This window comes from Canis aureus, chromosome 24, assembly GCF_053574225.1.
Source record: "Canis aureus isolate CA01 chromosome 24, VMU_Caureus_v.1.0, whole genome shotgun sequence".
NCBI lineage: Eukaryota > Metazoa > Chordata > Mammalia > Carnivora > Canidae > Canis > Canis aureus.
In genome coordinates, this window is record NC_135634.1 from 17,814,236 (window position 1) to 18,967,668 (window position 1,153,433).

Genomic DNA, 1,153,433 nt, shown 5'->3' on the forward strand with positions numbered 1-1,153,433 from the left:
ACTGATAATTAATTAATTGATTACTGGAACAAGAAAAATCTGTCCCTCACAGTTAAATGATAAGGCCTGGAAACATGCTAATCTGCTACATGGAAGACTTGTATAATTGATGCTTGAGAATGATAAGTGGTAAAGACTTTTGCCCAATTATAGAAACACATTTACTTTGCTGCTGATTATGAAACAAATATGTGCTAACTCATTATTTTAGAAATAACTAGCTTTTGTGTTTCTTTATTGTAAAACCAGACCAAGGAAAAGGATAAGCAGTACAAGTGAAGGATGTGCATCCTCCATCATTTCCTCTTAGCCATAAAAATACTATCTGGCTCTCTCCTGTCTGTCTGCCCAATTGTCCTTATGAGTCAACATTAGGAGTGTAAAAGTCAAAAACCAGGATTAGTGTCTGGTGTTTTCACAGTCTCAATTTTTCCAGCTTCTTACCTGACACTGACTCCCTCTGGCCACACTCCAGAACATCCATGGATACCATGCTCCAGCCCTATAAAACTTCTGGCCCATACACCCATACTTTTCATTTTCATGTTTCCCCACCCCATAGCATTTACATACACCAGCTTCAAATGGCGATGCTTTTCCTTCTCCTGTCCTCGTGGCAAAGTTGTAGAAATCCAGCTGCTGTCTACAGGTCAAGTATGCCTCTATAAACTGTTAAATCAGGAGCAGGAACAATGCCTTATTCATCTTTTTTTTTTTTTTTTTTTTTTTTTTATTTATGATAGTCAGAGAGAGAGAGAGGCAGAGACATAGGCAGAGGAAGAAGCAGGCTGCATGCACCGGGAGCCCGATGTGGGATTGGATCCCGGGTCTCCAGGATCGCGCCCTGGGCCAAAGGCAGGCGCCAAACCACTGCACCACCCAGGGATCCCGCCTTATTCATCTTTATTAGTAAATAAAGATAATTTTTTTAATCTGACTACCTGACCTATAGAAGGCATCTAACAAATATTTGTTAAATGAAGGAAGAGGAGAAAGAGAAGGAGAAAGGCAAGGAGTGGAAGAGAGAGAGAGGGAAGGAAAGTTGTTTTTGTTTTTGTTTTTTTAAGATTTTATTTATTCAAGAGAGGCAGAGACACAGGCAGAGGGAGAAGCAGGCCCCTGACAGGCATCCTGATGTGGGACTCGATCCCTGAACTGGGATCACGCCCTAAGCCAAAGGTAGGCTTTCAACCACTGAGCCACCCAGGCATCCTGGGAATGAAGGCTTTTAGTGTCCATTAACAAGTATGCAAACAACCTGCTAGGTTGCCAAGCATAAAATGCTGAAGACAAATGGTCACTGTTGTCATGGAACATAGAGTGTAGAGACTCAAAACTAACCAGAAAACTTTTTTTTTTTTTTTTTTTTTTTAGATTTTATTATTTATTTCAGAGAAGGGGTAGGGTAAGAGCTCCAGCAGAGGGAGAATCAGACTCCCCACTGAGCAGGGAGCAACCCCTGAACTCTAGGATCAGGACCTGAGCCCAAGGCAGAGGTTTAACTGACTGAGTCACTCAGGCACCCCTAACCAGAAAACTTTTTAAATATGCCATTATAAATTAAGATTTTTTTTTTTTAAATAAAGCAGTGTTAGGGAACAGAGGAGTAGGCTTTCTTAAAACAGTTTTCTTGGGGATCCTTAGGTAGCTCAGCGGTTTAGCGCCTGCCTTCAGCTCGGGGCGTGATTCTGGAGTCCGGGGATCGAGTCCCACATCGGGCTCCCTGTATGGAGGCCTGCTTCTCCCTCTGCCCGTGTCTCTGCCTCTCTCTCTCTCTATCTCTCATGAATAAATAAATAAAATATTTTTTTAAAAAAAGGAGTTTCCAAGAATTGAGGATACAATCTTCAATTTTTCTGAAACAAAAGGAAATGTTCTACAACTAAAAAAAAGTCAAAAATGAATATGTCATTTTCATCATTACTGTATGATTGCGGCAAACAACTTGGAGATCCCATTTGAAAAGAATATGGATAAAATATTTGTATCAGAAAGCAAACTAGATTTGCCGGTGTCTCCTGTTAGGTGTGTGGAGGCAGTCACCTTGAAAGCAGCTGTACTTCCTAATCTGAACTGAATCTTCAATCATTTCCTTTACTGTGATTGTGTTGAATAAATGATCATTGAGTCTTCTAATATTTTGGTGGTTATCTTGTATTTCTCTGCTTATCTCTTGAAGACAGAGATGGTGGTGGTTATCCTATCCTGAGCCTTGCCTCTTTTCTCCTTGTCTACTCCCTTAAAGGACAAAGACGTCATTCACATCTCTGGCTTCTATTCCCTCCCCTGAATTCCTGGCCCATTTACCTTCTGGATGTCTGTTTTGTTGACCCAATTCAATATGTCCACAACTGATCTCATCATCTCCCCAAACCTTGCTTCTTCACATGTGTTCCTCTATTTCAGTGAATGTCTCTCAACTGACCAAATCAGAAACCAATCAGTTGTTCTAGAATCTTACTCTCTTATTCCTCCATATTTAAATTCGAAGTCCTGTCAATTATACTTCCTCAAAATCTCCCAAACTTGTTCATCTTCCAGCCCCACTGCCCTGAGCAGTTACTCCTTAGGTCACCACAAAAGAATCCTGTAACCCCCACTAAAAGCACAGTGATTAAACATCCATACTGGTGTTAGACTACCTGGATTCCATCTCAGCCCCATCTCTTACCAACCCTAACCTTTGGCAAGGTACTTAATTTTTGTGTCCATTTCCTCATCTAAAAAGTGGGAATGATTATAATTCCATTATAAGGGATCCCTGGGTGGCGCAGCGCTTTAGCGTCTGCCTTTGGCCCAGGGCGCGATTCTGGAGACCCGGGATCGAATCCCACATCGGGTTCCTGGTGCATGGAGCCTGCTTCTCCCTCTGCCTATGTCTCTGCCTCTCTCTGTGTGACTATCATAAATAAAAAATAAAAATAAAAAAATAAAAAATAATAATTCCATTATAATAGTGTGTTACAAGGATTAAACAAGATATATGTAAAATGCATGGCAGTAAATCCTCATTATGTGTTAAATTACTGTTGTCAACTTCTTTCAAATCTGCCTTCACACCATTTTTTTTTAAGATTTGTTTATTTTATTTTATTTTTTTAATTATTTTTTTTCTTCATTTTATGATAGTCACACAGAGAGAGAGAAAGAGAGGCAGAGACACAGGCAGAGGGAGAAGCAGGCTCCATGCACCGGGAGCCCGACGTGGGATTCGATCCCGGGTCTCCAGGATCGCGCCCTGGGCCAAAGGCAGGCGCCAAACCACTGCGCCACCCAGGGATCCCAAGATTTGTTTATTTTAAAGAGAGTGAACAAGGGAGAGGATCAGAGGGAGAGGAAATCTCCAGCAGACTCCACACTGAGTGCAGAGCCTATCGTGGGGCTCAATTCCACAACCCTGAGATCGTGACCTGAGCCAAAATTGAGTGGGACGTTTTTTTTTTAAGATTTTATTTATTTATTCATGAGAAACACAGAGAGAGAGAGAGAGGCAGAGACACTGGCAGAGGGAGAAGCAGGCTCCCGGTGAGGGAGCCCGATGTGAGACTTGATCCCAGGTCTCCAGGATTACACCCTGGCCTGAAGGCAACGCTAAACCTCTGAGCCACCCGGGTTGCCCTTGAGTGGAACATTTAACCAGTTGAACCACACACGGGCCTCACACCAGATTAATTTTTCTAAAATATAAATCTGATCATGTCACCACTACTGACAATCCTGTGACACTACAGTCACTACAACATAAAATTCAATTCCTACATGATCTTGTCCCCACCTAGCCTCTCTGGCCTCCTCTCCTAACCCCCACACACCTTACACCAAAACTATCTGCTAGCACCCAGCTGGCCATGTTCTCATTCCTGGACTTGATAGTGCTTCTGGAAGATATTCCCACCTGGCTAACTTCTTCAAGTGCTACTTCATTTGTGAAATTGTCCATTTTTCTCCCTACTTTTCCCTCAAACTCATTTAGGCATTCCCTCTCTCAGTTCCCTCAGCATCTTTTTTCCACCTGTTTCAAACCTCACCAAGTGTACTGGGATTCTTCATTTGCCTCTCTCACTCAACTAATACCTCATTAAGAACAAGGACCTGTAGTTCTTTTAACACCATCTCCCCAGCATCCATCAAAGATCTGGCACATAGCGGTTACTCAAAAAGTATGGGAGAAATAAAGAATAAAGAAAGAAACGGGAGGAAAGGAGGGAGGACATAAAAATGAGACAAGTAATATCCCCATATGTGCATGCTTTTTCCTGATATTTCAGCCATTCTGTTACAGGACCGGGCAGGAAAAAGAGAAGAGCTCTCTTAGAAGCTGTCCTCTCAGAACTATAAGACCTCTCTGGCTTGGCCTCTGCCTTGAACATAGAGGACAAGTGAGAGAATCTGGCCGGGGACTATGACATGATTGAAAGACAGAGTAGGTGCTAAAGACCATAACAAAACTGAGATGCCATCCCACGACTTAGAAATAGGTTTACCGCCTGGGAGCTAAATTACATAAAACATAGAGAGTGATGTCAGGGAAGATGGCAGAGTAGGAAACTAAGAATCTGTCCCTCACCTAAACAATTATTGAACTGGCAGAAACTGTCTAAGTTACTGTTTTGAAACTCTGGAGTTTAGTAGAAGAGGTTCAGCATGTGGGAGAGCTCAGTGAAGAGGCTGGTAAATATTGGTGAATTTGAGCCTTTTGCAAGATTGCAGTTACCAGCCCAGGGGAAGGCAGCTGTGGACAAAGCTGTGGACCTGGTGTGGCCTACTAGACCCAGGGTGGCCAAAAGAACATTGTGTTAATAACTGCTGCTTTCGGCCACTGAAGGAGCAGCACAGATGTCCCAGCTATTTCCTGCAAGCAGCTTTTGCACTACAGGGGATTACAAGAGGCAAGATCTTTTGCCCCCTCTTAAGAACCAGACTTTTAAGGAAATTTTTGTCAGGTCAGTAGCAGGCCACAGAGAAAATGGAGAACTTCAGTGACCACAAAAACAAGAAAACATACTTTTTAAAAATAGTTTGGAAAGCCACAAGAGGATGGATATCCTCTTTGTTTTTTTGTGACCCACAAAAAAACAAAAACAAGCAATCCCGCAGGAATGGGAGAATTAGGTCTCCTACAACATATACTTAGAATGTTGAGTTCTCAAGAAAAAAACTACGGAATTTACAAAGCAACAGGCAAAAATGATCCATTCTCAGGAAAAAAAGGATTTCACAGAAACCATCCTTGAAGAAGCCCAGACACTGGAATTAATAGCCAAAGACATTAAATTAACTGCCTTAAATATTTAGTTCAATGAGCTAAAGGCAGCCATGAGCAAAGACTAAAGGAAATCAGGAAAATGATATCTGAACAAAATGAGAATGTCAATAAAGAGAAATTATGAAAAAGAACCAAACAGGTCACTAAAGGAATTCAGCAGCATACTTGAACAAGCAGAACAAACAATGGATTAATTTGAAGATAATACATTTGAAATTATGTGGTCTAAGATATGGAGATTTTAAAAAATGAAAAATAGGGATCCCTGGGTGGCGCAGCGGTTTGGCGCCTGCCTTTGGCCCAGGGCACGATCCTGGAGACCCGGGATCGAATCCCACGTCGGGCTCCCGGTGCATGGAGCCTGCTTCTCCCTCTGCCTCTGTCTCTGCCTCTCTCTCTCTCTCTGTATGACTATCATAAATAAATAAAAAAAAAATTTAAAAAAAAAAAATGAAAAATAAATGTGAGGGACCTGTGGGACACTATTAAACAAACCAAGGTATGCATCATAGGTATCCCAGAAAAGAGAGAGAACCTGGGGCAGAAAACATATTTGCAGAGATAATGGCTGAAAACTTACCCAATCTGATGAAAGTCATGAATATCCACATCCAAGAAACTCAATGAACAGTAAAACTAAAAAATTCTTAGAAGAAAACATCAGAAGTAAGCTCATAATGGATTTGGCAATAATTTCTTAGATATGACACTAAAAACACAGGCAATGAAAGAAAAATCAGATAAATTGGTCTTTATCAAAATTAGAAAGATGTATATATCAAAGGAAACTATCAAGAGAGAGAAAATTCACAGGATGGGAGAAAATATTCACAAATAATATATCAGATAAAAGATAATATCCAGAATATATAAAGACCTACAACTCAACAACAAAAAGACAACTAGATTGAAAAATAAGCAAAGGAATTAAATAGACATTTCTCCATAGAAGATATACAAATGACCCACTAAGCATATGAAAAAATGCTCAACATCACTAGCTATTAGGGAAACAAATCACACCAATTCACACCCAGTAAGATACGTATTATCAAAAAAAAATCCCGAAAATATCAACTTTTGGCAAGAATGTGTAGAAAAGGGAACACTTTACATTATTGGTGGGAATTTAAAATGGTACAGCCACTCATAGAGAACAGTTTGGTGGTACCTCAAAAATCTAAGCACAGAGTTACCATACGATCCAGCAATTCCACTCCCAGGAATTCAAACCAATACTTGACGGCAATGTTCATTATTGTTCATGCATCATTATGTACTTATAAATTATATACATTATATCAACATATGAATTGGAAAACAAAATATGGTATATCCATACAATAAAATATTATTCAACCACAAAAAGAAATGAGGTTCTGCTACATGCTACATGGATGACCTTGAAAACACACTAAGAAAAATAAGCTAGACACAGAAGGACTAATATTGTATGATTCTACTTATACAGGTACTTTCTAGAGGTACTTCATAGGCAACTTCATAGAGACAGAAAGTGGATTAGATGTTACCAGGCACTGGGGAGGATCGAGAATGAGGAGTTACTGCTTAATGGTTAGAGTTTTGGTCTGAGGTGATGAACATTTTTGGAAAAAAAATAGGGATGATGGTTGTACAATATAGTGAATGTAATTAATGCCATTGATTACATACTTAAAATGATTAAAATGGAATATTTTATATGTATTTTACACAATTTTTAAAAATTGGTCATACACAATAAACACTGATTTTACCCTTTATATGGTTGAACTGTTTGGTATGTGAATTATATCTCAACGAAGCTATTTTTTTAAGAAAACATATCATAGACAAGATTAGCCAATGGTGATAGGCTGAGAAAAAATATTTGGAAATGTCAAAGGCCAACAAGGGATTAATATCTAGATCAGTGGTTCTTAACCTAATGAGACCCAATGTCCTTCCTAATACCATCACCATTTTTTTTAAGATTTTATTTTTTATTTATTCATGAGAGACACAGATTGAGAGAGAGAGGCAGAGACACAGGCAGAGGGAGAAGCAGGGAGCCCGACATGGCACTCCATCCCAGGTCTCCAGGATCAAGCCCTGGGTAGAAGGCGGTGCTAAACCACTGAACCACCAGGGCTGCCCAGCCTCCACCATTTAAAAAAAATATTTTGTAATATCCTTTCTCCTATCCTGAATGAAATCCATAGGTAACATAACCTTCTTAAACATATATTTTTAAAAAGATAAAATGATACGTTTTTTACAGAATTCATAATAAAATAACATATAATCATTGCATATAGGTTCAGGCACTACTATACTAAAAGATCCAAAAGAGAAAAATCTATATTTGTCAAAAATACCTCCTAGGGTCAGTACTATCTAGAATATATATAACAACACAACAACAAAAAAAATGAGGAGTGGCTGTCCCTGTGGTTAGAGCATGTGATTCTTGATATCGAGGTCATGAGTTAAAGCCCCACATTGAGTATAGTGCTTACTTGAATGAAAGAAAGAAAAAGAAAGAAAGAAAGATCTCAGAAAAATAAGCAGTTAATACTGATTTTGGTAATTCACAAAAGGAAGGTGTAGTGAGCAGGAGATGGATCTGAGTGACTAAAAAAGAAATGTTTGCTCACTAGTAACCAGAGAAATGCAAATTAAAACAAGATACCAATCTACACTTTATCAGACTGGCAAAAATAGGAATCTGATAATATTCCATTACTTCATGTAGACATGAAGTAATGGAATCCCTCCCCCATGTGCTGCTGGTTAAAAAGCAATCTAACGATCTTGAGTGAAATTAAGTATGTGCTCACCCTGTGACTCAGGAGTGTCACTCTTGGACAAAGGCACTCAGAGAAACAAGCACAAACTTACATGAGGGCATGTCCAAAGATGTTCATCTCGGTATTAACTGTAGTAGTAGGAAGGTAGAGGAACACAAGTGTCCACCTCTAAAAGATGCATAAGTAAAATGTGGTGAGTGCATGCTGTGGAATACTAGGTAGAACATAGAACTATAAACTGGAATAACGGGCAGCCCCGGGTGGCTCAGCAGTGGGCAGCCCATGTGGCTCAGAGGTTTAGCGCCACCTTCAGCCCAAGGCATGATCCTGGAGTCCTGGGATTGAGTCCCACATCAGGCCCCCTGCATGGGGCCTACTTCTCCCTCTGCCTCTCTCTCTATGTGTCTCTCATTAATAAATAAAATCTTAAAAAAATAATAAAAGAATAAAATAAACTGGAACAACATGGGTAAATCTTCAAAGTATAATATTGAGGGTTTTTTCCAAGATTTTATTTATTTATTCATGAGAGACACAGAGAGAAAGGCAGAGACACAGACAGAGGGAGAAGCAGGCTCCATGCAAGGAGCCTGATGTGGGACTCGAGCCCAGGAATCTGGGATCACACCCTGAGCCAAAGGCAGGGGCTCAACTGCTAAGCCACTCAGGTGTCCCTAATATTGAGTTTAAAAAAAAAAAAGATTGATAACAAATAAAATTTACCCAAATTTAAAATATATATAAGAATGACAATACTGGCAGAGGGTAGGATGGGAAGGAGTGGCTGGGGAAAAGGAGTAAAGGGGAAAACAAAAATCTTTAAAAATAAATAAATTGAGAAAGACATTGCTTAGACCCATAATGATGGCATGCCTCAAAATAAGGAGTATGACCAACTCAACACTATGCACCTGAGGTCCAGTATAAAACAAAAATATAAAATAACCATCTAAAGGATCTGAGGTAGGCAACAACATCTAGTAAAATGGATTCATATTATAACTTAATAAAATATATTAGTATACTCAAAGAAAATTCCTTCTCAGGCTCATACACTGGACTTCTCTTCAGAAACCACACAAACAAGAAGAGAATGGAGTGAAATACTTTAAACAGTTGGAAGGAAAACCCCCCATCCTAGAATTCTAGCAAAATCATCCTTCAAAAGAGAAGTTGACAAACAAAAACTCTCAGGCTTTCTCAAACAAAAATTGAGAGAATTCATTACCAGTGTACCAGCTTTGCAAGAAATGTTAAAAGAAATCCTTCAGAAAGAAAGAAAATTATGGAGGTCGGAAACTCGGCTCTACATAAAGCGACAGCACTGGAGAAGACATAAATGTCGTTGTTTTCTTATTCTCTATTGATCTAACACATCTAATGGTTTGTTGAAAATAATAACAGCAACAATGTCTTGGGTGATTCTGGATCACCTGCATACAGATGAGTGAAATGAATGAGAGCAATGCTGTAATTGCAGGATATGAGGAAGGAATTGGCAACACCCAGTCATAAGATAACTGCAGGACCCAGCTGCAGTGTCCAGGAAGTGTAGACTGTGCTCTGAAAAAAGACATGGATTAGCTACAAATGTATAGTGAAAACTCTAGGGTAACCACTAAAAAAATAAATAAGCCATTTAGGTTACCTTCCTGCTCCTACTTCCCAACCTCCCAACCATACCTCCATTGCTGTCCTTCTTGCTCGGCCATCATGGCCATTTTGTTTCTCCTGAAACCACCCCCACCAAGCTCACTCCTGCCTCAAGACGTTTGTCCCTTGCTATTCACTTGGCCTAAACTGTTCTGATTCTGGGTCTTCCACGAGACTCATTCTTCCACTCTCTGCTCAAATGATTCTTTTATCAAAGAAACTCTCACAGACCAATGCCCATCCTCTTGTGTTCTCCTAAAACTCTCCATCTTCCTATTCTATTTTTCTTCATAGAACTTTATCATCCCCTACCATTATAGATTACATTTTTAAAATTTATTATCTCTCTATCCTCTTAGAATTTCTGTTCCATAAGAATAGGGAATTTTTCTTATTCACTAGGGTGAATAACCACCTGGACAGTTCTTAACACTTAAAACAACATCTGGCACAGAGTAGATGCTCAATAAATATTTTTGAATTCTTTCAATAAATCAGAAAGAGCTATGGACCACCTACAAAAGCATAGAAAAGACACCACAGAAATAAGCTATGCAATGCAGAACTTTCCAGACAGAGGGAAGCTGATCAGTGAAGCATCCTTCTTCTGAGACAGATCTATCCTATTAAAAGATGGGCATGGGCAGCCCCGGTGGCTCAGAGGTTTAGCGCCGCCTTCAGCCCAGGGCGTGATCCTGGAGGCCCAGGATCAAGTCCCGTGCTGGGCTCCCCGCATGGAGCCTGCCTCTCCCTCTGCCTGTGTCTCTGCCTCTCTCTCTCTCTCTTTCTCTGTGTCTCTCATGAATGAATAAATAAAATATTTAAAATAAAATAAAATAATAAAATAAAATAAAATAAAATAAAATAAAATAAAATAAAATAAAATAAAATAAAATAAAAGATGGGCACATCAGGCTACCAGAGCCTGTGGTTATCACACCCTCTGATCACATTATTAGTGCCCCCTGTTCTGATTTTATTCTCACCAACCTTCTGATAATCTGGTTCCATCTCAGCTGCTTTTACAGGGATGAAAAACTTTGGTCAGGGGGCACGTAGGTGCCTCAGTCGTGAAGCATCTGCCTTCTGCTCAGGTCATGATCTCGGGATCAGCACCCCATTCTCTTCCCCTTGCCCCTCCCCATGCTCAGGCTTTCTCTCGCTAGTTCTCTCTATCAAATAAATAAAATCTTAAAAAACGAAAAAACCTCTGGCCAGGCCAGCCTTTCTTGACCATCCTACAACCCTGATGTGGTTCTTCCCACGTGTATTCATTAGGACTTTTGGACACAGACGGTAGAAAACTATTCTGAAATAGGTTAGAGGAATTCATTGGAAACACCTTGAGGTGTCACATAGCCAAACCTTGGGAAGGTCAGAGGAGCAGCTGGAACTTACAAAAACTCCAGCTAAGGACTTGAAAACCACTAGAACTTTCACCACCCTTTGCTCTGCTCTGCCTCTGTATCAGTTTCTTTCTCTTTCACTGCATGGACACTGGACACCGAAGAAGGACCAACTCTGCTCTCTCTGAAATTCAGAAACTCCTGGGGAAGGTGCTGGTGGGCTGGCCATCTGGCTCAGGTTCCATCCCAGGCCAATCAACTGTGGCCAGAAGGGTGGCATCTAGAGAGCATGGCAGCTCCTAGGAGCCTGCAGGGTTGGGGGTGTGGCAGAGGAGGGACCTTTTCTTTTTTTTTAAAGATTTTATTTTATTTCATGAGAGACACAGAGAGACAGAGAGACAGAGGCAGAGACACAGGCAGAGGGAGAAGCAGGCTCCATGCAGGGAGCCCGACGTGGGACTCGATCCCAGGTCCCCAGGACCAGGCCCTGGGCTGAAGGCAACTCTAAACCCCTGAGCCACCCAAGCGTCCCTGGAGGGACCTTTTCTAAGGAAGAGGTTGCTGCTCTCAGAAGAATGTGAAGTGACTGGGCAGACATACAGTAAATTCTTTTCCCCCAAATTGAAATTCTGTAAGCAAAACCCGTGTAGGAGTCTTAGAGGCATGCAGGGCAAACTACTCACTGCTGGAGGAGCAGAGTGAAATTTACAGATAAAGTTTAAGAGAACATTCAAGAAAATAGCTCCCTGGCCATAAAAAGGATACAGTGAGCAAGTTACTCCAAAAATTCAATAGACTTAACCCTCTTTCACCAATACATTTGAAAGTATGCAATAAACTAAAAGCTATGGAAAAAGTTTTAATTTTATTTATATATTTGAAACTTTTTCTCCTACTCTTGCTAGGGCATGTTTTAGACTTTTATATGGTACCAAAGGTGAAATAGTAGGAAGATTTGGGTAAGCAGAGAGCAGCCACCTAGGCCTTCAGCTGCCAGCCCTGTCAGTCCTTGGGTCTTCCTTTCTAAGCCCTTAGGTATCCCATACACTAGCAGAAGCACTAGTGCCTGGAATCCTCTTATGATATGTAAACCTTTCTCCAGACTCCAGGCTCTCCTGTACCAAAGAAAAGCAGAACCAAAGTCAACAAATGCACGTCAGACAGCTGAGCTGAACCCCACCTTTGGAGAGTGAACTCCACATTCTTTCCCCGCTCCTCTTATGTGGCAGATATTCCCCTCTAAATTGTAACTGTTATAGGATTTTTATAGAAATTTCCCTGATTTTCCCTGCGGAAGTGGAAGGCAAACTACAAGATTGGAATTTGATGCAAATAAAGAAAAGGTAAATAGATAAATGCAACACAGGACAGGAGAGGGGTTAAGTTTTGTTTAGTGGAAATTACCGTGCTCAAAAGCTGGGGTGCAAATCAACACTAGTACCACCCCGATGCCAAAAGGTTGACGTGTAAAAAAAAAAAACTGTATTGAGAAAAATTTAAAGAGTCCTGCAAATCATTTGTAGTAGGTCTACAGTTCATTTAAAATTATTTTTTAAAAAAACCCTAAATATGAATGTTCCACAAGATGGCAGTCTTGCTTTTCCAAAATGTTTTATCCGCCCTGAGCACCAAGCATGATCTTTAACAGAAAAACTAAGCAAAGGTACAGAAAATTACAGAACATTTTGAAGATGACTTCCCGATTGAAAGAGAAGCACCGTGGAGACTTTGGACTGGTGTTGGACCGAAAGGCCTAGACTAAATATTTACCAGCTCTTAGAGAAATTGCACAGGGAGTTACTGGATTTGCCACGAAAATGCGCCTTTTGTGACTGGTTACACTCAGTGGGGAAGGAAATTAATCTTTGGAATCTCTAGGCGACACTTTGTAATAGGTTAGGGTATCTCTCGAATCAAACCCTTAGTGAACCCTGCTCTGTTCGATGCACCCCGCCGGGGCCGTCCTCCTTCTGTGAGAGTTTCCTTTCCAAAACGATGGAGAGCAGAAAAAATATTTTGTTTAAAACATCTATACCACCTAGATTTATATAACATTTAGATGTTTGATATTGCAGGACAAAAAATATTATTAATTAATATCTCCTTTACTGTTGGCAGAATGTCATAAAGCTCTCCCCAATTACAAAATTTTATGACAATCCAGAGTATCAAAGAAATACTCATTGCAGGGACTCCTGGGTGGCTCAGCGGTTGAGCGTCTGCCTTCGGCTCAGGTCGTGATTCTAGAGACCCAGGATCGAGTCCCACATTGGCCTCCCTGCATAGAGCCTGCTTCTCCCTGCCTCTCCCTCTCTCTCTCTCTCTCTCTCTCTGTCTCTCATGAATAAATAAAAAAAAAAAAAAAAAAAAGAAATACTCATTGCAGGGTCATTTCAAATAATAAAATTCTGGACCCCACTTGACTCTACAGCACCATGGAAGTGAATAAATAAACATGCCAGGTTGTACCCTGGACTTCTTGGTAGCTGTCAAGATGATGAATTAATCAAATTAAGTGACCTGATGTTGCTGGTCACTAAGCCACTGTCTCCAGTTCCCCTCCCTCCCTCCACAGGCTCTGCTCTCTGACGCTGGGCCGACCCTGCAAAGCCCGTTTTGCCTTCCTGGCGAGGCCTTGTGAGGCTGGAGGAGCCGAGGGCGTGCTGCTGTCCCTGCCGCTGTCCCGGCTGTGTCCTCGGGGTCACATCCTTCAGCCTGGTGGCGGGTGGTACGAGGCTCCAGCTTGTGTTGTTATTGTTTTGGAGCTCTCAGAACCAGCTCATTGTGTTCCTGGGGCCCAGCACCAGCTGGCAGGACAGGGCCCTTCCTTCAAGCTTCCAGGTTCCACCACAGTCAACCTCGTCCCTTTGTGCCCCTGCCCTTAGGGGCGGAAGCTCTTGCGACGGGTGCTTTCTCTATGTCGCCCTTGGCTTTTCTTGTTCTCTGTTTGACACATTTCTTAACATTACATTTTCTCAGGGTGCCTGGGTGGCTCAGTGGTTGAGCTTCTGCCTTTGGCTCAGGTTGTGATCCCAGGGTCCTGGGATCAAGTCCCACATCAGGCTCCCCATGGGGAGCCTGCTTCTCCTTCTGCCTGTGTCTCTGCCTCTCTCTGTGTCTCTCATGAGTACATTAATATATATATATATATATATATATATACACACACTGTTTTACATAGACTGCATATATATGCATGTGCACACATTGTACTTCAAATTTCATGTATTCCTCACAACAAACACTATGAGATAAACGCTATTACCCCCGTTACGCAGAAGAAGAAAGTGAGTCTTAGGGAGTGGAGATAAATCCCATGGTACTATGTAGCTAAAAAGTGATGAACCTGGGATTCAAGTCCAAATATCACTGACTCCACAATCTATTTTTTTCCTACTCTCCTTAGTCAATTTATCCTGAATAGTGCTCTGCATCAAAGTTCAATCCCTGGACTAGCCCTCGAATGTTTTTTTTTTTTTTTTTTTGACCTCATAATACAAATTATAACACTATTCTATTAGCACCTAAGAGTATAATGCTTGTCTACAAGATTGCCTCTGTGATTAAAGTTAGGGGGAGTTCGAGAAAGATTGGGAAAGCACGGATATCCGTAATTCCAGGGTGCTTGTCATTCATTTGTTCAATTAATATGATTTAGTGCCTTTTATGTCCTCACTAATGTGCTGGGCTCTTGGTGGTAAGCAAAAGAGACCTAGTCACTCTTTTAAAAAGTTTATATAGGGCAGCCTGGGTGGCTCAGCGGTTTGGTGCCGCCTTCAGCCCAGGGTGCGTGATCCTGGAGACCTGGGATCAAGTCCCATGTCAGGCTTCCTGTGTGGAGCCTGCTTCTCCCTCCTCCTGTGTCTCTGCCTCTCTCTCTCTCTCTGTCTTTCATGATAAATAAATAAAACCTTTAAAAAATAAAAATAAATTTAAAAGTTTATATAGTCTGGGGAAAGTGACTTTTTAATTAAATAGTCATTCATAGGAGAGGTAACTCAGTGTATTATATGGGGATGTAACATAGACTGCATGTTCCAAATCCTGAACCCTCTACACACACACACACACACACACACACACACACAAGAGCTTAGCATCTGCCTATCTCCTGTGGGGCATGGTCTGTCATCTCTGCCTTTGTTTTCCAAGAATTTGTCAGCTTTTAATCCAAAGTGATCATAAAGAGATATCACAGCAGTAGAGACTGTGGAGTTGTGTGGCGTTTCCTAAAAACCTGCTGTCCTCTCATAAGGAGTCAATGTTTCCAATGGCAGCAGCCAAGCCCAGACTCTCCTCTGTAACCCACACGCCATCAGTAACACATGTCTGGACCGCTGGGTGAACAAGTGGCCAGAAGCTTTCCGGGGGACAGAGTTCCAGATGTGCAGACATAAATACAAGCAAACCAGAAACTCTTGCAGTCATCAGGGTCCGGAATCTACTTGTCATCCCACCATGACAGCTAAATCTCTGGGCTCCCTTTTCGGTTTCATTTCATTAGTCAAGAAACACATCATTAGTCAACTATGCAGCAAAGAAAAAGGCCTTGCTGCAGCCTGGATCCCCAGATGGATGTTAAAATTATTGGCAGAAAGCTCACAGAGAAACAAGGAATCAGTATAGCCTCAAAGTACCTCTCCCCAAATACTTACCAGTTACTGTAATGGTTTGGATAGATGTCCACGCATTCTTCGACATTCCTCCCTGCAGGAGGTAAAATTTAATTCTCTGTCCTTTGAGTGTGGCTGGACTTGATGATTGCTTTCCAATGAATAGTGTGGGGAAAAGGGAAAATTGTGACTTTATGGTAGAGATAGCATCTCATCCAAGTGGTGGAGCTCAAACTAATATCACCAGTAAAAGCAAGTCCTCCCTTACATGATGTGAGGAGAAAGGCACATCTTCTCTGCGGTTTTCTTCCCCCAGTCTAGTCACAGGAAAGCATCAGACAAACCTGAATTGAGGGACGTTCCACAAAATACCTGGACAATCCTCCTCAAAAGTATTTCCCCATGCAAAGCAAAGGAAATCTGAGAAATAGCAAAGGAAAGCCAGCCTCCACGGAGGTTAGGAAGCACCTTATTCATTGTGTTACCAAGGACTGTAGCCTGGGAGACATCTTCTCAGACTGCTCTCAAGAACTGCTCCGAAGCTGTTAGCTACAAGATTCTATATTTAAAAGGGCAAAAGGGTATATGTGCTGGTAAGCAGTACTCCAGGTACTTGTGCTTTGCAAGGTATGCTTTGGTTGTATGTAAAAATTAAGGTTTTATACTTTCCACATAAACACAAGAAAGACCCTTGGGTCATCTTAATATGTTATGCTTCTATCATATCTGATTATTCAGAAATATTGCCTGCATGCTTCTGCTTAACTGGTTTCCTGGTTCTTCCTGTTTTTGATATTTTCTTGAGGTCATTGAGACAATCACAGAAGGCTGACAGTCACCTACTGCAGTCTGAGTGCACAGAAGGAGGCTAAGAAGATATGATAGCTACATGCAAATACTGGAACAGAAAATTACATGAAGGACAGATGCCCAGGTGACTCAGCAGTTGAGCGTCTGCCTTAGGCTCAGGGCATGATCCTGGGGTCCAGGGATCGAGTCCCACATCAGGCTACCCGCAGAGAACCTGCTTCTCCCTTTGCCTGTGTCTCTGTCTCTCTCTGTGTCTCTCATAAATAAACAAAATCTGTAACAAAAAAAAAAAAGAAAGAAAGAAAGAAAGAAAGAAAGAAAGAAAGAAAGAAAAAAAGAAAGAAAGAAAGAAAGAAAGAAAGAAAGAAAGAAAGAAAGAAAGAAAGAAAGAAGAAAGAAAATTACATGAGAGGAAAAACTGGTAAAAAAAAAAAAAAAAACAGTCTGTAGTTTAGTTAAAAGTGTTGTACCAAAGTTAATTTCTTAGTTTTGATAAATATGCCGTGCTTATACGGCATACTAACATACTAACAGTAAGGGAAGCTGGGTGTAGGTTATATAGGAACTCTCTATACTATTTTAATAACTTTCCTACAAATTTAAAATTATTTTGAAGTAAAGAGATTAAAAAAGAAAAGGGATAAAAGCCACTAGAAGCTGGACTCCATCTCTCCTGAGGCATGTGGCCTTTCTGCTGTCTAAGTGATGGGTACTGGAAATGTTACTTTTACATTCACAGCAAAGACATGATCTGCAGAAGAGAGGTTGGTCCTCTAAGATTTGGATCCAATCCCTTAGCAACCAGGCCAGGACACAGGAGGATTCAGGGAAGGCTCCCCTGAGGCAGAGATGAGCCAGGTCTGAAGGCAGGATAGGGAATACCAGGGCGAGGTGAACGGAGTGGACACTTTGTAGGCACAGCATGCAGATGGAGCAGCGTTGCCAAGACCTAAGGAAGCCTGGACTGAGGTTCAAGGGGAAAGAAGGAAGCCATGGGGGAAGTAGGTAGCTGAGTGAGGGTGGCAAGCCCAGAGGAAGCTGGGAAGAAAGAGCTGAGGAGATGAGGTGGGGGGTAGGAAGGCAACAGGGCTGCAAGGCCTTTGAAGCCCCATCGGACATCATTCAAATCATTCAAGTGTGTTGCGAAGATCTGATTTCCTAAAGGCTCGCTCTAACCATGGCATGGAGGTTAACAGAATACAAGAAAGAACAATACAAGAAAAGCTTCATGGGAGCCAAGATTTTGTCTCTGTTCCCCATGCTTAGAACAGTGCCTGGCACAAAGCGGGCGATCGGAAAATGTTTACTACAAGAGTGAGTAAAAGGAGGGAATGAATATGTGGAGTGGGTCGGAGGGCGGTCAGTGTGGCGAGGGCAGATGGTGAGGTAACGCGGGCACAGGCCTTACTGGAAGACAGGCTAAGGGGTGAGGGAAGCAGGCCGCTAGCCCTCAGTGACGCCTCTGCCTCCTGGAGCAGCTGCCCACTCCCCTCTTCGTACAGCCCTGCCCCTAACCCTGCCCTGCTCCCTCTCTCCTCTGAATGCACCATTGAAGAATGAGGATATGCAACGTTCACTGACTCATTTGCTCCTAAAGCAGGACACAGCCATTCTTTTTTCTTTTCTCATGTTTTAAAGATTTTTAAAATTTATTCATTTAAGAGACTGACAGGGAGTACAAGCAGAGGGGGAGGCAGAGGGAGATGGAGAAGCAGACTCCTCACGGAGCTAGGAGCCCAATGTGGGGGTCAATCCCAGCACCTGGAGATCATGATCCAAGCTGAGGGCAGACGCTCAACCGTCTGAGCCACCCAGGTGCCCCCAAACCAGCCATGCTGAAGTTCTCAAAGAATATTTATTATCAGTAGAAATAGGGAAACCAGACTTTGTTTTTTCATGTGTTTCAGCCTATCACCTACACTTTGGTGGGCTGACATATCGAAAGACTGTGGTGAGATTCATTCCTACTACAACAAAAAGCAAAGACAAAGGCCTGTGTGGAGGCCAAGGGCAGCCTGGGCCACTTTGGCATGAAGATTATTTTGAGTTAAAAGCAACCCAAACCCAGCAGATCCCAAAGAAGTTATTTACCTCCCCCTCTGCTGCCTGCCTGTACCAGGAAGTGAGCCATTGACAGACTCCTCTTTACCTAAGAAACTTATCTGCCTAACAGAGCAACCTTTGTTTCCCAAACATCACTCACCTCCCGAAAAACGTCTTCCTTCCCAAGGCATCCTCAGGCCCCTACCCCTCTCCTTAGCTCATACAAGTTTCATGTTGCCTCACCGTCTTTGGGATTTCCATGTCTGTGTGGATTCCCCATATGTACACTATTAAATTTGGTTTTCTCCTGTGAATCTAGCTTGCACCCTTTGATTCCTAGTCTAGCTGGAAGGACTCTGAAGGGCACAGGAAATTATTCCTCCCCAATATCTGTCTTGGAATTTTTTTTTTTTCGCAAAGATCTACATATATGTATTTAAAGAGACTATAAGCCCTCGATGTCTTGGAATTTTTAATGATCCTTAATTACCATCTGTTCCTGTATGCTAGGTATTTTCCTCTTTTTTAAAAATGATCACATATTAAAGTATCATGTTTTTATAGAACTGTGGAAGATACAAAAGCAATTGCTGCTGGTAATATTTTACTTCCAATCTTTACCCAAGCACTTTTATGTTTAAAAATGTAGTGTTTACTCTATATTAATTTTAGTTACTGATTTGGTAGGTTTTAACTTTCTCATCTCATGTATGTTTTCTGCTTCCAATCCTTTTTTGTTGCTTCCTCCCTTTTCCTATCTTCCTTTGGACTGAAGATCTTTTCTCTATTTTTCTCAACTGCTATTCTGATAGTTTATAAGTTAGAAATTATATTTCTGTTCTTTCAGTGAATACCCTTATTTTAGCATACATTTTTAAATTTCTTTCTAGCAAAATTTTTCACTATCTCTCTCCAGCTTGTGAATAAAAGAAGCTTTTCCACACAAAATTAACAAACTTTTTAAAACTTCTAAAAGTTAGGGATGCCTTGATGGTTCAGTGGCTGAGCATCTGCCTTCGGCTCAGAGCATGATCCTGGGCCTGAGGATCGAGTCCCATGTCAGGCTTCCTGGGAGGAGCCTGCTTCTCCCTCTGCCTGTGTCTCTGCCCCTCTCTGTGTGTGTCTCTCATGAGTAAATAGATAGAATCTTAAAAAAAAAAAAAAAAAAAAATCTCTAAAAGTTAGTTTTATTTGAGCCCAAGTTAGGACAGCTGCCAGGAAAACACATTCTTCACTGGAAGAACATGCTCTGGAGAATGAACAGTGTTTACAGGGTCATACACTTTTCTCATCTTGTAAAAGCTCAAAAAATTGTAGATTAGCATAGAGGCAGAAATCACATTTTTAACCTCAAGAAAGGCAGAGAGTAGGAACATTGATCAATATCTTAAAGACAAGGGCAGGGCAGCCTGGGTGGCTCAGTGGTTTAGTGCCTGCCCAGGGCCTGATCCTGGAGACCCGGGATCGAGTCCCATGTCAGGCTCCCTGCATGGAGCCTGCTTCTCCCTCTGCCTGTGTCTCTGCCTCTCTGTGTGTGTGTCTCTATGAGTAAATAAATAAAATCTTTTAAAAAAAAATCTTAAAGACAAGATGATTTTCCTTTAGGCTACTCATTTACAAAGTAGGTGCACAATGTATGCTTGGTGAGTCATAAATTAGACTATACAAAGGTTATGTGCAGTCTTACTGACTTAAAAAAATCTTAAATGGCTTCCCTTATATCTCAGACCTTTAGAAGATTTTTTTCCTCTCATCAAGCTTAACATCTAACTACCTATATATGTACCTTCCAACACCCCCTTCTGGGTATCATTGACCAGAGCTTTCTTTTTACTCTTTTTTAAACACACAAGAAAGTTGTTTTAGGTTTTTACATTAGTTATAATTAAATTCACAAACATACTTTACCAAAACCACATTCACCATTGTTTCTTGTTTTGAACACCTTCCTTCTTGCTAATCACTATTCTATGTGCTCAGGCACATCTCCTGATAGCTACACTCTGGTGAGAGTGTGTAGGTGGTAAACGTTCTTAGTTTTCATGTCTGAAAATTTCTTTACTTTGCTTTCACTCTTTTTATTGTGGCAAAACATATACAACATAAAATTTACCATTTTTAAGTGTTCAGGTCAGGGGCATTTAAGTACGTTCACTGATGTCACCACCATCCATCTTCAGAACTTTTTCATCTTCTCCAGCTGAAACTCCATACCCATTAAACTCCCATTTCCTTTTCCCCCAGACCCTGGTAGCCACCATTTTAGTTTTTCTCTCTATGAATTTGACTATTCTCGTACTTCATATGAGTGGCATCATATATTGTATGTCCTTTTGTGACTGGCTTATTTCACTTACCATAATGTCTTTAAAATTCATTCATGTTGGGGCACTTGGATGGCTCAGTGGTTGAGCCTCTGCTTTTGGCTCAGGGAGTAATCCTGGAGTCCTGGGATTGAGTCCCTCTTTGGGCACCCTGTGGGGAGCCTGCTTCTTCCTCTATGTAGGTCTCTGCCTCTCTCTGTGTGTCTCTCATGAATAAATAAATAAAATCTTTTAAAAAAAAAAAGATTCATTCATGTTGTAGCATGAATGTTTTCTTCTTAAGGCTGAATGATATTCAACTGTACTTACATACCACATTTTGTTTATCCATTCATTTGACAATGGATGCTTGGGTTGCTTTTGTAACCAAACTCAAGGGGCTCACTCCTTGGGATGCATTAAGTTGAATACAACCCATGAAAGTGTTGAAAGCAAAGGATTTTTATTACTTGTTACCAGTAAGGAAACAGGGAAATAGTTCTCAAAGCACTCTTTCTCCATGGGTTTAGTACAGGAAGCTTTTATTTAGTGTATTAGGTGATAGGGGCAGGGAGCTTGCATATCCATTAAGGAACCTATATATATCCTCTTATTTAGGCACTTTGGTTCAATAGCACATATCTAGCATGTCAACATACATTGTATGTTCTTTCTTTTTTTTTTTTTTTTTTAAGATTTTATTTATTCATGAGAGAGACAGAGAGAGAGAGGCAGAGACACAGGCAGAGGGAGAAGCAAGCTCCTTGCAGGGAACTCCATTCGGGACTCGATTTCAGGGCTCTAGGATAACCACCTGAGTGGAAGGCAGACTCAACCGCTGAGCCAACCAGGCATCCCCTTTGTATGTTCAAAATGTGGTGGCAAGCCCTGCCCATAGGAGAAATTACTATTATAATGAACTAATGATAACTTCAGGACAAGTCAGTGGGGCTTATGTGTAGGTCCTAGTTCCAAATCACCTTCGACTCAAGTAAGGGGCTATCAGGTGAAACACCTAGCTAGGCAGCTCCTTGGTGGGAACGGCTAGTTCTGCAAAACAGAACACACCCATTCCGTGCTTTTGTTCTCCTCCCTATTTCTGATATCTTTCAGGCCTCTGGTCTAAATAATTCCCCATTGCATCCTAGCTAACAGTGCGCAGTAGTCTCCTGAGAAGGTGGATGCAGCTGATTGAAGGTCTGTGAGGCCATTGAAAAGGTATTCTGGTGCCGCTTCATCTAGTCCCCTGGAAATCTTTACCATCTCAAGAGACTTGGAATCTAAAAAATAACTTTTATTCCTTTATTCCTTTTATAAATATTAGAGATTTAATTAGGTACATTTAGTGATTTTTACCTCTAGGGTAGGGCTGATTCCCTACTTGTCCTACAGATTCCTTTGAATGATAAGCTAGTTTTCCCATACCTTGAGCCTGCGTCTATGTGTTCCTTGGTTGGTCCAGCCATGCCTGGGGATGTCTAATGCTCTTAACTGATAAGATGGATGTTTGGATAGTGTCTTCATTTCCACCTTTCGACAACTGTGAATGATGCTACTATGAACATAGGTGTACAAATATCTATGTGAAACCCTACTTTCATTTCTCTGGAATATATACCATAAGTAGATCATATGATAATTCCGTGGTTAATTTTTTGAGGAATTGCCATATGTTTTCCACAGCAGCTACATAATTTCATATTCCCACCCGCAATACACCAGGGTTCCAACTTTCTTCATAACCTCAAAATTTGTTATTTTTTTTACTTTTGTTGTTGTTTTTGTTCTATAATAGCAACCTAATGGGTGAAAAGTGGTACTTATTTTTGTTTATTTTTGCATTTTCCTAATGATTAGTTCTGTTGGATGTCTTATCTGTCATTTGTATTTATCTGGGTTTTTTTTTTTTAAGATTTTATTTATTCATGAGAGACACAGAGAGAGAGAGAGGCAGAGACACAGGCAGAGGGAGAAGCAGTCTCCCTGTGGGGAGCCCGATGTGGGACTTGATCCCAGGACCCCAGGATCACGCCCTGAGCTGATGGCAGGCACTTAACTGGTAAGCCATCCAGGTGTCCCTTGATATCAACCCCTTATCAGATATATGATTTGCAAATATTTGCTCTGATTCCATTAATTACCTTTTCAAATTGTCTTTACTCTTGAATGATCATTTCTCTGGCTGTGGAATTTAAGGATATTATTTTCCCTCAGCACTTTGAAAATATTACTTCAAGGTGCCTAGGTGGCTCAGTTGGTTAAGCGTCTACTTTTGGCTCAGGTTATGATCCCAGGGTCCTGGAATCAAGCCCCCTGTCAGGCTCCCTGCTCAGTAGGGAGCCTGCTTCTCCCTATCCCTCTGCCTGCTGCTCCCCCTGCTTGTACATGTGCTCTCTCTCTCTGTGTCAGATAAATACATAAATAATATTTTTAAATATTGCTCTATTGTCTTTTGGCATTGGTTATCGATGATGAGAAGTCTGCTGCCAGTCTAATTAGTGTTCCTTTGGTATTTGACTTTTATGCCTGGAATTCTATGAGTTTTTTCTTTAACCTAAATGTTCAATAGTTTCACTACTCTGTGTCTAAGAAGAGATTTATTGTTATTTATCCTGGTTGATAGTCAAGTAACCATTTACCAAAGGACTTATGTCTTTCTTCAATTCTGAAATTAATCTCTTCAAAACTTGTTTCTTTAATAGTCTCACTCTCTTCTGGAACTCTTAATTGAAATGTATGTTGAAGCCTGTTAATATATGTGTTTTTCCATATTAAGAAAAAAAACTGTGTTGTGTTTTGCATGAATTATTCGGCACTCTCTTCCAACTTGCTAAGCTCCTCTTCTCTAGTGTCCAGATTACATTTATCTATTGTGTTTTTAATTTGAGAAGAATATTTGGTTATTTTGAAGATTCCTAAAAGATTATTTTTCAAGTCTGCCTGCTCTTTTTCCATTTTTGTTTATTTTTGTGTGTGTTTCACAATTTCTTGTTTTGTTTGGATAGAAGTTATTCCTTCTTCTACTTCTTTGGGCATGCTGTGTAGTGTTTGAAAAGTCTGTAAGACTGTTTCACAAAATTAATTTTACTTTGAGTGAATTCAAGTTCTGATTGTTTTTATTTGTGTTCTTTCCTAGTATAAGATTTCTTTGTATGTTTTGGTATTGTTATTTGGTTTCGAATTTGTGAGTTTGTGTTTTTTTCTTCACTCTTTTCATATCTGTATCTACCTGGTTTCCATAAACTCTGTCCAATAGTTTCACAGCTGCCTCTAGCTGCCCTTATTCTTCTCCAGCTTTTAGTTCAAAACTGAAACTTAAAATGGCATTTTGAGATTCCTGGCTAGTGGTAATAAGAGAGACACCAAATATTGAATCACAAGGCCAGCTGGCTGTTTGGTTTATTTCCAGGTCAGGGAGCTGCAGTGTGTCCTCCAGCCTCTTTTAAGAGCCACGGTCCTAGAGGTTGAGCACTTTTCCCTGCCCCCTTTGCTGAGGGCTGAGAAGATTAGAAGTTGGGAATGGAGGCTTGAGCCTCAGTTTGTCTGACTCGTTTTTTATTCTTAGATTCATATCTATTATTGCTATATTTTTGGAGCAGAGGGATGTGTCAAAGTTGATCAGAAGTCTTAAACAGCTTTCTTATCACTTTCTTCACTGACACACCCAAGTTCAGGCCGCCACACCTCTTGTTTGTATGACTGAAACAGCATTCTAACTGGTTTCTCTGCCTCTAGTCCATTTATTTCCTCCAGTCTATTCTTCCCACTAAGGCCAGGGGGACTGTTAAAAAATGTCATTCCATTCATATCACTACCCCACTTAAAATCTTTGAATGATACTCTGCTGTCACAATCAGTAGCCGAGATGGTGTAAAATCACCAGCCCAACATGGAAAAGGAAAGAAGATATTTAAGTTGCTAGCTCTTACTGATTACAGGCAAAGGAACATTAATTCATGTCTAGTCATTTAAGATAGAAACAGGATCCCTGGGTGGCGCAGCGGTTTAGCGCCTGCCTTTGGCCCAGGGCGCGATCCTGGAGACCCTGGATCGAGTCCCACGTCGGGCTCCCGGTGCATGGAGCCTGCTTCTCCCTCTGCCTGTGTCTCTGCCTCTCTCTCTCTCTCTCTCACTGTGTGCCTATCATAAATAAATAAAATAAAATAAAAATTAAAAAAAATCTAGAAACATGCTCACAAATAAGAAAATAAAAAGGATAAAAAATATGTGCGTGATGGGGTGCCTTGGTGGTTTAGTCGGTTGGGCATCTGCCTTTGGCTGGGGTCATGAACCCAGGGTTCTGGGATTGAGCCCAGCATTGGGCTCAGTGGGGGAGACTGTTTCTCTCTCCCTTTGCCGCTCCCCCACTCATGCTCTCTCTCTCTCTCTCTCTCTCTCTCACACACACACACACACACAAATAAATAAATAAAAATCTAAAAAAAAAATGTGTGTTGTTATGGGTTGGATTGTGTTCCCAAAAGACCTGTTGAAGTCCTAACTCCCGTACTTTAGAATATGACCTTATTATTTTTTTAAAATATTTTATTTATTTATGAGACAGAGAGAGAGACAGAGACACAGGCAGAGGGAGAAGCAGGTTCCATGCAGGGAACCCAACTTGGGACTGGATCCTGGATCTCTAGGATCAGGCCCTGGGCTAAAGTTGGCGCTAAACCACTGAGCCACCTGGGCTGCCCAGAATATGACCTTATTTCAAGTAGGATTCTTGCAAGGAATTTGTTAAAATGAGGTAATACTGGAGTAGGGTGGGCACTCAATCCAATAGAGAATAGACATAGAGATACAGACACAGGAAGGGAAAACGTGACAAGAGAGGCAGAGATTAGAGTGATCCAGCTGCAAGCCAAGGAATGCTGAAGATTGATGGCTACTACCAGAAGCTAGGTAATGGGCAAGAATTAGCCCCTATGGTTTTCAGAGGAAGTACAGCCTGCTGTCACCTTAATTTAGGACTTCTAAACTGTGAGACACTAAATTTCTGTTGTGTTAAGCCATCCAGTTTGTGGTGCTTTGTTATGGCAGCCCTAGGAAACTTCTACAGGTATTAAGCAAAATGGTACAACAGAAATGAATCATTTCCAGATAAGAATGCTGGAAGGCATGGCATTTGTACTGAGCTTTAGTAAGATGTTTTTTTATATACATAGGTGGCAGGAAGAGAAAAGGCTTTAAGTTATGGTCTTCATGCCAATCCAAATTCCAGCCTGAAGCCTAACTTTCCTAAGCAACCCCTCTGGAAAACAAGCTGAATGTGATTCACTTTAGTGCCTTTAACCTACTGTCATTTTTGCCACTAACATGACTTTCAAGATACAAAATCTGGGAGAACAAAATAATTTACACATGCTTTATTATTTCTACCACTGGTGTGCTGTAGTTAAATATTATCTCCTTTCACGACCTTCATATCACACTATAAACGGGGGATATCTGTCTCATAGAGACTTTAGTGAGTAGTAGCTAATGAAAATCTTAGTCTAACAAGAATAGACATGATAGTAACTGGAAATGAGGCTTGGAATTACTCGTAATGCTTCTGACCTTGTATTATGATGTCTTCACAGTGATGCTTCTAGGTTGTTATGACTACAGGCATTATTTAGCAAGATTTCCCAGTTGTAAATAAACTCAAGATTTCAGCAGTGGTTTAGGGGCAGGGAGAGGGCTATTGCTCCCTTTTCCACAGCTCAGTTTTAGATTTTTTTCTTTTTTTTTTAAAAATTATTTATTTATTTATTCATGTGAGAGAGAGAGAGAGAGAGAGAGAGAGGCAGAGACACAGGCAGAGGGAGAAGCAGGCTCCATGCAGGGAGCCTGTCGTGGGACTCGATCCCGGGTCTCCAGGATCACACCCTGGGTCAAAGGCAGGCGCCAAACCCCGAGCCACCCAGGGATCCCCGAGATTCGGGTTTCAAATCAAAGTGACAGACTGCACACGGCTTCCCTCCTAAATCACAGACATCCACCAGTTCAGTTCCATCGTGGAAAAAATGATAGCGTGTCCCCGTGGGGTCCCTCGGGCGCCCCCTTCTCCCGGGGAGGGATGTTCAGGTAGGGGTTTTCATCTGTCAGTTCCGCCTGAAACATGGAGCAAATCACTCCAAAATACAGGGATTCTTAACAATAGGTGTTCCTCGCCCGCAGCCGGGGTGGCTCGGGCCGGTCCTATCCGAACACGGGCCGCACCGGTCAGGGGCCGCAGGGCCCCAGGAGACCACGTTCTGTACTGAGAGGCCCGAGGCCCACGAATCGGCCGAGGGACCGTTCCCGGCGGGCTCCCGGCGTGGGCCAAGCGCCCCCAAAGCAGCTCGCTCTCCCGGTCGGCGCTCGAGGAGGCGCCTTTCGTCTCGCGGGTGCCCCCAGGCTCACTTCCTCCTCTCCTCCCCCGGCCTCCTCCGCCTCCCACCCCGCCAGCCCAGCCACACCCCCCGGGCCGTCCCCGAGGCCCCGCCCCACGCCCGGCCCCGCCCCACGCTCGGGCTCGGCCCCGCCCCACGCTCGGGCTCGGCCCCGCCCACCGGGGCGCGCCGCGGGCTGCGGCGGGCGAAGGCGGAGGCGGGGCGGGGCGGGCGTGGGCGCGGGGGGGCGGGGGTGGGGGGCGTCGGGATGCCGGGCGGGGGCGGGACCTGGCCGGGAGCGGCTCGGGGAGGAGTCGCGGAGGGGCCTCCCGTCTACTCTTCCGCGGGCTCGGGCTCGGGCTGGGAGGCGGGGTCCGTGGGCGAGGAGCGGCCTCGAGCAGCCGAGTCGCCGCCGCCGCCGCCGGGGCCCGGGCGCTCCGCTGGACCGTGGGGCGCCGGGCGCAGCAGCCGCCGGCGGAACATGGCGCCGTGGACGTTCTGGCGCTGCTGCCAGCGCGGCGTGGGCTGGGTGCCGGTGCTCTTCATCACCTTCGTGGTCGTCTGGTCCTACTACGCGTACGTGGTGGAGCTGTGCGTGTGTGAGTACCGAGCCCCCGGCGTGCGCCTGCCCTGGAGGCCCGCCGGGCCCGGCCCCGACCCGGGAGCAGGCCGACGCGCCCGGGGCTTTGTCAGCGCGCTGCGGGGCGGCGCGGGGCGGCCTTGGGGGGCGGCCTCGGGGGCGCCCTGGGGGCAGGGCGGTCGGGGCGCCCGGGCTCCGGTGGCTCCGGGGCTGCTGGGTTCGGACGCGGCGTGTCCTCGGCGGGGGAGCCGCGTGTGTGTGTGTGTGTGTGTGTGTGTGTGCGCGCGCGCTCACTCTGCTTCTGTTCCTGTTTAGAACGCGGGCATCTGCTCGTCCTCCACCGCCCCAGCAGCGCGGGAAGGGGAGCGGGCGGGGCGGCGGGGAGGCGGGTGGTCTGGTCGCCGCCGGCGGCCGGCAGGTTGGGCCCCGGGGCACAGCGCTGCCCGCTGCTCATTTCTGGCGGCCCCGGACCCGTTTAAAGTTCATTTCTTCCGCCTCTGCGTCCACTCACTCACACACAGTGTTATTTTAAGACCGAAAGAAGGAGGGAGAGGAGATATGGAGCCGGGTTCTCTCTTTCCTGGTCTGTCCGTGCTGGAGGTCCGTCTTTCTTCCATCCTCAGACTTTTAGGGTTTCGCTTCCGTCCCTGCCAGGGCTCTCGCTAGTTCTTAGTGCACCAGGTTCTCACCGGGTTCCCTGCGGTGGAAAAGGAGTAACACCCAGGATACAGTCCGAGGATTTAAGACCCAGATTTCAGTAGGTGGCCGTTAAAATGGAAAGAAATTGGTTGTCCTCGAAGCACTGTTTGAGGGCCCCGACTGTGTGATAGTGATGAGTACTCTGCCTTACGCGAATTGCTCGCAGGCTTTGGGGGTGCGGCTATTTTAGGGCTCTTCTGGCCTTCCGCTTCTGCTGTGTCTGCTCTTCGTATCAATTCTTCCTGGGAACTGAGGACCAAATAGTAAATGGTGTTGGTACAGGCCATCCCTTGGCATCCAGAGTGATCTAGTTTTAGCATACGCCAGGCCGCGGCTATCTAGTGGACCCTGGTTCTATACATTTGAAAAAAGCCTCGCGGGGTGCCTGGGAGGCGCAGTGGGTTAAGTGCCTGCCTTCAGCTCAGGTCAGGATCCCAGCGTCCTGGGGTCGAGCCCTGCTGTCAGGCTTCCTGCTCAGCGGGGAGGCTGCTTCTCCCTCTCCCTCTGCTTGCTGCTCCCCCTGCCTGTGCTCTCTCTGTCTCTTAAATTAAAAAATCTTAAGGAAAAAAAGAAAAAGCCACCTGAGGTTGATTGATAATGTGAAATGAAAAGTAGTTGTACCACCCACTCCACTTGCAAGTGGCAGAATGAAGACTTTTCCAGTTGTGGCTCTAGACTTGTACAATTCTCAAATACTTGGTTAAAACTGAGTTCTGCACATGAAAGAGAATGCCTTGGCTCAAAAAGTTTGAGAGGGGGATCCCTGGGTGGCGCAGCGGTTTGGCGCCTGCCTTTGGCCCAGGGCACGATCCTGGAGACCCGGGATCGAATCCCACGTCGGGCTCCCGGTGCATGGAGCCTGCTTCTCCCTCTGCCTGTGTCTCTGCCTCTCTCTCTCTCTCTCTCTCTGTGACTATCATAAATTAAAAAAAAAAAAAAAGTTTGAGAGGGTGGGTTTTTAAATGAAAATAATTGCTTTCAACTAAATCATATTGTACCTATAGAATATTTAATTTTAAGGAAAGCATCCCTGTGAATAGGCCCCAGAATAAATTAGTTGTGGAATACATGGACACAAAATAATGGAGTTAATCTGTTGAATGTTATTGAATAATGATGTTTGAATTAATTAAAATTGACTAGATTTAGGTATTTTTTAAAGCTACTCCCAAAAGTGGTACTGATCATAGGATTCTCATCAGCTTGTGATGGTATTTGATCTTATTTACTCTGAAGTGGGCATTTATTCCAAAAGTTGTACCAGTCTTACTTAATTCTGTCAGAAGATTATTCCTACCCTATTCTAATTACACAGTAGTTTTGAAGTAAAGCTTCTGAAGGAACACTAAAAATGTGCATTTATGTTGAAATCTCACAGCTTAAACTGTAGATGGTTTAAAGATTTTATTTATTTATTTATTTATTTGACACACAGAGAGAGAGGAAGAGAGCACAAGCAGAGCAGTGGCAGAGGAGGGAGAAGCAGACCCCTGCTGAGCCGGGAACCTGGTGTAGGACTCCACCCCAGGACCCCAGGACCCCAGGACCATGACCTGAACCAAAGGCAGATACTTAACTGAATCAGCCACTTAGGCACCCTCCCTTATAGAGGGTTTTTTGGGGAAAAAAAAAATCAAAAGGTGAGGTTAAACATACGGAAAGGGATATGAATATGAATTGAAAAGTATTATGTGTTAATAAGGATGGAGGGGATATTATTTTCATTCTTTAATCCTCCATCTCTGAGTATAGGTATCTCCTCCAGATGTAGGAAATGAGACTCTGAGCGAATAGATTGTTGGTTAGGTCACACAGTTGTTGAGTGGCTATTGCAGTGTGATTTACATATTTACACTACATATAACTTTAGTAAGTCACTGGAACTGTAATTGTTTTGTTCTATGATTGGAGAAGTGTAGTGCATGGGGTTAGGTTGTTGCCCTTTTTGGAGATCATGACTTCAGTTAGGCTTTAGGCCCATCCTTTCGAGATCCTACCCCAGGATTTCATTAAGTTAAAACATTCTGCAACCATTAAGGGTCAATGCTTGACAGAATTTTTAAATAATCAGTAATGAAAGCTCTGATAAAGGCCCTATACTTAATTCTTCTAAGTTATCTGAGGTTAACTATGGAGAATTTGGGAGGTCTGCATTATCACTGAACTGTGTGTGTAGATGAGCATAAAAGTTCATTCATTTTCATAATAACACTATCCTTTAAACTACTTACATATATATTTATGTTTTCATAACACAGACCCTTTCACTGGTATATGTCTATATATAAATTGAGTGAAGTGTGAGTTTAACTTAAAGTGCTGTTTTAGCATTATTTACAATGGAACTGTAACTGTGGAAGCAGCCAGTGTCCATCCATTGGTGAATGGATAAAGAAGAGATGGTATAGGGTACCTGGGTGGCTCAGTCAGTTAAGCATCTGCCTTTGACTTAGGTTATGATCCCAGGGTCCTGGAATTGAGCCAGGAGTCCGACTCCCTGATTGGCAGAAAGTCTATTTCTCCCTCTCCACCCACCTACCCCACTTATGTATGTGTGCACACACTTTCTGTCAAATATTTTAAAAAGTGACTATATATATATATACACACACACGTATATATGTGTGTATGTAAAAGATGGTATGTATGTGTATATATATGTATACACATCTATACTCACAATGGAATATTATTCAGCCATAAAAAGGATGAAGTCTTGCTATTCACCCATGTTGTTGTGAATGTGTTGCTAAAGAGTATAATGCTAAGTGAAATAAGTCAGTCAGAGGAAGACAAATAACATATGATATAACTTGTATGTGGAATTTATGAAATAAAAACAAATGAAGAAAGTTAAAAAGGAGACAAACCAGAAACTGACTCTTAATTACAGAGAACAGTTACCAAAGGGGAGTTGGGTAGGGGGATGGATGAAATAGGTGAAGGGGATTAAGAGTACACTTGGCTTGATGAGCAGTGAGTAATATATGGAATTGTTGAATCACTGTCTTTTACACCTGAAATTAATATAACATTCTGTGTTAACTACACAAGCTAAATTTTTAAAAATAGTTGCTATTTTAATAGTTTTTAAAGAATCTTCTTAGCTTCTGGGTTTTTTTTAAACTAAATAGGAGAAGATGATTATAATTACATTTTTATTGTGTTAATTTATTTAATGCTCATAAAATATCCAGAAAGTTAAATAATTTGTCCAAGGCCATACAACTAGTAAATGGTATAATCAGCATCAGAAGTGATTTGGCTCTAGAGCCAATGTTTTTAAAATTAACTACTCTGCAAGACTAGTCTTCTTGTTTTTCCAGGTCTGTACACTCACAGCAGATTTCAGTCTCATCTCTGATCTATTTATATAAGGTCATTTTTCTCCTAGAAGATAGCAGCAGAGAAGATTCCTAAATAGCTCAGATAGTAAAAATGCCTGGCCCACAATAGGACATTTGAACAAATAAGTTGTTTATAAGAGGCCCTCATTGCTTCTCAGCCTCTATAACTTTCTAATTTTGTAATTCCATACATACACATATGAAATGTGCAACTCATGTTACTGGAAGGAGTAATACTGAAGTCAAAATTGGTAAGAAGTGGGACTCCTGGGTGGCTCAGTGGTTGAGCGTCTGCCTTTGGCTGTGATCCTGGGATGCTGGATCGAGTCTCGCATCAGGCTTCCTGCATAGAGCCTGCTTCTCCCTCTGCCTGTGTCTCTGCCTCTCTCTGTGTGTGTCTCTCATGAATAAATAAATAAAATCTTAAAAAGAAAAAATTGAGTAAGAAGTAATGAATCTAAGATGGTCATCTCACAGGGATGATAAACAGAGAAGTGATGATTAAGTAAATTAGTAATATTGGTCCTTGACGTTAAATTAAACTGAAGTCATCTTGATTTTCTTCCAAGGTTGATATTTTTTTTTAAAGACTTTATTTATTCATGAGAGACACAGAAAGAGAGGCAGAGACATAGGCAGAGGGAGAGCAGGCTCCCTGCGGGGGATCCTGATGCAGGACTGGATCTCAGGACCCTGGGATCACTCCCTGAGCTGAAGGTAGATCCTCAACCACTGAGCTACCCAGGTGTCCCCCAAGGTTCATTTTGAACATAAGAATTTATGGGTGGATTGACCAACTTTTACACTTTGGTCAAGGTGGTATTTTTTCGAGGAAAGTGCTAATATAGGTTCCCAGGGTTTTTGTAAATTTTTATTTTATTTTTATTTATTTATTTATTTTTTGGTTCCCAGGGTTTTATCAAGACATCTGTCCAGGTCATTTAGGGTCATTTAGAGCTGTTAATAGTAGATGTGTACATGTAGAGGATCTTAGAGCCCAATGAGATTTTAGAGATGGTCTAATCAATCCATTTATTTTACTTCTGAGACAACGGTTGCATGGAAGAGCTATGGAGTTTGCCCAAAGATGGATATGACTCATCCCTTTTCAGAGAGAAGTATGTAGAGTAGTAGTGTGACCTTTGAGACTGTATATCTAATATTCCAGTGTCTCCTCCATGATTTCTGCAGATTTAAAATGAGACAGATAGCTTAAATGTCAACATTGACCGCAGTGTCTTAACAATCACCTTTGATTTCTTTGGTTTTTCTCCATTATTTTGTTTTCTGTTTCATTGATTTCTTGTCTGATATATATTGTTTCTTTCCCTTTTACTTTGGGTTTAATTTGCTCTTTTTCTAGTTTCTTAGGAAACTCAAGTCACTGATTTGAGTCCTTTCTTACGTGTTCTGTAAATTTATTCCTAAATATTGCTTTATTCACATCTCATCAGTGTTGATATATTGTACTTTCATTTTCATTCAATTAAAATTATTTTCTAAATTCACTTTTGATTTCATCTTTGACTCTTGGGTTGTTTTAGGAGTATGCTAATTTACAGTTATTTGAGGATTTTCCAGATACCTTCTTGTTACTGATTTTGAATTTAATTCCATGTGGTCGGAGAACATATCTTGCATGACTTGAGTCCTTTAAAATGTACTCAGGCTTGTTTTATGGTCCGAAATGTGATCTGTAGTAGAAGCACTTTATGTGTATTTGAGAAAAATATGTTCTGTATTCAGCAGTGCATTTTGCTGTTTGTTGTTGGGTAGAGTTTTCTGTTATGTCATAATGTGCCGTAGATGTCAAGGCAAATTGGTTGATGTTTAAGTTTCCTATGTTCTTGCTCATTTTTTTTTTTAAGATTTTACTTTATTTTTTATTTTTTATTTATTTATGACAGTCACACAGAGAGAGAGAGAGAGAGAGAGAGGCAGAGACACAGGCAGAGGGAGAAGCAGGCTCCATGCACCGGGAGCCGGACGTGGGATTTGATCCCGGGTCTCCAGGATCGCACCCTGGGCCAAAGGCAGGCGCCAAACCCCTGCGCCACCCAGGGATCCCAAGATTTTACTTATTATTCAAGAGAGTAGGCACAAGTGGAAGGGAGGGGCAGAGAGAGAGAATCGGACTCCCCAAGGAGCAGGGAGCCTGATGCAGGGCTTGATCCCAGGACCCCAGGATTATGACCTGAGCTGAATGTGGACACTTAACTGACTGAGCCACCCAAGTGCCCCACTGATTTTCTCTTTGTTCTATTAATTAATTATTGAGAGAGGTATGACAATAAAAATGGATTTGTGTCTTTCTCGTAGTTCTGTCACTTTTTGCTTCATGCATTTTGCAGCTCTAATTAGGTACCATTATTGTGTTCTCTTGGTGAATTGACCTTTTGTCATTATGAAATGGCTTTTCTTATCCCTGGTGATATTATTTCCTTTGAAATCTAGTTGGGCAGATATTAACGTCTACTCATCTTCCTTTTGATTAGTGTTGGCATGGCAGGTCTTGGTCCTTTTATCTTAACTTATTTGTCTTTATATTTAAAATGCGTTTCTTGGGGCGCCTGGGTGGCTCAGTTGGTTAAGCATCTGCCTCAGCTTAGGTCATGATCCTGGGGTCCTACTGAGCAGGGAGCCTGCTTCCTCTTCTGCTACCCCTGCTTGTGCATGTGCACTCTCTCTCAAATAGATAAATAAAAATTTTAAAATAATAAGATGCATTTTTTGGGGCACCAGGGTGGCTTAGTCAGTTAAGCTTCCAACTCTTGATCTCAGTTCAGGTCTTAATCTCAGGTTGTAAATTCAAGCCCTGCATTGGGCTGTAAGCTGGGTGTGGAGCCTTTAAAAAAAAAAAAAAAAAAAAAATTTCTCATAAGCAGCCTATAGTTCAGTCTTGCTTTTTAAATTCAATCTGAAAAGTTGTGGGTTTTTTTTTCCTTTTTTTTTTTGTTTTTTTGTTTATTGAGTTACAGTTGACATATAACAAACTAGTTTCGAGTATATAACACAATGATTGAATATATAAATATATTTGGTATAATTAAAACAATGATCACTGCAATAAGTGGTTAACATCCATCAACCACACATAGTTACATTTTTTTTTCTTTTTGTGTTGAGAACTTTTAAGATTTACTCTTAGCAACCTTCAAACACACAACAGTATCATCAATTATAGCACAGTCTCTTTTAATTGGGGTGTTTTGATTATTTATTTATTTATTTATTCATGAGAAACAGAGACACAGGCAGAGACACAGGCAGCGGAAGAAGCAGGCTCCATGCAGGGAGCCCGACATGGGACTCGATCCCAGGTCCCCAGGATCAGGCCCTGGGCCGAAGGCGGCGCTAAACCACTGAGCCGCCCAGGCTGCCCTGTTTTGATCATTTTATATTTAATGTGATTATTTATATAGTCAGGTGAAGTGTAACCATTTGCTGTTTCTTTAATCTGTCCTATCCTGTATTCCTTTTTTCTTCTCCTTTGCCGCCTTTAGAATTATTTTTTTAATGATTTTTGAATAATTTTTTATGATTATTTTCTTTGTTGGTTTATTAGCTGTAACTCTGTTATTTTAGTGATTTGCTTTAGGATTTATAGATTATATCTTTATCATAATCTAACTTCAAATGATATACAGCTTCACAAATAGTACCTTATAAAAACAGTCTTCTAATTCTTCCCTCCCAGCCTTATATGCTATTATGCATTTTTATATTATAAAAGTCACTGTATTGCTACTATTTTGTTTAAACCATTTATTATCTTTTAAAAGATTTAAACAGTATGAAAACAAATCTTCTATAATTACCCATATAGTTACCATTTCTGGTACTTTTCTTTTTTTATAGATCCAAATTTCTTTTCTCATGTCATTTCCCTCTGCCTGAGGGGTTTCTGTAGCATTTATTGTAAGGTATGTCAGTTGGTGATGAATTATTTCAGCTTTTGTATGTCTATAAACGTTTTTATGTTACCTTTTTAAAAAAAGTTTATAATGTATGATTTACACACTCTAAAATTCAATCACTTGAAATGTACAGTGCCATGGTTTTCAGTAAGCTTACCAAGTTGTACCATTCATTTTTAGATCATTTCAGTTACCTTTGTCAGATCCCTCATGCCTAATAATGGTTAATTCCTGTTCCCAGCCCCAGGCAACCTCTTTTCTATTCTGTATTTGTATGCCTTTTTTGGATACCTCATGTAAATGGAGTCATATAGTAAGTGATCTTCTGTGTCTGATGCTTTTTTTTTCCCCCATGGGTTTTCTTTCTTTCTATCTATCTATCTATCTATCTATCTATTTATTTATTTTTATTTATGATAGTCAGAGAGAGAGAGAGAGAGGCAGAGACACAGGCAGAGGGAGAAGCAGGCTCCATGCACCGGGGCCCGACGTGGGATTCGATCCTGGGTCTCCAGGATCACGCCCCGGGCCAAAGGCAGGCGCTAAGCCACTGCGCCACCCAGGGATCCCTGTGTCTGGTGCTTTTTACATGTTTTTGAAGTTTCTCTCTGTTGTAGCATGCATTGGTATTTCTCCCCTTATTCTCTGCTTCACATCTAATTTGTATTTTTCTGTTTTTAAATATATATTTACAACTTTATAGAAGAATATTATTTCTAGTAAGCCTCCACAAATCATTTGTGTATTAGAATATAAATGAAGTGTACTTTATTATATCATATTTAAGTATTTGAAAAATCCTGCTTAGAAGATTTCGATACATTTGAATCATGCTCATCTTTGCATCTACTAGAGAGTCTAATTAATATGTGTTGAGTAGAATCATACAGTTATAAACTCACTTGAATTGTTTCAATATATTAGAACAAACATCCACAATAACAATATTAATTAAATTATGATTACCAAATATAAATTTCAGTAGTCTTCAGGGTTAAAGGCTAGATGATATTGCTTATTGGTTCTGCAGTTTTGATTCTTTGAAATTAGGTTGATATTATTTAGAAAAAAAAAATCTGGCTCCCTATAGATCCCATCCCCAGTGGTTACATAATTATAGGACAAGTTAAGACACGAATTAGGATATTTTTTTAAAACCTTCTTATTTTGTTATTTACTATCTGTTTTCAGATACTGGAGTATAGTAATTTCCTATATAAGGTGGCTTTGAAAGCTGTAGTGCCTAGCAGACCTTCTTGTTTGCATTCTATAATTATCCCAGCCTTCTTTCCTTTTTTTCTTTTTCTAAAGAACAGATTTTTTTTTTTGATTGCTAGTAAATTAATCTGTTCTTATGTTCTATTGATACCAGAAATCAAACTGGTCTGAGAGAGCTCTATAACATGTATATCTAAAAAACCCAACCCAAATGAACAAAAAGCTTTTTTTTTTCTTCCAAATAAACTGAACTTTCTTTGGGTCTTCTCCATTTCTTGCAAGACAAGATATATGAAGGAGAAGGCACAAGACAACTTAGAAACCTTGGCATACTATTTGGAAGAAGAACATTATGCCCTAAATGATACAAATAAGACTTTCCTTCTTTCCTGGCCTCTTCTAGTTTGTGACAAAGAAGATACAGCATGCTAAACTCCAGATTAATCATCTACTTGGGTATCTAATAGGCATCTCAGCTTACCATGTCCAAAAAAACCTTCCTTGAGTTATTTTTCTCTACCCCCTCTCCTACCTTCCCAATTCTTCCTACCCTAGCTCATTAAATGAGTTTCATCCTTCTAGTTCCTTGGTTGAAAAATCTTCCCATATCCAATTAATCAACAAATCCTGGTAATAAACCCAGCTGCTTACCACCACGACACCTATATTCATTCAAACCACCATAATCTCTGTCTTGTGGAACAGATTCAAAAACATGACCACAATAATTTTATCTCCTTTCCTCAATCTCTTTAGAGGAGTCTTTTTGCCCACCCAGTGAATCTGGGCTGGCCTTGTACTTGCTTTGATCAATAGAATATGGTGGAAGTGATGAGTGAGATCTGGAGCCTAAGCCTCTAGACAGCATGCTTCTTCTGCCTTAGCTCTTTTGAAACTGATGGCCATGTAAGGGAGTCCAGGCTAGACTACATGGAGAGGCCCAGCCAAGATGAGCTAAGTGCCAAGGCCCCTGATGTGTGAAGGAGGCTGTCTTAGAGTTTCCTGCTGCAGTTGAGCTGCCAATTAACTACAGCTAGTAGAAAAACAGTCTAGCTCATCATAGCTTGAATTGCTGATCCACACAATTATAGGAAATAATACATGGTGGTGGTTTAAAGTCACTAAGTTGTGGGTGGTTATCACATTATCTTTGTCATTGTAGTACTACATTCTTACATTCTGCCTCTCCTTCCTCACTCAACTCCCGTCCTCACTCTGCACCTTGTCCATTCTCCACAGAGCAGCCGGAATAATCCCTTTAAAGTCAATACCAGATTTGTGACTCCTCTCTCCTCTTCTGAAAACCGTGGTGGCTTCCTGTCTTGTTCAGTGGAACACCTAAAGTGCTTACCATGCCCTCCTCCCCTCATTACTTCCCTGACCTAATTTCTTCTCCACTCTTCCTTTGTTTCTACAGCTGTCACACTGGCCACCTGGCTATATTTGATTGATCTTCATTAATTATTTAACCTCTGAACTTGTTCCCATTCTATAAAATGGAATAATACCTGCCTTAAAAAGTAATGTAAAGTTCTTAGCAGAGTAAGCTTTCGCATATTACTGGAGATGGGGAGAAGATTTAAAAGGCCACTAGCATATTTTTTCTTGCCTTCTTCTTTGGGGGACAGGAGTTTTCTTTTTTTATTTTTAATTCTTAGAGTTTGTTTTTAACTCCCCCCCCCCCCATCTTTAATGAGTGAAAGCATATTCTGACGCAATCTTTTTTAATATTCTTTTCTTAATTGGCTGTATTCAAATATCATATTCCAAAAGCATGTGCCTATTTTGCATGAGCTGCTGATTGTGTCCAGAGTATGTATGTGGGAGAGTATGTTGTAAGGGAGAGAGGCTTCCACACCATGTGGGACTTTAGGAAGATTAATACCTGACACTATTCTTACAAGCATATAAGCTACACAGATTTAGATATTGCTGAAATGTGCAACACATCTTCCTTAAGCAGATGGGCACCTATACTTAACTGAAATAGTAGGCCACAAATAATGGTGATTATGGTTTTATGGAGAATAGATTTCTCTAAAATACGGATCCATAAACCTTGATGATAAAGAATGTTTAAAATTGTTTTAAAAACATTTCTGTTCTCTGTGCTCTCTCTTTCCAGTGCTTCATTATACTTATTAATGTGGACTTTGGCTCACCCAGATGGAATCACAGGAGGAGTACTTTTTATTAACATACTAATTGAACAACATAAAAATAAATGGGAACTTATTAGAAGTAAAGTCCTCAGGGAAGCTTTTTAGACTAACTGCATGAAAGGATATCATCTGCTCCGGGAGGAAGTGATAGCAGTAAAATGTTATTATTGCATATGTCACTGTCAGTGGTGTGAATGTATCCTCAGTGTTTTCTTCTTCCAGATGCTATGTGGTTCTTATTTTTCTGTGGATAACTGGTATACTTTCTACCAGTATTTAAAAAGGAAAAGTGGAGGGTCATGGCTCTGACGTGTACACATGTGCCGTAGCTTCCTAACAGTATATTGTGTCCTCCCCCCGCACACATACACAAAAATGCCTGCAAATGTTTTAAAATCCAAGGCAAGAGGAAATCCCTGGGTGGCTCAGCGCTTTAGCACCTGCCTTCGGCCCAGGGAGTGATCCTGGAGTCCCGGGATCGAGTTCCGCGTCGGGTTCCCTGCATGGAGCCTGCCTCTCCCTCTGCCTGTGTCTCTGCCTCTCTCTCTCTCTCTCTCTCTCACTCACACACACACACACACACGAATGAATAAATAAAATCTTTAAAAAAAAAAATCCAAGACAAGATTACTACTCCTCTGTCAGCACCCTCCAGTGGCTTTCTTCTTTGCTCATAATGAAGTCCAAAGTTCTTTCTGTAGTCTGCAAGGCCTTAAATGCTCCCAACTGCCACTAATTTTGACTCGTCTCGCCACTCTGCTTCAGTCAAGGCCTCCTTGAATTTCATCTATCAGGCCATGCATTGTCCCACCTTAAGACTTTTGTACTCCTTCTCTTTCTGCTTGGGATGCTTTCCTCCCAGATTCCACATGGTTTGTTCCGTCCATCTAGATTTCTTTTCAAGTACCCAGCTATCAAGAGAAGCTTTTCTAACTACACCATGTAAAACAAGTACTTCCTCTTTCACTTTCTCCCTACCTTGCTTTGTGCTTATAGTGTTCTAGGTGCTGTATTTGACACTGGGAATACAAAGATGTGTAGTGTGCGTAGTCAAATACATTTAGACTTCATATGAATAATCCCTGTCTTTAATATTACAGTACTCATTTGCATATTACAAGTTTTATTTTTAAGTTCCAGTGTAATTAACATACTGTTATAAGTTTCAAGTGTACAATATAGGGGCGCCTGGGTGGCTCAGTGGTTTAGCGCCTGCCTTTGGCCCAGGGCGTGATCCTGGAATCCCGGGATCGAGTCCCACGTCAGGCTCCCTGCATGGAGCCTGCTTCTCCCTCTGCCTATGTCTCTGCCTCTCTCTCTCTCTGTCTCTCAAGAATAAATAAATAAAATATTTTTTAAAAAGTGTACAATATAGTGATTCAACAGTTCCATATTTTAGTCAGTGCTCATCAAGAAATGTGTATTGTTAATGCCCTTCACCCATTTCACCCATCCACCCACCCACCTCTCTGGTAACCATCAGTTTGTTCTCTATAGTTAAGAGTTAGTTTTTTGGTTTGTCTCTTTTTTACCCTCTTTGTTCATTTATTTTGTTTTTTGAATTCCACATATGAGTGAAACCATATATTTGCCTTTCTCTGACTGGCTTATTTCACTTACCATTATACTCCCTAGATCCATTCTTGTTGAAAATTGCAAGATATCATTCTTCTTTATGGCTGAATAATATTCTTTTGTAAATATAAAGCACATCTTTATCCATTCATCTGTTGACACTTGGGCTGCTTCTGTACTTTGGCAATTGTAAATAATGCTGCAATAAACATAGGAGTGCATATATCCCTTCAAATTAGTGTTTTCGTGTCTTTGAGTAAATACTCAGCAGTGCAATTCCTGGAACCTAGAGTAGTTCTATTTTTAATTTTTTGAGGAACCCCCATATTGTATCAGTTTGCATTCCCACCTGCAGTGCAGGAGGGTTCTTTTTTCTCTATGTCCTCACCAACACTTCTTGTTTCTTTTTTCTTTTCTTTTCTTTTTTTTTTTAAGATTTTATTTATTCATGAGAGAGAGAGAGAGAGGCAGAGACATAGACAGAGGGAAAAGCAAACTCCTGGGTGGGAGCCCCATGCAGGTCTCTATCCTGGGACACCGGGATCATGACCTGAGCTGCAGGCAGACGCTCAACCACTGAGCCACCCAGGCATCCCTTGAGTTTTTTATTTCAGCCATTCTGACATGTGCAAGGTGATATCTCATTGTGGTTTTGATTTGTATTTCCTTGATAATTAATGATGTGTGTCTAACCAATAGACACATCTTTTCATGTGTCTATTGGTTATCTGTATGTTTTCTTTGGAGAAATATCTATGTCTCCCCATTTTTAATTGCATTATCTTTTTTTTGTGTGTGTTGAGTTGTATAAGCTTTTTATATGTTTTGAATAGTAATTTTTATTGGATATATCATTTGCAAACATCTCTTCCCTTTCAATAGGTTGCCTTTTAGTTTTTTTTTTTTTTTTTTTTTTTGGTTGTTTCCCTTGCTATGCAGAATCTTTTTGTTTTGATGAAGTCCCAATAGGTTATTTTTACTTTTGTTTCCTTTGCCTCAGGAGACATATCTAATAAGTTTCTTTTTTTTTTTTTTAAGATTTTATTTATTTATTCATGAGAGACACACAGAGAGAAAGAGAGAGGTAGAGACACAGGCAGAGGGAGAAGCAGGCTCCATGCAGGGAGCCCGACGTGGGATTCGATCCCCGGCCTCCAGGATCAGGCCTTGGGCTGAAGGCGGCGCTAAACCGCTGAGCCAACGGAGTGCCCATATCTAATAAGTCTTTGGCTAGTGTCAAAAAGGTTACTACTCGCCTGTGCTCTCTTCTAGGATTTTTATGGTTTCAGGTCTCAACAGTTAGGTCTTTAATCCGGTTTGAGTTTATTTTTGTGTATGGAGAAAGAAAATGGTTTCATTCTTTTGCATGTAGTTGTCCAGTTTTTCCAACACCATTTGTTGAATAGGCTGTCTTTTCCCATTCGATATTATTTCCTGCTTTGTTAAAGATTAATTGGCCATATAATTATGAATTTATTTCTGGACTCTCTATTCTTTCCCATTGATTTGTATGTCTGTTTTTTAAGCCAGTAGCATACTGTTTTGATCACTATAGCTTTGTAATATAACTTGAAGTCTGGAATTGTGATACCTCCAGTTCTGTTTTTCTCAAGATTGGTTTGGCTATTCAGGATCTTTTGTGGTTCTATACAAATTTTAGGATTGTTTGTTCTAGTTGTGTGAAAAATGCCATTGGCATTTCAATAGAGATTGCATTAAATGTGTAGATTGCTTTCATTAATATAGACATCTTAACAATATTTATTCATTTGATCCATAAGTATGGAATGTCTTTCCATTTCTCTTTGTGTTATCTTCACTTTCTTTCATCAGTGTTTTATAGTTTTTACCATTATAATCTTCTTTTCATTTAAATCCTTTTAGACTTAGATAGTTGTTAATCTTTGGGAACAAAGCTCCCAATAGTGGTCATAGGGGTGGGAGGAGGGGCATGGGGAGCAGATCTGTACTGACAGGACTGTGCCTCTGAGAAAAGTGGTGTTACCAGTAGATAGGAAGGGTAATAGCTAATTTCTTCTACTTTTTGCTATTAAATTCATCATTTAGAAAGAAAAATCATTATTTCTATAGGTGATGAAAAGGTATTTGAAAAATCCCAAAATCTGTTCCTTGTTTTAAATAGGGCTTAATAAAATAGGAATAAGTGGTTTAGAATAAAGTTGCACACACACAAAATACTTGATCAGTTTCCATTAAAACCAGAAACAAGCAAGATGCTTATTACTATGTCCATTGCTGTGTAACATTGTACTGTATTGACAAAATCAATTACCATATTCAATCAAGAGAAAATAATTAGAAGCATAAAACATTGGAAAGTCAGAGGGAAAGCTATTTCTGTGTGCAGATAATGTGATAGTATATGTTGAAAAGCCAAGAGGATTAATAACAATAGAATGCCTAAGCAAAAAAGAATGGAGTAAAATTAGCAAACAAAAACCAGGATACAAAATTAGTAAACAAAAACCAATAATTTCTGTATATACATAATAATTTGTTTGAAAACATGGTGGACGAAAAGTCTCCTTTTCCACTTATATCAAAAAGATAAAATGTTTAAGAATAAACTTAAGAAATATGCCAAACCTGTAAGAGGAAAACATTCATGAAAAACACAAAGTAGACTTGAATAAGTGGAAAGACATTTCATATTTCATGTTCATGTATAGAATAACTCAATATTACAAAGATTTCTTTTTTTTTTTTTAATTTTATTTATTCATGAGAGACAGAGGCAGAGACACAGACAGAGGGAGAAGCAGGCTTCTCACAGGGAATCCGATGCAGGACTCGGTTCCTGGACCAGGGATCAGGATCATGCCCTGAGCCCAAGGCTGACACTCAGCCACTGAGCCATCCAGGCGTCCTGAAGATTTCTGTTCTTCCCAAGTTAATGTATAATTGAATTCCATTCCCAATAAGTTTTCTTTTTTCTGGCACTACCCAAGTTGATCCTAAAAGCCATAGGGAAAAATAAACAGGAAAGAACAAGGAAACCATGAAAAAGAAAAGTCATAAAGGTGGCAAACCTCAACATATTTTAAACCACAGAGCCTCTATAATTAAAACTGTTGGGAGTAGGGAGTTTAGGAGAACTCTACTTTCTGTTCAGTTTTTCTCTGAATCTAAAACTGTTCTAAAAAATAAAGTCTGTTATAAAAACAATTGTATATTATGGTATGTGGACAGATATATTGGCCAATGGAACAGAACGGAATGTCCAGAAATAATAATTATAAAAATTTAGAACATGGGATCCCTGGGTGGTGCAGCGGTTTGGCGCCTGCCTTTGGCCCAGGCCACGATCCTGGAGACCCGGGATCAAATCCCACGTCGGGCTCCCGGTGCATGGAGCCTGCTTCTCCCTCTGCCTGTGTCTCTGCCTCTCTCTCTCTCTCTCTCTGTGACTATCATAAATAAATTAAAAAATTAAAAAAAAAATTTAGAACATGATAAAAGTAGCATCTCAAATCATAGAGGAACAGATGGGAAAACTGGATAGGTATTTGGTGAGGGATAAAATCAGGTCCATACCTCACACGATATTCTAAAAATAAAGTACAAATTGATAAAATCTTATTTTTTCTTTTCTTATATTTTAAACTTTTAATTTTAAAATCATTTTAGACTTATAAAAAACAGTATGAAGAATTTTCATATATCCTTCACCCTGATTCCCTAAATATTTTTACTTGCTATACATTCTTTATCATTCATTCTGTCTCTGAAACATTTTGAGACTAAATAGAAGATATAATGTCCCTCTACCAATAAATACCTAGTGATATTTCCTAAGAACAAAAATGTCTGTTCTTTTTTTTTTTTAAAGATTTTGTTTATTCATGAGAGAGAGAGAGGCAGAGACACAGGCAGAGGGAGAAGCAGGCTCCATGCAGGGAACCTGATGTGGGACTCGATCCCGGGACTCCAGGATCTCATCCTGGACCAAAGGCAGGCGCTAAACTGCTGAGCCCCACCCAGGGATCCTGTATCTGTCTGTTCTATAGCAGCTTCTATAATAGAATACCACAAACCAGGTGGCTTATAAACAACAGAAATTTATTTCTCATGGTCCTGGAAGCTGCGAAGTCCAACATCAGGATGCCAGCAGATTTTTTGCCTGGTGAGGGCCCACTTCCTGGTTCTTAGATGGCCATCCTCTCACTGTATCATCACATGGCAGAAGGGACAAGGGATCTCTCTGAGGTCTTTCTTTTCTTTTTTTTTTTTTTAATTTTTTATTTATTTATGATAGTCACAGAGAGAGAGAGAGAGAGAGGCAGAGACACAGGCAGAGGGAGAAGCAGGCTCCATGCAGGGAGCCCGATGTGGGATTCGATCCCGGGTCTCCAGGATCGCGCCCTGGGCCAAAGGCAGGCGCCAAACCGCTGCGCCACCCAGGGATCCCTCTCTGAGGTCTTTCAAAGGGGCACTAATCCCAATCATGAAGGCTTCACATTTATGATCTAGTCACCTCCCAAAGGCCCCATCCTCAAATACCATCAACTTGGGCATTAGATTTAACATATGAACATTGGAGAAGAACAAAAACATTCACTCTATAACAAATTTTCTTATATAATTAGAGTACAGTTATCAAAATCAGGAAATTAGCATTGATGAAATACTACTTTAATCTGTAAACCTGGGCACCTGGGTGGCTCAGCAGTTGAGCCATCTGCCTTTGGCTCAGGTCGTGATCCTGGGGTCCTGGGATCGATCCCACATTGGGCTCCCCTTAAGGGAGCCTGCTTCTCCCTCTGCCTATGTCTCTTCCTCTCTCTGTGTGTCTCTCATGAATAAATAAATGAAGTCTTTAAAAAAAATCATAATCTGTAAGCCTTACTCAGATCTCACCAGGTGCCCCACTAGTCCCTTCTGCTTCACGGTTCAGCCAAGGATCACACACTGCAGTTACCATTTCTCTATAGTGTCCTTTAATCTAGAAGAGTTCTTCAATATTTCCTTCTCCTTTGTTACCGTAACAATTTTGAAGAGTACAGGCTCCTTTTGTAGAGTACCCCTCAAATTAGATTTGTCTGATATTTCCTGGTGACTAGATTCAAAATGTACATTTTTAGCAAGAATACCACAAAAGTGATCTCCGTCATTGTAGCATTTCTAGGACTGTTAACTTTAGTCACCACTTGAGGTGGTATCTGCCAAGTTTCTCCATTCTGTAAAGGTCTGATTTTTCTTTGTAATTAATGAGTATTTGGTAGACCTGGATATACCACAGATCCTTCAAGGAAGGACTTGTTCCTCAGTTGTGGCAAGTGTGGTCAGCAGACAGCTTCTAATTGTCAGGTCTTTCAGCATGACTAACTTCACCCAAGGTCACACCCTTCCTGTGCCAGCCTATACTAGTGTCTGAGTGAGAAGGGGCCTGACTGCTTTAGAGCTCTCTGCTAGTTGGCCAAAGTTTTGATAAGCCCGCACTGCAGTTAGTTTCTCCTAAGTATATAGCTTGTACCCAAACTCTGTCTCAGCATCTGATTCCAGAGAATCCAACCTGAGACAAGTGTCTTTGTGGGAAATACCTTGAGACTCTGTAAATCTGTCTCTGATTACTTTCACTTACTCTTTTTAGCATCTACTGAGTGTTTTTTTTTTTTTTTAACTTTTTTTTTACTGAGTGTTTTTGCTTGGAACAGTTATTGTGCTGGTTTTCAAATGAGGATTTTCTAATTCTATAACTTCTTCTACATTTGTAGTTAGAATTCTGCTGTAAGGAAGAGCTTTCCCTCCTCATTGAGTCATTCATTTACATCTGCACACTGTCATGGATTCCTTTTTTATGGATTATAATTTGTCATTTTATTGCTCAAATTGTCCCAGATTTGTCCAGTAGAAGCCTCTTCAGCTTGGTTTCTGTATCCTTTTGATGTGTCCACATCATTTATTCCTTCCTTCTTTTATGGCAATACAAAATTTTTCAGGCTTATCTGATATTTTTTTTTACTCTGGAACCTGCCATTTCGAAATGGATCACGCTTGAATGTAAAAAATAAAAGCAATCAAGTGCTAGAAGGAAACATGGGTGGATGATCTTATAACCAGGAAGTGAGGAAAGCCCAATAGAAAAAAATGGATAAATAACATAAACAGTTCACAGGAAAAAAAAAAAAAAAAGGAAATGGCTCGTAAAACACTTGAAAAGGTGCTTATTCTTATGTATAAGAAAATGCAAAGTAAAATTACCTTGTGATAAAAAATGTTTGGAAATACAGTGGAGAAACAGGCAGTCTGATGCATTGCTGGTAGAAGTATAAAATGGTACAACCTCTATAACAGGGATTTGGGAAAAAAAAGGCAGATTAACTTTTGGTCCAGTAATTTCACTATTAGGAATCTACACTGAGGACAAACTTCCACAAATAAGCAACACATGCATAAGGTTATTCATTGCCACATTGTTTGTAACAGTAGAGATTGGAGAGGACCCAAATGCCTATCAATAGAGGCCTGATTATATAACCGGAACACCCACACAATGGAATACTGTGCAGTGCTTTAAAACACAATGATTTCTCTGTGTACTGATATACAGTGATTTCTAGGGTACATTAAGTGAGAAAAGCAAGGTGTGGAATAGGTATATAAAGGAAAAAATTAGAAATACATTTTTACTTGTATTTACTTTTGCTTTGCAAAAAGAAATAGGATAAAACAAACTAATAAAAATGATTACCTGGGATGAGGGGGTAAGAAAGGAAGTCCAGGCCTTTATGTATACCTTTTTATATAGTTTTGACTTTTAAACCATTTATATTTTTTATATATTAAAAAAAATAAAATTGAAGAAGAGGAAAAGCAAACTGTAAAATTTGGAATCATGGAAACAAATGAACTTAATTTTATGTGAAGTTGGTACTATACACAGAGGAAAGAATCATTTTAACTGCCTTTTGAATATCATACTCCTTAATGGGATGTAGTTTAAAGCCAAAACAAAACACAATTTTAAAACTGCAAAGAAAACTTAAATTACTATACAATGTCTTCCCAAAGGGCCTTAAAAGCAGTGAAACTCTAATAGCTATGAGCATCTGGTATTCAAGGGTTGGTTTCTAAAAATCATTAAAAGAAACCAGATGCAGGGCACATGGCTGGCTCAGCCCATAGAACATGTGACTCTTGATCTTGGGTCATGAGTTCAGGCCCCATATCGAAGGTAGAGCCTACTTTGAAGGAAAAAAAAACAAAAACAAAAAAAACACTGCCTCTTGGAGAAATGATTAATTTCAGGTGAGGAGGCAGGAAAAAATATAAAGAACCTGGGACATCTTGTGCTAGACAGCAAGGAAGTACTCAAAAACTAATGGGGATGATTCACGAGAATACAGGAGTCAGTTGGAAGAGCTTTGGCCAAAGATGAGACAATTGGAACATAAGAAAGAATGAATGTAGTTAATAATGGCACATTAAATAAATAAAAATCTGTGTTTCCTTATTGATATTCAGAAAGAGAAAATTTAAATTTATTTGCTAACAGCGGAGTTGAATGTTACACTAACATCCTATCCTGAAAATAGGTAATTAAAGGGAAATAATTAAGCTTCTGGGCTGCCTTTTTAGGAAGCTCTAGTTCATCCCCAGTTGAAAGCTCTTCACAGAAGAATGCCAGCTTAAAAGTTAGAAATAAATAGAGGGGGCAGCCCTGGTGGCTCAGCGGTTTAGCGCCACCTTCGGCCCAGGGCGGGATCTTGGAGACCCAGGATCGAGTCCCACGTCAGGCTCCCTGCATGAAGCCTGCTTCTCCCTCTCCCTGTGTCTCTGCCTCTCTCTCTCTCTCCCTCTGTCTCCCATGAATAAATAAATAAAATATTAAAAAAAAAAGAAATAGAGGGTTTTTCAAGGTGGTTTTCAAATTGATTCAGGCAAAGATTATCAGTGGATGCTAAAAACCCTTTGGTGAAAAGTTTTTGGGGAAGAAGATATTCACATATTGCTAATATTTTACCCCACAAAAAAACTTCATGATTGTTAAAGTGAAAAATGTATCTTTACAAAAGAGAGACCTGGTGGTCACTACCTTGACAATTGACCCAAATATAGCATTGCTAATAGTGACATACCTAAATAATGTACCTCCTGATTTGCTGAGCAGTGCCCAAAATACTTCATATCTGAGTATTCTTGTTCATTCTCTCCCTCCCACTCTCAAATTACATTTAAACTTTTAGACTTGAAGTTTGGTAGGGGTCAGAGGATGAAGTCAAGGAATGAAAAGGAAACAGAAAAATCCAGAATGTAGTACATTTCACAAGACATCTGAAAAAGAAAAAGACATCTGGCCTGTTCTTTTTTTTTTTTTTTTTTAAGATGTTATTTATTCATTCATGACAGAGAGAGGCAGAGACACAGGCAGAGGGAGAAGCAGGCTCCACTCAAAGAGTTCTGAGCCTGATGTGGGACTCGATCCTGGGACCCCTGCATATATGATCTAACAAAGTAGATGTAGTGCAGCTATTAGAAAAGGGACAGCAATGTGAAAAAATTATTTAATCATATTTTCAGTAATCATATTGGTCCCATTGAGGTTGGGTGGGCAATATGAGATAAAGAAAATGAATAAAATCTGTTGCATTTGTATACACCAATAATGAAGCAGTAAAAACAACAAAAAAATGAATGTGATACTTTTTTTTAATTTTTTTAAATTTATTTATGATAGTCATACAGAGAGAGAGAGAGAGAGAGGCAGAGACATAGGCAGAGGGAGAAGAAGCAGGCTCCATGCACCGGGAGCCTGACGTGGGATTCGATCCCGGGTCTCCAGGATCGCACCCTGGGCCAAAGGCAGGCGCCAAACCGCTGTGCCACCCAGGGATCCCGATACTTTTTTTTTTAAGATTTTATTTATTAAAAAAAAAAAAAAAAGATTTTATTTATTCATGAGAGACTGACAAAGGCAGAGGGAGAAGCAGGCTCCCCCTGGGCAACCCAATGTGGGACTCCATCCCAGTACCCTGGGATCACACCCCAAGCCAAAGGCAGCCTGCTCAACCACTGAGCCACCCAGGCATCCCACACTGTCCTTGAGAACCAGGGTTCACAATGGTTTACAAAAAAAAAAAAAAAAAAAAAAAACTAATATCCCTAAAACTTAGGGATAAATCTAACAAAATACAAGGTTTTGTGTATTGATGAGATAAAATCTAAAATGAAGAGATACACTCTGTGCATGGAATGGAAGACTGATTATTATAAAGATGTGAATTCTTTCCAATGTGACCTATGGAGTCAACACAATGCCAAACAAAATCCCGGCAGGCATTTTTTAAAAAGAAATCAGTAAGATGAACTTAAAATATATGGAAACGCAAAGGAACTAAAATAGCCAAAACACTATGGAAAAAGAACAGGTTGGAGGACTCACACTATCTGATTTCAGGATTACTAAGAGTGACATGTAATCAAGTCATGTGGTATTGGGGTAAGAATGGACATACATCAATAAGACAGAACAGAGTTCAGAAATAAACCCTTACACATATTAACTTAGTTTTAATTTTAATTTTTTTTAAAGATTTTATTTATTGGGGCTCCCTGGGTGGCTCAGCGGTTTGGCACCTGCCTTCACCTCAGGCGTGATCTTGGGGTCCTGGGATCGAGTCCCATGTCGGGCTCCCAGCATGGAGCCTGTTTCTCCCTCTGCCTGTGTCTCTGTCTCTTTCTGTCTCTCTCTGTCTCTCTCATGAATACATAAATAAAAAAAAAATCTTTAAAGATCTTATTTATTCATGAGAGATTGGGGGGGGAGAGGGACAGAGAGAGAGAGAGGCAGAGACACAGGCAGAGAGTGAAGCAGGCTCCATGCAGGGAGCCCGATGTGGGACTCAATCTCAGGACCCCCAGGATCACGACCTGGGCCGAAGGCAGGTGCTCAACCTCTGAGCCACCCAGGCGTTCCCCCCCCCCCTTTTTTTTTAATGAACTTAATTTTTAATAATTTTCGTCAAAAGTTCCAAGGCAATTCAGTAGAGAAAGGATAGTTTCAGCTAACAATATTGGAACTGTTGGCCGTCTATCTGCAGTAAAATTCATTGCAACCCTTACTTTATACCATATTTTTAAAAATCAGCTTTTAAAAGAGATTACAGACCTAAACATAAAACCTCTGAAACTTCTACAAGGAAGCATATGAGCAAATCTTTGTGTCCTTTAGTTGGTAAAGATATCCTAAATAGGACACAAAGCATGAACCATAAAAGAAAAAATTGATAAATTCGACTTCATCAAAATTAAATTTTTCTGCTCTTCAAAACTCACTGTTAAATAAATGAAAAAACAATATCTAGTCTATAGACCAGAAGGAAATATTTGCAGAATTTGTTAAAGTATATAAAGAGTCCACAATTCAATAATAAGGGAGATAACAATTAAAAAGTAGCCAATGGTTTGGACACAACTTCACAAAGAAGAGGTGTAGGGCTGGCCAATAAGCATGTGAAACGGTATTCAACATCATTAGTCATTAAGGAGACACAAAATTACAATGAGATATCACTATATGTTTTTTAGAATAGCTAAAAATTTAAAGATTGACAGTTCCAAGTGTTCGTGAAAACATACATTTTTGGTGGGGAATGTAAAACAATACAACTACTTTTGAAAAATTTGACTGTTTCTGATAAACATAGATCCATCAATCTTATATCTAGATATTTACCCCAATGATGAAAATATATGTCCATTCAAAGGGTGTACAGGAGTATCCAAGTAGCCAAAAACTAAAAGCAAATATCTCATCAGTTGGTAAATGTATAAGAAATTATGGTATCTCCATACAGCAGAATACTACTCAGCAGTAAAAAAGGGCACAATTTGTTAATTAGAACTTCTAGTTCCAGGACAAGTGAATGCATAGTCTTCCTATTTTTCCTGCTAAGTACAACTAAAACTCCTGGATATTATGCATAAAGCAAACATAAGACGATTCTGAAATGCGGAGAAAGATCAGCTGGGCGGGGGCAGGGGGTGGGGGGACATTGGTACCTGAGAAATGATATGGTGGTGAATTCCCTGGTTTTCTTTTTGCCCCGTATATCCTATGCTGCATGCTAGAGAAGCTGGCAACCTGGAGATACCAATGGACACAGACAAAAGCCTCAAGAAAAGCTGGTTTTCTTTAGCCAAACAGGAAAAGGGCAACCTAGCAAGACAAAACTAGATAGTAACTGCCCTACTTCAGCCAAATACAATGGAAAAACTGCCCTCTGTTCCCATTTTCTCCAGCAGAGGCTGAGTATAAGCTTAGATTTCCCCCTTGCCTGGCTGTAACAAGGCATCCCTCTTGTAATTTCCTGCCCCCTTTCCTACTTCAGAGTAGGAAAAAAGTGGTGTCAGAGAAGGTGAAGGCCTGGGCAGTAGGTAGACTTCCATTCCTCCTGTGCAGTGATAATGCATCCCTCCCCATGGAAGCCTTGTGGGGAGCACTTGTGTAGATCTTGCTCATTTGTTATGTCTGTTCCTAGGAATTTTATATTTTTAGGTGGCTTTATAAATAAAACTTTTCTTTGGTTATAATTTCTACATGGTGATTCCATGTTTATTGAAAAGCTATTGATTTCTGTAGACTATTACCACCTGTTGTTTATAATGGTTTTTCGGTTGGTTTTCTTTGACTATGAAGGCATATAGTCTTATAATCTGCAAATAGTGATACATTTGCTTCTTTTCCATTTTTATACCACTAATTGATTTCTCGGAATTGTGTGCCTTGAATGGGGCTTCCTAATCATTTCACAGCATGGCAGTATTGAAAATAATATTTTTAGTGTAGATTAGCATAAATGGGAAATGGTTTGTGAGGCCAGAGGGGACCAGCCCAGGATCTAACTACCCCAGTGTTCTACCAGACTGACCTGAGATGGGTTGAGAAGAAGCCCTGTGTCTCTAAAACAATGCTTTCCCAAAAAAACAAAAACAAAACAAAACAAAACAAACCCCACGAACTTGCTTATTTTATTTCTAAACTTTAGTGGGACTACTCCTGTATTGTTTCTCTTTAAATTATCCTGGTTTGAGGATTGAAGTAGATATGTTTTATTAAGGAAGTGTCTGGGTACTCCTCTTTTTTATCAACAGATTTTAGTCAAAAATGATAATTGAGGTGCACCTGGGTGGCTCAGTGGTTGAGTGTCTGCCTTTGGCTTAGGTCATGATCCTTGGTCCTGGGATCGAGTCCCACATTGGGCTTCCCGTGAGGAGCCTGCTTCTCCCTCTGCCTGCATCTCTGCCTCTCTCTGTGTGTCTCTCATGAATGAATAAATAAAATCTTTTTAAAAAATAGTTGCTGAATTAGCAAACATTTCTTAAGCATTGCTGCTGTATGGCAGGCTTTGGAACTAAAATAATGAATAAGATGAGAGACACTATAGGAAAGAATACAAGTCCAAGTAGACTTGAGCTCGGATATCTGTCTACACTACATCTATTGTAGTTCTGTGACCTTAGGCAAGTCGTTTAATTATTGTGAGCCTTAGCTAACTTATCTGTAAAATAGAGGTAATAATAACTTTTAGAGTTTTTATTATTCTAAGACACAATTCCACACTTGAGCAGTCCAGTAGGGTGAGATAGACATATTATCACGTAATTAGAAAAAAAAAAATGAGGTGGCATGGTAGAGATGGAAGAGTGAGCAGTGGCAATATAAAGGAGTATCTGCTCTGCCTATAAAGGAGAGACTCAGGAAGGCTTTATAGAGGTGGTGGTATTTAAACTGGGCCTTGGAGGATGAAGAGGGAGGGGTAGCAGAGCACCTGTGAGACTGCTTGATGCATTTAGGAAACTGCCATTTATTCAGGATAATTGACCACAGGTATGTGCAAATGATAGACTGGAGGGGTAGACAGATTGTAGATCACAGAGGGACTATAGCTGTTATCCTGAAGATACTGGGCTTTGTTCTGCAAGTGACTGGGAAGTGTTAGAGTATTCAGCCATCAGATTTGCTGGTGGTGAGATGTGTTAAGCTGATAGTTGAAAGTCTTTTTAAACTATTATGTTTCAGGAGAGCCTGAAATAAGGCAATGGGACAAATTGAGAGTAGGTGACAGATTTGAAGAGGTGTAGGTAGTAGAATTAACAGGACCTAGAAGCCATTGGACTATCTGGAGAGAAGAAATAAATAGCAATTCCCAGCATCTTAGGCTAGGAATAAAAACACTGAAAGTTACAGGGATAAGTTCCTGTACTTTTTTTCTATAGAAAAACACAAATTGTCTGGGGTATAGCTTTTATAAAATTTTAATGTACCTTACAGACTGAATACATAAGTATGAGTATCAGAGGAGAGTCCTATTCATTTTGTAGGTGGCATTAACGAAAGAGCTAAAGGAAACCTAACTATATAACCATATTGATAGACTTAAAATTAACAAAGGTCTAAAAAAAATTGTAATGTGATTACAGTGTTGATAAAAATTTGATGTTTAGCATTTTAGTGTTTTTCAGATTTTTTAAGTGTACATACAATCCTGAATTTGCATTAGTATTTACATTTTATAACTAAATTTCATTTTTGGAAAATGGTATTAAGATGAGTAGTCAATCTGAAATGTATAAACAAAATATTTTAAAGTATATTATTTATTCACTATTTTTTCTTCTATTCTAGTTACTCTCTCTGGAAATGGAGAAAACGGTAAGGCACTCTAAGTCTCAATTTAAGTAGAATACTTATGGTATCCTTATTGTGACCCACATACTTTTATTTTGTGATGACTATATGTGTTTTTGTTTGCAGAAATAAAATATGTATTTTTAAAGTTTAAATAAAAGGAGATATAATATTGTGTTTATTCCTATTTAAATATATTTTCATTTGTGTAATTTATATAAGTTGAAATAGTTGTTATTTTGTAAGGCACCTAGTACCCAAACTTCTTTGATATATTTATGTACATATTTATCCCTTGTATATTCTTCAGAACACTTGGTAGTAGTGATTCAAAGGTTTTTTTTTTTAAGATTTTATTTATTTATTAATGAGAGACACAGAGAGAGAGAGGCTGAGACACAGGCAGGAGAAGCAGGCTCCATGCAGGGAGCTAGACGTGGGACTTGATCCCAGGATCATGCCCTGGGTGGAAGGTGGCACTAAACCACTGAGCCACCCTGGCTGCCCTGATTAAAATATTTTTAATACCAGTTCTAGCTAGGTTTGAGGAGTGGATTTTGTTTCATGATGCCTAAATTTTATTGATGGTCCTCTTGTTTATATATTTGTGAAAAATAGTACTTTACTACTCAGAGATTTTTAACAAAATAACCAGACTATAAATTTGTAAAATGTATTACTAGTTCATTTTGAATGGGAATTCTACTTTTTATAATAGTCAATGCGATAATGCCTGGAGGGAAAAGTTCATTGCTCACAATTTCACCAAGTTAAAATATTAAGTCTATCAAATTTCAAAAACAAAATTTGATTTGAGATATGAAAATCCAGAGGATTTCTAAAACAGTTCAACACTTAGAAATTATTAATAAATATTTATTCCTATTGGAAATAATTAGGCACTAAGCACGTAAATCTCAAGTTGCCTTTGAATCTAATTTTTCAATTCTAGCCACAGTTGAGGAATAAATATAGACTCAGTCTTGGTTGACTTGATTTTCTTCCTTTAAATCAAAACTATATGTGAAAGCACAGGTACAGAAAGCAGAGAATTTCTGAAGTACTTAAAAAAGAGCATCTAACTTGTCTCATTATTTCTTGGAGCTATTTTCCCCATGTCTTTCAAAGAATCTTTTAATGAGTTTGTTTGCTTATATGTTTGTTTTTTAAAATTCATTTACAGATGATTTTTTTAAAAAGATTTTATTTATTTATTTATTTGAGAGAGAGAGAGTGGCAGAGACACAGCCAGAGGGAGAAGCAAGCTCCATGCAGGGAGCCCGACAAGGGACTCCATCCTGGGTCTCCAGGATCAGGCCCTGGACTGAAGGCGGCGCTAAACCGCTGAGCCACACGGGCTGCCCTACAGATGATTTTTTGAGTCAGACTTTTTGATTTATAGATTCAGATTTGGGTGGTTTTTTTTTTTTATTTTATAGATTCGGATTTTGGGGTTTTTTTATTTGCTTAGTTAACTAAGCTTTTACTTTTTTTTTTTTTTAAAGATGTGTTTACTTACTTAGCATGAGTGGGAGAGGGAGAGAATCTCAAGCGGACTGCACTGAGCACAGAGCCTGATGTAGGGATTGATCCCCTGAGATAATAACCCAAGCCGAAATCAAGAATTGGCTCTCAACTGACTATGCCATCCAGGCACTTCCTTTATCTATTACTTCTAAACAATGATTTATAGCATATATATGTGACCAGAAGTTTTCTTATTAATAATCACATTATTTCAAATTTATGTAAAGGCAGTATTTCCTGTTATTTTTTACATTACAATTTGATATTTTCCATTTGCTAAGTACTTATTATATTCCAGGCATGATGCTTAAAAGATTTATCAGTTTGTTTGTTTGTTTTTTAACTGAGGGTTAAGATTTTTTAAAGCAGAAACCATTTGTTTTTGTACTTGTGGAGAACAGAAATAGTTTAAAAAATATTTTAGATGTCTTTAAAAATATTTTGGGAGTATATTGTTTATATGTTGACCTTAGTTGTAAGTAACTAAATGATTAAGAAATTTTAAAATACCTCAAGGTGGTGATAAATGGCGACCTTAAAGTTACCAAAGCTATACAAGAGGATATAGATGAGGATTGACAAACTTGATTGAATATGGGGGCCAGGCAAAAATATAAAAAGCGAAGTGAGCTAGGTGAGGAATATATTGCAAGCTTGGCAAACGGCCTCAGTATCGTATAATAGTAGGAGACTGAGTTCCAGTATACTTTTCCAAAAGAAAATCAAATGAAGGAAAGATATTGGATCCATTGAGTAGACCATAGAGTTCAACCTGGAGGGAACAGAGATAGTAGAGAATGCAGATTTTGACAAGCCAGAATTTTCAATGAGGATGATGATCAGTTTGAGTGGACATAAAAGAAAGCAAATTTGAAGATAGAAGGAAGTTATGGCAAAGATTTTGTCTTGGCATCAGATATTGGCTCTGATAACAGGATGTGACTACTAAGATGATGGGTAAAGTGGAGGAAAATATACTTTTAGGTATGACAATGAAAATAACCTTGGATTTTTATCAAGCAGATATGGGTTTGAATCCTGGCTTTATCATTTACCAAGTAACATTGGGCAAGATATTAAATTCTCTGCAACTCAGTTTTCACATTAGTAAACGGAAAGAATGCCTTACAGGACTATAGTGAGGGTTAGAAATAAGGTACACAATATATACTTTCTAATAGGCTTTTAGTAGGTGGGAGTAGTGATTTGAGTAGTTGTGGTCAAATATGGGTACCAGGAAGTCCCAGCCTTTCATAATGCATTCATAAGTCATGAGTCATGCACTTGGAGTTATTTCCCAAGAATACCACAGCCAGGGTGGAGTAGAAACTATGAACGGCACATTCTACACTGCCCATTGAGATGGACTGGAGGCAAGGAGACTGGTTGGCTTTTGCAGTGATCCAAATGAGTTAAGCAACAGTTGATGACCTGTTACACTGACAGTGAAAATAATGAGAGAGAGTTTACTTTGAAAGAGATTTTAGGAACTAGAATTTTTTTAAAAAAAGATTTTATTTATTTATTCATGAAAGGCACAGAAAGAAGCAGAGACCTAGGCAGAGGGAGAAGCAGACTCCCCATGGGGAGCCCAATGTGGGACTTGATCCTGGGACCCGGGGATCACCATCTGAGCCAAAGGCAGATGCTCAACCACTGAGTCACCCAGGCGTCCCAAGGAACTAGAATTTGAGGTGCTTTGTGCTGATTAGCTGTGCGATGTGAGGAGTTATTGGGTCCTGATTTCCTGTGCCAATCAACTGTGGGACTTGTGGTCCTGGTCTGTTAGGCCATACATGATGGACCAGTATAATGCAAAAGAAAAGACTGAACCCAACGGGTTGTTAATTTTTTTTATCATTAGTTTATTTTAAAGGAAAAGTTTTTAAAACCAAAGTGAACGGAAAAATGACCTCAGACCAAAGAAAGAATAGTACTTTGAATCGAGTACATCTTAGCTTTATAAAAACTTCACTGCATTGTTCTTAATGTCATTTCACTACAGACCAGTGAAAACTTTTATCATTCCTTAAACTTTGGAAACATGGAAATAGGGAATGTGCAAACAGAACCAGATTTTGAGGGAAATTAAAATTCTTGGATATTACTACTACTACTAATAGCCAGTATTGCGGTGCCTGTCTGGCTAAGTCAGTAGAGTGTGTGACTTTTGATCTTCAGGGTTGTGAGTTTGAGCCCCAATTGGGTGTTGAGATTACTTTTAAAAAATGGCCAGTATTTATTAAGGATTTATTATATGCCAGGCACTGTTTTAAATGTTTTACACATATTAGGTAATCAGTGTTAAGCAACTAACTTTAATAAAACAGATGAAAAAAATAAATAAATAAAATAAAACAGATGAAGTGTTTTATTGAAGTCTGAGCAGATTGGGAGGAGGAGTATAGCATGAAGAGGTAATGAATTCTAAAAGTAATGGAGAAGGCTTATATAGAAGGATTAATATTTGATCTGAACTTTAAAAATGAGTAGAATTTCAAACTTTGAAGCTTATGTCTACTTTGTTTTCTTCAGTGGATTTGTGGTGCCTCATTCCAACAGAAAAAGAGTCTAAACATCTGGTAGATAGTTCTTGCTTCCTATGAAAACCAGTCCTACTTCTTTCAAGTAGAAAAACTGCGGAACACAACAAAAAGCTCTAAGTTGTATATCAGTGATGAGTTAATATTTGGAGAGAAAGATGTTAGAATGCCACACTAATCCACTTGTGAAACAATTATGGCAGAAATTTTAAATGGCTAAAATTTTTTTGTTACCCTGTGTTGAAAGGAGAATGAAATTTAGCATAACATTTCTGGAAAATCCAGAAACTGAGTTTTTCAGATTACTCCTTATTCTCAGTGATGGGAACTTCCTTTATTACTTTCAGTTTGTTCCTTGGACTTAATTAATGTTCATAGTGATAGAATCTGTTTTAAGTAATTTTTAAGTCATTTTAAAATGTAACTTTTAGGAAGATCTTGAAATACAGTGAGTGAAGGAGGGTTTCAACTTGTTCAATGTTTAGCAGTTTATTAATAAAATCAAATATCATCTCAGACTATAGTCATTGGTTATAAACCAAGCTGATAACCCTTAAATGTAGGAACTGAATGTTTCTTCATATCTGTAATATTACATCATTCAGATAAAGGAGTTTATAAATTTGATGTCTTCAGTAGTTTTAATTAAGATATTTATTGGATTAAGCCTCCTGACCCTGAATATTGTGTTTTAATGTAATGCTTTTTCCTGCTTTCACCTGGATTCAATGAAATGTTATTTGTTTTTATTTACCAGGAAAGGCCGTTGTTTACCTTGTGGCTTTCCATCTGTTCTTTGTTATGTTTGTATGGTCCTATTGGATGACAATTTTCACATCTCCCGCTTCCCCCTCCAAAGAGGTAAATTTAATGTTGGTAAATTACCAAATGCTGTAGCTAATGATGGAATTATTTTCCCTATGATACCTTGGTTAACATTTTACTACATAATGCATTTGTTCTGTTTCTGTTCATGAACTTGCTTGGTGACTCTACATTGTGAATGTGAGTCTTCAGCCTGGACTCAGATAAAACCCACTGACTTAGTGCACTGAATGACTGATAATAGTTTACTTAATACTGGTATTTTTCTGCCATGCTGTATATTCTTAAAGACATACTTTACTTTTTTTATTGAAATAAAAAGTCTTAAGGGACAGCATAGAGTTAGAAAAGTAGAGTATACTTTTGGACACCTTAACATATTTTCTCAGGCCTGAACAAATATGCTACAACTAAAGAAAGTTTTGATTGTGGGAAACTGTCTAGGCTTTAATATGGCTTATGTTTCTTCTAATTTGAGGTTCCATTGGGAAAATAATGTGAGGAAATATTTATGTAAAGTATTAAAACCAGTGTTTCTTTTACCTGGACATAGCTGACTGAAATCTGTTATAACTAGATAGCTAAGAATGTACTCTCTGGTGTTAGGATTCTCCGAGTTTGATTTTCTGTTCTAGCACATTACTTAATGTCTCCGAGCCTCCGTTTTCTCGTTGGAAAATAGTGCCTGTATTCAAATATTAGATGATGATGATAATTATTCCACTTCCATAAAATTCATCAAAATTCTTTAAAAGTTATAGACCATATTTTAAAAAATATCAACTTTTATATAACTTTTATAACTTTTATAAAACATATATACACAAAAGTATATATAAGTGTACACCTGATGGATTTTCACAAACCAAAACACCCTTGAGTAACCACCACCAAGCTGAAGAAACAGAACATTGCCAGTATCTCATAAGCCTCCTCATGCTTCCTTCCAGCCATGCAAACCCACTTTCCTGCTCCCTAATAGCATCAGTTCATTTTGCCTGGTTTTGTATTTTACATAAATGGAGTCATATACTTTGTTTATTTGTGTCTCTGGCTTCTTTCATTAACATTCTGTTTTAATATTCTTCCATGTTGTTGCATATACTTGTGGAGCATTCATTCTCATTATTGTTTAGTATTCAATTGTGGTAAATAATAGCTTATTTAGCTAGTCTGGTGTTGATGGGCAGGGGCATTTGGGTGTCTTCCAGTTTTAGGCTCTTACAAATAGGGCTGCTGTTAACATCCTATTACATATACCTATGTATATATTTACATACATACCCACATATGTGTATATATATAGTTCTTTTGGGTAGGTGCCTCAGATTAGAATTGCTGGATCCTATGTTGTGTGTACATTCAGCATTAAGTAGGAAACGCTACATAATCTTTTGCCTGTTTTTGTTCTATTGGGTGCTCTTGTTTTAAGGGGTTGAGCAATCAATCAAACGGTGTTTCCTCAAATGTATTCATCAGACATTTGGTAATAATTAGTCAACTCTTAAAGTTACGTTACAAACTGCCATCCATATCTTTCTTTATTTTTAAGATTTATTTTTAAGGTTTTATTTATTTATTCATGACCCACAGAGAGAGACATGACACACACACACACAGAGAGAGAGAGAGAGAGAGAGAGAGAGGCAGAGACATAGGCAGAGGGAGAAACAAGCTCCCTGCGGAGAGCCCCATGCAGAACTAGATCCCAGGACCCCAGGATCATGACATGTGCCAGAGGCAGACACTCAACCACTGAGCCACCCAGGCGTTCCAAGATTTATTTGTTTTTAGAGAGCACATTTATGCAAGTGGCAGGGAGGGCAGAGGGAGAGGGAGAGAAGCAGACTCTCCACTGCACACCAAGCTCAACACAGGGCTTAGTACGGGGCTCAGTCTCATGACCATGAGATCACAACCTGAGCCAAAACCCAGAGTTGGTCACTTAACTGATTGAGCCACCCATGCGCCCCACAAACTGCCATCTACATCTTAAGCTCTGAGTTGAAAAAGAACTAATTTTATTTAATCACTTACTACTAGTGATCGCTGTTGAAAACATAGAGTGTATAGAAGTAAATAGTTCTTGTTATAGAAAATAAAAATAAAAAGAGTTGATGGGCTGGCTTTAAGAGAATGCGACTCATGATCTTGGGGTCATGGATTTGAGCCCCATATTGGGTGTAGAGAGTACTTAAATAAATAAACTTTAAAAATAGAATAAAAACAAGTGGTAATCCTTATGAGAAGCAGTATAGTATAGAAGTGAAGAACTCAGACTCGGGTTCCAGAGTGCCCAGGTTCAACTCCTGCCTCTCCTGCGAACTAGCTTTGTGTCTTTGGAGACTTTCTTCAGCTGTCTGCACCTCAGAGCTTTCCTGTAGAGTGAGGACAATAGTGGTACATACCTTACAGGTTTGTTGTACGTATTGAATAAATTAATCATGTATGTGATTAGTAATATTTATAATAATATATACTTAATAGTATATATTATAAATATGTAAAGTGCTCAGAAGAATACATAGCACTTAATAAGTGCCATTTAAATGTTATTTATTTATTTTGGTTGCTGTTTTGTCATATTGCATCCATTTAGCATTCAGCCTAGGGCTTAAGCCTTTACATCCACTCCATCCTTCATGTTCCCCTTTTCCTAGAAGTTCAGCTGATCCCCAAAGCCTGTCCAGTGGCCCTGCTATGGCATGCTCTACCTTCCTGTCATAGAACTTAACCATACTGACTTGTATCCACCACCTTATTGTTAGTTTTTTGAAGCAGGGATCATTTTTATGGTGTCCTGTACTATATCCCTCTCCCACTATTTAGCACAGAGTGGGTGTTCACTACTGAATGAATGAATCATTAAATCATCAAAGGCTGGGTAAGTTAAGCTGCAGTGACAACCAAGAAAGAGTAGGAGTTTATGATTCTTTCTCTTTTTTTTTGTAAGATTTTATTTATTTATTCATGAGAGACACAGAGAGAGACAGAGAGAAGGGCAGAGACAGGCAGAAGCAGGCTCCATGCAGGGAGCCTGACGTGGGACTTGATCCCAGGTCCCCAGGATCACACCCTGGGCTGAAGGCGGCGCTAAACCGCTAAGCCACCCAGGGATCCCCCTATGATTCTCTTTCTAATAAGCTTCCAGTGTGCCAACTGAGCTGGTTCCTTAGAGTAATTAACAAAGCTATGCAGTAGCTACTAAAGTTAACGGTAGTTGAGAGGTTAGAGCAACATTTGGAAATCAGACCCAGGAAAACTGATTGAGTCTAAATAGCAAAAACTACATTTTTAGGGAAGTTAAGTTATAAATATGGGTATTTTTTCATTCTTTGTCAGCAAGTACTTGGCATCTACTCTTTGTCAGACTGTGTGTGCTAGGCTCTGGGAATAAAAAGAACAAAGACATAGTCCTTACATTTTAAAAGAAGAGACAGATGGTAGACAAATAATTATAAATTGTGATAAACTTACAAACTTTAGAAAAGAACATGATGATGTAGTAAAGTGTAACACTAAAAGATATCAGGGGAAAACAACTGTAGGTAGTATGAACAAATTTCTGAGGAAGTGACACTTAAGACTTTTGTAAGTATCTCTTTCACTAAAGTATTAGCTTTTGTTTTAAGATTTTATTTATTTATTCAGGAGAGGCACAGAGAGAGAGAGGCAGAGACACAGGCAGAGGGAGAAGCAGGCTCCTGCAGGGAGCCAGACGTAGGACTCGATCCCAGGTCTCCAGGATCATGCCCTGGGCTAAAGGCGGCACTAAACCGCTGAGGCACCCAGGCCAGGCTGCCCAGGTATTAGCTTTTTGAAGGAAGGATCTTTGTTGTTTATTGCTGTATCCCCATTGCCTAGATTCAGACCTTGTATATAACAGGCAGATTGCTAAATATATGAATGAAGGCAAAATATGAAGACCTAGCAGGCATTTTCCATCACTTAAGTGTCATCTCTCTAAAAAGAAAATATGGCCCCATCACTTCTCGGGTAATCCTACAGAGGTCACCAATAAGCTACAAGATAAAGCTCATGCTCATTTGGATGGCACACAAGAAAGACCCTTCATGAAGTAAAATCTTACTAACTTTATCTGCACTGCTTCTTCCTGGAACTTGGTAGTGTTTTGCACTGACTATACCATGTTATATTTGTGCTTTCTATATGCTGCTCCCTTTACCAAGATTCTCTTTCCCTCCTTGTTTTCCTGCAAGATTCCTGTTACCTCTCAAAACCTGGTATAGGTACTGCTTCTTCCAAGAGACTTTCAGTGACATTCTCCACTCCCTCCTAAGGGAGCTTTTATTATACCTGATAACATATTGTACTTAAGCTGATTTGTAAGTTGTATTTCTTTATTGACATGGCCAACATTCCTACTGAACTGTAGGAATATACTTTTGAAGGCAAAGGCTATAATATTCATCCGTGGATTCCTGTTACCTTGAGCAGTGCCAAGTTTTGTTTTTGTTTTTCCAAGTTCTTAATCGGTATCTAACATATATTTAAATTGAACCATCTGAACACTGAATTTATGATATTTCATAGTTTGAATTCTGTTTTGTAGTTTTTAATGAAAACTAGATGTATGGTAATAATTTCTGAGGTCTAATCCATTTAAAATTTGTTCCATTCCTCATCTAAAATTCTGGTGGCTCTTGAGATTTTCATTTTAAGTTTTTTATAATTTGTAACATTAGTCCTTAAGGAAAAGTGATGATGTTGAGCCTGGGATACTACCACAGGCTAGAAATAGGACAGCCCAGGGAAATATGTTCAGATTTTACAAGGAAGTTATAAAATTGGATTAGAACATCATCCTATCCAAGTATATATTTATTATCATACCATATGATTCTTATATTCTACTCTGAATGCTTCAGAGACACATCATGTCATAGGAGAACTTTTAATTCAAACAAGTTACAAGTTACAATTCTCTTAAGAGAGAATGGGCCATTTTGCCAAGTAGGGAAGTATTTCAGTACCTGAAAGTATTTACAAAGGGAGTGGATCTCAGAAATGTCGTCTTAAGATTCCTACGTGCCTGGGAGGTTAGATGAGTGACCTCCAAAGTCTCAATTTAAGATTATGGTAACCTTTTCTGACTTCTTTTTATCTTGTTTATTCGTCTGTGCTACTTCTCATGCCTTAGAAGTAAATTTGAGGATTTATTGTGCCATCAAGATTTGGTTGTGGGAACCAGGCAAGGTAATCTAAATAGACTCTTCTACACCCTAAACTGTGGTGTTTGGTCAGGTTAGAGTAACAGTCTGTAAAAAGCAAGAACGTTTCTTTTACATTAGCAGTATAGAGGGAAGCATAGTAGAGTTTAAAAGACCTGTGTTTTAATATCAGCTCTACCAGTAATTGTGCGATCTTAGAAAATTTCCCAAGGTTCTTGGCATCACAGTTTCTTCAGCCCAGACCTCTTTCTACTATGCCAGACTATTGCCTTGTTTGTAACAAGATAGGGTGCACTGATAAGCTAATATTATAATTGATGATGAGGCATCAAGAGTATGGGAAAGTTTTAGTAGCAAGTTAGGTGAATCAAAATACTTGAATATAAAAAGATAGAACTCCATTCATGACCCTTTAGTTCTTTTCAAGCTAAACCCTGCTTTTGCTTGAAAAAATTGAAAAACAGTACAGTTAAAAATATAAGATGATGAAAGCAAGTCCAAGCCATTTTTAGTTTTTAAAAAAATCTGAAATAAAGACTGATAGAGATTGAAAGCTTCTGTTTGCATGAAATTAGAGGCATTAAAACTGAGGGTCCTTGAGATACTGAGATGACAGGAAGAGCAACTATAAACAAGTCCTTTGTAGGGAAAATGCTATTTAAGAAATGGACTGCAGGCTGGTAACTCTATGGGAATAAAACTTTAAGAAATGGAAACTAGAAATAACTCTATAAAAGAGACAGTCCTTAATAATTTTGCAGAAAGTACTTCTATTGGCTAGCTTTCTAAAAGCTAAAACAAAGTAGTAAAAGAATGACTTGTTGACCTCATTGAGATACTTGACCAGTAAATAGCTGGACCTCATGCCTATGATTTAATCTATTATCCAAAGTGAGTAAATCTTGGACATCCTTCCAAAAATTACAAATTTCTTGACACTAATTTTCAAACATCAAAATTTTTATTAATAGAAAATATATATTAAGCCCTTTTTGTTTGGGGGGGTATTTAATATTTAATTTTTTCTGTAAAAAACAAAGATGAAATTTTCTAGTTCATATTTTTTCCCATTAGTATTGAGGGCAAATATTTTTTAATCTGTCAAAGGTATGTGGTTGTGCTAAAATACACTTGATTGAGCTTCTCAAATTTGAAAATAAGTTTTGCCTTCATAGAAGAAAATGTTTTTTTCTGTTCAGAATGAAACTTTTTCTGAGTATGATACTTCATGGGATTAAAAAGAATTAATGGTTATTTCTCTTTTTATAGTTCTACTTGTCCAATTCTGAAAAGGAACGTTATGAAAAGGAATTTAGCCAAGAAAGACAACAAGAAATTTTGAGAAGAGCAGCAAGGGACTTACCTATCTACACCACATCAGCTTCAAGGAGTAAGAAAAATCAGTCTTAAACTTTCCTTTCCAAAGAATTTTTAAAATATGGCTAATTCTGCCAAAATATATCTGCATGAGTTGACAATTAAATGGATATTGTGATTGCTACAAATAACATCTGCAAAAACAAGATTTTCCTGTGTTCTGTATCCTCTGTGGTATTTCAGATACACATATATAATGTACATGTATTGATACAGATTTTTTTTAGGAGCTCACTATGAGCCTCTTTTCTCTGCAGTTTTTTTCCAGTTCAACCCCATGGCTAAAAAATGTCTTAGCAAACCATCATTTGGAAAATCCTGGTTTGAATTTGGATATTGTGTGTTATCACGGAATATTTTTTTTAAAAAATCAAGAATGTGCTAACTTATTTTTTTTTTTAAGAATGTGCTAATTTAGAATGGAGAGGAGTAAAAGACCTTAAAGGGGAAGAATCCTGTTCAAGTTTTAACACTAATACTCAGCCAAAATTTGAACTCAGGTTTATCTGATTCCAAGGCCATTGGGATTTCCATTGTCCCACTGCCTACATTGACATAGGTAACTCGTGCAGCACCTTCCTTTTCTTAGGGTGACAGGCTTATAATTCGGATGAGTTAATGAGTGGCCAATGTAGTCACTTAATTATAGGAAATTGTTTTAAGTTATAAACTATATACCCCATGAGTTTGTTCAAATACGGGATAATATAGTAGCTAACAGTTATTCTGAGTGCTTTACACATACTCATTTAAACTTTACAACAACCCTGTGAGGTAGGTACTATTGTCTTCATTTTACAGATGAGTACTTAGAAAAGTGAGACACAGAGAGGTTTATAACTTGTTCAAGGTCATATAGATAGTATGTGGAAAAAATGGATTTAAATGTAGTGCTCTTTCTCTAGAACCCACTGTGCTGTTCAACTCCAAGTAGAAAGAAGAGGAGCTTTACCTTTGTGTAGTTATGGTCAAGTGGTGACTAAGGAATTATAAAGTTCTTACAAGATTTTAGGAGGGGATATTTGTTAAATTTTTCTTGCATTTAATACTATTGTTTTTGCATAACTAATAAATTGCTATACATAACAAAAAACAAATTTCAGATCAGACCTCTGCTTTCCCATTACTAGTGTAGTGAGTCACTGACTTTCTAAGTTCTTATTTCCTTATTTATTTTTTATTTTTTTGAGAGAAGAGTACAAGTTGTGGGGGGCCAAGTGGAGGTCAGAGAGATAATTTTTAGCAGGCTCCACATCTGACATGGAGCCCAATGTGGGCTCGATCTCACAACTCTGAGATCATGACCTGAACCAAAATCAAGAGTTGGATGCCTAATGGACTGAGCCCCCCAGGCACCCTTCTGTTTCCTTATTTTAAAATGAGGATAAGAATATCTACATCTTTGGGTTAGTGGAAGTATTAAATAAGATATGTAAGTGAGACACACATTTAGTGTAGATCTTGGTATATAATAATGAATTTTCAGTAAATGATAGCTAATATAAAATATTCTTTTTTTATATTCAATTAGCAAAAGTCTGATTTATAATAATTATTTGTACTTATAGTTCTGCAGATTATATGTTCTTAACCCAAAGTCCAAGATTTCAGAGAATTTATGAATTCTGAGATAATATGCAAAGTTGCGGGTACATGTAGTTTAAAGAGTAACCTGCTCATACCAAGATAATCTGAGATTATCTTGATTTTCAGAGCAGTATGCGTGCCTCGAATAATTAATAGGAAAAAAAATAAAAAAATAAAAATAAAATAAAATAAAAAGAATAGTTAATAGGTACTGATGTAAAATCTTTGCACTTAACGGCTTTATTATTTTTCCATTATATAAAGCCATTATAGGGATCCCTGGGTGGTGCAGCGGTTTGGCGCCTGCCTTTGGCCCAGGGCGCGATCCTGGAGACCCGGGATCGAATCCCACATCGGGCTCCCGGTGCATGGAGCCTGCTTCTCCCTCGGCCTATGTCTCTGCCTCTCTCTCTCTCTCTGTGACTATCATAAATAAATAAAAATTGAAAAAAATATATTAAAAAAAAAAATAAAGCCATTATAATGGCTTTCCTGTAATCTGAATAATACCCTTCGTCTATTCAGTTACACTAGAATTATCCCACATATTTTACTGGTGATCATTTAATCTTCAGGACACCTCTGAGAGAGGTGCTGCACATTATTTTAGAGATGAAGAAATGAGGCACGAATTAGGTATCCATAGTCCTCAAGTGATAAGATCTTGGATTTATAGCTTACCTTCTGATTACAGGCAGAGTCCCTACTCTTGAGCACCATTTTATACTGCATTTCTACTGCTTAGAGTTCCATACTTTGGGGAGTTTTATTCTTTTTTCTTATTATGGAAACAATATTCATTCTTTAAAAAACAAAATTACAGAAACACATATTGTAGAAAGTAGACCTTTCACAGACCAAAAAACGAATGAAAGTGATAGAGCTGCCTCCACAGAGAGGAATTGGGGGCTGAGAATCAGGGATGGGGGGCTTTTCACTCAGTTTTTTGGGGGGCTTTTTGAACCATGTGGACAAATTATCATCTATTCAAGAAACAGAATGAATTTTTCTAGACCTTCTACCTCCACGATGTGGATTCAACTGACGTGTCTCTCTAGCTTTGTCCCACACTGTTTGCTTGCATCAGCTCTGTGCTAAATTACTCGTCTTTCCCCACCTTTTTTGATGTCTTTTTCTCTGCCTAGGATGATTATGTTTTCCTCTCTAGTTTGAAGTTTTAAGCAAATGTCTGCTGCTTTTTATCCATTTGTATTCAGTTGAACACAAAGTGATTTTTATGTTTTTTTAATATTTATTTATCTTAGAGAGAATGCTCTGCACATGTACACGGGGTGGGAGGAGGAGCCGAGGGAGAGGGAGATGAGCTGACTCCCTGCTGATTGGGGAGCCTGACTTGGGGCTCCATTCCAGGACCCTGAGATGGTATCCTGAGCCGAAATCAAGAGTTAGTCACATTAACCGACTGAGCCACCCAGGCACCCCAGGAAGTGATTTTTAAAATCTGCTCTGAAAAAATAAATAAATAAATAAAATCCGCTCTGAACTTCTCAAATTTGTACCTTGTAGGTCACAAATCACTGTCTCATAGTTATTTCTGTTTATCTCACCTCCTTGACCTTGTCTGGCTGTCAGGAATTTCTCCCATAGTCTCTAACAAAGTGTCTCATTAAATAGCCCCTCAGTAGGTTTTTGTTTAATAAATTTGTTGAATGAATCTCTTCCCGGGTATTTTCCATAATGGCTGTTTATGAACTTTTTGCATGTCATTCTTATGCAGAGGCCATGCTAATCTTATCTGTATCCTGCTAATTTTAGTATATATGCTGTCAAAGCGAGCACCGTTTATGCACTTTTAAATCTCCCTAGTATTTTCTCCTTCACTGATTTTCCCCATCATAGTTTGACTTTATATTTTATCAGAAATATTACTATTATCCTAATAACACCTTCTATTGAGAAAATATGTTCCAGAAGATTTATAGTTAATCTGCACAATAATCGTTTGCACTTTGTTTTATTTGCACTTACAGAAGAGGAAATTGAGGCTCATAGAAAGTAAATTTACTGACCCAAGGTCACAGGCTAGTAAGTGAAAGAACTAGCATCAAACCTAACTGGTGACATAGTCCCTGCTGCCTTCAGGACAATGTTTTGCTGGTGCACGTTTACAGATTGGCTTTTCCAGAGCATATCAGTTTCCTCTTGGTATCTGTGTTCTCGTCCCTTTTTTTTTTAAGGTTTATTTATTGAGAGAGAGAACAGGGGAGAGGGGGAGACGGGGAGAAGTAGACGACAAAGAAAGAGACTTAAGCAGACTCCGAGCTGAGTGGGGAACCCAACATGGGGCTCAGTCCTATACCCCTGAGATCACAACTTGAGCTGAAACCAAGCATTGGAGGCTTAACCGACTGCACCTCCCAGCGCCCCCCTCATCCTTTCTCATATTTACATAAAGATTGCTGACCTTCTTCTCCTCCGGTTTGCTCCTATAACTCTTGCTTCTTCAGTTAATAAATCACAACCAGTTTCTTCCCTCTGTTCTCAGCTATACATCAAAGTATATCTCTCTCTTAAAAACAACAGCAATTTAGTTTGGATGCTGTTCTAACCATTATATTTTTTTTCCCTTTGAATTAGATCCTCCTTTTTTTTTTTTTAAGATTTTATTTATTTATTCATGAGAGACACAGAGAGACAGGCAGAGGGAGAAACAGGCTCCACATAGGGAGCCTGACGCAGACCAATCCTGGGTTCCCAGAATCTCACCCCAGGCTGAAGGCAGCGCTAAACCGCCGAGCCGTGCTAAACCGCAGAGCCACTGGGGCTACACGAGTTAGGTCCTCTTATAAGTTCCTTTCTAGCTAATTCCAGGCAACTGACTTCCAGTCTCCCTACCCAAGTTCAGTGGCTTTTGTCATTCTGGCTTCTTAAAAAGCTTTCCTGTTTGTGCTTTTCTATTCTGGTTCTGGTTCTGATTTTTAAATTATTCTTCCTCCTAAATTTAATTTTTCTATTTCTTAGCTTCACAAGGGTGCCTTACCCTCATTCTGTTCATAGTTTTCCTTTGGCTTTTGTTTTCACCTCTGGAATTCTGACACTAAGATATTGTGATCATTTGTTTATTGTGTCTCAGTTTTTTTTTTTAATAGTTTTCAGGAATGAGTTCACTTTTCTTAATATGAATTATAAGAGATTCAAGGACATTGTCACACTAGCACTTATTTGCATTCCAAACCCTTTCTTGTATCTCAGGCAAAAGGGTGGAGCTGTAGCCGCACACAAGGATCACTTGTCTATCTGGAGGCCTACAGTCTAGCTGCACAAGGGCTGCAGCATCCTTCCTAATGTTTCAGATGGAAGAAGCTGCAGACCTTTCCCCTAGAGCACCCAATAGCCATTATTCTAGGCTTTATCAGTCTTCTTGGCATCTGTGTTCTAACTTGGTATTTCCAGCTTGGTTTGTTTTCTGGGTTAGTTACACTACTGTGTCTGCTATCTGCATGTATCCATGGGACTAGGTGAGCTTGGAGTCCTCCTATTTCATCCTCTTACCTGGCTCCCCCCAGAATACCTGTCCTTGAGTGACCTATTATCCAAACCTACAAAACTAGATTCACCAATCCAAAATTTAATACCATAAAGCAGTATTTTTGTCATATGATAGAAACTCTCTAAATATTTGTTGATTGAATGAATGAGAGAATGAATAAAAGAAAAACACCTTGCCCCACTCTACCTGGTCCCCTCAGACTGAGCTTATTTCTGCCATTGGCAGCCTTATTCGTGTCAGGGCCCAAGACTAGAAACTGAAGTTTGCTGATTGCTCCTTTTTCCTCAGTTCCTCTGTCTCCTTAGCCATCAAGATCTTTCAGACGTCTTCTTCAAAGGTTTGTTCAGTTTGATTTCATCTCAGGACAAAATTCTCACTTCAGCATTTTGAGTAGAAGTATAGAAGAAAATAAGATACTCCTGATCCTCATCTTACCACTAATTCAGCTGTGTTTTTCATCTGTAGGATGGAGAGATCAACTAGGAGATTTCTACGGTCCTTTACAGTTTTACTTTTTCTACATTGTAAAGCTTTATCTCCCTAGTGGTCCAACCCAGGTGAGGTATTATAGAACAAGCCTTCAGTAAAGTATAGCTTATTCATTTAAATGGATGTTTATATGTATTCCCTTCAACTTAAAGACATTTTTGTTCAAATTATTAAAGTAATACATGCTCATCATTTCAAAAAAGATTTTAGGGCTCCAGATAGAAAGTGAGGAGTACTTGGGTGGTTCAGTTAAGCTTCTAACTCTTGATCTCAGGCTCCAACTCTTGATCTCAGCTCCGTTTTGATCTCAAGGTTGTGAGCTCAAGCCTTGCATTGGGCTCCATGCTAGGCATCGAGCCTACCAGAAAAAAAGAGAGAAAAGTGAGTTTGCTTCTCACCCCAGCACTGCTCTCCAGGGGCACCCTGTATATCCTTGCAGAAATTTCTTACACTTCGCGGGTTATTGCATAACTTAGGTACAATTAATATAGTTTAACAACTAGAGTGAATACAATACAATACCAATGCAAATTTGGTTACCTAAAGAGTGTCTTTTAGCAGGTGTAACTTACAACATTGCTTCAAGTTAATGCTTTGTCTCTTTATGTTAGTTCAAGTCTGGAAGGTGGATGCATTTTATTGGGATATATAAAGAGAAAATATATGTCTTCTTATTCCCCTTAGAGATGTGAAACATGCTACATATTCAAACTATGTAACAATTTTTTTTTTCCTATGTGATATATTTGCGTTTTTCCAATTTAGGGTACATGTGTATTTTGTATGGAAAATTCTTGTTCAAGTCCACATAGTATTCCACTGTATAGATATATCAGAATGCTTTGCCATTTACATCATTCAAGTTATTCATAGTATTTTATTATTAAAAACAATGCTGTAGTGAATGTGTCTTTTTTTTTTAAGATTTTATTTATTTATTCATGAGAGACACAGAGAGAGAGGCAGAGACACAGGCAGAGGAAGAAGCAGGCTCCATGCAAGGAGCCCGATGCAGGACTTGATCCCGGGACTCCAGGATCCCGCCCTGGGCCGAAGGCAGGCACTAAACCGCTGAGCTACCCAGAGATCCCCCATAGTGAACATGTCTATAGAATTTTCTAAAAGTAGAAATCCTGGGTCACAGAACATACATATCTTAAATTTTTGTAGATACTGCCAAATTTCCTTCCAAATGGATTGTAATACATAAAATGATCCATGCACTATTTTAGAGGGTATACTTAATTTAAATTTTTATTTGAACCTATTTTCTACACTATTACTATGTTTATTAGGATCATAAGTAACAGGCAACAACTTAAGCTTTTTAACTCCCTTTCACTCCAAAAAGCTACCCAAAAATGTGAAATGGTATTAGAAATTGGTAGGTATTTCCTGTATCTTAAGAGCAGAACTGCAAGAACTGGAACCCAGAATTGGAAAACCAAAACTGGGACTCAGTGCATCTTGTTTCTGTGTATCTGTTTCATTTTTAACACTATTTCCCTGAAAACAAGTTTTCATTTTTTACCCAATTCACATGGCAAAATATTGCCATCACATGTTACCCAGATCCAGCAGCATACAGCCATTCTCAATCCCAGTGGTTAATCCATAGGAGAGAGAACATGAACTAGAAAAGGGGGGAGGGTGATCTAACTATAATGTTGTTATTCTCTATTCATCCATAATAATGATTTTTTTTAATATTTTATTTATTTATTCATAGACACAGAGAGAGAGAGAGGCAGAGGCAGAGACACAGGCAGGGGGAGAAGCAGGCTCCCTGCAGGGAGCCCGATGTGGGACTCGATCCCGGGTCTCCAGGATCACTCCCCAGGCTGCAGGCGGTGCCAAACCGCTGCGCCACCGGGGCTGCCCCATAATAATGATTTTTAAGGTACTTTCTGATTTATGAAGTCTTGGGACATTTCCCTGGTGAATCTCAGAGATCTATTTGTCACTTATTTAAATTTCAAAAACTGAAACGTTAGGTTCTATACTATATACAGACTCTGATAGAACTCTTTCCAGTGAACTTCTCTTGACTTTTTTTTATCAAAGTACTTGAGCTGACTTGGGAAAACAAGTCTTACTTTATCTGATTTCTTGTTACTCTCTGACATCATCTCCTATCTCATTTTCACCTTGTTCCAAGCACACCAACCCTTCCCTATCCTATTCTTTAAGCACACTCCCACCTCAAGGCATGTCCCTCTACTTAGAATCTTTTTCCCAGTGTGACTTACTAACACCCTTCCTTCAATTTCAGTTTTCTCAAATGTCTCTGAAATTACAGTATGTAATATCCCAATTCCCCTTCCCTGCTTTATTTTTCTTATCAGCACCTATCACTAATATACTATTTATTTTGTTAACGTACTTATTACTATTCCCCATCTCCTCCAAAAGAATATAAGTTCTATGAAAGCAGGAATTTAAACCTAGAATAGTATCTGAAATCTTGTAGGTGCTCATGTTTTGAATGAATGAACATATAAATTGGGCAACAGTGACATATGTTAGAATTGAGTGGGAAGAAGTTTGGGGTTATTTTTAAAATGTGGTCTCAGTTTTGCTCTTTGGGATAGGAATGGGAGATAAAACATTGTTTTTGTTTTTCTTAAAGCTATTGTATAATTTTAAAAACAATTCGACAGCACAGGGTGCCTTAAAGAGTTTAGATACAAAAAAAAAAAGAGTTTAGATACATTCATTTTGATATTTTACTATAGACATTGTGTTATAATAGGAAAAAAACTTGAATCAGGACTTTGTAAATCTGTTATGCTACCTAACTAGGTGTTTGACCTTGTGCAAGTCACTTACTTGCTATAGATCTCCTTTTTCATCTGAAAATTGCTGGGCACTGTTCTGAGTTTCCCTTCTTTCTCTTGACCTTTTGATTTCAGAAGCTCTCTAATGAGTTTTGGTATTAATTTAAAATTGTTATCAATTTCACAGAATTATTTGTAAAAAAAAAAATGAAAGCAAATTTTATCGTCAAATTAACTAAGCTTGGTACATCCTTCAACAATTTCCTTTTAATTCTTAAATGTAGCCATCAGATATTGTGAAAAATGTCAGTTGATTAAACCTGACCGGGCACATCACTGCTCAGCATGTGACATGTAAGTATTACTCGTTTGTTTTTATTTGACTCTAGTACTGGAAATTGGTGACAGGAGAATGGAAGAGGAAGGAACATTTTATATGCTCTATACTTAACAAGTTCACTATATCGTCTCCCTTTATTTGCTATGTATACTGGGCTAACAAAAATATTTATATAAACTAGAATATACTTTGAAGTAATCTCAGTTAACAGTTCCTATGCTAGTTGATGGATATTTAATATTGATGAGCAAGTAAGTTATAACTCCTTGAGAAATAATTTTATTTCCTGGATGGATTAAAAAAACTATCATTTAAAAAAACAAGACTATCATGACAATTTTATTTTTATTGTTAATATTAAAACCTAACCACAAAAATGCTGTTTTCAATTACCATCTGTGACATTGTTGCCAAAAAAATTTGGAAGATTTTTTTGTGTATGTGTACTTGCGAGAAGGCAGGGTGTTGAACGAAAAGATCCATAGTTTGGGAATCTCTACTATTCCTTGAATTTTAGTTAGACAGGCTGTTTAACATTGTGAGTACTAGTTTATCCATTCCCTATGTTGCAGCAGTCACCTCTTAGCCACCTGGGGAGCTGTTCCAAGACTACCAGTGGATGCCCAAATGTTGTTAATATTTAACGTATTTGTTCCTAAAGTTTTATTTTTATGTGTTGCATATGATTAAAATAGCATAGGGATTCTGTATGTCATTTTATCTCTCTCAGCTAATTTGTACTATCTAATTACCTAGTGCTATATGTACCATATCATATTACAATGTCATTTGGTAGCTTAATTCCCAGTATTAAAAATCATCCTTTAGGGAACCCCGGGTAGCTTGACGGTTTAGGGCCTGCCGTCAGCCCAGGGCGTGATCCTGGAGACCTGGGATTGAGTCCCACATCGGGCTACCTGCATGGAGCCTGCTTCTCCCTCTGTCTGTGTCTCTGCCTCTCTCTGTGTGTGTGTGTGTGTGTGTGTGTGTGTGTGTGTCATAAATAAATAAATAAATAAATAAATAAATAAATAAATAAATCTTTTTAAAAAAATCATCCTTTAACTATAAAAGGCCTTGTGGAAATACCAGAAGTTTTCTATAACCTAGTGTTTACTAGGTTAGTTTTTTTGTTGCTTTTGTTTTTTTGTTTTTGTTTTTTTGAGAGAGGGAGAAAGGGGGAGAGAGAGAATCTGAAGCAGGCTCTATGCCCAGTGTGGAGCCCAATGTGGGGCTCAGTTTTACAAACTGAGCTCATGACCTGAGCTGAAATCAGGAGTCGGACACTTCACCCACTGAGCTACCCAGATACCCTTAGTTGGTTTTTCTAAGATATTATTTGTAAAGATAAAAATTTAAGCCAAAGACAGAGAAAATTATGAGAAATTAGAATTCAGGGAATTTTTATGCAAGGATTTTCTTACACTTTGTTTTTTAGGTGTATTCTTAAGATGGATCATCACTGTCCTTGGTATGTATAAAAAATAGAGGAAATCACATGGGGGTGGAAAGGTTGTAAGGAGAGAATTGAGAGTAATTTACCTCAGCATTCATAAATTTTGAAGGTCAATTCAGTTAATTACTCAATATTGATCTAGTCCCAATTATATATATACATGTTTATATTAAATGTATTCCCTTAAATATATATTCTGATGTTATTAACCCAAGGAAGTATATATTAGGAAGTAACATTAAAATTCCAGATTCCTCATAGAATTTATTAAAAACACACATCCACAATTTAAAAAGATACTGCTCCGTACTTCCCAAATGACCCATTTCTAAGTAATAATGATTTTTTTAATCTGTCATATGTATTGTTGTTTTTGTTTACTATAGTTAAAAAATAACATTAAAACTTGCCATCTAACCAATTCTAAGTAGTTCAGTCGTATTAAGTATGTTCACATTGGGTAACCAATCGTTAGAACTTTCTCATCTTGCAAAACTGAAATTCTGTACCCATTACCACCCCTCTAGCCCCTCGCAAACACCATCATGTTGTTTCTGAGAGTTTGTAATTTGTCTTATTTTTACAGTGTGACTTTCTTTATTCTTCTAGGGTGAATAACTGTGTGGGATTTTCTAATTACAAATTCTTCCTGCTGTTTTTATTATATTCCTTGTTATATTGCCTTTTCGTGGCTACAACAGTTTTACAGTACTTTATAAAATTCTGGACGGTAAGTCTTTTTTCTATCTTAAAACATATATTTAAGACTTTTTAAGATTCTATATTCATAAAGAATTCATTCTTTTTTATAAGTCGATGCACTTTATTTCAGTTTTGTTAGGTAGAATTTATAATGGATCAGAAAGCAGATGGGATTAGTTTACCTTCATATGTTTATTTGTAAATAAATGGATATTAAATAGGATATAGTGAGCCTTTTTAAATGATAATATTTTCAGTAATATTCTAACAGTAGAGGGATCCCTGGGTGGCGCAGCAGTTTGGTGCCTGCCTTTGGCCCAGGGCGCGATCCTGGAGACCCGGGATCGAATCCCACATCAGGCTCCCGGTGCATGGAGCCTGCTTCTCCCTCTGCCTATGTCTCTGCGCCTCTCTCTCTCTCTCTCTCTGACTATCATAAATAAATAAAAATTAAAAAAAAAAAAGTAAGAATATAATGTGGCAGGAGCTGTTACTCCAGTTTCAAAGTTAAAAACTGAGGTTAGAGGAGTTAGGAAAATAGCCAGAATTTGCACATAGATATCTCTAATTCAACATCCAACTACTTTTCATTGTGAGTTGCTATTCATAGTCATACTTGGGAATTACATAATTAAAACCTCAAATTGGGAACCCTGGGTGGCGCAGCGGTTTGGCACCTGCCTTTGGCCCAGGGCGCGATCCTGGAGACCCGGGATCGAATCCCACGTCGGGCTCCCGGTGCATGGAGCCTGCTTCTCCCTCTGCCTGTGTCTCTGCCTCTCTCTCTCTGTGTGTGTGTGACTATCATAAATTAAAAAAAAAAATCTGTTTAAAAAAAAATAAATAAAACCTCAAGTCATCAAGCACAATTATTTTTCCAAAAAATATCTAATACATTTTAGAAGGAATTTCATTCGCTAAAACATTGTTGGATTTTTAAACTTTGGGTATTTAAAACCAGGGAATGCTAGTAATTACAGTGCCTCTGTACATATTAGAAAAGAGTACCCCAGTTCTATGTGGTCTCAGCCCAATGAATTTTGGATCCTACTGTTCCCCTGCTTCTAAGCACTTTTATTCAGTTTATAACGTGCTTAACCCTACTTCATTTTACATGAAGAGGATTCAGTGCCAGATAAAGCCTAAATTAAAGAATTTCACATTTCTTTGTCAGAAACTTCATCAGTGTTTGCATATAATGATTTATTAATTAAAGAAGAAATATTTTTTGGGGGGTGGCTTAGTTCATTAGGCATCTGACTCTTGATTTTGGCTCAGGTCATGATCTCAGGGTCATGAGATCAAGTCCCAAGGAACCTGCTTGGGATTTTCTCACCCTCTCTCTCTGTCCCTCCATCACTTATGTGCATGCTGTGTGTCTTTCTCTTAAAAAAAAAAGAAAAAATATATTTTTAATTTTTTTTTCAGATTTATCATGAGTAAGGAAAGACTAGTAAACTTTATCTATTTCTTCATTAACAAATATTTAGTATCTACTATGTGCCAGGCAGTGTTCTAGGCACTTTGGATATATCAGTGAACAAAAGAGAGTCTTGTTTTTATAGAACTTACTTTTGAGAAAAGGAAGGCATATAAGAATAATAAATAAGTAAACTCTATTATACATTAGAAAGTAAACACTATGAAAAAAGTAAAAGTAGAGCAGGATAAGGGATATGACTAGTGTATGGAGGGAGAGTGACAGAGGCAATTAGAAGTGTTAAAGAGGGTGATCAGGCTAGACCTCAGTAAGATCAGAATTGAGCAAAGTTTTGAAGGAAGTTAGTGGACACATGAGAGCACCTAAATATATTGAGCAAATATTAACAGATCTATAGAGAGAGATAGGGAGCAATACAATAACAGTAGGGACTATAGTACCCCACTTTTATCAATGGATAGCTCATCCAGACAGAAAATCAATAAGCTTTGGCATTAAGATGATACATTAGACCAGTTGGACTTAACCAGATATACAGAACACTCCATCCAAAAGAAACAGAAAACACAATGGTATAAAACTAGACATCAATTACAAAAAAGAAAACTGGAAAACTCACCAATAAGAATGCTCTGAAATAACCTAACTTTACATCTTAAGGAACTAGAAAAAGAATATACAAGCCACAGTTAGTACAAGGAGGGAAATAACAAATCAGATTGGAAAAAAATTAAACAGGGACTAAAAAGACAATAGAAAAAGTCAGTGAAAGAGCTGTTTTTTGAAAAAAACAAATTAGTCTAACCTTTACCTAGACTTACCAAGAAAGAAAGAGGACTCAAAATCAGAAGTGAAAGAGGAAACATTATTTCTAATATCACAGAAATACAAAGTATCATAAGAAACTACTATGAACAATTTTATACTAGCAAATTGGACAACTTAGCAGAAATGAATACTTCCATAGAAAATACAATTGCCAAGACTGAATCATGATGAAATAGAAAATCTGAAGAGATTAATCCCCAGTAAGGAGATTAAATCAGTAATCAATAGATTCCCAATAAACAAAAGTCAAGGACCAGATGGTTTGGTAGTGAATTCTGCCAAACATTTAAAGAACTAATGCCAGTCCTCAAAATCTTCCAAAAACATAGAAGAGGGAACACTCCTAAATTCATTTTAGGAGGCCAGTATTACCCTGATACCAATAATGGACAAGGACACTATAAGAAAAGAAAATTATAGGCCAATATCCTTGTTGAACAAAGATGTAAAAATCTTAAAATATGAGGGAGTTCAACAATACGTTAAAGAGATCATACACCAGGATCACATGGAATTTATTCCAGGGATGCAGGTATGGTTCAGCATTTTTAAATTAATCAGCATGACATACCACATTAACAAATGAAGGGGAGGGGGATCCCTGGGTGGCGCAGCAGTTTGGCGCCTGCCTTTGGCCCAGGGCGCGATCCTGGAGACCCGGGATCGAATCCCACATCAGGCTCCCGGTGCATGGAGCCTGCTTCTCCCTCTGCCTATGTCTCTGCCTCTCTCTCTCTCTCTCTCTGTGACTATCATAAATAAATAAAAATTAAAAAAAAAAAAAAAAACAAATGAAGGGGAAAAAATCATGTGATTATCAATAGATGGAGAAAAGCATTTGATAAAATTCAGCATCCATTTTTGGTAAAAATTCTTAACCAGGTATAGAGGGAACATACCTCAACACAATAAAGGCCATATATGACCAGCCCACAGCTAACATAATACTCAGTGATGAAAAGCTTAAAGCTTTCCTCCAAGGATTAAGAACAAGACCAGGATTCCTATTCTTGCTATTTATTCAACACAATAAGTATCAGAAGTCCTAGATATAGCAATTAGGCAAGAAAAAAAAAAAGGAATTCAAATAGGAAAGAAGCAAACCTATTTGCATAATACATGATATTATATTTTAGAATACCCTAAAGACTCCACCAGAAAACTGTTAGAACTGAGAAGCTAATTCAGAAAAGTTGAAGGGTTCAAAATTAGTTGCATTTCTATACACTAGTAACAGGCTATCAAAAGAGAAATTGAGACGCCTGGGTGGCTCAGCAGTTGGGCACCTATCTTTGGCTCAGGTCGTGATCCTGGGATTTGGGATTGAGTCCCACATTGGGCTCCCTGTGAGGAGCCTGCTTCTCTCTCAGTCTGTGTGTCTCATGGATAAATAAATAAGTCTTTAAAAAAAAAAAGAAATTAAAACAATCTCATTTACACTTGGATCAAAAAGGTCAAAATACATAAGTATTTATTCCCTAGGAATAACCAAGGAGATGAAAAGAGACTTGTACATTGAGAACTATAAGAGATTGATGAAAGCTGTTGAAGTCACAAATAAATAGAAAATTAATCTGTGCTCACAGGCTGGATGAATTAATATTATTATAAAATGTCTGTACTGCCAAAAGCCATCTATAGATCTAGTGTACTCCCTAATTAAATTCCAATGACATTTTTCACAGAAATAGAACAAACAATTCTAAAATTTCTGTGGAACCACAAAAGACCCCAAATAGCCAAGGCAGTCTTGAAGAAAGCTGGAGGTATCACACTTCCTGATTTCAAGCCATATTACAAAGATGTGAATCTTTGATCAGTTAATTTACAGCAAAAGAACCACGAGTATGCAGTGGGTAAAGGACAATCTCCATAATAAATAATGTTGGGAAAAATGGACAGCTACATGGAAAAGAATGAAACTGGATCCCTGTCTTACATTATACAAAAATCATTTCCAAGTGAATTAAAGACTTGAACATAAGACCTGAAACCATAAATCTCCTAGATGGAAAACATAGGCAGTAAGCTCTGTCACATTGGTCTTGGTGATTATTTTTTAGATTTGACACCAAAAGCAAAAGCAACCAAAAGCAACCAAAAGCTAAAATAAACAAGTGGAACTACATCAGACTTTGAAGATTCTATACAGCAAAAGAAACCATTAATAAAACAAAAAGGCAGCTTAATGGGATAAGATATTTGCTAATCATACATCTGATAAGGGTTTAATAGACAAGTTAGATAAAGATTGCCTACAACTCCATAGCCAAAAAAAAATTTTTTTAAATGGACAGAGGATCTGAGTAGTCATTTTTACAAAGACAGCAGGTACATGAAAAAGTACTCAATGTCACTAATCAGGGAAATGCAAACCAAAATCACGATGAGGGCAGCCCAGGTGGCTCAGCGATTTAGCGCCTACTTCAGCTCAGGGTGTGATCCTGGAGACCTGGGATCAAGTCCCACGTTGGGCTCCCAGCATGGAGCCTGCATTTCCCTCTGCTTGTGTCTCTGCCTCTCTCTCTCTCTCTCTCTCTCTCTCTCTCTCTCGCTCTCTCTCGTGCTCTCTCTCGCTCTCTCTCGTGCTCTCTCTCTCTCTCTATCTCTTGTGAATAAATAAATAAAATCTTAAAAAAAAATCACAATGAGACTTCAACTCTTACCTGTTAGAATAGCTGTTATCAAATGATGCAAAGTAACTAATGTTGGCAAGGATGTGGAGAAAAGGGAACCCATGTACTGTTGGTGTGAATGTATATTGGTTTAGCCACTAGGGAAATAGTATGAAGAGTCCTCACAAAATTAGAATTACTGTATGATCCAACAATTCTACTGGATACTTATGCAAAGGAAATGGAAACACTAACTTGAAAAGTTAGTAACCTCATGTGCTTTGCAGCTTATTTAAAATGGCCAAGTCATGGAAACAACCTAAGTGTCCATCAGCAGATGAATGGATGAAGAAAATTGTGTGTGTGTGTGTGTGTGTGTGTAATGGAATATTACTTGGCCATAAAAACATAGGAAATCCTGCCATTTTTGGCCACATGGGTGGGCCTGGAGGACATTACACTAAGTACAATAAGTCAGAGAAAGACAAATACTATTTTTGTCACTTACACGTAGAATCAAAAAAAATTTTTTTTAACTGATAACAGGTTGGTGAATGTTGGGGCAGTGGGTGGGAGATAGGAAAAGTGGGTGAAGGTGCTTAAAATGACATTAAAAAGTCCTGGGTATGTAATGCACAACATGGTGACTATAGTTAAGTGTATTTCAAGATCACTAAGATATAGTATATGTTAAAAGGTGTCATCACTAGAAAAAAATTTTGTAACTGTGGTATGGATGTTAACCAGACTTATTGTGATGATCATTTTGCAGTGTGTATGTATAGTGATTCATGTTTTACCCTGAATCTAATGTTAAATGTCAGTTATATCTCAGCTTTTAAAAAACAGTATGATCAGGGTAGATTTCAGAAGATAAGATTTGAGCGAAGACTTGAAGGAGTTAGTGGATATTCGAGAGAAGAATGTTTTTGAGGAAACATCTGGACTTTAGAGCAAAGGCCCAAAAGTAGGAGTGTCCCTACCATGTTTGTGGAACAAGGAGGCTAGTGTGGCTAGAGTAAAATGAGCAAGAATGGGACTAATGAGAAGTCCAGGCAGTGGGCCTTGGAGAGTGTTGGAAGACTGTGTCTTTCATGCTGAGTGAAACTGGATCAGAGGAGTGACATGGTCTCATTGTAATGGATTGCTCTGATTGTGGAGCTGAGATGAGACCGACGTCAAGTGACGGCACCTCTTATAAGGATTTTGCCATAGCAGTGAGTGAAGGTGGTAAGAAAGTCTCAGATATAGTTTTTAGAAAATACTAATCAGAAGTTTTTAAATAAAAACTATTTACTAAAAAAATTCTTTCCTAGATATAAATCTGTTTTAAAACAGTGGGAAAGTATATATGTAAAGTGTACCTTGAATGTACCTGAGGAGCTAAATATTCTTGTTTGTTTTCTCTTTTGTGTTTTTGGAGAAAATGTCAATGACCTTAGAGAACAACATCTTAGTGTTCCTTCAAAACAAAAGATTTATAAAACTAGCATTCAGGATAATTTTGTATAAAATTTGGTTTCTTAATACATTATCTCTATTTGTACAAGCTTTGCCGCAGGAAATCTACAGAGAGTTGTCCAAAGGTAAAATAACATTATTGCCATGCCATTCTTGTGACATTTATAGTAAACATGTATAATACTCATTTGCTTCACAAGATGGGAAGTTGAAGAATCGCTTGTTATGTTTAAAAGATACTGTGGTTACTCTGGGAGACAAGAGTACAAAATAAATGTCAGAATAATCTAATGCTAAAAACCTTCATTTTACTTGGCAAACAATGTTTAAATCAAGCAGGACCACCTGGTGTTCTAGTGGAGTCTGTGATTTGCCCACATGGCTTTATTTTAAGAACTGACACTTAAAGCCTTCCTCTTTCTCCTATTAATACATACTAATTTCTTCTAGGTTAAGATTTTGCTTCTGTTAAAATGAATATAGCCATAAGAATGGGTAACAGCAGTTATTTTAGTTCACTAGTACCTTATGGAAATGTATTTACCAAAATTACTTATTACCAAAAAACCTGTGTAAGAATTGAGTGAGGATAAAAGTAGAAATTGAACAGCTGAGGCATGGGGATATTTGCTGGGATGTTCCAAAAATAGAAATTAAAGAAGTGCATAAATACATTTATCACAATTAGTGTCTGGTTAGTAGCATGTATAATTAAAATAAGCAAATATTTTAGCATAGATAACTAGGAAAACTCATGTATATCCTGGATTTCAGGGGAAGCTTATGAATATATGCATAAAGTACAAAAGAAAGATGTTGAATTAAAAAGGGCATCTTTTTATTTCATTAAAAATAAGTACTAAATTTTTTTTAATGTTTAGGAATAACTTTTTAAATGACTTTCCACCTCTTATATGAGCAAGCTCTTTTGATAATGTCAATTTTCTGTCTTTAGAGATGTTGCTTTTGGATTTATCATCTGAATTTATATTCTTCGTATCTGGCAAGATTTTTGGTGGATTCAACAGTCTTTAGGAAGAATCACATGGTAATATATTTCAGAGGCTGACTGTTCTGACCTCTTCTTTTTTCCTTCCTCAGAATGAACTCTCTGATACTCGTGCGAAGTTCCACGTACTTTTCCTTTTCTTTGTGTCCACAATGTTCTTCATCAGCGTCCTGTCACTTTTCAGCTACCACTGCTGGCTAGTCGGGAAAAACAGAACAACAATAGGTACGTAGGATAAGAGAAATAATAATTATTTAGGAAAATGACCATAACTGGCTATGAAATCATGAGGACATACATGATGATGAAGTATAAAATAATTCTGTATTAAGGTTACCTGTAACTGAATAAGAACAGTAGGTACATAATAAATGTAGTTTCATTATTTTAAAGATTGAGGACCTGAGATTGGCATTTATACATATTTTCAGTAGTGCATTGTATATAAAAGAACTAATGGTATATATATATATTTTTTTTAAGATTTATTTATTTATTTTAGAGACAGAGAGTGAGCATGAGCCTATAGTGGGGCGGGGATGGGGGGGGAGGGCTAAAGGGAGAGGGAGAAGGAGAGAAGCAGACTCCCTGCTGAGCATGGAGCCTGGTCACAGGGCTGGCTCAATCTCAGGACCCCAAGATCACGACCTGAGCTTGAAACCAAGAGTCAGTCGCTGAACAGACTAAGCCACCCAGGAGCCTCTATAAGAATTTTAATAAATAAAAGCTATTTCCTACATTTACACAATGTCTTTTCAAAAATAAACCTATAAAAGTAGACAATTTACATGTTATGTGAAGGTTCATTCCCAAAATGCAAAAGAAAAAAATTTAAATCCTTACTTACAGCTTATCTTTGTGTGTGTGTTTTTTTAAAGAATTTGTCTATTTATTTGAAAGAGGGAGAGGACACACACACATACACAAGCAGGGGGAGGCACAGAGAGAGGGAGAGAGAACCTCAGTCTGACTCTGCACTAAGTGTGGAGCCCACCTGGCTCAGTCTCATGACCCTAAGATCATAACCTCACCTGAAATCAAGTGTCCAATGCTCAACCAACTGAGTCATCCAGGTGCCCCTACAGCTTATCTTTTAGCTAAAACATGTGTTCTTTACTTTTTTCTCCACAGTTGATTTCACACTGGCATGTTCCATGATTGAGGCTAAAGAGTAGTGTTTTTGACATGGTTAATCATCTTCATCTTTATGTCAATTGACAGTAAAACTTACATAACATATCACTAATATCAGCATTTATTTCCTTTTTTTGCTCATTTTTTCAAAGTGAAATATAGGGGAAGAATTCAGTAAGGTATTAAAATAATTGGACAAACATTTCCTAAATAAGGGTGGTGTGGTATTGCTCAAACTAAGCTATTACCCTGTAAGCAGCCACTGTGCTGGAACTGAAATATTTAGGCATTGGCTAATGTACCAAGATAAAAAATAGGGATTTGTCACATTGTTTAATAAGAAAATCAAAGACTCCTTGATATCTAAAGCCAGTATGTCTGCCAGGGGAATTAGAGGCAGGTGGGTTATAATTCAGAAAGATGACATTTGAGGGAGAGTTTTAGATATGTTTACATTTGGATTGATTTAATGTTGTGTCTTACTGAGTCATGTAAAGGTGTGATGGGCTCCAGGGTAAAGATTTCTAGTCCTTTCTTCCCCAGTTCACTCTCCATGTGGATCTCTCCTCCAGTTCATTCTATCAAGCCTTCATCCCTCTTCTGTGTAAACTTTCTCGTATCTAGTAATTAGTTATCCTCTTCACAGACTACCCTGCCATCTCCTTACCTTTAATCAGTGATGATAATAAAAAGGAAGAAATTTCACATAGAAAAGTAGATTTCTTTTCTTTTCTTTTCTTTTTAAGATTTTATTTATTTATGAGAGACACAGAGAGAGAGGCAGAGACTAGGCAGAGGGAGAAGCACTCCTCACGGGGAGCCTGACACGGGACTCGATCCCTGGTGGGGATCAGGCCCTGAGCCGAAGGCAAATGCTCAACCGCTGAGCCACCCAGGCCCTAGATTTCTTTTCAAAACTTGATAAATCTGATAACAGTGGGCCCATTTTCCTATCTGGCATCCTTCAGATGGAACTGAGTAGTAGCTGACTGCTTTGGATGGAAGCCTGAACGCTTTAATTTGCCATAGTTTCAAGCCTGCTTCATTTCCTCCCCAGCTCTATAGTTATGAGAGAGGAGGGCTTTGTGGGAAACCCATTGTTCTGTTTAAACAGTATTCTTCAATTATTTTTGCCAGTGACTACATTAAGAAAGGCATTGTTTATACTGTGACCTAGTGCATGCACACGTTTATAAAATTATATAAATAAGCAAAAATTTTACAAAACACCATTAATCTCTACTGTGTGTGATGTACTCTAATATTTTCTGTTCTAGTCCATTAAAAAAGAAATGCTTTTCACACACACACACACAAAATAGGTATGAGAAACACCTATTAAGGTGTTTTATCCCATACTTTGAAAAAACTACCCTGGCACACCATTTCCTTTACAGCTCACCTTCCACACCCCTGGCCCTTGGCTAGTTCTCCACTGCTCCTTCCAGAGTTCTGTTCTGTTCTTTGAGGTATCACCTCTACCCTTCTCTGTAACTGTCACCTACGTATCTTGAGACCATTTCCCCAATTTAAAGTCTCTGGGATGTGATCATTCCAAATAGGTAAGCCTGGTCCCTTTGATTCTCATGGCTAATTGTTCCCATAAACTAAACATTGAACCTTTTAATCTCTTAAAACTGAAGAGCCCCTAAAATTTCCAATTTGAACTTTCCATTGTCCACTCTTCATCCTTGCAGCTCTCCTTTGTTGTACTCCAGCTATATTTCCTCTTTTACACTGCTGGCATTCTCCCAAGCATTCCTTTCCCTTTTGGTCTCATTTCTCACCTTTTTGATTCTAGATCCTGTAACAGAAGACTTTACCAACTCTTGACAGCGCTCTCACACTATACCTGTCCTGGCTTTCTCCCGTAATTCAGTTGCTGAACAATGACCTGGATTAGTCTAGCTCTCCACTTTACCCACAAGTATGCTGGGGCTGTAGAAAGCTGTGGAAGGCAGTCTTACTCCCACAGTGATTGGTGCACCTACACATTTAAAGTCTCAGACCTCACTTGGGTCCTTTATTTGGCAGTCATACCACCTGTTTCTGAAAAAATTAGAAGTTCTTATTTTCTCCCCTTTATAACCTCATACAGACATTTCTCCTTTCAAACTCATCATTGTCACTCTGCCTGTAACTTCTTTTTTTTTTTTTAAAGATTTTATTTATTTATTCATAGACACAGAGAGAGAGAGGCAGAGACACAGGCAGAGGGAGAGGGAGAAGCAGGCTCCATGCAGGGAGCCCGATGCGGGACTCAATCCCGGGTCTCCAGGATCACACCCCAGGCTGCAGGCGGCGCCAAACCGCTGCGCCACCGGGGCTGCCCTGCCTGTAACTTCTAAGGACAAATTTTTTTCTGGAATCTAAGGTTAATCTTTAGAACTCTTCTAGAGGTTGTCCCATTCTTCTAGAATTTTCTTCCATAAATTTTTACTTTTCTGTATCATCAACCTCTCCCAGTTTCTCTCTCCCTAGCTTCTTATCCTTAGCTTATAAAACATGCTAAAATGCATTGTATTTTTGAATTAAAAAAAACCTTTATCTTGTGAAATGTGTACTTTTCTCTAGCCCCCACTCTCACTTAACAGCCAAACTTGAAATAATGGTTTCTGATCACCATCTGCTTCTTTATCTGTCATTTGTTGTTCAAGATCATGCTCACATACCACCATCCCCATGACACATAAAACTCTATCAAAGGGCAGTTTTGTTAGATTTTGTGGGTTTGAGGGTTCTTTGCTAAGGATTTCATCTAATTTACCTTTGGATCTCAAACACCTGGTACTATACCATTCGGCACATAGAAAGAATTTCATAAGTAATAAATGAGTGAAGTTGCAGGAGATAGCATATCTTTTTAAAAGGTGAGATACATGGGACTCCTGGGTGGCTCAGCGGTTGGGCACCTGTCTTTGGTTCAGGTCGTGATCCTGGGATCTCAGGATCTGGGATCGAGTCCCACATCAGGCTTCCTGCATTAAGCCTGCTTCTCCCTCTGCCTATGTTTCTGCCTCTGTCTCTCACTCTGTATCTTTCATGAATAAATAAATAAATCTTTAAAAAAAAAAAAAAGGTGAGATACAGTGAACACACGTAGATTTTTAGTAATATAAGAATTTTTTTCAAATTTTCATTTTATAAAGCTGATGAAATACTCAGGTGGTATTTTTTCTCAAATAAGTCTCAGAAACTTATCTTTTAATTATTACAATATCTTATTTATTTTAAATTATATTTATATAATTTTGATATCAAAGATTAAAGCAAGAAAATTGCTACTTTCCATCCTTGTATAATATTTAATTAGATTAACTTTTTTTTTATATATATATATGTACATATAACAGAATCATTCCGCTCACCCACATTTTCATATGGACCTGATGGAAATGGTTTTTCTCTTGGATGCAGTAAAAATTGGAGACAAGTCTTTGGTGATGAAAAGAAATACTGGCTACTTCCAATATTTTCAAGGTAATTTATAAAATGCAGGTCTCAGAAGTTATAGAATCTGTGGTAGTCTGTCTCTGGTTCAATGTCTTAGGACTTAGAGAACACAGTATATAGTGATATTCTTAGGAGTTTTGAGAATGAAAACTCAGAACATCTTAATTATATAAAATATTTTATTGTTTGTGTTTTTTATTTAACTCCCCAAAGAGTTTGGGTATATATTTGAATGGAAAGTAGGAAGAAAAGATGATTCATAAAAATAGCAATCACTCTTTTTCCTTGAAGATGAAAATATGTTGTTTGAAGTAGAGAATCATAAGAATTTATGTTTATTAGCTGTATCTTCAAAGATTCTGTCACAGGTTATGTATTCTGTTGTGTCTTAAAAGAAGACAACATGTCATGCAATTTTTAACTTCAAATTTAAATGAAAGTATATGCTTGAGATGATTCATAGTTTCCTTTTCTCCCAGATTCCCAGCCTTCTTAGGCCACCTATATACCAAAGTCATTACAGAAACGAAAAATAAAAAATAATTTAAAAATATTTGAAATTCAAATGATACATTTATAAATGTTGAGCTGTATTTCCTATATTTTTGTCTGAAAATAACTTTTTGCTTTCACTTTTGAAAGACATTTTTACTTGACATAATTCTAGATATTACTTCACTGTCTTCTGGGTTACATTTTTTCTGACAAGAAGTTCACAGTCATTCTTTTTTAAGTGTATGTAATGTGTCTTTGTTTTCACTGGATGCTTTTAAGACATGCTTTTTAGCACTAGTTTCATGCAGTTTGATTATGATGTGCTTTGGTATATAGTTTTCTTCATGTTTTTTTACTTGGAATTAACTGAGCTTCTTGGAATGGATTTTATAACTTTCACCAAGTTTGGAAAGTATTTTAACTATTATTTCTTTAAATACTTAAATTCTGTCATCTCCACCCTCCCCCCATTTACTGCAGGGACTCCAGTTACATGTGTATTCGAACACAGCTCCCTGATGCACTGGCCATTTTTTGTTCAGTATTTTTTCTGTTTCATTTGATAGATCCTGTTGCTGTATCTTTAAGTGCATCAGTCTCTCCTGTGTACTTTCTCATCTCCTGTAATATGAAGGTTTCCACTCTAACTAGATAGAGCACAGACTAGTATTTTTTAAGATTATTTTCTCTACACAGAGATTTCAATGTTGAGTGGTTTTGTTTTGTTTCCTCTTTCTCTTAAGCTGTTGTTCCATTAACTGCTGGCTTGCATTGTTTTTGATAAGAAATCAGCCTCTCTTTTGTCTTTATTCCACTCTTTATAAATTACTGTGTCTTTTTTTGCCCTTTGGCTACTTTTATTATTTTTTTTTATCTTTATCTCTGATTTTAAGCAGTTTGATGATGTTCTTTGGTGTGGTTTCTTTGTGTTTATCCTCTCTGGGGTTCTTTAGGCTTTTTGGATCTGTGAATTTATAATTTTTATCACATTTAAATAATTTTTATCATGTCTAACCATGCTCTCCCTCCACTGACTTTTTTGGGGCACTCTTAAATATACATATGTTAAATTGCTTGATTGTGACCCATAGGTCGTTGCCATTCTTTACTCCCCCAGGCCCCATCTTTTTTCTCTATCCGCTAAAGTCTGGATAGTCTCTATTGCTATATCTGTAAGTTCACTGATCTTTTCCTCTGTGATGTCTGCTCTGCTGTTAAGCTCATCCAGTGATTTTTTTTTTTTATTTCAGATTTTATATATATATATTGACCTGAGCCAAAGGCAGATGCTCAACCACTGAGCCACCCAGGTGTCCCTCAGATATTACATTGTTTTTTATTGTTTAGCTCTAAAAGTTCAGTTTGGTCCTTTTTCATATGTATATAAATCTTATATTTCTCTTCTTATACATACATCTTTTTCCTGTTAATTCACAGACATATTTATAATCACTATTTTAAAATATTTGCTTCAGGGATCCCTGGGTGGCGCAGCGGTTTAGCGCCTGCCTCTGGCCCAGGGCGCGATCCTGGAAACCCGGGATCGAATCCCACGTCAGGCTCCCGGTGCATGGAGCCTGCTTCTCCCTCTGCCTATGTCTCTGCCTCTCTCTCTCTCTCTCTGTGTGACTATCATGAATAATAAAAATTAAAAAAATAAATAAAATAAAATAAAATAAAATAAAATAAAATAAAATATTTGCTTCAGGATGCCTGAGGGACTCCGTAGTTGAGCATCTACCTTCAGCTCAGGGTGTGATCCCAGGGTTCTGGGATCTAGTCCCACATTGGGCTTCCCACAGGGAGCCTACTTCTCTCTACCTATGTCTCTGTCTCTGTCTCTCTCTGTCTCTGTCTCTCATGAATAAATAAATAAAATCTTTTTAAAAAATTAAGTATTTGCTTCAAGTTTTCATAGTCATTTCTAGTTCTTTTCTATTAACTATTTTTTCTTAGTTGTGGATCACATTTTCCTGCTACTTTTCATGTTAGTAATTTTTGGGTTTTTTTTTATTTTATTTATTTTTTTTTTCATGTTAGTAATTTTTGATTAGATGGATAGACATTTTGAATTCTGTATATTAAAGTTTGCTGTCTTCTTTGGCAGTTACTAGTTAGTTTGGTCCTTTTGAGGCTGTCTTAAACTTTGTTAGGCCGTGTTTAGTGTTTATTCTAGGGACGTTTAGCACTGCAGCAAAGGTGCGAGCCACCTGGAGTGTCTACAGAATCCAGATGTTCAGTAAGATTTCTCTAGTCTGGCTGGTCAGATTTAAATACCTTCTAGTGTGATAGGAGCTCTGTGAATTATTCAACATGTACTTCCCATTTGTTGTTTTCCTAGAATCATATCTGAAGCTTAGCATTCATCAAAACATTCCAGTAAAATGCAGTGCACATTGCTGTAGCCCTTTTTTTGCATATCTCCCTCTTCCTCAGCTCTGTCCAGTAGACTCAAGCCACCTCAGCCTCTTGAAACACCCATCTCTGTCACCTCAATTCAATGAGATTACCTTGTTCTACTTTTTTCCCCTAGTGGTGCTCAGGTCCTAGCAGAAAGCTGGGATTCACTTGGTTGGTTTCTCTTTTTTCAGAGACCACAGTTTCTGTGTTGCCTGTTTGGAAAACAGTTTTTGTATATACTGTTCAGTTTTCTGGTTGTTCATGACAAAATGTAACATTTACCAATTAATCCATCTTGGCTAGAAATGAAAGTCCCTTTTTACATAATTTTGGTACTTTTAAAATGTGAAATTAAGATATGTCTGTACTTTTTGTTAGATTGTAAACTTTTTTTTTTAAGATTTTATTTATTCATGAGAGACACAGAGAGAGAGAGGCAGAGACACAGGCAGAGGGAGAAGCAGGCTCCATGCAGAGAGCCCAATGTGGGACTAGATCCTGGAACCCCAGGATCACACTCTGAGCCAAAGGCAGACACAACCACTGAGCCACCCAGGCATCCCTAGATTGTAAACTTCTCGAGGGCAAAGATTTTCTTCTGTTTTGTTCACTGTTATATCCCTAGTCCTGATAATATTACCCAGGGCGTCATGGGCATTTAATAAATATTTGTCAAATGAATAAATATTTGGAACTTAACATCTTGAATTTCAGTTTGAGCCTTTATGATGTCTTAAATTATTCTGATGAGCAGGTCAGTTACCCAGATATTTGATTACCTATGTTTGAGGTATCATAATCTTAATAGGCATCATAATATTAATAAGCATTATAATCTTAATTACCCAAATATTTAAATAGCCAGCTTCCCAGATATTTGAATACCTATGTTTGAGGTATCATAATCTCTATCATAATCATAATCTATTATAGACATATATTTTTTTAAGATTTTTATTTATTCATTTGAGAGAGAGAAAAGAGAGAGTAAGCAAGAGAGAGCTCAAGCAGAGGGAATGGCAGAGGGAAGGAGAAGCAGGCTCCTCACTGAGCAGGGAGCCAGATGTGGGAATGCGTCCAAGGACCCTGGGATCATGACCAAAACCAAAGGCAGATGTTTAACTGACTGAGCCACCAGGCACCCCAGGCATTATAATCTTTATAGTCTTAATTGATATTGTTGATTTAATATTGATTGGCTATTGTTTTAAAATATACATAAATTATGAGACGAAGGCTTATTTCTTCAATGAGGCTACTAACTCTCTAAATTAGAAAGTTTTAAGAATTATTTTCTGAAATGACAAGTTATGATAATTTCTTTATACTATGCTTTTGTAGAATGGTTGTTAGATTTGACCACCTTAATTTAAGTTAATACAATTTAAATTATTACTGATATTTTTCATTATGCAGCTTGGGTGATGGTTGCAGTTTTCCAACTCGCCTTGTGGGGATGGATCCAGAACAAGCTTCTGTTACAAATCAAAATGAATATGCCAGAAGGTGTGCTTCTGTCATTAAGTTTTTCATTATTCGTTATAAAGCAAACTGTGTGTGTGTGTGCGTGTCATACATATGTATCTGATAAATACAAGTAATAATTTGTAAGTCAACATAGATAGGGAAAGAGAAATTCTATGTAATTTTTTTTAACTGAGACCTAATGTGTATGTACTTAATATGTTTAGGATAACCATACTTTTTATCATCCAAACCAGAACACTGAAGAGTAAGAAAGAGAATGCTTACTATTAATAGTTGAACCAGGACAATCACATATACCTGGAAATGTCTGGGCAAACCAGGAAACATGGCTACCCTAACTCTGCTACATCTTTCTAGAAAACAAAACGTTCTTTCAAGATTTGATCCTTGGTTTATATCAGCTACATTTTTTTCAAAGAACTTAGTCATAGTATCCACTATTATATTTTGATAAACAGATTTAAACTTCAATGTAGAGATAATATTAATGAGGATTTCAGAAATACAAATGTAAAAATCCCTCTTAGAAGATTTTTCTTTAAAAAAAAAGATTTTTTCTTTTTAGCATTTGTGTGGCAAGCAAACTGATTCATAAATTCAAAGAAATAGTTCATTTTAAATGAAATATTAAACAAGATAGAGATATTTCTGTCAAAGTAAAATAGTTGAAATTTTTATAGGACAGAAATAAATTGTGGGGAAGGAGGGATTATAAATTCCAAGCCAGCCTATTAATTTTTTTGTCCTGTCATATATAATTATGTGCTTACAATATAGACCTTCAAACCTCCAGTCTTAGGACCTTAGAACTCTAACATTTATTGTGAGTCCAAACAAGTCCCTAAAACTGTGTGAGACTGAGCTTCCACCTCTATAAAATGAGGATAACCATATGTACCTCCAGGGGTTATTGTGAAGGTTCACATCATATGTATAAAGCACCTAGCATAGTGTCTGGCCCATAGTAAGTACATAAGAACTACTAGTTCCCTTTTCCTTCTGTTCCTCCATTCCCTCCCTCCCTGGATCTCTTAGCAAGAAAAGTAAGTCTACGCTAAATCACTAAATCATTTTTTCCCCTTAGATCTAAACTGCAGAGGTAGAAAGCAGAAAACTTGGGAAATGACAGGTAATTTTTTTGTCCTGGCCACAGACATAGATCCTCACCTTGTGCTACTACCTTATGGCTTTTGATTAACACATTTTAAAAGTTTCACACCAGCCTCTGAAGCTTTTTCCTTTTGCCTAATTGTTTTCATTGGCACTGTTGGAATATAGATTTTGGGTCTAAGAGCCATTCAGTTGGGGGCCGGGGGTATATTTTTCTTTTGAAGATAGGGTTTTTTTAGAGTGCTGAGATCTCATGAGTTGCCCTCACATATTTAGGAGAAGGAATACTAATTTGCTGCTTATTAATAAAGTGTCCTTAATTGAGCATTAAACTATTTACTAAATTACCTCTTCCTCTTTTCAGTATTGGCTCAAATCAACCCTTTCCCATCAAACCGCTTAGTGAATCAAAAAACCGATTATTGGACAGTGAATCTCAGTGGATAGAGAATGGATCTGAAGAAAGCACTGTCAGATCAGGTAATACTTGTCATTCAAAAACAGTGCTTTTCCTGGTTAAAATGAAGATCAAACCAATTTAACAACTGTGGAGAAATTAAAACAACATGGTATTTTATACTAAGCTATGTGAGACTTTTTAATAAAATATCTTACAAATGGGGCATCAGTGTTTATTGGTAGCTTTTATAGAGAAAAGTTTTGAGTAAGTGTAGTGGCTACTGCTGTGTTTTGTTCTGTTTACGGGTGGGATTTTCTTTTGTTACCCAGGCGCATATTTCTTTACCTCCAGTGTAGAACGTTCTTTTGGCCTTCACTATTCTGAATAACATTTAAACAAGGTTATTTTCTTAGGGTCTTAACTTTGCTTATTTGAAAATAATTTTTGAAACGCTTTGTAGTCAAAAATAAATAAGAATTAAAAATTTTAAAAAATAAGAAATGCATTGTAGTCATTGCTGCCTTAGTATAAAAAGAATAAACTGAATATATTTTAACCTTTTCTTGATAACTCAATCATTTCCTGAATTATAGATGCATCATAGAACAGTTGGTAAGACAGAAGTGGTTTTTCAAACCAGATTGGGTTTTTATTTTATTTTTATTTTTTATTTATTTTTTAAAAATATTTTATTTATTCATGAGAGACACAGAGAGAGAGAGAGAGAGAGAGAGGCAGAGACACAGGCAGAGGGAGAAGCAGGCTCCAGGGGGCAGCCCCGGTGGTGCAGCGGTTTAGCGCCGCCTACAGCCCAGGGCGTGATCCTGGAGACCCTGGATCGAGTCCCACGTCAGGCTCTCTGTATGATGCCTGCTTCTCCCTCTGCCTGTGTCTCTGCCTCTCTTTCTCTGTCTCTATGAATAAATAAATAAAATATTTAAAAAAAAAAAAAAGGAAGAAGAAGCAGGCTCCAGGCAGGGAGCCCGATGTGGGACTAGATCCCGAGTCTCCAGGATCATGCCCTGGGCTGCAGGCAGGCACTAAACCGCTGAGCCACCCAGGCTGCCCCAGATTGGGTTTTTAACAAAGCTTGGCCACTTAATAGGCATTACAATCTAAAATATATGTGTGGCGTTTTTCATCAGCACTAATAATAACATTGTCATCATCTTGCACTGTGGGAAAATGGTTTGGAGGAAATACCCTAAAACTTGAAAACTATCAGAATTTCTGATTCTTTTTTCTTTTTGGCTTTTAGCAGCACTTAAGTTATTCTCTTGAATTAGTATCATTAGAATCTTCATTAGGACCATTAGACCCCATATAGGTCAAGGGAAAAATTTCTTTCATGGGCTTTGTAATTATTGCTGAACATCTTTAAAAGCCAATGGACATTTTTACAAATATAAGCGTAAAACCAGATTTTTAGCTCTTAGTGCTGATTGACTTCTGGGTTCTCAAAGAGGATAAATGGTTGACACCGTAAGTCTATTTAATGCTTACATAAGAGTTGCTTTTACTGTAATCATCAATTTTACCATTTAGCCGGAAACATAATACTTCTTTTTTTTGTCCTGTCATATATAATTATGTGCTTACAGGGACAAATAACCATGTTACAGTGGCAATAGAAAATTGAGTACCACTTGTTCATAACTAATCATTTGAATAAGAGAAAGGTAAGACAGTATAAAGGTAATTTCCTTGAACAAATGCAGTCATTTGCATGTTTGTACTCTCCAACAATTTGCAAGTCAATTTTTTTTAACTCTTTTAATTATATCAGCAAAATTAGGTAGGTCAAAAGAGATAGGTAGTTCAGAAGCGATTGGATGGTAACAGCTGCTTAAATCCCATTTTTCTTACCATTCCTAGTGCAATCTTTGTAAATATGTATGGTTAGATTAATTAAGAAACTAAAAACTGGTGTGGATTGATATGTGAACAACTAATCTTTTCAGTAAACAGTGTCTTGCTAGCTGTTTAAGAAAGAATGACTAATTAGGCTGCAAAAAAGACTGAATAAATTCACTGATGTGACTTAGTTGGAAAAGACAGAACAAAAGAGCAGTTTACCGTAGCCAACCACACTGATCAGCTGCTATCTGGCTAGCTCTGAGATAATAGCCAGAGGAAATTAATTTAAATAGCAATCAAGGACATTCCAGACAGATTAAACATAAACGTAGTACCAGCAGTGAGAGTAATGTAACTAAGTTGAACTGTGGAGATGAAGTGAACTCTTGTCTCTCCTGATGCTTTAGAACAAAAACTGCTAAGGAGCTAGCTCCGTGACTCAGCAACATATTAGGCAGCTATGAGATTATTTTGAAGTCTTCCTAATAATATATATTGCTTATCTTTTGTTACATAACAAATTACCACAAACTTAGCAATTCAAGACAACATCCCTTTATTATCTCAGTTTCTCTGTGTCAGGAATTCATTTTTTTCAGAGTTCTCTGGCATCTCAATTAGGGGAACGTCTGCTTCCTTGCTCAGCATTTTTCATTAGCATTCAGTTCCGTGTAAAGAACCCAAAGCCTGTGTCGGAAGCCAGAGCCTAAGTCCTAGACAGGATCAGAACAGAGGCTCTCAGTCGGGGTTGTGTGAGGCTGGACTCCGAAGATGATTGGTGATTGTATCATGTGATCATGTCAACCAGAACTGTGGTTGTGGGATAGCCCCACTTCTAGGATTCTTAACGTGGGTGGAATAATGTGTAATGCTATGCTTGTTGAAAGCCCTCAACAACCTATAAATAATGTTGCTGTGGGTAATTCCCCATATCCTGTCGCAGTCTTAGGAAGGAGTAGGCAAGATGTCTCCTTAGATTACATCCAAGTTAACAGTTAAAGGAGAACTGTAAGAATCTACATCTTTTCAAATGCTCTCTTGATTGCTTCAGAGGAAGAAAGTCAGCAATGTCACTTATTTACTGTTTATAAAAAATCTTTGTTATTACAATATTAGTACTATTAAAATATTTATTTCCTATCTTATTTTAGCAGCTTTATACCTTTGCCCACAAAACCATTTAATAAATCTTGTTCTTCGAAATATAAAATCAAGTTTTAACCAATAACTAAATTGTTTCTGGTTTTGTAGGTGTATAAAAACGTATTATGGACTGATATTTTCAGTTTTATTTGGAAGAAAATGATCAGTGGAATGAAATAATTGAAATATGACAGAAGATATATTTTTTAAAGAAGGAAGCCTTTGTGCAGATCGCCAGATCCACAGGAGCACTACTCCAGAGCAGGAAGATGCCTTAATCCTAAATATACCCATTTGTGCTACATCAACTTACTGCTACAAAAGCGACTTCATTTTACTTTGGAAATAACACTTTTGCTATTATGAGATGCTACAGTATGAGCTATCAAGTCACATGTTAACATGGCATATGTATTTTTTTGACATTAGAGTTGTTTCTTAGTATCCATATAAATTTTCACTCCAGAAACAAGCTGAAAAGTTGTCTTATGTGAAGTACATGTAGGGCGGTATGGTGGCTGAAGGTGAATAATAATATCCATCTACTTTTGCTTGTACTGTATAAGGAAAAGGAAATAACTTTTTTTTAATTGGGTGTTTGCTAACTTATAATTACTGTTTTATACTTTTCAACATTTATAATAAAGTTTTTTATTAACTATAAAATAACACTCAGAAAGATTCAGATATCTAAATATAATTATTTAAAGCATGGAGAACATTTGTATAATTCATTGATGGCTTAGTTCTAAGCATTAATACAACCATGTGATGTAGTGTTGTGCCCAAGGCTTAAAGGAAACTTGGCAGTATAGGAAATATTTTTGGTTCCCTCTACTTTTAAATTACTTTTTTGTTGAACTTTCATGGGTATTTTTATGGGCAGGGAGACAAAATAGAAATATTGGACACAGTAAGAATAGTGGCAGTGGCTAGAAGAAAAGTAAAGAGGAATATAGGCAGGTATTGTAAGCTGTTACAAATTATTTCTAGGGGTGCCTGGGTGCCTCAGCGGTTGGGCGTCTGCTTTCAGCTCAGGGCGTGATCCTGGAGTACCAGGATTGAGTCCTACATCAGGCTCCCTGCATGGAGCCTGCTTCTCCCTCTGCCTCTGTCTCTGCCTCTCTCTCTCTCTGTCTCTCATGAATAAATAAATAAAGTCTTAAAAAAATTATTTCTAGTCCTAAGGTATTTAGAATGCCACATCCTTTGTTTTTCAAATGTCAGTTTAGGTGATTACTGGCAATTACTTTGAAATGTTTTACAGCATTCCTTTAACAGCTTAAACAGTGACTTAAAAGGCAATTTGAACAAGAGTAAAACTGCCTAGTGTAATTTCTTCTTTCTGGAAAGAAATTCTAACTGAAGTATCCAGTCTCTGAGCAGTGGATTCCACTCTTACTTGCAGAATTTTAAATCCGACTTCCTAAATAGCAGCCCCTGTCTGCCTGGTGGACCTGCATCTCCCTTTTCCTCTTGAAATGCAATCTAAGCAACAGAAATTGTAGCATTAATTCTGAGGGAAAATACTGTATCCTGTAAAGGAGAAACAAGGTAGAAATATTATTCCTTACTTACCCTGTCTAGTCAAATATACACACAGAGATCAAAATAATTGATTGCTTCCTGTATTGGGTGGAGAGAAATCTTAACCCGCATCTGTAAATATCAGATGATATTTATGATATTATGATATCTCATGATAGAGATGCATGAGTTGGACTGGATGACCTCTCACATTCTTTGATTCCTGATTTTGCAAAAGTAACCTTACATTTCATTCATCAAACAAATATTCTGTGTGCCAAACATATGCTAGGGATAGCTCTGTCATTTCCTAATGTAGCATAAATTTTATAGTCAACTATTCCAGATACTCACCTTAGAGGATTTGTCTAATTATGTTGGCTATACTAATATTAGATTTTAAAAGGATGTAATGTTTTTTTCCCTTGAACCAAAGGAATGAGTTAGCTTTGAAAATACAGTTTGGAATACTATTATAATGATTCTTGTACCTTTATTTCAACTTTGTTGTCCTAATAATCTTGACTCTAGAAAACTTCTAAGTATGAGAGCTAAGCGATAACAAAACATCACTTCATTTTGGCATTTTGTGTATTATAAGGAAATTGTGAATGTTTAAAACTACTTAACTACTTTCAGAATTGTTCTGGTACTTTTTGTGAGTATTTCTACATTTAGATCAAAGGATTTGCATGCACCTGATTAACAGTTGAGAAAACAAGAATTTCCCCTTTAACCTATCCAGGCACTTTTGTGGTGGTATATCTTTCTCTTTTAGGTTGTATTTCACATCATCTTTAATAGCATAGCAAACACCTTTCCAGAAATTTTCACTTAAAGCTTCTTGCTTTAGTTACCTTTGCTTTAGTTTATGGCCAACATTTTCCCAAATGCTAAATATTTGGCTGTTTTTTTCATACATATTAATGGTTGTTCAGCAAGGGCCTACACGCAGTATGGGAGTCAGGACAAGGCTGCCTCTTTGGTATTTCAACTGGTATTGACTAGTTCTGTCACCTCTTTGCAAGAGAAAAGGTCAAATGAAGGCCTTCAAAATGTACTAGTACATCTTTGGTCCATCAAATGCTTTGAATAGTTGTGGTGTGATATGTAAGGAAAATAAAGTTGAATTTCAGGTCTTGCCATTGCCATTAAAGACAAATTCCACAAAGTCGTGGTTTTACCTGGGTCCAGATTTACTTGAATATTCAGTACCTGAGGCATCTGACCAGTGTAACTATGCCAAACCAAAGAGCAGCTGCAGTACAATAGTTATTAAACACGAACACGTTTACAGAGTTTAGTTCCATCTTTACGTGTGGATGATTTTTTAAAACCTTTTTACATATTGAATGGTTTTGATCCAATGTGTCATAAGTGAATTTAACTGTGTAAGGTTACGTTAAATCAAATATGCAATGTTTACTTGAATTTTATTTCTTTTAGAAAGATTCTGACTATGTTTACAGGATTGTTCAAATTAAAGATTATCAGACACATGAGATGTCCATTCAATAATCTTTAAAGCAAATGTATATTAAGGGCTTAGTGTTAGGATCTGTATATTTGGGGCACTGAATAGACAGTGACTTACAAATATGTTTTGCTTACATTTTGTTCTAGGACTAGCACTGCTATCAATGGAAACTATTTTTAAAATAATCTGTTACTAAGAAATTAATCATATTTTTGCATTTCAGCCAAAATAAAGATCATATCTAATAATTTGTAAGATATAATATGTAAGCCTGAAATCCATGTGTGTTTCATATGATCTGAACTGTATTTTCCAATCTAAATTAAAAATGCAATATAGATTCAGAAAGGTCCATATTTTTCTAATGACATCATTTTATATTTTGTTGGGTTGCATAAAGAAGCAAGGAATTGTATTTGTATTAAAAGATTAAGAAAGCTATTAGTCAAGTTTATTATATTTGTACATGATTGCAGATGAGGCTATACCCATTTCAAAGAAAAGATGGACACTATTTTCAAGTAATCTTTAATATGTTTTTATAGACACGAATTTGAAATACAGTTTACTTTGGTTGTCTTTACTTATCAAGTACTGTAAGTCTTGTATTTGTTTCTCATAAGTGTAATCTTGGACCATGACTTCATGTTAAGTCTTTGCTTTGTCTTTTGGATGGCCTAACCTACATTAACATGAAGGCTGAACATTTTTAAACTTTTTTTTCAAAAGTCATAATAATGATTTACTTTATTAATAAACAAAATAAAGTCCTGAAAGAGCATTTTGGTGATGGTGGTGGTGTTGTTATAAAGTGGTATTTACCAAATGAGATAATAACTATTATTTTGGTCATCCTGAAAATTTGGTAAAATAGTGTTTAGAGAATTAGCTAATAATTTGGGATAATGACATCTAAGACAGGTGCTATTTGAGTGCAGCGGTATTTAATTTACGTAGGCCAGAGGTATAGATTGCTTTATTCAAAGGTTTTAAATTTGCTTTTACTGAACATAAGTTGATTTTCAATTCAAAAGTCACTTTAAGGTTGTATGAACCTTTGAAACACTGTAAGAGTTGTTGGACTATGGCTCTCAAAATGCTGAATGTTTTATTTTGTGCAGAATTCTTTTCAACATTTGTGTTCTAATTGCCTTCTGAATCAACAAAGTTTTGATATATTTGAGGCTGCTCAATGAAACAGGAAGGCTATGAGAGCTATGATTCCCAGTTTTTAGACTAGCAAAATTTCAGAACCTTCACAGGAACCAGTAGGGGCCAGTAGAGATAAAGCAACCTTTATGTTTGTTTTTTGGAGGATAGAGGGTAAAGTACTGTGTTTGGGGTAGGAAGGAGGACAGACTACTACATCACACTGGCTTTACTTTTCTCACTTCTTAATAAGCTAACTTTTTAGAACCATTCTGGAAAAGTTGAGCGATGTTGGCCTCTTTTACCTATTTTATGCTCATGCACCCCAGAATCTAGAGACATGAGAATTAACATTTAGTTTTTCCTGAGTAACAGGTTTTTATGGATATTTTAACCATCCTATGAAGTTAACTTCATTTTCTTTAACCTCTCTATACCAGTGCCTTCCATCTGATAAAGAGGATTTAAGTGCTGTTTCCACTCCTTAATTTACCACCTATTCTTCAAGCAAGAATGTCACCTCTCAGTCCATTCTCCAGTAAGTTAATTCTTTTCATGTAGGATTTTCAATCCAGTAGCATGCTTTCTTCACACTTCCCCATGACCTCCAAACCAAGTTAGTTCTCTGTGTTGCCCAAAGTACCATACATTGTTCTATTACTAATTTAATTTAGCCATATATTGGTCATATGTACTTTCAGGTCAACTCACTAGGTTATAAATTTTTGAGGATTTTTTTTTGTACTAACTATCCATAAAATGAATATTGAAGTTCAAAAAAGAATTGTAAGGAATTTCATGTTCATTAATCTGTGCTGTCCCAAGTTCTCAAAGAAAAGTGAGCATGACAGCCTATAAAATTATCTCAAATTTGAAAAATATTTGTTAAAAAATCATTCACACATTTTGTTGAGAATATAAATTTACAGTGCAGCATCATTGGAGAGCAGTTTGGCAGTATCAAGTCTTCAAATGCCTGTATTCTCTGACCTATCAGTTCTACTTTGGGGAATTTTATGGATTTACTTCTGCATTATGAACAGTACCTAAGGATATTAGTTGCAGAGCTGTTTGAAACGACAAAAGACTGCAAACAGCATGTCCCACTGCCATCTATGGTGACAGACACGAGAGTATCTGAAAGGATACACAATGAACTATTACTCGGGTTGCCTCCAGAGGAAATGAGGCATCAGCCATAGATTACATCTCACTCTCTGCCCTTTCATACTATTTTATTTTTGTATTATATGTGGATGATACTTTTAAAAAAGTAAAATGGGTTAGACATTCTATAGATCAGTGAGGGAGAAATAGGTTGTTTGATATATAATGCTGGACCAACATGCTAGCCATCTGGGGAAAAATGAAGTTGCTCTATCCTTCACATCTTAGAACAATTCCACTTGGTCCATGAACTTGATTAGACATTAGAAAATGAAAACAAATACTGCAGAAAAAACATGGGTAACATTTTATAATGGGCTAGGATAGGTATTTCTAAGTGGACACAACACTGGTAGTGATGAAGGAAAACAGATATGAGTACATGGGAACCTAAGAGGAAGACTAGCACTGATAGGAAAAAATGGAACTAGAACAAATTCATAAAAGAAATAAGGATCAATAATAGCATCTAGAAAGATGCTTGGCTTCCTTAAAGAAACACCAGTGAGATTATTTTTGCCTCAGATACTCAATAGCCAGTGTTGCTGAGGTTATGGGCAAAGTAGCATTTTGGTGGGAATATAAAATGGCATAATTTCACTAAAAAAGTAATTTGGCAATCTGTGTCTAAGTTTCACTGTGCATAATCTTGGTACTGGCCACTGTACTCTTTGAGATACACCCATAAGGTTGATTGCTTGAGAAAGCAGTAAGGACATAAGGAAAAGCAGTACATGTTCATTTATAGGGAGGCAGCTAAATTATGTTACTCTTTTCCAGAGACTGCAATGAAGCCATTTACGGAAGGTCTTGTATAGCCATATACATAAAAACAAGTATCTCCATGGGGAAGATCTCGAAGACATTAAATGAAATGATCAACTTGCAGAGCTCTATATATATAGTCCGATCCCACCTAGAGCTTCCAGAGTGCCTTTGAGTACTGTGCCTCTGTGCTCAAACTCAGCCTATTCGTTTAGCACCTGCTCCTGAGGATGGGTGAGTGCTGGGACCAGAGGGAGTGCAGAGCCACAGGCCTCCCTGCCCTCCAGGGCTGACTTGGGTGGAGTGGCAGCTGCCCCTCGCCTTCTGGCTGCTGGGGGAATATGCTCACCAGGACCTCTGCACTGAGATGGGAAGGAACGCTCCCATCCTGAACCGGCCAGGGCCCAGGCAGGCAGAGCCAGAGCCCAAGACATCAGCGGGCCTCTGGGCATTCTCGGTACAGACAATGAAATGCCAGCTTATGATGTGCCTTGTGGCCGCCCGGAAGTGACGACCATCTGTTTGGAAGATTTCCCAACTATCACCCCGTGCACAGCGTGTGCACGAGCTGCTGTAAACCTTGCTCTCAGCCTTTTAAAATAAAACTTGAAGCCCATGTTTACATGTTTACATGTTTATGACATGTAGCCTTTGTAGATGAAGAGAAGCTGTCCACATCTGCTAAAAGTACAGTTAGAGAAATAACTTGTGATCTTTTTGTTTAAATTCACTCAAGAAGCACATCATCTGGAAATGACCTTTGGAAATGCAATCTCTACGTCCGGTTTTAGATTCAGGTCCTTATCTGTGTCCAGAGTTGGAAGACAGAAGCGGGGAAGGGCTTCCATAGGATGTCTGTGTTAGAGCCATTTTCAGTATGTGACCTATCAGCACTCCCAGATATAGTGTGTATAGTGATTAAACTTCAGTCCTTAGTTAAAGTATGTAGCTTTTCTAGATGTTTAGATGTGCTCATTGTACTTAACAGTAGATAGAGGGTTGATATTTCTTTTTTTTTTTTTAAGGGTTGATATTTCACTATTCTTAGACTGTCTAATAGAAACATTGAACCACTTTGAAAAATAACTTATACTTTTGACTAAGTAAATGGAGGACAGTGAGAAGGGAATCATGCTGTAATGCTGTATATGTGGTGAATATACTAGAAAAAGGTGTGCTCTAATTCATAATTTCATATGACATGATTGATAAATACACAGAGTGAACGTTGTAGATCCGTATTTTAACACCTGTCTTTCTAGACACTTATAGTAAAATAATGTGTTTTTTATACTTCTTTTTTGGTTGTTAAATTCAAAACCAAATACACTGTGATGGAATTTATATTAAAGAAAAAAAAAGGACTGTCCTCCAGAACTGATGTTTTAATCCATCTCTTTGAGCTGCATCACATTTATGAACTCTACTGGAAAAGTCACAAAAGAATGTCTGAAAGGAAAGATCCTATGACATCTGTTCATTTTTAGAAAATACTACAAATTATACTTAGTTCTATATGTGTGGGGTTTTTGGGCTTTTGGGGGTTTTGTTTTGCTTGGGGTTGTTAAGCGATCCTTTATTGAAATGCTTTTTTTTTTTTTTTTTTTTTTCCAGTTCTTAACTAGCTTGGCATCACACTGCTCCACCATTGACATCAGCTATGATGTGGTGAGGGTGGTGGCCGTCAACATTGCAGCCCACAGATGGATCAGGCGCCAAGGATCTCCTTAATGGTTCCAGAGTGCTCTCTGCCTAAAGAATGGTGCCACATCTGTCAGCACTGTTGACAGTCTCTTCAAAAGTGACATTTCCACTGTGCTTAATGCTTTTCTGCTACTTTCTGTCTCTTGGTGGTTCTTTGAGGACTTTGATAATCAGGGCAGAAGCAGAAGGGACCACTTCAGTCTGGGCCTGTCCCTTCTGAATGGTTCATTTCACAGTCATCTTCAGACCCTTCCAGTCACCAGTTGCCTTGATGATGTCATTACTAACCCTTTCTGGAGACCGACTGGAGGGCCCATCTTAGGAGGCAGGGCAGACATGGCACCAGCTTCCCCACAAATGCACCTCCGCTATGCGAGTTCCATCTCACTGGGCTCTAACCTAGGTGGCATAGTGGAGGCGGCTGGTGCCAGATGAACCCAAATTCAGGACGACTGAAGAGACTTGGCACCTTGGCTTCCTCAGAGCCAAAAGCCAAAAGGTCTATATGTGTGTTTTCTTTAACTTTTGTAGTGAATGAAATTTTCTTGTTTTGAAACACCCTAGGTTTTTAGATGTCTTAGGGTGATGACCCATGATATAGAGCTAGTGAAATAACATTTTATAAATACCTTCCTGTTTAATTTTATGTAAAATTGGAGAAATATTTTATAGGTGGAATTGTCAAACCACCTTTGAGAAGTACACATTTGGTGCTTGTTCATTGGTTTGTGAGATAAAAGGAAGTATACGGTTAAGGTTCTAGAAATGTGTTTGTATGTAGGCTATAGCTGCAGGTTGATCCATATCAATCAGCATTTTATATGGCTATACTTTATAAATACATTGTTGAACAAATGGAGGGGCGCCTGAGTGGCTCAATTGGTGAAGCGTCTCCCTTCGGCTCAGATCATGATCTCCGGGCCCTGGGATGGAGCCCCTCTTTGGGCTTCGCCCTCAGCTGGGAGTCTGCTTCTCCCTCTGCCTCTGCCACTCCTCCCTGTTCATGAGCTTTTTCTCTCTCTGTCAAATAAATAAAATCTTTTTTTTTTAAGATTTTATTTATTTATTCATGATAGAGAGAGAGAAGCAGAGACACAGGCAGAGGGAGAAGCGGGCTCCATGCACCGGGAGCCCGACGTGGGATTCGATCCCGGGTCTTCAGGATCGTGCCCTGGGCCAAAGACAGGCGCTAAACCGCTGTGCCACCCAAGGATCCCAAATAAATAAAATCTTTTAAAAAATTATATATTCTTTGCTTTATTGCTTAATGTCTTATTTTACACTGATTTTTAAAAGAGAAAGGACTCTTCTAACTGAAACATTTACAAAGGCCTGATGCTCTTTCCTGCTTCTAAGATGAAATATCTTTTTCACCTACCAAAGACTGGACTACCTCTCTTTATTAACTGAGTTGGTGATGTTCACTCATAACTGATAAAAATACTACTGCTAAAAAAAAATTAAAAAAAATACTACTGCTTTCAGACTTTGCTGTATATGTGACATATACAATAGAAGAGGATATGCTCTAATTTCATATGACAGAGGGTTGTTAATACTTTTGTATACTTTTTTGGTTACATTCACAAGAAAGACTTTATAAGAAAGACAGGACATTATTCATGACAAACAAAAAAGTGAAGTATAAAACCATGTGCATGATCCTCAGTCTGTAAAAAGTGTATATGCCTGGATACTGTGCTCTGACATTGTGGTTATAAGTGAATTTGGGGACCTCTGGGTGGTTCAGCCAGTTGAGCATCTGACTATCAGTTTCAGCTCAGGTCACTATCTCATGGTGGGATGGAGCCCTGCATCGGGCTCAGTGCTCAGCAAGGAGTCTACTGAAACATTCTCTCTCCCTTTGCCCCTCCCTCTTGCTCACCTGCTTTCCATATCTGTCTAAAATAAATCTTTTAGGGCATCCCGGGTGGCTCAGCGGTTTAGTGCTGCCTTCGGTCCAGGGCATGATCCTGGGAACCCAGGATTGAGTCCCACATCGGGCTCCCTCCATGGAGCCTGCTTCTCCCTCTGCCTGGGTCTCTGCCCACCCGCCCCCCGTGTCTCTCATAAATAGATAGATGATTGATAGATAGATAGATAGATAGATAGATATCTTTAAAAAAATAATAAAAAATCTTTTAAAAAATAAGTGAATTTGTTTTGTTATTTAATTATTTCTCAGCTTTTTTTTTTTTTCTCAGCTTTATAGGATGAGCACATATTACCTTTAAATTTGAGGAGAAAAACATATATAAAATTATTGAAGGAGACTGGAAGAAATCAAAGTGGTTGGGAAAGGGGGAGGAGTAAGCAGGGCCATGGTATCTTCCATGTTTTGTTTTATATGTTATATACTACATGAATCTTTATTTTTTAAAGATTTAGAGAGAGAGAGCAGGTGAGGGGGAGAGAGATAAGCCCAAGCAGGCTCCTCACAGAGCTTGGAGCCCAACAGGGGGCTCGATCCCCCAACTCTGAGACCCTGACCTGAGCCAAAATCGAGAGTCGAGAGTCAGACACTTAACTGATTGAGCCACCCAGGCACCCCTCACAAATATTTCAATGTATATATGTTAAAGCTATATGAGAAAGTGAAGAAAAGGTTTTTGTGAGAAAAATTTGAGCACTATATCTTATTTACCATGATACCCCCAGTGCCTAGACAAAGTGTCAATCACATAGTAGGCATTCAAGAGCTTCTGAGTGAACAATGTAATTCCATACATTAAAAACAATGACAGAGAAAAAAACAAAACAAAACAATGACAGAGAGATCTGGAAGGGTATTATCTTTGTAACCAGGGAAGACAGTTCAGTAGTACCTTCTCTGAGAATGTGGCTGTGGGGTCATTAGTGGGTAGTGTGACTGAAAGTTTATTTTGACAGTCCCAGGGCCAGGGCCAGGCATTGAAGCAGGATCCCGCTTGGTGGGACCTGTGCCTGAGAAATAGGCAGCCTTGTGAGTGTGTCTGTATGCAGATAACCATGACAGCATTATTTGTGACTGGAAAAATTAGAAACAACTATTTATCCATAATTAAAAGGGATTAAATACTTAATGGTTATATCCATTCCATTCTCTTCAATACTGTGCATTTTGTTAAGCAAAAAGAAGTATCTACATAGGGGAGGTCCATGATACATTGCTAAGTGAAAAAAGTAAGTTCAGACTATCAATGGCAACATGGCAACAACTCCAGTGGATTTGAAGGAATTATGCAGAGCAAAACAAGTCAACATAATTCCATTTATATAACACTCTTGAAATAAACTTATAGATGTGAAGAATAGATGAGTGGCTGTCAGGGGTTGGGAAGTGGAGAATGGAGTTATATAGGGAGAGTATTAGAAAGCCCCATGGTGATGGCTCAGTTCTGTACCTTGATTGTGGTGGTTACACAATTCCACACTTGACAAAGTTGCAAAGGAAACTAGACTGACGAGTGAATGCATGTAAACCTGTGAAATTTGAGTGAGCTCTAGGTGGTCCCAGTGTAACTCCCCTGATTAGCTACTGTACTGTAGTCAGGTAAGATCCTACCATGGGGGGAAATGGTAAAAGATACACTGGGCCCCTTAGTCCTTTTTTTTTTTTTTTTTTTTCAACTTTCTGTGAATCTGTAATTCCAAACAATAAGTCGGGGGAAAATTGGGAAAAGCAAATTACAGAACAAAGTGTATAGTATGATTACTTTTGAAAAATATGGGTGGCTCAGTCAGTTAAGCGTCGAACTCTTGACTTTTGACTCAGATCATGGTCTCAGGGTCATGGGATCAAGCCCTGTGTCAGACTTCACACTCAGCCAGGAGTCTGCTTGAGATTCTCCTCTCCCTCTTCCTCTCCCTCTGCTTTTCTCCACAGCTTGTGCTCTCTCAAGAATAAAACTATGTTATACACACACACGCACATGTGTTTGTATGTAAATTTTATATGCATAGGAAAAGATCTAAAGGGTATACAGCAAATTGTTCTTATTACTTAACCCTGGGGATGAAGAGGGCAAGTGGGATGGGCTGACACGAGAGGGAAGACTTTCACTGCTTCCTCCTCACGTTTGTACACCATTGAGTCTCTTTTCTCCATGGGCCTTGATATTATACTTTTATATTATTTTAGTAACCAATATGAAATTTTGTCAGTAGTGCTTTTTAAACAGTAGGAGTAGAGGTTGTAAGAATGGCCTCCCTTTTTAAAGATTCATTTATTCATTAGAGACACAGAGGCAGAGACATAGACAAAGGGAGAAGCAGGCTCCTTGCGGGGATCCTAATGGAGGACTTGATCCCAGGACCCCGGGATCATGACCTAAGCCAAAGGCAGATGCTCAACCACTGAGCCACCAGGCATCCCCACATCCCCCATTTAAATAATGAAATCTAAACATCATAGGAATCAGCTCAGGAAAATTCATGTGGAGTTGAAATAAGTTACAAAGTAACATCTGCTTCTTAGAAATTTCAACAAACATTAGTTGTCAATGTAAACAAAGAGCACAAGCAACAAGAACATAATTGACTGTGGAGGTAAAGCTGCCTGGCTAGAGTCAGACTCATGTGTCCAAGGCTGTCAGGATTTGCACCAACAACACAAAGGATGCTCTTGATTTCAGTTAGGGACAATTTATTGAACAGGTATAAGGAGAATTTTGGATTGTGGCTAGAAATAATGTGGGGCACATGCTGGTTCAGTGGTTGAGCGCCTACCTTTGGCTCAGGTCCTGGGATTGAGTTCTGCATCGGGCTCCCACAGGGAGCCTACTTCTCTCTGCCTATGTCTTTGCCCCTCTCTCCCTCTCTCTGACTCATGAATGGATTAAAAAAATTTTAAGAAATAAAGTTAATGTGAAACAATAATATATATGGTCTTTATTGTGCTGCTCCTATAGATCACTCACATGGGCAAATTATTCATGTTCAAGTTAAGGCATAAGGAAGGAAGAAAAATGGATGGAATAGAAAGTCTTCCATTTTAACCACACCCTTTTTAAAGAAAAACAAAAAGGGCAACAAGTAAGAAAAACAATATGAGGAATCAATGCTTTGAAGTTTCTGGCTTCTGGTATGAGAAAATGTGAGTTTCCATAATAGAAATGGCTAGTGAGAAAATAGACACTTTGAGGTAGAACAGAGTTTAGTTTTGAACATCTTAACTTTGAGATCACAACTAGGTAAAGGTGGCACATAATGGGATGTTTCAATCTGGAGCTTATAAGCAATATTACAAATTTTGGGCTTCAGATCTATAGACTAAAAATGATCACCAGTAATGGCAAATGTGTAACTAAGTATGTAAAATTGTATTTTATTATCTTAATTTCTCCAAAAGCTATGCTTCTTTAAAACAAAAATTATAATGCTATATTGTGAGATTTGTGACATTAAAAGCACAAAAAAATGGGTTGGTAAATGGAACTATACAGTTGTAATGAAAGTAGTATAATCTTAGCTCTAGACTGATAAAGATGTATTTCATAATTCTTGGAGAAAGCACTAGAAAATTCTGCAGAGCAGCGTAGCCTAAAAGTGAACAGAGGAGCCAAAATGGGATAAGAAATGTTGACCCAAAAGAAATCAAGAAAGAACTGAGACACAAAACCTAAGTGAGAGTAACAGAAAACAAATAGCAAAATAGCACACCGTAATCATAACTGAAATGTAAATATACTAAATACTACAATTCAAAGATAGTAATTATCAAATTGGATTTTTTATTAAAAAAGAAAGACCCTAGGAGCATCTAGGCGGCTCGGTCAGTTGGGTGTCTGACTCTTGATTTCACCTCAGGTCATGATCTCATGCCCTTCATGGGGTCTGTACTGGGCGTGGAGCCTGCTTAAGATTCTCTCTATCCCTCTCCTCTTCCCTCCACACTTGTGCACATGCTCTCTTTTCTTCTCTCTCTAAAAAAGAAGCAAGACCCTATTATATGATTACATGCTGCCTCTAAGAAATATATATTTTTTAAAGACCTATGTATCTATTCATGAGACACACAGAGAGAGAGAGGCAGAGACACAGGCAGAGGGAGAAGCAGACCCCATGCAGGGAGCCTGATGTGGGACTCGATCCCAGATCCCGGATCATGCCCTGAGCCGAAGGCAGACGCCCAACCGCCGAGCCACCCAAAAATATATTTTAAGCACAAAGAAAATTAACTTGAAAATAAATGACAAAAACATGTCATGCAAACAGTCATCAGATAAAATACACTTTCAAAATGATAGATCAATACTTCAGATTTCTATGTGCCTAACTGCAAAGCTTCAAAGTACATGAAGCAAAAACAACTAAAGGAAGAAATGGAGAAACTTAGAGGCATAGTCACAATATTTTAAAACCCTTTTAATTGGTAAAATGCCTATACCAAAAATCAGAACATAAAGAATAAAAAAAAAAGACTTGAATGACACTATCACCCACCTTGACTTGACATTTACAGAACAGTATATTCATTATCCTTAGAACATCCAGTCTTCAGTAACACATGTGATGTTCACTAAGACCACATGGTGAGCCATAAAAATTTTTCAAAAATTTTGAAAGACTGAAATATTTTTCAATGTCTTATTACCATGATGATAAAATTAGAAATTAATAGCAATGAAATATCTGAAAAATTGTTACCCTTCTTGCATGGTTACATATTTATATAGATACTAGCAGAAACACCAGTTACCTTGGCCGGAGGTCAGACCAATTCACGTCAAGAACAGCCAGAGTAACATTACAGTATTAGTTCCCCCATGCCCAACACCTTGCAGGTAATGCAGGTCAGATCGTGTAAACCTACATATGTGATGGGACGACTGTACTGTCAGAGAGGACCCCTGAAAGATGAATTTGTCCACTTACATAGAATTCCTGTGCTCCTAAGAGAGAAGACAGGATCCTGGATCCTTATCCCTTGGAATGCAATTACATTTCTCTGGATGGGACACTAATAGGAACATAATGTTCAAAATCACTCCCGACACTCCTGAGATCCGGGTTATTCAGTCACCCTTTCCATTAGCCTTGCTCCCTACTCTGGAATGTAACCCAAAGAGATAAGAGAAGATTTATTATCTTTAGGGTGGCAACAATTAGTTCTACCTTTCAGGAACAAATGACTGCAGAGTGATACATGAAAACCCATTATTTCTGGGGTAATTAAGAGTAAGCATCTTAAAATCAATTTTATAGCTCAGGAGGTCAAGACTTTACAGGAACATCAAAAAATTAAGGATTTGTCTTTTCATAGCACATAAATATATCGGTGTATCCAAAAAAGAAATCATGAAGGAAATTAGAAAAATACTTTGAACTGAATGATAATGAAAATACAAAATATCAAAATCTGTCTTGTGCAGCTAATGCAGTGCATACAGGAAATTTACAGATTTAAATGCTTACATTTAAAAGAGAGCCTTCAAAGTTGATCTAAATTAAAAGGCCAGAAGAAGAAAAGTAAATTAAACTCAAATGAAAAGAAGGTAAAAGTAAAGAGCAGAGAATAATAATGTAGAATACAGAAAAAGAGTACAAAAACTAACAGAACCAAAAGTTCTCTGGAAGAATCCTTAAATTTGATTGGTAAGGTCTTGATGCAACATACAAATTACCAATATCAGTAAAGAGGGTACTCATTACAGGTCCTACTGATACCAAGAGAAGAGAAAGGGAATATTTTTTTAAAGATTTATTTATTTATTCATGAGAGACCCAAAGAGAGAGGCAGAGACATAGGCAGAGAGAGAACAAGGCTCCCCGTGGGGAGCCCGATGTGGGATTCGATCCCAGGACCCCAGAACCATGACCTGAGCCAAAGGCAAACACTCAACCACTGAGCCACCCAGGTGCCCCGAGAAAAGGAATTTTATGATCACTATGCCAATGAATTTGATGACTTAGATAAAACAGATAAATCCCTAAAGAAAATCAAAACTGACAAGATGAAATGAAATCTGGGTAGCAAAGAGTGAATTTGTAATCAAAAAATTTTCCCATGACCTCCAGTTCCAAAACAAGATTGAATAAAGGTACACATTCCCCTATTACTCCCACTAAGTTCAACTAAAATTTCCAGATATTATGTAGAAAGCAAACATAAGTAGTGTCTGAAAAGTGAAGAGAAAGCAGACCATTTAGAAGCCTCAGGACCTGGGATGCCTGGGTGGCTCAGCGATTGAGCGTCTGCCTTTGGCTCAGGGTATGATCCCAGAGTCCTGGGATCAAGTCCCACATCAGACTTCCTGCAGGGAGCCTGCTTCTCCCTCTGCCTGTGTCTCTGCTTCTCTCTCTATATATCTCTCATGAATAAATAAATAAAATCTTAAAAAAAAATGAACCTCAGGACCCAAGAAATAACATGACAGCTCCCTAGGTTTTCTTTTTGCCTCATAAATCCAATATTGGGTGTTAGAGAAGCTGGCAATGTAGAAACACCAATGGGAGCAGACACACAAAAATTTGTTCTCTAGCCAAAAGACCAAGAAAGGATAAACCTACCAGGACAAAACAGCACAACACACACACACACACACACACACACACACACACACACACAAATGCAGCCCTACCCTTACCCTATCAGCAAAGCCCAGGGAGGAGCCTAGATTTCTATTATCATCTAGCGGTAATGAGGTGCCCCCTTTCCTGCTATGGTGGTGTAAGACAAAACCAGGTGGGGAGCTGGAACTTTCATTACCATCCAATAATAATGAAACTTTACCCCTTCCACAATGACATTCGAGACTACATGGAGTGTGGGCAATAATGAGGCACCTCCCCAACAACCAGAGGTGTTGTCAGTGAAAGCCTACTAGGGATCCCAAAATACCACCTCTACCCAACAATAATGAGTTACTCCTCCCCAAATGGAGAGTCGAATGGAAAACCTGGACTTTCACACCCACTTGGCAGAAATGAGACAGTACCTATTTCCTTGAGGTGGATGGTATCAGAATAAGCCTGCTAAAATGGAAGATTAAGTAAGACCCAAGGTAACATAATACCCACAATGTTCAAGATACAATAAAAGATCAATCATACCATGCATCACTAAAACCTCAATTTGAGAGAAGATACAAGCACCAACCCTGAGATGTCAGAGTTATCTGACAAGAATTTTAAAGCAGCCATCATCAAAATGTTTCAGTGAGCAATCATAAATATTCCTGATACAAATGAAAAATAGAAAGTCTCAGCAAAGAAATAGAAGATAGAAAGAAGAAACAAATGGAAGCTATAGAACTGAAAAATATAATAACCAAAATAGAAAAAGTAATTGATGGGCTCAACAGTAGAATGGAGGGAACAGAAGAAATATTTAGTGAAGTTGAAAATCTAATAATAGAAATTACCCAATCTGGACAAGAGAAAATGAATTCAGGGTTGGGGATGAGAGGGGAAGAACAGAGCCTCTAGGACCTGTGGGACTATGACAAAAACACTAACATTCCCATCATTGGAGTTCAAGAAAGAGAAGAAAGAGTGTGGGGCCGAAAAAAATTTGTAAAAATATGATTGAAAATTCCCCCAAAATTTGACAAAATACATAAATCTACAGATTTAAGAAGTTGGCTGTACCCCATACAATTAAAAAAAATCAGAAATCCAAGCTATCACCCATCATAATCAAACTTCTGAAAACTAAAGTTAAAGGACACAATTCTTTTTTTTTTAAAGATTTTATTTATTTATTCATTCATGATAGACAGAGAGAGAGAGAGAGGAGGCAGAGACATAGAGGGAGAAGCAGGCTCCATGCCGGGAGCCCGATGTGGGACTCGATCCCGGGACTCCAGGATCACACCCTGGGCCAAAGGCAGGCACTGAACCACTGAGCCACCCAGGGATTCCCCAAAGGACACAATTCTTGAAAACAGCGAGAGAAATGACACCTTACCTCCAGGGGAAACAAGTTGAATGGCAGTGAATTTGGATTTCTCATCTGAAAATAAGAGGCAAGAAGGAAGGGACACATTTCTCAATTGCTGAAAGTAAGAACCATCAATGCAGAATCCCCTATCTGGTGAAAACATTGTTCAGGAATAAAAAGGAAATCAAGATTTTTCTCAGACAAATGAAAATTCAGTGAATTAATGGTGACAGATGGTAGCTTCACTTGCAGTGAGCACAGCATAAAGTATAGAGTAGACATTGAATTGCTATGTTGTACACCTGAAACTAATGTAACATTGTGTGACAACTACAATATTTTTTTAGATTTTTATCTATTCATTCATGAGAGAGAGAGAGAGAGAGGCAGAGACAGACGCAGAGGGAGTAGCAGGCTCCATGCAAAGAGCCCGACATGGGACTCGATCCCGGGTTTCCAGGATCTTGCCCTGTGCCAAAGGCAGGCGCTAAACCGCTGAGCCATCCAGGGATCCCTATACTTCAATTTTTAAACAAATAAGTGAATGCATCGCCAGCAGACCTACCCCCAAAAGAATGCCTAAACAGAAAAGAAATGATAAAAACAAGAATTCTTGTAACATCAGAAAGAAAGATGGAAAGGGCAACAATAAATCTGTCTCCTTAGAGCTGGGCTCCACGTTCCATGAGATTGAAAGTGGCTACAGCAGCCATAACTACTAACTTGTGAAGGTTCAAATCCAGTACAAATATAAAGTGTCTTTATCTCAGCACTCCAAGAAAAAGCATCATTGTACCCCACAGACTCTTGGTGGATCACATAACATTCCCTGAGCCAACCACGACCACAGGTATGGGATGTACACACTGGCTCCATCCTTGAGATGGAGGATGGGCCCCACCTGAAGCAAAAGGCTGGAAAAGGAGGGACTTGGTAGCAGAAAAAAAAAAAAAAAATGTGTTCAGGAAAGCAACTAATAGATGTTTCACTATAATGAATAAATAAAAATAGATGTTTCACTATAATGAATAAATAAAAAATGATAAAGAGTAAAATGGAAAAAAATACCCTCCACTACAAAGAAAACACCAAACTCAGATTGTTTCATTGGTGAATTCTATCAAACATCTAAAGAAGTAATAATACCAATGTTATATAAATCCTTCAGAAAAGAAAGAAAAGAGGAAAGCTTCCAACTTACTTTAGATACAGCATAACCTTAATACCAAAACTAACAAAGGCATTACAAAAAATAAAGTTCCCACATAAGCACAGGCAAAATAATCCTTAACCAAAACAAATCAAATCCAGCATTATATAAGAAGAATAATATATCATGATCAAGTAAGTTTTATCTCAGAAACACAAGATCGGTTAAAAATCTTAAAATTGAACAATATAATCTAACGTATTACCTGAATAATAGGAAAAAACCAAATGATTATGTCAGTGGATTCAGGGAAAGCATTTTACAAAATTCAGTATCATTAATGGTGAAAACGCTCAAGAAGCCAGAAATACAAGGAAACAAGGCAAAATGTCCACTCTCATCACTTTTATTCACTGTAATACTGGAGTTTCCTATCCCGTTCTAGAGGTCCTGTCCCATTCGGTAAGGCAAGAAGAATAAATGAAATGCATGAGGAACAGAAAATAAGCAAAACTGTCCCTATTTGGGGATGACAATTCCCTAAAAAATTCAGAGGAATCAGTGACAATGAAAAAAACTGCTATAACAAATAAGATTAGCGAGGGCTCAGGATACAAGGTCAATATAAAAAATCAGTTGTATTCCTATATATGAGTACCAAAGGTACATAATAGTTATAATAATTTAAAGGAAATGAAAGTTGCCTACATTGAAAACTGCAAAACATTGCTGAGACAAAGAAAATTAAAATAAATGGAGAGAGAGAACACATTCATGGAGTGGAAGACTCAATATTTTCAAGATGTCAGTTTTGGCCCAGATTTATTTGTAGATTCAGTACAATCCCAACTGTCATCACAACAGGCTTTTTTTTAATATTTCAGAAACTGAGAAGCCAATTCTAAAATGTATATGGAAATACAAAGGACCTAGAGGAATCAATACAACTTTGAAAAAGAACAAAGCTGTAGGAGTCACACTTCAGTATTTACCCTGAAGCAAAAATAATTCAGTGTGATCTGGGCATAATTACAAAACAAAAGGATGGAACAGAATAGAGTCCAGAAATATATGCATACTCATACAGTCGATTTATTTTCAATAAAGATGCAATACAAATTTATTGGAGAAGTATTTTTGAACAAATAATGCTGAACCAACGGAGTGTCCAAATGTAACATAAAATGAGCTTTGATTCCTACCTGATACCATACACAAAGGAATAGGAGAGGTAGAGGATCAAGCTAAATATACAAGGTAAAACTAAAAAGCTTTTAGAAGGAAAAATAGAAGAAAATCTTCATTATGTGGGCATAGGTAAAGATTTAGAACCCAAGAGATGCCTGGCTGGCCCAGTCAGTAGAACACGTGACTCTTGATCTCAGGGTCATGGAGTTCAAGCTCCAGATTGAGTGTAGCACTTACTTTTTTTTTTTTTTTTTAAGATTTTATTTATTTATTCATGAGAGACACACAGAGAGAGAGACACAGACACAGGCAGAGGGAGAAGCCGGCTCCATGCAGGGAGCCTGATATGGGACTCATTCCAGGACCCCAGGACCCCCAGGGCCACGCTCTGGGCTGAAGGCGGCGCTAAACCGCTGAGGCACCCCGACTGCCTTGTAGCGCTTACTTTAAAAAAAAAAAAAAAAAAAAAGAATACAAATTAAAACCACTCTGATACATGCTGGTAGGAATATAAATTGCTTTAAAACCACTTTGGGGGGACACCTGGGTGGCTCAGTGGTTGAGCATCTGTCTTTGGTCCAGGGCATGATCCTGGAGTCCTAGGATCAAGTCCGCATCAGGCTTCCTGCATGGAGCCTGCTTCTCCCTCTGCCTGTGTCTCTGCCTCTCTCTCTCTGTGTCTCTCATAAATAAAGTTAAAAAAAAAAAAAAAAAAAACTTTGGGAAATACTTGACAACTTTTAAAACAGCTTTATTAAGGAATAATTAACATACAATAAAATTCACATACATAAAATGTGCATTTTTTAAAATTTTTATTTATTTACGATAGTCACACAGAGGGATGTACTTTATGGGATCATCTAGCTTTTTTCACTCAGCATAAGTATTTTGAGATTCACTGATATCAAATTTGGGTTTTATAAACCAGGATCTTAATACACATTTAAGAAATCTTTGCCTAACCCAAGGTCACAAAGAATTTTCTCCTATGTTTTCTATGGGAAGTTTTATACAAATTTTAGGTTTTATATTTAGTCCATGACCCATTTTGAAGTAATTTTTATATATGGCACCAGACACAGATGGAGAGTCATTTTTTGCATACGAATATTCATTTGTTCCAGTGCCATGTTTTGGAAAAGATTATCGTTTCTTCAGTGAGTTTCCTGTATCTGTTAAAAATTAATAGACTATATACATGTGGTCTGTTTATGGACTTTCCATTTTATTTATCTATTTGTCTTTTCTTTTTTAAGTAGGCTCCACGCCCAGCATGGAATCCAATGCTGCCCTTGAACTCACAACCCTGAAATCAAGATCTGAGCTGAGATAATGAGTCAGACACTTAACCAACTGAGCCACCCAGGTGCTCCTACTTATCTTTATGTCAACACTGCACTCTCATAATTACTGAAGCTCTACACTAAGTCTTAAAATCAAGTAGTAAAAAAAATAAAATAAAATCAAGTAGTATTGAGTCCTCTTTGTTTTCTTTTTTCTTTTTTTTTTTTTTTAAGATTTTATTTATTCTTGAGAAACAGAGAGACAGAGAGGTAGAGACACAGGCAGAGGGAGAAGCAGGCTCCACGCAGGGAGACCGATGTGGGAGTCGTCCCCGGGTCTCCAGGATCAGGCCCCGGGCTGAAGGCGGTGCTAAACCACTGATCCACCCAGTGCGCCCCCAACTTTGTTTTTTATTTCAAAATTGTTTTGGCTCTTCTAGGTCCTTTGAATTTCCATATGAATTTTAGAATTAGCTAGTCAATTTCTACAAAATAAGAAAAAAAAATCCTATTGAGACTTGAAATGGGATTGTATTGATATTATAGTTTTGGTAAAATTGGCATAGTTCCCTTATTGATTCTGTGCATTGAGTATCCCTCTAGTTCTTTAGGATTTCTTGGATTTCCCTCAAACACTTTAGTTTTCTCTGTATGGTGTTGTACATTTTTTTCAGACTTATTCCAAGTATTTCATATTTTGTTAAAATTTTTATTTATTTGAGAAAAAGAGAGAGAGAGTATGAGCACGGGAAGGGGAAGAGGGAGAAGCAGGCTGCCCACTGAGCAGGGAGCTGGATGGCAGACATTTCACCAACTGAGCCACACAGGCACCCCAGTATTTCATACTTTTTAAAAGAAGTCTTTACACCAAAGAAGGGGCTTGAACTGACAACCTTGAGATCAAGAGTCCCATGTTCTACCGACTGAGCCTGCCAGGTGCCCCATAAGTTTTCATATTTTTAGTACTACTGGAAATGGCATTTTAAAAATTTATTTATTTATTTATTTCAGAGATAGAGGGAGTGAGCATGAGTGGGAGTGCCAGAGGGCTAGGGAGAGAGAATCTCAAGAGTCCACACTGAGCAGCCCAACTCTGGGCTCCATCTCACAACACTGAGATCATACCCCCGCCAAAACCAAGAGTCAGATGCTTAACCAACTGCTCCACCCAGGCACCCCTGGAAATGGCATTTTAAATATTAATTTGTTCATTGGTAGTATATACAAATACAGTTGATTTTTTAGTATTTCTTTCCTGCAACCTTACCAAATTCACTTGGTTCCAGTAGCATTTTTGTCATTTTCTATATAGATGAACTCGGCATTTGTTAAGAACAGTTTTATTTCTTACTTTGTGGATTGATTTTACTTCTTTTTGTGGTTTATTACTATATCATCCAGTACAATACTGAATAGAACTGATGAGAAGAGTCATCCTAACGCTGTTCCTGATCTTAGGGGGAAACAGTTCATTCACAATTAAGTGTGATGTTAGCAATAGGTTTTCTATACATTTTTAGAAGCCCTTTGTTACGTTCAGGAAGTTTCCTTCTAATCATTCTAATCCTGGGGTCTCCGGATCAGGTCCCACATCAGGCTCCCTGCATGGAGCCTGCTTCTCCCTCTGTGTTTCTGCCTCTCTCTCTCATGAATAAATAAATAAAATATTTAAAAAATATATTATGCTGAGAAAAACCAGATACAAAATACACATATCTTATCATTCAGTTTATATGAAAGCCCAAAAATTATTATCTGGCAAAGTATAGTGCCTGAGGGTGTGTGTGTGTGTATTTTCTGAGAGCAGAATGGTAAGGTTGGGGAGAGACTGACTAAAAAAAAGGAAAAAGGAACCTTCTTAAATAATAGATATATTCTATACTTGGATTGTGGTGATGGTTATATATAATATCATTAAACTACAATATTTTAAGTAGATTTGATGGCATAGAAATTATAGCTCAATAAGAGTTTGATGTAAAAATCAACAGAAAAAATAAAAAAAATCAATAGATTTTTAGTTGTTTTCAGTGAGTAGGTGTCAATTTCAGAAAGAGTATCAATTCTTTTCAGCTATTTTAGACCTTATTTATGAATATTACACCATAGTAAATTCTCCCACACAGCCACTACCTTTATTTCCTTCTTTATCTCAACATAATTACAATTTTAAAAATGTAATGAATAGTTTATTTATAACCATCAAGTATTGTTCAATGCTACAAAATAGTGTATCATAATACGGTGTATTGGTTTTCCACCTGTTAATAGCCTTTCACTTTCATTAGCCTAGTTCTCCATGTATTTAAGAATTTTCTTCCCCAAAAGTTGTATTTCTGCCCCGTTTATCAATGATACTCTCTGTAAAGTCAAACACATCATTTCTTTTTTTTTTTTTTAAACACATCATTTCTTGTACTTTCCTGGAGATTACCCTGTCTTCCAACCTCCTGCTCCGACCTGAACCTGTTGACTTCTAAGACAACTTCAAAACAGTTATACTAGTACTTTCCTTCCCTGCTTTCCTGTATCAGTTCCATGTCTTTCTCATTCTTGTTTTACTCTCTATAGTTTTGCTGGAGTTCATCATCCAGCTACCTCCCACCTGAGCTTCTTGGGAGGCTCTTTGCCGCTCTTCTACAGATGTTTAGATTACAACTTTCTTTCCTTTTTTATGTCAACATCTCAGACATCTTTATTTCTTTCAAAATATTCATTTAAATAGCTATATTGTTTTCTTTCCCTTTCTTCTCAAGGGTTAATAATTTTTTAAATGTAAGGATGCCTGGATGGCTCAGTGGTTGAGCGTCGGCCTGAGTCCCAGGATCAAGTCCTGTGTCAGGCTCCCTGCATGGAGCCTGCTTCTCTCTCTGCCTATGTCTCTGCTTCTCTCTGTGTGTCTCTCATGAATAAATAAAATCTTTAAAAAAAATTTTTTTAATGTTTTTACTTTCATTTCACCAAGGTTTGGGGAGAGAGAAGAGAGAAACCTATGTGTTTAATTCATCATCGTAAAACTGAATCCCGGCATTGCATTTTAGACAACTGATGTATCCTTGATTTTAACAAAGGAGAGAAAATTAGTACATTTGTCGATTTGGTGAAGATGAATGGATTCACTTCCATGGGTTTTAGTTTTATCAGTAAAATATACTGATATTTTACTAGGTCCCCAGCTGAGACTGATGATGGAGGGCCTGCAGGTAGAAGGCTTTGGAGAGAAGGTTAGTTATCCCACTGAATAGGAAATTACAGCAATCAGAGAAACATGTTCTGAGCTTATTTGTGACCCCCAAATACATTGGAGTCCTAACCCCCAGTACTTCAGAATGTTCTATTTGGAGATAAGGTCTTTAAAGAGGTGACTAATGAGGCTATGAAGGTGGGCCCTAATCTAATATGGCTAGTATCCTTATATGAAGGGGAAATTTAGACACACAGATACCAGACACATGTAAGCGCAGCAGGACAAACATGAACAGTGAAGCAGCCATTTGCAAGCAAAGAGGGCTGAAACAGATCCTTCCTATTGCTCTTGAGAAAACCAATTTGCCAACAGACATCCATCTTCCAAGCACTATGAAAAAATAAATGTTCAAGTCACTGTGAGTTTTGTTATGGCAGCTCTAGCAAACTAATACACATGGTCAGGTTGCTGGACAGTGTTGAGTTCCAATATTGGGTTTATGGTCATTTAAGTAGAGTTTTATTATTTATTTATTTAAAAGATTTTATTTATTCATTCATGAGAGACACAGGGGAGAAAGAGAGAGAGAGAGAGGCAGAGACACAGGCAGAGGGAGAAGCAGGCTCCAAGCAATGAGTCTGATGTGGGAATCTATCCTGGGGCTCCAGGATCACACCCCGGGCCAAAGGCAGGCACTTAACCGCTGAGCCACCCAGGGATCCCCTAAGCCACTTTCGACAATGCTTTCCATTATTTACCTAATTAAACGTTTCTGATGTCTCCCTATTACTTACAGAATAAAAGCCAGACTTCTTAAAGTGTCATACAAGAACTTTCATGTTCTGGTCCCTGCTTAAACCTTTAGCCTTATTGGGGATCCCTGGGTGGCGCAGCGGTTTGGCGCCTGCCTTTGGCCCAGGGCGCGATCCTGGAGACCCGGGATCGAATCCCACATCAGGCTCCCGGTGCATGGAGCCTGCTTCTCCCTCTGCCTATGTCTCTGCCTCTCTCTCTCTCTCACTGCGTGCCTATCATAAAAAAAAAAAAAAAAAAAAAAACCTTTAGCCTTATTGTCTATCACTTCTCTTCCCCACTCACAAATACCCTATTATTGCAACTAATCTACTGGCAATTCCATGACTAATCATTAGACTGTTACTTTTGCCTTTACTTCCTGCCAAACTAAGAATTTGTTCAAAGACCACCTCTTCTGAAGTTTTTCCTGACTGTTCAGGCAAGGTTGACAAATGAAACTTTCCCTGGAAAAAAAAAAAAGAAACTTTCCCTGGACTCTTACTACACTTTATACTTGTATCCATTAAGTCCATCATCAAGCCGTATACTTATGCTATGTGATTTATCCAGTGAGACAGTAAATTCAAGCTTGATGATGAATAGCACCAGGATGAGTCATGATAGACAGTCTATAAATTTTTGCAGAGTTAACAACTGGATGACACACACTGTATTAGAAATGAGTGACTGGGCAGCCCCGGTGGCCCAGCGGTTTAGTGCCGCCTTCAGCCTGGGGTGTGATCCTGGAGACCTGGGATCAAGTCCCGCGTCAGGCTTCCTGCACGAAGCCTGCTTCTCCCTCTCTGCCTGTGTCTCTCTCTCTCTCGGTCATGAATAAATAAAATCTTAAAAAAAAAAAAAAAAGGACAAAAAGAGTGTTCATAATGTACAGGTTGGCACAGATATATCTTCTTACTATATAATTCTAATTAGCTGGGTAGCAATGGACTCTGTTGTTGATTAAAAAAAAGATTGTGACGGCTATAGTGTTAACAGTTGTAGAGCTTCAAGAAGTCAACTGTTTCAACATCACTGCTTTGGCCAAGAAGTGATTAAAACAAAGCTATAATCTTTTATTTATAGCAGCTAGTGTACTATATGAAAATGAATATGCTGTTTGTTAGCTGTGTGAACACATGTTGCTGAAATTTCTGAGCTTCAGCGTCTAACCTGCATAGTGGGGATAGCTATTTCACAAGATTGTTTAAAAACTTAAATGATTAACTATACATAAAAATACCTGTCTTATGAACTGCCTTCTGTGTCTTCAGACTGAAGATTTTAACATCTTTCCCCTTCTTTCTGAGGTTCAAGTTAACCACTACTTTTTCAAACTCCAGGGTCAAAGGAAGTTTTTGAGTTACATAGAGATCAAAGCAACATAGTTACGGTTTTAAGCAGGTCTGTCTCCTTTCAGTGTCAGCTGTCAACATTTCCAGATACAAAATAAAAGTCAGGGACAGTAAATTGCTCATATGAACCAGAGGCATTTCTGTAAGCTAGAAGAAGCATTCAACAAGTATTTTTACACCACGAATATGACATGTTAATAACAGAGTTCAGCTTGGCATTTAACTATCATGTGGCAAGGTACTTTTTAGGTGCAATGAATCAAAAAAAATTAATATGTGCACCACAGTCTACACATTCTAATGGGAGATATTTAAATGTGAATCATGGATCATTCATTAATGAAGAGAAGAGTCAATGCTGGCAAATGAGACTGGCACTCTCATCCATGGATCTTGCTGTTTTACAATCTTTCTGGAAAGCCACTGGCAATATGCATCAAGATCTTTTGTTAGTATTTAGCTCTAAATTCTACTTATCCATATAGACTCAATATATGTTCAAAAAGCATATACATATAAAAAGACTAAAAGAAAAAATGTATGAAAGACAATTATTTTATCTCAGGGTAATGGGATTGAATTATTTTTCTTCTATGTGTTTTGAAAAATGTTCTGCTTAATGTATACATAGTAGTTACAATTTCTAGATTATACAGAAATTGAAATCCAAGACACACTTGTTATTGGGGATGATTTTTGACAAGTTTCTTAAGTATTTCCTCACATGTAAAATAGCCCCAGGTGATAGGATTACTATTTTTGGTAAAAGCTGTAAAGTGCCTGACTGAAAAAGGTAATTTGAAAGAACAAACATCTTTGGGGTAGACTATAAGGTTCATTAATTACATTCCAGAAAGGTATTTTTAAAAACTTTTTTTATTTTTTTATTTTTAAAGATTTGTTTGAGGTGGCAGGAGGGGCAGAGGGAGAGAGAATCTTAAGCAGACCCTCTCTGCCCCCAGCAGGGAGCCCTAGGTCGGGCTGGATCTCAGGGGACACCAAGTCATCAGGGCTTAACCGACTGGGCCACCCAGGTACCCCAAAAAGAGGTTTTCAAAAATACAACTTCATGTAGCAGTTCTGATGAATATCTTTCACTTCACGTAAATTTCTACTTTTAGTAGCAATCCCAAAAGAAAATCCTATTTTTAGGAGTATGTTTAACTGAAAAAGCTCATTTTTTCCCACTTTCGTCTAGGCAATTGTTTTTTAAGGAAAGGTAAGCCTCCACCAAGTACCTCATACTTAAGCACAGTTTGTAGGGTTTTTTTTTGAAACTTTCATCCAAAATACACTTTGTATCTTCTGTGGCCTAGGAAATACCTGTATCTTCCTGTTAGGGTAATGGAAAGGAAACACTACGCCAGAGGCTGGGTTATAGAGTTTGGAGCCCCATGCACCCCACATGCAGACCACACACTCATGTCCGCTGTTCACTAAGCCTGCTCCAAAAGCTCTCAAGTGAGCGCTCTTCAGAGGTTCCAGAATCGGGTCAGGAGGTGGGTGGCCGCCCTGTGAGTCCGTGGCTCCGGATCAGACCCACTTCTTGGTGACGTTGAGATGGTCGAGCTGGTCCGCCACGAACCTGTGCGGGGGGAACTTGGCCATTTTGGCCGCCTTGATGGCCTCGAAGGCCGCCGCCCTGCGCCCCGCCGCGTGGCCGTACTCCTGCTCCGCCGACAGGTAGGGCGTGCTCAGCCAGTACTGGTTCTCTGCCTCGATCTCCAGCCGGCGGATCATGTTCTGCTTCGCTTGGAAGGACACGGCCCGCGGCCGCCGGTGCTTCCCGATCCACTGCCTGCCGGGGATGCGATTGCGGAGGAGCAGAGCCGTCAGGAACATGGCACCTGCGGAGAGGGAGAGCCGCACACGGAATGGCCACGCGCTCGGCCACCCGCGAGAACGCACACCGCACCCCAAAAGAAGCGGGGAGCCCAAATAGGATCTACGGGGAAATAAGGGGGAACTCCCGAAACAACGAAATGTGCCAATCAACTCACCGACCGCATTCCCCAACACACCCCACAGCCTCCACAAGCCAGCGGGCACGACCCCGGAAGTGCGCCCGCCCCCCCCCGGAAGCTCCGTGCCCATGAGCGCGAGACTTCAGCTCTCGCGAGAGAGGAGTGTAGGACTCCGCCCAGCCAGAGACGCTTTCTGCGCGGGGATTCAAACCGAGGCGGGCGCGAGCCGAGCGGCGGGGTGTCTTTGCTTCTGGTGTGCTGACGAGCCGTCCTCAGCCATGGACCTGATCCGAAGCTTCCACGCGAAGCTGCGGTCTCTGGCCATCACACTAGACAGGGAGACGGCTCGGCTGCAGCGAGCGCTGGACGGGGAGGAGAGCGGTGAGTGAGGCGGGCAGGGTCGGGGGTCCGCAGCCGGGAGAGCGGCGGGGCAGCTCGGCCTCGCGGTGAAGATGCGCACACTCGCAGGAGGGTTATTCGTGCACAGTGCGGGGACTGCCTCGAAAGACTACGGATGGGGATGGTACGCCTGTTAAAATGCAGGGTGTCTGGCGTTAGCGGAGTCCCGAGGTGACCGTTGCCGCTTTGTCATCATGTATTCTTACGCCCCCTCAAGTACGTTGTGGCTGTTTTGAGTTGTGTCCGAGCTCGTTTGCTTTCCTCAAATAATGAAACAGCGCTGTTCCTGTGCTGCGAGGAGGAACAGCATAGGCTAACAGTGTAAATTGACAGATTGAGCTCGTAATGCATACAATAGTTTATGCCCACGCGTATTGCTTTCATGTCAGTCACAGTCTCATGGGTATTTATCGATAAAAACACAGTATAATTAAAATGAAACAAAACGCAGTTATTTAACAGGGCTCTTTACATGCATCGTGACTGTCTCACCCAAATGATCCACAGTTGCAGGAGATGCCTGTATGCCCCAGCAAACCGTATTGCCGACACAAACACTAGTACTCAATACTGCTGCTTTCTTTTTCTTTTCTTTTCTTTTCTTTTCTTTTCTCTTTTCTTTTCTTTTCTTTTCTTTTCTTTTCTTTTCTTTTCTTTCTTTTCTTTCATCTTTACACCCAAGGTGGGGCTCGAACTCACGACCCAGAGATCGAGAGTGGCATGCTTTTGCAACTGAGCCAGCCAAGCACCCCTGAATACTGCTCTTTAAAAAAATAAGTATAACAGGATTCTTAACCATTAATCTTTGTGTTAGGAATTTCTTAAGAAATTGTTTCAAGAGTAGTTCAGATTTTGAGATTATTTTATAAATGTCATAATTGTAATTTGCCTTAAAATATTGTGCCCTGTAGACAGACTCCTTTTACTTTAGTAAAATTATGAATAGTGTTCCAGCCATTTAAAAATGTTTATTCTTTTGACTGTAAAACAATATGTGAAACAATATGTAAAACAACAATGAGATGTGGAAAAGTAGAAAGAGGGAGATAAATATTTGCTATAACTCAATGATTCAAGGATACCGCTATTAATATTTTATTATTTTTTGTTTTCTCTCTCTCTCTTTTTTTTTTTTTTTTTTTTTTTGGTGAGCTCCATTTCTAATGTGGGGCTTGAACTCATGACTGTGAGATCAAGAGTCACATACTCAAGGGACTGAGCCAGCGAGGTCCCTCTTTGGATTCTTGGTATATAGTTGAATTGCTTTCCACAAAGCTTGCACTAATTTACCTTCTTACCATATTAATTGTGTACACAAATTTTGCATTTTCTTCTGGTTTTATAAGAAAAAGTTGGAATAATTTTTCTATTTGTGGCCAATATGTGTTACAGAAAATATGGGATTGTGATAGAGAAAATGACCACCAAACAATTTCACCTTTTTATGATCACAGTGATGAATCATTAAATGGACTTTTTAAACTTCTTTACTGAGCTATAATTCACGTACTGTAAAATTCAGCATTTAAAGAATACAATCAGGGGCACCTGGGTGGCTCAGTGGGTTGAGTTGGTTTCAGCTCAGGTCATGATCTTGGGGTCATGGGATGGAGCCCCACATTGAGCACCAAGCTCAATAGGAAGTTTGCTGGTGATTTTCTTTCTCCCTTTCCCTTTGCCCCTTCTTCCCCTGTGCTCTTTCTCTCTAAAATAAATAAATCATCGTTTTAAAAAAAAGATATAATTCAATGATTTTTGATATATTCACAGTCCTGCAACCATTATAGTAAGTTTAAACTTTCATCACCCTCAGAAGAGACCTTCGTGACTATTTATATCCACTCCCCATAATCCCATCTCCACCTACCACACTAGCCTTATGCAACCACTATTTGCTTTCTGTCTGTATAAATTTGCATATTCTGTATATTTCATACAAAAGGAACCATATAGGGGTGCCTGGGTGGCTCAGTCCGTTAAACGCCTGCCTTCAGTTCAGGTCACTATTTTCTCTGTCTTAGGATCAAGCTCCGAGTTGGGTTCCCTCCTCAGCAGGGAGTCTCGTTCTCTCTCCTTCTGCCCCTCCTCCCTGTTTGTTCTCTCTCTCTCTGAAATAAATAAATAAAATCTTAAAAAAAGGAACCATACAATTTGTAGGCTTTCGGGATTGACTTAGCATAATGTTGCAAGGTTCATTCATGTCATATGTATCAGTACCTCATTCCATTTTATTGCTGAATAATATTCCATTATATGGTTATGCCACATTGTGTTTCTTCATCGGCTGATGGACATTTGGGTTGTTTCTACTTTTTAGCCATGTGACTATATGTAAAATTTGTGGGTGAATTTTTGAGTCAACTGACTGTTTTCAGTTCTTTGGTATGCACTTAGAAGTAGAATTGTTGGGTCATATGATAACCCTATATTTAACTTTTTGAAAAGCTGCCAAATTGTTTTCCATAGTGAGTGGGCCATTGTGCATTTTCTTTTTTTTTTTTTTTAATTTAAAAAAAATTTTTTTTTAAATTTTATTTTATTTATGATAGTCACACACACACACACACAGAGAGAGAGAGAGGCAGAGACATAGGCAGAGAGAGAAGCAGGCTCCATGCACCGGGAGCCCGACGTGGGATTCGATCCCGGGTCTCCAGGATCGCGCCCTGGGCCAAAGGCAGGCGCTAAACCGCTGCACCACCCAGGGATCCCCACTGTACATTTAATACCAGCAATGAATGAAGGTTGTGGTTTGTCCACATTCTTATCATTTATTATTTTCTGACTTTGATTATAATCATTCTAACGGGTGTGAAGAATCACTGTTGTGTTAACTTGCATTTCCCAAATGAAAAGTGGTCAACTTTTAACTGGTGAACAGAGATCCTCAAAGGAGGCATATTTTAGAAAGAGAAATACAATTATTTTTAAAACTTTTTACATGATAAATATTATACATATTACAACTGATTAATAAGAAAGACAACAATACACTGTGTTGAAGGATGTCTTTTCAATAAATGGTGCCAGGTCAGTTGGACACTCATATAGAAAATAAGAATGGATCTTGATCCTTACCTCTTGCCATATAAAAACATCAATTCCAGATGGATTGTAGCTTTAAATGCAAAAGGCAAACAATAAAAGCACCCAGAAGAAAATGAAAGTGTTGTCATTGGCTAATATTTTAAAACTAGGAACCAGAAAGTGCTCACCTTAAAAACATTGCTAGGTAGGATTACATTTCCTCTTAATCCTTCCCTTCTTCCCTTCTGATTTGAGCACTGATTATATAGGTGTGTTTCTTTCAAAGTACATTGAGCTTTATACTTATGACTTTTGTACTTTTCTGTATATATGTTGTAATTTCATAAATTTTAAAAGAAAGGCCTTAACACTTTTTTCCTGTAATTGACAAGAAATAAATTATGAATAAATATATACAGGGACTTTATAATTCTAAGAAACAATACTAAATCATATTTTCTATTTTTTTCCTTTTCCTTATTGCACTTTTTCCTTTCTCTATTCATATTGAAGACTGTGAAGATTATCCAATGAGAATTTTATATGACCTTCATTCAGAAGTCCAGACTCTAAAGGTATTGCTTCTACAATATTAATTTATCATCTTTGTATCATAATTTTAAAAATCTAAATAGACTTAGTCAAAAGATAAATTATAATGTACTTCTTTTCCTTATAAAAGGATGATGTCAGTATTCTTCTTGATCAAACAAGTTTGGAAAGTCAAGAAAGCATTGGTTTCATAAAGGCAACAAAAGTACTGATGAAAAAAAATTCAGTGGATATCATGAAAATAAGAGAGTTTTTCCAGAAGTATGGATATAATCCACGTGCCAAGAAAAATTCAGGTGTGAATAACTTGCATTTTATGGTATTTGTTGTAGTATTAAGGAAGGCAGCATGATTAAATATGACTACTCTAGGCTTGGCCATGGTTTCTGGTTCTGTCTCTGCCATTATGTGACTGTCATGTATAATCACTTATTCATCACTGTGCCTGGATGCTGTTTGGTGGTGTAAAACAAAGATAGTCCTTGGTTTTCTTTCCAAAATGCTAGATGACAGAAGAGTATAAGATAAATCTACATGATATTAGGTGACTAGTTTCTAGTCACCTCTGCCAATAAATAGGTGAGAGACTAATCTTAAACCTTGCTATTTCCTTTTTCTTGTTCTCAATTTTCTCTTCTGTAGAATGAGAAATTTTGGTCATTATAAACTGATAAAGGCCTTTTTAAGTTCTGTAGTTTTATTTATTTATTTATTTTTTAGTTCTATAGTTTTAATGAAGGTTAGTATAGCATGGTGATTTAGAATTTAGAGCCAAACTATCTAAATGCAAATCTCTTAATTCCACCGTTAACACAGCTAGTGCTGTATTATCTTTGACCACTTACTATTTATTAACCTTATACCTCAGTGTCCCATCTGTAAAGTGGAGATGTTTAATATTGACTTCTGAGGCTGTAGAAGGATTGAATGAGATAAAAATTTGTTTGCAACAGTACCTGGCATGTTAATCACCCAGTGTTAACTACTGTTGGGCCCATACCTATGATTTCAATAGGCTTCATTGTCTTTGTTTCTGTTAAGAGAACGATCTTTGTACATAAGTAAACTATTAACTTAACAAATATATATTGAGGATATGTGTAGAGGGTATAATAAACAAGACTGCATGGTACAGTGTAAAGAATTCAGTTTACTTTAGTGTGACCAGCTGTGGATTCAAGTACTGGCTCCCCCAGTTACTACATATGTGTGACCTTGGATAATTTCTCTGAATTGCTTTTTCCTCACTTTCAAAATGGGATTGATTATACCTTACTATGAGGCAGAGATAATGGTGATGATTTTGTTAATCTCATCAACAATAGCCTTGTGATAAATACAAGTTTAGAATAGGGTTTTGGTAGCCCTTATAACATTTCTCAGAATAACACAGTGCCAAAACAAAACTCAGTGAATTAGCAGCTCTTCCAAGGGCCAAAAGCCATGAAGCCAAAGTCTGTAACTTTTTTTTTAATGGTTCTTACTCCATATTTAACATGTCCTGGTTTATCATGCATCCAAAAATAGTACCCAATTCTAGTTCATTTCCTGTTTTCAGTCAAAACAAAGAAAACACTACCTTTAAAGAAAAAATATGCTCCTCTTCACTTCCTCCAATCTGTTGGATCTCTTAGCTGGCCCAGGAAATATACAGCCTAAATTTATCCCTTTCCTATTCCTTTGGATCCAGAAGATTTTGGCAGGGATCTATACCAATGTCTGATAGACTCCATTTTAACTATAGACCTTCCTTTAAAAGATGTGAGTGAACAGAAACAAAAACAGTCATTAACAGACTTACAAAAATACATTCCAGTTCATAACAAGAAAAGTACAAATACTTTCTTCTTAAAAAGAATGCAATAAACAAATTTTGGAGAAATTTTTTTCCCATTTCTTTCAATATGTGCAATTATTACAATTGATATTTCCAATTTGGCAACCAAATGGTATCTATTCAAGGTCATCTAAAACAGATCTTTGTATTATCTTCCTCTCTCCTTAAACAAATGGCAGCATTAGGAATCAAAGGATGTGGGTCCAAGTCTTGGCTCTTTATTTTATTTTTTCAAAGATTTTATTTATTTATTCATGAGAGACACAGAGAGAGGAGGTGGGGCAGAGACACAGGCAGATGGAGAAGCAGGCTCCATGCAGGGAGCTTGATGTGGGACTCGATCCCGGGACTCCAGGATCATGCCCTGGGCCGAAGGCAGGCGCTAAACCACTGAGCCACACAGGGATCCCAAGTCTTGGCTCTATAAATTTTATCAGCTGAGTATTTTCCAAAATGTTGTTTGGTATCTTTATTTATAAAAACGAGGGGAAAAAATATCCTGAGATATTTCATGCTTGAAACAGTTAATATGAAAATTAAATGGAATGAAACCTTCAAATGCCTGTTCCATGGGGGATTCTAAACACATTGTCTTTTCTCTTCATCTCACCCTCCATTTTCTCCTCCTTTCTGGTGCCCTTTCTAATACTGGTTCATTTTTCTTTTCCACTTCATGCTACACATTTTACATTTGTCCCTCAGCATTTTCTTACACCCATTCCATTCTCCATACCCATACCTTTTATCTCACTGAAACCCTGTCGTTTATTAAGATAATCTCTGCCCAGATTCTGGCCAGATCCGCTTCTTTCTGGTTATCCTCTATGACTTTCTCTTGTCTTACATGAAAAGCTAGTATTTCTCCTTCTTGGATTCTTTTTGGTATCATAGGTGCTATCTCAGACCTTTTAACTGCAATTTGGGTCCCACACCAAATTCATTAACCATTTATGTATGCAGGAAATGGAAAAAGATTGTGGGGAAAAGCATAGTTGTTAAATTATTTAGTCTGAAATGTTCAGTGTGGTTAAGCACCTGGGATCTGGAGCCAGATATAACCTATTCCAGGTTGAGAAACTTTATGTCTTTCTGTTACTCTCCTTTTATTTTCCTCAACCAGGCTCTTGATACTGGTGTTCCAGACTAAGGATAAAAACTTATCTTGGTGTACCAATCTTTTCATTTTAACTTATAGTCTTTTCATTTAACTTCTTTTAAATGAAAAATCTAAAATAATATTATACTTTGTGTTAAATCTAGAACACAGTTAATTCCACTCTGTAATGTCATAAAATGATAAAATGGTTCCACAATTAGGGAAGATAGGTAAATCACAGTATAACTGGAGAAGTAAGCATATTGGACTTTAATTTGCATTGATTTTTCATCTTTTAACATTTTAGTTTACTTCTTAAATATGTCATCAAAATGGAATATGGCTAGATGAGAGATACATGTCAGAAACTTCCTAAAGAGACAATTGAAACAAAACTTTAGAGACTAAGCAGGGAATCAGGACTTTTGCTGTCTTGGGACCTTTCAAACAGATCTATCTTTTACTGTTTGTATATATGTAGTACATGGGATTTTGTGGTTTGATGTTTGACCAAAATATGATGACCTCCTTGGTTCTTCCTCACAGTGGATGAACAAGAAATCATGGACTCTGAATCAGAGTCCACGAAGCATGAAAATTTTCAGATGACTGACGTGAAGGACAATCTGTCTGATCCTGCTATTCCGAGCACTTCTGGTTCTGAGAAGTCTCCACGGAGTCCGCAACTTTCTGATTTTGGACTTGAGCGGTACATGATATCCCAAGTTCCACCAAACCCTCCACAGGCAGTAAACAACCATGAGGAAGAGCCAAAAAATTTAACTCCATCTTCCAAACAGTCACTAGTTAAAGAACTAAAAACGCCAAAATGTGCTCTAAAGATGGATGATTTTGAGTGTGTAACTCCTAAATTAGAACACTTTGGTATTTCTGACTATACTGCGTGTTTAAATGAAGATTACACAATGGGACTTAAAAGTATGAAGGAGAATAAAAGGTAAGCCACTTTCATAAAAGGCACATTTTATCTAACTTTCTAAATCTTTTGTATGTATTGACTTTTCCTAGAAGAGATAATGATATTTCAGACAGTAACTTTCCTTCGAATGGTTTTCAGATACTTCACATTTCAAATTTCTTGAATCACCAATTCCGTGAGCAAAGTGTGAGCTCTTGAATTTCCAGTTAGATGCTATAGGAGTAATACAGACCTGAAAACAGATGGCATTTGGCGGGGTAGAGAAGGGGTAGAATCAGTAAGAACCTATGAATGATTTTGCATGGAGATGTGGGAACAGAACAGTTGGGAGTCCAGGATTAAATCAAAGACTTCTATTTTTTTGCTGATCTCAGACAAAAAATGAAGACAGGAATATCTGCAGCTTGGATTAAAGGTGGATGTGTTTCCAGGTTGATTTAGAGGACCCAGTAGAGGTGCTTGAGCGTGGGTATTTTAATATGAATCAGAAGCTCTGTGATCAGTTTTGTCCTGAACTAAAGAAATTGGGAGTGAATAGCGTGGAAGTAGTACTTAAAGAGCTACAACGAAAGGGAAAATACCCTGTATTAAAGCAGCCAAGCAATAGCTAAAAATAAATCCATATCTTTCAGAACTGTAATTATTAAAGAAGGAAAATAAACATTCAACTTAGTCAAGTAAAAACCCCACAGTTGTAGGGCAAAGAGAAGGGAATAAACACCAAAGATAAAATAAAATGTATTAGAAAATATTTTTAGAAGCTTAGAGTTGATAAATCTAAGAACTGGTTCTTACTTAAACATAAATGCAAATAACAAAATTAGGAATTAAGGGCTATATTTTTTCTTTTTTAAGTTATAGAAATATTACAGAGTATGTATGGGAAAATTTGCAAAGTTCAGATAAGTGAAAAATTTTTTTAAATAATACACAGCTATCAAAATGAACTTGAAGTCAGAAACCTGTATAGACCAAAGTCAGAGAAGAAAATGGAAAAAGCTATCAGAGAACTAAGTCCAAAAAGCTCAGAGCACAGAAAGGATTCTGGATGAATCCTTTCATAATTTCATAGAACATATATATTTCATATATAAAGTTATTTTTATGAGGAAGAGATATACATTCTATTGTGGGTCCCAGCACCTTCAGATTCATGAAACCTGTTTTAACATTTCCTCACTAGTAAAATATGTGTATAACCATTCCCATTCTGCTTACCACACAAAGTCAGTGTGGTATAATGGATAACGAAGTTATAAATTGCCTTAAGAATGAGATGCTATGAAAATAATTACCTTTAAAAAGAACTGTCATTATCAGAGGTCTACAAACTACTGCTACAGGCCAAATCCAGCCTGCTGCCTATTTTTGGTAAATAAAGTTTTATTGGAGTATAGACTTAAAAAAAGTTCTTCTGAAAGTAGAATAAGAAAACTGCTGCAGTTTAGTTTATGAGATTGACATACCCTTGATACAAATACTGACAAAGCATGCAAAAGGAAACTATAGCCAATCTAATTTATGAACATGTATGTACAATCCCAATTAAAAAAGCAGATTGAATTAACAGAATATTAAAAATACAGTGGACAACTTTCAAGTTAAGCTTATCCTCAGAATGCTAACATAGTTTAATACTTAGCCACTCATAAAATACATTATTTTAATGATTTAATAACAGGGTAATCTCAATAGATACCAATAAGGAATTTGATAAAATTTGACACTCATCCCTCATTTAAAAAGCTCGATCAAACTCTAAATTGAATACTTCATTAACATGATAAACTGGGTATATCACTTAATAATGAGCTATCTGTTATCATCACTTCATGTAATTATTGATACTCTGGCCGGTAAGTATGTCTAGGCCGTGTTTTGTATGTGGGCAACTCAAGAAACTCACATCTAGATCTTCAAGAAAGAGGCTGATAGAAGATAACCATTTAAAATAATATGCTTTCCTATATTTTATTAATAAATAATTTCTACACAAAGTAGAAAAAATCCATTCATGTTTGCAACAAAAAAGTAAAATACCAATATAAGTCATAGATAAAGGTCTTATATGATAAAAACCATAGAACATTTCTGAATTTCATGAAGGGGAAATTAGGGATTATTATGTTTTTCTTCATCCGAATTTATTGGATATTGCTAATAAGATGTTGAATCACAGCAAATTAATTTATAGATGTCATACATTTACAACAAAGCCTTGCTAGGATTTTTTTTAAGGTGGAGAAAGGGATATTTGATAAAATGATTCTAAAATTTATTTGGAAGAATAAAAATAGGAGTAGCTTGAAAAAGTAATGAAAAACAGTAATATGGGAATTTGACCTTCTTATATTGAAATATATAAAGCTATAATAAAAAAAACTGTAATAGAATAGACTTAAAACTGGATCCCAGGGACGCCTGGGTGGCTCCCTGGGTGGCTCCCTGGTTGGGTGCCTGCCTTCAGCATAGGGCGTGATCCTGGGGTCCTGGAATCGAGTACCGCATCGGGCTCCCTGCCTGGAGCTTGCTTCTTCCTCTGCCTGTATCTCTGCTTCTCTCTCTCTCTCTCTGTGTCTCTCATGAATAAATAAAATCTTAAAAAAAAAAAAAAAAACTGGAGCCCAGAAACCAACTCTAATTTATATATAAGAAGGTGTTTTTGAACTAAGAATGTTCAGTAAATTATGCTAGGACAATCGGTTAATTGAACCAACTTACAGTATTTGATGACACTCATCTTTATAACTGTATTTCAGATATCTGGGTAATTGGCTAGAATATTTTTAGTAACTAGATGATAGGATCAGTCTTTTTAGTCTAAAAAAATGGCAAGTTCTCTCTTTTTTTTTTTTTTTTTTTTAGATTTTATTTCACAGAGAGCGAGCACAAGCAGGAGGAGCAGCAGGCAGAGAGAGGGAGAAGCAGGCTCCCCAATGAGCAGGGAGCCCCATGTGGGGCTCAATCCCAGGACCCTGGGATCATAAACCTAGCCTAAGGCAGATGCTTAACTGATTGAGCTACCCATTTGCCCCCCAAAATGACAACTTCTTAACCTATATCTGTAAACTGGTTGCAAAATTCCACTTGATGGTTTTGAAGCCATGAGCTATATATAATTCCTGTATTTGAACTAATGAGTTAAACTTATGGTATACCCTTAAGTCAGAATGTCTTAACCCACTTCTGAGCCACACCTGTCAATACAAAGTGGTTCATAACCTTTTTTGAGTCATGGGTATATGTTAATTTAAAAAAAAAAAAGAATAGTTCCATGGGACTTCTGTTCTGTAAAACAGAACTGAACATTTGTCCAGACTTGATGATATATAATATGTAGTAAAATTGAACTTTTTCACAGAGATTCAATATTAACTTTTATTTTTTAATCTTAAAATTTCTTTATGAATCACACCAGTGAAGAGGTGATAGGACCAGAACCAGTGACCAGTAATAATTTCTTTGCCACTCCTGGCATCATAATCCAGGATTTGAAAAAAAATGGTAAGTGTAACAATTACATTAACTTCTCAGCTATCCTTCTTCTAGATTATCTTTTTACAAAAATGATTCTGTCATCTTAGACATTCTTATAGCCCCTCAGCATCTTCTCAGTTCATAACATTGAGTTTATAAAGTACTATCCCGGGGATTCCTGGGTGGCTCAGCAGTTTAGTTCCTGCCTTTGGCCCAGGGCGTGATCCTGGAGTCCCGGGATCAAGTCCCACATCGGGCTCCCTTCATGGAGCCTGCTTCTCTCCCTCTGCCTGTGTCTCTGCCTCTCTCTCTGCATTGCTCATGAATAAATAAAATCTTTTTTTTTTTTAAGTGAGTTTCTGTTGTATTGTGGCTTGACCTTCTTCTTCCCCCGCAAAAGTTACCATTATTACAGTCTATACCTATGAAAATTTAGTCACTTGTTTGCCATTTTCTTTATTTACCATTGCTTTTTATATCTCACTCATTCCTTCTGGGTATAGTTTTGTTCTTGTTAAAGCACATCCTTCAGCACTTCTTTCAGAGATGGTATTTCTAGTCTGTGAGCAGTCATCTCTGCTTTTGTGTTTGAAGACATGTTTTTTTCTTTCTCTTTCATTCATTTTTGAGCAATAATTTAGCTGGATATAGACAATAGGTTGACAGCTGACTTCAGTATTTTATAAAGAAATTATGTCATTGTCATCTGGTATCCATTGCTGATGAACATAGTGCTGTGGATCTGATTTGCTTTCCTTTGTAGATCTTTGGTCTTTTCTTCCTGTAGTCAGTAAGATTTTTGTCATTATCTTTGATATTCTGCATTTCTCTAATTTTAAACTATTTTTTTAATTTAATTTAATTTTATTTTATTCTATTTTTATTTTTATTTTTTTAAGATTTGAGAGCGAGAGAATACGAGTGTGGCTGAGCAGGGATGGCCGCCCTGTGCCCCATGTCCCCCCTCCCCGCAGCCCCTGGGACTCACTCCCAGGACTCTGGGATCATGACCTGAGTGAAAGCAGACACTCAACCCACTGAGCCACGCAGGCATCCCTGTTTATTATTTTTATTTATTATGTTTAGAATTCGGTATGATTTTCAAACTAAGGACCCATGTCATCAATTTTGGAAAATACTCTGAGATTATCTCTTGAATAAAATTACGTCTTCTGTAATTCCTCAATTTTTTTTCTCCTGGAATTCCTTTAAGATATATTTTAGAATGTTGTTCTTCAGTCTTCTGGGTTTGTTAACTTCTCCTTCCTTTTCTCTATGCTACCTTGTGCTTGAGTTAGAACGTTCTTTCACTTTGCTATTTTTCTCTTACACTGAGTCTAAATTATTAATCTATTGAATTTTTACTTCAGTGACTACATTTTCTGTTTTATACATCTTTCTTTCAAATGTGACTGCTCCTTTTTTTTTCCCCTTCCATAATAATATTGTTCTCTTGGCTAATGATTTCTGTGCTTTCCTTTATCTCTTTGAATATTTGAAACATTTCTATCTGGAGACTGTTTAAGATGTTGATATTTTTGTTTATTGCTCTGATTTTCTTTCTTGGAGGTGCGTTTCCTTACAGGCTTTTAATTTTTAACTGTGAATCTCTCTTCAGATGACGCTGTTTTCTGTGGAAGTTCTTTAAGCCCTGGCTTGTCCTGTGTAGCTGTTCCATGCTCACCTCAACCAAGGCCTCACTGTTGGCCAGTTGCACCCAGGTTTTTAGGTGAACTGCTTGACTCGGGGTTCCTGTACATGTAGGGTGAACTCAGAACCCACAACTCTGGGCTGTATGGAGTTGATATTCTGATTTTCAATTTTTTTTCTGAAGACTTTACCATTAGCCTAGCTGACTTCTCTTAGCCTCACTGACTTCATCCTGTTCCCCTGGAGCCAGCACCACGGGGCAGATGTTTTCCAGTTGCTGCTTCACAGACCTCACGGCTCTTCCAGGCTCTTGGCTTGATACACTGTGCTTCATTTCACTGCCTCCTTGGTTAAAGCCTGTGCTCATGCCTTCTGTCAGTGCTTGTTTTAGAATCCCAGGGGCTTGGGTATATACATGGACATTTCAGATTAAGTAGATGTTGGCATCTTAGTGTATTTGCTTCCCATCATTCTCTTCATTTATACATAAAGCTAAATCCCTACTCCATTATAATCTCCTTCCCTTCTTCCCCTAAAGTGATGATTATTCTAAAGAAGAACTGTATTGTTTGAAAATTTCATTTAAGTTGCAACATCAAAATTATATTTTGTCACTCGCTTTTTTCATTCAATCAGTGTGAGTCCAGTTCATCCATTTTAATTGTTAAGCATTGTATGAATTAGTCATTTTGTATTTATTTATTTGCTTATTAAGGAGTAATTGTTTTTTACTGTTATAGGCAGTGCTCTAATGAAACTGTTCCTTGTACACCAATGTTATATCTAGGAGTAGAGTTTCTAGATCAGAGGGGATACACATCTTCCCGTTTTCTAGAAAATGCTAACTTGCTACCTTAGAGCAGCTGTTCTGATTCTCACTCATTTTCCGGCACTTGATGATTTGTAGACTTCATAAAATTTTGCCAGTCTGATCATTTTTTTTAACGTTTACTTTTTTTTTTTTTAAGGTTTATTCATTTGTTTTAGAGTGTGTGAGCAGGGGGTGGAGTTGAGGGAGAGAATCTTCAAGCAGACTCCCCTCCAAGCACAGAGCCTAATGCAGGGCTTGATCTCACAACCCTTAGATTATGATCTGAACTGAAACCAAGAGTCAGACACTTAACCAACTGAACCACTCAGGTGCCCCTCTTTGATTTTTTTTTTTTTTTTTTTTTTTTAAGATCACTTTCATGACACTGTGTTAGAGGTATCAAATGTCTGATTCTGTTTCTGGGATCTCTTTCTAAAAGTTCTGATGGTCAGTTATGACTTTAGAATAAATCCTGATGTCTTAGAAGGCAGGTGACTTCTTGCCCTCTTCCTCCTTTTCCTTCTTCAGAAATTTCATTTTCTCCATAAAGATCATACAGATTTTAATATGTAGGTGTCTTCTTTGTTGTTGATGTAAAAAAAGAATTGTATGGTTTTTTTTTTTTTAAGATTTTAAAAATTTGAGAGAGTGAGAGCAAGTGCACAAGCGTGGGTGGGTAGGGTGGCAGCAGAGGCAGAGGGAGAAGCAGACTCCACATTGAGTGGAAGCCTGATGTAAGGCTCGATCCTAGAACTCTGGGATCATGACCTGAGCTGAAAGCAGACACTTAGCTGACGGAGCCACCCAGGTACTCCCCAAAATATTTTTTCTCAAATTATATTTTTGTTTGTTGCTCATTCGCTAGAACTATTCATTTTTATATATTGTTATACCCTGCAGCCTTGCTAAACTTTTATTAGTACTGATGATAATCAGATAAGCAAATATGAAGTTCTGTTTCTTTCTGTCTAGTCAGGCACATTCTATAGCTGTTTCTTGTTATCAAAAATAAAGTGCACAAATTATATTGACTTAAGATTATAACCTAAATGTTGAAATGTTTATTTCAACTTTATTTTCAAATGTATATTTCCATGCCATTGTTTGTATCTTTTAGATGCCGACTCTACAAATTCTCCCTTGGCACCTACATTCTGCACTCCTGGTTTGAAAATTCCTTCTACAAAGAACAGTACAACTTTGGTACGTTTCCATAACATTGAAAGTTCCAATCTTTTCCTGATGACTCATATACACTACTATTTCTAGATTCAAACAGTCTGTTTTAAAAACTTAGACTATTGTATGTCAACTGTACTTTAGTTAAAAAAAAGACTTAGATTAGTGGAGACTTTAAGAGTATTTTTACAAAAAAAAGGTATTATGTATTTCTGGAGGGGAATTTAGCAGCATATAGCAAAAGCTTTAAAATTTTTCATACCCTTTAACCATATCTCAATTTATTCTAAGGCATATTGGCACAAAGAATTATAACAAGGAAGTTATAGAGGAAGGAACAACATTATTTATAGGAGCACAGAATTGGAAAAATCTGAATGTCAAGTGGTAGCAGAGAACCTAAATACACTGAAGTATATGTTTTAAAGAACAGATGATAGAAAGTGACATGCATGCTTATGGATATACAAATACACACAATATACTTTATTGCAGAAAAAAAAATAAAAGAATGGATAGGAAAACACCAGATGTGATTATCTCCCGGTGATAGATTTATGGGTGATTTTTATGCTTTTTCCAAATATTTCTCAATGAACAAATTTATTGTAATTGTACCTCATCACCCTCACCCCTTTTTTAAAAAAGATTTTATTTATTTGACAAAGAGAGGGAAAAAGCACAAGCAGGGGGAGTAGGAGGCGGAAAGAGAGGGAGAAACAGGCTGTCCACCGAGCAGAGAACCTAATGTGGGACTTGAACCCCAGACCCCGGGATCATGACCTGAACTGAAGGCAGACACTTAACCTACCCAGGCACACTCTCATCCTTTTTTTAAAGTCACTATGAACACTTAAGACAACCAATGCAGCAGACTGGGCTGTACAAAAAATGTGAGTAGGGGATCCCTGGGTGGCTCAGTGGTTTAGGGCCTGCCTTTGGTCCAGGGCATGGTCCTGGGATCTGGGATCGAGTTCCGCATCAGGCTCCCGGCATAAAGCCTGCTTCTCCCTCTGCCTGTGTCTCTGCCTCTCTCTCTTTCTCTATCATGAATAAATAAATAAATAAAATCTTTTAAAAAAATATGTGAGTAGTATATGAGGAGCTAATTTGTTTTTAAAAATTTGATGAATTTAGCTGAGTGAAGTAAGTCAGTCGGAGAAGGACAAACATTGTATGTTCTCATTCATTTGGGGAATATGAATAATAGTGAAAGGGAATATAAGGGAAGGGAGAAGAAATGTGTGGGAAATATCAGAGGGGGAGACAGAACGTAAAGACTCCTAACTCTGGGAAACGAACTAGGAGTGGTAGAGGGGGAGGAGGGCAGGGGGTGTGAGTGAATGGGTGACGGGCACTGGGGGTTATTCTGTATGTTGGTAAATTGAACACCAATAAAAAATAAATTAAAAAAAAACAAAAACAAAACAGATGACAACTGTATCAAAGCACAGGGATAATTGCGTGTTGAAATGATATTTGACTAAAACAAGGGGGCATGTAGAAAGCTACTTGGAATTGGCGGTATTGTGGAGGAGCAGCTAATTGCTTGCTCCTCTTGTCACTTTGCTTTTTTTAAGTGACTTAAGCAAGGTACTCTTAAGTTGTGCCTTTATAAATCTTTTCATTTGTGTAATGTGAAAATTATAAATGTGTGATTACCAGTCTCTTTATCCAGCCTCAATTGTATAGTATATTTCCTTTGGACAGTTAATGAGATGCTGGCTTTGTGCAGTTTATCCTGGGAAATAAATGAATAACTTTCTTTAAAAAAGAAATTGATGAATTTAAAATTAACCCTCTGGTTATTGCTATTAAATTGGACAGTGTAGCTATAGACCCACAAAATTCAATTAGTATCAGTTGAAGTATCTCTCAGGTTATTGCCTGCTAGTACTTGCCTCTTACAAGTAGTCCACCCCTTGTATTCCAGTGTGGAAGGCACCAGTCCACTGGACTGATGTGACTTGTTCTTTATTAACTGACCCTGGAGAGGTGAGATTTACTATATTGGTCAGTTTAGCAGGTATTGCATGCTAAGCTTATGTCAGATGGGCTTTCTCCCTTTTGAGTGAGGGCATGTGGTAACACTTTTGCTCACCTGTGTTATTACTCTCACCTGGCCCAGCTTAGTGTTGCCTGAAACTGGGTGGGTGAATCCATCTAAATCTGATTCAGGGACGGCTGGGTGGCTCAGTGGTTGGGTATCTACCTTTGGCTCAGGTTGTGACTCTGCAGTCCTGGGATCGAGTCCCACATTGGGCTCCCCACATGGAGCCTTCTTCTCCCTCTGCCTATGTCTCTGCCTCTCTCTCTGTGTCTCTCATGAATAAATAAATAAAATCTTATAAAATAAAGGTTATAAATCTGATTCAGTCAGGGCCATTTAGTTTTCATATCAAGCTGTAGTTCAGCCGTTATTAGTAATGAAGCATGGTATTTTGTGCTATATATGCCATTCTTTGTTTTCTCAGTTTTTTTTAATAATCAGTCAAGGAAGAACAGGTCATTTTTGTGCTTACTTCTGTGTCGCTTTTGTGCAACAGAACTAAAACTAATAATTTTGTTTATTGTATTTTATATCATAAATTAATGTGTTTTTTTTTTTTGTTCAATAGGGATCCATAAATTATCCATTATCAAAAACAAATAGTTCATCAAATGATTTGGAAGTGAAAGACTGTACATCATTAGTTTTAAATTCAGACAAGTGTTTTGAGAGTTTTGTGGATCCCTCTTCTCCTGTAATTTCTTCTTATGAGAATCTGCTGAGAACACCTACACCTCCAGAAGTAACTACTATTCCAGAAGATATTCTCCAGGTTGTTTTTCCTGGCTATTTCTTTCTCTGATACATTCTTTTCAAAATTTGATATTTATATTAAGGAGCTAAAGCTATGTATAAACTGTCTTATTTCTCATTGGGTGAATGTGCTGGTTTGTGTACTGAGAAAATCTAAATTCTGTCCTGTTATGCTCTTCTGAGCTCAGCACAGGCTCATGACTTCATCATACTTTTATGCACTCATGGTGCATCTTTAACTTCATGTTCTAAAATGTATTCTTAGAATATTTTGTTATAATTTTTCAAGTGTGATTGCCATGTTGTTGACTGTGGTTTCCATTGAAGATATGGCTAGCAAAATCAGAAATGTCATTTAACCTACAGTTCTCCAGGATAGGGTATCACGAATGACTTACATCAGTGTTTCTTGAACCTGAGACATTTTGGACCTTGGTTTTAGAAGCATTGATTTAAATGTTAGAATATCTGATTTCTTAGTACATCATTTACCTGTAGTCTGCTACTGATCTATATACCAACTGCCAGCTCTACTAAATAACCACTAGTCGTCCCGCCCTTAATAGAAGCTAGAGAGCTCGGCAGTATGGCTTAAGCAAGTGGAATTGTTAAGAACTGTTCTAGCAACTGACCTAGCCTGTGGAGCGCTGTGGGAAGGATGAAACTACTCGGAATACCTAAATGCCATTAAAGTGGACTCACCCTGTGATAATCAAGAAAGTATTTGTTACCCTCTTTTTCTCTTTGTTTTGCTGGGCACTTTAAGAAGTGGAGTAAGCATCTTCTGTCTTAATAGGAGTTATCAGGTGTTTCCACTTCGCGGTGATTGATCCTTCTATTTCTATGCCAAAGGGGGGAATGCCTTGTATTTAATGTATCACCTATGTATCAAAAACATAGCTGATATTTCAGACTCTTCTTTTTATAATCTTTAATAGCTGGTCTTTCTTTTGAGCATGTATTTTGCCTCTTTCCTGTATATATTTTACCTAACAACATTGTAAAGGCCTAATTTGCCCTCAGGGACACATTACTGCTTACTCCTGTTAATCTTAGAGTACATTTTAGAAGGCTTTAGAAATCAAGTCTCCACATCCAAATTCAATTTCTAATAACTCCCATCTTTTCTGTGCTGCTGAAAAATTATTTCAAATAACCCATATCTTTAAATTTGCATGGCTTTTCTTGAATGGTTTTTAAGATCTTCCAAATGTGTTGTTTTTTTCCAATGACTTGCTTAAAAGGAATATGTTTTGTTTCAGATTTTATCAAAATACAACTCAAACCTAGCAACTCCTGTAGCAGTGAAAGCTGTGCCACCCAGCAAAGGGTTCCTCACTAAATATGAAGGACCAAACATCCGAGGTCTTGGCAACAAAGAAAACTGGTGAAGGTATGTTACCATTCTAAAGAAATTACCTATGTTATTTGAGGAGAACACTTAAAAATTAACATTCAGATGGTAGTAAAAAAGTTTAATTTTTTTTTTTTTGGTAGTGAAAATTTCTTAATTGACATTTGTCAGCTAGGTTAACAGCCTGTTTCTCTTTTGATGTAGAGCTTGTTATTCTTGGAGTTAAGATTCCTACACGAGCAAGCTGGAAGACATCGTTGGGAATCCAAACCCAATTATTCTATAAGTTTAAAAATATACAGTGATAGTATTGTTATTTGTTTTGTTGATGTCTGTTAGTTAAAAAATCTACCTTTGATTTAAAAAAAAAAAATTGTATCTTTTTGCAGAAATTCTAGTGGATCCTCTCATTGTAGACACTGAATAGATACAGATGAAAGCAGAGCTGGACTTACTTTGTTATTCACATTTCCTTACATGTTCCTCCCTTTTTAAAAACCAACCCATATTAAAGATGAACATCATATATATTTTTTAAGTCGCCACTATGCCCAATGTGCGGCTTGAACTCCTAACCCTGCAAACAAGAGCAGCATGCTCTACTGAGCCAGCTAGGCACCGCTGTTGTAATATGCTTTTTATTAAAATGTGATTTAGTTTAACCTCGGTCTTACTCAGTTTTTTAGTTATTCAGTTTTTAAAGATCATTACTATTTGATTTTATATTTATCCTGCCTAATCTAGCAGAATGGTTGAGCAATATTAGGAAACAAGGTAAATAATTTAAAGATTTTAAGTGTTCTATTACTCAACAGGGCCACCCCAGGCTTCTCCTGGCAAAGGGGGGATGGCGTTGCCATCAGCTGGAGCTGGGCTTCTTCCCTGATTCTGACTCTGCCCTCATCCTATCTCCTCTCACAACTGTTCCAGAGCCTTTCACACTTATTTCAGCAAAGCACTTTTAATACGGTTGTCTACAGTTGACAGCTTAAGTAACTTTAGGAAAAGGGAGGCATTTATTTGCAGGTCTGGGTAATCGTACTATAGGTCTGACAGTTGGAAGCAGAGACTCACCCTGTCAGGATGTCTGATTTTATTTTTACTCCCAGTATTTTACTTTGTGTCAGTTTTATCCTTTCAGATCAGCAATTTCCACGACATGGCCGTTGACCTCTTTAGTTTGGCCACTCAACAGACCTGAGCCTCTAGAAGGTTCTGATGATCTCTCTGGGCCAGGTGCCCTTCTGTGGACTGTCACCCAAGAGCCCAGGAGGCAGGAGACCCTTGCCTCTCGAGCCCTCTGAAAGCTTCAGGCTGCCCTGTCCATTGAGCCCAGGATCCTTCCCAATTAAGTATAATAAGCAGGAAGTAGTTCTAAGTTCATGCAGATATTGTTGTTGCTTTGGCAGCTCCAAAGGGAAAATGAAGACCCTAGCCTATTGTGGAGACCAGTTAAAAATTTGAAAAGAAACAGTTTGCGAGTATCATGACAAGGTGCTTCAAAGGCTTGGGTTTGGAAAATCTGATGCAATAAAGATTACTCTCTTATGATGGTGCCTTCAAAGTCCATTGTGAAGAGCTGTCACATTGTGGTCTTTTCATCTTGTCAGGAAATTGTCATTAAAACTTGATTTAATCCTTTGTTCTAGAAATTACTGTGCTTATAACTAGTATTTGCTTAAGTATGGTGTAAAATCATTTTCAAGATTTTTAGTTTTATTTTTCAAGGTAAAGCTTTGGTCAGCTTTATATAGGTCAACTCCAAATTGCCATCAAGCTCTTGTTGGCCAATTTCCATAGCTACATGCACATACATCCATAGAGCGGGTGAGGCTTGAGGAGGGTGGGGCAGAACAAAGCAAACTCAGGACTGAACCTTGGAGTTTTCTTAACTTTGGGAGATGGAAAGAGCAGCCTAGCAAGGGAGGTTGAGAAGAGGCCAGTGAAGCAAGAAAATATATCATGGAGAGTTGAGTGATCTATCCTGTCAATGTTGCTGAGAATTTAAAAGAGAACTGACCGCAGGACTTGGCAAAATTGATGTTATTGGCAGCACTAATTAATTTTGATGGGGACCTAGGGACAGAAGTCTGCAGTGGATTGAAGAGAAGGGGTGGTGGGGTGAGGAGCAAAGGGTGCTTGAAGATGGGAAATAAAGAATGCTGTAGTTAACATTTCTGGTTGTCTGCTGGTATCCCCAGCTTGTTTTGTGATGCCCCCTCCAAACCCCATTTGTCCGAAATTTCTTTCCCCGACCATTCCCACTTCTCTCCTGTGATCCTAGTTTCTGTTACTTAAGACTACGGTGCTTCCAGCTTATCAAGCTTCAGGTGTTTGGATCTTGCACTTGTTTCCTTGCTTAACCCTTAAACCCTTGCAGTGTCTCCGTGAAATCCAAGATCCTTAATACAGCCTACACGACCCTATATAATCTGACCTTAGGTTACTTTTCACAATTCTCTTGCAACTTATGCTCTAGCCGCACGGGCCAACTTTCTTTTCTTTCCTGCTGTGAGGCTTCATACACACTAAGAAACCTCTTCTTGCCCACTCTGCTTACCTAACACCCTCTCATCCATATGCCCCAGATGCTTGAGGTTTGTCTGCCCACCATTCTTGGCCCTTTAAAGGAAAGCAATATTCTAATTTTCCTTGCAGAATTTACAGCCTACCTAGATCCAGGCTTGACCAAGCAGTGTTAGTGAGGGGCATATAACCACATCAAGTCAGTGAGAGCCAGTTCTAGGACTTCGGGAGCTGCTGGGAAACAACACATTTCTTTTCTGGCTGTGTAGATGTACGTACCTGGAGCTCCCAGCCACCCTCTTCTCACCATGCCAGGAATGTAGCCCTGGCAGAAGAGAGCAAGCAGGAGCTCAGGTGTGACCCTCTGAGCCTAATCATCCAGCTGGGCCTGCAGCCAGCGAGCTCTAGCCCAGGACTTTTCAGTTAAATGCTTCATAAACACCTGGGCTATGCTAGCTGGAGTTCCCTTGTTACTTGAAAGGAATTTCAGCTGATCTGTTTCAGGTCAAAGGTTAAATGCCAGTTTGTTAGTTCCCCAGTCCCAAAGAGGTCCTTCTGCTTAGTTCTGAGCACCCTATTGTCCTCCTTCACAGCACTCCGTAGAATTTGTAATAAAATATTTTAAGTATAGATTTTTGTTTCTACTATTGGACCTTAAACTCAGTAAGGGCAAGGATCTTGTTTGCTTTGTTCATTACAGATACCTAGCAACTTAAGTCCCTGAATGAATTAGTGATAACATCAAACACTGAGATCTCAGTATGCTGCGCACAGCTCTAAATATTTAATTATTAAAATTTTTTTTTTTTTTTTTTAGATCAACTCTTATGAAGTAGGTACTATCATCTTGACTTTCTGGATGAGTAAAGTGTAGCTTTAATGGTGGACTTTCCTTTTCCCTGCTCCATTTCCCACCCCAGATCTTCTTGGCTACCAGATCTTGCTGATGGCCCTACCATCTCTGGGACTTGTTCCCTCCCCCATCCCCTCTGCCACCAGTGCAGTTCTCACCTAGGTTACTGCAGTACCATCATTCCTTTTTATCCTGCACTCCAGTCAAAATAGTACTTCAGGGCTCTGTTGATCTTCCTTTTTTATGTTCATGTTAGATCCTAAATCAAGTATAAATCCAACCCAACCTTTGAGGAGGTGGACAAGCTCCAATGCCATTTCGTGTAGCGAAGGTCTTTGTCATGACACTTCCCCCTCCACCTTTTATCGTATTTCTACTCCCATGCCTAGACTGTAAGACTTTTTGAGGAGGATGCGTATCTGGGTTGGATCTGTGCACCACCAGGGCCTTAGTAGCTGCTACTGGATAGGCACATGTTAAATATATTTTATCCCCTGGTATAGTACTGGAAGGTGAGAGGAGTTAAAGTAATTAGGAATACTACTACTTCTGACAGTTCCCAATAGGTACTCTACAAATTTTGGAAATGCCTAAGGAGGTTCACCTCATTCACAATGTAAACTGCTCCAATTTCAACTCCTATCTGAAATTTTCTTAGGAACTCCTAGCCTGGACAGGAAATTCTGTCAGCCAAAAGCACAAAGCAAAAGGGCAATAAAGACCTTGTAAATAGCTCTTAACTGCACATCCACCACCAGGCACCGTTTCACTGGCTCCTCCCAACAAGCTTTGGGGCTGGTATGTAACAAGAACACCTTTCTACAATTAACTCTGTATCACATTCCCAGGCTCAGGATTTTTGCTTAGAAAAATAATTTTTTAGTATTTTGTATTAAGATTGCTTAATAGGGGATAATAGGGGAAAGAAAATCCATGAATAAACACTTCCTTCAGGCTCGTTCCACTGCAGACTCCCAGGAAATTGCAGCTCAATAGCAAAACCACCTGTATCTAAGCAACAGAACACAACTCGGAACACACAGACCTTGTTCGGCTGCTCTGGCACTCCCAACTAGAAGCAGGACCGTGTCATTGAAGAGGAGTGTTTGGATTTGTATAAAAACTGAAACTGGTCCACTGCACCTTGGCAGAAACCAGTTGTGGAGTTATCAATAACTTGCCCCATTGCTGTAGATAGAAGCCAGGTTGCAGAGCTGAGGATAAACTAAACAGAACACTACTTTTGGGAATATGCATTTCAACGTTTGTTCGGTACTTGCCTTCATGTGACCCACTTGTTAAAGCAGGCTTCGGGCTCATCTGTAAATGGAAACAAGTCCCTGCAGCTTGGTTGGGAAGGTTCAATGAGGAAAATAGTCAAGTTCCTTGTGCCCAGCTTAGCACTAACTATAATTCTGATAAAACGTTTTAGGGTGTGGCCATCTCAGTCTGAGAAGTACTCAAGTTTGGAATTTGATTGAATAGAAAGAGGCAGGCTGAGTTCAGCTCTTTATTTAAGAATAACAGTTTAAGTGTTAGAATTTTAAACCTAAGCTAACAGTTTAATAGCTCTCTCTCTCTCACATGCACATGTGTGCTTGCGCACATGTGTGTACACACCATTGTCTCAAACATCACCTGAGCCAGTGATTACTATGGATGTAACGGTCCCAGTCATGTTTTGTAAAATCTAAATGTAACAGCAAGACTCCCTATTGAAGATCTGGTAAATTAACTCAAAATACCAAGTTCATGTACATGGTGAGGAAACTGAAGACAGGCAAATTATAAGCAACACAGGAGTTAGAAGACATACTCCAAAGGAAAAATTTCAACTCCAAAATACTTTGAGCAAGCGAGGCAGTGAGGATACTGAGCATGGTGCTGTCATGGTGACCATTTATTTGTTTTATATTTGAGGAAACAGCTCAGTTACTTACCCATAAGCCATACTTACCAAAGCCAGAGGTAAATAAGGACTAAGTACAAGTCGTCTGATTCTTAGCATCATAGTCAATAATAAATCCATTAGGTAGTCTTTAACTGTACTTTTGGTAGAGGACTGAAATCTTGAAAATTTCCATGTTGGAACCAAGCATATAAACTGCTTTACAACTACTGGGAGAATAACCTGGAATTACAGGAGAGCCCTCACTGGAGTTCATGCCGTAAGAAAAACTGGCTTACGAAGGTCCTTTATTTAGTACCTGCCTTCTCTGCATAGTAAATCAGTTTCTTCCCCACAAATAGGAAGGTAATCATAGCTCTTCTCAAAAAAAAAAAAAAAAGGTTTAAATTCCTTTTATGACTTATAGAAGTATCTAATCTGAATGAATGAATAAGGGTTGGGGTAAACTTCAAAGTAGAAGAGGCACTAGATCTAGGTTCTGGGCTGGTCTCTGCCACTGGTGATGGGCTTCGCCACAGGGACACCACTCCCACAGAACCATTACATTGAAAAGGCTGCTTCTGTGTGTACAAGATAAGTGACGGAAGTCTGACTTTGAAAATCACTACTAGCACCTTTTTTTTCATTTTGGAATATATGTTTTCAATTTCCCACTTTTAACAGACTGTGGCAATTTAGGCTAACACCACCCCTGGCCACACTCTATAAAACTTCCAGATAAGACTGTAATAGAGCCACAGAAGATACAGTTCCCGTTTTGACTTTTCTATGACTAATAGTATTTACTGTTTCTTACTTGTCAGACAAGTACTTAATCTTCACAGTCTTATGGGCTGTCCTCACAGATTTAAGTCACTTGTCCAAGGCTACAGAGCTCATGGTGCAGCCAGGATTTAAATGTTTAGCCCAGCTGGTCTTATCCACGATGCACAGTGACTCTCCAGTTGGATACTCAGATACAAGCCAGTCCCCGGCCTGGTAACTCCATCTGTGAATAACTCCTATTCACTCAATGTCACCTCAACCCGGCTCTGCTCCTGGGGCTTAAGATTCCTCTTTTGTTGCTTCCTTCTCAGACCTTCAAGGTAAACCTTTCCACCCTGATCCTAAGTTCTAACCCTTGTTTCCTCTCTACTGATTCTGATCTTCAAAATGCCCTGTTCTCCCCATTTTTAAAACATAAAAAGCCCTCTCTATGGCATCCATTCTCCTCTTTTTGTCATCCTACCTTGATTCAGGCAACCTCTTTGAGCACATAACGGCTTCAACTTGCCTCAGCTGATGCTATTCCAAAATGCCTTGCTGCCGTGCTACCTCACCCTTGTTCTAACTGTAGGCAACAGACCACAAACTCACACTCTATTTAATTCCATGGCTTTCTCACTCTGCCCCATATAGGCTTAAACATACCATCCTCCACTATTCAGCTTAAACCCCAAATACTAAATCAAACCCTGTTCTCATGCCTTCATGAACTTTCACACTCCAGTTGATTGCACACATATATTTAACAATAGTTTTACACAGGATGCTAAGAGCACTTCTCTTCGTATCTTATGGAAGGACCCAAAACTATGGACTTTCTATTAATATCCATACCACAGCATAGCCAAATCTAATTCCTAAATAGACGCATTACAATATGTTTAGATTTTAAAGGCTTAATGGCAATGATGAGGGAAGGAAAAAGAATTTATTTTACATAACTGATTGAAAAATAATTCAAGAAATAGTAAATAAAACTTAATATGGTCTCATGCGCCCTGAAGGAGGTGGTGCCCGATTTGGAGGTGTGATTGCTATGTCCAGATAGTCTCCTATTTGGAACTTCTGTGACTGCAGGGTCATGGAGTCATCAGTCCCCTTCCTCCCAGACATGGTGCTGCCAATCTCCTTTACTCTGCAGAAAAGGAGACCCAACTGTTAATGGATCACAAACCAATGAAACTAAATATGCACTGCAAAGTAAACATAGGACTGGATTTGCTCCATTATCTTATGGCACTGTTAAAAATTAATTACTACATTAAGCTAGCCCAGATATTAATAATATTTATATTCCAACTAAAGAGGTTCATTAAAAGGGATTATCCCTATCAATTAAAACATATAAAAACCAAAGTAATTATAAGAATTAAAAATTAAAAATTACCTACCGATAGCCAGGCCTTTTAGGATCTGTAAAAACAATTGCAAAATTGAAGTGTGTGCCCTTCTTTCTAGCTTCTGGGTAGACTTCTTTTACTAAACTAGTCAGTTCTTTCAATGTTGCATCCATCCTGAATTTTTTTAAAAGAAAACATTACATTTGATTAATCAACAGTATAGTAATAATATTAACATATAACGAGTTAACTGTGTGTCTGAATTGCAACCTGTTAGAATTGTAGCTGTCAAGGTCTTATACTTGAGTCCATTTTATTATTTATTTATTTTTTTAAAAGAGTTTAAGTAATCTCAACATACAACATAGGAGGGGGACCCCAAACTCAAAATGCTGAGGTTGAGTCGCATGCTCTACCCGAGCCAGCTAGGTGCCCCTAGACTTAATTTTAAAGCTAATAATCCTCTCTGCCCCTATAACGACTGAAATTTTGATGAAGTCAGACAATTTAGTGCCCAAAGGGAATGCAGGGATTACACCTGCTATCTTTTGTTGCTAGGTAGCAATCTTACTGGTCTAGTGATTAACTCTTTAGGAGTAGTCAAAATTAATTAAATTAATTGTATTCCCTTATTTGTAAAGCATGTACTTTTCCACATTTCTTCATGTCTAAAGTTGGAACACATGTTAGAATCAAGGATAGGAAAGCATTTTCATAAAGATGTATTTTTTTTCCTTCTAAGATGGATCTTAAGAGTTTCACAGTAGACAGAGCCACTGAACCAATGAACCATTACATTTTCTTTAGGATTAAGCAAGGTTCCTTTCACAATAATATTCTTGCCCTGCAAATATTTATATGAACCCAGAACTTAACGTAGTCCTTTGTGCTAATACAGCACAACCTGGAAAAATCTTTCAAAATATTAGCACCTTGAAAATAGTAACGAACTGTAATAGTGTAAATTTTTTTTTTTTTTTTTTTTTTTTATTTATGATAGTCACAGAGAGAGAGAGAGGCAGAGACACAGGCAGAGGGAGAAGCAGGCTCCATGCACCGGGAGCCCAACATGGGATTCGATCCCGGGTCTCCAGGATCACGCCCTGGGCCAAAGGCAGGCGCCAAACCGCTGCACCACCCAGGGATCCCATAAATTTTTATAGTTTTCTTTCACAACAACTGGGAGAATGAAATGGATGCTGTGGAACTGAAATAACCGTTGCCTATGCAAGGCTATAAAATGAAACAAGGGACACTAAGACACTCTTGAAGAGTATTCACCCCAAAACATGTCCTGGCTCTTTCATAGAACCATCAAAACTACCATCACCGGGGTGTCTGGGTGGCTCAGTCAGTTGAGCATCTGACTCTTGATCTCAAGGTTGAGTTCAAGCCCTGCCTTGAGCTCCACAGTGGCATGCAGGCCACTTAAACCATCTCCATCCTGTTGTTTCTACCTCCTAAATACATATCAATCGTTTTCTCCATTCCCCACTGTCACTGCTTTCTTTCTACCTCATTATTTAACTGTGTATGTTGCCCTTGACTTATCTCCATCTCAATTTTTAAGTTTCTGTATAAAACTTTTGTCACACAAGTGACACCTGTTCCCACCTCCAGAGGAGGAGTCCAATCACGTGGCTAGGATAACAAGAGCACAACAATGCATTCCACCAGGGGCAGCGGTCCTGGTCCCAGGACATCAACCTACTGCATTAGTTTGCAGGTGTTGGGGCTGCTAACACAGATTCAACTCACACAGACAACAGAGGGATAAATGCTTTACTTGCTCTACAAAAAGACAGTGCAAGACCAGCTTCATGGGAGTGTGGGTCCCCCATGGCCAGCAGGTCTCACCCTGTAGCTAATACATACATTATTAATGCCTAGATAGTCTACATGCTCCATTCTTTTGCTGCAAGTAAAAAATCCCACAGAACAGTCACTGCAGGTCAGGTGCCATACAATGTCACTCAGGCAGAACAAAGAACACATTAAACCCGGAACAGGGAAAGATACTCCCAAAGCCATATGCTCAGCACAGGATGCAAGGCCTCTTTATCTCTTTTCAAAAAAAAAAACCAAACCAAGAAAACCTTCCAGGCCGCAGGTCACTCTAGGCGGCCATACAACAAAGGGGTGAGAAGCTGTGCATGACTGCCTTTCTCATTTGACACGTGTTCACATTACTTGAAGAGGGGGAAAGCCATATTTACAAAAATTTAACAAACTGTACCCCAAATCTCATCAACCAGAAAGAAGCAGTGATGTTAACATCATTGTAGGCATCTTTCCGTACATATACACAATGCTACGGGGGGAAAAAAAAAAAAAAAACAAGATTATCAAGCATATTACATATCCTGAGGTTACAATACAAAAATATAATTCATAGATTCATACTTCAAATATTATACGTATTTTTAATAAAACCCGAATTTAACAAAAGAAACAAGTAAAATTGAATGAATTATAAAATCCCAGATAAGATTTAGTTTTGCCTATCACCTCCTAATTTTGTGGCTATTTTTGTCTGTGAGATTCTGTCAGAGTTCTAGCCTCTTCTGCAACAATTCCCCAGCTGTTTTAACTCTGTCCTCGTGGAGTCGGAGGCAAGGCTGATTTTTAACCTGACATTCTGATGTTAACTATCCCGCATCAGGTATTCCCTAGTACACCTCTGTACTTATGATGCGTACGTGCTTTCTTCCTTTCTAAAAATATGTGCCACGTCATCTTGTTCCGCACAAACTTGCAGAATTTGGTTTACATCTGTTTTCAGTTCTGCCAGTGACTCTCCTACAAGCTTCCAACCTGAGGCTCATCTCCCCAGACCAACAGCTGGGAGTGCGAGTGTTGCTTTCTGACCACTGGTCCAAAACTTGACTACACGAAGAACGCGAGAGCTCTCTTGGGGCTGAAGTCTTTGCTAAGCGACCGTGAGGCTGTTTTGTGTGTCAATTTTGCAATTCTGTGTGTCAATACAGTCTGTTACTCAATCACACTAATGGAGGTGTTGCTATAAGGTATTTTGTGTGTGTAGTCCAAGTCTATAACTAGTTGGCTTTAAATTTAAATGATCCCAGAAAATCTGAATAGGCCTGATTCAAGTAGTTGAAAAGACCTTAAGAGCAGAGTGCAGCTTCTCTAAAAAAAATTCAGGCTGCTGTGAGCAGTCTTAGCTCTTGTTTGAGAGTTTGTTCTAGCCTGGCCCTTCCTTATAGCTCACCCCATAGATTAGGGACTTAGTTATCTAGGCAGCCCTCATAATTATGTGAGCCAATTCTCTGCAATCAATCTCTTCATACAGATCTCCGACTGGTTCCATTTTTCTAGCTAAACCCTGATATAGCTACCTAAGTACTTCCCTTTCAATAACCTGTTTAATGACCACCCGAGCAAGGGAGATTTACCACTCCTGTGGTGTCTGGCTTGTTCCTCCAACTCCACACAGTGCCTTGAACTTTGGCAAACTCAACTGACTTCTGCTAGGCTCCTCTGGACTTCACTCCTTTTTCTTAGACTTATCTTAGGGCTGCCTATTCAGTCCTACAGTCTACTTCTACAAATTGAGAATTCCCAAGATTTGTTAACTAATCTTCCTTCAGTACGGTTTCTGGAAAAGGGGGCAGGACTCTGTGCTGTCACACCAACCACAAGTCTTTCAGAATTTTTGTCTTTGACCATCATTTTAAGGTATAACATAAGTTGCTTTTCCTTATTTGGTTACAGTTTAGGGATAGGACAGTTTTGGGCAGAATTTTTACGTAATTTTTTTTCTGGATTAGGAGTAAAGGATCTTTGGAACAATCTCACTCTGCTATCTTCACCCTTAAGTCTTACCTAATTAGCATTTATTCATCTGCTTTCTCCAGTAGGCTGAGCTGACTGCGTGGAGGGGCAGTACCTTCTTTACTTCATACCCTCAAAATCTAAGCACAGCACCTAGCAAATAGAACTCTGATGCCTGGAGAAGTATACACTTCAATCCCGAACAGAGTTTTCATCAATACATTAGTAACAGTCCTTTCTTGTAAGTTAAATCAACCTTCCTGGAGCTTTTATCCTGGAATGATGCTGAACTAAAATCATATTACATAACTTTAACCAATACCAACACAAAGACAATTACGGTCCCAATCTTTAAAGGAGTGAGTGCTGGACTCACAGTTTAAAATTACACACTCTCTGGGGCTGTAAAATGGTGCAGCTGCTGTGAAAACCAGCTTATTTCCTTATTCCTTAAAAAGTTAAACATGTAATAATGTTATGATCCAGCAATCCTATTTCTGGGAATATACCCAAAAGGATTCAAACGATATGTGCATACCCAGGTTCATAGCAACATTATTCACAAAAGCCAAAAAAATGGAAACTCAAGTACCTATCAACAGAAAAGTGGACAAAACGTGGTATATCCATACATTAAAATATTAAGCCATAAAAAAAAAATGAAGTTGTGTGCACATAAAAAAGAATGTGCTACAACATGGATGAACCTTGTAAATGTCACACTGAAATAAGCCAAACACAACACTTGTGTGAAATACCTAGACTGGGCAAATTCATATAGATATAAACTAGATTAGAGTCTATCGGGGAAGAAAGGAATGGAAAATTACTGCTTACTGGGTAACTTCTGCCAAGGAGGGGGAAAAAGTTTTGGTAATAGGTAATAGTTGCACAATGCGAATATAACTGATGCAACTGAATCATACATTTAAGAATTATAATAGCAAATTTAACGTTATATAATAAAGATATATATTTAACACTTATTAACTTTTTACTGCTACTACACAGCCATTATGATGTCAAACTAAGGAAACATATGCAGCTCTAAAAATATGCTTACAACATGTAATGGCCCTAAGAAAGACTTAGGGGTAGAGAAGGTACACATAAACATTCAGGGGCAGGTCTTCACGAAACACACATTAAAAGCTTTTCCATTAAGCACCAGATCAGAAATCAGTTGGTTTTTGTTGATTTCCTTTTTTAATACTATAGCATTGAAGGCTTAATATTTCACAGAAATGCTCTTGAGGATTTACTTTACTATGTAATTCTAGTACCATTTAGTTGACTACGGGCCCCTTCAGGGCAGCTACTGCATTTTATTTATCTACGTGTATTTTTATACCAAGCAGCCACAACAGTGATAGCAATCCTGGGTGCGTCAGTTCTTCACAACCCAAAAGTTTGAACATGAAGCTTAATTGTATTACAAGATGGGAGAATCCCCTTTTACCTAACAACTAAAACTTCCAACTTTCTGAGAGCCGGGCCCAAGGACCCGGAAGGGGAGGAAGCGGAGCCACGGAGGGAATTACTGTGTTAATGCCCGACCACCCCCCGGGTCCCGCCCCCGCGGACCCCGCGCTCTCACCAAGTGTAGATCTGGAGCTCGCTGGACGGCACGTTTCCGCGGGAAAACTCGTCCATTCGGTGGTGGCGGCCGTTATTGGTGGTGAAAACACGCAGCAGCAGCGGGCACGTCTGGGAGCAAAGGAGGAAAAGGAGGGCAGAAGTTAAAGAAAGCGGCTCGGGTCCGGGGCTCCCTTTCCCTCCGGAGGCGTCGCGGCCTCTTACAGCCCGGGGAGCAAACACTGCCGCTTCCTGCACGCAGGCCGCGCTCTCCGCCCCGCCGGGCCCACCTCCACCTCTCTCCGGATCCCATACTTTCTCCCGATCGATCGGTTTCTCCGGCTCCTTCTTAATTTCCTCCTGGGTAACGCGCGACTCCACCGCCATCTTCCTCCTACGGCCCGCGAGACGCTCGCTCTGACCTCCGACCCCCGCAGCGAGCATGAGAACGGAGTCTCTCGCGAGGAGAAGCTCGAGGCTTTATAGAGGACCGGGGAGGAGGGGCGGGGCGTTTGCTGGCGCAGGCGCAGTTCGTTGTGCGGCGCGTGAGCCCGGGCCCGGCCGCGCCTGCGTGTTGCGTCCTCAGGAAAAAGGCGGGCGTTGGCGTCCGCGGGGCGGGGCTTCTGAGGGATCGTGTCGCTGTGGGTGTTCGGAGGCTGAGGAAGTGACCGCGGGTTGTTCGCGGGACAAACAAGCCGGCGGGGCATTGTTCCCGCGTAGTGAATGTTCGCAAACGAAGGACTCGAGAGTGGTCCAGGGGATCAGTGAGTCAGCGGAGCATCAAACTCTGGAATAAAGGAAGACCTGGATGGGAACCGGACGCCAGAGGGAAGACGGAAGAGGCTGCGAAATGGAGGGGAAGACGGTGCTGCAGTGTGTGCTCGCGAAATCGTCAGCCGTCTGTACCGCGGGAGGGTGACGGGCGCCTCCGCACGCGGTGGGCCAGGGACCCGCGTGTGAACAGCAGGACGAGAACTTTGTGGCGTAGCGTGAACGCGCTTCAGGATCAGTGCGTTGGGATACGTGATACAAAAGGCGTGGAGCCAGAGATCGGTGAACCTGACGAGATTTAAGTCGAAAAAAAAGTAAAACCACGAGGCCTGACCTTAAAATACATCATCAAGAAAGAAAAACCACAGAGTGGTAAAAAATTTCTATGATGCAGGTGATTGACAAAAGCTAGTGTCCCATAGCTTTTATTAAAGAACAGACAACCCAATGGAAGATGGGTAAAATAACCGAAAAGTGCTTTTAAAATGAAGAAACCCACATGGCTAATAACCATGAGATGCTCAAGCTCCTTACTAGTCAGAGATTGCATGAAAACCATAGAGCCGGGCAGCCCGGGTGGCTCAGCCGTTTAGCGCCGCCTTCAGCCCGGGGCGTGATCCTGGAGACCCGGAATCAAGTCCAAGTCGGGATCCCTGCATGGAGCCTGCTTCTCCCTCTGCCTGTGTCTCTGCTTCTCTCTCTGTCTTTCATGAATAAATAAATAATAAAAAATCTTTTAAAAATTACTATGCCATGTATTTACTTGTACCCCAGACACTGAAGTGTAATTTAAAAAAATAAAATGTATTGGGCAGCCGCGGTGGCCCAGTAGTTTAGCGCCGCCTTCAGCCCAGGTTGTGATCCTGAAGACCCTGGATCGAGTCCCCCGTCGGCTCCCTGCATGGAGCCTGCTTCTCCCTCTGCCTGTGTCTCTGCCTCTCTCTCTCTCTCTCTCTCTCTCTGTGTGTCTCTCATGAATAAATAAAATCTTAAAAAAAAAAAAAACATAGTGATTGGTTTGTAACAAACTACACTCACTAACAAAGCAAAAATTTGACATTTGTTGGTGGACTGATGGGCATTTTCTAATACTCGTGGTGAAAGCAGATTGGTATACCCACTTTGGTACCCACTTTGGAAAGTAGTTTAGGATTATTTAGTAAAGTCGAAGATGTGTATACTTTAGATCTAACAATCCTGCTGCTTGGTATATACTCTAGAGAAGACCTTGCTCAAGTGTATCCAGTGTATTGTTAAGAATGTTCTTAATATTGTTCATAAGAACAAAACCCCATTTCCATCACGAGTACATTAACTAAGTGAATCGTGGTGCACTGTACAGAAACAAGTACCAAACAGCAATGGAATACTATACAACAACAAAAATGAACAAACTACAGCTACATGAAACTACAACAATGTGAAATAGCATTAATGTGCTGTGTGAATCCATTTTTATAACGTTCAAAAGCAGGCGATACTAAACAATACTGTTCAGGGTGCATTCCCAAGTGATAAGACTATAGAAAAAAAAGTGATGAATCACTAACAGAAGTCAGAATGGTGGGACGCCTGGGTGGCTCAGCAGTTGAGCGTCTGCCTCTTAATTTTATAAATAAATAAAATTTTAAAAAAAATCAGAATGGTAATTACGTCTGAGAAAAGACTGATGGGGTGGGGGAGTGCAGAGGAGGTGTTTCTGAAGTGTTGGCAACATTCTTTTATGTTTGTGGTGGTTACACAGTTTTTTTTTTTTAAGATTTTATTTATTTATTCATGAGAATACACAGGAGAGAGAGAGAGGCAGAGACACAGGCAGAGGGAGAAGCAGGCTCCATGCAGGGAGCCGGACGTGGGACTCGATCCAGGGTTTCCAGGGTCACGCCCTGGGCTGAAGGTGGCGCTAAACCGCTGAGCCACCCGGGCTGCCCACACAGTTTTTAAATTACTCTTTAAGCAGTATGTTTATGTTTTACACTCTTCTGTATGACTATTGTTTGCTATTAAAAAAGCTCCCCCCCCCCCAGACATATCAATTGATACAAAAAAATACAAACAATCCAATAGAAAAATGGGCACAAGTCATGATAGGCATTTCATAGAAGAGGAAACACAAATTATGTGTAAACATATGAAAAGATGTCCAACCTCATGAATAATCATAGAAATGCACATTTAAACCGCAATAAGATAACATTTCGGGATCCCTGGGTGGCGCAGCGGTTTGGCGCCTGCCTTTGGCCCAGGGTGCGATCCTGGAGACCCGGGATCGAATCCCGTATCAGGCTCCTGATGCATGGAGCCTGCTTCTCCCTCTGCCTGTGTCTCTGTGCCTCTCTCTCTCTCTCTGTGACTATCATAAGTAAATAAATAAAAATTAAAAAAAATTAAAAAAAAAAACATTTCACCCAGATTGGCCAAAATGTAAAAATCAAGCAATCATTTATGGGCAAGGATGTGGAGAAAATGGAATTCTTACAGACCACTCTCATCATTGTGGAAATATTGGTGTTACCTAGAAAGACGATGTGAAAGACATGCACACCATATGATCCAGCTCTTCCACTCATATTTGTATACCCAGAGAAATTGTTACACATGAGCAGCAGGCGACATGTTGAACAATGTTCAAACATTTATTCTCAATAACTAGAAAAACATGAATATCTATCAAGAGTATATTCATAAACTGAAATTCCATAAAAATTTGAAAATAGGAATCAACATGCTTAAAAGCTAGACTTAAAAAGACAAGTCACAGAACAATACATACAATAGGATTCAATTTTGGGAAGTTTAAAAATAGGAAATTTCTCTCCTCCTTCCCCCAGATACTGTTTAGGGAAACAAACACTAAGTGGTAAAATTATAAAGAGAAGCCAGGCAATGATTGACACTAAATTCAGTATAGTGTTACCTCTGGGAGTAAGCTGGGGTAATGCAATTTTTGAAGGGCATCCAGGGAGCTTCTAAGGGACTAGTAAGTAGTCTTTCTCACTAGAGAGGGTGTCATTTTTTCACTGGCCACATTGTAGCTATTCATTTTAAATACTCTTGGGTGTGTGATTTAGATCTGTGTTTAAAAAAATTTTTAACTGCCTAGAGATGGGTCCTCTAGTCAATACTCAGGTTTTTAAAAAGGTATTTAAATTTCCTCCCCAGTTTATGATTCTATTTTTAAATTTAAATTTATTTTTTATTTAAGTTTTTATTTTAATTCCAGTTAACATACAGAGAAATATTAGTTTCAGGCATACAGTATAGTGATTCAACACTTCCATATATTACCCACTGCTCATCAGGACAGGTGTGATGCTTAATCCCCATCATCTATTTCCCCATCCTTCTCACTCTCCATGATTCTAATATCAAACCTTTTTCAAAAATTCCATAGCCTAAAAATACAGACACATGAGGGCACTCCAATCAATTAAAAGGAAAACATTGAAACTGGGAAAATGAAGAACCTCACAACGTGTTATTGGTATTAGTATTACAGGGGAGGTTTCCTTTCTTATGAATAAGCTCTCCTTTGGACCTTTCCAAATGACCAGCCCTCATCAAAATGGAATTTTCTGATACCTTGAGGCAGTGGAACTGCAGGTATAGTTTAGAAGTTAAGGTAGATTTTCAGCATCCCTCAATCCACCTACTTGGGCTTCTAGGTCCAGCCCTGAACACAAATTATAATATTTAAGTATATGCATCCTTTCTCTTTCTCTTTAGAATTGACACTCATGAGTATTACACTTCTAGGTATATGCCCCCAAAGAATTGAAAGCAGGGACTCCAACAGGTATTTGAGTACCAATGTTCATAATAGCACTAGTCACAATAGTCAAAAAGAGAAAACAACCAAATGTCTCTCAATTGATAAACATATAATAAAATATTATTCAGTCTTAAAAGTGAACGAAGTACTGATACATGCCAACAAGGATAAACCTTGAAAACATTATGCCAAGTGAAATAAGCCAGACACAACAGAGCAAACATTGTATAGTTCCACTTAAATGAGGCACCTATAATAGGCAAATTCAGAGAGACTGAAAAGTAGAATACAGGTTACTTGGGCCCAGGAGAAAAGAAGAATGGGGAATTACTGTTTAACGAAATGGTATTTTGTTAAAATATTTGCGACACTGAAAAAATTCTGGAAACGAACAATGATGATGACTGCACCACATTCTGAATATACTTCCTGCCACTGAATTGTACACCTAAAAAAATTGTTAAAATGATAAATTTCATGTTATACATATTTTACAATAAATGTTTTTTGAAAGAATGAACACTTGGTGTGTGAGAACTGTGAAAATAAGTCACCAAACTTTTTCCACCTGTGCTTTTCTCACTCTTTAACATGTTCTGGGATTTTGAATCAGGGGGAAAGTAGATTGCCCTAATTAAAAAATTAGAAATATGTAAAATGTGAAGTTTTACAGAATATACTCCAGTCACTACAAGTCCAGGGCTTTTACTGCTGAGATTCAGAAGGAATGTTTTTTCTTTTGAAGATTTTATTTTTTACTTATGCAAGACACAAAGAGAGAGGCAGAGACACAGGCAGAGGGAGAAGCAGACTCCCTGCAGGGAGCCTGATGCGGAACTCGATCCCAGGACCCCGGGATCAAGACCTGAATCAAAGGCAGATGCTCAACCACTGAGCCAACCAGGTGTTCCAGAAATACAGCTTTCTGATGGCAAGAAAACATATTCAACAGGTACAAACTGTGTTTCTAGGAGAGATTAAATGGAATTACTTTTCTTTCTTTTTTTAAGATTTCATTTATTTATTTGAGAGAGAGCATGAGCAGGAGGGGCAGAGGGAAAGGCAGAAGGAGAATGCATCTCAAGCAGACTCCACATTGAGCACAGAACCTGACACAGGGCTCAATCCCAGGGCCCTCAGATCATGACCTGAGCTGAAACCAAGAGTCAGACATTTAACCAACTGTGCCCTCCAGGCCCCCTCTGGAATATATTTTCCATAAAATTTTATGATCCCTTTTACAAAAGTTGTGGGTTGTAAATTTGGATATTTTGGAGGGTCATTGAAACTTTTCAAATTCCTTCAGGTGCATCTGTGGGAGACTAGGTGTATGATATTTATAATCACAATATTTATGGGTTCTTTTTTCAGAAAGAAGTGTATGTAAATACTCTCACTAAAGCATCTGCTTCTTACCAAGAGTGGAAAAGATCTGTAAATTTCCATAACCATTCCTAGAAAAATCAAGCCTACAGGCAATAAAATTACTACTTAGAAGATCCACTGCTTTATACTATGCTAAAAAACATATTTTTGCAAATGAGCATACATTCCTGTTTGGCATTAGCACTAAAAGCAGTGCTGCCATGAACCAGTCCTGATGTTCCTAACTGGTCTCTCTGTGTCACCCCTTCAGCTGTTCCTCACACTACCACCAGTGAAGCAGTGTTTTTAAACTGTTCTCACTAAAATGTGCTCTAAGGTATGGATTTTGGGAATTCACTTTTTTAAAATTAAAGGTTTTTAAAGTAATCTCTATACCCACCATGGGGCTTGAACTCACAACCCAGAGATCAAGAGTCACATTCTCTACTGACTGAGCCAGCCAGGCACCCCAGGAATCTACTTTTTAACCAACCTCTTGGTTGTTCGGAGAACCATCTCATTTACAATACATTTTAAGCTAATGGAACAAAATGAGGGCACATTGGCTCTTCAGAGAGTTGAATTATCTTTCACTCTATTTTAAGCATTTGAATGATTAGATTGATAATGGTTTTTAAACAGAATCCTCTTCCTCGAGAGTCTGCAGTGTCAACAACATGTTCACCAGAAGCAAGTTGTAGAGGGCAACTAAAAAGCTTAATTAATGGTTGAAAAATCTTGGGCTTCGAATTTAGTTAGATCTTAAATTTAAACTTTAGCTTAGTCACTTGCTAGCTGGTTAATCTTGAATCACTTAACTGTTCTGAGTCACAGATTCCTGATCCATAATTTAGGATAATAAAATACCAAGTAGCTCCTTATGAAGAATAAATGCATCTAAAATAGTTGGTGCAGTGTCTGCTGTATACTAGACATTCAACAAATGTGACCCATTATAATCATCATCATGTAGAATGCACTTCCTTTTGCGAGGAGGCAAGGGGGCAAATTAAGAGGCCTTATCAATTCCCTCTATTGTTGAAGGATAGCTGATTCCATGAAAATTTCATGAAAAAAATAGCATTGCTGTCATGATTACTTCATTACCAATCTTTGCCAACTCATTATCATGTATATTCAAATAGATATGTACTAATTATCATGTATATTCAAATAGATATGCAGCAAAATACTGAGAGCATGTTTATTCATCTGAAAAAAAATAACAGTTATGGAAGGTATTTGGCTTAGATATTTAACTATCAAATCTGGAAAGAGTGGTATTTTAGGAGACTAGGGGTGGCTCTTTGGGCCCTGATCCCAAGTTTGCACATGAAGAAGGATCTTCAATAATTTACTAGTTCTTTGAGATTAGGAAATGCATGTGGATAGATATATTTGTAGTATTGATACAATGATAGCATAAATAAAATTTAAAGCCCTCCATTATATATACCTAACACTAGAATATGTATTAAATGATTATATACATTGTAAAATGCTTAACTATCAACGTCTCAGTATTATGCTCTCACCTTTTAGATTTATTTTATTTTTTTAAAAAGACTATTTATTTATTCATGAGAGACAGAGAGAGAAAGGCAGAGACACAGGCAGAGGGAGAAGCAGGCTCCCTGCATGGAGCCCAATGTGGGACTGGATCCCAGGACTCTGGGATCACACCCTGAGTCAAAGGCAGATGCTCAACCACTGAGCCACTCAGGCGTCCCTCACCTTTTAGATTTATATGGTCATAATATGAGTTCATATTTATTGATCACTGTATCAAGTATATTTCTAGTGCTGTGTAACAACCACTTGAAAACAGAGATACTTAAGACAACAGCCATTTTATTTGGCCTGGGCTCTGCTGGGCAGTTGCTCAGATCTCACCTGGCTTCCCTTGTGCAAGCTATCTTGAAGAGTTGGCTCATTAGCTACACAACTTCACTTTTGCCATGTTTTGTTGGTCAGAGCAAGTCACAAGGCCATAACAAAGATGAAGAAAGTAGAGAAATAGACTTCACTTCTTGGTCAGAGTTGCAGCCAAGACACCCTACAAAGGGGCATGCACATAGAGATGTGAGGAATTTGTGGCTGTTTTTATTTTTGTTGTTTTGTTTTTTACAATCTGTACATTAGGCACTTAGCTGCATCTTTTGTATGCACTATTTTATTTCACAACTATCCTATGAAATGTATATATTATGAAACCTTTTTTACAAATGAGAAAGCTGAAAAACAGATATATAGTTCAACATTTTTAATAAAGGATATATTTATTAAGAGTTCTCAAGGAGGGCAGCCTCGGTGGCGCAGCAGTTCAGCGTCGCCTGCAGCCCGGGGGTGATCCTGGAGACCCAGGATCGAATCCTGCATCGGGCTTCCTGGAGCCTGCTTCTCCCTTTGCCTGTGTCTCTGCCTCTCTCTTAGCTCTCTCTGAATGAATAAATAAATAAATCTTTAAAAAAAAAAGAGTTCTCAATGAGTAAAATATGCTAATAATACACTTAGGTTTAAAAAATGATGAAATATTATAAAATGATTCAATGATATTTTTTAAAATGTGTACACACATACAAACATCCTGGAAAGTAGGGACACATGGGTGGCTCAGCAGTTGAGCATCTGCTTTTGGTTCAGGACGTGATCCTGAGATCCGGATTCAAGTCCCACATCGGGGTCCCCACAGGGAGCCTGATTTTCCCTCTGCTTGTGTCTCTGCCTCTCTCTCTATGTCTCTCATGAATAAATAAACAAAATCTTTTTAAAAATCTTGGAAAGATTTTTAAAAATCTTGGAAATATTTAAAAAATATTAAATTTCTCTAGTTGGAAGATAATTGATAACTGATTTCTATCTCTTGTATTTCCTACATTTTTCGTAATAAGTACATATTTACTTTTAGAAATTAAAAGTAATGTTTTAAAAAGTAATTCTCTGTGACATCTGGGTGGCGCAGTTGGTTGGACATCTGACTCTTGATTTTGGTTCAGGTCATGATCTCAGGGTCATGAGATCTAGCCCCACATCAGGCTCTGCACTCAACAGGGAGTCTGCTTGAGATTCTCTTTCTCCCTTTCCCTCTATCCCTCCCCCCTCCACTTTCTCTCAAGTAAATCTTTAAAAAAATAAAAAATGAAAAAAGCAAATCTACCAAAACTCACACAAGAAGATATAGATTATGTGAATAGCCCTATATCTATCAAAGGAGTGGAGCCAATAATTCATAACCTCCCAAAACAGAAGCAGTAGGCCCACATGAGTTCACTGGTGAATTCTACCAAACATTTATAGAGGAAATTATACCAAATCTCTACAATCTCTTCAAGAAAGCAGAAGCAGAGAGAATACTTCTTAACTCACTCTCTGAGCCCGTCATTGCCCTAATATCCAAACCAGACAAGGAAACTACAAGGATGGAAAACTACAAACTGATATTTCTCACGTACTAGATGTAAAAATTCTCAACAAATATTAGCAAATCAAATCCAACAATGTATAAAAAGAGTTATAAACTATGATCAAGTGGGGGTTACTTACCAGGCAAGTAAGGCTGGTTTAACATTTGAAAATTAATTGATGTAATCCATCACATCAACAGGCTAAAGAAGAAAGATCATATGATCATATCAATAGATGCAGTAAAAGCAATTGTCAAAATCCAATACCCATTTATTGATAAAAACCCTTAGTATAAAATCCAATACCCATTATGATAAAAACCCTTAGTATACTAGATTTGGTAAAGAGCATCTACAAAAACTTACAGCTAATATTATACTTAATGATGAGGAAATCAAAGCTTTCCTACAAAGATCAGGAATAAACTACCCGGGCAGCCCGGGTGGCTCAGCGGTTTAGCACTGCCTTCAGCCCAAGGTGTGATTCTGGAGACCCAGGATCGAGTCCCACATCAGGCTCCCTGCATGGAGGCTGCTTCTCCCTCTGCCTGTGTGCCTGCCTCTCTTTCTCTCTGTGTGTCTCATGAATAAATAAATAAAATCTTTAAAAAAAGGAATAAATCACCCTTATTCGATTTCATATTGGAAGTCCTAGCTAATGCAATAAGACAAGAAAAGGAAATTATAGAAATACAGATTGGGAAGGAAGAAATAGAACTGTTTTAGCTCATCAGTGACATAATTGATTATGTAGATAAATCCAAAATACTGGCAGCACCAAATGCTGGCAAGGATGTGGAGCAATGAAAATTCTCATTCACTGCTAGTGGGACTACAAAATGGTAAGCCACTTTGAAACACAGTCTGGAAGTTTCTTACAACATGAAACATATTCTTTCCAAAGAATCCAGCAGTTGTGCTCATAGGTATTTACCCAAAGCAATCGAGAACTTATGTCCACATGAAAACCTACTCATGGATGTTTATAGTAGTTTTATTCATAATTGCTAAAACTTGGAAACAACCACGATATCCTTCAGTAGATAAATGAGTAAATCCAGACAATGTAATATTTTTCAGTGCTTAAAAAAAACGAAAAGAAAAGAAAAAAGGGACGCCTGGGTGGCTTGGTGGTTGAGCGCCTACCTTCATTCAGCTCAGGGTGTGATCCCCGAGTCCCGAATTGAGTCCCACATGGGGCTCCTTTCATGGAGCCTGCTTCTCCTCCCTCTGCCTATATCTCTGCCTCTCTCTGTGTGTCTCTTATGATAAATAAATAAAATCTTTTAAAAAAATAAAAAGGGAGTTACCAAGCCATGAAAAGCCATGGAGGAAACTTAAATGCATATAACAAGATGAAAGAAGCCAATCTGGAAAAGCTACATATTACATGATTTCACCTATATGAAATTCTAGAAAAGGCAAAACTAGGGAAACAGAGAAAGGACAGAGAAAGGTTCCCAGGGGTTGGGAGGAGGAAATGATGAATACACAGATCATGAAGGATATTTAGGGCAGTGAGACTATTCTGTACGATGCTATAATGGTGGATATATTCTATAATAAATTTGTCTGAACCCATAGAATGTACAATATCCAAGAGTGAACCCTCATGTAACCTATAGACTTTGGGTGATAATGTTATGCCAATGCAAGTTCATCAATTGCAACAAATGTTCTAGTGGGGGATGTTGACAGTGGAGGAGGTTACACAGGTTGGGGACAGGGGGAAATATAGAAACTTCATGTTTTCTGTTCAATCTTGCAGTGAACTCAGGATGCCTGGGTGGCTCAGTGGTTGAGCGTCTGCTTTTGGCTTAGGGCATGATCCCGGGGTCCTGGGATGGAGTCCCACATTGGGCTCCCTGCGAGTAGCCTGCTTCTCCCTCTGCCTGTGTCTCCGCCTCTCTCTCTCTCTCTCTCTCTCTCTTTCTCTCTGTGTCTCATGAATAAATAAAATCTAAAAAATAAAATAAAAATAAAATTCCAGTCATATTAAAAAAAATTTTCAGTGATTAACATAGCTATTGCATTCAGATAAAGAGTTCTCAACTCCCTGGGGAAAAAAAAAAAAAAACAAAATCTATTAGCAAAAATGGCAATTACATTAAAAAAGTAAATCTCTAATATTTACTATATTATTTTGTTCTACTTTCAAACCCTAAGTTAAGTGAATTCTACTTAGTATCTGATGTAGTTCCTGGTAATTAGATGTTTAGGCAAACACCTCCTAAATAGTCTCCCATAGCCTACAGGAGTCACAGCACTAACTGCCTAACTTACTCATGGAGACCCTGATAGCAGGGGACCTCAAAGTCCACTAAAGGCAGATTCAATAGCATACTCGAAAATCACATCATCAAGCAAACTACTGAGTGATTCTTCCTGGTAGGGTGACAAACCAAGAATTACAAAGTTATAAAATTAAGAATTGTGACCAGAATTTGCAACTGGAATTCACTGATGTGCTTTGTTGTTTCTCCATAAAAATATACCTGTTTGAGTGTTGTAGCTATTTTTAGACAATTCTGAGATCAAGAGTCGAAGACTGAACCAGCCGTATGCCCCAAGGACAGAAAATTTCTTAAGAAATTTTTTATGAAGCATATAAGAAACACTGAAATAGAAACTGCTCGTTTTATATCTTTTCAAGCAGTTTCAATCTTATAAAGGGCAGGAAATCATAAACATTCAGGTTATTCACCAGTATATGTGCTGAATCAAACTTCTTTGATACCAAAGTAAGTATAATTTGTATTGTGAATTTCATTAAATAATTGTGAAATTTAACTGCTAGTACTTATCATGATTCCACTTTTGGTTTTCAGACAAGAGTTTTACAGTAGGAAAATTATGCACATTTACTGTGACTTACATGTATTTTAAAAATTTTATAAGTATCTCAAAATTTATTTTCATTCCCATATAATCAAAATGCCAGTATCTGCATTTTATTAAATGACACAATTTAAAATGAGGTCAATACTACTACCATCATTAAAATCTGAAGTCATCAGGCAAAAATATTCTTTTGCTTTAATACAAAGCTTCCACTTACCTGTTTTTGCAGCTAAGCATTTGATATGAGATCTCTCTTACACTGTATATATTAGGTTCACAAAGGCAGAACTCAGAGTTTTGATGGTCTTCAGAATTTATCTACGGTAATGAAAAAACAAACAAAAACCAGGAGTACACCAAGTCTTGATTCAGAACAAAGTCCCAAATTACTGCCAAGGAACAGGTACTAGTTATATGTAGTTAGTACAGCCTGGATGCCTCTCTTTCATCTTCTGTATGCAACCTATCAGCGAGTCATGTGGGTCTTGCCCTTCGTTTTCAAATTCCTTTATTTCTTCCCATATCTGCTGTCATTATTTTGATCTAATGAACCGGCCATCCCAAAACATATGGCTTGTACAATTGGCATTGTTTTTGTAGACCTTGTGATGAGTGAATTTGCTGCTTAGGTATTTTGCTAAGAAGTTCCCATTTTGGAAAAAGTAATACTTTTTCGCTAAGGTTTTTTTTTTTTTTAATGTTTATAAAGTATGGTATGGTGTGAAGAGCATCAGATGTTTTCCATAAGGGTATTAAAAAGTACTGAAATCGAAGCTAATAGGAGCCCAGTCATTTCCCTTTTAGCTGCTGATTGTAAGGCGAGGCTCACAGCCTCCCTGAGGTATGGATATGGTAAGACACGTTTGCTTCATGGGATTATTGTGAAGATCAAATAAAAGTAGGGAGGGAGACACTGGAAACCAATGCACTTCCTTAAAGAACTCTTGGGGAGCACTTACTGCATGACTTGCTTGTCACTGTCCTAGGTACTGAGCACAGAGTGGTGAAGACGGACAAACTCTGAGCTCATGGACAGGGACCTTAGGGTCAAGGAGACCGAAAATAAATGAATAACAACAAAGATTCCACATGCTCACACGCACGCGCATGCACATTCACATTCACACAAAGAAAACTTCAGATTGTGGCACCTTTGCAGAGAAACAGATAGGGTAATGTGCTCTGAAGTTCTACTGCTTAAAAAAAAAAAAAGTTCTGCTTGAAGTGAAGGAAGCGGTCAGATGAAAATCTGGAAAATAGGGTCGCAGGCAGGTAAGCTCTGGGGTGGGGCTAGGATGCCTCAGACAGAATGTGCTGGAGACTGAAAAGAAGCCAGGATGGCTGGGGCAGGGAGGACAGAGCAGAGAAAGGAGTCAGAGGAGGCTGAGCAGGTGGGCAGGAGCCAAGTCACCTGTTGGAGGCCTTCCCAAGAGTTTGAATTTGATTTTAATCGGTGTAGGAAACTTTAGTGGCTGGGAGGCTTATGCATGCATGCAAAAAAAAAAAAAAAAAAGACTCCGGCCAATTTAAGAAAAGGAATTGACTGAAAAGAATTTTGAAAACTCACAGACCACCAAGAAGCCTGTGGAGTCAGGTTTGGAAAATGGGCAACTGCCCAGCGAGGCGGGCAGTGGGCAGAATGGGCAGGACCATCTCCCAGAACTAGTGCGGAGGACCCTGGCCGCTGCCACCAGAGTGGACCCTGCACACCTGCCTCCAGCCACCTGCAGCCCCAGACTGGTGTCGGGGCAGCGCCCCTGATGGATCCTGGCAGCCTGTGATGGAGGCAGACGCAGAAAGAGGCTTCACACGCGGGGCCGCCAAACGCCGCTCCAGCTGCACCAGGCCGGGCATTACTCCCTGGCCACCTGGTTGATTATCCACTTCATATTCCTCGTTCTGAACAAGAAAGGAAATAGCTTGGGGTGTTCTTATTCATACCCACATCACAAATATCCCCCTGCTGGTGATAACATTGTCTTATTCCGAGACTAAACGTTATGACATACTGTAAAAATATCACTTGTCACGGAATTGAAGCATTTGCTTACCTACTGCAATGGTAACGTTTTCTGCTAAAGGAAGCCGCTGTGAAGGAGCCAATTTTTCACTGCTCAGAAGCCTCCTCATTGGGGGGCTTCACATCATTGGCAACCAATTCCAGTTCCCGAGAATATACATTTTAATCGGTTTCTTTCAAAATCCTAAGTCCTGAGCAAGGAAAGGAAAGAAAAAGCAAACGGGTAGGCTTGTGTTGTATGCAGAAGGCATCTCCAAACTGCTGGCCGGGAGAGAAGTCAGTACTGAGGGCGCACACGGGGTGTGCCCAGGGAAGGCGCAGCCTGTCAGGCCGAGGATCGACCACAATCCGAGGCTTCCGGGAGGAGGCAGGCCGGCAGCGAGCTACAGGCCAGGTGACGCAGACAACTTCCACTGGCTTCGGGCCAGGACGGTACCGTCGCGGGACAGGAAAGAGCAGAATGTTTCTGGCGGTGCTGGACGGAGGAGCAGTACCCTGAAGCCAGTGGAGACGGCCCCATCACTTAACAATGGTGCGGGCCTGTTACAGTTAGGGGGCATTTATTTAAACCTCTAAACCGGAAGTTTCCGAGCCTGATTACACATTAGAATCACTTGGGAAACTTAACACACACACACACACACACACACACACACACACACACACGCAGGAATCAAAATCTCTAGGGAAAGCCCTGGGCCTCAGCACCTCTAGAGCTAGCTCCCCAGGGGACTGTGATGTGCAGCCAGGACTGGGAATCACTACTAAAGCTTAATGCTTCTGACTTGGGAAGCACAAGCTCTGAAATTCAAGAGGCTGGGGAATTTCTGTACAAGGCTACCAGTGTCTCCATCACCTCTTCTTCGTCATTTATACAGTTCTAAGTTCAAAGAATTTTATTTTTCTTTAAGATTTTATTAATTTATTCATGAGAGACACACAGAGGGAGGCAGATACACAGGCAGAGGGAGAAGCAGGCTCCATGCAGGAAGCCCAATATGGGACTCGATCCTGGGACTCCAGGATCACGCCCTGGGCCGAAGGCAGACGCTCAACCACTGAGCCACCCAGGTGCCCTAAGTTCAAAGACCTTTTAAGGCATAGTCCCAGATCTAATTTTTGCTTGATCTATCTTGGTGGGCAAGATAACTTGCCTCTGTTTTTTCGCTGTTGTTCTCTATGAGCTTAAATTTTAGGGCAGCCCCTGAGGCTCAGCGGTTTAGCGCCGCACTTCGGCCCAGGGTGTGATCCTGGAGACCGGGGATCGAGTCCCACGTCCAGCTCCCTGCGTGGAGCCTGCTTCTCCCTCTGCCTGTGTCTCTGCCTCTCTCTCTCTCTGTGTGTCTCTCATGAATAAATAAATAGAATCTTGAAAAAAATTTTAATTACCTCTACTTAAAAAAGAAAACACAGTTAAGTCCTGAGAATTTATAATGCTATATTTGTCTTCATATCCATCATCTTTAGAATTTTAATATCCAATGGATTTGTAACAGCGTAATTTTATTCTCTACTAAGGCATAAGGTGTGAAACTGTAAATTTATAATTTCTACTGAGGATACGGGTTCAGTATAATTGGATAACATCTGGAACCCTACAGTGGACTACATGTCATTCTTCCAGACAGAGGAAACTTTCTGTTTTGTATTCACATACACGCACGGGGGCTTAGCAGGAGGCTGGCCAGCTTAGGATGCCTCCAGTGGGCAGAACGTCCCCACTGGCTTCTGACAACACAAGCTGCCACTCTGGACAGAGCCAGTGTCCACTCTGGGGAAGCAGGGTGCTCTTGGGGCCTGGATAAACACATGGTCAGTGAGCTCTGTGGGCTTTCCAAAAGTTATAAACTCTCAAAACCTTAATTTCACAGCTAGAAGGAAAAGAAAAGCCTCTCAGAAAGCAACACAGGCTGCTCCCAGTGTTGATAGTAAAATACACTTAAGGCTTCTTGCAAGTTTGCCTCCAGAGAGTATGTTTTAGTAGGTTTGGGGTGGGGCTCAGAGAACTCCCTGGTTGGCCTGATGCAGTTGGCCTGTGGGTCAGTCATTGAGAAACACTGGTCATGGGCAGGGCAGGAGCTTTCCACAGGAAGAGAGTCTAATTAAGAGAGCTGAATTGCTGATTCTAAAAAGGTTATTTTTGGGTAGCCCGGGTGTCTTAGCGGTTTAGCACCACCTTCAGCCCAGGGTGTGATCCTGGAGACCCAGGATCGAGTCCCACGTCGGGCTCCCTGCATGGAGCCTGCTTCTTCCTCTGTCTGTGTCTCTGCCTCTCTCAAACTCTTGTTTTTTATGGCTTCAGGGCCAGTAAACTGTCCCCAAAAGGCCCAAAGGTCAAACCTGTGATTGCAGAATTACAACACACATTGAATCCATAGCCTTGCCAAATGATCTATAAATTTGGGGTACTTTATGGGAATAGGGAGGTACCCTGTGCATTGTAATGAGGGCATTTGGGTGCATTTGGATGGACGTGAATGCTCTGAATTTCTAAACTCACCGATTATTTCTTGCTAGCAGAAACTCTGAGGAGACTCATTGCACTTCGCTTGAAGCCCTGAATAATCTCTTCTCAAGTTAATCTCTCCCAGGGAGAGAGATCTATTCACTAAGGGCACTAGAAGATGTTGGTGGGAATCTGGTACCTCCGACAATCTCCCAGGTCTTTCCAGAGAAGGTCTCCAACACTCTCATGAGCTGGTCTGCTTGGTCAAGATCACCAGTGTCCCTCAATGCCTGTAGGCCAAGATGTAGGAATATTCCAGGCCAAGGGTGCAGCCTGCTCCAGCTCCCCAGGTGTCAAGCAGCAGTATTAGGAGATCTAGTGCCTCTCGTGTGCCTGTTGTCCCTGAGCACTTGGAACACCTCCTTCATTTTTATTTTTTAGCTTCCACCCCCTGATCACCATTGAATTAAAAATGAGTCCAGGGGCACGGAGATGAGATGAGTGGGAAGGAGGGGTGAACTGCATGCTCTGGTGTCAATCTTACTCTCCTTAGGTGACTAACCACTTTCTTTTGTATTTTAACAAACCTAAGACTTGCCAGGTGTGAGGCATGTTGTTATTCTATGTGCCACCAAAAGGGGGAAAACATTGTCAGCTGTAATTGTAAGATGCCATCAGTTATGAAGAAAAAAAGCATGCCTTAAAAGGGGTGGAAATTAGTAAACGAAACTCCTTGGATCTGCCCCCTCTTCTCAGAATTCCTCATTTTGTTTTGTTTTAAAGTTGTATTTATTTAAGTAACCTCTATGCCCAACACAGGGCTCAAACTCATAACCCCAAGGTCAAGAGTTGCATGTTCCCCCAGCTGAGCCAGCCAGGTGCCCCCCCAACTCCTTGTTTCCCTAGACCTTCTTTCTCATACAAATCATCCAGCACGTTCCTCTGGGTCACAAGACATGCCCAGGCATAGCAGATTTCTGCTTCTACCAGCTGATTTCAAAGGATTTTTTAAAGATACAGGAAAATGTCTATGGTCATGATAAGCTGAATAAGTCTATCATATAGTATGTAAACTATATTAGCAATAATGTAAGAAAATATGTTAAAAAACTGGAGATAAATATTCTAAGAAAATATTTATAGCATATTGACAAAGAGCTAGTATCTTAACTGCATGAAGAATTCATAAGAAAAAGAGAGAAAAAGAACATAAAAATTAAGTTCATCCATTCAATAAATATTATTGAACATTTACTGCATCTCAGGCTCTGTATAGGCTGAGGGTGTGCAATAAACCAGAAAAAAAAAAATCTGTCCCAGTGAAGTTTATGATCTTTTGAAGGGAGACATAGTGACAAACAAGTAAATATACAGGCAGACCTCAGAGATATTACACATTCAGTTCCACACCACTGCAACAAAGCACATATCACGGTAAATTGAGTCAAATGAGTTTTTTAATTTCCCAGTACATATAAAAGTTATATTTACATGGCACTATACCTCCTTTTTTTAAAGATTTTATTTATTTATTCATAAACACAGAGAGAGAGAGGCAGAGACACATACAGAGGGAGAAGCAGGCTCCATGCAGGGAGCCCGATGTGGGACTTGATCCCGGGTCTCCAGGATCACACTCTGGGCTGAAGCCGTGCTAAACCGCTGTGCCACCAGGACTGCCTAATACTATACCTTTTATTAAAAAGATTTTATTTGTTTATTCATGAGACACAGAGAGAGAGAGAGAGAGAGAGAGGCAGAGACATAAGCAGAGGGAGAAGCAGGCTCCCCGCGGGGAGCGTGACGTGGGACTCGATCCCAGGACCCCGGGTTCATGACCTAAGCCAAAGGCAGAAGCTCAACCACTGAGCCACCCAGGCTTCCCATGATACTATATGTGTTAGGTGTGCATTATGTCTGAAAGACAATGTGTGTACCTTAATTTTAAAATACTGTATTGTTAAGAAATGCTGACCATCCCCTGAGCTTTCAGCAAGTGGACATCTTTTGCCAGGGGAGGGTCCCGTCTCCATGCTGATGGCTGCCCACTGATGGAGTGGAGGCCACTGGAGGCTGGGGTGGCTGTGGCAGTTTCTTGAAGTAAGACAACAATGAAGTTTGCCACATCGATGGACTCCTCCTTTCATGAATGACTGCTCTGTAGCGTGCAATGCTGTTTGATAGCATTTCCCCCACAGTAGAACTTCAAAACTGGAGTCAATCCTCTCAAACCCTGCTGCTGCTTTATCGGCTAAATCCTTTGTGGTCGTTTCAATGGTCTTCTCGGTGGAGTCAACAGGGAGCAGGTTCCACCTCAAGAAACCACTGTGTTCGCTCATCCGTGAGAAGCAGCTCCTCACCCCTTCGAGTTTGATCAGGAGATGGCAGCAATGGGATCCCACTTTCAGGCCCCACTTCTAACTCCAGTTCTCTTGCTGTTTCCACCGTGACTGCCTCCACGGACATCCTGACCCCTCCAAATCCTCCCTAAGGGTGGGAACCACCTCCCTCCACATTCCTGTTGACACAAATTATGCAAGTGTATTAGCCACTCAGGAAAAAAATAAATGTTTAAATAAACAAGTAAAACAAGGGGCAGCCCTGGTGGCTTAGTGGTTTAGCGCCACCTTCGGCCCAGGGCCTGATCCTGGAGTCCCAGGATCGAGTCCCGCATAGAGCTCCCTGCATGGAGCCTGCTTCTCCCTCTGCCTGTGTCTCTGCCTCTCTTCCTCTCTGTGTCTCTCACGAATAAATAAATAAAATCTTAAAAAAAAAAAAAAAGCAAAACAAGGCTCACTGAGTAAACTGAGACTCTACTTAGGATTTAGCCCAATTGTTTATCATTAGTGCTAAATAGTTGCCTCACACCTGAGAGGTACCAGTGTGGTGGAGGAAAGAGCAGTATCAGAGCATCTGGAGGAAGCACAAAGGTAGAAAAGAGAACCTACTGCCTCAGTTTGCAGGTGCCAGCTAAGCACCTCCATCTGAGGGACGCCTGGCTCCCCATTCTCATGTGCCCACGCAATCTTGAATGATTACTCTTGGAATCTTTCAAATTCTATTTTTTAAAAAGATATTTATTTATTTATTTATTTCAGAGAGAGAAAAAGAGAGAGAGAGAGGAGAGTGCACATGAGAGGGGAAGGGGCCGAGGGAGAAGCAGGCTCCCCGTTGAGCAGGGAGCCCAACGTTGGGCTCCATCCCATGACCCTGGGATCATGACTGGAGCCGAAGGCAGTTGTTTAACCGACTGAGACCCCAGACCCCCCTCAAAATCTATTTTATTTATTTATTTATTTTTTAATTTTTATTTATTTATGATAGTCACAGAGAGAGAGAGAGAGAGGCAGAGACACAGGCAGAGGGAGAAGCAGGCTCCATGCACCGGGAGCCCGATGTGGGATTCGATCCCCGGTCTCGAGGATCGCGCCCTGGGCCAAAGGCAGGCACCAAACCGCTGCGCCACCCAGGGATCCCCTCAAATTCTATTTTAATTATTTGTTACCACATCTATCTTTCTCGCTCATTAAGACAGGGTTGACTCACACTTACCCAGTGTTAGTTCTTTTCTTTTCCTCTCCTAGACAGTAGAGACTGTATTTTTTCCTTGTGTCCTGGGGCCCAGTTTGCTCCTGAGTTCTAATATTCAACAAATGTTGTGGCATTTGGATGGATGTGAATGCTCTGTATGAATGTATGAATGATTGAATGAGTGACGACCGATTGGCCCTATCTAATACACTTAAGAACATATGGGAAAATAAATATAAAGCAAAGGTGGTTAATTTGGATACATCTTGAGTTAGTCTTGTACTAGGAACAAAGTAAAATAATCCCCAAAACTTGGTCCACATTCCAAATTTCATGTACACAGGACATGTCATTGCTAAAGCCATTATGTCACCAGAACCTTCGAAATAGAATGACTTCTAATGGGAATACCTAGGGGGTTCCACTTTAGTGTTGAATTTACTACAAAAGACATACTAGTTTCTTGCACAGTGCTTAAAAGGGTAGTTAAAAGGGACAAGCAGTAGTTACAGATATTCAGTATCACTAGACTGTGTCTTGACTTCAGTCCAGTGTGGCTCTGGGTGGCCTGCCATGGAGTTAAGGCGAAGCTGGAATTCCCTCACTGGAAACGAGGGGAGGGCTCAGCCACTAAGGAGCAGCTGCCAGGTGCAGGGCCCTGCTTCCCAAACAGGAAGTTCAGCCAATAATCTCCATTCCCAGGGTGGGTGGTGGGTCCCAGCAGGTCAGGGCTGAGTTTAGTGACATGGCAGTGACAGGAAATGCTGAACATTGCATTTTTCAGATCTTTAGTCTGTGACTAAACAGGATGCTGATTTACCACATGTGTGCCCTCCAAGTCCAGGTAACACCAATACGAGATTCCCAGTCATTTTAAGCTTGCTCCCATTCTACATTCTTTCAACATCAGTTGTGTTGACTTACACTTGAAAAAAAATATCTGTTTATGATCCCTATATAAAGATCATTATGGGGTGCCTGGGTAGCTCAGTGGTTAAGCATCTGCCTTTGGCTCAGGTCATGATCCCAAGGTCCTGGGATCGAGTTCCGCATCGGGCTCTCCGCAGGGAGCCTGCTTCTCCCTCTGCCTGTGTCTCTGCCTCTCCCTGTGTGTTTCATGAATAAATAAATAAAAATTTTAAAAAATCATTATGTTCACTGTGTGAGAATAAAAGGAAATTCAGCAGTGAGTTAAGTGGAAAAAAAGCAGTGCGGGTGGTCAGTAGAACCATGATTTCTGCCTTAGGTGCGAGTATCAGGTGCCACCCTCACCCCTTCCACGCAAATGGAAGGAAACATGCAGGGGGCTCGGGCATGGCATCAGCAGTCCCGGTGTCCACGGCAGCGTCATCACTCACTGGTGGTGTACATTTGGCCAATTACCTGCCCCCTTCAAAACTAATTTTTCCCACCTACATACTGGGATAATAAAACTCACAAGATTACCAGGAAGGTGAATTACCGGGAGCGACATGGTTTGACAGTCGCTGTCACAGAGCACATCTTCACCTGGGCGTTTAAGCTCCAGCGCTCAACTCTGCAACATACTGGAAGAGAAGATCCAATCTACCCCTGCTGTTTGCGACCCTGAGCTGTTCCATCTTGGCCACCAAAGTTTGATGTTTGTTGTCTCATTTTCACCTCGCCTCAGTTTCTGAATGTGGTATTGCCCCTCTTTCCCAGTTTCAACTTTGGCTCTTGTTCACAATGATTTGGCATTACACGTGACGCTGCCCTCCACCACTATCTCCAACCCCTACACAAGTAGGCAAAGGGCACTTCTGGAAGAACTCAGCTGGTTGTTTCAGACTGTAGTGTGGGCTGGTGGCTGCTATTCCACCAACACTGTTCTGATTGCATCTGGACAATGACCCCCCCCATCCACTACTGCCTATGCAAATTGTTCAGAATGTTCCCTGGATTGACTGTGCAGCCCAGTGGTGCAGGGAGTTGTTTAGTTTCATGTACATCTCTACCTGGTGATATTCTCCTCCTTTTCTTTTGGTTAAAAGGAAGCATCCTAAAGTAATTAAGAGAGACCCTCTGGGGCACACTGCCTGGATTTGCCTGTGGTTCAGTCACTTGCCAGCTGGGGAAGTTGGAATCCTCATCTGTAACAGAGAGTTAATCACACCAGCCTTCTGAGATTGCCAAGAGGACTAAATTTAATGACTGGATATTAGTTAATCATGTACAACAGTGCCTGCCACTTAGTGAGTGCTTGTGAGTGATACGTATTTGGTATGAGGGTAGTGGGGGATCCACTGTTTATATTTGCATTGAGAGCAACTTTGTGAAATATAGTTTTGGGAATTTGGTTTTGACCTTTTATTGCCTTTAATATAATTTTTGTTGTTGTTTTAAAGATTTTATTTATCTATTTAAGAGAAAGAGCCCGTGTGCATGCTTGCACACAAAAAGGGGGAACTGCAGGCAGAGGGAGAAGGAGAAGCAGGCTCCCCACTGGGTAGGGAGCCGGATGCAGGACTTGATCCCAGGACCCCAGGATCCAGATCCTGACCTGAGCTGAAGGCAGGCGCTCAACCAACTGAGCCACCCACGCACACCCCTCACATCATGTTGTTGAATAGAAAGATCTGCTGACTTGTATAATAGAAAGATCTGACCTGTATGATGTCAGTCTGCCAAAATGACAGGATTTGGGAGTTTCAGAAAAATTAATTATGGAGCAAAAACTGCACAGACAACATAAAAATGCCACTGCTCGCAGTGGCACAAACCCAGCTTTGCACCACTCCTCCGATCTCTATTCTCATCATTGTACTCTTGTCCTGACGGTACAGTGGCTGTGACGGTTTCCCTGCAGGGAGCAGTAGAGAATCTGGAGGCAGGCTCCCTTTTCCTGGTTGAATAAAGATGATTTGCCTAGTGAGGAGCCTTGGCTGTTGGGGCAGCAGCTTGAGGAAGAATAGAGGGGCAGTAGGGAGGAGGGGTAACGCAGTAGCAGTGTGGGGCTCCCAGGCTGCTGGGTGCGAATGCACCCATGTGCCTGACCACCTGCACATCACATTTTATAATTTCTAAATTATATTAAAGCTTCACATTTCTTTATTTTCTAGTTAAAAATATATCTGTAGAAATATCCAGGATTGTATTCAGAGAGAAACTTAGAGCCTTACTTGCATTTGTTAGTAAGCATTTTTCTATACTTACCAAATTAGTAACAGAAGGAAGATTTCTTATTAATACTTTATTAATAAAGTATAGCTATCAGAAACATAAAAAAGCATCATACTTAATGGTAAAATGGTATAAAATTTTCATTAAAGTCAGAAACAAGATGAATGTGCTTATAATAATTTTTTTAGAGTACATTTTATGGAAGTTCTAGCTAATGCAATCAAATAAGAAAAATAAAGGAGGTATGCATATTGGAACAGAAGAGCCAAATTGCAATTATTTGCCAATGATATGATGATCTATGGTAGAACATTTAAGAAAGTTGGCTGGTAAAATACCAGTACTTACAAGAGAGCTCAGCAAGATAAGCAGCTCAATAGAAAAACAAACAAAAGATTTTGATAAACACTGCAAAAAAAGATGTAAGCACATCATTAGTCATCAGGAAAAGGCAAATAAAAATAACCACACACACATTAGAATAGCTAGAACTGAAAAGACCATAACAAGTAATGGCAATGATGTAGAGCAACTGTAATTTTAATACATTGCTGATAGGAATGTAAAATGGTACAACCACTTTGGAAAGCACTTTGGCAATCTCTTACCAAGTTTGTTTATCAGAATTCCACTGCTAAGTATATACCCAAGAGAAATGAAAATATTTTTCCACACAAAGACTTGTACACAGATGTTCACAACTCAAAATTAGAAGGACCTCAAATATTTATTAACAGGTGAGTGGATAAACAAATTGTGGCATATTTATATAATAGAATATACTCAGATACACACAACAACATAGCTGAATCTCAAAAATATTTTGCAGAATGAAAAAAAAACAAACAAAAGAATACATAGCATTTGATTTTATTTATAAGAAATTCTTTTTTAGGGATGCTTGAGTGGCTCAGTTGGTTAGGTTAGGCATCTGCCTTCAGCTCAGGTCATGATCCCAGGGTCCTGGAACCAAAGCCCTACAACAGGCTTCTTGTTCTGGGAGAGGCTGCTTCTCCCTCTCCTTCTGCCTGCTGCTCACCCTGTTGTGTGCTCTCTCTATGTCAAATAAATAAATAAATACCATCTTAAAAAAAAAAGAAATTCTTTAAAAAAATGCATTACTAATCTCTAATGACAGAAAGCAGATCAGTGGTTGCCTATGGAGAGGTTTCAACAAAGGGGGTATTAAGGAACCTTTTGGTGTGATGGAAATGTTTCTTATTTTAATTGGACTGTATACTTAATGGATGCATTTTGTTGTATGTAAATTATCTCTCAATGAAGTTGATTTTTTATTTTTATTTTTATTTATTTGTTTATTTTTTAAGTAGGCTCCATGAAAAAAAAAAAAAAAAAAAAAAGTAGGCTCCATGCCCAATGTGGGGCTTAAACTCATGATCCTGAGATCAAGAGTCACATGATCTAACAACTGAACCAGCCAGTTACCCCTGAAGTTGATTTTTTTAAGTGGGCTCCACCCTCAGGCCTGAACTCATGACCCTGAGATCAAGACCTGAGCTGAGATCAAGAGCCAGATGCTTAACGGACTAAGCCACCCAAGTGCCTCTGAAAGTGATTTTTTTAAAGTGTCAGCCTTTTATTTTGGATTTTTATGTCCTTCTTTTTTTCTTTACTTTTTCTTTTAGTTTGTTTTTACTTGTTGAATAAGACAAACTCAAGGATGTTCACTGAATTGTAAGAGAGCTCAGATTGATCCATCTAACTTAGGGACCTCTTTCCTGATTCTGCCCTGTTTTCTTTTCAGCTACCTCTAGCCCTGCATTTTGATTTCATCCCTTATATCAAGCAGCCTATTATTTCTGTACTAGATGTTGGTGTTTGCTCTTTTTGAGTCAACTCAGCACTTCCTTAGCAAATTTATACATTTTAGACTTTCCTCTGTTTGGGCTACATGGGTAGGATACTTTGCTTCCATCTGCACTGTAACTCAGCCCTGTTCCAATGTGCTGACCCCAACAAGGCTTAGCCAGTGGTCCTATAAGGAATAGGGTGTCCAGCAGGTAGGGTGGGTACTCCACTGGGTGCGGCAGGAGGAAGGGAGTAGGCCAAGGAGAGCTTCATGGTATGAGAAATGCTTTAAAAACTGTACTCAGAAAGGATTGGTTATATTTCTACTGTATGTGAGACTCAGTGCTTTGTGCTCATTCTCCACTTAATACTAACATGCCTAATAGCTGGCTAAAGATAGAGCTAGATTCTGAATCTGCTTGTTCCTGCTCTTTGCACTCTACTACACAGACTCTCAACTTCAAGCATTACTGCTCTCATCCACACTCTTCCCTCAGAGAACTGGAGGGTAAACAGTGAGGACTGACAATCCCAACCTTCGGGTGCCCTTAAAAGCACAGCAAGCAGGAAAACTATTTTGGGGATGTCAGTGGGCGAGGTCAGAGAGGATGAACTAGAAGGTATACTTGTGCAGGGTTGTTGGTAACTCCTGTTTGAAGCAGTGTGTGTCATGGAAGGCAGCCAAATAGCATGGATTTACATAGAAGCCTGAACAAGTGATCAGGGCCAGAGGGAGAGAGGCCCAGTGGATCTCTGAATTAATTAAATCATAACATTTTAGAGCATGAAAGGATCTTAAGAGATCACATAGTCCCACTACTCCATCTTAAAGATGAATCGATGTGGCTTAAGGAATTTAAAAGATTTCCCCAAAGTCTTGCTAGTTAATAATTGACTTAAAATGAAAATTCTAGTCTCCTCACTATGAGTTGAGTAATTATTACCATGAGGCCAGGCTGCTGATTTTTTTTTTTTTAATTTTTTTATTTATTTATGATAGTCACACAGAGAGAGAGAGAGAGAGAGAGAGGCAGAGACACAGGCAGAGGGAGAAGCAGGCTCCATGCACCGGGAGCCCGATGTGGGATTCGATCCCGGGTCTCCAGGATCGCGCCCTGGGCCAAAGGCAGGCGCCAAACCGCTGCGCCACCCAGGGATCCCCAGGCTGCTGATTTATGTTCACTTTTACCCTTAGCTTCCTGACCCATTTTAACTAATACATGTGTCTAATCTGACCTGATTACAAGCTGACCTTTCCAAATCCTTTTTTTTTTCCTCCAACTCCTTTTTAAATAAATTGCCAAGGGACGCCTGGGTGGCTCAGTGGTTGAGTGTCTGCCTTCGGCTCAGGGTGTGATCCTGGAGTTCTGGGATCAAGTCCCACACTGGGCTCCCTGCAAGGAGCCTGCTTCTCCCTCTGCCTGTGTCTCTGCCTCTCTCTCTCTCTCTCTCTCTGTGTGTCTCTCATGAATAAATAAATAAAATATTTAAAATAAAAATAAATAAATAGCCTAGGAAATATACATCTGTAAAATGCTTTATGTCTTATCCAAATTCTATTTAACTAATAAAATTGTGAAGAATTCATGCAAAGAAATACAATAAATTAAATATAGCCACTCTCCCTAGAGAAAAGCCTTTCCTGCTATTGAACCATAACATAAAACAATAGGGTCTCTGAAAGTGTAGGAAATTCATGTGTCACCTACTCAAGAAGGGATGCATATGTACAACTTCATCTTGTTTTTCCTATGCTTTCAGAAAAGTATTCCCCTTCACCTCTGAGCTCTACCTATTTAAGTCTGGGACATCAAAACTGTTATTCATAAAAAATAAAAATAAAAAAATTTAAAAACTGTTATTATTCATTTATACTAAGAATCACTCGAATACTTTTGTACGTTGGCAAACTGTCCTCCATCTCCTTTGCCCAGGCTAGATCAGCGTGCATGTGAATGACAATAATTGAGGAAAATTCTATAATTTAAGGTGAAAGTCTTGACAAACTAAAAGAAAATTATTATATTTTTAAATCAAAGCTGCTGAAATAGTAAATTTCACTTAAATTCAGTATTCTGAATTTCTATACTGTATATGATTGCTTAAAAAAAACCCATAAAGTTTGAGGGGTGCCTGGCTGACTCAGTCAGTAGAGCATTCAACTCTTGATCTCAGGGTTGTAAGTTTGAACCTTAGATTGGGTGTGAAGATATTTAAAAATAAAAATCTGAGGGGTACCTAGGTTGCTCAGTTGGTTAAGCATCCAATTCTTGGTATCCATTCAGGTCATGATCTTGGAGCCCTGTGTTGGGTTGCATACTCAGTGAGGAGTCGGCTTCAGATTCTCTTCTCTGCCTCTTCCTCTACCCCCTCCCTGCATGTGCTCTCTCTCTCTTTCTCTCTCTCTCTCTCTCATTCTCTCTCCCTAAAATAAATAAATATTTACAAAAATAAAATCTGGGAAAAAATACAAAATTTGAGATTTCATATAAACACCTGACAGAGATACTGATCATAAATAATGAGCGAAGCTAATATGTGTCTGAATTTATCTCGCTGAATGGATAACTGAAAAGTGTATTGTGATGGTGATTGGATTGTATTGGTCACCTGTTCTTGAAACTTCAAACAACACTGGGTATGTAAATCAAGAGTGTGAATCACTGGAGGAACCACCAACTGTTCATGTGCTACTGTTAATTAGTTCACAAAGGATCAACATTTAAAAATCAGTTATCTGTTTTTGTTTTGTTTTGTTTTGTTTTAATTCATGAGAGACACAGAGAGAGAGGCAGAGACACAGACAAAGGGAAAGCAGGCTCCCTGTGGGAGCCCGATGTGTAACTCCATCCCAGGTCTCCAGGATCAGGCCCTGGGCTGAAGGCGGCGCTAAACCGCTGGGCCACTGCTGCTGCCCATGGTTTTTTTTTTTTTAATTGTGGTAAAAAAACACATAGAAGTTACCATCTTAACCATTTTTAAAGGTACAGTTCAATAGTGTTAAGTACATTCAAGTTGTACTATAATTCTCCAGAAATTTTTCTTTTTTTTTTTTAATTTTATTTATTTATTCATGAGAGACAGAGAGAGAGAGAGAGGCAGAGACACAGGCAGAGGGAGAAGCAGGCTCCATGCAGGGAGCCCGACATGGGACTCGATCCTGGGTCTCCAGGATCACACCCTGGGCTGAAGGTGGCGCTAAACCACTGAGCCACCGGGGCTGCCCTCCAGAAATTTTTCATCTTGCAAAACTGTGACTCCATTAAGTCACAGCTCCTCATTCCCAACCCGCCCCCTCAAGTAACCACTATTATACGTCCTGTCTCTAATGAATATGACTACTTGAGGTACTTCATATAATTGAAATCATACAGTTTTAACCTTATGTGACTGGCTTTTTTCACTTAGCATACTGCCCTCAAGATTCATCTGTATTGTAGCATGTGATAGGATCCTCTTCTTTTTTAAGGCTGAATAATATTCCATTGTATGTGCATATCATAGTTTCTTATTCATCTGTTGATGGACACTCTCTTGGCTATTGCAAAACATGCTGCTGTGAACATGGATATGCAAACATATGTTCAATATTCTGCTTTCAATTCTTTTGGATATATACCTGGAAGTGGGATTGCTGGATCATATGGTAATTTTATTTTTAATTTTTCAGAAACCAACAACTGTTTTTCATAGTCATGGCACCATTTTACGTTCCCATCAACAGTGCACAAGGGTTCTCTTTTCTTGACATCCTCTCCAACATATTATTTCCTGAATTTTTGATAATTGCTATTCTAACAGGTATGACATCTCATTGTAATTTTGATTTGCGTTCCTCTGATAATTTATGAAGTTGAACACCCTTTCATGTACCTATTGGCCATTTGGGCATTTTCTTTGGAAAAATGTCTATTCAGATCCTCTCCCTATTTTTTTAATCAGATTGTGTTTTAGGTGTTGAGTTGTATGAATTCTTTACATATTTTGGATATTAGCCCCTTATCAGATATATGCTTTGCAAATATTTTCTCCCGTTCAATAGGCTGTTTTTTCATTTTGTTTATTGTTTCCTTTACTGTGCAGAAGATTTTAGGTTTGGTGATCTTACTTTTGTTGCTGTTGCTTTTGCTTTTGGTGTCAGATTCGAAAGATCATTACCAAGATTTGTGTCAAGGAGCTTACTGTCTATATTTTCTTTTAGAAGTTTAATGGTTTCAAGCCTTTGGTTCCATAATCCATTTTTTTTTCTTTTTTCTTTTTTAAAGTAATTTCTACACTTAATGTGGGGCTCGAACTCACAACCTAAGATCAAGAGTCACATGCTCCATTGACTGAGCCAGCCAGGCACACCAAGTCTTTAGTCTAATTTGAGTTGATTTTTGTGTATGGTGTAAGAAAGTGGTCCAGTTTCATTGTTTTGCATGTGTCTGTCCAGTTTTCCCAGCACCATTTATTGAAAAGACTACTCTTTCCCCTTTGTATATTCTTGCCTCCTTTGTTAGAGATTAATGGACTATGTATGCATGAGTTTATTTCTGGGATCTCTATTCCATTGATCTATGTGTCTGTTTTTATGCCAACACCATACTGTTTTGATTACTATGGTTTAATATATATAGTAATTATAGTAATAGAATTTAAAATCAGGGATCATGTTGCTTTCAGCTTCTTCTTTCTCAAGATTCAGGAGCTTCTATGGTTCCATACAAATTTTAGGATTCTTTGCTTTATTTCTGTGAAAAATACTATTGCTATTTTGATAAGGATTGCATTGGATTTGTGGTAGTGTGGTAGTGTGGACATTTTAATAGTATTGATTCTTGCAATCCATGAGCATAGAATATTTTACCATTTATTTATGTATTCTTCATTTTTTTCCTTAATGTCTTATAGTTTTCAGTGTATAGATCTTCCACCTTCTTGGTTAAATTTATTCCTGGGTATTTTATTCTTTTTGATGCAATTGCAAATAGGATTGTTTTCTTAATTTCCCTTTCTGATAGTTTATTATTAGTGTATAGAAATGCAACACATTTTTCTGTATTGACTTTGTATCTTACAACTTTACTGAATTTATTATTTCTAACAGTGTTTTTTTTTTTAAGATTTTATTTATTTATTCATAGACACAGAGAGAGAGAGAGGCAGAGACACAGGCAGAGGGAGAAGCAGGCTCCACGCAGGGAGCCCGATGTGGGACTCGATCCTGGGTCTCCAGGATCACACCCCAGGCTGCAGGCGGCGCCAAACCGCTGCGCCACCGGGGCTGCCCTATTTCTAACAATGTTTTGATGAAGTCTTTAGGATTTTCTATATGTAATATGTCATCTGCAATTAATGACAGTTTTACTTCTTCCTTTCCAATTTAGATGCCTTTTATTTCCCCTTCTGGGGGAAATATGCTGGGACTTCCATTACTATGTTGACTAAAAGTGGAGAAAGTGTACCCTTGTTTTGTTCCTGTTTTCTTCCTATAAGGGAAAAGCTTTTAGCTTTTCACCATTGAGTATGATGCTAGCCATGGTCTTGTCAGATATGGCCTTTATTATGTTGAAGTATGTTTTACCTGCTTTGTTGAGAATTTTTGATATGTATATGTATATAAATTGAGTTTTGTTAAAAGATTTGTGTCTTTCATTCTGATAACATGGTGTGTCACATTGATTGATTTGTGGATGTTGAGCCAAACGTGCATTCCTTCAATAAATCCCACTTGATTATGGTATATGATCCTTTTCATGAATTGTTGGATTTGGTTTGCTAATACTTAGTTGAGAATATTTCAATCTGGATATCAGGATATCAGCATATGGTCTGAAATTTTCTTTTCCTGTGGCATCCTTGTCTGGTTTTAGTATCAAGGTAATGTTGGCATCATGAAATGACTTTGGGAGAGTTTCCTCCTCTTATATTTTTTGAAAGAATTAAGAAAGACTGGTATTAATTCTTTGAAGGTCTGGGGGAATTCACCAGTGAAGCCATTCTGTCCTGGACCTTTGTTTGTTGGTTTGTTAATTACTAACTCAGTCTCCTTGTTAGTAATCTATCTGTTCAGATTTTCTATTTCATCCTGATCCAGTCTTGGTAGGATATGTGTTTCTAGGAATTAATCCATTTTTTTATAGGTTGCCCAATTTGTTGGTGTATAATTGTTCACAGTAGCATTGTACAAAGTAGCCTCTTATGGCCCTTTGTATTTCTGTGGTATCAATTATAACTTCACTTTTGTATCTAATTTTATTTAAATCCTCTCTCTTTTTTTCTTGGTGAGTCCAGTTAAAGGTTTGTCAATTTTGTTTACTTTTTAAAGAACTATCTCTTATTTTCATTGATCTCTTCAATTGTCTTTTTTAGTCTCTATTTTATGTATTTCTGCACTGTTTGTTATTTCCTTTTCCCCACTTTGAGCTTCATTTATTCTTCTTTTTCTAGTACCATGAAGTGTAAAGTTAGATTATTTGAGACTTTTCTTGTGTCTTGAAATATGCATTTATTGCTATGAACTTCGCTCTTTGAACTACTTTTGCTGCATCATAAATTTTGTTTTTTTTAAAGATTTTATTTATTTATTCATAGACACAGAGAGAGGCAGAGACACAGGCAGAGGGAGAAGCAGGCTCCACGCAGGGAGCCCGACGTGGGACTCGATCCTGGGTCTCCAGGATCCTGCGCTGGGCTGAAGGCGGTGCTAAACTGCTAAGCCACCCAGGCTGCCCCAGTACCATATTCTTTTATCTCCACATATCTCTGAATTTTCCAATATTCTTCATGTAATTATTTTGTAGTTTCATATCATTGTGGCTGGAAAACAAGTTTGATATGATTTAAATACTCCTAAATTAATAAGACTTGCCTTGTGGCCTACCATATGATCTGTCTTGGAGAATGCTCCATGTGTACTGAAAAAGAATGTGTGTTCCTTTGTTTTTTGATAGAATATTCTATATATATCTTTTAAGTTCATTGGGCCTAATGTGTTAAGGCCAATGTTTCCTTACTGATTTTCTGTCTGGATGATCTATCCACTGATGTAAGTGGAGTGTTAAGTCCCCTCTATAATTGTACTGCTATTGATGTCTCCCTTTAGGTCTGTTAATATTTGCTATATATATTAGATTCTCCTTTGTTGGGTGCAAAAGTATTTACGAATGTTATATTCTCTTGTTGGGTTGACTACCTTATCATTATGTAATGCTCTTCTTTGCCTTATTGCAGTCTTTGTTTTAAAGTCAGTTTTGTCTGATATAAGCATAGCTACCCAGCTTTCTTTTGGTTTTCATTTGCATGGGACACTTGTCTCCATCCCTTCACTTTTAGTCTACATGTGTCCTTACATCTAAAGTGAGTCTTTTGTGGATAGCATATAAATGGATCTGGTTTTTTTTTTTTTTTTCTTTTTCCATTCAGCCAGTCTATGTATTTTGATTGAAGAATTTAGTCCATTTACATATAATTTTTGATAGGTATCTATTTATTGTCATTGTGTTCATTGTTTTTTGGCTGTTTTTGTAGTTACTCTCTGTTCTTTTGGATTTGATGATTTTATTTAGTGGTGTGTTCAGATTCTTTTTTCTTTATCTTTTGTGTATTTAGTATATATTTTCCCCTTGTGGTTACCATAACACTTATATAAGAACTTATATCTATAATAATCTATTTTAAATTGAGAACAACTTAAATTTGATCACATTCTAAATCTCAACATTATTACTCTTCACCCCTCCTCACGTTTTGTGTTTTTAATGTCAGATTTTACATCTTTTTATCTGGTGTATTCCTTAACTAGTTATTATAATCATCATTATTTTTACTACTTCATTTTTTGACCTTCATACTAGTTTAGTAAGTGATTAGTACCCTACTTTCCCTACTTTACTATATACTTACCTGTCCAATGAGATTTATCCTTTCTTATGTTCTCTTGTTACTAATTATCCCATCTTTCAGCTTAAAAAATTCCCTTTAACATTTCTTGTAAGGCTGATTTAGTGGTGAAATCCTTTACCTTTTGCTTTTCTGTAAAATTATTTATCTCTCCTTCAATTTTGAATGATAAGTTTGTCAGGACTACCTGACAAAGTAGGTTGAGAGATTTTTTTGGTTGGAAGTTTCTTCTTTCAGCACTTTGAATATATCATGCCACTCCCCTCTGCCTTCATGGTTTGTGATGGAATATCTGCTGATAGTCTCGTGGAGGATTCCCTTACATGTAACAATTTATTTTTTCTCTTGGTGCTTTTAAGATTCTCTCTTTCTTTAAATTTTTGACATTTTGATTGTAATGTGTCTTGGTATGGGTCTCTTTGGATTCTCTTGTTGGAAATCTTTAGGCTTCGTCATTCTGGATGTCTGTTTCCTCCCCCCAGGTTAGAGAAGTTTTCAGCCACTATTTCTTCAAAGACTTCTTCCTGTTTTTCCCTCTCTTCTCCTTTTGGGAGCCCTATAATACAAATTTAGTCTGTTTGATGTTGTCCCATATGCTCCTTGAGCTATCTTCACTTTTTTCCCATCTTTTTTCTATTTGCTGCTCTGATTGGGTGAGTTCCATTGCCTTATATTTGAGTTCACTGATCCTTTCTTCTGCTTCATCTATTCTGATGTTGAATCCCTCTAGTGTAATTTTCAATTCAGTTATTGTGTTCCTCAGCTCTGTGACTTCTATTTAGCACTTTATATTTTCATCTCTTTGTTGAAGTTCTCACTGTGTTCATCCCTTCTTCTCCCCATATTTGGTGAGCATCTTTATGACCATGATTCTGAAATCTTTATCGGTAAAGTATCTCTGTTTCATTAAGGTTTTTTTTTTTCCTTAGGTTTTATCTTGTTTTTTTTTGTTTGGCACATATTTCTCCATTTTTTCATTTTGCTTGACTTTCTATATTGGTTTCTATGATGTTGAGACTTCTCTCCCAGTCATATCTTGTGTAGAAGATAAACCTTGTGTTCAATCCTACACCAGCTCTTGGTTGTCTCTCAAACCTTTGTGTTTGCCCAAGCAGCCTATTGTGCTTTTAGTAGCTCTCTGTAATTACATATGTGCCCAGACTTGTCAATATCCCAAAGGGGATTATCTCAGCACCTAGATTCAGGCTGATTGGAAGCCAGATCATCAGTAATCAGCTTTTAAATGTATATAAGTATATACAGTCTTGTAGCTATCATATTATAAGCCCTACTGGCCACCAGAGCCAAGAGATGCAGAGATATCCTCTGTGTGGCAATTATAAAAATTGGGCTCCAGATGAGTGTATAACCTCTTTTGTGGTAGGTACTAGGAAGCTGGAGCAAGGTAGAAATGCCAAGATGGTGTCTACAGCCTATGTTCCCTGAGAACAGCTCTGTAGGCCATTAGATATCTGCTAAGTCTGAAGCCTGCCCCTCAGGCTTTTCTGTTTTTGTTTTGTCTTTTTTTTTTTTTCTTTTAAAGATTTATTTATTTATTTATTCATGAGAAAACACAGAGAGAAGAAAGAGAGAGAGAGACAGAGACAGAGACACAGGCAGAGGGAAAAGCAGGCTCCATGCAGGGAGCTGGACGCGGGACTCAGTGCCGGGTCTCCAGGATTACACCTTGGGCCAAAGGCGGTGCTAAACCGCTGAGCCACCCAGGCTGCCCTTGTTTTGTCTTTTTAATAGTGGCCATCTGAATGGATGTGAAATGACATCTTATTGGGTTTGGTTTGCATTTCCTTAATGATTACTATGGTGAGCATCTTTCAAGTGCTTTTTGGCCAGGCATCTGGTTTTAACCTATTATAGACTGTCAAATGGTAGCTATTTTCAGCCAATCTGCATGTCATTTATAAGACTACATAACAAAACATCCCATAAAACAAACAGTCTGAAGGCCAAAGAGCTTTTTCAGGTGACTCCAAAGTTAAGCACATGTCATGTCAGTTGGGTTCTATTAGATTGGAGAGCTTCATTGTGTGCTCAAAGTACACAGTACTTCTAGCTCAGTCAATGTTTAAATAAGTTGATGAATACTCACTTGGGAGGTTTATAAAGACCTCTTAAAAGAAGGGATATTTTATCATGTATAGTAAACTCCAGGTCTATATGGCCTAGATGGCTTCACTAGTGCTTTCTTCTATCCATTTAAGGAAGAAATAAGACCAACTCTACACAAAATAGGACACTTTCAAACTCATATTATGAGGCTGATATTGTTCTGATACCAGAGCCAGATTGTATATATAAATACATATTTTATATATATGTATTTATTTCTATGTATACATTTTATGTACATATGTGTATAAAATTATATAGGCATCCTCCTTCTTCTTTCTACACTTCTTAGTTATCCATTACAAGCCAAGAAAAAAAATGCATTTCACAGCTTTTACCTTGATGGTAAGGTGCAAAGGGTGGAAGCATAGCATTAGCAATGTAGGCTACTCTTTGGTGTGACCCATCAAATTCCACCCCATGCTCAGAATCGTAGCCTTTTGAACTGGTTGGCCACCATCTGAAAAAGGAAAAAATTCTGTAAGCCAAAATGAATTGAAAGGTTGACATGCTTTAAAGGAGGCTGATTAGGGATAAAAATATACCATTGGATGTTCTTCTGATAAACAAAGTAAACAAAACCATGGGATAGACCCATTAGAAGGCATTTGTGAGACACTCAGACTCTGAGAATTGATGCTTTGATGAATTAGAAGGGCAGGGAAAGATTGCAGGGTTAGTTTCCACTTGAGCAGGGGTTTGTTTACCCAAGTATTTGAAGTCAGAGCCAACACATCTAACGGTACTGACTCTGTGCAGTGTTTCTTTGCATTTGAGGGGTGGGCTGCAGTCTCTAAAAGTGGGTTTTTCTTTAAAGAGTGGAGCAATGATCTCATCCTTGAGTCCCACACAAGCCCAGTAGGCAGCCCTCCAGGCAAGGGTGGGATTGTCAGGATGCTTTCCATTGGTACAACAGGAGGACTAAGGGGGCTTTCCACAGATGTGGAGTTTCCTTGGGATCACATTATAGTTTTTGACCCTTCTGTTTCCCTGCTGCAGTGTTGGCTATTCGATGGTAGGGGGCATTGTTTTATTCAGCTTTGTATTTCCTCAAACCTGACCCATTGCCTGGCACCCAGTTGGTTTCCAGTAAATAGTGTACCTAGTTGGGGGCCTTAAGACACCTCTCAGTTCCCTAAGGGCTTCATTGTATGAGGGACATACCCCTGCAGTTCCTACAAGTAAGGTGGACATCTGTGCATTTCTCCTGAGCCCCCTGAAGCCCATTTAGCATTCATTACTTAATAATTAGTTGTATCATGAGCTAGCTTAACACAGAGGCCCAAACTTGAGTAGTTTTCTGCAGTGGCTCCCTAATGTGGCTCAGCAAGCCTGCAGATACTTAGAAGGGCAACCTGGTTCATTCCAACCTTGTGGTCCCCCTTTGATTGGCTCTGGCCTCCAAGCCAGTTCTCAGCATTAGGTTCTTCTCTTCTGCTTCCTGGTTTCCCTGAGCCCTCAGTGGGGAACTCATCCCTTAGAGTGTTTAGTAGAAGTCCAGACTTTCAGCTGAGAACCCAAGACTTTGGGACCTGAACAGATTGGAATTATTTAAGGGTAGCATGTCAGTAAAGAGCAGAGAGTTCTATTTCAAATCTCTAAATGACTTTACTAACACCCACCATTTTTTTTAATACACAGTTAAATTGCTATAACGAAAAAAAATTTTTTAAAAATAAAGCCATAAATAATATAGAAGTTTCTTTTTTTTTTCCTATAATGGTCCAGATGTAGTGGTCCAGGCTTGTGGGAAAGTTCTGCCATCTTATGTTTGGTGAAGACTCTGGTTGTTGATGTTTTCCTACTAAAGAAAAGAAGGAAAGAGGTAGAGGAAGCTCTCCCCTGATGTGTTTTAAAGATACTGTACATGACCCCTGCAATCACAATCCAGCACAAGAACCTAACCCAGGGCCACAGTCTATGATGCATACCTAGGGCCCTGTTAAAATCTCTGCTCCAGGGCCTGGCTATTCCATCCTCTCCTCTTTATACCAAGACACTTGTTTCCCCTATAAAACAAAATATTTGCCCTTGTCCCTAAAGGTGACATTTTGCCTTCTGCCTCTGTACTGTTGTAATTACTGTCTTTGCTGGAAAACTCTCCCTTCCTTTCCAAAGCCAATCCCTACTCATGCCTCTGGGTGGGAAGGCTGCTGAAGTAGCAAACCTGAGAGATTTAGAGCCAGCTGTACAAAGTGCTCCTTATATCCTGGAAAACACCATGTCTCTCCACCCACTGCTCGTGCCACAGCCCCAGAAGTCATCCTGCCTCACCCCTACATCTGACCCATCACCAAGTTCTATATTCCAAAGAGCTCTCAAATCCCAGCTGGTCTCTCTCTGCTTCCACTGCCACTATTATAGGAGCCCCCAAACCAAAATGTGTTTGAGAGTGAAAGGCACCTCAACAGGTGGCAAGAGAGGACAACAGTCATAACTTGGGTAGATTCTAGGCAAACCAGGGCCTGGGTAACTAGGCTCTGAGGTCACTCTAGTTTCTAGCATGGTTTGGATCTCTGGCCCTCCTGCCTGATTTCCCTGTTTCCAGGCTGGCCCCCTCTATTCCATTCGCCACACAATAGCCCAAGTGCTCTGTTTAATACATAAAACTAATCATGGCACTGCCTGCTACAAACCGTTCAGTGCCTCTTAGCCATTTTAAACTCTCAATGACATTATTATTATCACATCCTAAATAGTTGATTGGTCTGGGAGTTTTAGTTTAAATGATGTGAAGTTCTTGCTATAACAATAACTCCTGGTGCTGTTAGTTCCCAACATTTTATAATTACTTCATATCTTACAGTTTTCGTTAGCAAATTAGCTGTAGATTTAGTTAATTAATAAAGCAGGGAACTTCAGAAAAATATATGATAGAAATAGATAGATAATCTGCCAATGGCTCCCTAGTGCCCTCAGGACAAAATACAAATTGATTAATGTGATATTCTAGGTTCTTTGTAACTGGCTCCTGCCTACTTTTCTAGTCTTAACTCACCTCTCTAGCCGGGCTCCTAAATATTCCATCTCCTGTCTCTGAGCCTTTGTACTATGTTCACTCTGCTTGAAGATCATCCCATAAGCCTTGTACCCAGCAGATTTCTATTCCCTTTTCAATTCTCCATGTAGACATCATTTACTCTAGGAAGCTGTATATTCCAACATATTACATTATTTTTGTAATAATTGTCCAGTTGTTTGGTGCCATCCATGGAAGTCTGCAAGTTCTGTGAAGGGAAGGCCTATGTAAGTCTTGTTCACTGTTCTATTCCTAGCCCTTAGCACAGATGGCCCTGATCCCACATGATCTTTGGTCAAGTGTCCATGTTTTCAGAGTCCTCCTTGCTGCTATGGTAAGTCCTCTCTCAGCCATCTCCACATTCCTTTCATGTGTTGTGGTGTGCCGAATGGTATGAGGCTATCCTCAGGCCGTCTGCTCAGGAGCCTCACCCAGCCAGGCCACTATACAACTATCCTGCCTCAAGGGGTCTGGAGCTCCACAGAGGGCCTAATGGCCTTCCTGAGCTGTGGGATCCCCTTAGTCTTTTCCAGGGCTGCTGTCAGCTTTCATCCAGGCTGAGCGAGGTTACTTTTCAGAGACACTACCAAAATGTGTCTCCATGGCCCTTATCTTCATCTCTCTGAAGTTCATCTTCAGCTCAGTGACCTTTAATCTCCTCTTGGGTAGAACAACTTGCTTTTACGTCATCATGAAATTTTCCTGAATCAGTTGTTTATGGCATGAATTTTGAAAGATTGGCACTCATATAGGTTTTGGTAACTCAAAAAGTATTTTCTTTCAAAGCTTCTGTCTCTGTCACAAGCATCAAAAGTCTATTTTGATGACTCATTTCTTTGGGTTGTGATCTGGATTTAATGATGCAAAGGAATGTGGGATAAAAAGGAACTAATAAGAATGAGTTCATATGTCAAAATACTGCCTCTATACAGACACAACAAACACACAGACACTTTTTACAATAAAATGGGGTTGCCCCTCCTCCTGTGTCTCTGCCTCTCTCTCTCTCTCTCTATGTCTATCATAAATAAATAAATAAATAAATATTTTTTAAAAGGACAAATTTCAAATAAATAAATAAATAAACAAATAAATAAATAAAATGGAGTTGCATGCACAGGTATTTATCCTATAGAAATCATTACAAAACAAAGTAAAAAGGAATACATAAAAAGTTTTATAGTGTTTTTTGTTTGTTTTAGAGAGAGATGGAGAATAGAGGGAGCATACGGAGAGAGACAGAGAAAATCTTATTTATTTATTTATTTATTTATCCATGGTGGTACAGAATAGAATGGTTTCATATTGCAGCATAGCAAATTAAATATATTCTTAGACTTGCCTTTTTAGAAAAACTCATTAAGCAATGAAATCAGAAGTTCTGGGGGTGGAGCTCAAGAATCAGGTTTTTTTTGTGTGTTTTTTAATTAAGTTATTCTAATATGCAGCCTGGTTTGAGAACCACTGAATAAATCCATTAAATCACTCTAAGGAACTGGTTTTTCATACTAAAAAAGGTCATCAAGGTATTTCTTTTAAAGATTTATTTGTACATTATTTTAGAGAGAGAGAGAGCGAGAGTGCGCAAGAGTGCACGGGGGGAGGGGCAGAGGGAGAGGGAGAGCCAGGATCTCAAGCAGACTCCCTGCTGAGTGCAGAGCCTGGCAGGGGCTCCTGTCTCACGACACTGAGCTCAGGACCTGAGCTGAAATCAAGAGTCAGATGCTTAACTGACTGACCTACCCAGGTGCCCCAATAAAGATATTTTTGCAGGGGGTGACTGGCTGGCTCAGTTGGTAGATCATGTGACTTTTAATTTCAGGGTCATGAGTTCAAGCCCCAGGTGAGGCATGGAGTCTATTTAAAAAAAAAAAAAAACTTTTGTAAATAAACATAGATTCTCCATCTGAAAAACACCCTTTTCCCCTGATTTCCTGGCTTTAATAAAAAATATTCTTTCCACCACATTAGGTAGACTTATTGTTTCATGTCTATTTCTTTTTCTAGTTTCTAAGCTCCATGAGGACAGGATTAAGACATTTGTTTTGTTCATTACTGTTTTCCTCCCCCAACACACAAATATCCCAGTTTTTGAGACAAATTAGTCACCCAATAAACGTTTGTTGAATGATCAATAAATTTAGAGTTGCAGAAAATTTGTAACAAAGAATACTTTATCCATGTAAAAATTGATGTAGAAGAATTAAAAAAAGATATTTAATTACTAATATTATATTAGTAGTTAATGCTTTTATTAGATAAAATGCTTCCATAGGAGTTTAGGAATACAAATTTATATTATGGGTAACTTTGAAATAAAAATATACAAGAAAGAGGAATTAAGTGCCATTAATGGAGATGGAGATGAAGAAGAGGGGAGCTGTAATTCACTCCCATGGTATTGAGTTTCTTTTTACAATGGACATATTACAATATTTTAATTAACTTAAAAACTACTTTTATACTGATAAATGAATTCAGTAAAGTCACAAGATACAAAATCAATGTGCAAAAATCCATTGCATTCCTGTACACTAATAATGAAACAGCAGAAAATGAAATTAAGAAACAATCTCATTTACAATTGCACAAAAACAATACAATATCGAGGAATAAACTCAACCAAAGAGGTGAAAGCCCTGTAAAGTGCTGATGAAAGAAATTCAAGACAACACAAAAAAATAGAAAGGCATTCTATTCTAATGGATCAAAAGAACAAATATTGGGCAGCCCTGGTGCCGCAGCGGTTTGGCGCCGCCTGCAGCCTGGGGTGTGATCCTGGAGACCCGGGATCGAGTCCCACATCGGGCTCCCTGCATGGAGCCTGCTTCTCCCTCTCCCTGTGTCTCTGCCTCTCTCCCTCTGTGTCTATGAATAAATAAATAAAATCTTAAAAACAAAACAAAAGAACAAATATTGTTAAAATATCTCTACTACCCAAAGCAATCCACACATTTAAGGCAACCTCTATCAAAATGCCGCCAGCATTTTTCACAGAACTAGAACCAAAAATCCTAAAATTTGTATGGAATCACAAAAGACTCTGAATAGCCAAAGCAATCTTAAAAAAAAAAAAAAAAAACAATGCTGCAGGTATCACAATTCCAGATTTCAAGTTATATTACAAAGGGTAGTAATTAAAACAATATGGTACTGACATAAAAACAGACACATAAATCAATGGAGTAGAACAGAAAACTCAGACATTTGATCTTCAAGAAAGGAGAAATGAATATACAATGGGAAAAAGTCTCTTCAACAAATGGTGTTGGGAAAACTGGACAGCCACATGCAAAAGAATGAAACTGGACCACTTTCTTTCATCACACACAAAAATAAACTCAAAACAGATTAAAGTCCTAAATATGAGACCTGAAACCATAAAAATCCTAGAGAACACAGGCAGTAATCTGACTTTGGCTGTAGCAACATTTTTCTAGATATGTCTCCTGAAGCAAGGGAAATAAAAGCAAAATTAAACTATCGGGACTATGTCAAAATAAAAAGCTTCTGCTTAACAAAGGAAACGATCAACAAAACTAATATTCAACCTGCTGAATGGGAAATGTTTGGAAATGACATATCTGATAAAAGGTTAGTATCCAAAATATATAAAGACCTGATATAACTCAACACCCAAAAAACAAATAATCCAATTTAAAAATGGGCAGAAGACATGAATAGGTATTTCTCCAAAGACATACAGATGGCTAACAGACACATGAAAACATTCTCAACATCACTGATCATCAGGGAAATGAAAATCAAAACTACAATGAGATATCACCTCACACCTGTCAGAATGGCTAAAATCCAAAACATAAGAAATAACAGATGTTGGCAAAGATGTAGACTAAAAGTAACCCTTGTGTATTGTTGATGGGAATGCAAACTGGTGCAGCCACTGTGGAAAACAGGATGGATGTTCTTCAAAAAATTAAGAGTAGAACCACTCTACAATCCAGTAATTGCACTATTGGGCATTTCCCCCCCAAAATACTAAAACACTAATTCAAAGGGACATATGGACGCCTATGTTTACTGCAGCATTATTTACAATAGCCAGGATATGGAAGCAGCCCGAGTGTCCATTGATAGATGAATGAATAAGGAAAAGGTGATGTGTGTGTGTGTATGAGTATTATCAGCCATATAAAAGAATGAAATCTTGCCATTTGCAAGGACATGGATGGAGCTAGAGGGTATTATGCTAAGTGAACTAAGCCACAGGAAGTCTGATCATACCATATGATTTCAGTCACATGTGCAATTTAAGAAACAAAACAAACAAGAAAAGGAGGAAAAAATGAGAGAGAGAGAGAGAGAGAGAGAGAGAAACCAATAAATAGACTCAACTATAGAGAAGAGACTGATGGCTCCCAGAGGTGGGGGGGCAGGTGGAGGAAATAGAGTACAGAGACTAAAGAGAACACTTACCATGATGAAAAAAAAATTAAATGATAAAAAAATTTAAAAACAAACTGTTTTTATCATGTACAACATATCGTGAATGTTTGCATTTGTAGTGGAAGCACAGTATTCCATCCCAGAGATGCAACAAAAATATTAACTTTCTGCATTTAGGTTTTCTCTAATTCTTAAAAACATTTAAACAAAGTTGGGTGAGTGTCCTTTTACATACTTGCATACTTAAATACTGACTTTTTAAAAGTCTTTATCACAAAAAATGTTCAAATATGCAAACATAGACTAGTACAATGACCCTCCATGCATCGCATCCACCTCCCACAATTACCATCTTGTTTACACATACACACCCAGCAACTTCCCCCATCCCTGATTATATTGAAGCAAATTTCAAAAATAATATCATTTCATCCATAAATGTTTCAGTATGTGTCATTAAGAGAGAAGATTCTGCTTTTAAAATATAACCATAATACCAATATTACACCTAAAATAATTTTAAACATTAATTTCCTAGTATTAGTAAATGAATAGTCAGCATTCAAATTCTCACAGAACTTCAATCTTTTTGTACAATTTCTTTTGCTAGCTAGGATCCAAATAAGATCTGTCTCCTGGCTGCTATACTTCTTAATTGTTTTTTTAGAGCAGCTTGATTGAGGTATAACTTACACAACATAAAATTCACAAACTTGTTTCTCTTTTTATCCATAAATTCCCCTTCCATCTCTTTTTTTCTTTGCAAATTTTTGATGAAGAAAGTGGGTCACATTTCTCACAGCAGCCCCATGTAATGTCACTTAGTGAGTTTCTCCCATCCCCTATATTTCCTGGAAAGTGGAGTTAGATTTAGATGTGGGATCAGACTTAAGCTTTAAATTTTTGGCAAGAATATTTCACCGGTGGTGGTGTGTACTTTCATACACAATGTCTGTGTGTTTATCAGCCATTGATGCTTCATGACTGGAGTCCATAGAAGGTCACACAGTGGTGACATTCTACTGTGTTTTCTTCATTTGTTAACTGGAATACTTTGTAAATAGAAGCCTCCCTTCATCCCTCTCAGGTTACCCAGTACTATATTCATACTGGAATGGCAGAAATGAATACTTAATTCTTTCCTTTTATGTGCCAGTCTGAAAATAAAACATGGGTCTCTCACATTCTCTGAAAGTGACCAGTGAGGGCCTTTCCATTGCTGTTTTTACTACCCTTTTGAATTCATAGATATAGATATTTTTAAAGTGTTTCTATCCAATGTAGTAAGATTCCTTGTTGTGACTCAAACTGTCCTTTCTTTGGCCGATGAGAGCTTTCAATTCCATCCTGGACTTTTTTAACTTAACAGGAGAAGTCAAGTCAATTCTTCCTGCCGGCGCAGGAAGATATTCCAGGCTTGTTCAAGCCCACTCACTCTAGGACCTAATAATGTCACAGACCAAGGAAAGCACAAGGAAACAAATAAAAACTGAACAAAGGCCCTCAGTTTAACGGGAAAAGGCCCTGGGGCATGAGTCAGAATATCTGAGTTTAAGTCCTGACTCTGTAAGTTGTTGAGTATTTCATTTGACACAACTGGTATACTCGGATTCTCTCTCTTTTTAAAATTTTCTCTTATTTGTCTTATTTGTCTATGAGGATAATAATAGCAGGAACAGCAGAAACAATGACCATGGCCTGCTTGAGCAGGTGTCTGTGTAAAGTCATTTTAAAAACTGCACTCTAGGGGATCCCTGGGTGGCTCAGCGGTTTAGTGCCGCCTTCAGCCCAGGGCCTGATCCTGGAGACCCAGGATCGAGTCCCACGTCAGGCTCCCTGCATGGGGCCTGCTTCTCCCTCTGCCTGTGTCTCTGCCTCTCTCTCTCCCCCTCTCTCATAAATAAATAAATAAATAAATAAATAAATAAATAAATAAATAAATAAAATCTTTTAAAAAAAAAAAACGCACTTGAACTATACGCTATTGCCTGGGGACCCTACCTGAAGAAGCTGTCCACCAGGGCAGGCGGTGGTTTCTCTTCCTTCATCTGCCTAGTGGTTTCTTTAAAATGCTCTCTCTAAAGGGCTCTTGAAACTCCTTTCTAAAATACCAGTGAGAACAAGGCTGGAGATGAATCTCCAGAACTCAGTGCCTGAAAGAGTGTGGGCAAGTGGGCACAGGCATGTCACACTGTTGAGAGGGTCAAGCAGTAGGACTTTCCCGAAGGGTCATTAGCCTGTATGTAACCACCTTCCTTCGATTCAGCAATCCTACCTCCTTGAGGGAGCAATAAGACAAATGAGATAAGATGAATTTGTGAGAATGACCATTACAGAATGATTTGTGAAACCTTAAAAATTGGAAAGAATCTAAATATATAAGTAGTTATGAAAATGATGAAACATCCATGATATAAAATGGAATACCATACAAAAACTGAAAATAATTTCATAGGTCTATATTGAGTGACATGAGACGTATCTATTCTTAAACCTAGACAAATCAAGACACAGAAGCTGGGGTGGGGAGGGACATAGGGGAAACCAGAAACAAGCAGAGAAGTCAATTCACAAATATGCAGCAAAAAGCCAGGGGTGGTCAATGCCTCATGTCTTCCCTTGGGGTGGAGCCCAGCACCTGGCCGTGCCCACGAAGCTCTGTGGCACGCAGACAGGAGCCAATCTCTGGTGGTAGGAGCACTGCTCACGTGAGCTGCTCCCCTTGTACTTTTTCTCATTTTCTGAAATGTTTTACAAGGAGCATATGTTATTACAACAACAACAAAAACTGAACGACGTTTGTATTGGTTTCCTGGGGCTGCAGTAACAGAGAACCACCCTCACAACCGCCATGGTTGTCTCACGGCTCTGGAGGCTGGAAGACTGAGGGGTGGTCAATGCTGGGCGGAAAAATAAAACAGGAGAGGAAGGAGGTGACTGGGAAGGTGGTAAGGTTTTAGCTTGGCAGATCAGGAAAGGGTTCTTTGAAGAAATGGCCTTTGAGGCAGGAAACCTGAAGGAGAGGATGAGCCATGTGAGTATTTGAGAGAAAACCAAGTGTGGAGATTTCCTCCTTGTGTTCAAGAATAAGCGAGAAGCTCCCGTTCTGGACAGAATGGAGGGGAGGGCAGAGAGTTAGGTGGGGGTCACCTTTTATTTTGTTGGTGACGGGAAGTCACTGGAGGGGGAAGAAGGGACCAAGGGGTCCTGGCTGCCAAGGCTTCCCCTGGCTGCTGGTGGAGAACAGGCTGGGGGGTCAGGGGGGTAGGCACACAGGAGGCTATGGAGGCAGTGCAGGCAGGAGATGCCACAGCACTCCAACTCACTGGGGGTCCTGATGAGTCAAAGAGGGGGCACCTTCTACCTTCATATTTGGTAAACAGCTAGTCTTCCAGAAGTGTATCTTTTTAATTATCTTTTTTAAAAACAAAAATGTGGGTCCCTACTACATATGCAAGGGAAGACTGAGACCAAGACGGGCAGGGCTGGTTCCTTCCAAAGGCAGAATCTGTGCCAGGCCTCTCCCCAGGATGCTGATGGTTCACTGGCCATCTGTGGTATTTCTTGGCTTGTAGATGCATCACCCCGATCTCCACTTTCATCTTCACATGGCATTTTCCTTGGCATGCGTGTCTGTGCCCCAATCTCCCCTTCTTATAGGAACACCAGTCACAGTGGATTAGGCACCCGCCCCCCCATGAGCTCACTTGATTACCCTGTTTCCAGATAAGGTCACATTGTGAGGTGCTGGGGGTCAGGACTTCATCATATATTTTTGTGGGGAGGGAAGGGGGCACAATTCAACCTATAGCAGAAGTGTTTCCTTAAAACAAGAAAAAATGAATTTCTGAAATTTAAATGTCAGAAATGTGTGGAAACCTGTGTGTGAGGGGAGGATACTTACCTGGAAACATGACCTCTTGGATACGTTTTCTTTCAGGTCAATGATTTCACTATGTCTAAAGCTGCCTAGGAATATCTCAATCGCAGTGTTCTGGATCATGCCAACGGAGCACAACTTTCTTTAAGATGATGTTTTGTTCATCATTTTAATTCTCTACCACCGAGACTTTCCTGCATTAAAAGATTGGCCCCACTTTCTTGTGGCAAAAGGCCTCTTAACTAAGCCAAGAGGAGCCGGTCACCTCCCAGAGGGACCTTCCTCTCCCGTGGTGGGTCTAGATGTCCCACAAGCCGGGAATCTATCTTAGCCACCACCGTCTCCTTGCATGCAGCAAGGAGGGACTTCCTTTGGAAGTGGGAGGGGGGGGGGTTGATCTCATTAAATGCTTTTAGAGTGTCTTTTATTTTTCTTCTTTAAAGTTTATTTTTGTATCCTGTTGTTAAATGAAATGTAACCTCCCTCTGTGCAGAAAGGAAGGAATAGTTAATTTTCTTTTTTTTTAAATCAGAAAACCTAGAATTTTTCTGGCAATTATACAGTGACTGACATAGCTTAGTCACTTTTACACAATTCTTTCCTGTTCTTTGTGTTTGTTTTGTCCTGAGGTAATTCTAGTACTTCAGCTTCTGTGGCCCTGTGTGGTTCCCGTGTGCTTTGCCTGCGCCCCCCCTCGCTGTGGGAGAGTAGTGGGGGTTCCTTCTTCTCTTCTCCCCAGCTCTGTTTGCCATTCACACACCACTGACTTCTCCACATCGCCTGCCAGATGGGGCGTGAGGCCGCCTGTGAACATCAAAGCCCCTTTCCCACCATCTTTGATCCTGGCCTACAGGCGAATCCTGCCCAGGAAGTGGGGGGTGACACAACATAGATAGAGGAGAAAGCTAAAACGTCATGCCAGAACGTGCTGGTAGGCTTTGCAAAGCCAGCCCACCAGGTTTTGTGAGGATCCCACCGAGAGGAGATGTGGGCTGGGAAATGCAAGGAAGGGGACCCGAAGGTGCAGGCTAATGGTGCCCGCACGCTTTCGCTCCCTACTCTCTTAGGAGCTGGTGGCTAGACAACCACTAGTGGCCTAGATCTGCTGCCAAAGTCCTTTATTCAAATATTTTCTCCGTTTTATTCATTTATTCACTGGTAACATATTTTCGGCCCCAGCGGCAGCATTAACCACAACATTAACTGCACCTCCTCTGGGCCAGGTGTTACACTCCGCACTTCACAAGAACCTTGTGAAGTAAATATCACTGTTCTTCCCACTTCCTTTTTTTTCCCCTCCAGATGGGGAGCCTCGGAGGCCTGGTGGGGATGCAGAGAGCAGGGTCCTGGCGGTGTCCTTCCAAGGCACTTGGCTCAGGGCGTCTCCCTGTGGTTTCACTTGTGAATGCTTTACCAAGAGTGTCAGTAGGTCACAAAGTGGCCCAACACTGTACAAGCCAGACTCAAATCCAGCCCTACTGCAGTCTTCCCAGTCTAACTGGAACCACCCAGTGAGGCAGCCGGATAGGACCCCCAGCAAAGGAAAGCCTGCCCCACGGAAGGCTGTCTTGCCGCTTGCCAAAGCCAGACGTGTTGTTCTAGCGTACTTCTTTGGAGGTGTCTTTAAAAGATGCTTTCACTTTCTAGAAAATATATGTATCTTATTTTATTAGGTTCTTTTAAAAAGAGATTTATTTATTTATGTATTTATGTATTTATTTATGAGCGTGAGAGAGAGAGAGAGAGAGAGAGCACAAGCAGGAGGAAGGTCAGAGGAAAGGGAGAAGCAGGCTCCTTACTGAGTAGGGAGTCAGACGTGGGGCTAAATCCCAGGACTCGGGGATCTAGTGCTTGAAACAAAGGCAGGGGCTTAACCGACTTGAATCACCCAGGAGCCTGAAAATATATGTATTTTAAATATAAAAATATAAATGTGTAAATACATTCATATACTCAGATGCTTCCCTTAAAATTATCAATCTATGCACATTAACGCTAAACATCTTCCACAGAGAAAAGGCTTGGGTTGGGTGCAGATCAAGTTATTTATCAAACCAACAAGTGCTGTTTTATTTTTATTTATTATTTTTTTAAGATTTTATTTATTTATTCATGAGAGACACAGAGAGCGAGGCAGAGACATAGGCAGAGGGAGAAGTAGGATCCTCCCAGGGAGCCCGACAGGAGACTTGATCCTGGGACCCTGAGACCACACACTGAGTCAAAGGCAGACACTCAGCCACTGAGCTACCCAGCATCCCAATAAGTGCTCCTAGATTTCTGATCTGCTCAGAGCCCTCGGGTGCACCCCTGGGCTTTGATGTCACGTGAACTGGAGGCAGTTCCCTGCCCTGCTCTGGTCCCTGCAACTCGAGAGTGGCAGACCCTGATGTTCATCTCAGGTTCCGTGGCCTCAAGATATGAAGTGCCTGGCGCCTTGTTGGTGCCTAGTGGACAGAAACTCCTTTAAGGAGATCCCAGCCTAGAAGAGGATCTGATAGCTAACGTTTCCAATATTAGGGTAATTACATAAGTATATGGAGCATGAATGGTATTCCCTTATACACCAAATGAGAAAACATGGAATTTTTTAAAAAGCTACCAAATGTAATCTTTTCCTTAAAACCTCATTTATAGGCTGAAATGACTACTCATTGGGTTTATCTTTCAAGACCTCTCTTTATGTTGTATTGCCTTAAATTGTTCATTATTTTTTACAAACACAGCACATGTTAATTGCACAAAATTAAGGGAAAAAATCAAGGTGAAAGAAGAAAACTTAAGAATTGTCCATGAACCTGCCAGGCAGCAATAAGCACCACAAATATTTTGGTATTTTCCATTCCTTTTATGTGGAAACACATCTACATATAAATATAAAACAATAAATACATGCATATAAGGCATGACACTGTAACATTTGATAATCTTCTTTTCTATAAAATTTTTCATTGATATGCACATCCTACAGAAACCTGTTTTTATGCAATATATAACAAATATCTTAACATATTGTTGAATCTTCAATAGCATGTTTCATAATTCTAGTATTCCACTTTGTGAACATATCACCTCTCTGGGATTCTCGAGTTGCCTAAGGTCAAACAACTCTCTGAAATGAATTTCCATTCTTAAGCAGGACTCTTATATCAAGATCCTGCACATTCTCACAGGCCATTTAGGGAAACTCATGGGCCATAGGACTATCTCTATCAGGATCCTGGGGCTCTTGATAAAATGCAGATTCTTGCCTAACTGAACAAGAAGGCCAGGATTTGGGGACCAGGAACCTTCATTTAAATAAAGTAAGCTCATTTGGGACACCTGGGTGGCTCAGTGGTTGGGCATCTGCCTTCAGCCTAGGGCATGATCCTGGAGTCCCTGGATCGAGTCCTGCATCCGGCTCCCTGAATGGAGCCTGCTTCTCTCTCTGCCTGTGTCTCTGCCTCTCTCTCTGTGTCTCTCATGAATAAATAAATAAGATATTTAAAAAATAAATAAAATAAAATAAAATAAAGTAAGCTCATCCAGGAAATTCTTATGAGAATTGAACCTTGAAAGCTACTGGCCTTTTATCATTTTAATGTGAACATTCTTCCTTGGGGTGTCATTATCCAGAATAATTGAGGAAGTAACCTCACTTGCTTTCATGTTCCTCTGTGACACCTAGATTGTAAGGTCTGCTTAATGGGAGGTTGTGTGGGGATGAGATATCTCAGGGGAGAAGAGCCAGGCTGTCTCACCTACCCACTGAGCACTATTGGGCAAGCCACTTTCACCTCTCAGAGCCTTAATTTTCTTATTGCAAAATGATGTTGGTGAAAATAATTATCTCACAGGGTTGCTACGAGGACTGTATGAGATAATGTCTGGGAAAATCTCTGCAAACCCAAATCTGCTCTAAAATATTATTACTATTATTATTATTATCCACAGCTCAATTTTTTCCTCTCAGTCATGAGGGTCCTGGTTAATGGTTATTTCTACACCTACAGTGTCTAATATGGTAGCCTCTAGCCACCATAGTGACTTTTGAACATTTAAAATGTAGCTAGTCTGAATTTTATTATAGATGTGCTGTAAGTTAAAACACAAAAAATTTTTTTAAAGATTTTATTTATTTATTCATAGAGACACAGAGAGAGAGAAGGAGAGAGAGAGACAGGCAGAGGGAGAAGCAGGCTCCACGCAGGGAGCCCGACGTGGGACTCAATCCTGGGTCCCCAGGATCACACCCCTGGCTGCAGACAGCACCAAACCACTGCGCCACTGGGGCTGCCCAAAAACACGAAATTTTGAAGACTTAGTACAAAATACAGAAGGTAAGTATCTCCATAAATTTTTAATGTTGATGACATGTTAAAATAATAATTTGGGTTAAATAAAATATATTATTAAAATTAGTTTCCTTTTTTTCCTTTTCCTAATGTGGCTGACTAGAAAATATTTAACTGCACATGTTATTTGCATTATATTTTTATTGAATAGTGCTATTCTAGAGACATTTTCAAAAAATACTTGAATTAAAATTCCCAAGTTAAAATGAAGAATGTCAGCAATAAGAAAACAAAGAATCCTATTAAAAAGGGGGCCAAAGACCTTAATAGACACCTCACTAAAGAAGATATAGAGTTGGCAAATAAGCATAAGGAAAGATGCTCCACATCGTATGTCATCAGAGAAACGCAAATTAAAACAACAATGAGATACACACCTAACAGATTGGCCAAAATCCAGAACACTGACAACACCAAATGTTGACAAAGATTTGAAGCAACAGGAACTCTTGTTCATTGTTTGTAGGAATGCAAATGGTACAGCAACTTTGGATGATAGCTTGGCAGTTTCTCAAAAATTAAATATACTTTTACTTTTAGGCCCAACAACTGTGTTCCTTGTCATTTACCGAAAGGAGTTGAGAACCTATATCCACACAGAAGCCTGAACATGGATATTTATACCAGTTTTACTTATAATTGCCAAAACTCAGAAGCAACCAAGATGTCTCCCGGTAGGTGAATGGGTAGACAAATTGTGATACATCCAGACATCAAAATGTTATTCAGTACTAAAAACAAATGAGCTATCAACCATGAAAACCCATGGAGGAAACTTAAATGCATACGACTAAGTGAAAAAAAGCCAATCTGAAAAGGCTACATACTGTGATTCCAATGATATGACATTTTGGAAAAGGCAAAACTTTGGAGACAGTAAAATGATCAGGGATTGCCAGGGGTTGGTGGAGGTGTGGGAATAAATAGGTAAAGCAGAGATTTTTAGGGCAGTGAAACTATTCTGTAGAATACTGGAATGGTGGATACCTGTCGTTATACATTTATCCAAACCCATAGAACGCACAACTCCAGGAGTGAACAGTAATGTAAGCTATAGACTTTGGGGGATTAGGATGTGTCCGTGTAGGTTCATCAACTGTAGCAAATGTGTCATGCTGGTAGGGGATGGTGATAGTGGGGAAGGCCGTGCTTGTGTAGCAAAGGAGGTGTAAGGGAAATCTCTGCACCTTTCTCTCAATTTTCTGTGAACCTAAAGCTGCTTTTTTAAAAGAAAGCCTTTAAAGAAAACAGAAGAAAAAGAACATTGTGGTGGTCTGAAGGAAAAGTCGGCCTAAAGGCAGGGCAATGTTATACTTATGTCGGGGGCCTGGGGGGTGGGGGGAAACCCCAATTTCATGCACCTAGCACTGCTGGCAGCCTGTGGAATCACGGGGGCCTTTTATCCTAAGAGTTTCTAGGAGAAGATCAAGGGGGGGGAACAGAGCACCAAACTTCATGAAGTCACTTTAAGGAAATCATAGATTATAGAGTAGAAAATATTACTACGGCCCAGGGAAGGTGAGGTGCAGATTACAAAAACCAGCGTCCAGCACACAATGTTCTTATGAAGACAGGTGTTGCAATATCTGCAATTTATTTTAAAATACTTCAGTGCAGGGGCCCCTGGGTGGCTCAGGTCATGACCCCCTGAATTGGGCTCCCTGCTCTGCGGGAAGCTTGCTTCTCCCTCTCCCTCCACCACTCTCCCAGCTTGTTTTCTCTCTGTTTCTATCTCTGTCAAATAAATAAGCAATACTTCAGTGCAATTGTGTGTGTCAATCGACCTCAAACCTAATTCTAAGATTGTCCAGCCAACAGCATGCTATCGGTAGTAAAATACTGCTCAGAAATAAAAGGAATCGGGCAGCCCAGGTGGCTCAGTGGTTTAGCGCCGCCTTCAGCCCAGGGCTGGATCCTGGAGACCTGGGATCAAGTCCCACTTTGGGCTCCCTGCATGGAGCCTGCTTCTCCCTCTGCCTGTGTCTCTCTGTGTCTGTCATGAATAAATAAATATAATCTTTAAAAATAAATAAATAAAAGGAATTACTAATAACATGGTTGAATTTCAAATGTACTGTGCTAAGTGAAAGGTGTCAGACAGAAAAGTTCTCACGTTTTGTGATTTCATTTCTATGACACTCTGGAAAAGGCAACACTATGAGGGTAGAAAACAGATCAGGGGATCCCTGGGTGGCGCAGCGGTTTGGCGCCTGCCTTTGGCTCGGGGCACGATCCTGGAGGCCTGGGATCGAATCCCACGTCGGGCTCCCTGCATGGAGCCTGCTTCTCCCTCTGCCTGTGTATCTGCCTCTCTGTCTCTCTCTGTGTAACTATCATGAATAAATAAATAAAATCTTTAAAAAAAAAAAAAAAAAAAAGAAAACAGATCAGTGGTTGCCAAGGGCTGGAGGCTGAGAAAGGTATTTACCGCATAAGGGCTTGAAGAAACATTTTATGTCAAGGAAAATATTCTGCATCTTTTTTTTTTTTTTAAATGTTCTGCATCTTGTTTGTGGTGCCTAACTGTATGTATTTGTCAAACTCATAGAACTATATACTATAAAGAGTGAATTTTACTATATGTAAATTCTGGTTCAATAAACTTGAGGAAGAAAAAGATTACACAGTTCACATTTCACCATATGTAAATTTTACCTAAAAAAAAAATCCACGAGGGGGCACCTGGCTGGCTCAGTTGATGGAGCATGCGACTCAATCCCAGGGTCATGAGTTTGAGCCCCACCCTGGACAGAACTTAAAAAAAAAAAAGTCCATGTAAAAATACTGGAGTCTAGTTGATATGCATCTTCAAGTGTTTATATCAAAACATGTACTGATTTCTGAAACCTACTTTCTTTTCTTTTTTTTTAAGATCTTATCCATTCATTCATGAGAGACACAGAGAGAGAGGCAGAGACACAGGCAGAGGGAGAAGCAGGCTCCATGGAGGGAGCCTGATGTGGGACTCAATTCTGGGCCTCCAGGATCACGCCCTGGACTGAAGGCAGTGCTAAACCGGCTGAGCCACCCAGGCTGCCCTAAAACCTACTTTGAAATGAATCAGAAGATTGGAAGGATATGGGGTGCTGGGTAGCTCAGTCAGTTAAGTGTCCAACTCCTGATTTCAACTCAGGTCACGATCTCAGGGTTGTGGGTTTGAGCCCCATGTTGGGCTCCGGACTGGGCGTGGAGTCTGCTTAAGATTCTCTCTTCCCTCTCCCTTTGCCCCTCTTCCCTGCTCTAAGAAAAAAAAAAATTGGATGGATAAGTGGATAGATGTGTGATAACATAAATATGGTGAAATATTAAAAGAAGAACCAGTTCCAGCTCTACTGGCAGCATCAGCATCACCTAGGAACTTGTTAGAAATGCACACTTTCAGGCCAGACCCACTGAATCAGAAACTATGGGAGTGAGGCCCACCCATGGATGTTTTAACAAGCCTTTGAGGTGATTCTGATGTATGCTAAAATTTGAGAACTATTGATCCAGACAGTGGTATGTTGGTGGTCACTGTACAATGTTTCTCTTTTCTGTGAGTTTGAAATTCTCATGATAAAAAGTTGGGGCAGAGAGAAGAATGGGAGTCCAGGAGTGGTCAGCTAGCATTTCACCAGGAAGGAGCATCCTTCACAGGTGGCTGCTGCCAGTCCCTCTGCAGTCTATGTCTCCATCAACAACCTACGCCTTTCTAATAAGCATACTGGCTATCAAAAATGGATTTTTATTGGTTAAACAGTGTCTTGTTTTTTGAGTGAGAAATGCCAAAAATGGGCATGAGTGGAAATGAAGGGTAACCAAGCTGGCTAAACAATTTAGAGTCTCTCTAAAATTGGCTAAAACAATTTAGAGTTTCTCCTTACAAGAGCAAGATAGAATTTGGAGCCCTGCAGCCTATACCCTTAAGATGGAGCCTGGGGTTTGAAGGCCTTATGGTAGGGGGTCCAGCCTTTACATCTCCGGAATGTTTCATCTGCTGTTTTGAGGGTACAGGCAGAGCAAATGAAGGATAGAGAGCTGGTACTTCCTTGAGCTTCCAGAACTGGTGGTGTGAACTACTTTGTGCTTGCTTTGCTAATAAATGTCTGTCTGCTAAGTACCTGTTTGTATCTGATTTCGGTCTGAGATTTGCTTTCATTATAACCCAATAGGGAGATGTGGGAGGGTAGCTTCAAAATTCTCTGGCAGTTACCATTACCTGTGAAAATTAGCTGGGGGGTTGTGTGGAATCAAATTAGCTTAGGTCAGGGGCACCTGGGTGGCTCAGTAGTTGAGCATCTGCCTTCGGCTCAGGTGGTGATCCTGGGGTCCTGGGATCAAGCCCTGCATTGAACTCCCCACAGGGAGCCTGCTTCTCTCTCTCCCTCTCCCTGTGTCTCTCACGAAAAAATAAATATTTTTTAAAAAGTTAGCTCAGGATGGGTGTTATTCTGTATGTTGGCAAATTGAACACCAATAAAAAAATAAATTTATTATTAAAAAAAAAAGTTAGCTCAGGTCAGTTACAACAGCAGGAGACAGATTATTTGATGTCCAGATGGTATTTAGGAACATTCATGTAGTTGGCTTCCTGGAAGTGTAGCTGTTTACCACCAGTACTTTAAAATTTCATTTTTAAGTATTCATTGCAGAAATGTGTGGCTTCCAAACCTTCTTTGATTCTTGGTTAGGTTCATTAAAAGGGAGTCTAATCATGTGATGTATATTGTGATCACTGCTAACATTTAATGCCACGTTAAGCCTTTTATCAGGCTCCATGCGGGGGATACTTCGTGTAGGGGATACTAGTCCAGAGTTCTTAGCCTGAGGTTTAGAGATCACCAAGAATCTGTGGCTAGAGCTAAGGGTTTTGTGAACCTGGATAAAGAAAAGTTACATCTTTATTTTCTCTATTTCTAACTGAAATCTAGCATTTCCTTCCTTTATGAATGTAGGCAGCATTCTCCGTAGTATTAGCAGAACCTGTGACTTTGTCTCCAGAAGAAATTACAGATTTTTCCTATCACATGACAATTGCAGTTATTCTTGAAATACCACTTACAGTCATTACTACTTCTTTTTTTTTTTTTTAGATTTTATTTATTTATTCATGAGACACCCAGAGAGAGAGAGGCAGAGACACAGGCAGAGGGAGAAGCAGGCTCCACGAAGGGATCACACCCTGGGCTGAAGGTGGTGCTAAACCTCTGAGCCACCGGGGCTGCCCCCATTACTACCTCTTAACTATGGAAGTTGTTAGATCTGCCATCAGATCTTAATGCATGAGTAAAGAAACACATCTATTACTTTGTAATATATATAATGATTATATTTCAATAAAATTGGCTTCCTTTGTAATCATATGTACTTTATTTCATGCATTAGAAAATATTCTGAGAAGGGATCCATAGGCTTCCCCAGATTGGAAGGATTCATTAAACAGATTCATTAAAAAAAAAATCTTTTTCAAAAACCCTGCTTCACCAGGCTGAGAGATAGCTGTTCCACTGAAATTTATTTCTGAAACATGTAAGAATTGGAACCGCCCCCAAGCCCAGGGCTCTGCCAGCCAGATTCAACAATCATTCTGAATTCAAGGGAGCTGGAAGGAGGGGGGATGGCAAAGTGCAGGCTGATGGAAAACAACACTTGCTTAAGAACCAGGACCAAAAAAAAAAAAAAAAAAAAAAAAAAAAAAAAAAAAAGAACCAGGACCAGAAGAGGAGGCATCTGCCTTGGTTTCTCTCTGTACCTTCCCTCCATGTTCCAAGATCCTCCCATCTGGGCCTGGAGACTTGCTAGTATCTCGTTGTTACAGTGATAGCCTTTGCTATTAAAAATACTAATCTTCAAATTCCTCACTTTTGCTGTGAGCCTCGGTATTTTCAGTGGCACCAAAACAAAAGTAGATTTATTGCAAATGTATTGCATAGTTTTCAGTGAAGCTCAACCTTGGCCCACGGTACAGAAATGCATGATAAACGGCCTCTTCTTTGCCGGCTGTAAAACTCAACTGGAAGCTGTTCCAAGTACAGGACGAATACAGAGTGTTTAATAAGAGAGAAAAGAAGGAGAAAGAGGAAGAGGAGGAGGAGAGGAGAAAGGTCCCTGTTAACTTTCTTAAAGTCACTGGAGATGAAAGGTGCCTGCTGATTGACACCCTCTGGTTGGTTTTAATGGCAATGAAATTGTAGTCCACTTAGTAAATTGTAAACATAGATTTGGATCTGGCTTTGAAACCCGGTTTAGCCACTGACTCACTATGAAACTTTAGGCCAATTAAAGCCGCTGAGCCTCCTTTAACTCACTATGAAATGGAGTTGGTCAGAGTAGCTGCCTATAGGGTTGCTCTGAGGATCTGATGAGAAAAATCCTAGAAGCGATTTCCCTGGGGCTTGACAGGTGGTGAGCACAAGTCTCAACCCTGGTCCTCACGCTGGCTGCAGGGAGTGATCACAAGAGGTGTGTGTGTGGGGGGGGAATGTTTATTGTGGTAAAATATACATAAGATAACCTTTACTGATTCAGTACTCTTAGGTGTACAATTCAGTGGCAATTATGCTACTGTACATTGAAAAACCACTGTCCATCTCCAGAACTTTTTTTTTAATTTTTTTTTTTAATTTATTAATGATAGGCACAGAGAGAGAGAGAGAGAGGCAGAGACAGAGGCAGAGGGAGAAGCAGGCTCCATGCACCAGGAGCCCGATGTGGGATTCGATCCCGGGTCTCCAGGATCCCGCCCTGGGCCAAAGGCAGGTGCTAAACCGCTGCACCACCCAGGGATCCCTCCATCTCCAGAACTTCTTCATCTTCCCCAACAGAAACTCCATCCCCATTAAACAATAACTCTCACCTAGGGAGTTTCCAAATAATGTCCGGGTCCCACCCAGACCCACTGAACCAGGGCCTCTGTGGCAAGGGCCTGGCAGCCGTATTTTTAAAAACTCACAACCACAATGTTGATCATTAAACAAAGAGAGTCCTGCTCAAGTGGGTTTCCAGTTCCCCAACCTTCTTTTTTTTTTTTAAGATTTTATTTATTCAAGAGAGACACAGAGCGAGAGAGAGAGAAAGAGAGGCAGAGACACAGGCAGAGGGAGAAGCAGGCTCCATGCAGGGAGTCCAGTGTGGGACTCGATCCCGGGTCTCCAGGATCACACCCTGGGCCGAAGGCAGCGCTAAACCGCTGAGCCACCCGGGCTGCCCTCCCCAACCCATTTTTTGATGACCTCAACTCCCTGAACATGCTAAGAAGGTAGAGGATGAAGAGTACTGAGCCTGAGTCGCCAGGCTCTGGGACCTGGACATGGCTGCAGGCACACCCAGCCCCACCAGCCCCTCCAGCCTGAAGCCTCGGCTTTGGCATGTCATTTTCAGTTTTTCCAAAGGGAAGTTTATTGCTGTTGTTCTCTGATCACAGAGACAACATTTGCTCCCAAGAGAAAAATCAGAAAATACAGGTAAGCAAAAAAGAAAAATGTTTTCACTTTAAAAATATTCCTCTTGTACTTCCTGACTCCTTAAGCTCTCTGAGCTCTTTCTGCCAGTTGGCTGCCATTTGCCCATATGTCCTGAGCTTAGAATTGATTTGATTTGATTTTTTTAAAGATTTATTTATTTATTTGAGAGAGAGAGTGCAAGAGCAAGGGGAGAGGCAGAAGAAGAGGGCGAGGGAGAAGCAGGCTCTCAGGGCTTGATCCCAGAACCCTGAGATCATGACCTGAGCAGAAAACAAGAGTTGGATGCTTAACTGACTGAGCCACCCCAGCACCCCACAGACTTAATTTTCATTAAGAGCATCCTATATAATTTTAGCCCACGTTCACTATTTCTTAGAATGATTTTTGTAGAGATGGAGGGTTTCTTCCCCCTTTCATTGATGTCACTCAAGGGACCTTGCTTTCCTGTCTTTTATATTTAATTTAATTTAATTTCACAGTTCAACCACATGAATGTAATATCTGTGTACATATGTGGTAAAAGACACTGTCAACTTGAATCATAGTACTATTTAGCTGTTTTAGCAAAGTTTGATTTGCTAAGATGCTTTTTATAATGAATGTCCTTGCTTACAAAGGACAGGTAAAAATCAGTAATGACCACAGATACTGAAGGAGTTTTAAGAACTGCGGGGGTGCCTCTGCTCAGTAGTGGTCAGATGTCAGAGAAAGTTGTCATCTTTCAAGAAAACCAAGGTTCTGACTCCTCTTCTTGTGATGCAGGCTGAGGAAATGGAAGCAGGGTTGTACCTGGGCCTCAAATTACCTCCCCACACTTCCTAACTGCAGAAGAATATTTGAGCCAATAAACTTCAGTTTTAAAATGTGATGATCTCTTTCTATATACTAATAATGAAGTAGCAGAAAGTGAAATTAAGAAAACAATCCCATTTACAATTGCACCAAAAATAATTACATATCTAGGAATAAACTTAACCAAGGAGGTGAAAGACCTGTACTCTGAAAACTATAAAACATGGATGAAAGAAATTGAAGAGGACACAAATGAATGGAAAGATACTCCATGCTCATAGATTAGAACAAATATTTTATGCTACCCAAAGCATTCTACACATTTAATGCAATTACTATCAAAATACCAACAGCATTTTAACACATAACTAGAACAAATTACCCTAAAATTTGTATTGAACCACAAGAGGCTCCAAACAGGCAAAGCAATTTTGAAAAAGAAAAACAAAGCTGCATGTATCACAAACCCAGATTTCAAGATATACTATAAAGCTGTAGTAATGAAAACAGTATAGTCCTGGCACAAAAATAGATACATAGATCAATAGAACAGAATAGAGAGCCAGGAAAAAAAATAAAATTATATGGTCAATTAATCAATGGCAAAAAGACAGGCCCTTCAACAAATGGTGTTGGGAAAACTGGACACATGCAAAAGAGTGAAACTGGACCACTTTCTTTCACAATACACAAAAATAAATTCAAAGTGGATTACATACTTAAAACCATTAAAAAATCCTAGAAGAGAACACAGGCAGTAATCTCTCTGACATTGGCTGCAGCAACATTTTTCTAGATATATCTCCTGAGACAAAGGAAGCAAAAGCAAAAATAAACTATTGGGACTACATCAAAATAAAGAACTTCTGCACAGCAAAGGAAACAACAAAACTGAAAAATAACCTACTGAATAGGAGATGTTAGCAAATGACATGTCCAATAAAGCATTCATATCCAAGATATATAAAGAACTGAACGTACACACACACACACAATCCAACTTAAAAATGGGCAGAAGAGGGGATTCCTGGGTGGCTCAGCAGTTTGGCGCAGGCCTTTGGCCCCAGGGTGTGATCCTAGAGTTCCGGGATCAAGTCCCACATCTGGCTCCTTGAAGGGAGCCCACTTCTCCCTCTGCCTGTGTCCCTGCCTCTCTCTGTGTGTCTTTCATGAATAAATAAATAAAGTCTTTAAAAAAAAATAAAAATGGGCAGACGACATGAACATTTTTCCAAAGACGACATCCAGATGGCCAACAGACACATGAAAAGATGCTCAATATCACTCATCATCAGGGAAATACAAATCAATACCACAATGAGGTATCACCTCACACCCGTCAGAATGGCTAAAATCAATAACACAAGAAACAAGGATGCCTGGGTGGCTCAGTTGGTTGTGTCCAACTCTTGATTTTTTTGGCTCAGGTCACGATCTCAGGGTCATGAGACTGAGCCCAGCATCAGGCTCCACTCTCAGAAGGGATTATACTCGAGATTCTTTTTCTCCCTCTCCTTCTGTCCCTCCATCACTCTGTTCTCTCTTTCTCTTTCTAAAAACAAATAAATATAAAAAAAAATACAGGAAACAAGTGTTAGCGAGAATGTGGAGAAAAAGGAACCCTTGTACATTGTTGGTAGGAATGCAAATTAGTGCAGCCACTGTGGGAGATAGTATGGAGGTTCCTCAAAAAATTGAAAACAGAATTACTATATGATCCAGTAATTTCACTACTGGGTATTTACCCCAAAAACCCTGAAAACACTAATTTGAAAAGATGTATGCACCCCTATATTATTTACAATACATGTAGCATTATTTACAATAGCCAGGATATGGAAGCAACCCAAGTGTCCATGGATAGATAAATGAACAAGGAAGATAGATAGAGATACAGAGATAGATAGATAGATAGATAGATGATAGATAGATAGAGGAATATTATTCAGTCATTAAAAAAAATGAAATCTTGCCATTTGTAACACCATGGATAGAAGTAGAGTATAATGCTAAGCAAAATAAGTCAGTCAGAGAAAAATGATTTCATTCATATGTGGAATTTCATTCATATGTGGAATTTAAGAAACAAAATATATGGGGGTGTCTGGTTGGCTCAGCTGAGAATCAGGCTCTTGATTTCAGCTCAGGTCATGACCTTGGGGTACTGGGATTGAGTCCTGCCATGGCTCTGTACTCAGTGTGGAGTCCCTCTCCCTCCCCCTCTGCTCCTCCTTTCTCTCTCTCAAATAAATAAATAAAATCTTAAAAAAGAAACAAAGCATATGAACAAAATAAAAAAGACAAACTGAAAACCAGACTTTTAATTATAGAGTATAAACTTATAGCTACCAGAGGGGATGGGGGAAAATCAGTGATGAGGATTAAAGAGCACACTTGTCATGATGAGCACCAGGTGATGTACAGAATTGTTGAATCACTATATCGTACACCCGAAACTAGTCTAACACTGTAAGTTAACGACACTGAAATTAAAAAAAAAAAAAAAAAAGCTCCCCTCCCAATATAATGACCTCACAGGGTCTTCACTTCAAACTCTTTTGATATCAAGCATCTCTTTCTAACACCAAGGTCAGCCTAATCTTGGGGCTAGAGGTTCCAGCGCAGCTGGGAGCACTGTCGATGACCCATCCCACCTCAGCCTTGAAGGGACTAAAGGCTGCTCTGGGACGCGTGCCTGCAAAGAGGCCAAAAAAGACTGCAGAGGAACAGGTTCAGTTTCCTTGTCTGCAAAATGGGATGATGTGAGAGGGCCAGTGTGAAGGTTAGAGGGAGACAGCATTTGTAAAGCCCTTCGCATAGCCATGGGCACGTAGCAAGCACAGAATAACAGGTACCTGTTACTGTTACATAGTCAACACCATCATCATTTCTTATGCCATCTCCTTTGGCATAGGTGTGGTGGGTTGCTGATGCCCAGTTTGGATTTATTTCTCCCCAGAAAAAGAGAGATATATATAAGAACTTTCATCCTGGGCAGCCCCGGTGGCGCAGCGGTTTAGCGCCGCCTGCAGCCCAGGGCGTAATCCTGGAGACCTGGGATCGAGTCCCACGTCGGGCTCCCTGCATGGTGCCTGCTTCTCCCTCTGCCTGTGTCTCTGCCTCTCTCTCTAGCTGTGTCTCTATGAATAAATAAATAAAATTAAAAAAAAAAAAAAGAACTTTCATCCCTATAATTCTATGGTAGCCACTGACACCACTAACACCAACATCCACTACTAACATGACCCCCTTTAATTAGTCCAGACAAACATGTCATTAGATAAAACATAAATGATCTTGTTAAGAATAAGTAACATGGGCTGAAGCTGGACAAACTACTTAGGTCAGTGTATTTATTTGTTTATTCATTCATTCATTTATTTGAGGGAAAGGGAGAGGGCAGGGAGGGCCCGAGGGAGAGGGAGAGAGGAAATCTTAAGCAGGCTCCATGCCCACTGCAGAGCCCAGCACAGGGCTCGATCTCACAACCCTGAGATCATGACCCTCGCTGAAATCAAGAGCTTAACCAACTGAGCCACCCAGCTACAAGGTCTGTGTATTTTATTTTATTTATTTTTTTTTTAATTTATTTATTTATGATAGTCACAGAGAGAGAGAGAGAGAGAGGCAGAGAGACACAGGCAGAGGGAGAAGCAGGCTCCATGCACCGGGAGCCCGATGTGGGATTCGATCCTGGGTCTCCAGGATCGCGCCCTGGGCCAAAGGCAGGCGCCAAACCGCTGCGCCACCCAGGGATCCCGGTCTGTGTATTTTAGATTGTGGTCCTTAGACCTCCCTTAAGAGAACCACCGAGAAAACTTGTTTAAAAGGAACTTTCCTATGGGACTCCTGGGTGGCTCAGTGGTTGAGCATCTGCCTTCCGCCCAGGGTGGGATCCTGGTGTCTCGGGATCAAGTCCCACATCAGGCTCCCCACAGGGAGCCTGCTTCTCCCTCTGCCTGTGTCTCTGCCTCTCTCTCTCTCATGAATGAATAAAATCTTAAAAAAAAAAAAAAAAAAAAAAGGAACTTTCCTGAATACGCAAGGTGAGCCCAGAACATCTTGTCATACAGGAAAGGAAAGAAGCCATTCAAAATGACTTGGGAGGTAAAGTGAATCAGCATGCACTGGTTGAAATGGAGCAGTGTGAGAATAAACATGTCAATGGATCAAAACATATCCTGATATGTTCAAATGATGCCAAAAGCAAACCAAACACTCCTGGGTTACTTTCACAGAATGCTAGAGAAACAGCTGACAAAATAAAGGGGAAAATCAAACATTTATTCTCCCTCTCTTATTAGAACCTAACCTCAGGAGAACCAAATAGTTGTTGCTAGAAGGTTTCTCTTTATAAAGAATTCCAGGGCAGCCCGGGTGGCTCAGTGGTTTGGCGCCGCCTTTGGCCCGGGGTGTGATCCTGGAGACCTGGGATTGAGTCCCACATCGGGCTCCCTGCATGGGGCCTGCTTGTGTCTCTGCCTCTCTCTCTCTCTCTGTGTGTGTGTGTGTGTGTCTATCATGGATAAATAAATAAAATCTTAAAAAAAAAAATAGCCCCACTGTGCACCCCTAATGCAGTAATGGATTAGGTACTGAGCATCAACATTTCCTAATACAACACAGGAGAAACAACCACACTAGATTGATACTAGGCACCTAACTATGGGAGTATATTACATTCATCTTGCCAAAATATCAAATCTGAATCTGATCAAGCAGCTTGGTCACACCCAATTTACGTAACATAAAAAGAATATAGGAAAAGGTTAAAGGGTACCAGGAATGCAAGCAGTGAAACCTAGATGGCGGAAGGCTCTGCAAGACATCTAATCTGGTTTCTGGGCAGCCCGGGTGGCTCAGTGGTTTAGTGCCACTTTCAGTCCAGGGTGTGATCCTGGAGACCTGGGATCAAGTTGCCCGCCAGGCTCCCCGCATGGAGCCTGCTTCTCCCTCTGCCTGTGTCTGTGCCTCTCTCTCTCTCTGTGTCTCTCATGAATAAATAAATAAAATCTTTAAAAAAAAATCTGGTTTCTTCAGGAAATATATTGCAAGTGGGAAAAGAAGAAAAAAAGAAAAAGAGGGGGTGGCTTAAAAGAGACTGAGGCATATTAGTCTACTGCAATATATAGACTTTACTGTAATCCTAATTCAAACAGAAGGCAAAAAACATATTCTTAAAGAGAAAATTAGAAATTTGATCAATGATCCTATTTGGTGATTTTAAGGGATTATCGTTAACTTATGTGTGAAAATCCTATCATGGTTATATTTTCTCTTAATTGAGGCATAATTCACACACAACAAAATTTGCCATTTTAGGGCAGCCCGGGTGGCTCAGTGGTTTAGTGCCGCCGTTAGCCCAGGGCGTGATCCTGGAGACCCGGGTTTAAGTGCCACATCAGGCTTCCTGCATGGAACCTGCTTCTCCCTCTGCCTGTGTCTCTGCCGGTCTCTCTCTCTCTCTGTGTCTCTCATGAATAAATAATAAAATCTTTTTAAAATATTTGCCATTTTATAGGGTAGAATTCAGTGGTTTTAGCATTTTCACACGGTTGTGCAACGATCATCATTATCTAATTCCAGAATGCTTTCATCACCCCAAAAAGAAACCCCATATTCATTAGCTGTCACTCATCTTTCCCTTCTTCCTCTTGTTTCCTAACAACCAGTAATCTGTCCCTTATGGATTTGCCTATTACAAGCATTTCATATCAATTGATCATACAATATATAGACTTTTATGACTGGCTTATTTTCCAGGTTTATCCAGGTGATAATATGTAAAGTACTGCATTCGTTCCTTGTTGTGGTCAATATTCCATTAAATGGATGTATTACCTTTGGTTTATCCCTTCATCTGGGCTGTTTCCACTTTTTGGCTATTATGAATAATGCTTCTGTGAACATTTATATACAAATTTTTTAAAAGATTTATTTATTTAGTTGAGAGGGGAGGGGCAGAGGGACAGCATTTCAAGCAGACTTCCTGCTGAGCAGGGAGCCATATGTGGGGCTCAATCCCACTATCCATGAGATCATGATCTGAGCAGAAACCAAAATTGGAGACTCAACCAACTGAGCCACCTAGGTGCTCTATGTACAAGGTTTAACATAAACATTGTTTCTACTTCTCTTAGGGATATACCTAGAAGTGTAGTTGCTGGATCCCAGTAACAACTATAATGTTTTGAAGAACTATCTAACTGCTTTCCACTGTGACTACACCATCTTACATTCTCGCCAGCAATGTTTGAGGAGTCTGCACCCTAGCCAACATTTATTATGTCTTTTTTTATTATCGTTATTCTAGTGAGTGGGAATTAGTATCTCATTATGGTTTTGATTTACATTTCCCTAATGACTAATGATGTTGAGCATCTTTTCATGTGCTTCCTAGCTATTCGTATATATTTGGGGGGGCACATATCTATCTGTATCCTTTGCTTCTGTTTTAGTTGGATTGTCTCTTGATTTTTGAGTTACTAGAGTTCTTCATATATTCTAGACATATTATTAAGTATATAATCCTTTTATTAAATATATTTCCATAATAAAAAACAAAATGAACATGCCTGGAGTCAGCACTTTGAACTGATTTTTGGACTCAGAATCTCTAGGTAAGGAGTATACTTTTTTTAACAAGCTCTCCAGACTATCCCTATAGACAATATTGCTTGAGGGTTTCCATTCTGGTCTGTGAATTACAAATGAACAGAGCTTCCTTTATCCTGGCCCAGGATCCTCTCCAGGTTTTCACCACCGTGGTGCTTTACCAAACTCAGGTCTGTGTTCAAGAATCCATGATGAAAGATGCCTCTTTACTTTCACAAAAACCTGTGATTCGGCAGTGTCATTTTTATGTTGACTTAGTGAATATTTTGGTTGCTTGAGAATGTCAAATTCCATTAATTTGTCACTCAATTAGTCTGCTTCCACAAAAAATGGGGGATTGTGAGACCAAGCATACATGGTGGAACCCGTTTTTAAATATTCCACTTGTCCATACCTTTTGTCTCATCACTATCAAGTACCACAAGTTTAAGAATAAACTACCTTTAAACCATAACTGTGTAAAGTCACAAAAGCCATTTTTTTTGTTTTTGTTTTTCTCATGAGAATAACTTAGTTCAATACAAGTAGATAGATTTTAAAATACAACAAGAAAAAATATTTAATTCTGCCTTCTAGAGTTTGAAGGTGAAATCATAGCTCTCTGAGCCTCATTTTTGGATGCTATTTAAAAATTATGTTTCCAAGCCCAGACCTGTGTTTACACCATAAGGCTGCGCCCTGAGCTGTCCCTTCTTTACCTCGTTTGTTGTTTTCCATAGCTGCAGTCATCTGAACTTCAGATTCCAACTGAGCCCTGAATTTTGGTTTGATACCCTCTGAGCACTCAAGCCCTTCTTTGTTAGTATATTATTTTGAACTTCTTATTGCTCTGTTGCAGCATAAAAAGCACGCTGTCTTTATTTCTCTTGTATGTGGGGCTCTCTCCATCAGTCTTTTCTGTTCTTTCTCTTCACAGTCCTTGGCACAGAAGTGCTCAATGGATGCTATTGGCTAACATCCAGTCCCATCCAACTTTACTAAATAGCACACCTACAGAAACTAAACATTACGCTATTATGGGATCCCAGGCATTTGAAAGAATATTGTAACATGCGCTCCAGATTGGTATGTAGCATTTAGCAGTGAAGCAATGGAGGCAACTGCAAATATGAAATTCATTTGCAGCTGAGCATAGAAGTACTTGTTTTGCACACAAATGAAACCCCATACATCCACGTCTTGCCAGTTGTGCTTTTTTTGTAGAACTTACATGTAATGACCATATCTCAAATTAACGTCCAGGAGTGCCAGGGGATTTTTAGGGCTGAGTCCCTCATACTGATGTTTGTCCTCAGTCAGCCCATTTGGTGTTTGAGATAATGCCCACTAGATAGGAGAACCTGGAAGTGAAAGAGCAAATTCCTCTAAGCATTCCTCATGGTGTCAGGAATTGCTTCTCTTGAGGAAGGAATTGAAATCATTTGACCATCTCTCTTTACCCATAGTCTCAATTTCCTGACATTCAGAGTTTTTCAGTGACACACTCTGCTGGGCGTGTGAACTGACCCAACAGGGTGTGGCCTCACGGAATGTGACGTGGTGAACAGAATGTCTGATCTCCTGTTTCCAGCTGAGGTGGGGGTCAGTGTGTGTGTGTGTGTGTGTGTGTGCGTGTATGTGTGCATGTGTTAACAAAGGATAGGGTTTGACTTTGATCACTTCAGCTAATTTTGTTAACATAAAAACAAACCTTCAAAAAGAAGATGAAGTGACATAAGACTATGGGATATCAACAAGTTCAAAATCATCTTTATATTTGCAGTCTAGACTGTAAACCCTATGTTTCTTCTCTTTGTATAACAGCACTATAGGAAAACTAGGGTTATCCCTGAATCAGAACCCCAAGTTTCAGAGATCTACCATAACATATTGCTCTACTCTTGCAAAACAAAATACTTGTCAGGCCTTAAAATGGCTTAAAATTAATTCCACAGCTGGCAGTTATGATATTCGAGTTGTGGCGTCCCTCCCTAAGGTTAGGGAAATTCCATTCAAAGTCCCCAAATTCTTTGACTTTTTTTTTCCAGCATGTACAGCACGTAAAGTTTAATATAGACAAATAGTTTTATTTTAAAAATTCAGTATCTATGGGATGTTGGTCACAATTGTGTCTTACTTAAGAATCATTATAAATGCCTTTTTTAGATTTTCTGTTCATGATTCCTAAGAAAGCACAGCTATGAGCTATAATTGGTAGCATATGGTGCTATTACCTTCTGTAGAAATACATTTCCCTCCCTAAATTTGATGTTAATAATTTGATTCATTAGGCTGAAAACTCTCAGAAAGATTATTGGCTTTATCCTCCCTTCTAGGATGTTCTTTTCACTCCTTTGAAATTTGGTGAGCTCCAGTTCTTCAAAATTTTTCCTTGGATAAAAAGTTTATTTATTCGACAACCACCTACCATATGCCAGGGACTTCACATACATTGTGTTATTTGATCCTATGACACCATGAGACGGATATGAATCTCTGCTTTATAAATGAGAAAACCAAGGCTCTGAAAAGTTTTGATGAAATTGGTCAAGATCTCACAACTAACCAGATATGCTGACTTCAAAGATTGGGTCTTTCCAGCACACTCAGCTGTGTGGATGAGAGGTTATATGCTTGCAATCCAGGATCAGGAAAGGTTTTGTGGAGAAGGTGGCAGGTTGGGGAACTCTTTTAAATCAGAGTGATGGAAGCTTTCAGAGCAACAAGTGGGAAAAAAGTACTAAGGATCAAAATCATTTGGAAAATAAATAGACATGCAACATACACGTGGCATTTCTGGGCGCCTGAAATAACACCATTGGAAAGTAGTTACTTTCAATAGTTCTGTCACGTTTATGGATCACCTCCTATGTATCAGTCTTGTTCTAGGTGCTGAGGGTGAACAAAGACTAAACTAATCCCTGTCATAGTGCAGTTGACAGTAGCAGGGGAAGGTCTGTCCTTCCTTCCCCTCTTCACTCAGTAGCTCATTCATACCTTTCTTTTCCAGGAACTTCAGAAGTGCAGCCAGGAGGCAAGACTCAGAGAGAAGCCTGGGAGCAGCCCTTGGTTGGTGGAGTATCCCTGGTGTGGCAGAGCTGCACATGGGCATCAGTTCCCCCAGAGAGTCTGTCAGAGTCCAGCCTGGATCCCATCTCAAATGGGTGGGTAGTGCTAAAAGGCAGGAGGAAGTGTTGGGAATAACCCACTTACCTTTGAATGGTGTCCTGGTCCAGCTGTCTGGGCCTTTGTTCAGAGTCTTCTTGTTGCCTTGGTCCTCACTTCCAGTCTTCCTCACACATTTGCACCTGTCTGTTGTGCTCATCTCACCAGAGATGAACCAGCCTCCATTTTTGTCTCCCCTACTAGAGGAGAGCCCTTCTGAGGCAGAGGTGAATTTGGCCCTATCTCCCTTGGCTTCACACAGGCCAGGGTGCAGGAAGGCTGAATCAAATTTGAAGGTGGGGGGGGAGGTGGGCCCCAGGGAACAAAGGAGCTCAGTGGGGATGGTGAAAAGGAGCTCCACGGCTAAATGCTGAGGGCCTTCAGGAGAGAAAAAAGGTGGGGTGCATGTGGTGTTGGTTAGGCCCCAAGGTAGACAGACAACTCGGATTTAACAGTTGTGAGGCTCCTCCTTTTACCCCATAAGCCCAATTGGACTCTGCTCATCAGCCTTAGAAGTCAAATGGGAGTTATGAACCAGTGTCAACCTGCATTTGGTTTTCAGATGCATTCTGTTTCACCAGCATTATGTAGTCACAAAAATTGACTTTGTGAACTTTTAGGTGAGGTATGCATCCCCCCCAAAGGCCCCAGTGTTCTTTACTTCTTCCAGGGGTCCAAACATAGGGTCATTTTACTTCCCTTCTTGGTCTGTGGAGGTGTTTGCATATCCTGAGCTCTGTGGCAATATCTGGAGGAGGCACCAGAAAAGCAGGAGTCCCTGATGTCTCCCTCTTTGTCAACCCCTATATAACCCAATACCAAATTTTATCAATCTTGCCCCCTCAACAGCTCCCTTACCCACCCAGTTTTTCTAGGCCCTCTGCTGTAGCTCTGGAGTGAACGTTGGCAACCTTTTCCTGTAATAAGCCAGGTAGCAAATGTTTTGGCTTTACAAGCCATATGGTGTCTGTCATAACTACTCAACTCTACTGTAGTGCAAAGGCAGCTACATTTGATACATGAATGAATGAGTGTGGTTGTGTTCCAATAAAGCTTTATTCATGGACACTGAAATAGAGATTCATAAAATATTCATGAATGAATATTTTTCTGACTTTCCCCCCCTATTTAAAAATATAAACACCAGGGCACCTGGGTAGCTCAATGGTTGAGTATTTGCCTTTGGCTCAGGGCATGATCCTGGGGTCTGGGAGCAAGTCCCACATAGGGCTCCCCGCAGGGAACCTGCTTCTCCCTCTGCCCATGTCTCTGCCTCTCTGTGTGTTTCTCATGAATAAATAAATAAAAATTTAAAAAATTATATATATATATATGTTTATATGTTATATGTTTATATATATATATATATATATATATATACACACCATTCTTAGCTAAAGGGCCACATAAAAAAAGGTAGTGGATTAGATTTGGCCTATGGGCCATAGTTTGCTGACTCTTTGTTATTAGTGGAGGTGTGTCCCTCCAAAATTCGTATGTTGTGGTCCTAATCCCCAGTACCTTCAGTATATGGCCTTATTCAGAAATAGAGTCTTTGTACCAGCAATCAAGTTGAAATGAAGTGGTCAGGCTGGGCCCTAAGCCAGTATGATTATATGTCCTTATAAAAAGGGGAAATTTGAACACAGACACATACAGAGGAAAACTAAGTGAAGACACAGGGAGAAAATGACCACCAACAAGCCAAGGAAGGCCTAAAGCTACAGGAGCTTGTGGAGAGGCCTGGAACAGATTCTCCCTGACAAGCCTCACTAGGAACCAACTCTGTTGACATCTGGATATCAGATTTCTACCGTCCCTGACCATGAGACAATACATTCCTGTTGTTTAAGCCCCCAGTTAGTGGTACTTTGTTAGGCAGCCTCAGCAAACCCCTATCTCCCTGCTCTGAGGAAGCACCATTGTCCCTCACCTCTGTGAGGCTGGTGGCTGTTTAAACTCCACCCAAGCAGCTCCACCATCTGCTCTCCACATGTATCCAGAGTGATCTTTCTACAATCACGTCAGTCCTCAGCTTAGACCTTCTCAGTGGCTGCCCATTGCTCTGAGGTCGATAAAGTCCCACATCCTTACCTTTCCAGATGTCTGGCCCTGCCTTTCCTCCAGACCTTTCCTTTCAGCTCCCTCCTTGTGCCTTCCTGTTACAGGCACTTCCCATGGCTGTGGGGTGACTACTGCCCTCATGGGCTCCTTCCTTCATAAAAAATTAAAATGATACTTATGACTTTATATAAAGATAAATATAATTGATAGTTGATATTACATTCACATTTTTCTTCTGATTTTAAAAGATGTTAAAATTAAAATGCTTTTGTGGACCTGATAGGAAGATTGTGCTGACAGTTCCCTCTGGCTGGTGGTAAGGCTGAAAGGGGACATGAGAGGGACTTAGGTCACCAATATCCCCTTCAGCCCCTCCAAATAAACTTTGTGTCCCAAAATCACTCCTATCAGCATCACCAAGAAGAGGTTCATTTGGTTAAAAAAATGGTCTTTCCAGCAAGAGTAGACTGGCTATAGTTTTCACAGGATACTCGTTAGCACAGCACTAGTCACTCCACCCCACCCTACCCCTCCTCTCCCATCCTTTATAGAAATCCTCAAGTTCCCAGGCCTGGGATGCTGCTCCCACCCCATCCCTACAGTTTGCCAGCTTACCTTCCCCTTCCCCTTAAGCTCTTAGATGTCATTCATTCCTTCAGGAAGGGCAGGCCTGACTGCCTCCTGTGCCCAGCAGGTTAGAGGAATTAGGTTATATGGTTATATTTAATATTGTTTCTAATCATGCATTTGTGTTTATGATGATTAATTTATTAATTTACCACTCCTTCTCAGAGTGATAAGTTCTATGATGACAGGGTCCTGCCTGAGTTTGCTTACCATAATGATCTCAATGCCCGGCACTGTGCCTGGAATTCAACATACATGTGATAAGTGAATGAATGACAAAGTATTTCTAATTCTTGATATTCAACCTAAAGAGATTCAGTTCTTTGAGTCTTAAGGGCTTTACATCTCCTGAGTTCCTTTTAAAATACAAATACTCAGTGGCGCCTGGGTGGCTCAGTGGTTGAGAGTCTGCCTTTGGCTCAGGTTGTGATCCCAGGGTCCTGGGATGGGGTCCTGGGATTAAGTCCTGCATTGGGTTCCCTGCAGGGAGCCTGCTTCTCCCTCTGCCTATGTCTCTGCCTCTCTCTGTATGTGTCTCTCATGAATAAATAAATAAAATCTTTTTAAAAAATTAAAATAAAATGGGGATCCCTGGGTGGCGCAGCGGTTTGGCGCCTGCCTTTGGCCCAGGGCGCGATCCTGGAGACCCGGGATCGAATCCCACGTCGAGCTCCCGGTGCATGGAGCCTGCTTCTCCCTCTGCCTGTGTCTCTGCCTCTCTCTCTCTCTCACTGTGTGCCTATCATAAATAAATAAATAAATAAATAAATAAATAAATAAATAAATAAATAAATAAAATACTCAGAGGAAATGCAGCATCAGAATGGACTCAGACATGAGTTCCTAAGGCACCCACACCTGTGACCAGCACTGTCCTGGGGACATGGTAATACAGCACTGGTTACCTTCCATGAGGACTTCAAAGAACCTCCTCTTTTCCTTTTGGCCTCCTTTTAGGCTCTACTAATAAAAAGGACTTGTGCTCAGGCATCTGTGTGATCCTACAGTATTTCTAGCACACTTAGTAATTAAAACTTAATCTGGAGAGGAAAACTGAGAAATCTGCCAAGAACAATTCTACGGTAATAGGGTGGGCAACCACAATCCAGCAGCCCTGTCGGTCGCAGGAGCATCAATGCTCCTTGATTATTTTCCTGCTGGGAGCTCAGCCCTCCCCTCTGTCTACCTGCCTTGTTTCCTGGGTGGGTTTTCCTCTGTTCTTCTGCTCCAGTTGTACTTCTTGGCTTCTCCCTCTGTTTTCCTGCCACTTCTTCTCCGTCCTAGCCAGTTTTTATCTAAAATTTCTCTAGATTTCTGTAGCTAACTATGTTCAATATTTGAGTATTTGCATGTCTGCTACAGAGATCTTCAACTCATTTTCATTTTGGAAACTATATAGTATATATCTACTAAATAAAGGCATACTGGGGGCTATTGCGGAAGCTTAAAAACCAGCAAGAGCCTGGTCAAAACAAAATCTATCATTCTGATCTCAATGGAAAATTAAACTGTTAGTTCAGCTCTGAGTTGTGATTTTTTAGTGTAGCTCCAACTGTTCAGAAAATATTTTCTTTTTCTCCTGACTTTTTAGATTTCTAGTTCTGGGATCTGTGAAATTCATGCATCCATTGTCAAGGGACAGTCGTCTCTAATATCTGAATCTTGCTTTATGCTTTTACAGTGATTATTTGAATACCAGAGCTTCATGTCTTGGGATTTTTAGTAGTATATAATGTTCTGTCTTACTAGATCATCATGGTATTTGTTTGGTATAGATGGGCTTGAACGTATTGATCTGGGAGAATTTTTTTTAACACTTCTCTCTCTTTTTAGGTCCAAATATAATTTATATTCACTATTGTACTCTTCCCTCCCTCATAATTCCACCCTGGAAAAGAAACATTAAAATACAGACTTAGTCCTTCATAAGTAAACCAAATCCTGTTTAGCACGAATGTAACTGATTATTATCAGCAATAATAAAAAAATAATACCCTGGTTGTCACCAGCCATTTACAGGTAAACGTGTCTCTTTATCCATTCTTATTTATTATCAGTTCCCTTAAGTCCCAAGGTCTGCTTCTGAGGAAAGGCATGAAATATAGCTAATTGAAATTAATTATGTGACAGGAATAATATTTTCTGTTAACAGTAAATATTCAAGTAGTTTGGCCACCCAAACTGGCCAGTAAATATTCAAATAGTTTGGCCACCCGTGATAGTAAAGGAATGGCTTCTAATTTCAGAGTTAAGATAATTATATCTACCATGAGGGAAAAAAGAAGAGAAAGGGTACACTTTACTATGGTTATTTTGCTTCTGCCATCTTTATAGGGATTTCCATTTGTTCATTTATTACATAAAAAAAAAAGAAAAAAATTGTTGAGCAGGTACTATGTATTAGACAAGGGGCTAAATACTGTGGCAACTACTGTATGCACCTATATCCTGAACATTTACTCACCTCAAGGAGCTAGAAGTCTAATGAGATTTAGGACAAGTCTGCATATAACCAACATACCAGACCATTTCTCACTAGGAGAGAAGTCCCACCCACCGCTGCTGGGAATTCCAAAGAAAGGATAGTGGTTATTTCTGACTTAGATGGTCAAGGACAGCTTCTTAGAGACAGTGAATTAGGAAGTGTCTAATGGGGATTCCTGGATGGCTCAGTGGTTGAGTGTCTGCCTTTGGCTCTGGGCATGATCCTGGAGTCCTGGGATAGAGTCCCACTTTGGGCTCCCTGCAGGAAGCCTCCTTCTTTCTCTCCCTCTGCCTATGTATCTGACTCTCTGTGTGTCTCTCATGAATAAATAAAATCTTTAAAAAAAAAAGGGGGGGGGGATCCCTGGGTGGCGCAGCGGTTTGGCGCCTGCCTTTGGCCCAGGGTGCGATCCTGGAGACCGGGGATCGAGTCCCACGTCGGGCTCCCTGCGTGGAGCCTGCTTCTCCCTCTGCCTGTGTCTCTGCCTCTCTCTCTCTCTCTCTCTCTCTCTCAGTGTGACTATCATAAATAAATAAATAAATAAATAAATAAATAAATAAATAAATAAATAAATAAAGCATCTTTAAAAAAAAAAAAGTGTCTAATGAAGAAGAAACCCCACGAAGGAGGGTATAGCAGTCTCCTAATGCTGCCACAACAAATTCCACAAACAATGGCTTAACGCAACAAAAATGTCTTCTCGTACAGTTCTGAAGGCCAGAAGTCCAACATGGGTTTCCATGCCTAACTCCAAGACGTCGTCAGGGTTGACTTCTTTTCTGGAGACTCTAGGCAGGAGAGCCCTTTTCTTTTTCTTTTTCTTTTTTTCAAAGATTTATTTTTATTTATTTATGATAGACATAGAGAGAGAGAGAGAGAGGCAGAGACACAGGCAGAGGGAGAAGCAGGCTCCATGCTGGGAGCCCGACACGGGACTCGATCCCGGGACTCCAGGATCAGGCCCTGGGTCAAAGGCAGATGCAAAACCGCTGAGCCACCCAGGGATCCCCTCCGCCTTTTTTTTTTTTTTTTTTCAAAGATTTTAGGAGAGCATATTTCCTGTCCATTTGGGTTGTTAATAGAGTTCAGGTCTTTGTGGTTATAGGACTGAGGTTCCTGGGTTTTTCGGCTAGCTGTGAATCCAGGGCTTTGCGAAGCTTCTAGAGGCCACTACATTCCTTGGATTGTGGCCCTTTATTTGTCTCCAAAGTCAGCTGCAGGACCAATTCTTCCCATGATGTACCATCCAACCTTCCCATCTGCTCTCTTCCTCTTTTTTTCTTAAGATTTTATTTATTCATGAGAGACACAGATAAAAGGCAGAGACATAGGCAGAGGGAGAAGCAGACTCCCTACAGGGAGCCCAATGTGGGACTGGATCTTAGAATTCCAGGATCATGCCCTGAGCTAAAGGCAGATGCTCAACCACTGAGCCACTGAGGCGTTCCTGCTCTCTTCCTCTTAAGGACCCTTTTAATTAAATTGGGCCTTATCTGTATAATACAAAATAATCTCCCCCATCTCAATGTCTGTAACTGTAATCACATCTGAGATGTCCCTTCTGCCATGTGGAATATCATATTCACAGGCTCCAGGCACTGAGGCGTGGACATTTTGGGGGCAGGGGATAGAGGGGAGATGGCATTCCACTACCTACCGTATAGGGGTAGGATTTCAACCAGGAGAGAAAGTGGGGAGTAGACAGCCAAACCTGGCAAGGCATGAACAGGACGTGGAGACAGATTCCAAGCAGGAAACAGCCATTTCATTTGCATGGAGGTCTAGGGTACTTGCACCTGCACACATGCACACACACAAAGAGTGTGAAAGAAGCCTCGAAACACATTTTTTCACTTTATCACAGAGAATGTCAACTATCAAAGAGTCTAGGCTTTGTTCGGTAGGCAGTGGGCCACACAGTAGGCTGTACATTAGGAAAACTAATGTGGCTTCGGGTTGTGAAGAATGGATAGGAAAAAGATGAAACTGAAAGGAGAGGAGCGCTTTAGGCCACCATATTGGTCTATAAAAGGAAAGGGAATGGTGATGCTGGGATTTCCTATTCCATTCTTCACCTGTGCTGCAGGTGGTCTTTGGACCTACAACGTGGTAAAGTAACAAATATGTGTTTCTGCAAGTCATTAATCGTGCTGTAATTTATTACACCAGCAGAATTCTTCAATTTAAAATAAATTCTACCCTTGAACCCTCATTGTCCTCCAGCTACTTTCATTGCCCAGCTTCTTTGCTACCTTACTCATCACAAATCTCTTCCACCTGACATCTTCTCTCCTCAGCCTCCCAAGAGAGAGCTCTCCACTACGGTTCTCCACTACGGCTGTCAGATCTTTAAATCCAATGGACATTTTTCAGTTCTCATTTCACCTGACTTTTCAGGAGCATGTCTTTTTGTTGATCCCTCCTTCCCTGAAACACTCTTCCCTTTGTTTCTCTGAAACACATTTACTTGCAGCTTTCTGGCAGCTTGTCTGTTTCCTGTGCAGGCTCACCATGAAATACTGCATTTCCTCAACATTTGAGTCCCATCCACCTTTCCCTCTACACTGTCCCATGGGCAATTTCCTCTACACCTTCAGCTTCAGTGGCCACTTGCAGTATACCCAGGCAACTCACAAGTTTGGATATCCGGATCAGATTTCTCAGAGCTACAAATGGGTGTCTACAACTGCCTTCAGAACACCTCCATTCACTCCACTCTACCCCAAAAGATAGCTCCAAACCCAAATCTGGAATCTCAGTGCAATGGATGGCACAATAGCCCACCAGTTTGAGAAATCAGAAATCTACGAGCTACTACCATCTCCCTTGGGCCATACAGCTGATCCCATTGTTATTTCTCCATTTCTCCTACTCGTTCCATGTCCATCCCTACCATCTTAGCCCAAGCTTTATCACTTCATTCCTTGACTAGTCTTTGCCTCCTTCCTCTCAGCTCCCACTCATCCTTCATTCAGCAACCAGAGTGATCTTTTGGAAACACATCAGATCATGCCATTCCATCATGTCATTATGACCCTTTCTTTTTTTTTTTTTTTTTTTTACTTTTATTTATTTATGATAGTCACGCAGAGAGAGAGAGAGAGAGAGAGGCAGAGACATAGGCAGAGGGAGAAGCAGGCTCCATGCACCGGGAGCCCGATGTGGGATTCGATCCAGGGTCTCCAGGATCGCTGGGCCAAAGGCAGGCGCCAAACTGCTGCGCCACCCAGGGATCCCCATTATGACCCTTTCATGACTTCCCATTGTTCTGAGTCTAAAGACTAAAATCCTTAAAGTGACACACCAGGCCCTATGTAGCCTGACCTCTGCCTACCTCTCTATCCTCATCTTTTATCTTCCATCCCCTACTTCTGCATGCCAATAACAATAGTCTCTTTTAGCATTTGAAGTGGTGTATTTTATGCCTTTGCATGTGTACTTCTCTCTCTTAGAATGCTTTTCCCTGTCCATCTTGTTAATTTTCTTTGCATCTTTTACATCTCAGCTAAAGTGCTTCCTGATTTATTAGACAAGGTCAAATACCCTTTTTTTAAAAATAAAATCTCAGTTGTCTTTCCTTTATAATACTAATCACAATTCCAAAGTTCCGTTTGTTTGTAGCATTACCTTATTATTATTTACCTCTCCCACTAGACTTTAAAGTTCCACAATAATGCCCATTTTCAGGATTTTGTCCCTGGTGCCTAGCACATCAGGGCACCCAATGGGTTGAATTAGGTACTTCTGGAGAGGGTGACAAGACTAGCATATTGTAAATGCTTGCTAAATATTTGGGTGAATATATGTGTTCCATTTTAGACCACTTTGAAAGGTTGTCAAGACATATGTGAAAATGTCTAACATTGGTTGGAAGTGTAAGAATGAATATGTGGGACTTTCAATTGAAAATTGTAACTTTCTTATCCATGAATACACCCAAAATTCCTATTTATGCAAAATCCCAGGGGGAAGAGGTAGGCAAACTCAAGATCTTGTTTTCCTTTGAGATCACCTTTCAGTGTAGACATAAACCTTGCTCCGTTCTTTTGTTGTGTGACCCCTGGGCACTGTGATACTTTCCACCAGAGTCCTTTACCTGAGCTCAGTTTAACTTTCTCTCACCTCCTGTGATATCTCCCCAATATTCTTTCAGCTCCTTTCTCCCCCCTAACTATTAATTTGACAGTACATACGCACAGAGCGATGCCATCTGGTCTTCTCAACTTCTCTGTTTACTTCATGGCCCTATTTCTCTAACATTCTTCCCACTCTCTCCATTCTGTCCATTCTCTGCATGCCTGAAATACCAGGCTTTCCCATGACTTTGCTGCTGCCCTTCTCCCCTTCCAAGTATCTTTACCTCAAACATTAGTTCCTTCTCTCACCTCTTTCTAAAGGGTATTAGCTCTGGGACATTTTTCAAGTTTTGACCCCAAACCAAAAAACTCTTTTTGTTCTGGAGTTGCCAGCTACCAAATACAATATGCATGACTGCTTCCTGACTTTTACAGATTTTCTTTTGCTCTCTGAAATTTGGCAGCCTGTCACTGGCCTCCTTCCACTTCTGCATATGAAATCACCTTATCATCATCACATCGTGGTTTTTATTATCAAGACCCATTTATCAAGCATCTGAAGATAACACACTCAATTGTTGTTGTTGTCTTCAGTTCTGCTTAACAAAACAAAAATCCATAGTTTTAAAGTGCTGTTCAATAACAACCAAAACATTTAGTAGTTAATTTTAAAGTTAAAAATAGACCATGAGCCTCTCTCTGTGTGTCTCTATGAATAAACAAAATCTTTAAAAAAAAATAGACCATGAAAACATTTCTATTACAATTACTCAATTAAATATTTGTCAATTTAGATGAACTCAGATGTTTCCCTTTGAAAATGTTAATTTTGCCATTGAGATTGATTTCATGGAGAGGACAGTTTGAGCCTTATACTTTTAGTTTTTCCTAAAGCAATTATTACCAATGTTTCCTGCAAAAGATTAAATTAAAATTTTGAATGGAAGGTTTTAGAACATATAGGAGCATATAGACCTTTTCAGTGGGATTTTTATTTCAGTTATAGACATAACAACATGCTGCTCATGTCTGCAGATAATATAGAAATTGCAGCCAGCATTAAACGTAATGAGAAATAAGTAAATAGCTGGTGTTACTGTCATAGCTCACTCAGCATAAAAAGTAAGCTAATGGAAGATGTGGTAAGAAAAGAAAATTTGTTTTAGCAATTCGTCTCTTAATAACGTAAAGTGTCAACATAAGAATTCTCTAAATGCAGAATGTGATTTTTATCTTGACAGTGTTTCTTTGAGGTCTTCTGGGAACAAATCTTAAACTCTTGAGCAATTCTGACTTATGCAATCACATACTTTATTACTCATCTGAGAAGCAGAGCGGCTATGTGGAGAATGAAGCCGTACTCTGTAGTGTTGGAGTGCTGGAAAGGCAGGTCTGCAGAGACTGACCAGGTGGCCCAGGAAGGCTTCCTGGGACCCTGGGCCTTCCCCTAAACATACCCCAGAGAGTTTTACCAAGTTTTTCAGGAAGTCTTGTTTTCCAAAATGGTGAAAGCAAGTAGAAATAAACCAGAATCAAGAAAATTTTACTTTCTCATGATTTTACTATTAGAAAACACGTGTAAGAGTAAAAATTTAATACTGGGGATTTTCTCCTCTGGTATCAGGACTGTTTTCATTATTGTGAAATATAAGAGTTTATACACTTAAAAATGGTTAAGATGTTAAATTTTAAGTTAGGCATATTTTGCCAAAATTGAAAAAAATTGAAAAAGAAACCTAATGGCAGAACCTATTAGGTTCCTATAAAAGGCTTTTTAAAAATTACAAAATATAAAACATTTCTGGTCATTCATCTGCTATCTAGTAATCTGTTACTCTCTTAAAAACAATAAACTACTTGTTTGTAAGTCTGACTTTCTACAATATAAACCTTTTGGGAAATGTCCAGAAACTGAAGAAGCAAAAGGCCTTTTAACAGTTGAAATAGTCATCACAAAGTCCTAGTTCTTTCTTGCAGAGGAAAGTCTTTTAGGAATAAGTTCTATTAGCTCTTACTTTACATACAATTTTGATAAGATAAGTAATCTCTCTTATCCAACAGCAGATTAAAAGCAAAAAATTAGTAAGGTATGGTATTTTACAAGAGACTGGAATCTCGATAGGAGAGAAACAAAAAGAGTTGATTTACCTAACAGAGGCAAAGCAACTAACTGCAAAGAGGTCTCTCAAAAAAGCCCCCAAACAAACAAGAAGGGGAGGGGAAATGGGATTTGTTTAATGGGTAAGAGTGTCAGTTTGATGATAAAGTTCTGGAGATGGGTGGTGATGATGGTTGTACAACATTGCAAATGCACTGAACTGTACCCTTAAAATTAGTTAAGGTGATAAATTTTATATTATGTATAGTTTATCACAGTTACCAAAAAATGTTTAAAAAACAAGTTCATCATTGAAACAGAGTCCCGACTAATAGAGATGATATTGTTAACTTTGATTTTTTTTCTTTCCTTTTTTTTTTTTTCCTTTTTCTGGAAGTTGCTACAGGTTTGCAGAACCGAAAACTCCAAACAATGAACCAGATCTCTTTGGCTGACCCAGAGTCATTGGTTTAAAAAAAAAGGTTGTATTACATTTTGATATTGGAGATACTAAAATGCATTCAATAAATTCAAATTAGCAGTTAAGAAGTTCTTTATATGTAGTCTTAGGGGAAGAATATGGTTCCTTTATCTTGTGGAGTTTTTTTTTTAAAGATTTTATTTATTTATTCATGAGAGACACACACAGAGAGAGAGAGAGAGAGGCAGAGACACAGGCAGAGGGAGAAGCAGGATCCATACGGAGCCTGATGTGGGACTCGATCCTGGGACTCCAGAATCACACCCTGAGCTGAGCCACCCAGGCATCCCATCTTGTGGAATTTATAATCTAATCAAGGAAACAAAATACATGAGTATAAAACAAATTAAATCAGTGTAGCTCATCTTCTAGTTTTCTAGGGCTTTTAAGACTAGAGCCTGCTTTCTAGGCACTAAGGCATAAAGAAGCTGAGCCATAATCAGGTTTCTTGCATTGGAATCTTGGGGAGAGGGTGAGGGCAAGGTAGATAGTCTTAAGGCATATTCCTCGGGGGCCTCAGTGAGAACCCCTAAAACATCCAGACCTCACAACTGCAGGGGACTGGCGGGGAGTGGATCTGCAGGCTCTCTTGGCTCTGGCTGGTGCTGGAGACACATCTTTGAGTTCCCCTCTTCCTCACTGCACAAAGCCCAATCCCCCCACCCTTCTCAGACAAAGCATAAGGGAGTCATTTGATTTCAGTTTCCTTATTTATAAGTACATTGTAATCATGATTCTTGAGGTCTGTGTTTTCAAGCTTTGGAGTCAGATCTATCAAAGTTTGAATCCCAGCTCTTAGATCTTGGAATTACTGGGGCTCTCTGTTTTAGGGTGAGTAACGCATAGAATTGTTGAATCACTATATTGTACATCTGAAACAAATGTAACACTGTAACTACACTGGAATTAAAATGAAAAACTTAATAAAAAAGAAAAATCAAGTATGTATTAAAAATAATAAAACAAAAAGCCACCCAGAATCACTACATCCAGAAGTACTTTTAATATTTGGCTGTGTACTTTTCTGGACTTAAAAAGAAAAAAAATATAAAATATATATATTTTTTTTTGAAAGAGAGAAAGAGAAAGAGCAGGAGGAGAGGCTGAGAGATAAGCAGATTCCCTGCTGAGTGCAGAACCAGAAGTGGGGCTGGATCCCAGGACCCTGAGACCATGACATGAGCTGAAGTCAACCACTTAACCAACTGACCCACCCAGGCACCCCTATATATGCATCTTTTAAAAAATCCTATATGATATGTTATATATTTTTGTATATATATATTTTAAATATAAATATATACATACTTATTTTACAAAATTGTATAATACTTGTTTTTTTTTTTTTTTTTTTTAAACACATTTACAAGACTGTCAGCTCCAGCAGGGGATAAATCATGTGGTTTTGCTCTCGATGGTATCCCCAGTGCCTGGTTTAGCCCATGACTCATAGCAGTATTCAAAAAATAAAAAAAAACAAAAAACCCAAAGCAATGAATGAGTCTATATCAATAAACACATATATCCAGAATAACAATAAACACGACCATTAATCATAATATTCTCTTGCATAGGTGTGTCAATTTGTCCAAGCAAGCTTTGGACAAGTTTCCAATCTGTTTCATACATAAATATTTGAAAACTTTATTTTTTTTAAGATTTTATTTATTTAGTCATGAGAGACAGAGAGAGAGAGATTGAGAGAGAGAGAGAGAGAGGCAGAGACACAGGCAGAAGGAGAAGCAGACTCCATGCAGGGAGCCTGACATGGGACTCAATCCCCAGTCTCCAGGATTAGGCCTGGGCTGAAGGCAGCGCTAAACCGCTGAGCCACCTGGGCTGCCCAATATTTGAAAACTTTAAAAAGATTTTTTTTTAAGGCACAAAGAATAACACATGATTGAACCTAATCACACAGAATCAACAAATTTTAAGACTTTGACAGTTTTGCATTGCTTTTTTAAATAAAAGAAATAACATACTGGAGGTAAAGTTGAAGTCCTCATTTTACTCTTCTCAATTTCCCTCCTTCCTTCTACATAGTCAACAGCCATAATGAATTTGGTGCAACTTCTTGCATTCTCCATGTCTACACCTATAAAAGTATTGATTAGTATAGGTTCTGAGGCATCCTGTTTATGAATATAGTATCATAGTGTGTATATATATAGTTCTGCAACTTGCTTTTTTTTGCATTCTACAATTTGAATTCTATCATTTATCCTTTGAAAAGTATGGCGCTCTTTCATTCACTTAACAATTTTGTCATTTGAATATTCACCTTTTATTTTTCTACTATTCCCTATTGCTGGGTATTTTAGGTTCTTGATTTTTCACTATTGCAAGCAATAGTATAATGGTCATTATAATTACAAAATTAGGGACTTATACGAAATTTTAAGTCCACTAAATTCCTTTTATTTGCAATATTTCTCTGACAAAAAAAATGTTTTATTTAATTATGTTTACATCTTTGAAGACAGCAAGAGCAGGACCTTTAAACACACAGGAAGAAGAATGGCAGCCAGCCCAGCCAGCCAGGGGCTGGGAAGGAGAAAGAAAGGTCAGTGCATGAGTGAATAGGTACACAGGTGAATGCAAAAGAGACTCGATTACAGAATATCCACTGGGGTTTTATGCCATTCAAGATGCCTGGGTAGAGCACAGGATAAGATTGAAAAATGAAATTTTCAATTTCTGGTAATTAAGCCGCAATAATCGGCTTAATTACCAGAGCCCAAAGAGGAGAGAAAACAGTTGGGGGATCTAGGAAGATTTTCTTGCAGAGCTAAGACAGAGGCAGGGCTGAAAGCCTGGGTGGGAATTAGAGAGTAAAGTGTATAGGATGGCCCACCAAGGATTGCTAACTAAGGTTGTTAAAACGGCCAGAGCTAATGACCTTCATGACGGTTTCTTTTCAGATTAAAGTTTAAAAAACAAAACAAAACAAAAAAAGTTTAAAAAACTTCACAAGAGTGTATTAGGAAAGGAAATTGGACTGCCTTTTAAAACAATATTAGCCCTCACCATCACCTGCCGCAGACTGCAGGTGGTAGGAAGTATGATGCCAGGAGAGTCCAGTAGTGGGTTAGGGGTTTGTTTGCAAGCTATTATTTGTACTCACATCTCCGCACCATCCCTGCACATGCCCTTGCACCACATGCACAGCCCACAGATGGACATGCACGACTCAGAGTTTCACTCGTTGGTCTACGTTACTATCTCGTTCTGCACATCAGGAAACATTTCTCATAAAATATCCATTGCTCTGGGGTTTGATTAAATGAAAACGGACTAAATCGGGATATATATATCTGAACGTCCTTTATTACTTGCTCGCACGGGTGAAGTTGTCCTCTTCTGCCCTTACTTGTAACAGCTGACACAGACTTGGGCACTTCGGTGGCTCCTCTAGGCCTGTTAACTCACTCTCTCAGCCGAGGCTGGTGTGAGATGCCTCGAGGATGGGGTTACCAAGTTTCCGAGTAGTGCGGCTGGAGGGGCGACCCTGGAGCGGGGCGGCCGGGGCAGGTGGCGGCGGGCGGGCGGGCGGGCGGCGGGGACCCGGAGGCAGGAAGCGGCGCGGGGCAGGGCGGGCGGGGCGGCCGCCGAGCAGCAGGGCCGCGGGCGCCCCGCCCGGGCTGGTATGCGGCCGCCGGTGACGCGGGAGGCGGGGTCACGTGACGCCCGTGGAATGCCAACAATGTAGCGAATGTCCCACTTGGGTCTGCGCGCTGGAACCTCGGCGTGAGCGCCCCGGGAAGATGGAGCCGCCGCCGCCCGCGCCGCCGCCGCCCGGGGCTCCCCCGTGCCCGCGGGGCCAGCAGCCGCTCCAGCCACTGGCGCCCGGTCCCCCGGCGCGCGAGGCCCCGGAGCCGCGGACCGGGACGCCCCGGAGGGTGTAGACCGCGCCCCAGGAGGTGAGGGGGCAGGGGCGGGGGGCGTGGGGCCCGGGGCCAGGGCGGGGCGGCTGGAAGTTTCCGCGGGCCGGCGGGGCCCCGGGGCTCCGGGCGCCCACCCTCGGGCCGAGGCTGCGGGAGGGGCGCCGGGCTCGGCAGGGCGGCCGAGGAAGTTCGTCCCGAGCGGAGCCCTCGCCCTCGCCCTGCCCCCACGGCCCCCGCCCGGCCCGGGCCCGGAGCCGCCTCCGCTGGCGGCGCGTCGTCGCGGGCCGTCCGGAGTCGGCCGAGCGGGGGCCGTGGGGAGGCAGCGCCCGGCCGCCGGCGCTGCGCCGCTTTGTTGTGCGCCGGGCTCCCGGCGGGGCTGGGGCGGCCCGAGAGGCCGTCCGCGCCGGGGGCACCGCTGCGACGGCCCGGGCTGCTCCCCGCGACCGGGGCCGGGCGCCTGCCTGCTGGCGGCCCCGGAGCACCGGGGTCCGCGCCCGCTGCGCCGCCGTCCCCGGAGGCCGCGCCGTCGGCCCGCCCGCGGGCTGTGCTGTGCGGTCGTCCCCTCGCACCCCGTGCGGTGGTCCCCCCGGGCCGGGCCGGGCCGCGCCGCCGTCCGCCGCGCCCCCCGCCCCGACGGCGCCGCCCGCAGAGCCGCAGCGTTGCCCACCCGCGTCGACCCCTGCAGGTTCGCGTCCCCGGTCCTCGCGGGTCGCGGCCGGGAGAGCGGCGGCCGTTGCGTAACACGCTCCCCGTGCGCCCCAGTTCACCGACTTTGCGGAGCTCCTCTTTTCTGATGCAACCTCACGTGCGCTCGGGTCCCCGCCGGACCCCGGACTGCCCGTCACTGCTCCGCATCCTGCCCTCGGAACTCGAGGACGGGCGTCTCTCGGGGTGAAGTCCCGCTGGCGGGGTTGGGCGGCGGCGCCAGCCCGGAGCGAGCCTGCCGTCCGCTGGACGCGAGCCCCCGGTGCCCCGGAGGCGGGGAAAGGTGGACAGACCCCTGCGGGCCGGCGAAGCTCCCGGGAGGCCGGGGCCCGTGTCCGGCGCTGCAGGCAGCACGTGCTGACCCCTTCCAGGGACAAGTATTTTGTTTTCTTGCAGTCATAACCGTGGAAGTATACTTTCTTTATTTGTAGATTGATAAAGACAAATCCTAAACGGGCACTTTGACAATTTCACAGCTATGTAGGATATAAGTGACGGTGCTCTAAAAATAATAGTAATGTAGCCTTTGAAAAATTGCGCAACGGTACTCAAGCCAGAGACTGTCCATTCGGCCGATAAAAATTCGGTGGCCAAACAGCTCTCTCCCCAAAGTATTCGGCAAATATGTTAACGTTTTTAAAGGGAAGTTGGCCCACGTTTTACTAAGAAACTTAAATGGACTAAAATTTGAATGTAAAGTCACAAAACGTGTGTTGTCTTTGTACAGGTGTCCTGTTTAAACTTTAAATTAGTAGATGAGGGGCCTTCCTTTAATAACGGAGAAAAGCAATTCGTGGCTTATTATTAGGAAATTTGTACTTAGTAGGTCTTGTTCCATATCGTTGACTCTCAGCGTAAATCCCTTCCATGGTGGATCACGATTTCCGAGTGCTAAATCAAGAGACTAAGCCGCCTTGTATCTTTTACTTTTTTTTCTTTAGCAGCTGTTGTAATAAGGTAGTAACAGAACAATCTTCCAGAAGAAGAATGCAGAGACTGTTTAAGAAAGTCTGTTTTAAATTATAATTAACAAGACACTATATGTTATTCAGCATCTCATAAAATTTGGTCTCATTATCCAGATATATAGTACACTGTTTAATGAGTACACCAGCATTCCTTTGATATTAAAATTGCTAAACATTTAATAAATCTCAAAATGTCAAGTAATTTAAAATGGTATCTGAGCAGAAGACATCATGCAAAAGTACTAAGGTGAATTACTAGAATCATGGAATTTTAGAACTGGAAAGGATTCCCTCCATCTTGTTGGAAATAGTTTTGACCTAAGTGTAAATTGGAACTGTACATATTTCTCTCCTTAGCAAATCACAGGGTTGATGGGAGGGACTTTCCTTTGGTGGGAGGGGAATGTTTTTACAATAAGGTGCCTTGTTATTTTAAATGCTGTGTTGTAAATAGCCAGCCCTAGGCTTCTAAATCCCACTGTGTGTGGGGGGGGGCGGTGGGGGGGGGCAGGTGGTGAAGCTGATAAATTCACCATAAACACATAGGAAAGATTTGGGAAAGCTTTTGGAGGGGGCTGGGTGTTCTGCTTTGTATTAGATAAACCAGACCAACTCTGTTTTTCAAAGGTTGCTTTTATATTTTATTTCATAGTTATGATGTGAAATTTCTAAGCAATATTCCCTACTGACTTTTTAAAAAATGGCTTGAAATACAGAAGATAACTCTGTGCATTTACTTTGTCTGGACTGTAAATCTGCTTTAAAAAGGAGCACCATATCCTGATCAGCAGAATGAAGGGCTTGGGCTTGATAATCCTGAAAGTGACTGATTTCCAGCTCAAAAAATTCTCTGAATCTCCTTCCTTTTTACAAAAGCCTATTGCTTAATAATTTCTCTGGACAGAACTGGGCCTCTGTGGCACAAGTCCAGGTGTCACCATTCCCATTATACATACGGTGGGTGGATGATTCTGTGTGAACCAGGGCTTTATTACACAGAGCATCTGTGAATGGCTCCTGGTGTTTGAAGATAGCCCTGCTTGGACTACCAGTTTCACTAAGTCCAGCTATTCTCTCAGTATTTTTAAAGCTGATGTTATTTGATTTATAGTTTCATTTTAGAAGTCGTATTCAAACAAAGTAGTGTTGGAAATAAAGATAATGGTTGTGATACTGAAATTAGGACAGAAATTTGACATTACTTAATGTTTATCATTCACTATTGTGAAAACCTTATGTTGCTTACCATGTAGGCATGTCAACCTAATTGTGACAAAGGATTTCTTAATTGAATACTTTTTGTTCATGTACTAATATTTGACATTCATAAGAATTTTTCTGGAGGACAAGTGAAAAATCTCTTATTTTGTAGCACTGGTTTATATTTGTTGTTAACTAATCATTGTTCTATTGTGTAGCTCGTAGTTTCTGTAACCTCTAAATTAGCAAGGACGGTTACGAATTTTAAGTTGGCTTTTGAATGGCTAGGTCTCTGGAGGTATTGGCCTCCCTGCCTCCAAGCAGTTTTCCTGATTAGGAATGCTAAGGACCAGAGAGTTCCATTACTAATTAACATTATCTTACCTCACTCTTGTGTTTTCCTGAAGTGTACCCAGACAGTACCTGCCCCCTCCCCAACATTATCTGCCTATTCATCTTTCTCTTCTATGTTTGAGCCTTTTCACAGGAAGTTCCAGACTCTAAGAATAGCCTCACACTTCCTTCATCAAATCATAGCCTTTTAGACTTTCCAGTTCTGGTGAAACAATCCTTTCTCTAGTAGATTTTCTCCAAATAGGCAAGTGTATCGGGATTCTTTGGATGGTCCACACTATTACCTCTGTCCATAGCAGCGACTCTTTCTTTAATGGGACTCTCTAACGGGACTAGGATTAGTCTCTAGGGATCAAGGACTCCCTAAGTGGTGTATGTCTGAAATTTGGAGGGGAAGGAAGCAGGGCTTTCTCAGAGATCGAAAAGCCTTACTAGGGTATGGAGTTGAAGATAAGGAGACCCATCCTGTACGGTTGCTTGCTGTTAGGAATGCTGCAAGTAATGGATGCTAACTTTGTCTACAGCCTGATCATTCCTTGTGGTCATCTTGAGTACAAACTTCTGTAGCTCCATTTTTTTATGCCATTGTTCATAATGCATACATACATCATACATGTACCATAGATAACAGGTACAGAGTCAACAGAGAAAGGTGATGGTTTGTTTTTCCTCCAGATTGTAAGCTTATTTAGAGGGAAGACCCTGTTCTACCTCATAACATCCAGTGGAGTATCTGGCATACATATGGTGCTTCTGAATCCACTACAGCCTTGTGATTGCACTATTTATTGGAGTTTTCTTGGATCCCCAGAGGAGTGTAATCATTGATTTCTTCAAAGACCCTCATTATGAGGGATAGCCACTGTTGTCTGGTTTCCTGGCCTGAACAATACTGGAGAGGTGCATCAGCATGGTAGTCTGTGATTCTTACATTCAGCATCTGGCTGGAGCCTGACCCATCTGCCTGATTTAGTTTCAACTTTGCTAGTTAATTATAGTAAAAGAATATGATTTAAATAATTCGAGTTTTAGGTCCAAGAAATACTGATTTTAAAAATGCCAGTGTTTGTCGTTAGTGTGGGTCTTGAGATACATGGGTTTGGTTGATTCTTTGGTTGGTGCTTGATGTGTGTTTAGCATCCATCCTTGATGTGGGTTCATGAAGCACTAACAAAAATTAGAATGAAAGTTCATGAACATTTGATAGCACTTTCCAGGATTGGAATTGGTCTTGATAGGGCCAAATTAAGGGATACTTCAAATAGAGTTCTCACATTTTTACATGAGCCACCTATACTAAGTAGTTGTCTCAGCTCCAGGTTTGAAAATGAGGTGTTTTTGAGTTGTTAAATTCTGGCATCAGACAGATTCTTTTAAAGTATATTTAAATTGATTGATGATGCCAAACAAATTTCCAAAATTAGATTTACTTTGTGTGATACCTCTTTTTTTAAATCCACATTCATGAGGCCTTAAGGTCATATTTAGAAAATTCTTGATGAATGAACTTACTGAAATGATATAGTAGGGTGTCAGAGTAGCTCATTTCCAGCTACAATCTTTGGTGAGTATTCTCGTGAAGAATTCTTTCATAAGATCATAATTTGGCCATGAAATCAACTGTCTTCAAACTAAAATCTAAAATACAAGGTCTCAAGCTGAAAAAATACATTTCATTCTTTATGGGATTGAAGGAAAGTTTCATGCTTTCCAGATTGTTCAGGCAGGAACACAGTTTACCCAGCGGTGCTATTTTACATATTCACTTTCACATATTACATATTCACATTCACAGAGACAGGGCAGTACATGTGGTAGTCCTAGGACCGCTGCTTTCTGTAAGACAATGGTGGGAGATGGAAAGAACATGACAAGAGTGTGTGGTGACCTCCTACTCCCACCACATGGAGGAACTTTTCCCAGGGGGTGTGTTTATGGGGTGACAATCATTCTTTCAACTTCTCTGTATGCTTGAAAATTTCTATAATAAAATGTTGTGGGGGAAACAGAAAAGAAAGCAAGGCCTCTGATCCAGATTCTGGTTAAGGGCTCATCCCCTTGGCATTTCTTGGCTAATGCATAAATACACCTGTGCTGGCTGGCTTTGTAACTGGAATGTTTGTGGGACACATGAGTGGTTACAACTCCCGGTATCTGAGGAGCGCAGCTCTTTGGAAGCTGCTTCCTGCTGTGTGTTTCAGCCTCCTGGTGGTAGGGGTGACTGTGTGCTTGGGAGGGCATAGGTGGCACCTGGCAGGTTAGACTCCACTCTGTGAGGGGACTTTGCCTTACTGGCAGCACCCTGTCCCAAGGTTCGGTCTCTGCATGTGTAACTGTTTAGAAAGGGAACAATTCTTCAAATACTAGTTAGCTAAATGTTAATAGATGATTTTTCCCCCATTTTTCCATGAGTGTAAAATGTATGTAATACTTATCATTTTATCCATTCATAAGTGTATAATTCAGTTGCATTAAGTACATTCACATTGTTACTGCTGTCATCATTACAGTCTATACCCAAAGATTTCTCATCATCCAAAAAGAAACTGTTTGCACTAAATAATAGCTCCCGGTGCCCCTGGGCCCTCGTCATCTCCATTCTGCTTTGTCTCTCTCAGGTTGCCTATTCTGGGCTCCTCATGTAAGCAGAATCATGTAGTATTTGTCCTTTTGTGTCTGGCTTATTTCACTTAGTATAACATTTCCAAGGTCTATCCATGTTGTAGCCTATGTACAGTTTCATTCCTTTTTCTGGCTGAATAATATACCGTAGTTATAAAACTTTATATAATAGTCATGTGTGAACTTCATGTGAGAACATTTTATCTGGGCCTACATCTTACACTTCAGAGAAAGAGCGCTGCTGTTTACTGAGGGTCTTTCATGTGCTCAGCCTAGTGCCAAGAGTACTTCTGCACTGCCTTTAGATCTCCAGCAGGTTTTGTCACCAGCTTAGAATGGAGGGTATGGCCCCCGAGTGGCAGGTGGCTGCATGTATTCAATCAACAGGTGCTTCTTGGGCCTGTGTGCATGTACATGCCAGGCAGTGGGTGCAGGTCCTCCCGCCCCCACGGAGCTTACAGTTAAGGTGATTGAAGTGGGCACGTCAGTCATTCATCGTACACTGTGATGAGGCTGTGAGTGAACACCACAGTCTTTGAGGTTGGGTGGGTGGGGAAGTCCTTCTGTGGAGGGAGTTTTTATTTTTATTTTTTAAAATATTATTTATTTATTTATGAGAGACACACACACACATAGAGAGAGAGAGGCACAGAGCAGAGGGAGAACTAGGCTCCATGCAGGGAGCCCGATGTGGGACTCTATCCCAGGTCCCCAGGACCATGCCCTGGGCTGAAGGCGGTTCTAAACCGCTGAGCCACCCGGGCTACCCTGGAGGGAGTTTTTAAACTGAGAATTCGAGCAGGCATAAGTGAACCAGGCTGAGAGTAGTATTTGTTCCTAGCAGAGAGAATGGTCTTGTTAAGTTCCAGAGGTAAGGAAGGATTTGTTGCTTTTAACATGTCTCTGGTCATCCAGATGGAACCTGATCCTGGCTGGTTGGGAAGCAGTCAGCTTCTGGAAGCTCCGGTACTGCTCAGAACTGACCATCCTAGGCCCTGCTGCAGGCACATGTTTCAGACATCAAGTCTGATGACTTAAGTTTTTCCCTCTTCATGCTTTTCTTCTTTAAAAAAGAAAATACTTTAACTTTTCAAGTGTACTTATCAAATAGTCATTCAAAGAGGAGTCACTTGGAATAAGCATGAAATACCCACATTTCTACATTCAGTTTGGAACCTTTCCCACCAGCCAATCTGACCTTTACCCTGGTCATGTCTCTTGACTTGAATAAAGCCTTTTCTGTCTGATTCTGAGTCCTGAACTTATTAGTAATTCTAATAATTAGCCAGTGTGTTGTGCATTACAGATGAGAGTGATCTCACATGCAGTTCACCTGTGATCTTCAGAGCAGCCCTGTCAGGTAGACAGAGAAAGGCTTGTTACCTAGCAGGAAATTGAAGCTCTGAGAGGTGAAGTGCTTGCCCAGATCACATGGAGCTAGTGCCAGAGCTGGGGGTGGAAGCCAGGCTTCTCACCACCAGTTGCTTTTTCCTTTGCACCGAAATGGCCATATTCCGAATGCCTCCCCCAGACATGTCTGTCCTTACCTCCTGAGAACTGCCCTCTTCCATCCCTACCAAGGCGTCTTTCTTGATGCTCATTGTCCAAGTGGTTGTCCTGGCTCAGAGAATGGGACTATCATCAGCTCTGGTCTCTAAACCAGAAACTTGGCCTCCCCTTTCCAACCAGTCCTCTAGTGAATATCACCAACCCTATGGGTTCTATTTCTTAAGCTATTGAATCTACCCATTTTTCTTTGTTCTCCAGCTATTCTTCTATTTCAGATCCCCATAATTCTTTGGGTAAACTTTTATTGTTACATTATCTAAGTAATTGATTTTCTTGTTTGTCTCCCATCTTAAACTGTGAACTCCTTAAAGTCAGAGGCTGGTCATTATTTTCTGCTTCCCTGAGACCTAGTAAGAGGGTCACCTTGTATGGGTGTATGGGCCTTACATGTAAAAGGGCATACCTCACATCATACAAATGCTCACTTATATGAGGGCATGTGTAGCCTATTTGGAGACTCTGGACCACTCATGGAATACCTGTACAACAGTAGAGAATCATCTCCTGAGATAAAGCCACATGGTGTGCATGTTATGCACATATTCTGGAGAGTATACATGATCACTCCACCGTCACCTGCCTCAGAAGTCCAGTTCCAACTCTCCTCATAATTCAGACTTTACCTGTCCCCCTTCACCTGGGGTATGTGTGGTAGACTGTGGCATCAGTCTATTTAGGAGTGGGCCAGGCCACTGCCTGCAGAGCTCTGGAAGCTCCCCAGGCAGGAGTTGCTCATGTTGTACAATAACATAGTAACAATTTACTTGAGGAAGGGGTACATTTTTATAATCCCAGAGAGGTACTACATGAACCACTAGGGCTCTGCCAATAACTACACAGAAAATATTTGATGTGGTGGTAGAAGCAGTATCTTAGAGCAGACGACTCACTCTTCAGCTCCTCATAGCTCTGGGGCTGGAGCCATAAGGCAGCAGCAGTTTGCAAAAGCCCCAGACTGGGAATAACCCAGATGTCCTTTGGTGGCAGAATGGATAAACAATTATGTTCGTACAGTAGAATATTACTCAGCAGTGAAAAATGGCAAAAACTCTTGCTGCATACTGCTGTATGAATAACCAAACATTTTGGTGTCAACCAAAATCAGCCAGACATGTAAGGTACAGACTATGGATACAGGTAATCCATGGATATAAAGTTCAAAAACTGGTCAAACTAATCCTTGGTGTTAGAAATAGTGAAGGCAGTTCCCCTTGGGGCATTGACCTGTGGGGGCCGAGGGCTTCTGTGTTGTAATGATACACTCCTTGATCCAGATGCTATTTATAAGGGTGTGTGCTTTGTGAATATTCATTGATCTTATGATTTGTGCACCTTAAGAAATATATGTTAAATAAAAACATTCCCAACCCCCACCAAAAAAAGACTTCTTCACTAGATTTTAGCAACTTTACGTTTTTAGAGTGAATTCAGAGGGCTTTCATCAACCAACCAGGGCCTCTTTCACCTGTGCCTGGCTCCCCTTCTCTCTGCTGATGTAGCCCCTCCCCCATCTTGGGTTGGGCATTCTCACAGCTTTTTTTCTTCATGTGGACCATCTCTTGTGGCCCTTGCCCTTTTCTTAGTGGAGTATGAAGCAGCTCTGTACTTTCTTTTCAGTCTGTTGATGTCATTTGAGGGTAAAATGAGGCTAACCCTAGACTGCCTCTAGGGTTAGGGAGGGATAGGAGTTCTCCACTCACTTACCTAACTGCTGAGCAGACAAGTCACTAGCTAGGTAAATGTCCCGCCTACTGGTAGTTCCCATCCATGTCTTTAAGCCCAAATGTCTGGCCAAGGTGTAACTAGCTCCTGAAACCCCCTCTCCCTCCCTGGGATTACTGCACCTCATCCAGGCTTTCTTCATCTACCTGGTGTGTTGCAGTTGTCCCTTCCAGTCCACCTTCCAGTTGGGCTCCAGACCTCTTTAAACAGCACTTTTGGACATATCGCTCCTTGGCCTACGCAGACAGTGACTTGCCACCATCTCCAAGGAGTCCGGACAATTAAAATGGCCTTGAAGGTCCTTCCTGGTGGAGCCCTGTGCACCTGCACAGCCTCATCCCTCCATAAAGGAATGAGCCTTTACGACACAGATGTAAATGTGACGGGTGGGGCCTGTCCCTCTGCTCCTTTGCATATGCTGGTCCCTTTGGCTGGAATTCCATTGTTCCCTACACTCAGATTCAGTTATCTCTACTTCAGAGCTTTTTCTGGCTTTCTCCTTTCTTCTCCCATTTGTTAGGTGACTTTTCCCCCTCCTTTCAGGCATCTCTTTTCCTTTGAAGCTGTTTTTTTGGCTACCTCACCTTTACCTTGCTGAAGGTGGGATTTTGTTCTTGTTTGTACTAGCAGTCCCTGAGACTTAGTAGGCTTTTGATGAATGTTCGCAAGGTGGATAGGTGGGTGGATGGGGCGTAGGTGAGTAGATGGTACAGGAAGGTAGAGGAAGGGTGAAGACATTTTGACAGTAAAGAAACCCTCCCTGATTATTTATTGTGAAGGGAGTATGATTTATGTCTTGTGTATTTCAAAAAAAAGGAAAAAAGACCCCAAAGATTGGAAACAAAGTGATGTTTGAGAGAGACTCCTGCCTGTTCTCAGACATAGCGAATCACTCAGGATTCTCCCTACGTGCTTGGCAGCTCCTTGAGAATCTCTATTTTTGCTGGAATGGGAATTCATGGTTTTAGAGAGTTAGGTATTTCAAAACAGATGCTTAGACCACGAAGTCACTGAAAATGAGTGTGGTTGCAATATGCCCCGTTTTACACCAATTAAGCAGAGCTCTGGGCTTCTGGCCTCCTGCCAATACTCTGGTCCAGGCCCCAGGGAAATCTCAGCAGTTCTTGGATCTAATTGTTCACTGTCTGCATAGTCTTAAAACAGTCATTTCGGTGACTTTACTATGTTAGATGTTGTGTATTGAAGTATGGATTTCATGTTGAAAAATGTATTTAGTCTGCTTCTTACTTTCTAAATAGAATCTTCCCTCAGATTCATCGAGAAAGAGATAGCTAGAACCTTTTAAGAAAAGAATCTTCCCACCTCTAAGAAAAAAGTAGTAATTTTAATGTAATTTCTTCAGGTTTACGGGCATATATATATGGTTATGAAAAGATCTACATAAGTAAATTCATATAGAACGCTTAGAGCCTGGCACATAGTAGATACTGGGTAAAAAAAAAAATTTTTTTTTTTTCTACATGGCAAAGCCTGTGAAGCCAACTTCCATCTTATAGTTCTACAATTCCTTACTGAGAAAATCCAGATCTCTCTGCCCCCCTCCTTTTAAAGACTGTTTTTTTTTTAATCAGTTTTTCTTTGTTCATTAAAATGCAAAAGGACTTATCCTTTGCAGTTTGCTCATTGAGTTCTGTGGATTAGAAGGAGTGAAATGAGTGAGGGCAGAAGAGGAGGGAACAGGTAGAAGGGGCCACCACAGCTTCAATTATGAACTCAGAGACTGTGTAGGCCTTTGCTTTTGCCACTGGTGGGCATCTGTGCTCCGGTGATGATAGCTAATTACACAAGTAATAATAACAGGAGTAGTTGAAACATGGTTTACCAAAGATGTGATATGTTCCAAGTGCTACTGAACCAGTTACTTGCATGGTCTTATTCGGTGCTCACTACTGCCCTCTTACCAAGTGTTGTCATCTGTTTCACCCAGGGAGGGTGAGGGAAGTTAAATGACTTGTCCAAGGTCACCCAGTCACCTAGTGACTGGAGCTGGATCCTGCTTCCAGTAGAGCTGGCCGCTAAGGGCAGTATCAGATTGGGCTTCATTTTGTTTTCTGAATGCAAGAACAACAGAGTAGTTAGTGAATTAGGCCTCAGGTAGGATTAATTCACTATCAGAAAATGGCTTTGTGATATCTAGTTCTATGTGTAGAAGCCATTTCCATGCTGAAGTAGTAGGTGATCTATATGAATAACTTTTATCGGTATAGCCACTCATCAGTACTGAAAGAAATCACCCACATGCTTTTACCAGTCCCCTTCCATGTAAGTATCAGTTTTCTGCCAGAAAGGTATTTAGGTCACAATGCTGATAAGAACTTGACCACTTTTTAAAAAAAAACAAGAGAGTAGTTACCTCCAGAGTCTCAGTAACACTTTGTGTTAGAACTGCTTTAAGTTGCAAGATAGGACACCTTTAATGTGACAAGTTTTGTAGTATCTTCCAGGAAGTTTGGGAGGGCTTTATAAGGAAAAATTTCCAAATTTTTGGAAGACACAGGTTCAGGTGGGGGGAAAGGTCAGTAAAACCACGAAGAGACAAAGGTATGGGCCCTGAGCTGAGTGGTAATTAGGGGCGAGCCAGAAATCCAAGACTTCATGTAGAAACTTTAACCCTAAATACTCAGGTTTGAATTTCAAAATGAAATTCTATTATAATGAAGTATTATAAGTGAGCTATCAATTGTTAATACTACTTACTGTTCTTGCCTGAGTTACATATTTCTAAGTCAGTATGAGCTTGTGGAGATTTACTTTATTGCAGATTACATATTACAGGAAACATCTTGGGACAGCCCTAGATGTCATGTGTGCCAACCAGTGTTGAACAGTATTTTTATCATTTCTGAGAGGTGTTGTGTTCTTTCTTAATCCTTCCTAGTGGAATATTTTCAAGATCATTGTCCATTTCTGAAAAGTATTGTTAACAGTTTGTGCAAATCACAAATGAATATGTTCTTTCCATTTTCTTTTTCAGATGGTGATGATCTTCAAAATGAAGACTCTGGAAAATTTTGGGTTCTCTATAGGAACTACAAAAATTGAAGGAAAGAAAATTTTCAAAAGGAAATTGTTTTGAAAGTATGTTTACAACTAACTGATACTGTTGACAGTTTTTTTTTAAATAATAAAACACTTTAAGAAGATTGTATTTATGGTAAAAGGAAACTGGACTAACAATGAGGCCAAAGACTTTTCCTGCTACGACTTATTCTGGAAATAGCCGTCAGCGACTGCAGGAGATTCGAGAGGGCTTAAAGCAGCCGTCCAAGTCTTCTGCTCAGGGGCTGCCCGTGGGACCAAACAGTGATGCTTCCCTGGCCACCAAGGTCCTGGGGGGCAAGGATGCTGCCAGGCAGCAACAGCAGATGAGAGCTACTCCAAAGTTTGGACCTTATCAGAAAGCTTTGAGAGAAATCAGATACTCCCTGTTGCCTTTTGCTAATGAATCCGGCACTTCCGCAGCTGCAGAAGTAAACCGACAGATGCTGCAGGAACTGGTGAATGCGGGATGTGACCAGGTGGGTGTAACTTCCCTGAGGCTCCTGCGGTGGCAGTTACAGTAAGTAGTCCGTCCAGCACAGTTGAGACAGCCAAAGAGCCCGTGGTTGCCACTTGAAGGCTCTGAATTGCTTACAAAGAGAAGTGTGTATAGGCCAAAACCTGAGACCCTTCCAGTGTGCCATTGCATGGTTTTCCACCTTCTCTCCAGAACTGACTTCTTGGTTGCTTTTCCTTTTCAGGCCAGACCTGGACATTTCTGAACTCTAGTGAAATTGTACCTGTGTATTTTCTGTCCTGTCCTTGTGAAGTTGAGAAGGGCTTTCACACTTAGCCCTGTCTTTGAGATTGATTTGGGCTTACTCTGAGCTGTCATGGGGAAGGTACTGGCTTCCTTGTTTTTGGTTTGTGCATTTTTTTGATTTAGCTAACATTGATTAACATGAATTCGCTCTTCTTAGACTCTGTTTTCTCCTATTTTAAAAAATGGTATGTATACTGTTATAGGAGACACAACTCTGTTAAGGAAATGATCAAGCTTGAGAAGTCATCAAAATGGTGACAACATAGTCTGACTTCTCAGTTGCTTAAGAATAAGGGACATATTAATGGAGGTGGCACCAATAATATCTAAATAAACAACTTGTAGCTCTATATTTATGATCCTGTGGCGATTCGCATAGCCACGTAAAACACAGGTTGAGAGGCTGGACCATGTAAAAGGGAATTAGTGTTCAACCCGGTAAAAATGTATTTAGTAAAATGTAACTGGTAAAAATGTAATTGCCTTATAAAAGGACTTCTGAAAGCTAATGCTTTGTTATACATCTGTCATCTTAAAAGTCACAGTTTCATGAAAATGGAAATCAGCTAGGTATTTTTTGCTGCCTTGGAAAACTAGTAAGATTTCATGCTCAAAGCAACATCAAGATGGCTTGAGCACTTGTACTTTCTTAGAAATAACCTAATTACCTACTCCTGGCCTCACAGTCACAGGAAAAGCCTAACAATGCCCTCTTTTATTTCCAAAAGCCATATCAACCTTCTTGTTGTAGTTGATTACCACAGAATTTAACTAGAGAATTTATATTTCTCAGATGATATGTCTGTGAAACTAATCGTGCTATTTTGTAGGGCATTTCCTTGACACTTTAGGATATACTAGGATTAACTTGTGTGAAGAAGCATTGTTATGTTGAGTTGCTTTTATAAAGCACAGGATCATGAATAATGTGGTGCAGAGTGTTTTAGCAGTGGAAGCTGACAGCAAAGGCATGACCTCTCTCATTGTGAAAATATGAAGTTAAATACGCTGCCAAGTGCTATCCCCTGACAAACAGAACTTGATGGTTTTGAAAGTAAGAAGGAGCAGTCCTGGGGAAATACTAGAGTAAGATTGCAGATACTTGAAAACCAACAGCAAAGCCTAAAATCTTCTATAAATCACTTGCAAACAAAAGAGGTAATCAGAGCAGGGCATTCTTTGCAGTTGTGATAAAAAGAAACGAGTGAAGCAAATAATCCAAAATACAGGTGGAAACTCATTGTGGCAAAATCCATTAGCGATAATTACAGTGCAAGAAATAATGAAGCCATTGCTGTATCCAAGACGGTAAAATACAAATAGAGTAAAATTAAGGATCATGACACCAATGATCTTCCCATGAACATTTAATTTATGCTAATTGCTAGCAGAAAGGTCTCCATTTGTCATATTTAATGCCCCTGAAATAATTCAATCACTTTGGTGTATATAGTGTTACTTGATAAAGTAAAACAGCTCTGCCCTCGCCCTTACCCTCCGATTTGGACTGTTTTTGGTCTGTATACAGGGTACATTTGCTTTCAGAGAATCCTGGTCAGAACCCCATTATGAGAATCCAAATAATGTGAGCACAAACCATCAACAGAACCTCTAGAGTTGTGTGTGTCCTCACTAAAGCAGATTATCAGATCCAATATGATAGGTATAGAGAGTAGCTAGTATTGCAGCTTTTCATTTTCCTTTGTCTTCTACTGTATTGCCTTTTAATTTAGGTTTAATTTTTTCTCTTGTACTTTGTTATTTTTAACCCTAATACTAATCAGAATGGCAGTGAACACGTTTTCTCAAGATCTTACTGGTGAAATACATTTCTTTCTTTTTTTTTTTTTTTAAAGATTTTATTTATTTATTCATAGAGTCAGAGAGAGAGAGAGAGAGAGAGGCAGAGACACAGGCAGAGGGAGAAGCAGGCATCATACAGAGAGCCCGATGTGGGACTCCATCCAGGGTCTCCAGGATCTTGCCCTGGGCTGTAGGCGGCGCTAAACCGCTGCGCTACCGGGGCTGCCCTGAAATACATTTCTATATGCACTATTTTATCCATCACATATGTATGTGCATACATTTTTTCCCATGTCATTTGACCTGAGATTTAATGAAAGTATTTACTTGAATATATGTTTTCTTTTAAACTTTTTATTAAAATAAAATTTATACGGGGCAGCCCGGGTGGCTCAGTGGTTTAGCGCCGCCTTCAGCCCAGAGTGTGAACCTGGAGACCCGGGATCCAGAGTCCCATGTCTGCCTGCGGCTCAGGGAGTGATCTGGGGTCCCGGGATCGAGTCCCACTTCGGGCTCCCTGCATGGAGCCTGCTTCTCCCTCTGCCTGTGTCTCTGCCTCTCTCTCTCTGTGTCTCTCATGAATAAATAAATTTTAAAAAATCTTTTTTAAAAAAATAAATAAAAATAAAATAAAATTTACATAAGAAAAATACATGATTCTCAAGGGTACAGCTTGGTGATTTTCGCCCAGTGAATGAATCACACCCATGTAACCAGTATTTGTGGGTATATATTTTTTTAAACTTTTTTTTTTTTTTTTAAAGTATTCTCTATACCCAATGTGGGGCTTGAACTCATGACCTTGAGATCAAGAGTCACATGCCCTTTTGGCTGAGCCAGGCACCCCTGCCTGGGGGGTGTGTGTGTGTGTGTGTATTTTAAAGATTTATTTATTTATTGTGAGAGAGTGCCTGCATGGGTGTGGAGGGGAAGGGCAGAGGTTGAGGCAATCTCCTGCAGACTCCCACTGAGCATGAAGCCAACACAGGGCTCAGTCTCAGAGCCCTGAGGTCATTACCTGAGCCTAAACCAAGAGTTGGATGCTCAACTGACTGTGCCACACAGGTCCCCCTCCCACCACAGGATACATTTTTAATGTAAATTTCTAGGAAAAGTACAAGACTAAGTATTTTCTGTGTAATGATATAGTGTATATGTCAAATGATAGAGTGCCTAAAATGTTTTGCACATAGATTTCTAAAGACTTATAAAAAAATACTATAGAAAAAAAAAAGCCAGTAGGTTAATATTCCTTATGGAAGGGGCTGTTCTTTATATATAGATTAAAGGAATTGGGAAAATAAGTGTTTTGGTTATTAGTGTCATATTTTGTATCATGGATACTCTTCTTATTGGCATAGGTAATTTAAATTTAGCTTTTACTTTATCTTATAAAATTTAGTTTCACCTTTTCTTTTAATGGTTTCAAGTGATCATATTACTGGGTTTTCCCTCTTCCTGACAAAGTTTTAAAAACCACTAATTTGATTTTGCAGCATCGTTAATACATATAACATGTCTGCTTCTCAGAAGCATCTGACTTGTGTCTTCTCACTGAATTGCAGTGGGTTAACAGGTGTAAGGATGCTGTTGGGGCAGGTTCACTATACTCGGGCCTTCTCAGGGTGCATGGGATGGATGGATGGATGGATGGCATGGGGGCCTTATGATAGCAAGGATCCTATTCAGTAGTAGCTCCTGCACTCCTCAGAAATAGCTAAGCATTTTATCACCTAGAGGAAGACGTAGGTGCAAACTTCCTTTCAGATGTGAGTACCAGGAAACGTTTTTTGCTTCTCTTGAGCAATTAGCCTGTGCTCTTTCTCTGTGGACAACCCATATCCTGACCTTCGTGAGCCTCCCACATTGGGAGGCTGTGAGTGGTGCCAAGTCTGTGGCAGCTTTGAAGACTTTTTAGGGCTCTGGCTTGTCACAACCATATTCTTCCAGTCCTGAATATCTATGTTAGCATAATTTTCCTAATCCTGATTTAATCCAGTTTTTCCTCACTTTATTGTGAATGTCTGAATGACTTAAATCTTTAATGGAACGAGGATAGGAAGAAATGTAAACAAACAGATTGATGTATTACACCAAATTTGGCCTAAGAAAAAAGCTGCTGGTCAGGATGTATATTCAGAGACAGGCTTCCTGAGAATAATGGCCACAGCAACAAATAAATCTGAGGTAGTGTGGTTAATAGGAAAAGGGAGTGATTTAAAAAAAAATTTTTTTTGTGTTCTCAGGCTGAAAAGTGCAAAAAAATCAAGTTTCTTTCTTTCTTTTTTTTTTTTTAAGGATTTTATTTATTTATTCGTGAGAGACACAGAAAGAGAGGCAGAGACACAGGCAGAGGGAAGAGAAGCAGGCTCCATGCAAGGAGCCCGATGTGGGACTCGATCCTAGGAATCCGGGACCATGCCCTGAGCCAAAGGCATACGCTCAACTGCTGAGCCACCCAGGCATCCCAGAAAAATCAAGTTTTTTTTTTTTTTTTTTTTTAAATCAAGTTTCTCAACCATTCTACTAGTTATTCATCAACCCACGTCCTTTTGCCAAAGGAAATATCACTGCAGAGGGGTGAGGCCTGCTGGGGCCTGTGCATCTCTCAGAGGAAGGACAGATACTGGTGTTGGCAGCAGCTTCCTGTGCCAAGGACCATTCCAACAAGCACTTGCACTGGTAGCCTCATTGAAACTGCACAGCAGGCATTTGAGATGGATTCCAGTCATTAGCCCAGTATTGCAGAGGAAATGATGGCTTGGGCGGTCAGGCAGGTGACTGTAACCCCCTCTGCCACCCCTCCCCCAGCTCTTACTGACCTTGTATCTTCAGTGAGGGTTGGTTAGACATAGTTGTTACACTTGACAGGAAAGACTTCAGTGCTCCTTTAATGTGGCCACGCAGACCTCTGTCTTTGGCTTGCAGTGTGTTTGCTGATGTATATACCTTGTCCTGGTAGGGGTTTTTTCTTCCCAACTTGGTCCTCTGCTCCCCTCATGCCCAGTGAGGACATCCATCCCCTCTCGTCTCACTTCCATGGGCCAGTGGCACATGCTCAGTGCTTCAGTCCCCCAGGTCCCCTGGCTATCAGGCCCCACCTGGCCCGACTCCTCCCCTGTGCACCTGCCCTGGGTGTGCGGTGCTGCCTCCTCCTGCTCACATCTCCACTTCACTTGTTCTGGGGACTTCTTCAACATACCATTCTGTTGGCTGGTAATGTTGGCATCCGCCTTCCCTAGCCTGGATTTGGGCACCTGTGAGGGTCCAACCCAGATTCTTACTGCAGGGTTGTAATTCTTCCACCTGGATTTGAACTGTTCCTGTTCAGACTTCCATAGTCTTGTATTTCCATAAGGCCCTGGATGCTTGATGCTTGATGCCTAGCCCTGTGAGGACAGGTGTTCATGCTGTGGTCTCACTCGCATGTGGTGTGCAGGCCTCTGGGTGCTGCGTCTGGTGCATCCCGGGTGTGTGCAGGGCCATGGGTGTGGCTCACCCTCGATGTGCACTGTGGGTTTGCACACGCATTGTGCATGTGCCTGGAACACTGCCCAGACAGTTCCCTGTGCTGGTCAGTGCAGAAGCTATTGCTGATTTGTCAGCCATTGAGGCAAACACCTCGGCGGGGGTTTGGGGGGGAGAACTAATCCTGCCTAGGGATTGGTTCTGTGTAATGTAGGTATTTTGCTAATGAAAAAAGGTAGAGGGACACCTGGGTGGCTCAGGGGTTAAGCATCTGCCTTTGGCTCAGGTCCTGATCCTGGGGTCCTGAGATCAAGTCCCACATCAGGCTCCCTGCAGGGAGCCTGCTTCTCCCTCTGCCTGTGTCTCTGCCTCTCTCTGTGTTTCAGGAATAAATAAAACAAGTCTAAAAAAGAAAAAGTTTAGATAACATGTACATTTCCTCCTCCCTTCCTCTGGAAAGGGAAGGACTTTTCAGTATTACGGAGCACTGGGTACTGCCCTGAAATATTCGTAAGAGGAGAAGGAAAAAAGAAACACTTAAGTTTAGGAATGCCAGTAATGTAACAGGAAATTGTATTACAATGGCTTTTGGGTGTAGCAGTTCCTTGCCTCCCCCCCCCCCCCCCCCGTTTTTTTAGCCTTTCAAATTAAATCTGCCCTTGCCAAAAGATAAACTGTATACTTTGTTAAAGTAGGATATTTGACAAGATACAAGACACAAGCACATCATACCGACTCCCCCCACAGTGTTCCCCCTGGTTATTAGAAGAGTATGTGTTCATTGTGTAAGTTTGGAAAATCTAGAAAAGTATAAAAAGAAAATAAAAATTGCCTATAATTCTATCGGCTCAGATAGGACCACTTTGAACTTTTGGTATAAAAGCAGCCAAATTTTTTTGTAATGAAAGGAAATGAAGAAAAGTGAGGAGGGATGTGACAAGTGGAAAAAAACAGAATATGCAGTATGATCCCACTTCTTCCTTTACAAGAAATACATGTGTGTAGTATAGCCCTTCTCACTCTCCTTACCTAACGTCAAGGTCAGTCAGTGCTCTCCCAGAGTGTATCTTGCTCCCGTCTATGCACTTATGGGGCCTGCTCCCCCCACCTGCCAACCCTCCATCTTTGCTCGCTGACAACACTGCTCCTCCTGGCCCCTCTGCTCAGAGCTCTCTGGATGATCATTCTAAAATGGAAAAGATCCTGTCCTTTCCTTCTGGAAACCTTGCCACTGCACTTGGGATGAAGCTCCGGACCCGTAGGCAGGGCCCGCCCCACAGCCTCAGGCGGCTCCCCTTCTCCTGCACTTGGTGCTCCGGCCCTGCCAGCTTTACAGCCTTTCCCCGGACTTCTCAACACTGGCCCCTTCTTGCCTGAATAAAGCCTACTCCTTTTAGAAGGCTTGTCTTGCTGTCCTGGATTCAGAAAAGCATTTTCTGATGCCCTAGTTTGAACCAGATCCCTCTGTTTTATTCTCTCTCATTACAGAAGTTTCTTTTCATAGCATTTATCAGACTTTGTTACTGTTTAGTTGTGTATTTCGTGTAATATCCATTTCTCTCTTTAGATTTAAGCCCCGTTAGGCAGTGGCTTTGTTCTGGTCCTCATTCTCAAGTACCTAAAACTGCAAACTCTAATAAGCATCGGATGTATAAGTAAAGGGAGAAACACTTTGTTATACAGATTTTCATTTTTTGTGCCTGTATTATATTCCATTGTTCAAACAGTAGTTCTGTAATTTATTATAAATAACTGGTGTTAAAAGGTAAACTGAAGCATATTAAAATTTTTTTAAGTTTATCTGAGCAAAAATGATTCCGATCAGTAGTGGCAAACCAGAAGTTAGGAGCGCTCCACTAATAGGTGTTCAGGGGACGACTTTCAGAGAGAAGAGGCAGAAGCAAAGTAAGAAAACTATTTGTTTACAGCAATGAAGTTACAATATTTGGGAAAGCCTAGGTTTAGGATTGGTTGTCCTTACCAGGCTTAGGTTTGGTATGTCAGCTTAGGCAGAAGGTCTTAGAATCACTTCAGTCTGATGGCTTCCTTATTTAATTAATTTAACACTGTGATGGACAGTCTTCTACGTAAATCTTTGTAGATATCACTGATTTACTTAGACTAAATTTTAGAAATGGACTTACTAGGACAAATGAGAAGAACAGTTTTTATTTTGCCAAGTTTCTCTCGAAAAAGTCTTATAAATTGCCTTTATATTTCCAACCCTGCCAGCAATGAATACTACCACAAAACAACACATCTGTTTGTCAGTTTAATAGTTTGTTCTGTATTCTTAATTGTGGCAGTAAGTATGTGGTCATAAAAAAGTGGTGACAGTTTTTCGATTTTAAGTAGCAGAAAACTCATATTTTGAGGGGGGGGCTCTGAGTGTCTTGAGATTAGACCCATTTTCCTCCTTTTTTAAAGATTTTATTTATTTATTCACGAGAGAGAGAGAAAGAGGCAGAGACACAGGCAGAATGAGAAGCAGAGAAGCAGTCTCCATGCACAGAGCCCGATGCGGGACTCGATCCCGGGACTCTGGGATCACGCCCTGGGCCGAAGGCAGGTGCCAAACCGCTGAGCCACTCAGGGATCCCCCCATTTTCCTCTTAAAACATAGTGCAAAGTCTAGTACATCAAGACCAAAATGCATCTTTTTGAGGAGTGTCTTCTCTCTCCTCCCCAAGTGACTTCTCTGTGCATGGGACAACTCCTGGCCAACACAGGATTTTGCAGTCCTAGAGGTTTTGCAAGAGAGTAGCTGGCAAACAGGTAGGCAAGGCCTGGCGTCTTGGGAGGACAGGCCAGAACAGCCCCAGGAGCAGCACCATCTGGACACTTCAGCTTTCTTTGCTCCCCAGAATGTTTTGTGTGCCAAGCAGAGCACTTGGCTGGTGTTTGGGGATGACAGGCTCTGAGTTTGCTGGGGTGTGGTTCTGCTGCCTTCAGGAAGCCAGGTCCTGGCCTCTTTGAGCAAATGCAAACACGCAGTACAACCATCAGTATTTTCTCTACATGCAACAATGTGGAAAATAGTGGAGATCACCAGTATTGTTTATCTAATACCTATTATGGCGCACTGAGCAGTTTTCTACCTGAATTATTTGCTATTATATATATATATATATATACATACATATATATGGTTGTGGCCATTTGATGGCTCATGCCATCCTAGTAGGTGATTAATGAGCATTTGAATATATTCTATAGCATGGTGCTGTATTTATATAATTATTTTCAGAATTTTTATAAGCATACTTGGTATTTTCCTAGAGTTCTGGGAAGCCATAGGAAATGTCTTTTCCCTTTGTACCATTCTCTCATGCCCTCACCCTTACCCCGACCATCTAGCAGAGTCCTGGGTAAATAGTGAATGCTCAACAGATATCTCCAGCTGTTAGAATCAGACAGACTATATTTCAGTTCTGACCAAGCTTGCTCTGAGCATGATTTGGGAATTGAATCAAGCTGCTGGAAATAGATCCCCAGCTACAGGGTTTAATATACATAGGTGGCATAACAAAGGAAGGTTGGCAGGATATGGCCAGCCTGGTGGTATGCGCTGTCACCAAGGCCCCAGGCTCCTCCTCTTTTTCGGTTCTTCTTAATAAGAAGCTAACATTTCCAGGATTTACCAGGTGGTACCTCTCTGAGAGTCAACAGTTTGTACAAGAAGCAGAAATATGGCAGCAAAATGCTGCTCTAGCTCTGGCTTGCTTTTTTCTTTTCTTTCCTTTTCTTTCCTTTTCTTTTCTTTTTTTTCTTTTTCCTTCCTTCCTTCCTTCCTTCCTTCCTTCCTTCCTTCCTTCCTTCCTTCCTTCCTTCCTTCCTTCCTTCCAGATTATTTATTCATGAGAGACACAGAGAGAGAGGGAGAGACATAGGCAGAGGGAGAAGCAGGCTCCATGCAAGGACCCCGATGTGGGACTCGGTCCTGGGATTCTGGGATCATGCCCTGAGCCGAAGACAGATGCTCAACTGCTGAGCCACCCAGGCGTCCCCTGGCTCTTTCTTAAAGGGCTTTCCTCCACACCTCACTGGCCAGAACCTAGTCACAAGAGGTTAAAGCAGCCTTGGAAGTGTGTACTTGAGTTGTGCATATGGCTGCCTGGGATAGAACTGGGCTGCTATTAGTAAGGAAGAAAGGATCTCAGTAAGTCAAATGGTATATTTGGTTAGGAAACCAGAGCATAACAACATGTCACACATGTTAACAGCTTACCTTTCTGAGCCTCACAATTCTTCATCTATACCCTGGGGGTAACAGTTACTCCTACACTGTGGGTTGTTTTAATCGACCAGAAGAAATGGAAAGTGCCTGGCATATGATGGGCACTCAGGAAGGTGGCTGAACCATAGTGTCATCAGCTGGAAAGCTGGCGAAGTGTGCCTCGAGAGCTGGGTTTCAGAGTGTTTCCTGTGAGATTGTCATCCTCTCGCCAGCCTTGGTCCTGCAGGTCGTCTCTCCCCCAGTAATCACACAGAGCAGATCTGCTCTAACCTGTGCAACTTGTGTACCCTTGTGGTTTTCATATATATTTGGCTAATTATGACATTAGAAGAATTATCATGGGCAGAAATAAAGGTTGTTTGAAAACAAATGACTGATGTAATGAAATTTCCCCACCCAACAAGAAAACATTCAGTGTAAATTTAAAGCAACTTCATTGGATTTATGAAAGATTTACTGAGCAGAGAGCCTTCGTAAAGCTAGTGGCATTTGGCATCTAGGAGGCTCAAGAGTGTGGCGGGGCATACCCGAGTAAATCAGCCTCTGTGCCAGCTATCAACCCTGAGGACTTAGAGGAGGCTCTGGAAAGAGCATGTGTCTCCGCCACCTCCCCTTTCTGCCCGCATACCAAAGGGCCTCATTCAACTCTTTGGCATTCCCACTGTTTCTCTGGTATTTTCAACTGGAAGTGTTTGCGCCAGAGGACTCACCTGTGGCTGGGGATCTGTTCATAAGTCTTGATGTGCTTGTTTCCAATCTGCCAAATCTACCTTTTGAAGGCGAAGGTTTCTGAGATCTCCACAGTAGAAAAGGGACTTATGTCACCAGAGGCTCAGCCTACCCTTCCTTTAGGATTTCATTGGTAATTTTGGAATTCTTTCTCCTACAACATAAAGATAGGTGCTCTGTCTCTACTTTCTCCCTCAAGAAGTACTGGGAGTAGTTTCTAAAGAAAGATTGAGACCTCTGTTGTTGACTTGTCTTTGACTATACTCTGTGTACTTCCCCAGTACAGTACCTACCTTTTTCCTCCGTTTTTTTTTTTAAAGATTTTATTTATTTTTGTGTGAGAAGAAGCACAAGTTGGGTGGAGGGGCAAAGGGAAAAGCAGACCCCCCACTGAGCAGGGAGCCTAATGTGGGGCTAGTTCCCAGGACCTTGGGATCATGACCTGAGCTGAAAGCTGACACTTAACTGACTGAGCCACCCAGGCACTCCCATATTTTTTTTTCTCTTGCATAGCTTTCATGTCTGTGTGTTTTCGGTGCTCACACCCTGCTCTATACCCAGATTCTTCTAAGTAGTCTCCCTCAGCCAGTATTTCTGCCAGTGAACTTTTCCTGAAAGGTGACAATCAGCCACTCTCTCAGTATCCACTCCCTTCCTTTTCCTACCATCTGATCGATCACCACTTACCAAACTTGATTATTTCTCTCATTACCAGCCCAGCCTGCTTGCTTCAGCTGTGTTTGCCTCTTTACACACCAACTGTCGCCAAGCTGTGTGACTTTCTCCCACACTGACTTTATGCCTGTTTTTTGCCCTACCTGGAATGCACCCCCACCCCCCAGGCCAACCATGCTCTGCCCACTCAGGTCCCGCTTCTTCCATGATTCATCTTTGTGGCCTTTTCCAGCTATTCATTCCAGTACATGTGTGGTTCTCCCTTTTCTGAATTCCCGTTTTTATCATACCATCTCAGGAACCATGGTAGGTCTACAGGGTTTTAGGGGCTATTTAGCCTGCATGGCTCACGTTAAATTAACTGAGACCCAGAGAGGTGATGTGCTCAGTTTAAGACTATACAGCAAGTGAGGGGCAGACCCAAAGCTACAGGTCTCTTAGTTTTTTCCCATGAAACTTGAAAGAAAAAGAATTAGCCATCACCCTACCATTTATAAAAGTAAGATATTAATTACCATACAGTATAATTGACCCATCAACCCACTGTCCTGGGATAATTGTTATTATTTGGCCACATATTTTCTTTATTTGTTTTTTTGTTGTTGTTGTTGTTGTTGTTGTTTTGATGGACTTTTTATTTTGGAAAAAATGTAAAAGTACAAGAGCATCTATCTCTGTAGTACTTTTTGGAATAAACATTTAATTGAAGTATAATATCTAGAATATTTTAAAAACAAATACCAGACATTATTTTACTTATCACTCATATACTCATATATTTAAACGTATCTGTAAAAGATCGGAAAAGATAAAAACACAACAGGATAAAAACAATCACAATACTATTATTACATTCAACAAAATATATTTAATTTTAATGTAATTTTTATGACTACATAGTTGATATTTTGAACTACTTATTAATGAAATTAACATTTTTGAGTGATTACTATGTGAATATCACTATATCTTCCCAGCAAGTCCACAAGGAAGATTCTGTTATTGTCAACATTTACAGATGAAAACACTGGTTCACAAGTTAACTTGCACAAGGTAAATAATGTGTCTGTTAAGTAGTGGAACTAAGAATCAAATCCAGATCTGGCTCTTTCTTGTTTTGTATGCTGAATTCTTTTCCCTCAACATTTGTATACAAAGCATCTCTTCATATCAGTAATAATAATCCAAAGCGCTTATATGCCGTCATGGTAGTCTGCTAGAATTTAACAATTCCCCTATTTTTCAAATTTTTTACTATTATAATGCCACAGTGAACATGTTTATTCACAAATTTTGGAAGACATCTTTGTTGCTTTCCTTAGGTTAGATTTTTTAAAGTGAAATTACTCCAGGATCCTTGTCCTATAATTGTTTCATGTAAGTTAGTTTTTCCGAGGTTGAATAACATTTAGTACTGTTAAATGACTGGCAGAACCAGACATAAACCTAAATAATGTTTGTAGTCCTTCTTTGATCGTGTGTTTTTTGAACATCTATGAGTTATGCACTGTGCTTAAGCATTGAGGATTCAGAGATGTTTGAGACCTGAGATCCTTCCTCTTAATGTCTGGCTGCTCCTGGCTGGACTTTTTTCTCATTTACCAGAGTGCTGAAGGAAAAAAAAATCTATCCACTGAGGATTCTGTATGTAGTAGAACTGTCCTTCAGAGATGATAGCAAAGACATTTCCAGGGAAACAAAAATCTGAGAAAATTTGTCACCATTTGCACTAAAAGAAATACAAGATACACAGGGAGGAATGAAGAGCACTAAGGATGGTAAATATCAACAAGTATAAAACACTAATTTATTCCTTTAAAAGACGTGTCAGTATTTAAAGTAAAAATTACACTGTATTAATGAATTTATCACACATACAGATGTAACATAGGACGCTATGGATAAGTGGTTAAATGGAATTGTATTATTGCAAGGTTTCTATGTTTCTTCTGACATAATTAGAAATTAACACTTAAGTAGATTGTGATAATTAAAAGTCTATATTGCAGTTTATAGAGCAATCACTAAAATAGAATTCAAAGAGATAAAGCAAGAGAGCCAATTAAGGAATGAAAATGGAATACAAAGAAAAATTTGATTAACATGAAAGGAGGCAAGGAAGGAGGGACAAAGGAACAAACATACAAGATAAATAGGAATGTCAGGCTTAAATCAAACCATATTAACAATTCCATTCACTTAAAGGGATTAAGCACTCCACTCAAAAGGCAGAAGTTGTCATACTGAATAAAAAAGCAAGATTCAACTATGTCCTGTCCATAAGGCACTTTTTTGGGTAAAGACTATTTATTTGAGAGAGCACAAGCTTTTGGGCAGGGCAAAGGGAAAGGGAGGAGCAGGGAGCCCGAAACCATGCGGGGCTGATCCCAGGACCCTGGGATCCTGATCTGAGCCAAAGGCAGTTGCTTAACCAACTGAGCCACCCCGGCGCCCCAAGACACACTTCTTAGATGCAAGGACACAAATGGACTCCAAACAAAAGTCTGGGAAAAGATAAGCCATGCAAACTGTGAACATAAAATAGATGCAGTGGCAATATTAATATCAGATATGACCCCTCAGGATGAGTATTACTTGAGACAAAGAGGACCACTTTATAGTAAAAGGGCCTGTATATCAGGAAGATGTGGTAGTGAGTATGCATTTAAACACAGAGCGTCAAACTATATGATGTGAAATAGATGGAGTAAGAGCTAATGGAGAAATAAGCAAATCCACAATTGTATGTGGAGATTTTAACCTGCCTCTCAATAATTGATGGGATATAGGTAGATAAAAATATGTAAGTAAGGATATAGGAGAATTGAACAGCATTGTCAGCCACTTTAACTTAATTGGCATCTATAAACATCACACTCAGTAAATAGAGAATACACATTGTTTTCTAGTGCACATAGAATGTATACAGAGGCGGATCATTTGTTAAGACAGAAGTCTCAATAGCTTCTCAGAGATTGAAGTCTGTGTTTCTCTGACCACAATGAAATTAAATTAGAAAAAAGTTAAAATCTCTGAAATCCCCAAATATCTGGATGTTAAGCAACTCTCTTCTTCTTCTTCTTCTTCTTCTTCTTCTTCTTCTTCTTCTTCTTCTTCTTTTTTTTTTTTTAAGATTTTATTTATTTTATTCGGGAGGGGGCAGGGGCAGCAGAGACACAGGCAGAGGGAGAAGCAGGCTCCACACACTCGATCCCGGGTCTCTAGGATCAGGCCCTGGGCTGAAGGCGGCACTAAACCGCTGAGCCACCTGGGCTGCCCAAGCAACTCACTTTTAAACAAGTCATGACTCAGAAAAGAAATCACAAAGGAAATTATAAAATACTCATTCTGAATAATCATAATTTGTGAGATTTTGCTAAAGCAGTGTTTAGAGGGAAATTTGTATTTTTAAGTGTGTATATTTTAGAAAAGAAGTCTGAAATTAATCATCTAAGCTTTTCCCTTGGGAAGCTAGAAAAAAGAACAGTAAATTAAACCCAAAGTAAGTCAAAGAAAGGAAACAATAAAGAGAACAAACTATAAGAACAAACAGAAAAATCAATGAAGCAAAAAGCTAGTTCTTTGAAAAGATCAGTAAGATTGATAAACCTCTAGGCAAACTTACCCAAAAAAGTAAATAAGAAAGAGAAAGAGGGCACCTGGGTTGGGCCCAATTGGTTGAGCAGCCATCTCGATTTCAGCTCAGGCCATGATCTTAGGGTCATGGTTTCAGGCCCCTCATCAGGCTCTGTACTCAGCACATGGAGTCTGCTTTTCCCTCCTCCTCCTGCTTCCCTCCCTACCCCATGCCCCTGCCACAAGCTTGTACACATGCTGTCTCCCTCTGTCTCTCAAATAAATAAAATCTTTTTTTAAAAAAAGAGAGAAAAGCACAGAGAAAACAAATGACCAATTTTAGGAATGAATGAAGGGATAGGGGTCCTACAGACAAAAAGATTGTAAGGGAATATATAAACAATTTATGATCCAACAAATGTGACTTAAATGAAATGGATAGACAAATTTGTTGGAAGACCAAAAACTACCAAAATGAACACAAGAAGAAATAGAAAAATCTGAATAGCCCAGTTTCTATTCAGTTCATAATTAAAATTCTTACAAAGAAAACTAAAGGTTCACATGCTTCACTGGTGCATTCTATTAAACAGTTAAGGAAGAAGTAATAGTAACGCTAGCCAAACTCTTCCACAAGATAAAGCAGTAGGGAGTAGTTCCCAACTAATCTCATGAGACTAGTGTTGCTCTGGTATCAAGACTTGACAAAGCCATTATAAGAAAACTACAGACTGTCTTTTTTATTTAAGATTTTCATTTATTCATGGGAGACAGAGGCAGAGACCTAGGCAGCGGGAGAAGTAGGCTCCCTGTGGGTACCCTGATGAGGGACTCGATCCCAGGACCCCAGGATCATGACCTGAGCCGAAGACAGATGCTCAACCACTGAACCACCCAGGCGTCCCCCAACATCTTTTGTAAATGCTATATAAAGGCAAACATCCTAACCAAAGTATTAGGAAATACACCATTCAGTAAAAATATATTAGGACCAAATGATATTTATCCCAGACATGTAGGGTTGGTTTAAAAATAGAAAATTAATGTAATTCGCCATGTCAAGATGAAGAATAAAGCCATTTCCATAGATGCAAGAAAAGCATTTCACAAAATCCAATAGCCATTCATAACAAAGCTAATAAAAGATAATTCCTCAAATTGCTGAAGGACACCTGTGTAAAATCTGCTAGCATAACATTTAAGGGTGAAACTCTGAATACATTGCCTCTAAGATCTGTAATAAAGCATGCATGTCTACTTTTCATCTTCTTTGGAGATCATGGGCAGTGCTTTAAGAAGGCTAAAAGAAATAAAAGTACACAGATTGGAAAGTAAGTAAAACTGTCTTTATTTACATTTGACACGATCCTTTTATAGGAAATCCTAAGGAATCTATTAAAAATTACCAGAACTGATAATTTCCTACATAATAATAATGCATAGTTATAAGAGGCAAGGTCACAGTAGTTTTCTGTAGTCCAGCAATTAACATTGGAAAATTGAAGTTTAGAATATAATTTCACGGGGCACTTGGGTGAGTGACTCAGTTAAGTGTCCGACTTTTCATCAAAGCTCAGGCTTTGATCTCAGGGTTCTGAGTTCAAGCCCCCATATTGGGCTCCATGCTGGGTATGGAGCCTACTTTAAAAAAATAAGTGATTTCATTTACAGTAGCATTTAGAAACATGAAATACTTAGGGACAAATTTAATGAAATATGTATATGTATAAGACCCGTAAAAAAAATACAAAATAGAAATGAATGAGTTAAAGAAGATCTAAATAAATGGAGTGATATACCATGTTCATAGATCAGAAGACTTAATATTGTTTATGTGGCATATCTCCCCAAACTTATTTGTAGATTAATCACAATTCCAAGAAAGCCACAGCAGGCTTTTTTTTTTTTTTCCTTTTTAATTGAAATTAACAAACTGATCTTAATCTTATGTTCTGCAAAGGACCTAGAATAGCAAATGCTATATTAAAAAGAACATAGGTAGAATACTTAAACTATATAATTTTAAGACACATACTAGTTAAAACTTCAGACTATAATAGATTGTATAGATTCTAGAGCTATAGAATAATCAAAACAGTGTGGTAGTGTCATGAGGACACACAGATGAGTGAAATTCTTAGAGTCCAGAAATAAGCCAACTCATTTGCAGCAAGGATGCCAAGAGAAAGAAGGAAAGGAGTTTTTGGTTTTTCAGCAAGTGGTCCTGGGATAAATAAATATTCTAATGAACAAAATTAACACTCTTACACCATTCACAGTAATTAAATCAAAATGGATTATAGACCTAAATACAAACTATAAAAATTTTTAGAAGAGAATGTAGTAGAAAATCTTTGCAATCTTGAAAAAGGGAAAGATTTCTTAGATCTAATATGAAACATGTATCATAAAAGAAAAATTGATAAATACGACTTTTCTGAGATTAAAAATCTTTGCTTTTGGGACATCTTGGTGTCTCAGTCGGTTAAGTGTCTGCCTTCAGCTCAGGTCATGATCCCAGGGTCATGGGATCAAGCCCCACGTCTGACTCCTTGCTGAGCAGAAAGCCTGACATGCTTGCTCCCTCTCTGTCTCTCCACTCATGCTCTCTCTTGCTCTCTGTCTCTCTCCAGTAAAATAAATGCATCTTTTTTTTTAAGATTTATGTTATTTATTTATTCATGAGAGACACAGAGACATAGGCAGAGGGAGAAACAGGCTCCCTCTGGGGAGCCCAGTGTGGGACTCCATCTCTGGCTCCTTGGATTAGTCCTGACCCAAAGGCAGACACTCAACCACTGAGCTACCCAGGTGTCCCTAAATATACCTTTATTTTTTATTTTATTATTTTTTAAAGATTTTATTTATTTATTCATGAGAGACACACAGAGAGAGAGAGAGAGAGAGGCAGAGACACAGGCAGAGGGAGAAGCAGGCTCCACACTGGGAGCCCGATGTGGGACTCAATCCCGGGACTCCAGGATCACGCCCTGAGCTGAAGGCAGACGCTGGACTGCTGAGCCACCCAGGCATCCCCCTAAATATACCTTAAAAAAAAAAAATCTTTGCTCTTGAAAAGACATCATTAAAACAACAAAAAGTCAATCCATGGGATAAAAAAAACTATTCCGCATATGTACATTGGACAACAGACTTGTTTCTGGAATATATGAAGAATGCTTACAATTTGATAATGACAAGCCTTCAAAAATGGGCAAAGATCAGGGTCGCCTGGGTGGCTCCGTTGGTTAAGTATCTGCCTTTGGCTCAGGTTGTGATCTCAGGGTTCTGGGATGGAGCCCCGTGTCAGGCTTTCTGCTAAATGGGGAGCCTGCTTCTTCCTTTCCCTCTCTGTGTCTCTCTCCCTCTCAAATTTATAAAAATCTTAAAAAAGGGCAAAGATTTGAGCAGACACTTCACAGGAGAATATACAAGAATAGACCATGGAAAAAAATACTCATTATTAGACATCAGGGAAATGCAAATGAAAACCACAGTGAGATATCACTACATTAGAAAATATAAAATTTTAAAGTCTGATAACACGAAATGTTGGTAAGAATGTATAGCAACTAGGATTTTCTTATACCTCTGGTGGAAATGTAAAAAAAACTTAATATATACTAGCCATACGTCTTGGTCATTCCTATTATTATTTCTCAAAAATGAAAACATAGGTCTTTAAAAAGGTTTGTGCATAAATATTCATAGCAGATTTATTTGTAGTAGCCAAAAACTATAAACAGCTCAAATGTCCATCAGCCGGTGAATTAGCTGAGCAGCATAAGTTTAGTACTCTTGTAGATGATGGCATGAGCACTGTTAAGACAAGGACCTAATTTTGAGTCCAGAGTTCACAAAAGCCAGGCAGAGTTTCATGGTATACTACCTCGTAGGTCACGAATTAGAGGTAAACAGCTAAGTAATCCTGTATGAAGGAAGACACTGAAAAGTAGACTTACTGAACAAGGTGGTCGCACTGATCTCAGTCCCTGTCCTTTCCAGAAACTCTCCACAGCTTTTCCTGCAAATGTGTCCATGCCTCACTCCCCACCCATAGACGCCAACCAGAAACTCTTCTCCACTGGTGTATGTAAATTATACTTCATTAAAGACACAAAACTCACTGGGAGTGATAGGTAGAAGGGTAGCCATAAAGGAATAGTGATATATAACTGATAAGAGCCTGTTAAATAGGAAACTGTGAATAAAACAAAACAAGACCGTGACTTGAGAGCAGTCTGCTGGGTTCTTCATAACTAAGGGGCCTAGTGGGCATAGCTGATGCTGTCAGGCCACACTGCCCTGGCAGGGCCTGAGCCACTCATGGCTGTGGAGCCCCTGAGATATGGCTTATCAGAGTTGAGATATGTGAGTCTATAATACACACCCGATTTGGAAGACTTCATGCGAAAAGAGAATATGAAATATGTCCCTATTTTTAATATTGGTTACATGCTGAAAAAATTGTGTTACAGAACATATGTTAATGTTAATTCCCCTTTTATCTGCTTTTTTTTTTTTTCTTAAGATTTTTTATTTATTTGTGAGAGAGCAAACACAAGAAGGTGGAGGGGCAGAGGGAGAGGGAAAAGCAGGCCCCCTGCAGGACTCGATTCCAGGACCCCGGGATTATGAGATTACGACCCAAGGCAAGGGCGGATGTTTTAAGACTGAAGTACCCAGGTGCCCCTATCTCTATTTTCTTAAACGTGGCTACAAGAAAATTAGAAATGACCATGTGGACAGTGCGGTGCCAGTTAATCTCTGCCCAGACTGCCTGCTTAGAACTGTCCTCAGTAAAAGTTTAAGCAATTTAGAAGGGACAACTTTATAATTTTGTTGTCATTTCATTATTTCTAAAACAATAATCTATACTCATTGTAGAAAACTTTGGGCACCATAAGTGAAGAAAACAAAAGCTGTTGAAAACCTTACTTCTGAAAGGCAACCACTGGTAAAATTACATTTTTTAACATGAGTATATTGATGTGAATATATCGCTTCAGTCTTTTTGTACATATTCATTCTGTAAGAAGCTAAACTGCAATCACATTGTTTTATAATCTTGTTTTATCATTTCATGAGCTGCAGCTTCTCTCTGGATTCCACTTTTTCTTCTTGTGTGTTTAAACCAATGCATGTTTTTTTCCAAATTGGCATTTAATTTTTCACAGTTAAATTTTTTTTTCTTAAGATTTTATTTACTTATTTATGAGAGACAGAGAGAGAGGCAGAGACACACACAAGCAGAGGGAGAAGCAGGCTCCTCACAGGGAGCCCGATGCAGGACTTGATCCTGGAACCCTGGGATCATGCCCTGAGCCAAAGACAGATGCTCAACCACTGAGCCACCCAGGTGTCCCTCACAGTTAAATATTTAACTTTTCTCTGTGAAGGTCTAAAAATTTACCTGGTGGGTGGGGCACCTCCCTCAAATGATGCCAGGATGCCTGCTTTCTTTTTCTCCAAGTCTCTGTTTTCTTTTAGCCAATAGCACAAAATGTGTTGTCAGTTGGACCTCCCTTCCAGTCCTTTTGGAATTTTAAGATCTTGTTTCATTGTTAATCCACAACTTCAGAAGACTCAGGAACCAAGCATTCTCATCAAGAATGTCAGTTCAGCACCTAATGTACGTTGGTTGCGCCACGCACATGGTTTGGGGATGAATACAGGTTCACACCACAGGCAGGCAAAGGCCGTTCAGTGCACTTGGCAGCTCAGGTTCCAGTCAGTATAAAGCAGAGATCACGGACTGGAACCATAAGGATCCCTTTCTTTAGCTGCAATGGTTTTATTCCACCCTCACTTAGTCTTGCAGTTAAAAAAAAAAAATCAGTTTCCAATTTTTAAAATCCAGGATGTTTCACATTAAAATTTGGGTTTGTAGCTTCCCTTGAAAAGGAGAAGTCCATGACCTGTCTGTCTTGTACAGAAGCTGGTTCCAGAGCTTTTGGGTGACCTCTGAGCCCTCAGTGACAGCTCTGGTTCAAAGGTGACACAGGAGAAGTATGGTCTAATGGAATCTAAACAACCAAGCCCCGGAGCAGCCCAGCTGAATGGTGTTCCCCTCCTGCAACACCTCACTCTCTCTAACCTGCTGCTTCTCTGCTTCCTATGTTTGCTAAAGAGAAGAGATCAAAATGCCGGGTGGAGGGAATATAATACACCAGCCATTGTAAAGCATCCAGCTAAAGATTAAGAAGGGGAAATTTTATTACTTTTTAATTTATGTGTGATCAAGGTAATAGATGTGCCCCAGAGAAGGTGATTATTTCTTTTAAAGCCAGGGTATTATGGCTCCTCCTACCTCCCTGAAGAGTAGCTGGAAAATCCCTTTGTGAATATAATGAAGATCTTTTATTCTCTATCAGGGTGAATGACTTTTTATATCAACTTGAGTTTCTCAAAAACATGTAAATGAAGCGCTCTACTTTCATATCTCAATTGGTTGTTTCTATAATATCTCTCATCTCTGACTCCTGCTTGCTTGGATATTCAATTTCTCTGACTCAGGTACTAAACACAGGACTCCTGAAAGCACCTGATAATTAAATAGAAAGCTCAATTTTGACTTTGATACAGCTCACTTTGTCTCTTCAAAGACTTGGAAGAGGGACAAGATTTATTCTGTATGGTTTGAACTAGAGCAGGTGGGAGCAAGTTCCATGTGATGTGTGCACAATATGAGGGGGAGCTTCCTAAAACTGCCGTCTGAAGGTGGGGTGTTAGAAGGGTTAGCTCCACCTCCGGGGGTATGTTGGGGGAAGTCTAGAACCTCAGGGTAAATGCATGAACTGCAGCAACAGTTCTTAGCCCTGAGCAGTTAGACTCACTGTGGGGCTCTGGGAACACATATGAGCATGCACATTCTCTTTCTCACTCATGCTCACACACTCAGCAGGCCTGGGCCCCAGCCCCAGGAGTTCCAATTTAATTGGTCTTGGATGGGTTCTGGGCTGTGGTATTTTTAAAAACTCAGCAAATATGAGAACCCACTGGGCTAGTCTTCTGGGCTGTCACCTTCCTGTTTCCCTCTGGGCTCACTATCCTTTACCCCAGTCACTTGAATGTCACACATGAAATTAGCTCTTCTTATTTGGGGATGAAAGTATTGAAAGCAAGTCCAAGTACAATTTGTGGAACTGAGGAGGTTGAGAGCAGCTTTCACTTGCTGCTGCTTTCTGACACAGCTGGTTTGTGGGGTGCTGTGGTGGATAGGGATGTGCTGGGTTTGCACGCCACCAGAGCAGCGGTGCCCCAGCAGCCTGGGAGCGTTGGGTCCTGTGACACGGATTTGGTGTTCTATGTTGGTGCCATATCACCTGGTGGTGAATCCCTTCAGCATCACTGCAGACCCCATACTTAACAAGTTCTCTGAGAGGGTCATCCTTTCCAAATCAGGAGGAAACTTGCCTTAGCTTATCTCCATAAACAGTATTTCTCAAATATATCTCCACTCTCTGACTTAATTCTAGGTATTTGACACATGCCTGAGGGGATGTCTTAGGACTTACAGGCCTTTCTGACCTGTTAGGTTGCAGATCTGCTAACCAACTAGGTGATGTTCTCATATGTCAGGGAAGTCAATCCTGAAGAGAATGGACCAGCTGGTGACTTCCCACTTCCATGGAACCTTTAAACTGAGAAGATGTCAAGAGGATCATGGCACCTAATTGAAGGGAGGGCATTGTCAAAAGTCTCACATGACCAATAAGAAGAAGTGAGTGATCCTTCTGGTGGAAGGCAGTGGTTGCTGACAGCACCCAAACATTTTAGTCAGGTGTCTCAGCCTACAGAATGAGGAATGGATCAAACAAGCATTTTGTGGGCCATGAATAACATGCAGAAAATCATATCACATGTAAACAAGGATAAATTGTTTACAAATTTGTTGGTCATGATATAAACAAAACGACACCACAGTTCCATGTAGAATGTGAATTTTTACTACAAGGGGAATGACGGGCGACAAGCTCCGTGTTTCACATCATCATCTAGCTGCTGTTCGCCTGCTGGGCACTCTGCTAAGGGTTTTCCTAATGGTCTGCCACTTCCTACTACAATGCTTCAGATTCTTTAGAAATCTGAGCGAGAAATTCACAATGAGAATGGATTTGTTTCTGGTTTTGCCATATTCTGTGGGACGTGTTTTTTCTCATGAGTGATTTGGTGCGTTGATCAGTCTTCTATCTGATAACAAATAGATGGCCCAGCGTTGAACATGGTATTATCCTTTGTCCTGGTGTCCCTCATTTCAAGGAGTTGGATTTAGCAGAAAACTAGGTAGTCTTGGATCCTGCCCATGGTAGAGAGTTACATCAGGTTTTCTGTGGGGTTTTTTTAAGCAAGAGGTTTTCTGACTAATTTCTCAACTGTGAAATGAAAAAACCAGTCACTTGTTGTTGGTGTGGGGAAACTCTTGTTTTTACTCAAGGTCACAAGAGAGGCTGTGCTTAGTGTCTTAGTATTTATGGCAGAGTGCTGATATTTCCTGATTGTAGGACAAGGGTTAAATGTGAAGAAAGATACTTTTTTCTGGCCATTTTTTTTTTTTAAGATTTTATTTATTTATTCATGAGAGACACAGGCAGAGGGAGAAGCAGGCTCCATGCAGGGAGCCTGACGTGGGACTCGATCCCAGGTCTCCAGGATCAGGCCCTGGGCTGAAGCGCTAAACCACTGAGCCACCCAAGCTGCCCTTCCTGGCCATCTTTAAAGGAATGAACTGGTATAAAAAGGAAAACTGCTGGGACAGCCCAGGTGGCTCAGCGATTTAGCACTCACTCTAAGGAGCTCCCTCACTCTGAGGAGTTGACAATGGAAGAAGAGTAAAGAAATGTATTACTAAACCATTCTTGCCAAAGTGCAGTATAGGTCATTGCACAGTAATCTAAATATTAGTGGACCGAGAAGGTTATACAGTTTTACCTAGAATACCACGCACTGGACACTCCAAAGAAATTCCTAATATTGCTGATTCAGCACATACTGTGGAGTGCCTACTGTGTGCCAGGCACTGTGTTAGGGCCCCAAGGGTGCTGTAATGAGCATAAGAGACCTGATGGCCTCTCTTGGAGTTTACAACGGCCAACAAATACATTTTCAACCTTTTTTCAAAACCAAATTGTCGTAAAACAGACAAGATCTTAGAATAGCTTAGATTGCCCAGCTGGATAAAGAATGTTACATGTTATTTGTGAATTTCTGAGAAAGGATTGTTCATGTGGTTGAGGCTCTAAAGTTAAACTGCTCAACAAACTTTAAGTATCATATTGATTCTTTCCTTGGCCCTGTGATGTTTATTTTTGTTGCTCAAATTGGACTTTAAGGCTGATAGCAGCAGTGCTGGCTGCAGAAACAGATTTTTCCAGTTCAGTGAGATCAGCAGAACTTGTGTTAGTGGATGGGCTTATGGTCAGTGCCTTCCTGACTCAGTGGCTGAGGTGTGTATTGCCAGTGAGGGGTGCTGCTTCAAGGCACTGTTTCAGCATTTCCGTGCTATCTGAAAGAGTTTTTGTAAAACCTTCCTGGCATATAATTTTCTAATACACATCAAGCATATACTTTTCATCCAAAAATACTTTCTTCATAGCAGTTCCTTAGCAAAGATTATGCTTTATTCATACTTCAGTATTGAGCTAGGCCAAACCATGCAGCAGGGCAAATTGGCTTTTTTGGTTTGTTTAACCTGACTGTGTTATTACTTTCTTTGGCTGGTGTGTTTTGGTTTTGGAATTTGTTTCAGATAGATCATTTGAACTGAGAGGATAGATGGTTGAATTGCTAATTGTCCTCTGTGGTTTGCTCTCATCTTTGAGAGAACTGATGAAGAAAGCTGCTGATTTCCTAGCACCACGCCTTCCCTTCCAGGGAGTGGTGACTAGGGTCACAGACCTCATTATTGTCTTGTTCTTGTTTTTAGAATGATTCCCTTTTAGCTGTTTTTCCCCCCTAAATTATGTAGCCTTTTACGTCTACTTCCTTATCTCATTTTTTAATGAGCTATACAAATTTAATGGGAGGACAAGGAAAAGGACATTTCAGAGAATAAATAAAAAGAGCATTCCAATATAAAATGGAACTCTGTTATAGGACTTTGAAGCAAAGGTCAGGACTTTATATCATTAACAGCCTTCTTGAGTGCAGCTTTTCAGACAACCTTATCTTTACCTTTCCTGCTCATTTTAGATCTTGTCTACAGAAAACGCGATTCTTTCCATGCATTTTTGAAATTAGCACACACTGATTTTTGCTTTTATAAAGTATGATAATAAGTCTTGGCTCAAGCACATTGCTCACATCCTGAGGATGAGCATATTACTCAGGCAGCAAGCCAGGACAACTGTTCAGCTCCCATTGGGATTAACCACAAGCTTCCATAACTCTAGTGAGTAGTTACTCATAACCCCTGAAAGCCCTGCTTTAACCCATCACTACAGCTGGTTGGCTTACCTGGCCTAAATGAGCAAGCAATGAGAATTTTTAGGTATAGGCACATTACTGACCACTGGAATAGGACTCCTGTGAGCCAAGGACCACTGTCTGCTCTGTCACTGCTGTGTCCCCAGTACCTAGAACAGGGTCCCTTACTGTTTGGTGATTTAATAACTGTTTTGAATGAATGGAATGTTCTAGCGAGGAAGTCACTGACTTGAACAAAGTCTCTATACCTTAAATAATTACTTTGTAATAGAAACAAGCCTCTCCTCTCCTTAACACTGCTCCATCTGTGTTATCTTTGTCACTTTGGGTATATTGCTAATCTGTTCCAGTTGCAGTTATTCCATCTTGGAAGCATGGCTGGTAATGTTTATTTCCCAGGGTGGTTGTGAGGTTGGCAAGAGATGATTTAGGTTAAGGGCTTTGCACAGCACGTGACCCTTTGCTAGCATTCTCCCCTCCTGCTGCCCCTTTCTTTAAAAAATCTACCAAAAAAAAAAAAACAAACAAAAACAAAAAATAAATAAATAAATAAAAAATAAAAAAAAATAAAAAATCTACCAACAGTTTATAGTTACGGGCTCTGGTCAGTGGCATAAGTGGCATTTCCTAAGAATTGAAGGTGGGAACACTGTAGGTGGAAAATTTGACTAGAGGGGCACCAGGCTGGCTAGTCTGTACACTTGATCTCAAGTGCAACTCTTGATCTCAGGATAGTGAGTTTGAAAGCCCATGTTGGGTGTGGAGATTACTTAAAAATAAAATCTTTTTTTTTTTTAAAGATTTTATTTATTTAGGAGAGAGAGAGCTAGTGAGCAAGAGAGAGCATGAGCAGAGGAGAGAGAGCTAGTGAGCAAGAGAGAGCATGAGCAGAGGGGAGGGGAGAGCAAGAAGCAGGCCCCCCGCTGAGTAGGGAGCCCATCCCAAGACCCCAGGATTATGATCTGAGCCAAAAGCAGATGTTTAACTGACTGAACCACCCAGGTGTCCCCAAAATATTTTTTTTAAAAGAAAGAAAATTGGATTAGAAAATTTCCTAGTGGAAGTGCTGAAGCTTTTGGCAAATGTTAATAAAGGCAACATTCTATCATTTTTTGGAAATCTGTTAACTCTACAGGAGCCATCTGGTATTTTGCCCCCAGATTGTCCAGTCCAGAAAGCAGCACAACAGATTTTGAAACCCTGGACTCAGGCAGAGCCTCCTAGCAATAGCAGGTACTTAGAACTGTTTAATGCTCTTTCACATAGAGTCACTTTGTCATGCAACATAGCCATTTTCTCAGAGAAAATGTTAATGCACCTGAGGAGTTACACATTTTCTGATTTTTTGTTTATTGGCTCCCTGACCCTTGTGGGTACAGTGACCAGTTTAAAAACAAAATCCTCCCTGAAATGAGAAGCATTACCTCCAACCACATCTTTTGCAGCGGTGTCAGAGTACACGTTTTGTAAATGTCTGAGACCCATGGATGGGTGGGAAGGATTTGTAGGATGTATAGATTCTTTCAACCAGATGTTAACACTTATTCACCATCTTGAGAACTCAGTTTTGAGTCTGTGAAGGAAGGCAGATATTTCAGAACAGTAGCCAAAGAAGTGAGAGAAAGTAGGAAGGGTCATGGGTCCTGTTAAAAGGTATTTGGCATGCATTTCTGGAAAATCATGCTGTTACCCTCTCTCTACAAGGAAGCCACTATTCACCATTAATGTTGGTATATGCTGTGATTTTTAAAAATTTTACAAGAACAGGATCATATTGTATGTACTGTTTGATTTGTGTTGACTTTATTTTGGGAGACATTCTCAAGTGTCTAGTGATTTGGGGCTGTTCATATTTGGGAGTGGTGCACTAAAATGCTGATTGGAAAGATTGTGGAATGGAGCCTATTGATGGAACTGTCACTGTAGGATGGAGAACCAGACCCACAGATGTCTGTTTCTAGAGGCTTATCTGAGGGGCCCTTGAGTTTTTCCAGGGGAGACCCTCAAGTCTGTGAGATGGACAGAGGCTCTGGGAGGTGTGTTCTCACGACAAGGGAGGATTGCTGACAGGCCATGGTCAGTTCGGTGTGTCTGGCTTAGTCTCTCTACTGTATCCCGGTGCTTCCTATCTGCTCCTTGCTGTGCTGCAGTCTTTGATTCGAGTGCTTCTGGTTCAGTGTCTCTCGCACAGAGTGGGGACCCAAGGACCTGGGTGCACAGCATATGCACCTCCAGCGGAGCACCCTCCTTTCTCCCCTGCCCTGTGGGTTCACATCACTGCTACTCCATTTGGTGCTGAAGTAAATCCCTTCCTCACTGTGTTTGTCACCTAAAAGCTATGATGGAAAACTAAGCAGAGTAACAAGAGTTGTGGCTAATGCACCAAGTACCAGCTGAAGTCCTATATATTTTTTATTATTCATTTTTTGTTGTTTGCTTTTACTTAACTATATATTATAAACATTTTCCTATGTCACAAAATTTTACTCTCTAGCACTTAAAAAAAAAAAAGACAGTGTTGTATTTTACCAAATGGATGATAGACATTAGTTTATTTGGGGACACTCAGTTCATTTGTAATTTTTCACCCAGGTGGATATACTTCTAATCAACTCTTTAATTCCTAGACATGATTTGCGGGGCCAATTGTCAACAGAGAATTTGAACCAATTTCCTAGAGGGATTTTCAGCTAGTTGCCTGAGAGGAGAGGGTGAGGAGACAGGAGCAAGTGCAAAGGAAGAAGGAAGAATTGGTTCTTTGACACTGTAAAAAAGGTCTCCAGGGCACTGAATCAGATGTGAAATGGTGCTTGTTCCTGCCTCCTGAGAGCTTGCAAGGTGGTAGAGAAACCAAGGCATGAAAGAGCTATGCTGTCATTTATTCATTCGTTCATTGCTTGAGCAAACACCGAGCAGCCTCTATTTGCTAAGCAGAGTGGATACAAATATGAATATGACTCAGCGTTTGGCGCTGAAAGCATACAGGACAAGGAGGCAGGATTGTGAAGAAAGGCCGTGGGACAAAGAGAAGCTGGGTCTTGGTTTAATTGTTCAGTATGTTTGGTGATGATTGATGATGATGATGTAATCTTTCAAACATTTATAAAGGGAGAATAAGAGAACATTTCCCCACATTTGTTTCAGACTTTTAAAAAAGTTTTTAGTTTAATTCCAGTTAGTTAATGTACAGTGTGTTATTAGTTTCAGGTGTACAATATATGATTCAACACATCCATACAACATCCAGTGCTCATCACAAGTGTATGCCTTACTCCCATCACTTATTTCACCCAACCCCCTTCCCGTCTCCTCCTCTGGTAACCATCAGTCTGTTCTCTAGAGTAGAAGTCTTGATTTGTCTCTCGCTCTCTTTTTTTTCCCTTTGCTTCTTTGTTTCTTAAATACCACATATGAGTGAAATCATACAATATTTGTCTTTCTCGACTGATTTCACTTAGTATTATATCCTTTAACTCCATCCATGTACTTGCAAATGGCAAGATTTTATTCTTTTTTGTGGTTTAATAATATTCCATTGTAAATATATACCACCTCTTCTTTATCCATTCATCTATTGATGGACACTTGGGCTGCTTCCATATCTTGGCTATTGTAAATAATGCTTCTATAAACATAGGGGTGCATATATCCCTTTGAATTAGTATTTTTTGTACTGGATCACAGGGTAGTTCTATTTTTTTTTTTTTTTGAGGAATCTCCATACTATTTTCCACAAAAACTATACCAATCTGCATTCCCATGAACAGTGCAACGAGAGTTCCTTTCTCTGTCTGTCCTTGCCAACACCTGCTGTTTCTTGTGTTGTTGATTTTAGCCACTCTGACAGGTGTGAGGAGATAGGTCATTGTAGTTTTGATTTGCATTTCCCTGATCGTAAGTGATGATGATCATCTTTTCATATGTCTGTTGGCTATTTATATGTCTTCTTTGGAGAAATGTCTGTTCATATCATCTGCCTATTTTCTAATTGGATTATTTTTTCAGTGTTGAGTTTTGTAAGTTTGTTATGTTTTGGACACTAACCCTTTATCAGATTTGTCATTTATAAATATCTTCTCCCATTCAGTAGTTTGCCTTTCAGTAGTTTGCCTAGTTTTGTTGATTGTTTCCCTTGACTTAGGAGACATAGCTGGAAAAATGTTGCTATGGTTGATGTCAGAGACATTATTGCCTGAGTTCTCTTCCAGGGTTTTTATGGTTTCAGGTCTCACATTTAGAACTTTAATCCATTTTGAATTCATTTTTGTGTATTTCTGACAAAAAGTGGTCCAGTTTCATTCTTTTGCATCTAGCTGTCCAGTTTTCTCAGCACCATTTGTTGAAGAGACTATTTCCCATTGCATATTCTTTCCTGCTTTGTGGGAGGGTAATTGATCATGTAATTGTGGGTTTATTTCTGAGTTTTCTATTCTGTTCAACTGATCTATGTGTCTATTTTTGTGCCAGTACAATACTGTTTTGATAACTGCAGCTTTGTGATACAACTTGAAGTCAGGAATTGTGATTCTGTTTCAGCGACTCTTGAAGAAACACTCTATTACATATATAATGGCGCTTCTCTGGGCTCTTCCAGCCTTGATCGCTCCCCTTCCTCCCCAGCCATTGTTAATCTTCTCATTCCCCTACAGATTATAACCAATCTACCATACCATTTTACAAAATTTTTAAAAAGCTGTGTACAGTATGATTTTGCAGCTTACTTTTTCATTCAACATGTTTTTGAGATTTATGCTTGTTGACAGAAGAGGTTCTAGTTCATTTTAATTGCTCAGTTGTATTGTATATCATCACTTATCTATCCATTATCCTGTTGATGGACATTCAGATTGTTTCCAGTTTTCTTTTGCCAACAGAAGCACGAGTATTCTTCTGTATGTTCTCTTGTGTATGTGGAAATTTCCCTAGAGTATACATACCTAAAAGTAGGATTTCAGGGTCATGGGATTTAACATCTTAAATTTTCCTAGATATTGTCAAAGTGTTCTCCTATGTGGATATACCAATTCACACTTCTTTCCTTGGTTTAATCAGGGCAGGTCTCACTGTCCTTGCCAATAACTGGTAGTGTCAGATATTTTAAATATGTCAACCTAAGGGGTGTGAAATAGTCTTTAAAAACGCAGTTCTGGAGGGAGACAAGCCATAAGAGACTCTTAACCATAGGAAGCAAAATGAGAGCTGCCGGAGGAGAGGGGGGTGGGGGGATGGAGTAACTGGGTGATGGGTGTGAAGAAGGCACTTGATGTTCACTGGGTATTATATGCAACTGATAAATCACGAAATTCTGTCCGTGAAACTAATAATGTCTATGTTAACTAAATGGAATTTAAAATAAATTTTTTAATGCAGTTCTGGGGGTGCCTGGGTGGCTCAATCAGTTAAGCATCCAACTCTTGATTTTGGCTTAGGTCATGATCTCAAGGTTGTGAGGTCGAGCCCTGCATTGGGCTCTGCACTGGGTGTGGAGTCTGCTTGAGATTTTCTCTCTCCTTCCCCTCCCCCCCCTCCTTGCATGCATGCTCTCTCTCTCAAAAAAAAAAAAAATTTTTTTTTCTTTTTCCAGTTCTTGATTACTAATGACTTTGGACTTCTTTTGACTTTTTGAGTTTGAACCACTGATAGCATAAACCTCTGATATGATTACTCATTCTGACCCTCAATCTCCTGATTTTCATTGAATATGAATATCAACATTTTGGAGTCATTCTGAGGATTGGAGACCAATGTGCACAGCTCCTGGCCCTATTTCTGTCTCAGTCTTGAGTCATTCTTCCAATAATACCCTCAGGGCTGCCCCCACATTGAAATGATAACCCTAATACCCGCCCCCCACCCCCTGAACCGTGGGCTGTGGTCTGGAGCCCATAACAAAAGCCCTACTGGAGCCGAGAGCACCTTCCTGAGCCCCCAGCAGGAGCCTCTGCATGAGGTTGCAGTGCCACAGAACATATGGACAGTCGGTCAGGTCTGTTATGTCAACTGATCTCCCTTTTCTCTCCTTGTCCCTTTTAGAGCCCATTCTCACCCAGCAGCTGGAGCAATCCTTTCAAAGCAGAAGGCAGATCTTGTGTTGTGGTATGGCTTCTGGTCTCACTCGGTAAAAGCCAAAGTCCTTATCGTGGCCTGTGCATTGAGTTTCTACCCAATGTTTTGTCACCCCTTTTAATCCTGAAATGCACCTGAAGGATCATGTCTAGCATTTCAAAGCCAGGAAGTAGAGGGGGGATGTCAGAAGCAGCTGCTGCTTAATCAGTTGGATCCGTTAGGTGCACGTGTACTGAGTTTTCATGTAAAATGTGGCCATAGTCAAAAGTAACGTTGCAGCCCGTGAGCCTCGGTGGGATGGGGACTCCTCACTCTGGCCTGCCTGCTCTGTTCCAGCCACTGAGCTTGCTTTTTCTTGAACACACTTAGCTGCCTCAGGGCCTTTGTAGTCATGTTCCCACTTCCTGCAGAAGACTTTGGGCTTCCTCCCTCCCTTCCTCAGGTCTTCAAACATCCTTTGTAAAATAGTAGCCCCCTACCCATGACACACACTCGCTGTCACCCTTACTTGACATTTTTCCACATAGCACTTGTCACTCCATAGTAGGTTATTACCTAACTTGTGATTTTCCTCAGTTCTGTTCACCTCTGCGTCCGCAGAGCCTAGAATGGTGCCTGGCACGTGGTGGGCCCTTGGTAGAAATGTTTCTGGAACAGATGACTGAGTTGCAGACTTTCAGTAAATGTTACCACAGTCCAGTACGGGCAGACAGTATGTAAACCAGTAAGGACAACTCCATAACATCAGTTTGATGGTAGCTTTACAAGGCATTTTGATACAGGAAGACTGAGAAACGAGTTCTTCTGGGTGGTTTTGGAGGATGAGCAGAGGACATCAGGGAGGGTTTCATGGTGGAAATGAGGCTTGAGCTGAGTCTACAGAAGTGTGTAGACCTTAGCTGGAGCTAGGAGTGGGCTGACATTCCAGCATTGGCAGCAGTGTGAGCAAGGGTCCCAGGACCTTAAGCTGTGTGACAGATTTCTGTGATGCATTTCAGAGTGGCAAACCATTGAGAGCATAGCCCACGTGGCAGGTGACAGCTAAGGGGAAGGGGACAGAGGTCAAAGAGGGCCCCCAGGTGTGTGGGTCCCTGGGGGAGGGAAGGCCAGGAGGAGAGGAGGAGCTCCTGAATTCAGGCAGGACCAGAGTGGGCTGCTTGTGTGTCTGTATGAGAGGGTGGTGGTGACACATCTTTATAAAGACTTTATTTTCTGAGTACAGAAACAGTACGAACTCACTATGGAAGATTTGGAAAGTGTAGGAAAAGTGGTGAAGAACATAAACCTCACCCCTGATCCCACACACAGAGATGACACAGTGTTAACATCTCAGGTTGTTCCTTCGGTGCGTGTTTGATTGTCTATCCTCACTAATAATGATAATCCTTCTCCAGTTACAAGCTGCGATCCGATATTAGTCTGGCAGGGTGGAAGGCACTGCAAGCTGGTGGTAGTGGTTACTGGCATGGAGCCCCTGCAGTCGTGTGTTCTTGGTCCTTTTTGTAATTTTAGAGGAAGACACTTTTTAAAGTCTTCCCCCAAATTACATTGATTTTGACCCCCTTTCTCTACAACAACCAGTTAGTCCCTCTGTCACACCTATCTGCACCCACACCCACTCTTCCGTCTCCTTGGCCATGGCTGTCCAGGCTGACGTGGTTGCTCCGGGGTGGCTGTGCTGGGCCTTGCCACGTCTTGTCACCTGAGTACGAAGGAGCTCCATTGCACTGTAGACGGCAGTGAAGGCTTTTCAGAGGCCTGGGTTCACTCCTTGGTGCTATAAGAAATGCCACTGATGAATTTCTCCTTTCTAGGAAAAATTGGGGCCTGAGAGACATGTTTGTAATCTGAACCTGGAGAAAGCTATTCTTCCCTTATTGGCCATAATAAGAATTTAAATGCAGCATTCTATTTAATATTAAAAATATTAAAATGTTAGGACTGGCCGGTGGCTCAGTTGGTTAAGTGTCTGCCTTTGGCTCAGGTCATGATCTCAGGGTCTTGGGATCGAGTCCCGTATCAGGCTCCCTGTTCAGCAGGGACTCTGCTTCTCCTCCTCCCTTTGCCTACTCACCCCCACCTGTGCATGTTCTCTTGCTCTCTCTCAAATGAGTAAATAAAATCTTTTAAAAAATATGTTAAGGGCAGCCCCGGTAGTGCAGTGGTTTAGCGCCATCTGCAGCCCGGGGTGTGATCCTAAGGACCTGGGATCGAGTCCCATGTCGGGCTCCCTGCATGGAGCCTGCTTCTCCCTCTGCCTGTGTCTCTGCCTCTCTCTCTGTGTCTCTATGAATAAATAAATAAAATCTTTAAAAAAAAAATTAAAATAAAATAAAAAATATGTTAAAATGCTGTGCACATAGATTTTTTTTAACCGAGGTAAGATTAACATATATTAATTTAGGATATACAACATAATGATTCAATATTTGTATATACTGCAAAATGATTGTCACATTAAATCCAGTTAACATCCATCACCATGCATAGTTACAAATTTTTTTTTTAATTTTTATTTATTTATGATAGTCACAGAGAGAGAGAGAGAGAGAGGCAGAGACATAGGCAGAGGGAGAAGCAGGCTCCATGCACCGGGAGCCCAACGTGAGATTTAATCCCGGGTCTCCAGGATCGCGCCCTGGGCCAAAGGCAGGCGCCAAACCGCTGCGCAACCCAGGGATCCCCAAATTTTTTTTCTTGATGCGAACTTTTAGGATCTATTCTCTTAGCAACTTTCAAATATACAATATAGCAATAACTGTAGTTAAACTGTAGTTACTATGCTGTACATTACATGCCGAGGACTTATTTTATAACTAGAGGTTTGTACCTTTTGACCCCTTTACCTACTTTGCCCACTCCCCACTCTTCACCTCTGACAACTGCCAGTCTCTTCTCTGTGCCTATGAGCTTGTTTGGGGCGGGGGGCTTTGGGGTTGTTGTTTTTTTTTTTTTTTTAAGATTCTACATACAAGTAAGATCATATGGTGTTCGTCATTCTCTGGCTCATTTTTTAATGGCTGAATAATATTCTGTGTGTGTGTGTGTGTGTGTGTGTGTAGATGTAGATATAGACACCACATTTTCTTTATCCATTCACCCATCAGTGGACACTTAGGCTTCCATGTCTTGGAAGATAATGCTGGAACAGACATAGGGGTGGAAATATCTTTTTGAGTTAGTATTTTTATTTCCTTTGGATAAATATCCAGAAGTGGAATTGCTGGGTCACATGGTAGTCTTTTTAATTTTTTCAGGAACCTCCATACTGTTTTCCACAGTGGCTACATCAGTTTACATTCCCAACAACAGTGCATGAAGGTTCCTTTTTCTCCACATTCTTGCCACACAGATACATGTATATTTTTTTAAGCATAAACGTTATACCACAATTTGGCAATGCATGTTCTGAAATTTCACTGTCAGCAACATAGAATTAAGAAAAAATTGTAACTGGTAGTCACAGCCAAGTTTGAAACAAAATGAGTGGATTTTAAAGCATTGTTGGAGGGGCACCTGGCCGGCTGGCTCAGTCGGTAGAGCATGCAACTCTCAGTCTCAGGGTTGTGAATTCAAGCCCCACATTGTATGTGAAGCCTGCTTAAAATAAAATGAAGTAAAATAAAATATAAAGCATTGTTGCAAAATGAAAGTTGTTCAAGCCTTTAAGCCCTTGGAGATGTGAATTAAAAGTTAACTCCCCAATATGTATCTATTTCAAAGTTATACTGTAACTTTTTCTGAAAAATACATAAAAACTGGAATACCCTGCTGGCTCAGCGGGTTGAGCAACTGCCACTGCCTTCGGCCCAGGCCGTGATCCTGGTCCTCGGATTGAGCCCCACATCAGGCTCCCTGCATGGAGCCTGCTTCTCCCTCTGCCTATGTCTCTGCCTCTCTCTCTCTCTCTCTCTCTCTCTCTCTCTCTCTGTGTCTCTTAGGAATAAATAAATAATTTTTAAAAATACATAAAAACTTAACTAGGGAATTTCAATTTTCACTACCATGTTTCATAACTAAAATACTTATGGATTTTAATAAATTATACTGTAATTAATATATTACATGGTATCTTTCAAAAGTACTTTTAGAAGTAGCAGATTGCTGTCTTCCTTCTTTAATGAGCCTATAGCTTTCTAGATATTCCCCTTTACGTTTAAAAAAAATAACCACAGGGAAGAGAGCTCTGTGTACATTGCATCCAAATGCCCCTCCCCTTGATGCTTATGGGCTGACCATCCCCAACAAAATGAGACAGAGACAGCATGGAGGACCAACAACACATGGTAAAATACAGTTACTCATTTAAGGAGCAAAGAAAAGGAGCTTCAAGTTTTATGACAAAAGTATGGGTTAGGAAGTATGCCTACATGCTGTTTTCAGGTAAGTGGGTCATAGACCAGGTTAGAACTTGGTCTGGAAGAGAAGAGCAGCCAGTCTTCCCACATATTGGGTAGACTTCAAGAGCCAGGATTGGCTTGGAGCCCAGTAGGAGAAATCTGTTTGTCCAGAATCACATATAAGCTGTTCGTGCTTCAGCTTCAATGGCTGGTTTATCTTTTGGCCAGCTTGATGCCCAGGCCTGACACAGGCTAGTCCTTCATAAATTCAGTCTCACATAGCACATAAGTTTGGTGGCATACGGTTCTTTGTAGAGTTGAATCAGCTATCCACTTGCCCTTTCCAAGCGTGTATACACCGGGTGCTGGAGACCAAGGACAGGTACCAGTGTCTTTGATGAAAGCACGCACATCTTGGGGTAAAGTTTTCTTTTGCTCACTAATGACAGGTTTCCATGCTTTGTTCACAGGCCATTGGTCCCGCCATCTGTCTTGCTATGATTTTTCTTCTTCAGGCATCATGAGTTGAAGCAGAAATTGAATCTTTTCCTTTATGGAGACTTTTCCCTCTAGTCATGCTGCTGTAGGCAGCCAAAGACAAACGGCAGGTGGCCTTTTGTCTAACTTTATCTTTAGTATCTATCTTATCTCTGTTCCGTCAGCAACACTGGAAGTTCAGGGTTAAGTTTACAGATGAACTCCTATGCTTTGGCAAGCCCTTGCTTCTGGACCCTTGTCCTGACCTCTGAACCTATCTGGAAAGGAAGAGAAAGCCACAGGAGAAAGCCTGAGATTGGTGCAGAGTCCTAGCCAGCCTGAGCCCTACCCAACAGGGGGAGCTGAGAAGGCTGGCTTGGGTCTTTTAGCATCTGTTCAATTATCCACTCTGTCAAGGTCGGGTTGTATTCTAAGTTTTCTCTGTAAAAGTTTTCTCCCTATTTCTCTTGAGAAGTTTCTCTGATCTTGTCTTCTCTACCAGAAAGGTTGTTGATCTGTCTTCTATCTGCACTCAGCCCCACCCTCATCCAAGGATGCCACCTGGCATGCTTCAGCTCATTCTTTGAAAGTGTGTGCTCTGACTTAGGGATAGGTTTTCTTTTGTGCTAGGAAGGCATGGACCTCTGCCTGCTTGAGAAGTCAAACCCTCTGGTTTATCAGTTACCAGAATTTTCCCTAGAATTCTGTCTTCTGGGGCCAGCATCTTTGCTTCCTGCGGATTGCACCATTTCTGTGCTGTCTGCCAAAGGCTTCTTGCTTCCCTAAGCACTCAGAACACTGGAAGTGCAGATCTGGATTTCTTTCATAGTTTCCTTAGGCAGTACAGATTGTTTTAGAGACTCGGTAAAAGTGAGGCACATGATAACTCCCCTGTGTATGCTTTTTCTTTTTTTGTTTTTTTTGTTTTGTTTTGTTTTGTTTTAATTGTACCAGCCAAATTTTAGAGTATACTCGTTGTTTTTGTTTTTGTTTTTTTTAAGATTTTATTTATTCATTCATGAGAGACACAGAGAGAGGCAGAGACACAGGCAGAGGGAGAAACAGGCTCCATGCAAGGAGCCCTATGTGGGACTTGACCCCGGGACTCCAGGATCACTCCCTGGGCCGAAGGCAGGCGCTAAACCGCTGAGCCACCCAGGGATCCCCTATACTTGTTCTTCTTAAAACCAGGGATGTCTTGTTGGGTGGAGGAGGTGCTCTGGAAAGGGCCAGAGCAGATTCTGCCTTGTGAAGCTCTTTTGCAATCTCTGTTGGGCTTTGGCTCTCACTCCTTGGATCAGGATGCTGCTGGATTGTTCCCTGGTGCTGCTGGAGCCCAAGGGCTTCCTGCCAGAGCACAGGGGTACCTGCAGGTTGCAGGCTGGATTGTTCCCTGGTGCTGCTGGAGCCCAAGGGCTTCCTGCCAGAGCACAGGGGTACCTGCAGGTTGCAGGCTGGGGCCGGGAAGCCCAGTACAGTGCTGGTTTCCTAAGCCCAGACAGTGGGCTGTATGCACACATATGGTTGGGACCTAGGAGTTCTCCCCTAGCAGACACTGACAGTGAACAGACGTGCTGTGAAAGATTAATTTGCCCAGGGGTGCCTGTCTGGCTCAATTGGTTGAGCATACAACTCTTGATCTCAGGGTTGTGAGTTCAAGCCCCATGTTGGACATACAGCTCACTTAAGAGAAAAAAAAAAAGGATTCATTCACCTATTCTTTCCTGAAGCACTGTAAAGTGTTTTGTATTTTTATTTTTCTATTACTTTCATTACTGAAAAAAATAGTTTATTTTTCTCAAAAGAGATTGGACCTAAGTTATAACAAGTCATACCCAAGAGTTTGTTACTCCTTTAAGAGAACAAAAACATTTAGAGATATAATAATAATAATTTTGTAGTCCAATATTAACCCAACCAAGTATTTATTTGGGGGCCTACAGAGTTGCAAGTAAAAAGGCAGTACTTACTGTTGAATATGCAGCCAAATTTTTATAACTAAATGCAGAGTTTAAGATAAATAGGTGAACATACTTTTTCAGAGTATACACTGCAGAAAAAGAAGTCAAGTCAATCATCAGTTATCTATTGTGTAACAAACCATCCTGGAACTTTTGGTGACTGAAAAATAACAATAATTTATTATTTATGATGATCCTCTGGTTGGCTGGCCTCTCCTGGATAGTTCTGCTCCACGTGGTGTCTGCTGGGGTTCCTTGTAGCTCATTCCCCTGGGAGCTCAGCTGGGGCTTGAGCATCCCAAGATGGCACACCCCATATGCAGAACTACAGCAGGCAGGGCAGCCTGGGACTGCTGAGGCTGGCTGGGTTTCTCTCTAGTCACACAGAGCCCAGAAGCATAGACAGAAGCATAGAAGGTATTTTTATGGCTGTATTAGTATGTTCTGGGTAAAACATTAATTAAAATTAATGTAATCCTTCTATCATTGTATATTTAAGCTCCTTGTCCAACTCCCATCCTATCCCCCTTCTACTTAAGGGGCCAATTTATTTTACCTATTTCTGACAACTCTTTGTACACATTGAATTTAAAAATATTTTTATAATATTCTTTTAAGTTAACCGAAAAAATGGGCAGCCCGGGTGGCTCAGCGGTTTAGTGCCGCCTTTGGCCCAGGGAGTGATCCTGGAGTCCCGGGATTGAGTCCCGTGTCGGCCTCCCTGCGAGGAGCCTGCCTCTCCCTCTGCCTGTGTCTGTGCCTCTCTCTCTCTCTCTCTCTCTCTCTCATGAATAAATAAAACCTTTTAAAAAATTATAAATTAGCCCAAAAGGGACACCTGGCTAGCTCAGTCCATATAGAGCATGAGACTTTTGATCTCTCGGGGCCATGAGTTCAAGCCTCATGTTGGTGGTAGAGATTACTTTAAAAAAAAAATAGCCTGAGAATAAATCGGAAGAAGTAGAATTATTAAATGAGGATACAAACAAATTTTGTAACTATTGATACTTAATAATAAACACTCATCTCAAAGGAGTATTATAGTTTATATTGCCACCAAAAGTATGAAACTGTTTTTTAGTGTTTCTTTGATCACTGGCAAGGTTGAAAATTTTTCATATTTAATTTTAGGCCAAATTTATTCTTTATTCCCTTACCTGCAGGTTACTTTAAGAAATTTTTTTTCCTCAAAAGTGCCGAGTGGTCACTCTACCCAGAGCCACTTGCGTAAATAAAGTACCGGTGCAGTGGCTTTTTCCTGTTGAAGTTTCTATGAGCTGCACTAATGTGCAGTAGTAATTAATTTTCTTTTCTTGTACACACACATTTAAAATTCAAAGGTTGCTTCTGTTTATTCCTCACTTTATTTTTCCAGCCATAGAGCACATGCACGCAAGCTTTTACAAGCCCACGCAGAATGCTCTTCATTCTCTTTGGGAGCTGTGTATAATGGTAGGAGGCTGGGTCTGCCGGGTTGGTCTTCCCCGAGGCCTGTGTTTCTGATTGAGGCTTGACAAACTGGTGGCAAGATGCACTGAGACACTAGGTTCTACTTTGTTTCCAAAATAACTCCTGGAAGCATCTGGTTGAGGAGATGCAGCGCAGCAGCGGACCTGGTGCCTGTACCCACGTGTTCCATGGTGATGCCTCTGGCCACTCCCGGGAGTGGTGGGAGCGTTACTGTGCTCCCTGGCCACTGACTGCAGGTACCCTGAGGAAATACCGTGATACTCAGTTCTGCTCTCCGTCTTGGTAGTGGTCTCTTCAGGAAATCAGGTCTTCTGGATCACTTTCCTTTTTAAGGTGAAGAAGAATAGTTCCCAGTTTCAAAGCTGGCTGTGCGGTCTTCTTTTTCCTTGACAGGTGAAAAAAATGCCTGTTGATTGGGGGGGAGAGGGGAGCATTTGAGTCCCAGGATAGCAGTGCTCAGGTGGCTATTAGGTCTTGGCCAGAGATGGGGTCTCCAACAAGGGGTGGCCAGAGACTTCCTCCATTCCAACTTTGAACTAAAATGGAGAGTTTGTATTGAGAAGGCCTGCAATGCAGGCCACACAGACCCAACGAGGCCCAAGTTCCACATTTCTAGTTTTTCAGCCAAAATTCATAATTGGAATGTGAAAATGTTGGGATTTGGCTTTACTCACAAATGAAAAATGCTTCCTTACCAGGAAGGGGCTGGGGGAGGGACCTCCATGGGAAATTCCTTCCTTCATACATAATAACTCTTCACTGCATTTCAATTACTCTCGGCCCTGCGTCGATGCCCGTAAAATAATTGAGCTGTACAGAGTGTGTGAACCCAGCTTTTGTCTCCCTATGAGCCAGGAGTCAGAAATAGTAGGCGTGTGACTAGGTTTGCTGCAGCTCTTCCCTGTAGGGCCTGTGAGTGGTGGTGAAAACACAGCCATTTGAGAGTGGCCAGGTCAGGAGAGCAGAGGCAGGTGGGACACAGACCTGGCCCAACCACACAGCCTTTGCCCCGGGCTGGGGGCAGAGGTGGTGCCCAGTGCCCATGCACCTGCGGCCAAGGAACAGCAGAACTGATTGCTGGTCCTCCTCATGCTGTTTGGTGGGCTTCCTGCCATGTCCGTGGGTTTCAGGGCTGGCAGGCCAGCTTTGGGGGACCTGCGGCAACTGGAGAACTGGTTGCTGGACGAGGCAGAGGGGAGGTTAGATGGATGATGGACCTGCGGCGGAGGCATTGGCTGATCCCAGTGGACACTCTGGAATTGGGGTGTGGGGAAGCCCAAGAATCTGCCAGGGCAGAGGGAGGGCAGTTTGGCTACATGCCCCACACCTTATCCACTTGGCCATTTTGTTAAACTGCATCACTGCAGTCTCTTTCATATGAGATGAGATATAGGAAAATCTCATTTTCCAGAATTCATTTTAGCCAGAACCAGTTGTAAGTTATCAACAGTTTGTCAATAAAATGTGAAAGGAGAAATCTCTTGGGAGAGATACCAATGGTGGAATGCTCTTGCCTTCAGAGCATCCAGAATCTTTTACCACTCTAGTCTAGGTAAAGCTTAGAAAAAAATGCTTCTAGATTAGATGTGAGATATGAAGGAAATCTCAAAGTCAAGATGCTGCCAAGGTTGGGAGAATGGCATGGTTGTTTACTGAATGGGAAGACTAAAGAGGTAGGTCCGGTTTGCACAGATGCCATCATTGTAGTAGGTGGCACGGAGCAGTCACCGAGGAAGTGAGTTTGAACCTGGAGGCGTCTTGTACGACTTTAGCATGCCTGGTAGAGTGACTTCAGCTCCAGCATGGTGGCTTTCTGGAAGAGAAGGCTGGCTTGCGGGGATCCCTGGGTGGCTCAGTGGTTTAGCGCCACCTTCAGCCCAGGGTGTGATCCTAGAGACCTAGGATCGGGTCCCACATCAGGCTCCCTGCATGGAGCCTGCTTCTCCCTCTGCCTGTGTCTCTGCCCCTCTCTCTCTCTCTCTCTCTCTCTCTCTCATGAATAAATAAATAAATAAAACCTTAAAAAAAAAAAAAAAAAAAAGAAGGCTGGCTTGCAGACATGGTACCTTTAGTCCCTACTAGAAAAGCCTAACTTTTGTGTGAGACAGTAAGCAATCCTAACTGAAGCTTTCTGGAGTGCTTTAGAATTTAATTGTATGTGACATTTTCTTGATGCATGTTGCTAGGTGACATAAATGTATCAAAGTCTTGTTAACCTTCTGTACCGCCCAGGTTTAGACTGTTAATACTTTGTAAAGGGTAAGCAATTTAAGAGGCACACAGTAGGACAGTTCAAGATTTCATGAACTTCTATAGAAAAGGCTCTCCTGAAGAATAGCCCAGGTATGCAAATTAGGTAGGGTAATAGAGTAAAACTTGGGGAAATCAAACTTAGTTTGATTTTTGTGTTAAACATTGGTGTTTTACATTCCCTACAGCCTGTATTTGGGTACAGCTCTGGCTTGTGCTTTCTCTCCACTTCCCCACAGGCAGGAGGCAGCCTGCCCAGAGAACCGGGAGCACCTCCTGGCCGCCACCCCACTTGTAGTTCTTTCCTCCTTTGTTGATCTGAGTCTCATTTGGTCATTCCATCCACTTAGCCAGCACTTTCTAGTGTCATACACTAGAACAGATACCTGACTCTCCTTCCCCTTTCACAGGGGCCACATGCTTGCTTTAGGGCAGGACTGCCTGACCTTGTGCACATCTCAGCACCCATGGAAGATAGTAATATTTATGGGGCAGCCCTAGGTGAACTGGAAGAGATTGGAGGTGTCCGTTGAGACTTGGTGAAAGAACCCATGACATTTCTCTTTAGAAGTATGGTAAAAAGGATAAAGTCCTTTAGATGAAATATTGACCCTGTATAAGACCTACAAATATAATCTTTACGTTTGTCACCAGAGATGCTTAAATACTTCTGTAGCTGTAAGAGCAGACCCTTAAATGATGCTGTTTTGAAACATGTCATGGTCTTTTAATCTGCGGAGCAGTACTATTCACCTTATTTCGTAGGGAGAGAAACAAATGCTCCAAGTAGGCAAGTAATTGGCTGAAGGTCACACAGCTGCTGTGTGACAAGGGGCAGGGTGAAGCCAGGCACTAGAGAGAGGCAGAGACATCGGCAGAGGTAGAAGCAGGCTCCATGCACCGGGAGCCCAACGTGGGATTCGATCCCGGGTCTCCAGGATCGCGCCCTGGGCCAAAGGCAGGCGCCAAACCGCTGCGCCACCCAGGGATCCCTGGAGCGGGTTTTATGCTTGAAATAGCCGCAGTTCTAGATCAGGACTCAGATGCTGGTGAGTTCCTGAGAAAGAAGTGGAGGACCAAGCCCCTGAGCATGGCTTCAGGGCCCTGATGCCGGGCTTTATTATTTCATCCCCTCAATCTCCTCAGGCCAGCTTCTTGCCATCCCGCTGACTGTGCACAGGCTTTTCACTCTCTTTGGTCGCTGTCCCCTCCTGCCCCCAGCCTTCCCTCCTAGGAGGGGAATGATGTACCTTGGAATTGAGCCAGCTGCCCCACGCAACGTACGGGGTGGGCTCTGCGGAAAGTCTAGCACACAGAGGAGTCTGGGCTCCTGTGGGCAGCAAGTGGCAGGAAAACTCCCTGCAAGTTGGGGACAGTGTGGGAAATGAAGCTTCTGCGACTTGCTTAAGGTCATCATCTGTCAGTTCCCATGTTAGGTTTAGTTAGAAGTTAAATAATTTACAGTAGTTTCCGTTTTTACTATTTTATTTTCATCAAAACCAAGTATTTTTCATTTGAAGTTTACAGTGAAGATTGGATTCATGATCCGCTTTTGACCGTATCAGTCGCTGTGTGTTTTTGTTTCCAAGCTGTAAGTGGCCACCGTTTCTGCCATGTCCATGCCTCCCGGATTTCATTTTTCAGGTAGAAAGTCGCCCTTCTGTCAAGGGCAGTCACCAATAATCCTTGCAATAGGTGCTTTTAGCTGTTGTTAGTTGTATCTTGGGGTGTGTTTCTTTCTCCCAGTAATTGTCATATGAATTTGATAACAGGCTGATCAGTAGTTTTGTTTCTTCATTAGTCCATTGGAAATGGGTGAGCAAAAAAAAAAAAAAAAAAAAAAGGAAATGGGTGAGCAGTTTTGTGAAATGGCGCGTTGAAACAAGGGGTGGAGTGAAAGGAGCGGTAGGATACACAGAAGTGCCGTGAGCCCCAGACAAAGTTGGGGTCTGGGGCTGGACTTCCTGACTGGTGTGGGCACTGCGGGCCCCATGGCAGCAGCTCGCGGGGGTGGGGGGCACCTCTACCCGCCCGGGGCCTGCCCCCCCCCCCCATTGTTTCCCTTGAACTCTGTGGAAACCCTGTCCTGCACTGAAGGAGGGTGCATGGGACAGGTGGCCCACCAGCCATGGGGCTCACAGAGCCCAAATCCATCCCAGATCTGCCTTTGAGGCAAGGCTTCTTGTGGAGCACTTCTGTGGAAGGTATTCACTGAAAAAAGCTCTGTGGGAAAACTGATGCTGTCAGGCAGGTCCTAGTAATGGTTGGAAGATGATACCTTTGTTCCCACAGCTCCTGTGAATGAGTGGGGTGGGCCTTGTCATGGAGCACAAGCTACAGAGGAGCACGCATGTGTGTGGTGGGGTGGAGGGTGCAGGGATAGGTAAGATGAAGAGATAGTCCAGAAGCAGATGGGACATGGGTGTGTGCTGCCAGAGAAAGGGGCAGGGGGGGGCTGGTGTGTACTAGCCTGTGCAGGATGCTTAGAGTGTGGACACATAGCACATAAATATGCCAGTGTCTGAGCACATACCATCCAGGGAAAGTGCTTAAGCTCTGGGGCAGAATTTGGGCATTCCTGGGTGCATTAGAAATACTGTATATGAGGGTGCCCTTGGCCCCACCATAACCCTTGACCTGTGCCAGGAGGGGCATCTGACCTTTGGGGGAGAGGCCCATGCCTTCTCCCACCAGGCAGCCACGCCCAGCCCCTGGACACCATGTAGGGATGCGAGAGGCGTCCGTTTCTCTGCACTGCTCCCTAAGCACGTTTGGAGCCACCTCAAGCTGTGGCAGGATGTCTGAGAACTAGAGTCATGTGGAGCTTCAGAGAGGTCGCACACACAGCAATGGTGCCGCAAGCAGGTCGTGCTGTTGGATGGGTTTAGCACTCACTGATGCCTGCTTGAGCCTGTTTGCAGTCCACAGCAGACAGTGAGGCTGGATCAGCGACGGGGTGCCTATTCCTGGTGGATTTGTAAATGATCCTGGGTTTCCTCCAGCTGTACGACCTGGGTGTATGTGTATGTAGCATCTCCCAAGAATTAATGTATAGAAACTACTTAATTGCCAAATTAAGATGAGAAACAGACAAGGTCGAGACACAACTGACCTGAATTATTTGACAGGTTTTTTTTTTTTTAATTATTTATTTACTCATGAGAGACACAGAGAGAGAGAGAGAGAGGCAGAGACACAGGCAGAGGGAGAAGCAGGCTCCATGCAGGGAGCTCAACACGGGACTCGATCCCTGGGACGACTCGATCCCGGGTCCCCAGGATCACCCCCCTGACCGAAGGCTGGGAGTCCGCACTTCCCTGCCGATGGGCGGGTGCCGAAGCAGTGAGCATGGCTGGCGGGTCACCCCAGGGAGACGGAGACGGTGGTGGTGGTGGTGCAGAGCCAGCGCGTGCTGGTTAGGGTCAGCTCCCCAAGGGCGCAGTGTTTAAATGGGCGCCGGAAGCTCCGGGGCGATCCTGCTAAGATGCGGCCTTATACCATGTTTTTCTGGAGCTGTTGAGAGTTCTCTGCAGACGTGACCTCATCGCATAACGCCGCCCTGAGGCGGGGAGGCTGAAGCGTTACCTCCGCCTGCAGGTGAGGCATCACCGTGTTGGCTCGTGCGCCTCCCTCTCAACAGCCCCACGGCACTTTACACGCCTGCTGCTTTCAAACACCAGCCCTGTTCTTACTCCCAGGTCTCCGTCTGCCTCCAAAGCTGCCTCTTCCGGCCCCGCCACGGCCCCCAGGCAGCCTGACCGTGCCCCCCCCACCCCCCGCCCGCGCACCTAGGCCTGTGTGTGTGTGTGTGTGTGTGTGTGTCCCCCGCCCGCACCGCTCGCTCTCTTGGCGTCAGCAGGAGTATAGGCACGTGTGCTTTGTCCTGCCACAAGGCGGGAATCGCTGGGAATGGAAAGCTTGGCTGGAGTATGCTGTCACCAGGGGGGTAGTGAGCGCTGAAGTCACTTGTGCTGTCGTGGCCAGCGGCCAGGTATAGCCTCAGGTACTGTGGGCTGCAGGCCCCAGGATGTGCGCCCGGACCTGGAGGAGGAGACAGATGGACCGACGCACATGTTGGTCTGATAAAGGTCCTGGGGGTGTGATGCCTGGCCGAGGGCCATTGGGAGCACAGTGGTCTGTTGGGAGTCAGCCTGGGAAGGCGCTGGGCTGGGAAGGGCTGGGCTGGACTCACTCTGAGTCGGGGACAAAGTACTGTTTCCCCAGAGTGGCCCTGTGCTAGCGCAGCCACAGTCTGCCTGCCCAGAAATACCCCGAGCTTTCTTCTTGTCATTCTGAGGTCTTCCCACACCCTCACCCCTTTTCCTCTCTCCTGTCTGAGCCCCGAGATTCCCTTTGCCATGCTTTCCCATCCGTTAAGCCCTCGGAACCCTTCTCATCTCCTGTCACCACCCCTACTGCATTGTTTCTTCCTCCCCACTGGCCTGCCCTCCCCGTTCACAGCGCTGTGTTCCCTTCCATACATGCCCCATTTGCTGGCTCGACATGGCTGTTCTGTCCTTGCCTCCAGGAGGCTGGGCTCTGAGGCTTTCTCTCCCCTCCGCCACCCGTCCCATTTGCCCACAGCTCTGCTGAGCCAACCAGCAGGTGCTGTGTCCCCTCCTGTCTACTGTCTACTCTGGCCTGTTTTATCTCTCCGACTTGAGAATCTGCTTATTGTCTCTCTGCCCCAAACTGATCTTCTCATTGCCCCATATCCCCTGTTGAAAAGCCTCCATAACTGCTTTCAACTAGGAGCAGGCCTGGGCACAGTCTGGCCCCAGCCCGAGCCCCCCTCTGCTGTCTCTAATGCCCCTTCTCGGTGCCTGCCACTCTGCCCGTTCTCTGCCCCCTGTCCTATACTCCGACGGTTCCACCTACCAAGAATACCTTTTCTCTCCTGGGCTCTCTGTCTACCCAAATTCTGTCTGTTCTTGAGGGGTCATCTGTGTCTCTGTCTCCTCCACAAACAGTCCCTGATGCCCTCTCTCTCAGCAGAAGGAGTCCATCTCCTCTGACCCTCGGCTGCTGTGTCTCCCATGGTGGCTAGTCGCCAGCTTCTGTCTCTTGTTCATCCCACAGGCAGTTTTAGGGGGCTTGTCCTGTGCTGGGTCCTGCTCCAAGGGCTCCTTTGGGGCCTGTCTTCTCTTCTATTAGATCAGGAGCCCATGTGCAAGTTCCCAGCTACTGTAGCCAGCACAGGGCACTGGAAACAGTAGGCATCCAGCAAGCTCTTTATTATCGACCCTGCTCCCTCCCCTCCTCTAGGGGGCACGAGGGGGGGCCACTCCTTCTCTGTCTCCTTCTCCCAGTTAGCCTGGGGGTCAGCTGGGGTTAAAGCTAGGGTCTTGGACTTCAACCGTTGTTCAACCGTTGTTCACATTAAACTGTTCTAGTTTTAGGTTTACTCCCAAAGCAGGATTTTTTTGGGGGGGTTGGGGGGGTTATCACATTGGTTCTTTTATTTTTTATTTTTTAAATAAAATTTTTTTATTGGTATTCAATTTGCCAACATACAGAATAACACCCAGTGCTCATCCCGTCAAGTGCCCACCTCAGTGCCCGTCACCCAGTCTCCCCCAATCCCAAAGCAGGATTTATCAGTCCGATCACAGAAGTTTTCTAAGGAGAAGCAGAACTTAGGATTCTTTCAGGTCCACCCATCAAAATTCCTGTGTGTTTGTGACATACAATAAATAGCCTATGGGTTAATGTGTGTTAGGCTTTTGTCATGAAGCACCTGAGGACATGTGGCCAACTTTGCTCGTTCTGAGACTTGTCTGCGGCACGTCACAGACCCCAGCAGGCACAGAGGCAGATATCACAACAGTCCTGAGCAGGGTGAGAATAGAAGTCCCTGCATGGCTTTGTGTCAAGATGACACACATTGAGACCTCCCATTCATCTGTGTGCTTTCCTCCCAGGAGATGGCAGGCAGGGCCCTCAAGCAGACTGGCAGCCGGAGCATCGAGGCCGCCCTGGAGTACATCAGCAAGATGGGCTACCTGGACCCCAGGAATGAGCAGATAGTGCGAGTCATTAAGCAGACCTCCCCAGGTGAGCTCAGACCTGCTGCACTGTGGGTGAAGACGGTTTGCAGGAAGTGAGGTCCAGTGTGGCCCTGGTCAGTGCATTATCTGTTGGCACTCACTGCCCTTACTGGTGAGCTGGGCCTGCCCTGCTCTGCATTTGGGCCCTGAAAAGAGAGGCAACAGGTGGCAAATCATGGGAATTACCTGGGTCCTGAAATAGCCTCTGGTACTTTCTGGGGGGCGGGGGTTGTATACATATTTTTTTTTATGGAGTTTGAAGAACTCACTGGATAGTAAAGTTAGGCAACCTAGCAGAGAGTGAGTTTTAAAATGTTCTTTTTACTTTCTCTTGGGCCTGCGAGGGAGTCTTTGAAAAGGGAGGTTTATTTCCTTGATTTTTTTTTTTAAGATTTTAAAAAAGATTTTATCTATTTGAGAGTGAGTACAGCAGGAGGAGGAGGGAGAAGCAGACTCCCTACTGAGCAGGGAGCCCAGTGCAGGGATAATCCTGGGACCCTGGGACCATGACTGGGGCCATGACGGGGCCAAACGAAGTTGCTTAACCGACCGAGCCACCCAGGTGCCCCTATTTCATTGACTTTAAAATACAGTGATTTCTCACACTGTAGCCTCAGAGCAGGCTGGAAGACGTCTCTCCAGCCTGGAGGCCGTAAGCAGTGGCCTAGACAACCCCTCAGTATCCCCTGGGAAGGGCCAGAGGCACCAGCACCAAATGCTCTGCCTCATTGGCTGTCAGTGAATGTTCCTTTTTGAGGATAGAGCAAATGGGAGGGACAATTTTTGGTACCTGAGGTCCCTGGGCATGATAAGGGATTTAGGATAGTTAGCAAAAAGGGCTTTCCTTATTTTGTCTTTGATCTTTGATAAAACTCCCTTCCTCTGTTGAGTGAGAAATTGTATCTTTGTTAAGAGGGCACAAACTCTTGTTTTCTTGTTGATAGAAGACCCTTAAACCCTTGCCTGCCGGCTATCCCTGTCAAGATTCTTAGAGTCCCAGAGTCTGTCTTGGGGCAGAGCCCCAAAGGGAAATGCAGGCCCAAATCTGTTATGATTTTCTTCTACATTTGCCTCTGATGTGTATTCATTGATGCATCTTCTTAGCCCAGGAAGACAGTCATTGTTTGTCTGTGCTTCTGCACTAGTTGATGTCTGTAGAGGTTCTCGGCTCTGCCAGGTATCCCTGTGAGGGACCTCGGGGGGCAGGGCAGAGCCTGTGACCCAGAAGTTCCCCAGGATCTGCCCACAGCAGAGTTCAGCCTTTGTCAAAGGGCCTTCCAGAGGGCCTGGGCTCATGGAAGAGCCTGCAGCAGGGCCAGCCCCAAGGACACTGCCGGCAGGCGGGGCCAGTCTGCAAGAGGCAGACCAGCTGCACAGGCTCCCCACTAATGCCATGTCCCTCTTCTGTTCTCTGCAGGAAAGGGAACCGTACCAGCCTCTGTACCACGGAGGCCAAGTTTTGAAGGAACAGGTGACCCTTTCCCACCCTACCATCAGATGAGTGCGGCAGCCTACGAGGGTGGCAGCACACTGGAGGAGGTGCCTCGCCAGTACATGGACTTTCTCTTCACTGGAAGCACTCACAGTGTGCCCAGTGGCCATCAGCACCAGCCCAAAGGCTATGCCACAAACATGGAGGCCGCGGGCATGAGCTTCCCAGTGGCTGGCCCTGGGGGCCAAGCCCTCCCGCTGCAAGGCCCCCACTACAGGCCACACCTGCTGGTGCCTGGAGAGCCGCTGGGCTATGGCATCCAGCGCAGCCCCTCCTTCCAAAACAAGGAGGCCGGAGCTTATGCAAACCTGGCTGCCAAGGGCCCAGGTGGGCAGCCTGGGGCTGGCCATGCGTTCCCGCCCACGGGAACACCGACAGGTCTGTATATGCCCCACACGCACCACAAGCAGGCCCACCAGGTGCACATGCTGGGCTCCAGGGGCCAGGTGTTCACCAGCGACAGTCCCCCCCAGAGTCTGATGACACCCTCCAGAAACAGCCTCAACGTGGACCTATATGACCTGAGCAGCCCTCCTGTCCAGCAGTGGCAGTCCTCTACCCTGTCCCGCCGTGACTCTCTTCAGAAGCCAGGCCTGGAGGCACCAGCCCGCCAGCACGTGGCATTCCTGCCTGAAGGCCCTGTCCCTAGCAGAACCAACTCCTTCAACAACCACCAGCAGCCAGTGGCCGTGCCCATCCGGGCGGGAGTGCCCAGCAAGACAGAGCCGTCCATGCCCTCCCCCAACACCATCACAGCTGTGACAGCCGCCCACATCCTGCACCCAGTGAAGAGTGTGAGGGTGATGCGGCCCGAGCCTCAGACGGCTGTGGGGCCCTCCCACCCAGCCTGGGTGCCAGCGCCCACCCCCTCTGGAGCCGAGGGTCTGGACGCCAAGGATGAGCACCCTCTGCCCCTGGGGGGCGCCAGTGCGTACCCGCTGGATGTTGACTATGGCAGCCCAGACCTGAGGTGCCCACCCCCGCCCTACCCCAAACACCTGCTACTCCGCAGTAAGTCCGAACAGTACGATGTGGACAGCCTGTGTGCGGGCCTGGAGCAGAGCCTCCGTGGGAGCCAGGCTGCAGAGCCTGCCGACAAGACTGACAAGAGCCACAAGAGCGCCAAAGGGGACAAAGCAGGGAAGGATAAAAAGCAGATTCAGACCTCTCCTGTTCCTGTTCGGAAAAACAGCAGAGATGAAGAGAAGAGGGAGTCCCGCATCAAGAGCTACTCCCCATACGCGTTTAAGTTCTTCATGGAGCAGCACGTGGAAAACGTCATAAAAACCTACCAGCAGAAGGTCAACCGAAGGTTGCAGCTGGAGCAGGAAATGGCAAAAGTAATTTCTCATTATGTCCTTATCATTGGGCCCTGGTTCTTTCCTAAAGTGGTAATGGGAATTACAGCAGAATCCCATTTCTGTTTCTGCTTTATGCACCTTTATTACAAACAATTAGTCTCACGGGGCGATGGTGGGTTATAGGCGAACAGCTTGGCAATGTCACAGATGTTGCTGGATCTGTTGCACGTTCACACTGACTCTGCAGGTGAGCAGTGAACACTGTGCATGATTCCCCCAACAGGCAGATTGCCAGATCGATTTTTAGGGTCAGTCCTTATTTATTAACAAAATTTGTCAAATTTTAGTAACTGGTACTTAAACACTTTGAAAGGGTAGAAACAAAGTTTGAGATTTTATAAATTGAAATTGTGGGATTTATAAAGAAAAATATATCTGGTAACAATCTATTTATCCTTTAATTCTATAATTAACAAATATTTTTTTTTAAGATTTTATTTATTTGGGAGAGGGACAGAGAGAGCACAGCAGGGGGAGAGGCAAAAGCCAGAGGGAAAGGGAGAAGCAGACTCCCCACTGAGCAGGGAGCCCAATGCATGACTCCATCTCAGGACCCGGAGATCATGACCTGAGCCCAAGGCAGATGCTTAACCGACAGCCTCCCAGACACCCAGCAAATACATATATATGTTTTAATATTTTATTTATTTATTCATGAGAGACACTGAGACAGAGAAGCAGAGACATAGGCAGAGAGAGAAGCAGACTTTGTGCAGGGAGCCTGATGTAGGACTGGATCCCGGGACTCCAGGATAATGCCCTGAGCCGAAGGCAGATGCTCAACCACTGAGCCACCCAGGCGTCCCTCAGCAAATATTTTAAATGTACCTTAGTTGACAGTAATCTGCTAGAGAAGGTTATTAAGGAAATGATTTAAATTAAAATGTTACAGTAAATTGAAATCACACAAAGTCAATCATTGCAAATTCTAAAAATCTGTGCTCTTACTTTCTGCTCTCCCATTTTCATTGATTTTTCTTTGTTCCCATTTTCCTTGAGCTATTCAATTATTAGATTGCTCTTAGAGTTCCAGGAACTTTGTGGTCCCCTTTTCAAAAATTTTTATTTATAGAGGTTTCCTTTAGAGCCTAAAAAGGAAGTAATTTCACCTGTTTTATCTTCCCTTTAGATTCCAGATGTGTGTCTACATAAGCATATAAAGAACAAACCAGGGATCCCTGGGTGGCGCAGCGGTTTGGCGCCTGCCTTTGGCCCAGGGCGCAATCCTGGAGACCCGGGATCGAATCCCACATCAGGCTCCCAGTGCATGGAGCCTGCTTCTCCCTCTGCCTGTGTCTCTGCCTCTCTCTCTCTCTCTCTGTGACTATCATAAATAAAAAAAAAAAATAAAAATAAAAAATAAAGAACAAACCAGTTGCTTGTTAGTATACTGGACCTATTCAGTGTTCTTAAATATGAAAATTAAGTTAGGACTGTCTCAGTTCTAGGGTCTCCCACCCCACCTGTTTCCTATCATGTGACCAATAATGTGACTTCCTTGTTTTCCTTCTCCACAGGCTGGACTTTGTGAAGCTGAGCAGGAACAGATGAGAAAGATCCTCTACCAGAAGGAGTCTAATTACAACAGGCTGAAGAGGGCCAAAATGGACAAGTCCATGTTTGTGAAAATCAAAACCCTGGGGATCGGTGCCTTTGGAGAAGTGTGCCTTGCTTGTAAGGTGGACACTCATGCCCTATATGCCATGAAGACCCTGAGGAAGAAGGATGTCCTGAACCGAAATCAGGTGGCCCATGTCAAGGCTGAGAGGGACATCCTGGCCGAGGCGGACAATGAGTGGGTGGTCAAACTCTACTACTCCTTCCAAGACAAGGACAGCCTGTACTTTGTGATGGACTACATCCCAGGGGGGGATATGATGAGCCTGCTGATCCGGATGGAGGTATTCCCTGAGCACCTGGCCCGGTTCTACATCGCAGAGTTGACTCTGGCCATTGAGAGTGTCCATAAAATGGGCTTCATCCACCGAGACATCAAGCCAGACAACATTTTGATAGATCTTGATGGTCACATCAAACTGACAGATTTTGGCCTCTGCACTGGGTTCAGATGGACTCACAATTCCAAATACTACCAGAAAGGTATTGTCTCAGACGTGCCACATCCACTTTTTTTTTTTTTTTAAGATTTTATTTATTCATGAGAGACACAGAGGAAGGTAGAGGGATAAGCAGGCTCCATGCCGGAAGCCCGATGTGGGACTCAATCCTGGGTCTTCAGGATCACACCCTGGGCTGAAGGTGGCGCTAACCTGCTGAGCCACGGGGGCTGCCCGCCACATCCACTTTCTACATCTAGACATAACTGAACTAAGGCAATGCTTTCCCATCCTGGTGGCTCCTGATCATTTTGAAATTATCTGTTTTCCATTATTTTATAATTTGATATGACATCCTTTTCTTCCTGAAGGAGATGCAAGTTATATTATAGTATTTTTAGGACAGTAGGCTGTGGGGTGTGGACCTTGGTTGGGAACCATCGCTCTGCCCTTATAAAATGAGCCTTAAAAACTAAGCCTTACAACCTCCCAAGAGTCCTCTTCTTATAGCTAATGTGATTTTTTTCTATAGGTATCTCTAAGTGTAGGTATAGGTTAACACCATCTTTTGCAGTCCTCCTGGCCATTATCTTATTTATGGCTTAATTTCTTGAAATAGTCATTTTAATACCATGGCTCAGCCTTTTATTTTATTTAAAAAAAAATTTTTTTAATGTAATCTCTACACCCAATGTGGGGCTTGAACTCAACCCTGAGATTAAGAGTTGCATGCTCCATCAACCGAGCCTCATGCTTCTATTTTTCAACTCAAAACTAATCCTAATTTAATTCATTCCCATTAATGCCATTCATTCTGGCATTAAAGTCACTTTTGTTTATATTTTTTAATTCCTCTCATGCTTTTCCACGCTCATCTTGAAACATGTCTTGTCAGACAGGTAGTAGACTTTGGCCCGCATGCTATGCACGATATTGCCACAGTTACCTGAGCTTTGCTCCCTCAGCATCACACTATCACCCTGCACAGCACCCAACTCCTGTCATTGCTTCATCCGTTGTTCGTAGTGTTTGTGTTACCTCATGGATTGAGTCTACAGAGCAGTTGGGGAGGATTCTTTCTCTTAACATGTCAGGAGCTGAACTGAATTACTTTCCCCTTTGAAATTGTGGATTTGTTGCATTGTTGAATAGTGGAAATTCATTTTTTTATTCCCTTCTTCACTGCCCCTGATTCCTGGATGAAAGGGAGCCACATCAGACAGGATAGCATGGAGCCGAGTGACCTCTGGGACGACGTGTCTAATTGTCGATGTGGAGACAGGCTGAAGACCCTGGAGCAGAGAGCCAGGAAGCAGCACCAGAGGTGCCTGGCTCACTCCCTGGTTGGGACCCCAAATTACATCGCACCGGAAGTGCTCCTCCGAAAAGGTGCGTGCTTCCAGCCACAGCCAGCTGCCCAACTGGCAGCCATCTTCACTTCAGACCTGAGCCAGATGACCTCTAAGAGTCTCTCCAGCTCCAGCTGTCTGAGACTCTGAATGTTCTCATTGTATTTTTGTACTTGTGGAAGCCCAAGAGTGAAATTATTTCCCTAACAAACAAGCCTCCAATGTATCTCATGTCTTTTGCAACTGCCCTTGCTTCCGGGGTGAAAGAGGACATACACCATTAGACGTGTCTTGCTAGTTCACTCCTTTGGCTGGGAAGTGTTAGGTTGGGGTGTAGGGTTGGGCTTTCTATCTAGAACCCAAGAGAATCTCTCCACATTGCTTTGACAGACACATCTCTCAGAGCACAGGGACACTACTCAGTCTCCTAAGCCATACACGTCCAGGATCCCGCTTTGACTCTTCCTTGCCTGAGTTCCTAGCTGCTTATACCAGCTGGTTATGGTTATATTCAGCTGGTTATGAAGTATGACAGGACATAAGTATTGTTTCCCTCCAGTTCTCCCCCTGTTGTTCCAGAAGTGCTGGAAGGTGAGATTTGGGGGCAGTGGTGTACGTGCAACTACAAGCATTCAGTAGAATTAGTCTCCTGTGTGGATGCTCTGTTTTATCAAATACGACATTTGATTGAGTACGAGAAGAACCTTTCAGGGATCAGTTGCAGGGCTTTTAGTGACAGTATAATAAATCCAGAGATCGGTGGTCTGTCTTTTCACATGTGGTGGTCTGTCTTTTCACATGTGTTGTTTTACTCCAGTTTTCTTTGTCAGCTGTGGAAATCCAAAGCAAAGCACTTAACCACTCAGAGCCACAGGTATAACAATAACTACCTTGAGAGGTTGCTGTGAACATCAGCCTTACCGCACAGGAAAGTCTCATTGTCTCCTTCCTCTCACAGTGGGAGGTGAGAAGTATCTCCAGCACCCTAACGTGTGCAGTCCTGGAACTAGGGATCCAAGTTACCCTGCCACCTCTAGTGCCAGACCAGGGTGGAAGAGCTGGGGGATGGGGTGATGGGAGAACACAGCAAATGCTGCTGGCAGGTCTTAAGGCCCAGTTCAGGCTTAGCCAGGATCAGGTGACATCAAGACTGGAGCATGACTGGGACTAGGATGCAGAGCTCTGAAGGACAAGTGGGAGAAAATTGAAAAATGGGCCTGTTGTACTGCCTTGGTGAGGCTGGCTCGCCTGACCAAGCTGCAGGCGCCCTGCCGCAGCTACCGCACCTTGGGAGCTCCGTGAGGAAGGGCCTGGCTCTCTGAGTGCATCGCAGTAGGTCTTAGGAGACAGTTGTTTTCTTTGCCCTCCTCTTCATACTCCTCAACTTCTTCCAAAACAGACTTAGCAAGCCTCCCAGGGAAGCCCTCAGGACTGGCAGGTAGAGCACTTTCTGGTTTTCAGTTAGTCCTATTTTAGTTTATGTCTTTCAGTTCTTTAAGAACTGAAAATCCCGGTTAGTGATGTTACTAACAATAGGCTTTTAAAAGTAGAAAGTCTTATTATAAAAGCATCCTGTGTTTATTACAGACTAATTGTAGAAAATAAGAGAATACATGAAGACTGTCACCACCCTGGCAGGTGTCCCACCCAGCCTGCTATTCTGAGCCACACGTACAGGGAGGCACATTTTGTGTCGGTTGCTTTCCTTTTACATGACATGTGTGCTGCTTGAATATGCTTTCCCCTTCAACGGCAAATTAGCATTTGAGGATTTTGCAAAACTCTTCTCTGAGAAGAATGCACACCTGTGTGGAATTGAGTGAGACTTTGTCTTTCAGGATACACTCAGCTCTGTGACTGGTGGAGTGTTGGTGTGATTCTCTTCGAGATGCTGGTGGGACAGCCACCCTTTCTGGCCCCTACCCCCACGGAAACCCAACTGAAGGTAGGTACTAACCAGCCCATGCATCTGCTCGCTGCAAACACACTTGGTTTTCTGATGAACCCATGAGTCTCTGGTCAGCATTTGACCTTTAATTCTGAGTAGTGGAAGAGTGTCAGTTGTATGTTTTTAAATCATTATTATTACCTGTATAAAAAGTTTTATTTTAATAAGTAAAGCCACCAAGTTAGACCTGTGTTTTGATATCTATGTATATCTGAAGTTTTACTTGAACCATTGGTCATCCGCCATCTTGAACTATGAACAGGGAGAAGCAGTAAAGGTGGGCCCTATGTCCATTCTCTGCTGCCACACGTGCCTACCTGCAAAAAATACTGAAAACTTTATGAACTGTACTTGAAGAAATCAATTACTTCTTTGGATATTATACTACATTATACACTATATCCATTATTGCTTGCAGATTATCAGCTATGTGATTGGGCTAGTTGCACATTTTTCTAATATTGATTGGAAGTAATCATTTAATAGTAAATAATTAGTTTTGGAGTTATAACCATTATTCTCTTAAATAAATGATTTGATTTCTTAGGAAGGACTGAATTGAGAATTTGATAAAATCTTTGGAACATCTTTGAACAGTGCACTTACCCACCAAAATATGTGTTCACTAAAAATTCTTGAAGTATTCATAAGTCCCAGAGTCCATGTTAGACCCTAAATTAATAATCCCTTATTTAGAAAAATCCTGAATGAAGGCTTAGTTTTCACTCTGGTAACAATAAAAATGAAATTTGACACTATCTCTATCCTAATTGAATTGCCATACCATTCACTAATTTGCTTGTATGATAACTCAATTTTTTATTGTGATAAAATTTACCAGTTTAAACATTTTTAATTTTACAGTTGAATGGCTTTAAGTGCATTCACAGTGTTGTACGACTGTAACCATAACCTATCTTCGATAGTTTTATCATCCCAAACAGAAACTGGGCTCATCAACAATAGCTCCCCATTCCTCCCACCCCCAGACCTCTCTTTGACTTTTTTCTCTGTGAAGTTGCCTAGTCTAGGTATCCTGTAAAAGTGTAATACCGTATTTGTCCTTTCACCACTGGCTTATTTCACTTTAGCATGTCTTCGAGGTCCATCCATATTGTAACGTGTCAGAATTTCCTTCCTTTTTAAGGCTGAAGAATATTCCAGTGTATGTGTATAGCACATATATTTATCAAGCATCTGGTGATGAACAATTGGGCTTTTTCTACCTTTTGGTGATTGCGAATAATGCTGCTGTGAACATGAGTACATATACAAGTATCTGTTTGAGTTCCTGCTTTTGTTTTTGGGGTTACATACCCAGAAGTGGAATGGCCAGATCATATGGTCATTCTACATTTAACTTTTTGAGGAACAACCAAACTGTTTGCCACAGTGGCTGCATGATTTTACATTCCCATCATCAGTGCTTGAGGCTTCCAGTTTCTTCACATGCTCATCAACATTTACTTCATTTGTTGTTGTTGTTGTTTAATAGTAATCATCCTAGTGGGTGTGAGGTGGTATCTCATTGTGGATTTTTTTTTTTTTTAAGATTTTTACTTATTTGTTCACGAGAGATACAGAGAGAGAGGCAGAGACATAGGCAGTGGGAGAAGCAGGCTCCCTGTGGGGAACCCGATGTGGGACTTGATCCCAGGACACTAGGATCATGATATTATATATTCTGGACAGTAATCCCTGATCAGATATATATGCTTTGCAAATATATTCTCCCTTTCTGGGGGTTACCTTTTCACTCTGTTAATAGTGTCCTTTGATGCACAAAAGTTTTAAATTTTGATGAAGTCCGTTTTGTGTATCTTTTGTTTTGTTGCCAGTGCTTTTTGGTACCATATACAAGAAATTTTGCCAAATCCAATGTCATGAATATTTTCCCCTATGTTTTCTTCTGTGGCTTTCACAGTTTTAGATCTACTAAAACAACTACTCAAGTTTGAACCAGCCCTCCCACCCATACCCCACCTGCCTCCATGCCTTACCAATGCCCTGTCACCCCAGCCTGTGGCCTGTTAGCTTGGCCTTGCTTTATCCTGATTCTAAGTATAAATAATAGAGAAGTCTCTTAGGTTTTCTTTTCATAGCAGATGCATTTCATAACAAATGTATTTACTGAACACCCCAATGGCTGCTCTGTGTAGTTGACTGTCATGAATATGAGGCCAGGGCCATTGGTTCAGTCACCTTTATTTTCCTCTGTGAGGTTGTCTTTTTTTTTTTTTTTTTTTTTTTTTTAAATAAAACCTCAGTTGACCATCTGTTGGCCATAATAATCACAAAATTCTTTTGCTAAACTCTTTTTCTGATAGAAGAAAATCAGTCTCTTTTGGTCTCTATTTGGCTTCATCACCCCCTGCCTCAGGCTGTGAGCCCTTTACTAAACCACACTGGCCTTTCCTAGCTGCTCAGGTTTGCAACTGCTGCTCCTGGGTTTGTTCTAACTGTTGTCCCGTCATGAAAGTAAAATTATTTGAAAGCCATGTCACCACATACTGTCTCAGAACTGCCCTAAACTGGCCTTAAAATGTGAAAAGAAAGGAAAATTTGGGTTCTGTTGTCTCGTCAGGTGATAAACTGGGAGAACACGCTCCACATTCCAGTCCAGGTGAAGCTGAGCCCCGAGGCCCGGGACCTCATCACCAAACTGTGCTGTGCTGCCGACCACCGGCTAGGGAGGAATGGGGCCGATGACCTGAAGGCCCACCCATTCTTCGGGGCCATTGACTTCTCAAGTGACATCCGGAAGCAGCCGGCCCCGTATGTTCCCAAGATCAGCCACCCCATGGACACCTCAAATTTTGACCCCGTAGATGAAGAAAGCCCTTGGAATGATGCTAGTGAAGATAGCACGAAGGCCTGGGACACGCTCACCTCCCCAAATAATAAACACCCTGAGCACGCATTTTATGAATTCACTTTCCGAAGGTTCTTTGATGACAACGGCTATCCCTTTAGATGCCCAAAGCCTTCAGGAGCAGATGCTTCCCAGGCAGAGGACTCCGATTTGGAAAATTCTGATATGGTGGATCAGACTGAAGGTTGCCAGCCTGTGTACGTGTAGACCGTGAATCGGTATCCCTGACGCTCTGCTTCAGAGGTCCAGGGTGCCAACAGCTGGTTTCCTAACAGGCCTGATGGAGAGTCGATGTCAGCGTTGTTCAAGTTAGTCCATTCATTACTTCACTTGAAGTTCTGGTCTTCACCAAAACCCCCCAAAACAAAAAAGCTTTTTAAAGAAGGACTCAAATCTAGCAGATTCTGGTTGATGGGGTTGGGGGCAGGTATCAATATTGCTTTGAATTGGAATTGGCTTTTGAGGACCTTCACTGCATTAAAACATTATTTTAAAAAGTTTAGTACAGTTTAGAAAGAGCACTTATTTTGTTTATAGCCATTTTTCTTACTAAATTATAGGGATTAACTTTGACAAATCATGCTGCTGTTATTTTCTACATTTGTATTTTATCCATAGCACTTATTCACATTTAGGAAAAGACATAAAAACTGAAGAACATGTGATAAGAAATCTGTGCAATAATGTGTAAAAAAAAAAAAAGATAACACTGTTCTGATATTACTGATATCATTTTATTCACACAATGGTTTTTGTTTTATATTTTTCCCACATTTCAAAATTGTGATATAATGTTAAAAGCTGCTTTTTTTTTTTTTTTTTTTTTGCTTTTTGCATATTATAGTATAATAGAAAGTGTGAGCAAGGTGATTACGTGGGTATGATTTCAGATGTCTGATGTGTAGAGAGTACTGCATGAGCAGGGTTTTTCTATTATAAAATTACCATATCTTGCCATTCACAGCAGGTTCTGTGAATATGTTTTTACTGAGTATCTTTAAATGAGATGTTCTAGACAGTTTGCTGATAACGTATCGTGTGGGTGACTTCCTCGCTGTGATTGTATCCCTTATTGTTTTGTTAAAGAAATGCAGATGTGTAACTGAGAAGTGATTTTTGTGTGTGTGTCTGGGGTATGATTGGATTCTTTGGGGGATGATCTTAGACATTTGTCATGTAAGAAACTTGTATACATCAAAAGGGATTAATTTAGCTATGCCAAAAAATTTTAAGTCAATCATAGAACTCTCTATTTCACTGGTCAGTACCCTCTGGTTGGCGTAGCTGATATGTGGAATCCAGTAGCTGCCACCCTACTGCCAACAGACTGCCCGCACTGAAAGGTTTGCGTGACATCATTCCTCCTGTTGTCATAGACAACGGAGGTGTTATTACCATGATGAAATTCAATTCTTTCACTTTTTTTTTTTTTTTTTTTGGTGTGCTTTGAAGTATCAATCTTAACTTGGTTTTAAAAATACAGTTTTCTAATCTTTGTAAAACAGCAAGGATTATTCAAAGTGACATTGGAATAAAAAAACTAATTAAGCCATACATATTTTCTTAGAAGTGTAGATGTACATATAATTACATAGATAAACACACAAAATATTCCTTATTTCAAATTAGTATGATTCCTATTTAAAGTGATTTATATCTGAGTAAAAAGTTCAATTCTTTTTTGCTTTTTAAAAATCTGAAGCATCATATTTTTCATTATATTATTCCACATATTTTTCCTTGAATTTTTTAGCATAATGTATCCATTATTTAGTATATATCTAGGCAACAACACTTATAAGTTTATCAATGTCTAAACTAAAAAAAAAAAAAACAAAAAAAAAACAATTCCTGTGTACTGGTTTACATTTGTATGAATGGCAAATTCTGAAGTCTGCTGTGCTTGTATCGTGACTGTCAGTATTTTCGCTATTTTATAGTAACGCCCCGTTATTTACAGCGCTCTGACATACTTTCATGTGGTAGGTTCTTTCTCAGGAACTCAATTTAACTATTATTTATTGATATATCATTGCCTTTGAAAAGCTTCTACTGGCACAATTTATTATTAAAAGTTTGAATCCAAATCCCCTGGTGTCGTGTTGTCCTGGAATTTGTCATTTCCTGACTTTATCAGTGTGTAGTTTCTCCCTGGTCCATATGCAGCCAGGATTGCCAACTGCAGAGGAGGCGCTATCACCAGAGGGTAGGGGAGCCTCCCCAGACAGTGTTCTGGCTCAGGAAGGAAGGGATACATGTGGGAAGAAGGAGTTTCCAGATTATACACAAAAAGTCCAGGTGAGGGTGTGGTTCTGTGACCTAGCTTCTCTTTCATAAGATAGTAACGAAGTACAGCTCATTAGGATTGTCAAGTGGTTTAGGTGGGATATTAGATACCTACAGTGGGTGATAAAATAAGTCACAAAGTTCATTCTCCTACATGAGATGTTTAAACTGAGAGGGCCACTGGAATGCCCTGACCTTTGGTTTAAGATGGTGGGATTTCAGAAAATATAATACTTTGTTTTCTTTCAGTTAACCTTTCAAATAGTTGTAATCACACGGTTTAAAAATCAAAACATGTAGGGGTGTCTGGGTGACTCAGCAGTTGAGCACTTGCCTTCGGCTCAGTGATCTTGGAGTCCCAGGATCGAGTCCCACATCAGGCTCCCTGCAGGGAGCCTGCTTCTCTTCTCTGCCTGTGTCTCTGCCCCTCTGTGTCTCTCATGAAATAAAAATCAAAACATTTAAAAGGATATACAATAAAATGTCTCCTATTCCCTTTTCCAGTCATTCAGTTTACCTCTCACAGTTTATTGTGTGTCCTTAGAGAAATGAAACTTTACGTGTACACAGCACAAGAAAATGTGTACGTGTGCACATTTTACCTCCTTTTTACAAATGGGAGAACGTTATGAGTACTTTTCTGCATCTGTTTTCTTCACTTGGCAATCTAAGTTAGCACTCATTATGCTTTATTATACCATGTGGTATTTTATCATGAAGGTGTATTATAATCAAGCCAAGTCCCATATCAATGGACATTTCCGTTTCTAATCTTTTTCTATTTTAAATAACGCTAGGATAAATAACCTCTATAGCCATCGTTCTGTGCATGTGCAACTACATATATAGGATAGATTCCTAGAGGTGGAATTGCTAGGTTAAAATTAGGTATATTTACAATTTTTATTTCCAAACTGCCCTGCAGAGAGACCTTGGAAAAAACTCTACCAAGGCTCTCTGCTGTGCATTCTTGGGTATGCAAGAATGCAAGGCCCTGACCACTTTTCACATGGACTATTTCTTAGATTTGGGTTTGCAGTGAACAACCTTGAGGTATGAAGATGAAGTAACGTCTCCCTCCAAGACAAAAAAAAGCAAGCTTCCTTATTGCTTGCTGTAAAAGGGGTAGATTGCTCAGGCTCAGTGTACCTCAGCAGAATCCATCAAGGTCTCCTGCACTTCCCTGTGGGACCTGGGGGCAAGGAGATTTGTGCAAACACACCAATGCTCATGCTGCTTAACGTACTGTGAGTAATAAAGTCCTGTGTGTCTGATCGTGGAGTCCCTTGTCTTATTTCAGGATTCCTGCAAGAGTAAGATGCTAACTTCTTAGCTTATAAGTAGAGTAAAATCAAATCTCTTAGGCCTAACGACAGGTATTATACTAATATATACCCCCAGTAGAAATATAGGGGAGTATTTACTTACTGCTTTGCCAACTGCGCAGAATATTATCAACCTTTTTTATTTTTGTCCATCGACTAAGGTAAAATATGTGTGTGTGTGTATGTTGATGTACTTTAACTTGACATTCCTCTCAGTTTAAGAGGCTGAGCATCTTTGTGCACATCCTTAAAAAGTAATGGTTCTAATTTTATGCATCATTTGAGGGCTGGTACCCAAGGGAATCCCCAAAGATTTCCATTCACTTCTTATTCTTGGTCTTCTCTTCCTGCTCAGCTAAAGTGAATTGTTTAACTGGGCCGATGGCCAGATAACAGATTACTGAGAACAGACCCTTCAGTGTTTTGACAGATTCCATAGGAGGTGAATACTCTGCTCAGAATGTTGCAAGGATACAGCCAGGCCTAACTTCAACATAGCTGTGGTCATTGCTGGATGCGATTGGCATGCTTTGAGGGAACAAATACTTATTACATTGCTTCGAAGTTTCCTTCTTCGCACTTGGCACGTTATGTGTCCCTTGATAACTCTAAATGCAAATCTCGAAGAGAAGAAGAACAGTATCCAGCATGGCTGGCTTCCTCTGAACCTCCTGTGGTCTGAACCATTATTCAGTTGCACATTTTTAAAAGAAATTTATCAAATTCGTAATACTTCCTCCAGATTCTACTTATGAAACAACTTTAAAGCCCAGTACTTAATATTTTATTTCCACTGGCAAAATTCAGCATAATAAAAAAAGACATTTGCTATTAAAGTGCATATTTGTAAGTAGTACTATGCTGGCATTATTAACCATTATGTCCTTTTCCATCAGTAAAGAACTTCTCCTTAGAGAATTTTCCATTTCCAAAAGTGGCCGCTTAAATTTGGTGGACAAAATGTGCTTATTCACTGTAGAAAGGAAGAAACAGTCTATTGTTATTGAACACTGGGATGAAATACATATGGCCCACTGTTAAAGGGAGAAAACTAGCTTGAATGGCAACTTTGTTTTTGTTTCCACCATCAAGCATACTTTAGAAAACTCAAGAGGAGAAGGAAAAGCTAATGTATTTACTGATAGTTTTGCTTACCATGTTCTTTCTTCCTGATATTCTTAGAATATCTTTTCCTATCTTTTTAGATGTGCTTTATCCACTCTTTTAGGATAGGTCAAATTCTTCTAGGTTTCCTTCATCTGAGAATGTCTTCCTTTTTTTCTTTGAAAGATATTTTAGGTATATCTATTTGGGATGTAATCCTATTTGGGTGTAGGATTCTAGATGGATAGTCATTCTTTCAGCACTTGAGAAATATTGTGCCACTTCCATCCAGCCTCTCTGGTCTCTATTGAGAATCCATTGTCATTCTAATTATTTTTAGTCTAGAGACTAGGTGTGTTGTTTTTCTCTGACTGCTTTCAAGGTGTTTTCTTTGGTTGCTTTTCAGAAGTTTAATCATGATGTGCGTTTGCTTGGATTTCTTTAGGTTTACTCTGTTTGTGGTTCACTCAGCTTCTTGACTATGTAGGTTCTCTTCTTCTGCCAAATTTGAGTTTTCAGCCATCATTTCACTGAGGGCCTTTTCATCCCCGCCCTGTTTCTCTTCTCTTTCCAGGACTCCAAAGATGCGAGTATTACATGTTCTGTTATCTCCCCATCACTTCCACCAGTTTTCTCGGTGTGGCTCAGGTTGGGTCATTTCTATAATTCTGTCTTTTAGTTCACAGATTCTTTCCTCTGTCCCCATTCTACTCTTGAGCCCATCCACTGAGCTTTGTATTTTAGTCATTGTATTTGGGGGTTCACAAAATTCCATTTGATTCTTCTTTATATCTTCTTCTTTGCTATCCTTTTTTTTTTTTTTTAGGAGTGCAGTTGCTCTTGGAAGCATTTATTATGATTTAAAATCTTAGATAAGTCTAATATCGCAGCATTGTTATCTACTGAATTCTTTTAAAGATCTTCCAGATTCTTCGTGTGGTATACTCAGTTGAAACCTGGACATTGGGCGGCGCAGGGGTTTAGCGCCTCCTGCAGCCCAGGGCGGGATCCTGGAGTCCCACGTCAGGCTTCCTGCGTGGAGCCTGCTTCTCCCTCTGCCTGTATCTCTGTCTCTCTCTCTCTCGCTCTGTATCTCTCATGAGTAAATTTTTTTAAAAAGAAAGAAAGAAAGAAACCTGGACATTCTGCATTACCTTCCTAGATTCTGGACCTTCTGTTTGAGGTGGCTGTCGTTCTTGGCATTGCTCTGGCAAGGGAAGAGGGACATGCTGTCTCATTATTGCCTGCTGCAGGTAGAAGTGCCCACTCAGCCTGTTTTGATACCCAGGGACAGGGAGTTTCCTTGCAGGGGTGATGTACCTGCCTGCTGTCCAGGTTGTGTTCACTGTGGGGTGGCCTCATTGCCACTGAGCAGTCCTGACTCTGCACGAGGCCTCCTCTGACACCACCCTCATGAGGGGAGAGAGGGATGCCTCAGTATTGTCAGATATCAGGTACCGAAGTCCGGGTTCCCATATTTTCCACTTAGAAACTGCCAAGTTGGGAAAGGCATCACCAGCCAAAGGGGGTGAAAATCCCAGCTTCCTACTTGGAGTTCTCTGAAGTCATGTCAGCAGGAATGTTGAGGAACCTCATTTCCTTGCAAGGGTAGGATTGTAGGCTCCACGTTTTGCCTTTGCTGGCATGGCATTTTAGGAGAGGTGTGTGGTGCCATGTTTTTTTCTGTGGCAATTGGCTGGAGTAGAGCGGTATGGTCTAAAAGCTGTCTTGCTAGTCTACCACTTTCTTCCTCCCTTAGCTAGAGAGAACAGACTTTTGGCGGGAACTCTTTTGGTCTGTGCTTGTTGGCACTTCCAGGCTGCTGGCTTCTAGCTCCGAGACTGGAACATTGAGGCAGAAGGAAAACCCAGAGAGCTCACTGCTATGTCATTCTGTGGGTACTGACATCCCCAGCTGCTCTGCTTCCTCTCTTCACCTTTCAGTGTCTTGTTTGTTTTAGATATAATGTCTAAGAGTTATAGCTGTACTTAGTGGGAGGAATAGGGAAAAGTACATCTACTCCATCTGAAAGTGGAAGAGGGCTTCAAGTTCAACTCTAGTTTTAACTAATTAAAACTCAAAAATCAATCCTCACAGCAGCTTCATTTCATGTGCTCAGGCGTACATGTGGTTCACGGCTTACCAACTGCGTAACTCAGATCTGAGAGGATCCTTGCACTGACAAACACCTTGCTGAGTTTAAAGGTAAGTATAAGCCAGCCTTCATCTCTTACGAGTCATTTACACCTGGGCATTCCTCAAGCAGTAGAATCAACTGAAGATCTACAGCGCATCCAAAACTGCCTTTGGTTCAGCAACATCATTGCCTATTCATTTCCCGCTTCACTGTTCTGACTACCTGGTACTCCTAAAATCACCAGTTCCTTTCCTTAAGCTGGTGACTAATGTCTCCAGAAGGATCATGATAGCTCATCGAAGTGAGAATGGAGGACAATTAGCATGTCGACCACAGCAACCTCTCACTTGTCTTGCCAGACATCCGTAATCAATCAGGAAATACCTTCCTGCTGAAGCCAGAGTTAGTCTCAAAACCCAACTCAGTGCTTGGAGTAGATCTTCCCAATTGATCAAATGAGGCACTTGAGATAATACCTGATTGCCACTCTTAGCGTAACACCAACCTCTTCTTTTTTTCCTTTGACCCTATTATCTCTTACCTCCTGTGAAAGCCTCAACTCTGATTTATTCCTTTCCATTGGCCTCTAACTCCTATACTAATATGATCAAAGGTGTCCACATTTTCCCTGTCCATAAAAATGAACTGGTTTTCATTGATGCCTCTGTCCCTATGTTTTTAAATTCTTGAGGTAGGACCATATAAGAGAGTCCTGGGCAGGGACTCTGGGGCCTTGATTCTAAGCCCAGCTTTGTATAACTTTGGGTAAGTTAGAACTCCTGTTGGGGATCCCTGGGTGGCTCAGTGGTTTGGTGCCTGCCTTCCGCCCAGGGTGTGATCCTGGAGTCTTGGGATCCAGTCCTGCATCAGGCTCCCTGTATGGAGACTGCTTCTCCCTCTGCCTCTCTCTGTGTCTCTCATGAATAAATTAAAAAAAAAAAATTCTGTCAGATTTATTAGTTACATGGGTCAGAGAGATTCTGGCTTTTAAGTTATTCTTAAGAATTAGTGACCTCTAAAAATATAAATGAATGAATGAATGAATGAGTGACTTCTAAGAGTTGTCTCAGACTGCTAGGGCAAGAGGGCCCCTGCCCTTTGATTCTATCGTATACTAGCTGTGCTTTTATTTTGCATAATGTTTCCCAAAAAAGCATTCTAACCAAAACAAGTTTTAAAACCACTGATTTACATGATTGATAATGTCTTTTTTCTTCTTGTTTAAAGCTATTTTTACATTTTATAAACATAGTAAATGTACATAGTTTTGAAAGTTATATTGCCGAAAAAAGAAGTCTTGTCCATCTCTTGCCATTGCTTGCACCCCAAACACAACCACCTTTCACATCTTCTGTTATCTCTTTTAGCATTTCCACCCTTAGTAGTAAGCTTTTAGTATTTCTTGACTTAATTCAAAGATCTTTTTTCTCAATAGCATGTTATGCCATTCTCTTATACTCCCCTTCCCAACCTGTTTCCTAATAGAGTTCTACAATTTTTAGTTAAATAAATCGTCAATGTAAATATTAGAGACTACGCTAAATAGTTTCTGAGCTAAATACTATATTGTGATTATGTTTCTCTTTTTACGTAAATTTTTTTCCTCTTGGACTTAATAACTACCTCACTTTTTTCATTTGCTTTGTTTTCTATGAACCTATAGGTGTTTTTGTCTGCCCATCCATACTCTTGTCCTTCCTCCCTCACTCCCTTCTTTCCTTCCATACCTCCTTCCTTCCCAGTTGCTGCAATGGATCTGTCAAACACCAGACTGTTTTCTAGGAGCACAAACACTTTGTCCACCTCCTCCCAGTCTGGACCGGCTGCCCTCCAAACCTGACAAACAGTGGTCGTCTTGAATTCTCTTTGTCCCTTTTCTGTGTTGGATTCCATTTTTGCCAAAAGCTGTATCTTCCTTTTTCTTAATTTATAAAAAAGAAAAAAATCTGGAGTCCTTGCTTGCTTGTCTGAAAAGTCCCTTTTCTACTTGATTGAAAATATGGGTAGGCATAAAATTCTAGGATGAAAATTCACATACATTTGGAAGGTACGAGTCCTTTGTTTCCCTGTTTCCCTTCTTCTTGTGTTAACTGTCAGAAGTCTAATGCCATTCTGATTCTCTATGTGAGTGGCCTTTTTCTTTTCTTCTAGAAGCATTTAGGATCATCTCTGTATGTCCAATGTTCATTTCATGATGATGCTCCTTGATATACATTGTTTTTCATGTATTATCCTAAACACGCTTGTAGCTTTCAACCTAGAGGCTTGTGCCCTTCAGTTCTGAAGTTTTCTTACATTACTTTGAACATCAGTCACTCTGCTCTCTAACTCCTATATGTTGGATCTCCTCAATTGCTCCTCCAATTTTCTTAATTTATATCCTATCCCCTATGTCCTTTTTATTCTTTAAATCTTTCTGAAAGATTTGATTGACATTGGATTTCATATTAAACTCAAGGGGGAGGGGTGGCAAGCAATATCTTTTGAATTTCAAAGAGCTCATTCCTATTCTCTAACCAATCTTCTTGTTTTATGTCTTCAATATTTGTGGTAATTAGCCCTTTTATTTTGAGGTTATTCTGCTGTTTCCCAAATTGTCTCTGGGTGCTTTTTTGCAACTATTTTTGCTACTTGTTTCTTTGTTTTACTCTTTCTCTTTCACGTTGGAAGCTTTCCTCAAATGACTCTGACCACCTTTTTAAAAAAAAAAAATAGCTTTAGGGTCGCCTAGATGGCTCAGTCAGTTAAGTATCTGCCTTTGGCTCAGATCATGATCCTGGAGTCCCAGGATTGAGCCCCACATTGGGCTCCCTGCTCAGCGGGGATCCTGCTTCTCCTTCTGCCTCTGCTCATCGCCCCCGCTTAAGCTCGCTCTTTGTCTCTCTCAAATAAATAAATAAAATCTTTAAAAATAAATAAATAAAATATAGCCTTAGTGGCACCTGGCTTCCTCAGTCGGTAGAGCATGAGACTCTTGCTTTTGAGTTTGAGCCCCACGTTGGGTGTAGAGATGACTTAAAAATGAAATCTTTTTTTTTAAAGTAGGTTTGATGAAATATAATTCACAGAAATCCATAAAATTCACCCACTGAAAGTGTAAAATTAAATAGATTTTAGCATATTCAGAGTTGCACAAACATCACCACAATTTTAGAACATTTTAATTTTCACCCCAAGAGAAACCCTATTCTCTTTGGCGATCACTCCCATTTTCAATCCCCCTGAGGGATTTTATGCATATCTGAGGCAATCCCTAATCTAGTTCTTATCTCTGTGGATTCGCCTCTTCCGGACATTTCATATAAATAGAGTCATATATGGCTTCTGGTAACTGGCTTCTTTCATTTAGCATAATGTTTTAGAGGTTCATCTGTGTTGTAGTATGTGTCGGTATATTGTTCCATTTTATTGTCAAATAATATTGCCTTGTATAGATTTACCCCCATTTTATTTATCCTGTTTATCCGTGAGTTTATGAACATTGCGTTATTTCTACTGTTGGGCTATTATGAATAATACTGCTATAAGCATTCGTGAACAACTTTTTGTGTGCACATATGATTTCATTTCTCTTGGGTATATGCCCAGTACTGGAATTGCTAGTTCAAATGATAACTATATATTTAATTTAACCTCTGGAGGAACTGCCAGACTATTTTCCAAAGCAACTGCATCATTGTACATTCCCACCAGCAATGTATGAGGGCCCCAATTTATCTACATTCTCCTCAAAACTTGTTACTATCTTTTTATTATAGTAGGTGTGAAGCAGTATCATTGTGGTTTAGATTTGGATTTCCCTAAGGACTAATGATGTTAGCCTCTCTTCATGTGGTTATTGGCCATCTCTACGTATTCTTTGGAGAAGTGTCTCTTTAATTATTTTGCCCATTTTAAAATTGGATTATTTACTTTTTTTGATATTTTATTTATTTATTCATGATAGACACAGAGAGAGAGAGAGAGGCTGAGACACAGGCAGAGCGAGAAGCAGGCTCCATGCAGGGAGTCCGACATGGGACTCGATCCTGGGACTCCAGGATCACACCCTGGGCAGAAGGCAAGCGCCTAAACCACTGAGCCACCCAAGCTGCTCCTACTTTTTATTATTGAGTTGTAAGAGTTCTTTATATATTCTAGATACAAGTGCCTTATTAGAAATATGGTTCATAAATATCTTCCATTCTTGGAAGTGTGTTGTCTTTTCACTTTTTAAAAATAATTATTTGATGCCCCAACATGTTTTAACTTTGACAAAGTCCAATTTATTTATTATTTTGTTGGTTTTGCTTTTTGTGTCATATCTAAAAAGGCTTTGACACAAAGTCATGAAAATTTACTCCTGTATTTTCTTTAAAATTGTTAAAAATTAGCCCTTACATTTAGCTCTACTATTTATTTTTAGTTTATCTTTGTGTGTGGCAAGATGAAGGAGTATGATTTCATTCGTGTGCTTGTGAATATTGACCATTTGTTGAAAATACTAACTATTCTTTCCTCATTGGATTGTTTTAATGTTCTTGCCAAATAACTGACCATAAATTTAAAGGCTTTATTTCTGGACTCTCCATTATATTTAATTGAACTCTGCATCTATCCTGTTACTATCTATTCTTGTTTAAAGTATCAAGCACTGACTGTGTGTGTGGAGGGGGGGTGATTTATGATTCTGAGGCCTTTCTGCGTTTACAGAAAAGGCTGCACCACCCTGCTGGTGGTTATACACCAAGTGCCAGCATTCTGTGGACCTAGGACCTAGCAGAGATGGGCTTACAACATGTGCCTGTTTCTTTGTCTACCTTGAGATCTCTGCCTCTGTTGCTTATACATTGGCCATGTTCTCCCCCCCGGGTCAGGAATCTTTTTCAGTGTGAGAAAGCCCACTTACTGCTTGAAGTCTACCTAAAAATGATTCCCCATTACTCAGCACCTGGTACTGACAGGATATTTATGATTCTTAAATAGACCATTGGACCCTCTCAATACCTATTCCTTTGCTTTAGGTTTGCACCGAGAATGCTAATTAATTCCTCAGGACCAAAAGTAACTAGCTTCTTCCTAGTGTTCACCAACCATTGACTTCAACACATTTCTTTATTCAATATTAATTTAGGCTTCTAAGAATCAACTTTAGCTGTATCTGTATTTTCTCTCTTCCCTAACACCACTAAAATGACAGAAAAGGGATGTTTTTAATTAATAGGCTTTCTTTTTTAGAGTAGCCTTAGGTTCACAATAAAAATGGAATAGGAACTACAGAAGTTTCCCACATACCCCCTGCCCCTCCACATGCATAGCCTCCTGCATTATCAACATCCCTCACCAGAGTCCATTTATTGTAATCGATGAGTCCACCTTGACAGATCAGTATCATATCAGTCCATAGTTTACATTAGGATTTGACTTGGTTCTGTACATTCTATGAGTTTTGACAAATATATGACATGTATCCACCATTATGGTATACAGAGTAATTTGATGCCCTAAGAATCCATCACTTCATTGACTTATCCTCCCTCCCTATAACCTCTGGCAACCACTGATTTTTTTTACCATCTCCACAGTTTTCATTTTTCCAGAATGTCATATAGTTGGAATCATACACTATGTAGTCTTTTAAGATTGGCTTCTTTCACTTAGTAGTATGCATTTAAGTTTCCTCCAGGGCTTTTCATGGTTCATTCCTTTTTGGCACTGAGTAAATTTCATCATCTGAATGTACCGTGGTTTATTTATCTATTTACCTACTGAATGACATTTTGATTGCCTCTGAGTGTAGCCAGTTATGAATAAAACTGTTTTAAATGCCCATATGCAGGTTCTTGTGCGGACATAGAGTAGTCTCCCCTTCTCCATGGAGAATGTGCTCCACGATCCCCAGTGGACGCCTGAAACCACAAACAGTGCACTGAGCCCTTTAAGTACTATGTTCTTTCCTGTATGTACATACATATGATAATGTTTAATTTGTCAATGAGGCATTGTAAGAGATTAACAATAACTAATAATAAAATAGAACAATTATAACAATATGCCATAGGGATGCCTGGGTGACTCAGCAGTTGAGTGTCTCCCTTTGGCCCAAGGCGTGATCCTGGAGTCCCGGGATCGAGTCCCACATCAGGCTCCCTGCATGGAGCCTGCTTCTCCCTCTGCCTATGTCTCTGCCTCTGCCTCTCTCTCTCTCTGTGGGTCTCTCATGAATAAAGAAATAAAATCTTAAAAAAAAACAATATACTGTAATAAAAGTTATGTGAATGTGGTCTATTTCTCAAAATATCTTCATGTAATGCATCAACCCTCCTTGCGATGATGTGAGATGATAAAATGCCTACGTAATGCAACAAAAGGAGATGAATAAGGTAGGCATTCTGATACAGAATTAGGCTACCACTGGCCTTCTAACAGTATGTCAGAAAGGATCGTCTGCTTTAAGACCACCTGGTTTGAGGGTGGGTAACCACAGTACGTGAAACCACAGATAAGGATGGGCTGCTGTACTTTTCAACTCTGGGTAAATTCCAAGGAGTGCAATTGATGAATCACATGGTGGAAGTATATTTAGTTTTGTAAGAAACTACCAAACTATCTTCCAAAGAGGCTGAACCATTTTGCATTCCCACCATCAACAAATGAATTTCTGTTGCTTCACATCCTCACCAGCATTTGCTGTTGTAAGCATTTGGGATTTTGGCCATTCTAATAGGTCTGTAGTGTGATATCTCACTGTTGTTTTAATTAGCGATTCTCTGATGACATATAACATTGAGCCTCTTTCCATGTACTTACTGGTCATCTGTATATCTTCTTTGGTGAGGTTTCTTTTCAGATCATTTGCCTATTTTAAAATCACATTGCTTGTTTTATTGTTAAAATTTAAGAGTTCTTTGTTCTGAATAACAGATGTGTCTTTTGCAAATAATTTCCGTGGTTTATCATCTCATTCTCTTGAGAGAATCTCATTGTCTTTCACAGTGAAGAAATTTTTTATTTTAATAAAGTTCAGCTAACCAATTATTTCTTTTATGGTTCATGCCTTCAGTGTTCTATCTAAAATGTCATTGCCAGAGTGTGACCCCCACACCTCTATGAACATGGAAACATGGTGCTAGGAGCAGTGCAGAGCATGGGGGCTGTGGCCCTGGGGTGCTAAGGGCTGGCACCTCCTGGAAGCTATGCACAGGCCTCACTCTGTTCTCCGTGCATGAATTTGCGGACAGACATGAATGGATAACAACTGAAAATGGTATTGGAACCATCCCGTTGCAGTAACTTTGCAAAAGAAGCTTTGGGAGATGCTGTTTATTGTAGATGCCTAAATGTGGGACAAAACTGGACAAAAGGAGTTTGGTGCCTTGAAAAGTGTGAAAGCTGTTAGTGAACTCTGTTCCCCTCTATCAGAAGTAACTGAAATTACTGAAGCTCTTGAAGAAAACCCAGGACTTGTCAACAAATCTTGTTATGAAAATGGTTGGCTGATCCAGATAACACTCAGTAATCCTTCAGAACTGGGTGAATTAATGAGTGAAAAAGCATATAAGAAATACAGAAAATGTATTGAGGAGTAAAAATGGAACCCCTAAATAAACTAGTATGACACAACTTAATCTAGCATAGTTATCTTAAATTAGTGGTGATAGAGGATTTAAAATAACTTTTAACAATATCAGTGGAAAAAGAAACTACTTGCAACAATGCTAATGGAAGAAAACACCCCTTAACTTTCTAATGATGGCAGATAAACTTGATATGCATCTTTTTTTGCAACACCCTGTGATTTTTAGATTAGGCTCCAGTTATAATATTCAGAATCCTGAAATTATCTGTGATTAAAAACTAGTTATAAAAGTTACATAATTCGGGGACCCCTGGGTGGCGCAGCGGTTTGGCGCCTGCCTTTGGCCCAGGGCGCGATCCTGGAGTCCCGGGATCGAATCCCACGTCGGTCTCCCTGCGTGGAGCCTGCTTCTCCCTCTGCCTATGTCCCTGCCTCTCTCTCTATCTCTGTGTGACTATCATAAATAAATAAAAAATTTTTAAAAAAGTTACATAATTCAGGCAGCCCGGGTGGCTCAGCGGTTTAGCACCGCCTGCAGCCCAGGGCGAGATCCTGGAGACCCAGGATCGAGTCCCACGTCGGGCTCCCTGCATGGAGCCTGCTTCTCCCTCTGCCTGTGTCTCTGCCTCTCTCTCTCTCTCTCTCTCTCTCTCTCTCTGTCATGAATAAATAAATAAAATATTTTTAAAAAATTTTTTAAAGTTACATAATTCAAGAGTAAAATTGTAATCTTAAACCTTAGGGAATATTGTAAATTGCTTACATCCAGCCCTGGATTGGGGTGGAAATGCTTAGATGATCTTCCCACTGGAAATGCTGGCAGTGGAGAAAAGTTTGTTAGTTGTACAGTGTCAGATAAAGAGAAATACTATCTTTGATCTTGCATTATACTGCCCTTGCTGGTGCTGTTTTTATATAATAAAGATAAATAGTTTAATAATAAAACATTCAACTTCCTCATTAATCATGGTTTCTGTTTTGCTGTTGGTATTTCATTTAGCACTAGTATTTGTGAAAATGATCATTTTAACTTATGGAAAGTTACTTTTTAAAAAGATTATTTATTTGTTTGTTTGTTTGTTTGTTTGTTTATGAGAGACACACAGACAGAGGCAGAGACTAGGCAGAGGGAGAAGCAAGCTCCATGCAGGGAGCCCAACATGGGACTCAATCCCAGGACTCCAGAATCATGCCCTGAGCCAAAGGCAGACGCTTAACCACTGAGCCACCCAGGCATCCCTGTTTTTGTTTTTTTTAAAAGTAGACTTCATGCCCACGGTGGAGCCCAATGCAGGACTTGAACTAATGACCCTGATCAAGCCCTGAGCTGAGATCAAGAGTTAGATACTTAACTGACTGAGCCACCCAGGTGCCCCCTGGAAAGTTATTTTTTAAAAAGAAATTTAGCCATAATAATGAAAATTTCCAAGAAAATGTTTATTAAAATAAATAAAGCGTCATTGCCATACCCAAGATCATCTAGTTTTTTTCCTCCTGTTATATTCTAGGACTTTCCTAATTCCATGCTTTACATTTAGGAAATGACTTTTTTTGCAAAGATATTTTTTATGAAGAGTGTAAGATGTCTAGATTTTTTTGTATGAGGATGTCCAATTCTTCCAACACCGTTTGTAGAAAAGACTGTCTTTGCTGCTTTCGTCTCTGTCAAATATCATTCAGTTGGCGATATTTATGTGGATTTATTTCTGAGATCTCTATCATGTTACATTGATCTATTTGTCCATTCTTGTGCCAATATCATACTGTTTTGATTACCATAGCTTTGTAGTAAGTCTTGACGTCTGGTAGTGTCAATCCTCTACCTTTGTTCTTCCCCTTCAGTATTGAGTTGGCTATTCTGGGTCTTTTGCCTCTCCATATAAACTTTAGAATCAGCTTATTGATATCTATAAAACGACTTGCTGGGACTTTGACTTGGAATGTGTAGGATCTTTAGATCAAGTTGGAAAAAACTGACACCTTGAATACATTGTCCTTTTCATGAATATGGAATATCTTTCTAGGTGTTAACTTCTTTGTTACTTTTCTTCAGAGTTTTGTAGTTTTCCTCAGTAGATCTTGTATGTATATGTTTTGTTAGATTTAACTTGAGTATTTCATGTTTTTGTGCTTCTATTGTAAGTGGTATTATGTTTTTAAGTTAGAAATTATGTTTCAAATTGTGCTTGTTCATTGCTAGTATATAAGAAAGTCATTGATGTTTTCTGAGATATAATTGACATATACGCATATATAATTGACATTTATACATTGTATTCATTTTAGGTATACAACATTATAATTTGAGTATGCATATTTTGGGAAATGATTATCACAGTAAGTTTAATTAATATCTAACACCACGCATAGCTACAAATTTATTTCCTTGTGATGAGAACTTTTAAGATCTATTGTCTACTAATAACTTTCAAATATGCAATATAGTATTGTTAACTATAATCACCATGCTATACATTACATCCCCAAGACATATATCTTACAACGGGAGTTTTTTTTATCTATTGACTACCTTTACCCCTTGACTTTTGTATATTAACCTTGTATCCTGTAAACTTCTACAATTGCTATTAGTTCTAGGAGTATTTGTATAGATTTTTTTCAGATTTTCTACATAGACAATTGTGTCATCTGGAAACAAAGACAGTTTGATTTCCTTCTTATCAATCAGTATAAAAGTATTTTGTTTTCTTTCTTAACTGAATTAGCTAGAACTTTCAGTATGATCTTGATAAGCAATGGGGAGCAGGGATACCATTGTCTTGTTCCTGATCTTAGCAGGAAAGCTTTGATTTTCTTATCATTAAATATGATGTTAATTGTAGTTTTTTTTAGTAGATGTTCTTTGTAGAAGTTGAGGAAGTTCTCCTCTATTCCAATTTTGCTGGGTTTTTAAAACTTTTCAAATATCATGAATGAGTCTTGGATTTTGTCAAATGGGTGTTTTTGTTTTGCTGTTTTGTTTTGTTTTGTTTTGTTTGCAGCTATTGGTATGATCATGTGATTTTTCTTCTTTAGCCTGTTGATGTGATGGACCATCTTATTGGTTTTTGAATATTGAACCAGCCTTGCCTACCCGGGATAAATCACATTTGGTTGTAATGTATAATTTTTTTAATACATTGTTGGATTTGATTTGCATATATTTATTGAGAATTTTTGCATCTATGTTCATGAGAGATATTGGTCTGTTTTCTTTTCTTGTAATGTCTTTGTCTGCTTTTGGTATCAGGATAACGTTGACCTCATAGAAGAAGTTAGGAAATATTCCCTGGGCTTCTATCTTCTGGAAGAGATTGTAAAAAATTGGTATAATTTCTTCCTTAAATGCTTGGATGAATTCACCAGTGAACTCTTGTGGCCTGGTGCTTTCTGTTTTGGAAGATTAACTTTGATTTGACCTCTTTCATGGATATAGGCTTATCAGATTGTCAGTTACTTCTTGTGTGAGCTTTGGCAGATTGTGTCTTTCAAGGAAATGATCCATTTCACCTAGGTTACCAAATGTATTTTTTGTTTTTTAGGAGTTTTTTTAAAAAATTATTTATTTAGGGGGGCTGAGGGACAAAAGGAGAGGGAGAGAATCTTCAAGTAGACTCCCTTGCTGAGGGCAGAGCCCGATGCAGGTCTGGATCTCACAACCTTGAGATCAGGACCTGAGCCAAAATCAAGAGTTAGATGTCTAACCAACTGAGCCCCCACCCAGGTTCCCTCCAAATGTCCCTTTAATGTCCATGCTCAACTGATGTACCCTGTTGTATTTCTGATATTGGCAACTTATGTTCTCTCTCTTTTTTTTCTCAATTAGTCTGGCTGGAAGCATACTGATTTTATCAATTTTTTTCAAAGAATCAGCTTTTGGTTTTGTGATTTTCTCTTCTGATTTCCTATTTTCAATTTCATTGATTTCTGCTCTAATATTTATCATTTATTTTATGCTGCTTCCTTTCTTCTTTTTCTTGTTCTTCTTGTTCTTGTTCTTCTTCTTCTTCTTTCTCCTTCTCCTTCTTCTTCCTTTTCTTCTTCCTCCTCTCCCTCCCCTCTTACTCCTCTTCCTTTTTCTTCTTCAAAGTGGAAGGTTAATACATGCATTCAATATATACATTTTCCTCTTATCACTGCTTTTGGAGCATCCCCCAAATTTTGATAAGTTGTATTTTAATTTTCATTTGCTCAAAATATATTTCTATTTCTATTGAGATTTCTTCTTTGACCTATGTGTTATTACAAGTGTGTTGCTTAATCTCCAAGTATTTTTGGCATTTTTCAGCTCTTTCTGTTCCTGATTTCTATTTTAATTTTACTGCAGTCTAAGAGCTATGATTTATATTCTTTTAAATGTATAAAAATGTATTTTATGGCCTAGATTATTGTCTATTTTGATGAGTGTTTCATGCTAAAATAAACAGGACTGGCTGAAAGTTTATAGTAGAAGCTACCTATATCATCTCTCCAACTGCCCTTCCCCCTGCCCTATTCTTTATATGGTAAACTAGAGGGCTGTAAGGTTACAAGGCATGGTTTCAGGCAGAACTATAGGACTGTCTGCAGTAGGATGCAGTAGATGTATGTTCTGTTCTCACTCAGTTCTCAGAATCCTGGCCACAAGGCTATCATCCTCCAGGCAGGAGATTGGTGGTCTTCTCCAGGCCCTCTGAATAGCCTAGTAGGAGAGATGTGAAGATACTGATATCGAGATTTGCCAAGCAGAGGGCCAAGCCAGGTTACCTTTTACCTTACACTGAAGGTTCATCACACACTCAGAGCTTTCAGTCAGCATTTTAGTGTTTAGCTCTTCGGCCTGAACCTTTGAAGAATAATGTGAACCTGAGGAAGGCTTCTAACTCAGAAGATGCAGACAAAAACACACAGACTAAAAAGGAAGCTAAATAAGAGATTGTGTGAGAAGAAGTTTTCAACAAACTATCACCAGTATTTTCAAAATGATAAGAAAAGATGTTGCCACCCTGAAATAAGAACAGGACTCTCTTTATATCTATATCTATACCTATATCTATATCTATATCTATATCATCTATATCTATATATATATCTACATTTTAAGATTTATTTATTTATCTGAAAGAGAGAAAGCGTGCAAGAGCAGGGGGTGGGGGCAGAAGGAGAGGAAGAGAGAGAATCTCAAGTAGATTCCACACCGAGCTCGGAGCCTGGTTATGCAACTGAGCTGAAAACAAGGGTCACATGCTCAACTGACTGAGCCACCCAGGCACCCCCAGGATACTATATTAAAAAAAAAAAACATTCAGAGTGGGTTCAACAGATGAATGGATAAAGAAAAAATATATATATATACACACATATATATATATAATGGAATATTACTCACCTATCAGAAAGTGAATATCTGCCATTTACATCAACATGAATGGAACTGGAGGGTATTATGCCGAGTGAAATAAGTCAATTGGAGAAAGGTAATTATCATATGGTCTCATTCATATGTGGAATATAAGAAATAACACAAAGGACCATAAGAAAAGGAGGGGAAACTGAGTGGGGAAAGATCAGAGAGGGAGACAAACCATGAGAGACTCCTGATTCTAGGAAGCAAACAAAGGGTTGGTGAAGGGGAGGGAGGTCTGGAGTAACTGGGTGACAGATATTAAGGAGGGCACATGATGTGGTGAGTACGGGTGTTTTAATCTATGTTGGCAAATTGAATTTAAATTTAAAAAACAACAAAAATTCAGAGAATATAAGAACTCTTTGAAATAATAATAATAAAAAAAAAACAATAGCAAAAATGTGAAACTCAGTAGAAAGTTGAATAATAAAGTCAAGGAACTCTTCCAGGAAAAAAGAGCCCTAAGATGAAGAAATGGAAATAAGAGAGAAACATAAAAAATTAGAAGATATGTTCATGTCTAATTTCTGAATCACAGGAGCTCAGAAAGAGGAAAAAACTTAATGGAGTTGAGGAAATCCTCAATGAAATAATTTAGGAAAATTTCCTAGAGCTAAACAATATGCTTCTAGATTTAAAGGAGCTGAAGTGCCCAGAACAATGGATAAAAATAGACCCATACAACTGTATATCATCACAATATTTAGAATATTTAGAACAAAGAGAAAATTCTACAAGTTTCTAGAAAGAGAAAACAGTTCATATACAAAGGATCAGAACAGGGCAGCCCTGGTGGCGCAGCGGTTTAGTGCCGCCTGCAGCCCGGGGTGTGATCCTGGAGACCCGGGATTGAGTCCTATGTTGGGCTCCCTGCATGGAGCCTGCTTCTCCCTCGGCCTGTGTCTCTGCCTCTCTCTCTCTCTGAATAAATAAATAAATAAACCAAAAAAAAAAAAAAAAAAGGATCAGAACAGAATGGCTTTGAACTTAACACCAATTCTAGACATTAGAGAATAATGGAACAAGGCCTTCAAAATTTGTAAAATTATTGTTTCCAACTTTTTAAAAAGATTTATTTATTTATTTATTTATTTATTTATTTATTTATTTGAGGGGTGCCTAGGTGGTACAATCATTCGAACATCTGACTCTTGGTTTTTGGCTCAGGTCATGATCTCAGGGTCATGGGATGGAGGCCCGCATCAGGCTCTGCACTGGGTGATGGAGTCTGCTTGGGATCCTCTCTCTCTCTCTCCCTCTGCCCTCACACCCACCATAGTCTCTCTCTCTCTCTCTCTCTCTCTCTCTCTCTCTCAAAAACCAAAACACAGAGATTTGAGATATTGAAGAATTCAAAATATTTTCTTCCCATACACTCTTTCCCAGGAAGTTCCTAGAAGATGCCCTCTACCAGAAGAAGAGATTATACAAAGCTAGAAGAGGACATGGAGCCCAAGAAGTGGATCCAACAAAGGGAAAGAGGAAAACGGATCATGGGGATGATGTCAAAGCAATCCAGAATAAAAACCAAGCACCCATGTGCAGATGGTAGGCCATTCACATGGGATAGGTCAGAAGGCTCTAGTACAGATTTCCATGGGAAGAAGTTCTTTCACCCATCTGAAAGGAGATTATGATACTTGGTGAACAGTTTGGGATTGGACTGGGGTTAAGTATGTAGAAAACCAAGCAAGTCAAGAACACAAACCAATGATTAATTCTAAGGAAAACTAAGGATTGTGCAGAAAAATATAGTGGTCCATTTGAAGATAGCATGTACATAGATTTAATAATGACATGCTAAATGTTGATCTCGCCAAAATTATGACAATACTATACTAGGAAGATAGGGGAATGGGAAGAAGATGCATGGATATCAGGGGAAAAGGGTTAAGGAGTTAAATTTTCATCTTCCCTGGCAAGGATGCAATTTGGAAATAAGTCCTTTGTTAGATGTATGTATTGAGAATATTTTATCCTATTTTCTTAAAAGTATCTTTTAAAGGCAGGTTTTAGGGACATCTGAGTGGCTCCGTGGTTGAGCGTCTGCCTTTGGTTCAGGGCATGATCCTGGAGTCCCAGAATCAAGTCCCACATCGGGCCCTCTTCATGGACCCTCTTCTCCCTCTGTCTGTGTCTCTACCTCTCTCTGTGTCTCTCATGAATAAATAAAATCTTTTAAAAAAATAAAGAGCAGGTTTTGGTTTTGATCAAGCAAAATTTATTATTTTTCTCTGATGGTTAGTGCTTTCGTGTTCTATTTGAGAAATCTTTTCCTTCCCCAACACCATGAAAAAATTCACCTGTGCTTTCTACTAGAGGCCTTTTAGCTTTAGCTTTTATATTAGCTCTGGGATCTGTCAAAGTATTTTTTTGCATTTAGTGACTTTTTAAAAGATTTTATTTATTTGAGAGAGACAGCATGAGAGGGGGAGAGAGACTTCCCACTGAGCAGGGAGCCCAACTCGGGGATCCTGGGATCATGACCTGAGCTGAAGGCAGATGTTTAACCAACTAAGCCACCCAGGCACCCCATGTTAGGGATTTTGGTTAAAGTGAATGTGTCTTGCTCTTCCATTGACTTCCTGTGCCTAGCACATAGTAAACACTCATATTTTCTTGGTAAATTCACATATTCTTCTACAAGCTTCTTCAGAGCAGGCTCTATATGTGACAGTTATTTTTTAAGATTTTATTTATTTATTTGAGGGAGAGAGATGGGAGAGAGATGCGAGAGAGAGCACAAGCTGGAGGGAGGAGCAGGCTCCCCAATGAGCAGGGAGCCTGATGCAGGGCTTGATCCCACGACCCTGAGATCATTACCTGAGCTGAAGGCAGATGCTTAACCAACTGAGCCACACAGTGCCCCTGTGACAGTTATTTTTTTCCCTCTGGTCTATCACTAACACTCGGTGCTTAACACAATGCTATACACAATATAACCCTCAATAAATAAGTACCCAAAGAAGCCAAGGGTAAAGGCCATACCTGTGTTTCTCTTGCCCCTGTGGAGCCAGGATAAGGCTGTGTTCTACCCCAGAACCCCAGGATCTGGTAGGTGTGTTCCCCACAGATGAAGATAAGCGCCTCGTCCTAGGTACACTGCATTCGGCTGGAGCAATGGAACATGGGGTGGAAGTTGGCCCTGGAGTCAGTCTTCTAGTCCTGTCTTCCTGGGGAATTCACATGCTGTCCAGAAACTCATCACTGGTCTTTGTTTTGACGTTTAGCCTGGAAGCTGAGGCCATTTCTTTTCTTTCTGAAAACACTTTGTTCTTGAACTTTATCTCATAGCTGCTTGGAGTCTCTTTTCAAAATAAACACCACCTGGGAGTGCACACAAAACCAATGTTAGTGAATCGTTAATGCTTGAACATACATTTTTTTACTTTCATTAACCAAAACACAAGGTAGAAAATCAACCATAATCATATGATACAACCACCAGCTTCCTGCTGAGAAAACCCACATCTCCATTGGCCCTAGTCACAGTCAAGCAAGGTCAGGAGTTGGAGGAATACTGAAGGCAGAACCGGGAGACACAAACTCTACCATCTCTGATTTCCTTGTGAAACTTGGCAGCTTTACATTCAAGCAGGGCTTCTGGACCATAGTGTATGTACCTGTTTTTGTTTTCATGCAAGAAAGGATGATGTGAGAGACCTAAGAAATGAGAGCTGTGGAAGGTCGTCACTGTCCAACAGCAAGCCCAGACTTCCTTCTGTTTGCCTATATCCTGCCTTCTTCTCTCAGCACTCCCTGTGTGCCTCTTCTTGGGGCCACTGACCAGGAGGTCAACTGCTTTTTAATTTCTTCTGGAAACAGTCCCATTATGACACCATCCATGATTTTGCATTGTCCAAAAATAAGGCCCAGTGTTGGTCCAGCAGTGAAGGCACTTAGAATCCCACTCCAGGTACTGCATTGTGGTGGTGCAATGGACTCACCAGAAGCTTTGGCTTCAGGTGGACCTGAGGTTAAGTTACTGGTCTGTCTGAAGCTGCATGATCTTGGGTGCTTTTTTAACTTGGAAGAGTTCCTTAATACTTTGGAGGCTCAATATCCTTAATTCCTTACTATAACATGAAGATAAGGGTGCCAATGAGGCCTACCTCAAGAAACAAGAAAATTCTCAAATGAACATTCCAACATTACCTCTGAAGATAAAATCTTTTAAAAAAATAAAGAGTTAATACCCATTCTTCTCAAACTCTTCCAAAAATATAAGAGAAAAGAATGCTTCCATATTCATTCTACATGGACAGCATTACCTTCACACCAAAACCAAGCAAAGCTAATACAAAAAATAAAATCACAGGCCAGTAGCTCTGATGAATATAGAAGCAAAAATTCTCAACAAAATATTAGCAAACTGAATTCAATAATAAATTCAAAGGAACATTCATCAAGACCAGGTGGGGCCGGGATGCCAGGGTGGCTCAGTGGTTCAGCATCTGCTTTTGGCTCAGATCATGATCCCAGAGTCCTGGGATTGAGTCCCATATCAGGCTCCCCTCAAGGACCCTGGTTCTCCATCTGCCTATGTCTTGCCTCTTTCTGTATGTCTCTCATGAATAAATAAGCAAAATCTTAAAAAAAAAAAAAAAAAAAAGGCCAGGTGGGGTTTAGTCCAGGATTCAAGGATGGCTTAACATCCAGAAATCAATCACCACATTAACAAACTAAAGAATAAAAATCATATGATCATCACAATAGATGCAAAAAAAAAAAAACATTTGATGAAATTCAACATCCATTTATGATAAAAACTCTCAACAAAGTGAGTACAGAGGACATATATCTCAGCATCGTAAGGGCCAGATATGAAAAACCCACAGCTAACATCATATTCAACAGTGAAAAGCCAAATATTTTCCTCAAGATCAAGATGAAGATGAGAATGCCAATTCTCACCAACTTATCGAACATAGGACTAGAAGCTAGCCACAGCAATCAGACAAGAAAAAGTAATAAAAGGTATCCAAATTGGTAAGGAAGGAGTAAAACTTTCACTATTCACAGGTGACATGAAACTGCATTAGAAAATGGTGAAGAATCTACCAAATAACTGCTAAAACTGATAAATGAATTCAGTAAGGTTGCAAAATATAAAACCAATATACAGAAATTCATTGCATTTCTATATACGAACAATGAAGCAGCAGAAAGAGAAATTAAGAAGCAATCCCATTTACAATTGCACCAAAAATAATAAAATACCCAGAAATAAACTTAACCAAGGAGGTAAAAGACCTATCCTCTGAAAACTGTAAGACATTGTTGAAAGAAACTGAAGATGACACAGATAAATGGAAAGATATACCATACACACGGATTGGAATAATTAATATTGCTAGAATGTCCATACTACCCAAAGCAATCCATTGATTCACTGTAATCTCTATCAAATTATCAGTAGCATTTTTCACAGAACCAGAATAAAAAAAATCCTAAAATGTCTATGGAATCACAAAAGACTTTGAATAGCAAAGCTATCTTGAGAAAGAATGAATCTAGAGGTATCACACTCCCAGATTTCAAACTGTACTACAAAGCTACAGTAATCAAAACAGTATGGTAGTGACACAAAAATAGACACATAGATCAATAGAACAGAATAGAAAGCCCAGAAATAAAGCCACATTTATACAGCCAATCAATTTATGACAAAGGAGGCAAGAATATACAATGTGGAAAAGATAATCTCTTCAATAAATGATCCTGGGGAAATAAATAAATAAATAAATAAATAAATAAATAAACAAACAAACAAACAAATAATCCTGGGGAAACTGGACAGCCACATGCAAAGGAATAAAACTTGACTACTTTATCACATCATATACAAAAATAAACTCAAAATGGATTCAAGACCTGAATGTAAGACACAAAATCATAAAACTCCTAAAAGAAAACATAGGCAATAACTCTTGGACATAGGTCTTAGCAATATTTTTTTGGATCTGTCTCCTTGGTCAAGGACAACTAAAGCAAAAATAAACAATTGGGATTGCATTAAACTAAAAAAACTTTCACACAGCAAAAGAAACCATCAAAATGAGAAAGCAACTACTGAATGGGAGAAGATATTTGCCAATGATGTGTCTGATAATGGGCTGATATCCATATAAAGAACTCATATGACTCAACAACAAAAAACAATCCAATTTTTAAAAAATGAGCAGAGGTCCTACATAGACATTTCTCCAAAGAAGACATACAGATAGCTAAGAGATACATGAAAAGATGCTCAACATCACTCATCATCAGAGAAATGCAAATCAGAGCCACAACAAGATAGCATCTCACAGCTCTCGGAATAGATCATATTGAAAAGACAAAAGATGACAAGTGTTGACAAGGATGTGGAGAAAAGGGAACCCTCATGCACTTTTGATGAGAATGTAAATTGGTGTAGTTACAGTGAAAAAAAGTATGGAGTTTCTTCAAAACTAAAAAATAGAAATACTATATGATCCAGGAATTCCACTTCTGGGTATTTACCTGATAAAAACAAAAACACTAATTCAAAAATATATGTGTACCTCTATGTTCATTGCAGCATTATTTACAATAGCCAAGATGTGGAAGCAATTGGTAGATGAACGAATAAAGAAGATGTGGCACATATATACAATGGAACGTTATTCAGGCCTTAAAAGGGAAAAATTCTGACACATGCTATGAAATAGATGAAACTTGATCACATGATGCTAAGTGAAGTAAGCCAATCACAAAAAGACAAATACTGTATGATTCCACTAATATGAGGTACCTATATGAGGTAGAAGGTGGTTGCCAGGGACTGGAGGGAGGGGAAATGGGGAGATGTCCCTTCATAAGTAAAGAGTTTCAGTTTGGGAAGATAAAGAATCCTGAAGATGGATGAGTGATGATAGTTGCATGACCATGTGAGTATGCTTAATGGGACTGAACTGTATACTTAAAAATGATTAAGGCAGTGAATTTTATAGTATGTGTATTTTACTACAATTAGAAACAAAATAAATAAACAAATACTCCTCCAGGAGACATAGGTCTTTGGAGGAGGAGTTGTGGTCACCCGCTTATGGGCCATGGTCATTAGGAGGCTTCGGTGGAGTCAAATCCCGTGTCAGCGTTGCTGGTTCCTGGTGTCTGACGCTGAAAGGCTACGTCTTTCCGAGTTGCTCAGTCCCCTTCTGAAGCTCAGACCACATTTGTGCAAGAGCTGTGCAAGGGAAGTGTCTCATACCACTGTGCACGAGTGGGGACCCAACTTCTGTGACCTCACTAGGCAAGAGAAGCAAGAGTGAGCAAACACAGAGTATGTGCAAAGGCAAGAGTGTGCTTTTTTTAGTGGGCAGAGGCTTTCTGTCTGCTTATCTCCTAGTCTTTTCAAATCAGGCAGTCAGCGCCTCTCCTGCCTGCAATGTCAGAAAGGTCTCCCCACCTCCTCACTTTAATCCTAGAATCTGGTTACTCAGCCATCCTTCCTCAGTCTCTCCTTGTGTCCTTTCCTGTTTCCTTGGGCTTGACAATTGACTGTGCTTAATTGTCCTGAGAAGCAATTATTAAGGTTGTGTCTGTGTGAAGAAGGCAGCATTTTCTGTTTCTAAATAAAATGATTGTGAAAGATGATGGAACCAGAATATTCTGGTTCACATCTCAGATCTGCCACTTTTTAATTCTGTGAGCAAGTCACCCATTACCAAAATTCTATTGGTATCTTTGTTTATCAGGTTTTGAACATCCTGTTAAGTGTATCAGTGTTTTCTGTTCAGTTTAACAAATAATCAATGATCAGCTACTACGTGACTGGCATCATCAAGGGAAGATGTCCCCTCCTTTCTTCATCCATTCAATAAATATTTTCTTATGTACCTTCTATGTGCCAGAAAACATGTTATGTAGTTAGGATACCCATGAAGATGACAGACAAACTTCTTGCCTCCCAGGATTCACAGTAGACTAAAGCATTTAGAAAATGATAATGCAACAGTCTGAAACGTGTGCTGTGGGAGTAACTACGAAGAGGTACCTGGCCCCTGAACCGGACTGGAGGGGTGAGAGAAGGCAACCCAGCAGAAGTGATGCCTGAGCTCAGACCTAATGACAACTCAGAGATGACTAGGTAAGAGCAGCACGATGAGGGGGTGGCATTATGTCACATTATGGCTGGAGCTTTATAGTGCCAGCAGAGATTTAAGGCCAGAGACACAGGCGGGGGCTGGACCTTGAGGGGCCTTATGTCTCATTAAGGAAACTGGGAAGGGCTAGCCAATGTTGGTTTCTGTTGCAACAAGAACTCGACCAGATTCAAATTGAAACAGATTCATACACCTAAAGCCAGGAGCAAGGAGCGCCAGAGATAACTGATTTGGAACGAAGCCTTTGGGCAGCTAAGGAATTACTAGCCCTATTTTAGCCCATTTAGATGGAATGGATGGCTTGGGCAGGGGAGGAAACCCTAATAACCTGTCGAGCATCGCAGTGAGTGAAGACTCGAACTCAGGCCTCCAGTCTCTGAGAATGGAGTGCGTCACCCTACTGCCACCATTCAGTGTCACACATGTATTCCAGTATAAAACCTTGCTTTGGCAGAGAGTCATTTTAGTAGAGACAGTAATACGGAATTTAAGCATGAAAACAATGAGACACTGAAAACAATAAGAGAAGAAAGCCACCTTAGCTGGTGAGAGAGGGAAAGTGCCACATAGTACTTCTTCTAATATTGAGAACACCACTTTGGAATTTTTTATGTACTCCCCCAACTCCCCACCATGTTAAGAAATAGTTCTAACTTTTCTTAAGAAACAAAATCAATGAATGAAGGGGAAGGGAAGGAAAAATAAAATAGGATAAAAACTGAAAAAATGCAGTTCTGGAGGAAAGCAAAACATAAGAGACTCTTAGCCATAGGAAACAAACTGAGGGTTGCTGGAGGGGAGAGGGTAGGGGCATGGGGTAACAGGGTGATGGGCATTAGGGAGGGCACCCGATGTAAGGAGCACTGGGTGTTGTATGCAACTGACGAATCACTGAACTCTACTCCTGAAACTAATAATACACTATATGTTAACTGAATTAAAATTTAAATTATTTATTTATTTATTTTTAAAGATTCTATTTATTTTTTCATGAGAGAAAGAGAGAGAGGCAGGGACACAAGCAGAGGAGCCCCATGCATTTCTCCATCCCAGGATCACAGCCTGAACTGAAGGCAGACACTCAACCACTGAGCCACCCAGGTGCCCCTAAAGAAAAGATTTTTTTTTAAGATTTTATTTCTTTATTCATGAGAGACACAGGGGGGGGGGGGCGGGTCAGAGACACAGGCAGAGGGAGAAGCAGGCTCCACGCAGGGAGCCCGACATAGGACTCTATCCCGGGTCTCCAGGATCAGGCCCTGGGCTGAAGGTGGCGCTAAACTGCTGAGCCACCGGGGCTGCCCTAAAGAAAACATTTTTTTTTTTAAGATTTTACTTATTTATTCATAGAGACTCACAGAGAGAGAGAGGCAGAGACACAGGCAGAGGGAGAAGCAGGCTCCATGCAGGGGCCCCGATGTGGGACTCGATCCCGCGACTCCGGGATCACACGTCGGGCTGCAGGCGGCGCTAAACCGCTGTGCCACCGGGACTGCCCAGAAAACATTTTTAAAAATAGTTCTAATCTTTCTTAATTTTCCTTTTCTTGCAATTAGTTCCTCCTCATACCCAACAGACTCTTTTCTTGTGTTGAACCATCCTCAGAAAGTTGCGCTCAGTGGCTTCAGCAGCTCGTTCCCCACCTGCCCCACCAAAGCGTAGAGCCCTGGGACTGGTCCCTCCAGAAAAGCCTGGGCTGGGAGCCACCTTGTGGTCAGGGCAGTGCAGAACATGGCTGTTAATGAGGCAGATGCCTTTGGTTTACAAAAGGAACAGGCTGGAGATAGATAAAGCATTTTCCAAAGTGATAAAAATGCTCAAAGGAGTTTTATGGTTTATTGAAACACCCAGGAGAGTTTTTTTCAAATAGAATTTATCTCTGGTCTCTGTTGAGGGTAAACAGTATGGGTTTCTGCTAGAGCATTGTTCATATGGTTGAAAAAAGCGTGACTTAGGCCTCGCCAGCAGTTCTCAGCTTGGTCTGCGGGCGCCAAGAGGTCCACGAGGTCCCCTTTTGCTACTACATGTCTGGGGAAACTAGACTTTTCCATCTACGTCAACCAAAACAACACAGCACAACAGATTGAACGTGGAGGCAGAAATAAGAATCCAGCTGTCTTCTCTTAAACCAGATATTCAAGAGATTTGCAAAATACCAAACAATGTTACTCAACCCATCACCATAACTTTTGTTTTTTTTTCCTTGGAAAAGATAGTTATTTTAGGGGCACCTGGGTGGCTCAGTGGTTGAGCATCTGCCTACGGCTCAGGTCATGATCCCAGGGTCCTGGAATCGAGTTCCGAGTTGGGAGCCCGCTTCTCCCTCTGCCTGTGTCTCTGCCTTTCTCTGTACGTCTCTCATGAATAAATAAATAAAATCTTTTTAAAAAAGAAAAGACAGGAGATCCCTGGGTGGCTTAGTGGTTTGGCACCTGCCTTTGGCCCAGGGCGTGATCCTGAAGTCCCAGGATCGAGTCCCGAGTCGGGCTCCCGGCATGGAGCCTGCTTCTCCCTCTGCCTCTCTCTCTCATGAATAAATAAATAAATAAATCTTTTTAAAAAGACAGTTATTTTGCATAAAGCATGTTGTTTATGTTAACCTGTAATGATATTTTAATTATTTCAATTAATATTTTTAAAATGTCTAAGTTTTAATTTCTACATGGTAAATATTAGTAGATATAACCCTTTTCCACGCCCTCACTCCATGTACACAGAGTTCTGCAGGGTCCTCACTAACTTTTAAGAGTGGAAAGGGGTCCTGAGCACAAATAGCTTGAGACCAGCCGGACCAGAGCAACCAGTGTCATCCCAAGCATTCAAAACACCAGAACACAGACACTGAGTGTTTCTGCACTCTCTGGCCCTGGCTCAGAACCACATAAAGATGGAGAACCAGGTTAACCTGCACTGGTCTTCCCATCAGCCTCTGCTTTGAAGGCCCAATATCTCCCATTTGTGTTGTTTCCTGCGTAAGATATCTCCCATGTCCCTCCAGATGGCCACCCCTCGCTGTCTCTGGTGCCCTTAGACATGTGCTTCCACTTCACCACCACCAGGAGACCGGCTGGGTGTGGACTCCACGGCCTCAGGTGGCACCAACAGCCCTTGCCTCACACCAGCACCCTGGGACTTCTGGCCCTCACACTAGAGACCCCAGAAGGGCAGGGAAGTCGAAAGCCTTTGGCTAATGAGATTTAGGATTGAGCAGATGCATTTCCTTCCTGCCTACCTGCCCTGGATGTGCTAAGGTACAGGCCTCTCCAGAGACTACCCGGGGGCAGGAGCGTTCAGGTGTGGTGGGAGCCAGTGGTCACCAGCTCCTTGGCCCCCACTGTCAAGGCGCCACTCAAAACTCTGTAATTCTGTGAAGCTAGGTCTAGGCCTAGTTTACCATTGCACCTTCTCAGCGTTCTCAATGTCCATGAAATGTAAACAACCTGCAGATGACAGCAACGTTTTGTTAGTTTGCCATTTCATTTGACTCTAATCCAAGTGCAAATCAAAACACTAGGGTACCATTTGCCCACTATCATTAGGGCAAAGACAGGAATTAAATTAGCAGCTTCTAACACTGCAGTCTCCTGAGAACTAAAGCTATAAAGTTTCCCAAAGTGACATTCTTTTCTATTATCCAAAATGTTATTATTTACTGAGCAGGGTATTCAGGTTCTCTCAAAGTTCTCAAAATATAAGTCTCTATCCTTAAAGAAATTTGTTTTTAAGATTTTATTTATTTGAGAGAGGGATAGCACAAGTGGGGAGGGGGAGGAGCAGAGGGAGAGAGAGAAGCAGGCTCCCCACTGAGCAGGGAGCTGGTTGGGTTTCGGTTGCGGGGCTTGATTCCAGGACCTTGAGACCATGACTTGAGCTGAAGGCAGACACTTAACCAACTGGGCCTCCCAGATGCCCCAGGAATTCTCTCTTTATTAAGTTTTTATTTATCCCATTTACATTTTTTAAAGCCTTGAGGTGTGATTTATATAATTTTCATGTCATAAAATTCACACTTAAAAAATATACCATTCAGTGCTTTTAAGTACATTTTTCTAGTTGTGCAACCATTACCATAATCCAGCTTTAGGATGTTTCCATTACCCTCATGAGATCCTTCACCCTGAATTCACCCGCATTCACCGTCATCCAATCCCAACCCCAATCCCAGGAAACCACTCATTTTCTGTCCCCATAATTCACCACTTCTAGACATTAAAATAGAATCCTATACTGTGGCCCTTTGTGATGGGCTTCTTTCACTGAGCATGTTTTTGAGGTTTATCTGTGTTGTGTAGGTCTCAATATTTCCTTCCTATTTCCTGCTGGAGAGTATTCCACTGTGTGAGTGTGTCACATTTTGTCCATTCATCAACTCATAAATATTTGTTTTTTTCCTTGCTTTTTTGGTTATTATGCATAATACTGCTCAGAACATTTACATGGGAGTCTGTGTGTAGATTTATGTTCCCATCTCTCCTGGGCAGACACCTACTAGTGGAATTGCTGTGTCATATGGTATACTTAGGTTTAGCCTTTTATGAAATTTCCCCACTGCTTCCCAAAGTGGCTGTATCTGTCATTATTTTTAGCAAATTGCATCCATAGTTCTACTGCCATCCTCACAGCCTCCTCCACGTTACAGATCAGAATGTTAGAGTCAATAGCAAAGCAACCTGGCCAATTTTCAATGCACATTATAGTCTTGTCAGGAAAGAGATGTGAATTGAAATAGTCATACCTGGGGCAGCTGGGGTAGCCCAGAGGTTTAGCGCTGCCTTCAGCCCAGGGCGTGATCCTGGAGACCCAGGATCGAGTCCCACATCTGGCTCCCTGCACGGAGCTTGCTTCACCCTCCGCCTGTGTCTCTGCCTCTCTCTCTGTCTCTCATGAATAACTAAATAAAATCTTAAAAAAGAAAAAAGAAATAGTTGTACCTGGCTTGCATGACCAAGTGGATTTGGTATTTATGGCTGCAAAAAGGGGTTTGGGGAGACCGGAAGTTTCATCCAGAAGGATGACACCACTGGCCCACGTTTCTCACTTTTTCCTCCCCAGCTCTCACCTCCAGGTCCACTGCAGTCTAGCAAAGGGGCAGTTCATGGGAGCAGCAAGCATGACTGCGAGGCTGTGGCCACTGCCAGAGAGGTCTCTCTAAGATGCTCCCAGGTCACTTCCAGGTCTGTCTCAGACACTCGACTCGACCAACGACCAACGAGCCTACTCTCCTCTGTGGCTGCAGAGCCTTACTGCTGCCCTGCGGAGTAGAGAGCCCCTCCGTCTGACTTGGGTCAACCTCTCCTGGTCAGATTGCTCTTTGCCAACCCATCCCCATCAGTAAACAATGGCCGCCCTAGTGGGCTCAGCCATCCAGAGACGGCTTGCTAGACAGCCCTTGCTCAGTCCTCAGCAGGACTACTTTTCCTTGGAAAACAATTCATTCCTCTCCTTCTTCCCCTTCTTCCTGCTCCTCATCCCTTCTCTTTCCCCTCCCCTCCTTACCCCTCCCCACTCCCTTCCCTCCTTCAACAAACCTGCACAGAGCACCCACTAATGCTCGGTCTTGTCAGAAGGTAAGAAAGCAAAATAACTAAGGCACAGTCCTGCCGTTGGGGAGCTCACACTGTAGGGAAGGCAAACATGTAGACAGTTACTTTTTTTTTTTAAGATTTTATTTATTTATTCATGAGAAACACAGAGAGAGAGGCAGAGACACAGGGACAGGGAGAAGCAGGCTCCACGCAGGGAGCCTGATGTGGAACTTGATGCCGAGTCTTCAGGATCATGCCCTGGGCCAAAGGCAGGAGCTAAACTGCTGAGCCACCCAGGGATCCCAGACAGTTACTTTTTTTTAATGTGATAAATTCTGGGATAAAAATAATCAGGCTATTACGGAGATGATAAAAAACACTTTAAAAATTTTTTTAAAAACCACTTTTAACATTTTCTGATTTGCCTTTTAATTTTTATTGGAAAAATAAATGAACAATTTTTTTAATGCAGAGAAATTTAAAAATTTTCATAAAGTCAACTAGATGTTGTTTCCTCTAAGATATTTAAATGTGTCTTCGTCTGTCCAGAAGTTAAATATTAATCTTTTTTCACTACAATGTTGCTTTATTATGTTTACATTTAACTCATTAATCCATGTGAAACATATTCTTATATATGATATGAGAAGACATTCAAACTTAATTTTTTTCTAAGAGCTTATATGTTTAGTGTACAATGAACACGTACGAAGTGACAAGAAAAACAACAACATCCTGATATGAAAAGGGAGTGAAGAATATAAACAGGAAAGTCACAAAAGGAAAACAAGGCACTAATAAATATACAGCAAATACTCAACCGAATCTTCACCATTACTTGAACAAATGCAAATTAAAACACTAGGGTACCATTTGCCCACGATCATTAGGGCAAAGACTAAAAGCAATGGCGTTCTGATTCTAGCATGTTTACATTGACGTGAACACTCCCGTCCTATTGATAAACATGATTACAACTTTTCTGGAGAAGGATTTGGTGATCACTTCTAAGAAACCAATGAAAAATGGGTACAAACATTTATGCACAATAGTAGTTATTCTAACACGTTTATAGCAATATTTAAAAAAATTTAAGATTGTATTTATTTATTTGACAGGGAGAGAGAGAGCACAAGCAAGAGGATGACAGGAAGAGGGAGAGGGAGAAGGAGACTCCCCACTGAACAGGGAGCCCGATGTAGGGCTCAGTCCCAGGACTCTGGGATTGTGACAGGGGCCAAAGGCAGATTCTTAACCAACTGAGCCACCCAGGCACCCCTACAGCAATACTCCTAAAAAGCAATTACATGTCCAGTAATATGAAGACAACTGAAAATATTCTGGTATAAGTCTACTACTGTATTGACATTTCATGAATCTTTAGAAATCCTGTTTTCAAAGTTTTTAATGACAAGCTAAATGATCACTATTTAGTGTTAAGTAAAAGAATACAGGATATAAAGCTATGTATGTATACTGTGATCTCAATTATGGAATGTAGAGAAAAAGAAAGAGAAATACATCAAATTTTTAAATGGTTGAGGGATCCCTGGGTGGCGCAGCGGTTTGGCGCCTGCCTTTGGCCCAGGGCGTGATCCTGGAGACCCAGGATCAAATCCCACATCGGGCTCCTTGTGCATGGAGCCTGCTTCTCCCTCTGCCTGTGTCTCTGCCTCTCTCTCTCTCACTGTGTGCCTATCATAAGTAAATAAAAATTAAAAAAAATAAATAAATAAAATCTTTAAAAAAAAAAATTTTTAAATGGTTGAAAAGAAATATGACAAAGTTAAAAAACGGTTGCCTCTTTTGGATGATACAACTGTGGTGTTTTTTTTCTTCCTCCATCTTTATATTTTCTATATATTTCTAAATTTTCTTTTAAAAAAGATTTTATGGGATCCCTGGGTGGCGCAGCGGTTTAGCGCCTGCCTTTGGCCCAGGGCGCAATCCTGGAGACCCGGGATCGAATCCCACGTTGGGCTCTCGGTGCATGGAGCCTGCTTCTCCCTCTGCCTATGTCTCTGCCTCTCTCTCTCTCTCTCTGTGTGTGACTATCATAAATAAATAAAAATTAAAAAAAAAAGATAAAAAAGATTTTATTTATTTTTTTGAGAGAGAGAGAGAGAAAGAAAACATAAGCAGGGAAAAAAAAAGAAAACATAAGCAGAGGGGAGAGGCAGAGAGAGAGGGAGAAGCAGACTCCCTGCTGAGCAGGGAGCCCAATGTAGGGCTCCATCCCAGGATCCCCCGGGATCATGACCTGAACTGAAGGCAGAACTGAATTGAAGGCAGATGCTTAACCGACTGAGCCACCCAGATGCCTGTATACTTCTAAATTTTTCTTTTTTTTAAATTTTATTTGTTCACTTGAGAAATAGATCATGAGCAGAGGAGGGAGGCAGAGGGAGAAGCAGACTCCCTGCTGAGCGGGGAGCCCAACCTAGGGCTCAATCCCAGGACCCCGGGACCGTGACCCAAGCGGAAGGCAGATGCTTAACTGGCTGAGCCACCTAGGTGCCCCCTAAAATTTTCTATAATGAAAGTATGATGCTTTATATAATAAGATGGTAAAAATGGTGGCTATGTTCTAATGTCACTGAAGTCACCTGAACTCTAAATTTCTAAATAATTCACAGTACATTTTTTTTAAAGAGCTGTTTCCACTTATTTTTTTTAATTTTTATTTATTTATGATAGTCACAGAGAGAGAGAGAGAGAGAGAGAGAGAGGCAGAGACACAGGCAGAGGGAGAAGCAGGCTCCATGCACCGGGAGCCCTACGTGGGATTCGATCCCGGGTCTCCAGGATCGCGCCCTGGGCCAAAGGCAGGCGCCAAACCGCTGCGCCACCCAGGGATCCCCCACTTATTTTTTTTAAGGTTTTATTTTTTTATTCATGAGAGACACAGAGAGGCAGAGACACAGGCAGAGGGAGAAGCAGACTCTGCAGGGAGCCCGATGTGGGACTCAACCCGGGGACTTCAGGATCATGCCCTGTGGCTGACGGCAGGCATTCAACCTGGTGGCTGAGCCACCCAGGTGTCCCGACGTTGTTGTTTTTTTTGTTTTGTTTTGTTTTCAAGTAAGCTTTGAACCCAACGTGAGGTTGAACTCATGACCCTGAGATCAAGAGCTGCATGCTCCACTGACTAAGCCAGTCAGGCACTGCCACAGTACATTCTCATCACTGGGCTTTTTTTTTTTTTACCACTCCACTGATAATAGAAGAGTATATTACAAGTTTGCAATGTTGTCTTGGCATGGCATGTCATTGCCTGAGATTTCTAAATCTTGGACAGGACTTCAATGTTGTCTGTAGAACCTAAGTGCAAGATTGTGATCTTTTATCAAGTTTGTCAATGCTCCCAGAAGACCGATCCTTAAGATAGTAATACGAATAGAAGATAATCAAGTTTTTTTAAAAAGATTTTATTTATTTATTCATGAGAGACACACACAGAGAGAGAGAGAGGCAGAGACACAGGCAGAGGGAGAAGCAGGCTCCATGCAGGGAGCCTGACATAGGACGACTCGATCCGGGGTCTCCATGATCAGGCCCTGGACTGAAGGTGGTGCTAAACCGCTGAGCCACCGGGGCTGCCCAAAGATAATAAAGTTTTACTTGTAAATGTGACATTACCAGTACTATAACAGTTAATGCAGCAATTAATCTTCCAAGAGACATTTAATTTTGCTGCAGTGCTCACTTCAGCAGCACATATACTAAAATTTAATTTTACTGCATTATTATAACATTGTAATAATTTCTTTAAGCCAAGGATATAAGCCCAGTCTACTCAGAATGATAAACAACTACGTATAACTAGTGCATTGGAGTGTGTGGCAACACGTGTGTCACACCCAAATTCTTGTCCTTAGTTCCCTCCTGGGGAGAACGTGTACAGAAATAGGGAATGGAGTGTCTTACCCCTTGGCCTCCAGTCTGCTCAAGGGAGAGGTAGGAGGTCCCTCAGCTAGTGAGGGATCTCCTTGGAGCATAGGTTGGCCTGGGACAGATAAAGTCTTCTGGCAGTCAGCTGCAGGGCAGGCATGCCCTTCTCTGGGTCCCTGTGGGAAGAACCCGCCAAGGCCCTGGGCTGGCTCCTCGGAGAGGCTCTGGTTTAAGTCAAAATAGGGCATTAGGTCAGCTCCTGGGGGGGGGGGGGGGGGCCTTCGGTTCTTGACTCTTGTCCCTCTCTTTGCTCCCACATTCAAGTTGGTGGGGCCCCTTCTGAAACTAGTATTCTGGATCAGATCCCAGGCCTTTGGTGACCCTCCCAGCAATTCCTGATTTGTTCCACCTCTCTCTCCATCTGTCCCATTCTCTTTTATCCACTATGCTAAAGCCCCTTTCTTTGTCTTCTTTCACAGCTGACTTTTAGATGATCCTTTAAAACCAGAACCCAAATCTTTAGCAACCCACACTCTATGTCCCTGCCACAGCTTCCTCTCTCCTCCTGAGCAAAGATGGCTCAGTCTTGTGGGCACATCACTTCCTTAATGATGGATTGGTACTCACTCACTGCTACTCAGCCTCAGATCGTAGACTAGTCTGAAGGCACCGGTGCCCTTATAGCCTGAAGTGCTCAGCTGGCCACTGAAGACTGGTCTGCAGCTCCCACTGCTCAGGCCACTGAAGGGGTTGGAACAACCATGAGTATCTTAAGCTGTTCCCCCACAGGTTCTTAAACAGAAAACAGAAATAATGGTAACAGAACACCAATAGTTTCTAAAACACAGGAAAAGGCATATCCTTGTACACAAATCCTTTCCTGTATCTCTAATTATATCCTTAAGAACATTTTTAAGGCCCTCATTGCATATTTTCTTTTTTTTTCATTGCATATTTTCAAATTGATTTCCCAGAAGGGTTGTGCCAATTTATACTCCCCTGAGAGTGTTAATTTTAAAACATCTTTTGTGAATGTTGTCTTTATCTTATTCTTTAAATATTTCATTTCTGGATTTTGAGTAAATACACAACATGATGTTTCATGTGGGTTTTTATTTCATTCCAGAATTGTGGCTGAGGCCCAAAGCCATGGATGAAGATGTTAAGAACTCCACATTCTATGTTCAGGGAGCCTTCAAGACCCCTCTGGACTTGCCAAGGAGCAGCCCACCATTACCAGTCAGCTCTCCAAACCCTCTCCCTTTCCCAGGCACATAAACTTCATGTTCACTGGCTGGACTTGGCTCAACCAGAGCTGTTGTTCATCAGGAGACAGGGTTGCCTAAGCAGGGAAGAACAACCGGGAAGAGATGGAGGGCGAAAGAGGGAAGGCAAGAGGCTGGTCACAGTAATTGCATGGCTGGATTTCCCCCCTTCAGTGGAGTGAGAATGCACCACTTGAGTGGCTCCAAGGATGACAGCCTAGTCAAAAAGGCTGCCCACTGAGCCAGGCATAGGAGGTACAGAGGAACAGACGGGTAGAAGCTTGTACAAGAGGCCAAGCAGGAGCTGGACCCCCCCATGTCAGGGACTTGTGTGAACTCACTCCTCCAGGGTGTGAATCTCCTGCCACAGAACCCTTCCCATGCTCCTAAGAAGCTCTAATATTCAGAGAGCCACCTCACAGAGCTCATGTCTGTCAGCACTGACCAGAGGTAATGAAGGGAAACCTCAGGACACCCCACCTGAATGAGCCCATTTCAATGTTAGTACTCAAGGGTCTCCAACATTTCATATACTTTTATAAGCTTTAGCTCTGAGTCCTGGATCTGTACCTGACAGGCAGTCAGGTCCCAATGTCAAGCACTCTTCTAAGCTTTGTACTTATGAACAAATTTAATCCTCTAGACTGCAGGTGCTATTATTACTCCTGTTTTATAGATCAGGACATAAACACTCAGAAAGGTTAATTAACTGCCCAAATCCACATACCCGAAAATGGCTTCAGGATCAGAGCTCTTTGATTTACTCTATATAACCTTTGTGCCAAGTTTGGATATAATCTTAAAGATTTGGGGCAGCCCGGGTGGCTCAGCGGTTTAGCGCCACCTTCGGTAGAGGTCATGATCCTGGAGACCTGGGATGAGTCCCATGTCAGGCTTTCTGCGTGAAGTCTGCTTCTCCTTCTGCCTGTGTCTCTGCCTCTCTCTCTCTCTCTCTCTCTGTGTGTGTGTGTGTGTGTGTGTGAATGAATGAATAAATAAAATCTTAAAAAAAAAATCTTAAAGATTTAATTTTTGGGGTGCCTGAGTGGCTCAGTGCTTGAGCATCTGCCTTTAGCTCAGGGTGTGATCCGAGAGTTCTGGGATTGGGTCCCACATCAGGCTCCCCGCAGGGAGCCTGCTTCTCCCTCTGCCTGTGTCTCTGCCTCTCTCTGTGTGTCTCTCATGAAAAAAATAAATAAATAAAATAAATCTTTAAAAAAAGATTTAATTTTTTAAAAGATTTTATTTATTTATTCATGAGAGACACAGAGAGAGAGAGAGAGAGTCAGAGACACACGTAGAGGGAGAAGCAGGCCCCATGCAGGAGCCTGACTGGGACTCAATCCTTGGTCTCCAGGATCAGGCTCTGGGCTAAAGGCAGCACTAAACCACTGAGCCACCCAGGCTGCCCCAAGATTTAATTTTTAAGTAATCTCTACACCCAACATGGGGCTGGAACTTACAATCCCAAGATCAAGAGCTGCATGCTCTACCCAACTGAGCCAACCAGGTACCCTATGGATATTATCTTTGTGTGTGTGTGTGTGTGGACATTATGGACATTTTTAAAAACATGTCAATTGGGGCAGCTGCGGTGGCACAGGCTTCAGCCTGGAGTGTGATCCTGGAGACCCGGGATAGAGTCCTACGTCAGGCTCCCTGCATGGAAACTGCTTCTCCCTCTGCCTGTGTCTCTGCCTCTCTCTCTCTCTGTGTCTCTCATGAATAAATAAATAAGATCTTTAAAAAATAATGTCAATTTCATAGGAAAAAACTACCAGTTGTTCAAATATTAATAAAGTTAAGCTTTTTTTTTTTTTAATTTAATAGGCTCCATGTCCGGCATGGAGCCCAACACGGGGCTTGAACTCCTGACCCTGAGATCATGACCTCTGCTGAGATCAATAGTTGGATGCTTAACTGACTGAACCACTCAGGCATCCCTTAAGCATTTTTTTCATGTTTATTGGTCATTTATTCTTTCCATGACTTGCCTTCTATGTGAACATTTTAAAGCTTTTAAAATGTCACCACTTTCTAGGGTGTCTGTCAAAACTTAATGTGTTAATTATTTTGAAGTACCCAATCAGGCAGAAAGGCCAATTATTGTGCTAATTGGAATCTTCTGCTCCTCTATATTTTAGTAGGCCAAATTCATGTTTTTAAATTAGAAGTTTACTTTCTAGGGGTACCTGGCTGGCTCAGTTGGCAGAACATGCAGCTCTTAATCCTGAGATTGTGAGTTCAAGCCCCATGTTGGGTATAGAGATTACTTTTAAAAAAAAAGATAAAATCTTTTTAAAAATGGCTTTAAAAAAGGTTACTTTCTAGAGACAGAAAATTAATCTTGAGACTTTTCCTTCACTTCTAGTTTAAAATGGTTATTTGAGAAAAATAAAGAGAAGAATCTCCCAACCTCATAGAAGAAACCTTAAAACATTTGTCTTTGACAATCAAAGACTGTGACTGCTACAGGAATCACTTAATGCTACTTGTTTTTCTCAGAAGAGATTGTTTTCTAAGAGGAAGAAGATGGGCAGCCCTGGTGGTTCAGTGGTTTAGCGCCGCCTTCAGACTTCAGCCTGATCTGGAGACCTGGGATGGAGTCCCATGTCAGACTCCCTTGGAGCAACCTGCTTCTCCCTCTACCTGTGTCTCTGCCTCTTTCTCTGTGTCTCTCATGAATAAATAAAATCTTAAAAAAAGGAAGAAGAAATCAATGTTATGTGATATTTTCTTGTCTCAATTTTCTTGATGTTTATATCTTTGCAGATTGTTCTTTATTTCTCTATGTGGGGATCTTCTTCCATGTCTTATTTGAACTGAAAGGGTTTTGAATGGGTACTTCTGAGGCATAAATTTATCTTTTTAAGGTTTATTTATTTACTTATTTATTAGAATTAAAATTTATTGGGCAGCCCAGGTGGCTCAGCGGTTTAGCACTGCCTTCAGCCCAGGGCCTGATCCTGGAGGCCCGGGATCGAGTCCTGCATTGGGCTCCCTGCATGGAGCCTGCCTCTCCCTCTACCTGTGTCTCTGCCTCTCTCTCTCTCTCTCTCTGTGTGTCTCATGAATTAATAAAATCTTTAAAAAAAAAAGAATTAAAATTTATTTATTTGAGAGTAAGAGAATGGAGGGAAGAGCAGAGAGAGAGGGATAAGCAGACTCTGAGCAGAGCACAGAGCTTGATCTCAAGACCTTGAGATCATGACCTGAGCCAAAACCGAGAGTAGAATGTTTCATCGACTGAGCCACCCAGGCACCCCAAGTTTATTTATTTAAAAGATTTTTTTTTTTTAATTTAAGAGCACAAGCAGCGGGGAGGGGCAGAGGGGGAGGGAGAAGCAGGCTCCCACTGAACAGGGAGCCTGACACAGGGCTCTAACCCAGGACATGCATATGCTTAAGCAACTGAGCCACCCTGGTGCCCCAGGTTTATTTATTTTAAGTGATTTCTACACTGGGCTCAAATTCACAACCTGGAGATCAAGAGTCACATGCTCTCCCAACTGAGCCAGCCAGGTGCCCTATATTGAGGCCTAGATTTAGTAAATAGCAGTCAATTTGAGTTCCAGTACAGAAAGCAGATGAGGACCTCAACAATTATTGATTTACATGAGGAATTGAGTCCTGAAGATAAAAAGAATTAAAATATAATATTTTCTAAATATTATTTTAAATAGTCTGATGGACACCCATTTTTTAAAAAAGATTTGATTTATTTGAAAGAGTGAGTGAGAGAGAGAGAGAGAGCACAGGAGCAGGGGCAGAGGGAGAAGCAGATTCCCAGCTGAGCAGGGAGTCCAACATGGGGCTCAATCCCAGGACCCTGAGATCATGACCTGAGCCGAAGGTAGATGCTTAACCAACTGAACCATCCAGGCGCCCCTGGACACCTATTTTCAAGTAATAGTTTCCTTTTATTATATTACTGATTGGTCCAATTAACTAACCTGCAGCACTAACAATCACATATCAGTTACAAACTAGACTTTCAAGAAATGTTCCAGAAAAGGGGGAGGGAAGATTGTTCTCATAGAGCATGTTTTTTCATAGGTAACTTTTTTTTTAATTCAGTTGCTTTATAAAAATATAAAAGATTCCAAATAAACCTGTCTTTCCCAATTAAGTCTGCAGGCTTTATGAACTAGTAAAATAATGTGAGATACATCAGGTATAGAAATATTAGGAAAGAAACTATCTAGACATAGATAATGCAGTTTATAGGTGGATCCATGAATTTAAAAAAAATCACTTATTTTTATTAAAGAGAAATAACTAGAATCCACCTTCGAGATTTCGAGAAGGTATTAGTACTTAGAATGAGAAATACTTTAAGGCTAGGGAAAGAAAACAAAATTATTGCCCCAAATATGATCGCAAGTTTTCTTCATAATTAAATTTGTTGTCTTTTCCTCCAGGTTTTGAACTTAAAGATTTGCTGAGCTAGAGATGAAAGTTCTATTAGAGTCAGAGGCAGCCCCATGGTGTTTACCTCCTCCAGCAGCATGGAGGTTTCTATTGAGGCTGTTAATTGTTTTGACAAGTAGGGATTCAGATCTAAAGGCTTTAGAATTCCCTAAATGGGGTTTGGTTGTTCTGCCCTGAACTTGTGGCAAATAATTTTTCCAGTGATCACCTGAATTTTGTGAGATTTTTTTGCTTGTTTCTCTTCTGGGCCATGGAAATTTATATCAAATAGATACCTGTAAACAGATACCTGTTGCAAGTCTTTTTTCTTCACATTAGGTTACATGATCACAGCTGAAACAAAAACAGATTCTAAGATAATAAAAATACATATAGAAATTCTCTTAGGCAAATGTATTTAGTGGTTTGATTGCTTTTACTCTAGAATATATATACAGAGTATACTGATAACTGATACACTTGCCTACTATCCAGTATTTTAGTCCAGAAAGTACCATAGTTTCTCTGAGTTCCAAATCAAACCAACAAACAGCAGAGGGAGCTGGTGAAGTGCTTTTGCAAGTAAGATCTGTGCTCCCTCCAAGGATCCACAAAATTTCTTGGCAAGACATTTTCATGGAGAGGAAAATAGGAATTCTTTATTAACCCACCTGCAAATTGCAGTTTTCTTTTAGTTATTTTGTTTTATATCTATAAATTCTGAGAAGGTGCTGTTGAACCTACGTAGTCAGAAACAAATACTCTGCAGATTTCCATATGGTTAAGCAAACCTTAAGGCATTATGTGCTTCCTCTCAAAAAAAAAAAAAAAAAAAAAAAAACAAGACAATTGTTAAGCAACCCTTGAATGGTATGGCTTACTCGGTTCTTGAGCCATTATGGGCACCTAATGATTGTTCATTCATATTGAATCAACAAAAACATATTGAGAAGCCTTATGTTCAATGTATGTATTAAGCACCACTTTGCACATATTGAATGCTTAAAATTGAAGCTTGAATATAAAATGTGTGAGTGTCTCTACACAAATTTATCACAAATTTTTTCAGGACAACAGTAGAAGGCAAGAGTCTATTTATAAGCTCTATAGATCATTACTTTCATCAAAGTTGAGATTTGGGGGATCCCTGGGTGGTGCAGCGGTTTAGCGCCTGCCTTTGGCCCAGGGCCTGATCCTGGAGACCCGGGATCGAATCCCACGTCGGGCTCCCGGCGCATGGAGCCTGCTTCTCCCTCTGCCTGTGTCTCTGCCTCTCTCTCTCTCTCTGTGGTGACTATCATAAATAAATAAATAAATAAATAAATAAATAAATAAATAAATAAATAAACAAACAAAGTTGAGATTTGTAGGGGTGCCTGGCCAGCTCAGTCGGTAGAGCATGTGACTCTTGATTTCAGGGTTGTGAGTTTGAGCCCCATGTTGGGTGTGTAGAGATTACTTAAAGATTTTTTTTAAGTTGAAATTTTTAGTATTTAGCTTCCTGATGTAGATGAATTTAGAACTTTGGAGGGAGAATTACTTTAAGATTACAGAAACAACACAGTTTTACTTCAGATATGACTCTTCCTTATAAGTAAATGTGTAGGGACAGTCAGGAGACTGGTTGGGGCAGTCTTTGATAAGAAATGGACTTGAGCTCTGTTGGAATAAATAGAATGAAAATCATCGCAGGAGGCAGAGATGGTGTTACACATGATGGGAACAACAGTCATGGGATGGAGGCCCAAATGCAGGTGCTGTGGCTGATCTCTGGGACAGTGGGACCAGTCTGGCTGAGGTAGATCATGACTTCTGTAGTTCAAAAACAAGCAAAGCAGCTCTTGCCAAACACCATATTCCTTCACACTGGACTCATCCGAGGATGCTATTCCAAAAAGATGCATTCTCTAATGCAGCAGTCCTCAAAGTTTTTGTCTTGGAATGCCTCCACATTCTTAAAAAAGTATTCAAAAGGGATCCCCTGAAAGCTAAGAGACCCTCTCTCCACTGAAAAAATTGCTTACAGAAGCTATCAAGTCAGGTGAGAATTTTTCCCCACTCTCCTTCTGGGTGTCTTGTGAGGATGGCCCCTCATTCCTGTGGCTGCCAAATGCACAAATTTTGCTGGCATCAGGTCCACAGGGAAGAAACTGGGCTTTATCCAGCATACAGAAAACCAGGTTCTGGGCAGCCCAGGTGGCTCAGCGGTTTAGCGCTACCTTCAGCCCAGTGTGTGATCCTGGAGACCCAGGATCAAGTCCCACATCAGGCTCCCTGCATAGAACCTACTTCTGCCTCTGCCTGTGTCTCTCTCTCTCTCTCTCCCCCTGTGTCTCTCATGAATAAGTAAATAAAATCTTAAAAGAAAAGAAAAGAAAAGAAAACCAGGTTCAGAACACACTGAAGTGTAGAACCCATTCTCCCAGGAAGAACTGAAAAAGTTAACAAGTGATAAAAAATTAGAAACAAAATGAGAGAAAACAGAAAATATCGGAAAGTTGATAACAATTGTTTTGTGTCTTGTTTAAAAACACTTATCTTTGGGACACCTGGGTGGCTTAGTCAGTTAAGTGTCATGATCCTGGGCTCCTCGGATCAAGCCTCATCAGGCTCCCTGCTCAGTGGGGAGTCTGCTTCTCCGTCTGCCCCTCCCCCTGCTTGTGTTCTCACTTTGTCTCTGACAAATAAATAAAATATTCAAAAAGAAAAAAAAGATTCTCTTGCTCCCTCTCTCTCAGCCCCTCCCCCACACACACCCCCCCAAAAAATCCAAAACAACAACAAAAAACCCCCTGTCTTTATTATAGGTCCTTCTCAGTGCCTATGTGACCCAGAGGCTTTAAAAGGACCAGAATATTTGGGGATGCTTGGCCAAATATTTAAAGTTGCCTTTAATAAGAACACATTACATTCAGGCTCACAGGGTCCAAGTGCAAGGGTTGGCATCACCTACATCTGGTCAGGAGATGCTCTCTGGGTCACATGGTGTGATGACGATGGCACGCTGGAGGTGGCAGGACACCTAAGGCATCTTCAGGTACAACTGGCTACCACAGCTGCTGCTCAAGGAAGTACTGCTCATTTTCACATGAATCCAAAGATGAGGCAAAAATACCAAGAATATGAACACAGGCAGCTTAAATTTAGAAACTAAATCCCAGTTTTCTCTATCCACAGGTTTAAATGTTAGGAACAAGAGCAAGGCAATAGGATTGCAGAGCACTATCGGCAAACCTTAGAGGGACAGTGATAATTCCTACAGATGTCTAACAGGAAGAGGCCTTCTCTACCTCCTGATTTGTCAAAATCCAGCCCAGTCAACCCTGTCAGGACCACAGGGCATGGTCCCCTTGGGGAGGAGCAGGCATAGGGTCACAATAGAGCTATTATTCCCAGACCACCAAGCCCTGTCCAGAGTCAGCTTCCTCCTTTGCCCAGCTCCCTGCAACATCTAGGGACTGGCCTATGTCACCTCCTCACAAAAGAAATCATGTCACTATCATCCTCTGCCCACTGGCAAGCAGCTTTGGGTTTGATTTTTCTCAACAACCAGAGGACATTGTGAGGTTTTGCCCCTTTGATGTGATGAACCTTAGTAGGCTTGCTTGAGAGGAACCGCCAGGCCAAGACCAAGCCATTGCCCTGCCCACCTTTCTTCCAAATCCTCCTCACACACTATAGCTGCCTATGGTCCAGGATCTGGCTTCTAACACCCTGCAGCATCCAGTAATGCCACCTCTCTCAATAGGACCTTTCAGTCTTGCCACAGAGGCTCCCTCAATTTCATCAGCTCCAGGTGGTTTAGAAGTCATTCTGTTTCCAGGTCAGGAAGCTCCTGTTGGGGCATGTCATCAAAAGACATGACGGCCGATTGACCTGTGAGCTGAACCCAGGTCCCCCTCCTCACTCCTCCCCTGTCCTGGGAAAAGGTTCTGCTTGCTTTTCCCACCCTCAGAGGCTGCTCCAAAGACACAGCCTTGAAATGGTGATTTGGTCCTGACAACAACTGCACCATGAACCTGCCGGAGCAGTTACAGCCTCCTTATAAATCTTTAAGATTTGGCAAGTAGGTATGGGGATCCATGTGTCTTGCGAAGACAAGCCTCATATGTTAAGTTCCCTTTGCTATTATTAAAACTGCCACCTACCAACTCTGGAGTGGCCTCGTCTTTTTTCAGTCTCATCTTCTCTCCCTGGCCTCTGCTTATGGGGGCCAGTTTCAGATGACACCAGGAAAGCTCCTGAGAGGCTTATGAGCCAACAGCCTGCTGTCCTTGGGTGGTCTGGCAATAGTAGCATGCACATGAACTGCACAGCAAACCCTACCTCAGGTAGTAACCTTTTAGACTTGAGTCTGCTACCATAGCACAACATGGCTGTGGGAGAGGACCCTACAGCAGGTAGGTTCATTTAAAGCCTTGAGAAACTGAGTAACTCATGTCTTCAGGTTGTTGGGTCTTAGAAATTTCTTGGGGAAAACATAGAAGGTTTTCATCACAATTTCAGAAAGTTTTCGTTTGTTGGATTTTTTTGTTGTTTTTTTCTTAAAGATTTATTTATTTATTTATTTATTCATGAGAGAGAGAGAGAGAGAGAGAGAGGCAGAGACACAGGCAGAGGGAGAAGCAGGCTCCATGCAGGAAGCTCGACTTGAGACAGGATCATGCCCTGGGCTGAAGGCGGCGCTAAACTGCTGAACCACCCAAGCTACCCTTTTTTTAATTTTTAATTAAGTAAACTCTACACCCATCATGGGGCTCAAAGTCTCAACCCCAGGATCAACAGTCATATGCTTTAGGGACTGGAGCCAGCCAGGCGTCCCTGATGGATGCCTTCTAATATTGAGCTCTACAAGTAGGTGGAGTATGGTACCTGGTTATTTGTTAGAAGAGTTAGTTACTTAATAGGAGAGTCACTAAGCTTTTATATGTCATAAATGATAAAAGAAACAAAAAAGAAGATAAAGAAAACTAGACTATAAAACTACTGAACGATAGAGTTCAACAGGAAAAAAGCCCTGATTTTACATTCTAAAAGTAAACCGATTCAAAAAGAAATTTCAAGATGGTAAGTCACAAGAGGAGGGATACAGCCACTCTCCAGCTACTTCTTGCTGTTATTGTGACTGATAACTTACACATACACCCCAAAACTGTGCCGTATCTTAGTAACAAATATTAACATTTCATAGATACATGTGCAGAAATATACTTTCTGTGAAAAAGAGATATTTTTTATTTTTTTTAAAGATTTTATTTATTTATGATAGACATAGAGAGAGAGGCAGAGAAAGAAGCAGGCTCCATGCCGGGAGCCTGACATGGGACTCGATCCTGGGACTCCAGGATCGAGCCCTAGGCCAAAGGCAGGCGCTAAACCGCTGAGCCACCCAGGGATCCCCAAAAAGAGATATTTTGAAGAGATGTTTCCCTTTGGTCCATCATGATTTTATTTCTGGGGAAATATATTAGGTTCCTATAAATTTGACACCATAATATTTATGGTTCTGTATTGCTGTCTTCAAAAGTTTCAGAAATTTAAGTTATAAAATGTCTTATTTAACATTTTCCAGATCAAATATCTTCTATATTAAAGGGAATTATTCTCATTACTTCTTCTAATTAAATTTGGGCTTTACAAATAGATACCTGCTAAAAGAGATTTTGTTCCTCTCTTGATTCTCAAGTAAAATTGCATAATCTCTTTGTGACATAATTCATATTATTCATCTATATTTATTTTATAAGTAATCTCTATGCCCAACATGGGGCTTGAACTTGCACGATGCCATCAAGAGTCACGTGTTCAGGGACGCCTGGGTGGCTCAGCGGTTGAGCACCTGCCTTCGGCCCAGGGCATGATCCTGGAGTCCAGAATCAAGTCCCACATCAGGCTCCCTGTGAGAAGCCTGCTTTTCCCTCTGCCTATGTCTCTGCCTCTCTCTCTCTCTGTGTCTCTCATGAATAAATAAAATCTTAAAAAAAAGAGTCACGTGTTCTACCAACTGAGCCAGCCAGGTGCCCCTATATTTCATCTATATTTCTTGAAGGGACATAGTGTTATCCTAATAATACGATACTTAACTGTGAGTATACAACTCACTATTATATTAGTGACCTTTACCAACTAGGTATTCTCTGTTTTTTACCAAGGTCTTTAGATGGACTTAAAATGTCCATCAGAATCACTGGCTCTATGCCCCTTGTAACCTACAGCATTGCATTTGCAAAACGAATAGCTAGGTCTACAACTATAACTATACTGTGGCTGTTCATATAGTGAGGCTGAGTTACATAAGCTGGATGGCACCTAATGTGGAGATGTGCCTACCCAATGGGTCTCACAATCACAGGCGATGGGGATTTGATGATAACTGTTGGCAGCTGGTCCAGAGTGGTCTTTCCCAAGCTTCTCTTCCACTTGGAAACATTTTAGATGTTCAATTCCTGACAGTTCCTTTATATTTAATGTATTAGACTATAAATTCTGTTTTATTTTATTTTTTTTAAGATTTATTTATTTATTTATTTATTTATTTATTTATTTATGAGAGAGAGAGAGAAAGAGAGAGAAAGAGGCAGAGACACAGGAGGAGGGACAAGCAGGCTCCATGCCGGGAGCCTGATGTGGGACTTGATCCCCGGACTCCAGGATCGTGCCCTGGGCCAAAGGCAGGCGTTAAACTGCTGAGCCACCCAGGGATCCCCTAAATTCTGTTTTATTTTAACCATTTGAAAGTATGGCATTCTAATTTTAAAAAATTAAAATTATGTTCCCCTAAATAATCTGAACATTAAACAAATCAAATATTAATCCAAATAAAATGAAAGAGGGAAAAAAAACTTATCGATGAGTCTGAAGAGCTTTTGTATATGTGGGTTATACTTATTGGTATCTAATCTACTATGTAAAGAAATTAAAATTGAGAAAGTATTATTATTATTTTCTTTAGGGAGAGAGAGAGAGGGAGAGCTGGGGAGGAGGGGCAGAGGGAGAGGGAAAGAGAATGCTAAGCTGGGAATGGAACCCAACTCAAGGTTCAGTCTCACCATCCTGTGATCGTGACCTGAGCTGAAATTAAAGAGCTGGAAGCTTAACTGACTGAGCCATTCAGGTGCCCCAAAACTGGGCAATTAAAGAAATACTAATTTATTTAAATAAATAATAGTAAATCAATTACAAGGTCACATTACACATTTTTGTGAAAATTAAATATTTTAAAACAAAAAGTAAGGGCAGCCAGGGTGGCTCAGTGGTTTAGCGCTGCCTTCAGCCCAGGGCCTGATCCTGGAGACCCGGGATTGAGTCCCACCTCAGGCTCCCTGCATGGAGCCTGCTTCTCTCTCTGCCTGTGTCTCTGCCTCTCTCTCTCTCTCTGTCTCTCATGAATAAATAATTTTTAAAAAGAAATAAATAAAAAATATAGTGAGAGTAATGACATTATTTTTACATTTCTACAAGTTTCTTTAATGTCTTACTTAATAGAACTACCCATATGTTTCTCTACATTCAATGTACAGAGACATCACATATACAGCCTTTGGAAAATCCCACTGTTCACACTGACAGAAAGAGAATTAAAAAGGCAAAAAATATCTTAGTTTTATTATGAAAATAATTTTTTCCAATTATTTTATTTGTTTAAGCAAAGTCATGAAATTTCATATGAAAACTAGGGGCATCCCTGGGTGGCGCAGCGGTTTAGCGCCTGCCTTTGGCCCAGGGCGCGATCCCGGAGACCTGGGATCGAATCCCACGTCGGGCTCCCGGTGCATGGAGCCTGCTTCTCCCTCTGCCTATGTCTCTGCCTCTCTCTCTCTCTCTGTGACTATCATAAATAAATAAAAATAAAAAAAAAGAAAAATAGGATGTTTCTATTGATCTTTTAAAAAAGAAATTCAGGGATCCCTGGGTAGCGCAGCGGTTTGGCGCCTGCCTTTGGTCCGGGGCGCGATCCTGGAGATCCAGGATCGAATCCCACATCGGGCTCCCGGTGCATGGAGCCTGCTTCTCCCTCTGCCTATGTCTCTGCCTCTCTCTCTCTGTGACTATCATAAAAAATTAAAAAAAAAAAAAAGAAATTCAATTGTGGTTTAAAGAAAAACCCTACAGTAACATAAAATTTACCATCTTAGTCATTTTTAAGCATTCAGTTCAGTAGTATTAAGTATATTAACAGTGTTGTGCATCAGAATACTAGAACTTTTCAATCTTAAAAAATAAAAACTCTATGCCCACAACCATCAGGCAACTATCACTCTACTTTCTGTTGAGTTTGACTACTTTAGGTACCTCCTATAACTGGAATCATACAGTATTTGTCTTTGTCTTTATTTTTATATTTTTAAAAGATTTATTATTTGTTTGAGAGAGAGAGCATGAGCAGGGGTTGGAACAGACTGGTAGGGAGAGGGAGAGACTCTCAGGCAAACTTGGAGATGAGCACAGAACCTGACATGGCTTGATCCCACAACCCTGAGATCATGACCTGAGCTAAAACCAAGAGTTGGGTGCTTAAAAGAATGTCATCCAGGAGTTCCAGTATTTGTCTTTTTCTTTTTTTAGATTTTATTTATTTATTCATGAGAGACACAGAAAGAGAGAGAGAGAGGCAGAGACACAGGCAGAGGGAGAAGCAGACTCCATGCAGGGAGCCTGATGTGGGACTCGATCCCAGGACTCCAGGATCAAGCCCTGGGCGGAAGGCAGGCACTAAACCACTGAGCCACCCAGGGATCCCCTGTTTGTCTTTTTCTAACTGGCTTATTTTTACTTGGAATAAAGTCTTCGAGGTTCATCCATATTATAGCATGTATCAGAATTTGTGTCCTTTTACTTATTTTTAAAGATTTATTTGCTTATTTTAGAGAGAGAGTGCATGAGTGGGGGGAGAGGGGCAGAGGGAGAGGAAGAGGCAAAGTAGACTCCCCACTCATCAGGGAGCCACACAGGGGGCTCAATCTCCAGATCCAGAGATCATGACTTGAGACGAAATCAAGAGCAGGATGCTCAACTGACTGAGCCACCCAGGCACCCCAGAATTTGCATCCTTTTAAAGGCTGATTAATATTGTATGTCTGTACTACATTTTGTTTATCTATGCATCCACTTTCTTCTGAGAGTTTTAATTTTAGGTCTTTTTTTTAAGGCTTTTTAAAAAAATTTTATTTATTCATAGAGACACAGCTAGAGAGAGAGAGGCAGAGACACAGGCAGAGGGAGAAACAGGCACCAAGCAGGGAGCCCGATGTGGGACTCGATCCCCGGTCTCCAGGATCACGCCCTGGTCTGCAGGCGGCGCTAAACCGCTGCGCCACGGGGGCTGCCCAATTTTAGGTCTTTAATCCATTTTAAGTTTATTTTTGCATATGGTGTAAGAAAGAGTCCAACCCAACTCCATTTGTTGAAAACACTGTCCTTTCCCCACTAACTGATCTTAGCACTCATTAAAAAATCGTCTGAGGTGCCTGGGTGGCTCAGTCAGTTGAGGGTCCCACTCTTGGTTTCAGCTCAGGTCCTTATCTCGGGTTCATGAGATTGAGCCATGCATCGAACTCTGTGCTGGGAATGGAGCCTACTTAGAACTCCCTCTCCCTCTGCCCCTCCCCCCACCAGCTTGCAGTCTCTAAAAAAAAAAAAAATCATTTGACCATATATATGAAGGCTGATTTCTGGACTCTATTGTATTGATCTACATGTCTGTCTTTGTGTTAGCACTACACTGTTTTGATTACTGTAGCTTTGTGATAAGTTTTGGAATCAGAAAGTTTAAGTCCTCAACCTTGATTTTCTTTTTCAAGACTGTTTTGGCAATTTGGGGTCCTTTGCAATTCCATATGATTTTTAGAATGGATTTTTCTATTTCTGAAAAAAAAAAAGCCATAGTGATTTTGATGGGGATTGCATTAAATATGTATATCATTTTGGGTATTACTCACATTTTAATAATAGGTCTTCCAATCCACAAACATGGGATGTCATCTCATTTATCTGTCTTCTTTCAGCAATGTTTTATAGTTTTTAGTGTATAAATCTTTCACCTCCTTGGTTTATTCCTAATTACTTTATTCTTTTTGATATTATTGTAAATGAAGTTGTTTTCTTAATTTCCTTTCAGATGGTTTATTGTTAGTACGTAGAAATGCAACTGAGTTTTTATTGTTGAAATTTCTATCCTGTAACTTTGCTGAATCTTTAGGATTTTCTATACATAACATCATGACATCTGCACAGAGATAATTCTACATCTTCCTCTCCAATCTGGGTGCCTTTTACTTCTTTTTATTGCCTAATTGCGCTGGCTAGAACTTCTAGTATTAAGTTGAACAGCAATGGTGACAGCTGGCATATGGTTGGATCCTGGAGTTTTTTATTTGTTGTTGTTTGGATCTTGTTTTTTAAAACACATTCAGCCAATCTGTCTTTTGATTGGGGAGTTTTATTCACTTATCTTTAATTACTGATGGGGAAGGACTTACTATTGCCACCTGAAATAGTTTTGACCTGTAGACCCTCTGAAAGGATCCTAGGGACCTACTGGGTATTGTGGGACCTACTAGATGTCCCTGGGCCACACTTTGAGAACAGCTGGTATTTCATCAGTGTGCTTATGTTGACAAGATGTTTACGACTTGACAAATGGTTTTGCAAAAACATATGATGGTCCTTTGGTAAACACAAAAACAAATAATATGCATGGTTCAATTAATGTGAAAAGGTAAAAAAAATGCAAACACTATATTATGGATTGTACAAACATAAGGAATCTAATAGTAGTTCAAAATTACTTTCCCATATTTCATGATTTAACACTGAAAGGACTCAGATAATGTACTAAAATGCAATAAGTCAACTTTTTCACAACGGATATAAATTTCAAGTTACTGAATATCTGAGCATCCAGTTGTGCGCTATCAACTGAGTCTTTTATGGTTTGTTTCCCTTTCTCTTCTTAATTTTTTTCCCTTCCCATATGTTCTTGTTTCCTAAATTCCACATATGAGTGAAATCATACCGTATTTGTCTTTCTCCGACTGACTGATTTTGCTTAGCATAATACACTCTAGCTCCATCCAGGTCATTGCAAATGGCAAGATTTCCTTCCTTCTGATGGCTGAGTAATATTCCATTATATATACATCTCATCCTCTTTATCCATTCAACACTTGATGGACATTTGGGCTCCTTCCCTAGTTTGGCTATTGTTGATAATGCTATAAACATCAGCGTGCATATACTCCTTTGGATATGTATTTTTGTATCCTTTGGGTAAATACCTAGTAGCACAATTGCTGGATCATAGGATAGTTCTATTTTTAACTTTTGAAGAACCTCCATACTGTTTTCCAGAGTGGCTGCACCAGCAACAGTGCAAGAGTGTTACTCTTTTCCCGCATCCTCACTAATGCCAATTGTTTCTTGTGTTGTTAATTTTAGCTATTCTGACAGGAGTGAGGTGATATTTCATTGTGGCTTTGATTTACATTTCTCTGATGATGAATGATGTTGAGCATCTTTTCATGTGTCTGTTAGCCATCTGGTGTCTACTTTGGGAAATTGTCTATTTGTGTCTTCTGCCCATTTCTTAACTGATTATTTGTCTTCTGGGTATTCAGTTTGATAAGTTCTTTATAAATTTTGGATACTAATACATTGTCATATATGTCATCTGCAAATATCTTCTTCCATTCCGTAGGGTGCCTTTTAGTTTTATTGTTTCCTTTGCTGTGCAGAAGCTTTTTATCTTGATGAAGTTCCAATAGTTCGTTTTTGCTTTTGTTTCCCTTGCCTCCAGCAACATGTCTAGTAAGAAGTTGCTCCAGCTGAGGTCAAAGAGGTGACTCCCTGTGTTCTCCTCTGGGATTTTAATAGTTTCTTGTTTCACATTTAGGTCTTTCATCCATTTTGAATTTATTTTTGTATACAGTGTAAGAAAGTGGTCCAGTTTCATTTTTCTGCATGTTGCTGCCCAGTTTTCCTGACACCATTTGTTGAAAAGACTTGTCTTTTATCCATTGGATATTCCTTCTTGCTTTTTGGAAGATAAGTTGACCATAGAGTTGTGGGTCCATTTCTGGATTCCATTCCATTTGTCTGTTTTTGTGCGGCTACCATACAGTCTTGATGACTAGTTTTGTAAGCTTAAAGTCTGGAATCATGATGCCTCCAGCTTTGCTTTTCTTTTTCAGGATTGCTTTGGCTATTCAGTATCTTTTGTGGTTCCATACAAATTTTAGGATTGTTCTAACTCTGTGAAAAACGCTGGTGGTATTTTGATAGGGATTGCATTAAATGCGGAATTTGCTTTGGGTAGTATAGACATTTTAACAATGCTTGTTTTTCCAATCTAGGAGTATGCAATGTTTTTCCATTTCTTTGTGCCCTCTTCAATTTCTTTCACAGGTGTTTTCAGAGTACAGATCTTTTACCTCTTCAGTTAGGCTTATTCCTAGGTATCTTATGGTTTTTGGTGCAATTGTATATGGGATCATTGATTTCTTTTTCTGCTGCTTCATTATTGGTGTATAGATATGCAATGGATTCTGTACATTTATTTTATATCCTGCATCTTTGCTGAATTCATGTATCAGTTCTAGCAATTTTTTGGCATAGTCATTCAGGTTTTTTACAGAGTATCATGCCGTCTGCAAATACTGAAGTTTTGACTTCTTCCTTGCTCATCCCAGATGGACTTTCCCTCTCTCTTTTTCTTTCTTTCTTTCTTCTTTCTTTCTTTCTCTTTCTTTCTTTCTTTCTTTCTTTCTTTCTTTCTTTCTTTTTCTTTTCTTTCTTCCTTTCTTCTTTCTTTCTTTCTATTTCTTTCTTCTTTCTTTTCTTTCTTTCTTCTCTTTCTTTCTCTTTCTTTCTTTCTTTCTTTCTTTCTTTCTTTCTTTCTTTCTTTCTTTCTTTCTTCTTTCTTTCTTTCTTTCTTTCTTCTCTCTCTCTCCAATTGCTGAGACTAAGGCTTCCAGTACTATGTCAAACAGTAATGGTGAGAGTAGACATCCCTGCCTTAATCCTGACCATAGAAATTTTCGCCATTGAAGATGATATTAGCTGGGGATCTTCCATATATTTCCTTTATGATGCTGAGGTGTGTTCCATCTATACCTATTTTGTTGAGGATTTTTATCAAGAATGGATACTGTGTTTTGTCAAATGCTTCTCTTTTTTTGCATCTATTGAGAGGATCATATGGTTCTTATCCTTTTTTTTTATTAATGTAGTATATCACTTTGATTGATTTGCAAATATTGAACCAAAATAAGCTTTCTTAAAAAGGTAAAGTTTCAGGGGCACCTGGGTGGCTCAGTTCGTTGAGCATCTGCCTTCAGCTCAGGTCATGGTCTCAGGGGCCTGGGATTGAGCCCCATATCCAGCTCCCTACTCAGTGGGGAGCCTGCTTCTCCCTCTCTCTTTGCCGCTCCTCTCTGGTTCTGCTCCCCGCCAAATAAATAAAAAATCTTACAAAAAAAAAAAAAAAAAGCTTCAGACTTTCTATAGGCAGTTTTGTTTACTTCTTTTTCAGTTTTCTTTGTTATATATTTCAAGTATGATACAGATTTTTAAATACAGTCTTTACAGTATACAAAACTGAGAAAGTTGACATGACAGCTTGAAATGTATCTACTGAAGCTATAATAATTTCAAGTGACTTAGTCTTTACCTGGAAGCAGTATCCTAGAGTTGAAAGCATGGAATATTGCACTAGGAAGGCTGGGCTGAAATCCCAGTTCTACTACTTCTGAGGCAAGTAACTAAATCACTATATGCCTCAATTTCTTTATTTTTTATTTTTATTTATTTATGATAGTCACACACACACACACACACAGAGAGGCAGAGACATAGGCAGAGGGAGAAGCAGGCTCCATTCACCGGGAGACCAACGTGGGATTTGATCCCGGGTCTCCAGGATCACGCCCTGGGCCAAAGGTGGGCACCAAACCGCTGTGCCACCCAGGGATCCCTGCCTCAATTTCTTCATCTGAAATTTGTGAGAATAATAGCATGGTTACTATATCACTAAGTTTTGGGGGAAATCAGGTGAATTAATTAGATGAAAACAGCTTAAAAAAACCAACTAAGTGTTCTTCATGTAGTAATTATGTAAACATTAACTACTATTTTGTAGTATTCTTGAATGGATTGAAATGTTTACTATTTTGGGACACCTGGATGGCTCAGTTGTTAAGTGTCTGCCTTCAGCTCAGGGCGTGCTCCTGGAGTCCTGGGATTGAGTCCCAAATTGGGCTCCCTGCATGGAGCCTGCCTCTCCCTCTGCCTGAGTCTCTGCCTCTCTCTCTCTCTCTCTGTGTGTCTCTCACGAATAAATAAAATCTTAAAAAAAAGTTTACTATTTTGCAATATGCAAATTTTTTTTTAAAGATTTTATTTATTTCTTCATGAGAGAGAGAGAGAGAGAGAGACAGAGACACAGGCAGAGGGAGAAGCAGGCTCCATGCAGGGAGTCCGATGTGGGACTCGATCCTGGGACTCCAGGATCAGGAATATGCAAATTTTAAAAAAATAATCGATATATTGTTCTATGAATCTCAGACACCAACTGTGTGTCCTTTTTTTTTTTAAATATATAAAGATTTTAATTTATTTTTTACCAGAGATACACAGAGAGAGGCAGAGAGATAGGCAGAGGGAAAAGCAGGCTCCCTATGGGGAGCCCCACGTGGGACCCAATCCTAGGACCCTAGGATCATGATCCAAGCCAAAGGCAGACGCTACTACTGACTCACCCAGGTGCCCCACCCAACTGTGTCCTATCATTCAATTCTTTTTTTTAATTTTTAAAAAAATTTTTTATTTATGATAGTCACACAGAGAGAGAGAGAGAGAGGCAGAGACACAGGCAGAGGGAGAAGCAGGCTCCATGCACCCGGAGCCCGATGTGGGATTCGATCCTGGGTCTCCAGGATCGCGCCCTGGGCCAAAGGCGGGTGCCAAACCGCTGCGCCACCCAGGGATCCCCCTTTTTCTTAATTTTTAAAGATTTTATTTACTTATTTGAGATTGAGCGAGAGAGTGAAAGAGAGCATGAGTGAGCATGAGTGAACAGAGGGAGAGGGAGAGGGAGAGGGAGAAGCAGCATCCCCACTGAGCAGGGAGCCTCATGTGGGGTTTGATTCCAGGACCCTGGAATCATGACCTGAGCCGAAGGCAGATGCTTAACCAACTGAGCCACCCAGGCACCCCTACAATTCAATTCTGATACTAGGACAAGATCTGGAAGGGTCTCCATCACAGAAGCCTCTGTCCCTGTGGAGTTGGGGTCTGTCACTGCAGGTGGATACATTCACCAACTTGGAAGCTTAGCAAATCTCATTATTAAAAAGTTTTTATAGTGCTCTATATCCAGCATCTCTTCTCCTCCCTGAGGTTGGAGAGTGGGTCCAACACCAAAGGAACCAAAGGTTCCTACCCTTTGCTCTTTCAGATGACCAGCCCCATCATGGAGCCATCTAGGGGCCCCACTCTGTCACCTCATTAGCATAAATTCAGGTGTGATTGGAGGAGGCTTGTTATGATTAACGGAAGACACTCCTGTCACTCAGGAAATCCAAGGGTTTTAGGAGCTCCTTGCCAGGAACAAGGAACAAAGACCAAATGTATTTCTTATTTTACCACAGTTGAAAAAGAGTGAGAGAAAATGAATTAATTAACTGCTGTTATTTTATTTTTTAAACTCCTATTATTTTAAATAGTCTTATGTCAAAATTTTTAGAAGCCAAGACTATGACTTCAATTGTCCTACAGTATCAACCATTGTGCCAAATAAGTAATCAATTGATAATAGTAATAGCTTGCATTCATAGAATGCTTCATAGGTTTACAAAGTTGTGTTAAATGTATTATCTTCTTTGAATCTCACATACTTGGGATGGTCATCATTTTAGAGATGACCAAACTGAGGTCCTGAGATGTTAAGTTACTTAACCAGTAAACATATCTTAGAAGCAGAAATACAATACAAACTCAGTTTTTCTGATTTGAATTTCAGCCTTTGTCTGAATACTAAAAATACTATACTGTAAGACAGGTGACTGGTTCTACGTGGCTTGGTCCTAAATCATTTAATTTCTCTAGGTCTTATCTTCTTTATCTGAGAAATGGGGTCACTAAAGGATTTCCATTTCTAAAATCTTAAGATTCTATTATCTTTAAATTCTCTTCAATTTCAAAATATCATTAGCTGTCATCCACAATAGTTGGCTTTGCCTCTGCAATGGAATGTCAACAACAGTGGAGATAATAACTATATTTCCATTTTAGAAAGGTTCCTAGAAAGCCACTAATTTAGGAAAGACACAACACTTAGTAACACTGGCAAATCCCACTGGTTTCCATTGAAAAGAAAAAGCAAACACCAAACATCTATGTTTCTAAAGAAATGTACTTAATATGTTTTACTAGTTTTGGTGAAGAATAAGTAGGTGTAATTTTGATTCCCATGACATCACATGTGTTAAAGGAGTACTCTAAAATTAGAGGGGACATATTTGTGAAATGTTCTTGATTTCAGGAATATTTCAACCAAACATCTACTTTTTCTTAAACCATTAACATTTCTTTTAGAAATTATTAAAATCTGCACAACTTTCTTACCTTTTCTATTTCAGGAGATAAAAAGCAGATAAGTAGACTGAAATACTACTTCTTAACCTTCCACAAGAGAGATTATTGGATAAACTGAGAAATAACAAGAGTCAGGCATCGGAGGGGAGGTTAAGCTAGTAGGAAAATTCCACTGTTTTCCAACATTGAGATTCTACAACTTCATTGTTTACCCCACCCTAAAATTCATGGCTCCCAGTTATATGAGATGTTTATGACCCACTTTATAAAGTCTCTAAATTCAAAATATTAATTGAATTAATCATCTCCACGTTTGTTAAAAAGCGTTTTTTTTTTCTTCTTTTAAGAGTGTTTATATACAAAGTTCTTTGGAGCACAAGGCCCAATCTGAAGCATGATAGCCCTCAAACACATAATGTCACAAACTATTCATTTGCCTACATTTTTGCAGGTATATCACTGAATGCAGTAATTACTCTTTGTAGAAGCAACATTTTGTAATCCTTTTTCAGATTGCTATACTTAGTCAAATATTTATTAAGTGTACTATATTTCATGCAGTATGTTAATCATTTACTTTCACAGAATTCTTAAAATAAAAAAGGCCCTTCACTGCATTTTGGTTAACCTAACCTTTTGTAATGCAATAAAAGGCACTTCCTTTATTCCTCAAGCAATAAAAATCTCGTTAATTCATTTTTCTGAACTCCAAGTTGTAGAGATATCAAATATAAGAAACTATGTGTTTTTTTTTTTTACAACCTATTTTTCAAAGAAGAAAATAATGTGATTATGCTGCAGCGACATTGACAAAAAATTTTTTTTAAAAACACCACCTTCGGGCGCCTGGGTGGCTGAGTTAGTTAAGCATCTGCCCTTTGTCTTTGGCTCAGATGATGATCTGAGTCCTTGGTAGAGCTGCATCAGGCTCCCGGCTCAGCGAGAAGCCTGCACCTCCCTCCGCTCCTCCCCGCACTCACGGTCTCTCTCTTTCTCTCAAATAAATAAATAAAATCCTACGAAAAATCTCAAAAGCAAGGTTTACTCATTAACTAGGAAGAATAAATACAGGAAGATTTCAACAGAGGAGAACTTACAAGCACTGAAATTAATTTGACTTTCTGCACAGTCCCAGGAAGCAGACCAGCACCAAAAGGTCGAAGTTACGGGAAAGCAGTTGTTAGCTCAAAACAAAATAACCCCTTCTCCCAAACAACTTTTCAAATAGTTGAAAAAGCTGGTTTGAATACTGAAACAGCTGCTCTCAGGACTACTCGCCTGTATGCTGTAAAAGAGACTGAAGCACGGGAGGGAAGGTTGGGTTACTATATAAAGTATCTGTCCACATGAATTCCTTACAATGAGTTCTTTCTGAATTCAAGAGAGCAGGGTGGTTAAAGTTAGGATTCTTGCCTTTTTTTTTTTTTTTTCTTTCCAGGACGACACAGCCCTTGAAAAGAGCTCGCAATGATCTGCTGTCCCAACACATTTGGACGAATCACCGCAGGACCTCCCCTTAGAAAAGGAAACTTTCCTGGAATGCTCCTTTTTTACCGCAAGGAGGGAGAGAATTAGGACTCGGAGGACAGGGCGGCGCACTCTCAGGAGAGGGAGCGGGGAGGGCAGTTCCCAGTGAGACCCCACACTGCTCGGAGGTGGAAGGGAAAGGAGGGGCCGAGCTGGAGCAGGTGAAGGGTGGGGAACGGAGCGCCGGGGTCTCAGCGCACGCCTGCCCACCGGCCGGTACGCGTCCGCCGCCGAAGGAGCCAGCAGCCCGCGGGCACGCGGGCTGTAGAAGTCGAGAGGCCGGGCGCCCGCACAGCACGCATGCGCGGGCTCCGCGCCGCCGTCACCGTGCGGGTCAGCCGTCCGCTCCCGCCCGGCGCCGGACTGCGGGCGCCTCCCGCTCCAGAGAAGCGGCCGGACTCACTCTCTTCCCTTCCCGCGGTCCAAACCCCGGAGGCCGGGTCAGGCCCGCGGGGGCCACGACGCCGGCGTCGACGGCGGCTGCGACGGCCTCTGGGAGCGCGTGAGGCTCCGGGGTCGCTGCGGCGATTGGCCGGCCGCGGCGCCCGCTCCCATAATGCAGCGCATGGCGCGTCATTGAAGAGAGACCATGATGGCGGCGGCGCTTGGGCCCCCAGAAGTGATCGCTCAGCTGGAGAACGCGGCCAAAGTTCTGATGGTGAGTACACCGCTACCCCCGCACCCCGGCATCTGGGGGCCTCGGGTCGGCCCCGCCGTGCCAGGGCTTCTCGCCCACTGGGCTGGCGACCGGCAAGGGCCTCCGGGGAGCCCTGGAAGTGGAGGAGGTGGCGGTGGCGTGGCGTAGGATTCTCCATCCTACTTTCCTCCTGCCTGCGTTCCCCGCTCTTCCTGGGGCTGTTCTCTTCCCCAGAGGTGTCTGGTACACCGGCCGGGGGACAGAATATGGTGCTGAAGGAAGGAGGGCTACCTGTGCCACGGTCTTCACCGTACAACCTGCCCCGCAGACGCGGTCGAGAGCGAGGCGCGGGGAGTGAGGTCCGGGTCACCCCCGGAGGGCTTTGGTCAGGGGCCGTGTGCGCCGCTGGGGAGTCGGTGCTGGGAGGGAAGGCATGGGCCACCCCAGATGCTGTTAGCAACTCTTGTTCCCTTCGAGCATGCGGGTCCTTAAGCTCTTTCTCTGACCCGCAGCCACCTCTGGGTAACCGCAGCCGCCAGCACGTGGAAGGACCGGCTGGACGGAGGGAGGGGAATCTTTGGGACCAAGGTCATTGGGGCAAAACTTTAGTAAAGTACCAAGCTCCCTGCGGGTCGCACTTTAAGGAGAGCTAAATCTGAGGTGCTCGTTGACTTCGTTCTTAACACTATATAATGAACAGTTTGATGAATGTTATTTACCCAGGGAGTTTGAGAAGGCTGAGTAAAAGGATTAAAAAAAGTATTCCACACAGGGAGTAGAAGTAAGAATAAACTATATTCAGTTTGTATCTTCTGGCTCAGCTTGGTTTCTGTAAATTTTGATTTCCGCGTTTGTGTGTGTGTGTTTATGTGTGTGTGTGTGTGTATATATATAATTTTTTATTTATTTTTTAATTAGAGGCTCGGTTGGTTGCTTGAATTGATCCAGCCTTTGTAAGAATCGAGTACAGCTAGCTTCGTTACTTTTTTGGACTTTTTTCTTTACCTTTTGGTTCGGTGCTTGGATTATATGTTCGAGCATCACGTTTAAAAGTATTTGAACAAAGTCCAGCAGTACTGTAGTTCGACTTAGCAAGTTTTGTTTTCACGCACAACACCAGATAGCTTATGAAATTTAGCTAACGAAATTGAGAAGTCTAATACAATCAGGGTTACTTGCTTCATTATGAGCAAAGCTAAATGAATCATTTTGTCACAAAACTGAGTAGATAAAGTTTTCAGACTCTTCCAGTTAAGTCCAGGAAAAACTAGTTAATAGTCTCCTTAATACAGGTTCGTGAAATGCCTGACACGGTATTTCCTGAAATATCTAAAAAATTTCTGGGAGCCAGGGACCCTATTTTCATTAGACTCTGGAGGGAGTATGTAACCCCAAAAAACTCTACCTTAGTTCTTATACTGATAAGGTAAAGTTCGTGTCTTTCCTTTCCAGCCTGAATATTATTTTTTTTTAAATTTTTTATTTATTTATGATAGTCACAGAGAGAGAGAGAGAGAGAGAGAGAGAGGCAGAGACACAGGCAGAGGGAGAAGCAGGCTCCATGCACCGGGAGCCTGATGTGGGATTCGATCCCGGGTCTCCAGGATCGCGCCCTGGGCCAAAGGCAGGCGCCAAACCGCTGCGCCACCCAGGGATCCCCAGCCTGAATATTAATTAGCATTTATGTTTACCAGTACTGTCCCTCTTCCCTGGCAAAGCTGGTTTTATGTTCTGTAAGAGAGTAGCTGAGAAGAATAGAAATAGGTACTGTTTATTGAGTGCATACTACACCCAGATACTTGACTAATTCTTGCAACAGCTTTACACGGTGGAGAGAGTGTAAGTGGCCTGGGTTACATAATTACTAAGTTGATTTAGGTTCAGAACCCAGATCTATCTGGCTCTAAAGCTGATCTCTTTCCACTCTACCTCACCACCTTGTATATGTTGTATAGATATCCATTTACGTACTTTTTAATCTTCCCAGAGAATAGTATTGAAAAAAATGTTATTAAAACTAGGAATTTTGTTTTTGGAAGTTTTCACATATTATTCACAAATGTATGCCGCAAATGTGTAAGTAATAATTACTGTATTATTTCTCAGTATGAAAGTTGTATTCCAATTTATTATTAGTAATAGCTCACATTTAAAGTGCTTACTATGTTGAAGGCACTATGCCAGGTGCTTTATTTAATTCTTACTATGAGGTGATTATTATTACTTTCATTTTCATTTTATAGACTAAAGGGCTGAAACATGTAAATGCTAAGTAATTTACCCAAATTTGCAAGGAAAGTGGTAGAGTGGGGGACTCCAATTCAGGTCTGTGTGTTACCAGTTTGTGGCTCTTAACCTAAAGGATAGTGGAACTAGAAAGTAAATTAATTCATTTGGGAATAGTTAAGATTGTTAAATCTTCAATTATTAAGCAATAGGATTTTTTTAAGAGGTTGAATGATTTTGGCATTTATCCATTTGTGGGTCAGATGGATATCCATCTGAGGAAATATTCATAGGAAGTTGTTAAATATTTTAGTTAATATGTTTTGAGATTCAAAGTAATCAAAGATGTCTTTCATAGTCATTTTGCTTAGTTATCCATTTTGGTGTGCATATAATTCTTTAATGAAATTTGGCATAGGCATAGAGTTTTAGCGTGTAGAATAATTGCAGGACATCTTTTAGTACAGAGGTCTTAGAGAGTCCACAATGATCTCAGAAGGAAATTGTAAGCAATTTTTTTGTTGTTGTTGTTGTTGCAACATACATTTTTGGTAATAGGGTTTATAGCTTTTATCAGCTTTTCTAAGAAAGTAGAGACCCTGAAAAATAAGAACCTAGTCTAAGCATTCTCCCTTCCATTCTACAGATGGGGAAACTGAGGTTCAAAGAGGTAGAAGTGACTTGCCGAAGGTAGGTCACAGATCAAATTAGTGATAAGAGTGATCCAGAACCTAGATCACCAGACTCCTATTTTGGAACTTTAAAAATTTTTTTACTCAGCCATGTTGCTTCTCAAAGTCAATATAGTATAATACCATAAATGTTATATTTTATTGCTTGATAGGAAATTTTGAAATGTGTTTTGGGATATTGCAATTGCTTCATTGTAAACATCTATATTCAGGCTTACTTAGGTTATTGGATAAGCTGCCAAATAGTGTATTAGACCTTTAGAATGAAAGAGATATTTATTGATTTAATAGATCTCAACTTAAAGAGTGATTCCACCCCCACTCCCCGGCCCCCCACCTCAGGTAGTAACAGGGAGTATTTTCTGTAGATGCTTACAAATACTGCTTTAATCTTCTGATTCAAGACAACAAGTTACTTGCTAGAAAACAAATTTGAAGGTGAACAAACTAGAATGAGGATGGACTCTTGTAGGTTAGCAGCTGTGCAAGTAAGGTTACCTATTCTGAAAGCATTGTGCAGATGGAAAATTATTTAAATAGGTCCTGAATATTTCTTTTGCAAAAAAGATGCCAGTTACTGGCTTTTGCTTAAGATACCTAAAACCGTAAGTTTTTGAGAATTTATTAAAGGTATACTAGAGTAAGTAAAGTCTTCCACACTTCTGTGCTAACATTCTTAATCAGTGAGAGTCTTTTCTCTAGGTGTATGAATTTAGCAGGTTACGTTACAGACCTGAAAATTTGGTGTTGTAGATACATTTTCTGTTCTTTAAAATTATAGCAGTAATATTGGAACATATTATTTTAAAATACAGCAACAGCACACAAAGACACGGAATAAAAAGTGAATCTCCATCTTTTTCCCCCCACTCTCAGTCCCCCTCCCTAAGCAATCTGCATTGTTTGAATATACCTTTTTTCCTGTGCTTTTATAATATACATTATATAGTTTTTTCTTTTTGCATGAATGAGAACACTGTAAATATCCTTAATTTGCAAAAATTAAAAAAATCTTAAAAATCTTGCAAATACCTTTCTGAATAGTAAGAAATTCAAACTGTGTATAGGGGGAAAGTAAAAGTTCCCTAAGCTCCCATTCCCTTTTCATTTTTTTTTTTTAATTTTATTTATTTATTTATTCATGAGAGACACAGAGAGAGAGACACAGACACAGGCAGAGGAAGAAGCAGGGCCCACGCAGGGAGCCTGATGTGGGACTCGATCCTGGGTCTCCAGGATCATACCCTGGGCTGAAGGAGGTGCTAAACCGCTGAGCCACCCGGGCTGCCTGAACCCATTCCCTCTTCAAATGTGACTGTTTCTTGAGTACACATTTTAAAAATCTCTAGGTGGGGTCCCTGGGTGGCACAGTTGGTGAAGCATCCCACTCTTGATTTCAGCTCAGGTCATGATCTCAGGATTGTGAGATTGAGCCCTGAGTTGGCCTCCATGCTCAGTGTGGAGTCCGCTTGAGATTCTCTTTCCCTCTCCCTCTGCCCTGTGTGTGTGCACACATGTGCATGTGCGCTCTCTCTCTCTTTCTCTCACTCGCTCTCTCTCAAATAATCTTTTTTTTTTTTTTTAAGATTTTATTTATTTATTCATGAGAGACACAGAGAGAGGCAGAAACATAGGCAGAGGGAGAAGCAGGCTCCCTGCGGGGAACCTGATGCAGGACTTGATCCCAGGACCCTTGGATCACAACCTGAGCCAAAGGCAGATGTTCAACCACTGAGCCACCCAGGTGCCCCTCAAATAATAAATCTTAAAAAAAATCTCTAGGCGTATAAGAGCATATATACATCATTTTTATTTTTTATTTTATTTTTTCATTTGTTTGGTTTCTTTTTCACCATGTATTTATTTGTGGGTAATTATAAATCAATAGGACCAAGCAAAACTAACATAGCCTCTACAATGCTGATAGCAATTTCATGTTTATAAAGATATTCAACATAGAGAGCTGGTAGTAGGCCCCAGAGTTAACAAAACCACATCTGAATCTCAGAGAGATTGTCCCTCCCTCGCAGCTGAGACCAAGAGGTGACAGGGACCTTGTTTTGAGACTGCATAACTGCTACCCCCAAACCTCCACCAAAGAAGTACACTCATCATTTTTAAAATGTATTTTTTGTACATAAATGAAATTGTATAATCCATATTTTCCTGTGCTTTTCTTTGTTCACCTCATTGTGGATGAATTTTAAAGGAAGTTTGTTTCCGTTTTGCATGTGTGCATGAATAGATATAAAATATAGGATGTTTTGATTTTAGAGACATCATAGTGGAAATATAAATATTCTTTTAGTATTAATATCATATTAGTTTGAATGGTAACCTGAAAAATGCTTTATTTGTTTATTTTCTTGAATTTCCTTGGTTTTGTTTTTCTAGCTCACTTGAAGTGTTAGGGATTGTCCTTTGTGAGTATGTGTAGTGCTAATATAAGATAGTGCCAAGTACATATGTTAACTGATACTTCACAGAAAAATAATTTACTATAATTGTTTTAAAACCAAAGTGGATTTAGTAAGTGTAAATGTAACTTATTTAATAAATGTAAATGAGAAAGATTTATTTTTCCTTTTTTTTTTTTTTTTTTTTTTGTAGTGGAATCTGGTTACTATTTTGAAAGCATCTGCAACATTATAGTGCAAAACAAAAAATTCTTATCATTCTCACATCAATCCCCTGAAGTAAATAGAAGAGATATTAAACTCTATAAAGAGCGTAGCCCAAGGTGGCTCAGCGGTTTAGCACTGCCTTCAGCCCAGGGCGTGATCCTGGAGACCTGGGATCAAGTCCCACATCAGGCTCCCTGCATGGAGCCTGCTTCTCCCTCTGCCTGTGTCTCTGCCTCTCTCTCTCTTTGTCTCTCATGAATGAATAAATAAAATCTTTTTAAAAAATAATAAACTCTATAAAGAAAATATGAGATTCAGAAAATGTGATTTGCCAATTGGATTTAGAGTTAAATCTCTGGCCACTCATTCATTCTAGAGCATTTTTTCCACATGTATTTGCTAGGCATAATGCTATGTATGCTAAAGAGATAGGAGAAAGACCTCGTTTTCAAGGAGAGTATAGTCTAATGGGGGAGAAAGGCAAAACTATTAGCAGTTTTTAGGTAACATAATGAAAGTATATGCTAATGCCCTCTGATAGTACAGAGGAGGGGCATGTATCTCACACCTAGGTGAGGACTTACAAAGGGCTTCTTGGAAGAGTGATCCTTAAGCTGAGTAGTCAATGAAGGACAAGTTGGAGTTTTCCAGTTGGCTGAGGGGTATGCCAGGTAGAGAGAGGTATTTGTATGAAAGCCTGAGAACTAAATGCCATATGCTTGGGGAATATTTGAGCATTTATTAATTTATTTACTTAAGATTTATTTATTTATTTTAAAGAGAGCTTGAGTGGGGGAGGGAGAGAGAAGCAGACTCCCCACTGAATGTGGAGCCCAAAGAGGCAGGGCTTAATCCCATGATTCTGATATCATGACCCAAACCAAAACAAAGAGTAGAATGCTCAACTGACTGTGCCACCCAGGTGCCCTTTGCACATTTATTTAGTAGATACTCCCTGAGTCCCTCCTGTGTATAGGGTACAGTGCTTTTATTTTTGGTAATCAATAATGAACATGTTGTGATTTAAGAATTTTGATTGTAGCAATTACTTTTGTTATTGGAAAGATGCATTACATTGAATAAGCATTTTTATATTTTCAATTTTGTCTTTTAATCTTTGCTATGGCACTAGATATTAGAATACTAACACTAAAAATTTGTTTTTCAAAAAACTAGTTAGTGGGGAATTTTTATTTACAGCTCAATTAAATGTGTATTTTACAGTTGGATTTGTCAAACTCCACTAATTGGAACATAGCCAGTGATCTAGAGAAAAGTGAAGATTTTTGAAATCATAGATATCTAAAAGGCAGTTGATAAAATTTAACAGTCTTTTATGACTAAAAATAAAAAATTCAATAAACTAGGAATTGACTTAAAAAAAATAAAGGTCTTTCAAGCCACCAGTAAATGGTGATATTCTTGAGTAAAATAGGGAGTCATAATATAATTACTGCTTAACACTTGGAGGGCCTAGTGATACAATTAGATAAGAAAAAGAAGTAAGTGTAAATATTGGGAAGAAAAGTAAAAAAAAAAGATGATTATTTGCAGGTGATATCCAGAAAAAGAAATCGAAGGAAATTAAACTGTTAGAACTATTAGAATAGTTATTTGGTAAGATGGCCAGATATAAGACAAATAAACTAATTGTGAGATTTCCTTTATATCAACAATGATCAAGTTAAAACTGGAAGAAAAAAAAGACCTCATTCCTTCAGGAATAAAAACTGTAAGCATGAATTACAGGATAAGGTTAAACATGCAACTTTTTATAAAGAAAACTATGTAGCTTATTCAAAGAATACAAAAGGAAATCTGAATTAAATGAAGGCTGCATTCCTCAGTTCAAAGAATTAATTCTTTGAATTAATTGAAGGGAAGGTGACAATTCCTCCATCATTAATCTATAAATTGAATATAATGTCAATCAAAATCTTTCTTTCCTGCTCACCCTTTTTTCAGGTGGGAGAAAAATGTGACTAATTAATAAGAAAATATACCTGGAAGAATAGTTGTATGAGAACAAAAAGAACACTTTTTAAAAAGGAAAATGGGGATCCCTGGGTGGCTCAGCAGTTTAGCGCCTGCCTTTGGCCCGGGGCATGATCTTGGAGGCACGAGATTGAGATTGAGTCCCACTTTGGGCTCCCTGCATGGAGCCTGCTTCTCCCTCTGCCTGTGTCTCTGCCTCTCTCTGTGTCTCTCATGAATAAATAAATAAATAAAATCTTAAAAAATAAAAAAAGGGAAATGAAGGGCTTGGGGGACTTGAAGTACAGTTACTAAAATTTATTCAAAAGCTACAGTAATTGAAAAAAAAAAAAAAAAAAAAGCTACAGTAATTGAGGGGTGCCTGGCTGGCTCAATTGGTGGAGCATGTGACTCCTGATCTTGGCGATGTGAGTTCGAGCCCTATGTTGGATGTAGAGATTACTTAAAAATAAAATCTTTAAGAAAATAAAAAAATAAAATAAAAATTACAAAAAAGCTACAGTAATTGAAACATTGTAGTCCTGGCATGGGAAAAGAATAGAAAATTGAAAAAGAACGGTCCAAAAACAGAACTATGATTAAAATGATATTTCACATCGTGAAGGTAACAGATAATGAAAAAACAGACCATGCTTTAATGCTAGTAGAGGTATAAAAAGTTACAACCTTTGGGGCACCTGGGTGGCTCAGTGGTTGAGCATCTGCCTTTGGCTCAGGTAGTGATCCAAGGGTCCTGGGATGGAGTCCTGCATCGGGTTCCTCACAGGGAGCCTGCCTTCTCCCTTGCCTATGTCTTTGCCTCTCTCTGTGTGCCTCTCATGAAAATCTTTTGGAAAAAAACTTACAACTTTTTGGTAGATAATTTGGTGGTATGTTGTCTCTGGAGCTCTCAAGAAATGTAGATCTACCATATGGTAGGTTTTTTTTTTTTTTTATGGAAAGATTGAAATGGACATGGAAAAAACCTCACAGTGAGGGTAAAAAGTGCAGAACAAGATACGATCTTGTTTTTGCTTTCTAAATAAAAAAAAATCTCTACATATATTTGTGTGCATGTGTGTGTGTATATATAAACAGAATTGGAAGATATATATTAACCTTTTAAGAATGGCTATCTAGAGATAATGGGATGGAAGTGGAAAGAGTCTACATTTCAGTATAGTTTTAATTTTTTACAGTATAAAACATTGAATCACATATTAATATGTCATTCTGATAAATTTGTTGCGTGTGTTTTTAAAATCTATTATTACTTTCTTGACTATTCTATATTTTTTGTCTCAGAAAATTAAAAGCTGTCTCATGGCTGAGGCTGAATAAAAATTAAATTTGTAAGTCAGGTTCCATTTTTGCAGTTTTATTTAATCAGTGCTAGTTAAGCATAATCTTGCTAGCAAATAAAAGGAAAAAGTATTTTGAGACAGCGCTATTAGAAAGCCATTAAACTTTATTTTGGAGAAGGAATATGGGTTTACTCTCAGGCCAAGTTCTATTCACTTATAATTGTGGGAAAAATTGGGCCCACTGTAAAATGACAAGAATATTCTAGAGTGTAGGGGTTTTCAAAGTTTAGAAGGTACATAATCATTGTTAAAACTATAGAATGCTGTCTGTCTTATCTGTCTTATTTATAAAGATTCTGATTTACGAGGCCGTGTCTCATTTCATTCTCCCATATTTAATGGCTTCCATAATAGAGTTCTGAAAGCTCAGCATAGTTGTTGGCCTCCTTCATACTCCAGCCATAAGCCAGTTCCTGTCTACTTTCTTTGTTTCCCAGCCAGGGTTGTCTGCATAATTTGTGGGGCCTCATGTAAAATGAGAATGTGTGTCTCCTTGTTCAAAAAGCAGGAAAAAGTGCCATTAGCGGCTTTAAAATATAAAGGCTTTTTCCTTTATATACTTGTCAATAGTAATAGTGCTTTCTGTGTAACAGCAAACTTATACATTGTGAAAGAAGAATATTTTAGGATAATTGTATGTAATATAATGACATTTTAATGTGGAATCTTGATTGGTCATAAGATATTTTTGGCTTTTCTACAAATTTATTGGGTCGTCAAAATTTTTACTTTTAGCAAGTTCATTTTCATTTGGTATAATTGAAAGGGATTGTCAGTTGCTCTTGGCAAATACAATATTGTAAATTTTTGGTTATTATTTTGAGTAGGATCTTTCTACTGATGCAGCTATTACTAGAGTTATGTTTTATAGGCTGTGACAACTTTGGAATAAATTTCCGATTAATTATTTACGAATTTTAGAGCTGATGATTCTTACAGAACATTTTTTTTAAAAAAAGACTTCATACTGAATTTAATTTTAGACGTAATTTTATACAATATTTTAATGTTTCTTCTGACAATTCTTGTTACTTGTAGAGGTCCTAGAAGAAACCAAAAGTAGCATACTAATGATTTGTATATGATTAAATTTGTATACAATTAAAGATGTCTTTCTATGCATCCTGCCATTGTGTCTTCAGTTATAAAAGAAAACTAGAATTATCTTTCTGATTAATAAATGGTCTGTCAAGAGCTTTATACTAAAATAGCCATTTTTCTGTTCAGTACAATGATTTTTAAATTTAATTTTTATTTCCAAGCCTGGAGATACTTGCTTTGCTGTAGAAATTTTGAAAACCAGAGATTCTAAGCTCTGAAGAACTCTACTAACTCCCTGAAATGCTTTATTGCAGTGTCCATTTGTACATTTTTCTTTTGTAATTTATTGCCAAATTTACTCCTTGAGTTCCTGTCATAGTGCTTAGGCTGGAGAGTTAATGTTTGTGCAGGTGCCTCAGGGACAGGGTTGGGGGATGAACAGGCAAGCTGGCTTCTCATGGTAGGTCCTGAAGCTGCTGCTGGTTGGGCCCAGCTTTGACCACAGCCACCTTGGAGGCTGTAGCACCCCAGACTGCCTTGAGCCATGTGTATGTGTACCTGGCCACGATCCTGTCTTTATAGCTCCTACACATGTTCTCCTTGTCCCATTGGGCTTCACCTGCAAAATAGAAGTCCAAAGATAAAATTATTAAGAATTTCAGAATGGCAACAGCAGAGTATCAAATTAAGCAGGGGGCCCTTTAGAGAGTTGGGCCCTATGAGACTCCACAGGTCACACATTCATGAAGCTGGGCTTAGGCTACAGCATGCTGGGCTTCAGTTCATTACATTTGATCTGCTTCCTCCTTCCAGAACCTTATGTCTATGTATTCCCTTGGCTTGGAACATCATTCTCCCCTTTCTGCCTATTTAACGTTTAATTCTTCAGATCTTAATGTAGTTGTTTACTTTATCAAAGAAGCCTGACCACTCTTAGTTAAATTATTTTTTCATAGTGTCATTTACTTTAGTAGTATTTATTATACCTGTCATTTTATGCTATTTATTTGATTATATGATTGACTCATCTACTGGATTGTAAGCTCCACAGGAGAGAGGTTTTGTTTGTTTTTATCATTGACTCGTTGTGTCTGAAGTATCCAGCACATTGCCTGGCATGTAGTAGGCATTTGGTAGTAATTTATGGACTGAAATGTATGAACAGACCATTATAGGGCAAGGCCTAGAGAATAAGTTTCAGAGATTATGCAGGTAATTGTTTGAATTGAATTAAATTGAATTGAAGTTTTATTACTGCTACTTTTTTAAGGCTTTGAGTAAATTTTTAGCTTTTCAGCTTTTCAGAACCCTTCTGTTGCTTTTACTCTGTCTCGGCAACACCAGCTCTCTTTCAGTCTTTTACTTTCCTGTTCTTCATCCTGCCCCAGGACCTTTCATATACTTTTTCCTCTGCTTAGAATGTTCTTCACTTTTACCTACTCCTTCAGGTCTCTACATAGTCACTTTCAGGGGAGCCTTCCCTAGCTTCCCTAGAAGGTGAGATTGATCTTACACTTGGATAACTGTAGTTCTTTCATAACACCTACCACATTTGAAATTTTGCATTTATTTGTGTGATTAATGAATAAATATTGGTCTCCTTTGCTGGACTCTCATATGTATTAGTTTAGGGACCTTGTTTGCACATAGTATTGGTCAGTAATATTTGTTGAATGAAAAAGAATGCGTGGGTAAACCTGAAAGGAGTACTACGAGATGAGCCGAGGTAAATAGGCAGGAGCTGGGTTATCTTAACGCCTTATTTGTCACAATAATTTAACTTGAATTCACCCAGTAATAATGACTTCACAGACTTGTGGTTTGATATGTGAAAATCTGAGGGAAGCAAGATGTGAGGTAGGAAGACCAGTTAGGAGGCTGTTCAGCAAAGAGATGATGAGGGGAATATAAGTAATAGTGAAAGGGAATATAAGGGAAGGGAGAAGAAATGTGTGGGAAATATCAGAAAGGGAGACAGAACATAAAGACTCCTAACTCCGGGAAATGAACTAGGGGTGGTGGAAGGGGAGGAGGGCAGGGGGTGGGGGTGAATGGGTGATGGGCACTGAGGGGAGCACTTGACAGGATGAGCACTGGGTGTTATTCTGTATGTTGGCAAATCGAACACCAATAAAAAATAAATATATTATAAAAAAAAAAGCAAAGAGATGATGAAATTCTGAACAAAGCTAGGGTACGGGGTGGGGAATTAATATTTAAAAACTTTTTTAATGCCATAGTGACTCTTATGGGAAAGAAGAATGAATACATGTTTGAGGGACGCTGGGAATACCTTAAAATGGCTTGTAGGGGCAGCCCTGGTGGCTCAGCAGTTTAGCGCCGCCTTCGGCCCAGGGCCTGATGCTGGAGACCCAGGGTCGAATCCCACGTCAGGCTCCCTGCATGGAGCTTGCTTCTCCCTCTGCCTGTGTCTTTGCCTCTCTCTCTGTGTGTGTCTTTCATGAATAAATAAATAAAATCTTAGAAAAAAAAAAAGGCTTGTTAGAAGCTCAAAAATTTTCAACTTTTTTCTTAAAAGTTAATGGAAATTTCATTCTAACTCATAGTATATCCATGTTTTAACATAAAATTTTTTGACCCCAATTCTGTGGTTTTGTGACAGGCGTTAGACAACTATTTAGAAAACAGCAGGGCAGCCTGGGTGGCTCAACGGTTTAGCGCCGCCTTCAGCCCAGGGCGTGATCCTGGAGACCCGGGATCAAGTCCCACATCGGGCTCCCTGCATGGCGCCTGCTTCTCCCTCTGCCTGTGTCTCTGCCTCTCTCTCTCTATCATTAATAAATAAATAAAATCTTTTTTAAAAAAAAAGAAAAGAAAACAGCAGTGGTAATCACCCTGTTGTTTATGTTAGCATACATGGAAAATTATTGAAATTTAGAAATTAAAAGGCAGTATAAAATAGAGGCTCAAGAGCTAGATAGTTTGGATTCTTCTTGGCTTCCGACTAGCTGTGTGACATTTGACAAGTCATTGAACCTCTGTGTGTCTGTTTCTTCATCTCTACAATAGAAAAATCATAGTTCCTATCTCATGTAATTTGAAGATTAAATGATTACATTAAAAGAAAGTGTTTAGCATTAGTGCCTGGCACATGTTAAGTGCTCTGTGTTAGCTGTTATTTTGTACTTTAATGTATCAAATAACATTGCATCAAAGCACATAAACTAAGGCAACTTTAGAGTAAGCACTTAATAAATATTTGTTGAGTTAATTAAATTTCTTGTAGAGTAGTGCTGAGAGGACTTTCTGGGTTGATGGGAATATTCTATATCTACACTCTCCAATACAGTAAGTAGCTGGTAGCAACAGGTGGCTATTGAGTGCTTAAAATAGGCTAGTGCAGTGGAGCAACTAAAATTTTAATTTTAATTAATTTAAATAGCCACATGTGGCCATATAGGGCAGCATAGATTAGAGTGTGGCTGTATGTCTCTTTACATTCATTTTCTGATTGGTAAATATTGATTACAGATTTCAAATAATTCTCAAGATTCTGTCATTACTTCTGGTTGTTGCATTTCCACTGTTAAAATGCAGTATATACTAATTTAGTTATCAAATGCTGTATCTTTAATAGATTTTACCTTGTTATTCTGATTCTTGCATTAGAATCACCAAAACACATACTTTAGCAAATATTGGTGGCACATATCATTAATTGAGAAGTGACGAAATTCTTTGCTTCATAATAATAATTTTCCTTTTTAAGTTTATAAACACCAATTGAATGATCAAGATTATGAAATTTTATCACCTCTAATACATACCTACCTGTTAACATTTGTCCACTTATGAACTATATCAATTTGTTTTTAAATTCAGACCTCATAAAAGAGTAAGAATAGAAAAATAGTGTCACATATCCTCTTAACAAAACAATTTGATCCAGGTTCTTGTTACAGAATATTGGGTAATGAGGCAATTCTTGTCTAATGATTGACTGAGTGAGACTAGGGTCATTTCCTTTTTGTCCTTGGAAGTGTATGGTTCATTCATTGATTCTTGTGTTTGAGAAAACTAGGACAAGGTTTCATATCCTTGCCACTATTGACATTTTGGGTTGGATAATTCTTCATTATTGTGGTCTGGTGTGTGCATTGTGGGATGTTTAGCAGCATCTTTTACCCTCGATCCACTAGTTACCAGTAACACTTCCCAGTTGTGGCAACCAAAAATCTCTCTAGACACTGTCAGACATCCCCTGGGGAATCAAAATTGGCTCAGTTGAGAGCCAATGATCTAGAATATTATCATCTGCAGACGCAGGTCTGAGATGACATTTATATGATCAGTTTTATCATCATAAATGGAGTCAGCCCATTGGAATCTTTTGCAGTGTTAGGATTTTCTATATCTTTGTTGTGTAATATGTTAGCCACTAGCAACATTTGGTTATCAAGCACTTGAAATGTGTCTAGTGCAACTAAGGAACTAAATTTTTAAGTTAATTTAAACAACCACATGTAGCTAGTGGGTACTGACTATATTGGATACTACAGGTCTAAAGTGCTGTTCTTTTTTCTTTGTGCATTATTTTCTGATTCAACTCATAATTATGTCTTGTCCATTTCCTTTTATTATAGGGGAAATTTAAAAATTCTGAATTCTTAGCACTACTGAATGAAACCTAAAACAAAAAGACTCATGAACATGGTGTTTCTATATTTCTTTTATACGTTGTTGAAAGCTCCTGCTGTATTTTGAGCAAAGTAGTAAAAAAAAATGAGACTAATGTAATAGTGTTGATTTATTTTGCTATTGCATTGGTTTTCCAGGTGATGTAATCATTTCTTAATTTTTTAATTTTGTTGTTTGTGTATCCTTAGCATAGTTGGGAATAATTGATGAGGTCTGATGAAATAGTCCTTAGAATGGTGAAATGATAAAATGTTTCAAGATATTAAAAATGTGATTATTAAAATCCCATTATGAATCAGAGACTTATAAAAGGGTCTGGTGGGTTCATATATGACTTCAAATTGAATGAATTTTATTATTTTTCTTAAAAGTAAAATTTTCTGGGCAGCGTGGGTGGCTTAGCGGTTTAGTGCTGCCTTCAGCCCAGGGACTGATCCTGGAGACCCAGAATCGAGTTCCACATCAGGCTCCCTGCATGGAGCCTGCTTCTCCCTCTGCCTGTGTCTCTGCCTCTCTCTCAATCTCTGTGTGTTTCTCATGAATAGATAAATAAAATCTTAAAAAAAAAAAAAAAGTAAAAGTTTCCCTTTATTCTTTGAAATACCTCTAGGAAAAAAAAATCAGAGTTTGTGGGTGGCTAAGTTAAGTGTCTGACTTTTGCTTTTGGGTCAGATCATGACGTCAGGGTTGTGAGATCTAGCCTTCATTGGGCTCCTCACTGAACATAGAGCCTGCTTAAGATCCTGTCTCTCCCTCAGCCTCTCCCACTGGGTTTTAAAGGAAAAAAACCTCCAACCCATTGAGTCACTGGACTTCGATGGTGTACTGACACTTGAGGTAATTTAAGGGAATGCTTTTAATATCTCAACAATAGTATGATGTTTGCTATGGTTTTTAAATTCTTTTTATCTGTTTAAAGAAGTTTCCATTTATTCCTGCTTTACCAAAAGGTTAGTTGTGAATCTTATTAATAAACATGTCTGCAAAAAAAAAGTTTGTGCATTTTTTTGTGATACATTTTTTTGCATTCGTGGGATGAATGAAGTTGGTCACAATGTACATTATTTAAAAAAAATAATAAAAATAAAAAATAAAGTCCATTGTTGTATTTGGTATGTGAACTGTCTTAAGATTTTTCCATCTCTGTTCATGAATAAAATTGTCCTGTAAGTTTCTTTTTTACATCGTTCTTATCTGGTCTTATCTGGTTCTTATCTGGTCTTAGTATTGGCATATTTGTGATGATATGCTGACTTACTAAAATGGGTTGAAGAGTGTTCTATCTTTTGTATTCTCTTGAAATCTGTGTAGGATTGGAATGATTTATTCTCTGCTCTTTGGTAAAATCGTCTGGATTGGGGGCTTAAAGGAAGAAATATTTTATTTTTATTTTTTTTTAGGAAGAAATATTTTAAACTGATTCAATTTATTTAATAGTTGGAGAACTGTTCAAGTTTTCTATTTCTTCTTAAGTTTTGTTATATTTTTCTAAGAATTTGTCCATGTCACATAAGTTTTTGTTTATCACCATAATGTCGCTTATTATTTTTTCCATATCACTTTAGGATTCAGGTTCTTTGTAGTCACAATTTCTTTAATCTTGCTTGCTTAAATTCTTGTGTCTCTCCACCCCTCTTGCCCCTCTTGCCAGAGTTTTATCAGTTTTATTAGTCATTCCAAAGAAGAAGTTATTCCAAACTTTTTAATCTTTATTGTATATGTAATTTCTGTTTCTTCATTTTCTGCTCTTTATTATTTCCTTCCTTCTATTTTTCTTAGTTCTTAGATTAGAGCTTTAGCTTGTTTGTTTTCCTAATTTTCAACTTAAGCATTTAAGGCTATACATTTTCCTCTTGTACTTGACTTGCATATTAGATTTTTGATTATGAAGTATTTTGGGTCAGTGTTTTCCATTTTTGTTTCTTCTTTCATCATTGAGCTTTTCTTTTAAAGATTTGTTTATTTGATGGGGATGGGGGGTGGGTGGGTGCAGATGGAGAGGAAGAATCGTCGAGCAGATTCCCAGCTGAGTGTGGCTCTCAATCGGGGCTCAGTCCCAGGACCCTGAGATCATGACCTGAGCCAAAATCAAGAGTTGGACACTTAACTGACTGAACCACTGGTAGTGCCCCATCCTTGAATTTTTTACTTTTCAGTTTTTGTCTGATACTAACTTGTTTTGTGAGAATGTGTTATGCATATTATCAGTTATTTAAAATTTGTTTGAATATGCATTATGGCCTAGTATTCTGTCAGTTTTTATTCAGCCTGTATTTGAAAAGTATGTGTGATATCCAATTAAAGGTGCAAGGTATTTATGCCTCTTTAGCTTGTTAAATCTGTTTGTCTCTATACTAGCAGTTACGGACAGAGATATATTAGTGGAGTTGTTGGTAGTCCTCTCACTTTTTGCTTTATTTATATTGGAGGCTGTGAATTTATATACCACTTCACTTAACCCTTTAATGATTATTAGATGACCCACTTCTCTTTTGTATAAAATTTTGCCTTTAATTCTGTTTTTTCCCTGCTGTTCTCATAGTTCTGTCAATTTCATTGACTACTTCTGATGAGAATTTGCTTGGTATGTTTTTTTCCTAGCCTTTTCTTTTCAGCCTTTCTATGCCCTTGGATATTTTTTTCCAGCCTGACAATCTCAGTTTTTTAAAAAATATAGTTTAGTTTATATTTAATTGTGATTACTGATAAATTACATATTTTGTTATATATGTGTATATGGTCCTTCCTTTTGCTTTATTTTGAGTTTTGGTAATCTTTTGTTTCTCATTCCATAGTTTGGGTGTTGTAATGTGTATGTTCTTTATTTTCTATTTTATTGACCATGGCAGACATTTTAGTATGCATACTCAATTTAGTTTAAAATTAGTCGGTAAATGCTGTCTCAGAACAGAACAAGAACTTAAAACCACCTCTCTGGATTTATGTGCAACATATATTGTTCAAAATCATTTTTTAAAAATATTTTATTTGTTTATGAGAGCAAGCAATTGTCGGGGGGCAGAGGGAGTGTGAGAAGCAGGTTCCCCGCTGAGCAGAGAACCTGGCCTGGGATTTGATCCCAGGACCCTCGAGATCATGAGCCAAAGGCAGATACTTAACTGGCCGAGCCGCCCAAGTGCCCCTTATATTGTTCAAAATCTTAATTATCTTTTTTATTTCGCAAATTTATCATTTTTAAAATATCAATATTTGTTTAGATTTATTCACATAGTTAATTTCTTTGTCCATAGTCCTTTGGATTGAAGGCTTTCCATCTGGGATCACTTTTCTTGGAGTATATATCCTTCAGGATTTCGTGAAGGAAGAGTGTTCTGGTAGTAAAAGTTTTTATTTGGTTTTTATTTGCAGAAACATGTCTTCAATTACATTTTAATCCTTAAAGATGTTTCCTGGATCTACATTACATTTCTAATAGTTACTTTCTATCAGTACTCTGAAAATGTTACTCTGTTTTTTCTCTAGATTAGTTTCTCCTTATTTTAGGAAATCACTTTCAATCTGTTACTTTGAAGATAATCTTTTTTCTTTGGCTGCTTTTAAGATCCTTTGATTTTTGAATTCTTCAGTTTCACTGTGGTATCAGTAATAGGAGTTTTTTTCTTTTTTAGTCTGTTTAGATTCATCGGGCTTTCTGACTTTTGAGTTTTAGTGTTTCTCATAAATTTTATTTTTTTTTTTAAAGATTTTATTTATTTATTCATGAGAGATACAGAGAGAGAGAGAGAGAGAGGCAGAGACACAGGCAGAGGAAGAAGCAGGCTCCATGGAGGGAGCCCGATGTGGGACTCGATCCCGGGTCTCCGGGATCACACCCTCGGCTGCAGGCGGCACTAAACTGCTGCGCCACCAGAGCTGTCCTGTTTCTCATAAATTTTAGAATTTACTTAAAAATTTGGAATATGGGATGCCTGGGTGGCTCAGCAGTTGAGCATCTGCCTTTAGCTCAGGGCGTGATCCTGGAGTACTGGGATTAAGTCCCACATCGGGCTCCCTGCATGGAGCCTGCTTCTCCTTCTGCCTCTCTCTCTCTTCATGTCTCTCATGAATCAATAATTAAATTCTTTAAAAAAATTTTTGGAATACTTCTGCCATTACTTTTTGAATCTTTATTTTTCCCATTCTTACTGGATGCTGTGTCAGTCAAGAACCTGGCAAAGGAATACTGAAAGGGGTAATTGAAAAGTTAGTGAAGGGACTGTCAACAAAGGTTGGTAAGGGGTAAGGGCTTCTGCAGTGGGTGTAGAAGCCCTTGTTGGGGCCCAAATGTGCAGGGAGGGAGAGTGGAGAATTTGAGAGAGATGCAGCTGTAGGAGAGAGCCACGTGACAGGAGCTGTGGCTTCTGGTGGAGAAAAGGGGCTGCTGGCACTGGGGGAGGACAGTGAGGAAGCCTGGATGATAAGGTTTGTATAGGTTCCTTTCTTGGGGCTCTGACCTTCACTTTGTTCTCTAAGACACTTGAATGTGCTTTCTGCATTCTGAATAATTTTTTGTATGTTTCCAGTTTTCTCCTCAGTGTATCTAATTTGCTTTTTAATCTACTATTGAGTTTTTAACATTTTTGAGGCATATTAATATACAATAAAATTCATAAATCTTGGGTGTCAGGCAGCCTGGGTGGCTCAGCGGTTTGGCGCCACCTTCGGCCCAGGGCATGATCCTGAAGACCTGGGATTGAGTCCCATGTCAGGCTCATGACAGTTAAGCATCTGTGTTTGGCTCACGTTACGATCTTGGGGTCTTGGGAATGAGCTCCTTGTCCCATGTCAGGCTCTCTGCTCAGCAGGTAGTCTGCTTCTCCATCTCCCTATGTTCCTTCTCTGTTCTCTGTCTCTCTTTCTCTTGCTCTCTCTCGAGTTAATAAGTTAAATCTTAGGGAAAAAAAAAGAAATGTATATTCAAGTCCTTTGCCCATTTTTAAAATGGGTTCTTTGTTTTTCTGTTGTTGAGTTTTAGGAATCCTTTATAGATTCTAGCTATTAATCCCTTATTAGATATATGATTGGTGAAAAATTTTTCCCGTTCTGTGAATTGATTTTTTGTTGTTGTAGTTCTATTGATAGTGTCATTATCAACTTCAAAAGGTATAATTTGGGACGCCTGGGTGGCTCAGTGGTTGAGGATCTGCCTTGGGCTCAGGTCGTGATCCCGGAGTCCCGGGATCAAGTCCCACATCAGGCTCCCCGCAGGGAGCCTGCTTCTCCCTCTGCCTGTGTCTCTCTGCCTCTCTGTGTGTCTCTTATGAATGAATAAATAAAATCTTTTTTTTTAAAGGTTTAATTTTATTTTTTTTATTTTAAAAGGTTTTATTTTTTATTAGGTTTACATCATACATTTTTAAGTTCTTTTAAACATTTTGTATTGTTTCTGTATTTCCAATATTTTATGAGTTTTGTTGGTTTTAATTTAGTTTTGTTGGCTTTAATTTGTTGTTCTCTAGACTCATGGTGGCTTGCTTCTCATGTGTTTAAACATTTTTAAGTATTAACTTTTGAAAGTATTTCTGGAAAAGTCTGAGGCCTGGATTATGGTGCATTCATTACTACAAGTGTCTTAGGTGCATGACCAACATAGACTATTTTTAAGTTTATTGGCTTGAAGTTTTTGGAACACACAGGTCTTGTTGAAATGAAGCAGGAAACCTATTAGAAGGCCTGTTCATGGTTATCAGTTGTCTGAGGTAATTTTCCTTCTTTTACCTATTACTAAGATCCACACTAGCAAGTTTCTCCCTCTCTTCCTCCCTCTCTGTTGTTTTTCTTTTTGCTTTTTAATGGTTTACCCTTATACTGAGGATCCCAGCTTTATGTGGAGGGATGTCCTATTATCCATTTTAGGAGGTCCCTGGCTATGTCTGATGCCTTCTTTACTTTTTGGGCAGCTCTCAGAATGGAAACTCAAGGTCATCTGGGATTGGCAAATGTCTCTAGGGTAAATGCATAAGTGCCATCTTTCATCTTTGGATCACTGCTTTGGTTTCCTTTTAGCTTCTGGGGATTTCTTAATGTCTTGTGAGTTCAGCAATACATTACAAAATGTAGAAATATTTTATCTACCATTTTTATTAGGTTTTAGCCAGAGTTCAAGATCAGCAGAACTGTCAGTAACGGAAGGCTCCCTCATTTTAGAAATGCAGTGTTTCAAATAAATGAAGAAGTATATAGAACAATGTAAACCGAATGTTAATATAGCCATTTTACATGTAATCTTTTTTTTTCCTCATTAACTTTTGTTTTAATGAGTCTCAAAATTCTGTGACAGATTTTTGGTCAAGTTGTTTCCATTAAGAATTACTGATTTTAAAGACTAATAACTTAAAACTGCCACACACACACACACACACACACACACACACACAAAATCAAATGGTCCACAAAACATTCTCCTTTCCTTCTGAAGGTTTTATGATGCATTGTTATCATTAACCAGTCTTTTACTGTTAAACTTAAATGGCAATTGACACAAACAGTTCTGAGATGGTTTTTCCACCGCTGATTAAGACTGGGGTGGCAGGTATTGGGGATAATACTCATTTAGCCTTCTGAGCTTTCTGGGCAGACTTGGTGACTTTGCCAGCTCCAGTTACCTTCTTGTCCACTGCTTTGATGATGCCCACAGCAACCATCTGTCTCATGTCACAAACAGCAAATGGCCTAGAGGAGGATAGTCAGAGAAGCTCTCAACACACAACACACATAGGTTTTCCAGGAGTCATATCAACAATGGCAGCATCCCCAGATTTCAAGAACTTGGGACCATCTTTCAGCTTTTTTCCAGAATGATGATCTATCTTCTTCTTCATCTCAGCAAACTTGCAAGCAATGTGAGTTGTGTGACAATCCAGCACAGGTGCATATCCAGTACTGATTTGGCCTGGATGGTTCAGGATAATCACCTTAGCTGTGAAGCCAGCTGCTTCCATTGGTGGGTCATTTTTGCTGTCACCAGCCACATTGCCACGACGAACATCTTTGACAGATATTTCCTTTTTTAAAAAATATTTTTATTTATTCATGAGAGACACAGAGAGAGAGAGAGGCAGAGGGAGAAGCAGAGGGAGAAGCAGGCTCCATGCAGGGAGCCCGACATGGGACTCCATCCCAGGTCTCCAGGATCATTCCCTGGGCTGCAGGCGGCGCTAAACCGCTGAGCCACCCGGGCTACTCCCTAGTTTAGTCTTTAAGTGTCTTATAAACCACTGTGTGGCAGTACTATAATGTATTTCCTAATGATGGCTTTCAAATTGTTACTTTTTTATTTGTTATCATAGTGCTGTAGGAACTTTGGGTGACCTTTATATGTGTGTGGGAGAGGTTTTCTAGGAATAAATGCCTAGGAGTGGACTTTTTTGCATTCTTTGCTATTCAGGACCACCAACTTCTTCTAAGTAATTCTAAATTCCAAATGAAGTTCCATGTTAGATTAATCTAAATTTATGACTGTCTACAGTAGTCCCAAACTTCCATGCTCTTGTTTTTGTAGTTTTTTTTTAATCTGCATCATTTTATGTTTCCCCTCAGAAATAATAGCTTACTGTTTTAATTTGTATTTCACTGGTTACTAGTGAGGTTGACTATGTTCTCATGTTTATTGGCCATTTTTCTATTGCATTGTGTAATCGTTTGGATTGGATTAGGCAGCATGTGTCTTTTAAATAATGTGCTTAATAACTGTTATTAAGCAAACGATGTGCTTAATATTGCTTAATTATTAAGCAATAACAGTGTCTTTTAAAAAATCATTTTTAAAAATGATTATTTTTTCTCACAAAGGGTGAGTTAAATTGATCTGAAGATGGTCTGTGGCTCCAGGATAGCATCAGGGGCTCATGCTGCTGCTGCTGGGTTTTTTTTTCTTTGTTTATAATTCTTAGCTGATGTTTTCCATCTTCTACGTCTTCTTGTGATCTAAGATGATTAGTAGAACTACAGCTACCATATTCATTTCCAGGGAGGAGGAAAGAAGATCCACAGACAAAAAAAAATTATGTTTCCAGCTGAATCAGCTCTCTTTAGGAAGTTTTACCCCAGGCTTTGTTTACATTTTACTGGCCAGAACTTAGTCTGGGCACTAGGAAATGTTATTTAGCTATGCAAAGTGCTGCATATTAGAGTTCTTTACTAAGGAAGAAGAGGAGTGAATATTGAAGAGGTAGCTGTCAGTTTCTGCTATAAGTTGTCTTCTGTGGGAGTTTTTATGTTCTGAATATTAGTCCTTTGTTAATTATATTCAGTGCAGTTATTGTCTTCTGATCTATGACTAGTCTTACAGTTAATGTTTAGAAGTTTATAATTTTAACAGTTGAATTTATTAATTTTTAAGGGTTTATGCCTTTTGTAAAGTTTGAAATAATCCTTCCCTACTCTGACATATTCTCTTGTGTTTTCTTTTTCTTTTTTTTTAAGATTTTATTTATTTATTCTAGAGAGGGAGAAAGCACAAGCAGGAGGGGCAGAGGGCTAGGGAGAGAGAATCTCAAGCAGACTCCACGCAGAGCACGGAGCCTGAGGTAGGGTTCAATCACAGGATCCTGAGATCATGACCCATATCAAAACCAAGAGTCATACACCCAACCAACTGCGCCATGCAGGCGCCCCATCCTGTGTTTTATTCTTTATGTTTTGTCATTGTTTTTTTTTTTTTTTTTAAAGATTTACTTATTCATTCATGAGATACACAGGCGCAGAGACACAGGCAGAGGGAGAAGCAGGCTCCCTGTGAGAAGCCTGATATGGGACTCCATCCCAGGATCACGACCTGAGCCAAAGGCAGATGTTCAACCACTGAGCCACCCAGGCGTCCCTTGTCATTAGTTTTTTTACGTTTTGCTTTTCATTTTTAAATCTTAAAATCACCTAGAATTTATTATTATGTATGATATAAGTAGATATCTGATCTTTCGTTTTTGCTTATAAGTAGCCCACTTTCCTATGCCATTTATTGTATAGTCTAGTCTTTCTTCACTAATTTATCATATGTCATGGGTGTGTTTCTGGGAATTCTCTGCTCCTTTGTTTTTTCCTGTTCTACTACAATTTTTAAAAATTATGATAATGCCTTTATAAGTGTTCAAGTCTGGTTGTGTAAGAGTCCTTTCTTTTTTTTTACAAGTTTTTATTTAAATTCCAGTTAGTAAAAAAGAAATTCCAGTTAGTTAACATACAGTATAATATTAATTTCAGATGTACAGTTTAGTGATTTAGCACTTCATACAACACCTAGCGCTCATTACAGTGCACTCTTTAATCTCCATCACCTTTTTCACTCATCCCCCCTCCTTTCTTATTCTTCTCCACATTTTTAATAGTTTTTTGAACCTCAGTGTTATTTATTACCTATAATATTTTATTAGTTTCAGATATACAATATAATGACTCAGTATTTGTATATACTGTGAAATGATCACAGTTAATACCTATCACCACATATAGCTATTAAATCTTTTTCTTATGAGACATTTTAAGATCTACTCTCTTAGTAACTTTCAGATATGCAGTAAAATATTACTAATTATGGTTATGATGGTATACCCAACATCCCCATGACTTACTTATTTTATAACTGGAAGTTTGTACCTTTTGACCCCCTTTGCCCATTTCATCATCCTCTTCCCCACAGCCATCAATCTGTTCTCTGTATCTATAATGAGCTTGGAGGGGGATGCTTTTTGTTCTTTTGTTAGATTGCACATATACATGAGATCTTTCTCTGTAAGTGAATATCTTTCTCTGTCTCACTTATTTCACTTAGCATAATGCTCTCAAGATCCTTTTTTCCTGATTTTACTCTTTTTGGCCTTTTTCTTACATGTCTTGGGATCACCTTGTCATATTCTGAGATGAACCATAGGGTTCATTGGGATTTAAATTGGAATTGTATTAATTATTGTAGGTTAATTTGGGGAGGCCCATATGTGTATTTTTAACTGCAGTTCTCTTACCAATTATGAGACGTATTCATTAGCGTCATTAGATGGGAACACTGACTTGCTTGGAGGTATCCTTGTATAGAAGTTTTCCAACTGATGTGCTACACAGGTGGGATTAGAAACCTGGTCATTTTGATTCAGTATCCTATTCTTTTAATTATAGGAGACTGGTTGTTTTAAAGGGATTTTTAAGGTAGGGTAAACCTTTTAGTAAGCAGAATGCAGTGTGCCATTGCTAAGTATAACTTTAAGATAAAGAGAGTGAAAAGAGATGTGGGAGGAAATGAGGTGGATGTGAGCAGAGAGCCAGTGGGACAGGTATGGGAGGAGGATTTAGATTTCAGCGAAAGTTGAGGGGGAGGGAATATTTTGTTAAGAAATTGGGAGAAGGTGATTGGAGAATATTCTTTTTGAAAAGGAAGCTACATAAAGGAGCTAATCATACAGGGAGCTTTCACTTTGGGAAAGTAAAAATAAGGTCATTTTCTGAGAGATTGGAGTGATGGGTATCGTGATATGAGAAGTTTGAGAGAAAAACAGACTTGGAAGGACAAATTTTGGGAATATCCTAGTAAATCACAAGAGATTAATTAGGGCTCATCTCTCAATTTGTTTAGTGGAAAGGTCCAGTATCTGGAATACTCTGTGGAATGCTATGAAATATTGGTATAATACATTTAAATTTAGTAATAAAGTATATCATCATGTGTTATGGATTTAAATTTAATTTATGTAGGAGCAATGATAAGTTCCAAAAGTTTAAAAGTTTTAAATTTAATTTAAATTTAATTTAGGTAGGAGCAATGATAAGTTCCAAAAGTTTAACGAAAGATTATAGAGAGAAAACTAAAAATTGAACAAATTCTTAACAAAGTCTTCAATGAATGAATCAAAAACTACCAGTAAATGTGTTTTTAGGTAGTATACCTGTGATTTTCTAATTTGAATGTTAAGCCATGCTCTCTCTAAAAAATGAGAGAGCAGTTACAGCTAAAAATATTCTGTCAGCTCTGTGGCATGACTTCAGTTTTGTTTTCTACTTTTGTAGCTTGTTTTCTATCTGTAAGTCGTGCCTGATGTTTTCAATGCGACTTTGATACCTTTTTTTCCCATTTATTTATCCTGTAAATAATGATACTTATAGTTAAGCCAAGAATATTACTTGGATTTCTCTATTAGCCATCTGACAGAAATTAGTCTACTCAACTGTGTTTCCTCATTAGTACAAAAAGAGTCAGGTCATGGGCTTTGATGTCACACAGACTTAATATGCAATTTTGGTTGTGATACTTTTTATGATCTTGGACATGTGATGATCTGTGAACCTAAGTTTCTCCATATGTAAAAAAAGAGGAAATAATTCGTACAAGGATGTTGCTGTGATTAAATGGGAGAGTATGTAATTTAGCAGTCTGTGTGAGGATTAATTGGTGCTATTGTTGTTAACCTTAATAAAAGTTATTATAGCTGCCAAGGGAAAGAGTCTAAAGGCCTCATAGGATTTAGCAAGTGGGCTTTCTGACTTTTTGAGGACAGGTTTAGCATGACAACAGAGAAACCAGAATGCAGTTAGTGGCAGAAATCATAGACTGTCATAACTATTCATGTGATTATTTGATTAATGTCTGTCTTTTCTGAGACTCAGAACTCTGTGAGGGTGGGAAAGATTTTCTGTACTTTTATATTCTTAGCTTCTGGCATGGTGCTTGAAGTATAGTCAGTCCTCAGTAAATACTTCTTTTTTTTTTTTTTTTTTCTTTTAATAGAAATTATTTAGGCACTTTGGTTCTCCCGACCCCCTCCCCTAAGCCCCTCATATTAAATATGTCATGTAGTCCATTTATTAGTGTTTTTGTTTCAAGTTCTAGCTTCAGATGCCTCTAGCTCTCTGCTACCAATGGTATTTCTTCTGGATGTTTTGTAAATTGAAGGTGGCCTTGGTAGGCTAGTGGAATGGTGCAGGCTGGTCCAGAAACACCAGTATATTGAGTTAGGGATTTGAGAGCTTCAGGTTTCCTGCTCATGTGACTCCTTAGAAATACCTCTCAATTTTTCCCCTGACCATGCCTTTGTTTTCCTGAGGATACCCGGGATTGCTCACCTGTGTTTTCCTCTCTTAACATCACCATACTCTGCTACCATCTACTATTTCTTCAGGCTCTTCTGATGCATTTGACTCTACCTCTGAAGTGTGAGCTGTTTTAAAGCTTTTACTATTAGTTATAATGAAAGAACAGACAGTGCAAAAAACTCTTTTACTATTATTACTTCTTTACTGAAACCTTACAAACTTTACCCTAATGTCTGTATGGGGTGCTAGAGGAAGACTTTTAGGGGAATTTATTCTTTCTACCCCAAAGTTTTAAGCATAAGTCTTACATGGTACTGAGACACCTGAGTGTAGTTACTGTTAGAGCCCTTGAGTCAGTTTCCACCTCTGCTTCCTACTTAACCTTGAGCAAATTGATTATTCCATTCCTCAGTTTCTTCATCTGTAAAATGGGGATACTATTAGTTTCTACCTCATAAGGTTGTTAATAGGATTAATGTGAGATTATATATCTGCATGCCTGTCCATTAGTTGAAAATAATGCCTTGCAGTGCTAAGTACTCAATAAATGTTATTGTTGTGTTGCCTCTCCTTTTGGGATGTGCAAGGCTCTAGGAATTTAGAGATGAGTAAAAGAAAGTTCCTGGTGTCAGAAAAGTGAGAAAAGGAGACAAGGGGCAAGCAGATACTTGCAGTACATTATGGTAAATTGAATAGTAGAGATACATACATAGTGCATCCTACAAGGTGGTGAGATGGAGACATCATTTGTGTTCAGGCTGACTAGGGAAAGGTCAGGAAAGGCTGATGAAGGAGAGACTGAAGCAGAATTTGAAGGATGAGTTCTTATTTCCTGAGAGGAAGGAGTTTGACAGGTGGATGTTCTATAGATCATAATACCTAGGAACTTTTAAGAGAAAAATGCATACTTTTGGTTAGGGTCCCAGCCTGCTAAACCTTTGGGGACTGGGAATCTGTTTGGGATTGTTTTCTTTGTTTTTTTCTTTTGTTTTTAACAAAAGAGCTTCTCAGGACTCATCGATGCTCATAATTTGCTATGTGGAAACCATTGCCAAGTCATTTTCAAAAAGATTTAGAAGTTTTGGTTTTGGGAAACTAAAATGAATACCATATTGTCATTTAATGAATCAATTGATGGTTTTATTGTTTGTATGATAAATGTTCAACCAGGTGGGTAAGATAAACCAACTTTTAGATTATACTTCATTACTTAGAAAATCTGATATTTTATAAATGAAATAGCATTCTGTCATATTACAGTTATATTGAGACCAGTACTTTATTAAGCATGTGGATATCAGAGTATCCAAAGATTTTTAGCTTTAGGAACTATTTTTGTAGAATAACTGGCATAATTAATTATTTGCAAAATTATGTATGTGTACTGGGATGATGAGAAGAAAGAATATTTTATTATTTTTTTTTTTAAGAAAGAATGTTTAAATCAGAATTACTGGGGTAGTCTATAGTTGTTGATTTGTATTCATAGCAGTAGGACATGTTGTAGTATTTATTAATATGCTGTGTTTTTGGGGAATAGTCAGCAGATATTAATGATGAAATATCTTACAAAAACACAAGCTTGTTGAATTAAAATAGTAAGAATGAAGAATTTGCAAATGGAAGGACAAAAATATTTGTACTCTGCAGAGTTAGCTGTTCAGAGTATTTTATTAATAAAGCCGTTTTCAAAAGACATGTTAAATAATTTAATACAGTTCTTTTTTTTAAAGATTTTATTTATTTATTCATGAGAGAGAGAGAGAGGCAGAGACATAGGCAGAGGGAGAAACAGGCTCCCCACAAGGAGCCTGATGTAGAACTTGATCCTGGACCCTGATCCTGGGCCCCAGGATCACCCCCTGAGCCAAAGGCAGACAGACGCTCAACCACTGAGCCACCCAGGAATCCCAATACAATTCTTTAATGAAAATACTTTCATTTTTATCTAGAGAGCTGTAGAGGGTGCTGTATCATAAGGAGTAGCATCTGAACTGGTTTTAGCTAATTATAAGAATTCCTTTAGGCCAGACCATCTAAGTAAGTCAAAGATTACCAAGCCGTATAATGAGAATGTATTTTAGGTGGGTATGTTTTAGGTTCAGAAGAATATCATTAGAGGAAAGAGTGTTAGAACAAAATGGAATTTAAAAACCTGGCAGACTATATATATAGAAGTTGTTTTTGTTAAGCCAGAAGTCTGGCCTTTCTGCTGATTAACTTATTATTCAGATAGGAGTTTTGTAAATTTCAAACTTTACAGGTCCCTATTATTTCTGGTTTAATGGTGATTTTAGGAAACTTGAGGTAAAATTATCTGATAAAACTTTTATTTTAAAGGATTGCTGTTAGAAATCAATTTTTAGTGACTTTGGATTTGGTTTCACCAGTGCTGAAGAATTTAGAGATTATTTGAACTTTGTCAAGTTAGGTGAAGTAATATATTTTGGAATAAAAAGCAATAAGTTAGCTATGTTTAAAAGATAAGGAAAATGTTAGGTAAGTATCTATCTTCTAAAATGTAGCAACTTTAAAGGATTCTCACCCAGAGTTTGCCAGGAATTTCTTCTATTACCCTGAAACCATATTTTAAATATTTATTATGAAGTTTTATACTTTATAGGTTTTTATGCTTTATAGTTTCTTTATTTTTTATTTTATTTTTTTAAGGTAAGGATTCTGTATTTTATTTTATTTTTTTTAAGATTTTATTTATTTATTCATGAGAGACCCAGAGAGAGAGAGAGAGAGAGAGAGAAAGAGAGAGAGAGGCAGACACAGGCAGAGGGTGAAGCAGGCTCCATCCATGCAGGGAGCCCGATGTGGGACTCGATCCCGTGTCCCCAGAATCATGACCACGGCAGAAGGCAGTGCTAAACCACTGAGCCACTCGGGCTGCCCTTATAGTTTCTTTAAAATAATAAGCAGGAATTTGTCCTCCCATTACCCCCCCAAAAGTGAAAGTATTTTCTTTTGTTGTGGGTTAAAGGTTTGCTATTGTTCAAACTTTTTTATTAAACAAGTGTACTTTGTTTTTTTGTTTTGTTTTGCTTTTGTTTTTTTAAACTCTCAAGGCACCACCTTCCATGGTTAATAATGAACAACGCCAGCATGCAGAGCACATATTCTTATCATTTAGGAAATCAAAATCACCATTTGCAGTTTGCAAGCATATTTTGGGTAAGTATTCACTTCAAAAATATTTTTGCAGAATCAAATCTCATTTCTATCTTGAATGTTAAGATATTTTAAATTCCTTTTAAAACAAGCAGGTTTGTATAGTTATAATTTTCCATTAGTAATCACTATTCAAGTGGCTTTAAAGATATTCCATAAAGCCAGACAGAGAACTTTGTTTTTCCTTAGAATTTTCTTCCCCTAAATATAGTATTCAATAATTTGTTTTGATACTGACCATAACATGAAGGCTGTTAATGGTGGGGGGAAAATCTAATATATTTTTCAGTTGTTTTCAAGAGTCCTTTCACTTATCATAGCAAATATACTGTCATATATCATATCCTAGTGTTTTAAAATTATGATTATTTTTGGACGTTTCAACAGTTTTTCTTTTAGCTTTTTTTCTGAAAAATTTTTTTAACCATATAGTTTGTGCTCCACTTGCTTAGCAAATATTAGTTCTGTGTAGGTTATCACTGTATATTTTAAAACAAAGTGTTAATTTTTACTATTGTAAAAACGTTTTATTACTACCTCTTAGCTGGCATATGTACAGAAATGCTCTTTCCTTTAAAAATAATTGCAAAGGTTACAATTCTTGTCCAAAAATGGTATTTTCTAAGAGATACACAGACTTCTGCCTCTTAACATATTTTTCAATAATCAGAGATTTTATTGGTTATTGTTATTTTATAACTTAATTATTGTTGACTCTACTTATTGGAGCCATTTTTGTAACCAATATACTCTGAGTTATCCTTGACCATAAAATTGATTAGTTGTGTATTAAGAACTAAAATATCTGATCTTTTATTCTTGTGCTTTTTGTGAGACTTAACTGTTAGCCACTAGCACTCTGATTTCCAGATTGAAATAGCCTATAATTAGCATTATGTTAAAAGTGCTTTTCATATAAGGAATTATAAATGAGTTGTTAGATTGGAGTAAAAAGAGCCCTGCTGTGGATACTGTGAGATCTGGGCACCAGTGATGCCTGTTCCTGGTAACAACTTGAGGACGTCACTTAGCCTTCTTTTCATCTGTAAGACTGCAACATTGGGACCATTTTCCTTAAGGGACTTGGTTGCCTTAAGCTGTTATGAGGCACGAATGTAGTAACATTTAAAACCACCTTCTAAACAGTAACATAAGTGACCCTATTACCTGATTTCAAAAGACATTTTAAAAATATGACAACCTTAAAAAAATGTTCTGTTCTCTGTTTGCAAGGAGCTAGCAGTGGTGGTGAAGGTGGCTCTGTCTCATTCAGGAGTTAGGTCTTGTCATTAGAGGAATAGTTTTAATAACCACCTTTTGATTTCTAAGTGAGGCAGTTTTGATCTTTTTTTTCTTCTTTTTTTTAATGGTCAGTTTTTATACTTTGGGTGAATTTGTTTCTGGCACCAAGAAAATTTGTTATCGTATGCCTGTGGGGAATATTCGATTTAATGTTAAATTACAAGAAGCAAAACTAAATTAAATTCACAATCAAGAATTTAAGGGAGCCTTCATCTTTACATCCTTGAAATTATTCAGCATTTAGAAATTAGATTTAGAAAACCATTGTATTAAACTATTCACCTAAAGTAATTTGAGTCTGATTTTTATGGCATATGCCTTAACTACATTAATTAGGATTCCATCATTTTCATCTGACTTTCTATGATAATCCAATTATCATTCTGTATTAGTTGGGAAATAGTTGATCTAAGTTTGTAAGTATTTTTTAGAGTGTATTTGTTTATACGACTCTTTCCTTTTTAGAGTTTGTATATTTTATGAAGTACTATTGCTTTGTTATGATTTGAGCTTGTTTTGGTATACTTTTGCTTTCCTGATAAAAATTTCTAGAAAATAGTATTGCTAGTTCCCACTGTGCTTGAGACATTAACTAACTATTTAAAAGGTTGAGTGCATGTATAATAAGCATAATCTAATCATTAATGTACTGCAAAGCCCTGTGTTACATTAATGTTTACATCTAAACTTCACAGAAAATCTTTCAGCTCCTTACTCAGTTGCCACCAGCACAGAAGGGTTAATTCCTCTAAGAAGACTTCTCATACAAGTGGCAGTCAATCGCAGTTCAGAATTTTCACATTCTTATTTAGCGTTAATATGTCATTTTTATACAATGTCTGGGTGATATATTCTAGTAAAGGGGAGACGTTCTCTTTGATGCTTCCCTTTTCTGGCCTCTTAAATTTCTTCCTTCCCACTTCTGTCTTAAGTTTTATTATGTTTCTTGTTTTTCCTCATTTCTTTCTCTTCTTATTCTTTTATTTTTATTCTAGGTTTACTTTTCCACTCTTCTCTGTGTGTGTGTGCACGCACGTGCATGTGCGTGTGCATGTTGCATGCCTGTGCATTTTATCAGAAGAGTACTTTTAGACTTCTTCACTTCAGAAGTCTTTGGCACTTAGGAATTTGCTAGTTTGGTCTGGTCAAATATGCATTCACAAATCCTGTGAGTTCTGTTCTTGTTAAAGTGATACATCCAGCCAGTGAGAGATTGGTTCCGTACTTCTGGAGCTAACTTTGTAGCATTCTTCTATCTTTTTTTCAGGGGGGAAATGAATTTCTTTAATTTCTTATCTCAGAAATGGTTGAAACAAAATAAAATGAAACCTGAGACTTTTCTTGGTTGGTGTGCCTATGTATTTATTAAGCAGACTCTGGAGCTTCTGTTGCTTATGCTTTGGACAGAAGTCTTTAAGCAGAGAGGTGTTTGTATGTAGTAGCTGAACATCTGGGACTCGATTACTATAGTTTTAGTTTTCTTTTGAAAATATTTTTTGAACAGAATGTAGTGCTCTGCCTCTCATTATATACTTCACTTTAACTTTTGTCTTCATGGCTCTATGTAGTTTCAGATGGCTGGCATGATAGAAATGAATTTTATTTACATAATTATTATTAAAGAGAGTTTCCTATGGTAGGAAGTGAAAGCTTACTGCTAAAGTGGCCTAAAATAGTTTGTTATCTAGACAGTGTTGTGGTCAGTGGAGAATCATCCTAAAAGTATCAGAAATTCTAGGTAAGTTGTGATTTCCTCATGAAGACCTTGAAATTTCGAGCATCTTTAGAGCGGAGAGCAAGAATAAGGCTTGTTTGTCCATGTGAAGTCTGATCTTGCTGGTAGCTTCTAGAGTTCCATATAGGATATGGAACATTTATATTACATATTTGTACATTTATATTATGTGTAAGTGCAGTTTATGAAAGCTACTCATAAATTTTATGAGAAAGTATAATTCATTAGGCTAGGAAAATTCCTCCTTTTAAATTTGGAATTTGGCTTTTCTTTTTTTCAGATTCCTCCATTCTTAGAGTAAGCTTCTTATGGGAGTAGTAATTTAGATATGCCTATTTAATATCAAACAGCTATTTAAGAAGGAGTTATCTTGGAAACTTTTTTTTTTTTAAGATTTTATTTATTTATTCGTGAGAGACAGAGAGGGGTGGGGGCAGAGGCAGGCAGAGGGAGAAGCAGGCTCCATGCAGGGATCCCAACATGAGACTCTGATCCCAGGTCTCCAGGATCATGTCCTGGGCTTGAAGGCAGCACTAAACCGCTGAGCCACCCAGGCTGCCCATCTTGGAAACTTTTGAAAGTCACTTGCCTTCTGCAGTTATTTCCTCCTCCATTCCTTGCAAAAAGGAGGAGAAGGCAGGAAGAATGGGTTGGATATAAGCACAGTTAGAAATAAGCATGTTTCATTGCTTATGAAAACAAGAAGGTGCTTGCTTGGTCTTCTCTTCATTGGCATATGCTCTTAGGGGCGGTTTAGTGTTGCTCAACGAACATTTACCAGCCATGTGACCTTGAATTTCTTGTCTTAATCTCTTGGTGCATCAATACTTTCTTCACCTGTAAAATGCAGGAAATGAATTAGATGATCTTTGGAATTGTATTTCCAAAATTTTGTGAGTCCCTAAGATTTTGCTTCTTTGTTAAAACCCATAGTTAAGGATTTTAGGTTTCTTGTCCCTAAAATGTTTATTATTTCAATAGAAAATGAAATTAGGCCATCAGTCATTTATTTTGAAGTAGAGGTTTATAATATTACTTGAATTACTTTTATGAAGCAGTACCATATTTCTCCTTAAGTGATCTAAATAGATACAGCTAGTTTCTGTTTCAAATCCTCTTTTTTTTTTCCTCTTTGAGTAAAACATCCCCCCCCCCCCGCCCGCCCCGTGGAACTTTAAACACATCTTTTTATAATAGGTTTACATTTTTGGAAGCTGTTGCTTTATTTATTGATAATATTTTAAGGTTTTTAAATTTTTGTGAGTTCTGATTATCATCTTAATTAGAATTCATGTTAAAATAGCATGGAATAATCAAACTTAAAAAAAAAAAGTCCGAATTGGTTCCTCTTACTAGTTTTCATATGTTCAAAACTCATATGTAGTAGTCTAAATTGATTGGAATTTAGTAGGGTATACCTTTTCTCATGCGTTTTTATAACTTATTGTGTCAAAATCACTTACCAGATTTTTAAATGACCTAAGTTTGAGTAGGAGAGAAAATGATGTGCCTGACTATATCTTCATGCTCTTCTGATAAATTCTTGAAGGTGCCATTCTATGCCTAGAGTTAATTTCTCATGGCTTTCAGATACTCATGTCTAGTGATCTGGCAAATAACCTGCAATCTAATCATAGACTTTTTCATGGATTTCATGTGATGGTTATTTTTTAGAACTTCAGAAAATTTCTACTTTTTCTTGACTTCATTTTGACTGTTTCTCCCTTTTGATAATGCTGTTTGGAAACCGATTGTAGTGGTACTGGTGAAAGAAAGAAAAAATAGAAAATTAAAATATTTCTTACATATGTTAATTTTCTATGTTTTCTTTCCCTCCTGATTCAGTTTTTAGTTCAGAAACTATAATTTGCTAGTTAAGGCTGGGTTTTTCTAAGTGTAGCTTTGGAATTTTACTCAGTTTGATCAGTATTGCAATCAGAAAATTCACAAGAACTTCTCACCTTGTGTAAATGTGACTTAATTTTTTTTTTAACATTTTGAGAAATGTAACCAGAAAGTGATTGTGTTTATTTCTGAACTTGCTATTGGAGATGGGCCATCCTGCTGAAAGCTTAATCACTTAACAAATATTTTAACAGCATGGCTCATCCCAAATAGTAATGTTCAAAGACTAGTTTCAGATATTTTGTAGATATGAAGCTCTATTTTGCACAGGGTGAGAATCTCTTAGGAAATTTTCTGATTGCTTTATATTTTTATTTTTATTTTTTTTAAAGCTGTGTTATTTTTTAGTTCTTCATGCTTTGGAAGTAACAGTTGAAGAGAGGTGAGGAAAGTTTGTGAAAATTGTGATCGGTGATTAGCTGCCACCTGCCTGGGTGTCTTCTGAGAGGAACTAACCTCTTTGTGGTGCTAGAGCAAGGTCACTGGATTAAAAAAAGAACAGGTAACCATCTTATTCCTTGTCTGAAAAGTTCTGTTTTTAAATTAATAAATGCAGAATGTTCAAAGGACGATGAACTGCTGTTTAAAGAAAATTTCTAATTTTCTCCTCAGAAACAAGTAAAGTGGACTATGTCCTCTTTCAAGCTGCCACAGCCATAATGGAAGCAGTTGTCCGAGAGTGGATTCTCTTGGAAAAAGGTAGCATCGAGTCACTGCGAACATTCCTTTTAACCTATGTCTTACAAAGGCCTAAGTAAGTATGTGGTGGAGATACTGCTGAAATACTTTTGCTGTGCTTTTTTTAAACTTTTTTTTCTTTATTGTAATGATACATGTTTATGGTTAAGCTCTGCTTGGGGCTTCTATTTTTAAAACACACACACATGGTTGTGGGTTGCTTTTGGTACTTAATGAACTATTTAAGCTTATGGAACTACGTCTTGTTTCTTTGAAAAGATTATTCTGGATGTTAGGGTTTTTGTGTTGGTTTAGTTCCAAAGATTTTGGTTATAAATAAAAGTTGATCTTGGACTCCAGAGAAAATCCTTTGTACTTCTTCTTTTGGTACTTGGTAAGTATTATAAGACATAGGTGAGTATCCTATGACAGGTGAAGAGGGAAATCTAAGTACCATTAACAAACCAAGTGTTTGGTTTGTTATCACTTGATTCATATCACTTGGTTCTATATATATATGTATCACTTGGTTTTATATATATATAATCAAGTAAACTGCTGTATATATTTATACACACACACACACAGAAATGTACATTAATAAGGTTGTAGAAGAGAAAGCACCAAATTCTTTTAGTAGTGTCTTTTGGAAAATGGATCAGTTTTCAGAAATAGGGTAAAAGGAAGTTTCCTTTTTGTGTTATACCATTCTATTATTTGAACATTTTATAAGATTTGTACATTCATTGCTTATATGATATATTTTTTTAATATGAGGAAAATTGTCAGTCACAGAACTTTGGGGAGAAATTCATTTGCTGGGATGGCTGGGTGGCTCAGGTTAAGCATCTGACTTGATTTCAGCTCAGGTCTTGATCTCAGAGTCATGAGTTTAAGCCCTGCCTTGGGGTCCATGCCGGACATGGAGCCTAATTAAAAAAAAAAAGGAAAGAAAAAGAAATTCATTTATTACTTACCTTTTTTTTTTTTTAAGTCCCCCAAATACCAAGTCTTCTTTTGGGAAGAGGCAGTGCACATTGTATGCCATTTGTGCAGTTGGACAATTGAATACTTTTTGCGTAGATGTTCATTTCCAAATTCAACGAAGAAAACGTTATGTAATCAGAAAGGCTAATAATTAGGAATGTGTTGAATGGCATTAAACGTGCATAAAGCTTTAAAACTAAAGCATACTTTGTTCCTACTGATTATTCACTAACAGTCTCTGAGTTCATAATGTTTAATAATAATTACCAACATGAATTTAGCACACAGTGTAGCGCTAGTTGCTTTACGTATAGAAGAATGCATGAGAGAAAAAAGGCAAGATATACCTAGCCTATAAACAATACAGGTGTAATGGGTAACGTTTTCTGTAGATGAGTGGATACAGATGTAGGTAAAGGGAAGGTTTGGCTTGGAAACCAAAAAAACTGTTTTTTCCAGTTTTAATAGAATAAGGAAAAATTGATCGGATTTCAAATCTTTCTCTTCTTCATGCTGGTTTTCTTCTTTATTTAAATTTGAATTTGTTGTTTGATGAGGCCATTTGGGTGTGATGTGATACTGGCTTGCCTGGAGCTGCTCATTGAACCCCCACCTTCCCCATATTGGAACCACTGAACTCTGGAGAGTTCGGTAAACTTAAATGTGTGGTAGATTTTGATTGTGTTTGTATATGTGCGTGGGTGTGATCTCTTGTATTTTCCAAAATAGTCTTATTCTTAAATAATTTTCATTATTTCAGAAGCTACTTCAGAGCTGATTGTAGAGTTCTACACTGAAATAGTTCACTTATATATTTTCTCCCAAACTCTGTAAAAAACTTTCAGCAAATTTGAAAGAAGAGTACAGTGAACACACACATACTTTTTTCCTAGTAGGAGCTTAGTTAACATTTGTCACATTTGATTTCTCTCATCTATGTGCATTTCCCCCCAAACCACCTGAAAGTATGCAGCAGAAATGTAATCTAATTCTCATTCTGTATTTTCATTTCCCTAGTTGTCTGAGTAATGTTATTAATATTCTTTCCTCCTTTATAGGTTATTTGTTTGATCCAGGATTTAACCACAGATTATGTGTTGTATGTAGTTATGTCTCTTTTAATCTAGAATAATTTTACCCTTTTGTGTTTTTCATGACACAGCCAATTTTATTTTATAGAATTTCCTACAGTGTGGATTCGAGTCAAGTGAAAATTGTTGGTATACTGCTTAGATAACATATTATGAATCTTACGTTCATAGTGTTGTATATTTTTCATTTGGTCCACAGAATTTTTTCCTCTTAATTGGATAAAATTTGCTTAGTCAAATGGAAGTTGCACTTGACAGTATGCAGAGTGGTTGAGAAAGGGACTGTGATTTCCACTTCTGTCAGTCTGTGTGCAGGGGCAGATTATTTACCCTCTTCGTGCATTAGTTTTTTTAATTGTTGTTATTACTTAACTATTAGAGTTAATATTTGTTTTATTCAAAAGATAGTTGTGAGGATTGAATGTATTAATTTTTGTGAAATTAATTTATAGGAAGCCTTGCATATCGTAAGCACCAACAAATGTTAGCCATTATTATTTATTTTCCTAGTAAGTTAATTCTTGCCAATCGGAGTTCCTTAAAAGTAGCTTTATGAAAAAAAAAAGTAGCTTTATGGAGGTGCCTGGGCAACTCAGTTGGTTGAGCATCAGACTCTTGGCTCAGGTCATGATTTCAGGGTCAAGGGATCAAACACTGGGTCAGGCTCCCTGCTTAGCAGGGAGTCTGTTTGGAGATTCTCTCCCTCTGCCCCTGCCCCCACATGTGCATGCACTCACTCAAATAAATCTTTTAAAAAATAAATAAAGCTAACTTTATGTACATTTTCTAGTAGTAGTTAGTGTATTTGAAATTATTGTGTGTCCCCCTTCCCCCTTCCCAAAAAATAGAAAAATTCACTTTGGTCAGCTCCCGTTTTTCCACGTAATAGAATTTCTGCATTTATTTGTTAATGAATGTTTCAAGTGTATTTGAAGGAGTATTTTTCACTTTAGACTTGACATAGACTTGTTTGTTTGTATAAATGTGTAGCAAATGCCTATTGTGTGTTGTGGGGAGCCCTCTTTGGTAATGTCGCACTCTCTGAAGAAAGTGGCATCACAGTCTTGGCAGAAGACATAGACATTTAGAGACCCAGAAGTGCATGGGCATTGTGCCAGGAACTGAAAGAAGCAGTGTATCTGTAGTTTTGAGTGTATGTGGATGGGGGGAAATTAGAGAGGGCAGCAGGTGTCTGACCATGAAGGCCTTGGAAGTGAGTGTATCATTTATGTTCAAATGGAGACACTTTCCAGGGTTAAAGAAAATACTGTTAGTAAGTAAGGAGGTAAGACAATGGGTAAATTGGGAGTGTCCAAAGAAAGCTAGGCTGGGTCCTACTGCTTGTAAGCCATGTTGAGGAATTTGGGGTTTATCCCAAGCTCCTGGTTGTTGTATCCTTGTGGCATTTTAGAGTCTGGATTATAAGGTTCAGAGTTCTGTTTTCTGACCTTTACTTTTAAAAAAAGGTTGTGAAAAGAAAATTAAATATCTGTGTCCTGTGGTCTAATGGACTTTGTAGAATGCCTCCACTTAGAATCAGTGCTTCTGCCATCACATTGTGGAGCACAATTTAGATAGGAAAAATTTTAAAGTCTTAAAAATTTGTATGTGTCCATAATATATGTTGGGTAGCTAGCTTGTTGCCTTTTCACATTAAAGGGAATGAATTTAAGATTATACTAGTACTGGTTAGAGCAAGTGTATGAGGAGGGTGAGGGGCAGAGGAAGAAGCAGACCCCCCCCCCCCCCCCCCCCCGGCTGATCAGGGAGCCTGATGTAGGGCTTGATTCCAGGACCCTGGGATCATGACCTGAGCTGAAGGCAGATGCTTAACTCACTTAGCCACCCAGGCGTCCCCAGAATTTCTTTTAATTGTTAGAATCATAATCTGGCTCTTAGTGAACTGACTTGCATCTATTGAATACTGCCTGGATCAGCTAACACTTATATAGGACTTAGTATGCACTGGGCACAGTTTTAAGAACCTTTAATCCTAGTAACATCCCTGTTACTGTTACCTCCTTTTAATAGATGAGAGAGCTTGAGGCTCTGAAACTCTCTTGCTCAGGGTCACATAGCCAGTAAATGATGGAAAGCAGAATCAAACGGAATCTTATCACTCTAGAAGCTGTGCATAACCATTTGGCTCTACACTATCCTCAGATAGAAGCGGTGTTTTAGTTGCTTCAGGCAGTGAGAAATTTGGAAGTATTTTTATATATTAGATTCATGTAAAGGTTTTCATAATGATTTTTATGTTTTACAGCCTCCAAAAGTATGTTCGGGAACAGATTCTATTAGCAGTAGCAGTAATTGTAAAACGAGGATCCTTAGATAAATCAATTGACTGCAAAAGCATTTTTCACGAAGTCAGCCAGTTGATAAGTAGTGGCAATCCCACTGTGGTAAGTGTGCTGTCTGTATTTATAAATATTTAAAATTTTTCATTTTGTATGAGACAACATAACAGTAATGTATCTATATTAAAGAACAAGTACACAGTGTAAGAATCAAGCAGTTTTCATTTGTTCATGTTTTCTTTTAGTCCTTTTTTATATTTACATACTATAGATAGAGTGTACTTTGCTTTTTCATTTGATTTTGTTTTTGCACATTGCCAGTGTTCATAATCATCATTTTAATTGTATAAAATACTATAAGCTAATATACTGTAATATTCTTAAACATTTCTTTTATATTGAGCATTTTCCCTCATTTAATAAACTGGTAACTACTATTGATAATAGAAACGTTTGAATAAAATATAAAGTGACATGTAACAAAAATTATTTGTTGCTATACTAATGGGTTGAGGTATACTTTGGCCACTAGGTGTTAACTGAAGAAATTTGAGAACCCTTGTTTCTGACCAAATTACTATGGGGAACCTGTTTTTGCCCCTTTCAGTGTCCTGTCTACCTTTTGAGAACTAGTCATGCCTAGAGAGTGATTGGTGGTAGCCATTCTGTCAGAGGCAGAAGGATTGGAGTTGGTGTTAGTGATCAGCTATGATCCTTGGTTAGAACTTTTGACTATTATCAGCTGAAGGATATTGTGAAGGAATTGGGATTGTTAATACCTGGCTCTTCTGATTTTCAGGTATTAAATCTTTAAATATTTTGGATAGTTTTTTCATTTTACCAATTTCTTTAATCATTTGGAAGATACCTAGGTGAGGCTATGCACCTTACAGCTCCTTTTGAATTACTTTACATCTTCAGTGGCCCCTTAGTGAATAGATTTTAATAATTTGATGGTTTGAGATTAGGATGGAGGTACATTTCTGGAGGACTCTACACAAGTGCCTTACTTTCCATAGTATCTTGGATCTCCTGCCCCTCAACCTCTTACTGTAGGCAGATGCATACTCTCCTCTTTGCCTTAGCCATCTGTCCCTCACTCTGGCTTGGATCCCCAGTGTGATGTACCAGGGTCTCAACTAAAGGACTGCATAAGCAAGTTGTCAGGACTTTAGAACTTCCTCTACATACCCGAAGTATGTTTTATTTTTCCTTTGGAATACACCAGTGGTCGTATATCTATTCTCTTTTTTCCTTATCAACTTTATTGAGGAATAATTTACTTGTGTTACTGTATCCATTTAAGATGTACACGTCTATGAATTGTGACAGTTATGTATGAACTGCCACCACAGTATAGATATAGAACAATTTTTGATCAAGAGTACTGCTCTCCAATAGAACTGTGTTGATGCAAATGTTCTGGATCTGTACTTCAATATGTAGCCGCTACACCAGACATGTGTGGCTTTGAGCATTTGAAATGTGGCTGGTGTGACTGAGGAACTGAGTTTTTATTTTTTCTTAATTGAAATTCAATAGTTACGTATAGTTTGTGGCAACCATATTGGACAATGCAGTTCTAGAGACTTTGATAATCCAAAAGTCTCATTTTATATTTGTTTGTTTTCACTTAATCTTGGTATTGGAAAGTTTAATTGTTTACATAAAACTGACAACTTCAAAAATGTGCATGTTTGAATCATTGCATTTTATGAGTCATTTTGGCTTTGTTTTATGTAGTGAGAAGCTCTCGAAAATAATCCTCAAGATTCTATTTAAAATTTTTGGATAAAAATGATTGGGATGCTGCTTTTTACTTAGGTTAATCTTTATACTTTAACAGTCTCTGTTGGTACACATGGTCTCCATTTCTGATGATGAGCTTTGCTCTTGTCATGTTGATGCCTCAGAGTTGCCTACATTAGTTGTGTAATGATAATCTTGTTATATGCAATGTTTGTTAGTATTCATTGTCCAACTAATGGCCATGTGTGCAATCCAATGGTGGCTGTCAATTGACGTTTGAAGGAAAAACAAGTGGAGACTATAACTAGCCAGAGGTGGTAGGGAAGGGGTACCTGCACTATGATGTTTATAGCAGTGTTGTCTACAATAGCCAAACTATAGAAAGAGCCCAAGTGTCCATCGTTTGACAAATAGATTAAGAAGATGTGGTATGTGTATATATATACATACAACGGTATATTACTCAGCCATCTAAAAGAATGAAATCTTGTCATTTGTAGCAACATGGGTGGAGCTAGAGTATATTATGCTGAGCAGAATACGTCAGAGAAAGGTTTCACTTACATGATTTCACTCATAATTTAGGAAACAAAATAGATGAACATATGGGAAGGGAGGAAAAAAAGAGAGGGAAGCAAACCATAAGAGACTCTTAACAATAGAGAAATGAGGATTGATGGAGGGAGATTGGGTGGGAGATGGGCTAAGTGGGTGATGAGTACTAAGGAGGGCATGTGTTTATGATGAGCACTGGGTGTTATATGTAAGTGAGGAATCAGTGAATTCTACTCCTGAAACCAATATTATTGCACTATATGTTAAGTAAATAGAATTTAAATAAAAATTTGAAAGAAAAAAAAGTAGTACAGAAAAGTTTTGGAACTGAGGCTGCTACTTAGAAATGTTATCCTGGCCTCTGCTGCTCTGAATCAAGTTATTTTTCATATTTTAGATTCTACTTGAGACATAGTGTTTTCATTTGCTAATCTGCAGTAAAGGAGTCCAGCTCATTGTGATTGACCAGGATTTAAACTTTAGAATATTAACTAGTAATTCTAGTATCTCTATGTTTATGACTAATGCTTTTTCCCTTGTTGGTTTGGCGATCATGTCAGCTGGGATTTCAATATTAAGGTAGAATTTCTGTGGCCTGGCCTTATCTCCCACAAGTAGCTTCTTGGCTCCAGATACCGAAGGCACAGGATCAAGAGTCCCTTGCCTCTCAGGAATGAACACATTCTCGGGAATTGTGTTCTTCTCTTTCTTTCCCCTTGGGTAATTTGACCCACCACAAAAAGTATAGTCCCAATCCAACCTGGCATTTGGATCTTTTTGAGCTACTGAAATAACTCATGTTCTAAGAATGATTGGAACAGATGTAACTGTTTAGTTAGAGAAGATTTTGCTTTATTCACAGTGTATATATACTCTGAGAATAGTGGATAAATTTAATATCCTCATGAAATACTCCAAAACAAAGTTTTGTTGTTTTTTTAAGTTGAATTTCTACTAACAGGGTTAAGAACTTTTATAGTAGTAGGCAGTCAGTAGTGGGAGGTAGAATTTAATTTCTCGATTGCTGGATGAATTTACTTTGGTGACTACACTGAACATTAAACTAGAAAAGTACTCTTACATTTATATGGCAAGTTAAATACCCACCCTGCCACCGTGTGGCCATCCCTATTTGTCCTTGCCTGGCAGTGAACCTAGCTCATTTGGCAAGTCTAAAAAAATGAGTTACAGACTAGTAAAACATTTTCTTCTCTCTTTATTTCCTTCTGAGATTGTTAAGAATTTGTGGGAATGCTATAAGAATTTACTTAAGATTTTCGTAATCTCAGAGACAAGAATCTCAGCGGGAGGGAGGATATACTAGCATGATAAAATCAGAACACTGAAACTTTCTTTATAAGAGTAAATTTAACAGCTATTTGAAAAGAAGAGATAACTGATGATATTTTATAGATGAGTTGATCTCATGAATTATTACATTAGTTTTACTAACTTTCTCGTCATATTTCCATCAACCTTCATTGGTCAGAAACTGTATGTAGTCTGGCTTTCCCACTTCCTTTTTATATTTTTTGGTGGTGCATCCCCTTGTACTAAAGTACATGTTCAAATACGCTTAGGGGCAATATGGTGTAATAGAACACTGATTCTGATTTTGGATTCACATTTAGGCTTAAATCGCAGCTCTGCCATTTACTACCTTACCTTACTACCTTGTACAAATTATTTACCATCTCTAGGACCGGATTTACTAATAATGTTTGTAAAAAAAAAAAAAAAAAGAACATCATAATGTCCATTTCTGGGGCTTCCCAGATGAGAAAAGACGGTATTAAATACATTTAGTCAGCATTCAACAAATGTGTGTTTTTTCTTCCTAGTAGTTTAACACTCCTTTGCTTATAGAACTTTGGGACATATACGTCATCTCTTTTTCTATCAAGTAGGATTTTAAGTATAGAAATCAGAAGAAAGTATTTATGCTTTTATTCTTGAGTGGAAACTAATTGTGTATTTAGAAAAAAATACTGGTAACCAACATAATGACTTTCCTTTAAATACTTTAAGAAGTTGGGCAGCCCAGGTGGCTCAGCGGTTTAGCGCCGCCTTCAGCCCAGGGCATGATCCTGGAGACCTGGAATTGAGTCCCACATGGGTTCCCTGCTTGGAGCCTGCTTCTACCTCTGCTTGTGTCTCTGTGCCTCTCTCTCTCTCTCTTTCTGTCTCTCTCTCTGTATCTCATGAATAAATAAATAAAATCTTTTAAAAAATAAAAGTTTCTTATTAGGGACTCCTGGGTGGCTCAGTGGTTAAGCGTCTGCCTTAGGCTCAGGGCGTGATCCTGGAGTACTGGGATTGAGTCCCACATCTGGCTCCCTTCAGGGAGCCTGCTTCTCCCTCTACCTATGTCTCTGCCTCTCTCTTTGTGTCTCTCATGAATAAATACATAAAATCTTAAAAAAAAAAAGTTTCTTATAGTTGTTTACAGATAGTTTTGTGGAAAAATATCTAATTCATAAAGCATTTCCTAAGGAGATTGTATTTTTTTTAAATACAGTCCATTTTCCAGGTATCATGATGTATTCTCAGTATAGTTGTGTTTGTACAATTATTAAATGACACATTGTTTCATGCATATCTTTGTAGACAGGCTGTTTTCCTTCTGTGGTTATAAAGGTTGCTGTGGTTACTTCATCTGTTTGTAATAGTATCAGACCCACTGTACTAATTTGAAAGGGATAGACCTAGAGACTTTACTTCCTAAGGAAATTAGCTAAATTTTTTATTTTAAATTAACATTTAAGCTAAATTTTTCATCTGTTTCATGTTTATTTCCTTTGAAAGTAGTAGGCATATCTTAAGTCACTTTTAAAGCTGTTTAATTTAGCGTTTAAGCCTCCTGTCTTCCTCTTTGCCATGCTAGAGAGAAGTGGGTGAGAAATTCACTTGTCTACAGCAGTGCTGCCCCTGGATGTGATAGCCAACCTAATCTCTCTTATCACAAGTCTCATTGATGTTTGCTTAGAAGAGCAGCTGGAAGTCTGCTTTATGTATGGCAACCTTTCATAAAGTTTATTCTTGGTAATAAATCTCCTGGGGTAAGAGCCAGGCTATTATAAGAGACAATCCTCTCTCTGAGCAAGAGTATTTTATTTTGTCAGCTGGAGTTAGTGTTTGAATATCTTGTGCTTAGGACAGTAAGCTGGTGAGTAAGGCAAGCTCTCAAAGGGTATTTTTCACTATCATGAAATTAATGGCTTTCACTAGAAATGAGAACGCTGCTGTAGGACTTGTAATGTGAAGACAGCAGTTATTTACGTTGTTAGTGAATTAACTTGTGAGTTTTTAGTACTTCAGTGAAAGAAAACATATTAAAACTCACTTATAACCTTGAGACCTCATTGAATTTTCTATTTGTTTTACATATTTAAATTTTCTTTTTGAAATGTATCAACTGCTAAAAAATAGTGAACACACCATGTATGCATTTTCCACTTGCTTTTTGTTAGTATGATGTTAGTCACAGATGTAAATGTTGATTCGTTAATCCAGCTAAGATTTACTGAGCATCTGCTATATTGCTTTAATGATGCTTTAGTTGTAGCTTTCTTTTTTTAACTGATAAGTGATCTTGTGATTTTAATTTGATGGAATGTAGATAATAGTCAAGAAATGGGACCAAAAAATCTAAAATAGATTGTTGTTGTCAATAATGATAAAAATACTTTTGTCATCTTACCTTATCAGATCATAAGCTGCCACCTATATACATAATACTTTTACACACATTATCTAATTTGAACATTTGGACAGACCTATGAATTAAAAAAAAGGTTGTTAACCCTTTGTATAGATGAGAAAATTGAGGCCAGGATAGATGAAGCGATTTGCCCTCAATTACTTGAAGTGGTATATCTCTTAGAACCCAGGTTTTCTGACTCCTCTGTCAAAACAATAAGATTCTTGTATTAGCCACTTGTAAGAGTCCTGTAGAGTAATTTAGAATTTAGTTTGGACATAGTTTTAATATTTGGTTTCTAACTTGTTGCAACTAAAAATTATTGATTTAGAGCTACTTGTTAGTGCTAGTCAGATTGCCAACAGCAATGAGTGATAGATACCAACAAAGGATGGTTGAGAAAAACTGAAGCAAACATAAATCAAAAAGATTGAGCTCTGGTGCCTTTGTCAAAGGGTGTAAAACCTCATATGTTTAAGTAGATTCCAAGTATTCACTTTATTACAATATCATACAATAATTGCCTTAGAAATAATTCATTTGGAAAAATTCACATGAAGGAAGTTGCATTAAAAATGTTTGCTGGTTGCATTTGGATATTAACTTAATTTTCTATGATCTTGGATAAATGAAGCATTGTTATGTTAACCTCTTATACTTCTAAGATTTGTACTAATGGTATTTTATACTGGTTTAATCACTGTTAACTTAGAATGACAGTCTTATAGTATACTACTTATCAGTTAACTTTGATCTGATTTCGTTGAAATTCACCACTCTCAATTATTTACAACAGATTTTGTTTCTGGCCCTCTTAAGTATCAGAGCCTACTACAGAAATAATATCTAGCCCTGACTATGTGACAAAGGGCAAAGAGGCAGCACTTGAAGGTACTGATCAGTAGAGGGGGAGTTAAGAGGTAATACACTTGGGATAACCATTGAGACCTGAAAGTCTGAAACAAGCAGACAGGAACCTTCTACAAGGGTAAGAAAAACAAAAACTTATGATCTGTCTGAGGCAGATTTGATGCTTTTCCCTCCCTTTCTTCTTTGTCCTGAGAAGGAGCTATTGTCTTTTTCCTGTAGGATTTCACTTTTGGCTTGCTTTCTTAGTTACCTTCAACAGTGCACTGCATCTACTATGAAGGTAACTTGATTTTAATGAGATTTAATTGATAATCAAATACCAGAAATGAGTAAACATGTTGGGAAATGAGTCCTGGCCACAATGTGATACGTGATCTGTGAATAGGGAGAAATATTGTGTTGATATGTGTAGAAGTGCTTTGCTGTCTTACTGTATAATCACTGCTTAATTAGTCATCATTCTTGAGGAATTTCTATTAATTAGGTACCTTTGAACCCTGGTGATATGGTATATTGAATGTTTATAATGTTAATCTCAAATCCTTACAGGGATTCCAAATTAAGGAGCAGTTAAGCTGATACCTTTTAATGATGAGACTATCTTGCTGAATTTTAGTTCTTTTAAAGCTGATAGTTTTAGGTAGGTTAATACTGGAATATTTGGTTTCTGATAATACTTGTTACTATGCTGAGTGATTAATATATTTCTATGTATTTCTTCACATAGCAATAATTTGAGAAGAAATAACTTTGTCTCGTTTCATAAGTATAAAGTGGAAAGAAGAATGCAAAACAATACATATAAGTGATAGTAATGATATATAAATGATGTATACCTATGTATTAAAAAATTAGAAAACTGGGCAGATATTCACAGTAATAACCTGTGGATAGTAGGATTGTGGGCAGTTTTTTTTGTGCTTTTCTGTACTTTCTGGTTTTTCTAAGATTAAGATATTTTATAGGAAAAAATTAACTAAAAACAAAATATTCTTATGTTCAGAAAACTGAGTCTATATTTTTAGACTGTGCTTTGTTCTTAATTATCATGTGTTAAGAATGTACTTTGCTTTATGGGTGAATTTTACTTCAATAATGTGAAAGTTTGCTGTTTTGGAGAGGTAATCCCTATTGCTGCTCATGAAGCCATCCCATCCTCCTAAGGGCTCCTTGTTTGTGTGATGAAGTTTGGAGTTAAAGGAGACTTTTATTTCTAAAAATTCTTTTTGGGGCACCTGGGTGGCTCAGTCGGTTAAGCATCCGACTCTTGGTCTCAGGCTGGTGAGTTCAGGCTTCCCGTGGGGCTCCACGCTGGATGTGGCGCCTTCTTAAGGAAGGATTTTTATCTTTTCTTTTTTTTTTTTTATCTTGACTCAAACACATGCATGTATTTTTAGGAAATCTTTATTTCACATAAAAATAAAGCTTCATTGTGAGTACATGTTTCATTAATTAGAGTTGTGTTATTGAAAATTTGAATGTGCTCATAGTTTTAAAATATGCCATTTTGTGTTGAATAGAGGTTGACACTAATAGTTTGTGGGAATTTGTAAATTACTTTTGTAAAACTATTACAGATGATAGTTTATTTGTAAGAATGATTAATTTGTGTTTAGTGAGAGCTTCTCAGTTCATAATATTCTATTCACTGAAGTCTTATTTAGAAAGGATGTAAGAGGAGCCAAGGTTAAAAGACATAAAATATGGGATGCTATAAAATGTTTCCAGAATAAGAGGATCTTGTAATATATTGTGTTAGATCTCTGTGTGTTTTTTGCTTTGAATTTTATTAATTTGAATTTAATAGCTACTTTCCCCACTAAAGCTTAGATATGTTAAAAACTCTGTTCATAGTTGGTCCCAGGATTATTTAAATGTATCTGTGAGGTTTTGATTGTTGGATCATTAATCACCATTTTAAAAGAAAGCTGTTTTTTAAACTATGATTTTCTTAACTTAAAAAAAATGAAGGGATTCTACTAGTGAGTTATTAAGATCCTGTTAATGTATACAATGAGGTGAGTATGCAACAGACTATTTTCTCTGTAAGAGGTTTCTCTTTAGTGCTTGGTTTCTCATCTAGGTTTCTTCCTCCATGTGCTTGGGATCATGCAAAGGTAGTTAAACTTGTACAATGATTTGGGGAAGGGGGGACATTTTTATATTAAAAGAAATGTATATTTTAAAGTAAAACTACAAAAGGTGAGTGTGTGTTTGAGAGTGTGCATGTGTGCATGTGTGTGTTTAAACTAAACCAGGCATATTAAAAGTACTTTTATCATTGATGAAGGAAGCTTGATCTATACCTCCAGATTCCTGAGGGAACTGGCATATATTCTCTCTATTGTTAGGGTTTCCTGGTATGGCAAAGTCTAAGAAACAGCTTGAATGTATGCGCTGGTGTACCACCCATAAATATTGATTATACAGCCATGCTTATTTTAATTGAGATTAGGAGGCAAATAATTTAATTCTTTTTTTTTTACAATTTTTAGAGGAAAGTTTCAGGCATATGCAAATATAGACATATAGTATATTGGCCATCCTTCAGCTTCAGCAAATATTAACTCATGCCATTCTTTGGGAATTTAATTTTATGTATATTTGCTAAGATTTGCCAAGATAAGCATCTGTAAGGTCAAGGTACTAACATCAGAAGCATTTCTGAACAAAGATGTTGCAGTTGGTGGGTGGGTATGACTGTGCTCAGCTGTTGTATAAGCTTGCATAAATAGTATCATCTTGACTTTAATCTTTCCGTTGTTTAGAGGTAGTGTGCATATTTCTGTTTAACCCCTGGAAACTTGCCAAAATAATTTGTATCCTCTCCATCCTTGGCACCTTGACTCTAGTCTGTGAGTAAAAGCAGTAAGCTGATGTTAGGAGCCTGTTGGATAGAGCCATTAAGAAGGAAAATCTTCATTTTCAATTTAAAAAACTTTGGAGAATTACCTGGTTGATGTTTTGGATGCTATAAACTCCGTTTCACTTTTCATCTGCTTGGAAATACACTTTATAAACCTGAGAACATAGAACATAGAGCCAGATAAACCTGTATTCAAATCTCAGCTGGCCTTAAATACATACTTACTTACTTACTTTATTTATTTATTTATAAAGATTTTATTTATTTATGAGAGAGAGAAAGACAGGCAGAGGGAGAAGCAGGCTCCATGCAGGAAACCTGACGTGGGACTCGATCCCGGGTCTCCAGGATCGGGCCGTGGACTGAAGGCAGCGCTGAACCGCTGAGCCACCCGGGCTGCTCTACTTACCCTCTTTAAATCTCACTTGTAAAAAAAAAAAAAAAAACTCACTTGTTAAAATGTAAAATGGGGATATGGATTGTTGTATGAAGTAAATGAAATAATACATTCAACATTATCTTGAAATGTCATTTGCACTCTATGTTTGAGTAGGTATGTGTCCTGAGTTTAAGTCTTAGATGGATTTGTATAACTGAAATTGAGGAAGTACTATTTATAATTACTAGGCTACTTAGAAGAGCCAATATTTACTTTGTCATATCTAGTTTTCTGACTGGTAGTTATAAGATCTAAAGATATAATGAAAGATCTGAAGATAGAAAATGTCCTTTGAACAAATACTGTATTGAAGCGAAGCACTGGGAAAAAATGCCTTATAGTTTTTTCTTATCAAATAATTGCAGCAAACTCTGGCCTGTTCCATTCTAACTGCACTATTGAGTGAATTCTCAAGTTCAAGTAAAACTAGCAACATTGGACTCAGTATGGAATTCCATGGTAACTGCAAAAGAGTTTTTCAGGTATTGATATTTTTATGTTTTATTAGATTGTTTACTTTTTATACAATCTATTTCTAATGGAGTGAGAACATTTATTTTATCTAGTTGAATGATGGCCTGTACTTGAAGAGTTGTATTGTGATTTCATAGCATTTAGTAAAGATTAAAAGATAGCATAGGATGAAGATTTGGTGAACATAGTTGACAATTTTATATTTCTTGTTTAATTCTAGTCTTTAAACAAAAAGGAAATACCCCTCCAAAGATCCTTAGATTATTTATTTGTTCTTATTGCATTTAGATGTAACTAATTCAATTGGTGGGATTTTGCTGGCCCTTAAAATAGGCCTGGCAGAGTGCCAACGAGGGCCATGTATTTAAAATGTTATTGCAGATGGTGTGGGCTCTTTGTCTCATATGTATTGTTTGGCTCTGAAGTAAAGTTATGTGAAGGCATTGGCTTAAATCCGAGGGCTCTGTGCAAAAGCAACTGACCCCTCCAGCTTTGTAGTAGTTGTAAAGACTCAACTTCTTTGTGGAGTAGCATTTATATTACAGTAGGTGTATTCATTCAAACCAGTGTCACTTGAAAGCATACTGCAATATAAATTATGAGCAGGCCTAAAAATGGAAAATGTTCTTAAAGAGGTAGTGTTTTCTATTGAAAATTTTAAGGTTTTTGTTTCATTTTATGGTTCTTAAATGGGAATACATTTTGAATATGCTTTTGATTAATATGTGTGATTTATTATAGGAAGAAGACCTTCGTCAAATCTTCATGTTAACGGTTGAAGTTCTTCAGGAGTTCAGCAGGCGGGAAAACCTCAATGCTCAGATGTCTTCGGTATTTCAGCGTTACCTTGCACTCGCCAATCAAGTCTTGAGCTGGAACTTTCTTCCTCCAAATTATATCCTTTTAACAACCAAATAGTTTATTTGTGGTAATTTTCATAGATGACTTAATTCTGGCTAAAAATACTTTATCTCTGTAGGTTTGTAAAGCATGTTGAAAGAAAATATAAGTTTTTTTAGAAATGAAATTTAATTTTTTTCATTTTAGAATACACAATTCAATGGACTAACAAGATTTAAAATTTCATTACAACTTTGCAGAAGAGAGTCGAATAAATGAAAACATTTAGTAGATAATGGGGCTGTTGCTGACTAATAGTAGTGTTCCTAGGAAGGAAAAGGAAGAAAGTGGGAAGTGAATTTTTGTCAAGAAACGAAATCATTTTCTCCAAGTAACATGTGATTAGATTGGATTTTTTGGCTGACTTTCCATAAGACTAATTCGGCATTCTCTAATTTGATCTTTATGGATGAAGATACTGTTCAAGTATGCATAGTAAGGTAGTATGTTTATTCTTTGAAGACCTTTTTTAATACAAAAATGTAAAACTTTTATTTCTAGCTAATTATGAGTAATACAAAATAAGTTATTTATTTATTTATTTTTAAGATTTTATTTATTTATTCATAGACATAGAGAGAGGCAGAGACACAGGCAGAGGGAGAAGCAGGCTCCATGCCTGATGCGGGACTCAGTCCTGGGACTCTAGGATCACGCCCTGGGGCAAAGGCAGGCGCTGAACTGCTGAGCCACCCAGGGATTCCAAAATAAGTTTAAATGGGTTAAATTGTAGATAAATATATCTACTTTTTAAAAAATCAGTTATTAAAGTTGAAAAATTTGTATTTTTTACTCTAAGGTTTATGATTTTTTTTTTTAAGATTTTATTTATTTATTCATGAGAGACACAGAGAGAGAGGTAGAGACACAGGCTGAGGGAGAAGCAGGCTCCCTGTGGGGAACCTGATGTGGGACTTCATCCCAGGACTCCAGGATCATGACCTGAGCTGAAGGCAGATACTCAACCGCTGAGCCACCCAGGCGTCCCTAAGGTTTATGATTTGCTTTTCTAGAACATTTGCTGCTTATTGATAGGTTGAAAGCTATACTATCTAGAGTCTCTTCATTTTTATCATAGTTGAATCAGACAAATCTAGGTTCAATTCTTAGCTGATGTTAGGCAAATTAACATCACCAAGTCTCAGTTTTTCCAAACATAAAATGGGAATATGGATTGTTGAATGAATTAAATTTAGTAATACATTTAAAAATTTAGGAGTGGGGCAGCCTGGATGGCTCAGTGGTTTAGCGCCACCTTCGGCCCAGGGCCTGATCGTGGAGGCCTGGGATCAAGTTCCAGGTCAGGGTCCTTGCATGGAGCCTGCTTTTCCCTCTGACTCTCTCTCTCTGTCTCTCATGAATAAATAAATAAAATATTTAAAAAAATAAAAATAAAAACTTAGGAGTTAGCTGCTATTTTTTGAGCTTCTAACAGTTTATTTGAATAAAAAAGCTCATCAGCCACCTGTGTCACATTCTTTTTTCTTGATCTAATTATAGAGGAAATTTAATATAAACCTGTTGTACATGTCTTTAATCAGTCTTTTCTTGGGGGCCTGGGTATGGGGAGCTAGGGAATCTATTTAGGAGAAAAAAGACAGATGACAAGCAAATAGAAAATACATGTTCAGCCATATCAGAGATTTAGGATGAGACTCATCTTTATTCCAACAGAGCCAAGAGTTGCTGCATTCACATACTAGAAATTACCTACTATTTTTAGCGGGTAAAATTGTGGGATTTTAAAGGGGCTGAGTGGGATGAGGTACAACTCTTTCTTCTATTTTCAATGTAATATATTCATGTAGTAGAAAACTGAAGTTCTGTATAGGGCATTTAGTCTGACTCAGATCTTAACTTCTCCAGTTTTCTTCTCCAAGGCAATCATGGTGAGCTGTTGCTCTGTGGGGCAGCAGGGATGTTAATCACTTTTCCGCTTTTATCCTTGCTCTCTAATCATCTTTCTACTAGTTATTAATTTTATATCTTCAGTATGGTTTTTTTTTGTTGTTAAAAGGCACATATTTTCTTAGGTTTGCTTTTTAAAGAATTTTCCCTTTGAGTGTTGTAATATGATTTTTGCTCCAGTTTTTGTTAGTAAAAAAGATGTTGAAAAACTTTGAGACAGATTTAAAAAGTAACAGGCCATATGGAGCTATCAAAACATTAATTATATATGTAGGGAAAATCAACAAAAGTTACACTGCATATATTGGAGCCAATTTTAAATCTCTGTTTTAGGGGAAAATGTAGTTGGCTGAAGAGTGGCTGTTTCGTAAAGGGAAACAGTGCTGTGGGAGTTTGGAAACAAAGTTTGTTTAAAGATACATACACATAAAATATTTTCATAATGTATTTAGGTAAAGCTTTGCAAAACATGTCATCTGAAAATAAGCACAGCTACAGTGTTCCCAAAAGAAATAATTCCTTGTTTAAGCAAAAATCTTGATCTTGACCTTTGGATATTCTACTTGATGAATAGAGAGATGAATTGGTTAGAGATGAATTCACATCTAACGGTAGATGTTTGCCTAGTAGCCATTTGTTGGCTATCTGAACTCCAGTCCAGTATTGCTTCCTTTAAGTATAGGAGAAAAGGCATGACAATGGAGTTAAATTAAGCTATATTAGGGACACCTGGGTGGCTTAGTGGTTGAGCGTCTGTCTGCCTTTGACTCAGGTTGTGATCCCAGGGTCCTGGGATCACGTCCTGCATCAGGTTCCCCATAGGGAGCCTGCTTCTCCCTCTGCCTTCTCTGTTTATCTCTTGTGAATAAATAAAATCTTTAAAAAAAATTAAGCTGTATTTTCAGTAGTAATTAAGGTAATCAGTTTCAAAGAACCCAGTTCTGATATAATTTCTAATTTTGGCAATTTCTTGGTGATCTATTTAATCATTGGGGAGGGAATTGGATAATTACTTAGCTTTGTACCTTGAAGAGGGCCTATAGATCAAGTTTAACTTAGTTAATATAAAATGGTTGGCTTTTTATTTTTATTTTATTTTTTTAATTTTATTTATTTATTTATTGAAAGACACACACAGAGAGGCAGAGACACAGGCAGAGGGAGAAGCGGACTCCATGCAGGGAACCTGACGTGGGACTTGATCCTGGGACTCCAGGATCACGCCCTTGGCAGAAGGCAGGCGCTAAACCGCTGGGCCACCCAGGGATTCCCTGGTTGGCTTTTTAAAAAATGATTTATCTTTTAAGATAAATGAATAGCTAATAGACCTTGTAAAATGTGTATTTTGTATCAAATACATTTGATCATTTAGAATGGTATCATGTTAAATGAGGTGGTCTTAAATTTTCATTGTCATTCCCTATTCATAATTTTTTATTATGTGCTTTCTATTTTGCATCTTTTTATTTTGGTATAATTCCAAACATACAGAGATACTACAAGAGTAATTGACAGAATTGACGTGTGCCCCAATATCAAGATTCACCAGTTGAAAATAGTCTGTCCCTTTATTTCATTTTTCCTCTCTGTCTCTACGTACATATAATTTTCTCTTGTAAAGATATACCACATTTTTATTTATTGATCACTGACAGTTGGGTTATTTCAGCTTTTTGGTTACTATGAATAATGCTGCTTCTATGAACATTCATTATAAGTTCATGCTTGGACTTACATTTCATTTGTCTGATATATCCATGGAGTAGAATTGCTGGATCATATGGAAACTCTGTGTTTAATCTTTTGAGGAATTGCCAAGCTGTTTTCTAAACTAGCTGTACCATTTTACATTCTCACCAGCATTATATGAGGTTTCCAATTTCTCCACATCCTGGGCAACACTTGTTATCGGTCCGTTTATAGCCATCCTATTTCATATAAAGTGGTATCACATTGTGATTTTGATTTGCAGTACTGTGATGGTTAATGTATTAAATATCTTCTTATGTGGTTGTGGGCCATTTGTGTGTCTTCTTCGGAAAAATGCTATTGAAATCTGTTGTGTATTTTTTTATTGGTTTATTTGTTTAAAATTGAGTTGTAATAGTCCCTTATGTATTCTATATACAGGTCCCTTAACAGATAATATGATTTTCAAATATTTTCCTCCATTTCTGTGAGTTGTATTTTACTTTTTTTGATGTCCTTTGAAACACAGAAAATTTGGATTTTGATGATGTCCAAGTTATTTATTTTTTCTTTTGTTGTTGTATCTCAGAAATCATTGCCTGATCCAAGATCATGAAGATTTGTATTTATGCCTGTGTCTTCTTCTAATACTGGCTTCTTATATTGAAGACTTTGATCCGTTTTGAATTAAGTTTTATGTATGATGTGGGATAGTGATCAGGCTTAATTCTTTTATCCACTTATCCCAATAGATAATTAACTATTGATCAGAAAGGCAGAAGAGACTGGGGGATTAGGAAGTACCTGAGATATGTCATGGTGTTGAGTGATAGCTGTTAATATGTAACTTAATTGCCCTAATATCAATTTGGAATGCCAAAAGGATTAATAGGAGAAATTACCTGTGAGTAAATATGCATGCTCATCCTCCAAACTTGTATATACATAAATATTTGTTGATAAAGGATAAGATTGTAGACCAAAATATATATGAGATTGCCTGGAAGGAAATTTTGTGTAGTTGGCTGCTGAAGTTTTTGGAAGTTTATTACAGAGAAGTGTATAAATTATGACTGAAAATGTTATCGAGAAAGCCAATTGAGGCTAACTCAGCAGTGGAGCTAGAATGTGCAGAGAGGTATTAGTGAAAAGAATACACAGATTGAATATCTAGATACTTATTAATATTTAAGAGTCTTAGTGCTATCATATAATATTTTACAATTATCTTTAATGTACATACAGAGTTTCACTGAAGAAAAATAACTCTACAGCAATGGTTCTCAGTTGGAGTGATTTTGTATACTTGGGACATTTCGCAATGGCTGGAGATGTATTTGGTTATCACTATTAGGGGAGTGTTATTGTCAGCTGGTGGTTAGAGGCCAGGGGTACTGCTAGACATCCTAAAATGCACAGGACAGCTCCCACAAGAAGCAGTAGTTGTGCCCAAAATGTCAATAGTGATCCACACAAAAGCTTTCATGTGAATGTACTTAGCAGTATACTTTCTATAATAGGCAGAAAGTGGAAATGACCCAAGTAGCCATCAACTGATGAATGGATAAATGTGGTTTACCCACATTATAGACTGTTATTCATCAATAAAAAGGAATGCAGATACTGATACATGCAACAGCAGGAATAAACCTTGGAAACATCATACATCCTAAGTGAAAGAAGTCATGTACAGAAGACCCACGTGTACAATTCCAGATAGGCAGATCTATGGAAACAGAAAGATTAGTGGTTACCGAGGGCTGGGATGGTTGGGATGGCTGGAAGAAAATAGGAAGTAATGGCTTAAGTGCATGGGGCTTCTTTTTGAGTGATGAAAACTTTCTATCATGGTGATGGTTGCCTAACTCTGAATATACTAAAAACCATTGAATTGTACTGTCAGTGAATAAATTGTGTAGTATGTGAATTAAGTCTCAAGGTTTTAAAAATATCAGTCATGCCAAGGGTTAGAAATCTTGCTGCACAGGTCAACTGCCTACTGTCAGTAGAATGTTGTAGAGAGAAATTAAGGGTAAGGATAAAGTTTTGGGAGATACTTCTACTAGGTCATTGAAGTAAAGAGTGAGAAAGATATTCAGAGAGGAGAGAAGATCAATAGTAGAATTTTTGAGTACAGCAATAGTAAGATCCAGGAAGAAGCAAAAGAGATTGGGCAGGGCAGTTCAGACAAGCAGAGGGAATGACCAGGCAAGGCGCCTGGGAAGCAAAGACAGATGACTGTTTCAAAAAATAAAGGTAGTAGACATGCTCTATTACTGATAAGGAAGGTGGGGATTGGATAGAAGGCCACAAAAAGTCATGTGGAGGTCTGTTTGTGTGAGTGCTGGGTGCGTGGGGTATTGCACAAAAGCCATTTCAGTGATTGAATAGTGATTGGTAATTGAAGTATAAAGTGTTGGTATTTCATGGACCATGAACTATGAGAAATGGAGTGGCAGTTTGAGACAATTGAAAGTTTGGTTTGGTTTTATACTTTATACTTTGGGGAGGTGAACTTGTTTGTTGCCAAAGGGGATGAGTCAGAATTAGGGCAAGAACGTGTGATGTTACAGTGCTAGATAGGCCAATGATATAGTTGCTTAGATAGCTCAGGATGCCGTTGAGGTAGTGAGGAGATTAGTAAGTTGGAGGAAGTATGGCATGCCTACTATCATGATCCAAGAGTCTTAGTTTTTAAATGCTGGTTTGATCAGTTTTGTCCAGGTTTGTTCAAAAGTAGAGGAGGAACAAAGTAGTAGAAATCAACATCTGATGGGATTTTTAAGCGTGTATAGGTAAATATATAAAAACGTCGTGAGGCGTCTTCCTCGGTCTTTTTTTTTTTTTTTTTTGAGTTTTTCCCCAAATTGTTCTCTGTTTATACCTGATATCATACACTTTAAAAGATAAAAGAAAAGTCCGTCTGTAAAGTCATTAATCAGTGTATGAAGTAGTTTATGCATTATCCTTCCAGGGATATTTCTACTTTACAAAAAAAACATATCTGGGAGGAACCAGCAAGAATTTCTGACTTCAAGCCATTGGAAGGAAAGATTATGTTGGGAGTAGTAGTCCCTGTAGTCCTAGGTCATCATGGATTGTGCTAAATTATGTATTACCTATACTGTAATATTTTGAAAAATATTTGGTGGTTGAACTTTTGAACTTGGTAGTTCTTATATATGTTTTATTGCTTGTTGTAAGTAGTGGCATTCACTAAGAATTTATTGAACTGTTAACCTACATGGTTCATGGAATTCAGAACTCAATGAATATATACCCTACTGTATGACTCAACAGTTATTATCCCATTATACATCACACAGAACTACTATAGCTGGTAGGATCTTTGGCTATAGGAAAATGGTAACAGAACTGCTTTTCTGATGTCAACTTGCAGGTGGTTGGAGAGCAAACAAGGGAAGGCCCACTAAGTTGTTTGCTACTGTTTTGAGTAGGGCTGTGCAGTTTTGTTTTTCTAAGCCCACGGATTTTTCTCTTGCTACTTTATGTGGTTTAAATCCATGCAGGAGCAGGGAGGAATGCATTGAGCATTAGAAAAAAGTCTTTCCAAGAGGAAACAACCATACTTTTTAACTCTCTTATCTCAATTGCTTAGTAATTTAAAGACACAGGCAACTTAAAAGTTGAACCTTACATGCCAGAAGCAGAATGCTTTGGTGCCCTTTTGGGTCAGTAGGTTATATATCATTTCTGTAAGGTCTCTTGGGCAGGTCTGACTAAATTACTTTATATATATATTTTAAAGATTTTATTTATTCATGAGAGACACAAAGACAGAGGCAGAGGGAGAAACAGGCTCCATGCAGGGAGCCCTATGTGAGGCTCAATCCCAGAACTCCAGGATTACGCCCTGAGCTGAAGGCAGATGCTCAGTCGCTGAGCCACTCAGGTGTCCCTGACCAAATTACTTTAAATGCAATATTGTTCACTAGACCATGATTTCCATTGAAATTATTTAATTGTTTATAAAGAAATATATTCATTGAGTTCTGAATTCCATGAACCATGTAGGTTAACAGTTCAATAAATTCTTAGTGAATGCCACTACTTAAAAGGTAGTCCTGGGCTGTACTCTGAAGCATAGAGTTTGAGATTGTATTATTTGCAAAATTATGTTAATGGGAAGATGCCCACTAAAGTACATTTTTCCCATGTGTTAGGTTTAAGTGAGTAGTGAATACTCAAGAAATTACAAGAGTTTTGATTTATTAATATCTAAAGTGAATTCTAGGAAGGCATTCACATTTTAATTTTGATGGCAGGATTTTTTTTGTTCATATTAGAAAGCTGTGGTTTAGAGAGAGCATTAAGACCATATGGGTTTAATCTTTTTATCAGTTAAAGAGACTTTACTTTTGCCTTGGATAAAACTGTACTTCTTACCTTGGTCAGTTGTCCGTAGCAGATTTTGTCATTATTTGCACTGGGGAAAAGTGCGAATCCATTACCATTAAAGCAAAGTTATTGTTCTCCTCACAGGCTGATATCATTGCCTAGGCAATTCTTGTGTGAGATCCCAGTGATTAGTATTAACATTGTGGTTCCACAGCTCAGCCTAATTTTTAACTTCCTTAAAAGAGGGAATGAAGCCTTTTCTCTCTCTTCACATCAGCTTTGTGAGGCTAGGCTAGGCTAGCCTAGCCTAGGTTGACTAGCCTAGCCCTACACTAGAGTAAGTAACCAATATACTGAAATGGAATACAAAAGAGAGCTTGATAGCCTGAAAGTTCTCTGACCTACGACCAAAACATGTATCCACATCTAAATGTGTAGCATTGACTTGCATAAAAGTAATGTAAATGTAACCTAATTGGGATATACATCACTTACTGTAGTCTTTTGAATTTTTAATCTTAGATTCTCTATTTTTTAATCCACAGTGTAGTAAATAGTCCTCATTATACATCAGGTTTCCTTCACAAAGAAGAAGGACGTGGGGAATCGTCCTATATGAAAGACTTTAATAAGATTTTACTCACATTTGTAAGTCATCTAAAATGTCTCCTTGGTATATTATGTCTTTTCATTAAAACAACTGTGTTCTTGGGATCCCTGGGTGGCTCAGCGGTTTAGCGCTTGCCTTAGGGCCAGGGTGTGATACTGGGGTCTGGGATCGAGTCCTGCACCGGGCTCCCTGCATGGAGCCTGCTTCTCCCTCTGCTTGTGTCTCTGCCTCTCTCTCCCTCTCTCTCTCTCTCTCTGTCTCTCATGAATAAATAAAATCTTAAAAAAAAAATAAAACAACTGTGTTCTTGAGGATTCATATGAAGAAACTTGTATTTGGCATTGATAAGAAACATGTGAACACAGCATAAAGCTCAAGAAATACCATGTTTTGTTTTTTAAAGGCATTATGATCTATAATTCACAAACCATATAAGTTACACATTCATATTTATTTATAATTTATTATATTTATTTGTATATTTAAGAAAGCAAGCAAGCAAGCAAACATGCCAGGGGTAGAGGCTGTGGAGGGTTAGAGAGAGGGAGAAAAAAATGTCAAGCAGGCTCCATGCCTAGCATGGAGCCCTACTATTATGCAGGCTCCATCTCAGCGCTAGATCATGACCTGAGTTGGGATGAATAGTTGGATGCTTAACTGACTGAGCCACCCAGGCACCCCACAAGTAACACATTTAAAATGTACAATTAAATTTTTTCTTTAAAGTTTACTCAAGTTGTGCAACCATCACCAACATTGATTTTAGGATTTAGGGAATATTTATCATTCCAAAAAGAAACCGTTTAACATTCCCGCCTTGGCTACCCCCCCACCCCCCGCGCCCCGATCTCTACCTCCTTTCAGTAGCAACTACTAATCTACTTTTTATCTCTAGATTTTTCTATTCTGGATGTTTTATTTAAATGGAATCATACAAGGGGCAGCCTGGGTGGCTCAGCAGTTTAGTACCACCTCCGGCCCAGGGCAGGACCGAGACCCCGGATCGACTCCCATGTCAGGCTCCCTGCATGGAGCCTGCTTCTCCCTCTGCCTGTCTGCCTGTATCTCTCTCTCTCTCTCTCTCTCTGTCTCTCATGAATAAATAAATAAAATCTTTTAAAAGAAATAAATAAATGGAATCATACAATATGTGGAGTTTTTGTCACTTTTATGTGCATATTTTTTAACATATTCATTTTGTAGACATATCAGTATTCCATTCCTTTTTGTGTTGCCAGGTAATATTCCATTCTGGATAATACCATGTTTTATTTTGTTGTTCATCTGCTGATCAGTTGATGGTCTTTTGAGTTCCCTTTTTTCTTTTTTTTTTTTTTTAAAGATTTTATTCATTAATTCATGAGAGACATAGGGAGAGAGGCAGAGACCTAGGCATGGGAAAGCAGGCTCCCCCTGGGGAGCCCAGTGTGGGACTTGATCCCAGGACCCTGGGATCACGCCCTTAGCTGAAGGTAGATGCTCAACCACTGAGCCACCCAGATGTCCCAGTTCTTTCTGTTTTTTAATTTTTAATTTTATTTTTAAAATTTTATTATTCACGGGACACACACACACACAGAGGCAGAGATATAGGCAGAGGGAGAAGCAGGCTCCATTCAGGGAGCTCAATGGTGGGACTCAGTCCCAGTACCCTGGGATCACGCCCTGAACCAAAGGTAGACACTCAGTCACTGAGCCACCCAGGTGCCCTTCTTTCCATTTTTTTAAAAACAAATTTCAATATAGAATAATCTGTGAACATCTTTGTATAAGTTTTCTGTACTTGTGGATGTATGTTCCCATTTCTCTTAGACATGTGTATCTGTACGAGTAGATTGCTGGGTCATATGTTAACTGTATGTTTAACATTTTGAAGAACTATCAGACTGTTTTCCATAGTACCTGAACTATTTTGCATCAACATTGGAATGTGTAAGTATTCTGTTTTGCCTGCATCCTCACCTACACTTAATCTGGGGGTTTTTTGTTTATAACCATTCTGTTTCATACAAAGTGGTATCTCATTGTGGCTTAGATTTGCCTTAACCCTAATGGTAAATGCTGTTGAGCATCATTTCCGTGGTAATTGACCATTTGTGTATCTTCTTTAGAGAAATGTCCATAGAGGTCCTTTGTCCATTTTTATTTTTTTATTTTTATTTATTTTTAAAAGATTTTATTTATTTGAGAGAGAGTGTACAAGCAGGGTGGGGGAGAGGAGTGGAGGCAGAGGGAGAAGCAGACTCCCCATTGAGCAGGGAGCCAGACATGGGGCTTGATCCTAGGACCCTGACTGAGATCATGACTTGAGCCAAGAGCAGATAACTGCTCATCTTAACTTATCTTAACTGCTTAATTGACTGAGTCACTCAGGCACCCCTCCTTTGTCCATTTTTAAATTGAGTTATTTATTTTTTTTTTAATTTTTGAGTCCTGTACATATTATAAATATATAAAACAAATCCATTGGGAGATGTATAATTTTCAAATATTCTCTACCTTTCTGTGAGTTATCTTTTTACTTTATTGATAATGACCTATGAAACCTAGAAATTTTTAATTTTCATGATGTCTGATTTATTTTTTTTTTCTTTTATTTGTGCTTCTGTTATAAGAGGGCTTTGCATAACCCAAGGTCAGAAAGATTTTTTTTAAATAGACCTTTTTTAGAGGAATTTTAGATTCATAGCAGTATTGAGCAGAAGGTAGAGATTTCCTCTTTCCTCTGTTCCCCAACGTATATATAGTCTCCCATTATCAATATCTTACCCTTCTACCCCCACCCCACAGAGTTATGTGTTTGTTATCATTAATGAACCTACAAGTGACACATCATTATCATCAAAGTCCATGGTTTACCTAAGAGTTCACTCTTGGTGTCCTCTGGGTTTTGACAAATGTATAATGACATGTATCCACCATTACAGTACCATACAGAGTAGTTTCACTGCCCTACAAACCCTCTTTGTTCCTCCTGTTTATCCCTATCTCTCCCCAAACCCTTGCCAGCCACTGTCTCCATAGTTTCTCCTTTTCCAGAATGTTATATAATTGGAATCATATAGTATGTAGATTTTCAGATTGACTTTTCAGATTGACTTTCACTTAGTAATGTGCATTGAAGATTCCTCTGTATCTCTTCATTGCTTGATAGCTTATTTATTATCACTGAGTAGTATTCTGTTGTCTGGATGACAGTTTACTTACTGACCTACTGAAGGACATCTTGGTTGCTTGTAAGTTTGACTAAACATCTTTGGGTAGGTTTTTGTGTTGACACAAATAGTCAACTTCTTTAGGTAAACAGCCAGGAGCATTGCTGCTGGATCATATGTAAGAAACTGACAGACTGTCCTCCAGAGTGACTATACCATTTTGCATTCTCACTGGCAACGATTGAGTGTTCCTTTAGGTCCACATCCTTGTCAGCATTTGTTGTGGTCAGTGTTCAGATTTTGGCCAGTCTGATAGGTGTGTAGTGATATCTCATTGTTGTTTTGATTTGCATTTCCCTGTGATATATGATGTGGAGCATCTTTTCATGTGCTTATTGGCATATGTATATCTTTGCTGAGATTCAAGGTCTTTGGCCCATTTTTAAAACTGGGTTGTTTGTTTTCTTATTGTTGAACTTTGAGTTCTTGGTATATTTTGGATAATAGTCATTTGCCAGAAATATCTTTGGCAAATATATTCTACTAGTCTGTGGCTTATTCCTGTAATTAACCTTGTCCTTTACAGAGTAGAAGTTTAATTTTAATGAAGTTCAGCTAGCTTATCATTCTTTCTATCATGGATCATGACTTTGATATTATATATAAAGAGTCATTGTCAAATGTATGATCATCTAGATTTTCTTCTATATTCTAGGAATTTTAGTTTTGTGTTTTACATTTAGATCTGTTAATCCATTTTGACTTAATTTTTCTGAAGGGTGTAAGGTGTGTGTCTAGATGGTTTGTTTTTTGTTTGCATTGATGTCCAGTTGTTCAGGCACTATTTCTTGAAAAGACTGTCTTTACTCTATTGTATTACCTTTGCTTCTTTGTCAAAGATTATTTGGCTACATTTCTGTGGTTATGTTTCTGGCCTCATTTTTCTTTTCCTATGATCTACTTGTCCATTCTTTTTCCAATTCCACACTTGCTTATCGTAGCTTCATAGTAAGTCAGATTATGTCACTACTCCAACTCTGTTCTTGTTCTTAAGGCCACAAATATTTAATCTTATATTTTATTCTAACAGTTCCATGGGTTTTTAGCCCATATAGTTAAGTCGGTCATATATTACATCTATCATCATTTTAAGTTAGCTTTTGTATACAGTACAAGATGGAGATCCAGTTTCATTTTTTTGCATGTGACTATCATGTTCCTGCATTATTTGTTGAAAAAGATACTTTCCAATTGAATTGTCTTGTCCTCACAAGTCTGTGTAAGATTACTAAACTGTAAATCTAACTGTATTACTGGCTTCTTAATTTTATTCCCTTGGTTTTTATGTCTTTTATTATACCAGTGCCACACTGTCTTGATTATTATAGCTTTGTAAGAAGTTTTAAAATCAGAAAGTTTTTGTCCTCCAACTTTGTTGTTTTTTTGAAGATTATTTTCTCTTTTCTGTGTCCATTGTATTTTCTATGAAATTTAGAATTAGCTTATCAATTTCTGCAGAAAAGGCAGCTGGGATTTTGATAGGTATTGTGTTGAATCAGTAGATCAGTTTGGGGAGTATTGCCGTGTTAACAGTGTTAAATTTTCTGATCCATAAACATGGGATATCCTTCAGTTATTTAGATCGTTAATTTTTTACAACAGTGTTTTATGGTTTTCAGGGTAGAAATTTTGTTAAATTTATTCTTGTATGTTTTATTATTTTTAATTCAATTAAATGGAGTTGATTTAACATTATTTTCATATTCATTGCTAGTGTATAGAAATATGTTTTTTAAAAAATTTATTCACAAGAGACACAGAAGGAGAGGCAGAGACACAGGCAGAGGGAGAAGCAGGCTCCCTGCAGGGATCCCGATGCAGGACTCGATTCCAGGACTCTGGGACCAGAACCCGAGCCAAAGGGCAGATGCTTAACCACTGAGCCACGCAAGTGCCCTAGAAATACATTTTTTATGTTAATGTTGTACCATGTGATGTTGCTGAATTTATTGGCTCAAATAGTACTTCTGGTTGATTAAAAAAAATTTATACATATAGTGTCATCTGCAAACCATAATTTTTATTAAATACTTATTATATGTAGGTTTTACATGTGTAGAAGGTAATTTATGAAGGTATCCTCCACCTCAGCCCTGGGTGGAGCAACATATACAGCTCCTGGAATTTGGTAGAATCGTCTCTTGGCCCACTGAGCTGATTACTTACCATTGTGCCCCAGTCTTACTCTCTTGATGAAGACTGAGATGAAATCTACCTTCTTTCATTCTGTTTCAGATCACTGCTGTCCAAAGAAAGTATCCCTGGTCCCGTGATCCTCTCATCCCATCATCCCAGTTTAAAAAAGGGCTCTACAAATCTGGATGGTCTGATCTCTGCCTCCTTCTTAAAACTCTTCCGTGCTATTTTGTTAGAGTTGCTCTCACAAGCTGTTTCCTTCTGCCTTGGTACCTCCTCACATGGACTTTCTCTGCCTGGACACCTTCTCCCCTTTGTCTAATCACCACTTACTTGTGCCTCAGATTTGTACCCTAGATCAGGTTTCTTTTCTTTTGCCCTCTCATATGTATGTCATATCTGATTTTCTCCCACTGGGCTTACTTCTTATTTATAAATTTTCACTTGTAGCTTATTTGAATAAATCTGTTTACCCACTCATTTGGAAGCTTATGAAAGCATGGGTCATGTTTTTGTTCACTATATTGTTTTAGCACCTTGGATAGTCTAGCATAAAGTAAAGATGCTTAACAAATATATATTATTTAATTATTGAAGTAAGGTGATTTGATTCCAAAGTATTATTTTAGTTCTTGGATGTTTGTTTATGCTGCTAAAATTATTTAGCCAGGACTTCACCTGGTATCCATAAATGCTTAAGGGTTTTGGCAATGCTAATCATAAGTGACAGTATCACTTTGTAGTAAGAATGTTTGGCAGGTATGTTTGGTATGTTGACTTGAATAATACTTCTGTTTTTTAGTTTGGTTACACTGCCTTTTATTGATTTTCTATTTTTGTGGATCTGGTTTGGTTTTGGTAAAAAAAATTTTAATTCGGCCTCTTGGGGAAAGCTAACTGGATCATAAAATAGTAATGGGATATAGAAGCCTTACCTAAATTAGGATTTCCAGTAAAGCCAGTGTTACTATTTGCAGGCAAGGCTTGGGAAAACATTCAGGTGAGGTCAGTTCTCCTTTATTTCAAAGGACTTTTGGTTACTTGGACTTAATGCTGTCTGTAAGACTGGGCTCGTTGGTTCTATGTTGTGCCATAAAGAGAAATAAGAGGTTGTATTGTTAGAAGAATTCAGTGACAGATTAAATATTTGAGAAGAAAAACTTGGCTTTCCCTTTGCCTCTGAACTTTGTTTTATTAATGAGGTAACTTAAAAAGAACATAGGAAGATGGAGAAATTAAAAGTTTTTATTACTTTTATAAAATGTTCGTTGTTGCTACAAGATCTTCCTGTATCATAAAATATAAGTTTAGGCTGTTGGAATTTTCATACTCTTTGTTGTATTTATTTGAGGATGATTTATAGTTACTGTATAACTCATTGTCTTCTTTTACCACCATAAAATGATACCCTTACTAAAGGTGTTAATAAATGAACAAGAACTCATTTGCATTTGTAAGGACCAATGTATTTCTAAAGATGACTTTTCTTTCCTTGTGGTAAGATAATATATGTACTTACTGATAATACTGTTTGTTGTTTGAGACCTCAAGACTTGTTGTTTGGGACAGAAGACTTAGTAGGATTTATCCAGTGACAGTCGGTGGCAGGGTGAGATTCAATTCTCTCCTGGCTCTTAGCCTAGTGTGTTTCTTTCTGATCATGCAGTTATAAAATAGGGCAGGTGGTACATTTATATGCTTTTGAGTTCTTAGAAGTTGCTGAGCTTTCCTAAGCAGAGAACTTCAGAGCTAGATAGGATCATGGTAAAACAAAGGGTAGAGAATAGAGAGTTAATTCTTCACTGTCCTGAGGTGCAGTTGAATTTCCGTCTAGCTGCAGCTGATTTTCCAGAGGATTAAGATAACGTTGAACTTGGAAGACTGGTTGGGTTTTAACTTCAGGATTTGAACCCTTGCTAAGGGGGTAGTGGGCTGGTATTTGTTACAATGACAGAAACCTCATTGTACTGTAACTCATAGTTGTTTAATTTGGTGAAAATATGGGAAGGTAAAATAAGATGTAGACAATATTTTTAAAAAGATAAAAGATTATTAAAAGCAGCTCTGTATGGCTGTTTTACTGAATTTTACTTCATTTGGTTAGAAATGAATTATTCTGATACAAACTATAAATTACTTGAGTTCAGTATTTATTGTAGATAAATGTTTTAAGCCATAGCCCAAGAAAATTCTTAATTTAAAATCTGATTCAGGGATCTCTGGGTGGCGCAGCGGTTTGGCGCCTGCCTTTGGCCCAGGGCATGATCCTGGAGACCCGGGATCGAATCCCATGTCAGGCTCCCGGTGCATGGAGCCTGCTTCTCCCTCTGCCTGTGTCTCTGCCTCTCTCTCTCTCTCTGTGTGACTATCATAAATAAATAAAAATTAAAAAAAAATAATAATAAAATAAAATCTGATTCAGATTTATTTAACTAGGATCAACCTATTGTGACTTGTAAGTCTTTGAAAATCCATAGGTGTATAATATGTATAATATGTTTAATATATATAAACCATAGGTGTATAATATGTAAATTAATTGGTAAATAATCACTTCATTGTCAGACTTCTCTTTCATTGATAATACATTTGAATTTTTAAAAGCAGTATAATGTTTAGATATTATGGCATTTTTAAAAAAAGATTTATTTATTTATTTATTTATTTATTTACGATAGACATATATAGAGAGAGGCAGAGACACAGGAGGAGGGAGAAGCAGGATCCATGCAGGGAGCCCGATGTGGGACTTGATCCTGGGACTCCAGGATCGCACTCTGGGCCAAAGGCAGGCGCCAAACCGCTGAGCCACCCAGGGATCCCTGATATTATGGTATGTTAATGTAGTAATAAATCTGAAACTTTTGGAAACCTTTTTTTTTTTTTTAAAGAAACTATTGCTTTATTTAAACATTAAATACTTTTTAAAAATACTGTCTTAAGAATAGAAATGCTGGGGCACCTAGGTGGCGCAGGTGGTTAAGCATCCAACTTTCATTGTCTGCTCAAGTTGTGGGATTGAGCCCAGCAAGGCTCAATAGCTCAGCATGGAATCCACTTGTCCCTCTCCCTTCTCCTCTGCCCCTCTTCCCTTCCTTTCTCTCTCTCTGTCTCTCTCTCTGTCTCTCTCATAAATAAATAAATAAATAAATAAATAAATAAATAAATAAATAAATAAATAAAATAAATTCTTTTAAAAAAAGGAATAGAAATGCTGGCTATCTGAATTTTAGAGGAAGTCTTTCTGTTTTATTTTTAAAGTAATCTACATTATGAATTATCTGGAAGAAAAGTGATATTTTGGGATATCTTATACAAACATACAGAAATAGTCCATTAATTGGTAATACGAAATTAAAAATTGAATTACCCTAATTTTTTACATTTGGAATGTACAGATGTGGTCCAGATGGTGTATAAGATTGTTTTACTCACATTGTGATAATACTTCTCAGTGTTTTTTAAATTCGAAAGTAATGATTGTACACCTGAAATACTGTTACTATGAATGTAATTTCAGGTAATACAGAAGAACCCTAATAGCCTTTTATGAAGGCAACCACTTCAGCAGTTTCACAGCACAGTCTGCTAACCAAAACATGTATTTCTTATCAGGGTAGTTTTGTTCTTAAAAATTTGTTCCATTCATTATTACACTATTCTTTTTGTCATGTTTATGTTTAAGTTTTTATTAAAATCCTTTTATGGTAATTCTTTCAATAGAGATATTATTTGTAATTAAGTTACATGGTTGCTGTCTGCCTGGCTGGCTATATTAACAAAATTAACAGATGGTCTGCTTTGTGACAAACCATTTTACTATGGTTATGTGAATCTGTCTCATATCCCACCTAATTTAAAAATTAATTTATACCTTTTGTAAGCTTTTGAAGTACTAATAAATTCTGTTATTTTTCTAGTTGAAAATACTTAGTAGAATTATACACATATATTTTGTTTGTTAGATCTGGATGTCCAACAAAATAACAAGTTTTTTTTTTTAAGCCATTTTGATGTAAGATAGCAAACTCCTAAAAAATTGGAATGAGATTGTTGCATTTGCTCAATCTGTGAGTACTGTGGTACTCGGCATAAGAAATAAATATTTTTCATTACTGAACAGTATATGTCAAAATCATTGCCTTTTAAATAATAAAATGGAACATTGAAATTTAAAGAAATAAAACTGGAGAAAGGGACGCCTGGGTGGCTGTTGAGCGTCTGCCTTCGGCTCAGGGCATGATACCAGAGCGCTGGGTTCGAGTCCCACATCAGGCTCCCTGCGTGGAGCCTGCTTCTCCCTCTGCCTGTGTCTCTGCCTCTCTCTCTCTGTGTCTCCCATGAATAAATAAATAAAATCTTAAAAAAAAAAAACTGGAAAAAATAAGTGGAATATTTTTTATGAAGTACAAAGAGTCAATTGCCTTACTCTTGCTTCCTCTATTTCATATACTCAACCCTTTTTTTAATGCCTCAGACTTTTATTGTGGAAAATTTCTAAGATGTGCAAAATTAAAGCACCCAGCTTCTTCAGTTCTGAGTTCATTTCATCTATACTCTTCCATCCTCAGATTATTGTAAGGCAAATCCTAGACATCCTATGATTTCATCCATAAATATTTGTTTCTCTAAAAGATAATCAAGGCTTCATTTTAGAAATGTGAAAATACCTAGTATACAGTCAGTATATTCTGGATGCAGAACACAGTGTAAACAACATTAGATAGGTGCCTAGTGAGAAAGTGAAATCATTTAAAAAACTACTGATGCACTGAAAACTCGTAGTACTTGTAGGCTGATTTTTTTTTTTTCTCTTTTCAAAAATCCAGGCTGGCTTCATTTTAACAGTTCCTCTTGTGACTTTGACTCTTTCTCTGCACCTCCACAAGGGGGCAGATAAAGGAAGAGAAAAGTGAAATTTTAAGTGACTCTAACTTGAATTTCACTTTTAGTCATCAATCAGATGGAGCTGCAGAACATTTTTTGGAGCGGTTTTAAAGAAATAAGCAAGCCGACTTTTCTTCTGAATCAACTCGTAGTCCCCTCCTTGCTCTTCAGAGACAAAGTAGTAGATATTTCAAAAGGGGATTAATAATCTCTTAAAAAAATGGTTTCCAAAGCATTGTCCTAGCGTTTAATGTTCCAATTTGGTCTTTAGTGAAAATACAGCATTTGAACTTGTATCTAATTATTGCAAGCTACAGTTTTAGATAGCTGTTGTTGAAATTTCTCATTGAGTGATGGGAGTGTTGCCTAGTTGATGTATTTAGCTGATTAGCAGTGGAAGGGGCATAACTCTTATTTTTATGTCCAGACAACTTTCCCTTTTCTTAAAAGCTTCACTTTCTACATCAGTGTCATTGAATGAATTCTATTCATGGATACTTATAAATATATTATGGTTACTTTATGGCAAAGGTAATATTCTATTTGAAGCATGTTTGATATTGAAACACTTGAACACCATAAAAGTAGACTTTTAGTCTGGGAGTTTTAAATGGGTATATATAGAGTTGTATATAAACTGAATATATCTTTGTCTAGAATTGGTATTTGATTAGAATCTAATGTGTGGGAGGGAGTTTTTCTGCTTCAGAATAATGTATATTTGCTCTTCTTTTGTTTGTTACCCAGTAAATATAATTTTTGGGAAAAATGCTATTTTTCCAAGTAGTTTATTATGAGACTTACATTTTGTATATGTGGTTTTAGCTGTTATAAGATGTTGAGGGGGAAGCGATGGGATAAATATGCAGAAATTTATTTTTTTCCTTTTTTGTATGTTTACATTCATTTTTTTTTCATTTTGTGGCAAGAATATCCATTAAGATCTCTGATTATCATGGTTTTTATATCCCAGTATGACATGTAGTTCTGATGAAACTGTTATGTTATATTCCTGTAGCATTTTTTTTAAGACTTAATGCCTTTTATTCCTTAGCTTCATGCATGAATTATGTAGCATATGTGAAGAGGCTTAAACTGTTCCCATTACATTCTTTCTGGATGGCTCCTGTTATATTTAGGATATACTTATACTTTAGACAAAGTAAGAATGTTATTGTTGTTGACCTTGACACCAGATAACTGGGCAGACATTATATAGCTATGTTTGAATCCTCACAAAATGTGCTGTTAAAGCCAACAGAGTCCTGGCGGGAGACTCTTCTGGATAGCAGAGTTATGGAGCTGTTCTTCACAGTAAGTTTTGCTTTTCCTCTCTGGTGGTGAAGGCCAAGGAAGAGTGCTGCTGAGAAGAGTACATGCTTTTGTATTTTTCTTGAGTAAAACAGGACAGATGGCTTTCTCTTCTGAAGGCCTTCTCTTCTAATCAATACTTCTGCTTAAATAGAAGTTATATAGAAGTGTTCTTGCTAATTTATAAAAATGCTATGTAAATATAAAGGGTTGAATATCCTGGAGCTGAAGTTCTCAAGTTTTTTGATCTCAAGACCCCTTTACATTCTTAGAAATTATTGAAGACCACGAAGAGTTTTTGTTTATAGGATTACAGCTACTAATATTTACCATATTAAAAATTTAAACTAAAAACTTTAAAAAATAATTTACTAATTCATTTAAAAATAGCAGTATGAGGGGTGCCTGGTTGCCTCAGTCAATGGAGCATGCAACTCTTGATCTCAGGGTTGTGGGTTCAAGCCTCATGTTAAGTGGAGAGATTACTTAAAAATAAAATCTTTAAAGAAAATAGCAACACGAAACTATTACATATTAACATAAATAACATTTTAGTGAACAAATAGCTATGCTTTGAGGGGATAAAAAAGTTTACTGAAAAGAGTAGCATTGTTTTATAGTTTTGCAAAACTCTAATTTAGGCTTAATAGAAGACAGCCAGATTCTCAGATCTGCTTCTGCATCCAGTAGGTTGTAATATTATAGGTCAAGTAACCTCAAGGAACGCCACTGTATACCTGTGTGACAGAATAGAAAAAGCAGATACTGTGTTAGTGTTAGTATGAAAATAATATTGCCGTTAGAGACAACCTGACATGGTTTTAAGAATGGCTTGGGATCCCTGGACCACGCTTTGAAAACTGCTGTAGTAGAGTATTGTAGTTTTTAAGTATAATTTATCTTAGTGTTATGAGTAGCAACTTATTTCCATTATAACTTTAAATAGTCCTGTTGATTATTTGCTAAATGTCAAAAGAAGCAATATGTTCCTGTGTTTGCTCATTAGGTTCCCCACTAAGCTGGTGAAAAAACATGTGCGTGGAGTGAGGAGAGATGCTCATCTGCTGTTAATAGTGCAAGCACACACATTAGATGTAAAAACTGGGGTAAAAGTAAAAAAAAAAAAAAAAAAAAAAACAGAAAAAGGAAGCCCTTTTACTTATTCCGGACCATTTTAGTTTCTTACCTTTTCATTTGTTAGAAAAATATTATTTACTATCCTTATAATTGCCTTCCTTTTCTAATCAAACCATTTAAAATATTGTAGTTTTGTGGTTTATATTTTAAAATACCTCGAATAAGGTTATTCATCCATGGTTGTATACATAAAAGTGTTCTCAATAGAAATGTTAGACTAAGCATTACCTTACATTTTATTCTTTAAATCAGAGAAATGATGAATAAAAACACTGTATTACCAAAGAGATAGATACAACTAAATTAAATTCTGTTGCCTGCCACATCTGACAAATTGTTTTGATGTGCATCCAAGTTCAATTCTTTGTGTTATTTATTTGACTGAAAGAAGATCCCATTCCAGCAGTTTTTGAAAAGGTGAAAAACTTGCTGGTAGTACTGGAAACAACTCCCCCAAATCTGAACAGCTGTCTAGACAAACTAGACAGCTGCTCCTGTCAGCTGTGAACCACCACTTGCAAATAGCTTCTGAATTTGAGAGTTAACCCTTTTTACTGTGTTATTTTAACAGGTTTGTGTTTGTGGCCTCTTGCTTTCATTTAAGGAGCTTATAAACTGTTTTAATTTGTAATTTGTTACAAAGATGACAGTGGCTAATCTTTTAATTTCATTCAGTTTTTATTAAATTTATTTTCAATTATGTGAATTTATTACCTAATATAAAGCAGTTTTCTATTGAATATCCTTGTTTCTCTAGATTTGAGTGGGTAGGCATAACTATGGCATGAAATTAAGAGTTTAAATGTGTTAGTCACATCTGAATTTAGGAATATTCTAGGTTTCATTCTACCCTTCAAAAGTTTACAAATATATCAATTTTTCTTCCATACAATATTAGATAAACCACTATTGTTGTTTTTTTCTCCTTTTTGACTGATTCTCCTTGACCTCATTTATGGTGTCTTTTTTTTTTTTTCTCTGCTTATGCAAAAATTACTAGTGTTCTATCTTAGTTCTCAACTTTGCTGACTGTATACACTTTCCTTGGGCTATCTCTTCCACACGTTGGACTTGAAGCACCACTTCTGCACCGATGACTCCCAATTCTATATTCAGCACAGGCTGCTCCGAAGTTCCAGGGCCTTATAATCCAAGTGCTTACTGGATATTTTAATTTGGATGGCCCACAGACATCTCAGATTCAGCATGTTCCAATAGAATTTATCATCTTACTAACTTGCTCCCTTTACTCCTTGTCTTGCTTCACCACTCACCTCCTTGGATGTTCTGCTAGCCTTTGCTTTTCTTTATCCCTCTACTTTCCCTATTCAGGTGATGAATTCAGTTTTTAATTTATATAATGTAATTCAATTGTGGTAGAACTCCTTTATAATACTGACATTGGAAGAAGGGCAAGAATCTACTATATTACACTAGAATTAATCATTATCATGAGCTTTATATGGCTCATATTTCAGAGAGCATAAATTAAGTTTAAAAAGTAGATGTAGGTTCTGAGGCAGTTTCTTTATTTTATTTAATTACATAATCAACATGAACTATTTCAGTCATCATATCTTTTGATTCCTCACTTCTAGACCAGGAACGAGCAACCATTTAGCTCTATAGAGAGAAAAGAAACCTTCTTTTGTCCCAGATCACATTACATTGGCAGAATGTACCCCTGGATAATATGCTTAAATGTTGATTAGAATAAAAGGCATGATGGCAGAAATTTAGTTATAGTTTTCAGATAAGGAACTTGGGAATTAGTTGTGTTCAGAAGTTCTCGAATTGGACAATGTATGAATTTGTGTATTATACTTTCAATTTACTATATAAAACTTAAAATGTAATAGAATATATTTTGAGAAACATTTTTTATTATTCTAGACTAACAAATTGGCAGACTTTTTCTGTAAAGGCCAGGTAGTAAATATTAGGCTTTGCAGGTTGTATGTTCTCTGAGGCAGCTATTTAGCTCTGCTGTTGTCCTACAGAAGCAGTCATGGATAATACCTAAACAAATAAGCATGGCAGTGTTCCTTTAAAACTTTTTATTTAGTTATTAAAATGTGAACTTTATGTAATTGTCATGTCTTGAAATATCATTATTCTTTGGTTTCGTTTTCCCTGGCCATATAAAAATGTAAAGACCATCCTATAGACCCTACTAAACCAAGCAGGAGGCCATATCTGGGGGGCTTTGGTTTGACAGTCCCTGTTCTAGACCAAAGAGTGTGGCATATTTTAAGCAGGTCAGTAGATCAATTAACTTTGTGACGCTTTAGTATTTTAAATTTCTTACAGCCTTAAGTTCAAGGTTTAAAGATGAATGAAATCAATCTGTGAATAAGGATTTGAGTGTCCATTCACTGTGTCCCAAAAATGTACCTGTGAATATGTAAGAGAAATATTCTAACTTTAAGAATTTATAAATGATTTGCAGAGTCAAAGTGAACATAATTTGAAACAAATAGAGAACTAATGTTTAAAATTTTGTGACATTCAGAAAGAGAGATTTGTGTAAGAAAAGAAAGGCTGGAAAAGTCAAATGCTTGTGGAAAGAAGAAAATGGTTGCTGTAAATGTAGTTGGTGGATTTGGATAAAAAGTTACCGCTAATTTCTTTACTAAATGTATTTTCCTTGGCTGTTTAATTATGTCAAATTACAGACATGAAACACCCTTAAAATCTGAGAATATTAATGACACTAAAACTAGGGAGCATTTCCTTCATACAGAGTACTGTGCACCAGGTGTTTCACATCAATATTGCATCATTGAAATAAGATCTAGATGAGGCTTTAAAGTGGACTTAAATATAATTTAAATAAAATTAAGAAAATTTTAGCTGTTATTAATAGCAATGATATAGGATAAGATGAATTTCAAACAAATTGTGGGCAATCTCAGAGTGAAAGAGTGTGTTTATATACTGGTTGAATGAGTGAATGTGTGGGGATTGACAGGTATATTGGTTTTCTAAGTGTGCAACTGTTTACTTCTACTAAAGCAGCATCTATATACTCCTGATTGAACTTGTCTGCTAACTTTAGCAAGTAGCTGTAGCTAGGCATAGTTAGCATAATACAGATGACTGTCGTTGTTGCTGTTTTTAGAAGAAGCAGTATGTCTGACTGGCTGGCATCTGTTTCTCTCTTTGTCATAACATGCTGGAGACAGTTCAATTTTCAAAATGTAGGTAGCCCTCAGTTAAAAATCACTTGATAAGTCTAAAATCATGGCCTGTAATGTAAAGTGGACTGAGGGGCAATTTTCAAATTTAGTTAAGTTCAGGAGTTAATTTTCTAGAAATAACCAGCAACAGTGAATTTTTCTCTTACCTCATTCGGCATGATAGACACGTGACCCTTACAAAAGAAGAATTTGTTTTTATGGATTAGTAATTCTTTCTAACAGGTACATCGAAAAATCAGAGAAGATTCAGATATGGCACAAGATTCTCTTCAGTGCCTTGCCCAGTTAGCTTCTCTTCATGGACCCATCTTCCCCGATGAAGGATCACAAGTTGATTATCTAGCACACTTCATTGAGGGATTACTGAATACTATCAATGGGTAGGTATACTTGCCCTTTATAACTGAAAAAGGAACTTTCAGTTTTTTATGTTTAACATTAGAGGAGAAAAAAAAACCTAGTGATTTTTTTTCCCTGTTTATATTTTGAAGTATAGTTATGTGGGTAATTTGAAATTAATACACAAAGATGTGGCCTTTAAAAACGAGTAGGTGATAATATTTGCATGTTTAGCAATGAGTTCTTGGGACTTTTCTTCTACCACCACTTAATAATACTCATTACTTGATTTGTAGAATTGAAATAGAAGATTCTGAAGCTGTGGGAATCTCCAGCATTATCAGCAACCTGATAACTGTGTTCCCTCGAAATGTTTTAACTGCCATTCCAAATGAACTTTTCTCGTCCTTTGTTAACTGCCTCACACACCTCACTTGTTCTTTTGGGCGAAGTGCTGCATTGGAAGAAGTGGTGAGTGCCTATTCTAAGATAAATTGTATCTCTTTTTTACAAGGAAATTTGCTATGCCTCTACAGCATTTCTCATGACAAGTAATTAAGCAAGTGCTAGGTATTGTTAAAATTGCATTTTTGTTTACATGTGCCAATTATTTGTAATCTGTGTTTAGAAACAGTACTTTTAAAATTTTGTGGATTAAAATCACTTTAATAGATTAAATTTATTAATGTCAAGATTTTAATTTTGAGATAATTCATTATCTGGATGTAGGAAATGGAATGAAGTGTTTATACTAAAAATTATGTTGAAAGTCCATTTTAACAATGAAAAATTTAAGTTTAAAAACTAACATTGTGGTATGGTTGCAGTTTTTTTTTTCTTTTAAAGATCTAAAAATTTTGGGCTACCTGGAAATTATATAAATATAATTTGGTTCAAATTATTGTAATCATGCCATTTTTTTGATGCCTATGGCTTAATAGTATATCTTGGTAGAATTTCATTTTCTTTAAATTAAAATCAGTAACAGTACTAAATATTTTTTTTGTATACGTTTTCAAATGTATATTTTCCAAATATAAAATTTAATTTAAGAAACATGTACTAAAACTCCTTGACAACACAGCTGTGTTTGTAACAGTTACTGGGTGAATAACTGCATTATTCATGGGAAATAATTGATTTTTTCCTCTGTAGTGGTTCTTAAATTGTTGAAACTACTTTTTCTTTTTATGAATCAGAATGTGTTTTTTTTCCAAAGATCATAAGTAAAAAGAATATTTGTAGATATCTGTTAGAATTTCACGTTAAGTCCTGAGTTTCATCTGGCAATGTCTCTCTGAGTTTTCATATCCCTTTAGGGGTGTTCAGAAAATAGAGAACTCAAGAATGATTTATATAGTTGGATACTTTAGTGGTTTGGTGAGGAAAGGAACCAGATCAGGCAGATATTTGTGTTTTAGAAAAAAATGTAGGTAGTGAAGAATAGAAGTTTAAAGGCATCATATGTGAGATTTGAATTTCTCGGGGAGAAAAATTATGTTCTAAGCATGGAAATACGGAGAAATTTTAAATATTTAAGCTTTATTCAAACCCCTTGCAGATTATCACAAATTCTGAATCAGTCAGGTTTCATTTAACATGGTTTCATTGTGCTTCCCCCCTCCTCCCTGCTCCGCCTTGGTTTTGTTTGTTCTCTCTTCTAAACCAGGTGGATTAAACAGTATGTTGATCACATATTTAGAAACACAGCTATTTTTGAGTTTCTGTTTGTGATTAAGGAAGTTCCTAAACATTTTATAGAAGAATTACTGGAAGATAAATAACATTCTTGGTTTGCAGATTTTAAGTTTAGAATTCATTTATTTTGGCCAGGAGACTGATAACTTAGAAAACAGATTTTCTGTCAAGTTTGGTAGAAAAATTTTAGAATACAGAAAGCTTAGATACACTTGCAGAATTGATGTATATTGTGCTTGTTTCACAAGAAGGTGTGCGATAGTTAAGATATACCTAATAGATTTCATTTAAGAAAAGTGTTATTTCTTTTCATTTGTTTTAATTAATTTCTTTTAATGTTTATGACATTTAAAAATGGTTTTAGAAATAATTGGTTACCTACCTCTGAAACTAATAATGCACTATATGTTAATTAAATAAATAAATAAAAATAATTGCCTACCTATTAAAAAAGGCAAAGCTTTATCTAAAGCTTTGTATTACTCAGAGTAGCCAGACAGCTGAGGTTTACTGAAGTTGAGGGCTAAAAGGGAGGCCCCACAGGGTGAGTTGCCAGAAGACTAAACAAATCCTCCTAAATGTCATCTCAACCTCTTGTGATTTTCGTTATATTTTGTGTATGCTGGGAAGGGGATCCTGGGAAATGTGCGGCTGATATCAAAGTACATGAACAAATCTAGAGAAACCAGAGTGGAAGTGCTGGGACATAGGTCACATCATCTTTTGTTTCCTTGGGCACCCAGTGATTATAGTACTGGTACATAATACATAGTTGTCGATCTCCGATGTAAAAGTATATTTAAAAAAAGAATCTTTTAAGTAAAAAAATAGGAAAATTGAGACATGTCTTTTAAAAAACTGCTTTGAGAGTCAGCGTGATACAAAAAAATCATGAATTTTGGAAGGAGACAGTACTGTCATGAGCCAAGTAATTATAAATTACAGAACCTTGGACAAATTGCTTAACCTTTTTTGAACATGTTGATATAGATAGGATAATTTCTTCTAATGTTTTGGGGGGATGATTAGCTATATGGAAGTGCCTGTACAGTATGCACAATAAAATGTGGAATAATGTAAAAAATGAATCTGTATAATAATAACACTTATTGAGAGCCTGTGTTTTATACACTGTCTTACCAAGGTAAGACAAGTTCTTGAGTTATGTGTAAACCAATAGTTTTAATACTACTTTTCTTTACAATTTTAATTTTGTGAAATGTTTTGTTTTTTCCTAATAGCGAAGGAGAATTTTTTCCCATTAGGAAGATAAACTCAGCATATACACTTTTGTGTTATTGTGAAAGTATTTTTTCAAAACTATACTTATTTAGGAATACATATAGATTGTCTCCTTTTTTAGATATTTATGTCTCTGATGAGATTATATGGCTGTGCTAAGAAAAAAAAATCTATACAGGAAGAGAAATTTGTGATACTAATGTGCATTTAGTGAGGTGTACCTTTGCTTGGTGGCTTTAGTCTGTGTGAAGACAGTTATTTATGACTGTTCTTCATCGTGCAGGGAACTGAAAGTCTGTGCTCAAAAAGAGCAATTCCAGTCTTCAGCCAAGTTGTTCTGTTGGCTCTTAAAATTTTCTGGTATTGCTTGAGGCTTCCTGAAGCCAAGAATTTTTTTCATTGCACCTTAGAAATCAGATTATTGTCTATTACTGGAATGAAGAGGTGAGAATGACTAGAGAGATGGAAACATTGCCTTAAAAATTAAAATTCTAAAAAAATAATAGTTCATGTTATATCGTTTTATAAGATGTTTATAATACTAGTACATCCATTGTAATCAATTCAGTGAAATTTAAAGAGAATATGACCTGAACTCTGTACTCTAGATTGTTTCTCAGTTTCTTTGGTCAGTAGAAAATTTTAAGTTCAGCCCCCAGGTTCGTCAGACAGGAGACACATAATTTGTTCAGTTAATTGAGCAGAGCAGCCAAGGACAATGCTTAAACCTTGAAGTGTATGTAAAGTGTATGTGTGTTTGGGTGTGCATATGTATTTCCGGGTGGGTATGTAAAGGATATGGTGGTAGGTAAACTTTGTAAAGAAAAAACTTTCATTGTAGTACATCTGTAGCTTAATCTCAAGACTTGCAGGACAAAATTGTAAAGAGGAAGGTATTTGATAAAGTTGTTAGGGAGTCCATTATAAAATGTAATGTGATAAAGTAACTTTGCAGTTTGTTCAGTGAGTACATGTGAAGTTCATCATTCTTCATTCAAAATCTAGTTTATCTGACTCAGTGGACAATTACTTTGTGGGGAGGAGTTATAGTGAAAAGGAATGCATTGAAGCCAAGTTATAAACTGAAATTTAGAAGTGGGAAGCATAAATTTGGACTGTTTCAGTGATAAGAGAGAAAGCTTTTAACTCCCTTTCTGGCATGGTGATGTGTGTAGTGTGTGTAGTCGGCCTTGCCCCTTAACTCACAAGAGGAAGCGACTGTTTGAAGAAGCCATGTCAACCTCCCCCACCCAGTGGTTTTGATGGCCAGGGAAGAATAAATTGGTGATATTGTAGAGAGCAAGACAGCTGTCCAGTCCGATTATGTGCATTCATTTCATCTGCTTGAAAGAGTTAAAAAAGAATTAGAATGAGGTGCATGAATATTTTTTAAACTTTGCACATTTAAAGTATACATATTCTTTTAAATACTAACAGTAAATTTACCTCTATTATTTAGAAGAAAATTGGCTACAGTTATACCTTAAGTAAAGATTCTTATTAAAAGAAGTCTTTAAAAAAGAATTTCATTGTTTAATCCTGGTGGGATGGTAAAATTATGAGTGCAGTGTTTCCTGACTTGTATGAGTCACCTCGGGTTTTCTCAATTTGCTGTGCTAATCCTAGCACAGAACCAGTGTTTATATTTACAAAATTCTTTCACTTGAGTATAGTTGGTTGAGAATAAACCTTACTTATTATCATAACTGTTGTTCCATATAGTATTTTTGTATTATTTTAAACAGTAATATTAGCATTAGAAGCATAACTAGATCTAATGTGCCAGGGGTTCAAAAACAAACACTAGAGTGAGGCAGAAAAAAGGGATTGCCCTCCTACGCCTTATAAGCCAGGCAAGTCCCTGAGATGTCAACCCACAAGGATTACTGCTGGATTAATTCAATTCTGTAAATATTTATTGACACCTGCCATGTGCCAGGCATGGTACTTGATGTATATATATTACTTAGGATTAAGAATTTGGAAATTCATATGCATTCCTAAAAGGAAGAAAGTATATTGATCAAAGAGTTTATAATGTTTAAAAACTTTCTGAAAATTGCAGCTTCGACTCTTGGTGTTTTTATGGGGGCAGATTTTTTTTTTTTTTTTTTAAGTGATCTATCTATAGGATTCTTCTAACAGCTGCAATACTTGTCCACTAAATCAATTTCTCTTGGGGGATTTTAGAAGCCAGGAATACTGTCAGCTCATAGGTATTCTGAAGTTTAGTTCTGTGCCTTTAGGATGGGCTAGAAAAAAAAAAAATAAGAGAATAAATAATTCCTTTGGCATTTAACATTCAAAGACTTCTAAATTTTTAGAGTTCATGAAGTTTTATTTGTGACATTTCTGTGATTTTATCCATATTGTCATCATATTTGCCTTAAATAATGCTATTCCAGGAAAATAATCTAAATTCCTCCAGCAGATGAATAACAGCATAAACTAATAGTTTTTTCAGTCTTTAATCTTTCATATGTCATTTCTCAGTAATGTTTTATATTGTGCCCTACTTATATTATTTGATCTGTCATTGGACTTCAGGATTGTGCCAGTGCCTGTAAATTTTAAACTTACTGTGAAATATTTCACTGATATAAAGTAAGCAACTTCTTATTTCTTATGTACATAAAAGTCATAAAAAATAATAAAATAACAACTGTATACCAGCCTCCAGATTAAGAAATAGTGTATTGATAGAACCTTTTTTCACCTTTACATTTACCTGTAGTCCCCGCCCCCCCCCCTTTTTTAATCTCAGGCACATTTTTGTCTCATCAGTTATTTCTGCCAAATGATTTTATTCTTCATTGAAAAAAAAAAGGCTGGTGAACTCCTAGTCAGTGTTCTTGGCACTTTTTCCCCAGCCTCTACAATCTCTGATTGTTAATTTGTTTTCACTCCCAAGTCCTTGTAAAGAGTAATACAGTAGCAGCAGCCTCAGGCTGGAAATATGGTACACAAACCAGGTTAAGGAACTTTTTAAAGATTATTCCTTAGAAATAAAATTATCTGTGTGAGAATGAATTATCTATATCCATCTTATTGCATTTTTTTAAAGTTTTTTTTTTTTTAACTTATTTGAGAGAGAGAGCAGGGGCAGAGGCAGAGGGAGAAGCAGACTCAACTCATATAGTTTGTGTTTACATGTAAAGAGAATACTGATGATCAAAGAATGAGCTTTTCAATTTCATGGAGACTATTTGGAGTTCTCATGTTGGTTATTTGCTGTTTGCAGAGAAAAGATCTATTGTAGTGGGATGGATCATACCAAATATCTGATAGTAACTGTAGTCCTGTTGTAGTTAGGGAAGAGATTTGGAGTTTTTTACAGCATAACAATCAAATTTAGAACTGATCTAGCATGAGATGTATTTTCAATACAAGAGATCTCTTATGTACTTTTACAGTATCATATTAGTATACTCACGTATACTTTATTTTTTAGAACAATTTTAGATTTATAGCAAAGTTGAATGAAAACTCAAAGTTCTCTTATCCCATCCTTTTCCCTGCCTCTACAAATGCAGACAGCCTCTCCTACTATCAACATTCCCCACCAGTATGGTAAACATTTGTTGTAGTTGATGATCCAGGACTGACACATCCTTATTCTCCAGAGTCTATAGTTTACATTAGAGTTCACTCTTGGTATTATGTGTTCTGTGGATTTTGACTAATGTGTCATGACGTGTGTTCACCACTATGTTATCATACAGAACAGTCCTTTGTACTCCACTTCCTTCCCCTTACCCCTGGTAACCACTAATCTTTTCACCAACTCCATAGTTTTACCTTTTCCAGAATGTCATATAGTTGGATCAAATGATAACGTTAGATTTTAATTTCTGAAATTCAGTGCAGTGTTCAGAAAGGGGAACAGTTTCTCACACACACACACACACACACACACATATATATATATATATATTTTTTTTTTTTTTTTTAAAGCTGCATTTGACAGCATCTTCATAAATAAAATTAACTGGGGCAGCCTGGGTGGCTCAGCGGTTTAGCGCCGCCTTTGGCCCAGGGCGTGGTCCCAGGGTCCTGGGATTGAGTTCCGCATCGGGCTTCCCTGCGTAGAGCCTGCTTCTTCCTCTGCCTGTGTCTCTGCCTCTCTCTCTGTGTGTCTCTCATGAATAAATAAATGAAATCTTAAAAAAATAAAAATAAATAAAATTAATCACTATTTTTTTTATATTCATGTAGATACGAGACATAAAAACAGGTATTTTTCTATTGCTGAAGGGCTCCAGATTCACTGCTGTATACACTTCTAAATTAATTATGAGCGTTGAAATGTAAGTGCTGTTATCATAGTTTACCTTTTCCACTCTCCATTCCCAAATGGAGTAAAGTGGGGTCAAGTAGTCGCATAAGCTCTAAGCCCCTTTCCAAAGCCTTTCTGGCAGCAGGCCTGACAATACTTAGGGCATGAGCACATAGTGTCTAGCTTGGACTCCTTCGTCATCTCTGTGCACGTGCTCTGGCTTGGCTGCTGGGTGTTGGCCAGTGTGGCCATGGAGCAGGGCCAAGGTATTATGAAAAAGCACTTGGTTAGGTTTCAGTTCTCCGTGATGAGACTGAAAGATTTAGTTGCCAATTGTCATCAACCAAATTTCTCACACTTTGCCTGATGAGTTACTTATATTGGTATCCAGAAGGAACCAGAAGACTCTTTAGAAGTTTTTAGTTCTTATTTTAAATCGCCATCCAATGAATAGGGCTCTTATAGTCTGTGATTTTTCTGCCTTGTCTAGTATCAGAGCTTTATAGGAGGGATTATTGCTCTTTTAATAATAAAAAAGCTTATAAGGCTTTTACATTTTGCTTGTACTTTTCTATATTTGAAAAATTAAACTGTGATAACATTCATTATGTATGTACTAAAGAACAACAAAGATGGTTTTTAAAAAATGTCCTGCTGCTTCCTTTTGAGATACTGAAGGTCAGAGGATGCTATTCCATAAGTTCCTCTTAAGATATGTTACCAGTCTGTTTATTTTGGCAAGATAAACTGTTAAGACTTAACAAATGATGTCTGCAAAACACGTGCCTTGTTAAGTATATAAACAGGCCACAGATGTTTCTTTGGGAAGAAACTATTTTATTCATCTCTGTATTCCAGTGCTTTGCTCTTCGCATTCATTATATTTTTGCCATCAAAGGAATAAAACGACCCTTTTTTCCTGCCGCTAATAACACATTGAGCACTGTGCATGGCCATTTTAGCACTGTTTGTTCATTTTATAGATCTTTTCCTTAGTCCTCAAAACCACTGTCAATGATTTTATGATGTCATATTTGATACAAAAAAAAATAATGTTGTTCTAAAACATAATCAAATCACCATGGGTGAACCCATGACCCAACTCAAGAACATCACCAGTACTGCAGTAGTGCAGTAGAGCTTTTCCCCTCTTCACCTCTGCAAGAGAAGTGACCACTGTTCTGAATGTTGTTTATTCGCTTTAAAATTTTTGATCATTCCGAGTATGTTAAATGCTTGCGTTCCACTTAGGCCATAATCTCAGGGTCCTGGGATCAAGCCCCATGTTGGACTTTCTGCTCAGTTGGGAAGCCTGCTTCTCCTTCACCCTCTGCCTGCAGCTCCCCCTGCTTGTGCTATCTCTCTCTCTCTCAAATAAATAATCTTAAAATTTTTTTCATCATTTCTATGTGTAAGATATATCACTGTGTGGGTGTTATACCACAATTTTCCTCCATTCTGCTCTAAACGAACTTTTGAGGTTCTTTTTTTGCCATTACAAACAGCATTATAGTAAGCATTCTTCTGTGTATTTCCTCGCATACATTTGTGAGAGCTTTTGTAAGGTCTAAACCTAGAAATAGAATTTTGGGGTAATAATATATGTAAATGTTCAGTTTTACATGATAGTTTCAAATTGTTTCCTGAACTCCTGGGACCAGTTACATGTTCAGTAGTGATGTGTGTAAATTCTCATTTATCATGTCTTCACCATCACAGTTTTGTCAAGCTCGTAAGTACACAATATATTCTTAATTTATATAATTGTGCTAGTAATGTTGAGCATTTTTTCATATATATAATATGATTGTTGTGGTTATTCCTATGAAATGCTTGTTCAATCCATCGCCCATTTCCCTATCAGCTTGTCTTTTTCGTACTGCTTTGTTGAAAATCTTTATATATTCTGTACACTAATTTTTTTTGTCTAGTTACTTGTTGCAGATCTATCTTCCCAGTTTTGTGGCTCTTCTTTTAACTTTATGGTATCTTTTTTCTTACTATTAATTTGGAATAATTTTAGACTTACAGAAAAGGTGCAAAGACAATGCCTTTTTCCATGTTATATAACAATGGTACATTTGTCAAAACTAAGAAATTAACATTGGATGTGTTATTATTAACTAAACTTACATGCTTTATTTGGATTTCACCAATTTCCCACTGGGCATTTTTCTATTTAGGATACAGTCCTGAACACCATATTGTATTTAGACTTTATGATGTCTTTTGATGACATGTTTTTCATCTTTGTGTAGTTGAACTTAATGTTATTCATTTTATGATTGGCATAATTAGGGGCATTGGCTGGTTCAGTCAGTAGAGATGCAGCTCTTGATCTTGGAGTTGTGAGTTTGAGCCTTATGTTGGGTGTAGAGATTACTTTAAAAAAATTATTTGCATTATTAGTTCTTTGTTTCAGACAACTACTCTTCCTGTGTATTCTTCTAAATGTTTTAAAAATTTGCCTTTCATGACTTGATATATTCCCAGAAGTAGAATTGCTGGATTAAATGGTAATTCTGTTAATTTTTTGAGGGCCCTCCACACTGTTTTCCATAGTGGATGCAGCAATTCACAATCCCACCAACAATGTATAAGGGTTCCCTTTTCTCCTAATCCATGTCATTATTTATTATCTCTTGTCCTTTTGATGGTGACCATTCTCACATGTGTAAAGTGATATCTTGTTGTGATTTTGATTTGCATTTCCCGAATGATTAGTGATGTTGAGCATCTTTTCATGTACCTGTTGGCCATTCTTATATCTTCTTTGGAAAAGTGTCTATTCAGGTTCTTTGTTCATTTTTAAATTAATTATTTGTGGGTTTTTTGCTGTGGGGATATAAATTCTTTATATTTTTTGGATATTAACCCCAAATCAGATTTATGGTTTCTATTCCCATTCCACTTTTCACTTTGTTTCTGGTTTCTTTTGGTATCAACAACATTTATTGAATAGCCCTTCATTTCTCAATGACTTATAGGACTATCACTGTCATATATCTAGTTTTCACATAAAAGTGGATGTTTCCTGAGCTCTCTAATCACTTCCATTGATCAGTTGTCTATTTCTGCACTTACATTTTGCTTTGTTTTAAGGGGATGTCTAAATATTTGATAGAACATGCTCCCACCCACACCCCCACTCCCTACCAGTTCTTCCGAAGAGCCTTAGGTATAATTGGCTTTTTATTCTAACATGTCAGTTTGTTAAGTTGGGTTCTGGATTATGGGGAATCTTTAGTGAAAATGAGTATCTCCCAATATTAACTCTGTCCATAAATGTGGTATTTCTGTATACTGATTTAAGTCTAATTCATTGTCTTTACATAAAGAAATACATTTTTTTAGTACCCCCTATTTTGTTGCTATTGTAAATAGTATCTTTTTTTAAATCTCATTTTTCAGATTGCTGCTGGAATAGAGAATGCAGTTGGTGTTTGTATATTGATCTGATATTTACTAACCTTTCTAAATTCTTATTGGTTCTAATAATTTTTCTTTAGAGTCTTATATCATCTGTTAATAATGATAATTTTGCTTTTCAGACTTCTCAATTTGTATTTCTTTCTCTTATAATACATTTCTTTTTCTTATTGTACAGTGTGGAATATAAGTGGTAACAGAAGACATCTTTTCTGATTCATCATTAGGAATAATGTTTGCTCTTAAGTTTTTGAGCTATTCTTTAATTGGAATTGCTAATAGGTTTTTGTAAAACATGAATGAGTATTGGATATTATTAAATGCATTTCTGCTTAATCTGTTAATGAACTGAATTGTTTTTATGGATATTTCTCATGGTAAAATTACCCTTGCATTTCTGAGTTGAACCCACCTGGATGATCACGTATTATGCCCTTTTATGAATGACTGGATTTGTTTGTTGTCAGAATTATAACAGCTCCACAGATTACTCTGTAATGGATTTGTTTTTCTCTTCTCTAGATCAGTTTGTATAAGATTAGCTATTTTGTTTTGTTTTGTTTTGTTTTTGCTAGTTCACTAGATTTCACCTGTAAATCTGCTAAGCCTGGTATTTTCTTTTGGAGAAAAATTTAAACTAACAAAAATTTTAAATGGTTATTTGTGAGAGTATTCAGGTTTTCTTTTTCCTTTTATTCTTTTCCTTTTATTCTTGATCCAAATACCAAGTTACAGTTTTTCTAGGAGTATGTCCATTTTTTTGTAAGTTAAGTTTTTTACTTCCACTTTTTTCTTCACATTTATAATTTTAATTTTGTTACTAGTATCATTTCAGAATACAATTTTAATGTAAAAATGAAATATAGTAATTGGTAAAGATAATTCAAACAGTACATAAAAATTAAAATTCTTAAAAGATCCCATTACTTATCACTTTCTTGGTATCTCTTTACTCACATAGGGTTATAAATACCTTTCCCCCTAATTATGGACATTTAATACTCAATAACTGTTTAAAAATTTTTTTTGACTAATGACCTTCTGAAACTTAACTATTAATGTTTTAATGTGTTTTTTTTTTTTCCCAAATTTTAAGGCATACCAATTAGGCTTAAATAAAAACAAAAATCATTACTTTATGTTATTATGAGCATTTTTTCATTTTATTAATTAGTGTTAGAAATCATGATTAGGGAAATGGTTTATAAATTTGTTGACATGGGTTTAAGCAGTGCTGCAGCAAACATTCTTACATATAAATCACCATCTGCCTTGCAGTTAAGTAGACGTTCTTAAGTCAGTTTCATGTTCAGTTAACTCTTCAAATACTGTCTTGTTCTACATTAGGCCATTCGTCACAGCTGCTCTTCCATTAAGCAGGTCTTAGAAGGATGGCTATGTTCTGAAAGGAAAGAGGAGAGGTGATAAGCATAGCAGTGAAACTATATTAGAGATTATTTTTTCATAATGTTTGTTTCATAGAAGATTTCTGGTGGCATTTAAAATGAAATATTCCTTTAAAACTTTCAAGAGACAATCAGAAATAAGAGTAGAAAGTCAAGATTAGAGAAAAAGAGCAATTGTGATATGCAGACTAGAAGGTTACTTGTATGTAATAATAAATTTGACTTTTTCGATTTGAATTTGAAAGACTTGGAATGTGATGGGAGATAAGGTTCCTTAAGAGGATCTCATACAAAAAGAGGAAGCCACCTGCTCCTCAGAATATTCTAATATTAAGTAAAAATAAAGGTAGGAAAAAAAATCTCTCCAAAACTTTATATAGAAGGCAGTGCATGAAGTGGAATCATCACTCCCGTGATAATAGATAATGCCTGAACAGATTTTACTTGGCTATTTTTTTTTTTTAAATAACATTCTTTATGTTTCATTGGATCCTGTTTGGAATTCAGAATTTTTCATTTTCTGCCCATAGTAACAAAGAGGAGGAAATTGCCAGAAAAAGAAAATTTATAGTGCTAAAACAAATTAGAAAATGAATGTGAAAAGATAGCTTGCTAAGCTCTAATAATGATGACAAAGTAGATAGTGTAAGTGAAATCAAAGATTGAGTTTTAGTTGATGTCCTAGTTAAATTTTTTCAAATTTATCAGCTCATGAGCAAACAAATGTCTTTCCAAGAACAACAGGAAAATATAGGGCATTCCCATCCAGTTAGTCATTCCAAGGAAAAACCTCACCAAATATTTTGTGATAGGAGTTTACACTGTCATATATTGTTGACAGTATTCTTTCATCTTTTTTAATGTTTGTGCCACAGAGGTTACTTAATATAGTTTATAATGTTAGTGCTGAAAGCAGTATGTACAAAGGTGGTTGGAAGGAAATAAATGATGTAGAAATGAAAAAAAATGGTTGAATTGATTATTTTCATAGGTATTTATAATCAAAATGAATATGTTCAAGAATATGGATGGCTGTCCTTCAAAAAATTATGAGCTATGAAAGTTTTCAAAGGTGTAATGCATTTTGATGATACTTGAGCAAGAAGAACCAGTAAGCTAGGATCTTTTAGAGATTTTACAAGTATAGTCAATCCTCATACACAAGATCCTTGTTTGCAAATTCTCCCCCTTGCTAAAGCTCTATTTGATAATTCATGGATGTTTGCATGCAATGAAAAATAGGAATTGCCTGACATGCTTTTTCCCAGCTGAGGTCAAACAAGGCAAATGCTCTGCCTTCCTGTCTTAGCCTAATACTGTAAACAAATTTTCATGTTCTCTCGTGCTGCATTTTTTGCATTTTTGTGTGAAATGAGGCATTCCAAATTTTTGTCAAAACATGTTGAAGTTCTTCCTGAGCATTGACTGCCTGGACAATATCAGTATTTGAGATGGCCTCTGAGTGCTCTGCTGAAGGGCTCTCTAGTGTTCTGTGTGCGAGAAGGCTGTGTTGTGCCTTATGGAGCTATGAATTAGATAAGCTTCATTCAGGCATGAATTAATAGTGTCATTGGCCACTAGTTCATTATTAGTAAATGAACAATGTATATTAAGATGTCTGTAAATGGAAAGACACATAAAACTAAGTTGTGCATAAAACAAGGTTGTGCATTGATCTGTTCATCTCTATTTGGTAGAAAATGTAGGGACTAGAGAAGAAACCTAACCTATTTCTAACTCAGTGTTTGTGGCAACTTTATAGACTATAAATACTACAAATAACAAGCATCAACTATTCACAAGATAAGTAAGTTCCAGTTGGTTATATTCAAAGAATTGCTAATTTTTTAAAATATACTTTAAAAAAAAAGATTTTATTTATTTGACAGAGAGCACAAGCAGGGGGAGTGAGAGGCAGAGGGAGAGGGAGAAGCAGGATCCCCACAGAGCTGGGAGCCCAGGGTGGGACTTGATCCCAGAACCCTGGGATCGTGACCTGAGCCTCAGGCAGACACTTAACCAATTGAGCCACTCAGATGCCCAGTAAATATACTTTTAAGGCCAGGTAAATATAGAGTAAAAAGTTTGCTCTGTTTTAAATCCTTATTAAATGATTCAGTGACATTCTTTTCATTTTCCTTTCATACGTAAATTTTTCACAAAATGACTTAAAATTTTTATATTTCTTAAAAGATCCATTTTAGGGGTACCTGGGTGAGTCAGTTGGTTAAGTGTCTGCCTTTGGCTTGAGTCACGATCCCAGAGTCCTGGGATGGAGCCCTGCGTTGGGCTCCCTGCTCCACAAAGAGGCTGCTTCTCCCTCTCTCTCTGCCTGCCGCTCCCCGTCTGTGCATGCGTTCTCTCTCTCTCTTTCAAATAAATAAAATCCTAAATATAAATAAAAGGTCCATTTTAGGGGTGCCTGGGTGGCATAGTTAAAGCATCTGTCTCTTAGTTTCAGCTCAGATCTGATATCAGGGTCATGAGATTAAGCCCCACTTTGGGCTCTGCGCTTGGTGCAGAGTCAGCTTGAGTTTCTCTCTCCCTCTGCTTTTACCTCCCCCCTCATGCTTGCTCACATGTGTGCATGTGCACACATACTCTCTCTCTCTCAGATAAATCATTTTGAAAAATAAAAGATTTCATTTTACCCAGAAAATGACAGGCTTTTTTTTTTTTTTTTTTTTTTTTAAATATACTGTGGGGGGCAGCCCAAGGATGGCTCAGCGGTTTAGCACCACCTTCAGCCCAGGACTTGATCCTGGAAATCCGGGATCAAGTCCCATATCAGACTCCCTGCATGGAGCCTGCTTCTCCCTCTGCCTGTGTCTCTGCCTGCCTCTCTCTCTCTCTGTCTCTCATAAATAAATAAATAAAATCTTAAAAAAAAATTTACTGTGGGGCAGCGCCCGTGGCTCAGCAGTTTAGCGCTGCCTTCAGCCCAGGGTGTAATCCTGAGACCAGGATCGAGTCCCATGTCAGGCTCCCTGCATGGAGCCTGCTTCTCCCTCTGCCTGTGTCTCTGCCTCTCTCTCTCTCTCTCTCTCTCTCTCTCTCTCTCTGTGCCTCTTATGAATAAATAAATAAAATCTTTAAAAAATATATACTGTGGGTTAATAAAAGCTGAAGGCATAAAAAAACACAATTGATTGGTTGCAGTTCACCTAGGTGCTTATATGACCTGAGGGTGCAGGGTAATCTGGAATACATGAAATAGATCCTCTGTTACTTTTCTTTTTTGAATCATTGACACATTGCTGGAATCACAGTTTGAGATGATTCTCTTTGATGAAGGTTCCAGAGTTCTTTATTTGTAGGGTGAGGGTCTGTTAGCTTTAGAAATCAGTAAAGCTAAGTTATAAATTAGACCAGTTGACCTTCAATATTCCTGGGTCCACTGCCTGGTAACAGAATATCAGAAATCATGGATCGTACCCAAACCTTTTTCAGAATAAACATAGTTCAGAACTAGTCTCTTATTTATAACAAACTTCATATGAGAGGTACTGTTGTTAAAAACTGACCCTAAAATGCTTATTTATCCCTTATGGTCTTCAGTATATTTTCTTTGGGTTTTTGCTCTTCCCCATTGGACTAACTTTGAAAACGTGAAAGAAGGATACATTATTTATGTTTCTGCACTAAGCAGTGGTGCTTGGCACTAAGTATCCTGAGTTTCATTGAATAGTCATCTAGTGAGTTTGTGGATGAAGAAATGGATACATAGATTAAATTATGTACCTTGATTAGTAATTTATGGCAAAATTGGGATGTGGATTCTTGATAGAGTGTGAGAAAATTCAGTGATATGTTAAATATTATGTTAAACACCTTGGGCTCCATAGAGGTATCCTTAACCATATAGACTATGTATAGACTCTTCCTTCTCAGTAGGACAGAGTACTTTACTTTGAAGTTATTTTAGGATACAACCTGTATGTGGTGTAAAAACAAAACGAAACCAAAAAACTGTCAGTATCCAAGCCTGCATAATTGTTAGTGCCCTTCCAGTCTATATTGTTTGCTGTCTGTTTGGCTTCCCCACCCTTGTGCTCACATACTTTGGTTTCTTTGAGTCCTCATGTTTCTGGGGTTCTTTCTGCCTCAGCATCCCCTCCAGGCTCCTTCTTGTGAAGGCCCTATCCTTTTCTTTTTTGTTCTAAAGTGTTAAGGAACATTTATGAGGTTCTCTCCACATATTCTTAAATCTGCTGATTAGGCCAGTCTGTTTTCATCATCCTTCGCTTTTTATAAAATTATTTAAAAGTGTATGATTACACATTTAGTATTTTTATTCTAACAATTCTCTTGATGACAGAAAAATTTTAGTATGATTTTATTTGAAAAGTACATGTTCCACAAAGTATTGAACAGCTAGTCTTCTAAAAAAGTAAACATTAATTCCTTTCTGCTCAAGAATTATATATATTAAATTAGACAGATTTTTGGAAGGTTTAACAAAAAGCCTATACATTTTTACTGCAGTGTTTGATTAATTTTAACATGAGCTCAATTAGCTCAATAATTGGGAACTTTTGCTAAAGGAAAAACTCAAAAGTATTTATATGTCTAACTCTGTAACTTATTATTATAATTCCTATCTTATTTCTTTGGTCATTTGTTTTATGAGTGTTCTTTTCTCTTAGCTTGATAAAGATGACATGGTATACATGGAAGCATATGACAAATTGCTAGAATCCTGGCTAACTTTGGTTCAAGACGACAAACATTTCCATAAAGGCTTTTTTACCCAACACGCAGTTCAAGTTTTCAATTCCTATATTCAGTGCCACCTCGCTGCTCCAGATGGCACAAGAAATTTGGTAAGTTTCAAGCTAGATTGTAAGTAAAAATGTATTTCATCATAGTTCCATCTATTTTATTGTTATACGTTGTATAATACTAGAAATTTAGGAGGAACTTCTTCAGAAGATTTGCTGAGATCACTAGATGGAGAGCAAAAGTAGCCCCATTTTCTAAATGAGTTCATGTTTTGTGGATGCTACTTGTAGTTACCCTGTTTCTCTTCAGTTTTCAGTACCCACCTGTGTCTTCCTAGTTGTCAAGTGATATGAATGACTTCTTGTATATAAAGGACCACGTATCTTAAAGAAGTCAGATCTTTTCAGTGACAGAAGTTAAATTCTCTGGTGTGGGAGGTGGGTTGTGAGTGCAATTTGCTGTGTTTATATATGTATACCATGGGGGTAATACCCTCCATTTCTTTCTTTTCTATGTCCCTCCACCCCTTTCTTTTGTAACAGCTAGTATTGTCAGCATAGTTAGATAGCAGGCCCTAGACCACTGGACTGGCTGTGTCCGTCTCTCCTTTTCATGTGATGTGCTGAAGTTATTTTATAATACAACAGAAATGCATGATTTACTGAACAAAGGAATGCGGTTCCTTACTCTTTATTTCTTTCATCAATAATAGACTGCCAATGGTGTGGCCTCTCGTGAGGAAGAAGAAATAAGTGAACTTCAAGAGGATGACCGAGACCAGTTTTCAGATCAACTAGCCAGTGTAGGAATGCTAGGAAGAATTGCTGCAGAACACTGTATACCTCTTCTGACAAGGTACACACAGTCCAAAGAAACCCCATGGAGCAAATATTCTCTATTCACAATTCCCTGGAGAGCACTTAAAGTGTTTAAAGACTTTAAACACCCCCACCCCGTATCCCAGCACACTGGAACAAATGGACAGAAACATACTCATGATTGCATTCCTTGGCTTGTACATTTGGAGCCCAGGCACTACAGCATAGATGGCAGAGAGATTGTGGAAAACATGGTATGAGAAATGATTTGACCCATATCAATAAAAACTTGGAATAACCAATTTTCAAATGCCTGTTGTAAACCTTGATTGTTTGTAAAGCAATGTTTTAATTCTATGTCATAAACAATAAATCACAATTCCTATACTGCTATGAGAACAGTTGTGTACTATAATAAATATTTTCATATATGTATTTTTGTGCTAACATTTTAATTTATGTTGTATAATAAATGGAAATTATGAGTTCTAGATCTTTGCTTATTGAACTTTATGAAGCTTTGGGTTTTTTCCCCCCTCTTTCAGTTTATTAGAAGAAAGAGTAACAAGGCTCCATGGTCAGTTACAGCGACATCAACAGCAATTACTTGCTTCACCTGGTTCAAGCACTATTGACAACAAAATGCTTGATGATCTGTATGAAGATATTCACTGGCTTATTTTAGTTACAGGTTGGTTGTTTGTTTCTTTTTAAAATGTAATTGCCACTGAACAGTTTAAACTTCATATGTTAGAAGAAGCTTCATATGTTAAAAATAAAAGTATATACCTAGTGTTGGATGAAATTTGAGTACAGCTGCTGTATATCACAGAGCTGTGGATGCATTTTTTTAAAATATTGGCTAGCGTGTATTTAATGCCAATTACATACCCAATGTCTTATGTGGACAGCCCACTGATTTAGTTCTGTTACCACATTTTTTATTATTATTATCCCTATAATGAAGAATCTGAGAGAGAGTTTTAATAAACTAGCCCGTAGTCACTCTGCTGTTAATTTTTGGAGTCAGAATGCAAATCTAGGCAGTCTGACTGTTAGGGTCTTCTTTTATAACCATATTATCAGTGTTTCTGTATTTTAAATAATAAATTAAAAAATCTTAATTTTTGAAAAAGCATTCCCAAATATTGACTTTTGATAGAGATAATAGTAGAATTCCTATTAAGTTTACAGAATATATTACTGAAAATTTCTAAAAGTAGTAGATTAAAAAGCCTACATGTCAGTATGAATTATAAAATTGGTGAATAAAACATTTATCCTTTGTCCTTTGTATTTGAGTTAATTATCTGAGAAATAGAAAGTTTCTTCTCATCAAACGTGAGATTATCATTAACATTTATAATTTACTTTTACATCAACTTAATATGATATATATAAGTCAGATAAAACTGAAAACATTTATAGTGTAATTTGATAAATATAGATTTGTTAAGTGTTCATTTTTAATTTTTTTTAAACTGAAGGCTACCTCTTAGCTGATGATACTCAGGGAGAGACTCCGCTAATACCTCCAGAAATAATGGAATATTCCATTAAGCATTCATCTGAAGTTGACATTAATACAACACTTCAAATTTTGGGATCTCCAGGAGAAAAGGCTTCTTCCATCCCAGGGTACAACAGAACAGATTCTGTGATTAGGTAATATGAACTCTATAGCTGTGCTCTTGTAATTTATACTGTTTTATAAATTCTGAGTTGATGGGTAGATGGCTCGAGTGTTAGGCACGTTGTAAATCTGATACATGAAAGAAAATAAAACTTGGAGAAGCCTTGAAATAAACAAGGATAGCGAGTACTCAGTATGTCTAAGTAATGCCACTCTGGTGGGAACTGACAGCTATATCCTGTACTGAGGAAAACAAATGTAAAATTATTCTGAATCTGAATACAGTGAGACTTTCAGGGCCGTTTGATCTAAAGTACTCCAAACATAGCACTTGTCCATCAGAAAGCAGTGCTGACGCAGTATAGGCACCCTAAATGAATGAAACAAAGTATATAAGATTCCTTGAACTCAGGTGAATATTAAGTATTTTTTGTTCATAAAGCTAAAATTACATTTCAATGGATTTCTTAAGGAAAACTATGATTCTGACCTTACAAAATAGAAATATTTGTCCTGAATATGTGAAACTTGAGGCACCTGTCAGGTGAAGTTAGAGGACAGTAGCGTATCTCAGATGAGAATTCACTTTAATCTTCATAGTAATGGTGGCAAAATTTTCATTAATTCTTAATGGTGAAATTAAAGAGGGATATCAAACCTTAGACCAAATATCCTCCTAAAAGTGGATTTGAAAATAGCACTTTACATTTCCAGTATCTTTAAATTTAGGTTTCAGGCAGAGATATCAGTAATGAAAAGCTTTTTTTTTTTTTTTTAAATTATGATGTATATGCTTTATTGTGGCAGTCTGGAACCGAGCCCACAGTAGTGGGCCGGTGCTTTACTTCTCATTATATTTTATCCATCAGATATTTAATTAAACTAATCTACAGTCGGTACACTATTTACCTTTTGTTTTTGCTTTTTTTTTTTTTTAATTTAAATTCAATTTGCCAACATGTAGTTAACACCCAGTGCCCTCCTCAGTCAGTTGCAAATCCGTAACTCAAGAAGGGTGCTATGCCCCCCTCCCATTTTTAATTTTAATGCAAAAATACATGGATATCATTTATACCCGTGCAGTAGAAAATAAGATTTAAAAAAAAATGAACTGTGAAGCTAATATAAAGAAAATGTTTGAGAATTTATTTTCTTTATTATTTTATTCTCATTTGAAATAAAATATCAGTGCTCTGTTGAAAAAGTTTTCTTTTGGGGGTTACTATAGGCATTAGGTTAGGTGCTTGTAGAAATCATTGCATTTGCTTTGGCTTGATTCATGGTAAATATTAATTTCAAAGGCAGTTCATTTCAGGATGCTGTTGTACTATATTCCTTTGTCACATTTCTTGCCTGGGCAGTACCATCAGGAATGCTTTCCTTGTATTTTCAGTGCTTTTTCAATTTTTGCCAGTCTCAGGTATCAGTGTGGGAGCAAAACATTTTTGTATCTGAGAGCACAGACTATGGAGGGTTGAGGTGAGGGTTGGAAAACAAAAATTACCTTTTTTTAAAATCTAAAGAATTAACGTGAAAGTATGGGAGACTGTGAGTGCTATCTGAAATATAAAGTATGCTTAGAGAGCATACTTAAGAAATTAAAATAGGGGCAGCCCGGGTGGCTCAGCAGTTTAGCGCAGCCTTCAGCCCAGGGCCTGATCCTGGAGACCCAGGGTCGAGTCCCATGTCAGATTCCCTGCATGGAGCCTGCTTCTCCCTCTGCCTGTGTCTCTGCCTCTCTCTCTTTCTCTCTGTGTCTCTCATGAATAAATAAATAAAATCTTAAAAAAAAAATTAAAATAGGATTAGAAATTGGAACTATCAACAATTTAAAAATATTTTGAATGTAACATTGTATGTCAACTACACTGTAATGAAAAAAAATTTATGTCTTTATCAGCTGTTTTTTCAGTTCCCCTGTGTGCCAGGATCTGAGAATATACAGTTCCCCTGTGTGCCAGGATCTGAGAATATAATAGAAGTCTGTTAAGAGTGATAGAGGAACACCTAGGTTTACCTATCCTGTTGGCAGGGGAAGGATCAGGGGGTGCTTTTGGAAAAGATAGCATTTAAACTGACAGTTGAGGGGGATGAATAAGGAGTTTGCAACATACAGCAGAAGGTGAAGAGTATTCCAGGCAGTGACAATAGCATAGGCAGAGGTCTGGAAGTGAGAGTGTGGCTTAAAGCAAGGGAAGTTTGGTGTTGCTCACATGTAAATGGTAGAAAAGATTGGAAGTAGGGAGGTGAACTGATCAAACTATAGTAGTAGAATTACACAGTGGAAGATGGATTTAAAGGATGACGAGGCAGGTTAGGAAGCATTTTCATCAGCAAGTAAGGACAGAAAGAGGCGGATGTTTTTTTCAGAGGTAACCCCATGGGATTTTGCCCACTGCTGGGGTGGGGCGGTGAAGATCTAAGAGCTAAGGGGGCCGAAGCTTTATCTGCCTGTAAAATGCCTGTGCTACTCTTCTTTACCTTGCTTCCACTTTATAAAAGAAAAGCAAAATTTCTCACTCATTCTGAACCTTATTGTAATGTATAGGCAAGTATGTAAAAATGTACAGGGTGCCAAATAAAAGGACAGTTTCAAATAGTATGGTGTTGGGAGTGAATGACTGAGTAATGGATAACCAGTAATTTTGTAAGTCAGGAAGTTTTTCACCTCTTTGCATTAAATGACATTGAAGAAATCAAGTTGTCATTTAACAGATTATTAAAAATAATTTTTGGTGGTAGATCTCTGGTTTTTGGCATAGAACTTGGAAGAAGTTCAAAAATTGAGGAACCCTGTTATTTTAAAAATGCTTTCCATTTATGTTTTCTCAGTATTTCTATTTAAACAAAAACGGAATCCAATCAAATTATGCTCAACTGTCTCATTCTAGCAATAAGTAATATTTTTTCACAGATACATGAGCTAATTTGGAAAAACAAAATCTTGCTACATTAATTTCATTGACAAATGTATAAAATTTTATGTTTAATAATTTATTTAAATTTGCATTATATTTTGCTTAATTGTGTACTAATAAGTATTGCAATGATAGATAATCCAAAAGATGTTTTAAAACAGTCTTCTGATCACTGGGAATTTGTATAATTATGTTTCAATAACTAGACACACTTGTTTCAAAGAATTATATAGTGTTATCAATAAATGAATATTAAAATGTATAATCTGTGGGGGAATGAATTTGAAATAAAAAAATTTTTTAAGGAGAAAAACAATGTAAAGTTTCCAACTGTTAAAGAAAAACTTGTTTATTTTTCAAATGGATGATGGTGGGTATCAGAACACTGATAATTAAATTCCTGTGCATAAACTTAGAAAGTTATTAAAATTATTTAATTCAAATTTTACTACGCTGCAAGTTTTATCATTTAAAACTATTCATTCGGGCAGCCCGGGTGGCTCAGTGGTTTAGCATAGCCTTCAGCCCAGGGCGTGATCCTGGAGACCCGGTATCGAGTCCCATGTCGGGCTCCCTGCATGGAGCCTGCTTCTCCCTCTGCTTGTGTCTCTGCCTCTCTCTCTCTGTGTCTCTTATGAATAAATAAATAAATAATTTAAAAAAAAAAATAAATAAATAAAACTATTCATTCTTATGGGAAAAATCTGATATATCAACTTAACTGTATTGTGAGGTCATAGTCATTTTTTGTTCACATCTACTCTAAAATAATTCTTGAAAATTTGAGCACTGGTGATATAGGGAGTGTGTAATATATAGGGAAAAAAGATGTTCTGGGGATAGAAACTTAAAAACCACCTGTTTGATACAAGGGAAGAAGTTATTTCAAAAAGACAGAGTGCTAAATAATAGTACTTTCAAGACATCCAGTTGGATAAAGAGCTGAAAGATAAGATTTTGTTACAAGGAGATAATTTCAGTCATCTTGATAGCAATAAGGAAAAGTAGCAGAAGCCAAACTCCAGATGATTAGAATCCCTGTCTGGCATGGATGTCCATAAAATGGTGTTAAAATGAATTCTTTCAATTACATCTTTTCTTCCTCTGCCTTTTAGCTAAAGTCAAGTTAAATCTATATCACTTCTGATTATGTTCTCTCCTACTCCCACCCCCAGAACAAAGACTTTTTAACTTAACTGCATATCATGCTCTGTTATCAACACCACAGAGCCCAATGAATCATTGGGATGCCTGGGTGACTCAGTGGTTGAGCATCTGGCCTCTGGCTCAGAGCGTGATCCCAGAGTCCTGAGATCAAGTCCCACATCAGGTTCCTTGGATGGAGCTTGCTTCTCCCTGTGTCTCTCTCTGCCTCTCTCTGTGTCTCTCATGAATAAATAAACAAAATCTTCTAAAAAAAAAAAGAAGAAGTAGTGTAGGAGAGGACAGTATACACTTACATAGATAATTTTTTCAGCAAGTTTTTATTTTAAAATACCATTAAGAATCAAGTTTGTTAGGAAGTATATAGGACTTTCAGATTTAGGGATAAGATTCAATATTCAGGGCATTCTGGATAAATCAATTTCCAAATCTTCTACCATAAAATGACAAATGTATGAAAACTGCTAACCATGGGAGTTTTGAGTAGTGACAAAGTGCTGAATAACATAACATTTACTCTGAACTTTTAATTTTGTGTCTTCATTTTGATTGTGAAAAACATCTGTAGATGGTAATGCTGAGACTTGGAAATGCAATACAGTATCCGCAGAAGGTTGTATGTGTGACTTCTTTTTCTTGTTTCCTACTTCCTCAAAGGTCAGAAGTAAAATGGGACATTTGTCTACCACTGTGTTGATGAAAATTTCAAGTATAGTCTGGCCCAAATTCAGAGAGTTGAAAAACAGGAAAAGGACTTTTAAGAAAAAATGTGATTAAACAGTCAATAAATAAATAAATGACTTCTTTTTTATACCTACAGGTTGTTATCTGCCGTTCTAAGAGTTTCAGAAGTTGAATCTCGAGCAATAAGAGCAGATCTCACTCATCTACTAAGCCCTCAAATGGGCAAAGATATTGTTTGGTTTCTAAAACGCTGGGCAAAGACTTATCTCCTGGTGGATGAGAAACTATATGATCAGGTCAGAATGTAAAACTGACTTTGTTTGGATTTATGATGACACTTATGGAAATGAGAACATTTTAAACATTTTTCTTGGTGATTTTCTCATCAAAATGGAACTAAGAGCTGGACATCTTCCACTTTAAGGAGAACTGGCATGCAATCACATTAGATTTTTTTTTAGATCACATTAATTTATAAATTATTGGGAATGAATTAATTTATGTTCTTTGTATTTGGTGTAAATACCATTAAGTATGTTAATATGACTGTAACGTTGACAGAAAAATTGCATTGGAAGATGTAAGTGGATTGAGGATGTCCTTTTTGGACATTAACAGAAATGAATACATTTATAAAATGTGAAATAAGTAGTACTTATTTAGATGCTGATTTTAGTGATTTTTATGTAGATTTCTTTTGAAGCTGGTCTTTCTGACCTTAAAAATTTGATTTTCTCTCTTAAGATAAGTCTACCATTCAGTACAGCATTTGGAGCAGATACAGAAGGTTCTCAGTGGATTATTGGCTACCTCTTACAAAAGGTCATCAGTAACCTCTCAGTGTGGAGTAGTGAGCAGGACCTTGCAAATGACACTGTGCAGCTCCTTGTCACTTTGGTGGAAAGAAGAGAAAGGTAAGCTGATCATAGGAAGCAGGCTGTGTGTGTGTGTGTGTGTGTGTGTGTGTGTGTAGTCTTTTAAGTGGCAGTTATGTGGTTCTATGGTCCAGATAGTCCCTGCATTTTGGAGCAGTGTACTTAAAAAAAAAATCATATTATTGCTTTAAACGCAAATAGAGCTTTCCCTCATTACAATTGAGGATTGTGTTGACTATTTGAGGATTTGGCATTAAAGAATCTTAAAAGAAACATACATGTTTAATTCAGTAATTTATAGTTTTTTTTTAAAGATTTATTTATTTGTTTGTTTATTTATTTATTTTGGGGGGGGCGGGGGGGAGAGGGAGAGGCAGAGACACAGGAGGAGGGAGAAGCAGGCTCTATGCCAGGAGCCTGATGTGGGACTCGATCCTGGGACTCCAGGATCACGCCCTGGGCCAAAGGCAGGCACTAAACCGCTGAGCCACCCAGGGATCCCCAGTAATTTATAGTTTTAAAAACACTTTAATACAGAATAATCTTTTAGTTTTCCCAGGTATCCTATTATTCCTTTTTTTTCTCTATTCCATTTTTAAGATGAGAAGAACTGATAATTATTTTGCAAGTTAAGAGCTTTTAGTGTTTTCTACAGCAAACTCTGAAAATGTTACTCATTTTTCTCATTATACAGGAATGTGATTGTTACTACTCCTGGCATTTGGCTATTATTTATTGAGTTCTAATTTACTAGGTATTGTTCCAAGCATTTTATATATAATATTTTATTTAATCATAATATCAATCTTAACCATGAGAGTTAGGTCTGTTTTTACTGTTGTTACCCCTTTTTTTACAAATCTGGAAACGAAATAAGAGACAGTAAATAAATTTTACATTGTCAAACAGCTGATGGGATTTGAGCACAAACTTGTATGACTCCAAATTCTATACCAAGTTGACTATATTGTACTTCAAAAATTAAATTCATTTACCTTCCTTTTTTTTTTTTTTTTTTTTTACTTAGTATACATACAATGTAAGTAACACATCTTATGTTTTGTTGTTTCTGTCTGTAGGGCAAACTTAGTTATTCAGTGTGAAAACTGGTGGAACTTAGCTAAGCAGTTTGCAAGCCGAAGCCCACCTCTGAATTTCTTGTCAAGTCCTGTGCAGAGGACACTGATGAAGGCTCTTGTCTTAGGAGGTTTTGCACATATGGACACAGAAACCAAGCAGCAGTATTGGACGGAGGTAACAGTTCCCTTTATTTTGATTGCACCCTCTTATGTCTTATCCTGTGTGTTGCTATAAAATACTCTTTGGAGACATAAACATTTCAGTCATACCTTTCCGATGCTTTTCCCTTATAATGAGTAGGTTGAATTATTTTACAAATATTATCAGTCATTCTGTAGTTGGCACATTTTTGCCCACAACTCAAATGAGAGCCTAAGGAATCAGTGAAATATCCCCTTGTCTTGAATAAAGAGATGCAGATTAACCACTGTATTAGTTTGCTAGGACTGCTGTAACAAAATACCACAAACTTAGTGACATAAACAACACAAAATTATTGTCTTAAGAGTTCTGTAGACTAGAAGTCCAGGATCAAGGTGTTGGTAGGGTTGGTTCCATTTGAAGGCTGTGAGGGATAAGCTGTTCCAAGACTCTCCCCCAAATTTCTAGTGGTTTGTTGGCAGTCTTTGGCATTCCTTAGGTTGTAGAAGCATCATCATAATCTGTCTTTATCTTCACATAATATTCTCCATGTGTGCATGTCTGTAAAGATACCTACCAGTCATACTGAATTAGAGGCCCATCCTAATGACCTTTTCTCTTTTTTTAAGATTTTATTTATTTATTCATGAGAGACAGAGAGAGGCAGAGACATAGGCAGAGGGAGAAGCAGGCTCCACGCAGGGAGCCTGATGCGGGACTCCATCCCAGGTCTCCAGGATCATGCCCTGGGCCGAAGGCAGGTGCCAAACCGCTGTGCCACCCAGGTGTCTCATCTAATTACCTATTCTTAATTTAATTATATCTGCAACAATCCTGTTTCCAAATAAGGTCACATTCTCAGGTAGTACGGACTTGGACTTCAACATATTAATTTGAGGGGGACATAATTCAATACCACTGTGGACCCATTGCCTTACGTAAGTTAGCTTTGAATCAGGAACCAAGAGTTATTGTATGTAAGTGAATGGCCTGTAGTTCTTGTGACTAGAATGCTGTTAATGTCTGAGAAGGGAACAGAGTAACAGAATTAGGTATTCATCTGTGACTTCAGGCCAGAGTTTAAATAATTATATTGTCATATGTATAGCTTTAAATAGAATTAGGATATCTTCATGAATATGCATATTCACTCAGGACAGGACTGATTATCTGAACTTATGTTCTATGCTAAGAGGAGTTGGAAAAAGATATCAGCTATATTTTGGGCTTGAACCTGAAGAACAGAGGTTGGCAAATTGGAGCCCATAGACCAAATCTAGCCTGCTGTCTCTTTATAAATAAAGTTTTATTGAAACAGTCATGTCCAGTTGTTTACATTTTATCTCTGGCTGCATCTGTACTACAGTGCAATTGTAATTGGATAGTTGAGCCAGAGATGACATGTTCTGTAAAGTCTATATTTACTCTCTGGCCCTTTGGAGACTTAAATTCCATCTTTGGGGTGTTTGGGCAGTTAGTGAATTGGGAAGAGGATGAAAGTGACAGAATTCTGTGAATGGCATTGACTAAGTCATGTTCTCTGATTCATGGTTTTTGGAACCTAAATTACTTCAGGAAGTGGTTTAACTTACACATGTTGTAAAGTGATTATTACAAGAAGTTTAGTCATCTCATACAATAAAAAGAAAAAATTTTTCTTGTGATGAGAACTCTGAGGATCTATTCTTTTAATCGTTTGCTTTCCTGTATATCATAGAGCAGTGTTAACTTTGGTCTTCATGTTGTACATCACACTTCTAGTACTTACTTATCTTACAACTGGAAGTTTGTACCTTTCAACTACCTTACTCAAATTTCCCCTACCACCCCTATTTTCCATCTCTAGTAGCTACAAATCTTTTTCTTTCTTTTTTTTTTAAATCTTTCTTTTTAAAGATTTATTTATTTATTCATTCATACATTCATTCATTCATTCATTCATAGAGACACAGAGAGAGAGACAGACAGACACAGGCAGAAGGAGAAGCAGGCTCCATGCAGGGAGCCTGACGTGGGACTGTATCCCAGGTTTCCAGGATCACGCCCTGGGCTGCAGGCAGCGCTAAACCTCTGCGCCACCGAGGCTGCCCACAAATCTTTTTCTGAGTTGGGATTTTTTTGTTTTCTTATTTCATTTTATTAAAATTCCTCGTATAAGATCATATGGTATTTGTCTTTCTTTGTCTAAGTACTTAACATATACCCTCAAGGTTCATCCATGTGGTTGCAATGATAGGATTTTCTCATTTTTTTGGCTATATATTCCATTGCTTATGTACCACAACTTCTTTATCCATTCATCCATTGATGGACACTCAGGTTGTTTCCATGTCTTGGCCATTGTAAATAATGCTGCCATGAATGTGGGGTACAGATGTTTTCCCAAATTATTGTTTTTGTTTCCTTTGGATATATTGCCAGAAGTGAAATTACTGGGTCATATGATAATTCTGCTTTTAATTTTTTCATGGTCCTCCATACTGTTTTCCATAATGGCTGCACCACTTTACAATCCCTACCAGTAGTGCACTGGGATCCCCTTTTCTCCACATTCTTGCCAGCATGTATCTCTTGTCCTTTTGATGCTAGCCATTTTAAAAGGCATGCGGTTTTGATATCAATTTCCCTAATGACTAGTGAACTATGTGTTATTTCTTTATGTAGACCAGAAGTTACAATGATCCTCAGAATGAGGAATATAGGGGCGTCTGAGTGCTCAGTTGAGCATCCAGCCCTTAGTTTTGCTCAGGTCATGATCTCAGGATTGTGTGATCAAGCCCCTCATCAGGCTTAATGCTAGGTGTGGAGCCTGCTTAAAATTTGCTCTCCCTCTCCCCCACCATGCACTTGTAAGTTCACATGCTCATTCTCTCTCTCTCTCTCTCTCTCTCTCAAATAAATCTTTAAAATGGGGACTCAGATATTGTTCCCATTATCTGGGAATGTGGTTCAGATATTGTTTTCAGTGCTTTTTCTGCCTCCAGTAATTAGAAATGCTTTAGAAAGTGGAATATTTATTCAAGTCGAAGAAATAAAGTTGAAATAAATGAAGCATGTGAATTAAATATTTAGAAAATTTATGCTTTACTTTGATAGGTTCTTCAGCCACTTCAGCAGCGATTCTTAAGAGTGATAAATCAAGAAAACTTCCAGCAGATGTGTCAGCAAGAGGAAGTCAAACAGGAAATCACTGCCACACTGGAGGCCCTGTGTGGCATTGCTGAGGCTACCCAGATTGACAATGTAGCAATTCTTTTTAATTTTTTGATGGACTTCCTTACCAATTGTATTGGATTGATGGAAGTTTACAAAAATACACCAGAAACTGTCAATCTCATAATAGAAGTTTTTGTTGAAGTTGCACATAAACAGATATGCTATCTTGGAGAGGTAAGCATTTTCTAATTTTATCCTTTTAGGATTAGAACTCCTTAAAGTACAACAAAATAACAGATACTTTACTTTAAATTTAATGATTATTATCTGAAATAATACTTTTGTGCCTCCAGAAGAGTTTCCAAAAAGACTTCAGAACTTTTCAGAAGAACTCAGAATTCAGAGGGAGGCTTATTGAAGGAATATAAAGTCTTGGCCTAATACTGTTAATAATCAGTAATTTTTTGAGATATAATGTTATTCAAATTCTTCCAAATGAGGAATGTTTGATAAGACAGATGGTAGAAAAATTTAATCAACTTCTGTCTCTTGAAACTATAAGGCTTAAAATTTTAAATGGCAGTTTGTATCTTTGCTTTATAAATCAGATGGATATTTAGACACTGAATTCTTTTACAATCAGGATGCAAAGTGCATATTTAATCCTATTTAGAAATTACTTAGCTTTTTTAAAACTGCTTTAAAAAATATAATTGTAATTGCCTACAGATTAACATAAATCTTGTTTTGAACCATTTCATATGGGTTCCTGATTTGTAATTTTTTGTTAGATCAGAGGTACCTGCTCAAAAGTAAGGTTTTATTTTTTAAATATTACAAATGTAATCACAGATGCATAACTGAGAAGGCGAGCCATTGCCATTTATTCTGATGTTTAAGACCACTGTTTGGTACTCTGTGCTTTTATTTTTGCAAGTTAAACAATGTTAAATTTTGAAACAATAAATGTTATACAAGAAGTTAATAAACAGCAGAAGTAAAACATTTCTGTTGCCAAAATCTTCTCTCTCTAGTGTGTATTAATTACCAAATGAACAAAAAGTGGTTGTCAAATTTTGTTAGGAAACTGCTAATTTTTGGGCAGCCTCGGTGGCGCAGCAGTTTAGCACCGCCTGCAGCCCAGGGCATGATCCTGGAGACCCGGGATTGAGTCCCATGTTGGGCTCCTGCATGGAGCCTGCTTCTCCCTCTGCCTGTGTCTCTGCCTCTCCCTCCCTCCTTCTCTCTCTCTCTCTTTCTCTCTCACATGAAAAAATGAATAAAAATCTTAATAAAAAAAGGAAACTGCTAATTTTCAAAATGTAACTGTAATCTTTAATATATGGTTTTTCATTTTTCTTTATGTTTTATAGTAGCTTAAAACAAGTATTTGACCTGTTGGGACTCAGAGTAAACTTATTAGATTATAGATTATAATTTTAAATTTCTTTTTTAGGGTTTATATTTTTTCCCAACTAAGTTCTATTTAGTAGTGTAATTTATGCACATTCTTTTACAGTCCAAAGCAATGAACCTATATGAAGCCTGCCTTACTTTGCTGCAAGTATATTCTAAGAATAATTTAGGGCGGCAAAGAATAGATGTTACAGCTGAGGAAGAGCAATACCAAGACCTGCTTCTCATTATGGAACTTCTTACTAACCTTCTCTCAAAAGAATTCATAGATTTCAGTGATACAGGTAAGATGTAGTGTGATGGTTATGGTTTTAAACTTTGTTTTTATTGTCTTTTTTTACAGTAAAGGAATGTTGTTTGTTTGTTTTAAACTTTCTTTTCTTAAAAAATTTTTTTTTAGATTTTATTTATTTATTTATTTATTTATTTATTTATTTATTTATTGAGAGAGAGAGAGAGAGAGAGAGAGAGAGAATGGCTGGGACACAGGCAGAGGGAGAAGCAGGCTCCATGCAGGGAACCCGACATGGGACCCGATCCCGGATCTCCAGGATCACACCCCAGGCTGCAGGCAGCGCTAAACCGCTGCACCACCAGGGCTGCCTGAATGTTGTTGTTTTTAAGATTTATTTATTTATTCATGAAGGACACAGAGAGAGGGAGGAGCAGGCTCCCTGTGGGGAACCTGATGCAGGACTCCATCCCAGGACCCCGGGATCATTTCCTGAGCCAAAGGCAGATGCTCAACCACTGAGCCACCCAGGCATCCCCAAAGGAATGTTTTTAAGTGAAGTTTTATGAGGAAGTTCAATTTACAAAATCATGAAAGTCAGTCTCTTTGGTTGAGTGAAGGTAGGACCAACATTCCTTTCCTGCTTGGCTCTTGTCTAATAAGAATAATAGTAATCATACCTTCCATCTATTAGGTTCTTAAAAATGCCAATCACTGTTCATATTACAGTGGCAAGAAATAGGTTTCGTTGTTATACTCATTTTATAGTGAGGAAACACACAGAGAAAATCATGTTACTTGCCCACAGATCTATAGCAAGTAAATTGTAGGACAGATATTTACATCCCAGCATCTGAATGAGATCCCAGGGGCCAGTCTTTTCTGAGTTACACTTTATTGACTAAATCACTCCTCTCTCTCCTCTGAGGTAGCTACCCACGAAAACTGTAGCATTTTCCAGATTGCAGCTTGGTTGGGAACCTTGTTGGGATGGGAAACATTGAACTCTGGAGCTGACAGGCCACACTTGGGAAGACCTAACTTAGTTAGCTTTCCTTCACTTTTTCTGACTATTAAAGTGCCTGTTAAAGGGCACCATAATAAATACCTTTTGAAATGTCTTAAAGATTAGCTACAGGGACACCTGGGTGGCTCAGTGGTCGAGTGTCTGCCTTCAGTTCAGGGTGTGGTCCTGGGATTGAGTCCCACATCGGGCTCCCCTCAGGGAACCTGCTTCTCCCTCTGCTTATGTTTCTGCTTCTCTCTCTCTGTCTCTCAAGAATAAATAAATAAAATCTTTAAAAATTAGCTACAAAGTATCATTATGCCTAGCATTGTTCCTGGCAACCAGTAGGTAAAAAAACGTTGTTACTATAGGCAAGAACTTTATTAGTAATTGAAATATCATTTATTTTACATAGTTTTACTTCATGTGCCTATTAACCCACTGGCAACCATGCCTTAAGCCACAAGTGATCTTGTTTTCTAAGAGAAAAATGAATCCTATCTAGAGCCTCCTTTCAAATGTTGTGCAGACACTTTTGACTTCCTTATAAGATTCTCTGAGTTGGGTCCTGTTATGTTCCACTTTTCCCCACTACTTGAGATTCTTCTTTCTGTTTCCTATATTGGGTTATTTTCCTTATTCACTAAAAATAGTTTTTTGCAATGTCTGCCCTCCCCTAGGCACTACCAGTGTTACAGTACAGAGGGCTTACCCTCCTTCACAGTTAACTAGGGGTACCTAGGAGAGATGGTTTCAAAAGCTCCGTCCTTCATGTTCCCTCAGTGAATTCTTTCTACACCAAAACCTCAGCTGCCCCTCTTTTTCTAGGCCCAGCCTCTCACCAAGTGTCATTCCCATGTTTTCTGATTTGTTCAGGTTGATGCTTCTCCATCCAGGAGTTCTTAACCTTTTCTAGAGCACATGTGCCTTTAAAATCTGAAGTAGTTACTGAGCCATTCCCTTAAAAAAGTGTATGTTACACCACCCTCAGAGTTTTTTGCAAGGCTTTTAGTTGAGTTCTGAACTCTTAGGAACTCAGCTGTATACTTTCCAGGGCTATAACGACCCAGGTCAAGAACCCTGTACTCTGAGAAGTCTGACTCAAAGTTAAGAGCTTGTCTTAAAAGGGATGGGAAGAGCCGTTAAAGGTTATGAATAAGGAAAAACATCCCTGTCAAGGTCGTGGTGCAATTTGCAGCTCTAAGAACACATTGTATAGTTGAATGGCAAGTTTTCACAATAAAAAGGCAAAAAGATTGAAGTCATAATAGAACATTAAGAAGAGAAATTGAGGGCAGCCCCGGTGGCGCAGCAGTTTAGTGCCACCTGCAGCCCAGGGTGTATGATTCTGGAGACCCGGGTTCAAATCCCACATCGGGCTCCCTGCATGGAGCCTGCTTCTCCCTCTACCTGTGTCTCTGCCTCTCTTTCTCTCTCTCTCTGAATGAATGAATGAATGAATGAATGAATGAATAAATAAATAAATAAATATAATCTTAAAAAAAAGAAGAAGAAGAAAAGAAATTGAGGCTAAAATGCTCAGGATTTGAAAGTACAAACAGGGGTAAAAGAGAATAAAATGAGGGAGAATGGGGAAAACTAAAATAAGAGTAGATAAGGTTAAAAATTGGAAGAATGAAGATAATTAAAATAGAAAATGATAAAGAAACAGCAGTACCTGTTAAAATAGATGGCAGCAAGGAAGGTGATTTATTTTTAAAGTAAAGATAATTGAGATAAAATAGAAAATACTTTAAATATTATGAAATGCAATTAACATAGTAGGTGGAAGATTAAAAGCATAAGTGGAAATGGGCCTCTGCTCTACATTCTTGAATTCTTAGGAGAGCTTGTGGCTTGAGAGCTGAGTCCCACAAAGCACAAGGCAGGACCTTCTGTATAGGCCTGAGAGCACTATCTTTTAGGAGCAAGCCCTGAGAGCTGGGTGAGAGCTCCAAAACCCATTTCCCAGGGCTCCAGAATAGGCTTCCTGATTGATGCAATCCAGGTTTACCAGTGCCCAGCTTCAGAACATGAGATTCTTCCAGCTGGAACAGAAACTCTTGAGGAAGAAGTTCACAAGCTGAAAAAGTTATTTTTAAGTAGAAATGCTTTTTTACCTGATTTTATCTTTTTTTGTTTTAAAAGTAATTTGCTCTTAATAGAAAAATTTTAAAGTGCAGAGATAGAAAAATGTCCTCCATACTGTGACATAATATAGAATCAAGTGTAAATGGCATTTTGGTTATTTTGTATAATTTTGTGCTCATACTCTAAATATAATTTGATATTCTGCCCCTTTTTTTGTTAATGTGTTGTTATTAGCCTTTTCCTTGTCATTGAAATTTTTTATGACCTTTGATGGCTGCATGGTATCCCACATTTTGGGATTTAACCTGATTCCCTAATAGTGGAGATTTGGAATATTTATGATTTTACTGTTATAAATGGTGATATAACAATCTCTTCTGTGGACAGATCTCTGTCTGAATTTCTGATTATATCTTTAGTACAGACAGTGCTCAAGAGACTCTCTTACTGTGTTACTTTTGAGGGTAGCTGTTAAACTTTATCCTCACCAGCATTTAAAAGTTATCATTTAAAAGTCATTTCTAATTTAATGAATCAGAAGTAGTATCTTAAAAATTTGCATTGTTTCATTAATGAGCAGAATGAACTGTATTTCATTGGGCTTCTGGTTTTGTTAGATGTTTGTGGATTTTGCTCACTCCAACTATTTAGGTCTTAGGAGAATTCTTAATTTATAAGCATTTTTTTTTAAATTTTTATTTATTTATGATAGTCACACAGAGAGAGAGAGAGAGAGAGGCAGAGACACGGGCAGAGGGAGAAGCAGGCTCCATGCACCGGGAGCCCGACGTGGGATTCGATCCCGGGTCTCCGGGATCACGCCCTGGGCCAAAGGCAGGCGCTAAACCGCTGCGCCACCCAGGGATCCCTATAAGCATTTTTTATGGATGCAAGATAATAACCCATTTTTAGCTATTTTCTTTTTTTTTGTAACATTTTAATTTCTGTGTTTTCCCCCACTGCTTTACAGCATAGAAAGATGTCACATATCTAAGATAAAATAAATATTACTATGGAAATTGTTTAACTTACAGTGTAGTATATCAGAGGAATAGATTTTACTTTGTAAATCATTGTAGAATAATAATATAAACACAGAATATCTACATCAGGTACTCAGAGATCCTAAAAAGTAAAATACAAAAGGATGACCCAGGGTAAGACTGACCAGATGTCCACTCAGATTTATTTTGGGTTAAGGGTTTGAGTGTAATTTATCTATCTCTTTATTAATATTGCAATTCTAAGACCTTTCTTTCTTTCTTTTTCTTTCTTTCTTTCCTTTCCTTTCCTTTCCTTTCCTTTCCTTTCCTTTCCTTTCCTTTCCTTTCCTTTCCTTCTTTTCTTTTCTTTTCTTTTCTTTTCTTTTCTTTTCTTTTCTTTTCTTTTCTTTTTTTCTTTTCTTTTCTTTTCTTTTCTTTTCTCCCTTTCCTTTCTCTTTCTTTCTCTTTCTCTTTCTCTTTCTCTTTCTCTTTCTCTTTCTCTTTCTCTTTCTTTTTTTCTTTCTTCTCTTTTTTTTAAATAGATGAAGTGTTCAGAGGACATGAGCCAGGGCAAGCAGCAAACAGGTCTGTGTCCGCAGCTGATGTGGTTTTATATGGAGTGAACCTAATTCTGCCCCTGATGTCACAAGATCTTTTGAAGGTAATTAAAGACAGCGAATATGAACATCCAAAATGTGTGTGTTTGGAGTTAAAAGATGTTTTAGACAAGAATATATCTCTGATTTAATTAAGAGGGTATAAGTACCTGCTTAACTGTTGAGCACACATGAAAACTAGAATTTAGGTTCTGATTGTGTGTCATTCGCACTCATGCATGCAGCTTGGTACACAGCTCATGCCCTCCTTTAATCCTGCTCCAGTATCTTATGTTCACTGATAATTAGTGACAGAGAAAGACTGATTCTTTTAGAAACTTAGTTCTAATGTTGGCAGTTTTGATTCCCTCATCATTTATCATTAAGCAAATTAAGTTGTGTGTTTGGGTGTATTCCACTGATACTTTTGAACATCATTCCTAAATTTGAGGGATTGATCAATAGAAGGCATTTTCTAGCCACCCCAGGTAGAAATGGGATTGTACAAAACCAAGACTAAAACAGTTTTTACGTTTATGTACATTCTGGTGACCTTGTGTCTTGGCTTGCCCAGTTAGTGTTGAGGATGTGGAGGGAGTGAGGCTGCCCATTCTTCCTCCTTTAAGTACCACAAGGGAGGAGAATCTGTCTTGTGAGTTGTCACAGAGTGTAAGACGGGACAAAGATAGAGATGATGAGGAAATTGGAAATACATGTGTGCCTTTGTGGAGCTCTCACACAAGGTAGAGTGGGAGAGGGAAAGAGAAGTTGGTCGTGGGAGGGGAGGAGATAGAGGTTGAGAAGTAGTTGGAAAAGTAGGAGGTGTTGCCCGATTCCAATGGAATGGGCTGGGATCACATGCTTCTTTGTTGAGAAATGTTCTTTGGAGAGGAGTCTGAGGACCCATGAGCTGATAGTCATGTACCACCAATGGTATGGGGAAGTGTAGTAAGCTGTCTGTTGCTTTGCTGGTAGGGTTTTTTGGTTTGGTTTGGGGGTTTTTCCTCATCAAATAGACCATTAAACAGTTAGATGTGTATTCAGTAAGGTTAAAGTGTAGATTGCCTACTTTCTACTTCAGTTTTCAGGACTCTGAAACCAGCTTTTGGAAGTGTGAAGGAGTGAATATTCTATTCTGTACATAATCTTAACAATTTGTATTACCTTTTGGTATTTTTCTAACATGATGGAATGCAAATAAACACATTTGCAAAATTTTAATCATAGATCATTTAATAATTTGAAATTTGGCTGCTTTGTTTGCTTTTTCAAGGTAAACAGATTATCTGGAATTGGCTGTAGCTTTTATTAACTGTCCAGAAGATAATTGTTTCTACTATGTATTACCCTTGTATTACAAAAATATTCCCTCTATTATAACTTCTTTTCATATTTAATTTGGTCTTCATGTTTTCTATATCTTGAATAAGTTTTAAGAAATCATAAAGTTTATTGGTTGTTACTTTATTTTACTGCATTAATGAAAATAGAAATTAAATACCAGTAAGCATCTAAATATTTAATATTTCTTTTTCAGTTTCCAACCCTTTGTAATCAGTACTACAAATTAATTACATTTATCTGTGAGATTTTTCCTGAAAAAATACCACAGCTTCCTGAAGATCTTTTTAAAAGTCTGATGTACTCTCTAGAACTAGGAATGACATCATATCCTTTAAATGAACATCATTGTCATTTGTCATGTGGGGAGAAAGATCTTACCTAAAGTAAAATTTTTTTTAATTTGGATTTTTAATTATTCTTTTGTGGTTTCATTTTATTTTATTTTATTTTTTATTTTTTTAAAGATTTTATTTATTTATTCACAAGAGACACAGAGAGGCAGAGACACAGGCAGAGGGAGAAACAGGCTCCATGCAGGAAGCCCGACACGGGACTCAATCTGGGTCTCCAGGATCACGCCCTGGGCCAAAGGCGGCGCCAAACTGCTGAGCCACCTGGGCTGCCCTCATTTTATTTTTAAGAAAGCAGTCATCTCTCTAACTGCTGTAGTTCTGTTTGTTAGTTTGCCTCATCTCTCCTTTCACCAATCTCAAGGCGTTTGGTGCTTGGTCCCAAAGTCATTCATTAAGAGCCCCAATTAATAATATACTGTTGGTGAGTCTCTGATCTTAGAGAATAGTCAATCATGTGTTCATGATCAGAAACACTGGAAACCTTTCTCACATAATGCTGTATTGCACACTAATCTACTCACTTCTCTATATTCAGTCCTAGAATTTGATAATAGCTATAACTTTTTAATCTTTTATAAGTCAAATTATATCTAGTTTGTTCCTTGACCTTCGTGATCAGAATGAGTTCGGAAGTTTGCCAGCTTTGCCTGGAAGCTTTGACACCATTAGCTGAACAGTGTGCTAAAGCACAAGAAACAGATTCACCACTTTTTCTAGCAACACGGCACTTTCTTAAGGTAAGATGTTTGGGTGGTAAGCTGTGAAACCATCTGCTTAAATAAGTATGGTCAGTGCATGCAAATCTTCATTCAAATGAGGAAATGCATCATTCATAAAACAGGAAATCGTTACTTTCTGTTCACTGCGCTTTGTGGAGATCAACTCCCTGGATACATTATTTTCCACTTTATTCTTGAAAACTGATGTAAAGGTAACAGGGAATTTGGTCATTTGATGATTACACATATCACAGCAAGGAGTAACATCTGTACATTATTGTTGGATTCTTAAAAACCTGTTTTCTTTAATTTTCAGATTTGTTAAATAAGAACAACTACCATACCTTTTTCTTTTTTGGGATGGGAAGGGGCTGGAATATTGTATTATCATTATATATTTTTATTTAGAGGTTTTATATTGTGTACTTTCAGCTGGTTTTTGATATGCTGGTTTTGCAAAAGCACAACACAGAGATGACCACTGCAGCAGGTGAAGCTTTCTACACGTTGGTGTGTTTGCATCAGGTACCAGACACAAGTCTCTTTGTGGGACTCTACCCCCCCCCCCTTTTTTTTAGCAAGGAGATTGTTCATGCAGAGTAATCTATTTCTTAGAGAATCAATGACTCGGTGCTTTAGTTCTGTTTCAGTGAGGCTATATTTCTTTACTTCCTGTTAGCTCTGACTTTTTCTATTTATTTGATCATCTATTTGTCAGTTAATAAAGACTGCTTTTCCTTACTACACTGTTAGGAATCATTCTTTGCATTGATTGTTGCCCTAACGCTTGTCCTTAAACAAGTGCTAGGAACCATGAATTGATGTGAAAGAATAGTAGTGACGTGGTTTCTGTCCTTGAGAAACTCATAGTTTTCTAAGGGAGACCAGATGAATGAAATGGGGACCCAGAGGAGTCGGCCATGGGAAAACATAGAAATCAACAATGTGTTAATTCTTATCATAATATGGAAAGTGTATTATTTCATATTACATTATGGAAAAGAGTATATTGTTTCATTTTATTTTGTTCAGCCTTTAGAGACTCTGAAGCACTCACTCACTGTTGGGGTGATATTATGGAAGAAAAGTTATGCTAGCTCACGTGTTCCCTCCCTATTCAGTAGATAAGGTACCCATCAGGTATATGAGTAGAATCATATTGGATCATCAGCTGCCTCAGTTTCCCAACACTCCTTTCCCCATTTTTTGTCTCTCTGCCCCCACCACCAAGCACATATAAACGTCCCAGCATGACTAAAAGTGATTGACTTCATTTTTATTAAAAAGCTTTTCTTCCTTACAGAGTCCATAGCATTTGCTGTGAGTGGCACTGAGGTTTTGATTTTAATTACGTTTTTAATAAAGAGACCTTTCATACTACTTAAAGACGGCCTTCCTATAGACTTCCTATACCATCTGTGCCCCAAGCTGAAGGTACTCTGGGACTTCAATTCTTACTGTCCTTTGTAGGTACAACTTTCTACAGATGGTGCCCATCTCAGGTCTGTGGCCTTTGGCTATCATTTGACTTCCTTTTTGCTTACTAGGAACAGAGGCTTCTTATTCCCATACATGTAAGCCATTGCATTCCAGTTGCCTTTTTTTAAAAAAGCATATTTACACATTGTAGAAAAGAGAGCAGGGTTTAGGTTTAACTAGTATAATATCTTGCTGGGTCTGGCCCCAGAGGGACTACCATTTCTTTTGAAGAGGGAAATTATTTGAGTTTATACTTAGTCCTCTGTGAGCAGGTCTGTCCCTTGGATAGAGCATTTAGGGTCGCCATCCTGGTTCCATGCTTGTGGGTCAGGGATGGCATGCTATGCCTTACTCTTCCTTTCTAAATAGAATTAACATTTCATTTCACCATTTTGGTTTATCATGATATCACAAGAAGTTAATGAAAAATAGTGTCCGAGCCACTTTTTTTTTTTTTTTTTTTCTTCAAGAGAGCTTATCTTGGAAATCTGTTTTGGTTGAGTGTCCCTTAACCCTGCACTTACTCCTCTATGTAAGGCTTTATTATAGAAGGCATTAAAATAGAAGCGCTACACATACACCCGCACCCCTAACCCCAGGTTCCTGTATTTCTTATGCTCCTTCTCCTGCCCTTTCTCCCAGAGCCACTGGGTCTATTACTAGCTTGGAGTTACATTTCCTCATTCAAAGTGTTCTACTTCCATCTTGAGAAAGGACTAAAATACACTCCTCCTGCTATACCACCTCCTCCCAAACAACTCCTGTCTGCCTTTGTGGGGATCTGCTATCCTCAGAACTGTGTTGACAGTATTTCTATATAAACCCCTGGGAAACTGTTGAAAGTCAGACTTAGGTTATATATAAAATGTAAAATAAAAATGAATAATGTGTTTGGGAAACAGAGAAGAGGCAACCCAACAAAGTTGATAACTAGCATGACTTCTGGAGCCATGCAGCCTAGATTCTTGCTTAAAAGCTGTACAATCTGGAACATACTACTTAATCTCACTATATGTAAGAACTTTCATCTGTGAAATAGTATAAACAATACCTACCTCATAAGATTGTTATAAAAAGTGAGTTACTAATATAAATGGCTGGAATACTACCTGAAATACAGTAAACTTGCACTAAATGTTAACGATTAAAAAGCGTTGTTGTGATCATTTCACAGTGTATTCAAATATGGAATTTTATGTTGTACACCTGAAACTAATATGTTATATGACAGCTACACCTTAATATAAAAGAAAAAGAGCTGTCAGACCCTGCCTTTCAGAATCCCACAGGCAGGATCCCACATCCCAGGACCTGATGTGATCTACTTGTGTGTCATTTGAGGAAGATAAATGTTCTTATGTGTACTTTATCTCTTCAATAGGCTGAATATTCTGAATTGGTTGAAACATTACTGTCAAGTCAACAAGACCCAGTTATTTACCAGAGATTAGCAGATGCCTTCAACAAGCTCACTGCAAGCAGCACTCCTCCTACTCTGGATCGGAAGCAGAAGATGGCCTTCCTAAAGAGTTTAGAAGAATTTATGGCAAATGTTGGTGGTCTCCTTTGTGTAAAATAAATAACAAAACTTTATGCTTAATTTAGATCCTTTCTGCAAAGTGCACTGAATTGCTAAAAGCTGACTTGAGTCTTGTCCTGTTCTTCAGTTCTTTGGCCATTTTGGATATCGGAGAGCCTGAAAGTCTAACGTGTAATGCAGTGAAACAGGAGAGGTCACCTTTGAATCAGCTTCTGCTGTTGGGTGTTAGCCACAATCTGTCATCTATGTCTTGTAGATTCTGAATGGTGATTTAAGATTTTCAATTCCATATATGTGCAAACAGATATGGGCACCATGAAATGCATATTCAGTGCCTTTCCCCCTTTATCAAATCGCTAGGTGGCTAGCCAAAGTTTAGAATTTTTGTTAAATTAAATATTAGATGGACATATACTCAGCATTGTTTCTCAGAATGTTGTCCACAGATCACCTGCATCACTCGAGGGGCTGGTTGAAAAGATAGATTCTTGGGCCTGAGTATAGATGCTCAGAGTCAGAATTTCTATGTGTTGGGCCTTGGAGTCTTCATTTTAATAAGCTCTTCCCCTCTGCCACCTCAAAAGTTTTGAATCAATGCAAAAGACATTGGACACTCCTAAGAGGTTTTGTGCTTTCAAACTTTTCCTCCCTTTGTTGATTGATCAGGTTTGTAATTCAGCAGGAGGAAGGAATGCCAGGTGTTTGTTGGACTCTTGTAGCACGTGCTCTCGCTCTTTCTTTTTTTGTAACATCAGCCTGGTGTTGCAGGTTTTGTGTAATACAGGTCTCTAATCATACTCTGATGACTGAACTTGAGGAAAATACGTGTATATTTTTGTTCCATAAAAAGAACTTTAGGAACTGTAGCCATTTCATTGCCTTAATTTTAACAAGAAAATACAAAAAAAAGAGCAGATTTGTTTTAGTAAGAAATCAAGTCTTGATGCTTCAGAGTTGGTTTAGGGTGTTAGCTGCTATGAACCTGGTGCCCTTTTGATTGTGTATTTATGTGGGTTTATGAATGAAATGAAAGGCTCATTCATATATAGTCTAATTTGAGTATGTTTCTCTTCAGCCATGTGGCCCATGGCTAATAATCTACTCTGAATGGCTTGCTTAAGCAATAACTATCTTAAAGGATGTGAATTACTGATTCATACAGACTATTATACATTGGGGCATTAGGGGCAATAATTAATGCTAGAGTGAACGTTCTCCTCATTTCACAGGAGCCATGTAAATTTAATTTAAGAGATTAAAAAATTCCTATTTAGATCCTCTAGTTTGATTTTTCTAATCAGGACTTTTGTACTGCTGCCATCAACCCCTTAATTCTGTGTACCAGTTTAAATTATGGAAATGAAAGCTAATTTATAAACTGTAGGCATATGAAACTCTGCCCACCGCAATGTCAGAAATCCCATGGCACAGTGACGGAGACTCTGGTGCAGGCACACTCTGTGCTTCCAAGGGATGGGCTTTCTCCTTCTGCTGTGTTCTTGACACCTATACACTCAACTACCCTTCAAATGTAGTGTTCATATAGGAATTGCATATGGTATATGCACCTCCAGACATAACGCTGTGCAAAACCTGGTATAACTTTGTGCTCCTAACAGTTACAGTTCACCAAACTGGAGCATCTAGATTACATCCCACCTGTGCATGTGATGTTACACACAAGTGAATGCAAAGCCGAGGGCCATAGCTTTTTGAGGAACATTACTCTTAATTCGATCACTGTTGAGTAACAGCTGAGGTGGAGCAAAAACATCTTAAAAGACAGCCGGGAAAAAGCTGCTGCTGCTCTTCATGACATATACGTAGTGTATGTTTAAAGACACTTCGAACAAGTGCATTTATTTTTAGATCTCTTCTTCTTCGCCCTTAACTTGTAGTCTGCTGTGGCATTGTTCTTGGTGTTTTGTTTCCCGGCTCTCTCACCCTTCCTCAGTATCTGTGAGCTGTGCATATCTGTATGTTCAGTACGTAGAGTCCCTTTGCCAAAGGACGCTAAAAGTATGCAACTGCTGGCCAGGACAAAACTATAATCAGATTGTTAAAAATGAAGGGGAGTAGGAAAGAAATGCCTTGGTAAATAAAAAGGCATCAGTATTTAGTAACTTTTCTCTAGACATAAATTTCTGCTGAATTGGCCCAAATGTCATTACACTATGCAATTTCATTAGGTCAGTTTCAATTAAAGCAAGATTTACTTTGGATTGGACCAAATAATACTTGGGTATCCCCAGAATGTTGATTAGTGGCAAACTGGGGTATAACCGCCACCACCATTTTCTGGGTAATGGGGATGCCACTTTAATTGCAACGGCTAAGACTTATTTTCTGAGTGTATGTGTATGTTTGCTTGATTTAATATTTGTTTAGTTTGGGTCTTTTGTTTTACTTTGTCCAGTTTTGTCTTTGGCTATGTTTATTGGCTCTTTGGATTTTGGATTTTTGTTTTAATGCTCTTGGCCCAGTGGATGTAAAGAACACTGGCTTCATTCTAGTAAGTTGACTTTTACTATTAAAACTAAGTTGTTAAAAGAGGTTTTTTTTTTTTTTTTTTTTTTTTTGTTAAAAGAGTTTTAAAAACAAAAACATTTGTGCCCCCCTTCTTATACATTAAAGGGACACTTTTGAGGATATGATTTTGAGAATTTTGTGTTTTACGAAATTTCTGTTCAGATATAGTATCTTTTAACTTCTAGTTTTCAGTTCATTCTTTATTATTAGACTTATTTCTTGTTTTATTTTCCTTGCACATTTGTTTCCAAAAAGCACAGTCTCTACAGAGTCCCAAGGCACAGTCAGTAAGGACTTGGTCCAAGTCAGTAAGGACTTGGTCCTTTCACAACTTGTATCCATGTAACGGTACATGTAACTGCATTCTTGTACCTCTGTGAAAAGGATTAGTTTTTATAGTCTTTCTGGGTGGGGGGTTGCCTGAGTAACTAAACTATTTGGCAGTATTTGACAGTGTCCTCAACACAGTTATCCGGGTATTTCTGCCTTGCCATCTCTGAATCTGTTGGAAGATGGGGGAACAGGGAGCATGTTAACATCACTGCATTGAGTTTTTTTGTTAACATGTAAAAAACAAAACAAAACTGCAATATTTTTAAAATTTTACGTATTTAGTCTTATTTCATTGTAAACCATGTATCTAATTATATACATTACTCTGTTCAGATATGATGGTTACTACCTTCTTTTTTTTTTTTTTTTTTTCAGTTTTCATTTCACAACCAAGCATCTCTATAACTTCCCCCCAGCCAGCAATATTTAACACTCCCTTACTGTCTTTGATTGAACTTCTTTTATCAGGATATCAAGTATTTGTCTTTTTAGTATCACCATATTTCTCATTTCTGTTAATACTTGTATGAATCCCTCAAGTATTGAAGGGAACTAGCTTTCATTTTCAAGGATTTCAGGTTTGAGAGTCCTAGTATTCAGTGTCAGTTAAATCTTTAAACTCTTCTGTCTGTTACAGTTCTACTTGTTTCTGTTGGCCACTTCTGTCATTAGAGGTGGTTGTCATTAGACCTTACTTAAGTTAGCTGTCTCTGACAGATAATTACCATTATTGGTTCCTGAATAAAATATTAGCTGTTAAGACAGAAGGGAACCTCAGAACTTCTTAGTGTTTTGTTTTGTTTTCTAAACAGAATAGGGAACTGTTTGGATATGAGTTTTTAACATAATTTTCTATAAATTCTTCTACAAAACAGCATAGCTGATTTGAGGATGTAATAAGGTTTTAAATTATTTAAAAATGTGAGTGGGTATGCTCTCATTTGGTAAAACACTGCATTTAAGAATTCTTTAAAAAGTAATTTCCTAAAATTAAAAAAAATGTCCAAATTAGGTATATTGCTGAGCTCAAATTAATTTGAAGTGCCCTGGCTAAAGCTGAACTTTAAATATTTAAATTTAGTTGTGAGAAGTGTGAAATATTCTTGACTGTTGATAATGGAAACCCATGACATACTTAGCCAAAGAATATATTTGGTTCAGGTAAAGATATAAACCTAATACTGAGTATCCATTCTTTTTTTTTTTTTTTAAAGAGGATGGATGAAATCATGTTTCTGGCCTATAGCTCTACTTTGGAAAGACTGGAATATTGTATGACAGCTTCAGTGGTGATTGGGAGGTACAGCTGGTACATTAGACTCCCTGAGACTCACACCAAAAAACATCTTCTTTCACCTCACCCACTGGGGTTTGCTTTCACTTACTTATTCCAGGCCTTCCCACCAGTGGAGAGATTTTTTTTTTTTTCTTTTCAGTCTATATTCTTAGGCCTCTTAGCTATTAGGAGCTATCAAATGTGTACTAATAGCTATTTTCCTAGCCTGAAATTAAAAATACTGCATCCGCACTATGTACCTGATGGGGATCTGACCTCAAGTGTGTTCTGAGCCCAGGCTTCCTGGTGTGGTGTCTTTGTTACCACATAAAATTATGACAAATTGCAAATACTGGTATTGTGATTTGGTTCTCTGTACAAAGAAAGAAGCTCCATGCAGTGAGTTTGTGGTTTAATGGTCACAAAATGTTAGCACTGCTACCATTCAGCACGTGTAAAATTTTTTAAATTTATAAATATTAAAATTTTAAACTTACACTGACTTTTCAGTTTTTTTTAAGAGACCCAGGGATGAGTATACTGTTTAAATATTTACCTCTATTAACATTACTAATAAAGGTATAAAATTGCATTTAATTTTTCAAAAGATGCTACAGTATGATTTTAGGAAATAAATCAAGGCTATGTATTGAGCCAGTTACAAGCTGAATATCACATTGATAAAATTTTATTTGTATTTTTTAAATCCATAAATGGGACTTAAATGTGTCTTTTCACTAAATATTTTTATTACATTTTTGTTTTGACCATGTGTGATTTGTTCATGGGTATTTAGCTAGACTATTTTATGAAGCTTATTGAAATGGTGCTAGTTCATTTACAATCATAGGACATTTGACACTGGGGATATTACACAATCATAAAATAATTTTAGATAAAAAAACATGAAACATATCTGTATAAAGATTTGCATTACCTCCTGGGAAAACACCTAAACCCTAATGAGTATTCAGAATTCAGAAAGAAAAAGTTTTGTGTATATTCTGTAATATTGAGCATATTTATTTTTTATTTCACCTTACAGTCTTAGAAACATTTTCAGAGTTATTAGTTAAATCACTGGATTTGGGTATATTTGTAGTAAATATTTTTAGTAGTTTGGGTCATTCTTTTTTGTCCTTTCAGGAAAAGTGGAAAATTACTATCCTGCTCTGTGTTAGACTTACAAACTTTTACCCTTCACCCAATCTAAAATCTTGTAAACATGTGCAGTGAAAGTTAATTTTTTTAAGAAAAGGAAATGCTTGAAATATATTTATTTTAAACTTGATTTTGCTTTGAATATTCATTGATTTATAATAGTATTTCTTAGGTTATGTTGAAATTTGATTCTACTCCAAGGGTGGGTAAAGGAAAAGGTTGTTTAAGAGGTAGAGTAAGTAGAGTGCATGTTGAGTTTTTGTTTCACCCCTTTCATTATTAAGGGGGGACCGTAGGCACAGGTTCATCACTTGTCATCTGAAGAGAGCCATAGATGATTTTAAAGGCTCCAAATATAAAAATTAGTATTTTAAAAAAGTAATCTTTAATGGCTCTCTCTAAAAATACAGTCATTTTGGGCATTTGAGTGGCTCAGTCGGTTAAGCATCTGCCTTCGGCTCAGGTCATGATCCCAGGATCCTGGAATTAAGTCCCACATCAGACTCCCTGCTCAGTGGGCAGTCTGCATTTCCCTCTCCTCTCCCTCTGCCCTTCTTCACTGCTCAGGCACACTCACTCGCTCACTCTCTGTCACATGCTCTCTTTCAAATAAAATCTTTAAAAAGAAATACAGTCATTTTATATTGGGTAATTTGTGAATAATGCCTTTGTTGCATTGATTAGATTATGTGACGTTTTTGTTTGTGTTTTAAGCATAGCATCCCAGATTGAGTCTTGTGCATTCTTTGTAATCTCAGATAGCAGTTCAGTTTGACTTTCTTTTAAAACTAAGTGGAAGCAAAGGCATGTTCAGTGAAACTAATGAGAAAATCTGCTCAGAAATTCCATACAGTACTAATTGCAGATTCTGTCTCACCTCCTACTGACTTCTTTCCGGGTAAATTATTTTTAACATCTAGCATGACAGTGAACAGAAGTAAGTCACTGATGATTCCTGGAGTTGAAGAATGAAAAACCTGAAGTGAAGTGCACTTAAATAGGGATCAGCTAAATATTTTTATTTCCACAGTAGTTACTTTAAGTGTTGATAGTGTTCACTTCGGTTGATTTTGCCAATTAATCTTCAAATATTCCTTCTCGTAAGCCTGGGGAGATCTTTGGTTGCAATATTCATTTGTACACCTGCTTACAATTGAATTGCCTGCATGGTCCTTTCTGTGGACTGACTTGGTAAAGCCATTTGAACTGTACAGTACACATGATCCTGAGGTCCTGGCATGGAGTCCTGTATCAGGCTCCCCCCAGGGAGCCTGCTTCTCTCTCTGCCTATGTCTCTGCCTCTCTCTGTGTCTCTCATGAATAAATAAAAATTTTAAAAAACATGAACTGTACAGTACAGGGGAGAGGCAAAGAGCCATAGATGCAATTCCTAACTAAGCTATTTAGGGTTTATGTTAATTTTCATGGGCCTATCTTCTATGTCCTAGGACCATAAATGTTAATTCTTCCCAAAGGAAATATTTTTTTTTAATTTTTTTATTTATTTATGATAGTCACAGAGAGAGAGAGAGAGAGAGAGAGAGGCAGAGACACAGTCTGAGGGAGAAGCAGGCTCCATGCAGGGAGCCCAACGTGGGATTCGATCCCGGGTCTCCAGGATCGCGCCCTGGGCCAAAGGCAGGCGCCAAACCGCTGTGCCACCCAGGGATCCCCCAAAGGAAATATTTAAAACATGATAATGGATATAACAGATGCTCAATAGATTTCATTATACTTAAAGATTATTTCTAAGAACACATTTTGATCAATAAATGTCTAATAATACCTGATAATCATTAATTACTTTTAAATACGGTTTTATCTCCACATCATTAAGATGTGACCTAGCCCTAGCCACAACCACCATGTTAGTATTGGGATAGAGCTCACCATATTATTTACTGTTTCTTCTTTTCTATATGAGAAAATTGATTGTTTTAAGTCAGTAGTTTCAATTTCTGTTGAATAATCAGCTCATATTCTTACAACAACAATCATAAAGTGATTCCTAAAGTAAGTTTCACGAATCACTAATTCTCTATAACTTAGCTGTTATCAAATTAATTGGAGAAATAAAACAAGTGGGATTTTTTTGGTTTTGTTTTGTTTTTACCATGTGAAGCTAAAGCTTTACTACACTAATGCACGTTGGAAGCTCTAGAAGATCTTAATTTGATTTTCATCAGCTTATTTAGTGGTTTCTTCTCAAAGTATCTTTTGCGGCTAGAATTCGAAGGGAACATCCTTCGCAACATGCTTGAGTAGTGTGGTGATACAATACTTGACAAATGGAAGAAAAAGACCAGAATCTGTGTACTTGTAATTATGGTTAATTACTAGATATTTTTTAGAAAAGGAAAACCAAGTCTCGTCATCACCTTTTCAAAGTAATCTTCATCTCTTTTATGCACAATTTCTGAAGTTGCAAGATGAACAAAAATAATTTCTGAATACACAAAGGAGTAATTCCTGAATTGAAATTGATTTGAAAGCATCTTTTAAGTCCAGTTTAACTTGACAAATAATCTTCATTTTACTTCAACAATAAATTACCTTTGATGACTTACATTTTTTATGATTTCCAAAACCACTAAATTACAATGCAAATGTTTCACCAGGAAAATTCTGATCTTCATGTAGTACTGAGATGCTGTCTGGGCAGTCTGCACTCTTGGTGTAGGTACAATTCTACAAACTTCCTGTTGCGTAGGTCACCTTAATTATAAAAGTAACATGTAGTTGTTTACATCAAGGTAACTTGTGTCTCATGTTATGAAAGCAACTGAAACTTTGAAAGCTTAAAAAGTTTCAAACCAAAAATAATGTGCTTTAGCATAAACTCTTCTGTTAATTTATAAGCCAGGGCAGTCTCATATGCATGGAACACTACCTCGGTAAAAGTGTACTGCCATAAAAGTTGATTATTGTTTCTTGGTTCATGTTATTGATTTCTTTTGGTTTTGCATATTTTCTTTCTAGCTCCTTTGCTAAGTTACATCTGATTTTGAAATATTGTTTAATAGATTTATCATCAATTCAGAGCCTTCAAAGTAGAAATAAAGCATGGGTTGTTACAGACCTGGCAACAGCATTTAAAATAGAAATTATGGTACAAAATTGTAAACCTCTTTTATGAACTACTGAAATGGCATCATTTGGCAGCTGAGCAATTCATTTATACCCTCAGCTTATCGCAAAAAGGTTTTAAAGCTATTCAGAATATATAAAAACTTAGCAAGATCATAAAATTGGTAGAGGAGAAGGTAGGAACATAACATTGATTGCCTTGGGGAGTGGAGAAGTACCTCAGTCTGATGTGGAAGGGAACCCTTCTTACATTAAGCGCCTGTTTTGCGGTAGATACTGTGTGCTCGGTGCCTATACCATTATCAACGCACTCAATTCCGGGAAGGATCTGAAAGGCTCCAGGTAAGTCAGCCGACCAAAAAGTGGCCATCATTTCCGTGGAAAATGTTTTTGCGTCGTAATTAGATTGCCAATTAGTAGCTGGTCTTACTTCAGCGTGAAGACAGCTGTTCAGCAATCAGATCTTGCATCTCGCATTATTTGCAGCTGACCCCACAGGAAGATGCGTGAGGCTAGACTGACACCACACTTAAGTTTGGGTAGGTAGATCCTGCCGAGGAAGGAGGAAATCTGACCAGGGTTGGAGAGTTTCTCCAATCCTAACAATGTTACAAAGCCTCAATTTAGTTAATTTTAATTCCTCTTTATTCCTTTATTAAAACTGAGTCAACTAGATAAAGGTTTGAATTTAATGTTTGTGACACGTTACATTAGTTTCAAGTGCCAAATAAGCTACTTGGAAGACATTTAACTTGAAGGGAATCTAAAACCTTAAATGTCGTCTTTTACTGCCACCATCCTTGGAGGTAATTTATAAGACAGAGAACGGCGAGAGTCCGCACTCGCGGGAGGTTGCAGCGGGGCTGGAACCGCCGGGAGACCCCACCCTCCCGGGCCTCCCGGAAGCGCCCTCGGGAGGGGAGGCCTACGCATGCGCGAACGCGCGCGCGCGGGGCGGCCCCGCCCACTGTCCCACCCTAGGCGACTGCGCACGCGTGGCTCCAGAGGGGACGATCCCGGGCGCCAAGGTGGGGTCGGGTCGGTCGTTTCCGCGCTGCTCGGGCTTCGGAATCGGTTATGGTTCTTTTTTTGTCTGTCACCCTTTCTCCAGTGCAGTAAAGAAGGAGGGCTTCAATTAGTGGTGTCTAGGGATGGCAGGCGAGCTGCAGCCGAGCCGAGAGTAGCTGCTCGGGTGTGACCCGGCCTCGGCCTCGTGAGCCCAGCCGGGAAGGGTCCGCACGTCTGGGGTGAGGCAGGCCAGGTGCGGAGGGAGAGGACCCCCGGGCCGGGCAGGACGGGAACGCCCCTCCGGTCAGAAACCGGACGGGGCCTACTGCTCCTGACGGCCAAGCCTCCGCACCTGCGCTGGGGCCTTAGGAGCAGGTGCTCTGCCGGCGTGGGGTGCAGAGTGGGGTAGGCTAGGCCTCAGCTCCCCAAGGGCAGGCGGTGCTGCTGCAAGGGTCCAGGGCACAGGACGGTCACAGGCAGGGGCCCTGCTGGATGAGGACGCTTGGGTGGGGGGGAGGACGATGGGTAAGAGAGGAAAGGCCCAGGGCACCAGAGAGGGTCACAGTCTGGGATCCCTCTGGGTGGGTGATGGGTTAAGAGCAGGATGGCTTGATAGGGATGTGGCTGCGGGGAGGTGTATATACACAGCAGGTGCTGACCGCGTTGTACGTTTATGATCTATATTAAACTATAGGCCATTCTTACCCATTTGTAGGGGAAGCCTCCAAACTATCTCAGGTCCCCCCCTCCCCCCTCCACCCCGTATTTACTCAGGAGTCTGACATGAGGCCTAGGTTAATGCCCTTTCCACTGAATCACACTGCCTTGACCAAAATAACTTGCAGACGGCAATATGACGCTGTGTGAATGTATACGGTTGGGGAGGGGAGTGGCTTGCTTTAGTAAATTTGATATATGGAAATTGAATAATTTTATACATGTGAAATGTGGATTTACACGTTACTTTTAGGATTATGTTAGTTATACTGAATAAGTACTATTTAAATAGAAAGTAACCACAATCTATTAGGAGCCTGCTAATCTCTACGGATGCTGCACATTAATGTGTCCCTCCCTTTGCTCATGTTGTTCCTTCTGCAGTCCTCACTCTTCATCTTTTCTTCTCCCTCTTGGCCAAGTTAAAATGCCACCTGCTGTTTCACTTCTATTCCCTGCCCACACATGCTCTTCATTCTGATCCCACTGCCCTAAATGGTGGATGTGCTTTTTATTAGAGGTCTCACCACATGATCACAATCATTTGTCTATTTCTCAACGTCAGCACTGTAGACATTTGGGGCCATATAGTTCCTTGTTGCAAAGGGTTGTCTTGCAAAGGTATGGTATTTGCCAGCATTCCGGGCCTCTACCCACTAGATAACCAGTAGTACCCTCCCCAGTTCTGAGAACCAAAGATGTCTCCAGACATCACTAGCTGTTCCCTTCCTGGGCAGAGTGTGTGCAAAATCTATGAGAACTGCTGATCTCCTATATGAGCCTTAAGGAAGCATAGCACTTCACAACTCTTTTGGTTGTGAAAATCTCTTTTACATCAATTTCATAAACCCACTTAGAAAAAATTTAAACATGCTAAAGATAATGATGAAGTAGTGACTTAATGAAGAGTTAGGTATATTGGGCAGCCCCTGTGGCGCAGCGGTTTAGTGCTGCCTGCAGCCCAGGGCGTGATCCTGGAGACCCTGGATCGAGTCCCACGTCGGGCTCCCTGCATGGAGCCTGCTTCTCCCTCTGCCTATGTCTCTGCCTCTCTCTCTCTCTCTGTGTGACTATCATGAATAAATAAAAATTTTTTAAAATCTTAAAAAAAAGAGGTATATTGAAACTAAAGTTCATTTAATTTAGTCTGTAGCAATGTTTATTACATAAGCAGATTTAAGTTTTCCCCACTTAACAAGTGATGCAATCTTTTTTTTTTTTTTTAAGATTTTATTTATTTATTAATGAGAGACACAGAGAGAGAGAGGCAGAGCACAGGCAGAGGGAGAAGCAGGCTCCATGCAGGGAGCCGGATGTGGGACTTGATCCCGGGTCTCCAGGATCACACCCTGGGCCAAAGGTAGGCGCTCAACTGCTGAGCCACCCAGGGATCCCCAACAAGTGATGCAATCTTGAATTCACTTTAATAATGTAGGAAACAGTTGCTAAAATTGCAGCCCCTTCCACTCTCCCACGTGTTCCTCCATTGATCTTACCATCATCCAACACATTTTATTTGTTGCTTCTCTCTGTGCCTCACTAGAATATAAGCTCCAAGAGGACTGGGACTTTGATTTCCATCACCAAGAACAGTGCTTACTACAGGCAGTACCTTTTTTAAATATATATATATATTTTTTTTTTTTTTTTTTTATGATAGTCACACAGAGAGAGAGAGGCAGAGACATAGGAGGGAGAAGCAGGCTCCATGCACCGAGAGCCCGACGTGGGATTTGATCCCGGGTCTCCAGGATCGCGCCCTGGGCCAAAGGCAGGCGCCAAACCGCTGCGCCACCCAGGGATCCCTACAGGCAGTACCTTGATAAGTGATTACCAAATGAATGGATTTAGTCAGCTTTAAGAGAACATTTTATTTTGGAACAAAATTCATGCTAAAATATAGATTGGAGTGTATTTGCCTTTTACAGCTGTGAAAGTAGACAGTGTTCTTAAAGTCCCTTTTGGAATTCTTTATTTTGTGTTTAATGCCAACTGGTTATGATTTTCATGTTTTATTTCTAAGTGATTAGCTAAGAGCTTTCAAGCTGCAGCTTGAAAGCCCTTCTCAACAGATGTTGCTGTGGAAAGTGCTTAGTACTAATAAATAATTCAAAGTTTTCTGTGTATATTAAGGATATATGTATGTACATGTGCCTATATGAATGTATATGGACACGCACACATACATATATGTACACACGTATATTAACACACACATACTTTCCTTTGTCCTCTACCTTTTCCAGACAGTAGTGTGGTGCAGCTTTGATCAGAAAATGATTGTACGCTTCAACTCTGCCAGGAGACGTTGGATTTTAATAGTTGCCCGATTCTTTTACTGAATGAAAGGAACTCCTAATCCTGAAATACCAAACCAAGATGAAATCTTTTAGTAGGTTGCAGATCAGTTTGCTGTATTTTCTTAGTGTTTCTCAGTTTGGCATGCACAACACACTAATCTTTGGAATTTCCACCTGGAAATTCTCCCACCTGATGGATCCTGGTATGCTTTGCTAAAAATGTATTCTTTGTGCTTTTTGCAGTAAGCTAAAGTTGCTCATTTAAAGCCTTTTACCATTCCTCAGTGGGACTGCTGCAGACACTTCTATTGTTGATTTAAGTTTTTATTCTAAATTATAACCTCAAAGGCAAATAATTCATCCTGCTTTTGATTTTTCCACAACTATAAAACTTAACACATTCTCAAATTCAGTATAAACAAAACTATAAAACCACAAAGTTCAAATTAGCAGTTGATTGAGAATATTGTTTTATTGCTGAATTAGCAGGCAGTTCTTTTGACATTCCTGATTTACTTCATTTATTTATTTTTAAATATTTTTTTTAATTTTTTTTTCATGAGAGACACAGAGAGAGAGAGTCAGAGACACAGGCAGAAAGAGCAGCAGGCTCCATGCAGGGAGCCCAATGTGGGACTTGATCCCAGGACTCCAGGATCATGCCCTGGGCCGAAGGCAGACACTCAACCCTGAGCCACCCAGGCATCCCTGTCCCTGATATCCACTTTAATAATGTTTTACCCCAATATTTTTATTGTGGTAATATACATGTTACATAAAATTTACCACTTAACCTTTAAGTGTATAGTTCAGTAGTGTTAGTACATCCACACTGTTGTGTGACAGTTGCCACCATCCATTTCCAGAACCCTTTTTCATCTTATAAAACTGAATCTTTTTTTTTTAATTTTTATTTATTTACGATAGTCACACACAGAGAGAGAGGCAGAGACACAGGCAGAGGGAGAAGCAGGCTCCATGCACCGGGAGCCCGACGTGGGATTCGATCCCGGGTCTCCAGGATCACGCCCTGGGCCAAAGGCAGGCGCTAAACCGCTACGCCACCCAGGGATCCCTAAAACTGAATCTATATACACATTAAACAACTTCCTATTCCTCCCATCCCCTGGCAACCACCATTCTACTTTGCCTTGATGAATTTGACTACTCTAAGCATCTTGTATCAGCGGAATCATAGAGTAGTTGTCTCTTTGTGACTGTTTTTCACTTAGAATAATGTCCTCAAGGTTCACCACGTCGTAGCATGTGTTAGAATTTCCTTCCTTTTTAAGGCTGAATAATATTCTTTTGTATATATATCTGTTCATATGTTGATAGATACCTGGGTATTGGTCTCCTAAATCACGTAGAAAAAAAAGAGTTACAAATTGAAGTTACAATAATACTAGCTTTTACAATTGCCCATTTAGTTAGTTACCTTTCTGAGACCTTTATTTCTATATATGGCCTTGAATCACTGTTTGGTGTACTTTCATTTTAACCTACAGGACTCACTTTACCAATTTTTGCAGGGCAGTTCTAGTGGTAACAAATTTTCTCAGCTTTTGTTTATCTGTAAATGTCTTAATTTCTCCCTCACTTTTGAGGGACATTTTCATCAGATAAGGGATGTTGGTTGATTTTTTTTTTTCTATTTAGCACTTTACTATATCAGTCTACTCCTTTCTACCTCCAGAGTTTCTTTTTTTTTAATAATAAATTTATTTTTTATTGGTGTTCAATTTGCCAACATACAGAATAACACCCAGTGCTCATCCCGTCAAGTGCCCACCTTAGTGCCCGCCACCCAGTCACCCCCACCCCCCCGCCCACCTCCCCTTCCACCACCCCTAGTTTGTTTCCCAGAGTTAGGAGTCTTCCATATTCTCTCTCCCCTTCTGATATTTCCCACTTATTTTTCCTCCTTTTCCTTTTATTCCCTTTCACTATTATTTATATTCCCCAAATGAATGAGACCATATAATGTTTGTCCTTCTCTGATTGACTCATTTCACTCAGCATAATACCCTCCAGTTCCATTCACTTTGAAGCAAATGGACCTCCAGAGTTTCTAATAAGAAATCTACCAATTATCTTATTGATGATCCCTTGTACATGGCAAGTACCCTCTTAGTGCTTTCAAGATTCTGTTTTTGGCTTTTGATAATTTCATTATAATGTGTGGGTATTTGAAATTTATTCTACTAAAGAGTTCATTAAGTTCATTATGTTTATAGTTCTTTCACCTAATTTGAAAGTTTTCAGCAATTATTTCTTCAAATAATTGCTTTGCCCCTTTGTTTTCTCTTTCTGAGACTCCCACTATGTGTATTTGCTCCGCTTGACAGTATGTCCTTAGGTTCTGTTCCTGTTTTTTCCTTCCTTCCTTCCTTTCCTTCCTTTCCTTCCTTTCCTTCCCTAACTCAGTAAGTCTTATTATCTTACCTTCAAGTTTGCTGATTTTTCTGCCTCCTCTAATCTGCTTTTGAATTCCTCTAGTGAGTTTTTCATTTCAGGAATTGCAATTCTTAGCTCCAGAATTCCCTTTTGATATTTCCATTTTGTTCATACATCATTTTCTTAGCTTCTCCCACATCTTCCTTTAGTTATTTTAGCTCTTTAAGACAGTTGTTTTAAAGACTTTGTCTGGTTGGTCCACCATCTGCTCTTTCTCAAGGATGGTTTCTGTTGATTTACTTTTTTACTTTGAATGGGCTTTACGTTTCCGGTTTTTTGTATGCCTTGTGATTATTTTGTTTAAAACTGGATATTTGAATGTAATGATGTGGTAACTCTGGAAATCAGATTCTTCCCCTTCCCAATGATTTGCTGATTTTTATTATCATTCTGTTTGTTATTTTTGGTTTTTGATTGTTGTGGGGCTGTCTATGCTGAGTATCAACCTGAGGTGTAAACAAGGCCTTCTCAGGTTTTTTTCCTGAGCCTCCACTTCTTTCTGGGAAGACCCATCAGTGACTTTCTGAATTTCCCTGTATATGCATTTGCTTTTTATAATGATCTAGTCCTTAAATATTTGATTCCCAAAAGGAGAAAAAGAGAAAAATAAGGTGAAGAAAGTGCTGGCCCTTTAAATCCTCTCAAAGTTTCTTCAGCTGGAGGTGGAAAGTAATGATAGCCGGCAGTGGGAGCCTTGGTATCGGGCTGCTTGCCTCTGTGCCTCCACAATCAGAAGCAGCAGTTAGTGATCAGTACACAGGTTCCCCAATATTTGAAAAACAGAGCCCTTGATTGCCTACCTTGTCACCCACAAATTGCATACAAACTGCTGCTGGGAATTTTAAAATTGTTTGCTTTTAGGTTTTGTATTTGTTTATTTGGCATCAGCTAATTATAGAGCCAAACCAGTGTCTAGAGTTGTTTACATCTTCCCCGCAAACCAGCTTTCATGGGCACCTCAAGGTCCTGTCAAACATAAACTGTAGAATGTGTGTTTTTACTGTGTGCCCAAACAGGAGACATCCCCACCTAGTTCCTTTCCACTCATTTTAGCAGTAGAGTTCCTGGTGTCTCTCTGCTTTCTTGTCCCCACGTCACAAGTTTTAGATGGCCAATCATGGTGCACTGTGCCTCTCCTTTCTAGGGGGACTATGAATAATATTAAAACACTTCTTGTAATAGCATTGATCCCTCCGTGTCCTCACCTTGATATATTAACACCAAACATAAGACAGTATCATGTGCACAGTTTCCTGACCAGGAATAATGAGCGGGAGATGGGAAGCCACTGTAGAGCTAAGTGCCAGACCTGACTGAAATTCACCATAATTTGTCCTCCTTGCAAGCCTTCGAATAAACTCTAGAGTTTTTCTTTAAGTTTTTATTTATTTATTCATAAGAGACACACAGAGAGAGGCAGAGACATAGGCAGAGGAAGAAGCAGGGTCCCTGAGGGGAGCCCAATGTGTGACTCCATCCCAGGACCCCGGGATTACAACCTGAGCCAAAAAGGCAGACACTCAGCCACTGAGCCACCCAGGTGTCCCAAACTCTAGAGTTCTAAAATAGTTACATCAGACAGATTGTGCCAGTACAGGTATTGAGGTATGGAGACAGTCTTCCCAAAATCCTCTTAATAACTTTATATACACTCTTTTTCACCATTCATTCCCGTGGATACCACTTAGACATTGTTAACTCCCAGAGCAGTCTCACCTCTTTCTGACCACTTTATTATGAGGCTGTAAAATGGTGGATCTGCTGCATGGATGATTCATTGCATTATTGCCTACAGTTGTTCCAGTGATAACTCTATTTCATCAAATCTGAGACACCATGGATTATAAGAATACCATCACTTTAAGAAAACATGCCTACAATTAAACTTATATACCATCATTTTAAAGTTACATCCTTATTTTTAAGTTGTTAGAATGAGAAAAAATAGGTGAAGGATACTTGGACCTCTGCAGATTAGTTTTGCAACTTTCTGTGAATCTGTAAATATTTCAAAATATAAAGTTTAGAAATGAGAATTGGGTCAGAAAGTAGGAATATTCTTATATCCAGACTATCTAATTCTTTCAAAAAGGAGATTATACTAATTTAAATTATTACCCAAATTAGAGAGAGTACCAATATCCCTACATTCTCATCAGCATTTCCATTCTTTTGATTTACTTGTTTTATCTGTCCACTCTTATTTTGGCCATTTGTTTCTCGTGCTGAGGCTATATATAGGAGCTAATCTAAATATTGATAAATATTGATTTGTCTGATGTTTATACAAACAAAGCTTCAGTCAGAAAAACAACATAAAAGTGTACACAGATGTTCATGGTACTTTATTCATAATAAGCCAAAACCTAGAAGCAAGCCTAACGTCCTTCAGTGAATGAATGATTAAATAAATCCTGGAACCAGTATGTCAATTTCTATTTTAAACTTACATGCAGGGACTCCTGGGTGGCTCAGTGGTTGAGCATCTGCCTTTGGCTCAGGGCATGATCCCGGAGTTGGGGGATCAAGTCCTGCATCGAGCTCCCTGCAGGGAGCCCGCTTCTCCCTCTGCCCGTGTCTCTGCCTCTCTCTCTCTCGCTGTGTCTCTCATGAGTGAATAAAATCTTTAAAAATAAATAAATAAAACTTACATGCACATTCATGCATGTGCACGCACACACACACGCACACCCTGCTTGAGGGAGATTGAATCTGTTGATCAACTTGGGGAAAATTGACACCTTAATAATACTGATTCATGAGCATGGTATGTCTCTCCTTTTATTTAGGGCTTCTCTAATTTCTTTCAACAATCTTTGGAATTTTCAGTATCAAGGTCTTATAGTCTTTATGTTAAATATACTCATAAGTATTTTTATGCAATTTTGTAGAAAATAGCTTTTAGGTATAATTTCCACTTATTTGGCTAGAATACAGAAATGCAATTTATTTTTCTGTATTGACCTTGTACTCTGAACTTTGATAAACCCACTTATTAATTCCAATAGTTTTTGTTGAAGTTGGTTATGCTTCCTTAAAACTTCTAAAAATAAGGACGCCTGGGTGGCTCAGCGGTTGAGCGTCTGCCTTTGGCCCAGTGTGTGATCCCCACATCCTGGGATCGAGTCCCACATCGGGCTTCCTGCATGGAGTCTGCTTCTCCCTCTGCCTGTGTCTCTGCCTCTCTCTGTGTGTCTCTCATGAATAAATAAATTAAAAAAAAAAAAAACAACTTCTAAAAATAATCATTATCTTAAAATAATTTTAGATTTACAGAAAAATTGTGACAAACATGCAGTGAGTTCCTCTATACCTATAACCTCTATACATATCCTCTATTAATATCTTTTGTTAAAATAGGATATATCTGTCACAATTAGTGAACAATACTGATGCATTATTATTAACCAAAATCCATACTTTATTCTGATGTCACTAGGCTTCGACTGTTTTTTATGTTTTTCTTGTTTTTGACCACCTGGCAGTTTTGACAAGTATTTTGTAGAATGTCTCTTAATTGGTGTTTGTCTGGTTTTTGGTCATGCTTACACTGGGATTATGTGTTTTTCAGGGAGGGAGGGAACCATGGAGGTGAAGTGTTGTTTTCATCACAATATATCAAGGGGACCTGCCATTGATAATGAATTATCACCACTGATGTTGACCTTGATCACCTGCATGAGAGTAGTATTTCCTTAGGATTTTCTTTTTTTTTTTTTTCTTTTTTTTTTTTTTTTTTTTATGATAGTCACACAGAGAGAGAGAGAGAGGCAGAGACACAGGCTGAGGGAGAAGCAGGCTCCATGCACCGGGAGCCCGACGTGGGATTCGATCCCGGGTCTCCAGGATCCCGCCCTGGCCCAAAGGCAGGCGCTAAACCCCTGCGCCACCCAGAGATCCCTCCTTAGGATTTTCTCTGTGAATAATCAGGTCTACTAATAGGGACACTTCTTCCTTTCCAATCATAATGCTTCCTTGTTTTTTGTTTTGTTTGTTTCCCTTCTTGCCTTAATTGGCTAGGCCAGGATAATATTAAATCAAAGTGGTGACAGTGAATATCCTTCCCTTATTCCTGAGCATAGACAGAAAGCATTCAACATTTCACCACTAAGAAAAGTATGAAGCTTATGTTTTTTGTAGGTGCCCTTTTACAGATTGAGGTTCCCTCTTACACCTAGTTTGCTCAGTTGTTTGTTTTTAAAGATTTTATTTATTCATTCATGAGAGACACACAGAGAGAGGCAAAGATACAGGCAGAAGGAGAAGCAGGCTCCCTGCAGGGAGCCCCATGTGGGACTCGATCCCTGGACCAGGATTACGCCCTGAGCCCAAGGCAGGCGCTCAAACAGGCCCTCAACCACTGAGCCAGGCAGGCATCCCTGCTCAGTTTTTAACATGAACAGACACTGAATTTTGTCGAATGCTTTTGTAGTAGCCATGCAAATGATCATATGGCTTTTATCACTTAAACTGTTAAATCTAGGGTGGCTCAGTGGTTGAGCATCTGTCTTAGGCTCAGGGCATGATCCTCCAGGATTAAGTCCCACATTAGACTCCCTGCGTGGAGCCTGCTTCTCCCTCTGCCTATGTCTCGGCCTCTGTCTCATGAATAAATAAAATCTTTTAAATAAATAAATAAACTGTTAAACTAGGAGTCAGCAAACTTTCTGTAAAAGACCAGGTGATAAATATTAGGCTTGTCTTAAGAACAACTATAAGCCATGTGTAAACAAAAGCGTGTGGCTGTTTTCTTTTTTCTTTTTTTTTGTGTGTGTTTTTTTTTTTCTTTTTTTTTTTCTTTGTTTTTTTTGAGCCACACCTCAATCTGTGTGGCTGTTTTCGAGTATTTTAGTTTGCAGAAACAAGCCACAGGCCTAATTTGGCCTGCAGGCCATAGCCTGTAGCTAAGATGGTTTGCTCCACCAGACTTAAAGTCAGGCTCCTGAACCTTTTTAGCCCGTTTGTGCACTTCTTTGTAAATCTAGCCTTAGCAAGAACCTTGATAATCAGTTTCATCAGAAACCAACTCCTGCCCCCTCCCCTCTGCCTTTGATATCTGATCACCTTCAATGTCTGATCAGGAATTGAGCCAGGTTGTATACTGACACGTTTTATGTTAGACTTAATCTGGCTTCATTAAATAAGTTGGCAAGTATTCCTTTTTCTTCTGTTTTCTGGATGATAAAATTATCAACATTTCTTCTTTAATTTTTTAAAAAATATTTTATTTGTTCATGAGAGGCAGAGAGAGAGGGGCAGAGACACAGACAGAGGGAGAAGCAGGCTCCATGCAGGGAGCCTGACGTGGGACTTGATCCTGGGACTCCAGGATCAGGCCCTGGGCTGAAGGCGGCGCTAAACCACTGAGCCACCCGGGCTGCCCTCTTTAAATTTTAATAGAACTCCTCAATGAATTTTCTTGGTCTAGAGTCTTCTATTTGGGAAGGTTTGGTAACAAAAGTAGTCTATCTTTGATAAATATAGCTCTGTATGCTTCCTTAAACAAATAGTTTGATTTTACTTGTTTTTGAACTTTATATAAATCTGTCCTAGTGGTTTTTTTTTTTTTTTTTTTTAGAGATTTTATTTATTTATTCATGAGAGACACAGAGAGAGAGACAAGAGACACGGGCAGAGAGAGAAGCAGGCTCCATGCAGCGAGCCCGATGCAGGACTCAATCCCGGGATTCCAGGATCATGCACTGGGCTGAAGGCAGGCACTCAACCACTGAGCCACCCAGGTGTCCCTGTCATAGTGTTTGTACCTTGTGTTTTGCTCCGTCTCTTCCTAAACGGGAAACTGCTTATGCATAGAGGACTTAGTTATATTTCTGGATTAATTTGTGTGACCAGATGTTTTATTAACAAGCTTTTACAAGTGAATCTTTGATGAATATAAGAAAGAAGGAATCAACAAGCTATTTGTACTTTATGAATATACATTGGTTTATCAGTAGTTGGGTACATATGAGATTTCTTTTGGTTTGGTTTTGTTTGTGGTTGTTTTTAGGATCATAGGTAGAATGGCTAGCTTTTTGATTTTGAAAAGGAGTACAAAAGCAACATCTAGAGGGCATTTCTCATTTTTTAAAAAAATATTTATTTATTTGAGAGAGAGAGGGAGATAGAGACAGCAGACGTGGAGGGGGCAGAGGGAGAGGGAGAGAGAATCTCAAGCAGACTTGATGCTGAGTGAGGAGCCCAACAGAGGGCTGGATCCCAGGACCCTGAGAGTATGCCCTGAGCCAAAACCAGGAGTCAGATACCACTAGGTGGTACCAACTAGGTGCCCCAGCATTTCCCAATTTAAATGGCTGCCTTCCTCAGCCTGGGGAATTTGCCAGGTTTGAATGCTGTTTTACCGGCTGCCCTTGGTGGTGCAGGCGGGAGGCCAGGACTGTCAGACACCCTCATAGGACTTGAAGGTGTAAGGGAGCAACGTGACGAAGCTTTTGAATAATCTATGCTGATTTTCAACACATCACTTGCTGTACAGTTTAGACATAATGTTTTTAAAAGCAAATAGGATGCTGTTTTTATGCTCTTGGATGACTTTTGACTTAAAAATATATTTGGTGCCTGTGTAGTAAGGAATTTGACCTCAGTCAAAGAGAGGTTTGGGCTTTGTCATGGCCTTTGGGAGGTAACATGTAAACACTTAAACTTTCCCAAGTTGTAGGAAGGTCTTTGTTATTTATGGGGGCCCTGAGGCCATATCAACCCTACCTCATGGTTGGGGGAGCTGGTGAGGGACTTCAGCCAGGTGGGCAATCATTCAGTTACTTATACCAACAACATAGTGAAGCCTTCATAAAAGCTGGACACCAAAACTCTGCAGAGCTTCCCTGGTTGGCAGGACTTCATGCATATTGTCCCACATCTGTGCTGGGGAGGGTGATGCATCCTGAGGGTGACAGGAGCTTCCTATTTGAGACTCTTCTGGACTCTACCTTATGCATCTCTAAGTTTGGCTGGCTCTAATTTGTATCCTTTCCCTGTAGTAATTACTACTGTCAGTAAAATCGCTGTCAGTGAGTTTTGTGAATCCTTCTAGCAAATTACTGAACACAAGTGTGGTTTGGGGAACTTGCAGTGATCAGGAGTCTTGGGCAAACTTGCTGTCTGGACCAGTTCTGTGCCTTAACCTTGCAGTCTGGCTAACTCCAGTAGTACTCCGAGAAATGACTGGCCTGGCCATCAGGTCCTGCAAGACACCTTCCTTTTTTCTCCCTCCCCGTGTTTTACTTCTTCCCCTTCTGCTTGCTTCTATTTAAATTTCCCTTTCTCCTTGCTTCCTTTAAATTTCCATACCTCTTCTATTCCTCTCCTCTATCCTTCACTCATCCTATCTGTAACACCCCTGAGCCTTAGAGCACCTCAACAGTGACATCCAAGCTTGGAATGATCTCCAATTCAGGGAATCTACTGTGAGATGTCCACAGATGCCTATTGGGGTGCCAGAAGAAAGCAAAATGTCTTTAGATACAGTAAAAAATTACATTATGCCGTGAGTCTTAAAAATGAGAGAATCTGGGGATCCCTGGGTGGCTCAGTGGTTTGACACCTGCCTTTGGCCCGGGGCGCGATCCTGGAGTCCCAGGATTGAGTCCCACGTCGGGCTTCCGGCATGGAGCCTGCTTCTCCCTCTGCCTGTGTCTCTGCCTCTCTCTGTCTATCATGAATAAATAAATAAAATTTAAAAAAAAAAAATTTTAAATGTGAGAATCTCATTTGTAAAAACTGAATACATGTAAAGGAAAAGCCTGCATTTCTTTAAGCTGTCATTCAATAGATTTCCATAGATGTTTGATCTCGGAAATTTTAAATATGAGTTTCCCTTATAAAACTCACTTCCAGTTTGGATCCTTGCCATGAGATAAAAAATTTCTAAATTGTTATTCAATGTGAAGGGGAAAAATACCCCAGCAACACCTGTGCTCATTTATTTGCAGGTTGTAGACCATTTGTGAAATGAGTGACTCTGATGATGACGATATCCCTCGGCTATCTTCCCACACATTAGCAGCCCTCCAGGAATTTTATGCTGAGCAGAAGCAACAAAGTGACCCTGGCAGGGATGATAAATATAACATTGGAATAATAGAAGAGAACTGGGTAAGTAAATCCATTCCACATCTCTCAGGAAGTATAGGTATGGCACCGATTCCACACCTGTCCACACCTGCCCTGTGTCTGTGTCCCACTTCACACCCGTGTCTGTCTTACCTGCCCCTCAGGAGCTGTCTGTGGAGCTAAGACAGAAAGCAGTCCATGAACATTGAAGACAATATAAATGCAGATTTTCCTGTTCTGACTGTCAGGCTAGTAGTGGTCAGATAAGTGGACTTTTCAGATACGGGGACGGCATGTCATTTATGACCAACATAAACTTGTGCCTTCCTCCTGTATATAGATGGTTTCTGTGGGTTTTTATGTAGCCCAGCATCCTTGAGGAAGGGGTAAAATACATCACTGCAATAAATGGGGTAACTGAACTTAAACATGCAACAAAAAAAAGATGAAAGGGAGTTCTAAAGAAGATACTAATTTTTGGTGCATAGAATGTATTTTTTTTTAAATATTTTATTTATTTATTCGAGAGAGAGAGAGAGAGAGGCAGAGACACAGGCAGAGGGAGAAGCAGGCTCCATGCACCGGGAGCCCGACGTGGGATTTGATCCCGGGTCTCCAGGATCGCGCCCTGGGCCAAAGGCAGGCGCCAAACCACTGCGCCACCCAGGGATCCCCCATAGAATGTATTTTAATTATATTTTTATGGTCTAAATAAAATTAGAAATTAGGGGAAAAAATGAGTTGAGGGAAACCAAAACTGGAACCTGGACATTTAAATTTTTGAAGGATATAGTTTACAAATAGATGAAGCTTTGGTCTGTGCCCACCCCTCAATAACGGATTTGTCTCTCTCTCTCACTTTGCAATTAGAAGAGAACTTTTATATGCTTTTCTTTTTTTTTTTTAATAGCCTTTTACATTTTGTGTCAAGTTTGGATCTCTTAAGTTGTATAGAATTCTATTTATCATCTATTTGAATCTGACTGATAAAAATATTTCTTTACATTTACACTAAATTTTCCACCTACACAAAAGTCTCTTTCTTCACAAATTTCCCTTCTTTACATGTCTTTGTCTTCTAGTTTGATGCTTCTGTAGGTAGTAAATGTCAGAAACTTGAAGTACTACATTATTATTTTTCTTCCCCCCCCCCCCCGCCTAATGTTTTAAGCACTGTATGTTCTTTTTCTGACTCTAAAAGCAATCCATGGCTGTTGTAGAAAATCTATAAAAAGATGAAGGCCAAAAATAAGTAATCCTAATCCCACTACTTACAATTAAGTATTTCTATAATTTTGACACTTTCTTTGGTTTAGTTTCATTTGTTTATCAAACTGAAGAAATCCCCTAGGGAGAAAAAAAAGTGAGAGAGAATGATAACAAGTATTGGAAAGAAAACATTATAAAACTAGAGAATAAATCCAGGAGACTCAATATTTGACTAATTGGAGTTCTAGAAATATAGAACAGAAAACAAAAAAGGGAGAATCTTCAAAGATTAATATTAGAAAATTTCCCAGAACTGCAGATCCTTTACTAAGACACATGGTTACATGACTGTGAAAATTCTGTATGCAGGTGACAAGATCTTAGAACCATCCAGAGGAAAAGCAGGCTACCTACAAAGTCTCAGGATGAGTCACACTGCACTTCTTGATAGCTTTGTTAGAAACTAGGAAAAAGTGGAGCAATGTCTTCAGTATTTGGAGTACAATTTTGTTCAGCCCAAATTCTGTACTCAGCTATCAGTCAAATGTGAAGATAAAACAAACAAACAAACAAAAACACTTTAGAAATGGTAGGTCTTATGGATTGACCTCCCATGCGCTGCTTCTCCCAAGTCGGCCAGAGGATGTTAGAGGGATTAGAGGTAGGCTCAAAGAAACAAGCAAATGATACATTATTAAATCTAGGAAAAAGAAGTTTCCACACTTAGAAGGAAATGGAAGCCTAATGTATTACTTGGCCCCACAGTGAACACTGACAAATGATTTTTACCCAAGCAGGTTACAATTGTATGAGGAGGGGAAGGGACATGGATGGATTAATCAAGAGATAGCATTTAGGGGCACCTGGCTGGCTCAGCCAGAAAGACATGAGTCTCCTGATCTTGGAGTTGTGAGCTTGAGCCCCAGATTGGGTGCAGGGATTACTTAAAAAAAGAAAGTAGCATTTAAAGCATAATATTTGGAAATATGGGGCCAAATGATCAAAAGAAGAGCCAGGAGTTCAAAGAGGCTTCTGAGGAGTGGGGCTCGGGTGGTAGGGAGATGTGGGGCAGGGACTATTGTTTTTCTTTGAAGGCCTAGTAGTGCTTTTGACTTTTAAAGCCATGTTCATGCAACATGCTGATTATGAGAAGGTTTTCATTTTTTAGAAAGGTATGAGGAGAGCCAAAACACACAGCTGTGCCCTGACAATGCTGGAGTAAGAGCAAGGGCAGCTTGGTAGCCAAATGCCAGGAAACTCAGCCACCTCCCAGATCAAGTCAAGCAGAGCTCTCTGTGTGTGCTAGGGGCTTTCCTCCAGCTTCCTAAGCAGAGAGAGTCAGAGGTTGGCATTTTCCTGCAGCTAAGAATGGTTAGACATAGACATAGTTCATACCTATGCATATCCAAATGAATATGTACATTCTGTCTTTGGACATGTTTATCCCCCTTGATATTTTCTAGATCAACAGTCACATAGTGTGCAGATATTAGTAGTTTAATGCCTTTTTGATTCTTACTTATTTTCTTGCATTAATGCAATGTCTTGATCCCATGTACAATGTTGAATAAGAATATTGAAAGCAGGGGCGTCTGGGTGGCTCAGTGGTTGAATTTTTTTTTGAAAGTTTTTTTATTTTTGCATTTATTGAAATGATATGTTTTACAAACATTTTAAAAGCTGGATTCAGGGGATCCCTGGGTGGTGCAGCGGTTTGGCGCCTGCCTTTGGCCCAGGGCGTGATCCTGGAGACCCGGGATCGAATCCCACGTCGGGCTCCCAGTGCATGGAGCCTGCTTCTCCCTCTGCCTGTGTCTCTGCCTCTCTCTCTCTCTCTCTGTGACTATCATAAATAAATAAAAATTAAAAAAAAAAAAAAAAAAAAAAAACTGGATTCAGGGGATCCCTGGGTGGCGCAGCGGTTTAGCGCCTGCCTTTGGCCCAGGGCGTGATCCTGGAGACCCGGGATCGAATCCCACATCAGGCTCCCGGTGCATGGAGCCTGCTTCTCTCTCTGCCTGTGTCTCTGCCTCTCTGCCTCTCTCTCTCTCTCTCTGACTATCATAAATAAATAAAAATTTAAAAAAAATAAAAAATAAAAATAAAAGCTGGATTCAAGAGCCATCAGCATACACAGGCAGCACCCTTGCCTACTCCCACCACTTCCTCCTGGCCTTGCTATTCTGGAAGGAGGCCTATTGGAGAATTGGATCTATTCCATTGCAGAAGAATCTACTTTTTCCATTAAAATTTTACTTCCTTGGGGCACCTGGGTGGCTCAGTGGTTGAGCGTCTGCCTTTGGCTCAAGGTGTGATCCCAGGGTCCTGGGATCGAGTCCTGCATCGGGCTCTGCACAGGGGGCCTGCTTCTCCCTCTGCCTATGTCTCTGCATTTCTTTGTGACTCTCATGAATAAATAAATAAAATATTTTCATAAAATAAAATTTTACCCCTTTAATTTATTAATTAAGTGGATAATTAAAGATCACTATGAAGTTAAAAGAAAGTTATCAATCAGCATGAAAAGAAGAGCAAGATGACAACTTATCCTCAAGGGAAAAACAAGTAACTCAGGAAACATTCATAAGGTAGAGACAGGGAGCCTCGGAAGATGATTATAGACCAGGTTTTGCCAATGTCATCCCTGTGGTGTCGTTTAACATGTTCTTCTCTCTTCCATATTTATGATTCTGCTAAATTGGCAGTTGAATCTAGAAGCTTAGTCAGATTCAGGTTCAGTATTTTGGACAAGAGTCACCCAAAGGTGAGAGTGTATTCTTCTATCTGCAAAAACATTGACTGGTTGTCTCCTTTTGGGATATCAGCAGCCCTTGGCGCTCAATACCTAGATTCTAGTAATTAGGGCCTTCTGTTAACTGAAAATAATTTAAAAGAATTAATTCATTTTAAAAAGAAAAAAAGGAAAAAGAAATAAAGAAAAAGAAAAAAATGAAAAAAAAATATGCACACCAATATGGTAGGTATGAATTAAAAGGACATGGTTTCTGGCAGTTCTAAAATGATTTGGACTCATTGCTCTGTCACAGCAGCTGAGCCAGTTTTGGTACAGTCAGGAAACTGCCTTGCACCTTGCGAAGGAAGCCATCGCAGCTGCTGGAGAGCATGGCAGGTGAGATCCAGATTTTGTTTCTCTTTTGTCTTCTAATATTTGAAATGTCCTTCGTAGTTGAACAGTAGTTTGTAAGAAGTCTAAACCATAATCTGCAAAAGTGGTAAGTCATGGTTTGCAGAACATAACAAAGAACTGCTCCAGTACTGAGTTTAGGGACACATAGAAATCCACTTGTTGTAAGATGTTCTACCTCTGTTCTTTAACATTTTTTAAAATTTTTAACATTTTCTAACCTGTTTCTTACCTCTATACCCCTACTGTTTGCTTTAAAAGAAAAAAATCTTAATGTTTGACTTTTAAAGTTTTAAGAATATGAGTTTCTGGGGAGCCTGGCTGGTTCAGGTGGTGGGGCATGCAACTCTTGATCTCAGGGTTGTAAGTTCAAGCCCCATGTTGGGTGTAGAAATTACTTTTTAAATAAAATATTAAGAAAAAGAATACAGGTTTTCTATTTTTTTAATCTAGTTTTTATTTTCATCAGAATTTTGCATGCATATAATTTAAAGTCAGGGGACCCCTTGATGGCTCAGTGGTTGAGCATCTGCCTTTGGCTGAGGATGTGATCCTGCAGTCCCAGGATCGAGTCACACATTGGGCTCCTTGCATGGATCCTGCTTCTCCCTCTGCCTCTGTCTCTGCCTCTCTCTGTGTGTGTGTCTCTCATGAATAAATAAATAAAATCTTTAAAAAAGAATTTAAAGTCAAATTGTGCTACAAGGCTCGTTCAAAAAAAAAAAAATCAATTGCTTGTTACCCCCTTGTGTGCTTCCCTTCCCTTTTCTGCTCTCTTTCAGTGGATGCTTTGGAATTTACAATCATATTTCTAAATACATGTTTGTATTGGCACTTCTAGATCTGTCTGTCACTTGTAGATGTTCTTTATTGACTTCTCACTATGGAGTGTGGGGATTTAGCGCTCTCTCATACTCCACACATATGCTTGCTTTCTGTCTACACTCCTGATAGATTTATGTCCTAAGTTTGGTTAGAACAGGATTTATTTTATGCCACCACAAATGCTCCTTACAGCTGAGCCTTATACTTTTCCTTCTCTGTATGATTTTTCATTTTTCTGAAGAAAATAATTCTTATATTTTATGTATTTCTATGTTCATATCACAAATTAACTTTCAAAAAAAAAAAAAAACAGAACAAAAAACAAATTAACTTTCAAACTCTCCTCTGGTTATGTGAACCTCCTATCAGGAAATTGAGACATGTTTCAATTCCATGAAAGAAGTTACTCCTGAGGCTCTACCAGCTGCTCCTATGTGGACTAGTTGATTTCTGGCTTTGCTACAGGCCTTACCTGGTGTCTCCCTTCACCATCATGCTTTGGAGCCCTTTTAACTCTCTCTTGTTCTGACAGAAGAGAGAAATCAAGGAATTGATCCCATTTACAATTGCACCAAAACCATAAGATACCTAGGAATGAACCTAGCCAAAGAGGTAAAAGATCTGTACTCTGAAAACTACAGAACACTTACAAAAGAAATTGAGGAAGACACAAAGAAATGGAAAAACGTTCCATACTCATGAATGGGAAGAACAAATATTATTAAAATGTCTATGCCACCACAAGCAATCTACACATTCATGTAGTCCCTATCAAGATACCACCAGCATTTTTCATAGAGCTGGCACAAACAATCCTAAAATTTGTATAGAATCACAAAAGAGACCACAAAAGACCCCAATAGCCAAAGTAACATTGAAGAAGAAAACCAAAGCTGGAGGCATCACAATTCTGGACTTCAACTTATATTACAAAGCTGTGATCATCAAGACAGTATGATACTGGCTTAAAAACAGACACATAGGGCAGCCCCAGTGGCCCAGCAGTTTAGCGCCGCCTTCGGCCGGGGTTGTGATCCTGGGGGCCTGGGATCGAGTCTCGCCTTGGGCTCCCTGCGTGGAGCCTGCTTCTCCCTCTGCCTGTGTCTCTGCCTCTCTCTCTCTCTCTGTCTCTCTCTCTGTGTCTCTATGAATGAATAAATAAATAAAATCTTTTAAGAAAGAAAAAAAAACAGACACATAGATTAATGGAACAGAATAGAGAACCCAGAAATGGACCCTCAACTCTATGGTCAGCTAATCTTCCATAAAGCAGGAAAGAATATCCAATGGAAAAAAAGTCTCTTCAACAAGTGGTGTTGGGAAAATTGGACAGCCACATGCGGAAGAATGAGATGGGACCTTTCTCTTAGACCATACACACAAATAAATTAAAAATTGATGAAAGACCTAAACGTGAGTCTGGAATCTATCAAAATCTTGGATGAGAACACAAGGAACAACCTCTTTGACATCCCCGCAGCAACGTCTTGCTAGATAACTCTCCAAAGGGAAGGGAAAGAAAAGCAAAAATGAACTATTGGGTCTTCATCAAGAAAAAAGCTTTTGCACAGCAAAGAAAACAGTTAACAAAGCTAAAAGGCAACCTACAGATGGGAAAGATTTGCAAACGTCTTATCAGGTAAAGGGCTAGTATTCAAAATGTTTAAAAAACTTATCAAACTCAACACCCAAAAAACAAAAAATCCAGTCAGGAAATGGGCAGAAGACATGAATAGACATTTGTCCAAAGAAGACATAGAAATGGCCAACAGAAACATGAAAAAAATGTTTAACATCACTTGCCATCAGGGATATACAGATCAAAACCACAATGAGATACCACCTCAAACCAGTCAGAATGGCTAAAAGTAACAAGTCAGGAAACAACAAATGCTGTTGAGGATGTAGAGAAAGGGGAGCCCTCTCACACTGTTGGTGGGAATCCAAACTGGTGCAGCTATTCTGGAAAACTGTGGAGGTTAAAAATAGAGCTACCCTATGACCCAGCAATTGCACTGCTAGGTATTTATCCAAGGGATATAAACACAGTGATTCAAAGGGGCCCCTGCAACCCAATGTTCATAGCAGCAGTGTCCCCAGACTATGGAAAGAGCCCAGATGTCCATCGACAGATGAATGGATAAAGAAGAGATGGTGTGTGTATACACACACACACACACACACACACACACACACACACACATACAAGGGAGTATTAGTCATCAAAAGAATAAAATCTTGCCATTTGCAAAGACATGGATGGAACTAGAGGGTATAATGCTACCATGTGATTTCATTCATATGTGGAATTTAAGAAAAAAAGGTGAAAATAGGGGAAGGAAAGGAAAAATAAGATGAAAATTGAGAGGGCAAACCGTAAGACTCTTTAGGTAGCAAACAGGGTTGCTGGAGAGGTGGTGGGTGGTGAGATGGGGTAACTGGGTGATGGGCATTAAGGAGGGTTCTCATGTGATGGAATGAGCACTGGGTGTTATATGCAACTGATGAATCACTGAACTCTACCTCCGAAACTAATAATAATAAAAAAGTCATGGTTTACGCTTTTATTCCTTGAGTATCTTGCAGAGTAATGACTACATAGCATTCCATTTAAATGTGCCACTATCGACTCAATAATTTAATATTTAGATTACTTCTAGCTTTTTAGTAGTTGGTTTAAAAGTCAAATGTTGGGGGATGCCTGGGTGGCTAGTGGTTGAGTGTCTGCCTTTTGGCTCAGGTGTGATCCCGGAGTCCTGGGATTGAGTTCTGCATCAGGTTCTCTTCATGGAGCCTGCTTCTCTTCCCTCTTCCTGTGTCTCTGCCTCTCTCTATGTGTCTTTCATGAATAAATAAAATCTTTTAAAAATATATTATAAAAAAGTAATAAAAGTTAAATGTTGGGACACTACTCTTCGTAAACTGGGAACTGTTTATAATGAAACATTCTTTGATTTCCTTATACAAAAAAGAAGCAGCAATTCAAAGTAGCTTGTCTGCACTGAAGTCAAATTTTAAGGCATCCGTGCAGAAAACTGGAGTTATTGAGGCAGTGATTTGAGGTTTTTCTTTCTAGATTATGAAGATTAGAAAGTAACTTCAAAATATTTGAGACTAAAAGTATTAGAAGTAAATGTTAAAATGAGGACTGATCTGAAAAAACAAACTTAAGCCTTGGGCTTTCTTCCCAATGTGTTTCTAATGTTTACATTTATTACATTATTCTTTCATATCTTAAACTTTTGAGTTGCAGAATTTTTAAACACTAGATTCCTTAAAAGTGAGCCAGTGTAGTTTTCTCTTGAAATTTACTGTCTTTACATTAGTTAGTACTCTGGTTTCCTTTAAGAAAAGCTGAATGCAAGTACCTGTATTTTCTTAGTGAAGTAGTTGTTACTTAGCACCGTAAGCTATCCATTAAAGATCTTTCATGAGTTTGTTCCTTCTGTTTTCTAGAATAGCCTGTGTGAGCACCCCCAGTGTTTACCAGAAACTGAGAGCCCTACACAGAGAAGACTTCTCTGTATACATCTTTGAATATGACAAAAGATTTGCCATATACGGAGAGGAGTTTATCTTCTATGATTATAATAATCCATTGGATTTACCAGAAAAAATTGCTGCACGTAGTTTTGACATCGTAATAGCAGATCCTCCCTACCTTTCCAAGGAGTGTCTCCGAAAAACATCAGAAACCATCAAGTATCTGACTCAGGGCAAGATTCTGCTGTGCACAGGTAGGTGCCAGAGGAACACTGATGACGGGATATTCCAGCCTTAGTTTTCAGGAGTTGAAAGAGATCTCAGAACTCAAATCTGGAATCCACCTGCTATGTGACCTTACACAAGTTGCATAACCTCTCTGTGCCCGGGTTTCCTTATCTGTAAACTGGGATTGGTAATACTACCTGCCTTTCAGCATTACTGGAATTAAGTGATAGGATACACGTGAGGTGGGGTCTGGCACTTGGTGAGTGGGCTGTGTTATTTTTACTCATCATCATAGGGCATAGTAGGAGTATTTGATCCACCCTCTACCCTTGATGAAAGAGACACATGGAATCAATAATGTTAAAACGAATTGCCTAAGGTTACAGAGCCAGACCCTGGATTAGATTTATTTAAGCAGAAGAGTTTTCTTACTGGTGAGAGTGATGCACTTTCTTAAGGGTCGGTAGAGAATTAGCACATTAACTTGTGCTCAGCTACTGGGGAGGCTGGTGTTTGGGCTCTCAAGGCCCCTCAGGCTGGGCTGAGCCGGAGCCAGAGCTGCAAGGAGTCTGTTCTCTCTGGTGTTGGAGAATTATCAAGAAGATGACTCTGGTTCTCTCAAGTCGTGTTTTACTTAAGGCTTGTTAATTCCACAGTTGTTTGCCAGCCATCTGGGGTGGGGAACAGGCTGGTGCTCTGACCCCACGGAACATAACTTTTAGTTTTAGGGAGTAGGTTAAAATCCATAACAGAACAGATGGAAGAGATGTATGAGCAGTTCTGATAAATGTAGTGAAACGATTGGAGAAGGGTGGAGTGTGCACCAAGATTGTGCGGCGCCCCTAACATGGGGCCAGGAGGGCTCCTGGACGAGCAGCATTCCCGTAGAGGCCTCAAGAGGCTGCCCCCCGGGGGAAGAGGTTGTAATTCCAGAACTGGTGCTGAGAGGCCTCCAGTTTTCCTCTTCCTCCTGGTCCTTGGAGGAATGTGGGGAGCACAGCTGGTGCTGCACAGGTGCAGAGCCCCACAGGTTGGGGGAGCTAGAGGTGACAGCAGGAGTTGGGATAGAACCCAGTTTGCCTAAAGTACACTTTCACTTTGTGCTGAAAGGGATCAGGGTGCCCATGGAAGTAGGCCCAGGCCATGGTCTGGATGAGCTATGGCAGCAGGAAGGAGGGCGGGGAGTGGAGAGAAGGAGACAATCCAGGACGAGCCCTGGGTCTGTGGTGGTGCTGGCTGGGGAAGTGCTCCCTGCCATGGGGTTCTGTGGGAGCCATGCTCCAGGCATGCAAGGGATGCATCCAAGCAGTGGCCCCGTGCCAGGCAGCGGGTGAGACATGAGGGCACTCAGCCAGAAGCTGGTGTGAATGTCCTCCCACGAGTTCACAAGACCAGGTATCACTGAGATGGGGGGGATTCTTGACTCACAGTTGGAAAACACTAGTTCCTAATAGTTATGTTTACTTTCCTTATGTTATTTTGTGGAATACAACTATTCCTACATTTCCAAGTGTCTCAGTTTTGCAGAGGTAGAAAAAAACATTTATTAAGTTAAAAAGGGGAAAAAGAAGGTAATTTGCAAATGTGTTGAAGGAGGTAAAAGGGGATATAAAGAAATGCCCTCCCCCTTATTTGTTCAGTGATATTGTCATCTTAATACTTCTTGCATTCTAGTCTAGAATCCCTTCACTGCTGGCAACGGCACTGCAGTTGGGATTTTAGGCTTTGAGTTCACTGAGTCTGTTCCCTTCAGGTGCCGTCATGGAAGAAGAGGCAGCAAAACTTCTTGGCGTGAAGATGTGCAAATTTATTCCAAAACACACCCGAACCTTGGGAAATGAGTTTCGCTGTTATGTGAATTATGATTCTGGGCTAGACCGGGAAATCTAAATGTAGTAATGCAACAGGGTAAAGGATCCTGTGGGACATTTCTCTTATTATTTCCTTGGTAGATTGAAAAGTGGTAACCTCCTCTCCTCTCCTCCCCTGCAAAGTGAGGCTATCTCTGGCCTAATTTGCAAAATAAAGAATCCAACATCTCATGATGATTTCCTCATTGCAGGCATCTCCAGAGCTCTAGGTGCTTTTGCCAACTTGAACCCATGGAATTAGAGTGGGAAGAAGTCTTTGAACCCATCTAAAATCTTTTCTCCTCACCTAAGAATAGGTAAAAAAAAAAAAAAACACTGAAGTACAGGGACGCCCGGGTTGCTCAGTGGTTGAACATCTGCCTTGGGCTCAGGTCCGGATCCCAGGGTCCTGGGATGGAGTCCGCCTCGGGCTGCCCGCATGGAGCCTGCTTTTCCCTCTGCCTGTGTCTCTGCCTCTCTCTGTGTGTGTATCTCATGAATAAATAGTAAAATAAAATATTTTTTTTTAAAAAACTGAAGTACAAACAGTTTAGTGGCTTGGCCAAGACCTGAATTAGGACTTAGACCAGTGCCTCAGGCCATCTGCCCCCTTAAAACGGGCCTGACTCTACCCAGCAGACTGCTGATTCTTCACAGTAAGATTTGTGAAGGGGCTGTCATCTACTCCAGCCCCTCAAGGAGACACGACTTGCCTCCATGGAAAAAGCTGATAGTCCTTGGAACTGTATCTGAAAGCCTCCCGGATCTTTCCTCTTCGCCCCAGTTCTTGGAGGGATGACAGGAACGTAGCCCAGGTGCCCTCTGTGTGGGCACAGCGCCTCCATGCTCAGCCAGAGCCTCATCAAATGCTCCAAGCCGCCTGAGAACGTGCCTCTGCAAACCAAACACTATAGCAAAAAAGGTGAGAAGCATGCTAGACAAAGTTACTCATCGCTCAGCCACATCACATAACACTTCCTCCTCAGAGGTCCCAAGGAAGTAATTACTGAGAGCTGCAACATGGTTGGATATCAAGGGCCTTGTGCTGAGTGAAAAAAGCCTGTCCCCAAAGGTTACATACTGCGTTCCCATTTATGTAACATTCTTGGAGAGCAGATTGGTGGTTGGCAGAGGTTAAGATGGGGGTGGGGGAACCAGAAAAGGGAGATCTTGGTGGAACTGGAACTGTTCTGCATCTTGATTGTGCAGCGGTGCCACAAAACTCCACGATGGCATTAGGTGGCACACACACACATAACGCTGTGAGCTCTGAGTGGGGCCTGTGGGCGGCACCAGTGTCCATTTCCTGGGTGTGATTCTGTGCTTAAGATCTCTCTGTAGTATTTTTGCAATTTGCTGTGAATCTAGAATCATTTCAAAATAAAAACTTTAAAAACAGGGTGGAGGAGGTATAACATTTCCCCACCCAATAGGACTCGCTTTGCTAACAAAACCTGATCGGAAGTGACGCTCATCACTGCCAAGCAGAGCTTTCCTTTATCTCAAATGGGGCTAGCAGTGGTGTTTCACGCAGCAGTGCTCTGGCTGTGTACGTCCTCCAGAGGCACGGCGGAGCCGTGGGCGTGGGGGCAGAAAGCCAACATCGGCTCTTGAAAATCAGGGACTGTGCGGTTGCTCCTCACGGCTGTGGAAGCCCAGCCTGTGCTGCAGAGCCTGCTGCCCTGGCGCCAATGCTCAGGAGGTGTGGGGGCTCCCGTCTCTCAGTCCCCAATTGTCCTACTTTGGGATAATTTTTAATATACTTTAAAAATCACTTGGTATTTTTATGAGACATTAAATTTTTATCAGTATATCAGCACCTGGCACATGTGAAGTATTCAATAAATGTTTGTTCTTTAAAAAAATACCTCCTACCTTATTATTTCCTCATGAGTCAGTTTACTAGAAATTACCTAGACCAGTAACAAATTTTAGTAACAAATCATGTATAGAAGTGTAATGTGTAACTTAGGAACTGTGGGCAGGCAGCAGCCTAGAAATACAGGATTTTAGTTATACTGCAAGTCTAGCGTCTAGATGAGGAGGAGAAACCGCATTTCTTTGTGGAGGGAGGGTAAGGGAAAGGCAAAGCCTGACTCATTAAACATTTAATTAAATTGCTGTATAATAAGCAGCCAACATGTGTTTTATTACTTTGGACCCCTTGTGATTTAGCAAACCTGTGTTCCCATGCGATCCACTTCTGGATTTCATAAAAGGTCAGCCACTCTGCCTCCGCAACCTTCAGAAACCTGAGTCAGGGCTGCCCCACTGCAGGCTGGGGCAGAGGAAGGCAGGTGCGCCCTGCATGGCCTGCCCAAAATCAGCTTCCTGACTTCTTAGGAGGCACCCTCACCTCCTACACTCGACCAAAGCACTTTAAAAACTAAAAAGAACATTTTAAGAGACCCCTTTTTAAAGTCTTTGCTAATTCAAAGATTTGCACTGAGACCCAAAATAACCATAGTAGGAGTGGAAAGAGGATAGTAATTTCTGTTTTACCCACGATCCAAAAGTCCACACAGCGACTTGGGTTGTTTAGGGTAGCTGGGAAGCACAGACAGGTGGAACACTGAGATGCCAGAGTAACTTGGGAGCCCCATTTCACAGGGCGGGGGGGGGCAGGGGGAGCATCCTGCTCTTCCATTCCTCTCTCAACTCAGCGCAGGAACCAGTGGCTAAGCATGACCCTTCTCTCTCCTTCGCTTCGCTGGTAAACCGAGGAGTCTGGGTGACTGGCCCCTGAATGTGGAACTGTTGGCATTTGACTGTCAGTTGGCTGGAAAAGATCGTCAGTACCCAGCAAGACACGTCCATCCTGAGGGCTGCCACGGAGCCCTCCAGAGAATCACTGGAAGGAAATGCAGGCACCGTGGCTCTTCTTGGAGAGGAGGAAGCAGCGATGAAATTCCCACCAGCAAAGTGGCCGCTCGGGAAAGCCTGAGGGGGGAGCCTGAGGCCTGCGTGCCCTGGCCCTGGGAGTGGGGTGAGGGGGTTACCAGGGCCCACGCAGTATTTCCGCAGATGTCTGATATGACACGAGAATAACCACTCTCCAAAAAATCCCTTTCATTTTAACAAGGGAACAAAATTGTGTCCCAGTAAACTCCCATTAGTCACTGAAACAGCATCTCCTCAGGAGAAATCACTACCCTCTCCCCGCAACACATTCTCTTTTCCCCGTCTTTAATTCCCGTTAGTTAACATTCACTCCAACATATTCTATCTGGTCGCAGCTGCCTAACGAATAGATTTTTTTTTTTTAAGATTTTATTTATTCACAGAGACAGAGAGAGGAAGAGACATAGGCAGAGGGAGAAGCAGGCTCCATGCAGGGAGCCCGATGTGGGATTCGATCCTGGATCCCAGGATCATGCCCTGAGCGAAAGGCAGACGCTCAACCTCTGAACCACTCAGGAGTCCCGATTTTTTTTTATATACAAAAAGTTTAATGATCTATCCTTGCTAAAGCAATAAACAATGTGAAGAAAGAGTAGCTTGATATTTATTTTCCATGTAGCTTATAAATCATTGGGGCCCATCAATACATTCTCCTACTTCCTACATGCCAGGCCCTGTGCTTTACAAAAGGTGTTCGGGCCTCATTGATGGAGGGAAACGCAAGGTCCCTCTCTAAGCGCTGCACATGGTTCGGGTTCTGGGGGCAGCACTTCCTGCCGGGAGCGGCCACCAGCCCCAACTGGGCCCTCCAGCCAGGGCGGGTCTACTTTTGGCTGAGGATCGGACTGTGCCTGGTTCACAGGTGGCTTCTGGGGCTGCTCCGTGCCTGCAACAGGGCAGGTGCTCAATAAATATCTAGTGGCTGAATATTCCATCCAGCGAAAAAACACAAAGAAAGAAAGGTTGCCTTTCTGGTTCTATAAAATGGAAAGCTCAGTTTCTTCCACGGGGAATGTGCTACCGTTTCACAAGCGTAGTTCAACAATACTAATAAAATAGATATTTTCCCCAGATATTTACTCTCCTGAAGTCTATTCTCTGAGGTTTGCACTATTTATATTTAAGGAGTAACTGGAAAAAATGCTACCCAACAGTGGTGATGGCTGCAACGATTACCCAAATCACTGGTTTGAAAAGGAGTTTTTTGGGAGTGCCTGAGTGGCTCAGACCTCTGTGTGGCTCCCTGCTCATTGGGGAGTCTGCTTTCCCTCTCCTCCTGCCCCTCTTCCCTGCTCATGAGCACACTCTCTCTCTCAAATAAATAAAATCTTTTATTTATTTTTTTAAAGCACTGGACTTCTTCTTTTTTTAAAGATTTTTTACTTATTCATTTACGACAGACATAGAGAGAGAGAAATAGAGACACAGGCAGAGGGAGAAACAGGCTCCATGCCAGGAGCCCGACGTGGGACTTGATCCCAGGACTCCAGGATCTCACCCTGGGCCAAAGGCAGGTGCCAAACCACTGAGCCACCCAGGGATCCTCTCAAATAAATAAAATCTTTTGAAGCAGTTTTCTTTTTAACTTATGGACTTGATGTTACTATTGAGCTAGGAATGGAAAATTGCTCTGAACCTTCTGTTTTCTGGACAAGAATGTATTCCAGATAAACTGGCACTAAGGATACTTTTTTTCCCCACCTCCCCACCCCAGGTTGAATGGAGAAGTAAAATTTCCCCAGACTGTGCAGAACTGTCCACAGCTAGCACTTTGATCTTTGAATTTCTGAATTTTTGGAAAATCTGGATTTTGCTCAGGAATGTATTTTTTGCATACAACTTCTGTCAGTACAAGTTGAAAGTTTTCTCAGTGGACCTTCCAGGTAGATCAAACTAAGGCTGATACTTGGTAACTAGGGAGCGGAAGCTCCGTTACTGACAGCTGAAGTTTGAGAGTGAAAGACATATAAATAAGGGACAGTCCTTGGCTTGGTCGGGGTGTCCCAGAAGAGAGACTGACTTTGCAGGAATAGTTGATCTTTCAAAGACCAATTCAGATCTTAACTTAAACTTCAACCATAAAATTAAGTGAAGACTTTAGTTTCCTCAGAAACTGTGTCAAGCCCATCAAAGCGGACGGAGTCCAGAGAGAAATGCACGCAGCCAACATGCCCTTCACCTGTAATTGCTTTAATGACTTAGAAGAACTCATTTACAAACGACTGTGTTCAAGGACAGACTTTCAGCCTACAGAAGGGAGTATGGATTCAGCTCACATTGCAGGATGTAGACAAAGAGGCTCCCAACATTGATTTCTGGAAATCCTAAGCTGGCCTGCTGCTTCTCATATTTGGCTAGTTCCTGAAGCCCTTAAAACTAAGATTAAGACCCGGATTCTTCCGAGAACTGGCAAAGATATGCCAGTTGACCTCTCACCTTCTCCCACCACCTCTTATTTGGCCCCACTTACTTTCAAAAGTGAAAACACTGCTTAATTATATGAATCTGTGGCCATTTATACACTCATGAACATCACACGTTTGCGGTTCCTGGAATCCCTGGCCTGTCTGCGGTGAGCACGAAGCAGCCCGGGAAGCTCCTCGCTGGAGGCAGTCACCGCAGCCCTGCCCCTCCGGCCGGGGTCCGCAGGGGCAGCCCGGGGCCAGGGCAGGGCCAGGGCAGGGCAGGGCAGGCCAGGCCAGGGCAGGGCAGGGCCGCGCTGCTAAGGCACCCGCCAGAGAAGTGGAAACAGAATGCTTATCAAATACTTAAACGTCAAGTACAAAGATTTTAATACAATTATCCAAAATCGCTAATATAAAAATAGTTTCTGCCTCACTGAAAACACTGAGCAAAAAAAAGTGGGTATATATTCTACAATTTTTTTTTAAAGGATTTCTTTTAGAAGCGCTTATCGGCCCCGGTCCTGTGAGGCTCACCCCCTCTTCTCCGCGTGCCCCGCCGCGGGGCGCCGGCGGGCGCGGGTCTGAGCCCGGGACCACGAGGACACCTGTCGGCCCCGGGTCTCCAGCCCCCGCCCCCGCCCCCGCCCCGGCCGCCTTCCGGACCGCGCTGTCCCTGAGAGGAACCCGGGCGGCTGCCGAGAGACCCGCCGCGTTGGCTGGTCGCGGGGCCGCCGCGGTGGCGAGCGAGCCCGCCGAGCGCCGAGCGCCGGGGCTGGGACGTCAGGGCCGCGCCGGCCGCTCGCCGGGGCTGGGGCTGGGGCTGGGGCTGTGGCTGGGCGCGGGCGCGGGCGCGGGCGCCTCGCCGGGCCGGCCGGGGACGCAGGTGCAGCCCACCGGCACGCTGACGTACTCCTCCGCGTACACCGCGCGCCCGCCCGCGCACGCCGCCGTCCGCCGCAGGACCACGGTGGGCACGTAGACCGGGGCGCTGCGGAAGCGCGGGTCCTCCTCGCCGAGCGGCCCCGTCAGGCAGCCCCGGCACAGGCAGTAGGCCTCGGGCAGGTACTTCGGGTACCTGGCGGGGTCGTAGGAGATCCTGCGGGGAGAGAGCGGGGCGTCAGCGCAGGCCCCGGGGCTCGGGCTCGGGCTCGGGCCGTCGGCTGGCGGAGCGGAGCTGAGGGGGGCCGAGCGGAGCTGAGGGGAGCCGCCTAGGCCCGTGCTGGGCGCGGGGCCGGGCCGCCGTCCGCGCAGCCCCCGAAGCCTCAGGCTCTGTGCTGATACGCAGGGAGGGAAAACGGACCTGTTCACGCGAGGGACCGAGACTCGTTGGCAGAGCCAAGGCTGGACGGTTAGGTAGGTGCACAGCGCCGGGCGCGGCCTGCGGAGGCGCGGGGCGGGCGGCCTGCGCACCCACCAGCGCCTGAGGCGCCCCGGGCTGTGTGTGGGCCCCAAGGCCCCGGATCCGCCTCCCTCCAGACGCCGGGCTCCGCGGCCCCGGGTGGGGGCCATGCCCCAGGGTGCCACCGCAGTGGTCCCCAGGAAGCAGCTGGCCCAGCTGCCGGACAGTGCAGACACTGGCCACCCGGCCTCTGACAGCCGTGAGCGAAGGCAGCAGCGAGACACCTGCCCAGAAGGTCACGAGGTGTCCCTGCGTCCACCATCTGTCGCGGTCCGTGTGCCCTCCTCCATGACTGGGTCGGCGGCCCGGCGGCCTGGGACATGTGAGAAGCCAACGCTGGTTTGAATGTGATCGTTTCCGCCCTCCTCCAAGGCTATTTTCTGGTCAGATGTGAAGAACCAGTGTCCACAACCTACAAAAACGCCCACGATGCCAGGGGCGTCTAGGGCTTGGCCCGGCGGTGGCTCCCTGGGAGAAAGAACAAAGCACCTCCAGACAGGACTCTGCCCTCCGCCACCATCCCCTGCAGTGAGCCAGGAGGTCAACACTGCCTGGTCACTAATGGAGACCCAGGGCTCCCCCTGAACGTCCCCTCGCACAGGGAGGGACCGTCCCCATTTCTCATGGGATTGCCGTGACCCCAAATTCTCATTTCCATGAATCTCCCCCACTTAAAACACATGCAATCAATCCTCTTACGAGTGTTTCTTTTTCTTCTGGAGCTGAATCTTAGGAACCCTAAACCCTAAACTCTCAGAGTCAGAAGTCAGAACTGCTAACCTGTCAAGCAACACACAGACATTTGTAGATGCACAACGTGCCAAGCCCTAGGGGGCCCCCAAAAGTGCTGTGCCGGTGGGAGCCTATGATATAAATTTTTTTTCAAGATTTTATTTATTTATTCATGAGAGACACACACAGAGAGAGAGAGGCAGAGACACAGGCAGAGGGAGAAGCAGGCTCCGTGCAGGGAGCCCGATGCGGGACTCCATCTCGGGTCCCAGGATCACGCCCTGGGCCAAAGGCAGGTGCTAAACCACTGAGCCACCCAGGGATCCCCCTGATATAAATTTTAAAAAATGAGGTGTGCCTAAAGGTTTTAACAGCCAAGAAGTTGAGGTATGTATGCTTTCTCATCCAGGCTCCTGTTAAGGCATGCTCTGACGGCAGAGTGTGTCTCCACAGGGAGGGGCAGCGGCCTGGGCTGGCCTGTCCCTCAGGAGGAAACCCCTCTCATAGGTTCTCTTGTAGGTCCTCACTGCTAATGACTAAAACTCACCCACAGGGTGAAGAAATTTCCAGTTAAGTATGTTTGGACCGTCCAGTTAAAGAATGGGAAGTAGGGGACTTGGGAAAGGTAGGGGGCAGGGGAGCAAGCAGTGCTTGGGGTGTCCAAGAACACAGCTGAGGGATGGACAGATGCGCGGTGCTGACTGGGGCAGCTGTGGCCGGGTGGGGGTGGGGAGGCAGAAGCCGGAGGGGCTTGCAGCATGGGAGTGACAGGGCTGTTCCAGGACGGGCCAAGACACTTCTCTCCTGAGGAGCTCATGTCAAGAGGCCGGTGCTAACCCTCGGCGGCAGGGAGGGTGGGTGGCTGCAGAGGCGTAAGGGAAGTTCATGGTGTCTTTTTCTGTTTGGATCCAACATCTTTAGACATTAGTGGACTAAAGCATGATGGAGGGGGGGGGAGTCGAGAAATAGTTATCTTCACGCAGCGACAAATGTACTCACCGCCAAAAACAGGCCATTTACACAGTACGAAAGAACTCAGGAAGCCGAGCCTCTCAGAGCGCAGAGCTGGGGTCCCCCCAACCCCCAGGCACTGCGGCGGGGGAGATGGGTAACACCGGCCCATGTGGGCGGAAAGGAGGCCAGGGAGGCCAGGAGCCGGCAGTTAAGCTAGAGGACGGAGCTTAGCTTGCCACTTGGGCGCTCAAAGCCAAGAGGGACGTGTGCACACACCCCGCCGCTGTCTGAATGTGCGCGGGGAGGTCAGAGTCTGCGGGGACTCCACAGCTGCCCGCGGCGGGACCAGAAGGATGGGAGTAGCAGGGGGCGGAGCTAGAAGGCCTGCGGTGGGGGGCGGTCCCCGCGGGGCTGGAGCGCTCGGCCCAGACCCTGCACCTCCCTTCTCGCTGCCGTACTTCCAGGGCAGAGTCGAGGGTGGAGGCCGATACACCTGTTCTGTGCAAACGAGCAGGGCGGGGTGGGGACCGTCTACACAATGTAAGTCGTAAGTCGTCTCTGAAGCCAAAACACTGAGATGTATACTGATTTTGTCTACTCATCCTTCCCTCCAACATGAACACAAAAAAAGTAGTTGAAAACTATCTTTTAAGTTTCTCATCACTACTTTTTCCTCAGTTCTGCCATGAGGAGCTTTTGGAACACCATGAGCTCTATTCTTGCAAGGGCTCCCAAGGCTGCCCACCCTTACCGTTCCAGCTTTTTCAGCCTCCTCTGTAAAGCCTTGTTCCTACCCCCCAGCTGGGGTACGTGGAGGCAGAGCTGTGAGGGTACAAGTCAGGACAAATCCAGACTCCTCTGCTTTGCCTCCAAAGGCCTCCACAGCGTGGTCCCTACACATACCTTTCGGGCGTTCCTTCACCGTCTCCTCCGAGCGTCCTCGCCTCCAGGCATCCAAGATGCCCTCTCCCCAAGACCAATATCAAATCTCGCTGTATTTTAAGGTCCAATTCAAATCATTAAGAGTTTTCAGATTTCCTTAGTCAAATTGATCCTCTTCATCCCCCATATCCTCCTAACAGTTGGTGCCCATGAGATAGAGCGTCACTGGTTCTGTGTTCCCGTTGGAGGGAGGATTCAGGATGGTACTTTTACTCAACCTTGTGCCCTAACAGAGTAAGGGTTCGGAAGATGGTGAGCTGTGACAATGAGTCTAGGCTGCCCAGCTCCCTGTCCTTCACATCCCTATGTTCATATAAGGCCCTAACTTAAAGTTTGAAGGGAAAGGAATTTATACTATCCCCAGCCGCCTTCAGTATTTATTCAGCAACATCTGAGTGGCAGTGATGTTTCAGGCAATGAGGATAGAGATGAAACACAGACCTACCATCCAAGGACTCACCATCTGGGGGGATGAATGTACAAACACCAGAGAGTTCATCCAGCTGTGGCAGCTAGGGAGGCTTCCTGGCAGAGGTGGTTCCTGGGGGGATTGGTCCAGATGAGGAAGGGAGAAGGGGCAGTTCAGGGGGAAGGCAGATCCCAGAGCCTACAGAATAGCATCAGGAACTGCGGCACAGGAGGGGCGCCATGAGATGATGAGGCTAAGGGCAATGTGTGGAGGCTGGGTCAAATTCAGGTAGGGAAATTGGATTTAACCCTGAGGGCAATGGGGAGGATGTTAAAAAGGGAAGTGACCCAATCAGATGGAATTTTAGAACTCTAGACTACAGAGTAGAAGATGGTCTGGAGTCTAAGAGCTACTAGCTGAAGGTGGAGATTTTTAAGTTATATAAGGTCATTCGGAGAAGTGTATGGAGAGACACAAAATGAAAGAGAAAACCAACTTTTTTTCTTTTTAAAGATTTATTTATTTTAGAGAAAGATCGTGCATGAGTGAGGGGAGGAGCAGAGGGAGAGGGGGAGAGAGACTCAATCAGACTTCCCACTGAGCATGGGGTTCGGTGTGGGGCTGTACCCTACGACCCCAAGATCAGGACCCGAGCCAAAAATCAAAAGTTGGACGCTTAACCAACTGAGCCATCCAAATGCCTGGGAAAACCAACTTTTAAGGGAGAATATGTCTTATTGTGGAGAGTGACAGAATCAGGAGCGGCATTCCACGAGCCAAGGAAGGCAGAGGGGCTGGCCAAAAACTGGGATTGATTGAGTCAGTTTCCTGGGAATACAGGGTTGGAGGAGCACGTTAAATGGCACTTTGAGGACATAACCAACAGCATACAGGGTGTTGGAAATTCAGCACGTTTGTTCAAGGGGGAAAGGGAGGGAGGGAACCCAAAAGGGCATGGAGTAGAGTGACATGAGCACCGGGCACGGGGCATCGCTGACCTGCCTGACACCTGCTGGCTCAGTGCAGTTGTGAACAGAGCAACTCTTTACTTGCAAGTGTCTCCGTTTGGATGAAAACTTATGGTTGCTTAAAAAACACATCACGCCCAAACGGGGACATTCCACAAACGACTGACCAGTACTCTTCAAAAGTGTCACAATCACAAAAGACAAAGAACTGAGGCACTGTGGTGGACCAAAGGCCACAGAAGGGCCTGACCATCGGGAGGCCGAGTGTCAGCCCCAGGCAGGAGTCCTGGGCAGACAAGGGGTGTGCGCAGGCCTCCTCTGGACGAGGTCTCCAGATTCCAGTGTTGTTACCTACATGTATTTCCCGATCTTGCTAATTCTGCTGAGTTATGATGCTGATATTTGGGGAATCTGGGTAAAGGGTACACAGGAATTCTTTGTGCTAATTTCACAAAGGTTTTTTGTTTGAAACTATTTCAAAATGTAGACTTAAATAATATAACAAAAAACACAGAGAAAGAAATTTTAAAGTTTTAAAAAAACACTTATGAGATAACCAGGGAAATTTGAACCTGATGGATATTAAGAAAGTATTAATTTCCAGGTGTGTTAATGGTATTGTGTGGTTTTATTTAACAGAGTCCTTATCTTTTAGAGATGTACACCAAAAACAGGAGTGTACACAGACACCCACATGAACAGTGCTACATGTTCATGAAGTTACAGAGTGCCCTGGGGATTTGCCAAATGGAAGGATAGTAGTGATCATTAATTCAGCAGAATTTTCAAGCTCCCAAGGCAGGCGCTGGGCAAGGGAATAGCCTGTCCTCCAACGCTCAAGCCAGCTGGTCAGGACAGAGCAACCAACGCATAGCGCACAGACCTCTGCGAACACATGGGTGGCCGAGGCTCCCGCCCCAGGGAGGTCTGAGGTGGGTTTAAAAAAGGAGGGCTGAGCTGGATGAAAAAAGGAGCGGGAGGAGGTGCCAAGCAACCTACACCAGGCAGGACAGCAGGGGGCCACAGGGCTGGCCGGGGTAGCAGGAATGACGTGTGTGCACTCCGCCGCCGTGTGCAGGGGGTGCTCAGGAGGACGTGGGAGAGGTGGACAGGAGCCTTGAAGACCAGAGCTGTTTCAGCTTCCAGGTCACGGGAAGCCAAGTGAGGACCGGAGGCACGTAGAGATGTGATCGGTGGACATTTACAAACACCATTCTGATGGTGGCATAGACCCAATTACAGGACAAAATTGGGGCTGAGGCAGGAAGGTCAGGAACAGCCTCTTCAGACTCAGTTTCCTCCTCTGTTACGCTAGTGTGACCTGGGAGCATCCAAGATCCCTCTCAAGTCCAAGTCCCTGGGATTTATCTTTTCTACACACCACAGCAGGCAGGTAAGAATCTCTGCACCAATCCCCATACCATCTGTTAATGATGAATAGAACTGACGTCACTTGGATGCTATGATGGTCAGAAGGCTCATCCGATTAAAAATATCTGCTCAACCCCCACCAGTCTGCCCCCCAGGACTGAAATTTCCACTGTCACAGTGACACCTGTGGGCTAAGGCTTTATGACAAAGAGACATCTGCCTACCCCCACCTCTGCCTCGTACGTGGCACATGATAAAAAGGCTTAAGGACTGATAGTTTTCATATTATGGTTTTATGACCAGGAGGTTTCTCTTAAAACAGAATTGCATGGGGACGCCTGGGTGGCTCAGCGGCTGGGCATCTGCCTTTGGCTCAGGGCGTGACCCCGGGGTCCTGGGATCCAATCCCACATCAGGCTCCCTGCATGGAGCTTGCTTCTCCCTCTGTGTCTCTGCCTCTCTCTGTCTCTCATGAATAAATAAAATCTTAAAAACAAAATAAAGAAAAACACAGAAATGTGCTACCAAGGGGAGGAGGGAGGATATAGTGCAGATCATAGCCCAGACACCTGTATGGTGGGTTATCAATACCAGGAGGGACCATGGTAGACAGCACAGGACAGACACATTCTGAAGGACACTGGTTGTGGGAGGTGGGGAGGAGATCAGGAGAGAGGTCTGAAAGCCTAGGGACAGCCAGGGGACAGACACAAAGCTAAAGCCTGTCACCCCAACCTCCTGCCTTAAGAGTCTGAGGACATTTTCAGCCTGGAGGGCTTTCTGGTTACAAGAATGAGACCTCAAGGATCTCCAGCAGGGATCCTCTTCTCTTACCAAACATGGAAATGCAATCGAGTAAGAATCCTGCACGGCTGTCTCGCCTCCTTGTGAGCAATAATTCTGTTGTCTCTATGTTTTCTGCATGTTGCTCTGTGGAAGGTTGGCACCGGGACACACTTGAATCAAACCAAGTTTTCCTTTCTGATGGGATCCAAAAGTGTCCCTGGGGCCACGTGTGAAGCTTGGCTTGACTGAGTGACAGCTGGTTCAGCTTAATCCAAGAACAAAGGACAAGTCCTCCAGGGATGATTAGAGGTGATGGAAACTGAGCTGTGAGAGGAATGTGAGTGACAGCCGAGACGGAAAAGAGCACTGCCCCAGGGAGCCTGAACGTGGTAGGAAACAATTCGAAGCGGTTCCCGAGGACTGCCACCTGGAGAACAATGAGTCACATTCCAGTGGGCAGGGCTGAGGCCACCTGATGCGCTCTGTCCACTGCCCAAGTATAGCTGTGGTATCTACTGGCACAGGGTCCCCACATGGCTCACCTTCCTGCTTTGCAAAACATACAATTATTTTGATCTCAAGACAACAAAGGATAAGTATGACTGTTTCGCAGCCATTCTAAGACCCTGAACCCAGGAACAACGTTGGGGACGGTGCCTTCTCCAGTTCAGACTGGAGACCCACCAGGACAGAAGCAGTTAAGTGGAAACAGATCTGCCTCAGGAGTCACGGTTGGCCAGGACTCAAGGTCAATGAGTTCAACTCATCAATTACTTTTTAAAAAGGGCAGAATGGAGTTAATAAGAGTCTTGAGCATAAAATTTCAATCCAGTTTAGTTACCAACAAGTGCCAGTGGGCAGATCACGGCCTCTGCCTGCTTCTCTGAGGTGAAGGGGATGATCTGATGACCAGGCTAACTCCTTCAGCTTCTTCATGGCGGGACGCTAATGTGATGTGTTGTTTTTGTTTTTGTTTTTTTAATCAATGTTTTCTGCCTTGAAAGGACAGCTGTCATCCATTGATTTTCCGAGATACTAGAGAATTCCCTGAATTAATCTATAAAGTGCAGTTCTAAGCAAAATCCCAGTAGAGTTTTTGCAGAACTTGGCAAGCTGATCCTAAAATTCGTAGAGAGAGAAAAAGTCCAAGAATACTCAAGACAATGTTGAAAAGGAAGGAGGGGGCCCCACTTTCCCAGAGATCAAGACCTTCTGAAACTGTGGTAAGACTAAAACATCTGGCAGCTCTCTGGGAAACTGAGGATAACCAGTTTCCCTTCCTAAGAGCTAAAATTCCTCTGAAGAATACTGGTCTTTTTGTCCAGGAGGTGGGCAATAAAGAGAAGGCATAAACAAGATTTCCAAACTGTGCTTTTCAGGCCCCCTGTGTAAGAACCAAGTGGGAGTCACAAGCTGCCCGAGAGATCTGTCCTGCTCACTCGAAGTGGGCACACCTGATGGGCAGCGGAGGCCCGGTCCACGGCACAGTTGGCAACGAAGTCAGCAATACCTCCGAAAGGTGGTTAGCCACTCTCGGATTGGCTCAGTGGATAGCAACAACTGGATGCTTGCATTTTCCCTGGTACACCCACAGGTCATGAGTCTACCAGTGCGGGAGTCCCTACGCTGAGAAACGTAACTAGGCCACTGCCACCCAAACGAGCAACTGGCATTGCAGGGAGGATGGTGTGTGGATCTCAGGTGGAGGCACACAAATGAGCTTTCACAACTAGTGATCACTATTCCCCCACCGTGGAGACTCCGAATTCATGGTTCTGGCGTGGGGCCAGGACATTGGGGTTTTTTCAAGCTCCCCTGATAATTCTAACATGGGGCCCTGGTAGAGGCCATTAGGTCTCCAGATCTGAGAGGGAGAATAAGTCACTGAGATGAGGTTTGTGTAACCTTCCAACCTCTTTTTCCCTTTGGAACCAGCCCCACAGCTGGGAGGGGGATGGTTATGAGACTATGGGGGAAAGAATGGTGCGTGACGAGGCCCAGGGCCGGCCAGGGAGTAGCCAGGGTCATGAAGACCGTTTCCCTCTGCTGGAAAGCTGGAGCCAGCAGCCCCAGCGGCTCCACCCTCTCTCCATTCCCTAGGGCGCGAGAGAGCCAAGATCTTCAATACATGCTGCCAAGGAGCTCTGAAAAATGCTCCTCTGGCCCCCACAAGAAAACATCAGTTGTGCATTTCTCCTGAAAGAGGACATGGAAAAATCAGCCTCGGGGAGCAAAGTCTGACCTGGCACAGATGCCCTGGAGTCAGAGCCCCGGCGGATTTCACCTGGCCCTCTTCACCAGCCAAGGAGAGCTAGGGGTCAGCTCTACCCCCGCGTGGGGACCGAGGCTGACTTTGGTGTGATCCTGAACTTGGCATCAAGGTCAGCCCTGAAGGCGAGCCAGTGAGGCCAGCTCCAGAACTGACCGGGCTCTCCTGCCAGCCGCGCTGGCTCTGGGCTACTGGGAACCAGCAAGGACTCAGCCTGTCCGTCCTCTCCCTTTACTGGGAAGGAAACCGAGGCACCGACAGGGTGAGGGGCTTGTCCAGTCTCCCCCACTCACCTGGCTTAGTCCCACCCACTGCCCCACCCTCGCAGCCACGTGGTGAGTCAGCTCTGCAGTTGGGGATATTTAGCAGTTAGCCAGATGCTTGGTAAGTGCTAAATCTACAACCAGGAAACCCACAGATACCATGTAAAATCTGTTCTGGAAGATAAGGCAAGACTGGAGAGAGACAAATGGCTTGGAAAAGAATTTGAAAGATAATTTAGAAAAAAAGCTTTCCCAGAGGGAAAGAGAGAAAGAAATTCGAATGAGGGCCAGAATTTCTCAAAGGGTTTTATTCTTTTGTCATGGCAAATGCCACACATTCAGTGCAGCTGGGAAATACCGCTTCAAAGGGAAAACATAGCTCATGCCCACGGGGTGGCTTAACTATCTGTCCAGGGGAAGCTGCAGAATTTGCGTTCAAAGCCATCTTTGATGTGTCCGTCCTTGGGGCAGGCGGGAAGCGCCTGTGTGCACCAAGGGTGGAGCTCACCTTGATCTGAAATGAACCAGCTGTTGCCATACGTTGGTTATGAGAATTCATATCAAAACATTAGGCCAGAGTCTTTATTTAATTCTGGAAGTGTCCTTGGTAGATTATTTTTGCTTTGACCTCGTTAATCTAGTGAGCAATGTACTCATTACCATCCTTCAAAATCTTCATGTGTCCTTTCTGGAAGACAGACACCATAAGGAATTTCACTTGGTGGTATGTGTGTTCCTTCCAGGACTTGGCACGGTTCTTCAGTTGGTATTAAGAGTACAAACATTCTATTCAGGTGAGGAAATTTGGGAGAGTGGGTGACGATGGAATGAAATAGTATCATCATCCCTGGTTACTCTAAGAATGCCAAAGTAAAACCCGGGCAGATGAGAATAACTATCAAAGCAAAACGAACGTATCTATTTTCAGAAAGAGAGACTTTAATCCCATGACAATGCTCCATGACAATGCTCTTATTTTTACTCTGTGAAACAGTGATAGGTGCAGGAGAGCCTGCTAGATTGAGTGGCTCAGAGAAAATAAATCCACATAGTACTTTGGTCAGTTAAAGGTCACTTATCCATACAAAGTTTTTTGGGGCTGGGGCGCCTGGATGGCTCAGTGGGTTGAGCATCTGCCTTTGGCTCAGGTCATGACCCTGGGGGTCCTGGGATCTAACTCCCCACCCCGAGTCGGGCTCCTGGCTCAGTGGAGGGTCTGCTTCTCCCTCTCCTTCTGCACCCCCTCCCCTGCTAGTGCACGTGCTCTCTCTCAAAATCTTTTTTTAAAGATTCATTTGGTTTGTGGTTCAGTGTGTTTAATGCTACGAGGAACCTGACAGTGGCTTGAGAGGTTGAGAAGTTTTTGTCTTTCAAGGTGGCTTGGTTGCAAAATTGCTGAGCTTGCCAAAAGGCAAGGAGAATCTTTATTTTTCATTGCAAATGTGCCTCTATCCAGTAATGACTTTGACCCTGAAGCCCCAACAAAGAAAGTCAAGGGTCACCCAGGGTGAATGAAGACCCTACTTGTCCTGTTTAAGGCTATATGCTTGTTTACTTAACCTCTCATCTTCTGTCTTGGCATGCTTTACTTTCTTTTTCTTTTTTTTAAAAGATTTTATTTATTTATTTATTAGAGAGAAAGAGAGGCAGAAACACAGGCAGTGGGAGAAGCAGGCTCCACGCAGGGAGCCTGATGTGGGACTTGATCCCGGGTCTCCAGGATCACACCCTGGGCCGAAGGCAGCGCTAAATCGCTGAGCCACCAGGGCTGCCCTTGGCATGCTTTTTTCTTTTTTTTTCTTTTCTTTTCTTTTTTTTTTTTTTTTAAGATTTATTTATTTATGATAGACACAGAGAGAAAGAGAGAGGCAGAGACACAGGAGGAGGGAGAAGCAGGCTCCATGCTGGGAGCCCGACGTGGGACTTGATCCCAGGACTCCAGGATCGCACCCTGGGCCAAAGGCAGGCGCTAAACCACCGAGCCACCCAGGGATCCCCCTTGGCATGCTTTTCAAACCAAAGATCTACATCACCTGTTCTCTTGTTCTTTCTCCTACCCCTCCAGAATCCTGAGGCTAGACAAAGGTAAAGTCCATGAATGACATCTTCTCTCACTGAATGCAGAAATGATTTGGAAAGAAGCACAGTAGTTTTAATGGTGATGAAATCCTTAGTTTCTGACAAGGAGCTGCCGTCTCTTTGGACATAGTTAAGTTCAAGCACATGAATTTCCCTGGACAATATTATACTCATCACAACCTCTGTCACATATGGTTGTATAGGTTGTGCACTGCACAAGGGAGACACGTCTGAGGAAGTGTTACATTACAGATACCATAGATTTGGTACTTATAACAGTGATAACAATAATTTTTCAGAAGATGGCAGTAAAGTATCTTGCTCTAAGAAATATCAATACATTATGACAATTTTCTGCAGATGGAAATATAAGTGTCTCGAGGAAGAAGTGCTGTTTAAAAACGCATAGAGGCATGAATTTGATGATCACTTGCACAAATTTGATGATCACTTAGTCCTGCATAAAATCAAATCTCTGTTATTAGTGAAAGTGAAACCGTGCAGTTTAATAGGTAAAGAAAAGGAAAAAGAATTACCAATGATATATATTGAAATTCTAGCTTCCAAAATGCTCTTTTGTTAAAATAGTGATATCATTATACTATATGAGATATATAGTATAAATAATATAGTGTAAGTCAAGCTGCCCTAGGCCTCATGGGAGTGTGGGTACAAACGTGATTGGTGTAAACAGAGAGGAATATCTTTCTGTTTCCTCAAAAGTCTCCCCAATGCATACAAACTGTCTTCTATCTTTGGTTCCCTCAAAAGAAAATATATAAAAACTGTGATGTTAAAGAAGAAAAGGTGGCACAGAAAAAAATCCCTAATTCAGTTTGTGACATGTTTAAATCATTTTGTTGTCCTTCAGAACTGCGGTCTTTCTGGTACGTCAGCTCAACCGCTGAGCCACCTAGGTGCCCCAATAAAAAATGTTTTCAGGATCCCTGGGTGGCTCAGTGGTTGAGCGCCTGCCTTCAGTCCAGGGCCTGATCCTGGAGTCCCAGGATCGAGTCCCAGGATCGAGTCCCAGGATGGAGTCCCACGTCGGGCTTCCTGCATGGAGCCTGCTTCTCCCTCTGCCTGAGTCTCTGCCTCTCTCTCTGTGACTCTAATGAATAAATAAATAAAATCTTAATAAAAAAAAACTTTAAAAAAATAGTGTTTTCTTGGGGGAGTGTGTGTACCAACATTTCTTAAAACAAACTGCTTTGAACCGTGAGTGTCTCCCTTTCTAAGACCTGGGTTTGCCGCCGAGCAGCGCCTCCGCCAGCCCTGCGAGCGGTACCTGGAGAGCGGCCAGGGCAGGCCGGCGCCGCCTGGGCCCTGCCCCCTCGGCCCCCTCGGCCCCCTCGGCCCCCTCGGCCGCCTCCCCAGCCCTCCTGTCCCGAACCCAACGCCGAGCACCGCGCCGCCGGGACAAAGAGCCGCTCCTCCACCGCGTACAGACAGTCCTTGAAGGCAGACACGCTGTCCTAGTTGTGGCTCTGAAGCAGGGACCCAGGAAAGAGTGAACGAAGGAGAATGACAGACCGGGAAGGACGCGCCGAGTCCCAAAGGTCCCGCGGGCCGGGGAGAGGGCGGCCGGCGCGGTGCTGCCCCCTGTCGGCCGCGGCGGCCCCGCGCAGGTGCCGCGCCCGCCCCGCCCCGCCCCGCCCCGCCCCGCCCCGCCCCGCGAGGGGGCTGCAGGCGGCGCAGTCCCCGCGCGGCCCCGGAGTGGGGGGGCGCCCTGTTCCCGGGCCGGGGACACACACGTGCAGGTGCCGCCGCGCAGGGGGCATTTGAAAGAAGGGCACTATGTAAAAGGGGGCCCGGCGCGGCGGAGAGGACTCCCGGATGCGCGCTCGCCTCCTCCAGGACGCAAGCTGAAGGATGCCCGGCCGCGGGGGGTGCGGTGAGCCGCGGGGCGGCGTCCCGAGGGCCCTCCCGGCGGTGTGCGCAGCGGGGGCCCGGGGGGCGGGGCCTGGGCCAGCTCCACCGAGGGGCAGCGGACGCTGATGCAGAAATACCCCTTTTAGATCAACCTTTCCTGACGAAAACCTTTCCACTAAATATCCGACGAGCGGTTTACCGAACCCTGAAGGTCGTCCCCAGAGATGGGCATCGCGGGTCAGGCCCGGGGGCAGCGCCGACCTTGCCTGACTCCACAGGAGCCAGAAGCTGCAGCTGCCGCTGGGGCCCCCGCCCCTAAAAAGTCAACCGCTGGGTCGCCTGGGTGGCTCGGGGGTTGAGCATCTGCCTTCGGCCCAGGGCGCGATCCCGGGTCCTGGGATCGAGTCCCTGCAGGGAGCCTGCTTCTCCCTCTGCCTGTGTCTCTGCCCCTCTCTCTGTGTCTCTCATGAATAAATAAATAAAATCTTTAAAAAGAAAAAGTCACCTGCTGAAGGTTCTGGCTATAGGGACTGGTCCCCACTTGGGTTCTACGTTGGGGCTGGTGGCTCTGGGGCTAACCCTGTTGGCCCCGGTGGCCGTCCCCCTGCTGAGGCACCCCCTCCACCGGCTCCTCCGTCCACAATTTAAGTCACTCCCCTGTCCCATGCCCTGTCCTCTCTTCTCATTCCCTGTCCTGTTACTTCTTCCTTGCATCTATTCCCTTGCTGTTCTTGATACCCCATGGACTTGTTTATTGCAAAATCAGTTGAGGTGTAGTCTCATAAATTCACAAGAGGAAAGGAGTTATATAGGAAAGTAACAAAGCCTAAAATTAAATTGTTGTGCATTAGTCATAGCCTAGAGAAAATTTATCTTTAGCTCATGACCCAAAATTGAAAAATATAAACAATTTAAAAATTACTTAGAGTATTGGTAGGTGTTTATCTTTGGGGTTCCAACGTAGGTGAGTGATGTGTACCTTTAAACTTGAATAAACCTCAGTGGTCTTACAATATATTTCTTACTATGCCAATTTGGCTTAATGAGCAATTGCATTGATTTTATTTTTGGCATTTTTGTCTCTAAAGCTTAAGGGAAACAAACATGATGCCACAAAGTAAATGAGAAAATAATTTTATATTCTGGGAGTTGAATGCTGCTTTTCTACTAGCATGAAAGTCGGGAGCACGGGCTAGACGAGTCCGAGATCTGGGATGAGGTCCTGGCTCTACCTTGTAACGCCTGTCCCTGGGCCCAATTCCTCCCTGTCTCCAGGCTCCTCGTCGTGTCACAGCCTGGCTGGGAGGGCACAGGGCGCCCGGAAAACTGCAGCGCCTCTGCCGGCAGCCCCACGGCCTGGGAGAGCAAACCATCCTCTTCAGACCGTGCTCTGGGAGAACCAAAGACTGCTCTTACCTGCTGAGTTTCGGGTCTTCACTATCTGCCTTCTCCTCATGGTTGGGGAATTTCCCTTTCTGCTCCCAATTTAAAAATTAAGACGTTTTTGAAATAAATAACACGGGCACATGGTTGAAAATTCAAAAGGTACAAAGGAGTGGAAAGGAAGACCTTCCTGCTCCGTCCCCAGCCTTCAGCTCCCCTACTGACAGGCAGGGTGGTACCACGTCCACAGATGCCCCTAAGTGTGTGGGGTGGGGTGTGCAGGCATTTAAAAATAACATATGTGTATGTTATGTAATAGCTTCTCTTCGGCAGCCTGCACGCCGCGCTGCACCTTGCCTGGTGTCCCTCTACGTCTGTGATGGGCTCTTCTCCTCAGGCAGGGTTAGGGCTGCCCCATTCCTTTTCTGGCTGTTTGATGGCATTTTATTGAACATGCTGGGGTGGTGTCCAAGCCCTGTACTACCGCGATGGACACGCTTGTCCCTACAGCATTTGGGACCCAGGCAAGTGTGGCTGGAGGAGAAAACCAGCAACCGAGATTCCTACCCTCTGCGGTGTGAGAATGCTGCTTTCCTCACTCCCTTGCCAACAGAGCCTGATGGGTACCCCCCCCCCCAAAGAAAGGCTTCTCAGCATCCTTTTAATATGCATGTCACTTTAGGGTGCCTGGAGCCGGGCATTTCACATGAGTGAGGCATTTGACTCTCCTTCCCCAGGAACTACCCACAGCCTTTGTTCCTGGTTTATTATGTCTTTTTCTTATTGATTTGTAGGAGCTCTTTAGGAAATGAGCCTTTTGTGACAAGGGTTGCAAATATTTTCTCCCAGTAAGCCCTTGTATTTTTCTAATTTTATTTTATTATTTTGCCAAGAAGAAATGGCATATAATTGTGTAGCTGAATTTAACAGTCTTGTTTTCTTATGGCTTTGGGGGTCTGCAAGCTACTAAATAGGCCTCTCCACTCTGAGACTGTAAATATAATTGACTGTATTTCTTATGTGTTTGTGGTTTTATTTTTACATTTAAATCTGCATCATTTGGAATTTATTTGTATGTTTTTCCAGCTGGTTTCTCAGTTGTCCCAACACTATTTATTGAATGACCCATCTCTCCCTTAAAAGTATGAAAAGCCACTTTATAATCCAAATTTCTATTTGAATCCTGTCCTATCCTTTCTGTGCCATGCAGTATTTCTGACTGGCAGTCTGTTTCCCCATCCGTTTTCCTTAGGAGTTCTCAGTTTTTAGCCTTACATACTACTTCTGATTCCACACTGACAGTTGCACAGGTGAGCATACTCTCCCCTCCCCAGGCTGCACGGGTCCCACAGTGGCACCACTAAGAAACCAACCCTGTCCTTCTAGACACCTCTTGTAGAAGAGGTTTTGAGCTTCTACCTGCAATGCTTTTTCCAGTCTTCCAATTACTCAGGAGGTAGTAAGAAGTGACCAGAAGCCAGGTGAGCAGAGAGGCGGTCTCCTGGTTGGAGAAGGCAGGGCCAGCTCTGGCACCCAGCAATCTGGAGTCCTGACCTAGTGCCCATCCCTAGAAGACCATCCTTTCTTCAGAGAGTGTAAGCCTCCATTGGCTCACTGGGGGAGCAACTGCATCAGTGTTGTTAAATAATAAGAAAGGTAATGCAGATGATACCATCCGCCACCCGATTCAGATGTAGCTCAGGTCCCAGGCCCCACAAAGGCTCCATGAGCAGACTTGGGCAGCCCAGGCAGGACCGCTATCTGTTATGTGTTGTTCTTGCCCATGACCTCTCTTAGCCATTCCCTCTTCCCTGCTGCCCTTGGATCGTTCCTAGGAGACACAGGTAAGGTAGTAGGGGGAACCCAACTCAACTCACTACGCAGCATCCTAGGGCTGACAACTCCTGCCTGGTACTTCAGCCCCAGTCGTTCTTCTGAGACCACACTTCCAGGCCAAGTTGATAATTTATACCTGTGCTCCTCTTAGGCACATAAAACTCCTTGAATTTACTTCCCTCCAAAAAACTCACTCCTCATTCAGTTTCTCTATTTTGCTTAAATACTGTCAACAATCCAAGCCAGAAACATGGGAGATGCCCAACTGGAGGTCTTGAAAAATCACTTCTGTGTGTTCTTCTGCTTTCAGCCCACAGCCTGGTCTGGGAGGCATCCATTTGCCAGGAGAGCTTAGAATTCATTAAATAAAGATGTAGACATTGCAGCTTCTGTCTGGAGAAGCCAAGCCGCTATTTTGAGAGATATTCCAAGTTTCTTTAATGCTATTTAGCGTATCAAAGGTATAACATGAGGTTGGAGGAAGAAGGATAATATAAAATCCCACCCTTTTGGACTCTGGGAATGATAGGAAGAGGGAAAGCCAGAGAATGAAGCCACCAGAATGAACGGTTCAACATGTGGGTCCTGAGGGCATCAGATGAATGAAGAGAAAATGAAAGCAGGAGGGTGCTCTGGGCCTGACTTCCAGGGTGGGAGGGAGCTCAGCCACAAGTGAACTTGGTCCTCTGCAGAGCAGCCAGGCGCAGGGAGACCCCCACCCAGCAGGTGGAGGCTTGGATAAGCCCAGATTGGTTTTTGACAAAATCATTACATTTTCTCTGCACCTCTTCATAGCAGCGAGGACTGAAGCCTTAAGCCGTTACTCATTTTATGCCCTCCCCTTCCTCACTCCCACATATAAACATCATCCACTAAATCCTGTCACTTTAACTTCTTTAAGTAATATCTTTCAAACTGATCCTAGTCTCACTTTTTCCACTTCCACTGCCTGAGTGCAGACCCTAATTGCTTTTTGCGGGAAGAATGACTGCATGCACTGCATGTCCTGTATCTCCTCTCGGATCTGTCCCTCAACACAAAGTGGTCACATGATTTTCTTTATCAAAAAACGTCCTGCAGGATACACTTCAAATCTGTGGCATTGCTTTTAAGGCCAAATCTAGTTTCTGGTCCCCTCTGTAGGCTCCTCTCTTGCCACCCCCAGCCACACAGAAACACACCAGCGCTTGTGATTCTTTGGTCTCCTCCCCCTTGTCATATGCCACCCCTTCCCTCTGAACCACCCTTGTCCTGTTCTTTCACTGAGGGCTTTTCCACATCTTTGGCAGCAAGGGCTCCCTCCTTGTACAGCTAACTGTGAGCCCCTTGAGGGTGATGACACCCTGCAGTAACAGCAGGGAAGGGGACAGTCTCCAGCCACACTCTTCCCTACCCAAGCCCCAGAACACCCCAGACTACCTGCTTTGCATGTTGTTCCTTTCTTCTGAGATGACCTCGTCTCCAGGCCCATCTCAGAATTATGGCCATTCTCCACAATACATCTCAGATGCCATTTTGATCCCTCTCACCGCTTTACACTATCAACACACTAAAGTTTTCGTGTCAAATCGTGTTCTGCCTTGATAACTGGGTTTCCTTCTCAATTATCTCCACGCGTCCCTTAAACGATAAGCTCAGAGGATGGGCTTCGGAGGGTTTAACTCTCAGCAGTGTCTGGACCACCACCCAGGCACTCAAGACATGTCCGCGGGCTGCCACATGAGCGCCTCGCAGGCCTCCTGTACGAAGTCCTGTAAAACTTACTGAAGGCCCACTCACTGGTCTTGGTCCCTCGTGGAACCCACTGGATCGTAACCCTGGCAAGGAACAGGCACCACGAAACATCTGCTCCAATGGAACAGTGAAAGGGTAATAACGGGAGGCAGGTTTCCTTCAAGGGAGGCGAGGAGACGTTTGTCTCCGCGCTTGCTCCGCCCTCCCCACCTGTCCCCCGCCGCTCCACCTGTCCGGCTCCGGGCTCCTCCCCGGCCCCGCCCCCGCCCCCGCCCCCGCCCGCGCGGCCCTGCGCCCCGCCCCGCCCCGCCGCGCCCCGCCCCGCCCCGCCGCTCACCTGTAGGCCCAGGGCGACACGCTGCGCAGGTTGGTGGGCGGCCGGAAGCGCCGGTCGCCGGGCCTGCCCCCTGCCGGGCAGCTCGCGTTGCGCGCCTGCTCGCGCGGCCCCAGCTGCAGCGTGTGGTGGAAGGCGCCCAGCACGCCCGCCGCCAGCCGCCCGTACAGCTGCTCCAGGAGCTCCTCGGGCCGGTCGGCGCAGCCCCGCGGCCGCGCAGGCCGTCTGCTGGCCCTCGGGGCGCCCGCGGCCCGGCCCAGCGCCAGCGCGAGCAGGACGCCGAGCACCAGCATCCAGACCTGCGAGACAGGCCGCGCTCAGCGTCCGCGCGGCGGAGGAGCCCGCGCCCCCCGCCCCCGCCCCCCGCGCGCCGCGGGACCGTGAGGCCGTGAGGCCGGCCCGGAGGATGGGCGCGGACCAGACGGGCCCCCGAGCGCCGCCGCCGCCCGCCCGCCGCCCGCGGGGGCCCCGGGACCCCGCCCTGCGCCGGCCCGCGCGCCCCGGGCCGCCGCCGCCGCCGCCGCCCCGAGCCGGGGGCCGCGCGGGGGGCGGCTGCGGGGTGCGCGTGTGCGTGTGCCTGCCGGGCTGCTGCGCGCTGGGCTGCGAGTGCCTGTGACGGCCGTCCGCGCCGCTCACCCCCGCGCGCGCCATCCCCGCCGCCGCCTCGCCGCGCCGCGCCGCGCCGCCCCGGCCGGTCCGCCCCGCAGACTCACGCCCCCACGCCCGCGTCATCCGCCCGCCCCCCCGCGGGGCTGCGCGGCCCAGGAGGGGCGGCGCGGGGTCTCGGCGCGCACGGCCCCGGGTGCCGGCCGGCCCCGCGGCGCGCGGCTCCCTCGGCGCTGCCCGCCCCGCGTCGTCGCCGGGACTGGAGCGCGGCGGCCCCGGCACGGAGAGCGCCCGGCCGTGAGCCCGGCCTCCCCCCGGGGCAGGGCACGGCCGCGGCACCTGAGCGGGGCGGACGTGGCGGCTGCCGAGGCCCGGACTGTGTGTGCGCGGCGGGCCTGGGGCCCGAGGGGCGCGAGGAGGACCCCGAGGACCCCGAGGACCCCGAGGACCTGCCCGGCCCCAGGAGGCCTGCGAGGAGCTGGCCTGCAGATCTCCGGAGCTCCAAAGCGGGGCCACCCTTGTGGAGTCGGGGGACGCAGATTTTGGCTCAGGGCAAAAAGCTGCTTCTAGTAATCAGAGCTCTCCAAGGATAGAACAGGCCTTCTGGAAAAACCTAGAAGGATTCTGTTCCTTAGGACGACTTCCTCTTCTGAGACTATAGTTCAAAGAAATACATTTATTAGATGCTAACAACTTTCTTTTTAATAGGGCGAGGGGAGGCTGCATCTCCTTTCCCCTACACTCTCATGAAATGAACCTTCTGTGCCTCTTCCAGCAGCTCTCACGTCAAAGTACTGAATCCCCCTACTCGTACTGTTCCGTCTGTGAGTGGGCATCAGTTGGGCTGTTACAGTGTTGGAGCGGTCCTGCTCCGTGGGATCTGTAAGTGCAAGCAGTCTTGTAAAATAAGCCTATTCTTCTGTGGATAAATTGAAATATATTTAAATGAAGGAACTGTGTTGTACTTCAAAATCACAAGATAACTTGTTCATTTGTTCATTCTACAAATTAATGCTTTTTAGGTGGCAGGCTAATGAATATGGCCATTTAACAGCAGTCTTCGAAAATGAAAACAAGAGACTGATACCAGCTGAAAGTGTAGAAAATAGGTGATTTATGCCTCCCTGAATGGTTTGAAGCTTTGGTATTTGACTATTTTGTCAAGGTTTCTGTCTACTTGATTAAACTACATTTTAGTTGTGCTGTGTAGAAAAACATCACTTTTTACATGCCTTGAACATTATGTAACAAGAGTTTCAGAATTAACTGCTAAAAATCCCACTGAGATCTTCAATTTAAGCAATTTACAGCTCTTGGTGAGTAAACATTTGTCTTGAGGTTATAAAACACCTTTTTCCTGACTAGTGGATAAATTGTTCATGTTCTCTGTTTCTGGTAAAATGGGAATAAAGATCAGTACTCAAATACTGTTTATTTTGTATTTGATAAAAAGTGTGGGAGTCCTCTAGAAGAAGGAGACTATCATCACAATTGTTTTCCTAGGAATATTCACCATGGCTCATTACAACAACATCCTTTCATGTGTAAGGTGACACACCTTAATTGTGCCGGACTGTTAATTATCTGTATTTCAACAAAATACCGTATATTGACTGATAACATGGCAATTTCTCTCTTCTTCCTTGATTATCTTGGAAATAGAAAATAAAATATTCACTTCCCAACAATTTCACCCGAAAAGGCTCACCTATTTTGATGAAACATAAATTTTATCTTTGTGAGACTAGAGTTGAGAAAATTTCTTATAAACGGGCAAAATGTTTCATCAGTTACCCTCCAGTCTGAATGTACATGAGAAATAAACATGTTAATTATTAAATCCAAATTTAAGAAAAGTCAGAAAAAGGCAACCAAGTTCTTCATGTTCCCTTAGAAATTAATTCCTCTCTGGTGCTCTTTACAGAAGATGTCACCATCCTTCTAGTCACAAAATCTTGATCTCAAGTCATCTTCCATTCCTCCTCCTCACTGCTTCTCTTACTCAACTACTCCAGTACCAGGCACAACATATAACAGACCATGCTGTCAGGAAAGATCCTTTCGGCACCGTAATTCCAAAAGCCAGTATGAGGTTGGCCACTTCCATAGTCAGCTTCTTGGGTTGCTGATGTACCTATCTATCCAAGCTTCCTTCCCTCCTTTAAAGGACTGTCACATTTTCCCTGCCAGTAGTTCTCTTTATTGCTGTCATCTTCTTGGGTAGCACCTGGATCTACCACTACTGCTCATCATGCTTGGCACCCCTAACATCCACACAGATGATTTATTCAATACCCTGGCTTCTAAATGACTAACTTCCAATCATCTTTTCTCCCATTGTATCTCAGCTATCAAATCATATGATTATGCTCATTATCATTACCAAGAACTGCACCATATGCAAACATAATTTCAAATACCTACTCTCTGATACAGGCACTTTGTCTTTTCATCCACTCCTGTAATTCTCTGATCGCATTAGGTCTTCTAAACCTACCACTTTCCTACTAAGGTCTTCTAAACCTACCACTTTCCTACTAAGCATCCCATTCTTGAGTCCTTATTTCCTCCTTTGTCTAGTTTAGAGTTCATAATTCAGCACTATTACCACATCCTTGCAAACACTCTTAATCTCTTGTTCTCTTTTTCCTCTTAATATCTGCCCATGATAATCCCAACTTCATTAAAATCCTACAACTTGTTGACTAGACTCCATTCTAATTTCTGACCACAAATCTAAGATTAGCGTTCAACACAGTCTTATTCCCTTTTACCAAGATGACTAATTTACATTTCCTCTCTCTCAAATCTCTGCTACTCATTTCCCTCTTCATCAAATGTTCCATACCCACAGATGAGAGCTAGTTTTTTTTTTTCTACCACTGAATATACTAACCTGTTTGCATTCACTTTCACATATCCTGCCTTCTTTCCTGATATATTTGATAAGCCCTTGACTCCAGTTGCCATTCTATCAATCGTTGAATTTCTTCCTTTTGTAATAAAGTGTTCTGAGCTGTCTCCATTCTCTGGCTCTGAAACCTCACTTCCTATTTTCTGCTCAACCCACTCCAGTTGGGTATTTATCCCCAATACTTCATTGCGATAACTTTTAACAAGATTGAAATGATACAATTATTGCCAAAGTTAATTGTGTTTAACTATTAAATTCTTTTTTTTTTTTTAAGATTTTATTTATTTATTCATGATAGAGAGAGAGAGAGGCAGAGACACAGGCAGAGGGAGAAGCAGGCTCCATGCACCGGGAGCCCAATGCGGGACTCGATCCCGGGACTCCAGGATCGCGCCCTGAGCCAAAGGCAGGCGCCAAACCGCTGCGCCACCCAGGGATCCCTAAATTCTTTTGCTAACATATTTGACCACTCCCTTAGTCCTTACTCCTTTTGATTAATGTTTGTATAGTGTATTTTTTCCCATCTTTTCATTTTCAACCTATCTATGACTTTATATTTAAAATGTGTCTTGGGATCCCAGTCTGCTACTATCTGAACAATATAGTAACCTTAGAACAATTTAATACTCCTTCCCAACCCTTACTATTGTCATGTAATTTCTATATATGTTAAAACCCCACAAATCATTACTATTGTTGTTTTAAGTAGTCACTATTCTTTTATATATCCTGGTACCTCTTGGGTGCTTTTCACCCTTTCTGTCTTTCATGCTTTTGGGGATAATTTTCCTTTAGCCTGTAGAAATACTTGTAGTATTTTCTATAGAGCTAGCCTATGGTAATTCATTTCCTCAAATTTTGTTTGAGAAGTCTTTAACTTTAAAGTATGAAAGATATATTCAGTGGGATAGAAATCTAGGTTGGCAGGGTTTTTTTCTTTCAGCACTTTTAAAGATACCATTTTATTGTCTACTGGTTCCATAATTTCTATGGAAACGTAAGTCTTATGTCGTATTATTGTTCCTCTGAAAGTAGTGTGTTCTTTTTATTCTATTTTAAAGCAGTTCTTTGTCTTTGGTTTTCAGCATTTGAGCATATCTCTAGGGTGCAGTGTTCTTTGAATCTACTCTCATTGTGTTCACGGAGCTTCCTGCATCTGTGGGTTGATGCCTTTCATCAATTTGGGATAATTTTAGACACTGTCTCTTCAAATGTTACTTTTAATCCATTTTCTTTCCTTTCTGAGATTCCTATTATATTTATTTAAACTTCTGACCATGTCCCAAATATCTTATCTGCTTTAATCTTTAAAAAATTTATTTTACTTAAACTCAATTAATATATAGAGTATTATTGGCAGAGATTGAGTTCAGTGATTCATTAGTTGCATATAATACCCAGTGCTCATTACATCATGTGCCCTCCTTAATTCCTATCACCCAGTTTCCCCATCCCCCCACCCACCCTCAGTTTGTTTCCTATAGTTAAGAGTCTCTTATGGTTTGTCTCCCTCTCTGATTTCTTCTTATTTTATTTTCCCTCTCTTCCCCTATGATCTTCTGCTTTGTTTCTTAAGTTCCACATTTGGGTGAAATCATATGATAATTGTCTTTCTCTCATTGACTTATTTCGCCCAGCATAATATCCTCTAGTTCCATCTACATCATTGCAAATGCCAAGATTTTTTTTTTTTTTTTTTTTTTAAGGGCTGAGTCATATTCCACTATGTATATTTACCATATCTTCTTTATCCATTCATCTGTTGATGGGCATCTGGGCTCTTTCCATAGTCTGGCTATTGTGGACATTGCTGCTATAAACATTGGGGTGTAGGTGCCCCTTTGGATCACTATGTTTGCATCCTTTGGATAAATACCTAGTAGTGCAATTGCTGGGTCATATGGTAGTTCTATTTTTAACTTCTTGGGGAACCTCCATACTGTATTTCAGAGTGGCTGCACCAACTTGCATTCCCACCTATAGTGTAAGAGGCTCCTCTTTCTCCGCATCCCCACCAACATTTGTTGTTTCCTGAATTGTTAATTTTAGCCATTCTGACTGGTGTGAGGTGATACCTCATTACAGTTTTGATTTGTATTTCCCTGATGCTGAGTGATGTTGAACATTTTTTAATGTGTCAGTTGGCCATTTGTGTCTTCTTTGGAAAAATGTCTTTTCACATCTGCCCATTTCTTGCCCGGCTTATTTGTTCATCTGCTTTATTCTTTCCATTATTTCATTTGTGCTTCAATTTTGGTATTTCCTAATGACCACTTCACTAATCCTGACTTTTGCTATGTCCAGTACATTGTTAAATCCATTCAAATAAATTAATTTCAAATATTGTATCTTTCAGTTCTAGGTTGTTCATAGATTCCAATATACTCTTGAAATTCTCTACTTTTCATTCATTTTGTCCATCTTTCTCCATTTTATTTAATATACTAATCATAGTTGTTTTAAAGTCCATCTTTAGATCTATTATCTGGATTATCTAAGGGTCTGCTTCTATTTATGTTGTTTGTTGGCTATTTTCTTGCTCTTATTTTTTACTGTATGCTTAATGTTAGATATATAAGAACCACAGAGGCTACAAAATGATATTGTCACTAGAGAAAGTTCTTTCTTCTGCTGGCAGAGATTATTTGGGACCAATGATGTTGGTTCAATCCAGGATTGAGCTAGGTTGGGGCTGGGTTGCAGTTTTTGTAAGTCAGTTCACCTCTGGTTCGAATCTGTCCTTCCAGGCTTTTGGATTGAGAGCTTGGCAGATCTGTCTCCTCAGCTGTGAAAGACGGCAAGAGAGTCAAGTCAGCCCCTGGAGGTTTTGAATTTAGATCATTAGCCTCCTACCCCACACAGCTCACAAAGGAGCAAATGTCTTGAGGATAGACAAATTGCGTAATTGTGGAAAGCCCTTCCCTATAGCAGAACTTTGTCCCCTAAGGACCTAAGATTGTGGGACATTTAACTTTAAATCTCCTTAGGCTTTAAAAACTTTAACAGCGCAGTTCCCCAGACTCCAGGACCACCATAGAGCTCAGCAAATGCCCATGGTGGAAAACTGGTAAAAAATTAGGGGCTTCTCAAAGTTTTTAGTTTGTTGTGCCAACCACAACCACACAACTACTGAAAGTTCTGCTAGTTTCTCTTTTCCCTGAAAGACCCCCTTTTTCTGGCCAACCCTTATTTTCAGCCCATGCTCAAAACTCACAAATGTCTCCAGAGATGAAATGAAGACAGTTAGGATCATCAACTCATCAGAAAGAGTTCTTTTCAATCTAGAATTATAATCTTATTGCTTTCACAGCTGTGACTTTATTTATTTATTTATTTTTTAAATTTTTATTTATTTATGATAGTCACACAGAGAGAGAGAGAGAGAGAGAGAGAGAGAGAGTCAGAGACACAGGCAGAGGGAGAAGCAGGCTCCATGCACCGGGAGCCGGACGTGGGATTCGATCCTGGGTCTCCAGGATCGCGCCCTGGGCCAAAGGCAGGCGCCAAACCTCTGCGCCACCCAGGGATCCCCCACAGCTGTGACTTTAAACATGATTCTTTTTTTTTTTTTAAACATGATTCTTACAATGATTTGTTGCTTTCCCCCCATAGATGTTACGGTGGGAGCATTGGCCTAATATGACCTCTTGCATCCTTTTTAGAACTGGAAGTCTCATTCCCCTCAAATATGAAACCTCCTACATCACTTACTGCTTTTTTTTTTTTTTTTTTTTAAACTGACCTCCTTTTTCCTGACCTCCAGGGCTGGTCACTTAGACTTCTCTTTTACTTTTTCTAAATGGTCTCATTCAATTGCAGTGATATTGAATACTATCTCTACACTGAGAGTTCTCCACCTTGCATCACCAGCCCTTACCTCTTCTAATTGCCAAGTTTGTAAATCTAACTGCATTGTTTCTATCTCCAATTGGATGCTGAAGAGACATCTCAAATCTAGGATGGTTAAATCATAGCTGATCCCCACCCCCACATCCACTCCTCTCAGTTCCTCATCCTTTCCTCTTTCCCTTGCAACCCATATCCAATCCATTGGATAAATATTTTTATGTCTGCCTCCAAAATGGATGCTGACTCGACCAATTCTTATTTTTATTGCTAAAAACCTGGTCTCAGGGGCACCTGGGTGGCTCAGTTGGTTAAGCATCTGCCTTTGGCTCAGGTCATGATCCCAGAGTCCCAGGATGGAGTCTGGTGTTGGGCTCCCTGCTCAGTGGGGAGTCTGCTCCCCCATCTGTCTCTGCTGCTTCCCCCGCTTGTGCTCTCACTCTAGTAAGTAAATAAAAATCTTTAAAAAAAATAAAAATAAAAATCTGTTCTCAGTCTTGCCCAGGATACTAGGAGTTCTAATCTTTCCCTTCCCCTCCAACCTGCCTACCTGTCAATTCATCTTCACAGCAACTGATACAATTGCCAGTTCTTTTCTTTTTAAAGATTTTATTTATTAATGAGAGACAGAGAGAGAGAGAGAGGCAGAGACACAGGCAGAGGGAGAAGCAGGCTCCATGCATGGAGCCCGATGTGGGACTCAATCTCAGGACCCCAGGATCACACCCAAGTCATGAATGGGAAAAGCGCTATCATTGCTCAGTGCTATTGGTACATGCTACTGGACTGTAGAAAGGAAATACAGAAAAGAACAATACGGTTATGGTTTGGTATTTTCTCTCACTATACTATCCAAAACATAATTGTTTTAATAGTATTATAATCCCTGTGAGGGAAACCTTCTAAAGACTTAACAGTTTCTAAACTCTAAGTAATTAAGCTTAACTGCAGATCCATCAGTGGTATGTCCTAGCACTGTATTTTACAAGCTGTGAATGATGAAATCAATGTAGTGTTTTCATTGCTAACACTTTATTTTAAGGAAATCACAGAAAATATTAGCATACACTGCAGTAGTAAGGGTAAATTTCTGTGAGCACACCCACATACTTAACATGTATGTGTAGGTACTAGGCGGTGCTAGCTTCAAAATGTAATTATTACTGTGGTCAATGTTTTCAAGAGTAAGGAAGTCACTAGCCTAAAGCATTAGTTTCACATATTTTTATTCCATATAAAACAAAACTTAGACCCATCACGTAGAATACACTTATTTAAGGTTTTGACAGTGTACAAAATTAAAATCTGGGTGTTTAATCCAAAATTTCACATAAGTATTATCTTGTCTGGTAATTTCTTTCATTTAGTAAGTAAAATTTTAAAGTGTATATTATTCTGGAAGCAAATCATCTCCTAATTCTTCATCAGCAAAATCATCCTCGTCGATTCTTTTTTTGGCTGCAGTTTTTGGTCTTTCTATTTGAGGGCCAAGTGGATCCACATAGGAGGCATCTAGGTTTCAAAACAGATTGTTACATTAGAATAATAAACACAATAAATGTGAAACCAATTAATCTCATAATCTAAACTGAACTGAGTGAGCAGAAACGCTCTCCCAAGTCATTAAAATTTTGTCTGTATATAAAAAATTCTTAATGCCCAGTTATACATTTTGCCATCTCACCAAATCTTCTCCAGATCTGATTAAGCCTTAGGAACTAGGTGGGGAGCACCAGCACTTGCCTATTTCTTTGTTACTGCTACTTTCATAAGGTTCATTTGTTCCAGGTAAAGCTCTGAGTTTGGCACTTAGTCGTTCACCTTTACTACTGGCACTACAGTTCTGGCCACTATCTGAAAACACAAAGATAAAAATGCATTTGTTTTACATGTTGACAAAACATAACGCTATATTATGAATCTTAAAGTATAGTTATTTGCCAAGAAACAGGTTGCAAAAACAAACAAACAAAAAAACAGGTTGCTTCATTTGGAAGCCAACTTCTGAGGAATATAATTCTTGTTTCCTGAAACTTAAAAAAAGAAACCTCTTATTGGCAATCTTTAACATAGATAAAACCACTTAGAAGTACTCTTTATATGTAGGCTTTCGCATGTATGAAACCTGTATACAGGTTTCAATTTTATAGATTCACTGGTGAGAAGTTAGAGACCATGTTGACAAGTATAACCTAGGAAAGAACAAAGAGCAACTGGAGAAGGAACAAACTGGAAGTGGTAAGATGAGTATGAGCTGTATTATCAACCTCATTATCAAAGCTGGTGAGTGGTGCTAAAATCACATCAAATGAAAAACAGCAGAAGAGGTAGGAGAGGACCTGGATCATATAATTACTTTCTTCAAACATTTGGAAAATGTTCATGTAGAAGAGGATTAGATTTGCCCTATACAGAATAGATTTTAGCTTAGTATAAGGAAAACCTTTAAAAGGATTATAGCATCCAAATATGGACTGGCTGCTATGGGAAAAACTGCAATCCATATCACTGAAGATTTTCAAACGGGGCTGAATACTCACATTAGTAGGAAATACTAGGGAGTAATTCTCAACCTTAAATTTCCAATATATTTTGTAAAAGAAACACTCCTCTAGCTCTACAGTTTTTATTTCTTTCCCTTAAAATTCCCATAATGCCATTTTTTCCTATTATGGGAGATTCACTTTTAATAAGTGTATATGTCCATCAACATATACTGATCATTTCACTTTTAATAAGTGTATATGTCCATCAACATATACTGATCATTTCTTTGCTGAGTATACTTCATATTTTAATGTATTGATAACGTCTCTGGGATTAAACCAAAACAAGGCAGTCTTTAAAATCCCCATATTTTGATGGTGGCCAACCAAACAAAAATTTTGAGTCTAAGTTCTTATAAAAAGCATTACTATTTCCCCCCACTGCTATTATTGGAAAATAAAATCCTTAGTTTTAGACACTGAATGGGTGTAAACATTTTAGTATTTTTTAAAATAATTTTGCTCCCTTCTAATTTTTTGTTATAATTAGGCCCATCTTTTCCATCTGTAAGGATAAATGGGTATCTTTCAACGGGATTAAGTGAGCTCAAGTCAAAGAGTTTGAAAACCATTGTAGGCACTATTTCTTTTTTCACTTTTCATATTCATATACGTTATCTATATGAATAAAACAAAACTCTGACATCTCCTTCAGGCATCCATAGCACTTCTGAAATCCTAACATACTGAAGGGTTCCAATTCTGTGGAAAGAGCAAACTTTAAAAAATAAAAATAGACTTCCTTATAAGAACTTCCAAATGCCCAACTGAAAAGCCATGAATATGTTTTTTAAACATTTTCTATTATAAAACATCAGTGAGGGCATATCATGAATATTCTCATTTCATAATTTTCAATCAACTTTCATGGAGTAACATGGGCAAGTGTAAATGGATCAATAAGCATTTATAAGTATGGGTGAGTTTTATGCCTAAATAATGAAACAAGTTATTATATTTGTTTCACCATAGCAACAAACAACAATTACTATTTCCTAGAGAAAAGTTAACATATTAAATAGCTTTCAAAAACAAGAATCTGGAGAGCAATTTATCTGAATTATCAATCAATTAACATTAAAACTTCCAAATGATACTTTTATAAGAGAAAAATCTTAGAATCATAGAATTTAGAGTAATAGGATTCTTGAAACTTACCTATACCAGAAAAAAGAGAATACCCAATGAAATAGGCAATGTATATAGACCATTCCCAGAGTAAGCAATACAATTGGTTAATAAACATAAAAATATTTAAATTTACTTAGCCTTTGAAACATATTAAGTGAAGAAAGTCAAGTCAGAATTCTAGATACCATTTTTATAAAGCTTAAAAAAAGCAAAATTAAAAAGTGTTTGCATACATGATAAAACTGTATGTGAAAAGGCAAACTAAAAAAATATAAACCTGGATATACATAAAACATAAAAAAAACCCAAAACCCTCTCACAGTGGTTACCTGTAGGGAAGGCAGGAGGTAGTGTGAGAAAAATCACATAGATAGGCATAGGAGTAACGTTCTGATTCTAATGCTTTATGATAGCTTCATTAATTTTAATTTTATATGCTTTGTAACTGAAGAGTGCTAAATTGATTCTTTTGTAGGTACCAAGTATTACATAATTTAAACCTCCACATAATTCTAAATGTAAGATTCAACATTGCCTATTAAAATGGCCAAGATTTAAAAAATATCAGGTAAGTGAAATGAACAAACCTTCAAAATTAATGTGGTAGTATATATCAACACTTAATTTTGTGGTCACCAAGATAGAAGAGGAATCTCCAGAACTTTTTCCCTCACAAAGATACCAGCTTGACAATACACAGTCCAAAATACCTTTATGAGAATTCCAGAAACCAGTTTATCTGCAGTACCCCAGATAAACTCAAATCCAAGAACAATTGCATTGAAACAGGTAAGAAAAGCCATTTGATGTCAACCGTGTCAGTCCCTATCACAAACTGGCATAACTCAGATTGGAAGAAAAAGTCCCAACATTCTCCCTTGGGGAGGAAAAAGTAGGATGGAACATACATCCAACATCTTGGCTTTTTAGGGAACCATGTGAGAGACTGGTTTCTGTTTTGCTTTACTTGGAGTGCTGATAAGGAACCAACATACTCTTGATGATAACAAAAGAGAGCTTGGTGGTTTGTTGCAGTGCCAGAGTACATTCTCTCACTATGCCCAGAAGCTAACACAGCTTGCTGTGATCTAGGGAAAGGATCTAGCTAGCTCATGGCTTCTTCCTGAGCAAGGAAAAATTAGAGTAGAATGTACATCCAGTAGTCCAGCTTGTGGTGTTGGCAGTGATTCCCAAGGGCCTGGTCTCACCTGACTCAGAGCGCTAATGGGGAATTGGCACATCTTGGATGCATGGGGGCTGCCCAGAACAAAAGAGGGCTCAGTAGCTTATGGTAGTGCTAGAGGTCCTACAGCACTATAGATATCAGAGGAAGTAACAGATTACAGATCCTGAAACCTAATTGGGAAATTACGTATAAAAGCTGAGAGAAGATGCCATACCATACCATAAAAGCTTTAAGAAACTCGCATTGTCTCTAGTGGGGCTGACATGTGACAGTTTCCCTAGTACACAGCCAGGCACCTAAACCAGAGAAAAGTAGCTGTTTTTTCATATGAAGAAATAGCAAGAAACATGAAAACATGGCCCAATGAGAGAAACAAAACAAATCTTCAGAAATTGACCCTGAGGAAATGGAAATCTATTGATTACCCGACAAAAAATCCAAAATAGATGTCTTAAATAAGCTCAGTGTGCTACAGGAGAACACAGACAGACAATAAATAAAATCAGGAACATGAAGCAAGAATGAAAGTAAACTATCAGAGACAGAAACTAAAAAAGGACCAAGCAGAAATTCTGAGGCTGAAGAATAAAACAATAACTGAATTGAAAATGCACTAGAAGGATTCAAACACAGCTGTGGTCAAAGAGAATAAAGGATCTGTGAGCTCGCAGAGAGGTCATCTGAAATTACCATCTCAGAAGAACAAAAAGGAAACAGAATGAAGAAATGTGAGGAAAGCCTAAGAGAATTATGAAACATAATTTAGATTTTGGGACATAAATAAATATATGTATTATAAGAGTCCCAGAAAGAGATCAATATACATATTATGGGGCAGAGAGATTTGAAGAAATAATGGGTGAAAACTTCCCAAATATGAGAAAGGAAATGAATATCCAAATTCAAGAACTCAAGGAACTCCAAATAGGATGGACATAAAAAGATGCCCATTGAGACCCATTATAATCAAAGTGAAAATTCAAAGACAAAGAATCTTAAAATGAGCAAGAGAAAAGCTAATTCATCATAAACAAGGAAGCCAGCATATAATGATGAGCTTTCACAGCAGAAACATTACAGGCTACAAGGGAATGGGGTGGTATCTTCAAAGTAAAGAAAGAAGAAATATCTGCCAACCAAGAATACAATATTTGGCAAAACTATCCTTCAAAAAGGATGGAGAATCAGACTTTCCTGGATAAAGAAAAGCAGGGGAATTTATCACCACTAGACGTGCCTTGCATGAATTGCTAAATCCTTCAAGTTGAAACAAAAGGACATTAGATTATAAGAGAAAAATCTGGGGATCCCTGGGTGGCGCAGCGGTTTGGCGCCCGCCTTTGGCCCAGGGCGCGATTCTGGAGACCCGGGATCGAATCCCACATCGGGCTCCCAGTGCATGGAGCCTGCTTCTTCCTCTGCCTATGTCTCTGCCTCTCTCTCTCTCTCTGTGACTATCATAAATAAATAAAAATTTAAAAAAATTAAAAAAAAAACTTTAAAAAAAAAAAGATTATAAGAGAAAAATCATACGAAAATATAAAGCTCTCTGTAAAGGTAAATATAAACACAGAATCCTGTAATACTGACATGGTAGTATATAAATCACTTTTTATTTTATTTTATTTTATTTTTTATTTATTTTTTATTTTTTTATATATATTTTTATAAATCACTTTTTAAAAAAATTTTTTTTATTTATGATAGAGAGAGAGAGAGAGAGAGAGGCAGAGACATAGGCAGAGGGAGAAGCAGGCTCCATGCACCGGGAGCCTGACGTGGGATTCGATCCTGGGTCTCCAGGATTGTGCCCTGGGCCAAAGACAGGCGCCAAACCGCTGCGCCACCCAGGGATCCCTATAAATCACTTTTAATTCAGGTGTAGAATATAAAAGAAAGATAAAATCATAAAAATAACTATGAAATTATGTTAATGAACACAAATGATAAAAAGATATAATTTGTAATATTGATAACACAGTGCTGGGGCAATGTAAAGGAGTAAAGTTTTTGTGTGTAATTGAAGTTGTTATTAGTTTAAAATAAATTGAAATAGATTGTTATAAGTATAGGATGTTTATGTAATTCCCATGGTAATCACCTACAGAAGATACACAAAAGAAAATCAGAAAGGATTGAAAGTACGCTGCTACAAAAAAACAAACAAGTGAAAAAAGCAATGACACACAAAAGAAGACAGCAAGAGAGGAAAAGGACAAAATAACTACAAGGCATACAAAAATTTAACATAATGGCAATAGTAAGTACTTATCTATTTGTAATTATTTTAAATATGAATGGATTAAACTCCATAAAAAGACACAGAGTGGCTGATAGGTTAAAAAAAATTTCCAGCTATATGTTATCTATAAGAAACTATACTTATTTTAAAAATATTTTATTTGAGAGAGAGCGAGCGAGCACACATTTGAGGGAGAGGCAGAAGCAGACCCCACTGAGCAGGGAGCCTGACTTGAGGCTTGATCCCAGGACCCTGAGATCATGACCTAGGCCAAAGGCAAATGCTTAACTGACTACGCCACTGAGGTGCCCCAGAGACTAACTTTAGATACAATGACACACATAGGCTAAAAGTGAAATGATGAAAAAAGATATTCCATGAAAATGGTAACAAGAGGAGAATAGGAGTGGCCATACTTATTTCAAACAACATGGACTTTAAGTCAAAAACTGTCACAGAGACAAAGGACATTATATAATGATCAAAAGGCCAGTTCACCAAGAAGATATAATAATTATATATGCACTTTAACAGCAGAGGACCCAATATATGAAAGGAACATTGACAGAAAAGAAAAAGAAAAGATAGTAACATAGTAATACTAGGAGGTTTCAATGTCTCACTTTCCATAATAGTTCAGTGAGCAGAATATCAAAAGGAACCAGAGGACTTGCAACACTATAGATTAATTAGACTGAACAGATATTTACAGAATACATCATCCAACAACAGCAGGATAAATGTTCCAGTGCACATGGAACAATTAATTATCCAGGATAAATCATAGGTTAGCTATTAAACAAATTTCAACAAATTTAAGAAGTTTGAAATCATACCAATCACACTCTTGAACACTCAATGAGACAAAGAAGAAATCATAAGGGGAATTTAAAAGTGTCTCAAAGCCAATGAAAACAAAACTGGATGTGGCAAAAGCAGTGCTAAGAGCAGTAGAGTTATAAATATATGCATTTAAAAAGAAGAAAGATTTCAAATTAATAACCTAAATAGGTTCGCCTGGCTGGGTGGCTCAGTGGTTGAGCATCTGCCTTCAGCTCAGGGTGTGATCCCGGGGTCCTGGGATCGAGTCAGGCTCCCTGCAAGGAGCCTGCTTCTCACTCTGCCTATGTCTCTGCTTCTCTCTGTCTCTCATGAATAAATAAATAAAATATAAAAAAAAAAAACCTAAATAAACACCTCAAAGAATTAAAAAGAGAAGAACTAAACCTGACTTAGCAAAAGGAAGGAAATTATAAATATGTGAAAAGAAATAAACACAATATAGCAGAGAAAAATAATAAAAAAAAATAAAACTAGGAGTTAGTTTTTTTTTTAAAGTTCAAGAAAACAAACCCTTAGCTAGACTGAGAAAAAGAGAAAAGACAAAATAACAAATGAAGATGTGAAGACAAATAAATCAGAAATGAGAGGAGACATTACAACTGATGCCACAGAAATAAAAAGGATCATAGAAGACTACTGTGAACAATTTTATGTGAAAAAATTGGGTAACACAGAATAAATAATTAAGTTTCTAGAAACATACAATGTACTAAGACTGACTAATGAAGAAATAAAAAATATGAACGACCTAGAAGTAACAAGTGGATTTAATCAGTAATCAAATACCTCCCAACAAAGAAAACCCTTGGACCAGATGGCTTTACTGGAGAATTCTATCAAATATTTAAAGAAGAAATAATACCAATACTTCTCAAACTTCCAAATAAAACTGAAAAGGAGGGAACACCTCCAAACTCATTCTATGAGGAAAGCATAGAACATCTATACCCAAATCACACAAAGATACTATACGAAAACTATAGATCAATATCCCTGATGACTACTGATACAAAAATCTTCAATAAAATGCAAATTTATGGGGCAGCCCGGGTGGCTTAGCGGTTTAGCGCTGCCTTTGGCCCAGGGCGTGATCCTGGAGACCCCGGATTAAGTCCCATGTCGGGCTCCCTGCATGGAGCCTGCTTCTCCCTCTGCCTGTGTCTCTGCCTCTCTCTCCCTCTCTGTCTCTCATGAATAATAATAATAAAAAAACCTTTAAAAATGCAAATTTAACTTGACAACATATTAAAAGAACTATGGTTCTTCATCATGTGGACCAAATGGAATTTATTCTTGGAATGCAAGGGTGGTCCAATGTATGAAAACCAATCTGTATAACATATCACATTAATAGAATGAAGTAGCAAAATCCATGTGTACAATGGAGAAAGGACAGTTCCTTGAACAGTGTTGGTAAAAGTGTATATCTATATCCATATAATGAGGTTGGATCCTTATCTCACAATATGCAAACATTAATTCAAAATGAATTAAAGATGTAAATGTAAGACCTGAAATTATAAAACTCCTAGAAGAAAACACAGGGTTTGGAAAGCTTCATGACACTGGATTTGGCAGGATTTCTTGGATGTGACACCAAAAGCACAGGCAACAAAAGAAAGAAAAGACAAATGGGATTACATTAAACTTTAAAAACTGTGCAGCAAAGCAAACAATCCATCAGGGTGGAAGACAACCTGAGGAATGAGAAAAAATATTTGCAAGCCAAATATTTGATGAGGTTAATATTTATACTTATTAAAAAATCCTACAACTCAACAACCATAACATAAACAACCCAATTAAAAAGTTAGGCAAAGAACTTGCATAGACATTTCTCTAAAGAAGATTTTTATATGGCCAACAAGTATATGAAAGGATGCTCAACATTACTAATCATCAGGGAAATGAAAATGAAAAGCACAATGAAACATGACCTCACACCCATTAGGTAGCCAATACCAAGTAACAGAAAATAACAAGTGTCACCAAGTACAGTATCTCTACACTTCTGGCAGAAACGTAAATGGTGTAGTGCTATGTAAAACAGTAAGGTTTCTCAAAATATTAAAAATAGAATTGCCATATGACCCAGCAATTCTGCTTCTGGGTATATATTCAAAAGGATCTTGTAGAGAGATCTGCACACCTCCTGTTCATTATTATTTGTAATAGCCGAGAGATAGCAGCAATCTAAATGTCCATTAATAGATGAATGAATAAAGAAAATACTGTGTATACATACAAGGGAATATTGCTCACCCTTAAAAAGGAAGAAAATCTGGTCATATGCTACATCATGGATGACCCTCGAGGACATTATACTAAGTGTAATAGAAGCTAGGGGGTAGGAGAGGATTGTTGTTAAATGGGTACAGTTTTAGTTTTGCAAGAAACAGAATAGACAGTGGTTGCCAGTGGTGGGGAGAATAGAGGGGGAAAAGGGCAGTAGTTGTTCACTGCGTATAGAGTTTCAGGTTTGCAAGATGAGAAAGTTCTAGAGACCTGCTGCACACCAATGCAGCACTAACACTGTACACTTAATGTTAATTAAGATAGTACTTTTTTTGGTTTTGACCATGATTTTTTTAAAAAGGCAAAAGTTTGCACATCTTTACATTTGGCAATTCTACTCCTAAAATTTACTAAGGATATGATGGCAAATAAAGGAAGCATGCTACAACATTTAGCAGCATTATTATCTGGGTACGAAATTTTGAGTAACCTTAGTTTTTTCCTTTGTTTTTGTCTGAAAGTCTACATTTTCTGTAATAGTATTCATTTTTGGTAGTATTTTAGGAAACTATTATCTTTCTGAAGTTAAGAGAGTTCATTGGAGAGAGCAATGTGATGCTTTAAGGCTCTAGCAAAGGAACAGATTCGACTCACGTTTCTCTCATGTAAATCTTTTCTTTACACTGTGTATCACAAGGGAGACCAACCCTGTCCCTGCCCCAGTTATATGTAGTTATAATCAACATACAAAAGATGGCACATACTTAATGTGTAGATAGAGGAGTCTCATAAAGCCATCAATATAATGAGGATGAAGTACAAATCTATCACCCTCCAAAGTTTCCCTTTGCCCCTTTGAAATTCCTCATTCCCACTTCCCGCCCCATTCATCCATCCCAATCTTCAGGTAACTACTGATCTGTTTTCCATCACTACGTATGTGTGTGCTCTTTTTAAAAAAACCTGGCTTCTTTGATTCAGCAGAGATTCAGCTATGTTGTTTCAGGTGTTTTTCCATTTAATTGTGTAGTAGTTGTGTAGACATGCTACAATTTATTCCTTTGTTGATGACTTTTGTGTTGTTTCCAGTTTGGGGGTATTTGAAATAAAGCTGCTATGAATATTTTTGTCCAAGTCTTTGTGTGGACACATACTTTCATTTCTCTTGAGTAAAATCTTAGAATAGCTAGGTTATATGGTAAATAGATGTCTAACTTTAAAAGAAGCTGTCGGGCAGCCCCGGTGGCACAGCAGTTTAGCGCCGCCGGCAGCCTGGGGCGTGATCCTGGAGACCCGGGATCAAGTCCTGCGTTGGGTTTCCTGCATGGGGCCTGCTTCTCCCTCTGCCTGTGTCTCTGCCTCTCTCTTGCTCTCTCTGAATAAATAAATAAATAAATCTTTAAAAAAATAAAAAAAACTGTCAAACTACTTTCTAAAATGGTTGTGCCATTTTACATTCCCATCAACAGTGAATGAGAGTAACAATTGCTCCACATCCTCACCATCACTTGGTTATGGTCAGTCTTTTCAATTTTAGTCATTCTACTGGGTATCTAATGATGGCTTTAATTTCATTTCCCCAATGACTAAGAAGTGGCCATATTTTCATGTGCTTAATTAATTTTCATCTGTATACCTTCTTTATCAAAAATTTTTGATGACTTAGTTTATTTTAAATAATTAATATGGTGTATTGTTCAGAATGTTGAGGACATGTTTTCCTTTCCTAAATCCCTGTGAATAAAAGTAAATCTATATAAAAACTACAGCAGTACAGAGCGTATGTTTGTGTGCTATGGGGGTAATAACAGGGGAGGCACCAACATGAATAGATTTTGGAGAACTATTCCTCCCACCCCAGCTTTATTGAGATGTAACTGACATATAGCATTATGTAAGTTTATGGGATGCAATGTGATGATCTGATACACATATATACTGCAGTATTATTACTAACATAGCACTAGTTAACACCTCCATCATGTCACATAATTACCATGAGGTGGGGGGTTGGGAACACTTAAGTTCCAAGCATCTTTTTAGTATATAATACAGATTTGTTAGCTATAATCACAATGTTGTACATTGTATTTCCAGAACTAATTTACCTTCTAATTCCACTCCTGATAACCACGTAACCATGATTCTACTCTCTGTTCCTACAAGTTTGGCTTTTTATTCCATATGTGAGCAATATCAAACAGTACTGTCTTTCTGTCAGACTTATCTCACTTTGTATAATGCCCCTAAGGTCCATTCAATCCTATTATTTGTTGTTGCAAATAATAGGATTTCCTTGTTTTAAATTAATTTTTATGATGCTTTTTTAAAAAGGATTTTATTTGAGAGAATGCTCAAGAGAGCATGAACAAGGGGGGAGGGGCAGTGGCAGAGGGAGAAGCAGACTCCCTGCTGAGTAGGGAGCCCTGCTCAGGACTCCATTCCAGGACCCTGGGATCATGAACTGAGCCAACAGCAGATTCTTAACTGACTGAACTACCGAGGTGCCTGCAAATGGCAGGATTTCCTTATTTTATATGGCTGATTAATACTCTTATTGCACATATACACCACATCTTCATCATTTTATCTGTTGACAGAGACTTAGGTTGTTTCCATATCTTGGCTATTGTGAATAATGCTACAATGAACATGGGAGTGCAGATATTGCTTTAATATCCTGTTTTCATTTCCTCTGGATATAAACCCAGAAGTGGGATTGTTGGATCATATGATAGTTCTATTTTCAATATTTTGAAGAGTTTCCAACTGTTTTCCATGGTGGTTGCACCAATTTATATTCTCAAAAGTGTACAAAGTTTCCCTTTATTCCACATTCATACCAATACTTGATATCTCTTGTCATTGAGATGACAGTCATTCTAACAGGTGTGAAGTGATGTCTTATTGTAATTTTGATTTGCATTTCCCTGATCATTAGTGATGCTGAACATCTTTTCATGTGTGTTAACCATCTTTATGCATCCTTTGGAAAAATGTCTATTCAATTCTCTATTTTAAAATCTATTTTTTTTGTTATTGCATTATAGGTGTTCTTTATATATTTTAGATATTAGCCCTTATCATATATATGCTCATTCATAGACCTTCCTTCATGAAGTGCCTGTTCAAATATTTTCATGACGGAGCACCTGGGTGGCTCAGTGGTTGAGCGTCTGCCTCTGGCTCAGGTTGTCATTCCAGGGTCCTGGAATCGAGTCCCACATTGGGCTCCCGGTAGGGAGCTTGCTTCTCCCTCTGCCTATGTCTCTGCCTTTCTCCCTGTGTCTCTCATAAATGAATAAATAAAATCTTAAAAAATATATTTTTTCATGATTAAAAAAAGACAATTGGGTTGTTTTCCTACTTACTATTGAGTTGTAAGAGCTCTTTTTATATTTTAGATACAAGTCCCTTGTCAGATATGTATTTTTCAAGTATTTTCCTATTTTGGCTTGCCTTTTCACTTTTATAGCAGTGTCTTTTGAGAAGTAAAAGTTAATTTTGATGAAGTTCAATTTATCCATTTTAAAAAAATTTATGGATCATAAGCTTTTAATGTCATAGCTAAGAAATCTCTGGCTAGCCCAAAATCATGAAGATTTTCTTCTGTGTTTTCTTCTGCAAGTTTTTTTTTCTTCTGCAAGTTTTATAGTTTTCAATTTTGTGATCTATTGTTTTTCTTCCAATTAATTAACATATAGTGTATTATTAGTTTCAGAGGTAGAGTTCAGTGATTCATCAGTTTTATATAATACCCAGTGCTCATTACAACATGTGCCCTCCTTAATGATCCATCTTGAGTTAATTTTTGTATATGGTGTAAGGTATAGATCAGTTATTATTATTATATTTTGCATGTGGATGTCCAATTATTCCAGCACTGCTTCCCATAAAATTGCTTTTCGCACTTGTTAAAGGTTAATTGACTATGTATGTTTGGGTCTATTTCCAGACACTATATTTTGTTCCACTGCTACTAATGAATGTATCAAAAGAAAAACTTTTGATGTCCACATTTCTAGAGTCACATATAACATCTGTTTTACCTGTTCATTTAAATATTTACCTTTTGCTAGTTTGGAAGTTATACATCCCATTTCACTTAGTTTTATACTTACTAGATATTTTAGGCATTTTAATATGTGCATTTAACATAATCTAAAATTAATCAGTCTCTTTACCCTCCTCCCAAACAAAGCCAGGATCTTTGAATGCTTTATTAAATGACAACTTACATCCCTGCCTTAAATGGTACCGTGGTCTAGGAATTTAACTGTATCTTGATTTTTAAAAATTCTACAACACAGAGTATTGCCGTTATTTTAAATATTGAACATATACTTAGATTTAATAGCCTATTTGCCATCATACTTGCTTTCTTTTCTTTTTGTACTTCTGGCTTTCCCCCCTCAACTTCAAGTACCCCCTTTTCGATTTCTTTTAAAGAGAACCTGCTGGTTAAAAATGCTCTAAAATGGCTTTGTATTATGTTCATTCTTGAAATACAGACTCAATGGCATACAATTTCAAGTTGAAAGTCATTTTCTCTGCAGACATTGAAGATATTCCACTATTTCTGGTTTTCTTTTTAGGCTTTGAGAAATCAGCAAGAGTTTTTCTGCCTTTCATATATTGTAACTTGGCTATAATATATGTATTTTTATCCCATTTGAGAGTTATTTAGCCTCAATAATCTGAGCATCTTTTTTTTTTTCAAAGATTTTATTTATTCATGAGACACACAGAGAGGCAGATACACAGGCAGAGGGAGAAGCAAGTTCTTTGCAGGGAGCCTGATATGGGACTCCATTCCAGGACTCCTGGATGATGACCTGAGCCAAAGGCAGACATTCAACCCCTGAGCCACCCGGGTGCCCCCTGAGGATCTTATTAATTCTAGAAAATCTCAGCCATTATTTATTTCCTTTTCCTTATTCTAGGAATTATATCTAGGCTAGACCTTATTCACCACATCCTTCATGTCCCTCAATCTCTCCTGCTTTCCATCATTATGACCCTCTATCCTTCATTCTTAGTAATTTCCTCAGCTCTATCTTCCAGGTCATGTATTCTCTCTTCATCTGATCTAATTTGCTGTTCAGGGCCAGCAAACTTTTTCTGTAAAGGACCATTTAGAAAATATTTTAGGCTTTGTGTGCCATATGGTTTATGTTGCAACATTAAGGCAGAATGAGTATAGCTGTGCTCCAGGAAAACTTTTATTGACAAAAATAGGTGGTAGCTCAAGCCAGATCTGATCTATAAACTGTAGTTTTCCAACCCCTGGTTTAAACCATAAATTTTCAGGGCTCCTGGGTGGCTTAGTCAGTTAATCATCTGCCTTCAGCTTGAATCATGATCCTGAGGTCCTGAAATCAAGCCCCATGTTAGGTTCCCTACTCAGTGGAAAGCCTACTTCTTCCTCTGCCTTCCCCCCACTTGTGTTCTTGCTCTATCTCAAATAAATAAAAATCTTAAAAAAAAATTCTCAAAAAACAAAACAAAGCAAAAAAACAAAACAAAACAAAAAACAAAAAACAAAAAAACCCCAAAAACAAAATTTCTAATAGAGGAGTTTATAATTTCAATTATATTTTTTAGTTTTGGAAGCTGTATTTGGTTCTTTTCAATCTGTGTAGTAACTTTTATATTCTTTTATCCCTTTGTCATACTTAAAATACACAAGTTTTGCCCACTATCTTGATCTGATTCCTGAGTTTGTATAGTGAGAATCTGGACAATGAGGGAGGGATTGTGCTGATTCTTCAATTTTAGATAGCAAGTGTTTAAGAGCTCAGGTACCAGAGGATAAAAACACATCATCAAACCCCCCACCCCAAACACACAAAAAAAAAACAAATTCAATCCATTCAGTTCTAGAGTTCAAATAACAAGAGATATCTCCATTCTCACTTTTATATTTTTACCTGATAATTAGAACATCTGTAGTCTTTGAAAATTGGATTCTACAGCTTCTGTTGTTGCTCATTCATAGTGCTTTTTCCTCATGCGCTCAGACATCTTTAAATTGTATGTTCCTGCTTTTTTAAACTTTATCTGAAGGATGTATTTGAGGTTTATTTACAGTTTATTACTTCAGGATAGATTTAAACTTGTTTCTCCTTAGGTACCTGGGAGCAGCACCAACTCCGTTCCACTTTGTGCCAAATTTTCAGTGTGGGGTTCCTTCAGGTCACACAGGTAATATATATTCTAGCTCCCAAAGTCTGTGATTGAGGGTTTATGGTTAGGAATTTTCCAGGGAGCTTTTCCTGTTTTTTACATTCCAGTAGTGCCAACATGGAAATCCATCCTTTGCAGGGTGGATTTTTTTTCTAGTTGACCTACTGCCAGTATTTCCTATTAGGGGTCCTGGTTTTATAAAGGGATTCTTTGATTTGATCTCTGACTTTTTGGGGCCCCTCACTGCATCCTTTGTTCCTCATGAATGGCCTATAAATCTAGGTTCTAGGCCACCAGGGATTAGCTAGAACCAATGCCAGCTTCTACACAAATTTATTCCTTTGGATTTAAATTTACTACCTTTTTTTTTTTTTTTTTTTTTTTTTTTTTTAAGGTTCCACATCCAGCAAGGAGCCCAATGTGGGGCTTGAACTCATAACCCTGAGATCAAGACCTGACCGTGAGATCAACAATCAGACACTTGGGCACCTGGGTGGCTCAGTGGTTGAGCATCTGCCTTTGGTTCAGGTCGTGATCCCAGGATCCTGGGATTGAGTCCTGCATCAGGCTCCCCATAGGGAACCTAATTCTCTCTCTGGCTTGTGTCTCTGACTCTCTTAAAAAAAAAAAAAAAAAAAAAGAGTCAGACACTTAAACCAACTGGGCCACACAGGTGCCCCTCTACTCATTTTTAATCTCCAAAGATTTTCCTTTTTTCTTGCCATTTCAGCCATGCATTTAAAAACCTTTTTCATTTTCTTATTTTCTTTCCTCTCCACCAAACCCCCCGTCCAATACTGAATTCACCATTTTTAGGAGTGCTATTCCTGGAGGAGTTTCCCTGAATATTTAGTCCATCTTACTGTCAGAAATAGAAGTAATAATTTTATAGTCAGCAGGAAACACATAATGTTACTAAAAAGATTAAGCCTAACCTCTTTATGTTTCAGATGAGAAACAGGCCTAAGGAAGTAAAGTCACTTGTTCAAGAGTTCACAGTTTAAGTTAGTGCCAAGGCCATCTGTGAAACCGAGGATTCCAATTGCCAACCTAGTCCTTGCCCATTCTACAATTATGCCTTTTTAGCAAAGGACCTATATAAAGTGTGGCACTTTCCATCCAGTTGTGGAAAGTTTATATGAGTAAGCACAGCCTTATTCACGTACACGTACCTATCCATACGCTATTCCAAGCTTAACAGCACAGAATATGGCTGTCTTAACAATGTATCAAGGCAAAGTAAACTCACGACCTCTTTTCATAGCTCTATGTTTTAGACCCTTCTCCTATCTCCAGAATAGCCTAAGTCCTCTTGTCTTATAAAACAAGCTTGCAATCTTGAGATTTGGGGAAAAAAATCTCATAATACTACTACTGCTAGAGGAGAGACTACATCCTGCCTTGACCAATGTTTTTACAAGGTAACTCATACTAGGAAGGCAAACTGTTTGTAACATTTTAGAAAGTAAAGGCCTTAAAATACGAGTTCCTTTTCTGGTAAGAAAGTGAGTTTTATTACATAGGCTCTATTCATGGCACAAATTAAATAAAGAGGCTCTACATAAATTTTCAGCATTCTCTTCAAATAAAAATGCAATCACTTTCCAAGGGAAGACAATCTCTACTTATTTAGAAAGAATATGGTTAAGAGCATGACAATATTTATAGTTGTAGATAAAATGAAGGCAGAAAAAGTAACTATAAAGAGAAGATGAAAAGCAATATGCTTCATTTTTGTCAATTCTTTTTTTTTTTATGCAGTTCTTTTTTTTTTTTTTTAATTTTTATTTATTTATGATAGTCAAAGAGAGATAGAGAGGCAGAGACACAGGCAGAGGGAGAAGCAGGCTCCATGCACCGGGAGCCCGATGTGGGATTCGATCCCGGGTCTCCAGGATCGCGCCCTGGGCCAAAGGCAGGCGCCAAACTGCTGCGCCACCCAGGGATCCCCATTTTTGTCAATTCTTTAAACAGAATCAGATTACAGCAAAAATTTTACAAAACTGAGTCCATACTACATTTACAGGAATCATGTAAAAATAAGACAAGTATATAGATTTATCTTTCATGCCATCAATGATATTTTAAAACCCTGATGAGTATAGGGGTGCCTGGGTGGCTCAGTTGGTTGGGTATCTGCCTTCAACTCAGGATATGATCCCAGGGTCTTGGGATCGAGCCCTGTGTTGTACTCCCTGCTCAATAGGGAGTCTGCTTCTCCCTTTCCCTCTGCTCATTCTTTCTTACTCTTTTCTTGCTTACTTTCTGTCTCAAATAAGTAAATAATAATAAAATCTTTAAAAATAGTAAAATAAAATTCTGATGAGTATTAATTGCGCTCCTCCTCTCCTCAGTACCTGAAGCTGTTCCATATGGCAGAGGAAAGATAACATGGCCACTACCTTCAAATCCTTTACCGTCTGTGGGTACTTTTATTTTATTTTTTTTTTAATTTTTATTTATTTATGATAGTCATACACACACAGAGAGAGAGAGAGAGAGAGAGAGAGAGGCAGAGACACAGGCAGAGGGAGAAGCAGGCTCCATGCACCGGGAGCCCGACGTGGGATTCGATCCCGGGTCTCCAGGATCGCGCCCTGGGCCAAAGGCAGGTGCTAAACCGCTGCGCCACCTAGGGATCCTCTACTTTAAATAATCACTATAAATAATTTCTATGATGCTCTATCTTTAACATATTTTTAAAAATCCAACAAAAGATCTGATTATTTTGCCTTCTTCCTATTTTGTTGATTGCGGTATGCTTTTAACACTTCTGTATAAATTACAGACAAGTAAAAAGGAAACCATGTTGTATAATTACTGTTATTCACTACATTCTAATTGCAAATAAGATTCTTTTTCAAAAGTTCTATCACCTCTGGAAGCTGTCATATTCAATGTTTGAAGGCTTTGGTGTTCTAATGGCAACATAAGTCCCTTAAAGAGTAGGCAAGGAAGCATGATGTCGGATGTCCCCACAGTAGAGAAGCGCAGTGATAACTGTCACAGTGATACACTGTGGAGAACAGAATTAAACTTGGAATTATTTCCAGTTGAACATTTAGCTCATTCTGATGTTTTCTATCACAAATAATGTAATCAATATGTGTATATATAATTCTTTGTCCAAAACTAGGGTGTGGACATTTAAAAGTCTTAATGAATACTACCAAATGTTCCCAACAAGGTATACCACTTAGAGTTCCCACCAGCAGCATTTAATTTATAGAGAATGCCCATCTCATCTCATCCTTGTTATCCTACAGTATTATCCTTTTCAAAATCACTGATTATTTTTTAGGTTAATTTACATTTAATTCTTGGTGATGCTGCATACTTACCACCATACATGAGAGAACAGTTTTTATCCTCTTCTCCACCTTCTTGCATCCTATACATTCCTTAAGTCATTGGAATTCGATTTTTGCCTCCAACAGTGTACTGAGGCCACTTTCCTTAGTTACCAACAGTATCCTAAGTGAAAAATCTAATGGCCTTCTTTAGTTTTCAAGGTCAAATTAACCATTATCTGATAATTCTCTAATATCCTTCCCCCTTCCTTTAGGGCTAGGGGGAACTGTCCCTGATTTCTTATTTTTTAAAAGTGCTATCCAAATGAAATCTTTAAAAATTCTTCCTACTGCCCTGAATATGTTACAAACACACTGCCCTTACTTTTTCAATCTCTTCTTAAATTATTCTCTTTTGGTGAGCTGTAAACTCTAATTTCACTATCCATTAGACATTAAAAAAATATTTTTGGTCTTTCTCCTCCATCTCCAAGATGATACTCACTTGGCACCTATGAAGATGCAATCACTATGGGAGATCTTCTCTCATTCCGAAAGTATAAAGAAATTTTTGTTCATACCTAGAAATACTAAAGAACATCAGACAGTACTTTTGAGACCTGTAGCATGAATCTATTGTCCGAATTACTTCTAGGTACTTTGTAGTCAGGCTTATAAATGATCTATTGTCTTATGAGGAAGCTGATCTTCCTTTGCCTCTGCCCCTTCTGAAAGTTAAGGGCCGTGTACCACAGCCATGGAGCCAAAGTACCCTCCCAACCCCTTCCATCCAAGAAAGGAATGTGGCATCATCAGCTCAGATGATGTAGTCCTCACATAATTTTACAAGGCCCATTGCTTGGACCTAGTTTTACTGTGAAAACTTCAGCTCATTTTTACATTGTTACAGCTGTGAGTCTCAGTTTAACTCCTTATTCTTATTCATCTAATTGTATTTATTACCCAACAAAACAGCCAACAGGGATGTATGAAAATTGGAAAAGTTGACTGTGATAGCTCCTATAACAGGCAACACTCAGTTGAAGAAGGCTGTGGAAGGAATCAGTGAAGATATATGCAAAGTACATAACTGATTTATTACATTTTATTAAAGCTCAATTAGGCTGAGCATGGAGCCCAATGCAAGGCTTCACTCACATGACTATGAGATCAAGGCCTGAGCTGAGATCAAGAGTTGGACACTTAACCAACTGAGCCACCCAGTTATATTTTGCATATCTTAAATGCTTAATTCAGTACCTGGTATATAAAAAACATGGGAGAAGTTGAAAGGGAATTGGTATTTATTAATATACCTGCTATGGTCAGGAACTTGATAAATGCTTATTTACTGATAAACGGAAAGACAAGAAAGGAAAAAACTGATGGAATATATGTTGTGTATGTGTATATGTGTATGTGTGTGTGCACACGTATATATATAAATATATATATTTTAAAAATATATATTATATGTTTTACATATTCTATCATTTAAATACATATATTACATATATCAGTAAAACGTTTAGATTGGATTTCCTTTGCTTCCTGTAATCTGTCTCTGATGGAAATCCCAAAAGAGGAGTTTCATGAATGTTTTGACTAACAGCATTACTGGAATAAATATTCAGCTTTTTCCAAACTGGTAACTTCAAATTATAGCTCATTTGCATATATAATTTCTAGAATTTTTGCTTAAAGAAATCCTTTTATAAACTCTATATTCTGTAGTAAGAGGTACACTTGACATTTATCTTCATGTATAGCTAAATGTGATCCTGTGGTGGTAGGAAACACTGAGAATAACCAACTCCAAGATCATATATGCAGTAGAGGTAAGAACATGGACCCTCACTCTACACAGATGTGGACACCAGAATTTCAGGTACTGCCTCTGTTCTCTTTGGTCAAAGAGGAATCACCCTTATTAGGTGCTTGCCTGTGTCAGGCACTGTGTTAAGAGCTTTCTATGTATTAACATATCTCTCCCTCTCAAAACCCTATTAGGTAGGTCCTATTTTCACTCCCATTTTACCTATAAGAAAACTGTGACAAAGAGATTAAGTAATTTGCCCAAGATCACATAAGATGTGGTGACTTAAAAAAAAAAAAGGGTCACAGATGTTGAATGAATACCAGGATTGAGGAATTAATTACAACGATCTCAAATGTAGGGCAATAAGCTAAGGGCCAGAGGAAGGACCATGTTCTATGAAGACACAAAACCTCAGACACTCTGTTATTATGTGTATGACGTATCTGGAGGTGGCTGGGATGTAAACAGCTAAGTCATATAGCTGAAATCAGCGCTCTGATTAAGTGGGTACACGGAAGGTCCCCACCTGTCGCACTCAAGAATATTCATGGAGAGGTTGGCCTGGAGCAGGAAGTAGGCCAACTACAGTTTGGGGCCCAAACCTGGCCCATCCCCTTTTTTTAAACACCCAGTGAGCTAAGAAAGGTTCAGACATTCTTTTTTTTTTTTTTTTTTTTTTTTCCTCCAATTTTAAATACAGTTTAGGTTCAAACTGGGGGAAAAAAACCCAAAAGAATAACAATATTTTGTGACACATGAAATTTACAAGATATTCAAATTTCAGTGTCCACAGATGAAGTTTCAGAGAGCCCAGCTGTATCCATTCACTTACATGTTGTCCATGCCGGTCAACATGACACAGCAAGTACAGGTACAGCCCTGGAGCCTCAACCATATATTACTTGGCTCTTTACATAAAAAGTGTGCTGACCCCTTGGCTTAGAGAAACACTGTACCAGAGAACATATGACACATAAGCAGATGAGACCAGCAAGGAAGACAGACACAGAGACATTTCTTCAGAATCTGTGACATACAGAATACTTTGGTGCTACAGTCAGTGCTATCAACTCTCTCCTAATATTTACTGCTAATAAAGCTCACTTTGTGTTACACACCAGCTTTCAAATGCTTCAATACCAGGGCATTCAGCACAACTACTCTATGACTTTCTGAGGTGAGGAAGGTACTTGCCCTGGGACGAAGTTGACAGGAGTAACAATCTTGCAAAATATGAGTCCTCAGTCCCTCTGGCTTCTCCAGGCTGCTTTTGCCCTACACATACTCAACCCTCTTTCTTCTAGAGGCCAGCTACATTTTGTTGATGTGATTCTTTGAATTTAGGTCTATTTATATATGCTTTTGCTATTTCCCCTCCTCAGAATGTAACCTTTGGCTGGTCCACAGGTGGTGGGCACTGAGCATGAGTGATCACTCTGCCTGGGATACCACTGAAGTCAGCAAAACTGTGAAAAGATATTCTAGTAAAAAAACATACCCTTGGAGTATATAATCTGAAAACAAAACTTCAAATTAAAAAGAAAAAAATGGCTACAATGTATTTTATAAAGCACACATTCCTCAAAAAGTTAACCATAAAGTTAATTTCTGTTCACTGAGTCATATTACCCTACTCACTTTCAATATAAAATTATTTTTAGTGTAAAACTAAGAGATATATTGTCACAGGAAAAGTTCACACCCAGGACAATAAAAACTAAAAAATGCAGTGAACTATTAAGTAGCACCCAGAATAAATAAAAACAATTTTAAAATGAAACCTTAATAATGCAGTACTGAAATCACAAAATGCAACCATCATGCTAAAATGGAAGATGTAAGATGCCTTATAAGAAGGCACTCGTTTCCTGAGGACAGATACACATGAGAAACAGAGGTGTTCTGTGGATTTCCTGGTTTTTTTAATGCAAGCCAGCACATTGGACAGGAATCTGATCACTCCTTTCATCTGGTCTATCCATGGTCTCGAGACCATACATCTGCTAACTATGGAGACCTGGAACTTGTCAAATATAGCTCTCCTTGTGGAAACTGACTTTCACTGTGACTTAACTTTTTTCTGAATTGTTTGATGTTTTGGCACTGAGCAACTGGAACCTTAACTCCAAATTTGGCATTTAAAAGTCATGTATTTCTACCTCAAGGAGTTAGATTCATTTCATTTTAAGTTCATTCTACAAAAACATGGGATCCCTGGGTGGCACAGCGGTTTGGTGCCTGCCTTTGGCCCAGGACGCGATCCTGGAGACCTGGGATCGAATCCCACGTGGGGCTCCCGGTGCATGGAGCCTGCTTCTCCCTCTGCCTGTGTCTCTGCCTCTCTCTCTCTCTCTGTGTGTGTGACTATCATAAAGAAAGAAAGAAAAAAAATATTAAAAAAAAATTCTACAAAAACAAACTAATGTACTGAAGATCCTGGAATGGATAATTCAATATCCTAAACCAAACACTATTGCTTTGCATGCAGTTTGTATATAATAATAATAATAATAATAATAATAATAATAATAACTACTACTCAGTGTGTGCCAGGCATTGCACTGAGCCCCCTTCCATGAGTTGTGCATATAATTTTAAGTTAGTCTCAAGCTCACACCACCTCCCAGGGTAATGACACTTGGGAGTGACAGAGCTAGGGCATGAGGCCAGAGGCTGGATAACTGCTGCTACTGTGAATTTGAATTTGGTGGTAATACTTGTAGCAACCTTTCTATACACTGTATCACATTTACTCTTGTAATATCTCGTTTAAGGTCCCATCAGCTGGGACCTTGTCAGAAATACAAATTCCTTGGTGTGGCCCAGACTGGTTCAGAAATGCTGGACTTAGAGGAGTTTGGCAGGCTATTTTTACAAGTGTTCCAGGTGACTCTGCCATATGCTAAAATTGGAGAATCACTGAAGAGGACAGGAGCTGGGGCTTATTAAACAAACTAATAGCAAAAGTAAGGCTGTAGTAGGACTAGCCTGATCCACAAAAAAAAAAAAAAAAAAAAAGGCCAAATTTCAAGGGCCCTCAAGCATTTCATTTTATATAATCTAATCATTCTGATATTTAAGTTCCCTATGGTCCTCTCATCTGGGCAATACTTTAAAAACCTAGATGCAGGCACTACATTTATTTTAACATCTTAAGGCTGGCCTCTTGGATGCATTTAGAAAATCACCCCTTTCCACTATGTGATCTGTGGATCAAATCCAGAGAGAAGTGCCAAATATTTCCATGTTACTACATAAATGTGCATCTCAAGGTTTCACAGGCAGAGGCAGAAGATGGGTAAGATTGGGGTCTGTCACATGTGGGTTTGTACTGGGAAATCCTGAGGTATAATAGGTAAGTGATTGGCACTGTTGAGTGGGAGGGAGAGTGCTGGTGAGGATGGAGGTGCATTGGCAGTGTGCTGCAGCAAGCTCTGAGAGGGCCCCATGAGGTGGAAGGGAAAAGAAAATGAGACAGGCATCCACAGCACACTTTATTCACACTTCAAAGCCAGGACATCCTGCACTGTGCAAGAGCTGGAGAAAAAAAGTCAGAAAATATGATTCTTGAAAAAGTGTCAGGGTAACCAGCAAGGTCACCAAAAGAGGCATTCCAACTTGGGCTGCAGGAGGGAATGAAGAAGTCTGGGATGCCATGTATCTCAAGGGATCAGGAAGTAAAGAACAAAAAGGCAAATGGTGTGGGGGGGGGGGCGAGAAAGAAAGCAAGAACCCTAAAAAGGAAGTATTTAATGCTTTAAACTTGTGCCAAGAGGACCAAACAGCATGAAACCCAGCTTGTAAAAGTGTCTCAGTAACACAGAATTTCGACTCCAAGATTCCCTCCTGTGAGAATAAGGCTTATTTGTACACCAGAATTGTTTGTGTTGGACTTAAAACAGACTGGATGAGAGAAAGGAAAATTTATTAAAAAAGAGAAAGGCAATGGGGGAAGGGCAGGACCAGGAAGCAAATTTGTAACAGAAAGGCCTCTCCTGTGCACTCAGATATCAGATCTGAGGTAGCCTCATATTTCTCTATTGTGAGTCTTTTCTTAAAGATTTTATTTATTCATGAGAGACACAGAGAGAGAGGCAGAGCCATAGGCAGAGGGAAGAGCAGGCTCCCTGCAGGGAGCCCGATGTGGGACTCAATTCTAGGACCCTGGGTTCATGACCTGAGCCAAAGGCAGATGCTCAACTGCTGAGCCACCCTACTATGCTAGCCACCTAGGATGCTGAGGCATCCCTACTATGAGTCTTTTGTTTGCTGCACTAACCCTGACCATGGTGGAGGTCCCAGGTCCAAGTGAGGCATTTTGTTTTGTTCTGAAACATAGTGTGATATAAGGAGTATTAGGGAGAGGTCACCTTGGGAGGCTGAACAGCTCTACACGTTGAAGGACCTAGCACCTCAGTGGCATCTGAGGCATACTTTGATCCTTTTGATGTTCTGAGAGGCGGATGTTAGTCTGCCAGGGATAATTTCTTGGGGTGGGACTGTGGACACTATCCTATGGGCTCTGGCTTAGCACCAAACTATTCAAGGTTCTTAGAGCATGCCGTGGCATTCTGTTAGGAGGTCCTTATGTTTTTGAAGCAAATTTTCAAACATCTCAGACATCTGGGTAACTCAGGCTCAGGCTTAGGGGTTAACACTGGTGACATTTTGCAAGCTTACAAATTACCAGGGAAGGCTCCGAGAATTTAACATAGGCTGTTGGGGGTTGTTTGGGATGCGCTGGTTGGTTACTCTGAACTTAAGAGTTATTTAATTTATTTGAGAGAGAGAGAGACAGAGATAGTGACAGAGATAGTAGGAGTGGGAGGAGAGCAAGAAGCAGGCTCCCCACTGAGCAGGGAGCCCCATGAAGGGCTCAATCCCAGGACCCTGGGATCATGACCTGAGCCAAAGGCAGACGCTTCACTGACTGAGCCACCCAGGCACCCCTGAACTTCAGATTTTTAAGAGGAAGTGTAGAAAACTTAGAAGATAGTGAATCCAGTCCTAGAACTTTAATAAATATTTAATACTCCCCTAGGGGTCACTTAAGACAATTATTCCCTACGGGACAGTCAATTTCAAAAAAAAAAAAAAATCATATCATAGGCTACTTGTTTCCTAAAAGAAAAGGATGAACAAGGACAGCAAGTTGGTCTGGTGAACCTAAGTTCCTCTTAACTGATGCACAAACCTTGTGGGCTGACCTCTTGGCCATTTGGGACATTTTTGGTACATGTTCTCTTATATACAATTCCAAAATCAAAAGCTCCTGAAAGCCAAGTTTTCAGGTGACAATATGTAAACTTCATGGGCATAAAGCCTGACTTGACCTGAAGCTATTTTTAGCCATCATTTATCTTTAGTGTTATTATTCATGTTTCACGAATCAGTAATAGTTATGTTTGACTGAGATGCTCCCTAGGGGTACTATATATGGGTGATGCACCATACAACTTTTCTAAACTCCAAAAAATGTTGAATTCTACAACACATTCAGCCCTATGGGCTTTGGAGAAGAGGTTGCAGGCCTGTAGTTCTCCAGCTTATTATGAGAATAGCTAGAACAGATCTCTCACAACCAGGACTCAGTTAAATCCAACCCCACATGAAAGCAGAAGTGGGGCCAGGGAAACAGAACTGAGCTGACATCTGAGAGTTAGGGGACACTATGGAGATGCCAATGCCCATCATGACCATGGAGGGCTGACCAGATAGTAAATGGCGACTTCCTGATGTGGCAGATGCCCCTTGGCATCCCTGGGACTCAAGCTGAAAGCTACTTCTACTAATTTCTGAAGCTCTGGTAACGACTCCTGTGACCTAAGAGTAAACAGGTGAGGACTGTGAGGTTCAGCTGGAGAAGCTGGACTATTCCTTAGAGAATCAAATTGTCTTGTTAGAACTAGATGCCACTGACGATTGTAACTGCTTAAACCCATCTGGCAAAGCAGAGCTTAGAACTCAGGAAAGAATCTTTGTCCCAACTGCAGTTTCTATCTACAGGAAGTTAGAACACACATGTGCATTTCTCTAGCACAGCACCTGAAACCTGTGTGTCTTTCTAACTAGATTTTAATTTCCCTGGGCACAGGGATCATGTCTTACTCATCCCCATGTCCTTGGCACTTGGCACAGTATTTATCTGGCACCTGATGTGCATCTAATAAATGTTTGTGAATGAAAGGCCTATCTGAACTAGGGTCGCATTTGCCTTTGTCCTGACTCCTAGATCACAGAGATAGGAGAATGATGTTGGGTAGTGCATGGATTTGAATCATGTATGTATGATGGTGCTAAGTATGGATATGAGAGATTATATATGTATTTATAGATCCCACTTTAGCATTTATTTTTCCACTTGGTTTCCTTAAAACCACCAAACTTCTATTACTCCCCTGACAAAGACACAGAAGCCGTATTTTGAGGAATGAGGGAAGGAAAACCTAACAATCTTATTAAGTAATGGTGTGACAAGCAATCAAAGTCAAGGAACTGAGAGATTCAAACAAATTTAGAAATCACCTGAAGCCTACAGTATTTACAGTTGGTCCAAAGACAGATAGCTGTCATGATCAAGACAGGGACTAGAACCATGGCTCCTAATTCCCAGACTGGCACTATTTCTATAAGAAGAGTGTAAAGACTCAGGACTGCCAGCATTCTTTAAGATCATCTTACTTCTCAAGGTACTGCCTTAAAATGTAAATTTAAAAAATGTAACATAGTAAAACCTCATTAGTATGGAAATCTATATTAATCTATCCAGCATGAACTTACTTAGAAATCACTTAGCAGAAACAGGTATGGTTACTTAAGAAAGTGAAATCCACTAACATTTATAGTCATTTACATAGCAGACTGCTTACAAAATTAATTAGAATAAGTGAGACTTTACTGTGTATGGAACAAAGGATATATTTTTCTGGATTATTCCAGATGTTTCTAGAAGCCTGTGTACTACACATCTGTCAGGAAATACTTACCACTGCTGGCACTGCCCTCTCTTCTGCTGCGGGGACCCCCACTGCCATCTCTGCCAGACTTTATGCGCTAGAACAAGAAGATGAGTTTAAAAGAATAAATATTCTCTCAGAGTTGAATATAAATAAATATTGATTTTTTAAATTAACATTACGTGTAGTGTTTAAGATTCGCTGTTCTTACCCCCTAAAAGCTGAGTTCAAATTGCTCCTTATCTGAGAGTTGATTCTATGGGAGAGATGAGGTTGTTCTGTAAGTAAAGGATTCACAGCCTGCCCTCTACCAGGGTGCTCAGTCTTTATTAAATACTCAAGTGGGACCTCCACTTTTAGCTTTTGAAATTCAACTTCTACAATAAAAGCATGATTAAAACCTCACAAAACACCTAAGATCTGTTCAGTAGTCCACTTTCCCAGGTATAAACTCACTCTTAAAACATAAATATCTTCAAGCTGTGACATTCTTAGGTTTCTTGAAGCAATTTATGGTTATTTTGTGTTTTGCTTAAGTGTTAGACATTTTGTATTGACATTGAATCTGTCTCAGTTCACACTGCCAGATTCTCGTATGTCTAATGCTGTGTTTAGAGACACAAGGCAGTTAGTGACCAGAATCAGACAGCTTTTGATAAATGTTTACTCTACAACTGACTGAAAAATTTTAAACATAGGTTGGTAGTACCTTATTTAGATCTTTAATAATATAAACACAATTTCATATTTAATTCAAAGGACAAGGGACTATTTATTCCCTCAACCCTGACAACTCCCTAGATATTTATAAATTATTAGGTCATGGATGGAATTATTGACATTGTGGTCTGCTAGGAAGAAACAAATTTCCTTTCAATAACTTAAGACTTGTTTCTGTAAAATGGAACACTCTCCTAAAACTCAGGACTTTCACATATATGTAAACATGCTCACATTTTTTGTTAAAAAAGAAACCTCCCTTGAAATCCCATCTCTCTTCCTTGACCCTTCACTTTTGAAAATCTAAAAATGATTTAACAAAATAAAAATTTTAAGGTCTATAATCAGATTTTATCTCAAAACTTGTTTTTCATCTCACCATAGATTATTTCTAGCATATCTAAAAGACCTATATAATGCTAAAATAAACTCACAAAGACAAATGCCCATGTAACTTGAAATTTTTTCAAATCAAATGTGAGAAAAGATCTTGCATCCTGTTTTAGTAACCATACATTTAGAATAGGACAATTTAAGAAAGTGAGCACTTTCCACAATCACCATTCTTCACCCCTTCACACCTATTCTTTGCTCTCATCTAGAACTTCCCAATCCTTTAGCTCCTATCCATATTTTCCTAATTAATTCCCTTAAATCTTTATTTTCATCCTAGAATCACCCCATCACCTTAAGGACAACTCCATCAGGACCTCCAGGCCCCTTGCTTGCCCACCTGTCTTTCTGCTCTACTCACCAAGAAACCTAAAATCTGGCTTGATTCAATGACTTCTCTTCTTCCTCTCCTATTCCCAGGACACTGTGCTCTACTGGACACATATCACATAAGCACATGACAGTGCCAGCCTCCAGGGGCCTCCCCACTGCTGGTTCAGCTCTGTCCCCACGGAATAAGCATATTTTTAATACACCACGTTCTGTTCTTCTCACCTTTGGAAACTGACTGTGCCCCTCCTACTTTGTGAATAAAAGGCAGCCTGCACCCGCTGGATGTGCCAGCTCCCTCCTTCCATGGATCCTGTCTGTCTGCCATACCCTTCTTCATCTTCTTCCCAGCTCCCACTCATCCCTTAAAGCTCAGAGCCACTCTCATCTCAGGGAAACTCCCCAGCACCCATGCCCTCCTTACACTCATGGTCTGCCCTGCTTGTCTTTTTCCTTCACTACTCTCCTGTGGGCAGAGAATGTGGAGTTTGTTTTGTTTGGGGTGGGGGAGGGGCAGAGGGGAAGAAGGGAGAGAGAGGAAAAGAGACTAAGAGAGGAGGAGCAACAAGAGAGGGAGAGAGAGACAATCTTAAGCAGGCTCCATGCCAGCATGGAGCCCAGTGTGGGGCTACATCTCACAACCCTGAGATCATGAGCTGAGCCAAAATCAAGAGTTGGATACTTAGCCACTTGGGTGCCCCAAGAATGAGGGTTTTTATCCCCTTCCATCTGAATACCTATTTGCTGCTGAAAACAAACAAATTCCACTCCTAAATCTTATGGACTTTGTTTTCTAATCCTCTTTGAATTTCGGCTGATACTTTTCCTTTTCTATTTAGATTACTAAGTCTTTAATTCCTGCTCCTGCCATTTTGTTCTTTTCCAGACATACAGTCAAGTTTGACAGAATGCTTTGCAGCTAACTTTATGGGTTCAGTGAAGAAGAAACATAAAACATCTCTTTATAAAGTGGCACTATGAGGCTCACAGTGCTAAGGGCCAGGTCACACTGCTCCAGGCCCGTAGTAGGCAGGTGTGGCAGAGAAGGTCTCTCTTGCCTGGCCAAACAGCCCAGTGCCTGGAACTGCTTACTGATGGCACTAATGAATACTTGTGTAAAGTTTTCTTCCTACTCTGGAATGTAGGTCCCCCAAGCACAAAGGGGAGAACAGTCTTTTTTTTCCATAATAGTTCCAGGAAGAGAAACAAGTTCTCTGAAAAATCAGTCTAAATACATTTCTCGCTTTAACATTTTAAAGTAGGAGTTAAGGATTCAGGGGGATACTCTACCCTTGACCCAAATAAACTTGAATCAATTTATCTTTCTTTCTTTGGTCTAAATAAATCCTTCTCCATTTTTAAATAATTTTAAAAAATCCATGGCCTGATTTATTTTACATCCACTGCCTACCTCCCCACCCTCCAAATCAGATTCCACACCCTGAGCTGGTATTTGATCATTTGCATGATGACCCTGTGGGAACATATACTTTAGATAAGTGCTTTTCAAAATTTAGTGAATAGAAAAATACCTGGAGGGGCTTGTTTGAAAAAAAAAAAAACAAAACACAAAGAGATGCTTGAATTTAACTCTGGGATAGGTTTTGGGTAGGTTTGAGGTGGGGCCCAAGACTGTGTAATGCTAAGACATGCCCAGGTGATTGTGAGGCTCCAGTGGTCCATAAAGCATGCTTGAATAGCACTGTTTTGAGACCTTAACGCCTAATCAAATTCTGGTGAGCAAGGTACATTTTCATTTAATTCATGGTATGAGTTCCCAACTTCTGTGAGTGCAGAGTAAGGACAGACTATGTATCAACTGAAAATAATGATTTGCATCATCCTTTTCCAGTACTATTCATAAGGTAGTAAGGCATAGTAGTTAGGAACCTGGACTTGGGAACCAGCCTCCCTGGAGTTGAAGCCTAGGTCTGTCCCCAAAAGGTGTGTGACCTGGAGGAAGTTACTTAGCTACCATGGGTCTCAGTTTTTCCGTCTGTTTAAAAAAGTAATAATAAAGCCAAATCCAACATCATAGGTCTACTGTGATGATTAAATTAGTTAATACATAGAGTGCCTGTACTTATCATGCACTCAGTAAATGTTAGCTGTTGCTGTTATTAATGTCTAGTTAAGCAGATGTAATCATATGGAATTAAAGGGAAAACTGTAACCAGAACCATGAAGAGTGCTAACTAACATTCACGAACATTCATCCAGCATCTTCACTTCTTTTCCTTCCTGCTGCCAAACTTCCACGACTATTAGTACTTCCAGAGGAAAGGAAGGGATAGGACTTGGGGTCAACTTTGTATTCCTTTCAGCATCTCTAGGTAAACATTTGATGTGATTATCTATGATATCCCTGCTTTCCATTAAACGTCCATTTCACAAACTGTCTCCAGTTCACAATACAGAAATGTTCTTCTTCAGCAAGAAACATCAAAATTAGACTGATTGTAGAGAGTCACCAACTCTAAAAAAGATAGTTGACTAACTGTGAAGATGTTTAAAGAAATCACGGCCTATCTATACAAAAGTGCATTAGCAGGCATTAACAATGATTATATGAAGACATTCTGATGACATAGAAAATGTTAAGTTTCTGCATTAGGGCAGATTCTAAATAAACACAGGAAAAATAACAAGTTTTAAGTTCAGATTTAGAAAAGAAGAGTGTCCTTAACTCAGAAGTTTATTTATTATACTTTATGTACTACGCAAACCAGGAAATAGAATGCTCTGCCCATGGGCTCACAATCTCAGAAACACAAACTGAAATGGGATATGCAATAATTAAAAGATAAATTAGCTCTCAGTGAGAACTCTTTTTAAGTCTCTTCTTCCTAGGACCTTTCTCTTCCTTTATTTTTTCTCTTCCACTGTGTATTTATAAGCAAAACATAAGTGAGAAAACTTTAAGAAAATGTTTCTTTTTAAAAATTTTTAAAAAGATTTTATTTATTTGACAGAAAGAGAGAGAGAGAGAGAGCGCGTGCGCGCACAAGCAGGGGGAGTGGCAGGCAGAGGGAGAGGGAGAAGCAGCCTCTCACTTGAGGAAGAAGCCTGATATGGGGCTTGCTCCCAGGACCTTGGGACCATGACCTGAGCTGAAGGCAGATGCTTAACCAACTGAGCCACCCAGGAACCCTGAAAATGTTTATTTCAGATTTAATGAAAAGTACCAAAGAACAAAGAAATTGATTTCAAGGGCACTGAAAAAAGAGTGCTTTGTGGATGAGGACTGTGACTTTGACTGTAAAGAAAGATTAGGCAGTAACATTTGAGGGAAAATATTAAAGAGAAGCTATAATGAGAGAAGATATCTAAGTGATCTTAGGTTTTATACAGATTACAATGAGGACAGTGATAAAATATTACCAAAAGAGACACTGCTCAAGTACTGTGAGACATTAATAATCAGAGTAAATATGTAAGAGAAACACTGGATAATCTAAATGCATCTAAATGCATCAATAGTAACTTGTATGAGTTTACTAAAGTATTCTTAATTAAATCATTAAGGAATTATTTTAGTGAGGACAGTGGAAGGATATCAGGTCTATGAGAGAGAAAGATAAAAATTGATTATATTCAATGTACATATATTTTGATGGAAGAGGAATCAAAAGGCTGGGTACTAACTAGAAAGAAAAAGCAGTCTCAATGACATTACGTATTCATTCATAATAGTATCCAGTAGCCCATAGCAGTCAGCCAGAGGAAGAAAGAGTTTAACACCACAGAGAAAATGCATAAAGGAAAGAGGATACGATAAGAGGAAAGGCAGAAGGAGAGAGGAAACCAATAAAGAGGTGAAGTACTACAAAGACTAGAACCAGCACATGGGGAAATCAAGTGATAAGAAAATTGTGTAAAAGCAACTCTCATTTCTTTAAAGGGGGCATATTTGGTCTCTAATTTCCCAGGGACTCCTCATAATCAGGGTTTCCTACACTGTAGTTATATCCCTTGGAAGCCAGCTGCAAAGGAAGTCCCAAGGAATCCGTGTTTCTTACACGTGGAATTCCCTTGTGGGCTGCCTGCAAGGCAAGTCCCAGGGGGTCAGAAGGGCTGCTACTTATTGTGTAAAAGGGGGCCACACTGGAAGTCTACTAAATCAGAGATAGCAATACATATGTCAGTCTTCCTGTTTAAGGTTATAAGTTGTGAGAAGTATATTATGAAAGATCCATAATTTGTATTAGTCGTGTGTTCTCTGTTCAGTATAAACTTAAACTGCAGATGATTAAACTTAGGAAGTCTTAAGACTTTAACTCTACATACCTCTGTGGTTCTATACTAAGTAACTTAACGAATCTAATTTTAAGCTCCAAATAATGTTCTTGGTTTGAAATATATAATTTTTTTGATTCTTCTTAATGAAACACATTTAATAGTGATTATGATAACAATTATGATAACTTGAACTCTGATTTATCTCCATTTAATTTTACAAAGCTTTCATACAGGTTACCTAATTTAGCAATTGGTACATGGTAGTAAATTGGTTTTCACAGCAAGTTTTAAACTATTTACCCTACCATGGCATTTTGATACCAACTTGATGTTTTATAGAATTTTTAAGGTAAAAATCTATGTCATGCTCATAATCCTTAAACAACTGATACTTTAAAAAACAATAAAACAATCAGATCACATCTCCAAAGCAAAGACAAGATAACCACATTTTGAAGCAAAGACAAGATAACTACATTTTGAAAGCAAATATGGAACTTAGATTTAATTATCTAAGATAATTTCTTTAAAAAGTCTAACCTTAAAGAATATATTTTTCTGTGAAAGGCAGACACTCAAAAATCATGCTAAATTTTTAAACATTCTAGGCTCAAACTTAGGAGAGATTATTTTCTTAAAGAAGTAAAACTAAGAACACTGTTATTCCATATATTGCATGAAACACAGAAATACACTTAAAATGCTTCCATGTATATTACTAATATTCTCAGAGCCATGCTCTACTACATAATGAAACAGCTTAAAGAAAAAGTACTATTATCATATACAATTGCCTCTTAGTTTCCATGGACCACTGGATACTCCAACTGAAATTAACTGTATAAATTAACCTGTAATTTATTTTGTATTGTGGAAAGTTACAGTGATTTGAGTAACCTCCACGAAAGTATGTTGACTCTGATGTACTTTCTCCTATTAAGAATTGGTTCTTCATGAGACTCCTAACTCTGGGAAATGAGCAGGGAGTGGTGGAAAGGGAGGTGGGTGGGGGGTGGGGGTAGCTGGGTGGTGGGCACTGAGAGGGGCACTTGATGGGATGAGCACTGGGTGTTATGCTATATGTTGGCAAATTGAACTCCAATAAAAAAAGAAAAAAGGAAAAAAGAAAAAAAAAGAATTGGTTCTTGATAAGAATTTTATCTTCAAACTAGAATTTTAGGTATTCTTCCTTTTATGACACAGCAGAAAAAAATTCAACTTTATTTTCCTAAGAGAAGCTCTCAGAATCACCGTTCGAGCTACAGAAGACTGACATTTTGAAAATTAACAGACAGCAGTTTTTGGCCCATATGAGATACCTGTTCTCTTATTTCTTTCATTTTTTCCAATCTCTTGAGTTTTGTTGCATATTCTTGAACTTCTTTTAATCCAATATCTGTACAGAGACGAACCAAGAAACGGAGACCTAAATTGCAAAATATAGTTTTAGAAAAATATTAATGCCCAGTGTTGAAAATATAACAAATCAATAAAGTCAGTCTTTTGGGACACAAGTAGGATTGATACTTGCAAATAGTGTTTGTTTCTATTAACAACTACAGTTTGTATTCTCTGGCCCTAAGATGACAGAACCTCCTGGGAAGGGGAGCTAAAGGGATGGTTCTCTCCACCTGCCCTACCCTCAGGCGAGGCCATACCATCTACTTAGAGCCCTTCCCATACTCTTCACGTCCTTATCTGCTTTTCCTTTACACCATTTAGGACCACTGACATGTATATTTGTTTATTATCTTTCTCTTCCCAGGGGTTTTCATCGGTTTTACTTTTCACCATATGCACAGTGCTTCAACAGTGCTGTACACCAACACTCCACAAGAATTTTTAAGAAAGTCAACAATTCATAACCACTGACATATTGCAAAAGTAACAGTACTAAAATAATTTAAAATGTCACACATTACTATATAAATTGCCCACATACATATTTATCTTAATAATTCACTCTAAGGTAATTTTTATATATTGTACAAATAATACTAAAATATTTCTCTTACCAATCTGTCCTTAGAAAGAGTGGCTTCGGGGTATTTATTTAATGTAAAATAAAAATCAATGTTTTTGGTAGATGTTCTCTGAAATTTAGCATGTCATCTGAACTCTATAGAGCAGGTTAACTTTTGATAACTTAAGAATACATTTTAAGAATGGAATTATCCTGTTGGGTTTATCAAAAAACTGTTCTGTTCAAAATGAGATATTACATGAGTGCAAATGTTTTTTTTTATAGCTATAGTTAAGAGAGACAAATTGTATTTGCTGTGAAAATGATCTAGGTCAAAGCCATCTTGAACACTCCCTATGGCATAGATAATCATTCAAGTTTTTAGAGTGAATCTTTTTTTAAAAAAAGATTTTATTTGTAAGTAACCTCTACACCCAATGTGGGGCTCAAATTCACAACCCTGAGATCAAGAGTCACATGCTCCACAGACTGAGCCAGCCAGGCATTCCCTCCTTAGAGTAAATCTTAGACTCTCAATAAAGAAAGAAATTTGGATTTGGCTGGAGATTCTCCCTTTACTGGTCCAGAGCAGAGGTACTAAGCTACTGCAGTGGTTCTCAATCAGCAGCAGTTCTGTCAATGCAATTTGGCAATGTCGGTACATTTCTGTTTTTCACAATGAGGGGGTGTAAGTGCTAGGAACATCTGGTGGGTAGAGGCCAGGAATGCTGCTAAAACATTCTATGATCCATATGATGGTCTCCCCCAGTACAGAATTATCTGATCCCAAATGTCAATGGTGCCAAGGGAAAAGTCTTGCCTAGCAGACTTTCGGGTTGCTTTATTTTTACAAAATGATATTATTGCTACCTCTCAATCTCTAAATCACCAGTTTCCTAAAGTGATCGAGATTAAGAATCACATCAAAAAACAAAAAACAAAAAACAAAACAAAACAAAACAAAAACAAAACAAAAAAAACCCCCAAAACCTTCTAAAAGAAATGGGAAGGGAGCCTGGGTGGTTCAGTTGGTTAAGCCTCTGATTTTTTGCCTAGGATCATGATCTGGGGCTGCCCCCCACCACTCCTGTGTTCTTTTTCTTTCAAATAAGTAAACAAAAAAATCTTAAAAAAATTTAATAGGAAATGAAAGATATCTGCATCCACTGCAAATTTAAATGAGGATCCCTGTAGGTTGGGCTAGAATTTGTGCTTTTTAAAGTTTTACAAGTAATTCCACATAGCCTGTTTCCTGACGGCATTTGCAAACCACTGCTGTAAATGAACAAATCTGCTTCTAATCAGCATTAGAAAAGCCCTTGCTCCTAAACTGCTACCAAAGGCCATAATTCTGAGCTCTCTGCTGTTGACCTTTCACAAAAGCCAAATGGAGAAAAATATTAATGAAGGAACATTCAGTACATCTCATCACTGGATCAGGCTGAGCCATGGGAAAACTTGGTATAGAAAAGATTTGTCTTACTGAACTGAAATGCATTGTTTAGTGCTGTCACTGAAGGACAAAATTAAAAAGTCTTTCAAACGTTTTATTTGCTGTAAGGATGTCATGAAAGCCAGGAGCTGCTGTAGCTTTAATTGAGCTTATCTAACATATCTCTTGGTTTCAAAACATAAATGAAAAGTCAGAAATGTTTTCTTCTTCCCCAAGAATTACTTTATGTTTCCTCATAAATAGAAAATATTATATAACTGATTATATTTTTTCTCTTTCCTTTAGCTGCAAAGCTATTCAGGGCCAAATACACAGTTTAATGGGAGTATGTCATGTGAATATGGTTATTTTGTATTTTTCTTTTCTTTTTTTTTTTTTTTAGATCTTATTTTTTTAATTTTTATTTATTTATGATAGTCACAGAGAGAGAGAGGCAGAGACACAGGCAGAGGGAGAAGCAGGCTCCATGCACCGGGAGCCTGACGTGGGATTCGATCCAGGGTCTCCAGGATCGCGCCCTGGGCCAAAGGCAGGCGCCAAACCGCTGCGCCACCCAGGGATCCCAATTTTGTATTTTTCTTGATCATGACTTTGTTGTTGGTACTCCTGTTATACTTCACATTATTACTTTAAGTTACATCAAACCTTTTGTGCAACAAGATGGGGAATAAATGAGTATTTTCTACAAAGCTAACTTCACAAAAGGGAAATAAGTAACATACCAACATAATATTTTAAACTTAAGGTAACATTAAAATTCATTTGCTATCCATATGAGCAAGATGATTGTTCTATTTTCATAAACTCAAAGTATTTTTCAACCTCAGAAAGCTGCATACTAAGTAGAGAGTTAAAAATGCCTTTTCTGGGGCGCCTGGGTGGAGCAGTTGGTTAAGCCTTTGGTTAGGCATCTGCCTTCAGCTCAGGTCATGATCCTGGTATCCTGGGATCAAGCACTGGGCTCCCTGCTCAGCAGGGAGCCTGCTTCTCTCTTCCTCCGTCTCTCCTCCTGCTCATGGCACACACCCTCTCTCTTTCATTCTAGCTTTCAAGTAAATAAATTTTTAAAAATGCATTTTCTATAAAACATCAGTTTATGAACTTTAAAAAATAAAAAATAGTCCAAAATTTATTCTTCAAATTTCATAAAACTTTGAAATAGAGATCTGTTTACTACTGAAGAGAACCTAGTGGTATACTTAAATCCATCAAAAATTAAATTCTATAAAATGTACTTGCATAGTCAAATTTTGTGATCCCATAACCACATGTGTAAACATGTATCACAAATTATAGGCTGGTGGCTATATATGTAATTACTGTAGCAAATGTAATTATCATACACAAGGACATAAAATGTGAGAACGGATAGCTTCAAAGTTACAAGACATAAACTCACATTCAACATTTTCTGGAAATTTTCTGTGAATATCCTTATAAGTGTCTAATGCTTTTTGGTAGTTACCTATAAATAAAAAAGGAGAAAAAACCACACTAGTAGATTATCAAAATTAGTAAGATTCAGCAAAATAGTAATTTTAATCCAAGACACTGGCACCATTTATTGGTTTAGTAAGAAGACTTCCAGGTTTGCCACAAGCATATATAAACCATTCTTAATATAAGTTCTGGAAAAAAATGTACAGATAAAAGAAATTTGAAAAGGGCAGAGCAGAAGTAAATGGGTGATGACTAAAACTTAGTTTAGTTCTTAAAATAAATATGTTAGTGTCAAAGATTAAGATCTATTCAATTTCTTAAAAATTAATGATTGTTTTAGAAGAACAACAAATTTAAAAATAATTTAAGTGATAAGCTAACATTAATTTCAATGTCATTCACTTAGTTGGAAAAGATGAAAAATAACCTTTTCTGGTAGTTTTTATTTTGAAATATTAAAAAGTTTATCCAAAGCGTTTTGTTTTAGAATATAACTTAGCTTCATAGCAGCAAAGAATAGGAAAAATGAATTTTAGATCAAGGATTTTTGCTAATATCTCAGTAAACAAGTAATATCAATATCTCTGAGCCCCACTACACACAAGGGCCAGCCATGCTGATCCTCTAAGAGCTGTGGTAAGAATTGGATGCAACAGAGTCAGGAAGCCCACAGCACCCAGCATCTCTCAATAAACATCAGCTTCTCTTCTTCAGATCTGTACTTCAGTAACATAAGGGAGTTTCTGTTTTAAATCACTCAGAATACCTTATATGTACATTTCACATATGGCTGACACTGTAATGAACACTGGTAATTCAGAACTCACTCTAATAGAAATAACATGTACATACAGTACAGTGATATTCTAGGTATCATAGGAAATACAACAGCAAAGAAATCATCTAAATGCTCTGAGGACTCCTGTGTATATATTCTGATCCCCATTCTAAAGGAGTTCACAGACGTAAAGAAAGAAACCTTCTACACAACAGGATGAGAACACTGTTAACACTGTCACAGTCTGTGCTCCTCTGGGATCAAGGAATTTCTTTTCCTGAATCATTTGCAGGCTCTACAAGAGGGATTACAAATCTGTTAACATTTATCTCCTTGCTTAATCTCTGATGAGAGATTCTACTTCACAGTTAGTCCAGCACTACTACATCTCCATGCTTCAGGACAAGTGTCAGCAGTACAAGATATAATAAAAACAGTTACCGAAAACACAAAGATACCTAGTTTTATCTGGTATACCAGTTGTTCCAGCTCTGGGACTTCTTCAGGCTTCTCAGGAGTGAGACAGTCTTACAAGTTTGGCAGAGCATACAAGGATGTTTAGACTTATGTGAATAGAAAATGGAAATATAAACTATAGAATGTCTATTTTTCTGTGACTAACTTATGTTTCTCATATAATGCTTTGAGTATGTGTAGTAATCAAAAGCTAATGTTTTAATAAACAAATATGCAGTTGGAACACAGTTACATGCATAATTACCTAAAAGATAGAAAGAAGCAAGTTATATAAAAAATGAATAAAATTAAAGCATTTACCACTTCTTCTAAAACAGCTAGCTACCATCAGCTGCCATTTCACTTGTGTAGGCCTATAAAAGGAATAAATTATATGAAATCAGAGATGAAATATAAATAATCTGTGATTATTAGTTTTATAAAGCTATATATCTACAGTATCTTTCAAGTACTGTTTTTTTCAAATACTTTTTGACCTTTGATTAGATCTTTATTATTGACACTAGCATACAATTTCCTTCGTTATTACCTGTCACATGCATATTAGAAAATTTAAATTTAAGAGTCCTTCAATCCAGTTCATGCCTTTATTTAGATTTTATGTGAACCACTTAGCCTGTTTGACTAAAGATTCTATTTTATTTTATTATTTTTTAAAGATTTTATTTATATATTCATGAGAGACACAGAGAGAGAGGCAGACATAGGCAGAGGGAGAAGCAGGCTCCATGCAGGGAGCCCAATGTGGGATTCAATCCCAGGACTCTGGGATCACACTCTGAGCTGAAGGCAGATGCTCAACCACTGAGCCACCCAGGTGTTCCTAACTGCATTCTATTTTAAACATTATCACTACCTTTGTCCTAATTTTATACTTTGAGAAATTTAGGCTTGCAAATTTAGTACCCATGAGGCAACTTTTGACCTTGTGTGTGAAGAATTAGGCTTCAACCAAAGACAGAGTAAAAAAAAAAAAAAAAAAAAAAAAAAAGAATTGTATTTGTCCTTTTTTTTCCTCTTAAAAGAATTTTTCTTTCTTTCTTTTTTTTAAGATTTTATTTACTTATTCATAGACACAGAGAGAGAGGCAGAGACACAGGAAGAGGGAGAGAGAGCGGGAGAAGCAGGCTCCATGCAGGGACTGGATCCCAGGTCTCCAGGATCACACCCCAGGCTGCAGGCGGCGCCAAACCACTGCGCCACTGGGGCTGCCCAAGAATTTCTTTTCTAAAATAAGTATCATGACCAGGATTTCTAAAGACTGGTATAAATAAAAATAAAATTAGAAGAACTGAAGACTAATCGAATGCTTTTCTCATTTCTTTTTACTCTTCCTTCTATTTACCTGATGGCTTCAAAGACAGATACCCTCATTCCTACTCAAAATGATGGCACACCTATCAGAACTTTGGAGTTAGATTAAATCACGATTTAAATCACAGCCCTACTACTTGGGCAAATTACTTAACCTCAAATCCACTCCCTACACAGCTCTCCACTTTGATCTAAAGAAAACATGTATCTAACCACATTAATTCCCTCTTTAAAATATGTCACCTCTTCTCCAACTACATGATAAAACCCTAGGTCCTAATCCAGTTCATCCATGGTTAGCCATTTGCTGCCTCTCCAACTCCACTTCCATGGTGCCTGAACATTTCATGCTATAGCAAATCAAAACAGGAAACCAAGTCCCCTGCATTCACTGGATTTTCTATCTAGACTCCCAATGTTTCCACATACCAGCATCTTCTCTTAGAGGCTCATTCTAACCTCATTTCTGCTTTTCCATGCTAGACAGGATTCGATTGTTCTAGGCACTCTTCTAATGTCCTAGAATCTCTTTAGTACTGCATTTACTATACTGTATTAGTTTCCAAATACCGTATTAAACTATTAATTCCTGAAGGAAGCAGAGTTTTTGTATTCCTAGGATTGGCATGATGCCTGATATATACAGGGTGATCACTAATCATTAATTCCTCTTCATTTACATATTTAAGTACTTATCTTGATTATTTCCTTCAAGGTTGGGATTTGGTAATCTATTAATTCTGTGAGCTTGGTAAGTTATTTAAACTTATGTCTCTGTTTACTCATCTACAAAGCAAGGACAATAACAGGACCTACTTTGTAAAGCTATTGTGAGGATTAAATAACAATATATGTAAACAATAAACACTGGTTATTATCATAACCACTTCTCTCTTCTTCAGGAAAGCCTTATTTCATGAATGCCACCTACTGGGAAATTTAAAAAATAGCCACCAGAGCAGTTGTTAAGTAGTGTGTGCACGGATATGTGCGCAAGGTTATGTGGAAAATGGATTAATTCTTTTCAACCACTAAAATAGGGAAGAGTTATTATCTCCATATTTGGAATAAGTAAGCACCACTGGAAAGTAAATTTCTGGATTTAAGATGGCAGAGTAAAGACCTTTTACTTCACAATGTCTTTTCCGGAAATTAAGCCTGCCAAAACAAGGAGAGTAAGACAGATAAACTCCATCTCAGATGAAACTCAAATCATATAAAACCATATATAAATGATGGATGACAGATAAAAAAAATGGAAACGGACTTTAGTAGGGCAAAGAAAGGTAAAATTCAAGTGCTTGTAAACAGCATACTGAAGACAGGTGCTCAGATCTTCCCTGCAAACACCAGAAATGCTCAAGAACTGGAATCACCAGCATTGAGGAAGGAGGCATAAGGCATAAAACTACAAAAAAAGGAAAATAGACTGGAAATGTGATGGAGAAGCAGTGGGACACCCCCTCTGTGTGGTCAGGGAATAACTCCTCACCTCCAGGAGCTTCTCAGGAAGGCTCCAGCCCAGGAGCCCCAGCTGATTGGAGGTGCTGGACAGAAAACTGGAGGATGAAGCAGAGAGTCTGCTTCTGGAACAATGGAATCCTCAGCCCAGCCTTTCAGCTGCTGGAATGGTAGCAGCCAGCCTTAATTCCTGATGCACATCAGAGGATGCTTCTCTGAATACACTGGCCCCAGAGAAAAGACTTTAGAGCTTTAAGATTAAATAATTTTTATTAAAGATTTTATTTATTTATTCATGAGAGAGAGAGAGAGAGAGAGAGAGAGAGAGAGAGGCAGAGACACAGTCAGAGGGAGAAGCAGGCTCCATGCAGGGAGCCTGATATGGGACTCAATCCCGGGTCTCCAAGATCACACCCTGGGCTGAAGGTGGCGCTAAACGCTGAGCCACCCCGGCTGCCCAAGATTAACTCTTAAAACACAATCATACTATTAACATGTTCTAATGCAGCATTTGGTGAAGGTGCTATTGGCATTTAGGCTGAGACAACTCACGGTACAGGTCCTGTACACATTACTGAATGTTTACTGTCCTTGGTGGCTGCCTACCTAATGCCCACAGTGCTTCCCCATCATCATAATAAAAATGCCCCTCTCCCTACATTTCCAAATGGCTCCCCCAGGGTTGGGCAAGGTTGCCTTTCTTTGCTCATATTGTCTTTATTCTTTAATTTTAAAATCTTTTATTGTGAAGTATAACACATATGTAAAAGTACACAAAATTATACAGCTCAATAAACTATTATAAAGTGAATGCTCATGTAACTATCCTAGAGTTCAAGAAATAGAATGTTGCCAGAAGCTTCCTTCACACTTCCTTCCAACATTACCTCCTTCATCTACAAAGGCAACTACTATCCTGACTTTTTTTAAAATTTTTATTTACTTATGATAGTCACACACACACACACAGAGAGGCAGAGACATAGGCAGAGGGAGAAGCAGGCTCCATGCACCGGGAGCCCGACGTGGGATTCGATCCCGGGTCTCCAGGATCGCGCCCTGGGCCAAAGGCAGGCGCCAAACCGCTGCGCCACCCAGGGATCCCTATCCTGACTTTTTAACACTGATTTAGCCTTTCTGAACTTTACATGAATGAAATAATATACTAGGTACCCTCTTTTTATAGCTTTTGCAATACAATGCATTAATATATAATACACCCATTTAAAGTGTATTATTCAAAGGTTTTTAGTGTAGCACATTAATTTTTAAAATTATGATGAAAATAAACAGAATTTTTGCCATTTTAGGACATTTTGGGGTGGTACAATTCAGTGGCATTAATTATATTCAGAATGTTGTGCCATCATGACCACTGCCTTTTCAAAACCTTTTCCAATAGCCAAACAGAAATCACACAACCATTAGGTAATAACTCTTCATTTCTCCCCCCAGATTCTAGTAACCTCTAATATGTGATCTATCTCTGTGAATGTGCCCATTCTAGATATTTCATACAAGTGAGATCACACCATATTTGTCCTTCTGTGCCTGGCTTCTTTCACTTAGCGTGTTTTCCTGGTCCTTCATGTTGTAGCATGTGTAAGAATGTCATTCTTCTTTATGGCTGAATAATATACTCCATTGCATGTGTACAACCACATTTTGTTGCTTATCCATTCATCAGTGATGGTTGTTTCCACCTTTTGGCTATTGCGAAAAATGCTGTGGATATGCATGTACAAATATCTTTTTGAGTCTCAGCTTTCAATTCCTTAGTATACACCTACAAGCTGAATTGTGGGATCATATGGTAATTCTAAGGATAGCCTTCTGAGGAACCACCAAATACTTTTCCATAAAAAAACACCACTTTAAAATTGAACACCAATAAAAAATTAATTTATTAAAAAAAAAAAAACACCACTTTAGGCACTTGGGTGGCTCAGTGATTGAGTGTCTGCCTTTGGCTCAGGTCGTGATCCAAGGAGTCCTGGGACAGAGTCCTACATCGGGCTCCCTCTGCATCCCCCACCCCCTAATGCACTCTCTCAGATAAGTAAATAAAATCTTTATATATATAAAAAAAGTCTTAGCTCTCAGGCCATTAAAAAAAAAACAGGCAATGGGTGGTAATGGGTAGTTGCTGACTCCTACTTTATTTAAAATTTTTTTAAAAAAGATTTTCTTTATTTATTCATGAGAGACACACGGGGGGGGGGGGGGGAGGGCAGAGACACAGGCAGAGGGAAAAGCAGGCTCCAGGCAGGGAGCCCGACATGGACTCGATCCTGGGACCCCAGGATCACGCCCCAGGCTGAAGGTGGTGCTAAACCGCCGAGCCACTGGGGCTGCCCTATTTTTAAAATTTTAAAAGATTTTATTTAAATTCTAGTTAACATACAGTGTTATATTAGTTTCAGGTATACAACAGAAGATTCAACACTTCCACACATGACCTGGTGCTCATCATAACAAGTGCACTGCTTAATCACCATCACCTATTTAACACACTGCCCTGCCCATCTCCCCTCTGCTAACAATCAGCTTGTTCTCTATAGTTAAAAGTCTGTTTCTTCCTTTGCTTCTCTTTTTTCCCTTTGCTTATTTGTTTTGTTTCTTAAATTCCACATGTAAGTGAAATCATATGGTATTAGTCTTTCTCTGACTGGCTTATTTCACTTACCATTATATTCTCATTGCAAATGGCAAGATTTTATTTTGTTGGCTGAATAATATTCCAGTGTACGTACACACACACACACAGTTTTCTTTTTTTTAATTTTTTTAAAATTTTTTTTATTTATGATAGAGAGAGAGAGAGAGAGGCAGAGACACAGGCAGAGGGAGAAGCAGGCTCCATGCACCAGGAGCCCGATGTGGGATTCGATCCCGGGTCTCCAGGATTGCGCCCTGGGCCAAAGGCAGGCGCCAAACCACTGCGCCACCCAGGGATCCCCACACACAGTTTTCTTTATCCAGTCATCAGCTGATGGACATTTGGGCAGTCTCCATAATTGGCTATTGTAAATAATGTTGCTATAAATATCAATATGCAAATATCCCTCTGACTTATTATTTTTGCATTCTTTGGGTAAATACCTAGTAGTGTGATTGCTGAATCATAGGGTAGTTCCATTTTTAACGTTTTGAGGAACCTCTATATTATGTTCTACAGTGTTTGAATCAATTTGCATTTCCACCAATAGTGCAAGAGGGTTCCTCTTCCTCCACATTCTAGCCAACACCTGTTATTTCTTGTGTTGTTGATTTTTAGCCATTCTGATAGATATGAGGAGATATCTCATTGTGGTTTTGAGTTGCATTTCTCTGATAAGTGATGGGCATCTTCTCATGTGTCTGTTGGCCATCTGTATGTCTTCTCTGGAGAAATGTTTGTGCATGTCTTCTGCCCATTTTTTAATTGGATTTGTTTTTTGGGTGTTGAGTTTTATAAGTTCTTTACATATTTTGGACACTAACCTTTTATTGGACAGGTCATTTATCTTCTTCCACTCTACAGGCTGTCTTTTAGTTTTGTTGATTGTTTATTTCACAGTGTAGAAACTTTTTGTTTTGATGTAGCCACAATAGTTTATTTTGCTTTTGTTTCCCTTGCCTCAGAAGATGTATCTAGTAAGAAACTGCTATGGCTGATGTCAAAGAGCTGTGCTCTCTTACTGCCTGTGCTCTCTTCTAGGATTTTTATGGTCTCATGTCTCACATTTATGTCCTTAATCCATTTTGAGTTTATCTTTGTGTATGGTGAAAGAGAATGGTCCAGTTTCATTCTTCTGCATGTGGCTGTCAAGTTTTCCCAACACCGTCTCTGTTTTCCCAACACAGTGTCTTGTTGAAGAGACTGTCTTTTCCCCATTGGATATTCATTCCTGCTTTGTTGAAAATTAATTGACCATATAATTGTGAGCTCTTTTTCTATTCTTTCCCATTGATCTTTGTGTATATTTCTGTGTCAGTACTGTACTGTTTTCTATTCTTTCCCATTGATCTTTGTGTATATTTCTGTGTCAGTACTGTACTGTTTTGATTACTACACTCTGTAACATAACCTAAAGCCTGGAATTGTGATCCTTCCACCTTTGCTTTACTTTTTCAAGATTGCTTTGGCTATTTGGGGTCTTTTGCGGTTTCATACAGATTTTAGGACCGTTTCTTCTAGTTCCGTGAAGAAGGCTATTGGTATTTTAATAGGGATTGCATTAAATGTGTAGATTGCTTTGGGTAGTATCGATATTTTAATGGTATTTGTTCTTCCCATCCATGAGCATGGAATAGCTTTCCATTTCTCTGTATCCTCTTCAGTTTTGTAGTGTTCAGAGTACAGGTCTTTACAATTTTGGTTAAGTTTCTTCCTAATTTTATTATTTTTAGTGTGATTGTACATAGGACTAATTCCTTAATTTCTCTTTCTGTTGGTTCATTCTTCGTGTATAGATTTCTGTACGTTGGTTTTGTATCCTGCTACTTTATTGAACTCCTGTATCAGTTCCAGCAGTTTTTTGACAAAGTTTTTTTGTTTTTGTTTTTTTTTGGTTTCTACACAGAATATCCTGTCATTAGCAAACAGTGAAAGTTTCCTTGCCAATTTGGATGCCTTTTATTTCTTTTTTTTGTCTGACTGCTGTGGCTAAGACTTTATGCTGAATCAAAGTTGTGAGAGTGGACATCCCTGTCTTATTCCTGACTGTAGAGGAAAAGCTGTCAGTTTTTCTCCACTTAAGATATTAGCTGTGGGTTTTTCATATGTGGTCTTTATTATGTTGAAGTATGTTGCCTCTAAACCTACGCTATTGAGGATTTTTATCAGGAATGGATGTTGTACTTTGTCAAATGCTTTTTCTGCATCTATTGAAGTGGTCACATGATTTTTATCTTTTCTCTTATTAATGTAATATATCATGTTGATGTGCAAATATTGAACCATCTTTGCAAACCAGGAATAAATCTCACTTCATTGTGGTGAATATATTTTTTTATGTGTTGTTGGACTTGGCTTGTGAGCATTTCGTTGAGGACTTTTGCATCTATGTTCAACAAGAGATACTGGCCTTTAGTTCTTTTTCAGTGTTGTCTTCATCTGGTTTTGGTATCAAGGTAAAGCTGGGCTCACAGAATGAATTTGGAAGTCTTCCTTTCATTTCTATTTTTTGGAGTATTTTGAGAGAATGGGTATTTACTCTTCTTTAAATATTTGGTAGAATTTGCTCGTGAAGTCATCTGGTCCTAAAGTTTTGTTTGTGGGGAGTTTTTGACTACTGACTCAATTTCCTGGCTGGTTATACTGGTTTCTTCCGATTTTCTATTTCTTCCTATCTTAGTTTTGGTAACTTAATATGTTTCCGGGAATTTATGACTTCTAGGTTGTCCAATTTGTTGGTATATAGTTTTTCTGAATATTCTCTGATAACTATTTCTGTGGTGTTGGCTGTTATTTATCCTCTCTCATTTGTGACTTTACTGATTTAAGTCTTTCCTTTTTATCTGGATAAGCCTGGCTAGAGGTTTATAAAGTTTTTTCAAAGAACCAACTCCTAGTTTCATTGATCTGTTCTATTGAGTTTTTAAAGTATCTGTATAATTTATTTCTGTCCTAATCTTCATTATTTCTCCCCTCTGTTGGTTTTAGTTTTTTTTTTTTTTTTTAAGATTTTATTTATTTATTTAATGAGAGACACAGGCAGAGGGAGAAGCAGCTCCACACAGGGAGCCCAATGTGGGACTTGATGCTGGGGCTCCGGGATCACGCCCTGGGCCAAAGGCAGATGCTCAACCGCTGAGCTCACCCAAGCACCCGTGGTTTTAGGTTTTATTTGTTGTTCTTTTTTCTAGCTCCTACAGGTGTGAGGTTACATAGTTCACTTGAGATTTTCCTTGCCTCAAGGAAGGTTTTGGGGCCTTGTGTTTTCATTTTCAATTGTTTGCATGTACTTTCAAAATTTCTTCTTTATGTCCTGGTTGACCCATTCATTGTTTAGTAGCATGTTGTTTAACCTCCATGTATTTGTGGTCTTTCCAGATTTTTTCCTGTGGTTGACTTCTACTTTCATAGTGTGTTAGTCAGAAAAGGTGCATGGTATGATGTCAATCTTCTTGAATTGGCTGAGGCCTGCATTGTGGTCTACCATGTGATCTATGTTGGAGAATGTTCTATGTGCACTTGAAAAGAATGTATATTCTGCTGTTGTAGGATAGAGTATTCTGAATATATCTGTTAAATCATCTGTTCCCAAGTGTTGTGCAAAGCCACTGTTTCCGTGTTGGTTTTGTTTGGATAATCTGTCCTTTGATGTAAGTGGGGTGTTAAAGTCCCCTACTATGATTATATTATCATCAGTTAGTTCCTTTATGTTTGTTATTGCTTTATGTATTTTGAGTGCTTCTATGGTGGGTCCATAACTATTTATACAATTGTTATATCTTCTTTTGGATTGTCCCTTTTGTAATTATTTAGTGTCCTTCTTTGTCTCTTGTCACAGCTTTTGTTTTAAAGTCTAGTTTGTCCAATATAAGTATTGTTACTCCAGCTTTCTTTTGACATCCATTTGCATAGCAGATGTTTCTCTATCCCCTCGCTTTAAATCTACAGGTGTCTTTAGATCTAAAATGAGTTTCCTGTAGGCAGCATATGGAGGGGTATTGTTTTTTTGTTTGTTTTTTAACCGTTCTGACACCCTATGTCTTCTGGAGCATTTAGTAATTTACATTTAAAGTAATAATTGATAGATATATATTTATTGCTATTTTATTACTTGTTTTGCAGTTGTTTCTAGAGATTTTCTCTGATTCTTTCTTATCTTTCCTGGTTTGGTTTTCTTTAGTAATATGTTTGGATTTCTTTCTCTTTATTCTTTGCATATTTATTAGTAGTTTTGATTTGTGGTTATCATTAGCTTGTATTTGGCATCTTCTGCATGATGATTGTTCAAATTTCAACCCATTCTTTAAATCTTTCCTCCCCTTGTTTTAGGTATATGGTGTCATATTTTACATCCCTTTGTGAGTTCCTTGAATGATTTCTTTTTTTTTTTTAATTTTTATTTATTTATGATAGTCACAGAGAGAGAGAGAGAGAGGCGCAGAGACACAGGCAGAGGGAGAAGCAGGTTCCATGCACCGGGAGCCCGATGTGGGATTCGATCCCGGGTCTCCAGGATCGCGCCCTGGGCCAAAGGCAGGCGCCAAACTGCTGCGCCACCCAGGGATCCCCCTTGAATGATTTCTTATAGAAACATTCATTTTCACTGCTTTTGTGTCTCCTACTTTCTTATTATCACTTCTGGTCTTTCTTTTCCACTCAGAGAATCCCCTTTAGTATTTCTTGCAGGGCTGGTTTAGTGGTCATGAACTCCTTTAGTTTTTGTCTGTGAAACTATTTCTCCTTCTATTTTGAATATTAGCCTTGCTGGATAGAGTATTCTTGGTGGCATATTTTTCCCATTCAGCACTCTGAATATATCATGCCACTCTCTTCTGGCTTGGAGAGTTTCTGCTGAAAAATCTGCTGATAGCCTTATGGCTTTTCCCTTATAAGTAACTGTCCTCTTTTGTCTTGCTGCTTTTAAGATTCTCCCTTGTCACTATATTTTCCCAGTTTAATTAAAATATGTCTTGGTGTGGCTCTGCTTTTGTTGATTTTGATGGGGATTCTCTGTGCCTTCTAGATCTGGATATGTTTCCTTCCTCAGATTAGGAAAGTTTTCAGTTATTGTTTCTTCATATAAAATTTCTGCCCCCTCTTCTCTTTCTTCTTCTTCTGGGACTCTCATAATATGAATGCTATTATGTCTGATGGAGCCACTGAGGTCCCTAAGTCTATTTTTATTTTGCATAATCCTTTCTCTCTTTTGTTCAGTTTCATTGCTTTCCATTACTCTGTCTTCTAGGTCACTAATTTGTCCCTCTGCTTCTAGCCTGTTGTTCATCGCATCAAGTGTGTTTATTGCACTCTTCATCTCTGATTCTTTTTTTAACTCTTTTATCTCTGTGGTAAGGGTCTCATTGATGTCTTTTACTCTTTTCTCAGATCCAGTGAGTATCTTTACGATCACTGCGTTAAATGCTGCATTAGGCATATTACTCATATCTGTTTCACTTAGATCTCTATCTCTGGCCTTACCCTGTTCCTTCATTTGGGATAAATTCCTCTGTCTTTTCATTTTGTCTAAGTCTCTGCATGTTTCTGTGTGCTAGAAAAAGCAGTTGTGTCTCTTGTTCATGAACCTTATGACCTTATGAAGAAGAGTTCATGTAGTGCCCAGGGCCTGGTTCTTCAGGGAACATTTCCAGAGTGTACGGTGTGTGCTCTGGCTGCTCTACCTTCAGGCTAGTCATCTGCAAAGACTTTCCCTGCCTACTGTGGGCACTGTTCGGTCCCTGGCCTGAAGGTGATAAATTTTAACTAGGTATATTCTGGTCTGCTTGTGAAATAAGATTTGTCATCACCTCCACCAGAACTGAGGCCCTGCAAAACTGGTTGGGAGATGGGATGTGGGCATGGGATTGTGCTGGTTTTCTTAGGGAGGGGGCCTGCCATGCTGGGGCTGGGGTAAGCCAATCTTAGAAGGGCATTTCTACCAGAGCACCAAGGGGTGGGGCTTAGCGTAAGCAAGTTAGGTAGCCAGTGTCAGTGCTGTGCTGCTTCCTGTAGGAGGCCCTGTGCTTATACTGAGGTGAAGGAAGTGTTGCTGGCCAGCTCCTTTTTCCTGGAGAGTCCTCTCCGTGAATGCTGCCTTTCAGGGACATGCTCTGAGAAGGCAAATAACCTCCTCACTATGTGCCTTAGGCACTCTTTAGATCGTTTTTTCCACACTGTACGGCCCTGGGTAGTTTGCCTGCTTTCTTTCCAAGAGCAGTCCAGCCCTCTGACACTTAAAACTTCAGGCTTTAAGCACCTCTGGTTGCAAGAACTCACAAAACTCAGCCCCTTTCACTTTCCAAGCCAATGGCTATACGGAAATATTCCCTTTGTGCATTCCTGTGTGCTCCCCCTTCTCTCATCCTTCTCTGCAACCCTGGTTCCCTCCCCTGTACAGCAGCCAGGATCTATTTCTCCCAGAAGCCAGGCTCTGTTTCTCCCCTAAACCACATCTCTATACATCTTAGATTCTTCAGTGTGGCTTCTTCATTACTTGAAGTTGTGGTGTCTTCTGCCAGTCTTCAGGTTGATTTCTGGGGTATTTTGGATTATTTGATAGTTATCTAGTTGTATTCCTATGATGAGGCAAACCTAAGCATCTTACTTTGCTGCCATTTCTGCCTTACTCCATTCTTGAAGGATAGTTTTGCTAGATATAGACTTCTTGGCTGACAGTTTTTTATTTTAGCACTTCGTATCATCTTGCTGTTTTTTGGCCTCCAAGATTTCTGGGAAATCTGTTAATCTGAGGATCTCTTTTACACGATAAATAACTTTTTTCTTGTTGCATTTAAGAGTCTTTGTCTTTTGACAGTTTTATTTTTTTAATTTTTTTATTTTTTTGACAGTTTTATTATAATGTGCCTTGATGTAGGTCTCTTTAAGTTATTCCAACTTTAAAATCATTGAGTTTATTGGAATTTTAGATTCATGTCTCTCCTCAAATTTTGCAAGTTTCAGTCACCGTATCTTGAGTCACTCTGCTCCGTTCTCTATCTCTTCTCCCTTTGGAACTTCTATAGGGTGTATATGGGTCTGCTTGGTTGTATCCCATATTTATTATATTCATAATCAATATTAAGAAACAATTTCCAGTGCATGAAATTCTCTAATAATGAGATTATATTAAATGGACTAGTTATGACTAAGATTTCTTGATGTTTTAAGACATGATTTTTGGATAAAGAGAAATAGGAACCAATAGTATATATAAGCTTAACACATTTGCCAAAAATATCAGATTACTAAGAACCATAAACATCTAAGAAATACAGCAAAGTGAGGAGTTTCTACAGTAAAGGAACACCAATGATTGGTCATGTAGTTCAACTCAACTATATGCCAACTACTCTGGGATATGTAAGAGCTATGTGACATAAGAACCAATAAACCAACCAATTTATATTTTTAAAAAATTACCTAACACAAATTCCACACAGATATCAATCAAATTATTAAGCATTCCTTTATCATTTAAATGATTCAAAGTCACATTTAATGTTAAAATTCAATTTGGCCAATACAAAACAGACCTCTCCACTGCCCCCAAAGCTTAAATTTTAATGTAGAGGTAGAATTTCCCCGACAAAAAGACAGCATATAAAAAAAGAGAAAAAGTGGAAGTTAGATGTATGGTACAGAAAATAAATGCTCAAACGCACACTGAATGTCTCTGTCACACAGACAGAAGGAGATGAAAACGGGTGGGAAGAGAAAGTAAATGAACCAGAAAGCACGAAAAGGGAGATATTTAGGGAGTTCCTAGAAAAGACTTCTCTATTTTCTGGGAAATTTAAGTTTAAAATAGAGAGATTGAGGAGATCTGTGAGGGATAGGAAGGGCAGTTACTTAGGACCACTTAAGACTGATGAATAAAAATAAATAAATAAAGATTGATGAGTAGTGTTCACAAAATATTTATCTGTATGGCATCAACCCATCTCGTTACATAATTTATGTCCAGTAGTGCTTCCCATGCTATGTATAAGTATGGGAATAAATGGTTGGATTAACCCATGAACTGAAATGTATTGGACAGATGGGGTGGTAAAACAAGAGAAAAAGTAACCAAGTAAGCAAGAAATGGAACAGATGTGATCATTTAAGCAGCTTAGAAAAAAATAGGCTCAGAACTAATGCCAGGAGACACTAAGACTGTAAGAGAAAGGAAGGTCAAAAGATTGGAGGTCTTACCAAAGAAAGGCATACTGGAAAGTAGGTTGTATGGAAGTTGGAAAGAGAGGAGGTTATGTTCAGACAAGTGGATATTAATGAGATTTTATTGGTATAAATGGCTGGGTGATAAACAGAATCCGGTAAGATGTAGATGGCTGAATTGCAGAGGAGGTAAAGATCAATGAAGTTAGGGAAGTTGGGCTCCCTGGGTGGTGCAGCAGTTTGGCGCCTGCCTTTGGCCCAGGGTGTGATCCTGGAGACCCGGGATCGAATCCCACGTCGGGCTCCCGGTGCATGGAGCCTGCTTCTCCCTCTGCCTATGTCTCCTATGTCTCTGCCTCTCTCTCTTTCTCTCTGTGTGTGACTATCATAAATAAATTTTAAAAAAAAATAAAAAAATAAAAAAAGAAGTTAGGGAAGTTAAATTTGTGAAACTAGATGACTGATGGCATAGAGAGAAAGAGTATGAAATAGACTAGGTAAGAGAATGACTATGTGGTCAATATATAACATCCACAAACAGGAGACAAGGATGGAATAGTGGCAGATGGAGCCTCAAAGTAGGAATGGTGTTACATGAGCTAATGGGCTAAGGCTAGGGGTATTAGTATTAAGTGTAATAAAAAGTTACATTGTTATTACCTATGTAGCTTTAGTCCCAAGCAAACTTAAAACTATCCCTTAGTATTGGTGATTAGTTTTATAATTCTCAAAATATTTATGTGATTTAAGAGATTAAATGACATTAAATTTTATGATGTTAGCTTCATTAAGCTAACAAATTAATTGTCTGGGGGTGCCTGAGTAGCTTGGTCAAGTAAGTGTCTGCCTTTGGCCTGGGTCATGATCCCAGAGTCCCAAGATTGAGCCTGTGTCAGACTCCTTGCTCGGTGGGGAGTATGCTTCTCACCCTGACCCTCCCCCTTCTCATGCTATCTCTTTCACTCCCTCTCTCTCAAATAAATAAATATATTTTTAAAAAATTACCTAACACAAATTCCACACAGACGTCAATCAAATTATTAAGCATTCCTTTATCATTCAAATGATTCAAAGTCACATTTAATGTTAAAATTCAATTTGGCCAATACAAAACAGACCAGAATTTTTCAATTATTTTCGAATCAGGCATGTATAAAACATTTAGATATGAACTTAGAGACAGCTTTAAAGTTTTTAATATACAATGTAAATTGATTATAAACTGAAATCAATACAACTTATTTCTAGTAGGACTCTTTCAGAAATGAAACCTTGTCCTAGGACCAAGTCAGTAATTTTCTATTTGATAATGATATAATATTTGTTTGCTGAAATGTGAATAAGAAAAATACATAAAGAAAAGTACCTTAAGAAAGGTATTTTTAAAATATTTTTGCATAAAAGAGTAATATATTTATCATAATAAAGACCAAGTAAAATGGAACACCATTCAAGAAAATGGAAATACATGGATGCTCATTAATATTTGCTCATGAATGTAATATGTTTATCAGATTCTAATTTAGGGATATAATAAAATCCCAACACAAGACATTTAAGTAACATGAAATCAGAATAATTAACTTACTGTATAAGAGAAGCTCTTTCAAAGTATTGAATGGCTTTTTCACAAAACTGGGTGTCAATGTAATAGGCTCCAAGCCACTCAATGACTTCAATGTTAGAGGGGAAATACCTGTAAGACTGGAAAAAATGAGGAATGTGACAATACAACATCAGTGGCAACATATAATTCATATCTCAACATTTTACCCACTGAATGGATTAATTTATCCAATGTGAAGTTTATTAGCAAAAAAGTATGAGCTGTCATAAGCACTTTATAAGTTTTGAAACTATATGATTGAGAAAATTTAACATTTGATATATTTTTAAATTACGTATCAGTAGCTTTTTGATGTAGACAGATGATGAGTTAAATAGGTAACAGAATTAACAAAGGGATGAAAATCATGATCAAGGAATCATGTATCAAAAATCATGTATCAAAAAAAATCATGTATCAAGGAATCATGTATCAAAAGTACATTGTTTCAACAATGTACTTTAAATTTTTAAAAAATTAATAAAAAAACTAATAGTAAACAAATGCTTTATTTATTTTAAATCATTATTCATTTAAAAACTAGTAATTATTTCTAAATTTTAAAAATTGAAAGCCTTGCTGTTTTATAACAATGCATAAAAACTAAAAAGTAGATAGAAAATAAGATTACACCTACCTCATAGTAATATTGAAATGCTTGGGATTTATCTCCTTCGCTATCATATAGTTCTCCTAGTTTAGACAAAGCTCTAGAATCAGTTGGAACAACACTGATTAATTGCATTAACCATTCAATAGCTTGATGAGGATCTTCCATTAATTCATATCTTGGACAATTTTAGTTAAGGATAACACAGTTATTCTAGATTCACTGATCAATAAGGAAACCTAAAACAACATTACAGCAAAAATATTCTTAGCCTATAGTAATGTGCTATTTAATACTATTTACTCTGGATTTCTTCAGGGATGCAGATGGAAAGTGGAACACTGTAACATTCATGTTCCCTATATACCTTGCTTTTTCCTTTTGCTTCATTACTATCCACTAAGATCAACTCCCAAACTTCCAGGAGAATTAACAGTTAGCTCTTTTATTCAAAGCACTGTCCAAAATTTGTCCTTAATAAAAATGCCTGAAAGTTGTGTTCAATTATTGTACCTCTCTTAATATGTTCAACATATTAAGGGAAGAGTTTCCATGTATTTTCCTGAGTTTTCCCTAATTAGATTATAAACTCCAAATAGAGAGTTCTCTTTTTTTGTAGCTTTTGTGCCTAGTAAATCCTCTGCATACACTCAAATAATTTATTCCCCCCAACACTTATCGACTATTTATTTTTATATTAAATGTCTGTGAAATGAGAGTATTCCAACCCAAAAGTTTTATTGAAAAAGAAGAATCTTCTAGGGTTTTTGTTTTGTTTTGTTTTTTTGTTTAGATTTTATTTATTTGAGAGAGAGAGAGTGAGAGAGAGCGTGCACAAGCAGGGGGAGAGGCAAAAAGAGAGGGAGAAGTAGACTCCCTGCTGAGCAGGGAGCCTGAGTCAGGGCTTGATCCCAGGACCCTGAGATCATGATCTAAGCTCTAGTTAGATGTTTAACCAACTGAGCCACCCAGGTGCCCCAAGAATCTTCTGTTTTTAATGGTGACAAATGTGATACCATAAGAGAAGCATAAAAATAAGGAAATACATTCAAACAGCCTTAAACATATCAATTGCTTAACTGAATCCAAACTGATCATGAACTGGGCAGTATTAGATTATTACAGTGGCAATTTCAGAGAGATCAAATAGACAAAAAAACAAAAAAGCTAAAAGGAGTAAGCATGAAACCATCTGCTTGAAAAATGACTTTTACCTAAAAAAATGTTTTATGTGCTGTAACAAAAGTAGAGCAGATTGTACTTAAAATTATCAATGGTATACATGATAACATACTTTTCCCTAATATTATCTGTATAAAATTTATATCAAGATAATGCTAACTTCGGGGCAGCCCAGGTGGCTCGGTGGTTTAGCGCCGCCTTCAGCCCAGGGCCTGATCCTGGAGACCCAGGATCGAGTCTCATGTCAGGCTCCCTGCATGGAGCCTGCTTCTCCCTCTGCCTGTGTCTCTGCCTCTCTCTCTCTCTGTCTCTCTCATGAATAAATTAAATTAAATTAAATTAAATTAAATTAAATTAAATTAAATTAAAAGATGATGCTAACTTAAAAACCTACAAAAGATTTTAACCTTGGGGTTCATGGGTGGCTCCGTTAGGTGACTAACTCTTGATTTTTGCTTAGGTCATAATCTCATGGTCATGGGGTTGAGCCCCTGTTGAGCTCCCCAGTCAGTAGGGAGTCTGTTTCTTTCTCTCTTCTTCTGCCCACTCCACTCATGTAAGCACCTGTGCATTCTCTCCCCAAAGATAAATAAATAAAATCTTTAAAAAAAGGAGGGAGAGAGATTTTAACTTTTCCTGGGGCACCTGGGTGACGCAGTTAATTAAGCATCCGACTCAATAAAGTTGTATGCTGGGTTCTGCGCTGTGTGTGGAGTCTGCTTGAGTTTCCCTCTTCCTCTCCCTGAGCCCCTCTCCACTGTGCACACTTCCTCATCCATGTGCGTGCTCTCTCAAATAAATAAAATCTTAAAAAAAAAGACATTTTAACCCTTCCCAAATATTGTGTGAAAGCTTACTATTTTTAAAATAAGGAAGGAAAATGTTTTTCAAATACTGTCAAAGGCATTAAGAACATTAACAAATTTCTGCTTTTTCAACCAAAGGCAAGGAAAAAAAAAACCCAAACTAAAGAAAGACAGGAGTTGTAGAAGAAATTGACACAGGAGGAATGCTTTCTATTTCAACATTCCCCAGAGTTCTAAACATAATACTGGCACATAGAGCACACAGTCAATAAATAAGTGACTGACGAATGAATGGAATGAATGAGTGAATTCATATAAACTACTGGCTAATTCTGTAGAGTAAAGGTGTTTAAAGAGTTATACTCATTAAACTCACTGGTCAGCTAAAATAATTAAGACAAATTAACCAAACTCAATCAGCAATACTAATCAGTAATTAGCATTATTTTTCTTTTAAATAGTAAGTTACTGTTCCAGAAATACTCTTCAAGACTCAGAGTTAAAACATTCTAAAGTATCTAATCCACAGTCAGTAAATAGCTTTTATGTATTAAACATATTATACTCAATTATTTCAATTATTAATTCCAAAAATTAAGAAATAATAGTTTTAACCTTTAAATAATTCCTTTTATAATGCAAATGATCTTTTAAAACGGGATCATCCAAAAAACAAACTCTTAACTATAGAAAACAAACAGATGGCTACCAGAGGGGAAATTGGTGAGGGGATGGGGGAAATAGATTATGAGCATTAAGGAGGGCACTTATCATGATGAGTACTGAGTAATATAATAGAATTGTTGAATCACTATGTTATACCCCTGGAACTAACTTGTGTTATTAACACTAGTGTGTTAACTATACTGGAATTAAAATAAAAAAAATAAAACAGCATCACTCAAATAATATTTTTATCACATATTAATCTGATAGGTTTTAAAATACTATCCTCATCAGTTACTTCATTGGCTAAGGTTATTTAATGATTGGTACCCAATCGCCAAATGAATTAACAACTGTCCTCAAGTTTTTCACGTAAGATACACATTTGCTATCTGGTAAAGAACTTGGGCACTGTTTCTCAGGATTGTGTGAAGTTTCAGGAAACAATCCAAAGCTTCATCGAGCCGGTTTAGCCTCTTATAGGTAAGGCCTTAGAAAGAAGACAGAGAAAAGCTATAAGCATTATTACTGGTAGTAATTTTCTCAAAGTCACAGAATAAATCCTTAAATATTATGTAATATTCATCCAAAAGAGAAAATAAGTAGATTTTTTTAAAAAAAGAACAAGGTGGGGGACGGGATTTCTCACTAATGTTTGGGAGACACCAAAACATGCTATAATGGTCTAGAGATTGTAAAGTGTGGGAGGGGGACAGGAAAAGACAAACACATCAGTAGAATACATTGTTCAGAAACTGACTCAGTTACAGAATTTAGTTAATGGGCATTAAACTCAATGGGGACTATGGGACTAGTAAACGGTGTCAGGACATTTGACTACACATGAAACGAAAAATGTAGATTCCTATTATGAATACATTAAAAACATTTTAAAACTAAACAAAAAACAATGATATAAAAGAATGAAAAGAAAATATAGGAAAATGATTTTATAATCTTGGGGAAGGGAAGGGCTTCATAAAGTAATAAACAAATGAAGCCACAAATTTTCAAAAAGTCAAATTTGACTATATAAAAATAAACTGTTTGACAAAAGAAATTACAGTTAAAAGTCAAGCAATGGACTAGGAAAATTACTTAAAACTTATATGGAGAACAAATAAATATATATCTAGCCAAGAAATCTCCTGCATTAGGCTTTTAGTATTCACTTCCCTCTGCCAGTATAGCTCTTTTCCAAGTTACTGGAATAGTCATATTTTTCTTTCTTCCAACATGACTTTAAACTCTCCTGGACTCTGTCTAAAACTGCTAATTCCTCCCTGCCTCCTTTCCTCCCAACCTAGCAAGTTCTTCTTTTCGCCTCTGGCAGGAGATTAAAGACCTCTTCTGGGGGAGAAAGGATCCAACTGGCTAACCGGCAGTTCCCCAACAACACAGATCGGACAGATGGCCCTGTGGCAGGGTGCTAGGGCATCATTTCACTTGTGGCCTCAGGTATCCCATTCAGCTTTTAGCTGCAAACTCCTAAGTGAGAGGAGACAGGCCAGGATCATCAAACACCTGAGGCAAGTTTGTAACATGAAACATAGAGGATAAAACAAACAAGCAAACCAAAAAAAGCAAAACACACCTATGCAAAGAGAAGAAAACTTCAAAAGAAATTTAATTAATATCCTATGAGATAAGACATTGCATCAACAAGTTTGCCACAGTGCAAACTCATGAACAGGAAGAAATGACACCGATTTCAGATGACTTCTGACAGGCAGGGAAGGGAATAAGATGGTGGTACGCCTCTAGGTCTTATAACATTTTGTTTATGAAAAATACCTGATGTGAATATGACAAAATGTTCAAGTGTGTTAAATATAGTTGGGAGGAACATGCATATTTATTTATTCATATTTTTTTATGTTTGAAATTGATAATTAAAAAGGGAAGAAAATGGGTTTTTTCCCCACCTATCAGTCTGGCAAAAGTTAAAAATATCCAATATCAAAGGGAATCTGAGAACTCAGTCTCATAGACTATGGTAGCACATAAATTGGAAAACTCTTTCGGAGGGCAAGAGACAACATCTATCCAAATTCTACATGTGCATTACTTTGGAATAATTAATTCCATTAAAAATAATCTATGATCCAAGAACCTTCTTTTCAATTTTTTGTTACAAGGAAGTCAACTCTATAATGAATTGGAGCTCTTTAAGCCAATTTAAAAAAAGAAAAGAGAAAAAAGTTGTAAAAGAGAAAAACAAAAAAAGCAGTTTTGCCTGTTTTACTTACCAATATTATAAAGTGCTTCAGTACAAGAAGAATCATTTCTTAGAGCCTCTTTATAGAATTCAGCTGCCTTCTCATAATCACCATTTGCAAAAACTGTATTCCCTTTATTAGTCAGAGCTGAAGGATTATATCTATCAGAATTCACAGCTAAATCTGCATAGCTGCTGGCTTGTGCAAATTCATTTTCCTAAATAAAGTACAAAACATACACAAATTACTTGGGAGTTCATCAAATATCTTTTCTGACTGTTCTGGATTATATATAGACATATAAACAGATTTTCTGAGATTACAAATATGATAAACAGAAGTATTTTGCATATCTTGGTCTTTTTTTTTTTTAAGATTTTATTCATTTATTCATGAGAGACACACACAGAGAGAGAGGCAGAGACATAGGCCGAGGGAGAAGCAGGCTCCATGCAAGGAGCCCAATGTGAGACTCGATCCCAGGACTCCAGGATTGCGCCATGGGCCAAAGGCAGGCGCCAAACTGCTGAGCCACCCAGGGATCCCCCCCATATCTTGGTCTTGATAGGCTTATTCTACAAAAGATCTTTGATCAGCAAGCTTTTTTAACTCCCTAAGTTTCTTATGACTGACTTCTTCATAGTCTCATGGTTTGAATAACAACACTATTTACAATGCCCAAATTTCACATCACAACTGTAGTACCATGCTTCCCAAACCTAAAGCTACTTTTTTTTTTTTTTTTTTTGGCTAAAGCTCTTAAATGGCTATAAAGGCATCACTATCTTTTCTGCTATTCAATTAAATTGGTTGCGTCATCTACTAGGACTTGCATTTCTAGCAATGAATTGTCTCCTCTCTGTCACCTCTGCCAAATGCTCCATCAGGACCTTGCATTGTTCACTTAAGCTGCATGGACCTCTCAATTCTTCAATAGCATGGTATTTGTGCTGTGTCAGCTTGCCAGATTTTCTTGAATCCAGATTTTCTTGAATCCCCATCCCCCCTTTATCTAGAGTTGGCTGAAAGGAACTTGTAGGACACATGGAATGCAGACACGAAGCAGCAGCTTTTACTCTCCAAAGGTCTGTTTCTGGTCATCAGTGGCAGAACTGATGCAAGAAATGCCTATGGATTCCAAACTGTCCTCATTCACTCTGACTCCACATCTGGGTCTTCTTTCCAACTGTGTTGTCCTTGCTGACTGCAGTAACCCAAATCCCTGATGCGGCTTGGCTCTGGACCCATAGAGGAGGCAGTCGTGCAGAGGCAACTGCTTTCCAGAGGCCTCTTCATGAAGGTCCCCCTCTGAGTGGCTGATGGACATGCTTGGCCACTCACTCACTGATTGGTGATCCCTTCGCAAATCCCCTGACCCTCCTTCTGCACCTTCACCTCCATCACTCTGCTACTACGTAAGTTCTAGTTCCCATATCCCTTCACCCATAACACTCATAGTGACTGCTTCCCTGATTGAGCTTTTAAAAAACTTAGATACAATTCACATTTCACAAAAATGTACAATTCTGGGGCGTGTAATACATTTGCAAAAAGTTGTACCACCATCACCAATATCAATTCTAGAATATTTTTATCACCCCTGCAAAAGATATCCTGTACCCATTAGCAGTCATTCCTCATTCTCCCTTATGCTCTGGCCCCTGGCAGCCACTAATCTACTTTCCATCTCCATGGGTTTGCCTACTCTGGACATTTCATAATAAATACAATCATATAATGGCTAGCTTTTTTATGTCTGGCTTCTTTTACTTAGCAGAATGTTTTCAAGGTTTATCCATGTTGTAGTATGCATCAGTACTTTATTCCTGTTTATAGCTGAATAATATTCCATTGTATGGATAGAACACATTTTGTTTATCCATTCATTGTGATGGATACCTGGGTTGTGCCCACCTACTTTTATTTATTATGATTAATGGGGTTTTGAACATTCACATATTTGATATAAAAACTGGTGTCTAAAAGTGAGGTGCTGCTGTCATAAAAACATACAACTTTGTCTTTTGAACTAGGCAGCAGACAAAACTTAGAAAAGTATTAGAACCACATTAGTGGAGGCTGGAGAGGTAATAAGAGGCAGTAATTGTTATCAGAGGCTGGGTAAGGGGGATGAGGGGAAAGTCATGTTTTGCAGCCATGAAATAACTGGGAAAACTGGCATCTACACTGACCTGGAAGATAGAAAGTGTACTTAGTAAATGTGTGCATGTGGCCAAGGGGGTTTCTAGGCAGGAGGTTAAAAGTGCCAATTAACTTACTTTAACTGGTATGATAAAAGTACACATAGAAAAAAGGAGCTTAAGAAAGAACTGTTCAGATTTTCCAACTAGAATTTAAAAGAAATATTAGAAAAACCAGGACTTGTTGGGGTGGCAAATAAAATTATTTCATATCTCTAGTTTCTCTTAGCAGTAAGAGTGTCAGAGTAAGAACTAATTGCAGGATGGAGATTAAATCAAGGGTGTGGCTGGAATACCCTTTGGAAATATTTTAGAATGATTTAAGGTAGTGCCTAGCAAAGCAGCCCTTCCCTCTTAGGCAGAAAAAAGCTTCCAAGTATCTTTGGGGGTCTATTCCACAAGAGCCTTGTACATCTACATGGAAAGGAGTCTGCCTTGGAAAGAGTTGTGGATGTGGCTTTTGGGGCATGTAGGCACCCTCAACAAGATCTACAGAAAACCTGCCAAGTCGTTAAAGGGAGTTTAACGTTTAAGATGGAGTACCATCTTAGTTGTTGTCAGCTTGGCTTTACGGGACACAATCCAAAATGAAAGAAGGCCTTTGGGTCCCCAATTTTTCTGGGTAGAAAGCAGGCTAAGAAAGTTAATCAGCTGCAAGTACAGATTATTTTTTCTGTAAAAGGAAGGTGTTCTCTGAAAGCAGAGCCAAGAGCCACAGAGCCTGAAGGATTGGGGGAACATTCCTAGGGATCAGAGCTAGGTCCTAACTAAGGACTTTAGGGGGCACTGGTCACATATGCTCAGCTGGATTTCTCACCCATTAAGGACCAGTGACTGTTAGGTACCTCCATCTCACCTCTTTTGAGTAAGAGTATCTGTCCCACTTATCCTATTCTTATCTCACCATAGGATGTTAAATCTATAAGGGAATGGTGTGTTTTTCTGTTCCTTTGGATCAAGAGGCCCTGCACCGGAGAAAGCTCCATTTCTATCTAGATCTCATGTAGCCAATGGGCCTATGAGCCTGGTGCTGTGACTAGTGAGACTATGGGTGTCCTTGGAAGGGTAATCATTTTGCATATGGAAAGAATGAACTGAATGCAGGTACAGATAAACTGTTAAAATAAAGGCCCCAAAGAGTCACACTTCCCAGTATTCAGGCCCTTATATAGTTCTCTCCCATGTTTGTTTTGCCCAGTAAGACTAACAATAAGTTCAATGCATACAGGAGCCTGGTAAGCACTGGGATCTCCTCCTGTGGATCCTATCCCATGTAAGTCCGGACTCCTCTGCCAGAGAAGGAGGAGGAATGAGATACTAGTCTACAACCTCAGCTGTTGATATGAGGAAAGCATTGGGACCATGTAGCCTCAGTCAAGCCTCAGAAGATGGCACCAGGATGATGATCCCAGGCCAGACCAGCAGAAGGACCACTCAAGTGAACCCAGCCTTTTCAGGTAGATTATGAGCAAATACAGGTAATTTTAAGTCATTACATTTTGGAGCGGCTTATTACAAAGCAACAGAAACTGATACAACCATACACTGGATACCAACGATATATGTCCAGTTATGTATCATATATATAACTATGTACAAGACTCATAATTTTGCCTCAAAACAACTATTTTCCTCAGAACTACATGCAACAGATTATTGATCAGATACTATGATGACTCTGCTCACTTGACTAAATCTAACCATTTTTCTCCCTTTAAAAAAAGTCTTCTTGGTCTCTTCTATATACATTCATCAAATTGGGTAAAGATCTGGTCACTAATTAAACCATTTTCACAAAATTCACAAATTATTTTTTTTAAAAGATTTTATTTATTCATGAGAGACACAGAAGGAGAGAGAGGCGGAGAGAGAGGCAGAGACACAGGCAGAGGGAGAAGCAGGCTCCATGCAGGGAGCCTGACGTGGGGCTCCATCCCAGGTCTCCAGGATCACACCCTGGGCTGAAGGTGGCGCTAAATCGCTAAGCCACGGGGGCTGTTCCACAAATGATTTTCTAAATTCAAATGTAATGGCTGTAATGGAGACTGTGCTTCAGCCCCTCAATACTGGTCCTTCAAAAGTGCTGGGAATGTTGCTGGCTACCAGGTTCAGCTGTCAGCCCTCTGTGAATCACTAGCTCAAAGAGAAAGAGGTGCCTTGCCCAAAGTCACACCCACTTCCTGGTGAGCAGGTTGTATCAGATGACTGGTTGCTGTGGAGGTACAAAGACACAGCCCCCTCACCCCAGTGGGAGAGAGTGCTAGTGACCATCCTAATTCAGGGGGTCCCCTAGGGTTGGCTAAGGCCTGTGATGACTGCATCACAGCCCAATTTCCTTTTCCACCCAATGCTGCTTCCAACCCCTCTCCCTGAGGGGTTGATCCAAAGAGATCTTCCCAGTAAACTTCATGCAAGATAATCTCCAGCTCAGAGTTGCTGTCTCACCAGCAAAAGTGGCCTTTTCTGAGCCTTCATTCTTGTGTACCCCCTCTCTGATTTCAATGTTACATACTTGTTCTGCATGCCTTCCTTTACTTCAAACATACTATAGCTTTTTCCCTGTCTTCTTGATCTGATTCTTATTCTTGCATCTTTAATATATGAGAATCCCAAAGTTCGTTCTCCGTTCTGTGCTACACTCTTACACTTGGAGATACCCTCTATAGTCTTAGTCCAGGAGGTTAGCAAAATACTACAGACTGGCTTAAATAGCAAACATTTAGTTGTCATAGTTCTAGAGGCTGGGAGATCCAACATCAAGGTGCCAGCAAATGTGGTGTCTGGTGAAAGCCACTGCCTAGTTCACAGATGGCTTCCTTGCTGTGTCCTCATGTAGCAAAGAGAGGGATCTGGTTCTTCCTTTTCTCTGAAGGGCACCAATTCCAGCAGTGTACTCCCCTGTCATGACTTCATCTAATCCTAATTATCTCTCAAAGTCCCTACCTCTACATACAGTTACATTGGGGGTCAGGGCTTCAATATAAGAATCTAGTTGGGGAGGGAGACACAAATAGCCCATAGCTATTATCAAAGCCTTAATCTCTACAGAAATCATCATCAAATTTTATCTCTAGCCCTAACTTCCCATCTGAGATCAGTTTCACATGTTCCTGGACTTTTCTATTTAAATATATTTGTTACAAAGAAAATTGTAAAAATATAATTAAAAACAAACTCAGCAACTCTCCCCCTAATCTGCAGCCTCCTCTAAACCTGCACCTGGTACCACTCTTTGTCAGACTTAAAATACTGGAGGCATTCTTCACCAGTGGTTTTCATCTCTTTTCCATCACAACACACGGGATAGAACATCTTTCCACCATACAGTAGTTCAGCACAGCAGTAATTCTCAGTGGTACACAGATCAGGAGCTCCAAGGGGGACTAGAAATATAGTTTGACTAAATATACTGATCCTTATGTACACATCCCCTCCCAGCTTTTCTGCCTCTGTGCTTTTATTCATTCCTTTAGTCTCCCAAAATGTTACCTACCTTTACTGAATTTATGAAACACTCATTATCTACATTCGTTTATTGTTCTCTACTTTCAACCAACCTTCCTTTCTTCTTTCCTTAGGCTACTTGCATGCCGCCTTTGTTCCAAATTAAGAAAGCACCCTTTAGTGAGCTTCCAAGCTTTTGGTATTCCCTATGACTGGGATTCAGCAGATGCTCAAAGTATGTTTCTTATAGATGACACTGTACCTAAATCATTTAATCTTTACTACTTTCTTTACTACTAACACTTGAGCTAAAATCAAGAGTCATATGCCTGGGTGGCTTAGCTGGTTAGGCATACGACTCTTGATTGCAGCTTAAGTCATGATCTCAGAGTCATGACATCAGGCCCTATGTGGGACTCCACACTGCCGGGTTGGGGGCTGCTGTGTGTGTGCCTGCTTAAGATTCTTTCTCTCCCTCTGCCTCCTCTCTGCTCCCTCTCAAATAAACAAAACAAAACAAAAACCCTCTAGCCCATCTTCCAGATCTACATTCTATAATTCTTTGAGTGATGCTTAACCACCATAATTTTTCTCCCTTCCTTCTACTTCTGAGATAGTCTTCTTCCTCATGTCCACAAACTTGATGCCTGGCCCAGAACTTGTCATGAGCAGACCCTCTAGACACCTCATTCTGCTAACAATCTCCACCAGTCTTCTTTGGAACCTCTCTCTAGGCATGCTCTTTAGGCAGAAATTTAGCAACATAAAAACACCATATTATCAAGTCTTAGTTATTAAAAAAAAAACCCAGACTTACCAAATAATACAGAAATGAGAGATTGGTTGCAGCTGCACTTTTCACTCTACTGTCCTTTTTTTCAAACATTTTTAAGGTCTCTACAGCCTAGAAATGAAATATCTGGAAGTTACTACCATTGTAATATGTCAGTATTCAGTCTTAAGGTTGGGGTAAAGATCAGTGTATCTAGAGCCTAAGGGAAAGACACAAAGGGATAGATTAGTATGTTTAAGAAATAGATGACAAAATGAGAATTTAATTTGAAAATTAAAATTTATAAAAAAAGAATTTTAAAAACCCTAAGAACAAATAACTGAAGTGAAGAACACAACAGATGGGTTTAACAGCAGACTATATTAGCTGGAGAGAGTAGTAAATATTGGGCCTTGTGAGTCTTATGACACAGTTTATTTTTTTTTCACAGTTTAGTTTTTATCTTGCATAATGGGGTGTCAGTGAGTTTTTACCTAAGAAACACAATCAAATTTGCTCTTTATAAAATAATTCTAGAATTTCTGCTTCTGGTTATCGGAGACCAGCCTATAGAAGACCATTCTACAGAGAACAATTAGAAAAGATATTAAAAATATCTTTTGAAGGCACTGGAGAACTACTGAGGGCAATCAGAATCTGAATGTCAACCTTCCAGAAAATGTTCAGACTAAATAAGCAAAGCAAAAAAAGAAGCTAAGAAAAGGTCTCTGGAAAGAACATAAAAGATATATGGAAACATAATGAAAAGGTCTAACAGAAATGTAACTGGAGTTCCAGGGAAGCAAGAAACACGAATGGTCAAGAATCTTCCACAACTGATGACAGAAACTAATTCTGAAAGTATTACAAAAAATTGTCTTAAGTAGGTCCAAATATAATTATATTCTCAAACCATGAGAAATGAAAGTGCATTTTTAACCATTTGGCAGGTCTGAGATAATCCTAACCAAACAGGACATTTGGGATGGTCAACCACCTTGTATGAAACCTGAGTACTCAAACCAGCAATGCCTGAGAAATAACAGAAAAAAAAAAAAAAAAAAAAAGAAAAAAAAGAAAAAGGCAATGGGTTTTCCTCCCTTCCTTCAAAATACATTTACTGAATAGAAAATGCTTGGCTTCTTGGCACCTCCTGATCTTGGAGAGAGTTGAGTCCAACCAAAAACCCTGCATTAACTTTTATAATGGTCAAGAGCTGCTGCTATTGAAAATATCTAACAAATCTGTGTCATGCAAGTGTTTGACCTCAAATGAGGGACCTCAAATGAAGAACCATTAAGTGTACTGACTCAATTTTTTTTAAGATAAAAGATTTTAAAATACTAGATTCTACATATATTGGTTATAAGTAATTATTCTTTTCAAGGGTTTTTGCTTATTTTAAAGAAAACCATTGGAAGTTTCTAGGCATTAGCCAAAGTAAACCCTGGAAAAAATAAGATCCCAACATCATATGCTCACTCTTGAGATTCTCTATCTCACTTACTTTCTTAGAAGGATCTCTGACAGAATTGCCAAGAAGTTCCTAAAACATACCTTAGAAATTATTGCTGCTTACATTGTTCATTCATCCTGTAGAAGTTATCTCATTGACTCTTTACATAACCGCCATGGCTATTAATGTAAAAGTCAGTGCTGTTTTGAATCTCTAAGTTTTATAAGACTGCATTTCACTTTGAATAAGAATTGACATGTTTTAATCTTTACCATTAGAGTGTGTCACAACAAATTTATGAGTTAATTTAAAACAACATTCATTTAAAGAGTTATTTATTTGAGAGAGAGAGAGAGAGAGAGAAAGAGTGAGCACGAGTCAGGGGAGGGGCAACGGGAGAGGGAGAGAAAAACCCTCAAGCAGATCCGCTGGGCATGGAGATGGAGATTATAACCTGAGTAAAAACCAAGAGTCAGCCACTCAACCAACTGAGGCACCCAAGCACCCCAAACTTTGCAACATTCATTTAAAAATATCTGAGGGAGGGGGATGGGATAACTGGGTGATGGGCACTGAGGAGGGCACTTGATGGGATGAGTACTGGGTGTTATACTGTACGTTGGCAAACTGAATTTAAATTAAAAAATGTAAAAAAAAACCCCAATGTACACTAATTAAAAAATACTTTATTGTTAAAAATCACTAAAAATTTTTAAAAAAATAATCAAAAAATATCTGAGAGAATAAAACATATTTTGTACTTTAACTTTCAAAACTATAAATTATTCTAGAAAAGCTAAAGAACAGTCTCAAGATTTCTAGCTTTGAGATGGGCTGCTTTCATAACTGTTTTTTTTTTTTTTAAGATTTTATTTATTCATGAGAGACAGAGAGAGAGAGTCAGAGACGTAGGCAGAGGGTTAAGTTGGCTCCCCATGGGGAGCCCAATGCAGGACTCGATCCCTACTAAGGGATCACACCCTGAACCAAAGGTAGATGCCCATCCACTGAACCACCCAGGCATCCCTCATAACTGTTCTTTACATGTTCAATGAATTCATAGCCAATATTTTGGTTTTTAAAAATAAAATATTATACATCAATTCATTTACAAGTGAAACTGATAAAAGTACACCTAATAAAATTAAAGTCAGTTATAATAGCAAAACAAATAATGAAAAAAACATTCTTAGTTTGGGTTGTGTTTCTCCCCTGCCCCTCCAAACAATTATGAAAATAGAGATATCTCCATTTTGGGTTTCTTTCCAGACTTATGCCATCTAGCTACTGGTTTCTGCATTCCACTGCATCTGTCCATACACTATCACTGGCCTTCAGACCACACTACTTCATTTCATCCACCTTTGGCTTTTCAGTGGATTCCTTCTCTATTACAAAGGTGACTACAAAACACTATCATCACAAAGGTTCACACTCTGAGACTTCAGCATCTTTACTTAGCCATAGAATTATAACCTCATATAAGAAGGTGTATATTTTTCTCTTTTACTTTGAATTGTAAACAAAGTAGTACTTATCAAATGATCATTGGGAGTCATGTCAACCCAATCCCTTTTAACCTAACAGTGCTCCTTTCAACTAAGGTTGTATTATACCCACCTCATCATACTTACAATATACAAATAAAAGAAACACAAAGTCAAAGCAGCAATGTTGAAAAGAAAGCAGAAATTATATTTTTAGACATAGGTAAACTAATTGAAATCTTGAAAATGCAAATGGAACATAAGATATTTTAAATGAGGATAGCTAGGAAAGCAGTAAACAATAAGATCTGGGTTAAATGAATTTTAAAAAGAAGAAGTCATAGTTTATCCTTTAATGGATAGTTTTAAAACATAAACTATGGTAATATATTGTTAAATCTTTCTAAAAAGACCATTTAAAAATATAGTATCAAACTGGCAAATATGGTTTTCTCTATTTTGTCACCTATACCAGTACTTACCATACACATAAAAATTTTTTTTTTGTGCATAGATGACTTTGGAAAGATAATAAAGACCAATTTGTCTGACTTCACTTCCACTGGAAAAAGCATTATAACAGTTATAGAGTTATTACTGGCATTTTAAATGACCATGAGTGTGATGATCAAATGACACGACATAAAGGTACTCTGAAAGTCTTTCTAGGGCTTTACAAATGCCAAAAAAAGGTTAAGCATACTAAATGCATATACACAATGGAACCAGTCTATGGGGCTGCATCATATAATGATTGTATGAACTCTGGGGCTGCATCTCCCCCCTCTTCTAGAAAGAGTCATTTCTATTGTCTCTCAGACTAAAGAAGGTCCCTAGGTAAGAAGAAAAACTGAAAACATAGGCTTGGGATAGGATGCAGGAAAAATAACATAGCGTCCTCTGGCCCTTGCTCTCTGGGCCTAAACGTGGGAGGGGCTGAGTTTTTTGGTTTTTTTTTTTAAGATTTAAGATTAAGATAAGAGGGAGAGAGAGAGTGAGCAAGAGGCAGAGACATAGGCAGAAGAAGCAGTCTCCATGCATGGAGCCTGATGAGGGACTCGATCTGGGGACTCCGGGATCACACCCTGAGCTGAAGGCAAATGCCCAACCACTGAACCACCCAGGCATTCCCAGGGGCTGAGTTTTCTAATTGCGTGCACATATAACACTAATCATTGGCTTTATAACCAGGATATCAAGTTTTATTCTGTTTATTCTCTTCTGTTATTGCCACTTCCATTCTTCCTTTTCAAAGCTGTTCTATGTCTTGTTACAACTATGTCTCATTTGAGACAGACTACTGAAGGTGGAGTACCCACCCATTCCATTGTGACCCAAGGTAGCAAGGTAACAGTGGTACCAGCAAGAGATCCTGGAGGATTCTGAAACTGTGCTTAGCAATGGGACCCTTTTATGCCCAATGCAATGTTAATGAGTAAACCAAATATACAAAACAGGTAACAGGAAAGCTACTCGGGTGAGAACAGCAGATGAAAGCATCAGGCTACTAGATGGGCTCCTAGCCTTCCTTGATTCTAAAAAATCTTAGGGCTTTAGAGAACAGTTTGAAAACTAGGGGAGGGCAGCCCTGGTGGCTCAGTGGTTTAGCGCCACCTTCGGCCCAGGGTGTGATCCTGGAGACCTGGGATCAAGTCCCGAGTTGGGCTCCCTGCATGGAGCCTGCTTCTCCCTCTGCCTGTGTCTCTGCCTCTCTTTCTCTCTCTCTCTATGTGTCTCTCATGAATAAATAAATAAAATCTTAAAAAAAAAAAGAAAACTCTGGGGGAAAATTGATCTTTAGACTAGAATATGGTTTAGTAATTTAAGAACCATGCTTTACATGGTAAGTATTTACATGAGGACAAACAGGTCAAAATTAAAGTAATACTATATTATCGGAAATTATGTTAAGACAAGTAAAAATATCACTCAATTTCAGAATAATCACAGATAACTATATTCTAGAAAAAGTTTCCCAACATTATTGCTTTGACCAGTTAACATATAAAAGTTTATTTAAAACTTTAAAAAACTTACTTGGTTAAAGTCCTTTTGTCTCAAATATGTAATTGCTTTGTTTATTTCCAGATCATTTGCTAGCTCTACATATTGAGAAGCTTTCACAACTTCAACACACCTATAATGCAAAGCATAAAAAAAGCTACTTTATTTTGTCTCTGCATATTTATGTTGTGTTGGTTTCCTTATGATTTTTCAAAAAAATTTTTAGTGCTCCTCGTGCTATCTAAGGTTAAGCACTTGATTTCTTCCAATGCAGGTAGTAAGTTACTGAATTCTTCAGATCTAAACTAATTTTCTTATCTAACTTTTCTTTAGATTATTGTCACTTCTAATTATTTATGGTATTTTAAATAAAATCAGTCCCATTTTTTAAATTAACTCCTAAACAATTTCAATTTGTAACAGGCAAAAGTATTTCTCTCTATATATTTTCATCTTAAATGTTATGATGGTGAAAAAAATTCAATAGAACTTGTAGAATACATTTAAGTTTTGTGTCCAACTTGAATGGACTATCATAGATCTGTTCCCCAACGCACACAGAACATTTGTTTTTAACTATATATCAGGCACTGCACTAATTCCTTTATAAGCATTATCACATTTGATCCTCACAATAACCCTGAAAGATAGGCATGATCTCTGTTTTATACACAGGAGAGTGAGAGATCTGAATCACACACCCAGAAAACTGTCAAGTAAGAATTTGAACCCAATTTTTCTGATACCAAAACCCACTGCACCAAGACTTTTCTTCAAATTGAGGTCAACTGAAACCAGTAGTTAATCATGACTCTTACTTAAAAAAAAGAAGAGAAAAAATATCAAAGGGCATCATACCTAATAAGGACAAGTGTTGTTTCATGTAACTTGTTTCAGTAAACAATGTAAATTTCTTACTGAGGTTCTGTTTCAAAAATATTTAAAATCCACTGGCTTAGACAAAGAAATACATATTTTTTAAGACTTTATTTATTTATTCATGAGAAACCGAAAGAGAGAGAGAGAGAGAGAGAGAGAGAGAGAGAGAGATTGGCACAGACACAGGCAGAGGGAGAAGCAGGCTCCATGCAGGGAGCCCAACGTGGGACTTGATCCCGGGTCTCCAGGATCACACCCTGGGCTGATGGTGGCGCTAAACTGCTGAGCCACCCAGGCTGCCCAACAAAGAAATATTTTTTAAAGATTTATTTATTTATTTGACAGAGTGCATGAACATGGTGGGGAGGGGCAGAGGGAGAGGGAGAATCTCAAGCCGGCTCCCAATGGAATGTGGAGCCCGATGCAGGTCTTGATCTCACTACCCTGAGATCAAGACCTGAGCTGAAATCAAGAGTTGGATGCTTAACGGACTGAGCCACCCAGGCACCCCTGACCTGGACAAATATTTTTAAAACATTATAGCAGAAGATCCTTTTCTTAAGGTAGAATCTTTTATTTTATCCTTGACTTAGAAAACAGTCTCTCTGCTTGTGGAGGGAAAGAGGACAGGAAGCCCTGCCTGCATAGTACCCCTTTGAATGGCCCTTTGTCCCCAGCCCTACCCCCAACAAAGTAGCCTATAGATATGGCTAATGAGACTGGTTTAGATTCACTACCCTTGCATTCTTATATTCCTTTATAATTGTTCTTGATTTATTTATTCATCAGAGACAAAGAGAGAGAGGCAGAGACATAGGCAGAGGGACAAGCAGGTTCCCCAAGAGGAGCCCGATGTGGGACTCAATCCCAGGACCCCAGGATCATGCCCTGAGCTGAAGGCAGCCACTCAACCACTGAGTCACCAGGCATTCCCCCTTTATAACACTCCTTACACAGATATTAATTTGCTGGTCTGCTACCTTGTAAGAGCATGAACCACATTTTGTTTATTCTTTTTGTCCCTGTACCAAATATAGTATCTGACATCTAGTAGACATTCAATAAATGTTTGCTGAATGCATTGGTGTATCAGTGGTTTCTAGGTCATTCTCTTGGAGCCCTTGCTCCAAGTCTCATGACCTTGGGGGTCACAGGATCAAGCCTCCTACCAGGCTCCGTGCTCAGTTGGGGGTCTGCTTAAAATTCTCTCTCTCCCTCTGCCCCCCTATTGGCACTTGCTCACTCTCTCTCTCTCCCTCAAAAAATAAATCCTTAGAATAAAAATTTCATCCTTCTTATTAATATGGATGCTAAAGATTAGTAAATCAAATCTAGTGATATTGTAAAATGATAACATATCACCATCAAGTAGAATTAATTCCAGATGATTTAATATTCAAAAATTAATCTTATGAGTTTTTGATAGATGGATTTTCATAAAAACTCTTAGCTAACCAGAAACAAAGGACACATTCCTTAATATGATAAAGAGTTATTTACAGAATCCTATAGCAAGCATCATATTTAATTACAGTCTGTGGGAAGCTTTACCCTGTGAGATCAGGAATAAAACAAAAATGCCTATTCTATCACTACTTCTATTCTGACTGAACTGGACATCAAAGCCAGGGCAAAGAAGCAAGAAAACAAATGAAAAGAAACATAAAGATTGGGCAGAAAGCAAGAAAACTGTCATTATTTGCAAATGGCATAAATGTGTACGTAGATAATCCAAAAGAATCTAGAGAGGACTATCTGAATTAATAAGTAAACTTATTAAGGTCAATGGATAAAGATCAATATCTAAAATTCAAATATATGTCTATATGCTAGAAAATCACAACTAGAAAGTGACAATTTAAAACTATGCCCTATCCATCAAAAACATCACACATGTAGGAATAAATGTAAAAAAAAAAAGGCATGCAGCTCTCTAGACTTAAAACTAAAACATATTTGAAAGGAATTAAGAAGACCTAAAAGGAGGAATGTATTGTACTACAGATTTGAAAAGTGAACTTTTTTTTTTAAGATTTTATATATTTATTCATGAGAGACACAGAGAGAGAGGTAGAGACACCGGCAGAGGGAGAAGCAGGCTCCCTGCGGAGAACCTGATGTGGAATGAGATCCCGGGTCTCCAGAACCATGCCCTGAGCCTGAGTTGAAGGCAGACGCTCAACCTCTGAGCCACCCAGGTGTCCCAGTGCCTGTTGGCTCCAGTGGCCACTGGTGGCTCCTACAAACCTAGGTCCCTGGCCCGACAGGCAAAGCAGGCTCCAGTGGTTTCAGAGAATCTCCAGGTTCCCAGCAAGCTCCCATGACTGTAGCCCCAACTTCCAAACCATCTCAATTATCAGTTCAGCCCCCAGGGCCCCAGGTTCAAGCAAGCTCCCATGGACCCAGGTTCGTGGTCCATCCAAATGCCATAATGTCCTCTGCAAATCCAACCTCCATGCCATCCCCTGAGGGCTCCAGGTTACAGGCCAATTCCTGCAGTTCCAGACTACAGATTGGCTCTCACAAAACCAGGCTCCCAGCCTGTTTCAGTACCAAACTAGCCTCTGTGGACCTAGATACTAGGCCTACCCTAGTGGTCCTCAATACCTGGCTGGTACCTGGAAATCTAGGATCCAGGTCTGCCTACACAGACCAAGTCCCCTAGCCCATCACTACAGATTCAAGTACCAAGCACACTCCAGTGAACTCACGATTCAGGTCCACACTGTGGCCTAGGCGTCAGGCTGATCCTCACATACTCAAGTAGTATGCTTGCCCACCTACTAACCCAGGCACTAGACCTGTCCACTCAAGACTTCACCAGATGGTCCACCCACAATCTCTGGACAGGCTGATTGGTGAAGGGCTTTGCCTGATAAAGCCAGTCTGTAAAGGCTGGAACAGGTGCCTACTTTCTCAAATATACAGATATCAACACAAAGACACAAGGATCATGAATAATCAATAAAATATATTACCACCAAGGGAAACTAATGAAATTCTAAGGATGCTAAAAAAAGGGAAGTATATGAATTGTCTGACAAAGAATTTAGAATAATCCTCTTTAAAAAGTTTAGTCAACTTTAGACAATAGATAACTAAATGAAACTAGAAAAATAACACATGAATAAATTGAGAAGTTCCATAAAGAACTAGAAACCACAAAAAAAACCAGAAATCATAGAGTTGAAAACACAACTAAACTGAAGAACTTGTAAAAAGTTTCAACAGACTTGATCAAACAAAAGAAAGATATAGTGAATTACTAGACACATCATTTGAAATTATCTCATCAGAAGAGTAGAAAAATAAAAGAATGAAAGAAGCCTATGTGAATTGTGGGATAGCATTAAAAGAAACAACTTATACATTATTGGAGTCCGAGGAGAAGAAACAGAGAAAGGAGAAGAAAGCTTATTTAAGGAATAATGGTTGAGGGCAGCCCGGGTGGCTCAGTGGTCTAGCGCTGCCTTCAGCCCAGGGTGTAATCCTGGAGACCTGGGATCAAGTCCCATGTTGGGCTCCCTGCATGGAGCCTGCTTCTCCCTCTGCCTGTGTCTCTGCCCCTCTATCTCTCTCTCTCTCTCTCGGTCTCTCATGAATAAATAAAAATAAAATCTTAAAAAAAAAAAAAAAGGAATAATGGTTGAGAACTTCCCAAATCTGGTGAGAAATTAGACATTCAAGTTTATGAAGCTAACAGGTAACCCCAAAATTTCAACACAAAACAATCTTCAAGACACACTATAACAAAATAATGTCTAAAATAAAAGATAAGGGGATCCCTGGGTTGCTCAGCAGTTTGACGCCTGCCTTTGGCCCAGGGTGCGATCCTGGAGTCCCGGGATCGAGTCCTGCATCGGGCTCCCAGCATGGAGCCTGCTTCTCCCTCTGCCTGTGTCTCTGCCTCTCTCTCTCTCTCTCTCTCTGTGTGTGTGTCTATCATAAATAAATAAATAAATCTTTAAAAAATAAATAAAATAAAATAAAATAAAATAAAATAAAATAAAATAAAATAAAATAAAATAAAAAGAGAGGAATCCCTGGCTGGCTCAGTCATTTGGGCATCTGCCTTCGGCTTGGGTCATAATCCCAAGGTTCTGGATCCAGCTCCACACTGGGCTCCCTGCTTCTCCCTCTGCCCCTTCTCCTGCTCATGCTTTCTGTCCCTCTCTTTCTCTCTCTCAAATAAATAAATAAAATCTTCTAAAAAATAAAAGATAAAAGAATTTTAAAATCAGCAAGAAAATAAAATTCCTCACATATAAAGGAACCCCTATGAAACTACTAGCAGATTTCTTAGCAGAAACCCTGTAGGCCAGAAGAGAGTAGGATGATCTATTCAAAGTGCCCAAAGAAAAAAGCTATCAACCAAGAATACTTAACCTGGCAAAATTTTCTTTCAGAAAAGAAAGAAAGAGACTTTCCCCAAACAAAAGCTAAGGGAATTCATCACCACTAAACCTGCCATATAAGAAATGCTGAAAGGAGTTCAAGATGAAGTGAAAGGATGCTAATCAGTAATATGAAAATATATTGTTAAAGTTAACTAAACAAATTTGGAATACTGTAATATTATAATACAAAGATGTGTTAATCACTCAATTAAAAACTATAAAGGACAAAAGTATTAAAAATAACTATGGCTACAATAATGTTAGTGAGTACACAATATTTAAAAAGGTAAATACACATACAATATAAAAAGAGGTAAAATTATAGGGAGTGTAAGAGTAGAGTTTTTGTATGCAGCTGAAGTTGTCATTAACTTGAGGCTATTATAACAACAAAATATTTTATGTAAACAAAAATCTACAGTAGATACACAAGAGATGGAGAGAAGAGAAAGCATACCACTATGAGAAAATCATCAATTCAAAAAAAGAAAAACAGCAAAAGAAAAAACAAGAGAACTACAAAACAGCCAGAAAATAATAAGATGACATTAGTACCTGTCGGTAATTATTAATATTATTAAACAAGTATTCAATTATTAAGTTAATAATTATTAAACTTAATAATCACCTATCAATATTCTTACCTATCAATAATTACTTTAAATGTAATTGGATTAAATTCTCTAATCAAAAGCAGAGAGTGTCTGAATACATGAAAAACAAGTCCCAACTATACAAGAGACTCATTTCAGCTTTAAGGAGACACACAGGCTCAAAGTGAAGGGAAAGAAATAGTCCTTAAAAAGAAAAAACCAAGAGCTATACCTATATTAGATTAAATTGGTCTTAAGTCAAAACTGTCACAAAAGACAAAGAAGGTCATTATTTAATGATAAAGAGATCTTTCATCAAAAAGATAGAATAATATATATATGGATTCAGTATCACAGCACTTAATTAAGCAAATATTAACAGATGTGAGAGAAGTAGGCAGCAATACAACAATAGTTGGGGATTTCAGTACCCCACTTTTAACAATGAATAGATCGTTCAGACAAAAAACCAGTAAGAAAACACTGGACTTGAAATATATGTTAGACCAAATGGGTATATAAAACATTTTCTCTAACAACCTCAAAATACACATTCTTAAGCACACAGAAGAAATTCCCCAGGATAGATTATATGTTAGGTCACAAAACAAACATGGCAAGTGTAAGAAGACTGAAATTATACTTAAGTATCTTTTCCAATAATGGTATGAAACTAGAAATCAATAATAAGAGAAAAATTAGTAGATTCACAACATGCAGAAATTAAAAATAACACTCCTGAATAATCAGTGGGTCAAGTAAGGTATCAAAGGGAAATTTAAAAAAATACCTTGAAACAAATGGAAATAAAACATACTAAGAGTATGCAGCAAAAGCAGTTCTGAGAGAAAAGTTTATAGTAGTAAGTACCTATGCTAAGAAAAAAAAAATCATAAACAACCTAACTGAATATCTCAAGGAACTAAAAAAAGACCTAGGTTAAAAATTAGTAGAAAGAAGTAACAAAGATCAGAGCAGAAATAAATGAAAGAAACTACAAAAACAATAGAAAAGATTAACAAAATTAAGAGCTGATTATTTTCTTAAAAGAGTGAAAAAAATGATAAATCTTTAGCTGGACTATATAAGGAAAAAAGAAAGATGAAAATAAATCAGAAATGAAAACTGGAGAACTAGAAGAAAACATAGGTGAAAAGTTCTTTGACATGGATATTGGCACCAATTTTTTAGATATGATACCCAAAGCAGAAGCAGTATAAAAAATAAACAAGAGGGACTACATCAAACTAAAAAGTTTCTTACAGCAAAAGAAACTACAAAAAAAAAAAAAAAAAAAAAAAAAAAGAAAAGGAAAGAAGGAAAAGGCAACCCATAGAATAGGAGAAAATATTTGTAAATCACATATGAACATATCTTGAAGATACTGTGGGTTCAGTTCCAGACTCCTGCAATAAAGTGAATATTGCAAAACCATAAGTCAAATGAATTTTTTGATTTCCTAGTGCATATAAAAGTTTACACTACACTGTAGTCCATGAAGTGTGAAATAGCATTATGTCTAAAAAAATGTACATAACTTAATGAAAAATACGTTTTTTTAAAAAAAAAAATGCCAATCATCATCTGAGCTTTCAGCAGGTTGTAATCACTGCTCACAGATCACCATGATGAATAAAATAATAATGTAGGACTTCCGGGGAAGATGGCAAAGTAGGAAGACCCTAGGCTCATCCTGTCCCATGGATACATAACACCCACATTAGTGTAAATTACCTAGAAAATAGCCCAAAGACTGGCAGAACAAATTCCACAACTAAAAGTAGAGAAGAGGCCACACTGAAGAGGGTAAAATGGGCAGATTTGCCATTGGGAACTAAATGGGATTTCAGGCTTGGAGAGGGGAGAGAAACAGACCTTCATACTGGGGAGCCGGCCTGGGAAAAATGAATTTCCTAAACATCTGACTTTGAGAACCAGAGGGACTGAATTTTATGAGTTCTTAACAACCAGTGGGATTTAAAATCTGGAATTAAAAAAAAATTAACAGGCTTAGCTCTGGGAGAGCCTATGAACAAGAGGAAACTGAGTACCCACCCTTAAGGAGACAGCACCACAAACAGCTTGTGGAATACAGCATAGAAACAGCAGTTTGAAAGGTACCTGGGACATATGGGAGGAAGTTATTTACTAGTCTCAGAGTGTATCACAGAGGGACAGAAATCCCTGGGGAACTCCTCCAGGAATAAAGGAACTGGCAGGTGACATTTTCCTCCCCTGCCCCCCAGTATAAAGACATGTCTACCTACAGGTCTTGCTTTCTAATTTGTCAGCACTATTGCCCCCATCCTCACCTGTTGTGCTTCCACCAGTCCACCCCTCCAGACAGCCTGCCTTACTTAGCCTAGGTACATCAGGGCCTCTCCTGCAGAGGCAGTACTGGAGCCCCACCAGCCTGTGATGTGCATTAGCAGATCTGTCTTCAACACACTCCTGGCCAGAGTCCATACAGGGCAGTGCCACAGGCCTGGCAGTGTGCAAGTCCCATTCCAAAAGCAACTCTTGCCATGGAAAGAGGGCAATATAACCATACCAGTGAGATGGCAGCCCCAATGGAAGCTTCTCAGGGACAAGACAGGGCAAGCACCCTGCAGTCTGGTGCTACTGTATCTCTGGCAAATGCCTGGTCCAACCCAACTGAAGCCCAAGGCATCTGCGGACTGGCCCACTGAACCACAGGGATAAATACAGCCCACGACAGGCAGAGAGAGCCCTACCCATGCCTGACTCGAGGCAAATGCAGCAGAGCCACAGCAGCAGGGTGCACACACCATACACAGGAGACACTCTGAAGCTGCAGGTTCTGGTAAACAGGGGACACTGCACAGCAGGACCTCTTCTTCATAAGGCTAGTACTCTGAAGAGCAGGGGATGTAGCTGACTTTCCTGACACACACACACACACACACACACACACACACACACACATACACAGACACAGAGAGTTAGACAAACTGAGGAGACAGAAGAATGTATCCCAAATCAAAGAACAGGGCAAAACCACAGCAAGAGATCTAAATAAAACAGAGATGTGGGATTCCTGAGTGGCTCAGCGGTTAAGTGCCTGCCTTCAGCCCAAGGCATGATCCTGGAGACCCAGGATCAAATCCCACGTCAGGCTCACTGCATGGAGCCTGCTTCTCCCTCTGCCTATGTCTCTGCCTCTCTCTCTCTCTCTCTCTCATGAATAAATAAATAAAATCTTAAAAAAAAAAAACAGAGATGTAACATGCCTGATAGAAAATTTAAAGTAATGATCAAAAAGATACTTACTGGACTTAGGATAAGAGTAGAGGAAATAAGTGAGACTCTAAACAATAAGATGAAAAACAACCTCCCTCAATTATTATGTATCTTGGTGCGGACCTCCTTGGATTCATTTTGTAGGGGAATCTTTGTGCCTCCTGAACCTGAATTTCTGTTTCCTTCCCCAAATTCAGGAAGTTTTCAGCCATTATTAGTTTAAATCAATTTCTGCCTCCTGTTCTCTCTCTTGTGCTTCTGGGATCCCTATAATGCCAAGGTTGTTACGCTTGATGGTATCACTGAATTCCTTAAAGTCTGTTCTTTTTTTTAAAAAAAGATTTTATTTATTTACTCATGAGAGACACAAAGAGAAAGGCAGAGACATAGGCAGAGGGAGAAGCAGGTTCCCCAGAGGGAGCCCGATGGGGGACTTGATCCCAGCACAATCTGAACCAAAGGCAGATGTTCAACCAATGAGCCACCCAGGTGCCCCGGAATTTTCCCTAAGAAGACCTACAAATGGCCTACAAATGTAATATTATCAAAATGATGAGACGTGAGTGTTGGAGAAAAAGGAGCTCTTGTGTACTGTAGGTGGAAATATAAACTGGTGTAGCCACTCTGGAAAACAGTATGGAAGTTTCTCAAAAAATTAAAAAGAGAACTACCATAAGATCTGGGTATATAGCTGCAGGAAGTGAAATCTCTAAATCAAAGAGATATTTGCACCTCACATTCATTATAGCATTATTCACAAAAACCAAGAAATGTAAACAATTTAAGTGTCCAGAACAGATAATGGACAAAGAAAATGTGACATACACAGACACATGCACACAAAGTTGTATTATTTAGCCATAAAACAAAGGAAATGCTGCCTTTTGACACAGCATAAATGAACTTCAAGGGCATTATGCTATGTGAAATAAATCAGATAGAGAAAGACAAACAATGCATATTCTCACTCATATGAAAAACCTAAAATAGAAATAGAGAGTAGAATGGTGATACCAGGGGCTGAGAGGTAAGGGAGATAGGGAGATGTTGGTTAAAGGGCAGAAATTTTTAGGAATAAGTAAGTTTTAGGATTTAGTGTATAAAATGGTGACTATAACTAACAATGCTGTATTATATACTTAAAAAGTTAAGTAAAAAATCTTAGCAGCACAATTTTAAAAAGATAATTATGTGAGCAGATGGAGGTGTTAACTAACTTTACTATGGTAATCATTTTATGATATATATTTCAAACCACCACACTGTACACCTTACATCTGCATATATTATATGTCAATGATATCTCATAAACATGGGGAAAATGCTGAGCTTGGATAAAACAATATGTGAGTGCAAATCTGGAACCTCAGTAAAAGAATGGGTCTTCTACTTAGATTCCTTCTTTCATTATATCAGTATCCACACCAAAAATCTCCTAAAATCTATCTTTAACATAAATGTGAATATGTTCATTTTCATAGTTCACAGTAGTTTGTGAATAATTCTTAAGTGAATCTACCATTTTTCTAATACAAGGTATCATTTACCAGTAGAGACATATTCTAGAAAAACCATACACCTAGGTAAAAGTAAAATGGTATTCGAGTAGAACCGCTTAGTCTGGTTTGATCTCAGGTCTAATATGACAAAAGCAATGACTTTTGATGAGTTAAAACATTAATTTAGTGGAAGATGTTAAACTGGTTGAGGTTTGATAAATGTTCAAAATTTCACTCAATTGCTAGCTTGCAAAGACACAATTATAATCATACTTTTGAAAATGTAAAAACATGAAAAATTAATATGTACTCCTAGTAAACCTTAAGATAATTCAGGTTAGACTTAGTAATAGTAAATAAGTAATATATACTACTCAGTAAATTACAGATAAATAAACAGTTCATTTATTGAGAGGAAGCTTCCCCCCTCCCCAGATGAAGGAGTTCTTTGATTAGAACCATGGTTTGATGCCCACAGAAAGGGATATAGTGATTCTGTTGTACGATAACACTAGTCAAAACAAAGTGGAGTACTGTGTACACATTTTAAGGGACTCATTTATAAACTAGGCAGGCAACTAGTTAGGTAGAAAACCAGTCATTTTAGAAAAACACACTATATCTGAAATGAATAAAGAAACTGGGACTGTTTATCTGAAAAGAAAAAAAAAAAAAAAACTCTGAAGAAAGTCCTTTCATCACTATCGGCACCAACTGGCAAAACTTCAGATTCAAAACAGCAGCAGACATATGAATTTATCTCTCTGTGAGCAAATACAACTTCTGGAAGAATGAGAAAGTGCTGGCTTATAAAGCAGAGAAAAGGAAGCTTCCTTTTCCACTAAGAAAGCAGCAATGGAGGAGTGAATTTCCTGCCCCACTGAATCCAGGTGAGATTGGGGTTCAGGGATGGGAAATGAGGGGCTGAGCTAAGAAGACGCCTGAATCAACATGCCTGCCTACAGGGCTCTTACGGAATCACTGAGCACTCCACCTCTACATGCAACAAAGCTCATAGACTCCCCTTACCCAAACAACCAGAAACAATGAAAGTGCTCTTGTAAATATAAAACAAAAATGTACTGACAAAATAATTAATGGAAGGATTGGATGAGAAAATCAAGAAAATCTCCCAGAAAGCAAAGCAAAGCAAAGTTGAAAAATATAAAAGAAAGATAAGTGATAAGAAGGTCCAAAAACCAACTAATAGAAATTTGTTTATATATATATAATTTATATTACATATAAATGTAAATATGTGTGTGTGTGTGTGTGTGTATATATATATATACACACAAAGATTTTTTTTATTCATGAGAGACACAGAGAGAGAGAGTGAGAGAGAGGCAGGGACACAGGCAGGGGGAGAAGCAGGTTCCATGCAGGTAGCCTGACGTGGGACTCAATACTGATTCTCCAGGAACAAGCTCTGGGCCGAAGGCAGCGCTAAACCACTGAGCTACCCAGGCTGCCCCTAACTAATAGAAATTTATGAGTAGAGAAGAAGCAAGTAAATTATCAAGGAAATAATAATACTATTTTCGCAAATTGAAAGGAAACAATAGATTACAAATTGAGGAGTCTATTGAGTGCTTAGGAGGAAGACAGGAAAAAAGACAAAGATACCATTATGAAATTTCAGAATAACACAGCTACAGAGGGAATTCTAAAAATCATCAGAAAGAAAACATAGGTCACCTACAAATAACAAAGATGAAACTAGAGTATTAGACTTCTAATTAATAATGCTAGCTTGTTAGCAATGAAGAAATGCTTTTAAACTTCTAAAAGAAAGTTACAAGTTAGAATTTAAAATTTTTTGCCTGATCAAATAAATGCCCAATCAGGAATGAAAACAGAATTAGATGTTTATAGATGTACACAAAAAGATCTTAAGGGGGTTAATTAAGAATGAAATTAAGAGAAAAATAAAGAAAATGTTAAACAAGAAGAAAAATCAAAACCAGAAGAGAAAGGACAGTAACCCTGAAGATGACATTTAATACCAGGCCAAGACAGTAACCTTCATATAGAAACTGAAGCAAGAGAGAGAGATTCTGTAAGGGAGAACTCCAAGAAAAACCTGAATCTGCGACAGAAGCAAAGAATGCAAAAAAAGAGAGCCAGGCAACTGAAAATATCAATAAAAACAAAACATCAAGAATCAACTGTGAAGCCACTAGTACAAATTAAATCAGGGAAACAATGTATCTCAAGAAACAGAATGGACAGGGGATCCCTGGGTGGCTCAGCGGTTTGGCGCCTGCCTTCGGCCCAAGGGTGATCCTGGAGTCCTGGGACCGAGTCTCACATCTCACATCAGGCTCCCTGCATGGAGCCTGCTTCTCCCTCTGCTTCTGTCTCTGCCTCTCTCTCTCTCTCTCTCTCTGTGTGATCCCAGGATCCTGGGTGGAGTCCTACATCAGGCTCCCTGTGGGGAGCCTGCTTCTCCCTCTGCCTATATCTCTGCCTCTCTCTGTGTCTCTCAAGAATTAAAAAAACAGAATACAAACTTCTAGTTATAGAATAAATAAGATATGGGATATAATGTATACCATACTGATGGTGGTTAACAATACAGTATTGCATGTTTGAAAGTTGCTAAGACATCTTAAAAGTTCTCATCACACACACACACACACACACACACACACACACAAAAAAAAAAGGTCTCATCACAAAAAAAATTTGTAACTATGTACGGTGACAAATGTTAACTAGACTTATTGTGATTATTTTGCAATATATACAAATATCAAATCATTACGTTGTATGCTTGAAATTGATATAATGACACATGTAAATTATATCTCAATAAAAAACAAAAAGAAAACTAAGATAGTTAACTCTTCTGTACTTGACTTTATAACTGTACAATAAGATTCTGTAAGGTATCATACTGAAGAGATCATAGACTCAGTCTATGTTTGCTTGAAATATCACAGAAAAAAGTTCCACAAGGGGCAACTTTGGGTTCAGTACAAAGAAGATTTTTCTACCTTTAAAGATGTTCAGAAATAAAACAAATGAATTGAATACCAGAAGACTCCAAGCAAAAATTAAATGGCCACCTATATGTGATGCTACAGAAGGGATTCCTGTACTGGGCGGAAGTAAGAATCAAATTCATTACTCATTCAACAAATGATCTAAGATTTTTCCAACTCTAATAAAACTTTTCACTTCTATTTAGGAAGTACATTACATCAGGAGACAACAGACCCTTTAGGTAGGAGAGCTATTGCTTGGGATAGAAAGTTTTAGTACTACTGACAAACTTAAGGTAGAAAAAGGAGAAAATGAGAAAAATACAGTAAAATGAAAGAGAATACAGGTTAGAATTTATACAGTGGAAGTAATTATGTATTCTTTTTTTTTTTTAATTTTTATTTATTTATGATAGTCACAGAGAGAGAGAGAGAGAGAGAGAGAGAGAGAGAGGCAGAGACACAGGCAGAGGGAGAAGCAGGCTCCATGCACCGGGAGCCCGATGTGGGATTCGATCCCAGATCTCCAGGATCGCGCCCTGGGCCAAAGGCAGGCGCCAAACCGCTGCGCCACCCAGGGATCCCTAATTATGTATTCTTATATTGAATGGTAGCATACTTGTCATAGTAGTTAAGAAATAATATAAGCAATAAGAAAAATACATTAGAACTTTTAGAATGTCCTACATTGATTTTACCACACAATATTATTTGTCTGGTAAGTAGAAGTCAATACTAATAATTACTCACTTTTCTAATACAAGGCTAAGTCAATAAAGTATAAATTATGAAAACAACATATCCATCCAGTTATATTGAATTTCTCTCTTACCAATCATAACCTACAGCAAAAGATGTTTCAATTACAGGAGCAATGAGTTTTGCGGCTGTCATTATATATTTTTCTGCCATGGCTTTCCTACATCAAACAAACAAAAAAGTTTTATTGAGAAACATGAGAAGAGGAGTTTGGATTTTTGTTAAGTATAAACATTACCTATCAAAGCTAACACACCATGAAAGCCTACTAAATGGTGGACAGTTACACTAGAAATTTGTTGGTAAGTCAGGCTAACAATCATGGCTAGGAAATGGGATTAGCAAGCCACCACTGCCATCTAGATCAACAGTTCATTTTTTTTCAGTTCATGCTGACAAATGGAAAAAAAAAGAAACACTGGAGAAATAAAGCTCTGCATCTGAAGTTACATAACCTACACTGTCTATGGACCTGAAAGGGTAAAAATGAAGAATAGTGCAAAGTAAACAGTAAAACTGTACTACATGTTTCCATTGATTTGTCTAATCCGTACCTTTCTCTTAAATGGAATCATAGAATATATAGTCTTTTGTGACTGACTTCTCTCACTTATCATGATAATGCTTGTAGGGTTTATATGTATTGTAGCATATATCGGCACATCATTCCTTTTTACGGCTAAATAATATTCTGTCATATGGACAGACCATATGTTATTACTTATCCATTCATCAGCTGTGGACACTTGGATTGTTCCCACTTTTTGGATATTATGAATGCGGCTGCTATGAATATTTGTGTATAAGTTATTGTGTCAACATATGCTCTAATTTCTCTGGGGTGTATACCTAGGAGGGAAACTGCTAGGTTAAGTGTGAGGAACCTTTGTTGGGAAACCTTTGGAGGAACTTCCAAACTGTTTTCTAAAGTGGTTATATCATTTTACATTCCTGCCACCAGCATACAAGATTTCAATTTCTCCACATCCTCACCAACATTTGTTATTATCTGTCTTCTTGGTTACAGTCATACAAGTGGGTATGAATTGGTATCTCATTGTGGTTTTCAGTTGCATTTTCCTAAGAAGTAAAGCATCTTTTCATGTGCTTATTGGGCATTCACATATCTATTTTGAAGAAGTATCTATTCAGATCCTTTGTATGCTTTTAATTGGGTTACTGGCCTTTTTATTACTGAACTGGAAGAGTTCTTTATATATAGGAGAAATAAGTCCTGCCTTGGATACATGTTTGCAATTTTTTTCTCCCATTTAGTACATTGTCTTTTCATTTTCTTGATAGTGTCCTTGACAGTGTTCTAAGAATGAAAGCTTTTAATTGTGATGCAGTCCAATTTATCTATTTCTTTTTCTTTTGGTGTCATATCTAAGAAGTAACTGCCTTACACAAGATCAATAATATTTACTGCTTTTTTTTTCTAAGAACTTTATAGTTCCAAGCTGTTACAATTAGGTCTATGATCCATTTTGAAGTAATGGATCATACTTCATTGGGACAGGCCCAACTTCATTCTTTTGCATGAGGATATCCAGTTCTCTCAGTACCATTTGTTGAAAAGACTATCTTTTCCCCATGAAATTGCTCTGGCACTTTCATTCATGTAATGTATAAATGTAATTTTCATTAATGTAATAAATGTAAAAGTTTATTTCTGGACTTTCAATTCCATTCCAATAATTTCTATGTCTATATTCTACCAGCATAAAATACTACTACACTTCATTGGTGTACTTTTGTAGTGTGAGCCCTCCAGTTTTGGTTTTCTTTTTCAACATTGTTTTGGCTATTTTGGATCTTTCAGATTTCCATATGAATTTTAGGATCAACTTGTCATTTTCTAAAAACCACTGCTGGGATTTTGATATGGATTATATTGCATATATAAAATAATTTGGGGAACACTGCCAACTTAATATTAAGTGCCTATCCATAAAAATGTGACGTCTTCCCACTTAGCATATCCTTCAGTAGCATCTTATAGTTTTCAGAGTATAAGTTTTATATTTCATTTGTTGAACTTATTCCTAATTATTTTTATGTTACTGTAAACATAATTAGAAATTTCACTTTGGATGGTACATTGGTAGTATATATTGATTCTTATTTTTTAAATTTTATTTACTTATTCATGAAAGACTGAGAGAGAGAGAGAGAGAGAGAGGCAGAGACACAGGCAGAGGGAGAAGCAGGCTCCATGCAGGGAGCCTGATGTGGGACTCGATCCTGGGTCTCTAGGATCAGGCCCTGGGCTCAAGGCGGTGCTAAACCACTGAGGCACCTGGGCTGCCCTATAGTATTGATTCTTACATGTTAATCTCTTCCTCTGCAAGCTTGCTGAAGTTGTTTATCAGCTGTGATTTTTTTTTTAGTGGATTCTAGAATTTTATGTAGGATATTTCATACACAAGGTCATGTGATCTGTAAACAGAGGTAATTTGCTTCTTCATTTCCAATCTGGATGTCTCTTACTTCCTTTTCTTGTCTAATTTTCACGGTTTAAACCCCGAGTGCAATGTTGAGTTAATGAGAGTGAATATCCTTATGTTATTCCTGCCCTAAGGGGAAAAGCATTTAGTCTTTCACCATTAAGTATGATATCAAACTGTGGGTTTTTCACAAATGTTCTTTATCAGATTGAGGAACTTCCTTTCTACTCCTAGCCTGTTGAGGTTTTTCTATTTACCATAAAAGCATATTGTTTTTTGTCAAAAATCTTTTGCTTTATACTGAGATGATGATGTGGTTTTGTCCTGCACTCTACTAATATCCTGTATTATACTCATTGGTTTTTACACAGTAAACCAATTTGCATTCCTATGATAAATCCTATTTGCTTATGGTACACAATTCCTTTTATATTTTGTTTCTAGTTTTGGTTTACTAGTATTTTTTTAGGGTTTTGGCATCTATAGTCATAAGATATTAATCTATTGTTTCCCTTCCTTTTTTTTTGTACTGTCTTTGTCCTGTTTTGGTATCAGGAATACTAGCCTCATAAAATGAACTATTTTCTGGAAAAAGTTGTATAGAATTGATGTTAATTCTTGTTTAAAACACCTGCTAGAATTCTCTAGTAAAACCATATGGGCCCAGAGACTTCTTTTCCAGGAATTTTAAAATTACAAATTAAATTTGATATTTACAGGGATATTCAAATAATCTATTTCACATCAGATGAGTTGTGCTCGTTTGTGTTTTTTGAGAAAGTGGTCCATTTTGTCTAAGTTGTCAATTTCGTGGGTGTAGGGTTGTTTGTAGTATCCTCTTATTATCCTTCTAACGTCTGCAGAGTCTGTAGTGATAGCTCCTGTTTGTTCCTGATATTAGCAATTTGTGTCTTCTTTGTCAGTTTTGCTATAAGCTTATCAATTTTATTCATCTATTCAAAGAATCAGCTCTGTTTCATTGATGTTACTTTCTTTTCAATGTCAATTATTTCTGTTCTTTATTATTTCTTCCTTTGGATGATTTTGCTTTTCTTTTTCTAGTTTATTAATCTGGGAACTCAGGTTATTGATTTAAGACTTTTCCACTATCATTCTAATTGCTTTCCCTTAGGTGTTGTTTTTCATTGCCTCTGTTCAAGATTTTATCTTTAATTTTCAGAAGTTTAATCATGATGTATCTTGACATGGATTTCCTTGGGTTTATTCTCCTTGATATTTATTCAGTTTCTTATATTGTATATTTGTTTCTCTTGCCAAATTTGAGGAGTTACCAGCATTATTTATTTAGTCCAATCTTTCTCTTCTCCAAGACATTGATGACATAAATTGTGGATCTTTCGTTATAGTCCCGATGTCACTTAGGCTCTGTTCATTTCTGTTTTTTAGTCTATTTTCTTTCTGTTGTTCAGATTGGGTAATTTCCATTTTCCATCTTCCAGTACACTGAATCTTTTCATCTCCTCTTTATTCTCCTGTTGAGCCCATCCACTAAGACTTTTATTTAATTATTATAATTTTCAGTCTCAAATTTCTATTAAGTTCTTTATATTTGCTGAGACTCTTTTTAATGAAAGTTTGTATTTTTAAATTTGCTTTAACCATGTTCATAATTGCTTGTTGAAGCATTTTTATCATGGCTGCTTTAAAATTTGTCAGATAATTCTGACATCTCTGTCATGTCAATGTTGGCAAAAATCCAGTGACTGGATTTTTCAATTAGTTTTAAATCATCCTGGTTCTTGGTATTCTTGATCAAAACAGGACATTTCTGCATTATAATACTGCATATTTGGGGCAGCCTGGTGGCTCAGCAGTTTAGCGCTGCCTTCAGTCCAGGGCGTGATCCTGGAGACCTGGGATCAAGTCCCACGTCAGGCTCCCTGCATGGAAACTTGCTTCTTCCCCTGCCTGTGTCTGTTCCTCTCTCTCTCTTTCTGTGTGTGTGTGTCTCTCATGAATAAATAAAATCTTATATATATATATATATATATATGTATCATAAAATATGCAGTATTTTATACATCTATTTAAATCTTCTATTTCAGCTGGCTTTTCTGACACTGCTCTAGTAAGGGGAAGGAGAGACATCACCTCACTTTGCCAGATAACAGATGTCTAGGTTCCCCACAGGACCTGCTTTGATATCCAAGGTGCGAAGAATTCCTTGTTTCTGCTGAGCGGGATGGGAGTTCTTACTTCTACCATGGTCCCTACTGATACCACGGTGGGATGGCCTTGTTACCAGTGAATGATGATGAAAGTTCTAACTCTCCACTAGTTTCTCTAACACTAGGAGAAGAGGGGAGTGACTCATTACTGCTGCATGGAGTGGAATTCCAGGCTCCCAATATGCTGTTTGTTGACACTGCAGAGTGGTGGGACTCATTAAGGGCCTGTGGAGATTAAAGTCCTGGCTCCCTATTTGGCCTTTTGGGGTATGGGTATCTCTTTATAGCCTTATCAGGGTGTAAAGCTAGGCTCCCACTTGACTTTTGCTGGCATGCATGGGAGTGAGGGGTCAAAGTTTGTGTGTGTGTGTGGTATTTGTCTCAAATTTTTCAGTCTTGCTAGCCTACTCCCTTACTTGTCCTTTGACTAGAGAAAGCAGGCTTCTCTTGGGGTTATGTTTTTTAAAATTTGACCATTGTCATTTTCTGATTGCCAGCTTCTTCAGCTCCAAGTTTGGGAAACATGAGTGGAACTCACTGCCATGTTGTTCCTCAGGTCCTGAGAGGTCCCTTGCTGATCTGCCCTCTTCTCTCCATCCTTCTTCTTGTATTTGTTATATATATAGTTTCCAGGGTTTCTATTTGTACTTAGTGGGAAGAACAGGGAAAACTATGTCTATTTCATCTTCCCAGAAGAAGTAAGTTATTTTTAATATTAAACTAATTCCTAAAAATTAAAGGCCTTCTATACATACCATGGAATACATTCAGCCTAAAAAAAGGAAGGAAATCCTATTACATGCTACAACATGGATAAACCTTAGGGACATTATGATAAATGTAATAAGCCAGTCACAAATACTGTAATTCCATTTACATGAGGTAAATAAAGCCAAATCATAGTGACAGAAAGTAGAATGGTGATTGACAGGTGTTGGGGCAGGGTCAGAGAGTTGTTCAATGAGTAGAACTGCAGTTTGAGAAGATACAAAAGAGTTCTGGGGTGAAACAGATGAAGGAGATTAAGAGTAAATTCAACTTGATGAGCACTGACTAATGTATAGGATTGTACACTTAAAACTAATATAAACTTACTTATACTGGAATAATAAATAAATCAATAATTCACATATGACCCAATACTTATACACACACACACATCCACATGAGTTCTGAAGACTGGTTATAAAACAATGTGAATGCACATAACACTACCAAAACCATGAAGTCTTGGGGAAAGCTCATCCCCTCCTCCTATACAGACCTACAGAAACATGGTAAGTTGCTATTGATTCAGGGGCTGGTGTTGGAGGCCAAGATGCCTTGGTGTATTGGGAGGGAGGGCGGATCAGTGCCTACCCTGTCCCCAGGTAACAGGTACACAGTCCTTAGGGAGCCACTGATGGTGGGGCCAGGGTTCCAGCTTTCCTGGGGACGCTGTGAATTTCTCCTGCAGGAGAAGCCATTTGAACTCTTGCAACTGTATCAGTAGCACAGTATTTTTGTATGAAAAGTGGGAGACTTCTGAACAGTAATTCATTTAATTGCAACATTTTGAAATTAAAAAAATAAAACTCATTGCAAAAACAAAACCATGAAGTCTTATGCACCATAATTGAGATGGCAAATTTTATGTGGTGTGTATTCTACCATAATTTAAAAAATTAAGGGCCCTCTATCATGTGATATACTCCTAATATATACAGTAAATATTAGAACTTTGAAAACATACTTGCAGAGACTAGGTACCATATTGAAGGAAGGAAGAAATGAGCACAACTTTGCCTTGGGAGTTGAAATTTAATTGGGAGACTGGGAAAAAATACATAAAAATATAATTTTTCAAATAAAAGTAATATAAGCAATGTTCCAATATTGCACCAAATGCAGACGGAAAGCGAATTACAAGAAAATAGAAGAGTAACTGAGTAATAATAACTGGGGTCAGACTAAGGACTATTATTCTGAAGAAGAAAAGAGAATCTAGTAATGTAGAGAAATGGTGAAACAATAGCCTTACTGGAGAAATATACTGACTATAACAAGTTTTGAGAGAAATAATCAGAATGTACATTCAATTCTTTTATAAAAATTAAACCTATATTACTAAGGTGCAAAATATTACCTTTCACGTTCCATTTGCCTTAGACGATCATTTTTTATAGCTTCAATCACTAAGTTAGTGTGTGGATCATCCTAGGAAATAAAATTGGAAAAAAATTATTAATTCAGAAGTAAATACCAAGAACTTAGATTTCTAATCAACCTTACCATGAGTCGTTACATAAAATGGAGAGTAAATTAATCTTTCTAAACTATTTTCCCTTATATAAAGTAGAACTTTTTAATTTCTGATTACCAACTACATTCTCCTTAAACTAACAGATTCTGAGGAACTGATAAAAGGTCGGATTGGGGGATATCTGGGTGGCTCAGCAGTAGAGCGTCTGCCTTCAGCTCGGGGCGTGATCCTGGGGTCCTGGGATCGAGTCTCACATCAGGCTCCCTGCATGGGGGCCTGCTTCCCACCTCTGCCTCTCTCTCTGTGTCTCTCATGAATAAATAAAATAAAAATCTTTAAAAAAAAAAAAAAAAAGGTAAGATTGGATAGAATAGGACTAAGCATACAGAAACTGTGTGACAGTATAAACTGTAAACTCAAATAATGATCGTCAAATTCCTTAGTAGTCAATATCTCTATCAAAATACAGATGATTTTTTTCACAATATATTGTTTTCTCTCAATATGAAAATACTATATAATAGTTAATAGCACTTACTATGTTCCAAGTACTATTTTAAGCATTTCACTTCATTACTTCATTTAATTCTCACAACCCTATAAGGTAGGTTATTATAATTAGTCCTATATTGTGTATAAAGAAACTAAGGCATAGGAAGAGTAAGTACTGAGTGATAGAGCCAACCACTATGCTGTAATAACCTTAAAATCTATTAAGAAAATCTATTAAGTTCAATTTATGAAACTGACATTATTATACCATTTTCATCTATAAATACAGGCAATTTCATATGGTTTGGCTTAATATAAAATAATACAGCAGTATACCAATACTTTATATGTAAGAACCTGAAAAATATTTTAAAAGCATTCAGAAAAATTATCTCACTGCCTGGAAATTACTGTTTCTATTTTGGTATATTTCCTTCTAGTTTATGTTCATGTATGGATATATATATATCTATGTGTGTGTGTATGTATATATATATATATCCTTTTTTTCACTTGGATTTTCACTTAACATTGTGTAATATTTCCTCCTCAGGTCTTTGAAAATATAACTTTTGATTTATGTTCCACTCTATGCAAAAGATAGGGAATTCTTTTCATTTTTTATCTATTTAGTACACATAGTTTTAGTTTCCTCTGTTCAACAATGACTAAAAAAAAAAAAAAACAGTAAAAAAAAGGCTTTAGGGAAGGTTCCTTAGTCAAGATATTTTTCTTAAAAAATGGCATGTAATCTTATATTCTGTAAGATTTTCTCTTTTTTCTCTAAAATTGTAGTCAGTTTTAATCATAATCTCTAGTCCTATTTCATCGGGTCCCATTCTCAACCTAATTTAAATAATAAACAAAACTGATAAAAGCACACAAATTAATTTAAACATTTTAATATAGGGCTAGATGAAAACTAAAAAGCCATCCATTCCAATTTTTTCATTTCTAGAAACAGAAAAGCACGGGTAACTAACAGCTGGCTATTCAGCAGTCTTCTTCATACTCACACTTGGTGAAATATATTTATCATCTTCATCAATTTCTAACGGAACAGCAATCAATTTTTGGAATGCCTTCTTCATTTTGTCTCGATCTCCAACAGCAAAGTAACTAAGAATTAGGTTGAAGCCTGCCTTCAGATTTGGTGCCATACTCATGATGTGCTCAAATGAATTAATGGCATCTGAATATTGACCAGTTTTTATAAATGTAACACCAATGTTCTGCATGATTTTAATCCTAAAGAAAAACAAACATAGATGAGCTTTAAAAGTCTCAATTCTTTAGTATGGTAATCAAAACATTTCACAGTTTTCTTCTTTTCTTTCCGACTTTTTGCTTTGTTTTGTTAAAGCTTTACTGAGGTTTAACTTTCACATCATAAAATTCACTTGTTTCAGTATACAATTCAGTGAGCACTGCTATATCTATACAACTGTGGAACTATAACCACATTCTTATTTTAAGTAGTCTCCATTATCCTAAAAAGAAAATCTGTGCCCATTAGCAGTCACTCCCCATTCTCATCTCCTGCCCTAGGCAATCATTAACCTACTTCTGTCTCTCCAGATTTGCTTTTTTAGACATTGCATATAAATGGGGCCATATAATATATAACATTTTATATCTAGCTTCTTTCAATTAGCATAATCTTTTGAAGTTCCTCCACACTACAGCATATTTCAGTAGTCCATTCCTTTTATATTTCCAAATAGTATTCCACAGTATGAATATATCATATTTTATTCATTGCCTACTTGACAGATTTGGGCTGTTATGAATACTGATATGAATATTCCCATACAATCCTTTGTAACAGCATGCTTGCATTCCTCTTGGGTATATACCTGGGAGTGGAACTGCTGGCCCACTGGTAAATATGTGTTTAACTTCTTAAAAAACAGCCAAATTATTTTCTGAACTGGCTGTACCATTTTAGATTCCCAGTGTATAAGGTTTCCAATTTCTCTATGTCCTCTTCAATGCTTGTTATAGTCAATCTTCAGATTATATAGCCATTAATAATAGATGTGATCTCATCTTACTTCTAACCATTCTTCAACCTAATACCTCTGTTTCAACTAAATGTGTTTATTCATAATTCTCTGATCAGAACATGAATACTGTTATTTCCTTGACTCTTCCCAATTTTCCCTTTGTCTGGAATATTACCCTTTCTGCCCTCGTCACTTAAGTAACCTATCACAAGTACACCTCTTTCATAAAGCCTTTCTTGACCATTCTTGTTCTTAATAATCAGTCTCTCAACTTAGTTGCTATAGTACCTCTTAATTATTGATAATTAAGCACCTGATATAACTCTAATATTATTATCTTTTTCTACAATGCTCAAAAGTCTTGGCCTCAACTGAGTTAAAAGTGCTTATGGGCATTGTGCCCTAGAAGCTAGATATTTCCGGATGATAACAGTATATTATTAAAAAATGATCACTTGGGGATCCCTGGGTGGCTCAGCGGTTTGGTGCCTGCCTTTGGCCCAGGGTGTGATCCTGGAGTCTCGGGATCGAGTCTCACATCAGGCTCCCTGCATGGAGCCTGCTTCTCCTTCTGCCTGTGTCTCTGCCTCTCTTTCTCTCTGTCACGAATAAATAAATAAAATCTTAAAAAAAAAAATTGATCACTAAAGATGGCATTCACAAGTAAGTTAACTTTCAAAAAGGAATTGTACTTAAGCCTAAGGAAAATTATGATTGGTAAATATCCTGGAAATCTTCTATATTCTCAAGGTCATAACCAGATGATAAGGTAATTTACTGTTTCTGCTCTTGAAATATTATAGGAATAGAAAATATTCCAGCTTCCTTCCCCCCTCCTCCTTTCCCCTCTTCTAAAATTCAAATGCAATCTTCTTAATTATTTAATTCTCAATTTACAGCAAGAATATAAGGTAGTCTTAATTTCTGGCCTTTTAGGAATTAAGACATTCTAAAGTCTACTATGTTCTAAAGGACTGCTGTTTTGATTTTATGTTGGCAGTGACTTTTATTTGCTGCTAATGGCCTGCTAAGTTATCCCATATGTAGGCCAATTAACTTTATTTCAATTGATTACATATTGTCTTTAATCTTTAACATGTTATTATACAAATGTGTGCAAGTAGTCAGTAAGGGAACAGACCAAAATACTACAGATACAAGATATACCCAACACCTCACATATGCAAACACCTCAAAACATTTCCCCATTATCAACAGGTCAGGAGAGTTATCTTGTTTCTGAAAGCATCATTTAAATTTCAGCAAGTTATCATGTAAACTTACCTCATTTCTTTTTTTTTTACTTACCTCATTTCTTTATGGACACTTGGAATTTGATCTAGTGCCATTCGGTAGAATTTAATAGCTTTGGAATAATTTCTTTGCTTTAAATAAATATTTCCCATATTCACTTTCAATCTTCCTAATAAAAAAATAATGAATACATAATATTCTATTTTCTTCACTTTTTCTGTATTTTAGATGACCTTAATTCATATTCTTTGAAGCTTTTCTCAAGTTACAAAGCTTCAGACACTACCTTATATTCTCACTTTAAAATACTTATACTGTTTTCATGTATTTACACATTAATCTTCTATAAGGAAATAGAACTTAAGACAGATGGGGTCCTGAAAATATGCCTAGAAAACAAGTGATTTATGTTATAAAACCGGAATTGTGTTATTCTAAAAAAATCAGATTTTAAAATTAGATTCAATAATGCCATACACATTTTAATACATTAAAGAAAATGATATTCTGATAAACTTTAATACTACTACCAAAAATTATACAATATAAACAATACATGTAAACTGTAGACTCTTGGGAATAGATTTATAAGGGAAAGGACGTTTGTTTGTTTTTTTTTAAGATTTTATTTACTTGAGGAAGAGCACAAGTGAGAGGGAGCATGAGAAATGGGGAAGAAAAAAAAAAAGAAATGGGGAAGAACAGAGGAAGAGGGATAATAAGCAGATTCCCTACTGAGGAGAAGCTCAAACCCAAGACCCAGGGACCATGACCTGAGCCAAAGGCAGATGCTTAACCAACTGAGCCAGCCAGGCACCTCCTGGGAAAGCATGTTTGTTTGATGGGCCTGCCGTGGCTCATTCTACTTGTGATGAAAGAATACATTTTTTGGCTAATGTTAGGCAATATACCTCACACCAACTGTCATTTGTATTTATGTGGATTTTCGTATAAACAGTACCTTTAAGCAGGATACTTCTATAGAAAAAACAAATTTGTTTAGAGCATAGATTATTATAAGGAAACATAAAGTGGGGAAATGTAAATTAACACTACAAAAGAACTACCCTGGGGTGACTGGCTGGCTCAGTCAGAAGAGCATGGGATTGATCTTGGGATCATAAGCTTGAGTCCCACCCTGGGTGCAGAGATTACTTAAATAAATAAACTTTAAAAAAAAGGAACTACATTTATTGGAAAAACTGACTATATACCTACCTGCATTGCTAAACATCTTATTTTTCACTATAACTTGAAATGTGGTTAGTGCTTCAGCATACATTTCATTAGCTGAATATTGACTAGCCAAGTTCAAAAGAACCTAAAAAATAAACAAGGCAAAAAGACATGTAATGACTAATTTAGGCCCCTTTTGCCTAAAATCTTTTCAAGATTAACATCCTATAACAAATTTAGATGCCTACATCAAGATACCCAACCAATTAGAAAGTAAAGCATGCAGAGAAGTATCTCACATTCAAAATGAACCAGAACATGGGGATCCCTGGGTGGCTCAGCAGTTTAGTGCCTGCATTCAGCCTGGGGCATGATCCTGGAGTCTCGGGAGTGAGTCCCACATCAGGCTCCCTGTATGGAGCCTGCTTCTCTCTCTGCCTGTGTCTCTGCCTCTCTATCTCTGTCTCTCATGAATAAATAAATAAAATTAAAAAACAAACAGTACATTAAGTATAGCTATCCTCTAAACTGTACCTTAATTTTCTAAGCATTCTTTCTAATTTAGTTAGTATTTGCCATCCATTCATCTCAGAAAGACCTACAAAGAATAAACTTGCATTATTAATGTTGCCAGTAATAAAAAGAGTGAGATAGTGGACCAAATTTTCTTTGTAAATAAAAATTAAATATTATGTGGAAATATCTTAAGCCTTCATTTGTGTACTTCATTATATGCAAAACTGTAAAAAGTATTTCTTTGCATGTAAAATTATAATTTAAGTCACTAAGGTATAGAAATTTATCTTCCTACAGGTAAAATAAAGATCATTAGAAACTATTCCCTAATCTAAAGATTTCATGGAACTTAAAGATAATTAGTACCAAGAGTGAACATCTAAAACTTCCTATTCAAAGCTTCAAATGCCTTTTTTTTTTTTTTTTTTCCATTTGTTTGGTAGATGAACACTTTTCCCACTAAAAATACACCCTTATAACACAGTGGTATAAACATCAAGAAAGTGTCTTTTCAGAGTTAAAAAGATTCTGTAAGAAATTAGCTTTTATTTTTTTCACTACCCTTGCAGAGCATTGTATTATTTACCTAGTTGTAAGTTCTTAAAAAACACAAACCAAAAGTCCACATTAGAATCTCATTAAAGTAACCACACTAAAAATAGAGCATAAATATTAGCAGTCTTCCAGAAATAGAGTCATCGGGTGGCGAGTTTGTGGGTTCTTGCTAAATTATTAAAAACTAATTAAATTAAAAAATAAAAATCTTTGCACAAAACAAAGAGTGCCTCATGAACCTCAAAATCTATTAATTACTATTAATCTGTTAATATTAATCTGAGTACCTAAGGTCCAGTAAGATTTAAAACAGAAAGAAAGAAAAAAGGAAAAAAACCTTTTGGAATCTACAAATCCTAGCCAAAATAATTTTACTCAACAGGTATTTCATACTTACTGAGTAAGTTAAATCCAAATTGATATTTTCTGGAGTTGTAACTTGTTCTCGTTGTCTCACCAAGATCCTCTCTTTTCTTCCTGCATCTTTTGCCTTTTCTAAGGCCTGAAATCAAGTTCATGCTTTGTAAATTCCTTTAATCATTCATTATAAGCATTTTATGTATTTGGGAGATACCTGCATGAAGCTTGGTTGGATGCATTACACTTTCTTAGATTCCCAGGATGCCCTGCTATACTCTAATAATAAACTCTTAAAAACAAAAGAACCCAGAATATTTATTTAAAGTAGAGCTAACTATTATAAAAATGTCATGCATTCCGTCCCCTGCTCCTCAGAAAGAAGAGCAAGTGTAAGTGATAAGATGGAGAGTATATTAGCCCCAAGTTTCCTTATTATCAGACCTTCCACCACTATTTAGATTTGACTCTCCCAACTTTTTCCCCCCATCCAGCCCTGAGCCTTTGGGTATTTTAATTCCAACTCATGACAGAAATTTAGATGTATCTGTTTGGTTTCTGGGATGTTAAAAACACAGAAAGTCAAAGGATAACTGCTCTCCAATATTACAATAGATGCTTAGTTTGGCTCTTATATATCCTACTCAGAATGCCAAGAACATTTTGTTGATTTCCACCAAGGGACTAACCATAGACAGATTTGACATGGGATTCTTTTTTTTTTTTTTTTAGTGCTAGATAAAAAACATATTAGTTCTATGAGCAATAAAAGTAGCTTTTATACTGAGCAATTCTTTCTGATGGCATTCATTAACATAACTAAGTCACAGAAATTACATTTATATGGATGACAAAGTAATGAGAACAAAGTAAATTAAGAGAAAATATTTAATTAAAAATAAAAAAGCATAAGGGATGCCTGGGTGGCTCAGTGGTTGAGTATCTGCCTTCCACTCAGGGCGTGATCTTGAAGTCCTGGGTTGTTTCTCTCTCTGTCTCATGAATACATAAATAAAATCTTAAAAAAAAAAAAAAAACACAAAAACAAAAAAGCAGAGCATGAAAAACCAGAGTTGGAGTCCCAAAAAGCAAACCATGATTTTGCAGTTTACTTAAGAAAAAATATTTTAGGGTAGTGAGGCTTAAATCAGAAAACAACCATTAGTACTGCATGTGAATCATGGTAGCTATGCCTTTCAGCAGGCTCAGTCTAATTTGATAGTCTATCAGGCTGCAAAATTTAATCAACTGATCCACCACCATTTGTTTTCCTATTGAAATGACTGATGTAAAAAATTACAAAATTGGTCCACTATTTTGACATGACAGTTTTTATGAAATAGCTGCCTATGTTTTTTAAAAAAAACTACTTCAGTGAAAACTCTAAGGCCTATCAACAGCAAAAGAAACATGTTTATTCAGGTATCCCCCACTTTTTGAAAGTTCACATAACACTGCTTTTAACAAAAGACCTGTATTAGCACCTATTTTTGCTAACTGAAAGAAATCTGAAGAGAATTTTTGCTTTCATGAAAAAAATGCAAGAAGTGAAATAGTGTGCAACATTTGTTTTGTAGCAAACCCTTATAGAGAGGCAGTGCACACTCCCAGCAGTGAGAGTAGCCCTGCCACACGTGGCATCTCAGCATCAAGCCATGAGAGCTCTGAAGTGTCTGTGAGCATCTGTGCTTTATCTAGATTTATTCTGTGCATCCTTTGGCAAGATGTGCCGTAAGATATCAGAAAGGCCTAAGAGAGATTAGTTTTGGGGTCTAGAATGCTCAAAAATGTTTCAATATAAATTCACGATAATTGTTTGATGCCATTTCAGTTTATGAAAGTTTTGCTCTACTTCTGGATAGGAGAAAACCTGCACATGTGCTTGTATTTGTGCATATATAAAAGCAGACACATACATATACACACACTTCATCTTGAATCCTTTAAGTTCATGAACTTACCAATTTTAAGTCTCCGCAACTGTTGGCAATACAGCTTTCTTCTACCAATTCATTTACTTTTTTCTCTAATTGTCTAATCTTTTCTTCTGGACTATTAAAGAAAAAGTAGGTGTACTTTGACTCATTCAAGCACTAATAATACATACTAAAATTTAATTTATCTGTAACATTGCCCATTATGTGCTTTTGTAAGACTAGGTTACAAGTAAGACAAATGTATAAATGGCATTAAAGAGCAAATGCACCGTTTTTAATAATTATATAATTAATAATAACAGTAAAAACAACTCTTTTGGTTAATAAAAGTAAACATTCACTTAGCACAACTATAATTTAACAGAGCTAAATGCTTTACCCTAATTATGTCATTTAATCCTCCCAATAACATTTGATGTAAGTACTATCATTACTGTTATTTTACTGATAGGGAAACTGAGGTTTAGAAAGTTAAGTATTATGCCCAAGATCACACAGCTAATTAAGTTACAGAGCCAGGATTTTACCTATGTAAGGTAATTCAAGGACCCATGCTATTACATTATCATCCCCAAAAGAAAGCAGATTCTTTCTTCAGATCCTATGACAAATGAAAACTTTACTTTATGGTGAAGAAAACCAAATCCCACATAAAAGAGTTGAAAAGTATCAGTTACTACCAGATGGGTACTCTAGAGAATATTTCCAACAATGTGAAGAAGTTAAAAAATCCTGAGTCCATTAGTAGTAGACATAGTACTCCCAAATCAGTCACATTTCAAAAATAACATGTCATTTTGCTACCTTTTCTTCCAGCAAATTACCACAATACTCTGAATGTACATCAGTGAGTGCCTAAATAAAATTTTACTAGGAATATTTCAGAATACACACTAGTGTATTGTCTCTACAAATGGACTTTTAAAAAATACAGGAATAAATTTAATAGTATAGTTTTGTCTGTAGAGTATATTCTATGGTAGAATCTTATTACAAATTTAGTCAGTGGGATACAAATTTTGTTAGTTTACTAAAAGCAAAATTTTAACTGAGCAATGAGCATAATAAAAACAGTTTTATAAAGATTACAATAAAGTAGACTTCTATTTTATACTACAAAACACTCTAATAAATGTCTTCCAATATTGCTTATAGATTGTTATTAAATCTAAAATATAAATATAAAATTTTAAAGTTATAAATGTTATAAAGACACTAAAAGTAATTACCCTGTCCCTAACGAGTACCAGGAAAATAAACTTTATATGCAGAAACTATTGGACACCTACCCATACAAGAACCTGCCACCATTCTTCCTCCTTGCATACAGGATCTGAGCTAGTCAAGAGTTTTACTCTCTTGCCAAAGGTTTGGTTCATTCATGCACATATGATGCACTTCTGGCCATAAGAAATGAAGAAAGGTTTGCTTCGGGTAGAGAGTTCCTGGGAAGATTTTCTTCGCTTTTTAAAAGGATCCAAGACTGGGAACTGACTCTAGGCTTTATTAATTACATGGAGATTCTGAACTCTCTCAGTTCTTCTGTCATGATAGGATGGCAAGCTCTTAGAAAGACCAAGGGAATCACAGAGAAGCTGAACTAGGGATGATGCTATTGAGCAGTTAAATTAACCATTTATTCCTAGAAGTGCCCTTCCTCCAGACCTCCTATTATATAAGATAATAAATGTTCTTAATTTGTGTGTATGTTTTTCTGATGTCCTCTGTTGTTGGAAACTGAAGGGATTCCTAAATGAATTGGTATTTAAATAATGTAATACACTTTTATTAGCAAACATGCTGTCATTAACTAGGACACAAGGTAAACAGATTTTCTATAGAGATTCTTCGTTAGTGAAAAAGAGAAATTATGTAACTCCTACAATAGCTCAAATACTGGGCTTAAGAATTACAATTTAAAAATATCTATTATAGGGAACCCTGGGTGGTGCAGTGGTTTAGCGCCTGCCTTTGGCCCAGGGCGCAATCCTGGAGACCCGGGATCGAATCCCATGTCGGGCTCCCGGTGCATGGAGCCTGCTTCTCCCTCTGCCTGTGTCTCTGCCTCTCTCTCTCTCTGTGTGACTATCATAAATAAATAAAAATTAAAAAAAAACTTTAAAAATCTATTATATAGAAGAAAAACAGTGGGCAGCCTGGGTGGCTTAGCAGTTTAGCGCTGCCTTCGGCCCAGGGCGTGATCCTGGAGACCCAGGATCGAGCCTGCTTCTCCCTCTGCCTCTCTCTCTCTCTTTCTGTGTCTCTGGTAAATAAATAAATAAATCTTAAAAAAAAAAATAAAGAAGAAGAAGAAAAACAGGGCAGTATTTAATAACATGAGCTCTAGAAACAGCCTTGGTTCAAATCTGTCCTGCCATTTATTAGTGCCACCAGGTAAAGATGTCTCTCTCTATGAACTAATGATAAAAACAGCTAAGTCTTCATTTAATATATAGCACCTCACAGCAGTACACAGTGAATACTCATTAAATGCTGGCTTATGTTACTAATTGTAAAATGTTTATGTCAATGGTATATAGATATGAGTAAATACATATACCTGAATTTATGCCACCACTTTGGGCTACTCTTTAGCCACTAGCACAAAACTAAATTAATTCTCTAAAAAATTAAAATTTTCAAATTGATATGATGAACTTCCTATATGTTCTTTTTTTATTGAAATATTTTTTCTATTTTTTCATTTTTAAAAAAATTTATTTATTCATGAGGCAGAGAGACAGAGAGAGAGAGAGGCAGAAACACAGGCAGAGGAAGAAGCAGGTTCCTCACAGGGAACCCGATGTGGGACTCAATCCCAGGATCACTCCCTGAGCCAAAGACAGATGCTCAACCACTGAGCCACCCAGGCATCCCAAAACATTTTTTGAAATAAGCATATCCTATTACATTTTCAATTCCATTTGGCCTCCAAAAGAATATTGGTACCCGTAAAAATTAGACATACCTTCACATCAAGTAATATTACAATAAAACTGCATAGAACACACAAGCTGTTTTTCTTAGACTTGATTCTTTTGATTGTTCCAAGAAGCAGGGATAATGTTTTGATTACTATTCTGCTGATGTGAACTTTTGTTTTTGAGGACACATGATAATTTTTTAAAGATTTTATTTACTTGACAGAGAGAGTGAGCATATATAAGCAGGGAGATCAGGAGTGGGAGAAACAGGCTCCCTGCTGAGCTGGGAGCCCGACATGGGGCTTGATCCCAGGTCCCTGAGATCATGACATAAGCCAAAGGCAGATGCTTAACTGACTGAGCCACCCAGGTGCCCCTTAATTAAGTCTTAAAAAAACTATTTCTTCTAATCACCCGTTGCTCATCACAACTGCATTTCTTAACCCCCATCATGTATTTCCCCCATTCCCCACCCATCTTCACTCTGGTAACCATCAATCTGTTAAGATTCTCTTTCCTAGTTTGTCTCTTTTTTTTTTTCCTTTGCTCATTTGTTTTGTTTCTTAAATTCCACAGAGGAGTGATATCATCCGGTGTCTTTCTCCTATTTGGTATTACACTACCTCCACCCATGTCATTGCAAATGGCAAGATTTCATTCTTTTTATGGCTAAATAATATTCCAACATATATATATATATATATATATATATATATATATATATGCCACATCTTCTTTATTCATTCATTGATCTATGGACTGCTTTCATAATTTGGCTATGATAAATAATGCTACTATAAACACAGGGGTGTATGTATCCCTTTGAATTCGTGATTTTGTATTCCTTGGGTAAATACCCAGTGGTGCTACTACTAGATTGTACAATAGTTCTATTTTTAACTTTTTGAGGAATCTCCATACTGTTTTCCACAGTGGCTGCAGTTTGGATTCTAACCAACAGTGCATGAGCGTTCCTCTTTCTCCGTGTCCTCGCCAACACCTGTTGAGTCTTGTGTTGATTTTAGTCATTCTGACAGGTGTGAGGAGGATAGCTCACTATAGTTCTGATTTCTATTTCATTGATGGTAAGTGATGAGGAGTAATCTTTTCTGTGTCTATTGGTCATCTGGAGGTCTTCTGCCCATTTTTAAATTGAAGTTGTTTTTTGGGTGTTGAGCTTTTAAGTTCTTTATATATATTGGACATTAACCCATAATCAGGTCATTAGCAAACATCTCCCCTTCCGTATGTTGCCTTTTAGTTTTGTTGGTTGTTTCCTTCATTATGCAGAAGCTTTTTATCTTGATCTAGTCCCAATATTTTAGGTTTGGTTTGATTTCTCTTGCCTCAGGAGACGTATCTAGAAAAATGTTGCTATGGCTAATGTCCAAGAAATCACTGCCTGTGTTCTCTTCTGGGGTTTTTGTGGTTTTAGGTTCTTAATCCATTTTGAGTTCATTTTTGTATATGGTGCAAGAAAGTGCTCCAGTTTCATTCTTCTGCATGTTGTGTCCAGTTCTCTCAACATTATTTGAAGAGACTGTCTTTTTCCCATTGGATATTCTTTCCTGTGTTGTCCAAGATTAACTCACCATATAGTTGTGGTTTACTTCTGGATATTCTATACTGTTCCACTGAACTTTGTGTCTATTTTTGCTGTTTTGCTTACTATAGCTCCATAAGATAACCTGAAGTCTGGAATTCTGAAGCCTTCACCTTTGCTTTTCTTTTTCAAGATTGCTTTGGCTATTCAAAGTGTTTTGTGCTTCCACAAAATTTTAGGTTTGTTCTGTGAAAAAGGCTATTGGTATTCTTTTTTTTTTTTTTTTTTTTTTTTTTTTATTTATGATAGTCACAGAGAGAGAGAGAGGCAGAGACATAGGCAGAGGGAGAAGCAGGCTCCATGCACCGGGAGCCTGATGTGGGATTCGATCCCAGGTCTCCAGGATCGCGCCCTGGGCCAAAGGCAGGCGCCAAACCGCTGCGCCACCCAGGGATCCCGCTATTGGTATTCTGATAGGGATTGCACTAAATGTGTAGCATGCTTTGTGTAATATAGACATTTTAACAATATTTGTTCTTCTAATCCATGAACTTGGAGTATCTTTCCATTTCTTTGTGTTGTCTTCAAGTTCTTTCATTGATATTTTATAGTTTTCAAAGTAAAGGTCTTTACCTCTTTGGTTAGGTTTATCACAAAGTATTTGATCATATTTGGTGCAAGTATATATGGAATTGTTTTCTTAATTTCTTTTTGCTGCTTCATTATTGGCATATAAAACTGCAACAGGGATCCCTGGGTGGCGCAGCGGTTTGGCGCCTGCCTTTGGCCCAGGGCGCGATCCTGGAGACCCGGAATCGAATCCCACATCAGGCTCCCGGTGCATGGAGCCTGCTTCTCCCTCTGCCTGTGTCTCTGCCTCTCTCTCTCTCTCTGTGACTATCATAAATAAAATAAAAAAAAATTAAAAAAAAAAAAAAAAAAAACTGCAACAGAGGGCAGCCCGGGTGGCTCAGTGGTTTAGCGCCACCTTCAGCGCAGGGTGTGATCCTGGAGACCTGGGATCCAGTCCCACATCGGGCTCCCTGCAGGGAGCCTGCTTCTCCCTCTACGTCTCTGCGAGCCCCCCCTCATGAATAAAAAAATAAAATCTTAAAAAAAAAAAAACTGCAACAGATTTCTGCAGTTTTTGTGTCCTGCAACTAAATTTGCTTATCAGTTCTAGCAGTTTTTTGGCAAAGTCTTTCAGGTTTTTCATATAGAGACAAAAATGTATCTGCAAATATTGAAAGTTCTAATACACTGCCGATTTGGATACATTTCTTTTTGTGCCTCACTGCTGTGGCTAGGATTTCCAGTACTATGCTGACTAAAAGAGAGTGATGAGAGTGGACATTCCTGTCTTATTCCTGAACTTTAGGGAAAAAGCTCTGTTTTTTCCTATTTAGGATGATGTTAGTTGGAGGTTTCTCATACATAGCGTTTATTATGTCCCCTCTAAACTTACTGTTGAGGGTTTTAAACATGAATGGATGTTGTGCTTTGTCAAATGCTTTTTCTGCGTCTACTAAAATGATCCTACGGTTTTTATTCTTTTCTCTCATGGACTTGATGTAACACGTTGATTGATTTGCAAATACTGAACCATCCTTGCAACCCAGGAATAAATCCCACTTGCTCATGGTGAACAATTTTTAAAAATATACTGTTGAATCCTGTTTCTTAGCATTTTGTTAAGGATTGTAGTATCTATGTTCATCAGAGATACTGATCTATAATTCCCTATTTTTGGTCTCTTTATTTGGTTTTGGTATCAGGGTAATGCTGGTCTCACAGAATGAAATGGAAAGTAATCCTTCCCTTATTTTATTTTGGAATAGTTTGAGAAGAATAGATATTAATTCTTCTTCAAATGTTTGGCAGAATTTGGAAGCCATCTGGTCCTGAACTTGAAAAGAATGTGTATTCTGCTGTTTCAGGATGGAATGTTCTAAATATATGTTAAATCCATCTGTTCCGGGGCATCATTCAAAACCATTGTTTCCTTGTTGGTTTTGTGTTCAGATGATCTATCCACTAATGTAAATGATGTTCTTTTGTCTCTATTGCTACAGGTTAGTTCCTTTAAGTTTGTTATTAACTGTTTTATGTATTTGGGTGCTCCCATTTTGGGTGCGTAAATATTTATAATTGTTTTGAGAGTTTTTAAAAAAGATTTTATTTTTTTGACAGAGAGAGAAGGGGTGGGGAACACAAGTAGGCAGAGCTGTAGGCAGAGGGAGAAGCAAGCTCCCTGCTCTAGGCTCAATACCAGGACCCTGAGATCATGACCTGAGTCAAAGGCAGACTCTTAACCAAATGAGCCACACAGGCACCCCTATATTTATAAATTGTTATATCTTCATATACCTTGTTAGATTGTCTCCTTTATTACTATATACTGTCCTCTGTGTCATTATAGTCTTTGTTTTAAAGTCTAGTTTGTCTGATATAAGTACCACTACTCTGGCTTTCTTTTAACATCCGTTTGCATAGTAGATGTTTCTCCATTCCCTCACTTTCAGTCTGCAGGTGGCTTTAAGTCTAAAATGAGTCTCTTGTAGGCAGCATATAGATGGGTCTTGTTTTTTTTTATCCATTCTGTTACCCTATATCTTTTGATAGGAGTGTTAGTCCATTTACATTAAAAGTAATGATTGATAGATGTGTATTTTTTGCCATTTTATTGCTTGTTTTGTGGTTGTTTCTGAAGATTTTCTCTGATCCTTTCTTATCAGTCTCTGTTTCATGGCTTGCTGTTTTCTTTAGTGATACATTTGGATTTCTTTCTCTTTTCTTTGTATATAATTCATTAGTAGTTTTTGATTTGTGGTTACCATTTGGTTTGTATATAGCAGCTTCTGCATGTAGTAGTCTATCTTAATGGTCGTTTAAGTTTGAACCCATTCTTTACTCCTGTCCTCCACACGTTTTAGGTATATGGTGTCATATTTTATATCCTTTTATTTTGTGAGTTCCTTGGCTGATTTTTTTTTATAGAAATATTCATTTTTACTGCCTGTTTCCTACTTTCTTACTGTCGCTTTTGGTCTTTCCTTGCCACTCAGAGAATCTTTTTTTTTTTTTTTTCCACTCAGAGAATCTGCTTTAACATTTCTTCCCAGGCTGGTTTAGTGGTCATGAACTCATTCAGTTTTTGTTTGTCTGGGAAACTCTTAATCTCCCCTCCTATGCTGAATGATAGCCTTGTTAGATAGAGTAATCTTGTCGGAAGATTTTTCCCATTTAGCACATGCCCCTCCCTTCTGGCTTGGAAAGTGTCTGCTGAAAAATCTCTGGCTAGCTTAATGGATTTTCCCTCATAAGTTACTGCCTTCTTTTGTCTTGCTGCTTTTAATATTTTTTCTTTATCACTATATTTTGCCATTTTAATTATAACATGTCTTGGTGTTGGTCTACTTTTGTCAATTTTGATGAGGGTTCTCTTTGCCTCCTGGATCTGGATGTCTCTTTTCTTCCCCAGATTAGGGAAGCTTTCAGCTATTATTTCTTCAAATAAGTTTTCTGCCCCCTTTTTTCTCTTTTCTTCTGGGTCTCCTATAATATGGATGTTACTACATTTGGTGGAGTCATTGAGTCCCTAAGTCTATTCTCACTTTGCAGAATTCTTTTTTCTCTCTTTTGTTCAGCCTGATTACTCTCCACTGCTCTGTCTTCTAGGTCATTAATTCATTCCTCTGCTTCTTCCAGCCTTTTGTTCCTTCCACCAAGCATGTTTCTCATTTCATTTATTGTACTTTTATCTCTGCTATGTTATTCTTTATCTTGTGTTAGGGTGTCATTCATGTATTCTACTCTTCTCAAGTCCACTGAGTCTCTTTATGATCATTTCTTTAAATTCTCTATCCAGCATGTTACTTATATCTGTTTTGCTTAGATCTCCTGCTGTGGCCTTCTCCTGTTCTTTCATCTGGAACACATTCCTCTGTCTTCTCATTTTGTCTAAGTCTTTGTGCTTGTTTCTGTGTGTTAGGAAAGTCTTCTTCTTCTATCATGTCTTCTGTTCTTGAGGGTAATGGTGTGTAGTGCCCTGCCATGTAGCTTCCCCTGCTCCCCAGAGCCTGGAGCTTCCAGGAGTGTCTCCAGCGTGTGCTGTGTGTACTTGCTGTTGTATCCTGGCCACTTTATCCCTCAAGCCCGTTGTCTGCAGAAGCTCTCTTTGCCTGCTGTGGGCAGTGTCTGGTCCCTGGCCCGAATGTGGCAAATTTTAATGAGGTGTGCTCTGACCTATTTGTGAAATGAGACTTGTTGCCACTGCCACCAAAACCAAGGCCTCACAAAATTCCTGGGTCAGGAGGTGTGGTGTTGGTAGCGGTATGGGCTGGTCTTCTCAAAGGAAGGGTCCGCTACACTTGTGACTCAGGCCAGCCTGAATGGGAAGAATGGTCCCACTAGAGCATGCAGGTGTGTAGCTTGGTATAAGCAAGTTAGATAACAAGTGTTGGTGCTGTGCTTGTTCCCACAGGTGGCTCTGTGTTTATGCTGAGGGGCAAGGGAGGAAAACAGCGCATGCCAGTTCCATTGTTCCCAAAGTGTGTATGAATACTGACCCTCTGGGACACACTCCAAGATGAGTGAATAACCTCCCCACTGTGTGCTCCCAAGCACCCTCCAGATCACTGTTTCCATGCCATAAGTCTGCGTGATGTTTATCCTGGCTTTTCTCCAAAAGCAACCCAAATGTCCTCTGACTTCAGGCTTTATGCCCTGGTGGTTGCAAAAACTCACCAAATTCAAGCGTTCTCACTTTACAAGCCAGTTGCTAAGGGGATTCTTTTTACCTGTGCATTGCCGTGTGCCAGTTTGTCTCTCACCCTTCTCCACAACCATGGCTCCCTCTCCACCACAGCAGCTACAATCCCTTTCTCTTCTAAACTATGCCTCCACACTTTCTACTTTCTTCAAATGTGGCTTCTTCTCAACCTTTAGTTGTGGAATATGTTCTGCCAGTCTTCAGATTGATTTCTGGAGTATTTAGAATGATTTGATAGTTATTGAATTGTATTGCGGGATGAGGTGAGCCTCATGAAGTGGGAGTAGGGTCCTCTTAACTCTGCCATCTTCCCTTCCCTGCTTTGTGTCTTAAATTTCACATATGAGTGAAATCATATAGCATATTCTTTCTCTGACTGACTTATTTCACTTGTACTATACTCTCTAGTTCCATGTCATTGCAAATGATAAGATTCCATTTTTAATGGCTGAATAACATTCCATTACACACAGACACACACACACAAATATATATATGACATTTTTATCCATTCATTGATTGATGGACACTTGAGCTGCTTCCATATCTTGGCTATTATGAATAATGCTGCTATAAACATTTGGGTGCTGTTGACATGAACTTCTAACTTCTAAAATATCTGAAAATATTCAGAAGAGGAGGAGAGTGGGGGGATGGGGTAACTAGCTGATGGGCACTAAGGAGGGCACTTGATGAGTTGAGCACTGGGTGTCATACTATATGTTGGCAAATTAAATTTAATTTAAAAATTTTTTAAATAAAATACCTGAGAATTATGTATTTGGGAAATGTAAATTAAAAATATGCAACAACAATAAAACAACATGAGAACTTACATACCTATCTTCATTTTTGGCTTCCAAAGGAGGAGCAGGGCCCCTTGACTGACCAAGTGGGTCAAATGCAGAGCCTGAGACAATTCAAGAGTTCATACTGAATTTGTGATACAGCATAATTAAAGAAAATATAAAAACTTGCACAACATATTTAATTTACCTATTTATTAAATGGTTTAAATTACCTATTTATTAAATGGCCAGGACATTTATTATGTCTATATAAACATTTTATATATCAAAAAATTGGTAAGATTTTAACATATATCAAGTTACATAAATAAAATGTGAAAACAAAAATGAGTACTCTCTCAGTGTTCACTTCTCCTCCACAGTAATCTATCCTATTGTGAACTTTAAATTATCAATCATGTGAGTAATGACCTAGTATTGAGTTTTTAACTTTTTTTGGTATAATATTAACTTTTGTCATAATCATCTTATTTTTAAATTATGACTTACTTACATATTTATTTATTTATTCTTAAATTTATTTTTAAGATTTTATGTATTCATGAGAGACACAGAGAGAGAGAGAGGCAAAGACACAGGCAGAGGGAGAAGCAGGGTCCACGCAGGGAGCCCGACATGGGACTTGATCTCAGGTCTCCAGGATCATACCCTGGGCTGAAGGCGGCACTAAACCGCTGAGCCATCGGGGCTGCCCCTACTTACATATTTAGATACCGATTTCACCTATAATATTTTGAGATTTAACTTATATAAAATAAATTGCACATTTTTTAGTTTTTTTTAAATGCACACATTTTTAATGTACACATCAGCACATTTTGACAAATTACATGCCAGTATAACCACCATTCCAATTGAGATGCAGAACATTTTCATTACCCCTTTCCTTTCTTCATGGTACCCAAAATAATGATATCCCTTTTAATCAAAGGCATGTTAGGTTTTATTTAAAATTCTAATAACATTTACCACAGAAACACATTAACAATATTAATACATCTGAAAAAAATTATTAGAAGAGATAAATAACAAACCTCTCAAAGCTGCTTTGGTAAAACCAGCTGCTCTCACTGCTGTCATTGGTCTAGTAACTCCATCCTTGAAAGAAAAAGAATCAATTAAAAGGTATTCTTAAATAAGATTTACTTATTTATAGTTCTGAACATGGCACATGTATTAACATAGTCCTTTTTTTGGTACCAATTTTTAATACTGATTTCTAAAAATAGAAAGATTTATTTATTTGAGAGAGAGAGAGAGAGAGAGAGAGCGCAAGAGAGAGTGTGGTGGGGGAGGGAGAGAAAAATTTTAAGCAGACTCCACACTGGGTGCAGAGCCTGACGCAAGGCTCGATCTCACTACCCTGAGATCATGACCTGAGTTGAAACCAAAAGTCAAACGCTTAACCAACTGTGCCACCCAGGCACCCCTTAATACTGATTTTTAGTCACTCTCTACTTATTCCTTACCCCTGCCTCCTCATATGTCAGTCCTGTTTCTACTTTCCCTTTCCCCTATAAAATATCAATTCCTTGCTTTAACTGTGCTTACTCCTAGTTTGAAAAGAAAACCTCAAGGATTTTTATATAACACCTTATATAAGTTATATAGGTTATCAGTTGGCTACTCCTCTGCTTTTTTGGTCTCCTATATGCCTAAGAGAAAAACTACAAAAATTGTTGCAAGTGATAGCACAGGATAAATGGGAGACAGAGTTCACTACACAAGCAAATTACCCGTTCTATGTGCATTCCCCAAAAGGATTTTATTTGAGACCTGAGTAAATCCAAGGAGATTTTGCCTCCAAAGATTCTGAACAGTCCAACCTTTAGCCCACAATTTAAAGAACTACAGTCATTATATAAGAAACACCTTCTTTAACATTTTAAAATAATCTAATAAAAAAGACTGGCAATAATATTCTAAGTCACAAGAGAGGCCCAAAATGAACCACATGACAGAGATACCTGAATAGCCCCTGTCATTGGTCTTCCCATCGATGATGCCAGGGATGTCTTGGACTAGTAAACAGAAAACTAAATTAAAATGATTCCAAAAAAACATCTATATTTAATTTTATAAAAACCAAGTTATAAAAGTTTTCTTCATAACTTTTTTCTTTATTATATTGGCAAGTAAATCTAATTCTTTCCATTTATAACCTGAGGATATAAGACTAAACAATAAAACTCTAAAACAAGCTTCAGCAAACTACAACCTTCAGTCTTTGTCAATAACATTTTATTGGAATATAGCCATACTTCGCTGGTCTGCCCATGGTTTATGGTGGCTTCTGTACTACAAATGACAGAGTTTGGTAGCTGCAACAGGGGCTATGATCTGCAAAGCCTAAATTGCCTGGCTCTTCACAAAAAATGTTTGCTGTTTCCTGTTCTGAAACATCACCAAAAATGAAATTTGTAACATGCTTAGGTTGATTAATAAAATCATGTTCCATTTGACACAGTAACATTATGTATATGATTACTTTCTTTATTCATATAAAGAAATAGTATGAAGTCAAGTATCTTGGACCTCTCTAGGTACTAAAACCATTTTTCTGACCCCTACAGAATATTGTAATAAAGACTAGGAAATGCTATTCCACCTCATTCTTTCATTTTTCTCACATTTCCTTTTTATTTCATTTATGCTAAGACATCCAAATTTGGGCAAGAGTTAAAAATTTTCCTTTATGGATTTTTACATAACATCTTTCCTCCAAAGATCTCAGATAAAAGCAAGACCCAAATATATGCTTCTGAAATTTTTCTCAAATGTTATTTTTTCAAATTTTATTTTTTATTGGTATGTTTTAAGATGTTATAAACATCATTACTTTTATATAACATTCAACTCGACATAAAATATGAATGGAATACACATGAGACTCGGTAATATTACACAAAAAATGAAAGGAAGTCAAACAACAAACACAAGATTTATAAACAGAAATGATAATAAAATATTTAATGATAAATTTATAACCAAAATGACTAGATTAGTAAAGCTATTTATCAAATTAGACTTTTTAAAGGTTTGTAACTATCCAAAATGAAAAATATATCTGGGTTACGGACTGAAAGATACCCCAAATTATTTAGAATTGCCTAAAGTAAACTTATGGATGAGAAAAAGCACCTTAATATTTTTAGCTTAAGTAAACCTACCCCATATCCAGTAGCTACAGGTCTAGTAACTGCTGTGCTTGGTATTTTAGCAGTTATCTTGGGGAGGAAAAAAAACATAGTTAATAGAAATCAGATTAAACTATCAATAGAAAACTAGAAAAACAATGGGAAATATAGACTCATTGATACAGAAATATTTATATAATATTCAGGATAACTTCTCTTAAATTATCCTAAATATTAAGGAGCCCAGGTATTTTTTTTAAAGGTTTTATTTATTTATTCATGAGAGATACAGAGAAAGAGGCAGAGACACAGGCAGAGGGAGAAGCAGGCTCCTGCAGGGAGCCCGATGTGGGACTCCATCCTGGGACTCCAGGATCATGCCCTGAGCTGAAGGCAGATGCTCAACCACTGAGCCACCCAGGTATCCTGAGCCCAGGTATTTTAAAGTATTAAGAAGGAGGCATATTCTGGAATTCATTTTAAAGGAGAAAAGAGACTTTAGAATTACTTGAAGTATAAATGAGAAAGATTAGTTTTCATGGCTGCATCTATCAGTCATTAATATACTTATTACTGCCAGCCAGTAGCCCTAACAATAGACACAGGATTTGGCATCAGAGAATCTGGGTTTGAATCTCAGCTCTCCTATTTTATTATTATTTTATTCGTATCTTTTCTCATCTTTGAAATAAGGATATCTTGATCACAAAATGGTAGTTGAAGTCAAATAGGATTATATAGGTGGAAATATCCTATACGTGTTAGTTGTTAGGCATATTTGAAATATTTGATTAAAACATCATTGGTAGAATAGCTCTACCTCTGGCTATGATAGACTGCTGTTTTAAACAACTTTCCCACTAGGAACAACTAAATATTTTTATATTTAGGACAAAATATTTTTATAAATTTTTTTATGAAAAATCAATTCAAATGTATTAAAGAACCAATAAGGCAGTGAAGAATTAACAAGGTCTCAAGATAAGGAAAAGGGAAGGCTAGAGAGTTACACCTGCAGTTGAGCCTGCTTTTCTCCAAAAGGCATGGCTGAAAAGCTGAATATAGCTCTCTACAGACTCACAGGTCTTAAGAAAGAAAATGGTGGAGTTGGCGGGGCTTGCCAAGGTGGCAATCCTGATAATCCTTTAGGCTTTAGACTGTGATCTCAAAAGGCTACAGTCTACAACTGAAAAGTAAATGAGAAGTATACAAGCCCTCATAAAATTGAAGTCCAATTTAGAATCATCTTAAACTCAAAAGGATTAAAGTAAGCCGGACTCCTAGTGCCTCTAGAACCATAAACAAAAGTAAATTCCGTAGTGAAAGACAAGATCCTCTAGAGCTGTGCTATCCAGTAGAACTTTCCTGCAGTAATGAAAATGTTCTATATCTGCCCTGTCTGATAAATCACATATGGGTGTTGAGCATCTGAAATGTGACTGGTGTGATAAGGATCTGAATTTGTATACTTTATTTTATTTTAAATAATTCAAAGGTACATATAACCAGTATGGTTATCATACTGGATAACTTAGACACACAGGCTTAAATTATTTCTAAAGATTTTCATTTACAATACCTGGCATTGAATCAAAAACAATCAGACATATAGGAGGCAAGATTACCTAACCAAAAGAGAAACAAAAGAATGGAAAGAAACTCATAAAAGAATACATATAATGGAAATGTCAGACACAGACTTTAACACAGACTTTAACTTTAACTGCTTAATACAATCAATGAATTAAAAGACAAGATTGACAATTTCAGTGGAGAACTGGAAAATATAAAAAGGAATAAATAGAAATTATAGAAGAGAAAGATAGCTGAAAATGTAAAATTCTGGCATTGCCCAGGAAGTTATATAGTACTAAGTTTTACTAGACTTTAATAACTTAAAGAGGAGTATTATAATTTTAAGAATGTATTATAATTTTAAGAATGTAATTTTAAGAATGTACAAAGAATGTATCAAAAGATAACATTGGGGAAAAATGGAATAACAAAAAAAGGAACAAAAGAAGGCAAGAAATGAGAGAAAATGATACATAAAAGAGCCAGGAAAAACCAAAACGCAAACAGTAAGAGAATGAATTAAAATTAAATCAGCAATTTCATTAAACGTAAATGGATTAAATGCTTCACTAAAAGAGTAAGATTATCAAACCACATTTAGAAAAGAGAACTGAATTACATTCTGCTAATGAAAAATACATCTTAAAAATATGGATATGTAAAAATTGGAAGTAAGCAGATGGGAAAGACATATCATGCAAATGCTAGACAAAAGAGAGCTTCTGTAGCCCTATCAATATATTTATATCTGACAAAATAGACATACAGCAGGACTAGAGATAAATGATTTCAAAAATAATAAAAGGCTCAATTTACATCAAAAATACAATAATTTGAAGTATTTTTTGCTCCAAATATATAAAGCAAAACCCTGAGAAAGAAGTAAATCCACATAGTGTAAATTTTGACATCTTTCTAACAGAACTAGTAGGCCCCTCAACCCAAAAAAATCAGTAAAAAATATAGAACTCTTGAACAAAACCGCTAACAAACTTGATCTGACATATCTTTGAAAAAGCTGAAAAGGAAGGATATGAGTCTCAGCAATTTTTTCCATAAGAACAAACTGAAGGAAAAGGACCATTATTCTTTTAACTACTTACAACTAAATCAGTGTTTTAGTTTTTTCATTTTTAGTATGGGATTGATCCCTTCAGATAGAGTGGATTTTAAACTGTCTCTTTCCTTATTCACCTTATACCTTCATCTGCAATGCCTTTCCTCCCATATCTAAAGGTCTCTCTTAATTATACATCCCCTTTAATATGCAACTGTAAATTTATCTTATAAGCAGCTTGTCTGATTATCCCAACTAGTGACAAATAACTTCTTTTTGTGGTCCCACAGGAATTTGTACTTTTAAAAAAAATATTTATTTTGCTTTGAATACATGTATCCATTTTATTTCCTTCCTAAGATTATAAAGTCCTTTGGAACTAGTAGAATTTTATCCCTTAAGTAAGCTTAATATCTTTCACATAGAAATTATATGATTTCTCCCTGTTTAACAGAGTAAGTAGGATGTGATGAAAATATCATTCAATAGGGGGTCAAGAGACTTAAGCTCTGCTCCAGTTATGGATAACTGTGAGACCTCTGGCCTCTCTAGGCTATAGTTTTTTCATCTATAAAATGAGGATCTCTAAAGAAGGGCCAGCATAATAAAATGATTACCTGATGTCTGATACTTGAAATCACTTAATAGAAGACAATGTTTGTTTATTTACTAAGTCACAGAATAAAGATTTATGAAGCATCTACAGTAGGCAAAGAAAATAATACTGAACAAGACAGCATGCCTCTTCAAAAAAGCTTAAAATCTAGTATTAGCTTAGTGAAAGAACTCAATCTATTCTTTAAAAAAGATTTTATTTATTTATTCATGAGAGACAGAGAGGAAGAGACATAGGCAGAGGGAGGAGGCTCCCTGCAGGGAGCCCAATGGGGGACTCGATCCCAGGATCCTGAAATCACGACCTGAGCCAAAGGCAGACGCCCAACCACAAAAGCCACCCAGGTGGCCCAACCTCTGATTTTTCTTCCATGATGAAGGTAACCTTAAAATTAAAATACACATTGTGAAAGGTAAAGTCAAGAATTAATATTATCCAAAGAAAGGTGTGGCTTTGCTCTTGGCTACTGGGAGTGATCTCTAGGCCCTTGGAATATCCTGCCTGATACGCATAGCTTTGTGTGCCAGGGGCTTCAGCCACCAGAGAATTGAACAATGTGTTTTATGAAGGGAGCTTTAGGACACATAATATCAGTTTAACTTCCAGAAGTATTAGTCTAAACCCCCAGGAGGGGCTGGAGACTAAATGTCAGCCATACAGACAGTATATGATAGAGCCCCAGTAAAAACTCTGGATACGAAAGTTGTAAGTGGTCTTCCCTAGTAGATAATACTATGTAAGTAATGTCATCACACACAGTGGCCAGGAAAAGTTAATTTCATGCAGGATTCCACAGGAAAAGGATGACCAGATGTTCCACATTTAGACGCCCCCCTCAGACTCTGTTCTATGTGTCTCTTCCCTTTGCAGATTTTAACCATATCCCTCTTCTGTAATAAGCCATGAATACAACAGCCTTCAGTGAGTTCTGTGAGCCCTTTCAAAGAATTACTGAACCTGAAGGTGATTTTGGGAATCCTCTAAATGTAAAATTGATGTCAGAAGTGAGAATAGAAAAAAAATAAAAAAATTAAAAAAATTAAAAATTAAAAAAAAAAAAAAAGAAGTGAGAATAGTTTTGTGGAGGACTGTGTCCTCTAAATGTATAGGTGGTTAAATTTATGTAGGGAACCAAACTAAATTCATTTACATAAATGTGATGGGAAAGCTACTCACAAGATCCTTTCCATTGTAAGTGGTTTAATACTAATCACTTATTTTTGGTAAATAATACATATGGCAGAGAGGAAAGAGAAAGTAACAAAGTGAGAGAAGATGAAAGCAAAAGGACACTTTTTCTAAAGCAAAAGAGTTGCTATATATCAGTTTCTTAACTTTGTAAGCCCCTGGCAAACAAAGATACACATATCAGGCAGGATATTCCAAAGGCTTAGAGATCACTCCCAGCAGCCAAGAGCAAAGCCATACATTTCTTACAGAGGTGTGTGTGTGTGTATGTGTGTATGCTCTGCATTGTCTGATGTTTGGCAGCATCTCTGCTGGCTATCCCTTAGATACCAGTGGCAGTCACCCAAGTTGTGACAATCAAAAATATCTCCAGGCCAAATGTACCTTGGGACAGTTGTGGAGGAGGACTGAGAACCACTGCTAGATAATAGTGAAGAAGTTCGGAAAAGCAGTTCAAAAAAGGGAATATTTGACATAGAACATTACAGATAGAACTTTCTTTTCTTTGCTATTTTACTTAGTGCCAACCTTGTTTATTTTCAACTATAAAAAAAGCTTGACAAATTTCATGCACTGCAGAAAGCAAATGCCTATGCTTTGCATGACACAAAAATGTTAATATTACTACTGAAAAACATCACTCTAACAATTCATGCATTGGTAGAATGCATAATTAACAGATTAATTAACAGAGGGGATTAATCCAAAGGAGGAGTAATTTGTAAATTATGTCCTGATGTTTTGGAGGATCAATATCCATGTAATTTTAAAAACTAGAAAGGCAAATATTTTTTAAACAATGAGCCTTTAAGGTAAATACATTCCAATGCTTTATATAATTAATACATTCTCAAGAGTATCAAGAAGCTTTTTGATCTAAAATACTTTAAAATTCACTGGATACACTGAAAGCTACAAAACACTGTGGAAAGAAATTAAACACAAAAATAAAGTCATCCTACATTGAAGGACTACAAAACTTAATATTAAGATGTTGATACTACTCAAAACAATCTAGAGATTCAGTGCAATCTCTACCAAAATCCCAATGTCCTTTTTTGAAGTAGTAGAAAATTCATCCTAAAATTCATTTCATTAAAGCTACTATATGTAAACAGTGTGGTAATGGCATAAATACAAACAAACCAATGGAAAAACCTTCCTATTTATAGTCAAATGATCTTCAACAAAGGTGTGAAGACTACATAATGAGGAAAGGTTAGTTTTTCCAACAAACAGTGCTGGGAAAGCTATATATCTACTTGAAAAGAATGAAATTAGAGCCTACTCTTATACTGACACACAAAAATTTAACTCAAAGTGCATTAAAGGCCTAAGCATAAAACTTAAAACTAAAACTCCTAGAGGAAAACACAGTGGAAAAATTTCATGATATTGAATGCAGCAGTGATTTCTTGGATTTGATAGGTAACAAAGTGAAAACAGAAAAATGACACTATATCAAGTAAAAACTTTTGTACATCAAAGGACACAAACAAAATGAAAAGGCAACCTATGAAATGGGAAAAATATGCAAATCATATATCTGATAAACGGTTAATATCCAGAATATATAAACACCTATAGCTCAACAACAAAAAAAATCAGATAACCTAGTTAAAACATTGGCAAAGAACTTGAATAGACATACAAATGGCCAACAAGGCCACAAAAAGAAATTCAGGATTACTCATCATTGGAGAAATGCCAATCAAAATCACAATTAAGAATCACTGTATGCTCATTAAAATTGTTACTATCAAAAAAATAGAAGGTAAATATCAGTGAGGTTGTAGAAAAAATAGAACCCTATTATTGTTAGTGGGATTGTAAAATGGTGCAACTGCTATGGAAAAACAGTAGGTTCCTCAAAAAATTCAAAATAGAATTACCATGGGATGTAGCAATCTTACTTCTGGGTATACATCCAAAGAACTAAAACCAGAGTTGGGAAGAGACATTTGCAAACCTACGCTCATAGCAGTAGTAGTCATAATAGTGAAAGGTAGGATACCCCAAGTATCCATGGTAGACAACATATCCATAGAAGGCAATGTGATATATATAAATACAATGGATTATTAATCTTAAAAAGGAAGAAAATCTTGTTACATCCTACAATATAGATGAACTTGAAGACATTATGCTAAGTGAACTAAAAGCCAATCACAAAAAGACAAAGACTGCATAATTGCACATATACGAGGTACCTAAAGTAGTCAAATTCAAATTCATAGAGGCAGAAGGTAGAAAGATGGTTGCCAGGAGCTGGAGGGATGATGCACAGTTCTTTAAATGGGTAGAGTTTCAGTTTGGGAGGGCAAAAAAGTTCTGGAGACCTGTTTCACAAGAATGAGAATATACTTAATGTACTGAACCATGCATTTAAAACTGGTTATAATGAGGAGGGACTGGAGAAGATGGTAGTAGATAAAAAGGACTCTAGGCTCACCTCAGCCCACAAACAGAACTAGATAACTATCAAATCATTCTAAATACTCCAGAAATCAATCTGAAGACTGGCAGAACAAACTATAACTAAAGGTAGAGAAGAGGACACATTGAAGAAGGTAGGATGGGGTTTAGGAGAGAAACATGGCTGCTGCAGTGGAAAGGGAGCTATGGTGATGGTGAAGGGTGAGAGACAGACTAAACACAAGAGAGTGCATGGGGGAAAACCAATTCCCATAGAAATTGGCTTGGAAAGTGAGAAGAGTCAAATTTCATGGATTCTAGCAAGTAGTGGGTCTTAAAGCCTAGAGTTTTAAATGTTAGCAGGCTTGGCTAGGATACACCCTGGATGGCATTGTGCTGCTCTTGCATAGAAGGCAGTAAACAATCTGCAGACACAAGGCATAGAAACAGCGATCCAAAGAGTGCCTGGGGCACATAGTGGGCAGGTTATTCACTCAAGTCAGAGCCCATCCCAGGGAGACAGTGTTCATAGACCACTTCGGAAACAAATAAATTGACTGTTGTCATTTTCCTCTATTGCGCTTCAACATAAGCATAAAACTACCTGTAGGAACCAACACAGCGGAGATCTTTATTAATTAACTTGCTTACTTCCACCCCTATCCTCACATATCAGTGAAAATGCACTTTGCAGTCAGGATTGTGTAAGTCCCAGCACTACAGACCCCTCCCTTGAGAAAACCAGCCCATACCGCTACCAACACCACACCTCCTGACCCAAGAATTTTGTGAGGCCTTGGTTTTGGTGGCAGTGGCAACAAGTCTCATTTCACAAATAGGTCAGAGCACACCTCATTAAAATTTGCCACATTCGGGCCAGGGACCAGACACTGCCCACAGCAGGCAAAGAGAGCTTCTGCAGACAACGGGCTTGAGGGATAAAGTGGCCAGGATACAACAGCAAGTACACACAGCACACGCTGGAGACACTCCTGGAAGCTCCAGGCTCTGGGGAGCAGGGGAAGCTACATGGCAGGGCACTACACACCATTACCCTCAAGAACAGAAGACATGATAGAAGAAGAAGACTTTCCTAACACACAGAAACAAGCACAAAGACTTAGACAAAATGAGAAGACAGAGGAATGTGTTCCAGATGAAAGAACAGGAGAAGGCCACAGCAGGAGATCTAAGCAAAACAGATATAAGTAACATGCTGGATAGAGAATTTAAAGAAATGATCATAAAGAGACTCAGTGGACTTGAGAAGAGTAGAATACATGAATGACACCCTAACACAAGATAAAGAATAACATAGCAGAGATAAAAGTACAATAAATGAAATGAGAAACATGCTTGGTGGAAGGAACAAAAGGCTGGAAGAAGCAGAGGAATGAATTAATGACCTAGAAGACAGAGCAGTGGAGAGTAATCAGGCTGAACAAAAGAGAGAAAAAAGAATTCTGCAAAGTGAGAATAGACTTAGGGACTCAATGACTCCACCAAATGTAGTAACATCCATATTATAGGAGACCCAGAAGAAAAGAGAAAAAAGGGGGCAGAAAACTTATTTGAAGAAATAATAGCTGAAAGCTTCCCTAATCTGGGGAAGAAAAGAGACATCCAGATCCAGGAGGCAAAGAGAACCCTCATCAAAATTGACAAAAGTAGACCAACACCAAGACATGTTATAATTAAAATGGCAAAATATAGTGATAAAGAAAAAATATTAAAAGCAGCAAGACAAAAGAAGGCAGTAACTTATGAGGGAAAATCCATTAAGCTAGCCAGAGATTTTTCAGCAGACACTTTCCAAGCCAGAAGGGAGGGGCATGTGCTAAATGGGAAAAATCTTCCGACAAGATTACTCTATCTAACAAGGCTATCATTCAGCATAGGAGGGGAGATTAAGAGTTTCCCAGACAAACAAAAACTGAATGAGTTCATGACCACTAAACCAGCCTGGGAAGAAATGTTAAAGCAGATTCTCTGAGTGGAAAAAAAAAAAAAAAAAGATTCTCTGAGTGGCAAGGAAAGACCAAAAGCGACAGTAAGAAAGTAGGAAACAGGCAGTAAAAATGAATATTTCTATAAAAAAAATCAGCCAAGGAACTCACAAAATAAAAGGATATAAAATATGACACCATATACCTAAAACGTGTGGAGGACAGGAGTAAAGAATGGGTTCAAACTTAAACGACCATTAAGATAGACTACTACATGCAGAAGCTGCTATATACAAACCAAATGGTAACCACAAATCAAAAACTACTAATGAATTATATACAAAGAAAAGAGAAAGAAATCCAAATGTATCACTAAAGAAAACAGCAAGCCATGAAACAGAGACTGATAAAGGATCAGAGAAAATCTTCAGAAACAACCACAAAACAAGCAATAAAGTGGCAAAAAATACACATCTATCAATCATTACTTTTAATGTAAATGGACTAACACTCCTATCAAAAGATATAGGGTGACAGAATGGATAAAAAAAAACAAGACCCATCTATATGCTGCCTACAAGAGACTCATTTTAGACTTAAAGCCACCTGCAGACTGAAAGTGAGGGAATGGAGAAACATCTACTATGCAAACGGATGTTAAAAGAAAGCCAGAGTAGTGGTACTTATATCAGACAAACTAGACTTTAAAACAAAGACTGTAATGACACAGAGGACAGTACATAGTAATAAAGGGGACAAGCCAACCAACAAGAAGACATAACAATTGTGTAAATATTTATGGACCCAACATGAAGCTAATGGATAATACAATAGTAGTATGAGACCTTACTTACATTGATGGATAGATAATCTACACAGAAAATCAACAAGGAAACAATAACTTTGCATGACACATGGGAACAGATAATTTAACAGATATATTCAGAACATTCTAACCTAAAACAGCGGAATACACATTATTTCAAGTGCACATAGAACATTCTCTAAAATAGATCATATATTAGGCCACAAAACAGGTCACAACCAGTTCAAGAAGACCAATGTCATACCATGCACCTTTTCAGGCCACAACACTATGAAACTAGAAGTCAACAAGAAAAAATCTGTAACGACCACAAATACATGGAAGTTAAAGAACATGCTACTAAACAGTGAATAGGTCAAAGGACATAAAGAAGAAATAAAGTACATGCCAAGTAATGAAAGTGAAAACACAAGAGCCCAAAACCTCTGGGATACAGCAATCGTGGTTCCAAGACAGAAGTATAGAATAACACAGACCTATCTCAAGAGGCAAGAAAAGTCTCAAATGAACAACCTAATCTTACAGTAAAGGAGCTAGAAAAAGAATGTAAACAAAGAATCAATTAGCAGAAGGAAGGAATAAAGATCAGAGCATAAATAAATTATACAGAAACTAAAAAAACAATAGAGCAATGAAGCCATTGCTGGTTCTTTGAAAAAATTAATAAAATTGATAAACCTCTAGCCAGGCTTATCAAGGAAAAAAGAGAAGGAATCCCAATCAATAAAGTCATAAATGAGAGGAGAAATAACAACAGTACAGAAATACAGTTATAAGAGAATGTAATGAAAAACTATATACCAACAAACTGGACAACCTAGAAGAAACGGATCAATTCCTAAGTTACCAACTTTAAAAAGGAAGAAATAGAAAATCTGAAGAGACCAATAGCGAGCCAAGAAATTGAATCAGTAATCAAAATATCCCAAAAAACAAAACTCCAGGACCAGATGGCTTACAGGCAAATTCTACCAAATATGAAAGCTCAAACTATTCTAAAAAATTGAAAAGGAAAACTTCCAAATTTATTCTATAAGTCAGCATTATCCTGATACCAAAACCAGATAAAGGCAACACCCAACAAAGAGAACTACAGGCCAGTATCTCTGAGGAACATAAATGTAAAAGTTCTCAACAAAATACTAGCCAACTGAATCCAGTAATACATTTTAAACAACCTATTGACTATGATCAGTGGGATTTATTCCTAGGCTGCAAGAGTGGTTCAATATTTGCAAATCAATCAATGTGATATACTACGTTAATAAGAGGAAGGCTAAAAACCATGTGACTATTTCGATAGATGCAGAAAAAGCATTTGACAAAGTACAACATCCATTCCTGATAAAAACCCTCAACAGAGGAGGTTTAGAGGCAACATACTTCAACATAATAAAGGGCATATATGAAAAACCCACAGCTAACATCATCCTAAATGGAGAAAAACTGATAGCTTTTCCTCTACAGTCAGGAATAAGAGAGGGATGTCCACTCTCACTTTTATTAAACGTTGTAGTGGAAGTCTTAGCCATAAGCAATGAAACAACAGAAAGAAATAAAAGGCATCCAAATTGGCAAGGAAGAAGTAAAACTTTCACTATTTGCTGATGACATGATATTCTATGTAGAAAACCCAAAAAATTCCACCAAAAAAACTGGTAAAACTGATAAACGAATTCAGTAAAGTCAGAGGACACAAAATCAACAGAGAAATCTGTTGCGTTTCTATAATGAAGCAGTACAAAGAGAAATTAAGGAATCAATCCCATTTACAATTGCACCAAAAATAGTAAGATACCTAGGAATAAATCTAACCAAAGAGGTGAAAGACCTGTACTCCGAAAACTACAAAACACTAATGAAAGAAACTGAAGAGGATACAAATGGAAAGATATTTCATGCTCATGGATGGTAACAACAAATATCATTAAAATGTCGATACTACCCAAAGCAATCTACACATTTAATGCAATCCCTTTCAAACCAACAGCATTTTTTACAGAACAAGAACAAACAACCCAAAACTAGTATGGAAGCACAAAAGACATTCAATAGCTAAAGCAATCTTGAATAAGAAAGGCAAAGTGGGAGGCACCACAATTCGGATGTTAAGTTATATTACAAAGCTGTAGTGATCAAAACCGGTACAATACCGGCACAAAAACAGACACATAGGCAATGGAACAGAAGAACAGAAAATACAGAAATGAGTTCACAACTATATGGTCAATTAATCTTCAACAAAGCAGGAAAGAATACCTAATGGGAAAAAGACAATCTCTTCAATAAATTGGTGCTCGAAAAACAGGACAGCCGCATGCAAAAGAATGAAACTGAAGTATTCTCTTTCACCATACACAGAAATAACTCTCAAAATGGGTTAAAAATTTAAATGTGAGATCTAAAACCAAAGACGTCCTTGAAGAAAGCACAAGCAATAATTTCTCTGGGATTGGTCATAGCAGCTTTTTTCTAGATTGGTCCCCTGAGGCAATGAAAATTAAAGCAAAAAAAAACTTTGGGACTACATCAAAATAAAAAGCTTCTGCACAGCAAAGGACCAATCTAATAAAACCCAAAAGGCAACCTATGGAATGGGAGAAGATATTTGCAAATGACCTATCCAATAAAGGGTTACCATCCAAAATATATGAAGAACTTATAAAACTCAACATCCAACAAATAATCCACTTAAAAAATGGGCAGAAGACATAAACAGACATTTCTCCAAAAAAGACACCCAGACACATGAAAAGATGTTCATCATCACTTATCATCAGAGAAATGCAAATATAAACTACAATGCGCTACCACCTCATACCTGTTGTCAGAGTGGCTAAAATCAACAACACAAGAAACAACAGGCATGGGCAAGGATGTGAAGAGAAAAGGAATATTCTTGCACTGTTAGTGGGAATGCAAACTGATATAACCACTGTGGAAAACAATATGAAGGTTTCTCAAAAAGTGAATAATAGAACTATCCTATGATCCAGCAATTACACTAGTATTTACCCAAAGAATACAAAAACACGAATTCAAAGGGATTCATGCACCCCTATGTTTACAGTAGCATCATTTACAATAGCCAAATTATAGAAACAGCCCAGGTGTCCATCAATTGATGAATGGACAAAGAAAAGGTATGTATATATGTATGTATATGTGTATGTATGTATATATATATGTGTGTATATATATATAATTGATGGTATGTATATATATATTTTTGTTATATATATAACAAAATTATTTATTTATTCATAAAAAGGAATGAAATCTTGCCATTTTCAAGGAAATGGATGAAGCTAGAGAGTATAATGCTAAGTGAAGTAAGATGAAGACAAATGTCATTTGATTTCACTCATATGTGGAATTTATACAAAGGGAAACAAGCAAACAAACAAAGGAAAGACAAATCAAGAAACAGACTCTTAGCTATAGAGAATAAACTAATGGTTACCAGAGAGAAGGTGGGTGAATGGATAGGTGAAATAGGTGATGGGGATTAAGGAGGGCACTTGCTGTGATGAGCACCAAGTGATATATGTAATTGTTGATTCACTATACAGAGTACCCGAAACTAATATAACACTGTATTAACAACTGAAATTGAAAAATTAAATTAAATAAATAAAAATGGTTAAGATGGCAAATTTTATGTTGTGTTTTTTCACCACAGCAAAAACAATTTACTTACTGGAGGTCTTCTGCCATGGCTAGTTCTCACTGCTTGCTGAAAAGCTGTGTCATTCTCTAATTCCTAAAATGAAAAGGCAAATTTAACATTCAACATGATGTGAGAATTAAAAAAAAGTTTAATGTCTTCTGTTTGGTATTCATGATCCTCTATAATTCATCTTACCCCATGTGTTGACAGCCAGGTAGTGGCTCAAGAACTGCTGTCCTCAAAGCTCCCCTTCATGCTACCCAAATATCAAGGCTCCTTCCTTGTCTAGGAAGAGTAGTACTGGTAATGTTGATCAACTGTAAGGATATTTTATTGACCACTGTTTAAATGCGTAGTACCATTATCCCTGGTTACAAGATCAAGTACAGAAGGACATGGCCTTTCTTCTGTTTCTTTCTTCCAAATAGCTAGAGCAGTAAGAGCAGAGACCCACATTTCTTCCTCTCCCACTCTCTCCTCCTCTATATGCTGGGACCATGGTTAATAGCCCCATCTTGAAAAACCTTAGGTCATTTTATTTTGCTGGAGAAGTCAAGTATGGAATTCAGAATGGAGCTGAGCAAAGAGAATGATCCACAGGGTCCAATCTGCTGTCCCACTTGGAACCAAAGCCTCAGTTGAAGTAAGATGTTATTATGCTTTGCTGATTCCTGTGTGTATTCATATTCTTTATCAGGAAAGATGAGGAAAGTAGCATAAAAGCAAAGTACAAATGTTCCTGGGTTTCCATCACAAATGCCATTTTTACACTCTCTCAAAAGCACCCAGTCTTGCCAACCCCAACCTTCCAAACAGCCTTTATTTCCTAGTCCTTCACCAATATAAACTCTGGCTCTAACCCCTCACATACATGTCACGGGCAATTGTCAAACTTGCCTCTAGTTTATGTCAGTCTAGTTCCCACAAAAACATACTTTCTGATTGTTAAAGAAAAAAAAATACAAACAGTAAGTTAAAAGAGTCACTATCAATTAACTTTTAAAAACCTCTGCAAATAAAGTAAAATGTTTATATAACCAGGATGTTAATAAAATGCACTTTAAACGTGATTTTATTATGCCCAATCATTCTTTAATTTTTACCTTAAATAATCCTTATGACCTTCCATATCAACTACACAAAATTAATGAGTACACAATTCTCAGTTAGTTATGGAAACTAGGCAATTTTCATATGAAGTATAAAGCCAACGGCAACCTTTAGCATAATTAATTATCCTACTCTAGCAGATCCCTTAGGAAAAGGGAGGCTTCTAATATTCCTAAACAATAAATAAAATTTGATTAATCAGCTGAATGAATTCTAACTAAATGACAAACTAAAAATTGTCAACAAACTCTCTAATTACAAATACCACACTAACAAACTTTTGGAATTTTTCTTTATGATTTTATCAGCAATTTGCATAATCTATGAACATCTTAGAAACTATTTCAATTAATTCATTTATAAATTAAGTTTGTTATTATTCTAATTAATTAAGATATAAGAAAACCATGGGTAAACCAAGTGTCCTTTTACTTTACTATTTTTTTTCCGTGTCTGGCATTCTGAATATTCTCTTTGAATTAAACAGTGAAGCTACATTGATGATCTGAGAAGTTAGGAAGTTTCTCTGGTTCTTTGAAAGTGATCATATTCATGATCTATTAATTCCACTTCTGGGACTCTAGTCAGGAAATGTTTGCTCAAAATACAGAAAGTCATTTATGCATAAAATTGTTCATAGTTGTTATTTACAACAGAAGATTGGAAATAAATATCTTATGATCTAAAAATAGTTCTAATCAACTATACATATTCAGTAAAATGCAGCAATTAAAATTATACAGTTGACCTTGAATAACATTCGGTTTGGACTGCGTGGGTCTACTTATACATGGATTTTTTTCCTCAATAAATATATTGGGAAATTTTTTGAGATTTGTGACAATTTGAAAAAAACTCACAAACCATCAAGCCTAAAAATACTGAAAAAATTAAGAGAAAGAAATTATTGTTAAGAATTCAGTATATGATGTATATATAACATACAAAATATGTGTTACTTGATGATGTTATCAGTAAGGCTTCTGGTCAACACTGGGTTATTAGTAGTTATGTTTTGGGGAAATCAAAAGTTATATGTGGAATTTTGACTGCATGGGGGGAAGGAGGAGGTGGGTTGGTATCCCTAAACACCATGTTGTTCAAGGGTCAAATGTATTTAAATTTTTAGTATCATGAGACATTGCTTATGATGTAGTTAAATGTAAAAAAGCAAATAGAAAAGTAAATAAATGCTAGTTCAATTCCAAATGTGCAAAAAAAAAAAACAAAAAACTGTATATGTATGCATGAAGGAAAGAAAGCAACCAAATGTTAACAGTAATTATTTGGAGTGATGGGATTATTTTGTTTTCAATAGTGAGCATGTACATTTTTTATACTTAAAACTTTCAAAACCCAGAAAAAGGGCAAGAGTTCAGTGGTTTTCAAAATTTATGCAAACTTAGGAAAACATCTATGTTTCAATATAGGTTTTTAAAAAGGAGTCTATATAATATCTGTGTATACACAGTGTATATAAGGAGAGAAACAAACACTTGTGTATATTAAAAGATAGCAAAATGTCAGGTGATATATACTTAATATAGGTGATCTTTGGGTGATAGGATTTACATTGTTTTTCTTCAAACTTCTGTATTCTTTAAATTTTCTGTAAATGATCATATCTCTTAGATTTTTATTTCACATAGAATAAACAGTTTCTGTAATATTTCCTTGTTTTGTTTCTAGGTCTCACATTCACAGACTACCATTTTTCTCCAGAGGAAAAAAAATGAAAAATGACTAAAAGCTATATGAAAAACTCTAGAATAGAATAATATTTCCTAACTTCATATAAAGTCCTATAAAAGCTAGCATTTGATTATAATATACTAGCAAAAAAATTAACAACCATATGCTTCACCCTAACTTTTTTCAGGCACTAATTCAAGATAACTTTATAAAAAAGTTTTGTTTTGTTTAACGGTGTAGAAACTCTAACTCTCACAATGATATAAACAGATTTACAAAAAACAAATGTTTTTGAAAACATTCAAATTTCTTTTTAAAAGTTCAAATATTTGTCTTTTTTTTTTTTCAAATATTTGTCTTAATAACAATTTCATCTTTTAGTTTACTATCCCATTAAATACTAAGTAGATAAATAATTACTGACATGAATTTAAATATTTATATAAGACAAAAAGCAGGTTACAAAACAATACACATAGAATGATACCATTTCATCCAAAAATATATAGAGACACAAATAAATTGTATAGAGAAATGTTTGGTGAGATAAGCATTATATGTTAGTTAACATTTATCTCTGGATAGTGACAGTTTCTGTGATATAATTTTTCTTGATGCTTATTTCTGTTTAAGTTTTCTATAAAAGACTCATATAATTTAATTAAAAAATCACTATATAACATTCAAAATCAGAGCACTTAAGAAAACTGGTTTTAGATACTTTAAATGATTTAATTCTTTTTACTTACACATTCAGATAGCTAGTGCTGGAAAAGACAAGTATATAATTGATCCTAATTTGTTTATGTAACTTTTTCATGGTTTCCCCTTTTGCTGCAATTAGTATTATTAGAAGGTAGTACAGAATTCAGTAATAGCACTTTTCTAGGCTTTTAACCAGTTTATTTAATCTAAAGCATAATAAAGCAGAATACTCAAATCCAAAGTTTTCATAAAGACCAACATAAAAAACCAGATTTTTTTTTTTTTACCTCAGTATCATAGGTTGGATTGTAGTCATTATAACCAGAATAAAGATCATCTTCATCTGTCTCTGGAGCCAGGTGTACATTTTGCATCATTTGTACCTATGAAAAATTGGCAGTGTAAATATATTCCTGATATATGAAATAATTCATAATTGAAATAAAATATAACTACTTAAAACCTTTCTGGTCAAATTTATTGCTACATATTTTTATGACTTGAAATTTTTTTCACATCAAATTCTCAAAACTAGGTGTTAAAACATGCATTTGTTGCTCTCATTTCACATTTATTCCATACTTATTACATTAAAAGGCCAGTGACAGGCACTAAAGGAGTACAGTTGGTTGCCCTTATTTTCAAAGAACTTAGTATCAAGTGCAGAAAGAAGAAGGTATGTAAATTATAATGCAATGCAGAAACCACTACGTACCTGCCACAATGGCTAAACTTAAAAAACCAACAACATAATAGGTCAGCAAAGATATGGAGTAATCTAAACAGTCATACATTGTTTTTGGGGGTGTAACATGGCACAATTTTGGAAAAAAAGTGTGGTCGTTTCATAAAATTAACATTTCTTTCTTATGAACCCACAATTCCATCCCAAAGTACTTACCTGAAGGAAATGAAAACAGAGGTCCATAAAAATATTAATATGCAAATGTTCATAGGAGCTTTGTTCTTAATAGTCGAAAACTAGGAACAGGCCAGGTGCCCATCAACAGAAAGGATAACCAAAATGCAGCATATTTATGCAATGAAGTATTATTCAGCAATAAAAAATAATGCACTGACGACACATATAATATGGAAGAATTATGTTGAGTGAAAGAAGTCTCACAAAACAGTACCTTATGTATGGTTTCATTAATTTAAAATTATAGGACAGGCAAAACTATTGTAGAAAACAATCAGAACAGTGGTTGCTTTTTAGGTATGGAGACTAGAGATTGAATGGAAAAGTGCAGGATTATAGAATTTTCTAGGGTGATAAGTATTCTATATCCTGTTAGGGGTTTGAGTTATACTGGTATACACTTGCAAAAACTCAATAAGTGCATACTTGAAATTTTTCTTTTCATTATACATTTTTTCTTAACAGAAAAAAAAAAGAATTTTTTTAAAAATTCAAACTACAGGGATCCCTGGGTGGCGCAGCGGTTTGGCGCCTGCCTTTGGCCCAGGGCGCGATCCTGGAGACCCGGGATCGAATCCCACATCGGGCTCCCGGTGCATGGAGCCTGCTTCTCCCTCTGCCTGTGTCTCTGCCTCTCTCTCTTTCTCTCTCTGTGACTATCATAAATAAATAAAAATTAAAAAAAAAAAAAAAAAAAAAATTCAAACTACAATTAATATGCATACTTAAATATTTAAGGGAAAGCTTAATATCTGTAATGTAGTTTGATGTGCATAAAAATAACATGGAAATAATGAATAGGTTTGTGATAAAGCAAGTATAGAAAAATGTTAATGGTAGAATCTATGTAACAGTTATGATGTTCACTGTAAAATTCTTTAAGCTTGGGGATCCCTGGGTGGCTCAGCGGTTAAGTGCCTGCCTTCGGCCCAGGGCGTGATTCTGGAGTCCCGGGATCAAATCCCTGCATGGAGCCTGCTTCTCCCTCTGCTTCTCTCTCTCCCTGTGTCTCTTATGAATAAATGAATCTTTAAAAAAAATTCTTTAAGCTTTACTGTACATCTGAAAATTTTCATAATAAAGTGTTGAAAGAAAAAATGCAAGACAGAATAAAACAGATGTCAGAGCAAAGTAAAATAGAAGTGTGGAGGAATTATAATTACTGTATACATATACTGTAGATGTAGTACTGTAGATGTAGTAATTACTCAAGAATTCTGGAAGAATTCTCAGACAAGGAATCATTCAAATGGAGAAATATTTTAGGCAATTTGGGGGAAGGGGCAGGCTAGCTAACCAAGAAATGTAGTATTGAACTACTTTACCTTAAAATACTTATTCTCTTTAAAGCCTGTACAATTTTAAGTGTGCCAGTAAATTCCATCAAAAATTTCAGCCTAATCTTAATGCTCAGTATAACACCAAACATATGTAGCTACTTGTAACCATTAAAAAAATTTTTAAATGTGAAATATAAAATTATTAATTTTTTGTATAATTTACATACAATAAATTTTACCTTTTTAAGGTGTATAATTCAGTGGTTTTTAGTATATTCACAAGGTTGTGCAACCACCACCACTATCTAATTCCAGAACGTTTTCATCACTCTATACTCCGGGAGCCTGTTAGCTGTCATTCTTCATTCGTCCCTCCTCCCAGCCTATAGCACTAATCTACTTTGTCTCTATGGATTTGCCAACTCTGGACATTTCATATGGAATCATCAATCAAAATTTTTTTTACCAATCAAATGGAATTATCCAATACATAGCCGTTTATGTCTGGTTTCTTTCATTTAACATAATGTTTTCAAGGTTCATCCATGTTGTAGCATGCATCAGTACTTCATTCCTTTTTATGATTGAATTATATTTTATCTATTTATTAGTTAATAAACATTTGGGTTGTTTCACTCTATGGTTATTAATACTGAAGCTGCTACAAACATTGGTGGAGATTTAGTGTGGACATAAATTTTCAATTCTATCGAGTGTAGACTAGGAACGACATTGTTGGGTCATACGGCAACTCTACATTTAATTTTTGGAGGAGCTCCTAGATTCCAAAGTGGCTGCACGTTTTACATTCCACCAGCAATGCATGAAGATTCCAATTTCTCCATGTCCTAACCAACACCGGTCATTGTCCCTCTTTTTGATGATAGCTATTCTAATGGGCATTTAACGGTATCTGTGGTTTTGATTTGCATTTCCTTGACGACTAATGATGTTGAGCATCTTCTCCTATGCTTATTGACATCTTGTATGTCTTTGGAGAAATGTCGTTAAGATGCTTCGCCCATTTTTAAAACCTGGGTTATTTGTTTTACCTGAGTTACAAATATTCTTTATACATTAATATTTTTATCCCATTCTATGCACTGTCCTTTCATTTTCTTGATAGTATTCTTTGAAGTATCCTTTGAATTTTGATGATGTACAATCTACCCATTTTTTTCCCTCGGTTGCTTGTGCTTTTAGTGTCACATCTAAAAAAACCCACTGCCTAACCTCAAGAAGATTTACATCTGTTTTCTTTTAAGAGCTTTATAGCTTTAGCCCTTACATTTAGGTCTTTTAAGTTAACCTTTCATTACTTTTTAGAGATGAAAACTCACTACTATGAAAGAAAATGTCAATCAGGTAGAAACGTTCACTTCAAATACCACTAATGGCATTAAAAGTCACTGGTATACAAACTCTCAGCTATAAAATAAGTCATGGGGATGTAAATTATAGCAAAGAGATTATAGTCATAATATCGTAGTAACTTTGGTGACAGATGGTAACTAGATTTATTGTGATCCTTTTGGAATGTACATAAATTTCAAATCACTGTCTTGCACACTTGAAATTCACATAAGGTGTATGTCAACTACAAGAAATAAAAATTTAAAAAATAAGTCATTCATATAAGATATAGAAAATATCTTTAAAACATTAGCTCAGAAAATGCTATGTTAGTGGTTCTCAAACTTTAGCATGCATAGGAAACCTCGGGGATTGCTAAAATACAGATTGTTACTCCCCCAGCAGCAGAGTCTGTGACTCATTAGGTCCTGATGGGAGTCATGACCACCCCTCGGCCCTCACAGTGTGCATTCCCAACAAGTTCCCAAGTGTTGCTGATGATGCTTGTCTGAGAACCCCACTGTGAGGGTTTTTGCTAACCAAGAACCTTCTGAGTATGAGTCCTATTTCCGTCCGCTCAGCTTACATGCACGTCATGAAAACAAGTAACTTTTAGAACTAGATATCCTTCCTGCTGGGTTGCAAGCACAGTGGAATTAGTTTACGTCCGAGACTTTTGCTGAACAGACATATAGTGAGCAAATTAATTTAAAAGATGTAGAAAGTAAGGCCAGGGGAGGTGAAGTACGGGTAGCAGAACAAATACAACTTCGGTTTTCTGGATCCCCCAAGCCATCAAAAGCAGTTTGTGCACCTAGAATGCCACTCATGTTGAAACAACCTGGGGATAATACTACCACAATATAAATCAAATGCCGATAACACCTTTTTTAAAAAAATGTAAAAGTCGCCCTTTTTTTTATGATACTCTACCACAGACTATGGCGAATAGTCCACATCCAAGATGCCCACTGTAGTTCCTCAGAAGCTCACAACCAGAAAACCCACTTGGTAAAAGGAAAAGTGGAACTTTAGCCCTAGAAAGAATCTTGGAAAAACAATACTCCAAGTCTTTGGAATTCTGCTTCATCTTTGTGAGACCAAGCACAGGTTTACGGCTTCTGCGGTGTCCTCTCCTAATTCACAAATTAAATGTTTTATTGGAAATCTTCAAAAGGCTTACATAACAAAAAACTAAGGATGAATGTGACCTGTATCTGCTACGACATGCAAAGGCTGGAGGAAAGGTCTCCTGTGGGTCGAGCCTGCCAGCGGAGCCGGGCCGCTGTGGGACCGCCGGCCGGTGAGCCGCCCCGCCGACAGCAGCAGCACCCGGTCCCGAGGGGCGGGGCTGGAATGGGCCGGGGGGGGGGGCGGGCGGGCCGCGCAGCCGGGCAGCCGGGCGGGGCGGAGGGAGGCGCCGCCGGGGAGGTGCCTCCCGGCCTCCCACCACCGCCCGCCGCGGCTCAGGCGCTCCTCCGCCCTGGCCCTTCTCCTACCTCGCGGTGAGGGGAGCACGACGACCGCGAGTCTGCCGGGGAACGACGCGGCTTTCTCGAGAATCTACTAACAGCCCGCCTAGGCCAGAGCGCTGCGCCCGAGTCGTTGCCACGCGCGGAATCCAAGGAAACGGCTCCCACAGTCCTCCGCGCCAGAGCCGGGCGGGGGCGAGGCCAGAGAGGAGGGCGGCCGGGAGGGGGCGAGCCGGGGGCGGGGCGGGGCCGGAGAGGAGGGCGGCCGGGAGGGGGCGGGGCCCGGTGGGGGCGGAGCCAGAGAGGAGGGCATCCGGGCGGGGGCGGGGCCCGCGGGGGCGGGGTCAGGGAGAAGGGGGCGGGGCCGTCCCGAGCGGGACTAGGGTGAAGGTGAGGATACCCGGTGCGATGGCCTTTGTTTGGAGTGTGAAGGAAAGAACCCAACAGTTTGTAAGTCCTGATGAAATCTGCCAGAAGGATTACTCAGAAATGATACTGGATTAGAAAATATCTCCTGTAGCCGCCACATTGATGTGAGCTGAGAAGCCGAGTCGTGCAGTCATTGACTGTCCGTCGTCACCCTGTAAAGTGGCTTAAGTGAGATCCTGTCTCGGAGGCACCGGCTTCTCTCCTTCCTCGTGTGCAGGTGTTTCCACAGCATCCTGTATACACCTTCTGCAGGTTCTCAAGGTAATCTTGTCTGGTGTGAGCCTTAAAGGGCAGAACTGAAAGTTTGTGTCCCAAGCACCTAGAACCAGGTTCATACTAAAAATAAAGGCGCAGTATGAATGAGAAATTCATAATTGTTTAATATCATTAAAGTTTGTTTTAAATTTTGAAGATTAATGGGGGTTATGCATGGGAAGTCTAGATACTAGTAAATAATGAGTTTCAAACATTAACTGTATGTTAGGAGACTACATTTTTAGCAATACATTTTATGTATGTCAATATAGTATTTTAATTATTATTCACAAGGTTATCTTGAGGGAAAAATGATGTACAGTAAGGAGAGACCTTTTTTTTTTTTAATGAATCTCAGGACTACTGTGGTTAAGTCAACTAAACTAGTCTCTAGTACCTAGTTTTTTGTCAAACACTAGTACAGATGTTGCTGTGAGGATTTTTTAGGAGATGAGTAACAGTTAAGATTTTGAGCACAGCAGATTACCCTATATAGTGTGGATGGGCCTCATCCAATCCATTGAAAGACTTATGAGAAGAGACTGATGTCCCTGGAGGAGGAGGGAATTCTCCCTCCAGACTGCCTTCAGTCCCCAGCTGCCATATCAACTCTTCCCTAGGTCTCCAGCCTGCTGTCCTGCCCTGCATATTTTGGATTTGGCCATACCACAATTGCATGAGCCAATTCCTTAAAATAAATCTTAATATATGCCTCCTTTTGGTTCTCTTTCTGTGGAGAACTCTGACCAATAGAACTACTCAAGGATGTTTGTACAGGAAGAGTTTTGGGACATTGAGATGGTTGCAAAGGCAGGTGTGTTGCTGTCCTAAAGATAATGTCTCTCTGATGCAAAGGCTGAGCACTTTGGCCTGCAGTCCACTATAAAAGATTGAAGTTCCTAAGTTCAGGGTTCCTCAGCTGTGACACAAACCCATTGCATGTGCAGCATCCACCTGGGCTACCATCATGGGACTTGGGAGGCAAGGAGAACTGAAGCTCAGGCTGCTTACTGTACTGTGAAGAATAAAGTCCTTTGGCTCTGATCCAGTACTTTCTGCAAGCATTTATGAAACTGTGTTAGATTGTTAGCGTGGAAAGAGGGTAAATCCTTACGCAATTTTTGATAGTATCTAGCTACAATGCCTAGCTTAAGGCATGTTTATTATATATTTGTTGAATTAATTAGGGAACACTGTACAGCTCTTCTCTCAAGTTGTTGCACTTCAATATATAAGACAATTTTTGTTATCTTTTTAGGTCTCCAAGCTATAAATTTCTAGTTCTCTCAGAAAAGAAAATTGTTGAAAATGAGTTCAAGTTCCTTTATGCTTGGTTGCTCTTTAAGCATGATACATCTCCTTACCTAGAGAGTGATCAATCATCTCCTTCATTTTAAATATTGTGATGCAGGGATCCCTGGGTGGCGCAGCGGTTTGGCGCCTGCCTTTGGCCCAGGGCGCGATCCTGGAGACCCGGGATCGAATCCCACGTCGGGCTCCCAGTGCGTGGAGCCTGCTTCTCCCTCTGCCTGTGTCTCTGCCTCTCTCTCTCTCTGTAACTATCATAAATAAATAAAAATTAAAAAAAAATTAAAAAAAAATATTGTGATGCAGCTACCACTTATTGAACATACTCATATTGCCAGACAAAATGTTGGGGTCACATAGCTTGTATTTCTCAAATAAAAGCACCACAGAAAGGGTGCCTGGGTGGCTCAGTGGGTTAAGCATCTGCCTTTGGCTCAAGTCATGATCCTGAGGGATTGAAGCCCACATTGGCTCCCAGCAGGAATCTGCTTCACCCTCTCCCACTGCCCTTCTCCACACTTGTGCTCTCTCTCTCAAATAAATAAAAAAAAAAATCTTAAAAAAATAAAAAGCTCCACAGAGAACAGAAATTTTGTCTTTTTTGTTGTAGACTATACCCTAGTGCCTAGGGAAGTGCCTGAAAATAGTGGGCTCTCAATAATTATTTATTGAATAAATTGTCAGGGCTTGTAACATATAAAGGCAGGAGTGAATGAGAAGCAAGCAACAAGCATGAATCTTACATTTAGCATAAGTTATGGGGGAAAAGCTAATGCCACTAGTTAATACAAGAACACTATGGGAGAAGCAGATTTGAGAGAGAGAATAAATTTAATTTTGAACATGAACCTGTTGAATTTCAGATGTCTGTGAAATGTGCAATAGAGATGTTTGAGTAGGCAACTGTATATAATGATATAAAGCTCAGAGAAGAGATTCCATCTGGAGATATACATTTGGAATTCAGAGGCTTCCAAAATTGATGAAGTTGAAGCCTGGGAGTGAGTGAGATTCTTACTGGGGAGGAGAGTAGGTGGGATGAGAAAAGAGAGCCTAGAACTTAGCCTCAGAAACTTATCATTTAAAGATTTTGATCAAAAATAGCCAAACTAAAAAAAAAAAAAAGAAAAAAAAAGCCAAACTATGAAAAGAGCACAAATGTCATTGACTGATGAATGGATCAAGAAGATGTCGTATATATACATAATGGAATATTATTCAGCCATCAAAAGAATGAAGTCTTGCCATTTGCAACAACGTTGATGGAGCTAGAGTGTATTATGCGAAGCAAAATGAGTTAGAGAAAGACAAATGATTTCACTCATGTGAAATTTAAGACACAAAGCAAATGAGTATATGGGAAGGGGAAAAGAGAAAAACATACTCTTAACAATAGAGAACAAACTAAGGGTTGGTGAAGGGAGGTGGGTGGGGGATGGGCTAAGTGGGTGATGGGTATTAAGGAGGGCACTTGTTATGATGAGCATCGAATGTTATGTGTAAGTAATGAATCACTAAATTCTACTCCTGTAACCAATATTGCATGCTGTTAACTTACTAGAATTTATTTATTTATTTATTTTTATAAATTTATTTTTATTGGTGTTCAATTTGCCAACATATAGAATAACACCCAGTGTTCATCCCATCAAGTGCCCCCCTCAGTGCCCGTCACCCAGTCACCCCCACCCCCGCTCACCTCCCTTCCACCACCTCTAGTTCATTTCCCAGAGTTATGAGTCGCTCATGTTCTGTCTCCCTTTCTGATATTTCCCACTCATTTTTTCTCCTTTCCCCTTTATTCCCTTTCACTATTTTTTATATTCCCCAAATGAATGAGACCACATAATGTTTGTCCTTCTCCGATTGACTTATTTCACTCAGCATAATACCCTCCAGTGTCATCCACGTTGAAGCAAATGGTAGGTATCTGTCGTTTCTAATGGCTGAGTAATATTCCATTGTATACATAAACCACATCTTCTTTATCCATTCATCTTTCGATGGACACCGAGGCTCCTTCCACAGTTTGGCTATTGTGGACATTGCTGCTTTAAACATCGGGGTGCAGGTGTCCTGGCGTTTCATTGCATCTGTATCTTTGGGGTAAATCCCCAGCAGTGCAATTGCTGGGTAGTAGGGCACATCTATTTTTAACTCTTTGAGGAACCTCCACACAGTTTTCCAGAGTGGCTGTACCAGTTCACATTCCCACCAACAGTGCAGGAGGGTTCCCCTTTCTCCACATCCTCTCCAACACTTGTGGTTTCCTGACTTGTTAATTTTCCCCATTCTCACTGGTGGGAGGTGGTATCTCATTGTGGTTTTGATTTGTATTTCCCTGATAGCAAGTGATGCGGAGCATTTTCTCATGTGCTTGTTGGCCATGTCTGTGTCTTCCTCTGTGAGATTTCTGTTCATGTCTTTTGCCCATTTCATGATTGGATTGTTTGTTTCTTTGGTGTTGAGTTTAATAAGTTCTTTATAGATCTTGGAAACTAGCCCTTTATCTGATAGGTCATTTGCAAATATCTTCTCCCATTCTGTAGGTTGTCTTTTAGTTTTGTTGACTGTATCTTTTGCTGTGCAAAAGCTTCTTATCTTGATGAAGTCCCAATAGTTCTTTTTTGCTTTTGTTTCTCTTGCCTTCATGGATGTATCTTACAAGAAGTTACTGTGGCCAAGTTCAAAAAGAAATAAAAGGCATTCAAATTGGCAAAGAAGAAGAAGAAGTCAAACTCTCCTTCTTCACAGATGACATGATACTCTACATAGAAAACCCAAAAGACTCCACCCCAAGATTGCTAGAACTCATAAAGCAATTTGGCAGTGTGGCAGGATACAAAATCAATGCCCAGAAGTCAGTGGCATTTCTATACACTAACAATGAGACTGAAGAAAGAGAAATTAAGGGGTCAATCCCATTTACAATTGCACCCGAAAGCATAAGATACCTAGGAATAAACCTAACCAAAGAGGTAAAGGAACTATACCCTAAAAACTACAGAACACTTCCGAAAGAAATTGAGGAAGACACAAAGAGATGGAAAAATATTCCATGCTCATGGATTGGAAGAATTAATATTGTGAAAATGTCAATGTTACCCAGGGCAATTTACACGTTTAATGCAATCCCTATCAAAATACCATGGACTTTCTTCAGAGAGTTGGAACAAATTATTTTAAGATTTGTGTGGAATCAGAAAAGACCCCCAATAGCCAGGGGAATATTAAAAAAGAAAACTATAGCTGGGGGCATCACAATGCCAGATTTCAGGTTGTACTACAAAGCTGTGGTCATCAAGACAGTGTGGTACTGGCACAAAAACAGACACATAGATCAATGGAACAGAATAGAGAATCCAGAAGTGGACCCTCAACTTTATGGTCAACTAATATTCGACAAAGGAGGAAAGACTATCCACTGGAAAAAATACAGTCTCTTCAATAAATGGTGTTGGGAAAATTAGACTTCCACATGCAGAAGAATGAAACTAGACCATTCTCTTACACCATACACAAAGATAAACTCAAAATGGATGAAAGATCTAAATGTAAGACAAGATTCCATCAAAATCCTAGAGGAGAACACAGGCAACACCCTTTTTGAACTAACTAGAATTTAAATAAAAATTAGGAAAAAATTAAATGTTTTGTAGAAGAGTATCCCCTAATGATTCTCATTAATAGCCTGATATATTGAAGCAAAACAAGGAAAATGAAAATAGAGGAAGCTAAAGGAAGAAACTGTCAAACAGATGGACAATGATGGTGCATGTGGATAAGAGATCAAGTAAGTTGTACTTGGCAATATGGAAGTCACCATTGGCTTAGCTAGAGTCCTTTCACTGAATGGTGATACAGAAGACTCTACCACATTTATTGGCAATTGGTGATGAAACAGAGACTGGATATTGGGTCTCAGGAAGCCTGGCTATTAATGGAAAGAGATAAAGCAGTAGTAGATGGCATGGGGTTTGGGAGTCCAAGTAGAGTTTTTGTTGGTCTGTTTTTTTAAGATGGAAGATACTAGAGCATGCCTGAATGCTGATAGAAATAATCCAGTAGAAAGTGGTTGAGGATGCAGGAGAGATAGCTGATTTTGAGGGGACTGCGGGAGATTCCAAGGTTTGCAAAAGGTGGAGAAGGTATAGAATTGGCAGAGAAGAGAACACACTAACTAGAGAAATATAGTAACATTTCTTAGTAAGTGTGTGGGTTCAGTTGATACTGATGATCATGAATAGGTAGCAATGCTCGTCTCCCCTATTGTCTGGTACTTTCCTGGTCCCATTTTCTTGACTGGATTGTACTTACTTCACTAAGTAGAGACATAAAGAAGGCAATAGTGGATTTCATCCAAGGTTGGAATTTGTTAGGTAGTTGCAAAGAGAGAGCAGAAGGGAAAAAAGAGTTTCAATGGTAGAAATGAAATTTAATATAAATAAAAGGGGAACTGAATTAAAGGGATCTAATGAATAGGAAGAAAGTAGAGGAATCAGGTTAGAAGTGCTGATGAGATCAGAGGAACAACTGGAATAGGGTTATTTCAAAAGATTAGAGAGTAGTCCTTCTGAATGAATGATGATGGAAGCAGTACAGCTTTCAGATGGTCACAAGGTCCAGGATTTGATGATAGGTGTGATCCGGAGGAATTCATTTGGAACTAGAAGTCCAGAGTTGAAGTCACTGGAATAAGGTATACTGAGACAGGTGGCAAAAAAATTGAAGGAGAGTAAGGAGAAAGTTGGGAGATGTTTGAAAAAAGGTATACCAGATGGCTCAAGATTCACAGCCACAGAAGGGTTGCAAGTGGGTGGGGAGTAACCAGTGGTCTGGAAGCAGTGTGGGGAAGTCAAAAGAAGCTACTAACCCTACTTCCTGCCTCTGAGTTCCGTGAGCAGTGAGTGAGTAACCAGAGAGGTCTTCATGGGAAGCATTGTCCTTGGAGGACAGCCGGTTTTCCCCATGAAAGCAGAGAGGTGGGAGAGCACTGGGGAAAGACTTGAAGATGTGGGGAAACCATCAATCACAGAACGAAAATTCCAGTGGACTAGGGAAGGCTTGGACCAGAGTATGACCACTGACAGGGACGACTTGTTCTCTGGGTAGTGACCAAGGACAACAGGAATGTGAAAGGGGATGGATTTAGACTGGACACTCTCTGCGAGGGCTTGGGCACATAGTCCTAGCATAATTCTGCTCGAGACTGAAAGAGAGATGCAGTGTTTCCTTTTTGCATGGTCAGCTGTTGATGGTGGTTGCAGGTCATCAGCAGTGGCTGGCAGCCAGGAGCAAGTGGGCACCAGCCTCGTGGACATTTATTCAGTGGAAGGTAGTGGAGAATAAGTATATTCAGTCTGGTTTTTGACAATGGCTTGATGCTCTTACAGTCGCTGGGTCGGTGCTCCTAAAGGTCTGTCAATAGAGATTGTCTGTCATCCATCAATGATTCTATCTCGCCTGCTACATTTGTCTCCAGTCATTCCTCCCCTCTCCATCTCCCTACTACCTACAGCGTCTGGGCAACCATCTTCTCTCATCTGTCTGGCTACCATAACTTCCTAATTTTTCTCACTGCTTTTTCTTTACTCTTCTATATTGCTCTCGTTCAATTTATTGCCGCACTGTAGTCAAAGTTATGATCCTTATGTGAATATCTGATCACAGTATTCCCTGCTTAGAACCTTTTTGTGCCCTCTTTCCCCACTCTACTTTGACCTCCAGACAAAGTCTAAGCTCAGAACATGGTTTATGAGGCCCTTCACAGTCTTAGTACTCAGGATTCTTTGTTGCAGCCAAGAAAAACTAATTCTTTTTTTTTGAAATTTTTTTTTTTTTTTTTATTCATGATAGGCACACAGTGATAGAGAGAGAGGCAGAGACACAGGCAGAGGGAGAAGCAGGCTCCATGCACCGGGAGCCTGACGTGGGATTCGATCCCGGATCTCCAGGATCGCGCCCTGGGCCAAAGGCAGGCGCCAAACTGCTGCGCCACCCAGGGATCCCAAGAAAAACTAATTCATGCTAACTTTAGCAGAAAAGGAATTCTTAAGAGAGATATCAGGTAACTTACAGTTTTGTCAGAGAGGCTAAGGAATGAGGCTTGGAAAACAAAAGAAACTCAGGGAGGTAAGGCACAGACAAAATCAAATCAGAGGAATAACCTGCCTAAATCATGGAGAGCAACCCTCAAAGTTTGCTCAGAACTGAGGGAATCTTCAGGATGTTGGATTTTCAATCATAAAACCAGGAAAATCCTGGGCAAACCAGGATAAATTGGTCACCTTACTGAGTCTGCTGCTGTAGGGATGTGTCATCTTGATACCTTAGTATTTGCTCTCCGCTTGATTCCTGCCATCTTGGACCCTTGATGACACATAGCTGTATTCTGCTGTTTTCTGACACGGTCTGCCTTATCACTGGACACTGGGTTCTAAGCACCGTGAATTATTTCTAACCATCCTGCCCTTCTTTTTCCTCCATCCAGAGTCAAAAAGTCCCAGCTGGGAACATGAGCTGACTGGCATTGGCTCAGAACACCAGGTATCAGGAACTCAAAGACAGGGTATCTGCTCCCTTTGAGCTTCTTCCTCCTGATTTTGGAGGAAGTGCAAAATGGAAAGGGTATTCAGCTGTGAGACGCCCAAAATGACTGACATCCATGATCCTTCCCTCTTTTTTGCCCTCTTCACTTGCATATTATGCCCCAGGCTATACTTAACATCTTTCAAGGCACTGGAAACAATCCTGATCTCTCTCACCTCCAGGCCTTCACACAAGCTGTTTTTTTTTTTTTCCTGTTTTTGTTTGTTAAGATTTTCTTTATTCATTTGAGAAAGGGAGAGAGAGAGAGAATGAGCAGGAGGGAGGGGTGGAGAAAGAGAGAGAGCAGACTCCCTGCTGTGCAGAGAGCCCAACCCTAGGATCAGTACCTGAGCTGAAGGCAGACGCTTCACAGACTGAACCACCTAGGTGCTCATTTTGGTTTGGGTTTTTTTCTAAAATGGTCTTTCTACGGTCCTCTCAACCTAGCCACCTCTTTCTCCAGGATGCCTTCCCTAGTCCTTGATGTATTAGTTTGCTACGGCTGCCAGAACAAAATACCATAGCCAGGGTGGTTCAAACAACAGAAGCTTATTTTCTCACAGCTGTGGATGTTGGAAGTCCATGATCAGAGTGTCCGCAGGGTTGGTTTCTGCTGCACATCACTCCTTCGTTTACAGATACTGCTCCCTTGCTGCTTCACACAGTTGTCCCTCTGTGTGTGGTACCCCTGGCATCTCACTGTGTGTCCTAATCCCTTCCTGTAGGAACACTAGTCCGATTAGATTGAGACTCATCCTAAAGGCCTCATTTTAACCGAATTACCTTTTTTTTTTTAATGTGGATCCCTTCATGAATTAGTGTGTCATGTTAATCTTCTTCATATCATTTCAGTGTTAGTATATGTGCTGCTGAAGCAAACACTAACCTAACACTACCTCTTTAACCAAATACAGTTACATTCTGAGATACTAGGGGTTAGGGTTTCAACATACGAATTTGGGGGGACAAAATTCAGTCCACAACACCTAGTTTATGTTGGGTCGTATATATGCCTAGAGCATGTTGATTGTTTGCTATCAGTGCACATAGCACAGTTTTATAGTTACTACTTATATATGTAAAAGTTCACCCAAATCAGCCACATATTGCTGTTCACCACTGGGTTCCTACCCTAGTACAATAAAACTTAGTTTATCTGATAAGTAATTTAGGCACTGTGAAAACTCTTCATCTATTCTTCCCAGAAAAATACCATGAAATGCGGTTATTGCTTGTTAAATATTTAAAATTATCATGATTCTTTTCTACCCTAAAAGTTAAAAGCAGGGATGCCTGGATGGCTCAGCGGTTGAGCATCTGCCATCTGCCCAGGGAGTGATCCTGCAGTCCCAGGATGGAGTCCTGTACTGGGCTCCCTGCATGGGGCCTGCTTCTCTCTCTGCCTATGTCTCTGCCTCTCTCTCTATGTCTCTCGTGAATAAATAAATAAAATCTAAAAAAAAAAAAAAAGTTAAAAGCAAATTTGCCTGAAAATGCAGGGGGAAATTTTTTCCCTCATTTTTCAAATAACAGACCCATTCTTTAATGGGGCTAATGACCTGACCAGTATAATCCCTTTTATCCTTATTAGGAAGATAGTCACTGCTCAGTACTTTGAAAATATGATCACTGATGTTCCAGATTCTCTTTTCCTTTTGCTGTTTGTATGATACAGCAGTAACCTATACTCCTACCTGGATGTTTTATTAGGAGCTTGCTTTGTGTTGAAAAGTGCAAGAAAGAAGTAGTAGGCCTAATTTTACAGTTTCTACATCAAATGTACTGTACTCTCTCCCTTTAGAGGCACTTAAATGAGATTCATATTCCTTAATATGAAAAACACTGCTTTTCCAACTGGCACCAACCGAGTCTGAAGAAATCCTTATGGCTTTGGGAAGGATCTTTAGATCCTAAATTGTAGGTAGACCCTGTACTCACAGTTTAAATAAATATCACACTTTGTGCTGAGACTTTTAAGATTTCTTACTTGTGAGTTACAAATTAACTTTAGCCTGCTTGATAATTTTAACCTGTTCTAAAATAAATGGACATTGGACTGTACATTGCCATAATAAGAGTCCCATTCCATTCACAACACAAAAACTAGAGGCATTAACAAGTTGAAATTAATGTGTAATATATAAGGAGGCAGGAGGTGCTTCAAGTTGTACCCACACTATCACATGCCCCAAGGGTAGCATCTGAAATGGACAAAACACAGTTTAACCTAGGAGATTCTAAATTATGACTAGGGAGTGCTCACTAAAGTCCAACCATTAATTTTATAGTATATTGTTTTCCAAAGGGGAATCAGCCAAATAGTCAATGACTGAACGTTATCACAACTTACAACTTTACAAGGTTGAAAAGGCAAACTCTTGGCCTTCTAATGGTAAAGTAATCCAGTTCCAAGGCACACATAAAAATAAAATTAACGAGGGGTGCCTGAGTGGCTCAGTGCGTTAAGCGTCAGCTCAGGTCAAGATCCTGGGGTCCTGAGATCATGGAGCCCAGTGTCCGGCTGCCTGCTCAGTAGGAAATCTGCTTCTCCCTCTTCCTCTGCCCCACCCCTCACTCGGCACGCTCTCTCTCAAATAAATAAATATTTTTTTAAAAATAGAACAAAATTAATGACAATGGCTACCTATCACTCAAGTATGCTAGTCATACAGCCCGTACAAAGCACTTGGTTGCTTTTGCCTCTTTCCCTTTTGAATTCCTCTCTCTCACCCTGGATCATTCCTTCTATCTTAAATCTAGCTCTAAAATCTTATTACTACCAAAAATTCTTAATGTATGCAGCAAAGAAGAGCCTAATAACTAAATTGATTGGTGTAAATCTTTAGGATTATCCACATTTTATCACAACTCTTCAATATTCTTTTGGATTTTTCATCCAAAATTGATAGTTTTCAGTAAAAAAAAAAAAAAAAGTGTCCCTTAACTAGAGATTTCACGGGATATCTAACAGTTGTGTTGAGTTTACCACTTTCTAGGTATAAACACAACTTCAGTTTCTATTCCTATTAATTTTGCCGGTATTTACTCCATCTACAGTCAAAACCCTCCATTTCTTGGACTTCACCTCCCCTTCTAACCTTATTTTCTTTTGTAAAGAAGAAATAATGGTTTTGGAAGCGAAGATGAAGTACTAAGAGAAGGTTTACTGTCAAACAACGGACCTGATGCAGATCAAAAAAATTGGGCTCCAGGAATGAGATTCTGTGAACTGGGTCTCAGGAAAGCAGAGTCTCTGAGGTCTGGAGATATCCAAGCTAAGTGGCTAAGCGTTGTAGAAGTGTATTTCTGTGTTTTGTCAGAAGGCAGTCTTTCCAATGGGTGTGATGTTCTTCTTTCAGGGTCGCAGTGCCTCAGTTGTCTTTCCTGATTCAGGATTATGGAATCCCAGCTGTTGTTACAAAGGAAGTCAAGTCTGCATTGCCTCCTATCCCTCAGATGGTATCATCATCATTGTAAGTTTCTGGAGATGGGGGCCGTGCCTTGTATTTCTTGGCATCCTCTATGGATGTGTAGAATAAACTTTATATTGGTCTTAGCTTTTTCAACTATAAAAAGAAAATTGGAAGGTTTTTAAAAATGCTCAAATTAAAAATTTTACTTATAAGGGATTGCAGGCAACTTCAATAAAATTTCTGGACCTGAACATTTTTTTTAAGATTTTATTTTTGTTTATTCATGAGAGACACACAGAGGCAGAGATATAGGCAGAGGGAGAAGCAGACTCCCTGCAGGGAGCCCAATGCGGGACTCAATCCCAGGACCCCCAGGATCACTACCTGAGCCAAAGGCAAATGCTCAACCACTGAGCCACCCAGGTGCCCCAGATCTCTGGATTAATCCAGTCCATAAAGCTTACTTATACTGAATCCAAAATACATGTAATAATTCAAGTTCACTTACATTAATTATAATAGTACTAGCCATAACATTAGTGATTAATAGTTATCATATATTGTGTTAATAATAATATAATTATATATAAGAATTGTATAACCACAGAATAGTATATAAGTATAATATTAATGATTATAATGATATAATTTTGTGACATAAAATTAACCAATTTAATTTAATGATTAAAGCATATTTATGCTTAGTCCAAATTATATTTAATAATTCCACATTTTTGCTCAGTCTAAATTAGATTTAATAATGCAACGTTTTTCCCCAAGTTTATCTCCATCTTTCCAGAAAGTATACAAATCAGGAGACCTTCTTTTAGCAAAGTTGTGCCCTATTCTTTTTATCACAAGGTTAAGAAAACAGAAGGTAAAGATGACAGTAAAGAAACACTATGACTTCCTTCCATAAGCAAAAATACTATTCTTCTTTAAGAAGCTTTATTTATTTATTCATGACACACACACACACACACACACACACACACAGAGAGAGAGAGAGAGAGAGAGGTGAGGGAGAAGCAGGCTCCATGCAGGGAGCCTGACATGGGACTGGATCCCGGGTCTCCAGGATCACACCCCGGACTGAAGGCGGCACTAAACCACTGAGCCACCCGGGCTGCCCACAAAAATACTATTCTTAAGCTTAATTTGAAACGGCAATATCAATAAAAGGTAAAGATAATTCAATATTTTTCAGCCTAAGGCTTGGTTGCTGCAAAGTTTCATGGACCACTGCACTTCTCAAATACATGTAGGGATCTGTGGCATTATGCCAGGGATATGCAAGAAAAGGAATTTTGCTGAAGCATCAATTTTACTAGACTATATTTTGGGGGAAAGTGTATATAATTTAAATTGGTAAAGAAATTTATATATTTTTTTATTGAGGTATAATTGACATAACATTATATAGTTGGCCCTTAAACAACATGGGTTTGAACTGTACAGGTCCACTTATAAGTGGATTTTTTTCAATAAATACAATACTGTAAATGTATTTTCTTTCTTATTTATTTATTTTTTTTATCAGGGGGAGAGGCAGAAGGAGAGGGAGAGAGATAATCTTAAGTAGACTCCACACTCAAAGTCTGACATAGGGCTCAGTCTCACAACCTGGAGTCATGACCTGAGGCAAGATCAAGAATTGGACACTTAACCAACTGAGCCACAAGGCACCCCTCTTTGCTCTTTTTTATGGTTTCTTAACAGCATTTTTTTTTCTGTAGCTTACTTATTATAAGAAGTAGTATATAATACATATAATATCCAAAACATTTGCTAATTGTTTACATTTTTGGTAAGGCTTCCAGTCAACAGTTGGCTATTACTAGTTAAGTTTTTGTGGAGTTGAAATTATATGTGGATTTTTGACTGGGCAGTGGGTTAGCACTTCTAACCCTGCATTGTTCAAGGTAGGTGGTATTAGTTTCAGGTGTAAAACATAATGATTTGAAATCTGTATTATTGCAAAATTGTCACCTCAATAAATTTAGTTAACATTCATTACCAGACATGGTTACAAAATTTTTTTCTTGTGAAGAAAATTTTTAAGAGTTATTCTCTCAGCAACTTTTAAATATGTAGGGGCACCTGGGTAGTTCAATAGTTGATCTATCTTTGGCTCAGGTTGTGATCCCAGGATCCTGGGATCAAGTTCTACATCAGGCTCCCGCTGGTAGCCTGTTTCCGCCTCTGCCTATGTCTCTGCCTTTCTCTGAGTGTCTGTCATGAATAAATAAATAAAATCTTTTAAAAAAAACTTTTAAAATTGCAATACAGTATTAACTATAGTTGCCATGCTCTACATTACATCCCATGACTTCTTTATTTTATAACTGAAGTTTGTAACTTTTGGCCTCCTTTTCCCCCCTTTGCCCCCCTTTGCCCCGCTTCACCTACCTCCCACTCCCTACCACTCACTGACATCCAGTAATGTGTTCTCTGTATCTATATGCCTTTTTTTTTTTTTTAGATTCCACATGAATGAAATCATATGGTATCTGGCTTTCCCTATCTGTCTTATTTCACTTAGTATAATATCCTCAAGTTCCATCCATGTTGTGGCAAATAGCAAGATTTCCTTCTTTTTTATGGCTGAATAATATTCTATTGAATATACATATGACATTTTCTTTATCTATTCATCAATTGATGAACACTTACATTATTTCTATAAATACATTATTTCAATAAATACAAATCTTGGCTATTGTAAATAATGCTGAAGTGAACAGGGGATGTGTGCATCTTTTAAAGTTAGTGTTTTCATTTTCTTGGAATACCCAGAAGTGAAATTGCTGGATCACATGGTAATTCTATTTTTAATTTTTTGAGGATCCTCCATACTGTTTTTCAAAGAGGTTGCACCAATTTACATTTCCATAAAGAGTACACAAGAGTTTCCCTTTCTCCACATCCTTCTTAATACTTGTTAATTCCTGTCTTTCTGAAAACAGCCATTCCAAGAGATCTGAGGTGATACCTCACTGTGGGTTTAATTTACATTTCCCTGTTGATTAGCAATGCTGAGCATCTTTTCATGTTCCTACTACCCATCTATATGTTTGAAAAAAGACCATTCAGATCCTCAGCCCATTTTTTTTTTAAATCAGATTGTTTCTTTTTCTTTCTTTTGTTTTTTTAAGACTTTACTTATTTATTTTATTTGAGAGAGAGCACAAGTGGTGGTGATGGGGAGGGGTAGAAGCAGAAGGTAGAAGCATGCTCCCTGCTAAGCAGGGAGCCCAAGGTGGGGCTCAATCCCAGGACCCTGGGATGATGACCCTCTGAACCAAAAGGAGACACAACCAATTAAGACACCAAGGCGCCCCAAAATCAGATTGTTTCTTTGCTGTTGAGTTGTATGAGTTCTTTATGTATTTCGGCTGTAAACCACAAATCAGATATATCATTTACAAATATTTTCTCCCATTCAGAAGGTAGTCTTTTCGTTTTATTGATGTTTTCTTTTGTTGTGAAGAAACATTTTAGTTTGATGTAGTTTCTTTATGTCTTTCTTGCCTTTACTTTTGGTGTCAAATCCAAAAAGACATCACTCAGACCTATGTCATCACTCAGAGCTTACCGGCTCTGTTTAGAATTTTAGAATTGCTTATTATCATTCTGTGAAAAATGTCATCGGAATTTTGATAAGAATTGCGCTGAATATATAGATTACTTTGGGTGGTATGGACATTTTAGCAATGGCAGTTCTTCCAAACCATGAATATGAAATATCTATTTATCTGTATCTCCCTAAATTTCTCTCATCAATGTCTTAAACTTTGCAGTGTACAGGTTTTTCACCTTCTTGGTTAAATTTATTCCTAGGTATTTTATTCTTTCTGATGCAATTATAAATTGTGCTCTTAATGTCTTTCTGACAGTTTGCTATTGCTGTACAGAAGCCCAACTGGTTTTTGTGTATCGATTTTGTATCTTGCAACTTTACTGAATTCATTTTTTAATTTTAACATTTTTTAGGTAGAGTTGTTAGGGTTTTCTATATATAGTATCATGTCATCTACAAATAATGACAGGTTTACTTCTTCCTTTCCAATTTGGATGCCTTTTTTTTTTCCTTTTTCTTGCCTAATTGCCCTGACTTGAATTTCCAATACGATGTTGAATAACATGGCAGGAGTGGGCAACCTTGTCTTATTCCTGATGTTAAGAGGAAAAAATTTTAAGCTTTTCACCATCAAGTATGATGTTATCTGTGGGCTTGTCACATATGGCCTTTATTATGTTAAAGTACTCTCCTACTATACCTACTTTGTTGAGAGTTTTTATCACAGATTGGTGATAAATTTTGTCAAGTGCTTTTTCTGCATCTGGTGAGATGGTCACATGATTTTTATTCTTCATTTTGTTATGTGGTGTGAAATGTTGATTGATTTGGCTGATTGAATCATCCTTGTATCTCTGGAATAAATTCCAATTGATCATGTTGTGTGATCCTTTTAATGTATTGTTGAATTTAGTTTGCTAGTATTGTTGAGGATTTGGGGATTTATGTTCATCAGGAATATTGGCCTGCAATGTTGCTTGTGGCATCCTTGTCTGGTTTTGATACCAGGGTAATGCTGCCTTTGTGAAATAAGTTTGGGAGCACTCCCTGCTCTCCAATTTTTTTTTGGAAGAGTTCGAAAAGAATTGGTTTTAAATCTTCTTTGATAGATATTTTTGTTTTGTGGTTACCATAAGGGTTACATCTAGCAATTTAAATATATATATTTTAAGTTGATAATAATTTAATTTTGAATGTATTCTAACGCTTTGCATTTTATCCTCTCCCTCTGCATTTTAAAAAAGATTTTATTTTAAGTAACCTCTGCACCTAATGCAGGGTCTGAACTCACAACCCTAGGATCAAGAGTCACCTGCTCTTCTGAAAGAGTCAGCCAGGTGCTCCTCTGCATTTTGTTTTTGGTGTCATATTTTATATGTTTTTAACTTGCATGTCCCTTGACTAATTATTGTAGTTACAGTTATTTGTTCCTACTTTTGTCTTTTAACCTGCATACCAGCTTTATAGATGAATAATTTACTACCTTTATTAATATTTGTCTTTACCAGTGAGAGTTATACTTTCATATGTTTTCTTAGTATTTATTAGTGCCTTTTCAGAGTAAAGAAGTTCCTTTAACATTTCTTATAAGGCCAATGTTGTGTTGATCAGCTCCTTTGGCTTTTCTTATCTGGAAAAGTCTTTATCTCTTCTTCAGTTCTGAACGATAACTTCATCATATAGTTAGTTATTCATGATCAGAAGTTTTTTCCTTTCAGCATGTTGAACTTCTGGTCTGCAAATTTCTGCTGAAAATATGCTGACATTTTTCTAGGGGCTTACTTGTATGTAACAAGTTTTTCTCTCGTTGCTTTCAAGATTCTCTCTCCTTGTCTTTAACTTTTGACATTTTAATTATATTATGTTTTGGTGTGTGTCTCTTTGGGTTCCTCTGATTAGAACTCTCTGGGTTTTCTGGATCTGAATATCTGTTTCTTTCCCCAGGTAAAGAAGTTTTCAGCCATTACTTCTTCAAAGAAATTTTCTGTCCCTTTCTGTCTCTTCTACTACTGGAACTCCTATAATGTGAATGTAGTCTGCTTGATGTCTCATAAATCCCTTACACTATCTTTCCTTTTATTTTATCCTTTTTTTCTTTTTGCTGCTCTGATTGGGTGAGACTTTGAGTTCACTGATCTTTTCTTCTGCTTAGCCTACTCTACTGTTGAACACTTCTAGTACATTTCTTCAGTTCAGCTATTGTATTCTTCAGTTCTGTGACTTCTCTTTGGAGCTCACTTTCTCTTTTCTATCTCTTCATCATGAAGTTCTCACTGTGTTCATCCATTCTCCCAAGTGCAATGAACATCTTTATGACTATTATTTTGAACTCTTTATTGGATAAATTACTTATCTCTTTTATTAATTCTTTTTCTCTGACATTTTATCTTGTTCTTCCTTTGGAATGTATTCCTGTGTTTCTTCATTTTGCTTGAGTTTCTGCATTGGTTTCTATGAATTAGTTGAAGCAGCCACCTCTTTCAGTCTTGAAAGTTTGGCTTTGTGTAGGAATTGAACTTCTTGTTAGGCCCTGCCCTATCTGATCTTGGTTATCTCTCAAACCTTCGTGATTGTTCAAGAAGGCTATTATATTTTTAACAGCCCAGTACTTAAGGGTGTACAAAGACTAGTCAGTGTCCCCAGGGTGGTAGGCGACCCCAGTCGGTCTGTAGATTCAGGCTGATTGGAAACCAGTGCTCAGGCAGCAATTCTTAAAGAACTTAAATATATACAGTCCTGTGGGACTACATACATAAGCCTGGCTGGCTTTCAGAGCCAGATGATTTGGAGGTGTCTCCTGGGTGGCAGTTGCAAAAATCGGGACTCTGGGTGAATTTACAAGCTCCTTTCTGGGGGATACCAGTAAGCTGTAGTGAGACAGAGAGAGAGAGAGAGAGAGAGAGAGAGAGAGCGCGCAACAACGGTGTCCCCTGGCCTGTGTTCCCCACCAGCGCCTCTGCAGCCTCCAGATGTACTCCGGACCTGAACTGAAGCCTGCCACTGAAGTCAAGTCCCCATGGCTAGCAAGCATTTCTTTTTCACTGAAAGCCTGGGGATCTGCTTTCCATCTGCTGTCGAGGCAGCTCCCCGGGGCAAGACTACCCAGACTGTGTCTCCTCTCGTTACAGACGCATGGGACCCAGGAAAGGAAAGCCTCCTGGTCACCAGAGCCAGGCAATCAAGGGGGTATCCCTGGGACAGCAGCCACAGAAACCAGGGCGCCAGATGTAAAAAAACTGGGCTACTGGCCACATATAAGAGATTCCCTCTGACAGATGCTAGGGCACGGCAAAGAGAGAATGTAAAGAAAGTGCCCACTCTCTAGGGTCTCAGGAACGGTTACAGACAGCCTCTAAATGTGTATTTACTTAGAAGCCTGCCCCTCAGCTAGTAGGCCACTTCCAGAGAGAGGCTGAGCTCCTGGGGCTGTTGTTTCTTGCTGTGCCCTGGGGATGGTAGCTGTTTAAAATCTCTTAAAATCTCATCAGTTAAAGTCCTGTGGAACCTGAAAGTGTAAACCCACCAGAACCTGGTGATATCAGAGGTGTCCCCTGGCAGCAATCATAAAAATCAAGGCACCGGACAAAGGTACAGACTCTTCTGGAAAGCCAGTGAGCTGAAAAGAGGCAGAGGAAGAGGCAAAGATGGTGTCCACTGGCCTCTCCTTCCTGAGAGCCTGTCCATAGGTCCCTGTAAGTGTGCCAGACCCTGTAAGTGTGCTAGAGGCTTGCCTCACAGGCCAAAGCTCCTGGACAAGCCAATGGGCCTCTTTCTCAGAAAGTCTGGTGTGTTTCTATTATCTGTGAAGTGCCCTGAACTGTTTCTCTAATTGTTACAGTTATGTGGAGACTCATGAACACAAGCCCCCCTTGGCCTCCAGAAGCAGGTGATTGAGGGGTGTCCCCTGGGTGGCAGCCCTAAAAGTTTGTAAAGACAGAAACCACAGACATTCATTGAAGCTCCACCCTGGAAAGCCTGGTGGTCTGGAGTGTGGCAGAGGGAGAGTGTGAGGATGGCACCTATGGAGAAAAAAGAGGAAAATGGAATAGAAAAAGAAGAAAGAGGAAAAAGAAAGAAAGGAAAGGTGGCTGCCCACATTCGTAGTGCAGAGGGAGCGTGTGCAAGATGGTGCTGCCACCTCCAGCCCTGGAGAGTATCCCAGCAAGCCCTGCCCTCACACCAATGCTGCACAATTAAGAAATAAGTCTCTTTCACATAGAGTCTGGGTGCTTCTCAGAGGGCTGCTTTTGAGCTGGGCTTGGGGTGGGAAGAGTCTGTGGGTGGGGACCTCGAACTGCTGCTCCTCTGCTCCAGAGGGTCTTATGGGGAAAAAGCCTCGTTTGTCTTCAAGGCCAGATGTCTTGGGGATTCATCTTTGAGGTGCTGATTTTATTTTATTTTATTTACTTACTCTTCCAAATTTTTATTCAAACTCAAGTTAGTTAACACCTAGTGTAGTATTAGTTTCAGGAGCAAAATTTAGTGATTCACTTACATACAATACCCAGTGCTCATCACAACAAATACCTTTCTTAATGCCCATCACCCAGTTAGCCCATCCTCCAACTCACCTCACCTCCAGCAACCCTCAGTTGTCCTCTATAGTTAAGAGTCTATTATGGTTTTTGCCTCACTCTCTGTTTTTATCGTGTTTTTCCTTCCCTTCCCATATGCTCATCTGTTTTGTTTCTTAAATTCCACACATGAGTGAAATCATATGGTATTTGTCTTTCTCTGACTGACTTATTTCACTTGGCATAATACACTCATCATAGTTAATGGCAAGATTTCATTCTTTTTGATGGCCAATATTCCATTGTGTATATATATATACACACACCCTCACACCCACACATACACACCACATCTTCTTCGTTCATTCCTTAGTCAATGGACATTTGGGCTCTTTCCATAATTAGGCTATTGTGGATAGTGCTGCTATGAACATTGAGGTGCATGTGCCCCTTCAAATGAGCATTTTTGTATCCTTTGAATAAATATCTAGTAGTGTAATTGCTGGGTAATAAGGTAGTTCTATTTTTTAACTTTTTGAAGAACTTCCATGCTGTTCTCTAGAGTGGCTGCACTTTACACTGCAGTGTGCATTCCCACCAACAGTGTAAGAGGGTTCCCCTTTGTCCACATCCTGGGGTGCTGCTGGTTTTAAAAGTCAGGGTGCCCAATGGGAGGTACAAACCCATCACTCCTTAGGGAAAAGCTCCAGGTTTTGCGTTGCCTCTCAATTATGGGTCCCTGCACAGGGGAGGGGTTTATGGCAAGGTAGTATCTCAGCCTTTCTTACTCACTTCAATGTGATTTCTTTTTTGTTTACCTGACATGAAGGGGTCATGCCACCAGTTTTTAGGGTTTTCTCAAAGGAAATTTTCCATATGTAGCTGAAGATTCAGTATGTCCACAGGAGGAGGTGAGTTCAGGATATTTCTACATTACCATCTTGAACCAGAATCTCAAATATCAGATATTATTTTATGTTAACACAAATATGGATATATTGTAGAATAGGAATATAAATTCTTACACATTCTTAAGAAAACACTCAAACTTCAATGAAACATTAAGTTTGGAGGAAGTGTCTTCTGGGACCCAAGGAAGGAAGTATCTTCATTCTCTGCCATTGCTGTTCCTTGGTGGAAAAAACTGAGAAATGTTGCCATAGGAGCTGACTTTCCTGAGTGAGGGATTCTGGCTTCTACTTCCAGCATTGCTACTGAGTCATTGTGTAACACTTGGCAAGTCCCTTTCTTCTCTAGGACTGAGTCTTGTCGCTTGTAAAAGGAGGAGCTGGCCTTGGCCTCTTCTAGGACTGTTTCTGGACTCTGATCTTATCTGACTTCTCTTCATGTGTCACAATGATTACTGTGTGTCGGCACAGTATTACCAGCTAATTGGACTGATGTTTACCTTGAAAGGGATTTTAATGATTGTTAAAAGGAGGCTGTGAAGTATAAATGTATGTCTTTCAGTACGAAAGTAAACTTCCCCTTTATACAAATCTCTCACTTTTAAGAACCCATAGAGTACCCTAGATTGAAGGTAGTAAATCTGTATTCAGTGTGATAGGTGATTACTGATTCAACAAGGGAGTTGGGCAGAGGGAGAAAAAGTGGAAAAATACTGTCATAAATATTGAAGCAACTTTTATGGGTGGAAACTAGTAAAAGGTGGCCTAAAGTCCACTCTGCTGCCTATGTAGTCTCCTTTGTGCTTGGAGCAGGGTTTCTTTAGAAACCAGCACACTCCTGTCCTTTCATAAGCCCCAGACACTGCACTGTTGTTAGAGCCGTGGCTTTCGTGCCACACCAAAGCTAATTTCTAAAAGGGCTGTTTGTGTAGGATACGTGCAAAGTAAATTTCCATCACCTTGGCTTTCCTTTTTCTGCTTTCAGAAGAGCTTGTTTATAAGAAGCCTTATTCCCTAGTATACAACATGTCAATTTTTTCCACTTGGTTGAGTCAGTAATTAAATCAGTTTCATCATAACAGATGTGAGTTTAGCTTTTTTCAAAGATGTTTGATCACATGAAACAGTGGAAACTAAGTGCATTACACTGTCAGCATCAAATATTTTTATAAGAGAGGGAGGAGAGAGAGAGAAAGTGAGGGGGCAGAGATTGTGAGCTGGGGAGGCGGCAGAGGGTGAGGGAGCCTGATGTGGGACTTGATATCATGACCTGAGCTGAAATCAAAAGTCGGACACTTAACCAACTGAGCCATGAGGTGCCCCCAACATCAAATATTTTTAGTGATCTGCATCAACTCTATACAGTATCTACCTATAACATATTCATTCATTCATTCATTCATTCATTCATTCATTCGAGTTTCATTAGTGGATAAGCCAGAAATAAGGCTTTTCTGGCAGATGGAAGAGTATGTGTAAGCTGCACTGTCTAATAGAGTAGCAATTAGCCACAGGTGACTATTTAAGATGAAATTTAAACTAATTAAAATGAAATCAAAATAAAAATTCAGTTCCTTAGTCTCACTAGCCACGCTTCAAGTGCTCAATAGCCATCCATGGCTGGTGACTGCTCTTTTAGAGAGTACACATATAGACCATTTCCATCATTACAGGAAGTCCAATTAGCACTGAGAGGAGAGAGAGAATATTCAAATCACCTGACTGAACCATTTAAAAACAATTTTGAATAAACTATATATGCTTGTGAGCCCAAAGCATGGTCCAAAGAATGTTAGTTTTTTTTAAAGATATGTGAGGTTAATTCTTCTAAATATCTATATTATAATACAGAATATTGAGAAATAAATTAGTGTTTTATTGACACACCATCCTCAAAATTCTCCTTTTTTTTTTTTTTTAAAAGTTGTTATTTATTTATTCATGAAAGGCAGAGAGAGGCAGAGACACAGGCAGAGGGAGAAACAGGCTCTTTGCGGGGAGCCTGATGTGGGACTCAATCCCAGTACCCCAGGATCACTACCTGAGCCAAAGACAGATGCTCAACCACTGAGTCACCCAGGTGTTCCTCTTTAAAAGCCTCCTTATGAAGAACTATATGTCACTTCACTGACACATTGTTAGCCTTCCCATTCATTTGGTCTGTGGTTCAGTGTGTTTAATGCTACGAGGAACCTGACAGTAGCTTGAGAGGTTGAGAAGTTTTTGTCTTTCAAGGTGGCTTGTTTGTAAAATTGCTGAGCTGTGCCTAAAGGCAAGGAGAATCTTAATTTTTCATTGCAAATGTGCCTCTATCCAGTAATGACTTTGACCCTGAAGCCCCAAAAAGAAAATCAAGGGTCACCCAGGGTGAATGAAGACCATACATGTCCTTTCTGTTTAAGGCTGTATGTTTGTTTACTTAACCTCTCATCTTCTGTCTTGGCATGCTTTTCAAACCGAGGATCTACATCACCTGTTCTCTTGTTCTTTCTCCTACCCCTCCAGAATCCTGAAGCTAGACAAAGGTAAAGTCCATGAGTGACAACTACCCACTTCTTCTCTCACTGAATGCAGAAATGATTTGGAAAGAAACACAGTAGTCTTAATGGCGATGAAATCCTTAGTTTCTGACAAGGAGCTGCCGTCTCTTTGGACATAGTTAAGTTCAAGCACATGAATTCCCCTGGACAATATTATACTCATCACAGCCTCTGTCACATATGGTCGTATAGGTTGTGCACTGCACAGGGGAGAGACACGTCTGAGGAAGTGTTACATTACAGATACCATAGATTTGGTACTTATAACAGTGATAAAAACAAATTTTCAGAAGATGGCAGTAAAGTATCTTGCTCTAAGAAATATCAATACATTATGACAATTTTCTGCAGATGGAAATATAAGTGTCGCGAGGAAGAAGTGCTGTTTAAAAACGCATAGAGGCATGAATTTGATGATCACTTGCACAAATTTGATGATCACTTAGTCCTGCATAAAATCAAATCTCTGTTATTAGTGAAAGTGAAACCGTGCAGTTTAATAGGTAAAGAAAAGGAAAAAGAATTACCAATGATATATATTGAAATTCTAGCTTCCAAAATGCTCAACTTTTGTTAAAATAGTGATATCATTATACTATATGAGATATATAGTATAGATAATATAGTGTAAGTCAAGCTGCCCTAGGCCTCATGGGAGTGTGGGTACAAATGTAATTGGTGTAAACAGAGAGGAATATCTTTCTGTTTCCTCAAACGTCTCCCCAGTGTATACAAACTGTCTTCTATCTTTGGTTCCCCCAAAAGAAAATATATCAAAACTATGATGTTAAGGATGAAAAGGTGGCACAGAAAAAAAATTCCTGATTCAGTTTGTGACATGTTTAAATCATTTTGTTGTCTTTCAGACCTGCAGTCTTTCTGGTACCTGAGTGAATGATCATGAAAACCCTATTTCTTACCTTAACCCAGTCTTATCATGGTAATATTTCATTATGTTTCATTCACCTTGGAACTTATCCTCCTTTCTTTTTTTTCTGCCTCTCTCTACTTTCTTCTTTTTAAGCAAGAAAAATATAGGCAAGGAATGGATGATGAGAAAACATTTTGTAAAGGGAAAGGGCTATATCAATGTGTGGGTTACTTGTGATAAGGGCATGAAATTAAGGTGTGTCGACAGGGGCCAGGAAGAGATGCAGGCAACAATCTGTGTGCACATTCGTTTTATGAAGTAGTTTGCTATGATATTACAATGCTTTTGAATGTTCCTGGAAGGTATTCCCGACTTTTTTTGGTAAAGATTTTATTCATTTCCTCATGAGAGATACAGAGAGAGGCAGAGAAGCAGGCTCCCTGCAGGGAGCCCAATGTGGGACTCCATCCCAGGACCCCGGGATCACGACCTGCGCCAAAGGCAGACACTCAACTACTGAGCCACCCAGGTGCCCCTATTCCTGAGTTTTCACATTTCAAACCCGAAATTCAAATTTCAAGTCTTTTGAGAAACTGTGTTTAAGCTTAAAATTCATGGTATTTTAACTGGAAAGAAAAGTTCTGATCCAAGAATTACAGGCCAAGTGGATTTCATCACCTTCATGAGCCTCTGGAAGTCTCAGAGCGCTCCCGTGTGACAGAGTGAGGCTAGAATCTGCTGCCCATGTTTTGCAAGGAGGTTCTGGGGAGGGGGCAGCCGGGGGAATGTGTGGAGGAGCTGTCCAGCCAGTGGGAGCCAAACAACTACCCAGCACTTGCGTGTGGGCCTGACACATTTTTAAATAATCACACTGAGAGGGAACCATCACTGTGCCCATTTTACTGCTGAAGAAACTGAGTTTTGAGCAATTAATGAACTTGTCCAATCCTACAACTGGTAATAGAAGGATTTGCCATTGAAACCCTGGCAGTCTGGCTCCAGGGAGGGCCCCCATTTTCAACCACCGTAAGACTGCCTCTCTGATACTGACACATATACTATTACCCATGTTGTGTGGAAATAAACTTCCAAGCCCAGAAGGGAGCTGCTTCAAGAGGGAGCTATGTCAGCAAACTGAAACTTGGATGACTTGTGTCCCTGTAAGTGCTTGGCTTGAGCAGAAACGCAGTCTCTTCATTCAGCCAATCCCCAAATGCCACACCAGCTCTGGGCCTTCTCACCCCAAAAGGGTGGACTTCGCTACCCAGGCCAATCTGGTACTTTCTATTTGCATTTTCTTCCTTTATCCTTTAAAAGCTTCTTGTCTTCCGCCCCACTTTGCAGTTCTCTGAAAGGAGACTGTTCACTCAATGAAATGTCAAATAAAGTTTGTATCACCTAAATTGTCTCCCGTAAACATTGTTTAACAGAGGTAAGATGTTAAATGGGGGACGACAGCCAGTACTTTAAGATGGCCAGTGTTAGATGTCAAAACAAATTGCTGGACCAAAGTGCATTTTTTCCAAATTGGGTTGGTGAGCATGTTTTAGAAATTGCAAACTCTTTACCAGCATCGGGGTCAAGGGTGGACAGTTGGGATAGAAAGGAGATGTGTGCAGAGATCTGGGGGGAGCTGTTGCCACACTCTCTCCACCCTCAAGGAGGCTGGGCAGTGCTCAGGCCTTCACCTCACACCTGGACACCGAGGCATAGACAGACTCCTCAGAGAACTGAGGTTAGGGAGATAGGGGACTGGCATTTGCTGCTCGGGGAATCTAGAGAACAGAATAACTGGAGGGTAGGACATGGGTTGATGGAGATTGGTGTTACACTGAGAGAAAACTCAGACTTTGTTTTTCACGGACACAGAGGCAGCCCCCATGGGAGAGGGTAAGTAGTCGGAGCCCTCTGGCTTCTAGTCAAAGCCCTTTGACTCCAAATCAAGAGGACTATCTAGAAGCCACTAAGAGGGCCAAGGTGACCTCCCCACTCTCCGACCCTGGAGGGAAAAGTGAGGGTGGCTGGTGAGTGGCAGCAGAGGCCAGTGGGAAAGAACGAACCGGGACCGGCTGGTTCACCTTCTGTAACTGGTCCCAGCTGGTGAAGGGGATATTTAGCTACCTAATTAAGACCACTGTCGTTGCAACTGAACTTGCCCTTTAGCTTGAATTCCCTGAAGATAGCCAGAAAAGTCAGGGCCTGATTGAGCTTTCTTTAATTAAGGACCAAGGAAAACACTCCTTCCGGTGAGCAAGCTTGCAGGGGGAGAGGAACAGAAAAAGTCAGGCTTTGATTCAGTCCCAGGAGCTATTCTTGCTCAATGGACCTCATACGTGCTGCACAGAGTTCTTTATATTACCTGAAGCAGTTAATGTCTATGTTAATTTTCTTAAATAAAAGTGTTTATTACAAAAAAGAAACGTTTTCAAAACTTCATGTTTCTTTTTTTTAAAAAATATTTTATTTACTTATGAGAGAGAGAGAGAGGCAGAGACACAGGCAGAGGGAGAAGCAGGCTCCATGCAGGGAGCTTGGTGGGGGACTCCATGCCTGGGCCCCTGGACCCCACCCTGAGCCAAAAGGCAGATGCTCCACGGCTGAGCCACCCAGGCGTCCTGCTTCACATTTCTTTTACAATAACATAGCCTTGTACAAATCTTATCCAACGTAAACAGTTTTTCTCAATCGTCATTCTAATGACATGGTATACTAAAATGGTAAAATATTTTGCTAATATGACCTATTTTTTGTGCCTACCACTTCTATAGTGGCTGCATCACTTCTAAAAGACTGTTCTCCAAAACCAGCTTCATTCTCCATGTTGGAGCAGGGTCTTGAAAGATGAATTTTCATTATTATTTTTTAAAGATTTTATTTTTAAGTAATCTCTACATCCAACATGGACCTCAGGCCTACAACCCTGAAATTAAGAGCCATGTACTCGAGACACTGAGTACTCGGACCTCCCTGCAGCGAGCCTGCTTCTCCCTCTGCCTATGTCTCTGCCTTTCTCTGTGTGTCTCTCATGAATAAATATAAATATTTTTTAAAAAGTCGTGTGCTCTACTGACTAAGCCAGTCAGATGCCCTTATTTTTCATCATTTTGAACTGTATTTCTTCTCAACATCTGTTGAAATACAACTTTCTTTGCGCTTTCTCTGTATCCCACCTTTCCATTCCATATTCTGCTTTGAGGTTTATTGGTTTGTTTTTGCATCCTATGGTGGGAAGAGGATAAAACCAATCTAATGCTTTCCATTGAAAGTGGAGTCATGTCCTATAAGGTGTAGCATCACATCAAACTAAAAAAAAAAGAAAAGAAAATGGGGAGAATGCTGTGTTTTGGAAATAAGCTGAAGAACACTTTCAGTAGTGTAAAGAGTATACCTATTAAGTGCTGAGTAAGGAAAACTGGTACATAGTCCTCAACCTGAAGAAGTTTACAATTTAGTAAAAGACTAAACATTAAGCATTTCTTAACACAGTGGATTGTACAATAAAAACCAGAGTGAATGAATGACTAAGTGTACCATGTAGTAAACAGTAAGCTTGGGAGCTCAGAGAAAGGAGCAACTTTCCATCATGGGGTGAAGTGGTCATTGCTTCAGAAGGAAGTGGGTTTTGACTATGTAAAAGAAAAACTTTTGGATAATTTGGATAATTTTTTTGGGGGGGATCTATATCTGTCTTGTTCACCCCTGTATCCATTGTCTAGAACTGAGCTAATACAGTAGCCACCAGCTACATGTGGCTACTTAATGTAACTTAGAATAAATTAAAATTAAATAAATATTGATTTCCTCAGCCACTCTAGCCTGTGTCAGTAGTCATGCATGACTAGTGACTACCATATCAGACAGAGCATATTTAGAACCTGTCTACCCTGCAGAAAGTTCTCCTGCACAGTGCTGATTCAGATTAGTGACTGGCATGTAGAAGTGCTCAATAAATATTTAGTGAAAGAAGTTAAATCAATGAAAGTTGATGAACTTGTCTCTTAGAGCCTCCTGTTTTCTCATCTTACAGATGAAGAAAATAACAATTAAAAAATTGTGAGGTTCAAATGAGATAATGAGGTGAAATTACTTCATGCACTAGAATGACACTAATATGAATTATTGTAATTCAAGCTTCCTGGAATAGTGGGTACAAATGGGATTACATAACTAGGAAGGACTCAAATTTCACTGGCATCTGCCCTTGCCTACCTAATACATGTGAGTTCTCTCACGTGGCCCTTCCTGATGTCTATCCCTTGAGGGTGGGAGAGCCCTCACTGGCCACTCCTGCCAGTGAGGAGCTTGACAATGTTAATAATGGAAACACGAATCTGTCTCCAGGAGTATTCAGATTCACAATTAAAGAAAAATCTACAGGTCAGACAACAACAATGACAAGTTTGTGAGCTAGATTCAACCAACAGTGAGGTGTATATGATCCCCTAGAAGCCTGCAGGGACCCAAAGAAATGCTTGCTTATCCAGTCTTCATAGTCTTGCATCTTCCACGCCAACTGGAAGGCATGTTCCTTTCCCCAAGACCTCTCAGTCTCAAGCTTTCCAATGAACACCAAAGCTCAGCTCTGCCCCACAGATTCCTTATAAACACAGTCCTGCTCTGCCTGCAGCTTCTATTGCCAAGATTTGGCCAGATGGGTGGGTGGGTGGGGGGTGACATGTAAAAAAGATGATCACCAGGTTGAGTCTTTCATGCCCCCACTCCTGCTTCAGGGGCCCTCTCACAAACCTCCTTGCTGTCCCCTTTTACCTGTATAAATTATTCATGGAAGTAGATGTTTACAGGCTGCAGAGTCCAGAGCAGTTAATCAGACAAGCTGGGCCAATTGGCATCCGTATCAGTTCATCTGACCAGGGCCTCCACTGCTTTGGTTGTGCAGTGGTGTTTCTAGTCCCTTGGCCAAAGCCCCTATCCCCCTTACAACTTCTTGGAGGATACAGTAGTTAGCTGTTAACTTGTTTCTTTGGATTCTCGTCTTGGGCTTGGATTCTTGGACTTAGCTTCATTGACAGGTGCTCTGGTTGTATGAACTTAGTGATGCTGAGCTGCGTCTACCTTGTCTTGGCTGTCCTGAAGTGGGAAGGCAGCCTAGACCCCGGTTCAAGGTCTTGTACACCTTGTACTTGTGTGTACCCCACATTGTGTACAGGTCTTGACAATATGACTTGGCCCTTTCTGCCCAGCTGTGCCTCCTTTAGGCTGGAGGACCAGGACTGAAAGTGGGCACTTCTTTCTTCTTCAAGCACTTTACAATTCAGGTTTGTGGCTGTCTTTAGCTCAGAGGCAATTCTAAGGATTTGAGGCTTTATTTCCAGGAAGTATCCTAGTTCTCCCCATTGATAGGAGTTTGGGGGTTGTTTTAGGAACAGAAAAGATGATTCAAGAGTTCATTTTTTATTTCTTACTCAGACTTCTTAGACTTTGAGAGTCAGTTTGCTTTTCTTTTAAAAAACACATCAAAATTCAACAATCACTTTTAAGGGTCTTTTGAATTTACTAAATTACTTAAATAGTTTCACACCATTTTAAAACTGCATTTATAAATTTACTGTATTTCTTTTTTGGATATTTCAACTGTCTGACTTCATAAAAATTCCCCAAATGCTAAATAATTCTTGTAAGTTTAATAAATAAAACTTACAAATGATACCAAGTAATTCTAGTTTTCTCAGATGTTCTGAAGCCATGCAAAAAATCAGGAAGATTTTATCTTAAAAATTATCTAAATTAATTTCTTGATACATTTTTAATAACAGTTGCAAGGCTGTTCCTGGGACTGAATTTCTCAAACACTAAATATTACCATGGATGCACAGATCCTTTCTTAATACAAGGTAATAAATATTGTGGTCTTTATTCTGAACCTTTATATACTTAATGCCTAAAAAGAGGTATTTTAATATGATATTTGCATATACTGTGAAATGATTACAATATGACTAACATCACTATACAAACATACAGAATGTTTCTTTTGTGTAATGAGAACATTTGAATTTACTCAGTAACTTTCAAATAGGCAACATAATATTATTAAGTATAGTTGACAGGCTGTATACTTTATCCCCCTGACTTATTTATTTTATAACTGGGTATATGTACCCTTCACACATTTTGCCTGCTGCCAAGCCCCCACCTCTGGGAACCACCAATCCCTTCTGTAAAAATATGAACTGCTTCACAAGTTTTCATGCCATCCATGGGCAGGGGCCAAGCTAATCTTCTCTATATCATTTCAATTCTTAGCATATGTGCTGCCAAAATGAAGACTTAATAATCCAATTCTTAAAGGTAAACTGAGGTCACTTAAGAGCAGAGCAGTTGACCAGATATCCCAAGTTAATCTTATCATTGATAATTACTTTGTAGGCTGAGTCTGATTTCCCCAAGATGCCATCCCAATGATATCTGAAAGCTTTCTTGCCTCTGAGCACATCTGTCCCGGGCCAACCTGGTACCCTTCCTACTCCAAACATAACCATTTCTCCAAGCAGTCCTGGTTCCTCGTAGTGAAGAACGTAGAGATCAAGGCTGGGACATCAAGCAAGGTTTCAGGCCAGATTGTGATATTGGGCGGTATTGATCTTAGAAATTCAGAGAACTTTCCAAGTTGGAAAACACTTTAATTCAGTTATTCACTCTCTCTCTCTCCATCTATCTATCCATTCATCCATTTATCTAATTAACATACCATTCCCTCTAAATTCTTTGTTTCTATGATTATACCTTATTTTGTCTTATGGTTAAGTCTTCATATATATTTGATTTCATGTCAACATACATATTTAATTTATCCAAACAAAAAAGTAAAAATAAGAATATGATATTGGTATGAAAAATAAAACCACTAAATGAAATTCAAGATTTTTCTTTTTTTTTGCAGTTCTTTTTTTTTTCTTAGAATATATCCCAGTGAGTATGGTCTCTAGAGTCACTTGTAATTCCTATTTTGTATGGTTACATAAGAACCAATTTCAGCTTGAAATGTTGATGTTTAAACAGCTACAAGTTCTTAAAAGCTAGCAACTTTTAACTTCTTGTCATTTCTTGGTGGTAATACTGAGCTAGTAAAGAAGTATAAAAATTAATCCTAACTGACTTTATGAAATGAGTGGAAAACACAAGGAATTCAGCCTCTGAAGTCTGTTCCAAGTTCAGTATAACCATCATCTGGCCAATTTTCTTTTCTTTCCTTTTTTTTTTTTTTCTTCAACTGGCCAATTTTCAATGGCTGAATACTGGCTAGATGTGCAAGATTTTTAATAAGGAAATTTTGGCTGTGCAGACCCATTCTGCCTAATAGCATTTAATTTCTAGTAATATAATATTACTAGCTACATGTTTTCATGTGCTTAATTCTATTTTAACTTTATCAAGTTTTCTCAGTACTTTTATCTAGTACTTGTATCTCATACTGCATAAATTCAACTTCCAAAGACTGATCAGAATTTTAGAAATATATAATTGAGGTACATCAAGATCAATTTTCATTAAGTTAATTAAAAGAAAGGAGAATATATCAGATATTATTCATTTAAACTTTAGCTAGGACATTCATGTGAAAACCTCTCTCTAAATGCATATGGATTTCAGACTACTTGGATTCCATTAGAATCAATTTATAATCACCAGCTTTTAACATTTAGAGAACTCCAAAGTCTAGTTTGGAAACAAGAAACCACATTAGATATTGCAATGGAGAATTAGTTCAATAGTTCTTAGAGGACTGAAAAGCAACTTAATTTAAATTCCCCTGATGATTAATGATGTTTAGCATCTTTTCATTGCTTATTAACTTTATATATGTCTTCTTTGTTGAACTGTCTCTTCAAATCTTTTGCCCACTTTTTAATTGGGTTGTTTCTATTTATTTATTTATTCATTTATTTATTTCATTTAAAGTGAAATACAAACTCTTCATGACAAGTTCCCAGATGAGTTGGTCCCTGCCTGGATCTCTGATACTATTTTTACCTCTTTGCCCACTGTGCTATGGTTATGTTGGCCTTCTGTTTATTTCTCACACCTGGCAAGCTCACTGCTGATCTTTATGTTACCAAATATTTCTTATCAATTAGTCTGCAGCTAAACAATCATATTCTCAGAGAAGACTTCTATTCAAATTAAAACAGCACCTCTACTACAGCCTCCTACTGGGTAGTCACTATCCTTTTACCTCTTTCTAGTTACTCAACAGCGACTACCAAGTTCTGAAATTATCTGATCCATTTGCTTATTTCTTGCTGACTTTCAAATATACAGTCCATGAGAGCAGCATATTGTTGGTCTAATCCTTCTCACCTGGCAAAGTGACTGGCATAGGGTGGGACTACAACACAAGTATTGATTGGCTTAAGAATGAAGTCAAACTTTCACTATTTGCAGACAACATCATGCTCTATGTAGAAAGCCCAAAAGACTCTACCAAAAAAGAAAATTGCTAAAACTAATATATGAAGTCAGCAAAGTTGCACAATATAAAAATCAATATACAGAAATCTGTTGTATTTCTATACACCAATAACAAAACAGCAGAAAAAGAAATCAAGGAATTGATCCCATTTGCAATTGCACCAAAAACAGTAAGATGCCTAGGAATAAACCTCACCAAAGTGGTGAAAGACCTGTACTCTGGGTCCAAGTCCCTGCTCCACTGGGTATACTTGGACCCAGGCTCGAGCTTGTAAATAACCCTCATGTGATTGCAAAAAAAAAAAAAAAAAAAAAAAAGACTTGTACTCTGAAAACTATCAAATGCTGATGAAAGAAACTGAAGAGGATACAAAGAAATGGAAAGATATTCCATACTCATAAATTGGAAGAATGAATATCATTAAAATGTCTATACTACCCAAAGCAATGTACACATTTAATATAATCCCTATCAAAATATCAACAACATTTTTTACAGAACGAGAACAAATAATCCCCAAAATTGTATGGAAACACAAAAGAATTTGAATAGCCAAAGCAATCCTGCAAAAAAGAAAAACAAAACTGGAGGCATCATGATTCTGGATTTCAAGCTGTATTACAAAGCTGTGGTCATCAAGACAGTATGTTACCAGCTTGAAAACAGACACATAGATCAGTGGAGCAGAATAGAAAGCCCAGAAATGGACCCACAACTCTATGGTCAAAGCAGGAAAGAATATCCAATGGGAAGAAAGACTGTCTCTTCAACAAATGGTGTTGGGAAAACTGGACAGCAACATGCAGAAGAAAGAAACTGGACCATTTTCTTACACTATACACAAAGATAAATTCAAAATGGATGAAAGACCTAAATGTGAGACAGGAGACCATCAAAATTCTAGAGAAGAACACAGGCAGTCACGTCTTTGACCTTGGCTATAGCAAAGGTCAAATGTCTCCAAAAGTAAGGGAAACAAAAGCAAAAATGAACTATTGGGACTTCATCAAGATAAAAAACTTCTGCACAGTGGAGGAAACAAGACATCCAGATGGCTAACAGACACATGAAAAAATGCTCAACATTACTCATCATCAGGGAAATACAGATCAAAACTATAATGAGACACCATCACACACCTGTCAGAATGGCTAAAATTAACAGCACACGAAAAAACAGATGTTGGGGAGGATGTGGAGAAAGAGGAACCCTCTTACACTATTGGTGGGAATGCACATGGTGCAGCCACTCTAAACAGTAGAGAGGTTCCTCAAAAAGTTAAAAATAGAACTACCCTACAATTCAGCTGTTGTACTACTAGGTATTTACCCAAAGGATACAAAAATGCAGATTTTTGTAGGGATATGTGCACCCCAATGTTTACAGCAGCATTCTCAACAGTAGCCAAACTATGGAGAGAGACCAAATGTCCCTTGGCTGATGAATGGATAAAGAAGATGTGATACATACATACAATGGAATATTTCTCAGCCATCAGAAAGAATGAAATCTTGCCATCTGCAGTGACGTTGATGGAGTTAGAGTGTATTATGCTTAATGAAACAAGTCAGTCAGAGAAAGACAAATACCATATGATTTCACTCATATGTGGAATTTAAGAAACAAAACAAAACAGAGCAAATGGGAGTGGGGGAAAGAAAAGAGAGAGAGAGTGGAAAACAAACCATAAGAGACTCTTAACTCTAGGGAACATAGAGACTCTAAAACTCTGTGTGTTGATGGAGGGAGGAAGATGGAGGATGGGCTAGAGGGATGATGACTATTAAGGAGGGCACTAGTGATGAGCACAGGGTGTTACATGTGAGTGATGAATCACTGAATTCTACTCCTGAAACCAATATTGCACTGTATGTTAACTAGAATTTAAATAAAAATTTGAAAAAAAAATCTCTTGGTCATTTAAAAAATTGTGATAACTTACACAACATAAAACTGTCACTGTTGGGATCCCTGGGTGGCTCGGTGGTTTGGCGCCTGCCTTTGGCCCAGGGCGCGATCCTGGAGTCCCAGGATCGAGTCCTGTGTCGGGCTCCTGGCATGGAGCCTGCTTCTCCCTTTGCCTGTGTCTCTGCCTCTCTCTTTATGTCTAATAAATAAAAAATCTAATTCTTAAAAACAAAAAAACTGTCACTGTTTTAGAAAATTAAATTTAAAAACTTTAAAAAATTGTTGAGCTTGAGATCTCTTTATATATTTTGTAAACAAGGAGTGCAATAGATACCTAATTTGAAAATATTCCCCCCAGCTTGTGGCTTTTCATTTTCTTGATACTGTCTTGAAGTAGTACTATAAATTTTTAATTTTGATGAAGTCTGATTTACCAACTTTTTCTTTGCCTGTTAAACTTTTTGTGGCATATCTAAGAAATGTCTGCCTAACTCAAGGTCACAAAGTTTTATCCTATGTTTTCTTTAAGAAATTATGTGGTTTTAGGTTTTACATGGATGCATTGGATGTTAGTGTTTTATGGTTATATATGGTATGGGGCTATTATTATCATTACTTATGCATACCCAATTGTTCCAGTACCATAAGTTGAAAAGACTCTCCTTTGCCATTGAATTCCCTTTATACATTTGTTGAAAATCAGTAGATTATGTATATCTATGGACTCAGGAATCACAATTCAAGACTCCCTCTTGTCTGATATCTGAGGCCATTTTTTCCTCTATTTTTCTATTTTGGTGGTGGCAGTGGGGTGAGTGGGTGGGTGGAGGGTGGGTCTTCTGTTTAAGGCAGGAGCTGAAGTCTGGCTTCTGTTACTCCATCTTGGCCAGAAGCAGAAGCTCTCTGTACCATAATCTTTAAAACTATTTCTTATCGATAGATATTCATCATGTTTTCAATGTTTATTTTAACATTATATTAAGATTCTATATGATGTTTTAACATTTTTCTCTTCTATTTTATAAACCATTTTGTCTAACTTCATGTCCACTTATATTTCTATAAAACAGATCTCTAGGACTGGAATTGCAAAGCCAAAGTGCATACTTTAAAAATTTTGATATGTCAAGAACTGTGAGGGGTCTGAGATTTTTATCTTATTACAAAGTAATGAGTTAGCTTGCCACAGTTTTGTGGAAGCTGACAGAAGACAGGATATTCCTGGATTAAAGATAAAAGACCCTGCTACTCACAGCAAAAGCAATAGCCAGCGTGTCAGCATATTTGCACCAGTTTTTGGAGCCCCAATTTCCACAGGGTTACATGGAGGGCCAGATGACCCCAGCATTTGCAAGGGGCCAACGGACCAGTAAGTGTTCAGCATAGAGCTGACACTGTTGTGAGCAGCAAACAAATCAGTCCCCTTTCACTCCAGGAGTGAGCAGTTACAGGGTACTCTGCAGGAGCCTTGATCTATTTAGCTGCCTGTGTGCATAGCTACAGAAGGTACTTAGCTTCAGGAGATGGATAAACCTTGCAGTCTGCTATATTCAGCAAGAAAGTGCAGGAACCTAGGGGCTCATGGCTGACTGCTCTCCCAAAAGCATTTTTCTCCTTTATAAGCCTGCCTTCAATTGTATATTAAAGGGTTGTCTGTCTGAAACATTTCGTTACCAACATGAATATTTTATCAATCTTTGTCATTTTAGCAAATTTGATGGGTGAAAGATGAGTTTCACCATCTGTTTTGTTACTTTTCATTTATCTTAAGTGAGTTGAGCACCTTGTTTCAGATGTTTATTGAAACTTTGTGAAATTGTTCTTTAAAGCCTACCCTCCCTCTGACATTATCTTTTAATGTTCTGACCGGGGAAAACAAATAAAGGAAGAGCTCCATTTGTCATCTGAGTGGGTCAGTTTTGCTCATGTTTGTGGCCTGAGTCCTCTCTGATCATCGTGACTTGGATGACTGTGGAAATTCCCTTCAGCTTGTGCTGTATGAACACAAACTGTCCTGAGATGTATGATGCTCTCTCCTCTTGGTCTGTTTGTTCCTGTCTCTGGAAAGAGCCCCGGGTCAGGACTTCTTTTTTGTCCTACAGAAACGCCACTCTGCCTCTGAGGGAGGAAGCACAGTTCAGAGAACCCCTGTCCTCACGGTCCCCTCAGCACAGTGCAGTGGGATCAGATCCGTCTTCCAGTTTCACTGGAGTTCCAGTTTCCCAGAGTTCCTGGGTCTCATTTCTCATCTGCGGAGAAAGGCAGCGAGGATCTTTCTAGAAACGAATTATGAGTGCAAACTCAGCAAAACCACCCTCAGTAGAAAGGCCAGAACTGGTATGTATTAAACTGGTGTGTATTTCGGAGAGGAACTTCTACTGCCAGTTTCCTTGGGGTCAGCTAGAGGCCAGGCCTCGTGCCAGCCTGGCGGTATCCCCGCTACGTACGCAGGTTGTAGGGTGCACGGTTGGAAACTAAATCGTGAACAAATGAATTGCGGGAGTCCGAAGGCTCAAGTTTTCGCGCTTCCTACCCCCTTCCCCGCCCCCCCCGCGGGTGCCCCCGCCGCGCCCCCGCTCGGGTCGGCGCCTGGGTCTCCGCTGCAGGCCCCGCCCGCCGAGCACCCAATGGGGACGGAGCAGCGGCCCGCCCCCGGCCCCCGGGGCCTATCAGGGTCCGCGCGCCCGCCCCCGGCTCAGGGGACCAGCCAATGGGCGCGGAGGACGCCCCTCCCGGCGCGGGGACCCGGCGCTACGCGCGGCGCGCGAGAGCCGGTGGGCCTCAGTCCTCTGCACTGGCGGTGGGGTCCCGGGCCGGGCAGGTGTGCGGCCATGGCGTCCTCGGAGCCCGGCGACGTGCTGATCCTCGGCAGGTAAACGCCCCGGCCCGCCGACCGTGTGCTCTTGCCCTGGCTCTGGGGAGACCCGGGGGGCGCGGGAGCGAGGGGCCCAGGTGGCGGTCACCCCGACCAGCGGTGCGGACGCGTGCTGGAGCGCCAGCCGCCCACCCTCCAGGACCCTGTGCGCCCTTGCGGCCCTCCCTGAGCTGGCCAGGCCTGCGGGAGCGCCCGGGGGCGGCGTGGCTTTTCAGGATGAAGCACACTGTCGAGTGCTGTTCTGTTTCACTCGGCGCTGACTTACCCGCCAAGCTGACAGCTCAGGCTGCGGTGGGAACGGTTTGTGCAATTAGTTCAGTGATGCCAGGCCTACCAGCAAACACAAATAGACGTGCCAGGAAGTCGGACAGAGATTCTGCAGAAGTGTGTGTGTGTGTGTGTGTGTGTTTAAGGTTTTATTCATTTATTAATGAGAGACACACACAGAGAGAGAGGCAGAGAGACAGGCAGAGGGAGAAGCAGGCTTCCTGCCGGGAGCCCGATGCAGGACTCAATCCCGGGACCCCCGGATCATGCACAGAGCCCAAGGCAGACGCTCAACCACTGAGCCACCCAGGGGCCCTACAGAACTGTATTCCTAGCTATTCCCACTTTATGGATGTGAAAACAGATGAAGCAGTTTGCTGCTGGTCGCAGGCAGTACGTGGCCGAGATGGGACTATCCCAGCAAAGAGGGCCTGTTGAACACCCGTGCACAGGGCTGCCTGCAGGGCGTGAGGATGTGTGTGTTCTTGTCCCCAGGGGTGTCCTCTGGGTGGCAACAGGTGCTTGGCGGACACATGCGGCAATCCTAATTCATTCGTGATCCGTGAGGAAAGGCACATTTCCTTTTTTTTTTTTTTTTAAGATTTTATTTATTCATGAGAGACACGCAGAGAGAGGTGCAGAGACACAGGCAAAAGGAGAAGCAGGCTCCATGCCCGGAGCCGATGTGGGACTTGATCCCAGGTCTCCAGGATCGCGCCCCCTGGGCTGAAGGCGGCGCTAAACCGCTGAGCCACACAGGCTGCCCAGAAAGGGACGTTTCCAAAGAGGAACGCTGGAGCTCAGAGTTTGCTAGGCTGTGTCAGTTTAACAGCCTAAATGCCATCCAAATTTTTCTGATTTGTGCCCCCATTCGGTCTTTTAAAACTTCTGCTGTTTTCGTAAAAAAAGTATTTATGCATACCTTTATTGACAGGCTGTGATAGCAATCTGTAGACATGTTAATCCTTGCTATATATAGTTGGAAGCACCTTTTTGGGGGTAGTTTTGTGTCTGTTTATGCCACTGAGGTGTTGGCCTACCTGACCTGCCACCCAGCAACAATTCCAGTGTCAGGGTTTTCCGTTTAGAACCTATTGAAAGAAGGAATCAGGATGTTTTTTGTCAGCTTCCTCTGATCAGACCGTGGAATTACCTGAACCTTTGACCTTTGCAGGCGTGTGGGTGTGTGTGGCTGCCTGGTGAAGGAATATAAAAATATTTTTTAAAAGTGTACTTGGTATTGGGTACAGTGACTGTGCTCGATTTGTATTTTACTTGTCCAGGATCAAGGGCTGGAGTTTTGTGTCTCTCACACCATGTGTTGGGGTGTTACTCTGTTTTCACCTAATACATGTTAAGTTTGGAATTGACTATCCCTGTCTGGCTCTGGTTCTTTCATGAAGTACAGTCTTTCCAGAAGGAGATAGGATTGATGAGTCAGTTTATTTGATTCCCCAGAGGAAGGTTCATAAGGAAGTAGATGAGGGTTGGCAAACTTTAATGACCACAGGAACTGGCACAGGATAGAGATCTCTTCCTGTCTATCCTATACCCTCAGCACCTCAAGAGAACACCCATCTCTGCTTTCCTTCCCTTCCTTCTGCTCCCTTTCCTCTCTGTTCCCTCTCTCACCTCGCTCCCCTACTCACTTTTCCTTTCCCTTCCTCCCCGCTCTTCAGCCCTCTTCTCTCTCTCCCCCCGCTTCTGGCCCCATGGGTGATTCCATGGAACATCCATTTACAAAATGAGGCTGGGAAGTGTAAATTAGCTTCCTAAAACCTGGTTTAGTTTCATTCTTGGATTTCAACAGACCAAAAAATGCCTATTTCAATTTCAGGGACATATTGGGCCATTGTTTTTCCATCTTTTCCTAATAATTATCAGGTTCCCTCTTGAAGGTACTTGCTAGAAATATAGTCCCTATTTAATTCTTTTCCACTGATTTTTTTTTCCATAAAGAACACTTTTTTTTTTTTTTTTTTTTTAAAGATTTTATTCACTTACTTGAGAGAGAGAGAAAACATGAGCAGGGACAGGGGCAGAGGCAGAGGGACAAGCAGACTCACTGCTGCTGAGTGGGGAGCCAGGCATGGGGCTCCATCCCAGGACCCTGAGATCACAACCTGAGCAGAAGTCAGATGCTTAACTAACTGAGCCATCCAGGCACCCCAGAAATGAGCCAATTTTATTACTTAAATTTTCTTCCCTGCTACTTTGCTGCTATGTAATAGAATAAATGTTCACCTTCAGTAGCTTTGCGAAGTACTAACTCAGATTTATGAATTTCGAAGCTTTAAAGCATATCATAATAGTCAGAATGGTAGGGACCCAGAATGGTAGGTCCTCAGGTATCTAGGAGTTCACAAAAAGTTAACAGGATGTCACAGGCTCTAAGGGCAGGAAACTAATAGAATTTGGGCCCAAAGTAAGGTAGTACTAGGAACAGAAAGCTGACAGAACTTTCATTCTGTGGCTGTGGAATCTGATGTTTGTTTGTACCTATTTATATTAGTCTGTGTAATAGATTCCCCCTGCCTTTACTTGCTCACTTTTCCTCTCTCCTGTGCTGCTTTTTTTTTGCACATTGTTGCCAACCCCAGCATTATAATCTTTCACCTCCAGTGTCTATTACTGACTTAGAGTTTCCAATTTTAGGTCCAATTTTCAGGAGAGGAAATCTGATTGGCTTGGCTTGCCTGTGCAGGCCAGGCTACAGGTAGAGTAGTTCTGGTAAGCCCGCTGATTGGCTGCTTTGGATCATATGTCCATGTCATGCGCAGTCATTAGTGACTGAGTGTGTGTGAGGGAGAAGGGATGCCAGCGGGTTCCCAGGAGTCGGCATCGTGCTCTTGGTGCCTCCTCTAGAGAACTGTGGGCAATGCAGACTTTGAAACGATTATGCCAAAAAGAAATCAACTTTGTCTTTAATGCCTATTGTATGGAACATAAGTCATTTCTCCCCCAATTTTTTTCTCCCCAAATTTTTACAAAAATTCTCAAATACACAGAAATGTAGGAATTATGGAAAAAAGAATACCCAGAGACCCACTTTTTTAATTCAATAATTGTTAAAAATTTGCTCTGTTTGCTTTGTGTGTATATAGTTTATTTAACTAATGCTGAATGTTACAGGGTTAGTTTTTTACTTTTTTGCTAATATATATTGTACTATAAGTGAGTGTGTGTTGCCCATATTAACCCAAGATCAGTTTTTTTAATCTCTGCCATTTGTATATATATTATTTGCTATTATTAGACTAAGGCAGTAGAATATTAGTTTGAAAGTTAGTTTGTTCACATACTTTATATGAGTCCCTCTCCTTGTGTTTGGTGTATTTATCACTTATTTCTGCATTTATAGGAATTTTTGTGTATTTATATGTTACAAACATTATTTCTTTTTGGACATTTGTCTCATGTTGATTTTTTGGTCATAAACAAATTTACTTAAGATCAGTTGACTTATTTGGCAACCAGCATTCAAACGTGAGGTCCATGGTGGCTTGGATTATTGTAAAAATGTCTTTGATAGAAAGGTGAGAACTACTGCTCTAGAGTAAATGCCACCCACCCCAACTGCATTTGTAGATGAAGGACTAGAGCTCTCTCAGATGTGTGACTGACTTCTGTATTATTATGGTGTAGTTGCATAGCTGGGGTGGAACTAAGTGTCCTGACACCAAAGAAATAACTAAGATAAATGATCGAATTATGATACCAGATAATTGTTTAAGTCATTGCTGCCTGTTAGAAACATAATGTGAGCCACCAGTGCAAGTCACATATGTAACTAAATTTTGTAGTAATTACATTTTTAAAAAGGTGAAATTAGGGATGCCTGGATGCCTCAGTCAGTTAAGCGTCTGCCATCGGATCAGGTCATGATCTCAGGACCACCCAAGCAGTGGAAATAGATTCATTGAGCCCTGTGTGCTCGGGTTCACGGCTGCATGGGGAGTCTGCACCTCTTTCTCCCTCTGACCCTCCCTGCCCCCCCAACCCCTGCTCATGCTTTCTCTCTCTTCTCTCAAATAAAATCTTTTTTAAAAATCGGATTAATTTCAATGTGTTATTTAGCTTATTTCTAAGTATTATTATTTCAACAAGTAATTGATGTAAAATTTTACTAGTGAAAGAGTTTATATTCTTTCTGGGGGGGAAAATAGTCTTGAGAATCCAGCATAGTTTTTATACTTGCAGCACACCTCATCACACTAGTCACTTTTCCATTGCCTGTTAGCGCCATGTGGCTGTTGCATGGCTGCTGTCCTGGACGATGCAGGTATAATAATGATGTAACCTTTGTGAATCAGGAAAGCCTATCCTCAGAAAACTCCCTTCTCTCCCTTCTTATGCCTCCCCCTGCAATGCAGGCTCATTTGAGAGGCACTTTATACTTATTTTGAAAAGGCAAGTCTAGTTGTGGGAGGAGGTGAATCTCCTCTGTTCCCCTTCGTGGGAAGTCTTCTCTGTAAAAGCAGCTACAGTACTTTGGGCTTTTATAGAAAGGCCAACTGAGGCCTTTAACCCTTCAACCACGGATGGCCTGTTAGCCCTTCCTGGCCTGACACTTTAGTTACATTTTGTTGTGTGGTGGACACAGGATGTGGGGGGACTTGGCTGATAGTGGAGTCTACTGCTGCGGCTGCTTCAGAGGCCCTGTGAGCTCTCACCCCGAGGGGATCTGCCTGACAGGCTCCGGTGTCTGACCATGTGGGCGAAAGCTTTCACATGGATAGGGGAGATGAGTCATTTTGGAGGGGGAGGTAGTTTCTTGCAGCTCTGGAGTGTGTGTGTGGGGGGGGGCGGGGGGGGGGAATGTTTGAGGAAGAGAAAGAAGTCTTTGCTCAGGACTGTCTCTTTCAAACTCTGGCTTGTGATCTCTGGGGTTTTTTCCCCCTCATATAGTTCTGAACAGCTCTGTCAATAGAACTTTCTGCAAAGAGGGAATATGTCAGTATATGTTCAGGGATATGTTCTGTTCAGTATATGTTCAGTATATGTTCAGGAATATGTCAGTATATGTCAGTATTTGTTCTGCAAAGAGGGAATATGTTCAGTATATGTCCTTGCTGTCCAAGTTGGTGGCTACTGTCACATGTGGCTTTTGAATACTTGAGACATGTCTAGTACTATTGATAAATTGATTTTTTAAAATTTATTAACTTTAATTTAAATAGCAGCATGTGAATTGCACTGCTGGGGATTTACCCCAAAGATACAGATGCAATGAAACGCCGGGACACCTGCACCCCAATGTTTATAGCAGCAATGGCCACGATAGCCAAACTGTGGAAGGAGCCTCGGTGTCCAACGAAAGATGAATGGATAAAGAAGATGTGGTTTATGTATACAATGGAATATTACTCAGCTATTAGAAATGACAAATACCCACCATTTGCTTCAACGTGGATGGAACTGGAGGGTATTATGCTGAGTGAAGTAAGCCAGTCGGAGAAGGACAAACATTATATGTTCTCATTCATTTGGGGAATATAAATAATAGTGAAAGGGAATATAAGGGAAGGGGGAAGAAATGTGTGGGAAATATCAGAAAGGGAGACAGAACGTAAAGACTGCTAACTCTGGGAAACGAACTAGGGGTGTTGGAAGGGGAGGAGGGCGGGGGGTGGGAGTGAATGGGTGACGGGCACTGGGGGTTATTCTGTATGTTAGTAAATTGAACACCAATAAAAAAAAAATACCTTCAGATATAAAAAAATAAATAAATAAATAAATAAATAAATAGCATGTGGGTAGAGTCAACCGTATTAGTGCAGGTCTAGCACATTAAGAGTTTTTTTTTTTTTTTTTTTAAGAGTTTAATAAAAAATTTATATATACATAATATGTAAATTTTACGTTAATTGTTAAAGACTTTGATATTGCAGAAGAATATGGAGTGAAACATTTTGTATAATTCTGCTCCCTCTCCCAAAGTTGAGTAGAGGTGGTTTTAGTTGTTTCCACTCCATTTTCCCAACAAATGGCTTCACATAAGATACCTTGTAACAAGATAGTAGACCCTCTCAATAACCCCTTGTATATATTAAAGGCTTAGCTCAAGTGGGCATTGTGTGAGGGCTTTGAAGCTTGGAAAGCACTTCTGTGGCATTAACAGGATTTTCAGGTCAATAGGAGGCATGCCATGCTTTCCCTTCATTGCTTGGGCCCAAGCCCTACAGAAGGTGGGGATGTAACTGTTACAACTCCAATGTAACTGTGTGGAGTACTTTTTGTACCCAGAGCCTGAATTACAGATTAGCTAAATAAGGATGGGGGGCGGAATGGAGTGGGGATAATACTTATTAGAGCCCATCCGATCCCTGAGTGGCGCAGTGGTTTGGCGCCTGCCTTTGGCCCAGGGTGCGATCCTGGAGACCCGGGATCGAATCCCACATCGGGCTCCCGGTGCATGGAGCCTGCTTCTCCCTCTGCCTATGTCTCTGCCTCTCTCTCTCTCTGTGTGACTATCATAAATAAATAAAAAAAATTTTAGAGCCCATCCGTTGACTATTATCCTAACCCACCTCCTCAAAGCAGCATATGGTTACTATAATGAAATAACACGTCTGAGACAACCCTGTCCTACTGAATGTTCTGTGTACTTGCAAGCTAATAATTTAGCTTATTACTATTTCCTGGATGCTGGCAGAGAACATGAGACTCACGGGTGAGAGACGGAGAACTTTCTTAGTCATAGGAGAACAGGCAGTATGAGGATCCCATTAACATTGTTCCCTTTGGTCTGAGTCCAATGTGGGAGTATGGAGGTTCCAGGTGGATACCTGCAGGTTCAGTGATTATGTTCCAGGCAGGAATATTGAGCTTGGGGAAACCACTGCTTTTATAGTAAGAGGTAAGGAAGCTTGCTTTTTATCCTTGAGGGATATATTTCTGCAAAATAACTCCGACAAATGGTCTGCGTGTAGAACAGCCAGGGCCTTATGTTCTTGGCATACTCAGTAAGACATGTGAGTACTCATGGAAAAGTGCCTCCCACCACCTGATGTCGGCCCCTCTGGAATGGGGAATATGTTGCTGCTGATATCTGGATCACATTTTGAGAAACTTCCAATTTAGAGGAATCCTAGAGAATGTTGTTGATTTGTCTCTGAATTGCACGAAGAGTACCCAGGACACTTTGTGAATCAGATGCAACTCATTTTTGGTATCTCAAGTGGCATTGGAAAATCTCAAGATTGAAAGAAAAATGGAGCATAATCCAACCATCTTCCCAATATCTGATGCCAAGTGATTACCTACCTCTGTGTAGATACCTCCAATTCCAGGGATTTTCCACCTGCTTGATTATTGGGGTTGCTTCTTCTTGAGTAACATCAAGCATCAGGACCACCCAAGCAGTGGAAATAGGTTCAGGAACCTCAGACCAAAGTGCTGTGTTGTCTGCAGGGTTTCATGCTCTATAGCATGTAAACATATGGTTATTTCTCCTAGCCTAATAAATATCCCCACTTGACCTTATTTCTCCTTCCAGTAACTGTCACATGTTTCTTCAGACCTAAATAAAATTGTCTGTATTCTGTCTCTACTTCCTTTCTTCCCATCCATATTATTTATATTATCGAAAAGCTTCAAATCATATTAAAGTTCAGAGAATAGTACAATGAAAACTTTGTACCCCTTCTACCCCTAGTTTCAATAATTATTAACATTGGGCTGATCTAGTTTCATTTATGTTCCCTTCCATGGATTAATTTGAAACAAATCCCAGACATTTCTGTCATTTCACCTACAAATATGTCAGCATGAATACCTAAAAGACAAGGACTACAGTTGACCCTTGAACAATGTAGAGGTTAGAGGTGCTGAGCCCCCTCCCCCATGCAGCTGGAAATCCATGTATAACTTAATTACTAACAGCCTACTCTTGACTGGAAGCCTTGTTGATAACATCAGCAGTAAATTAACACATATTTTGTATAAGTATTAAATACTGTGTTCTTAAAGTAAGCTAGGGATAGTATGTTATTAAGAAAATCATAGGAAGAGAAAATATAGAGTACTGCAAAAAATACCATCATTGTGTATCAAAATTAACAAAATTCCTTAATATTATCAAATAATATCTTTAAAGATCCCATCAGTATTCACCATTTCCCTTGTTCTCTAAAAACTTTTTTTTACCCTTGGTTTGATTGATGCAGTTTCCAGGTGAGGATCACATATTATATTTAGTTGATATGTTTCTTAGCTTTTTCAGTCTATAGGTTTCCCCATCTCTTTTTAGAACTTTCTTGCAGTTTATTTGTGGAAGAACATGGGTCGTTTGTTCTGTGAAATTTCCTGAATTCTGGATTTTGTTGACTGTATCTGTGTCATGTCATTTAATGTGTTCCTTCCCCTGTACCTTCATTTTCTAAGCTGGTAGTTCCATCTAGAGGCTCATCTCTCTTCTACATAGGCCAGCTTTCCTCCCATCAGTCTGTCAGAACTGCTCTTGTCATACACCGTCCCCCCAATTCATCTCACTAACCCCAGGGATCAGTCCTCAGTTTTGACCCAGATGGTCACTGTCTTCTCACTGAAGCTTCCTTTCACTTCCCTGACCCCATGCCTGGTTTTCCTCCCCTCTCCCGTCCCTATCCTTCACTGGAGGAGGAGTGTTCCAAGGCTCAACCCATTGACTTCTTTATTACCATTCACTTCCTTGGTGATCTCATCTGGTTTCATGCTGTTACATGCCATGGCTATGCAGTAATACAGCATTCATAGCCTCAGCCCAGGCCTTGTCCCTGAGCCATGAGATCTCTGTCCTGTTGTTTCTTAGATGTACCGATGGGGCATCTTTTTCATACTTAAGGCCTCCCGTATGGAATGCCCGATCTTCTCTCCCTACATCTACTTAAGTTATATAGTCTTCCCTGCCAGAGGTAATGGCCTCCCTGTCCTGTCTGCTTCTATGCAAAAGAAACTTGGTATTATCTTCAGTTCTTTTCCTCCCACCTACTATGGTGTTCCATAGCAGTTCTTACAGTTTGTGCCTTGAAAATACCACATATTTGGAACTCAGCTGGCTGTTTCCTGTCTCCACCTCTGCTTCTATCTTGCTCCAGCCTACCATCATACTTCATACTTCTAGCTAGTCTGTTTACTTGCATCTTTGCCTGTCTTCAGTATATTCTTTAAATTTTTTTTAATTTTTAGTTTTTTAAAGTTTATTTATTTATAGAGAGAGAAAGAGCACACTTGTGCCATGTGATGGCAGGGAAGGGTTAGAGAGGGAGGGAGGGAGATAATCTTAAGCAGACTCCACATTGAGTGGGGAGCCTGATGCTGGGCTTGATCTCACAACCCTGACCTGAGCTGAAATCAAGAGTCAGACACTTAACTGACCGAGCTACCCAGGCATCCTAGTATATTCTTTTTTTTTAAATATATGTGTGGATTTTTAAAAAATTATTTATTTGAGAGAGAGAGAGCATGAGCAGGGGTAGAGGGCAGGGGCAGATAGAGAGGGAGAGGCAGACTCTCTGCTGAGCAGGGAGCCCCATGTAGAGCTTGATCTCAGGACTCCAGGATGATGACCTGAGCCAAAGGCAGATGCTGAATTGACTGAGCCACCCAGTCTCCCTGCCCCAGTATATTCTTATTAAAGCAACCAGAACCTTTAAGAACTGAAGTCAGAGAACGTCTTTCCTCTAAAACCTTCTGTTATTTGTTCATCTCACTTGGAGTCAAAGCCAAAAATCTCTGGGTCTCCAGGATCACGCCCTGGGCTGAAGGCAGCACTAAACCGCTGAGCCACCCGGGCTAAGTTTATTTTTATTGTGCAACTAATCTCCAAAACTTTTTTCTCTTGCAAAACTATAACTCTGTCCCCATTAAATAACAAGTCCCTGATCCTCCCTTCCTCCAGCCCCTGGTAACCACCGTTCTAGTCTCTGTGTCTATGGATTTGACTACTCTCGGTACCTCACGCAAGTGGACTCATACAGTATTTGTCTTTTGGTGATTGAGTTAATTTTATTTTGCATGTCTTCAAGGTTGATCCATATTGTAGTATGTGTCCACAATTTCCTCCCTTTTAAGTCTGAACAATTTAGTGGTCATTTTTAAAAGTAAAAGATGCTGACTACAGATAGCTGTTCTTTGCGTCCACAGTTGGATTACTCAGTAGGCCAGGTGAGTTCTCAACAGCTCCACCACTCGTTCTGCCCTGTGGAGCATTATCAAACATATCTGTAGCCTGTGGGTCCCTTAAGGGGAGACTGTGGTATACCCTTTTGGATTGGTCCACCTGGAATGTAATGAAACAGTGCGGAATTTAGAATGGAGATATTTAAGTGGTTGTTGTTGCCTATTAGCTATATGAACAACCTTGCTGTGTGTCACTTCCTTTGGAGAAATCCCTTGATTATCTGGGCCATAGATGCATCTTGAGAGGACATGTTTTCCTTCCTCTCACCTCTAGCTGAACATTCACATAGCAGCCAAGCACCTTTGGAGAAATAATTGTAATCACACTTTAAGGTAACTGCCCGCATTCCCCCAAGTGTGATGTTCAATTCCTCTTTGCCCTTCTATTCAACCAAATTTAAGAGCTTACTAAATATTATTGCTTTACATTTGTGTGGCAGGAGGATTTTCAAAGCATTTTCACAGTCATTTTTTCATAACAGATTTATTGAAATGTAATTGATCCAGCACACAATTCACTCTTTTAGTAGATTCACAGGGTTGTACAACTGTCACAGCAGTCAATTTTAGGATATTCTAATCATCCTCAAAGAAACCCTACATCAGTCAGCTGTCGCTCCTGTTCCTTCCTCTCCAGCCCCGGGCAATCACAAATCCACTTTCTGTCTCTGTAGATTTGCCAGTTTCTAGAAGTGGAATCATGCAATATGTAGACCTTACTTACTGACTTCTTTTGCTGAGTATTTTTTTAAGGTTCTATGTAGTGTGTATTAGTACTTTATTCCTTTTAATGGCTGAATAACTTTTTATGGGTATACCACATTTTATTACCTGTTCATTAGCTAATGGACTTATGGATCATTTCCATTTAGCTGTCATGAATAACGCTCATATAAACGTATATGTACAAGGTGGGGTTTTTTGGACATATGTTTCATTTCTGTTGGGTACAAACCTAGGAGTAGAATTGCTGTTATAAACATTCTTTTTTTTTTTAATAGGCTTTATTTTTTATATTTACAGAAAAATTGTGAGGATAGTACAGAAAGTTCCCATATACTCCCTCACCAGTTTCCCCTATTATTAATATATTAGTGTGGCACATTTATTACAATTAATAAGTAATATTAATATTAATATATTATTAATTTCCTGAGTTTTTACTTAATGTTCAGGATGCCATCCAGGATACCAAATTACGCATTTACTTTTCATTCTGGGTTAGGAATGAAGAATTGTTCCATTAAGTTAACCAGAAGCCTTTTTTAATTTTCTTTCCTTCAGTGGACTCATTGGGCGAAGCTGGGCTATGTTGTTTGCCAGTGGAGGCTTCAAGGTGAAACTCTATGATATTGAGCAACAGCAGGTAACAAATGCCTTGGAAACCATCAGGTAAGTTGGCTGGCACCTTCCAGGAGGAATTGAAATGGCTCTGTTGCTCTCAGTGGGTCTTCTTTATCGTATTCTCAAGGCTGTAAATACCTGTGATCTTATTCTTCCATTTGATGTCTGTTATAGTGCCTTTGAGGTAGTAAAGGCCAGACCCACAGTGGTCAAGCCATGAATTAACACTTACAAATTAAGAGAGGGCTCAGGTTGTGAGGAAAGGACCATTAGGATTGTAAAGACACATGTAAAGACATGTGATGTGAGCAGAGAAACTGAACGTACCTCTTGGGCTTCCAGCCTGAGGGAGTAGGCTTCTCCCTGTGTGTCCTGCAGGGCTGGAAGTCTGGGTTTCCTGTGTTCTCTCTGGGCAGGTGAGCCAGCTTGTAGCATGTAGTAGTCAGAGCTGCATGGGCATCACATTTTAGAACAGGTCCTGAGGTTTGTTTTGAACTATTGATTTAATGATGGCAGGACTCAAATGAACTGTGTTAACTGTTAATGGTTAATGGTGTCAGAGTAGGTGAACTTACATATGCTAAGCATGAGGAGGGCCAAGTTTTGGAATAATCACAGGGGGTAAGCAGAAAAATAGGAGCTGAAAGAAAGAGGCCAAGAATGGGGGGGGGGGGGTCAAAGATAGAAGCACCAAAGTAGTGTAATATGCTGGAAGGTAAAAGGGCCCTAATTCATGACACCTTCACCTGAGAGGATTGTGGCTGAATACGGTTTTGACCATCTCACACATGGTATTGCTCAGGTAGTTACTCTCCTTCTTCGGGGATATCCATGATATAACTTGAGTTCGCATTTTGGTTAACAAAAACACACTGACTTTTTTGTTTACTTTTTGAAAAGACTAATATGTATGGTGTGATGATAGGCTATAGACACCAAGAAGTTATATACCTTAGTCCAGTTTTGTTGTACAACAGATTAAGAACCCAAAACCCAGAGAAGTCAAGTTACATCTTATGTTTAGTAACATTCAGCCAATGCCAAGATGAAATGTTAATCTGAAAAGCAAACAAACAGGGGTGCCTGGGCTGGCTCAATTGGTGGAGCATGTGACTCTTGATCTCGGGATTGTAAATTCAAGCTCCATGTTCGGTATAGGGATTACTTAAAAATAACATCTTTAAAAATAAAAATCAAAAAACCAAACAAAAACAAAAAACCAGAACCACTCTAAAACTAAACACATATACTGCTAACACTTTCTTCTGTACTCTTATAGAAGGAAGAGGAATTAGCATAAATACCTGCTATGTTCCAGGCATGTGTTATCTACTAGGGATACATAGATGAGTAAGAGAGATACAGTCCTATCCACCATGGAGTTTATAGTCTAGTAATCTTACCATATAAATTCTCACAGTAAGCTCCATGAGGTGGGTATTATTGTCATTATTTTATGAGAAAACAGGTCTATGAATGGTCAGTAACCTGCTCAAAGACACAGTAAGACAAGATTCAAGCTCTGGTTCATCTGACCTGTTAAGTGTGGATCTGAGTATCTTTGGCAGCCATCTATACTATTTGTTTTATAGAGATTCTGCAAACATTACTTTTAATGTAATGTTTAATATATATAATATATACAAAAGAATAGATCATTTATGCTAGTTTATGAAGATATAATGAAATGAGCTTTCATGAAGCTACTGTCCATCTTGAGATCTAGAATATTGTCAAAACCCCCTATACACCTTTTGAAACCAATTTCCTGTCTTCCTACCAGAACTAACTGATATTCTTTATGTTGTATCTACCTTTGCTGTACCTTAGAGAAATTTTACTATTCATATGTATCTAAATAATATATGGTTTAGTTTTGCTTGTTTTTGTGCTTTATAAAATTTTTTTTGAGATTCATCTGTGTTATTTCTTGTAACTGTTGTACATCTGTGTTTATTTCTATATAATTTTCTTGTGTGTGACTTCGCTATTATTTACATATATGTTATCCTTCTGATGAACAAGAAGCTGTTTCCAGTTAGGGGCTATTGTAAACAGTGTTGCCATTTGTGTCATTGCATATGTCTCCTGATGTGTTAAGTACAAGAATATCTACAAGATACATATCCAAGACTGAGACTCCTGGATCTGTTTTTCCTTCTGGGGTTCTGATTATATGTCTATTGAACCAACTCATTCTAGCTTTCATATCTTTTAACCTCTGTTATATTTTCTGTCTCCCTGTCCTGTTGGAATATATTTTGGATGCATTCTTTAGGTTTTCTTCCAGTTCACGAATTCTAATTTTACCTATGTCTAATCTGTTATTTAAGCGATCCACTGAATTTATTTCAATAATTAAATCTTCACTTTAATAATTATGCTTCTTTTCCAAATATACTTATTCATTTTGAGTAGTTTCTCATTGTTTGCTCATTCTTTATGGTTGGCAGTATTTGTGGTTGGTGGATTTGGAGCATAGAGATGTCAGGTCAGTGACCAGCCTGGTGTTGGAGGAGAGCACAACTTCTGATCAAGTCAGGTGTGAAGCCAGCTGCACCTGCACTCTAGACCAGGGGCTGGCTTACTCTCTGTAAAGGCCAAATGGGAAATATTTTAGGCTTTTCAGGTCAGAAAGTCTTTACAGCAGCCTCTCCTTGTAGAGTGAAGCAGCCACAGACAATATGTGAACAAATGGACCTGCCTGTTTTTCAATGAAACTTCATAAATTGACATTGAACTTTGGAGTTTGTATAATTTTCACATGTCACAAAGTATTATTATTATTCTGTGTTTTTTTTAACCATTTAAAAATGTAAAAGCCATTTTCATCTTACAGGCCATATGAAAACAGGTGGTGGAGAGCAGCTTTGACCAATGGGTACAGTTTGCTGATTTCTACTATCCAGACATCCTACTTCTGTTGCTATTTCATCTTTTATTTTGTTAAGCCAATTCTACTTTGTCAGAACCAAGAGAAAACTCTAAGATTCCTAATTGAAAAGTTCTTTGTTCTATTTCTTTGGATGTTTATATTTTAGGCCTCAGTTTTTAGATATATCATTTTAGTGTGTTACTCCCTTTCAGGCATCAGGGAATTATGTGTGGAAAGTTTGAGTAGGGTTTTTAATTTTTTAAATTAAAAAAATTAAAAAATATATTTGTTTGTTGGGGCATCTGGGTGGCTCAGTTGGTTCAGAGTCCAAGCCTTGGTTTTAACTTGGGTCATGAGATTGAGACCTGCTTCAGGCTCTGCACCCAGTGGGGAGTCTGCTTGGGATTCTTTCTCCCTCTGCCCCTGCTCCCTGCTTATGTGCTCTCTCTCTCTCTCAAATAAATAAATAAATAAATAAATAAATAAATAAATAAATAAATAAATCTTTAAAAAATGTATTTGTCTGTTTATTGTTAAGGCCAGATAACAGACTTTCCTGTTATCCTACTGCTTTCCTTAGTTAAGAGCTAATATTTCATAATACAATTGGTACCCAATTAGATTTAACTTTTAGATGTCTGTAAGAGTTTTGAACCAAAAACCCCCAATTTATTGCTATTAGCAGCTTTATTAAAGAAAAACAAATCTACTGAATTCTTATGTATCTAAGATTTAAGAAGTACACACAGATCTTTCCTTTATAGCAGTAGCTTTTTTTTTTTTTTTTTTTTTTTGTGATTCATCCACACATATGCTGAGTTAACTTAAATATGTAGAACTGGTTATACTTCTTTGGCAGGAAGTAGAGATCTTAAGGTATCCTGTGACTGACTATATCTCTCTTCTCAAATTATTGCTAGCAAATAGCAGCAGGAAAATAAAGTTGAGTCGTATTGTGTTGCCCTCCCAGGGAGGACTACATTTTTGGGTTGTCATTTAAGTAAAGCCACCTGCTTCCCTTTCTTAAGTCACAGGATTTTCAGATGTTCCATTCCTGTACACAGAGACCACGTTAAGAGGATTGAGTCCAAACCTTATTTTTGTAAATATGTTGGTCAGTAAGAAGAGTTCTGAGTTTTAAATTGTTTTCAGTCAGGAAAGAATTATTGCTACTGCTTTCAGTAAGTAAACTGTGTCACCTTGCAGATCAACAGTAACTATTAGCTCAGGTCAACAACATTGGGTGATTGGCTGTAGTCCTTAGATGTTTAGAAACAAAAACTAAACAGTCCCTGATCATGTGTTAGGCATGAGGTATACGGAGAACCAACTTTATCCTTTTTGTCAAGAAGTATAAACAATGTCTCTTCTCTTTTTTTTTTTTTTAAGATTTTATTTATTCACGAGAGACACAGAGAGAGAGGCAGAGACATAGGCAGAGAGAGAAGCAGGCTTCCTGGGGGGGAGCCCGATGTGGCACTCGATCTCAGGACCCTGGGTTCACCACCTGAGCCAAAGGCAGATGCTCAACCACTGAGCCACTCAGGTGCTCCAACAGTGTATCTTCTTGATTGGGTTGAACTGACTGATGGGTCAAAATAGTTTGTGCCCACCAAGCAGCCTTTTAGGACACTGGTTTGTGGTCTTCTTTCATCACAACAGGTTTGAGCCCAGTAAGGAGACTATATTATAGTCTGACTACTTCTGTTGAAATGGTGTGTGATCTCTGTACTAGCCATTATGGCCACAGAAAGAGGCAGCATGCACATCTCTTGTCTCCAGAAATAGGCACTAGCTCAATAATTGTTTTAACTGAGTCATGGGAGCCTTTTCTAGAGTTTCAAAAAGTAATTTTTTTTGCCATATTTTTCATAGACTTTTCCCCTGCCATCTGTTCCACCCTTGCAGTTTGGCTCACTTCCCAAATTCAAATCCTTCTGAACATTTATGTTGGAAAATACTTCTGCATGAAAATTCTACTTATGTTAGACCTATTAAACACTAATCTTGAGTAGAAATGGTACAACTTGTTTCTGAAATTGTAAAAATGAACTTAAGCTGGGTGAAGTTGATTTTTAAAAATATTACATTAAAAGATTAGAGAAATTATCACAACTGATACCATGCCAAGAGATCATAGGGAATTAAAAAAAATAAAAAAGGTGTCATCTAAAAGTAATCCTTTTTTAACAGAGCAGTAAAATGAGAAACTTAATACTTAACATATTTAAATCTCAAATAGAAGGGTAGCTTGACCTTGGAAAACCTTATTAGCAGGTGCTTTACAATTTGGTTTTTGTTTTCCATTATATGTCCGATGCTTGGCATGTGTTAGGTCTCAAGAATTTGAGACTATAAATGCATTCAAAGAAGAAAAAAATCAAGTAAAAGTTATAATACAGACTCATAGATCAGGACACGACTTCATGGGTTTTGGATCCAGTGTAATTTCCACGTAGTGACAGGGCCATTCTAGCCATCACTGGACCAGGGCCACCTGCTGTGACTCAGTGACTGCCTCCATTCTAAGGCAGAGAACAAACCACCTTGTTTCAAAGGAGTCCCAATCCAAAATTATGGTATTTTGGTAAACTTACTCTTTTCAGTTTCTCTAGTGCCATATTTTTACCACCTGTAGATGATCATTCTTGTATGCAAATCGTCCCAAGCCAAATCAGCTTTCTAAATAGGTTAGGATTTAATAAACCTCCAGAAGTGATCCCTGGAACCAGGTAGCTGCCCTGTACTCCTGTCTCCTGAGTGACTGAACTCCTTGTCCCTGGACTCGGGCATTTCCAGGCCCTGGGCTTCTGGAGGGTGTTTTTAAGTTCCTACCCAGACCTAGACCTCTGCACTTGCTTAAGTATCTTGTATTCAATTAACAATTTTAGTATATGTGCTGCCAAAGTGCACACTTGAATTCAATTTCAATCTGGATTCCTTTTGGATTGATCTGGTTTGAAAGGGGCATTTATTAGTTTTCTCATATATCTTTGGCTAGATGAGCTGAGTGTAATAGGTCACAAAATGGCTACAAATTGCATGAATCCTGTCTGCACATCTCTTTGCAGTATGACTTTGCTTCTCTCACTACCTGACTCTGGGCTTGTCCACAGACTTGCGGACTTGCATTGGTCAGTGGGGCTGATAGCAAATGTGATGCAGGCAGAGGCATGGAAAGCACCTGTGCATTGAGAGTGTACTCTTGCTTGCTGTTGTGAACTCTTCCTGCCATCCTTCATCCTGTCAACCAGTTCAGTCTGACCACCCAGAGATATGTGGCCCAGCTGTCAGCCAGCAATAGCCAATACCACCAGCACCAACTGCTAGATAGATAAGTGAAGCCATAGTCAACCAACAGCCTTTAGCTAACAGGCCATATGACTGCAGCCTCATGTGTGAGCCCAGCTGAGTGCAGCCAAATTGACTAATTGACTAATTCCCAGAATTATGACAATAGATTGGTATTGGTACTAATTGGTACTAATATACCGAACTTTGGTTGGGTTCCTGTGGTTAGGTAGCTATCCTTTGCTGATTATAGGTTCTGAGGGTTTCTGGTTTTGTTTTGTTTTGTTTTTTAATTTCTTTTTAAAGATCTTATTTATTTGAGAGGGGGCAGTAGAGAACATAAGTGGAGGGGGGAGTTGAAGGAGTAGAGTGAAGAGGAGATGTAAACTCCCCGCTGAGCAGGGAGTTCTACATGGGGCTTGATCCAGGACCCCAGGATCATGACCTGAGCTGAAGGCACTTAACCAACTGAACCGCCCAGATGCCTCCCATTTTGTCTTTCTACAGCTGTCCTCTAGTAGGAGAATTCCTTTTCTGTAGGAAGTGTTGCAGAGCTAAAGGTTCCAATCCCTGTCTTAAGGGAACATACCATACATGAACTTTTACTGGGATACAGCATGCCCATTGTTTACCTATGCCTGTTTTCACTACAACAAGTAGTTGCAACAGAGACCAAATGACTGTATTACAAAGCCTAAAATATTCACTATCTCCCTACCCCCACCCAGGGAAATAGAGCAGCAGTGTCTGAGTAATAATTAACATGCCATGACATTTCAGGAGAAGTTGAGCAGACCTAGCAAAATTGGTAGCAAATGCTTTATTATAAGGTGAAATTCAAACATAGATTGTGTGGATAAAACTCCAAGGCTGGGGAAAATGTAGTTAGGTAGAAAAAATTTTTTATATCTATATATTGGCACTACATGGTTAGAAAATAGTAGAAAATTTGCTATAGTTACCAAAAATGTAAGTAATCTAGGTATAAATATAAGAAGAATGTATAACACATTCATGATAACATTTTAAAAATTTTATTCAATGACAGGAAATAAAACTTAAATAAATGGAAAGACATATACCCTATTCATGAGCAGGAACTTGTCTTTGGTGGTTTAATTGAAGCTCCCCTAGAAGTGGGGTACAGGGAATGGATTCATTAAACCTAACTACACAGAAAAGTTCAGAAGGGATCTGAGGTCCTAATGCCAAAAGTTCACACCAACGGGCTGTGGGTTCAGCCAGGTCATTCAACTTGACTTATCTATGTGTTCACAGATCATGCTGTCACTTGGCTGTCATTAGGGCAGTTCAAATGATTGCTTCATTCCAATTATTTATTTTTCTTCCCAAACAGAAATAGTGTGGCTTTATCTAATAAATAAAAGTTATATATGCTAATTGTGTACATTCAGAAAATTGGGAGAAATTGGAATACCTGGATTGTCTTTGAGTGGTGGAAATAAGAGTGACTGTTGTTGGACATTTTGAGGATATATGCTTATATCATGATCCCACATGCTTCTGTGCATGGGAACATGCACATATTAACAGTGAAAGTAGGGCTATGAAGGCTTATATGGTATTAGGGTGTGGACTCAAGAATGGTATGAATTCTGCTTTGTCTGGTCATTGTCTCTCCTTGAGGTTTCCAACAGTGACAAACAAATGAAAGTACAGGTATTAACTGGGCCAAGGCTTGATACGCATGTGTAAACTTTGGTGAAATCAACAGACTGGACACATTCACAGGCCCTCTGCTCCCCAGAGTATCTCCCCACCCCCTAAGACCCAATGTCACCATCAGCCTAAGGGAAGAACATTTCCGAGTGCCCTGGTGAGGAGGGGAGATGCAGGGGCAGTGATGGCGGGGACCAGTGGGGCAGTCAGATTCCCACTCTCCTGTGGGGCAAATGAGAAAGTTCTCTTTCTTTCCATAGTACATTTAAACTTATATACTCTACTGAGAGATTTTCAGATTCAGGTGACTTGAAAAACACTGCTGTCAAGCAAAAGAAGTCTGGGGCCACTCTAATAGAAACTTTTGTATTCTATCTTTTATCCCCACTTCAAAAACATTAGAAATGATTTTTAGGATCCGCCCAATATCCCACTAGGGGAGATGGGCTGCATTGTCGGACATCTATTCACCCACTTTCCTACTGTAGTAACTAAATTCAGGATTTTTGTGGAGCTTCAACTTAATCTGCCCATCTGTAGTTAGAGGGGTCCCTGGTGGCACTCGGGAAGTCCCGCATGGGCCTCTGCCAGGGCAGCGGGGCCAGGTTAAGGGACTGGAAACAGCAAGACCATCTCTAGGTATTTGTGTCTGCATGTCTCCTTTCTTTGACTCTTCAGTTTGTCCAGAAGAGAATCTGCCAGTGTCCATCTAGCATTGTTATTGCTCATCAATGGAAAGTGCCTGGAGGGGTGTGTGTGTGTGTGTGTGTGTGTAGGGGGGGGTGGTTCTTTTTCTTTTCTTTCTTTTTTTTTTTAAAGATTTTTTATTTATTTATTTAATATATATATATATATATATATCACATGAGCAGGGAGCAGGGGCAGAGGGAGAGGGAGAAGCAGGCTCCCCGCGGAGCAGGGAGCCTGACACTGGGCCCCATCCAGGACCCTGGGATCATGACCTGAGCCAAAGGCAGATGCTCAACCAAGTGAGCCACTCAGGGGCCCCAAGGAGGGGTGTTTCTAAAGTATATATAATTTATCTTAACTCCTTGTTTTCCATAGCAGAGTGTCTCCACTTCTAATGTGTCTTGTATGATCTAGGAGTGAGGAGGGGAGGAGATTCATTAGCTCTCAGGGCATTCCGACTTTCAATACTGGGCTCCTGCTTCTAACTTGTGCCATCTGGCACATCTGGTGTCTGCAGATTCTGGCCTTTGCTGGGTCTCTTGGGATACTTGCTTCTCACTGGCATTCCTTTCCCCACACTTAAATCTCAGCTTTCTTTACCCTGTCAAGTCATTTACTGTACCACTTTTCCATTATTTTCTACCTCCCCCCAAATTAGATCTTATGTCCATTATATCTTCTCCCGATGTCTTTGATCTTGTAGGCCTATATATATGTACACACACACGCGCACACACACACACACACACACACACATTAAAAGATTCCTTTAGTTTGATTCCATTGAGGTTTTTGGAGGGGCAGAGATAAATGTATGTGTTTTATCCAACGTATGTAGTTAGAAGCCCGAAGACTAGGTTATCACATTCATCAACTGGAATGACACTAGCTAAAATGGTTTTCTACTCATTCTACAAAATCTACAAGTGGTTTAGTCCCTTAATTTATTTCTGAATTCTAGTTCCTATGGAGTTTTGTTCTTTGTTGTTTACCTTTCAGAAGAGTCAAGTTCAAACAAAACATAAGTAACCACTCCTTTAAAAAGAAAATATATTGTTTTTATCTCTAATTATGGTAAAAGAAAGTAACATAACATTTACCTTTTTTTTAAAAAAAGATTTTATTATATTTATTTGAGAGAGAGAGCCAGTGAGAGAGAGCACAAGTAGGGGGAGGGGCAGGCAGTGGAGCCGACTCCCCACCGAGCAGGGAGCCCAACCCTGGATCTATCCCAGGACCCCAGGATCATGACCTGAGCTGAAGAAAGATGCTTCACCAACTGAGCCACCCAGGCACTCCCAAATTTCTTTTTTAAAAACCATTTTAATTGTACAGTTCAGGAGTGTTAAGTACATTCACATTGTTGTGCAACAGATCTCCAGAACTTTTCATCTCTCAGAGAGAAACTATACCCATTAAACAACACCTCCCCATTTCCCCTCCTCCCAGGCTCTGGCAACCACTATTATAGTTTCTTTTCCTGTGAATTTGGATACTTTAGATACCTCACATAAGTGGACTCCTGTAATATTGGTGTTCTTATGACTGGTTTATTTCACTTAGCATTATGTCCTTAGGATTCATCCATACTATAGCATCTGAAAGGATTTCTTTCTTTTTAAAGGCTGAATAATATTCCATTGTATGGATAGAATACATTTTTTTTTATCCCTTCATCCATTGCTGAACATTTGAGTTGCTTCTACCTGTTAGCTATTGTGAATAATGCTGCTATGAGCATTGATGTACAAATATATCTTTAAGTCCCTACGTTGATTTCTTCTGAATATATATCCAGAAGTGGGATTGCTGGGTCATATGGTAATTCCATTTTTAATTTTTTGATCAACCACTACACTGTTTTCCATAGTAGCTGCATGTCACAGTCCCAATGATAGTATACAAGGGTTCCGATTTCTCTATCGTCTTTATCTTTTTAAATTGCTCCTTTTAATAAAACTTCAAAAACAGAGATATGAAAAAATTAAAACTACCCATATTTTGCCCTACCGTGAAAATTGTTAACATTTCCTTTTCTCCAATTTTAAATGAAAGTTCATGGAAGCTGACATGGAAATATTTTGACTTCTAGTGCTAGGCTGTCCTCTAGAGGTAGAACTGGTATGCTGCAGCCACTTACTAATGAGCTTTGAATGAAGTGCGTTCGTTAACTATTAAATAAGTGTAAGCTGCAACATTCTGGCCTGAGGCTGCTGACAACCCCACTCAGAGCCCTTCCTTTTTCAGATGTTTATTGTTAAGTTTTCCAAAATACACTATGAGAAATATTGGAACTAGTCTACCTGGGACAAAACATTGCCAAATGTCTAGTTTTGATGTATGGACATAGTTACTGAGCTTGAAGAGAACATGAGGGATTGTCTGAGTATGTCTGAAAGCTCCTCCAACCGTTTCGTCTGGTTTTCTTTTGGGATCCCTGCACAACAGGGTTCTGGAGTTTGTAACCATGGAGTGGTCAGTGGGTTCATGTGTGGCCAGGTCTCTCCCCTCATGCCTGTGTCTTTTCCAGGGGCAGAAAGGGCTTCGAGGCCAAAATGCTTATATAGATTTTTTACCCTGAGTCTAATCTGCATGAGGCCATTGGTGTGGTTATTCTGGCTACTATCTTCTGTCTCCTTTTCCTTCCTCTCTCCAGAGGGACAGTCCCTGGGATGTCTATAAAACAGTAGCTCATCAAAGAAACAAGAGCCTCTTTATTTGATCTAATCTGACTCACTGGAAGAAAGGCTGAAAGTTTGCTTTGGCTTACTGAAGCTTAAAGCAGGTGCTGTTAAAGCACATTAGCTACTCAAACATAATTCTCTAAAGGATGAAATGGGTAATCATTATGTTTTCAGGCTTTGGCACTTAAAAACCGTGTCTCAGTAGAAAATAGTTGTGTGAGGTTGGTGGCTAAAAGAACTTTAATGGTTTGCTTATTTAAAAACTGACAAGAAGCACATATGTTAAGATTGATTGTTATTAGTTCTCAGTAGAAACATGGGGATGTTTATTATACTTTCTACTTTTTTTTAACTTTTAAAAATAAGTTAATGAAAACAAAGCCTTTCCAGAAAAGGAACAAGGCACCATATCTCTGTAACAGTAAATATATTTTATTGAACAGAAATGATTTTTTTGTTTGGTAGCTATAAGCAGTTCTTCAGAGATATGAACATTTTTATTCTGGTTATATTTATGGGCAGCATAGTTGACATTTACCAGTGTTATTGGTCCCTAGGCTTAGCCATTGCTGCAGGTCTAATTTATATAAATCATATAGTTTAAAAATAGGCAGTTTAGATACGTTATAATTTTCTTCAGCCAATAATTCCATCTAATTTCTGAACAAAGTAGATGCTAGGCCCTTTTGGGTTGAAGTACCCAGATTACATCTGTCAGTGGGGATTTATTGTGACGCTCTGATCAGGGAAGCAAGGGATACTGGGAGCTACCCCTGGAGCTATATCACTGTTGCAGAAATGGGACATTGTTCAGGTGACACCAAGCTTCTGATAGTCAGACAACAGCTCTGGTAGCATTTATTTATTTATTTATTTATTTATTTATTTATTTATTTATTTATGTAGCTTTTAAAAGAGTTCTGGGGAGGACTCTTTCATAGCAGGTCCTTGGCTGAGATCCTGCCTTTCTAAAGCCCACCATTGCAATGACTCTACCACTGGGGTATGTCTATGGTTCCACCTACCCTTGACCACCCCACTTTGAGGATCTTCATTTCAAACTGCCCATAAAGGATGAGCTGATTGATGGGCCATGTACCATATGGCACAGGCTCCTAGTCAGCTGAACTCTGGAGAGCCAGGCTGTAGGGCAGCCTGGCACACCTGTTGGTAATGACCTACTGGAAGGAGTTGGTGGTTTTGCTAGGTACCCCAGGGCTCCCCAGATGGAAAGCAGGAGCCCTGTAGTCTGAGTTCAGACTCAGCAGGCTAGGACTTTGGCATTAGCAGTATTCATGAGAGAGGGAGTAGATGCAAACTCTTCTCTATTTTCTCCAGCAAGTTGACTGCCTTGAATATACAGATTTTTAGCAAATAAACTGTGTCAATTAGTCCTATAAATAAGTACCACCAGAAGGATTTTTTTTTTTTTTGAATGAGAGAGCTATCATGTTTTAGTAGGAAGAGGAAGGAAGAGGAAGCAGTTCCTATACAAGGTGTTTAAGGGAAGGAGTCAGAAGACTGGTTTCCATCCCACACACAGCTAACACTTTATGTCTTTGAGTGAGTCTGTAACCAGTTTGGGCCTTGATTTCTGAAGCATCAGAGTAAATAGGTAGATTAAATAAAATACAGAAACATTCTTTATGTTTTGATGCATTTCAGAAATATATATATATATTAAGATTTTATTTATTTATTCATGAGAGAGAGAGAAAGAGAGAGAGAGAGAGAGAGAGAAAGAGGCAGAGACACAGGCAGAAAGAGAAGCAGGCTCCATGCAGGGAGCCCGATGTGGGACTCGATCGTGGGACTCTAGGATCATGCCCTGGGCTGAAGGCAGGCACTTAACCGCTGAGCCACCCAGGCATTCCTATATGTTTGTTTTTAAGGCTAAGTTTATTGAATTCATATTGGTGTAGGTATTATTTATATTTGTAAATAAATGACACAAATATATTTATATATGTAAATATTATTACATAACACAATAATATATATAAAAATCTATCTATCATCTATCTATCTATCTATCTATCTATATGTATTTTTTCAAGTGGGCAAAACTGGGAAACAGAAGAGTAAGGCCATAGCAGTGGTAACTCTAAGAACCAGTATTGCTATATGCATGAACAAGAACCATGATGTAATCAATTAGCAATTGTATGTTATCAATTTATATGCATAGTAGAGATCATATTCACATTGAATAAAATATTACTGAAATGGATATGGTCAGTATTTCTCTCTCTTTTTAAAAATTTTTATTCATTTGAGAGAGAGAGAGAGACCACAAGTGGGGGAAGAACTGAGGGAGAGAGAAGCAGACTCCCCGCTGAGGAGGGAGACCTCCTTGAGGCTTGATTCCAGGACCCTAGGATCATGACCTGAGCTGAGGGCAGATACTTAACCAACTGAGCCACCCAGGAGTCCCAGTATTTCTCTTTTCTCATGAAATATAAAATGCACATAATAGCTAAGAATATTAGTTTTTGTTTATTCATGAGAAACAGGTGGGGGAGAGTCAGAGACAGGATGGAAGCAGACTCCTCGCTGAGCAGGGAGCCTGATGTGGGACTCAGTCCTAGGATCCTGGAGTCATGACCTGAGCCAAAGGCAGATGCTTAACCAACTGAGCCACCCAGACGCCCCAGAATATTAGATTTTAAAGAAACAGTCTAGAGTTTAGTTTCTGGCAATATGGCAAAGTACGTATCCTGAAAACCCTTTCCACTTCAAAATACTTAACAATACTGAGTAAATGTATAGTTTATAATGCATAGCTGGGCTGGCAAGAAAGTGATGGAAATTCTGAGAGGCCAAATTAGGAAGCACACATCCCAAGAGATGTGTGAAAGTCACAACTGCTCTAAGATACTTGCCAATCTTGCTTTAGTTCTAACAGAAATCCTTAGTTTGTGCAGGATGGGAGATCAAATTGGAGACCCACAAATGAAGCTAGTATCTAGAGGGTGACATTGTTGGTGAAAGGAGTGTTAGGAAAAAATAGCTAATCTATACACGGGGGCTGTCTGTTTGGCCTTGGTTCTTGGATGGGAGAAAGAATTTCTCTGAGAATTTATAACCACAAACAGGCTCCCTAAGAGTTTTGGAGCCCACATTCATATTACTTGTGTGGTCTCAAAAACTCCAATCCAAGAATTCAGATTGGTCCCTTGGTTAGTAGTACCTGCAGTACCTGCCAGAAGCAAAACACATATCATCTCCAGAATCATGTACCTTAAACCGAAGGCTCAAAGAATTCCCACAGACAGATTTCAGTGAACATCTGCTCCCAACTAAAAATCTCCAAACATGTGAGAGACAAGGTTTTATGAGCATAGTAAACTAGAGGCCAGATGTGAAGATACTATTTAGCATGGAATTCAGGAGATAAAGAGAGAATGTGGAAAAGTAGTTAAGAAATATGGAGGATACAGAGAAGATGTCTAACATGTCTCATTAGAGGTCTGAAAGATTTAGACAGAATAGGGAAGAACAATTTATGAAGATATAATGATTGAGACCTCATTTGAGTTGAAGACAGGAATCCTCATATTCTGGAAGAACCAAGTGTCCTAAGCAGGAGAAAGAAAAAGGCTATCTATATCTACATCCCAGGTGTAGATGTGATGTATCTTCCCTATTTATACATCACAGGGAAACTATGAAACACCAAGGGACATAAGAAAAGTATTAAAAGTAGTCAGACAAAGACAGACTACCTATAAAAGAATGACAAATTGACAACAAACTTTTCAACAGATAGAGGAATTCAGAATATGGTGGAAAAATATCTGCAGGGTACAAAGAGTCAAACATAACCTAATCATCTGATTTGAGGCAGCTTTAATAGATAGAAGTCCTCTCTGTTCTGTAAGCACAATTTTGAACAGTCATTTTACAGAATTCTACATACATTATGTATTCTATTTGCTCTAAAAGTTTTTGTTTTTGTTTTTGTTTTTTTAAAGTAAGTGTGATAGGCAAAACAATGACTTCCCCAAAGATGTCTATGTCCTAATCCCTGGAACCTGAGAATATGTTACCTTACATGGCAACAGATCATATGTGATTAAGTTGAGAATATGAAAGATTATCCAGATTGGCTCAATGTAATCACAAGGGTCATTATCAGGGAAACAGAGTCAGGAGAGCCAAAGAAGGAGGTGTGATGAGCAGGGGTTGAATGGTGAGCTTGCAGGCTGTGAAATAGGAAAGGATCATGAAGCCAAGGAAAGTGGTGATGGGGGAGCACTAGGAGCTAGAAAAGGCAAGGAGCAGTTTGGCTTCTAGAGCCTCCAGAAGGAATGCTGCCTTGCTAATAATTCTATGTTAGTGTATGGAGATTTCTGATCCCTGGAAACGTAATATAATACATTTGTATTGTTTAAGCCACTAAGCTTGTAATAATTTGTTACAAAAGCAACAAGAAACAAATACAATAGCTTTATTGAGATAGAATTTATGTAACATACATTTCACTCTTGAAGTATGTAGTAAATGGTTTTTAGTACATATATAGAGTTATGTAACCGAAAACTTTCAGAAGATGGATCAAAAGCATGAAATGAAAATTAAATGATCTTGGATCACATGGTGCTTTCCTCACTGGTTATTTGAATGAGGAATGCAGCCTGTGTTCAGGAGGGTTGGGGGGATACTACTGGTGCATAATCACAGGAACCTCTAGGACAAGTCAACTTTCACTTTTCCTTCTTATCTTAGTAGGGTAACTTTTTCTGGTAACTCTTTTTACTGTATTCTCATGATGGTGTTTAAAATACCTACTTTCTGCCATTTAAGTCATTTTAGCTTATCATGTGTATCAAACTTAAAAATCGTCAGTTTTTAATCTGTTGCTAAGACACCGTACAGTATACAAACTAATACAAACTTCTTGATGAACTGGCTAAGAAACAGACCCTGTTTTGTATATTTTCAGTAACTTTATAAACTTCTACTTCAAGGAATGTGTTATATGTAAAAATATTTTTCAAATGCTTGCCCATTGGGGGTGGTGATCAGCTCCCAATACTGAGTTCCTTGTTCCAACGAGGAACTTCTGCATCTGTATCCTTAGGATCCTCCAAAATCAGGTCACCATTTTCTGGCCCAATTTTAAGGTAGATTTTTTTTTTAGCTAATATATTACTGATCTTCCGAATTATCTATTTGACAACAGATTCTCCTTCTCCTTTAAAAAAATTCGGGTTCGGTTTCCATGTGTAATGATGACCTGCAGTGGTGTTTTCACGTTTGCCGACTCAGAAGCAGGAAAGATTTTGAATCTGCCTGATTAGTTGACTCATTATTTTTGCCGTGAAGCTTCTTTTGGTTAAGTGTAATAATCTGCATTTCAGCATATCTTTGCTTTGTTTTGCAGTGACAGTAGGAAGAAAGTTTCTGTTCCCCAACTTGTAGCTAAAAGAAAATACAAGATGCATAGCTTTAAGAAAGAGAAAAAACAAAAACAAAACAGCAAAAGCTCAGCCCCTAACATCTGGAGCTGGTCCAGCATTCACAGCTAGGCAGGCCATGGCATTCTCCTGTTGGACATAAGCAGTCTCAAGAATACTCACCTCAGACGAAGTCACTCTTAGACCGTGACAGAATGACACAAAGCAAGACCACATTTTGACTTTGTCTAAGCATGCACAAAAATGAGATCACTGTGCAACCCACAATACTGAGCAGCCTTCTCTTGGCTAAAATGAATGACTGTTACCTCTTTGCCCATTATAGTTTTATCTTCAGTCTAGTCTGTCCTTCAAACATTTATGCTTATTGAGACAATCTTCAAATTGTCTTTGCTTTCTACATCATCTAATCCAGTGAACTGAGATCCTCAGATCCTCTTCCAAGTCACCCAGTCAAAGTTCAGATCCTGCTATATGTTCTCTCTGACACTTTCTTACTGACCCCCCCAGAGGTCCCTCTGATGTGCATTCTCCCTCAGTGCAGTGAGTAACAAAACCAACTCATTTCACTGTAGGTGTGTTCCTACACAGTCTTTGGCTGAAGGCATCAACAGCTTAAAGATCAAAACCATGAACGTGAAATGATGTAAAAATTATTTGACTCACTGGCAAAAATTCACAAATTTTTTGAAAGCATACATTTTGCTTCTTAGGCAACTTCATGTGTGTTTGTCTATGTACTCTTTCTTGTTTATTTAATAGGTAGTGAATTATAAGAAGGACTGACTATGTAATTTGTGAGGCCGAGTGCAAATGAAAGTGTAGGGCCCTTTGCTCGATATTCATTAAGAATTTTGATACTATGACAGCAGAGCATTAAACCCAGTGAAGGCACTTCTGAGCACAGGTCTCAGTGACTGCACGGGTCACACCCCATGAAGCCCCCAGTCCTGATTATGAGGTACCTTCTTTCAACCCTGTCCCCCAGGGATGAACAGAGTGGGTGAAGAACTACTACTTTTTAATCTTACTTCATTGGCTTTGCCTCATCTCTTCAAAAAATAAAAAGAAAAAATTTAATTGTGGTAAAATACACACAGCATCCAATTTATTGTCTTAATTTTTAAGCATAGAGTTTAGTGATATTAAGTTCATTCTCATTGTCGTATAACCGTCTATCTCCATAAGATCATCATACAAAACCGAAACTCTGTACCCATTAAACTACAGTTACCCCCACTCCAGCCCTGGCAGCCACCATTCTGCTTCCTGCCTCTATGAATGTGACTATTCTAGGTACTTCATATAAGTGGAATCATACAGTATTTGTCTCTCGTGACTGGCTTATTTCACTTGGTGTCATGTCCTCAGGGTCCATCCATGCTGTAGCATGTGACAGAATTTCCTTCGTTTTTTTTTTTTTAAGATTTTTAATTTATTTATCTGACAGAGAGAGAGAGAGACAGAGACAGAGAGAATGAGTGGTGGTGGGGAGGAACAGAAGAGGGAGAAGCAGGTTCCCTGCTGAGGAGGGAGCCTGATGTTGGGCTCAATCCCAGGACCCTGGGATTATGACCTGTGCCTAAGGCAGACGCTTAACTGACTGAACCACCAGGCACCCTGATTTCCTGCATTTTTAAGGCTGAATTCTATTGTATTGAGTTCCATTGTATGTATGTGCCATATTTGTTTTCATCCACATATGGACTTTTGGGTTGATTCCGTCTTTTCGCTCTTGTCAACAATGCTACTATGAACATGACAAATATCTCTTTGAGTACCTGCTTTCATTTTGAGGGGAAGGGGTATTAGCAGAATTATATTTGCTGGATCATAAGGTAGTTAGTTCTCTTTTAGACTTTTTGAGAAACCATCAAACTGCCACAGTGGTTTCCCCTTTTACACTTCCATCAACACTGTACATCCTCAGTAACTCTTGGTTTATTTTCTATTTTTTTTTAATCCTAGTGGGCGTAAAGGAGGGTATATCATTGTGTTTTTTTTTTTTGTTGTTTTTGTTTGTTTGTTTGTTTTTTTAATTTATGATAGGCACACAGAGAGAGAGAGACAGAGACACAGGCAGAGGGAGAACTGGGCTCCATGCACTGGGAGCCCGATGTGGGATTCGATTCCAGGATCACGCCCTGGGCCAAAGGCAGGCGCCAAACCGCTGCGCCACCCAGGGATCCCTATCATTGTGGTTTTGATTTGCATTTCCCTACTGATTAGTTATGTTTACTTTTGTTTTAAGAATTTCCGTGAATACTCACAGGGTCACTCTTTTTTCTAGGAAAGAGATGAAGATTCTGGAGCAGTCAGGTTCTCTGAGAGGCTCCCTGAGTTCTGAAGAACAGCTGTCACTCATCAGTGGTTGTTCAAATATTCAAGCGGCAGTAGAGGGCGCTGGGCACATTCAGGTGAGTTGACCATATTGCGCCCAAATCAAATCTCTAAGGGTTTCAAGAGATGGTCTTCCAATCTCCTCGGAAGAACGGGGCCGAGGGGTGTGGTTGGGGCGGGGGTGGGGGGGGTGGGGGGGAGGGAGAGATGAAAGGGAGTTATAAGGTGTGGGCATCTTGTAACTGAAGGTCAGGATTATGATTTATGTGAAGCATTGTTTTAAAACATCTCTTGTATGGGCTCTCATCAAACTACTGTGATAATGTAGTCTTTCAGAGGTGTTAGAATTTTGAGCAGAAATAGGTTTTCTGGACAACTAACACTTTTATTTTCCTATTGAATGAGAGATTATATTCTTGTTCTCATGTATAATTGAGTAAAAGCTGAAAAGAAATCATCTGAAATAAACCCTTTCTTGTAACATTTGCATTTAGCTTTTCCCACAACTTTACTTAAAGAAAAGAACTGCTTGAGGCGCTGTTTGCACAGCAGAGAAAGTTCCAGGCATGTCTCTTTGGGGCTGTGCCTGCAGTTTGGTGCCTGTCCAGTCAGGACTCATCCCTTCTGGAGCTCCTGTGTCTATAGACAGATACTGCCCCTGTTTAAGAACCTGATCGTATAAATTTGTGTTTTAAAAATGTTACACTTAGTGCCATAAAGTTTAAGTGGATTTACTTAAAACTAAAAGAAACATCACTTCCGATACACCTCCTTGATATTTTGTGTGGTGAGGCTTGCACATTTCTATTTATTCAGTGTCGCACATTTCATGTTTCTGTGATGACATTCTAGCTGAGAATTTGGGAGCAAACCAAAAAGACTGTGTTTTAGGTCAGCTGCTGCTCTGAGATTGAGGTCAAATACAGTTAATCTAGATTCTCCATTTTTGTAGCTCTAAAATTTCTCTAGTTCATTAACAAATGAGTGTCAAACAGAACATAAGAAGAGGACAGTTTGTCAATTCCATATCTCTTTTGAGTATTTTCACCTCAATCTCTCATTTGGTTGGATAAAACTGGGAGTCTTAGGAGGGATCAGAGGGCTCCTTTACGGAGCTTTCCAATACTGGCTCTTTTCACCCTTGCTGTGGTGCTTGGTGCTGTAAGGAGGGACTTGCTTTTACAGGAGCACAGAAGCCTTTCAGCCTTTGTAGTGTGGGCTCAGCAGAGAAAGTTCTTCATGTGCGTTTTGTTTCTAAGGAAAGTGTATGCTTCTTATGCTGATCCTGCTGGAGGAGGAAAAACAATTTAGATTTTGTGATTCTTGACATGAGCAAGGACCTCTGGGAGCTTCCTGCCTGGAAGTGGTGGTTGAGGACACAGACTTTAAGTCAAATGGGCTTTGCACTGAGTAGCTGTGTGCCCTTGTGTGTTTCTTTCTTTTTTTTTTTTCCTTGTGTGTTTCTTAACTGTTAAGCCCTACTTCCTCATCTGTACAATAGACACAGTACCCAGTGTAATGGGGGATTGTGAAGAGAACCATCTGTGCTCATATCTAAGGTCACCCCCATAGAAGGCAGACCTCCATTTTTCCAATGAGAGGATTAAAAAATTCTTTTGGGGGTCAATTTTATATATAATATTTACATGAGACATAAAATATTATAATTACATATATGATGTGATCTGAAATAGGAATATGTAACACATTACCGAAATATTTCTACTTTCTCATTTCATAAAACATTTATTTTTAAAAATTTTTTAAAGATTTTATTTCTTTTTTTTTAAGATTTTATTTATTTATTCATGAGAGACAGAGAGAGGTAGAGACACAGGCAGAGGGAGAAGCAGGCTCCATGCAGGGAGCCCGACGTGGGACTTGATCCCAGGACCCCAGGATCACACCCTGGGCCGAAGGCAGGCATTAAACCTCTGAGCCACCCAGGGATCCCAAAAGATTTTATTTCTATATTTGACAGAGAGAGAGAGAGAGAGAGAGAGCATGAGAAGGGAGAGGGGCAGAGGGAGAGGGACAAGCAGACTCCCTGCTGGGTGCAGAGCCAGATAGGGCCATGTGACCCAACATAGGGCTTGATGTGGGACTTGATCCCAGGACCCTGATATCATGACCTGAGCTAAAGTCAGATGCTTAGCCAGCTGAGCCAGCCAGGTGCCCCCAAAAAACTTCTGTTCAAACTCTTAACAAGTGTCTCTGAGTCAGGTGTCTTTGTCTTCAGTAAAGTGATGCTTTTGAGCTGCTTTTCTAAACAGTTTTCCAGAGCACATCATTGTTGCTTTCCTAAGATGTTGCTGTGCAAAGCTTTTTAAAACCCACATATGACATGAGATTAGAAATTTATCTCCAGGGGATCCCTGAGTGGCTCAGCGGTTTGGCACCTGCCTTTGGCCCAGGGCGCAGTCCTGGAGTCCTGGGATCGAGTCCTGCATCGGGCTCCTGGCATGGAGCCTGCTTCTCCCTCCTCCTGTGTCTCTGCCTCTCTCTCTTTCTCTATGTCTATCATAAATCAATCAATCAATCAATCAATCAATCAATCTTAAAAAAAATAAATTTATCTCCAGCCTCAACTACTAATTCTCAAGTTTTGACTAAAGGTGTTTTTTTTTCTTTCTGCGTAGTATGCTTGTGGTTCCTCCACATAACAACTGGCTATGCTACTTTTTTTGTTTTAAAGTGATCTTTACAAAGTTTACTTGCAAATTTTCTAGCACTAGCACTTGTGAAGTCATGCCCCAGGAATAATTCAAATGTCTATGTTAAATTTCTTTGTCTCCTGGTCCCATTGAAAAATAGATTTTATCAAAAGATTTCTATGCTACCATGATTGAATTAGTTCAGGAGAATGTGTCTTCCACAAACAGTGTATTATTTTTCAAGAACTGGAGAGCCTTTCATAATAGAACTTTGTAATGACTTGAATATAAAGTGAGTCTTTTATGAGATAATTTTTGGAGAATATTCTAAGTTCTAATACATGTGAAATGCTTAGCTACCACACTTGGCACATAGAAAATGCTTTAAAAAATTAAGGAATTTAATAATGTGACCTTTTGTATCTAATTTTGATAATAAATGATGAGGGGCAATATATGTGCTGTGCATAGTATTGAAAATTGCTCTTTAAGGTCTGTCTTTATTTTATAGATTGAATGTATTTATGTGGCATTTACATGTTGAGCAGCATCTATTATGCAGAACAACACTGAGTCAGGCAATATAGGGAGAGGAATATAGAAAAGACAAGTAATTTCTGAAGAACATAATCTCTTACAGGAAATAAACCTAGTAGAGCTTACATGGTCTTTTCTAGTACCACAGAGTAATGGAGAGGGGCACAGATCTGAGCTGGAGGCTTTAGGAACGTTTGATGAAGGTAGGATTTGAGCCTGCTTTGGCCTTTGACAAGTGGGATTTTGGGGAATAGGGTGGGGACTTTGTCTCAGAAGGAGATGAACAGAGAGGTGCCTGTTAGTGTGTTTTAGACAACCAGAGTAGAATCGTGAGGCCGAGTCACAGGGCCATTAGGGAGGTGGAAAAAGGCTGGAAGTGGAAGCTAAGTGGGGGAATGCTTGGAATGCCAAGCTGAAGACTTATTTAGATGAAATGAACATTTATAAAATGGTTGGAGTAATGCATGACACATAGTACTATTTAAGTGTTCTCTTAAAGAAGTAAAGAGTTTGGGTTTCATTCTATATCCTGATTAGAATCCTCCAAGGAAGGTGTTCAGTAGGACAGTGAAATCAATCAGAAGGAAAGAACAGGTAAGAAAAAAATTGAGATTTCATTTTTGTCCAGTGCTTTGATTGATTTTTCCTGGGCATGTTTGCTCATTTCCTTATATGATATAGGCACATTTGATTTTCCAAATTTCACAACTAATGCATATCAATTTCACCTTATGTTTATCAAATAAACAAGTAAATAGACCCCCCCCCCCCAAATCAAAACCTGCCTAACATTATGTCATGTGTTTGTTAAATTACATTAGGTTTCTAACAATCTAAGAATGGAACTGGAGGGTATTATGCTGAGTGAAGTAAGTCAGTTGGAGAAGGACAAACATTATATGTTCTCATTCATTTGGGGAATATAAATAATAGTGAAAGGGAATATAAGGGAAGGGAGAAGAAATGTGTGGGAAATATCAGAAAGGGAGACAGAACGTAAAGACTGCTAACTCTGGGAAACGAACTAGGGGTGGTAGAAGGGGAGGAGGGCGGGGGGGTGGGAGTGAATGGGTGATGGGCACTGGGGGTTATTCTGTATGTTGGTAAATTGAACACCAATAAAAAAATAAAAAATAAAAAAAATCTTTAAAATATATATTAACATCTCAAAAAAAAGTGCTAAAAATATATTTTGAAGAATAAAGAGTGAAGAAAGTTTAGGAAAATCATGTATAGGTCCATTATTCCAAAAATGTCTTCACATTTTGGTATATTTGTATTTCTTTTCATTTCTCCTATTTCTTCCCTTTCTCTAACATACGTGATGTTATACTGTAAATAGAGTTTTATATCATGATTTTTGTTTAAAACTTAGAGCCCTTCTTGCTGTGTGATTTGCCCAAGATTCTATCAGACAGAAGTAAAATTTTTGTATTTAAAATAATTGTTATGTTTATTGGGTGATATCTAACCTGAAAGAACCTTCCATCTAAGAATATCATTAAAGGTGAAGTTCCAAAATACCATCTGTCAGGTATCTACCCTTTACCAGGCCTCATGGTCTTGCCTTAGCTTAATGCCTATAGACTTCTTTCTAACTGTACCCATGTCAGTTCTTATAATCCTGCTTTCCAATTTATAAAAGGAAAAATTCATAATGTAGAAAAATTAATCTAGGCTATTTGTACATTTTACTTACGAAAAGAAAATTATCATTACTTTTGGGAATTGTTCTAAAGCAGAGGGCAGAATTTGTGAAATAATAGGTAAGCAAAACCACATTGCTTGGCACACAGTTGTTCAACTACAAAAAGTCCTACTGTAGGATTTATTAAGTCCCCAAGGGTCAAAGCCCCAGAAATGTGAGTGTAACTGTCTCTGTGGTAGATTTGTCTACTACTCAAGCCCCAGAGGGTGGGGGCATGGATCAGAAAGTTCCTTAATTGTGTGCTGAAATGTGGGAGCATATAAGAATGAAACCTGAATTTCTAGAACTTAGCACAATTTGGAAATCAAATCTTGCCTAGCAAGAAAATCCACCATGCTGGAAAAATAAGTTTATTTTGAAAACCCTGTCTAAAGCTTTGACTAACTCTGAAAGAGCATTAAGGCTCATTAGCTGTGGTACAGAAACTTTATCTGATCTCTGGAACTTAAGACGAGATTGAAGTAGGTGGTAGGGGCCATGGGAATGGCTTATAGAATTAGGGAGTTTAAATGGATTTTCCTTATACAAAATCAAGGACAACTGCTGCAATCTGGAAGTAAAAATTAAATCATCTGTGTGGATAAGCAGAATTTGTATCTGAACTTTTACCTTTAAAATTTAGAGGACACTAATCATTTTGATGAGGACTTGCAGACTGTCAGTAATTACAAAGTGCAGTATTCATAAACACTGACACCACTTTTAACTTTATGTTCTCTTAAAGGATGGAAGCTTGTTGGACCTTTGGTCTTGGCTCACTGAGCCTCAGAATAATCCTCTCAGTAGGAATGGTGTAGGTGTGGGGTGCTCGTGTAGTGAAGGGCATGTGGGGCAGCCAACACTGAGAATGTACAGGAGTGTACCTGAAAACTTGAATTTCATTTCCCTGTTCTGTGCATTTTTTTTAAAGAAAAATTTGTGAACTCAGGTATACTGAGGTATGACTTACATGTAATAAAATTCACCAGCTTTAATGTGATCAGTTCTATGTATTTTGACAAATGCATATAACCAAGTAGACACCAGCATGTTCAATCTTGAGAACGTCTCCATTAGTGCATAGAATACTCTTCTTCCCCTTGTGTCCAGTCTTCTCTTGCCTTCCCCATGCTCTAGCAAACAGGCATCTGTTTTTTTGTTCCTACAGTTTTGCCTTTTCCTAATATTCCATATATTTCCTAATTTCCCTTATGACCTCCACTTTCACTCATGGATTAATGAAAAGTGGGTTGTTTAACATACAAATCTGGGGAGTTTTCCAGATATCTTTCTGTTATTAATTTCTAGTCTAACTCCATTATGATCCCAAAACATACTTTACAATATTTCATCTCCTTTTATTTATTGAGATGTGTTAATGGTCTCTTTTGGTGAAGTTGAAAAAAATGTCTGTTCCTTTGCTGGGTGAACTCTTTCAATTAGGTCAAGTTGCTTGATAGTGTTATTCATGTCTTTTCCACCCTAATGAATTTTCCCTCCACTTATTCTATCATTGAGAGAAAAGTGTTGAAGTCTTCACTCTAATATGGATTTTTTCTCAATTAATTCAAACCAGGCATATAGTTGAGTCTCGCCTTTTTATCACATCTCACAGACTGTCTTTTAATTAGCATGTTTAGTCCATTAAATTTAATGTAATTATTGATGCAAGTGGATTAAAATCTACCTTATTGTTTTCCATTTGTTCCATTTTATTTTTTTACAAGTTTTTAAATTCCAGTTAGTTAACGTATAGTGTAGTATTAGTTTCAGGTGTACAATATAGTGATTAAGTACTTCCATACATCATCTGGTGCTCATCACAACAGGTGTTTTCCTTACTTCCCATCACCTGTTTCACCCATCCTCCTCCTCCCTCCCCTCTGGTTAACTATCAGTTGTTTTCTATAGTTAAGAGTCTCTTTCTTGGTCTGCCTCTCTGTCTTTTTATCCTTTGCTAATTTGCTTTGTTTCTTAAATTCAACATATGAGTGAAATCATATGACATTTGTTTTTCTCTGACTTATTTGGCTTTGCATAATATTCTTTAACTCCATCCATGTCATTGTAAATGGCAAGATTTAATTCTTTTTTATGACTAGCATTCCATTGTATATATAAAATACATCTTCTCTATCCATTTATCAATTGATGGATACTTGGGCTTTTTACATAATTGGCTATTGTAAATAATGCTTCTATAAACATCATGATACATGTATCCCATCAAGTTAGTATTTTTGTATCTTTTGGGTAAATACCTAGTAGTGCAACTGCTGGGTCATAGAGTAGCTCTGTTTTTAAGTTTTTGAGGAACCTCCATACTGTCTTCCATAGTGGCTGCCCCAGTTTGCATTCCCACCGACCTTGTAAGAGGTTCCTCTTTCTCTGCATCCTCACAAATACCTGTTGTTGCCTAACTTGTTAATTTTAGTCATTCTGACTGGTGTGAGGTGGTATCTCATTGTAGCTTTGATTTGTATTTCCCTGATGATCAGTGATGTTGGCATCTTTTCATGTGTCTGTTGATCATTTTAATGTCTTCTTTGGAAAAATGTCTATTCATATCTTCTGCCCATTTTTAAAATTGGATTATTTGTTTTTTGACTGTTTTCTGAGTTCTTTATATACTTTGGATCCATATTTGGATCTATATTTGGATTTATATTTTTGGATACTAACCCTTTATCATATGTGTCATTTGCAAATATCTTTTCCCAAAGCTAAAAACAGCCTGATTGTTCCCTTTGCTGTGCACAAATTTTTATTGTGATGTAGTCCCCAAGGTCTTTTATCTTTATTTATTTATTATTTTTTTATTTACGACAGACACAGAGAGAGAGAAGCAGAGACACAGACAGAGGGAGAAGCAGGCTCGGTGCAGGGAGCCTGACATGGGACTCTATCCCCGTCTCCAGGATCACGCCCCCCCCCCCCCACCGGGAGAGGGGGTGGAAAGCGGCGCTAAACCGCAGGGCCACTGGGGCTGCCCCCCAAGGTCTTTTTAAAATTTTTAAATTTATTTATTCATGAGAGACACAGAGAGAGGCAGAGGCATAGACAGAGGGAGAAGCGGGCTCCTTGCAGAGAGCCCGATGTGGGACTCGATTCCTGGATCCTGGATTACGCCCTGAGCCGAAGGCAGATGCTCAGCCGCTGAACCACCCAGGCTCCCCCCGCCAAAGTCTATTTTTGCTTTAGTTTGCCTAGAAACAAATGACATATCTAAAAAAAGTTACTGTGGCCAATGTCAGAGAAATCACTGCCTGTGCTTTCTTCAAGGACTTTTATGGTTTCAGGTCCTACATTTAGGTCTTTAGTCCATTTTGAGAGTTATTTTTGTGTATGGTGAAAGATAATGGTCCAATTTCATTCTTTTGCATGTGCTGTCCAGTTTTCCCAACATCATTTATTGACGAGAGTCTTTTTCCAGTTGGATATTCTTTCCTGCTTTGTTGAAGATTAACTGGCTATATAATCGTGGATTCATTTTCTATTCTGTTCCACTGATCTGTGTCTACTTTTGTGCCAGTACCATACTGTTTTGATTATGACAGCTCTGTAATATGACTTGAAGTCTGGAATTGGGATGCCTCTAAGTTTGCTTTTCTTTTTCAAGATTGCTTTGGATTTTTGGGGTCTCATAGTTCTATACAAATTGTAGAATTATTTGTTCTAGTTCTGTGAAAAATGTTGTTGGTGTTTTGATAGGGATTGCATTAAATGTGTAGATTGCTTTGGGTAGTATAGAAATTCTAACAATGTTTGTTTTTCTCATCCATGAGCATGGAATGCCTTTCCATTTCTTTGTGTTGTTTTCAATTTTTTTCATCAGTGTTTTATAGTTTTCAGAGTACAGGTCTTTCACCTCTTTGGTTAGGTTCATTCCTGTGTATCTTATTATTTTTGGTACAGCTGGAAATGGGACTGATTCCTTAATTTTTCTTTCTGCTGTTTCATTATTGGCATATAGAAACACAGCAGATATCTGTACATTGATTTTCTATACTGTGCCTTTACTGAATTCGTTTGTCAGTCTTAACAGTTAAAAAAATTTTTTTAAAAAATGTATTTATTTATTCATGAGAGATAGAAAGAGAGAGAGAGAGAGAGGCAGAAACATAGGCAGAGGGAGAAGCAGGCTCTATGCAGGGAGCCTAACGTGGGACTTGATCTTGGGATTCCATGATCATGCCCTGGGCTGAAGGCAGGTGCTAAAGCGCTGAGCCACCCAGATGTCCCAAGTTTTAACAGTTTTTTTTGACAGTTTTTGGGTTTTCTATATAGAGTATCATCTGTAAATAGTGAAAGTTTTACTTCTTTCTTGCCGATTTGCATGCCTTTTATTTCTTTTTGTTGTCTGATTGCTATGGCTAGGACTTTCAGTACTATGTTGAATAAAAGTGATGAGAGTGGACATCCCTGTGTTGACTATAGATGAAAGGCTCTCAGTTTTTCCCCATTTAAGATGTTGTTAGCTGTGGGTTTTGATATGTGGCCTTTATTATATTGAGATATGTTCCCTCTAAATCTGCTTTGTTGAGGGTTTTTTATCATGAATGGATGTTATACTTTGTCAAATGCTTTTTCTGCATCTATTGAAATGATCATATGGTTCTTGTCCTTTCTCTTATTAATGTGACCTATTTCGTTGGTTGATTTGTGAATATTGAGCCACAGTTGCAACCCAGGAATAAATCCCACTTGATTATGGTGAAGGATTTTTTTTTTTTTTTTTAATAGACATGGAGCCAAATGCAGGGCCTGAACTCATGACCTGAGCTGAGATCAAGAGTTGGATGCTCATCCGACTGAGCCACCCAGGCAACCCATGAATGATTTTTTTCATGTATTGTTGGATTCAGTTTGCTGGTATTTTGTTGAGGGTTTTTATATCTATGTTCTTCAGAGATATTGGCTTATAGTTCTCTTTTTTAGTGGTGTCTTTATCTGGTTTTCGTATCAGGGTAATTAATGCTGGCTTCACAGAACGAATTTGGAAGTTTTCTTCTATTTTTTGAATAGTTTGAGAACAATAGGTATTAACTGTTCTTTAAATGTTGGCTAGAGTTTACCTCTGAAGCCATCTGGCCCCGGAGTTTTGTTTATTGGGATTTTTTTGATTACTGACTCAATTTCTTTGCTGATTGTTCAGATTTTCTATTTTTCCTTGTTTGAGTTTTGGTAATTTATATTCTTCTAGGAATTTATCCATTTCTTCTAGGTTGTTCAATTTGTTGACATATAGTTTTTTGTAATAATCTCTTATAGTTGCTTATATTTCTGTGATGTTGGTTATTTCTCCTGTCTCTTTTGGGTCCTTTCTTTTTTCTTTTTGATAAGCCTGGCTAGAGGTTTGCTGGTTTCATTGTGTTTTTTTTTTTTTTTTTAAAGAACCACCTCCTGGTTTTATTGATCTGTTCTATTGATTTTTTAATAGAACAGATTATTTTATCATAAATGATATAGTTATCATTTATGTCTGCTCTGATCTGTATTATTTCCTTCCTTCTGTTGGGTTTTGGTTTTGTTTGTTGTTCTTTTTCTAGCTCCTTTAGGTCTAAGATTAGATTGAAATTTTTCTTGCTTCTTGAGGTAGGCCTTTATTGCTATATACTTCTTAGAACTGCTTTTGCTGCATCCCAGAGGTTTTGAATCCTCATGTTTTCATTTTCATTTGTTTCCATGTCCTTTTTAACTTCTTTTATTTCTTGGTTGACCCATTCATTGTTTAGTAGCATGTTATTTAACCTTCATATATTTGTGGTCTTTCCAGAGTTTTTCTTGTGGTTGACTTCTAGTTTCAAAGTGTTGTGGTCAGAAAAGGGCATTGGCCATGGCTGACAAGAGATATACTGAACATAGCCAACTTTGACTCCACTTTCCTCTTCTACTTCTCTGCGAACAGCATCTTCTATTGTCTCCCCTAATCAAATGGGGCAAAAGAACAAGTAGCTGATGAACATGCCTTGGACATTTTGTGCTCCGAATAGTTCAAACATTTGGAAATCACTTTGGACAGAAACCCAATTCGAAGAATCAGAAAGCACAAGCCTAAAACTAGACTGGAATCCAAAAAAAACATTTCTTAAAGTATATGACCAAGTACATAATCAAAATGCCAGAAAACTTTTCTTGAGGGTCTAAATTTTTCGGCTACAGTGTAAAAATGGTAATTTTTAAAAAATATTTTTAAATACCAGATGGAATACAAATGTCATTATCCTTGGAGGATCAGGGGTTATTTTTTCCCAAGGTCTCTTTGTCTAAATCTGACAGCTTAAATTAGAACCTAATGTCACAGGTGCAAAAACAAAACAAGATCACAAGTCCAATTTTCCAGAGAGCTTTCCCATCAGTCACGCCCCTCCCCCAATTTCATGAGTACGTAAAACAAAGAGACCTTGAGGATGGTAGAGAGTGAGTTTGGGGAGAGTTGAGCGAAATTGGAAAAATCTGTTACTTCCTGATATTAGAACTTGATTAAAGCAATCTTGTTATTACAGAGTTAAAGCTAAGAGTAGCATTCTAGAACAGTATGGCTTCAGTCTTTTTGAATTGGTTGAGGCCTGTTTTGTGGCCCAATATGTGATCTATTCTGGAGAATATTCCATGTGCACTTGAAAAGAATGTGTATTCTGATGTTTTAGGATGGAATGTTCTGAATATATCTGTTAAATCTAAATGTTTCACTCAAAGCCATTGTTTCCTTGTTGATTTCCTGTTTAGATGATCTGTCCATTGATGTATGTGGGACATTACAGTCCCCTACTATTATTATATATTCGTTCCTTTATGCTTGTTATTAACTATTTATGTATTTGGGTGCTCCCATGTTGGGTGAAAAATATTTGCAAGTGTTTTATCTTCTTGTCCCCTTTATTATTATATAGTGCCCTTCTTTATCTCTTGTTACAAACTTTGTTTTAAAGTCTAGTTTTCTGATATAAATATGCTACTCAGGTTTTCTTTTGACATCCTTTTGCACGATAAATATTTCTTCATCTGCTCACTTTCAATCTGCAGTTATATAACCTCTTCTGCATATAGCAGTCTATATTAAATTGATGGTTGTTTAAGTTTGAACCCATTCTTCTTGTCCTCTTCATGTTTTAGGTATATGTTGTTATGTTTTACATCTTTTTATTTTGTGAGTTTCTTGACTGGTTTCTTACAGAAACATTCATTTTTACTGCTTTCGTGTTTCCTACCTTTATACTATCACTTTTGGTCTCTCTTTTCCACTCTCTGAGTCCCCCTTAGTATTTCTTGCAGGGCTGGTTTAATGGTCATGAATACTTTAATTTGTGTTTATCTGTGAAATCTATTTATCCTTCTATTTTGAATCTTAGCCTAGTTGGATAGAGTATTCTTGGTTGCAGATTTTCTCATTCAGCACTTTGAATATATCATGCTAGTCCTTTCTGGCTAGGAGAGTCCCTGAAAAATCTGCTTATGGGTTTTCCCTTACAAGTAACTATCTTATTTTGTCTTCTTCCTTTTAAGATTTGTTTCCTTATCACTATATTTTGCAAGTTTAATTATAATGTCTTGGTGTGGATCTGCTTTTGCTGATTTTATTGGAGTTTTCTGTCCCTCCTGCATCTGGATATCTGCTTCCTTCCCTAGATTAGGGAAGTTTTCAGCTATTATTTCTTCATATAAGATTTCTGCTCCCTTTTCTCTCTCTTCTTCTTCTTCTTCTGGAATTCCTATAATACAAATGTTACTACATTTGATGGAGTCACTGAGTTTCCTAGTCTATTCTCATTTTGCATAATTCTGTCTCTCTTTTGTTCAACTTCATTGCTTTCCATTACTTTTTTTAAATTTTTTTTATTTTTTATTGGTGTTCAATTTACTAACATACAGAATAACCCCCAGTGCCCGTCACCCATTCACTCCCACCCCCCGCCCTCCTCCCCTTCTACCACCCCTAGTTCGTTTCCCAGAGTTAGCAGTCTTTACGTTCTGTCTCCCTTTCTGATATTTCCCACACATTTCTTCTCCCTTCCCTTATATTCCCTTTCACTATTATTTATATTCCCCAAATGAATGAGAACATATAATGTTTGTCCTTCTCCGACTGACTTACTTCACTCAGCATAATACCCTCCAGTTCCATCCACGTTGAAGCAAATGGTGGGTATTTGTCATTTCTAATAGCTGAGTAATATTCCATTGTATACATAAACCACATCTTCTTTATCCATTCATCTTTCGTTGGACACCGAGGCTCCTTCCACAGTTTGGCTATCGTGGCCATTGCTGCTATAAACATAGGGGTGCAGGTGTCCCGGCGTTTCACTGCATCTGTATCTTTGGGGTAAATCCCCAATAGTGCAATTGCTGGGTCGTAGGGCAGGTCTATTTTTAATTCTTTGAGGAACCTCCACACAGTTTTCCAGAGTGGTGCACCAGTTCACATTCCCACCAACAGTGTAAGAGGGTTCCCTTTTCTCCGCATCTCCTCCAACATTTGTTGTTTCCTGCCTTGTTAATTTGCCCCATTCTCACTGGTGTGAGGTGGTATCTCATTGTGGTTTTGATTTGTATTTCCCTGATGGCAAGTGATGCAGAGCATTTTCTCATATGCATGTTGGCCATGTCTATGTCTTCCTCTGTGAGATTTCTCTTCATGTCTTTTGCCCATTTCATGATTGGATTGTTTGTTTCTTTGGTGTTGAGTTTAATAAGTTCTTTATAGATCTTGGAAACTAGCCCTTTATCTGATATGTCATTTGCAAATATCTTCTCCCATTCTGTAGGTTGTCTTTGAGTTTTGTTGACTGTATCCTTTGCTGTGCAAAAGCTTCTTATCTTGATGAAGTCCCAATAGTTCATTTTTGCTTTTGTTTCTTTTGCCTTCGTGGATGTATCTTGCAAGAAGTTACTGTGGCCGAGTTCAAAAAGGGTGTTGCCTGTGTTCTTCTCTAGGATTTTGATGGAATCTTGTCTCACATTTAGATCTTTCATCCATTTTGAGTTTATCTTTGTGTATGGTGAAAGAGAGTGGTCTAGTTTCATTCTTCTGCATGTGGATGTCCAATTTTCCCAGCACCATTTATTGAAGAGACTGTCTTTCTTCCAATGGATAGTCTTTCCTCCTTTATCGAATATTAGTTGACCATAAAGTTCAGGGTCCACTTCTGGGTTCTCTATTCTGTTCCACTGATCTATGTGTCTGTTTTTGTGCCAGTACCACACTGTCTTGATGACCACAGCTTTGTAGTACAACCTGAAATCTGGCATTGTGATGCCCCCAGATATGGTTTTCTTTTTCAAAATTCCCCTGGCTATTCGGGGTCTTTTCTGATTCCACACAAATCTTAAAATAATTTGTTCTAACTCTCTGAAGAAAGTCCATGGTATTTTGATAGGGATTGCATTAAACGTGTATATTGCCCTGGGTAACATTGACATTTTCACAATATTAATTCTGCCAATCCATGAGCATGGAATATTTTTCCATCTCTTTGTGTCTTCCTCAATTTCTTTCAGAAGTGTTCTATAGTTTTGAGGGTATAGATCCTTTACATCTTTGGTTAGGTTTATTCCTAGGTATCTTATGCTTTTGGGTGCAATTGTAAATGGGATTGACTCCTTAATTTCTCTTTCTTCAGTCTCATTGTTAGTGTATAAAAATGCCACTGATTTCTGGGCATTGATTTTGTATCCTGCCACGCTACCGAATTGCTGTATGAGTTCTAGCAATCTTGGGGTGGAGACTTTTGGGTTTTCTATGTAGAGTATCATGTCATCGGCGAAGAGGGAGAGTTTGACTTCTTCTTTGCCAATTTGAATGCCTTTAATGTCTTTTTGTTGTCTGATTGCTGAGGCTAGGACTTCCAGTACTATGTTGAATAGCAGTGGTGAGAGTGGACATCCCTGTCTTGTTCCTGATTTTAGGGGAAAGGCTCCTAGTGCTTCCCCATTGAGAATGATATTTGCTGTGGGCTTTTCATAGATGGCTTTTAAGATGTTGAGGAATGTTCCCTCTATCCCTACACTCTGAAGAGTTTTGATCAGGAATGGATGCTGTATTTTGTCAAATGCTTTCTCTGCATCCAATGAGAGGATCATATGGTTCTTGGTTTTTCTCTTGCTGATATGATGAATCACATTGATTGTTTTACGGGTGTTGAACCAGCCTTGTGTCCCAGGGATAAATCCTACTTGGTCATGGTGAATAATTTTCTTAATGTACTGTTGGATCCTATTGGCTAGTATCTTGTTGAGAATTTTTGCATCCATGTTCATCAGGGATATTGGTCTGTAATTCTCCTTTTTGGTGGGGTCTTTGTCTGGTTTTGGAATTAAGGTGATGCTGGCCTCATAGAACGAATTTGGAAGTACTCCATCTCTTTCTATCTTTCCAAACAGCTTTAGGAGAATAGGTATGGTTTCTTCTTTAAACGTTTGATAGAATTCCCCTGGGAAGCCATCTGGCCCTGGACTCTTGTGTCTTGGGAGGTTTTTGATGACTGCTTCAATTACCTCCCTGGTTATTGGCCTGTTAAGGTTTTCTATTTCTTCCTGTTCCAGTTTTGGTAGTTTGTGGCTTTCCAGGAATGCGTCCATTTCTTCTAGATTGCCTAATTTATTGGCGTATAGCTGTTCATAATATGTTTTTAAAATCGTTTGTATTTCCTTGGTGTTGGTAGTGATCTCTCCTTTCTCATTCATGATTTCATTAATTTGAGTCTTCTCTCTCTTCTTTCTAATATGGCTGGCTAATGGTTTATCTATCTTATTAATTCTTTCAAAGAACCAACTCCTGGTTCTGTTGATCTGTTCCACAGTTCTTCTGGTCTTGATTTCGTTGAGTTCTGCTCGAATCTTTATTAACTCCCTTCTTCTCTTGGGTGTAGGATCTATTTGCTGTTTTTTCTCTAGCTCCTTAATATGTAAGGTTAGCTTTTGTATTTGAGTTCTTTCCAGTTTTTGTTTTTGTTTTTTTTTGTTTTTTTTTAATTTTTTATTTATTTATGATAGTCACAGAGAGAGAGAGAGAGAGGCAGAGACACAGGCAGAGGAAGAAGCAGGCTCCATGCCGGGAGCCTGACGCGGGACTCGATCCCGGGTCTCCAGGATCGTGCCCTGGGCCAAAGGCAGGCGCCAAACCGCTGCGCCACCCAGGGATCCCCTTCTTTCCAGTTTTTGAATGGATGCTTGTATTGCGATGTATTTCCCCCTTAGGACTGCTTTTGCTGCATCCCAAAGATTTTGAACGGTTGTATCTTCATTCTCATTAGTTTCCATGAATCTTTTTAATTCTTCCTTAATTTCCTGGTTGACCCTTTCATCTTTTAGCAGGATGGTCCTTAACCTCCACGTGTTTGAGGTCCTTCCAAACTTCTTGTTGTGATTTAGTTCTAATTTCAAGGCATTATGGTCTGAGAATATGCAGGGGACAATCCCAATCTTTTGGTATCGGTTCAGACCCGATTTGTGACCCAATATGTGGTCTATTCTGGAGAAAGTTCCATGTGCACTTGAGAAGAATGTGTATTCAGTTGAGTTTGGATGTAAAGTTCTGTAGATATCTGTGAAATCCATCTGGTCCAGTGTATCATTAAAGCTCTTGTTTCTTTGGAGATGTTGTGCTTAGAAGACCTATCGAGTATAGAAAAAGCTAGAGTGAAGTCACCAAGTATAAGTGTATTATTATCTAAGTATTTCTTCACTTTGGTTAATAATTGATTTATATATTTGGCAGCTCCCACATTTGGGGCATATATATTGAGGATTGTTAAGTCCTCTTGTTGAATAGATCCTTTAAGTATGATATAGTGTCCCTCTTCATCTCTCACTACAGTCTTTGGGGTAAATTTTAGTTTATCTGATATAAGGATGGCTACCCCTGCTTTCTTTTGAGGACCATTCGAATGGTAAATGGTTCTCCAACCTTTTATTTTCAGGCTGTAGGTGTCCTTCTGTCTAAAATGAGTCTCTTGTAGACAGCAAATAGATGGGTCCTGCTTTTTTATCCAGTCTGAAACCCTGCGCCTTTTGATGGGGTCATTAAGCCCGTTCACATTCAGAGTTACTATTGAGAGATATGAGTTGTCATCATGATAACTATTCAGTCCTTGTTTTTGTGGAATGTTCCACTGAACTTCTTCTTAAAGGGGAATTTTAAGAGTCCCCCTTAAAATTTCTTGCAGAGCTGGTTTGGAGGTCACATATTCTTTCAGTTGCTGCCTGTCTTGGAAGCTCTTTATCTCTCCTTCCATTTTGAATGAGAGCCTTGCTGGATAAAGTATTCTTGGTTGCATGTTCTTCTCATTTAGGACCCTGAATATATCCTGCCAGCCCTTTCTGGCCTGCCAGGTCTCTGTAGAGAGGTCTGCTGTTACCCTAATACTCCTCCCCATAAAAGTCAGGGATTTCTTGTCTCTTGCTGCTTTAAGGATCTTCTCTTTATCTTTGGAATTTGCAAGCTTCACTATTAAATGTCGAGGTGTTGAACGGTTTTTATTGATTTTAGGGGGGGAATCTCTCTATTTCCTGGATCTGAATGCCTGTTTCCCTTCCCAGATTAGGAAAGTTTTCAGCTAGAATTTGTTCAAATACATATTCTGGCCCTCTGTCCCTTTCGGCACCCTCGGGAACACCAATTAAACGTAGGTTTTTCTTCCTCAGGCTGTCGTTTATTTCCCTTAATCTATCTTCATGGTCTTTTAATTGTTTGTCTCTTTTTTCCTCAGTTTCCCTCTTTGCTATCAACTTGTCTTCTATGTCATTCACTCGTTCTTCCACCTCGTTAACCCTCGTTGTTAGGACTTCTAGTTTGGATTGCATCTCATTCAATTGATTTTTAATTTCTGCCTGATTAGCTCTAAATTCTGCAGTCATGAAGTCTCTTGAGTCCTTTATGCTTTTTTCTAGAGCCACCAGTAGCTGTATAATAGTGCTTCTGAATTGGCTTTCTGACATTGAATTGTAATCCAGATTTTGTAACTCTGTGGGAGAGAGGACTGTTTCTGATTCTTTCTTTTGAGGTGAGGTTTTCCTTCTAGTCATTTTGCTCAGTGCAGAGTGGCCAAAAGCAAGTTGTATTGGGAAAAGGAGAAAAAGAGAGGAGAGAAAGAAGGAAAGAAAAGAGAAAGAAAAAAAAGGAAGAAAAAAAAACGAAAAAAAAAGAAGAAAAAGAGAAAGAAAAAGAAAGAAAGAAAAAAGGGGGGTGGGGGAAGGAAACAAATCAAAAAGCAAAACAAAAAAAAAAAAAACAAAAAAAAAACAAACAAAAAAAAAAAAAAAGAAAAGAACCACGGGGGAGTATCTTCTGATTCTGTGTACTTTAAGTCCCTTGGCTTCCTCTGGAAGTTGTCAATCAGTCCAGCTGGTCTTCTGGGGGGGGGCCTGTTGTGCTGATTTTCAGGTGTTAGCAGTTAGGGGAGCTGCTGTGCCCCTGCCTGGTGCAGGGCTCAGTGGGGGTTGTTTACCCCGTGAGGCCGCAGGAGGAACAGCCCCAGTGGCGGGGCAGCTCTGGAAACCTGGATTCAGCCCCCGCAGGAACTCCGGAGCTCTCCGTCTGCAGGGCCTGGAGGCACGGGGCGGGGCCGCTGATCTGCTCAGCTCCGGGCAGGAGTGTCCTTGCTGTCCTGGGCCCTCCCGGCCTCTGCCTGTCCCGGGGGAGGCGGGATCCTGGGCTGTGTCCCGGCGCCCTGTGCTCCGGAGCCTGCGCTGGTGGATTCACGCTCCCGGGCCGCGCAACCCCCTCCGCGGAGCCGCCGCCCGAGCCCCCCGGAGCTGCTCCTGGAACCGCGCAGCCCCCTCCGCACGGAGCCTCTTCCTCTGCCCGAGCCCCTCCGAGCTGCTCCGGTCCCGCTGGGTCCCACCGTGCGCGCTGCAGCCCTTAGGGAGCTCCGCACACTCTCCCGGGGAGCCCGAGGGCATCCCCGCCCTCCTGGGTCCTGCTCCAACTCCCTGCGGGCCCCTTTCCGCCCGGGAAGGTCGGTGCAGCTCCTGCGTCTCCGGGACGGGGCTCTCCTGTCCTGGGGACACTCGCCCCGGGCGCCCGGCTCCTCGCGGGCCCCTCCCCCTTGGAGGCCTTTTGTGTCTTTATTTCTTTTTTCCCGTCTTCCTACCTTGATAGAAGCGCGAACTCTTCTCACTGTTGCATACCAGGTGTTCTCTCTTTAATTCTCAGGCCGAATTCATAGATTTTCAGGATGATTGGAAGGTTTTCTAGGTAATTTGGTCGAGACAGGTGATTTGGGGACCCTACTCTTCCGCCGTCTTGCCCCTCCTCCCCATTACTTTGTTTTATAGGGCATTAATTCATTCCTCTGCTTCTTCCAGTCTGCTATTTATTGCATCAAGCATATTTCTAATCTCATTTATTGCAGTCTTCATCTCTGAATTATCTTAACTTTTATTATTTATCTTATATTATTTCTTAACTCTTCTATCTCTGTAAAAAGGTCTCACTATTGTCTTTTTTTTTTCTCAAGTCCAGTGAGTATCCTTATGATCAGTGCTTTAAATTCTCCATGAGACATGTTATTTATATCTGTTTTGCTTAGATTCTTGGCTGTGGCCTTCTCTTATTTTTTCATTTGGGATAAATTCCTCTCTCTTCTCATTCTGTCTAATTCTCTGCCTGCTTCTGTATGTTGAAAAGCCATTTATGTCTCCCACTCCTGAAAGTAATGGCCTTTTATGCAAAGAGTTCATGTAGTGCCCAGGACCTGGCACTTCAGCAAGCGTCCACAGTGTGGCTGTGTGCACCCTGCCATTGTATTCTTCTTCTTCTTCTTCTCCTTCTTCTTCTTCTTCTTCTTCTTCTTCTTCTTCTTCTTCTTCTTCTTCTTCTTCTTCTTCTTCTTCTTCTTCTTTCTTCTTTCTTCTTCTTCTTCTTCTTCTTCTTCTTCTTCTTCTTCTTCTTCTTCTTCTTCTTCTTCTTCTTCTTCTTCTTCTTCTCCTCCTCCTCCTCCTCCTCCTCCTCCTCCTTCTTCTTCTTCTTCTTCTTCTTCTTCTTCTTCTTCTTCTTCTTCTTCTTCTTTTAAAAACAAGCTCTGGCCAGTTTTATTAAAGACAAATTTTGCATGATTTACTTTTCACCAGTCTGTTCTGGCTTGCTTCTAATGATATCAGAATCACCTGGATCAATGATAGCCAGTGTGCATACTCTGTTGTATTTCCCACATGCTGTGCCCAATTCAGTATTATTGCCACTGTAGTGATGGACACCAGTTTTGGCCAACATGGCATAGTATTCTATTTCAGATTTCCTCAAAGCAGGCGGTTGTTGGCCAAAATGACCAGTTTCGCTTTGCCGTGTCTGATCATTTTCAGGGTCTGCTTGTACCCTAGCACGTACTTTCCACTTTTCATAACCAGTTGGAGCCTAGAGTTGATCGACTCCAGTGACTTTTTCGTCTTCTTTGCGGCCACCATCTTCCTGCCTTGGATGCGGGACAGCCCCAACCAACAGCAGCCGTCCCCTGCCATTGTATTCTGACTGCTATATCCCTCAGGTAGTCATCTGCCCGGGGTCTCCTTGCCTGTTGTGGGCAGTGTTTGGTCTCTGGCCTGAATATGTGTCCTGGTCTGCTTGTGAAGTGAGAACTGTCACCACCTCCACTGTGGTAAGGCCCTACAAAACTCTCTGGTCAGGATATATGGTATGGGCACGGATTTGTGCTTCTGGGGAAGGGGCCCACTGTGCTGGGACTGCGGCATGCGTGACTGAGAAGGGCAGTCCCACCAGTGTACAGAGGGGTGGGGCTTTGGTATAAGCAAGTTAGGCAGCCAGTGTCCATGCTGCTTGCTTCCTGCAGATGGCTTTGTGTTTATGCTGAGGGGTGGGGTAGGGAAGTGGCACTGGCCAGCTCCTTTGTTTGGAGAGAAGTGTCTTTGTGAATGCTGCCCCTCAGGAGCATGCTCAGAGAAGAGCAAATAATCTCCCCACTGTATGCCCCAGGTGCTCTTCAGATCACTGTTTCCATGTTTTAGGTCCCTAGGTTGTTTCCAGGAGCAGCCTCATTGCCTCCAGACTCTCCTGGAGCCCCTTAGAACTTAGGCTTTAAACCTCTCCAGTGAAGAACTGATGAAATTCAGCCCCTCTTGCTTTCTAAGCCAGTGACTATGGGGAAATGTTCTCCTTGTGTGTTCTGCTATGTGCTTGTCTGTCTCTCTCTCACCCTTCTTCTCTGAGACCAAGGCTCCCTCTTCTGCAGCATCTGTGATCCATTTCTCCCCTAAACCCCATTTCCACACTTATGACCTTCTTTGATTTGCCCTCTTCTCTACCTTTAGTTGTGGAATTTGTTCTACCAGTCTTCAGGTTGATTTCTGGGGTGTTTAGGATGATTTCGTTATTATCTAGTTGTAATTGTGGATGAGGTGAGCCTAGGGTCCTCCTCCCCTGCCACGTTCTTCCCCTTCCCCTCTATGTATTCCACTTGTTCTTTTTTTTTTTAATTTTTATTTATTTATGATAGTCACACACAGAGAGAGAGAGAGAGAGAGAGAGAGAGAGAGGCAGAGACATAGGCAGAGGGAGAAGCAGGCTCCATGCACCGGGAGCCCGATGTGGGATTCGATCCCAGGTCTCCAGGATCGCGCCCTGGGCCAAAGGCAGGCGCCAAACCACTGTGCCACCCAGGGATCCCCTCCACTTGTTCTTTATTCTTCTCCCAACCCTTTGCTTAGCTGCCTTTTAGATTGAATATTTTTTATTATTCCAGTTTATTTCCATCATTGGCCCATTATTTACAACTCTCAAAAATACATTTCGGTGATTATCATAGGATTGATGATATTTTAAAATTAGCCATAGTTTACTTTCATGGATTGTGTAAGGACCTTTCAACAGTATACTCCAATTCCTTCCATCTTTTGTGCTAGTGTCATAGATTCTTCTTTGCACATGCCAAGACACCAACTATAGTGCCACTGCTTTTTCTTTATACATACAACTAACATTTAGAGCAATTAAATTAAAACTTGTATTTATCTGCATTTTCACTATTGCAGCATAATTCCTTTTTTTGTGTCTATAAATGCAGATTTCTCCTGGAATCATGTACCCTTTGTTCGAAAGATTTCCTTTAAGGTTCCAAGTCTGCTGGTAAATAATTCTCTCAGCTTTTATCAGAGAAAGCCTTTATTTTTTCTCAATTTTTAAAATGATTTTTTTCTTTTTTTTTAAAGATTTTATTTATTAATTCATGAGAGACACACAGAGAGAGAGAGAGAGAGAGAGAGAGAAAGAGAGAGGCAGAGACACATGCAGAGACACAGGCAGAGGGAGAAGCAGGCTCCATGCAGAGAGCCCAACATGGGACTCAATCCTGGGTCTCCAGTATCATGCCCTGGGCTGAAGGTGGCGCTGAACCACTGAGCCACCTGGGCTGCCCTAAAATGATTTTTTTCTTGATAGTATTTTGTGTTGATGCTTTTTTCTTTAGTTCTTTAAATATGTCACTCCATAGTGTTCTGGCTTGCAAAGTTCCTGACCAGAAGTCTGTTTTACTCTTATCTTTATTTCTCTGTATGTAATGTGTCTTTTTTCTCTGCCTCATATCAATATTTTTCACATATTTGGTTTTTAGCAGTTTGAATATGACGTGTCTAGGACTGTGTGTGTGTGTGTGTGTGTGTGTGTGTGTGTGTGTGTTATCTCTCCTACTTGGTGTTCTGAGCTTCTTGGATATGTGATTTTATGTTCATTTTAGGAATATCTTGGTCATTTTTCTCTTCAATTTTTTTTGTGCATCATTCTTCTTTTGGGGTTCCAATTATGTGTATATTAGAGTATTTCATATTGTTCTACAACTTTTAGATGCTCTGTTCTGTCCCCACCCCCCCCAGCTTATTTTCTCTTTGTGTTTTAGTTTGGGTAATTTTTACTGAACTATATTTCATTTCATTGAATAGAGTCTTCTAATGAGACTGTCTGTATTAGTTATATATTGTACAAATTACTCGAAAACTGAGTAGCTTAAAACAACCATAAATCTATATTATCTTGGGAGTGCTTTGGCTGAGTGATTCTTGCTTGGAGTTTCTCCTGATATTTCAGTTAAGACCTTGGCCAGGGTTGGTATCATCTAAGACTTGGGAAGGCTGGAGGGTTCATTTGCAAGATGGATCATTCCATCCTGAATGGCTGCCAAATTAATTGATAGGAAACTGTGGTTCCTCCCCCTGAAGACTTCTCTATAGGTATGCTTGAATGTCCTTGGGTTGTGGCATTTGGCTTCCCCAGACGAGTGATCTCTGAGATTACATGGTAAAAGCTGCAATAACTTTTATGACCTAAATCTCAAAAGCCACATATGGTCATTTTTACAGCGTCCTATAGGTACACAGGTCAGGCCTGTTCATTACGGGTGGGAACTGTAGAAGGGCATCCATACCAGGAAACAGGGATCACTGGGGGCTATCTTAGAGTCTGGCTCCCACACTGTCAGAGCCAGTTTTACTTTTGTCATTGTCATTTTTATTTCTTGCATTTCTGTTAGTTTCTTTTTTATACTTTCCAGGTCTCTCCTACAAGTCCTCATTTGTTCACTTTGTCAATAGAGCATTTAACATACTGAATCATAGTTACTTTAAGTTTCCTGTCTGATAGTTCTAACATATGGGTTATCTTTGAGTATAATTCTGTTAATTGCTTTGTCTCTTGATGAAAGGTAGTTTTTCTTGACTTTTTGTGTTTCTCCTAATTTTTCACTGAATGTTGTCAATGTGTATAGAATATGAGAAATTGAGGGGTACCTGGGTGGCTTAGTCAGTTAAACATCTGACTCTGATGTCTGCTCAGGTCATGATCTCCGGGTCATGAGATTGAGCCCTGCATCAGGCTCCATGCTCTGCGGGGAGCCTGCTTGAGATTCTTTGTCTCCTTCTGTCTCTGCCCTTCCCCTCACTCACACTGTCTGTCTCTCAAAATAAATAAATAAATCTTAAAAAAGAAAGCGAATGAGAAATTGAGATAAAGCAGTATTTATGCCTGGAAATGGACATGCCTTTTTTCTGCTAAATTGTTGGTATGGGGAGTTGAGTCAATCTAGTGGAGAATTTAGTTGCAGTTGTATTTTAGTATTTACACCGTTACCTTCAGTGCAGCAGCTTCACATTCTTCTAAGCATTATCTTGCTCTTTGGGGAGGTTGGGTTGCCAGAGAGTGTTTTGCAGTAGTTTGCTCTACTCTCAGCTTTTAGTCTTCCTTCTGCCCCTGCTCCATAGAGAGGATTTCTCATCATCCTCTTGCCCCTCCCACAGAGGTAGGCTACTGTCATGTGTTAGTTCAACTTCAGTCTTAGGCAGGCTTTGTACCTTGACCTCTGTGGTAAAGCTTTCTCAGTGATCCCACCACTCCTCCCTATGGCAGCCAAATTCTATCTTGTATGTTTGGCAAGTGTTACACAGGAGAGTTTTCTGCTCCTCCCTCAGCAGAATTTCTCAACCACAGTGCTATTGACGTTTTGGGCTGGATAATTCTTTGTTGTGGGGGCTGTCCTGTATATTGTAGGATATTTAGCAGCATTTCTGGCCTTTACCCACAGGTAAAGTAGCATCCTCCCTCCAATTCTGATAACCAGAGATGTCTCTTGACATTATTAAGCCCTGGATGTGGACCACTGTTCTAATGGCATGGGTATAGGATCCTTGACCTAGGGTACTTATTTATTCCTCCTTCGGGGTAGAGAGTTTTTTCTTTCTATCAATTGCCTCCCCCGCCCCCCCCAATTTCAATGGGTCTTTAGAATATACTACCTTTCACTTAGTGGCTTAAGACTTTTGTTCTATTAGGGAATCAGGGCTTGTGGGCTTTGTAGCTTTTCCTGCAGCTTCTCCTTTCCACAACTGCACCAATGAGGAAGGTTATCTCTGCTCTTCTGCCTATTCCCAGTCTTTCTTGGGAGCACCTGGCGTAGGATCACAGAGAAGAGCCTGTGAGTAGGAATGAACTCTGCTTTGTGTCTCTGTCTCCTAGTGATTTTTATACCTTAATGCTAGCTCACACTTGGCTTTCAGCAATTTGTTAAACATTTGAGCTGACTTCTTACCTGCTTATATAGTGCCTGCTGAGACTTCCTCCCATGCTCTGCCACAGGTAACTTAACCTCTGGTCTCTTCTGCGAAGGGTTTTTCCTTGGATTTCAGGGTATTTGATCAACAGGTAGTCTCAGCTAGGTTCAAGAAAAGTTATGATTCGGTAATTTACCTGGCTTTTTCTTTTTTTTAGGATGGAAGCAACATTTTTCTCTTTTACATCCTAGGCAGAAGTAGAATCCCATAGCTTCTTTATTATCCTTTTTTGTACACTGAAACATAATGTTTGTATTTAAAATAGGAAAAGCCTTTACTCAAACATTTTATTGTTCTCCTAAAAATTTCAAAAGTAATTTGTGCTTGTTGGAAAACAATTAGAATCATAAAGATGCATATAAGTAGAAAGTAAAATTTCTTTTTCCTTCATCTTGTAATTCCTAGGGATGAACATTGTGAGTTTGGAGTTTTTTATCCTCCAAGAATACTTGTAATCCTATATTATAGACTTAATTTTAATAATAGGAAACCATTATAATATAGTGTTTTACAACTTGATTTTTGTACTTAACAATATATCATGACCATTTTATTCCCATGTCCTTACATGCTGAGCTACCTAACAATGTATTTTCTGTAGCTTGGGAAGTCATTTGTGAATACACCATTCAATTAGTAGCTAAATCATATGTTTTCACGGTTGAATGCTATGCATAGGAAATAAAAACAACCCAACACATTGAAATTATAGTTTGAAGACTCAGAAAAAAAGGTAGGGAGAAGTATAAATATATATATGTATATATACTCAGTATTTTGCTGGCCTCCGAAAATTTCTGTGCTTAGTAGCTTTATTAAGCTTACTATAATGCAAGGGTCAGCAAATTCTTTATATAAAAGGCCAAGTAATGAATATTTTAGGCTTTGAGGGCTGGGTACAGTCTCTGTTGCATATTTTATGGTTCTTCAAAAATGTAAAACCCATCTTAGCTTATGTGTCATGCAAAAATATGTCATGGACTGAATTTGACCCAGGGGTCATAATTTGCTGACCCCTGCTCCAATATGTTGGAAATGCTTTCTCCACCATTCTTTCCACTCTGTCATGACCCTCCACTCCCTCCCTAATCCACCAATTTTATTATAGCTTGGTTACTGAAAAGTCTGAGCTCTGAAATTCAGATCTGAGCTCTACCACTAAATAGTGACCTTTGGCAAAGAACTAACTTCTCTGTCCTTCAGTTTTACCCCCTGCAAAATGTAGATGATAATTCCTACTGCATTGTGACTTGTGAGAATTATTCTGTTATTCACTAGATAAGACCTTGAGAACCTATAATATGTCTGGCACTATTTAGGGCACTATTCAAATACCTGGCCTCATGAAGTCTAGTGGGGGATTCTGTGTTGATCAGGATACTTTAGGTTGCAAGTGACAGAAAATTCAGTTCAAAATGGATTAGGAAAAAAGTAGGTTTTCTTGTTTGTTTGCTGTTGTTTGTTTTTTGGCTTATGTAACTAAAAATTACAGATTTAGGTCTGCCTTCAGCTGTACCTGGATTCTAGTACTGGTTTACTTGGAATCTCTTTCCATTTTGTAGCTCTGCTTTTCTTTCAGGCAGGTTCTCACCATGAGGTGGCCAAATGCCATTGGCAACTCCAAATCTTTATTTTCTTGGCTCATTAAGCCCATTAGGGAGAGCTTTTCCTTCTAACATCCACATAAGAGTCCTGAGATTGACTGTGTACTCTAATTTGTCTTGTGCTCCCATCCCTGTAGCCCAGGGGATGGAAAACTTTGGTTGGCCAGGATAAGTCTGATGCCCATCTCTGGAAACAGGGTGTGCCCCACCTAAACTACAGAGACTAAATTAGAAGATGGAGAAACTGTATAATGGATAGGCAAAAATATGTTCACTATAGATCTTAAATCACTATACAACTGTATAATTATTAACTCTATAATCACAACAAAAGTAAAGTGCTATGATGGTGTTCAGTGGGATGGCCTGATCCTCTGGGTAATAGTCAGGGAAAGAGACTTTGGCCTGAGCTGAGAAGGAAGTGAAACTGTTAACTAGGCAAAAGGACTATGGTGGGTGGGTAGGATAAGGAGAAAAACATGTGCACAGGACCTCTGCTGGATGACTGCATGAGAAGTCTTATATGCTTAGAGTGGAAAGAGGGAGAAGGAAGTAAGAGAACTGGAAGAACATCAGGACCTGACTTACAGGGCCTGAGAGGTGTGTTTAGGGGTTTGATCTTGATGAAAGCCATATTAAATGAGATTGAAAGAGATAATGAATTGCAAGTGTTTAGAACAGAGTTGAACCTAATAATCTGGCCTGTTAATCTTATTAACTAAATATCTACTAAAACACTACTGGCATAGATACTCCCCCTTCTTTTCTAAACATGTACTTACATTTATTCATTTATAAATATTTTTAAAAATTGAGATAAAATTCACCTAACATAAAACTAACCATTTAAAATGTACAATTCAGGGGGATCCCTGGGTCGCTCAGTGGTTTAGCACCTGCCTTTGGCCCATGGCATGATCTTGGAGTCCTGGCATCAAGTCCCACATCGGGCTCCATGCATGGAGCTTGCTTCTCCCTCTGCCTGTGTCTCTGCCTCTCTCTCTCTCTCTGTGTCTCTCATGAATAAATAAATAAAATCTTAAAAAAAAAAATAAAATGTACAATTCAATGGCATTTAGCACATTCATCAAGTTGTGTAACAATCACTTCTATCTAGTTCCAAAGCATTTCATTACTCCTAAAGGAGACCCCATATTCCTCAGCTGTCACTCCTCATTCTCTCCTTTTTCCCAAACCCTGGCCACCACAAATCTGCTTTCTGATTCTGTGGATTTACTAACTGTAAATATTTTGTATAAACATAATTAAGTAATATGTGATGGTTGTGTCTGGCTTCTTACTTTTTGACAATGTTTTTTGATGTTCATCCAAGTTGTAGCGTGATTTAGTATTTCTTTTTTTTTATGGCTGTAAAATATTCCATTTGTGTATATACTACATTTTGTTTATCCATGTATTGGTTGATGGACACAATAGCCTTTTGGCTATTGTGAATAGTGCTACTATGAACATTCATGTAGTATTTGTTTGAATCCTACTGTATTCAGTTCTTTGGATATACTTGGGAGTGGAATTGCTGGCTCATATGACAGTTCTGTTTAACTTTTTAAAGAACTGACAACAGTTTTTCACAGCAGCTGCACCATTTTACATTCCCATCAGCAATGTATGAGGATTTCAATTTCTCCACATCTTTGCCAACGCTTGTTATTTTCAATTTAAAAAAAGATTATAGCCATCCTGGTGGGTAGGAAGTGGTAGCTCTTTGTAGTTTTGATTTGCATTTCCCTAATGATTGGTGATATTGAACATTTTCTCATGTGCTTGTTGGCCATTTGTATGTCTTTGGAGAAGTGTCTCTTCAGAATCTTTGCTCATTAAAAACTTTAGCTGTTTATCTTTCTTGTTATAGAGTTGTAAGAGTTTCTTATGTATTTTGGATATTAGATGCTCTTCATACGTATATGACTTTATTCTCTCTTATTTTGTAGGTTGTCTTTTCATTTTCTTGACAGCTTTTTGTTGCATAAAGTTTTTCATTTTGAAGAAGTGCAATTTGTATATTTTTTCTTTTGCTGATTGTACCTTGAGTGCTCTAAGAATCCACAGCCAAATCCAAGGTTATGAAGATTTTCTCCTGTGTTTTCTTCTAAGTGTTTTTATTTTTAGCTCTTATGTTTAGAACTTTGATGCATTTTGAGTTAACTTTTATATAATCTGTGAGGTAAGGGTTTAACTTGGATTTTTTACAATTGGATATCCAGTTTTCCCAGCATTGTTAAGGAGACTATTTTTTCTGCATTGAAGGTCTTGTTGAAAATCAATTGATCATAGATGCATGAATGATATCCTCTTTTAAAATAAACTAACTGTAAGGAAATAAACCTGTAAAGTTAATTGGTATATAATTATATTGATTTATTTCATAGGTCTGTAAACTTTAAGGATAAGAATATTATTAGGGTTGAATATGTTGTGGTAAGTCAGAAAATAGTAAGGACGAAGCAGTGAGCAAAGCACTTTAAACTCCTCTGTATCCTTGGTTTGCTCATTTGTATAATGGAGGGTTTGGACTTAGATGAGCCCAGGACCTGTCCCAGCTTTCTAATGTGCTTTTCTTTAATAAATATTTACTGCCTGAGTTCTGGGTTAGGTGTTGCGCAAGGGGCTGAGGACACAGCTGTGAGTGAGACAGGTGAGGACTTTTGGCCACTTGGAAGAACAATACATGGTCTTTAGGCTTTGTCTCTACAAAATAAAATATTATATCCCTAAACAAAGCTTGTCAGATAAACAGATGAAAGAATAATGATTAGGGCTGCAGTCTGAAAACTTTGAACATGGAGTCGAGAAATCAGAGTGCTATCAACTACTGTGATTGAGTGCATGTGGTAGGATGAGGAGGGGCTGCAGGCTAATAGTAGAAAGCCTGTATCCTATTGGACATGCCAGAAAAGCATGCCTAATGTTCTGATACTCATTTTTCTGTTGGCCTAGTAATTATCCTACTATACTTTGATCATACTCAGAACTAATCACGCAAGTTTCAGTTTTATAAAACACTTTAGGATGGATCTGTGGTGTCTTTCAGCTTTAAGGATTTCTTTACTATGTGCTAAATCATATCACTTATAGCCCAATGAATATCAACTAGAGAATATTCAGAAATATGAGGAGAATGTCATTTCTTGTCCTAATGACAGGTGGTGGTAAACTACTGTCATTTAGTGTGGGAAGGGATAAGGATGGTTAATGTCTTACACAACAAAGAAATGTCCTGTACACAATACTAGCAGTGCCTCTGTTGAGAAGCATCCTGTAGCAAAGGATATGTAACCACCCATAGGTGGTTTGTGTTACATTATCATCTTTGATATCTGCTATATGGGGGAAGCAGGTAAATTGTTTTCTCATTGACATATGATACTATTTCACAGCCATTTTTTAGGAATCATTGGTTTGGAAGGACAGGAATATTTATATTTTGACTGCAGAATTCCTGATTTAAGCCCATATCAAGTTAAAGGAGTGATTCTACTTGGAAAGAAATGGTATCAGCAAACTAAACGTAAAACTTAAGTGTTTCCTCTCTTTTAAAATCTGATGATAAAAAGCCAAATATGGAATTCTTCATGTAAATGGTTGAATTTTCATTATAAAACTGTGTACTTTGGTCTGGCAAATATTTTGGGGAGGGATTAATTTCCTTTTACTAATGAAATATATATAAAACTTTTATAATTATTTGACTTTTGAAAAAGGCTACTATATCCTGTGGGGATTGGTGACTATGCCTATAGGGTAATTTTGCTTTTTTATTTTTAGACAAATAAATCCATAACAGGGAAGAAGAGAATTATTACTAAATAATGTAATTTAGTTAGAACATCACAACAAAGCACAAAATACCTTTCCCAACCTAACCTCCTGAGTTCTTTATGCTGAATTTTCATTCTATGAGATCATTTTGGTCACTAGGTAAAAGCTAAATTTCCAGCTACTGTCCTTTATGTGTTATTTTTAATAAGAGAGAAATATATCACTTCTTTGACCCTCCTAAATTTCATTTCTTCCAGGTATAGAACTGAGTAGTTAACCAAATGTCTGGGGAACAAACACCTTAGTGAAACCAGTGTTTGCAGGATGTGTCCAAAGAGCAAAGAGTGCATTGGTCTGGTCAGAAGGCTGCTTTAAGGAAATCAGAGAAGGTGATGGGAGGTCAAATTGTGTGCAGAGGGCTAGGGAGTTGGGACATCAACTTTTATAGGTAATGAATGTAGGTTTCCAAGTATAACAAAAGGAGAAGGTTCATTTATCATTGTACATCATAGCTCTGGAAGTGAAGTAGGATCACAGCACGTCAGGCTTGAGTTGTGGTTGTGGCAGTAGGGACGTAAGGGAGGGTGGCAGTGGAAAGAACCATTCCTTGGCCATTCTTGGTTCTTGGAGCAGTAGTGTCTCAGAACCTTGCCAGGTGCCTGCCAGGGGCGGAGTGCTGGTTCCTAAGAAGTATGTAATTCCCATGGTTTAGGTACAAGCCTGCATCACACTGCCATGGGTCAATTGGAAATCTGCTCCTTCAATGTTTTTACTTGCCAGGTCTGAAAAATATTCTGTCTTTCTAGTCTTACTTCATACTGCAACTTTTAACTTTTCTCATGGTTCACTCATATTCAGGTAATGTGCCTGCAGATCTGGGCCTGATGTCTTACTTTTTGTTTTAGTGTATCTGTGTTTATCTTTACTTATTTGCTTGTTTTTTTTTCCTTTTTGTGGTATGAATAGCTTTGAAGATATAATATGAGCAAAGAATGGGAAATATTATCACATATATTTGAGAGTCAAGCAAGGTTTACACATAATCTGTAATTATGTCTTTAGCTTCATCTGTAACTAAATAGGATTTGATAAAGTAATTCATTAAAATACAAGAAGACTGAAATAAAGAGATCTTCATTGCATTCAATCTGGTTGTGGCAAGGACTACCAAGTGAGCAGCCGTATGCTTTGATCCCCCATGGTATCCAAGAAAGTTCAGGTATTGGCACAGCCCACGGGTCCTGTGGTGATGAGTGAAGCAGTGGCCTCAACTGTGCCCCAGACACTGTGGGCTCCGTAAAATCACTAGGAAGATATTTCACAGTGATTTGTTATCTTGTGCCTTTAATTTCTGGACTTGAGTATGAAGTTAAGTGTGCTGGAGCAGAATGTTAAAAGTCTGTGGACTTTGATCTTAGCCACAAAATGTGGCCCTAGGTAAGTGTCAGTCTGAATTTCCACTTTACCTTTTGATTTGGGGATTTTTTCCCTTCACACCAAACTGCAAATGGTATAGAGTGATTTTTTTTTTCCGAGTTAATAGTAATCTTCTTTTTTGATGTCTTTAAGTCCGGAAGGCTGAGTTGAGCTGTGTTATGATTTTGAGTTAGGTCTAAGGTGTTATTGCTGGTGTGGACCTGATTTGTAAGGAGTGGGGTGAGGTGACATGTTTTCTCAGAGCCGTGTGGGAAGATGCAGTTGTTGTTGGTAGATAGCTGTGGCCTTTGACTTACTAATGAGCCAGATAATGGAAAAGTGTGTGGCCTACCATGACCCACTACTATATCCAGGGGCTGCCCTGGCATACCTGTCTCATATCTGAATAGAATATCATAAGAGAGAAGAAGGCTGTGCTTGGACAGGAGGTAGTAGGGATACAGCTGCAAGTGGGATCGTGTACTTCAAGCTCTACAATGATGTGATGAAGAAGGGCTGATAAACTGCTGTTGAAAGCTATGCTCTGTCCTCAAGGCTGGACAAGTCATTTTTCCTTCCAGAGTGCTTTTAGCACATAAGCCATCCCTGTAAAAAGTGTAGAAAGGGGAAACCCTGCCTAATTTAATTATCCTATTACCTATTTGTTGTGTTTACCTCCAGTTTTCTTTCATGTGTAACTTTTTATAGGGTAAATATAGCATATATGTGTGTGTATACACACATATTTCATATTTTGCTTATCTTAACATCTAACACTTTTCTGTTTAGTAGAGTCTACAGTTTTTCTAGCGGCTGTGTAAAAATCTTTTGAGTGGATACGTTAACTAAATCAAGTACCATTTACCCATTACATAAAATCATTACTGATAGGGGAAGACTTAACTCTTCTTACTATGCTGTTTTGTTGTTTTCTGTGTATCTTGTAGTTATTTTGTCCCTTTTCTCTCTCTTGCTGTCTTCTTTTTTATTTCTTTGTTTTTGCTTTGATTCCTTTCTCATTTTCTTCCATTTATCTTCTATGTAGGTATTTTCTTTGTGGTTATTATGAGGATTACATAAAATATAACAACTTATTTTAAACTGTAACAACTTACTTCAATGTATACAAAAACTGTTCCTTTACATATCTCACCACTTTATGTTATCAGTGTCACAAATTATATATTTTTGTTTTTTGTTTGCATTAACAGTTTTGCAGTTATCGTTATTTTTTATGTGAATTTCATCTTTTAAATTCTGTACCAAAATTAAAAATGATGTATGCACCCTCATTACATTCTGTATTGTCTATATATTTACCTTTACAAGAAAGCTTTATTATTTTCTTATGCATTCTTGCTTATGCATTCTAGCATTTCAACTTGAAGGATTACCTTTAGCAATTTGTAGTGATGAAATCCCTCAGCTTTTGTTTATCTGGGAAGGTCTTTACTTCTCCTTCATTTTGAAGGACAATTTTGCCAGATACAGTATTTTTAGTTGTCAGCTTTTTCTTTCAGCACTTTGAACATATTGCCGCACTACATTGTAGCCTACGATAGTTTTGCTAAGAAATCTGTTGATAATTTTATGGGAGCTCCCTTGTATGTGATAAGTACTTTTCTCTTGCTGCTTTCAAGATTCTTTCTTTATCTTTGACTAGACAGTTTGATTATGTCTTAGTATAGGCCTCTTTGGGCTTATCCTTTTTGGAGTCTTTTGAGCTTTTTGAATTTAGATGTACATTTCTTCCCTCAGAATTGGGAAGTTTCTAGTCATTATTTCCTCATATAAGCTCTCTATCCCATTCTTGCTCTTTTCTTCTTCTGAGACTCTTATAATGTGCATATTGATTTACTTAATGGTATCCCATAATTCCTTTAGCTTTCTTCACTTTTCTTTGTTCATTTTATTCCTCTAACTTAATAATTTCAAATGATTTGTCTTCAAGTTTGCTGATTCTTTCTTCTGATTGGTCAAGTCTGCTGCTGATCCATTCTAGTGGATTTTTTTTTAAATTCAGTTATTATATTCTTCAGCTCCAGAATTTGTTTCTCTCTTTGTTGGCATTTTTATTCTGTTCATGCATTGTTTTCCTGATTTTATTTAGTTGTCTATGTTCTCTTATAGGACACTGAGCTTCTTAAGATGGTTATTTTGAATTATTTGTAGGGTAATTCATAGATCTTTGTTTCTTTAGTGTTGGTTTCTGGCAATTTATTTTGTTCCTTTAATTTGTTCATATTTACCTGTTTCTTTATGTGCCTTGTTATTTTTTACTGTGATTTGTGCATTTGAAAAAACAGCCACCTCTCCCAGTCTTTATGGACTGGGAAAGACTTTCACTAATCAACCTGGCTAGAGATTCTGAGAGTCTTTCAGCCCTTTTCTGAGGATGTGCCTTCTCTTGGCATATCATTTCCCAATTAGAGAGGGTTATCCTTTTTTTTTTTTTTTAATTATCAAATTTTCAGGATCTTGGCATTTTTTGCTCCCTCTGGAATCTGTGTGCAGTACTGTAGATTTTCTGGCACCGCAGTATACCCTTGAACTCCTTCTATTCTCAGTAGCCCCCAGGCATCCAAAGTATGCCAGTTCCCCATGTTTCTCTGAGTCTGATAAGACAGATACCAGTCCCTCAGGCAGCTCTCCTCCACCTGGAATTTCAGATACATATTACATTTTTCTCTTTCCTTCCCAAGCCAGAAGATTTTTCTCCTGATTATACTGAGCTGGGTTAGCTTAGGGGAAGGGCTATTTCAGATGAAATGCAGTGTTTTTTCTTATCTATTTCAATGCACTTGTTTTTGGCTTTGTGCTTGCTTGGGATACTGCAACTTTCTAACTGGTTTCTGGAGTTGCCATAAAGGGTTTTTGGACATATTCTGTTACCAAGTTTTTGTCTCTGTGGGAAAATGAGGTATGGGATTTTCTATTCTGTCATCTTGGTGATGTCACTCTGTAAGAGTTTTTATAACAAAAGAACCAGATCTTGAGAGCAGAGAGCATCCCATTCCACAGTATATTTGTCCACATTCATCTCTCTCTTTTTTCCCCTAGGAGAGGCTCCTACAACAGTGGAATTCAATCAATCTAAATTAAATATCATTTAGAAAACATTGATCTCATTGTCATTTCCAGTACTTTGCTTTTATAAGTGAAACTTGGTCATTCATTCTTGTATATAATTTTCCCAAATTTTGAGTTACCTTTATAAGGGCACACTTATTAAAAACGGAATTCCTAGGTATAAGCCGATTTCTGGCTCTTAACATTTGGCTGAGTGGCAGTATAAATGCCCTTTACCTATTTAAGAAAGTACCCAATTAAGACTGTTTGATTTTAAGCTTGCCAATATTAGGTATGTTAACCTTTAAAATCCTTATTAAATTGATAAAGCAGATACTTCATTATCCAAATTTGTAATGATAAACATGTCATCATTCTAACATTTGGCATTCTTAATTTAGTTTCTAAAATTAATGTAAAACTGAGTAAGCAATCCTTTTTTTCTCTAAACTTAAACAAATAGAAGCTTAAATCTCTGTTTTAAAGGACACTGCAAAGCTCTTTTAGAAACATGGGGATGACACTTTAATAAAAACTGAAGAGTTGATGTAATATTGAGTATATATTATTTAGATATAGATATAAACCTAGATATCTATCAAAACCTACCTTTTTATTTTATTTTATTTATTTATTTATTTTTAAAGATTTTCTTTATTTATTCATGAGAAACACACAGAGAGAGGCAGAGACAGAGGCAGAGGGAGAAGCAGACTCCATGCAGGGAGCCCAATGTGGGACTCGATCCTGGGACCCCAGGATCACACCTTGGGCTGAAGGTAGGCGCTAAACTGCTGAGCCACCCAGACATCCCAGAAACCTACCTTTTTATGGACAGAAACTTAATTGTCCCTTATACCTTAGAACTTGTAGGTTGTTAAATTAATGCCCAAAGTAAAAATAAGCAAGTATCTAATATAAACATTTTTGTTTTGTGAAATCTGTTGAATGACTAAGAAAATAATTTTTTGATCTTATCACTCGAGAACATGATAAGTCCATTTGAAAGTAGCCATGGTATGCATATTTAATGCTTGGAAAATAGTAAATACTTCTGCAGTTGTAATATTAGCCTCTGTTTTTTTTTTTTTTTTTTCATTTTGCTAAAGAAAGTGGTCATTATTGATGGGTGGTCATTATTTCCCAAAACATTAGATACCACATACTATACAGAACACATGGAATCCTGTCTTTTTAAGAGGTATGTTATAAGGCATATGAGGGAACCTGGGAATTTAATATTAATAAAAAAATAAGGAACACCTGGGGCAAAATTTCATGCTAGTAGAAATCCAAGGGAACCCAGCATTCAGGAGAGAGTGCTGTGTAAGCATCCCAGGATTATTTGTTTGTTTTGCCTCCCCCTCTTGGGCTTCTTACTGCTTGCCTAGTGGCATAGGCACTCTGGGATTCATATCTGCTTACTCTGAACTGCCTTGGTTGTGTTTATTTTCATTTGAAAGTCAATATTCAAAGACTTGTTGCCTAGTATATCTGTTTGAACAACTGGGGGAAAAAAATCAAAAGGTTTCTTTCAAGTTGGTGACTTTCACCTTTTAGGAGTTAAGTTGTGCTGTGCCAATCCCTATTGCCCAGGGGAAATCTTCCTATCATTCAGAAGCCCTGGTCATTAGCAAGCATTGAATTGCACATTTGTGTGAGGGAATGCATCTCAGATACTTGAGTAGCTGTTACTATTGTTTTGGCTGAGGGGGCAGCTACTGCCTGTTCCCTCTGACTAATAATAAATGTTATGACTGAGGGTGGGAGAGGAAGAAAGACTGGCATGCCTTCTGCTTGCCCACTCTAGCATTTGCAGTGAGCATGGTACAGGTGACTCAGGATGAGGCAATGTGGCCTTCCTGGAGAATACCTTATAACCTTTTCATGCTGAGAAAATATACACAAGCCTTCTCTGAATAAAGACTCTTTTCCTGATATTTATTAGTATGGTACACGGACTAGTCTTGGGGACTTTTTATATTTTCTTGCTTTGCTTACAAGTTCAAATGAACTACTACTTACCTTGCCATGTAAGTTGGTAGATGGTAGGTGGAACTCTTCTTCCTCTAAGGATCCTGGGTGTCTCTCCAGGACTCTGAGCATTGCCAGAGCAAGACCTATTTTTTTTTTATAAATTTATTTTTTATTGGTGTTCAATTTGCCAACATATAGAATAACACCCAGTGCTCATCCCATGAAGTGCCCTCCTCAGTGCCCGTCACCCAGTCACCCCCACCCCCTGCCCACCTCCCCTTCCACCACCGCTAGTTCATTTCCCAGAGTTATGAGTCGCTCATTTTCTGTCTCCCTTTCTGATAATTCCCATTCATTTTTCTCCTTTCCCCTTTATTCCCTTTCACTATTTTTTATATTCCCCAAATGAATGAGACCATATAATGTTTGTCCTTCTCTGATTGACTTATTTCACTCAGCATAATACCCTCCAGTTCCATCCACGTCGAAGCAAATGGTAGGTATTTGTCGTTTCTAATAGCTGAGTAATATTGCATTGTATACATAAACCACATCTTCTTTATCCATTCATCTTTCGATGGACACCGAGGCTCCTTCCACAGTTTGGCTATTGTGGACATTGCTGCTATAAACACTGGGGTGCAGATGTCCTGGCATTTCATTGCATCTGCATCTTTGGGGTAAATCCCCAGCAGTGCAATTGCTGGGTCTTAGGGCAGATCTATTGTTAACTCTTTGAGGAACCTCCACACAGTTTTCCAGAGTGGCTGCACCAGTTCACATTCCCACCAACAGTGCAGGAGGGTTCCCCTTTCTCCACATCCTCTCCAACATTTGTTGTTTCCTGCCTTGTTAATTTTCCCCATTCTCACTGATGTGAGGTGGTATCTCATTGTGGGTTTGATTTGTATTTCCCTGATGGCAAGTGATGCGGAGCATTTTCTCATGTGCTTGTTGGCCATGTCTATGTCTTCCTCTGTAAGATTTCTGTTCATGTCTTTTGCCCACTTCATGATTGGATTGTTTGTTTCTTTGCTGTTGAGTTTAAGAAGTTCTTTATAGATCTTGGAAACTAGCCCTTTATCTGATAGGTCATTTGTAAATATCTTCTCCCATTCTGTAGGTTGTCTTTGAGTTTTGTTGACTGTATCTTTTGCTGTGCAAAAGCTTCTTATCTTGATGAAGTCCCAATAGTTCATTTTTGCTTTTGTTTCTTTTGCCTTCATGGATGTATCTTGCAAGAAGTTACTGTGGCCAAGTTCAAAAAGGGTGTTGCCTGTGTTCTCCTCTAGGATTTTGATGGAATCTTGTCTCACATTTAGATCTTTCATCCATTTTGAGTTTATCTTTGTATATGGTGCAAGAGAGTGGTCTAATTTCATTCTTCTGCATGTGGATGTCCAATTTTCCCAGCACCATTTATTGAAGAGACTGTCTTTTTTCCAGTGGATAGTCTTTCCTCCTTTGTCGAATATTAGTTGACCATAAAGTTGAGGGTCCACTTCTGGATTCTCTATTCTGTCCCATTGAGCTGTGTGTCTGTTTTTGTGCCAGTACCACACTGTCTTGATGACCGCAGCTTTGTAGTACAACCTAAAATCTGGCATTGTGATGCCATGGTTTTCTTTTTTAATATTCCCCTGGCTATTGGGGGTCTTTTCTGATTCCACACAAATCTTAAAATAATTTGTTCCAACTCTCTGAAGAAAGTCCATGGTATTTTGATAGGGATTGCATTAAACGTGTAAATTGTCCTGGGTAACATTGACATTTTCACAATATTAATTCTTCCAATCCATGAGCATGGAATATTTTTCCATCTCTTTGTGTCTTCCTCAATTTCTTTCAAAAGCGTTCTGTAGTTTTTAGGGTATAGATCTTTTACCTCTTTGGTTAGGTTTATTCCTAGGTATCTTACGCTTTCGGGTGCAATTGTAAATGGGATTGACTCCTTAATTTCTCTTTCTTCAGTTTAATGGTTAGTGTATAGAAATGCCACTGATTTCTGGGCATTGATTTTGTATCCTGCCACACTGCCAAATTGCTATATGAGTTCTAGCAATCTTGGGGTGGAGTCTTTTGGGTTTTCTATGTACAGTATCATGTCATCTGCGAAGAGGGAGAGTTTGACTTCTTCTTTGCCAATTTGAATGCCTTTTATTTCTTTTTGTTGTCTGATTGCAGAGCAAGACCTATAATATTGAGTGACCCTCCCTACTCCTCATGTACCCAGGGCTTCCCAAGGCCGTCATGGCTCTTTTTTCCTTTTGGCCAATGATCCACTGCTAATGATAAGTATTGTGTGTTGATCCCTTATCATTTACTAGATCTTATGTCTTACACTTCACACATAATCCCATTCAGTCTTCACAAGTGGGTACTATTATTTATTCTGTACCTGTCTCTCCTTCTCTCCTACTCCCCCATTTATTGTAATCTCCATACCTTGAGGATACTTTCGGCTGTTTCATTTACTGCTGTATCCCCAGCATCTAAAACAGTGGCCGGCTTATGGTGGGAACTTAATATTAACATTTATTGATGACTCATTGGATTATCTATTTACAAATGAGACATTAAAAACCTGACCTAAGATTCCACAGATAGTAAGTAATAAGGATGCATTTGTATTCAGGTTCCTCATATTATTATGTTCTCCTGCCCCTTCCAGGGGAAGGGAGGACAGGAGAAAGGGAGTGCAGCAGGGCCTGGGAATAGGGTAAGAGCCTTTCCCCAGCAGTTCCAAGCCTCCTCTCCCTACTTGTCTGGGTCTCTGCCCCTTCCCCACTCCCTTAGGCCAGCACTGGCCATCCTGCAGGCCAAACAAAGCTCTCTACTTTCCATTCTTGGAAGGAGATACCATGAGATGACTTTGCTGCCTGCTGCCCTCTTTTCTTGTGGGCATTAGAGAAGCAATGGGTGGGCTCCAGGGCCAAGGAAGGCACTAAATATCTGACTAACTGTGCGTAGGTTGACATACTTGGCTGTTAGAAACTGGAGAAGACAAACCAGGAGTTGGAGTTGTCATGACCCTGAGGCAAGATGGCCTTATCCCTGGTCCTTTGGGCACTGAATAAGAAAATCCCAAAGTTGAGAAAAACAAGATTGCCAAACTGTTCCTTCCCTCTACTGAAAGCAAAGAAGGCTGGGGCAAGCCTAAGTAGGCAGCTGGTGGATGAGGGGGAAAGCCAGGAAAGGATTTTTCCAGAAAACCTCTCTGGGTTGGAGTATTGGTTGTGAATGACGTGAGAGGGGAGAAGAGGGTTTCATATGTCCCCAATGGGCACAGCTGAGCCACAGGTCCACCTGTCTAAGCAGCATGGAGGCCCAGCAGCCTGGGGGTCCTGCATTGAGGGGCTGGGAGCCCTTTATTTCTTCCCAGGTTTTTTTTTTTTTTTTTTTCTTCTTCCCAGGTTTTTTTGCTCATTCTTTCCTTAAGCTGATTCTTGAAATATTTTGTCTGCTTGTGATAAAATATTACTAATGACAGTCAGTTACATGATTGGAATTCTATGCAGTAATTATTCACATTGTGAGATATGGGCTGGGCTAGCTTTTGTTAAGTCTTTGATTGTAACACAAAGCTTCAGTGTTTCTAGCTTTATTAATTTGTCACTTGTGGAGTATAGCCCTCTCTTCCTAACTTGGAAATCAGAGGGAAGACCACATTCTACCTCCTGTGCAAACTGAAGCAGGGCAGCAGGCAGGTGGGCACTGTGAGGTGCCTGCTGCTGGAATCAGTGCTGGCCTGGAAGCCTGCTCTGAGATAACTAGTAAGAATGTTAAAGATACTATGAGGGCTAAAAGTATAAGAAAATATTAAAAATATAATGTCACTACCTTGAAATTTCTTCCTACTGCTGTGCCCTTAAATGGAGCAATTTTCAGTAGCTGTTAAGTCCAGATCTAACTGCTATTCTTTGTGGAATTCAGAACCATGTTGGTAGGTGCACATGCTCTTCTGTTTGTATTCAGATATTTTTATTATATGTATGCTCTCCCTCCAACCTCTAAGTAGGGAATCCCTTTCTTTAGGGGTTAAGAGATGCAAACTGATGCCTAATGGGTAATCCACAACTAAATTATCCTGTTATTTAGATCCCATTGGTACTTTCCTGAGATGTTCCTGAAATGTTATAATAGGTGAGAATCATTGTTTTATTATATAAACAATGATTAAAATGAGAAACAAAAAAGGAGTTATCTTGAGTCTGGCTATCCTCATGAATTACCTTTTTTTCAACCTGTTTTCTTTTGATCCTTACAAAATTTTATGTGAAATTTTATATTGCACTTCCTTGCCCCCACCTTGACCAAGGGTCTTGTTCTTCATTACATTTGCTCTTCTGTAATAGAGCCCACATTATTTGTGATGGCTGGGAAGCTGGGTTGTATGGGCCACCTGGGGAGAGACCTTGGAACTGGGCCTGGTCCCTGGGCCACATGGTCCCATATCCGCTGTCACAGGCTGGGTTTTGTGAGCTAACCCGAACTCCTGCAGTTCTTCTAGGGTAGGGATAGTTCAGAGGCCTCAGGCTGGTACCCAAAGGCTGAATCTGGCCATCTACAGTTTTAAAAATATTTTTTTTTGTTTGAATGACTCACTCATGTTTAAAAGTTAGGAAATTTCCTCATAAAATGTAGATTTCTACCAGTTCTTCAGAATCCTATTACCTGCTGAGATGCCTCCCTTCCATTCCAACAATGCACAGTCCACCGCTCTTCAGGAACTAGGAGACTCAGAAAGCATTACATTAGTTTCCCATGGAAGAACATTAGCTTCTTTCTCCTGAGAGTCTGCCTTAGTGATCCCTTGTCATGACTTGGGGGACTCTCACTCTATCCCCAGCCCAATCAGAATTCTCCTTTTTCAGAGGTGAAAGCAGTGGTAGGAGAAAAAGCCACCACCCTCACTAGCTACCCTCTTGTCCCCACGAAGATATCACAGGAAGTTTAGAAAACAAGTTTGCTCATGTGTAACATGGAGATAATAATAGAAACTACCTGATAAGGCTCTAGTGATTTGGAAATGGGCTCATACAAGTAAAGTGTTTAAAAAATACCTTGCATGTACTGTTACCTATGGTTGTCATTACTATTGATGGGGTTGGAGGGAAGGAACATCTATAAATGTAGTTTCCTATATAAGCATTACTGTCAGTTTGGATTTATTTTGTGTTTCCCATGTACATGTTTTATTTTAGTACATAGTTGTCATTACAGTGGACATGGAGGTTGAGTGACTTACTCAGAATTACTTAGCATTCCATGGGGGAATGGGAGTCACACTGGTTCCTGTGACTTCCGGTTCAGTTTTTTGTTTAATTGTAAGCTGTTTTGTGCTGTGAAACTGTATTTATCTGGCCTTTAGGTCACTTGTGGATATACTTAGTGAATAGATGGGGTATTTAAAAGTCAGGTATCCCCTAACCTGTAGATGTGGTCCAGCCTTAAAATGTCCATGAAAGACTGCTAATAAAATTACTGTGCTCCTCTATATAAGCTATTGCATTATTGGTGTATCTCACTAAAAACAAGAACAAATTGAATGTCAGAAGCACTTTCAATCTTTCTAGTTGACTAAAGAGTTGTATCAAGGGACTTCCCAGTCAGAAAGCATTATCAAGTTTGCTTTGAAAAAGATAAAGAAGTCTTCTTCTCTTCTCTTCTCTTCTCTTCTCTTCTCTTCTCTTCTCTTCTCTTCTCTTCTCTTCTCTCTCTTCTCTTCTCTTCTTCTCTTCTTTTCTCTTCTCTTCTCTCTCTCTTTTGAGAGAGAGAAAGAGAGAAACAGCATGAGCTGACAGTGCAGGAAAGCAGAGGGAGAGAGAGAATCTTAAGCAAGCTCCACACCCAGCATGGAGTCAGCTGCAGGGCTCCATCTCATATCCCTGAGATCATGACCTGAGCCAAAACCAAGAATCAGATGCTTAACAAACTGAACCACCCAGCTGCCCCAGGTGAAGAGGTTTTCTTTCCAGGCTGTGGTGAAGGTGGCTGTGTGCAGGATATTTTTGTCCTGAAGGAGTATTTTTATATTCTTGAAAGTTGTAAAGGCTTTTCTAAGCATGAAATGGAATCTAAAGTGAAAGTGACAAATCTCCTTTAGATTAAAATACTTCTGTGAGGTACATACAGTGAACAAAATCAGCACATGGCTGTAAAATTTTTTTTTTAAAGCTAATATACAAAGAACTGCTATAAATCAAGAAAGATGCAAGAAACCTTGTGGTAGAATGATCAACTATGAATTGTCAATTTACACACAAAAATATATACAAAGGCAAATAAATACAAAGGGGGGGCGGGGCAAGATGGCAGAGGAGTAGGGTCCCCAAGTCACCTGTCCCCACAAACTTACCTAGATAACTTTCAAATCATCCTGAAAACCTATGAATTCGACCTGAGATTTAAAGAGAGAACAGCTGGGACGCTACAGAGAGAAGAGTTTACGCTTCTAACAAGTACAACTCGTTTTTAGCTACTCTGCACTGAGCAAAATGACTAGAAAGAAGAACTTATCACAAAAGAAAGAATCAGAAACAGTACCCTATGCCACAGAGTTACAGAATTTGGATTACAATTCGATGTCAGAAAGCCAATTCAGAAGCACAATTACAAAGCTACTGGTGGCTCTGGAAAAAAGCATAAAGGATTCAAGAGACTCCATGACTGCAGAATTTAGATCTAATCAGGCTAAAATCAATTAAATGAGATGCAGTCCAAACTGGAGGTCCTAATGACGAGGGTTAACATAGAAGACAAGTTGATGGCAAGGAAGGAAGCTGAGGAAAAAAGAAAAACAATTAAAAGACCCTGAGGAAAGGTTAAGGGAAATAAATGACAGTCTTGGAAGGAAGAATTCTATGTTTAATTGGGGCTCCAGAGGGCGCTGAAATGGACAGAGGACCAGAAAGTATATTTGAACAAATCATAGCTGAAAACTTCACTAATTTGGGGAAGGAAACAGGCATTCAGATCCAGGAGATAGAGAGATCTCCCCTAAAATCAATAAAAACCATTCAACACCTTGACATTTAATTGTGAAACTTGCAAATTCCAAAGATAAAGAGAAAATCCTTAAAGCAGCAAGAGACAAGAGATCCCTAACTTATATGGAGAGAAATATTAGATTAACAGCAGACCTGTCCACAGAGACCTGGCAGGCCAGAAAGGGCTGGCAGGATATATTCAGGTCCTAAATGAGAAGAACATGAAGCCAAGAATACTTTATCCAGCAAGGCCCTCATTCAGAATAGAAGGAGAGATAAAGAGCTTCCAAGATAGGCAGAAACTGAAAGAGTATGTGACCTCCAAACCAGTTCTACAAGAAATATTAATGGGGACTCTGTAAAAGAAAGAGGTTGCCCAAAGAAATAATCCACTAAAACGGGGACTGAATATGTATTATGATGGGACTGAATATGTATTATGATGACACTAAATTCATATCTTTCAGTAGTAACTCTGAATGTGAATGGGCTTAATGATCCCATCAAAAGACGCAGGGTTTCAGACTGGATAAAAAAGCAAGACCCATCTATTTTCTGTCTACAAGAGACTCATTTTAGACCTAAGGACACCTACAAGCTGAAATTAAAGATTGGAGAACCGTTGGTCATTTAAACGGTCCTCAAAAGAAAGCAGGGTTAGCAATCCTCATATCAGATAAATTAAAGTTTATCCCAAAGACTGTAGTAAGAGATGAAGAGAGACACTATATCATACTTAAAGGATCTATCCAACAAGAGGACCTAAAAATCATGAATATTTATGCCCCTATGTGGGAGCTGCCAAGTATATCAATCAATTAATAACCAAAGTAAAGACATACTTAGATAATACTACACTAATACTGGGAAACTTCAACACGACACTTTCTGTAAATGACAGATTTTCTAGGCACAATATCTCCAAAGAAACAAGAGCTTTAAATGATACACTGGATCAGATGGATTTCACAGATATTTACAGAACTTTACATCCAAACACAACTGAATACACATTATTCTCAAGTGCACATGGAACTTTCTGGGTCACAAATCACGTCTCAACCAATACCAAAAGATTGGGATTGTCCCCTCCATATTTTCAGACCATAATGCTTTGAAACTTGAACTCAATCACAGGAAGAAATTTGGAAGAAATTCAAACACGTGGAGGTTAAAGAGCATCCTGCAAAAAGATGAAAGGATCAACCAGGAAACTAGAGAAGAATTAAAAAGATTCATGGAAACTAATGAGAATGAAGATACAACCATTCAAAATCTTTGGGATACAGCAAAAGCAGTCCTGAGAGGGAAATACATCGCAATACAAGCATCACTCAAAAACTGGAAAAAACTCAAATACAAAAGCTAACCTTGGACCTAAAGGAACTGGAGAAACAACAGCAAATAAAACCTACACCAAAAAGAAGAGAGTTAATAAAGATTCGAGCAGAACTCAATGAAACAGAGGCCAGAAGAACTGTAGAACAGATCAACAAAACCAGGAGCTGGTTCTTTGAAAGAATTAATAAGATAGATAAACCATTAGCCATCCTTATTAAAAACAAAAGAGAAAAGACTCTAATTAATAAAATCATGAATGAAAAAGGAGAGATCACCACCAATACCAAGTAAATACGAACGATTTTAAAACATATTATGAGCAGCTATACATCAATAAATTAGGCAATCTAGAAGAAATGGACGCATTTCTGGAAAATCACAAACTACCAAAACTGGAACAGGAAGAAATGAAAACCTGAACAGGCCAATAACCAGGTAGGAAATAGAAGCAGTCATCAAAAACCTCCCAAGACACAAAAGAATAGGGCCAGATGGCTTCCTAGGGGAATTCTATCAAACGTTTAAAGAAGAAACAATACCTATTCTACTAAAGCTGTTCTGAAAGAAAAGGACGGAATAAACTCATTTAATGAGGCCACCATCACGTTAATTCCAAAACCAGACAAAGACCCCACCAGAAAGGAGAATTATAGACCAATATCCCTGTTGAACACAGATGCAAAAATTCTCAACAAGATACTAGCCAATAGGATCCAACAATACATTAAGAAGATTATTGACCATGACCAAGTGGGATTTATCCCCGTAATGCAAGGCTGGTTCAACACTCATAAAGCAATCAATGTGATAGGTCATATCAACAAGAGAAAGAACAAGAACCATATGATCCTCTCAATAGATGCAGAGAAAGCATTTGACAAAATACAGCATCCATTCCTGATCAAAACTCTTCAGAGTATAGGGATAGAGGGAACATTCCTCAGCATCTTAAAAGCCATCTACGAAAAGCCCACAGCAAATATCATTCTCAATGGGGAAGCACTGGGAGCCTTTTCCCTGAGATCAGGAACACGACAGGGATGTCACTCTCACCACTGCTATTCAACATAGTACTAGAAGTCCTAGCCTCAGCAGTCAGGCACAAAAAGAAATAAAAGGCATTCAAATTGGCAAAGAAGAAGTCAAACTCTCCCTCTTTGCAGATGACATGATACTGTACATAGAAAACCCAAAAGACTCCACCCCAAGATTGCTAGAACTCATATAGCAATTCGGCAGTGTGGCAGGATACAAAATCAATGCCCAGAAATCAGTGGCATTTCTATACACTAACCATTAAACTGAAGAAAGAGAAATTAAGGAGTCAATCCCATTTACAATTGCACCCGAAAGCATAAGATACCTAGGAATAAACCTAACCAAAGAGGTAAAGGAACTATACCCTAAAAACTACAGAACACTTCTGAAAGAAATTGAGGAAGACACAAAGAGATGGAAAAATATTCCATGCTCATGGATTGGAAGAATTAATATTGTGAAAATGTCGATGTTATCCAGGGCTATTTACAGATTTAATGCAATCCCTATCAAAATACCATGGACTTTCTTCAGAGAGTTGGAACGAATAAGATTTGTGTGGAGTCAGAAAAGACCCCCAATAGCCAGAGGAATGTTGAAAAAGAAAACCATAGCTGGGGGCATCACAATGCCGGATTTCAAGTTGTACTACAAAACTGTGATCATCAAGACAGTATGGTACTGGCACAAAAACAGACACATAGATCAATGGAACAGAATAGAGAACCCAGTAATGGGCCCTCAACTCTATGGTCCACTAATATTCGACAAAGCAGGAAAGATTATCCACTGGAAAAATGACAGTCTCTTCAATAAATGGTGCTGGGAAAATTGGACAGCCACGTGCAGAAGAATGAAACTAGACCATTCTCTTACACCATACACAAAGATACGCTCAAAATGGTTGAAAGATCTAACTGTGAGACAAGATTCCATCAAAATCCTAGAGGAGAACACAGGCAACACCCTTTTTGAATTTGGCCACAGCAACTTCTTGCAAGATACATCTATGAAGGCAAGGGAAACAAAAGCAAAAATGAATTATTTGGACTTATGATAAAAAGCTTCTGCACAGCAAAAGAAACAGTCAACAAAACTAAAAGACAACCTACAAAATGGGAGAAGATATTTACAAATGACATATCAGATAAAGGGCTAGTATCCAAGATCTATAAAGAACTTATTAAACTCAACAGCAAAGAAACAAACAATCCAGTCATGACGTGGGCAGAAGACATGAACAGATATTTCCCCAAAGAAGACCTACACATGTCAGAGAAGCACACGAGAAAATGCTCCACATCACTTGCCATGAGGGAAATACAAATCAAACCCACAATGAGATACCACCTCACACCAGTGAGAATGGTGACAATTAACAAGACAGGAAATAACAAATGTTGGAGAAGATGTGGAGAAAGGGGAACCCTCTTGCACTGTTGGTGGGAATGTGAACTGGTGCAGCCACTCTGGAAAACTGTGTGGAGGTTCCTCAAAGAGTTAAAAATAGATGTGCCCTACTACCCAGTAATTGCACTACTGGGGATTTACCCCAAAGATACAGATGCAGTGAAATGGCAGGAACTGCACCCCAGTGTTTATAGCAGCAATGTTCACAATAGCCAAACTGTGGAAGGAGCCTCGGTGTTCATCGAAAGATGAATGGATAAAGAAGATGTGGTCTACATGTACAATGGAATATTACTCAGCCATTAGAAATGACAAATACCTACCATTTGCTTCAACGTGGATAGAACTGGAGGTTTTATGCTGAGTGAAGTAAGTCAATCGGAGACGGACAAACATTATATGGTCTCATTCATTTGGGGAATATAAAAATAGTGAAAGGGAATAAAGGGGAAAGGAGAGGAAATGAGTGGGAAATATCAGAGAGGGTGACAAACCATGAGAGACTCCTAATTCTGGGAAACAAACAAGGGGTAGAAAGGGAGGAGGGCGAGGGGATAGGGTGACTGGGTGACGGGCACTGAGGGGAGCACTTGATGGGATGAGCACTGGGTGTTATATGTTGGCATATCGAATTCCAATAAAAAATATATATACCAAAAAAATTTTAAAAAGGAAAAAAATGGACAGATAAAACTGACATCAGATATCAATATAAACTAAGAGACTCCAGGACCAACTAAGAATTGTGGTTTTGCAATTATAAAATAAAATCAAGTTTTATTCCTAACAACAACAACATAAGGCAAATAAAACTATGAAAGTCTGTCTTTTTTCCCCCATCAAATTGGAAAAATCAAAGATTGTTAAGATAGTATGTTGAATATATTCTTATGTACTGTAGTGGGATTTGTGGGGATTAGGGATAATTTCCTAGGGATGCCGTAACAAATGACTACTAACTTGATGACTTCAAAGAGCTGGTTTATTTTCTCACAGTTCTGGAGGCTAATGGCAGGGCCATATACCGTCTGAAGGCTATAGGGAAGCATCTGTCCTTGTGTTTTCCTTCTGGTGCTTGCTGGAAATCCTTGGTGTTCCTTGGCTAGCAGCTGCATCACCCTAGTCTCTGCCTCCATCACCATGTTGCCTTTTTCTTCGTGTGTTTCCTCTGTGTCTCTGTGTCTACGTCTCCCTTCCCTTTCTCTTACAAAGACACCAGTCATTGGATTTGGGGTCCTCACTAATTCAGTATGACCTTATCTTGGTTATGTCTGCATAGGCTCTATTTCCAAATAAAGTCACTCTCACAGGTACCTGGGTAAGGACTTAAGCTTATCTTTTTGGGGGGCACAATTTAACCCACAACACCCATTTATCTTAAATGGACACATGCTATAATTTTATCCCTAGGATTCTGCTCTATGAAAATAGTCTCTATTTGCACAAAAGTATACATTCAAGAATGTTTATCACTACTGTTTGCAATAATAGAAAACTCAAACAACTTGTCTTTCAAAAGAAGAGTAAAAAATCACAGGATTTTGTGTAGTGGCATATTGCACAACTTTTAAGGAGGTAGCTCCATCTATACTGATCTAGAAAGGCATAACTTTAAGTCCAGAGAGCAAGCTGTAACTCTCCATGTTTGCCTTTTTATCTGTCTACCTGGCCTGACGCTGTTTTTAAGGATGGACTAACTTCATGCATATGTATATATGGCATGTCTGTGTTATGTTTAGGTACAGACAAAAATCATGAGAAATCCCACTTTACATTACTGGCAATAGTTCTCCAAAAATAGATCAAGAAATGAGGACCATCTCTTTTCATAACGTGAATGGCTTTTTCTTATGACATTCTTGACAGGATTTGTAATGTTAGGTTGCTTTGTAGGATATATTGAGAAGTTTAAAAATTTTTTTCTGCTTTGAAATATCGATATGACATGGGAATTATGTGTTTATGCAGGCATATTAGTACTCGTTCACAGACATTCCACTCTATCTTATTTTCTCATCAATTATGAAAAAAATTTAAAAACAGAAAAAGTATGGAGAATACACTCACCCACCATCATGAACTAACAAATGTCCAACATTTTGTTTTTTCCTTAGAAAGAAAAAAATATTTTTAAAAGATTTATATTCATTTATTTTCTTAATTTTTAATAAGATTTTATTTATTTATTCATAAGACACACGGAGAGAGAGGCAGAGACATAGGCAGAGGGAAAAGCAGTCTCCCTATGGGGAGCCCGATGAACAATTAGAATCCAGGACCCCAGGGTCATGACCTGAACCAAAGGTAGATGCTCAACCACTGAGTCGCCCAGGTGCCCCAGAAAATAAATCTTTTCAAGATGAATCTTTCTCTTATTTTTTTGAAACAAAACACTGTAAATATAATTGCAGTTCCCTGTGAACCCTTCCCAGATACCCTTTCTCCTCCTTCTTCCTTCCCTAAAGGCAACTATTACTACAAATTTAGTAGGTATTATTTCTGTCCATACTTCAGTACTACTAGTATGTATTTCTGACAATTAATAAACAAATTTTGTAAACTTTAAAGTTTTATTTAAATGTTACCTGTAGAGACACCTGGGTGGCTCAGTGGTTGAGCATCTACCTTTGGTTCAGGGTGTGATCCTGGTCCAGGGATTGCCCGCATTGGGCTCCCTGTGGGGAGCCTGCTTCTCCCTCTGTCTATGTCTCTACCTCTCTCTCTGTGTCTCTTATGAATAAATAAATAAAATCTTTAAAAAATGTTATGTGTAATTTGCATAATGCATAATTCATATATATAGTAATATATGTATTTTTACAACTGCCTTTTTTTCTCTCAGTCTTATGCTTTTTGAGATTTGTTCTCATGGACATGTTAACTCCTTTCCTAACTCTTTTTTGTTACAGTTAATATGAGTATATGACAATTTTTACAATCTATTTGATGGACACTTAAGTTGATTAGCCAGTAGATGTAATGGTACTACATGGAGCTTTGTGTAGCCTCCTGGTGGACGTGTGAGAGTTCTTTGCATATCTACTCAGAGGTAACATTCCTAATTTGTAGGATTTATGCATCTGTAGCTATACTAGATATTGTCATATCATATATCATATTGTGGTTTTGTCCAAAGTGGTTATATCATTTTAAACGTTTTCCAGCTGTATTGAGTTTTTATTTCTCTAAATCCTCTTTGACATTTGGTGTCATCATAGCATTTAGTTTTTGCTAATCTGTTGAGTGTGAAACAATAGGTCATGGTTTTAATTTGCATTTCCAGTTAGTGCTAAAATTAAGCAGCTTTTAATATGTTGTTGGTTAGTTGGCTTTTCTCCTCTGCTAGTCACCTGTTCATATCCTTTGGCCATTTTTCTATTGGATTGTTTATCCTCTTCTTATTAATGAGTGTTGTTTTAGACATCTTGGTTTCTTTTCCATTTAACCCCTCTCCCAAATATCCCTAATGCTGATTTTGGTAACATTTTAAAAGTCTGTTTTGGATAGACTTTTAAATCAGTGGTCTAAAGTTACACACAATACAGAAACAATGTTCGAATCAGCAGTTACACTCTCCTTATTTCCTATTGCCAACAGCATGAATCATCACCTAGTTTGCTCTACTGTTTTCCTTGACGTGTCTCCTCCTAAATAAAACACATTTTATTTATTTATTTATTTATTTATTTATTTATTTATTTATTTATTTATTTATTTATTTATGATGGTCATACAGAGAGAGAGATAGAGGCAGAGACACAGGCAGAGGGAGAAGCAGGCTTCATGCACCGGGAACCCGACGTGGGATTCGATCCCGGGTCTCCAGGATCGCATCCTGGGCCAAAGGCAGGCGCCAAACCGCTGCACCACCCAGGGATCCCCCACACATTTTCTTTTATAGAGTGAGGATGTATGTACACTTTGTCATTTTGGACAGTCTAAGTGTGTGGTTTCCTTGCAAGCACAACAGTGTGCTAAAGGATCCAAGGCAGCTGGTCTCCCTTCAGTTGGATAGGATTCAGTTAGCAACTGAGTACTGATGAATCTCTCAATGAAAAGTCAATTTTCCATTTCTGGATTGTAATTCTTATATTAGGAAGAGTATGGCCAAGTCACCCTGCAAACTTTCTAAGCTGCATCTTCTATCTGAGCTGCCCAACTTGGGACATAGAGGAAGCACATCTGCTCAAGTTGTCACCTGTCCTTATTCAAGGAAAGGGTAGGAAAGGCTCTCAGTTTGACCAGTGACTCGGTCACGTTTGCCTTTGGAAAGCCTCCACCTTCCTGGAAGTAAATGGGATTTTTTTTTGTAAGTGGGATTTGAAGAAAACATAACACAGCTCAGGAAGGGGACGGTAAAATTTCTCCAGCCTGTTGGAGGATGAGGGGAAAAACTCATAAGACATGTTATTGATAATAGCTTTCCTCAGAGTGACATATAAGAAAGCTTCTTCCATTTTCTTCCTGACTAAAATCCAGCACTGCCTCCTAACTAAACTTCACTTGGAGTGAGCTCTTCATGCTATAGTGATGGGAAAGTAGCAGATTGCAAACCAGTTTGTATAGTGATCTGAGTTTTTACTGAAAAATGCTAGGGAAAATACACAAAAGTCAATAATGATTATCTCTTTGAGATGAAGTTTGAATGATGTTTGTCTTCTCCCTTCATCATATTTTAAAAGTTTTCCACAGTGAGCACCTGTTACTTTTGTAAAAGTAAATACATGCTTGTTTTTTAAAGGGCCTCACATGTAGGATCCTCTGGTAGATGTGAGGTGCACAGGTCATCACTGTGCTTGCTTCTTCTTCTTTTAAATATTTATTTATTTTAAAGAGGAAGGGAGAGAGAGAGAGAGGCAGGGAGAGAGAAAGAGAGAGAAAGAGAATGCAAGTATGAGGGGCAGAGGGGGAGGAAGAGAGAGTCTTAAGCAAACTCCACAGTGCGTGCAGAGCCTGATGTAGGGCTCAATATCACAACCCCAAGATCATGACCTGAGCCAAAACCAAGAGTCAGATGGACACTTAACCGACTGTATCATCCACACATCCCTGGGCTTGCTTCTTTAATGGGAAGCTGAGTGTGTAGTAGTTAAGCCCTTAGTAGATGCACAGGTGTGGTATCAGATCCCATTGCTGTTCTTACTAGTTCCTGAACTAGCAAGTTAATTTACCTGTGTGTGAGATAGACTTCCCATTCATAAACCATAGATAACATAAATACATGATTGTCCTGAGGATTAAATAACAAGGTACAGAAAGTGCTTACACATACCAGGTACTATTTGAAATGCTTGGTAAATGTTAGCATGAAAATGACTTACTTTTAGAGTTTCTTTTGCCAACAGTTTTATGCTTTTTTTTTCTTTTCAGTTATTTCTGTTTTTGTTGTTTTAGCAGAGGACGAATAGGAAGGAAAAATATGAATTGAATCCCTTGGGATGTAGTCATGTAGTTCTGTTTCTCAAAGCCTCAGTTGGAGTGAAGAGGTTAATGACATGTTTTTTATTGAGGTACAATGGATATACAACATTATAAACATTATATTAGATTCAGCTGTAAAACATAATGATTTGATATTTGTATGTATTGCGAAATGGAGTAAGTCTAGTTAACACCTGTTATTAGAGTTACAGAATTTTTTTCTTGTGATGAGCACCTGTGCTTTTTTATGTCTGAGTTCAATTTAGGCCACTTTAGCTGTATTTCTGATTATGGGGGCTATGTGAATGTACATTTCCTGCCAGTATTAGAAAAATTGCATCATATGCCTATAATTTTAGGAAGGAATAAACTCAGTAGCCTCCTTGCCTGTAGTTAATGAGAATGAGGTGACCTGCCAAACCTGAGGCTCTACCCAGCAATCCCTGCAGAGAATCTTGGCTTTAGGCAGTAGCCACAGGCCTGTACAAAGCCAAGTGGGTAAAACTTGTGATTGTTTCTTGAAAATGTGGCCAAGAGTGAAACAACTACTTAGTTCTTATTTTAAATGTAGGCTGCAAAATGGCTTATGTTGCTATGCAATGGCATCCCAGGTGATGTAGGCTGCCAAGGAAATGTTCACATTGCCAAGTCTGTGAAAATATTGCTGTCTTCCTAAGAGGCCTGGCTGGATTCCAGAGCCCTCTTTCAGGCAGTGCTCAAAACCTTTCATAGTTTATTTTGTTGTTCTGTTTTCAGGCAACAGATTTGGTCATTGCTTTTACTATGTAAGTGCTGAAAGGGTGTCCTAAATATCCACCTACTCCAAAGATCATGAGTCTCTGGAGACTGCCACTGGCACCACCATCTGCTGGTTCTCCCAAGCTAGAAGCCTGGAGCCATCCTCACCTCATCCTTTTCCTGACCTCCCACTTCCAGACCCCCCACATCCAACAAATGATTCCACTTCTTGTAATAGTTCTGGAATCCATCTCTTCTTGTTCTCTTTTACCCTTGCTTTAGATTCTTTCTAAATGGCCATTCCAATCAGTCGTTTAAAACCCTTCAGTCATTTCCTCCTGTCAACAGCGTAGAAGCTGATCTCCTTGGCATGGTCTGCAAGTTTTCTGTGATGTGTTCCTTGCCTCATCTCTTTCACCTTCTCCTCCTACCAAACTGTGCCCGTCTGAGATCTGTGAACACACCTCTGCTTAGGGAAAAGTCTTGTTCTACTTATGTAACCAACCTCAAGGCTTTCTGTGAGGCCTTCTTAAATGACTCCTTTCCTTTCTCCTGCACTCTTCCCCTGCTCGCTGCAGAATCAGTCAGGTTTTATGCCACCACCAAACTACTTGCATGATTTTTTTATGGGACAAATCATGCTATATTGTAGCAGTTTATCTGGGTGTTTCTCTGCTTGGTCAAGAGCTACTTGAGGGCAAGACCATGTCAGCTTGATATTTGTAATGCCGGTATTGTCCCTGCTGCTAAAGTCCATTGTCTAAAGAAAGATTGGCATGTGGAACTGCCATCTTTTTAATAAAGATTAGCAAAATTTACTATATACTATATATAAAAATAAATACAAAAAAATAAACATGAGATGGATTAAACATTTTTTTAAATGCTAAAATGTCTTAGAAGATAGTACAGGCCCTGTAACATTAGGATAAGAAGGATTTTCAGGGAATCCCTGGGTGGCTCAGTGGTTTGGCGCCTGCCTTTGGCCCAGGGCGTGATCCTAGAGTCCTGGGATCAAGTCCTGAGTGAGGCTCCCGGCATGGAGCCTGCTTCTCCCTTTGCCTGTGTTTCTGCCTCTCTCTCTCTCTCTCTCTCTCTCTCTGTCTATCATGAATAAATAAATAGGTAAATCTTTTTTTAAAAAAAGAAGGATTTTCAAAGTGAGATATGAAACCTATGGACTTAGAGGAGCAAATAAATGCTGGATTTGTAAAAATTAAACCTCTGTTAGACAAGCAATACTGTGAACAAAATCAAAAGATAAGTAGCAGACCAGAAAAAAAATATTTGCAGTGTTTGATCATATTAAAACAAATCTAAATGAATAAAGGACCAAGAACTCAATTTAAAAATGGGCAAAGAGAGTGCCTAAGTGGCTCAGTCAGTTAAGCATCTGCCTTTAGCTCAGGTCATGATCCCAGGGTCCTGAGATTGAGCCCTGTATTGGGCTCCTTGCTCTGCAGGGAGTCTGCTTCTCCCTCTCCCTCCCACTCCCCCTGCTTATGTGCACTCTCCTTCTCTGTTAAATAAATAAATAAATAAATAAATAAATAAATAAATAAATATCTTTTAAAAAATGGACAAAGAATAGGAAGAGGAAATTCACAGAAAGGAAAATCAAATGGTCAATAAATGTATGAAAAGATGATGATATTCAGGGAATATTAATATTCAAGGAATATTAGTATTCAGGGAAATGAAAAAATAACTGGCTATTGAAGTCAAGGCAGTCACTACTCTTGGGGATGCCCTCCTGCAACAGGGCAGGGGAGAGCTTCTGGGCTACTAGAAAGGATTTGTGTGCTGGTTACCCAGTGTGTTCCTTTTGCAAAAACTCTTGTAGCCACATGTTTATCATGTGTACATTTTCCTGTATGTATATTAACTCTTTTATAGAGTACTGGCTTACTGGACTCTTAGAAAAGAACAGCTGCCTGGGGCACCTAGTGACTCAATTGGTTAAGGATCTGACTCTCAGTCTCAGCTCAGGTCTTGATCTCAGGGTCATGAGTTCAAGCCCCATGTTCGGATCCATGTTAGGCAGCAAGCCTACTTAAAAGAAAGGAAGGAAGGAAGGAAGGAAAGGAGGGAGGGAGGGAGGGAGGGAGGAAAAGAAAAGAAAAGAAAAGAAAAGAAAAGAAAAGAAAAGAAAAGAAAAGAAAAGAAAAGAAAGAAAAGAACAGCCACTTATTATTTTTGCCTCTGAGATTGGCAAAGATGAAAAAGATAGCATCCAGTGCTAATAGGGGGTAGTGAAGTGGCTATTCTTCTCCATTGTCCTTGGAACCACCTTTTGGGAAGGATTGTTTAGCAATTAGTTATTAAAAAAGAAACTATTGGGGCACCTAAGTAGCTCAGTCGGATATGTGTCCAACTCTTGATTTCAGCTTAGGTCATGATCTCAGGGTTGTGAGATTGAGCCCTGCCTCAGGCTCATGAACTGGGTGTGGAGCCTGTTTGGGATTCTCTCTCCCTCTGCCATCATAATTAACTCCTGTGCCCTAGTAATTTTACTTGTAGAGATATACACAATGTCATGCAAAGACTTTCTCACGGCAACGTTGATGATGAAAAATAGGAAACAATCTAAGTGTCTACAGATAGACAAATGATGAAGGTCAGGTGCCTCCATTCATGGTGCTGTGTGGCTGTTAAAGGCATTTATAAAATGTTGAGGGAGGGGAATTGTTGAACAATATATAAAGTAGGAGCAACTTTTATTTTAAAAAATCCAAATCATTTGTATATATGTTAGTATAAACTAGAAAAAAAACTAAAAAGTCTTTTTACAGTGACTATTGGATTGAAAGGGGATGGACCCTCACCTTCTTTTTGCACCAGCTGGTGAGGTGGGTACTGGTGACAGCTTTGGCAATAGAATTGCTCTGAGCATGAGGCCACTGCACAAACTAGGCCCAAGGTTGCACCGTCCAGTATGGCAGCTGTGAGCCCCACATGACCCTTGAACGCCTGAAACTCACTTGGATTTGTGTTGGAGTGTGTTACTGAGTGTAAAATTCCTACTGGATTTCAAAGACTTACTATGGAAAAAAGAAAAGAATGTAATATATCTCGATGATTTTTAATATCGATTACATGTTGAAATGACAATATTCATGTATGTGGAGAAAAATAAAATGTTATTAAAACTAAGTTCACCTAATTCTTTTTACTTTAAAAAATGTAACTGGTAGCAAATTAAGAGTTGCAGACACGACTTATATTATATTTCTACTGGATAGCTGGTCCGGAGCTTGAGACCTCAGAGAGCTCCCTGGCCCCTGAACTAGATCAGTCAGGGCTGGTGCTGTTCTCCTTGGGCGGGCCTGCCCTTTTGGTTATTGTTTAAAGGGAAATAACACTCATGCTGCCTACCTTTGTACATTTGATCGGCTATCTGCTCAGAACAGTATACTGTCGTTCTGCTAGCACATTTGCTTTCAAATTTCTGGGAATATATTTGAAATATATTGGAAGTATCTGTGCATGTGCTGTATTACATTATGTTGAAAATGCTATTGATTATAAGACATCTTCCAATTTCAGAAACATTAAGGAAAAAGTATGCAAATTAGATGACATACAGTATTTTCTCATCCTTGACCTGTTTTCTGCTAAGGGTTTCTTCCTCTAGTTAGTAAATGAATAAATCATATTTTCTTGTAACTTTTTGCAAAGACCTTTAGGATTGATTGAATCCATATTTAGAAAGTTGAGAGTCTAGCTTTGGAGGGAGACTGCCTAGCTTAGCTTTCACTTTTGCCACTTGTCGCCTAGGTGGCCTGAGCCACCAGTTTGTGTGACCTCTTTGTGCTTCAGTTTCATCTGCTATACAGGGAGGATAATAACTGTACCCATGACCATCCAGTGGTCATGTGAAGTAATTGAATAAATGTGTGGTAAATGAGCTCATCCATGTGTAGCACTTACAGTGGTGCCTGACACAGAGCAAGCCCAACAATGTGGCCTCACTTGCAGGCCCTTGCAGGGGGTAGTGTAGGGGTGTTATCCCCATTTTATAGACTAGGGAGCTGAGTTGACTGAGGTTCTACATTTAGTAAGTCATATATACATCAGGATTTATTTTCTGTTTTCATATTTTTTCCTGAGCTACAAGTAAACGTAAGATTTCTAGTTAAGTTGGTGCCCTGCGCCTAGTGCTGTATTTTGCATGGTTATCCTGGAATTGGATTGCATTTCATCTGAACTGATTTCCACATCAACTATTCTCACAAATTCAGGGAGACCATGGAGAATAGCCTGAAGTCTTGCAAATCAAGTTTTGAGAACTATTTTGCAAATTGAGTTTTGAGAACTATTTTGGTGTGGCAGGGATTATTTTAGGCCTGGGAGTCTAATGAACATGTCTAGTCCCTGTGTGGTAGAGCCCTGCAAGGAGACAGAAACCACATCAGCATTTGAACAGGGACAACTTTGGAGAAGGAATTATTAACTAGTGATGGGAGATTACCTTCTAAGAGAGAATCCAAGAGAACACTAAGGAATACCCTTGGGTTGAGGGAGACTGCCAAGGAAGGAGCAAACTTGGAAGGTGTCCCCAGCCCAGGCCTTTGGTGCAGACTTGCTGGAGGTGTGGCTGTGGCCCAGAGGGTGGAGACATACTCTCATTACCTGTGATGCCCTGGTCTATTGCTGGTCTGAAGCTGTTGGCGGAGGCTGGTAGGCAGGAAATCTTGAGCTGGCACTGGGACCAGGAAACCTCTTGCCAGGGTTCTGGTGAATTAAAGTAGAGAGCAGTCCTGGATGTTGTGCACTCATCCCAGTGCTGGAAGAGCCAGAAGAGCCCCTTCTCCCCACAGCATTCCTAATATTGCAGAGCAGGGCAAAGAAGTGTGGGTTTGTGGCAGAGAGGCAATACATTGGCAATGGCACAATCTCCTTTTCATCTGCTTGTCTTCTGCTGCTGCAGAGTTTCTTCTCTCACATCTGTTCTTTCATGGAGCCCCTCACCTGTCCAACCTCCATGAGAATGATTTTCCTGTTCTTGTTACAGAAGAGGATGTAGAAAGGCCATGGAGAGTATGGGGTGGGTAAATATAAACATTATAGAGTACCTGGCTAATAAGAGAAAAGGGATCTTGGGGTAGGAAGGAAGGATATTCTGAGAGGTAAATATGTCTACATTGGGTGAATTTTGAGGAGAAGAGAGTGAATAACATCATGAGAGAGAAGATGAGAGGTGAAGGTAAGATGAACAGGAAGTGTACATATTTTATAAACAGGATGGAGATGAGGTAAGAGTGACAGTGGTGGGTAAGCCGGACAGGGAAAAATTGGGAGGTGAATAGGCAGTGAGGTACAGAAATTTTCCTTTTGTGAAAATAATACTCACATATGTGTGATGAGAATTTTTTATTTTCTTTTTTTAAGTTTTATTTATTTATTCACAAGAGACACACAGAGAGAGTCAGAGACATAGGCAGAGGGAGAAGCAGGCTCCCTGTGGGGAGCCCGATGTAGGACTCGATCCCAGGACCCTGGGATCATGACCTGAGCCGAAGGCAGATGCTCAACTGCTAAGCCACCCAGGTGCCCCAATTTTTGATTTTCATAGGGATATTTTAAACCTGTATACAGGTTGATTTGAACTTTCTTTAATATGAATAACTGATTGATTCCATACACATTGGTCCCCTTTACTTGAGCAGGTATGGGAAACTCAAATCCTATAGGAGCCTGGCTAGTGATGTGAACAGTGACTTGATTAGGTTGAGCGGCAGTGAACTGTTGTCCATTCCAAAAGGGACAAGTGGCACTCCCCCTCGGGAAGGACACCTGGTATTGGCTGGATCTTCTGATTTTTCACGTTAACCAATTAGGCAATAAATCAGAATTTTTATTTCTGATTTTTTAATTGTGACTCAAATTTTCTTCATCATACTGTGATTATGTATACCTTCTGGTCACAATGTGGCCTGAACAGTTAATTCTTTTTTGAGAGTTATAGTTCCTTTTGAGAACCCTTATATCTTCTTAACCACTTTTGTTTTTATTTCCTTCAAAGATTGTTTCTCTGGGCCTGGTAACAGTTTGTTTTGCTATATCTATCTATCTATTGTTGTTTTGACTATAACCTAGGGAATGTTAGTTTTATATCCAATCTTTATTATCAAAACACATTTTAAGGAGTAGGGGAAGATATAAGAAAGAAGTGACAATTAAACATAACCTGGTACTGCCCTGAGGAAATTATGGAGGGTTTTTTTTGTTGTTATTGTACCATATTCTAATCATTTTCCCAGGTCTATATAACATGAACAGTAACAAAAATGGAATCACATTATATATATTGTAAACTGTAGAAAATGTTTAGTTTTTTTTTAATTTTTTAATTTTAATTTTATTTTTTTAAAATTTTTTTTAAGTTTTTTTATTTATTTATGATAGTCACAGAGAGAGAGAGGCAGAGACATAGGCAGAGGGAGAAGCAGGCTCCATGCACCGGGAGCCCGATGTGGGATTCAATCCCGGGTCTCCAGGATCGCGCCCTGGGCCAAAGGCAGGCGCCAAACCGCTGTGCCACCCAGGGATCCCAAAAATGTTTAGTTTTAAATGACACTATGCATTGAAAAAAAGCATACACAGCAATGGTATCTTGGGGAGTGAGAGACTATGGGGCCATGGTATCTTGGGGAGTGGGACTATGAGCATTTTATATCCTTATTAACATGTCCTATGTAAATCTTCTAACAATGGCCCTACAACATTATTTTGAAAAAAAAAATAGTGTAAAGAACTCATTTGACTATTTAAGTGTGGTTTGAGAAGTAAAATATTTTTTAAAGAGGACTTTTAAAAAGATTTTATTTATTTTAGAGAGAGAGCATATGCAAGTGGGGGGAAGGGTAGAGGGAAAGAGAAAGGATCTCAAGCTGACACCCCACTGAACATGGGTCTTTATCTCATGACCCTGAGATCATAACCAGAGCCAAAACCAAGAGTCAGACACTTAACCAACTGAGCTACCCAGTTGCCCCGAGGATAGTTTTTATCACTCTCAGAAGCCCAGCTCATCTATAATGCAGAGGGAGGAAGCAAAGCCAGAGAGCAAATGGGTCTGAATCAGGAGGGACGAGGCTGCTGCAGACCCTACTGATTCAGAAAGCACTGTCAACCTACTTGGTGTGTCCATTGCTACCCGGGCGCTCCCTCTCAGTAGACAGAGTGAGGAAATTATGCATACTAACCCATGTATACGCACATACCTGTTTTTATTTCTGTATCTACCAACCCATATATGTGTATTAAAAAAACAAACAAAACCCCAAATCACTGGTTCATATGATCATACCTCTGACGTCCATCTATCTCTACTAGGTTCATCCTAGCCTCTCCCTTTCTTTATTTGTTCTTTGACAGTGAAACACTGGCTCTCCTTATCTATAGTGTATTTATTTTTTTAACCCTATATACCTACAAATTCGTTTCAAAGCTGCTAACCCGTACCTCTGTGTAAAACAGACCTACCAACTCCAGCTCAGTGTTCTTGCACAGTCCTTGTCTTTTACTTTAAAGTAGTCAGGAAAAACACTGTTTTCCAAAGTCATTCAGGCCAGCTCCATTCTTACCCATTTATCTCAGGGCAATTGTGTAATTCATTTGTAATATAGGTTCACTTGCCACAGCCTGAAGTTCATTTTGGGCTTCCGCATATCTTGCATGATTTTTTTTTTAAAGATTTTATTTATTTATTCATGAGACACACAGAGAGAGACAGAGACATAGGCAGAGGGAGAAACAGTCTTCATGCAGGGAGCCCAATGCAGGACTCAGTCCCAGGATCCCAGGATCACACCCTGAGCTGAAGGCCGATGCTCAACCACTGAGCCAACTAGGCATCCCTCCTGAATGATTTTTTAAAAAAATTTGCACTCAAAAAATTCATTTGTTGGTGTATATAATACTGTGAGTTTTGACCAACATTTGAAGTTTTGTATCTACCCCCATGGTTCCTTATAGAACAGTTCCATTACCTCGACATGATGTCACTTTATAGTCAAGGCCACCACTGATCTGTTTTCTAGCCTCCTAACTTGCATCCCTCTTTCTGCCTCCAGGGTTACGTAAATAGAATCATATAATCTTTAGTCTTTTGGTTTTTAGCTTCTTTCCTTTAGCAGAATGGGTTTAAGTTTCATTCATGTTGCTGTGTTGATGAGCGGCTTTTTGCTTTTTGTTGATGAGGAGTAATCCATTGTGAGGTTGTACAGTTTTATTTATCTCTCATCTGCTGAAAGATAGCTGGTTTGTTTCCATTTTGGGGTGATTTTTAATAAAGATGCTGTAAACCTCACATATAGGCACATAAATTTTATTTCTGTTAAGCAAAGAGATTGTGCATATAGGTTTAACTTTATAAGAAACTGCAAAACTGCTTTCCCAAGTGATTGTAATTTTGCATTCCCACCAGCAGTGTAGAGAGTTCCAGTTGTTCTGCCTCCTTATCAGCACTTGGTATTGTCTTTTTTCATTTAATTATTTATTAATATTTTATTTATTTATTAGAGAGAGCAAGCAAGAATGAGAGAGAGAGATTGTGAGAAAGTGTGCATAAGTGATGGGTGTGGGGGCAGAGGGAAAAGAAGAAGCAGACTCCTTGTTGAGCAGGGAGCCCGATGTGGGGGGATTGATCCCAGGACTTCAGGATCATGACCTGAGCCCAAGGTAGATGCTTAACTGATTGAGCTGCCCGAATGCCCCTTTTTTCCATTCTAATCAAAACGTAGCAGTGTGCCATTGTGGCTTTACCTTGCCTATGCCTAATCACTAATGATGTTGAGGATCATTTCACAAGCTTGTTTGCCATCCACATCTTCCTTGGTGAAGTATCTATTTAGATCTTTTGCCTACTTTTAAAAAGATTAAGTTGTTTTCTTATTGTAAAGATTTAGGAGGTCTTTATATATTCTGGATACAAGTTCTTCCTCAGAAATATGATTTGCAAATAACTTCTCCTACTCTGTAATTTGTTTCTTCATTTTTTGTAACAGTCCCAGAGTGAAAGTTTTTCCCTTCACTTTTCTGATATTGCTATCTTATTCTAAAACTTCTTTGCCTACTCCAAGGGCATACAGATTTTCTTCTATGTATTATTCTAGAGCATCTATAGTTTTAAAATTTACATTTTTGCCTATGACCCATTTTGAATTAATTTTAGATAAGGTGTGAGGTATAGACCTAGCTCCATTTCTTTGCATGAGGAAAACCTAATCATACCAGCATCATTTGTTGAATGCTGTATTTTCTCCATTGACTTGCCTTTGCACCTTTATGGAAAATCAGCTGTCTGTGCTTATGTGGATCTATCATCTCTGGGCTCTTTTATATTGTATTGACCCATGTATTAATATAACAATATGTGCAAATCCTACTTTCTGTAAATTATTGTAGTTTTTTTTTTTAATTTATTTTTTATTGGTGTTCAATTTACTAACATACAGAATAACACCCAGTGCCCGTCACCCATTCACTCCCACCCCCCGCCCTCCTCCCCTTCTACCACCCCTAGTTCGTTTCCCAGAGTTCACAGTCTTTACGTTCTGTCTCCCTTTCTGATATTTCCCACACATTTCTTCTCCCTTCCCTTATATTCCCTTTCACTATTATTTATATTCCCCAAATGAATGAGAACATATAATGTTTGTCCTTCTCCGACTGACTTACTTCACTCAGCATAATACCCTCCAGTTCCATCCACGTTGAAGCAAATGGTGGGTATTTGTCATTTCTAATAGCTGAGTAATATTCCATTGTATACATAAACCACATCTTCTTTATCCATTCATCTTTCGTTGGACACCGAGGCTCCTTCCACAGTTTGGCTATCGTGGCCATTGCTGCTAGAAACATCGGGGTGCAGGTGTCCCGGCGTTTCATTGCATTTGTATCTTTGGGGTAAATCCCCAACAGTGCAATTGCTGGGTCGTAGGGCAGGTATATTTTTAACTGTTTGAGGAACCTCCACACAGTTTTCCAGAGTGGCTGCACCAGTTCACATTTCCACCAACAGTGTAAGAGGGTTCCCTTTTCTCCGCATCCTCTCCAACATTTGTTGTTTCCTGCCTCGTTAATTTTCCCCATTCTCACTGGTGTGAGGTGGTATCTCATTGTAGTTTTGATTTGTATTTCCCTGATGGCAAGTGATGCAGAACATTTTCTCATATGCATGTTGGCCATGTCTATGTCTTCCTCTGTGAGATTTCTGTTCATGTCTTTTGCCCATTTCATGATTGGATTGTTTGTTTCTTTGGTGTTGAGTTTAATAAGTTCTTTATAGATCTTGGAAACTAGCCCTTTATCTGATATGTCATTTGCAAATATCTTCTCCCATTCTGTAGGTTGTCTTTGAGTTTTGTTGACTGTATCCTTTGCTGTGCAAAAGCTTCTTATCTTGATGAAGTCCCAATAGTTCATTTTTGCTTTTGTTTCTTTTGCCTTCGTGGATGTATCTTGCAAGAAGTTACTATGGCCGAGTTCAAAAAGGGTGTTGCCTGTGTTCTTCTCTAGGATTTTGATGGAATCTTGTCTCACATTTAGATCTTTCATCCATTTTGAGTTTATCTTGGTGTATGGTGAAAGAGAGTGGTCTAGTTTCATTCTTCTGCATGTGGATGTCCAATTTTCCCAGCACCATTTATTGAAGAGACTGTCTTTCTTCCAATGGATAGTCTTTCCTCCTTTATCGAATATTAGTTTCCCATAAAGTTCAGGGTCCACTTCTGGATTCTCTATTCTGTTCCACTGATCTATGTGTCTGTTTTTGTGCCAGTACCACACTGTCTTAATGACCACAGCTTTGTAGTACAACCTGAAATCTGGCATTGTGATGCCCCCAGATATGGTTTTCTTTTTTAAAATTCCCCTGGCTATTCGGGGTCTTTTCTGATTCCACACAAATCTTAAAATAATTTGTTCTAACTCTCTGAAGAAAGTCCATGGTATTTTGATAGGGATTGCATTAAACGTGTATATTGCCCTGGGTAACATTGACATTTTCACAATATTAATTCTGCCAATCCATGAGCATGGAATATTTTTCCATCTCTTTGTGTCTTCCTCAATTTCTTTCAGAAGTGTTCTATAGTTTTGAGGGTATAGATCCTTTACATCTTTGGTGAGGTTTATTCCTAGGTATCTTATGCTTTTGGGTGCAATTGTAAATGGGATTGACTCCTTAATTTCTCTTTCTTCAGTCTCATTGTTAGAGTATAGAAATGCCACTGACTTCTGGGCATTGATTTTGTATCCTGCCACGCTACCGAATTGCTGTATGAGTTCTAGCAATCTTGGGGTGGAGACTTTTGGGTTTTCTATGTACAGTATCATGTCATCGGCGAAGAGGGAGAGTTTGACTTCTTTGCCAATTTGAATGCCTTTAATGTCTTTTTGTTGTCTGATTGCTGAGGCTAGGACTTCCAGTACTATGTTGAACAGCAGTGGTGAGAGTGGACATCCCTGTCTTGTTCCTGATCTTAGGGGAAAGGCTCCTAGTGCTTCCCCATTGAGAATGATATTTGCTGTGGGCTTTTCATAGATGGCTTTTAAGATGTTGAGGAATGTTCCCTCTATCCCTACACTCTGAAGAGTTTTGATCAAGAATGGATGCTGTATTTTGTCAAATGCTTTCTCTGCATCCAATGAGAGGATCATATGGTTCTTGGTTTTTCTCTTGCTGATATGATGAATCACATTGATTGTTTTACGGGTGTTGAACCAGCCTTGTGTCCCAGGGATAAATCCTACTTGGTCATGGTGAATAATTTTCTTAATGTACTATTGGATCCTATTGGCCAGTATCTTGTTGAGAATTTTTGCATCCATGTTCATCAGGGATATTGGTCTGTAATTCTCCTTTTTGGTGGGGTCTTTGTCTGGCTTTGGAATTAAGGTGATGCTGGCTTCATAGAACGAATTTGGAAGTACTCCATCTCTTTCTATCTTTCCAAACAGCTTTAGGAGAATAGGTATGATTTCTTCTTTAAACGTTTGATAAAATTCCCCTGGGAAGCCATCTGGCCCTGGACTCTTGTGTCTTTGGAGGTTTTTGATGACTGCTTCAATTTCCTCCCTGGTTATTGGCCTGTTCAGGTTTTCTATTTCTTCCTGTTCCAGTTTTGGTAGTTTGTGGCTTTCCAGGAATGCGTCCATTTCTTCTAGATTGCCTAATTTATTGGCGTATAGCTGTTCATAATATGTTTTTAAAATCGTTTGTATTTCCTTGGTGTTGGTAGTGATCTCTCCTTTCTCATTCATGATTTTATTAATTTGAGTCTTCTCTCTCTTCTTTTTAATAAGGCTGGCTAATGGTTTATCTATCTTATTAATTCTTTCAAAGAACCAACTCCTGGTTCTGTTGATCTGTTCCACAGTTCTTCTGGTCTCGATTTCGTTGAGTTCTGCTCGAATCTTTATTAACTCCCTTCTTCTCTTGGGTGTAGGATCTATTTGCTGTTTTTTCTCTAGCTCCTTTATGTGTAAGGTTAGCTTTTGTATTTGAGTTCTTTCCAGTTTTTGAATGGATGCTTGTATTGCGATGTATTTCCCCCTTAGGACTGCTTTTGCTGCATCCCAAAGATTTTGAACGGGTGTATCTTCATTCTCATTAGTTTCCATGAATCTTTTTAATTCTTCCTTAATTTCCTGGTTGACCCTTTTATCTTTTAGCAGGATGGTCCTTAACCTCCACGTGTTTGAGGTCCTTCCAAACTTCTTGTTGTGATTTAGTTCTAATTTCAAGGCATTATGGTCCGAGAATATGCAGGGGACAATCCCAATCTTTTGGTATCGGTTCAGACCCGATTTGTGTCCCAATATGTGGTCTATTCTGGAGAAAGTTCCATGTGCGCTTGAGAAGAATGTATATTCAGTTGAGTTTGGATGTAAAGTTCTGTAGATATCTGTGAAATCCATCTGGTCCAGTGTATCATTTAAAGCTCTCGTTTCTTTGGAGATGTTGTGCTTAGAAGACCTATCGAGTATAGAAAGAGCTAGATTGAAGTCACCAAGTATAAGTGTATTATTATCTAAGTATTTCTTCACTTTGGTTAATAATTGATTTATATATTTGGCAGCTCCCACATTCGGAGCATATATATTGAGGATTGTTAAGTCCTCTTGTTGAATAGATCCTTTAAGTATGATATAGAGTCCCTCTTCATCTCTCACTACAGTCTTTGGGGTAAATTTTAGTTTATCTGATATAAGGATGGCTACCCCTGCTTTCTTTTGAGGACCATTCGAATGGTAAATAGTTCTCCAACCTTTTATTTTCAGGCTGTAGGTGTCCTTCTGTCTAAAATGAGTCTCTTGTAGACAGCAAATAGATGGGTCCTGCTTTTTTATCCAGTCTGAAACCCTGCGCCTTTTGATGGGGTCATTAAGCCCGTTCACATTCAGAGTTACTATTGAGAGATATGAGTTTAGTGTCATCATGATACCTATTCAGTCTTTGTTTTTGTGGACTGTTCCACTGAACTTCTTCTTAAAGGGGAATTTTAAGAGTCCCCCTTAAAATTTCTTGCAGAGCTGGTTTGGAGGTCACATATTCTTTTAGTTGCTGCCTGTCTTGGAAGCTCTTTATCTCTCCTTCCATTTTGAATGAGAGCCTTGCTGGATAAAGTATTCTTGGTTGCATGTTCTTCTCATTTAGGACCCTGAATATATCCTGCCAGCCCTTTCTGGCCTGCCAGGTCTCTGTGGATAGGTCTGCTGTTACCCTAATACTCCTCCCCATAAAAGTCAGGGATTTCTTGTCTCTTGCTGCTTTAAGGATCTTCTCCTTATCTTTGGAATTTGCAAGCTTCACAATTAAATGTCGAGGTGTTGAACGGTTTTTATTGATTTTAGGGGGGGATCTCTCTATTTCCTGGATCTGAATGCCTGTTTCCCTTCCCAGATTAGGAAAGTTTTCAGCTAGAATTTGTTCAAATACATATTCTGGCCCTCTGTCCCTTTCGGCGCCCTCGGGAACCCCAATTAAACGTAGGTTTTTCTTCCTCAGGCTGTCGTTTATTTCCCTTAATCTATCTTCATGGTCTTTTAATTGTTTGTCTCTTTTTTCCTCAGTTTCCCTCTTTGCTATCAACTTGTCTTCTATGTCACTCACTCGTTCTTCCACCTCGTTAACCCTCGTCGTTAGGACTTCTAGTTTGGATTGCATCTCATTCAATTGATTTTTAATTTCTGCCTGATTAGCTCTAAATTCTGCAGTCATGAAGTCTCTTGAGTCCTTTATACTTTTTTCTAGAGCCACCAGTAGCTGTATAATAGTGCTTCTGAATTGGCTTTCTGACATTGAATTGTAATCCAGATTTTGTAACTCTGTGGGAGAGAGGACTGTTTCTGATTCTTTCTTTTGAGGTGAGGTTTTCCTTCTAGTCATTTTGCTCAGTGCAGAGTGGCCAAAAGCAAGTTGTATTGGGAAAAAGAGAAAAAGAGAGGAGAGAAAGAAGGAAAGAAAAGAGAAAGAGAAAAAAAAATGGGGAAGAGAAAAAAAAACGAAAGAAAAAAAAAAAAGAAGAAAAAGAGAAAGAAAAAGAAAGGAGAAAAAAAGGGGGTGTGGGGGAGGAAACAAATCAAAAAGCAAAACAAAACAAAACAAAAAAAAAAAAAAAAAAAAAAAAAGAACCACAGGGGAGTATCTTCTGATTCTGTGTTCTTTAAGTCCCTTGGCTTCTCCTGGAAGTTGTCCGTCTAGCTGGTGTTCTGGGGGAGGGGCCTGTTGTGCTGATTTTCAGGTGTTAGCAGTTGGGGGAGCTGCTGTGCCCCTGCCTGGTGCAGGGCTCAGTGGGGGTTGTTTGCCCCCTGAGGTCGCAGGAGGAACAGCCCCAGTGGCGGGGCAGCTCTGGAAACCTGGATTCAGCTCCGGCAGGAACTCCGTCTGCAGGGCCTGGAGGCTCCGGGCGGGGCCGCTGATCTGCTCAGCTCGGGGCTGGAGCGTCCTTGCTGTCCTGGGCCCTCCCGGTCTCTGCCTGTCCCGGGGGAGGCGGGATCCTGGGCTGTGTCCCGGCGCCCTGTGCTCCGGAGCCTGCGCTGGTGGATTCGCGCTCCCGGGCCGCGCAACCCCCTCCGCGGAGCCGCCGCCCGAGCCCCTTCGAGCTGCTCCTGGAACCGCGCAGGCCCCTCTGCACGGAGCCTCTTCCTCTGCCCGAGCCCCTCCGAGCTGCTCCCGGGGCCGCGCAGCCCCCTCCGCGGAGCCGCCGCCCGAGCCCCTCCGAGCTGCTCTGGGTCCCGCCGGGTCCCGCCGTGCGCGCTGCAGCCCTTAGGGAGCTCGGCGCACTCTCCTGGGCGCGGAGTTGCTGTTACTGTCCCGGGGAGCCCGAGGGCATCCCCGCCCTCCTGGGTCCTGCTCCAACTCCCTGCGAGCCCCTTTGCGCCCGGGAAGGTCGGTGCAGCTCCTGCGTCTCCGGGACGGGGCTCTCCTGTCCTGGGGACACTCGCCCCGGCCCCAGCCCGGCTTCTCGCGGGGCCCCTCCCCCTTGGAGGCCTTTGTTTCTTTATTTCTTTTTCCCCGTCTTCCTACCTTGATAGAAGCGCGAACTCTTCTCACTGTTGCATTCCAGCTGGTCTCTCTTTAAATCTCAGGCCGAATTCATAGATTTTCAGGATAATTTGAAGGTTTTCTAGGTAGTTTGGTGGAGACAGGTGATTTGGAGACCCTACTCTTCCGCCATCTTGCTCCTCCCCCAATTATTGTAGTTTTATCGTAAGTTTTGAAATTGGATAATGTATCACCTAACTCTGTTCTATTTCAAAACAAAATTGTTTTTGCTATTCTGGTTCCCTTGCCTTTCCATATAATATTTAGAATCAGTTTGTTGATATCTCCAAAACAACCTTCCAGAATTTTTACTGGGATTTTGTTGCATCAGTAGACCAAATTAAAAAGTAACATCTTAGGGATGTCTGGGTGGCTCAGCGGTTCAGTGTCTGCCTTCGGCTCAGGGCATGATTCTGGAGTTCCGGGATCAAGTCCCATATTGGGCTACCTGCATGAAGACTGTTTCTCCCTCTGCCTATGTCTCTGCCTCTCTCTTTCTGTGTCTTTCATGAATAAATAAAATCTTAAAAAAAATAAAAATAAAAAGTAACATCTTAATACTGTTGAGTCAATTCATGAACATGGTATATCTCTCCATTTTATTTATATGTTTGATTTATTTTGTCAAAATTTTATAGTTTTCAGCATACAAAAACTTAATGTATTTTGTTAGATTTATACCTAAGTAACTCTTTTTTTGAGCCATTTGTTTTTATGTGCCATTTTAAATAGTATTTAATTTTTTTTTGTTTTTTGTTTTTTTAATTTTTATTTATTTATGATAGTCACACACACACAGAGAGAGAGGCAGAGACACAGGCAGAGGGAGAAGCAGGCTCCATGCACCGGGAGCCCGACGTGGGATTCAATCCCAGGTCTCCAGGATCGTGCCCTGGGCCAAAGGCAGGTGCCAAACTGCTGGGCCACCCAGGGATCCCTAATTTTTTTTTAATTTCAATTCTTCATTGCTACAATATAGAGTTGTTTTTCTTTTTGATGTTTACTTAATTGATCTGTAGCCTACTATCTTGCTGGACTCATTTACTAGCTCTAGAAGCTTTTCATAGATTCCTTAGATCTTCCATGTAAACATTCATGTCTTATTTAGACACAGTTGCATTTCTTTTGTCTATATGCCTTTTATGTTTTCTGCCTTGTTACACTGGCTAGCCATTCCAATATGCTGTGGAATAGTGGCAAGTTGTGGTGAGAAAAAACATTATTATCTTCTCATTCTTAAACGAAAAGCTTTTGGTCTTTCACCATTAAGTATGTTGCTAGTATTAGGATTTCATAGTTTCCTCAAACAAGGGGTAGTGGAAGGGGAGGTGGGCAGGGGAATGGGGTGACTGGGTGATGGGCACTGAGGGGGACACTTGACAGGATGAACACTGGGTGCTATACTATATGTTGGCAAATCGAATCCAATAAAAAGAAAAAAGGATTTCATAGTTTCCCTTTATTATATTAAAGGACTTTCCTTATATTAGTAATTTGCTGAGAGCTTTTTAAAAATATCATTAATAGATGTTGAATTTTGTATTTTTTTGTTTTTACATTTTAAAGATGATCACATGACTTTTCTTTGTTCTGTTTTAGTGGTTTGTGTCTTTCAATTAATTGGTCTACTTGATCTAAGTTTTAGAATTTCTTAGCATTAAGAATCGTTTATAATATTCTTTTATTTTTCTTTCAGTGACCATGGACCAAGAGTTACCCTCTTTCATCCCTGATGTTGGAAATTTGTGTATTCTCTTTTCTAATTGCCAGTCAGCCTTAAAGTTTATCAATTCTTTTCTTTCCCCAAAAATACCCAGCTTTGTTCATTGTTTTTTCTCTATTGTTTTTCTGTTTTCAGTTTTATTGATTTCTCCTCCTATTTTTTTGTATTTTTAATTCCTTTTTTTCTAATTTTTATTTTTTATTCTTTTTTAAAGATTTTATTTATTTATTCATGAGAGACAAAGAGAGAGAAAGAGAGAGGCAGAGACATAGGCAGAGGGAGAAGTAGGCTCCATGCAGGGAGCCTGACATGGGACTCGATCCTGGGTCTCCAGGATCATGCCCTGGACTCATGGCAGCACTAAACTGCTGAGCCACCAGGGCTGCACTCTAATTATTTTTTAAATTTAAATTCAAGTTAGTTAACATTATAGTGTATTATTTGTCTCAGGAGTAGAATTTAGTGATTCATCAGTTGCATAGTCTCCCCCTATTTTTATGATTTCCTTTCTTCTACTTTCTTCAGATTTAATTTTCTCTTATTCTATTTTCTTAATGTAGAGGCTTGGATCAAAGTTTTGAGACTTTTCTTTTTTATTAATGTAAACATTTAATGCTATAAATTTCACTCTCAGTTCTGCTTTAGCTGAATCTAATGAATTTCAAATACTGTGTTTTCAATTTCATCAAATTAAAAATATTTTCTAATTTCTCATGAGAATTTCACTTTGATGTATGGATTATTTAGAAGTGCTTGTTTAATTTCCAAACATTGAGAGATTTCCCATATATTCTTCTGTTGTTGATTTCTACTTTACTTCAGTTATGGTCAGAGGACATATTTTGTGTGATTACTTTTCAAGTTAGCATTTGTTAACGTTATACTCCATCTGTATCAGAAAAATAGTATGCATTCTACTGTTGGTAGAATTGGTCTATAAAAGTTAAATAGATCAAGTTGATTGATAATGTTATTCAGATCTGCTAAAACCTTTTTGATTTTCTGTCTACTTGTTCTGAGAGAAAACTATTGAGGCTCCAGTAATACTTATGCATTTGTCTGTTTTTCCTTTCAGTTTTTACTTAATGTATTTTAAGTAGCTCTGTAGCTCTGTTAGGTACATAAACATTTAGGATTGTTATATCTTCTTAAAAGTTGACCCCTTTGTCATTGTAAAATGGCCATCTTTATCCCTCATAGTATTTCTTGTTCTTAGATTTGCTTTTTTGGATATTATATAACAAATACTGGTTTCTTTCATTAGTATTTACTGGGGATATGTTTTTTCATTCTTTTACTTTTAATCTATCTAAGTCTATATGTTTAAAATCGATTCTAGGTAGCTTAGAGTTGGGTCTTGCTTTTTTATCCAATCTGACAATCTCTGACTTTTAATTGTTGTGTTTAGACCATTCACATGTAATGTGATTGCTGATACAGGTGACAAAATATACCTTTTTCTTAGTTGTTTTCTTTTTCCTTCATCTGTTTTTTTTTTTTCTTCTCTTGTCTTAATTGGATTTTTTGGATTATATTTTATCTCTATTATTGATTCATTACTTAGAGGGTTTAAGATATATACCTTTAATCAAAGGCTGCCTTTTCATATTATTATAGTACTTCACATTCCTTGCACAATTATTGGCCTTGTTTTACTTTTACATGCTCATTTATAGTACATTGCTAGGACTTCTAGTTTCTAGTTTACATGTAAGGAGCTTGGAAGTTGCCACTCCATCCTAACAACAAGTAAAAAGCCGAACAGACTGAAAAATCAACACTCTTCTTGGATCTATAAGAGAAAGAAAAACAAAGGGAAAACTGAAGTCCTTAGGACTGGAGAAACAGACAAATACAGGGAGCCGTGGCTTACTGGAGCAGGGATTCATGAGCAGAAACCACTGTGGGAACCATGCTAAAGTGGAAAAACCTGAACTGTAATTTGCCAAATGCTGGTGGCTTAGTGTATAGAACTCTGATAGTTAAAAAATCCAGGGGGTCCCAACCATAACCCCTATGATTACCTTCAGGAGTTCAACCAGGTTCTTATAGTAAATAGTGGAGAAAAATACCCTAAGACTTCTGGAGGAGGATGGAAAAAGGAATGATTTCAGAATAAGTCAGAGCACTCTGTTCTTAAAAGTTCCAGCCTTCAGGAAACTTAATAACGAGAACCTGATTGGGTTTATCAGAGCTAAATTTTAAGTATAAAGACACATATAGATTAAAAGTAAATGGATGGAGAAAAATATACCATGCTAACACTAATCTAAAGAAAGCAGGAGTAGCTATATTAATTTCAGACAGAGCAGATTTCACAGCAAGGCAAATTATCAGGCATAGAGAAGGGCATTATATAATGATAAAGGGGTCATTTCTCCAAGAAGATATTCAATTCTTCATATGTATGCACCTAACAACAGAATATCAAAATATGAGGCAAAAACTGATAGAAATTTCAAGGAGAAATAGACGAATTCACTACTATAGATGGAGACTTCATCACTTCTCTATCAGAAACACACACATGCAGCAGGCAGAAAATTAGTAAAGACGTAGTTGAACTCAACAGCATCACAATCAACTAGGTATAATTGACATCTGTAGACTACTTCATCTAACAGCAGGATACACATTTTTCTCAAGCTCACATGGAACATTCATCAGGGCAGATCATATGATGGGCCATAAAACACACTTTATAACAAGTGTAAAAGAATAGAAATCATGGAATGTCTGCTGTCCTATTACAATGAAATTAAACTAGGAATCAGTAACAGATAATTGAAAAATCCCTAAATACATAGAGATTAATCAATACATTTTTAAATAACACATTGATCCAGGAAGAAATTTCAAGGGAAAATTCTTAAAAAGATTTTATTTATTTATTTGACAGAGAGAGCACAAGAGAGCGCACAAGTAGAGGGAGTGGCAGGCAGAGGGAGAGGGAGAAGCAGACTCCCTGTGGAGCAGGGAGCCTGATATGGGGCTCAATTTCAGGACCTCAGGATCATGGCCTGAGCTGAAGGCAAATGCTTAACTGACTGAGCCACCCAGGCACCTCTCAAGAGAAATTTTAACATATTTTTTACTAAATGAAAGTGAAAACACAGCTTATTAAAATTTATGGGTTCCAATGAAAGCAGTGATTAGAGGGAAATTTATAGCATTGAATGCATGTATTAGAAAAGAAGAAACACCTAAAATCAATAATAGGAGTTTTCATCTTAAGAAACTAGGAAGAGTAAGTTAAATCCAAAGTAAACAGAAGAAAATAAATAATAATTAGAGCAGAAATAAATGAAATTGAAAATAGGAAGTCTATGGAGGAAATCAACAAAACCAAAAGCTGTTTCTTTGGAAAAATCAGTAAAATTGATAAGCCTCTCGCTGGATAACTAAGGAAAAAAGAGAGAGGACACAAATTGTTAATATGGGAAATGAAAGAGGGACATCTCTACAGATCATAAGGACGTTAAAAGGATAATGAAGGAGTACTGTGACCAACTCTCTACTCACGAACTTGAAAACTTAAATGAAATGAACCAATTCCTTGAAAGACAAAACCTGCCAAAACTCACACAAGAAGAAATAGATTATCTGAATAGGCCTATGTATAATAAAGAAATTGATAATTGATAATCTTCCTAAAAAGAAACATCCAGGCTCAGGTGGACTCACTGGTGAATCCCACTAACCATTTAGGGAGAAAGTATATCAGTTCTCTACAATCTCAGAAGACAGAAGCAGAGGGAATACTTCCCAACTCGTTCTATGAGGCCAGCATTACCACAATATGAAAACCAGATGAAGACATTATGATAAAGGAAAAGTACAAACCAACATCTCTCGTGAACATAGATACAAAAATCCACAACAAAATAATCAACAAATCAAATCCAAAAAGGTAGAAAAAGAATTATATACCATGACTGAATGAGATTTATCCCACATAGTCAAGGTTTATTCAATATTTGAAAATCAATTCACGTATGCCATTACAATGCATTGATACTATTTTTGCTTTGGATATTCAGTTATATTTTGGAGGAATTGAAAAGAAGAAAACAATTATTTTATCTTCATTTATTGCATTTCCAATGTTCTTCATTTCTTTGTGTGGATCCAATTTTCTATCTGGTATTCTTTCTGTCTGTAACTTCCCTTTAAAAATTATTATAGACTAGGTCTGATGGGAATGAATTCCCTGAGTTGTTTTTCTCAGCAGTTTTTTTTCCCTTCATTTTTGAAAGATAATTTTACTGAGTGTAGAACTCTGGGTCAACTAGTTTTATTCTAGCATTTGAAGGTGTTACTCCATTATTGTCTATCTTGCATGATCTCTCACAAAGTCTTTTGCAATTTTACCTTTGTTCTGGTATGTATTTTGTGACTTTTTTCACTGACTGCTTTCAGTATTTCTCTTTGTCTTCAGCAATTTTGGCAATTTGAATATAATATACCTAGATGTGTCGGAGTCTGGGGGGAAGGAGAACTATTTTTCCTGCAGTGTGTTTTCTGAGCTTCTTGGTCATATGATTTAGTAATTTTTATTAGTTTTGGAATAGTCTCAGCCATTATTTCTTTCGACATTTCTGTCCAGGATTCTAGTTGCACATGTGTTTGATCATTTGATATTTTTCCTACAGGTGTTGGATGCTCTGTATGTTCTTCCCAGTCGTTTTGCTTGCTCTTTATTTCTTCATTTTGGTTAATTTTCCTTGACTCATCTTTAAGTTCTCTGATTCTTTCCTCAGCAGTTTTTTTTTTTTAAGATTTTATTTATTTATTCATGAGAAACAGGTAGAGAGAGGTAGAGACACAGGCAGAGGGAGAAGCAGGCTCCATGCAGGGAGCCCATCGTGGGGCTCCATCCGAGGTCTCCAGGATCACGCCCTGGGCCGAAGGTGGCGCCAAACCGCTGAGCCACCCAGGCTGCCCTCAGCAGTTTTGAGTCGACTAATGAACCAGTTGAAAGTGTTCTGTCTTTCATTTTTAATATTCTCCCTGGTACTTTTTGTTATTATTTCCACTTCTCTGCTAAAAATTACCCATGTGGGGCACCTGGGTGGCTCAGTGGTTGAGCATCTGCCTTTGGCTCAGGTTGTGATTCCAGAGTCCTGGAATCGAGTCCCACGTCAGACTCCCTGCATGGAGTCTGCTTCTTCCTCTGCCTGTGTCTCTGCTTCTCTCTCTTTGTCTCTCATGAATAAATAAATAAAATCTTTAAAAAAATACAAATAGGGGATCCCTGGGTGGCTCAGCGGTTTAGTGCCTGCATTTGGCCCAGGGCGCAATCCTGGAGTCCTGGGATTGAGTCCCACATCGGACTCCCTGCATGGAGCCTGCTTCTCCCTCTGCCTGACACTCTCTCTCTCTCTCTCTCTCTCTCTCTGTGATGAATAAGTAAATAAAATCTTAAAAAAATATTTAAAAAAAAAATAAATAAATAAATAAAAAATAAAAAAATACAAATAAAACAAAAATTACCTATGTGATTTTGCATGTTCATACTTTACATTAGAGCCTTTAACATATTAATTGCAGTCATTTTAAATTCACTGTCAGATATGACACCATCTGAATCATATTGGAGTCTGGCCCTGATGGTCACTTTGTCTCTTGGGTGTGTACTTTTTGTTTGCCTCACAATTCTTTGTTTTTGAAACCCAGACATCTTGAGTAGGACAGTAGCTACTGAGATAAACAGTTTTTATGCTTGGGATTTGGCATGTCTTTACTTCTGTGAGGCTTTTACTGTGGGGATTTGAGTTAATCTACTTAGGAGTTGGTTAAGGTTTAAGGTCACTTTTGGTACACAGCAGGTTTCACATTCCTCTAGTAATGCCTTGTATTTTAGATCAAGGCTGGCAGGCCCGAGGTTTTTTCCCCTTAATATCTTCACCTTCAGCTCTCTGTCTTCCCTTTGCATGGCCCTCAGAGAGGATCTTCTAACATATTCTCATTCTGTTCCTCTCCCAGAAGTCTTCTCCTGTTACTTGTGATTTTACACTTGGTAGCCTGGTGATGGGGAGCTGTGGACGGGGCTTTTCTTTGTGGTTCAGGTTAGGCCATAATCTTAGGCAGCACTTTGTCTGTGGTGCTTGGGAATGTGGCTTCTTCATTGCCCTTAACTCTTTCCCAGCAGCTATGCCTATTCATTGCCCAGGGATAAGTGTTTTTATTTCAGTTCCCATCACCCAACTAAAATGGGTTTTCAGCAATGGTAGATTTTCATGCTATTGTCTCCAGCCACTTAAGGGAGTTAAAATGTATTTGTATTCACATATTGAATGACTCAAATGTTGAATCACAACTGTTTCCAGTTATTTCCCTTAGATGTTTCCTGTGAACATTTGAACTTGGAAAACTTTATGTCTACTGGTTGTGGTCCTAAGTGTATTGGAAACTTGGTGGGTCTCATCATCATCTTACAGGCTTGTCTGTCAGCTGTCCTGCACAGGAGGAATCCTATCAGTCTGTTCTTAACACCAGGAGCTGTTGCAACGTGGAATAGAAAATTTCAGCTGCTGGTTAAATCTTTTTGGCATAAACACAGACCCTAAAGAAATGATTGCTTAAGTTTTTAAAAACTGGATTATAGAATTGTTTTGCCATAAAGAAAGGACTTTTTTTAGTACTTAGTGAACAATATTTAGGTGTCCTATCACAGGAGTAACAGGAATTTTCCTGACACTATTTTTGGGTTAAACAATGTGTAGATGTGTGGACTTTATTATCTAGGTAGTTGATCCTCTTTGAGCTGGCTTCTTAGAGGTCTTTAGCCAAGAATATTGCCTAAGTTAATGCAATGGTGAGACACAAGAAGCTATATACTGCATTGCTTTGAAGCTGTATATACAAGATTGGAGTGGCTGTTACTTTACTATTTCTTATACCAAAATGGGAAATCTTTTTTTTTTTTTTTAAATCCCTAGTGGACTAGTCTGAGTGACCTAGAGAGCTGAGTAAAATGAGGGAAAAAGACTCCCTCTGCTTGTTACTCTTGCTGTCCTTTCATGCATTGAATGAAGAGGGGATCTTGTTTCTTGAGGGAAATGGCCTCCTTAATGAGCAGAAAGGGTAAAACTAGACAGACCAGTGAATCAACTGATGACCAATGGGGTGACAAAAGCTGCTGACAACTGGTCCTTATCCCTAGGCTCTCAATTCTTAAAATAGGATTTGTTCTCTTTTAATTTAAGGCTATGACTCATGGTTTCAGACATTTCTTGTTTTTTGTTTTTAATTGGAAAGGATTGCAACTTTGTTAATATGTGTTTGACTAAACACATACCTGTTGGTAGTGTGTGTGTTCTCATTAACTGTTTTACCAAGATGAATTTTGCATTGATTAGAGTCTTTAATTTGGGAATAGTTATTGCTAGAGAAACCCTTCAAAATCCACAGTGGAAAGGGAACTTTTCCTTTCTTAGCTGGAGGTTTAGGACTAGTATAGAATTTTAGCTTATTCTTAAATTCATTGCTGAGGCAACACTATTATATATTGTGAGATTCATTATTTTTTTTTCTTTTCAATACTCATGGGAAAAAGAGACCCTTTTGCTCTGGACTAACTTTTCAGGGGTATTTCTATAATTAACAGCCTTGGAAGATAGAGTATCTCTTTGGAGCAAAGGGCAATTTTGTTTGCTGTCATCCTCTGGGCATTGGTCAGGTAGCTTTGCTTGCAGTCATTTGCAAGGAATTTGTGTTTCCTAGGCTCAGAGTTCCTCAGTTGGAACACAAAACCATATCCTCCTGGCTCCCCTCACATTACCCCCTTGGGATTTGGGGATAAGGAGAGCTAATGTGAACATGAAGCTCATGCTTCTTGATATCCTACAATATCTTTATCTCTGATCCAAGAGTCTTGTGTCTTCTGTGAAACTATGGCAAGCAAGCTTGTTAGCTTCCAAATAGGGCAAAATCTCAGATTCTTTATAATTCTTGATATTATCCATAAACATTGTTTTGCCCTAAACTTAATGTGAAAAACTTGAAAAAAATGGAGAAAAAAATCACTTTCAATCCCATCACTCTAAGATTGTAATCTTGATAGTATGTTTATGTGCATGTTTCCATTCTTTCCAAATATATCTAGACATAATCTTAGTATAATACACAATCATATACTGCTATAAATAACATTCTTCTGATTGTATAAGTAATTTGTGGTAATTATAGAAAATTAGAAAATTTATAAAAGAATAAAGAAATATAGTATTTTTATTGCCCAGAGATGGAGTCCCTATTACCATTTTGTATATTTCCTTCCAATATTTTATGTACATTTATTTTAGAGTTATAGGGGAGACTAGTATATTCCTATTCACCTAACATGTCTTGTGTACTCTATAATTATGTTCAGTATTAAAAAATAGGCTCCCTTGCTTTAATGGTTATAGTGTCTCATTCTGTGGGTGTCCATATTGTCAGAATCACTTTATAATAATTCCTTAATCAATTTTGGAAATTGATTCTCTCCTTATATGTTGCTTGTATCCCTTTCTGTTGCTTTCTGTCTCGCTGAACCCATTTGCTTCTGGAACTGCACTTACCTGTATGTTAGAAATTTTCAACATTTCTGTGTTTTTCATATGCTCTTTTCTGCATTTTCCATCCTGATGTCTCGTTATGCTTCAGTCTGGATATTTTATCCTGATGTATCTTCCCAATTATTAATTATTTCTTCAACTATGTCTCATCTACTTTTTAAGTCCTTCTTTTAAAAGTCTTCATTGTATTTTTCAGTTGTTGAATTTCTATTTGATTCTTTTTACAGTTGCTAGTTATATGCTAAAACTATTCAGTATCTTTTTGTTCCTTAAACATATTAATAATAGTTATGTCAAAGTTCATGCCTAGTAACACCATTCTCTGAATGTCACATGGATCTATTTCTAAAGTCTGTGTTTTCTCCAGGTTTTCAGTCAAGTCCTCTCTGGTATCTGTTTTGTTTCTTTAAGTGTGAGACATTGCTTATGAAAAATCAAGGCTCTGGTTATGTCTGCCAGAGAAGCTAGGGTTTGGAGCTTATCTCTTTAATTTAATCATGGGTTGAGATAAGTTGAGGCCTATGAACACTGGTCACTGTTACTCCAAGGTGTAGCCCTTGAGCTAGAGCAGTACTAACTGAAAGCCTAGAGCAGTTACCAGGCTCTGAGCTCTAGTTTTTTCCCTCAGCACTTTGAATCTGCCAAAAGCCCTGCTTATCATTTCAGCCATTTTGTCTGTGCTTTTGAAATAAGCAATTGCTTTGAGGATTAAAGAGGAACTATATATAAGGCTTATATCTTCATGTTTCCCTACTACCTGAATCTCAGCCCTACAGTTCTTCACTGTTTCAGACAGATTATTTTTTGTATGTTTTCAGCTTTTTAAATTATTGTCAGTAGGAGGATTGTCCAAAACAATGTAGTATACCATTATCAAAAGTGGAGTGCTCTCTACAAGTAATTTGTTGTTATAGCTCCTCCTGTGCTCAGTGGTAGGCCCTGGGATATGATTGGTGAGTAAGACCTTTTAGAGGCCAAATAGAAACATTTTTATGTTCCTTCTTGTTATCAATATATGTTTCTTCCCCCTAGTAAGGCCACTTAAGAGCAGTTTGTGATACTATGTTAGTATTTCTACTTTGACCAGACAGTATAAAAGTATCTGTAATCCTTAAGTCTGACCAGGTACATGTGGTCTTCTGGCTTGGTGCCATATTGTCATTTTGCTTAATTTTGTTACAGCACGTATTATCTGCTCTATTATAGCTACTTGCATGGATGTCTGTTTTTTTATGCGCTTCTTAAAACTTGTGCTTCTTGAAAAGCAGGAACTACATCTTGTTCTTTTGAGTGGGAAAGTTCCTTGCGTCAACTAGTTCCTCATTAGAAGTGTATTGAATTCAGATTTAATACTAATATTTAGTAACCTGTCAGCCAATTTCAGACTTCCACCTTCCCAAGGTCCCTTCAGTGATCTATTTCATATTTTAGTTTTCTTCAAGATTCTAAAATACTTCTAGACTAGAACACAAATACATGTACCAAAAAAATCTTCTGTAGGATGTGGCATAATGTTATGACTTATACTGTAAATTAAATGGGAGTTATTGCATTAGATATAGGTGACAAATTTTTTTTAAATACTAGAGGTTGGGACTCCTGGGTGGCTCAGCAGTTGAGCATCTGCCTTTGGTTTAGGGCCTGATCCTTTGCCTCAGGGCATAATCTCAGAATGCCAGGAACAAGTCCCACATTGGGCTCCCTGCATGGAGCTTGCTTCTCCCTCTGCCTATGTCTCTGCCTCTCTCTCTCTGTGTCTTTCATGAACAAATAAATAAAAATTAAAAAAAAAATACTAGAGGTTGTTTTTACCATGGAGTACTATTTGTGGGATTAGCAACATGACTAGTAGCTGAATAAACGGGAGGGGCATTAGCAGTAGTGGCAGGGTCCTGTGTATGCAGTGTGGAACGGATTGCAGTAGCTGAGAGTCTATCTATCACATATATACTGAAAGGAGACAGATCAGTTCACCCTTTGGGCTTTGTGCTATTGCAGATTTTGGGAAAGAAGGAGAGAAACAAATGCCTGGACTTCAATGGAATATCTTTCTAAGTCAGAACAAATCCTTAGTTAAAGAAAACAGATTTTTAGTCCATGGAAGATGGGAGTCTGTTTTGAATGTGTAGGTCCAAGAATGGGTAGGATTGCCCCTTGGGCTGCCAAAAGGCAGAGAGGTATCTTGTGTTTATTCCTTCAGCACTCTTTAGACATTTTCTCTAAAATAATGTAATGATAGAGAAGAGTAAATATGTATCCAATGAGCTCATGAGGCATTGTATGAAACTGACTACATCACAGAGTTTTTCATTAATTAATTAATTCATTGATTCAACAGATGCTTACTAAAGACCCCCTTTTTGGTCAGATATTATTCTTGGAGCTGGGAATACAGCAATAAACTAAGAATAAAAATTCCTGCTCTCATGGGCTTTCATCTTTCAATTCTATTTTATAGTATTGGTGTTTGTTTAAATATAGCCATTTTCTAAATATCAATTCAAAAGATGGGCAGTGTTCTCATAATATATTTATTTTCTCTTGCATGTGACTTGTAAACTTTTAGAATATTGAAATACAAAATTTCTTTCCTCCCCCAGTTTTGGAGTTTACATAATGTTTATTTGTAGCCTAATATACCTAGATTTGGTCATATGTTATTATTGGGAGAGAAATGACTTTATGATGTAAGTATATGGTAGGTTGTCATTAGAATATTATCACTTAGTATTAGACTATTAAATATTAACGTTACTGATTATAAATATTTTTATCACATAAATTTGATGCTTTAGAAACATTTTACAAAAACAAAACAAAACAAACATTTTACAAAATAATGAAAGTAACTAGGGTAAACCTAAACCTAGTGAAATTTTGTAGGCAGGGAACTGGAATTGTGATGTTACTTCCCTATAGATCATGAGATTAATAGAGTATTTAAGGTTTTTCTTTCTATACTGGAAAATTTATATGCCAGCTAGCACTAGAAGAGGGGATGAAATTAGATAAATTTGAGGTGCCCATGAAGTATCCATATGAAGATAGTTTGAGGAGGAGAAATAAAAGTGTGAGTTGAGTCTTTAGTTTGGTGAGTTAAGCTGTGGGCTTAGTTGGGATTTCCTAGAGAGAGATTTTAGGTGAGAAGAGAGTCTGAGACTGAGTTTTGAGAAACTAGTTCTATTTGATTGGTTTCTGCCATCTTTATTATAGTCTTTTTATTTTTCTTTGGATTTATTATATTTCTGACTTCCTAAATTGGATGCTTGGCTTGTTGAAATTTTAGATTCTTTTTATTAAAAGAACTTGAAGAATAAATAAGTACTGTTTTAGTCACACCTATAAATTTTGACTTTTTGGTTTCTCCTCTGGACAGATGGAGTCAAGATACAGATAGCTATTGCCTTGGTGATATTATTCCTATTGAAAGTATGATATTTTATAGTCAAATATATACATGGTTGCAAGTGAAACTAGTTTTATGATACTATAAAACTTGAGTTTTCAAAAATGAGAATGTTTTCATAAAACAGTGTCATCCAACAAAATATGTTGAATGTAATTTGTTGTTTCACTCATTGCCACAATAAAGTGGGCTAAAATATCTAGTTCAATTATTAACAAACGCATCATATTTTAATTTTTCCCCTCCAAATCTTACAAATAGACTCTCTGCCTATTCTCTGCTGCTTTGAGAATTGCTGCACTATAAGGAGAGATCCCTGATGGAAATGCAACATGTCTGTTTGATATAGAGGCAAAAAAAGTCATGTAAAAAAAAAAAAACTTATATAGTCTTCTCAAATTTATCACCTAGAGTTTAAAGATAGTTCTCATTGGTAATAAATGGTCTCAGTGATTGATGTAATATTCTTCATATCAACTTATTTATTTTTAATTTTTCTCCTTAAAAATTCATTCCATGGAGCACCTGGTGGCTCAGTCAGTTAGGCATCTGACTTCAGCTCAGGTCATGATCTTGGGGTCCTAGAATTGCCCTGCCTTGGACTCCATGCTCAGCAGGGAGTCAGCTTGTTCCTCTGCCTCTCCTTCTCCCCCTCCCTCTGCTCATACTCTCCCTCTCTCAAATAAATATTAAAATCTGAAAAAAAAAAGAAACCTTATACCTTAATTCTTCTCCAACTTTATGTTTTATGCTATTCTCAGCACTTTGTTAAGTAAAAATTTTGTATTAAAAATTACAGGTCTTCTTCATGAGAAATATTATTTAAAATGCAGTGAAACTGTATGCTGGGAAGCCTGGGTGGCTCAGTGGTTTAGCGCCGCCTTCAGCAAAGGGCGTGATCCTGGAAACCCAGGATCAAGTCCCACGTTGGGCTCCCTGCATGGAGCCTGCTTCTCCCTCTGCCTCTGTCTCTGCCTTTCTCCGTCCCTGTGTCTCTCATGAATAAATAAATAAAATCTTAAAAAAAAGAAAAAAGAAAGAAACTGTATGCTATTTGCAAGCTTAAATGAAATATTTTTAATTGTGGTTTTTTTCATGGCAAGTATTTTAACCTAATTCTAAATTAAAAATTTCATAAAAGGTACCAGAAATAGCATTGGAATGAGGATAGGAATAGACTCATTAATCAGGACAGCAATTGATGCATTTCAGCCTCTTCTTCATTCCCTGTGATTACCCACAGAAAGGACTACTATTTAAAGCAAACAACAATAATTCTGGTAACCTTAACAACTAATCCCTGGGAAGTAACGTTCCTAAATATGGTATTATGCTGAGTGAAATAAGTCAATCAGAGAAGGACAAACATTATATGGTCTCATTAATTTGGGGAATATAAAAAATAGTAAAAGGGAATAAAGGGGAAAGGTGAGAAAATGAGTGGGAAATATCAGAGAGGGAGACAGAACATGAGAGACTCCTAACTCTGGGAAATGAACAAGGGTGGTGGAAAGGGAGGTGGGCAGGGGGTGGGGGTGACTGGGTGATGGGCACTGAGGGGGGCACTTGATGGGATGAGCACTGGGTGTTATGCTATATGTTGGCAAATTGAACTCCAATAAAAAAATATATGTTCTAGATTGATGTTTACTTTGGAAATATCTCTCTAGGTTGAGTACAATTTGTTCTAGATTATTGTAAACTCTACTTAGGATTTGTAATATGCTTTTAAAAGCTTTATTTTGATGTTAAGAAAAAAAAGCCTCTGATTAAGACATAAGATTAAGTTCATTGCCTATGATAATGAAAGCTCGAATAGATGTAATTAGTGCTAACAGACTGTAATGTGGATCACTTCCATCTTCAGTTTGAAAATTAATTTCCTTCTGCTGTGATTGCAGTAGGGTTTTAGCTCAACTTTCTTTTCTTTCCCCATGTCTTTTAGCTAATAAAATTTCTTTGCATGTAAAATACTTTAAGTACTGAGGTCTTCTAATTTAGTTTGACTTTTTGGAAAGTACATTGAAATTGCTTCCAGATGTTTTGTATTAACAAATGTAGATTTTTCTAGCAACAGGATGCCTATCTAAAATGGCTGAATCGATTTTAAAAAAATCAATGAAATTTCATTTTCCCTATGAACATATTTGTTTTGTAAAATATATACCATTGTATAGCAAGTGAGTAAACTTTAAACATGAGTTATTTCCTTTGCTTGGGAATTCTCCAGTACACTGACTTGCCATGGCTGTGCTGCTTTTCTAGAACATTCCTAATGAGTTAAATGCTGTCACAGGTACCTTTGACTAATAACAAAACACCACAATTTATAAATGATTTACCTTTTAAAATATAAGTAAATTAGAGAGAATTAAAAGTTGTATCTATCATACCATCATTCAGTTTCTTCCTTTCAAGAAGGCAAAGGAAAAAGGAGTGTTTAAACTTAACTTCGCTTTTTAACCGCCTGATACTGCCTGAGATGAGTGAACTCCTTCTGATGTACCAGGTAGGGCTGTGGTACTTGGGAAGTTACATTGTGCTTTATTTGTCCTGAGTTTTGTTTGGTTTGTTGAAATCTGAGCATGTGGACTATAGTAGTTGTGTGTGAGAATATCATTTATTATGTGTTGTGTCTCCCACTTCAAAATAAACAAAATACAAACAGATAATGATCATTGGTTTCAAAGTGCTGTCAGAGTTTAATTAAGCCAAGTCAAGCTCATTACATTCAGTAGAGATAGAACATTTGCTAACACTTCACATTTTCTCCAGAAAGGACCTCTGAAAAACACCGTTTTGTTGGAAAGACATGGGCTGGAGTCTCACCTGGTCACATGGCTGTAGTTTAGACGGAGCAAGCCTGCTTTGCAGTTGGGTTCTCAGCTGTGTCATTGTTTGGTACTCTGCCCTTCCTCCCAGCCCGTTTGTGGCAAAGAGAATGGCCCTTGCGTCTCTTAGCTTTGTAATAAACCACAAGTGATAAAGGTCCTGATTAGTAGTGTTTCAGACTCCATTTCTCAGACGAGGAGTATCAGCTCCCTAATGAATAGCAAGGAAATGAACTCAAGGCTTGACATGGACAGAGGCATTATAATCCTGACCCACCAAATTGAACAATTTTTACTATCAACAACAACAACAACAACAAAAACATCAAGCAAATGTGCCATTAAAAAACCCTTACATAATTGTAGCAGGTTTGGGTTTCCTCTGGTTCAAATTTTCTTGCCTCTTTGATAATCAGAAGATCTGAAGAAAGGCATAGCATTTCAGGGGAGAATCTGCATGACAGACTCACAATAAGGCTATTCACAAGGACTCTTTTATTCTCTCAAACAGTATCTGCATCATTCTTAGTCTCTGGCTTTACTACAAGGCTCCATTTAAACTTAACCCAACTCGCTGACTTAACTGATCCAGGAATTACTCAGTACAACCAGCCAGCAACTGTAGCTTTTTTTCCCCTTTTGATAAGGGGATTTAATACAATGGCCTTTACAGTTCTTAAATGACTCCATTTTTTTTTCCCTGTCTTTGAGATGTGGCGCTTATATGACCTTTTGTTCTTAATTAAATTTAACGTGGTTTGATTATATTTTTAAAAAGTCTAAACAAACACAATATTGACTCCCTACCCTCAGAGTAAAACTTTTAAAATCTTGTAGATGGTATAAAAATGGAATTTATGTCATAATATTTACACAGTTGATTTCAATATATTGGATTCCATTATTAATGATTAGATACTACTAAATCAAACTTGAACATATTTTCATTTTTGAGGGGTGATTCTCATATAATCCTAGTAGTCCTTCAGCACTGCATGCTCACCTTTATATACTTTTGGTATTCTGCTGGTGTTTATACTATTTCTGCTACCATAGTGCTATTACACTAATCAGGGCATCCTTGGGTTTGTCTGTGAGTAGCTGGAGGAGGAGTGTAGGACAGAGCTTGGACACAGTGGAGAGATTCTTGAGGATATATTTGGTAGCATGCCACACTGAGAGTATAGATGATCCACACTTTGGATCCACACCTTGGAATAGTAGGTCTCAAACTTTAGTAGGAACAAAAATCATCAGAATGTTTGACAAATATGCAGCTACCTGGACCCCACCACCAGAGACTGATTAAGTAGGTCTGGGATGAGGGCCTGAGAACTTGTATTTTTGACAAGGACTCGGTTGATTCTGATGCTGATGATTACCAGACCACACTGAGACCATTATCTTATAAGTTCACCAGGGAACCTTGGGAATTCATGATTCCCTCCCCCACCCCCCAGGCCTCTTGCCTCTAGTATTTCTAGTACTGGAGCAGTTTGTGCATCTTCTCCTGTTCTGCTTCCATCCAAAGCAGGGCAGTATCCACCGTGTATCTGACTTTCCCAGGAACAGGCCTCATCTGCAGGCCCACACTTGGGTGTTTGAGAATGTCCTCTCACTCTACCCCGGCTCTGTGCATGATTAGGATTTCAGAGCGGTGTTATCTGTAGCACTTGATCCAAATTTGGTCCTCTGTCCTCCTCCCGTGTCCCTATTAAAGTAATTTTAGATTTTTAGAAACAAAAGTCCTTTTCAAAAGGATTGCCAATTAGAAATGGATGCTCAAGAAGCCTTTTGGGAATTATGGATGTAACATGTTTGTCCATTTTATGAAGATAAGATTTTTCCTTGAAGATAAGTTGATCTGATGGTCAGGAGAAATAGGAAAAATAAGTGGTGATGGCTACTATTGCTGTTTGTAGCATTGCGCCAAAGGTGGTGTCATGTCTTCTGCTGTGGAGTCTACCCCCATAGATTTGGCAGACTGCATTATTATGGGAATTTTCAGTTGGCAGACATTTTTGTTATGAGAATTTTCAGACCTGTGCAAAACTAGAAAATACAACTCCCACATATATGTCACCCAGTTTCCAGAGTTATGGAGATTTGCTGTGTTTTTCAGCAACTTTTTGTTTTGTTCTTAAATTTTGCTAGTAATCTAATCGGTTCATTTTGGGAATGAATCAAACATGACATGCTTGGGTTGGGGCCTGACTGAATACAGTATCATGAATAGTAATTTGAATATGTCCTTTTCAGGAATGTGTTCCAGAAAACCTAGAGCTGAAGAAGAAGATTTTTGCTCAGTTAGATCAAATTGTCGACGATAAAGTTGTCTTAAGCAGCTCCACCTCTTGCCTCCTGCCTTCTAAGCTGTTTGCTGGCCTGGCGCACGTGAAGCAGTGCCTTGTTGTCCATCCGGTGAGTGCCTTACACCTCAAGAATTGGTTATATCTCATTTTGGTTTTCAGGAGCAATACATTTTGACTAATCTGCTAGTAAATTTTAACTGTTTTATTGAGGTATAATTCATATGCCACACAGTTAAAATTGTATAATTTAGTGGGTTTTTTAAAAGTATCTTTAGAAAGTTGTAAAATACTGGCATTTTTAAAAAGAATTTAATCCAAAAATGCCTTGAATTGTATCTGCATACCTAGTGCATAATGAGATAGAATGCACGATACTTACATACTTTCACCCTTGTGTAACTCACCTTCTAACTGAAGAGAGAGACTACTAAATGCATAATTCCACTGTCAGGGAAAAAGCCACTGTTACAAAATGTATATATTGAGTAAGAATTTGTAGCCATGTAACTGTGTTGTGTAGTATACTCAACACAATTCAGAGTAGGATCAGTTTTGCTAGAAGGCAGATTCTGGGTCCTGCTCCTGAGATTCTGGTTGACTTTAAATCCACTATCCCTTTTTCTTTTGTTCCCTGAACCCACCTGTTGTAATTACCTGGACAAACTTACTCACTAGGGGGTGCATGATGAGGTATATTGGACAGTGAGTTCCACATTGATGTGCAAGTGCTTAATAAATCTTTTTGAGATTAATGTGGTAATATGAGGTAAGGGGAATCAGAGAGGAAATCCAAGGATCACTTGGTAGGGGTTTGAGCTCAGTGTGACCTTGGAGACCCAGGACAGCCTGTTAGTACAGAAAAGCTAACTTAGCTCAAGCCATAATAGATATGATAGTAAATGACAGTGGCCATACCCCCAGCACCAGCAGGCCATCGGAGGTGAAGGCTGGGGACAGCCTAATGGAGAAACTGGAGCCAAGCTGGGCAGGATCTGGTTGGGCTGACAAGAGAGGAGAGAATGTGAGGCTGGGAAAGTTTGTAAACAAAGACGCTTGGCCAAGAGGAAGCATGGGGTGTGTAGCATCATAAGGAGGCTAGCCTGCCTGGAAGGGCACCCATACCTCACATACTTGGGAAGCAGGAGGAAAATGCTGGAAGGCTTGACAATAGTTGGGTTATACAGAATCGTCAGAGTTGCTCTGAAGAGCTGGGACTGGCTTAGGCACAGAGCAGCCTTGTGATGCGGTAGAAATGCTGCCTTTGGAGGGTAATCAGAAGGTTCTTTCTATATTGAAGATGGCTCAGAGAGGGGAGCAGCTGCTTCACAAAATTGGGGCAGTATTCCAAGTATGGAGGACCAGGGCTTTAGACTGAGAGGAGGGAAAGAACTCTTTCTGAGCAAGAGTTTAGAGCGGGCAGGGGAGAGGGACAGACTTGGCTCAGGTAGGGGAGGAAGAAGGGGAAGTCACAGATGCCTGCTGGATTCTGTGTGCTGACAAGAATTGTACCACCATTCACATAGCTGTATGGTTCTGGATGTCTGGATGTCTTCCTACTGACATACAAAAGGGACCTTAACTGAAGCATCCAAATACCAAGCGTCCTCAAATACAGAGACGTAGACCCACAGAGCCTAGAAGAAAACCAGTCATGTGTAGCTACCACTCAGATAGAGGAAATTAGCGCCAAGAGGGACCTTAACTACAGCATCCAAATACCAGGTGACATGAAACATGTCCTATCTTTGCTTCTGTGATATTTACATGTCTGTAAAAAGGACTCTTAGAAACTGTAAACCACTTATTAGATTGTTGGTTGCATCAGTGACAGGTGTAAGCCTCTTACTTGAAAATTTCCAATTTCTAGCCAGAAATTTTACTTCTGAATCAGGAAAGAAAAGAAAGAAAAGAAAGAAAAGAAAGAAAGAAAGAAAGAAAGAAAGAAAGAAAGAAAGAAAGAAAGAAAGAAAGAAAGAAAGAAAGAAAAGAAAAGAAAGAAAAGAAAGAGAAAGAAAGAAGTCAAATTGTTTAGAAAATACCTCCAAAGTTTTTCTTTTTTTTTTTTTAATTTTAAGATTTTATTTATTCATGAGAGACACAGAGAGACAAAGAGAGGCAGAGACACAGGCAGAGAGAGAAGCAGGCTCCATGCAGGGAGCTGATGCAGGACTCGATCCTGGGACTCCAGGATCACACCCTGGGCCAAAGACAGGCGCCAAACCGCTGAGCCACCCAGGGATCCCCTCCAAAGTCCTTTAACAATATTTCTACCTGTATCTCTTCATTTTAAACCTGATGGATGAGACCACACCTTATTCACTTTTCTGTCACACCTAACGAGTACCTCTGACTAGTAGTTCAGCCCCTGACTATTGAGTAATGACATTTCTCCTACTACCATTCCAGGATTGCTCACTCTTACTTCTTTAATCAAAGGCAAACAGCATAGGCAAATTAAGTTCAGACCTTACTTCAAAAATTGACCTCTTATTACATTTGTAAATTATTTTATACCCAAGCCAACATTCACTAAAGCAAATGAAATCACCCAAGTTGACTGTCTTTGGAATTTTATCCTTTCTTTCTTTTGTACTGGTGCTGCCCACCATGTCCTCATTCCACTGAGCTCAAGGAGAGTGGGGGGAAAAGTGTCTTTGAGCAATTCAACCTAGGCTAGATGGATAATCCCTAAATCATCAAGAACCATTTACTATCTCTGAGGAGCTACAGTTTCCCTTCAGCCCTGTAGCTGGGCAGGAGAATCCCAGCTCATCAGTTCACATGGCACTGCCTCAGCTCTGTGCTCTAGTCACTCACAACTCTTCGCCCAGACAGGAAATAGGATAAAGGCAAGGGAAGCCTATTCATGCCTCTGAAAGACTGTGGCAAGAGGGGATAGTCAGCAATTGCAAAAGATTGCTGCCTCCACCCCTCTGTGGAAGAACCAACAGCCAAGGAGTTTCCACATCACATATTGTTTCTTGGGCACTTTTTCCCATTGGCATCTGAGGAGCTTTCAGGTCCTCTGAGCACTGGTGGGTGAGTGGAAGTCACTATAGGTTGGATGTATTCTCTCTATGCACAGGTAGATTGGAGCCAGGAGAGTGGCGGGCTCAGGAAGAGGGGTGTTAATGTGGCCATTGTCTGTGTCCCTGACAGGCTTCCTCTCAGATGTCTTTTATGTTGCCTTTGCTTATCTGCCTCATCTCCCTGTGGATGTGTAGAGAGGCTCAGGGATGCCCATTTGGTAGCCAGTGATTAACTGAAAGTGGAGTTTGGCTACATTCTCTCTTGGTACTTAGATCTATGTTAGTGATCAATCAAAGCAAGCAGTTTTCTACTGATAGTTTCAGCCACGGTCTACAATCTGTTTTCAGTTGGGGATGTGATGGTTCCATGGAGCTGATGGGGCTGTGTGAACCCATCAGATGCTCTTGGTGCCACCCTTATGGATGCCCTGTGGATGACGCTGCCTGGCAAGTTCACACCATCTGCTTAGGGATGAGTCTTGAGTGGGAACAGTTCCTAAACACACAACTCTCACGTAGGTTACTAGTCAGCCATGGTAGCCGGGAGTCAAATCAGGCCCAACTCGCATGAAGCACCCAGAGCGTTCCCGTCCAAGCACTCCTTGCCTACGCTTGCACCTTCTCTGACTCACTCTCCCACCTGACCCTAAAACCATTTGCCCTCATGTTGATGGTACTTTGGATATTTATCTATAACTTTGCTGTTCGTGGAGAGCACATGAGTGTGTGTATGTGTGTGTGTGTAAGCAGTACCTGTTTCAGATTGCCAGCTGCTACCTTCAGAGGGGTGGAAAAAGACTTTCCTATGTAAAGTATCAAAATGGCGAAGGATTTGGTCTTGTCCACCTGCGGTAAGCAAGATACTGATTCATTTTTATACTCGTTTTTCAATGAGGAAGAGGAATTCACCAGGTCAGGAGTGCCCCCTCCCCAGCAGGGCTGTGCAGATGAATTGCAAATTGCTGCACCTGTCTTCTGGGAAAAGGGATGGTCTGCCTTTCCTCTGTGAGTTTAACTCTGTTTAATCTGCTGCAGGGAAAATAAGCGAAGGCTCTGTGTTGGGCGTGCTGTGCTATCGCCGTGATCACATGCCTCCCAGGCTCCGGTCCAGATTCTGGGCAGGCTTTTCATGAGGTGAATGGAGAATGCCCCCCTTGTACCACCCAGCTCAACCTGAGCTCTCAAAGAGCCTCACAGGCCAGGCCCTCTCTTGGGCCTCCAGCAAAGCTCAGCTCCGCTCTCTCGCCAGCTGAGCTGGGGACCATCTCCTGTAACCTTTAGAAAAGTTGCCTCCTTTCCTCCTTTGTTTGTTCTTCTCATTTCTTGAGAATATGTTTCTCAGTCTAACTCACAGACTCCAACAGCAAAAGGCCCAGGTCCTGCCGTCACGTCAGAAAGAGAGTAGTGTCAGGAAACAGCCATTCCTTTCATATTTAAGAGAGTTGCTTGCTTTGCTTACCTCTTGTCCTCTCCAATCCCCACCTCTCCTCTCTCTACCATGTCATTGTCACTGCCCATCTCTGAGCCTTCAGTAGGGGTCAGGGTCCTTGTCTTGGGACTGAGGTGCCATGGCAAGTACGACCCCATCCAGGGCCTCAGATCTGGGAGGTCCTCTCGCAGAAGCTTATAGACTTGGAGCGCATGGACACAGAAGTGTGGAAACTTGGCCTGTTTTAGGAAGTGCAAAGGGCCAGATCATGCAGTTGTATTTGAGTGGGTGGTAGGGACTTAAAGTCATGCAAGGTTTTGAGCTGGAGGTGGTATGATTAGCATCCTGTTTTTAATTTTTTTTTAATTTTAATTGTGATAAAATACACAGAAGATCTGTCACCTTAAAAAAAAAAAAAAAAGATTTGTCACCTTAGCCATTTCTAAGTATACGGTCCAGTGGCAGTAGGCACATTCCCACTGTCCTGCAGACCTCACCACCATCTGCTCAGACTCTCTGTCTTCATTCAGATTGAGACTCTGTCCCCATTAAACAGCAACTCTCCATTCCCCTGCCCCTAGCCCTGGCAGCCTTGGGTTCTCCTTTCTGTCTCTGGATTTGACAGGCCCCTGCCTGACAAAGGATCACCTTGGCAGCAGCAGAGAGGATGAGCCTGGAGGGGGAGGCCAGGGAGGAGAGCCAGAATCTACATTGGAGGTGATGGCCTGAGCTAAGTGTGTGATAGCAAGAATGGGTTTTCTGAAAGATGTGAATAGAATTGACAGAATCATGGATGGGAAGGTGTAGGGAGAGGAGGGGCCTGGGAGAGGCAGGCACCAAGGATACTTCTCATGGTATTAACTTGGGTGTCGAGGCTGTGATGGGTCTCATCAAGGTGCGGTGCTAGGAAGAGGATCTATGGTTTAGGGTGGGGAGAGATGGGAGTGGAGTTCGTGACAGGTTGAGTGTATGGTTGTTGGATATCCTAGGGGTGTGTCCAGTGCACAACTGCAAATATGGGCCTGCGGTGGGAGATGAGCTCTGTGTGAGATCACAGCATTTTGGGGTAGGAGTGATGGCCTGAGAACTGCTGAGCTCTTCCCAGAGCTAGAGAGTGGGTGTAGCAGGAAGCTAGTGGGGGCAGCCTGGGAGCACCACCATTTAAGGAGAGTGTAGGCAGGAGGAGAACCTGTAAGGAATACTTGCACAAGGAAACTAGCAAGTGGTATGTACAAATGCTTTTTAACTGTTGTCTCAACTGTGTTTTTGCTACCTATGGGGCTTGCAACATTGAAAGACCTTAAGCCCAATGTCTTTGTCTTATAGTAAGAAAAAATTCATCCAAGATACACATACTTCCAGTTCTTACAATTCTGATATTTAAAAAAGCCAGGGGTAGACATTTTTATAAGACTTCAGTCTAGGCAGGAGATAAGCGATTCACTTGAGGCACTGATTCATAATTTACTTATTTGAAAACAGGTGCCATCCTCTCTTGCTTTCTAAGAGGGTTGAGAGAGTGACCAGGGCAGGCTGAGAGCAGAAGGAACCTCTTAGGCTAAACTGCGTGTAGACAGAGGCCTCTCCTATGTGATGTCCTAGGGAAAGAAATTTTTCTTTCCCTTTTCTGTAGAAGTCATTTTAGAATGGATGCTTCTTAAAGCTATTTAGTGACTATAAGATTCTATCAATTTTCATCCATATATCAAGGAAAAATTATTTAAAAGCATCATTTGGAGAACATTTTACTACAGTGCATTTGGCTTTTAATGGTGAGGCTAATCAGGTTCTACCAACCAGCATTTTCTTTGGACCTAGGATAACTTTCTTTTCTTCAAGAACAGCTTCTCAAAGTACAGCAAGAAAACCAGAGCCCAAAGTATAAATGCTGGGCTAGGCAAGCATTTCCCTCAGGGCCTATTCATGGTGAACCAACCCTTCCCATCTTAGGCTGTATTATGATGAGGCTGTGGTAGAGTTCTTTTTTTTTTTTTTTTTTTTTTTTTAAAGTAGTGGGTTTTATTTATTTATTTATTTTTTAATTTTTATTTATTTATGATAGTCATACATGGCGGGGGGAGAGAGAGAGAGAGGCAGAGACACAGGAGAGGGAGAAGCAGGCTCCATGCACCGGGAGCCCGATGTGGGATTCGATCCCGGGTCTCCAGGATCACGCCCCGGGCCAAAGGCAGGCGCCAAACCGCTACGCCACCCAGGGATCCCTGTGGTAGAGTTCTGATGCTGTGTGATATCTAGGTGAGATTGGTGGGGGATGGGGTGGGGCAGACATTTGAGGCTCAGCATGGAGAAGTTAGGGAAATACCAAGTTTTGGGTATTTCCCAAAATTATGCTGTCAATGATTTTTAATACCAACACAGTAGAATGGCAAGAACCTGCAGTGACTCTTGTAGAGAAAATGGCTCTGAGGATGACTGGGGTAGGTAGAAGCCTAAGAAGTCTGAACAACTGGTAGCTGAGAAATCCTGTGGGGAGGTCAGGGGTTTGGAGATTAGTCCTGGATGTTTCAGATGGTCATCTGCCCCTCCAAATTTCAAACTCCTGTGTTGGTTCTGATTTTTCTATATAAAACCACAGAATTCTGCACTCAAGTTTTTCCTTTCCCACCTTTGTGGATTACTTCATATTTCAAGTTTCTTGTCATGGGTGCTAAATCTAGAGAGGCCTCTCCAAAGACAAATCTGCCCCATCTGACCATTCAAGATAGGCAAGCAAAGTCTGCCAAAACAACAGCCTAACTCCAGAGCTGTCTTTTGAGCCCTTCCCCTTCCATCTCTCCCATAAGGTAAACCCACCGTACTACGTGCCATTGGTTGAGCTGGTCCCACACCCGGAGACGGCTCCTGCGACAATGGACAGAACCTACGCCCTGATGCAGAAGATTGGACAGTCCCCAGTCAGAATCATGAAGGAGATTGAAGGCTTTGCCCTGAATCGCCTTCAGTATGCCATCATCGGTGAGGCCTGGCGGCTCGTGGAGGTGAGTGGGCTGCTTCCAGCCTCTGGCAGTTGGAGGAATAGGTGGCCATGGGGGAGGGGTGGTGGGAAAGTCAGCGCTGGGTCCTGCTTGCTCTGTTCTGGGGACTGAGGGCAAGCTCTTCTCTCAGGTTCAGTCAACAGACAAGGAAAATAAAACGTTATGTAGCAATTCATCACATGTTTCAGAGATTCCTCTGTTACAATAAGTCATTTGATATTCACACTTGATGATAGACTTCTCTGTTTCCTGTCCTTTCATAGAGGACATAGAAATTACCACATAATTTCTCTGTGTGACACACTGCATTTTCTCATAGTCTCAGGTTCTCCCCCCAGTGTTACGATTTTTCAAGAGGAGGAAAAATTAAATTTTGGGTAAACTTGTATCCTCTAGAGAGGTCTAGTTTATTTCAAGAGCTTGAGGAAGAGATAATGGGTAAGCCTTAAACTTGTTAGCAATATGTTCATCTCACATATAAATAGAACATTATACACACACACACACACACACACACACCCTTGTTCTTTCATGGAAAGCTTTTGTACGTGACTTTCAAAATCACCTCACTGCATACATGTGTACAAAGGACCTGGTGCTAGGCAGGATAGACAATCCAAGCGGCCCCAGGACTTGCAGTGAAGAGTCCAGAGGTCTCAGGCTCAGACCATCTGGTTCTGTCCACTGGCTTGCTGTTGCTTTCCCCATCTTCCGTATGGGAAGACAGAACCGTCTGCCCACTCTCATCTTACAGGAACCTGGTAGAGTGAGTAAGTCTGTCCAGGTCCACAGGGCAGAGGGAATGGAGCTCAGGCTGAATTGTCTGTTTGTGGAACAGGCCCATTTCTTGGCTTACCTCCTGTGGGAGCTTGCCAGTCCCAGCCTGAGACTGGAGCTAGGAAGCCAGACCGTGAGCATTGTGCTGGAGCTTCTCAGTTCCTGATCATGTGTTGCTCCCACTCCCTGGTTCTGGCATTCCGTCCCGTCCCCATTAGATTCATTATCTGACCCGACTGCCATGGTCATTTGCCACAGAATAGCTCAATTCTGTGTCCTTACTGTTTAAATCCACTTAATGTTCCTATATCTTCAAGATAGAGTCCTGGGATTTTCACTGTTAAGTTTGTAGTTTTAATTTCCTAAAGTTGTAGAATGTTTTTTAGTATCAGTGGTAGAATGTTTGGAAGACAACACTGAGCTGAAAGCACCCCCATGGAGCTGTGTTTAAAATATTTCCCCTTGTCTAGAGAAGGGAAACACTTTAACAGACCACAAGAAAAGTTCAGTATTACACTGAGAAGTTTTTTTTTTTAAGGATTTTATTTATTTATTCATGAGAGACAGAGAGAGAGAGAGACAGAGAGAGAGAGAGAAGCAGAGACACAGGCAGAGGGAGAAACAGGCTCCACTCAGGGAGCCTGACGTGGGACTCCATCCCAGGTCTCCAGGATCACGCCCTGGGCTGAAGGCAGCACTAAACTGCTGAGCCACCCAGCTGCCCTGTGAGAAGTTTTAAGGCAGTTTTTACTTTTGTTTGTAAGGTATCTCAGTGCCCCAAAGATAAAGAAAAGCCCTAAGTTGAAGCTTGCTTCCTCTAATCAGAAAGATGTGAGCCAACCTGAGGAAAAACTTGGAGGTTCTGGTATCATAGAATTAGGTGGGAGTCATATGCAAAGGATTCTATGTTGACCACAAACTGGAACCAGCTGCAGTCTGGAAGCTCCAGGTTTGGAAGAGCAGTAAGGGGTTCCAGTGTCTCACTTTACTGGTTGGAGGAAGAAGGGCTGGAAGGGTTTCTGAATTTGACCACTCTGGGTGTTCTCATGGCCTCATTTTTTCTGCCCTCCTTCTGATTGTCCTGTCTCCACTGGTGGACTGAATATAATCATATTACTGGCTGACAGGAATGTTCCCAGGGACGACATACCTGACAATCCCACCCGTGTCTCTACTTTGGCTACTGTGCGACTCACGTGTCTGAATTCCCCATAGAGCACCAAATGCTAAAATTCAGCAGGATACGGTTTGAATGTGAAAAATTGAGAAAAGGCTACAGAAATGAGATGATAAAGTGTGACTAGAACCTCAAGTTTCTTTGGTGAATGTGTGTAAGATAATTCACTTTTAGAAATAAAGATGATCTATGGACAGAATTCAGGCAGGCCTAGAAACAGCAGGTCCCTCTGTCCAGGATGGGGTGAGGCAGGAATAGAGTGGTGGGCATTCCAGAGCTCTGCAGAGACTTTAGTGACAGGTGAAGTCTTTCAGTTGTGGGACAGGGGATCATGGAGGGAACAGGTCAGAGGGCAGGGACACCATTGTTGTCCCCGAGGTGCTTTGACCATTGCTGCTCAGGAGGGCCATCAGCACACCTGCTCCCAAAGTTGTTTCTCGGGGCAGAGAAGTCACAGGTGTGGGTTCTGAACTTCCACACTGCGGCCCTACTTTCCTAGGCTCTGGGGCTGGCAGAGCCAGAGTCCCGCTGAGAGAGTCCTTCCCTGGCTCCTCCCTCCGAGTTCTCCACACTGCAGCCCAGCTGACCCACTAAAGGCACATTTTTCTTAACTCCCCCCCACCTCCCCACCCTCCCCTTGGGCATAGTGGATCAGTATTTCTGCCCATTAGGTGGGGTGGCTTAAGGAGTCTTGACTTTATCACATGAATTTCTTTTTTTTTTTTTTAATATATTTTATTTATTTATTCATGAGAATACATAGAGAGGAGAGAGAGAGAGGCAGAGACACAGGCAGAGGGAGAAGCAGGCTTCATGCAGGGAGCCTGACGTGGGACTCGATCCAGGGTCTCCAGGATCACACCCTGGGCTGCAGACAGCACTAAACCGCTGAGCCACTGGGGCTGCCCTCACATGAATTTCTTAAAGGAAAACCTGTGCTGCCTGTGGTCTTGTTTCCACTTAAGACATTGAGAGTCAGGCAAAGTGAGAGAGCCTCTCGGGAGCCCCACCTTGCTGTGTGCAGATCTGCACGTGTGTGCTGAGCCCCAGTCAGGGCTGGGGTTACATGACACCCCTTTGACTCACAATTTCAGAGCTAGTTGAACTTGAATTTAGATTTTAGGGTGTTTCGAGTTTCCCTCAAAACATTTAAGGGCAACTTTAATATAAAAAGGAGCTGAATTGGGGATGTTTTGCAATAAAAAGCGAAGATTTTTTTTTTATATGTCTTAAGTTCAAAAGTTCCAAAGATCTCAAAGAATTTATCTTTCCAAGACATTCTCCTTCTGTGGTAGGTTTCACGTGTGGGCCAAAGCACTAAGGCTCAGCCTTGCTGTAGAAAACACCAGGAGCTAAGATGAGGTCAAGGGACTCATCATGGGCGCTTTAGTCTCATTCCTTTGATTCACAGAGCAAGTTGAAATTTGGCAGAACCTTTTCTCTTTGACCCACACTAGGGCTAGTGTGCTTTCAGGTATGAAAGCTGCAAGGTGCCTTAGTTGCAGAGCACAAAGATGCCTCGTGCAGCATATGGGCGGGCCTGCATGCCACTGTCCTGGCTTCTCGGTGCCATGTCAGCGATGCAGTGAGGAATACTGTTCTGTGGTGTTGTGTGTAGACAGCTCTGCACAAATCAAATCCAAGTGTGAATTTCCAGGAGTTCTACCCACGAGTTGGGGTGTGAGCTGCAGTGGGAGAGGCAGGGGGCCTGGCCAGAATGATGGCTTGCATTTCTCTTCAGCCATGGTGGTGTCTTAATGCAGGTATCAGAGGAGCAGAAAGATGCTGTTTTGCCATTTGCTAATTTTGTTGATCTGGCAGGTTATGATTGATTTTCCCATGTTGACGCAGCCTAGCATACCAGAAATAAATACCAGCAGGTGTGTAATTCTTTCTGGACATTGCTAGAGTCAGTTTGCTTATGTTTTGTTGAGAATTTTTCCTAAGTTCAGAAGAAATACTGGTTTATAGTTTTGTGGGGTTTTTTTTTACTGTCTTTATTTAGTTTTGATATCAAGCTAACACTTCATTAGCTATCAAGGTAATAACACATAAATGAATTGGTAAGTTTTCCCTCTTTATTTTTTTGAAGAGATTATAAAATTTTTGTTAACTCTTCTTTAAATGTTTGGTAGAATTCTCCAGTGAAAGCACCTGGGTGTGGAGGGCTCTTTTCCAAGAGATTTTTAAAAAAATTTTTTTAATTTTTATTTATTTATGATAGTCACACAGAGAGAGAGAGAGAGAGAGAGAGAGAGAGGCAGAGACATAGGCAGAGGGAGAAGCAGGCTCCATGCACCGGAAGCCCGACGTGGGATTCGATCCCGGGTCTCCAGGATCGTGCCCTGGGCCAAAGGCAGGCACCAAACCGCTGTGCCACCCAGGGATCCCCCCCAAGAGATTTTTAATGACAAGTTCAGCTTCTTTAATTGTTATAAGAACCATTCAGGTTGTCTGTTTCATCTTGGTTGAGTTTTAATGGTTTGTGGCTTTTAAGAAATCGTTCCATTTCTTCTGAGTTGTTGAATTCATGAACTTAAAGGTGGTGGTACTCTCATACTTAGCGTCCACAGGGTCTGTAGTGATATTCCTGGTTTCGTTCCTGATATGGGGGATTGTTGTCTGCTCTCTTTTTATCCTTGTCAGCCTTGCTAGAGCTTTATCAATTTTATTGATTATTTTGAAGAAGCAACTTTTTGTTTCATTGATTTTCTTTATGTCGTTTCTGTTTTTGAGTTTCATTCACCAACTCTGGAGCACATATTTTAATATTTGCAGCCAAGCATGGAAGAGTAATTCTAAGGGTGGAGCAGGGAAAGATTAGGGAGGCTTCTGTGCAGGCCTGCCCATTCAAGAAGAGGGAGGTGAGCTGCAGACATTATTTCCTGGTCAGAAAGAGAAAGTGCTGGGAACAAGACACACTTCATCTTTGTGGCAACCTAGACCATGACAGACTGTCTTGCCGTCGATTGTCTGTCCCCACACAGCTGTGTAAGCTTGGCAAGAACAAGACTGGGAGAAAGATGGGCTGCTAGGTACCTGAAGGAACAAGGTTACTGGGTTATGTTCACAGGTGCTCACCCCATATTTTCCCTTCCAGTTTGGCTTCAGAATTGAGATGGAGCAGCCCTTTGTAAGCTTAGAAATGCCAGATGAACAAGTCCAGCTACAGTCTAGTAGCCCAAGATTGGGTCACTAGGGCACAAGATCCTGTTGGCCAAGAATGTGATTTTAAGTCAATATTCTTAAGCTAATGATCGCAATAAAGGAAGTTGTGTTATGATAATAAAACCCTCACCCAGACAACATCTGAGCTTGTACTGCCTATAAATTCTTGCTCCATCCAAGCAGGGTAGGTGGAGGTGAGCTGGAGTGAATCATAAAGCCATCAGCAGATTCTCAGCCTGTTGGAATGTGTTGGTAATGAGCTTTGGAAATTGCTTATCTCAGGTTTTATTCACCCTTCTGAGCAATGTAATTTTGAGGTTGGATTTCTTTTTTTCATGCCCTGAGCTGCAGGAATTCAGTTCTTGGTTTCTTGTCAGGCAGGCATAGTTTATGGGATCTGGGTCTAATTCCTTTTATGAAGGATTGTTTCAGTTAATAAAATGTATCTCTGAGATCATATAGTAAAATTAACTGAGGAGACCTTTTGTGATAAACTCATTTAGGTGTTTCTGTTGAATATGAGACTGTAACACAGGAATTAGGAGTCTTAGCACAGGGAACCCCTGAGGATCATCTACTCATCAGTAACTTTAGTTTGTATAGTGTTTAGAAGTTTACAAAGCACTTTCCTTTATATTTTTCGTGATTTACAGGTATTTTCAGGTCATCCCATCTTAAGATCTCATCCCATCTTAAAAATAACATTGTTATTTTTTGCCCTTACCTATTAAGAAACTGGCTCAAGAGTTAAGTGGTTTGATTCACATTCTGCAGTCTGCTGGGGATTCAAACCTGTGCCACTTCCGTGCTTCAGCATCTGCACTTGTGAGTGGAGGTGACGATGGACTATTTCTCATTGGGACATGATGAGGATTAGATGGGGTTACATATGTAAAGGGCTTAGAATATGCCTGGCATATGATAATGGTTTAGTGCGTGTTACAGACTGTGGTGCTGTAATGGTGCCCATGTTTTCTGAGTTCCTGAATCCCGTGTAGGTTTTTTTTTTTTTTCCGTGTAGTTTTTTTAATGCAACAGCTGCCACCAGCGTATTAGCTCTGAGCTGAAATGCTCACATCCTGGCTAAGCATGTGAGACTCCTAGAAGGCATGGGGGGGGGGGCCTCACCTGGGAGCTCGTTACCAACACAGCATCTGAGGGCCCATCTCAGACCTGCAGAACCACACTCTGCATTTTAATAAGCTCTGCAGGACGTTCATATGCTCCTTGAAGCAAGCTGGAGAAGCTCTGTCCCTAGTGAGACACTGATCAAAGACTTGATGTGTTGTAGTTCATCTGTTTTAAGGTAAACTTTATGGTTTTGGTTTTTTGTTGTTTTTACATTTTAACATCTTATTTTTATGGGCAGCATGTTTCTTCCTTAGTAGAACATTCAGTAGTCATTTAACTTTTGATCCAGTCTTAATTTCAGTGAGATATAATATATTCTACTGCCTCTTTGTCTTTTCTCCTTCCATGTTCTTCTGTCTCTGTCCCTTGTTTCTGACTCTCTTTATCTGACTTAGGCTTATAATAGATAAACATGCAGCTCTAACTGGCTTCTGCTTAGTGGAGAGATTTCCACCTGGTCACTTTATAAGCCGTGATTTCCAGTCCTAGCTTTGTGACACTGAATACCTCTGGTTGGTATCAAAAGTGATATGAAAATCAACTTTAAAAGAGGATTTAACTCACTTTTAATTAAAACACAAGCACATTAGAACAAAAGAATGCTAGTTGTAACTGCTCAGGAGAGGTGAGTCATTTTTTCCAAATCAAAGCTGGCCTTCCACGTGTCCCACAGGACTGATTTGGGGATAGATGCCCAGACAGCATCTTCCTTGTCATGCTGGCCACACACTTTTCATCAGCCACCCTCATCTAGCCTTTAGATTTCCTAGTAGGGATGCAAATCGTGGCCAGGTTTTCCTCTTATTAGTCATGGGCCTGTGTGAACAAAAGTGGGTCCCTCCAGGGGTGACAGCCGGAAATGAGCAGGCTTCTTGTACTTGCAAATCAGGTGCACCTGTGTGGCGTGCGCTGGGTCTTGTGTTGTTGGCTAGATGAATGAGCAACCTGCTTCCGCATGGATTGCTACACTTAAATTAGAACGTACTGCAAGCTCTTTCACGGAATGGGAGGTGACACAAAGGAGAACTGATGGGGTGAATGTATTTTAGGGGCAAAGATCTGAAATTGTAAGTTCACTACTTTAAGTATCTCTTATGCTTCTCTCCCATGTGCTGTGACTCTGTGGAGGTGGGCGGTCATTTGATTTCTTCTTTCCTTTTATGAACCAGTATTAATATAAACCAGGTCCGGTTCTCCAAGTTCATGTTAATCCTCAGGAAGTTTGCTCCCCACATATTCAGCATTCTGAGAAGGAAGCCATGTCGGGCCATCAACTGCCTTTGTGGCCCACAGTTTTCTGACAGGCTGGGGAGACCCAGCATTTCACTGACGGCTTTTTTCCATAAATGTCCCCCTGAGTAGGTACCTGTGGCCAAGTAGGTATGCTCCCTGCCAATCATTCAGCCTTCTCTCTGGAAGAAAAACAGTACAAGGCAGGGCAGGAAGGCTACAGAGAAAAAAACAGAGCCGGGTCAGGCTAAGCCACTTGTTTTGCTGGCTTTGGGATCAGGGAAGAGGCAATAGTGGTCTTGTGTCTCGAGAGGCTAGACAAGAGGAAGCATGTTCAAAGCAGTCGCTTGCAGGTAATTGGAAGGCAGGGTCATATTAGAGGCTTTTCTTTGCAGGGAAGGTGTTGGAAACACTGTAGAATGCTCCGGGCTATGGCTAATCTGGAATGTATCCAGTAGGAAAAAGTTGAGGCTTGATTGAGCAAATGGTTCAGACATTGGTGACACCTGTTTGTATACGTGGCGAGAAGAGCCAAGCAGGAGGGCGAGTCGTATAAAGGGAAGTTAAAGGAGCCAAGGAAGACCCAAGCTCCTGCCCTCCACACCATACCCTCAACTGTATGATTTTCTACATTGTGTGTGTTTTAAAATTTAAAAGTTTAGTTTAGTTTTTTTTTTTTTTTTTAATTAAAGAGGTAATGTGTTTGACTGAACCTCCCTCGTGGTTGAAAAGAACCAGCCTATAGCAGCCCTACTCCCTGAACTCTGGGATCTGGGAGTTTCCTTCCCCTGCTCTGAGCCTCACGTCCTTCCAGAAGTGATACTATCTCTGTTTCTTCTTTTCTTTTTTAAAGATTTTATTTATTTGACAGAGAGAGTACATAAGTACAAGGGGGGTGCAGCAGAAAGAGAAGGAGAAGCAAGGAGCCCAATGTGGGGCTTGGTTCCAGGACCCCGAGATCATGACCTGAGCTGAAGCTGGATGCTCCACCCACTGAGCCCCCCAGGAGCTCCAATTCTATCTGCTTGTTTCATTCCTGGCTTGGACCTCCCTTTGGGGACCAGCCTTGGGCAGGTCTCCTGGCCTCACATAGGAAAGTATGTTTCCTCTCACTTCCTCTCCTGCCCTGTGTCCTCCCATGGCCTTGCCTGCCTTGTGCTTTTTCCTTCTGTGTTCATCTACTCAGTGTCAGGTGCTGCATGCACGGAGTCCGCCAGCCTCCCATCCCCAGCATGCCCAATTCTGTGCATTTCTTTTTTCTTTCTCATCAAGGCAAAATTCACTCAGCAAAGCTTTTTCTTAAGACATTTTTTTCTGCCATTTCTGTATTATTTATTCTATCTCCTGAAAATACAGCCCAGACATCGGTATTGATGAGGCCAGTGAGGTACCATGTCCCACCTCTCCAGGACCTGAAGCATGCTCACCTTTCCACCCTATTCACACGCCCTGGGTCCGTTGTCTCTGTGCCCACCTGGCCTCTGCCTTTCTTGCCTCCCAAAGCATGGGGCAGCCTGTCTGTGGCAGCAAGTGTATCACCTGGGGACATTAAAGAGGTCTCTTGACTTTTTTTACCCTGTGAAGTTTTCCCAAAGGCTGTCATGGATCTGTCATGACTGTCATTTTCCTGGCTCCATCCTATCTCTCAGTACAACAGCTCAGTGGGCACCTGGGAGTGCAGGACCCGTCTGGGAGTGCAGGATCTTTGAGCCGACGTGTCACCTCCTTCGCCAGGACCTTCCTCTAATTAGTTGCAACCTGCTTTCACATTGGCTTAAAGTCCAGAGAGCTCCCTATTGATGGCCTTCTGTTCAGAGGTAGTAAGGGGAGGTGGTGCTTTTTCGGAAGCCCCAGAACCATATTGGAACCCACAGTCAGGACTCAGCAAGTGTTATGTGTCCCATGCTGGCCCCGAGAGAAGAGGAAGTTAAGTAGTCAGCTATCTGGTTGGAAGGACTCAATGCATGTACAACTTGAGGTGTGTTCCAGTGCTGTGATAAGCCGCTGGGATGCGGGGCTACAGGCAGGCGGCTTTGGGCAGAAACAGCGCCTGGCACGTTTGGGTAGCTCTTCCTGCCTCACACTAGTGCCGAGTCCCGTGCCCTGTGCAGGGAGTCTGGTCCGGCTCCACTCTCCCAAGCTCCTGTCTGATCTGATGGGCACCGTAGACTCTGCCGCGGCACACACTGAAGCTTCTCTCCAGAGAAGTCCAGGGAAGATGTAAGTTGCTGAAGAAATTAGAATTCTCTTCCCTCTGAAAACTGTTTTTGCTGGCTGGGAATCATTCATAGTCCTGATAGTCTATAAGGTTAGGCAATTTTTATGATAGGATTTACTATTTTATGGGAGGTTACCTTCTGAGTAGCCACATTGGCCAGCACCAGAGCCCCCCTGAAAGGACAACCCCTGCTGGACTTAATAACAGATAGACATAATGAAAACATCAACCACATATTCAAATTTTTAAAAACCTGTTTGGCATGCCTGGATTACTTTAACGGTGTTTAAAGTCAAGACTTCAATGCTAGTATTCTAACAACCCTTAAAACTAAATGAAAATGCTTTTTTTTTTTTTTTAATTTATGATAGCCACAGAGAGAGAGAGAGAAAGAGAGAGAGGCAGAGACTCAGGCAGAGGGAGGAGCAGGCCCCATGCACCGGGAGCCCGATGTGGGATTCGATCCCGGGTCTCCAGGATTGCGCCCTGGGCCAAAGGCAGGCGCCAAACCGCTGCGCCACCCAGGGATCCCAATGAAAATGCTCTTATGCTAACTCCTGACCACCTATCATCACCAGTATAAATCATGATCTATCAATCAATATCAATGATGGATTTCAGCTCCTCCCATGTGAGCTGGAAAGTTAACAGGCAGTGGGCAGTGGGCCCCTAAAATAGAGGAGGGAAAGGGAGAAGGGGGAACGTACTAGGGGGCCCCAAGAGAAAAGGCAGGGAAGAGAGGCTGCCAGTGACAACCAAAACTGCAGCCTCATCACCTGGCCTCCTGTGCCTTCTGGGAGGGCAGGAGGCCGGCCGTGATCTGGAGACACAGGGGCAGAAAGCTCTGCTGGAATTACGAAGGAGAGGTAGGCAGAGATGGGGCTGTGCTGTGCTTCTGGTTTTGGAGGGAGTGCTTGTACTCCTGGGTGCAAACCTCTTTGTGAAAACTTTGTCCCCAGAGGACCTCCCGCTAAGGCACTGCTCCCTTGCTGACAGCAGTACAGTGATAATTGCACAGAAGGGTGTATTCCTTCTACTGTGTTTGTTTGTAGGTCAAGACTTCCCCTTATCTTTCAGACTCCAGAATACCATTATTTTTCTCCCTGAAAACATTGTTCTAAGCATTGCACAGTAAGAGAAAAACACACTGGGGAGTTATTACCACCTGGGGCCGACAGAGCTCTGGAGCATACCTTGTAGTGGAGAGTCTTTCCCCTCTTTCCCTTTCCTAGTTTTGATTTGTTTCCATTTAAACAGTTTGATTTAAAGAATAATCAAAGGGGAAAAAAATACCACCTATATTTCCCCTACCCTGAAACAGTCAACTGCTTTTATTTTATTGTGTTCTTATCTTGTCTTTATTAAGAATACTTTCCTCGAGGGGCCCCTGGGCATCTCAGTCAGTTGAGCGTCCGACACTTGATTTCAGTCCAGGTCATGATCTAAGGGTCCTGGTTCTAGCTCTGTGCTCAACATGGAGCCTGCTTAGGACTCTCCCTCCCCCTCTCCCCACTGTCCACTCACGCACACATGTGTTCTCTCTCTCAAATAAATAAATCTTTTTTTTTTAAAAGGACTATTCCATTTTTAATGGTTTAATGATATTTCTTTTAGTTGATCTTTTAAAAAAATCTAATCCCTCCCCTATTATAAGTTGTTTTAAGGTAGTTCCAAGTTTTCCGGCACTATAATGCCACAGTGAACATCCTTGCTGGGCTAGTCTCTTCTCCTGGGGACTTTTCATAGAATAATTGCTGACAGTGTGGGATCTCCCTGTCAGAGAGGAGCAATGTGTCTGCCACCTGCTAGATGTAGCAAAGATGCTTTCAGAGGGTTTGGCCCGCATCTCTTGCCATCAGTGGTGCTCGTGGGCTTGCCTCCTCCACCTGCCCAAGACAGTCCATCTTGTCCCTCTCATCTCTTTTTCCCCTGGGCGCCCTCTCAGCAGCCTCTAGACAATGGGTGTTTTGTGAATCAGTGTCCTCTTGCATCAGCCAAATTTGGTGTTCAATCAGCTCTTCCACAAGTTAGCAAAATTTGCTTGAGTCATTCTGCAGGAATGTTTATGCCTTGCTTCCAAGAAAACTTGCAGGTTTTGGCAAGAAGCCGGGCCTGACCACAAGCCTTTGAGTAATAGTGGGGCCTCACTTAGTAGTCTTTTCTTTCTTATGTATTAAAATCTTGCATTTGCCTCACCTCCCTGGAAGGTAGCTTGACTGGGGGTGGTTGGTGCAGGTCTTTTTCCCTCTTGCTCTGGAGTCAAGTTTCATGTTGCATGGAGGAGAAGTAATGCTTGTCAAAGAGTATAGAAAACAAAACTATAGGGGCACCTGGGTGGTTCAGTGGTTGAACATCTTCCTTCAGCTCAGGTCATGATCATGGGGTCTTGAGATTGAGTCCCGCATTGGGCTCCCTGTGAGGAGCCTGCTTCTCTTTCTGTTTCTGCCTCTCTCTCTGTGTCTCTCATGAATAAATAAAATCTTAAAAAAAAAAAACCTATATAATACATAAATGGAGGGAACTAACTCATGATTCTAGTTTGTTTTTTTTTTTATTTTTTTTTAATTTATTTATGATAGTCACAGAGAGAGAGAGAGAGAGAGAGAGAGAGAGGCAGAGGCATAGGCAGAGGGAGAAGCAGGCTCCATGCACCGGGAGCCTGATGTGGGATTCGATCCCGGGTCTCCAGGATCGCGCCCTGGGCCAAAGGCAGGCGCCAAACCGCTGCGCCACCCAGGGATCCCCTCTAGTTTGTTTTTCACGAGAAAAACCGTGAACCATCCTGGTGGTTCTTAATTTCCACTTCAAAACCTGTAACTATATTACTTTCTCTACCATTCATCAGGACTCCAGAATTGGATGTTTCTGAAAAAGAGAGTCTAGAACCCCTCACTCATACTTGAGTTATTCTACCTCAGTGGTTATCTCATGTAGCTCATGCTGAAACATCTTTGCAGGGGAGGGAGCTCACTGAAGTTTAACTTTGTTCCATCCTCGCTCTAATTAGAGGTTGGTGGGCTCTCTTTCTGTAATCCCTGCTCTTTGGCCTCTCACTGGAGTGATATTAAAACAAGACCAATGGCCCCTTCATGCCCTTGTTTGTTGCATTTCATTATTTGACATTTTCCTAAGATAAAACTGTTTCTGGCTCCCATTTTTCAGTTGAGACAGTGGATTGAAGGCCAAACGGCTCTGGCTGAGGAGGTGTGGAAGGGCTCCTGCATGACCTAATGCAAATTCCTGGTGGCACCATCAGGGTCCCTGGTGGTGATGATGGCAGCCAAATTAAAGCAATATTTGCATAAGAAAAACCTGAAAATTCAGAGTGTTGTGAAAAATAGAGCAACACAAAATAGAGGAAGATCAAAAGCTGGGGATTAGTAAAAAGAAGTGGATAAGGAAGATGGCATGAAGAGAAATGGGGAAAGTAAATGAAAATGAAAGCATGCAAAAAATACATGAATCAGAAAATTGAATTTGAGAATGCAATGATTAGGAAGAAGGAAAAATAATTCTGTGTCACTGGTAATCTGTAGGGGCAATAGTCCCAGGAGACTCATTCATCAATACTGCACCCCTAAACTAGGCCAGATCCTCCTCCCCATTCCATGTTCCAAACACCAGGTCAGCCTTTTGCTTATTGTTGGCCATTCCATGGGTCTTTTCTGCCCCACAAATAAAGGGCTAGGCCCAAGATACCTGAAGGGGAGGACCATGCTCTAGACTTCTACTCTATCCACTGTGAGGGTCATGCTGGCTTGGCCAGAGTGCCCTGATTCTCAGTCAAACATAGCCTAGATGTTGCTGATATCAAAAGATATTTGATAAATGTGATTACTTTAACATCTATAATCAGTTGAATTTAAGTATAGGAGATTATTCTCAATCCCCTGGTCAGGCTTCATCCAGTCAATTGAAAGGCCTATTAAGAATAGAACTGAGGTTCCCACCATCAGCTCCTGCTCCAGAATTCAGACTTGTCAGTGCTCTCAATCATATAGGCCAAATTCCTGAAGTAAATCTCTTCATGTATATATAACACACTAGTTCTCTCTCTCTGGTAGGAGATACATTCCCAAATCTTTAATTATACTAAAAGTTTGTGTAGCAGGGGTTTGAGTACTTTATTAACTGCCTTGCATTTTGTCTTTACTCATAGATGGCAGTCTTGCCACCACCACCACCACTCCCCGCCTCAGGATGGCCATGCATTCCCAGCAGACAAGATACAGAGCGTGTGTACGGGCATGAGTGTGTGCTGGTTGCTTGTGAAAAGTCTTAGGTTTTAGCTTAAGGGAAGTAGAGGAAAGAAGATTTCAATAAAGGGGATTCCTTACCACTCAGGATGGCCTCTCCTTGCTGAGTGATTTTTCAGGACATGATGCAAACCAGGTTTTAAACTAACAGTGATCTAGTGTTCATTGCTCTGTATGAGCTTTTGGAATCTTTTTAACCACTTGGGGCTTTTCTTTATACGTGTGACTTGAGAATTTTACCACAAAATGAAAGAAGTACTTATATTTCTACTGATAAATATTCATTGAACCACAGACATGCTGGAGCAGGTAGGGTTTCAGTCTTCAAACAAGCATGTAGTGTAGGATCTGTTTCCAAGGAATTGATGATCAGATCAATGTGTTCAACTCAAGTGCCTGTTTCTGCTCTTCTGCCACTTGTGATTATCAATTATATTATTATTGATAATAGCATCGAGGCCGCAGATGTCACCAAGGATCTGGGTAGAGTGGAGCTTGACAGCAAATTTGAGCAGCCTGAGCTGCAGAATCCAAAACATGAACCTTTGCTCCAGTACGGAGTGTGGTGAGGGTAAACTCAAAACCTGGCTTGGTGAGCATCTCCACTGAATTACTACTTACGACCGTTTCTTTTCTCTGCCTTTACATCTGGGTAAAAACGAGAATCTACTTCAGAAAATCCAAATAGGGCAGGAAGGAGGAGTTAGGAAGTAAAGATATTAAAACTTTACCCTCTTCTCATTTGTTCAGTTAATTGAATAGTAACTGACAAAACATAGATGGTCATTTGGGAGAACATTTGGGAATTGGAGGAAAATGTGGCTCCTTCCCCATGTGGTGACATAGTGGGGAGAATCCTTCTAAAGTTTTATTTAGTTAGGGTCACTATTAGCTCTCATACTTATAGATCAAAAATTACTGATCTTGGGTGGCTCACCTTTGGTGTATTTTTTTTTAAAGATTTGTGTTTATTCATGAAAGACACAGAGAGAAGGCAGAGACATAGGCAGAGGGAGAAGCAGGCTCCTCATAGGGAGCCCAGTGTGGGACTCAATCCTGGAATTCAGGGATCACGCCCTGAACTGAAGGCAGACGCTCAACTGCTGAGCCACCCAGGCATCCCACCTCTGGGGTATTTTGAAATCCTTCGAAGTCAGCTCTAAACATACCAAACACAATTATGGAAGAAGAGAGCCAAGAAAAATAGCATGGTAAGTGTAGGATGACTTCCATATTTGTATCCTTTACAGTTTGAGCACCGTGTGGAGACTTCAGGCTGTTTGGGATGTTGACCAGGAACCTGAGGGAGGACAAGGGCAAGGGAACATCTGCAGAGTCCCTGCCTGGCTGCCTTTCAAGACATTCCAGAACTCACAGGGTTCAGGAATGCCACAGCAAGTGCCTTTAGGCAGCCTGGGGAGAGGACCAGAAGCCACCCTTCCGGCCCTAAGAGCGTGATGAGGAGGGAGAAGGAGGCAGGAATGCCTGACAATTGGTTTCTTGCTAGTACTGGACATTACCATGGATCTTGTGCTTGAGTAAACTGGATAAATTAATTTACTCTCCTTAGCAGTCAAAATGAGTGTATGGTGGGATGACTTAGAACAAATAGGAAACCTAGTAATGCATTATGATAGCCAAGCAGACTAACAGAACTTTGCGAGTGTTATACCATCAGGTTTTGGAGGGTTGTAGAGTGATGGGTGCTCACTTACAGTGCTGGAGGCAGTGAGCATGGATGGGTGCAGCCATTCTGGAGAGCACCTAGCATTATCCAGTAAAGTTGGAACATGAGTGCCCCAGGACAGCAGTTCTCCTCCTGGATGTGCACCCCACAAGCCAGAAATAAGAACATTACCAAATATGCATGAACAGTAGGATGGATAAGTAAACTATGATTTTATACATCAACAAGGGTGGACAGACTACAGCTACACACAACACAAATGAACCTTAAAAGCATAAAGATGAATGAAAGAAGCAAGTCACAAAAGAATGCATGGTGTGAGTCCATTTTGAAGAAGATGAAAATAGGCAAAAAGCGAACCATGGTTTAAGAATGTCAACATAGATGGCAGATCTTAGAAGTAGAGAAATGGTTGTAACAAAAGCCTGGATGTTTGCCTCTGGGGAGGAGGGAGGAGGATGCGACTGGAAAGACAGACCTGGTGGTGTTGGTGGGTAGGGGGCGGGGTGCATTTTCTCTCTCTCTCTCTCTCTTTTTTTTTTTTTTTTTTGCGCTTTCTCAATCTCTAGACCACTTAGGTACTACTGTGTGCATCTTTGTTGATCTCTCACACACACAAAGATGGATAGAAAGTGGTTCTTTCAAAGTTTCCCAGTCATGTCGAAATGGTACTAGCCCTTCATGGGTGACTCTGTCTTCTTGGTTGTTTGGCTCCACCCCCTTTCTGGTCCTCCACCTCAGCATCACTGAGGTGGTCCCAACATCCCATGGACCTGAGGCACTGGCATGTCTTCCCTCAGCAGCTGATGCAGGTGACTGAGGTAGAGGGTACAAATTCCCTTCTTCTCTGGACCTTGTGAGTAGCTTGGAAGTCTGGAAAGCCGAGATGTCACAGCAGCCCCAGAGATGGAGGAGGAGGCGTAGAGGAGGAGGGACAGCGGACAGCAGGGGGAGCTCTAGCATCCAGTTCTTGAGCCCAGAGAGCTTATCCTAGACCTCCCTGGGCTGCCTGGAGGGCAAACTGGCTTTCCCTGTTGGCCACAGGGCCTGGTAAAGCCCTCCGATGAAAGCTTTCCTCTGCCACATGGACATCCTCTCCAGTAGGACGATGGATAGCCCTTTCAAGGAAAGGTAAAGGATTTGCTCTGTAAGAGGCCGAGTAGGGTGGGCCACTCATCCGAGCCTCTTCATGGGGGCCAAGTGGAGGCACCATGTGTGGATGTGTCCCTGGGGGTAGGGGCAGGTATGAGATTTCCACAGCAAAGCATTTCATCCTCTGCCCAGGGACTCTAGTCACTGGGGGGCTGCCAAGGAAAGAGGTGCCAGCCAGTGCAGCCGCTCTTGGTAGTCTCTTAGAGAAGGCAGACTTGGCCTAGCTGTCAGGCAGACCTCTCTTATAACTGTGCTCTGTTTGTGGAAGAAACCACTCAGGAAATAAGAATTGGAGACTTAACAGTAATTCCAGCAGTGTGACCAGTGAAGACTTAGGGGAAAACCTGATGGTTTCCCCATGTCTGCCTTCCTGAGAGCTGAAGTACCCAAGGTGAACATATCTTTAGACATCGAGGAACCGGCAGTGGAGTACCAGGTCACGCAAATATGTGCTAACGCATTCCTCCTCGTTCCAGCATCAGTGTGAGGTGGAGGCTGTATAAAGAACAAACCAAGTAACACAGAGGGCCAACTTGACATCTAACCTGAATGCGTAACAACTTGCCTCTTGCTTTGCAATTCACATTTGCAGAAGATTCCAGGGCCCCACCTTGCAAACAACACACAGTTCTAAGCTGCATTTCATCAAAGAATGTCATTTTTACAAACTCATTAAACGCTGGACAAGGCTGGGCTTGCAGGCAGGCAAAGCCTGGAGAACGACTCTTTCATTCTTTTGCTGGCCGTGGTCTTAGCATCCAGATCTCAGGCAAATACATAGAAAGTCCTTCTTGCACTTTTTCACCAACACCCGGTTCTTACTTCTCCCCCTTCCCATCCTCCTCTACCCCTGCCCTCTCCAAAGCTGTGAGTGATACACAGCTTATAAAGTAGAGAAGGGAAGACAGTGGGGGTAGGCACAATAAGGCGGCAGGTGGATTACAGGAGAAAGTGAGTTGGTATTTGACCATGTCACGAAATATTTTCTTTTCAGGATCTGTTTATATGTTATAGTTTTGTCGTGAAAAGTCTGATGAAAATTCTATTACAGCACTTTGGAGGGTATTTTGGGACCATACTCTAAAGAGATTAGGTTGAAATGAAGGCAAGAGAATTGTCTTTCCAGAGGACTCATCTGTATGCTGCCCCATTTTCTCCATTCAGGAAGAAATAGTTTCTCCGAGTGACCTTGACCTTGTCATGTCAGATGGCCTGGGCATGCGGTATGCATTCATCGGACCCTTAGAAACTATGCATCTCAATGCAGAAGGTAGGCTTTGCTTCCATAGGGGCGAAGATGGAAATTTTGTGCTGTTGAGTGTTCTTATGGGGTTTGTAAACAGTTAAGTTTTGCCTTAAAACACACACACACACACACACACACACACACAAAACTGAATAGAAACAGGATCATATGAAAGAGACAGTGCCGGCCCTGGTAACCCACAGATAAGGGCTGGGGCAGATTGCTGTGTCCTGAGATGACAAGCCACATGGAATCCTGGAAACTCAGGACTCTGTGTAGTAGAGAGCACTCAGGTGGGGGTGAAAAGAAAGACAAATGAGGGTGTTATCATGGAGACTTTGCCACATGGCGTCCACCCTGACAGAAGATAAAGTTGTGTTTTCCTGAGAAAGATGATTCACTTATTTACAGAGGCAAGACAGTGAAGTGACCACCTGTGCTGTACATATCTTCTGCCTAAATATGAACAGCTTCTCTGTGTGACTTGCTGAGCTGTACATTCCCCTCCAGAAGGCTGGGAAGCCAGGAGGGTGGTGGTCTGTAGAGGAGGGACAATTCAGGGCAGCAGTTCAGGCCAGGTCTGTCATTTACCCTGGAAGCCTACTTCAAAGGGCTTGAGGAGGTAGGTACAAGCCCACGATCTAGTGACTCTAACAGAAAGATAAGTTGAGAAAGGTGAGAAGCTTCCAAGAATGAAATTGTCCGTCACATTTTAAACAATTCAAAAACAAGGCACCTTTTGAAAAGCAAGCACTAAAACCTACCCCAAACTGAGATTTTTAAGAGCTACGAATGATGTCACCTAAATGTCATTACTACTTATAATTTCAACATTAAGAGAGTTATGAGTAACTTCTATTACCTTTTTGCTTTTCTGTGTTGTCGTAACTTTCTACAATTATTGCCATATTATCTTAATAATTATATTATTAACTTATAAAACATGTAGAAAGAGAATAGGAATATTGTTTTCAGCTCCATGGTCCACGTTGAACCAAAGTGTTGAGAAATTGGAGCTTATCCTGAAGAAGGTGACCAGAGGAGAGAGAGAGAGAGAGAGAGTGTGTGTGTGTGTGTGCACGCGCACATGCACATGCGCCTGTCTGTCCATGTCTTTTGTGGGGGTGGAACCAGATTGAAAGAGTGGATGTGTTAGGCAGACAGGTTTGGGTTCAGTACACCGCAGGAAGTTTCTAATAACTGGAGCTGAATTTGAGGGGGCGGGCCATGCTACAAGTGGATGAATATTCAGAGCCGCTGAGGGCTGGTTGCCCACCAGTCAGGATGTTTAGATATGGAGCAGAGATACGGAGTAGAGATACCTGTAATGAAGTGGGAAGTTGGAATAAGTGACCTCTGGGAGTCTGTTTGAGTGAGATTTTATAATTCCACAATGTTTTGGTAATAGTTTAATTTTTGCCACAGTAGTTAATGAAATAGAATTTCTGATGAATAAGTCAAGGCAGTTTTTAGCAGTCGTCTTCTTGCAGGTACATGTATGGTGGCTTGAGTGGATTGGTCATGTGTGTAATGCAGATGATGCGGTTCAGTAACTGACTTGACTCTTCCTCAAAACTGCGCATGGCCAAGAGGCACTGGGGGAATAGAGGACTTTCCTAGCAGGAGCATATCACTTCTGTGGTGGGACAATGATCGAATACAGGAAGATAATGTAAAGACAGAGGCCCTCATAAAAGTGGAATAGGAGTTTTGAAGTATCATTAAAATAAAGTATTGGAGAGAAGAAATGTGTGGGAAATATCAGAAAGGGAGACAGAACGTAAAGACTGCTAACTCTGGGAAACGAACTAGGGGTGGTGGAAGGGGAGAAGGGCGGGGGGTGGGAGTGAATGGGTGATGGGCACTGGGGGTTATTCTGTATGTTAGTAAATTGAACACCAATAAAAAATAAATTAAAAAAAAAAAGTATTGGAGAATTTCAAATGCTTTTTTAGCCAGTACCTTAAAAGTGGCAAACCTATTCAACATTTGACATATATAGAGACCTTGTTCAATAACCACCATGTTTTTCTCTTTTTACAATTTTTTCTTCAGAAAAATGAGATAATTCAGGTATCATGAGACATCAATAGGGAGACAACTGAGAGCAGCTTTGATTCTCAAACAAATAGAAACAGAAGCCAATGAAACCAGAAACTCAAGAGCCAAATAGTGCGGCAGACAGGAAGGAGGCCTGTAATAATTTTTCAAACAAAGTAAATATGATAAGAACACCTAATTGGCTTAATATGATAATGATGGACAGATGTAGTTTTCAACTTCAGAGCATTCCAGAGACTAGAATAAGACTATTATAAGATGTGGCTTGAGCCAGTGGAAATGTTCATTATTCTTCATGGTGGCGTCCAGAATATCTCAAGATTGCAGGGGAAGAATTCTTTTTTTTCTGAAGTTGTTTTCATAAAGTCAGCGTCTCAGGTTAAGGCTGGTTATTAGTCTTAAAGCTACAGTTTACCTCCAAGTGGTCAAAATATTTTAGGATTTGTTTTTAATCTCATAAAATGGCACCTGAAAAATAAGAGGCCAGCATGCTTACTTTGCCTTTTGGCTGCTTTTCAAAGGCAACCCCCCTCTAGGACAAGCTCTCAGAATGGGGGATCTGGTTGGCGGAGCCAGTCAGCCTGGTTCCCTCCCTGCCTTCCAAGCTAACTAGCTTTGTGCAGGTGAGTTCCCCCACCAGTAAAATGGGGATGGCAACAAGGGTGCCGTGAGAATTAAACCAGATGAGAATTAAACCAAATCGATGGCTGGCACAGGTGAAGTCCCTTGATCAGTGTGTTATATTCATACAGAGTGTGGTCTTGTTTTCTTAATTCACTTAGAGTTTTTTAACTCTCCCCAGACGAAAAATGGAATGATTAAACATTAGGACATTTTTGCAACAGAATGGCCATATCTCCAGACTTTAACTATTTGGTTTGTTTCTTTGCTAAGCTTTTAGACTATTAGTTCATCAGGAAACTGCTCTGTTTTATACCTGGCAGCTCTTTGGACACCTCCTGGGTTTACCTCTACCTAGGGAATGATGGTCTCGGAATCTGACAGCCTCTGGAAATCACCTCCAGTGGAAGTCAATTTTTACCATCCTGCCTCATAAAATTTCCTCCTGTGTGTAGATGCTTCTCTCTCTCTTTTTTCTAATCAATATGCCTACTTGGTGGGTTTGGCTCATTTACATGGAGCTGTTCTTTTCAATGAAACGGGTGAGCTGCTAGAGTGGGGACTTTCAAGAGTTAAGGGGACCCAGGTAGGTTTCTCTCTCCACCTGCTTCCCTGACCTCAGGTGAGGTCTCACTCACACAGGTAGGAATTAGGTAATGCTGCTCTGTGCTTTGGGGCCTCTTTGATCTTCCTCAATAAGTTCTGTGAAACTCTGTCTCTTAAAAGCAGGTGAACTCATGTAGATGTGGGTTCATAGGCTATGTGAAAACTAGACTCCTCTGGTGTGGGTAGCGGTAGTTAGGGCTCTCCAAGAAACTGAACACCCAGAGCATGTCACGGCGCTGTTTCCACAGGTAGCAACGGGGCTACGTGCCTGCTGCACACATGCAAACGGAGGAAGGCTCTCTGCCTATTCACCCACCATGGTTATGCTGAAGGTTCAGGAAATCACACCATCTTGCCTTTGAGGGCTCACCACGAAAGACTTCCAAGTTAGAAAATAGCATGATAAACTAAGTTTAATTTCATGAGAATCCATTCTTTTCTCCATTTTTCCTCATTCCATAGGAACATCTCTTAAGAAATTTGATTCAAAAGTCTTCTAAAAAGCTAAGCTCTAGTGAGTTTGGGGGGCAGGGGGCAAGAAAGTATAGAAGAAAAAAATTAGAAGTAAAGACCAAATTTCATAGTAATATAAGGGAAAGACAGACTAGCAGGATAAAAGGTGGTTTCTTTTCCTTGACATTTCCAGTGAAACTGGTGTTGTGTAATAATTGCCACTCAATCCTTTCACAGTGTGGAGAAGCCAAAATTATTGTTGGAAATAAAGTCGAATCCTCCTTTTAATAGTTCTCTGATGGAAGAGGAAATGTTACAAATAACAGTAACTGATAAATGTACTGGAACTCTGTAAACAGTGGGACACGGCACAGATCTTGACTGTAAGTCCCCACGAACTTGTATTTTGGGCATGTGGGAGAGCCCTCCTCAGGGAGCCAGGCTCCTCTACAGGGGAAGCTCGAGGGTCTGCACACACCTACTCTATTGGGTCCTTAGCTTCACCACAAACAACAGGGCCATTTATCCCAAGAACCTGAGTGCGTGTTATAGAAAGTGTTATGTTAGAGTGAAATTATAATTGGTTTCCCAAACAGGTGGGAGAAGTTATGAATTGTACTGTAAGGATTTTAACCACATTGTATTCTATTTTGAAGAAATATAATGCTCTTTAAAACGGCTGATTTTATAAAAGGCAGCAGGGAAAAAAGTTATAGAAAGCCCTGAGGAGATTAAAACTGACTTCACAGGGACAGTGAAAGGTGAACACGTCATATTCAGAAGACGGAAAATAACCCAGAAGTGAAATGTGGTGTGTGAATTGAATCCTGTGGTTTATTGCTGGTCACGTAGGCGCGGGAGGTGCGGTTGGTTCCCGAGAGGGGATCCGTGGAGCTTCTGCTGGCAGCACAAGCGAGGAATGCACAGCTACAGTGATTCTTCCTGTTTTCTTCTCATTTCACGTCTTTATAATTTACCCAATTCTTGTGTCTCTGCTCCCACAAAAGGAATAAACCGTATTTGTGTCTAGATTTTATCACCTTTCGTTCGAATAAATAAACAAATGGATACAGTGAAGTAAATATTTAATTTCCAGAAGGAAACAAATGTATAGGTTGTTTTCTGTGTTCCAGACATGCTAAGCCCTTCAGGGTACTAGCCAGTGCTGGAACAGGGAGCATTTCCAAATTCTGAGTTTGCAAGTTACACTTGAGACAGAACTTTTTTTTTTTTTTTTGAAACTCCTTATGTTAAAAAGAGTATCCACCACTTAATGGTAGGTGCTAACGTCAGGAAAGTTGGTAAGTTTGAAATGTTTACCCTTCAAAAACGGTTTCTCTTCTAAGAGGGAATTGGATACAATTTTAGCACACTGGAAGAGAAAGAAAACCACCTGAGCCAAATAAAATTAACACCAAGTGATTTTTTTTAGGCTTTCATATCAGTGTAGGTCCACCAAAACTAAACTCCAAAAAGGCCGTTTTTTGGTTTTTGGTTTTTTTAAAAAGGATATCCCTTGCTGGTCATTTTTATTTTGAGTTAATCATACAGTTTTTGTGGAATAGGTGAGAGCCAAACTCTGGGATCTCTGTAAATTCTACGGTTTCATTTGCTCCCTGGTTATCTTTTTAGCCTGACTGACCGACTGCTGAGTCTTTCTGGTCTTGAAAAATGTTGGAAATGGGCCAAAGGGAGAGCAGTGAGAGGCTCAGCCCCCATCCTCAGGGGGCCCAAGACTTGGGCTGATGCCTCCACGTACCTGGGTCCAGCTGCCCATCTGACTCATGCCCAAGTGCACGCCCGCACTGGCCCAGCCTCAGCTGCCTCCTGGGGCTGGGGCGGGGGACAAGTCCCGGAGGAGCTCCGCTGTCTGCTGGGCAGAGCGGGCCAGGGCAAGCCTGCCCCGGGTGGGGGACGAGGCAGCCTGGCTGGTGTTCCTCTCGGTGCACCTCTAGTTCTAACAGAAGTATGAGCTTCAGCCTCATGTAGTCCGCCTGCTTCTGAGTTACCACGCTTCTCCCTACCTTGCCCCTCAGCATAAGCCTCTTCTTCATGTTTCACATCACAATCCTAGGGCCCTATTTTAGGATCCAAGACACTGGCTTCCCCAGGGCCCCGAAGCTGCAGAAGCACAGCAGAGCGGCATAGCCAGGGATAGGCCATTTGCACCGGGGACCTTATAGACACATTATCAAAGGAGATATTTTTGATGAAAATAGGACGTAATGTGATACTAAACAGTGCAGGAACACGGGCCAACCTGACAGAGGCCCCAGGTCCCATCATTCTTTTAGGATTTTAGGATTTGAGAGGAAGATTGAATGGTAGCACTGGTGAGGGTCCTCATGCCCCAACACCAGCTGACCAAGGTGGACGCTCCCCTGGCCTTCTTCAGCCACAGGAGGAAAAGAATGTCATTAATCTGACCTAGGGTGAGACCCTCTAGACGGATGTCCTAGTTTGGAGTTATATAGCATTCTTGCTGATATTGTGGATACGTGTTTTCATATGATTTCAGGTATGTTAAACTACTGTGACAGATACAGGGAAGGCATGAAACGTGTCCTGAAGACTTTTGGGCCCATTCCAGACTTTTCCAGGGCCACCACTGAAAAAGTTCACCAGGTATGTAGATTCATTGTAGAGGATTGTGTTAGCTGAGCTGAAGCACTGGGTCACTGGTGAGGTTTTATTTGCAGCCAGAGTCTTTGCCCTTGACTTTGATTATTCCTCACTCCTACCTTTGCCTGTCCACAGTTCCATTGTGGTCATAGCAGACCCAAGAGCAGTATGACCAATGAACTGGGAGCTTACCTTGATTGTCTTAGAGGAGCAATAGCCTTCTGTGAATTTGGAAAGTTAATGTTAATTGAGGATGTACTAAGCTTCTTTGGTCTTTGAAAGCAAAGTCACAGTTTGCATAAATAGGGACAATTACTCTCCCGGTAAATTAATTTCTCTTCATGCTCTGGTTTTTTTTCTTTCTATTTCTTTCTTTTCCTTTTCTTTTTGTTTCATTTTGTTTCCTATTCCCAGGCCATGTGTGTGAATGTTCCTGATGACCCAGAGCACTTAGGCGCCAGAAGGCAGTGGAGGGACGAGTGTCTCCTGAGACTGGCCAAGTTGAAGAGGCAGATGCAGTCCCAGTAAAGCTTCCTGCTGAGCTCCCATCCTTCGTTATTGGGAGTCCTCATTGGGAGAATCACAAGCACTTAATTGAACCTGGAGGCCAGGTGGTCTTCATGCAGATTCAATGGTGGGGCCACAGCGGTGGGGCTGAGAGGTCCTCTGATCACTCCCTGGCCTTGGGTGTCACAGCTGCACTGGAATCTGAGGGCTGTTGGCTCCCTGCAACTTGGGCAAGCAAGAGAACAAATCGTCTGAAGATTTTCACCTTTTATTTTTAGAGATTCCATACAGCGGCATTTTATAGCCAATGATTGTGGTTTCAAGTTTATTTTAATCTGTAGCAAAGTTTTGTAATGATTTTCTAATCTCTTTCTGAGTACTCTGTGGCCCTGCATTATGAGGCACCTACCTTCATTTTGCTAATGCTTATTCTGAATAAAAGTCTTTCCTTGCATAAAGATGTTCTTTTTCTTCTGGTCTTTCTGAGAAAGACAGTGTTTGATTCTGATGATTGACATATTTCAGAGTGACCATGATGAGTGATTAAGCAAAAACTTTGTTCTAGGTCCTTTGTCAGCCATTCAGTAAAAATCCACCAATTTGGGCCAGTATTTCCCAAAGTGGATTCCACAGTGAGTGCCTGAGGGCTCGATGGTAAGATGTGTTTGGGAAACTCCTCTGACTGCCCCACTCTTGTCTATAGGATATTAAAGGCTCCAAAGTTCTACAGTAAATACACCAGTTTAACCCAACACCATATTATCTTCTTTGACATGGAGTCTTGTCCCAGCACTAGTTCCTCAAATACTCTAGCAAATAGCAGTACGAGTACCCCTACCCCCAGTAAGGCCAGCACATCACAATAGTTTTGATCACAGGAGGCCACTACAGGGCTCCCTGACAGCTCCCAGCCCAGTGACACTCCAGCCTTTCAATTTCAGGTGACCAGCTTCCCAGCTTCACCCAGTAGGGAGAAACCTTTGCAAAACTATGGTGGTGTTAGAACCAGTGTCCCCAGTTAAGAACTGTGTGGAAGTTGTTATCCTGGCCCAGTGGCACATACACTCATCTATCACATTCATCGATGCTACAACATTTTTTTGAGCAGCTGTGATGCACAAGACATCAAGCACGGAGTCTCTGCCTTTTAGAAGTTTACCATAAGACAAAGTATTAGAATAAAATAGGGTAGTGCCCCAGAGGATCAAATACATGGGAGATCATAACTAACTGCCCCTGGGTGTGCCCTACAAGGTCTCACAGGAGACAGCCTTTGAGGCAAGTCTTGAGTAACAGGTAAGAGTCAGCAAGCCCTCCTGGCAGAAGGAGCAGAGTAGAGAAGGGTGCTGGGTGCCCCGAGAAGGTGGGGGGCTTCCCTGCAGCCTAAAAGAGAGCCTTGTGGAGGGTTGCTGGGGGCCAGACACAGTGGTGAAGAGCACTGGGCTCATACTAATGTGTAGACCTCACCTAAAACATTGGAGGGCCTAAACAGTCTGTGGGGTGTGAGTGGCCTGTCATTGGATTTCAGAAAGTCCTTCCTGACAACAGAAGGGACTAAGCAGGAGGTGGAGGCTGTTGTCCAGGTGGGGCTGATCAGGGAGTGAATTTGGAAAGTATCCAGGGGGTGGTACTGACAGTCACCAGTGATGACCTGAGAAAGGTGATACCAGAGCTTCCTTAATCGTCAGCTCTGGCAACTACATGGATATTGATGCTATTTTATAAAATAAGGAAATTAGGAAGAAAGGGCAGGAAATCTGAATGTCCCAGGTATTAAACTTTACTGAAAAAGAGAATGTAGCAAGACATGAAGGAAGTTTTCAGCCTTGAAAAGGCTCCTTCTCATCATCTGATCAAGTTTTGGATGTTCCTTAAACTTTGATGACTCAAATCTATCATATTGTGACTTACTGGTATTGTTTGACTGAGCAAGTCAAGCCCTTGCTTCTCCCTATAGCTTCTAACCAGAAGCTCCTTTCCCTTCAACATACTCCACCCTCTTGTCTTCCCAAAATTGCCTCACTATTCTCAGGGCCTGCCTGATTCCTACCCTTATGGGCCCATGGAGGCTGCCATAGTCTCTGGACCCAGGTTTGAAGTCCCTGATAAGATGACCTTGCTGGGTGGACGTGGGATGTTGGTGGATGTCATACATGGCCTGCTGGTTTCACAGCATCAATGAACCATGGAAATCCCAGAAAAAGTGGCCAAGGGAAGCTATCCAGCCTGATGCCACAAGCTGTATGTATGAGGGAGCAAGGCAGGAGCATCTTGGTGTCCCTCATGGTGACATGAACGTAGAAGACAGAAATGGGGGCAGTTCAGGACACGCTCATATATGTGTTTGAATTTTATTTTCCCATTTGTGCTGTTCTGAGATATGTGCAGCAGAGGCATACTCAGGCTCCGTCTGTGGCTGTCACAGTGCACAATGAGTAAGGGTCAACACAAGTGATCAGCTGCAACACTGACGAGAGAGCCAATGTGTTCATTCACATCTGAGGGCTGAAGAAATTACAATTTTCAATCTTGAGAGCAGCCGAGAGTGTGTTTGTGGTCTGGAAGGAAGGCAAGATGTAGCCCTGGAAACGAGACAGAGCTAGGAAGTGGTCCAAAAGGGAACCAAAGGAGGACCAGGTCCGAGAGCACAATCTCATGCACAAGCCAAGCCGTCAGGTCTCTCAGAGGTATACTGGAAAACTTAAACACAAGCAGCTTCTGCTTTTCGCTTTGCTGTCCCTGGGGGCTGGCTTTCAAGGTGCTACTTGCTTTGGTGACTTTAGCAAGTGTATATAATTCATGTGCCAGTTTTCCTATGACCTCTTTCTGGTGCAGCCATCCCAGCCGAGACACCACATACATTCAGTCACCACCCATCGTGACAGTTTCTCAGTCTGGCCTTGCTTTTCACAACCCTGACAGAGCTCTGGCCAGGTATTCTGCAGAGTATCTCTAGTCTGGGTTTGTCTAGTGTTTTGCTCATGGTTAGACCAGGATTAGCTTTTGGAAAGAATACCCCAGAGGTGAAGCATTCTTCTTGTCACATCCTGTCAGGGGTACATGATAGCTGCGTGACATCACTGGGGATGTTAGCCTTCACTGAGTGTGTTTGCCAGGTTTCTCCACTGTGAGTTACCTTTAGAAAATAAATTAATTGGAAGGACTAGCCTCAGCCGATATTTTTCTTCTGACTGGTTTCTGAGTCATTTTCTCAGAACTGCAAAGCTGTAGATCTCCACAGTGCAGCACTCACACAGTTCCTTCCTTCCCACAGGCCCAGTATACATCCGTGCACTCAAAGATCCAAATGATCTCCTTGTTCCTCATGTTTCAGGTTAGCCTTAGCACTCTTTCAGGGCTGGAGGAGGTGCTGGCTGCCAAAAGAACAAAGATTATACATTGTTCCCATGGAAGTCAGAGAAAGATGTCAGAGACTGGGCTTAGCAGTGGAGTCTCTATGATTCATGTCTGGTTCTGGCTGAGTTTGAAGGTACAGAAACTATTTTGTTAGTGCTTGTGTAGTTGAGTTATAAGATGATTTTTCTCATGCTCATAAGACTCACAAGACTGAGGTAAAAACCAGAATGCCAGTTTTGTTCATTTTCAATTGCTTCATCTATCAAACAATTACTGAGTATCTACTGTGTGCTAGGTACTATTTCAAGAGCTGGAGATACACTGATAAATGAAACAGAGAAATGCCACCCACTGGTATGGAGCGTATACTGTAGTTCCAGTGGAGAGAACAAACACAAACCAGTCAATAGGCAGATGATAGAATATGGCAAAAAGGGATCTTTTATGTAGATAAATATAAAGCAAAGGAGAGTAATAGGGGGTATAGGTAGTATGTGTGTATGAGTGTGCATGTGTGTTTGCACGCATGAGTGTGTAAGTGTGCATGCAGTTTTAGGGAAGTAAAGGAAGGGTTGATGAGAAGATAGCATTTGAGCAGAGACCTAAAGAAGTAAGGGGGAGAACCATGGAGAGATCCAGAAAAGAAGGATGCCCCAGGGAGAAGGAACAAAAATGCAAGGGCCATGAAGTGGAAGCTGACCCTATACATCCAAGGGACAGTCGGGGTCCATGTGGCTCAGTGCCAGGAGGGAGGAAGCAGTAAGAGATGAGGCAGAGGGGCCAATATGAAGGCCCTTGGAGGCCAATATGAAGATCGGCTTTTCCTTTTGCACAAAGTGAGAAGCCAGAGAGCTTTATTATTATTATTATTATTATTATTATTATTATTATTATTATTGTGGTAAGAATACTTTGTACCTTAACATAAAATCTACCTTTTAAATTTTTTAAGTGTACAGTATAGTATTGTTAACTATAGGCACAGTGTTGTCAAGCAGATCTCTAAAACTTACTCATCTTGGATAATTGAAACCTTACACTCATTGAATAGCAACTCCCCATTTCTCCTTCCTGATGCCCCTGGCAACTGCCATTTTCTCTGCTTCTATGTGTTTGACTATTGTAGATACCTCACATAAATGGAATTGTGACTTTTTTTGTCTTTGTGACTGGCTTATCTCACTTAGCATAATGCCCTCACCATTCATCCATGCTGTGGTATATTGGCAGGATTTCCTTCTTTTTAACGTTGAATAATATTCTGATGTGTGTATATATCACATTTTCTTTCCATTCACCTGTCAATGGACTTTTGGGTTGTTTCCACATCTTGGCTATTATGAATAATGCTGCAATGAACACAGGAGTGCAAATATCTCTTCAGGATTCTGATTTCAATTCTTTAGATAAATACCCAGAAGTGGAATTGCAGGATCATATAGTGCTTCTATTTTTAACTTTTGAAGCAACTTTATGCTGTTTTTCATAGTGCCTTTACCATTTTACATTCCCATCAATAGTGCACAGAAGTTCTAATTTCTCCACATTTTTGCCAATACTTATCTTTTTTTTTTCTTGATGATAGCCATTCTAGCAGGAATGAGATGATATCTCATTGTGGTTTTGATCTGTATTTCCCTAATGAGTAGTGATGTTGAGCATGTTTTTATGTACCTGTTGGCCTTCTTTGGAGATAGGTCTATTCAGTTCCTCTACATATTTTTAAATCAGATTATTTGTTTTGTACCATTGAGTTGCATAAGTTTCTTACATTTTTGAATATGAATTCCTTAACAGATTTTGGTTTGCAAATATTTTCTTCCATTCTATAGGTTACCTTTTCATTCTGTTTGTTGTTTACTTTGCTGTACAGAAGCCCTTCATTTAATGTAGTCTAACTCATCTATTGTTATCTGTGCTTTTGGTGTCATCCATGAAATCATTGCCAAGACCTATGTTATGAAGTTTTCCCCTTATGTTTTCTTCTAGGAGTTTTATAGTTTCAAGTTTTTTCAGAATACTTGAGTTCTCAACCCATTTCAAATTGATTTTTGTGTCATAAGGGTCCAACTTCATTCTTTTGCTTGTGGATATCCAGTTTTCCCAACACCATTTGTTGAAGATACTGTCCCTTCCCCATTGTGTAGTCTTGGCACCCTTGTTGAAGATCAGCTACTCATATATGTGTCAGTTTATTTCTGAGCCCTTTATTTTTTTTTTTTTTCTGAGCCCTTTATTTTGTTCCATTAGTCTGTCTTTATGCTGGTACCATACTGTTTTAAATACTGTAGCTTTGTGATATATTTCAAAATCAAGAAGAATGATTTCTCCAGCTTTGTTCTTTTTTCTCAAGATTGTTTTGGCTATTCAGGGTGAGTTCTTTGTGGTTCCATAATAATTTTAGGGTTGTTTTTGTTATTTCTGTAAAAGAAATTCCATTGAGATTTTGACAGAGATTGCCTTGAATCTGTATATTACTTTAGGTAGAATGGACATTTTACAATGATAAGTGTTCCAGACCATGAGCACAGACTACTTTTCCATTTATCTTTGTCTTCTTAAATTTCTTTCATCAATATTTTGTAGTTTTCAGTGCACAAATATTTCACTTCCTTAAGTTTATTCCTAAGTATATTAGTCTTTTCCATGCTATTATAAATGAGATTTTTATCTTTTTTTTTTCAGATAGTTTATTGTTAGTGTTTAGAAATACAACTAATTTTGGTATGTTGTATGTTTGTATCCTGCAACTTTACTGAACTTGTTTATTAGTTCTAACAGTTTTTTTATGGAGTTCTTAGGGATTTTTTGTTTTTTACATATAAGATCACATCATCTGTAAACTTATGGGATTCAGTAAAAGTAGTACTAAGAAGGAAGTTTATAGCAATAAATGCCACCATAAAAAAAAAAAGAGAATGATTTCAAACTATCTTTATGCCTCAAGGAACTCAAAAAAGAACAAACTAAGCCCAAAGTTAACAGAAGGAAGGAAATGATAAGGATTAAAGCAGGAATAAATGAAACAGAGATTAGAAAAACAGTAGAAAAAGACCAATGGAACTAAGAGTTGGTTTTCAGAGATTAATAAAATTGATAGACCTTCAAGTAGACTAAGAAAAAAAGAGAGAAAACTCAAAATCAGAAATGAAAGAGGAGACAATCCAACTCATGCCCATTCTGCAGTGCCTGTAGAGAAGTGTTTAAAAACAGTTGCTATAAAGATGCAGTGGCAGTGGTGAGAAGCAGTCAGATCCTGGAGATATCTTGGAGGTGAAGCTAACAGGATGGACTGACAGATTGGATGTGGGTTATGAAAAAAAGGAACTGATCAAGGATGTCTCCAAAATTTATGTCTAGGGCAGTGGGAAGGATGCAGTTGTCACTTATTGAGATGGGGAAGATGGGGTAGGGGAAAAACAAGTGATAACTAGAAAGTTGCCTGGTAGCTTAGAATCTGAGCAAGGGGATAGTGGGTGGTACTGAGCTATGATTGTCTGGTGTACCCACCATCTCACCTCAGTCTCTACCTGCCAAGTGGAGGAAACACTTGAATCAGATGGGAAGAAAATGTTTTATCCTGTACATAAAGATTTGGCTCTTCTGTTCCTCTCTTCTCCTAAACTCCATTTTTTTCCATTTTGTCTTCAGAGGAGTGACTATTGATCTTTCCTTATTCAATAACTATTTTTAAAAGCAACCATTGTGTATTTAGATAGTATATAGGGATCTGAGGCTATAGAAGTGAATTTACCTTTATCATTACAAGTTCACAGCTTAGTGGAGAAGGTGGACATATGAAGAGAAAAGCATAAAGTTGCAAACACAATGAAAGACCTATGCACAGAGTGTTAGAGAAGCACACAAGAAGGGCCCTTAGCTAAGTAAGCCTACTGTGGGGACGGGAGGCTACAGCCAGTATTCCCTAAGGAGGTAGTGTCTGAGTTGTAAATCTTGGGAACTGAGAATAAATGAGCTTAGCAAAGGTTAATTCCTATCACTTAAAATAGTATCAGGTATAATAGAAGGCATTAAATAAATAATTATTGAAAGAAAGAATGAGTGAAAGGGGGTTGGAGAGGGGAGCTGCAGGTTGCAGAATAGGAACACCTGGGCACCCAGCCATGGCTTCTCACCGCCAATCCTCTTGTACGTGTTTGGAAGATGTGCTGCCCCACGAGGACTTGCACAGTTGGTTGACCTTCATCATGTGTTCATTTTATTGGCTTCACTCTGAAGGTAACCTTAACTCTAAGTTTAAGGAACAGTGATTAAATCCCCAAGCCACTTGGCCATCAAACATTTTCTTATTCTTTTGGCTTCTTCCTAACCTGGCTAACATCCAGAGAGTTTAGTGCAGAGTGGGTCAAACTGAAAAAATGGTGTAGTATTTGTCAACACAGCATCTTCTCTTTAGATTTTTCTCTAAACCATTTTGCTTCTGTTGCTCTCATTTTTTTAGCAACAAAATCTAGAAGCTTCTGTAAATGTGGAGCAAAATATTATCATTGGTGAAGCTTATGCATGTAGCCAAGACATCTAGAGAAAACCAACCATCTTAAATGCAGTGTTGCAGGCCATTGAGCAACAGGCTTGAAATCTGGCAGACACTGGCATGCAGGAACTCTGCATTTTTCTTCCTTTAATCCCTGGCACTGAGCCTTGAACATAGTTGGCATGTGGCAGGCACTCAGCAATGTTTGTGCATGAGGCCAGGTAAATGAATGGAGTCCTAGTAAGGGAGGCTTGGTATCCCTCTGCCAGTGTCTTTGGGCACTGAGGAAGAACCTGTGGCCACACAGAGGTTGGGGGCTGGAATGAGTATGCTCAAACTGCATACTCCTCCTGTAGATCTTGTGAAAAGGTGTTTTCTTAAATAACAAAGGTTGATAGCACTGGAGCTTCTTCCTGAGGGAAGAGATGTCATGTCAGTTTTTAAGATAGGTCAATCCAGTTCTAGCTAATACAGAAAGAGAGCCTTGATCTCTCAAGGAAGGAAAACAGGTCATTAGCTTACATAAGGCTATTCACATAGAAAACACCTTGAAAGAAGTATACCAAAATGCTAAGCTTGGTTATTTGGGGATGGTTTTAAATTTCTTCTTTATGGTTTTCTTTATACTATGACTTTTAGTATACACATATGCCTTTTACATTATCGGTGCAGTTAACGTGAGTTGTCTGCTAGGGGACTTCTGTGTGGTCATCAAAACCAGAGCATGGAAGAGACTACCTCTGGTGCCCTCCCATGTAGTGTCACATGTGGACAGTTTCACATAATGGACAGTGTCTGTAAGTTGTTGAATGGTCTTGCAGAGCCAGAGCTGTCTTTCTACCACAGAGAGCCCAAGCCCAGTAATTCACAGGGATGCCCTCTCTGTACAGAGCTGTGTGGGTCCCCAAGATTTGGCTACACACCTTCCAGCTCACTGTTGTCATCGCCTACTCTTCAGCATCCTCTGAGGTTCTATTGTCCTACATCCTGGGGATACCTCTTGAAACAAGACCAGGTCCCTACTTTTATGGAGCTTGTGTTCTAAATGAAGGAGACAGTAAAAAAAGAATAACCAAGTGGATAAACAAATGAAATGCCAGATACTGGTATGTGCTGATCAGAGAATGAAATCAAGTGATAGAATAGTATGTGCCCAACCTTTGCTTCATGCTGGGTTCTTGGGAAGGCCTAGCAAAGACCTGGACAATAAGGGCACAGCTCTGTTTTGATCTTTGAAGGAGCTGCAGGGGAGAAAGCACAGTTGGAACCCAGAACTCATCTAAGCAGATGAGCGGGTATGGGGTGATGAGGGCAGGCTGCATGGCAGGAAGAGTGAGTTGACGGAAGGGAGCACAAAAAGGGGGTGGGGCATAAGGTTAGGTCAGAGTTTAATTTAAATGCAGTGGGAAACTCTGGACTCGGTGTGGTCGAATTGATTTGCATTTTAAAAGCCCTGGGGAATCAGAGGTCAACCAACTTTTCCTAAAGGTTCATATCGTGCCTGTGGGAGTCTATTATAGCTTCTCCTCACTGCCTTGTAGCCCAAATGCAGCCACAGGTAAAAGGAAGTGAATAAGTGTGACTATATTCCAATAAAACTTGCTTCCAGACACTTGACATTTGAAGTTCATATGACTTTCATACATCAGGAAATCTTGTTCTTTTAATTTTTTCCCTACCATTTAAATGTAAAGCCCATGCCTAGCTCACAGGATGGGCAAAGGCTTTGGCCGGTGGAATTAGACTCTGGGAGGGACCAGGAAAGGCAGGCCTAGCTGGAGGAGGAGGCTGGAGGCCCTGCAATAACACAGGCCAGGCAGTGCTGGTGAAGACGAAGGACTGGGAAGGGAGCACAGGAGGAAGGCCAAGACATTTGGGTGCTCCTTTGGAGGTAGTCAACAGGACTCGTTGGTGGGTGGGATGTGGAATAGAGAGCCTTGTAGCCATCCAAGTTGCATGTCAGACCTGTTTGGTGCCAGTGGTTCGGCCTATGGGGAGGTTGACACTGCTATCCTGATCTTTACGACAAAAAGAGCCTGGGGTCTGTGGGAAATCGAATGCCAGGACTTACCACAGGAATACTGGGGTGGGCAGGGCTGGGGCTGGTTGTGGGTGGAGAGTCCAACCTCAGTTTGCAGTGTCCCAGCTCACAGCTAGTCTCACACCTTGTAAAAGTTGATGAAAGAACATGGCCCAACATTTCTTAGACACAAGGGACAGAGCACCATTCATTCTACCAGGGTACAAGAGACTCAGCCCCTTCTGAAGGTGGGCAGCATCGGGCTGTGGGAGAACACAGTAGCAAGCACACAATGACGCGGGTTGAAAATAAATATTATGCAGTTTCCCAGTGGCTCTGTTGGCTCTTTGAGAAGCCACAGAGCACAGTGATCAGGAGCTCAGGCTCCAGGGCAAGACTGCCTGGGTTCAGGTGGCTGAGGGGAGCAGAGTGGCCTTGGGCAAGGTACCATACTTGCTCACATGTCTATGTCTCACTCACCTCACACTGTGGGGGTTCTGTCACTGTAGCACCTAGTTGTGCTGTTTAGGATGGTACAGATCATCTTTGCTGTAGACTCTGGGGACATAGTCAGCACTGGGTCAGTAGCAGCCGTGATTAGTGGATGAAAGTAGCTAGGCAGACGCAGACAGCGAAGCAGCGGTGGAGAGGGCCCATGGAGACATGAGGGTTCTCTCCAACAATTCTCTGTGGCCTGAGAGTAGTGGTGCTTACTCAGCATGACAAATGCCCTATAGTGCTCATCATGCACCCTCCCCTGCTCCCTGGCCTCTTTCCCATAGTGCTAAAGAGTGAGCATGACTCAGGGCAGGTCAAGGGGTACTGCATTAGCCAGGGTTCTCCAGAGAAACAGAACCAATAGGGTTTGTAGAGATATTCAGAAACAGTTATTATAGGATTTGGCTCATGTGATTGTAGAGACTGAGAAATCCCTCATCTGCTGTCTTCAAGCTGGAGGCCCAGGAGAATTGGTGTGCAATCCTGTCTGAATCTCAAGGTCCGAGAGTTAGGAGAACCAACATCTAAGGGCAGGAGTAATTGGATGTTCTAGCTCAGAAAGAAAGCAAATTTGCTCTTCTTCCACCTTTTTGTTCTATTCAGGACTTCAATGGTTTGGATGAGGCCCAACAGTATTGATAGAATCTTCTGTACTTAGTCTCTGATTCAAATGCTAGTCTCTTCCTGAAACACCCTCACAGACACAGACACAACCAGAAATAAAGATTTACTAGCTGAGCATCTTTAATCCGGTCAAGTTGATGCATAAAATTAACCATCACAGGCACCTACCCAGTCTCTGTATTGTGCCACCTGTGGAGAGTCTAACTCAGCAACAAAGGGAATCAAAAAGGAAAATAATTTTTTTTTAAGGGAAAGAAATTCTGATTGCTACTTTCACCTGTTATGTTAGTCTACTTGGGCTATCCTAATATAATGCCACAGAATGAGTGGCTTGGAAAACAGTCATTTATTTCTCACAGTTCCGGGGCTGGAAGTCCAAGATCAGGCTGCCAGCATGGTCAGGTTCTGGTGAGAGCTCTCTTCCTGACTTGCAGATGACTGACTTCTCACTGTGTCCTCACATGGCCTTTCCTCCTTGTGCATGGGGAAAGAATGAGCTATTTCCTCCTTCTCCTCCTCCTCTTCCTCCTCCTCCTTCTTCTTTTTCTTCTTCTCCTTCTACCTCTCTCCCTCCCCCCTTATTCTTTCTTCTTCTTCTTCATGAAGCCACAGAGCCTATTGGGTTAGGACCCCACCTTTATGACCTCATTTAACCTTAATTCCCTCCTTACAGACCCTATTTCTAAATACAGTCACTCTGGGGGCTAGCACTTCAACATATGAACTTGGTGGGGGAGGTGGAACACAGTTCAGTCCATAACACCTATAACAGAACATTAGAGAGAATCCACGGTGACACTTCTCAGACAACTTCCATCCTGCCTGGTCACAACTGACTGGCCCCACTTGCCAGCCCCTGGATCTCTGCCTTTTTTTTTTTTTTTTTCCTTTTTAAAGATTTTATTTATTCATGAGAGACACAGAGAGAGAGGCAGAGACACAGGCAGAGGGAGAATCAGGCTCCATGCAGGGAGCCTGACGTGGGACTCGATCCCGGGTCTCCAGGATCACGCCCTGGGCTGAAGACGGCGCTAAACCACTGAGCCACCCAGGCTGCCCTCTCCTGGAACTCTTCCTAAATCTTCTCCTAGTTCTACCTTATTTATCTCTGGGTCATATCCTCCCAGACAGGCAGGAAGGCAAGATTCTCACTGGCAGAGATTCCCACATCCTCCCAGGTAAGCAGAGCTGGAAAAGAAGGGCAGGAAGGGGGGACACATTAATATCCTGATGGTCCTTCCTTACTGGATATAGACGTTATTCAGGGGGGTCCTGTGCACACTCTATATTCTCATCTAATTCTCACACAGGCCTTGAAGTAAGAGACTGAGATGCTCACAGAGCCAGGAAGAGCTGGGGCCAGAATCTGAACTTAGGCAATCTATGTCCAGAGGCCACACTTCTTCATGCAATATATCTAGACAAGATTGCAGGCCAGGAGGTCTCTGGGCCCCAGAAGTTTCCCCCTAACAGTATTGTGGGGGTTCAGCTGGGGCATGACTGGAAGTCCACACTGGTCATCCCTTGGGCTGGAGTTGGAAGAGGCTCAGAATTCTTGGGAAACTTTTAGGTTGAAAATACATGAGGAAAGAGCCTTAATGAAGTGTGTAGGACTAAGTGGAAAGTCCCAGAACGGTGGAGCTCTGTGCAGGGATGTCCTGTCATGGTTCAAGTGCATGTGAGTGTAGTGAGGGTTTGATGTCCATGCTGCACAAGCATTTATGGGGTGGCTCACCACACCCTGGCTCTCATGGAACACATCCATATCCACCAGAAACCACTCACTGTGAGGGTGCCATGGGAAAAGAGATGTGTGCGGTGACTGCCCAAGTCATACAGGATCCCCTGTGTGTTTATGTACCAGGGTGCTGGGGACGATGGCTTCCCTCAGGAAGTGCTATTTCAACTGAGATGGGAAGACTAACTAGAAGCTTCCCAGGCTAATAGACCAAAGCTAGGGAGAGAGTATTCCTGTTTGCTCATCTGTAAAATGGAACTAGTAATAGAACCCACCTCACATAGCTGTTGTGTGAAAACCATCATGTGGGAGGGCACAGAGTGCCTGACCCTAGCAGATGTACCTGTGTTCCATCCACATGCCCTGGGAACTCTCATCTGTCTGCAGAAAGCTACATACTGTGAATACTTGTAGGAAATGTTGCTTCAGCGCCAATGGCCAGGAAAGGATTCTTGAGATGTTGTCAGTACAAAAAGGTGGTTTTATTAAAAGCTCAGGGACAAGATCCATGGGAAGGAAGAGCTGCACCTGGGTTGTGAGGAGTGGCCCATTATATACTTTCAAGTTGGGAGGGAGTTAGGGATAACGTGAGTCTCTAAGGAATTTTGGAAGCCAGGTTTCCAGGACTCTGAGGGGGCTGGCTATTGTTGGGGAAAGGTCATTTATTGCCGGCTAATAAACCTTAGTCAGGAGACCCTTCAGATGTATATCAGTGGGCCATGTGCTTGGGGGATGATCGCCAACATGATTGCCTTTATCTCTTGAGGGGTAGAGATAAAGGATGTTTCCAAAGGAATTTTTATACATTTAAAGTAGACTCACAGGATTCTGGAGTGTTAGACTAAGATTGCCTTTTGCCCTTAGCAAAGTACTAACATCGAGGCACCTGAGCTCCCAGAGGAAGGTCACTCTGCCTGTTTCAAGGACTTGTTAATGAGCTGTAAGTAGTAAGGAAATTTAACTTTTTTTCTTTTGCCATTGTTTCCCACATCACTTGTGATTCTCTGACAGAGTTTTCTTCTGGCCATGGGATCAAGCTCAACCCACAGGTAAGGCAGGCTGGAGAGCTGCCACCTCCAGAAACAGCTCTCACAACGACAGGCAGGGAAGTTGGCAGGTAAATAGCCCACTACCCCCCACCTCCCACCCCAGGTTGGGATAACTGAGCTGATCTGTCCAATGCCTTCCAGAGTCTGTCCCTGGTCAGTGGAAGCTGCATTGCTCATGGTGGTTCAGCAAAGTTCAGTAGAGTTTGGTAAATGCTAGCTTTGTAATGGAGATGGACAAAGAAATGGAATATTTGGAATATTCCCTGGGAGAGAAAGACAACAGAGCTTGGTGATGGGTCAGGTACTGGGTTGGTGAGGAGGGGAGATGATCCCCAGTGTCAGCTTTTGTGGCTTGCATGGAGACCTGCCCTGAGGTGGGGACCCAGAGAGGTCCAAGGAGGAAGAGAAGGCCTGAGTTTATCTCTGGCCATACAGCGTTTGAGAGGCCCATGAGATTCCAGTGAGATCTCAGGCAGGGGGAGGGGTAGATGAGGGTGGAAATTAGAAAGGAGGTCTGGGTTGGAAACAAACTGGGAAGTTGTAAGGATCTACCTGATAAGCGAAGCTATGGGCATAGCTGAAATCATGTAGGTAGGGAGGCAGCATCACATCTGAAGGTAAGAAGAAGGACGTAAGCCTGAGCCAGGGGAAGCAGCGACTACTGAGGGACACCAAGAAGAAAGAGGAGGGAAGGAGGAAAATCACAGAGTGTGGAGTCACTGAAGCCTGGGGAGAGGGGTCCCCACAGGCACCGTGCCTACTTTGTGCACAGCCTCTTCTTCAAGGCTGCCTCACAGTGTGGTGCAGCTTCCCTGTCTGGGTGATACTCTGGTGATCCTACCACTGCTCTGTCCTCTATTTCCCAGGCCAATCCCAAGTAATGAGGAGGGGCTGGGACCTACCTTCTCAGCCACGGGAGTTGGGAATGAGCCTCGTTACCATAGGCTTGGGAAGAAGTCATAGGCTATAATGTGCCCCCTTTGCTCAACTGCCCCTAATTCTCCCCAGGGCTGCCCAGCCTGAGGCTTCTACCTTAGTTTCCTTGACTAACCCCAGGGGACCACCCCCGGGCCTGGACTCCATTCAGTCTGGGACTCACCTCTTGCTTTCCTTCCTTCCCTCCCTCTGGGGTCATGTTCATATCTGGATATCCCACTAGAACCACAACTCAGCTTCTAGAAGAACCTCCCTCCCCCATGTTGTCAATTCCTGGACTATCTCAAGGAGCTCTGGACCCCTCTTTGCACTGCTCTAAATTCTTGTGGCCCTTGCTGTCACCCCAGGACAGGGCCACCGATTCCGTGCAGGCTGTAGACAGTGTGGTGCAGTGCAGCCTGGCAATGCCCCTGCCCTACCAGCTCATCATCCCCCTCTTCCTGCTCTGGGCCCATGTTTACCACAAAGGAGATGCCCCTGGGTTCCCAACTCTTGTGAGGCCAAAGGAGGGCTGGGACACATGGGTAGGGGCTTCCTCTTTCTTTTCCTGAACAACGATTCTACAACACCTCACTAGGCTCCTCAGAAGGCTCTAAGGGTGGAACACCGGTCACCAGTGGCTGTGGCTTCCACTTCCTTCCTCTTTCGTACTTTGGGTCCTCACTGTTGCCTGTGTGATCACTCCCTTCAAAATCCCTGCTTGGAAGCTTTGGGCCCCACTGAGACCGAGAGCCTTCTGACTCTTGCTTCTTCTCAGCTCCTCTGCACGGCAGCTAGGATGACCTTTATAATGTTTGTCAGATACTATGCTGCCTAAAAACCTTTCAGCATCTTCCCATTGACATTGAAAATGAAATCCAGATTCCTTCCCATGGTTTGTGAAATCCTACAAATCTGTCTCTGTTCATGCCCCTCTTTTGGCCCCTCAAGCTCTGTGCTGGTCTCCCTCTGCCTAGAACATTGCTTTCTTGGCTGTTCACATGGATGGCTCCTTATCCTTCTGGTCTCAGCACAGATGTTCTGTCTCCGGAAAGGCCTTCCCTGATCCCCTGATCCAGGGAGCTCAGTGAGTCTCTATTCTGATACCCTGTTTATTTTCTTCCTGGTGCTCATGAAGCTCTTTAATGTGTTGTTCATTCATTGGTTTTATTTTCTGAGCTTCCGCATAGAAAATCAGCTTCCTGAGAGCGAGAAGCTCATCTGTTTTGTTTACTGTGGTATGCCCTTGCACATGTTAAAATTACATAATACTAAGAAGTCCCTCAAAAGTATACTTACCTGATGAGCGCTGAGCAATGTATAGAATTGTTGAATCACTATATTGTATGCCTGAAACAAATATAACACTCTATGTTCACTGGAATTTAAACAACAAAAAAAGTCCCTCAATTATATTAGCCATGTTTCAAGTGCTCAGCCGTGTGAGGATAGTGGGTACATATTGGACAGCACCGATCTAGAACATTTATATCATTGCAGAATGTTCTATTGCTGACCTTGCTCAGATTCTTGAATGAACCAGGGACTCAACAACTCAATCTCAGCATCCTGGCACTGCACGTTAACAGCCACCTGCTTGATGCATATTAGACACTGCGCCAGGGATCCCATCACATTTTCTAGGGTTTAATTTAACCAACAAGTTTGCAAATGCTATATCCATGCAAAAAAGCAAGTGGAGAACTCATACACCCCTTACCTTTTAACATTCACCTGTCCGGGTGGCTCTGGACAAGTAGGACCCCCAGTGTCACAAGGATACCTGACACTCTGCCTGAAAGTCTCTCCATCCTTAAAGGGCTCAGTGTCACACCAATCCAGCACCCAGGTGGTGAGGGGACAGGGTGGGGGGAGGAAAGAGAAGGCCTGTGGTTCCCAAGGCATCCTTCAAATTCCAGGTGAAGATCTTTTATTTCCTTCCTTGGTGGAAAGTTAGTTCCCTGAGGGAAAGGTGGTTTGTGTTAGCCCGAGGCAAGGGCTCATTTTGTTTCTTTTCCTTTGATGGTGTTGTCTTTGCATTTTTTTAGATTTCTGGGCCCAAGGGCTTTGAGTGCCCATCCCCCTAACATACCCACTCAGAATTCATTTCTCCTGTGAGAGTTCTAGCTCCTTCTGTCCCTTAGCACCTTCTGGCCCACAGCTCCCTCAGGCGTGGGAACCACCGGCTGCACAAAGCCAACATTGCCTTTGCCGGGGGTCTCCGTGCTCTGGGGCTCCTGGCCAGCCAGCCCTGGGGGTGCTGGGTTTTCCACTTAGTCTCATGCTTGGGACTAATGTGTTCTTTTCTTATTTTCATGAGGATTTGAAACGATCCCTTAACCTTTTTGGAAAAAACCACCCTTTAATTTTATGTCCTTAGATACACTGTGCTACTTTTTCTTTTCTCCTTCTCTTCCTCCTCCCCCTCCTTCTTCTTCTGGTTTGGTTTGGTTTTAAGCTGAAAATTCTCAAAATAATTTCACTTCCACTATCTCTTTCATTCCAAAAGTTGGCTGCAGAAAAATATATATTAAATCAATTTTGGCTCCTAATCCTCAAGTCTCTAGTGAGGATTAATAGAAGAAGCTCCACACAGAGGTAATTGTGGACATAAAATGTTTCCTCTGTTGCTCTCTGGATTTTTATGTGGAAGCTTGATTAATTGCACAAATGGTGAGATACTAGAATACAGGCGCCCCGTAAGGGATCAGAATCCTTTCTTGGAGACAGTCCCTCATTTGTAATGACTCAGGACAGGTCCAGCTGACTGTTAGGAGGCTGCTGGCATCTAATCTCTCAAAGTTCTTAGCACTCTCTGCTGAGTTGATGGATCAGCTGCAACAAAGGTGGAGAAGGTAATGTGTTTCCCCATTTCAGCATGTTTGGTCCTGCTCAAGCTTCTAGCTGCTGCTTCCTCCTCCTTGTAGACCTCTCTGTCTGCCTTCCAGTTCCCTCAAAATCTGCTTTAACTTATAGGCATCACTTCTGCATTCTGCACAGCAGCCTTGGTGCTCATACTTCTGACTCCTCAGCCAATTACAAATTCTTTGAAGGTATTGAGTGTGTCTAATTTATCTACTTATTCCCCATAGCATCCAGCTATGTGGCAGGTTCTCAACAAACACTGGTTAAATAAACAAATGAACTTGATACCTTGAGGTCAGGCCACTTCTGGTAATGACTATCTGGGTGATTCTGAGGACAAATAAAACTGAATATACAAAAATCTTCTTAAAAGCATGGAAGAGCTAAAACAGGATTTTCCTGGGCCACAACTTGAAAAAAACAAAAAAACAAAAAACAGGGGAGGTATATTATTAAGCAAGGAAGCTCCCCAAACCACCATGTAAACCACTCCACAGCCAACAGCAAGGGGTCCTCACTCTCTGCATCAAAACAAAACAAAACAAAAAAACAAATCCAATATAGTAAAGCATAATTAATATGTCAAAATCTATGAGTTTCTAATGACAACAACAATTAATAAAACCTCATCAGTCACCTTTGGAGCTAATAAAGACAAACTCATTATTCTGAAAAAATGACAAAGGAAAGGACTAAAAAATGTATCAACAGCCCCACTCTCAACTCAATTCTGAATTTCACATTTGAGTTTGTCAGTGACCTATACCCACTACACCTGGATACACACATATGGCACCACAAGTCCAACAGGAGCTGAGGTGCTCTAAGTGGTGATGCACCTGAACACAGGGCTCTCCCCGTCTCTTCTCCAAACCCTTTCCTAGATGAATGGCTGGTCCCAGGGCTTTCCCACTGACCACCAGGCCACTGTGCTGGCTCATAGTGGAGCCCATGTGTGTTAATAGTGTGCATCTCTTCCCACCTCTATGGTGATGTCATATTGATAGTTTGAAATTGGTCATGATGTACATATACTCTAGTGTGTATACACATATGAACATCCAGAATTTGGCAAAACTAAGAAATTAGGGCTATTTATTTTTTACTTTTGGTGGTGGTTAAACATTTACCAGCACAGCACAGGCTGTGGTCAACCTGATAAATCCTAGCATGTTCTGACGGCTCACATGGGCTCCCACTATTCTGCATGACACTGTGCCTTTGTGATGTGCCTGTGTTGCTCAACCCCACCCCTTACTAACCACCGAGTCCAGCCTTCAATACCTTCTCAACCTTTCTTCAAACTTTTGTTGTTAGAAACAACAAAAAAAGAAATATATGAACCAAGTATTTGGAACTACCAGAGTGAACTGGATCCACACAGGGCAACTCTTTGTTTTTTTTTGTTTTTGTTTTTGTTTTTTTGGATTTATTTATTTATTTGAGAAAGAGAGAGAGAGAAAGAGAGAGAGTGCAGGAGGGGCAGAGGGAGAGAATATCAAACAGACTCCCTGCTGAGTTCCAAGTCCAACATGGGGGCTCCATCTCAAGACCCCAGACCACTACCTGGGCTGAAATCAAGAGTCAAAAGCTCAATGGACTGAGCCACCCAGGCACCCCAGGGCAATTGTTAAAAATACGGATTCCCTATCTCCCAGACCCATGAAATCTGAATCTCTAGGGGTAGGGCCCAGGAATTTGTATTTTAAACAGGAAACTTAGATAATTTTAGTGAGCAGCCAGCAAATATTCTTATCCAACCACCCACGTGATACCTCTCCTGATATCTCTGCAGAGATGAGCTCTTACCACCTCCCAGAGCACCTGCCTATTTGATCTTTAGATAATCTTGACAGGATGTTCTCTGTAATGGTGAGTTAAATCCATTTCCTGGAGCCTCCAATCCTCAGTTCCTAGAGTTGGTCTTCTGGCCACTTCTGTGTCTTGTTGAGTCTTTTTTTTCTCCTGTACTTAATGGTTTTGCTTGTATGAAGGACTTGAGGATTTTCCTTCATCATGATTTTGTGATTTTCCTCATGCATCTGGAAGGGCAACTAGGTTTCAAGAGAATGATACTTTCTATCAGGAAGAAAAAGAGAATTCTCCAAGTATATGGGATGCTAATAAATTGAGCTCTTTTAAAAACATTAATCCTTGTCTTGTTAAATTTGCCATGAAAGCCTTATTCAACCAAGTTTCATTCAAGATTTGGTATTTACAAAGTTCAGAGACCTGCCACTTTGGCAACATGACCTTGGGAGGAAATGGTGCAAAGAAATATTTGGAAGATCTGGAAACCAGTGTCCATGGGCTTAAGAAAATGGTCTTGATTAAGTGAGAAAGTTCACTTTTCATAAGAAAAGCTTACATTTGATATTAGTTAATCTTTCAAAATGATCCAATATATCTTCTACAGTATGAAGAATTGGGAAAACTGCTTTTGATGTGATGTGGGAAAATCAAGCCACCTGAACTAGGCATCTTTTCAAGTTTTAGGGCCACTGTTATTATTGTGCTTAATACAATAAATCCTTCAGAAAAAATGCTTATTCCACTCAAATATTTTCTACAGCTGAGAAAACTACTCCTTGCTGAGCACTTTGGTAAGATGATTAACTCTTTCAGACAGATGATAACATTCAGTTTTATCAATAATTGAAGATTGCTCATAATGTGTATATATATATATATATATAATATATATATTCTTTCTCTCTCTTATATATATCTCTATATATATTTTGTGTAACTATATATTACATATTTTCTGTATAATTATATCTCTATATTATTATATAACTATATAAAAACATTCTGTGTGCATGTGTGTGTGTGTGTATCATATCCTCCTTCTCTTCAACAGCTTTAGAAGTGGTTAGACAACAGCTTTAGATCAGTAGAAATGCTTTATTTTAAATCCATAATGGAGAAAGTTGCTTGCTTGTAATAAGAGGGTGTTTGTCAGGTTGCCAAAGCATAATATTTTGATGGTGCTTGACATCATCAAGAAAATTTGGGGTTTTCAAAATAAACGAATAGAATGTTTTACATCATATTACCAAAATCCAGGATAAGTACTAGTTTTTCTAGCTTAAGAGAATATGAGTTCCACTATAGCACTAGCTTTGATCCTAAAATATAGTGTTGCCTTATCTTTATCTACAATGGAAAGCCCACTGGAATGTTATGGAAGACATGTATCTCAACATCAGCATTCTTACTTTGAAAATAATATCTGAATTGCTGTGGCAACTGAACTTTTTTTGTTGACAAACCTTCTCACCTCATTCTATACCACAATACAATCAAGATTGCCCTTTTATCAGTTAATAAATTATAGACTGTTGGAATCAGATGAAACTTCAAAGGTCAGAATAATACCTTATGATGTATATTGCTTTTAGTTTTATCATCTACAATCTAATTTGTCTTTACAATTATTATTCCAACATTACAGATGGAACTAAGATATTGGATCACAGAGTTAGTATGTGGTAGAGTTGGGTCTAATCTCTGGTTTCCTTCCCTCCAAACAATAATATCTACCATTTTGTTGAGCACCTACTATATTCCTGATGCTGGGATGAGCACTTTATATTCACTGTTTTTGGTCTATAAAATAGCCCTGGAAGGAAGTACTTCCGTTATCAATTGTCTGGCTTCAAAGCCTGTTCTTTCCCCTGGCCATTTCCTGGATTTTACTTTACATGCTTCCATTATGCATACCTAGGGAATCTTGGTGGGGTTGGAGAGCCCCACAATTGTGTCCAATATTGTCTTCTATCTGTCTTAAAAGTGAACTAATCATAAATTGGCTTCTCCTTTCTATCAGTTGAAGCCTGTATTTCTGTGAGGAATTTCAGAAACGCATAACACTCCAGCCTAATTCCCAGGAATTGTTCTCAGGAATTCAGCATCTTTTTTGCTGCAGATGCAAATTTCTAGGCTGGATTCCTAAAATCAAGCCTTGTTAAGGAGAAGACATTGAAGAAAGGAAAGACTGAATGAAGTAGCACAAGAATTTGTTCCAGTAAGGCTACTTCAAAGATACTTCTTGCTGATATGAGTCTTTGCTGTAGAACTTTTAATTATTTTTATTAATTTTTTTTTTAGATTTTATTTATTTATTCATGAGAGACACAGAGAGAGGCAGAAACATAGGAAGAGGAAGAAGCAGGCTCCCAGTGGGGAGCCCGATGCGGAACTTGATCTCAGGACCCCAGGATCACAACCTGAGACAGAGGCAGACACTCAACCACGGAGCCACCCAGGTGCCCTTTTGCTGTAGAGCTTTAAAAAAATTACCTTGGGGATAAACATTTGTGGAATTCATGTTCCTACTCTGGAAATTGCCTGTTCTCTGTTTTACTAGGACCCTATACTTCAGTTCCAACTGATGCACAGATTCATTTAAAAGACAACACTCTCAACATCCTGGGGATAGTATTTTGGAGGATGAGCTATATTATAGATTACAAAACTGGAAAGCACAGTTCATCCTAAGATTATTAGCATCATAGCTTTCTTGGGGACTGGGAATTCATCGTGATTTTAAGGATGAACAATGGGACTTTGTGGGCAAAGCCTCAGAGAAAATGATCCCCATGGGTGGAACTGTTTGCATCTTACTGTAGGCAAAGCATCCCTGATAGATTCTGTGATTTACACAGTCCTGGGAATGATAACATATAATTGGTGCTCAACCAAATGAAAGTTTTGTAGGACAGTTTGAGCTTGGGAGGGCAGTTCACTCTCCAAATTTGAGTCTTCCAGCGAGATATGCATAACACTGGATAGTCTGTGGCTATGAAAGATGAGAAAATGAGTGTTTTGGTTCTGGATAACTTTGTGTTTCAGGAAACAGAGCCTCAAATAAATTCTATGATGGCTTAGGTGAGGGAGTCAGAAGGAGAGAATGATGGGTTTGAACCCAATGGCTTTGGTAACTGTCTTAATTTCCCAGAGTTGCTACTCTAATAATTACCACAAACTAGGTGGCATAAAACATCAGAAATATATTCTCTCATAGTTTTGGAAGGTAGAAGTCCAAAATCAGGATGCTGACAGGGCCACACTCCCTCCAAAATCTCCTGAGGAGACACCCTCCTTGCCTCTCTCAGCTTCTGGTGGTTCTTGGCATTTCTTGACTTGTGGCCATGTCTCCCATTGTTGCCTCTGTTTGCACATGGCCCCTCCTCTGTGTCCCTGTGTGTCCTTCTGTCTTTTTAATTTTCTCTGCCTTCACTTTCATACCTGCCATTGGACTTAGGGCCCACCAAGTAATCCAGGAGGATCTCATCTTGAGATCCTTAGCTAATGACATCTGTAAAGCCTCTTTTGCCAAGTAAGATTCCATTCCTGAGTTCTAGGGCTTAGGATGTGGTATGTTTTGCAGGGGGGCACTACTCAAGCTACCACAGTTTCAGTAAATTGTATAACTACTAAGTTACTAACTGTTATTACCCTGTCTATGTCTCAGTTTCTTCATGTGTAAAATGGAGCTATGGACATAGGATGCCTGGGTGACTCAGTTGGTCAAGTGGTGGACTCTTGGTTTTGATTAAGGTCATGATCTCAGGGTCATGGGATTGAGCCCCACCTTGGGCTCTTTGCTCAGCCCAGAGTCTACTTATATCTCTCCCTCTGCTCCTCTCCCTCTCTCAAACAAACAAACAAACAAACAAACAAACAAACAAACAAACAAACAAACTTTTTAAAAAATGGAGCTTTGGACAGTACCTGTCTCACAGAACTGCATGAAGAATTCTTCAGATGGTGCACATAAGGCATTTGACACAATGGTTAGTGTGTATTTTAGCAATTATTGTTTTATCACACTATTCGTGTGTAAAAACATTTTATTTAAAAATTTTAATAAGAAGAAAGGACTGATCACCTATTAATTGGCAGGCATTTGGGAGTTAGAGAACTGTCTTATCAAACTGTCTGAGTAATCAGCATTAGTCCTCTTTTTTCAATAGGGAAGCTGAAGCTCAGACAGATCAAGTAATTTGTCAAAGTCTAGAAAACAGGACCTTGGTATGTTCACTTTCAAGTCACCAGACTTGAAGCCACTGAGGAGACAAAGTCAGGAAACAAATTCTGAGGCTAAACTCACCCACTCCCTTCCCAGTGCTAGGGTGGGAAGTGCACCCAGAAAGATCTCCATGGTGTGAGGAGAGTCACCTCTGCCTTCACCTTCAAACCACTCCACCCAGGGCATGATGTTATGGCCTCTGGACAATCCCAGCACAGATGTGGGATATTGGATCTTCGCACAAGAATAAATGGGGCCCAAGGTCTTCACTCCTGGCCCGGGGCAGATCAAAATTGGTCTGTGGGTATCAAGAGAGGACTTTGGGAGGTCTTGGGCCCCATGTTATTCAGACATCAAGTAAGTGGACTATAGGTAATTAGGAATTGTTTGCATAAAAATTTGATATTAATGTTCATTGTTTTTCTCTGATTTGATCCTCCAAGTTTATTATAGGAAGTTCAAAATTTTCTTTTCATAGAGGGAAGTATGAAAAATTTAAGGGAAAATGCAAATGAAAAAGAATCACTTACAATCTTACTGCTCCAAGATAACCAGTGTTTCTTTTTGGTCTTCGTGTGTGTGTGTGTGTGTGTGTGTGTGCGTGTAATACACAGATACATATGTACTTTTCTTTTAGAAATTAAAATAATGCTCTATGTAAATTGTTTTGGTAACTTAATGTATATTTGAGCATATTCTTTGGTGTAGTCATTCATTCATTCATTCAACCATTCATTTATTCAACAAGATAGATATACTGTGACTCTTCTCATGTACAGCTTCTTTGACACACTCAGAGGAGTATGAGCATTAGAAGCACTTTACAGGGGGCTCTGTTGGTAGAGAGAGACCACTAGGCCAGTGGCTGAACAATAGGCCATGAGCTCACCTACCTCAGACATGAGCAAGAGATGCCACAGAACATACTGGATGGGACCAGAATAGCACAAGGCCAGGGATCCCTCTCCTACAAGGACACAAGTTTGTCAGCTCCTACTCCACGTTCCTCAAGACATACCCAGACAGAAACAGACAGAAACAGATGAATCGACTTAACTAAGTCATCCAAGCAGAGACTGAGTTATCTAAGGAGGTGGCTTAAATCATGGGCTTGGGATGGGGTTACCAGATGGACTAAATAAAGGTCTTTCTCCAAACTGCTCTTTCCTTGGTTACATAGAAGGCAGGCACTTGTGAGGAAGACCAGCTCAATTACAGGCAAAGCAAATTGCCTTTTCCTTGCACATCTGAATTTATGATCCTTGGTACATATTCATTCATTCAAATAAAGTATTTAATAACGGCCATTCCAATAACTAATAATTGCTGTGTGCCAGGTAATGTGCTGGAAGTCTAAAGGATAATAAAAGAGACACAGCTGTGCTCTTGTGCAGCTTGCACTGCAGTGTCGGTGATAGATATTAATCAAGCACTGACACGAATAAATATACAATTACAAATTTACAAGTGCTCTGAAAGAAAAGGAAGGACAAGGCACTGAGCAAATACATGATGGGGAATTCATCCACTTTGAGGAAATCAGGAAAGATGACCCTGAAGATGTGAATTTGAGTAGAAATCTTACACATGAGTCAGCTGTGTGATGGGATGAGAAGGGGAAGAATGGTCCAGGTATCAGAAGCCTCATTAGCAGTGGCTTAGGGTAGGACAGAGTTGGGGAGGGGCTGAGTGGAGGCTTGGACTGAGACTAAAGAGCAAGACACAGGGAGTGCGCACAGGACTTTGTGGCCATGCTCAGGATTGCACTTCAATATAATGGTGCAAGTGCTTGACAGGCTATAAGCCAAGGTCACATCTGCATGTTTAAAAGTTTACTTTGCTGGGATCAAGAAGAGATTGTTTTGGGCAAGAATAACAGGATCAGAGAGCCTAGGAAGTGTTCTAATACAGTGGCCAGGAGAGAGCAGGTGGTGCCTTGGACTTAGGATGATAGTGGGGATTGCCAGAAATGAAAGGTTAGAAAGATATTGGAGGAATTGTTTCTAGGACTTGGTGGTTGATTAGATGGACAGGATGATGTGGAAGATGATGTCCGAGTGTCTGTTGAGACAGTTCTGAAGCTTCTTATACACTAGAATCATTTGGATGATGTGGGACTAAACAAAAATGGAATCAAATTTCTTTTCTGCCACTGATTAGAGGTACGGTCTTGCTTTAGTTACATTTTTCTTTTTTAGTATAGGTATCTGTAAGATAGATATATTAATCCCTACTTTGTTTATTTTCAATGTATAATTGAGGCATATTTTATTTTATTATTTTTATTCCACTGTAGTTAACACTCAGTGTTATGTTAGTTTCAGGTGTACAATACAGTGATTCAACAATTCTATACATTACTCAGTGTTCATTGTGATAAGGGTACTCTTAATCCTCTTCACCTATTTCACCCATCCCTCTCCACCCGACTCCCCTCTGGTGACCATCAGTATGTTCTCTATAGTTAAGAGTCTGTTTTTTGGTTAATCTCTTTTTTCCTTTGTTCATTTGTTTTGTTTCTTTTCTTTTTTTTTAAGATTTTATTTATTTCTTCATGAGAGATACAGAGAGAGAGAGGCAGAGACATAGGCATAGAGAGAAGCAGGCTCCATGCAGGGAGCCCGACCCGAGACTCGATCCTGGGTCTCCAAGGTCACGCCCTGAGCCAAAGGCAGACACTCAACCACTGAACCACCCAGGCATCCCCATTTGTTTTGTTTCTTAAATTCCACATATGAATGAAATCATATAGTATTTGTCTTTCTCTTATTGGCTTATTCCACTCAGCATTGTATTCTCTGATGCATTCATGTTGTTGCAAATGACAAGATTTCATTCCTTTTTATGGCTGAATAATATTCCATCATATATACACACCACCCCTTCTTTATCCATTCATCTATTGATGGACACCTGGACTGCTTCTATAATTTGACTATTGTAAATTGTGCTGCAATAAACATATTGGTACATACATCCTTTTGAATTAATATTTTGCATTCTTTAGGTAAATACCCAATAGTTCAATTACTGGATAACACAGTAGTTCTATTTTAATTTTTTGAGGAACCTCCATACTGTTTTCCACAGTGGCTACAGCAGTTTCATTCCCACCAACAGTGCACATCCTCACCAAGACCTGTTGTTTCCTGTGTTTTTGATTTTAGCCATCCTGACAAGTGTGAGGTCATATCTTATTATAGTTTTGATTTGCATTGCCCTGAAGATCAGTGATGTTGAGCATATCTTCATGTGTCTGCTGGCCATCTGTATATCTTCTTTGGAGAAATGCCTGTTCATATCTTCTGCCCATATTTTAATTGGGTTATTTGAGTTGAGCTGTATAAGTTCTGTACTTCTACTTCCCCTGGTCTGCTATTGTACCCCCCAGCATATTCTTTAGTTCAGTTACTGTATTCTTCAGCTCTGTGACTTCTCTTTGATAGTTTTTCTGTGTTTTCAGTCTCTTTGTTGAAATTCTCACTGTGTTCATCCATTCTTTTCTCAAGTTTGATGAGAATTTTAACAGCTATTACTTGAACTGTATATCAAGAAAATTACTTAATTCCACTTCACTAAAGGTTTTTTTTCCTGAGATTTTATCTTTTTCTTCATTTGGAACATATTTCTCTGTTTCCTCATTTTGCTTGACTTTCTGTGTTTCTTTCTGTGTATTTGGCAAAACAGCTATCTCTCCTACTCTGGAAGAAGTGGCCTTATATAGAAAATAAATTTTGAAAAAAAAAAAAAAGAAAAGAAAATAAATTTTGTCTTTCAATCTTGCCCTAGATCTTGGTTGTCTCTCAAATCTTTGTGACTGTCTAAGCAGCATGATTTATTCTTGGAAAGAATCCGTAGTTGAGGATGTGACAGGTCCTGTGGAATGTTCTTGAGAGAGCGATCTCAGTCAGTCCTTAGTTTCAGGCTGGTCAGAAGCTAGACCCTCAGGCAGAAGCTCCTAAGGCATGTAAACATACACAGCCCTGCAGGACCACAGTCATAAACCTTGCTGGCCTCCAGACCAGGCAATTTGGAGATGTTCCTTTGGAAACAGTTAGATTTCAGGGTGCCAGACAAATGTATGACCTCTTCTGTGGGAGGTACCAAAGAGCTGTTGTGAGGCCAAGGGAGAGAAAAAAGATGGTGCCACCGGCCCCCCATGTTCCACCCTGCCGTGTTCCCTGAGATCACCTCCATAGCCTCTAAATGTGTGATAATCCTGAAGTGGTCCCCTCAGGCTGAAATTGCAGGGTAAATAAACAGGCCTTTTCACAGGAAGGCTGGGAATGTGTCTGTTGTCTGTGCAGCGCCCGGGGGGGGGGGGGGGGTGGGGGTGGGGGGGGGGTGGGGGAGCGGCGGGGGGGGGGGGGGAGGCAGTGGATTGTCAAGAACTGTCTCTCTAATTGCTAAAGACCTGTGGAGCCCAGAAATGCAATCCTTCCTGGCCACCAGAGCCGGTACTCAAGGAGCATCCCCTGTGTGGGCTGCGCACACCTGCCAGGTGTGGGGACACAGGGCCGTATGGGGTGGGGCACTTGACTCCCTAGCTCTGGCAGGGCCATCAGGCAGTGCAGGAGTGGGGCATGTCCACCAGCACTAGTGGGTTAGAGGGAAAGTGCAAAAATGGCACCCACTAGCACTAGCAGTAGTGAGGCACAGGGAGAACACAAAATTAGCACCCTCTGCACCTCTGTCCCTGGAGAGAATCCTAACAGGCTCCTGATCCTCCGGCAGATGCTTTGAGATTAGCAAATGAATCTCCTTCAGATATGGCCTAGGTGATTTTCCAACCACTGCTTTTGTGCCAGGTCCCAGGATGAGTAAGCAGCGTGTGAGCCCCCGAAGGGCAAAATCCTCATTCCCTACAGCTCTATGGTTGGCCTGGACATAATAAGATTTTTTTAATTTCAAAGCCAGATATTTTGGGACTTATCTCTCTGGTGCGGATCCCAGGAGTTGAGATGACTGATGAGCATGAACTCCTTGCTCCTCAGGGAGAAACTCCATATTTGTGAGATCCTTCTTGATTGTGGGTTGCCTTACCAGGGGTGGAGTTTGGAGCTGTTTCTCACTCTCCTACCCATCTCAGTATGAACTTCTTATCCTTTTTGCAGAGGAGCTGCTAAGCTAGTTTTCAGGTCTTTTTCAGAGGGAATTATTTCATATGCAGCTGTAGATTTGTTGTGTAGTTCAGAATATTACCACATCCTCTGGTGGGAAAGTTTTTGATGAATAGTTTAATTTCTTAAATAAGAAAATGGCTATTCAAGCTATTTATTTCTTCTTATGTTAGCTTTCACAGTTTGTGTCTTTTAAGCATTTTATTCATTCCAACTAATTTGTCCAATCCTCTAACTGACTTGAAGTTGATCATGATATTTCCTTATTATTCTAGAAAGATCTCCAGAATCTATAGTAATATCACTTCTCTAATTCCTGCTATTCTAATTTGCATCTTATCTCTTTTTTAATGGATTGTTCTAGCTAGAGATTTATCAGTTTTTTGCTGACTTTATTAAATAACCAGCTTCTGGTTTCATTGATTATTCTATATATTTTTTCTATTTTTTTATGCCATTGATTTCCAGTCTGAGTTCTATTATTTCCTTTCTCTTACTTACTTTGGGTTTAACATGTTTTTCTTTTTCTAGTTTCCTAAAGATGAATGTAGGACATAGCCACTTTTAAAGCTATATTGCACCTTGTGACAGTCTTTCCCCTAGACCATCTCCCAGCCCGATATGTAAGCTCTGAGAATTGTTTAGATTACAGCTCCTTGTTCTTTCTCTGATAATTTTTAGTTGCGTGGCTTTGTTCAGTTTAGCATTCGGCCCAATATTAAGGTTTCCACCTGGGTGCTTTCCTCACTTTCCTTTGTTATGCTGCCTTGCAACTTACCTCTGAACTGCAGTCTCTGTCTTCTCAACTTAGCAAGACCACCACACTCTGGGTTTCTGTGCTTGCACAACACTCTGAAATATGCTGTCAGGCAGAAGCCTGAAGAAATCTTGTTTGTTTCTCCTGTCCCGGAGGTCGCAGTCTTGTGCTGTTATTCAGTGTATAAAAGCACTTTTTATGTGATTTTTCCAGTTTTCTTATTGTTTGTGCCAGAATGGAAAGTTGGAAAAGTTACTCCATCATAGCTGGAAGCCGAAGTTCAGATAATTTATGTTTAATGTAATTAATGATGGGGTTGAATTTAAATCTACCTTCTAATGTTCTCAGTTTGTCCTGTTTGATCCAACTTTCCTGCCTTCTTTTACCTTACTAGAAAATTAATTTTTAGTATTCTATTCCTTAATTGACTTTTTTCTTATTTAAAATGTTTTAAAATTTAATTTCAATTTAATTAACATATAATGTATTATTAGTTTCAGAGGTAGAATTTAGTGATTCATCATTTGCGTATAATACCGAGTGCTCATTACAAGTGGCCTCCTTAATGCCCTTCACCCAATTATCTCATCTACCCATATTCCTCCCTTCCAGTAACCCTCAGTTTGTTTCCTCTAGTTAAAAGTCTCTTATAGTTTGTCTTCCTCTCTGTTTTCATCTTATTTTTCCTTCCCTTACCACTATGTTCATCTGTTTTGTTTCTTAAGTTTCACATATGAGTGAAATCATATGGTATTTGTCTTTCTCTGACTAACTTATTTTGCTTAGCATGTCATTCTAGTTCTATCCATGTCATTGCAAATGGCAAGATTTCATTCTTCTTGATGGCTGAATAGTATTCCATGGTGTATAAGTACTACATTATTATTATCTTTATTCATTCATATGTTGATGGACATCTGGGCCCTTTCCTTAGTTTGACTACTGTAGACATTGCTATAAACTTTGGGGTGCAGGTGTCCCTTCCAATCATTATGTTTGTATCCTTTGCATAAATACCCAGTAATGCAATTGCTGGATCGTAGGGTAGCTCTATCTTAAACTTCTTGAGGAATCTCCACACTGATTTCCAGAGTGGCTGCACCAGTTTGCATTCCCACCAACACTGTAAGAGGTTCTCCTTTCTCCACATCTTCGCCAACATCTATTGTTTCCTGGGTTGTTCATTTTAGACCTGCTAGCTGGTGTGAGGTGGTATCTCATTGTAGTTTTGATTTATATTCCCTGATGCCAAGTGATGTTGAGCACTTCATCATGTGTCAGTTGGTCATTTGTACATCTTCTTTGGAAAAATGTCTGTTTCTGTCTTCCGCCCATTTTGTAACCAGATTATTTGGTTTGGGGTGTTGAGTTTGATAAGTTGTTTATAGATTTTGGATACTAGCTTTTTATCTGATAAGACATTTGCAAATATCTTCTGAAGGTCTCCCTTTCTGTAAGTTGCCTTATTAATTTTGTTGACTGTTTCTTTTGCTGTGCAAAAGCTTTTGTATCATGATGAAATTCCAATAGTTAATTTTTGCTTTTGTTTCCCTTGGATACGGTAACGTATCCAGCAAGAAGTTGCTGTGGCCAAGGTCAAAGAGGTTACTGCCTGTGTTCTCTTCTAGGATTTTGATGGATTCCTGTTTCATATGTAGGTAGGTCTTTCATCCATTTTGATTGTATCTTTGTGTATGGTGTAAGAATGTGGTCCAGTTTCATTCCCCTGCATGTTGCAGTGCAGTTTTCCCAACACCATTTGTTGAAGAGATAGTCTTTTTTTCCTTTGGATATCCTTTCCTGCTTTGTCAAAGATTAGCTGATCATAAAGTTCAGGGTCCACTTCTGGGTTCTCTATCTATTCCATTGATCTATGTGTCTGTTTTTGTGCCAGTACCACACTGTCTTGACGATAATTATAATTTTGTAATACAGCTTGAAGTCTGGAATTGTGATGCCTCAAGCTTTGGTTCTCTTTTTCAACATTACTTTGGCTATTCGGGGTCTTTTCTGGCTCCATACACATTTTAGGATCGTTTGTTCCAGCTCTATGAAAAATGTTGATGATATTTTTATAGGGATTGCATTGAATGTGTAAATTGCTTTGGGTAGCTTAGACATTTTAACAATATTCAATTGACTTAAAAGTTAAATCTCTTTAACATATTTTAGTGGTTGTCTAGAGATTGTACTATAAACTATCACTTATAGATGATAAGATTTATCACAAACTTTAAGTTAATATTATGCCACTTCATGTACAATGCAAGAACTTTATAACAATATAATTCCATTTACACCTCTAGCCATTTATGCTATATGGTCATACATTTTACTTCTACTTACATATTAATCATGCAATAAACACATTTTTTATTTTTGCATTTTACAGACAATATACTTTTAAAGAACTTAAGAAAATAGCTTTTTATATGTACCTGTTGATTTACCATATGTAGTGATTCTTCTTTCTTGCAGATTCAGGTTTATATCCAGGATCATTCTCAGAAAACTAAAGAACTTCCTCCAGGAAGTGATAAGGATTTGCTAGCAATTAATTCTCTCAGTTTTTGTGTATATGAAAATGTTTTTATTTTGCATATATTTCAAAAGAGATTTTTCCTGTACAGAGATTATTAGGTTGTTTTTCTTTCTTTTTTCATTCAGCACTTTGAACATGTTATTCAACTGTTTTCTAATTTCTGCTCCTCTGTTGAGGTGTCCACCATCTTTTGTTGTTGTTGTTGTTGTTGTTGTTACTTCTCTGAATATAATGTGTCCTTTTCACTGGTTAGTTTTCTTCAGAGTTTCTTTATTTTCATTTTCCAAAGATTTGACTATACTATGCCCTATCATGCTTCAGGACTACTGAGCTCCATGGAAATACAGGTTATTTTACGTCATTTTTGGTGGGGAGAATGGCCATTATCTCATTGAATATTTATTTTGCCCCACTCTCTCTGTACTCTCCTTCTGAGTTCCAACTGCATATATGTTTGACAAATCATTTGCTGTTCTTCCAGAGGACTCTTTTTGTCCTTGTGCTATGGGAAGTAAACAATTTCTGTTGACTTACTTTCAACATGATCCTTTCTTCAACTATGTGGAGTGTTTAGTGAATGCTATCCAATGAATATTTAATTTCAGCACTATATTTCTCAATTCTGGAGTTTTCACTTGTTTTCTTTTTAAAGAAAACATTTCTCTGCTAAGTTTTCTCTGTTGAGATTCTCTATCTCTTTATCTTTTTTAGCCCTCTTGTAAATCATTTAACATATTTATAATAGCTGTTTTAAATTGCTCATCTGCTAAGTTCAATATGTAAGTTATCTATAGGCCTATTTCTATTACCTTGATATGGGCTACATTTTCTGGCTTTTTGCTTGTCTTGTATCTTTTTAAAAAATCATAATTGTTTGGGAATTATATGTTGTACAGACTGAATTATATCATCTTCCTCTAAAATGTATTGAGTTTTGATCTGGAAGACATTTAAATTACTGGTGGATCACCTAAGTCCTGTGGTAGCTTGGTTTTGGGCTTTGTCATTAATCTAGGGCATAGCCTTTAATCTTGGAATGTGGTTCTTATTCCCAAGGTGTGGTCCTTCTAGTTTCTCAGGAACAGCCTGTTTACTGAGCCCTATCTAATAAGTGGGACTTGAACTCAGAACACTAAGCACTCAGGACCTGCTGAGATACAGCTCAAAATTTCTAAGTTGCTCCCTTCTTCTGGATGCCTTCTGCTGGATTCCTGGATGTCTCTTCATGCCCATCCTTAGTTTATAAGTTATCAGGGGATCTGAGGGGAAATTTACACTGATTTTCTGAATCCCCCCCTCTATTCATTCTGCTTTGCGGGACACTACTTTTTAATTTCCAGCTGCCATGGGAGCTCTGAACATCAATCTGTGTCTCTTTGACCCAATACTATAGCTACTGTGTTCCATTGCCTATTTTGCTTTGTATTTAGGCCACTGGATAGTGTCCTCAAGGGAAAAACTGGTTAAATGTGGAGCTCACTAGTGTGCTTCTCTTCTTTCAAGGAAGAAGGTTCTGTCTGCACTTGATTGGCTCTTGCTCCTGTGCCCTCAAACTGTTGGTGTTTTCATTCTTACCCAAGTTTGTAATTGTTAGCAGGATGGGTAGTCCAATACAAGCTATTCTCCCATGACCAGAATCAGAAGCCACCCAATGAGCTTTGAATCTACCTCCCAGACGAGCTACATCAGAATTTCTGAATGTGGAACCCAAGCATCAGTATTTTTTAAGGTACCCCAGGGAATTCTGTGACTTTTGTAACCAAAGTTACCAAACTGTACCAAGTTACCAGAAACATTTATTAAGCCCTTGTTATTTGTCAGATTTTTTATTATTTTTCTTATTTCAATGGTAGCTTTACTATTTGCATACAAGAAAACTGACTCTTAGATAAGTAAAGATTCCAGGGTCACACAGAATGTTCCAAAGCTGGGATTTGAATATAGCCTGTCTGCCTGAGACATACAAGTTTAACACTATGCTTTATTGCAATGCACCAGGAATGACAGACTTAGAGGCGAATACCATAGATTCAGTTTTGAATGAATAATATTCCATCATATTGCCATCTTTTATTTATTTTAGAATTTCCCCTGTTGAATATAGTCAATAATTTTACTATTATGAATTATTCAGCATACAGTATTTTATATGTAAAGCTAAGTACATCTCTAATTGTTTACTTAGAATAAACTAATAAAAGAGTAATTTGGTGGTCAATAGACAGGAACTTTTCAAAATCTTGGTACATGTTGCCAAAGGTCCCCAACCATGTTCATGAATACTGGATATACAATAGCTGTGACTAATTTTTTACTGGGATTGTTTTTATTTTAACTTATGCATCTGGACTTGGCTATTAGATTTCTACTATATCTTTCTTGTCAATGAGATTTACATTTATTGAGTCTCGCATCTGACCATTGGAATGTTTGCGGTCCATTTGCCTGATGTGCTTCCTGGAAAGATAGAGTTGCTACAAAAGAATGTAAGAGGGATGTCCCTGTCACAGCATACAAATATATTTGTTGTGAATTCAGGCAGGTAGTTCTACAACTGAGTCACAGCCACAGCCACAGCCAGTTGTCTCTTAAGCCACCTAAGAATTTCCTTGCCATAGTTACCTTTTTAAAATTCCTTGCTATATGTATTTTTGGGTTAACAAAGTGTTGATGAAGTAATAGGATGATATTTAAAAAAACATGTTACGCCCTTTCTGGATTGACTGCCTTCTCATATAATGGTGAAAGGACAGGAAAGGGAAGGAGAACTGATTGCGGGACGTGCCTGGATCTGATTTCACTAGGGCATGACCAAGAGAGTTGGTTGATACTTTTATTTTTTCTTTTTAAAAAAGATGTTTATGACAGACTGATAACATGGCATTTATAAGTATATTTGAAGCATTGTTTCAAACAGAAAATATATCATAAGCTGAGATAAAATTTCAACACAACTCTATAGAGCAATGCCATACATTTTTTTTTTCTTCTTTTTTTCTTTTTAAATGCCCTTTTCTGGAAAACTGTAACATAGAATCAGCAGTTCCTCTAAAGCATAACAGTACTACATGAAAAATTTGGACATGTTAAAATCACATTTTCAAAATTAAATCTGGAACCCGTTGTGAAATCAAAGTAACTCCCTGACTTACAATATGAGTATACCAAAACCAGATAAAAATAAGCCCTGTTCAATATATGTATGAGGGTTTCTAAATCTCAGAACCAATTTCTGTCATGTCCACATGAAAACTTGCCAACTTGAAAGAAGTAGAGCATTTCACAGATGACTAATTCTGAAGAAATCTGCTGTTGTTGTTGTTGTTAATCAACTTAATGGAAGTATAATTTACATACAATAAAATGCACACATTAAAAGTGTACAGTTTGGTGACTCTTGACAAATGTGCACATCCTTGTAACCACTATTTCAATCCAGATATAGAACATTTCTCCCATCACATAAAGTTTCCTTGTGCCCTTTGCAGTTAATTCTCCCTCTAATTCCCTGCCACAGGCAGCTACTCATGCGGTTTCTGTCACTAGAGATTTGTTCTATCAATTGTGGAACTTCATATAAAGGTATTCAGAGAATGTGAGTTCTTTGTGTTTGGGTTGTTTTTTTTTTTTTTTTCTCTCAGCATGTTTTTGCTGCTGATAAAGTTTCCATTGTATTGACATACCATATAGTTTGTCCATTCACCATAGCTATCCATTAACAACAACAGCGAAAGACTTCTTTTGTTGTTTTTTTTCCATGTTTTGGTTTTTAAGAATAAAATTTCTATGAACATTTGTGTACAAGTCTTTTTTGGGAATATTATTTCTATTTCTAGAAATGGGATTGATGAATCATACTGTAAGCCTAAGCTTAACTTTATAAGAAATGGCCAATCTGTTTTATGGTGGGGCTGTAACATTTACACTCTTACCCACAGGTTATGAGATTTTCAGTTGTTCACATCTTGGCCAACACTTCATAAAGATAGTCTTTTTTTTTTTTTTTTGTAGGCTCCACACTGTGTGTGGAGCCCAGTGCAGGAGACTCAAACTCATGACCCCAAGATCAAGACCTGAGCAGAGATTAAGAGTCAGATACTCAACCAACTGAACCATGCAAGTGCCCCTATAAATATGGTCTTTTATATATATATTTTTTAAATTTTTATTTATTTATGATAGTCACACAGAGAGAGAGAGAGAGAGGCAGAGACACAGGCAGAGGGAGAAGCAGGCTCCATGCACCGGGAGCCCGACGTGGGATTCGATCCCAGGTCTCCAGGATCGTGCCCTGGGCCAAAGGCAGGCGCTAAACCGCTGCGCCACCCAGGGATCCCTAAATATGGTCTTTTAACTTTAGCCATTATAGTGAGTTTGAAGGTACATTAATGTGTGTTTCAGTTTAATTTCTCTGATGATGATGTTGAGGATCTGCTTTTTGACTATGTGTATATATCTATATATAGATAGATAATATAGATATACATATATATCTATATTTTCTTCTGTGAAAGTCTATTGAATCATTCATTCTATTTTCAATGGCTTGTTATAATGAGTTCCTTATGTATTTTAGAATGAAGCTTTTTGGAAGACAAGTGTACTGCAAACATTTTCTCCCAGTCTGTGGCAAATGTCATCATTCTCTTAATGATTCTTGGAAGAGTCTTTCCCCCTCTCCTTCATAGAAATTTATTTACACTTGTATTTCCCTCTTCTTAACTTGTCAGCTATGACAATGCCAGCACTTTCAGGAAGTATTTCTTTCTACAAAAGACATATTATTCAGGCAATCTTAGCTTTTTTTCTTATCACAATTTGCCATTTAAAAGAAGTCACTAGGGCTCAACATTGGGTTGTGGATCATCGTTTCATTATGTGAAAGTCAGGGAAACAACTCCTTTCATGCTTCATGAAGATTTATATAAAATCCCTACTTTAAGGCTTGTGTGTTATCTGCAATTGTTCTGCAAGTACCAACAGTAAGAAGTATAAAATCTACTTATGGGGGTAAGAGTTCAATTGGGGAGGCAAAAAAGGACATGAGCCAGATGAAAAATGAAAATGCACTTTAATGGAAAGCCACCAACTTTTCCTTCATACCAAACTCCCCAGGCAGGAGAGAAGGCTGAATTTGCCACATGGCCATTTTATGACTCAGTAGTAATCCTTTCTAGTACACAACTCCCTGTGTTGGGCACCATGTGTCCTAAAGTTCCATTAGCATCCACAGGCAGAAATTTTTGGTATGGAACATTTTTTAAAAGATTTGTTTATTTCAGAGAGAGACACACAGAGAGAGAGAGCACGAGCAGGGGTGGGGGGCAGGGGCAAAGGCAGAGGGAGAGGGGAAGCAGACTCCCCACTGGGCATGGAACCCAACCCATGAGATCATGACCTGAGCCAAAACCAAGAGTCAGAGTTTTAACCGACTGAGCCACCCTGGCACCCCAAGCCTGTATATACTTGAGGCTCAGTGGATCACTGAGCATCCCTTATCATTTCTCCAAAGAGTTGTCATCATCTGAGTCAGGGTTGTGACCATTGGAATGGCCATTCAAAAATTGCTGACAATTACTTTTTTGGTTACTGTCCTTTAGATTTTAATATTCAGAGCCACTTCATAATATTTTGCTGCAATTCACCTCACATGAGGCCTGAAAAACTGTGATGATATTTACTATGAATAAGAATCCACATAGAAAAGACAAGAATGACAAGTAATAGAAATAGACTTAAAAGTTAGTTGTTCTAGGTTAAATTCATGAGAAATCACAATTTTGTCTTAATAAAAATAGATCAGCGATGAAAAAGATGGAAAAAGGACTCGTGGATCTGGTACCTCACCTGTATTTAGGGTCTGCACTCAGAAGTCAGACTGAGGTGCAAAATTATGTCAAACTTCAGTTGTCTTATCAGACTCAATCTCAGTTTATCTGTGAATTTTTATCCTATGTATTTCAGTTGTACTGTCTTAAGCAACACTGTATCAACTTTTCTGGGGACAACGTTTTATGTTGGAAAATTCAGGGCAGATTTAAAGGATTTTAAATGAATTGAGGTTTATATTGGATATAGATGCACAAAAATCATCGAAAATTGGTTTGCCTTCTTTTTCTTTTCATGGGGGCCAGGAGAGTAATTTAGGGAAACTACTGAAACCTCCCCATGTTTTCTCTTATTTCCCATCTGAAGCAAATGCCCAGCCCTTCTGTGAGGTGGAACTGTCCTCACAACTCACCTGAAGTAATGGGGAGAGACCAAAACCAAGTAAGTCCTGTTGCTTTTGTGGCAGTCAGGACGGTCTCCATCAAACTGACCAGCTTTGTGGCTGCTGTATGGACCTCCCTGGGGAAGAAAAGGGGAACTCAGCTTCAAAGTTGTGAGGGATGGCCCTCTTACTCAATTCTATTTGTTTTGGAGAAGGGCGAAAATGAGAAGTTTGCCTTTGTGCCAGCTATAATTAGTGCCTGCAGTAAAGGCCAAACCGCATGTTAGGTGTCTCATCTTCTGTATTCATGCTTCACTTGCTTCACTTCAGCTACTTTACCTGAGACAGGCAGACTGGTCATGTCTCCACAGGGCAGAGGAGGCCAGTAAGACCTAAGGCTCAAGCTTCACGGGCCAAGTTCTCAGACTCATTTTGCAGTGTGTTTGGGGAATAAGAGCAGATTCCACTCAGTAGCAGTCATAGTAAAGGCCACAGCGCCTCTTCCTGTATATTACCTCTTTTGATCTGAATCCAACCCCACACACAAGGAGAAGCGGGGCTGGCATTATTTTCCCCTTTTGCAAGGTAGTATACAAGACTTCTCATCGGATCGTTGAGTGGCTTTTGTGTTTTCAGCACTGAGCTACAAAAATGTTAGGAATACAAGAACAACATACCAGGGCCTGGTTCTTTCTACAGAAGTTCATCTAATTGGAGTTTTGAGATTATCATATAGGAAGCAATGACAGGGCAGTCCGGGGCCTCACACACTAGGGTTCCTTGTATGCTAAGCAGTTTGGAGGGGACTGTGGAGCATAGTACCCAGAAAGAGAGAGACTTCATAAGGACAGAGTAGTTGGAGAAGTCTTCATCGAAGATTTGAACTGTATTTTGAAGGCTGGGTAAGACTTACATGGGTAGATAAAAGTGGGAGGGAAACCAGGCTTGGGCATGATAGGAGCAGAATACTGGTATCCCATCATATAGCTCTTTTGAGATGGAGAAAAGACCAATCCGCTTAGAGCAAATATTTTGGAAAGAGTCATGGAGAGAGAGGATTTCCTTGTGTCCTGAATCTGGGAATGGGTCTGAGTTTCTATCCTTTTCCTGCCTCTTGAGGGCCTCTATATGGAGACGTGCCCTGATGTTTAGCATTCTTCTCACAGTCCTGGCACTGCAGAAAAAGAATGTGAGGTTCTGCATTTCCAGCTGTATTGCAGTTGGGGATCTGAGTCTGATTTGTTGTGAGTGATCAGACACTCTCCAGTGGGTGTGGGAGCCTAAGGGATATGGAAGCCCCACTCTGCTACTCTGGCAGGTGTGGTTGTGAGGACATTCATTCAGTGGAGAGCCTAGGGACAAGCCATTGGCTAGGAGGATGTTGAGAGGTGAGCTCTGGAGCATCCGTCTGCTGCTGCAGGTCACCACAGTGTATTTGGGTCTGGAGCCAGGAGAGATGTTGTGGCTTACTGGACTAGATGGAGGCAAAGAGAGGTGTTCAGGGTTGGAAGCTGGAAGCTTCCAGATCCAAGGAAAGGCAGCTTCTTCAGTGGCCTGGTTCTGAGGAGTAGCTTTGGGAGTCATTTCTGAACCCTGAGTCTCTTTCTTCAATTTTTATATAATACTGTGAGCTGTTGAATATCCTTTTTTTTAAAAAAAAAAAAGATTTTATTTATTCATAAGAGAGAGAGAGGCAGAAACAGCTCCATGCAGGAAGCCCGCGGGACTCGATTCTGGGTCTCCAGGATCAGGCCCTGGGCGCTAAACCGCTGAGCCACTTGGGCTGCCTGAATATCTGTACTAAATCTCCTCCTGCTAAACCTAAGCTAGTGGGTTTGTACTCTGCAGCGGAACCCTCGCTGACAGCCTAACCATTCCTTCTCTTACACACTGTGAGCAGCAGTGCACGTTTTCAACAATTGAGGATAAAGTCATACGTGAAGTGTGCTGCTCCCATTGGAAAAGAGAAGGAAGTTGTGTTATGATAGCTCCTGACTGAATGCACTGTGGGAGCCCACACTTCATGCTTGCCCAGAACCACCGCATACCCAGACAGCCTCTTGGATGTATCACCAGGGACTTCTGTAGAGTCAGCATAACCATCCTCCCACTCCTGGGTTCTCATGGCTGGTTAGGTGCCAGGACGATTACATGCTACCCAGAAGGCACCCTCCGAGGAGAGAGGGAAAATGAATCTCCATGGGATAATTAATGGTATCTTTTGCATCTAATTTAAACATCAACGAAATAAAGTTCTCTCTCTTTTTCTTCTTCTTCGTCTTTGTCTTTTTTTCAAATCAATGCATGGGTTTATATGTCCAGACCTCTGTGGGGAGCCATCAAATTCTGCACACAAGGGGCGGGGGTGACTGGTGATGACTCCCCGTTGTCCTGTTGTACAGCGAGCGAGCCTCCTGCTGGGTGAGAGAGAAGGGAGGAGAATCCGGGGGAAAGGCCCTAGCTGTGTCCTCTCGGGCCTTAGGCGCACGCGGTGTCCACACCCCCCTCCTGGCACGTGGTGTTATTACGGTGTGAACGACAGTTCCGACGAGGGAATTACGCCGAGTGGGTTCTTGGTTTTCTTTTATAGTTTTTTTTTTTAAGATTTTATTTATTAATTCACGATAGACACACACACACACACACACACACACACACACACACTCAGGCAGAGGCAGAGGCAGAGGCAGAGGGAGAAGCAGGCCCCATGCACCGGGAGCCCGACGTGGGACTCGATCCCGGGTCTCCAGAATCACGCCCTGGGCCAAAGGCAGGCGCCAAACCGCTGCGCCACCCAGGGATTCCCGGGTTCCCGGTTTTTGCAGAAGCGCATCATCACATGTTAAACGCCCTTTGCCACGGGGACTGCCCTGGCTGAGCCCTCGTTACCTCTGCCCCTGGGACTGTTGCTACAGGCCCTTACTGTCCCCAGCCTCCCGGCCTGCCGTCTCCCAAGCACAGGGTTGGTCACACTCCTCTCTGGCCGCTGGAGGCGCTCCGCCCGACGACCAGGGCCCGTTCTCTCCACCCTGCTTCGCTACTCCCTCCACCCACTGCAGACACCTGCACACCCCACACCCCTCCTTGGACCGCTGGTTCGCCTTGCTTGCATGGCTGCTCCCCACCTGCCTGTGTGAAAGGTTCCCCGCAGTTAAGACCTATTCAGGACCCACAGAGAGTATCCCTGCTTCTCTGAAACCTTCTCAGTCCTCCCCAGGCCAAATTAATTCCCTCCTTCCATCTGCTCCTTAGAATGCCCTTCCTACCTCCCTTGTAATGCTATTTCTGGCTGCTTTGTAGAATTGTTCGCTGTTGGCAGCTCTGTCTCTGCCCTTGGGCTGGAAGCTCCCGAGAGTCAGGGACCATATCTTCCTTCGGATCTCTTGCAAAGTGCATCCCATGAAATAGGAGCCTTGATAGAAGAAAAGTGAGCTGCAGAAGATAGAATTGCTCCACGTCACTCCAGCTAGGAGGGCTGGGAGCAAGGAGAGAAAGTGAAGAATTTCATCTTAAATTTTAAAAACTCACTTTTCCCCTGTTGTTTATTTTGTTTTGTTTGCCTGTTTTTTTAAACCGTGGTACTCCACAATGGAAAAATCTACCTCATCTCACCAAATAGTGACTTCTCTGTTTCACGTTTGAGCAGTGACTGCCAATCTGTCTGTCCTGGATATTATGACAGGAGCCCTCAACTCTGATCCTGTGATATCACAGTTGTTCCATGCTCTTTGGGGCCACACATCCGGAGTAGGCAACTGCCAGAGACTCTTTTTGCTCTGTGAGCTTAGCTCCAAGGGTTCCCAATCTTTGCTAAGCATTTACAAATCCCCTAGGGAACCTATAAGACCCGTGAAGTCTCAGGTGTAGGAGCCAGGCATCAGTATTTTTTTGAAGACCTCCAGGTGATTCTATTGTACAGCAAAGCTCTAGGACCCCTGAGGCCTCAGCCTGTTGGCAGGCTGTATGAAATCAGAAATATGAACAGCTGGATCTGGACTCAGGCTTCCTCCCCTTGGGAGTCAGCATATTCAAGAGGTCAGATGACACCTATGCAGAGGGGACAAACAGGTCTGAGCGCACTCTGGTCAGCGCAGGGAGGAGGTTTGAGGGCTCACCATGGGAAGAGGAGACCACCATGAAAACAGACCCAATCAAGTGTTGGGGGTGGGGAGACACTGAATGTCATCACCTCAGGAATCCGAGTGTGGCCATCTGTCAGCCACTTGGGTTCCTTCTCTGTGCATTGGGATCATTCTACTAGCTGCTAGGAAAATATCGAGCTGGCCAGAGTAGTGTGATTCCCAGATCTCTGCCTCTCGGGGGTAAGTAAGATAATAAGTGGAAGGCAAACCCATGAATTCTTTTCAAGAGCAGTGCCAGGAAAAAGGGATTCCAAAGTTAATAATAAATAGTTGCTGCCCTGGAGAATCTCTTAGATTAGTAGGGGAGAAGGAACATGTAATTAAATAGTTGTACAATGTGAGAATTCCACAGGAAAAATTAGTATATTACATGTTCAAGTAGTGGTAAAAATAGGTGCTAGCTTAATAAAGTCTTCCTGAGATGGGACCAGAACTTGCCACACACCTTACACTTGTATTATTTACTCCAAGTCCAGTGCCCCCTTGCACATCTTGCAGATGAGAAAGTTGTCCTAAAAGATTATACAACTTGCTGAAGCCCCACTGTGAGTGAGAGGCCCCGTGGGATTTGACACCAGCTCCACCTGCTTTCCAAACTCCAGGACTCATCTGCTGCTCTCCTGCTTCCTCCTGTAATGGCTCTGGGCTGAGAGAAAGCAAGTCAGTTGAGAGTTCATAGATGGTTCCAGAAGGGAGATAGATGGATGGGTTAATAGGAGCCACTGGGAGAAGGATGTTCTCAGAAAGACAGTGAGGGTGGGTGGTGTGTCTGTCTAGGTTACAGCAGACTCCTAGTATCTGGCATGTAGTAGGCACTACATGTGCAGTGGGATGCTTCAGTGAAAAAGATTCCACAAGGCACAGAACAGGAAGGAGTTGTCAAAGACACACGAGTAGCTCCATGTTGGTGAGGTCAATGCCCAGGGGACGCTGGGCTCCAGATGCAGCTGGGGAAGCAGACAAGGGCCTCATCACTGTTGACCTGTGAACCTTAAGGTATGCTGGTTTTATCCTATAGGTGACTAACTCCATGAGGGGTTTAAAATAGAGGGGTGACATGGCCCTGATATCTGAATGGACTTAAGGAAGCAAAATGGGGGCAGGTGATAGAAGGCTTCTGGAATGGTGTAGGCCTGAAGGGAGGCAAGAACAGAGGTGTGGGAGGAGGGCAGAGAATGGGAGTTGAGGGAGGAGGCTTTGTCTTGCCTGTCAATATGCCCCTAATCTGGCACATAGAAGCGGCTCAATATCAGTGTACAATATGTTATTCCATTCAGAGCATGAAAGAGATCAGGAACATTTCCAGAAACTCAGCAATAACCACATTAGTGCCAAGAGATGACATGTCCATAGCAGTGGTACACTCATTTAAACAGAAGGTGATCACTTAAGAGCACAAAAAAATATACATTCACATGAAAACTTGCACACAAATGTTCATAGCAGCATATACATAATAGATAAGAAAAGGAAACCATCTAAACATCCTTCAGCAGACAAATGGACAAGTGAATTGTGGTACAGTTCCCCCTTATCTGAGGTTTTACTTCCATGGTTTTAGTCACCAGTAGTCAACTGTGCTCTGGAAGTAGACGACCTTCCTTCTAAGTCAATAGCAGCTTCAAGCTACATCACAAGGTCCACGTCATTCACCTTGCTTCAACTTGTCATGTAGGTATTTTATCATCTCACATGTATATATACACATACACATAGGATTTTGTACTACCCAATCCACAATTTCAGGCATCCACTGGGAGTTGTAATACATCTCCTGTGAATAAGGAGGGACTACTGTATATCCATACAATGGAATATTAGTCTTAAAAAGAAAAGCATTACTGTTACATGCTGAAACATGGACGAACCTTGAGAACCCCATATTAAGTGAAGGAAGACAGGAAACAAAAGGACACATAGTGTGTAATTCCATTTATGTGAAATATATGGATAATAGAAACAAAAAGCAGGTTCATGGTGGCTGGGGCTGGGGGACGAAGGAATGATGTATACAGTGTTCCTTTCTGGAGCGATGAAAATGTTCTGAAATTAGATGGTAGTGATAGTTCACAATTCTGTGAATATATGAGAAACACTGAATTGTACACTTTTAAAAGGTGGGTTTTATGGTACATGATGCATATCTCAATAAGGTTGTTATTTGGAAAAAAAGGTGAAAACTTTATGATTAAAAATAATGTGAGGTGATTAACTTTGATGTTAAGTTAAGGAGATGTTCTCAGTGACCTTATGTTGCTTCCATGGGGTGTTCTTTGGGGGTCTTTAATCACAGGCAGATGGTACAGAAGGCCAGGCTACTTTCTACCTCTTCCTTCTGTTCAAAGCTACTGTCCTTCCCCCAGAGTGTGCCATAGGACTGGGATGGGAGCAAGCTGGGGGAAGGAAGGGTCCCAATGGCAAATGGCAGTTTTTCCCGGTGCCCCTTGCTCATAATTGGGAAGTACTCACTAAGCACCTGGTGTGCAAGACCTCTGATTCTCTCCAGTACTGGTCCTCAGCAGGCTTCATTGCAACATGACATAAAGGATGATGAGTGATTTTCAGCAAACGTGGAAACCACAATTCTGTGAGTTGTCTGCTTCCCATCGTGACATTGGAGATCCTATAAGATATTCCTCAGCTTTTACTAAGCTACCCGCAACTGCAACTCTGTGACTCCTGGTGCCAAAGACGACAGGAGTGGAGGACACAGCTGTGACGGCAGGAGGACAGATTGCACAAGTCCCCCCAAGCAGTGGCCAGCAAAGCTGATTGCTTGCTGCTCCCCCTCAGGCTGTCCTCGGAGACTTTAGCCATCATCTACACTAGAGGATATGCTTGGAGCCAGTGGGTGCCTTGTGCTATCTCTGTTGTTTGAGAAATGTCCCACAAACTCAGTTCACATCAGCTGGGTCAGAGCCTCAACGATAGCCAGGTAGGAGTCCTTGGAATCTGGCCCTGGGAACACATTCCCCCTGGGAAGCAAGGCTTTGCCAATGTCTTGGTGTTGGCTGGGCAGTAATGTAAAGTTGAATTTCAGCAGGGAGGTATACAGTGCATACTGAAGAATGGAGAATCACTTAGGTTTTGTGGAGAACACAAATAGAATGAAATAGACACTCAGCACTATTGTTCTGAAAAAATTCTCACATCTCTTCCAGTTCATTTATTATTCTTTGTGCAGACATTTTCTGTGTGTTTAAAAAATTAAATGTACACACAAGTTTCAAAACATTTGTGGGAATGGAAACTTTATGTCACACCTCTTTTTCCTTGCTGAAAGTTAATATCCACAATGACCTCACAACCAAATATGGTCATTTTCTTTATTCAGAGGCATAGAAAACTCACCAATTGTAGTTTTGAATATAGAAATGGATAGGAGGAGGCTAGATCCTGCAGATTACCTATCGGGTAAGACCAGAAACAGAAACCAGTGAATCAGCAGACAAAATGAAGCTACCTGCAAAATCCTTGTCAGAGTATATCTGTACTGCCTCTTTCTTGAGGGCCTTCTAGAGGACTCCCTACTCATATCCACTTAGGCTCTGTCTGACCTTCTCCCCCATTTACTTGCAGCCAGGTGTTTGGAGAAGTTATAGTTAACCCACCCCTCCAACTGGGCCCTAGACCATAGCTAGTTATACAATTTTTTGAGAATGTGACTTTTAAATAAGACTCAGCCTAGTCTGTAGGCCACAATGAGTTTTAATACAACCCCAGCCCTGTGGAACCTCTTTCCTGGAGTAGGACTGTGATGGATGTGTGAGGACTGGAGGTATTTCAAGTGGGGGGCCAAGCAGCTCTGGAATGTGGCCAAGCCCATGGCCAAGGGCTAAGTAAGATAAGACTTCCAGGTACCATTTATACCTATGTGTGATGATGGCAATACAAAAAGAAGCAAATTATGTCAAGTTCAAAGACTAATCTAAATTTATACTTTGAGACTAAAGATATTTATGCAAGTAAGAATTAATGATGAAGCTAGTTCTGATCTTCTAAGGGCATCTGTTAAAATTAAAAATGCCCTTGGGCTGGGGGAGAAAAATGAATAGGAGTATAGGGGATCTTTAGGGCAGTAAAACTATTATGTATGATACAGTAATGGTAGCTGCCGGTCATTATAAATTTTTCAAAACCCACAGAATGCACAACACAAAGAGAGCACCCTAGTATAAACTGTGGACTTTGGTGAAAAATAAGGTAGCAATATAGGTTTATCAGTCATAGCAAAGTTACCACACTAATGCAAGATTTCATGGGGAAACCACATGCAGGAGGGGAGGAGGCAGGGGGGAGCTCCATATCTTCTCAAGTTTTCTGCAAACCTAAAACTGCTTTAAAATAAAGGCGGGCACTGAGGGGGGCACTTGACGGGATGAACACTGGGTGTTATTCTGTATGTTGGCAAATTGAACACTAATAAAAAATAAATTTATTATTAAAAAATAAAGTCTATTAATTAAAAAGTGATTTCTTTGGGCAAGATGTAGTGGTTTAATTTTTTTAAAATAAATAATTAGCTATGTAGGTTGGTTATCTTTTTGTAAACAAAGATACTGAGAAAGAAGCCTAACACCCACCATATAGACAAGCTGGAGGAACCAGTCTTTCTTTCAGAGTTTTGCTTTGGTGGTAGTGATGTGCACCTGTATAGGACACCAGAGTAAAGAGCTGTATTTCCCATACACTTACAAGTACAAGCAAATTTTCTGTGGGCAATTGAGTGTAGTTAGCAGACCCCTGCATTAGATGTAGTATGAATTAAATAGTGCAAATCCTAGGCCCCACCTGAAATCCACTAACCTGGTACTAAGTATTGGAAGTTTGCATTTTTAACTGATACTGCGGATAATTGTTATGTACTTTAAAGTTTGAGAACCACAGCAGTATTATTTCCAGCACAGAGCGCATTGTTCCCATTTGGTAGGTGCTCAATACAGAAGTCAATTTATGGAGGGGGCATGGAACTCCAGGCCATTGAAGAGGATTTTAGACATGTTTGGACACTATGAAATTTCTTTATGATCTAAAACTACCTATAGTTTATGCAAGTATGGAACTAGGAAGACAATGTGTACTTTATTGATAACCTACAGGAAAGCACACAAAATTACCTAGAATTTTATAATCTGGTTAAATTCATTAAAGGAATCAGAGAAAACACTCAGGACTGGGCCGACTTTTTCTAGCATTCTGGACCATACATACTTACTTCCCTCTAGAGTAAGACATTTAGGTTTCAGTTGCAAACCTGAAGTTTTCTCCAGTGCTTCAAGTCAAACTAGATTTAGGGATGCTGGAACAATATGCTGGCTGTAAGGTTTTCAAAGTTTCTAGGATTAATCATAGTGATGAAATATATATAAGAGAATAATGTGGACTTGACAAAGAGCTCAAAGAAAAATCTAACAAGGGAGTGTTAACCACAATTCATAAATTACAACTTACTTTATATGTATTTGTTTACTCAACAAATGTTTATTGAGTACCTACTATGTCTGAGGCATTAGGGACACACCTGGAAATAACAAGTCAAATAAAATTTCTGTTCTTGTGGATCTTATAGAAGGGAGACAGAAAATAAATAACAAAATGAATTAGGTAACTCTAAAGTTTTATTTAGGGATCCCTGGGTGGCACAGCGGTTTGGCGCCTGCCTTTGGCCCAGGGCGCGATCCTGGAGACCCGGGATCGAATCCCACGTCGGGCTCCCGGTGCATGGAGCCTGCTTCTCCCTCTGCCTGTGTCTCTGCCTCTCTCTCTCTCTGTATGACTATCATAAATAAACAAAAATAAATTTAAAAAAAAAATAAAGTTTTATTTATTTATTCATGAGAGGCAGAATAGAGAGAGAGAGAGAGAGAGAGAAAGGCAGAGACACAGGCAGAGGGAGAAGCAGGCTCCTCTCAGGGAGCCTGATGCAGGACTCAATCCCAGATCCCAGGATCATGCCCTGAGCTGATGAAGGTAGACGCTCAACCACTGAGCCACCCAGGCATCCCAATTTGATAACTCTAAATACTGAAAAGTGCTCCAAAGAAAATGAAACAAGAATCATGATAACAAGTAGAAATGAGATTTAGCTAAGGTGGTCAGGCAGGGAGAGGAGAGTACAAAAGGAGTTTGGAGAAGTAGGAGTCAGGATTGAGTTCCAAGTGTAATTGGCATTAGCAATTTTAAGCACAAAGTAACATATTCAGATTTAATTTTTGTAAGAGCAGTCTGCTAATTCTTCACTTGGCTGATCGGTTTAAAGTGTTGTTATTGTGGTTTATAAATTATAAAATATAATGTATATAGCTGATATTATAGAATATCTTATAATTTAAATCACTCTGTCTTCTGTATAGAGAATAGTTAATAAAGAAGTAGGAGGAAGACAGCAGATCTTCAGAAGGATCAGTTAAAGAAACCGTGGAGAGTTTGGTTTGGATGGTAGCAATGGAATTGGAGAGAGACAGATTTATAAGGTGGGTTAGAGAAAAAATGACAGGACTCACTGATGGACTGGATGTGGAGAAATGGTTAAAAAAATGAGAAGAACTGAGGAAGACCCTGGTTTTTGGCTTGAGCAACTGACTGGATGGTAATTTACTCAGATGAGGAAGACTGAGAGGGAAATGTGGGAACATGTTTAGGGGAGGAATGAACACTTCTGTTTGAGTTTGAGATGCCTTTTATTCTTCCAAATGAAAATGTTAAGTAGGAATCGGATATAGAAGTCTGTTACACCGGGTTGAGATTAGGGCTAGAGACATAAATATGGAAGTGATTGGAGTACATATGGTAAGTGTATAGACTTAGAATTTCTGTTTTTTGACTGGTGAGCTTAGTCCATTTATAGTGATTGCTATTGCTGATACATTTGGATTTATTTGTACCTTCTTATTTTGAGCTCTTTTTACTGTGCCTTTTCTCTTTTTCCTTTATTCTTTAGGGATCATTTTATTTCACTCTTGATCCCCTTTAGGTTGAAAATAATATATTTTATGTTTTCAGTGATTACTGTTAAATTTTTCTGTGAATTTTTTTATTGTGGTAAAACATATAAGACATAAATTTACCATTTTAACCATTTTTAAGTGTACAATTCAGTGACATTAAGTAAATTCACATTGTTGTGCAACCATCTCCTCTCCTTCCAGAACTTCTTTATTATCCTAAACAGAAACTCTGTAGCCATTAAATAATAATGCCCCACTTCCCTCACTCTCCAGTTCCTGGTAACCACTATTCTGTTTTTTGTCTTTATGAATTTAATGATTCTCATATAAGTGGAATCATACAATATTTGTCTTTTTTTGTTTGGTATATTTAACATAGTGTTTTCAATGTTCATCCATGTTGGAGTATATATCAGAGTTTCACTCCTTTTTATTTTTTAAAAGATTTTATTTATTTATTCATAAGAGAGAGAGAGAGAGAGAGAGAGAGAGAGAGGCAGAGACACAGGCAGAGGGAGAAGCAGGCTCCATGCAGGGAGCCAGACTGGGAACTCGATCCCTGGTCTCCAGGACCACGCCCTGAGCCGAATGCTGCGCTAAACCGCTTTGCCACCGGGGGCTGCCCTCATTTCCTTTTATAACCGAATATGTATATACCACATTTTGTTTATTCATTCATCCATCTGTTGATGGACATATGGATTGTTTAGCTATTATGAATAGTGCTACAATAAATATTGTCATACAATAATCTATTTAATTCTTTTGGGTACACCTAGAGTGGAATTGCTGGATCATATGGTAATTTTATTTTTAATTTTTTAATAAATCATCAAACTGTTTTTTTGTTTTGTTTTTGTTTTTTTTTTTGCAGTAGTTGCACCTATTACATTCCTACCAACCTCACCAACACTTATAATTTTCTGTTTTTTTTTTCTTTTTTGGATAATACCCAGTCTAATGGACATGAAGTGATACCTCATTGCACTTTTGATTTGCATTTCCCTAATGGTTAATGATATTGAGCATCTTTTCATGTGCTTATTGGCCATTTATATATATATATATAATCTCAGAGAAATGTCTATTCAAGTTTTTTGTCCATTTTTTTTTAATTGGGTTGTTTGGTTTTTTATTGTTAAGTTGTATGTGTTCTTTATATATCCTGGGTATTAGTCCCTTATCAGATATATAATTTGAAAATGTTTTCTCCTATTCTGCAGGCTGTCTTTCATTCTCTTGTTAGTATTCTTTGATGTACAAAATTTTTAATTTTGATGACATACATTTTTTGGGGAGGATGACATACAATTTATCTATTTTTTTCTCTTGTGGCCTGAACTTCTGGTCTTAAACACAATAATTGCTAAATCCAATGCCGTGAATATTTCCTTATAAGAATTTTATAGTTTTAGCTCTTACATTTAGATTTTTGATCCGTTTTGAGTTATTTTTTGTATATGGTATAAGATAAATGGTTACTCTCACATTTAAACATGAATTTTTTGATCAATCAAATCTGACCATAATCAGTATTATTAAAGAAATTAAATTGCTACCTAGAGTACTTTTATTTAATTGCCCTACCTTATTTTTTTTGTCCAGTTTGTTAGCCTCACCTTGGTTTTATACCCCCGATTAAAAATTGTTGTTATTATTTTCTATCTTCTTTACATTTGCTCGAACTTTATCTTCTCCTTACTCACTATTGCTTGCTGAAACATATTACTCTTTCCTTTTCAGTTCAATTGATTATAATTACAGAATTTCAACTTCTTTATTTTACATTCTTAATCATTTTAAACACATTTATTTTTAAATCTTTCTGTCTCCCAGACTCCTTTATCATCTTCATTTGTGTATTTTTCTGATTAACTTTTTCATTGAAGATACAGCCCTTTAAACATTCTCAGGTTTAGCTGTTAAGATTTTATTTTTTTTTATTTTTTAATTTTTTTTAGCTGTTAAGATTTTAATATCCTGTCTTATTTGGGTCCACTGCCTCTTAGCCTGTTCCCATATGAATATTAAAACTTAAGCCTCGGGCAGCCCCGGTGGCCCAGCGGTTTAGCGCAGCCTTCAGCCCAGGGCCTGATCCTGGAGTCCCAGGATGGAGTCCGACATTGAGCTCCCTGTGTGGGGCCTGCTTCTCCCTCTGCCTGTGTCTCTGCCTCTCCCTCTCTCTCTCTGTCTCTCATGAGTAAATAAATAAAATCATAAATAATAAATAAATAAATAAATAAATAAATAAATAAATAAATAAATAAAACTTAAGCCTCTAGATAACAAGAAACTTCACCTACCTCCCGGGCCCATCCAAATTAGCAAAATGAGTATAAATTGTGAAACCTCAGAGAGGTCCCAGGACCAAACTCAGGGATACTCCTGAATTTAGAGTTCAGACCTGGAAGGGAATGAAAGCAAAAGAGGTTAAGAAGGACTGGTAAATAGAAAGAAAGCAAACTAGGAAAGTGTGATGACACAGAAACAAAAAGAAAAAAAATATATCAAGAAAGGAGTGGTCAACTATGCCAAATACTACTAAGAGGTCAAATAAAATGAAGACAGAGAAGTCATAACTGGATGTGGCAAGAATGGGAGGAAAAGAAGTGGAGGCAGTGATTACAAGTGGTTCTTCTAAGACTATCTGTGGAAGGGTCAGAGAAATAAGAGAGTGAAGATAAAGGATTGGAACTTAGGTACTACTGGATATAATCCAGAGGAGATAGAATCTTACAATGCAAAGGAAAGAGAGGGGTAAGTTTATTGCAGGTGCAAATTCCTTGAGAATGTGGGAGGGATGGACTCTGACTAGAGTCACAACATGCCACCCACCAGAACAGGAAGAATGAAGAATAGGGGCAACACAGTGGAACTGAGAGATTGGAGGTGGAGAAACTGGGAGTTCCAGTCAACAAATGCAAGTTAAAGTCATTGCCAAGAGTAGAGGCAGGGATGGAAGTCTTGGAATTGGGAGGAAAGGCCAAGTCTGAAGTGGTCATTCATAATAAAGTCGGCAAGGTTAGTGGCCTTTAGTGACTCTTGGCATAAAATTAAAATCCTCTTTGTCTCCACCAGGTTCTCAGGTCTTAAAGAAGCATTGCTGTGTCTGGGTAAATTGGCTTTTCTATGGATGGTTTTTCTGATTTGCTTTTCTGATTTTGGCTACAGATAATAGTTGCATCTTGGAATCATCTTAAGCTGCATGTACTCAAGAGCCTGTTATAGCTCAGAAGGTCAACTGTTCCTGGTGTACCCCAGTTTGGCTATAGGCTGGACATGAAAGAACCAAGGTGAGGGCATCCCTATGCTTGGTGTGAGGACATTGGCCATTCTCTCTCATTCTCATTTGACCTCCTGAGTAAAGGAATAGAATAGTGTGAAGTTCTGGGACCCCAAACCCTTGAGCATGTCCAACACCCCCACTTCTGACCCAGTCACCCTGTCAGTAAGTCAAGATATAATGTAAGATATTTACTTTTCCAAAACTAAAAGTAAAGGAGTTGATTTAAAGAGATGCCCTTTGAAACATCGAATGGAGTTGCTTTAAATGGGTCTGTATATATAACAAAACTATACAGATTTTCTTTTCTAAGCTTTATTGAGATATAGCTCACATACTATACAAGTCACTCATTGAAAGTGTAAACTGCAGTGATCCTTAATATATTCACAAAGTAGCACATCCATGACCGTAATAAATTTTAGAACATCTCTATTACTCCATAAAGAAATCCCATAGCCATTAGTAGCCACTCCCCAAATTCCCCAGGAAGCACTAATTTACTTTCTATCTCTATGGATTTGCCTATACTGGACATTACATATAAATGGAATAAAAAATATGTGGCCTTTCTTGGGAAACAAACAAAGGGTGGTGGAAGGGGAGGGCGTGGAGAATGGGGTAATTGGGTGATGGGCACTAAGGAGGGCACTTGATTGCATGAGCACTAAGTGTTATGCTATATGTTGGCAAATTGAGTTTAAATTTAAAGAAACTAAAAAAAAAAAAAATGTGGCCGTTTGTGTCTGACTTCTTTCACTTAGCATCATGTTTCCAAGGTCCACTCATGTTGTAGCATGTCTCAATACTTCATTCACTTTTATAGCCAAATAATATTCTATTGTATAAATATGTCACATTTTATTTGTTCATTCATCAGTTGATAGCCATTTGGGCTGTTTCCACTTTTAGATGATAGCATTTTTTAAAACAACTCAAAATATAATTTCTCAATCCACTGTTCTAGTGGGAAAAAGCACTCCTGATTCACTTTGGTTCAAGTCTGAGTTCATGGCTAGTGCTGACAGGAGCCTATCATACCTGTTCCCCCATGGCCTCAGGCCACGGCAGTGCCAGTTATTAGGAATAATGTTCAATTAAGACTACACACTGAATTGAAAGTGAGCCTAACTTTTCTTGACATACTTGTCAATTTAGCTTTAGAATCTGTCCTGAGAAAATGACAATTGAACCAGATAGACTACAACCTAGTTTCAATTGGATCTAATTTTTTTAAAAAAATGTTGCTCCATTGTGCAACATTTTCTGGTTTGATAAATTGACCTTTCTTGTATGACCAGATAATGACATGAAAAATATTGATTTTGGTTACAGGTTATAGTGGCATCTTAAATATCAGATAGTGGAGGTAAAATATATTTAACATCAATTTAGGGAAGGTTTCCCCTGAAGACATGATGAAGTTCATCAGCATTCCAGGGGTCCCTGTGGCCCCTCATGGTGTTCTCCTCTTTCTCTACTTATCTCCTGCTTTTGGGGCCCAGGTAAAAAAGATCAATGGAGAGCAGATGTTGTCCAAAGATCAGCAGGCTTAAACCCTGACTGTCTCAACCTTGGGCAATGTGAAGATAAAGTTACTGCCAATATTAAGCCTCAGTCCACTGGAAAAAGAAAAACAGAAGTGATTGTGTTCTCTGGAAGGCAAGGCTCTTAGTACAGAGGATCTCATGTTTTCAAAGTAGGAAAGTGTCCACAGTTAATATTTGGATGGGCCCCACACTGCACGTCCTTCTCACTGCAGCCTGGGCCTGTCCCATCAGAGACAAAAGGCCCTTGCTGTGCACCTGTGGAGAGGAGAGGTTTGCTGAAGGGAGGCAGGGCCAGGCCCTTTATGCTCTTATTGTTTTAAGCAGAGTTTTGCAAAGGGAGCGGTTCTGGAAGTAAAGTGGAGCATGGAGTGTCTGAGCCTGGAGTGTTTTGAAATACATCTGCTCTAGAGACCTTCTGTCACGGAGTCTTTCACGTCTGCTCATTCCCCAATTTCTCCACCCAGGGCTTCTGATTCCACCATCCTCTGCCAAGGACAACACTGGCCAGTGGAAATGAAGTATTTGCTGACCCACGAGCTTAGGCAACATGGAGCTTTCACTAGGAAGGAAGGTGTGTGTTGGGGGGAAACAATAAGAAGATGCTTGAAATGGTAACCTCCTTAAAAGCTTCTCCCAAAGCCTCCAGCCCAGGACAACAAACACTCACAAAGGCATCAGGACGTGCCATGCAGTGTGCATCTCTGAGAGCTCACAGATAGCAGCGGGGTCAGAACAGGGCTGGAGTCCACAGTGTGTGCCCTGATGGATATGTAGATAAGTACAGAAATAGAAATGAGCCAGGGGTGAACTGGGTGCAGGAGAATAAGGAAAGTGCCAAAGTGAATGACACCAGTAAGATTTTTAAACAACAAATAAATCACTCTGAAGGCAACATAGGGGCAGGGAAGGGGGTTAGAGAATGAGTGGCCACATTCCCAGTAGAGGAAATAGGACAGGCAGAGGCACAGGGCAGGTTAACAGTGTGATGTATGTGAGCGTGAATGATTGTGTGTGAGTGTGTAAGCATGAGTGAGTATGCTTAATGATGTATTATTTATGATTATACAAATCATTTGGTGATCTGGTATGAAAAGTTTTCTGTAATATTTCCCTTAGCAATGCTCATCACATTTTATTAAAATCCTTTAAAAATTTTTCAGCCTTCTTGCTAGATTGTAAAAGCCATGTCTATCTTGATCAATCTTAAGAAGACCTTAATAGATGAAGAGACATATTTCATTTTCCTAGTTGAAAAAAACATAATTATGCAAACATATAAACATTCCAAAGTAAACTATAAAATGTTTAATGTGATTCCAATCAAAATCCCAATGAGGTGCTTTTGTCATGTGATTCCAGATTTAAATTCCATCTGTATGAGTAAATCCAAGAATATTCAAGCCAAAATTTTATTTTATTTTATTTTATTTTATTTTATTTTATTTTATTTTATTTTATTTCATTTTATTTCATTTTACTTTATTTATTTTTTATTGGTGTTCAATTTGCCATCGTATAGAATAACACCCAGTGCTCATCCCATCAAGTGCCCCCCTCAGTGCCCATCACCCAGTCACCCCCGCCCCCCCGCCCACCTCCCCTTCCACCACCCCTAGTTCGTTTCCCAGAGTTAGGAGTCTCTCATATTCTGTCTCCCTTTCTGATATTTCCCACTCATTTTTTCTCCTTTCTCCTTTATTCCCTTTCACTATTTTTTATATTCCCCAAATGAATGAGACCATATAATGTTTGTCCTTCTCTGATTGACTTATTTCACTCAGCATAATACCCTCCAGCTCATCCACATCGATCAAGCCAAAATTTTAAATGAAAAAAAAATCACATTTCAATCATATTTTAAAACTGTAATAATAAAGTAGATGATGCTCATGTAGAAATAAGCTAGATCAACAGACCAGAATAAGAATTTTTGGGAAAAAATTATGTATAAATGATAATTCAGTTATTATAATGGAAGTAAACAGTATTGGAATAACTGACTTGTCATTTGGAAAACAATTGCCAAATGGCTTGTCAAGTGTTCAAGTCAAGTCAATGCCTGGCACAGGTAACAAATCCATCTGTGAGTTTGTCCACAAGCACAAGCACAGTGGTCTCTCCTGGCCAGGGGACATCAGTGTGGAAGAAGGAGTAAAGTGTGTCTTCTTGGTATTGGCCTACCCATCTGACCATCTCATATGCCCAAGAATCTTGTGCCCTGTTGAGGACATCTTATGTCATCTGTGTGGCAATTATGTTATCTGAAAAACTCTTTTTGGAATACATGGGGTACAGAGGAAGAATGTCTTCCCTCCAACAGTGAATTCACAGTGGATAGAATCTGGTCCTTCCTCCAGGAGGGAAAATAAATCAACCAATAACATTATGCAAGTAAAGAGCAACTTAAAATGAATTCACAGTGGACTTGTTTTAAAGGTTTCAGAATGAAGGATTGTACAGTCAACAATCCAATTGTAAATAAATTCCATTATGGTTGGTTGAGTGCCTAGAAAGGAGGAAGAAAAAGACAGGAAGAGTTTTTTAAAAGAAGATGACAAAAAGTTCTGGAGATGGAGGGAAGTGATGGCTGAATAACAATGTGAATGTGTTTAATGTCACTAAATGGTACACTTAAGATGGTTAGGATGGTAAGTTTTATGTTGTGTATATTTTACCACACCTTTTTTTTTTTTTTTTTTTTTTTAAAGGAAGCTCCAAGGCAAGCAAGGATGGTGGAGAGAAGCCTTGGCTCCTCTCTCCCAGGATGCACTCAGGACACAGCAGGTTCAAATCTATTTGTGTGCTAGGAATTCAGCTTAGGAAACATTGTTTCCTTCTTTCTTTATTAGGTTGCTACCCCAAGTGACTTGTTTGGGTCTCTAGAAAAGTGTTCTTAGACATGTGACATCACTCGACAATGGGAACTTCTGTTCAGATGTTTGTATAATAGTTTCAGTCATCGTATCATATCTACACGTGTCAGTGCTTTTAGCGGTGTAGGGGATGCAGGGAGGAGTCCTAGAGTGGTGAAAGTGGGGACTTCAGAGATCTGAGGATCATCTTCCCCAGTGGCACACATGGTATCTTTGGCTGCTCTCTCTTCAATGCTCACCACTGTCCTCTTAGAGCACAGACTGTTGCCTCTCCTGGACCTTCTCCCTTGGCTGCCTCTGACTTGTCCCCATCCCAAACTCATCCCTCAACCCCCAACCTCTACTATCTTCCCACCCCCACTCCTCTACCCTCTGGTCTGGGTTAGATACCTCTGTTCTGTACTCCTGTTGTCCCCACCCATCAGAGTGTGTATCATGCATGAAACTGCCTGAGTTGAGAATCTGCCCATTCAACTTGAAGCTCTTTGAAAGAAGAGACCAACTTGTATTGTACTCCATACCTTCATCCACACAGATGCTTCATACAGAGAATGTACTCAAATTCTTGCTGACAGAATAAATGAAATCTGGACCTCTTCCCTATACTGTTATTACCTCTGAGGCTCAGAGCCCTCAAGTATTCAGATCACAGGTAAGGAGTGGTGGAATGGGGTCAAATGCACACCTGCTGACCTGCTGCCTGAGCTTCTTGCCCTCAATGCCCTGTGATGACAGAACTGAGCCCATGAGTCCAGATTACCTGCAAGCTGAAGGTGAGGGTGAAAGCCAGGCATGGCTAGGCAAACATGTTTGGGAAGACACCTCCAAGCAGGAAAAGTTGAGAATGCCATTCTTCTTGGCATTTCTACAGTCATCCATCCAATGCCCCTGCTCAGACTTGTGCTAGAATCCTAATAAGCTTTCAGAAAGGACCCAACCAACTATTTATGGGGTCTATCCACATGAATCACTTTCACCTACTCCATAAGTCCTCCAGGAACACTGCAGAAATGGTACCAAGGCCAACTTGGAGGGGTCCCAGGAATCCACCCGGTGTCACTGTGAGCCATCTTTCCCTGGAGTCCAATGCAAAGACTAGGGCACTGGGGTACTTTCCTCTATCAGACCTTTTGGGGATTGGGGGCACATGGCCCCTCCAGTGAGACCTACTGATATACACTAGAAAAGAATACTACCACAATGAATTCTTTCTGTAAAGTCTTTGTAAAAAGTTCTGTTATTTCCTATGATAGATTCAGAATGTGGAATCACTGAGTCAAAGGGTGAGATTCTGTTACATCCTTGATGCACATACCAAACTGCAGGAACCTCCTTTCCACCATCGAGCTATGGAAGTGCCTGCCCAAAGCATCCTGATAAGTGTGATCACTCATTACATTCTTTCTTAAACAAAGAAATGATTTTGTCTGTTGCCTGATGAAATTCAACTCTTATAGTTAGATGATCAGCTTTTGAGAACAAAGAAGGTATAATCGGAACATAAGGATTCTGACCATTGGCTTCTTCATCTTCAAAAGAGGGCTAAGGGACTGGAAACACCCTGCAGAAATGAGAGCAGAGGCAGGTAGCAGGGATGCACCCTCGGGAAACACCTCTGAGTTAACCAAACCCACTCCTAGGACAGCTGGCCCTCATCCCCAAACCAGGAGAGATAGGCTTGCAGCAGAAAGGCAGCCCGACTTGTCAGAACCGTTCCTTTGCTAGACTTAGGTGGCCTCCCCAACCCCAAGGTCTCCATTCCATCTTCCTGTTTCTGGTAACAACATTGCCTGCTTTCCCATGATGACACCCCAGTGCAGCATTTAAGCAGTTAAAAGACCTACTAGCATCACTCTGGCCTGTATTGTTTACCATATGATTTGTAATGGTTTATTTAAAATGGGTTTTCCTGTGTTGCAGCAGTTTCCTTTTGCCCTTCTCCCTGGTGTCCTGGCCAGATGCAAAGGGCTCCAGAGGCTTGTTTATCACTACAGCTTCAACTGCTAACCACACACACACACAAAATCATGAGTGCTCTGAGTATTTTTAACTTTGGCATTTTTTGGTGTGTGACATTTTGAAGTAATATTTTATGACATGATTTTAGCACTTACTGGACCCCTGTGATGTGCAGGCACCATAACAGGTACTTGTATAATTCTGTCCTTTCTTTCTCACAACTGTCCTTACTGTTTCCATTTTACTCATGAGGAAACCAAGTCACATAGCTAATAAATAGTAAAACCAAGAATGAAATTCAGATCTAAGCCTAATATGTGTTCTGCTGTATAACGTTGCTGCTCCCTGGAATGCTGTCTTAAAGCATTTGCACATTCTAAAGTGTGGTTTTGTTCCAGGTGACAAATCATTTCCCGGGACAATAGCGTTGGTTTGACATTTAAAGTGGCTAATAATTGCTTATTAGCATACTAATAGTTGTTTCCTCATAACATCTATTAAGCATAAAGGAACATGGAGTGGAGAGAGTCAGGAAGTTGTTGGGTTTGATCTACAAGGGCTCCTACAGAAACGAGTTTCCCCAGGGTGAGGGGCATGGTGGTGGCAGGGAATAAACAAGGCCTTCCAGGGGAGTGACAGGAAGCTCGTCACCACTGCCAGGGTGAAGGGTTCATAAGGGATGGAGGAGAATAAGCAGGTGAGGTATGGAGGTGGGGCTTGTGAGTGCATTGAATTAACTAGAACTTGTTTTGCCAGGAAAGAAAGCATGAGTGAGTTACATGACTTAAATATATGCCTAGACCTACAAATGACCTAAGGCAGATAATTCTACCTTTTGTGACTCAGATTCTGTCTTTATGAAATGGGAGAAATAAAAGTAATGCTAAGTAATGCACTCCCTTTACTTCCTAGAGATGTTGGGGGAACTTCCAGAGAGCTTTTTTCGCCCATTTACCCCAGTTACACCCCAATATACAGTTCTCGAATTCTTTATTCTGGCATTGCAGAACCCCAGGAAAAGCTTTCTGACATAAATCACAGAAATTACACAGAGCTGCCCAAGATAATTCTAAAATTCAGTTTCTACCAAATCCAAGTACCCTTGTTGGTTATAGATTCATAAAACTAAAAGGTATTAGAGATGACTCTGTGCAGTGAAGGCAAATGCCTGGTGTGCTCACCTACACCTGCTACATGTACCCCCCAGGTAGACACTTTATCCTATCTGGACACCTGTCTAACCACAGCCTCAGAATCCTTTTCAACCAGCACCTCCAGCAGCCACCATCAGCTGACTGCAACTGGCATTTGAATGGAAACCTATCTGCCATCTCTGATCTAATGCAACCCGTTCCTTTTCCAGAAGGAGAACTGGAAGCTTAGACTGAATGATGAAACCAGGGCGAAACCAGGATCCCACAGCTAATAAGTGGTAGAACCAGGAGAGAAATCAAGGACTCTGACTTCTAGCTCCACATCCATATTTTTTTGATGCCTGTGAGGCTAATGAGACCCAGCTCTTGTAAATAATTCATTTATTCATTAAATGGCTGCTGAGAACCTACTATGTACCAGGCATTATGCCCAGGTAAATGACTAATCCTTGTTGGTCCAGCTGGAGGGGAAGTCCATAAACCATAGGCCTTTTTTCACTCAGCATGAGTTGGATCAAAATTCAACTGCATGGATGGTTGGATGGATGAATGGATGGATGGCTGATAGATAGATAGACAGGTAGATAGATAATTATGACATCACATTTTCCATGGATTTTAGAAATATCTGTCAAAAAGAAGTTTACAAAATTAATACTAATAAGATAATTAATGACTGCTACCCACTACATCATTTTGTTTGTGTATTTTCTGTTTCTTCTGGTCCTCTTTTCCTGGACATTGTGCTGTAAGAATCTATATAAAGAACATGATTCTATGTAGTTTTGATGGAAAAACTATTATAGGAGGAAGTTAAGTACCTTGCTCCAAGTCTTAAATCAAGGTTTAGGAGAGAAAAAAAGATGTAATCATCATGGGTCTTGGTTACATTTACATTATTAACCACGAATAAAATGTCAGTTGGAGGTCAACTTGATTATATTTCCTTTGGTTATAGGGAAGGTAGCATTGAACCAAGTATCAGAAGACCTGGGTTCTAGTTTTGTTCCTCTCCAGGCATTTGTGACACTGAATGAATCACTTCAATATCACTGAGGCTCTCTCTTCATTTATAAAATGACTTTGTGCCCTGCCTGCCTCAGAAGCTTGTTATTAGCATTAATAATAATAATAATAATAAAAGCTCCCACTGCTATTGTGATTTACCATGTGCAATACTATTTCACAACAACCCTGAGAAGTGGGTAGGGCAGTTATAATTACCCACAATTAAAGATGAGAAACTCAAGGCTCAGAGATGCAAAGTAACTTTCTCAAGGTCACACAGCTAGAAAGTGGTGTCACAACATGAGAGACACCTAACTCTGGGAAAAGAAGAAGGGGTCGTGGAAGGTGAGGTGGGCGGGGGCATGGAGTGACTGGGTGATGGGCACTGAGAGGGGCACTTGACAGGATGAGCACTGGGTGTTATGCTATATGTTGGCAAATCGAACTCCAATAAAAAAATAAAAAAATAAAAAAATAAAAAAATAAATAAATAAATGTGTTGTCAATGGGAGTGAGATTTCTGCTTTCTTGTGTGGGCACATTCCCCCCCCACCACCACCCCTGCTCCATGCTGTTTCTCCAATGGAGGCAGGGTGACTAGAAGCCCTTCTGTACACTGTGGTATTGTTGGTGCATGGTGGGAGCTGGCTTTCTAGGCAGCTCTCAGGAGCTTGGAAATAAATATCGAAGTGGTCCTTGTCAGGTTTTCTAGTTGTGGAAACTAGAAAAGGATGTTTTCAGTGAGAAGTTTCTCTGCTATGCTCACAGACTCCTTATCTGTTTGTTCCAATCTTCTCCAATTCTTTACCACATTAGTAACTACCTCCATGTGTGTCCTTAGTCATGTCCTCTAAAAGGCACAACACACACAAAACACACAGACACACACGTATGTCACTTAATTACAAACATAAATTTCAATGAAATGGCCCTATATAAAAATCCTTAGCATTGTAAACAGCCTTTTAAAAAATTAGTTAAGTCATGTCTTATAAATGGAGTCTCCCAGGAAAAGACCAAAATGACAGAAAACATACCGAGTTGATTAGCACTCTTTCTGTGCCTGTAGTGCTGGCAGGCACGTTAGATGTAACAAGGCGGCAACACGGACCACCACTGGCAGCTCTTTGACCCCTTGGGAGTCTCTACAGTGAGTGTACCTCTCCCCGGTACAGAAGCTCTTACCCTTGTGCTTATAGAAGTCACTGTGCACTCACCACCTCCTGTACTGGGTGGGCCAGGGGGAGAGGCTACCAATAGACCCAACATATGGTGGTATTCTCCACTCTTTCTTTTAAAAAAAAAATATTTTCTTTATTTATTTGAAAGAGACAGAGAGAGAGAGAGAAAGAGAAAGAGAGAGAGATCGCAGAGGGAGTAGGAGAAGCAGACTCCCCACTAAGCTGAGAACCTGATGTGGAGCTTGATTCCAGAACCTCGAGATCATGACTTGAACCAAAGGTAGACACCCAACCAACTGAACCACCCAGGTGTCCCTCCATGTTTAACTTTATTGGTAGACAGTAGCTCTAGAAAAGAGGCTTATAAACTTTAAAAATGTGAGTGTGTGTGTGTGTGTGTGTGTGTGTGTGAAATAAAAAACAGTACATCTCACCTACTTTTAGATTTCCTGGGCTATCTTACTTTATATAAATGAAATGCTGGTGGCAACCTAATGTTTTGATTTTATGACCTGCCATATGTTATGACCCACTGCACAAAGTGACATCTTTCAAAGGGTGACCTCATAGCCACCTGAATACAAACTTCATGGCACAGAAATAGAGATCATGCTCAGAAAAATGATTGGTCCAAACACTATGTCCTGAGGCCGCTCTCACCTTCCATGTTCTTCCAGACTCCTCTATCTACATGCTCCCACCAAATCCAGCCTCCTAACAAGCCTCCTTGCCTCCAGATGGGTTCCTCTCTATCCTATCCTCCACTACCACCAGAATGATTTTTGTGAAATAGACATCTTCCCCTTTCATGCTCTTCCAAAAAACCTTCCCATTACTTCCTCCAGCTCCATCACCTAAAGGAGAACATCTAGGCTCCTCAGATGGTTGATGAGCCCTTAGGACCTCAGTCCTACCTCCTGAGCCTCAACCCCTACACTCCCTTCCTTTCCCTTTGTATTCCCACTGCACTACAACAGTTGTGGCCACCCTACAGCACATGCTATTTTGTGTCTCCATGTCTCTTCTCCCCCAGACCTGCAGTAGATAAAACAGCACCTCCCCCAGGAAGTAGACTCTGACCTACCCAGGTTGCCCAGGTGCCTATTTTGCATGATCCATGGTCCTCTGGGCACACCTTGTGTGAGTACCTACTCTGGTATTGTTCCTCCTGAACAAGTATGTAGGCGGCAGGAGGGGTGGGACCCTGGGCAGGACAGAGGAGGTTGTTGCCTGTTGAGGGAAGTGACTTAACAAGCAGTATGTTGGGGAAGAAAATGAAATCAAAGCCAGAAAGACTGACCAACTGAGTCATCAGTGGAACAGGGCTGGCTGAGAGAAGAGTCCAGTTTCAGGGCAATATGAGAGATCCCCAAGGAACCCCAGTGACCCAAGAAGGTTCAACATAGAAGGTGAGTAGTCAAGTGCACATCCTGGCTACTCAAAGTGTGGTCCATGGACCAGCACCTCCAGCAGCTTGTTACAGATGCCCCACCCTAGATTGGAGAAGCACTGGTCTGAAGGAGCTTCCTTGACCCCAAGAGCAAACATTCCAGCTTTCTATGTGCCTGGCTACCTGCCCCCTTCTCCCTGGGCTATGCTGAAGTTTTCTGTCTACAAGTCTGTCCACCTGAAAACAGAGACTGCACCTTCTGTATCTTTGTGTCCTCAGTGCTTAGTCTGCTGGCATCATATCATGTGGGCATATTAGCATTCTAGCATGCTCTGGGACAGAAATACTTCCCACAGATCTTCCAAATTGACTTAGAAGAAGCAATCTTGGTCAACTTAATTCCATTTTTGCTGCTTTAAGTTGTTATGAAATAGAGACATGCTCATCATGGATGTCTTAGAAAATAAAAAAAATTTAAAAATTAATCTATACACTCACAGTCCAGAGACAACCACTACTACAATTTTATAGCATTTCTGTTTCTTTATAAATCTCTATGGATGTTTACTATTCCTTCTAAATAGTTCACATCACATTCACATAACAGGTTTAAATGTATCAGTGGTGACAGTGGCTTTGACATTCCCACAGTCCATAGTAAGTATAGTTCTGTGGCATCAAGTACATTCATATCATTGTGCAACTATCATCACCACCCATCTTCAGAACTCTTTCATCTCTCCCAACTGAAAGTTCATATGCATTAAACACTAACTCCCCTTTTCCCTTCTGTAGCCCCTGGCAACCACCATTCTACCTATGCCTCAGCATAAGTTGACTACCCTAGGAACATCATTTAAGAGAACTCATACAATATTTGCCCTTCTATGATGGGCTTATATCATTCATCATAATGTCTTCAAGTTTCGCCTATGTTGTACATATGACAGAATTTCCTTCCTTTTTAATACTGAATATTATTCCATTGTGAGTATGTACCACATTTTGTTTGCCCATTCATCTGTTGATGAACTCTAAGTTGCTTCCACTTCTTGGCTATTGTAAATAATACTGCTGCAAACATGGGTATACAAATACCTGTTCTACTTCTTCTTTTCACCTCTTTTGGTGAAAGGGGAACTACTGAACCATATGGAAGTTTTATGCTTAATTTTAAAAATTGCCATACTGTTTTCCACAGTGGTTGTTTTATTTTATATTTCCAGCAGCAATACACAGGGTTCCAACTTTTCCACATCCTCGGCAACACTTATTATTTTCTGATTGTGTGATAACAGCCATCCTAATGTGTATGAGTTGGTATTTCACTGTGGTTTTGATTTGTGTTTCTCTAAATTAGATTATTAATGTTGAGTATCTTTTCATGTGGTTGTTAGCCATTTGTATATCTTCTCTGGAGAAATGTCTATTCAAGTCCTTTGCTCATTTTTAATTGGCTCTTTGTTTTTTTTTTGTTGTTGTTAAGTCACTGTCTCACAAATTTATTCAATAAAGTCAGAATTTATTCTGTTAAAAAGTTCAAATTCTGTGGCCCAGCACCAGCTGTACTGAAGAAGTATGAGGCCAAGAAGGTGGCAAATCCCGTTTGAGAAATTTCCCCAAATTTTAGCACTAGATAGGGCATCCAGCCCAAAAGGGACCTCATTCACTTTATCTCATGGCCCCAGCACATCTGGTTCAGTGGCAAAGTGCTATCCTTTGTAAGTGGCTGGAAGTACTCCTGTGGTTAACTATTCACCAAGGCCTTGGACCATCAAAGAGCTACTCAGCTGCTTAAGCTTGTCTGAAAGTACAGACCGGAAACAAAGCAAAAGAAAGCAGAGATTGTTGGCATGGGATATGAGGAAAATTGCCTGGCAAAGGCAATGTCCTCACTGTTAGACCACTGTCCTTTGAGCAGGGGTTAACACTGCCAAAACCTTGATGGAAAATAAAGCCATTCTGATGGTGATGGCACGTTATAGATCCCATCAAGGTAGTTGCTTTCTTGCCTGCCCTGTATCATAAGATGGGGGTTCCCTACTGCATTATCATGGGGAAGGCCAGGCTGGGGCATCTGGTCCACAGAAGAGCTGTACCACACAGGTCACCTGCACACAGGTTAATTCAGAAAATGAAGGAGTTCTGGCTAAGCTGCTGGAAGCTACCAGAAGACCAATTACAATGGCAGATTTGATGAGATCTGTCACTGGGGAGGCAATATCATGGTTCTAAAATCTGTGGTTCCCATCATCAACCTGGAAAAGGTGAAGGCGAAAGAACTCGTCAACCAAACTGGGTTACATTCTCCCAGTTGTTTTGCCTTCCCCTTTTACTTCTCTCAGTGGTGGTATCTGGGTAGAGATCTAGACCAAGGCACACTGCTGTAATGAATTCACTCTATATACTTGTGACTGAAGCCTATTTCTTAGTCCTGTTAAGCCCATTCTAGATTGGTAGGTGATATTTTCCATAAGATAATTCAAGGAAGAAGCCTCTGCCTTTCTCTGGGACCTTCTTATCTCTATTCATCTCTGTAAGGGTAAAACATGTGTATGGCAGGGCACACCTCATTCTAAAAAGCCTTGACCTGGAAATGCAAACACCAATCGTACTCATGTTCTAGTCATCTGCCAGCCACATCTAACTGGAAGGAAGCTTGGGAAATCTAGCCCTCCCTGGAAGAAGAGCAAATGATTTCTGGTGAATAGTTCAAATCCTTACCACTTACAGAGGCTGGGAGGAGACTCTTACCACGTGCTGCCCCCAATTGTCTCTGGCCTTGCTGAGATGTCTCCATTCACCTGTCCCTGCTGGTCTCTGTCCCTGTTCCAGCCATTTTGATGTAACCCGGCCTGGCCTTTGGGCACCTTCCATTCAAATCAGCACCAGTGTGGGCTCAATCCTGCAGTCTTTACTCTGTGCTCATTTCTCACACCCCCAGGACACCTCTGCCACTAAGTACAGGGAGACTTTGCCTCCCCCCAAAACACTTCGGGCAGTGAGGAAATAATGGGCACTGCTTCAGACTTCCCTCTGCTTAGGACCACCCCATGTTGAATGAAGGGCCCTTACAAGGTGGTGTCATTTCAGAGAAGTAATATTTTTCAAATGACTTTCCTGGGGTATTTACATTCCTCTTCTCCCACTGTTTCCCCACCAAGGAAGAGGCAATAGTGAGCAGGCCTTAAACTCATTTAAAACAAACAGGGGCAGCTCTATTGATTGTGTTGGACTTTTGGTTTCACCTTAGGTTGTGATCTCATGGGTTGTGGGCTAGAGCCTGCTCCATGCTCAGCAGAGAGCCTGCTTGAAGATTCTTTCCCTCTGCCCCTCTTCGTACTCACACATGTGTGCACGCTCTCTCTCAAATAAAAGTCTTTTTAAAAAATAAATAAATAAAACAATCTCTCCCTTCTTCACTCCAGAATTCTCTCCTAAATCTTGTAAATAAAAAGCTCTTTGATTTCAGACTGTTATGCTCATTACCAGTTTAATCCATTCGATGCTTCAAATGCCCCTATTTGGGGAGGCAGTGTGCTTCCCTTTCTCCAATCCTTGAATGCCATTGAGCCAATGGGTAGAAACCAGAGAGGCAAAAGAATAATTGTGAAAGAAAAATTCTGTTTCAAAGCCTCTTGACTTGTCTTACCATATTCAGCTTTGAATCTGACTTTTTCCATGCTTATTGAGAATTATTTGAAACTACAGTTTTGTCACAACAAGAAACAAGCCAAACAAACAAAATCACAACTCTTACTAGAGCTATCAAAGAAGTGAGATCACAGGACAAACCACTGCTCTGAAAATATATCAGAGAGAAAGATACAGAAAGCCATAGCTTAGGTGCAGAAGTCCACAGATGGAGCCAGTAATTGGTAGGAACACTAAAGTAAAACTGATGAATTCTTAAGGTTCAGTGTGGACATGCTTGAGAGTTAAAAACTGGGTCCATTGTTAGGGAACCCTCCACACTTTCATGAGTTTAACCTCCAGGAGGTGTGCCAGGTTCTCAGGGTATAGACAGAAGGAAAATCCCCTCAAACCCCTAACACAGGGAGGATAAAAGTAACCACTCTGAAACACATCTGCCTTTAAGGGAAACTTTCACCAGAGCCTAAACGGCTTGGGTTGTGGCATAGCCCAGCCACTGTGGGCAAAGAAAAAGGCAGAACAGCCCCCACTAGCCTTCCTGTCTCACCTATGAGAGGAGGAAGAGAGCTGAGAAGCACTTGTGAAGGTCACAGCTCAGGGCTCACTAACAGATTGAGATCTAATCACAAGACTATGGAGAATTTAGCCTCCCCCACACCTCATCACGCCCATGATAGGGCATCTGTATAAAGATTTTATTTATTTATTCATGAGAGACACACAGAGAGAGGCAAAGACACAGGCAGAAGGAAAAGGAGGCTCCCTGTGGGGAGCCTGATATGGTACTCAATCCCAGGACTCCAGGATCACGCCTTGAGCTGAAGGCAGATGCTCAACCACTGAGTCACCCAGGCATCCTGTTGGGCATCTGTATAAAACAGGAAGTTGTAACTGAAAAAACAGCAGAGCTTAGACCCTATTTAAGGAGTTTCTGTGGAAATCCAAAAATAATAGGGAAGACAAAAACAAGGATGTGAGGGGAAATTTAAGCCTCTGACACCTACAGCCTCAGCAAACAGTAAACACAGTAAACACAGCTTAACTCCTGTCCAGATAAACCAAAAACCTTACACAAAAGGTCTATTTACCTCAAGTCCTATTACCTAAAACATCATTTCTAGCTTCAACAAAAAATTATAAGGCATATTCAAAGCCAAAAACAGTTTAAAGAGATAAAACAAGTATCAGGCCCAGACTCATATGGCAGATATGTTGGAATTATCAGACTGGGAATTTAAAATAACTATGATTAATATAGTACAGGCTCTAATGGGAAAGTGGACAATATTCAAAAATAGATGGATAATGTAAACAGAGAGCTGGATACACTAAGAAAGTACAAAGGGAAATGCTAGAAATTAAAGAAAAAACGTTGTAATAGAAATGAAGAATGCCTTTCTTGGGCTCATCAGTAGACTAGGCATGGCTAAAGAAAGAATCAGTGAGTCTGAGGACATGTAAAAACAACTTCAATTGCTTTTCATTTTGTATTAGCTATTTGTAGTTCCTATTCTTTAAATTATCTGCTTTTTCCTGACAACTTAAACTCTGTGTCAAATCATTTCTCTTCTTTGGGTCAATATTTGATCCTGAGAGAAAAACTTATTAAAATGTATGAATATAGGGGCAGGTAAACAGACACAGAAAAAGAGTAATATGAAGAAAAACTAAAGATAGAAAGAGAAAGATAATTAGAAATTAGACTAATAAAGTATAAGAAGATACAGAGACCAATCACAGAAGAGAAAAAAATAAATCAGAAATCTAAATCTACAAATAGATCAAAGGGCAGGAATGATACTGAAAGAAATAACAGAGTCAGAGTATCCATAAGTCACATAAATCAAATAAAAAATAGGATCGTTAGAATTGATATTCAAGTGCAGGGAAGTATATGCAAAAACACAGAGCAAGAGTAATGAAAAGTGCACCTGAAATTTTTTTAAAAAAGATTTTGTTTATTCATAAGAGACACAGAGAGAAAGGCAGAGACACAGGCAGAGGGAGAAGCAGGCTCCCTGTGGGGAGTCTGATGCAGAACTTGATCCCAGGACCCCAGGATCACGACCTGAGCCAAAGACAGATGTTCAACCACTGAACCACCCAGGTGCCCCTGAATTAGACTGTTAAATTAGATTATTTAGTACAGATGCATGAACTTCGTTAAGTAAATTAACTGCTGTGCCTATTTCCCCAACTTTCAAATGGGAAGAATAATAGTACCTACCTCAAACCATTGTCGAGACTTACATGAGCTAGAACATATAGAGTACCTAAAAGAATACCTGGCATATAATAGTTTAGCTTTTATTGTTACTACAACACAATTGTTTAGAATGCAAGATTCTAGAAAATAGAGACCATATCTTGGTCATTTTTAAATTCCGCCCAGTTTATTGGCTGGCACATGGTAAGTACTCATCAAATGCATACTACTGAGTGAGAGAAAAACATAATCCGAAGACTATCACTATGTTGAGTTTTGTAGTAGAAAAGGGGCTTTGAGTTCCATAGTAGAATAAAGCTGCTTTTCTTAAAGAAATGACTATAACCTTGAAGAAAATTTTCATGTAATTTTAGAATTCCCATCGTTCATTTTATCTAGCCAAGGCAGGAAAGGATAAGGGTTTGACATTTGCCTTAGATGTAAGAAAGGCAGAATGATTTGATTTCAGCTGAAATACTAAAAGATGAAATATTTCTAAATGGCACAAAAATACTAAAACATGTAGTTCTTGCTGCAACTGTAATTTATATGGTTAAGGATTGAAAGGAGAGAAAGAAATACAACTATACACAACACCCTCTGATGAGGTGGGATTTTAAAGGGTCTCATATATGTGAGAGTGCTGTGAAGTAGTAAGAATAGCTTTAAAGAGGTGGAATCTTAAAGTATAGCTGCAAACTAAAATACAATACAGAGGACAATAAAGAGGTCTTTTGCTTATTGCTTATTGTTGCTTGTGGCTGGTGGTAGGATATTGATAGAAAACACACAGAAAGTGAAATTTATTATCTTCTAATTTGAGTTTGTCTCCTGCGTTAAGGAAAAACATTTTTAGAGGAAAGTATATATGGAAAACTGAAACACAATGTTGGTAAAGAGATTAGAAGAGATTTAATGAAATCTCAAAAGAGAAATGAGACCTGCAGGGTTCTTACAAAACTTTGCACTACATGGGCCAAGCCCTCTACTGATGCTCCCTGTTCCCTCAACTGGAAAGAGCACATAGGACCCAGACCTTGGACTTTAGGGGAGAAGGGAAAAGCACCTGGGCGAAGTGAGGAAGTCATTCCCACTCCAGCAGATATGCAGGTGTGTAAGACAGAGAGCAAGGACTGGTAGGGCAGATCCACTAAGGTGTTTCAGCCATCAGAGGAAGGGAAGAGGGGAGGGTAACAGAGGAAAGAAAGCCAGAAGAGACAGAGAGACCAACCCTAGAGAAATTGTAACTTCAGGGAACAGAAGCAAGCTCCTCACAATTGTTTCACTTCCAGAAAAACATTTAATAAGAATATGCAGTCAATAGAACAGTCAAAATAGACAAGGATTACAGGAAGAGATGGAAAGGAAGTTGCAAGACATAGGCAACTGCTGAGGATCGAAATCTCACTGTTAATTAACAGAGAAGTGAGGACTGGAACTAGACACTGGTAGAAACTGAGTGACCAACAAAGTTGGAAAGGTTTGGTATAATCCTAGAGAAAGTTGATGAAAACAACAAGAAAATTAAACTGGAAGGAAGCTAATAGATGGAATTAACAAAGACAATCCACACAAAGGGAACAGAAGACACATTCAAAGACAGAACACAAGAGATTTTCCTGAAAAAGGAAAAGAATAGAACTATGTATCAAAAGAGCCTGCTGTATTTCAGGAAATTTTGATAGGAAACCTCAAGTATAGTCAGGCTATGGAATTTTGAGCAAAGAACAGATTCTTAAGACATCACAGAGAGAAGTCAATAGACCTATGAGACCAAAAACAAAATGAAAAAATCAGCCTGCTTTCCAGCTTGCCCGGAGCACGACCCGGCGCCACAGGCCCTGAAGCAGCGGCTGAGCTCCGTGAAAGGAGGTCTGACCCCGGGGCCCTGGGCCAGCAAAGGCCTCGGAGTGTCAGGCCGCAGGAGGCCACGCTCAAACAGGAAGGTCCATGCACAGAGAAGCTTTGCCAAAGGACTGCTCGTGAGCTGATACAAAACAATTTTGGTTGCCAAAGAATACGAAAGTTACAAATGTGCGCAAAGTGAAATAAGAACATGACCATGACAGAGAGGTATGGACAGCGGGTAAGGGCGGGACTAAGGAAGATTTACTGTGATCTTAAAAGCCAAGAGTTTCAACAAACACTCAAAAATTGAAATAAATACTTTGAAAAACCAACAACGTTGACCCTGCTGTTTCTCACAGTTTCTTGGTTTAAATTGAGGGTGATTTTTAGGAAATAACATCTCTTGCAGTGAAGATACTTTTGAGTTTCAAAAATTCCTTCAGTTTACTTTTCTTCTATGAAATTCAAGCAAAAACAAATATATCATTAATTAATTTTATCTAATAAATTAAATTAATAGATTAATAAACATATTTTTATTAAAAATGGCATTTTAGTATGATTACATTTTGTAAATGTATTTCTCTCCCTCTGTCCATTTTTTTTGTATGTGTAAGGAGATGCCTGCTATAATTTTAACCTAGTGTTAACAGTCTCCATTGCTAGGTGTGGAATCTTTCCATTTACTGACATTTATGTACTTTATATCATAAACATTTTTATAAAACATACTTGTAAAAATGATGGAGTGAATTTTCTGTAAAAGACAATAACAAAACCAGAAACAAAACATGCCAATATGGTTATAGTGGTTAAATTTGATGGGACTATGGAATATTAGGGTTTTACTTTTTACTTTTCATTTTAAAAAGGTGTCTTAAAGAGGATCTAATAGAGTCCAAAGCCACTTTAAAACAGCTAAAGTCTCAATCTGGACAAATTACAGCTTGGGGAGTCACTGTAGCCAAGATAACCCAATTAATATGAATTTTTAGAGATAAGTATAGAAAATATGAGAGAGCAGGAAGGGCCAGCTTTTGGAAAACGTGGATCTAATTTTTAAAAAGAGGGAGAAAATGGATCTTTGGGCTCTACTCTGTGTGTTGATATTTATCCTGGAAAGATTCTAGAATGGATTTTTAATGAGGTATGTTATGAATACAAGTAGCCAACATGCATCCAGTTAAAATAAAAAAAAATGCCATGTCAATCTGAAACAGTTTTTATTTTTGATAGGCTTGCTAGAAAAATTAGGGAAATGTGTAAATATGCTGTATCAGCACTTAAGATGCCCTTGAGAACCATACAGTCCAGGGAATAATAGGTGAGTGGATCAGTAATTGCTTAAAAATACTGTACTCACAGGACAATGATTAGAGGTTTGATGTTGTCTGGAAGAAGTTTGGTTCCACCCTGGAGGCTCTATCCTTAGCTCACTTCAGTTTGGATGTAAATGGTGGTAGTGATGGGAGGTGGGAAGTGGAGGGCAGTAAGGATGAGTCTTACTGTGTTTCAGGTTAGTTGTTTTATGTATGTTGTCTTAGTCTAGCATAATGGCAATGCTACACAGAGAGAGTTGTCTTCCAGCTTTTCATGATTTCTCTCATCATTACAGATGAAAAAATGCTGCTAATTGTAGGTCAAAAAAGAGATGAAGATGAAGTCAAGGTGTCAATGTGAGAAAGCAGGATGTTGGCCCATCAGGTGGTCCTACAAGAGGTATCCCTCTAGTGGGTGAGTGTGGAGGGTCTCTCAGCCTGGACCAGAGTGGGTCAGCTCAGGAGAAACTCACAGGAGACTGAAGTATATGCACCAGACTGGGGGATGCTCACTGGGGGATGTTCTTTCCTGGTGAACAGCATGCTCCTAACTCCTATCAGTACTTTCAAGAGGCCAGCTTATTGTTGGGACAGTTGCCTGATGTGTGTGTAATGAAAGCACTAGTGAAGTTTTCCAGACTGAAGTGAGAGCTATTTCACTCAGGCCATGGTGAGGCCTGTTCCAGAAAGTTTCATTGTCTTGGGTGCAATGTCTCTCTCCTCCAAAACACAGTTTCTGGTTCCCTTCTTCTATGACTCCTCCCCTCTGGTCACACGATTGCTCTCTGAATAGATTACTCTCAAGTTGTGTAGGTCTCTGCTTCCTAAATTACAGTCCCTCTGTAGTACTGCTTCCCTGAGACTGCCAATCCCACAGGGTGTGGACTTACTCATTTTGCTCTTAAAGAACAGTATTATTTCTAAACAATGCTCCAGATATTACAGAAATGTTCTGAAAGATTAAGTACCATGGTTGCCCAAGATTGCATAGCTAGTGAGTGGCAGAACTAGAACTTGAACCCAGGTTAGTATGACCCTAAACTATGTTCTTTTCACTATGCAATGCTACACACACCAGAAGCTGAAAACAAAGAGAAGTTATTGAATAAGAGAATTGCATTTTTAAAAACACCGAGATAAATTAGAGCATTGTGCTGAACTGTCAGATCGCAATTTACTGGGAGCAAATGGAAGCCCCTGTGCTTACTTCATAAGACAGGCTGCACGAGTACAAAACACAGCAGGTCAAAAAAACCAAAATTTTGTTTTGTTTTCAATAAAGTCCATTTGAGTCATGCCCATGACTTTACTCCACATTGTCCCTCCCCCAAACATTAAATTTTGATCATAGAAATTTAGCGTTTAGATTCCTGGGACTCCCTGCTCTGCATCCTGGCTCCCCAAGCGCAGCCTTATGCTGGGCACCCAGCTTTAAGCAGCATACAGGTGGTGTGGCTCTGGGCAACCAGAATGACAAAGGGATTGATCTTTCTGGTTTTTGGAAGATCTGGGGATATTTTGCCTGGAGAAGAAGAAAAGTCAAAGGCAAATGATACCTGAAGAGCTATCCAACAAGACAATGGACTGTTACCAGAACCCAAAGAAGGAATTGAGGTACCCAGTTCCACTTAATCTAACAACTGACTTCCTAGAGAAACAGCAGTTCAGGAGGGTAGTTAGAAGCGACCCTTCAGACTCTGACAGACCTAGCTTTGAATCCCAGCTTCATCTCCAGATTCTGAGCACTTTTAACATTTCTTCACCTGTGAAGGGTGAAGCTAACAGCATCTCCTTAAGGATTGTTAAAGATTAAACAAAGTGGATCTAAGATGCTTGGCACAACACCAGACAAAGTTAAGTTTCTCCATAAGTGTCAGCTGCAACTACACTATGATTTCTCAGAGTTACCCAAGGAAGCAATAGAGGGATTCGTGACTGTTTTTCAGAGGACTCTTCAAAAGCCAAGGCCCTCATTCTAGAGGAATTAAATTCCTCTAGAATTAAATTAGGAAGATTTGCACAACTGAAAACACTACATAAAATAATGGTCTTACTAACAAAAATACATTGAAGTTCTTGCTTTCCAAATGGATTTTTGCCTCATAAATATTTTTGAATCAATTATTACTAAAATACTGATTAGATAAAAGGAAAACCTTTTCGGGACATGATACGATTCTGGGTGCCGCTGAATCCACATCGTTCATAGTTCTAGTGATTTCCTAGTGTAATTGTTGTGTATGTTGCTTCAACATTTTCATGGTTCCCAGTATTTTGTAGTCATATGTGTAAAATGGGACCTAAGTGTTGGCTTTTTCAGCTTGAAGAGCTCATCAGGAGACTGTGGTCACTACTTATTCTTAGAATAAGTTCTAGTACCCATCATATGCCAAAGATATGGTTTCTTTGTACTCATTGGCCCAGGTCTGTCTTATTCAGAATATTGAGTACTTAGCTAAGTATCTGGTTACGTATAAGGCATTGATACACTTGTTGAAAATTGTACAGTAGGGTTTGGAAAAGGGATGTCATACACAAGAAGAAGGTCCCCTCTAAAAAGGAAGCTCAGGTGCAAGGATGAGATAAGACACCCCCTCACCTCAGCTCCTATCTCTGGTAAAAATGCAATTGCCAACAGTAAGAAAGGGCCAGAAATGGGCAGCATTCTGCAGGTCACACATCCAGCCCCTGATTTGGTGTGTAGAGGATTCATCCCAAGAGTAGGGGACCAAACCAAATCCTTAGTCACATTGTTAAAACAATGTAACCACATCTCACTGCTGGGCATTAGAGAAGGGTAAAGGTTTTTTGTTTTGTTTTGTTTTTTGAGTTTTTTTAATCCAACTCAACCTCAGGTCAGAGTTTGGAAACGACTTTCTCAAGGCAGCCATCCTAGGAATAGGCCAGGCCTGGCACGAGGTAGAGATGTGAAGAACACAGCCTGGTACAACCCAGGAAAACCCAGGCACAGTGGGGCTTCAGCCTCCTCAGATTATTCAATTAGATCAAATTAGGAACCAGGAGTCACTGAGCATGAGCAAAGCAGATGGGCAGAAGGAAGAGCATTGCAGCCAGGGCTCATCATGGCAAGTTTTTACTTCTACTGGAGACTTGCAATGTCACTCCAACAAGTCACTTCTTTAGAGTCAAGCCTGCAACCTCTTACTATAGATGGAAAGCAAAAGAATTCGTACCAAATGTTCTCAGCTGTATCTAAAAATCGGGGGGGGGGGGGGTGCTGGTTAAAAATGCAGATTCCTGATGTCACCCTCAGAATTACAAGCACCCTAGGAAATTCTGCTGCAGGTGGTATGCAAAACACATTCTGATAAGGGGGTTAATTATTGGGATGAGGGCATGGATATGTGTGCCTGAACCCATGAGGGGGGTGCCATTGATTTTGACATCAACTCCTCACAGGTAGTCTCTTGCCTTTGGAGAAAATTGCTTTTCTTTTGGGCACCTTAACCACTTCTTTTATGGAAGGGGAGGTAATAAGGGACCTGCATGGCTTTCTATTAAAAAAAAAAATTGGAAACTAATCTTGTTTTGCTTCAGAATGAAATGAAGAGTAGTAATTGGACCTTTTGTTTTCTCTGTCCTGATTGTTCATTTTTGTAAGAAAGTGAATACCAAGCAAAATACAAATGGATGTAGAAAATTCTGCCTAACTCAGCAGTATCTTCAAAAGTAAAAACAGCTCTAGAAACAGAAAAATCCCCAAGGATACACACCATGTCTGCTTTGTGCAGTGGGGCCAACATGTAGCACCACCCAACCTCACTGTTGCCACACACACCTAGGTAACACAGGTCATATATTACAAAGCTCAGGGAAAGCAAACTTTTATTTTATCTAACCTATTCTTTCACACCTTTTCCCCTTTTAAACAGCTTTATTGAGATATAATTTATACACCAAACAATTCATCTATTCAGTGGCTTTTGGAACATTATGGTATGAACTTTTAAAAATTGTGGTAAATGGGTATGTAACATAAAAATTGCTATTTTAACTATTTTTAAGTGTATGATTTGGTGAGTGACATTAAATGCATTCACAATGTTGTACAACCATTACCACTATTTCCAAAACATTTTCATCACTCAAAACAGTAACCCAATGACCGTTTAACATTAACTCCCACTCTCATCTCCCCACAAGCTCTGGTAACCACCATTCTACTTTCTGTTTCTATGTATTTGCCAATCCTAAAAGTTGAATCATGCAATATTTGTCTCTTTGCGTCTGGATCGTTTCACTTGGTATATTTTCAAGGTTTATTCTTAGTGTAGCAAGTATCTAAAGTTCATTCCTTATTATGGCTGAATAATATACCATTGTTATTATTATAGTTTATCAAGTTATCTGATAATGGGCATTTGGGTTGTTTCAACTTCTCGGGAATAACGAAAATGTTGCCATGAACATTGATGTATAAACATCTGCTTACGTTCTCATTTTCAGTTTTTTTTAGGTATATCCCTAGGAGTGTAATTGTTAGATGTTGTGGTAAGTCCATATTTAACTTTTTGAGGAACCACCAAACTGTTTCCCATAGTGGCTGCACCATTTTATATTCACACCAGCAATGTACAAGCTTTCCAACTTTCCACATCCTCAAACAAAATTTATAAGCATTCTAATGTGTGAACTGGTATCTCTTTGTGGTTCTGATTTGCATTTCCTAATGACTGGTGATGTTGAATGTCTTTTCATGTACTTACTGAGCATTTGCACATCATCTTTGTAAAAATATCTACTCGAGTTTTTTGTCCATTTTTGAATTGGTTAGTATGTCTCCTGTTAAGTCATAGGGGATCTTTATAAGATCTATATATTAAGCCCTTATAGATACCTGATTTCCAAATATGTTCTCCCATTTACTAGATTGTCTTTTCATCTTCTTGATAATATCCGTTGATGCATTTAAAACATACATGTCAGCCAGTAGCTCAGTAGATTCTTTATCATTATGAGCCATCACAGAGTAACTATGAAAGGAAATAGAGGATTGTTGAGGTTTGGCTATTTCTGAAATTACTGATGAATTTTACAAACCCCTTAATGGACAAGAAGTCTTGGAAAAACTGTTTACATTTCTTACCAGCTTACTACTCTGATGAGAGTGTCTCAACATCAGAATACAAAGTGCCTTTTTTCCATGTCCTAAATCTGATTCTCAGCCTTCACTCTAGGGGGTCCCTAAACTAGCCTCATGGGGGCCCCATGATAAAGGGGGACAGTTTTTGATGTTTTAAAAATGATAATTAAAAGAAAAAGAGTGTTTTTAATGCTCGTATTGGTTTTTTCCTGCTTTTTGTACTTAGACTCTCCCTCCCATCTTGCTGGCAGCTTTTGTTTTCAGGTTTAATGCTTGATATTAAATCTAGTATTTTTCTTTGTTCCTAATTCTCTCTCTCTCTCTTTCTTTTCCCCCACTGGAATGTCCATTATAGCTTATTAAAGTGATACTGTTTAAAAATATATATTCTCAGCCGGAGAACTCTGAAGAGAAATCATTTTCAGGTGACTTCTGGCATTTGATAACAAAAAACTTTGTAAATCACATTAATTGTTGTAATTCACACTGGGAAAAAGCTCAATATACCTCCTCCATACTGATAATATTGTAATAATGCTGTGTATTTACTCTATGGAATGACTTCTGTATCATATCTTCAAATATATCTTAGGTATTTTCACAACACATAGAAGACAAAAGGCCAACATTTACATGTTGTAACTGCAGAAAATAAATCAATGTGAATAATTTGCTTTGCAGGGGTCATATAGCCAACTGGTCCAGCAATAAACATGAAACCTGGGATTTAGAATGCTTCATCTTGTAATCATGCCCCACCCCAACTTATTAAAGTAATTAGGACACAAGCAGACCTTCAAGACGTGAACAGAATCCTCCTATCTTGGCTAACATCAAAATTGACTTCATCCTGAAGTCAGCAGCCGGGGGACAGGGTGGGGTGGAGGAATGTGGGTGGGAGCTAATGGCTGGGTTATGATGACTGTCTTAGGACTTTCTACATCTCATGGAAGGTACCAAGATTGTTCCCTGATAAATAAGATGTTCTAAGCCCCTTGAGCTCTTTAGCAGGCACTATGAGCTGTCCATTTTTTCAACACTCCCACTTCATTCCTCGTATTTAATATGTGTAATAACACAGAAGCACTGCTTAAACATTTACCCACTCGTTCCTGACTTCTCAGGCAGATTTGAGTAGTGATTGTGCAAGGCAAAAGCAGAGCAGGGAAAAAAATATGTGACTTCATAAAACTGGTATCCTGAAGAGAAGCAATACCTGACATCGGGGCCTGACAATCTTTCAATCATCTGTTAATATTAACTTCTGCATTGTTTTTCAATCTTTCAACCTTCTTTGACCATGATATATAGTAAGGAACATATTTTATGTTGTGATCCACCACACACACACACACACACACACACACACACACATACAAGTATCGAAACAAAAAATATACGAAGCAGAAGCAGTGCATTGCAACATGCCACGCACTCTGATATTTTTTTAACTCTTCTTTATCCTGATTGTTGAGAAAATTCTGATTGTAACTCACAGAATTTATTTCAAAGCCTACTACTGGACTATAGTAGTTTAGAAATCACTAGACTACCCTCACAGACAGTGAATATGAATGCTCCTCTCTCCTGTTAAAACCTTCAGTTTCCATTTTTGGGCTATTTCTTGGAAAGTCATTTGACTTTCCAGATTTCTGCATGATAGGCTACAGATAAGATGAAAAGTCCACTCACAAATGTGTTCTGTCAAGTTTCCCCAATTTCTTTAGCTCAGAATAAAAAGATTTTGCAGGCCTAGATGACCACTAGCACAGGAGCAGGTACAGAAAGCTTGAGAGTCTGTCTTCCATTGCTGGTGGCACTGTGGAGGCTTGGATGGGGCTAGCCATGGCCCTTTTGTTCTGGGGCTTGCACACATTTTCTTTTCTTTTTCTTTTTTTACAGAGGTATAATTAACATATAACGTCATATTAGTTTCAGGTACACAATATCATGATTCAGTATTGTATATATTGTGAAACAATCACTTTAGTTTAACATCCATCATCATACATAGTTACAAAATTTTTTTTCTTGTGATGAGAACTTTTTAGATTTACTATCTTAGCAACTTTCTAATATGCAATATGGTGTTATTAGCTATAGTCACCATTATGTAATTGTATCCTCAGGACTTATTTATTTTATAACTGAAAGTTTATACCTTTTGACTCCTTTATCCATAATGCCTACAGCGTATCACCCACCTCTCGCAACCACCAATCTGTTCTCTTTATTTATGAAGAGTTTTTTTTCATTCTACATATAACTATGATCATAAAACAGTGGACATCCTTGTCTCATTCCTGATCTCAGAGGAAAACCTTTCAGTTTTTCACCATTCTGATGTCAGCTGTAAGCTTTATAACTTTGCGATACATTACCTCTATACTCACTTTGTTGAGTCTTTATCATACACAAATGTTAAATTTTGTCAAATGCTTTTTTCTGCATCTATGGAGATAATCATATGATTTTTATGTTTCATTTTATTAACATGTTGTGTCATATTGATTGATTTGTGGATGTTGAACAATTGTTGCATCCCTGCAATAAATGCTACTTGATTGTGGTGTATGATCCTTTTATTTTTTATTTTATTTTATTTTTTTAAATTTTCATTTATTTATGATAGTCACAGAGAGAGAGAGAGAGAGGCAGAGACACAGGCAGAGGGAGAAGCAGGCTCCATGCACCGGGAGCCTGATGTGGGATTCGATCCGGGGTCTCCAGGATCGCGCCCTGGGCCAAAGGCAGGCGCCAAACCGCTGCGCCACCCAGGGATCCCTGTATGATCCTTTTAATGCATTGTTGAATTTGACTTGCTGATATTTTGTTAAGGATTTTTGCATTTATGTTCAACAGGGATACTGGCCTGGGATTTTCTGTTCTTGTGGCATCCCCATCTGGTTTTGGTATCATGGTACTCCCGGCCTTACAAATTCCCCCTTCCACTTTCTTTGGAAGAGTTTGAAAAGTATTGGTATTAATTTTTCTTTGAATGTTTGGACTTTTCTCTGTAGGGAGATTTTTTATTATTGACTCAATCTTCTTCTCTTTTTTTTATTTTTACTTATTCATTCATGAGAGACACAGAGAAAGAGAGGCAGAGGGAGAAGCAGGCTCCATGCAGGGAGCCCGACATGGGACTCGATCCTGGGACTCCAGGATCACACCCTGGGTCGAAGGCAGGTGCCAAACCTCTGAACCACCCAGGGATTTCCCTCAATCTCCTTATTAATAATCAGTTCATTGAGTTTTCTATCTCTTCATGATTCAGTCTTGGTAGGTCATATATTTCTAAGGATTTATCCATTTTTTCTAGATTGTCAAATTTGTTCATGCATAAATACTTCTAGTACTCCCTATGATCCCTTGAATTTCTGTGGTATCAGTTGTAACATCTCTTCTTTTATTTCTGATTTTATTTGAGGTTTTTTTTCTGGTGAGTCTAGGTAACAGTTAATTGATTTTGCTTATCTTTTCAAAGAACCACCTCTTAGTTTCATTGATCTTTTCCGTTGTCTTTTAAGTCTCTATTTCATTTATTTCTGCCCTCATCTTTGCTATTTCCTTCCTTCTACTAACTTTGGGCTTCATTTGTTCTTCTTTTCTAGTTCCTTGAGGTGTAAAGATCATTGGTTTTAGATTTTCTTTTTTATTTTATTTTATTTATTTACTTGAGAGAGAGAGAGAGAGAGAGAGAAGGAGCAGGAGGGGCAAAAGGAGAGGGAGAGAAAATCTCAAGCAGAATTTGACCTGACCACAGAGCCTGATGTGGGGCTCAATATAATGACCCTGAGATCATTACCTGAGCCAAAACCAATAGTCAGATGCTTAACTAACTGTGCCACTCAAGCAACTCTCTTCTTTCTTGATGTAGGCATTTATGCTATGAACTTCCCTCTTAGAACTGCTTTACTCCAATGCTATAAGTTTTGGTAAGCTGGATTTCCATTTTCTTTTAATTCCATTATAGCTAGCATATATTGCTATATTAGTTTCAGGTGTACAATAAAGTGATTCAACAATTCCGTATATTACTCAGTGCTCATCAAGATCAATGTACTCTTAATCTCCATCATCCATTTCTTCCATTCCCCTAACCTCTGGGGTTACCTATGGTAACCGTAAGTTTGTTCTCTATAGTTAATAGTCTCTCTCTCTCTCTTTTTCTCCCTTTGTTCATTTGTTTTGTTCCTTAAATTCCACATATGAGTGAAATCATATAGTATTTGTCTTTCTTTGACTGGCTTATTTCACTTAGCATTATATTCTCTAAATCCAACCATATTGTTACAAATGGCAAGATTTCGTTCTTTTTTATGGCTGAATAATATTCCATTATATATATATATATATATATATATATATATATATATATATATAATGGAATATATATATATATATATATATACCACCTCCTCCATATCCATTCATCTACTGATGGACTTTTGGGCTGCTTCTATAAATTGGCTTTTGTAAATAATGCTACTATAAATATTGGGGTATATATCCTTTCAAATTAGTGTTTTCATATTCTTTGGGTATATCTGTCATTACTGATCATGGGGTAGTTTATTTTTAATTTTTTGAGGAACCTCCATACTGTCTTCCATAGTGGCTATAACCTTTTGCATTCCCACCAACAGTGTATAAGAGTTCCTTTTTCTCTACATTCTCACCAATACTTGTTGTTTCTTGTGTTTTTTATTTTAGCCATTCTGACAGGTGAAAGTTGGTATCTCATTGTGGTTTTGATTTGGATTTCCCTAATAATCAGTGATGTTGAGCATCTTTTCAGACGTCTCTTCACCTTTTGTAGGTCTTCTTTTGAGAAATGTATGTTCATGCAGTGCCCATTTTTAATTGGATTATTTGTTTTTTTAGTATTGAGTTGTATAAGTTCTTTATTTATTTTGGATACTAATCCTTTATCAAATATATCATTTGGAAACATCTCCAATTCAGCAAGTTGTCTTCTAGTTTTATTGGTTGTTTCCTTTGTTGTTTAGAAACTTTTTATTCCAATGTAGTTCCACTGATTTATTCTTGTTTTTGTTTCCCTTGTCTCAGGAAACAGAAAAATGTTGTTACAGTCAGTGTCAGAGAAATTACTGCCTGTGTTCTCTTCTAGGATTTTTGATGGTTTCAGGTCTCACATTTAGATCCTTAATCCATTGTATTTTCATTTTCATTTGTCTTAAGGTATTGCTTTTTCTTTTGACTTATTTGCTGACCCATTGATTGCTCAGTAGCATATTCTTACATCTCCATATATTTGTTAATTTTCTTGCTTTTTCTTATAATTGATTTCTAGTTCCATACTATTGTGGCCAGAAAAGATGCTTAAAATTATTTTAATCTTCTTAAATTTATTAAGACTTGTTTTGTGGCCTATACTATTATCTATCCTAGAGAATGTTCTATGTGCACTTGAGAAGAATATGTTTTCTGTTACTTTGGATTATCTGTATATATTTGTTCTGTGTGTATCTGTTAAGTCCATCTTGTCTAATGTGTTGTTTAAGGTAAATATATCTTTCCTGATTTTCTTTCTGGATGATCCATCTATTGATGAAAGTGGGGGTATTAAAGTGTGCTTATATTAATGTGTCACTGCTTATTTTTCTCTTAGGTTTATTAATATTTGTGTTACATATTTAGGCATTTCTATGTTGGGTGCCTCAATGTTTACAAATGTTATATCCCCTTATTGGATTTACCCCTTTATCATTATGTAGTCCTTTCTTTGTCTTTTATTATAGTCTTTGTTTAAAAGTTTATTTTGTCTGATATAAGTATAGCTACCTAGCTTCCTTTTTGTTTATACTTTCATGCAATATCTTCTTCCATTACTTCACTTCAGTCTATGTGTGTCTTTACATCTGAAGTGAGTCTCTTGTGGGGAGCAAATAGATGGGTCTTGTTTTTTTGTCTTTTTGTTTTTAAATCCATTCAATCACTCTGTGTCTTCTGATTAAATAATTTAGTCCATTTACAGTGAAAGTAATTATTAATAGGTGTGTTCTTATTGCCATTTTGTTAATAGTTTTCTTGTTTTATTTCCTCTCTGTTCCTTTATTGCTGTCTTTCTTTGTGGTTTGATGACTTTCTTAAGTGGTGGGTTTTGATTCTTTTCTCTTTTAGTATCGTTTTTTTGCTTTGTTGTTACCATGAGACTTACATATAGCAATGTATATAAAGTCTAGTTAAGTTTGAATGCATTCCAAAGCTCTTCCTTTGCTAATCTCCTCCCTCCTGTTTGTCTCCCAAGTTTTATGTTTCTGACACCACACTTTACATCTTTTTGTGTTGTGTATCCCTTAATGAATTACTGTAGTTAGTTATTTTTATTACTTTTGTCTTTTAACCATGATACTAACTTTAATGTGAATCATACACTGTCTTTACTAATCATACACTATCTTTACTATATCTTTACTTTTACCGGTGAGATTTATATCTGTAGAGGCAATTTAGTGGTGATCAACTCCTTTATCTTTTACTTGTCTGCAAAATTCTTTATGTCTCCTTCAATTCTGAATGAAAACGGCTGGGGAGGGCATGGTTGGGAATTTTTTTCTCTCAGCACTTTGAATTTATCACATTACTTTCTTCCGGCCTGCAAAGTTTCTGCTGAAAAAAAAAATCTGCTGACAATCCTATGGGGGTTCTCTTACACATAATATAACATGTTATTTGTCTTCTGCTGCTTTTAAGATTCTCTCCTTGTCTTTAACTTTTGACATTTTAATTATAATGTGCTTTGGTGTAGGTCTCTTTGAGTTTCTCTTATTTGGAACTCTGCTTTTCCTGGGTTATGGAAGTTTTCAGCCATTTTTCTTCAGTAAGTTTTTCTGCCCCTTTCTCTCTCTCTTTTCTCCTTGAGGGACCTCTATAATGTGATTGTAAGTCCACTTGTCCCTTAAGTCTTTTAAGCTATAGTCATTTAAAAAAAAATTAATCCTTTCTTTTTGCTACTCTAATTGAATAAGTTTCAACTGTCCTGCCTTTAAGTTTACTGATCCATTCTTCTGCTTCATCTAGTCAGCTGATGAATCTTTTACTTTTCAGTTGAGTTATTGTATTCTTTAGCTCTATGACTTCTGTTTAATATTTTCTTATATTTTCTATCTCTTTGTTTGAAGTTCTCACAGTGTTCATCCATTGTCTCCCAAGTTAAATAAGTATCTCTATGACCTTTTATCAGGAAGATTATTTATCTCCATTTCATTAAACTTAGTTTCTGAGATTTTGTCTTATTCTTTTATATGGAACATATTCCTCTATTTTTAAATTCTGTGCAACTCTGTGTTGTTTTCTAAGCATTAGATGAAATAACCACCTCCCCCAGTCTTGAATGAGTGCCCTACAAGGAGTCTAGGAAATGAATTTTATTGTTCAACCCTAGCTCTTTGTCTCTCAAATCTTTGTGATTGACCAAGCAGTCTGTCTATCTATCTATCTATCTATCTATCTATCTATCTATCTATCTATCTATCTATTTATTTATTTTAGAAAGGAAGAGGGAGAGAGGTGAGGGATAGGGAGGGGCAAAATGACAGGGAGACAGAGAATCTCAAGCAGGCTCCACACCCAGCATGGAGCCCAACATGAGAGTTGATCTCACAACCCTGAGATCATGACCTGAGCTGAAATCAAGATTCAGACACAACTGACTGAGCTACCCAGGTGCCGCATAATTTTCAATAAGTGTGCCAAACCTGTTGATGTCCCAAAGGGCAGGAGCTCAGTCAGCTTCTAGATTCAAGCTGATTGAAAGCCAGACTCTCAGGCAGCATCTTCAAAAGCATGCAAATATATAGAGTCTGTGGGACCACAGGTGTAAGCCCTGTTGACTACTAGAGCCAGATGATCTGGATATATCCCTAGGTAGCAGTTACAAAAATTGGAGCTCCAGAAACATATAGTCTCCTTTTTGGGAAATACTGGTGAGCTGTGATGAGGCAGGGAGAGAGCACAAAGATGGCATGCACTGGCCTATATTCTTTGAGATTTCCTCTGTAGGCCTAGAGATGTATGCTGAACCTAAAGCCTTCTCCTCAGGCTAAAGCTCTAGGACAAGCAAAGAGGCCTCTTTCACAGAAAGTCTGGGTAGTGCCCTGCCAAGAATTGTCTCTTCAATTGTTACAGTCCTGTGTGACTCATAAACACAGCCCCCTGGCCACCAAACCCAGGTGATCAAGGTGTGTTCCCTGGATGGCAACCACAGAAACTGGGGCAGTAAATGCCTGTAATCACTCCCCTCTGAAAGATATTGGGGTTCTGGAGCATGGCAGAGAGAAAGCACATTAATAGTGCTCACCTTCCAAAGTCTCTGGAAAGGATTACAGTCCTTAGGTGTATTTAGTTATAAGCATGCCCCTCAGGCTGCACCTGTGATAATAAGCTCATAGGCCTCTTTTACAGAAAGATTGAACTCTTGGGTCTGTTGCCTCTTGCTGTGGCCTGGGGTAATAGCTATTTAAGAACTCACACTTGGTTACAGTTCCATGGAACTCATGAGCAGAATCCTTACTGGCCACCAGAGCCAGATGATACAGAGGTATCCACTGGTGGCAGCCACAAGAATTATGTTAAATTAGATGCCTGTCCTTCAGGCCGAGTTTTAAAATTAGCAAATGAGCCTCTTTCACATAAAGTCAGTGAAACTGGCTGCTTCTGTGCTGGGACTTAGGGTGAGTATGCAAGCCCTTTAAGAGCTGCTTGCCAAATCACTATAGCCATGTGGGTTTCATGGATGTGAGCCCGATTAGTTTTTAAATATAAATGTTTTGAGGAGTTCATCTCTCAATTTGAGGTGTCTAATGTCAGTTATAAACCCTTTGGTCCTCAGAAAGAAGCTCTTGGTTTTGGGTTCCCTCCTAATTGTGAGTCACACCACCAGAGTAGGGTTTAGGGTAAGACTGTGTCTCAGCCTATCCTGCCTGCTTTAATGCAGGGGTTTTTGTTTTTTGTTTTTTTTTCTTCTAACTGACCCAATGTGTCAGAGTCATTCTGCCAGGTTTTAGTTTTTTCTCAGAGGAAATTATTCCATAGTCGTTGTAGATTTAAGTGTGTCTGTAGGGGAGAGTGAGCTCAATCTTCCTATGTGATCATCTGGAACCAGAACCCCAAATCCACCAATATAAATTATAATCTCACCCAAAAACACCCTCACAGAAATATCCAGAATAAAGTTTGGCCAAATATCTGGGCACCATGGCCTAGACAAGTTGACGCATAAAATTAACCAGCCCGGGCAGCCCAGGTGGCTCCGGTTTAGCACTGCCTTCCACCCAGGGTGTGATCCTGGAGACCTGGGATCGAGTCCCACGTCAGGTTCCCAGTATGGAGCCTGTTTCTCCCTCTGCCCGTGTCTCTGCCTCTCTCTGTGTCTCTCACGAATAAATAAAATCTTAAAAAAAAAAAAAATTAACCATCTCAAGTCCACCCTTTGTCAAGTTGCCACATATACACATCACCCAAAAGCACACTTAATCTCTGAATAAAGATAATAACAAGATTGTACTTACATCTAACATGTTAAAATTATCCTGTGTACAATCAAAAACATACTAATTTTCCCAGAAAAAGATGCAAAGTTCTTGGATGATATTTACTCCTCTCCTTGATATCATATCTTAAATACTATGATGTAAAGTTAACAATACTTAAGTACTATGATATAAAGTTGATACATCTTACCTCACATGGTAAGAGGATAAGAGAAAGAAGAAAACAAACATATTGGCTTAATATTTACACACAAACATATTCATAACAAAATATGGAAGAAATACTCATAATAATTGCAGTCCTCATTTCTCTGATTGGTCATATGGTTGTAGCTGGTATTTATAACTAACTTCTTCTACTATCCATTCCAAGTTCTCTTTGACCCCAACAAGCACCTTAGCTGGTCATACTTCTTCACCTGGTGGGATGACCCAAACCTTCATTCCTTAAAAGTCTGGACCATTAATATTCCTTCCTGAATTGAGTTGTAGTTTTCCATTTACTTTAATCAAAAGGCATGCCGATGCTAAGAGATGTTCTAAGGATCTCCTGTATTCTAGGCATACTCTTCCTTACCTCTAAAAGAGGACTAGTCCAGTTTCCCTATGATAATAGAATCAGTCACCCTCACCTGCAAGTAACTCCCTGCTTTGTTGATTCAAAAACATGAGAAGCCCAAAGTGCCCAGGTAACAGTCCTCACTTGCAGTTGAGTGGAATCATTGTGTCACCTGGTGGAAACATTTCTCCCTTTGGAACTAAGACCTGTAGGCCAGCAGAGCATAAGTTCACAGGAACAAGAAGCAAACATTTTGCCAGTAGGTCACTTCGGGTAATAATGAGTGGTACCACTCCCATTTCTACTCCTTGATTCCTGGATTTCTCCTGGCTTGGGAGAAACAACACTGTATGCTAGATCCTGATTCAAAGTCCCCTGAAGATCCTTGCCCCAGGCCTGAAAAAAGCATTGCCACATAGCTAGTACTATAACTGAATCTTTTAAAGGCCATTCTACTGTTCTATCAAACTAACTGCTTTAGGATGGTGGGGCCCATGGTATGACCAGTGAATTTCAAGAGCACAGATCCATTGCTTTACTTCATTTGGTATGAAGTGAGTTTTTTTTTTTATCCAAAGCAATACTATGTGGAATACTTTGATGGTGGGTAAGGCATTCTGTAAGTCCATGGATAGTAGTTTGGGCAGAAGCATTGTATGCAAGGAAGGCAAATCCATACCTAGAGTAAGGGTCTTTTCCAGTAAGAACAAAATGCTGCTCTTTCCATGATGGAACCAGTCCAGTGTAGTCAATTTGCAACCAGGTAGCTGATTGATCATCCCAGGGCATGGTGCCATACCAGGGACTTGTTGATCTCTCTCTCTCTCTTTTTTTAAGAATTTGGGTTTTTGGTTTTTTTTTTTTTTTTTAAGATTTTATTTATTTATTCATGAGAGACACAAAGAGAGAGGCAGAGACACAGGCAGAGGGAGAATCAGGCTCCATGCTGGGAACCCGACATGGGACTCGATCCCAGGTCTCCAGAATCAGGCCCTGGGCCGAAGGCAGGTTCTAAACCGCTGAGCCACCCCAGCTGCCCGACTTGTTGATCTCTGCTGTTGGCAGATTGAGCACTTAGTAGTGGCCAAAGCCAAGCTGACTTTGGTGAGTGAAAGTCTATGTTGCAGAGGCCATGCATAATCTTCATCCCTTCCAGCATGGCCTCTTTGTTCATGAGCCCACTGGGTGATGATAGGGATGGCCAAGGGAAGATACTGAATGGCATCTACAGAAGGGATCATTTTATCTACATGATTATTGAAATCCCCCACTGGTCACTCTTTGCTGAACATTCATATGGCACACAGATACCTTCTTGTTTTTGCCCATTCAGAGAGGTCTAACCACATACCTTTTCCCCAGACTTCTTTGACACTAATTTTCCAATCATGTTTCTTACAATTCCCTGACCACCCAGTCAAACCACTGGACAGTATATAATTACACATCTGGCCTTTGCTTCTTCCAAGCAAGGTGAACAACCAGGTGCACTGCTTGGTGCTAACCATCACAGGGAATTTAAAACATTGGACCTTCACATTATCAAAGCATTTGCCACAAGACTGAATTATATATCAGACCATCCTGTAACACTTAGCTGTATTGACATCTTTGATACTTTAACATTTGTAAGTAATTTTTAAGATCTATTCCATTGTAGACCTAGAACACTAAATTCCTCCTGAGAAGAAATAGTATTACTGTTGCATATAACGATGAAATTTTAGATCAATTGAACAGTCATCAGCCATATCTAAAGATACATATGAAGAAAAGTGAGAAAATCCAAGTATTTTTGTTGGCCAGACATCATGAAAATGGTAAACACACTGGAAAGCAAAATACACATAGGGAAGAAGTTTTATTAAATATTGTTAGAATTTAAAAGCTCCGGAATAGAAATATGGGAATAGCTGAAAAACAAAGGTATTAATTATACAATGTTGCTTGCATTGCTTTTTATTTAAGTTTTTTTTTTTTGCATTTGCTTTTAAAAAATCATGGGTTTTTTTTTTGATAGCCTATTATGTATAAGGGAGGTGGAGGGGAACTTAAACTTTTACAAGTGAAAAGGCAGTATAAGTAAAAGTTGTCATAAGCTTCTTCTGTTCATATTTAGGAATAAGGGCCTAAAAACCACCAGAATAAAAAAAAATTGATATCTTACTTATAATGTATATCTCACCTATTTGCAAAAATCATATGGTATAACTTAAAATATTAAAAAACTTTCCAAGGAAATACTTTCCAAAACTGCTAACAAAATTGCTCACTTTCCCTCTTAAGCTCCTCTTTATCAGCTCTCCTTCCCTTTACCATTTTACATGCTCACCCTTGAAACTTATCCACACCCATGAAATCATCAATTGGCTGTGTACTGTCATCTCCTAAACCTATTTCCTACATATATTAGGTACCCCAAACTCAGTATTACCAAGGCCCAACTCATCATCCCTCTTCTTCACTCTTATCTCCATCCACTCATTTGCCCAAGACAACTGAATCATATTTCCATTATTTTCACATCTCATCAGTCACTAGGTTTTGTTCAAATGGCACCCAAACAAATATATATCTTTCTCCACATTCTTACTCCACTCCCCTGGTTCAAATGTACATCATCTTTCTTAGAATATTTCAAGAGCCTCCTAAATGGTCTCCATAGCTCCTGGCCTCATCTACCTTCATCCATGGTGGGCACTATTCCACAGAGATTTCCTGAAAATACAAATCTGATATGTCATTCCATGACTCAGAATTCTTCAATAACTTCTCATTTATAACAAGAAAATATAACCTCCATAACATGGCGTACAATATCCTCATGTGGTGGCTGGCCTATTTCATATCTGACCTCATTAAAGAATGAACTGTTCCACCAAAGCAAATTTTCAAGAGAATTCAGGTTTGTCTCTAAGAATAATGATAATAATTGTATTCACATTGTTAAAAATATTTGTAACGTATATCATGTGAATCATGTCCTTCAAACAGATAGCTCTAGACATAATTGCACTTGTGGTGGCACAGGGTCACCATTATGGATTCCAATTCCTGGGCTGGATTATAATAGAGTGAGGTCCCTGGGGGCTCCTAAGTCACACTATTTACCTCTTCACTCAGGTCCCAGAATTCTAGTTGGCAAATCTGTTTTCACCATTTCTGTTTTCATAGCTGACATGTTTAAGTCTACCAACACCTCCTGCACTTCTAATATTCTATTGTACTCTATAGATATAAGCAATTGTGTTAAATTAGTAATTCCAGGGATCCCTGGGTGGCGCAGCGGTTTGGCGCCTGCCTTTGGCCCAGGGCGCGATCCTGGAGATCCGGGATCGAATCCCACGTCAGGCTCCTGGTGCATGGAGCCTGCTTCTCCCTCTGCCTGTGTCTCTGCCTCTCTCTCTCTCTCTCTCTGTGACTATCATAAATAAATAAAAATGTAAAAAAATTAGTAATTCCATTTTTGTGTATAATTCTAAGTCCACAGGCTCCAATTTGAGCATTTTTCCTCTAAATTAAAGTACATAAACTTTCCAAGAGCCTGTTTCTCTCTATTAACTCTTCCACTTGCTACTGTGTATGTAACAGTGTTCTTGGAGTTAAAGCTTGACTTTATTAGCTTGGATGGTGGTGGTTTATTATTTTTAGAGGCTTAATGAGCTGGCTGGAGAATTTATCTGTGTGTTCAGAAAAGAACAAGGAATAAACACAGAAACACCAATCCATGGCCCTGTTGCTTCCCTTTTAATCTTGTACTCACTCTGAAGGAGTTCTTCTCAAACAAACTTGAAGGCCATCCTTCCAGTGCACCCAAGGGCTCCTAGCCTGGGCATTCAGTGATCATTACAGTTGATGTGATGCTTGATTGCCAGCACCAATATGGACAAATTGCTTTGGTCCAAGTTGCATGAGGGATTGCCCTGATCAAAGGATATAGAATGAGTCAGATGTTAGGAGTTGTGTAAAGAAATCAAAACACCACTCAAAAAAATCTAGACAAGTATGAAGAAAACTAGCTCACTGTTGGCAGAAATACCTGAGAATATAGCACCCAGCATTAAATTCACTGAGTGTGTCATTATGCACATTGATCTTTTTTTCCTCAAGGAGAATGAGTAAGGATGATCTTCTTGACAGTGTTGTAACTGTAGGAAGAAGCCACAGAACCACTCTGATTGAGAGAATTTTGTCACATGTGGTCTGATCTATATATATCATATATCACATATATATGTATCTTCCACCTCCTAAGTTGAACCCTTTAAAGATTTTTATTATCTTATAGCTCTTGACATTGTGTTTTGAATGTAAGATAGAATTTGATTTTTTAAAGTATTTATTTATTTGAGAGAGAGAGAGTGAGAGTATGAGTGGGAGGGGCAGAGGGAGAGAGAATCTGAAGTAGACTGTGTTGAGTGCAGAGCCTGATACGGGGCTTGATCTTATGTCCCTGTGATCATGACCAGAGCCAAAACCAAGAGCAGAATGCTTAACAGACTATGCCACCGCACCCCTAACTTGATTTTTATTAACCATCTCCCAAAATATCCAAATGATTAAAGTTATAGTCAACAAAATAAACCATTTGATTTGAAACATCCTATTGATGGTTTTATGTATGAAGTTAGAAGCACATGATATTTGTCTAGGGAAGAAAGTATATATCAGTACTGCTGAGTAAGGCTTAAACCCTTCAGCAAGTCATGTAATTTAGCATGTCACATTCATAAATTCTGGGTTCAGAATTAACTCAGAACGCATCCACCCCACTTACTGAATCACACACACCTTTTGCAATAGCTCTGTTTTCTCAATCATAGTCTTCCCAAACCAGATCCTCTTATGAGCATTTACAGCCATTAGTGAGTAAATCTTTTAAATAGGGCACCAGAGAGGTAGAAAGTGTGAACACCAGCCTTGACAGCAGGAGACATGAATATAAATAAGGCCAAGACTAGTCATGAGAGAGAGGGTGGTTGATGCAGAAAGTTAGCATTCATTCTCTAGGGAGGAGTGGTTCAGAGTCCAAGAGCTCCAAGGCTCTTCAAGTGACCAGGCAGGGAGAGAACCTCACGTATGCAAAGAGGGTCAGTGAGTGGGTACCTCTGCCTAAACCTGAAGAGACATGAAGAACAAGGAGACCAGGGTTCCCCCGATCATGTGATCCATGTGAGTGGTGAATGTGACTATGGCCACTGACTCAAGGAGGGGTGTATCATCCGCTCTGCTCAGATCTTCTGGATTCAGCTGCATAAGAGCAGACAAGTGGGAGAAAAGAGAGGAAGGCTTCCAGGTGGCTATTACAAAGATGCAGGAAGTTTCATATTTTTTCCCCAATTCTCTTTATTTTGTCTTTTGAATTACTACTCTTTTCCATCTATGCTCTTATAGTTTCATATTAATTCTGCTTAGTTTCATTTTTTTCATCTATGCTCCTTATAGTTTCATCTTAATTCTGCTGATTCCTAAAGCTATTTCCAGTCTAGTTCTCATTTGGATTTCTTTTTTTTTTTAAGATTTTATTTATTTATTCATGAGAGACACATACAGAGAGAGAGAGAGAGAGAGAGAGAGAGAGAGAGGCGAGACACAGGCAGAGGGAGAAGCAGGCTCCATGCAGGGAGCCCAATGTGGGACTCAATCCTGGGACTCCAGGATCACGCCCTGGGCTGAAGGCAGGCACTAAACCACTGAGCCACCCAGGGATCCCCTCATCTGGATTTCCTAATATCTATTAGACATTTCTGCTTATACATATTGTTGTCATATCAAATAGTAAATATATATAACAACTCATCATTCTTTTTCCTCACACAAAAGGCATTGCTTTACCTGTATCTTACAATTTTCATGTATTTTTATTATCAATTGGTTTAAATATTCTGCAATTTCCCTGTGATTCCTTATTTAACTATGGATTATTTAGTAGTGTATTGCTTAATTTCCAAGCATTTGGGAATTGTTCTAGATATCTTATTGTTATTGATTTTTAATTTAATTCTATTTTGGTCAGAGAATCCATTCTGTAAGATTTCAATACTCCAAAATGTACAGAGACTTATTTTACTGCAAGACATGTAGTTTATCCTGATGAATGTTTCATGTACACTTGAAAGGACAGTGAAAGTATTCTTCCTTGGAAGTATTGTTCTTTATAAATGTCAGTTAGTTCAAGTGATTTAAGGCATGCTTGGTATCTTCCACATCCTTAAAGATGTTTTTTGCCTAGCTGCTCTATTATTTTTACTGAAAGCCATTTAAAATCTCTGACTATGATTATGAACTTATCTATATCCTCCTTTAACTCTGTCGGGTATATTTCATATTTTTGAAAGCTCTGTTTTGAGGCATGTACACAATTAGGATTGGTATATCTTCCTGATGAAATGCCACTCTTTATCTCTAACATTCAATTTCTTGAAGTCTACTTTGTCTTATATTAAAATAGTCACATCCAGTGCTGTGTGCTTCCTGTTTTCATGATATGTCTTTCTCCCTTTACTGTCCACCTGGTGCTTTGTACTTAAAGTGCATATTTTCTAGAGAGTGTATATTCAGAGATTCCTTTTCAACAGTTTGACAATCTCTGCCTTTTAATTCGAGTGTGTAGTCCATTAACATTAATGTAGTTTTTCATATGGTTAAGTTTAAGTCTACCATTTTGTTATGTGTTTTCTAGTTATCTCATCTGATTTTGTTCCTCAATTCTTCCTTTGTTAAAGCTTTCTTTGGGCTAATAAAATATCTTTTAAAATATTCTACTTTAATTCCTTGATTGTATTTATTTAGTGGTTATTCTAGAGATTATATTATACATCTATTTAGAATTAATATTGTACCATTTACATAAAACATAAAAATTTTACAACAGTACAATTGCATTTACCCCATCCTTTGTGTTAATCTTATCACATATTTTACATGTATTTGAGGTAAAAAACTGAAGTGTGAAATTATCTTGCCATAAACAGTTGTTTTTCAAAGAAATTAAGATAAAAAAACAGATATTCTTGTATCTTTGCATATGTATTTAACCTTTCTATTGTTCTTTATTCCTTTCTGGGAATCCAAATTTCTATCTGGTGTTATTTTCTTTTAGCCTGAAGAATTTTCTTTAGCATTTCGTATAGCATAAGTCTGCTTGTAATTAATTCTTTTAGCTTTTTAAAAAGTTTTTATTTATTTAAGTAATCTCTACACCCAACAAGTGGCTCAAATTCATGAACTCAAGAGTCTCATGTTCCTCAGACTGAGGCAACCAGTGCCCCTAATTCTATCAGCTTTATAAAAAAAATCTATGTTATACAAGGTTTGTGTATAGAATTCTAGATTGGCAAGAGTTTTTCCTCTTCAGCATTTAAAAAATGTCATTTTACTTACAGAGAGCATACCAGTAAAGGCATGGCTTCACTGCGAAGGCAGGTATAGATTACAAAGTGCAGCAGCTGAGGCCAATAGACAATTATAATACCTGGAGAAGGACACACACAAGGTTTCTTATGGGTGCCACATCCATTCAGTGAATTTTTTATTTTTATTACTTTTTCCAGCTCTATATTTTTCTTTGTGTATGTGTGTTTATAGTTCCCAGTTGTCTGGCAAGATTGCATATCTATTAGCTATTTTGCACCACTTTTCCATATATATGTGGAATATATATTAAATTTTTGTCTGTTTATTCCAACTTCTGGACCATCTTGAGATATCTGTTCCTACTGACTTGTATTTTTCTTGATTATGGGTCACAGTTCCCTACTTTTTTCCAAAAGTCTGGTCATTTTTAATCATATATTCAACATTTTGGATGTTATACTGTAGGAAATGTGGATTCTGTCATCTTTCACTAAAGCGTGTTGAGGATTATTCTGGCAGAAGGTTAAATAACTAACATCTTTTTGGTCCCATCAGGACTTTATTCTTGGTTAGGGTGGTTCTACTGTGGTTTTGAACCTAATCATTGTGTGTTTCCTTTACTCCAGGTTGTAGGTTGTAGTCTCTTTTGAGGCATGATCTTCTGGAGTCTCACAAGGTACTCAGTGAGCTGTCTTCACTCAGGTGGAGACATCAGGTGGAGACAGAACCCCAACATCTGTCAACACTGTAGACCAGATCAACAGAGCTACAAAGACCAGCCTTCAGCCAAGAAACTGTAAATTTCTACCTAGGGTCCTGGATGGCCATCCTCAACATTGTAGCTCCTTCCCCTCCAAAACCCTCCCCACACATTCCAGTTGCTTTGTCCACCCCAAACTCTAGTTTCTAATTGATCAGCTGACTGAGACAATACTTACTTGTGTTCTACCCTCCCATGCTGCTGCAGAAAGATACCTCCAGGGGATCCCTGGGTGGCGCAGCGGTTTAGCGCCTGCCTTTGGCCCAGGGCGCGATCCTGGAGACCCGGGATCAAATCCCACATCGGGCTCCCAGTGCATGGAGCCTGCTTCTCCCTCTGCCTGTGTCTCTGCCCCTCTCTCTCTCTCTCACTGTGTGCCTATCATAAATAAATAAGAAAAAAAATAAAGTCCTGGTTGACCTGTGTTAAAAAAAATAAAAGAAGACCTCCATGTAGAAATTCAAAGCAATGATGGGGCCCATTTCATGTGTTTCCCTTTTCTCAAGGCTCACAATCGTTCACTTCTCATTGTTACTTCATATATTTTGCCCAGTTTATACCTGCTTTGGCCAAGGTGGCATGTCTTATACGACTTACTTTGCCACAGCCAAAATGGAAGTAAGACTCCCCATCTTTAAAATATTTTATTGGGAAAAAAATGCTTCTGGGAGCTGGGACATTTCTTCACTGACAAATGTAAAACTTTGTAGTATAAGAAGAGGTTATCTGTTTTGTAATATAAATCTCAAATTTCTCTGGTTTCTCATCTCTATCAATCATTGAGTTATCATAATGGCTGCTATCATTATACTCCTACATTATATTCTTTGTATCACATTCTTGAAATTGCACAACTTTTTTATTATGGAAAAATTCAAATGCATACACAAAAAAAGTAGAGTGAGGAGTATATAATGAACCTCTATGTTTTCACCACCTGCTTTAACAACCATCAACTTGTGACCAGTCATATTCTCTGTACCTTCACCACCTCTCCCTAGATTATTTTGAAGCAGATCTCAAACATTATATTGTCCTATCTGTACATATTTCTAAAGACACAGATGCCCTCTTTTAAATAAAAATGCAATATCATCTCACTGTAATATTTCCTCAACATTTCTAAATACCCAATGAGTGTTTCCCCGATTGTAATATAATTTTGTAACATTTTATTTATTTGAATAAGGATCAAATAAGGCCCATATACAGTGATTTGCTAATATGCCTTTTAAGTCTCTTTTAATTTGAAGGTTTGCTCCAACATTTTTCCTTGCTCTTTTCCTTTTTAGCCTTCAGAGTTTACATAATTTGTATTCTGCTGATTGCATCCATGTTTGTATACCTGCAGTGTCATTTAGCATGTTCCTCTATCTGTATTTCCCAAAAACTAGTAGTAGATCTAGAAGCTTAACCAAATTTAGGTTCAAACTTTTTGTTGAGGTTATTTCATAGGTAGTGTTGTTTCTTCCATTGGGTGTATGATGTCTGGTTTCTTTCCTTATATAAGAAATGCAGGATACATGCTTGACTCTTTCCCTTTACACATCATTTTTAATAATAATGAATTGGTTCCTTAGTCTCCTTTAAAGATAATCAAGGATTTTTTAAAAATTACTATGAATTCATGGATTTAAATCTGTTTGATATATTTGAATCTCTAAAATTCATGTCCTTATTGATGCTAATTTTGTCCCATCATTGACCAGTGTGAGTTTGACAGTTGTTTCCAGAGTCCTTTTGACATAGTCCTAGTTGTCCTTGATGGCTTCTTTGCTTCCTCTAGGGCAAGATGTTGAAGGCCCCTCTTTTACATATCCTGCCCCAGACCTAGAATCAGCCTTTCTCTAGGAAGCCCTGTTTCACTTTCTTGGGAAGTGATGTTTACAGGCCGCTATAAAAACACTAAAATAACTTGTCTCAAAATAACAATATCATCATAAACAGTATCATCATAAATATGATAATTGACAATATAAGCTTTCTTTGTTGTTGTTTTTGCTTGATTTTGAAGTTATTACCCTTGGAGTAAACTCCATACCCAAATTACTATAGCTTAATGTTGCTTGGAATGGTTCTCTGTGTGGTTATCCCAATACTGAATACTCTGCTAGGTTCATTTGTTTCTTTGTATTTTCCATTTCAACATTTCAAAGATTGCTTTTTAACATTAAAATTTTTTTAAAATTAAGTAAAATATTTATATGGTTTCATAGTTCAATCTACAAAAGAAGGCATATTCAAAGAAATATAGCTTTAAGCCCAGTCTTCTTCAGCCTATTCCCTCCACTCCAACATAGGTCATAATTTTTAAATTTTTATGGTTTATGTTTTATTATTTTCTTTAAATATATACATACTTTATATATACTAAATATATATTGTAGGCATTCTATAATATATTTTCTACATACTTTATATATAACTTGTATAAAATATACTTTATATATACTTTAATATAAGTATACATATTATATTATTACATAATATAAGTATACAATACTTATATATTATAAGTATACATATTATATATTTTATATATAATATATGTATATTGACATACCTCCCCTTCCTTAGATAATGCTAGCATTCCTTATATACTTTCTTCCATCTTGCTCTTTTTACTTAACAATATATCTTAGAGATATAGTAGTACATAATATATATGTATGCTCACATACATATTTGTGTGTGTATGTATATACATATGTATGTATATGTGTGTGTGTGTATATATATATATATATATATATACCCTCCAGTACAACTATCAACTCTTTTTTTTCTTTCCTTTATTTACTTTATTTTTTTACTCAAGTATAATTAACATGCAGTGTTATATTAGTTTCAGGTGTACAATGTAATGATTCAATTTTACACAGTACTCAGTGTTCATCACAAAAAGTGTGTACTCTTAATCTATTTTACCCATCCCCCCACCCATCTCCCCTCTAGCAACAACCAGTTTGTTACAATTACCAATTTTAAATGCACGTCTTTCATTTTCTTCTCACCAACATCCAATCTGCCCAGATAATGGTAGGATTCTTCTTGAAAGGACGTTTCCATTTAATGTATCAAGAATATAAAGAATATATATGAATACAGGAAAATGTAGATAAGGGAACAAAAGAGAAACCAAATTTGACAAACAGGAGAGATTCACATTTTGTGAGTTTGTGTTTGAAATAATTATAGCTTAGCTAAGGCCTTAAGCAGAATCTGTTTACTAAGCACTAAGGTAACTGGAAACACCTTTCTCTTTTGGGCTTCTTGAGAGTTATTATAGCAAGCAAGAGGGAATAGATGCTAAAGATGGAACACCCTAATTTGGAAATCACTTTGTTGGTATAAAGTGACAGCTTGATGCATCAGAAAGAACATGGGCTTTGAAGCCAGACAGATCTCAAAGTTTGGCTTCTCCTAGCAGCTGGGACCTAGGCAAGTAATATACACTTTGAACCTCAGTTTCCTCATAAACAGAATAGGGATACCACCACCTACTCTGCATGGTTACTTTGAGAATTTGAAGAAATATATGTGAAGTATCTAGAATAATTTCTGGCACATGTTTGACACTCAACAAATGATGCTTTTGTGATTTCATTCTATTTCTGGGGTGATGGCCTTTTTATGATATTTTAATATTGCTATGTTGGATTAGACTGTGGGGTAAATCAAAAGAAAAATGACTAATCCCCATTCCCTTTTCTCCAATGAGAGGTAAATAGCCCATATCACACATCAAAAAGGCAATTTTCAAGGTATTTTTGAATGGCAAAGGCCAGAATTGGTTCAAAACCTCTTTTGGCTGGACGGGGTGTTAGAAAGGGCACTGGGGTTTGGCTTTTTGTTTGCACTGGTTATCTGACTTTGGAAAGGTTATTTAGCCTCTTTGAGTCTCATTTCTCTTATCTATAAAATACATAATAATATCTTTCCTGTCTATGTCACAGTGTTGTCATGAGACTCAAGTGAGGTAGTATAGGTAGACATGCTCTGCACCTGCAGAGTGGCATACTAATGAGAGTATTGGTGTCTATCAATCTCCCTTCTCTTCCTGGTGGCCCATGCTCTCAGCCTGCTGCCAACCAATCCCTAATAAAGCACTAACCAGTTATTACAGTATTAGTGGATGTTAGCCTAGGATGACCCCTCCCCGGGTGTGTGTGGGTAAATCATGCTTTAGGGGAAAACTCCCTCTGTCCCACCCTTCTCTAACTGGGCCATGTCCTCTGGATGATTCCAGCTCACCTACAGAAATGAGTTCTTATTCCCTGTGAGTCCGGAGACATTAAGGTAACCTTTAAGCTGTCACTATACTTTCCCTCTCTTCTATAATGTGCTTCTGTAAGTGGTAGAGGTGTTGCAACAAACAAACAAAAAAAATCCATGACCTTATGGAGTTCCTCTTCTAGTGGAGGAAATCAGAGAAACAAATAAGGAAGATCCATAGTATAGTACACAGAACTAAGCATTGTGTACAAACACAAAGTAGGGAAATGGGATGGAGTCACCTGGAGGTGACTCAGGTGAGATGCGTGTATTGGTGGATGAATGGTATGATCTGCCATGTTAAATAGGGTGGCCAGGGAAAGCCCCCTGAAAAGGTGGGATTTGAGCAGAGATCCGCCAGTGGTGAAGGAATGAGTGAGGAGTATCAAGAAATAATTTCAGCAGGTGAAAGGACCCCAGGGCAGGAGCATATTTGGCATAATCAAGGAAGAGCAACAAGGCCAGCATGACTGCCATTTCATGAGAAGTGGCCAAGGAGGCAGTACAAAGCATGGAGGCCAGATCACAGCAGCTTGGAGGCCATTCATGAGGAACTGTATTTTTAATATCAGTGAGATGGAAAGCCCTTTGAAGAGTTCTTGCAGATACATAACATGATTGCGCACAAAGCAGGGTCACTCTAGCTGATGTGGGAGAAAAAACTGTGAAGGTAGAAGCAGGGAGGTGACTGCAGTTAGGCAAATGAGATGACAGTGGCCTGGACCAGTTGATAGAAGTGGATACAGCAAGCAGGGACTGGGTTCTGGATGTGTTCTGAAAGCAGGGCTGATGGGACTTAATGATGGGTTTGTTGTAAAAAGTCAAGAGGAAATTAGACCCTGCCTCCTATCATCACCTCATTCAAGAGGGATTAAATGAGAATCTGTCTCACTACCTGGGAAAAGCTCCTAGCTCCTGCCCCGAATGACAAGAAACAAAGAGAGAGGAGGGTAGGGGGAACTCTTAAGAAATAAATTTAAATGAATACCAGTCTGCCCTGGAAAGGCTTTTTAGGTGGAAAAGGATCCAAAGAAGTAACATGAAATGACAAGAGTGTTCTGGTAAATGTTTAACAACTGTTTTTTGGGGGGAAAGGTCCTAAATTAGCATTTGCTCATTTCTAAGGTGTAAATATTCCCACCATTGTTGAATTCAAGCTACCAACATTACTGAACATAGTGTTGAAAAGAGATGCACATAGTGGGCCCTGGTGATGTAATGTGATCTCCCACTGACACTAGATGTAGCCCCTGAGACTCCTCTGGCAATTCATGTGTACTTCTACCAGGAAACATGCCACCCTATGCTAAAATCACTTCTCCACCTCTCTTCCTTGGTCCCAAAGTCATGAAGGACCAACTTATTCATCTTTATTTCACCATTGCAGACACAGAACCTGTGATAGCTCAATGGACCTTTCTTGAACAGAACCAAAATTCACTTTAATATAATATTTATGTGGTGGATAATGTTCATGTTATCACCACTCCTAGAACACTCAATGTAGGTTCATTTTTTCCTTTATTTATTTGATATATAATAGGATTTGTATAATTATGTAGAGTATATTTTCCTGAGCCTGCCTGTATAATACCCTTTTTTATATAAGTAGTGAAAATTCAGCTTGAACCAAGCTGAACTTCACAGGATTTTTGTCCTGGTATCTTAATTGTTTAGTAATTAAAATCTTTCACATTAATCAGAAGAAGAGTATGGAAAATAAACCATTAAAGAACAATAAAAAGGAAGAGTAACTATTACCACTATCTTTTTGTTGTTGTTGTTGTTGTTGTTGTTGTTGTTGTTAGTAGCAGGGTTTACATCAAAAGGAAAAATGAGTTATAATCAGTCTTTTCACTTTTAGATGGTCCTTGTTGACCAGGCTTAGATAACTCTTGTATGACATTTGTTCTGTCAGTCTCAATTCTTCATACTTTCTTTTCTTTTTTTAAAAAAGATTTTATTTATTTATTTATTCACGAGAGACAGACAGAGAGACAGAGGCAGAGACACAGGCAGAGGGAGAAGTAGGCTCCATGCAGGGAGCCTGACATGGAACTCCATCCTGGGTCTCCAGGATCAGGCCCTGGGAGGAAGGCAGCACTAAACCGCTGAGCCACCCGGGCTGCCCCATACTTTATTTTCAAGACAAAAAGTCAATAACCTATAACAAGAAGGAATGAACTAACCACTCCCTGCCACAATGCCATGATTGTGTTTTATCACCAAACTACTGAGTATATAGCTGTTTTCCTCACTTATTCAGTGTCATCAGCTTTCCTTCACCCTAATGATATTAAAGAAACAGTGGAAATATGGCAGATTAAATGCACATTTTATCTTCCCTCCTCCATGAGCTTCATTAAAATTACTGTAAAATTATAACTCCCCAAGGATAGATACCAGATGAAGACAATAGCAGATGAGATACAACCAACAAGATGTGGAATGGAAAGCATATGAATGAGTAGCCACTGCTGTTTTAACAGCAAAGTGAAAGCTATAACTTCACAGTCTGCAAGTGAGGAGGCCAATAAGTTAACCCATGCATGCTGCAACAGCCTGGCAATGATAATGAGCTGGAAGTACCAGGAATCTCTGAAAGCAGAGAGGTAGAGTGGAACTGGAAGTAAGATGGGTTGAAAGTCTATATAAGGAGCAGCAATACCCTGGCATGTAGGCAGGAAACTGCCTTCCCCTTATGAAGAGACCATAGCTTGATTTTTCCAGTGAAGTTGAACTACAGAGGCTCTGAACTTGGGACACAAATGACAGCCATTGACAGGGTACAATAGTTCTGAAAACAGAATTGAATGTCTACATACCAAACAGTGAGAATCCTAGTCCTCTAACAAAAGAGCTAGGATTCCACTCAGTCATCTATGGTGAGATTTACTACCAAAATGCCATTCATACATATAGAGATTGTAGTCAACTTTGTAGTATGTTACTCTTAAATATTAATAGTCAATAAGATCTATGAGGAATGCTTTTTTTAAAAAAGATAAAGGACAGGGTGCCTGGTTGGCTCAGTTGGTTAAGTGTCCAACTCTTGATTTTGGCTCAGGTCATGATCTCAAGGTTGTGAGATTGAGCCCTAGACCAAGCTCTGTGCTGGGCATGGAGCCTGCTTAAGATTCTCTCTCTCCCTCTGCCCCTTCCCCACATAAACAAAACCAAAACAAACTGAAAAATGGAAATCAGGTGAAAGAAAGTTCATGGAGTAAAAAACAAATCTCCCCAAACCTTCTACTCTAATTAGTATTCTCATAGAGATTACATAATATCATTTTCATAAAATTAGAAATGTTATGTAAATGGAATAAAACTTTAGGAAATTAAACGTATGACAACAGAATTTTTTTAAATACAGGAGTGACATCATGTGAAATGGTAGAATAGGGCACTTAAAGAAATGATCCCTCCACTGAAACAAGCAGAAATTAACAAATATCGACAAAATCAACTTTTGTTTTGAACTCTGGAAACTAATCTGAAATTTATAACACTTTATAAATGAAGAAGAGGGCAGGCAACTGAATTTCAGTAAGAAGGCATTTGTGGCATTTTTGCATACTTGACCACTACCTCACTCCCTAGTATAGAGATAGCAGCAGCTATGGGAATGATGGCCCACAGTCCTGGTGTAGGTTGCTTTTGCCAGGGGTCTCATATAGGCCTCTGGTAGATCTGTGAGCTCTCTGAAAGCAGAGAATGAAGGCTAAAGCAAAGCCATATAGTGCCCTGGCTTATCACTGGAGGAATCCCCCGGCTAATAGTTAATCTGCAAAAACTGAGAGAGTAATTTTTTTCTCCCTTTTGGCCCTTGGCATTTAAGGAAATCTCTCTCAGGTCACTGGCTGACCTGTGAAATAACAAGAGAGATGTTAGTGACCACATATGACCAAGAATACAGACTTTAAAAAAAAAATTGTTTGGAAAGTCACTAAAAAACCTTACAATTGAAGCCATCAAAAAGTAACAGAAGCAAACCCTGAGGGAAGTTAATTTCATTATACAAAAAATACTATTAAAATATCAAAATATTAATTGTAATTTTAAAATGCTCATTTTTCAACAAAAAAAATTCAAGGTGTACAATGAATCATGCAAATATGGCCATTCATGCAAAAAAGTAAGTCAACAGAAATCACCTCCAAGTAAGAGTAGACATTGGACTTACTATACAAAGACTTTTTAAGTCAATGGTCTTAAATATGTTTAAAAAGCTAAAGGAGTCCATGAACAAAGAACTAAGGAAAGTGATGTATTAATTAATTGAGAACATTAGTAAAAAGATAGGAATTATAAAAAGGAACCAAACAGGGTGCCTGTGTGGCCCAGTTGGTTAAGTGTCTACTTTGGCTCAGGTCATGATCCCAGGGTCCTGGGATCGAGTCCTCCATCGGGCTCCTTGCTCATCAGGGAGTTTTCTTCTCCCTCTCTCTCTGCTCCTCCCCCCTGCTTGTGCTCACTCACTCTCTATCACAAATAAATAAATAGAATCTTTTTAAAAATAAATAAATAAAAAGGAACCAAATAGAAATTCTAGAACTTGTAAGTACAATAACGAAAATAGAACTTCACCAGAGGGATTCAACAGCATATTAGAATTGGCAGAAAAAATAATCAGTGGACTTGAATATAAGATTATTGAATTTATCCAGTCTGAAGAACAGAAAGAAAAAAAGAATAAAAATGAGTAGAGCCTAAGAGACCTATGCAACACAGCAAGTATAGCAAAATAAGCATTATGGAAGTCCAAGAAGGGAGAGAGAGAGAGAGAGAGAGAGAGGCAGAGAGAGAGAATATTTGAAAAAATAATGGCCAAAAATGTCCCCTAAATTTGATGAAGTACATGCATTTACACATACAAGAAGTTCAATGAACATCAAATAGGATAAATTCAGACTTCCACACTGGGATATATAATCAAACTGTCAAAAGACAAAAACAAAGAGAGAACCTTAAAGCAGCAGGAAACAACTCATCATATGCAAGGGATCTTCAATAAGATTAATAACTGATTTCTCGAAAGAAACTCTGGAAGCCACAGGGAGTAGGGTGATATATTTTAAGTACGGAAAGAAAAAAAACCCTGTCAACTGAGAATTCTATATCCAACAAAACTATCCTTCAAAAATGAAAAAGAAATGAAAACAGTTCCAGATAAACAAAAACTGTGGGATCTTTTGCTAACAGACCTGTCTTATGAGAAATGCTAAAAAAAAAAAAAGTCCTTGAGCTTTAAGAAAAGATTACTAGACAGTAACTCAAGCCATATGAATAAAGAACTCTAGTAAAGGTAATTACATAGACAAATATAACAATGTTACTATACTTCTTGTTTGTAAATTTCATTTTATTCCTACATAATTTAAAAGATAAATTCATAAAGTATTCATTTATGCTAATTGGCACACAATATAGAATGATTTGCAACAGAAACAATATAAAGGGGAACTGAAGAATAGCTGTATAAAAGCAGAGCTATATAGTGGCAGAGTTTATGTAATTGAAGCTAAGTTGGTATTAATTCAAACTAGATTGTTATATTTAAGATGTTAATGGTAATCCTCAAGGTGGTACTAAAGAAATACCTAAGAAGTATATACACAAAAGAAAAGGAGAAGAAAATTTTAAAAATACACTACAAAAAATCAATTAAACACAAAAGAAAGTAGTAATGGAGGTAATGAAGAACAAAGAGGTATAAGACATACAGAAAAATATAGCAAAACGGCAGATATAAGTCCTCCTTCATAAGTAATTACTTTAAAAGTAAATGATTAAACTCTCCAATAAAGAGACAGAGATAATTACATTTTTTCTTTAAAAAGATTTACATGATTCAATTTTGTGCTGCTCACAAGAGATTCATTTGATATCCAAAGATACAAATAAGTTGAAAGTGAAAGGATGGAAAAATACAATTTCTTGCAAATAGTAACAAAAAGCGAGGTGGGTTGACTATATTAATATCAGACAAAAATAGGTGTTAAGTGAAAAGCTTATAAAAGACAAGAATGGCATTATATGTTAATAAAAGAGTCAACATACCAAGAAAATATAATAATTATAACTGTATAAGTACCAAAAAAAGACCCCCAAAATATATGAAGCAAATATTGACAGAATTGAAAGGAGAAACAGACAATTCAACAATAATAGTATGAGACTTCACCTCACACACACTTTCAATAATGAAAAGAACACATAAACAGAAGATCAATAAGGAAACAGTGGATTTATACAACATTATAATCCAATTAGACCTAAGAGGTATATATGTATAGAGTACTCCACCCAACAATGGCAAACCATACATTTCTTTTGGATGCACATGGAACATTCTCTAGAATAGATCATGTTAGGTCACACACACACACAAATCACAATTTTAACATGTTGAAATAATACAAACTATCTTCTCAGACCACAATGGAATGAAACCAGAAATTAATTACAGAAGGTAAACTAGCAAATTCACAAATAAGTGGAAATTAAACAGCACATTCTTAAACAACCACTGGGCCAAAGAATAAATCATGAGAGATATTAGAAAATACTTACCGGGGATCCCTGGATGGCTCAGCGGTTTAGCGTCTGCCTTCAGCCCAGGGCATGATCCTGGAGTCCCGGGATTGAGTCCCACGTGGGGCTCCCGGCATGGAGCTTGCTTCTCCCTCTGCCTATGTCTCTGCCTCTCTCTCTCTCTCTCTCTCTCTCATGAATAAAAAAGCAAAAAACAAAAAAAACCCCCAAAAACAGGTATTAGAAAATACTTACAGATAAATGAAAATGAAAACACAACATACCTGAATTTCTGGGATATATAAAAGTGTGTTCAGAGGAAAAGTTACAGCAATAAGAGCCTACATATTAGTAAAGAAGAGGTACGCCTGAGTGGCTTAGCCGTTGAGCGTCTGTCTTTAGCTCAGGGCATGATCCTAGAGACTCAGGATCGAGTCCCGCAGCAGGCTCCTTGTGTAGAGCCTGCTTCCCCGTCTGCCTGTGTCTTTACCTCAATCTCTCTCTCTCTCACGAATAAATAAAAAAATCTTAAAAAAATCTTTAAAAAGATAATAATAATAAAGATCTCAAATCAATAACCTAACTCTATACATTAAAGAACAATAAAAGGAAAAGCAAACTAAACTCAAAGCTATCAAAGGAAGGAAATAATAAAGATGATAGCAGAGATAAATTAGGAAAAGATAATAAAAATTACTATCAACTTTACATAAATAAAAATAGTTACAAGAGAATACTATGAACAATGTGCACTAACATTGGATAGATAACCTAGATGGAATGGACAGATTGCTAGGAACGTACAATCTACCAAAATGGATTCAAGAAGGAATAAAATGTCTCAAAGAACATACAAGTAAGAAAATTCAATCAGTAAATCAAAGCCTCCCAATAAAGAGACACACAGAATTTGATGGCTTCACTGGTGAATTCTATGAAACATTTAAAAAATTAGCCTCACCTTCAAACTCTTCCAAAAAATTGAAAAGGAGTAAATAATTCCTAACTCACTTAATAAGGCCAACATTACTCTGATACCAAATTCAGACAGACATTATAGGAAAATATAGGCCATTATCCCTTATGAATATAGATGTAAAAATCCTCAACAAAATAGTAGATCAATAGTAGATCAAGTTCAGCAGCATGTTAAAAAGATTATATATCATGACCAAGTGGATTTATCCAAGACTGAAAGAATAGCTCAACACGAGAAAATCAATCAATGTAATATACCACATTAATAGAATGAAGAGAAAGAAACTACATGGTCATCTGAATTGATGCAAAAAAAAAAAAAAAAAACATTTGGGATCCCTGGGTGGCGCAGCGGTTTGGTGCCTGCCTTTGGCCCAGGGCGTGATCCTGAAGACCCGGGATCGAATCCCACGTCGGGCTCCCGGTGCATGGAGCCTGTTTCTCCCTCTGCCTATGTCTCTGCCTCTCTCTCTCTCTCTCTCTCTGTGTGACTATCATAAATAAAAAAAAAAATAAAATAAAAAATAAAAAAAAAAAACATTTGACAAATTCTGACACTCTCTCATAATAAAAATATGCAATAAACTAGGAATAGAAGGAAGTTTCCTCAACATCATAATAACCATACTTTAAAAAAACCCATAATAATGTCATTCTTATGATGAAAGACTAAAAGTGTCCCCCCTAATATCAGAAACAAAACAAGGATGCCCACTTTTGCATCTACTCAATGTAATATGTGAAGTTCTAGTCAGAGCAATTAGGTAAGAAAAGAAATAAAAGGCATCAAAATTGGAATGGCAGAAGTAAAATTATATCTTCATTAATGACATGATTAATTACGTAGAAAACCCTAAAGAATCTACAAAAATTCTCTTAGAGCCAATAAATGAATTCAGTAAAGTCGCATGGCCCAAAATCAACACATAAAAATTATTTGTATATCTCTATATATACTATCCAAAAACAAAATTAAAAAAATAATTCCACTTACAATAGCATCAAAAAGAATAGAATACTTAGGAATAAAATTTAACCAAGACGATACAGACCTATACAATGGAAACTACATAATATTGCTAAAAGCAATTAAAGAAGACAGAAATAAATGGAAAGATAGCCCAAGTTCATGGATTGGAATGCTTAATGTTGTTAGGATGACAATACTACCCAAAGCAACATACAGATTTAATGCAATCCCTATCAAAATCTCAATGGTGCTTTTTAAAGAAACAAACAAAAAAATCCATCCTAAATTTCATATGGAATTTCAAGGAACTCTAAATAGCTAAAACAATCTTAAAACAGAAAAATAAATTTGGAGGACACAACCTTCCTGATTTTAAAACTTACTACAAGTCTATAGTAGTTAAAACAGCATGATATTGTCATAAGAATAGACATGTAAACTAATGGAATATAACTGAGAAACCTTTGTATCTATAGGCAATTGATTTCAACAAATCTGCCAGGAGAATTCAAAGAAAAAAGAACAAGTGCTTAAACAAAAAGTGCTGAGAAAATTGCACATCCACATCCAAAAGAATGAAATTGGACTCTTATACTGTATACAAAAATTAACTAAAATGGATCAAAGATACCAATGTAAGAACTAAAATTATAAAACTCTTAGAACAAGGGAAAATCTTTATAACCTTAGGTTTAATGGTTACTTGGATATGACACAAAATGCATGCATGGGTAAACAAAAAGTGATATATATAAATGTGATGTATATATATATATACATACTGAATATTATTCACCCATGAAAAAGGAATGATATTCTGACTCATATTACAACATAAAAACTATAAGAAAGGATCAAATGGAAAAATTAGAAATTTAAAAACATGACATCAAAGAATATTTTCATTGAATGAGTCGGCAGACTAAACACGAGATGAGAAAAGACTCAGTGAACTTGATGAGAAATAAATAGAATGGCATCAGACTTGTCAACAACCATATTAGAATCTGGATGATGATAGTTACTATCTTCAACCACCAATCAAAAGTGAAAATAGAGACATTTTTATACATGAAGAATTTTTTTAAATTTACCTTTCATGTACCTTTCCTTAGAAACTTCCTGTAGTATGATCTCCACCAAAATGAGGTAGTAAATAAAGAGAGAGGAAGATTCTTGAATTAGGGGGTCCAATAAAGGTGAGAGGCAAAGCAAGTCTCCAAGATAATAGTGAGGGGAAGATGGCTGTGCAATAAACCTAGAGGTAATAGGAGTGTCCTATGAGAATTTTTTTACATCTATATTCATAAGGGATATTGACCTATTTTTTCTTATGATAGGAGACAGAGGGGCTTAGGAAGAATATTGTCAAGAAATAAATGGAATTGGTGGCTTATCTGAAGTATTTGACCCTGGGAGGATTTTTAGAATCTGGCTGACTTAAAGAAAAGTACACTAAAAACAAAACAAAACAGATAAACAAAACAATCAAGAAAGCAACAAAAAAGGGGCAATTATTTTCCTAAGAAAAGATTTAAATGTCATTAAAAGAGAGAGAGAGAGAGAGAGAGATTGGAATGGTGCAGCTCCAATTCCAGGAACATAATGGATTGATGGTCACTACCAGGAGCTAAGAGGCAAGGAAGGATTCAACTCAGAGTCTCAGAATGGCCCTAACAACAATTTTATCTCAGACTCCTAACCTCCAGAATTGGGAAAGAATAAATTTATATTGTTTTAAGTCACACAATCTGTGGGGCTTTGTTAAAGCATCTGTAAGAAGCTAATATACTCACTCTTTTGATCAATAAAATGCACCCCTGAATAATTCTTATTATCTACTGCCTAATTGTCCCTCATTTCTAATTGGTCAAAACTTCCATATTGGTAATATATCTGACAAAATGGCTCGATAACAACCTGGCTTCCTCAACTCAACTGACCTCCATCTTCTCTCTGTCAGCAGAGTCACACTATGGACTTTATTACCACATATACCCTTTGATAACCTTTTCTGAAGAAAATATAAATCATGGTGATTAAGTATACTATATGTCATATTCTAGCTAGGCCCATCTGGCTAAAATGGAGACTTTTTTCCTTCATCTTTAGTTAATTTCCAGGTACACTTAACACTGTTCTAAACTGATTTTCTGAATTTTCCTAGAGACATCAATCATAACCGTAGTTCCCGAGTCTTCTAAAATCTGATTGTTTTAAGGCAACAAAGAAATCCTGCTGTGCTCTGCTTGGGCATCCAGGACTGTGGCAGAGCCCTTCAGGCCATACCTGCCAGCCTGGCTGTGAGTAGGAGGCAGTAACCACAGGGAGAGGGATTGGTTTCCATCCACTCTTGCCATCAGTGAGCAAGACCAAACAAAATCTTAATTTAAAAATCCCAACCAAGTTAAGTCCTCAGCACCTCCACAATGTGGCAGCCAACTATCCTATCTACTTCATCTTCCATGACCCTTATTGATCTTATTTTCTAATCATGCTCATCCTGGAGCTAGGTCAGTAACAGAATATGAGACCTAGTATAGTTGAAAATTTCACAAGATACCTTTTATTAGGAGAAGCAGTGTCATTTTTAAGCTACTATTATAACACTTAGAGAATGTACTTAGAGTATTAGAAATCTAATTGACCAAAGCAGGCACATGGGTAATCCATCTAACCATCTGCTTCACAAAGATGACCTTCTCAATTCTACTGGCCTTCATCTCACTTCATGAGCCACCCACTAGCAATGTCACATCTTGAAGTTTGTCATTGCTTAGACTTGTTCCACCTCCAGAATTTTCTTTTTGGAAGTGCTTCTCCTGGCAAGAACTTTCTTGACTTCTACCTCTCCCATGCACTTAAAACCCATTGAACCTGCTCTTCTTCCTTATTATGAATTCCCATTCCTTAATCCCTCCCTATTCTCCCAGTCACCTGTGATCCTCCTTTGGAGGTGATCATTAACCTCCCTTTCCACTCAGAATTAGACACTATGGATTAAAGACACCGAGTTAATCATAATTGCTTTTGATTATTATATTAATGAGTTAAACTTAACTTTGGAATTCAAATAGTGCTGTTTCTGTTGTTTGTAAGTCTCATAATTTTGAACTACACAAATGAATCCTACAAATTAGTAAAAATGGACAGTATAAGCCAGAGGATCACTGTCTACTAGCACAATTTTCCACTGAGAAAGATTTTCACTGAAAAGGATTCTGAAAGGAAATAATTAAGTGCCTGTTCGTAATGAAGGAGTTCCAGGAGTTGGCTGAAGACCATCCTCTCAAGACAAAACTCCAGAGGACCATCCAAATTAATGGCAATTTCCAGAACATGGCAGAAATTCAAGTAGGACAAGAGTGGATTCTAATCATGAATGAGATCAAGTGAGAAAGAAATTATCTACTTAAAGAATACCCCCAGAGGAAATGAATTTGGAGAAGTTGGCACATCATAGATGGACATGAACTGCATTTGCCCCTCCTTCTAAGCAGTGGTGGTCTGACGTTTATTTTTTAAGCGGTAGAACTCTTTCTTGAAATGGAAACAAAGACAGAACTCTGACTAAAACTGAGGCCAAGGGTCTGGAGCCCCACTACCCAGACACTGACCTTGGAGATGATTCCAAAGTCCCTCTTCAAAACCATAAAGATGGGGAATAGTTTGAAAACTATTAGCCTGTGAAATACAACCGCCCCACCCCAACCACCATTGGTTACTACCATAACTGGCTATCAAGTACAAGAATATTTATTAAAATATTTGTGCTGGAGGCACCTGGGTGGCTCAGTCAGTTAAGCATCTGCCTTTGGCTCAGGTCAATCCCAGGGTCCTGGGATCAAGCCCCACATTGGACTCCCTGCTCAGTGGAGAGTCTGCTTCTCCCTCTCCTGCTCCACCTGCTTGTGCTTGCTTACTCTCTGTCTCTCTCTGTGTGTCAAATAAATAAATAAAATCTTTTAAAAAAATAAGTAAAATAAAATATTTGTACTGGACTACCTGAATATGGGTGTGGAGTTAAAATATCTAATAAATAGTGGAATCTGAGCACCCCTTTCTATTTGTGATTTTTGTTTTCTAGGAAACTCTCAAATTCTTGCATTTCAAAGTTACCATGTGCTGCTGCTAAGTAAGAAAAATGACAACCCAATTAAAAAATGGACAAGAAACTTGAAGAGGCATTTCAAGAAAGAATATACACAAGTAGGCCATAAATATGTGTGAAAGAACTCAATAGAAGGAGTAAGCAGGTAAATGCAAATTAAAACCACAGTGAGATACTACTTGAAGCCCAGCAGAATGGCTAAAATAAGAAACAGCTGATGCACTGGGATGGAAGATCAAAAAATTTCATACATGTCTGCTGAAACTGTAATTGGTACAACAATTTTAGAAAATTGTTGGCTCTCATCTAAACACTAAATATGTAAATACTCTCTGAATTGGACTGCTAGGGCTGCCATACAAAATATCACAGATTGAATGGCTTAAATGACAGAAATTTATTTTCTCACAATTCTGGAGGCTGGAAGCCCAAGAGCAACTTGTCAGCAACTTAAGTTTCTCCTGAGGCCTCTCTTCTTGATTGAGGATGACCTTCCTCTGTGTATGTACATCACTGATATCTCTTCTGTGTCATGATTTCCTCTTCTTATAAAGACAGATTAGATTAGGGCAATCTCTAATGCCCTCCTTTTAATTTAATCACCTCTTTAAAGGTCCTATTTCCAAATAAGTAACATTCTGAAGTACCTGAGGTTAAAGCTTCAGCATATGTATTTGGGCAGACACAATTCAGTCCATAACACTCTGCCCTTCTTAACATTTACTCTATCCCAACAGCCCAAAGAGTCTTAATCAATTCCAATACCAACCTAAGTCCAATGTCTCATCCAAATATTATCTAAATCAGGTGTGGGTGAGACTCAAGTAAGGTATGGTTTGTTCTGGCATAAAATTTCTCCCCAGCTGTCAGCCTATGAAACAAGACAAGTTATGTGCTTCAAAAAATGATGAGTCAGATATAGGCAAGACATATCCATTCCAAAAGGGAGAAATTAGAAAGAAGAAAGGGGTCCTGTTTTTGGGACCCACAAAGGCAGCAGCATCACCTCCTGGGCCCTAGGGGGCAGGAGCTTGACCCACTGAAACTGAGAAGGAGATAGCCCCACCTTCCAGACCTGTACCCTCCGGTCCCATGGTGGGAGTGGCAGCCCTGCTGATCTCTGAATTTCCTTCAGAGCCATTTTTCCCTTTTCTTGAAGGATAACCCTTTCACAGCTGGATATCTCTAATGTTGTATCCTGTAGAATTCCCAGAAATTTAACAGATTTCCTCCACTTTGTCCCATCTCTTCCCCGTTCAGTCAAAGCTGGAGGTGTTTCCACTCATATAATCTCATCTCTATCCTTGGCTTCTGTGGAGACAGTTGCTAGATCCATGAGTCATACCTGTAATCTCTTCAATCAAATGACTTTCTAACCACAAGCTTAGTGTTCACTCCAGAAGACACTTTCTTATTTTTTGCAATATGCATTGGCTGAACATTTTCCAAATCTTCAAGTTCTGATCCCTTTTTGTTGAATAATTCTTTCTATATATCTTCTCCTCTCACATTTTACAAGCAGTAAGGAGAAACTGGGATTCACCTTCAATATTTTGCTTAGGAATCTCCTCAGTTAAATATCCCAGTTTATCATCCATGATTCCTGCTTTCCACGGACACTATAACACAATTCAGCCAAGTTCTTTGCTGTTTTATGTAAGAACTGCCTTTCTTCCAGTTAGTTACCAGTAACATATTTCTCATTTCTACCTGAAACCTCACCAGTTTAAAAAAAAAAAAAAATATATATATATATATATATATATATATATATATCCATATTTCTATCAATACTCCCTTCAAGAAAATCTGGGCTTCTTCTAACTTGCGCTGTAAAAATCTTCCACTCTCTATTTATTCATTACCTCATTCCAAAGCCACTTCTACTTTTTCAGGTATTTATTGTAATAGTACTCTATTTCTTGGTACCAAAATTTTCATTTAATCACAGTTCTCCTGAGAAACAGAGAAATAGAACTAATAGTGTGTGTGTGTGTGTGTGTGTGTGTGTGTGTGAAGAGAAACTGATTGTTTTTGTTGTTTAGTTTTTATTTCATAATCATAAACTTAACCCTGCAATCAAGCTAGACTTAGAGGGGAGTAAGAAAATATGGAACTCATAGAACTGCAGCAAAAGCACAAAGATTACAGGATATTTCAAACAGATGGGGGTTAAGGGATGCTCTCCAGAGCTACAGAAGGAATGTCTTGTAGTTAAGATAAAACACAAGTCAAATTTATTAGACTTGTTCATAGTCAGCAATGGTGATCTTCTTGCTGGTCTTGCCATTCCTGGTCCCAAACCAATTAATGGTTTCCACAATATTCATGCCCTCTTTCCCCTTACCAAAGACCACCTGCCTGCCATCCAACCACTCAGTGTTGGAAGTACAGATGAAAAACTGGGAACTGTTAGTATTAGGTCCAGTATTTGCCATGAACAAGATGCCAGGACTCCTATGCTTCAGGATGAAATTCTCATCATTAGATGGATTTCTCCCCATAGATGGACTTGCCACCAATGCTACTATGGCATGTAAAGTCACCATCCTGGCACAGAAATCTCAGAATAATCTGGTGAAAGCAGAAATCTTTATAACCAAATCCTTTCTCCCCAGTGCTCAGAGCATGAAACTTCTTGCTGTCTTTGGAACTTTGCCAACAGCTTGAAGGAGACATAGCCCAAGGGCTCACCATCCACTGTGATATAGAAGAACACTGTGGAGTTGACCATGGTTGGGTGGGATGGGTGGCTCCTAGAAAGTGGTTCTATAAGGTCCAATTGACTGGTTTTTTTAATGGCTCACACAATTATGGAGGCTAGCAAATCCCAAATCCCAGGATGGGCTAGCAAGCTGGAGATATCAGCAATGTGCATGCATACTGGAAATGCAATATGAGGACACAAAGAGAAGAAGGCCACCTGCAAACCAAAGACTCAAACTTGCCAACACCTTGATCTTGGACTTCCAGCCCCCAGAAGTATGAGAAATAAATCCCCATTGTTTAAAACATCCATGGTGTGGAAATAACCCAAGTGATTATCAACTGAAAATTGCACTGGATAAATTAAGATGACTTCACTTTATATGAAGCCTAAAAAAACAGACAAAATTAAGCTTTTTGGCTTTGGGAAACATGTTTATGTGCCTATGTTATAAAGAAAAACAAGAAAGTGGTTACCTGTGAAGTCAAGATATGATTACCTTTTTTAGTGGGGAGTTGGTAGTAATGGGGAGAGAGCATGCAGATTGGGAGCTCCTGAATGTTCCGGGGAAGATTTTGCTTCTCAACCATATTGTTGATTACATGAATGTTTGCTTGTATTTATACATCTTTGGTTTGTACCCTTTCCTGAATGTATGTTATATACATTTCACATTTTAAAGGTTAAAAATTATCAAGACCAGTCTTTCCCAAAATAGTGCTGAGACTAGAGTAATGCCCTTCTTTTCCTTGTTTCTAGTTTTAAGAGAGATTATTCTTTATTAAGAATAAGATTGGCTATCCATTTAGAAGAAAAATGAAGCCTGACTTTCAACACAAACCATCTACTGAAACAAATTATAAATGCATTAGTGCTCTAAATACAAAAACAGTGAAAACCAAAATTATGAACTTATTAGTAAAAACAGGAATATATGTCTGTGTGACTTTGGCATTTAAATAGCTTTGTTAGCTTGACATCAGGCCAAAACCCCATAAAGTTAAAGATAGATCTGAAAAACTTCTAGATGGAAAAAAAACCTCAGCATATATTAAGTCAAAATGCACTTAGGGCAAAGTGATACAGTTTATTCCATTTATGTCAGTTAGTATTCTTTTTCTTTTTTTCAAGTAGGATCCATGCTCAGTGTAGAGCCCAACACGGGCCTTGAACTCATGACCCTGAGATCAAGACCTGAAACTGAGTTCAAGAGTCAGACCCTTAACCGACTGAGCCACCCAAATGCCCCTTGGTTAGTATTTTTAATACATAAAGAGCTTCCACAAATAAAAAATGAAATAATGAAAATTAAAAAGTAATAAAGAAATAAATAGACAACACAGATGGTAGATAAACATTTGGAAAAGGATCAGTCTTATTAGAGTTCAAAAATACCAATTAAAACAAAGTATTGGGGATCCCTGGGTGGCACAGCGGTTTGGCGCCTGCCTTTGGCCCAGGGTGGGATCCTGGAGACCCGGAATCGAATCTCACATCGGGCTCCCGGTGCATGGAGCCTGCTTCTCCTTCTGCCTGTGTCTCTGCCTCTCTCTCTCTCTTTATGACTATCATAAATATCATAAATAAAAAAAAATAAAAATAAATAAATAAAACAAAGTATTGTGTAGATTTAAAAGCTAATAATACTAGCCAGGTTAAGAGACATTCTGAGGAAAAGAATTAATAATAATCAGTTTAGAGGAGAGTCTGAGGAAATAAAAATGAGTACGTCCACTCAAAAGAACCAGTGAAAATACATTTCTACTTCTAGATAGTTATCATTTGAAAATATAAACTCTTGCAAAGCTACAGAAGGATATGTTTACACACATGTATGTTTCCCTTTGTCTGGATAGCTACCAAAGCATTATTTATAATGGAAAAAAAATAGAGAAATCTTAAACGCTTTTTTTTAAAGATTTTATTTATTTATTCATGACAGACACACACAGAGAGAAGCAGAGACAGAGGCAGAGGGAGAAGCAGGCTCCGTGCAGGGAGCCCGATGTGGGACTTGATTCAGGCATTCCGAGATCATGCCCTGAGATGAAAACAGATGCTCAACTGCTGAGCCACCCAGGTGTCCCTTAAATGCTTATTAATATGGGATTATTTACAAAAATATATGGCACATCCATAGAATGACAAATTGTATAGCAATAAAAAGAATGGGAATATGACAACGATCTAGTATGTGACCAAGTAAGTTATCATTAGTGTAGCATGTATAGTGTGACTGCAGTATTTAAAAAACAAAACAAGAAATAAAAAGAAAGATTTGTATAACTATCAAATAAAATTCTGGAAGACTTAAGTGTAATCTTATCTTTGGGGGGGTTGAGATTATAGGGCACATTTACTTTTCAGTTTATTTGTGTAAGAGATTAATTTGTAACACATATGCATGCATTATTTCTACCACAGAAATATTTTCCAGAGTTAAAATATTAAACTGAAATGTACATGCTTAAAATGTGCTTTAAACTTGAAATGAGAAAAAAAACTCAAACTAGTAATTTCATAAAAGTATTGAAACCAACCAAAGAAGTATGAGCAAGGAACAAGTTGTAGCAGAATGCATAGTCAGAGCTGTAGAAAGTTCATGATTTCCGGCACCTGAATCATAGCTATACACCCACACGTATGATAGACAGTGCAGCAGAGACAGAATCAAGGACAATAATAATGGGAAACGAGAACATTTAAAAGGCCAAAAATAAGGAAGCCAGATTAATAATTCAAAAATATTTCCCCCTACTGAAAGCATCACAGCAAAGATTTTTAAAGGGGACATAATCTTCCCTCAGGAATACCCCCAAAGAATCCACAAATACTTCACTATCAACTTTTTTTAACTATAAAGAAAAAGACAGGCTCTTACAAGCCAGCAAGATGAAAGGAGTGACTGCAGTTAAAGATGCCACGATAGGAGTGATTTCAGACTTTGCCTTTGGGAAACATCACCACAAACATCATTAGGCTGGATTTCTCTTTAAAGGCAAGATAGAACAATTCTAAGGCAGAGACCCTAATATGATTTCTCCACAAAACCTACAGCTGCAAAAAATAACAAAGATCTAAGAGTAGGCAATATACTATGAGGCAAATTATGACAGTTTTTTGAAGCATGGGACAGTAAAATCACCTAGCAATTTCCAGAAAGGCATAGCAGAAACACAGACCTCACTGGATGTCTTACAGGAACATGACCAAAGGGCAGTGCCTGGTATTTGGGAAACAAGAATTAAACTTAATGACACACATAGATGAAAATAGTTGAGTTAAAATATATTGATGTTAAAGGTGGAAAAATATGTCAATTGGCTAAGGATGTCTTGAGTATAGTTGAAAGCAGGGGTTCTCAACCTAAGCCATGTGTTAAAATCACCTAAGGAGCTTCTAAAAATATATCCTGCCCTACTACACTCTGGCCAAATAATTCTGAACTTAAAACAAGTTCAGGACAGAAACTACTTAAAAGAAGAAAAAGAATAACTATAATAAATATTAATACAACAAATTATGGGAAGTATTAGACATATTTACAGTGCTAAGTAAAATAGGCCGAAAACTACCCCAAGAAAACTACCCCAAAAATGACAACCAGAATGTTTGTAATAAATACTACAAGGTGTTGATACTCTTGATTTATAAAATCTCACACCCAGATTTCCAGACTTACAAATAGACAAAGGATATCAACAGCAATTCGCAAAAGAATGAGGCTAGTGGCCAACAAAATATGGCAAGAAAAATAATGTGAACCATGATAATAAAAGAAAGACATGTTAAAATGAGTTTCCATGGCATTTAACCTGGCAAAGATTTTTAAAATTGTAATTCTCAGGGTTAGGGAGGGATGAAATAGAAATTCCTCAACATAGAGCAAAAAGTCTTATAATAATCATCTCTACTGACCTGGAAAATCTGCTCTTGGATCTCTACATTGGAGAAATAATTGGAAATGTACATAAATGTGTCTATACTAGAAAAAGCACTGCAGTTATCTATAACAGTGAAATATTGAAAACACTCAGTATGCCTAAAACTGGAGGAAAGGCTAACCAAATGGTGCCAGAGTCATAAAATCAAATGCCATTTAGCCCCTAAAAATTATATTTTGAAAATATTTCACAATATAAAAATATGCTTTCATTATAATTTTAAATTTAAAAAGACAAGAATAAAGAACTGTAACTACAGTGTAAGTCCTGATGCAAGACTGGAAGGAAGTAGAATGCCACCATGGACCAACTCCAGGACAGTGCACAGGCCTACACATGAGTGGAATTTCTTATCAAAAGATGGCAAAGGTACACAACAGAGAAAGAAAATCCAATGAGATCTTACCATCATATAGTAGAGTACCATTTAGCCATCTAGCTTGCTAGTTGTGTTCCTTGGGTAAATTGTTAACCCGCCCTAGACCTCAGTTTCCTCAGTTGTAAGAAGAGAATAACCTTTTTGTTGTAAGGATTAAATGAGAGAATATGTTTAAAGTAATTTATAATGCCTTTCATAACAGTACCTCCACATGACCCATTTGAAATAATAATAATGATACTATTAATTAACATTTATTAAACATTTATTCAGATTCAAACACTGTGTTTTGAATATTATTTCATTTATTCTTCAAAACCACCCTATGAAGTCAGGAACTACCACCTCCATTTTGTAGAAACTGAAGGGCAGAGAGTTAAAGTAACTGGGTCAAGCCCAACAAAATACATAACAAAAACCACGGAGATGTAGGGTGATGCAGAAGTAAAACTGATTGCAGGCTTCACATTACATCATCAGATCTCAGTGGCTCTTGAGGATCCACTGAGCAAGGACAGACCACTGGGTTGAGTCTCAGGTCTGCCACAAGTTTGTGCCACAGGATTGGCAGAACTTTGCCTGTCACTTGGCTGTCTTGTCTAAAGTGAAGGGGTTCAAGTGCCAATGGCTACAAACTGGTTCCTCCCTCCCCCACTTCCTCCTTCACCTCTTCCGCATGCGTGCGTGCGTGTCTGTGTGTGCACCTGTGTGTCTCTGTGTGTTGTGTGTTACCCATCTAGCCCTGACGTTCTCGTCTCTGAGGTTAAATTAACTAACATATGAAGAAAACATACAAAAAGATAAGGTGATAGATTTGATCCTCAAAAACCTATGTTAAAATCAGGGGGTAGGGGCACCTGGGTGGCTCAGTCAGTGAAGCATCTGCCTTTGGCTCAGGTCATGATCTCAGGGTCCTGGGATCCAGCCCTGTATCAGGCTCCCTGCTGAGTGGGGAGTCTGCTTCTTTCTCTCCCTCTGCCTCTATCCCTACCATGCAGCTCATGCTCTGTCTCTCTCTCTCTCACGCTTTCACTCTCTCAAATAAATAAATAAAATCTTAAAAAAACAAAAAACAAAAAACAAAGGATACTTAATCCCAGTGGTCTTACAGAAGATTTTCTTGTTTTTGTTTTTTAAATTGTGGGAAAAAAACACATGAAATTTGCCATCTTAACCATTTTAAAGAATATAGTTTAGTAGTGTTAAATATATTTATATTGTTGTGCAACCCATCTTTGGAACTTTTTAAGCTTGCAAAACTGAAATTCCATATCCACTAAATAAGAGCTCACTCCACCCATCCCTCCCCAGCCCCTCATAACCACCATTCTACTCTCTGTTACTATGAATTTTGCTATTTTAGATACCTCACATAACTAGCATCAAAGACACAAAATTTGCCAGCCTTCTCCCTGCTTTCAAGAGTCAAAGGCTACTTGTCGTCCATCAAAAAAGTGAACAAGTTCTCCAATACCAAAGTGGATCAACCCAATTTTCAAGCAGAAAACTAGTCTTTAAAAAAGGAAAAGTCTGAGACTTCAATTTACCTATTTGTGGAAAAAAAATATCTTGAATAAGAATTAATTGTGTGAATGAAGTGTCCTGTCAACGAACAATTCTTGACAACTCTACACCTTACATTTAAAAAAAATTAAAATTTTATTTTAACTGCTTATTTCTACTCCTTTCTATTAACCTTTAAGGGTACCATTGAGTGCTTAACTATGGATAATTATCTGGGAAAATGACAGTTGTTGCATATGGCCCGCAGAATGTGAAGGCATGTCTAAACTACCCCTTGTTTTCTACTATCCCTCCTTATTTCTGTTTTCGAAAGTGTACCCACTTCCATACTCTTGCAAGACTAGTCTTCTCACAACTTCAGGGAAAACTCCTGTTCATCTGCTCTGGAGTGTTGCTTTAATCTGAACTGTTCCATATGCCACTTTTAGATGCCCACTCTATGCCAGGCTTTGAGCTAAGGGTTATGGGTGGGAATGTAAGTAAGACACCACCATGAGTTTCAAGGGGCTCACCATTCAGTGGAGAATACACATGTTAAGCAAATAGTTATACTTGATGTAATAGTGAGTGTACGTACAAGCCATTAGCAAGCACCAACAAAATGTGGTTATTGAGAGGTTTCACAGAGAGGATGATATTCAGGCGAGATCTTAGAGGATAAACATAATTTTCTAGGTAGAGAGGGAAAAGGTATTCAAGACAAAAATAAAAGCATATCCAAGGACAGATCATCAAGACAGAAGACGTCAGAATGATAGGAAAATGGTGAATAGGCACATCTGAGCTCTTGTCCTCGCATAGAAATATCAAAAAGCACGAAGAAATTGTTAAAACCAACTTTATCAGAACTCTAGAAAATAATCGAAGGCTTACAGAAACCAGGCAAATGCTGAATCAAGAAAAGGCAATTTCTAAATAATAGGAAATCTTTGTTTCTTTGTTTACGCTATCCTGAGCCCTTCAGTGGCCTTAGAAAAGAAAGAGGTAATATTTGTTTTTTGGGATTTATTTGTGACTGGCTTATTTCGTTTAGCATAATGGCTCATCCATGTTGTACCATGGATCATAATTTCCTTCCTTTTTAAAGACCAAATAATATTGTATCATATGTACACACCACATTTTGTGTTTCTCTTCATCCAACAATGGGCATTTCGCTTGCCTCCACCTCTTGATTATTACGAATAACAGTGCTATGAACACGAGCGGGCAGATATCTCTTAGAAATCTTATCTTCCCTTCTTTTGGGTATATACCCAGAAGTAGGATTGCTGGATCAGATGATCATCCTATTTTTAATTTTTTATTCTCCATAGTAATTGCAGCCATTTTACAGTCCCAACCAACAGTGCACAGCATTTTATAAGCCTTTAAAAGAATAGAAATTTCCTCTGCTGTATTCACTGTTTCAAAGTATACAAAAAGAAGTGTTAAATTTCTTTCACAAGGCAAGTATAATTTGATCTTCAGATTTGTTAAGTACTCCAATTAGACCAACTTCTTTAAATTTAAAATTGAATATCAATACACAGGACACAAGGGCACATTAAAAGATTGGTTTCTTCTAGAAATGAAAAGTTAATATAACACTAGGAAAATAAAACATATTACTTATTTTATTAATAAAAGAAAAATCAGGGATCCCTGGGTGGTGCAGCGGTTTGGCGCCTGCCTTTGGCCCAGGGCGCGATCCTGGAGACCCGGGATTGAATCCCACGTCGGGCTCCCAGTGCATGGAGCCTGCTTCTCCCTCTGCCTGTGTCTCTGCCAATCTCTCTCTCTCTCTCTGTGTGACTATCATAAATAAATAAAAAATTATAAAAAAAATAAAAGAAAAGAAAAATCATTGATATATCAAATTATTCTTATTACTTCAAAATCTATTCATGATTGGCATATTTTAAAATGAAGGTATTATATGTAATGGTAGTTCGTTTTTCTTAAAAGTAGAAAAATAACATAATCCATAATCTATAATCTTACTTTTTCTATTTTTTTAGATTTCTAGAAATGCTGTGAGGTTTTTTATAATTTAAAAATATGCAGACCTATTTGTTTTCCTATTAGTTGTGCATTACATGACTGTATGGAAAGAGAATCCGGGGGCATTAACCAAAAATATTCTAGAAGTAATAAATGTATTCAATAAAATAGCATAAGGTAAAGCTATGAACACTGTCCTAGAGACATGTAAGTAGAAAATACAGTAAAATTCGCTTTGCGGGATAACTATAAACAACAACAAATAACCCAGCAAACATCTGGGTATTCATTTACCTGGGCAGACAAGAAATTCATACCTTAGGCCTCAATTGATTCAGTCTTTTAATAGGAAAACCCTGGCCTATTGCAGAATGGTACACAGTTTGTGATCTTATGGTTAAAAAAAAAAGATTAGATGCACCCTCCTACGACATGGATGTAATTTAGAGAAAGGACTGGGGGAAGGCACAGGAAGTGGGGTTGGGGTGGTGTCACCAGATGACTGTCACTTATTACTTATATACTTTCCTATTATTTGAAATGTCACTAAAATGTATTTATGTGTTGTCCACGTGACTTTTTTAAACAAGAAAGAGAAGAAAACTGTGGCCCAGGCTGGGAGCTCACTTGCAGGAAGTCAGTGGCAGGGTGCGACCTAGACCTAACACCTGATAGCCAGACAGGGCTGCAGTAGGTCCCAGAGAAGAAAAAGGGCTGGAATGATAGGACCATGTTGCTCTGCTGTGCTAGGTGCTGTGCAGGCGCAAACCCAGCCGGCTCACACCCCAGCTCAGCCAGCCAGTCAAGGCAGGCAGTCCCCCACCCTCCACCCCTCACCCCCAGGAGGCAACATTCCAGATGGTTCTTGCACAGTAGGAGCCAGCCACGGGGAGGGAAGGGCAGACAGTGCTCTAGGAAGAGGGACTGCTACCAGGAGGTTGCTACCATACAAACCACAAGAGAAATACCTTTAGAAAGCAAATCATCAATCTATGTCAAATGCCAGAGGAAGGTAAAAAATTAAGGTGGCAAAAACTCCACTGGATTTGGGTGGAAGATGGATTACAAACTGCAAGAGCAGTTTCTGTAGAGTTACGGGGTGAAGTCAGAGTGCAACAGGTCAAAAAGTAAGTGAGAAGCAAGAAGAAAATAAATGCAAATTACTCGCTTGAAAGAAACAAAACTGGGAGAAAAGAGGCTGTGTGACAATTCATAGGCTGCTGGGTGGAGGATGCAGGTGGTCACTGGCCTGAGGAAGTTGTAGAGGTTTAGTGAAAAGGATGGAGAGGGAGCCGACAAGACAAGAGCATTAATGTGGTTGCATTAAATTGCAGGAGTGTATGAAGTTTTTCTCCCATAACTTTCAGTAGGATGAGAAATGGGATTTGGCTAAATCAGTCCAAGGTTAGCTAAAGTTTAGCAGAGGAGGCTCAGCAATTAGAAAAGTGGGGTGGAGGACATGGCTGGTGCTGGTCAGAGGAGCTGCTAAAATGGAGATTCACAGGACCTGGAATGTAGGAAGAAAAGGAAGGGCAGTCGGGACACTGAACCGGAGAAAATGGAGAGGTGGGGTTTAGGAGGGGAGGAGGGAAAAGAGATATGGCCAGAAAATGGAATATTAGAATTTAATATTATCTTGATAAGATAAATTGGTCTTGGAGCCTAAATTAATTAAAATCTGTTTTAGCTGCATTTAACAAAAGCTTCCCCCCTCCCCCATAAGAAGTTTGCTTTTGCTCACTTAAATGAAGTCCAGAGGAAGGTAATACATAATTCTCTTGTAGCTCTGCAGTTATCAGTGGCCCAGGCCCATCTATTTTTCTGCCCTGCCATCCTAGTACATGACTTCTATCCTCAAGGCTACCTCATGATCTAAAATGGCTGCTGTGCACCAGCCATCACAACCATTGCAAGAAGTAGCACAAAGGAAGAAGGAAAAAGCAAAAGATATGCCTGTCAGCTTCCAAGAAGCCTACCCAACACATTCACTTCATCTTTTTTGGCCATAACTTCATCATCACATCCAGTAGCCAAAAGTCATTTTTAATTCAAGGTTAGATCAGAGTTCTGTCACTGAGGAAGGAGGGAATGCTGGGTAGTCGGTAGGTAGCTGCAGTTTGGCACAGAGACGCAAGCCAGTTCTGAGATAAAGGCAGGACATTGCTTCCTGAAGGTAACAGGAAATTAGAATCTTCTGTATCCCGCTATCTCTTGGAAGCTGTTACCCCAAAGTACCAAGAGAATTTGCCAGACCCAGAGAGTTCCACTAGTGGGTTAGGGGAGGAAGCCTTCACTGTGATTTTCAGTGTAGTCATCCAGAACAGCCTGTATGCTTAGTTGCCTAAAAAAAGGCACCACCCTATCGTTTTTTCCAGTCTTGTTTTAGGCTGGAGTGAATATTGAATGAATAGTCTTTGAAAATTCTGAGTCAGGGCAGAGAGGTCACAATGAGAACTCAGTGCCTTCCTCGTGAATGCTCCACTGTCGGCCGCTTCCGCCCACCATTCACATCACTCAGGTTAGACAATGGGTTGGATTCTTCCACTGTGTCTCTATCCCTCTGCCCCCACGGCTCCCTCTGAAGTTTCATTTGTCACTAACCCAATGAGGAGAAATGCATCGGAAGAGTGGATCCCAAGAATCCAAAGAGTGGAAAATGGTGTCCATCCCTTCCTTCTATGCTAGCAGACCTTTGCACAGTTCATTCTTGTAATGCTTTCTGGGATTTGAGTCAGGGCCCTTCTAGCCCTTCAGAGAAGACCAGGGGTTCGGACATAGACTTCATGAAAGTGGGAAGACAAGCCTCTGTGGCCTGACACTTCAGAGGCATGCCCACACCCTGGAAAGATTGGCAATTAAGTTTAAAGATTCGAAGTGAATTCCAGTTTCTCACACTCACAGAAAAGTCTGTGTTAGTTGGTGGGTTGGAGCTTCAGAAACACAACTCAAAGCTCCCAGGCCGACATCAGCTGCTGGCCCTCGCTGCCTTTGCGGTTCTGTAGGACTCGGGTCCCCGCACTGTGACCAACAGTCCTTCCCAATCACAGACTACTCCTACCTTGGATTATCGTGTGGAAACAGTTGAGATGCGACCAATTAGAGTGTAATCATGAATAAATCTAGGGAAAACATCCTTCACATCTGGTCAACAATTAATGAGGGTTTTCACTTCAAAGAGGGGGGAGAAAGTCCAAATACCCTAGCTTTCCTGGTCTTGGTGGTGTGGCACAGAGTGATGGAGACTCACTGCCCTGGGCCACCCAGGCAGGGCAGGTGTTGCAATCCCCCACCCAAGCAGAGCACCTGAGGGAAGCTGGCAGAAGCAGCCTGGGCGCCGCTGTTTACCGTCTGCTCTGCCTTAGGAGGTACCAAGTTAAACATTGTTTACTTTCCGTAATGAAAAACAATGGAACTAGCAGTGAAAAGGGGCAGTAGCCCAAATTAACATAAATTCACTGATGGGCAATACTACTTTGGCTTCTACGTTCCCAAGACACCCTTAATTTTTAAAATAATTGTCTTTTCTAGAAACAGCTCCATAAATACAGAGAACAGACCAGACTGATGGTCGCCAGAAGGAAGAAGGGCAAAATGCATGAAGGAGAGCTGAGAAACGGGCTTCCAACTATGGAGTGAATAAGTAAATGGGAGGAAAGGTGCCACATAGGGAATATAGTCAAGGAGACTGACATAGCAGCTTATGGCAACAGATGGAAACGACACCTGTGAGCATGGTGTAACATAAAGACTTGTCCAATCACTGTGTTGTACCCCTAAAACTAATATAACCTTGTGTGTAACTATACTTCAGTTTTTTTTTAATGATGAAGAAAAACTGTCTTTTCTAACTGTGGAACTTGGTGCTGGATAGTCTAAATAATCTGAAAAGTTCTGTCCAGTACACCTGTCTGCAGAGATGGAAGTGTTGCATATCTGTGCTGTCCAATATGGTAGCCACTAGCCACTTGTAGGTATTGGGCATTTGCAATGTGGCTGGGCTGACTGGGGACTGGATTTTTAATTTTGTTTAATTTTAACTAAAATTTAAGTAGCCACATGTGCAAGTGGCTACCAAATTAGAACAGATCTAGAAAATCAAAATAATTTTTTTGTTCAGCTAGGAAATGTGACAACTTCCCGCGGCAGATCATGAAACTGGGTTTCCTCAACAATACTGATGCAGATCCATGGACTCAGATGTGCAGCAGAAGCCCATGACTTCCTAGTTTCCACCTAAACAATAGATTTGGTTTGCAGTTCGTTAGAAATGTTGCTGATTGAAACAGTCTCTCTAAAATTCAGAAAAAGGCAAAAGAGGAAAAAGATCCATTTTAAATCCTAAGACAGGACTGTATTTATCAGTAAATGAATGCAATCCCACACCCCCCTAAAGAATCATCTTGAAGTTTTTATAGTAAGAATGAGAATGGTACCTTTTTTCATCAAGCTATATACATGGCATGAATACTTCAAATAATAGAAACCCACAGAGTGTATCTTACCAAGAAGACTGTATAATATAATAGTTTAAAACACAGACTTGGTTAAGAATTTTACTGAAATAATGACTTCCGAACTTATTTTTTGTCTGACCTTTGGGCAAGTTAGTTAACCTCTCTAATCCTTGGTTTGTTCATTGTAAAACAGATAATAATAGTACCTACTTCACAGGGCTGTTGTGAGGATTAAATAAGATAATAATTAACAAGGCTTTAGCCCTCACATGGTAAGCATTCATGAGTAAATAAATAATGGTAACCATTATTATTTTTGTTTTACTCCTCCCTAAGGTGAAGACTAGTAATCATGTAGAGAGGTCCGGGGCTTTGTTCCATGTATTAATCATACACTGATATTATTAATTTAGATACACCAAGATGGCTAAAGTAACTTTGCTGATACTTCCAGTTGTCCAGTGATGAAATTTCATCCACACTCTATGAGTTCTGAAGAGTCTCTTCATATGTAAAGCATAGGACGTTGTTCAGGAAACAGAGTATCTCATTCGGATGCAAAGAATCAGAGTTTAAGGAGTAAACTTATAGATAAAGCATTAAAATTGTCCTGAATGCAAAGGCTTTTGAGGATTTCTCAGTCTTTATCTTATAAAAATAGAGTAAATACTATATATGTAATCTGTTGTAAAGCTAATAACAAAAACTGAACTTTTATGTACTAAAATACTAAATCCTAAACCTGTTTCTTAAAGACTAAGTCAAAGTTCACACTTAGGTTTTCCTCTTGGAACTACTGTGTGATGATTATGTTGGGAAGAGAGAGGTTAGTAACCAAAGCAAATTAAACTTAGCTTAGGGTACATTGGTGTACATCTGCATTTCATAAGAAAAACTCTCATCTGGACTTGGTAGTTAAAAATATATGTGCATATATACATACATACACATACACGTGTTCACGTGGACTTAGCTATTCTGAGTGTTGTGGACAGGGAATATAGGAGAGATCATGAGTAAAATTACATCCAACTATGCAACTTTAATGAAAATCTTAAATCTAATTTTTATTAGAGTCACTTGGTTTTAACAATTTCCTGCTTCCTAAATAAAACCTTTTGAAAGGGCTCTCCGGATGTGCTCTATGAGCAATCACATGAGCAGTAGTATCCTGTTATCTTGCACCCTTTATGACCCTCTTTTCATGAACAATGGAAAACATTGAAATAGATTTTTAAAAGTTGTTTCATACCATTTCTTAGCCTTGGAATGAAAAAGTCAAGAAAAGGAATAACTTGCTTTTCAACAAAGAGAAATGAAATGTTTTGCCATCTTCCACTCTGAAATAGCCACTGTGATGAGCTGGGCTTTCAGTGAGCCAGGATGATCCTAGCGTGGTTTCCCTCTGTGACTCCTTTCCAAGAACCGTTTACTATGACCCTGCACTGCTGACTGTCAGTGGGAACCCGAAAAGAACCTGAGGGCCAGTGAGAACTCGAAGCCTACCCCTGATAATCCAGACACCCCCAGAATAAGCCCCTGAAGCCAAGCAGAGACTTTCTCAAGCACTCCGATCTCTTTCCTGCCCCTGCCTTTTTTCTTCCCACCCCTCTTCATCTCAGTCACCATTGAGTGATCATAAAGTACTGGGGGCTAGATGTAGAGATAAGAAGTTGAAAAGGACATAGGCCCTGTCCTTTAGGAAATCACAGACTGATTAGGGAAAGAGATAAGTAAAATTCACACACACATAACTAGAATAAAAATCAGTTTATCATCGCAGTGTTGTGCCACAAATGAGCTTCTGGTGCTAGAGTGGGACCCAAAGCTCCCTGGGGTTCCCAGTGCGAGTAACCTCTCCACTCTTATCTTCTCTCCCCAGAATGTTGATTGCAGCACATTCTTCCTGGGCTGCCAGAGGATGACCTCATTTTAAAGAGACTCCAGCCTCCCACAGGGCATCAATCCTTGCCTGGCACTTGGCTAGGAAGCTGAAGAACATGACCCTGCCCCCAAGCAGCCCACTGGTTAGTGGAAAACAGACTATCTAAATCACCAATAAACACAATATGTCAAGAGCAAGATATTCTGAAACCAAAGAGAATGTGAGTGGATGAATCACAATCAGTGAGCAGAGGGAAACAGCACATCTGACATACTCCATCAGACCCCTGAGAAGTAGACTAGATAAGGGGACCCCAAAAATGTTCATTTTAATTTGAATCCCTCTTTCAGGAAGAAAACATATCAATCATAGAGATAATCAGATTACATGCTATATTTACTATACTGTTGAAACTTGAAGTTGTTTTTTTTTTAATTTTTATTTATTATTTATGATAGTCACAGAGAGAGAGAGAGAGAGAGAGAGAGGCAGAGACACAGGCAGAGGGAGAAGCAGGCTCCATGCACTGGGAGCCCGACGTGGGATTCGATCCCGGGTCTCCAGGATCGCGCCCTGGGCCAAAGGCAGGTGCCAAACCGCTGCGCCACCCAGGGATCCCAAAACTTGAAGTTTTAAATAGAATTTAGTGGTAACCAAAAGCATCTTCCTTCTCAGAAACAACCATAAGAAAATTGTGAATTTGTTTGTGTGTTTTGTTTTGGTTTTGGAGTTTGTTTTGGAGGGTTAGCCTTTTGCTTGTTTGATTTTCTTAGAATAATAAATAACAGTGGGCAACAAAAAATGTCAGTGTTAGTCTGCCACAGCAGTCAAGTTCTCAAACAATCTTCAGGAGCTTTCAAGAACAGAACACAAAAAGTACCTTCACTGGGAAAAGAAGAGGGGGAAAGAAAGAATAATAACCACCACTGCACCCCTACGTTTTTGCAAAAGCCCAGCATTCAGAAGCTTCCTGGCTTGGCCTACATTGGCCGATTGGTAATTTGTAATTCAGGTTAAAAACAAAACAGAACTGGGCATTGTTCTGATACTTACCCTGATAACATCCCAAGAAAACTCTAGAGCTGGCAAGAGAGAAAAGCAGATAATGGTCAATGCTGTCACTGGAGTTTAAAATGCACTGTGATTTTTCTTTTAAAGGAACATCTTCAGTTTCCAAGACCATAAGGACAGTTTCTAACTGCAGCTCAAAATTTTCCACTGGGCTCCCTCCAGAAAACAAACACTGCTCAGTAAAGAGTGTGCAGTACAAGTGCATTTCCCAGCTTCTCTGTGGGACACTCTGTAAAGCCAAGTGCCGGCTAACCCCAACTGGAAGCTTAGACCCTAACTAGTTGAGGTTTGCTTTATTCATCAGACTGCCCCTCCCTCATAAGAAGTATATTCTGTTTCTTCTTTGCCTTTAAAATAAGAGGAATTCCTGGTACTTCAGGTCTTTTATATTCATAATTGATCCTTCTGGATGATCAGAATAATATATTTACTAAGTGCTCTAAAGTTAACAAACTGAGGGCACCTGGGTGGCTCAGTGGGTTAAGCGCCTGCCTTCTGCTAAGGTCATGATCCCAGAGCTCTGGGATCGAGTATCGCATCGGGAGGGAGCCTCAGCAGGGAGCCTGCTTCTCCCTCTGCCCCTCTCCCTTCTTGTGCTCTCTCTCTCTCTCTAATAGATAAATAAAATCTTTTAAAAAAATAGAGTTAACAAACTGAATATTTGCATATAATACATTATTTAATCCTTCAGATAGCACTGTGTGGCCTTAGTAAAGTTTCTTAAATTCGGTGAATCTCAGTTTCATTGGCCCTCAGAGGTGCACTGTAGTGCCAATCTAACAGGGCCAGCCTAACACAGAGATGGGCTCACTCGGCAAACTCTGCAGGACCCTGCATGAATACTCAATAAAAACTGGTATCAAAATAATGAGTTGATTAGATACACACACACATTAGGGGACTTCTGCTTAATATGAGCCTAAACATGTATATGCATCTCTACTCCCATCTTAAATGCCAATTAAGGAAGAAAAAAAGGTATAAACTCATAAGAACAAAGACATGGGAAGGGAAAGGAGAGGACAAGGAGGATAGCAGATCAAGTCTATGAAGACATCATGACAAAACAAATATAAAGACATTTTTTAATACAAATGGACACAAAATTGTATTCTCCATGTTCCTTTTCTTAGGAATCTACTAGTAGATGCACTTCAGCAAAATGAGGGCATTAGCCAGTGAAGAAGAAGACAAGGTATGCAGACGGCAGAAGCTCTGACCCAAGGGAGAGGCAAAGGGCTCCTGCTGGCTGCTGGGCAGTCGCCTGCAGGACTTAATCCAGATTGGAGCAGGGAAAGGAAGAAGGGGCCAAGAAACAAATGGAATAGGTCAAGTGTTCAGAGTTATGTCTGGGAGTTTAAAAAAATTATTCCTGGGCATGTGACAGATCAGTTGGAAGAGTAGGGGAAAAAATGGAACAATAGGCACATAGAAAACTAAGCAAAGGGAAAACACAGTCATTATTTACTCCATGGCCAGGGGGAAAGTTGTAAGAGAAAGAAAATGTAAACATAGAACACAGCTTAGTCCAGAAGGGATGATGTACATAGTTAAAGTCATGTAGTTGACCAATATTGATTTCACCAAAACATGAGCCATGACTCTGTTATGAGGTTGTATGTTTGGTAGGAATGGTGGGGATTATGTAATAATAGAAAGTCAACAGGTCTTTTATGCCATAATAAAAAGTCAATAGGTCTAAGATTCATAAATAATTGAATAGCATAATAAGCACACTGTTTAGAAATTTAGAGGTAAATATCAGAAGAGCTTACAAGAAATAAAGGCACTGGTTGCCTCCGGGGCTAAACACTAGGATAAGTACAGGGGCTAGACAGTGGTATGAAATATTGTTTTGAAAGCCTTTTAGGAGACACCTGGGTGGCTCAGCGGTTGAGCGTCTGCCTTTGGCTCGGGGTGTGATCCTGGATTCCTGGAATCAACTCCCACATCAGGCTCCTTGCATGGAGCCTGCTTCTCCTCCCTCTCCCTGTGTCTCTGCCTCTCTTTCTGTGTCTCTCATGAATAAATAAATAAAATCTTTTTTTAAAAAGTGAAATCCTTTTGTTACTTGGATTTTTAAACTGTGTACATTTATTATTTTGATAAAAACTTTTAATAGTTAATGTTTTCATTATTATTGAGTTAAATAGTGTAGAATACAATTAAAACCATCTATTCTTCTGAAGCTGTTTCAAAAAATAGAAATGGAAGAAAAACTTCCAAACTCTTTCTGAGGCCAGCATTACCTTAATCCCCAAACCAGATAAATACTCCACCAAAAAAAGAGAATTACAGACCAATATGCCTGATGAACGTGGATGCAAAACTTCTCACCAAGATTCTGGCTAACAGGATCTAACAGTACATTAAAAGCTTTATTCGCCAAGTGGGATAAAGCTTTTATTCCTGGACTCTTGAAAACGGTGGTTCAACATGCGCAAATCAGTCAATGTGACAGATCACATTAATTTAAAAAAAGGACAAGTACCATATGATCCTTTCAATTGATGCAGAAAAAGCATGTGACAAAATACAGCATCATTTCTTTTTTTTAATGTTTATTTCTTTTTTAAAATTTATTTTTTATTGGTGTTCAATTTACCAACATACAGAATAACCCCAGTGCCCGTCACCCATTCAGTCCCACCCCCCACCCTCCTTCCCTTCTACCACCCCTAGTTCGTTTCCCAGAGTTAGCAGTCTTTACGTTCTGTCTCCCTTTCTGATATTTCCCACACATTTCTTCTCCCTTCCCTTATATTCCCTTTCACTATTATTTATATTCCCCAAATGAATGAGAACATATAATGTTTGTCCTTCTCTGATTGACTTACTTCATTCAGCATAATACCCTCCAGTTCCATCCACGTTGAAGCAAATGGTGGGTATTTGTCATTTCTAATAGCTGAGTAATATTCCATTGTGTACATAAACCACATCTTCTTTATCCATTCATCTTTCGATGGACACCGAGGCTCCTTCCACAGTTTGGCTATAGTGGCCATTGCTGCTAGAAACATCGGGGTGCAGGTGTCCCGGCCTTTCATTGCATCTGTATCTTTGGGGTAAATCCCCAACAGTGCAATTGCTGGGTCGTAGGGCAGGTCTATTTTAACTCTTTGAGGAACCTCCACACAGTTTTCCAGAGTGGCTGCACCAGTTCACATTCCCACCAACAGTGTAAGAGGGTTCCCTTTTCTCCGCATCCTCTCCAACATTTGTGGTTTCCTGCCTTGTTAATTGTCCCCATTCTCACTGGTGTGAGGTGGTATCTCATTGTGGTTTTGATTTGTATTTCCCTGATGGCAAGTGATGCAGAGCATTTTCTCATATGCATGTTGGCCATGTCTATGTCTTCCTCTGTGAGATTTCTCTTCATGTCTTTTGCCCATTTCATGATGGGATTGTTTGTTTCTTTGGTGTTGAGTTTAACAAGTTCTTTATAGATCTTGGAAACTAGCCCTTTATCTGATAGGTCATTTGCAAATATCTTCTCCCATTCTGTACGTTGTCTTTGAGTTTTGTTGACTGTATCTTTTGCTTTGCAAAAGCTTCTTACCTGATGAAGTCCCAATAATTCATTTTTGCTTTTGTTTCTCTTGCCTTCATGGATGAATCTTGCAAGAAGTTACTGTGGCCGAGTTCAAAAAGGGTGTTGCCTGTGTTCTTCTCTAGGATTTTGATAGAATCTTGTCTCACATTTAGATCTTTCATCCATTTTGAATTTATATTTGTGTATGGTGCAAGAGAGTGGTCTAGTTTCATTCTTCTGCATGTGGATGTCCAATTTTCCCAGCACCATTTATTGAAGAGACTGTCTTTCTTCCAATGGATAGTCTTTCCTCCTTTATCGAATATTAGTTGACCATAAAGTTCAGGGTCCATTTCTGGGTTCTCTATTCTGTTCCATTGATCTATGTGTCTGTTTTTGTGCCAGTACCACACTGTCTTGATGACCACAGCTTTGTAGTACAACCTGAAATCTGGCATTGTGATGCCCCCAGCCATGGTTTTCTTTTTTAAAATTCCCCTGGTTATTGGGGGTCTTTTCTAATTCCACACAAATCTTAAAATAATTTGTTCCAACTCTCTGAAGAAAGTCCATGGTGTTTTGATAGGGATTGCATTAAACGTGTATATTGCCCTGGGTAACATTGACATTTTCACAATATTAATTCTGCCAATCCATGAGCATGGAATGTTTTTCCATGTCTTTGGGTCTTCCTCAATTTCTTTCAGAAGTGTTCTGTAGTTTTTAGGGTATAGATCCTTTACATCTTTGGTTAGGTTTATTCCTAGGTATCTTATGCTTTTGGGTGCAATTGTAAATGGGATTGACTCCTTAATTTCTCTTTCTTCAGTCTCATTGTTAGTGTATAGAAATGCCACTGATTTCTGGGCACTGATTTTGTATCCTGCCATGCTACCGAATTGCTGTATGAGTTCTAGCAATCTTGTGGGGAAGGCTTTTGGGTTTTCTATGTAGAGTATCATGTCATCGGTGAAGAGGGAGAGTTTGGCTTCTTCTTTGCCAATTTGAATGCCTTTAATGTCTTTTTGTTGTCTGATTGCTGAGGCTAGGACTTCCAGTACTATGTTGAATAGCAGTGGTGAGAGTGGACATCCCTGTCTTGTTCCTGATCTTAGGGGAAAGGCTCCCAGTGCTTCCCCATTGAGAATGATATTTGCTGTGGGCTTTTCATAGATGGCTTTTAAGATGTTGAGGAATGTTCCCTCTATCCCTACACTTTGAAGAGTTTTGATCAGAAATGGATGCTGTATTTTGTCAAATGTTTTCTCTGCATCTAATGAGAGGATCATATGGTTCTTGGTTTTTCTCTTGCTGATATGATGAATCACATTGATTGTTTTATGGGTGTTGAACCAGCCTTGTGTCCCAGGGATAAATCCTACTTGGTCATGGTGAATAATTTTCTTAATGTATTGTTGGATCCTATTGGCCAGTATCTTGTTGAGAATTTTTGCATCCATGTTCATCAGGGATATTGGTCTGTAATTCTCCTTTTTGGTGGGGTCTTTGTCTGGTTTTGGAATTAAGGTGATGCTGGCCTCATAGAACGAATTTGGAAGTACTCCATCTCTTTCTATCTTTCCAAACAGCTTTAGGAGAATAGGTATGGTTTCTTCTTTAAACGTTTGATAGAATTCCACTGGGAAGCCATCTGGCCCTGGACTCTTGTGTCTAGGGAGGTTTTTGATGACTGCTTCAATTTCCTCCCTGCTATTGGCCTGTTCAGGTTTTCTATTTCTTCCTGTTCCAGTTTTGGTAGTTTGTGGCTTTCCAGGAATGCGTCCATTTCTTCTAGATTGTCTAATTTATTGGCGTATAGCTGTTCATAATATGTTTTTAAAATCGTTTGTATTTCCTTGGTGTTGGTAGTGATCTCTCCTTTCTCATTCATGATTTTATTAATTTGAGTCTTCTCTCTCTTCTTTTTAATAAGGCTGGCTAATGGTTTATCTATCTTATTAATTCTTTCAAAGAACCAACTCCTGGTTCTGTTGATCTGTTCCACAGTTCTTCTGGTCTCGATTTCATTGAGTTCTGCTCGAATCTTTATTAACTCTCTTCTTCTCCTGGGTGTAGGATCTATCTGCTGTTTTTTCTCTAGCTCCTTTATGTGTAAGGTTAGCTTTTGTATTTGAGTTCTTTCCAGTTTTTGAATGGATGCTTGTATTGCGATGTATTTCCCCCTTAGGACTGCCTTTGCTGCATCCCAAAGATTTTGAATGGTTGTATCTTCATTCTCATTAGTTTCCATGAATCTTTTTAATTCTTCCTTAATTTCCTGGTTGACCCTTTCATCTTTTAGCAGGATGGTCCTTAACCTCCATGTGTTTGAGGTCCTTCCAAACTTCTTGTTGTGATTTAGTTCTAATTTCAAGGCATTATGGTCTGAGAATATGCAGGGGACGATCCCAATCTTTTGGTATCTGTTCAGACCTGATTTGTGACCCAGTATGTGGTCTATTCTGGAGAAAGTTCCATGTGCACTTGAGAAGAATGTGTATTCAGTTGAGTTTGGATGTAAAGTTCTGTAGATATCTGTGAAATCCATCTGGTCCAGTGTATCATTTAAAGCTCTCGTTTCTTTGGAGATGTTATGCTTAGAAGACCTATCGAGTATAGAAAGAGCTAGATTGAAGTCACCAAGTATAAGTGTATTATTATCTAAGTATTTCTTCACTTTGGTTATTAATTGATTTATATATTTGGCAGCTCCCACATTCGGGGCATATATATTGAGGATTGTTAAGTCCTCTTATTGGATAGATCCTTTAAGTATGAGATAGTGTCCCTCTTCATCTCTCACTACAGTCTTCGGGGTAAATTTTAGTTTATCTGATATAAGGATGGCTACCCCTGCTTTCTTTTGAGGACCATTCGAATGGTAAATGGTTCTCCAACCTTTTATTTTCAGGCTGTAGGTGTCCTTCTGTCTAAAATGAGTCTCTTGTAGACAGCAAATAGATGGGTCCTGCTTTTTTATCCAGTCTGAAACCCTGCGCCTTTTGATGGGGTCATTAAGCCCGTTCACGTTCAGAGTTACTATTGAGAGATATGAGTTTAGTGTCATCATGATATCTATTCAGTCCTTGTTTTTGTGGATTGTTCCACTGAACTTCTTCTTAAAGGGGAATTTTAAGAGTCCCCCTTAAAATTTCTTGCAGAGCTGGTTTGGAGGTCACATATTCTTTCAGTTCCTGCCTGTCTTGGAAGCTCTTTCTCTCTCCTTCCATTTTGAATGAGAGCCTTGCTGGATAAAGTATTCTTGGTTGCATGTTCTTCTCATTTAGGACCCTGAATATATCCTGCCAGCCCTTTCTGGCCTGCCAGGTTTCTGTGGAGAGGTCTGCTGTTACCCTAATACTCCTCCCCATAAAAGTCAGGGATTTCTTGTCTCTTGCTGCTTTAAGGATCTTCTCTTTATCTTTGGAATTTGCAAGCTTCACTATTAAATGTCGAGGTGTTGAACGGTTTTTATTGATTTTAGTGGGGGATCTCTCTATTTCCTGGATCTGAATGCCTGTTTCCCTTCCCAGATTAGGAAAGTTTTCAGCTAGAATTTGTTCAAATACTATTCTGGCCCTCTGGCCCTTTCGGCGCCCTCAGGAACACCAATTAAACGTAGGTTTTTCTTCCTCAGGCTGTCGTTTATTTCCCTTAATCTATCTTCATGGTCTTTTAATTGTTTGTATCTTTTTTCCCCAGTTTCCCTCTTTGCCATCAACTTGTCTTCTATGTCACTCACTCGTTCTTCCACCTCGTTAACCCTCGTCGTTAGGACTTCTAGTTTGGATTGCATCTCATTCAATTGATTTTTAATTTCTGCCTGATTGGATCTAAATTCTGCAGTCATGAAGTCCCTTGAATACTTTATGCTTTTTTCTAGAGCCACCAGTAGCTGTATAATAGTGCTTCTGAATTGGCTTTCGAACATTGAATTGTAATCCAGATTTTGTAACTCTGTGGGAGAGAGGACTGTTTCTGATTCTTTCTTTTGAGGTGAGGTTTTCCTTCTAGTCATTTTGCTCTTGGTAGAAGCGTGAACTCTTCTCACTGTAGCATTCCAGGTGTTCTCTCTTTAATTCTCAGGCCGAATTCATAGATTTTCAGGAAAATTTGAAGGTTTTCTAGGTAATTTGGTGAGGACAGGTGATTTGGAGACCCTACTCTTCCGCCATGTTGCCCCTCCCCTACAGCATCATTTCCTGATTAAAACTCTATATAGTAGAGATAGAGGGAACATATCTCAATACCAAAAAAGCCAGATATGAAAAGCCCACAGTAAATGTCATTCTCAATGGGGAAAAACTAAGAGCTTTTCCCCTAAGGTTAGGAACACCACAATGATGTCCACTTCTCACCACTGTTGTTCCACATAGTACTAGAAGTCCTCAGCAATCAGACAACAAAAAGAAATAAAAATCCTTCAAAATGGTAAAGAAGAAATGAAACTCTCACTCTTTGCAGAAGACTTGATACTTTATGTGAGAAATCCAAAAAATTTCACCCCAAAATTGCTAGATCTCATACAGGAATCAGTGACATGGCAGGATATAAATCAATTATGCAATGCACAGAAATCAGTTGCATTTCTATATACTAGCAATGAGAAAGAAGAAAGAGAAATTAAGGAACTGATCCCATTTACAATTGCACCAAAAACAGTAAGATATCTAGGAATAAACCTAACCAAAGAGGAAATGACTTGTACTCTGAAAACTACTTAAGAACACTTATGAAAGAAATTGAGGAAGACAGAAAGAAGTGGAAAAACATTCCATACTCATGGATGGGAAGAACAAATATTATTAAAATATCTATGCTACCCAAAGCAATCTACACATTCGATGCAATCCCTATCAAAACACCACTGATATTCTTCACAGAGCTAGAACAAATAATTCTAAAATTTGTATGGAACAGAAAAGCCAGAGGAAATTTGAAAAAGAAAACCGAAGCTGGTGGCATCACAATACCAGACCTCAAGGTATATTACAAAGCTGTAATCATCAAGACAGCGTGGTACTGGCACAAAAACGGACACATAGATCAGTGGAACAGGATAGGGAACCCAGAAATGGACCCTCAACTCTATGGTCAACTAATTTGCAACAAAGCAGGAAAGAATATCCAATTGAAAAAAGCCAGTCTCTTCAACAAATGGTGTTAGGAAAATTAGACAGCCACATATAGAAGATGAAATTGGGCTACATTCTTACACCACACACAAAGATAAATTAAAAATGGATGAAAGACCTAAATGTGAGTCAGGAATCCACAAAATCCTAGGGGAGAACACAGGCAGCAACCTCTTTGACCTTGGCCACAGTAACTTCTTGCTAGACACATCTCCAAAGGCAAGGGAAACAAAAACAAAAATTAACTATTGAGACCTCATCAAGATAAAAAGCTTTTGTACAACAAAGGAAACAATTGGCAAAAGCAAAAGACAATCTACAGAAGGGGAGAAGATATTTGCAAGTATCTTATCAGATAAAGGGCTAGTAGCCAAGATCTAAAATAACTTATCAAACTCAACACCCAAAAAACAAAAAACCCAGTCAAGAAATGGGCAGAAGGCACGAACAGACATTTCTTCAGACTTTCAAATGGTCAACAGACACATGAAAAAATGCTCCACATCACTTGTTATCAGGGAAACCAAAACCACAATGAGATATCACCTCACACCAGTGAGAATGGCTAAAATTAACAAGACAGGAAACAACAAATGTTGGTGAGGATGCAGAGAAAGGGTAACCCTCTTGCACTTTTGGTGGGAATGCAAACTAGTGCAGTCACTCTGGAAAACAGTATGGAGGTTCCTTAAGAAGTTAAAAATAGAGCTACCCTATGATCCAACAATTGCACTATTAGGTATTTACCCAAAGGATACAAGCGTTGTGATCTGAAGGGGTACCTGTGCCCCAATGTTTATAGCGGCAATGTCCAAAATAGCCAAACTGTGGAAAGAGCCATGGTATCTTTCGACAGATCAATGGATAAAGAAGATGGTGTGTGTGTGTGTGTGTGTGTGTGTGTGTGTGATGGAACATTACTCAGCCATCAAAAAGAATGAAATCTTACCAAATGGTGGTATAGAACTGGAGGATATTATGTGGATAGAAGTGGAAGGTATTAGGCTGAGCAAAATAAGTCAGTGAGAGGAAGACAATTATCATATGGTTTCACTCATATATGGAATTTAAGAAACAGAACAGAAGAAGGAAGAGGAAGGGAGGGAAAAATAAAATGAGACAAATGAGACAAAATCAGAAAGGGAGACAAAACATAAGAGACTCTTAACTATAGAAAACAAACAGGATTGCTGGAGGAGAGGTGGGCATGGGTATGGAGTAACTGGGGGATGGTCATTAGGAAGGCACATGATGTAAGGAGTACTGGGTGTTATATGCAACTGATGAATCACTGAACTCTACCTCTGAAACTAATACACTATATATTAACAAATTGAATTTAAATAAAATAAGTTATAAAAAAGAATATAATTAAAATCTATATTTTACAAATTTAAATAGTGGAACATCATTTTACCAGTATGTTCAGCAAGTATTTGATCTTCAATGATGCAGAACTGGTAAGCAGAACCTGCAAGCTGAAAAGACCCACCTGTAACAATCTTAGAAAAGTGTTATTCCTGCTGATAGCATCCTAAGGTAACTGTTGACCCTGGAGACTTAATAATGCATTTGAAATGCAAGACCTCTGAAGGCTTAAAACCTTAGCTATTAATGCTGTTTTCGTGATAAAGAAGAATTTAAGAAAAAGGAAAGGTTTATGACCTAAAATACATAGGTAAGCTGTCTAAAGTGATCCAAGCCATTTGCTCATTTTTCCCTTTTACGTGCACTTACAAAACACGTGGCTTTGGAAAAGTCACAAAGGTTTTTGTACTAAGTGCTCTTCATTTATAAAAATTGGGACAATCAACTTCTCTAGGATTGCAATATATCCTTATTAACATCTTAGAATCCTGATCCAGAGGATCCCTGGGTTTAGTGCCTGCCTTGAGCCCTGGAGTCTCGGGATGGAGTCCTGCATCAGGTTTTCTGCATGGAGGCTGCTTCTCCCTCTGCCTGTGTCTCTGCCTCTCTCTCTGTGCCTCTCATGAATAAATAAAATCTAGAAAAAAAATTCTGATCCATATTCATATAGAAGTGAACAAGATTTAAGACTTTGAACCATGCCCAAGATCATATATAGCTATTATGAAGATTCCAAAAGATGGGAGATTTGGTTGTATAAGACAATTTCATGATACATTTCCCAAGGACTGATAAATCCTGAGTCAAGTGGAACCCACATGACAGTCAGGCATAGTTACAAGCATTGATTGGAGAGATACATAGAAGAAAGAATTCTTGCCCTTAAAGAACTTATAATCAAACTAAGGAAATGTGAAAGTACAAAGCTACTACAGGACAGTCTGAGGTAAATGCTTATGAGAAATGCAAACTCTCACTGGCAGCTCATCCCAATAGGGAGTAAAGGCTTCAACACCCTCTTGGTGCTGATTGTCCCATCACTTACTGTCATCATGTCATTGATCTGTTGTACAATTAGAAGAGAGAATGTCTAGGTGGCGTAGTCAATAAAATATCTGACTTTTGATTTCAGCTCAGATCATGATCTCAGGGCTGTGAGATTGAGCTCCCACATTGGGCTCTGGCACTGGTCATGGAGCCTGCTTAAGATTCTCTCTTGGTCTCCCTCTGCCCCTCCCCCTCAACTTTCTCCCTTTCTAAATAAAGAGAGAGAGAGAGAGAGAGAATCTCTAGGTTGAAGTGGAAGTCATGATAAAGCATTCTTTGCATGTCCACTTAGGATTATTTAACTAAACTACTGAATCTTAAGCCTGCTGACCCTTCATTCTCCCCTACTCCACCCCTACTCCCAACAATTTGTTGCATTTGGTTGTCTAAAATTGTGTCATTCCTGGTTGTGGTTTCCAACACCATCTTTAAGCTGGTAGCACTGATCTATAAATCAGAACCACAAAATGGAGGCCACCCCTGGCCAGCCCAAAGTCACATATCTAAACCTAAGACAGCTTACACTTGGGAAACACCTGTCATCAATCAAATCAATCATAATTCTCCAACTCAACCTAACTAGCTCCCTTATACTAGAAAATAGGAACTGCTAGCCTTCTGAGGAAATCCCCAACTCCTTTTTTCTAAATTTTATTTATTTATTCATGAGAGACAGAGAGAGAGGCAGAAACATAGGCAGAAAGAGAAGTAGGCTCCCTGAGAGGAGCCTGATGCCAGACTCAATCCCAGGACCCCAGGATCACCGCCTGAGCCAAAGGCAGATGCTCAACCACTGAGCCACCGAGGCACCCTGGAAATCCCTGACTCCTAGCCTACTATGCCATCATCCACATTGCCTCTTCTAAATTCATTCTTGCTCAAAACCTTGCAGGAAGTTCGGAGTCCTGCACTGCTTGTGGGGCACTGTGCACCTCCAATCCATGGACTATTTTCCTTTGAATAAAGAGCATCAGACTTATTACTAAATTGTTCTGATTTCATTATTTGACAAGGCAACTTTTGACCATGTCTTCACTATTGTCAGAAAACTCTGAGAAACCACAAGATTTCAGGCACTGGCTAATTGCTATTTGAGAGTACAAACCACTGAGTTCCATGGGACTCATCTCTCTTGTCAACACTATAACCCCAGTGCTTAGGACACAGGAGAAACTTGATAAATCTTTGCTAACTAAATGAATAATTGGTCAGCACACTTAGTAGAAAGTTTGCTGGTGATCATTTTACAGTGTATACAAACATCAAATAATATTGTATACCTGAAACTAGTATTCTATGAGAATTATACCTGAATTTAAAAAAATTATCTACATAAGTAGCAAATGACAAAGTGTCTAATCATATAAATTCTATGCTTTGAAAAATGCAGACAATATTTTGAGGCTCCAAGGAAATGTTTTAAAATAACTAATCCTATAAAAATGAAGAACTGAAATCAGCCCCATGAAAGAATTATCACAAGAATGACTGTATGACTCTGTGCATGAAATAAAAGCAAGGAAAATAATGAGTAGACAGGGAGAAAACAATGCTGCAACCCTGTGAAAGCCATGGAAATGGAAATTATTAATAAATGGATCACATATAAGGAAATGCTATGCTTCTGTTGTGGAGATGATACAGGGTAATTTAGGAGAGACCAGGCACCAAGGGGGCATGACAGAAATGAAAGAAAAACTGGTAAGGCTTGTTTAGGGAGAAAAATTTAAAAGATAAAAGGCTTTAATTTCAAAGCTTCCCTGTTTCCCAGCATTCTTCTGAAGTTGAGTTTGAAAAGGAAGCAAATTGATACAGTGGCCACAAAGTCTACCATTGCAGAGCTGGAAATTACTTCCAGAGATAGACCAGCCCAACTGGTTGGCAGGCCCCTCAACAACCCCAGAAAGCCACCAGTGCAAACCTCCAGACACATTGTACTCATAAGGGGTAATATACAGCAGGGGACACCCCTTGCCCCTGTGGGGACCCCTACTCCATGTATACTCAGGAGCCACTTTTGAATCATGCAAGAAAATATATAACATGGTCTCCTTTCATACTTGAGCAAAACAGTAAAGTAGACACTTATTTTTTAACCAACCTTGATACAGAACAATGTTCAGCTGTTTCCAAAAGTCAAGTCCACTCCAGCTGGATGAAGATTTGGTGAAGGGCTGCATCCAAAGCACACAGACCCCAGGGATCAGGAGACATGTTCCAACTCCACCTCTCACTACTAACAGGACAGAGGTCAAGTCCCTTTCCTACTTTGAGATGTGGTTCTCTTAGGTGTGAAAGTTATAAGTGCACTGTAGATCATGTTAGACAATTGTGTAGACATGCTTTATAAACTGTAAGTAAGCATCATTAGCACATGCTCTGAAAATAGACAATGGGGATGGACTAGAGATGAGGCCATGTCCCCTCTGCTTAAATGCAGGCCATTCTTGTGACTTGCTTGGATCAATAGAATGCAACAAAAACTGACCCTATGGCTGCTCTGAGCCAACACTTTGGAATCCATCATCTTCAAAACTCTGTACCTTCTACATGGGTGGCTCTGCAGAGGACAGTCATCATCAAGTATCTCAGTACACCATTTGGTTTATGTTAATATATCAGGTTTTTCTTAGAGGTTGAAAGAAGGAAGAGAAGGGAACTACCAGCTAATAACCTATGAGGCTTCAGGGATTAGTTGGATCTACTACCTGAACTCACTTTTCCCAAATCTTTCCCCAAGTTCCACAAACATGTGACTTCTTACAAATGCAAACTCAAATTTTTTGTATTTTCTATTTCTCCCTTTACTTATTCATATTATCCATTGAAATAGTCACCCAATATACTACAGAAAAGGAGAGAGAGTAGCCCCGGAAATTTTAACCAACCTGTGCTGACCCCAAAGCAGCTGGGAACATTTTGCGCCCAGTTTCCATTTGCCCTTTGCCCTGTCCAGGGTTGCCATGCATCCTGTCTGGCATTACAACTTGGCTTAGCAAGGGTAAGCACCTTGGTTCAGTCATTCCTTTGCCTTAAGTAATCCTCAGACTTTCTATGAAACTGTCACTCTTTCACAATTGGCCACCCACCTTGTATTTTCCACCCATCTCAATCAACTCTTAGACATTGTCAACTGATGAAACACTAGAGCAATTATATTTGTGCCATGGAATGTTGGGATAGCTTTCAAGCTCTTGTTGCCCAGACAGGGGCAAGACAGAGCTGGTTCCCTATGAACAGCACAAGAAGGGCAGCTGTGAGTAAAGGATGCTGCAGAGACAGAGGGTGTGTTCTTATTGTATGTAGTACATTTTAGGAAGTATAATAAAGTATCAACTTTCCCAGTAGAGGAACTATGATTTCCAAACATAAAAAAACTCTAAGTAATTAGTCACATAGTAAATGGAACCTGACACAACATTTCAGAGACATTGTAAAGACCAGATGTTTAAACTGGAAAGGGTTGGTCTTCTCCAGGAGTATAATACCTGAAAAAGACATAGATATAAGCTATAGCAGTGGCATCATTATACATTGCTGCACCTATCCAAAGCCATGGATCTCTTAGTGAACTTAATGCTATAAACATTTTCCCTAGAAAAATGCACATGAACATGTACATAAACTTTTGTATACAGTTTCATGGAGCTTATGAACTCAAAGCCTATCTTTGCTGGTAGACTGTGGATTCCGTGATTATGGGGGTCCTTAGCCATCAGACAGGATATGAGAATTCAAATCCTAACTAACTCTGCCATTTACTAGCTGTGTATGTTGGGCACACCACTTAGACCCATGTGCTTTGGTCACCCTCAACTGTGGTAAGGGGATCACAACTCTTATATTTCAAGAACTGTTGTGAAGCTTAAAGTCCAATTGAAAAGATATACTTGATAGCACATTATTTTTACATGAAAAGTGCAAAAATGATGGCTAAGAAAGCATTGTCCTAAGTCCTAAGAAAGCATTTAGTGTAGCTAAAGGAGTATAGGTAATGTTTTTATCAGTCACTTTTAACCACAGGCCATCACATCTGTAAGTAAATCAAACAGAGATATTAATACCTGGGAGAATCAGGCTTCAGGGGTCACTCCAGCAGTGACTCCCCACCAGTTCTGCGGGGATGGTTATGAAGGATGGTTATGAAGAAAGGAATGGTAAGTAAGTGGCCCTACTGTCCTTCAGGTGACTTGACTGCGAGGGTGAAATGAAACAATGTTATTTATAAGCTGTACGCACAAGAAAGATGCCAAAATAACCTGATTTTTAAAAAACTGGAGAAAATGGATAAGCCTATAACTGGGATATTTCATAGGGGCTTTTGCACAATGGCAATCAGATATATATTTGATATCCCTGTGTTCTTTCCTCCATCCCCTATAATCTCTCACCTCCCATTCACAGCATCACATTTTTGCTTTTTGTACATTTCATCTGCTTCAGGAAGCCATAACTATTTACCCCTATCCTCCCTTTGCAAAATGCCATTATATTCCATCTGATGACTTTTGCTGACACATATGTTGATTGTTTTGATAACCCTGGCTTCCCAAGTTAAAATGTAATGCTCTTTAGGGTGGAAACTGTGTCTAACCTTTAATACATACCCCTAAGCCTTGTGTCCAGTGGCAGTGGCAGACTGTCTTCATACACAACTGGTACTTGTGTGATCTTTATCTCCAAATGTTATAATTTTAAGTTATATAAGAACTTAAAGAAGCTACACAGGTACAACTGGCTGTTCCCATCTTAAAAAGCCTAAAGTCCTGAATCACACTGCGGCCATAAGATATCAGCATCCAAATAAACAACCTAATTTGGCCATAAAGAGCTCAAAGCTACAATACAGTCACTTACATGTTCCTAACTGATCACTAAAAGCTAGAGAAAAAATTAAACTGGTAAAACTAATGTGACATGAGCAAGGAGCCTGATCAGCTTTTTACTTGTGGCGGCCCATTCAGACTACTTTCCATGTCCACAAAATTGCCTATGGTTAGATAGTCTCAAAGCACTCCTTACTTCTTGCTTACTTCCTCTGGTTTAACTCTGCCACTAAGCTTACTTGAAAATAATGCATCCCTCCTATACTCTGCCATAGTGTTGTGTTTGTATCTCCCTTTTGGTATTTTTCATTCTGTGCATCATATTATAATCATGGATCCTCTCTTCTTTCCCACTCTTTTCTCCCCAACATGCTTCTTCCCTCAACAACACCAATTCACAGCACAATGCTTCCCCAGAGGTGTGAGGAAATGGGGAAAGATGGAGCGTGGGCCCCCCATCTGCTTAAAAGAATGAGTCCTGAAGCACACTAGCTCTCTGTCCAAGCAGCAATTATGAACCTGACAGCCCTCACATTTTATCAGGCCCAGGGCTGACTCATCCAGAATATCACAGACACTAGCAATGAGACCACAATGCCTAGACCTTCAGGCCCATTTCAAGCCAGGTTTTTAAGAAAAGAAAAATGAGGATAGTTTAAAAGATCACATAAATTAGCTGATGCATAGGCAGAAGAAATTTACAGTTTAAATAGGTCTATGAAATCGAGGTTCCATCACATTGGTACCAAAAATGTAGATCAATAGACTAAAACCAAAATTTAATTTAATTTGTTTTAAGAGGAAAGACAATTACTAAGTGTTAACATTGTCTACACTCCCTGTTTATACTTTTCATTTGCTCTTCAAACCACTTCATCCCCACCACTCCATCACCAAGGCCACAAGTTATCCCCTCATTATATAGGTAATATTGTGAAGTGCTTAAAGTAGTTTTCCTTAAACTATGGCCTACAACACTCTACATAACAATGACCTGAGGTGTTGTGAAAAATGCAGATTTCTTAGTCTCAAGCCCAGAAAAAAGAAACTTATCAATCCAGGAAAAGTATCTTTTAAATATTTTCTAAAGATGAAAGCAGAATAACAAAAACTGAGAAAATTTGTTACAAATAAACATGGTCCTCAAGAAATGCTAAGGTAAGTTCTTCAGGCTGAAAGGAAATGACATCAGATGATAAATAGGGTCTCCAGGAAGGATAAACATCACTAGAAATGGTAAATATGTGGTAAATATAAGAGACTCTGTTTTTTCTTTCCTTTTCTTAACTCATTAAAAAGCAAGACTATTTTTTGAAAAGTGTATGACTAGTTAGTGCAAAAAGAAAGTAATGTATTGTAGATTTTCTAAAATACATAGATCAAGCTCCGTGTTGGGCTCTGCGCTGAGCATGATGTCTGCTTGAGATTTTCTCTCTGCCTCTCCCTCTGCCTTTCCCCCAGCTCTCTCTCTCAAATAAATAAATAAATCTTAAAAAAAAAAAAAAAGAAATGTACATTCTAGGACCCCCAACTCCACCCATTGAACCAGAAATTCTGGAGTGGGACCCAGGGATCTGTGTGTTAACAAGCCCTCCAAATGATTCAAGTGTACATGAAGTTTGAGAATCATTCTTCTAGAGCTACCTGTTAAAAAATAATTCAAAAAGACACAGCGGCAGAGAATGATTAATAGAATAGAGTAAGTAGAATAGTATAAATAGAATAATGAAAATGGAATACTAAAAAATAATTTACTCTAAAGGAAGCAAAAGACAAGGAATAAGGAGGAGAAACAGAGAGCAAGAAAGAGAAATAGGAGACAAATAGCAAAATGGTAGTATTAATCCAACATATTAATCGTTTTTTAAATGCAAGTGAATTAGAAGCTTTGATTAAAGGCAAAGATTAGCAGACTGGGGGAGGGGAGAAGCAGGATCCAACTATATTTTGTTTACCAGAAACTTACCTTAAATACAAAGGCACAAATAGGTTGAAAGTAAATGGACAGAAAAAGATATACTATGCAAACATTATATATATAAAAGTTAGAGTGGCTATATTGATACGTAACAAAACAGACTTCAAGGTAAGGAGTCCTTTATAAATTAAATAGTAGGAATATCATAATGATGGAAGATCAAACAGCACTAATACTTAATAATTATATGTGTGTGTGCACCTACCAATAGTTTGAAAATGCATGAACAAAAAACAATCTAACAATTGTTAGATCTAAACAATTAAATATTATTCAGCAATAAAAGAAATGAGTTATCAGATCATGAAGAGACATAGAAAAACTTTAAAAGTATATTACTAAGTAAAAGAAGTCAATCGGGGGTACCTGGGTGGCTCAGTTGGTTAAGTGTCTGCCTTTGGCTCAGGTCATCATCTCAGGGTCCTGGGATCAGGAGCCTACATCAGGCTCTCTGCTTGGTGGAGGGTCTTCTCCCTCTCCTTCTTCCTGCCACTCTGCCTACTTGTGCTCTCTCTCTCTGTCAAATAAAGAAATAAAATCTTTTTTTTAAAAAAAGAAGCCAACCTGATAAGGCTATATAGTGTATGATCCCAACCATAAGACATTCTATAAAAAGCCAAAACTATGGAGACAATAAAGAGATCAGGAGTTGCCCTGGAGGAAGAGATGAGTAAGCAGAATGTAGAGAATTTTTAGGGCAGTGAAAATATTTTGTATGATATTATAGTGGATTTATGTCATATACATTTGTCAAAACCCATAGAATGTATAACACCAAGAGTGAACCCCAAGGTGAATTATGGATTTGGAGTGATTACAATGTGTCAATGTAGGTTCATCTTTGACAAAAAATGTAGCATTCTGGTGAGTGATGCTAATGATGGTAAGGCTTTGCATGTGTGGAGGCAGAGGGTATATGGGAAGTCTCTATATTATTCTTTCAATTTTGTTGTCAATGTAAAATTGCCTTAAAAAAAAGACCTTACAGAGTTTTCTGTTCTAACCAAAACCAAATTAAATTAAGAATCATTTAACAATAAGATATGTAGAAAAGCTCCATGTATGTGTAAATTAAACAATAAACACAACCAATTAACTCATGTGTCAAAGAAGACATTACCAGATAAATTAGAAAAAGAATTTTTAACCAAGATCAAACTCTATGGAATGCAACTAAAACAGTGCTTAGAGAGGAATTTGTGGTTTAAATATGTATATGAGAAAGGGAGATTGTTTACAAATCCAGCACATGCACCATGGCACCTTCTACCACCACCTGCCTTTGGAATAGGAAATAACCACTAGAGTTCGCTGCTTCAAAATAGCCCCTTCAACATACCTGAAAATGTTACCAGATTTAAATAATTAGGAAAAACATCGTAAGCTTTTATGTCCTCACTTCTTAAAAGAAATGTGTCACAAGGACAAGATCTAGTGCAATGAAACACAGGTTATGTGTCCCTGGAAAAACCAAAGAAGCAAAGGTGGAGAACTGAATATCAAAGATGGAAATAGTGAGAGAATAGGGAACATGAGTGATAAACTTCACATGCTTCATGGTTTTGCCTATATGCAAATGTAAAAATAGTCACATCCCTACAGGTAGGTAGGATGATAAGCTCAAAACTCAAACAGAATGTCCAAGTAGAAGGCAAATTGATAGTATATTGATAGTAAATCCTACAATACTAGTAAACAAAAAGACAGTGTATAACTTGATTCCAATACTACTATCTAATCCTAAATGATTAATCTGAAAAACTGTATGTGTAAGCTGGAAAGATCTGGGGACTAAAATATAACCTGGATAAACAGGAAAGGATCTTAGACTGCTCTTACGAAGACTGCACAATGATGTAATGGTAGATTGGGTAACAGAACAGAGCCATGGGAGGTCATTGAATGCGAGAATCCACATACAACACTTTGTAAACCACAGTTTGTATACAAGCCATGGGGTCAGTGCCCTTCTCTTCTGTTATCCTACCCTCTGCTGAGACAGCTTCTAGGAGATGGTATAACAGATTCTGATTTAGAGGGATGTGGGTAAAAGTAACCAAACATCTACATAACCCTGCTGCAGCCACCTGGCAACTCTTAGAAGTCCCCTCAAAGGTCTGGTACACAGAACTAAAGCCATTGCTAACACCTGTCCCACAGTCCTCTGGACTATAAGTCAAGGCCTCTGCTAGTGTTACTCATTTTATTGAAATGAAGGTCACTGATTGGCTAGGAGCCACAGTCAAGGAGATGAGTGGCTCATTCTACTCAGAAGAAAATAGGTGAACGCATACAAGAAAGGAAGTAGAAGTGGATAAGGGAGATCAGGAGTCCCAAATAGGACATTAGATGAAATAGATCACCGCCAAATGCACTGATCCACTTTCCCAGCCACTCCTGATGAAGAACCCCATCACTACCCTACTGAGAAGGGGCAATGCCAGAATCACAGATGTGCCTGTACATTAGTTATAATTTACCGTGTTTGTTTATGTTGCAGGTAGCTGTCTGATAACCACACAGTTCCATTCTTCTCATTGATCCTCATACAGACTTGAGTTATAATCAGGATGTGCTAATGAGATATACCTGATGAGGGTAAATCCAACCAGAGTCTGCAATTTGTTCCTGAGTACTAAACTTGAGTGAGGACAGGCAAGCAGCATCTTTTACAGGATGCGTCAGGGCCAGGGGCTGTGTTTCTGGGTGTGCTCCTCTGACACAGGCATGCCATAATCAGATGCTCTCACTGCTGACTTTGCAGAACTCCCTGTGTGCTCTTTCAAGACAAGTGCACAGGCTGACAGCAGCAAGTGCAGTTCAAGAATGATGGACAGCTGGGTGCATAAAAACACAACAGATAGTCCTGTCATAGCACTGTACTTCTGTGTCATCAAGCACTGTTGCTTACATCAATCTGAACAAAACAGGTTTTACTGTTTGGGGATATGGGCAATATGCCCTAACTCTAACTTAAACAATAATTGGTCAGTAAAAATCATAGCAATATCCTGAACTTTCCTTTGAAATGTTTCAAATGCCTTTATGTGTCCTTGTGATATTGCTGACATATGAAGAAAAGGCAAATGCTAATATTCAGTTCTGGATGGGGATGTGGGCAAAAGATTAACAAACTCCCTTCTGTACAAGAATTTGACCTGTCGTTAGCTTCTGGACTCTGTTGTCCTGGAAACAGACAAAGATGGAATATGTGGGATGCCTGGGTGGGTCAGTCAGTAAAGGATCTACCCCTTAATCTCAGCTCTGGGCTTGACCTTGGTAGTGAGTTCAAGCCCCATGTTGGGTTCCAGGCTGGATGTAGAGTCTACTTTAACCAAAAGAAAGATGAAATATGTAGTTATCACTAAGCAGCATTACTGATGGTAGAAATAACCTGATTGATAACTACAGCAAGATCAGGAACATGTGAACTACCTAACAGGAAGCCACATCCTTGGGCTTCCCTCAGTGCAACGATCTTGCCAGTGTGTGCCTTTGTGGGAAATCTGAAATCTATATGAATTACTCCTATGAGAAATGAAGCTCCAGAGTCAGGGCACCCCCACACCTGCCAATGAGGTTCGTCTCTTTGCACCTGAGCCATCACCTTGGGCAGAGAAACTAGCTCCTTATAACCCCTGGCAGATCTCCAGACACCCACCAAGAGGAAGGTCTGACACTGCCCAGCCAGCAACTGCTGTCTCTGCACTATGCACTTCTGAGCAGGCTAATGTATTGTGGGTCTGAGAGTTTATTAGGCTCCATAAAGACACGCTGGTGGTGTTTTATGAAGGCATTAAACTATCCAGTTTATACCAAACAGGAATTCACATAGACACCAGTGGTGGTTTCCAAGATGTCTACCCATTTTAAAAGCAACTGTCCAGTGAACACAGATCGAAAACATCTAAGCAACGAAGCTCTCAAGTGGCTCAAATAGGTGTTTAGGTGTGAACAGACAAGAAAATTCAGTTCAAATATTCCATAAGGTCATGCTGAAGATTCAATGTGTTCCAAGAGCTTCAAAGAATACTACAAGGCAGAGAAGTCAGACTATTTGAGGTCTAACATTCAATCCAAGGGGAGAAGCTAGATGTGAAACATATCCCAGAATGTCATCTCCCACACCTAAAAATTGCAGAACTGAGTTATTCTGACCCACTCCCTACATTTCATTTCTGCCGATGTTTCATTTTAGTCACATGAGGTGGTGGAAAGGGCCTGCATGAGAAATCAGAAGACTTGCCTGGGCAAGTGCCTTATGTTATGTGTCTGGCAGAGCCATGTCCAATAAATACTTACTAAATGAAGAAATGAATGAACCTTTCTGAACCCTCAGCTCCTTCCTCCGTAAAATGAAAATATCTACCTCATCTACTTTGGAAAATTGTTTTCAAATGAGATAATGTATGTGAAAGCTCTTCATAAACTGTAGAGCACTGAACAATTAATAGTATAAAGACATTCTGAACTGCCTCCTTTCATTACTGAGTAATATGAGAAAGGTGGATCTTGAGACAGATCTTGAGACTAACAACCCACATAGTTCTCTGGTGGGAAGGAGCTAAAGCTACTGTCATCACAAGCACAGTGGAGATCTGGTCTTAAAAGAAATAAATTATTTGTCTTATTGTCATTTTCGCCTATTGAGTACCTGAAATTTGGGTAGGCTTTTGTTTCAATTCCATCTTCCAAATTATATTTGTGATACCTCTGCAAGGCTTAACCTTGTTTACTCAGCACAAGTTTAAAAAATATTTCAGTGCCACTCCTCACACCACACTAAATTACATGGACTTAGGTGTTACCTATTACAGGATATTAATTTTTATTACATGTAAAAATTTTATAGCAAATATCACATCCATAAAGTTATAATTTTGCAGAGCTGATTTCTTAATAAAGAAATCTTCTCTCAGATCATTAATTGGGCTAAGGAAATGAAAGCCCATTCAATTTAACAAAAATTCACTGAAAACTGGCTGTGTATATGGCACTTTCCTGAGTGTTGGGTGCTGGTGCTAGATAGTGGGTGCTGGTGCTACGGCTGTACTAGGTGCGGGGTGCTAGATACTGGTACTGGTGGTGGGTACTGGAAAAGGCAACAATGACATTTCTATCCTCAAGAATCTATTATCCAAAAAACATACAAATAATCTCTCAATATGACATATGGCAGAATGATCTTGATAAAAAGTAATTGTATGAAAAAAAGAAATTGTATGAATAACACAGAGAACAGTCAGGGAAAATTACTATTACTAATGAGAATCAAGAAAAGCTACCTCTTAAAAAAGAAAAGAAAAGCTACCTCTCAACTGAGCCTTGAAGAATAAAATGAATTTTCGAGATGAAGAAAACAAAACCCAAATCAAAGGAACAGCACCCACAAAGATTTGGGGATATAAAGCTGCACCTCGTGCTAATGGAACAGTGTGTGATAATAACACAAACTCTGTATCAGAATATGTGAGAGGTAAAGGTAGAGGTAGAAAGTGGGTTTACAGTCTGGGTGACAGTCCAAGGGGTGTGGAGTGTTCCACTGACAGCAGAAGCACCATGGAGTGTCAGGAGTGGAGGCACAAGGCAGAGCTACAGTTGGAACTGTCTGCTCATCAAATTCTTCCTATCTTCACCAACTAAAGCCCTCCCTGTCTGGTTTTACTTAAACTTCACAGCTTCAATGTGGTCCTTGAACCCCCTGTGGCCTGGTTTACTTGCTGTTCACCTCCTTTCAGAGCACCCTTATCTTCCTTGTGATTATGCGTTCAATGTCTCTCTTATCTGCCAGGGTCCCATGCAGGTCCCATGGCAGCCATGTCTGGCATGTCTCAAAGCCTTGTATACCTATGGATACTTAACAAATGTTTGTTGAGTGAACGCAATGGATGAGTCATTCAATGAAAAGGTGACAAGGGCCTGAATAAAGTCCTTGAAAAGACAAAGAACAGAGATATGAGGGATATCGGAAGAAAGAATCTAGGTAGTGGCTGATGGGGGCTAGGAGGTCTGACTAAGGATAATAAGGTTTCAAGCCAGTGACTAGAGGATTGTCTGGGCCATTACTTGAGACAGAGAACTCAAAAGGAAGGGTGGAATGGGGTGGGGGTTCTCAAACAACATTTCTTACAGTATTTACTCATTACCATGCTTTTTCCTTTCTCCTTTCCTCCTTTCCATGCTATGTAATGAAATTTACCATCATATATGCTTCCCTATTCCCTAGCTCTACTGGAAAACTAGCACATGAAGGACAGACTGAGTCAAACTCTTTGTTATCCATTTGTCACAGAATATTATTTCCCCTGTTCAAATAGGCAAGGGATAGCTTCCAAGTTTGTAATGACCTGTTAGAAAGGATATTGCAGTTTGATGCCAGCCAAATACAAGGGTATTAGTTATGGGTGATTGATGCTAAGCTGCTTTTCTGACATCAGCTGGGACAGAAACAGGTCAAAGACATAATCCATGTCACCTCCCTTAAGACTAAGGCAGATGTTGATACTTCCAGTTGCTTAAGAAAGATTATGCAGTTGATTCTGGTAAAGTGCAAAGTTTCTCGTTAAATATTAAAAAGAGAAATAGTGAGGCACTGTCTTGTTTCATCAGTTAAGATAGAGGATTCCATCTCCCTAGATAATTTCAGCTATGGAGCTTTGACACGGGTGCCTAGGAAGATAAAATAGCTTAGACCTTGGGTCAAAGTCTGACCACTAGACACAGATAAGGCCAGTCTACTGAACCAAAGACTGACAGTAGGTCAGATTCTACAAGTAACATGGCTTGGCTTTCAGCTTTTTTCTTGGATAAGGGTATAACTTGTTCAGTAGATGAGTAACTGTGTCCAAGTCCTCTTTGGTCATCATAAAAATTAATGCTTTGAAAAACCTAGACCTGAGAATGTGGAGAATGAGAGCAGAGAGAGAGAGATTCTAAAATTACTATCTCAAAAAATAAATAAACAAATAAATAAATAAATAAATAAATAAATAAATAAATAAATAAATAAAATTAACTATCTCAGAGTCCATTTGCTTCCCATTCTTTGTTTGATTTGCTATAAAAAAAGATATGAAACCCCTAAACCTTCGACCCAACCACAACATAGAAATTATAAGTGAGTAGCCCTGTTCATGGAAGCCAGAGCAACTTTTGACATAAAGATAGGGTGACTAGAAGTGGATCAAAGAAAGATGAGGGAGACCTAAAGTCAGAGCTATAGCTTAATGTGTTCCAGCAGACCTGGTGCCATCCACTCACTCACTCACTTCTTCACGCCCTATAGCCCACATACCATGTCAGGTCTGGAACACAGTGAGTGTTCATCTATTTGTTGAATAAATGAAAAAGAAAATTACTACAGGAAGTAATTAATAAAGAACCCATTTATTAAGAGAATCAAGTGTTTATTTTAATGTTTGGTTTGTAAGTAAATGTTATTAGTTATAGGATATAATTCTCTGAATTAATGTAATATCTTAAGCTAAAGAACCAAAGGGCTTTTTTTTAAATTAATAGACCATTTCTTAGGGCAGTTTTAGGTTTATAGAAAAGTTGAGAAGAAATTAGAGTTCCCAGATACCTCCCATCCCCCTATATACAGTTTCTCCTATTATTAACATTGTGCTTTAGTGTGGTACATTGGCTAAAATCAGAGAACCTAAACTGACCTATTATTATCACCCAAAGTTTATTGTTGATGTTAGGGCTCACTCTTGGTGTTGTACATTGGATAGGTTTTGACAAATGCATAATGACATGTATCCACCATTATAGTATCATATAGAATAGTTTCACTGCCATAAAAATCCCCTGTGCTTTACCTATTTGCCTTTCCTCTACCCAAACTTCTGGCAACCATTGACCTTTTCGCTGTCTCTATAGTTTTGTCTTTTCCAAAATGTCATATAGTTTAGAATCATGTAACATTTTCAAATTGGTTTCTTTCACTTTGCAATATTCATTTAAGTTTCCTCCATGTCTTTTCATGACTTTTCATCTATTTTAGCACTAAATAATATTCCCTTGTCTAGATACACTGTTTGTTTATTCATTCACCTACTGAAGGACATCTTGGTTGCTTCCAAGTTTTGACAGTTATGAATAAAAATGCTATAAACATCTGTGTATAGGTTTTTGTGTGGATATAAGGTTTAGCTTTTTTGGGTAAACACCAAGGAGTGCAATTGCTAGATTGTATGGTAAGACCATGTTTAGTTTTGTAAGAATCTGCCAAACTGTGTTCCAAAGTGGCTGCACCATTTTGCATTCCCATCAGTGATGAGTGAGAGTTCCTATAGCCCCGTATCCTTGCCAGTTTTTGGTCCTTTTATTATTATGGATTTTAGCCATTCTAATAAGCATGTGGTGGCTTGCCATCAGGGAAATATAATTCAAAACCACAATGAGATACCACCTCACACCAGGGAGAATGGTGAAAACTGACAAGACAGCAAACAACAAATGTTGGAGAGGATGTGGAGAAAGGGGGACCCTCTTGCACTGTTGCTGGGAATGCAAACTGTTGCAGGCACCCTGGAAAACAGGGAGGTTTAGAGGTTCCTCAAAAAGTTAAAAATAGAGCTACCCTACAACTCAGCAATGGCACTATTGGGTATTTACCCCAAAGATGTAGTAAAACACTGGGACACCTGCACCCCAATGTTCATAGCCGCAATGTCCACAATAGCCAAACTGTGGAAGGAGCCATGATGTCCTTCAATGGATGAATGAATAAAGAATATATGGTCTATATATACAATGGAATATTACTCAGCTATCAGAAAGGATGAATACCCACAATTTGCTTTGACATGGATAGAACTGGAGGGTATTCTGCTGAGTGAAATAAGTCAATCAGAGAAGAACAATCATCATATGGTTCCACTCATATGGGGAATATAAGAAATAGTGAAAGGGGTTATAAGGGAAAGGAGGGGAACTGAATGGGAAAAATTAGAGAGGGAGACAAACCATGAGAGACTTCTAACTCTGGGAAATGAATAAAAGGTTGTGGAAGGGGAGATGGGTGGGGGCATGGGGTGACTGGGTGATGGGCACTGAGGAGAGCACTTGACGGGATGAGCACTGGGTGTTATACTATAATATGTTGGCAAATCGAACTCCAATAAAAAAATACAAAAAAACTAAAAAAAAAAAAAACAAAGAGAATATCCTTTTCCATTGAATTGCCTTAGCTAGTTCATCAAAGACCAGTTCACTCTGTGTGGGATTTTTTTCTAGGCTCTCTATTCTGTCCCATTGATCTGTATTTCTCTTCTTTTGTTAATACCACACTGTCCTGATTCCTGCAGCTTTATATTAAGTTTTGAAGTTGGAAAGTGTCAATATTCCAGTTTTGTTCCTCTTCAGTGTTGCATTATCTCTTCTGGGTCTTTGCCTTTCTGCTCTTCTACTCAATATAAATGTTAGATTCAGCGTGCTGATAGATCCACAGATGGCTGAGATTTTAATTAGGGTAGCTTTAAAACTCGAAACCAAGTTGGGGAAGCTGACATCTTAACAATGTTGAGTCTTCCTATTCAAGAATATTACTGTGGGTTGAATTGAGTCCACAAAAAGATATGTTGAAGTCTTATCCCATAGTACTTGTGAATGGGATCTTATTTGGAAATAGGGTTTTCTAAATGGAATTAGCTAAGTTAAGATAAGGACATACTGAAGTAGGATGGACTCCAAATCTAGTATGACTGGTGTCCTTTTAAAAAGATGAGAGAAATAGTCACAGAGGAAATAGAGACACATAGGGAAGAAGCCCAGGTGACGACAGAGGCAGAGATTGAAGTGATATGGTTGTAAGTCAAGGAACATCAAGGATTGCTAGCAACACCAGAAGCTAGAAAGAGGCAAGGAAGGATTCTTCCCTAGAGCTTTCAGAGGGAGCATAGCCTTACCAAATACTTAGTTTTGAATTTCTAGACTCCAGAATTGTGAAAGAATAAAATTTCTATTGTTTTACTCACTCAGTTTGTGGCAATTTGTTACAGCAGCCATAAAAAAATTAATACAAACAAGAAATCTCAATTCATTTAGATCTTCTATGATTTCTTTCATTTCAGAAGTTTGTAGTTTTTCCAATATAGACCTTTATATATTTTTTATTATATTTCTACCAAGTATTTAACTTTTGGTGCTAATATAAATAATGTCATGTTTTTAATTTCAAATTAAAATTTTTCATTACCAGAATATAGGAAATCAATTGACTTTTGCATATTAACTTTGTATCCTATAACCTTGCTATTATCCCTTATTCCAGGAGAATTTTTGTTGTGTCCTTCAGAATTTCTACAAAAACAATCATGTCATATGCAAACTAAGATTTATTCCTTCCCAATCTGTATACCTTTTATTTCCTTTTCTTGTCTTATTACATTAGCTAAACCTTTCAATAGAATGTTGCTAATAGCAATATCCTTGTCTTGTTCCTGGCCTTAGGAGGAAAACATTTAGTTTCTCACCAACATCATGTTACCTATAGGGTCTTTGTAGATATTCCTTATCAAGTTGAAGAAGTTCCTTTCTATGTTTAGTTCACTGGAAGTTTTTATCATTAATGGGCCTTAGATTTTGGCAATCTATCTATTCACATCTATTGATATGATCAAATGGTTTTTCTTCTTTAGCCTGTTGATGTGATGGGTTACATTAATTGATTTTTTTTAATGTTGTACTACTATTTCTTACTTGGAATAAATTTCACTTTGTTGTGGTACATAATACTTTTTATACTTTGTTGGATTTGATTTGTTGAAGATTTTATATCTATATTCATAAGAAATATTGGCCTGTGGTTTTCCTTTCTTATAATGTCTTTGTCAGATTGGAATTAAGGTAATGTCAGTGTCATTGAATGAGTTAGGACATATTCCCTAAGCTTCTGGAAGATATCATAGAGAATTGGTATCATTTTTCCTTAAATATTGAGTAGAATTCACCAGTGAAACCATCTGGGTCTGGTGCTTTTAATTTGGAAGTTTATTAGTAATATTGCTTCAATTTATTTAACAGATAAAGGCTCATTAACTATTTCTCTTAATGTGAGTTTTAGTAGACTGTGACTTTCAAAGACTTGTTCCATTTTATCTAAATTATCAAATTTGTGAACATAGAGCTTTTCATAATATATTTTTACTATCTTTTTAGCCAATAGGATCAGTAGTGACAGCCCCTCTTTCAGGTCTAAATTAGCAATTTGTACCTTCTCTCTTTTTTTTCTTGGTTATTTATTTTCTTCTGTTTGCTTTAAGTTTGTGTCGTTCTTCTTTTTCAGTTTCCTAAGGTAGAAACATGGATTATTGATTTTTAGATCTTTCTTCTTTCCTAATATATGCATTCGATGCTATAAATTTCTGAGCAGTGCTTTCACTGCACTACACAAATTTTGATAACTTGTGTTTCATCTTCACTTATTTCAAAATATTTTTTAATTTATCTTGAGATTTTTTGACCCATAAGTTATTTAGATATGTTGTTTAATCTACAAATATGTTGGCATTTTCCAGCTATTATTCTGTTATTGATTTCTTATTCAGTTCCACTATAATGTGAGAGCATACTTTGTGTGATTTTTTTACCCTTTTAAATTTGTTAAGGTATACTTTTTGACTCAGAATGTGATCTATTTTGCTGAATGTCCCATGCAAGCTTGAGAAGAATGTGTATTTTATTATTGTTGACTGTTCTATAGATATCATTAGATCCAGTTGACTGATGCTGTTGTTGAATTCAATGGTGTCCTTACTCATTTTGTGCCCTTGGATCTGTCCATTCCTGATAGGAAGTGTTTAAGTCACCAAGTATGATAGTGGATTCACTTATTTCTCCTTACAGTTTTGTTAGTTTTTGCCTCACATAATTTGATGCTCTGTTGTTAGGTGCAAATATGTTAAGAATTATTACATCTTATTAGATGATTAACCCTTTTATCATTATGTCATACCTCTCTATCCCTGATTAGTTTTCCTTTCTCTGAAGTATGCTTTATCTGAAATTAATACAGTTATTTCAGTTTTCTTTTCATTTCTGTTAACATGGTATATCTTTCTCCATCCCTTTACTTTTTTATTGGGGGAGGGGGGAGAGAGAGAGAGAGAGAACCCCAAGCAGACTCCATGCCCAGTGTAGAGCCTGACATAGAGCTCTGCCTCACAACCCTGAGATCATGACCTGAGCCAAAATCAAGAATCAGACACTTAACCAACTGAGCCACCCAGGTGCTGCCATCCCCTTACTTTTAAAATCAAAAGTAAATATCTGTGTCTTTTTGTATTTAAAGTAGGTTTCTGGGGCACCTGGGTGGGTCAGTCAGCTAAGCATCTGCCTTTGGCTCAAGTCTTGATCCCAAGGTCCTGGGATTGAGTCCCACATTGGGCTCCTGCTTAGCTGGGAGCTTGCTTTTCCCTCTCCCACTGCCTGCCATTCTCCCTGCTTGTATTTTCTCTCTCTCTCTCTCTCTGTCAAATAAATAAATAATATATTTTTTAAAAATAAAGTAGGTTTCTTTTTTTAAAAAAGTCTTGTTTTTTAATTAATCTGTATACCCAATGTGGGGCCAAACTCACAATTCCAAGATCAAGAGTCACATGCTCCACCAACTGAGCCAGCCAGGCACCTCCAAAAGTAGGTTTTATATATATATATATATTTTTTTTTTTGGTTTTATATATATTTTTTATCAACTCTGATAGTCTCTGTCTTTTAACTGATCTATTTAGACCATTCACATTTAAAGTGATATTGTTATAGTGGAATTAATATCTAATATTTGTAACAGTTTTCTATTTATTGCCCTTGTTTTTGCTTTTGATCTTCCACTCTTTTCCTGTTTTCTCTGGTTTTTTTTTTTTTTAATATTTTTTTTTAATTTTTATTTATTTATGATAGTCACAGAGAGAGAGAGAGAGGCAGAGACACAGGCAGAGGGAGAAGCAGGCTCCATGCGCCGGGAGCCCGACGTGGGATTCGATCCCGGGTCTCCAGGATCGCGCCCTGGGCCAAAGGCAGGCGCCAAACCGCTGCGCCACCCAGGGATCCCTGTTTTCTCTGGTTTTAACTGAGCTTTTTATATGATTCCACTTTTTCTCCTCAGCATATCAACTACACTTCTTTGTTTTGCTTTTTTAGTGGTTGCTCTTAGGTGTACAAATATATTTTCAGCTAATATAAATAAACTTTCAAATAAACATTCAAATATCCACTTCATGGATAGTTCACATACCTCATATTAGAGTATTACTAAGATTATTGTTATACATTTCACTTGCACATAACTGAACAATTATTGCAATTATTACTTTGAACAAACTCTTTTCTGTTAAATCAGTTAAGAATAATAAAAATAGAAGATCATATTTTACCTTCATTTATGTCTTTTATCCTCATTTATATCTTTTGTAATGCTCTTCCATTCTTTATGCAGATCCAGGGTTCTGATCTATATCATTTTCCTTCTCTGTGAGGAATTTCTTTTAACATTTCTTGCAAAGAAGATCTACTATTGACAATTTCACTCAATTTTTGTTTGTCTGAGGACGTCTTTATTTCTTTCACCTTGTTTTTGTTCTTTTTCTTCTCCACTTTAAAATATTTTTTATTTTTCATTGTGATAAAATATACATGATACAAAATCCATAATTTTAAACATTTTTAAGTGTGTATTTCAGTCATATTCAGTATATCCATATTGTAGCTCAGCTCAGTCATTTTCTTCTCCCCCATCTGTATCCAGAAATTGTTTCATCTTCCCAAACTGAAACTCCATACCCATTAAATAATAACTTCCCAGTTCCCCTCCATCCACTTCATGGCAACCACGATTCCACTTTCTATTAATCTAACTACTCTAGGTGTCTCATAAAATAGAATCAGAAAGTATTTGTATTTTGTCTTTGCTTTTGAAGAATTTCACTGATAGAGAATCCCAGATTGCTAAGTTTTTCTCTTTTTTTTCTCTTTCAACACTTTATTTCACTCCATCTTCTTCTTGCCTGCATAGTTTCTCAAGAGATATTTGATGTATTCTTATCTTCATTCTTCTATAAATGAAGTGGGTATTCTTTCTCTGGCTTCAAAAAAAGATTTTATCTTTTCATTGATTTTCTGCAATTTGAATATACTATGCCTAGATGTAGATTTTTATATACTTATCCTTTGTATTCTCTATGCTTCCTGGATCTACGGTTTAGTTTCTATCATTAGGTTAATCTCTATGTCTAGTCTAATCATGCACTCATCAAAGGCATTCTCCATTTCTCTTGCAGTGCTTTTGATCTCTAGAATTTTATTCTATTTCCTTCATAGAGTTTCCATTTCTCAGCTCATATTACCCGTCTGTTCTTGCATGCTGTCTACTTTCCAGCAGAAACCTTAGCATATTAATCAGTTATTTCAAATTCTCAGTCTGATGGTTCCAAACCTCTGACGTATCTGAGTCTGGTTCTGATAGTTGTTTTGAATCTCAGAGTGTGTTTTGTGCCTTTTAGCATACCTTACAATTTTTTTGTTGAAAACTAGACATGATGTATTGGGTAAAAAGAACAGTATTGGCTCTAGCAGCAAAATTCTGCTCTTGGTAAGCTATGATTCTCTGTATCTGCTTCCCTCTCCAGTTTGGGAGCAGTGGTTTCTCTGTGACCTCCACTCTCTGATGAATCTAAGAGAAGTTGTTGATTTTCAGTTTGTCTAACTTTTTTCTTGTTGTCAGAGCAAAAATGATGATTTCCAAGATCTCTACATTTTGGACCAGAAGCCAGAAGTCTCCAAAGGACTTTTAGAATGCCATTGAACCTTTTATGTATTTCATACATTCAGTTAACATTTATGAAGCATTATTGGGTGAGGTACTATACCCAACTTGCACCCTAGTCTCTTCAGGAAACCCAGGAGACTTGCCCATGTGAGATCTCCAATTTCTAGGGACTATGTACATGGGATTGGTAGGAAAGGAGAAAAGAGAAGAAAGGAGAGTTTATAGTGAGGAAGAGAATCGACACTACTTAGAGTTTTAGCCTAATCCTTTCATAAAATTATAACCAGCCTTATGGATTATAGAAAGCTGGCTATCCAACAATAAACCTTTTCCAGTTTCCTTGTAACTTATACTTCCCAAAGTTTGTTCTTCCCAACTTTCCCACAGAGAAAAAGAAAGATGCAAAATCATATGAGTCTGTACTTGTTTTAATATTCTAGTATCAAGTTAATTAGAAGTTTTTCTTTCCTGTTAGTTGCATCTGAGAAGAAAGGGATGAGCTGCTGACCAGATCCAAGAAGAGGTGGAATCCCATGGTCTGGGTTGCAAAGGCAGTTTAATGCTGCCCAATATCAAGCACAAAGTATTATCACCTCTCAGTAGTTGGCATGAATGGAAGAACATACACAGTAGAACAGAATAGAATACAAAATCATGGGTCATCCAGTACAGAGATGGAACACAGGCTGTGGGGTGAAACCTTGCACTAAATCAAAATAATTTAACTCATAGAAATTGAAAATAGATTAAAATTTTACTCTTTCACTACTTTAGAGAAAAGATTTGCTAACAAATTCACAATGTAAATCTTCTCTTTGGAGAAGTACTAAACTGGAGAACAAACCTAAACTCTTTTAAAAGCATCTATATGCATAAAAACGATGATGATAGAAATGTTTGCATCAATTTCTTAAAGAACTTCTATTAGACAATACATTTTTGCTTAGTCCTATTTTTCAATATTTTCTTAACCCTAATGTCTGTATCTCTTTCAAAGTATTTTAGAAACTTTTGACTAATTCAGAATGGGAAGAAAGAGGAAGAATTAGGGTAAATTGATGAGGCTTTTCTATATATTTATGTTAGGAAGTAAGAGTCATTTATAATAGTTTACAGTACTTCCAAATAAATAAAATGATACAACAAAGAACCCAACCAAGTAAGAATGGGCCAACTTTCTACCTTACTTTCATGCAGGAGCTGCCCTTTTATTCTTTATTTTCCTTAAAAATTGCTTTATTATTTTCACATCTCATTTCTCAAATTGAAATATTCCATCCTAAGTAGTGGAGGTATCTAGGAACAAAGTAGGATGAGCTAGGAAGGATTAACTATGACAGGAAAAGTTCTCCAGAATATTAAACCATCTAAATCTTTACACTGATAGATATGCAGTTTTAAATCAGCCAAATCTAAAGGAAATAGAAAGAAGAAAGAGATTCTGAGAAATACGTTTCAATACACGAGATCAATATAAACCAAAGGGGCAGCTTTGAGCCACAAGTTTTTTCCTCAACTTCTCAAATGTTTCTTTGGACATGACATTGCAAAGTCTCCCTGCAATGTCTTCAAGCTCAAACAGACAACTTCGACACTTCTGAGAGCAGAAGGCAGAAGGGCTTCAGAAGCTAGTTCCAAAGAGCCCAAGCACTGACTGACACAACAGGGATCCCAGAAACAAACAGGCCACCAAACCTCAAACAAGCACCATCCCAGCTGAGATTAGACACTATCTCCCCAAACTCACATTGCAACAACTCCATCAAATCACAACCTGGCAAGACAAGAGAGAACCAGCTAAGGGAGAGGGAATGTGACATGAAAGCAGATTGTCAACTGTTGACATTTTTTTTTTTTGCTGAGTGCAAAATGTTGTTCAAAATGGTGTGGAGCTAAGATTGAGATATTATTACATTCCAGGCACTGTGCTTGTCCTTTCAGATACATGGTCTCATTTAAGATCCCAACAATTCTGAGATGCTGAAACATCCCCACTTTACTGAGGAGGAAAGAGTAAGAGAATAAAACAGAGAAGGAGAAAGAGAAGGAAGGAGAGAAATCAGCTTTCTCTGAGCACTGGCCCAGGTGCTAGGTCCTACCAGGAACTTTTATCTGTTACCACATTTCACCTTCACATTTTTAAGGTGCAAGTTCACTTGTCCAGGATTCATAAAAAGTAAAAGCTAGGGCTGTGATTTAGTTAGGTCTTCCAAAGCCAGGATAGCTTAGAGAGCACTCAGAGCCCTGACTAGCCAGCTGACAGCTCACACCACAGCTATGCAATGAAGAGCAGAAGGAAAGTGAAAATCACCATCAGAGAAGTAGTGAAATGCAGCATTGAGAGTGAGGTAGGTAGGGGCAAGATAGAGTAGATGAGTGGAGACTGAGGGGAGCTTCCACGATGGTGCGTTCAACGGTGGCAGCCTGTAGGGAACAATTATGAAGTTGCAGACTGAATTATACTCAGTCTGAATCTTAGCTCTGGCACCTACCTGGGAAGCCTCACAAATAACCAGTGCCTTCCTAAGGAGTATTCCCTGCCTTGTGGGACTGTTGGAAGGTAGAGATAATGCCTATTCTGTGGTTATTTATTAATAAATGATAAAAACATTATTACTATATCATCCTTGAAGTGTGGCTGGATTTAGCTGGGAAGGAGAGAGAGGGATTGCATTGCTATTACTGGAACTTTTAGGAAGCAGGGAAGCAGAGGGATCTGGAGGCTCCTCCCTCACTCCTTATGGGGCCCTCTTTCCCATCTTCCTGCATTTTCTCTAATCCCACCCAGCACTCAGAGTGTCTTCTCTGAAGCAATACTGAAGCTCAGCTGAAACATTATAGCTGAAGTGTGGCTGAATGTTAGGAGAGAAACCCTAGATTTGGGAATTCAGTCTTGTTTCTGACTCCCTATTTACCATCCACTCCTGTCTATTCAGTATTTTCCAAACTGTCCTGCACTTTTCCTAACTGAGGTCAAAATCCTATCCATCTTTCACGGACTTGCTTTTCCACAATTGTTCTTTGAACCCTGTTTTCCCCATGTACCCCTGGAGAGGATCTTCCCTCATGTACTCTCCCCAGTCCCTCTGCCCTGTTCTCCTATGCTCTATGTGCAGCCCTCCCTCTGTTACACTTGTATATGCACCTGTTTTTACCTCTCTTGCCATCATTTCCTTAATTGTGAAGACACTTCAGGACAGAACCCATGCCTACGTTATCTTTGTATCATTGCTCCTTTTCTTTTCTTTTTTTTTTTAAGATTTTATTTATTTTTTCATGACAGACAGAAAGAGACAGAGAGACAGAGAGAGAATGAGAGAGAGGCAGAGACACAGGCAGAGGGAGAAGCAGGCTCCATGCAGGGAGCCCGCCGTGGGACTCAATCCCGGGCCTCCAGGATCACATCCCAGGCTGAAGGTGGTGCCAAACCGCTGGGCCACTGGGGCTGCCCCATTGCTCCTTTTCCACCCTTACTACCACTCATGTAATGTACAAACCATGTCTGCTGCTTTTCTGTATAGTTGATGGAGTAAATCAATCAAATTGGTTCATTTCTGGGGCACCTGGGTGGCTCAGTCAGTTAAACATCTGATTTCTGCTTAGGTCATCATCTCGGGGTCCTGGGATTGAGCTCCATGTCTGGCTCCCCATTCAGTGAGGAGTCTGCTTCTCCCTCTGCCTCTCCTCCCACTTGTGCTCTCACTTTCACTCTCTCTCAAACAAATAAATAAAGTCTTAAAAAACAAAAACAAAACGTTCAGATTCATGTTTGCTCTAACATCTGGGCCCTGTAATCTAGCCCAGTTGATGGATCAAATTATCATGGGTGGTTCAGTCTTCCTCCCAGCAGATGTATCCTATCAAAGGGAGAAAAGCTTTAGGGCTGCTACAGTAAACAAGGTTACTTCTCTTTTAAAGGCTAACAGCGGAGCTGAGGAGCCAGCCAGTAGACAAGCAAGTGCTGTACAGCAGTAAGGGCTGTGATAAGGGTGGTTAAGGGCAACAAGCACCATAAACAGGCCAAGAACATGGGAACAAAGCAGAGGCTTCTGCATATAGAAGAAACTTATTAAGACCCTAATTTAGTGTGTGGTATGCAAGTCAAAAGAAACCACCACAAAAAAGTTAACAATTATTTGTTATCTTGCTTGAGGTGATTTTACAAGTAATCTTAATCCACCCCCACCATGAATATGTGATATATTGATTGTAAAATAAAATAAAGATTAAAAAATAAAGTAGAAGAGACTAGGAATATTGGAAGTTATGCCTTCTCTCCCACCCAATTCCTTCTTTTATAGCATTCACTCTTTCAAGCAGCGCCCATATACTGATTCAATTCCACCAACACTCCACAGTCAGCATCATCAGACACCATTCAATCCCAAGGCAGCTTCTTTTGCCAACATCTCTTTTTGTCAATGGAAGAGAAATATGGTTCTCTAGATCATTCAAGCTCAAAACTGAACCTCCAGACTCAATTTTTTTCCTCCCCAGTGGTGACTATGTTACCAGTGTTTCTCCATTAGCAAACCTTCAGTCCATCTCCCATCCAGACAGCACCTAAGAGTCATTTGGCCCCTTGTTGACTTCTTCTCTGATAGAAATCCACTGCTTGCCCATTCTGTTTACAGTTTAAATGTCTCCTGTAAAGAAATCTGTCAGCTCCTACCGGGTGGGATCAGCAGCTTAGTAAAGAAGGAAGAAGCATCCACTTCACCGAGACACCAAACTTGCACTGATAGTGCCCAAAATTGCAATGGCTGTTGGGCAGTCGCATCACACTAACTCATAATGACATGCACCTCATTAAAATTGCCAGATTCAGTTCACACCAAGTGGCTTCGTGCTCCTTCTTCCTCATTTCACACTAGTTTAAATTCTTCTTCCTGGTTGATAATCTCCTGCACACACTTTGGCCTTGCCTGACCACTATGTCCATGTATTCCCAACACAAGCACTCCACTCCAGCCAGGCTAGCCAGTCTCTGCTATAATATGAACACACCACATTCATCCTGCTGCCACACACACGTACTTGCCCTCAAACTACCTCAAGTGCTCTGTACCCCCTGCCCAGGCCATGAAGCTCTACCCAAAGCTTTTTACCCTCACTGAGCCCTCCCCACTCTGCTCCCTTGGAGGACAGAATTTGGCTTTTGTATGTGTTGTATGTCTTATGTTGTGAAATAATATTATGCATGACATTATATTATATGCAATAATTATTATACATATTTTAATATATTCTTCTGTGACCAGAACTAAGAGGGTTATAATAAGTCACCCCAAGATGTGCATTTAAAGTCATGAACATGTCACTCTAAAATTAGTACTGATCTGTCACAGAAATATCCCAATCTAAGAAACTACTAATAAGTTGCTAAAGAAAACCTAGAAATATTAAAGTTTGTTAAAAGCAAACAAAAAAAGAAGATAAAGGAAACAGTCTGGATATGTGTATTCAAAGAAAATTATAAAACCACTCGGCATATTTTGATATGACATGAGAAATAAAGATATGTTTAAATAAGAACTATATTCTGCATGAAGTTTAGAAAGTAAAAAATAAAAGACCAAGAATCTAACACTTCTTTGGGAAATGATCCTGTCTCTAGATGGCAGGCCAGATACTCTACAGAGGTTGATTTATCAGACTTCCACTACCTGATGGAAATAATCCTTAAAGCATCCACCTGTTCTGGTCCTAATTGTAGGCTACCAGAAGGCAATATGAGGGAATCGATGGGTTTCCCAAGGGGACCTTCCCACGGAGTGTCCCTTGGCACTCCACCAGAAAATAGTTACATTGGATTGTGGCCTATGATTCCATCTCTTCCAAGTCTGACAACTTCACAGCATTGTTTCTGGTTCTGTAGAGGTGAGAACCAGATGCTGCCTTCTGGACATCTTCTGCCATAAGGACCTCTATAATCCCAGGCCAGAGGAACAATAAGTCAGCACAATGCCCCATTCTTCCTGCAGAGCTCTATCTGTTACACAGGCATCTCACTGATTATATCTTGGAACTAATCTTTTTCTCATATTTTCACCCATCAGATTCTTTTCCTAGTATTTTCAATTAATCGACCCAACAAATATTTCTTGAACTTACTCATTCATTCAACAAATGCTTGCTGAGCCTCCAGAACAGATTGGGCACAGCACTAGTGCTTGTTCAGGAACACAAAACAATGAACAGCAGACCCAGGGCTCCTGCCCTCAGGGATCCCACAGTTGAGGAGACAGAACAAAAAAGGAAGCATGATCACTGACACTGAGCTCTCCAATCCAGGTAAGCAGGGCTCCTTGAAGAATGGTGGATCCTAGGGTTGGGACAGAAAAACACAATAAGAGCCTTAAACATATTGCAGTGCTAGAAGGAAATTGTTTTTAAAAGCCCACAATGATGGGTGTATATCAAAAGGAAAACAGGAATCAAATGAAAGAGATCCCACTGGACAAAGCTGAAATGACTGGGACAACAATAAATAAGGTAGTATTTATGGATTGTAATCCAAAAGTATAAAATAAATATCCATGAGTCCATGGTAATATAAACAAATATTGACCAAATGAGTAAATCGGGGAGAAGGGACAGAGTTCCCATACAGAAGAGTAACAGATAATTATGTAACTACTCCGGCCTCAAAGAGGTGGAACGTAACCCCCAACCCCTTAACTATAAGCTGCATGGTGATTTCCTTCCAAAGAATATAATATAGAAGGAGAAGGAGGGAAGTGATTTTACAGTGGCAAAACCTGACAAACACTACCCCGGGCAGATGATCAAGCTTAACATCCCAAGCAATAAATCATATTGACTATAATGTACCTTTGATATGATGTGATGAAAATGGCAATTAACCTCTGTGGTCATCCTCCCCAAAACACATAACCCCCATCCAATCATGAGGAAATCATCAGACAAACCTCAATTGAGGAACATTCTGCTAAATACCTGACCAATACTCTTCTAAAGTTTCAAGGTCATCGAAAAAAGGAAAGTCAGAGAAACTGTCACAGCCAAGAGAAGCCTAAGAAGACATAGGATTAAAGGTCATGTGCTTTCCTAGATACAGATCTTGGAATAGAAGATGACATTAGATAAAAACTAAGGAAACCTGGACTTTCATGAGTAATAATATATCGATATTGGTTCATTCATTGTAACAAATGTATCATACGAATGTCAGACTTTAGTATTAGGGGAAACTCACGGTAGGGTATGTGGTAACTCTCTGTACAATCTTTGAAATTTTTCTGTAAATCCAAAAACTGTCTTAAAATAAAAGGTTTATTATTAAAAAAGTAAATAAAAGGACCAAAACCATAAGTAGTCTTTCAATTCATCCCCTTGAAGGGCAACATGGGATACTACAGAACAATGACAGAGTAGTAACTGTATCTCAGGCAAAATGCAGTGCTTCCGATGCCAATAGCCAGAAAGTGTAAGGACAGGGAGGCATACTTTTTGATGGCTGCTTCGTGGTGAGACCGTTGCTGCATCCCTTCCCAACTTCACTGGCCATTTCAAGCATACATTTCATCCTCCAAAAAAATGTCCTTGCCTCATCACAACAAAATCCGCAGGGAACATGGAACTGCCAGAGTTGGGCAGCCACCTACATTTTGCACATTGTAGGAACTCTCTATTTGTTGAGATAGTATTTGTAAATCACCTTGCCATATTAAAATATCCATAATTGAACAGACATTTCTCCAATGATATACAAATGGCCAACAAGCATATGAAAAGATGTTCAGGGTCATTAGGCATCAGAGAAAAGGAAGGCAAAACCATGATGAGATAATCCCCTAGCACCCACAGGATGGCTGTACCTTAAAAAGATAAAGGAAAATAACAGGTGTTGGTGAGGATGTGGAGGAAGTGGAACCATCAGACATTGGTGGAAGGACGGTAAGATGGTGCAGCTACAGATAGAAATGGGCAGTTCTTCAATAAATTGGACATAGAACGGCCACATGACCCTGTGGTCCCACTCCTTTTCTGATTTATACTCAAAATAATTGGTAATGAGTGTTCGTCAAAAATTTGCACATGCATGTTCATAATAGCATTATTTGCAATAAACAAAAGGCATAAACAAGCAAACGGTCTGTCAACAGAAAAACAGATAAATAAGATGTGGTATATACACTCATTGAAAGGAATGGAGTACTGACACTGCTCCCACATGGGTGTGCTCTGAAAACATGAACATAAATGAAAGAAGCCAGGCACAAAAGACCATATATTATATGACCCCTTTTACATGAAACACCCAGAACTGGCAAATCCAGAGAGATAGAAAGCAGATTAGTAGTTAACCAGGGGTTAAGAAATGGGGATTGACTGTTTAATGGGTCCTGGGTTTCCTTTTGGGTGATGAAAATATTATAGAACTAAACGGTAGTGATGGTTGCACAACACCGTGAATGAACTAAATGTCCTATGCATTGTACAATTTAAAATGGTGAGTTTATGTTATATGTTTTTACCATAATTAAAAATCACAAGTGCGCTCCTTAATCTCCATCACTGATTTTACCCATCCCCCACCCACCTCCCCTCTGGTAACCACCAGTTTGTTCTATATAGTGAAGAGTCTGTTTCTACGGGAACCTGGGTGACTCAGTCAGTTAAGGGTCCAGCTCTCTCTCTCTTTTTAAAGATTTTATTTATTTATTTGACAGACAGAGAGAGAGAGTACAAGCAAGAAGAACAGCAGAGGGAGAGGGAGAAGCTGAGCAGGGAGCCCGATGCAGGTCTATCCCAGGACCCTGGGATCATAACCTAAGCCTCATGAAGGCAGCTACTTAACTGACTGAGACATCCAGGTGTCGCAATAAATATGTTTTTTTGTTTTTTTTTTATTTTTATTTATTTATTTATGATAGTCACACAGAGAGAGAGAGGCAGAGACACAGGCAGAGGGAGAAGCAGGCTCCATGCACCGGGAGCCCAACATGGGATTCGATCCCAGGTCTCCAGGATCGCGCCCTGGGCCAAAGGCAGGCGCCAAACCACTGCGCCACCCAGGGATCCCAGTTTTTTGGTTTTTTTAAAAAGAGTCTGTTTCTAGGTTCGATGTAATGGAAGTGTTGAATCACTATAATGCACACCTGAAACTAACATAACACTGTATATTAACTATCCTGGAAATGAAATGAAATACATGAGGAAAAATAAAAACTGATATCTTTTTAAAAATCAAAAAGCGAAGAAGATCCATAACTAGCATGTTTCCAAGTATGGTTCTCAGACCACCTATATCAGCAATGCTCAAGATAATTGATAAAAATGAAAGTTCCTGGGCTCACCCAAGATCCACAAAAGTAGATTCCCAGGAACCTGTATAGTATCATATTATCCTTTCAACAACATCTCACATAACTTTTGCACACAGATTTGAAAAATAAAACTAGAAAACTCTTGAGATGGGAACTGTCTCCTCCATGTCCTCAGCCTAATATAGGTCTGCTCAATATAGGCTCTTCTTGTTGCACACAGTTCTCTCCCTTCCAGGTGTCTGATACTATGTCAGTTCCAAGGAAGAGTCCCTGTGCCCTACTTCCACCTTAGACTGTGAGTCTGCACCAGCAGCCAACAGGGAGGAGTATGAGGAGTGGGGGCACTGGTGGGTAGTAGGGGCTGGAGTCTCCTTTGTTCTCTATGTAAAAGCAGGAGAAGTCACTCAAAGAAATTACAGATTTTCAAAAGAGTATCTCACCATCATCCCTCCAAATCTCCTGGTATTGCAAAGAAAGATCCACACTCCACAATTTGTGCAGATTAAATTTATGGCTTCTGGAAATCATCATTGAGAGACAGAGGGAAGATATCCATCAAATGAGTTTCACGACATTGATTACAACCAGGACTGGAAAAACATAGCTTTCAGAATCGTGTGATACTGCTAAGTGGACAGTACGACTGTAATCAGCTCTGGAAGGCTTTTCCATGTTTGTCACACAGCTCACAACCCAGTCAACACTAGATGCCTTTGGTTCTCATCAGCGTAAAATCTTTAACTTCAGTTTTCAAATGAACACCTCAACAAGTCTGTACATTTATATAATCCATATTAAATTTCTGCAGCAATGGGACCATCTGATAAGTGAAAACTGATTGGGGATTAAACATTAAGAGGTAAATGACAAAGTGAAAAGCCATAGATCATCTGAACAGGAACAGGGATACTTCTGCACAGTGTTGAAATGGACACCTGAGCAAAGGTAACTAACACATTCTCTGTGACTACTTTAGTTCAAAAGTTCTTTCCTGGGAGAGTCCTGATACAACTTCCATTGGTCCAGAATATAAATGCCCAAACACAGTGCTGTGTGGAAGCAGCTGTAAGGGGCGGGAATGTGGACAGTCATGCTCTAGGAACAAAAGCCATTTCCAGGATTATCTGCTATGTTGCTTGGGTTTTGCCAAGCAATATGCAAATACTCATGGAGCAGCATCTACTATGTGCAAAGTACTTTACCTAGTGTTGTTGGTGGGAATGCAAAAAGGCTTAACCTGTTTATAATTCCCAAAGAGGTTTACAGTCTGCTATTATAATTGAATTATGTTACTATGCAAACTCAGGTACATTTGTTTGAGGGGAATGATGGAGAAGACTAGGAAAGAGGGCAGGAGAGGACCAGCCAGACCTTAAGCTGATGGAACATTCAAGGCACAGGCTACATGAAGACAGCAAGTATGTCTAATGAAAAAGCCTAAAACAGGTTTTTGCATATCTCCAACCTTACATTCAAGGCCATTCCAGGGCCCCTCAAAGTGTTTTTATAGTTATTTGAGGCAGGGCAATTCTCTGAGAATCTTGTTCTCCTCAAAGTATTTTGGGAGGTAGATCTCTATAGTCATGGTTCATTTTTCAAGACCTTAAAGAGACACTTTAAGAACCACCACTAACTCTGTTGTATGAGAGAATATGACCCAACAACTAGTGTATGTATGGTTTAGGTGGGAACATTTAATCACCAACCAATTTTATGAAATAAGCAAGTCATACACCTCTTGTCTGATGTAGAACAGGTTTGAACCTGTGCAGCCGGGTCCCTAAACAGCTCCCAATATTTCTACCCCACCAGCCCCTGCGCCTACCCTAGGTGATCGAAGCCCTGTCTGTGAAAGGAAGGCGCCAGTGGGGTCCTTAAGTGCTGCGCCAGGCGAGCCAACAAAGCCTCACTCTGCTTCCCGTGGAGGAGGTGTCAAGGGATGGAGGTAACTAATAAAAATAACCTTGTCATTATGGTCATTAATGGTCACTAATTAATAGAAAACAACAGTCACTGTGCCTCCAGGCTTCTCTAGGAGAAGGCGGTGCACGGGTACCCAGAGGGCTAGGAGACAGTGTCCAGAAAAAAAAAAAAAAAAAAAAAGGAGAAGGAGGATGCGTCCTGGCCAAAACACAACCTGCCTCTAACACTGTTTCCAACGAGTCCACCTCCTTCGGGAACTTCTCTAATGGCTGCGGACCCACTCGCTCGGTCCCTTTCCCTAAGGCACCTGCCCAGGAGACCCCGGGTCTCAGTCGAGCGGCCTCCCACCTGGAGCGCGGGCTCTGCCAGCGAACCCTCGGAGCGGCAGGAGAAGCGGGCCCCCCATCCTTCCAGGACCAGGTGGGGCCAGCTCCCTGCACCCCCGAGGGAGGGCCAGTCCTGCACCCCCAGCGCCCGGTGTCCAGCCCTCTCTCTCCGCGCCCCCGAGGGAGGGCCAGTCCTGCACCCCGCGCCCCGGGGCGGGCGCGCGTCGGAACTCCGCGCTCTCGCCTCTCGCAGTCGCGGGGAAGCGTCAGGGCAGAGGCGGGGTGGGGCGCGGTTAAAAGGCGCTGCAGGTGGGAGCCAGGCCGGCACCCGAAGCCGAGCCAGAGCACCGACCGCACACTCCCGACACCGGCCCGAAAGCCGGGGCGCCCAGGCCGACCTGCTGCCCGGCTGCAGCCGAGGGCGCCGCCCTGCGCGGAGAGCTCCGCGCCCCCGGGACCCCGGGACCCCGGGACCCCGCCGCCGCCCCGCCGAGCAGGTAAGCGCGCGCCAGGCACGGGCCCCTGACCGCTGGCCGCTGCCTCCGGGCACCCGAGCGGCGAGGTCCGCAGCCCGCCGCGGCCGCCTCTCTCGCCCCCTCGCCCTCGTTGGCCACCGCTCACAGGTGGGCCCGGTGCCGCGGGGCGCAGTCGCCCTCGGGTGGCGGGGCGGCGGGAGGCCGGGTGGCCGCGCTCGGGGGTTGCCTGGGGCAACCTTATCTGCGGCGGATCCGCATCCTCCCGCGCCCGCCGAGGCCCCGCCGCGCTCGGCCCCGCGCTGCCTGGCGCCCTCTGCGCAGCCGGAGGAACGAGGACCGACGGGTTGGACTTTTGCCCTAGATGGTCCCCCTTCGACCTGCACAACAGGTTTTTATAAATATACCGCATGGTGTGTGTGAGCGAGGGTGTGGACCTGTGCCCCTTTCTCCCACTTCCTTTGCTGCGTTTGGGATTTTCTTTGCTTTTATGGAACACTGCGAGTCCGGCCTGGATTTGGTAAAGGAAAGCCGGTTCCGCCGGGCGAGGGGACGAGTCACAGGCAGAACTGACCCGTCTGGCTGCATGATGGATGCCCAAGGAACTTGGGAAACGCAAATGACAATAATACAATTACTGGACTATTACTGGACAATAGTAATTAAGTGTCATTGGTGACACATCTCAGTTAAGAGGTGGAGGCACCAGAAGGTACTTCCTGTCTAGTGACAGAGAGCAGTCCCAGGTGTTACCTGGCTTCGAGGGTTCTGACTGGCTTGGCCTCCCTTTCTGGAGCGCAGGACTGAACCTGAGGTGAGTGTGGCCTGAATGCAGCTCTGCGCGCCCGGAGTGCACCCCTGTGGGGACCGCAGTGTCCCCTTGGTGGAATCCTGCTATCAGTGGAGTGCCAAATCATCGTTGTCCTTTCCCTTCAGTAGACTTTATGCCATAGAAGTATTTTCTTGCCCCAGTTCTAGTAGAATCTAACCAGCGTTCCAGAAGAGAATGTCCTGCCCCAATGCAGTTTCCTTAGAATTGCAGGATCCTGCTCAAAACTGCTCCTGTGGAGAGCTTTGTCTGTTGTTTGGATCAGGCAAAGTCTTTGGGGGTGTTGTTTGAGCCCTGCCAAGGAGGGGAGAAGGAAGTTATGAAGAGAGAACATCAACACCCTGTAGCCTGGGGTGAGGGGGCGGGGAGCAGGGTTCCCCAGCACCTTCCCAGCAGTGACCCAGACTGGGAAGACACTAGTCAGACCCGCTGCTTCACTTGGGTTTTATTTTAAAGCCAATCCTGGTGCAGGTAACAGTGACTTTATTTTCCTTTTCTGACGTTTTTTCTTCTGAATTACAATAGCTTTAAGAAAGAAAAGAACTGCAGGTCTGACTAAACAAACAGTTCAGTAAGGGTGAAAGGAAAATTTCTACTTGCAAACCCTGACCATGCATCTTCGATTCAAACTGAATATTCTAGGAGCTATGAGTGGTTTGTAGACATTAGTTAAAATCTTAAATAGAATAAAATTGTGGGAAAATAATTTTCAACACAAGCTTCTTGGCCATGAGGACGTAATCTGTCCAATGGCTGCATTATGATTTATTAAGATTTCTGTTTTACTTGCTTGAACCGTGAGAATGGAACTGGGTTCCACTGAGCACCTTTTCCTTTTTTATTTTCATGGTCACTCAACTCAAGTTAGACTGAAATATTTGGAAAGGACGAAGGTTTGCTTTGACAGAGACTGCTTAATGGAAAATGCTTTAACTCTTTGACTTCTTAAATGGATTAAGAAATACATGTAACTCTATGAATTATCCGTGTTTATGTTTAGACTCCAGACATAGAAAAAGTTCTTTCATTTTTATTGAGTTAATTTTGAAGAAGTAAGTAAATCCTAAATCCATTTTATCACTAGCTGTTACTCTGAAAGGACGATTGATGAAATTTTGAGTCATTAAATTTAAAAATCAGAGATAAGGTTGTCCCTTGGATGACCTGAGCTTTCTAGAGACAATAGACATAGATTCTTCTTGAGTAAAGAGTTTGAGTTTTTTTGTTTGTTTGTTTGTTTTTTGTTTTTTTTTTAGACTGCTGATTTAGGGGAAAGAGGAGCATATCCAGTTTCTCAAACTTCCTTACTTTTTTTCTTAATTGCTCAAGGAATGGACTTGGGGTTTGGGGTTGGGTAATATTGTTATTATTATTTTGATAAAGCAAAGAATCTACACTAAAGATTTTATTTTTATTTTATTAATATTCAAAGTATGAAGCATCAGGAAGCTGGTAGTCTCTAGACTTCCCTCCTAACAGTTCTGGAGATAAAGAAAAACTACCCACAAAGGTCACACAATAGTCACATAGGGCATAGTTTAAGAAATATGGTCACATCTATTATTTTTCTCTCAACAGGTGACATCCTCCCTGAACTAAAACTGCACAAAGAATTATATTCATGTCATTACTGTGCTACATTGGCTTCTAGGCACTCAAATGGTGTAGAAGAAAGCCTGAAGCCCTTGAGGAGGGAACACTGCCTAATTCTTCTCCAGGCCAATAAGCTGTGAGTCCTTGGAAGGAAGGCCCAAATGTGCTTATTTTGCTTTGACATTGTTTTTTTATCAATATAAAACTCCTCAACTAGTCAGAGCTAATGTGGAAACCATGAAGAATGTGTTTTGTTCTCAAGTATATCAAATATTCAATGAATAAGTTTGAAAGAGTCATCCAAAGGGCAATAGAACTTCCTAGAAAGACATTTTCCACCTCTTGGTGTCTACCAAGGGGTAACACTATAATTTTAAAGCTTTAGTTTTGGTTCTGTCATCAGTGAAACTAAAATGGCATCATTAAGTAAATTGGTTATGATTAAATTCTTAAGTTTTAAAACAATCAAGAAATTTTGTTACTTAAATTATTTGAAGTGTACAAAGGAAGGACACTCTATCTTCATAATGCTGTGTGTATCATCAGAAATAAGATCAATGGTTTACTTATTCTTAGAGCTAAGTATTCCTGACTGGAGCTTTAGTATCAAGAATGCAACATGGAGTTATTCACCAGCATTAGTTGTACCACGAAACCAAAGACAGTTTACCTTTGTAACTTGAAGTGTAACCACATTTTTTTTTTTTTTGAGAGAAAGAGAGCACAAGCAGGTGAGGGACAGAGGGAGAAGGAGAGAGAGAATCTTAAGCAGGATCCACACTCAGTAGCACAGAGCCAGATGCAGGAGCTGGAGGCAGGGCTCCATCTCAGGACTCTGAGATCATGATCCTGAGATCATGACCTGAGCCAAAATCGAGTTGAAGGCTTAACCCACTGAGCCACCCAGGTGCCCCAAAGTATAATCACATTCTTGTATGGAGACAAGACTACAGAAGCTAGGCAAATGTATTCTTTCCCTAAAAGAGAGCCAGAGGGGCACCAGTTAACTTCTCTGTTTGCAAAGAAACAGTTAATATTTTACTTTTTATTGAAAAAGCTCTTCCCATTGGCTGCAGCCAGCTTGAAGCCTGAGAGAAAGGAGGTATTTTGCTTACTAATACTAACTGCAAAGAGTTCCAACGGATGCAGTTGTTTTGGAAAGGAATTTTCAGAGCATTCAGCCTTCAAATCTTCTACACCCAAAATGTTGATGGAACGCTACCCCAGGAGTTATGTTTTTATAGGGAGAGGCTGGGGAGGGTTGGGCCAGTGAGCAGTCTCTTCCCCCAGAGAGAAGAAGCCACAAGTGGCTTCAACCTACTGCAAGGTCAGGAAGAACAAGTGGAGCCAAATATCCTCCTTTCCAACTTGTTGAATCTTCTACCCTCTGTCAGCTCCTTCCTCTTCTGGGCCCCTCAAGGGGGAAGAGCGTCCTGGGGGCAGGTGACTGCAGCGAAGGGTCAGAAAGCTTGGGGCAGTCCCTTTCCCTGACTGACTCCCAGTAGTTGTGAGGCAAGTTGTCCTTCTGCTCTTAGCACATGGACGATGATACATGGGACCCATGCCTAAGATCCTCAGGATGTGTACTAGACAAAGGAATCAAAAGAGCAGCTCTCACTGGAGGAAACATGGGGTCACATTCACGGAGTGACTTCCCTGCAGCGCAGTTCTGGCAAGGGAATGATGGAGAGTGTGCAGAACAGGGCTTCTTGTCATTTCTACGGTGATATGTAATGGGGCCTTTAATACTGCAGATCAGCTGGTTTGTCTTTAGCCTCATTGTCTTGAGTGACCAGTAGGCTGGACACACTTGTATTTGGGTTTAATCACTCATTTTTCTTAGTGACTTAGGCATCTCTTTTTCTCCCTTTAAAAGGAAGGGGGGGAAATTGCTGATTTTTAATGGAAGTCAAAGGTATTGTAAAAATAGATTATTTTCTGTTCAGCTTTGCTACTTTGATAGAACTTCAGAATGTGTCATTTGGGTACCCAGAGAAGTCAAAAGAAATAAAACCACTAACATCATAATTGTCCCTGTTTTTTTAAGAAGGAAAAGTCCCTAAGGCACAGATGTCAAGGATCCTGCTTCTAGAAAGCTAGGACTATGTTCTTGTGGGGAAATTCTGCCCTCCTGACCTCTCCCATGGCTTCGGCCTCTCCGAATTCATTCAGATTGAGTTATCCTTTTTCACCTTGTTCGGTTTGCTTGCTATACAGGCAGGTAATGGGTGGCCACAGGTGTGCCATTGTTCGGTAGGGCTGTTGATAAAGAACTCAGAGAAAAACAGCCTTCTTACCTGTGGAGGAGTTTAAATCCTCTGCACTTTGGAGGGTTTGAGAAAATGTGAACTTCTTTTTGATAAGTCAAAAACTTGCTGATTGGACACTTAAACCAAATTGCAATGGGGAATATTTATTGGGAGAACATCTTTATCAACAAATAGGATTTTCCCCCTAGGTGAATAGCTGTGTAAAATATGTTTAACCATTAAGATGTATGTGTTCCTACCTCCTGAAATGCTTCCAGGATGGAGCAGCAGCAATTAAGAAAATTTATTGTAATGACTTTCATTATAGACTAAAAATTATTGTATAATTCATATTATCCAAGGTGAGTTTTTTAAAAAGATTTATTTATATATTTTAGAGAAAGAGAGTGGCAGGAGCAGAGGAAGAGATGAGAGAAATACGAGCAGACTCTGAGCTAAGCGCTGAGCTCAATCTCATCACCCTGAGATAAAACCTGAGCCTCTGACTTAACCAACAGTGACACCCAGGCACTCCCCAAGATGAGTTTTTAAAATCAAAGATACACTTACTGTAGACTTTAAAAATCTCTTTCTCAGAAGGTAGACACTGGCTCCACACCTCTCGTACCATGCTTTTAGAAATAATTTTTTAAAGAATTTCTCTTTGATAAAGTAGGGGAAGAGTCTCTGCCTTTTCTCTGTTATCAGTTAAAATTATGCCTTGTGCTAGAGCACAAGAAGCATCGTGCCCACCCCATTCTTTTCTTTTGGCTCAAATATCTTACTTTTCTTTCTTTTTCACATTTTTTATTCTATTTTATTTTTTGGCCTAAATAGTGATTAAATATTTTGACATCGTTGCTGCAAGCTTGGGCCCCTTCTCTTGTGTGTGGCAACCAGGGTTGTCTTCCCTTTTCTTGTTGCTTGAAAATCTGAGCTCCTCAGTGCTCCTGGAAGTTTCTCCATCCCTTAGCTGATGGCCTCAGAACTGTATGACACACTTAGGAGTTCTTGTTTCCACCCCAACCCCCTTTTCAAGTCTTTAGCTATGTAATTCTACCTGTCTTTTCATTTTCTTTTTCTTTTTTTCTTTTTGTCTTTTCATTTTCATTGAAAAAAATTAATATGCTTCCCTAAAGCCTAGGCTAAATTAAAATCATAATTAGCATTTTCTCATTTCTGCCACAATGTAAGCTTCAGCTCAATTTTAGTTTGGATTTAAGAATTCAAATGTTCTTGTCATATTCTGTGTTAAAACGTTTCATGCTCCATGACATTTGAACAACTTTTAAGATCTATAAACATTTCAAAGTCCTTCAGTTCTTTCCGGCCAGTGCAGTAGGAATAGGCTGGTATATGCACTAAAACTTTCAAAACTATTTCTCCAGTTCCTTATTCCCAACTCCACCTCCTTTGCTTTGGTGTTGGCCTGCAGGGTCTGGGAGCCCTGAATAGTCTGAGGGTGCTAGTTTGTTAAGTGCTGTTTTTTGACTCCTTCTTAGGGATTATTCAAGGAAAAAATAAGCATCTGTGAAATTCCATGATCACTAATTATCCTGTCTTCTGGTGACTCCGTTAATCAAGTGCAAGTACAGTTGCAGAAGTACAGCCACATTGTGTCCTCCTCATTTTTTTCTTGTTAAGATGTTATGTGCTTCCTCCTTGCATAGTTGCAATCTAACACCTTCAAATTCATAGGATGGGAATGCATCTCTGGAAGCTCTCCCCTGTGCCTCTTGCTGCAACACCCCACCCACCCACCCCCCCACCCCACCCCCCCGCATCCCCCATCTGCTCTGCAGCTCTGTTCAGAACCTGCTCAGTGCTGGGAACTGGACTGTGCCTTGGGATGCAAAGATGAAATAGTTAACATCTGTATACAGTAGGCAATAAATGCTTATGGGAGTCTTGGTGATTGTTATTTACTTGGCTTGGCAATGTGGTGGCAAGGAGGGGTTTTCCTATAATTGGCCTCTATATGCTTTGGTAAGAGAAGGCAGGGAAGAAACTCATGATGTGGAAATTTCTAGCTAGGCCTCTGCTTGCCCTTCCCTCACCCTCAATAGCATGTGCCCCCTACTTCCACTGCCCAGTTCAGACAGAAAAGGAATCCACACACACATGTAATGTGGATGATGGCATTGTTTCCTTAGGCCTATATGTCTTTCTGAGAAAAAGGTGATGTCTCAAAAACCAAAGGGCAAAAATGAATTTCTCAGAAAGCCAACTAAAGTGGAAGTCTACCTTTCGTAATACAGGACTGGCTGACTTTATTAGTGTCAACAAAGGATCTTGCTTCTGGGGCACACATTAGCACCTCATCCAGAGACTCAGTGCTGAGCACTCCTGAAGGAACGGAGCCTGCCTTCATTTACCCGGTTGCTTCGAAGAGCAACATGTGTGATGCAGAGCTGTGGGCAGGACATGGGGCCTGGGGAAGTCAAGGGTCAGCCTGAGGAGAAGCCTGCCCCCGGTATGCAGTCAAATACAAGAAAGTCTCCCTAAGACAGATTGATGAAAGGACTTTGGCGGCTCCCTCATCCCCTAAAAGGTTTGACAATTGTGTGAGCCTGTTTTTCTGAAGAGAAGGTCTTCACTTTCAAAAGATTCTCAGAGTTCTTTTCTTTCTTTCTTTCTTTCTTTCTTTCTTTCTTTCTTTCTTTCTTTCTTTCTTTTTCTTTCTTTCTTTCTTTCTTTCTTCTTTCTTTCTTTCTCTTTCTTTCTTTCTTTCTTTCTTTCTTTCTTTCTTTCTTTCTTTCTTTCTTTCTTCTTTCTTCTTCTTTCTTTCTTTCTTTTCTTTCTTTTTATCCAAATGCTGATTAATTCTCTAGTCTTCTATGGCAATGTAGGGTAAGAAGGCATCTGTTCGAATTGTAGCAAAAGTTCCTGTGGGAGTCAAGAATGTTTTCTCTCAGGATGTTAAATCAGTGCATTAGTAGGGAGAGGCTCTGCACTGCTGGTTCCTTCGTCCATGGCTCTAGGGGTGCAGGACTAGGGAGGGAAAGCTAGCAGTGGCCCTGGTTACCGTGGAGAGCCACAGAGCGCTTTTTGTAAAAGCTTGTGATTCTCATTCAGAAGGGAGCCTTTCTGTAGTGTGTGACATTATGCCTCCTTAAGAGCACATGATTTCAGCAAATGATGTTATTCCAACTAGAAAACATAAATATATTGTGTAAACTAGCAAGTATTGGGGTCTCTTACCCCTTTCTAGTCCGCTAGTTACACATTATGTCATTCCAGTGATTTTTTTTTTTTTTTTTGTCTTCGATAAGCCATTGAATGAATAAGACCTATTGTGGGACTTCTGTGATCTCTTGGGCAAAATGAAACTGATGCAGTACTTAGACGCATGGTGCTTAAAAGAAAATTGGGAAATGTTACTTGTTTATCTGACTTCCTGGATTAATGTCAAGCAGCAACCTAACATATAACCTGAATTCAGTTGAATCAGGATGATCTGAACCCCCCACCCCCACCCCGCAACAGTTATTTCTGGTTCAAATATGTTAGAATGATTTTAGAGAGGGCCTTCCCTACCAGAAAACCTACTAGCCACCTAGGTTATAAGATATCACACCATACTTGTTTTTTTAAAAGATTTTACTTACTTGAGAGAGAGGGCACAAAGGGGGGGGGATAGGGGCAGAGGAAGAGAGAAGCAGACTCACCGCTGAGCAAAGAGCCCAACTTGGGGCTCCATCCCAGAACCCTGAGATTACAACCTGAGTTAAAAGCAGATGCTAAACCGACTGAGCTACCCAGGCACCCTTTGCAGCATACTTTAAGAGAAATTTGCTTGAGTCTATAATATAATTATACTATTTTATAAAATCAAAGGAACTTTCCATTGGTTAAGCTTTGCTAATTTTTGTCTGTTTAGGAATAAGCCAACACGATGGACTGGGGTACTCTACACACTTTCATCGGGGGTGTGAACAAACACTCCACCAGCATCGGGAAGGTATGGATCACCGTCATCTTCATTTTTCGTGTCATGATCCTTGTAGTGGCTGCTCAAGAAGTGTGGGGCGATGAACAGGAAGATTTTGTCTGCAACACTCTGCAACCAGGTTGCAAAAATGTGTGCTATGACCACTTTTTCCCTGTGTCTCACATCCGGCTGTGGGCTCTGCAACTCATCTTTGTCTCCACCCCAGCCCTGCTGGTCGCGATGCATGTCGCCTACTACAGACATGAGACTGCCCGCAAATTTAGGCGAGGAGAGAAAAGAAATGAATTCAAAGACTTAGAAGACATTAAAAAGCAGAAGGTTCGGATAGAGGGGTCCCTGTGGTGGACGTACACCAGCAGCATCTTTTTCCGAATCATCTTTGAAGCATCCTTTATGTATGTGTTTTACTTCCTTTACAATGGGTACCACCTGCCCTGGGTGTTGAAATGTGGGATTGACCCTTGCCCCAACCTTGTAGACTGTTTTATCTCTAGACCTACTGAGAAAACCGTGTTTACCATTTTTATGATTTCTGCATCTGTGATTTGCATGCTGCTTAATGTGGCGGAATTGTGTTACCTGCTGCTGAAAGTATGTTTTAGGAGATCAAAAAGAACACAGACACAAAGAAATCACCCCAATCATGCCCTAAAAGAGAGTAAGCAAAATGAAATGAATGAGCTGATTTCAGACAGTGGTCAAAATGCCATCACAGGCTTTCCAAGTTAAACATTTCAAAGCACTATGTAGCTGCTTCATAACAAAAGTGGTGCCTTCTGAAGGCAGGTCCCACCTGAAAGTCCCGTCTCTAGGCTGAAGACTTCATCTTTATAAATACTTTCATAATACATAGATACTTAACTTTTTGTAGAATAATTGTTCCATTGATATGAAACATAATCAAATATGTGGTCCATCTCTGAAAACTAAGACAGGATTAGAACTGTGCTTTAACATGTTTAAGTGGACTGTCTGACATACTAGGTATTTCCTGAAAATTTAAGTGTGTAATTGTTTTGATAAAGAACATTTATCTAGAAATTGATACTTGACTAGAAAAAAATATTTTTAAAGGACTGAATGTTTTAGTTCTGACTTTGAATTTATATAAAGTATTTTTATAATGACTGGTCTTTCTTACCTGGGAAAACATATGATGTTAGTTTTAGAGTTATGCTGTATCTAAATTTTGAACTTACAAAGAATCTATCTTGTTGTAAATAGTATTTTGCATTGTCTATTGACAAATTTATGGACTATCATGATACTTTTAAGGTAGAAATTGTTCATTGTACAATATATTTTTATCACTTTCTGTATACAGAGCTGTATGGAAGTAGGAAGTTTTTTAAAACTAGACGATTTGCGATCATTGTGAACAGCTAACATGAATGTGCTCACCTCAATAAAGATTAGCCCCATTGCTTAAGCCTTCCTATGCATTATGAGTTTCTGCTCAGTCTGGGCCTCCACATGGTCATCCCTCATGTGGCATGATGAGTTGGTTGGGTGACTTTTGGTGGGCAGGCTACTGGTTGTGCAGGTGGAGTTGCTGGGGAGTTCAACCTGGACTCTTGCATCCTCACATTAAATGAGAAGCTGAGCTTAGAAGCCCACCCAGTCCTTAGCTTGGAGAGGATGTGGCTGCTTTAGGACACAGAAAATGTCCTCTGGAAAAGTTCAGCCTTGATAGAGAGGATTGAGAGGAGTCAGCTGCAGCTCTCAGACAAAGATTGCCTCAAAGGACTCATTCATTACCTGAGTCCTTCAGACCCTGGTGACTAGGTAAGCACCCACAGCTTCACACCCACAGATAAGGAAACTTTTCTCTCCAGGGATTTCCAGATTGAATACAGATGCCTTTAGAGGGGGTGCTGGTGAGTCAGTCACAGACTAGTCACTCTGGAGAGGTAACACATACATCCACACATAAGAAAGCACTGTGTAAAGGGCCAACATTAGCATGGCATATTCTGCATGAGGAAACCTAATAAATAGTAAGTGTACACAAGAGAATAATAAGTGTACACATGTCAATATGGCACTATGATTCCAAAACCTCTCTCCAGAAAACAAAATATTCTTTTTCTTCAGGGTCCAAAGCAAATTCAAGACATATCATTTCACCCATAAATATCCTAGTACCAATCTATGAAAACCAAGAATTAACCTTTTAAAACAAAACTATAATCCTACCCTCACATTAAAAAATCTGGTTAGCACTCATAATTCCCAATGTCCTATAATGTTCTCTCTTTTTAAATAGCTATTCAAATGAGTATCAAATAAAGGATGAGAGGAAATATCAGGGGCAGATAAAACAGTCTTAGTAACAATTCCAATCTGTATCAAAGAGCAACTGCCCTCCCACCATAATCTTTGGACTCCTGGTCCCCCTTATGATAAGACCACCTAATCTGTACCTCCTTTCTTATTTTCCATCTCTTTTCTCTTCTCCAGTTTTTTTCTTGCTCTTGAACTCCCCTAGTGTTCTTTCCCTCTGGAGTTGTCTTTCCATACCATCCCATCAAGGTCAGGAGTGGTGATCACACCCTTTTTCCCCATCTACTTCTCAATACCTTCTTCTGGGCCCACCCTCATCACTGAACCCAAGCTACTGTCAGCACCATGACTTCCTGAACACCAAATCTGATGGTTATCAGTTTTCAACTTCTTAAAACTCTTTTGAGGCCTCTTTTCCATTCCAAGACACAAGACATTGCCCAACCTAACCTTGGGTCTCCACCTCCAACAACTCCTCTGTCTCCTGCATTGACATCCCTCCCTCTCTCATCCCTTGAGAGAAGACCTTTCCTTTTCTCACCCTGCTTCTCTTTGGCAATCTCATTTATCTATACAACTATCCTGAGATAGTATCACATTTTATAGAGAGGTTAAATAAATTTTCCCAAATCACATAGCTAATATGTAGCAGAGCCAAGGTTCAAACAAGGTCCAACAGTCTCTGAAGACAATGGCTTAACCACCATGTTGCACTGGCTCCCACAGCTCCATGCTGCATGACCAAGTATAATGTATGATGTTAAGAAACCCCATACACTTCTCATCTAGCTCCAACAATGATCTATTCATGCTTTTACACTTTCCCAGGAGACTCTCACCTGCTTATCCCCCATTCTGGATTGCTCTGAAGCAAATTCCGGATACATTCTTTCATCAGTAGATATTTCAATACGGGTCTTGTAAGAGTAGACTAATCTTTTAAAACTAAAACATTACAAAATCCAGTCATAATTCATAATTCTCCAATTGTCCTGTAAATGTCCCTCTCTTTTTTCTCATTATTTTGAGACAATTATAGAGTCACATATAGACATAAGAAATAATGCAGAAAGGTCCATATGCACCTTGCACAGTTTCTCTCAATAGTAATATCTTGCAAAACTATAGTACAGGATTTCAACCACTGAATTGACATTGATAGAGTAAAGACAGAGAATATTTCCATCACCACAACGATCCCCCATGTGGCCCTTTTATACCTACACCCATTTCTATCCTATCCCATCTCCACCTACCACATGCCTTTCTGATTCCTGGCAACCAACAACCTACTCATTGTTTCTATAATTTTGTCATTTTAAGAACATTATTGTAAAAGAAATCAGATGGTATGCAACCTTTTGAGATTGGATTTTTTTTACTCTCATTATAATTCTCTGAAGATTCATCTGGGTCATTGTGTGCACCAATAGTCCATTCTTTTTTTACTGCTAAAGTTCCACAGTATGGATGTGTACAATTTGTTTAACCATTCACTCATTGAAGGATATCTGGCTGTTCCTAGTCTGGGGCTTATATGAAAAATATGAATTTTCATGTACAGGCTTTTCTGTGAACATACTATTATTTCTTGTCATAAATATTCAGGAGTCCGGTTGTTGGATATATGGTAGTTGCATATTTCATTTTTTAAGAAACTGCCAAATGGTTTTCCAAAATACATTCTCACCAGCAAAATATGAGTGATCCAGTTCTTCCTCATCCTTGCCAGCATTTGGTGTTGTCACTATTTTTTATTTTATCCATTCTGATATGTTTAATTTGCATTTCTGTAATGGCTAATAAAGTTGAATATCTTTTCATGTGATTATCAGCTATCTCTATATCCTCTTCACTTTCTAATTAGATTTTTTTTCCTATTGTTGAGCTTTGACAGTTTTTTTTATATATTCTAGATACTAGTCCTTGGGCAGATAGTAGTTCATAAATTTTTTTCCACTCAAGATTTTCTTTTCATCTTCTTAACAAGGCCTTTTGCAGAGCAATTCCTTTTCATTTTAATGATGTCCCATTTATCAATTTTTTCTTGTATGGATTATGATTTGGGGGCCAAGTCTAAGATCTTTGCCTAATCCAAGATCCCAAAGATTTTCTGTTTCTTTCCTAAAAGTTATCTACTTTTACACTTTACATTTAAGTTTGTGGTCCACTATGCATTAAGTTTTATATAAGGTCTGAGACTTAAGTTGAGGCTCATTTTTTTGCCTGCAGATATCCAGTTGCTCCAGCACCATTTGATGAAAATGCTGTTTCCTCTATTGAGTTGTTTTTGTATTTTTGTCAAAAATCAATTAAGTATATTTGTGTGGAGCTATTTCTGGATTCTCTGTTCTGTTCCATTGACCTACATGTCTATACCTCCATCAATACCAGATAGTCTTGAGTATTATACTATATAAATAACCTTTGAAACCCACTAGAGTGACTCTTATTATTTTATTTTTCCTTTTCAAATTGTTTATGGCTAGTCTAGTCCCTTTGTCTTTTCATATAAATTTTAGAATCATCATGTCTATGTTTACAAAAAATCTTGCTGGGTTTTTGGTAGCAGATAAACCTGTATATCAGTTTGGGGAGAACTGACATCTTCCCTATGTCAAATCTTTCTATCCTTATACACAGTGTATCTCTCTATGTATATCTTTGATTTCTTTCATCACCATTGTGTAGTTTTCAGCACACAAGTCATGTAAATGTTTTGTTAGATTTACTTCTAAGTATTTCATTTTCTTTAATTGTAAATAATTTTTATTTTAAAGAAATATAAAGAAATAAATAGTTTGGGTTTTGAGGGGCTTTTGTTGTTGTTGTTGTATTTTATGATCTTGCTGAACTCAGCTATTAGTTCTAGGAGATTTTTAAGATTCCTTGGGATTTTTCTGTATAGACAACCATATCATCTGCAAACAGGGATAGTTTTATATCTTCCCTCCTGTTCTATATGTCTTTTATTTCTTTTTCTCACCATATTGCACTGGATAGAACTTCCAATACTATGTTGAATATGAATGATAAAAGGAGAAATCCTTATCTTGTTCCCAATCTTAAGGAGGAAAAATTCAATCTTTTACCACGGAGTATAATGTTAGTTGTAGGTTTTTATAGATATTATGAAATTGAGAAAGCTTCTCTCTATTTCTACTTTTCTGAGAGTTTTTATCATGAATGGGTGTTACGTTTTGTGGAAAAAGTTTTGTTGGTTTTTTTTTTTTAGGTTTTGTTTATTTATTTATTTATTCATGAGAGATACAGACAGAAAGAGAGGCAGAGACACAGGCAGAGGGAGAAGCAGGCTCCACGCAGGGACCCGACGTGGGACTCGTCCCGGGTCTCCAGGATCAGGCCCTGGGCTGAAGGCGGAGCTAAACTGCTGAGCCACCCGGGCTGCCCAGAAAAAATGTTTTGCAGTAAATGATATGATCATGTGATTTCTCTTCCTAAGCCAGTTAATATAGTGGATTACATTAACTGATTTTCAAATATGGAACTAGACTTGCATCCCTGGAATGAACCTCACTTCATCACAATGTGTAATTCCTTTTATATATTACTAATTCCATCTGTTAATATTTTATTTAAAATGTTTACATTAGGGCACCTGGGTGGCTCAGTCTGTTAAGCACCTGCCTTCACCTCAAGTCATGATCCCAGGGTCCTGGAATTGAGCCCCACATTGGTCTCCCTGCTCAGTGAGAATCTGCTTCTCCCTCTGACTTTCCCCCTGCTTGTGCTCCCTCTCTGTGTCAAATAAATAAATAAAAATCTTTTTAAAAACTTTTTTACATCTACAAGGGAAACAAAAGCAAAAATGAACTATTGGGATTTCATCAAGATAAAAAGCTCCTGCACAGTGAAGAAAACAATCAACAAAACTAAAAAGCTTCCTGCAAAATGGTAAAAGATATTTGCAAATGACATATCTGATGAAAGGTTATTGTCCAAAATCTATAAAGAACGTATCACACTCAACACCCAGAAAACAAACAATCCAGTTACAAAATGGGCACAATATATGAACAGGCCTTTTTCCGAAGAAGACATTCAGATGGCTAACAGACATGGAAAGATTCTCAACATCACTCATCATCAGGGAAATACACATCAAAACTATAATGAGATTCCACCTCACACCTGTCAGAATCAATAAAATTAACAACACAGGAAACAACAGATGTTGGCAAGGATTCAGAGATGGGGAACGCTCTTACACTGATGGTGGGAATGCAAACTGGTGCAGTCACTCTGGAAAATAGTATGAAGATTCCTCAAAAAGTTAAAAATAGAACTACCTCATGATCCAGCAATTGCAGCACTAGGTATTTACCCAAAGGATACAAAAATACATATTTGAAGGAGCACGTGCACCCTGGTATTTATAGTAGCATTATCAACAATAGCCAAACTATGGAAAGAGCCTAACTATCCATCGACTGAGAAATGGATAAAGAAGAAGTGATACACACACACACACACACACACACACACACAATGGAATATTAGCCATCAAAAAGAATGAAATCTTATCATTTGCAAAGGTATGGACAGAGTATATTATTCTAAGCAAAATAAATCAGTCCGAGAAAGACAAATACCATATGGTTTTACTCATATATGGAATTTAAGAAACAAAATAGATGAATATAGGAAATGGAAAAAAGAGAGAAGGAGGTAAACTATAAGAGACTATTAACTATAGAGGACAAATTGAGAATTGCTTGAGAGGAGGTGGGCAGAGGATGGGCTAAATGGGTATGGGTACTAAGGAGGGCACTTGCTGTGGTGAGCACTGGATGTACATGTAAGTGATGAATCACTAAATTCTACTCCTGAAACCAATATTACACTATATGTTAACTAATTAGAACTTAAATAAAAACTTGAAATAAGACCCCGAATAGCCAGGGGAATTTTAAAAAAGAAAACCATAGCTGGGGGCATCACAACCTGCCAGATTTCAGGTTGTACTACAAAGCTGTGGTCATCAAGACAGTGTGGTACTGGCACAAAAACAGACACATAGATCAATGGAACAGAATAGAGAATCCAGAAGTGGACCTTCAACTTTATGGTCAACTAATATTCGACAAAGGAGGAAAGACTATCCACTGGAAAAAAGACAGTCTCTTCAATAAATGGTGCTGGGAAAATTGGACATCCACATGCAGAATGAAACTGGACCACTCTCTTGCATCATACACAAAGATAAACTCAAAATGGATGAAAGACAATGATGTGAGACAAGATTCCATCAAAATCCTAGAGGAGAACACAGGCAACACCCTTTTTGAACTTGGCCACAGTAACTTCTTGCAAGATTTATCCATGAAAGCAAGAGAAACAAAAGCAAAAATGAACTATTGGGCCTTCATCAAGATAAGAAGCTTTTGGGGATCCCTGGGTGGCGGAGTGGTTTGGCGCCTGCCTTTGGCCCAGGGCGCGAGCCTGGAGACCCGGGATCGAATCCCACATCGGGCTCCCGGTGCATGGAGCCTGCTTCTCCCTCTGCCTGTGTCTCTGCCTCTCTCTCTCTCTCTCTGTGACCATCATAAATAAATAAATAAATTTTTAAAAAAAGATAAGAAGCTTTTGCACAGCAAAAGATACCGTCAACAAAACTCAAAGACAACCTACAGAATAGGAGAAGATATTTGCAAATGACCTATCAGATAAAGGGCTAGTTTCCAAGATCTATAAAGAACTTGTTAAACTCAACAGCAAAGAAACAAACAATCCAATCATGACATGGGCAAAAGACATGAACAGAAATCTCACAGAGGAAGACATAGACATGGCCAACAAGCACATGAGAAAATGCTCCGCATCACTTGCCATCAGGGAAATACAAATCAAAACCACAATGAGATACCACCTCACACCAGTGAGAATGGGGACAATTAACAAGGCAGGAAACCACAAATGTTGGAGAGGATGTGGAGAATGGGGATCCCTCATGCACTGTTGGTGGGAATGTGAACTGGTGCAGCCACTCTGGAAAACTGTGTGGAGGTTCCTCAAAGAGTTAAAAGTAGACCTGCCCTACGACCCAGCAATTGCACTGCTGGGGATTTACCCCAAAGATACAGATGCAATGAAATGCCGGGACACCTGTACCCCGATGTTTCTAGCAGCAATGTCCACAATAGCCAAACTGTGGAAGGAGCCTCGGTGTCCATCGAAAGATGAATGGATAAAGAAGATGTGGTTTATGTATACAATGGAATATTACTCAGCTATTAGAAACGACAAATACCCACCATTTGCTTCAATGTGGATGGAACTGGAGGGTATTATGCTGAGTGAAGTAAGTCAGTCGGAGAAGGACAAACATTATATGGTCTCATTCATTTGGGGAATATAAAAAATAGTGACAGGGAATAAAGGGGAAAGGAGAAAAAATGAGTGGGAAATATCAGAAAGGGAGACAGAACATGAGAGACTCCTAACTCTGGGAAATGAACTAGGGGTGGTGGAAGGGGAGGTGGGCGGGGGGTGGGGGTGACTGGGTGACAGGCACTGAGGGGGGCACTTGACAGGATGAGCACTGGGTGTTATTCTATATGGTGGCAAATTGAACACCAATAAAAAATAAATTTATAAAAAAAAAAGAGATGGAAAGAAGGCCTTAACAATCAAACAAAACATCCATGTTTCAATGAACAGACACAGATATACAAACTAAGCATGTTTTTAAAATGTAGATAACATTGTATTTTCAAAAGTCCAAAGTAAAAAGAAGCTTTTAGAAACCTAAAAAAAAACTTGAAACAAAAAAAATGTTTAAAAAAGAATTTTTATATCTATATTCCTGGGGATGTTGGTTCTTTGTTTTAGGGGTTTTTTGGTTTTATTTTTGGCTTTTGGGAGGTAGTTTGATATTACCTTTGTCTGGTTTTGGTATCAGGCTGATACATCACAAAATTAATTGGGAAGTGTTTTTGCCTCTTTAATTTTCTAGAAGAGATCATGTAGAATAGGAGGTAATTCTTCTTTAAATGTTTGGTAGGATTCCCCACTGAAATTATCTGTGTCTGGACATTTCTTCAGTTTTTTTTTTTTCTTTTCTATTCTTACTATTCAAAGTATCTATTTTATACTGGATGAGTTGCAGTAATTTGTGTTTTTTGAGGAAGTGATTCATTTTGTCTAAGTTGTAAAATGTATATATATAGAATTGTTCATAGTATTCTCTTATTATCTTTTTGATGTCTCTAGGTTGTTTTGATTCTAATATTGTTTCATTCTAATATTGGTAATTTGTGTCCCCTCCCTTTTTTCTCTTTTGTTGTCTTCCTAGAATTTTTGTCAATTTTATTGATCTTTTCAAAGAACCAGCTCTTTGTTTCATTAATTTCTTCTATTCTTTTTCTGTTTTCAATTTAATGGATTCTGATCTTTATTATTTCTTTTCTTCTGTTTGCTTTGGGTTTATTTTGTGCTTCCTTTTTCTAGGTTCCTGAAGGGGGAGTTTAGATTATTGATATGACTCTTCCTCTTTTAATATATAAATTCAGTGCTGTACTATTCCCTATCATCACCCCTTTAGCTATGTCTCACAAATTTTGATATATTGTATTTTTTGATGACATTGTCTTTTTATTGGGTTTTGAGTATTCTTTTGAAGTTGCAATGTTTTCTCCTCGTTTTTCATTTTTAATTTCAGTATAATTAACATATAGTATTATATTAGTCTCAGGTGTACTGCAAACTGGTACAACCACTGTGGAAAACAGTATAAATGTTCCTCAAAACATTAAAAATAGAATTACCATATGATCCAGTAATTCCACTACTATTTACCCAAAGAATATGAAAAATCTAGGGGCACCTGGATGGCTCAATCAATTAAGCTTTTGTCTTCTGCTCAGATCATGATCTTTGAGTCCTGGGATTGAGTCCCACGTTGAGCTTCCTGCTCAGCAGGGAGCCTATTTGTCTCTCTCCCTCTGCCCCTTCCCTCCACTCATGCCCTCTCTCTCTCAAGTAAATAAAATTTTTAAAATCTTTAAGACTATGAAAATGTTAATTCAAAAAAATATATCCACACCTATGTTTATTGTAGTATTATTTACAATAATCAAGATGTGGAAGAAACCCAAGTGTACATCAATAGACGATTGGATAAAGATATACTATATACATATGTACACACACAATAGAATATTACTAGACCATAAAAAATAATGAAATCTTGCCATTTGTAACAACATGGATGAATCTAGAGGTTATAATAAGTCAGTCAGAGAATGGCAAGTACAAGATTATTTCACTCATATGTGGAATTTTAGGTATGCTGTATTTTTTTATTTTCATCCGATACAATGTACTAGCCCATCGTTTATTTAGAAGTGTGTTAGTTTCTAAGTGTTTGGAGATTTTCCCGTTATCTTTCTGTCATTGATTTCTACTTTGATTCTAGTGTGATCAAAGAGCACACTCTTTATTATTTCAACTATTTTAAATGCATGAGGTTTGTTTTATGGCCTATTTATTAAGGATGTATTTTTATTCTGATGTTTTGACATCTGTGGCCTTACTAAACCTGGGAAGACTGCCCCTCCCATGGCTAGCTAATTCCTAAAGACAGGGAACAACTTCCCCATGAGTGCATCATTCATAATCAAGCAAACCAGTCTAAAACCCATAACCTCAGCCACATTCTTTCAAAGGGCTCTCACATTCTGAGCCACTCTCCACCTGCCCTAATCACCCCAGGGCCAGATACCAGACAAGTGGCTGAAATTTTTCAAACTAGCCAATCCTAAAACTGTTTACCCTGCCTTGCCTTTCCCACAGAAATAACAATGAAGAGTTTTCCCCATGTTTTCCTTGCACCCCGCCCCCACCCCAATCTCCTGACTGACCCTGGTGCTTCCTCATGGGCCCTGGATGGCATGCTGTGCCTCTTGCTTCCAACACTTCTTCCTTTGTGACAGTCATTTCCAAGTCTGCATGTCTTACCCTACTTGATTAAATCAAGTCCTGGATACATTTAAAAATAATCTAGAACATGGTCTATCTTGGCGTATGTCCCATGAGCACTTGGAAAAAAAAATGTGTATTCCTTGGTGTCCATTGAAAAGTCATGTAGATAGTATTAGCTAACGGGAATGTTGAGTTTTTCTATATCGTTGCTGGTTTTCTGTCTAGTTGTTGTATCAGTTGTGGAGAGAGAGGTGTTGAGGTCTCCAATATTAATCTGGATGTGTCTATTTCCCCTTTCAGCTCTATCCATTTTAGCTTCATACATTATTCAGTTCTATGTTTAGTGCATACACATTTAGGATTGCTATGTCTTCCTAGTCAATTGACATTTTTATTATTATAGGCTGCCCCTTTTTGCGTCTGGTGACTTTTTTTTTTTTTTTTTGCTCCAAAACTTACTGTATCTGATGTCAATATAACCACTACTTCTTTCCTTTGATTGTTTGCATATGTCTTTTTCCATCCTTTTATTTTCAACCTACCCATGTCATTATGTTTGAAGTGAATTTCTTATAGACAGTAACTAGTTGGACCATGTTTTATAATCAATTCTCTCAATGTATCTCTTAATTTGTATATTTAGACCATTTATATCTAACTTAACTGTTGGTAGCTTAAAGCTTAAGTCCACCACTGAAGCCACTTATTTTTTGTTTTCTGTTTCTTATGTTTATTTTTTATTTTGGCTTTTCTTTTTCTTGCCTTCCTGTGGCTTGCTTAAATGTTACTTAGAATTCCATATTTATTTACCTAGTGGTCTTGCATGAATCTTTGTAGCCTTTTTAGTGGCTGCTCTAAGTATTATCTTATATACATAACATCACAATCTACTTGCATCATCATTTTACCAGTTTTAAGTGAAACATAGAAACCTTACCTCCCTTTCCATTTCTTTAACCTTCTCCATCTTTAATTGTCTTAAATATTTCCTCTATTTACATCTAGAATCACATCAGACAGTATAATAGTTTTCGTTTCAACTGTCAAATTTAGAAAATTCAAGAGGAGGGGCACCTAGGTGGCTCAGTCAGTTGACATCTGACTCTTGCTTTCACATCACATCAGTCATGGGATCAAGCTCCATATACAGCTCCAAGCTCAGTAGGGAGTCTGCTTGATAATTCTCTCCCTCTGCCTCTCCCCTCACTCATGTACGCTCTCTCTCTCTCTAAGATAAATAAATAAATCTTTAAAAAAGAAAAGAAAACTCAAGAGAAGGAAATCCAATTGTGTTTACCCATATTTTTGCTTACTATATTCTTTCTTCCTTCCTGATGTTCTCAATTTCCTTCTTTTCTTTTCTTTTCTATGTAAAGGACTTCCTTTAGCCATTCTCTTAGGATATGTCTGTTGGTGACAAATTTTATAAATGTTCTTTTGTTTGTGAATGCCTGGATTTCCTCTTTATTCATAAAGAATATTTTTGCTGGACTAGAATTTTGGGTTGACTTGGAAAATATTGGCCACTTTATTCTGGTATCCATGATTTCTGATGAGAAATCCTCTATAATTGGGATTGATTTTCCCTATAGTATACGTACTGTTTTTCTCTGGCTGCTTTCAAGATTTTTTCTTTGTCTTTAGTTTTCAGAAGTTTAATTATGATGTGTTCTGCCATGATTTCTTCAGATTGATCCTGTTTAGGGCTAACTTCTTGAATCTCTGGGTTTATGTCTCTTGTTAAATTTGGAAAGTTTTCAGCCATTATTTCTTTGAGAACCTTTTGTAGTCTTGCCCTCATTCTCCTCTCCTCTGGAACTCCAATGACACAAATGTTAGGACTTTTCTTATAGCCCATTCATAAGACTCCATTCATTCTTTTTGTTTTTTTTACTCATTCTATATTCTCTCTCTAGTTCTGATCAAGTGGTTTTTATTATTTTGGCCCACTGATTGTTTTCTCCCTTCCATCCCTCTGCTGTTGAGCACACCCACTGAGTTTTTTATTTTCATTACTCTGTTTTTTAGCTCTAAAATTTCTATTTGGTTCTTTATATCTTCTTTTTTTTCTGAAACATTCTAATTCTTGCTGAGGCTTTCTAGTTTTTCATTTGTTTTAAACATGTTTATTATTGCCTGTTGAAGTATTTTTATCACAACTGCTTTAAAATTTTTTTATCAGATATTCTAGCATTTCTGACATCTTGGCTTCTGCATCTGTTGATTTTTTTCATTCAGTTTGAGTCTTCTTGGTATGATAAGGGATTTAGATTGAAACTTAGAATTTGGGGTATTGAAATTTGGGTTCTGAGACTCTGGATCTATTTCATTTAAACCCTTTGTTTTAGTTGGCTTTCTCTGACACTACTAGAAGGGAAAGGGGCAGGTGAAGGTAGAAGTCTAGGTTTTTCATTTGGCCTCCATTAACACTCAAGGGGAAGAGGGGCTCCTCTTTACTTCTGGGCAGGATTGGTAGTTCCAGCTTCCAATGCGATCTCTACTGACACCTTGGTGAGTTGTGACCTCATGATTAGTGGGCAATGGTAGGTTCCTGACTCTCCACTAGGTCTCCTTTGATACCAACTGAGGGGGAGAGACAGATGTCTGATGGAGTAGAGCTCAGGCTCCTCCCATGGGCTCCACTGACACCACAAGCTATGGAGGATTTGTTACCATCCAGTGGATAAAGTCTAGCTCCCTAGTTGGCCTTCTCTGACACCACCCCAGTGGGGGTATTGGAGCATCTTATTATAGCCTCACTAAGTAAAAGTCTAGACCTCTTTTTTGGCCTTTGCTGGTACCAAGGTGAAAGCATAAGTTATTTCTAAGATCTTTGGCTGGAGTAAAGCAGTTATTGTCTAAAACTTTTCTGTCTTGCTTCCCTTTTCCTGGTCCTTTGACTAGAGACAGAAATATTTTCTTGGATTATTTCTAGGTTTGAGGGGTTTTGTCTGCACCCATTGTTGTATTGTATTATTGGCTTCTTCAGCTCCAAGTCTGAGATGATGCAAAAAGGACACCTAGGCAAACTCACCACCATTCAAGTCCCAAGGTCCTCCCTAGTCTGATTTCTTCTCTCCATTTTTCAGAGTCTTTTTATGTTTGTGTTTCTACAATTTCCAGAGTCTTTAGTTATATTTGGCAAGGAGAATGAGGAAAAGTATATCAACTCCATCACCCTAGAAGCAAAAACTCCCTTTCTTTTTAAAAAGTAGTTTGAATAGAGATGAATGAAATCCATATACTGCAATTAGTTAATGTGTTTCTCAAATCTCTATAATCTACTGCTTCCCCTACACCTCTTTTTATTTTCTTTCAAAATTGTGGGTTTATTTCTGGGTTTTCTATTCTATTGGTCTGTGTGTCTATTTTTATGCCAGCACCATACTATCTTAATTACTACCACTTTGTAATATAACTTGAAATCTGGAATTGTGACACCCCCAGTTTTGTTTTTCTTTTTCAAGATTGCTTGCGCTGCTTGAGGTCTTTTGTGGTTCCATATAAATTTTAGGATTGTTTTTTCTGGTTCTGTGAAAAATGCTGTTTTTAAAACTAATACTCTGCAGGTCAAAAGAAGCACATGTGTGGACCAGGGACAGCTTGGGATATGTGGTGTGAACCCACTGATTCTCATTCTTAACTTCTCCCTCTGCCAATAGAGACTAAATCACACCTACTACAGCTCCACATCAGGTCTTGAGTGCATCCCCTTACCATCCTAGCATCATTATCTGTTTCTGGGCCTTACCAGAGACTTTCCACTGGCTTTTCTTTTTTTTTTTTTTTTTTAGATTTTATTTATTTATTCATGAGAGACACAGGAAGAGAGAGGCAGAGACACAGGCAGAGGGAAAAGTAGGTTCCATGCAGGAAGCCCAACGTGGGACTCAATCCTGGGTCTCCAGGATCACAACACCCCAGGCTGAAGGCAGCACTAAACCGCTGAGCCACCCGGGCTGCCCTCCACTGGCTTTTCTAACTAGCTTTTCCACATCTGTTACTCAGCTCCTCCATTGTCCAGGGTCATTTCACTGAAACCTAGATCTAGGCCTGAGACTCACTCAGCAAACTTGTACTAAGAGGCTCCTGGGAGTGAGGTCCTATATTGAGTGTCAGGGGACAGACTGATGACTGAGATGTCATGACTCTCTTTAGTCTAGTGGAGAAGCTGGAGATACAAACAGAAAATTCTAAAATAATATGACAATGCAACAATAGTGATGGTGATAAACCAGCAGTCACTGGAATTTTTTGGGGAGCGGGGAGGGCAGCCAAACCCATCTAGGCAAAATCCTAAAGAAGATGAATTTTAAAGGATACGTAGAAGTTAAGCAGGAGAGAGGGGAGGAATGGATATTTCTGACAGAGGCAGGTCGGAAGCAACATAGCAAATGCAGGGAGTGGCCATTTAGTGTGGCTAGCCCCTGAATGGCCAGGGAGAAAACAGTGACTGCTGAACCTGAAAGTGGGAAAGGTAACCACTGAGCACAAAGTGAAATCCCAAATCTTCTGACATCAGCTTATATTTCCAAGTTTCTCTTACTGATGTCACAGTGCTCCTCATCCTCAGGCTACCCAAGTGAGCACTCTATTTCCTGAGGATTGCTTATTTATCTCTATCTCTGGGTATTGCATCAACTTTCTTTTGCCTAGAATTTCTTCCCTGATGGTCCCCTCCTCCAGCCTTTCTTTCTAAACTAGTTCAAAGTCTTCATTCCCAAGATTCTCCCTGCCTTGCCCCAGGCAGAACCACTCCCTCCTCACTCTCCTCCCCAGGGTCACCCTGTGGGTGTTTGCACTCCTGTGTTCTCATTGCTTCCCCTCCAGGGTGGGAGCTCCTGGACAGAGGAGAACCAATTCATTTTACCCTCAAAACATGTCCCTTCATATAGCGAGTGCTACTAAACGTATTGAATTAATTGGAGTCTTGAATACTAATACCTCTTCTCCCGGCTTTGTGGCATAGCTGTTGGGAAGGAAAGAAGGCTCATTAGCTTGCCATCCTGAGGGGGACCTGACAGTAGCTTTCCGAAACCCAGCAAACAACTTCCCCAACTGCCAGAAGTGCCCCGTTGCTATGGTTTCTCCCACCCACTAGGAGTACTTAGGTGAATGCTGATTGAAGAACAGAGCCTGGCTGGCCAAGGCCTTTTCAGGTCATTTTAAGAGGGAAGGAAGTTGGTGAAATGACAGAATGCCTTGAAATCATTCAGATGTCAGAGTGCAGTGAGAAAAACTCTAACATGAGAAATTAAATTCATTGTGAAACCACAGCCAAAAATATTTTTTAGGGATCCCTGGGTGACGCAGCGGTTTAGCGCCCGTCTTTGGCTCAGGGCTCTATCCTGGAGACCCGGGATCGAATCCCACGTCCGGCTCCAGGTGCATGGAGCCTGCTTCTCCCTCTGCCTATGTCTCTGCATCTCTGTGTGTGTGTGTGTGTGTGACTATCATAAATAAATAAAAATTTGGGATCCCTGGGTGGCGTGGCGGTTTGGCGCCTGCCTTTGGCCCAGGGCGCGATCCTGGAGACCCGGGATCGAATCCCACATCGGGCTTCCGGTGCATGGAGCCTGCTACTCCCTCTGCCTGTGTCTCTGCCTCTCTCTCCTTCTCTCTCTGTGACTATCATAAATAAATAAACATTTTTAAAAAATTTTAAAAAAATAAATAAATAAAAATTTTAAAAAAATAAAGTTCATTTAAAAAAAATATTTTTTAGAGGTGATGCTATAGATCTCAGAGACTCCAACATTAACTAATCTCAGAAACTTGTGAAGAGGGCAGCCCAGGTGGCTCAGCGGCTTAGCACCACCTTCAGCCCAGAGCATGATCCTGGAGACCCAAGATCAAGTCCCACGTTGGGCTCCTGCATGGAGTCTGCTTGTTTGTGTCTCTGCCTCTCTCTCTCTCTCTGTTTCTTATGAATAAATAAAATGAAATCTTAAAAAAAAAAAAAAAAAGAAACTTATGAAGATACCTGCTATCCTAAATTATTTCTGGGTAGGATTCATTTTATAGACACAAATGATTTATTTTTAGCTTTTCTGCTAACATAACTTTTCAATTTATGGATTCAGGATTAATACGGTATTTTAGATTATACTTTTTTTTATTCATTTAAGTGAGATAGCAAGAGCACAAGTGGGGGGAGGGGCAGGGGGAGAGGAGAAGCAGACACCCCGTTGAGTGGGGAGCCTCACACAGGGCTCAATCCCAGGACCCCAGGATCATGACCTGAGCCAAAGGCAGCCGTTTAGCTGACAGAGCCACCCAGGCACCCCAGTATTTTAAATTATAATTAGTACTCAGCCATAAGTAATTGTTTCTTTATATATCATGTGACTCTTATTCATCTCGTATTAACTGAGATTAGTTTTCCTATTCAAAACATATTAAGGGATTCCTGGGTGTCTCAGTGGTTGAGCGTCTGCCTTTGGCTCAGGGCATAATCCTGGGGTCCTGGGATTGAGTCCTGCATCCGGCTCCCCATGGAAAGCCTGCTTCTCTCTCTGCCTATGTCTCTGCCTCTCTCTGTGTCTCTCATGAATAAGTAAATAAAATCTTTAAAAAAGCATATTGGGATCCCTGGGTGGCGCAGCGGTTTAGCGCCTGCCTTTGGCCCAGGGCGCGATCCTGGAGACCCGGGATCGAATCCCACGTCGGGCTCCCGGTACGTGGAGCCTGCCTCTCCCTCTGCCTATGTCTCTGCCTCTCTCTCTCTCTCTGTGACTATCATAAATAAATAAAAATTTTAAAAAAAAGCATATTAATACAAGACAGCGTATACAAGACTGAGATAGTCCTGTTGATTGATAGTCAGTATCCAAATCTCAACGTTCAGGAAATGGAAGGCATATACTGAGAGAAGAATTGATCATTTGGGGTTGAACTTCAGCCCTAAAAAAGACCTATGAGTGGCCTTCTAGATTCTGCTCATAGAAGGGGGATGCCCAGCACTCATCAGGAACTAATATTTAGGTTCAGTGCTAATACCAAAGAGATGCTATTAGTTCAAAATGTGCCACAATCTCTAATTTATTTATAAGATGAGTGAGATTTGAAATTTTTATATTGTGCCTCCTCCCCAAACATGACTGTTCTAACAAATAGAAGATGTATAACCTTCATCAATTGGAGCTATCATTTATAGGGTTAAGATCTTAAGTTTCCCCTGAAGCACATCTGTCAAAATAGTGCTAAGTCCAGGAACAAAATAATAAGGACCAGATTAATATGGACTATAAACCACGAGTCCTCAAACACAAAGCCCAGGAACCTGTATTTTTTAACATATTTCTTTGCTTTTTATACAGCCAGCCTTGGTCCAGGTTACCATGGAGCAGGCAAATTTTTCAAATGTCAGTGGGCCTAAGAATCACCCAAAGTCATTTAGAATGTTTGTCCACAGAGGTTAGCCTTGGGAAGTAGGGGAATTGACATTCTAAGGTTTCCTTGGCTCTCCTTATTCTGATCTTCAGAAACACAGACACATGGCATTTCAAGCAGGCTCCTTGGAAATAGCTTTGTGTCCCTGAAACATTTCCACTCTGGAAATGCGTCTGTAAAGGGTGTGCTGTGTTCAGCCACAGAATGATAAAACTGTTGTATAAGTACTAGAGATTGATTGGCTTTTTGGCCCCTATGGACTCAAAACATGAATTTGTCCGTTCAGCAACTTGTTCCACACAGGGAAAGAGGAGAAGCTCAGGAGTCACACCTGTGTCAGTTGCCTTGCTCTGACGGGCCCTGAGCCTCTGCTCTTCGTGGATGGCGTCTCCCATGGTCAGTCAATTCTCCAGGCTACTAAGCAGCTCTCTCAAACACCCTCTGGTCACCTGTTACTCTCCTCACAAATAAAACCACATTAAAGACTTCTGATAAATTCTTGTCAGGATTTACTTTCTCTTTTTATCCTACTTAGCTTTCTCTTCCTTTGGTGCCGCAGGCCTCACTTCTTCTCCTGCCAGCTCCTTTGCTTTGTTTTCCTGTGGCTATCTTCTTTCTCTTTTCTTTCAGAATGTTCTCCCTTATCTTCCTTGATATAGACAAAAGGTCGGAAGCCAAGCCCATCACAAGGTGAGAGCCCAATGTCCCAGTTTGCTCTGTGCCAGAGTGGCTGTACCTCTTGGATTTGCAGACAACCTTGGATATAGATCCAGGCAAGCCCTGAGGCTGAGTGTGATTATTTCAATGAAGGTAGTTGCTCAGATCACATCTTCCCTTTGCCTCCACATGGAGGTAGGTAGATTTCTGGCTCCAGTTGTTTCTTCTTCCAACTCTTACTTTCTCCTTGATGCTGAATGGATCTCTTTAAATTGGAGATTCTAATTTCTCTAGTGTCTATTGCAAGCCAGGCACTGTGCTAGGCATCGTACATGATGGGATGTAAATTTTCATCTTACAGAAGAGGAAACAGGCATAGAGGGCTGAGGCATTTCACCTCAGGCCATGAAGTTGATACAGGAAAAAGCAAAGGCTCAAAATTGGGTGTCTCTGATACATTCCCCCATCACAGTGCTGGTAGTGATGGGGAAATGGAGACAGAGTGGACACCAAGCCTCAGTTCTTCTGGAAAGGCATTTTCCAAGACCCTGTCTCAGTATCTGCCCTCACACACCACACACTGCTGTGCAAAGACCTGGTGGGAGGAAGGTGCACAATGGCAAGACTGAAAGTGACCTGCATGATTTGACATAAACAACAGCGATGGCTTTTTATTGTTAGTAAAATAACCACTGGATAAAAATAATGCTCAAACTACTGGGTATTTTCCCCAAGGATACAGATATAGTGAAATAACAGGACACCTGCACCTCAATGTTCATAGCAGCAATGTCTACAATAGCCAGACTATAGAAGGAGCCAAGATGTCCTTCAACAGATGAATGGATAGAGATGTGGTATACATATTCAGTGGAATATTACTCAGTCATCAGAAAGGATGAATACCTACCATTTGCTTTGACTTGGATGGAACTGAAGGGCATTAATGCTGAGTGAAATAAGTCAATCAGAGAATGACAGTCATCATATGGTTTCACTCAGATGTGGAATATAAGAAATAGTGAAAGGAACCATAAAGGAAGGAGGGGGACTAAGTGGGGAAAAATTAGAGAGGAAGACAAACGATGAGAGACTCCTAACTCTGAGAAACAAACAAAGGCTGCAGAAGGGGAGGAGGATGGGATGATAGGGTAACTGAGTGAAAGGCACTGAGGAGGGCATTTGATGGGATGAGCACTGGGTGTTATACTATATATTGGCAAATTGAATTTAAATTTAAAAAATGATGCTCAAAAGACTATCATTAAAAGCAGAATATACAAATATACATTTTATCAAAATAGCAATTATTTTTATTGAAGTTCATGATTCAATAAAAGACTTATACTAAGAAAAACTTATTAGACTACCACAAATAAGTCTCACATAACAGATCATTTGAAGTAACAAAAATTTCTAAAATTTTGTCAAATGATATTTGTAAAAAACATTTAAAAAGTGTGATCCAAAATTTTTAACATTATCTACTGTATAGTTTCGAATAACTAAGCAAGTAATTCTGGCTGAAGTAATGGTGGGTTGATTTATCCAAGACAAACCCTACTGCTGAGAACACATAAAGAAGTTGGACGATGTAAACAAACGTGTGAAAACCTCAGAGAACTACCAGAGTAGCAAAGACTCTAAGGACCAAGATCCAGGATCCCTGGGTGGCTCAATGTTGGCATCTGCCTTCGGCTCAGGGCGTGATCCTGGAGCCCCAGGATCGGGTCTTGCGTAGGGCTCCCTGCATGGAGCCTGCTGTCTCCCTCTGCCTGTGTCTCTGCCTCCCTGTGTGTCTCTCATGAGTGAATAAATAAAGTCTTTAAAAATAAACAAATAAATAAGAGCCAAGATCCTTGCCAGAGAAGATGAACAGAGAAGTAAACTATTTTAAACACAAGGCAATTTGCCAATTTGAAAAACACAAAACACAAAAACAAAATTGAGAGGCTGAATAGAATCTCTGGCAATGTCATGGGGCTGGAAGAATGAAAATTGAATTTGGGGGCCCATGAGAATACAGGCTTTCATAAATATCCCACTCTTTCAGTATGGACCCCCAAAGGGCTTACTAGAAGTAAAAACAACCTGAAATCAGACAACACTCACCAAGACTAAAGCCACATTTGAATCAGACCAGTCTTTGGTTGGATCGATGGTACCACACTTACCATAACTACTTTCCAGAAGCAAAAATAAAATGATCTCCAGATGAAGTTAACATCAGGCTGAGGTTCTAAATGCCACATTCAGATTTATCCTCCTATCAGCCACCATAGGTTCACTTACTACTCACAGTGCTGATCTTGAATTCTCTCTTCATTTCTAGCACTCTGGAACCTCCATGTCTTCATTTCTTTCATTTAGTTATTTAGTACAGTTTTTAAATAACATGTTGTTGAGAATTATTATATCTGAAGGGGGAAGAGGAAACTTCTAGAATAGGTCCTACTGATATGTTGCCAGAAGTCCGAATCACCTTTTACTTCAGTTACCAAATCTCTTTAAATTCAAAATACATATTTCTTAAAAAGTCTTCCCTAAATACTAGAGAGGTGGACATCAAATATATTTTTATCTCTTCTTTCCTTTTTTCTATGTTATTATTTCTTAATATTTCTGTGATAAATGAAATAAAACTCAAAATTACCAATTTTTCTACTTGTTACAAGGTTTTACTTTTTTAAGATTTTTTAAATTTATTTATTCATGATAGACATAGAGAGGCAGAGACACAGGCAGAGGGAGAAGCAGGCTCCATGCCGGGAGCCCAACACAGGACTCGACCCCGGGACTCCAGGATCACACCCTGAGCCAAAGGCAGGCACCAAACCGCTGAGCCACCCAGGGATCTCCTATACTTGTTACAAGATTTTAGAAAACATCTGGAGGAAGGGATTAGTACTGAACTCTAACCAACATTTCAGGAAGCTTCCCCCCATGTACTTCTTTCCCACAACCTCATACAACCATCCCTCTATGACACCTTAATTTAAATTTTGGGCCAGTAGTTCATGAGTTAAAAATAAAAGACAAAGAGAGTTAAAGAGAATAAAACACATTTTCTAAAAAATAAAAGTTTTAGGAATTGGTCAATGAGAAAAATCCTCCATCAGGCACTTCACATAATATATTTAATGTAATTTTTATGAACTCAAAACCCAACCATGCTGGCACCCTGATCCTGGACTTTCAGCCTCCATAGTTACAAAACTGAGAAAAAAAATTGTTTTTTAAGCCACTCAGTCTATGGTATTTTGTTATGACACCCCAAACTGATGAAGATAAAAAGTTTATTTACTTTATTAATATTTTCAAAGAACTAAATTTTAGCTTTGTTTAATTTTCTGTATTACTTGTTTTCTTCTTTTTTAAAGATTTTATTTATTTATTTGAAAGAAAGCACAAAAGAGAGAGGGAGGGAAAGACGCAGATTCCCCACTGAGGAGAAAGCCCGATGTGGGCCTCGATTCCAGGACCCCAAAACCATGACCCATGTGAAAGGCAGACACCCAACTGACTGAGCCACCTCTCTATTATTTTTTCTCTAATGCATTGATTTCTTATTATTTTTTTCTTCCTCTACTTACATTGTTTCATTTTTTTCTTTTTATCAAGCTTCTTAGGTAGAAATGTAGATAATTGATTTTAAACTTCTTTTTCTAACATATATATATATATATATATATATATATATATATACTTAGAGTAAAAATTTATCTCTTAGCACTGCTTCAGGTGCATCCTGCAAATTTTGATGTTTTTCTTTTTCATTCATTTTATTTATTTGAAAGGTCTTTTATGACTTCTTCCTTTACCTATTTATGTGTTGTTTAATTTCCAAATATTTGGTATAGAAAATACCAAATATGGATAGATACATAGGTAGATAGATAAATAGATAATTTAATTCTGCAAAGGTCAGAAAATATACTCTTATTTTTATTCTTTGAAATTTATTGAGATATATTTCATAGTTCAGTATGTTTTCTCTCAGCAAACATTCATGTGCACTTGAAAAAAATGTATATTATGCAATTGCTGGGCATAGTGTTTTATAAAGATAAATGAGGTCAAGTTGGTTGATAGTATTCTTTTGATCTTCCATATCTTTGTTGATTTTTGTGTAATGTTCTATCAACTGCCCAGTTATTCTATTAATACGGATTTGATCATTTCTCTCTTGGGTGCTTTCAGTTTTGCCTTATGTTTTTTAGAATTCTTTTATTTAGTGCATACACATTTAGGATTGATGTCTTCTTGATGAAATTATTCCTTTGCCATTTGTCTCTTTAATTCTGGTAATCTCCTTGTTTTGAGGTATATGTTGAGCTATAGTCACTCTAGCTTCCCTACAATTTGGGTTTGCATTGAATATATTTTTTACATCCTTTCACCATTCAACATACTTGTGAATCTGCTTCTATTGACTGTTTTTCTTCTCCTGATTATGGGTCTCAGTTTCCTCTTTCTTCACATGCCTTATAATTTTTTACTCAATGCTGATTTTGCACATAAAAGAATTTCCAGGGGTGTTTTGTTTTTGTTTTTCCAGTGAGTGTAAGCCTTTTTCTCTAAAAAGTGGCTAGAATGAGGATTTGATCATTCAGATTTCATCAAGAGTCAAATTGATCTGGGACTGAGTGTTAATTAAATTGAGCATACCTCTGATATCTGATAAAACAAGGATATTTCACTTTGCCATTCAGCCCAACCTCAGTTTCCTACACATCCACTATGGAGTGGCTAGTCTCTTCTGTCTTGTCATTGTTCGAGCTAGGAGGAGATTGAGACACAGACATCATATAGTCTTGGCTCATTTTGAGTCCAACTCTAGCACTACTCCAAAACTCAAAGACTAAAATTATGTAATTCTCTGTTTTCCAGCCTTGCCTACATTGACACTTTGCAGTAACACTGGGGACAGGGGGAGAGGGAAGGGAGGAGAAGGTTGATTGTTAAGCCAAGCCATTTATTTTTGCATTTGAGACACTTCTAAATTCCAATCTATCTGCCAGCCCATACTGTTACTAGTATCTTGACTGTTTTTCCTCAACTCTATAAAGCTTCTTTGTCTATAAGAGGCCTGCTTCTTCACAAACCAGGAGTTTTCCTCCAGATATGAAAGCAGTTGTGGTTCTCTGCTCACCATCATTTCCTATAAGTCAGTTCAACAAAGTTTAATCTGCCCATTGTTCTCTGACAGTTGCCATAGACTTTCATTTTAGTAGATTTTTTTGTTATTGTTACCATAGGAATAATGGTATTGTATATTCTCTATTCTATTTGGAAACAGAAGTCATAATGCTGTTTGTAATACCAAAAGATTGGAAACAATCTAAATGGTTATTATTAAATCATTTTTAATTAAATTATTATGTAATCATATAAGGAATACTATGAAGCTATGGGAAAGAATGAGGAAACTCTTTACTTATTTGTATAAAATGACTCCCATGATATATTGAGAAAAGCAAAGTGTAAAATAGGGTGTACAATGCTCCACCTTTCGCGTAAAAGAAGGGGAAAAAGTTATCTGAATTCATATAGATTTAAGTCACATATAGATCCATATCACATTCATATATATAAATTCTGAAAAGACACAAAATAAATTAGTAAAAAATGGTTACCTCATTGTTTTTTAAATGTCTTGATTCTTTTTTTTTTTTTTTTTAAGATTTTATGTATTTGAGAGAGAACAGAGAGCACAAGTGCGGAGTGAGGGTGGAGAGATGGACAGAGGGAGAGGGAAAAGCAGACCCCCTGATGCCCAATGCCGGGCTTGATCCCAGGACCCCAGGATCATGACCTGACTTGAAGGCAGATGCTTAACCAACTGAGTGACCCAGGCTCCCCACATATCTTGATTCTTAAGACTCAGTTTTCACATCTGTAGAATGAGATTAAAAATACTTTCCTCAAAGAGTTATACAATAAAATAAACATGTGGGTTACTTCAGGATAACAAATTCTAGATAAATAACACAAATAACCTTTGCTTTGTATTATTTCCACAGATTGTTTCATTTCTGTTTATGTGTTTTTGTGTGTCCATTATACACTCAATTTAGTGATTCAGATATGTTACATTTGCAAAGGCCTATTTTTTTCCTTTGATAAATTATAAGTAGAGATTGTGTCTTTCCAAAGTCTATTTACCTAATAACCTACATGCAATATCACATAGCCTATAGGAAAAAAAAAAAAAAAAGAATGTTTCCCATCACATGGTGATTGAGATGATGATGCTAAGATCCTCCAGACTGACTAATACCATCTCCACTAATGGTACACAGTACACACCGGAGCCTGCATATCACTAAAGAGAAGAGCCCAGTACTCTAAATTCCTCACCATCACTGATTTGTTTCAAAGACATTACAGAAAACATAAAAGACATAATGTCTATTGCCTTCTCTTTCCCAGAGCACAATAGTTCAATACATACTTTTAACATTAAAACCCCCATCTGGTTCTTTAAATACATAATCCATTAAAAAGATTAATCCACAGGGCACCTGCGTGGCTCAATCAGTTAAGCATTCGACTCTTGATTTCAGCTCAGGTCATGATCTCAGAGTCGTAAGATGAGGCTAAACAGGAAGTCTGCTTCCTCTCCTTCTCTCTCATCTCTGCCTCCCTACCCTGTGCTCATGTACTTTATTTTTCTCTTTCTAAAATAAATAAATTTTTTTTAAAAAAGCTGATCCATGACTTTTGAGCATACTAGACATTAAAGCATTATACATATCTTTTTTAGATAAATAATTTTGTTAAGTTAGTAAAAGACAAACCAAATGTTGCTCTTGTTTCTCAACCATCCCACAAACTCAACATACTCAGATTGGAGAGGTGCATTCACACGGCATACTCAGATAGGAAAGAGACTGGAACGAGATCATCTACCAGCCTGAACTATACAGTTCTTAAGCAAACCAACCACCAGTAACTCTCGCCAGCTGGGAGTTTCTGGGATCACTGGGCTGTGAGCTCAAATAAGGCCCAGCAGAGCTAGGAGGCTGCTCTTAGGGCCCTTTGTACCAACACAACTTCACCTGGGCCACAGTGATTTGTTTCTTGCCCTGGAAATAGAATAGAGAAGTGACTTTCCAACTTTCTGTGACAGGGATCTATAGCAACAAGTACATTTTACACTGGATCCAGTACACATGTGGCTATGTGAGTATGAAAACAGGAAATATCTCATGAAACCCTTACTAAGAGCAATTCATTCTGATATTTGCTATTCTGTCCTATTTCACTTAATTGGTGCGGGGGGGGTGGGTGCTGGATTTATTTTCCAGGACAAGCAACACTAGACTAGAAGAAAAGATATCCATTTTCCCTCCACTATCTTCCAAGTATGTATATTCTACAAAAACTTCCTGACAAGTCTTCCCAGTGCCATCTACTGTACCCTCTGGGTATTGCAAGTGCCTTTTTTTTTTTTTTCTGGCACAGAAATTTAAGCATGAGATTAAATCAGAGAACTCTACACATCAATATGTGCTTCTTCCTCCAAAGTAGAAATGGCTCTGAAACAGCTTAAGAAGTTTAGATTAATATCTAGCACACAAGCCCAGTTCTGAATTTTAAGACCAAAGGCTTCATATCCAATTCCAGAAGAGGGTCTTTCCATGTCTGAGAAGATTTTCCTGATCGGGACCTCAGGAGCAAAACTGACCATGGAGTCAGTGGTTTCCAGAGAGTGACAAATTTAGATTCAGGACATTCTAGACTAGCATTTCATAGCAAGCTGCTGTGACCTACCAAATACAATATAAGCAAGGACTGTATCTATAGTCCCTTGTCAAACCTATGCCTGTAATTTTTTTTTTTTTATGAAGCAGCTCATGAGTATTTACTCTACCCTAACTTAGTCCAAAAGCTCTTTAAGTGATAGATAACACAACGTTGTTGTAACACAAACTAAAATGTAGAGATCTCTTTTGTTCCTTTGGGAATGATGGAGAATTTCCATTTTGACAAATCACCACAGCTTACAGAATGTAATTTTTATATTCACTAGATGTAAATTTTCTCTACCACTTTGCCTGGGGAGTTATAGTTTTCCATTCATTTCTGACCAACATATGCTTTTGATACGAATACAATTGGAAGTATCTTTGTAATTTCTCCACTGTCTGCTTAAATAATCATAAAAGAGCTACACAGATATTTTTGCAAGTAAGAGCATATGTTCATCCAGTAAAACCAATTCCTTGCCATTCAGACACATCCAGCAACATGAATTTCTCCCCAGATATTTTACATGTGAATATAAGAACAGAATGAGGAAAACAGAAAGGCCTATTATAGTTTTAGTCACAACTCAAAAGCTGGAATTTTCATAAGATGCCTTTAATTTGAAAGTGAGGAAGAACAATTAAATTATTGAAGTCTGAGGTCTTTTCTCTGTTTTTAACTCTTTGGATGTAACAACTGATTTTTTTCCCTAAGTGATTTGACATTAAAAATTTTCAGGATACATAAATGAGGGTGTCAGGCAATGATGCAGAGACAAATCATTTGCAATAGTGTTCTCCTGAAATAATTATTCACAAAAATTTAAAAGGCTCACAGCGGGACCACTCTTGCTTTTAATTTATATTATTATACATAAGCTGTTATTAATTATCCAGAAATGCCAAGAAGATTCATTATATCTTCAGTTTCCAACTGCAATTTTGAAAAAGGCTGAACTTTCTGGATATTTTGCCAATTATTAATATGATTAATATTTCACAATAAAGTCAAGAAAGTAGGTGCAGGCCAGTGGCTAATGGCTCTAATAACTAATAGCTAAGAGACATTCAATGATTCTAACTCACTCTTAAACTGCCAAAGGTTAGGACAGAGGCTCCATTCTCACACAAGACTCTTCATGTCTTGAAATATTTTCTGCTATCTTCTACATATTATTTGTGAGTTAGAAATTTAACAGAGACATTTGTATGTACATTCAGATCATCCTTCCCAGAGGGAATCCAAGAGGCTGCCCCATTAGGCAGCTGGCAAGCAATCATCCATTAAAATATGTTAAGAAATATCATTTTTCTCACCCTGATTTCTTACACAAGAGCAACTTTGTTCTTTCTGATTTATAAAACAGCTGTCAAATTGAAATACCAAATAGCTTTAAATATTATCATTTCACCTTTATAACCTTACAACTGCATCACTTTAAATACCTGCAAAAACGTTCAACTCAATTATAAACACCTGGGATTGATTTGTCTGTTTGCTACTAACCACGTACATAAAAACATTAGTCATATGTATCTTTGACATTCCAAAGTGATAAGGTGTGGCTATAACAGCTCCTCATCAGTTAATCATCAATAGCTACTCGATAAGCGTATAATTTTCCCGGGAATTGCTTCATTCAAGACCAATTCAGAAGACACCAGAGTTTTCTTTCACATGGCTTTTCTTGGGAATTGTTTCATTCGAGACCAACTCAGAAAACACCAGAGCTTTTTCCACAAAGCTTTTCCTGGGAATTGTTTCATTCAAGACCAACTCAGAAGACACCAGAGTTTTTTTCACTATGGCTTTTCCTGGGAATTGTTTCATTCGAGACCAACTCAGAAGACACCAGAGCTTTTTCCACAAAGCTTTTCCTGGGAATTGCTTCATTCAAGACCAATTCAGAAGACACCAGAGTTTTTTCCACAAAGCTTTTCCTGGGAATTGTTTCATTCGAGACCAACTCACAAGACACCAGAGTTTTTTCCATAAAGCTGAGTCAAGGGCAGCCTGGGTGGCTCAGCAGTTTAGCGCCGCCTTCAGCCCAGGGAGCGATCCTGGAGAACCGGATCGAGTCCCACATCCGGCTCCCTGCATGGGGCCTGCTTCTCCCTCTGCCTTGTCTCTGCCTCTCTCTCTCTCTTTCTCTCTCTCATGAATAAATAAATAAAATCTTTAAAAAAAATAAAGCTGAGTCAAAAAGTATTCTCTATACTGTTCAGTGTTTACAAGTTAGTAAGACAAAGGTAGGCTCACGCTCACCCTGAGCACCTGCCATGTTCTGTGGTGCTGTGAAGGTTAGAGCAGAGGGCAGAGCTTTCTCTGGGAGCTGGAATGTTCAAAGATGAAGACATGTGAAAACAGGGCCACAAAATTAAGGCTTATGTTCAATGTTTACCTTTAACAAAATAATGCTTTTAACCAAAAGGAAAAAAGTCAGCAACATGATTATGCTATACCATTCATAAAATAATTATAGGATTTATAAAAATATTAATTTGTGGAATGATCTGCTAATTGTATATATGTTTAAGTTCATGTGGAAATAACTTCAAATACCCAAACTTGAGACCTTTTTTCCATCTTACCTCTTCTTCTCCTCCTCCTTTATTCTGGAGGACACAAAAACATGTATTTAAGATTTTCTCTCTTGGAAGAATCCAAGCCTGATAAGGAAGAAAACACTAACACACAGAAAAACAACACAAATCACAGAAACAGAATAGAATTGGATTAAGACTTAAGAGCTGCAGAAGTCTCACCATATAGCCCCAAATAGGAGCAACTGTGATATACAATTAGCCCCATACTAATTATGCAAATCAGGAGAATAAGTCAGGAAAACAAGGAAAAGGAAGTTGAACAGAAACCTATAATCAGGAGATAGACACTAAAACCTAAGGTGAAATTTTTCAATGTGGGAAAGTGAGTCAACTTTCAATCTCTAAACCATCTTTACCAGCAAGCTTCCTACAGTGATTCTAGATCCTTCCTTCATTCCAGCCTGAACAGAGTTCTAGCAGATTCCTAATCTGCGCTGCCACTGCTGCCCCCAGCAAAACTGAAGAAAGGGCCACCTGCCAGCTCCCCACCGTCCACCCGGAGACACCTCCCACCTCAAGTGATGGGTACTCAGACCCAAGAGGCTCCTCTGCTCCACTCGGCTGGCTTTGCCTTGTCATTTCCAAAAAGCTGATTCAGCACATCTCGGGGATGGGCTATGTAAGGGCTTTTGGCAGCTCTTGGGGCTTTGTTTCTTCATGAACAGACACTCCCTCCTAGACTAAGACTTTAGAGCCGGAAGGCGGGGTAGTAACCACGGGAAAACATTCACATTCTCCCAAACAAGAAGGGCCTAAATTGGCCCATAGCAGTGGCACACCAGTTCTACGAGGAAAAGTCAATGCTTTGACGCTAATGGTGGCAATCATGGGAAATCCATTTCTGAGGCTAGGTCTGTTCTGTCAGGATGAATCATCATCTTTGCTTAACACAAAACTGACCTAAGAAAAGGTGAGCATGGGAGCAAGCATGCCTGCTCTTCCACATGGGCTGCTCTTTGCAGAAATCATGAACCAAGTTTCCTGAGCAGGTAACAGCTGCTGAGGCTTGACATTTTCCCCAACCTGGCCTGGCCTGACCTGCTCTAGCAGATTCTCTATCCAGTTGCTCTATGAATATCCACTCTCTGTCATTTGTATCTCAAGACATCAAAATATCCAACCAAATGTAGACAATGAGACCTCATAATCGGAGACCAAGGTTCCAGAGGAACTGAGCAGCCCGGGATCTTCTCCAGAGAACTTGTTAATGCTCCCCTTTCATGGTGTGTGTGTGCGCGCAGGAGAAGGAGGGGCCACTGGACTTCATTCATACTCTTTCTTTCCTTTCTGAATAATCTGAGTCTCCCCCACCCCAAACTGAGTAGCCGCCTTGCGATTTCCAACTGCCGAAGGGAGGAGGAAGCAGGCCCAAGTGGAGCACCCTCTGCTAGGGCGCAGACGGCTGGACACCCACATCCAGGGCACACGGAGAGGACCGTGCCAGCCTTGGCAAGAGAAAACTTGTCTCCCCCACCACCTCCAACCTTAGCCCTTGGCATATTGTTAAAAGTGGTCGAATATGAAAGGGAATTCAAGGAGGCGTTGGTTGAGTTTGCCTGTGAGATTTTAGGGGGAGAATGTAGCAGGGATTTGGCCGACCCCAGTGGCGCCACCTGCTCGCCCACTCTGAGCCCAAATTCCAAGGACGACAGAGGGACCCTGAGCCCCCACAGCGCAGCAGAGAGCCTCGCAAAGAACTGGGCCTCCCCGGCCTGAACTGAAATCTTCAAATCGTTGGGAACGCCTGTTTTTCTAATACTTAAGAATATAGAGATGAAAGCAGATCTATAAATACAATAGTGCTCTTGAACTAGTCCGAGTAGAAATAACAGTAACAGCAACAATTATCCTTTACCCCACCCATCCCCAAGACGCAGGGAGCCGGGGCTGGGGCTTGGCATCCTCCTCGAGTCACTAGGCTCGGCCTCCCGCTGCTCTGAGCCGGCGCGGAGGCGCTGGGGTGCCGAGGGGCCCTGCTCTGGGGTGCCGGGGCACGACGGGGCCCTGTACCTCCGGGACCTCGAGGGGCGACCGAGAGATCCCGGTCCCGGGGAAGCTCCGGCCTCCGGGGAGGCCCCGCGGCCCCGCCCGCAACCCTGGGGGCGGCCGAGCGGCGAGGAGCCGCCCCCTCCGTGACTTTCTAAATAGCTTCAGGGAAGAGGCGGAGTGTGGGATGCGGTTAAAAGGCGTCGCTGGAGCCAGCAGGTGTTGAGACCCGGACGCCCCGCGCTCTCCGCTCTCCGGGCCGGCAGCCAGTCGGCGGCGCAGCAGCCACAGCGAGCGCGGAGGCGGCCCCGCAGCCCCAGCCCGGACCCCGCGGGAGCGCCCCGCCGCCGCCGCCGCCGCCGCCCCGCACAGGTGAGGCGCGCCCGACTCTCGGGGCCCCGGGACCCTGCGCCGGGAGACCCCGCGACCTCGGCTGGGCTGGGGCACCCGGCGGCGACCGGGAACCCGGGTCCCCGGGTCCCCGCGCTGGACTCGGGTGCACGGAGGCCGCTGCGCCGTCCTTGTCCCGGGCGGTGGCGACGGCGGACCCGGGGAGGAGGGGGGGCGAGAGCGAGCTTCGGGAAGAGTTTCCTCGGCCGAGTTCTGAAATTGGAATCGGGCTGCTGCGGCCGGATTTGCGGGGCGCGGGGTGGGAGAGCGGGGACGTGGTAACAGGAGCCGGAGCCGGCGGCCGGGGGCGGGGAGCGGGGAGCGGGGAGCGGGGAGCGGGGAGCCGGGAGCGGGGAGCCAGCCCAGCGGGCGGGACGCGGTGGGGCCTGGGGTGCTGGACCGTCCGTAACATTCCCCCGGGGAAACTCGCACAGCCGCCCCCTGCGTTAGGTGCAGCCGCCAGGGCTGCTTAGTGACTGCAGCTCGGTTCAGACAACTCCGTGTCGTGGGTGAAGCAGGAAGCTTCACAGCTTCACAGGAGGGAGCTGACCTTTACCTCCTCGCACCGGCTTTGCTCGCAAGCCCGGCGAGGGCGGCGGAGGCGCGCCAGGAAGCCCGAGCCCTCTGCCCCCGGAGCCCGACGCCCAGGACGCAGCCTAAGCCGAGTTAGTTCAGTTGCTTCTCTTTCTCCTAAACGGTCAAGAACGTTTGTCTCCAGGTGGACTTCCCAGCTGGAAGGAAAGTTTTAGGACCTTTGTTGCCAGTGAGGTCGTTTGCCACTGAGAAACCTGTTCCTTGGGATGGTGTCGCGGGCCCCCCAGCGTCCCCTCAGAGGGCGGGATGTTAACCAACACGGCGTGTGCCTTCCAGTTTCCTGACGTCCAGGCCCAGGGTACCAGGACCGCTTACTGTGACTGTCTTGGGATGTTGGGGCAACCGTGTCCCCCTTAGCTGTTTGAGTCTCTTTCAGAACTAGCACTAAGGCCAGTTAGAGACCCCGGGAGGGGATGGGAGCTCCTGGGCAGAGGTCAGCCTTCCTAACAGGATAAGGACTAAGAAGAAGTTAAGGGGTAAAAGGAATTTTCTTTTGCCATTTCTGTAACCTGGTGATCCACCCAGTGCCTTCCCTGAAGAGCAGAACCAGCTCCTCCGCTCACTTCTGGCCACACTCCAAACAGTGACAGGGTGGTGTGGGCCAGGTAGGAGCCTCCCTGCTGCCCATCTGCCAGGTCAAGAAAGGCTCCCTGGGTGTCCTGAATACTGAGAACAATTCCTTACTGCTTGGTTGGTCCATCTTGACCTATTACCCCATCTCATCAAATTTTAATTTGCTCGTCTTCCTGAAAGGATCTTTAAAACAGGTAGTTTTAAGCCAAGAGCTTTAAACACACACACACACACACACACACACACAATATACGGTTTATTTCAAACTGTCTTTTTCTCAACTGCTGGTGATCCGTTGGGCTTACAGAAGAGTGTGTGATCTTTGGCCCATGCAGGAGCAAAGGCATAAGCCCCACCCCCTAGATTTTTAGCCAGAGGTATTGATTTAAACCACCTACAGTTTATTTCACTGAGTTCTGCTTTCCAGTTCAGAAGTGCCAATGAGGACCTGGACTGTCTAATTTCATAAAATCGTTTGGCTAAAAGATGAATTTGGGTTCTCCTAAGGACCTCCCAGAGAGTTTGTGTCTAAAAAGTTGGGGTTGAATGGAGACTAAGCCCCGTTTCTTCCAGTTGATGTGTCTCTTCGTCAAGCAGAGTAGGGCTGTTTCTCTATCATATTTCAGTCTTCTGTAGGCTTCCTGTCTGTGACTCTTCTCCATGTCTCTCCTGCCTCCTCTGGCCCCGGTGGCACTGGGTGGCTTCAGCTGGACTTGGTGCGCCCCAAGATGAGGTGCAGTGATGAAAGGTGTTCATTCCAACCCTGCTTAGGAAGTCCATCAGGATACAGGACCCAACTAGCTCAAAAGGAGGAGAGCATTTAAAGTAAAAGAAGGATTCACTATCAGCTTAGAAGGGGTGGAAAGCAGATTACTCACCAGAATTGTGGAGAGGTGGAATCTTGTTTACAGAGGGGTTGATTGAGACAGACGGGGTGTAACTCTGAATAAATGAAGACACTTCATATCCAAGGATGAAGAGAAGGCCACTGTCTCACGGAATATTGATCCACAGGCTTCTCCAAATCCCTTTTCAATGAGTAGTACATTACTCCAGCAGACTTTGGTTTTGAACTTCAATACATTGACTCATCTGGTACGGCCAGTGAGGAGGGAACCACTGAATTACATTTTCTGTCATTTTTAATGTGCCTCTTTAGAAACACTTCTAAATTAAAGCCATAGCCCACAATAAAAAGGCACAGTTACAACAATTACCCAAAAGTAATTAGTACCTCAGTACTAACCGAGCAATCAGTCCCAGCATGGCAGTGAGGACCTCCAATCCACACATGAAAAGGATGCAAAGATCCTTGCACAGTGGCTTTGCTTCCAACTTGCTCCTTTTTATATAGAAAAAGGTGAAATTTGTGAAATTTTAACTTGGGAGTACCTTCAATGTAAACTCGCCCGTCAGTACCAGTCATTTCACTGCTACATCCCAAGTCCGTGAAAGTGAACGGAGGTATTTGTAAGGAAAGTGGCTCTGCAGGGAGAAGGCCCATTGGCCTCCAAGGCAAGGCTGGCCTCAGCTACTGTCATCCCCAGTGGTACCATCCAGACCTTGAGGCTAACGGGCAGATGCAACAGCTGAGTGCAAATCGGGTGCGGAGTAACTCAGGCTGAGTCTGCAGACAGTGCAGAGAGTCGGGTCAGCACTAATTAGGGCCTTTAAGTTAGTGAGGGCTTTTGCTTGTGGTACTCCTCCCCCACCCCCAGAATCTTTATTATGTGCTAAGCATTGGGTGAATTATTCAGGTGAATAAGCTACTCTTTATTCAAGAATGCATGCAAACATGTTCCAGGTGGTTTGGGAACTATACATCTAATCTTATAGCAAACTAGGTTGGTTTTGTTTTCACCTTTTTTGGTGAGGTTATGTAAGAGTTGGTATTTGCTCAAGGAGAGATTTGAGTGCTCACTTACCTGGGACTCAGAGAAATCTTCCGAATTCTGTCCTGACAGAATTGAAATTGAACTGTGTTCACTTTGCCTTTTCTAGCACAGTCCGCCCAGAGGAGAAGATGGATTGGAGCACACTGCAGACTATTTTGGGGGGTGTCAATAAACACTCCACCAGTATTGGGAAAATCTGGCTCACAGTCCTCTTCATTTTTCGCATTATGATCCTCGTTGTAGCTGCGAAGGAAGTGTGGGGAGATGAGCAAGCTGATTTTGTCTGCAACACACTACAGCCTGGCTGCAAAAATGTGTGCTATGACCACTACTTCCCCATCTCTCACATCCGACTCTGGGCTCTTCAGCTGATCTTTGTGTCTACCCCTGCTCTCCTGGTGGCTATGCATGTTGCCTACCGGAGACACGAGAAGAAAAGGAAGTTCATTAAGGGAGAGATAAAGAGTGAATTTAAAGACATCGAAGAGATCAAAAGCCAGAAAGTCCGTATCGAAGGGTCACTGTGGTGGACGTACACCAGCAGCATTTTCTTCCGGGTCATCTTTGAGGCAGTCTTCATGTACGTCTTCTATGTCATGTATGACGGCTTCTCCATGCAGCGTTTGGTGAAGTGCAACGCGTGGCCTTGTCCCAACACAGTGGACTGCTTTGTCTCCAGGCCCACGGAAAAGACCGTCTTCACAGTTTTCATGATCGCGGTGTCTGGAATTTGCATACTGCTAAATGTCACTGAATTGTGCTATTTGCTAATTAGATATTGTTCTGGAAAGTCAAAAAAACCAGTTTAACACATTACCCAGCTAGTGGATAAAAAGAGAGGGTGAAAAGGATGAGGCACAGGTGCTTTGCTACCCAGGCATGGTCACCAGCATTTCCCAAGATCAAGATTCTTAAACACAACCATTTGAAACTGTTCTAGATCTAAGTGAAACTCCAGATGCCTCCAACAGAGCTTTACTCTCCTAAAGCTTAAAAACAAAGGCATAATTCTATGCCTATACTGATTTTTACTACAATTAGTTCTAGTGAAGCCCAGTGCTAGGACGGGTTGCGGGTGTAAGGACTCTCCAATTTTAAATAAAGGACATCAGCATTTGTTTCTCTTTCTTTGAGGAAAGGAGAGAAACCCCAAGTTCTAAAGAGGACACTGAGAAGGTTGGGTTGGTCCCCTTAGGATTCCCTTTGTCATTTTCCCTGAATTAAAGGTGAACATAGAGATTCTTGATTCTTTCATTTACTTGGGAAGTTTTAGTATCTAACAATGGGCAGGGTTATCTAATGCTTCAAACACTTGTCACACATTTTTTTAAGCGAAAACTTTATAGTGGGATATGTTCTTTTGATCTGCAAAATGTTCTGAAACCATTAGATGTTCCTCCTGTTTCAAAGGCTCAGATTATTATATATAAATGGTGTGCAATGAGATACCATCATTGAATTTAAAACACGGTTTTTCAGTTACGAATAATTTGCAGTGCCATGTGAAGCTGTTTGCTGTACTAGTTGTGGTATGTGTCACATGAAAGCATTTCAGCCTCTCACATGTGAAACTCCCCAAAAGTACCTAGTGATGGCTTATAATGGCAAAGGGCCTCCTGTCAAAAATTTAGGTCTAATTGGTTTAATTTTGCATAAGAAATATGGGCCGGATAGACCACCAACTACTACCAACTACAGGCTGGCTCAAGACCCCGTCTTTCCTGTACAGTATTTACCTTTTCCAGGACTGTGGTAAATGGTAGGAATACTGATTTAAGGAGCTTGCTTGGGAATATTTTATTGCCACAGTACAATTTAATGGTGCAGAACAAAATGGAGGGGAGGGTAAGTGACCATTTTTAAAGAACAGATGGAAAGACTAGACTCTAAATTCTGATGATTAAAAATGAGTTTTCATCTACTTCCAAAGTTTTGTTTTCTTCCCTCTTCAGCATCCAGCTTTCTTAAATGAAGATAGAATTGATAGATATTTGTTTTTAAATAGAAACTAGAGTTTAGATAAATATTTAGCAGTTCTATAGGACAAATTGAACTCTAATATTTTCATTGTGCTTGACATGGTTTCCAAAAAATGGTACTCAACATATTTTAATGAGGGTAAATGTTTTCCTGTTGCCAATAATAGCATTGTAAAAACATTTTGTAATAATAAATAATAGCTTTAATTACATGCTTGTAAGTAAAATAATTTTGTAATATCTCAAATGTCATTTAAAATATTAAAATATAATTAATTCATAAGGTAGCTATTTAAAATCTATTACAGTTTTTAATAGAAGAGCAAATTTTAATTTCATCTATAGCCAGTTTTGTATGTTCCTATTTTATATTTCATAACAACAAATGGGTAAGTTATGATGCATCTGTCCACCATTCTGGGATTCTTCTGCCCAATTACAGAAAAGCCTCTCTTACTAGAAAGTTTGACAGGGAAGGGAAAAAGAAGGGTTATTTTTGCCCAACCACATATGCCACCTCGAACAGGTTTTTGACAAACACATTGCAGTACAATGTACGGACTGGATCTGTAACCTGGAGAATGCCAAGTTGGATTCACATGACCAGCTTGGCTCCTAGAAGAATCATGGAGGCTGACACTTCCAAATGTTATTCATGGTGAAGTTTGGCTGAGGCACGAGAAAAATTCTATAAGGTGTCTTTTCTAGGGGATTTTCTTTCTGTATATTTGTACGTAATCAAAGCTGGTCTTGTAAAACTGCTTTTTATTCCTTAGTGCCCACTTCTTTGGGAAATAAGCCTGGCAGGTCAGCCTTTGCCCGTGTCTGAGAGTGCCTGCTGCCAGAAGGCCTACCTGGCACTCAGGTGCTGGTCCCCTACCGGCCAGCAATGGTCTGTCCTTTTAGGTAGAATAAGCCTTCAGCACAAGCACCTCAAAGCATTTTACACATTACTACTTTTATGTAGAACCATACACCTACACTTTTTACATGGATTTAAGAGGACAAAAGACAGGCTCACCTGAGTGGCTCATTTGGTTAAGCATCCACCTCTTGATTTCTGCTCAAGGCATGATCTCAGGGTCATTGGATCAATCGGGGCTCTGTGCTCAGCAGGGAGCTGCTTGAGATTCTCTCTCTCTGTCTCCCTCTGCCCTTCCACCCCACTCTCTTTATCTGTCTAAAATAAATAAATAAATAAATCTTAAAAAAAAAAGGACAAAAAACAGGTAATTGCAAAGGGATAGGAACTAGTCCCTGGCCATCTTCCACAGTGTTCTACATGCAGCCTGTTAAAACAGCACATGACCTTTTAAATAGATATGTTCACTCTTATATGCTATGAAGATTATTATTCTCAAGGTTTTAAAAGTCTGGGTCAAAGTAATTACAGATTACTACTGACCACTTCTAAGAACTTATAGAGAGGTCTGGCCACATGCCTGAAAATTAGAGCTTGAGCTTTGAATGTATTGAATTAAATCCTCAATATATATTTCAAATTTATCATTTGTGCTAGATAAGAAAAAGCTTTGCTGGTTTGTTGGTTTGTTGGTTTGTTTGTTTGTTTTTAAAGATTCCACCAAAGGACCTCGTGTCAGGTTGGCTACATCAAGGCAGTAGCCTCACTGGCCTCATGTGGGCCAGCCTCCAGGAGGGCCTCAGCACTGCAGAGCATCAGTGTATGTGACCTTGGGAGCTTATGAAGCAGCACGTACAGTTCAGCTGCTAATTCTACCTGGTATGAGGTTCATTAGTAAACTGGCACTCGTGGTCTCAACACTTCCATAAATATACAACTGTCAAAAGGTGGATTGCAATCAGTATGAGCGAATCAGGGCCAACTCAGGAGGACAAAGGTAGTGTCCTCCAGGTGGCCTGACCTGAGCTGGCCACCACTGCCATCACTGACCTCAGCAGTCAACTAGACAGCAGCTGGCAGCATGCTGAGAAGGGCCTATGGTGTGTAAGCAGGAGCTCACTTATTTCTCTAGACTTCAATTTTCTCATCTTAGAATGGGCTTACTGAATACTTCCCAAGGTTAATGGCAACTAAGTAAGATAATGCATGTAAAAGCTTTCTATGAAGTAAAATGCTAAGTAAAATATTGCCACCTGTTTTCTGTTAGATAGGCCCCAAACTGGAAATATGATGGGTGGTATTTCAGATAGAAATGACTCAAGCAGGGATCCCTGGGTGGCGCAGCGGTTTGGCGCCTGCCTTGGGCCCAGGGCGTGATCCTGGAGACCCGGGATCGAATCCCGCGTCGGGCTCCCGGTGCATGGAGCCTGCTTCTCTCTCTGCCTATGTCTCTGCCTCTCTCTCTCTCTCTCTCTCTCTGTGACTATCATAAATAAATTAAAAAAAAAAAAATGACTCAAGCAAAGCTTGATAAACTGGAAGCTGGAAAAAAAAATGCTCATTTACACAAAGTCTGGAGTAAGTACAAGACAGAGAGAGGAGAGACTGCCACATAAGACAGGAGAGGAGGAGCTGGGTGCAAATGTCACAGCACAAAAAGGGAGACGACAGCTATGTTACTGCGTAGTGAAAGAAAAGTCAACAAGGTCATAAAGTTTCCTTTCATTTAGTTAGAGTCTCTGTTACCAAATGTTGTATGCCTAGATCTCATTTAATCCTCACAGCCACCCTGGCAATAGTAGGCCTTCAGGTAGTACTATTCTTACTGAGCGGGCCAGGAAGGTGCCCCTCAGGAGATAACATATTTAGTCAAAGGCCCACAGCAGACAGTCCTATCACGCAAAGGCTGTGGGGCTGGGCTTCTAGAATTCCTCCAGTACATTTCATTCCCGTAGCTGATATCCAACACCAGAGGGACTCGCCATCTTCCCCAGTGTCGATAGGGTTAAGGAGGAGTCCCCACTTCTTAAGACACTCCACTCTACTCCGTGCATCTTGAATTATTCATTTACTCGGCCAATATTTACCGAGTACTAACTGAGTGCCAGGAACTACTGGGCACCAAGACTGCAAACAAAACAAAATCTCTGCCTTCATGATGAAGGAGGCAGACCACAAACAAATCCCTGTCGGGGACATAGGCTGCAGATGAGTGCAACAGAGGAAAATAAAAGTGCATAAGGAAAACAGGATGGCCCAGGGGCAGTAAGGGTTGGTCTTTGGTATGAGGGTGGGGGGCCTCCTGTGAGGGACACAAAGCAGATGGAGAAGCAAGTATCTCAGGGAAGAGTCGTCTAGGGAGAGAGAAAGACCCAGACACCAGAGTCAGGGAGAGAATGGGAAGAGATGAGGCCAAAGAAGGGACGGGTAGTACAGAGCGTGTGGGGCAGGAGGCCAGCAGAAGAATTCCCTATTGTTGTGCTGAATCTCCTCTGTTTCTAACCCCAGCCCTCCCGCATCTGTTCTGCCCCCTGGTGGACCCAGAGAAGTCTATTTTCCACTTAATAACCTTAATAGCTGAGAACAGATCCAGGTTCAACCCCAACTTTATTTTCCAGGTCCACATTTCCCCGTTGGTCTTTCATTCATTCAATGTTAAGTAACTACTGTGTACGAACCTACTAGGTATAAGCAAATAAGAAAGAACAAAGCCCATGCTCTAACCTTTGGCAGTCAAGCAGTGGTATCAGTGCCAGGAATTTCCAGGCTTCCCCTCGCCTGGAATATATAACAGATATACAGAGGGGATACTCCTCAGCCCATCAGTGTCCTCCAGAAGGGAGATGGTGCCCAGCACCAAGTGCAGCACTCCAGGATGGCGCAGCATTGGAGTGACTTTTCCAGCTCAAGTGAGCTTTTTAACGGCTTCATCACCTTTCCCCACCTTCAGCTACACCCCACCAAGGTGATTTATGTAATTACAGAATTGATACATAAATATATTAGCATTTAAAATTAAATACAGAAGTATATAAAGTCAAACAGGAAAGTCTCATTTCACAGCCCTGCTCAGAAGTATCATTATTAATATATATATACATATATATATATATATATCCTTCCAGTCTTTTCTCCATGCAATTGCAGATACTTATATACATACACACACAAACATACATAACCACTTTAGTTTGCATTTCCTACATATTTTTTTCTGTGATAGCTTCTATATAATAATATACGCCTTGGAAATCTTTCCAGGTCGATATGTATAGATCTAACTTGTTCTTTTTAACAGATATACAGTATTCCGCAGAATGGTTGGGCCATAAATTATTGAAGCATTGCCTTGTTCTAAACAGTTGCACTGGTTCCAAGTTTTCACAGACTACTCCTGCTCCCCTTTCCCTCACACTGCCCCACCCCCACCTCCCACTGAACTTTGTGGTACGTGTCACATGGATTTTTCCAACCTAAATGCAGGCCTCTACATTTTCCTTGTCAAATTCCATCTTGCTGATTTTGGTTTATCCCTCTCATCCATCCAGATCTTTCTGGGTCCTGTACTTAGCTTATTGGCAATTCCTTCCAACTTTATGTCATCTGTCATTTTAATTAGCCTGCTTTCTCTATAGTTACTTAAACCAGTAAAAATGTTGAATATGGAACAACCCACCCAAGACTTCCTTCCAGCTCAACAATAATTCATCTTACTAGCATGACTTCACTTTGTAGTTTTAAGAATAAATATTCTTAGCTGCATCTAATTCACAAGTTTTCATCTTAATAGCAAGGATATTACAACACACTTGGTGAAGTATCTTACAAAGATACTTAAGAACATTTACCATTTCATTATCCATTTTAAAAACATATCTATTGAGCTCCTCCTATGTGCAGAGCATTGTTCTAAGCCCCTGGCAACGGCAAAGATTATTTTAAAGGGTCAAAACAGTACAGTCTGGAACCAGTTGGATGTGACAGGCACACAGAAGGAGTTTAGGGTGTGAAATAGTTTCTTTGGGGGGCCTGCAGAAATGAAAAGCTAAATCATGAAAGATGGCAGACTTTTGCCAGGAAAAGACCTGAGACTAGTGGTTAGTTTGGCTTTCTCCACTTCTTTGAGAAACTAATTTATCAAAGACTTTTTCTACCATTCGATGTTATAACTGGCTGACCTATTTCCTTTAGTTCAGACCAGAACCTGCAGAGGTGTGGCAAGCCTCTCTCTGCTGCCATCTGTTGTTAACAAAGGTAACTACCGGGTGCAGAGTCATTGCAGTCCCTGAGGTTTCTCTTGGTTGCAGCAGGGGCACCAGCCAGCCTCAGTTTGCTTTAAAAACAAAAACAAAAACAAACCTACACCTGAACAGCCACATTAACCCCTTCATAAAAACCTCATTGCTTCCATTGCTCTCGAGTTTGTACTTCCAATTTGTAGACAGCCAGCCATTGTTGTTTTGTTATGGTAACCATAAAAAATTCACACATAAACATATACTATTTCTCTCCTAAATAGTATAATAACCAATATTAGCAAACTTCTATAATCTTACAGTTATAATCAGTGGCTTTTCACAAGTTTCTTAGTTAGGCTTTCCCTCGGGTTTCTCTAAGTATTTTGTCACTTGAATTTTGAAATCTTAACATCTAGGACTATAAATACCATGATAAGATTATTTCTTACTCAACACTCATCTATGCGGATAGATGAATCTCTTATTTAAAAAATTGCAGGGAGGCACCTGGGTGGCTCAGTCAGTTAAGCATCTGTCTTCACCTTAGGTCATGATCCCAGGGTCCTGGGATCGAGACCTGAATGGGACTCCCTGCTCAGCAGAGAGTCTGCTTTCCTCTCTCCCTCTGCAACTCCCCCTGCCCCAGCTTATGCTCTCGCTCGCTGTCTCTGTCTCTCTCAAATAAATAAAATCTTTTTTAAAAAATTTAAATTCATTATCTAATATTAATACAGCAAATCCTTAAAAATTCAGGGTTATTTGGTTTTACTTCCTTACATTGTAAAAAGGGAAAATCACCAAATATAGTCCACTCTAATTTTTCAGTATCCTTATTAATCATGATTTCTATTTTTTAAAAACCTGAAAAATGGGGTTAGGGCAATTTTGAGTCACAGCAGCTCAAGAAAGCATGACTTTTCCCCCATTTGCTCTGCTTTTACCAAAAAAGAGAGAAGGAGACCTTAATTTGAATAGATAATTGAACACCTATGTTCATAGAAGTGTTACTCACAATAGCCAAAATGTAGGGAAAACTCAAGTGTCCATTAGCAGTTGGAAGAATAAACAAAAGATGACACATATACACAATTAGATATTATTTGACCTGAAAAGGAAGAAAATTCTGACACATGCTACAACAAATATAAAAATTGAAGACATTAATCTAACTGAAATAAGCCAGAAAAAAGCAAATTACATATGATTCCACTTTTACGAGGCAGCTAGAACAGTCAAATCCATAGAGACAAACAGTAGAATGGTGGTTTCCAGAGGCTAGGGGCAGAGGGGAATGGGGAGCAATTGTTTAATAGGTTCAGTCTCAGATGATGAAGTCTTAGAGATGGATGGTGGTGATGGCTGCACGATAATGTGCTTTAAAATGTACACTTAAAAATGGTTAATATGGTAAATTTTATGCTCTATATATTTTGCCATAACTTTTTAAAGTGAAAAAAGAAAGATCTCTTTTCTCAACACAAGAGACAATGGATGGTATTCATTGAAAGACACTGATTGTGATCACAGCGTGTTTAGAAGGATTTTGAACTCAGATACACATCAAACACTGTTAATGTCTTTATCGTATTTTATTAGTGCTATAATGCACCAAAATAAATTCCTAAGCCCATATATATTAACCATAAACATTAATCAGACAAGTCTGAACACACAGCTGAGTCTTTCCCAGACCTATTGAAAAACAGTCATGTTCAAGTCTGGTCAAGTCATTCAGGAAAGAAGTTCCAGAAAATTACTCTGCTTCAAATACAAGTGGTATGCTAGAGTGACCTTTCCTAGCCTCAAAAATATGTATAGTACTCTCTGTAGCCAAAACCAGGTGAAATATTATGAATAAAAATTATTGTCAGGAATAGGGATAAAAATGTGGGAGTTAAGGGAACCTCTCATGGCCAGATCTTTAAAATTCACATTTCTCTACGTTCCTCTATTGTTGTTAATTTCCCTGGCAACTTATTTCCTGAAACTGGTATGAATTAGAACTCATTATAGTAACCTGGTCTATTTTTCATTTCTCTCCCAAACAGAAGCAGAAGTCTTCATAATAATCATATCCTCCATATCCACAAACATATGGGGGATTGAAAGAATTTGCTCCCAACAGACAGCAAACTTCCAACTGTTTAAATGGTACAACAAATTTAAACTCATAAATAGAACTTTTTTCCATGGAATTTTCATTCTTAGGAGTCTTTTACTACCTTTGAAGGGCATCTGTGTGGCTCGATCGGTTAAGGGTCTTAATCTCAGCTCAGGTCATGATCTCAGGGTCCTGAGATGGGGTCCGGCATCAGGCTCCATGGTGGGTGTGGAGCTTGCTGAAGATTCTCTTTCTCCTTCTCCTTCTGTCCCTCCCCCAACTCCCTCTCTCTCAAAAAAAAAAAAAAAAGAGTCTTACTACCTTTGGGTTTCCAAAAACATATTCCCATGCTCTAGGAAGTAGCAAAATCAACATCTTTATGAAAAACAAGGAATGGGGCAGCCTGGGTGGCTCAGTGGTTTAGCGCCACCTTCAGCCCAGCGCGTGATCCTGGGGTCCCTGGATGGAGTCCCACATCGGGCTCCCTGCATGAGACTGCTTCTCCCTCTCCCTGTCTCTGCCTCTCTCTCTCTCTCTCTCTCTCTCTCTCTGTGTGTGTGTGTGTGTCTCTCTCATGAATAAATTTAAAAAAAATTTTTTTTAAAAAAAAGAAAAAAGACAAGGAATGAACACCTGTTGTTGGTGCCTGTCTGTTGTGTTGTTGTTTTTGTTTTTTTTTCCAATGATGTCCTCTTGGCTCCTTCTACTTTGTAATGCATGTTTTGTTTATTGGCCTGGGAGATCGTCAAGGGTTTAACTAAGCTACTACAGGGTACTGCTGCCTCAGCATCTATTCTGTTTGGCCAGGTAGCCTGTAGGGGCCTTAAACTAACCCTAGCCCCTCATGCAAGTGCATGCCCTCAACAGAAGCCCACAGAGTCACAAGCAAATATAAGTTCCTGACATGACTTCCCCAGCCTTGTGATAAATAGTCTCCCTACCTCCCAGGGCCTTTCCCTTTTGTGTGCCCTGCATGAGACCTCCATGGAGCTTACCAAACCCAGCTCTTTTTGGCTTGAATTGACCAATCTAACCTTAGCCCAGGATTCCCAGAGCACTGCACCCGTGAACACTAATAAAGGCACTGGTCCTGCCTCTCTCTCTGTCTGCCTGCACCCCGCCTTGAATTCCCCGTGTGGCCTCTTGATGTGCACTATGTCCTTGCCTCAGGACCTGTGAGTAATAAGCTTCTCCATCTCAATTTTTCTTGTGGTCTGTGGTTGAATCACAGCTCACCATCTGGCACAGCGTGCTCCATTTAACAAGTGTTAATTTAACAAAGTCAGAATGGAGTTAAGATGTGGTCCCATCAAAAAAGAGAACAGACGAGAATTGGTCCAGCCCTTTTGATTCTGAATCAATAATGAGTGTGCAGAGAATAGTATAGGAAAGCCCCGAAGGCTCATGAGAAAACTCAGTTGACTCCAAGGATGAACCAAAATACTTTGGTGAAAGAACACCAAACACTTCTAGATTCATCAACTCAGTTTCAGCAAGGCTTTGCAGGAGTTCTAAAGACTTGTAAAACTCAATCCTCGGCTCTAAGAACTTATAGAGGAAGATGAGAGCAAAGGAAAAAGGAATGGTCACATTCCCTACGAGGTGGGATGAGCTGGGGGGAACACATTTCATGTAGAAGAATGACATAAACAAAGGTGCAAAGGGAAAAAGGAAGAAGCTTAGGTATGTATTTGAGGGCTCCGAAGGAGGGTGGGAAGGGGAAGGTGGATGAGGCAGGGCTGTGGAGCCAGTAGGCAGAAAAGTCAAGAGGATGGGGTTTGTTCGGCAGGCAATGGGAAGCCCCTGAATGTTGCAGAGCTAGAGAAGCACACAATCCAAGCAGAGCTCCAGAAAGATAACTGACTCCAAGATGGTTGTAGAAGAAAGAATGAAGGGAATCAGGGACATTGTTTAGAAAGCTACTGGAATAGTCAGATATAGTAATATGTGGCCAAATTAATCCCATGAAAGAAAGGAAAGGCAAATATATATATTAAATAATGTATTAATAATCATGACTTGCTAACAGATTAATTTGGAGAATGAGAGAGAGAATAAGACTCTAACATGACTAACTTTAATGCCTGAGCAGTAGAAATTAGAAATAAGAAAGTGACCTAACTTCAAGTGGTATATTCACTGTAGAATGAACAGTACAAGAACGGCCACCTAAATTTCTCTCATGGCCATTAGGATTCTTACGATAAAAGATCTCAAAGCCTGTGTCATTCTAAAAACAAAACACAAAAACCATGAAAAACCCTCATGCCTATTTTTCAGAGAATGAGAGCTCTACCACCAAAATTTAGGATGGCAGCCCTAGGGGCTCAGTGGCTGTGTGGGTTTGGGCTCTGAGCCCCTCTTAAAATTGATAGTGTGATCTAATCAGAATGTGTATTTAAAGTCTGGGTTGGATCAAAGGATACATAGATATTCAGCCACACTGTCATTGACCACACCACCACCCAGATTGGAAAGATACACCTCTTTCAAAAGACTGTCAAAGTCATTTGCAGGCAGCTCTTTAAAGGTTTACCATCAACATCAATAGTACTAGCTAATACTTGTAAGCTGCTTTATAAGTTTTACCTTACACCTTTACTTCTTTAGATTCATTTGAGTCTTACGCATCCTTTGAGTTTGGTGGTATTATTCTCGATCCATGGTTATACAACTTATAATAATAACCAACATTTGGACTAACTTTTAAAAATATCAACATGAGAAAGCTCTTGGCAAGGTAGCTGGCACATAGTAAGCCTTGACACATCTCGTTGTTACTTCTTGCCCACATTTTACCTCTGCACTGCGATTAACACAGGAGTGACCCTCACATTACAGATGTGCTTCAATATGAGACAGCCAGCAAGGGGACACATCGGGATTGGAAAGACCTTAGCCTTTTGCATCCTTTAGTGTATAATTCAATTTGAATATATGCCTAGGAAAGCTTTTATGTAGCTGGTGAATTATTTGAAGCTTCCCTACTATTTCAACAACTGACACTCAACATAAGAACATTCCCTGTTTTTAAAATGGGGTAGCATCAGGGACTAACTAAAGTTTGGGAGGGAAACAAGCTTTTCAAAACACCCCACCATTACAGAGTCAAGAGTACATGTGTTTGAATTCTGAAATATTTATGCTCAGACAAATAGAGGAAAACTGATCTTCTACCAATCCATATGATCTCACTTCCTCCTGTCTGGAGGAGGTGGCCATGCTAGCAGAAGGAGGCTGGCAGCAAGGGCTCTGTGCTCTGGATCCCTAGTAAAGTACAGATCAAGTTGTACTCATTAAATAGCTCCTTGCACCTGGGGCACACCCTAATTTCAGGTCTCAGGCTGGAGTGATTCAACATGTGGAAGGGAGGCCTTAATTAATGAAAATGCTAGGGTATTAGAGGAAGCCATGGTGATTCAGCAAGCATTTTTACTTCTGAGTCAGTCTCAATCATAGGCAAGACTGGGTTAGGATGGGTTTTTAGAAAGGGTGTGAGGCTTCATCTTCAACAACCAATGAAGAAACAGAAAAATCCTCAGTGAGAAAGGAATAATAACAGGTTAGTGCCTTTAATGAGGTATAGAAGTGATTGGGGAAGCTGCAGTGATAGTTCCCAGACCCACAAGGCCTAAGCCCTGTTCAGACAACAGGCATACACTTAACGAACACATGCCAATGCGTGAGGAGGTAGTCCAGCTGTAGGCACTGAGCCTATGCAGCCAAGCAGACAACCAAGGTCTAGGCCACACAGAACTTGGTCAGCAACAGACCCAGCAAGGAGGCCGGGGGAATTCTCTGGGATATCAGCAAATCATGTCAACTGTGCTACTGCTGTGGTTTAGGGTGCTTCAGCTCACCTAAGCTGGAGAATATGAGATCCAGGTGTTCCCAACCCTAAGTTCTGGAAAGAAGTGTTCCTGTCTCCTTTCCTTTCCACTTAATCAAACAACACCTATAAAGCATTAACAGATGTTGATTCTTCTCTTAAATGCTGAAGTTCAAAGGTAAATAAGGAAACCTGTACTGCTGACAAACCTCTCACTGAAATAAAAAATAATATTAATAAAGAAATAAGCCAGAAAGACAACTATCACACCATGTAAGACATATTCCAAGTGGGACTTCATCCCCTCACTCCTGTCTCCATGAGGGTGCTTCTCAAGGTGTTCTCTCCCTTTCTCTCTCTCCCTCTCTCCTCTCTCATTCGTGCTCTCTTTCTCTCTCAATAAATAAATGAAATCCTTTTAAAAAAAAGGGAAGGGAAGGGAAGGGAAGGGAAGGGAAGGGAAGGGAAGGAAGGAAGGAAGAAAGAAAGAAAGAAAGAAAGAAAGAAAGAAAGAAAGAAAGAAAGAAAGAAAGAAAGAAAGAAAGAAAGAGAAAGAAAGAAAGAAAGAAAGAAAGAAAGAAAGAAAGAAAGAAAGAAAGAAAGAAAGAAAGAAAGAAAGAAAAGGAAAGGAAACACCCCCATGAGGCACCAAGAATAGCGAATTCACAGGCACAGAAAATGTAATGTTGGTTGTCATGGGTTGGGGAGGGGGAATGAGGAGATGACCCTCCTGAGTTTTCAGTTCTCTGATAGTGAGGTTTCACCCTCTAACTGTCAACAATGTCAAAGGGCTGAGTGGACTGTAGGGCCCCCACAGCCTCCTCCTCAACCCACTCAGGAGGCCAAGTGTTCCAGACACCATTCTGTCAGTGCTGTGTCCTCCTGCTCACCACTAACAGTGTTGACATTCAGTTACCATGTCCCATGTCTTTGGGGCTTAGAGAGGTGAGCATTCTTCACCCTCTGACCAAGATATTCCAAGTGTGAGATCTGCAACCCTTCTCGGCACTAGAGGTAAAGCATTAGCCAAAATAACACTCTTACCTGTTCTGTCTCTTTGCCATAACTTACACAGAGTATCCTCTGGGAATCGAATGGCCTAGTCCATACCATTTCAGCCTCTCCTAACAGCACTGCAAGACCCAGCAAGGGTGTATTCTCTGGGCCAGGGGTATTCTCTGGGATATCAGCCAGGGGTATTCTCTGGGATATCAGCAAATCATGTCAACTGTGCTACTGCTGTGGCCTAGGGTGCTTCGGTCCATGCCCATGCAATTGGAGAATATGAGATCCAGGTGTTCCCAACCCTAAATTCTCCTCAACTTCATCACATAGCAATGCCCAAGACAGTCCAAGAGCTGGTACACTGCTTCCACCATTGCTGTTCAGTTAGATCTTCTCCTCAAGGGCCTCCCAATCCTCCCCGCCTACCACCCTTCCTCACTTCAAACCTCATCACCCAGACCCCATCACTGAGATCTCAATTCACTGACCTTCATGCATACCTAGCACAGTGATCCCCAGCAGTGAAGGGACTCACCGTGCATTCTCTCTGCACACCTGCTCCAGCTGGGGAAAATTGCATAACTCTGCTTGTTACCTTCAGACCAACCTGGGACTGCCAGTCTCTGTATGACCTGGTTTTGTGTAATCCTTTTACTCATTCCCAGCTGGTCTCAGAGCCTGCCTCACTCTTGTGAATGACCAGTCTCTTGGTCCTGTCTCTTTCCAGAAAGATGAATGAATCCTATCTCTTTGCTTTGGGGTCCACGTGCATGGGTGGGTAGAGGAGAATCCTCCCAGAATTTTTGGATTTCCTGTAGCCTGAAAGATACATTCCTGCCTCACTGGTTTGTTAGCCAAAGGCCCTTTGCATCTGATGCCAGTCTATGGTTCCAAATTCACCTTTTATTGCTTCCTTAGTGAAGTCCTTCATGCCAGCCCAATGATCTCTTCCTGGACCTGCAAACATGCCCCATTATCTTTTTTATCAATTGTGATAAAGTACGCACTACATATCCTTTACTATTTTTAAGTGTACTGCTCAGTAACACTGAGTACATTCATACTGCTGTGCAGCCATCACCACCATCCATCTCCAGAACTCTTTTCACCTTATAAAACTGAAACGTCTCCATTAAACAGCTCTCCAACCTGCTCCACCTAGCCCTCAGCAACCACTATTCTACTTTCTGTCTCTGTGAATGTAATTATTCTAGGTACCTCATATAAATGAGATCATTCAGTATTTGTCTTTTAGTGGCTGATTTATTTCACTTAACATAACACCCTCCAAATTCATTCATGTTGTAGCGTATTGCAGAATGTCCTTCCTTTTTAAGACTGAATCACAGTTCATGGTATGCATATACCACAGTTTGCTTAACTGTCAATGGACACTTCCATGCTTCAGCTATTGTGACTAACACTGCTATGAACACGGGGGTATAAATATCTCTTTGAGACCCTGCTTTCAATTATTTTAAGTTTGTATTCAGAAGTAGAATTGCTGGATCATATGGTAATTCTATTTTTAATTTTTTTGAAAACTGCCATACTGATTTCCACAGTGGCAATACCCTTTCACATTCCCACCAATAGTGTGCAAGGGTCCCAATTTCTCCACATCCTTGCCAACACCTGTTACTTCCTGTTTTTTTTTTCTTGTTATTAGTCATCCTAATGGGTGTCAGGTGGTATCTCATTTCTGCTTTTGAGTTTCCCTAATGATAGGTAATGTTGAACATCTTTCCATGCGCTTATTATTGGCCACTTGTATCTCTTCTTTGGAGAAATATCTGTTGAAATCCTTTGAATTGGTTTCATTTTTTTGTTGTTGAGTTTTAAGAGTTCTCTATATATTCTGGTATTAATCTCTTATCAGATACATGATTTGCAAATCTTTTCTCCCATTCTGTGGGTTCCCTTCTCACTCTGTTGGTCACATCCTTTGATACACAAAATATCTAATTATCATGAACTCCAATTTGTCTGGCTTTTTCTTGTGTTTCCTGTGCCTTTGGTGTCGTAGCCAAATGCAACATAATGAAGCTTTAGCCCTACATTTTCTTCTAAAAGTAACAGCTTAAGTGTTATATCTTTGATGCATTTTGAGGTAATTTTTGTATATGGTGTTAGGTAAGGATATAACTTCATTCTTTTCATGTGGATATCCAGTTTTCCAAGCGCCATTTGTTAAAGAAACTGTCATTTCCTTACTAAATTGTCTTGATACTCTTATCAAAAACGATTTGGTCATATTTGCAAGGATTTATTTCTGGGCTCTCTAATCTAGTCCATTGGTCTATATATCTGTCTTTATGTCAATACCACATTGTTTTGGTTACTGTAGCTTTCCACTAGGTGTTGAAATCAGGAAGTATGAGTCCACCAACTTTGTCCATTCCTCTCAAATTTGTGTTTTTGGAGTTCCTTGAGATTCTATATGAATTTTAGGATGGATTTTCTTACTTAATATCTTTTGCTCTTTGCCTTTGCTACTTTTGTGTCCCTTGTCTCAACATTCCTTTCCAAATATCATTCAAATCATTCAAAATCCAGCTCAACCTCTATTTGACTATCCTCATTTGAATTGATTTCTTCCTCCTCTGCACTCCTACTTCACTCATTTCCTGTATCGCTCATTCCAGACAGCCCCTGACTCTTCTCATGGTCCCTTAATTCTCAAATGTCATCCAATCAAAAGTAGGCCTTTCTATTAGTCTTTCTCGTAACACCATGTGTTTGTTTTCCCTTTAAAGTGCTCACCATGATTAATAATTAACTAATTCCTAAGTTAATTTTCACACATGCAGATCCTAAGACAAAGTTCTTTCACATTTTAACATCTTTGAAATAGAGCTTTGTGTCTTACAACTGATAATGTCTTACCATCATAATTAGAGCTTTTATTTTGACTGAACATAAGTAATGATACGTCTTACAATCAAAGGTACTTTTGATTTAATGAAACACAGGCTGTGTCTGCTTGTGTACCTGTTTAATGATTATCTCATTAGACTGTAAAAGTTCCAAGAAAGGGGAACCTGGGTGGCCCAGTCAGCAAAGCATCTAACTCTTGATTTTGGCTCAAGTCAAAATTGCAGGGTCATGAGATCAAGCCCTACTTTGGGCTCTGGGTTAAGTAGGGAGTCTGCTTGAGATTCTCTCTCTTTCATCTTGCTCTGCCTCTCTCCCCATACTCTCTCTCTCTCTCTTTATCTAAAATAAATAAATAAATCTTTTTTTAAAAAAAGTTCCAAGAAAGCAGTGGTCAACCCTGCTCACCATGGCACTCCTAGGCCTTGCTCAGTCTGTTTGATGCAACTATTTGATGAATTAATGAATTATAAGTTCTTTGAGGCAGCTAGTAAATACACTGTGCTTCCCTGGAAGCTCCACAACCCCTACAACAGCACTACCTGCACTTGGGAACTTGCTGAATCAACAATTTTCAATCTAGATAGAATCTAGTGCCTGATTGGTCTATGCTCTTTGATAGAAATAAAAGGATTAAACATACCTCGTTCTCTTAGAGGAAAAAGCAAGGCAAGACCTGTCAGAACCCAGTGGCTTATGCTTTTTTTTTTTCCTTGGCAAACACCTGATCTGGTCTTTGTAAGCAGAATGCTCTTTCTGAAATTTCTACACACACATAACCTTTCATTTTGCCTTTGTGGCAACACACTTCCTTGGAGACGTTACACAGCAACCATTTATGAGTGATGTCATTTTTTTTTCTCAAGAGGGTTAATATTATCTGTTAAGAAAATGACACATACTTCTATGCTCTTGGTAGCTGCTAACTATTTATAAAAATGTTGTCCATTCATAACAAATAAACTGAATCATGAATAAACAGGAAATTACATTTGTCCTCTTGTGAGGGGTCACTGAATCCTGATCTGGGTTTGCCAACTGTGAATACACAGAGGCAGAGTTTGGGCCAGATGAGCACAGACAAATTCTTCAACAACAGCTCTACTAACAGAGAGGCAGAAGGAAGAAAGAGGAGGACATGGATTCCCTTAACAAAGGCAAGGCTTTTTCATTGCTACCTGTTTATTCTCTGCCCAAAGTGAAATATGAGGCTATGTTTTGCCATTGAGTCCTTCAACATTTGAAGAATTCACTAATTGTGTAAACACCTCTATTCAGAGTAAGCAGCTTTTGCAAAGAAGAGGAAATAATGACATCTAGACCAGTGCTTCTGAAACCATCTGTAGTAAAAGGTTATTTTTTTCCTAATCTCTTGAAGACTGATACTTTCGCAGATTACAGTATAAATATCACAGCAATGACAAATTACTACAAAAGTCCAACTAATAATAATTAATGTCATTTTTTGAGCAGCAACTATTAATCAGGCACTATATTCCACTCTTTCATACAGTGGGTCACCTTGAATCATCTTCAAAACAATCCTATGTGGATAGTCTCCTATTTGCACCAATTTGGGCACAGGAAGCTTGCCCGGTGCTAAAGAAGTGACGAGGGGCAGACTGGTGATCTGAACTCAGACATTCTCATAGTTATTCTGAAAAATATGCTTGTGTGATCATTGCTGCTGATGGCAGGGAATTTGTCAGCAGAATTAACTGGAGAGGCTTGCCTGGCATCATCTCTGCTCATTCCTGACACAGTTGTTAAGGGGTCCGGGAGAAGGACTCATGGCAACTGGTGGAGAAGAGCAATCAGAGATGAGGCGCTGGGTGAGGGAAAGAAGAAATTACACATTAAGCAAAAGTAAAATTAAAATGAGAGGACTGCAAAAGGGCAAGTGAGAAGAAAATGTAGCCAGTAGAAGCCAAGAAGGAAAAGAGTAGGAAAGGAATCAAGAAGGTAATCTGTGAACAAAACCTGTTTAAGCAACACCATGAGGAGCGGTGCCTCCAAACTTCAGTTCCAGAAGTTTTATGGTGCTGTCAGGCAGTCTGTCCTTCCTCTAAGAGCTAAGGTTATTTTAAGGCGATGGATCAGGAAGTTCAGGACACACCCATCCCTCTTGTGTGTCAGTTTCACCCAAGCCTGTTGAGCAGAGTCTAGTCTCCTAAGGCCTCCCAGGGGATGATTCAAAGACACACCCCTTCACCTCCTACCACACGTTTCGCAAGATGGCTCAGACGTTGTTTTGACAAATTTCCAAAATCAACTAGGTTGGCCAATGGGTTTTATTTAATGCTTTCACACACTGTGCTAACATAGCCTTTATTAGATCTAAATTCATCCCTTCCTTCCAGAAGGCTATCCTCCATCAGCCCTGCATAAATGCATTTTCTGACCAGGCTTCCAAAGGCAGAGCCTCCTCCTCAAACACTCCAGCTGTCTCTACCACCTTACCCACTAGGTCTGCAGCAGCATGGACCATCATCTCCTGCAGTCGACCACCTCCTGGCAACTCCAGCACGGCATGTGGAATGGATTTAAGCAAAAGCCATTTTCCAGTAACTTGTCCTAGGTCATAGTTGTCCCTTTGGAGGGCACACAAAACAAGCCTAAACTTTCTGGGATCCATGCACACACTACTGTTTAAGAGCAAGGGCTGAAGAGCCAGCAGACCCAGATTAGTATCCTTGCTTTGCCACTCACTAGCTGTGTGACCTTTCTGAGCCTCCATTTTGTCACCAGAAAACTGAGGACCCTATGAACTTCACTGGCTTCCTACGAGGATTTCTTTTATTGGGGCATAATTGACATAACATTATATTAATTTCAGGTGTACAATGTAATGATTCAGTATTTGTATATATTGCAAAATGATCACCACAATAAATCCAGTTAACATCCATCACTATGCATAGTTACAAAATTGTCTATTGGGCAGCCCAGGTGGCTCAGCGATTTAGCGCCACCTTCGGCCCAGGGCATGATCCTGGAGACCCAGGATCGAGTCCCGTGTAGGGGTCCCTGCATGGGGCCTGCTTCTCCCTCTGCCTGTGTCTCTACCTCTCTCTCTCTCTCTCTCTCTGTGTGTCTTTCATGAATAAATAAATAAAATCTTTTTTTTTAATTGTGATAAGAATTTTCAAGATCCATTCTCCTAGCTACTTTCAAATAGGTGATACAATATCATTAACTATAGTCACCATGCTGCACATTATATCCTCATGACTTAATTCATTTTATAATTAGAAATTCATATCTTTGGACCCCCTTCACCCATCTTGCTCATCCTCTATCCTCCACCTGCCATCTCAGGCAACCACTAATCTGCTGTCTATATGAACTGTATGGGGGAAGGGTAGGGGTGTTTTATGTGTCTTTACTTTTCTTTGTTTAGATTCCACATATAAATAAGATCATATGGGACACCAGGGTGGCTTAGTGATTGAGCATCTGCCTTTGGCTCAGGAACTCCCAGAGTTCCAGGATCCAGTCCCACATCGGGCTCCCTGCATGGAGCCTGCTTCTCCCTCTGCCTATGTCTCTGCCTATCTTTCTCTCTGTCTCTCATGAATAAATAAATAAAAATGTTTTTAAAAATAAATAATAAATAAATGAGATCATGTAGTACTTTTTCGTTGGACTTATTTCACTTGGCACAATGCCTCACAGTCCATCCATATTGTTATAAATGGCAAGATAACTCATTCCTTTTTATGGCTGAATAATATTCCTTTCTGTGTGTATGCATGTGTCACATTTTCTTTATCCATTTATCCATTTCATGAACATGCTGTGAGGCTTAAATAAGCTAATATAAGGGGCTCCTGGATGGCTTAGTGGGTTAAGCTTCTGACTCTTGATTTCAGGTCATGATCTCAGGGTCGTGAGATGGAGCCCCACATTGGGCTGAACATAGAGCCTGCTTAAGATCCTCTCACTCTCCTCTGTTCCTCATTCCCCACCATGCATATTCCCTCTCTCTCTTAAAAAAAAAAAAAAGAGCTAATATATGTAAATTTCTTAGACCAGTGTCTGGCACTTAGTAAGTACTCATCAAATGGACTAAGAATCTCCTCTGAGTCTTTTCTCTTAGCAAAATATCCCTAATACCTTCAACTTTTCCTCATATTTTGTGGTTTTCAGTCTTTGCCCCATCCTTTTAAATGGGTCAGCCACCTTTTAAATGGCAATGTTCTACTTAAATAACCTTTTGATTGGACTGTGTCCAAAACTAACTGCACTCCTTGACATATGGTCCCAACAGCAAAGAGTGGAAAGATCACACCTCCCTGTCCTGGATATGGGCTTTTAGTAAATCTACCTCTGCCAGCATGAGATTTTTTCCTTCAACACCATCCTATTAACACAGATAAACCTGTGCTACCATTTCCCTTGATTCATTATCTGTGAAATCTTTGTTTATAACATTAAAAAGAGGAATTTATGCTTATGCCTCTTAAAAGGCACCTTTTTTGTGCTTTGATGATCATCCTTATGGAAGGAAATATGAGCTCAGAAGACATCAGGAATCATGATAGAGTGAAAGATTTCAGACAAGTGACCAGGCAAGAATGCTGATAAGCTCCAATCCTCGGGACCCAGGGGTGTTAGGAAAAGGAGTGGCTGCCCCCTTTTGACTCAGCTGAAAGCTGTGCTCCAGGAGAGTGGGTTTCATGGAGGCAAGTGGCAAGGAAGGCGCTGTTTACAGTGGGTCACGAAACACTCAGGAAGAGGCTTATTACAGGTGTGGTCATAGGGGAAGGGGGACTGCCAGCAGAGTGGAAGTGAAGATGAATGATCCTTGGGCTTTTCCAAAGGGGTCTCGGCTGCAAAGCTGCCGCCTCAGCTGGTGGGAATCCCATCTTCCAGGTGGCCAGAGGAGAGGTGACTGGCTGGCTCGAGATGCCTTTAGAGGACACCTGCAGTGGTTCCTAGTAGTTTGGAGGGGACAGACCACACTCCAGTTATAACTTTGAAAGCCCCTCATGTTAAACTCAGTACTGAGGAAGCTGGGCTGAGTAGGGAGGCTTGGCTAGGGCAGCCTGTCTGCCAGAGACCATCCACGTTCACGTGTAATGAGGCTATCTCAGCACACACACTCAATGCAGCACATGCCTGAGCAAAGTGTGTGAATACCCTGGACGCTCCAAACAGGAAGGGCAGAGGAACCAAAACAGAAAACAACTCCTTAAAAATAAGTCTCTCCTGAGACAAATGCCAGGGTTTCACCTTCACTATGCAGATTGCTGTCCTATTGCTTCTCTAAGACTTCAATCTGAAATATATCATCCATTTTCCACTAAAGAACTTTGACCTCTTGAAAAGTCATTTATCCTCTCTCTGTTTGGGTTTCCCTAATTTTCAAACAGGCAAAAATCATCCTAGAACCACCATCCAGCAACTTAACATGCCAGTGATTCCAGATGTTACCAAGATGCTTCCTAATTGGTGATTCCCACCAATGGTGTACAAAGCTTCCAATTTCTCCATGTGCTTGTCAACATTTTTATTTCCTGGGGTGTTGTTGTTGTTGTTGTTGTTGTTGTTGTTAGTCATTCCAAAGGAGGTAAAGTGGTAGCTCATTGTAGTTTTGATTTGCATTTCCCTGATAATGAGTGACGTTGAACATCTTTTCACGTGCATACTGGCCATTTGTATGTCTTCATTGGAGAAACATCTGTTCAAGATCTTTGCCTATTTTTGAATCCTTTTTTTTTTAATTGTTGACTTTTAAGACTTCTCTACTTATTCTAGATATTAATCCTTTATCAGTTATATAATTTGCAAATATTTTCTCCCATTCTATGGATTGTCTTTTTTACTCTGTGGATAGTGTCTTTTGATGAATAAAATGTTTTAATTTTCATGAAGTCCAATTTGTCTATTTTTCTTTTGTTCCTGTGCCTTTGGTGTCATATCCAGGAAATCACTGCTAGATCCCACGTCTTGCACTTTTTGTCTTATGTTTTCTTCTAGAAGTTTTATTGTTTTAGATTTTACATTCAGGTGTTTCATGAATTTTGAGTTAATTTTTTAAGACTTTACTTATTTGACAGAGAGAGAGAGATTGAGCACAAGCAGAGGGAGCAGCTGGCAGAGGGAGAGGGAAAATCAGGCTCCTCACAAAGCAGGGAGCCCAATGTGGGGCTCAATCCCAGGACTCTGGGATCATGACCTGAGCTGAAGGCAGATGCTTAACCAACAGAGCCACCCAAGCGCCCCTTGAGTTAATTTTTTATATAGCGCTACGTAAAGATATAACTTCATTCTGTTGCATATGGATCTCCCATTTTTCTCAGCACCATTTGTTGAAGACCATCTTTTCCCCATTGAATGTTCATGCCACCCTTATAAAAGATCATTTGACCATAGTCGTGAGGGTTTATTTCTGAGCTCTGCATTCTGTTCCATTGGTCTATAAGTCTGTTTTTATGCCGATACCACACTGTTTTCATTGTTGTGGCTTTGTAGTAAGTGTTGAAATCAGGAAGCATTTGTCCAGTCTTGTTCTTTTTCAAGTTTGTTTGGGCTCTTCAGACTGCCTTGATATTCCATGTGAATTTCAGGATGTGCTTTTCTATTTTTGAAAAATGTCATTGAGTTTTTTATAGGGATTCCAGTGAACCTACAAATTGCTTTGGGTAGCATCAACATTTTAATAATATTGTTTTCCAACCCCTAAACATGTGATGTGTTCACATATTTTTTATCCTCTTTAATAGCCTTTAGCAATGTTTTCTACTTTTCATTGTACAAGTCTTTCACTTCCTTGGTTAGTTCTTAACTATTTTATTCTTTTTGATGCTACTGTATATTAAATTGTTTTTGTAATTTTCTTCTCAGATTGTTCATAGTGTATAGAAAAGGAACTGTTATTGTGTATTGAGTTTGTGTCCTGCTATTTTGCTGAATTCATTTACTAGTTCTAATAGCTCATGTGTGTGTGAGAGTGTGTAGAATCCTTGGGATTCTCTCATAAGAGAGAAAACAAACAGATGACTTTACTTCTTCCTTTACAATTTGAATACCTTTTGTTTCCTTTTCTTTCCTAATTGCTCTGGCCTGATTTTTCAGTACTATATTGAGCAAAAGTGGTGAAGGTGGGTATCCTTGCCTTGTTCCTGATCCTGGAGGAAATGCTTTCAGTCTTTCAACATTGAGTATGATGTTTGTTGTTGGTTTTTCATATATGACTTTTACTATGTTGAGGCAGCTTCTTCATATTCCTAGCTTGCTGAATGATTTTATCATGAAAAGGTGTTGAATTTGTCAAGCGATTTTTCTAAGATGATCATATGTTTTTTTTTCCCTTCACTCTTTGATGTGGTGCATTGCACTGATTGACTTGCATATGTTGAACCATCCTTGCATTCCCAGAATCAATCCCACTTGGTCAAGGCTATAAAATCCTTTTAATATGCTGCTGAGTTCTGTCTATTAGTATTTTGTTGAGGATTTTTGCATCTATGTTCATAAGAAATACTGATCTATGGTTTTCCTTTCTTTTAGAGTCTTTGCCTGACTTTGGTATGAGAATAATGTTGGCCTTATAGAATGAGTTTCCTTCTCTTCAATTTTTTGGAAAAGTTTGAGAAAGATTGCTACTAGCTCATCTTTAAATGTTTGGTAGAGGAGCACCTGGGTGGCTCAGTTTGTTAGCATCTACCTCCACTCAGGTTATGATAGCAGGGTCCTAGGATTGAGCCCCATGTCAGGCTTCCTGCTAAGCAAGGAATCTCCTTCTCCCTCTCCCTCTGCACCTCCTCCCACCACAACCCTGGCTCAATCTCTCTCTCTGTGTATCTCTCCCTCTCTCTAATTAATTAATTAATTAATTAAATCCTTAAAAAATAATAAAATAAATGTTTGGTAGAATTCACCAGAGAACCCATTGGGTGCAGGGCTTTTTTTTTTTTTTTTTTTTTTTTTTTAGATTTTGATTACTGTTTCAAGCTCTTTAATGTATAGATTTATTCATATTTTCTTTCTTCATGATTTAGTTTTAGGAGGTTTTGTGTTTCTAGGAATTTGTCCATCTCACCTAGGTTATCCAATTCATTGGCATACATTGTTCGTCCTCTCTCAAAATCTCTTTTATTTCTGTTGATTTTGTAGTAAAGCCTCCACTTTCATTTCTTATTTTAGTAACTTTAGTCTTCTCTCTTTTTTCTTATTCGGGGTAGCAAAAGGTTTATCATTTTATTGATCCTTCCAAACATTCAATTTTTGGTTTCATTGATTTTCCCATTGTTTTTCTATTTTATATTTCACTTATCTCTCCCCTAATCTTTATTTCCTTCCCTGTGATAGCCTTGGGTTTAGTTCTTCTTTTTCTAGTTCCTTCTCCATGCACATTTGTGCACAACTGCCCTAATGCTCATCCACCATTCCTCCACCACATGTTCTTTCTTTTGCCTTTTTGGGGCATTTTTTCCAGCATGGTTTGTCCAGCTCTATTTCATCCTGACTAGCCAAGCAAGCAATTATAGATACATAGAAAATATGCAACAGAAGAAAAGAAAGAGCTACAAATGAACTTTCCAGCAAATTAATCTAAAATTCCTGCATACAACACATAAATTTCACCAAGAGGATTTAATTAATATATTCTCAGATGTTTCTATTAGTTGGATATAATCACTTGTGTAAGAATAATGAATTTCTTAAAGCATTCATGAAATTGTATGCTGCAGTAATAAGATTAGTAATCAAGTCCAATTTATTTGCCTTATTGTTATTGTGATTACAAAGCAAACTCCCACAGAAGATGGAATCTCAAATTATTAGATTTAACTCTCTGCAAGAAATAAAAAAGATTCTTTAAAATGCGTGTTATGTTGGAGCACCTAGGTGGCTCAGTTGTTTATAGACGTCTGCCTTCAGCTCAGGTCATGATCCCAAAGACCTGAGATCCCCTGCTCAGTGGGGAGCCTGCTCCTCCCTCTCCCTCTGCCATTCCCCACTCCCCTCCCCACTCATGCTTGCTCTCTCTCTCTCTCTCTCTCTCTCAAATAAATAAATAAAATATTTTTTAAAAGAGAAATTATCCACAGATTCTCATACTCTTACAAGAATTAAAAAAGAAAACAAATGCTTAGGAAACTGACGAACTATCCCCTAGTGAAACAGCGCAAGATTATTGGATCATTAAGTTGGGCCATCTGATTTGATGGGGAATCATGAGAGCTGACACTTCATGACCTGAAACAGGTCTAGTGCTAAATTCAGAAGCAGAATCTCCATTATATATCCCCTCCTTTTTCCAGTGTAACCTGTGCTAGGAATACTCACCAGGGATGGGAACTATAGATTTCTAAACTATTATCAGGAAGGCAAGTTCTAGACTCTCCCCCCACCCCATCCCCAACTTCAGTCGTGCAGCGGGAAGTTAATGAGACAGACCAGCTGAGCTGGGGTCTGCAGAGCAGAGAGGTGGGGAATGTGGAAGCCAAAGGCAGGAAAAGATCAATACTATGATTCTTCACACTTGTTTGAAAACCTTAAGATGAGAGTTTATTCAAGACACTAGTCCCATATATTGTGAATCGCTAAGATTTTGGCTCTGTTTTAAGAAATCCTCAAGAAGTATTAAAATACCAACCATAATGCTATGTAGTAAATACAGACATTGTAACTTCCCAGGTAGCCCCATAGTGTTTGGGGAACAGTGGAGAGGGCTCCAAGCTGATTGATAATAATGTTTTTGCAGGCAGTGGCCTCCTAAGTGCCCTTGAAAAACTACCGGTCCGGGGCAGAATTTAAATATGTGACACTGGCTGTAAACTTTTGACTTAATCAAGGTAGGGCAGCTTTCAGAAAAAAAAAAGTGCGCTAAAATCAAGGAATTAAACTCTGTGGTTAAGAAATTTGGCAGAGACTTACACAGATGTAGGCTTTCCCAACAAAACGGAGTCCTAACTGCCCAAAGGACACTTAAGTTCCCTCCACCATGTATCTGATTACATCTCTTAAGAAATGTGTACACATTTACAATTGTGCCAGAAGTTATTTAAATTATTATGCTTTTTTATTTACTACCACTGCCTTAATATGAAGTAAAGATGTCTCCAGTGTTTATTCGTGAGTTAATACTTTGTAATTCAGAACAGATGGTAAATTCCTCCAGTGGACAGAGACTAGCATAGAGCTCAGCACAATAAGTTCTTTGGGTGGAGAAAATTATCATCTCCCTCAACATCCAGTCTATGGTCTCGTATGGACAGAAGTTTAATAAATAGTAATTGAATTAATTTACAAAAATACTATAAAAGAGGGGATGCCTGGGTAGCTCAGCAGTTGAATATCTGCCTTTGGCTCAGGGTGTGATCCCGGTCCAGGGATGGAGTCCCGCTTTGGGCTCCCTGCAGGAGCTTGCTTCTCCCTCTATGTCTCTGCCTCTCTCTGTGTGTCTCTCATGAAAAAATAACATCTTTAAAGAAATATTATAAAATATATGCATATTTAACAAAGTAAGTAAAATACTATGCACTGCCAATTAGTATAAGTAGATAATGAACAATACTGCCTACACTAGTAATTTTAAACCAAAAGAAAAAAGTCAAATTACAGTTTTTTTATCCATCTCACACCTGGGTGCTTAAAGAAAAGCACTATTAAATTCTACTCTCACATAATCACAGACATGATAACTGTCTTACTTTGGGTTGCCACTTCTAAGAAGGACATAAATATTCAACAAATATTTGTTGGACTTTCATTAACATGTACAAAGCACAAAGATTTATGCAGATCCAGCTCAGGCCCCACAAAGCAATTCCTGCCCTGACTACCAGGGGGCACCCAAAGCAAGCACATCTGAGTGGCTGGTGGAAGAGAAAGAGGGCCAGGTGGTGCCTCTCCAACACCCATGTGTGAGGCGTTCCTAGCTCAGAGAGCAACCACGCAGGCAAGTCTCTCTTCACTGTACATTTTTTTCGCTAGAAATGTTACTAGTGTGTGGAAATGGGACCTGTCAAATGAGAATTCAGCTTTAATCAATTTGGCATATGTATGTATGTACATACACATGGACATTCCCTCCTGAAATTATCCTAAACACAATCTTTCTTGAAACTAAATGAGAAGCAATCTTTACAAATAAAAAGTAAATCATATAATTAAGTTCTTAGTTGTCTAGAAAATATACAATGTGACAGGTGTAGTAAGAAATCACCATTTTAATTCTGCTACTCTTTACACAATATCATTTCTAATGTTTTTATTGTAGTAAAATATATGTAACATAAAATTTGCAATGTTAACCATTTTTAATCGTACAGTTCTGTGGTAATAAGTACATTCACGATGTTCTGCAACCACCACCACCATCCGTCTGCAGAACTTTCTCATCTTCTCAAACTGAAATTCTGTTCCCACTAAACACAAATTCCCCATTCTCTCTTCCCTCATCCCCTGGCAACCACCAATTTACCTCTCTGTCTCTATGATTTTGACTACTCTAGGTACCTGACATAAGTAGAATAATAGAGTATTTGTCTTTTTTGTGACTGGTTTTTACTTATAAACTTCCAGGTACAAAATGAACCAGTCACAGGGAGGAAAGGTAAAGATAATGTATTAGAATCAAGGATACTGTGATAACTTTGTATGGTAACAGGTGGTAACTACATTTATTGCTATGACCATTTCATAATGTATATAATTGTCAAATCACTGTTATATACTTGAAGTTAATATTAATATTGCATGTTAACTATAGTTCAATTAAAAATAAAGGGGAGCCTGGGTGGTTCATTTGTTAGGCTTCTGACTCAGATACTGCTCAGGTCATGGTCTCTGGTGATGGGATCCAGCCCAGCAGAGGGCTCTGCACTCAGACTCAGAGGAGTTTGCTTGACATTCTCTCCTTCTCCCTCTGACCCTCCACCTGGTCACACTGGTGCTCTCTCTCTTTCTCTCTCTCTCTCTAAACATGAATAAATACATCTTTTAAAATAATTAAAATAGAGAAAAACATAAGACCTTATAGAACAATATTTCTCAGTTTAAAAAAAAAAACTAAGTCTACATGACCACCACCAACTATACCTACTACATACATTACATACACCTTCAGGTTCTACAAGGAAGGAGATAGTTTAGATGTACCTTCAGAAGCTTAGTTTTCTTTTATCCCTGAGATAACCTTAAGTTCAGATCACAACTGAGTAAGTAAATTCTCTAGGGTAAGAAGATTGCTAATCAGAACAGATCTAAACTCCAACAAAGGTGGCCAATGGAAGCTGTTCCATGGAAATTTGAAAACATTCAGAGGCTCTGATTTTGCCACATTCTTGCAATAAATCCATCAATCATAAAGGGAATTCTGGGATCATTTTTAGCTTCTAGAATGACAAACAAAATTCAGTCAACTAATATTTATTAAATATCCTGTCCAGGCTAGGCCCCGTGCTTAACCCTGGGGATGCAAAAGCAAACCGTGAGGCGCACGGAGGGAATGCAGGGTCCCCCTAAACCGCGCTGAGACAGTAACAGACAGGGAGGGGATTCCTCTCTTGCTCAGGGGCGTTCTGTAGTTGGCTTTTCTTTCAAGCGTGTGCAATACCAACCCTGCGGAGGGAAGAAGTTAAAGTCTTCACCCCAATCTGGGCAAGCAGGCTAGGCCTTGCCCTAGCATCTGGTCACTAGCACCAGTGAGAATGAGTGACCTGCGGGAACACGTGTCCTTCCCTGTCACCTCAGGCAGGGCCAAGTCTCAAGTGCACTGGAACAAGTTCTTAAAAGAAAAAAAAAAAAAAAAAAAAAAAGCATCCCTGTGACCGCCGGCTAAATTAAGTGTGTTTGACGGGAACCAGGCTCAAGGCTACTATTTATAGCTCCTCGGCTCCCTTCCCAGGACGCGCTCCCGCCTCCGCACCGGCCCGGCCCTCGACAGCATCCGCGCTGCGGCCCAGGCTCTTGCTCGCGTCGACTGGCCCCTTTCCTGGGAGCCGCCGGCTCAGCGGCCCCTGGCCCGCGCCGTCAGTCTAGGATCGCGTCCCCCGACGGACCGCGGACCTCGGGCGGGGCCGAGGCGCCCCAACGCCCGCGCCCCCAGCTCGGTAGCACCCCCAGAGCCAGGCGCGGCCCCGCGAGGCCGGGTGCACGTGCACACGAGGGGCGCCCCCGGGGGCGGGGTGGAACCCGTGCACCTGTGCGCCCTGCGCTCGCCCCGCCGGCCCGTCGCCCGCCTCGCCGCACCCCTCCAGTGGAGAGCAGACGCTAGGCCCGCGGAGGCCCGGCGGCGGGAAAGAGCCCCAAGCTCGGCATCCCGAGATGGAGGGCGCTCCCGTGGTTGGGGCGCGGGTGGGGATGCGGGCGCGGCTGCGGGGTGAGGGGTGCGGGCGCGCTGTGACGGCGTGCGTGCTGTGGCTGCAGGTGCAGCCGGGCGGGACGGGATGCGGACTGCGGGTGCGGGGTGGGGCGGGCTGCAGGTGGGTGCGCGGGACGGGAACGAGAGGCGGGTGCGGGGCGGGGGCCCTGCGCGGCTCCCTGGCACCGCCCCCGCGCGGCCCCCAGGAGGAGGTGGAGGCGGCGGGGGCGTGGCGCGGCGGCCGGGGCTGCGGCTTGGGGGCGCCGAGCGCGGGGCGCACTGGGGCCAGGGGATGGCCGCCGGGGCGGGGAGGCTGGGCCCGTGCGCGGGGCGCACGCGTTAAGTTGCACCGCACGTGTAGGACAAAGTCTCCTTTTGAGAGCGGCCGGGAGCCCTGCTCGACGAGGAGCGCACCCGGGTCGCCGCCGCGGCAGAGCGGGGTAAGCGCGGGGCCGGGCGCCCCGGGGCCCAGGCGCCGGCGGCCGGGGCAGCCCCGGGGCGGAGGGGCGGGCGCCGGGTCCCCGCACGGAGGACGGGCTCGGGCGGAGCGAGGCGGCCCCAGCCCCGCGGCGCGCCGGCGGCTCCCGGCCTCCCGGAATTCTTTCGGGAATTCTTGGGAAGAGGTGGGAGCGGCAGGGCTGGAGGGCCGGACACGGGCAACTGCCGGGGAACTTGGGGAATAACCGCGGCTGCTTCGCTCCCGGGGCCTCTGCCGAGCGCGGGGGCTCGGCCTGTAACGGCCTCCCCTGGGGACCGCGGGGTGGAGATGCCTGCTGTCGGGCTCTCCCTTCGGGTGGGGAGCGGGAGTGGCTCCGGACGGCAGGTCCGAGGGGTCTGAGGACTGTTTAAATACTTGACTACTCTCGACAGACACCACGGCCACAGGGAACGGAGTCCAGCTGTCTGCTGGCGTCTCGCATCGCCACGCTTTCTGCAGAGCTGTGGGTGTCTTTTAGGAACAATGTTGGCTCGCTTACTTCTTTTAAGAAACTTTTTGGAAGGTGTTTTTTTTTTTTTTTAAGAAATGTTTTAGTTATAAGTACCACGATCTAATTTCTTGACCCATGTGCTTGTTACAGTATGTTTAAGTATAAAGAATTTACAGAAGAGTGGAAAAACACTTATCTGCATTCCACAGTAGTCCCTTCTTTCAGGGGCTGTTCTGACAGTAAATTGCAGCGATGCGGGTGCATTTGCCTTGCCGTCTACTCTGCACTGTAGTGAGCAGACTTCATCCCAGTCTGCAGAGCCCTCGGTTCACGAATGTGTATGACTAGGACATTAGGGACAAGTGGAGTTCTCTGGTTTTTGCCAAGATATCGCCAAAATTTGTCACCTAAAAGTGGTGCTATGCAAACATCCGAGACGTGAATTATGCTTTAGTTTATAGGACTCAAGAATTCAAATTGATGGTTTATGATGTGTGCATCACTTCACTGACCATCAATGTGCTGTGAAATGTATTGCAAAACAAACATTAAAAGATTAAAGAGGAAAGGGGAGAGATTTATTTTCCAAGAGTCAGTGTGTTCTAAGTAAACAACAGCTAATTTGGCACATATTCCACTAGTTCAGCAGTTTGATTCATGTTGAGATTAGCATCTCATAAGGACAATGCACGTGTCCCTGTAGTGTAAAGTAATTCACAAAAACTTTACTACTATAACAAACTAAACAATGCTATTTATGTTAGCCAGTGAATGTTATTAATGGCTTAACACCATCTTAAGATAATGAAATGTAACACAATGTCATTGTTCGTAAATAAGAAAAAGAATTTTGACACAGTTTCCTTGAATATTACTTACATTTCAAGTTGTGTTCATTTTCTTAACAAAAATAACTTTTACACTACACATTTGAGCCTTAAAATTACGTGTATCACAGACATTTTATAAAGCCTCATATATGCAAAGAATTTAAATAATATTAGTCTTTCGAGTGTTACCATTACGTGAACATGCACCTAACAGAACAAATAGGATATATAAATTTTTAGGATTTTACCTCAGTATCACACATAAATGCATGAATAAACATAGTTTTTGTACCATACTAAAATATCAGAACATTCCAGACAGTGGACAGGCCCTTGAGAAGTATTTCACCCTGTATAGATAGCATGATTCCCAGGATCTCTATATTAAGAAACTCAGCCAAACTCATGATTAACATACAGTGTCCTTGTCTCTCCACTCCACTGTGTTGTGGCCATTACCAGTACTATGTAACACTTGCCGTATTATATTTTGATTAGTTTTTTTACAAGTCTGTCTCACCCACAGAATGTGAATGAACCTCCTGAGAGTAAGACCATATCTTAATTAATAGTGCCACACACAAAATAGGTGTTTGATAAATATTTATTAAATTGAAGAGAGGAAAAAAAATCCAATATATGTGATAATTAACAATATACATGTGTCTCTAAAAACAGTATGCTTTTGCCATTTCAATATAATGCATAAAGGGCATAAAGGGAATAAAATAATGATAAAGTTTAATCTTAATTTTCATTTTTACAGTGTTGGAAAATTCTTCATCATGATAACTAAGTTAGTACTCTACTGCTTTTTAAAAATCTCTGGTCTTCAAAAGTATGACTTCATAATGGTTGATGTGAACAGCTTCTGCACTCTCACATCTCCTTTAATTTGAAGAATTAGTGGTTTGCTTTATTTACTGTTAACAAACTAATGATACTAAATGCAAAAATCACTTAATTTTTTTGTTCAGACCACCTGATTATCTCCAGGAATTAATGCTTATTTTATTCACAAAACTCCATTTCTTATTAGCTTTAAAATTAATCTTTTATTCTAGAATACAGAAGAGATTTCTATGTTGTACACTCATAAAAGTGGGTTTGAATTAGAAGTGAAATTATATTTATACTATAGAAATTATTACAAAAATAGAAACCATTTTGACAGATGTAATCTGTGTCAGTAATATAGACGGAAAAATAAAATATCACAATTTTCGGGCTGTGAGGTTTTGTTCACTAAAGCAAGAGTAAAGATAATATCTGAATTTGCTTTAAAATGACAATTCCAATTTATATGGTGGAGTAACAGGACCGTTCTTAGCATGTCAATAATATTTAATAATTTTAGCCACTTTGGACTCTAACCCATGTTTCTAAACATACGTTTTAGAGTGTGATCGAGCGATATAACTAAAAGGGCAGCTGTTGTAATCTGAACAATCTGCCTGGTGCATAATCCGGTGAAGTCACGCGGAAGGGTAAGGTATGACTGACCGAGTCAAAAGTCAGGAGTTTTCGTGCTGGTTTCAGCATTGTGGGCTGTGTAGCCTTCGGCAAATCACAGTGTCCAGTCGGGGCCTCCATACCCCAATCTGTAAAATAAAGAGGATAAACTAGACCACTTCTGAGGTTCTTCTAGCCCTGTGATTCCATATTTCCTCCCTGGATGAACCAGATTCCTGAAGGATGTAATTTAGATTTATAGAGGGAAATTACTTTTAACTGACCAGACTGTGTGAAGTCAGTGCTTGGTATACTCTTCAGAAGGCCTGATCTGTGCTTTAGACAGGACGAGATCCTGTTGGGAGCAGTAATACACTAAAGCATCCCTATAATTTTCTTTATTTACCCTTACCCCAAGCCACCCTTCAGGAAGTATTGGTAAATTCAGTTTTACTTCAAGGGAAGTGACTTTTTTTCATTATTCATTAAAAGTTTAGGGACTAATGCTCAAGTACATTAAAATTAATGCTAAATTACACTAAAATGTGTAAGTCAAATGTTTAAATGAAAACTTCAAGTGGTATCCTTAGGTCTTTCACAGCAGTTATTTTAAAAACTTTTAATGCCATTTAATAATTGGTAGGAGAAACCGGAGGACTCCTCAGGGTAATGGAACAGGGAAAACATTTGGAGGGTTTAAAGAGGAAGCCCAGTATGGCATGAATAGTAGTGGAAGACAGTCATGTTTCTAATTATGCTCCAGACTATTTACATTTTTCTGTCAATTGAACTGAAGCTCAACCAGCTGTTAATTTTCTAGCTTAATATTAGAACTCTAATTGTGGAAATGGTGACTTAATACTGATTTCTGGTAGGAATATTTATTTTATTTGAGTATTTCAAGAAGAAATACTGTGGTTAAAAAGTAAAGTTTATTTTTACTTTTGTCGTTCTTAAATATAAAAATTGAATACATTTGTTCTTTAATACAGTTGTTTAAGTTGCTTTCAACTTAAAATTAGCTCTCATTCAGCTTTTTAAGTTACAGAATGTCAGTGACGCCTGAGTGGCTCAGCAGTTGAGCGCCTGCCTCTGGCTCAGGGTGTGATCCTGGATTCCCGGGTTTGAGTCCTGCATGAGGCTCCTTGCGTGGAGCCTGCTTCTTCCTCTGCCTGTGTCTCTGCCTCTCTCTCTCTGTGTCTTGAATGAATGAATGAATGAATGAATGAATAAAATCTTAAAAAAAAATAAGTTACAGAATGTCAAAAACAAAAGAAAAACTTTTTCCCCCTTTGACTCGGTATGAAAATGTTAATCATATTTACCTTAACCAAGACTTAAGAGCATATGACTTTTCAAGTATTTATAAACAATTTAAGATCCAGCCCCTCAAAGAACAATTAAAATTCCCACATAAAAGAGAAAAGAGAGGGATAATAGCATATGGATGGCAGGTGTTTTCTATCCATTCTTATTTAATAAACAAATAGAATAAAAGAATAAGGTGCACCTGGCTGATTCAGTCAGCGGAACATGCAACTCTTGATCTTGGAATTGTAAGTTCAGGCCCCATGTTGGGTATAGAGATTACTTGAAAAATAAAATCTTAAAACAAAAATAAAGTATAATTTAAAAACTATTTCGTGTTTCTGGAGATTTGTTCTCTGACAATAAACAAATAAATAAATAAACATTTATATATACTCCTAGCAGTACTTTAAAATTATTGATAAAGAGGTTAGAAAAATGGTGTTTTATAATTTCATTGATCAGTTGATCTGTAGAATGATGTCTCCTTCCAGAGCATGAGATTACTGAAAAGTTAAGTAATAGAAACCATGCACTTTTTCATTTAAAATAAGGACTCAAAAAAAAAAAACAAAAAAAATAAAATAAAATAAAATAAAATAAGGACTCCCCTGAAACTGTACAATAATAAACAATTTCACAGTAAGATAAAGGATACCCTTAAATTATATATTTATATATACACACACATATATATTTTGTAATAATACTAGCAAATACTAAAATCAACATTATCAACTTAAAAGATCTATAGGAATTTTTTGTAGATTTATTCTGTATACTATAAATATATATGATTTATATATTTGTATATATAAATATGCTATAAATATAGCATAGGTGATAAAACATTGGAAAAAATGACAAAATGAACTCTTATCCTTTTTCAAGCATGTCAAAATTGGTTCATTAGTTAAAGAAAAACTACTAATAAGACTAATATTTTAAAAGCCTCAAATAAACAGTATTTGGAACCAAACAAATGATTCTAATCATGAATACCATATAATTTCAAAATCATAAGAAAATACCATAAATAATTTTTTGCCAATAAATTTGAAACTTAGGTAAAATAGAAAATTTTCTAAAAGATATGAACTATCAAAATTAACTTAAGAAATAGTAATTTAAGGCAGCCCGGGTGGCTCAGCAGTTTAAAGCCTGCCTTTGGCCCAGGGCATGATCCTGGAGTCCCAGGATTGAGTCCCACATCGGGCTCCCTGAATGGAGCCTACTTCTCCCTCTACTTATGTCTCTCCCTCTCTCTGTGTGTCTCTCATGAATAAATAAATAAATAAAATCTTTTAAAAAATAAAATAAAACATTCTTCTATTTAAATAAATAAATAAATAAATAAATATCACAATAACAGGAGAAAAGTATTGGCTTTAGAAAACAAAAGCCAACCAACCATTAACAAAGATTGGAAGGAAACTTCTTTGCCTGATAAAAGTTGAAACATCATGCTCAATGATAAAATTTGAGAAGCATTCATGTTAAAGACAAAAATGAGAAAAGATATCACCATCTCCACATGGTGCTAAGAGTCCTGGCCAGTACAGGAAGACAAGAAAAAGAAATAACAGGAATTAGAACTCAAGGAGGAAGAAACAAATATGTCCTCAATAGCAGATGATTCGATTATGTGTTACATAAAAAATCCAAAGGGATCTCCTAACTATTGAACTATTAAGGCTTTCTAACAGGCTGCTGGATATAAGATCAATATATAAAAACAATGTTCCTAAGTACCAACAGTAACCAATAAAAAGTTATAATGAAAAAACGACTTGGAACAAAAAAATTAGAATGAGTATAAATTAGGAATAAATCTAACAAAAGATGTTTAAGACCTTTAGGAACATTATCCTAAAGCACTATTGAAAGGCATGAAGAAAGTCAACATCAATGGATCAGTTGTGCCTATTGGCGGGGGGAAACTAGATTGTAAAGAGCTAAAATTTTTTTTTGTAAATTTATTTTTTATTGGAGTTCAATTTGCCAACATATAGCATAACACCCAGTGCTCATCCCGTCAAGTGCCCCCCTCAGTGCCTGTCACCCAGACACCCCCACCCCCCGCCCACCGCCCCTTCCCCCACCCCTAGTTCGTTTCCCAGAGTTAGGAGTCTCTCATGTTCTGTCTCCCTTTCTGATATTTCCCACTCATTTTTTCTCCTTTCCCCTTTATTCCCTGTCACTATTTTTTATATTCCCCAAATGAATGAGACCATATAGTGTTTGTCCTTCTCCGACTGACTTATTTCACTCAGCATAATACCCTCCAGTTCCATCCACGTCGAAGCAAATGGTGGGTATTTGTCGTTTCTAATGGCTGAGGAATATTCCATTGTATACATAAACCACATCTTCTTTATCCAGTCATCTTTCGATGAACACTGAGGCTCCTTCCACAGTTTGGCTATTGTGGACATTGCTGCTATAAACACCGGGGTACAGGTATCCCGGCGTTTCATTGCATCTGTATCTTTGGGGTAAATCCCCAGCAGTGCAATTGCTGGGTCATAGGGCAGATCTATTTTTAACTGTAAAGAGCTAAATTTGATTCATCTATAAATTTCATGCAATTCCAATCAAAATTGAGTCTCAGATTTTCATGGAACTTGACAAGCTCTACCTAAATTTCATCTGGAAAAAATAAAAGGCCAAAAGTTGCCTAGACAAATATGAAGAACAAAATTGGGGGACTTGTTCCACCAGTTATCAAGTATATCTAGAACTCTTGCCATTAGGTGTCCTGCTGGTTGGTGTGATCAGTCTTTTCTTCTGGAGATGGTAAACAATGTCACATGTTACTTTATCTGAAGCATCAGAGGTTCAATATTTTCCTCCTTTGTGCTTGTCTTTGTGGTTGAACTTTTCCCAGTGCCATGAGTGCCATGGCACTGCGGCACTATGGCCCTGTGTTGTAAATTTCATTGAGCCAGCTTCTAAAAGCCTAGTTCCCGTCTTGCTTTTTAGTCTGAGACAAAGCTAAATGTTGGAGTTGAAGCTATAGAGTAAAAGAAGAAGGAGTCTCTTGTTATTTTTGGTGAATTTATTGTGAATTCTGTTTCCTTTTTAAAAAGTCAGATCAGAACTATGGAAAAAATGTGGTAGGTACATAATAACATGGGCTAGGTCCCATGGCATCTGGAAACTACTGTCTTAAATGTGAATGCTTGAAAAAGGCAAGTAAGGTATAAAAGAAGCTAATGGAAAACAGTCTTTCCACGTGCTGGAAAGATAGCTGGATAAGCCTTTTTTCATTGTATCATATTTGTGACTAGCTCAGTCTACCATGTTCTTTTAAATTTGTGCCAAGTCAGAGATGGCAAAAAGCATCTTGGCCACCACTGCCTTATACCAAACTCTAGCAGACATCACTAAAGGAACATAGAACTCTTTCTGGCTAAGCCTATATGTGACTCTCAAAATCCTACTCAACCATGTTCCAGGCGATCACAAACAGTTAACACAAAATTAATTTGCCTACCCACACTCCAAGTTATACTACCTCTAATTTAAAAACCTAGTAACAGTGTTTTCAGTGTCAAAGTATCGTCACAAAAGAGAATCAAGTAGAATGCAAATGATACCTTTTGAGTGTTATTCCATCTGAGTCTTTTTCTTTTTTTTTTTTTTTTTTAAATTTTTATTTATTTATGATAGTCACAGAGAGAGAGAGAGAGAGGCAGAGACACAGGCAGAGGGAGAAGCAGGCTCCATGCACCGGGAGCCCGACGTGGGATTCGATCCCGGGTCTCCAGGATCGCGCCCTGGGCCAAAGGCAGGCGCCAAACCGCTGCGCCACCCAGGGATCCCTTATTCCATCTGAGTCTTAACTAAAAGTTGCATTTCCTAATAAGCAACTCTTTTGCAAGTTTCTCCTTCTGTACTGACCTGCAGATGCTGGAGTGCCCCCAAGGCTTGGTCTTCGGCCCCCTTGTCCTTCTCCCCTGCCCTTAGATAATCTCAGTCCAGTCTCAGGGTTTGATGATGACTCCCAAATGTTTCTCTCTAGCCTTCATGCTTGCCTAATAGGTGTCTCAAACTTAACATATTCAGAATAGAACTCGTGATTCCCATGCCTTTCCAAACCTTTACCTCCTCTACTTTCCCCATCTTGGTAAATGGCAGTTCCCCTCCTTCTGTTCCCTTGGCCTCTCCTCCTCCTCCTCTCCCCCAACCCTTGACCTGTCAGCGCATCATGCTGGACCTATTTCAGAGTCTGCGCAGACCCGGCCATTTGTCACCACTGCCACTTTTGTGGATTATAGCGCAGCCTGCTCCCCAGCCCTCTGCTTTCACCTTTGCCCACTGCCCCTTCCACCCCACGCCTGTTCTCCACAACAACCAGAGGGGCTCATGAGGATGTAAGTCGGAGGACACGACTCCTCTGCTCAAACCGTCCAGCGCACTCTCATCTCACGTGGAGTATGAGCCGGCGTCCTCGGCACGGTCCGCTCTGATCTGCGCCCCCCCGCCCCGCCCCACACGGGCCTGTCGGCTCCCGGCGGTCCTCCCGAGCAGAGCAGCCCAGGTCTGTGCCTTCCGGTGCCTGCCCGCAGCCCTCGGCCCCCCGCAGCCTGCGTTTCTCTCCCGCCCGCGGCCCGGCCCGGCGCCCTCCTCCGCTGGCCGCCGCCGCCGAGGGCCTCACGGGGAGCGGCTGCCGCTCGGCCCCGCTCAGGGGCCACGACTCCGACGGACAGAGACGCCACGTCTGGCTGGGCGCCGCCGAACCGGAGCCCAGTCCCTTCTCCTCCTCTCTGCCCCCCCTTTCCTCTCAGGAGCTGCAGTCCTGCCCCTGCCCGAGGGGCCGACCTCTGGCTTGACCCCGCTGAGAAGAGCCCTGTCATCGCTTTGGAGGGAGCTCGCGCTTCCCGCCCTCTCAGCCGGGCTCTGCCCCGGGCCGTCCTGGTGCCCTGGTGCGGGGCAGCCCCACGGTCCCTCCACCCCCTGTCCCCGCGGCTCCCGTCCGTAGCCTTCCCTACCCCTGTCCTGGAGGCACCTCCTTTGGGCCTTATTCTCCCACTTTTTAACCGTTTTGCACCTCTCCTTCCTTTGAGTTCTAGACTTGTTGAGCAAGTGCTCCCCGAGCCAAGTCAACACTTCGCTCCCCCGTTCGGCCTCGAGCCACTGGTCTGCACTTTTGTTTCTGTCCCAGGGCTCCCCCTGGCCTGGGCATTTGAGGACGAGCAGTGCCATCCTTGTTGTGAGATCAAAGGGCCTCTTCTTCCCGTCCATCCGTCTTGAACACACCGAGGAATGCTGACACTGTTAGTCACCCCCTTCTTCAAAGCCCTCCTCTGGCTTCCGTACGGCCGTGTTACCCCATCTCCAGTGTCGCGGACGCTCTCCGAGTGTGCCTTCTGAGATGGGGACAGCCCTCCCAGCAGGTCGAATGGGCCGCGAGGGCTCCTGGGTATCCCAGAGAACAAGGCAAAAGTTCAATCTGGGTGGTGCAAAGTTGAATGTGGAAGTCAATTCTATAGAGAAGAAAGGGTGTTCCATTTTGACATTATCTGATATGATTTTGGTAAGGAAACAAATACAAGCCAAAGAACGTGAATTTGTCTGGCAGACCTCAGCAGGTCCCATGGAGGAACATCCTCCCCCCAACACTTTCGAGGGGTCACTGCTGCCTGTCAGTACTTGGCCTCAAGCTCTCACCCACAGGGTCACCCTTCGTCAAAGTGGTGACCACACACCGAGGGCAGTGCGTCCCCTCCCACAGCTCTTCACCCATGAGGCCCCTCCTCCCTGCTGTGCTGTGTGCTGTGCGCTCAGGAGAGGTGGAGCTGCACTGCAGGCCTCTGCCCGGCCTCACCTTGCTCCTTGTCTCCTGCCTCCTCCTGGACAGCCTCACTCATACCTTCTGCCACTACCTTTGATCCAGATGGTCACAAAACCCATCATCATCTTTTCTTCCAGCCCCAGTTAGCCAACCCCCCCCCCACAGTGTTTCTCTCTTCCCATGGCCCCCCTGATCTTCCCACTTGGGCTCAGAAATACGAGGTTTGTCTTTAATTCGTGCCTCTCTCTTTCATTCTCTGACTCTAGGCAGACTCTACATTCTGCTTTATTTTTGTCTCCAGACTGTGTCTCCTTTTCTGTCCTTCCTTTTTCCACTCGCCCTGTTGTCATCCGCCCTGGCTGCGGCATTCATTCGGAGATTACCACTCTTCCTGAGGCCCTGTCAGGGGGCCCCTTCTTTCCTGAACAGCACTTTCAGCACATCTTTCCGCTCTCCAAGTGATTCAGTGGCCCTCGATGTCCTTTCACTCATTTGTCATACCAGTGTTTGCTGAGCGCCTATTATGTTCACAGTGCAGCCTGTCTAGCTTTCCTGTGCAGAAGCAGCCATTTAAAGCCAGTGCTCGCACATGGGGCCCCTGTTCCGGCCATGCCGGGTCATTCATAGTCCCCCTGCCATGGGAATGCAGATCTGACCTTGAAATGCACTCCTGTCCCTCTTCCCCTACCCAAACCCACCTCTCCTAAACCCAGCTCAAATGCCACCCTTCCCTGGCTAGCTTTCCCTGGCTCCATGTTCTGTTTTTTTTTTTTTTAATTTTTTATTTATTTATGATAGTCACACACACACACACACACAGAGGCAGAGACATAGGCAGAGGGAGAAGCAGGCTCCAGGCACCGGGAGCCCGATGTGGGATTTGATCCCGGGTCTCCAGGATCGCCCCCTGGGCCAAAGGCAGGCGCCAAACTGCTGCACCACCCAGGGATCCCTTGTTCTGTTATTAATATCCTTCTTCTCTAAAATCTCTCTGTACCTACAGAGCTCCCCATTTTCCTCAATTTTCCTATCTCCACAAGTAGACTCCACAAGTAGACAAGATAGAGACCGTGTTTTTACCTTCACTGTATTCAACAGAACACGTGGCCCAGAGTTGAGCACAAGGTTGTTGCTAATGAATAGCCATCGATTGATATGAAGGGACACTCAACATATCCTAAAGGCTAAGGGGAAACCATACAGCTTTGAAAGGGAAAGTGTAACTATTAGGAGAACATGGAAGCATCTGCATAAACTCTGCAACAGAAGATCTTGTTCTGCAGTAATGTCAGAATCAAAGTTTTTGCTGAGATAAAAATAAAAATACCATCTCACAGAGGTAATCCATGTCCACATACAAGTACTAGAGAATCCCACTGCCACCGTGGTGGATCTGTTATCTAAACGTGCTCAGTGCTGTAGCTGTGATGCTCTATGATTAGATCACATGCACCTTACAAAGTAAGCATTCATAGTGTGAACTTCCAGGAGCTGCTCTAGTGTTATGAAATGGCCCGATATTTTGACAATAAGAATAAACCCATTTTCCTCTTTCAAGCAGAAGGATATCTCATCCAGTCACCATGTTTGTCTCACTTGAGGCCAGCCCTCAGTGGGTCATGGGGTCCCCGGTGTTGTCATTTGTTTGTACTTAGCCAGCAGAGTTTTGCTGTTCTGGGTGTGCTTCACTCCTCTGCTGTCATTTTCTCCCTGAATTGGTATCAGGGATATGATTAAAAAGTGATATTGGTAAAACACCTTAAGAATATCTGCATGAAAAAAAAAAAAAAGGAACGTCTGCATGGTGTCTGGAGCAGACTGATGAGTATGAGGACAGGTGGATGTTGCTTCAAATCTGGAGGTTCCCATTTTCATCTGACTCTGACCCCTAGTGCCAGCTTTCCCATAGGTATCCGGTCCTCTGGTTAATTTTGTTGTTGTTGTTGTTCATTCATTCATGCAGTTTCCAAAACAAAACCCAAACTGTGAAATGAGAGTAAATAGTGGAGCAGTAGTAAGACTCAGCAGTGAGTTACAGGATACAAACAGCCTGGCCCTTGCTTTGGGAGAAATTGGTAGACTGCCATGGCAGGAGAATCCAGTGTAAGCTCTATGCCATCAGTGATAACCAGTGTCAGGGTTCATGTTGCGTCTCAGAGATCCCAGGATCATTCTCCTCTGACATTGGGCTAATCATGTCACAGGTATTGTATTTGTCCTCTGTGTGCTTATCAGGGGCATGATGAAAGAGATCTAGGGAGTAGAAACCGTAATGAAAGAACAATGAAAAAGGCGTCTGACTTTTTAAAAAATTAGAACTTTGAAACAAAGTAATGGTCATGAATCCTTTACAATGATAAATGTGATATTGTTACAGAAAATGCAAAGAAATATGAAAAGGAAATAAAAATCACCCAGTTCTAGAAACACTATGGTTAACACTTAGCATTTTGATATCTTTTTTGTTCTTCCTTTTACATGAATGAATGTGTGTAAAATATCTGGTATCACACTATAGTTTCGTATTAGGCTTTTGGCATTTATCATTACAGAATAAGTATCTCTTCATGTCATTGATGATCGTAAAAATTGTATCTAATGAATACCTTGTATTTCAGTAGTTATGAATGAACCACAGCTTTTCATTTGTGCCTGGATTTATTCTATAAAGAATCAAAAGGAAAAAAAAAAAGAATCAAAAGGGACTGTATAGGTTAGGAATTCTTTTGTCTGCAGGCAGTAGAAAACCTAACTTGAACAAATAGAGTTTTTTCCTTCATATAAGTCTGGAGGTGGCTGTCAGTGTTGCTGCAGCAGGTCTACCTTGTCACAACAGGTGCCTTGGTCTTTCTCAACCACCCTTCACATATATACATACATACATGCATGCATTTATTTATTCATTCATTCCTTTATTTATTTATTTATTTATTTATTTATTTAATTCATGAGAGACACACAGAGAGAAGCAGAGACATAGGCAGAGGGAGAAGCAGACTCCCCGCAGGGAGCCTGATGAGAGACTCGATCCCAGAACCCTGGGATCATGTCCTGAGCCGAAGGCAGATGCTCAACCACCGAGCCACCCAGACATCCCTCCCTCACACTTACTGACATGTGCTTGCAAGGTGACTGCCCAGCCCCGGGCAGCACATCTATACTCACTATGGAAAGAAGGGGGAAGGGACAGCACAGGTACCATCTGCCTTTTTATTAGGAAACTAAAAGCTTTCCCAGATGTTCCCCAGCCAACTTCTTACACCTCATTAATATAACCAAAGGAGGTAGGAAAGCAAAAATTTCTCTTCCCAGTCACATTAAAGGTAAGCAAGGGAGAGAAAGACCAGGAATGGGATCTGGGTTAAGCCAGATCCTGATGTCAGCCTTGGGCACTGTTATGTATTTAAATTGCTCATCCTTTAGTGGACACTTCTGCTTCCAATTATTCCTTTTTCTAAGTAATTCACAGTAAATATCCATGTTCATTCATTCATCAAAATCTCTGATTATTTCCTTGGTATGATGTCCCAGGAGTAGACTTACAGGTTTAAGACCTAGCCTCATGTTTCTCAACAGGTTCACAATGGGCATTTGGGGCAGGGAAGTTCTTTACTGTGGGCGACACCCCCGTCACTGTGGAGCATTTGGCTTCCCTGGCCCTGCAGGGAAATGCCAGCCACACTTTCCGGGCTCTGTGACAAGCAGAGCTTCCCTTAAGGTGTTATGTGCCACCAGCCTTGTGGGGAGAACCTACCAGGCACTTGCACTGACTCCTTTCTGGCACATTATGCTGTACTCAGCAAGGCAGAAGTGCCTGCACATCTGGGAAGGTAGCAGAAAGAAGTATGACATTCCCCACACTGATCTTTTCTTAGAGACTTCCAGAAATGCACATTGCCCACTGTTCTGCCTACAGACATCCAGAAGGAAAAGCTGTGTGTGCAAACCCCAACCTCAGAACTAGAATTAAGGAGAAAGTCCACAAGCAGTCAAGGTGGTTAAGGGTGGTTTTCTATAGAAACTCAGAGGGCTGTGCTTGTCTAGGGACAGCAAGGAGAGAGGATGCCGTTTGTAGCTTAGCAAGGTAGGAGCTGTGGGAGGATGGAAAGAACCTCCTGGAATGTAAAGGAAGCAACAGCCACTAAGCCAGGGCTGTGATAAGGAGGAAGAGAAAACACAGGGCCCCCATGGTAGCCTGAGTTGGCCACTCTTGAAGGGAGAGTGGCAGTAAGTGACAGGTCAATAGGCCAGGCCCTGGTTTTAAGTTGAAGAAATAGCACATGCAAAGGCCTAACAGCAGAGGTTCAGGGACCACAGGAAGCTTGGTATCACCAGAGTGTTGGATCAGGGACTGGGTGGTACACACTATGCAAGGCTTTTGTCCTGCACCCCAGAGGAAAATCTCCAGCAGATTGAAGGGAGGGGCTATGGGCAGAGATGCCAGGCAGGGACCCTGTGACAGCCTGGGGTTGAGGAGAAGCAGGATGTAACCTGGGATGGTTCCCTGACACCTGACATCCTTCATGAAGGAATGGATTGTTTCATGTTCAGTAATTAAGTTTCGAGAGGATGCGGAGAAAAGGGAACACTCCTGCACTGTTGGTGGGAATGTGAACTGGTGCAGCCACTCTGGAAAACTGTGTGGAGGTTCCTCAAAGAGTTAAAAATAGACCTGCCCTACAGGGAATAAAGGGGAAAGGAGAAAAAATGAGTGGGAAATATCAGAAAGGGAGACAGAACGTAAAGACTGCTAACTCTGGGAAACGAACTAGGGGTGGTAGAAGGGGAGGAGGGCGGCGGGTGGGAGTGAATGGGTGACGGGCACTGGGGGTTATTCTGTATGTTAGTAAATAGAACACCAATAAAAAATAAATTAAAAAAAAAGTAATTAAGTTTCTAAATTAAAATATTTTACTTCCTAAGAACATGCCCAAAAGAACAGGTGCCAGGCACAATATGGGACAAGCAGGCTGGTAGGATACATGAATGGCAATATTTCTCTAAAGACCTCAGAAAAGGGCAGCCCGGGTGGCTCAGCGGTTTAGCACTGCCTTTGGCCCAGGCATGATCCTGGAGTCCCGGGATCGAGTCCCACATCGGGCTCCTTGCATGGAGTCTGCTTCTCCCTCGGCCTGTGTCTCTGCCTCTCTCTCTGTCACTCATGAATAAATAAATAAAATATTTTTTTAAAAAAAGACCTAAAAAAAAAAGACCTCAAATGACCAAAGCAAAGGGTCAGAAGTTTATTCTAGGAGGGGGTTAACATTTGTCTATTACTTTAGATCATGGTGAGTAAAGTTTTGTTTTGGTTATTTGCCTTTGAACCAATTCATAAAAGTTAGTATTTTTAAATATTTTAAAATTCAAAACAAGAAGAGTATTCTTTAGTGTTGCTGGAGGTCCTACATGCACTTACAGCTTAGACCGCTACCTTGTGTGAAGAATGACAGAACAACAGAGCTCTTTGTGGTTCTAGTTCGAAGCTCCGGGCCTGCGTGAGCAGTAGTGACAGGGAGGACGCCTTGTAACATTGGTGCCCTGCATCTGGGGAACACTGCTGCTTTCACAGAGGAGGCCTGCCAGCCCCCCTCCATCTAGGAGGCCATGCACTGCACTGACCTGATGACTGTCGTCCCATCTTACAGGTGGCCACACAGGCTCCTGGGGACGTGCAGCGAGTTAACCATTTATGAGACATTTGCAAAGTAAAAAAGAAAGCAAATAACAGAAAAGATAGTAGGTTAGTGTGTGGTAGAAATTATGAGGGTGGCATAAGGGAGAGTTGCTCTAATGTCACATGGACTAAAAGGCGGAGGTTAGGAATCGGAGCAGGCTGTGTACCCCACAGCACCAGCACTCCCTTGGACCGTGCTCTGGCAGAGAGCGGGATGGGTAGTGGGAAGCCAGGGCCGTTCTATGGCTCTCAGGGAAGTCCTTTGTCTTTGGAGCTCCAGTTTCCCCAGCTCTGAAGTGAGGGCCTGAGTCGCCCTGGGCATCTCGTTTGTGCCAGCACGTGTGTGGTGTAATAGCTGGTTTTTATGCTGGCACTGCGGTCTCTATCGCTGCCCAGCACGATGTTGGAGACACACGCATGCATGCACACCTGCACACCCACACACACCCCTGCACCTGCAAGCGCACACACCCCTGCACACACACACACACACACACCCCTGCACACGCACACACACACTTGCACCTGCACTCTCACACACCTGCACACGTGCACACATACCCCTGCACCTGCATGCACACACATGCACACCTGCACACACACACACCTGCACCTGCACACAGACACCTGCACACACACCCTTGCACCTACACCTGCACACGCACACACATACCCCTGCAATGCACACACACCTGCACATGCGCACACATAGCCCTGCACACGCAAGACACCGGCACACATACCCTTGCACCTGCACACGCACACACACGTGCATCTGCACACGCATGCACACGCGCACACACACCCATACCTTCAGTGGCACACTCATTTGGAAGTGGCTGTACCCCTACCCAGGGAGCCCCTCTTCCAGCACCCGCCTCCGCGGAGGTCTGCCCCCCTGGGGTGCGTGGACCCTCCGGCCCCCTGCGTGTCCTCCTGTTAACCAGCACCATTCCCTTGCAGGTTAGCAATCTGGAGCAATGGGCGACTGGAGCTTCCTGGGGAGACTACTAGAGAACGCGCAGGAGCACTCCACGGTCATCGGCAAGGTCTGGCTGACAGTGCTGTTCATCTTCAGGATCCTGGTGCTGGGCGCGGCCGCTGAGGAGGTGTGGGGGGACGAGCAGTCGGACTTCACTTGCAACACGCAGCAGCCCGGCTGCGAGAACGTGTGCTACGACAGGGCCTTCCCCATCTCACACATCCGCTTCTGGGTGCTGCAGATCATCTTTGTGTCCACGCCCACCCTCATCTACCTGGGCCATGTGCTGCACATCGTGCGCATGGAGGAGAAGAAGAAGGAGCGCGAGGAGGAGCTGCTGAGGGCCGAGCTCCCGCACCCTGGCCCGGCCGCACGCTGCGGGCCCGGCGGCCAGAAGGACAGGCCGCTGCGCGACGACCGCGGCAGGGTACGCATCGCAGGAGCCCTGCTTCGGACCTACGTGTTCAACATCATCTTTAAGACGCTGTTCGAAGTGGGCTTCATCGCCGGGCAGTACTTTCTGTACGGCTTTGAGCTGAAGCCGCTGTACCGCTGCGACCGCTGGCCCTGCCCCAACACGGTGGACTGCTTCATCTCCAGGCCCACAGAGAAGACCATCTTCATCATCTTCATGCTGGCGGTGGCCTGTGTGTCCCTGCTCCTCAACATGCTGGAGATCTACCACCTGGGCTGGAAGAAGCTCAAGCAGGGAATGACCAACCACCCGCGCGCAGACTCCCCCGAGGCCACAAAGCCCGGGGGCGGGAGCGCCCTGGGCCCCCCCTCGCTCTCCGAGGCGCCCGCGGTCACCATCGGGTTCCCGCCCTTCAGCGCTCCCTCGGCCTCCTCCCCGGGACAGGCCACCGCCGCGGGCTACCCCGGGGCGCCCCCACTGGCCGCAGACTTCCACCCGGCAGCCCTGCCCGAGGCCCGCGCGAGGGACCAGCACCTGCTCATGACGGAACAGAACTGGGCCAATCAGGAGGCCGAGCAGCACACCTCCGCCAGGAAGGCCTCCGGGGCAGCAGCCCCCTCTGCGTCCCCGAGCCCCGCGGGCAGCACCGGGCAGCTCCCGCCGGACGACGGGACGGGCGGCGGCGAGCCCGGCCTGCTGCTGACCGGGAGCCGCAGCAGCCTGGGGGACAGCAAACTGGCAGTGACTCCCGACGACGCGGAGCAGCCGGTGACCACCCCAGCAGAGACGCACGCGCCGCCGCTGCCCCCGGCGGATGCGGGCCGATTGAGCAAGGCCAGCAGGGCCAGCGGCGGCCGGGCCAGACCCAACGACTTGGCCATCTAGCGCTGGTCTCTCCAGACAGCCTTACAATAACCTCTTTTCTAGCAACCAAAACCAAAGTGCCGTTCCAGGCTGCAGGGAGACGGAGACGGAGCCTGGAAGTGAGGGGCACTGGAGTGCGGGAGGGGAAGAGCCGCGGGAGAGAAGGCTTCTGTGTGTCCATGCTTGCTGTTCTTAACACGGTGAGGTAGAGTGCCAAGACCGCGGAGGCGTGCTGGGGGGGGGGGGGCGGGGGGGCAAAGTGGGTGCAGAACACCACCGGGGCCGCCTGTGCGGGCGTTGCCGTTTCTGTGGGTACCTGCTCTGCAGCGGTGGAGCCGCGGGGCTCCACCGTCCCTTCAGTCCCGGCAACGAGGATTTCCATTCCCAGGCTCTCCAGAGCCTCTGGGCGGCCCAGAAAGTCACAGACGCACTTAGCACTTATCTCTGTTTGATACTTTTAACTTAGAGTTGAATTTCATTTGGGATATTTGCCAAACTGCACTAAAAAAAGATTTAGAGCAAGTCCATATAGTGTCATTTGAGTTTCTGAAATTGCCTGTGAAGCCCAGGATAGCAAACTGTACGCTCCATGACAAGTGACGATGAGCAGCTACCCTCCAGAGGCAGAGATTCAGCCCAGGCGAGAGCCACAGAGGTTGCTGGTAAGAAAGCAGGTAGAAATGCAGCGACACTTGAGATAATTTTTAAACAGCTGAGGAAATTGAAATTAAAGTGTGGCAAGTATGCCTTAGGTATTTATTTTTTAAATGATATTTTGTGCTTTGATCTGAATTGTACAGGTATGCCTATTCCCCCCCTCCCCATTTTCTTTAAGGAGAAATGAAAGAAAAATAGCCCTGTTAAAATGAATACCGACCAAGAGAATGCTAATTTGTCCCATTCTATCCTAGTAAAGATTTGAACTTTCTTTGAAAGAAATTCTTCAACCTCACGAGTCAGCTAATTGCTATGAGAATGTACTGTATAAAATAAAGGCAGGGGAAATTCAAGTGCATTTCAAATACTTGAAGTTGTGAAGTTTTTGAATGGAAGGTTAAAAGTTTACTCTTGCCAGAAAAATTATTTATAAAGATGAATCAATGACCTACGTGTTTTAACAGTACAAAATAAAACTCTCTGAGTTTCCTAACTATTCTTTGTGGGCAGCCTGTTTGCTTTCTAAAGTGTAAATAAAAGTATCTGGGTTTTACTTCCTGTGTAAGTGCATGTGCTGTTTTTGGACGTGCGCCCCATTTGTCACCCACACAGATTGCTACACTGACGGGGGAGGCTATTGATCTGCGCGGGAATGGCTGGAAGGTGGCAGAATTTTCCGAACTGCACACCCTGCTGTCGTGTCTTACTCGTGGTAATGCTGAGCCAGGTCCTTCTCACATTCCCAACTTCCACTGAGTATTGTCAGCCTTATTCAGCAAAACACAAAACACTTGCCAATTTGATTCGTTTCTTTATATGAGGCAACATCGATTTCCTGATGATTTATCTGGGGCTACACTCCATATACTTTGTGTTTCAT

The 1,153,433-nt window shown here is 39.6% G+C and overlaps 13 protein-coding genes, 7 long non-coding RNA genes, 2 other non-coding genes and 2 pseudogenes across 64 annotated transcripts in view; 12 read left to right on the top strand and 12 right to left on the bottom strand.

The window, feature by feature from the left end:
- Window positions 1–27,538: 27,538 nt before the first annotated feature.
- Window positions 27,539–106,527, top strand: ZDHHC20 (zDHHC palmitoyltransferase 20). 15 transcript variants are annotated; one of them, XR_013362952.1, is made up of 16 exons: window positions 27,548–27,784; window positions 54,332–54,358; window positions 59,162–59,265; window positions 65,691–65,811; window positions 74,447–74,516; window positions 75,941–75,973; window positions 76,568–76,688; window positions 84,107–84,239; window positions 88,502–88,628; window positions 92,913–93,002; window positions 94,459–94,574; window positions 96,096–96,173; window positions 97,603–98,018; window positions 102,088–102,185; window positions 103,595–104,152; window positions 105,194–106,527. XR_013362952.1 is itself a non-coding variant. In XM_077868410.1 (13 exons), the coding sequence occupies exons 1-12, from the start codon at window positions 27,667–27,669 to the stop codon at window positions 94,539–94,541; spliced, it is 1,008 nt and encodes a 335-aa protein (XP_077724536.1). In that variant the 5' UTR covers window positions 27,541–27,666; the 3' UTR covers window positions 94,542–94,574; window positions 97,603–98,668. The 15 variants fall into 15 exon arrangements, 10 of the variants coding, with proteins under 10 accessions (XP_077724536.1, XP_077724539.1, XP_077724540.1 ...); XR_013362951.1 differs by lacking the exon at window positions 105,194–106,527 and having other exon boundaries at window positions 103,595–104,948; XR_013362953.1 differs by lacking the exon at window positions 105,194–106,527 and having other exon boundaries at window positions 97,603–97,817; window positions 103,595–104,948.
- LOC144296662 (U6 spliceosomal RNA) lies at window positions 69,079–69,185 on the bottom strand. Its single transcript, XR_013363675.1, has one exon. It is a non-coding gene; the product is annotated as a U6 spliceosomal RNA (small nuclear RNA).
- Window positions 106,528–124,961: 18,434 nt separating the features above from the next.
- MRPL57 (mitochondrial ribosomal protein L57) lies at window positions 124,962–126,209 on the bottom strand. The gene is made up of 2 exons (XM_077868426.1): window positions 126,104–126,209; window positions 124,962–125,950 (listed from the first exon to the last, which is right to left on the bottom strand). Exons 1-2 carry the CDS (start codon window positions 126,195–126,197, stop codon window positions 125,637–125,639), a joined length of 408 nt encoding a protein of 135 aa, XP_077724552.1. The 5' UTR covers window positions 126,198–126,209; the 3' UTR covers window positions 124,962–125,636.
- Window positions 126,210–126,225: 16 nt separating this feature from the next.
- Window positions 126,226–159,469, top strand: SKA3 (spindle and kinetochore associated complex subunit 3). 5 transcript variants are annotated; one of them, XM_077868419.1, is made up of 10 exons: window positions 126,228–126,448; window positions 130,007–130,068; window positions 130,176–130,341; window positions 133,525–133,936; window positions 137,337–137,422; window positions 139,014–139,124; window positions 140,974–141,059; window positions 143,654–143,857; window positions 145,101–145,231; window positions 155,368–159,469. In XM_077868419.1, exons 1-9 carry the CDS (start codon window positions 126,346–126,348, stop codon window positions 145,227–145,229), a joined length of 1,359 nt encoding a protein of 452 aa, XP_077724545.1. In that variant the 5' UTR covers window positions 126,228–126,345; the 3' UTR covers window positions 145,230–145,231; window positions 155,368–159,469. The 5 variants fall into 5 exon arrangements, with proteins under 5 accessions (XP_077724548.1, XP_077724545.1, XP_077724544.1 ...); XM_077868418.1 differs by lacking the exon at window positions 155,368–159,469 and adding an exon at window positions 145,397–146,844; XM_077868422.1 differs by lacking the exons at window positions 143,654–143,857; window positions 155,368–159,469 and adding an exon at window positions 145,397–146,844 and having other exon boundaries at window positions 126,226–126,448.
- Window positions 150,069–158,832, bottom strand: SAP18 (Sin3A associated protein 18). Of its 2 annotated transcripts, none has more exons than XM_077868424.1 (4): window positions 158,243–158,832; window positions 157,975–158,084; window positions 152,637–152,759; window positions 150,069–152,380 (listed from the first exon to the last, which is right to left on the bottom strand). In XM_077868424.1, the coding sequence occupies exons 1-4, from the start codon at window positions 158,657–158,659 to the stop codon at window positions 152,224–152,226; spliced, it is 807 nt and encodes a 268-aa protein (XP_077724550.1). In that variant the 5' UTR covers window positions 158,660–158,832; the 3' UTR covers window positions 150,069–152,223. The 2 variants fall into 2 exon arrangements, with proteins under 2 accessions (XP_077724550.1, XP_077724551.1); XM_077868425.1 differs by having other exon boundaries at window positions 158,268–158,443.
- Window positions 159,470–208,513: 49,044 nt separating the features above from the next.
- Window positions 208,514–238,705, top strand: LOC144296465 (uncharacterized). Its single transcript, XR_013363580.1, has 4 exons — window positions 208,514–208,691; window positions 209,247–209,380; window positions 226,545–226,698; window positions 238,447–238,705. It is a non-coding gene; the product is annotated as an uncharacterized LOC144296465 (long non-coding RNA).
- LOC144296464 (uncharacterized) lies at window positions 238,608–242,074 on the bottom strand. Its single transcript, XR_013363579.1, has 3 exons — window positions 241,655–242,074; window positions 240,513–240,625; window positions 238,608–239,402 (listed from the first exon to the last, which is right to left on the bottom strand). It is a non-coding gene; the product is annotated as an uncharacterized LOC144296464 (long non-coding RNA).
- A 214-nt stretch (window positions 242,075–242,288) lies between these two features.
- Window positions 242,289–316,067, top strand: LATS2 (large tumor suppressor kinase 2). The gene is made up of 8 exons (XM_077868427.1): window positions 242,289–242,450; window positions 254,550–255,093; window positions 302,776–302,908; window positions 304,319–305,733; window positions 307,272–307,854; window positions 309,018–309,200; window positions 310,999–311,105; window positions 313,693–316,067. The coding sequence occupies exons 2-8, from the start codon at window positions 254,752–254,754 to the stop codon at window positions 314,185–314,187; spliced, it is 3,258 nt and encodes a 1,085-aa protein (XP_077724553.1). The 5' UTR covers window positions 242,289–242,450; window positions 254,550–254,751; the 3' UTR covers window positions 314,188–316,067.
- Window positions 316,068–375,518: 59,451 nt separating this feature from the next.
- Window positions 375,519–497,504, top strand: XPO4 (exportin 4). 6 transcript variants are annotated; one of them, XM_077868433.1, is made up of 24 exons: window positions 375,519–375,771; window positions 378,623–378,666; window positions 405,423–405,528; window positions 411,080–411,221; window positions 415,490–415,628; window positions 426,068–426,184; window positions 426,918–427,071; window positions 447,082–447,194; window positions 451,751–451,908; window positions 452,164–452,338; window positions 468,565–468,741; window positions 469,353–469,495; window positions 470,004–470,149; window positions 470,946–471,123; window positions 475,994–476,153; window positions 476,602–476,771; window positions 477,812–477,986; window positions 481,050–481,343; window positions 482,629–482,809; window positions 487,380–487,498; window positions 488,971–489,101; window positions 489,750–489,867; window positions 490,282–490,374; window positions 492,710–497,504. In XM_077868433.1, the coding sequence occupies exons 3-24, from the start codon at window positions 405,435–405,437 to the stop codon at window positions 492,905–492,907; spliced, it is 3,375 nt and encodes a 1,124-aa protein (XP_077724559.1). In that variant the 5' UTR covers window positions 375,519–375,771; window positions 378,623–378,666; window positions 405,423–405,434; the 3' UTR covers window positions 492,908–497,504. The 6 variants fall into 6 exon arrangements, with proteins under 6 accessions (XP_077724559.1, XP_077724554.1, XP_077724556.1 ...); XM_077868428.1 differs by lacking the exon at window positions 378,623–378,666 and having other exon boundaries at window positions 375,612–375,771; XM_077868430.1 differs by lacking the exons at window positions 375,519–375,771; window positions 378,623–378,666 and adding an exon at window positions 397,022–397,172.
- LOC144295853 (uncharacterized) lies at window positions 463,648–532,613 on the bottom strand. Its single transcript, XR_013362957.1, has 4 exons — window positions 527,263–532,613; window positions 505,217–505,340; window positions 500,735–500,882; window positions 463,648–463,914 (listed from the first exon to the last, which is right to left on the bottom strand). It is a non-coding gene; the product is annotated as an uncharacterized LOC144295853 (long non-coding RNA).
- Window positions 501,576–526,912, top strand: EEF1AKMT1 (EEF1A lysine methyltransferase 1). 4 transcript variants are annotated; one of them, XM_077868437.1, is made up of 5 exons: window positions 501,576–501,596; window positions 515,689–515,851; window positions 520,066–520,148; window positions 524,445–524,725; window positions 526,453–526,912. In XM_077868437.1, exons 2-5 carry the CDS (start codon window positions 515,708–515,710, stop codon window positions 526,587–526,589), a joined length of 645 nt encoding a protein of 214 aa, XP_077724563.1. In that variant the 5' UTR covers window positions 501,576–501,596; window positions 515,689–515,707; the 3' UTR covers window positions 526,590–526,912. The 4 variants fall into 4 exon arrangements, with proteins under 4 accessions (XP_077724563.1, XP_077724561.1, XP_077724564.1 ...); XM_077868435.1 differs by lacking the exon at window positions 501,576–501,596 and adding an exon at window positions 502,173–502,282; XM_077868438.1 differs by lacking the exon at window positions 501,576–501,596 and adding an exon at window positions 502,173–502,282 and having other exon boundaries at window positions 520,069–520,148.
- Window positions 532,614–532,635: 22 nt separating the features above from the next.
- IL17D (interleukin 17D) lies at window positions 532,636–551,859 on the bottom strand. Its single transcript, XM_077869701.1, has 3 exons — window positions 551,823–551,859; window positions 551,190–551,485; window positions 532,636–532,951 (listed from the first exon to the last, which is right to left on the bottom strand). Exons 1-3 carry the CDS (start codon window positions 551,835–551,837, stop codon window positions 532,636–532,638), a joined length of 627 nt encoding a protein of 208 aa, XP_077725827.1. The 5' UTR covers window positions 551,838–551,859.
- Window positions 545,697–546,399, top strand: LOC144295850 (uncharacterized). Its single transcript, XR_013362956.1, has 2 exons — window positions 545,697–545,921; window positions 546,046–546,399. It is a non-coding gene; the product is annotated as an uncharacterized LOC144295850 (long non-coding RNA).
- Window positions 551,860–559,761: 7,902 nt separating the features above from the next.
- Window positions 559,762–695,567, bottom strand: IFT88 (intraflagellar transport 88). 7 transcript variants are annotated; one of them, XR_013362959.1, is made up of 28 exons: window positions 695,405–695,536; window positions 690,638–690,733; window positions 686,874–686,936; window positions 673,584–673,640; window positions 672,381–672,434; window positions 671,448–671,511; window positions 670,445–670,514; window positions 660,391–660,481; window positions 658,470–658,574; window positions 657,044–657,146; window positions 655,880–655,994; window positions 653,582–653,813; window positions 651,957–652,027; window positions 645,269–645,355; window positions 630,854–630,953; window positions 625,919–626,005; window positions 619,487–619,673; window positions 617,619–617,727; window positions 614,611–614,761; window positions 613,956–614,071; window positions 599,080–599,132; window positions 597,484–597,549; window positions 593,988–594,094; window positions 587,017–587,083; window positions 578,717–578,801; window positions 577,798–577,937; window positions 560,296–560,406; window positions 560,049–560,064 (listed from the first exon to the last, which is right to left on the bottom strand). XR_013362959.1 is itself a non-coding variant. In XM_077868443.1 (26 exons), exons 2-26 carry the CDS (start codon window positions 690,725–690,727, stop codon window positions 559,943–559,945), a joined length of 2,478 nt encoding a protein of 825 aa, XP_077724569.1. In that variant the 5' UTR covers window positions 690,728–690,733; window positions 695,405–695,567; the 3' UTR covers window positions 559,762–559,942. The 7 variants fall into 7 exon arrangements, 5 of the variants coding, with proteins under 5 accessions (XP_077724569.1, XP_077724567.1, XP_077724566.1 ...); XR_013362958.1 differs by lacking the exon at window positions 578,717–578,801 and having other exon boundaries at window positions 560,047–560,064; XM_077868443.1 differs by lacking the exons at window positions 577,798–577,937; window positions 578,717–578,801 and having other exon boundaries at window positions 559,762–560,064; window positions 695,405–695,567.
- A 158-nt stretch (window positions 695,568–695,725) lies between these two features.
- On the top strand, window positions 695,726–732,554 carry LOC144295857 (uncharacterized). Of its 7 annotated transcripts, none has more exons than XR_013362966.1 (5): window positions 695,726–696,067; window positions 707,317–707,430; window positions 718,878–719,030; window positions 719,779–719,852; window positions 732,225–732,554. It is a non-coding gene; the product is annotated as an uncharacterized LOC144295857 (long non-coding RNA). The 7 variants fall into 7 exon arrangements; XR_013362968.1 differs by having other exon boundaries at window positions 718,878–718,897; window positions 732,225–732,553; XR_013362967.1 differs by lacking the exon at window positions 732,225–732,554 and adding an exon at window positions 731,193–732,005.
- LOC144295856 (uncharacterized) lies at window positions 707,102–716,809 on the bottom strand. The gene is made up of 2 exons (XR_013362961.1): window positions 716,490–716,809; window positions 707,102–707,523 (listed from the first exon to the last, which is right to left on the bottom strand). It is a non-coding gene; the product is annotated as an uncharacterized LOC144295856 (long non-coding RNA).
- Window positions 725,964–726,071, bottom strand: LOC144296658 (U6 spliceosomal RNA). The gene has a single exon (XR_013363672.1). It is a non-coding gene; the product is annotated as a U6 spliceosomal RNA (small nuclear RNA).
- Window positions 732,555–732,834: 280 nt separating the features above from the next.
- CRYL1 (crystallin lambda 1) lies at window positions 732,835–884,675 on the top strand. The gene is made up of 8 exons (XM_077868490.1): window positions 732,835–732,994; window positions 744,710–744,817; window positions 763,700–763,826; window positions 851,799–851,960; window positions 859,114–859,308; window positions 877,266–877,371; window positions 883,607–883,713; window positions 884,125–884,675. Exons 1-8 carry the CDS (start codon window positions 732,954–732,956, stop codon window positions 884,236–884,238), a joined length of 960 nt encoding a protein of 319 aa, XP_077724616.1. The 5' UTR covers window positions 732,835–732,953; the 3' UTR covers window positions 884,239–884,675.
- Window positions 783,636–784,072, bottom strand: LOC144296466 (large ribosomal subunit protein eL30 pseudogene; annotated as a pseudogene).
- A 114,689-nt stretch (window positions 884,676–999,364) lies between the features above and the next one.
- On the bottom strand, window positions 999,365–999,858 carry LOC144296467 (peptidyl-prolyl cis-trans isomerase A pseudogene; annotated as a pseudogene).
- Window positions 999,859–1,007,276: 7,418 nt separating this feature from the next.
- On the bottom strand, window positions 1,007,277–1,013,521 carry LOC144296468 (uncharacterized). Its single transcript, XR_013363581.1, has 2 exons — window positions 1,013,368–1,013,521; window positions 1,007,277–1,007,472 (listed from the first exon to the last, which is right to left on the bottom strand). It is a non-coding gene; the product is annotated as an uncharacterized LOC144296468 (long non-coding RNA).
- A 45,950-nt stretch (window positions 1,013,522–1,059,471) lies between these two features.
- Window positions 1,059,472–1,069,797, top strand: GJB6 (gap junction protein beta 6). 4 transcript variants are annotated; one of them, XM_077868445.1, is made up of 3 exons: window positions 1,059,476–1,059,769; window positions 1,062,153–1,062,303; window positions 1,068,297–1,069,797. In XM_077868445.1, exon 3 carries the CDS (start codon window positions 1,068,312–1,068,314, stop codon window positions 1,069,095–1,069,097), a length of 786 nt encoding a protein of 261 aa, XP_077724571.1. In that variant the 5' UTR covers window positions 1,059,476–1,059,769; window positions 1,062,153–1,062,303; window positions 1,068,297–1,068,311; the 3' UTR covers window positions 1,069,098–1,069,797. The 4 variants fall into 4 exon arrangements, with proteins under 4 accessions (XP_077724573.1, XP_077724571.1, XP_077724572.1 ...); XM_077868446.1 differs by lacking the exon at window positions 1,059,476–1,059,769 and adding an exon at window positions 1,060,196–1,060,559; XM_077868444.1 differs by lacking the exon at window positions 1,059,476–1,059,769 and adding an exon at window positions 1,060,906–1,061,045.
- A 30,393-nt stretch (window positions 1,069,798–1,100,190) lies between these two features.
- Window positions 1,100,191–1,105,630, top strand: GJB2 (gap junction protein beta 2). Its single transcript, XM_077868448.1, has 2 exons — window positions 1,100,191–1,100,359; window positions 1,103,546–1,105,630. The coding sequence occupies exon 2, from the start codon at window positions 1,103,568–1,103,570 to the stop codon at window positions 1,104,246–1,104,248; it is 681 nt and encodes a 226-aa protein (XP_077724574.1). The 5' UTR covers window positions 1,100,191–1,100,359; window positions 1,103,546–1,103,567; the 3' UTR covers window positions 1,104,249–1,105,630.
- Window positions 1,105,631–1,133,902: 28,272 nt separating this feature from the next.
- Window positions 1,133,903–1,153,433, top strand: part of GJA3 (gap junction protein alpha 3) — a 20,193-nt gene continuing 662 nt past the window's right edge. The window contains exons 1-2 of the mRNA XM_077869649.1: window positions 1,133,903–1,134,085; window positions 1,150,599–1,153,433. The exon at window positions 1,150,599–1,153,433 is cut by the window's right edge and continues 662 nt beyond it. Of these exons, the coding sequence (XP_077725775.1) occupies window positions 1,150,616–1,151,917 (1,302 nt within the window). The 5' untranslated portion in view covers window positions 1,133,903–1,134,085; window positions 1,150,599–1,150,615 and the 3' untranslated portion in view covers window positions 1,151,918–1,153,433. The remainder of the gene's footprint in view (window positions 1,134,086–1,150,598) is intronic.

Excerpts from the sequence above, each read along its gene's own strand:
- ZDHHC20 (XM_077868407.1), top strand. The coding sequence starts at position 27,667 with ATGGCGCCGTGGACGTTCTGGCGCTGCTGCCAGCGCGGCGTGGGCTGG. Across the intron at positions 54,359-59,161 it reads CTCTGGAAATGGAGAAAACG|GAAAGGCCGTTGTTTACCTT; the intron begins GTAAGGCACTCT and ends TTTATTTACCAG. Across the intron at positions 74,517-75,940 it reads CACTGCTCAGCATGTGACAT|GTGTATTCTTAAGATGGATC; the intron begins GTAAGTATTACT and ends TTTGTTTTTTAG.
- MRPL57 (XM_077868426.1), bottom strand. The coding sequence starts at position 126,197 with ATGGGCACGGAGCTTCCGGGGGGGGGCGGGCGCACTTCCGGGGTCGTG. Across the intron at positions 125,951-126,103 it reads TGTGTTGGGGAATGCGGTCG|GTGCCATGTTCCTGACGGCT; the intron begins GTGAGTTGATTG and ends CCCTCTCCGCAG.
- SKA3 (XM_077868419.1), top strand. The coding sequence starts at position 126,346 with ATGGACCTGATCCGAAGCTTCCACGCGAAGCTGCGGTCTCTGGCCATC. Across the intron at positions 130,069-130,175 it reads CAGAAGTCCAGACTCTAAAG|GATGATGTCAGTATTCTTCT; the intron begins GTATTGCTTCTA and ends TCCTTATAAAAG. Across the intron at positions 133,937-137,336 it reads AGTATGAAGGAGAATAAAAG|TGAAGAGGTGATAGGACCAG; the intron begins GTAAGCCACTTT and ends GAATCACACCAG.
- SAP18 (XM_077868424.1), bottom strand. The coding sequence starts at position 158,659 with ATGCCCCGCCGGCTTGTTTGTCCCGCGAACAACCCGCGGTCACTTCCT. Across the intron at positions 158,085-158,242 it reads GGATCCGGAGAGAGGTGGAG|ACGTGCCCGCTGCTGCTGCG; the intron begins GTGGGCCCGGCG and ends CTTTGCTCCCAG. Across the intron at positions 152,381-152,636 it reads CCTAAAAGGCCTGGCTATCG|AGTAAAGGAGATTGGCAGCA; the intron begins GTAGGTAATTTT and ends CCTTTTCTGCAG.
- LATS2 (XM_077868427.1), top strand. The coding sequence starts at position 254,752 with ATGAGGCCAAAGACTTTTCCTGCTACGACTTATTCTGGAAATAGCCGT. Across the intron at positions 305,734-307,271 it reads TGGAGCAGGAAATGGCAAAA|GCTGGACTTTGTGAAGCTGA; the intron begins GTAATTTCTCAT and ends CCTTCTCCACAG. Across the intron at positions 307,855-309,017 it reads TTCCAAATACTACCAGAAAG|GGAGCCACATCAGACAGGAT; the intron begins GTATTGTCTCAG and ends CCTGGATGAAAG.
- XPO4 (XM_077868428.1), top strand. The coding sequence starts at position 375,703 with ATGATGGCGGCGGCGCTTGGGCCCCCAGAAGTGATCGCTCAGCTGGAG. Across the intron at positions 405,529-411,079 it reads AGTTTGCAAGCATATTTTGG|AAACAAGTAAAGTGGACTAT; the intron begins GTAAGTATTCAC and ends TTTTCTCCTCAG. Across the intron at positions 470,150-470,945 it reads CTGGCTTATTTTAGTTACAG|GCTACCTCTTAGCTGATGAT; the intron begins GTTGGTTGTTTG and ends TTTAAACTGAAG.
- EEF1AKMT1 (XM_077868437.1), top strand. The coding sequence starts at position 515,708 with ATGAGTGACTCTGATGATGACGATATCCCTCGGCTATCTTCCCACACA. Across the intron at positions 515,852-520,065 it reads GAATAATAGAAGAGAACTGG|CAGCTGAGCCAGTTTTGGTA; the intron begins GTAAGTAAATCC and ends GCTCTGTCACAG. Across the intron at positions 524,726-526,452 it reads CAAGATTCTGCTGTGCACAG|GTGCCGTCATGGAAGAAGAG; the intron begins GTAGGTGCCAGA and ends TGTTCCCTTCAG.
- IL17D (XM_077869701.1), bottom strand. Across the intron at positions 532,952-551,189 it reads GTGTCGCCCTGGGCCTACAG|GATCTCCTACGACCCCGCCA; the intron begins GTGAGCGGCGGG and ends CTCTCCCCGCAG.
- IFT88 (XM_077868443.1), bottom strand. The coding sequence starts at position 690,727 with ATGATGCAAAATGTACACCTGGCTCCAGAGACAGATGAAGATGATCTT. Across the intron at positions 653,814-655,879 it reads AGTGTCCATAAAGAAATGAG|GATTAAAATCATGCAGAACA; the intron begins GTAAGTAAAAAA and ends GTTTTTCTTTAG. Across the intron at positions 594,095-597,483 it reads ATTTCCAGAAAATGTTGAAT|GTCTCCGTTTCTTGGTTCGT; the intron begins GTGAGTTTATGT and ends TTTGCAATTTAG.
- CRYL1 (XM_077868490.1), top strand. The coding sequence starts at position 732,954 with ATGGCGTCCTCGGAGCCCGGCGACGTGCTGATCCTCGGCAG. Across the intron at positions 744,818-763,699 it reads AATGCCTTGGAAACCATCAG|GAAAGAGATGAAGATTCTGG; the intron begins GTAAGTTGGCTG and ends TCTTTTTTCTAG. Across the intron at positions 859,309-877,265 it reads AGGCCTGGCGGCTCGTGGAG|GAAGAAATAGTTTCTCCGAG; the intron begins GTGAGTGGGCTG and ends TTCTCCATTCAG.
- GJB6 (XM_077868447.1), top strand. The coding sequence starts at position 1,068,312 with ATGGACTGGGGTACTCTACACACTTTCATCGGGGGTGTGAACAAACAC.
- GJB2 (XM_077868448.1), top strand. The coding sequence starts at position 1,103,568 with ATGGATTGGAGCACACTGCAGACTATTTTGGGGGGTGTCAATAAACAC.